General features: G+C 42.8%; 6 protein-coding genes across 8 annotated transcripts; 4 read left to right on the top strand and 2 right to left on the bottom strand.

Annotated features, from left to right (window-relative positions):
- Positions 1-10,180: 10,180 nt before the first annotated feature.
- Positions 10,181-174,381, top strand: RGS12 (regulator of G protein signaling 12). Of its 2 annotated transcripts, XM_063135889.1 has the most exons (17): positions 10,181-12,055; positions 27,195-27,311; positions 44,844-44,865; positions 64,119-64,288; positions 83,693-83,785; positions 85,462-85,605; positions 87,419-87,598; positions 96,811-96,964; positions 99,157-99,233; positions 116,120-116,320; positions 119,358-119,431; positions 123,488-123,614; positions 130,536-130,632; positions 143,060-143,130; positions 143,872-144,025; positions 156,436-157,050; positions 173,781-174,381. In XM_063135889.1, the coding sequence occupies exons 1-17, from the start codon at positions 10,274-10,276 to the stop codon at positions 174,140-174,142; spliced, it is 4,440 nt and encodes a 1,479-aa protein (XP_062991959.1). In that variant the 5' UTR covers positions 10,181-10,273; the 3' UTR covers positions 174,143-174,381. The 2 variants fall into 2 exon arrangements, with proteins under 2 accessions (XP_062991959.1, XP_062991960.1); XM_063135890.1 differs by lacking the exons at positions 143,872-144,025; positions 173,781-174,381 and having other exon boundaries at positions 156,436-156,575.
- Positions 174,382-205,678: 31,297 nt separating this feature from the next.
- HGFAC (HGF activator) lies at positions 205,679-297,015 on the top strand. The gene is made up of 11 exons (XM_063135891.1): positions 205,679-205,845; positions 206,781-206,844; positions 215,343-215,474; positions 218,650-218,760; positions 225,250-225,424; positions 233,097-233,182; positions 244,061-244,316; positions 249,605-249,744; positions 281,180-281,320; positions 291,558-291,706; positions 295,527-297,015. The coding sequence occupies exons 1-11, from the start codon at positions 205,777-205,779 to the stop codon at positions 295,713-295,715; spliced, it is 1,512 nt and encodes a 503-aa protein (XP_062991961.1). The 5' UTR covers positions 205,679-205,776; the 3' UTR covers positions 295,716-297,015.
- Positions 297,016-327,190: 30,175 nt separating this feature from the next.
- Positions 327,191-404,522, bottom strand: MSANTD1 (Myb/SANT DNA binding domain containing 1). Its single transcript, XM_063135678.1, has 3 exons — positions 404,269-404,522; positions 331,512-331,784; positions 327,191-327,431 (listed from the first exon to the last, which is right to left on the bottom strand). Exons 1-3 carry the CDS (start codon positions 404,520-404,522, stop codon positions 327,191-327,193), a joined length of 768 nt encoding a protein of 255 aa, XP_062991748.1.
- A 71,158-nt stretch (positions 404,523-475,680) lies between these two features.
- On the bottom strand, positions 475,681-929,791 carry HTT (huntingtin). Of its 2 annotated transcripts, none has more exons than XM_063135886.1 (67): positions 929,402-929,791; positions 892,272-892,355; positions 889,153-889,273; positions 866,501-866,560; positions 846,667-846,746; positions 845,429-845,567; positions 843,968-844,109; positions 834,915-835,093; positions 832,991-833,195; positions 832,323-832,370; positions 819,028-819,108; positions 815,014-815,363; positions 799,436-799,559; positions 799,084-799,199; positions 782,287-782,398; positions 779,249-779,389; positions 776,818-776,976; positions 776,633-776,730; positions 773,827-773,966; positions 773,618-773,681; positions 766,828-766,928; positions 754,115-754,261; positions 746,390-746,510; positions 746,035-746,111; positions 726,634-726,785; positions 722,467-722,669; positions 721,887-722,013; positions 715,373-715,500; positions 703,446-703,556; positions 701,100-701,177; positions 690,248-690,471; positions 685,940-686,018; positions 684,674-684,835; positions 684,052-684,107; positions 675,077-675,225; positions 668,092-668,228; positions 665,643-665,759; positions 656,123-656,245; positions 655,578-655,816; positions 655,140-655,282; positions 651,564-651,771; positions 649,814-649,955; positions 643,977-644,156; positions 642,932-643,108; positions 640,304-640,380; positions 637,408-637,546; positions 624,705-624,827; positions 610,542-610,752; positions 593,199-593,344; positions 592,551-592,728; positions 591,969-592,061; positions 584,601-584,788; positions 574,473-574,599; positions 563,286-563,386; positions 558,690-558,844; positions 543,230-543,369; positions 541,577-541,659; positions 534,561-534,691; positions 531,038-531,167; positions 519,981-520,136; positions 515,780-515,970; positions 508,673-508,787; positions 505,973-506,186; positions 496,951-497,056; positions 495,244-495,406; positions 487,486-487,646; positions 475,681-477,642 (listed from the first exon to the last, which is right to left on the bottom strand). In XM_063135886.1, the coding sequence occupies exons 1-67, from the start codon at positions 929,551-929,553 to the stop codon at positions 477,429-477,431; spliced, it is 9,318 nt and encodes a 3,105-aa protein (XP_062991956.1). In that variant the 5' UTR covers positions 929,554-929,791; the 3' UTR covers positions 475,681-477,428. The 2 variants fall into 2 exon arrangements, with proteins under 2 accessions (XP_062991956.1, XP_062991957.1); XM_063135887.1 differs by having other exon boundaries at positions 892,272-892,351; positions 929,402-929,430.
- A 904-nt stretch (positions 929,792-930,695) lies between these two features.
- NOP14 (NOP14 nucleolar protein) lies at positions 930,696-1,028,887 on the top strand. Its single transcript, XM_063135864.1, has 18 exons — positions 930,696-930,923; positions 934,725-934,859; positions 940,794-940,935; positions 947,852-947,994; positions 949,849-949,983; positions 952,341-952,463; positions 967,735-967,866; positions 974,135-974,408; positions 990,025-990,155; positions 990,278-990,363; positions 992,560-992,695; positions 1,001,127-1,001,228; positions 1,007,496-1,007,649; positions 1,010,286-1,010,445; positions 1,020,557-1,020,704; positions 1,027,371-1,027,486; positions 1,027,909-1,028,064; positions 1,028,598-1,028,887. Exons 1-18 carry the CDS (start codon positions 930,711-930,713, stop codon positions 1,028,689-1,028,691), a joined length of 2,580 nt encoding a protein of 859 aa, XP_062991934.1. The 5' UTR covers positions 930,696-930,710; the 3' UTR covers positions 1,028,692-1,028,887.
- A 27,159-nt stretch (positions 1,028,888-1,056,046) lies between these two features.
- Positions 1,056,047-1,152,210, top strand: MFSD10 (major facilitator superfamily domain containing 10). Its single transcript, XM_063135892.1, has 12 exons — positions 1,056,047-1,056,306; positions 1,072,442-1,072,538; positions 1,077,032-1,077,135; positions 1,080,815-1,080,973; positions 1,091,805-1,091,993; positions 1,097,381-1,097,489; positions 1,104,707-1,104,809; positions 1,108,236-1,108,344; positions 1,127,118-1,127,208; positions 1,135,197-1,135,244; positions 1,145,780-1,145,869; positions 1,151,721-1,152,210. The coding sequence occupies exons 1-12, from the start codon at positions 1,056,139-1,056,141 to the stop codon at positions 1,151,825-1,151,827; spliced, it is 1,374 nt and encodes a 457-aa protein (XP_062991962.1). The 5' UTR covers positions 1,056,047-1,056,138; the 3' UTR covers positions 1,151,828-1,152,210.
- The last annotated feature ends 313 nt before the right edge of the window (positions 1,152,211-1,152,523 follow it).

Here is a 1,152,523-nt window from a genome sequence, read left to right as displayed (position 1 = left end):
TCTGTACCACCCAACAGCCAAAACTGGGCAGTTCACAAAAAAATTTAAACCACAAAGCACAACCTGAAATATAAAACTTAAACCACGAGGTTGTGGGCGCTCCCACACTAGAGGCATTCAAGAGGCAGCTGGACAACCATCTGTCAGGGATGCTTTAGGGTGGATTCCTGCATTGAGCAGGGGGTTGGATTCAATGGCCTTATAGGTCCCTTCCAACTCTGCTATTCTATGATTCTAATATAAAAGTAAAACCATGCAGCAATGCAGAGATTTAAAATACAAATGTAATATGCAGATTTAAAACAGCAAAGTTAAAAGACTAAGATAACATGTTAAAATACTGAGAAAATAAAAAGGTCTTCACAAGATGTAAAAAAGAGTATAATGTAGGTGCCAGGTGAACCTCTCTAGGGATCTCATTCCACAGCCGGCTACTTTGCCTCACTTCCTTTGGCAGCGGCTCATGGAGAAGGACCCCTGAAGATTATTTTAGGGTCCGGGGAGGTACATATGGGAGGAAGTGTCCCTTCAGGTAATCTGGCCCCAAGCCGTTTAGGGCTTTGAATTGGGCCCGGACCTGGACTGGCAGCCAGTGCAGCTGGAAAAGTACTGCCATAATGTGGTCTCGTTGGCTAGTCCCTGTTAATAATCTTGCTACACTGTTTTGTACCAGCTGAAGTTTCCGGAACACTTTCAAAGGTAGCCCCACATATAATGTGCATTGCTGTAATCCAGGTGAGAGCATGGATAACTGTATTTAAGGCCACAATTGATATATCAGTTTAAGCAGGTACTTCTTGCCGCTGAGTCCACCTGTGCCCCAAGTGACAGTTCTTGATCCAAGAGCACCCCCAAACTACAAACCCAATCACAACAGGTTGAACTTCACCTAGCCTGACAGACAAACCACCTGCTAACAGTACCTCCATCTTGTCTGGATTGAATCTCAGGTAATCCATCCATTACCGTGCCCAGGCACTGATTCAGAACAGCCACTTCCTCACCTGGGTTTAATGAAAAGAAAAGGTAGAGCTGGGTGTCATCTGCATATTGATGCCAAAGCCCACAGCTCTGGATAATGTCTCCTGGAATTCCATGTAGCTGTTGAACAGCATAGGAGATAAAAGAGAGCCCTGTGGAGCCTAAGTGCCATGGCACAGAGCTATAATTCCTCAGCACTGGCTTCTGGAATCAGCCAAGTAGGAGCGGAAATTTAAATATAGCGTAAGTATTGTGTATAATAAGTAGTGTCTAATAACTTTGTTTATTGAGTATGGAATAAAGGAAGTAATTTTTGTAGGTATGTGATAAACAGAAGAGTAATGTTAAGATTGTTAACATTTGTTAAGATTTGTTAACATTCTTACAAAATGTTAAGATTTTGTAAGAAAACAGACAAGTATAGATTTTTTAATAAACATTAAAATTAGTAAAAGATTACGTTTATAATTATTGCATTATTTTTTACACCTACACATAAAAAAGAACCATTTTCAGCAGCGGGAGTGTCCGGGAGTTAGTGTAGGGGGTCGAACTATTATTTTTCAGCACGAGGCTCCTTTTGTCCTCTGTCTCTTCAGGAGAAATGAGCGCAGATCGAGACGTTTTCAAAGCAGGCGGGAAAGACATCGCTGTTGGAGAGCAGGAATTGTGAGGTTTTCTTAGGTCGGCGAAGGATTTTAGAAGGGAAAACGGAGCGACTTTTGCTGAGCTGCAACCTCTGCCCAAGCAGCATATTTGTCGATGGGTTTCTTTGCTTTTTGCTTTTTTTTAATGTGGACTTTCAGGCAAAGCGGCGCTACGTCCCCCTCCAACCTCGCAAAGCAAGGACTTGGTTTCCCAATATGCCTGACACGGGGGTGTCTCCGAATGGCCCTGTGAAATGGCGTGATGGGAGTTGTAGTTTTTCAGAACTCCCCCGTGGCGCGCACAGCGCCAGTTTGTCGTACCAGCCGAGGACAAATGATTGACAGCTCCCTTTGGCCAGTGGCTGAAGAGGCGGGCGGGCGGCCGGGTGGGCGGACAGGCCGGCGGGCGTCTCCTTGGTAACCGTAGCGGGCCCAGAGTGGACTTGTCCCGATCAGGCCTCCCGGCCTCAAGCGAAGAAGGCGGCCGACCGGCGGGCCGAGGAGATAAGAGGGCCGCGCTCGCCCGCCCGCCCGCCCGCCTGCTCGGGGGAAGGGGGGCGTTGGATCCGTGGCTGGCCCAGTCAAGGCGCTAGCCCCTCTGTTTGGGGAGAAGAACGCGATCCCGGGCAGTCCAGTCCCAGAGGCCTTTCGCCCGAGTGCGGCGGCCCCCCTCGCCTTCCGCTCGGCGAGTGAGTGAGTGAGTGAGTACACGTGTTGGCTGGGGAGGAGGGCCGGTCGCAGCGCCGCCCGCGGAGGGAAGCCGCGGGTCCGTGGGTCGGCGAGGGCTCTCTTCGGGGGGGGGGGGGGCTACGAGCCGTCGGGCTCCGGCTGGGTTTGTCCCTCCTGGGCGCAGCGGCCCGCTTCAGCCGCGGGGTCTTTCGCGCTGGGCCCTTACTGGGGCCCCCAGCCAGCAGCAGTCGTGGCCGCGGCCCCTCCTCCCTGCCGCAGCGCCACCCGCTCCCCAGGTGCTTCGGGTGGGGCGGCAGCAGCCGCCGCCGCCGCCGCAGCCGCCCCCCTCCGAATAGCCCCCTACTCCGGGCCGTTTGTAACTGTACTTTGCTTTTTCAAGGCATTTCTGCTATCTTTTTAAATAAGGGGTATAATCTGTGGGTCTGGCTGTTTAAATAAAGATCTTCCTATTTGCACCCATTGCTTTTCTTGTGAGCCATTCATAAAAGATAAGAGGTGTCTAAGTCGATACGCTTCATAATAAAGTTTAAGATTAGGGACTGCCCATCCTCCTTCATCCAATGGCCTGTATCTTAACAGTTTGGGAGAATGAGGCTTCTTTCTTTTAAAAATATTTTTTTCAATTTTGGTTTGCCAGATCTTAAGATGTTGTACTGGGACTTCTATTAGTAGAACATAAAATATATAAGTGAAGTTAGGAACTATCATTTTAACTGCTGATATTCTACTTAATAATGAAAGGTTGTTGTTGTTTTTGTTATTGTTGTTATTTATTTATTGCATTTGTATACTGCCCCATAGCTGAAGCTCTCTGGGCGTTTCACATGAGATAAAAACACTTAAAAACAAAAAACAGATTTAAAAAAACCACAAAAACAAGCAAAATACACATACATTTTTAAAAAATTTGGCCAAAACGGTTTAAACGATTCCATCTTTTTAGGTAAATTTGCACAGACTTCCAAATTTTGCCATAAGTATTACTAAAGGTTTTGTTGATGTTTTGACTCCCAAATATAGAAAAGACGAGTTAACTAGGGGAAAGCCCATTATTTTAGAAGTAGCCAATTGTGTATTGGGGTTGACATTATAACATAATAAATCAGATTTAGAAAAAATTACTTTAAGACCAGATATGTTTTGGAAAGTCTCTAATCCTTTTTTTATGGCTATTGTATCTTCATTAGGGTGTTCTTTTACTAAAATTATATCATCTGAGTTTGAGCATTAATTTGACCATTACTTCTCAATTTGTCTGCCAAAAATTTGATAACTAATGTAAAGAGTAATAGGGAGAGTTGGCACATTTGCTTTGTACCAGCATGTTAAATCTAATTGTGGCTGTGGTTTTTGTGTGTGCATAGATCGAGTTCAGAACATGAAAGAATTTTTGGGCAAATTTAAAAAAAATTGTGGATTCCAAAAGAAAGTCTAAATTTACGCTGTCAAAGGCTTTAATGATGGCTTGAGATTTTTTTAATGTCTTGCAAAATTTGATTATGCTATATATTCTACGGATTGGATCTGCTATGTAACATTTGGGCAAAAAACCAAATTGATCTGGATGAATTACAGATCCTAGCACTGTTTTTAATCTATTAGCCTATATCGAAGCAAATATCTTATAGTCTACATTGAGAAGAGATATATAGGTTTATAGGAGTCAGGATTACTTGGATCCTTGTTTATTACTCCTTTCTAAGCTTGGGCTTAGTTAAAATATGTGGCTGAAGTTCTTTTCAACCACTCAGGAATCTTTCTTAATTCAAAGCTGCAGGTTCCTGTAAGTTTTTGCTGGATTTCAGGAAAACAAAACAAAAATTTTTTTTGGCAAAAAAGTGAAAAATAAACAATATTACTTTTAGTACTCTTTACGGATCTAAAATTACTTTGTTGCTTTAAGACAACCTTCTCCAACCTGGTGCCCTCCTGATATTTTGGACTTCAGCTCCCATCAGCCTCAGGCAGCATTGCCAATGGTCAGAAATGCTGAACGCTGTAGTCCAAAACATCCATAGGGCACCAGTTTGGGGAGGGCTACTTTAGGAACATAAAGCAGCTTTTTTGTTCCCAAAGGTTTTTTTTTTTATGTATATCTTCGTTTGCTCATAAAATTATCATTATATTTTAACACTTTTGAAAGTAAATCCAGTTAATAAATTTATAATTATTGTCTGAATAGATTAGATCTGCATTAAATGACTGCTACAGCATCAAAACACAGGACTCTGTAGGATAAAACCCAAATGGCTCAGAACACAAATTTACTGTCAAAAACACACAATGGTGACTCTACTGATATGTTGGGAAACCGAGCATAAATTATCTATAAAATATACTTTAGATCAACAATTTTAATAAGAAATGAAAGAAATAACTGTGCTTAGAATCTTACAGGGAGGATTTAAAAAACATTTTCCCCATGGCTCATTATTTCCAGAGATTTTACATCTCTTATCTTTCTCTAAAAGTGAGTGATTACACAGATGTAGTGACTACACAGATGACCACTCGAAGAACCACAGTTATAGCAACCTGTTCTTTCCACTCATTTCAGGACTTCCTCTAGGAAGCATTAAATCTCTGTTGAACAAGTGCAACGAATTGGCAGGACTCACTGCCTGAACAACAGAATTGGCAGGGTGAAACAGACGCAGCAGTACTCTAAGCGCCCCATTGGATACTGCCCTGATTAACTGCTGCTGTGTTAGCCAAAGCTTCTTCAGCTTTTCCCATGGATTAGGTCAATAATGGATGGAAATGATTTTGAGTTGGTATTGCATATTCAAAAGAACACTCTTGTAACATAGATTGTTGATTAAATCTACTATGCTTAAAACTGGATATTGAAATCAGGAAAATGTTGTGGCCTGAGAGTGTAGACAAAGTACTTGGAGAACTGTATCTTATAACATGGATCAGGGAGAGATGGATCAGATGGGTCCAAGAGGTAGTGAATACCTCCTTGAAAGCGGAAGCAATCCTGGCTACCTTGATGGAGGCAGGTTGCCTGGTTTTGGCACGGAAACTGCTTTGCTCACCCTGATGCAAGAGGAGGATAGGTGTAGGATAATTGCATTCATTTCCCTAGATATCTCAGTGATTTCTGATACCCTTGACCATGGCATCATCCTCAATAGGCTCCCTGGGTTTATTAGGTATGGGGGGGACTACCACTGGGCCCATGACATGTACAGGCCTACAGACTTGCACCTTGGGCACCATCCTTTTAACATGTACAAGAAGCTGCTGAGTAATGTCATCTGGAGATTTGGAGTGAGGTGGCATTAATATGCTGATGGCGTGGCTCTCTATCCCCTAAATCTGATTTAGGCGAGGCAGCAGATATGCTAAATTGTTTTCTGAGATGAGTCCAATGAACTAAACCTCAATCCAAACAAAATAAAGGATCTGTTGGTTCATTTGCTCAGGAAGGTGGTGATCAACTTGTTGAGGATAGAGTTGCACTCCTCCTAAAGCAGTTGTGTTGAACCCCTTTCAGCCCAAGGGCTGACATCCATTTTGGAGAAGCTCTCAGGACCCACATTGCAGTGGTGGGTGAGGCCAGAGCCGAAGGAGGCGGGGAAAAATACCAAAAACACCAGCATATTTTTGTTTAAAGAGCTTTAGCAACTAAGCTATAGGAGAGACATTTTAACCTTTTAGAATTATGCAAGGTTTTTACTTTCCCTATTGCAAGATTAATTCCATTGTAAATAAGTTGATCTGGACTATCAGTAAATTCTTTGTGGATGCTGCATTTTAGAACATTTGTTGCAACTTACATAGGTGTGATAAGCATTGGGCCAAGACCAGACCAACATGGGAGCTGTCCGGGGTGATGGAAAGGGGTTCACGTTAGCAGACCTGGTTCTGCCACCCACCCCAGGATGATAGGATCCATGTCCTATGTGGCAACCATACTGCTCAACATCTATATGAAGCTGCTGGGTGAGGTCATTAGGGGTTTGGGGGTTGGGTGTCATCAGTATGCTATTATTATTATTATTATTTATTTATATAGCACCATCAATGTACATGGTGCTGTACAGAGTAAAACAGTAAATCGCAAGACCCTGCCGCATAGGCTTACAATCTAATAAAATCATAGTAAAGCAATAAGGAGGGGAAGAGAATGTAAACAGGCACTGGGTAGGGTAAACAGGCACTGGGTAGGGTAAAACTAACAGTGTAAAATCCAAACAACATCAAGTTTTAAAAGCTTTAAGAAAAAGAAAAGTTTTTAGCTGAGCTTTAAAAGCTGCGATTGAACTTGTGGATCTCAGATGTTCTGGAAGAGCGTTCCAGGCATAAGGGGCAGCAGAGGAAAATGGACGAAGCCGAGCAAGGGAAGTAGAGACCCTTGGGCAGACGAGAAACATGGCATCAGAGGAGCGAAGAGGACGAGCGGGGCAATAGTGTGAGATGAGAGAGGAGAGATAGGAAGGAGCTAGACCGTGAAAAGCTTTGAAGGTCGACAGGAGAAGTTTATATTGGATTCTGAAGTGAATTGGAAGCCAGTGAGATTTCAGAAGTGGAGTAACATTGTCAGAGCGGCGAGCCAGGAAGATGATCTTAGCGGCAGAGTGGTGGACAGAAACCAACGGACTGATGTGAGAAGAAGGAAGGCCAGAGAGAAGAAGGTTGCAGTAGTCCAACCGAGAAATAACCAGTGCATGAACAAGCGTCTTGGCGGAAGAGATAGACAGAAATGATCGAATCCTGGCAATATTATACAGGAAAAAACGACAGGATTTAGCTACTGCCTCAATATGAGGAATAAAGGAGAGCGATGAGTCAAATATGAAGCCAAGACTACGAGCTTCCTTGACCGGAGTAAGCGTAACATCGTTGACAGTGAGAGAGAATGAAAGATGAGAAGGTTTAGGCGGAAAAACAAGCAATTCAGTCTTTGCCATGTTAAGTTTCAGACGACGATGAAGCAGCCAGGCTGAGATATCTGAGAGACATGCCGAGATACGATCGTGAACATCAGGAGAAAGTTCTGGAGATGAAAGATATAATTGTGTATCATCGGCATACAGATGATATTGGAGGCCATGAGATTGAATAAGCTTACCCAAGGGCAACATGTATAAAGAAAACAGCAACGGGCCTACTTCTCCTTGTCATCGGGGCAGTGAAGATGCGAGACCAGTGCCTGGATGAGGGCTAATAAACTGAAAGGGCTGGTTGAGGGCTAATAAACTGAAGCTGAATCCTGATAAGATGGAAGCTCTGTGGATTGGTGGTTCCAGAGTTCTGGATGGGGTTGCACTCCCTCTGAAGGAGCAGGTGTGTAGCTTGGGAGTACTTCTATATCCATCCTTGTCACTGGAGGCCCAGGTGGACTCCGTGGCCCAGAGTACTTGGGGCCAGATTCGGCTGATCTGCCGACTACAGCCTTTCCTGGATAGGGATAACCTAGCCACAGTGGTGCATGCACTGGTAACTTCCAGATTAGAGTTTTGCAATGCACTCTATGTGGGGCTGCCCTTGAAGATGACTTGTAAGTTGCAGCTAGTGCAAAATACAGCAGCTAGACTGCTGGCAGGCACATCTTACAGAGACTACATAACACCATAAAGGAATTTCACTGACTGCCTATATGCTTCCGGTCAGAATTCAAGGTTTTGGTAATGACATTTAAAGCCCTAAATGGCTTGGGATCTTGATACTTGAGGGAGCGCCTCTCCTTATATCTCCCTGCCCAAGACTTGAGATCTGTTGGAGGAGCCCTCCTCCATGTCCCACCCACACGAGACATACACTATGGTGGGATATGGGAGAGGGCTTTCTCTGTTGTGGCACTCTGGCTGTGAAATGCCCTCTGCTTGGAGGCTGGACTGGCGCCAACGCTGGCTTCATTTTGGTGCCAAGTTAAGACATGGCTTTTTAATGTCTTAACTTAGTCTTTGATGGCTAAATACTCCAAGCCGGCCCATAATTTTAATTGTTTTAATTGTTTTTTTTTGTTTTACTGTATTTAAATTCTATACTGGTTTTCACTTGATTAGCTGTGTATATTTATTGTTTTATATTGTTTATATGATTTTATCTGTATGCTGCCCTGAGATCCTTGTGATACAGGGCAGGATACAAATGTTTTAAATAAATAAATAAACCAAGCCTATTGAAGTGAGTCAATGAAGTTGTGGCCAATTTATTATCCCAGCTATGCCTGTGTGTTTTGGGTTGGAAATAAACCAAGACATTCCTCCCAAACTCAGGAAATAATTCAGGTGATTTGAAAGTTAATCTGAACCTTCTGTCTCTACCTAGCTCCCCAAATATCTTGCCCTTTAAATATCTGTAAAAGACAAACTTTTGCATTGCCATGTAAAAGGTGTTATTTGCACCCATGAATTGTGCAAACTTCCATGATCGCTGGTGGCAAATGACAGCCTTTGTGACCCAGGAAAGGTCATGGAGGTAGAACTGTTATTTGTAGCCTGTGATCAGTGCTGCTGCTTGATAGCATCCCTGATTTCAGCCTGCAAAGAAGCTTCAGTACCTCAGACAGAGTGAGGCAGACACTTCAGGCAGCAAATGTTGGGTGGCATCAGGAAAGTGTCGGAAGGGAGAGCTGTGGGCCATGTAGCTTGTTTTGCACTGCCTAAGCTAGTCTGATGCCTTCCGATGCAGTGGAGGAAGCTATCTCATTCCCAGTATTAAAGTAAAATTCATCTGTTGGCTTTCGTACATGAAATGGAAGGGGGCACCATCTTCTTCTTTGCCTCAGGCAGCAAAAAGTCTTGGGCTGGCCCTGACCTCAGGGCGCTCTCCAACAATACTGTTTTGAGCTGCAGATTGCTGGGATGCCTTTAGAAGCTTGAGATTGTGGGAGATTTGTTATTGCCAATTATCTCATCATGCAAAGTAGCCCTACACAGCCCAGGAAGATCCTCACGTGAGTAAGCGAGGAGCTCTCTGTAAACCGCCCAGAGAACTTCGGCTATGGGGTGGCATATAAATGTAAAAATAAGTTCTTCTCTAACTTTGATTTTAATCTGGGATAAAGAAGAATTTGGAGGCAAGCATTACAACCTCCCAAAACTCCTATCTGGTCCTAAGTGTGGCTAGTTCCAGCAGCATCTCTATAAGGAAGTCCTTCACACAGGGAGAAGATAAGTACCTTACATAGCTATACTCAGAATCTGCTACAGACTTGCTTGTGCTTAAATGCCACTAAGTCCAATAGGACTTACTTTAGTATGAAAAGCTGAAGTCAACATTGCAAAATAAAGTGGAGGACAAAGGGCTAGAATTTTCCTTGCATTCAAGGATTGGAGGAATGGATAAATAATCATAATAAAGGGGTCAACAAATAGATGAATAAGGAAGCATTGATACAGTGTGAAATTTAAGTCAGCTGTAATTCTGCTCCCTTAAGCAGTGATCTTAAGAAGTAGCACTGTACTCATATATTGACCCGATACGGACATAATGACCATCCATGGATTGTTATTATATTTAATTTTAAAAGATACCTGGAACTGGGTCAGTGTATCTTTTTAAATTAGGACTATCCATAATTTGAAGTAATGCAATGTTTCGGATGGATAATTTCATATTTAACCAGTTTTCTCTATCTTTATAAAAGCACATTTCAAATAGGATCTAGTCTTTTAGATACTTGTTGCAATTACACTGTATGTGGAAGACAATATGGGCTTCCTGATGAAAGTGCACTTGGCAGATGCCAGGTGCTTGGAGAAGTACAACTGTAGAGTTTGCATTGGGTTCTCCTTTGGCTTAAAGGAAGCTTGTACATGGGCCAAAACTTACTATCAGGTATCTGGATATTAAGATCAACAGCAGCAAATGTATTTAAACAGTATGTCGTTTTTTTCTTTAGGGTCTCGCACAGGATAATGAAATGAAAATTCCTTTCTGATATCCCATGAAACATTAACACTGGATTGCATAGACTTTCTGTTCCAGCAAATACCAGCATGTACAGACCAGGAGAGAAAGCGAAACGTCGGACGCATGGTTCCAGCATAAGAAGCGTTGAAGTTGCTAGAGGGAGAGCAGGATATGGCTTTACTCTTTCTGGTCAAGCTCCCTGTGTTCTGAGTTGTGTTTTAAAAGGCAGCCCTGCTGATTTTGTGGGACTTAAAGCAGGAGATAAAATATTTGGAATAAATGAAATTAATGTAAAAAAAGCATCCCATGAAGACGTGGTAAAGTTAATAGGCAAGTGCACTGGAATTTTACACATGATCATTGCTGAAGGGGTTGGCCATGCAGACTCTTGTTCAAGTGATGAAGAAGTTGGGTTTTATGATGGGAAGGGGTGGCTAAAGCCAAAGCCTGACTCAAAAGGATTGGGTATAAACAGAGCTGAGAAAGTTGTTGAGGAAATGCAATCTGGTGGAATTTTCAACATGATCTTTGAAAATTCTAATATTTGTACAAGTAATACACAGACCTCAGTAAGAAAGCAAATGCCGGTTTATGAAACAGCTGCTGTTAAATTAGAAACAGGAACTGAACATGTAAACAATAATATACTCTGTAATGAGGAACTGCCAAAAGCCTTGAATGATGATTCAATTTTTAGAATGGGATTGGAAAACCAGGAATATTTTGGATTTGATGCAAGTATTTTAAATGTAGCTATGGTTGTAGGCTACCTAGGATCAATTGAGCTTCCTTCGTCAAATTCAAATCTGGAATATGACAGTTTACAGGCCATTCGTGGATGCATGCGACGTCTTCGGGCAGAACAAAAAATTCATTCATTGGTGGTGATGAAGATTATGCACGACTCTGTTCAACTCTGCAGTAATAAAACTGGTGTGATTGCAGAGTATCCTGCAGAGAAACTAGCATTTAGTGCTGTATGCCCTGATGACCGAAGATTTTTTGGGCTAGTTACCATGCAGGCCATTGATGATGCAAGTTTAGCTCAGGAAGATGAAACGGTTTTGAGGACATCTTGTCATGTATTTATGGTAGATCCAGAGCTGTTTCATCATAAAATTCACCAAGGCATTGCACGACGTTTTGGATTGGAATGTACAGCAGATCCAGACACTAATGGCTGTCTAGAATTTCCAATGTCATGTCTATCTGTTCTTCAGTTTGTCTCAGTTTTGTACAGGGACATGGGGGAATTCATTGAGGGAGTGCGAGCCAGGGCATTTCTTGATGGAGATGCAGATATTCAACAGAATAACAGTATGAGCAGTAATAGTGATAGTGGTATTGGAAATTTTAACCAAGAAGAGAAAAACAATAGAGTTTTGGTAGTTGATCTAGGAGCTAACTCAAATAAACAAGTTCTTAGTAATATACAGGACAATCCAGTAGATAGAGGACAGGCTCTTTCCCACTGGAATTTTGGTCATGAACAAGAAGTAAGTAAGTTCCTAGCACCTTCAGCTCGCATTGAAGTTCCATTAGTTTCTTCCAAAAGCTCAATTACAACATGCAAGAAAAATTCTATGGACGTTTCCCATCAAAGATGGTTGCCTGTTCATGTGTTAAACGGTTGGCAACATGGAGGTGTAAGTGACCAAGAGTCATATACAGATTCTACAGATGGCTGGTCGAGTGTTAACTGTGGAACTCTTCCTCCTCCAATGAATAAGATTCCTGCTGACAGATACAGAGTTAATGGCAGCTTTGGTCAGCCATCTGAAAAGAATGAATTGCCCAAAAAAGGGTTTCATAAGCAAAACACATTTGACTGTCAACACAGCATCAGAAAGGCCAAAGAAGATAAAAAGGTAAGAATGTTTATATAATATGTTTGTTAGAAGATATTTTGCAGTTGAAGTCATTTCATTCAGTTAATTGAAATACAGTGCTATCAGGGATTGGAGGGGATGTAAGAAAGGGTCTGCTGATTTCTTCTCTCTGACTAATTGTTATTAGTATAATGAAAAAAAATAGTTACAGATAATAGGAATGTTGGCTAATAATATTCTGCTGCATTTTCAAGATGGAGGATTGGAATGTGATGTATGAACAGCACAGAATTCTTAGGAGGAACCTAATGTCACTAAATAAGATGTGTGTGTTGTCCTACTCCCCACAGCTACTTGCTTACCCTGGCTTTAGCAGGAAGCGCTCTGTGAGAATCTGACAGAGTTGGGGAGGGATTTGCAAGTAGGGTCACTTAAATTGAAGGGTCGTCTTGGAGGGTTGAGCAGGGATGCTCTATTTGGACAGGGGCTTTGCTGAAAGGCCCAAAGCCCTTGTCTATCAGGGAATCTAGAGGAGACCTCTTACCATCATGCTTCCCCTTTTAAGCTGATATAAAGGCAAGGAGCCTTTGCTAAGAACATCTCGCCTGCATTGCCCAAAGCCCTCTCTGTTTGGATCCATCATCATCTGCGGCTCTGGAGGCACTCTGTACGTGGACTCTCCTACTTGGAACTTTGAATTGCTAAGGACTTGTTATGAAAAGTACTGTGAGACTTTTCATAGATTTAAACTCTTGTATGTCTTTGTCAGCTCAGTGTACCTGCAGACTGGATTTGATATATGACTTTCAGACTTTCCTCTGCCTGGACTCATGCAGCATGGAGATGCCAGTGCAAAAGCGGTGGCTCTGGACTCCTTGCATCTGTGAATTTACCCCTCCCTTGGACTAGATTGGCCTTGACCATGTAGTTACCAATGAAAGATTCAAAGTTGGACTAACTCTCTATGGATGTGGGTTTGCCCCTTTGATTGCTTGAGTGATCATGCCAGGAAACATCCCCATTCCTTCTCCGGGTTTGGAACCCGCGTATGGCCTTGTATTCGGAACTGTGGAGATGGCAACGGGGAAACCATATTGATGAGGATCTCAGTCACGGCTGTAGTGATTAGGTTTTTATGGTTCTAGAATTTCTTAGAGCCTATTGCTATAATCAGCTATATGATTTCTGAAACATGTAACCATTAAGCTTTTGCTTTGAGATTTCCTGCAATAAAGAAGTCTCGTTGATTTGGGTGTCCCATATCAGTTTGCCAGAATGTGTGCTTGCCTGAGGGACCAGGAAACCTGACAAAATTGCTAATCTACTTCTTAAGAGTGAATATGATCCCATGGCAAAGCATGGCCAAATTCAAGTGGAGGTCCTAGTCGTAGCATGAGGACTGAGTTTTTACTTCATTAGCCCACAAACAATTTAGTCCCTTACCCAAGACTATCTCTCAGCAACTGCTCCCACTACCAGCATCTTGTAGACGTGGGAGATCCAGGACAAATAAAAAGAAGTACTTCCTCACACAGTGCATAGTCAAATTATGGAACTTACTACCACAAGATGTAGTGATGGCCACTAATTTGGATGGCTTTAAAAGGGGGTTGGATAAATTCCTGGAGGCGAAAGCTATCCATGGCTACTAGCCCTGATAGTTGTGTGCTATCTCCAGTATTTGAGACAGTAAGCCTGTGTGCACCAGTTGCTGGGAAAATGGGTGGAAGGGGTCCTTCATTGGTCCGTGGTTGACAGCAGGTTGGCCACTGTGTGAACAGAGTGCTGGAGTAGATGGACCCTTGGTCTGATCCAGCAGGGCACTTCTTATGTTCTTACGTCCTAGACACCCTAAATAAGCACAGCTGTGGAAAATAAGTACTTTAAGGCAGGGCCTGCTCCTGGTTTGGGGGAGTCCTGAGCAAACTGCCCTCCCATCCCTTCACCAGAGCCTACCCCCTGAGGGAGGAAGTGCTGAGTATAGCACTGGCCATGCAAATGTGGAGCTGGGTTAAACAACTCAGGAATTTGTGTGGATGCGTGAGAGAAGAATATTGGTACTTATCATGATATGATCATTTTCTGCAGTGGATCGATGCTATCCACTGCAGGAAATAGGTTGCTCCTGCCACTTGCTCTGATAGGCAAGGACATGCAAATTAACAACTTCAGTCGGAAGATGCCACAGCCTCAAATTTCCAGTAAATTTATTAGTCAAAACATTGAACGGTACCTTAAGAAGAATTACTGACAGATTACTGTCAGGCGGGCAGCATATCCCCCATCCACTGCAGAAAATGAATGTGTCATGGTAAGTACCAAGTTTCATTTTTCCTGAAGTGAAGGAAGATATCTTTATATGGGACATCTAATAGTGGTGCACAAACTGAGAGGGTAAGTCACTGCCAACTCTGATTATTGAACTATAACCGTCTTTTGAAGCACTCTCCTGCTGAAAGATACCTTGGCAAAAGCGAATGTGTTCAACTTGCAATGTCTCACAAAGGAAGACACAGATGTCCATGTGGCAGCCCTGCATATGTCAACGAGGGAGGCATTGATCCTGAAGGCAGCAGAACCAGAAGTGTTATAACAGGTGAAAATGCAGACCAGCATTGACCTTCAGACCTTCTTGCCCATGTCGGAAGGCTGAATGAAATGAAAATAGAATCAAAGACATGAAATTCTTTAGTCCTTTTGAGTCAGATCTTAACTGCACCTTTTACGTCCAATATATGCTATTCTTTCTCTATGATCCCTCTTGGCCTAGGTCAAAAGGACAGCAAAATGGGACAGGTTTATCCCACTCAGGTTTATCCCATTCTGTATTTATAAAAATACTGTGGAAGGGAATAACAGATTAGGATGGAGTGTGGTACAGAAAAACTCCTGTCACCACCTCTGGAACAACAGATTCCTGCTTCTTTTCCTCTACCCTACCCCTCAGAATTCAGGTCCAGGGCCTTAGCATCCTTATTTAATAAGAATGGGAAATCCTCAGTCTGAAAAAGCCTTTCTGAGGCTGGGCTTTGAGTAGGAACTTTCTCTGTTGAAAAGTCTCCCTGTTCTCTCTCAATACGAATGAGAAAATGCTTCTGAATCTGATGCTCTGGGGGCGGGATGGGCCTTTTTTGTTCTCTTTTTGGATAAAGGAGAAAGATCCCCTCGAGTGAGGGATCTGTGTTTGCTGCCCCTTGCAAAATATGTGGAAGGGGGAACAGCTTGTTTGTCCCACGTGGTCTGTCCAAAATTATGGCCGCACTGAAAAAGGTGGAAACAAGTATGGTGGCGGCAATCTGGCAGAGGAACAACCTCAAAGCATGACTGGGGGTGGGGAGAGGGAGGAGAAAATGATAAATCCCTCCCCTGGTCCCTTTTATCTCTCCCAAGTGCTTGCACCTGGTTGAGGGAAGGCCAGAGGACTTTCTTAGATGCTGACTTGCTGCAGGGTGAGTGGCTATCCAGGTGGAATCTCTCCCTAATGACAATGTGCTTGATCCATCAGCATAACTCCAGGTAAAGTACTTGGCCATTGATCAGCAACAGGGGTGATTTGGGGCAGTTGCCTGGGATATGGGCCCCTTAGGACTTACCCCATTTGAGTCTTCCTTGGATTGTTCCCAGTCTCTGGGTCGGGTCAGGATATGACACCGCATCAAGCTCACTTTGCTTGTACTAGGCCGGCCTGCACTAAGGAGGACAGGCTCTACTTTGGCCTATGACTGGATGGGGCCAGAAAGGGTCTTACCTGGGCAGATTGACTGACTTCCGGAGGACCCTGTGGCCCCTTTCGTAGGTTACAGAAAGAAGTCCCCCGACATTCTGGGGGTATCTGAAATCAGGCATTGCAGGTGCAGGCCTGGTCACCACTGCAATTACAAAAGTTTTTTTGGTTTTTTTAAACTAAGGAAGAAAGTAGAGAAGGACAGGGAGGAAGAAAGAATTGAGGCAAATTGTAGCTATCAGGTTGGAATGTTTGAGCAGGAAGTAGCTATGGATGGGTTGAAAATTTGCAGAAGCCTGAGAGCTTGAGGGATGCCCCGCACTCAGCCCTCTCGGACCCTGTGGAAGATGCCCGCTGGATTTTTGTCCCATGGTCCCCCTGCTCTGCTGTCAAGTGCAGGGGGAAATGTGCAATCTCCCAGCCTTGGAAAATTGTGTTAGTCCTCCCCACCGAAGCAGGTCTTAAAGGTTTTCCTGGCGTTAAGAGACCCTTAAAGGCACCAATGGCTGCAGGGAAGAAGAGGATGCCATTGGAGTGGAAGGAAAAAACCTCCTCCCTCCGGCACCCATAGGTGCTTGAAAGAGCCTCTTAACACAAGCCTAAGAGTTCTTAACCTAAAAGAATGAAATTTCTTTCCTAAAAGAGGAATTTTACTAGCTTTTATTCTTTTCCTTCTCATTTCAAATGGGTGGTGGAGAGAAGAATTGTTCCTTCCCAACAATCTTTGGTCTGTTCTTCCTTTTTCTTCTTTGTCTGGATTCAGCTTCAGTTTGTTTTTCCTCATCCAGCCCATTACCGCCTTCAAGCATTCATTCAGAGGAGACACACTATCCTTAGCTGACGCTGTTATTGAATGCATAGAGAAATATATTTGGGTGTCATCAGCATACTGATAGCACCCCGCCTCATGCCTCCGGATGATCTCTCCCAGCAGTTTCATGTAGATGTTAAACAGCATTGGGGATAGGATGGCGCCTTGTGGTACGCCATACAACAGCTCCTTTTTTGAAGAACAACTATCTCCAAGCATCACCATCTGGAATCTACCTGAGAGGTAGGACCGGAACCACTGGAGCACAGTGCACCTAATTCCCAAACCCCTCAGGTGTTCCAGAAGGATACCATGGTCGATGGTATTGAAAGCTGCTGAAAGGTCCAAAAGTACCAGCAGGGACACACTCCCCCTGTCAATACTCATGTGGAGATCATCCACTAAGGTGACCATAGCTGTCTCAACTCCTATCTTGCCCTAAAGCCAGTTTGAAATGGGTCTAGAAAATCTGTATCATCCAAAACTGCTTGGAGTTGGAAGGCAACTGCTCTCTCAATCACCTTGCCCAAAAATGGAAGATTTATTATTAAGGTCCAGGGAGGGCCCCCTGGACCTTTTTAGAAGCAGCTGCACCACTGCTTCTTTTAAACATGGTGGAAAACTCCCCTCCCTGAGAGATGCATTAACAATATGTTGTAGTTGTAGTTTAACTGCATCTCCTTCCTGGGCGACCAGCCAAGAAGGACAGGGATCGAGAGGACAAGTTGTCTTCCTTACTCGTCCAAGAAGCTTGTCCACATCCTCAGTACTCACCAACTGAAACTGATCCAGTGTAATCCTACTCACAGAGTTGCTGGACACTTCATTTTCAGCTTCTGTTATAATGACGACATCTAAATTGGCTCTTATCCTAGAGATTTTATCTGTGAAATTATCGTTAAAAACATCACAGTGAACTACCGAAGGCTCTAAAACTGGGTTCACAGACCCAATGTGTGCAGAGAAGAAAGCTTTCTTCGCTGCACATATTGCCACCCGATAGGAATGAAGATGTTCTCTATGTCGTGTCTTGTTGGATATGAGTCGAGTTTTCCACCATTGGCGCTCCAGTCGTCAACCTTCCAGCTTCAACTCCCTGAGATCTTCTGTGTACCAAGGTGTCCGATTGGAAGCAGGTCAGAGAGGACGTTTGGGGCAATCGTGTTGATAGCTCTAGTTAGGTCTTGATTCCATCTATTGACCAGGGCTTCAACAGGATTGTTGACAATACTAGCCATAGCACCCTCTAAGGAGTGAGGACCGAGGGGACAGGAGCAGGCAGAGGTAACATCGGGGCCTGCTCCTGCTGGACTCTTCCCCCCCCCCCCACAGGGCAAACTGCCATCTTGGCCCTGTGGGGAAGAAGAAAGACCGAGGGGACAGGAGCAGGCAGAAGTAACATCGGGGCCTGGTCCTGCTGGACTCTTCCCCCCCCCCCCCCCACAGGGCAAACTGCCATCTTGGCCCTGTGGGGAAGAAGAAGGACCGAGGGGACAGGAGCAGGCAGAAGTAACATCGGGGCCTGCTCCTGCTGGACTCTTCCCCCCCCCCACAGGGCAAACTGCCATCTTGGCCCTGTGGGGAAGAAGAAGGACCGAGGGGACAGGAGCAGGCAGAAGTAACATCGGGGCCTGCTCCTGCTGGACTCTTCCCCCCCCCCCCCCGGGCAAACTGCCATCTTGGCCCTGTGGGGAAGAAGAAGGACCGAGGGGACAGGAGCAGGCAGAAGTAACATCGGGGCCTGCTCCTGCTGGACTCTTCCCCCCCCCCGGGCAAACTGCCATCTTGGCCCTGTGGGGAAGAAGAAGGACCGAGGGGACAGGAGCAGGCAGAAGTAACATCGGGGCCTGCTCCTGCTGGACTCTTCCCCCCCCCCCCACAGGGCAAACTGCCATCTTGGCCCTGTGGGGAAGAAGAAGGACCGAGGGGACAGGAGCAGGCAGAAGTAACATCGGGGCCTGCTCCTGCTGGACTCTTCCCCCCCCCCCCCACAGGGCAAACTGCCATCTTGGCCCTGTGGGGAAGAAGAAGGACCAAGGGGACAGGAGCAGGGCCTGCTCCTGCTGGACTCACTCTCTCTCTCTCTCTCTCTCTCTTTCTTTCTTTCTTTCTTTCTCTCTCCTCCCTCCCTCCCTCCTTGACTCCTTTTCCTTGTGTGTCATGTCTTTATTAGATTGTAAGCCTGAGGGCAGGGACTGTCTTTTTTGCTAAGTGTAAGCCGCTCCGAGAGCCTTTTTTGGCTGAGGAGCGGGGTATAAGTATGATAAATAAATAAATAAATAAATAAGGCTTTTTGGAATTCAAGAGGATCCATCAGCCTTCGCGGGTGGACCATTTTAATAGGTCCGCTACCCCTGCAGGATCGGATGGTAGCCATGATACTAACCCTGACCAGAAAATGATCTGTCCATGACAACGCAGATTTAGGCAGGTGTAACTGGCCTGACAGAAGTGGACTTCCTGACTCCTCTCCTCCACAGCAATTCTTTTAGACCCTTGAAAATGGGTCTGTGTCAATGGACCCTGCTGAAATGGTAGGTTGTTGTGGGGACTGAGGAGGAAGGCAAGGGATCCCCAGAAATCAGGCGGAGGCAACTTACATAAGTGAAGCTTCACTCATTGAAGGTGCCTCCATCTGAATTTTGGGGATCCCTGCTGCACCACAACCTATCAGGAGGGTCCCCAACCATCTTCGGGGGCTGGAGGAATTGCAATGCGGAGAAGGGGGTGGAGGAGTCTGCTTCTACTAGCCCGGTTACACCTGCCTAAATCTGGATATAATCCGTTATGCAGTCAGGTTTGTGGAGCGGAGGTGGTGAAATAGACAGTATAATTAGTTGGGGCATGGATAAATTGCAGTGCACGTTATGGAGGAGTGAAGGGGAGGAATGAAAATAGGGCTTCTATTTTCAACAGCCACCACATGTTCCCTAGAGATGAATTCAGAGCAACCCAATATTAGAACAGTTATTCCAGATTCTGTCATTTAAAAATAGAACAATATCCTACAATTTTAAAAGGTTACACTAAATTGTATGGCAGTAAACAAAATTCCAGCTGCTACTAATTTTGCTTTATAAAGAGCTTCATTTTTAAAAGGACAATCTCCAAATGGAAGTGAGCAGAGTTTTGGAAGATTGGAGACACTATAATTATATAGAGAACAAATTGTTATAATATTATGTAACTATGCTAACATTACACTTGCATCACAAGTTTCTTTGAGTTATTCCAGCAAAAATGAGTTGTTCATAATCAAAACTGAAATGTATGGATCCGTGTGATAAAATTATTGCAACTATTTTTTGTTTAATTTCATTGGGTGTTTGTACCCCACTTTTCTTTCAAAAAGGATGCCCAAAGTGGCATACCAAAACAAATACAATAACACCAAAAACAAGCCAACCAATAAAAATGTTCTAACATTAAAAATGCTAGAATAAGGAATACAAATTCAATTTCAGTTCAGTATTCAGGGGGGAATTAAAAATTAAATTAATAAACATAATACAAAATTCATCAACATCAATTCTTACAACACAAACATTTCAATAAATAAGTGGCTAAGAATAAATAGACCAAATCATCACAGGGACAGACCCATCAATATGGTAACAACATCAAGAGCCACCAAACCTGCCCCAAATCCCTCATGTCAATCCTGCTTTCTCACCAAAGATTAAAACAGGCAAAAGAAAGGAGGCGACGTTTTCCCTCACGACTTCCCTAAGTGTCTAGCCCCTCATGTAAAGGAGGGAGAAATTGGTAAATAGACTTAATAAATATGCAGTCAGAATCCTGTTTTATTTGAGATATTTTCTGAGTGGGTCTTCTGAAATGAGAATCATAGAATAGCAGAGTTGGAAGGGGCCTACAAGGCTATCAAGTCTAACCCCCTGCTCAATGCAGGAATCCACCCTAAAGCATCCCTGACAGATGGTTGTCCAGCTGCCTCTTGAATGCCTCTAGTGTGGGAGAGACCACAACCTCCCTAGGTAACTGATTCCATTGTCGTACTGCTCTAACAGTCAGGAAGCTTTTCCTGATGTCCAGCTGGGATCTGGCTTCCTTTAACTTGAGCCCGTTATTCCGTGTCCTGCACTCTGGGAGGATCGAGAAGAGATCCTAGCCCTCCTCTGTGTGACAACCTTTTAAGTATTTGAAGAGTGCTATCATGTCTCCCCTCAATCTTCTCTTCTCCAAGCTAAACATGCCCAGTTCTTTCAGTCTCTCTTCATAGAGCTTTGTTTCCAGACCCCTGATCATCCTGGTTGCCCTCCCCTGAACACGCTCCAGCTTGTCTGCGTCCTTCTTGAGTTGTGGAGCCCAGAACTGGATGCAATACTCTAGATGAGGCCTAACCAGGGCCGAATAGAGAGGATCCAGTACCTCACGCAATTTGGAAGCTATACTTCTATTAATGCAGCCCAAAATAGCATTTGCCTTTCTTGCAGCCATATCGCACTGTTGGCTCATATTCAGCTTGTGGTTTAAAACAATTCCAATATCTTTCTCTTTTGTAGTATTGCTGAGCCAAGTATCCCCCATCTTGTAACTGTGCCTTTGGTTTCTATTTCTTAAATGTAGAACTTGGCATTTATCCCTATTAAATTTCATTCTGTTGTTTTCAGCCCAGCACTCCAGCTTATCAAGATCACTTTGAAGTTTGTTTCTGTCTTCCAGGGTATTAGCTATCCCACCCAATTTTGTGTCATCTGCAAATTTGATAAGCGTTCCCTGCACCTCCTCATCCAAATCATTAATAAAAATGTTGAAGAGCACTGGGCCCAGGACTGAGCCCTGCGGCACCCCACTCGTTGCCTCTCCCCAGTTTGAGAAGGTTCCATTGATAAGTACTCTTTGAGTCCGATTCTGTAGCCAGCTGTGGATCCACCTAATAGTTGTTCCATCTAGCTGACTTTTAGCTAGTTTGTTAATCAGAATATCATGGGGTACTTTGTCAAAAGCTTTGCTGAAGTCAAGATATATGACGTCCGCAGCATTCCCACAGTCCACAAGGGAGGTTATCTGATCAAAAAATGAGATCAAATTAGTCTGACATGATTTGTTCCTGACAAAATCCATGTTGGCTTCTAGTAATCACTACATTGATTTCAAGGTGTTTACAGATTGACTTCTTTATAATCTGCTCCAGAATTTTCCCAGGGATGGATGTCAGACTGACTGGTCTGTAGTTCCCAGGTTCCTCCTTTTTGCCCTTTTTGAAGATAGGGACAACGTTAGCCCTCCTCCAGTCGTCCGGCACCTCACCGTCTTCCATGATTTTGCAAAGATAATAGACAAAGGTTCTGAGAGTTCTTCCGGTAGCTCCTTCATTACTCTAGGATGTAGTTCATCGGGCCCTGGAGATTTGAACTCATTCAAGGAAATTAGGTGTTCTTTGACCATTTGTTTATCAATCTCAAACTGCAATCCTGCCCCCCCCCTTCACTTTTTCCAAGGGGGACATAGACCCACTTTTGGGAGAAGACTGAGGCAAAGTAGGAATTGAGCATTTCAGCCTTTTCTTTGTCATCTGTTATCAATTTGCCATCCTCATTAAGCAGTTGAACCACCATTTCTTTCCTCTGTGTTTTACTACTCATGTATCTGAAGAAAGCCTTTTTATTGCTTTTAGCATCCCTCGCTAAAAGTCAAAAGAGAAGTCAAAAGAGAGATTCCTATCAGGTCTCAGTTCAATTATAGGATGTTTTGTGATGTTTCTTCACACGGATCGTTCATAAAAGTGAAGAGGAGCTAGTGGAACTGTGACAATTTATGACAAGAGAGAAAGGGGGCATTGGTTGAAATTTGGCATTTAATTACTACTTCTCCAGCAGAATCAGTACAGTGGTTGTCCTCATTGATTTGACCATTGAGGAAACCCTGTGGTTTGTAGAGGATTCTGAGCTACATTCAAGGATGCATTTTCAGTTTACACAGGACTCCAGCCTTACCAGTTAAGCTTTGTCATTGCCCTGCACAAACTGATACATCCAACACTCTATGACCATATATATATATGGGTAGGCACTTATCAAACTATATTTGAGAGAGAGAGAGGATTTTAGGGATCATAAACTATATTTACTTGTTGTAAACCACCCAAAGAACTTCAGCTATGGGGAGGTATAGAAAATAAATAAATAATCCTGACCTTGAAGCACAGTGCACAACTCAAATCATACTGAGGGATACTTTTACATTTCTGTTAATTCAAGAAGGCCACGTTACTACATTAATTATGGAAAGCTATTCTATGTTAACCCTTCTTATCTCCACCCCATTGTATGCCCTCTTCTTTTTTGCTGAACTACCAAATTTCTGGTAAATCTTTTCTCTTTTTAACTGTCCCTCTTTTTCTCTTTACATGTGACCAACCACTTGCCCTCTCGATCCCTGGGTGGGTCCAGAGGGCGATAATTGCTTCCCTTCAGGAAGGGGTGGTCCCTGTTGTCCTTAAGGAGGCAGTAGTGCGACCACTCATGAAGAAACCCACCCTGGACCCAATGGTACTAGACAACTACCGCTCAGTTGCAAACGCCCCCTTTTTAGGGGAGGTACGTGAGAGGGTTGTAACGGAGCAACTGCAGACACTCTTGAAGAATACTGATTATCTAGACTCATTCCAGTCTGGGTTTCGATCTGGTTATGGGAATGAATTAGCCTTGGTCTTAATGATATAAGGCGGGATACAAATGTTTTAAATAAGTAATAAATATAATAATCACTCCCTGCTCCCAGGACCCCCTGTGCGTCATATGGACGATCCTGGGGCGATCCCCAGGATATCGCCCCGTGTAGACATGCCCCCTGTTTATTCTGCTCAATCTCTCTTTGGCTTTTGATACCATCGACCATGTTATCCTCCTGGATTTACTCCGTGTGATGGGCATTGGAGGCACTGTGCTACAGTGCTTCTGCTCCTACCTACGGGGTTGTTTTCAGAGAGTAACATTGGGTGACCATTCCTCGGCCCCTTGGCAATTGAGCTATGGGGTGCTGCAGGGCACCATCCTGTCCCCAATGTTATTTAACATTTATATGAAACTGCTGGGAGCAGTCATTAGAGGATTTGGAGCTAAATGCCATCAATATGCTGATGATATGTAGCTCTTCCTTCCTGTGACAACTGAATCAGGTGAGCTGTGCAGGTCCTGGACTGGGGCCTAGAGTCAGTAATGGGTTGGATGAGGTAGTCAATAAACTGAAACTAAATCTTGGCAAGACAGAAAAGCCCAGTGGGTGAGTGGTTCCTGAGTCCGGGAGACAGGCTCATTGCCTGTTCTGGATGGGGTTGCACTCCCTCTGAAAGATCAGGTTCGTAGTTTGGGGGTATTCTTAGATCTGTCTCTGTCACTGGAGGCTCAAGTGGCCATGGCGGCTCGGAATGCCTTTTACCAGCTATGGGCTCTCCTGGACAGGCATAGCTTGGCCACGGTGGTACAGGCATTGGTAACTTCAAAATTAGATTACTGCAATGCACTCTATGTGGGGCTGCCCTTAAAGCTGCTCTGGAAACTGGAACTAGTGCAGAATGCTGCAGCTTGGCTGTTGCCTGGAGCTGCCCCTTTCCAGCATGTAACTCCTCTCCTGAGGGAATTGCACTGGCTGCCTATTCACTACCGGGCCAGGTTTAAGGTTCTTGTACTTGTGTACAAAGCCCTAAACAACTTGGGACCAGGATACCTGAGAGAGCGCCTTCTTACCTATCAACCTACCCAGTCACTGAGGTCATCCGAGGGCCTGCTCCTGGTGGTTCCGCATAGACCTATCCACCAATGGGAGTCCAACAGGGGAAGAGCCTTCAGTGTGGTAGCCCCCCTCCTATGGAATTCCATGCCTATGGAGGTCAGGAACGCGCAAAATGTGTATTCCTTTCGGCGCCTCCTTAAAATGTCATTGCTCCAGGAAGCCTTCCCTTGATGACCAGCCACTATGCATTTTGCTTTTTTAAAAATCTGTTTTAGTGTGTTTTTATTCTGTTTTTTTTTATTTTATTTGATCTTGTACGCTGTTCTGACATTTTGACTGGGGAGCGGTATATAAATATTGTAAATAAAGTAAAATAAAATAAATATATAAGAGTCATCCTGGTCTGGGTCAGGCATGACTGCTAATAGCATTGTGTTTATGTAGGTATCAAGGTATTTATGGATGAAAAGGGTTCGGGTTCGGGTTATGAAAAGGAGGACAGGGCTCCTGCATCTTTAACAGTTGTATAGAAAAAGGAATTTCAACAGGTGTCATCTGTACGCATGCAGCACCTGGTGAAATCCCCTCTTCATCACAACAGTTAAAGCTGCAGGAGCCCTGCCCTCTTTATCTGGTCAAGAGGGCAGGGCTCCTGCAGTTTTAACTGTTGTGATGAAGAGGGGATTTCACCAGGTGCTGCATGCATACAAAAGGCACCTGTGGAAATTCCCTTTTCTATACAAATGTTAAAGATACAAGAGCCCTGTCCTCCTATTCATATGGTCACCCTATAAAGGCTCCATGGAAAAAGTGAGTTTTGAGAAGTGGTTTGAAGAAGTAAGGGGAGGTAGTTTCATGGAGAGATTCTGGAAGCAGTTCCAGACATGAACGACAGCACAGGAGAAGCCATCTTTACTACTTGTGCCCCAGACTTTTGAATGCAGTAGAGGTGTGAATGCAGTGCTCCTTTTTGTCTGATATTCTGCTTTAAAATTGGTACCAGTGTTGTGAACTAAATCATCACAATTAGGTATCAGTTAATGTCTGATTAATCGTGGTCCAGTGATTGTTTTAGACATGTGGTTAGATATTGTATATACAATTACTCAAGTATTATTTTGCCTTAGTGGTAGTATTCAAATAATTGCCTTGGCCTAGTCAGAAAAATCCTCCTTTAAAGGTAGTCTTTTAAATCCCCTTCTTTCAAGAAAAGGTGTTATTTATTTGTTTAATGCATTCTTACTTGTCAGTGCAAAGGGGAGTGAGGACATGAAAGATATTTAAGGGGAGTTCAAAGCACAATTGAAGGTTGTGATTGCTGTTCATGCCCTGCCCCTTCTTCTTGAGGAGTTTGCCTACTTCAAAGGGTTTCTATTTCATTATAGCAAATTTGCTCTAGTCCATCAAAGGGTATAAGGATCTGGTCATGGAAAATATTACCTGGGCTGTGATACTTACCACTGAGTGTCATAGTGATTCCTACCTAATACTATACTCTGCATATAACTAAAGACCTATATAAACGGGTTCTGTTATCACACTAGGGTAAGAACTTCTTTGTTTTGTGCACTATTTTATTTGCTAGGGACTATTCATTAGATTCTTTTTTTTATTCTAAAATCCACAGCTGGGTTATTAGGACCAACCCAAATTCCACAGAACTGTGCAGGCTTTCAGGTTCTCCATACTTCTTCATCAGGCTAGATGGTACAAAAAGCAAGAGATGAGGGAAGAAACAGAAAGGCCAGATCCACACCAAGCAGGATATAACACTTTGAAAGCGGTTTGAAAATGGTATATGGAATGTGTCATGAGCCCCAGCTGTTGTCAATACCGCTATAAACCATTATAAAGCAGTAGTATAGATCCTGCCAACATTTTTTTTTTAAAAAAAGGTCAAATGTTGTGGCCATGAGATTTGCAGTTTAATAGATCTGGTCTCAAATTGGAAATATGTATTCTGAATGATTTAGTCAGTGGTAGGTGTTGCAGGTATCAGATTACACCTAGTAAAGAATTTTTGAACCAAGAATGATGACTGATCTTTGTTCCTGAAAACAAAAGCTGACTTTGCCTCTTGACTTGGGTGAAACACAGAGCAGAACTGCAGAGCAACACTTCTCATATTAACAAAGCCAGAGATTAATTTACATGGCATACTAGGTAAAGAAGTCAATTGAAGCCAAATTGTGAGTATTTTCTAATGGTTTAAGGGGGTGGAACTATCAGTGGAAAGTTCCTCTTCAATTGGTAGAAAATCTTCTTCCTCTAGTGATAGTTTCTGGCCTGAATAGTGAAATACAGTATTTCCCAAAGGACATACAAAAAATGGGGGTGAGCCATTCCTTTTCTTTCTCAAAATGCATTCCTAGGTTCACTCTGATACCAGAAACATATACCATTGACTAATTCATTTAAACTACACATCTCCATTTGAGACTGGATCTAAGCTGCAGAAGTCATGGCTGCAAAACTTTCTATTTCTTCCCCCATCTCTTGCATTTTGTACCATCTAACCTGGCTTCTGGAGAACTGAAACACTTGCACAATTTTGTGGAATTTTGTTGGTCCTAATAAAGGTATTGCCCAACTGCGGATTTTAGATTGTTTTCTGATGAACCAGCACAGCTACATTTATTTATTTTTTAAAATTCTGTTTATATTTTGTTGACAGAATAGTAGTTTGTTCAATAACTATTTCTGTTGATTAGAATTTAAAAAGGAAGCACTTTACCATAATTGTGTGACAGAATTGGAGTTCAAAGGCAGTAAAATGACTTGCGCTGGTATTGCTTAGTTGCTGATCTACACATGGTCCCCCAAAAGAGTATCTTGAAATCTTTTTTTAAAAAAACTAATTACTATCTAAAGAGTTAGCAGAGATAAATTAATTTTGATCTATGAAGAATTAACACAAAATACAGTTATATATTTCCTGCTTTATTTAGTGTGCAAAGTTTGAGCCTACTTCTGGATTAGTACAACTTCCTCAGCATTCTTCTGCTCGAAGATCATCTGGACGGTTGAAGAGATTCAGTATTACTCGTTCACTCGATGATCTTGAGGTAATTATATGACACTAGGCTTTCGTGGTTTCCTTTGAACTGGCATTAATAAATGAATTATTTTTATGTGTGATTTGTAGAACCTAGAGGAAGTAGCTACGTTCTCAACTGAAAGCAAATATCCTACCCCTTCAAAAAAAATATTTTAAATTAAAAAAAAAATGCTTGAAAAACAACAGTGTGCCAGGTTTTCTTCCTGTTCTCGAACCTGACACTGATGAGTTAGAAGAGTGGGAAAGAGTTGCTTCCTGGCCCCACCCAATCTTCTTCCATCAGCACAGACCTTTCCCCTGTGTGCACTATCTCCCCCCCCCCCCGACTTCCAGCTGCTAGCCTCCCCCAAATCTTCTTACCTTGCTCTTTCTCTCCCATCTAGCCTTGCTATGTCCCTTCTCCCACCCTCTAGTTCAATATAATATATTCAATGCTGTTTCTGTTACTGAACATGTCTACCACTGGAATTTGTATCATGAAGCCCTTTGGACATTTATAGTACAAGTCACCCATTTGTGAGGCCTAAATCCCTGCCTCATAGCGCTCATATTTGCACCAGTGTATGGGGATCACTAATTAGTCTTGGTCTAAATTTTGGCCAAAACCATGATTTTCAAAGTGCCTGTACCTCCTTTTGGAAGGAGGTACAGGCAGTTTTTATGCATAGTTTGATGAGTACCAGAGGTAGTTATTTAGCTATGCAAAGTGACTTTTTCTGGTGACTTCTGTATGACTAAACAAGTGTCCTCAGCACTTCATAGTCTGGTGAATGAAAATAACTGGGTGTGGTACTGAAATTTATGAGAATCCTGTTCTACCAGGAAAAAGAAACTTGTAAACATGTTCAAAGGAGCAAGGAGCAGACATGTAGGATGGAGCAAATAGCATAAATGGTATGCATGTGATTGTAATCTTGAAGGAACATGCAGCTACATGCAGAGATAGTTCTGTTTGATTTTAGAACTAGTTAAAGTTTCAGAATAAGGACTTTGGAAACCTTTTGATGAACTTGTTATATGCATTTCACATTGAAACTATGATCCATTAACATGCTATTTTTGTAGCTGGTTCATTGTTATGCAAAGCCTGTCACCACAACAATTTAAAGCCTTGAGCACAAGCTGCTTTTTCTTTTTATGGGTTGATACACAAGCCAGTATTTAATGTGGGTGGGTCTTCACTGGAAAGAAAGGGAGAAGGAAGCGCCACCCCAGCTTTGTTTTACTGGATAGGATTGAGTGAGTCCGTGTTTGTCAGGTGCGTGATAGAAACCTTTGCTTAAAATGAGAGAGAAGGTCCCTTAGAGGGATTACATATACATGGATACAACTTGCAACATCACTCATGTAAGTACATTTCAATTTTCTAAACTTGTATGGAAATAAGAGAAATGGTTTAAAGGATAGTCTTCAGTTGTAAGGAGTTTTGTAGCTCCCATAAATTTTGAATTTTTTAGATTATATTTCTTTAATGTGAATTGATAATGTAATATTTTAATTATATTATTTTGTAGTTGTAAGTAAAATAGTTTCCCAGTACAAGCTTATGCTATATTGTGGCCTTTACTCTTTTTTTTAAAGAGTAATTTGATCCATTAAAAGATATTTATAAAAATATGTCTTGATTAATATGTCTTTGTACATGTTTTTATTTGTTTATATTTTTATTTGCTAATGATTCAGCTGCCTGCTGCTTTTATGGCTCAAACAAGATTTAGAACAAGGGAGTATTCTAAAAGATGGGAAAATTAAAACAGGAAGGTAGCTACACGAACTATATTATTGATGATATGCATTCCAGAATTATTAAAAGAAGAAAAAAAAGCTCAATCAAATGGTTGTTAAAATGTTGTGTGGCTATTTCTTATTTTATTCTTGTTGGGGGGGAAATCCAAGAAACAGATTTGTAATCCGCAATGTGTGTGTGTCTGTGGCTGCAATCCTGGAAGTAACAGTTGTTACTGAGGAGTAAGCCTTTGAACTAATGGGTCTTAGTTCTATGTAAACATGCATAGGATTGCACTACACATTTTGTATGCATAAATGCATTTTCAAGAACATGCGGAGAACAGTGCCTCAGTATTGTCAGTTTGAAGTTTTAATATTTAGTGATATACAGTCTTATGTAGCCTTATTGATCTTTAGGAATAAAATTTGCTATATGATCTCATAGCTCTAAAAGGATTATTATTAGGGCAGCAACTTGATTACTGAATTTCTAATCAATTAATCAGCAGATTTTTAGTCAATTATCAGTTAAATTTGCTTATTCATAAAACATTCTTCTATTAAAAAAGTATCCATATACTACTGAGTGAACATACTTGGTATTATATACATATCCACATGTTGTGCTCCATATTTCTATCATCATTTGTTATTTCTTACTTACCACTGGTACTGCTAAGAGGCATATTGCCATTGTACATGGAGGTTTTATTCCCAACTATCATAGAGAAGACTTTCCGTGCTGAAACAGAGCTACAGTAGTAGTATGCTGTTTCTATTTTGGCCAGACATTCATACCTAAGAGCTGCATTGCTGGAACAGAGCAAAGGTATAATAAGTGGTGCAGTTATGTAATTTTAGACCCTGGACATAATAATAATAATAATAATAATAATAACAACAACAACAACAACAACAACTTATTTCTTACCCACCTCTCTCTTTGGATCGAGGCGGGGAACAACATTAGAACAGGAATCAATACATCTTAAAAATTCTTGATTTTACATTGATCTTGATAGGCCTGCCGGAAACACTTAATGGTGTTATGGCCAATTTAGTTGACCATGTCATAGAATCATAGAATTATGGACTTGGAAGTGACCACAGGGATCATCTAGTCCAACCCTCTGCAGTGTGTAAGAAAACCAATTAAACCATCCATGAGAGGTGGCTGTTCAGCCTCTTTTTTAAAAAAAACTCCAGCGATGGAGAACCCACAACCTGTTCCACTGAAAGACTGTTCCACTGTTGTACAGAACTTACCCTCAGCAAGTTTTTCCTTATATTAAATCGAAACCTAGGTAGCTGTAACTTTTATTTTGGCTCCTAGTTTCTGTGGCCATGGAAAATAGTTCTTGGCTGTCTTCCCTGTAGCATCCTTTTATGTATCTGAACACTGCTAACAAGTCTCCTCAGTCTCCTTTTCTCCAGACTGAACATCCCAAGTTCCTTCAGCCTGTCCTCACAGGGTATGTCCCAAAGTCCCTCTATCTTCTTTGTTGTCCTCTTCTGAACCTGTTCTAACCTGTCAATGTCATTTTGGAAATGTGGTGCCCAGAATCGTACACAATACTCCAGGTGTGGTCTCTCTGGTGCTGAGTATGGAGGAGTATGGACTTATTATTTATTTATTTATTTATTTATTACATTTTTATACCGCCCAATAGCCGAAGCTCTCTGGGCGGTTCACAAAAATTAAAACCACAGTAAAACACCCAACAGTTTAAAACACAATTACGAAATACAGTATAAAAAGCGCAACCAGGATAAAACCACACAGCAAAGTTGATATAGGATTAAAATACAGAGTTAAAACAGTAAAATTTAAATTTAAGTTAAAATTAAGTGTTAAAATACTGAGTGAATAAAAAGGTCTTCAGCTGGCGACGAAAGCAGTACAGTGTAGGCGCCAAGCGGACCTCTCTGGGGAGCTCGTTCCACAACCGGGGTGCCACAGCGGAGAAAGCTGTATCTTTGATACAAGTCTTCTTCTAATACAGCCCATGTTCAGCTTGCTGCTGATAACCATGCCCAAATGCTTCTCTGATGCAGTATTTCTAAGCTATGAATCCCCCAGCCTGTACCCTACATTTTTCCTTTCTAAATGTAATACCTTACAATTCTCCCTGTTAAAGGACATCTTGTTCCTCTCAGTCCAATCTTCCAACTTTTCCAAATCAGATTGCAATCTCATTCTGTCATCATGGGTGTTGGCCGGATCTCCCAGTTTTGTGTCATCTGCAAATTTGATAAGAAGCCCACTAATCTCACCATCCAGGTCATTAATAAAAATATTGTATAATACTGGCCCTAAGACCAGACTGTCTTGGGGCCAGTATTTTTGACAAAGCCATGCTGTCTCTTAGCAATCACAGCATTGTCTTCAAGATGCTTACAAATGGCCTGCTTTATTAACTGCCCTAACATCTTTCCAGGGATTGATGTAAGGCTCACTAATCGATAATTACTGGGATCCTCTTTTTTCCTTTCTTGAAGAGGGGGACTACATATGTTTTTCTCCAGTCCTCTGGCACCTCCCCAGTTCTCCAGGACTTCTCAAAGACAGGGTGGATTTGATTTAAATCAATTTGATTTAAATTATGATTTAAACCACAGTTTAAATCACTACTCCGAAAGAGTCAATTTAATCATGTGACTCCCCCCCCCAAAGTGCACTCTTCCTTGCTATATTTTACACAACTCAGAGTTACCAAAGACTCATTCTTGCTGGTACCCTATTTCTTCGATTCTAAGACACACTTTCCCCCCCATCTAAACATCTCTAAAAATGGGGTGCATCTTAGAATCGCGGGTGTGTCTTAGGGTTTTTTTTCTGTTGGTGGTACTGAAATTAGTGTGCGTCTTACAATCGATGGCACCTTACAATCAAAGAAATACGGTATAATCTTAATATTTACAACCAGCTGAAGATTTCATTTTTAGAATAGCAACTTTTCAGATTAGTTTTACAGTTATATCAAGAAAATACTGATTTGGTTATACTATTAGAATCACATCATAGATAATTATGAAATTATTGTGAGGTGAACTATCTCCAGTTTAATAGGTTAATCATTCATATTTGAGCAACTTTTCTGCTGTACTTTATTGGAAGGAGAAAAATAATCTTACACAAACCTCTGGAAGAGCATGACATTGTGAATGGATTAATGGAATTCATTTACCAAAAAATTTAAACAGCCTCATGCTGCATAATTAAAAACTAATCCTTATTTCATGATGAATAACCTTTGGACTATAATGTATCTTAAATAGAACACTATCTTTAGATAGATTTTTCCTCAAAAAGCATTTCATTAAAAAAAATCCGGTTATGCAGTACCATTTCGACCACGGGAATGTGTAGAAGCACAACATAATATCTGTCGTTCCAGGTATTTTTTCATCCTTGATTGGATGGGATTAATTGAACAGAATAAGATTCACTGCTATACAGCACCACAATTAACTGCATATGTAACATCCTTCATATGCTTGGCTAGTGATCTTTAGTTCTGCAGAGTCTTTTTCTACAAAGATGCCTAAATGACCACTACCAGCACCAAGATTTGAGAATACAGCCCCAAGACTGTGTTAATCCTCTGGCTGCCAGGTCTATCATGAATGGTGTTTGTCCTTGTTTCATTTTGCCAGATACAAAGAGATTGATTGCTTTTGAAGTGGTTGACAAGCACTTTGTGGCAACATGGGTGGCCCAAGACATTTTTCTGCTTGAGATGGAGTACCCCACTTCCCAGTCAAGGTGCATGGTACCAAGCCAGTCAAGTTTCAGAAATACATCTCCCCATCCCTGACACGAAAAGTTTCAGAAGTGCTTCTCCCCAGTAAAATATACAACTGTAACAACAGTAGTTGTTGTTATAGCTGCTAAAAATTTGTTGCCCTTTTATGACACTCTAAATCAGTTCCCAAACTAGATGTGACATCAGGCGAACCATAATTGTAACTTATCTCCCTGCCTTCCCCCACCTTTTTTTTTTAAAAAAATGTAGAAAGCGTGATATGGGGAGTCTTATTGGATCAGGAAGGGCTGCAGTGTGAAGGAACTGTTAGTTCAACCTTTTACGCAATGCCATTTTCTCAATTAAAATTGATCAGCTAGTCTTTGGTTGCTGGCCAGAGTTTCTCAGCTTGTTTCCAGTTACTGCTGACCATCCACTTCATTTACTATCAGTTCCTTGAGAAGAAGTCTGGGCATTAGGCCAGAGATTTTTGTTTGGCATCCCATTGTTTCTATTTCCCTTTCTCTCACTCTCTCTTCCTCTCCTCCCCCCCCCCCCCCCCGGCTTACTAACAATTCCTTTTCTCTCTTCCTCATTGTATAAACTGGCATAAAAACTATATCTATAATTAGCTCATATATACAGTATCCACTTCAAATTCATTCATTCATTTTTATTTTCTTTCAAAAACAGTTATTTCTTCTTCTTCTTCTTCTTTTCTATTGCTTGTACTCTTGCTTTGTATTCACATTCTGCATACGGGAGGGGCCTGGTGGAGTATTACGGTTGCACATTGTTCCAAATGGAAGGCAAAAAGTTTTATTTTTATTTTTTGTTTTAGTTAAGTTTTTCTTTGTTTTTGTTTTTGTTTTGCTGGGGGGGGCTGGGGGAACTTTTTGTCACAAATTGGGTTATCTTATTTTTATTCTGAGGGGATTTTTTTTCAAGTATGTATATTTCTGAATATTTTTTTAAGTTTTCTCAGTTTTCATTATTATAAATATTATTATTATTATTATTTATTTATATAGCACCATCGATGTACATGGTGCTGTACAGATAACACAGTAAATAGCAAGACCCTGCCGCATAGGCTTACAATCTAATAATTACTCGAAGGTTGTCAGAAATGGTTAATCTTAAACATAAACCGCCCAGAGAGTTTACATATAAATATAATAAATTATTATTATTATTATTATTAATAAATGTTGGATGCATTTGCTATACAATCCGTGCTATGTAATATTAGTTGTTTTCTACAAATCTGGAAAGTGTTGTCTGTGTGGAGGGGTAAATAATTTGACGGTGTTTTTTCAATGGTTAACATGATTTCATGGAATGTTAAAGGGCTGCAAAATGTATACAAGCAGAAAAGAGTTAAGTTAAAAGAGCTTAATGCTGATACAGCATTTCTGCAAGAAACTCATTTGATGGCTTCTGCTGATCATATGTTGAGAAAGGACTTGGTTGGTGAGGTTTATGTGTCAGATACTTCAACATGGTATAAAGGGGTGGCGATTTTGATCCATAAACGATTTTCCATCGTAATTCAACGTGCAATTTTTGATACTGAGGGGCGCTTTTTGATTTTGTTTGGGAGGTATATGGATAAACGAATTGCTGTGGTTTATGTATGTGGATCCAATACTGATTCCCTGGATAAATTTCATGACTGTTTTAGAAATCTGGTTGATATTGCTTATGATTATTTGATTGTGGGTGGGGACTTTAATGAGGTTTTAGACCCTTTGCTGGATAGGAGTACTCCTCCTAAGACTAAAACAGCTGTGAGATTGGCACTTCAGGCTTACATGATGGAATATGGTTTAATTGATGCTTGGAGAATTTTACATCCTGTTGATAGAGAATGCACATGATCTTTTATTCTTTATTTCAAAACTCCAGTCGTTGATTCCAGCTTTGATGAAACTAATTAATACTTTTGGTGATTTGTATGGCTATTGAATTAATTGGTCAAAGTCAGAAATTATGCTGATTTGAGATAACATATATTCTAGTGTATTAGCCAACTGGCAATTTTGTTGGTGCCCTGATTCCATCACTTATTTGGGAATAATCATTCCCAGAGACATATCTCGAATGATTAAGTTAAATCTAAATAAGTTGATTAATGATATTTCACGAGATATTGACAGATGGGCATCCTTAAAGTTAAGTTAAGTGCCATTACAGGGGAAGGAGAGATAGATATTTAACACCCATCTTTCCTTCCAGTCGCCCTGCCACTCTGGGGAACTTGGAGAACGAACCAAGCCAACCACAGACCCTCTCCTTGCTTCTTTGCAATGCCAGGTCGGTTAAAAACAAGACAAATATAATTTATGATCTCCTCACAGATGAGGAGGCTGACCTGGCATGTTTCACAGAGACCTGGCTGGGAGATGACAGTGGCCCAACGTGTGCCCAGGCCCTCCCAGCTGGATACTGTGTTAACGAGCAGGTGAGGAAAAGTGGGCGGGGGGGGGCGGAGTAGCTGTGGTCTATTAGGATAATCTCAACCTGACCAGACTTCTTGTCCGGGAATTGAATCACATCGAGTGTGTGTACTTGAGTCTAAAGACTGGGGATTCTGTTAGTGTACCGGCCACCCCGCTGCCTATCAGACTCCCTGGCTGAGCTCACGGAACTGGTGTCAGAGTTGGTCTTGGAGTCGCCCAGGCTTTTGGTCCTGGGCGACTTCAACATCCCTTTCGGGAATGGTTTGTCAGGTGCATCTCGGGAGTTGATGGCATCCATGACAACCATGGGCCTATCCCAATTGGTCTCTGGACCCACACATTCAGCAGGTCGCATCCTCGATGCTGTTTTCAGTTCTGAACAAACAGATCTGTGGGCGGAGGTGATAAATACCTCTGCGTTGTCATGGACAGACCATTTTCTGGTCAGGGTTAATATCATGGCTACCATCCGCCCCTGCAGGGGTGGCGGACCTATTAAGATGGTCCGCCCTCGAAGGCTGATGGATCCTCATGGATTCCAGAAAGCCTTAGAGCAGCGGTTCTCAACGTGTGGGTCGGGACCCCTTTGGGGGTCGAATGACCCTTTCACAGGGGTCACCTAAGACCATTGGAAAACACATATTTCCGATGGTCTTAGGAAACTGTATTGACTGAACTATGTCATGTATCATCTTTTGTATTATTAAAGCTATTGTTATGTATTATTTTCATTAGCAAACCATCCCATGACAATGGATCGTGTAGAGAAGAACAAAAATAATTTTATGGTTGGGGGTCACCACAACATGAGGAACTGTATTAAAGGGTCGCGGCATTAGGAAGGTTGAGAACCACTGCCTTAGAGGGTGCTATGGCTGGTATTGTTGACGATCCTGTTGAAGCCCTGGTCAATAGATGGAATCAAGACCTAACTAGGGCTATCGATACAATTGCCCCCAAACGTCCTCTCCGACCTGCTTCCAATCTGGCACCTTGGTACACAGAAGATCTCAGGAAGTTGAAGCGGGAAGGTTGACGACTGGAGCACCGATGGAGGAAAACTCGTCTCATATCCGACAAGGCACGTCATAGAGAACATCTTTGTTCCTATGGGGTGGCAATACGTGCAGCGAAGAAAGCTTTCTTCTCTGACCGCATTGCGCCTGCGAATTCACGTCCAGCAGAACTGTTTAGGGTGGTGAGGGGTCTAACTCAGGCACCTCCTCCCCTGAACCCAGTTTTAGAGCCTTCGGTAGTTCGCTGTGATGCATTTAATGATCGTTTCACAGATAAAATATCTCAGATAAGTGCCAGTTTAGATGCCGTCGTTATAACTGAAGCTGAAGTGTCCAGCAACTCCGTGAGTAGGATTACACTGGATCAGTTTCAGTTGGTGAGTACTGATGATGAGGACAAGCTGCTTGGACGAGTAAGGAAGACAACTTGTCCTCTCGATCCCTGTCCTTCTTGGCTGGTCGCCCAGGGAGGAGATGCAGTTAGACTACAACTACAACATATTGTTAATGCATCTCTCAGGGAGGGGAGTTTTCCACCATGTTTAAAAGAAGAAGTGGTACAGCCGCTTCTAAAAAAGCCCTCCCTGTATCCCCTGGACCTTAATAATTATAGACCAGTATCAAATCTTCCATTTTTGGGCAAGGTGATTGAGAGGGCGGTTGCCTTCCAACTCCAAGCAGTCTTGGATGATACAGATTTTCTAGACCCATTTCAAACTGGCTTTAGGGCAGGATATGGAGTTGAGACAGCTATGGTCACCTTAGTGGATGATCTCCGCATGAGTATTGACAGGGGGAGTGTGTCCCTGCTGGTACTTTTGGACCTTTCAGCGGCTTTCGATACCATCGACCATGGTATCCTTCTGGAACGCCTGAGGGGTTTGGGAATCGGGGACACTGTGCTCCAGTGGTTCCAGTCCTACCTCTCAGGTAGATTCCATATGGTGATGCTTGGGGATAGTTGCTCCTCAAAAAAGGAGCTGTTGTATGGCGTACCACAAGGTGCCATCCAATCCCCAATGCTGTTTAACATCTACATGAAACTGCTGGGAGAGATCATCCGGAGGCATGAGGCGGGGTGCTATCAGTATGCTGATGACACCCAAATATATTTCTCTATGCCTTCGACAACAGTGTCTGCTAAGGATAGTGTGTCTCCTCTGAGTGAATGCTTGAAGGCAGTAATGGGCTGGATGAGGAAAAACAAACTGAAGCTGAATCCAGACAAAACAGAGGTGCTTGCTGACAAGGGCTCTGACCTAGGTTTGGAGGTGTGTCAGCCAGTTCTGGATGGGGCTACACTCCCCCTGAAAGACTGTGTTCGCAGTTTGGGGGTGCTCCTGGATCCATCGCTCCAAATGACAGCCCAGATAGATGCGACAGCCAGGAGCGCCTACTATCAGCTTCGGCTGATAGGCCAGCTGCACCCCTTCTTAGAGTCAGAAGACCTAAAGACAGTAGTGCATGCACTGGTAACCTCAAGGCTTGACTTCTGCAATGCACTCTACATAGGGCTACCATTGTACCTAGTTCGGAAACTTCAACTAGTTCAAAATATGGCAGCCAGGTTGGTCACCAGTACATCTAGGAGTGAGCATATTACCCCAACATTAAAATCACTCCATTGGCTTCCAATTAGTTTCCGGGCAAAGTACAAAGTGTTGGTCATTACTTTTAATGCCCTAAATGGTTTGGGTCCAGGTTACCTGCAGGATCGCCTTCTTCCATATAGTCTGCCCCGCACACTCAGGTCCTCTGGGGAGAACTTACTTCAGTCAGCCAAGACTAGGCTGACATCAGTTTCCCAGAGGACCTTTTCTTCTGTCGCCCCCAGATTGTGGAATGGCCTGCCGGAGGAGATTCGTAAAATTAACTCTCTGTGTAATTTTAAGGCAGCTTTAAAGACTATCCTTTTCTGGCAGGCCTATCCAGATCAATGTTAAATCATGAATTTTTAAGATGTATTGATTCCTGTTCTAATGTTGTTCCCCGCCTCGATCCAAAGGGAGAGGTGGGTAAGAAATAAAAATTATTATTATTATTATTATTATTATTATTATTATTATTATTATTATTATTATTATGTTTATGGGGCAAGATTAATACACGAGATGAATACTATACCTCGAATTGTTTATGTTATACGTGGAATCCTTTTACTTATACCTAGCAAATATTTTCAAAAACTTAATATGTTGTTTTGTAAATTCTTTTTGCATTCCTCTTCACCAAGAACATCCCTGAAATGGATACAACTTTCAATCAAAGATGGTGGATTTGTCTTTCCAGACCTTGCTATATACCATCAGGCTTATTTGCTTACCTGCACCAAATTTTGGTACTTTCCACATAGTTTTGATTTTCCACCTTGGTCAGTTTTGGAATCATCCTGTTTGGAGCCTCTTTGCAAATGGATGGCAGTAGGTTCTCGGTATATTAAAGTGGAAAGGGCTCCTCCCACAATCTTAGCTGTTAGAGATGTGTGGCATATAACATCACGCCAATTACAGTTTGATCCATTTTTTCATGTTTGAATATATGGGGAAATCGAGATTTTAAAATAGGAAAGAAAAAGGTTTTATGGTGGACTTGGACAGACAGAATGGTTTCTATCCTGGATCAATTATTGGATGAAGATGATGAGTTTCTGTTATTTTCAGCTCTACGTGATAAATTTGAAATTACCTGCCACAGCTGAAGGGTAATTTGTCCCTGCAGCTTTCATTGCTTCAGAATCACCTTTGCTATTGGAAGCACTTATTGAGGCTGACTGGGTAAATCGACCCACAATACATGTTTATAAATGCTTATTATCATTGAATAAATATGATACAAGAGAGCTTCAGCAGGAATGGAATAGGGATTTGGAATGTCCTATTTTATCGAATCAATGGACTACTGTTTTGGCAGTGGTATCTGATATGTCAGTGGATCTCCTTTTACTTCTTATCCAGCAAAAAATACTGTTTTGGGTATATTGGACGCCACAACGTCTGTTTAGTAAAGGTTTGTCCAAATCGACTAGTTGTTGGAAGTGTCACACAGCAAATGCTTCTTTTGTTCATATGTTCTGGAAATGTCCAATAGTCGCCACCTTTTGGGAGGAAATTATCAGACACATAAATTTTGTATTTGATTTTGTATTTCTGGATGTACATGTCATCTTAAACTACGTACCGGCTTCTTGGAAAATAACACAAGGTCAACGTAAATGGATTTTTTGCACCCTTTTGACTGCCAAAAGAGTTGTTCTAGTTGAATTAAGGCAGCAACAACAGCTTCCCCATCGGAGGCTACACGGCAGGAGGAGGAGGATGACGACCCCCCCCCCCCGCACTGGAAGCCCAGCCAGCCAATAGGGGTAATAGTTTATCTGAGAAATAAGCAGCACCTGCCTGACTCAGGTGTAGAAGCTTACTCACTGACAATTCCAGCCCAGCAGCAATTTCACACTGTAGCTAACTTTTATGAGTCCAAGCAGAAAGATGCAAACAATGAACCAGTCCTGTACTCCCTCTCCCTGCACTGCCAGAACCAGCACAGCAGCAGCAGTCAGTATTTCCCATGCATCAAGATGGAATGTTATTAATTGTGTACTGCTTGTGTGCACTTTACAACCCTAAAACACACAAACATACAAGTACAAGAAGAAGACACTTTTAACTTTTAAGCCAAGTGCTGCTGGGAAGGCTCAACTTTGAGGAAGGAGAGCTACAGCAGCACGTCAAACCATTTAAGGGGAAATTATTATTATTATTATTATTATTATTAATAATAATAATAATAATAATAATAATAATAATAAAAAATAATAGTGCAACCCAGCTCTGCAAGGCGGGATGGGCAGGCACATTGGAGGAAAAAGCTTTAACAGAAGAGGCAGGCACACGTGCACACACTGGGGGTGGAACAGGTACCTCTCTCCTCTCTTTGCAAAGAAACAGAGTCATCTCGAAATCTTGTAGACCTCTCTCTCTCTCCTCCTCTGAATCTCACTTTGCAAACAAACACCCCCATCTCACTCTGCACTGTGTGTGCAAAGATAAAAGAATCTCTCTAACGAATCTTAGGGAAGAATCTTCCCTAACGAATGCTGCAAGACCAAGAACAGCAATGAGCATGTGGAATCAAGGACCATGAGAAAATTCCCTCCCCCGAACACTGTGATTGGAGAACAGATGGTCATGGACAGCACTGTGGCAATTCCTAATTGGTTAGCCACAGATGTCAATAATATCAATTAGCAAAACTGCCCCACCCCATCACCCCATGTTCCTTATTGGGAAGTTTTCAATTAGGCACACCACACACACATACACACAAAACAGTCAAATAATTATTGAGATGTTAGAAGCACCAATCTCTGCTCTAATATTATTCGATGGGTTTAGAAGCAGCCAGTCTCCGCTCTGGAAGATTGAATGCTCCGCGGATGTCCACTGTTACCAGATAGTTCCATGGCGAAGAGCACACCCCTATTGTATGTGTCTATTTTTTATTATTTTATTTTATTTATTTTATTTTATAATTTTTATTTTGTTTAAAAATCCACACCAAAAAAAAGAAAAAGAAAAGGAAAAAAGGTATGCTTTCAAGTAGATACCTGCATTGAGCAGGGGGTTTGCCTTGATGGCCTTTTAAGACCCCTTCTAATTCTAGTATTCTATGATTCTAGGAACTGAAAAAGTATGTTATGTTATTCATTACGGAGATAAATTTTAAAAACCATAGCCCTATTTCCCAACTAGCCTTTTTATCTGAGATAGATGAAATACTTCCTCTTCTATGATGAACCAGTTTTCTGCAGGGGCTGGTTGCTATTGGTAACACTATTGGTAAAGAGAGGAAATAGAATATCTGAAATGCCTTTAAACTTTATATACATTCTGTACAGTAGTGGATGGGTGTAAATTAGCCCTTAAGAGCTATTGCGTTTAGGAAATGATCCACCATTTAAAGTAAAGATGAATTTGGGAAAGGTACTTTAAGCAAAATTAACTGCTTTTTCATATGATGAACAGGTAAGCATTGTGACCTTTTTTCTTTTGTTTTAAAATCACAACAGATAGTTTTGCATTAGAGATTAAAAACAGATTACAGATTAAAGACTTCCATATTAAGAGTTCCAAAACTTTTAGTTGAAATTTTATTTTTTAAAGCAAAATAATGATTATGTGGCAGGCAGAAATTGTTAGCAGCAATTTTTACAAAATCTCAGCTTTGCTCATCAAATTTTAGTGTAAGTATTAACATCATCACATATTTTTCAAGATAAAATTCTGTTTGATAGTAATATGCAATTGGTGGAGATTCTTTATGTATTGCAGGCCGTTTGTAATAAACTACATGTGCATCTATATTTTGGTGGAACAAGAATAATTTTAATTTTTTTTGAGTTTCTCTTCCTTTTGAAAATAACTGGAAGTGTCCTGGCTATATCTCAGATGTAGAAAAAATAACCCTCACCTTAGTCTTCTTATTTGCTCTGCTGTTGTTTTCATCTTGTTTTCATGCAGGTAAATAAAGTAGAAGTGGAAAGAAAAAAAAATGTATTTCTGTCTAAAGTTTAAAAAAAATCAAATCATGATTGAGCAGCATAATACACACCAGAAAGTATTACTTTTTACTATTACTTTGCTGCTTTTTATTTTAAAAAGGAACCTGTTTTGAACCTGTTTAAGCAAAGAATTTGGGATACTGTATTGCAAGAGCACGTAAGTTCGCTATCTCAATGCAGCTTCTTAAGGGACAAGATCTTTGTACACAGTGCCTATATATTGCTTATATATATTGCCCCATAGCTGAAGCTCTCTGGGCGGTTTACAAAAGTTAAATCAATGCACATTAAAAACAGATATACAAAATTTAAAACCACCAAAAGTATATAAAAACAACAATATCCATTTAAAACAACTATTTTCAGGTCAGTTAAAAACCCAGCATAAGCTGTTAAATGCCTGGGAGAAGAGAAAAGTCTTGACTAGGGCTCATGGGAGTTGACATCCAAAACATCTGAAGAGCACCAGGCTGGGGAAGGCTTTGCCTGCGATAATAGTAATATTTAGTATTTATATAGCATATTCCAGTAATTAAGTTGTTTCATGCATGTTACCTTATTATAGTGTTTTACAAAAACAGGTTTGTCAGGCCCCTGCCCCGAGTGCCCTGAGGGGTAAACAGGCAAATAATGTGCAATGGCTTCAAGTACAGGTATTTATGCTTTGTGACAGGAGGGCAGGGCGTAGGCAAAACCACACCTACAGGCACCAGTGTGCCCCCAGGCAGCTTTTGTGGCACCTGGTAAGATGCCCCTGCAGCTCTCATTTTTAAAGAACGAATTAACACATTTTGCTGTAAATAGGTTTCTGCTGGTGCTGAAAACTGCAGGTTCAAAGAATTTTTTTTAGTGTAATGGGGCTTAGACCGCTCTTCTGCCTTGTACATAGCTTTTTTGGCAAGTTACTTGTCTCTTGCCACTCCTATCATGGCAGCTATTTTGTGGTGGTGTCAGAACAGTTTTTTTAACTGCCAAATGTGCTCACAGCTCAAAATGTTTCCTTGCTCTGTAGTAGGGGTATTAGTTACAGTAATATCTGGGAATTGTTCTAAAGCACAACCTGATGCTCTTCAGATGATATAGACTTCAACTCTCATGAGCCCGAACCCGCATGTCCAATGCTCAGGAATACTGAGCATTATAATCTCAAAAATCTGGAAGGCACTGGGTTAGAGAAAGTTGTTCGAAAGGCTTCATGGAAAATGTGAATTTTGAGGAGGAATTTGAAGCAAATAATCCCAGGTGTTCCTTGGTTCCAAGGAAGCAGTTCCTTGATAGCAAGGGAGAAACTTTACTTCTTGAACATTATCCTTAGATGTTTGGCTATCCAGATGAAGTGAATGCAGCTATCACAGCATTTCATAATTTTCTCCATGGGTTATTATGTTCTTTAGACCAACAAGGAACAGTTTGTTTTCTGTTCAAATTTGCTGTTGAAAAGGCTTTCGGTTTCTGGAAAACAGTTCGAGGCATAAGGGGCAGCAATGGAGAAAGGGCAGAGTCATTTTAGGGAGCAGGTATAGGGACTGGGCCCAGCACCTCTGCAGATATGGGAAAGGATACTGAGGGGCTGTCTGTACGTGGGGAAAGCCCCGGGGTACTTCTGAAGTGGTAGTAATGAACTTAATTAAAACAATTGTGTGGGAGTTGTCTGGAAACTGTTCGTCTAGACAGATGCTTTTGTTTGAACCTGGTGAGCTCTCTGCAAGAGATTGGGTTTTAACTGTTCCTCTCTCAGGATTCTGATTATTCTACCCTTGCTACAATAAGATAGACAAATATTTAGATCAGAAATGAATTCTAAACATTGAACAAATTAACTATTAATTAACATTATACGATCATGTTTTATAAGCCATTTAATAATATATTAGCTCCTGTTCTCTTTAAATTGTTTAATGAATTTTGATGCTTAATGGGAAGCAGCTATGATAGTAAATGCCAAGCAAGGAAAAGACCTCAGAGCCCTCTTTCTAGCCAACACCCTACTTAGAAGAGCCAAAGAGGGGTTTGCTGGTGGATTTGGTGCTTCCTGGCTAGGAGAGGCTTTGTGTGGAGTTTGGTCATGATCCTGGTGATCACCACATGACACAATAACCCATGATGGGTTAAATAACTCACTTTGCAGACCATGGACTGAGTGGGTTATTTTGGCCAAATAAGCCAACATGGGTTAAAAACCTACAGTCAGATGACATGATAACCCATGATGGGTTAATTAAGCAGTCTTGGCTTAATTAACCCATCATGGTTATCAAGTCATCTGAACTATATTGGCCTTAAACAATACTTTGATAAACCCCTTTTAAAATCAAAACTCCAGCTTTTCAAGCATTTCTCATTCTTCTTAATTTGTATAAATGTTGAGAGCCACTTTGAGCTTAGGAGAGGCAGAATAGGGCTGTACTGAATAGCTAAATGTATTAAGTTCTTCAGCTTGTAGAATGCATGAGTGTCTGTGGTAAAATGAAAACAGGAACAAAAGGAACCTTTGGATTGACTCGTGCAGCCCTCCAGATGTTGATGGACTGAAACTCCTATCAGCCCCAGCCAGCATGGCCAGTGGTGAGAGATGGGAGTCACAGTCAAAAAACATCTGGAGGGCTGCATGGTCCCCATTTCTGTAGTGTAGATAAACCAAAAACTAAGGATTGATTATTGATCTTATCATTCAAAACACGTACATACAAGTAATAGTATTAAACTATTAGATTGTAAGCCTGTGGGCAGGGACTGTCAAGAAATACTTTTGTAAGCCGCCATGAGAGCCTTTTTTGGCTGAATGGCGGCATAAAAATCCTTAAATAAATAAATAAATAAATAAACTACAACCTTACTTCCTTTTTAGTCAGTGGGAAGAATTTTGTTTGTATTGCTGGAAAGGATCAAATTTCATTACATGAGTTGCATTGAATAGGCTAAATATTTGGGAGGTTGTAACAATTGGCAGGGGGGAAGAGTCTGGTTCATATATTTTCGAACATTTCAATTTGCATTTATTGCTGATCATCTCTCTTTCTTTCTTTGCAGTCTGCAGCTGTGTCTGACGGAGGTAAGCTAAAGATTTTTTGGAGAGGGCATTTGTTTCTAAAAACAATTTATGTTCCTTAATTAGCTGCTGTTGCATTTTAGTAACATAAAAAGCAATCTATGTTTTTTTGTTGAATGCTATAGACTTATCTTCCTGGCTAACATTTATCAAGCTGACTTTAAGTTCATACAACCGATACTCTAAGAAGACATTGCACTGATCATAGTTGAACCATTGCCATCTGAAGGCAGCTAATACCTGTTAATATCCTGGTCAAAGTAGGATGACCCACCCTTAGTGTAACAAACTCAGAAATTCTTTGAGGCAGCTATACTGATTGACATTTGCTTATCAGTTGTCTGGCTGAACCTTGAAACAGAAAGCTGACCTTGTCCATTGATATTCTTGAGCTCTCCAGTCACCACTCATGTTACTTTATACAAAGTGGGATCTGGAGAAGTATCTCTGTAGATGGCTTAAGTCAGGTGACTCAAACCCTTTTGGATTGTAGAATCTTAGAATTGTGATTCTATCTAGTCCAACCCTTTGCAATGTGCAGGAAAATCAATAAAGCGTGCATGAGAGGCGGCTGTCCAGCCTCTTCTTAAAAACCTTCGGAGATGGAGAACCCACACTTCTTTAGGTACACTGATCCACCATTGTACAGATCTTACCGTCAGGAAGTTTTTCCTCATATTTAATTGAAATCTAGGTAGTTGTAACTTATACCCTTTATTTCAGTCCTAATTTCTGTGGCAGTGGAAAATAATTCTTGACCATCTTCCTTGTCACACCCTTTAAGGAACCTGAACCTTGCTAACATGTCTTCTTTTCTTCAGGCTCAACACCCCCAAGTTCCTTCAACCTATGCTCATAGGGCATGTCCTCAAGTCAAGAACTTTTCTGACATCTTGGGCTTGGCAGAATTAGTTTTCCAACAAATATCTGGGTAGTTGAAATCTCCCATCACAACTCCTTCATGGCTTTTTGAGGCTTCAGTTATCTGCTTTAGTAAATCTTCATTTAGCTTTTCTGATTCGTTTGGTGGTCTGTAGCAGACACCTTTCTGTTTGGTTGACCTTTTATCTTAACCCAGAGGCTTTCAACACTTGTATTACCATCAGTCCAGTGGCCCCTGAACAGGTAAGTTCATTCCTGATATATAGTGCTACACCACCACCTCTCTTGTATTACCTATTTCTCTGAAAATAGCACCATGTACACTGATGGTGCTATATAAATAAATAAATAATAATAATAATAATAATAATACCCATCAAGCCTGTGTCCTACCATGTTTCTGTAATTTCTATTATGTCATACTTGCCTTGGTGGATTATGATGTCCAGCTCATCTTGCTGGTTTCCCATACCTTGTGTATTAGTGTAGAGACATTTAAAATAATAGGCTAGATTCCCTGTGTTCAGTCTTCCTTTCCCTTTATGGCTGTCTTTCCTTTGTTTCTTTGTTAAAGTAGTAATTTCCAGTGCTTTTCACTTTCCTGCTGATTTTAATCCATTACTTACCAATTCATTACTCCGCAAAGGTTTTATAACTCTCACTCTCTTGCATTCTAGTTTAAAGCCCTCCTGTTTAGTTTAAAGCCCTGCTGGGGGCATATTTGGAATTTTGAGAGAATGTCACGGGCATTTTAACAAAATTGCTGCTATAGTGAGAGCATGACCGTTTAGAAAACACCCATTTCCCAGAAAACAAACTTGTAGGACTAAAAGAAAACCAACATGCCCCCCAAAAAACTAAGTACAAGGCAGCTGTTGTGTTAACATCCCAATACATCTTCCTCATCCAGACATCAAGTAAGGCATCAACAGGACCCCCACCCTCCACAACATATCACAGCATCATGAAATCCATCAGTACCAGAGGATCCACGGCTGGGGCAAATCAGAGCAGGTTAGCTCTGCAGCAAAGCTCTCTATTTCCTACAAGTGAGAGAACAGAAGTTTTGCGTGTCCTGGCTCTAAGTGGCAAGGAAGGGGTTGGTTTATTGCTTATTTAAAGGTTTCTTTCTCTCTTCTTGGACATTGTCCTCTCTCTCTCTCTCTCTCTCTCTCTCTCTCTCTCTCTCTCTCTCTGTCTGTCTGCTTAGGCTCCTTAGTCACCTGACTGAATCACTTGACTACTTCTTTTTTTGAAAAAGCTTTTTTCCTGAACTGCTTCACCATCCCCTGCCAAACAGCTTTCTTTCTTTTATAAAGTGCTTTGCCACCCTATCCCCACCCTAAACTGCTTGTTGAGTTTGAGATTTATTTGAAAGTTTATTTTCTCAGTTTGGGGCTTTGTTCTCGTTCTCTCTCTCTCTGTTGAGTGTTAATGTTTTATAATGATTTGTCCACTCCTGGTTGCAAAATGAGCATATCTTGATAGCTTATCCAAAGTCCAAATTTCCTTATCAGTTCCATTATCTTGTAACTTCTGGTCAGTCCATAGAGATTCATTGATAACTGAGCCAGAATAGTTGTTCAGTTCCCAGTGATTAATGAAAACATCAGAGAAACCAATATTATAGTCTATGGATCACAGTAATCTCCAAAGTCCTTAGCAGCAGGATTTCTGAGCTATATGTGTTGGTAAGATCTCATTATGGTCTTTTGAGTCCACTGCATCCTCAGCATCTGGTAGCCAGATGTGCTCTGCTTCATCAGACAGAATGTTATTCAAATGCCCATGTTAACTAGCTGTTTGATGTCCCAAGAGTGAATTGCTGCTTCAACGTAACTTTCATCTACTGATTTGTCTAACGCTAAGATGCTCTTGTGAAAATGGTCAGGAAACTCAAGTATGTTGGGAAATTCCCTCTAAAGCATGGCTGATTTTGCTTCTCAGTATGCATAGCCAAAGTTGGTATGAATGGTAGAGCAGTCCTTAAGGATTAACACCCTGTGATCCTTAATCCAGAGGAAACCAATGTGGCTCCACAAAAAGCTTAGAGATGACCTGAAAACAAAAAGGGATACATATAGGAAGTGGAAGGAAGGCCAGGCTACAAAAGAAGAGTACAGACAAGTGGCGCAGAAGTGCCGAAATGGCGTCAGGAAGGCTAAAGCTGTGAATGAGCTGAGATTAGCGAGGGATGCTAAAAGCAATAAAAAGGCTTTCTTCAGATACGTGAGTAGTAAAAGACAGAGGAAAGAAATGGTGGTTCAACTGCTTAATGAGGATGGCAATTGATAACAGACGACAAAGAAAAGGCTGAAGTGCTCAATTCCTACTTTGCCTCGGTCTTCTCACAAAAGCGGGTCTATGACCCCCCTGGAAAAAGTGAAGCAGAAGTTGAGGGGGCAGGATTGCAGTTTGAGATTGATAAACAAATGGTCAAAGAACACCTAATTTCCTTGAATGAGTTTAAATCTCCAGGGCCCGATGAACTGCATCCTAGAGTAATGAAGGAGCTAGCAGAAGAACTCTCAGAACCTTTGTCTATTATCTTTGCAAAATCATGGAAGACGGTTGAGGTGCCGGACGACTGGAGGAGGGCTAACGTTGTCCCTATCTTCAAAAAGGGCAAAAAGGAGGAACCTGGGAACTACAGACCAGTCAGTCTGACATCCATCCCTGGGAAAATTCTGGAGCAGATTATAAAGAAGTCAATCTGTAAACACCTTGAAATCAATGCAGTGATTACTAGAAGCCAACACGGATTTGTCAGGAACAAATCCTGTCAGACTAATTTGATCTCATTTTTTGATAGGATAACCTCCCTTGTGGACTGTGGGAATGCTGTGGACGTCATATATCTTGACTTCAGCAAAGCTTTTGACAAAGTACCACATGACATTCTGATTAACAAACTAGCTAAAAGTGGGCTAGATGGAACAACTATTAGGTGGATTCACAGTTGGCTACAGAATCGGACTCAAAGAGTACTTATCAATGGAACCGTCTCAAACTGGGGAGAGGCAACGAGTGGGGTGCCGCAGGGCTCAGTCCTGGGCCCAGTGCTCTTCAACATTTTTATTAATGATTTGGAAGAGGAGGTGCAGGGAACGCTGATCAAATTTGCAGATGACACCAAATTGGGTGGGATAGCTAATACCCTGGAAGACAGAAACAAACTTCAAAGTGATCTTGATAGGCTGGAGTGCTGGGCTGAAAACAACAGAATGAAATTGAATAGGGATAAATGCCAAGTTCTACATTTAGGGAATAGAAACCAAATGCACAGTTACAAGATGGGGGATACTTGGCTCAGCAGTACTACAAACGAGAAAGATCTTGGAATTGTTGTAGATCGCAAGCTGAATATGAGCCAACAGTGCAATATGGCTGCAAGAAAGGCAAATTCTATTTTGGGCTGCATTAATAGAAGTATAGCTTCCAAATCACGTGAGGTACTGGTTCCTCTCTATTCGGCCCTGGTTAGGCCTCATCTAGAGTATTGCGTCCAGTTCTGGGTTCCACAATTCAAGAAGGATGCAGACAAGCTGGAGCGTGTTCAGAGGAGGGCAACCAGGATGATCAGAGGTCTAGAAACAAAGCCCTATGAAGAGAGACTGAAAGAACTGGGCGTGTTTAGCCTGGAGAAGAGAAGATTGAGGGGAGACATGATAGCACTCTTCAAATACTTAAAAGGTTGTCACACAGAGGAGGGCCAGGATCTCTTCTCGATCCTCCCAGAGTGCAGGACATGGAATAATGGGCTCAAGTTAAAGGGAGCCAGATTCCAGCTGGACATCAGGAAAAACTTCCTGACTGTTAGAGCAGTACAACAATGGAATCAGTTACCTAGGGAGGTTGTGGGCTCTCCCACACTAGAGGCATTCAAGAGGCAGCTGGACAACCATCTGTCAGGGATGCTTTAGCCCTGCATTGAGCAGGGCTTTGGACTCGATGGCCTTGTAGGCCCCTTCCAGTTCTGATATTCTATGATTCTATGTCCTCAGTTTTTCAGTAAAATAACATAATGGACTTGCTTGAAGAAAATTTGCTGAATGTATGCAGATTGTGTCATCTGGATTCTCCTATCACTTTGACCATGTCAGTTCACTGGTAGAACATATTTCTTCTAATTCCAATGACAATATCAAATCTCTTCACAAAAGGATTGATTCTCAAATTGATGGCTAGGATTCTGTCATGTATTGTAACATGTTTTAGGCATACAGCCTCCAGGATTCATGTGTCTTCTGGTCTCATGCATCATCTACTTTGATTTTATTATTATTATTTTGAAGAATAACATAGCTGCTTCCTAATACTCTAGAATTCAGGTGTGATGGACTGCAGTAATTTTGTTCATTTTGTCATAATCAGGAATAAGTACTAAAATTTCATCTTCAGTTTATTTCTCTTTGATATGTTTAGCTTGCTGCAGCTTCTTTCTAGATTCAAAGGTAGCCATGCAAGTTTTGTAAAACCATACACTTCTCTTAGACTACTATCCTCATCTACATCCTTTTACACAGTTAATAATTATTCAGTTCACTCTACTTCAATGCTTGACTCCTCATTGTATCCTATTTGGGGTAGCCACTTCAATCATCCTCACAGTGTTCAACATAATATAAACAAGCCAGGCACCAATTTCTTTTTCTGACTGATCCTTGAAAAACTGTCTTTGGTTATTTTTTTTGGGGGGGGTTCTGGTTTTTCGATTATGGGGTTCTGCAGGGGTTGGTGTTGTCCCCCATGCTATTTAACATTTACATGAAACCATTGAGTGGGGTCATCAGGAGGTTTGGGATGTGTTCTTATCAGTATACTGATGACACACAGAGGTCGATTTCTCCTTTTTATCTTCATCAGGTGAGGCCGTGGATAGTGCCTGGCTGAGACAATGGACTGGATGGGGGCTAATAAATTGAAGCTCAATTTAAACAATACCAAGACGTTATTAGTCAGTGGTTCTTCTGACTGGATGGAGGGTGTTCAACCTGTCCTGGATGGGGTTACGCTCCCCATGAAGGAGCAAGTTTGTAGCTTGGGGGGTTCTCTTGGATTTGTCATTGTCATTGAGGCTCAGGTGATCTCAGTGGCACAGAGTACCTTCTACCAGCTTTGGCTGGCCCAGCTAAGCCCTTGTCTGGTCAGGGATAACCTAGCTTCAGTCATCTATGCTCTGGTAACCTCTACTTTAGATGACTACAGTGTGCTGCCTATGGGGGAGGGGGCTTTGCAGATAGTTTGGAAACTGTAGCTTGTGCAAAATGCAACAGCTAGATTGATAGTGGGGACCAGAAGGTTTGAATATAGAACATCCAATTCTTGCCTGCTTGCACTGTGGCTACATGTACATTTCTGAGCCCTATTTAAGGTGCTGGTTAGACCCTAGACCCCAATGAGGTTTGAGTTTGAACTTTAAAAATTCCCCCCCAAAACAAGGGATGAACTGATATGCTTCAACCTTGGCATACCTAAAGCCCTATTTAGGAGCTCTCATGGTGCTAAGTTTCTTCTCTTTATCTTTAAAAATGACAGTGCATTCTTAAAAAATTACCGTATTTTCTGGCGTATAAGACGACCCCCAACTTTTCCAGTTAAAATATAGAGTTTTGATATACTTGCCGTATAAGACTACCCCTCTTCCAACGCACACCAAATAAAAATTAAAAAAACATCAGATTTGATTTCAATATGGTAATTTTAATTCAAATGCTTATGACATGCAGGTACTTAGCAGGAAAACTGTCACTTATAAACATAAGGCTGTTTGTCATCAAACATGTAAACATAAAACAGTGCAAGTGGATTAAACTTTTCCTAATTCACTCTAAAGCTGAAAGGAAGGATAAGACAATAAACCCATGGGAGCTGCCATGCTGTTTGTCAACCAAACTGGAACTGATGATGATAGGAGGAAGATAACAAACAATAGAGAGAGAGCAAGTGCCAGGCAAGTCCCTGGCGAGTTAGCAACGTCCATCATAACTGCAAGCTATGGTATTTTTACAGGTTTTGCTGGCGTGACAATTTCCCTTTAAAAGCCTTCAAAATCCTCCTGTTTGTCATCTGATATCATAAGTACATCAATGACATCTTGTGATACATTTGTAAGGCAGTCATCGTATGGATCGAATTCCATATCAGATGGTGTGGTCTCAGCTTCGGCTTCCTCTTCATCTTGCCACAAGTAGTCGTCCTCCATACCATCTAATGAATTTGATATGCCACACTTCTTGAAAGACTTGATTACTGTTTCTGCATCAATATCATTTATGACAAACTTGCACAAAACATCCAACTGTGGAGCACGTATGTTTCCTCCTTTTGTGAATGACTTTTTGCCGCTAACCATCCATTCATTCCACTGTTCTCGAATGCGATCTATAAATGGCTTGTTTAGGCGCACATCCAGTAGCTGTACCAACGATGTCAATCCTGCAGGAATAACTGCCGCATCTGTGTTTAGTCTTGCAAGCCTTTGCTTGGTGCTGGGAGTTAAATGAGCCCTGAACATATCCCACACCAGTAGACTACATTTTTGAATAAGTCCACCTGGTCGCCTGCTCCATACATTATCAAGCCATAGCTTTACCCCTTCTTCATCCATCCAGCCTTTTTCATTCACATGTACAAAACAACCAACAGGGAACTTGAGTTTCGGCATTGTTTTTCTTTTAAAAATAATAATTGGTCTCAGTTTGGCGCCATCAGCTGTGCATCCTAGTACCACTGTAAAACTGGACTTCACATGTCCTGTTGTTTTAATTAAAATTGTTTTTTCACCTTTTTGATGGACAGTTTTATTTCCAACCATATCAAAATTCATTGGAGTTTCATCCATATTTCCAATACTACTTAACGCATAGCCATGTTTAGTGCCCTGTTGTATTACGTATCGATGGAAACTATTTACTTTGCTATCAAGATCTGCAGGTAATTTTTGGGCAATTTTCATCTCTTGCCTCAGTACCATATTATGCCTTCCCATGAATCTAGTACACGAGGATACAGTGGCCTTAAATCTGTTGCTGTGATCTGGGTTAGATTTGGCCCACTGAAGTGCAAACAAATGTATTTTATTTCGTGTCACTACATAACCGTTTTGGCGATGCTCATTCACCATGTCTGCTACATGTTTTTCGAGATCTGGCCAATGTGGGGTGCCTCTTCTTAATGCACACTTACCCCTTGGCATAATCTTTAATGCTTTTTCATTTGCTTTCCAGTCCCGAACCATCTTTTCTGTTACTCCATGTTGTCTTGCAGCAGCGCAGTTATTATGTTCCATGGCAAAGTTTACAACTTTAAGTTTGAAACTGGCTTCATATTTCTTTCTTCTTGCTGGTGGAGCCATGATGGGGTTTTGACTGTTGGACATTTGTATACTGTACTGTATGTACTGGTGCTATACTGTATGAACAGGTACAGATACTGGTGCTGTACTGTATGTGGTACCCAGTATACAACAACCAGCCAATCACGGCAAGCGATGTACCTTACCGGCGATTGGCTGGTTGTTGTATACAAAGCCTGCTTGGATTGGTCAGCTCTCCCTGCCTGCCCAGCCCTCCCTGTCTCCAAGACTATCAGAGTGGTAGCGCAAACACACCTCTTTCACCCGTCTGGCCCGCCCTTGTATCCTATTACCTCCTTCTCTGCCTCTCAGATCTCGCACATGCGTGCCTGCGCCGCTTCACTGCAGTCCTCAGGAGCGAGATCTGAGAGGCAGAGAAGGAGGTACGGTAATAGGATACAAGGGCGGGCCAGATGGGTGAAAGAGGTGTGTTTTTCTGGGCACAGCGCTGCTCTATCTCTTTTTTCCATACCCCGGGCGTCCCGGACGCCTGCAGCTTGCTCCGCCCTTCACTTACACCTTCCCAGTGAGGCGCCCCCTCACCTCGTCATCAGGACCGCGTTAAGTCACTTCTTTCCACGAATCCTGGTGAATGGATTTTCTTCTACCGTACTTGTACAGCGCCGCCCTTGCTGCTTTCATACGGTCGCCGCATACGGCGGGGATGCGGCCGCGGCTGTTTTTGAGCTCCCCCCACCATATGCAGCGACCGCAGATTCTCCAGTCCAGCTCGGAAGGTTCAGCACCCACCCTATAAGACGACACCCGGCATATAAGACGACCCCCGACTTTTGAGAAGATTTTCCTGGGTTAAAAACACCGAAAAATACGGTAATTTTAAAACCTCAAACTTAATTCCTAAAAATCAGAGATGAAGCCCTACTGAATCCTCATCATGGTGCCAATTTTCATGTCTATCTGTGCTTAGGAAAAGGTCTGAATCAATCCAAATCGATTCGGATCATGCTGATTCGCTTCGGACTGATTAAGATCTGTTTTGATTTGCTTCGGATCTGTTTCAAAGCCCTCCGAATCACCCTGATTTGCCTCGGAGTTGGGATTTGGATCCAAAGCAATGCACAGCCCTACTTACAAAGCCTTATATGGCTCAGGACAACAATACCTGATGGAACACCTCTCCTGGTTTGAACCCCTCCTCCAAGTGCCTCCTCTGAGGGTGGTTCGGAGGATCACAACAATGGAGAGGCCCTTCTCAGTGGATTCCCATCAGCCCGATTATGAAATGCTCTCCCCAGTAAGGTCTGTTTGGTACCAAAATTGTCATCTTTACAGCACCAGACTAAGACCTTCCCTTACTCCATAGCATTTGACAGCATATGCTAAGTGTTTTTAATGGTTCCTGGGTTTTTTATTATTGATTGTGCAAAATTGTTTTATATTTCTGTATGCAAATAGTTTTATTTTATGTTATTATATTTTTAGGTATTAATCTTTGTGATCCACTCAGAGGGCTTTGGTTATTGAGTGGTATAGAAATGTAATGAATGAATTTTAAGTAAGAATATTAATTTGTTACAAGTACCACTGTGAGTAACACAGATATGAAATTCCAAACACATAAATGAAAATATATGCACAAAAGCATATAACAGTCTAAAATGTGCAATTTTAGAGCCTTCAGAAGCATCAGACAATGTTTTTCAATTAAAAAAATGAATTTCTTGACTCCAAATAGACCAATTTAGACAGCAAAGACACATTCCTGCAAGGGAAACTACTACCCTAAATGCCCTCTCCTCCTCACTGATAGAGCCAGAGCAGCTCCTTAGTTTTCTATAGAGAAATGAGTGGGACAAATACAGCAGTGTAGTTTTATTCCTTGCGTTGATTCACAGGAAAGGTATTTTGAACAGCACTAATCTAGAAGTTGTCTTTCATTTCTTTGCTTCCTGAGTGCAGTTGCTGTACGTGCATTCTAGTATAATGTGAATAATTCATGTTCCTTCAGCAACAGCGGTTAAAGGTCCTTTCCTTAAATTATTTATGTAGTATTTTATAATGCTTTGTGTTAAGTATATTCAGGGTTATCTGTTGTGGCTATGAGGAGAAATAAGCATTCAGTGCAAAAATGCATATTTTTTTGAAGAGCTATTTTAAGAAAATGAACTAATTTAGTGAGAAGCGTTACGGAAGAACGATGTTCCACTCTGCTCAAAGAACATCTACCAAGCATATTCTAGGAGGTTGCAGCTGCGTTAGGTATGGATACAGAAGGATGGTTTTCAGTGAATGGTTTGAAGTATTTGGTTAAATGGCACCACAGTGGCTCTTACCAGCTCTATCCAGGTAATATCTTTAGTGATGATGATGATCTTTTCGAAATACAGGCATTCATAGTAGGATTGTGCTGACTTCTTCAGTGTAAACAAAGATTATATAGGATATATTTGTTTTGAAAAGGCAGTTATAACAACTCTTTGCTTAAATATTTTCAACATGCTCCTTTAAGCTAGAACTTTCAAAAACAAGTCTTAGAATTAAAAACATTGCTAACTTTTTATAAAACAGGTCAGTTTTCTATAGTATTTTTATGTAAGCCCAAAATGCAAATAGGAAATACAATTAGATTTGATTTTCCATGCAGTTACAAATTCCCCACTCTTCATTTCTATTTTGAACAATTATGAATGAATAACTTTCTTCCTGTTACAGGACGGAGAGGATTTGTGCCTTCATGGTTATAAAATTGATTACAATTTCTCAGATATACTTTTATTAGCTTTTGCTAGAGTGCAAATACAGTGTAAATGTATAGAATGTATTTAGCAGATTGCTGGTTTTATTCTTAAAATAAGTAATATGTGACATGAACTACTTGTACTATATGCGCATAGCCCATGTAGGGTTCCAATTGAGATAAATTCAGTCTGGTTTTCTTCTTCCACGTCTATATGCAAGTATATTATTATTATTATTTATAGCATTTTTATACCACCCAACAGCCGAAGCTCTCTAAGCAAGTCACAAAAACTTAAACCATTCAAAGTATAAAACAAACAGTAAAAAAAAAATGATATAAAATACACATTAAAAACTGATTAAAAACATACCATACATGATTAAAACATCTTTAAAACATTCTAAAATTTCACTGAATAGGCCTGCCGGAATAGATCAGTCTTTATTGCTTTTTTAAATTCTAAAAGACCATCAAGTTGACGAATTTCCTCCAGCAGGCCATTCCACAGTCTGGAAGCAGCAGAAGAGAAGGTCCTCTGGGTAACAGTTGTTAATCTAGTTTGAACTAGCTGAAGCAGATTTTTCCAGAGGACCTGAGTGTGTGGTGCGGATTGTACAGGAGAAAGCGATCCCGCAGGTAGCCTGGACCCAAACCATGTAGGGCTTTAAAGGTAATAACCAACACTTCGTACTTCGCCCGGAAACTAATTGGCAGCCAGTGAAGAGATTTAAAAACTGGTGTAGGCGTGCATTACAGGTAGTGCAATTTTATTTATTTATTTATTATTAAAAGTATTTATGGATTGCTTTTCCTCATAACAAGGTGGTTTACAAAATAAGACCAGTGCAATAAAACATTCAGCAGATTTCCAACAGTCAATAATTCAATAGGCCAGTATTAAAAATCAGTGTCTGAGAATGTCTGCATGAATCAATACGATTTTATTAACTGGCAGAATATCTGCATGATCGATTCATATCGGATCTCATAAAGGAGGACATCCAACCATATGGGACTACCACAGAGAAGGCCTCCTGTGTAGCCATAAAATGTACCTCCAGTAAATGTGGCACAATTAGGAGGGCCTCTGACGACCACATCAATGATCAGTCTGGTCTATATTTATTTATTTATTTATTACATTTTTATACCGCCCACTAGCTGAAGCTCTCTGGGAGGTTCACAAAAATTAAAACCATAATAAAACAACCAACAGGTTAAAAGCACAAATACAAAATACAGTATAAAAAGCACAACCAGGATAAAACCACGCAGCAAAATTGATATAAGATTAAAATACAGAGTTAGAACAGTAAAATTTAAATTTAAGTTAAAATTAAGTGTTAAAAAACAGAGAATAAAAAGGTCTTCAGTTGGCAACGAAAAGAGTACAGTGTAGGCACCAGGCGGACCTCTCTGGGGAGCTCATTCCACAACCGGGGTGCCACAGCGGAGAAACTATATGGAAATAAGTGCTCTCTCAGGCCTGGCCCTGAGCTGTTCAGGGCATAAACTAGCAACAGAACCTTAAACTCTGCTTGGTAGCAAATAGGCAGCCAGTCAAATGCTTTCAGCATTGCTGTAATATGCGCACCATAGGATGTTCCACCAAGCACCTTGGATACTTCATTTTGCATTAACTGCAGCTTTTGAACTGAACAAGGGCATGTTTCATTGGGCATGTTTAGCCCGGAGAAGAGAAGATTGAGAGGAGACATGATAGCACTCTTCAAATACTTAAAAATGTGTCACACAAAGGAGGGCCAAGATCTCTTCTCGGTCATCCCACAGTGCAGGACATGGAATAACAGGCTCAAGTTCCAGGAAGTCAGATTCCAGCTGGACATCAGGAAAAACTTCCTGACTGTTAGAGCAGTATGACAATGGAACCAGTTACTTAGGAAGGTTGTGGGCTCTCCCACACTAGAGGCCTTCAAGAGGCAGCTGGACAACCATCTGTTAGGTATGCTTTTAGGTATGGATTCCTGCGTTGAGCAGGGTGTTGGACTCGATGGCCTTTTAGGCCCCTTCCAACTCTATGATTCTATGAGTCCCACTTAGAGCACATTGCAATTTATCCAGTCTAGAGGTTACTATTGTATGAGTCACCATGGCCAAGCTTCTTGGCCAAGGAATGGCTGTAGCTGGTGCACCTGCTGAAGCTGGTAAAAAGTGCTCTTAGCCACCAAGGCTACTTGAGCCTCCAGGGACAAAGATGAATCAAGGAACACCCAAAGCTACAAACATGCTCCTTTAAGGGAAATACAGACCCATCAAAAATGGGTAAGCAACCCAGCTATGGTGTTGATTTGTCTTTGCCTCCTATATCTCCATCCAAGCCTCCCTCTCTGTGACTTGCAAATTACTCATATTCCAAGGATGGAGAAGGGCGGGCTGAATGGAAGTGTGGAAGAACAGAACTCCCATTTCTTTAATCTCCTATCACAGTGGTTCCCAATTAGCTAAGTACTGCAGTCCCCTTGTTTTTGAAATGCCAAGCCATGGACCCCCTACTTTTGAAAATTTTGTTATCTCTATGGTAGTTACCTGTGCGAAGCAATTTTTGGAAAAAATAAGGGGTAGCCCCTAATAAGCAAAGAATTTTAGGTATACTAAAAAACAGACCAGTCTAGCAGCTACTAAACCTAAATCTGATGGGAGAAATCATGCCTCTTTTTGTCCCGAACAATCCCTTCCACATCCGGTTCAATATTTCCTACTTTTAATCTCAAATCTGGATCAACATTGAGCCGAATTCTATGCTTGTTCTTCATGTAACAAAATGTCGAAAATGTTTGTTCACAAAGATATGTGGAACAAAAGGGAACTAGATATTTCTACTCTGTGCGCTCAGAGTAAACCAGCCTGGTCTCACCAGTCACCAGGCTAAGGTGGTGCTCAGACGTGATCTTGCATCTTTACCTAAAGTTGTGTCTTAAGTTTCATCTAAATCAGAACATTGTTTTGCCTGCTTTCTTCTCATTTCCAGCTACACCTCTGGAGTCGACCCTGCATACGCTCGATGTTTGTTGCGCGCCGCCCCAGCCTTTTAGAAGTCAAAGACTAAACAGCTTTGACTGTCTCCCCACCTCTTTGTCTGCTACGGTGGCAAGCGCAAAGGCCAGCCTCTCTTGACATGGTGCTTCTTGGGTTGCTAAGACTGTCAAGCTTTCTGTCCCACTCTGAGCTCACTCTACTCATGCGGTAGTGACATCGGCCACCTTCAAAGTGGTGTGTGTGTGTGTGTGTGCCATCCCTGTCATGCCCCCACTGGAGAAGTCCTTCTCAGAGGAAGAGCTAAAGGCCCTAGAAACCCAGTGCACCCCCAACCAGGGTCAGCCACCAGACCCACAAGAGCCTGACCCCTTGGGGGAGATGCATGACCATTGTTGTCAGGTGAAAGGGATTCTGCCTCTGATGCAGAGGATGAGTAACTCCCTGACCCCCAGGAACATCATCACCTCAAGAGACAGGCTAGTAGGGCTCTATGCAAAGGAGTGCTTGCCTCAGGAGAAAGTGACTCCTCAGGATTAAGGCTTTGGACAGGGAGGTGTGATTGCTGCAGCTGAGATCTGGGTAGGGTCCAGCAGGCTTTGGGCTTAAAAGCCTTCACAGACAATCCAGCCAGCATTGGAACAACTTGGTCCATCCTGCCTTTGCCTTGTATTCTGTCTTCTGAATCATGGCTGTGATTGATGCTCTGTTTCCTGACTTTTTAGACTGTGTAATGACCCTGCTTCTGGACTGTAACGTACCTGACTGATTTACTGTGTTTGACCTCTTACCTGTTGTTGTGACTATTCCTTTTGTTGCCTGATCCTCTTGCCTGACTGTGCTCTGACTTCTGCCTTGACTTAAACCACCTCTGTTGTTGCCTGAACCCCATCAGCTAACCATCTGTAGGCTTGACTGTTTGCTGACTCCACTGCATAGAGAACTTGCTACCTGGTCAACACTATCTACCGTTATTATACATTACAAACTGGATGTTAGGGCTCAAGCTGACTGTACCTTTTGGTCGTGATGTTCTCTCATCTGTATTATGGTAGGACACCGACCCACCTCCATTACCAGACAGCTTGCTACTCTCTCGTATGTGTGATGCATAGAGACCATGAAGAAGAAATATAGGTTTCATCTGTAGCTTTAATTCTTCAAGTGATAATCTATGCATTCATGCAACTTACCCACCATCCCTCTTTGGTGTCATACTTGAGTTTGATGTTGTGTACCGAAGGTGTTCTTCCTAATTTCTCTCGGTTACAAGGCTGCAATATTGGTCTCCATGAGCTGAGAGAATAAGCGGGAACCTGCTAGGGACATGCACCCTGGGAAGGTGGGGGAAGGGTTCCCACCCGAACACCTCAGCTATAGCTAATTTAACCAATAACTTGACAAATATTTACATTTAATGGATAATAGGCAGCTGAACATCACATAAACATGCCCAGTACTTTCAGTCTATCCTCAAAGGGCTTTTTTCCAGATCCCTGATCATCTGCATTGCCCTCCTCTGAACACGCTCCAGCTTGTCTGCATCCTTATAGAATCATAGAATAGCAGAGTTGGAAGGGGCCTACAAGGCCATTGAGTCCAACCCCCTGCTCAATGCAAGAATCCACCCTAAAGCATCCCTGACAGATGGTAGTCCATCTGTCACCTTCTTGAAGTGTGGAGCCCAGAACTGGACACAATACTCAAGATGAGGCCTAATCAGTGCCAAATAGAGGGGAAGCTATACTATTAATGCAGCCCAAAATAACATTTGCTTTTTTTCTAGCCACATCACACTGTTGGCTCATATTCAGCTTGAGGTCTACAACAATTCCAAGATCCTTCCTTCCACTTCTTGTATGTGTTCTCCTTTTGTTTTCAGGTCATCTCTAAGCTTTTTGTGGAGCCATATTGGTTTCTTCTGAAACCAATATTTGTCTTTGCCTCCTATAGGAGGTCTTCTACCTTTTCTCCTTGTTGGAATTGTTAGTAACTGTGCCTTTAAAATTTCCTTCTTTAAAAACTCCCACCCATCTTGTACTCCTTTTCTCATTAGGGCCCCTTACCATGGTACCTTACTTATCATAGTTCAGATTTTATTAAAATCGGCTTTCCTAAAATCCAGAGTACATGTATGGCTACACTCAGCTTTTGTATAATGCAAAGGCTTGTAGAACAAATAACAGAACATTAGTAAGTTATTGATGATGATGATGATGTTTATATTCATCATTTTTTCCTCCCAAGTGTCAGACCTGGCTCCCTTGCAACATCAGCAACTAAATACGTGTTAAAGGAACAGTGAACTCCTTTATTAGAGTAGGGCACAAATGCAAGCACTTCATCAGAGTCTACAGATCCTTTGTGAGCCCAAGTTCCAATAAATTCAGATAATCCAAACAAGATACCAAAACAGGGCCTTAAAGTCCAGTGGTATAATCCAAAGCGGCTCCCAAGGCACAGGATTTAAGGCATGCTGTGTTTCAAGGTTTAAGAGTGTTCCAGCAAAGGAACATCTCGGATTAGCAACTTTATGCCCACAAATGTCTTTTGTCTCTGTGTGCCAGCTTTTATGTGAGAGTAAGGCAACTAGAGTTCTTTACTTGTCAATCCAGCCCTATGGGAAAAAGCCTGGTGCTGAGAACTCCTCCTGACTTGTTCCTTCCAGCTGCTAGCGTTATCTGGGAGACAGCCTTGGGCATGCCTCTTCCTCAGCCAAATCTGCCACCTGGGCTCTGATCAAAGACTGTCCCTTAGGCTGGGGAGATTTGGCAGCTTTTCCTTACCTCACCTCCCCCTCCTCCACCATCCCTTCCTCCTCTACCTCTGCATGGGGAAATTCAGCAATGGTCGCCCAGGCCAGCAAAGCAGGTGGCTTTTTTTCTCTTGAATTGAAGTGGCTGCCATAAGTAGAGGGATTGTGTTCACTTCTCTGCTTCCCCCCAATCCACCTGCTGAGGTTTGGGCCTCAGTTTGCCTTGTGGTAGGTTGCAAGCACAAAAGAAAGGAAGAAAATGGCATCACACTGAGGCAAGCAGAAATGGTGAGGGAAGGAAGGCAGGGAGCTGGTCACAGTTACCCACCCTTCTGTGAGTTGAGTTTGCCTCAGTTTGCTTAATGATAAAGATAGCCCTGCTCGAGAGTAATTTGCATGTATTGAAAATTTGATCGAGAGTAAGTGAAATATCTATTCTGAAGCAAGCACTGGCAACTCTGTTCGTCTGTGGAGAGGCTTTGATTCCTACATGACCTGGGTTCTTTCCCAGAACTTTGCTAACAAAAACAAACAAACACCATGTTTGTGTAATAATACTTACTGAATGTCATGCACAGGGCCACCATCAGGCTTGGCATCACCAGGTATTTGCCAAGTCCCATGTTCCACTAGGAGGCCCACTGGCGCCTCCTGCTCCTCCGCTTTGCTCTTCATGTCAGTTTATCTGCCCCCTCCAAGTGTTGAAGTGAAAAGGAGCATTAGCCTGCACACCGTGCCCTCTCGCTCTAGAAGTTGGTACAGATTAGATATAGACTGAGATGCAAGGGAATGGACTGTGGCAAATAAGAGGAGATGGGTACAATTAGGGAGAAAAAGCCCTCTTAAGAGTATGTTGCTCAACACACACACACACACCGCGAAACAATGTTGGAAGCAGCACTGGCTACGCTCCAAGGGTGGCATATTTTAGGGATGGAATATTTCAAAAGTTATGAAATTATGCATCATACTGAATTGTAAAGAGTGTTGGTGAATGCAATTCATACTTCTTTTTTGGCATGGATAAAACTGAAAATAATTTGTTGAATAAATGTAAAGGAATGTTCATGTTTCCCTCACAGAGGCAAGGCAACACGAGTATAGTGAGTCTAAATGAGACTCCTGTTTTACAATCAAAAATACTTGTAAATTCATAGTTTCCCAATGGGATGTCTACAGTAAATGACAAGTATTGTCTTCCTTGTTTCTCAGGGAAAGATGGAGTAAGTCTGCATTATTTAATGGGGTGGGGGTGTCCTTAAAGCTGCAGGTATCAGAAGAGTTTGTAGACCCCAGTTCGGATTTGCAAGATTCTTCTCTGCATTCTCTAGTTCAGCTGTTGCTAATTGCTAATAATTTTTAATATAGAAATTATAGTTTCTATCCTATGATGTCAATGGTCAAATACTGAATGGAGAAGAAATTGGTATCGAAGCAGGGGATGGAATTCTACCCCCACCCCATTTCAATATTTACAAACAAAGCAGCTCCTGCATGATAAATTGAGACCCTTTTAATTATTAAGAAATAATTAAACCTGCGTGGGAAATCTAAAAGACTGATAGCAAAGAATTTATCTTAAATTTTTTAATAAAGGCAAAGGATACGTGGGCCACAGCTAGACCTAAGGTTTATCCTGGGATCATCCAGGGTTCGCCCCTGCCTGAGCACTGGATCCCCTGTGTGTCACCTAGATGAACAGGTTTGACCCCTGGACGATCCAGGGATAAACCTTAGGTCTAGCTATGGCCTGAGAAAAGAACTAACAGGCTGGGAAGTGCCTGGAGTTTTAGGACTTATTTATTTATTTATTTATTTAATTACATTTATATACCGCCCCACAGCCGAAGCTCTCTGGGCGGTTTACAACTCTCTGGGCGGTTTATAGGATGATATAATATCAAAACAAAATTAGTCTAAATTATATGCTACTAATAGTCAGTCCTGTTAAGTCTTTTGATCCAGAAAATACAATATAAATTGCTATTCTGATTGTATTTAACTCCTGCATTACTTCATCGGATGTTTTTGGTCACACAGTTTAAATGTTAGAAATGTAAAGCTGGAAGGGCCAACTTGTAACATATGGTGAGAATGTCAATCTGCTCAGACTCTTTGGACACAAATAGTAGACATAATTTAACAAATGTTAGGACGTAAGTCGTGCCTAGACCCATTATAAGTACTATTTAATACAATCCAGGTTAATATCTATATTGATTATTAATCGATTGGTATCTGCTAAAATTGTATAAACCTGACACTAAAAGCATTGTCAGATTCCATTGACTCAAGAATGGTTTTTGAAATGTTTAGATACTGTTGAAATGGATAAATTCACAGTTGCTGTTCAAAGAAAAGAAGGTATACAACCAGCAATGTTCCAAATCAATGGGCAAATTTTATTGTGTATTGAAATTCACATTATAATCGCATACAGTTTGATAAGCAGCATTTTTTTCTGCATCGTTTTTCTGTAAAAAAAATTAAGAAGTAATTAAACACTTCAAAAACGTTTATTTTTCTGCAATTCTATAGCTGAATTAATTGGTTTTCTTCCATAACAGAGCTAAATCACACTGATTTGAAAGATTGTGTCAGTGATAATAGCCTCAGCAGCAATGCCAGTCTACCAAGTGTCCAAAGCTGCCGACGACATCGAGAAAGAAGAGTTGCAAGTTGGGCTGTTGCATTTGAAAGGCTTCTTCAGGATCCACTTGGTGTTAGATATTTCTCTGTAAGTAACTGAGAAACCACATATATGGTATTTATATTAACCAAAACAAAATGTACTGACTGCCATCCAGCTAAAATGGATCACCAAGATTTTAATGGGATAGATCAGACTATTTCCAAATCTCCATTGAAATCAGAACCATAGATATGGAGTGGGCATTCTCGGCCATCTGATGCAACACTCTGCTCAAAGCATGAAATCTAGAGCTAGAACAAACCCAACAGATGACTGTCCAGTTTTTGCTTGAAGATCTCTAGTAAGGGAGATGTCACCACCCCTCTAACAAGTTGATTCCAATGTTGAACGGCTGGGACTCACTTGCAAAGCATTTTTGAGATAAAATCACACAGATCTGCTTGGACTTAGACTTCACTTTATCAATTGCAGTTGTGAAAGAGTCTTGGAATTCTGCTTGTTCATTTTATTGGGTACTTTTAAACCTTTTTGGCCCTGTGAACTTCCTTACAGGACTGCAACTAATCATCTTTGTTCATCTTGGCTTGTGAAATCAGTACAGCCAGGCTTGCACACTTGAGTAATGAAGTAATGAATGCTTCCTTTATGGAAGGGCATGTACCTAGGTATTGAAAGAGGCAGTGGTATGAACTTTGTTGTGTGTGGGGGTGGGGGGGACATCTTTGCATTTTTTAGACCTGAATAATTATCACTGAGTTTCAAATATCCCTTTTCTGGATGAAATGTGGCAGCATCATAGCTCCAGGGATCTCTGGATTAAACTGATTTATGTAGATCCTTTCCAAAGTGTTTTTTGACCTGGTTTTGAACTGGAAACTGGTTTCAGTTGTCCTAGTTGATAAATTGCACCAGGAGATAGGGTGAGTGTAGCCTTGTTGATTCTCCTGTAGCTCTCAGGGGCATTCACTTCCATTGACCATGATATCTTTCTGGGGCATCGCAAGAAGTTGAGGATTGGTGGTACTGTACTGAACTGGTTCTGTTTGCTCCTGACAGATAGGCCACAGAAAGTGGGGTTAGGGGACCACTGCTCCTCCTCTTGACCAATGGCCTATGGGGTTGCACAGGTTTCCATCTTGTCCTCCATGCTGTTCTATATAAAACTGCTTAGTTTTATATCCTTGGGGATTTGGGCTATGGAGTCATCAATGATAATGAGCTCTGACTCTCATTTTCATCACATCCTAGGGAGACAGTAAAAGTATTGAACAGCTGTGAGGGAGAGGATGAGGCAAAACAAGGTGAAACTTAATCCTGACAAGACAAAAGTACTATTGATAGGTGGTTTACCCGACTCAGGATTAGCTGTGCAACCTGTCTTCAGTGGGGTTGGCTCAATGGAGTTGCACTCCCTCCAAAAGATCAGATTCGTAGCTTGAGGTGCTCCTTGATTTGTTATGCTTGTTAGGCATGCAAAGTGGTTGCTAACTGGTGTTGGCTGAAAAGAATATCTTTTTCTGGCCGGCTTACTAGCTACAGCCATTTCTGACAAATGACAACCTTGCCAGTCATTCATGATCACATTACCACCAGATTAGACTACTGTAACGTGGGGCTGCCTTTGAAGAGCATTGTCAAGTGTAGGTACAAGGCCGGCCTTGTACCCAGTGGTTAGATTTATGTCGGATTATGTCAGATGTTCTTTGCAAGCTTATCTCTGTAAGAAGTTCCCATGGGAGTAGCTGGTTCACTCCTTCGTCTCGGCCTTGAAGCGGCTGGTTCTCTGGGAACTTCAGAGTGTTTTGGAAAAGGCGGGGGCGCTCTTTGAAGTGGGTTGTAACATCCCGCCCTCTTGGCACGTGGGCATGATTTACAGGTCAGAGGATCTGTCTGTCAAGTGGCTTTGAAGAGGCCTTAAAGGCTGGTGCAAAGCTGAAAAAGCTTTGCTAGGTTTCATCTCTCGACGCAATGCCTGACCTCCCTCCTGCTTTAGATTCCATCTCCACTTGGGACTTTGAAAGCACTCTGCACTATTTGGACTTCGGATTTCTAAGAACTGTGCCGTAAAAAGTAGCGAGGCTTTTCATAGACTTGGACTTGCATATGCTGTGGATTCTGTGTTTGTGCCCAGACTCAGTTGGCAGGGAGTTCCCAGTCCTTAGCATGGGACTCCTGGGCCTGAGGTTTAACCTTTCCTGAAGTCATGGTAGCGGGTTCAGCTCAGTAGTGGTAGGCTGAGACTGACAAGTGCGTGACGGATCTCTCTGCCTGGCTCTGGTGGCTCAGAGCAACCTTTCCTGGGACTTTTGTTTTAGGAGATTGGCCATGTTCCTTTGAGGTGCCAGTGTATGCGGCATCTGGAGAAGCTCAAAGCTGAAATTGGCGTACCCTATTCACACACACACCCTCTCCAAGTGTTTGCCTTAAGGATTGTTTCAGAAAAAGAGCCTAAAGCTTTCTAACCATCATTCAGCTTTAAGTGTGTTTTGGAGACTCTGTAACCATTACACTTGTCTACCATGTGATTTCCTCAGTAAAAGAAGTCTCACTGATGTGAGTGTCTCGTGTCAGCTTTCCAGCACGTTTGAATGCCAGAGGGAAGAGGCATGAATACGACAAGCATCTAGAAAGTGCAGTATTTTGTTTGCTGGTGGAGCTAACTGCGTTGACCATGTTACACCTGGCTTCAAGATTGTTTCCAGGTTCAATTCAAGATAATGGTGTTAACCTTTAAAGCTTTAAATGGCTTGGGACCTGGGTACCTAAAGGACTATCTTCTTTCATATGTTTCTCCCCACATGCTCCAGACACTGGTTCTGGTCTTCTGACCTCATGAAGCTAGGCAGGCAGTTTCAAAGTCTAGAGCCTTCTCTGTGGTTGCACCCACCATGTGGAATGCTCATTTGTCTGCTTGCCGCCTTGAGTTCACTCTCTGGGCATAGGCAGGATATAAGCTGTAAAAATAAAACAAAATAACATAAAGATGTCAAGATGTTCCTCTTAACGTGCAACCAAAAACATCTTTCCTGTAAATTACACACATTAGATCAACCCAGTTGTGGGTTACTTGGGCAGCTCTTCCTTTGTGCTCTATGGGCACTTAGAGTTTTATTCAAAAAGTGCTCTCGTTGCGGGAGCAAACTCCCTTTGACCAACAGTCATTCACTTTGAGAGAGTCTCACATTGTAAAGTCTTTGATGGAGAGGGTCTGTTCAGTTCTGCCATAGATGATGCCATGGACACCATCCAAAAGGTGTGTTTGACAGCCAAGAAAATGGGTATCCTTCTTTGTGGTCTCTGTGTGTCATACATATTGGCCTTGAGCCTGCTTTGGGAAACTTCCACAGCTGAGAAGCACTTTTGGCAGGAACCCTTCCCCAACGTCTCACTGAGCATGCCCAGCACATTCTCTCCCATTTCCTCAGTTCTCCTTCAACTGCCTTGCGAGTCACCTCACAACTTCCTCTTTGTTTTTGTCGTTAAAAGACTGGAATTGGCTATCTTGTTTCTTCTTATTGTTCTTATTCACTTAAAAAGAGAGAGAGAATTCTTTTGCCGCACCACCACCCTTGTTGGATTCCCCAATTCAGGGGAGAGCAGCTAAATGTTCAAGTAATTGAACAAATTTCTACTACAACTGAGGGTGAGATATGTGACCTCTCTCTCCCACTAGCAGTTTCTCGTGATTGAGAACCGCTTTCTATACTGCCTCACGAACAGTCGATAGCAACAGATAGGCTTCAACACCGTAGCCGTTCTCCAAACTCTGTTGTTTTGGTGCCTTGGGATCAACGGACCTGCTCCCCAAGGCATGTGACATCCCCTATATCATCAGAAAGACATCAATGCCAAGATCGATCACCAGACTTGGTCATCTCTGTCAACAGAGAAGATGTCTCTATAGCAGAGAGAGATCTTGATCTCCTCTCAAGGACAGGGATAGGACTGGTACCCTCACTCCTTGCACTCATATGGTTTCTATGATTGGTGTTACTGTAGAGACCAAGGATTCTATTATGATTGCAACCATTACTTTGAGGCTATGTCACCGTGATATAGACCTTGTCCATCAGTTGCGGCTTCTAGAACTCCATCTGATGATTTCTTAGTGCCTCCACCTCCAGTGCTGAGATGGTCTGGCTCTCTCCAGAGAGCCAAAGACCCACAACTTCAAAACCACCGGCTCCATTACCTGCGACTCCAGCAGAGAGACCCTTGCTTCCACCTCCATCTCTTTCAGATCATGTGGGGTATCACCTGTGCAAAGTCCTGATACTTCACATTCTGCAGATGACTTCCAATCAGATTCTTCATCTTACTCCTTGGTATAGCCCTCAATTTCTTCCCCAGATGACATCATGGGATCAAAGGAGAGAGCTTCGTCCTCTAAAGATATGGGCAGTTTTGCGGATCGTATAACAGGATGGCCCAATCCTTGGGCATTGAGCAGTTCACATCCTGGATCCAGTATTTCAGCAGTCTATGTGGAAGTTGCTACACCAGTAGCTATTTCATTCCTTCCAACTTTGCTACAGACAGTTCAGCAGTCCTGGAGGGCCCCGTCGTTCATGGCTCCTACTTCTAAATGAGTGGAATCTATGGGTACAGGAGAAGGATGCAGCCTTCCTGTTTTCACACCCAAAACCTAATTCTATCATCGTAGAATTGTCCCAGGGTCGTTCTCAAAAGGTGCATGCCTCTCCAGTCGACAAAGAAGGACGTAGACTTGACTTACTGGGTAGGAGATTGTATTCATCAGCAGCATTGGGGTTGAAAGTAGCAAACTATCAGGCCACTATATCCTGTTACCAGTTCTTCCTCTGGGAGAAGATGGGCTCTCTGTGTGACTATCGCCCAAAGGATCAAAGATAGCTGGCAAGGATGTTCCAGGATGAGACTGTAAAACTTTCACGTCAGCAAATTAACATAACTCATCATAAAACTGATTGTGATGCGAAATCCATAGTGGGAGCGATAGCCCTGAGACAACATGTCTGGTTCGGATCGACAGGTTTGACTCCAGAGGCACATTCAAAAATTGAGGATCTGCCATTTGACAGTGAGGGTTTGTTCCTACATTCCTATGATGGCCAGTATGAATGCTCATCATGTTTGCCTGTTGATACCAACCAATGTGCTTGATACTCCTCAAGGGGATGCCATTTCTTCAACAAATCCTCTCAAAGATATTTCTTTATTAATATTTATTATTTATTTAGAATATTTATATGCCGCTCCCCATTGAAAAATTTCGGAGCGGTATACAAGGTAAAATGAAAATAAAAACTGAATAAAAACAGTTAAAACAAAATTTAAAGAAGCAATAACAGTAATCCAAGGCTGCATGTTAGAGAAAGGCTTCTTGGAATAAAGATGTTTTCAGGAGGCGCCGAAAGGAGTACAAGGTTGGCGCCTGCCTGACCTCCAGAGGCAGGGAGTTCCACAGGAGGGGCGCCACCACGCTGAAGGCTCTTCCCCTGTTGGACTCCCATTGGAGGATGGATCTATGTGGAACCACCAGGAACAGGCCCTCGGATGATCTCAGTGACCGGGCAGGTTGGTAAGGGAGAAGGCGCTCTCTCAGGTATCCTGGTCCCAAGTTGTTTAGGGCTTTGTACACAAGTACAAGAACCTTAAACCTGGCTCGGTAGCAAATAGGCAGCCAGTGCAGTTCCCTCAGCAGAGGAGTTACATGCTGGAAAGGGGCAGCTCCAGACAACAGCCGAGCTGCAGCATTCTGCACTAGCTCCAGCTTCCGGAGCAGCTTCAAGGGCAGCCCCACATAGAGCGCATTGCAGTAATCCAATCTTGAGGTTACCAATGCCTGTACCACCGTGGTCAAGCTATCCCAATGCTTCAACAATAGGATGGGGGTACACTGTGGACACTTAAGGGTTCAGAGTTTCTGCTCAAGGAGGAAAAGTCATTTTCATATCAACATTCTTGAACTTCTCATAGTAAAGAAAGCTCTTCTTGCTTTCAAGACAAACCTTTGCCAGCATTATGTTCAGGTACTAGCAGAAAACACCAGAGTTGTTTGGCGCTTGAAAAAAACAAGACGGGACGTATTCATCATGCTTCATCAGTCTTACACTGGAGATTTTCAATTGGGTGATACCAATGACATTGCTATGCATTACAGGGAAAGAAAACCTTCTGGCAGACATTCTCAGTCATGCTTATCTGATATCCCATGAGTGGGAGATGTCTCCAAGAGTACTTCATCTCTTCAGCCAGTGGGGCAAGCCAACAATAGATCTGTTCACTTCTCCCATCAACACTTTTTGCCCGAAGTTTTGCTCATGAGCAGGACACAGCAGATCATCCCTCAGGGATGTTTTCCTTCTACCATGGACAGGAGAATTGTGCTATCTGTTTTCTCCTTTTCCAGTACTGGCTCAAGTGATTGCCAAGCTCAGGTCCAACCGTTCAAATACCATCCTCAGAACACCGTGGTGGATGAGGCAGGCCTTATTCACCCTCTTCACAATCTGATGAAAGGGGAAATCATTCACCTCCCCTCGATACCGGACAAGATTTCCAGAGACTGGGGTTGAATCCAGCACCTGGAGCTGCACACCCTCAAATTGACGGCATGGAGGATATGGGGTTGGAGATGGAGCAGAGCAACCAGACGGGATCTTGCAGGTGCTACAAACTGCCAGGGAACTGTCTACTAAAAAATTGTATCAAAGCAAAAGCTTTACCATTTTTGCACACTTGACTTGACCCCGTCCATGGTTCAATTAAGAGAGTTCTTCTTTTTCTGGTTCTTAGTTTAATTCCAGCCTTCAGTATTCTTCCCTTTGAGTTTACTTGGCAGCCACCTCAGTTACACAGTCTAGTTCAAGATTATTCTGTAGTCACCCATCCTCTGGTCAAAGTTTCTGAGAGGGGTGAAGAACTTGGTGCCTCCATTCTATTTTGTTGTCTCTCAATGGAGCCTGTCTGTTGTTCTCAAGGCTCTAACAACTAAACCCTCTGAACCGCTTGCATCTGTCGACCTTGTTACATTTAGAGTTGCCTTTTTGGTTGCAATCACCACAGTTCGACATTCTTCAGAATGGTGTGCATTAAGAATAGATCCTCCATACCTTGCTTTCCACAAGGATAAAGTTGTTTTGCATCCTAATACCGCTTTCCTCCCAACACTGCACTTGATGGGCATTAGAAGAGCTTTAGCTTTTTGTAAGTCTGGGTCTGAAACTATCAGGAAATCCCCATGTCTTTTTGTCTGCCATGGAGGTCCAAATAAAGGTCTCGTGGTTTCGCCTCAGAGGCTTTTGTCATGGATGGTTGAAACCATTATGTTGGCATCTGAGCTTGCTGGACTGCAGCCGTTGGGACCCACCTGAGGGATGGCAACATCAACCACATTCGTCAACGGTATCTCCATCCCAGACCTCTGCAAGGCTGCTACGTGGTTGAAACCATCCACATTCATCAACCACTATCGGTTAGATGTCAGAGCCAGGAACGATTGTGCCTTCGGTCAGGCTGTGCTGTCATCACTAATTCAATAGGACATGTGTTTGGCAAACCTTCCCCCCTTTGGTAAGTCAGCTTGTTTACTCGCCCATGTGTGATGCGATGCACACAGACCATGAAGAAGAAATGCAGGTTGTTTACCTGTAACTGTAGTTCTTCAAGTGGTCATCTGTGCATTCACACAATCCACCCACCTCTTCTGTGTATTCACTAGGGGTGTGCACGGACCCCCCGCTCCGCTTCACTTGCAGATCCACGATTTTCGGAACGGGCCACTTTGCCCCGCCCCCGCTCCGCCCACTTCCGCTCCGCTCAGAGCTCCGGATCTGGATCGGAGCTCTGTTTTTTCTCCCCATAGGGTTGCATTGAAAGCTAAAAAATTATACAACTTTTTTTCTGTTCAAGTTAGAAACCTCACGTTTGGCACCATGACACCTAATGGGGGTATACACACGCACGCCAAGTTTCAAGGCAATCCCATCTTCCCCTGATTTTTGGGGAATTTATGAAAATTGGGCACCCCATTCACACCCCTTTCCATAGCTCCGTCAATTTGCACGTTAGAAACCTCAAACTTGGCACCATGATAGCTTATCCACGTGTCCACACGGACGCCAAGTTTCAAGGCAATCCCATCATCCCGATTTTGGGGAATTTTTGAAAATCGGGCACCCCATTCACACCCCTTTCCATAGCTCCGTCAATTTGCACGTTAGAAACCTCAAACTCGCCACCATGAAAGCTTATCCAGGTATACATACGCACGCCGAGACTCAAGGCAGTCCCATCATCCCCTGTTTTTTGGCAGGGCTTAAACCTGCAGACCTCTCAATGGGGCCATTTCAAAGGAAATCCCAACATGCCATGAATTGGGGAGTAGAGATCAACCTATATGAATCTTCTTCCACACTTGAAAAATGGATTTGGAACTTGAGCACAGGAAGGACTTCTCCCCTGAGTCAAAGCCAGACACACACAACATCCCTGCAAGGCGGGCAGGGGAGGAGAGAGGGAAGGCAGGCAGGCAGGCAGCAGACATTTCTGGGGGCATAAGGAAGTGAGCCAAGGATAAGCCAGTAATGCATATAAAATGGAATAAATAAATAAATAAATAAACGAAGGAGGGGTGGAATTAAAAGCAGCAGTGTTGCTGAATAAACAACAAGAAGAACTTTAAAAAAAAGGCTATATCTGTCTTTTACCAGTAATAGGGGGACGTGCCCGGGGGAGAGGGAAGCAGCTGCCAGTTCAGCTCAAGAAAGCCATTGCTTCACCAAGAGCTCTGAGAAGTAAACGCTCACTTCAACTCATAATAGGCATCGCTCCACCACTAAGAGAGAAGTAGAACGCTCACTTTGACTCATGATAGGCATTGCTCCACCGGGTTACTCTCTTTGGAAGGCTCTGATGGCCTTCCAGTACAGGAGAGAGTGGGGGCACGTCCACAATAAGATGCCCTAGGGGAGCTCATCCCCTTGCACCACATCTTTTCAGTTGTTCCCCAAAGTTAGGGTGGGTAGCAGTGCTGTGTTTCTATCTCTTATTCTTGGCTTAGTATATGATTTCAGGTTGTGTTTGTGCATTTGGTGGGGCTACTGTGTTAAAAAACACTGGGAAAAGTCCGTTCAGATTAAGAAAGAGAAGTTTCCCAGAATCCCAAGTTACCCGTTTTGCCTATGCCCTCCTCTAACTTTGGGATCATGTGATCATGACCGTGAGCTGACTCTGCCCCTCAGCCCTTTGAAAAAGGTATTTTTCCCGCTGATTTTTTAAAAAATTCTAGCGCGCGACCCGCACCACGCAGAGAGGTGAGAGTAGTCTCAAAATGACCCCCATCCACGACTCTCTGTGCACAAGAATTTTCAGAACGATAGCTTAAAAATCAACCCAGTTATCCCCAATTCTTTTCCTCAATGCAATCCTATGGGCGAAAACCGCCGTTTGACCCGCACTGTCCGTTTGTTTACCCGATTTTTAAAAAATTCTAGCACGCGACCCACACAACGCAGAGAGGTGAGAGTAGTCTCAAAATGACCCCCATCCACGACTTTCTGAGCACAAGAATTTTCAGAACGATAGCTTCAAAAACAACCCAGTTATCCGCGATTATTTCCCGCAATGCAATCCTATGGGCGAAATGTTTTCAAGATGGCGACCGGAGCGGTCCGCCTGAAAGAGGAGCTCTGAAAAATAGCCGCTTCTCTTCGCCTTGCTTCTAGGGGTCCGCGGTCCGCTTCTACTCCGCCTCTGGGTAAGGCGGAGCAGGCCAATTCGCTACTGCTTCTCCACTCCTAATCGGAGCGGAGCACATGCCTAGTATTCACACAATCCACCCACCTCTTCGGTGTCACCACAGTATGTGGTCAGTACTGAGGGAGGTGTCTGTATAATTTTTTGGTCCTGAAGCCAAATTGTGGTCTGAAGGAACTGAGGACAGGGTCGGGAACCCACGGAGCATGCACAGTAGGACGGTAGGGGAGGCCTCCCGCAAAAAGATAGTCAGCCATGGAAGTTTCCCGAAGCAAGGCTCCACACAGGCACAGAACCCGTAATGTGGGAATGCTCAGATGACCACACGAAGAACTATGGTTACAGCTAAACAACCTTCTCAGTCTTCTCCCAACTAAACAGATCTAGTCCCTTCACCCTTTCCTCACAGCACTTGTTTTCCATATTGCTGACCTTCTTTCTGTAAATTATAGTGCCAGATTTAAAAAAAAAAGCCAGTTTCAGCTTTTAAGAAAGAAAGGGAACATTGCTCATCGAGCCTGAGTATTTTGAGCAGTGAACATTTTTATTATGAGGCTGTGTTTTGCAAACTTTTTCAGAAACATTAATTAAAAATGTCTTTGGGCAAATGTTGGATTAAGACATTTTTCTGAAATTCTCTTCACGTGCGTCCACAGACAGAGCAAGGAGAAATGCCAGGCTACTGGCTTCGCCCCTGACATAATACAACCAGGCTAGCCGCATCCTCTAATGTTGAACATGGATGTCTGAAGGCAAATCTAGGGGCTCTTCTTCTTCTTCTTCTTCTTCTTCTTCTTCTGATGTCCATGTTCAATGCATAGAAGTCAGGGGCAGGACTAGCTCAGCCGGGTGATGTTGGGAGAGAAGGGGCTCTAGGTCAGTGGGAATAGGAAGCTTTATTTATTCATTCATTAAATTTATGCAACACTTCCCACTACAAAAAGCAGTCTTGAAACAACTGACGCAAATATAGAAATCTGTAATTAATGTAACAGAAAAAAACAAAATTGGTATAAACCATAATCAGCACAATCTATATAAATAAAAATGTTCGTTTGTTCCTAATCTAAAATCTCCGAAAGTTCTTCACCGATTGCTTTGAAATTTTGACACAATGTTGCATTTGAATACGCGCGTGTTTTTATGTAACCATATTATAGATGGGGACAAAAGTGTGACTTAGAATCGAAGAAATGGGGTATATAAAAGCCCAGAGACCTCCTCCAAGCCACTTATGCAAATAGGAGAGAAGTCATTGTTTCATCACCAACCAGTAGGCCAATCCACTGCCTCTGCCTTCTCTCCTGTTTCCATGTTCTCTCCTATTTGGCGCAATCTAGCGATGTTTCTCGGAACTGCGGCCTTCTATGGAAGTTCCAAGTTCTGAAGAAAGGTAACTGCCAGGAGATTCCGGCCTAGCAGAGGGGCCAAAACCCACTAACCTCCTCACCACACCTGTGACAGGTAAAAACATTCTTTTTTTGAAAAACAGCACCATCTGTTGGACGTAAAAGCAACACATGCTGGTAAGGCTGGAAGATACATAAGCAGCAATGAAGCTGTATGGCGAATTCTTTCATTCTTCGTGATCTCTGTGCGTCACACATATGGGCTCTGCGCCTGCGCAGGGCCAGCTTCGGAAACTTCTATAGCTGAAAATCTTTTAGGCGGGAACCCCTCCCCCACCATCCACTGAGCATGCTCAGGGCTTCCCGCCTAATCCCCTCAGTTCTCTTCAACCGCCTGTAGGGTCAACAGCATTTTTGGAGACTTCTCTGTTTGGTATCGTTTACCTCAGCTGAAAATATTCTATTTTTCATCCTTTTCTTGATTCTTCAGGTTTTCTATCCCTTACTTGTTGTTCGTTACCTTAGTCTTGGTGCCTATGGCACAGCAAGGCCTATTCAAAAAGTGCTCCACCTGCGGGCAGAAGATTTCTCAAACGGACGGACATTCCTGGTGTTTGCTGTGTTTAGGGGAGACGCATGTCATCGAATCCTGCTGTTTTTGCCTGAAATTCTCAACGCAAACCAGGAAAAACCGATCAGATCGCCTTCGGGCGTTACTTTGGGAAAAGGCGTTGGAGGCAGTGGAGAATCCGAGTACGTCTCGACGCTCCAAATCTCCCAATACTATGGAGTCGATGCCCCAACCTCCTCCTTCGCGGAGTGATGCCTTATCGGTTCCCCCCTCTTCCTCCTCTCTCTCCGCTTCATCAAAAGCGGCCAGAAAGATCTCTAAGAGAGCGAGAGAGCATGTTGGGTCCGAAGAACCCCAAAGGAAGAAAAGCAAACTTAAATCGAAGGAGAAAAAGAAAAAATCGGCTAAGTTAAACCCTCCGGTACCGACGACTTCGATACCGAAGCGTCCTACGGCACCGAGGAGCCCGATACCGAGGCTGTCCTTGCAAAAAACGCCTCCAATATCGACAAGTCCGATACCGACACTTTCGGTACCAAGAGCCTTCTCGATACCGAGACGGGCAACTCCGTCTTCACCACCGGCCTTGACATCACCACGAACGGAACAAATACTGGCTTCTCCAGTTCCTCCTCCGTTCAATATCATTACAATACCGACTGAGGAGACAAGTGTAAGGGCATCAATCTCAGAAGGAGAGATTAGAGGCTCCTCGCAAGATCCGACACTGGCAGAAGAGGGTCCTACCTCCCCTCGATACTGCCAAACCCAGCAATTGTCTCGAGATACCGATGGACATCGGTACCGACAAAGACATGAATCACAACTGATGATCGATGCCGATACACATCGGTACCGAGATTTTGATACCGACATGCATCGGTACCGAGATATGCCTCCTCCTGATACCGAAGGCCGTCGGTACCGTCCCGTTTCACCCTATGGATACAGCCGGGATCGTTCACCAGCTACAGCTCATTCAAGCCAATACTACGACTACGGGGGCCACCCCCGCACACCAAACAGAAGGCAGGATTGGCAACCCCCACATTATCCTCCGTACTATTACGAGGATTGGAGGCATAGGCAAGAGCAAGACTTTTATTACTACCAGGAGCACTATGCTCCTTATCCGCGCTTTCGCCAGCCCCCATCAGAGACAATTTCCCGCCCTCCACCCACGGAAGATACTGCCGCTATGCCACCACCGCCACAACCCTCGGTACCGAAACCTCCACCTCAACCGGTGCAGACTATGGCACCGACTATGTCGGTACCGTCGCAGGCTCTGCAATCTTTGCCCGCGGCTAGGGTAAGGGGAAGTGCATTGGATGAGCCGTCTGATGAAGATTATCAATCAGACTCCTCTCAAGAACCATCGCCGGCACCATCGATCCCTTCACCAGATGATTTAATTGTAGCGACAGATGTAATCTCCCCCTCTGAAGACTTGGCACATTTCACAGACCAAGTGCAAAGGATGGCGAGATCCCTGGGGATCGAAATGTCCCAGCCAATAGAAAAATTAAACGACCCGGTGTACGACGATCTATACTGCAAGTCATCTACCCCAGCGGCAATTCCATACCTACCTGTGCTATTACGCACAGCACAACAGTCATGGAAAATGTCCTCCTCTATGCCACCAACGTCAAGGAGGCTGGACAACATTTACAAAATCCAAGAAAAGACAGCCCCTTTCCTCTTCACCCATCCCAAACCCAATTCAGTTATCGTGGAGGCGTCCCAAGGGCGCACTCAAAGAAAGCATAATGACAAGGAGGGTCGTAGGCTGGACGGCCTGGGAAGGAGAATTTATTCTTCTTCGTCTTTGTCACTCCGCGTACACAATTACCAAGCCACCATGGCTAAATATCAGTCTTTTTTGTGGGAAAAGATGGCAACCCTTTCTGGATATCTGCCAGACGATCAGAGAGAGCTGGCAAATGTCTTTTACACGGAGGCCATGAGGCTGTCACGCCAACAACTTAATACAGCACGACACGCCACTGACTGTGCTTCAAAAGCAATGGTGGCCTCCATTGCATTAAGACGTCATGCGTGGCTTAGGTCTGCAGGACTATCACAAGAAGCACGCACCCGCATTGAGGACCTCCCCTTTGATGGGGAAGGACTCTTCCACTCTTCCACGGATGAGTCCATGGAGAGCATCCAGAAAGCCAAAAACACGGCTAAGAAAATGGGGATTGGTCAGCAACAACAACTTCAGAGACCATTCCGCCAGACGCGCTGGCCGAGAACGCAACAGCAGTTCCAACCAAGGCAACAGCAATTCCAATTACAAGACCGTCCCACTACGTACCAACCTCAAGGTCAGTTCAGGAGACAGCAATATCCAGGACGTTTCAAGCAAAACAAGAGCAAGCCTGATCTGAATCAAAGACGGCGTCTTTGACTGTCATTTACCAAACAGCTTAACACCTAAGTTTGGTGACATCCTCGCCCCTTTTTTTTGCAATTGGACCACTATTACAACTGATACATGGGTCCTTAACATCATCTCTCGGGGCTACAAAATAGAGTTCTCCACCTCCCCTCCCCTCGGAACCGCAAGGTTCTCACCACCTACAGAAGCTCTATTGCAAGATACTACTACTCTTTTAGAAAAGGGCGCCATAGAGCGATTACCAACTTGCGCACTAGGAGGCGGGTTCTATTCCCGCTACTTTACGGTTCCGAAACGGGATGGGGGGCTGAGACCTATTTTGGACCTCAGAGAGCTAAACAAGTTCATCACCCCTAAAAAATTCCGGATGAACTCTTCAGCAAGCATCTTACCTTTCCTCTCCCAAGGGGATTGGTTTACTTCCATAGACCTTAAAGATGCTTATTTCCACATCTCTATTTATCCTGACCATCACCAATTCCTCAGGTTCATAGTGGGGGAAGACATTTTCCAATTCAAAGTGCTTCCTTTTGGTCTTTCTACTGCTCCTCTAGTCTTCACAAAGTGTATGGCACCAGTTTGCGCCTTTCTGAGGACTCGGGTAGAAATTTACCCCTACTTGGACGATTGGCTGATAGTGGCTAATATGGAGCAAGAAGCCGCCCGTAGTACCCACCTCACCATCAACCTCCTCAACAAATTAGGCCTTTGCATCAACAAGGAGAAATCAAATTTTCAACCAACCCAAAAAATTAAATTCCTTGGAGCAATTTTGGACTCAACCCGCTCTAGGGCTTTCCTTCCGGAGGACAGAGCCAATACGCTAATTAAGCTTGCGCTTAAGCTCTTCCGCTCTAAATTCACCTCTGCCTTCCAGGTACAAAGGTTATTGGGGTTTATGGCAGTGACTGTCAACGTCGTCCCTTGGGCGCGTCTGCACATGAGACCTCTACAGTTGTGGCTTCTGCGGGAGTACGACAATACATTGGATGCTCATTGAGTGAAATTGTCGCTCCCTACCAAGATAAAGAACACACTCCTTTGGTGGACGAATCTGCCCAATATCACACAGGGCCTAGATTTCAAACCCCCACTGCCAACACAGCATCTTATGACAGACGCGTCCTTATTGGGCTGGGGAGCCCACTGCGGGGATCTAACAATACAAGAGCGTTGGAGTTCCCTCGACAAGACAAGACACATCAACATTTTGGAGTTGATGGCTATCCAAAAAGCACTATATGCCTTTCAGCAGACCTTGTCAGGTCATGTAATCCAGATCCATACGGACAATATGGCTGCTGTCTGGCATATAAACAAGCAAGGTGGAACGAGGTCTATGGACCTGATCTCCCTCACTCTGGACATTTGGCATAGGGCAATTGCCCACGACATGACTTTGTCTGCCATTCATATCGCAGGCCAGGACAATATTCTGGCAGACGACCTCAGCCGCACCTTTGTGGATACACACGAGTGGCGGATGAAAGACTTTGTGCTAGACATGATCTTTCAGGCATGGGGACAGCCTGTAATAGATTTATTCGTGTCACCAGAGAACACCATCTGCAACCAATACTGCACGTGGGCGGGCCACGGGGCAGCATCTCTAGGAGATGCTTTCGAGAGGACATGGACAGGTCAGCTTCTGTACCTGTTCCCCACCATACCTCTTCTCTCAAGAGTCATTGTAAAGCTGCGCAGCGACAACGCCAACGCCATCTTAGTAGCGCCTTGGTGGCCAAGGCAGCCGTGGTTCACTCCGCTACTCAAACTATACTCAGCGGAGTTTATCAGACTGCCTCAATGCCACAACCTCATATCCAAGGAGAAAGGACTCATCGTCCATCCGGATGTCCAGTCCCTAAACCTAACGGCATGGAGGATAAGGCAACGCTAGACAACCAACCGCTGCCTACTGACGTATGGAACATTATTCTAGCAGCTAGGAAATCAGCTACTAGAAGGTCATATGCAAAAAAATAGACAGCATTTTCTGCTTTTGCACTCAGTAGGAACGAGAACCCGTTTTCAACACCAATAGCAACAGTGCTTTCCTTTCTTTTTTCTTTATTTAAAAAGGACTTAAGTTCTCATCACTTAGAGTTCATTTAGCAGCTATCTCTGCCTCACACCATTGGATTCAGGGCTGTTCATGAAGGGCATGAAGAACACCATTCCACCAGTTCACTCCTTTGTCCCCCAATGGAGCCTTTCCGTGGTGCTCAAGGCACTATCTGCCAAGCCTTTTGAGCCTCTAGCAAGGACTGACTTGCGGCTATTAACTTTCAAGGTGGCATTCCTTGTTGCAGTCACATCTGCTAGGTGTGCATCCGAACTAGCAGCACTCCGCATAGACTCACCATACACGGTGTTTCATGCTGACAAGGTAGTCCTTAGACCGGACCCAGCTTTTCTCCCAAAGGTCATTTCTTCTTTCCACCTTGGGCAGGACATCACGCTCCCAAGTTTTTTTCCTTCGCCGACATCTATTGAGTCTGCTCTACATACCCTGGACGTAAGGGGGCCCTCGCCTTCTACCAGTCCAGAACTACTACCTTCCTGAGATCCCAAAGACTTTTTGTTTGTTATGAGGGCAAGCAAAAGGGACTTCAGGCATCCCCGCAGAGAATATCTGCTTGGGTAGTGCAGACTATTAAGCTAGCCTATGAACTCGCTGGCCTCCCGTTGGAGGGCAAGGTGCGTTCCCACTCCACGAGAGGAGTGGCCACCTCTACAGCCTTTGAAAAGGGGATCGCTCTACCAGACCTCTGCAAAGTGGCTACCTGGTCGACTCCACTGACTTTTGCCAGCCACTACCGTCTGGATGTCAGATCGTGTAGACACTGCGCTTTGGGGCGTGCCGTCTTATTGGCAATTCTGTGAAACTCATCCATCATCTGACACCACCCACCTCCGGTAAGTCAGCTTGTTAATCGCCCATATGTGTGATGCACAGAGACCACGAAGAAGAAAGACAGGTTGCTTACCTGTAACTGTAGTTCTTCGAGTGGTCATCTGTGCAGTCACACAACCCTCCCACTGTCCCCACTATGGTGTCATTACATTTTTGATTACCTGGTGGTTCACCTCAGTGAGACTGTTTAGGCGGTTTCAGGAACTGAGGGATTAGGCGGGAACCCCTGAGCATGCTCAGTGGATGGTGGGGGAGGGGTTCCCGCCTAAAAGATTTTCAGCTATAGAAGTTTCCGAAGCTGGCCCTGCGCAGGCGCAGAGCCCATATGTGTGACTGCACAGATGACCACTCGAAGAACTACAGTTACAGGTAAGCAACCTGTCTTTTCCCATACATGAACGAAGTCCAGCTGCTGTTCACTTAGCAGTACATCTAGAAAATGGACAATGCGTTTATTTCACAGCTGCAAATGTGCAACAAATAGCCCTGAATCCACTGGCTACAGCATTAACTGCTTTCTTCACCTTATGTCAAAATGACGCATTTGCAAAAACACTGCTGTATTTGGAAGTGCCTACATATTACACATGGAATGTGAATACAAAATCATTTGAACGACGCAAACGAGGAGAGCGAGTCGACGGACAACCTGGCATATTCAAAGAAACTACGATAGGCAGACTGTACACCATGCATCCCAATCAAGATGAATGCTTCTTTCTTCGCATGCTGTTGGTAAATGTGCCCGGTCCAACGTCTTTCAAGCAATTGAGAATTGTCAACGGCGTTACACATGCCACTTTCCGCAGTGCATGTCAAGCTCTGAATTTATTGGAGAACGACCGACACTGGGATGTATGCATTAATGACGCGTGCAACACGTCACATCCAAATCAAATTCGTGCATTGTTTGCAATCATATTGACCGCCTGCTCTCCTTCATCTCCAACACAGTTATGGGAGAAATATAAATCGCACATGGCTGAAGATATTTTCCGTCGAATATGCAAAGAAAATTCAAATATGAACATGGATTCCACAGCAGAAATCTACAATGAAGCGTTGATAACGATTGAAGATTTGTGCTTAGAAATTGCTAACAAAGTTCTCAATCAATTGGGAATGCCATCACCGAATCGATCTACTCCTGCTTCGTTCGATGTAGAATTGCGTCGTGAACAAAATTACAACACGGGTGATCTTTTGTCGTATGTACAATCAAATATTCCTAAGCTAACGCTTGAGCAAAATGGCATTTACGATCAAATAATGCAAACTGTCAATAACGGGGTTGGAGAAATCTTCTTCTTAGATGCGCCAGGAGGAACTGGTAAAACGTTCCTAATTACATTGATTCTGGCAGCAATTCGATCCCAAAATGACATAGCCTTAGCTCTTGCGTCGTCCGGAATAGCTGTGACATTGCTACCAGGTGGAAGAACTGCTCATTCTGCTTTGAAATTTCCATTGAACATGCAATTCATTGAAACTCCCACGTGCAACATTTCCAAAGCATCCGGCATGGGAAAAGTATTGCAGAAATGCAAACTTATTGTTTGGGATGAATGCACAATGGCGCGCAAAAAAATCACTCGAGGCTCTTGATCGATCATTACAAGATTTGCGTGGAAACATCAGACCATTTGGGAACGCATTAATATTGCTTGCAGGAGATTTCAGGCAAACATTACCTTTAAATTCCTAGATCAACACCAGCGGACGAAATAAATGCTTGCCTGAAATACTCTACTTTGTGGCAACACGTAAAGACGTTAAAATTAACTACAAATATGCATGTCCAGCTGCAAAGAGATTAAGAGATTGCAATTCCCAATTCGATTGGCGTTTGCAATCAACATCAACGAAGCTCAGGGCCAATCTTTAGAATTGTGTGGTTTAGATCTAGACACGGATTGGTTCTCACATGGACAATTATATGTTGTGTGTTCTAGAGTCGGCAAACCAGACAATCTCTATATCTGCACAGACAATGGAACAACAAAAAATATTGTATACCCACAACCATTGTGAAATTAAACATATTAGAAACGTGCGCTTTCTCTTTTCTTTCTTTTCCATTTCACCAGACTGAGCCACAGCAACGCGTGGCCGGGTACAACTAGTAATACAAATAAAAATAAACACCATTAAAACAAAATCTAAAAACAATTTAACAGCTGGAAATTAGAGATTCTTAAAGATAATTACTATTCGAAACCAAAAGGCAAGTTCCTGTCCTGGGAGCCTCACCATTTAAATTTTGACAGTGAGAGAGAAAATAGAGGGAGCACAATGGAAAAGGAGAGAGACCACAGTGACCAGGAATGAACACGAGTGGCTCTTAGGGATGTGCAAATTTAGCAAAACTCGACCTCACCAATGTTCTTAAAATTCCAACTTGAAGCTCATTCTGATTCAAGTTCATTTCAGAGGACGAGGTTTGGTTTTTCATCTTGGATGACAGCTCACAACTTTTAAAATAATTTTTGGTTTCTTTTCCACATAGGAGTTTTTACGAAAGGAATTTAGTGAAGAAAATATTTTATTTTGGCAGGCCTGTGAATGTTTTAACCATATATCTGCTCATGACAAAAAAGAGGTAAGACCAATATCATCATGTGCAGTTTATGTTTATAATTTTATTTATTTATTACATTTCTGTGCCAGCTATCAGCTGAAGCTCTGATGTTTAATGCTCTCTAATCTTTTTTTTTCCTTGCTGGGGGCCTCAGGGTTCTATCTAGATTTTATTATTATTTATTATTGCGTTTATATCCCGCCATTTTTCCTCTTAAGGGAACCCAAGGTGGTGTACGTAATCCTCCTCTCCACTTTATCCTCACAACCACAACCCTGTGAGGTAGGTTGGGCTGAGAGTTTGTGACTGGCCCAAAGTCACGCAGTGGGTTTTCAAGGCCGAGTGGGAACTAGAACCCGGATCTCCCGACTCCCAGTCTAACACTTTAGCCACTGCACCACACTTGCTCTCTAGATTGGGTTAGGCCCCAAACCTTTTCACTTCAAGGTTCCTTTTCTTGACCCTGGAGAGCCGCCGCTGCTGCCAGTCATTGTCGACAATGCTGGGCTAGTTGGACCCATGATCTGACTCCGTATAAGGCAGCTTCCTATGTGCTTTATGTTGACTGAGGTGCATGGAATATCCGGCAGAACACAATTGTAACTCAGCTTAGAGTGAGATTTATATGTGCTTGAAGCTGCCCTTTCCCTTCTCCCACGCTTGTAAAAGTCTGCTCTGGGGCTCTTCCTCAGCCTCTTTTTCTGGTCCAGGTAAATTCTCTTCATTTAAGGAAAGTTTTAGGGAGAATAATCTAAGAAGCTGCTGTTTCAAATCTGTGACTGCAGCCTAAGTATAGTATAAATATATACGTTTAATTGAACAATTAGAATTTGATTTTATCTTTACTTAAGTCGTAGTAGATTTTAGCATGTTAGAAATTTTTATTTTAGAAGATAATTTCTTCTTGACAAAAACTTGTAAAGGAAGGAGATGATATAAGAGAAGGTGAAGCCACATAACAGAAGCAAGAGTACTTATGCTGATTTTATATGATTATTATTTTTTGTCGGAGGTTTTTATCTATTTTGTATCTGGAATTTTATCTTATAAGTTAAGTCAAGTTGAGTTATGCAATTAATAAATAATACCAGTAAAATACATGCTAGTGGCTTTAACCCAGACCCCATCTGTGCAAGGTGCTCTCATTGCCAGCCACTGAGATGGACTTCCGCAACGGCATGAAACTTTCATAACCTCATGGTCACACCACTCTTCTACAGGACCCACTGGAGTATCCCTGCCTGTTTGCGGCCCGTTTCTGATGAGACAGGTTCATGGGCCAAAAAAAGTGTGAAGGCGTTTAGTGTGTTGTTGTTGTTGTTTTTCTTTTACTAACAGGATTGGTACCCTGGCATGTGGGTTTTAAAAATTCTCCCCCCCCCACCCCCCAGTGGTATCAGTGAAAATAGCCTTCCCATCCCCTCAGCTGCTATTTCCTCCAGGAAATGGCAGCTTCCTCCCAAGGCAAATAGAAGATCCAGGAGGCATTTTCTGCTGGGACCATGGCATGGAGGGCTAAGAATCTTCTTCCTGTATGCTACAGTCCTGATTTTGATGCTTTCCTACACCTGTTATTTAAAAATCAGAAAAAAACTAGATTTGTTAAATTCACACTTCTAGTACCATGCCTAGTTTTACCTTGCGTCCTCAATACTTTATTTTATTTCCAGGAGAATAACAGAATTTGTGCTTTGTAGCTTTCTTTCAGAGCTCGGGAGATCTTTAATAAATTTTTATGTAGCAAAGCTACAACCCCAGTTAATATTGATAGTCAGGCACAGCTGGCAGATGACGTTCTTAATGCACCGCACCCAAATATGTTCAAAGATCAACAGCTCCAGGTAATTTTTGGAAGTTATTACTGAATGTGAACAGAGTTTTTGGAGAGCTTATTAGGAACACGTTTGCCTTTTAGTCAGACTAATTCATAAAATGAGATTCAGTACAGAAAATGCTGGGCATAATTGTGGGCATGTACAAATATGTGTACAAACAGGTGAGTGCATTTTGTTCTGCTGCTGAGTAAGCACAGTTCCCCACTGCTTTTACTCTTCGAAGTATCCACATATTTGCCTCTGCAGCCAGTGCTTATTACTTCTTTGCTCCCCCTTGCTTCTAGCATATTGTCCAATGTGATCCAAATTGTATAAACCTTAATTAATTGATTTATTTAAAGCATTTTATGCGACTATTCATCATATCAGATTTCAGAGCAGTGTGCAGCATAAAACAAATACACACAAAAAAGCAGCAGGTAAAACTTTAAAACGGACTCAAACTTTCTTGATTAAATCTATAAAATTTGTGGACTCGCTAGAGATAGTAGAGAGGCAAAGTGATTGCCCGTTTGTTTTGTTTTTTGCATCCATCTGACTGTCTTAGTTTTATTAGCTGTAGAGATACATTTCAAAAAGTAGCAGGGGGGTGGAGGGAACCAGGAAGCAATGATTGTAACAGTAATGGGCAGAGTGAGACATGGTGGAGGGAGGCAGTTTTGTCATCATGGGGGACGGAAGCACAGAAAAACTCAGTTGCCTTCATGAAAGCTCCCCTGGGTCAAAGGTATTGATGCTGAATGCCAAGATGGTGAATGGCAAAGCAACAGCCATCCAGGACTTGACCCTGGATGAGCAGGCCAACCTGGCTTGTATCATGGAGATCTGATTGGACAAGATGGGGTGGGGGAAATTCCCAGCTTTGCCCACCTGGGCAAAGATCTGGGGTGTGGTAAGGAGGAGATGCAATGGTCTGTCATGGTTCTATCCCACTTAACCAGGTGCCCTGTCTTGCAGTCTTCTAGTTTTGAATGTGTGTATCTCAGGGGTCCAATCTTTTTGTGCATGTGGGCGCATTTGATACTTTGAAAAGTACCCTGGGTACCACCACCACCAATTGGCTGATGTAGGCAGGTGGGGGCCAGTCACAAAAACGTTGGGAGGTCTCCTCTTATTTGTGTTTGCATGTACCGGCTACAAGGTGGGAAGGGAGGGGATGTTTTTAGGAAGTTTTAATAAGGTATACTATGATTTTAATTCAGTTTTATGTATTTTATACTTATTGTTGATCCCCACCTCAATCCAAACGGAGAGGCAGCTAAGAAATAAAATTATCATCATCATCATCATCATCATCGATTCCTGTCTCCGAGGTCAGAACCCTGGCTTTGACCTGGGAGCCAGGAAATTAAACTATCAGATGACCCCTAAGTTACTTTCCTGCAGGTGCTGTGTCTTTTCCCCCATATTATTGTAAGAATAATCAAGTTTTAAAAACAGTGAAAAGGAATCTAATTTAATTTACCCTAGGTTAAAAATATTGAGTTAGACTGGTGGAATAGATTCCTCCTCTACAGCCCCCCCCCACCTCAAATATTCTTCAGAGGGTTGGGGGACCCTCTGGAGCTGATTTGGGGGTGGGGTTACATGCAGAGAGAGGAGAGGAAGGGGAAGGGCCACTGTTGTTTAATTTCCAGTTGTCTAGGTACTTTTATTTATAACATTTCTCTTCAAATTTATGCAATTACTATTTTCTTTTAAACTGAAAACACTGTTAAGACAAATAACCATCGATGCTAATACTCAGCATTTTGCGAAATTGATGCTTGTAAAGGTTTTGTTCATCCCTATATAAGATATTAATGTGTTTGCCTCTCAGATTTTCAACTTGATGAAGTTTGACAGCTATACACGTTTTTTGAAATCTCCACTTTACCAAGAATGTATTTTGGCAGAAGTCGAAGGCCGTCCTGTCCCTGATCCACAATATATTCCTAGTAGCCCCACTTCTAAGCACAGTTTTGGTTCTGAATGGTCCAGTATTTCAACATCAAAAAAGGTCTTTCTTTGTTATATGATAAATCATTTACAATCTAAATAACTAATTGTAGCTAAACATCATTTTGTTGGTTGATCGCTTGACTATATAGAAAAATATAATCATAGTTGTTTATATTGTCTAATGCATGAGTAGGCAGGCGCCAAGCTTGTGGGTGGGGTGTTGTTGGGGTTTTACTATATCCCTGACATCCAACAACTAGAGCCAAGTGTTTTGATAGTGAAGCACACATTTGATAGCACGCATTCCCAGATTCCCAGGGATAAGCCAGATTCCCAGGGAGCGAGCGAACAGGGAGCGAGCGAACAGGAAGAGCAAACAGGAGTTTGACAGGGGGAGTGTAGGGGAAGAGGAGACCAAGGAAAGGGGAAGAAGAGAAGCCTCAAGGAAACCCAGGAGGCTGCCAATTCAAAGAGGCCGTGTGCTTGCCTTGTGCTCCTGAGTGCTGAGTGAGAGGGTCGGTGTTTATAGTTGCTGCAGGAGCTGAAGGGGGAGTGGCCTGATTGTCAGTTGGACTCAGCAATCAGTGCCTAATTGCTGTTGATTGTTGTTGGCATTTCAGTGACCTCATTCTGGTTCCTGACTTGGAGCTAAGCAGAAGCAGGGAAGAGCAGCTGGCCCAGCTCAAGTAGGAGCTATAAAAGTAAGCCAGATTCCCAGGGAGCGAGCGAACAGGAAGAGCAAACAGGAGTTTGACAGGGGGAGTTCGGCAGGGGAGGCCAAAGGGGAGGCCTCTTTAAAAAATAAAAATAAAAAAAATTAAAAAAATTAAAAAAATGAGGTGGGGAAAAACAAAGAAAAGCATAAAGAGAAAAAAACCCCACAAAACCACCACAAAAAAAAAAAAATCCAACCAAAAGATTACTTTCCCTTAAGACATCCTCATATAGTTGTGTACCTTCAGAGAGGACACAACAAAGCAAAGGCAATTCTACTATAATCAAAAAGGAAAAAAACCAAAGCAGAAATCGACAATATGGATGGAAAGGAGTCCCTAGAGGTGGTGACCTGCAAAGGGTGTGCAATGTTCGTGTTTCTGCCTGAGCTCAACATGGCGTATACCTGCAACAAGTGCAAGCTGGTGGCACTTTTGGAAGAAAAAGTGAGAGGACTTGAGCGGCGAGTGTCCACCCTCCAAGGAATAAGAGAAGTTGAGGAGTTCTTAGACCGAACAGTGGAACTGCAACAGCAACAAGAAGCACATGAGATTGAAGAACAACAGCCAGCTGAAGCAGAAGTGGAGTATGCTGAGGGGAGGAAAGCCAATGAAGAGGAAACTCCCTGGAAAAGAGTGACAGTTAGGAGCAGAAGAACTAGAAGGCATTCTGCACCGGTGGAGCCATTGGAGTTAAGCAACTGCTTTCAGCTTCTGGAGAATGAGACTGAAGGACAGTTTGCAGAGGAAGAAGTACAGGAGACACCATGCAACAGTGACCAAGAGACAGAAGGTAGGTCAACCAAGAAGAAGAGAAGAGTAGTCGTTGTGGGAGACTCCCTGCTGCGTGGGATTGAAACCCAAGTATGTCATGAAGACCCATGGACTCGCCAGGTGTGCTGTCTCCCTGGAGCACAGATTAGAGATGTGACTGAAGGGTTACCGAAGCTCATAAAGCCCACGGACACATACCCCTTTTTTCTCATCCATGTGGGAACAAATGATGTCGCCAAGCAGAGCTACGAAGAAATCATTTCAGACTTTGAAGTTCTGGAAAGGAAACTGAAGAACTTTGGGGCCCAGGTAGTTTTCTCATCCATCCTCCCGGTTCTTGGAAGAGGATTAGAAAGGGAAAGACAAATACTCCGGATGAACGACTGGCTTCGAAGGTGGTGCCGTCGTGAGAGTTTTGGATTCTGGGACCACGGGCTACGCTACTTTGAACATGGACTGCTGGCAAGGGATGGGTTGCACCTCACAAGGGCTGGAAAGAATGAGTTTGGCCACAGCATGAAGAACTTGATCAGGAGGGCTTTAAATTGAATCTTACGGGGGTGGGAGACGTAAATTTTGAGGCAACAATGGATGAAGGCCAATGCACCACAGTACAGAGAACAGCTCCAACAGTGTCCCAAAATAGTGTCTGCAACAAGGTAGGAACAAAGCCAGACAATAAAACACATGGTCTTCGATGTCTATATACTAATGCCCAGAGCATGGGAAACAAACAGAATGAACTTGAACTCTTATTACATGAAGGCAAATACAACTTGATAGGTATAACTGAAACTTGGTGGGATGACTCCCATGACTAGAATATAGCAATTGAAGGATATAACTTGTTCAAAAAGAACAGAAGAAATAGAAAGGGAGGTGGAGTTGCAGTATATGTTAAAAATACCTATCCCTGCACAGAAATACAGGCGGATGAGATTGGGAGCCCCGTCAAGAGTGTCTGGATTAAAATAAATGGGGCTAGGAATAAAAAGAACATGATAATCGGAGTCTACTACCAACCACCCAATCAAGAAGAAGACGAGGATGAAACTTTTGAGAAACAAAGTGCCAGTGTTTCAAGGAAGTGTGATGTAGTAGTGATGGGGGACTTCAATTACCCTGATATCTGTTGGGAGACCATTACTGCCAAAAGCAGCCCTTCCAAGAAATTCCTGACATGTATAGGTGATAACTTTCTCCTACAGAAAGTGGTGGAAGGAACTAGAGGATCGGCAATCCTTGACTTGTTATTGACCAATAGGGATGACTTAGTGGATAAAGTGGCAGTTACAGGAACTCTGGGGGAAAGTGACCACATCATACTTGAATTCTTGATTATGAAGGAGACAAAAGTCGAGCATAGCCATACACGTACTCTGGATTTTAGGAAAGCTGATTTTAATAAACTCAGAACTATGATAAATAAGGTCCCGTGGCAAGGGAGCCTAAAGAGAAAAGGAGTGCAGGATGGGTGGGAGTATCTAAAAAATGAAATTTTAAAGGCACAGTTACAAACAATTCCAACCAGGAGAAAAGATAGAAGACAACAGAGGAAACCAATGTGGCTCCACAAAAAGCTTATTGATGAACTGAACACCAAAAGGGATACATATAGGAAGTGGAAGGAAGGCCAGGCTACAAAAGAAGAGTACAGACAAGTGGCGCAGAAGTGCCGAAATGGCGTCAGGAAGGCTAAAGCTGTGAATGAGCTGAGATTAGCGAGGGATGCTAAAAGCAATAAAAAGGCTTTCTTCAGATACGTTAGTAAAAGACAGAGGAAAGAAATGGTGGTTCAACTGCTTAATGAGGATGGCAAATTGATAACAGATGACAAAGAAAAGGCTGAAATGCTCAATTCCTACTTTGCCTCAGTCTTCTCCCAAAAGCGGGTCTATGACCCCCTGGAAAAGGTGAAGCAGAAGTTGAGGGGGCAGGATTACAGTTTGAGATTGATAAACAAATGGTCAAAGAACACCTAATTTCCTTGAATGAGTTCAAATCTCCAGGGCCCGATGAACTGCATCCAAGAGTAATGAAGGAGCTAGCGGAAGAACTCTCAGAACCTTTGTCTATTATCTTTGCAAAATCATGGAAGACGGGTGAGGTGCCGGACGACTGGAGGAGAGCTAACGTTGTCCCTATCTTCAAAAAGGGCAAAAAGGAGGAACCTGGGAACTACAGACCAGTCAGTCTGACATCCATCCCTGGGAAAATTCTGGAGCAGATTATAAAGAAGTCAGTCTGTAAACACCTTGAAATCAATGCAGTGATTACTAGAAGCCAACATGGATTTGTCAGGAACAAATCCTGTCAGACTAATTTGATCTCATTTTTTGATAGGATAACCTCCCTTGTGGACTGTGGGAACGCTGTGGACGTCATATATCTTGACTTCAGCAAAGCTTTTGACAAAGTACCACATGACATTCTGATTAACAAACAAGCTAAAAGTGGGCTAGATGGAACAACTATTAGGTGGATCCACAGTTGGCTACGGAATCAGCCTCAAAGAGTACTTATCAATGGAACCTTCTCAAACTGGGGAGAGGCAACGAGTGGGGTGCCGCAGGGCTCAGTCCTGGGCCAAGTGCTCTTCAACATTTTTATTAATGATTTGGACGAGGAGGTGCAGGGAACGCTGATCAAATCTGCAGATGACACAAAATTAGGTGGGATAGCTAATACCCTGGAAGACAGAAACAAACTTCAAAGTGATCTTGATAGGCTGGAGTGCTGGGCTGAAAACAACAGGATGAAATTTAATAGGGATAAATGCCAAGTTCTACATTAAGGGAATAGAAACCAAATGCACAGTTACAAGATGGGGGACACTTGGCTCAGCAATACTACAAACGAGAAAGATCTTGGAATTGTTGTAGATCACAAGCTGAATATGAGCCAACAGTGCGATATGGCTGCAAGAAAGGCCAATGCTATTTTGGGCTGCATTAATAGAAGTATAGCTTCCAAATCACGTGAGGTACTGGTTCCTCTCTATTCGGCCCTGGTTAGGCCTCATCTAGAGTATTCCACAATTCAAGAAGGACGCAGACAAGCTGGAGCGTGTTCAGAAGAGGGCAACCAGGATGATCAGAGGTCTAGAAACAAAGCCCTATGAAGAGAGACTGAAAGAACTGGGCATGTTTAGCCTGGAGAAGAGAAGATTGAGGGGAGACATGATAGCAGTCTTCAAATACTTAAAAGGTTGTCACACAGAGGAGGGCCAGGATCTCTTCTCGATCCTCCCAGAGTGCAGGACACGGAATAACGGGCTCAAGGTAAAGGAAGCCAGATTCCGGCTGGACATCAGGAAAAACTTCCTGACTGTTAGAGCAGTGCGACGGTGAAATCAGCTACCTAGGGAGGTTGTGGGCTCTCCCACACTAGAGGCCTTCAAGAGGCAGCTGGACAACCATCTGTCAGGGATGCTTTAGGGTGGATTCCTGCATTGAGCAGGGGGTTGGACTCGATGGCCTTGTAGGCCCTTTCCAACTCTGCTATTCTATGATTCTATGATTCTATGATTAATCATGACAGGAAAAGAAGCCATCATGGCTTCTTCCCCACCCAAACATGTTGTACACACCTACCATTTGCATAATCTCTGCAATGCAATATGGGCTGGTGTGTCTTTCAAATGCAGTGCATGGTACAGTGGAATGGCTTCATATCCACCCTAAAACCTATGACGTGCAGTAGCGGTTGTAGGGTGGAGACAAAGCCCAGAGAGCTCCGGCTATTGGGTGGTATAGAAATGTAATTAATAAATAAATAAATAAATAAATAAATAAATAACTACCGTAGGCCGGGTTTGAACACCCCGTGCTGCATTGTGGGTAATTATGCAAATGGTGGGGGCAGAAGGGGAATTCACAGTGGCTTCTTTTCTCATTGCGATCATCCAAATAGGCTCTGAGAATTAAAGAAGGGTACCTCTGAGCACATTCTTAGCTCAGAAATCTCTTTCAGTAACAGAACTGAGCTCTCAGCCTCAGCGTTTTCACATACAAATGCATTTCTCCCCCCTGCCCAACTTTTCTTCATTTCAGCAGGAGATCAAAAGCATCCTCTTCCACTTTAAAGAAAGAAACAAAATCACCACAGTTCCCTGCGATGTCCAGACTCAAAGACTGGGTTTGTTTAAACTATGGCTCTCCTTTGTGGTCTCTATGCATCTCACCATACGGGCTGTATGCCTGCACAGACCCTCGATTCAGGAATCTTCTATAGCTGAAGATGTTTTGGTGGGAACCCTTTCCCCCACTGTCCCGGTGTGCCTATTCCTACTGGGTTCCCCCTTATTCCCTCAGTCCTCTTTCACCCACCATTGTGGGTGAAAGAGAACCACCATTGTGTGCGCTTCAGAGGGAGTTTCTGCCATCGTTCATTCTGAACTAAGCACCTCTTAGTTGAAAAAGCTGAGGTTTTATTCTTTTTTCACTCTTCTATCTCCATTTTTTCTGTCTTTCTGATTATTTCTTTTTATTCTGGCTTATTTTTCAAGACTTTTGCGACCGCTGTTACGGGACCTTTTTGTAAGTACACCCATTGTGGAGCAAAACTCACCCTCAGACGGGCACTCTCTCTCTGCTTGTTCTGCCTGAGAGAGGAGCACATTGTTGAGGCTTGTCTGTATTGTTGAGGTTTTGCGAAACGAAGAAGAAAAATTGGTCCGATGGGTTGAAAGCCACAGTTTGGAAATGGGCAGTGGAATCTGTTGAAGGGCCTAAAACCATAGCAGACTTGCCAATTTCACCCTCACGCAGCCCGCTTGCCACGCAAGAGCCTGCCCAGTATTGGGGTCTCTATTCCCCTCAGGGTCATACTCCGCTGACTGCACAAGATCTCCCCACTTTGGGTTGATCTTTGGCGCTTGCACTGGTGAAAGACTGACAAAAAAAGGCAAACGTCTCTAAGCAAGCCAGTCTTTCTTCCTCAGATCCAACAATGAAGAGGAATTTTTTTCCGAAAAAGTCACATGATTTGGCTCAGGATTGATTTTCAGGCTCTTCTGCCACTTTTGATTCCGCATGAGCACCTCAAGAGTGTCATGTCTAACCCTACTGCCCCTGTTTCGGGAGAAGGTGTTTCAGGTAATTAATCATATTCAGAACTAGAAGACGCAGCACCAGACACCAGCCAGCCTGTACCAGTGCGGGAGGAAGCCTCTTCTTAAAAACCTCCAGAGATAGAAAACCCAGGGGAATATGCCATTCATGTACTCCTTACAGAACAAGACTTTCCTGGTGACTCTCCAATGGCTGTTACTGAAGGTTAACCAGTGGACACCATGTCTGTTCCGCTCTCCATTTCATTGCCTGATGCACTAGTCGGTTCCAATGAGGCCTTTGGAGGATTCAGGCCAATTCGCATGCCAAGTCCTTAAAATGGTACAGGCTTTGGACCTTGAGATCCAGCAGGTGCCTTCCTCTGTCCAAGATCCTGTGTTTTCAGACCCTTGTCCATTCCTCTGCTTCCTGCATTAGAGGAAGCCATCAAGCAATCGTGGAAAGCTCCAGCAGTGCCACCAATGTCTAAAAGTTTAGCGGGCATGTATTGTTTACAAGAAGCAAATGCTGAATACTTGTTTAAGTATCCAGCCCCAAATTCTACAGTTGTTGAAACTGCATAGGGCAAGGTTCGAAAAGCTCACTCCTCTCCACCTGACAAGGAGGGCAGATGCCTTGATTTACTTGGGAAGAAACTATAGTCTTCCACAGTGATGGGCCTAAAGACATCGAATTATCAAGCTATGATGTGAGGGTACAGTTGCTCCTGTGGGATGAAGTGGGCTGCCTCCTTGAGATTCTTCCAGATGATAAAAAGAGTTGCCCAAGGCGCTAAAGCTGTCTCAAAGACAGATAAATACATAGCATCACCAAGTTGAAGGTCTTGTTTGGTTGTCATTCCTTGGTCTTTCATATGTCGAGGACTGTCTCCCTGCCTCTTTGCTTGCTATGGTGGCAAGCACAAAGACCAGCGTTTCTCGACTCAGCGCTTCACATTTTGGGTTAAGACTATCAAGTTATCGTATGAGTTGGCTAGGCTTGAATTTCCTGCCCTAATCTGTGCTCATTCTACTTGTGTGGTAGTGACATCGGTTGCCTTTGACACTAAGTGTGTGTGTGGTGCCATCTGCTTGACACCATCTACGTTTATTAGACATTACAGACTGGGTGTTTGGGCTAGAGCTGACAATTCTTCTGGTCATGCTGTCCTCTCATCTGTATTGTAGGAGGACAATCCGTTATCAGTTAGCTTGCTATTTGCCCATACGTGTGATGCATAGAGACCACAAGAAGAATACCTGTCTCTGTAGTTCTTTGAGTAGACATCTATGCATTCATACAATCCACCTGCCCTTTCCTGTTTGGTGTCATACCAGAGTTGGATGTTGGATACCAAAGATGTTCTTTATCATTTCTCTTGGTTACGAGGCTGCAGTCTCAGTCTCTAGGAACTGAGGGAATAAGGAGGAATCCACTAGGGACATGCACATTGGGGGACAATGGAGGTAGGGTTCCCATCAACAATTTCTCAGCTATAGAATCTTCCCAAATTGAGGCTACTCCCAGGCGCAGAGTCCATATGTGTAAATGCATAGATGACCACTCAAAGAATTACAGTTTCAAGTATCAACCTGTCTTTATTGATAACAACCCAGTTCCCTGAGTTCAGACATCACAGAGAACTGTAGTTCATTCATGGAAGTTTCTGCTCTATCTTCTTGTATGTGACAAAGGAGAGGGCCTGAGCTTGCCTCAAAAGAGAGAGGGGGAACAGATGAGGCTGAAGTTCGCCATAGCTAGAATAATAGAATAGTAGAGTTGCTCAGTGCAGGAATCCACCCTAAAGCATACCTGACAGATGGTTGTCCAGCTGCCTCTTGAATGCCTCTAGTGTGGGAAAACCCACAACCTCCTTAGGTAACTGGTTCCGTTGTCATACTGCTCTAACAGGATGTTTTTCCTGATGTCCAGCCGGAATCTGGCTTCCTGTAACTTGAGCCTGTTATTCCATGTCCTGCACTCTGGAATGATCAAGAAGAGATCCTGGCCCTACTCTGTGTGACAACCTTTCAAGTATTTGAAGAGTGCTATCATGTCTCCCCTCAGTTTTCTCTTCTCCAGGCTAAACATGCCCAGTTCTTTCAGTCTCTCCTCATAGGGCTTTATTTCCAGACCCCTGATCATCCTGGTTGCCCTCCTCCGAATGCGCTCCAGCTTGTCTGCATCCTTCTTGAAGTGTGGTGCCCAGAGCTGGACACAATACTCAAGATGAGGCCCAACCTGTGCTGAATAGTTTGGAACCAGTAACTCGTGCGATTTTGAAGCTATGCTCATATTAATGCATCCCAAAATAGCACTTGCTTTTTTGCAGCCACATCACACTGTTGGCTCATATTCCGCTTGTTCACATCTGAATCACATTTTATTAATTGCACAGACTTACTTACAATACAAGTAAGTAGTTTGTTAGCAATGAAATCTATCACTTAGAAGTGTATTCACTAAAAAACTTTCTTTTTGCTGGCAGTCAGTGGGGTCACTGCTTGTTTATGGAGACATTATTAGACTGACTCATGCTTTTTCTTCTTTTCAATCTGCACTACTTTTCTAAAATAAATATCATAGAAGTGACTTCTCACAATGAAAATGTGTTGTAAATAGGATTATAAGGAATAATAAATGCCAAAAAGTTTAAATGCTGCTCTGGATACATTAACATGAGATTTCCAGCTAATTTAAAGATGTATATCTATATATATTTTTGATGGTAGTTGAGTGGAAAATCCAAGTCTGGGCGATCCTTAAATGAAGAATCTGGGGATGAAGGCTCTGAGAAAAAGAAAAAAGGGATCTTTTTTTCCTGGTCTAGAAGCAAGAGTTTGGGGAGGTCACAGAAAAAAAAGGAGAATGGTGATTGCCCCAAAGGTGAGTTTTAAAATATAAACACTGAAATATATGATCATATATCATCCATTGTAATGGCATGGGGGTAGGTGGAGAGAGAGAATTTGAATCTCAAAAACATAGTCATGTTTGAAGCTTCTTGTTCATACGCTTGTGTTATTGAGAGTCACAACAACCAATTTTCCAACATAAAATTCAAAACTCTTTATACAAGCTGAAACATATTTAGTGGATTGCAATGGAGAGAGTGTTATGTTTTGCAGATCTTAAAGCATGATTAGATACCCATTTTAACAAACTCTAATTGTCAAGGATCCGCGGGGGCTGACACTCTACGGACCCTATTTATTACATTTTTATACCGCCCAATAGCCGAAGCTCTCTGGGCGGTTCACAAAAATTAAAACCATGATAAAACAACCAACAGGTTAAAAGCACAAATACAAAATACAGTATAAAAAGCACAACCAGGATAAAACCACACAGCAAAATTGATATAAGATTAAAATACAGAGTTAAAACAGTAAAATTTAAATTTAAGTTAAAATTAAGTGTTAAAATACTGAGTGAATAAAAAGGTCTTCAGCTGGCGATGAAAGGAGTACAGTGTAGGCGCCAGGCGGACCTCTCTGGGGAGCTCATTCCACAACCGGGGTGCCACAGCGGAGAAAGCCCTCCTCCTAGTAGCCACCTGCCTCACTTCCTTTGGCAGGGGCTCACGGAGAAGGGCCCCTGTAGATGATCTTAAGGTCCGGGTAGGTACATATGGGAGGAGGCGTTCCTTCAAATAACCTGGCCCCAAACCGTTTAGGGCTTTAAATGTCAATACCAGCACTTTGAATCGGGCCCGGACCTGGACTGGCAGCCAATGAAGTTGTAAAAGGACTGGCGTAATGTGATCTCGCCAGCCAGTCCCTGTTAGTAAACGGGCTGCCCTATTTTGTACCAGCTGAAGCTTCCGGACCGTTTTCAAAGGCAGCCCCACGTATAACGCATTGCAGTAATCCAAACTAGAGGTTATCAGGGCATGGATAACTGTAGCTAGGCTATCTCTGTCCAGATAAGGGCGCAGTTGGTATATCAGCCTAAGTAGGGGCAGTAGGGTTACCCTATTATCTGCAGGGGGCGGGAATGCTTGAAAATGTTGCATTATTTGCCCATTATGTAATGACCTATCAAAGACCGGGAGCTACGCCCAGAGGCATGGTGGAATAGTCAGCAGGGAGATTAGTACTGTCTAATATACTAGCAGGCTGAATTGCACAATGTAAGAGTACTAGTTTGTCTGGAGGATGTCATGATGTTTTTGTATGGTTTGTGGTTGTTTCACGCCAGTAAAGGCAACAAAACTTTAGAAATAGTATGTGTAACAATTTTGGGAGCCTGGTTCTGTCAGTTCCCAGCCAAACCAGATTCAAGCATTGCCAAAGTGAAATAAGACATAATGAATCAGTTTTACACTTTATTGATTACACAAAGATGATAAATGGATGCAAAAAGAATAATAAAAGAAACCTCACATGTCCCTTTGGATGGTTGAAGCTGACACCTTCACCACAGCTGAGTTTATATCTGGGTCCCCAAGATATATGAGATGTCACCCCAGGACCAGTAATCAATTCTTCAGGCTGATATACGTGTGCATTCTCCTATAGAGTGAGATCACATTGGTAGGGCCTTAGCCCAACTTTTATACCCTTCTCTGATATTGTACTCAAAGCATCACAGGCAGAGAAGTGAATTACTTTCTTTATGGGTGGGGGGAGATACCCTTTTCATATCCTCCATGAGATAAACATCATGGCCTTAACTGCTTTGAAGGTGAAACAAACAGAAGGAAATTAGGCAGGTGCATAACTGTTGACATGAGGATTACACCCTCATCAGCGCCAGACTGCTAGCAATTGTTAACATGTGGATTGGTGCCTGTTTGATACCGATATCCCTGTGTAAAGGACCTACAGGAAATGTTCAGCATATGTGGGGCCTATTCTAAGAAACAAAGAACTGCCCTTTATTCTATACTAAATGGGCCTTTATACATTTAATGAACAGCATCTTGGACACAGTGTCAGTTCAACTCCTGACTCCTTGCCAGATTTTCCAGTGTCAACTACAACATGCATTGAGCATCTATGTGAAAATTCTGGTACTTAAAATTTTCTAGTAATATCATGTTACTATATTTTTAATGACTTAAGATTTCCCCACAGATTCTACTCATACCAATGGGTTGTCCATCAGACATGAATCTCAAGACTCATTGTCATCAGCTGCAAGTCTTGAAATGGTAAGGCTTTCATTTTTGGACCAAAAAGAGTGTGTGCAGGTAAATGCAGTATATCTGAATAATATCAACCATATGCTTCATAAGCTGCGTATACGTTTGCTTGAAGGCTTTGGTGTATCAAACTAAGGAGTATTCCAAAGATGAGTGAGAAAAATACATCTTGGTAGGCCCAAGTCCAACAAAGGATAGGTGGTGGTGGTTGTTGTTGTTGTTGTTATTATTATTATTATTATTATTATTATTATTCTTTTATTTATTTATTTATTTGTATCCCGCCTTTTGCCCAATGCTGGGCCTCAAGGCGGCCTTACAAAGTTTAAAATATACATGGGGTGGGGAGGGAAACAAAACCATAAACAATTAAAAATACACAACAAAATGATAAGACATTAACATAGATGGAGGGCTGGATTATTCTTCAAAGGCCTGCTTGAACAAAAAAGTTTTAGCCTGCTTCCGAAAGCCCATCAAGGAGGGAGCCAGCCTAGCTTCCCCGGGAAGAGAGTTCCAGAGCACTGGAGCAGCCACCGAGAAGGCCCTCTCCCATGTTCCCACCAAGCGTGCCTGTGAAGAAGGTGGGACTGAAAGAAGGGCTTCTCCAGAAGATTTCAAAGCACGGGCAGGCTCATAAGGGAGAATACGGTCTTTCAAATAACCTGGACCTGAACCATATAGAGCTTTATAGGTCATAACCAGCACTTTGAATTGTGCCCGGAAACAGACTGGAAGCCAGTGGAGCTGTTTTAACAGGGGAGTTGTATGCTCCCTGTAACCAGCCCCGGTCAACAATCTGGCTGCAGCTCTTTGAACCAGCTGGAGTTTCCGAACACTCTTGAAAGGCAGCCCCACGTAGAGCGCGTTACAGTAATCCAATCGGAATGTATCTAAGGCATGTCACCGAGGCCAGGTGTCCGGGAAAGCCGCCAAATGGCTTGACAAAGACAAATGAGCACAGCTGGTATCTTAGCAACAGTGAGTTTATTGCAGTTACAGACTTGGGAAGCAAGTAAAGGGAAAAACAGGTTTGGGAAGTAAAAGCCAAAAGAAAGACGTAGCAGGGCAAGGTGCAGGCTTACAGAGAGGTCAGTGTCCGGTCCGAGGTCCAAGGGGCATGGCAAAGCGGAGGCACGGTGATTCAGTCCAAGGTCAAGCACAGCTGACGGTCAGCAAGGTCCAAAGATACAGTCCAGGAGTCACGGGAGCAGGCACGGGCAAAACGTAGTCAAAAGGCAGTCCAAGGTCGCAATAGGATTCCAGAAGTCGTCAGGCGTGGTCACGGGGTCCGGGAGTCAAGGCTGGGTTCAGGAACTCGGTCTCTGGAGCAAGGTGCGTGGTCAAGAGATCTCAGAGCCAAAGCTTCCGCCGAAGAACTCAGATAACCTCTGACAATTTGGCAGGGCTCCCGGCTGCTCTTTTATCCTCAGTCAGAGTGCTGAGTCAGAGTTTCGCAGCTGATCTCTGATTGCCTGGCGTTTCTGTTGGAGACGGCTAGACCGGCATCTGGTGGCCTTCTCCACCCGTAACTGGCTGAAACCGGGCTTGTCCGTCTCCTCCTCAGATCCCTGCGGCTCCTCCAGAGTCTTTGCCGGCATCAGGCCCTCAGAGCTGGCAGAGGTTCCTGCTGGCCTTGGCTCTTCTCCCTGAGGCTCTGCCACAGCCTCTGCCAGTCTACTCTCACCACCTGAGCCAGGCCCCTCTGCACTGGGTCCAGCCTCCGCCAGCTCCCCCTCATCTCCCGACTCCATCTCCATGCAGGGCATGACACCAGGTCTGACATCTCTAGGAACGGGCGCAGCTGGCGCACTAGCTTTAACTGTGCAAATGAACTCCTGGCCACCGCCGAAACCTGGGCATCCAGGCTCAGGGCTGAATCCAGAAGTACACCCAAGCTGCGGACCTGCATCTTCAGATGGAGTGTAACCCCATCCAACACAAGCTGAATCCCTATTGCCTAGGTTGTCTTCATTATTTGCTGTGTATTACGACAATGTAAAATAATCCATCAATAAAAGGAATCTACAATAACTATTGACCATGGGGACTAATAGTACTGCTACTTTCCTGCTTTTTTGCCCCTCAGTCCCCTCACCACAGAGGGGCTCATGAATAATACAAATGTGGCTCATGTATAGTGAATCCCCCATTTGAAATTTGCATGTGGCGTAGCTCCTCCCGTCCCTTTCATGCCCCTATTGGCTGCCTCCGTCCCCTTTCCCCACCCCGCTGGTGGCAACAGCCTATCCATGCAGCTGTGGCTGTGGCTGAGGCCCGCCTTCACAAAGCCCTATGAGGAGAGACTGAAACAACTGGGCATGTTTAGCCTGGAGAAGAGAAGATTGAGGGGAGATATGATAGCAAACCTCAAATACTTGAAAGATTGTCCCACAGAGGAGGGCCAGGATCTCTTCTTGAACATCCAGAGTGCAGGACATGGAATAATGGGCTCAAGTTACAGGAAGCCAGATTCCAGCTGGGCATCAAGAAAAACTTCCTGCCTGTTAGAGCAGTACGACAATGGAATCAGTTGCCTAGGGAGGTTGTGGACTCTCCCACACTGGAGGCCTTCAAGAGGCAGCTGGACAACCATCTGTCAGGGATGCTTTAGGGTGGATTCCTGCATTGAGCAGGGGGTTGGACTCGATGGCCTTTTAGGCCCCTTCCAACTCTACCAAGCTATGATTCTATGAAGCTGTTTCAGTGCTAAACCGGTGTCTGTTGGCAGTAATGGACTGGATGAGGGCAAACAAATTGAAGCTTAATCCAGACAAGTCAGAAGTGTGCATGGTCAGTCAAAAGGCAGATCAGGGAATAGGGATTCAGCTTTTGCTGGATGGGGTTACACTCCCCCAGAAGACGCAGTTTCGCAGCTTGGGTGTACTCCTGGATTCAGCCCTGAGCCTGGATGCCCAGGTTCCAGCGGTGGCCAGGAGTGCTTTTGCATACTGTATTTCTTTGATTCTAAGACACACTTTTCCCCCTAAATAAACAGGTCTAAAAATGGGGTGCGCCTTAGAATCGATGGTGTCTTAGAATCGAAGAAATACGGTATCTACCCCTTCTTCCCACCCCTTCGGCGCCAACCAGCTTCCACTACCAACAGAAAACCCCAGTTCAAAGTCCATATAATCCCCCTAAGAAAGGCTCTCTCAAAAGCCTCACCAAAAAACAGCCAAGCGTTTTGTGGCACCGTAAAGACTAAACACCGTAAACACATACATTCGGGCACACAGTCCACTTGCGCATGATGATATGGGCACAGCATCCACGAAGGCTTGCGCCCGAATAAATGGGTCAGTCTTTAAGGGGCCACGAGACTCTCCGCTGTTTTTAGTGCCACACCGCCTTACGCGCCTACGGCAACACCTCACAAAGCGACTTTCCCTCAATCCCGTTCAGCTCCGTTACCAGGGTGATGCTTAGTGTGCGCCTTAGAATCGATGGCGTCTTACAATCGAAGAAATACGGTAGTTAAAACTAGTGTGCCAGCTGCGTCCGTTCCTAGAGATGTCGGACCTAGCCACAGTGACACATGCCTTAGTTACATCCCGATTGGATTACTGTAACACGCTCTACGTGTTCGGAAACTTCAGCTGGTTCAAAGAGCTGCAGCCAGATTATTGACCAGAGCTGGCTACAGGGAGCATACAACTCCCCTTTTGAAACAGTTTCTGTGCTTCCAGTCTGTTCCTGAGCATATTTTACAGTGCTGGTTATGACCTATAAAGCCCTATATGGCTCAGCTCCAGGTTATCTGAAAGACTGGATTCTCCCTTACGAGCCTGCCCGTGCTCTGAGATCATAGAATCATAGAATAGTAGAGTTGGAAGGGGCCTATAAGGCAATCTAGTCCAACCCCCTGCTCAATGCAGGAATCCACCATCTTCAGGAGAGGCCCTTCTCTTGGTCCCACCATCATCACAGGCACAGCTGGTGGGAACATGGGACAGGGCTGTCTCAGAACTCCTTTCCCAGGGAAGCTAGATACCGAGATGGGCGACACCATCCGCACCACCGGTATCGAAGTCTCCGCCCCAAGCAGGGCACGGTATCGGCTCACCGATACTTTCTCCGCTGCAGATCATCGATTTCGGAAGGCGAAATTAGAGGTTCCTCCCTGGATAATACCGTACCTGATCGGGGTCCCAGTTCCCCTCGGTACCGAGAGGAACCACAGCCCATTGATACCGACGGACGTCAGTACCGACAAGTGCCCCAGCAAACGCCGGTCGATACCGAAGGCTATCGATACTGACAAACGCCTCCTTACAGATGCGACCGGGGTCGTTCACCGGCTTTAGTTCATTCAGGTCCTCAATATATGACCTATGACGAGCGACATCTGTCCCCTCCAAGAATGTGGGACTATTACGCTGATTGGCAACCTCCCTAGTATCCTCCGTATTATTACGAGGATTGGAGACACAGAAGGCACCAAGATTACTATTATCAGTATCCGTAGGAACGGCAACACGAGCCGTACCCGCGTTTCCGCCAACCACCCTCCAAAGCAATCTTCCCTCCACCCCTCACAGAGGATGTCTTGGCCATGCCACCGCCGCCTCTACCATCAGTACCGAGGCGCGCTCCGCAACCATCGCAAACCGCAGTACCAACCGCTTCGGTACCGTCGGAAGCATTGCAAACGTTGCCTACATCAGACATGGGACTGGATGTTCCATCGAAGGAGGATTACCAATCGGACTCCTCACAAGATACATCACCACCAGATGACCTCGTGGTCACTGTAGACGTGGTGTCCCCTTCAGAGGACTTAGCACACTTTACTGATCAGGTAAAAAGAATGGCAAGGTCCCTAGGGGCTCAAATATCCCAACCTATAGAGAAATTTAATGACCCAGTTTACGATGCCGTATACTGTGGGTCATCAACCCCAGTGGCTGTTCCATATTTGCCTGTGCTGCTGCGCACAGCACAACAATCATGGAAGCTGCCCTCCTCTATGCCACAACGTCGAGGAGGCTAGACAACATATATTTATAAGAAGCAGGATTAAATTGTCCCGTTCCTATTTACATACAAATAATGCACCAGTGGACAAAGAAGGCCGTAGGTTGCACTGCCTGGGGAGAAGAGTATACTCTTCTACAGCTTTATCCCTTCGTGTGCACAATTACCAAGCCACAATGGCAAAACGTAAGCTCTTTTTATGGGGGAAGATTACATCTCTCCAGATTCTTGCCAGATGACCAAACGGAACTGGCAGATGTTTTTGTGTTGAGGCTATGAGACTTTCTCGACAATAGCTTAATACAGCACGCCACGCTACGGACTGCGCCTCAAAGCCATGGTAGTTTCCATTGCGCTACGAAGGCATGTGTAGCTGAGGTCCGCCCCAGCAGGCACGCACCCGCATAGAGGATCTGCCGTTCGATGGAAGCCAGATCTAACCACTACTGTTAGAGTCCCCATGGCTGGCCTCCTCGGTAGCAATAATAACTAGGTTCTTCAGTACACTGAAGCCTCTCGATACCGAGACTTGCAACAATATAACTAGCTTCTTCAGTGCCTAGCCTGTGACCTCTCAGTACCTAGATTGAAGCTTCTCGGTACCGTGACTTGCAACAATATAACTAGCTTCGTCAGTGCCTAGCCTGTGACCTCTCGGTACCTAGACTGCTCTCAGTACCGAGATACAATATAACTAGCTTCTTCGGTACCAAGAATGAATCCCTCGATGCCGAGACTGGCAACAATGTAGCTTCTTCGGTACAGCCTGGAGCCCTCGATACCAACAGTGGCAATTGGAGTTCTCTATGCTGACACTGGCAATGAACATAACTGACTTTTTTGGTACCAAGGTGAAATTTTTGGTCCTGAAAATGACAATAACATAACTGGTTTCTTCGGTACCAAGGCTGGAACCCTTGATACCGAGATTGGCAATAACGTTAATAGCTCTTTGGTACAAACGCTGACACTCTTGATACCAAGAGGGCATCTCGCATGCAGCTTCAATGTTAGAGGGTGAGATGTAATATCTCTCCCCTCCAAAGCCAATGGACATCTGTCCACCACATCAGGCAGTGTATACCTTGCAAGCTAACCACCTATTTCAAGGTCCCCATTCCAGAGTCTCTACGCTCTGAGTGCTTTGCTTTCAATGGAGAGCGTTTTATTACCATGATGTCTGATGTCATCATTCTTGGGGTTCTCCCACTCCTTGGAAGAGGAGAGCATACAGTGCTAAACGGGCCACGTCTCCTGAGAATACCATACAAGCATGGGTACTGGCTTTAGTATCGTGATGGGGATACGTACAACTGTGATCACTGTCATTGCGAGCGATACACAGGGCTCAGCTGTTACAGCCACAATGCGTCAGCACAATTACTTAGCTCTTCCCCATTCCACCCCCATTCCATGGGACATCAGGAGATCAACTTGGGGAAGATGAGTTAGAGCATAAGAATAGACCTGATTCCCTTCAATCCTTTGAGGACTATCAGTCGGTCTCAACATTGCTCTCTTCTGCATCACCTACACAGGGCAGAACCTCCTTTGGAGGACTTATACCACTTCCCGGTCATTGAGGATGACCAGGCTTGGTATTGAGACACATAACTGGGAAAATAAAGTGCAGGTTTTTGTATCTCATGCTGTGTGTACTGAGAAGCCAACTCCAGTGTCGATATTTTTCCTCCCAGCACTGCTTCTGACAGTTAAAAATTCCTGGAAGGGCCCTTCTTTGATGGCTCTGACATTGGAAAGTGCAGAATCTTTACATAAGGTCCAGTAATGGACATGGGGTTTTTTCTTTATGCACCCATGTTCCAATTCTATATTAGTTCTGTTAGCCCCAAGGGGAGTTTTCAGAACATATTCATCTGCTTTGGGCCCCAGAGTCATACACTATCTAGTTATGATGTCCAGATACAACTTTTCCTCTTGTCAGCAACTTAACATGACCCGTCACTTCACTGTGAGTTGAGAGCGATGGTGCGCGCTCTGGCGCTTCGCATGCATACCTATGATTAGCAGGTCTCACTCTGTGAACTAGATGGATGATTTACCATTCAAGGGTGAAGGATTGTTCAATCTCATTGCTCATCTCGTTTACTGCATCAGAACCAGCAAATTATGGATGACACACTGTCTTTCTTAATGCTGCTTCTCAACAAGGGAGTAGGTTTTGTCCCATACACATAAGTATGCATACTTCCATATAGCCATTCAGAACACTCGCCAGAGGTACCTTGGGGTTATCATAGGTACCGATATGTCCCAGTTTGGGTGCATCTATTGGATCTAAGCACAGCCCACCGAATGTTTGCAAAATATATGGCAGTTCATTTGCCTACACAGGGTGAAAGTCTACCTATATTTAGACAACTGGCTTCTTAGAAGAGGATGCTATCGAAGGCAGTGGGACTAATCCTCAATTTATTGAGCTCTCTGGACCTCATAGTAGAAACCACAATATTAGACTGTCAATCCTTACCCCCTTATATGTGGGACATAATTCTAGCAGCTAAGAAACTAGCGACTAGAAAATCATATGCTACCAAATGGGAAGCTCACTCCTCCTTTGCACTAAGCAGGAATGAGAAACCCCTTTCAGAGCCTATTTCCACCATCCTCACTTTCCCTTTTTCCTTGTTAAAGGAGGCCTTAAGTTTCCTCACTTAGAGTTTATCTGGCAGCGATTCTGCCTCACATTTATGGATTCAGGGTTGTCCGGTCTTCACTCATCCACTGGTTAAGCGCTTTATGAAAGGGATGAAAGATACAGTTCCACCCCTTCATTCCTTTGTTCCGCAATAGAGTCTTTCCGTGGTGCTCAAAGCACTGTCGGCCAAGCCTTTCGAACCGTTGGCAAAGACAAATTTGTGTTTACCGACTTTTAAGGTGGCATTCCTTGTTGCCATAACGTCTGCTAGATGTGCGTCAGAGTTAGCGGCACTCCGTATGGACTCACCTTATACGGGTTTTCATGCCGACAAAGTGGTCCTTAAACCGGACCCAGCTTTTTTCCAAAGGTTGTTTCTCCTTTCACCTTGGGCAGGATTTTACTCTGCCAAGCTTTTTCCTTGCGCCGTCAACTCTTCTTGAGTCGACACTACATACGCTGGACAGAACAGTGACTCTCTGGAGATCCCTAAGATTTTTTGTTTGTTATGGGTCAAACAAAAGGGACTCCAAGCATCTCTGTAGAGAATATCTGCTGGGTTTTTTTCAGTCTATCAAATTAGCCTATGAACTTGCTGGCCCCCCGCTGAAGGGGAAAGTGCGCTCTCACTCCACCAGAGGAGGGGCCGCTGCTTCAGCTTTTGAAAGAGGTATTGCCATACCTCTACAAAGCGGATATCTGGTCGACACCTCTGACTTTTGCCAGTCACTACCATCTGGACATCAGAGTGCGTAGAGACTGTGCCTTTGGACGTGCCGTCTTATCGGCAATCCGTTGAATTTTTCATCCATCACCTGACACCACCCACCTCTGGGTAGTCAGCTTGTTATTCGCCCATATGTGTGATGCACAGAGACCACGAAGAACTTCTGGGAACTTCTCTTTCTTAGTCTGAACGGACTTTTCCCAGTGTTTCTTAAAACAGTAGCCCCACCAAATGCACAAACACAACCTGAAATCATATACTAAACCAATAATAAGAGATAGAAACACAGCACTGCTACCCACCCTAACTTTGGGGAACAACTGAAAAGATGTGGTGCAAGGGGATGAGCTCCCCTAGGGCATCCCATGTGGACGTGCCCTCACTCTCTCCTGTACTTGGAGGGCCATCAGAGCCCTCCAAAGAGAGTAAAGACAGGTTGCTTACCTGTAACTGTAGTTCTTCGAGTGGTCATCTGTGCCACAACCCTCCCACCGTCCCCACTATGGTGTCATTATTTTTTGATCACCTGGTGGCTCTCCTCAGTGAGACTGTTTAGGCGGGAACCCCTGAGCATGCTCAGTGGACGGTGGGGGAGGGGTTCCCACCTAAAATGTTTTCAGCTATAGAAGTTTCCGAAGCTGGCCCTGCGCAGGCGCAAAGCCCATATGTGTGAATGCACAGATGACCACTCGAAGAACTACAGTTACAGGTAAGCAACCTGTCTTTACTCTCTTTGGAGGGCTCTGATGGCCCTCCAAGTACAGGAGAGAGTGAGGGCACGTCCACATGGGATGCCCTAGGGGAGCTCATCCCCTTGCACCACATCTTTTCAGTTGTTCCCCAAAGTTAGGGTGGGTAGCAGTGCTGTGTTTCTATCTCTTATTATTGGTTTAGTATATGATTTCAGGTTGTGTTTGTGCATTTGGTGGGGCTACTGTTTTAAAAAACACTGGGAAAAGTCCGTTCAGACTAAGAAAGAGAAGTTCCCAGAATCCCAAGTTACCCATTTTGCCTATCCCCTCCTCCAACTTTGGGATCATGTGATCATGACCGGGAGTTGACTCTGCCCCTCAGCCCTTGGAAAAGGTAATCTTTTTCCCGTTTTTACCCTACTTTTTAAAAAATTCTAGCAAGCGAACCACACCACGCAGAGAGCTGAGAGTAGGCTCAAAATGACCCCCAGCCATGACTCTCTAAGCACTAGAAGTTTCAGAAAGATAGCTTCAAAAACAACAGTTATCCCCTTTTCTTTTCCGCAATGCAATCCTATGGGCGAAATGTTTCAAAATGGCAATCGGATCGGTCCGCGGAAAGAGAAGCGCTCCGAAAATGGGCGCGTTTCTTCGCCTTGCTTCTAGGGGTCCCTGGTCCGCTTCTACTCCGCCTCTGGGCAAGGCGGAGCAGTCCAATTCGCTTCTGCTTCTACGCTTCTAATCGGAGCGGAGCACATCCCTACTGGCTAGGAACAATCCTGTCATCAGCATGGCTACTGGATAGACATAAGAAAATGCTTGAGAGGACATTGGTCATCCCCCAGGTTCAATGTCCACAGAATCATCCGTATACATCAGAGAGGCTGTAGGTTAAGCAGTAGCCCTGTAGAACATCACCACTTTAGTGCTCATGAGGTCCCAGATGCAAACCGTAGAAGCAATAGCATAGCTAGGTTCTTTTTTCTTTTCTTTTTAATTTTATCATTTTTATTTTTCCAACAACTTCTAAATGAACATCACACATAATACATACACACACATAATGCATACATATAGCAACTACAATTACACTAAAAAAACATTTAGGGATGAGGTTAGGATACATTTTTCTTTTGCCCTCTTCATGCCAGAAATACCCTTTAATTTCTTAATTACCCTTCCACCTAATTTATATACATTCGATTCACAGAATTATGCTTCTTTTCCCTTTCCCCCTCTTAATCTAAAATCAACAAACAAATACATCATTTTTCTCTGTCTCTTTCAAATATTCTATCAGAGGTTTCCATTCCAACATAAACATAATTGTTGACCTTTCTTTCATTATCGCTGTAAGTTTTGCCATCTCTGCAAGTTCCATCATCTTCAACATCCATTCCTCCATTGTCGGTATTGCTGGATCTTTCCAATTCTGTGCGAATAGTAATCTTGCTGCCGTCACCATATACAAAAGCAGGGTTCCCCCCTTCTCTTTTGTTTGTTTGTCCATTAGTCCAAGTAAGAAAGCTTCCGGTTTCATTTCTATGTTTGTCTTTAATATTTTTTGAATTAAAGAGTGTATCTGAGTCCAAAATGTCTTAACTTTTTTTACAAGTCCACCAAAGATGGACTTAAAAAATCTGGGGCACAAGCCCATAACACAAATTTGCATGTAATTATTTCTCAGTTGAAGTGGGGGTCAGTGCACACCTCTACTATGTGTGTGTGTACATACACTAGAGCATTCACTGAACCCCACCACCCACCTTCAACTTGGACCCTGATTCCAAGGTTTGGAAAACATCATACTTCCCTTTGGGCCAATTTGGAGTTGGTCCACTTCAGTTCAGTACCAAACTGATTCAAGGTTCAGAAAACGCTGTAACTTTTTTATCTTGGTCAGACTTGGGTGATGATTGCAGGCATAGGACCTCCTCAGGGAAAGGATTACACCTGCCCAATGTCAGAAAAATAAGTAAGTGGGGGTGGGGTGGGGTGGGGTGTGTGTCCTTACATTTTGATATTCTTTTCAAGGGAAATGCCAACAACTTGTTTATTCCTTGGAAGAATTGGATGAAAAATTCACAAACTGCCCCATCAGAGGGGATCATGACTTGCAGAAGGACAGCCACTGCAGTTTTTATGCAAGGGTATCCTTGACATTTTGTTGGTCTGCAAAAGATGACATACTGATCTCTCTTATGTTTCATGTGGACCATAAAACTTGCAGACACACTAGAGGTGTCCCTAAGTAAGAAACCAGTTTAAGGCCTTTTCATAATGCAGTGTGCTGACACTGGAAGAATGGTCATCTCATGGTCCCATCCTTGCCCTACCCCAAAGCACAGTGGTGGGAACCCAAGGTAAAGCTCTGCCCTCGGATTGGAAAGTGGATCTGTAAGTTACTGAGCCACAGTCCCTCCCTCCTCTTGCAGCATTTAGTGAAAGTAAACCGAAATGTTATTTGGAGACCTAAAGATGGCCCGATTCTGCTTGGCCTTCAAACTTGGACCAAATTCAATGCAATTGCATGCAAATTTACAATTACTGGAATTTATTTATATTGTACCAATGTTAGCAGCAGGGTGACATGGGTGCAAGGTGCAGTTGCTCTCATGCCCTGCTTGTGTGTTTCCATGGGCAGCTGGTTGGCCACTGTGTGAACAGAATGCTGGCCTAGATGGACCTTGGTCTGATGCAGCATGGCTCTTCTTACGTTCTTAAATATAGAGTGCCTCTGAGCATATGCAGAATACTTTTCTTTTACCATTGAGCACTTACATTCTCCCCTACCAATTATGTTCCCTCCATACAACAGTCCCACCTCATACTCAAGCAACTCTTCATAAAAAATAATATTTTGTTTTGTACAACTCTCGGCTACCTCCTTGTTATGCACAAGCTCTCATTTGTGTTATTTCCATAACTTTGTTTGTGCCCATACTGCACAGGGATTTAACCAGTAAACCTGTTTTCAAAACTAGGGCTAAGTTATGGAGAAGCTCTAGAGCATGCACTAACTGTCTTTCCCTTGTCACTGAAGCTAGAGTTCATGCAGAATGACAAAGGACAAAGCATGCATAAGACTTAACTGAAATAGTAAGTCAGTTCATTGGATTAAATCAGGTAGACAACTCAGAACTTTCTTCTGAGTAAACATGCAAAAGTTCAGACTGCAAACCTCCCTGCAAAAGTTACTTGCGCTGGGGTCCTACTCCCACTTACCTGGGAGTAACCCCATTAAACATATGTCTGAGTAAGCATACAAATGTTTGTATAAGTGAGCTGTATCTATCTCCCCTCCACCTAAATAATAACAACAACAACCATCTATATTTATTCAAGCTTTCTGTTGATAGGATCATAAGAAACTGTCTTATACCGAGTCCATCTACTCGTGTCAACACTGACTGACATTGGCTTCCAGGGTTGGAAGCAGGATTCTCCCCTACCTCTACCTGGAGATACTGGGGATTGAACCGGGGACCTTCTGCATGCTGAGCATGTGTTCAGTCACTGAGCTGTAACCCTTCCTCTTGCTGGAGAATTGCCAACAGACAGAACAGCCCCAGAATCATTCTTCTGCAACCATGTTGAACCCACTTTTCTCGAAGACCTGGGTGAGGAGGAGAACAAGAAAAACAAATCCTCTTGTCTGTTTGTATAAAGTCAAACACAGTTCAGAATTCATAGCATCATAGAATAGTAGAGTCGGAAGAGGCCTACAAGGCCATCGAGTCCAACCCCCTGCTTAATGCCATGCAGGTAAATAGCAGGTAAATTTCTCTTGCCCACCAAAGAGAATTCTCTTGAAAAAAATTCCCAAGATAGGCTCTGGCTGGAATAAAGAAGAGAAAAAAAGACAATGACAGGGAAGGGAAGAGAAAACGAAGAGAGGAAAAATGACAATTGGAAATGGAGCGGGGGCGGGGGAGAATTCCTCAGGCCGGGAGGGAGCACTTCAAAGGAATTTAGGAGGCTGTGGACGGTTTGTAAGAATTGCACATACTTAAATTAACTTTATGAGGTGAAGTGGCTGAGGGCTTTTTCTTGCTTTGTTTAAAACTGTAAAACCTCTTTAAAATCCCAACAGGTTTTGGATCATGATGTCACATAGTATCATGATGTCATCATGATACCCTCCTTTTGGTATAATCTGGGGCCTGCATTACATATATAAAATTATTGTCATTTTCCATCATGTGTACCATTTATTAAAAAAGGGGCTGGGGTTATACAAAGGTTTCAAGAAAAGCAGACCAGGTATCCATGTATTTATCCACTGGCAAGTGGCATCTATATAACACCCGTCCAAAACTTGATAATGTTATTAGGTCCTCGATCCATTGCATTATAGGAGGTGTGAATTTGTCCTTCCAATGCAATAGTATAAGTCTTTTAACTCATAAGGGCTCTGAAGATCCATCTGCGCTGACCATGTGTTAACTTCCAAGAAGCTGGTAGGTAGTTTAGGAGGACATGGACATTGTTTCATATTATAGATTGTTTAAGAACAAAGTTTATCCTTATTATAAACTCCTCCTAAAATGAGGTGACTACTGGGCATTGCCAAAATAAGAATAAGGGAAGCATTAGGTGCATTACATCTCCAACAATTGTGCAAGTGAGACAAACCCTTATTAAAAAGGCAATGTGGAGTTCAATAAACCCAACGGTTCATTTTTGTGAACCGCCCAGAGAGCTTCGGCTATTGGGCAGTATAAAAATGTAATAAATAAATAAACCCAAAACATTTTATTTATTTTTTTGCACAAGGTGCTTGGACAGGTTCGTGCAACCACCTCCATATTGGATCCTTGCCCCTCTTGGCTAATAAAAGCTAGCAGAGATGGAACAGCTGGCTGTGCCAAGGAAGTGATTAATGCCTCTCTGCGAGAGGAAGTGGTCCCAGACTGTCTGAAAGAGACGGTAGTGAGAACACTCCTGAAGAAATCTTCCTTGGACCTGGAAAACCTTAGAAACTACAGGCCAGTGGCAAATGTTCCATTCCTGGGCAAGGTCCTTGAGCGGGTGGTTGCGGGCCAGCTCCAGACACTCTTGGATGAGACTGATTATGTGGATCCATTTCAGTCGGGTTTCAGGCCTGGTTTTGGCATGGAAACAGCCTTGGTCACCCTATATGATGACCTATGTTGGGAGAAAGACAGAGGGAGTGTGACTGTTGATTCTCCTTGATCTCTCAGCGGCTTTCGATACCATCAAGCAGTTCTGGGACAACTGTCCAAGTTGGGAGTGGGAGGTACTGCATTGCAGTGGTTCCACTCCTTCTTGACTGGTCGGCTCCAGAAGGTGGTGCTTGGGGAACATTGCTTGGCCCCATGGATTCTCCAGTATGGGATTCCACAGGGGTCAGTCTTGTCCCCCATGCTGTTTAACATGTACATGAAACCATTAGGTGCGGTCATCCCGAGTTTTGGAGTGTGTTGTCATCAGCATGTTGATGACATGCAGCTCTGTTTCTCCTTTTCATCTTCATCAGGTGAGGCTGTGGATGTGCTGAACCAGTGCCTGGCTGCAACAATGGACTGGATGAGGGCTAATAAACTGAAACTCAATCCAGACAAGACTGAGATGCTGCTAGTGGGTGGTTCTTCTGACCGGATGGTGGGTGTTCAACCTGTTTTGGATGGGGTTGCACTCCCCTTGAAGGAGCAGGTTCGTAACTTGGGGGTTCTCCTAGAACCTTCTGTCACTTGTGGCCCAGGTGGCCTCGGTGTCACGGAGTGCCTTCTACCAACTTTGGTTGGTGGCCCAACTATGCTCCTATCTGGACAGGGATAACCTAGCTTCAGTTGTCCATGCTCTGGTAACCTCCAAATTAGATTACTGCAATGCCCTCTATGTGGGGCAGCCTTTGAAGATGGTTCAGAAGCTGCAGCTTGTGCAAAATGCAGCGGCCAGATTGATAACTGGAACCAGAAGGTTCGAACATATAAGAGCGATTCTGGCTATTTGCATTGGCTGCCTATACATTTCCACAATACCTGATGGAACGCCTCTCTTGACATGAACTTACCCGTATACTACACTCAACGTCTAAGGTCTTCCTCTGAGTGCCTACTCTGAGGGAAGCTCAGAGGATGGCAACAAGGGAGAAGGCCTTTTCAGTGGTGGCCTCCCAATTTTGGAATGATCTCCCCGACGAGGGTCGCCTGGCGCCAACATTGTTATCTTTTCGGTGCCAGGTTAAGACTTTTGTCTTCTCCCAGGCAGTTAATAACATATGCTGAGTTTTTTTAACTGCCCCCAGAATTTCTGTTTTAAACGATACTGTTGTTTTTATGCTTTTAAATTTTTGTATATTTGTTTTTAACATTCACTGTTTTTAACTTTTGTAAACTGCCCAGAGAGCTTTAGCTTGGGGTGGTATATAAATGTAATAAATAAATAAATAAATAAAATCATCCGTTGGTTAGGCAAAATAGGACACTCCAATTCTCTATTCCAGTCTAGTCTTAAACTATGGGTATCATATTTACTTACTGCTATTAAATACTTATATATATATATATGGGTCATGGATCGACGTGCCAGTTCAGCTGTTGAAAGGGTTTCTAACAGTGCTGGAGGCTCCGGACCTGTAAAAGAGCCAGTGTGCTGTAGTGGCTAAGGTGTTGGACTGGGAGTTGGGAGATCCTGCCTGGTTCTAGTCCCCACTTGGCCATGAAAACCCACTGGGTGACTTTGGGCCAGTCACATACTCTCAGCCCAACCTACCTCACAGGGTTGTTGTTGTGAGGATAACATGGAGAGGAGGATTATATACGCCGCCTTGGGTTCCTTGTTGGAAAAAGGCGGGATATAACTAATAAATAAAAATAAAATAAAAATAAATAAAAGCAGCTGGACTAAACCTAGATTCTAGCATGTGTTGCAATTGCAAGTATTGCCATTGAGCCATAGCAGGTAAATTATATTTAACACACAAGTCTGAAAAGGACAAAACTCATCGTCTGAGCCTATTAATTGATCCAAAGTAAAAACCATCTTCTCCGTCCATGTCCTCCACAGAAATGCTTTCCTTCCAATTCTTAAATCTGGGTTTCTCCATATAGTCAATTTTTTATGAGAGAATGGATCAAACTGTAATTGATGTGATGTTATACACCATGTTTCTCTAGCAGCTAAAATTGTAAAGGGTGTGTGTGTTACTTATTCTGATATGATAAGAACTGAGTGCTATCCATTTGGGAAGAGCTTCTAAGAACTGACCTTGGCTTCCAGAACTGACCATGGTGGCAGTTCTGAGGGAGCAGAAGAAGACCAAAACTTCGCGCAAGGCAATAGGTAAGCCCGATGGTACAAAGTAGACGGGGAGGAAGAAGTTTGTGGAGGCTGACGGAATCCTTTGTTATACTTAAGCTACTGAACTTATGCAGAAGCGAAGGTTCCAGTTTGAGCAGTATTATGAGATGGTACATGAAATATCACCGTTTCACGTGGAGTTCGCCCTGCCTTTCCTTCTCCCTCTTCAAAATTTCATTGCAAGTAAGTTCCCATCAGCTGACATGTAAGAACAGAAAAGTAGGGGGAGAAAGTTTTAAAGGCTGGTGCATTCATCCTGTGCACTCTGGTGGTCTGCTAAGAGAGCAAGTCCTAAGATCACCTACTTACAAGTGTTTATAGCAAGGTTACTGAGCTCAAAGGTAAAAAGCAGGCTTGCGTTACGGCAGATGATGGCAATTGGGGCAGCTCTAAAGGTTCGGGGCTCATTCAGGCTTGTATTGATACTTGATTTATACATCTTCCACTTTGCTGTGTTTGTTTTTTGTTTTTATTTCCACATCAAACCTTAATCTTCTCTCTTGTCTCTTGAAAGTTTGACTCCTACAAGGCATCTGGACGTGTAGTTGAGAAAGAGGAGTCAACTCAGTGCTGCCATATAAACCTTCCAGATGGCTCATCCTATATGATGACCGTTAGAGCTGGATTTTCAATCAAGGAGGTGTTATCTGTGTTCTGTGAGAACCATGGTATTAACATAGCTGCAGTAGATCTGTTTTTAATTGGTGGAGATAAGGTATATCTTTATTACTTAATTTTTTTAAAAAAAATAATAATAATTAAGATTTAGAAAGTGTCTAACATTTTCTAAGTACTGTACAGATAGTAAAAGAACGAAGCAATCCCTGTCCTCAGGCTCACAATCTAATAGACACAATGGCTCAGTTTGCATGATCAGCAGGGGAAACTATGCAGTATATAGGTAGTTTGCCCTGAGTGTGCCCATCAATTGTTTAATTACCTGCACCACATCTTGGATTGCTGTGTTGTCTGAGCCCTGTGTGCAATACAACAGGAGTGGCTTCTAATATACCCCACAATTCATGGGTTGTGGGGTGTATTAAAAGCCACCCCCACCAAACCACAGGCTGGGTTCAGAGGGCATGGCAACCTGTTTCCTTTAATAAATTTCCTTTATTTGTAATTAAGGAAATGCCAGGCATGCGAGTGGCACATGTGGGGGTCAGTGAACCAAGCCAAACTGTGTAGTTTTGCCCGTTGAGCATAGAATAGTAGAGTTGGAAGGGGCCTATAAGGCCATTGAGTCTAACCTCCTGCTTAATGCAGGAATAATTGTGCAAGCCCGGCCAATATAGAAGGAATGAGATGGTAGAGGAAAGTGGTTCTTCCTTCATTGGCCCCAGTGGAAGGGGACAGGTGGATCTCCCCTTTGACGTAATGTCTTCCTTGGAGGCAGGGGGTGCACCTCCCACTGGGCCTGAGATTCCTCACTGGTGGCAGAAGCCAGAGGGCGGCCTCCCATCAGTTCTAATGGTAGATGGACCAGAATGATAAATTCCCAAACTACTTCATTGCTTTCTTGATGTGTTTTTCACCCTACATTAGTATCTGTAGTATTACTGTTCATAATTAGTTTTATGAATTCACACAAAATGAGAATGTAATCTTAAAATATGCCCCACACAAACACGCAACTTTTTCCATTTTGAATCTGCTCATTTATTTGTTTGCTGTCCAGAACCGAACCTCTCTGAGTTTGAATCCTGTATACAGGTTTCAGCTCAGCATCTTATAAAAATGGCTCCCTATGATGTCTTTGCAAATTAGCAATAAATTAATGTGTCCCTAAGTATAAATTAAAGTACTCAACATGTAAAAAAAAATAGGACTGCAACTTTAATCAGTTAATCAAAATGATTAATCACTTAACCTTCTGTAGCTCAATTAAAACTAGTGCCCAAATTAATCAGGCAGGACTTACCCTTCCCATCGTCACAACCAACTGTATCCTCTGGTGCATTTTTGCATTTAGCCCAAATAGAGGAGGTGTGACTAAGGCCCTTTCTACACCGAAGGATTATCCCAGGAAAATGGAGGGATCATCCCTGCCTGCTCCCAGGATCCCCTGTGTATCATTTGGATGCACAGGGATGATCCCAGGAAAAAAGGCAGGTGTAGAAACGGCCTAAGATACTGAGCTGTGGCATACTGAGAGCCCGTGTGGCATAGTGGCTAAAGTGTCGGACTGGGAGTCAGGAGAACCGGGGTCCAGTCCCCACTTGGCCACGAAAGCTCACTGGGTGACTTTGGGCCAGTCACAGACTCTCAGTCCAACCCACCTCACAGGGTGGTGGTTGTGAGGATAAAATGGAGAGGAGGAGGAGGATTGTGTACGTTGCCTTGGGTTCCTTGGAGGAAAAAAGGCAGGATATAAATGCAATAATAAATAAATAAATTATTCCCAGCACCTGTCAATGATCAGTGTGCAAACCCTTTGATGATCTCCTCCATTTCCAGCAGAGCCAGTTCTTAAAATAAGAGTCACAGTTGTCTGTGGCATGTGGCAAGCATGCCTCTACCCCTTTCTGCCTTGAGCCTCCTGGCTGTGCTGGGATAGGAGGACGTAGCAGCAGTGGGTCTCTTAACTGGAGGACTAGCGACTGGTAGGAAGGCCAGGGAGGTGGAAGCAGATGTGGTCCTTTTGCTCAGTACTTGCCAGTGTTAGGAAAACGCTCAGCGTGTGCAAGGCCCCCTTATCTCTTCCCAACATAGCTGGGAAGGTATGAGGAATGGTACTGGGAAGGGGTGAGGTGGAAACAACTTGAAATTTACAGCACTCAGATACCTGGTTCACATATAACACTAACCCATAGTTTATTGACTTCTGAGTTGCTGTGATATTAACCCAGCTGTGCTAACCAACTATGGTTTATTAACTATGGACAACCCAGAAAAGGAACCCATGATTTGTTGTGAACTCTGAGTTGTTTAAATCATGGGTTGTGATCACATATGAACATAAAACCATTCATGGGTTGTTTTGCCAGATCACAGAAACAGTGGGTAGGAGTGCTACCACTCTTGCCCATTGCCTCTGTGTTCTGGCAAAGCAACTCATGAGTGGCTCTGAGTATGCCAGTACTATAGTGACACGTGGCATTTGGGATACAGGGAGGGAACAGATGAAGGAGGAGGGGGAAAACAACCTAGGTATTGATAAAACAAACCACGGTTTGATTATTTGCCAGATAAATCCTTGCTAGGGCAACAAACCATGAGCTAACCTAACCATAGGTTAGCATTAGGTGTGAACCAGGTCAAAATCTAAGGATAAAAAGTATCAAGGAATACTTTGCATGTAAACACTGTACTGAAAGTGGGCAAAGAGTCATCGACAAAAGCAAGCTAGAAAAAGTTTAAGAAGATAATATGTTTTAATTTCAAAGAATTTATCTGAAGAATATATCTGAGGATTGATGATTTGGAAACAAATATTTGAATAATTGAAGTAGAATTTATAGATTCAAACGGAACTTGTATCTACAATGGTAGTATACCCCTAAATAACAGGTAGTTCAGAGATTGTTTTATTGTTCAGTCATAACATTATGTTATGCATACTGAACATTATATTGTTCGGTATGCATAACATTAAGGAAAATATTGTATTTATCTTGTCAAGTAAAAGACTACATGCTTCATGTGTAATATTAAAAGTTCATTACTTACGCATAGCTCTGCTATTTGTTTTAGAAATATTATTAAAGAAAGTTCCACAGTAACGTATCATTTTGTCCCTTCCATGTTTATAGCCACTTGTATTGCATCAGGACAGCAGCATTTTAGATTCTCGAGCTCTTCGTTTGGAGAAGAGAACTTTATTTCGGTAAGTAAATAGTTCTTACCTTTGTGCTTTTTAAAAGCTGTCAATGCATGTTAAAAAAATGGTCCCACTCTGAAATAAAACAGATGGCATTCACCCAAGGGCAACATTTCCTTAAGGATACAGGTGTTCTGACGCATGAACAGGGTTCTACAAGGAAGTCCCATTCACTTCAGTGGAGAGGGCAACAGGTATAGAGCTGCAGCTTTCATTAAAGTGAATGGGGTTCCTGCTTTGGAGTACCTGTTGAGTAAGCACCTTGGAGCTGTGGATCAGGGGCATGATGTATAGCCACAACTTGGACTGAAATGTAGTTAACAATCCTTACACTTTTCCATAGAAATTTAAGGTTTGCCTTTGCTTTTCAACACCAAACCAGTTCCTTCAACACTACGTTTGTACGTTCAGGTGTAAGACCAGCCCATGTCTTAGCGCTATTATTATTATTATTATTATTATTATTATTATTATTATTGCACCATCAATGTGCATGGTGCTGTACTTAGTAAATCCTAAGGTCACATCCTCCCTTTCCCCTAGTTTACTCATATTTTCCTTCAAAAGTATGGTATGCCACAAAGTCCCTGGCATAGTTTTCTGGAAATCAGCACAAGGGAGGGGAGCAGGAAGAAATATATAAACGCATAGAGCTCCATCATACCTGCATGTTTGCCCTGGTTTACCCTCGAATTATCCGCCCTCATTTCCATAGCGTGGGAAAGCCTGATCAACTTACACCTTTGCACTTTTACATTTCATTCATCTTTATACCTCTCCTCTCCTGCATACCAGCCGTTGAGATATTTATTTATTAAATTTATATACCACCCCATAGCCGAAGCTCTCTGAGCGGTTTACAAAAGTTAAAAACAGTGGACATTAAAAAAAGTATACAAAATATAAAAACAACAATATAAAATCGTATCCATTTTAAACAACACATGCATATTCCCACCCCCCCAGATCACCACTGTACCTACAGTGCATTGGTTGGTGGTAGTTGGACACCACGCCCTACCTACCTATGTGGTTATTCCCTGTTGCCTAGGCTACACCCATTCCCCTCACCCTGCCTGGAGGCTTTGGAGCGTGCACATGCTAAAGTCAGATGCAGGCTTCCCTTTGAGTAAACCCCATTGAACAGAGAGAGACTTACCTCTGAGTAAACAGAAGTAAGCATGGGGTTGCAGAGCACTTCTTTCCAGTTTGCTGTTTAAAGACTTAAAAAAGAAAGATTTTGAGTGACCACACTATTAAAAATCAGTTCTGTATGTGTTTACTCAGAAGTAAGTCTCTCTCTGGCCTTAGCTAGACCTGACGGCGGAGGGAAGATCTCGCATTGTGATTAGCGCAAGATCCCTCCTCCATTTACATGTAAGGCGTAACAACCTCAGGAGGAGAGGCGTCACGCCCACCATTTTTTAAAAAGAAGATGGAGCGCATGAACGGTTGTGCTCAAAGGTAAGTTTTTTTAAAAAAAAATAACTTAATTTCCCCACTCCCTCGCCCTACCCCGATGGGCGCAGTGCGGCTCCCGGCTGGGTCAAGCCACAGCAACGGGCCACACGTTCTGTGGTCTCAGGCTCAGCCCAGGACCGTGGAAAAAGCAGGCCCAAAGTTGAGGGTGAGATCCCGGGGCAAGGGAGTGATCATCCCTCTCTAATCCTGGGATCCCGTGTGCGTCATGTGGATGCACAGGGACAAACCAGGGGTTCGCCCCAGGATTTCGCCCAGTCTAGCTAAGGCCACTATTCAATGGGGTTTACTCAAAGTACGACTGGGATGTAAATGCAGTTGAAATCCGTGGGATTTACTTTTGAGTAAGGGAATCTGCGGATCTGTAGTTTATGAACTTGAAGATGCACAGCTTCACATAATCAAAGCCATAGAGGATTGATCCTTCGAACTTATACACTACCAGTAAAGGGGTTTAAGGAGGGGATTTAAAAAAACATTTAAAAAATCAAGAGATGACCCAATTTGATTCAAACTTGGCATGCTGAAAGCCCTCCATAAGACCTATCACTGTGTCAATTTTGATCTCTTTATCTTTAAAAATGAGGGCGCTGCTGGCAGGAGGGTGCATTTTCCACATTTAAGGTGAAAACACCAACTCAGGAGTAAGAACATAGAGTTCAATGGGACCTCTTCTTGCTCCAGAGGGACTGCTTATAACCCACATGCAAATTTAATCCATAGATTAATTGATTAATCAATTAAAGTTCCTATCAGCTGCCACTGGAGGTTGCATAGTGTTGTGTGAGAGATGCAGCCAGCCCAGTCCAGCTTAACACCTTGTTGGGGAAACCAGCCCAGAGAGCCTGCCAGGTAGCCTCTCCCAATCTCCAAGGAAATGAACGTGAGGAACACGCCCCCACACCCAGCTTCTGCAATGTCACCAATGCATCCCCCTCTTGCTTCCCTGCCTTCCCAAAGCACGTCATGAAGCAAAGGTGGACAAACAAAAGTACAGTGGACTGTTCTTTCATTCAACCCAGCAGCCAGGAAGCAGGAGGAGGAAAGGATTTGAATTTGAATTTAAAAACACCCGCTGGAGAAAAGGCATGCCCCTCTCTTTTGTCATCAATACCGCCCCTTGAAAACATGCCCACAGAACATTGGATTGAAAACGATGGATGAAAATACACGTTGAGGGTAGTGCATTGTCCTTTCAATTTACCGGAAGAACCAGACTTCCCCTGTGCCAAAAAAACAGCACTAAGAGGGGGTGGGAAGCGAGGTCAGGGCGGGACACGGGCGACGTCATCTGAGTCCTTTGCACACAACCCACATCGACAGTGGGCTAAAATGCTGGTGTGATGGAGCCCATAGTTTATTCAAATAACAAAAATCTTATGTTCTGTAGCTAGATCAGAAATGAGGGGAAATCAGAGGACACAAAGAAAATGTGTGAACTTATAGTGACAAACCAATATTTGGTGCTATGTCTGAACCAACCCTTTCTCTCATAACTGCCCACTCTTCCTGGGAGTTTCCCATCCATTTCTGTTCTTTACCTTTGTCTTTTCTTGAAATACAGCCTTGGCCTTTACTTTCTATCTTTCCATGTAGAATAATTCAATGTTATTTAAGCTTTGGTTTTTAAAAGTTTAAATTATCACTTTTTATGTTAATTTCAACATACATTTTTTGTGAGATACTCTTCCTTTTTTTACTTGATTCCTATATAGCTGCCCATTATCCACAAAGTCTAGTGACTGTGTTTGTGGGGCTGTGCTCCTACCTGTTGAAAGTCACAATGGATACTGTTCATGGCATACCTACAGCAAGATTGTTAAGCCCATCTTCAACATACACTGAGCACACTCTGGTCCTGGTTCTGACCTGGATTTAGGGATATGTTTGGAAGGGTGTTTGTTTGTTTGTTTGAAGCTCAAACTGGCCCAGTCTCTTCATTTCTAGAAGATTTCTTCTTGTATGTTGAACAACTGTACACAGGTAGATTACCAAGGGTAGATGAGGAGGCATTTTCTATGGTATCTTCCAGATTACAGAGGTTTCATCACCTTGGAAACCTGTTTGAACCCATTCTGTTTATATTCTGGTGGTAATTCAAGCCTTTGTTCACTTGAGACAGCCATTATAATCGTAACTGAAATTCCTGTCTTTGAAGTAGTTGCTCTGCTTTTTGATAATAAAGGCTAGAACTATGTAAACCATCTAGAGGTAAATAAGGAAATACTTATTTGCAGAGGAGGCATCAAGGAGAAGCTACATTCATTTGTTGACTTGGAGATTTCTTGGGCAGCTAGATGAGTTCTCCTGGTTTTCCACAATTTCCACAGTCTGGACATTGTAGTTGAACGATAGAGCAACCATACCATTTTTATGGAAACAATAATGACTGTATTCCCCCAGAACATGTATAGTGTAGTGGATTTTTGAAAGTTATGTGCCGATTAGTGGAGATACATAGGATTAAATAAACTGTTCACAGCTTCTCATGTACTTAAATCCCCAAATATGTTTGCAAGCCTCTTGTATATTTTGAGTTGTTTTTATTAGCAAAAACTTATTGAAATTCTTCATTTATTTTAGGCTGGATCTCATTCCTATCAATAGATCTGTTGGCTTAAAGGCTAAACCTACCAAACCAGTAACAGAAGTCCTACGGCCAGTGGCTGCAAAATATGGTTTAAATCTTAATAATCTTGTGGCAAGGCTAGTAAGTAACTCACTCCAAAAAGTTTAAAATGTTAGCTTTGCTTATCTGCAGAATATTGGAATACTTGGAATACTTGTAATCTCTTTGCAAATGAAGCACCATAGATTGAGGTACAATTAATGATACCTCAATATATGGTGCTTCTTTTACAGAGACTACAACTTTATCTTGGGCTCCTTAACCCTTTTCTTCCAAGGTGTCTTTCCATTGTTGCTGTTTCTTTCAGTATTCTAGATCAGGGCTGGGCAATTCCTTCGGTAGTGCCCACTGGTGGGTTTGGAACCCCATGGGCACACAAGCATGGGCACACAAACCAAGACGGGGCCTTAAATCGAGCTGCTATTAGCGCCAGGAAGACAGTAATCCTGCCTGCACCAGGACTGTTAGGGACAGGGAGAGGCATAAGCCTCCTCTGTACTCCCAGCGATCCCAGCTGCATCGCAGCCTATGGTGCTGGGGAAGTGGTTGCCTGGGGATTTCGCTGCAGTGCCCCTTTTCCAGCTCAGTCGGTCTCCTGACAGTGCATCAAACAGCTCCATGTGTCCTTTTCCCCAGCCCCTCTTCCCTATGGGTTGACTACCTCTGCTGTACATGTGTTTACTTATATGTGTAATCATCCCGACTACAGGCTAAGGTAATGGCAGTAATTCAAAGCAAATTGAAAGTATACATCCTACTCCAGCCAGCTTTGCTATGGTGAACTTAAAGCATGACCAAATGAAAAAATCTTACAGTGCTTTTGAAAGATGCTGAAGCTTGGGCTTTGTCACGTTCTCATAGAACAGAATTCAGCAACATTGGACAGCTGCTGAGAAAGTATCTGCCATGCCTTTGCTCTCCGCCCATAGCTTTGCTTTGTTAAGAATTACTTCCATTGGGTTAATTGGTCGCTTAGGTCTGCTGGTCCTTCCCAAGCAGTCCAAGTTGTTTAAATCTCATTTAAGGACGGAACAAGAAATTGAGAGGCACATGAGGTTGAAGCTTCATTTGATAATCTCTGTGGAGCAGCTCCCACTTTGAAAACTCTAGCTGGTGAGCAATGTAAAAAGTAGCTTTGCCACTTCAGGAGCTGTAGTTGCTGCAGAGAAAACAACAAAGAAAAAGTCCCAAAACCTCAAAGTCACCTCCAATGCCATGCTTGGTGCCATTACACATACATCATGTGGAGCCAGAGATTGCAGAACCTACAATTAAAAAGAAATGTCAGAATCGTCAGCATAGCGAGGACCTGTACTCACCATGTTCTAACCCAGACAGTGGTCTTGGTAGGTCAGGGTTCTAATCTGAGCACAGAGTCTAGGCATGGGTTTGGTTTACAGCAAGAGTAAGCCAGGCTCAGGTTCTAAATAAGGCAAATTCAAGCAAAGGATAGGTTACAATAAGGTAAATCAGGCAAAATAGAGGCCTGATTCCAATAAAATGAGTCAGGCAAAGCAGATAGTACATTAGATAGCGCTCTGTGAAACTCAAAAGAAAGAATCACAGGAGTAGGCTCAAATATTGCTACAACTGCAAACCCAAATTGAGCATTAAATATTGCTGCAGCTCAAACTTAGTTGTTAGCCCCAGCCCTGATGATCAAAGCCTCTTCAATTTAAACAGGCCTAACCTGTTTTAACAGTTGTTGACTCCATGATAGGGGGAACATGATTCCATTAGAACTTCTGATCTGGAGTCAGAGGATGGCAATATGATCTCCTTAGTCTGGAGAGAGAGAGATACCAAATGGACTCCTCTTGTGTGAAAGCTTCAAGGACAGGGTCCTTCTGTCGGGTCCTTCTGAAGGCAATTCCATTCTGCCCCCTGATGCTCCTTCTGAATTCTTGGTCTTGTTCCCTGAAGATGGGGAGTTATAACTAGTGTCATGACAACTTCGTACAAACTTACCCAGAAGTTTAATATTCACCTCTTGTGCCACAAATTGCATGTGGTCCTCAACCTAATTGTGAACAATTGAGCTTTTGTGAATTTTCTCTCTCTCCTTGGCTAAAACTATGCATTTTTTGTGAACTGATATCCATTCTTCAGACATTAAGGACACAAGACCCATGATAGACCAAAACAAATATCCATCTAGTCCAACATTCTGTTCATACAATGGCCAAACAACTGTCCATGGGAAACCCACTCATGTGCAACAGCACCCTCCCACCCATGGTCCCCAGCAACTGGGGTTCATAGGCATACTGCCTCTGATACTGGAGGTAGCATATGGCTTACGGTGACCATAAAAGGACACCCAACATGGCCAGCCCCCAAAGGCCCACCCCAACATGGCCTTCATCACATGTCTGATTCTACAGCTTACAATTAAGACAAATCTGTTCTATGTAATATCTTAATGTTAAAATCACTGAAATAAAGAACAAGTGAGACATTCAATGTATCTGAAATTAACTTCACCCGCTCCTACTTTTGTAGCTTTTGCTGTACTTTGTAGCTTTTGCTATACTGTGTGTGGTACAGTCTCCCCTTCCTTCAAATATCTTTTCTTATTGCATATCCTTTACTGGATGACCATAGTCTCACCTTTCCTAATATTTAACACTCTTTCCCCATCACCTTTCTCATAGCCATTTTAAGTCAGGCTCCAGATTCAGCATACTGCTACCACTGAATAAATGAAGCAGTTGACAAGCGCAGAAAAATCTAGTACAACAAACTAGCATTCGGAAAGAGTATAAAATACTATTACCCTGCAAAAATTAGTCATGCAACAAAATGGACTAAAGGCTTGTTGCAGTCACTTCTTACTCCCACCTCTTAGGTTGTTTCACCTTCTGGTTTATCTATGAGAAACTATCACAATGCTAAACAAGGATCCTCCCCTCCTTTTATCCAAATATCTCCTGAATTTACACTGCCTCAGTGTGTGGAGAACAGAAATCCCAATCAGGGAATGCAGCGCTCAGCCCAAAGAAATAGGTCCCACTGATTTCAATAAAGCTTCCTCCCGGTTCAGTGAATATAGGATTGCAGCCTTAAATGAAGGTGCTTACAAGGCTCTTCGTATTTTATTGCTGTTCATGATAAATCTTCACAAAATCTTCTTTTATTTAAGCAAAAGTTTGAACAGTGCAACATTATACATGTCTACTCAGAAGTTTCATTGACTGCAATAGGGACCTGCAATCCTAAAGTGTTAACATAAACATAATTACAAACACAAAACAGGATCATTGACAGAGAAGGGGGGAGTTGTTAGGAGGGTGAGGTTTCTGCAGTTGTGGAGCAAGATGAACACAGTTTGCATAATTTCTGAGTCTTGAAGGTGCCACAAGACACTTTGTGGCTTTTGAACACAAAAGAAACGAGGTGCTTCTGCTTCTTCACATCTGTTCACCTTTCTGGAGCAAGTGCAAGCCCCTTCTGTCAAGGAGGACTATGCATCCACCAGAGCCTGGCCTTGTGGAACATGCAACCAGCAGGAGCACTCTAGAAAGTGGCAGACAAGGGGAGCAGGCATCAACAAGAGTGGCCACAAAGAACAGGCAAGAGGTCAAAACACAGGTAAACCGTCAGTACGTTACATAGTCGAAGAGCAGAGTCCTTTACGTCCAGCATCCAAAATTGCTTAACAATACCATTGTAAGCTGGTGCCTGACTGTGCAGAGAGAGGTGACCAGCAGCCTAACACTGCATTTTGCCATTGTAGACAGTGAGCAGGTATACTGGCTGCTGACATGTTCATAGGAGTACCAGAAGCCTTCCTCATCTGTTGCTTCTTCCAACCTGGCCCAGGTCCTTTATCTGGGATAGTGCCATGCCCCTACTTGAGGAGTCCTCTTCAGAGGAGGAGCTAGAGGACCTAGAAGGCCATGATGCCCCAGAAGTCAAATCCCCAGACCAGGGACTGCCATTAGTTTCTCAGAAGCCCGAGCCCTCCAGGGAGGTGGCTGCAGGGCCATCCCCACCAAGAGAAAGAGACTCTGCCTCTGAGGAGCAGCCCCGACCCCAGGGACTGTCATCACCTCAAGCGACTAAGTCATCACTGGCTCTTGTGCGACTAAGTGCTCATCTGGAGAGAAGGACTCCTCAGGAGAAAGTTACTCCTCAGGAGTAAGGCTCTGCAGAAGGAGGCTTGATCACACCAGCTGAGCTCTGGGTGGGATCCAGCAGGCTGTGGGCTTAAAAGCCTGCAATAGGCTTGGAACAACTTTGGTCCACCTGCCTTGTGTTTCCTGATACCCTGTTTCTTGACCTTTGGACTGCCTAAAATTGATGGCCATCGCTACATCTTGTGGTAGTGAATTCCATTGTTTAACTATGCACTGTGTGAAGAAATACTTCCTTTTGTCTGTCCTGAATCTCCCACCGATCTGCTTCATGGGATAACCCTGGAGTCTAGTATTATGAGACAGAGAGAGAAAGAGAGAGAGAGGGAGAGAGAGATGTCTCCCCCCTTTAAAAGAAAGAACGTTGTACTTAATGGAATATTGATATTTCTACACATGCAATTTTCTGTTCCTTCTTTTATTTTTATTTTTTTACAGTTTGTTTTCTGTTTTGTTTTGTTAAATTCACATTAAAAGGAAAAAAGATTAATAAAATTGTCCCCTTAACCACTTTCCCCACACTATGTATAATTTTGTATACCTTTATCATTTCCTCCTTTACTCGCCTTTCCCCTAAACAACATAGTTTTATCTATTTTATTTATTTATTTATTAAATTTATATACCGCTCTATAGCCAAAGCTCTCTGGGCGGTTTACAAAAGTTATAATCTAGTTCCAGATATTATAACTTTTCCTCATAGGGGAGTTGCTCCACTTCCTTGATCACTCAGTTTCCCTTTTCTGTACTTTTCCCCACTCTACAATATTCATGTTTAGGTGTGATGACCAGAACTGTACAGAGTATTCTATAGAAGGATTATGATATTGGCAGTTTTATTTTCAAATCCTTTCCTAATTATGCCCAACGTGGAATTTGGCTTTTTCACAGCCACCACACACTGGATTGACATTTTTCATCGAGTTTTTCCACCACAACATCTCTTTCTTGCTCAATTGCCACTAGCTCAGATACCATCAGCTTATACTTCAAGTTGGGATTTTTTTGCCACATCATGAATCACTTTACACTTGATTACACTGAACTGCATTTGCCATTTGGATGCCCATTCTCCCAATTTTGAGAGATCCTTTTGAAGCTCCTTGCAATCCCATTTTGGTTTAACCACCTTAAATAATTTGGCATAAGCAAACTTGGCCAGTTCACTGCTTGCTACTGATTCCAGATCATTTATAGATAAGTTAAGAAGAATTGGTCCCAATACAGATCCCTGTGGGACCCCACTGTTTACATCCCTCCATTGGAAGAATTTATCATTTATTCTGACTCTCTGCTTTCTGTTCTTTAACCAGTTACTGATCATAAGAGGACCTCTCCTCTTATTCCATGACTGCTAAGTTTGCTCAGGAGTGTTTGGTGAGGGACTTTGTCAAAAGCCTTTTGGAAGTCCAAGTAAACAATGTCCACCAGATCACCCCTGTCCACATGTTTATTGTCACTCTCAATCAACTCTAAACGGTTAGTGAGACAGAAGCCATGTTGATTCTTGTTCAGCAGGGCTTGTTTGCAATCTAGGGCTCTTCTAAACTAGGAATTTATTGCATGCACTTGTGATTGGCCACTCATGGAAGTTTGCAGGTTCATTACATGACGTCATCAACAACTAGGCTGTCTCCTGAGCTATGCCGTGGAAATCCCGCTTTTAAAAGAAACACAGATAATGTGGTAATATCCAGAAAAAGTTGGATCTCCCATGTGTAAACTTAGTATTGCACAATAATTCCACCACTAGATTGTGCTGTCCAGGGTGGACAGCAGACCCACATTTGGATGGAAGAAGACATCGCCCAAAAGTCAGCAGATGGCTCTGAGTAATCCCCCTCCCCCTTGAAATGATATCTTGAAATCTATCCTTCCCTTCACACACAAAAGAAAAATATGCATGATTTGGGAAGTAAATGGAGTTGGAGGAACCAGCATGCTTGCCTCAAGGTGAGTACAGCAGGAAAAAGCTCAACACAAGCCCCACCCAATCAAACGGGTCATTCAAGTAAATGTTCAGAACCCACAAAATTCTCATACATCCCTAGGCACAGAGAGAAAGAGAGATGTCATTCTGCAATACTGTAAACTCCACCCATTTTTAGCGCTGGCTCCACCCACCATCAGATCTGGCTTCACTCACCCTGGTTCAGTTTCGCACCGGTCAATGGCCCTTCATAAGAAAAAAGGCCTTTTATACACATTCAATAGGAGGGCAGTAAAGGATGGATCTGGGCAAGATCTGAGTTAGTCAATATCTGCATAAGCTGTATTAGTTCTTATAGATACCAGTCTATAGCACTGCCCCAGCTGACTGAACCTGATGTGCCACCTTTGTAATGTTCAAATCAATTTAATAATCATTGCAGGTTGCTTTTCCACCATTCTGAAAACTGGTGTATTTGCTACTGAACTGAACGTTTTTCCAAGTCAGAATCATCTTGATTACAGTTTGGTTAAATTTTATTACTGCTTGATTAAATTTTAATCCATACGTTTTCCAGAGTAAAAAGCATACTCTTTCTGAGCTAGATTTCCCCCTATCAAATTTAACATTAGGGGCATGATCCTATACAAGTTTAGACAGAAAAAAAGGTCCTATCATTCCCAGTATGCTCCAGCCATCCTAAAAGGAATAAGCTTTCATGTCTATATATTTTTTGAAAACGTAATGTTTAAACACAAGTAGTTCAGTTTTTAGATTTCTTATGGCAACATCAAAAATCCTAAATTTTATTCCTGTCTTTCCAGATAATGGATTCAAAGTAATTCTTTTTCACATAATATATTTTAAATGCAAATCCATAATTCAAGTTGTTCTGAAAATATATATTTTTCCTATTGTATCAAAATTTGATGACAGAATGGTGAGCAAGAACCAATGGATCTTGGAGTTCCTATCTCTAATCTGGATGGTCAGCGGGTTATTCTAGATGAAAGGCTACCAAAAAAGGGGAAAGGTAAGCAGTGTTGACAGTATGTCATTTTTTATTAGACTTTAGTCATCTTTTCTTCACATTCCTAGAGGTAAAGTTATTGGAAGTAAAGTAATTTGGAGTTCAATCATGGCTTTTGCATGTAATCTGGTACCTGTTATTTATTTATTTATTTATTTATTTATTTTATTACATTTATATACCGCCCCACAGCCGAAGCTCTCTGGGTGGTTGTGGGATTTGGCAATCAATCCAGAATTCTGATAAACTTTAATTTTAAACAAAAGAGAGAGAGGGACAGAGGAACCAGTGTGTGTGTGTGAGAGAGAGAGAGAGAGAGGGAGAGAGAGAGAGAGAGAAGCCAGAATGGAAGCACACACACACACACACACACACACAGAGAAAGAGGCACTCCTAACATTTTTATGATTGCCCCCTCCCCACACACACTCTTACAGCAATCAATTTGTGGTGGTGCCCAGGACACTTTTTCAAAATGCTAAATATGTTCATGGATCCAAAAAAGTTGGAGACCCCCAACATAAACTATTTATTTGTAAATAAAACACAGTGGAGGCCTAGAGCCTTTTAATTACAGTCAGCCATCTTAACAGTAACAGTCAAAAAATTCCCACACTTCCTCTGGGAGGTAAGGGTTGCCCCCCTACATATATTAACTTTTCATTTATCAGAAACTGTTTCATGAACATAATCATGGATCCATACAAGTATTAGCACAGGAACAGTACTGATACAACAAGCCCTGCAGAATTTTCAGCTTATGGAATTATTCTGAAACACACAATTGCTGGGTGCATCACATATGTGGGTTCTGCGCCTGCGCAGAGCTTGACTTGGGAAATTTCCATAGCTGAGGCAGTTTGGCAAGAACACCTCCCCACGCAGTACTGCACATGACCAAAGGGGTTCCTGTCCAATCTCCTAAATTCTCTTTCAACTGCCATTGTGGCAACCTTGTCTGGAAAATTCTCTGTGAAAAATTTGTCTGGAGGCATTTTTATTTTACCCGTCTTTACTCTTTTTCTCTTGTTACCTTCTTTGTGTCTTTTTTTTTTCGTGATCTCCAATCGCCCGAAAGGGCACATGGCCCTCAGGGCTCCTTTTAGAAAATGCACGAGGGGCAGCAGTATGCTCCCACCCTCGGAAAGGCATTCACTCTGCCTACTTTGTTTAGGCGAAAGCCACATTGTGGAAGCTTGTAGTTTCTGCCAGGCCTTTTCAAAAGTAAACAAAGAGGCGTAGATCAGACAGACTCATAGCTCTCCTCTGGAGCAAGGTCTTACAGGTGGTTTGTTTGTTTGTTTATTTATTTATTTAATTTATATACCGGCCCATAGCCAAAGCTCTCTGGGTGGTTTACAGAAGTTAAAAACAGTGAACATTAAAAAGTATACAAAATTTAAAACCATCAAAAATATAAAAACAGTATAAAACAACAGTATCCATATCAACAGTTGATATGCCCAGTTCGCAGAAATCCACCTTGGACTTGGCCGCAGCAGAGCCCTAAGTCCCTGTTATTGGACGCAATGGCTCGCCTGAATTGCCTGCAACTCCAGGCAAGGCTATTACTTTTTCTTTAGCCAGCTAAGATGGTAAAATACACCGCACCAGTTTCAGAGGAGCAAAGGAAAAAGAAGAGAAAGAAATCTTTTAGAAAGACTATACCTTCTCCTCCGAGGCCAACTCCTCCACCGGATCCAACCACTTTGGTACCAGCAGAGGTTCCTCCACTCCAAATATTAATGGATGCACCTCCACTATCGATACCAATACAGACTCCACCACCACCACCGATGCTCCATTCCCCCATTCCGACAATCCGTTCAACCACAATTCCGGAACAGAGGCAAATGTCAATGTCGGAGGGTGAGATTAGGGATGTCTTGCCAGTCCCTATACGTTTGAGAGAGCCTCAACCTTGACCTCCTAGGAGAGATTGTAGCATGACACTCCAGATTCAATGTTTTCCGCACCTTCTGAAAGAGATTGTTATTATTATTGTGATCGGTATGCAAGATCGAGGGATAGATCTCGCTCCCTGCTTAACTTGGACAGATGGCCCCCAATGGACCCGTCTTTCTCCGGACCATAATACTGGGAACATGATCTCTGTGATCGAGGCTGTTACAAAGGATGTTGGCATGAGGTTCCTTGGGACTGTTACTATTCTGAAACACGTTACCATGAACCTCTGTGTATGCAATGGACATCGATGCCTTCTGCGACAGTGTCTAATCTGCCATTACAAGTACCGAGTAACACTCGACAGCAGGGCGAGCTACGAGCACAGCCTGTCATTAGGGATCCTCCATTACCACATGGGACAATGGTGTGCGCACAGGGACATTCTCAGTCAACACAACTGGGACCACTCCCAAGATTGGGAGACCCATGGACTCACCAGGTGTGCTGTCTCCCTGGAGCACAGATTAGAGATGTGACTGAAGGGTTACCGAAACTCATAAAGTCCACGGACACATACCCCTTTCTTCTCATCCATGTGGGACCCTAAGGTCATCCTCGGGGTCCTTCTCTGCGAGCCCCTGCCAAAGGAATTGAAGCAGGTGGCTACCAGGAGGAGGGCCTTCTCTGCTGTGGCACCTCGGCTGTGGAATGAGCTCCCTAAGGAGGTTCGCTTGGCACCTACATTACACGCTTTTAGACGCCAGGTGAAGACCTTTTTATTCTCCCAGCATTTTAACAGTCTATAAATAAATTTTTACTTGGTGTTTTAAATTTATAATTTTGTATTGCTGCTGTTTTTATCTGGTTGAGCTTTTATATTGTATTTTATATTATGGTTTTATACTGTTTTATACTTTGAATGGTTTTAATTTTTGTGAACCGCCCAGAGAGCTCCGGCTATTGGGTGGTATAGAAATGTAATAAATAAATAAATAAACAAACAAATAAAGGCAGGCTAGGTGCCTGAAGAAAAGATTTTATTAGATTGTAAGCCTATGCGGCAGGGTCTTGCTATTTACTGTTTTACTCTGTACAGCACCATGTACATTGATGGTGCTATATAAATAAATAAATAATAATAATAATAATAATAATAATAATAATAATAATAACAACAAATGATGTCGCCAAGCAGAGCTACGAAGAAATCATTTCAGACTGTGAAGCTCTGGGAAGGAAACTGAAGAACTTTGGGGCCCAGGTAGTTTTCTCATCCATCCTCCTGGTTATTGGAAGAGGATTAGAAAGGGAAAGAAAAATACTCCGGATGAACGACTGGCTACAAAGGTGGTGCCGACGTGAGAACTTTGGATTCTGGGACCACGGGCTACGCTACTTGGAACATGGACTGCTGGCATGGGATGGGTTGCACCTCACAACTGCTGGAAAGAATGTGTTCGGCCACAGCATGAAGAACTTGATCAGGAGGGCTTTAAACTGAATCTTACGGGAGCGGGAGATGTAAACCTCGAGGCAACAATGGATGAAGGCCAAGGCACCACAGTACAGAGAACAGCTCCAATAGTGCCCCAAAATAGTGTCTGCAACAAGGTAGGAACAAAGCCAGACTATAAAACACATGGTCTTCGATGTCTATATACTAATGCCCAGAGCATGGGAAACAAACAGAACGAACTTGAACTCTTATTACATGAAGGCAAATACGACTTGATAGGTATAACTGAAACTTGATGGGATGACTCCCATGACTGGAATATAGCAATTGAAGGATATAACTTGTTCAAAAAGAACAGAAGAAATAGAAAGGGAGGTGGAGTTGCAGTATATGTTAAAAATACCTATCCCTGCACAGAAATACAAGCGGATCAGACTGAGAGCCCCATCGAGAGCATCTGGATTAAAATAAATGGGGCAAGGAATAAAAAGAACATGATAATCGGAGTCTACTACCGATCACCCAATCAAGGAAAAGATGAGGATGAAACTTTTGAGAAACAAATTGCCAGTGTTTCAAGGAAGTGTGATGTAGTAGTGATGGGGGACTTCAATTACCCTGATATCTGTTGGGAGACCAATACTGCCAAAAGTAGCCCTTCCAAGAAATTCCTGACATGTGTGAGTGATAACTTTCTCCTACAGAAAGTGGAGGAAGGAACTAGAGGATCAGCAGTCCTTGACTTGATATTGACCAATAGGGATGACTTAGTGGATAAAGTGGCAGTTACGGGAACTCTGGGGGAAAGTGACCACATCATACTTGAATTCTTGATTATGAAGGAGACAAAAGTTGAGTGTAGCCATACACGTACTCTGGATTTTAGGAAAGCTGATTTTAATAAACTAAGAACTATGATAAGTAAGGTCCCATGGCAAATAAGCCTAATGAGAAAAGGAGTGCAGGATGGGTGGGAGTATTTAAAAAAGGAAATTTTAAAGGCACAGTTACAAACAATTCCAACAAGGAGAAAAGGTAGAAGACAACAGAGGAAACCAGTGTGGCTCCACAAAAAGCTTAGAGATGACCTGAAAACAAAAAGGGATACATATAGGAAGTGGAAGGAAGGCCAGGCTACAAAAGAAGAGTACAGACAAGTGGCGCAGAAGTGCCGAAATGGCGTCAGGAAGGCTAAAGCTCAGAATGAGCTTAGATTAGCGAGGGATGCTAAAAGCAATAAAAAGGCTTTCTTCAGATACGTGAGTAGTAAAAGACAGAGGAAAGAAATTGTGGTTCAACTGCTTGATGAGGATGGCAAATTGATAACAGATGACAAAGAAAAGGCTGAAGTGCTCAATTCCTACTTTGCCTCAGTCTTCTCCCAAAAGCGGGTCTATGACCCCCCTGGAAAAAGTGAAGCAGAAGTTGAGGGGGCAGGATTACAGTTTGAGATTGATAAACAAATGGTCAAAGAACACCTAATTTCCTTGAATGAGTTCAAATCTCCAGGGCCCGATGAACTGCATCCTAGAGTAATGAAGGAGCTAGCGGAAGAACTCTCAGAACCTTTGTCTATTCTCTTTGCAAAATCATGGAAGACGGGTGAGGTGCCGGACGACTGGAGGAGGGCTAACATTGTCCCTATCTTCAAAAAGGGCAAAATGGTAGAACCTGGGAACTACAGACCAGTCAGTCTGACATCCATCCCTGGGAAAATTCTGGAGCAGATTATAAAGAAGTCAATCTGTAAACACCTTGAAATCAATGCGGTGATCACTAGAAGCCAACATGGATTTGTCAAGAACAAGTCCTGTCAGACAAATTTGATCTCATTTTTTGATAAGGTAACCTCCCTTGTGGACCGTGGGACTTCAGCAAAGCTTTTGACAAAGTACCACATGACATTCTGATTAACAAACTAGCTAAAAGTGGGCTAGATGGAACAACAATTAGGTGGATTCACAGTTGGCTACAGAATCGGACTCAAAGAGTACTTTTCACACTGGGGAGAGGCAACGAGTGGGGTACCGCAGGGCTCAGTCCTGGGCCCAGTGCTCTTCAACATTTTTATTAATGATTTGGACGAGGAGGTGCGGGGAACGCTGATCAAATTTGCAGATGACACAAAATTGGGTGAGATAGCTAATACCCTGGAAGACAGAAACAAACTTCAAAGTGATCTTGATAGGCTGGAGTGCTGGGCTGAAAACAACAGAATGAAATTGAATAGGGATAAATGCCAAGTTCTCCGTCTGCCCTGTGACTGGATTCTATTAGGAAATAGAAACCAAAGGCACAGTTACAAGATGGGGGATACTTGGCTCAGCAATACTACAAACAAGAAGGATCTTGGAATTGTTGTAGATCACAAGCTGAATGTGAGCCAACAGTGCAATATGGCTGCAAGAAAGGCAAATGCTATTTTGGGCTGCATTAATAGAAGTATAGCTTCCAAATCACGTGAGGTACTGGTTCCTCTCTATTCGGCCCTGGTTAGGCCTCATCTAGAGTATTGTGTCCAGTTCTGGGCTCCACAATTCAAGAAGGACGCAGACAAGCTGGAGCGTGTTCAGAGGAGGGCAACCAGGATGATCAGGGGTCTGGAAACAAAGCCCCATGAAGAGAGACTGAAAGAACTGGGCATGTTTAGCCTGGAGAAGAGAAGATTGAGGGGAGACGTGATAGCACTCTTCAAATACTTAAAAGGTTGTCACTCAAAGGAGGGCCAGGATCTCTTCTCGATCCTCCCAGAGTGCAGGACACGGAATAACGGGCTCAAGTTAAAGGAAGCCAGATTCCAGCTGGACATCAGGAAAAACTTCCTGACTGTTAGAGCAGTGTGACAATGGAATCAGTTACCTAGGGAGGTTGTGGTCTCTCCCACACTAGAGGCCTTCAAGAGGCAGCTGGACAAGCATCTGTCAGGGATGCTTTAGGGTGGATTCCTGCATTGAGCAGGGGTTGGACTCGATGGCCTTGTAGGCCCCTTCCAACTCTGCTATTCTATGATTCTATGATTGATTTCTGAGTTGTTAGGTCTACCATTACAATCCCGGTCATTTCCCTGGCCCAACAAAAGGCTTTGTCCCAGACAATCTTACGTGACTTGCCACTCTCAGGTTAGGATGAATGCTGCTCTGACTCTACTTCGTCCTCTTTGGCACTGCCTTCAATAGCCTCTCCAGATGCTGAAGTCGCATCTCAAGGTGGAATCTCTCCTTCGGAGGATCTCAGCCATTTTCCCGATAAAATTGGTCGAATGGCGCAGGCTTACAGATAGAGCAGTTGACACCGACAGTGCAAGATCCTGTATTCGATTCTATCTGATACAGCAAAACCAATGTCAATACTGATAAATGGGTCCTCTCAATAATTCAAAGACGATACAGGATAGAATTTGAAGCCCTTCCTCCTCTCGGTACCATGAAGGTGTCACTACCGACATTTCCTTTACTACAGGAGGTCAATATGTTATTAGAAAAAGGGGCTATCAAAGGTGTCCCTTGGAGTTATCACCTCAGTGGTTTTTATTCATGGTACTTCACGATACCAAAAAAGGATAGAGGGCTTCAACCTATCCTGGACTTGCGCCTTCTCAACACTTACCTGAAACCCCAAAAATTCAGGATGTTTTTTGTTAGCTTCAATTATTCCACTCCTGTCAGTAGGAGAATGGTTTGCATCCATCCATCTCCATGATGCCTACTTTCCTATTGCAGTGGAAGGCTCGAACCGCAAGTACCTATGCTTCATAATTGGGCATCATATCTACCAATATAAGACTCTCCCTTTCAGCCTTTCTACGGCCCCGAGAGTTTTCTCGAAGTGTATGTCTGTAGTATGTGCTTTCCTCCAACTCAAGGGTGTTGAGATATATCCTTACCTGGATGATTGGCTCTTGGTGGCATCGACAAGGCAAAGGCTGCAGGAATTGATGGATGCCACCTGTTCTCTTCTGCAGGACCTGGATCTTTATATTAATTATGAGAAGTCACAATTACAACCTTTGCAGGTGATCCAATTTATCAGAGGTGTACTAGATTCAATATCCGCTCAAGCATTCCTACCGGCCAATCGTTCTCAATGTATAATACATCAGGCAATGGAACTTTGGCATCAACCACTTACGTCAGCCTTCAAAATACAACATCTCCTAGATCTTATGGCATCCACTACGGCTGTGGTGGAACACGCACATCTCAGAATGAGACTGCTGCATGGCATTTCAACGTGAAAACAAATTCAAGAAAGACTTGCCTCCCCCTACCTCCTGACGTGGTCCATTCTCTTCCTTGGTGGACCGTAATAGACAATTTGACAGGAGTACCATTCCGTCAGTGACAACCTTGACAACGGATGCCTCCAGGACATTGAGGGTTCATGGTCTGTGGTCCAACCTAGAGGCCAAGGACCATATAAATATTCTAGAGCATTGAGCGGTCCAAAGAGCGCTCAGGGCATTTGAGACAGTCCTATTGGGGCACTTCATCCAAGTAGCCTCAGACACCACAACAGTTACAGCCTACCTAAACAAGGAAGGACGGACCAGGTCAAGGAAACTATTGACACTCACAATGGATATTCTGAATTGGTGTATACCAAGAGGAATAAGGATTACCATGGTCCACATTGCAAGAGTCGACAATATATTAGCGGGTTGGCTCAGTCAGACTCAACACCTTTCGCAAGAGTGGCAGATAGACAAAACAGTTCTACTAGAACTTTTCGACATCTGCAAAAAAACCAACAGACTTATTTGCAGCAGAAGTCAACAGAGTGGTTCTGTTTTTCTGCAGTCATGTGGGGTTAGGGAAGGACTCGCAGGGGGATGCCTCCTCTTTTTGGTGGACAAGTGTCCTGTTTTATGCTCCCCTCCCCTTTTCCATGATAACCAGGGTGTTGGCCAAGATCATGGATGACAGGACCAGTTGCATCCTGATCATCCCCTGGTGGCCGAGACAGACATGGTTTGCCCCACTTCTACGGTTATTGAAGGCTTGGTACCGATGGCTCCCATTTTCCCTGCGTTACTCACACAACAATAGGGCAGAATCAGACATCCCGACCTGTCGACGTTATGACTAACGGCTTGGAGAAAATAGCTGGTCATTCAGTACCAATCTCCCATAGTCTACAGATCGCCTTGGATGCTTCTAGGAAGCCAGCAACAAGAAAATCATATGCTCTTAAATGGCAAGCAGGAAACCAGCTAGGGAAGCAGTTGGACAATGGAGTTAAGGGAGTACTAAAGGAGGACAGGGAAATTGCAGAGAAACTGAATGAATTGCTCACTGCAGAGGATACAGGACAGATGCCTGTGCCTCAACTGATGTTTTCAGGAAGGGAGTCTGAGGAACTGTGGTAAATAATGGTGACAAAAGATGAAGTTCTCAACCTTATTGACAAATTGAAAGCTAATAAATCACCAGGCCCAGATCGTATCCATCCTAGAGTTCTCAGGGAACTCAAATATGAAATTGCGGACCTCCTCACAAAAATATGGAACATGTCCCTAAGCTCAGACTCTGTACCAGAGGACTGGAAGATGGCCAATGTAACACCAATTTTCAAAAGGGATCCAGGAAATTACAGGCCGGGTAGCTTGACGTCTGTTCCAGGTAAATTGGTTGAAAGACAAAATTAGTAAGCATATAGAAGGGCAGGTCCTGCTGAAGCAGAATCAACATGGCTTCTGCAAAGGCAAGTCCTGTCTCACTAATCTACTAGAATTCTTTGAGAGTGTCAACAAACATGTAGACAGGGGTGATCCAGTGGACATTGTTTACTTGGACTTCCAAAAGGCTTTTGATAAAGTCCCCCACCAAAGACTCCTGAATAAACTTAGTAGTCATGGAATAAGAGGAGAGGTCCTCGTATGGATCAGTAACTGGTTAAAGAACTGAAAGCAGAGAGTAGGACTAAATGGTCAATTCTCCCAATGGAAGGAAGTAAATAGTGGGGATCATTTGGCAGAGCAGCTTTGTCTTCAATACTGACATAGAACACCGACCCTCCTCTTGTAAGTCAGCTCACTAATCGCCCATATGTGTGATGCACAGAGACCATGAAGAAGAAAGACAGGTTGCTAACCTGTAACTGGAGTTCTTTGAGTGGTCATTTGTGCATTCACACAACCCACCCACCATACCTACTCGGGGTCGATGTGTCAGTCGATGCCAAGAGATAACTTCTCGGTTCTGAGGCCACTAAGGAGATGGGGGTGGGAGCCCCTTTGGTCGTGCGCAGCACTGCATGGGGAGGGGTTCCTGCCCCAAACGCCTCAGCTGTAGAAGTTTCCCAAATGAGGCGTACCAATTCCACATTTGTGAATGCTCAGGTGACCACTTGAAGAGCTACAGTTACACGTAAGCAACTTGTCTTTCGTTTATTTTGTTACATTTCTATATTGCCCAATAGTCAAAGCTCTCTGAGCAGTTTATACAGATTAAAAACCTTTAAAATACCATATTGCAGATAACACACACACTTATATAAACAAATTTAAAAAACAACTGCAAGAAATCCCAGGACCCAATTAAAAACCTTGTCAAATACTTCCAAAAGCCTGAGAATAGAGGAACTTGGTGCTGAAAAGATAACAATATTGGTGCCAGGCAGGCCTTGCTGGGAAGCTCATTCTATAATTGGGGGCCACCATTAAGAAGGCCCTTTCTCTTATTGCCCACCTCCAAGCCTCCCTTGGAGGAGGCACCTGGAGAGGGCCTTAGAGGATGAGCATAGTAAACAGGTAGGTTTATGCTCTCTCAGGTATTGCAGTACTGAGCCATGTAAGGCATTATAGATCAAAACCAGAACTCTCAATCAAGCTCGGAAATGTATAGGCAGCCTGTGCAAGGGGGGCAGGATTGGTGTTATATCTCCAGATCTCCTGGTTCCCATTATCAATCTGGCTCCCACATTTTGCACTAACTGTAGCTTCTGAACTGTCTTCAAAGGTACAGCATATTGCAATAATCTAAGTTGGAACTTATCAGTGCATAGACAACTGAAGTGAGGTTATACCTCTCCAGATAGGAGCATAGCTGGGCCAGTGGGCCAGCAAATTAGTGGAAGACCCTCCATGCCACCTGAGCCTCAAGTGATACAAATATTTCCAAGAGAACTCTGAAACTATGAACCTGCTCCTTCATGGGGAGGGCAGCCCCATCTAGAACAGGCTGAGCACCCTCCATCCATGCAGAAGAACCACCTACTAACAGTAGCTCAATCTTGTCTGGATTGAACTGCAGTTTATTAGCCCTCCATTCAGTCCATTGTTGCAGTGAGACACTGATCTAGTACTAGGGATGTCCAAGAGGTGAATCTGTCCAGGGCGAGAAGTTCCTCGAGGTTTAGTCAACTTCCCCCCCCCTCCACACACACACACACACTGTTTGGCTCGCTTTCCCAGGAGCTGGCTCAACTCAATCTGCATCAAGTCAGGCCAGCTTGTGGATTTCTGTTTTTTGTGTTTTTTAATTATTATTTGTGTAAAGTTGTAACCTGTGAAAATTAGGGATATTGCAAGCAGCCAGTTGGGTCTGCAAGGGCAGCAGATCCCCCTGTGTCCAGCCCCATGGACTCAACCGGACACGCCCAGCATGATGGTGGACCCGCGCCCGAGCACTCGAGAGCCCCTGCCTTGCGTGGGCTCGCAAGGCCTGGTTTGTGGGGGCAGGCTGAAGCGGCAGCAGGGCAAGTGCTCCCCGATTTTGGCTGTCCCTAGTACAAATTGCAGGTTTAATTTGTGTAAATGGTTTTTTATGGAGGAAAAATTGCTGAAAAAGTTCCTGGATTTCAAGAATAAACCCCTGGTTGGCTCACAGATGCAACCCAAGTTAGGAGCATGGCGGGAATCCATCGTGTCCAAACAGGGCCAGATCTCCCTGCAACAGACATCCTTATCTAGTACACCTGATGAAAATGAAGAGAAATAGAGCTGCATGTCTTCCGAACCCACAGGTCTAAGCAATATCTCCCCAAGTACCACCTTCTGAAACTAACCATTCAGGTAGGAGCGGAATCAGACCATAATCCCAGAAAGATACCATGGTTGATGGTATCAAAAGCCGCCAAGAGATGAAGGAGAATGAACAAGGCCACTCTCTTAAGATAGGTCATCATACAGGGTGACAAAATCTGTTTCTCTGACGAAACCTAGCCTGATCCCCAATTGAAATGGATCCAGATAATCTAGCTCATCAAAAAGTGTCTGCACATGTGTGGCAACCAGCCACTCAAGTATATGTCCCTCAATGCACAGGATTCCACCATATATTTTTCGCTTCCCTCTCTCTCTCTTCATCAGTGATAGAGTGGTGGTCTCTACCTTCATCAGGATGAGTGATGTTCTCAGCCCTCAAAATTGCTTTATACGATCTCAGTTGACAGTTTCTGTTCCCCTCCCTCACTGACTGGCAAACTGACTGCACTAGTATGTTTGACATATGTGATAAAAAGATTCCATTGACTTGAATGGTCTTAATTTAAAAACAACAGCAAGAACACCCATCTAATCTTAATGAAAATTAGCCTGTTTAATTTATTTAACCATTCTCAGCTATTTGTATTAAGTAGGATTTTAGTACCTGTGTACAATCAGATATGGCTCTGTTCACTACAAACCCCTCAAACTAGTACCTCCTCCAAACATGCCAAAGTTTTTTGCCAGTTTTGTGCCACCACCCACAAGTGAGCGCAACAAATTCAGGTTTGTACTTAGCAACACAAAAATCCAACACCATCTTATCACCTCCAAAACTGGGCCAGAGTTTTGTACTCCTTTTCTACTGTTTTATGCTACAAATCCTGAGTTTTATGCTCCCACCAAACCCATGAAAATAGCATGTCCTTAAGTGAGGCCTGACAAATACGTAGAAGTACAACGAAGAGGAAAAAGATTTCGAAAAAGTCACACGACTTGGCTCAGGGTTGATTTTCGGGCTCTTCTGCCACCTCTGATTCTGCACGAGCACCTCAAGAGTGAGAGCGGCCCCATTCATGATCATTCAACCAATATGACTTAAACAAGCAGGTTTTGTGATTTTTTTAAATTATCATTCACAGATCAAGGAAAGTGTGCATCATTAAAACAAGGTGCAGCTATAACTTCCTATGCAGGAAATCAAGCCCTTACAGTAAGTTTCCTGGTACTATTTTTCATTTTAATTATTTTCCAGTTTTGATATTGCTTCCCAAACTGGAAATTGTGGATGAAAAGAATACCCCAGATGTTTAGCTTAGTATTTATTTCAGTTAATATCTGGTGTCTTTTCTTTACACCCTTTGCTCTGTTGCCTCCACCAATACATCCCCATGTGTCTTGTTCTTTGTTTCTAATATGCATTGAGTGGTATGCCCAACTCAAAGGACCAAGCTGTGTATTACACATACTCACATGCAACATCACCCAATTTTTCCCATTAAAAGCAGCAACAGGAAGCTACAATTTTGAGTGGAGCATCAAGGGGAGAAGGTGCCTTTCTGGCTGCTTTTTCCTCTCCAGGGCTGGAAAATGCTTAGAAAGGAAAGGGTAGAATAGGGTTCATCCCACCTCCACCAGTGCTGTGTTCAAAGTGACAGCCTCCCATGGTTGTTTTTCATGAGGGACAATTACTGGGGAAAAGTTACATGCAACTACAGTAATGTGTATATAATTTGACCTAAAGGTATGGGCATAATCTTGCAATTCAAATGAACGTGCTGTGTTTGTTTTGGGATTTGCAGATATAATTCTTTATTTGTTCATGATTCACTGAAAATGCATGTTTAATCACAGCTCTGTTCATGAAATTAATGTTATTCATCAATAACGTATTACATACACTTTGCAGCATTATGGAAATGTAAGTAGCCCTTTAACTTTCCTTTTAATACAGGGAGAGGAAAGAAATCTAGGAAAGTCTAATTCTATTAAAATAAAAGGAGAAAGTGGAAAAAACTCTAGGGATGTCCATCTAGCAAAAAGAGAAGAATATATTGCACAGACTGGGGAAAAAATGTATCAGAAAATTAATTTGGATGAAGCAGAGGGTATGTCATTTTTTTTAGTATATGTAATAGTGTTAGTTTTCAAGCTGAACTTAACAGTTTTGTAAACGGTGATATCGGTTCATTTTATCACTGCAGAAAATAGGGCTGTATTTCAGCCATATGTTGAAGTACTATTAAATAAGTATAATCAACACTGGAATTACATGTATTTGTGGGTGAACGTGTTTGGAATTTAGGTGAAGAAGATCAAAATCATAATACTACCTAATTTTGTTGGTTCTGAACTACCTACTTTCATGTCTGCAGTGGCTATTAACTTGCTAACGCTGTATCAGTGAGGACAGAAGGATTTTCTGCTGATACTTCTTAAATTGGCAACATAACTATTTGTGTAAACTCCAGGGCTATGTAAACAAACCACATCCAGAAATCCAAAAAGATACTGTGTGTTCCATGGCAACATTTTTGCACTTCATAATTGTTTCCGAAATGTAGCCATAGACCTGTTCCTAGTTCAATAGCTAATCCTATGACTGTGTGGGGCCCTTCACAAGGTCCCACCACCCCCACCCCACCCGCCCCCGAGCATTCTCTTATGGCAGAGGAGAGAACCATTCCAGCGTGTCTGTTCTTGGACCAGGGTGATCCAGCTCATCATAGGGGGAGGGGGAAGGTTGACGGCTGCCGGTCCTTCCCTCCTCCAAACCAATGAACCTTTCCCAAGGCTGTGAGTGCGATGTCTCCTCCCTCACAGTCTTTCTCCATCTTGTAAGTCCTCCTCTATCTCTCTTCCTTCCTCAGTGTTCTTCATTGCTTACAAAGCTGACCCTGCCCTTCCTGCTTGTCACACGTTTCTGCTTTCCCAGGCTGCCCTCACCCAGTTCATCGGAGCTTAATTCCAACAATCTGCGGTGAGTGCGGAGACAAAATGTATCATCTCTCTTGGACTCACCACAGAATGACTTGCATAATTTATCTTCAAATTCGTCTTCACACTTAAACGTAGGTGCCAGTAGCTACTCGTCTAGGATGAGAGCCGGTTACTTAAAATAACTCAATAGACTTTTTAAGCAGCTGTGTGATGCATGTGCAGTGTCAGGGAGCCTCTTGCCCCGTGCCTCTTTGATGCCCCCCTCCGTCCATAAGCTTACCAGGCAGCAGCAATGACCAATACCATTATTTTTATTGTTTTTAAAAATTCTCTTTTTAAACTTTCTTTTTGAAAAGTTGGTGTTCTGGGAAAATGAATATAATGGGTGGCTTCAGCCATGCTTCATGCTTCATCTCTATGTTCTCCATCGCTTGTGTGCACTGGTATTTGCCCCTATCATGATGAGGCCTGGTGTCATGGATGGCTATTTATAGGAGTTGTGATTCTGATCTCCATGTTGAGGTAATAGATAAAAAAGGGAGATTCTGCCACAGACAACAGGGAGATATTTTAAAGAATGCTAAGAAAAATGTAATACTTGGGGGGGGGGGGGAGATGGATGGTCACACTATCCATAGATCTCACTTCTATGCCCTCATGCAGGCTCTCTTATTCTACAGTCTTGTGTAATATGCTCAAGGGAGTTGCATGATTTTCATGTTTTGTGCAGTATGCCACATAGATCCTCTTGATTGCGTGAAGAATTCCCAGGCTCATACTGCATATTCCTGAAGTGTCCATTGTTGGCATGAAAAGTCTTTATGCAGTCAGACGGCTTTAAGTGGGCTGGCCATACCATTAGCCAGGGTGAAGTGGCAACCTCTGATGGTAGATGCTGGTGATTGGAAGGTGTAGGAGTGGCAGCATTCCCAGCATGGCCAGGCATTCCCTCAAAACCTTTGGCATTTCCCATATTCCTGAGCCAAAAAACCTGTGGCAGTCCTTGCTTTTTGCTAGGCTCAGCTGGCTGGCAGTCTAACCTAGGTAGAGTCACTGGGAAAATCCCCTAAGTAAAGAGAGTAAACAGAGAGGGCAAATACGGGCCAGGTACTCCAGCAGAATTTTCTGCTCATATGACAGAAAACACCTTAAACCATGGCAAAAAGCTTTATTCACCATTGTTAAAGCTGTGGTTTAAGGTGTCTTCTGAACAGGGCCACTGGCTGAACCACTGCCACACTATAACATCTGTTTCAGCGAGCAGATTCCAGGCAGAGCAACAGTGGCAAGGCATTGGAGGGCAGAGCCATGTAACCTATTCCGTGCTGCCTAAGCAAGCCTGCTGCCCTCAGGTACAGTGGATGGTGTTGCCCTGTCACTACCATTGAAGTAAGATTCAACTGCCAATCCAGTTAGCTTTTGTACATGTAATGGTGGTGCCATCTTAACCTTTGAGGATTTCTACATGAGGCTTTTCTTCCTGGAACTATTTCTGCTCCAGCTTCAGTCACTGGCCTTTTACATTGGCTGGCTTTAACCCAGAACTTTCCTTTCCCCCCCTTCTTTACATAGAGAGGCAGCAACTGTCCTGAGTTGTGGCATTGTTGTGAATCATGCTTTTCATCTTCCTGTGATTCACGCCCATTTCCCTCCCTGTAGCCAGCCATTGGTTACCCTCTCCTGATTTTGTCATGCCCTCATACACACACACACCCACACCCTAATTTGATGAGTTGGTGAGTGACAGTTCCAAGACTATAGCTACCTGATGCAATTTGTCAAGGTGCCCATCCTAAAGCACTTACTCATGAGTAACCCCCTGGAACGAAGAGGGTCTGACTCCTTACTTAACAGGATTGGGCTACAAAAGAGAAAATTACCACTCGTGGATTATTAGTGTGTTTGTTCCTTTGTTTCTTATAGTGCAACCCTATGGGTGTTCTAGTCAGAAGTGAATCGTATTGAGTTCAGTGGGGCTGACTCCCTGGGTTGCAGCGTTGAAGGCTGCGCTGCCCAATGCAATAGGGTCCTGAATGCCTGTTTACTCGAGAGCAAGTGCCTGCTGCATCAGAAGAGCTCCATTTAAATCCAGGGCTAATGCTTCCAAGCAAACAGGTTGGGGGTGTTTTTCCACCTCCCTGCACGAATTAAGGGAGGAGCATTCTGGGAAGGAGAAGATGTTAATCAAGATGTTGATCAGATGCAAAAAAAGAGGAAAAAATGGGCAGATTGGGAACTGCATAACCAGATGCTGGGAGGGGGGGTGTCATTCACTCCCCCTCCCCAACCCCCCCAAAAACCCACAGACGTAACTCCCATGGCAAGAAGAAGCAAAAGTTGCACGTCCTGTAGTGTAGGCTGGTGGGGGGTGAATCAGCCGCACTCGGGAGCTGCAATCACTCGTGCTTCCACCCTCCTCATGAGAAGAATGGTTCTTTTTGTTCTTTTTTTTTTATTTATTTATTTACTACATAAAATACAAACCAACATAACAATTAACATACCAATACCTAACAAATTACTTGAATATATAATTATTAACATATAATGCTTAATCATAACATAGAGAAGAATGGTTCTCTTTCACTGTCCCTGGCTTGCTCTATGCAGCTTCTCCAGGGGATCAAGGGCTTCTTGGTGCCTCCAATAAACCCCACGACCCTGTTAGGCAGACGGAGCAAGGGGAGCGGGAGAGGTTGCAGGCTCCACATCAGCTGTGCCTACTTCTCTCTTTGTGCAGGAATGGCCGTCTTGCTGTCCCGCTGACTTAACTGCAAATGGCAGTGGGAGAGGGAGTGCCGAGAAGGTGGGGGCAACAGACTGCCCCGTTCTTCTCACAGGCTGGAAGCCACACCCCTCAGTTCCGCCCACATAAAGCCATAAGAAAAGAATACACAGGCAGGCAATGGCAGTCTGATAGCGTGAGTAGGAAAAGTACTGCATTTTTTCTGGATTAAAATACAATGCGTTAGGGGAGAGGAAACCTCAGGATTAAGGAAATAGGAGAATGAAAGTGTTGTTTAAAGCTCCCCTTCCTTGAATGAGAAATGTCGATCACACTGAAAGTGATCATGTAGAGAAACTCTTTTTCTCAGGCACCAAAACATTCTGGGCCAAACTTGAACCCCAACTGATCTTAGAGTTACCCGTTGGGAGCAGCTGCCTCACGGGGATCAGGCATGCATAAATAACTACAGGATTGGACTATAAAAACAATACAGCTGAAAATATTGGTGTGAATAGCTGTTTGCAGAACAAATTTCCATTTTGTTATAGTGCTTTATTCTGTGTGCATGTCTTTTGAGTATTTCATAGAATTTATTTTTTAATATTTATATAGTACCTTATTTGCTAAAAAAAAAAAAATCAAGACAGTGCACAGCAATCATAAATAAGAACATTAAAAACAATCAAACATTCACTGTTTTTAACTTTTGTAAACTGCCCAGAGAGCTTCGGCTATGGGGCAGTATATAATAGTTGGTCGTGGAACCTACCAGAGGGGAGACAACCCTGGACTTAATCCTAAGTGGTGTTGCCCAGGACCGAATACAAGATGTAAATATTGTTGAACCAAACAGTAACGGTGACCATCGTGTTATTAGGTTCAATATATATTTAAATGGAAAACTGTCCAGGAAGTCCAACACAGTCACATTTGATTTCAAAAGAGGAAACTTCTCTAAAATGAGGGAACTGGTGGAAAGAGAGTTGAAAGGGGGAATCCTTGCAAAATGCATGGAGCTTATTCAAAAGTGCAATAATAGAAGCTCAACTAACATGTATTCCACAGCTTAGGAAAGGTAGCACCAAGTCCAAGAGGTCACCAGCATGGTTAACAAGCAGTGTCAAGGAAGTTATTGTAGAAACGAGGGCTTCATTCAGAAAATGGAAGTCTTGCCCAAGTGAGGAAAAAACAGGGAGCACAAGCTGGCACAAAGGCAATGCAAGCAGACAATAAGAGATGCAAAAAAGCATTTTGAAGAGCACATCGCTAATAATATCAAGGCCAACAATAAAGAATTCTTTAAATATATCAGAAGCAGGAAACCAGCTAAGGTAGCAGTTGGACAGTTGGATGACAATGGAGTTAAGGGAGTTCTAAAGGAGGACAAGGAGATTGCAGAGAAACTGAATGAATGCTTTGCATCGTTGTTCACTGCAGAGGATAGAGGATAGATGCCTGTGCTTGAACTGATGTTTTCAGGAAGGGAGTCTGAAGAACTGAGGCAAATAGTGGTGGCAAAAGATGAAGTTCTTCTCTGTACATTACACACATGGGCTCTATGCCTGTGCAGAGCATCGTTCGGGAAGCTTCTATAGCTGAGATGTTTTGGGTGGGACCCCTCCCCCACTATCTACTGCACATGCTTCTGGGGGTTCCTGCCTAATCCCCTCAGTTCTCTTTTGTCCACCATTGTAGCAGCATCATTTTCGGACTTCTCCTAGCATGAACTCATGCAGAAGTGTTCTTTCTGTCTTTCTATGTTTCTTCTTGGTCTTTCTCGTTACATTTTGTTTTCGTTTTGTTTTATTGCAATCGTACGATTGCCTGAAGGGGTGTATGGCCCTCAGGGACCCTTTCAGTAAATACATTACGTGCAGCCGCAAGCACCCTCCCTCAGGTGGACATTCTTTATGCCTCCTTTGAGGCATAAAGAATGAGGGGCATGTTGTGGAATCGTGGCATTTTTTTAGGCCTTTTCCAAATAAGCAAGATGCCACAGGTTGGACGGGCTTAAGGCTGTTCTGTGGAGCAAGGCACTCCAGGCTGTAGATCCACCGATGTGATGTTTGAGTCCCAGGGGAGTTGGAATGGCTGCCAGTTCTTTTCCAACTCCTTCCTTGGCTCCATTACAGGATGCGCTTTCTCTGGATCGACCCCCTACTTCAGATCGATCAGGGACTTTGGCAAAAAAGTTGACAAAGAGGCTTAAGGTCTCTAAAACAGCTGACCCTTCAGCTACTGGGGAGCAAAGGAGGTGGAAAAAGAAGTCTCAATAGAGACCAGATCCTCCACAACCAAGTCCTCTGCTGCCGACCTCTTGTCCTCAATCCCCTTTGGGGCCAGTTGATGTCGAACGCTTTTCATCACCTTCGACATCGAGAGTGGTGGCTTCAGTACCAATACTGCCACCTCCTCCCCCACCAATGCTTCAATCCCAACAATATGGTCCATGGCCAGGGGTGAACAGAGACATCAGTCTTCCACTTAGGAAGGGGAGATCAGAGATACTTCCCCTATCCCACCAAGACAGCCTGATCAGTGGGCTAGGACCCAAAGGGAGTTTTGACACGGTTCTCCTGGTTGTTTTCCGGCTCTTCTGAAAGAAGTTTCTACCAGACAGGTTGGAGTTCCAAACATAGATACAGATCTCCTCTTGATTGGGAATGGCACCCTGGATGGGATCGCCCTTATTATAGACCCAGATACTGTGAGTGAGATTATTATTATGACTATGGGGACAGGTGGTATGTCCCACCGCCCCCACAGAGATTTAAGTGCCTATCGGCTACATATTCCAGGCCTCCTCCATCGCCCCTGGCCCAGAGGACTTCTCGCCATCGACAGTTCAGGCTCCCATCTCTTCACCTGATGCCAAAATAACATCTCAAGAGGTTGTTTCACCATCTGAGGATCTCAGGCATTTTTTGGATCAGATCTTGAGGATGGCTCAGGCTTAGGGCATTATGGTACAGCAGACAACACCATCAGCACATCTTGACCAGTTGCTATTCGAACGTGCCTGTCTTTCTTGCCACCATAAAGGAATCATGGAAGATGCCATCCTCAGTGCCACCCACCTCTGAGTGCTTAGAAGCTTTGTATCAGATTCAGCAGGATGATACAGATTTCTTGTTTCAGTACCCTCTTCCAAACTCGGTGGTTGTAGAAGAAAAACAAGACATCAACACTCCTCTTCAGTTGATAGGGAGAGCTGCCATTTGGGCTTACTTGGGCTTACTTGTGTCTTAAGGTCTCCAACTAGCAGTCTGCTATGTCAGGTTATCAATTACTTCTCTGGGAGAAGATGAGTAAGTTAATTGAACACCTTCTGTGACAAGAGAAATCTTGCTCACAGTGAAGCTGTCAAACTTTTGAGACAACAGATCCATACATTGAGACTGTAACTCAAAGGCATTGATTGGAGCAATTGCATAGTTTGATACCCTACCTCCCATTGGTACCATGAAGTCCATGACAACTACAACTGTATTGCAACACAAGGTTGACATGCTGATCAACAAGGGTGCTGTAGAACCTGTACTGTGGAGTCACCATAATGTCGGCTTTTACTCACGGTACTTCATGGTAAGACTTCTGAGTAGCTACCTGACCCCCAAGAAGTTCCATATGATTTTCATTGGCTTCCATTTTGCCCCTACTACACCAAGGAGATTGGTTTGCATCGCTCAATCTTCACAATGCCTACTTCCATATCGTGAGCTTCCATATTCACTTCACAGATACCTTATTTTTGTGATAGGTGAGAATATCTATCAGTACAGAACTCTTCCCTTCAGCCTTGTGACCACTCCTCAGTTTTTTTCAAAGTGCATGGCTGTGGGGTGTGTGAGCCTTTGGCTGCACGGTGTTGAGGTATACCCATACCTCTATGACTGGCTGTTAGTGGCGTCAACAAACCAATAGTTATGAGATTCTTCTCATCGATCTCGGCCTATGAAAAATACCAGTTGTCTCCTCAGCAGAGAATTCAGTTTATAGGAGGTGCCCTGGATTCTACTGTAGGTCGAGCTTTTCTCCCTACCGACAGATAGTACAAGCTCTAGCCACCAATCTCCATTCCCAACCTCTAAATATGGCATTCAAGTTGCAGCATATGCTAGGACTTAATGGCGTTGACAGTGGCTGTGGACGAATACGTCAGATTAAGGATATGACCACTAAAATCGTGGTTCCTCTGCAACTTTGATATCAACAAGAATGCTCAATGCACATGTCTACATCTTCCACTAAAGATACAAGATTCCCTGAGATGGTGGATGTCTGTGGAGAATTTGACAGCTGGTATCCAATTTCTCCAGCCATTACCAACTCAGCTACTTACCATGGACTCTTTCCTACTAGGGAGCACATTACTCAGACTTGACAATACACAGCCATTGGTCAACTGTGGAGGTATCGGACGACATCAACATGTTGGAGCTTCGGGCAGTATAAAAGGCCCTCAAGGCTTTCGAACCCAAGCTCAGAGGGAAGTTTGTACAGATAGCATTAGACAATATTACTGTGACTGCGTCAGCTTATTTGTGACAGAGGAAAATGCAATCCTGCCACTTTTTTGCAGCCAAGCAGGGCACAGAAAAGGGTCAAGGGGTGACACTTTCCTCCATTCCCTCTCATGACATGGGTCCTGTCAAAGATCGCCTGCGACAAGACAGAGTGTATCTTGATCACACAGTGGTGGCTGAGGCAAGTGTGGTTTGCTCCTCTTCTCCGAATAGCTAAGGGGCGGTAATCTAAGACTGCCCCTCACTCCATCACTTCTGATGCAGCAGCACGGTCGAGTCATGCATCCAGACCTACAGACATTATGAATGATGGCATGGAGGATCTAACTTCTCTTCCCACACCGATTCCTTTCTCAGCGCAAAGATATTAGATGCATCTAGGAAACCTGCTAGCCAGAGATCATATGATCGTAAGTGGACAATTTTTTCTAAGTTTGCTGATGATAACGCCTTCTCTCCTAAACAAGCTTCCTTGCAGCAGATTTTGTTATTCTTGCTGAGTCTGTTTGAAAAAGGTTTCCATTTGAGTTCAATTAGAGTATACCTTTCTGCTATTTCATCTGTTCTTCCTCCTGTTGAGGGCTGCACAGTTTTTTCCTCATCCAGTGCTTAAAATATTCCTTAAGGGGGTTCAGAACTTGGTGCCACCCATTTGCTCCACTGTGCCCACATGGAGTCGGCCAGTAGCGCTAAAAGCACTGACAACGAAGCCTTCTGAGCCTTTCATTATGGCAGATCTGTGGTTGCTCTCATGAAAGAGAGCCTTTTTGATGGATTGACGTATTAAATTTATATACCGCCCCATAGCCGAAGCTCTCTGGGTGGTTGACGTGATAGCAGCCACGTCAGCACATAGAGCAAGTGAACCAACCGACTGCCCTTTACATAGATGTTCCTTTCATGAGGAGAGAGTGGTTCTACACCCAGACATTAGTTTTCTCCCTAAGGTGGCTTCTGATTTCCATCTGAATCAGGACATTATTCTGCTCATTTTTTCCTTCTCTCACATTGGATTTTGAGAATACTCTGCACACTTTAGATGTCTGCAGAGCTTTGGGTTTTTATAAGGACAGAACTAATTCATTTCGGAAATAATCTTTATTCGGAAATTAACTAATTCATTTCAGAAATCATGTTTTATTATGGTTTTAATTTTTGCGAACCGCCCAGAGAGCTTCAGCTATTGGGCGGTACAAAAATGTAATAAATAAATAAACAAATAAACCTTGTTTATTTTTGTGTTATTCTGGGCAAAAGAAGGTCCTACCGGTATCCTCCCAGTGGTTAGCGGCTTGGATTGTTAGCACCATCACTCTGGCATATGAACTCTTAACTACCACAGTACACGCACATTCAACGCGAGCTCTAGCTACATCTGTGGTCTTCGAGAGAGGTGTTCAGATCCCGGACCTGTGTTGAGCTACGATGTGGTCTAGACCATCGGCATTTGTGAAGCATTATCGCCTGGATGTCAGGGCATGAGCAGACTACTCCTTTAGCAGGCAGTCTTAACTTCGATATTGGCATAGTCACTTCCCTCCTCTGGTAAGTAACTTCGTTATTCGCCCATGTGTGTGTTGCACAGAGACCATGAAGAAGAAAGACAGGTTGTAGTTCTTCAAGTGGTCATCTGTGCACTCACACAATCCACCCATCATCCCCCTCCATTGTCAATGTCATTACTGGCATTGATACTGAGGAGTGACTCCTCAGTTCTGAGGCCACAACGGAACTGAGATTAGGCAGGAACCCTCGGAAGCATGCGCAGTAGACGGTGGGGGAGGGTTCCCACCAAAACCAGCTCAGTTATAGAAGGTTCCCAAACGATGCAACCTGTCTTTCTCAATCTTATTGACAAATTGAAAGCAAATAAATCACCAGGCCTGGATGGTATCCATCCTAGGATTCTCAAAGAACTCAAATATGAAATTGCTGGCCTCCTTACAAAAATATGCAACTTGTCTGTACCAGAGGATTGGAAGATGGCCAATGTAACGCCAATTTTTAAAAAGGGATCCAGGGGCAATCCAGGAAATTATTGGCACGGTTAGCTTGACATCTGTTCCAGGTAAATTGGTTGAAACCATTATTAAACACAAAATTGGAAAGCATATAGAAAGGCATGTCCTGCTGAAGAAGAATCAACATGGCTTCTGCAAAGTCAAGTCCTGTCTCACTAATCTTCTAGAATTCTTTGAGAGTGTCAATAAACATGTGGACAGGGTTGATCCGGTGGACATTGTTTACTTCGACTTCCAAAAGGCTTTTGATAAAGTCCATCACCAAAGACTCCTGAACAAATTTAGCAGTCATAAGAGGAGAGGCCCACTTATGGATCAGTAATTGGTTAAAGAAGAGGAAGCAGAGATTAAGAATAAATGGTCAATTCTCCCGATGGAGGGAAGTAAATAGTGTGGTTTCACATGGTTCTTTATTGCAACTAATTCTTTTTAACTTGTTCATAAATGATCTGGAATTAGGATTGAGCAGTGAAGTGACCATTTTGCCAATGACACCAAATTATTCAAGGTTGTTAAAACACAAAGGGATTGTGAAGAGCTCCAAAGGGAACTCTCCAAGCTGGGAGAGTGGGCATCCAAATGGCAGATGCGGTTCAATGTAAGCAAGTCTAAGGTGGGTTGGGGCAAAAAACCCAACAACTTCAAGTATAACCTAATGAGATCTGAGCTGGTGGTGACTGAACAAGAAAGAAATCTCGGGGTTGTGGTGGACAGCTCGATGAAAATGTCCATCCAGTGTGTGGCTGCTGTAAAGAAGGCAAACTCCGTGTTAGGCATTATAAGAAAAGGAGTTGAGAATAAAACTCCCAGTATCATATTTCCTTTATACAAATCTAAATAAATAGTTGTTTTAAATGGATATTGTTGTTTTTATGGTTTTGATGGTTTTAAATTTTTATATATTTATTTTCAGTGTTCACTATTTTTAACTTCAGCTATGCGGCGGTATATAAATGTAATAAATAAATAAATAAATAAATCTATGGTGTATCCTCACTTAGAATACTGTGTAGAGTTCTGGTCACCACACCTTAAAAAAAAGATATTGTAGAGCTGGAAAAAGCGCAGAAAAGGGCAACTAAAATGATAAAGGGGCTGGAGCATCTCCCCTATGAGGGAAGGTTACAACAGCTGGGATAGCTTATCTTGGAAAAAAGAAGGCTAAGGGGAGACATGATAGAGGTGTACAAAATTATGCATGGTATGGAGAATGTGGACAGGGAGACATTTTTCTCCCTCTCTCATCATACTAGAATCTGGGGTCATCCCATGAAGCTGACTGGTGGGAGATCCAGAGCAAATAAAAGGAAGTACTTCTTCACACAGCTCATAGTTAAACTATGGAATTCACTACCACAAGATGTAGTGATGGCCACCAATTTGAATGGCTTTAAAAGGGGGTTGGATAAATTCATGGAGGAGAAGGCTATCCATGACTACTAGCTCTGATAGTTATGTGCTACCACCAGTATCTGAGGCACTAAGCCTATGTGCACTAGTTGCTGGGACACATGGGTAGGAGGCTGATGTTGCACTTTGTCTTGTTTTGATGGTCCCTGGTCAACAGCTGGTTGGCCACTGTGTGAACAGAGTGCTGGACTAGATGGGGCCATGGCCTGATCCAGCACGACACTTTTTATGTTCTTATGCAGCCACCTCCCCTTCCCCTTCCCTAGATAACTTTCAGAGCAGGGGAAGGGGAAGGGGAAGGAAGTGGTGGTGAAGGTGACAATAGAGTTTTGTGAGAGTTTTGTGCATGTGAGCTTGGAGCACACACATAATACCAAAGTCTCTTTTGTAATGACTAAAGGGATGCTCATGCATCCCTACCTACAAAATACCATAAAGTAGTTCAAAGTCATGGTTAAAAGAACCTTACTCAATTTATTTAGTGGATCAGCCCGCATGGAGTAGGGGAGGGGATGCTATGTACACCTGGAACCACAAGTCTACATGCAAATCTGTATGGGGCATAAACAACAGATTTGCAGGAACCATGAAAAACTAGAACAAGAAAAATATACTGCTTGTAGCTATTACAATCATTGGGGTTTTAGGATTTGTATTACCTTTTAAAGTTACTTGTAGAATTTAATTATATAATTTCTAATTTGGCATGGAGGGGTTTCAGATCAGAACACTGACAAATCTTTGGAATCTTGTTCTTTGTTTCAGTGTTGTTGGTAAGCCCTGGAGGAGGGGACGTAAAATTATGTTCAGTTAGAAAAGAATTCAGTAAATGTGATGTCATGGAATTTTGCAATGTTGACTAAATCCGGTCTATTCTGGGTTTCTTGCAATAGAATTTTTTGAACTCATATCCAAAGTACAAAGTCACAGAGCAGAGGACCAGCGAGGGCTGCTGAAGAAGGAAGACCTGGTTTTACCTGACTTTCTCCATTTACCTCCCTGTGGGTCAGAACCTTCTTCTTCATCTACACCTGAAGGGTCTTCAGGCTGCAACAAGAGAGTTGCGCATCCTGATGTCAACGACAAATGCACACAGTTAAGTGGCAAAGTGGGATTCATGAAAAACAGAAAAGGCTCAGCTGTGAAAATTAATCTTTCAGGAAGTAAACAGAAACCAGCTGCACTGGCAACTTCCATCAACCAGAAGACTTGCAGTGTTCCTTTTAGTGCACCAATGTCTCCAACTTTGCTTTTTCAGGATGCTACGATATGGAAAATGCAATCAAAAGAAATGCTGATTGAAAGTATACAAACAGTTGAGGATGAGAATGTAGCCGACTTGACTCTGGTGGCTGAGGGAGACATTAGCAGCCCTAACAGTACGTTGTTGCCACCGACGCCACCCTCTTCGTCAGGCAAAAGCAGCACTCTTGCAGAAGCCAAGTACCCACCTCCAGTTTTACTAACAGGTAATCAGGAAAAGCCTTCCTATGAGAAGTTCAAATCAGGTATTTTCAGATTTTAATTTTCTTTGATCACAAATGATTTCCCCATTGTATTTGTTCCAGTACTTATTGCATCTATTGTCAATATGCAGAAAAGGGTAACTGAAATCTGTTTTACAAGCAGGTCCAGACCCAAGGTGTTGAAGGGGACAGCACACATTCTTGCCCCTGTAGCCCTTGCCTGCACCACCCTCTAGCTCCTACTTGTCCAACCTGCAGACAGCAGTAAATACAGAACCAGCCACCCTGAGCCATGGCCTATATAGCTGCATTTCCTGAGTCCTGGTTTAATGAACAAAAATTAAACTGAGAACATGAGATGTTGCTTGTCTGGCAGTGCTGTAAAAGCATTGTATAAGCAGAAGTCTTATTGCTCTTTTTATGTAATGAAAATATAGTTTTGTTTGAAAGACCACAGAGAGTAGTTTCCCCAAATAAACCTCCAAGCACATGTGCCCATAATTTGCTGTTATTTCTTCATTGTGTACCATAACAAAGTCTGGAAAGGAAAATCTGGTTCTCCTATTACTAGTGAAAAACAATGGTATACTCTCACAAAACAGGTACTGACCATTATGTATGGTCAACCACCCAAATACATGCAAATGCCACATAAGGATTACATGATAACATCTACCATCAGACAATACTTTTATGAGGACTAATCAAATTTGCACAAAATTGTGGGGAAGCTTTTGAGATCTCCAGGTCTCTTCATCAGGCAAAATGTTTCAAAAAGCAGGGGGTAAGGGGTGGAGGGGGGGAAAGGCAGAGTTGATGTTGAATTCATGAAGTTTGCGTGGTCAGAGTCTTGAGACACAATGAAGGAGGAGTTGAACACTTAAAAGGATTAGGCTCTACAGTTCTAGCAGTCGTGGGTGTGACCTGAAAGCTGCATGACACCTACAGCCTAATCTACTTACGTCTTTGCCCCTCTTCCTCTCCATCTTAGGGCTCTTACTAGGCAGACTTCATGACTTCTACATCAAATCAGCCCCACCCCCTATAGCTTTTGTAACATCTTATGGCCCCCCATGAAGGAGTGTTTCTTGTGTACTCTGAGCAGTATACAAAGATCAGCTTAGACAGCTCTGCTAGAAGGCACATATGGCTGGCAACACCATCGTCAGGGGTCAAAGAAGTCTGCATTCACTGGTTTCCTAGGATCCAGTAGGCACATCGGGAGGCTTCCGCCCTGTCTCCTCTGCACTTGCGCCCCAGGAGTTTGAATATCTTTCATTATTCCAAAAGCAAGTTGTGTCATAACTTGTATGATGCAAGTACACGAAATTTTCTGGTTTGTAATTTGTACTTATTTCATAATTTGCACATGCCTAATTGTGACATGCTGACAAATGATAGCCAAACATGTCTGTCCTTCTAACTCTGAAACATTGGAGGTGTCTTTTAAAATATTCTGTAGATGCTACCTTTAAAATGATTGAAATTAAACTTTAAACGACCTTGTAACTGACCATGTCCAAATGTGAAGTACATTTTGTATGTTTGTATATATCTATAGTGTGTGTGTGTGTGTGTGTGTGTTTAATGTGACTTCACAAGTTAGACAGTCTTATTTTAAATTAGAATTCATCTGTGAAGATTTGCACTTACATCTTTGAACTGGCCTGTATTTAATGCATGCCATACCTTCCTGTATAACATCTGAATTGTATCTTTTGCTACTTCTGTCTTCTCCTTTTATCCTGTAGCTATCTCAATGTATTTTCTGCATCTATTTTGTATTTGTAGAGTTTTCAAAGAATAATAAACTCTGTTCTTAGTTATTCAGGTTTTTATTTTTTACTTGATAGTATTTTATGTGCACAAAATGATCTAATCCTTTGGTTCTGTAATTCTAAACGCATTTGGGACAGTAAATAAGATGGAGCTCCCTTGCCTAAAATAGCTTCCCCATTCATTTTGATGGAGGCAACTTTCTGTGCAAGCAACTAAGTGCTCATCATGGATCAGGGACACTTGTTGTATATTATGTCTAATGCAAATAATGCTAATTTCATTATCCATTAAAATCCCTTTCGTTTTAAAAGCCCATTTCCCAGCTATTTTCTTCCCCCTTTTTATCTATGATGAAAGCTTTCTTTAAAGAAGCTCCTTGTTCTCGTTTATTCATGGATTTACATTAATTTCTTTTGTTATTTCATTTTTTCTATAAAATTATATGTTCCTTGTTTTAGAGGTTCACAGGTGGCTAATAAGCATCCGTTGTTGCTTAGCAATGGTCATTTTCTTGAGGAGATTTCTACTGATTGAACTTCCACACCATTGCTTTTCACTTATCTCTCAGTTCCAGCTCATATGAATAGCCTTTGCTCTTTGTGCCAGTAGTTTCCAGCTGTGGACTATAGTGATAATATTGCTTCATTATTACTTAGGATTGCCCTTAAATGTCTTAGTGCTGGACATCTCAAGATTTTTTTTCCCTTTTGCCAAGACTCCATAAAAGATTATCTTGAGGAGACAGTCATGAAACATTTCAGCAGCATAGTTTGACTAGCGGCAGAGCCTTCATAACCATAACCTCTACATCTGGCTGTTCAATTTGTGATTTCCATTTTGATTCACAAGATAAGTACTATTTATCCACCATCTGGTAGAAGTAGATTCCTATAATTTCTGGCAGAACATAAATCTAATTGGAAAGCACTTGAGGGCCATCCAGCACCTGCAGGTAGGACCGGAACCACTGGAACACAATGCCTCTAATGCCCATCCCATGGAGTTGATTGAGGAGGATACCATGGTCGATGGTATCAAAAGCTAATGAGAGATCAAACAGAATTAACAGGGTTGCACTCCCCCTGCCTCTTTCTCGATAAGGGTCATGCATCAGGGCAACCAAGGCTGATTCAGTCCAGTAACCAGGTTGAAACCCAGATTGAAATGGGTCTAGTGCCCTCCAAGAGTGCCTGCAGTTGTTCCGCCTCAACCCTCTCCAATGCCTTCCCTAAGAAAGGGGTATTTGCAGCTGGGCAATAGTTGTCTAATAGTTCTGTGTTTTAGAATTTTAAATTTTGTATACTTGTTTTTACCTTAATTTTAGAATTTCTGTAACACACACAGACCCAGAGAGCCCTGGCTATGGGGGCAGTATATAAGTGTAATAAATAAATACATAAATAAATTCAAGGGTTAAATTCTCCATGGTTACACATAGTTTTAATTTATTTTAATTGTTTTATTGCTTTTTTAAAAATTCTACTGTTTTTAATTTATTAACGATTTGATACATTTTTAGCTATGTAAATGATTTATGTTTATATTGTTCTGATTTTATCTGTACGCCATCCTGAGATCCCAGTTATAATAGGGTGGGATAGAAATGCTTTAATTAATAAATAAATAAATATTCTGCACAACAGGCCTTGGGGAATGAGCATATCATATCTGCTTTTTGCACATTCTCTGGCTATTGTGCATAATCGCCCACAGGCCTTGGGGAATGGGCATATTCCAACAGGTTTTTGTACATATTTTGGGCAATATGCACACTCTCATAGTATCCATGAAACTCATTTCATGCCTATCTCTAGTTCAGCGATGGGCGACCGCACTGTATAATGTTATGCAACCTCCCACAAATCAGTTAAAACACTGCCCATGCTCTTCCCAGACGTGTCAGTGTCTCCTTCGCACATGGACCAGGCACATGGAGCACTGGCAGCAAAACCACAAAATGGAGACAGGTCTAGGGACATCTTAACCCACTTTGCCCCACAGCTTCCTGAAATATCATTTTTTTCAGGGAGATGTGTGCAGCCTGACAACTTAAAGTCATAGAATTTGAGGCCGATATTCTCTTGTTTTACCAGGATTTATATGAAAAACATTACAAAGAACAAAAGTATTTCACTCTTTTATGGGGTGGCTACGAGGAGTTGGAATTTCCTGCTGATGGCACTTGCCATTGATATAGGGTGACCCGATGGGAAGGAGGACCGGGCTCCTTTCTCTTGAACAGTTGTGTAGAAAAGGAAATTTCATCAGGTGTCATTTGAACCAGATACAAACGAGGGCAGGGCTCCTGCAGCTTTAGCTGTTGTGATGAAGAGGGAATTTCACCAGGAGCTGCATGCATACAAATAACACCTGCTGAAATTCCCCTTTCTATACAACTGTTAAAGATACAGGAGCCCTGTCCTCCTTTCCACTAATTTATAATAATGCAGGATGATGTAACACACACTGCCAGTACTGATCAGGAAGTGAAAAAGCTACTAACCCTCTTCAACCTTAACCTAGGAGAACGAGGGTCCAATAAAGATGCAGAGATTGGACCTAGATCTGGAAATAAATGGACTTGAAATCAAAGAAAACAGAAAAGATTTCTAACAACAATCTGAAAGCAGAGGATCACTCCAATGCAAGTGACATCAATTTTACAACCTGAATGAAAGAAGGACAAGCATCTTAACAAAACCCACTACACAGTAAAATGAGGGAAAGTACATGTTAAAGCAAATTAGAAATATAATAATACACCAAAATAATTATCTATAAGGACATCATACATAAAGGCTGTTGGGGACAGGAGGAAGGAAAACTGGGCATGTCTTTACTACCAACAGTTCCATCAATGTAGTCCTGACTGAGCAGAGATACCACCAGCAGGTCCCCCATCCAGTAGAATCATTTTAGAATTAGGGTGGTTTAAGGACACAATCCTAGTGGGATTCCCGTCAGCCTCTGAACTCGGAAGCTGAAGGGAATCCACACGTCTCCCACTCTGCAATTTAGCTAGGTGGGCTTTTTCACCTGCCTACCCAAGGCATCAGGTAGGGGGAAGGAAGGAAGGGAGCTGGGAAGGCCTCTGGGTACAGGGCCATCCGGCCTCCCCGCCCATGGCAGCCTCCTTCCCCTCCTCTCCAAGCTCATGTTTACGAGCTTGGGGAGGCCGCTGGCATGATTCTTCCCACACCACCTGTGAGTGGAGACCTCGGATTCCTGGGACCCGGGTCAGAGCGCTGTTTCTGATGCCAGATCAAGGCATCCTAAATATCCCATGGCTCCCCAGACCCTCTGTACATTTGTGATACGGTGGGGGAAATAAAAATGGCAGTGGGAATGGAGGCAACACCTTATGACAATGGCTGGCATAAAGGTATGTTCCTTTAATCTATTGGGCTTAGGCATTCCAATCAAATGAAGGGCGTATCATTACAACAAAAAAGGCAGAGGTGATCCAGTTGCAGGAAAACCATAATAGAAAGCAACAAGGTAAACAACTAACTTTTTTTTTAATGGCTAGTGCCAGGAAGCACAAGATCCTGGTGAAAGACAATCCTTCTGGCTAAAAGATGGACATGGTAGTCAACTAAATACTAAGAGATCTGATGGGGGGAAATTGAATCCTTATTAGGGACAAGTTCCAACAGGTTTTTGTACATATTTTGGGCAATATGCACACTCTCATAGTATCCATGAAACTCATTTTATGCCTATCTCTAGTTCAGCGATGGGCGACCGCACTGTATAATGTTATGCAACCTCCCACAAATCAGTTACATAGCAGGGCAAAGCCTGTTTTCTTCTGCTGCTCAGCTGTTTCCTGCCAATTGACTGACCCATTTGGGTGTGGGGTTGGGGTGAGGGCGGGATTACAGAGTAAAGAGATTTAACCCACCTGTCAGGGATGCTTTAAGGTGGATTCCTGCACTGAGCAGGGCGTTGGACTCGATGGCCTTAGAGGCCCCTTCCAGCTCTACTATTCTATGATTCCACCAGCAATCCTGATGAAAATCACCCCTGTGCACTGCTATAAAGTTTAGGAAAAGGCATAATAGCAACATGGGAGAGCAATCTTCATTGGAATTGCAGGGGAGGAAAAGGTGAAACCCCACCCTGCTCAGTCAATTCAGCAAGGAACAGCTGGGAACTGGGCTTCAGGTAAAATTCCTCTGCTGCCCCAATCCCTCTGCCCCACTGCTCAGCTTTGTGAATGGGTGTGTGTGGGAAACAGCGAGGAAAAGGGGGTGAAGCTTCAAATAAAGATTAATTTTGCCTGTAACACAGCTGCCTTTGCCCAACTGAAGCTGAGTTGGGGCGGAGTGGGCAGGAAAATTTCCCTACGCTTTATAGCAGTGTGTGTGTAGGAATTGTCTTCAGTATTATGGGGAAGGGAAAGGTTAAACTTCCTTTCCTCCATTCTACTCTGCTGATCCACAAGGAACAGCTGAACAATTCTGTTTTGGGATGGAATCGGCCTTGGTCCCCCTGATGGATGACCTTCTTCGGGAGAGGGACAGGGGGAGTGCTGCAACCCTGCTACTACTCCTGGATCTCTCAGCGGCTTTTGATACCATTGACCATGGTCTTCTCCTGGAATGCCTCCATGAGTTGGGAGTTGGTGGCACTGTTTCGCAGTGGTTCAGCTCATGCTTGCAGGGTCAGCTCCGGAAAATAGCATTGGGAGAATGTACTTCTGCCCCATGGCAATTGAACTGTGGGGTGCCACAGGGCACCATCCTTTCCCCAATATTATTTAATATCTATATGAAGCCATTGGGAGCGGTCATCGGGAGATTTGGGGCAAGGTGTCCCCAGTATGCTGATGACACCCAGCTCTATTTCTCTGTAACATCTGAATCGGGAGAGGCTGTGCATGTTCTGAACCGGTGCCTGGATACAGTTTTGGCTTGGATGAGGGCCAATAATAGAGGCCTTGTGGGTTAGTGGTTCTCAGGTCTGGGAATTGGGGTGTTCGCCTGTTTTGGATGGGGTTGCACTCTCTTTGAAGGAGCAGGTCCGTAGTTTGGGGGTGTTCCTGGATCCATCTCTATCACTGGAGGGCCAGGTGACCTCGATGGCCTGGAGCGCCCATTATCAACTTTGGTTGGTATGCCAACTACACCTGTTCCTGGTTCAGGATAGCCTTGCCATGGTAACCTCACAACAAGTGGGGTACCGCATGGCTCAGTCCTGAGCCCAGTACTCTTCAACATTTTTATTAATGATTTGGATGAGGAGGTGCAGGGAATGCTTACCAAATTTGCAGATGACACAAAATTGGGTGGGATAGCTAATAGGCTGGAAGACAGAAACAAACTTCAAAGTGATCTTGATAGGCTGGAGTGCTGGGCTGAAAAAAAACAATGAAATTTCATAGGGATAAATGCCAAGTTCTACATTTAGGAAATAGAAACCAAATGCACAGTTATATGATGGGGGATACTTGGTTCAGCAATGCTACAAACAAGAAGGATATTGAAGTTGTTGTAGATAACAAGCTGAATATGAGCCAACAGTGTGATATGGCTGCAAGAAAGGCAAATGCTATTTTGGGCTGCATTAATAGAAGTATAACTTCCAAATTGTGTGAGGTACTGGTTCCTCTCTATTCAGCCCTGGTTAGGCCTCATCTAGAGTATTGTGTCCAGTTCTGGGCACCACACATCAAGAAGGACGCAGACAAGCTGGAGCGTGTTCAGAGGAGGGCTGGAAACAAAGCCCTATGAAAAGAGACTGAAAGAACTGGGCATGTTTAGCCTAGAGAAGAGAAGATTGAGGGGAGACATGATAGCACTCTTCAAATACTTAAAAGGTTGTCACAGAGAGGAAGGCCAGGATCTCTTCTCGATCATCCCAGAGTGCAAGACATGGAATAACAGACTCAAGTTGCAGGAAGCCAGATTCTGGCTGGGCATAAGGAAAACTTCCTGACTGTTAGAGCAGTACGAGAATGGAACCAGTTACCTAGGGAGGTTGTGGTCTCTCCCACACTAGAGGCCTTCAAGAGGCAGCTGGACAACCATCTGTCAGGTATGCTTTAGGATGGATTGCTGCATTGAGTAGGGGGTTGGACTTGATGGCCTTTTAGGCCCCTTCCAACTCTACTATTCTATGACTCTATGAGACCATATGGAACTTCTTTGGTGTGATGAAAACTTTGAGAAGCCATAAACTCTACTATTCTATGATTCTAATTGTGAGAGTTGGTGGAATTCACATGCAATCTTCTTCAAACTCTGGGACTTTTTATCAATCATGAAAAATCTTTTCTTTTACCACAGAAAAAGATTTAGTTTATTGGGGCAGTACTGCATTCCCCAGAAGGTCAAGCCTTCCTTCTCAGTGATTGATGTTGAGTGATAATACATCTTCTGACAGTACTTCAGCACTGAGAGTTCACCACCGCATTCCATGTTCAGTGGCTATTGGGTCCGATGGCTTCAATGACCACAGTAGTGGAGTTTGCACGCTTGAGGATGAGAACACATCAATCTTGGTGGGGGGTTTTGTTTGTTGTTTTTTGCAATTTCAACAGCATCAAGACTGCCCATCGTATCTGTCTTCGTCTGCCATTGTCTGTGAAAGAGTCCCTGCGATGGTGGTGCATTCCAGGGAATCTTATGGAAGGCATTCCTTTTTGGCAACCATCACCAACAAGAACCATTACTGTCGATGCCTCCAAACAAGGATGGGGGTGCTCCCTGTATGAATCTAACCCTACACGGGTAATGGACTCCTGGGAGTCAATTGGACACATCAACATTCCCGAGCTTCATGCAGTACAGAAGGCAACTCATAGCCTTCGAAGGTGAACTGACCGGCAGATGTGTCCAAGTAACATCAGACAACACAACTGTAACTGTGTATCTTAACAAGGTGGGATATGATCAGAAAGCTTACTTACCATCACCCTTCAGATCCTGTTCTGGTGTCTGAAATGTCAGCTGCGCATCATAGCAGTACTTGTTGCTGGGGTTGACAATATACCAGCAGATCAGATCAGCCAAATAACACATACAGTTGTGTGAAAAAGAAAGTACACCCTCTTGGAATTTTATGATTTTACATATCAGGACATAATAACAATCATCTGTTCCTTAGCAGGTCTAAAAATTAGGTAAATACAACCTCAGATGAACAACAACACATGACATATTACACCATGTCATGATTTATTTAACAGAAATAAAGCCAAAATGGAGAAGCCATGTGTGAAAAAGTAAGTACACCCTTACTGCTTCCATAGGAATTAAGATGCTAAGTAGCAGACAGGTGCTGCTAATCAAATGCCCGTGATTAATTGATCATCAGCAAGTATGACCACCTCTATAAAAGCCAAAGTTTTTTTCAGTTTGCTGGTCTGGAGCATTCAGGTGTGTGTTAACACAATGCCAAGGAGGAAAGACATCAGCAATGATCTTAGAGAAGCAATTGCTGCTGCCCATCAATCTGGGAAGGGTTATAAGGCCATTTCCAAACAATTTAAAGTGCATCATTCTACAGTGAGAAAGATGATTCAAAAGTGGAAAACATTCAAGACTGTTGCCAATCTTCCCAGGAGAGGACGTCCCAGCAAAATCACCCCAAGGTCAGACCGTGCAATGCTCAGAGAAATTGCAAAAATCCCAAGAGTGACATCTCAGACTCTACAGGCCTCAGTGAGCATGTTAAATGTTAAAGTTCATGACAGTACAATTGGAAAAAGACTGAACAAGTATGGTTTGTTTGGAAGGGTTGCCAGGAGAAAGCAACCTAAAAAGAACGTGGCAGCACGGCTTAGGTTTGCAAAGTTGCATCTGAACAAAGCACAAGACTTCTGGAACAATGTCCTTTGGACAGACGAGACCAAAGTGGAGATGTTTGGCCATAATGCACAGCTCCACGTTTGGCAAAAAACAAACAGCATATCAGCACAAACACCCCATACCAACTGTCAAGCACGGTGGTGGAGGGATGATGATTTGGGCTTGTTTTGCAGCCACAGGACCTGGGAACCTTGCAGTCATTGAGTCGACCATGAACTCCTCTGTATACCAAAGTATTCTAGAGTCAAATGTGAGGCCATCTGTCCAACAGCTAAAGCTTGGCCGAAATTGGGTCATGCAACAGGACAATGATCCCAAGCACACCAGCAAATCTACATCAGAATGGCTGAAAAAGAAAGAATCAAGGTGTTGCAATGGCCCAGTCAAAGTCCAGACCTCAACCCGATTGAAATGCTGTGGCGGGACCTTAAGAGAGCTGTGCATAAACAAATGCCCTCAAACCTCAATGAACTGAAGAAGAGTGGGCCAAAATTCCTCCACAACGATGTGAGAGATTGATAAAGTCATACAGAAAACGATTACTTCAAGTTATTGCTGCTAAAGGTGGTTCTACAAGCTATTGAATCATAAGGTGTACTTACTTTTTCACACATGACTTCTCCATTTTGGCTTTATTTCTGTTAAATAAATCATGGCACGGTGTAATATGGCATGTGTTGTTGTTCATCTGAGGTTGTATTTACCTAATTTTTAGACCTGCTAAGGAACAGATGATTGTTATTATGTCCTGATATGTAAAATCATACAATTCCAAGAGGGTGTACTTTCTTTTTCACACAACTGTACATCACACAAATGAGAGGGTTTTGTCCACACTCTTCTGACAGTTATTGGGGGACACCAGATGTGGATCTTTTTACAACAACCCAGAATGCAGTAGTGCAAAGTTATTGCAATCGAGCAGGACAGGGGCTGCACTCAATGGGGGATGCCTTTATCCGGCCATGGAAGAGGGGTCTGTATTATGTGGTCCTTCCATTCTCACTCATTATGCATACTAATCACCCCTTGGTGGCCCAGACAGCCATGGCCCATTTGCCCCTCTTCTACGAATGGCAAGAGGTCAGTACCAACCAGCTACCGCCGGTCCCAATGTTAACACAGTAAGATGGTCAAGTAAGACACCCCAACATCGAGACATTATGGATGATGGCACGAAAGATTTAACTAATGAATTGATACAGCCTCATCCTTCCATACAACAAATACTGGATGCTTCTAAAAACCATCTATGCGGCAAGCCTATGCATGTAAATGGAGACTTTTTCTAGACTTTGCTACTCTGCATAATTTTCAAGCTACAGCATCAATTTACCAGGTTCTAAAGCTTCTGTAGGACCTCTTTGAAAAAGGTCTGAAGTTGTCTTCACTTTCAAATTTATCTTTCTGCAATTTATCTTGCTTGCCTCCTATTGAAGGGTTCACCATTTTTTCACAACCCAGAGCAAAAAAGTTTATTAAAGGGATTCAGAATTTGGCACCTCCACTTCATTTCACAGTCCCAGCATGGAGCATTTCCATAGTTTTGAATGTGCTTACTTCAAAGCCCTTTGAACCCTTAGCCAGAGTTGATCTACAACTTCTTTCTTTCAAAGCGGCCTTTTTGGTGGCTGCCAATTCAGCACGTCGAGCAAGTGAACTTCGATCCTCCATAGCTTACTTTTCATAGAGACAAAGTGATCAGATATTGCCTTTCTACCTAAGGTAGTGTCAAAATTTCATTTAAACCAGGGTATCATCCTACCTGCATTCTTCCCTTTGCCTACGACAGATCTGGAGTCTAAGTTACATTCTGTAGATGTCAGGAGAGCCATTGTATTCCGTAAGGAGAGGACACAGTTTTTTTGTAGATGGCATCCTTTTGTTATATGTTAGGGCAGAAAAAAGGACAACCTGTATCATTGCAACATTTTGCTTTGTGGGACTAGTTCCCTGGTTTATAAAGTGTTGGGACTAGCACTACCTTCAGTTGCTTTTGAAAAAGGTGTTACTATTCCTGATCTTTGCAGAGCAGCGACCTGGTCTTAAGCCCTCTATGTTTATCAAGCATTACCGTATGGACATTTGGACATGAGCGGATTGCTCTTTTGGATGGGCAGTTTTGTCATTGGTTTTGTCCTATGCCCTAACCCACCACCGATTATGAACAGTGACTACAGAGCAGAAAGACAGGTTGCTTACCTGTAAATGTAGTTCTTTGAGTGGTCAGCTGTGCACTCACACAACCTGCCCTTCATCCCCATTTCAGTGTCGACTTCAATATCAGTGTCGACTTCTGCGGCCACAATGTTGGTTTCCAGAAAACTAAGGGATTAGGCAGGAGCCCATTAGGACATGTGCCGTGTGTTTATGCCTAAAATGCCTCACCTATAGAAGTTTCCAAGATGAGGCTCTGTGCAGGTGCAGAACCCACATGTGTGAATGCACAGATGATCACCCAAAGGACTACAGTTACAAGTAAGCAACCTATCTTTTTGGAAACAATTTTATCAGAACTATTGATCAAATATACAGTAATAAGCAAGCCATTTGAATTCAAAATAGATTGATCATAATAGAGGCAATAATAATAATATCCCCATTATTTGTTGCATCCTCAATTGAATCCTTAGCCATCTCTAAATGTGAAAATAAGAAAACTAAATGAAACCATGCAGCTGGACAAGCATCTCTCGGGGATGCTTTAGGGTGGATTCCTGCATTGAGCAGGGGGTTGGACTCAATGGGCTTGTAGGCCCCTTCCAACTCTGCTATTCTATGATTCTATAACATTAATGCATTCTCAGATGATTTAGCTTTCCTGCTAATGAACCCCAACAATCCATATTAAAAGTTATGGATATTAAAATGGCATTAAGAACTACAGGGAGGAAGCAGGTCTTCAAGTTAAATTTAAAAATCAAACTAGGAGAGGCTGTGTGTGGAGTTTGGTTTTGATCCTGCCCACCCCCAAGGTTTTCCAGGCCTCTCCCCCTTGAGGTTTTTGCTCCTGTGGAGTGAATGCACAGGGATTTGACTGTGCATCGGAAACCCCCCAAGGTTTTCTAGCCACTTCCCCCTTTTGGGGGGGGCACTCAGGATTTGTCCTCCTTGGTGAGTTACCATGCTGGGGGTTGATGATGGATCGAGGACCTCCTGACTGGAAGAGGCTGACATTTTGGCCTGATCCTGCAAACTTGTAGCACTTCAGAAGTGAAACAGCGCCACTGCTCGGGAGGGAGGACTGCAGCAGAACAGGGGTGGGTGGGGATGAGAGTCAAATTACATACAGTAGCTTAATGAGCTACTTACAGTAGCTTATTAACCCATCCTTGTAGTGGGGGAACATGGGGATTGGGAGGGAGGAGGAGGAGGGGGAAAAGGAAAGCAAATTCAGGCACAACAATCTTAGTTGGAAAGTTCAGCAGTTACAGGAGACAGCAGGAGGGAGGGGGCTCTCAGCTGGAGCTGGACCCAGGCACGGTGGAGAGATGCCTGGCTGCTGCTTCCTCCCTCACTGGTGGCCTCTGCAGAGACAGTTGGTAGCAGGAGGGAGGGGGCTCTCAGCTGGAGCTGGACCCAGGCCCGGTGGAGAGGTGCCTGGCTGCTGCTTCCTCCCTCACTGGTGTCATGTCTTTTAGATTGTAAGCCTGTGGGCAGGGACTGTCAAGAAATACTTTTGTAAGCTGCCATGAGAGCCTTTTTTGGCTGAATGGCGGCATAAAAATACTTAAATAAATAAATAAAAAAAAATAAAAAAAATACACTACTGTGAGTAGCTTATTAGTCTGTCGTGGGCTATCGTGACGTCAGCCGCAGCCTCAAGTATGAACAAAGATGCACAAAACAGGTTTTTTAAAAATAAATAAATCATGTAACCCTATGTACGAAAACAATATTTAAGGATATACACCATACAATTTCTAAACAAACTACTAAAACTAAACTGTAATCCAATGCTAAAACAAAACAAACTTTATGGGGAAATTTAATTTTTTGTAGTTAGGATAGCCTCCATCAAGAAGACTGTTCCCCCTAAATTTATTATTTTATTTCAAGCTTTCATTATTTGAATTCCAGAAAGCAAATGTTAATTGGAAATATATAGGAAATATATATAAAAATAATGGTGTACATTCTGTACAAAAGCACAAAGCAAGAAGGGCTGGGAGCCTCCAATTCGCAATGTAGATCATATCAACTGAAAAAATGATATTGATAGTGATTTACAGTGACAAATAGAAAGCATGGCTAAAAACCAAGTGCACAACTTACACATATTACTTTTTATTATACATAAAACTAAAACAATGGACCAAATCACAAATTGTTTTTTAGATGAAACTTTTTCAATTTGGAAAAAAAATGGCATAAACATTCAGCTCCCCATTACCCCAGTTATCATTCTTTTTTATCCCATATGCTATTTTATGACCTAGACAAAAACTCACAATATAAACATTGGAAAATCGCAAGATTTACATCAAGGAGTACATCACAAATCAGGTACTCAAATAAAGAAACAACTAGGAAGACCAACCCAAACAACGTTTTGGTGCAATATTTTCAAGGAATGTGGTGAAATAATAAAACAGGTCCATTTTGATGGATATAATGAAAAATTGCCACGTAGAGAACTTTATTATTTATATCATTTATTTTATCTTGTACACCGCTCCGAAGTTTTCAATGGGGAGTGGTATATAAATATTGTAAATAAAAAAAAATAAAAAAAATATTTGGGGCTGCTAGTCAGTCTGTAACCAAAACTTGGAAAACAAATACAGACCATTGAACGGAACATTGCATTAGCAGAGAAGTTGGCAAAACATCTGAACGTTTTAAGTTTGAAAGAAGAAACAAGACATTTTTTTTTAAAACATGGTACTTCATAAATCACACAGAAGAAAACAGGAAACCACTGGCTACCACACGACATTATGGAAAGATATGTTTAGATGACAATACTAATCCTTTGGTCCTTCATGAATCCATAAACAACTCTTATATCTGAACTGAAGTACTACATATCCTCCATTGTTAATGTTTGTAGTTTTGATGTGTGTTTGTTTTAAAAGTGTGTGTCGGGGAGGGGGCAAAGTATCCCCATAAGGACTTAATGGCACAGAATGTTCATTGACTGAGAGGGGGGAAACTGACAAGCGGATGGGACGGGGAGTGGGATGGAGTGGTGGGACAGGAGGAGGGAGGAAGAGATGCATAGATATCAGAGAAAGACATCTTATGGACCGGGTTCGGATGACACAATAATAACCAACAGTGGATTAAATAGTCAACAGTGGGTTAAATAGTCAATGGTTGGTTATTGTGTCATCTGTCAGGACTTTTTCATGCCACGGTTGGTTATTCAGCCAAAATAGTCAATGCAAATAACCAGCACTGTGCAGAGTTGATTATCTGAACAACCGTTGGTTATCATGTCATGAGTCGGACACCATTGACTATTTCGTCGCACACTGTTGGTTGTTTCTGGCGATGACAGAGTCCCCTGGCAAGAGCAACCAAAGTGGTGGCTCCCACTCTAGTCCATACCATACTTCTTTATTGCGATCCATAGATCCATGAAAAAACAAGAATCAAACATGAAACATCATACATTATCAACTTTTGTCTAACACACAGAGAGCTCTAATCCTGGCTGCCACTGTAAGAAATTTAGCAACAGCCAAAGTTACTTTTGAGGACTTATCTTCCAACAGAAACTTAACATAAAATTTGTCTGAACTTCTGGACAGCTTACTCAACAATGGGGTGATCATAAGATGGTGGGCCTGATTATAAAAGCTACGCTCCATCGTCTCCACTTCCATATTCCTACAGGGGCACCGTCGTTCCTGATAAGGGACACCAGCATATCTGCCCCGAAGTAATTCAATAGAATAAACATTGCATCTGGCCTTGGAGAAAGCAATACGATATTTAGCCACCGACAGGTTCTTTAGATAGTCAGCCAGCTGAAGAGGCCCAGCATAATGAACGTGCAATGCACTGGGAGAGCAAGAGACATGAGAGCGAGCGCGCAAGTCGCAGAAGGCTATATCCCACAGTCTTTGTTTAACAGATTTAAAAGCAAAATTCAAGCCCAGATTAAGGAGGAGGGAAGAGGAGAGACCAATTGAAGCTGCCTTCCTGGCAAGAAGCTTGGACCAGCTGTTCACGTAGTTGTCCTGAGCCAGACAGGGAAGCAGACCTCAGCCCCTCCCAAAAAGACTAACTTCCATCCAAAATTTTAAGGCAGACCACCAAGCCCTAAGCGAAAGAGAGCTTTCCCCGGTTTCCAACAAAAGTACAGAGTTAGGGACACACTTTGGGAGTTGAAGAAGGGTCCTCAAAAACCTTGTCTGCAGCCTATGCCGCTCTAGTCCAGCTGGCAGGACTTGCAGTGATTGATGGGATATCAGCAGGAGGACTGAGGGGCAGCAAGAAGGCAGAGGGGATGTGTGAATCAAACACATTGTTGACTAATAGTCAACTCGACACTGGTCTTAATTCACACCACAGTTGATTTTAAAATGACAATTGAGATTTAGAGAAAAAAATTGAGAGGAATGTAATGGGGTATATGGAACACTTAACAGAAAAAATACACACTAACGTTTTGTTTCAGGGTCTACTTGTTACATCAGTGATTGCTTTTGTGAACTGGTCACTTTTTGTCTTGTATACTTTTGAGCTTTGCATAAAAATGTCAAAGTCCTAGTGAATCTTTTACATTTAAAGGCCTATTGGATCACCTAATTCATACAATTAATTTTGTCTGTGCCCACATGTGTGTGCTTCTGTCTCTGTGGCAGAAGAGGGGTATGTTGATCTTGGGGTGTGTGTGCTAAAGTCTGTTTGATTGTGCTAATTACATATTCTTTAATGAGAATGCTGTACCATTGTTTGAAAGTCTGTAAATAGTTTGTAAGTCTGTAAATCATTTTAATAAGTATCCATTACCTTTTTTCTTCCAAGACACTGTATAGAAATGCAATTAAAACTGAAACAATATTCTAAATATCTTTAGAAAAGTTCTAAAAAATCAGTTTTAATGTATTAAACTTTTTTGTCCCACAAAGTGGAACAGCAAAATGTTCAAGCTAGTTAAACCTGATTGTAGAACAAAATCAAGACATAATAAATATTATTCTCCCTCCTTTTCCTTGTTTGTTCTAGGTGGAATCCACAAACAGAAAACAGATGTGCAAATAAGTGGAGGAAACTTTTATGGACAAAGCTCCAAAAAAACGAATAGCGACTTTAACTCAGGTAGAGTTAGGAAGAAAATGTTCAGAAATGAACTCCCTATAAATTGCATCATAGATGTAGATGGAGTTAAAACAGAAGACAGCATTGAATGGTCTTATAATGAAACAGATGAAAATCTCAGTTTTGAAGGCTATATCTCAGAACTGAAATCTTGCGAGGGGAGGATGCGAACAGGAGTTTACAGGACATCAGATCTTCCATCTCTCATTGCTGTTAAGAGTGAGAAAAATAAGCATAATGAGAACCAATGCAAAACAACTTTTGTTTGAAGTTGTTATATGCATGGTTCTTGTAGTTTTTTCCTCTGAGATCATTGCAAGGTTTGATGCACACGGCAGAACCATTCCATCAGGGTGCTGAGAGATTTCAGTTTTTGCTGCTTATTGCCTGTTAGTAATAACACACAATTCACTTTTATTGGGAGAGAGTGGAAGCTGCTGACAACATTTGAGAAAATCCAAGAGAAAAGTCAACTGTGTTACAAAATGTACCTGAATTTATTTCTCAACGTCACTTTTGTAAGCTAGTGATATAGGTATGAATATACTATATAAAGCCTTTCCAGGCACAGGAGTAGAACATTTTCACTTGTCCCCTACTTGTATAACCATTAAACAGGCAGGGCCCAGTGCAAACGTGTAACACAGGCATCCTCACATACCTCAATCCCATCCCATACATACAATCTCATGAATCCTGAATGAAAAGTTTTAACTCCGAAATTTCATTTTCTACATTCCCTAAATTGTACCATGGCCCACCCTGAGGCTTCCCTGCCAGGCTCTTTCTTCGTTATTTTTCTTTGACATAACTTCCAGCCTGACTATTTTGTAACATTTTGTTGGGTCTCAATAAAGATACTATCTCTTGATGTTTTGCTCTCTCTCTCTATTTTTTTTAATGAACCAATGCAGCTACAAACATTTTACTTAAAGCATTTTTTTCTGGCCTTTTTAACTGCAAAATGTTGAATTATCTGTTATGTTTTTAGACTACAAGCCTTTGAAAAAACATTTATTTATTATTACATTTATATCTCACCTTTTTCCCACTTGCAAGGGACATGAATCAGAGAGTATACCCTGATTCATGTTTTTTCTGCACCATCTTCTGAATATAGTGCTGCTAATAGTGATATTATTTCACTACCTTCTGAAAGCATTTGAATCCTGCTGTTTGAGACAGAAGGATGCCGTACCACTGCTCCCCGCCATTGCTGCCACTCCCACTCATGCCCCCACCCTTGCTGCTATCATGGCCTCCACTCCCTGATCTCTCTCTCTCTCTCTCTTTCTGGGCATGGCTAGATGACTGTCCATCCCGGGATCATCTCTGTGTGTCCACATGACACACAGGGGATCCCGGGGGCAGGGAGGGATCTGCCCTCCCTTGCCCTGGGATAATGGGCACCGTTTTTGTCCCGTTTTTTGCTGCGGTCTTGGGATGATCCCGAGACCATGGGACATGTGAGTACCCATCCTAGTTTTGTCCCGGCTCCTCGCAAGTAACCGCAAGGAGACAGGAGCTGGGCATGGGGCACAGAGCTCCTCAGGAGCTCCATGCCCATCTGGGGTGGGAAGGGAGTGGGAGGTTCTTCATCGTGGTCTCTATGCATCACACATATGGGCTTTGCGCCTGCGCAGAGACCAGACCGGAATCTCCAACAGCTTAGGGAAATGTTTTTTGGGCGGGAACCCCTCCCCCACACTACCGCGCATGTCCACGGGGTTCCCGCCCTTCCCTCAGTTCTTCGTCATCCACCATTGTGCACAGACGTAGAAACCGTGTTCTCTCCAGCTTTACTGGTTGCAATACCTTTTTGCTCTCTCGTAGCCTTTCTTCTCCTCATCTTTTTCTTCTCTTTTTTACCTTAAAAAAAAATTGTTATTCTTCTGCCTTTCTCTCTTTTCCAGCGATCGCTGATCGCGTTGGCGCCTGAGGCGCATGGCCGTAAGGGCCCCTTTTAGAAAGTGCATCAAATGTGGCGCTAAACTGCCACCTAAGGATGGTCACTCGCTCTGTGTACTGTGTTTGGGCGAGGGACATAAAGTTCAACAGTGCCACCATTGTATGGCGTTCACCAAACAGACGCGAAAGAACAGAGCAGATAGACTGCGGTCTATACTCTGGGAAAAAGCTCTGCGAGCGACTGAACCTACGCCTCAAAAGCGTAAGGAACAATCCTCCTCAAGGGCAATGGAGAAAACTCATAGCCCTGAAATTCAATCGATTATTATCGATGAGGAGTTGATGGCGGATAACAGGGCCATACCCCTGACGCCAGGCCGATCTCTAGCGGTTTCTGCGGCCAAGAGAATCTCAAAAAAGGCCCGGACCCCTAAATCGGCGGAACAATTAAAGAAAAAGAAGAAAAAGAGGAAGGACGCTGAGAAACGCTCCACCTCGAGGGTCGATACCGTATCCACGGTACCCGCCGAGCCTACCAGGCCGGCGTCGACCTCGATACCGACACAACGGTCATTACCAGCCCCCTTACCGACAGCGAGGAGTTCGATGTCGGAGAGTGAGATTCGGGACTCCGCATCAGCCGCCTCCATACCTTGTGCACTGTGCTCCATACCTTGTGCACTGTGGCTCCACAGGAGCCGGCTGGACTTGTACCTCAAACATCGCACTGACAACGTCAGTCTCCTGGACCAGACTTTGATCGAGTCTCTCAATACTCTGAATATCAACGGGATTACCCTCATGATTGGGAATATTACCATCCCCAAGAGTATTATCCAACTGAACGCAGACGTTATGATCATTATGCGCAGCCTCCTCCACATGCAAGAGTTTTACAAGTTCCTCCAGCTCTTCAATCCTATACACCTCGTAGTAGGAATGATTGTATAGAACATCGTTCGATACCGACTGCAACTGTCGTCGCTCCATCACCTCACCAAGAGCAGGCTCTGCAGCCAGTGCATCAGACGGTGCTGGCGGGTCAAGACTCTCCTGATGAGGACTACAGGTCTGACTCAGACTCTATAGTATCTGTAGCCCCATCGATGCCTTCACCTGACGATATTGTAAATACCCAGGAACCTGTGTCCGCTTCAGAAGATGTGGGAAAATTCTCCGACCAGGTACTTCGAATGGCCAAGTCTCTAGGTCTCGACATCGATCAACCAACAGAAATCGATGATGACCCAATCTACGATGTAACACGAACGGAATCTAGCTCGACCATCGCTATTCCCTTCCCTCCTACTCTGCGGAGAACAGCACAAACCTCCTGGAAAAATCCTTGTGCAGCTCAGTCGACATCTAAGAGATTGGAGTCAATGTATAAGGTCAAAGAAACCAATGCGGAGTTTCTTTTCCAACACCCGAAACCTAATTCTATAGTCGTGGAATCTGCCCAGGGAAGATCCCAGAAAGTGCATTCAGCCCCTACCGACAGAGAAGGTAGGAAATTGGACTACCTCGGCAGAAAGGTGTATGCTTCATCTTCTCTAGGAATACGAACCTCTGCGTACGAGGCAACCATGGCTAGATATCAAATATTTATACTAGAGAAAATAAACTCCCTCTCTGACCATTTGCCTGAAGATAAAAGGGAGTTGGCGAGGATTTTCCATACTGAGGCAACTGCAATAGCTCATCTGCAGTTAAATTCGGCGAAACATCAAACAGACTCCCACTCTAAATCAATGATGGGGTCTATAGCCCTTCGGCGTCACGCTTGGTTGAGATCAGCCAACTTGACAAACGAAACAAAAACTAGAATAGAAAGTCTACCCTTTGATGGAGAGGGTCTATTCAACAATAAGACCGACGAGTCCTTAGATTCGATATATAAAGCTCGCACGACCGCCAAAAAAATGGGTTTCTCACAACCCCAACCACAATTTAAACAAAGGCGCTGGACCAGGCAACCGTACCAACAGATGCAACAGCGCCCTCAATATGACAAACAACCTGCAAAACAACAACAACAACTACAAAGAAAGAGGCCTTATCAGGCCCGATACCAGCAAAGCAGACATCAGCCTGACTTCTCTAAAAGACAGCGTCTTTGACTTTTCTGCCCCAGGCCTACTACCGTTTACCGACCGTCTAGCACCCAAGTACCATCAATGGGAGTCCATAACATCCGACTCCTGGGTGCTCACTATCATCAAGACGGGATACGCCATCGAATTCGATGCCCTTCCTCCTTCTTCGGGAGTGAAAGTAACAGCGCCATCCCCTCCTCTGCTGCTCGAGGTACAGACCCTGCTAGCGAAGGGAGCCATCTCGCCTGTACCCGCAGAAGAGATCAACCAAGGGTTCTTTTCGCGTTACTTCACGGTCCCGAGGAAGGATGGAGGGCTTCGACCGATCATGGACTTAAGACATCCCAACAAGTACATCACCCCAAGGAAGTTTCGTATGACAACAGTCACTTCTATCCTTCAACTGTTGAATACAGGGGTTTGGTTCGCGGTAGTAGACCTGAAGGATGCGTACTTCCATATTTCTATCAGGAAGTCGCATCGAGCTTACCTACGCTTCTCCATCGGCGTCAAGCAGTTCCAGTTCACCGTGCTCCCCTTCGGTCTCGCGACGGCACCGAGGGTCTTCACGAAAGTGATGGCTGTTGTATGCGCCCATCTACGAAAGAAGGAAATCCACGTTTATCCATACATAGACGACTGGCTCCTGGTGGCGGAGGACAGTTACACGCTCCAGGAGAATATAGTCACGACTCTCGAACTCTTAGACTCCCTAGGCCTGTGGGTCAACCAGGAAAAATCCATACTGACTCCTCAGAGAACGATAGACTTCATAGGAGTGACTCTGTCGTCTTGGGATGGAAGAGCTTACCTCCCGATAGCAAGGGCAAAGACACTTCGAGACTTGATTCTCGACATCGAAACCCAAGCAAGACCCTCGGCATGGACAATCCAAAGGTTGCTGGGTTTGATGGCGGCGACTACCGCTGTCATCAGATTCACCAGATTGCGAATGAAGATCCTTCAAGGGTGGTTTTTAAAGACCTTCGACCTTCGACGCAATGCTCGCAAGACCTACCTTTCGATACCGAGACAAGTTCGAGCGTCGCTGAAATGGTGGCTCTCGATGGGAAACCTCTTGGAGGGAATTCCGTTTCAGCAAAGAGCACCATCGGTTACCATCACAACAGATGCTTCTCTCAGTGGATGGGGAGCTCACTGCAACTCGTTCACCGCCCAGGGTCGATGGCCTCCTCGACAGAAAGAGGAACATATCAATCATCTAGAACTCCTGGCGGCGGAAAATGCCTTAAAAGCTTTTGCTCAGATCATCGAGGGCAAAGATGTTCTGATTGCAACAGACAACACCACCGTTGTCTGTTACATAAACAGGCAAGGGGGAACGAGGTCATACCCCTTAACCCGCTCTGCACTCAGGATTTGGAACTGGTGCATAAAGAGACAGACTTACCTGACTGCGATCCATGTAGTGGGGAAGGAGAACATCGTAGCGGACTCCCTAAGCAGGTCCTTCCATGTCGACCATGAATGGGAGCTCAATACCGAAGTAAGAAACGACCTCTTTCGGTATTGGGGCCATCCTGCTGTCGATGTCTTTGCCACTGCAGAAAATGCAGTCTGTACCAACTTCTGCAGCAGAGCAGGAGGTGGAAGGAACTCGCTAGGAGACGCCTTCACAAGAACATGGACGGGGGATTACTCTACATCTTTCCTCCGTTCCCACTCCTGACAAAAGTCGTGGCCAAGATAAGGACAGACAGCACGAACTGTATTCTAATCGCGCCATGGTGGCCTCGGCAGCCGTGGTTTCCTCATGTTCTTCGACTATCGAGAGGAGATTACATCAAACTACCATTGATACCGAACCTTCTGTCTCGACACCAAGGCAGGGTTCGACACCCAGACCTCTCGACACTCAAGATGACAGCATGGAGGATGATGCCACAACCTCCGGTATCGTACAATTGATGGTACAGAGCATTATAACTGCATCACGAAAACCTTCGACAAGGAAGTCGTATGCGGCTAAGTGGCAGAGTTTTTCTAGATTTGCACTACAAATGGATCACACGGCTAAGACTTGCCCCATCTCAGTGATTCTAGAATACCTGCTCTCACTGTACCGAGGAGGATTAGGACTTTCGTCGATCAAAGTCCATTTGGCTGCCATCACTGCTTTTCATGAAGGTGTGGAAGGGTTCTCTCCTTTCACCCATCCTACATCTAAGGAATTTTTAAAGGGTCTAAGAAACATTTTACCAACAACTAGAAATATCTGTTGGAGTCCTGAATTAGGACTGGTTTTTGTGATTTCCATATTTTCGTACAAGCCTGTAAAACCTGGAAGAAACTGAAGACTCAGCATCAGTCAATCAGCTTAAAGGTCAAGTTTGCAGGTGGACTTTATTGAATTATTGGGATGATGCAAAAGTCTAATTGTCTTGCCATTGCCAATTAGTGGTTTCATCATTTGTTCAGGGAAGTGTATATAAAGAGAGTTTTGGAGCTTTGTAACCAGATTAAAATATTCCCTCTCTACTGCTGTGAGCCCTGCTGTAATGTGTATGACCAAGTGTGTGAGTATGTTGGTGTAAATTTGTATTGCCATAAACTGTGTTATTTTCTATCAGTAAAATACTTTATTTTTGTACCAAACAAAATAGACTCTGTCTTGAAGTTAATTTGGTCTTTGCTGACTTTCATAGTTAAGAACCGCTGCTATTCTGCTAGTTCACTGGTATAGTGAACAAAAAGGGTTTATAAATAATATATAACCCTCAAGAGGTTATGGCCCAGTAACAGTCTGGACATAATTCTAGTTCTTAACAGAGAAACAGTAGGACCTGATAAGACAGAGAAGCCGTGCGTTGACTAATTGCCCTGGAGCGTTGCTTTTTCTAAAGACCGTTGGGATTTAGACAAAGGAAGAGGCTTTTTTTGTAAAGCTTTTGTCTTGCAAAGTCACACGGGTGTCTGATAGAAGGCTATTTTTGAATTTGAAAAGGGATTCTGAGGTTGTTAAGCCGGTCAGTTCCCAAAAAGGAAATTCAAATAACAAAAGGGTTGAAAAAACAACCAATTAGCAGTTATGGCACTTCAAATAGGAATGAATACACAAATGGAACAACTCACAGACACAAATTATATTACTTGGTCATTTAAGATTGAAATGAGTTTAAGAAACCAAGGGCTGTGGGAAGTGGTTACAGACCCACCCGGTGAAGATTTAAGTGCAGCTGATTTGAGAGAGTGGAATCGTAATGCAGAGAAAGCTAAAACCCACATAATCCTCTGTATGAGGAATGATCAGCTATTCTATGTTAATAGAGAGGATGCTGTTCATGTGATCTGGACAAAATTGCGTGAAGTATATGTAAGAGATACAGCAGGTTCTCGAATAAATTTAACACGCAGAATGTATAGGACGATGCTAAAAGAATCTGGAGATATTGGCAAACATTTGCAGGAGCTAAGAGAAATATTCCAAAGTTTAGCATCGGCTGGCTTGACTCTTTCAGAGGAAATGAAGTCTTATATTATTTTGTCTAGCTTACCAACGTCTTGGGACGTGTTGGTGACTACCCTAGAGGGAGTGACCGTCCGTGATTTAACCCTGAATTATGTGTGCGGAAAATTATTAGAAGAACAACAGAAAAGACATTCCAAGAGAGAAGCCGTGAGCTCAAACGGCAAGGCAGACTCATTTCAACAATGGTCTGGTTCTGAAGGGGTTAAGACCGGGACTGTGAAAAAGGAGGAGACTGAATTTGCTTATTCAGTTTCTAAAAAGCACAAGCCACAAAAAACAATTGTTTGCTGGAAATGTGGCAAAATTGGACATAAGAAAATTGACTGTAGAGTGAGATTACAACCTGAGAAAGTTTCTGAGCATCGCTGGAAAAATGCTTCTTGTTCAAAGAAGTCAGCACAGCTCGTTACAGCCGGAGTGAGCAAGATGTCGAAGGAGGAAGGAAACGGAAGCTCAGCTATCTGGCTGATAGATTCAGCTTGTAATTCTGTTATTTCTACTAGAAAGGAAAGCTTCCTGGACTTCAGAGTCACGTCTAACAGATTTATTTTCCTTGCTGACGGCTCAAAGCAGGAAGTGAAGGGAGAAGGAATTTGCCATATTCCTGTCCTTAACGAAAGCTTTGCTAATGCTATTTTTGTTCCCAACTTAAGTCATTCTCTTTTAGGTGTGTCAAACCTAATGGAGAAAAAGTTCTCTGTCTCCTTTGAGGAGGGGAAATGTTTTATTTCCAGGCATGGAGAACTGAAGGGGACTGCCAGTTTAAAAAACGGTTTGTTTTTCCTGGACAGGAGCCAAGGTGGAGAGGAAGATATTTCTTCAAGAGACAATCCAGTAGTTTTACTAGATTTAGATTCTTCTAGCAGGCAAACGCCTGTAGCAACTCAGACCGAGCCAGAAGACAGAGAGCAAGAGGAGGAGGAGGAGGAGGTGCAGATCCCCCGCAGGTCTCAAAGACAAAACAAAGGCGTGCCTCCCCATAGGCTTGGAATACATGCTTGTAACGTGAGCTGTGAACCTAATTCTTATGCGGAAGTAAAGCAATTAAGTTCTTTTGAACGAAAACAATGGGAGTGTGCCATGGAAAGCGAATTACAGAGTCTTCAAGAGAACAAGGTTTTTGAAGAAGTTGTTTTGCCTCCGGGACAGAAATCTTTAACTTGCCACTGAGGAGAAGTTTTTAACAGCAAGCCGCTTGTAAACAGAGTTTCTTAGAAACTAGTCGCCAAGGAATTTAGTCAGGATAGGGAGGGACTTTAACGTCATTTTCTCTACTGTGAAATCATATGCTTTACTCTTTGTGCTTATTCTATGTAGTAAAACAAATTCAGCCTGGAGTGTCTAAGGGAATCTTAAGGTATCTCGAACCTTGGAGCACTGGAGAAATTTTTCTGCAGAGGTCAGATGAGAATTTTTGTGCTATTATGATTCAAATTGGCATTGGCTGTGCAAATGATAGAAAAGCAACGTTGGAATGTTGATATTTGGAAGTAAGCCAAAATCATGGAAGTTCCAAGAAGCAAGAGTTGTGTGGCGATTTACAAAAAGGCTAAGTATGGTGCTGGTGAGTGGTAAAGTTACTTGACTGATCCAGCAATAAAGGACTTTAAGGTCCCAGTGGTGAAGCCAGTGACTGTTAAAGTTTAAAACACATAGTCTACTGTGAGTCCCAGAATAATTTGGCAGACGTCTTTACAAAACCGTTAGGAGCCATCAAACATTGGGAGATTTGTGAAACGTTAGGTTTCAGGCAGGGCTAAAAATGTGATTAACTGTACAAATGTTGTAACGTGGTGAAATAGTGGAAAACCCAAAAAGAAGGGGTGTTGGAGTCCTGAATTAGGACTGGTTTTTGTGATTTCCATATTTTCGTACAAGCCTGTAAAACCTGGAAGAAACTGAAGACTCAGCATCAGTCAATCAGCTTAAAGGTCAAGTTTGCAGGTGGACTTTATTGAATTATTGGGATGATGCAAAAGTCTAATTGTCTTGCCATTGCCAATTAGTGGTTTCATCATTTGTTCAGGGAAGTGTATATAAAGAGAGTTTTGGAGCTTTGTAACCAGATTAAAATATTCCCTCTCTACTGCTGTGAGCCCTGCTGTAATGTGTATGACCAAGTGTGTGAGTATGTTGGTGTAAATTTGTATTGCCATAAACTGTGTTATTTTCTATCAGTAAAATACTTTATTTTTGTACCAAACAAAATAGACTCTGTCTTGAAGTTAATTTGGTCTTTGCTGACTTTCATAGTTAAGAACCGCTGCTATTCTGCTAGTTCACTGGTATAGTGAACAAAAAGGGTTTATAAATAATATATAACCCTCAAGAATATCGTACCGTCTTGGAGCTTGTCAGTCGTACTCCATGCTCTAATAAAGAAACCCTTTGAGCCTATGGCTACAACGGATTTAAGACTCTTGACCTTTAAGACAGTGTTCTTGGTTGCTATAACCTCAGCAAGGCGCGCAAGTGAGCTTAGAGCTCTAAGGGTAGATGCGCCCTATACAATTTTTCATAATGACAGGGTCGTGTTGCGAACAGACCCATCTTTTTTGCCCAAGGTGGTGACACCTTTTCACTTGGCGCAGGATATTACCTTGCCAGCTTTCTTTCCTAACCCTACAACGCCTGCAGACACTGCTCTTCACATGCTGGACGTTAGAAGGGCCCTCTCTTTCTAGAGAGCTAGAACTGAGGGATTTAGGAAATCCAAACAACTATTTGTATGTTATGGTGAGCCTTATAAAGGACTTCCAGTGTCATGCCAGCGATTGTCACGCTGGATAGTAGAGACAATTGAACTTGCCTACTCTATCTCTAAACTAGAGATACAGCGACCTGTGACAGCTCATTCAACCAGAGCGATGTCAACGTCGGTGGCTTTCAACAGGGGTGTCCCACTTCAGGACGTTTGCAAGGCTGCGACTTGGTCCACCCCTTCCACATTTGTCAAGCATTATAGCTTAGACACTCGATCCAGACATGACTGTTCATTTGGAAGAGCGGTGCTCTCGGAAGTGTTGAAATAATACACCAACCCACTTCCAAGGTATGTGAGCTTGCTACTCGCCCATATGTGTGATGCATAGAGACCACGATGAAGAAATGCAGGTTGCTTACCTGTAACTGTAGTTCTTCGAGTGGTCATCTATGCATTCACACAACCCACCCACCGTCCCCTCTTGGTGGTGTGATATTTATTAATTACATAATTGACTATAAATTTATTTGACTTCTTTATTGAATACACTCATGTTTATAGGGGCACAATGTCGGACTCCTGTAAACTGAGGGAAGGGCGGGAACCCCGTGGACATGCGCGGTAGCGTGGGGGAGGGGTTCCCACCCAAAAACCGTTTCCCTAAGCTGTTGGAGATTCCGGTCTGGTCTCTGCGCAGGCGCAAAGCCCATATGTGTGAATGCATAGATGGCCACTCGAAGAACTACAGTTACAGGTAAGCAACCTGCATTTTTTAAAACAAACAAACAAACACACACCTCCTTGTTTGCGCTGAAGCGCTCATCTTGAATAAAATGAAAACGAAAAAATCATATATTGATTAATATAGATTTTTTTAATATAGCATGTATTAGCCAAATTCAAATTACCATAAGGAAAAAGGCTTTCAAACAAGGTAGAGTCACTACACAAGCATTTCCTTGACATACAGATTAGACAGGCAGAACACTTCCTTTAGAAAATAGTTACTTCTGAACCAGTGCAGGCAGAAGCACGAAGATCAACTCTTAGTGTAAGGAAAGTAAGCACAAACTGAGACACCTGGGTCCCGGACACCTAGGAAACCCAAAGCAGTAGTCTAAAGACCCAAAAGATGAAATTTTTGAAGCTGAAGCTCCTGATGAAGCTGGGTGGTTTTTTTAGGGGGGGTGCACGGACCCCCCGATCCGCTTCTCTTCCAGATCTGCAATTCCAGATCTGCCGCTTCGCTCCGCCCCACTCCACCTATAGTCCACTCCGCTCCACTGCAGAGCTCCAGATCCGGATCGGAGCTCCGCTTCCCCCCCCCATAGGCTTGCATTGAAATCCAAAAAAGTATACAACGTTTTTTCTGTTAAAGTTAGAAACCTCAAGTTCGGCACCATGACACCTCATGGATGTATACACACGCATGCCAAGACTCAAGCCAATCCCATCATCCCCTGATTTTTGGGGAATTAATGAAAATCAGACACCCCATTTTCAGACATGGACTGTTCTCTGTCATTTTGACAGATAAAAAAAAATTGAAGTGGGCACCCTCACAGATGCCATCTAGATCCGCATTCATGCCAAGTTTCAAGCAAATCCCACCATCCCCTGATTTTTGGCGGGGCTTAAACCTTTTAATTCACCCCAAATCAAGTTCCATGCTAGAACTACGTCAATTTTCATGTTAGAAACCTCAAACTTGGCACCATGATAGATTATCCATGGATACACATGCATGCCAAGACTCAAGCCAATCCCATCATCCCCTGATTTTTGGGGAATTTATGAAAATTGGACACCCCATTTTCAGACATGGACTGTTCCCCGACATTTTGACAGATAAAAAAAATGGAAGTGGGCACTCTCACAGATGCCATCTAGATCCACATTCATGCCAAGTTTCAAGCAAATCCCATCATCCCCTGACTTTTGGAGGGGCTTTAACTTTCTAACTCACCCCAAATCAAGTCCCATGCTAGAACTACGTCGATTTTCACCTTAGAAACCTCAAGTTCGGCACCATGACACCTCATGGATGTATACACATGCATGCCAAGACTCAAGCCAATCCAAGCCTCCCCTGATTTTTGGGGAATTTTTGAAAATCGGACACCCCAGTATCTCAGGGATTTAAAGCTGCAGACAGGGGCCATTTCAAAGAAAATCCCAACATGCCATGAATTGGGGAGTAGATAAACTTCCACACTTGAAAAATTGATTTGGAACTTCCAGAAGTCTAAGTGAGCGCAGGAAGGACTTATCTCCTGAGTCAAAGCAAGACACACAAAAACCATCCCTGCGAGGTGGGCTGGGGAGGAGGGAGGGAAGGCAGGCAGGCAGCAGACATTTTCTGGGGGCACAAGGAAGTGAGCAAAGGATAGTTTCAAAGCCAGTAATGCAAACCATCCCTGTGAGGTGGGAGCAGCACAGAGAGATGCCTTTTCTTTTGCATCCCATAACTACTAGGAGGCTAGGAGGATAAGAGTAAAGCTTTGTGATCCTTGCTTCAGAGTTGATTGACTGCACTGTGATCACAGCCGTTATTAAACAACAACAACAATAATAGTAATGGGACGGACGTGTTCTGCTCCAGCTCCAGTAAAAGCAAAGCAAAGCAAAGATAAGTAAAGCAAAGCAAAGGAAAGGAAACAAAGAAAACTTGAGATAAAGTAGTGAGAGAAACAGTGCGGAGAAGAAAACAGCATAAACAACAAAGAATAAAGCACAAATACAGACGGATAAGAGCCGTGAAGAGGACAGGAGTGGAAGAGCTAACGTAAACGTAACCCAACGAGAACTTGATAAGTATTGCAAGATGTGATAAGTAATTAATACAAATTTTTTAAATACAATTTTAACTTCAATTCATAACTAAGCGTGCGGTTTGGAATTTTAAGAGTTTTAAGAGTTAAGTGCAGCAGCATTAACAGCTCAGAAGCAATAGAGATAAGCCAAATTTGAAGATATCAACCAGCTGCTGGTGGTGTAATTGATGCTGCTTTGAGAAGGGTTTTAATTACTAATTACTAAAGTTACTACAGTTGTAGAAAGTGCAACCAAAGGGGAATTTCTCAACGGAGTAAGGGAAACCAAGCATTTAAAGGACCTGAAGTAACTGCTGGAGACTATCTGCAAGTCTTTATCCCATATATCTATAGTACTATCAAATCTTGTTGCTTTAACTCAGGGGCTGACAGTATCTACACAGCCTCAGAGATCTTTGGCAGACTTTTTACAGAATTAACTCTCACAGTGGATAACATGGTTCTTACCAGAGGTGGTTATAAACTACAGGGGATTGTCCCAGTGACCGATGATGTGGAAATCCACATCAAGGCTGCAAAACAAAAACAACTAAAAATCACAGACTTCCTTTGCCCCAATTTAGAGATACACTCAAGCCCGAAACAGGAACTTATGCAGCACAATGAGAGTATACTGGATTGGTCACTTGGCCCCCAGTGTATAATGAGGACCTTGGAGAGGAATGAGCAAGATGACTTAGCCTCTGAGCTAGCACTGATTGAAGAAGAACCATCGAGCATCATGCATATTCTACGCTCGCCTGACTGTCCTATGAATAATAGTGAACAACAGTCCAATACACAGTGCAAAGAAAGCGACCCCTTGATACCCAGTTTCTCCCTCTACCTAAACCCCCATGGAACAAAGAGTAATAACCAAATAGACTTAATAAACTTACTCAATAATCATCACGAAAGAACCATAAGCCTATTGCTAGATCAGGCTGGAAATATATCTGCTATTAAGAAATTCCTTGCGGAATGCAAAGATCTCTTAACAACTCTAACCAGCTTTGCCATTGTCAAACTTACCGGTGAGGAACAGCTTAAATCCATAGACCCTAATTGTGGGATTTCTCAATACCACTCTAACTCTGATGTTAATGATGTAAACGTCAGTGGGTCCCCCGTAACAGCTAATAATAAAGACACTAATAAGAACAAAGGTGAATATAAAGGCAAGGATAAAGGGAAAGGGAAAGCTAGAAATTATTCCAACTCCAAATACATAGATAATTCTGTAAAATATAAACAGAATCTTAAAGGTAAAATTGCCAAAGCTAAACCTCAAGTAGCAAAAAAACCAAAAAAACAAAAAAACATATGCAGGTAAGAGGAGGGCAGCATCTAAACTAAACTTTGCCAGACTGTTTAAGATACTGGAAACAATGGATAATGACAAGAAGCTGAAAGAAACAACGATGAGAGCTGAAGTAGAGATTAACAGAGCCCCTATTAATGGATCTCAGTTGCCACAGAACCCCGGTCTCCAAGGGCAGGCTACACGTGATATAACTGAAGATGCCCCTCTAGATCCATGGTCACCACAGAACCTACCAAGTAAGCCTCTTTCTTCAATCTTGGCAGTTCCGAACTCTGTCCAAATGCCAACGCTTTGTACACCAAACAGCTGGCAGCTCCAATTACAAAGTCAAAGTATAGTCATTTCAAACTATCCAAAGATAAGAGGAATCTTGACATCATCGGAGCAGAAAGAACACGCTATTCAAGTCTTGTCCCCTATCACCAACCTGCAATTGCATGATGTTTCTATTCAAAAAGTAGAATATGTTTTCTACAATTATAACAACGCTCGTGCTATTGTTACATTTGCCTCCTCCGATATAGCTTCCAAAATCTTTCAAGCTAAGGAGGCATTTAACAGATATGGCATGCAGATACATAGATACTTTAAGAACATGTCTCCAGCATACCCTATAGGACCATCATCTTCAAACAGACCTCTTAGCAAGGAGCCCGCAGTAATGGATTTGATTGATTTGACATCAACTGAGGATCAAGGCATAAGCAACCGATCACCATTTAAACATAGTAATAACAAAGAAACCTCTAAAATATCTGAGTATAATGTGAACAATAAATATGGTAGTGCCCCTAATTTTTATGAGGACTTATCGATAGATGAAATCAATCTAATTAACAGTTACGACGCTATGCCAACCCAGGAACAACTTAAAATTTTATTAAGACTTTCTTCATTGAAAGAACTACTCCTGCTTAAATTACAATTGAACAATAAAATCCCAGCGTTAACCCCCCAACGCTCTTTGAACCCCTTTATCATGTAATCACAGACCCAAAGGAGGTTATTGAATTACAGCTGACAGAGCAGCCTCTAGATGGAGAATGGCACCACCAACCAGTAAAAAGAGGTCCAGTATTGAGTCCTAAAATTCTGGTTTCAAAATCTGGCCAACCATCTACAAAAGATCTGCTAACTAGTTCGACCAAAATGGACCAAATGGTAGATTCTAACAAAGGCGCTGACACTGTACATAGAGGCAAACTTCAAGCATCCGTTAAATCTAATCGACTTTATACACAACATCCAGAGTCATTGATAAGCGTAACCCCAAAGTCTAACAACGATCAGCGCCCATGTAGGGCCCTAACGAGCCTACAGCCTAAATCTTCTAACGGTTGTATCCAGGAAAATATGAAAGATCACTTGGATATAATAACTGAACTCAATTGACTCAAGAAAAAGGAAGCCATGACCCCCCTAAAAATCATCTCTTGGAACATTGCCGGATGGAGTGCTAAATGCAGGAAAGAGGATTTCCTTGACTATCTAGCTGATACCGATATTATTCTGCTCCAGGAAACTTGGTGCCGAGATGACATTTATTTAAATGGATATACTTCCATCTGCCTCCCTGCATACCCCTCTAGCACAAAAGGCAGAGCCAGCCAGGGACTTTGCGTATTAATTTCTACTGCTCTTGATTTTAAGATCACTAATCTCCCTTGCAGAGATTCATTTATACAGGCCCTGATCCTGGAACTAAAGGTTTGTAGGATATCTATATTATTGATAAACATTTATATTATCCCACTAGCGCGCAAAGAAGAAATTCTGGCAACATGGCTTAAATTTGATTGTCTCTATTCCAGATGGACAACAAAATATCCGAATGCATATCCAATTATTGCAGGTGACTTAAATGCTAGGACAGGCAGCTACCTGGTAGATCCAGCTACCTGCGGTAACAGTTTGATTGCGCTCAAAACAAACCTAAGAGTTAACTCTCGGATTTCAAAGGACTCCTATATTAACACTGCTGGACTATGCTTACTACAATTTGCTGCAAGGAATGACCTATTAATTTTGAATGGCCATGGTATTGATGATGAACAAGGAGAGTTTACCTACGTTTCCTCCAAAGGATCCAGTGTAATTGACTATTTTTTAATCCATAAGGAACTGGAATTATTGGGCTGTAATCTTAAAATTGCTGAGCGGCTCGACAGCGATCACTTGCCTTTGGAGCTCTATCTTACTTTGCCAGGGAATATAAAGACAACAGTGCAATATCCCTTCCTTTCTAATATGAACTCTGTGCCAACTATTAAAAGAATAAGATGGTCAAAAGACTCTGAATACCAGTTTAAGACCATTACTTCTGCTCCATCTACTCTAAACATCTTTAATCGTATTATTGAAGCTACGTCCCCTGAAAGTGGTATGCTTGCTTATGAGGAGCTGTCTCAAACACTGTACCCTATACTTTATAGAAATGCCACCAATCTAAATGGTACAAGACACCAGTCTAAAAAGTGGTTCGACAGAGAATGTGCCCAACTAAGAAGAGAAATCCAGGGGGTTTACCGTTCATATCGAGAGAACAACGATCCCCGATTACCTAGATTATATTATGAACTAAAAAAGGATTATAAAAAACTTCTTCAACAGAAGAAAAATGAGGCAGATAAAGAAATCTGGGAAATGCTGATAGCGGCCTCTGTTTCCAATAACATGAACTCTTTTTGGCAAATAGTGTCAGGCGCCCTGGGTAACTGTAATGGAAGTAGCGACTGTCATGTTCCCCCTGAGATCTGGGAGCCCCACTTCCGAGCGGTCTGTGGGAACTGTGATACGCTAAACCTGCGCCCACTCTGCCTCCAGACACTCCTGAATGGCCAAACGTGGACTATACCACGGTAGAGGATCTAATTTTACGGCTAAAGCCAGGCAAGGCACCAGGACCTGACGGCATCCCCCCTGAAATGCTGAAATGTAACATTGGATGGTGGTCAGCTCTTTTATCATCTCTCTTCTCCCTAATAAACAAAACCGGAGTAGTTCCAGTGACCTGGCTGAAAGCATTTGTTGTCCCAATACACAAAAAGGGCCCTAAAGATGACCCACATAACTATCGTCCCATCAGCCTACTATCCATTGTGGGGAAAATTTATGCAAGTTTCCTAAATGATAAGTTAAAAGCTTGGATCAGTGAAAAGAATATCTTGGGAAGAGAACAGATTGGGTTTAAATCTGGATGCTCATCTCTTGACCACTGTCAAGTTCTGGTCCACATGGCATATAAATATACTGCCCCAAAGGGCGGCAAACTTTTTGCTGCCTTCATGGACTTAAAATCTGCATTCGATTCAATCTCTCGGCCCCACCTCTGGAGGAAACTAAAACATCTCTCTATTGAAAGTAGACTTTTATGCTTGATCCAATCATTATACCATAATAATTTAATCCAAGTGCGATACAGCAAGTATGGTCATCTTACGAATGAGATTGCTGCCAAACAAGGCGTCAGACAAGGTTGCATCCTGGCACCTACTTTATTTAATCTGTATTTAGTTGATCTTCCCAACTCGCTAGCGAAAATCCAATCTCATCCGCCTAAAATCGGCTCAACCCCAGTCTCACTCCTCCTATATGCTGATGATGCCGTCCTGATATCACAAACACGTTTGGGTCTTAAACGCCTAATGAACGGCTTTGTCGACTTTTGTGAGAAGAACTCTTTAACAATCAATAACTTTAAATCCAAAGTGATGGTCTTCAGTAAGAGGAAGATTAAATTGACCTGGACTATAGGGGGGAAGAGAATCTCCCAGGTTGATTCCTATAAATACCTGGGGATTTGGTTTCGGGAAACCCTAAACTGGGGCACCCATGTTAAGCATGTAAAGACCAAGGCCGAGCAGGCAGCTGGTGCGCTTGCTCGGTTTCACTACACAAAGGGTGGGAAATTTCTACCAGCAACCATTCGGGTTTTTCGGGCCAAAATGGTGTCCCAGACTCTGTTTGGGTCACCAATCTGGCTACCTTATTACAAAGGATCTTTTGAAAGTATCCAACACCTCTTTCTAAGGTTAATATTTGGGGCACCAAAATGTGTTTCTGGTGCGGTTTTAAATTTGGAAGCAGGACTTAATTCGCTTAATTGTCTAGCGTGGACCTACACTATATACTTTTGGCTTCGTTGCCACTTAGCCACTACTTCCAATTCTCTACTCTCACTGATTCCGCTGGACACTGGTAAATCCCGCTGGGCAAAAATGATTGAAGAAAAAATCTGCACTAGCGGGCTCTCGCCTCCTCATCTTGTAGTAATGGACCTAGCAAAGGCTAAATCGATTGTTAAACAGCGATTAGTGGATATTGACCGGCAGGAACTACAGGGAGCTGCCTGTGGCCCATGCTCCCCATACTCATTAGGCCTAACTAGATACACTAATAAAGATGGTCCTCCATATTTATGCTGGTTGACTATTCCCAAGTATAGGAGGGCTTTTACCTTGGCGAGATTTAATGCCCTTCCTTCCAGGTTGATGGAAGGTAGATTTAAAAAAATTCCTTTATGCAAAAGATGCTGCCCTTGTAACGAAACTGAAGTAGAAACCATTACCCATGTCCTGTTTTTTTGTAGCTTCTATGACGATATCAGAAAAGAGCTTATACATCCTATTATACAGGCTTTGCCTGGCTGCTCCCCAGAGACCCTGATGGTTAGCCTCCTCCAGGGCCAAAATAAATCAATTACTATACAGGTTGCCAAGTTTCTGAATCTGGCCATTCTCCTCAGACCACATATGATTGCTTGAATTTTCCTCCTATGTTCTGTTCAAGATCTAATGTTAATACATGTCCCATCCTTGCTCTGATCTTACTCCATTTTACCCTTGATTTTTATGTATTAAAATGTATTACTAATGATATGTTTTATTTTTAGGTTATCTTATTGACCTTTTGCTTGAAATAACTGTACATTTCTTTTTCTGGTCTATTGACTGTAAATAAAGGATTGATTGATTGATTGAATAATAGTAATGTTAATAATAGCAGTACTAATTAGTATTAATAGCAATAATAATAACAACAACAACAGCAATAAGGAGTTGAACCACAATGAAAGCCTGCCTGACTTCACTGAAGAGGAAAAGCCAGAAGAGCTTGGGCTATGGGGTGTAAATATAAAATGGAATAAATAAGCAAACGAGGGGTGGAATTAAAAGCAGCAGTGTTGCTGAATAAACAACAAGAAGAATTTTTTTAAAAAGGCTATATCTGTCTTTTACCAGTAAGAGGGAAGTGGACGTGCCCAGGGGGAGGGGGAACTGTGCCAATTGTTGACTGGCCCTCACTTCAACTCATGACAGACATTAGCTTCAGTCTCTCTCCACTGGGTTACACTTTGGAGGGCTCTGATGACCCTCCAAGGACAGGAGTGTGTGCACTGAGCACGTCCACATGCCCTAGGGGACCTCATCCCCTTGCACCACATCTATTCAGTTGTTCACCAAGGTTAGGGTGGGTAGCAGTGCTGTGTTTCCTATCTGTTATTTATTTGCTTAGTATATGATTTCAGGTTGTGTTTGTGCATTTGGTGGGGCTACTGTTTTAAAAAACACTGGGAAAAGTCCGTTCACAGATTAAGAAAGAGAAGTTTCCCAGTATCCCAAGTCCCGTTTTGCCTATCTCCTCCTCCAACTTTGGGATCATGTGATCATGAATCTGCCTCTCAGCACTTCAAAAAGGTACCTCTCCCGCTTTTTTTTACCCGCTTTTTCCAAAAATTATAGCAAGCGAACCGCACCATGCAGAGAGCGGTTCAGAGAGCGGTTTTGAGAGTAGGCTCAAAATGACCCCCAGCCACGACTCTCTAAGCACAAGAAGTTTCAGAAAGATAGCTTAAAAAACAACACAGTTATCCCCTATTCTTTTCCGCAATGCAATCCTATGGGCGAAATTTTTCAAAATGGCAATTGGAGCGCTCCGCAAAAATAGAAGCACTTCTCCTATGAGCGCTTCTCTTCACCTTGCTTCTAAGGGTCCACGGTCCGCTTCTACTCCACCTCTGGGCAAGGCAGAGCAGGCCAATTCACTTCTGATTCTCCAATTCTAATCGGAGCGGAGCACATCCCTAGTTTTTTTTATTGCAATTCATCACCTTTGTAATATGGAATAAAAGAAATAACAGGCATTGAATACGGTGGGATTAATTGATAAGTAAACATTCATAGGCTTGCACTGTGAGTAAATTCTCCCCACCCCACATTCCTGTCCTAATTCTCTGAGGAGACAAAAGGAATACTTGGAGAAGGTAGAGATTCTTCCTTCCTCCCCCTCTCATTTTTCCTGGCCTACTGTCCTGAGGGGGGAAAAGGAAGACATCCATGAATAAACAGATTAATTCTTCTGATGGTGCTCTGGCTGCTGGTGCCAGAGTATAGTTTGGAGAACTGTCAAGAATAAGTTTAGGCATCAGGGGTTTTACGTATGATGCAGTTATGAGTGCCCCCACCCCAAACCTCAGTTACCTAACCCTAATTGGTAAGGTGGAAGGTGGTTTCACTTGAGGCAGAGCCAAGGGGATTATTCCCCCCCCCGCCCAGAAACCTCTCCAGAACAACACAAAGACGTTTGTAGCAGAGCCTACTTATTGATCCAAAAGGAGGTGGAAAAGGAAGAAGCCCATTTCACACACAGGCAAACTGAGGTAGCAGGCAAATCAGAGTCAATGACTGCAAATTACATAATTATACTTTGAGTTACATAATTGCAGTACACTAACTTCCCAGAGCCGACAGAGAGCAGGCTTCTTCTTTTTTAAGTGTCTTTAAAAAAACACCACCTAATTTATCCGAGGTATGTCACAACACAGAGAAAGGCATTTATAGCCAAGTCCACTTCTCCAAGATTTAAATTAAAGGGAGATGGGAGACCAGGGAACCCATTTCACACATAGGCAAATTGAGGCATAAGGAAAACAAGAGTTGATAGCTGTAAGTGAGTGAATTTGGGCTACATAATCACAGGTTTAAGAAAAAAAAGTGCCACATATGTGAAATGTCTTTTCACTTGTTCACTCTCCCGCTATTGTGCCCTTCTCCTTCCCCCTGCAGTTCATTGTGGTTGTGAGGGACATTGTGATGGACATGGGGGGGGGGGTGTCTAGCATTTTCGTAATTTAGGGTTTTATTGGCTGGGTGCCATGTTCACCTACCCACCCGCTCTCCCTCCCCCTTCCTGGTTGAGCGGTTCAATGGACTTCAAAGGGCACGTTGGAGGAGAACCACCCCCACCCTCCTCTTTTGTCAGCAGGACTGCCCTTCAACGAACACCCACACACCCACACAAGCAGGATGCTCCAACATACCACAAGTATGGCAATACATAGAATCATAGACTAGCAGACCTGGAAGGGGCCTACAAGGCCATCGAGTCCAACCCCCTGCTCAATGCAGGAATCTACCCTAAGGCATACTTGACAGATGGTTGTCCAGCTGCCTCTTGAATGCCTCTAGTGTGGGAGAGCCCACAACCTCCCTAGGTAACTGATTCCATTGTCTTACTGCTCTAACAGTCAGGAAGTTTTTCCTGATGTCCAGCTGGAATCTGGCTTCCTTTAACTTGGGGACAGAGGAGTGGTTTTATCCTGCATAGATGAAAAAATACAGCACTTTCCCCACCCTAGAAAAACACAGAAAATGGAAGGGAAGAGGCAGGATGACTGCAAGACAGGGACGACGTCTTGTGAGGGGTCATGGGGCAAAATGGTAAACTAGGCAGGACAAAAGTACGATAAAATGCTGGTGTGATGGAGCTCATAAAGGGCACTGTAAGACCATTACATCCAGCATCCAAAATTGCTTAACAATATCATTTGTATTGGTGCCTAACTGTGCAGAGAGAGGTGACCAGCAGCTAAACCCTGCATTTTGCCATTGAAGACAGTGAGGCTGCTTGCAAGGGGTGTGCAGGTACTCTGGCTGCTAACATGTTCAATGGAGTGCCAGAGGCCTTCCTCACCTGTTGCTTCTTCCAATCTGGCCCAGGTCCTTTATCTAGGGCCCTTTCTAGAGGGGGGAGGGAGGGGGGAGGATCTCGCAATATCATGATTGCAAGATCCTCCCCTTAGTCCACATGCAAGCGTGACATCCTGGGAGGAAGGAGGGTGTTGCACCCGTCAGGTTTTTTTAAAGGAGATGAGCGCACCTGTGCTCGAACTAAATGTAAGTTTAAAAAAAGCCCCAACCCTGCTCCCCACCAACCCAATTCCTCCCAGGCCGGTTCCTTTCTTTTGTGTTCAAAAACCACAAAGTGTGTTGTGGCACCTTCAAGACTTGCAGACTATGCTCATCTTGTGTGTGACTGACAACTTGCTCCACAATTGCAGAAACCTCCCCCTCCTAACATCTTCTCCCTTCCTCTGTCAAGGAAACTGTTTTGCGTTTGTAATTATACAAACTCTTTTTATTCACTCAGTATTTTAACACTTAATTTTAACTTAAATTTAAATTTTACTGTTTTAACTCTGTATTTTAATCTTATATCAACTTTGCTGTGTGGTTTTATCCTGGTTGCGCTTTTTATACTGTATTTCGTAATTGTGTTTTAAACTGTTGGGTGTTTTACTGTGGTTTTAATTTTTGTGAACCGCCCAGAGAGCTTCGGCTATTGGGCGGTATAAAAATGTAATAAATAAATAAATAAATAAATTATGTTTATGTTAACACTTTAGGATTGCAGGCCCCTATTGCAGTCAGTGAAACTTCTGAGTAGACATGTACAATGTTGCACTATTCAAACTTGCTTAAACTCTATCACAGTGAAGAATTATCATGAACAGCAATAAAATATTAATGGCCCTGTAAGCACCTTTTTATGTTTTTATTTATTAAATTCCCCATAGCCAAAGCTCTCTGGGTGGTTTACAAAAGTTAAAAACAGTGAACATTAAAAAGTATACAAAATTTAAAACCATCAAAAATATAAAAAATAACAGTATGAAACAACAGTATCCATTTAAAACAACAACAGTTCTGGGGTCTATTAAAAAAAAAACTTAGCATATGTTGTTAAAAGCACCGCGTTCTGGAGCCAGCCCGCCAAGTAGAAGCGGAACCACTATGATGCCGTGCCTCCCACTCCCAACTCAGCCAGATGTTCCAGAAGGATACCATCGTTGATGGTATCGAAAGCCACTGAGAGATCAAGGAGAATCAACAGAGTCACACTCCCTGTGTCTTTCTCCTGACATAGGTCATCATACAGGGCGACCAAGGCTGTTTCTGTGCCAAAAACAGGCCTGAAACCCGACTGAAATGGAGCCAGATAATCAGTCTCATCCAAGAGTGTCTGGACCTTGCCCAGGAATGGAACATTTGCCACCAGCCTATTGTTGCTAAGATTTTCTGTGTCCAAGGAAGGTTTCTTCAGGAGTGGTCTCACTGCTGCCTCTTTCAGACGGCCTGGGACCACTCCTTCTCTCGGGGAGGCATTAATCACTTCCTTGGCTCAGACGGCTGTTCCATCCCTGCTAGCTTTTATTAGCGAAGAGGGGCAAGGATCCAATATGGAAGTGGTTGCATGAACCTGTCCAAGCACCTTGGGTGGATCTACACCAGTCTTATAATGTTGCCAGTGTCCGTTTCTAACATTGTTATCTGTATCGGTTTTTAACATCATGGGGCACACTATTGGAATGTAGTATTACTTACGTTTAGCTGTAACGTTATTGCAGGGCACACTGTTTTCAATCGTTTTAGTTCTTCCTCTTCTCTGAGAGTAGCAGAGCTGCTCAGTTTGCTCCACCCAGTTCCTGCCTCGTTCCTAGCCAGCAGTGCAGGGCAATATTCATAAGCACACACAAATCCCCTCCCAAAACATCTTAACACAGGTCCCAGGGAATAGCCTGAATGCATAGGAGCCAGCTGCTTTGCTAAAGCTAAGTAGGTCTGACTCTGGTCAGGGTTGGATGGGTGACCAAATTGAAAACTTTAAGGGGTTAGCAGAATTGGCTGTTGCTCCTTTAACAATAGTGGTTAGAGTTTTGGACTGGGAGCAGAGACCCGTGTAAATTTTCCTGCACAGAGCTACAGCGATCCTTTGCTTACCAGGAAGTGAGTTTAGATCCTTTGCAAAGGGTTTGAAGGTAGGAAATGTAAAAAAAAAAAAAAAAAAAACCATAAAAAAGATGACCCAATTCAATTTAAATTTGGTATGCTTAAAGCTCTCCCTAATATCTATTACTGTGCCGATTTTGGTGTCTTTATCTTTAAAGCTTACGCAGATGTAAGCATTTGTTTAAAATCCTGCTCTTGCACCCGCAGCGGCAGCTCAGAATTAGGGTGAACCTTTTGCAAATGAAGCACAATTAAAGCAGGATGCATGGGAGTACTTCACAATAAAAGCAGATTTTAAGGTGGAAAACTTCTGAGTCCTTTGCATGCAATTCGCAGTGATTGCACAGTTTAGTGCTGGTGTGATAAAGCTCCAACTGCTGTAGCTGATAAGATAGCAAACGCGGCAAAGCAAAGGAAGGAGAACAGGAAGTGGGCGGAGGAAACCCAGCAGCTCTGCAGAGAAGAGGAAGAGGAAAATTACCAGGGAAGAGCTAATCTCGATAGAACGGGGCACATGCAATCAGTTTCAGCGCTACAACTAAGCAACAATGAAAGGGGACAATGAAATAGAACCAGTAAGTACAACTCATTTGCAATATTAGAGACACAGGGTCACGTGACGCTGTGCATCACAGTAACCCATTCATAACATTAGAATAACATCAGTGTAGATTCCCACCCTGTCAACATCCTCGAGCTGTACCAACTGAAACTCATCCAAAGAAACTGGACAAGGCTGCGCTCTGGATACCTCACTAGATTCACCTGCTATAACACTGGAGTCTAAGTCCTGGCAGATGCAAAAGATTTTATTCTGGAAGTGCCTAGCAAATTCATTACAGAGTGCCTCAGATGGCTCTACCATGTTCTTGGGCCCAGCATGTAATAGCCCCTGGACAACTCGGAAAAGCTCTGCTGGATGGCAGATTGATGATTTGATAGTGGCAGCAAAGTATTGTTTCTTTGCCACCCTCACTGCCCCTGAATATGCCTTACTATAGGCACTTAGCAGTGTTTAGTTGCATCCACCAGGAGTTCGTCTCCATCTGCCCTCAAGCTGTCTCCTATTTTGTTTCATTGCTCTCAGCTCTGGGGTATACCACAGAGCCATATGAGCTCTACTCAGGAGAGGGCGCTCAGGAGCAATTGTGTCAACTGCCCGGGTCATTTCTGCATTCCACAGATCAACCAGGGTTTTGACAAGAGAGCCAGCCCTATCAGCCAGAAAACTCCCCAGAGCCCTTTGGAAACCGTCCGGGTCCATTAGCCTCCAGGGGCAGACCATTTAAATAGGTCTCCCACCCTTGCAGAGGGGAAATGCTGCTGTAAGTCTCAATGCCTCAGCAGGCAATGATCTGACCATGACAAAGGGACTGATGTGAGGTCATCCACTTTCAGATCACCATCTCCATGTCCAGTTGTGAAAATCAGGTGAAGAGTATGCCCTGTTACATGCATTGAGCCAATGGCACATTGGGACAGTCCCATGGTTGTCATGGAGACCATGAAATCCTGAGCTGCTCCAGATAAGGTGCCCTCGGCATGAATGTTGACATCCCCCAGAACCAACAGTCTGGGGGATCTCAGCAGTGCAGCTGAGACCACCTCTGTTAGCTCAGCTAGGGAGTCTGTTGAGCAGCAGGGTGGGCAGTACACCAACAGAATCCCTAATCTGTCCCGCTGACCCAATACAAGGTGCAAACAATCCAGACCAGTAGTCACATGGACAGGGAGCCTGCAGAGGGAGATAGAATTCCTATAGACCATAGCAACCCCCCTCCCCAGCCCTCAGGTCTACCCTGATGCTGAACCAAGTACCCTGATGGGAAAAGCTGGGAGAGACTGACTTAACCCAGGTCTCAGTTATACATGCCAGATTGGCTGCCTCATCCACAATTAAAACATGGGTGAGGAAGGTCTTATTATGCACCAATCTGGCATTTAAAAGCAGCATCTGGAGGCCCGAGGGCTGGCTGATAGAGCAACCAACAAACCTGTGGATGTGAGGAGGACCGGAACACGGCACAGCCATTAACTGTCCGGGCCACATTCCCCTTACCTGGCAAGTCCTCCTCACAACACCATACCTCCCCCTACCTGTCACTACACTAATTGGGCCCCCCTCAGATCCCCCTCTACCGGCTCTGTATCCTCCCTCCCAGGCACATAGTTTCAGAACTCCAGAAAAAAAGGAAAGAACGCAGAGATAGGTAGGTGCTCACAGGGTGCAGCAGGTGTTGAGCAGAGTCCCTTCTGATGTTGAAACAAGCTAAGGGGTGGTAGTGAGATGTGACTGCAACAGGCCTTTAATCCATTTTGTTCCCTGACTAATTTTTGCAAGGTAATAGTATTTTATGCTCTTTCTGAATATTAGTTTGCTAGTTTGTTATACTAGATTTTTCTGCACTTGTCAACTGCTTCATTTGTTCAGTGGTAGCAGTGTGCTGAATCTGTGGTATGGATCCTGACTTAAAATGGCTATGAGAAAGGTGATGGGGAAAGAGTGTTAAATATTAGGAAATGTCATCCAGTGAAGGATTTGCAGTAAGAAAAAAAATATTTGAAGGAAGGCGAAACTGTACCACACACGGTATAGCAAAAGTTTCAAAGTACAGCAAAAGCTGCAAAAGTAGGAGTGAGTGAAATTAATTTCAGATACATTGAATGTCTCACTTGTTCTTTATTTCAGTGATTTCAACATTAAGATATTACATAGAACAGATTTGTCTTAATTGTGAGCTGTAGAATCAGACATATAACCAAGGCCATGTTGGGGTGAGCATGCCTCTTTGGGGGCTGACCGTGTTGGAGTGGGTATGCCCCCTTGGGGGCATGTTGAGGTGGGCATGGCCCTTTGGGGGCAGGCCATGCTGGGATGTCCTCCTTTCTGGTTTCCAAAATATGGGCACCCTAAGATACAGAAAATACAGCACAGCATGTTCAAGATACAGAGGCTGGTAGTGAAAGAGGCAGGAAAAATACAAAGCAATAATACCAATCCTGAAGTACTGATAGTAACATTGTCCCTATCTTCAAAAAGGGCAAAAAGGAGGAACCTGGGAACTACAGACCAGTCAGTCTGACATCCATCCCTGGGAAAATTCTGGAGCTGATTATAAAGAAGTCAATCTGTAAACACCTTGAAATCAATGTGGTGATCACTAGAAGCCAACATGGATTTGTCAAGAACAAGTCCTGTCAGACTAATTTGATCTCATTTTTTGATAAGGTAACCTCCCTTGTGGACCGTGGGAATGCTGTGGACGTCATATATCTTGACTTCAGCAAAGCTTTTGACAAAGTACCACATTACATTCTGATTAATAAACTAGCTAAAAGTGGGCTATATGGAACAACTATTAGGTGGATTCACAGTTGGCTACAGAATCGGACTCAAAGAGTACTTATCAATGGAATCTTCTCAAACTGGGGAGAGGCAACAAGTGGGGTACCACAGGGCTCAGTTCTGGGCCCAGTGCTCTTCAACATTTTTATTAATGATTTGGACAAGGAGGTGCAGGGAACGCTGATCAAATTTGCAGATGACACAAAAATGGGTGGGATAGCTAATACCCTGGAAGACAGAAACAAACTTCAAAGTGATCTTGATAGGCTGGAGTGCTGGGCTGAAAACAACAGGATGAAATTGAATAGGGATAAATGCCAAGTTCTACATTTAGGAAATAGAAACCAAATGCACAGTTACAAGATGGGGGATACTTGGCTCAGCAATACTACAAACGAGAAAGATCTTGGAATTGTTGTAGATCACAAGCTGAATATGAGCCAACAGTGTGATATGGCTGCAAGAAAGGCAAATGTTATTTTGGGCTGCATTAATAGAAGTATAGCTTCCAAATCACGTGAGGTACTGGTTCCTCTCTTTTCGGCCCTGGTTAGTCCTCATCTAGAGTATTGCGTCCAGTTCTGGGCTCCACAATTCAAGAAGGACGCAGACAAGCTGGAGCGTGTTCAGAGGAGGGCAACCAGGATGATCAGGGGTCTAGAAACAAAGCTCTATGGAGAGAGACTGAAAGAACTGGGCATGTTTAGCCTGGAGAAGAGAAGATTGAGGGGAGACATGATAGCACTCTTCAAATACTTAAAAGGTTGTCACACAGAGGAGGGCCAGGATCTCTTCTCGATCCTCCCAGAGTGCAGGACATGGAATAATGGGCTCAAGTTAAAGGAAGCCAGATTCCAGCTGGACATCAGGAAAAACTTCCTGACTGTTAGAGCAGTACGACAATGGAATCAGTTACCTAGGGAGGTTGTGGGCTCTCCCACACTAGAGGCCTTCAAGAGGCAGCTGGACAAGCATCTGTCAGGGATGCTTTAGGGTGGATTCATGCATTGAGCAGGGGGTTGGACTCGATGGCCTTGTAGGCCCCTTCCAACTCTGCTATTCTATGATTCTATGATTCTACTGGAGTGCTCCTTTGAATAGTCAGTTGACAGTTTCACTGGCAAGTATTGCATTTTAAAAAGAACATTTGCATGACATACTGGCTTGGAAAGCCACTGTTCTTTGACAGCATATAACAGCAGCTTTCGATACCATTAACCATGGTATCCTTCTGGAATGTCTGGCTGATTTGGGAGTGGGAGGTACTGCATTGCACTGGTTCTGCTCCTACTTGGTGGGCCAGCTCCAGAAGGTGGTGCTTGGGGATCATTGCTTGGCCCCGTGGATTCTCCAGTATGGGGTTCCGCAGGGGTCAGTCCTGTCCCCCATGCTGTTTAACATGTACATGAAACCGTTGGGTGTGGTCATCCGGAGTTTTGGAGTGTGTTGTCATCAGTACACTGATGACACTCAGCTCTACTTCTCCTTTTCATCTTCATCAGGTGAGGCTGTGGATGTGCTGAACCAGTGCCTGGCTGCAACAATGGACTGGATGAGGGCTAATAAACTGAAACTCAATCCAAACAAGACTGAGACGCTGCTAGTGGGTGGTTCTTCTGCCCAGATGGTGGGTGATCAACCTGTTCTGGATGGGGTTGCACTCCCCCTGAAGGAGCAGGTTCGTAGCTTGGGGGTTCTCCTAGAACCTTCTGTCACTTGAGGCCCAGGTGGCCTCGGTGGCCTGGAATACCTTCTACCAACTCTGTTTGGTGGCCCAGCTACATCCCTATCTGGACAGGGATAACCTAGCTTCAGTCATCCATGCTCTGGTAACCTCCAAATTAGATTACTGCAATGCCCTCTATGCCTTTGAAGATAGTTCAGAAGCTCAGCTTGTGCAAAATGCAGTGGCCAGATTGATAACTGGAACCAGAAGGTTCAAACATATAACACCGATTCTGGCCCGCTTGCATTTACGTTTCCGAGCCCAATTCAAGGTGCTGGCTTTAACCTATAAAGCCTTACACAGCTTGGGACCACAATACCTGATGGAATGCCTCTCCCGACACTGTGCTCAACATCTAAGGTCCTCCTCTGAGTGCCTACTCCGAGGGAAGCTCAGAGGATGGGAACAAGAGAGAGGGTCTTTTCAGTGGTGGCCCCCCAATTATGGAATGATCTCCTCGATGAGGCTTGCCTGGTGCCAACATTGTTATCTTTTCAGCGCCAGGTCAAGACTTTTCTCTATATATTTAACAACATATGCTAAGTTTGTTTGTTTTTTAATGGACCCCAGAACTGTTGTTGTTTAAATGGATACTGTTGTTTTATACGTTGTTTTTATATTTTGATGCTTTTAAATTTTGTATACTTTTTTAATGTTCACTATTTTAAACTTTTGTAAACTGCCCAGAGAGCTTCGGCTATGGGGCGGTATATAAATTTAATAAATAAATAAATAAACATCCAGTTTATTTTCTCAAATGATTATGAGTGGGTGTTCCTACTTGACTGTATATCTTCCTATGGTGATTTGCTATTTGCTATGATCATCTCTCTCTCTCTCTCTCTCTCTCTCTCTCTCTCTCTCTCTCTCTCTCTCTCTCTCTCTCTTTGCTATCACCTTCTATTAGAGATTTTGCAAATTTGCTGAATCTTCTCTACTACCATGCATTGTAGTAGACATGCATTGTAGAGGGTAGTTGTTGTTGTTGTTTATTCATTCAGTCGCTTCCGACTCTTCGTGACTTCATGGACCAGCCCACGCCAGAGCTTTCTGTCCGCCGTTGCCACCCCTAGCTCCCCCAAGGTCAAGTCTGTCGCCTCCAGAATATCATCCATCCATCTTGCCCTTGGTCGGCCCCTCTTCCTTTTGCCTTCCACTTTCCCTAGCATCAGCCTCTTCTCCAGGGTATCCTGCCTTCTCATTATGTGGCCAAAGTACTTCAGTTTTGCCTTTAATACCATTCCCTCAAGTGAGCAGTCTGGCTTTATTTCCTGGAGTATGGACTGGTTTGATCTTCTTGCAGTTCAAGGCACTCTCAGAATTTTCCTCCAACACCACAGTTCAAAAGCATCTATCTTCCTTCACTCAGCTTTCCTTATGATCCAGCTCTCGCAGGACCATAAGGGTAGTTAGATATGGCTTAACCTATATATTTTCTTACCAGGAAAAATCCATTAACAAAGACAAAATAGAATAGCTGCAAAATGCCTTTTCTGCCCCTCTGTCTGGGATCTCTATTGTTAAGTGACTGCAAAAATAAAATAAAAATCACCTCCCGGTAGAAAAGGCAGATGTATGACCCTATCCTAAATCATTGGTCTGTTTTTGCATTTTGAAAATACATTTGGGGAGTTATAAAAAGGAATACTAAGCAATACATAAATTACCTGTTGTAAAATATAACCATCTTAAGTATATTAATCTTACCCCAAGTACTTAAATTAAGTGATGCCTATTTTTCTAAATCAAGAAATGTTTTCCACCAGTAACATTTTCTGACAATATCATTGTTAACAACAAAAGCCAGACTCTTCTCAAATTCAGCACAAACCCATTCAACAATCTAGGGATCTAAAACAACAACAACAACAACAACAACAACAACAACAACGGATTCCTCAGAAGGCATTCTTGTCTAACTGTAACATGCCAGAGCCTGAGTGGTTATTTATTTTGGAGTCAAACAAAGGAGGAAGGGGAATGGAAACATTGAGCAAATATTGATTCAACTCAAACTGGAATTAACCCAAATTCTTCGTGGTTCAATTCCCTGATTAGATATCCTTAGGTTTACTGTTTGCAACTATCAATGCAATCCTATATATGTATATTCAGAAGTAAGTTCCATTGTTTTCAATTAAGCTTACTCCAAGTTAAGTGTATATAGGATTGCAGCCTAAGTGACTTTGTTGTTTAAAAAAACCCACACACGCTAAAACCAGTATTTACTACAGCCTGTGAACATGTTAATTATTAACTTTGGTTGAAGTAGTGATTACTTTAAAAGTTAAACTTACTCTAAAATCAGCTGAGTTGCCACAACCCCCAATGTTAATTTGAATTCCCACTTCAGCTTTCAAACACCCACCTGCTTCTATAAAATTACAGGGTTAGTGGGTGGGGGGTGGCTACAGAAAAAGGGGAGTCAGATGGATATCTACATTTGTTCCACGATGGTTGCTTTGTTTTCTGCTTTAAGCAGTGCTACGAATGGGGTGGTAAGTATGGATTTTTGTTTGCTTCTAACAAAATTACCCTAAATATGCTTGTCCAGAAGTATGTTCCATTGCGTTCTACAGGATATTCTATTAGTAAATGTACATAGCATTGAAGCTTAAATATGTCTTGGAGGTATCAGGTGGTGACCCTCCCCACAAAAAAGGTGCCAAGGAACATTAAGCACGGCTGCACTTGAAGCTAAAGACCAAATGGTAGACTCAAGGATGACTTCCTATTCAAAAGGATCAGGGATTTTTCTACCACACTAATAATGTAATGCTATAATTGGGAGAAAGGCATTTGTAAAATCAAATGTTGAAATATTATTACAGTGGCACGTTCCAAAGAACTGGATGGTAAAGGTAGCTTTTGGAAGTCTTTACACTCTGAAGAGAGGTATAGGACAACAAGCATGAGAGGGGAAGTGGAAATCTCTCTATTCTTGTGAGCAGAGATGGGTACAAAAGATTTCCACATCTCTGATGAAAGTAGTTCCTGGGCAGTTCTGACTATATTTACTGGCGAGTGCGAGACCCCTGTGAGAACCTTATTGGGCTGAACTTTCCTGATAGACTGTAGAGTCTTCTTCATATCTGTAACTTCCCAAAACAAATATCATTTAAAAGAATTAGCCCATACAAGCAGATAGTCTACTCTTGGCTTGAACTTTTCTGTCTATTTGAAGAGGAGCATTCTTATATTTTGATATCCACCAAATACTCCTGATATATTCAATGTTTAGATACTGCGATCTATTGCAGTTATCCAAGTAGCCAGTGTGGTGTAGTGGCTAGAGTGTTGAACTGAAAGGGCTGCCATCGGCAGCAGCATGGGATTTGTCTAGTAAAAAGGCCTGGTCTTCTTTAAATATTAATTTTCTCTTAAAAAAATGCTCCATAAAAGTTAATTTACTCCTTATTGACTTTATTTGTAGGAGAGAAGGAAAAGTTTGGGTCATGAGTCAGGAGAAGCTGAGCATGACATTTATCAACCCAGAGGTACCAAGAATATATATATATAGCCTTCCTTTCTTGCTAGCTTGCTTTTATGGCGTGTAAAAGAACTTTCCAGATGGCTTCCAAAATGTGAGCTTCATTTCCATGATGCAACAAATTATCTGTGGAATTTTTAAAAATTAGTTGCAGCTGAGGCAGTTTGCCAGAATGTGGTTATTATAAGCTAATTACTTATCAGTATGATTGGCTGGGGTGGGAAGTGCAGCAAGAGAGGAGAGGCACCCTGCGCTGTTTTCACAGCATAATAGGGCTGCAGACCACCTTGGGCCAACGCCCCAAATCCAAGTTGAGGAGAGCCGATTTGGCTTGCTTTGGCCCAAATTCAAAGCAGTATTGGGTTGAACCAAGGTGAAGCAGATCAGTACTGAAAGCCTTGGGCCAATTCAGGGTGGTGGTGGGTCACTCCACCTGCTGGCCTGCCTGGAAAAGCCGGCACAAAGCTGACTGTGAGTCCGATGGACTCACTGGACACCTCCCTCCCTCTGTCCCCTCCCCTTCTTCCCTCCCCACCACCAGGGGCGGATCTGCACGTCGGCCCCAGAGCGCATTTATGTGACTCTAGGGCACCCCAGAAACGATAGTCTGTACTTGCCTGTAAAAAGAAACTAGGAAGAGACGGAGATGCCGACGCCGCCCAGCTCTCCCCGGCTGGCTCCTCGACCGGGACGGAGAGCTCGGCGGAAGAAGGTTGGGTGGACAGCGGAAGAAGCTCTCTACTCCCGCCTTCTTCAAAAAGAGCTCTCCGAGCCGGCCGGGGAGAGCTGGGTGGCGTTGGCGTTGGCGGCGTCTCTGTCTCTTCCTAGTTTCTTTTTCCAGGCAAGTACAGACTATCATTTCTGGGGTGCCCTAGAGTCGCATAAATGCGCTCTGGGGCCGACGTGCGGATCCGCTTACTTTTGCCATGCACCCTCCTCCCTTAGAGCTGTGATTTAAAGGTAAGCTGGAGGCTCTCTCTTTTTCAAAAATCTATGATTGCAAACTAGGGAAATGGCCCTTTACGGCCACTGTAGTTTGTAGCCATCAATCTATGCAAAAAAGAGCAGCTGCATGGGAGGAGGACGCACAGCAAAGGTAAGTCCTGCTGGTGGCAGCAGCTTTAGGAACACGTTGAAGGGAGGGACAGAGGTGAGCAGGGAGTCCAGGAACTCACAAAGGCTGACCCGCTTTGGGAGGTGCAAACCTTGCTTCAGCTTCAGTACTGACACAAGGTGGTCAAACTCCAAAGCACCCTGAATCAAATCTGGGCCATTTCGGACCCTCCAAAATGGCCTGTGAGGTGAATCGGGGTGTGTGTGCGTGTGCGTGCGTGCGCACAACCCTACAATAGAGCTCCCCCTCCTCACCACAACGTGGCACCAAAAATGTTGGTGAAAACTACTGATGTATCTTATTCAGCTAGTGTCATCTAATTCCCTTCCAAAATCTCCTTCCCATGCTTTCTTCAAGTCCACCATTCAACCCATCTGGGTGTCTATTATTCCTTTAATTGTAGAATGTGACCTTTCAGAGAATGAGGGGGATGGAATGCATAGGTGGGAGAAGCAGAGGAATCAGGGCTTCCCACTGTCTTTCAGAAGGAAAGACCCAATCCTTGCTTTTCCTTTACGTGTGATGGGAGGGAACATGGGGATTGGGCCCCTACCTGAAGGCAGATAAGTTGTTCCTTTCCGTCTGGTGGACATATTCTGCCTTCAGAAAGAGGACATGGGAGGGCCACAGGGCAGGCACCCAAGGTGTGCACCTGTTGATTCTCTTGGACCTCTCAGCGGCTTTCGATACCATCGACCATGGTATCCTTCTGGATAGGTTGTTTGGGCTGGGAGTTGGAGGCACTGTGTTGCACTGGTTCCACTCCTACTTGGATGGCTGATTCCAGAAGGTGGTGCTGGGGAATTATTGCTCTGTGCCATGACATTTAGGCCATGGGGTTCCACAGGGCTCTATTTTATCCCCTATGCTGTTTAACATTTACATGAAACCGCTGGGAGAGGTTATCTGGAGATGTGGGTTGACATGTCATCAATATGCGGATTACACCCAGCTCTACTTCTCCTTTTCATCAAACCCAGGTAAGGCAGTGGCTGTTCTGAATCAGTGCCTGGGCACAGTAATGGGCTGGATGAGGGCCAATAAACTAAGACTCAATCCAGACAAGATGGAGGTACTGTTAGTGGGTGGTTCACCTGTCTGGCTAGGTGAAGTTCACCCTGTTCTGGACGGGGTTGCACTCCCCTTAAGGATTGGGTTCGTCATTTGGGGGGTGCTCTTGGATCCAGAACTGTCACTTGAGGCACAAGTGAACTCAGTGGCAAGGAGCACCTTTTATCAGCTTAGGGTGATATACCAACTGTGCCCTTATCTGGACAGAGATAGCCTAGATACAGTTATCCATGCTCTGATAACCTCTCGTTTCGATTACTGCAACACGTTATACGTGGGGCTGCCTTTGAAAACGGTCTGAAAACTTCAACTGGTACAAAACAGGGCAGCACAGTTACTAACAGTGACTGGCCAACGAGACCACATCACTCCAGTCCTTTTCCAGCTTCATTGGCTGCCAGTCCAGGTCCGGGCCCAATTTAAAGTGCTGGTATTCACATTTAAAGCCTTAAACGGCTTGGGGCCAGGTGATCTGGCCCCTCCGGTATGTACCTAAGGTCATCCTCAGGGATCCTTCTCCGTGAGCCCCTGCCAAAGTAAGTAAGGCCTTCTCTGCTGTGGCACCCCAGCTCTGGAATGAGCTCCCTAAGGAGGTTCGCCTGGCATCTACACTATATTCCTTCAGACGCCAGGTGAAGACCTTTTTATTCTCTCAGCATTTTAAGTCTATACATTTAATTTTAATTTTGCTGTTTTAAATTTGTATTTTAAGCTTGTATTTCTGCACTGCTGATGATTTTATCCTGGTTGTGCTTTTATATTGTATTTTATACCATGTTTTTATACTGTTTGTTTTATACTTTGAATGATTTTAATTTTTGTGAACCGCACAGGGAGCTTCAACTATTGGGCTGTATAGAAATGCAATAAATAAATAAACAAAGAGAATCATAGAATCATAGAATAGTAGAGTTGGAAGGGGCCTACAAAGCCATCGAGTCCATTCCCCTGCTCAATGCAGGTCACAGCAGGTCAATTGTCACTTCCTCCAGTTTGCCTCTAAGCATGTGCCTAGCATGCTATAATTTAAAATCTGCCCTTGGGGAGAATGATTAAAGAGGGAGAAAAGGAAAGGATGCACTAAAGTAAGCAGAAAGAGAACAACAGAAAGATTGGAGAGAACTTATTTACAGATTTTTTTGAATGTTAGAATGACCCCCCCCCCCCCCCCACACACACACCATTAATCATGGTAGAATGCTTGCTTCTTCTTTTTTTACTGTCGGACCTTAACTAAAGAGGCACTGCCATGTGAACCGCCCAGAGAGCTTCGGCTATTGGGCAGTATAGAAATGAAATGAAATAAAATAAATAAATAAATAAATAAATGCCTCTTTAATAAGTCCTGCTATATCTTTGTTTAAACTTAATACAGTGCCCCTTTCACAAATAAACTATTCAGACATTATGCTTGAATATGTAGACTAACATGAATGAAGCCATGCATACTGTCCCTGTCCTTTCATTTCCTGACTTTTCAATGTTGAAAAGGGAGGGCTGCAGTGGGTTTTTACTCATATTTGCAGTGGGGTTTTACTCATGCATGGAGGTTTCTACTCACATTCAAGTGAATGTGTGTAGAAGCCTGCAGCAGACTTCCACATTCACCATGGGGAGTTTGAGGACCGAGGGAGCAGAGCTGGCATATGCAGCTCTGTTCCTCATATTGCTGTTAGCCTACTTGATTCAGGCATAAAGCCTGATTAGGGTTTGACATGAGGGGGCTGTCTTCATGGCACTGCCTCCTTTCTCAACCCTGCACTTCCCTTTTCCCAAAGTGACATCAGGTAATCCCAAAGCCAAGAAGGGAGTGTGGAGTTTCTGGGTGGCCATCCAGGTCCTGGAGCTGCCCCCGCCCTCTTCCTGGTTGAAAGTGGCCATTCGTTGGTTGCCTTCCACCAGGTTCCACCCCTGGGTTGGCCCCAGATTGGCTGCAGAGCAACATTGCATGGTGGGAGTGCTGTGTTGATGTCGCTTCCTTTGAAAAAGTCAGGGTAAATCTCCAACTTTTTCATATTGCAGCATTGGTGGGGAAGCCCTGCAGTGGCTGTAAGTCTGTGCCTGTGTCATCTAACTGATGGAGCGCAGATCCACAGCCACCAAGGGGTTTTCTCCACGTGTAGACAGCCCCTATGTTTGAAGCTGGACTTAAACAAGCATTGTCTCACTATGTCTATTGGGCACCAATATGGCAGAATAGTTCTAGCTAGCAGACAGTCCCTGCCTGATCCTTCTCTCTGCTAACCTTCAAGCATGTCTTTGTTTAGACCATCATCACTTCTACTTCCTGTCTTCTTCCCACAATCCCCCCTCTCTCAACAAATCATAGAATCATAGAATAGTAGAGTTGGAAGGGACCTACAAGGCCATTGAGTCCAACCCCCTGCTCAATGCAGGAATCCACCCTAAAGCATCCCTGACAGATGGCTGTCCAGCTGCCTCTTGGATGCCTCTAGTGTGGGAGAACCCACAACCTCCCTAGGTAACTGGTTCCATTGTCGTACTGCTCCAACAGTCAGGAAGTTTTTCCTGATGTCCAGCTGGCTGCCATGAAGCTGCTCTCTTTCTCTCCTCCAATTTCATTAGACAGAAGTAGACTTTCCTATCCCGTGTATTTTCCCAATAAAAATGTTTGTCTTTTAAGATAAACACCAACCTCCCTTTCTGTATTCTTTATATCTCCAAGCCCACATACTCTACTGCATAAAGCTAACCCAACACATTATGCAGTCAAACTAACTCTTCAGCAGCCTACAATTGAGTTATTACATTACACAGTAAGCTGAGATGCAATCTTATGTGTAAAAAGTTACAACAGTTCCTAATTAACTGGGACTCAACATTCATGCCTTGCTCTGTATGAATGGTGCAGAGATTAAGGCTGCTGCTAGACGAGGAGTTAGCCCGGTGTGAGGCCTGGTCTCCCTCCTGTGCATCCAGATGATGCACAGGGGATCCCGGAGTCAGGCCAGGCTAAGTCCTCACTTGAACCGGGATAAGCGGATCCGCTTATGGCCCGGCTTTTCCGCAGCCCCGGCCTGAGGCCGGGGCTGTGGAAGATCTGGCAGGGTCCGTGGCTTTTCCCGGCTGCTCGCTTACTCATGAGTAACCGGGAGAAGCCACGGACTGGGCACAGCATTCCATAGGAGTGCTGTGCCCATCGGGCCGGGGGGGGAATCACGGGGGGGAGATGGGGGCCGGGGGAAAGAACGGACCCGGCAGGAGAGATGGGGGGGAGAAGAACGGGGACAGGCATGGCGGATGGGGACAGGGGAAGAAGAACGGGGATGGGGGACAGCCATGGCGGACAGGGATGGGGGAAGAAGAACGGGGACGGGGGACAGCCATGGCGGACGGGGGGAGAAGAACAGGGACGGGGGACAGCCATGGCGGATGGGGACAGGGCCTGGCGGACAGGGGAAGAAGGACGGGGGACAGCCATGGCAGACGGTGACAGCGCCTGGTGGACGGGGGGGAAGAAGGACGGGGACAGGCATGGCGGACCGGGGGGAAGAAGGACGGGGACAGGCATGGCGGACGGGGACAGGGGAAGAACGGGGGGAGGATGGGCGAGCGAGCGGCCGGGGGGGGCATCAGACATTGTGTGTGTGGGGAAATCAGGGGCAGGGGGAGCGGGGAACCCTTTATTTTTTTAAAAAAATCACTTACCTTCTCCGTTGGTGCGCTCCTGCACACATGGCCCTTTAGCCGGAAACAAACTGGTGCACGCGATGGGGCTTTCCCTTGCCCCGTCACATGTTTAAGTCTAGAAAAGGGCGAAGGCGTGCGCTAGTTGCAGCACGCCGTCGCTCCTACTCCCCACCGGATTATCTGGTAGGTCTAGCAAGGCCCTAATTTTCCACCGATGCCCTAGCCACTGTGATGGCTTCCTAACCAGGTAAAGCCTAATCAGGCCTCTGCCTATTTGGGGTGGGGTGGGGGAATCTATAACCACCAAAATGAAATATTGATCCCAATCATTAACAGGCAAAGGAGCTAGAATGTCCAATGCCACTTAGTCTAACTTGGCTGTCAGGACATCACAGGAGCTTTAGGATTAAGCCCCCACTACTTTCCTAGAATTGCACACAAGGTGTCTCTGGAACCAATCTTCGGCATTCCTTCACCAGCTGCTTGCAGCCGCCTTCTCAATCACCTTTTCGATTCTCAGATGACTACCTGTGGGACTGTTATGTAAGCAGTCCTGATTTTGACCACAAACAGGCTGTTTCCTCAATTGTGATCTCTCTGTTTTTATTAATATCTCCCCACCACCACCACTACTTATGACAGTGAATCCTTAAGTAAATCTGAGTGCAAATATGCCACAATTCAAACAACATTTAGCAGTTATTTTGTTTTTACAAAATATTCCTTTGGGGGCATAAATTTACATTGAGAATTGATTGTAGTTATCTGCATTGGCTGCACAGTTTTCATGAGTTGGAGGGCAGCTATCAGCTGGAATAACATGCTACTGGTAATTACGACGTCTTCCCAAAACCACCTCTAAGGTGAGGCCCAATGAAATTTCAAACCTCTACCACCAATTTTAGAACAGGTCAGGCCTATATTGTTTTCAGTCAAATTTATTTCCCATGAAAAGGAGTATCACCTCCAAATCATCCCCTCGACTCACATACAGAAAACCACAGCACCTCCCCCACATTGCCAACACACACATACACACACATCAATTCATAGTCAAACAACCATGCAGCCCATTCAGATATTATCACATCAATACATTCACACACTGCCAGCACACACACACACACACACACACAAACACACTCACTCTTAGGATCACCCACCCCAAAACACACACACACGTCCATTCACTCAAACACCCCATGCACCCATACACTCTCAAACACAAACACACACACACACACACACACCCTTCAGTCTTACCACCACCACCTCCTCCTCCTGCTTGCTCCTTCTTGCTACTTGTTTCTTCTTTCTTCTTCTTCTTCTTAATAATAATAATAATATATTTATTTGTTACCCGCCTCTCCCTCCGGATTGAGCTGGGGTACAACATAAATGCAAATGCCATAAAATACATATAATTAAAACATTTAAAACTAATGCATTATTAAAAGCAGCACATTATTAAAAGGCATCTTAAAATCTTCTTCTTCCTTCTTCTTCCTTCTCCTCCTCCTCCAGGGGTGGCGATTGCACCAGTGCAAGACACGGCTAGATCGGCCGGGGGTGGGGGCTGGAAGTCCCGGAAGACATGTTCCCCCCCAGGGCCAATTTCGGCCTTCTCTTGCCAGTGTAGGAGAAGGCTACAGTGGCCCTGGGGGGTGGGGGTGGGGGTAGGGGTGGGGGTGGAAGACACGTTCTCAGAAATCCAGACCTTTTTCCTGGTAAATTGGGGGCCAGTCCCTGTTGCCCTGGAGATCTCATTTTCTCCGGAGGTCTCCTGGGTTTTCCAGGTCATCTGATCACCCTATACCCTCCAAACACATCTTATTATGAAGTTTGTGGCCATGCAGGGAAGCAAGGAGGGGTTTGTCTCAGGTTGTGTTACTACTTCTATACTCTCAGCAGCAGCAGCAGCAGCAGCAGCAGCAGCAGATCTTAGAGGAAAAGAGAGGCAACCTTACAACAGAGGAACAGAAAGAATAAGGGCTTTGCCCAGTTTTACAGCACAGGGAAAGACTAAGGCCAGGATAGGCAACATGGTGCCCCCAAGATGTTTTATTTATTTATTTATTTATTGAATTTATATACCGCCCCATAGACAAAGCTCTCTGGGTGGTTTACAATTTTTGGAATACAACTCCCCAAAGCCCGAGCCAGTGTGGCCAAGGGTTATGGGTATCTGGAGGGTACCAGGGTGCCTTTCCTTGGACTAAACCATGAGGACTGGACCTCTTTACCAAGCATGGCCTGCATTCCAACACTATAACCTTCAACCATGGAATCTAAGGGAGTCTCTGCTGAGACGGGTCCCGTAGCAGAAGGGAATATATGTGTGATACAGTGCAGCTACTCAATATTCTTGACCACCTCCTATAAGAATGATAGCTATTCACCCATTATGATATACTGTATACTAGGGCCAGCTATTCATGTCTAGCAACATGTGTCCTTTATAACAGCAAGGGGCGGGGAGGAACAAGAATAATTTCACAATAAAGAATAATGTGCTCTTATGCCTTTTTTAAATGGCAAATTCTATCTGTATAATTTTCTACTGTTCTAAATATTTATATTACTGTATAAATATGTATAAATATTTTCTTTTGACGTATTTGACATGGCCTTTGGCTAGTACAATAAACTTTGAACTGAACTAATTACAGAAAAATGTTTTGATGTGACCCTCTATGAATATTTTGAGAGTGGAGAAAGCTGGTCAAGGCTCTATCTAGGAACAGTGCAACAGTGCACTTGTGTTAACAGCCTCCTTGAATGCCAACATCAACAGAACACAGGTATTGCTATAATAAAGTCTATATTTCATTTTTATTTTAATAGGTGTATTTACCTGTTTGTATGCATTGCAGTAAAATAATAAAACACAAGTAAGACTTTTAATAGCATAATGGCACAAGGATTGAACTACATAAAAACAATGCACATAATATTATAGACATCATATTCTACCTTAAGCCAATGATCTAAGCCTGAAATCACTGCCGAAACCCAAAATGTATACACTTAAAAATCTAAGGTGTGAAATGGCTGTATGATAGTGATTTAAGATATCCTGCAAGCTTCTTGAAAGGAATTGGCCCCTTTTAACTTCCTTTTCAGCATTCAGATACCCTCATATATATATTTATAATTTTTTTTAGTTTTTTTAGTTTTTTTACTTTTTCAGAGGCACAGGGCTGGAAAATTCGCACTTGCCTTCCTTCCCGTGCAGATGTTGGGAAGGAAAGCAAGTGCGGGCGCAAGGCGGCTCACGACACCAAAGCAGTTCTATAAAGATGGGGGTCAGGATGTCTGTGAGCTGAGAGGCAGAGGTGCTTTATATCCTTGCCAAAGGGAGGGACTGGACAGGTAAAAAGGGACCTTTTGGTGATCTCAAGGTGTCTCACAGCCACCTGCAAACAAAGGCTCTGGGTGGCTCCTCCCCCTCCATGCATGCCAATCTGGGCAGGTGGACAACACCAAGAAAGGAGAGAAGATGCAGTGGGGCTCTACCCTTACCTCTGTTCCTGTGGGAGCTTAATTGTAATTAGGCATGAAACAGAAAACAAAGCAATTACAATAAAATGCAGCAAACAACAGCTGTTGTCATCACCCCTGGAAGTGGCTGCAAAAGTAGAGCCAGAAACTTGTTCTGTACTTTTGCAACAGTTAAAGCTGCAGGAACCCTGCCCTCTTTTTCAAGAGGGCAGGGCTCCTGCACACTTAATTTAGATGTCATACAGAAAATACTCCTTCTTTTAGAATAGTCACAAATGAAATCAGCCTGTTCTTAATATAACCATTCCCTTGTTGTTGAAGATAATGTGTTATTCCGTCCTTCTCATTATTATTGTTATTATTGCTTTTCTGGCAGTTTAGCTGAGCTCTACATATTATATGCCAAATTCTATCTGTGTACTATTACTTCCCAAATATCCTGATATAAAGTTTTTATTTGAGTGCTGGAGAAATTTGAGGCAGCAGTGGAGGCTCTGCCTTGATGGAAGCCATACAGACAGTGTGCATCCAATGAGGAACAAACATGCATTTGTGGCACAGCTGTACTAATGGTGTGGAAAGACCCTGACCCTTTTGAGAAATGGTTTGATGAAACAATAACATTATGCCACATGATAGGCTCTCTGCTGCTAACATGGAATTGGCAATTGGGAGAGCATAGTGGCAAAGGTGATGATTGTTGAAAAGTGTGCTTGGCAGAATCTACACTACTGCTTTAAAAAGCTTTATAACAGTAATGACAACTGTTGGGGCCCAGGACACAGAGCTCCATAGACAGTTTTCAAACCTTTTTCAAAGTGTTTTATTCTGCTTGGTGTAGATCTGGCCAGTGTCTCCTTGCAGTCTCTTTTGTGCTATTGTATCCTGTACTCATGATGGTATTACGATTTAAGTTACTTTAAGCAGCTATAAAGCATAAAATGGCACACATTATTGCATATTGAAAGATCTAGAGCATTAATTCATATCCCTCTCATAAAATGACAGGGATAGTTCAGCACACTGAAGCAATGATCCAAATCACAGAACTGCTGTGAATTTTCCTAAGGTTTTCCAATAAATTCACTGGGTTTTTTTGGATTAACTATTAGATAGGCATGGTGGGGGGTGGGGTTTTTCCATTTCTCCTGTAATTGTTAGTTTTTTCATATCATCCACCTGCAGTTTCTGAATACTGAAAGCTCAAAGTAAAATTGTTAAAAGTCATAAAGACATTTCCATTAAGGTATTTCCATTGAAGTTCTACTGATGAAAATTCTGGCCAGCAACATTCTACAGCAATTTTAATCTCTTCAATCATATCCCCAGATTTTATAGCACATAACAAAACGGTTCTACGCAGATCAAATATCAATTTTCCGCAAACATCCACTTCAGCAATCTATGTTTGCAAACTTCACTTCCAAGCCCCACACTTGTTGGGTGCATATTTTTATAACCTCTACTTGTGTGGGTCCTATGGGGAAGAAGCTTGTAGTTTCCGTCCACCCCCCACCACGATTCCTCACTTTCCTTTACTCTTCGTATCGAGGCAGTAGCTAAGTCCTGTTGTCTTTTCTTATATAATATCACCAGGATCTGATCATTTTTATCTGTATCTTCTGCCAAGACGTTCACACTTTGGTCATTTCTCATCTTGACTATTGCAATCTTCTCCTGACTGGCCTTCCTTCTTCTCACGTTAGTTCATTGGCTTCTATTCATCATTCTGTTGCTATGATCATTTTCTTGGCTCATTGCTTTGATCATGTTACTCAATTCTTGAAATCCCTTCATTGGCTTCCAATTCACTTCAGAATCCAGTATAAGCTTCTCCTGTTGACTTTCAAAGTTTGTCACAGTCTAGCTCCTCCCTATCTTTCTTCTCTTATCACACATTATTGCCCTGCTCATGCTCTTCACTAGTCAAATGCCATGTCTCTTACCCACCCAAGGGTCTCCACTTCCCTTGCTTGGCTTATGCCTAGAATTCTCTGTGGACCTTGAGTTCAATTATGGTCTTTAAAGCTCAGCTGAAAACTTTTCTTTTCTCCAAAACTTTTAGAACTTTAGTTTGATCTTACTGTTCTTATAATGTTGTTATAAAACATTATTATCCCCTGTGCCTGTTTGGCTCATTCCTTTCCCCCTTTTTTTTTGTTTTCCTATGATTTTATCAGAATGTAAGCCTATGTGGCAGGGAGTTGCTGTTTTATTCTTTTACTATGTACAGCACCATGTGCATTGATGGTGCTATATTAACAACAACAACAACAACAACAATAATATAAAGCAAATACATTAAAACACAATTATGATAGAGAACACTCTAAGGATTATAAATCTGAAAGCAGCAATGTCATGGTTGTAGAGTTAGCTTCTCATGAAACAGACATGAATTACAATTATATCTGTAATGCCTAATAATAATCATAGCTGTGCATTGCACTTCTGTGTTTTCATTTGACCATATAGATTGCACTATCAATCCATGCCTCCATGGCAGTTCCTGCAGGAAGATTATCTTCTCTAACGTAACAGTCTGTGGGTGCATAAAACCTTTTGCAGGGAAATATTGCAATATTGGTGAGTACACACAGTTCTTTGCATACAGCTTAAAGAAACAAATCAAGTTAAACAAATTTCCATTCACTCAATTTGGCCTTCATTTGTCTTTCTCTAAAGCCACAGTTATGTCCACATCCCTTGTGAGTATTTGTGGATGGTAAGGAACATTTGTTTTGGAATTTGATAAACAGCTCCTTAGTTTTTCAGAGTTTAATTCCCACATGTGAATAGACTGACTTCCAGATTTGTTGTTAAACTGGGTTCTTATTGCGCATTTCCTGTGGGACAACTCGTTTGACAATCTGGACATCACAGGTGAATCCTGAAACTTTGTTTTCCCCTTAATCTGATGGACAAAATTCCGATAGAATAACTAAGGCCTTGGTTAGGAATCTGAGATCCTGCTGCACATGCTGGCACCCCTGTGGGGTACAGTAAAGCAGAGAACCCCCAACCCGCCCAACCCCCCCCCCCAAAGCTGGCCCTAAGTTCTCAAAATTTTGTACATTGAGGTAAGTCTATGCAAATAAGGCAAATTGGAACTGCACTTCTTATTACTTGCCACCAGGAGGCAAAATCAGCAGAAATACCACCCAGTTATATGTTTTATTCAATTAACAAAAATCCTACAGTTTACACAACAATGTTAAAGGCTCTACAGTTTTCAACCAAACTCCAAAAAGCAGGGAAATTGGGAGTTAAGGCTCACAAGCCTTTAACACCACATCCTCCCTAAGGAGGCAGAAAGTGCCAGTGAAATTCTCATTCTCCCAAAGCAGATATAAACCATGTAGACAGGATGGAGAATAGGATACGCAGAGGTGACTGTGAGGTTGTGGAAAACTGATGACAAACAACTTAGGGCCACCTACTTCTCTTTTTTTGTTTAGAGCAGCCCTTCCCCAGCCTGGTACCCTCCAAAGGTGTTGGACTACAACTCCCATCATTGCAAGTCAGTATGTCCCATGGACAGGAATGCTGTGACTTGTAATCTCAAACATGTGGAGTGCAGCAGGCTATCATATGCAGAGGTGACTGTGGGGTTCTGGAAAACTTATCAGGGAATGCTGTTCTAGAGCAAGGGCAGGCAAAATGTAGATCTCTAGATGTTTTGGCATTCAACTCATAAAAGTGCCTGTCAGCATGGACAGTGATCAGGAATGCTGCGAATGCTGTGACCACAGAGGATTTTTCTTATGTGTTCAGCAGTGTGAGATCAAAGGCAGATCTACCACCTAATAGATTCATGCATAAGGAAGGATTATTTTAAAAACTATTGATGAAAATGATTTTTGTCCTCACCATAACATGGGAGTTGCAGCGCAGCACATCTGGAGAGCACCAGGCTGGAGAAGGACGGTTTATACTTGGATCCTATATATGTCTTCTCAGAAGCCAGTGCCACTGAGTTTATGAGGGCTTCCCCCCAAGTGGTATAGGATTGCAAACTAATCTCATCTGAAAGGAGTTCAAGACACCCAAACTAATCCTTTTCTGTTCCTCTGTCACTCTGATGAGATGATGTATTGTGGAGGGATTGTGGGGAGTGAACAGTATATTTTGTATAAACACATTTTAAGAAAAAACATTGGTTCTTTGAAGGGTAGGGTATTTACCAAAAGCTGAAAGTGCCAGCCCTTGCTCTGGTTCTACATCTCCAACAAATAGTGCCCCTTCTGTTATCAATCATGCTGCTCTATGTGAGATGTGTGTTAGGAAAAAAAATATTGCGCAGCCCCTGTATTTGGCTTACCAAATACAGGGGCTGCGCAATATTTTTTTTCCTAACACACAACTCGCATAGAGCAGCACGATATAGAACAGCGTTCCCTATCCTGCTGTCCCAGCTTTCCTGACCATGGGACATACTGACTTGCAATGATGGGAGTTGTAGTCCAACACCTTTGGAGGGCACCAGGTTGGGGAAGGGCTGCTCTAAACAAAAAAAGAGAAGTAGGTGGCCCTAAGTTGTTCGTCATCAGTTTTCCACAACCCCACAGTCACCTCTGCATATCCTATTCTCCATCCTGTCTTCATAGTTTATACCTGCTTTGGGAGAATGAGAATTTCACTTTCTGCCTCCTTAGGGAGGATGTGAGTTAAAGGCTTGTGAGCCTTAACTCCCAATTTCCCTGCTTTTTGGAGTTTGGTTGAAAACTGTACAGCCTTTAACATTGTTTTGTAAACCGTAGGTTTTTTTTTAATTGAATTTCATGGCTTTGTGTAATGGATGACCACACAGGAAAGAAGCCATATAAATGTATGGGATGTGGGGAAAGCTTCAGCTGTAGTGGGACCTTGAGTAGACATCAAAGAACCCACACAGGGGAGAAACTATACAAATGTGTGGAGTGTGGAAAAGCTTCAGTCATACGTTCACCCTTAGTTTACATCAAAGAATTCACAGAGGTGAAAAACCATTTCTGTGTACGGAGTGTGGAAAAAGCTACAATCCCCTACACACTTACCAGGGAGTAAGACCATTACATTCAATGGAATGTACTTCTGAGAAAACACTGACAGTAAGTATTTGGTAGAGGAGGCAGCCATTATCTCTCAATGTTCCAATACAGCTGAGGCAGGAGGGAGAGTGAGGAGGCACTACAGAGCATGCTAACAAATCAAGATGGCCACCCTATATATTATATTCAATAAACAAAAAACCTACATTTTACATAACAACATTGAGGCTCTAGGGGAAAAAATATATATTAAAAAATCAACCAAGGGGATTTTTTTAAAAAAAAAGTCATTCCACCAACTACAGTGAAGGAGGAAGAAGACACCATCACTGGAGTAATGAGTAAGGGGCTCATTCCGTCAATTTTCATGGTTCACATGACACATAACTTCCAGATCTGTACTTGGTTTGTGGATTCTTTAATGTCAATATAGTAAAAAATATAAATTTTAGTGTAATTTTTTAAATAATTACACTATAGTGTAATAATTAATTTTTTTTAAATAGTGTAAATTGGGAAATTATTTAAAAATAATTATCTAGCATTTTTCATACAATTTATTATAATTTTCATAAAAATTATAATAAATTTTTCATATAAGTAGCTAGCATTATCACATAACTTCCAGATGAAAGGCATCACCAAATGTTGCTTCCTTGCTTGTATTTTCTTGCTAAGTCAATAACTGGAGATCATTGTTAACAACACATTTAGGTATTTATTGCAGAGCTTTGGCTATGGGGGATATATCAATGTAATAAATAAATACACCCAGGCTATGGGGCGGTAGATCAATGTAATTACCCAACCCAGGCAAATTCCTTCCCTCACCGGCCCTCACAACCCTACCCTTGTATCCTGCCCCCTCTCTTTTCCTTACGCCCCCTTCCCCACTTTCCCTCAGCTTACACTACCTCACAGGGTTGTTGTGAGGATAAAATGAAAAGGAGGATGAAGCGGATCATGTCAGCCACCATAACATAACATTTTAACATAAGAAATGTAGGAGCAGTTGAAAACATTCTCTCTCTCTCACACACACACACACACACACACACTCAGGATCACTCCATCTACCCATTCTCTCTCTCTCTCTCTCTCTCACACACACACACACACTCAGGATCACTCCATCTACCCATTCATTCTCTCTCTCTCTCTCTCTCTCTCTCTCTCTCTCTCTCTCTCTCTCTCTCTCTCTCTCTCTCTCACACACACACACACACACACACACACGATCACTCCATCCACCCTCTCTCTCCCTCTCTCTCATTTTATTCTTTATTTTATCCTCACAACAACCCTGTGAGGTAGTGTAGGCTGAGGGAAAGCCGGGAAGGGGGGGGTGTAAGGAAAGAGTGGGGGCTAAGGGTGGGGCCATAAAATGAAGAGGAACATGTCAGCCTTTAGCCCCCACTATTTCCTTATACCCCCCCTTCCCGGCTTTCCCTCAGCCTACACTACCTCACAGGGTCATTGTGAGGATAAAATGAAGAGGAGGATGAAGAGAACTACATGCCCTGGACTACTGCAACTACTGAGGGGCATTGAATTCTATGATTCTGTGAATCTAAGTCTACAGCAACTGGAGGGTGCCAGGTTGTAGCAAAAACTAAGTCCTTTAACCATTTCTCTGGTGTGAAGTAATGCTTTGGGTATAAGATTCATGGATGTACATTTTAGAAAATGTTTTCCTTTCATACAAACATAAAGCAGCAAATTTAGCTTATAAGAAGCAGGTACACAGAGAAAGGAAAATATTTTCTATGTACAACCAAAACCATTCACCTTCCTTCACACCGGAGATTTTTTTAAAGAGACCTATATCTGTCTTCAAATTCAAAATACACACGCACACACAAATGTATAAAAGAAAGCTTAAAATGTAGTTCAGCACCTTTTAAAGAAACACACACTACCTGAAGAAGTTTAAACTCATGGCAGATAGGCCAGGGTTAACCTCCTCTCATTCCTAGTCTGAATATTTATTTCCATAAAGTTAAAACTTTAAGAAGCTTGGGTGAGGAACTGCCACTCCAAAGGAAAGTTTGCCATATATTCTTTACTTTGAATTAAGAAGGATGCACCAGCACTTCAAACACACACACACACAAACACACACACACACACACACACACATACACACCTCCCTCGACACAATCACAGACACAAAACAAAGTCAATCCCTCTATCAAACCCCTACCTGAGCCAGCCAAGTTTTCTTTTTCCTTGAAGGCCAGGGAAGGGCCTCCCTCCAAGCAAGGCAGATAGTTTCTCTCTCCCTCCCTGGCCTCCACAGCACTGTGGGTAGGGAGAGGGACCAGACAGGGCCTTGGCTTATCTGCAGAAGGAAATGGCTCCTAAATGAGGTCTCCTAAGTTATTCCAGCCAGGCAGGCATGCAGACATGTATTTCCAACATTCCAATCTATCTGAGACAGGAGGGAGGGGGGAGAGCGACGCTACTGAGCATGCTCCATTTAGGAGTTATGAGTCTGTATTCACTTTAATGGGGCAAAGAAATATTCATTAAAAATCAATGGAAGCAAATTTTGAAAAAAGAAAAGCTATTCCACCAACTAGAAGGACAGGGGGACAAGATTCCACCACTGGTTTGAAGGGTAAGGGTCCCAATTCAGAGCTTTTAGTGCGCAAAAAAATCATTGCCACCCGGAAGTAAAAAAAGAGCCATTTCCCCACTTTGGTACTTTGAACTGCCATCCTGCCCTCAATATTTCACAAATCTTCTTGAAATGTGCAGGGTATGTAAAACCAGCATTTCTTTCTGGCAGGTCTCCGTTTCAGAAAGATTGGTGAAACATTTTCCATTTTATGAACGTCAGAATGACCCACCCCCAATTAGAGCCTTAACATGGTGGAATGCTCTTTTTACTGATCGCCAATTAACCCAAGGAAACAGTCCCGTGTTTCCCTGTAATACTATAGGGAGAAAAGTAATAACATTAACAACATGTGCAAGAACAATGGGAAATGTTTAGACCAAAACAGAGAGATAAACATGTTTAAGTCTTAGGTTATGCTAAATGTTCAGCAAAGTGATAGAACTGTATCATACCTGCTTTTGATAGCTCTCCTAGAGATGTCTTTAGAAAATATAGTGGATCATAGTTTTTGCCTAATGACACATTTTGGCCTTTGAGCCAATCTATCTTACTTGTACATTATATTTACTCTAGTGATGTCACCAAGCTCATACTTCTTATAATTAATAGTTACATTTATATACTGCCCCATACCCGAAGCTCTCTGGGCAGTTTACAACGATCTAGGCTCAGAAGTATACATTTAACGGGTCTCATAATACTCGCCTCAATTATGAGGCAAGTATTATTAACCCCAACTTCTTCTCCAGCTTAGATTTTAATTCTCCTCTACCCAGCCATCCCTCAAATCTCCTTTCTTTCACCCACCCACACTCCCCTCTTTAAAAAAAACCCACACCACTTACTGGGCTAATGCAATTGATGCCAGTGCATTAGCAGAAGGTTGGAGTCTGAGGGAAAGGAAGATGGTGTCTTCCTTCTCTGGAATCTGGCACATTGTGTAGCAGTACAACCAGGCCACAAATAACCTCTGGGAAATGTAGTTATTCCAAGGGCTACTCCCTTTGGTCTACTGCCACTGCCACCACCAGCTGTGCCAGTCCACTAAATGGAATTGAAGGGAAGGAAGAAAATAGTTGGGGGGATTAGTATGTGTATAGAGGGCAGAGGAGGTAGGAAGGAGCTGGGTAGGTGGGGGAGGGGAGTTGGATGTGTTGGGTAGACAAAATTTGGATTGTTTCAGAATTAAGCTATTTCCTCGTTTTTTAGGAAGTAGCTCAGCTTATTACTTAGGTCCTCCAACACAACCAGAGAGTGGATGGGCTCTCCATCCCTAATGTACACTTAGGTCTTAAGCATAAATAATAACATGATGTCTTATATATGGACCAACTTTGTGGAGCCATCATTTGGGAAGCAGATAATGAAATTCTATCAGATCTTACCTTGGCATTTACTTAACTCTTCTATTTTTATATCCAGTTCCTAGCCAATTGTGTTATTCTGGCAATGGAACAAATTACAGGGGCATTGTAAAGACAACCATTTCTGGAAATAATTGTCTGCCATGGAATTCAGATTTGCTTTACCAAGAGCTTCATACTAACATTGCTCTAAGTCCTGTTCAACTGGGATTGGGACCACATCCATACTGCCGGTAAGACAATGCTCAGAAGATTAGCTGACAGTTAGTAAATGTGTATGACTATGTTTGTACAGCAGGCTGAAGATAAACTTTACTTCAGCAATATGTGAGAAGTGTGTGCTCAGGCAGTGACTGATGTGAAAATTTGGGTGTTAAACATACACATGAATGTCCCCATCATCTGTGAAATGCTGGAAATTATGAATCATTAGTTTTCAGAGTCAATTGCAAGTCATTTAGGACATGTTGGAAGGGTGCTTCTAATGGAATTCATTCTAACTGGATTCTCAGGCTTTAAAAACAGCAATTACTTCTCAATGAAATACAGATGCAGCGCGTCATCAGATGAGCATTTTATCGCATGCTCGTTACTGGCCACTCACTTTTTTTTGCAGGTCCTTTGGACGACAATGCCATCCGTCTCCTGTGGTCTCCTGCTCCTTCTGGTCTTTTTTCCATAAAAAAATAAGACCATTTAAATCCATTTTTTTAAAAAAATGAAACTGCTTTTCCTGCTGTGTGCAGGAAAAGCAGCATGATAAAACACCCACTGAATGAGGTCACGTCGTCATTGCTGCTTCCTCTTTCTTCCCCTTGTGAAGGAAGATGAAGCTGCTTGTCCTATTGTGGGACAGCAGCAGGAGACTTTCCCTCCATCTGATGGTGCTCCTACACCTTGTGTTAAATCATTAGGATCCCCTCATGGTAATGCTTTATCCCTCTTGCACAACTATACCTCATAGGACACACAACATTTGTTGCAGTATTTTGGATAATGTGGAATAAAAAACAGGAAATAACAGTATGAAATGTGGAATGTACCACAACAGTTATCAATACACTTCAATACTGCTATCAAGAAATAGTGTAGGTCTATTCCTGGTATTTCGTGAACCACCCAGAGAGCTTCGGCTATTAGGCGGAACAAAAATGTAATAAATAAATAAATAAATAAATAAATGGTTTCCCCCAGTATTCGTATATTGCTCTTCAATCATATTTAAAGGGTAGTTTATAAGAAATAATAAACTAATTAGAATAAGAATACAAACAAATAATCGCATGAGTCCACACAATCATAAAAGCAGTATTAAAGAAATCAGCAAGATTAAGATTGTATCTAAAAATACTGGGGAAACAAAAGTTATATACAGTGAGCACCTGAGTCCTTTACAGACTAGATTCTCAGCAGAAGCAATAAAAAGGGGCCAGGGAGAAAAGAGAGAGATGTTTCTGATGGGAAAAGCTCAACAGCTGGCATTGGGAAGGGAACTGCAGGAGGCGACCTGCAAATAATTAGGCTGGACCATGCTGGATACAGAAGGGATCTCCATCTGCACCAAGGGTTACTACTGGCCCAGAAAAGGGATAACTATACTCCCTCTGAAAATATAAACGCTAGCAGTAATGAAATGTATGCTAGAGGCAGGTTCAAATTACTACTGTCTTTTATATTTTCAATAGAATAGTATGGCTATTCCTTTTCTGTGCCGGTATTTATTTATTTGTGCCCTGCCTTTCTACCAACAATGACACTCAGGGTGACTAGTCTTTGGTACAGCCCAAGTCTGTTTTGTACCTGGTCTGTTCTCCATAACACCTCCTGTACTCCTTTGTAACATTGTTACAAATTGCATACTTTGGGGCTTTTCCAGCATATCCTGACACATTTTCTCTCCCCTCCCCCACAACTGTTTTATCATTTTTACTGTATATCTAGCCTAAAAAAGAATTCTGGGAGACTTGGAAGATCACTTAGTGCTTTGTGACAGCTTAGTTTGCCCTAATAAAGAAGTATTGTATTCATATTGGGCCAGGAGAGGGTTGGGTTTGCATTAGAGGAGTCCTGTGTGTGTGTTTGCTGTTGCCCTCCCTCCCCAGCAGCTGCAAGCAACCTGTTCTCTTTCCCCAGGTGTTAAAGCCTTCAACATCCTGTAGGCTCGCGGCGTGAGCTGAAGGGCAAGAGCAAAAGAAGCCACTGGAGGGGATCTGCCACCCTGCTTGAAGAACAGAGGCTGAGGAGAGCTTCACCTGACAAAAACTGGCCCTCACTGAGCTACTCTCCTCTCCTCTGCTGGCAACTTTCCCAGATTAAAAATCGGAAGCTAGGAATTATAACTTTGGGAAGTACAGTACTTCACTGTTTTAATCTGCTCTTTCTTTTACTTTGTGATAACCGGTGGCAACCTTTAAATGGGAAACAAAAAACGTGCGAGAACAAGCCCAGGGACAGCTAAACACAACAAAGCACCTAAACAACTTAAAATTGACGAATTGTTTGCCTTTGAGGAAACCGTGAGTATCCCAGACTCAAATATAGTGTTTTCAATTCCTACTGCTAATAGTTTTTCAGCTTTGGATATAGAAAATGAGCTTTCACTTGAGTCCGCGGAAAACTCTGGCAGTAATTCCTTTGTGTATCAGGAAGGAGTGTCCTTGGAGTCAAATGGGATAGATAAGCCTGCTTCCGAGAATTTGCTCATTACAGAGAAAATACAACATACTGAACAGCAATTATACCCCTCAGACTTTGTGACAAAACAGTGCCTTTTAACAGCTAACACTGTTATTTCAATATATGAACGGCTAGAAAAAATTGCCAGACAACTTGAGGTTCTTAAACTCTCCTTTGATACTTTTACACAAAAGCATACAGTTCAACTTAACAGTACAGGATCTAGAAAGGAGGAAAAACCGGGAAGCAAAAAGACCACCTCAAATGATTCTAGTGCCAGTTTACTAGTAAGTTCAAAGGAGCTAGAAAAAGGAAATTGCAACAGGATTTTACAAGCAAATCAAGTTATGCTGCAAATTGCCAACAATAGAATAAACAATGGTAGATGGAGGTCGCATGGAACTATCAGGTTTTCTTTGAGCCAACTTCTACATATACATGCACATAGTATTGATATGACGGCTGTAGAATGGCTTCCTAGTGTACCAGCATACAAGAGAGTTATGGTAACATCCGAAAAGTCTACAATTCCTCTCATGCTGATGAAAATGAAGCATTTTTTGTCCAATTTCCAAATAACATCAAAGAGAATTTTTCTAAATCTAGTTATCGCTCCCTTAATTGCCCCTAAGTATAGCAGTGGGATGATTTCAGAGGAAAGGAATACCTGCTCATCAATCTCAAAAGAAACTCCTAGCAAGACTATACTGCATCCTAACCCAGCCAAAACTTCAAGCACCGCAAGAGAGAAGCAGTCTTCGAGCCTGAGCGAACAAATTATTAATGAAGGAAAAAAAGACATTGCCACTAGACTGGAAGATGTAAAGAACATAATGCTAGCTTTTAATGACTTGGCTGAACCACTGGTGAATCTAGAATCTATGGGGGATGTTCCTCATGCCGAGAGGAATATGGATGGGGGCTCTATAGATGCCCTATTAACAACGAATGAGAATGGTTGTGAAACTACAATTCTAGTACAACCCTTGGAGCCAAATAATATACCCTCTCCGCATGAGTTGACTCCCAAACAAAAAACCACTGCTCAGACAGAATCGTTGGAGATGTGCGACATTACAGACTTGACTACGCCAGTTTGACAACTAAACTTAATATCTTGGAACATTATGGGGTGGACAAATAAGTTTCATGATGCAAATTTTGCAGAGTACTTACAAAAATTTAAAATTCTTTGTCTACAAGAGACATAGGCCCCTGAAACTAATTTACCATCTCTCCATGGATTTCAATCTTTTTCTCTCCCAGCTATCAAGACACGTCTTAGAGGTCGTGGTAGCGGAGGCCTTACTATATTTATCTCAGTTGATTTGCATGTAGATATACAAATATTGACTACTTGTTGTCCACAATATATACAGGCCCTACTTATTAAGAGTAAACATTTTGGCTCTCTTATTTGTATAAATGTTTATTTCCCACTTAGCTTGTCAAAAAATGTAGGCTCTAATAGTATTTGGAATAGTCTATCTGAATTTGTTCTTGCCTCATTATTTGTTCTTCTGTTCTTTATACTCCGAACCAAGAACCAAATTTTTGGAATCTATTCTATATCAACTACACTTCAATACCACTTCAGAAAAGATTTTCTATCTCCTGTCTGACACTGACTCTAGGGTAACGCACAAAGTAGCTCTTTTTGCCCTGGCAGCAATGAAAATTCAGGCAAGATTTATTACTGAGATTGTAGTTGACTGTGCTGGAGATGCTCTTATTTAACTACAAATTTTATATCCAAATTATGCTTTTAATTGTACTGAATTTTATCCTTTTATTATGTATGATCTGTTTGTGATTATATGTAGTATTTTTATATTGTTGATTCTACATAGTGTATTTATTCTGTATGCGAATGGCCTATGGCCTAAGCATTAATAAACTACTATATTCATATTGCCTTTTCCTTTTCCCCCCTGATGTATGATAAAACAGTTGTGGGGGAGAGGAGAGAAAATGTGTCAGGATATGCTGGAAAAGCCCCAAAGTATGCAATTTGTAACAATGTTACAAAGGAGTACAGGAGGTGTTATGGAGAACAGACCAGGTACAAAACAGACTTGGGCTGTACCAAAGACTAGTCACCCTGAGTGTATGGCTACCTGTGATCTTATGTACGTACATGCAAACTGAAAAGGAATAAGAGCTCCATCACACCTACTTTTTTTACCCAGTTCCCATCCGCTGTTTCCCCCTCTGTTTCCTTAGCGAGCTGAGCGCTGGGCACTTTCACGTCTGTGCGTTGTTGCGCTCTTTCAGCTCATGTATCTTTTCACCTGGAAGCGCTACGAGGCTGGCACAATCTCCCACCCAGCCCTCTACTTTCTCCTTTCCCCTGCAGTTAATTTTTTTAAAAAATTGTTTTTATTTCTGCGCAAATACAATTAATACAGCAGCCTGAAACTGTGCATTAAAACAACACACTACACTTTCCCCTAAGATCACATTAAACAAACTCCAAGGAAGGGAGGCTGTTTGTAGGAAGCAGGTGGGAAGCATGGGCTGAGACTGTTGCTGCCCCTTGGCTTGGGGAAGGTTTACAGGAGTGAAGGTTTGTTTTGCTCCTTTCAAAGGGTGGGCAAAGGAACAATAATTTTAACTAATTTCTTTTGTAAAAGTGGTCAGGTCCCCTCCTTTGCTCTAAGGTAATCAAAATGCTTACATCCGCATAATTTTAATTGTAAGCAATTAAAAATGCTTACATCTGCATAAGTTTTAAAGATAAAGGGATCACACTTGGCACAGTGATAGCTCTTAAGATGGGCTTTAGCCATGCCAAGTTTGAATCAGATTGGTTCATCCCTTAATGTTTAAATTCCCCCCTTACACTCTTTTCCTGATAGTTCACCAGTGCAAAAGTTCACCTGTTTGCAATTGTGAAGGATCTATTTTAAAGCTGTGCATCTCCAGTTCATAAAATAGAGATCTGTTGTTCCCTTATTCAAGAGTAAATCCCATTAATTTCAACTGCACTTACATACAAGTCATACTAAAATCCCATGCATGCTTACCTTTGAGTAAACCCCATTAAACCCCATTCTGGCAAATGCAATTGAATGTAACTCTGGTAGACTAAAATGGTGTAATGATGCAATGGTGTATTTAAGGGATTACAGAATTAGGGAATGTCAACCCTTTGCATGTCCATGGACTGGTCAACCTATCCTTGTTTCAACAAAGTATTGTTGCACTGTAAAACTTAGGAGGAAGGGGGAGAGAAAAAGAATACCCAATGCTTTCCCTAGGATCCTTATAAGCCAAATTGGAGGACCGAAAGTATGATGGACTGACTCAGTGAACTACAGGGGAGGAGGAGCGAATGTGCACTACAGCTCAGTACTGGGCACACTGGTGCCTTGCTCCATTTCTAAAAAAAACCCAAGTCTTTAACTGTGAAGCTTCGCAGTTCTTTGGAGGGGTGAGGGTGAACCACCACCACCACCACCACCACCACTCCTGTTCCAGTGCATTTTCCATATTTCTTTTAAGGTGAAAATGTACCCCTGGCCATGCCTACTCAGGAGTAAGAATAAAGAGTTAAATGGGACCTCTCTCCCTCCCCCTTCACGGTTCAGTGGAGAACTGCTGCACCCTCCTCTTTTGTTAGCGAGACCGCCCTTAGACACACACATGCCCCCCCCCCCCAACAAAGAATGGGATGGTCAGATAGAATGCAACAAGAGCAATATGTGGGAAGGAGGAGCGCTTTTATTTCACAGGGAGGGAAAATAATACAGACTTTCCTGCTCCAAAAAAAAAAGAGTCATGGAAGGGAAGAGGCTAAATGAGTGTAGGACATGGACGACATCATGTGAGTCATGTGAGTTGCAAAATTGCATACCAGGCATGGTGAGTGGCTAAAAATCGCTGGTGTGATGGAGCTCTGAAAACTCTAAATACTTTTTGTTCCCATCCTGTAGACAGTTATAGAAGTCTCAGTGATTCTCTGGATGTGTTCGGATGACACAATAGTCAACTGTGTGTTAATAGTCAACTCCACGGTTGACTATTTATGGGGCACTGCTCACACGATATGATCAACTGTGAGTTGACTATTAACTAACTGTGCCTTGACTGGCTCATCACCCTCCCACCCCAACCCCCTCTCTGTCTTCCCACCAAATAGCAGTGCTTTGCAATGTCTGCGCACTGACAGCTCTCGAAAGCAAGGCAGAGAGAGAGAGAGAGATCCCTACAGGGAGCTGGGTGAAGAAGGGCCCTGTTTCTTCTGTGGTGCCAGGCATCGGCAAGGGTGGGAGGGGGCTGGGGTGCCCGAACCCACTTCCAACCTCCCCCCATGCCTCACACCCCTGCTGACTCAGAAGAAATGGGGCACAGCTGAGAAGAAATTGGGTGGGGGAGGGGTGGTAAAGACCCAATTCCCTACATAACCCCCCCTACGTGCCAGGGTGTGGGGACACCCACAAGGGTCCCCCCACTGGGGCACCCCTTATCTCCCCCACCCCACCCTTCCCTACCTCCAAGTAAGCCATTTCCCACAGAAGGGGGGGAGGATTTCTCCCGCAGCTTGACTTTCAAGCGACCCTGGATGGGGCACTGTGATCCGTGGCTGTCCTTGCCACACAGCCCTCCCTTCTTCTCCCTCCCTGGCCATGAGGAACTCAGCTGCAAAGGCTTTCTCCTACAGCTTGATGTTTAAAAGTCGAGCCACTGGAAAAATCCTTCCCCTCCTGCCACGCCCACCCCAATCTGTGACAAAAGGCTTGCTTGGAGGTAGGGAGTTATGGAAGTGACCAGATTTCCTCCACAGGGCACCCCTTTCCCCCATCCCTCCAAGTAAGCCTTTATTATATTTCTGAATGATGTTAACTACCATAAGTACCTTTTATACCATAACTACCATAAGTACCTTTTATAGTGGAAAGGTGATAAGGTCTAGAAAAGAAGCTGGTATGTTGGGTGGGGAACTTCCTCAGGCTAGAGGTACCCTATGCCTAGTTTAAGGTAAAAATGAAGAGGACGGTGCCAGGACAGTCCGTTGGGGTTTAGAACTGCAGACATATGAAGAAAAACAAAATAGCACAGAAGAAGAAGAAGAAGAAGAAGAAGAAGAAGAAGAAGAAGAAGAAGAAGAAGAAGAAGAAGAAGAAGAAGAAGAAGAAGAAGAAGAAGAAGAAATCCAGGCTTAGTAACAAAAGTCATTGATTGTCTAACATTAAGGAGCAATTCTTTCCCCCATTTTCAACACTGTAGAAATCCAGATGAAGATGAGAAGCCATGGTGCTATTTTGTCAGAGACAACTTAGTGTCTTGGGAATACTGCAACATTACATCATGTGGTAAGTAATGTTTTATTCATGGGATTCAATTTGAATTACACTGTTGAAGTTAATGAGTAAATGAAGAAGGGGAAGCAAAGACTAATTTTTAAGTTGTTAAGTATGAAGTCAGAGTATTCCAGAGCAATAAGTGTTGGTACAGTAGGTTTCTGGACCCAGCTCCTACCCAAGTTTTCCTCCAGAGGAAAATACTGAGAAATTGGGGTTTTATGAGGTTGGGGGTATTGTAGCTCTGGCTTATAGGGAGTATGCATTCTGATACAAATACTTGAGCTTGGGACACCATTCACTTGTATTTGCAATATGGCTCCATCTGACATAGAATGTAACAGAACGTAGAAACCACATGAGACAGGTGGGCTCATAAGGGAAGAACATGTTGGATAATGATGGAATGGGACAGCACCAAATAAAAGTACAAGATAAGGGCTAACTTGTTCTTTGAGCTCTCAAAGCAGTTAGTAGGAGCAATCGCAAGGGCCACTCTGGGCACAGAGCTAATGAACAGCTCTGGATGGCTGAGGGAGCTTTGGTGCAAACTAGGAATATGCACCAACCACAAGATTTGGTTCAGACTTCAATTTGGTAATTTAGAAAACATCCCAAATCAGCATGGAGTAATTTGGGGACTGTTCACTTTGTCTCCATCCAAATCCTAATCTCAAAATCCAAATCTTCATGTTTCCCATCGACTGTCATTGGAAATTAATAAACAGACAGGCATTTTCTTATTTTTGTCAGAATTCGATGGGATTTGCAGTCATGGCATCTCTTTATGGGGGATTATGCCTGCTAAATCACATGCATATCACACCTGCATGTTTGCCCTGTTTTACCCTCAAATGATCCGCCCTCGTTTCCATAGCATGGGAAAGCCTGATCAACTTACATCTTTGCGCTCTTATGTTTCATTCATCAATAATAATAATAATAATAATAATAATTTATTTCTTACCCGCCTCTCTGATTGGACACCTTGCCTCTCCTGCGCATCAGCCTATTACTGTTCTTCCATTGAGATGCACCCCCCCCAGATCGCCTCTGTACCTCCCCCTACAGTTCATTGGTTGGTGGTAGTTGGACACCATGCCCTACCTACCTATGTGGTTATTCCCTGTTGCCTGGGCTACATCCGTTCCCTATACCCTGCCTGGAGGCTTATTTATTTATTTATTTATTTATTACATTTTTATACCGCCCAATAACCGAAGCTCTCTGGGCGGTTCACAAAAATTAAAACCACAAAAAACATCCAACAGGTTAAAAACACAATTACGAAATACAGTATAAAAAGCGCAACCAGGATAAAACCACACAGCAAAGTTGATTATAAGATTAAAATACAGAGTTAAAACAGTAAAATTTAAATTTAAGTTAAAATTAAGTGTTAAAATACTGAGTGAATAAAAAGGTCTTCAGCTGGCGACGAAAGCAGTACAGTATAGGCACCAGGCGGACCTCTCTGGGGAGCTCGTTCCACAACCGGGGTGCCACAGTGGAGAAAGCCCTCCTCCTAGTAGCCACCTGCCTCACTTCCTTTGGCTTTGGTGCATGAACATATTAAAGTCAGACGCAGCCTTTCCTTTGAGTAAAAACCATTGAACAGAGAGAGACTTACTTCTGAGTAAACAGAAGTAAGACCTCAGAAATAAGCATGTGGTTGCAGAGCACTTATTTCCAGTTTGCTGTTTTTAAGACTTTAAAAAGAAAGCTTCTGAGTGACCACACTATTAAAAGTCAGTTCTGTTAGATCAATGTTCTTCACCCAGGAACGAGATCCAATCAGCCCCTAAGCACGACTCCACACTTCCAGCGACAGAGGGTTCAAAAGCGCTTTATTGATTAGTAATCAAGGTCTGGTCTCTTGAAGGCGAGCAGTCAGACAGAGAAATTAGGAATTCAGTACAGCATTTGAAGCCTGCAAGGGGCAGTTCCCAATAGCAGTATGAGCCAATCAGAACGTAACACTGGAGCATAGCTAATTTCTGTTAAACAATCCCCTTTGCTCTACTCTAAGCAAAGTTACTGTAAGCTAACTTTTGCACTGAAGCCGAGGCTATGTTTTCATTAGATAAGACAGACACAAGGAGACATCCAAGGAGACACTCTCGCATACGTAACATTTCGCCTGCTGTATAATGGCTACTTCATAGCTTCCTTTAGAAAATGGAATGAATGAATACCTTTATTGAATAAGTCTTCTGACCATTTCAAAAAATCACATATCATTAAAAACAAACAGACATTACTTAAAATTTATGATTTAAAATTTTAAAACAATATACAGTTCGTAATTAATACATTATATATGACTAACAGTTAATAAGACCCCGCATATATTACAACGTTTGATAAAAACTTATTAATTAATCCATTTTTTCTAATTCTTTTTTCCTTATACTGGCTGCTTTAAGAGCGAAGAGAGCAACCCTCTGGGTCACAAAATAGTTAGAACCACGTAGGAGAAAGGACAATTTATCCTTGGCTGACCAGTCTCTCATGCGTATTAAAAACATAGATAGATAATGTTCTCTACATTTTGAATATAAACAACATTCAAGTAAATAGTGGGCTAAATCTTCTATTTCAGGGTTGCCACATATGCATAGTCTATCTTTCAATGGAATACCTTGGAATCTACCCTGTAACATCATTGTGTCCATCAGCTCGAATCGAAGCCGGGTAAAGGCTACTCGATGGACCCGTTTCATATCAAAGAACAAATATTTTTCTTCTTTAAAGTGGAATTTTGTTCTGGCTAGCCATTTCATGGCCCTTGATTTTGACACTGCAGCTATATCAGTCTGACTTCTAATGTCTGAGATCCTAAGTTTAACGGCATTTCTTATGTTGGTATTCGAAATGCTAATTGCCTGCAAACTGAAGCCATAACTTGGTAACATCTTTGTAAATTTATAAAGCCAGGAAGTTTTTAAAGGTTTGGCCATCTGCTCGAGAAGACACATCTTTGGAAGCCTGGCCTCATTCATTGAAACTAGCTTAAACCAATAATTAAATAGCCTGCAATGTATTTGGTCTAAAACAGCCAAGATACCAAATTCCGATCTAAGCACATATACTGGGCAGGCAAATGCAACCCCTAAAATCATACAAAAGAAACGGTTTTGGACCCTTTCTATTTCCCTACTTTTAGAAAAGCCCCAGATTTCAGCCCCATAAATTTGTATCGACAACACTTTAGCCTTGTACACATTAATAACTGGCAAAAGAGAACCAGGATGTCTATAATTCAAGAGCTTGTTCAAGGATTTTGCACACACCGTTGCCTTTAGTTCATTTCTTTTTAACTGCGGTGCCCAAGAACCTGTGGAAGTAAAATCTAAGCCAAGATAGATAAATGAATCCACCTGGTCAATTTCATTTGAATCCAAAACCCACTTATATCACTTCTTTTTCTTTCCAAAGACTAGCACTTTTGATTTCTTACTATTAATCGTTAAATCATTTCCCCTGCAATATGAACTAAATTTTCTCAGAAGCCTCCGCAAACCAACCTGTGTGGTAGAAAACAAAATCATGTCATCCGCATAAAGGAGGATATTCAACGATTTATCCAGTATCCTTGGCATATGAAGCTCTTGGCTGTGTAGTGTGGAAACTACATCGTTAACATAGAAATTAAAGAGGAATGGCGCAAGAATACAACCCTGACGAACTCCTTTACTTGTGGGAATGTCGTTTGTTAAAGCTTGGTTTACCCCGGTTCTAACCTTTAAACGGGTATCTGTATAAAGGATCTTTATAAGAAAAAGGAGTCTCTGATCAATGTTTGTTTTAGCCAACTTATCCAGAGAAGACTTCTATTAATTGAATCAAAGGCAGCAGTTAAATCGATGAATGCTGTGAAGAGCTGTCCACCCTTTGAGGTATATTTAGATATCAAATGAGATAATGTGAAACAATTATCAATAACAGACCTTCCCTGCCTAAAACCTGCCTGCTCTTCTACCAAAATGGCATTTTGTTCCGCCCACTCCTCTAATTTTTGGTATAAGAATCTAGCATAGATTTTTGCAGGGATATCTATTAAACTGATAGGTCTATAGTTGCTGGGGTCTCTGCGATCACCTTTTTTAAATAAGGGAATTATTATGCTATGTTTCCATCCATTAGGTATATGACCAGTATTACTTATATGAGTGTAGAGGCCTGCAAGAACAGAAGCCCACCAGTCAACATTGTCTTTGAAAAGTTCTGGCGGCAAAAAACTTCTCCAGGGGCCTTATTATTCTTTAACATGAGAATGAGAGGCTTTATTTCTTGTTTTAAAATTGGAGGACATTTGGGAAGGGCATCAATATCTTCTGCAACATTTATTCCTTCCCCGTTTGCCTTATCCCTAAATAATTCGAAATAAAAGTCTTCCCATACTTTAGCAGATACAGGAATCTCTACACTATAATTGTCTTTTCCAAATCTGGCAGATACCATACGCCAAAAACTTGCTGAATTTTTGTTTCTGGCCGCCTGTTCCAACTCTGACCAACTTTTTGCATAATAATTAATTATCTTATCTATGAGTAATTTCTTATAATTTCGCCTAAGCTTAAGCATAAGCACATGTGCTTCATTGTCCAAGGAATCATGAGCAATCCTCATTTGTTTTCTCACTCTATTCCTTGAATCTTTACAATCTGCATCAAACCAAGTACTTTTTATATTCCTCAGACCGTTTCTACTGACCCTTTTTAATAACCAGGGTTTAATTTGTGAACAAATTATTTGGTATGCAGACAGCACAGACGCAGTGTTTGTGTCCAAAATGTTTTGCTTAGCCTAAATGTTTGCTAGAACTGTGATTTTAGAAACTGCTTTTTAGAACTGCAAAAATTAGAATTGCTAGAATTGTTTTGCAAGGCCTTGGTGTCTTGGTGTCTTGAAGGGGCTCTCCTTGTGCCTTACAAGGGACTACCCAATGCGTGTAATTTTTGTCTACTCTCTGGTGGCTGCACTTTGAGACTATTTAGAATCATAGAATAGCAGAGTTGGAAGGTGCCTACAAGGCCATCTAGTCCAACCCCCTGCTCAATGCAGGAATCCACCCTAAAGCATCCCTGACAGATGGTTGTCCAGCTGCCTCTTGAATGCCTCTCTTAACAGATTGGAGAGAAAACTAGGTTAATTTTTGAATTTGGTTCGGGTTTGAGGTGGACTCTTCTTGCCATTGGAGGCTCTATTTTTGAGGTTTTTCTGGTGTGAACGGGTTGCTTGTCGGGGGGCGGCAGCTGGTTTGCAAACACAGTGTTTTCTTTGTTGGACTTTGCTGCTAGTTCAGAGGACGGGGCAGGTTTTGCTTCGCGCTCTTGAGAGCTTTCTTGTTGTTTTGTGCAGCATTCTTTAACAGGCTTTATATTTTTGGTTTCTATTTCTGAGCATGCCATAGGAGTTTCTTTACAACTTGGCATGGCAGAAACATTCAATTGGGTTTTCTCTTGAACTTGAGATTGAATTGGGGGAGCTTTTAAAACTGGTTGTTCTATGGGCTTACTTGGCTCTATAAGTGAAGCTTCAGTTTCTCTAGCGGTGCACTAGACACAGCAAGAGATTGCTTAGGAGAGTTTGGGGGGGCAGCTACAGTATTGCTTCTCTCTGTAGCTAAGGTTTTAGGGAGAGTCTGCATTTCTGTTTGCTTTTTTGGGGAGTCCAGAGACTCCTATGGCATGCTCAGAAATAGAAATTGGGGATATGGAACTTGTTGGAGAGTGCTGCGTGGAACGGCAGGAGAGTTCTCGGGAGTGTGGGGCAGGGCTTGCTTTGTCTTCTGAACTGGTGGCAGGGTCTAGTGAGGAGGGCATTGTGTTTGCGGGCCAGCTGTTGCTTCCTGGTGGGCGGCCTGTTCGTGCCAGAAGGGCTTCGAGGGTGGAGCCTCCAGCGGCAAGAAGAGTCTGCCTCGGGCCTGAGTTAAGTTTGGAAATTGGCCTGGTTTTCTCTCTAATCTATTAAATGGTCTCAAAGTGCAGCCACCAGAGAGTGGACAGGGGTTGTGCGCATTGGGTGGGCCCTTGTGGGGCACGGGGAGAGCCCCTTCAAGACACCAAGACAGAGCATAGCATTTGCCTAACTAAAGCTGAGAGTGTCCTTAGCTTGCAGTCCAAAGAATGGAAAGTAAAGCCCCCTGACTATAAGCCTTTTTCAATTGCAATTACTCAGTCAAGCTTTGCACAAAGAGCACCAGTAACTTTCAGAGTAATTGCTTTAGTTTTCTTTATTCTAGGCAGCCATGCAAGTATGTTTAAAGAACTGGTTATTCTTTAACCATGCATTGGTTATTTCTCGGCAAATAACCATGCATTGGTTATTTCTCGGTTGGACTACTGCAACCTTCTTCTCACTGGCCTTCCTTCTTCTCACATCAGTCCATTGGTTTCTGTTCACCACTCTGCTGCTAAGATCATCTTCTTGGCTCACCACTCTGACCATGTTACTCCACTTCTGAAATCTCTTCATTGGCTTCCAATTCACTTCAGAATCCAATATAAACTTCTCCTGTTGACCTACAAAGCTTTTCACTGTCTAGCTCCTACCTATCTTTCCTCTCTCATCTCACACTATTGCCCCGCTCGTCCTCTTCGCTCCTCTGATGCCATGTTTCTCGCCTGCCCAAGGGTCTCTCCTTCCCTTGCTCGGCTTCGTCCATTTTCTTCGGCTGCCCCTTACGCCTGGAACGCTCTTCCAGAACATTTGAGAACTACAAGTTCAATTGCAGCTTTTAAAGCTCACCTAAAAACTTTTCTTTTTCCTAAAGCTTTTAAAACTTGATTTTGTTCTGACTTTTATACTGCCTGTTTGGTGCATTCTCTTCCCCTCCTTATTGTTTTATTATGACTTTATTAGAATGTAAGCCTATGCGGCAGGGTCCTGCTATTTATTGTTTTACTCTGTACAGCACCATGTACATTGATGGTGCTATATAAATAAATAAATAATAATAATAATAATAATAATAATAATAATAAAACGTACACTTTCAAAACCTTTTCCAGGTGGGGCCTCACCCCCCTTTTCCACTCTTCTGGTCAAAAACCATGCCAATGAACTTCTTCTCTCTTCACCTCTTACACTTTAAACACTTTCCTGTTTCTTTCAAACACCACGTTTTCTCAAACCAACTATTCTTAAAACAACCTTTTCTCATCTGATTCTATTTCTCATTTTTGCTCTGCTTTTTTTTCACATTCCTCTGCCTATCTGCAACTTTCTCTCTCCTCATCTTGCATGTGATTCCAAGCATATGATTCCAGTTGGCAAAACATCTGCGCTATTTGTGCTATTTGTAATTCTGTTTTAAATCTGAGGTTGTGAAAGCACATACACAAAGTCTTCAAAATCCTTGGACTACTTCACTTAAAGGCATCTGAAAACCAAACATTCTTTCTCTTTAGATGAAAGGGTTACTCCCTTATCTCTAGCCGCGGCGCACATTAAAACAGGAGAAGCAGCAAACAACAGGAAGGAGGAGGCGAAGGGGGATGTAACACTAGCCGTAGGAGGGGAAACAAAAGCTTTCAATTTCTTCACTTGGGCCAGGTGGAAACACAAACTGAAAATTCTTTTTCTTTCACTTTTAACACAAACATCAACCTTTTTCTGTATTTTTCATTTCAACACTCAAAGAGCCGGTGATCCTTTGAGAGGTACATTACTTAACTACATTTCTGCGTTTGCAAATTGATTGTAACTACAGCGTGCACAGCTGAAATGAACTTTGGATCAAACGATCCACCAGGGGGCAATCCAACACAAAAAGACGTCCATTAATACTCACAAAACTCTTTTTAACTCAGTTTCAAATCTCAATTTCAATAAAAGCTTTCCCAATTCAAAGACAACAACTCAATGGGCTCGGGGACTCTTTTCCAATACGGACTGTGAACAATAGAGTTACCATCCACTCCCTCATTTTCCTGTCACTTGGGGTCCCTGGGGTAGGGTTTTTTAACTCACCAAATAGCCGTCTCCCGTCTCCGCCCTTTCTGTCACGTCTGACTGCAATTTGTTGCTGCCTGGTTCCCTTCCATCTGTCGGGTGGAGTCGATTTTCTAACCTTGGCTTGAATGGTCCTGTCAATTCAGTCTCCATGGTCTGCACAGTGCACGATCGAACCATGCTAGAGGCAGGAGAAATCTCCTGGCGATCGCTTCCTCAATCAAGGCTCCCCGTTTCACTGGCAGGCACAGGATCCCAACGCTGGGTTATAATCCAGGTCAAAGCACCAATTGTTAGATCAATGTTCTTCACCCAGGGACGAGATCCAATCAGCCCCTAAGCACAACTCCACACTTCCAGCGACAGAGGGTTCAAAAGCGCTTTATTGATTAGTAATCAAGGTCTGGTCTCTTGAAGATGAGCAGTCAGACAGAGAAATTAGGAATTCAGTACAGCATTTGAAGCTTGCAAGGGGCAGTTCCCAATAACAGCATGAGCCAATCAGAACGTAACACTGGAGCATAGCTAATTTCTGTTAAACAATCCCCTTTGCTCTACTCTAAGCAAAGTTACTGTAAGCTAACTTTTGCACTGGAGCCGAGGCTATGTTTTCATTAGATAAGACAGACACAAGGAGACATCCAAGGAGACACTCTCACATATGTGACATTTCGCCTGATGTATAATGGCTTCTTCATAGCTTCCTTTAGAAAATGGAGGCACCTATGCTAACAGTTCTATATGTGTTTTCTCAGAAGTCTATCTTTGTTCAATTGGGTTTACTCAAAGGAAAGCCAGCATGTGATTTTAGCAGTTGAAATCAATGGGATTTACTTTTGAGTAAGGGAACCAGCAGATCCGTAGTTTATGTACTTGAAGGTGCACAGCTTTGCATGATCAAAGCAATGGAATCCTTCACATTAGTGAACTACCAGGAAAAGGGTTTAAGGATGGGGGATTTAAAAATCATAAAAAATCAAGAGATGAACCAATCTGATTCAAGCGAGGTCAGGACATGGACGACGTCATCTGAGTCCTTTGCACACAAACCCACGTTGACAGTGGGCTATAATGCTGGTGTGATGGAGCTCATATAAATTGTTTTGTGTGATTCACCTTTAAATTATGGTTGTTGTTGTTGTTGTTGTTGTTGTTGTTGTTTTAAACTGCCAATTGGCACCAAAGTCACAGAAAGTACAATAGGTCAAGGGTGGGTGAGGGGCATGAAGACATCCAGCATTTTCCAAGCAAACTCTCAGGCCCTTGCTAGATGACAGGGTAGCCCGGTGCGAGCCCCGGGCCAGCCCCTGCGCATCCAGATGACACACAGGGTATCCCAGGCTCAGGGAGGGGTAACCCTCCCTTGGCCCAGGATAACCGGCACCGAGACCACGGGCATGTAGGCCATTCCACCACTTTTCCCGGCTACCGCATTTATTCACAAGTAGCCAGGAAAAGCAGCATGCAGTGCTCCATAGCAGCACTGCGGCCATCAGGGCAGGGTGGAGAGTTGGGGGGGGGGGGAAACAGAGCCAGGGGGGATGGGGGATTGGAGATCACGGGCGGGTGGGCAGGGGGATCGGAGATCGTGGGCAGGTGGGGGGGATCGTGGCCAGAGGGGAAAGCAGGGGCAGTGGGGGAGCGGGGAACACTTTCTTTTAAAAAAACTACCTTTATCGTTGGTGCGCTCCTGCGCACATGGCCCCTTTAAGATATAAAACAAAATGGCTGATGCAACGGGGCTTTCTTTTACCCCATTGCATTGACATGTGGATAGGAGTGACAGCCCGCACTACTTCTAGCACGGGCCCTCCACACGCCTGGATTTTAAGGTAGGTCTAGCAAGGCCCTCAGTGATAAACTTTCCCAGGTCCCACAGACTCCACCAAACCTCTTTTAACATCCCTGCTTCTGGAAGATAGATCTAGCAAAGTGCTTTGGACACTGGATAAATCCTGCAATGCATTATTCCAATACCTTACTCCCAAAACACTGGGATTGGAGAGCCCTTGTAAAACCATTCAATGTATTATTATTATTTATTATTTATTATTATTTTTATTTATTACATTTCTATACCGCCCAATAGCCAGAGCTCTCTGGGCGGTTCACAAAAATGTAACTAAAAGCTAGAGTTGCCAGTCACAAAACTACATCTTTTTGCCTCTCCTCATCCTGGTGTTTTCCTTATATGGAGAACTTGGAGAGAAATATGCCAATTTATAGCAATACACTGCCTGTATCTCTGTTCCTCTGCATCCCAAATTTTCAGGAGTGTTCCGATTCAAAGTCAGTCTACTTTGGAGGAGTCCCTTTTTGATTTGGACATCTCCTGAATCAGTCTGGATCAGCCCAATTTTGTTCAGGATTCAGGTGAATCTGAAGCACATCCCTAGTGCAGACAATGGTCAGGGAGGGCCTAGCAGCCAGGTGAAGCCAAAGAAGTTTCCTTTTTGCATGGGTTTCTTGTGTATAAAAATACTAGCAACTAGCATATACAGTATGTTCTCTAGAAGTAGTGGTTTCATTCTGTTAGATGCCTGGCCTGGTTATCTGTTTATTCCTTGGTAAAGTTTATCAAGCCCTTCACTTTCTGGACCCAGTCTGCCTTATTCTGCCACTTCTGTTAACAGAACGATGCTTGCTGCCAAGGTTGGATTGGGCATGATTCATTCTACCCATGTAGTTTTGCATTTTGATGTTACTGGAGTGTGTCAGATGGAGCATAAAATGAGCATCAAACTAGGCGATGTTACTTCTGCTTGGTGCAATATGGGTCTATCCTCTGCCACACTGAAGATGCTGCAATCAGAACAGGGCTCTTTGCCCTTCAATAACATTTTGTGCAATTCAAAGCAAACTGACTAAAGGTTCAGTGGGATGGGCAGTAGGAATAAGGTTAGATATTAAATATATCTGTTCTTCACTCAGAGAGGAGGGGAAGGATGCTGCCGCTGCCACCACCAAACCCAGAAATCTTTGATGAGACTGCTGTTGTTGTGAGGAGTTCATGTGGGAGAAGACATAGGAAGCGAAATTTCTTAAGACCTAGGATTGTAGGGGGATCTTCTGCCTTGCCAGGATCGCATCCCTGGTTGGTCTCCATATATATTGGAAATAATTTCTGTGCTGGAAGCCTTATCCGTTCTTGTTGGGTGGTGACATCTGCACATTGTTTCACTAACAGGTAAAGCCTTTACTTCGAAATGGCATGGAATTTACTAGATGTGCTTCAAATTGTGCTTTTCCATCAAGCAAATGTTTTATATATGACTCATAAGGGAAGATGGAGCTATGTTTGAGCCAGGGATCCCAAATTTTCTAAATATCTACGCCAGGGGTTGGGAAACGTTTTTCTTATGGAGGACAGTTGATCTATGGGAAGAGCAAATCCAATGATGGCTGAGCAAGATGCAAAAGTGGGCAGAGCTAACTCCTCTCTCGTTCTCTGCCGCTCCCTTTTTTATGCCTCTCTTTACATCTGCATCTACTGAATTGTAGGGGCTCCAACTATCCTGCAGGCACATAGACAAGCCTCTGCACCTCCACCATTCTCCTCCACTTTACTGAAAACACAGGTGAAGAGAAGTGTCTAATTCCCCTTTCCAAAGTGGTGTAGTGGAAAATTTTGAAGTGCCGGCATCCCCCACCACCCACTCCACAAAGAGCAGCAATACATAGCATAATACTTAACTTATAAGGATCAGCTGGAAGTCATAGAATAGTGAGGGGGCAAAGAGCAGTGTAGAGGTTAGCATGTGGGACTTGAGGTGGAAAGGCCTGAGATTGTGCGAGAAAGGGAAAGAGAGGCATATTATTATTATTATTATTTATTTATATAGCACCATCAATGTACATGGTGCTGTACAGAGTAAAACAGTAAATAGGCATACAACAGTAAATAGTAAATAGGCATACAGTAAATAGGCATACAACATGTCCCTCAAGAGCATAAGACTGCCAGCTCAAAAATCCCTCAGCACCAAGGAGAACAATTTTATCTCAAAGTCAACAAATCAGTTCTACTGGTTTTCATCTCCACCAGGAGCCGGTCTTTTTAAAAACTAATGGGTCTTCGTTCCCCATTCAAGAGCCACCTCAGAGCACTTGCATTACAACAGGGATGACTCATGACAATATATTGTTGCTGGAGAATCCATTCTGCCCCCACCCCCCAGCTATTGTGAGGATTGCAGCTAAACCCAGAGGGAACAGGGAAGTCTGGGTGTGGGTGGAAGACAGAGATGATGTCCTCATCCCAGCTAATGAGAGAATCCCAGTGCTTTGATCTTGTGAGCCCTGCTCCATTGCACCATTAAATGCATGTTGCTGGAGCTAGGGTCTGGGCTCTTGGGGATCCTAGCATAGGAAGGTAGAAAGACTTTAATCCTCTCCCAGTCTCTGCTGTGATCCCAATGTGGATCAGCCTCCTCCCCCCGCCACATGCCTTCAATTTACATTGCCAAAATGGCATCCAGATGTAATGTAATTTGCACACATAGGGCAAAGGGTTTAGGCTCACTACCTGCAACTCTACAGTCCTGATCCATATCTGGTCCAAGCAGTATATTCTTGAGTAAAAAACAGCAAAACAAAACCTAGCTACATCTATAAAGTAACATGTGGTTTGACCCTCAGAGAAAGACCAAGGAAAACTGTGGGTGCATGAAGGGTAGGTTGTAAGCAAGAACAATTTATGCATTGCACAACATTGTCACTGATCACAGGGCACATCTGTTAAGGATCTTGGAATTGTTGTAGATCACAAGCTGAATATGAGCCAACAGTGTGATGTGGCTGCAAGAAAGGCAAATGCTATTTTGGGCTGCATTAATAGAAGTATAGCTTCCAAATCGTGTGTTTCCCTCTATTCAGCACTGGTTAGGCCTCATCTTGAGCATTGTGTCCAGTTCTGGGCACCACACTTCAAGAAGGACACAGACAAGCTGGAGCGGGTTCAGAGGAAGGCAATGAGGATGATCATGTGTCTGGAAACAAAGTCCATATGAGGAGAAACTGAAAGTACTGGGCATGTTTATCCTTGAGAAGAGAAGATTGAGGAGAGACATGATAGCACTCTTCAAATACCTAAAAGGTTGTCACACAGAGGAGGGCCAGGATCTCTTCTTGATCCTCCCAGAGTGCAGGACACGGAATAATGGGCTCAAGTTACAGGAAGCTGGACATCAAGAAAAACTTCCTGACAGTACGACAATGGAACCAGTTACCTAGGGAGGTGGTGGGCTCTCCCACACTAGAGGCATTCAAGAGGTAGCTGGACAGCCATCTGTCAGGTATACTTTAAGACGGATTCCTGCATTGAGCAGGGGGTTGGATTAAATGGGCTAATAGGCCCCTTCCAACTCTACTATTCTATAAATCTATGAATGCAGGAGAAAGCACTTTCATGTATACCTGAAAAACTGGCCTCTGCAGGAAATGGCCTGTCTGCTACAGATCTTAAGACTCAGGCAGGTTCTTATTGAGACAGGCAGTCCCTTAGATCATCAGGTCCTAAATCATTTGGGCCTCTCAAAGTTAAGGCCAACACTTTGAATTGAACCTGGAAAGCCATTGGCAACCAGTGGAGATCTTTCAAGACAGATGTATTATGCGTCAGATACCACACACCACATAACTGGCTAGCTGCCACATTTTGCATCTATTGAAGCTTCTGGACACTTTTCGGGAATAATAATAATAATAATAATAATAATAATAATAATAATAATAATAATAATTTTATTTGTTACCCGCCTCTTCCTCTGGATTGAGGCAGGGTACAACACAAATGCAAACATCTTATAACTAATTAAAACATTTAAAACTAATACATTATTAAAAGCAGCACATTATTAAAAGGCAAATTTAAAATTCAACTTGGTAGGCCTGCCGGAAGAGGCCAGTCTTTGGCCAGGGGTCAAACCTGTTCATCTAGGTGACACACAGGGTGACACACAGTGCTCAGGCAGGGGCGAACCCTGGATGATCCCAGGATAAACCTTAGGTCTAGCTATGGCCTTTGTGGTTTTCTTAAATTCCGGAAGACTGTTAAGTTGACTAATCTCTCCTGGCAAGCCATTCCACAAACTGGGAGTGGCAGAAGAAAAGGTGCTCTGGGTAATAGTTGTCAGCCATGTTTTTGTTGGCTGGAGTAAATTATTCCCAGAGGACCTGAGTGTGCAGGGCGGATTGTACAGGAGAAGGCAGGTAGCCTAGACCCAAACCATGTAGAGCTTTAAAGGTGATAACCAACACTTTATACTTTGCCTGGAAACTAATTGGCAGCCAGTGAAGAGATTTTAAAACTGGTGTAATGTGGTCACCCCTAGGTGTACTGGTGACCAACCTGGCTGCCATATTTTGAACTAGTTGAAGTTTCCAGACTAGGCACAAAGGTAGCCCTTTGTAGAGCGCATTGCAGAAGTCGAGCCTCGAAGTTACCAGCACATGCACTACTGTCTTTAGGTCTTCCGGCTCTAGGAAAGGGTGCAGCTGGCGTATCAGCTGAAGCTGATAGTAGGCGCTCCTGGCCATCACATCTGTCTGGACTGTCACATCTATCTGGGCTGGTCCAAAAGCACCAGCAGGGACACACTCCCCCTGTCAATACTCAGGCCCCACTTAGAGTAGCCCCACTTAGAGCACAATGTAATAATCTAAATAATTATCGAAGGCATGAATAATTATTGCCAAGTCAGACCATCACAACTGATGCACAAACATGTTTTTGCAAGCACACTTCTTGCCACTGCTGCCGCCTGACAGGTATTTTCTGGGGTGGGGGGGACTTACATGGGATTTACTCTGTAGTAAAATTTCTCAATTTGTATAGCATCTTTTGGAAAAGAGTTTGTCATCTTAGGTAAGGGAGAAGGTATGGTAAGTATTAGGTTGTGTGTGTGTTGTGGGGGAGAAATCATGATTTTCATAAGCTCAAATTCACAGGATGGGAGGAGATGAAGAATGGAATTTGGTTACCAGGAAGATAGCAGTGATTTGTTTCATCTGAGAGTGTCCTCCTTCGTTTTGCTTCATTTTAGCCTCAGAACTGCTAGGCCTCCGTGATGTTGTTTGGATACCTTCTATCTCATATGGGAAGGAACAGAGGGACTAGTTACAGAGTTGGTTCAAACTGACAAATGCCAATTCTCTTTTGTTGTCAAAACAGACCATTTGATTCTACTGTGTTTCTGTAAGGCAAAATTCTTTTCATTTAGGTCTCCTCAAGACTTTGTTAGGCCTTCTGGGTATTTCAGTTTGTAGCTTGTCAGTTTGCAGTTTCTTCAGAAGTCAGTGAACTATATTAACACTTTCTGAAATGGTTTAACAATTGTTTTCCAGTGTGCCCAGTTAATAACTTTCCTATTTATTTTTAATGGTAGATTCCTTAGGGCTGATGTTTTAGAGTCACTTTGTTGCCCTGACAAAGAATAGTGGAGGGCAGGAGAGCATTGTCTGAGTCAATTAACATAACATAAGAAAAATCATGCTGGATTAGACCAAGAATCCAACTAGTCCAGCATTCTGTTTACAAAATGGCTGTCCAGCTGTCCACAGGAAACCCACAAACTGGACATGTATGCAACAGCGCCCTCCCAACCACGTTCTCCAGCAATTGGTGCATGTCGGCACACTGCTTCTGATAGCACGTAGCCATAGATAGCCTTATCCTCCATGAATTTGTCTGATCTTGTAGAGGTGAATTCCATTGTTTACTGTGTGCAGTAGAACTTCCTTTTATCTGTGCTAATTCTTCCCCCAGTCAGCTTCATGGGATGATCCACTGTTCTAGTATTATGAGAGAGGGAGAAAGTGTCTCCTCTCCACATCCTCTAAGCCATGCCTAGTTTGGGAATGTATGTCCCAATTGGAGCTCTTTTAGTTTAACCTCAGCAGGCTATTCCATGGCGATCCTAACATAGTTTATTACAGCCTTGTAATTACGCCCACAAAAGTTACTGGCTTAAAAATACTCCCTGTTAAAAGCAGGCTAGTAGCTTAGCAAGCTAATGATGGAGAAACAGAGGGCCGTGTCTCTCTTTTGCCATTCTACTGTGTTTCCACGCTGGCTGCAGAGGACAGAAACTGAGCAGGCTGGTGAAGGAGCAATGTAGCACTCTGTTTCTCCTTCACCAATCAACTCAGTTTCTGTGCTGTCAGTGGTGAATGGAGATTCATTTGTTCCATGGCCAGCATGGAAGTTAACAGGGTTGGTGAAGGAGGGAAAGAGCAAGCTGTCCCTCTGGCAGCAGCTTGCTCAGCTTCCATACTGATCCCAGAAGAAGTGAAGCCCTTCACAGGCACTATGGAAGTCAAGTTGGTTGATGAAGGAGGGAGGTCCTACTCCATCCTTCCTTCGCTAGCTTGCTAATTTTCCTGGAGGGAATGACACTACATGGAATTTCTGCTTGCCAATGGTGACTAGGTGAATGGCTTAATATAATATCATCGTATTTCCCCCTTTTTTTCCAGCCCACTGAAGTCAACTATTCGAGTTGTTTTGGGACAACATTCATTTAATACAACAACAGATGTTACTCAAGAATTTGATGTAGAGAAGTACATTATGTTTCCTGACTACACAGTATACAATCCAACTGAAAATGATATTGGTGAGCACTTCTCTTCTCACAATTATATTTCAAGTATGCAAAATAACCTGGCCCCAAGCCGTTTAGGGCTTTAAATGTGAATACCAGCACTTTGAATCGGGCCTGGACCTGGACTGGCAGCCAATGAAGCTGGAAAAGGACTGGCGTAATGTGGTCTCATCGGCCAGTCCCTGTTAGTAAACGTGCTGCCCTGTTTTGTACCAGCTGAAGCTTCCGGACCGTTTTCAAAGGCAGCCCCACGTATAACGCATTGCAGTAATCCAAACGAGAGGTTATCAGAGCATGGATAACTGTAGCTAGGCTATCTCTGTCCAGATAAGGGCGCAGCTGGTATATCAGCCTAAGCTGATAAAAGGTGCTCTTTGCCACTGAGTTCACCTGTGCCTCAAGTGACAGTTCTGGTTATTTTAAATTGAAAGTACTTATTCTTGCAATTTAAAATAAATTGACCAGTTTCAAGTTTTGTGCTTTTTATTTTTTCTACAAAACATCTGTTCTTAAAAATTGAAGTTGGCAATTTGGGGGTGGGTGGGGTGCAAGTAGCTTGCCTTGCCTAGGGCGCAAAATAGTCTGGCACCAGCCCTGGAGATAGTTGACACCTTTGAAAGTATCCCTTTAAGTGGGAAAGTACAGACAAAAATAACACAATTCTTTACAGTCAGAGAGAGAGTCTGGCAAAGAGGAGGTGGTGGTTGAACATGAATCTCTAGATACGTCAAGTCCTATTTTAGATTGGTCTGTTGACCTTAGAAGTGCCACTCAGGGTGTTACGGAGGATCTAGGCCCTCGCAATCTTGCTTTAGAGCTGGCTCATACTGAAACCAGGATGATAAAGGAGCAAACACAGGCAACTGAAAAGGCCAAACAGCTAAATGAACAGTTAAATGACCTGATGCCTAGACAAGTTTCAGAGCTGTCTCTCATAGTTGCAGAAGAGCAAATAAAGAAAGGGGATCAGAGCCAGAATGAGTAGGTTGGCGGGGACAGTTTACCAACTGAGGGATGGTTCTTTATGATAATGTAGGATATAGAACACATCAAATCCTACCTGTCCCAATGTAATGAACTCCTAATAATACTGTTGGAAGTGCAAAAAAAGGCTGGGCCAGAATATAGAGAGGAAAGTCTAGGAAAGAAGCCCAGTAAATATAGGCCACAAACGAAAACTCTCACTACATCAAATGAAAAGGAGGTGACCAGGAAGAAAGGTGGAAACAAAACAAAGAAGAGTAAAACATCAAAAACACACAGGATATTTCCTGTAAGAAAATGAACTTTAATAATCTTTCTAAACTTTTGGACAGAGATACTGTGCAGAAAACTGAATTCTAAAAAGAAATCTAAGAACAAGGTAAAGAAAAATGACAGTGTCAAATGCTTCTCAGAAAATAAAGTCGGCCTTGTTGCACAGACCCCACATAACATCTCAGTCCAACACCAGGAAAAGGAAATGCCAGATTTATGTGCACCAGCACCACAGGAAACAAAATTGTGCCTGAAGAATCAAGGAAACATTGTGAGCTGGAACTTAGTATTGACTCACCAAAAGTTGGTCCTATCCAATTGTCCTAAACCCAAAGGACTCTTATCTCAATTGGAGAGCAAAGTACACCTTCTCCAAATTCTGGTTACCCCAGGTCTTTTCTCTCTAGTAGATATTACCTATGTGGGATATTTATATGACAACCATAGCTGTGCACAAGCTGTAGTCACATTCAGTGACCAGGATTTAGCAAGACTATTATTAAACAAGAGGGAAGAATTTGGCAGATATGGCATTCCAGTCTCAAGATTCTACGAGAACCGGGCGCCTCCTCACATAATAGGGAAATAACATAGGCCAATAAAGATGCTCAGCTGGGGAGGCCAGTTGCTCTAAAAATCTTATCTATTTAGACTCCATCCAAGAAAACATCTCCATTGACAAAAACCCAGACATACATGGGCAGAAGAGGACAGACCCTACTAGGGCTGATGGAAAATGGCAAATACCTGCAAAGGGAAACAAATTTTAAAATAAAGCAGAGAAAATGCTACTGGACTCCTTCTGTGCTTTGCCACAAGTTGTACAAAATGAAATTGTGATGAGACTTGACACCTTAAGAGAACATCTGAACAACATGCAAATAGAGAGAGGCAGAACTAGATAAGGAAGGTACTCAATGGGATGGGGAGGAATATGATGCTCCACATCAAGAAAACAGCATGAAGGGAAGTTTGGGTGATGCACAGGAGCCATTCAGCATAAAAAGGGGTTCTATGGGCTGCTTGACGACTGCAGAGATAAACCCGTTAGCACATAAACTTGAGCTGAGTTGCTCGGGGACTGCCCCTCCTGTCTCTATTATGAATCCCATGATTCCTCAGCCTCTGGTGTCCTCAAACCAGGTCACCTGGTGTCATGAGATTCCTGGAAGACATGGAACTAGGATTCATGGAGATTCCAGCTGAGGCCCATGATTACCCAGAAAATACTATGTGCCTGGTGATCTCAAATGTCAGCAGAATAGACCCCGCCAATGGACGAAATTGAATATTGGGAAGAGAAGCCGAAGGCAGTGGGAACAGGGTGGGCCATCCAGGATTATTCAAATTGACAACACAAACAGAAAAACTCCAATCTGTCCAGCACACAAATAGATGTACCTGATGCAGGAAATCTAATGAGGTCTCAAAAAGAATTTTCTAAGCATGTTAATAAGTTCATTGACATAATGTCATGGAACATAGCAGGTTGCAAGGCTAGCAGCCTGGACAATGATCTTATTAAATATCTATCTAATTATGCAGTGATTATTAAATAACTGCAAGAAACATGGCTTATGGCAAAAGATGGTTTTAACTGGTTTTAAAACATGGGTCAAAGCAGCATACAGAATAAATGAAAGCGGTAGAGCTATTGGAGGTTGTTTAGCCATTCTGGCTAAGGAAGACCTAAGATGGGGGGAGAAGTGGTGAAGACCACAAACAAGACTTGTAATCTCTTGGTGGTAAAATTTACAGCCTATGACATGGTGCTAATTCTTGTAAATGCTTATATTCCCCAACATCCTCACAATACTATTGTATGGTTGCATCTGGAACAACAAATGGAAGGTTCATTTGTTCCCAAATGCCCTGATTTGGTTCCCAAATGCCCTGGTTCCCAAATGCCCTGATTTGGGGGATTTCAACGCCAGAGCGGGCCCATCTCTGACAAAAATGCTGCACAGTGGAATTCTGAAAGAGGATTCCCTTGATCTGAAGTAATAGAAATCTAGAGATAAGAAGTCAAATAATGCTGGCATAAACTTATTTAGGCTAATATACATGTTTCATTTACACATAGTAGGTAATAATGACCCTAACATTGCATATCATTTTACTTATTTCTCTCCAAATGCGGGTAAGTGTTCTTGATTACATCTGTGTCTCTAGAGAAAAAGTCAATCTATTCTCTGGTATAACTGTCTCATCTAGGAGCGGATCTACACAGATATATGAAACGTCATTTTTGAGTCATTAAATGTATTATTTTATTACGATTTTATACATCCCCGGACACATGTATTTATTAATACATTTCTTACCGTTGTGTTGTCTGTAAATATCTGCTGATCGGGGTCACACAATGTATTTTTTATCATTGTTTTCTCAAGTCCCCGTCTGCTTATTCTTCCTCCCACTTCCTCTTTTCTTCCACTGTCCCTCCTCCGGATTTCCCCTCTTTCCACACCTGGGAGCTTTTCCTAAGCTGGAGCCAGGGAGGGAGGGAGCCTCCAGGCAGGGTTAGGAGATTTACTTTACTCAAAAGTAAATTCCATTGATTTCAACTGCTAACATGACCTGCTGCCCCTTGGTCTATGCTCGGAGGGGAGAGAAATGGAGAGAAGGGGGATTGGAAAGATTTCCCCTCTTTCTGCACCCTTTTCCTAAGCACTGACCAAGGGGTAGCATGTCACATTAGCAGTTGAAATCAATGGGATTTATTTTTGAGTAAAGTAAATCCAGTAACCCTGCCTGGAGGCTCCCTCCCTGCTTGCTTGCATCTTGAAGTTCATGAACTACAGGTGTGCTGGTTCCCTTACTCAAAAGTAAATCCCATTGATTTCAACTGCTAACATCACATGCTGGCTTACCTTTGAGGAAAGCCCATTGAAAAGAGAGAGTATTACTTCTGAGTAAACACATATAGAACAATGCCCATACATATGCAGATCATGGAAGGGGGGAGGGAGGTTGTGGCTGCAAAGAGGAACATGAGGCAAGAAAGAGGAAAAATGGCTGCTACTTTGGGCTTGGAAACACAAGAAATACGCCCCGAGGAAGATGATTGGCTAAGGAAAAGCATATGAAAAAAGGAAGGTTTCTTACGATGCAATTGACCACATAAGAGAAAATACAACGACTTATACGGATAAGATCAGAAAATGGAACGACAGAAAGGGTAAGCGATACAACGTTACAAGGCAAGCATCATGTGGCGACATAAGACTCAATACACAATAAAAACATTTATAAGCGGTATATCCAGCTTAGTGTAGATCTCCCCTAGGTAAGATAGTGATCACCAACCCATAACAGTAAAGTTCTGTTTCCTGACTTGGAGCTGAGCAGAAGCAGGGAAGAGCAGCTGGCCCAGCTCAAGTAGAAGCTACAAAAGTAAGCCAGTTCCCAGAGAGCGAGCGAACAGGAGTTTGACAGGGGGAGTTTGACAGGGGACGCCAAGGGGGAGGCCTCTAAGAAAAAAAAAGAGGGGGGAAACAAAGAAAAACATAAAGAGAAACCCACCCACCCACAAAACCAAAAAAAAAAAAAAAAACCCCAACCAAAAAATCTTATTTTCCCTTAAGACATACTCATATAGTTGTGTACCCTCAGAGAGGACAGGCCAAAGTAAAGGCAATTCCACTATAATCAGAAAGGAAAAAACAAAGCAGAAATCGACAATATGGATGGAAAGGAGTCCCTAGAGGTGGTGACCTGCAAAGGGTGTGCAATGTTTTTGTTTTTGCCTGAGCTCAACATGGCGTATACCTGCAACAAGTGCAAACTGGTGGCACTTTTGGAAGAAAAAGTGAGAGGACTTGAGTGGCGAGTGTCCACCCTCCAAAGAATAAGAGAAGACAAGGAGTTCTTAGACCGAATGGTGGAACTGCAACAGCAACAAGAAGCACATGAGATTGAAGAGCAACAGCCAGCTGAAGCAGAAGTGGAGTATGCTGAGTGGAGGAAAGCCAATGAAGAGGAAACTCCCTGGAAAAGAGTGACAGTTATGAGCAGAAGAACTAGAAGGCATTCTGCACCGGTGGAGCCATTGGAGTTAAGCAACTGCTTTCAGCTTCTGGAGAATGAGACTGAAGGACAGTTTGCAGAGGAAGAAGTACAGGAGACACCGTGCAACAGTGACCAAGAGACAGAAGGTAGGTCAACCAAGAAGAAGAGAAGAGTAGTCGTTGTGGGAGACTCCCTGCTGCGTGGGATTGAAACCCAAGTATGTCGTGAAGACCCATGGACTCGCCAGGTGTGCTGTCTCCCTGGAGCACAGATTAGAGATGTGACTGAAGGGTTACCGAAACTCATAAAGTCCACGGACACATACCCCTTTCTTCTCATCCATGTGGGAACAAATGATGTCGCCAAGCAGAGCTACGAAGAAATCATTTCAGACTTTGAAGTTCTGGGAAGGAAACTGAAGAACTTTGGGGCCCAGGTAGTTTTCTCATCCATCCTCCCGGTTCTTGGAAGAGGATTAGAAAGGGAAAGAAAAATACTCCGGATGAACGACTGGCTACGAAGGTGGTGCCGACGTGAGAATTTTGGATTCTGGGATCACGGGCTATGCTACTTGGAACATGGACTGCTGGCAAGGGTTGGGTTGCACCTCACAAGGGCTGGAAAGAATGTGTTCGGCCACAGCATGAAGAACTTGATCAGGAGGGCTTTAAACTGAATCTTACGGGGGTGGGAGACGTAAACCTCGAGGCAACAATGGATGAAGGCCAATGCACCACAGTACAGAGAACAGCTCCAATAGTGCCCCCAAATAGTGTCTGCAACAATGTAGGAACAAAGCCAGACTATAAAACACATGGTCTTTGATGTCTATATACTAATGCCCAGAGCATGGGAAACAAACAGAATGAACTTGAACTCTTATTACATGAAGGCAAATACGACTTGATAGGTATAACTGAAACTTGGTGGGATGACTCCCATGACTGGAATATAGCAATTGAAGGATATAACTTGTTCAAAAAGAACAGAAGAAATAGAAAGGGAGGTGGAGTTGCACTATATGTTAAAAATACCTATCCCTGCACAGAAATACAGGTGGATCAGACTGGGAGCCCCATCGAGAGCGTCTAGATTAAAATAAATGGGGCAAGGAATAAAAAGAACATGATAATCGGAGTCTACTACCAACCACCCAATCAAGGAAAAGACGAGGATGAAACTTTTTAGAAATTGCCAGTGTTTCTTTTTTTTATTAATTTTTTGTATTTATTTTCTACAATATTTAAACATACACCATTACAATTAAAGAAAACAACATACTACATAAATGTTGAATAACATTAATATCGTATCTATATAACATAATCAAACTTAACATATAAGTGCACGCCCCACCTCGGGATCTCATTCCTGATTCCAAAATCTCATACTTTCTTCTGCTGGTGGTTTCTACCATTCTTCAATACAATAATCTCCTTGAATCTTCCAGTTCCTAGCTACAATCAATCTTGCTGCAGTCAGCAAATTCGTTATTAATTCCTTAATTTCTTTTTTACATTTTAAATCTTCAAATAGTGACAGTAATGCAACTTTTGGTGTTCGTTCTATCTTCATTCCCACAATTTCTTCAATCTCCAAAAACACCATCTTCCAAAATTTTTGTACATATTTGCATTCTCACCACATATGTAAATACGTTCCTTTTCCCCCACATCCTCTCCAACAATTTGCTGAATGCTGATTATTTATCTTATTTAATCTAACCGGGGTTAGGTACCACCTCCATATAATTTTAAAGTAATTCTCTTTTATTCTCACTGACATATTTCTCAATGCTCTTTGTTTCCATAGTCCCTCCCAGCTCTGTTGTAATATTTGTACATTCAAATCTGTCTCCCAAACCATTTTTCCTGAACTATCTATCGACCCTTTCTCCAACAATATTCTATATATTTCACTCATTAACCCTTTTGACACTGTTCTTTTTCCTTTATCATTTTCTTTTTAAACTATTAATTCCTCAAACTTCATCAACTCTCTACAATCTCCATTTTCTCTTACCCACTTTTTGGTCCACTGTTCTAATTGCCAATAATTTAACCAAGTTAATTTTTTATCTTTTAAAACCTCTTCCAAATCCTCACTTGTATTCATTTCTCTTAACCATTCCTTTAATTTCATTTTATTTTTTTCTATTAAAACTTTACTTAATCTACTCTTTAATTCCTCTGGGAAATTCTTTAACATTATTACTGGTGATAAAGGGGAGCTGCTCAAGAGCAGCTCCCCTTTATATTTACTCCAAATTTCCCAGTGAAACCTCAAGAGCGGATAACCTATACTTTCAGCCCATTTTTTTCCTCCTTCCCTAAAGAATACATTTTCCAACCTCATCTCAATATTACTTGTGGTTTTATCCTCCATCCAATCTAAATCTCCTACTCCTATAATTGCTTCCACAATATGTCTTAACCTATTAGCTACATAATATAGGTTAATATTTGGGAGACCCAATCCTCCCTTTTTTTTGACTTAAATACCATTTATTCTTATTTACCCTCGCTTTCTTGTCCCCATTACAATAATTGTTTATGATATTTTGCCAACTTTTTATCTCTAATTCTGAAATTTTTATTGGTAACATCCTGAGCACAAAGTTAATCTTTGCTAAAATCTTCATTTTTATTAATGCTATTCTTCCAAACCAGGATAAATTTAATCTTCTATATTTTTCCAGTTTTACTAAAATCTCTCTTTTTAAGCTATTTAAATTCTCCTTCTCTAAACTCACTAAATTTTTTTGTAATTTTAATTCCCAAATATCTAATCTGTTCTTTGATTCTCATTTCTATTCCCTTTCCTTCCCACTCCTTCTCTTCCTTTTTAGTATAATTAAATAACATCATCTCTGATTTGGACCAATTTATTGCCATTTGCCAGTGTTTCAAGGAAGTGTGATGTAGTAGTGATGGGGGACTTCAATTACCCTGATATCCGTTGGGAGACCAATACTGCCAAAAGCGGCCCTTCCAAGAAATTCCTGACATGTGTGGGTGATAACTTTCTCCTACAGAAAGTGGAGGAAGAAACTAGAGGATCGGCAATCCTTGACTTGATATTGACCAATAGGGATGAATTAGTGGGTAAATTGGCAGTTACGGGAACTCTGGGGGAAAGTGACCACATCATACTTGAATTCTTGATTATGAAGGAGACAAAAGTTGAGTGTAGCCATACACGTACTCTGGATTTTAGGAAAGCTGATTTTAATAAACTCAGAACTATGATAAGTAAGGTCCCGTGGCAAATGAGCCTAATGAGAAAAGGAGTGCAGGATGGGTGGGAGTATTTTAAAAAGTAAATTTTAAAGGCACAGTTACAAACAATTCCAACAAGGAGAAAAGATAGAAGACAACAGAGGAAACCAATGTGGCTCCACAAAAAGCATAGAGATGACCTGAAAACAAAAAGGGATACATATAGGAAGTGGAAGGAAGGCCAGGCTACAAAAGAAGAGTACAGACAAGTGGCGTAGAAGTGCCGAAATGTCATCACGAAGGCTAAAGCTCAGAATGAGCTTAGATTAGCGAGGGATGCTAAAAGCAATAAAAAGGCTTTCTTCAGATATGTGAGTAGTAAAAGACAGAGGAAAGAAATGGTGATTCAACTGCTTAATGAGGATGGCAAATTGATAACAGATGACAAAGAAAAGGCTGAAGTGCTCAATTCCTACTTTGCCTCAGTCTTCTCCCAAAAGCGGGTCTATGACCCCCCTGGAAAAAGTGAAGCAGAAGTTGAGGGGGCAGGATTACAGTTTGAGATTGATAAACAAATGGTCAAAGAACACCTAATTTCCTTGAATGAGTTCGAATCTCCAGGGCCCGATGAACTGCATCCTAGAGTAATGAAGGAGCCAGCGGAAGAACTCTCAGAACCTTTGTCTATTATCTTTGCAAAATCATGGAAGACGGGTGAGGTGCCGGACAACTGGAGGAGGGCTAATGTTGTCCATATCTTCAAAAAGGGCAAAAAGGAGGAACCTGGGAACTAGGGATATGCCCCACTCCAATTAGAAGCAGAGAATCAGAAGCGAATTGGCCGGCTCCACCTTGCCCAGAGGCAGAGTAGAAGCGGACCGGGGACCCGTAGAAGCATGGCGAAGAGAAGCGGCCATACGCGGAGCGCTTCTCTTTTCGCGGACCAATCCGATTGCCGTTTTGAAAAATGTCGCCCATAGGATTGCATTGCAGAAAAGAATAGGGGATAACTGTGTTGTTTTTTAAGCTATATTTCTGAAACTTCTTGTGCTTAGAGAGTCATGGCTGGGGGTCATTTTGAGCCTACTCTCAGCTCTCTGCGTGCTGCGGTTCGCTTGCTAGAATTTTTGGAAAAATCGGGTAAAACAGTGGGAAAATGTACCTTTTTCAAAGGGCTGAGGGGCAGAGTCAACTCCCGGTCATGATCACATGATCCCAAAGTTGGAGGAGGGGATAGGCAAAATGGGTAACTTGGGATTCTGGAACTTCTCTTTCTTAGTCTGAACGGACTTTTCCCAGTATTTTTTAAAACAGTAGCCCCACCAAATGCTCAAACACAACCTGAAATCATATACTAAGCCAATAATAAGAGATAGAAAAAGCACAGCACTGCTACCCACCCTAACTTTGGGGAACAACTGAATAGATGTGGTGCAAGGGGATGAGCTCCCCTAGGGCAAGGACGTGCCCTGTGCACTCTCCTTTCCTTGGAGGGCCATCAGAGCCCTCCAAAGGTAAATCACTGGAGTGAATGCCTATCATGAGTTGAAGTGATCGTTTGCTTCTTAAAGACAGGAACCTAGACAGGACCAGTCAAATTGGCAGATGATTCCCCCTCCTCTTGGGCACATCCACTCCCCTCTTACTGGTAAAAGACAGATATAGCCTTTTTTTAAAAAATCTTCTTGTTGTTTATTCAGCAACACTGCTGCTTTTAATTCCAACCCTCCTTTGTTTATTTATTTATTCATTTATTTATTCCATTTTATATGCATTACTGGCTTTGAAACTATCCTTGGCTCACTTCCTTGTGCCCCCATAAATGTCTGCTGCCTGCCTGCCTTCCCTCCCTCCTCCCCTGCCCACCTCGCAGGGATGGTTTGGTTTTTGTGTGTCTTGCTTTGACTCAGGGGAGAAGTCCTTCCTGTGCTCAAGTTCCAAATCAATTTTTCAAGTGTGGAAGAAGATTCATATTTAGGTTTATCTCTACTCCCTAATTCATGGCATGTTGGGATTTCCTTTGAAATGGGTCCTTTGAGCTGTCTGCAGATACTGGGGTGTCCGACTTCCATAAATTCCCCAAAAATCCAGGGACGATGGGGATTGGCTTGAAACTTGGCATCCATGTGGACACGTGGGTAAGCTGTCATGGGACCGAAGGTGAGGTTTCTGACATGCAAATTGACATAGTTGTAAAATGGGACTTGATTTGGGGTGAGTTAAAAGGTTAGAGCCCCGCCAAAAATCAGGGGATGATGGGATTGCCTTGAGTCTTGGTGTGCATATGTATCCCTGGATAAGCTATCATGGTGCCAAGTTTGAGGTTTCTAACATGCAAATTGACGGAGCTATCAAAAGGGGTGTGAATGGGGCGCCCAATTTTCAAAAATTCCCCAAAAATCAGGGGATGATGGAATTGGCTTGAAATTTGGCGTCCATGTGGACACATGGATTAGCTCTCATGGTACTGAAGGTGAGGTTTCTGCCGTGCAAATTGATGTAGTTGTAAAATTGGACTTGATTTGGGATGAGTTGAAAGGTTTAAGCCCTGCCAAAAATTAGGGGATAGTGGGATTGCCTTGAGTCTTGGCATGCATGTGTATCCCTGGATAAGCTATCATGGTGCCAAGTTTGAGGTTTCTAATGTGCAAATTGACGGAGCTATCGAAAGGGGTGTGAATGGGGTGCCTGGTTTTCAAAAATTCCCCAAAAATCAGGGGATTATGGGATTGGCTTGAAACTTGGCATCCATGTGGACACATGGATAAGCTGTCATGGTAGCAATTTTGAGGTTTCTAACATGCAACTTGATGGAGCTATTGAAAGGGGTGTGAATTAGGGTTATGGGTGGTGTGTTAGAGGTTAGAGCCCCACCAAAAATCAGGGGATGATGGGATTGCCTTGAGTCTTGGAATGCATGTGTATCTCTGGATAAGCTAGCATGGTTCCGAGTTTGAGGTTTCTAACGTGCAAATTGACGGAGCTATCAAAAGGGGTGTGAATGTGGTGCCCAATTTTCAAAAATTCCCCCAAAATCAGGGGATAATGGGATTGGCTTGAAACTTGGCATGTGTGTGTATACGTCCATGAGGTGTCATGATGCCAAACTTGAGGTTTCTAACTTTAACAGAAATAAAGTTGTATACTTTTTTAGCTTTCAATGCAAGCCTATGGGGGGGGAAATGGAGCTCCGATCTGGATCCAGAGCTCCGCAGTGGAGTGGAGCAGACATAGGCGGAGTGGGGGCGGAGCAGAGCAGCCTGATCTGCAAATTGTGGATCTGGAAGAGAAGCAGAGTCGGGGGTCCGTGCACACCCCTACTGGGAACTATAGACCAGTCAGTCTGACATACATCCCTGGGAAAATTCTGGAGGTTATTAGGGAAACAGATCCAGAATAACTCCAAGAGATATATTGGTCAAATTTGGCAGTTATTACAAGAAAGAGTATGAAGAAATTAAGACCAATCACCACGTTGAAGTTTCAAGAATCAACAGTACAAATCTACAATGATCTCTGTCAACAAACCATCTAATGGAGGAGCAGTGTCAAGCCAATTTTAGCTATCCTCAAGCAGAAGGGCATTGCCTACTCATGGGGTTACCCGGTGTTTTTGAGATTTATGCATGATGGAAAGCAGCAGAGAGTAACCTCATCGGAGCAAGGGATGGAATTGCTGAGAAGTCTGGGGATGGATGAGGATCTGACATCCCAGCAAGAAGAAGGAGGAGAAGGAAGAGCTGGTCCAAGCAGAAAATAACTTTCATCACCAGTGAGATAATAATTATAAAGCAAATGAATACTTAAAAGTAGAAGGCTTGCTGTAAGGGGACTGTGGGCTTCATCTCCCCCCCTTAAGGTTAATAACCTTAATCTGACCTTAATCTGTTTCCCTACGGAGAAATAGATGGGGGAAAAGAAATAGGGGGGATAGGGGGGAAGGGGGTGGGACAGAGGGGGGAAGGTGAAGGGTAGATAAAAATAAAAAAGTAGTATTATGTTGTTATGTGTTAAAATTTTTGTGTTTGTGGTTATTACGGGTGTGTACAAGGGATCTAGAAGAAAATGAACAAAAGGAATATGGATAAGAAAATAAGGGTATCAACACTCAATGTCAAAGGTTTGGGGGCAGTAGTAAAAAGGAAAAGGATTGAACAACTGTTAAATAAAGAAGGATCTGACTATCTTTTTGCAGGAAACACATCAAGTTAAGGACGGTATGAATGAAATACGTTTGAAATGGTCAGTGTATTATGAAAAGTCTTTGGGGACTTCAAAAAAATGGGGTAGCTATAATAATATCAAAGAGAAGTGGTTTTAATATGGAAAAAATAAAAAAGGATGAGGTAGGTAGATATATTATGATAAAAGGACAAGTGGAAGGTAAATTTTATACCTTTATTAATGTGTATGCCCCAGATGAGAGACAAAAAGAATTTTATAAAAAATTATTTAAGGAAATAGAGGAATTTAAAAAAGGGTATGTTATTTTAGCTGGAGATTTTAATACGGTTATGGACAATAGAGTAGACAGGTCTAACCCCACTGGATTTGAAAAGCGAAACAATATTACAATTTTAAATAAAATGATAAAAGAAAATGATTATATGGATGGATGGCGTTTAGTTAAAGGTGGGGAACCTGGGTTTACGTATTATTCTCCAGTTCACAAAACTTACTCTAGAATAGATTATATCTTTGTCTCAAGGGATTTTGCAACTAAGGTTTGTAATATGCATTTAGGGGTGATCAAAGTAACAGACCATGCGGTGGTAAGTTTAGATTTTACAGTTAAAAGAGACTATAGAGAAGCATTTAGATGGAAATTGAATACCAGGATTTTGAAATATGATAAGGTTGTGGAAAAAATGCAAAAAGAACTGTCAGAAATATGGGAAATTAAAGAAAAGGGGGGAACTTCAACATCAATGGTTTGGGACACAATGAAAGCTGTGACTAGAGGGATATGTATCAGAGAAATGTGTAATTTAAAAAGGCAACAGGATATAATACAGAAAAAGTTGGAGGAAGAAATAAAGAAGTTGGAGAAAGAGTACTTACAAAGCAGAAATAAACAAAAATTAATAGAATTACAAGGAAAGAAAAAAGTTAAATAAGAATTTAGAGGAAGTACAGAAGAATTTAATTTACATGAAAAGAGAGTTTTTAAAAAATAGTAATAAAAACTCTAAGGTGCTTGCAAGGCTCACACAAAAGGAAAAGGCCAAGAATTCGATAGGGATAGTAAAAGATAAATCAGGAAATACATGTAGCACAATGAAAGGGAAGATAAAGGTTTTTCAGGAATTTTATCAAGAGCTATATAAAGAAAAAGATATGTTGAAGAGGAAGATGGAAAGTTATATTGATAGGTATATAAAGAAGGGATTGGTAAGGGAAGATAAGGCGTTAATGGAAAGAAGTATATCGCAAAGGGAAATTGAGGAAGCTATTGAGAAATTGAAAGGGGGTAAATCTCCCAGGATAGATGGGTTGGGATCGGGGTATTATAAAAAATTTAAAAGAATTTTAGTACCAAAATTATTAAAATTATATAATGGAATAATAGAAGGAGAGAAGATACCACCATCGTGGGAACAATCAATAATTATATTAATTCCAAAACCAGATAAGGATTTAACAATCCCTGACTCTTATAGACCTATCTCATTAATAAATCAGGATGCAAAAAAAAATTCAGCTATTTTAGCAAGACGAATGAATACGTTTATAGCTAAATATATTGGAGAAGATCAATGTGGTTTTATAGCAGGGAAGCAGATGCACAACTTAATTGGAAGAACTATAAATATAATGCACGAGGTAAAAAAGTCAAAGATAAAAGCGGGGTTAATAGCTCTCGATATATTTAAGGCGTTTGATTGTGTGGGCTGGCAAGCACTAAAGAGGATAATTAATATAATGGGTTTTGGAGATAAATTTAGAGGTATAATAGAACAATTATACTCTCGGAACACCGCTTCAGTTGTGATAAATGATGGATTTACAGATAAGGTACAACTGGCCAGAGGAACTAGGCAAGGTTGTCCACTCTCACTGGTCCTATTTGTACTGGTAATGGAATTATTGGCAAATGTAATAAGGGATGATGGGGAATTAGAGGGAGTAGAAGGTAAAAATAGAATAATAAAGTTAAATATGTTTGCAGATGATACGTTGTTAACTGTTAAGGACCCACTTCAGAAAATGGGAAGAATTAAGCAACATCTGAAAGATTTTGAAGAAGTGACGGGGTTAAGTATAAATTGGTTGAAATCAGAGTTAATGATATTTAACTATACTAAGAAGGAAAAGAAGGATTGGGAAAGTGAGGAGAAGGAAATGAGAGTTAAAGATCAGATTAAATATTTGGGAATTAAAATTACTAAAAATTTAGAGAATTTGGAAAAGGAAAATTTAAATAAGCTGAAAAAGAAAGTTATAGATAAATTAGAAAAATATAAAAGGTTGAATTTATCATGGTTTGGAAGAATAGCATTAGTAAAAATGAAAATATTACCAAAGGTCAATTTTATTTTCAGGATGTTACCAATAAGTATATCAGAAATAGAGATAAAAAGTTGGCAAAATATTATAAATAATTATAGTAATGGAGATAGGAAAGCGAGAATAAATTAAAATAGGTGGTACTTAGCACACAAAAAAAGGAAGATTGGGGCTCCCAAATGTAAAATTGTATTATGTGGCCAATAGGTTAAGACACATAGCAGAAGGTATGATAGGAGTAGGAGATTTGAGTTGGATGGAGGATAAAACAAGAATGGAAAGAGATTGGGATTTGGAAAATATATTTTTTAAGGAAGGTAATAAAAAATGGGGTGAAGGAATAGGAAATCCTCTTTTAAAGTTTCATTGGGAAATATGGAGGATGTATAAAAAGGAGCTACTTTCGAGTATATCTCTACTACTACTTTCTTTATTGCGATCTATAGATCCATAAAAAGAAAACAAACAACAAACAACCAAACACAAGAATCAGACATGAAATCATACAATTAGAGCTATTATCAACTTTAGTCTAATACACAAAGAGCTCTAATCTTGGCCGCCACTGTAAGAAATTTAGCAACAGCCAAATTTACACTTGAAGACTTATCTTCCAACAGAAACTTAACATAAAATTTGCCTGAAGTTCTGGGCAGTTTGCTCAACAATGGGGTAATCATAAGATGGCGGGCCTGATTATAAAAGCTACAGGACAGAAGGATATGCTCCATCGTCTCCACTTCCGTATTCCTACAGGGGCACCGTCGTTCCTGATAAGGGATACCAGCATATCTGCCCTGAAGTAATTCAATAGAGTAAACATTGCATCTGGCCTTGGAGAAGGCAATACGATATTTAGCGACCGACAAGTTCTTTAGATAGTCAGCCAGCTGAAGAGGCCCAGCGTAATGAACGTGCAATGCACTGGGAGAGCAAGAGACGTGAGAGCGAGTACGTAAGTCGCAGAAGGCTATATCCCACAGTCTTTGTTTGATAGCTTTAAAAGCAAAATTCAAGCCCAGATTAAGGAGGAGGGAAGAGGAGAGACCTATTGAAGCTGCCTTCCTGGCAAGAAGCTTGGACCAGCTGTTCACGTAGTTGTCCTGAGCCAGACAGGGAAGCAGACCTGAGCCCCTCCCCAAAAGACTAACTTCCATCCAAAATTTTAAGGCAGACCACCAAGCCCTAAGCGAAAGAGAGCTTTCCCCGGTTTCCAACAAAAGTACCGAATTAGGGACACACTTTGGGAGTTGAAGAAGGGTCCACAAAAACCTTGTCTGCAGCCTATCTATCTCAGATGTTAATCCCCCTATCCAGATATTGGAGGCATATAAAAGCTGGGCTGCAGACTTGGCATTAAACACTTTGATGGCAGACGGTATAAACATTCCCCCTTTAGTAAAGAAAAAGCGTGTTATTACAGCTGAACTGACTGAAGCTTTATTAAGGGTAGCCGATCTATGGGCACTCCAGGACAGGGTATGATGGAATAGCAGCCCCAGGTAAGAGAAAATTTTCACCTGTTCCAGGATATGCCCATCAAGGGACCACCGACGTTGAGAAAATCTATTTTCAAAGACCATGACTTTAGATTTCTCAAAATTAATTTTCAGATCGTTGGTGAAACAAAAGTTGGAGAATTTCATTAAAAGATGTTTCAAACCAGGTCTAGAGCGGGAGAGAATAACAGCATCGTCTGCGTAAAGTAAAATAGGAATTTTCCTTGCGCCGAGTTTGGGCAAGTGTCCTTCATGGTCAGACAGGGCCTCCTCAATATCATTTATGTATAGGTTAAATAGTGTAGGTGCGAGGATACAGCCCTGTCTTACTCCTCTAGACATAGGAATTTCATTTGAAAGCTGTCCCTGTGTGCCACATCTAACTTGCATCCTGCTGTCGCTGTATAGAACCATTATAAGATTAAGAAGTCTTTTGTCCACCAGGATTTTATCTAATTTCTCCCATAGTTTAGTTCTAGGGATGGAGTCGAAAGCGGACTTCAGATCCATGAAGGCAACAAACAGTTTGCTACGTAGAAACTTAAGATGTTTTTCGGCTAAGTGAAAAAGAATCAGACCATGATCAGAAGTGGAATGATTCTTTCTAAAGGCAGCTTGGGCCTCCGTGACAACATTATTGGCCTCGAGGATGTCAGTTAGTCTATTAGATAGAAATCGCGCATAGAGCTTGCCTATTATTGAGAGGAGGCTGATAGGTCTAAAATTCCCAGGATCCTTTGGATGTCCCTTTTTGTATATCGGAACCACAATTGCGTGTCTCCAACTGTCAGGGATTTTGCCAGATTGATTTATAACGGTGAAAAGAGCAGCTAACAAAGGGGCCCACCAATCCTGATTGATTTTAATAAATTCAGCAGGGATAAAATCTATGCCGGGTGCCTTACCCCCTTTAAGTTGTTGGATTAATTCAATCACTTCCTCCTTAGAGACTGAATTCCAGGGGGGGAGGGAAGAGAAAGTGACATCCTGCATATCAACCTGAGCTGATTGTATAGTGTCTGGGTCGGTGAAAATGGCTCTGAAATGATCCTCCCAGACCTGAGCTGGAATTGTACAACTGGGTGCTTGGCAGTTGGATCGTAAGGCGCCCGACACAATCTGCCAAAACATTTTTGAATCATTATTCAAGGAGGCATTTAACAGCAGGGACCAGGAGTTTCGTTCAGCTTGGCGTCTTTTTTGGGCTATGAGGGACTTATATTGCTTTTTTAGCTGAAAATAGGTCGAAGGGAGATAATTGTAGCCCGATTTTCTGTAGGTTATATAAGACTCCCTTAACTCATTTTTCTTCAGGTAACATTCTCTATCAAACCAAGTAGGGCCCTTATAGATCGTAGGGGCAGTATTGTCTGGGGCTGACCTGCCTGCATGAGTTAAAGCATCTTGGAAGGAGTCGATTAAATCATCATATGCTTTTATAGAGGATGCAGCCGATTCCTTGCACAAAATTGCTGATCTTAATCGAATTATTGAATCGAAGTTTAATCTTTCCTCTAGAAGACTGCTTAATTTATCAGACCATTTTACCCTTATTCTGTGTGGGCACTCAAACAGGATATCAGTTAAATGGGTATGGGGTGGTCTTAAATTAGGAGTTGGGACACATAAAGTAAGGGTTAAAGGCTGGTGATCGCTACAGGTTCTGGTACCTATATAAAAATGATAAACTAACTGGAAGGCATTTCTAGACGCCAGCCCATAATCTATTGTGCTTGAACCAAATAAATTTGAGAAGGTAAAATCACCTGAGCCTTCCCAAAGGTCCACCCCATTTAAAATAATTAAATCTAGACTGAGCTGAAGTTGAGCCAGGCAAAAGCCAGCATAATTCAGAAACTGATCTTTTGAGTTTCTGTGTGGAAAATTTCGATTTTCCCTAAGTTCGCTCAAGATAGGGTATCTTGCTTCTAGATCGTTGTTATTGGAGCCAATCCTGGCATTAAAGTCACCCAGAATATATAAATATGCATCAGGGAACCTAATAATTTGAGTGGATAAATAGCTCTCTACTTTATGCCAGAGTTTCTTGATCTGCTCATTGGATTTAGCAGGAGGGATATAAACATTCACAAAAATAAAGTGACTAGCATTAATTTCCAAGCAAATTCCAAACACCAGTTGTTCACAGTTTTCTAATTCAGTAACCTTAGCTATCAGTGAAGAGGACACCAGAATGGCAAGGCCACCCCTTGGACGGCCGTTCTTATTTACCCGGTGAGCATTCAAAGAGTAGGAGGAAAATCCATTAACAACAACAGTGTCCATGGCCCAGGTTTCCTGAAGCAAGATTACATCAAAGCAAGAGATATATTGACAAAAGCAGCTATCCCAACGTTTGTTTGCCCAGCCTGCAATATTCCAGGATATGATCCTGAGGTAGGAATCACCCTGGGGCCACTGGCATCAATCCAGTGGGGTAATCCCGATCAGTGATCCATCCATGTCCCTCTGAATGCAGCCGTTCCTTTTTGCTGTCATGTGGTTCGATGGAAGCTGTGGGTCGGAATCGATGATACTGGGCAATATTAACTCTGTTGTCGGCCCTACTTGATTAGCATTAGGCAGCCCTCCAGACAGCTGTGGCAGTTGGCAGGATGGGATGGATGACGTCTTGCTCCCCACCGATGTATGCAGCACTCCTGGATAGAGGCACGACGTCGGACGAACATTGTCAACTTTCACAGGAGTGTCTTGGCCAAAAGTTATCAGATCTTGCAAGGTAGAGATGGTATGTTGCCCTTCGACCAAGGGCTGAGCACAAAAGAAATCGACCTCCACCCCCGAATGAAGTGAATCAGAAGACAGTTCCTGTTCCAAGATGAGGGAGTCGGAGGGCCTGCTCGGAGATTGCTGAATGCTTTGAGGCTGGTCTTCACACAGTAGGCAGGAGGATGGTATAAAGCTTTTGTTTGGTAAATCTACTTCTTCAGTCACCGCAGTTGAAAAAGCCATGGATTTGCTGCTACTTAGTTTGGGGGCATTACACTGCAGCTGGAGGATAGAATTAGAGCGGCTTTTGATGGATACTAATGGTTTAACCTGGAGATCTTTAAAAAGCCGTGATGGGTAGATCCCCACAGTGTGCAGAAAAAGTTTTTCCTTCATTAGTAAATTTGGGGTGGTAGGTTTAGTAAACTTCAATAGGTACTTCTTATAAACAGGTGAAGAGAAAAGTAGTTCCACAGCCAACAAATATGATGGCTGTATATTTAGCAGCCATTTGAGGTTTAAGTTAGCACTTTGAACCGATGCCCAGAATGGGTGTTGTCCTCCATGGGGATGTACATCTATAACCATCGAGCAGGGCTGAAGAACTAGGCCACCATTTTTTCGCTCTATTATTCCAATATCTGGTCCACTATTGGGGGTTGTAGATAAACAGCCTCCATTATTGGAGTGAGGTTTGAAGACCAGATCTAAGCGGGGAGGGCGTGGTGGAGGTTGAGCCTGGATGCCTTGGCAGAGAAGCTTTTCTGGGAGCCACGTCAACAGTTTATTTAAAGAGCTAAGCACAGTTTCTAAGTTAGAGCTAATCGATTGGAGTGTCCTCACTGTTAGAAAACATTGCTCAGCCAGTAATTCAAAGGAAGAAGCTTCACTTTGGAAGTTTTCCGTGGATTTGCCAGTTGGCTGGTTTGTTTGAGAAACGCCAGCGTCCCCTAAGATAGACTCACCAGTAACTTCGCCTCCCTTGGCCAGAGGAGCATATCTGTTAGACAACGTGATTTCATCTCTCGGAGAAGCAGCAGAGACGGCATGAGGAGGCTGCCGAGCAATAAAACTGTCGAGCCTGCACTGTTTGGCGCGAGGCACATTACTTGCATTTTGTGGAGGTGATAAAACTCGTTTCCTTCTCATGGTCAGTCAAATGACCAAGAGGTAAGCAAGCTAAAAAAGTCCACCCTACTAAAAAGTTTAAAACCCCTTTCAGGGAGTGGCAACTAAAACTCGAAAGCTGCCAAGTGTTAATTAAATTCTTGGTAAAAAGCAGTTTGCAGTTCAAGGAAGGAGGCAGCACATCAAGAGCTGCAAAACTGCAAGCTGGAAATGCAGAGGCAGTAAGAGCAATTAAAAACAAGTGAAAGAGTAAAACAATAAAACAATAAAACTGCTTAAAATAGGTCAATAAAACAGTAAAACTTCTAAACTAAATTCTATTGAGTCGCGGAGACTCACACAGCACTGCAGCCTCCAACCAAGTATATCTCCATTAACACCAGTGATAATGTTAAGGAATTTCCCAGGAAATTTAAAGGATAGTTTGAGTAAAATTTTAATAGAGGAAAAAAGAATGAGATTAAAAAATTGGTTAAGCGAGATGAACACTCGTGAAAAATTAGAGGAGCTGTTAAAGGGGAAGAATTTAACCTGGTTAAATTATTGGCAATTGGAACAATGGATGAAGAAATGGTTAAGAGATAATGGTGAATGTAGAGAATTGACAAAATTTGAGGAGCTGATTGTTAAAAAAGAAAAGGAAAAGGAAGAGAATAAAGGGATAAAAGGGTTAACGAGTGGAATATATAGAATACTGGTTGGGAAAGGGGAGATAGAGAATATGGGAAAGATGGTGTGGGAAACAGATTTGATGGTACAGATAGGGCAACAGAATATGGAGACAAAGAGTGTTGAGAAACATGTCGGTGAGAATTAAAGAAAATTATTATAAAATTATATGGAGGTAGTATCTAACCCCAGTGAGATTAAATAAAATAAATAAGCTGTATTCAGCAAATTGTTGGAGAGGCTGTGGGGAAAAAGGAACGTATTTACATATGTGGTGGGAATGCGAATATGTACAAAAATTGTGGAAAATGGTGTTTAATGAGATAAAAGAAATTGTTGGAATGAAGATTGATGAGACACCCAGTGTGGCATTACTATCACTATATGGAGATTTAAAGTGTAACAAAGAAACTAAAAAATTGATAACAAACCTGCTGACAGCAGCGAGATTAATTATATCTAGGAACTGGAAGGTTCAGGGAGATTATTGTATTGAAGAATGGTATAAGGAAATTTGGGATATTGCCATTAATGATAAATTGACATGTAATATTAAAGTAAGAAGAGGCATAACAAATACGAATGAATTTGAGGGAATTTGGGAACAGTTCCTGGTATATGTGTTCTCTAAGGGAAGTGGAAAACCACCACCAGAAGAAGTAATGAGATTTTGGAAGCAGGAATAGATCCCAAAGGGTGAAGGGGAGCAACTGTATTGTATTGTATTGTTTGATTATGAATATTGATAAATTACAAATGTTAATAGTTGAGCTTTGGTTTTTTTTGTGTATTCAATTTTTTTGATTGATTGTTATGTTGATGTATTTTAATTTGTGTTAATAAAAATTTAAAAGAAGGAGGAAATAAAAACCAAAGGCACAGTTACAAGATGGGGGATACTTGGCTCAGCAATACTACAAATGAGAAGGATCTTGGAATTGTTGTAGATTGCAAGCTGAATATGAGCCAACAGTGTGATATGGCTGCAAGAAAGGCAAATGCTATTTTGGGCTGCATTAATAGAAGTATAGCTTCCAAATCACGTGAGGAACTGGTTTGGCCTCATCTAGAGTATTGCGTCCAGTTCTGGGCTCCACAATTCAAGAAGGACGCAGACAAGCTGGAGCGTGTTCAGAGGAGGGCAACCAGGATCTGGAAAAAAAGGGGTCTGGAAACAAAGCCCTGTGAAGAGAGACTGAAAGAACTGGGCATGTTTAGCTTGGAGAAGAGAAGATTGAGGGGAGACATGAGAGCACTCTTCAAATACTTAAAAGGTTGTCACACAGAGGAGGGCCAGGATCTCTTCTCGATCCTCCCAGAGTGCAGGACACGGAATAATGGACTCAAGTTAAAGGAAGCCAAATTCCAGCTGGACATCAGGAAAAACTTCCTGACTGTTAGAGCAGTGCGACAATGGAATCAGTTACCTAGGGAGGTTGTGGGCTCTCCCACACTAGAGGCCTTCAAGAGGCAGCTGGACAAGCATCTGTCAGGGATGCTTTAGGGTGGATTCCAGCATTGAGCAGGGGGTTGGACTCGATGGCCTTGTAGGCCAACTCTGCTATTCTATGATTCCATGATTCTATAAGTTAGCAGTGGAATCTGATCTGAGGCCAGTGACTTTATCAGATCAATGGCTATCTCAAAATTTAGAACTTCACCAAGATAGGAGATTAAAATGGCAAAAAATAAATATGACCAAATATGACCATGATTTCCAGAACTCATCTTTAGGAAGATTGTTACGTGATATAATTATAACCCCTCACTCCAGTACAAATTCCATACTGAATGCTTATCAGGACATTCACGATAATCTGAGACCCTTTTTAACGACCACCATATGCCTAAATGATTCAAAACCCATGAAAAACTTATGGTTTGCTAAAGAATGTCAAGAAATGAAAATAAAATTGAGAAGATATCTATGAAGAGGCCATGTCTCACTTGAGCCTAAAGAACAGAACATCATGCTAAACCTCAGGCGAGATTATAAAAAAATAATTTCATCTAGTAAACTTCTTTTCTAGGCAAAATTCTTTGCTGACCTTGAAGTGGCAGCCACGCATACTTCTGGCACTTAGTTTCTGGGAGACTCAGAGAGGTAAAACTCTCTTTCGATTTACCTATTCCAGTATCACTATGGGAAAACTGCTACTTCAATTTATTCAGAGAAGATGCAGCTGAAAGGTAGGCAGCTCCTTGAGGTGGACATCGGTTTATTCCCCTTTTGGCCTCTGGTAACCTCTCTGGAAATTAAATTGCTTAACCAGACTCTGAAGAATAATCCAGGTGAGGATTTTTTTTTTTACCACCTGAACTGTTCAAAAGTGATATAGATTGGTGGGGCCCCATACTGGCAGGGCTATTTACTCATATAAACTACACAGGTTTCATCCTAAATGGTTGGAATCTGGGTATAATTATGCCAATATATAAGAAAGGAAATAGACAGGATCCAAATAACTACAGACCTATAAGTCTGATTGATATCCCTACGAAAATTTATGCCAAGTATCTCTTTCACAAACTTGAGGACTGGGCAGAAGAACAGGCTGGCTTCAGGAAAGAATGATCTACTATAAAAAATTGTTACATTCTGCATCATCTGATAACTAAGTACTCTGCAACAAGGGGTGGGGGTGTCAGCTTATTATCGCTTTCATTGACTTAAGTGCAGCTTTTGACTCCATAAATAGGGGAAATTTATTTGGGGAAAGCTGTCACAAACAAATATTGATCTTAGACTCCTATTTCTAATAAAAGTACTTTATTCAGATACATATCTGATAGTCCATACAGACTTGCCCTTACAGACCAGACTCTAACACAAAAAGGTGTACTTCAAGGCTGCATTTTAGCTCCTTTTCTTTTTAATTTTTACATTAATGATATTGCAGCAGACCTCCCTAAGCAGAAGTATCATATGCCCAAAATCTCAAATAGAGCCCTGAATATTCTTCTGTACACAGATGATATGATTGTAAAGGAAGAGCGCCCAGCACCCAGCTGGCTTCTTGACTGGATTTAGCACGGATCCCCAGGCACAGACACTCTCAGCTCACAATGTGAGGTTTAAGACCTTTTTATTAGGAAAAGGGTAGGAATACATGGGATTAGCAGAATAAAAGAACCATAAAAGCATGCATATATATGAACCCAGTGCAGGCAAGCTAAAACTAAAACTAACAGTTCTTACGTCACCCTAGACACATCTCAGCTGACAACAACCCTTTATACAATTCTTTATACAAAGAAGGACTTTATACAATTCTTTTCCCTCCTTTTCCCCCTCCCTCCAACTTTGATGCGTGGCGTGTCTTCACACCTCTCGCTCGGGTTGCTTAATCACTCAAGGACAAGACAGTTATGGCAGTGCTGGCTCCAGTCTTCTCCCCCATACAGTTGGCCTGGCATCCTTATCTCTCTTCCTACGGAACCATAAAATACAGTCCCAAGTTCCAATTAACCCTTGCCTTTCCCTTACAATGATATTGTTCTCAACATCACAACTCAGTCTAAGAAGACTTCTAAAACAGTTCAGCACCTACAGTGCAGAAAATGACATGAACTCTAAATACGCCTTGAGCCGACCATGTTATTGGTACCACTTGGGGGGATGGGTTTGAATATGACTTTTTGGCAAGATATGGATGCCTAGAGATGGAAAATATGTGATAGCAAGTCATAACTCTTTGCCTTTTGTGTGTTACCCAAGATACCTTGATGTAAATGGATTTTTTTTATAATGTTTAATATTGTGAGTTTTATTATTAAACATAACAATTACAGTAATTTTGATTATATAAGTTAATAATTATTATAATAATTATGATTATAATAATTACACCAATTAAAATATATAAATATTTTAAGTATTGGGGGTTTTTTTGTTCAGAGCTGGTGGTGAATGACCGTGCAGCATGAAGAAGACTGAAACAAGCACATCCTGTCCCTCTGATCCCCAGTGTATGATTCATTTATGGTCAAATGTCCAACCTGGAGATACGCTGACAAGCCCACAGGACTACTCATCATGGAAAACTCTGTTAGGGGCAGCTCAAGTAAGGAATCACATCCCACTGTTAGACATTGTGAGAAATGTGGAAAGCAACATGGTTCCCAAAGTATTTTACCACAGGAAGTGCAGGAGCCTGTTTACTATGAAGAGAGATGTACAGAGTATTAAACAAAAAGCTGAAGCAAGTGTCAGTGATGATGCTGGAACTAGTGAGTGCACGAGTAAACGCTTAAACAGAAGAACATCATTAAAGTCAAACGTGTATGCTGAAGAATGTATGTTTTGTGGAAAGATAAAATGCTACAAGGGAATATCAACGCATGAGAAATTAATCAAGGCCACGGAGCTTAGAGCTGACAAAAGGCTTTGAGAGTGCGCAACCATTAATTGTGATTCAAAGATCTTAGCAGTTTGTAGTAGGGACATAGTGGCTGCAGAAGCCCATTATCATGCATCTTGTTATAAGAACTATACAAGGGTTAAAGCAAAGGAGGAATATCATGCATCTAGCATTCAAACCGATGATCACTACAAAAATATGAGAGATGAAGCATACGATGAACTATTTCAATACATTAGAACTGTGATTATTCCAAAAAAAGAGGTAATACGTGTGACGACTCTCACTGAAAGGCTTGAAACCCTCATAACACGCAGAAGAATACAGGGAATAGACAAATCAACCAAGAAGCATATTAGAAGAAAATTGGAATCCAAGTTCAGTGACAGCCTCCATATATTCCCAGATAACCATGGAAAATTATTGGCCCAACCTGATAGTGTCATGCTACAGGACGTTGTAAGAGAAAACCAGAATTTGAAAAGAGAATTATCAGTTTTAAAGGTTAAGGCAACTGACATGAACAAGATCGTTGATAAAACATCAATGCACATAAGAACAATAATTAAAACAAACTTGACATCAACACCATGGCCATATCATCCTTCAGACGTTGATAAAGATTAATTTACAGTGCCTGATTATCTTAAACGGTTCCTATTAGGACTTCTGACTGGAGAGCCAGAAAACACAAAGCCATCCAAAAGGATTGCTTTACTTATACAATCATTCAGTTAGGACATTATATATGCAGTGACAAATGGCCAGCAGAAACCCCCAAAGCAATTGTTGCTACCATATGCTGTAAAAACGTTGACAGGCAATGTTGAAATAATTCGCACTCTAAACAGACTTGGTCATGGGATTTCATACTCACAACTGGAAGAAAATGATGCCACCTTATGTCTTCAGAAACTTGCTGCTACCTTAAATGAGCAAATTGTTCTACCAGCCGCCATTCAGCCGCATGTATTCACTAACTTAGCATGGGATAACATTGATAGGCTGGAAGAGACTCTTAGCAGTAAGGGGACAACTCATCGAGTCAACGGTATAGCTGTGCAGCCCAAGTTGTTTGGACCACAACCTTTTAAAGCTCCTCTCCCAAGCATTGAGAAACAAAAGCAAAGGACATTGACAACCACAAATACTGAAGAATTGTTCATGTGTGTTTCTGGTGAACGAGTTGGGCCTCAGCCATTGATGACAAGTACCGAAGTCATGCCGGAATGTGTTGCCCAATTGAAGCTTGCACAAAATAAAAACATAATCTGGGTTGTTACAAGACAAGAAGGGAGTCTTGCACAGATAATACCAAATTGGACAGGATTTAACATCAGTACTAGAGACTTAGTTAGTGTATCACAGGATTCCATTGGCTACTTGCCCACCATTAATGCCCCTGCAACTGAGTTGACAACTGTTTCTGAAATTATGAAACAGTCAGAGCTGATAAGGGAATCACTGCATTTGGCAAAAATTGTAGTGGTCATGGATCAAGCTCTCTATGCAAAAGCAACTGAGATCGTGTGGAAGCATAAAGCAACGTACGACAGAATCATTCTTCGAATGGGCACCTTTCACACCATTTGCAATGTCATGTCCATTCTTGGGCCAGATCCACACACAGGCTTCGGGACGCCCTGAAGGCACTTTAGGGTGCCCCGAAATCGATGATGTAGACCCTACCTTAACCGTTCCAAGAAGAGGCGGAGGAGGAGGAGGCGGCCCCGCATCGCCCCTTGCGGGGACGGGATGAAGAGTTGCCGCGCCCGGCGGCTTTGCTGGGGAATCAGCTGCCGCCCACCTACCGGCCGGCCTCCTTTTGCCAGCGAAAGAGCCACCCGGGCCCACCCGGGTCGGAGAGCTCGGCGGAAGAAGCCGCCGCCGGCTTCCGCCGAGCTCTATGACCCGGGCGGAAGCTGGCGGCGGCTTCTTCTGCCGAGCTCTCCGACCCGGGTGGGCCCGGGTGGCTCTTTCGCCAGCAAAAGGAGGCCGGCGGGTAGGTGGGCGGCAGCTGATTCCCCAGCAAAGCCGCCGGGCGCGGCAACTCTTCATCCCATCCCTGCAAGGGGCGATGCGGGGCCTCCTCCTCCTCCTCCTCCGCCTCTTCTTGGAACGGTTAAGGTAGGGTGTACATCATCGATTTCGGGGTGCCCTAAAGCGCCTTCAGGGCGTCCCGAAGCCTGTGTGTGGATCTGCCCTTGGAAAACGCTTTCAAGATGCTGGCCTTCGTGACCTTTGCATTGAAGCAGACATGATAGCAGAAGGATCAATATCATCAATACTAGAAGGTTGTATGTAAAATAGTGCAGTTCGAGTACACAAGTGCGTGTATGAAGCTATGTTGAGACTGGCTTGGTTGGAATTTATCCCCTGGGTGGAGAAGAATTACAAAGAGAACATTCAGGTAGTCTACTCCTTCATTGAGGATGTTAATGATATAGGGAGCTTTGGCTATTGGGCGGTATAAAAATGCAATAAATAATCATAATCATAATCATAATAATAATAATGATTTTGCAAAAGACCTATGACAACAGAGATTAAATGACCTCTTGCAGAATGCTGCCTTTGCAGAAGTAAAACAGCTTTGGGATGTATTCTTGGAACATTTTCATCATGACAATGGAGATCTCTCTGCATTTTGGATGTCGTATATGGATATCGTTGAAAATGTTGGCTCTGCTGCGTGCTGCTCGAGAAGGAAATTGGCATTTACATCTTACTGCCATACACTCTATGATCCCATGGTGTTTTGCGTATGACAGGATGAACTGTGCTGTATCTTCCTGTATACTATGCCAAAATGACATTACTTGCAGCGAAACATCCAGAGATACACCACAACTTCATCAACGGATGCTTTTCAGTTTAACTGTCAGATGTTAATCTATTTGGACGAATTCTGGTTGATCAAGCGATAGAGGTAACAGTCAACAAAGACACACAGACTCCGGGTGGTACAACAAGATTCAACCTCAAGCTGGGTGCTGTGAAAAGATATTACATGGCTGAACATAGAAGCGCCTTTTTGGGTCAGATAAGGGAAATGGTTTGTAACAACAGATCAGATCTCACTCACGCAGACCTACATCAGTCATGAATTGAAAAATATGAAGATACTGTTACGAGAGCTGTTAGTCTTGTTCAAAGCTAGATAAACCCATTTGTTGGGCCACATGATCTCATTAGTCTCTCCACAGCAAAAAAGGCATCTCAAGACATATCCAACATTATCCAACATAATGGCGCATGACGTAGGTGAACAGTGCTATACAGCCTTCAAAATTGAGAGACTTGAGAGTAATCCACCTATTAAGAAGTTTCATGACCCGATGAAAATGAACAAACTAAAAACCTTCACTAATATGTCCAAGTAGAAGGCAGTGAAGAGCAATGGCAGGACAATCATCAAGAAAGCAGACAAAGCACTATTTGGTCGAATCATTCGGACAGCACAGAATCGGAACCTTCAAATGGCAGATGTACTCTCTCATCCCTTAGGACCTTTACCATGGGCTTTAGCAACTCCAGAAGGTTAGTTACGAAAGACAAACAAAGCTGCTTTAGCAACATACTTGCAGAAAAATGTTACCCCAGCCATGGTGATTGATGGTATGGTTCTTGTTCATGAGTAAAAGGAGAGGAGTCAAACTTTGGTGAGGTGGCTATGACTGTCTTGTCCATGGCTTTGCAGGAAAGAAATAGGAGTCAAAGAATCAATGTTGTGTTTGATACGTACAATGAGATGTCTATAAAGAACAGCGAAAGGACAATCAGAGGGGAAGAACTCGGGCACCAGTTACAGAGCATCTCATCTTCCCAGATTGTCAGACTGCGGAGGAAATTCCTAATCCACGTAAGGAATAAAACAAATCTCATCGCATTTCTTGTTAACGAATGGAGGAAACCAGAGTATTTTGTAATACTTGAGAATAAAATACTGTTTGTGAACTGTGAAGTTAAATGCTACAAAATCACATCTGAAGGGAGCTACGAAGTGCCCGATCTCAACAGTACACATGAAGAAGCAGATGGTTGTTTGTTGCTGCATGCTGCACACGCTGCTAATGAGGGTTGTGAGGCAGTAATGATAAGCTCAGATGACACTGATGTGTTTATGATGTGTTTGGGATTCCATGACAGAATCATGGCTAATTTTTTCTGAAATGTGGTACTAAAATATGTATGTAAGTCCTTGACATTGAGAAAATAGCTTCAACTCACACTTCACACCCTCTGAAGTAAGACTTAACTCAGGAACAAGGCAGGGATGCCCTCTATCACCACTTTTATTTGCAATGGTAATTGAGTTTCTTGCTGACAGAGTCAGGGCAAATATGATATTAAAGGGATACATATGGGTAGAAGAGAATTTAAATTAAACTTATATGCAGATGATATTTTATTTACTCTAGGGAATTTAAAAAAGGGAATAAAAGGATTGATAAGAGAACTAGCGGAATTCTGATTTGATGTGTTTGAACATAGGACCTCAAGGACAAAAAGAACTAAAGAATGATATAGCCAGATGGGAAACGATACAGCTATCACTCTCAGACTGGATTATGACTATAAAAATGATGATGTTACTAAAATTTACTTATCTATTTAATTTACTACCACAGGAATTTCCAATCAAAAGGTTTAAAACAAGGAAAAACAGGATAGAAAAAATATTTTTAAGAGCAAAAGATCATGAACAGAAAAAGCTTTTAGATATGTATGTTAAAGAAAATAGAAAGATAAAAGAAAAAGCATTAATTGGATTTTTGTTGAGCACAGCAAGGCAAATAATAGCAAATAATTGGAAGTCAGCTCAGATGTTGACAGTATCTATATGGAAAAAGAAAATTTGGGTTATAGCATTAACAGTACACAGAGGAAATTTTCAAATTTTCCAAAACCAAGAGGTTTGCTCACTCAGATTCAGTGTAACATACATTTTATGCAATTAGCAGAAGAAATAATGCCATCATCTCTTAGTATAGAGGATATATCAAATATATTTATTTATTTATTTAATTAATTACATTTATATACCGCCCCACAGCCGAAGCTCTCTGGGCGGTTTACAACATTTAAAAATAGTAAACATTAAAAGTATACAATTTAAAAACACACACACACACACACACATAAAACAGTATAAAAACAACAGTATCCATTTAAAAACAACAATTGTGGGGTTATCTTTTAATCTAATCTAATATAGATTATCTTTTCTATGATTACTACTATGCCAGTACAGTGGTGACCTTTAGGAATTGGCATATTACTAATGGAGTATAAGGTAAAAAAAAAACCCAAAGTTTTGGAAGCTGGCCTAGAGGTATCCAGATATTTTCAAAACAAAACTCTTACATCCCTAGCCAGTAGGGATTTGAAATACCAGCAAGAAGATAGTAGAGATGGCAAACTGATTAACCTGGAAAATTTACATACTCATGTCCAGTGCAACAGAGTAAAATAGTCCAGTCCAAAGCAAGAAACACACTACTCAATAAATGAGTTTGATGATTCCCTGGCCTCAGATGAAAAGAGACTTCTAAATTCTTTTTTCATCCTCCCTTATCAGTGACAAAATTAAATTATCAGCAGAATGACTTCTTTGCAAGACACTCTTATTCATCTTTGGACCCCAGAGAAAGCTAACACAATCTTGGATGGAACTAAGGAAATAATGCCTAACCAATGCACAGCTGAACATAAAGAACACATGGAGAAAATTTTCCCCATAAATAAAGATAAGCAAATTGGTGGGGGATACTCTCCTACTAGAGAGGATAATTGCACTGTGCCTTCACAGTGCAGGAACTATATTAGAGTGACCAGATTTAAAAGAGGCCAGGGCACCTGCAGCTTTAACAGTTGTGATGAAGAGGAAATTTCACCAGGTTCTCCATATATACAAAATGACACCTGCTGAAATTATCTTTTCAATACAACTGTTAAAGATACAGGAGCCCTAGTTCTCCTTTTCATATGGTCACCCTAATTAACATTGTATCTCCCACCTCTTATTGAGTGTTTATAACCACTTAATTTTTTTTTTCTCTTGCAGTTTTAGTTAAGCTGAAGAAAGCCAAACAGCGTTGCGCAGTGAAGTCCCAATTTGTTCGACCAATCTGCTTACCAGGAAATGGAATGTCCTTTCCAGATAATTACAAATGCCAAATTGCAGGATGGGGATATTTGCATGAAAGTAAGTTAGATGATTGTTTTATGTGTGCAAGTGAAACTGATTAAAGGACGTTAGAGTGATAATAATCAGCTGTATATATCACATGGTCTTTTTATACAACTAATTTGTCTGTAGAGTAATTTCCATGCCCAGTTGCATTTCTGTTGTAGGGAGCGGGGAGGCACACCATCACCCTTAATTATCTAAGGGCACAATCCTATTTATTCCACCTTCGATAACTGGAAGCCTCCAAACTTGGAGGCTTCCAATCATCCAATGCAGAGAAGGAGGAGCAGTGGGAGCAATATTTAAGCTCCATCACACCTTGGAAGAAGCGCTGGCTACCATCACTTCTCCATGAACACTCAGTTACTTCCTGTTTTCAAACAGGAAGTAAACAAGGTGCACAAGGGCCGTTCAATCCCTCGTTGTCAACATGCTGCTTCTCTCACATACAGCAGGAGAGAGTAGCAACTTCAGTTTAAAAAATATTTCACAGATTTTCTGTTTTTTCTTGTTGTGCAAGGAAGACCAGAAGGGGCAGAAGGCACATGGGAGGCAGACGACGTCTTGAGAGGGACATCCGAGGAATCCGTGTGTGCCCTGTCACGAGCGTGCAATAAAATGCTCATCGGATGGAGCTTTTTGTCTCCCTGTCCTTCTGACCTGCAGATTTTGCTAGACAGGCTACTTAGGCCATTTAGCAAGGGTGCTTCAGGGAGGGAGGGAGGCTGGAAAAGCCTCAGGATAAGTCAAATCTGTTGGGTTAGCTTTATGCAGCAGAGTATGTGGGCTTGGAGATATAAAGAATACATGAAGTGAGACTGATGTTTATCTTCAGAGACAAACATATTTATTGGGAGAATACATAAGATAGGAAAGCCTACTGTCTAACTAGAATGGCCTTCGTTGAGAGAGAGGATTGTGGGAAGAAAACAGGAAGTAGAAGTGATGATGGTCTAAACAAAGCGATGTTTAAAGGATAGCAGAGAGAAGGATCAGACAGGGACTCTCTGATAGCTATAACTATTCCGCCCTATTGGTGGCCAATAGACACAGCGAGACAATGTGTGCTGAAGCCCAACTTCTAACAGTAACCTGGCATTGTTGGTATCCGCCCCTCCCTGCCCACTGGAACAACCCCTTTCCTCCTCCTCCTCCATGGTCACTTTTTCTGCCCTCAGACAACAGCCAGCATGGTTCTTTCCGTGCCAGCTGTGCAGGGGTGTGGGAAGAGGGTTGATTCTCCAGCTCCCCCTTCTGAGATCAGAGCATTGCCTCCGACCTTGAAATGGGGACTTCGAACAATCCTATGGTCCCTGAGACACTCAACCAGGGACCATAGGATTGCTCTCTTAGTAACTGTCTGATTTGAATGTATTTGGCTGAAGTGCCCTCTGGCTTTTGCCAAAGGCAATTCTAGAATTGTGCGCTATAAATTTTGCTGCCAGTCTTCTAAGCAGACCTGGTTGGCCTAATGAACTTCATTTTAAAATGCAACGTGTCTTTCCCAAAATAAGGGTAGGGGATAAATTCATTTTGTTCACATTTTAATGTGAATTGTCCTAATTTGCATTTCTGAAACTAATAAAAGAAATGGGCCACAATTAGCCTTTGATGTTTGCATTTATCAATATTGCAGTTCAGTTTTCTGATTAAAAAAATATTAAGAAAAATTGTGTACAAATTAGGGGAAATTGTATACAATATTGTATACGATTTTTGTGAACCGCCCAGAGAGCTCCAGCTATTGGGCGGTATAGAAATGCAATAAATAAATAAATAAATATTAGGAAAAAATGACTGGAACAATTGATTGGTAAAAATGTTATATTATGGGAAATTGTATGCAAAACTACGTATGCATTTTCATATGCAAGAAAATGCATATTAATTTTCATGCTGAGCTTTTAAAAAACATTACAAACAGAATGGAATTAAATTGTGCATGAAAAATGTGAATGTTATAGAAAGCAAAACAGCAATTCCTCCATCACATTCACAGTAGCCAATAATTATTCACAGGCTGTAACAACAGTGAAATTTTTCTTTCCTACTTCTGAATTCCACACTGGTCCTTCTCTTTTCTGCTGCATGATGTCACAGTTTTAGAAAGAACTGGAAATTAGAGCCCTTAAAATAACAAGCTGAAACAAATACTTACTGAAGGATGATTGAGGGCTTGGAAAAATGGTTGTGTGATTTAAAAAGTGACTGAATTTTACAAAAGTGGCAGAAATTTAAAATGATTACACAGGGGAATTTTTAGTTAACTGCTCCACTCAGTGCCACTTCTGGAGCACTACTTTTCAAAAAGGACATTGTGACAATATCACAATGCTTGTCATGTTGTACCTGTATTAATGTTTATATGTATTTGCTTTATGTATGTGTTAAATAGAGCCCAAGTAAGTTACGGTTAATTGTATGATAAAGTGTGAGTGAAAGGTGGGAGGTGTGTGTGTTCCCTTTCCTTCACTTCTATTGAGACAGCACCATCTAGTGGTAGAAGTTCCCACTTTTTCCCAGCTATTACCACATTTTGGAAAGCAAAAAGAAGGACGACATGGCGCCCCCCCAAGGAGGCATGCACACCAACATGGGTGGCCACCAGAGGGATGTGTCCAGCCCCAAGGGGACATGCCCACCCAAACATAGACTTGGCCATATGTCTGATTTTACAGCACACAATTTAGACAAGCCTGTTCTACATAACATCTTAATGTTAAAATCACTGAAATAAAGAACAAGTGAAATATTCAATGTATCTGAAATTAATTCACTCACTCCTACTTTTGCAGCTTTTGCTGTACTTTGAAGCTTTTGCTATACTCTGTGTGATACAGTTTCCCCTTCCCTCAAATATCTTTTCTGACTGCAAATCCTTCCCTAGATGACCATAGTCTCACCTGGCCTAACATTTAACACTCTTTCCCCATCACCTTTCTCATATCCATACTCACTGCTTCCACTGAACAAATGAGGCAGTTGACAAGTGCAGAAAAATCTAGTACAACAAACTAGCAAACTATTATTTATTTATATACCGCCCCATAGCTGAAGCTCTCTGGGTGGTTTACAAAGATTAAACTAGCAAACTAGCATTCAAAAAAGTATAAAATACTGTTACCCTACAAATATTTGCCATACAAAGAAAGGTCATAATGGATGCCCATTGTCACAATGCTGGACAAGGATCTTTCCTTCCTTTTATCCAAATATTTACACAGCCTCAGTATGCAGAGAACAGAAATCCCAATCAGGGACCCAGAGAAAACTGCTCAAAGAAACCTCAGAAATAAGCCCCATTGATTTCAATACAGCTTACTCCCAGATCAATGAATATAGGACTGCAGCCTTAAATGAAGGTGCTTACAGGGCCATTAGTATTTTATTGCTGTTCATGATAAATGTTCACTGTGATAGAATTTAAGCAAGTTGAACATTGCAACATTATACATGTCTATTCAGAAGTCCCATTGACTGCAATAGGCCTGCAGTCTTAAAGTGTTAACATAAACATAATTACAAACACAAAACAGGATCATTGACAGAGGAGGGGGGAGTTGTTAGGAGGGTGAGGTTTCTGCAGTTGTGGAGTGAGTTGTCACACACAAGATGTGAGTTTTCAAGGTGCCGCAAGACACTTTGTGGTTTTTGAACACAAAAGAACAAGAGGTGCCTCTGGTTCTTCACATCTGTTCACCTTTCTCAAGCAAGTGCAAACCCCTTCTGTCAAGGAGAACTATGCAGGTGCTCTACAGAAAGATGCTTTCAGAGCCCAGGAGATCCAGAAATACTCAAACAAGCCATAGTATGCACTCACATATTACCTTGCCCCCTAGTTCAGACATTGCTTTTCACATCTCTTTTAGGTAGCAAAACCACTTCTATCCCCCTATCCTAGATAAGGGACCTGGGCCAGGTTGGAAGAAGCAACAGGTGAGGTGAGGAAGGCCTCTGGCACTCCATTGAATATGTCAGCAGCCAGTGTACCTGCACACCACTTGCAAGCAGCCTCACTATCTACAATGGCAAAATGCAGGGTTTGGCTGCTGGTTACCTTTCTCTCCACAGTCAGGCACCAATACAAATGGTATTGTTAAGCAATTTTGGATGCTGGGTGTAATGGTCTTACAGACCACTTTATATCTTAAAATGCATCACTTCACTTCCACATTGCACAGCTGCTACATTTCTGATGCAATAATAATAATAATAATAATAATAATAATAATAATAATAATAATGGCAATCCTGTTGATCTTCTCGATCCTCCCAGAGTGCAGGACACGGAATAACGGGTTCAAGTTAAAGGAAGCCAGATTCCAGCTGGACATCAGAAAAAACTTCCTGACTGTTAGAGCAGTCCGACAATGGAATCAGTTGCCTGGTGAGGTTGTAGCCTCTCCCACACTAGAGGCCTTCAAGAGGCAGCTAGACAACCATCTGTCAGGGATGATTTAGGGTGGAATCCTGCATTGAGCAGGGGGTTGGACTCGATGGCCATGTAGGCCCCTTCCAACTCTGCTATTCTATGATTCTATGATATTTTTTATGTTTCCACACATGTGGGGAGTTTCGCATTTTAAACTCAACTTAAGAGGCCAGCAAGCGGGTGGCATTTGGCCTGGCCCAGCCCAACCCTGGAGCCCAGCCTTATTATCTTCATTGCGAACAGGTAAAGTCCTTGCTTTTCAGTGGGAAATCTGAATTTTGGCTAGAATCTTTTCTTTTGTTTTGGACGTTCTATCAAACATCTGGATTCTTAGCCCCTTAGCAATGCAGTTCAGGGGGTGGTGCTTTTCTTTTTCCCTTCTGAATTTTTTAAAATCACTTTAGTAGGCTTGTATCAACAGATTTCTAGATAAGGCTAGTCTTTCTGCTTGTGCAGCCCCTTTTTAAAAGTACCTGCCCCCCAAATAATGGGGGGGGGGAAGAATTACCCACAGAAACAAAAACAGTGAATGGGCTTTTGTTTACAGATTATTGAAACCCCCAAATAGCTAGAGATGAAGGAAGCAGGGTGGGAACATGGAAACAGCAGCGTTTTAAAATCCTGCTGATGAACAGTTTTTAAAAATGGAGAGCATATATTAATGACAAATCTGGTAAGGAAAAGGAAGTAAGTGGTGGGATGGTGGGGAGAATCACATTTTAAGAAAAATCCCAGGTGGCGATGAGGGGTGGTGGACATTATTTCTTGCTGTGACCAGATTATCCTTTTATTCCCTAATTAATGGATTTGACTGGCTTCTGTTGAAAGAGCTCTTATTTTACTGACTTGAGGGAGACTCAGGGCCTTGCTAGACCTAAGTGAGAATCTGGGGGAGAGGAGGGGAGACCTCACGTTATGAATAACGCGAGATCTCACCCTTATTCAGACGCGAGCAGCGATGAGCTCTAGAGGAGAGCTGTTGCGGCCGCCATTTATTTTACTTTTAAAGCAGCGGCAGCAGCACAGGAGCCAGGAAAGGTAAGTAGGTTTGTTTGTTTGTTTGTAATTCTCCTTCCCCCCCATCCGCGATCTCCCCCCCGGCCCCGTTCTCCTTCCCCCGCCTGCCCCCCTGCCCACGATGTCCGATCCCCTGCCCAGCCCCCCCAGCCCCGTTCTCCTTCCCCCGTATACCCACCCCCGCCTGCAATGTCCGATCCCCTGCCCAATATCCCCCGTCCCTGTTCTCCTTTCCCCGCCCAACCCCGCCCGCGATGTCCGATCCCCCGCCCGATGTCCCCCCCCGTCCACAATTCTCCCTGATGTTCCCTGGGCCATGATTCCCCCCAATGTCCCCGGCCTCCATTTTCTGCCCCCCATGTCCCCACCGTAGCCCTGATGACCGCAGCGCTCCTGTGGAGGGCTGTGGCCCGTCCACCGCTTTTCCTGGCTACTCGGGAATAAATCCAGTAGCCAGGAAAAGTAGCGAACCTGGCTACACGCCCGCGGTCCCAGCCTCAGCCCAACCTGAGGCCGGGACCGCGGGAAGAACCACGCTAGAAGTGGCTCCTGTTAGCGCGGTGCCAGGGTGGCTCGAGGCCTGGCTGAGGCCAGGATCCCCTGTGCGTCATCTGGATGCACAGGGACGAGCACGGGACGAGCACCAAGTTAACTCCTGGTCTAGCAAGGCCCTCAGACTGGTTACTCTGGGTCTGCTGCTTTGAATAAGTTTGATTTGTATCTCTGCAGGGAGGTGAAGCCTGAAATAAAATGGGGGTGTCAACAAATGTGTTTTATCTGGCAAGGTGGGAAACGGGCTAGATCCTACTGAACATTTGGTCACCCCCAATTACAGCTTTTTGGATGGGGAAATGTGCAGTCCTGGCAGCTAGAATGGGAAGAGGAACTGCACATGAGGCAACTAATTGCACACGGTTCCTTAGCCAAGTAGAAATATTTTATTTGTTTTAGTTATTGCATTTATATTCCGCCTTTTTTCTTTTAAGGAACCAAAGGCTGCATACATAATAATCCTCCTCTCTGTTTTATCCTCACATCAACAACCCTGTGAGGTGGGCTGGGCTGAGAGTCTGTGATTAGCCCAAAGTCACCCAGGGGGTTTCCATGGCCGAGTGGGGACTAGAACCCGCACCTCCCAACTCTCAGTCCAACACTCTAACCACTACACCACACTGGCTCTTGAAATACACATACAGATATCTGTTTCTTCATATGTATTGTCCCTAGCTGGATGTGGGAATCTGCTTGCAATGTATTTTCTTCTTCTATTTATAGGGAGAACTTCCCACATGGAATATTTCATTAGGGAGGCATCATAGTTCAGTGGTAGTGTATGTGCTTATTGCATGCCCAATATCCCAGTTTCTCTCCTTGGGATTTCCAGTTTAAAAACAACCCAATGTAGCAGGTGATGGGAAAAACCGCTGCTTCAGACTCTATTTTGGCATTTTATTTTCTCAGTACAGACCAATAAATGTTTCTATTCACATGTTCCATATATTTTATAGGGCACACTGTTTTTCTAATATATCCATTATTTACATTAGGAAAAATTCAAAAGGAAAAAAAAAGAATGAAGGTAAATCTTCTCTTAGATTCCCTTCATGACCTTGGATTTTGTGGCTCTGTCTATAACTGGTTTGCCTCCTATCTAGCAGGTCGCTCTTTCAGTGTGTTGGCTAATGGCAGCTCGTCTTCTTCTTTTCCCCTTTCAGTAGGGGTTCCGCAAGGCTCGGTGCTTTGTTTTCTTGTTGTTTTCTTTATACATGTCGCCCTTGGGTAATCTTATTCAATCTCATGGCCTCCAATATCATCTGTATGCCGATGATACACAATTATATCTTTCATCTCCGGATCTTTCTCCTGATGTTCACGATCGTATCTCGGCATGTCTTTCAGATATCTCAGCTTGGTTGCTTCATCGTCGTTTGAAACTTAATATGGCAAAGACTGAATTGCTTGTTTTTCCTCCTAAACCTTCTCCTCATCTCTCATTCTCTCTTACTGTCAATGATGTTACACTTACTCCAGTCAAGGAAGCTCGTAGTCTTGGCTTTATATTTGATTCCTCGCTCTCCTTTATTCCTCATATTGAGGCAGTAGCTAAATCCTGTCGTTTTTTCCTGTATAATATTGCCAGGATTCAATCATTTTTGTCTGTCTCTTGTGCCAAGACTCTTGTTCATGCATTGGTTATTTCTCGGTTGGACTACTGCAACCTTCTTCTCACTGGCCTTCCTTCTTCTCACATCAGTCCGTTGGTTTCTGTTCACCACTCTGCTGCTAAGATCATCTTCTTGGCTCGCTGCTCTGACCATGTAACTCCACTTCTGAAATCTCTTCATTGGCTTCCAATTCACTACAGAATCCAATATAAACTTCTCCTGTTGACCTACAAAGCTTTTCACTGTCTAGCTCCTTCCTATCTCTCCTCTCTCATCTCACACTATTGCCCCGCTCGTGCTCTTTGCTCCTCTGATGCCATGTTTCTCGCCTGCCCAAGGGTCTCTCCTTCCCTTGCTCGGCTTCGTCCATTTTCTTCTGCTGCCCCTTATGCCTGGAACGCTCTTCCAGAACATTTGAGAACTACAAGTTCAACCACAGCTTTTAAAGCTCAACTAAAAACTTTTCTTTTTCCTAAAGCTTTTAAAACTTGATTTTGTTCTAACTTTATACTGTTAGTTTTACCCTACCCAGTGCCTGTTTACCCTACCCTGTGCCTGTTTGCATTCTCTTCCCCTCCTTATTGTTTTATTATGATTTTATTAGAATGTAAGCCTATGCGGCAGGGTCTTGCTATTTACTGTTTTACTCTGTACAGCACCATGTACATTGATGGTGCTATATAGATAAATTATAATAATAAATAATAATAATAATAATAATAATAATAATAATAATAATAATAATAACAACAATAATAAAAACCCGTTACGAAGGCAGAAAGCCAGCAGGGGAGGGGAGGGGGGCTTCCCAGAGTACTGCACTGAGGGCCACATGTAACACTATCAGCCTGCTGAGCAGAAGTCATGGTGTGCACTTGGTGTAATGAACTCCTGGTTCTAGGGTACATGTTTGCTGCCTGGAGGCCAAGGTTGCTGACCTGGAGAAGGACGGGCTGCACTTAAACCAAAATGGAACCAGACTGCTGGCACTAAACATACAAAAAGTGGCAGAGCAGCTTTTAAACTAAACCCTGGGGGGAAGCTGACAGGAGCTGGGAAGTATCCGGTTTGGGTTAAATCATCCAAAGCAGATGAAAATGAAAATGTTTTTGATTTGTATCTGGTCACTCTAGTATAGCTAGTACAGGTTTAACTGTTGTGATGAAGAGGGAATTTTACCAGGTGCTGCATGCATACAAATGACACCTGCTGAAATTCCCTTTTCTACACAACTGTTAAGGATACAAGAGCCTTGTCCTCCTTTTCATCTGTTCACCCTAACAAAAGTGCTGTGGGTAACAATACTGGGTCTCAAAACTAATTTAGTGGTAGGAATGTACTATTGTCTCCCAGATCAAAATGCTCAGGATGACCTTGAGATGGAAAATGAAATGAGGGAGCCCTCCAAAAGAGCAAGTGTTGTAATTCAATTACCCCCACATTGACTGTACTACGTATATTCCAGTCATGACAAAGATATTAAATTTCTTGATGCTCTCAACAACTGTGCCCTAGAACAGTTGGTCATGGAATCCACCAGAAGGGAGGTGACCCTAGATTTAATCCTAAGTGGCGTCACCCAGGACGCCACCCAGTTGGTACAAGATTTAAACGTTGTTGAACCAGTTGGTAACAGTGATCATAGTGCTGTCGAATTCAATATATATATTTAAGTGGGAAACTGCCCAGCAAGTCCAACATAGTCACAGTTGACTTCTTTGAATAGTAGAGTTGGAAGGGGCCTATAAGGCCATCGAGTCCAACCCCCTGCTCAATGCAGGAATCCGCCCTAAAGCATACCTGACAGATGGTTGTCCAGCTGCCTCTTGAATGCCTATCGTGTGGCATTCAATGCCCACCACCTCCCTAGGTAAGAGGAAACTTCTCTAAAATGAGGGAACTGGTGAAAAAGATGAAAAGGGAAGTCAAGAGGGCAAAATGCATGGAGGTTACGCAAAACCACAATAACAGAAGTTCAGTAAAAAGTATACCACAGGTTAGGAAAGGTAGCACCAAGTCCAAGAGATCACCAACATGTTTAACAAGTAGTATCAAGGAATCTATTATTGATAAGAGGGCTTCCTTCAGAAAATGGAAGTTTTGCTCAAGTGAGGAAATGCAAGCAGACAATAAGAGATGAAAAAAACCCACCCCGACCCATTTTGAAGAGCATATCGCTAAAAATATCAAGGCCAACCATAAAGAATTCTTTAAATATATCAGGAAACCAGCTATGGAAGTAGTTGGACTGGTGGATGACATTGGAGTTAAGGAGGACAGAGAGATTGCAGAGAAGCTGAATGAATTCTTCACATTGGTGGCCATAGCTAGACCTAAGGTTTATCCCTGGATCGTCCAGGGGTCAAACTTGTTCATCTAGGTGACACACAGGGGATCCAGTGCTCAGGCAGGGGCGAACTCTGGATGATCCCAGGATAAACCTTAGGTCTAGCTGTGGCCGGTGTTTACTGCCGAAGATACAGGACAGATACCTGTGCCTGAAATGTTAATAACTCAACGTATGTCATTTTTATAAGGACCTTTTATACCTTTGAGACATATAATGGCAGACATTTTTTGCTAGTCATCTTAACGATAATATTGAATTAATTATTTTCTATATGATTCATTTCAACAGATTCCTCCAGCTACTCTAGTGTACTGCAAGAAGTAATAATACCAATCATCCCTGATTACAAGTGTCAGAACTCTGATATTTATGGAGCAGAAATTAGTGAAAATATGTTCTGTGCTGGTTACCTTGATAGCAAATCAGATGCCTGCCAGGTAATAGTATTGAGTTCTTGCCTAAACTGGATTTATATGAGAGTGAGTGAATTATTGTGTTTATTAAGAAATCATATTGTAATAATGAAATGTTTTGGCGTTAATTGGGAGGTGTGCTCAAAAAGCAGGAGATTATGAAGTTCAGAGGAAGAGAGACAGAAAAATTGCAACTGAGGAAATAGAAATTTAGTTTGCAGAAATTAACAATAAAAAAATCCTCATTGGTTGGAGTTGGGGAGAAAGAAAGAATTTTACAAGCTAGGTGCATAAGGCAGGAAGCAGACATATTGAGAGAAGAAGGTCTCATCTTCACGGGAATGGGAAGAACTCACATTGCTGTTATTCTCCGCAGTATGCTAAAAATGGCTCAGCACCATCATTGTTACCCAGCAGAGCCATCCAGCCATCCCTAAAACCTAGCCTTGCAGTACCAGAAGAAACATACTTCCGGGGGTGGGGGCAGAGAGGAATAGAATCAATAGCATCCGGAAAGAGGCTTGTTACCCACCTCTCTCTAGGTTCCACCTGCTACTACAGTTTAATGAATGGGAATGAGTAGTACTGGCTCCCCATGAGAGCAAATAAACACCACTCTAAAAAGTATTGCACCAGCCCTAACACTACATCAGAAAACCCAATTAATACAGCTCCGGAGATGAAGTTCTTGATTTAATTAATGCAGAAGCACATAGTTATTTATTTATTTATTACATTTCTATACCGTTCAATAGCCGGAGCTCTCTGGGCAGTTCACAAAAATTTCTCAATGGGAATGCTAAAGGACTGAAGGGGAGAAAGGCCAGCCCATGTCACAGCCAGGTGACACACACACACAGGATTTAATGCAGAGCCATGGGGGCACATTGCAGACCAAGTGCCTGGGAGCCACTTTAACTAAAAAGAATGGAGTAAAAGGACACTCCAGCCATAGCTAGATAGGGCGAAATCCCGGGGTAATCCCCGGGATCATCCCTGTGCGTTCACATAATGCACAGGGGATCCCAGGAGCAGGGAGAGATGATCCCTCCCTTGCCCTGGGATCTCGCTCTCCCCTTTGAGCCTGCTTTTTCCATGGTCTCAGGCTGATCCCGAGACCGCGAAACGTGTGTGTGGGTGTCATGGTTTGTCCCAGTTCCTCGCGAGGAGCCGGGACCTGCACATGGGGCATAGAGCTCCTCAGGAGCAATGTGCCCATCGGGGGTGGGGTGGGAGGAGCAGGGAAATTAATTTTTTTAAAAAAACCTACCTTTTGTGCACGACCGCTCTTCTTCTTTAACAACAACAAAAAGTGGTGGTCATGATGCCCTCTCCCTCTGAGGTCATCACGGGCTGCATGATCTGTTGGGTACTGAAACAGAGATTCCAGCAACAGAAGTCCAGCTCACAACCTCCCGCTCTGCACAGAGAGCCTTCCAGGAAAGAAAATACTCACTGATACAAGATTTCTTCAGCAAAGAGTTTTACTGAGGTTTTCAGCATAAATTTCACACATTCCAATACAAGAATCTTCCAGCAATAAATAGTAACGACAACCACATCCATCACCTCATCAAACATCTAATACAATTGTACAGCTTTATATACATTTTACACAGAGTATGATGACACAGTTCCATTACTCAATTATTCAATTAACCTTGGCATTTACAGTCCAGCACTGATATGTAGCACCTGTGTGTAACTCTGTGCCAAAGTCCAGTTTTTCTTTCTTCCAGAGCTTAACCCTCTGTGGGTAAATTTTCCATCCCTGACAAGATCTCACAATAAAAATATCACGAGATCCTCACCCCTCCATCACACTAGACCAGTAGGTCTAGCTGAGGTCTCCGATACTGCGGCTTTTCCAGGCAGAAGCAGCTGGTTGGAAGTGTGCTGGCCACGATGTCATGTGCCATAAAGGACCTCACAGTGTAACCAAGCCACAGGAAAAACTCATGAAGACAGCCCCAGAGAGAAGGAGAAGGAAGGAAAGAAGGGCATAGTCTTAGAGGAAAATCTCAGAGATGCTGGAATGAGAAAACTGATTGAGAGAGTTAGCAGTAAGATAATGCTTGGATACAGATAAAATGGGAATACTGTGTAATTAGGTCAGCTAGATATGTTTTTATTTGGTTTTATTTCCATACTGCTGTGTGTGTTTTATCCATTTCTATCTATTTCTATGTTTATCCTTTCAGATTTTATAACCTTTTCCTATTATCCAATTTTTCCAATAAAATATACACTATTAGACTGGAAACTTTTTGCTCTCTTTTTGCTCTCTTTATCACTGGGAAAACCCGTTTTCATCCCTCTTTCCTCCCGGGAGTCCCTGTGCATCATTTGGATGCACAGGGACTTGACCGTGACCAGCCTGGGTTTTTGGGCTGGTGTAGACACGGCCCTTGTGGCAGCTGAAAAAGAAACAGCGATAAGATACCTCAGTACCAATTTAATGTTTTTAAAGTCTGTGATAGCTCCAAGCCATTATCTTGGTTTAGAAATTACTAACTTATCACAGAGGTCAATACCCCCTCTCCAGCTCAATAAATCTACCTTCTGCTTCCATAACCTCTTCCAGTCTCTAGGACTCAAACCTTGCCTTGGTCCTCAGCACTCCTCACAACATAGACTTCCAACTGAATATGAGCCAACATTAACTTCACAAGATGAATATGAGCCAACAGTGTGATATGGCTGCAAGAAAGGCAAATGCTATTTTGGGCTGCATTAATAGAAGTATAGCTTCCAAGTCACGTGAGGTACTGGTTCCTCTCTATTCGGCCCTGGTTAGGCCTCACCTAGAGTATTGTGTCCAGTTCTGGTCTCCACAATTCAAGAAGGACACAGACAAGCTGGAGCGTGTTCAAAGGAAGGCAACCAGGATGATCAGGGGTCTGGAAACAAAGCCCTATGAAGAGAGACTGAAAGAACTGGGCACATTTAGCCTGGAGAAGAGAAGATTGAGGGGAGACATGATAGCACTCTTCAAATACTTTACAGTGGAAGTGGGAAAAGGAGGACAGGGCTCCTGTATCTTTAACAGTTGCATTGAAAAGGGAATTTCAGCAGGTGTCATTTGTATATATGGAGAACCTGGTGTAAGTTCCTCTTCATCACAACAGTAAAAGCTGCAGGTGCCCTGCCCTCTTAAATCTGGTCACTCTAGTATAGCTCCTGCAGATTTAACTGTTGTGATGAGGAGGAAATTTCACCAGGTTCTGAAACAACTGGGTATGTTTAGCCTGGAGAAGAGAAGATTGAGGGGAGACATGATAGCACTCTTCAAATACTTAAAAGGTTGTCACACAGAGGAGGGCCAGGATCTCTTCACAATCATCCCAGAGTGCAGGACACGGAATAATGGGCTCAAGTTACAGGAAGACAGATTCCGGCTGGACATCAGGAAAAACTTCCTGACTGTTAGAGCAGTACGACAATGGAACCAGTTACCTAGGGAGGTGGTGGTCTCTCCCACACTAGAGGCCTTCAAGAGGCAGCTGGACAACCATCTGTCAGGGATGCTTTAGGGTGGATTTGTAGGTCCCTTCCAACTCTGTTATCCTATGATTCTAGCTCTTCACTGCCTCCTTCCTGCCTATCTCCTCCCTGCCAATTATATGGCATCTGCTATATACCTAATGTCCCACTTCCATCCATTTGATAATACTGATTATCTTCAGGTAGACCAACTTTCGGAGCAAGCCTGGCAGTCTCCAGCCCTGCACAAACCCTCACACCTATGATAAAAGTATATGACAATATTTCAAAAGTTGATTGAAAATGGTAGTGAAACACTTTTGCTATGAAACTTAACATTATGTCTTTATCTTTGAAACAGGGAGATTCTGGAGGATCACTGGCCTGTGAGAAAGATGGAATATCTTACTTGTATGGCATTATCAGTTGGGGTGATGGTTGCAGCAAGGCTGGAAAGCCTGGCGTTTATACAAAAGTGACAAAATATGTGGACTGGATGAATAAGAAAATAAATCCAAATCCACAGCCTTACAGTGATAATATATTTTAAATTTTGCTAACATTATGGAGTGTCATAATCATTGTTTATATGCTAAATGTTGTCATAAAAAGGCCCTCTGTTATGTTTCTGCTGTGTCTTTCTATTCTGTTTATTTCACAATAATATACCTCATAATAATGTAAGTTATATTGATGCTGCAAAAAAGAATTGTTTATACTAATGCTGCATGCAGGAGCACATTTTGCTTTTCTGAAAATTCTCCCCTCAAACCAAGACATTTCATCTCATATGTTCACCCTGGTGGGATCTACACTAATGGTTTAAAATGTTAAGGAAGGGTTGTGATCACCTATCGGGTCACACGACGCTGTGGTTGTAACGTTTTATCATCGATGTATTTACCTTCCTTCTTTCGTTGTATTTTTCCGTTGTTGTGTTTAAATACTGTTGCAAGTCATCTTATGTGTCCCCTTCCCTCGTTATTGTTTTGTCTCACTGAATTTTCAAGCCTCGATGGTCAGCCAATCACTTTCCTGGGGGCATGGATACTTCCTTTCTGCGCCTAAAACTAGTGCACTATAAGCTCCAAAGGGCTTTGAGGGAGGACATTTAAAAAAATCATAACAAATAAATGGATGACCCAATCTGATTAAAATTTGTTATGCTGAAAGCCCTCATTAAGGGCCAATTTTGAACTCTTTATCGTTAAAACTCATGCAGATGTAAGCATTTGTTTAATTTCCATTTAAAAAATCATAAAAAATCAATGGGGGTGGAAAGCAAAGCTAGGAGATCAGGAAGTGGGCAGAGCAAAGAGGCCAGCAATGAAGAGGAAAAATAAAACTAACAGTGTGGCCTGCTCTAATCAAAAGGTTAGTAACTCAACATTACTGAAAAGTGCCTCGTGATGTTTAAAAATGACCCAAATTAAAACATTTCCAGTAGTAGGAAAAAACGTAAAGCACTAGTGTAGATCCGCCCCCCTGTGGTCCCTAAGGGGACAATGGGGATAATTCCCCAGTCGAGCAGGGGGGAAATAGTGCTAGTCTCCCCTGCCCCTCTGATGGCCTCCCTGCCCTGCCAATTGGATTTTTTAGGCCCTAGTGTGCTTCCCATCCCTGCATTCATCGGGGCCTGAAAGAGCAAAGGAAGGGGGAGGTATGGGGAAATGCACTTTCCGGGCCTCTCCCCACTCCCTCGCCCATTAGGCCCCAAAAGGCCTCTTCCTGCTTTCCATTCAGAGGTCCTTTCAGGCTCAGAAGGGCATGGGGGAAGGGAGTGAAAGCGCACATCCAAGGCCTCCGGAAATGGCGCAGCATGCTAATGGCATGCCATGGGAATTGCGCACTTTCCAGAAGCCCTGGATGTGCACAATGCCAAGCACTTGCCAGGCCAGCTCAGCTGAAAGAGGGCTGAGCGGGCAGAGCTCAGGAAGTGTGTGACTCAAGTTCCTGGGGAGCTCACCATTCTCGAGCAGGGAGGGAACAGCCAGCTGGGCCAGGGATGTGATTACTGCCTCTTTGCAAAAGGGAATGGTCTCAGGCTGCCTGAAAGAGGTGGTGGTGGGACAACTCCTGAAGAAATCATAGAATCATAGAATCATAGAATCATAGAATAGCAGAGTTGGAAGGGGCCTACAAGGCCATCTAGTCCAACCCCCTGCTCAATGCAGGAATCCACCCTAAAGCATCCCTGACAGATGCTTGTCCAGCTGCCTCTTGAATGCCTCTAGTGTGGGAGAGCCCACAACCTCCCTAGGTAACTGATTGCACCGTCGCACTGCAAATTTGATCAGCGTTCCCTGCACCTCCTCGTCCAAATCATTAATAAAAATGTTGAAGAGCAATGGGCCCAGGACTGAGCCCTGCGGCACCCCACTCGTTGCCTCTCCCCAGTTTGAGAAGGTTCCATTGATAAATACTCTTTGAGTCCGATTCTGTAGCCAGCTGTGGATCCACCTAATAGTTGTTCCATCTAGCCCACTTTTAGCTAGTTTGTTAATCAGAATGTCATGTGGTACTTTGTCAAAAGCTTTGCTGAAGTCAAGATATATGACGTCCACAGCATTCCCACAGTCCACAAGGGAGGTTATCCTATCAAAAAATGAGATCAAATTAGTCTGACAGGATTTGTTCCTGACAAATCCATGTTGGCTTCTAGTAATCACTGCATTGATTTCAAGGTGTTTACAGATTGACTTCTTTATAATCTGCTCCAGAATTTTCCCAGGGATGGATGTCAGACTGACTGGTCTGTAGTTCCCAGGTTCCTCCTTTTTGCCCTTTTTGAAGATCCTCTGTGCACCCAGAAGGTCTAGATAACTTTAGGCCAGTGGCAAATGTTCCTTCCCTGGGCAAGGTCCTTGAGTGCATGGTTGCCAACCTGTTCTTAAATAAAACTGAGGCCGTTGCTAGATGAGGGTTTAGCCCGGGCTGATACCCGGGCTCACCCCTGTGCATCCAGATGATGCACAGGGGATCGCGGGGTCAGCCTGGGCTAAAACCTCCCTTGACCCAGGATAACCGGATCCATTTGTGGCCTGGTATTTCTGCAGCCCCGGGCGAGTAGCCGGGAGAAGCTGTGCCCATCGGGGGGGGGGGGAAGAGCGGACCTAGCAGAAGAGATGGGGGAAGAGCGGAGCCAGGGTGTGGAGATCGTGGCCAGGGGGGATTGGAGATCGCGGCTGGGGGCATTGGACATGGCGAGCGGGGGGGCAGAGGGGCAAGCGAGCGGGGGGTGGGGGTGAGCGAGCGAGCGGGGGGAGTGGACATGGCGAGCTAGCGAGTGGGTGGGGGCATTGTGGGGGGAATCGGGGGAGGGGGGAGCGGGGAACCCTTTTTTTAAAAAAAGAAGGACTTACCTTATCGTTGTTGCGCTCCTGCGCACATGGTTAGTAACCTTTAAGTTTTTTTTAAAATGGCCGACGCGACAGGGCTTTCACTTACCCCGTTGCATGTCACGTGTAGACTGGGGCAACAGGCCACGCTAGCTGCAGCGCGGCCTCACCCCTACTCCCCACCAGATTAACAGGTAGGTCTAGCAAGGCCCTTATTATCTGGATCCATTTCGGTCAGGATTCAGGCTGGGGTTTGGCATAGAAACAGTCTTGATTGCCCTGTATGATGACTTATATCAGGAAAGGGGCAAGGGGAGTGTGACCCTGTTGATTCTCCTAGATCTCTTGCCATCCTTGGTACTATCACCAATGGTGTCCTTCTGGAGTGATTGTCTGAGTTGAAAATGGGAGGTACTGCATTGCAGTGGTTTTACTCCTTAGATTGTTGTGCTTGGAGGATATTGCTTGGCCCCATGAATTCTCCAATATTTGGTTCCTCAGGCCTCAGTTTTGTCCCCTCCCCTCAATGTTATTTTACATCTACATGAAACTGTTAAGCAGGGTTATCAGATATTTTGGAGTGTGCTGTCATTACTATGCTGATGACACACAGGTCTATTTCTCTTTTTCATCCTCATCAGGTGAGGTTGTGGACATGCTAGAACAGAGCCTGTGTCATGCCCTGCATGGAGATGGAGTCGGGAGATGAGGGGGAGCTGGCGGAGGCTGGACCCAGTGCAGAGGGGCCTGGCTCAGGTGATGAGAATAGACTGGCAGAGGCTGTGGCAGAGCCTCAGGGAAAGGAGCCAAGGCCAGCAGGAACCTCTGCCAGCTCTGAGGGCCTGATGCTGGCAAAGACTCTGGAGGAGCCGCAGGAATCTGAGGAGGAGACGGAAAAGCCCGGTTTCAGCCAGTTACGGGCGGAGAAGGCCACCAGACGCTGGTCTAGCCGTCTCCAACAGAAACGCCAGGCAATCAGAGATCAGCTGCGAAACTCTGACTCAGCACTCTGACTGAGGATAAAAGAGCAGCCGGGAGCCCTGCCAAATTGTCAGAGATTATCTGAGTTCTTTGGCGGAAGCTTTGGCTCTCAGACCTCTTGACCACGCACCTTGCTCCAGAGACCAAGTTCCTGAACCCAGCCTTGACTCCCAGACCTCGTGACCACGTCTGACTACTTCTGGACTCCTGTTGCGACCTTGGACTGCTTTTGACTACGTTTTGCCCGTGCCTGCTCCCGTGACTCCTGGACTGTATCTTTGGACCTTGCTGACCGTCGGCTGTGCTTGACCTTGGACTGAACTACTGTGCCTCCGCTTTGCCACGCTCCCTGGACCCCGGACTGGACATTGACCTCTCTGTAAGCCTGAATCTTGCTCCACTCCGTCTCTCTTTTGCCTTGACTTTTCAAGTTTGTAACTGCAATAAACTCACTGTTGCTAAGATACCAGCTGTGCTCATTTGTCTTTGTCAAGCCATTTGGCGGCTTTCCCGGACAACCTGGCTGTGACAATAGATTTGGTGAGACCTAATAATTCAGACAAGGCCGACATGTGATTAGTAGGTGGTTCTTCTGACTGGTTGGAGGGTGCGCATTCTGATCTGCATGGGGTTGCACTCACCCTGAAGGAGCAGGGTTGTAACTTGGAGGCTCTTCTGGAGCCATCATTGTCACTTGAGGCTGAGGTGGCCTCAGTGGCACAGAGTGCCTTCTGCCAGCATTGATTGGTGGCCCAGCCCTATCCCTATCTGAAAAGGGATTGGCATGTGGGGCCCCACATTGTGTGTGGAGACAGCATAAACGGAACAAGAAAATGTTTTGCTAATGGTTTTAGTTGGCTAATTTTAGGATTTTCCCTCTATCTCTCTTTTTAGTGGATCTTCCAGCACTTAACTTGCTATGTGCCCCCTCCTATCCATAAAGATTGCTTTCTCTTCTTTTTCTTCAGCTTGCAATTCCTCTTTTCTCCTCCCCCTTTCTATCAATAAAGGTTGCCTACTTTATGGCCTTGCAAGGGAATCTGCTACCCACGCTTTCCCCTTCAGATGTAGACATAAGAGTCACAGTGAACTTTACCTCTATTTGAAATATAACCAATGTGATGTGAAACAAAGAGAAATGTATGTAAACATGACCCTGAATGTAACATGAATTGTAAATATCCTGAATGTACCTCTGTTTTCAAAAAATAAAAGTGTCAATGGGTAAAATCAACAGAGGGAAAGAAGCAAAGACAGCAACCTCATGTGAAATGCCCTGGCTCTGGTGAGAGAGAGAGAGAGGTGTGAAGGAATGTGAATAGCTCTAGGATTCTAGGAAGGTCAGATGGAGGGAGGGTATTAAGGTATTTGCCAGGAACACCTAGATCTCTGAAGCAGCAAGGAGGAGATGGGCCTGGTAAGAGCACCAGATGTTTTAATAACAAAGAACAAGTACTTTATGACCACAGATACACCTTTGAGGAGTACTGCGGAGTCAGGAGATTCTCTCAATCTTTCGATAAACAAGCAATTTATGCTAGAACTGGACATGATGTATTATCAACAAAGAGCACCTCAAACACCCCTTTGAAGCCATAGGCCCCAATAAGGCAAAAGAGTATAAAAACCCTTGGATTGCCAGCAGTCAGTAAGGTTGTGGTTTTCAGACAAGTACCCTCCATCATCATACACATTTACTGATTTCCTGGCCAGATTTCAGTTACATGGATGTGAGTATGTTTGGGGTGGCTGGCCAAGAAAAGGCCAGGATCACTGAGCAGGATTGTCCCAGCATGTTCCTGGCACAGTGGGTGGGCTGGGGCACATGGCTTGCTTCAGTTCTACCATCAAATATTTGATCGTATTGAAGACAGCAGTGAATCATCTCCTGTAAGTGCTGCATTTCAGCCTAATAAGCTGTTTCCCCCCCAGCCATTTCAAAGCCACTGTGCCTTGCTTCAAGTCTCTTCTCAAAGTCACCTTTTCTGTGTATGCTCCTCTAGTCCCCAATCTGTTGTGTAACTATGCCTAAGGAAGTGTAATTAATTTTTTCCTCTGTTTATCCCTGCCTACGTGTCTCCCTCCCCCTGTGTGTGTGTGTCTTTTTTTTACATTGCAAGCCCCTTAGAGTAGGGAAAGTGCCATATATGACAGCGACAACAATAACGACAACAAGTTGTATCTAAAGGTGGTTTTGTGTTAGCAGAAGGAACTTCCTTTCATGTAAAGTGGGGCACCTAATTTTTTGCCAATTCCTCCTAATCCTGTAGCTACTTGCAACTTGCCAAAAGCCACTTCTTAGATTAGAAGAGTCTCTGGAATACTATAGAATATGTGTGGAGGATGGCAATAAGTAGGAGGGATAAGCTCAAATCAGACACCCCACGTTGCACAAGAGAAGCACTTTCTGTTAATGTGAAGTTAACATCGGATACAACATAATAATGATAATGAATAATAATAACAAATTAAAAGTGCAGAATTTAATTGTTCTGTTTTTAGGTGCCCAATTTCAGGCATGATAAAATGTACATATTTGTCTGCATATAAATTCCCCATTTGTAATATGTTTGGTTTTGAATATATACATTTGCAAGTTTATGAAATTCATTAAATATCAGAATAGATATCAGAATAAATATCAGAATAGATATCAGAATAAATATCAGAATAGATATTTACTTCAGTTATTTGTGCCTACTTGCTTCGAAGTGCAAAGGTCTCTTCTAGCTGGTGCTAGAAGATACTAATTCATTTTTTTTAACAATGCATTTTGACCCATAGACCTTCCTCTCCAATTTGCTTTGATATAATTGGCATGACATATATTTTGTAATAATTGCTGATAATTGTTTGTCCTTCTTTAAAAAAAATTAACAGTGTTGCTGCTGCTGCTGTTATCATCTCTTTTCTTGCTCATGGTGTTTTTTCTAGATCAACATGATGGGCTTTGCCAAGTAATGCTGTGTTTTACTGATTTAGAAATTTCCTTACTATTGAACATGTTTTAAGTATGACTGCTTTCTGGATGTGTGGATGTACTTTGGTAGGCTTAGTTTCAGAAGGTTTTCTGTAAAAAATATATATCTTTTTTTTAATGTGATGCTGGTGACTGATGTGACTAATGGAGTAATTGTGACTTTTTCCTGTTGCCAGGAATATACACCACTTCCATAGCAAGTGGGTGTATATTTTTCTCTCTTTTTCTCTTCCTTTTCTGCAACATTTTTGTCATTAGGAATTGGGTTGTTCTTTTTCTGTTTATGACTGTATTGTCTGGTCGATTGCAAAGTATTTTCTTGTCCCAGAATTGTTCTGTCCCAGCAAGATACTATATGAGTGCGTAGTGTGGCTTGGCCTGACTTGTTTGAGTGTGTCTGGATCTCCTAGCTCTGAAAGCATCTTTCCGGAGAGCACCTGCTGGTTGCATGATGCACGAGGCCAGGTTCTGGTGAGTGCATAGTTGTCCTTGACAGGAGGGGCTTGCGCTTGGTAGAGTAAGGTGAACAGATGTGAAGAGGCTGCAATCCTATATTCATTTACCTGGGAGTAAGCTTTATTGGAATCAAGACTTATTTCTGAAGTTTCTTTGGGCAGTTTTCTTTGGGTCCCTGAGTTGGATTTTTGTTCACTGCAGACCAAGGTCATGTTCAGGTGGTCATGCCCCTTGGGCGCTGGACATGTTGGTGGGCATACCCCCTTTGGGGTGGCCATGTTGTCCTCCTTTTTGATTTCCAAAATGTGGTCACCCTAGATCCACCATACAGGGCATTTATAGGGAGCATCTTCTTTGCCTTGTCATACTTTACATATTGGTTTTCGGGTTATACAACAAACTGAGGGGCACGGAAACATGTCTCGTTGGTGTACCTTGTGCTTTGCCACTCGGCAAGTGCAATCCAAAGAGCTCCATAATCCCAAGACTTGGTTGGCAGGAATTGTATAATCTAAACAGAGGCTAACTTTATATTTAGTCAAATGAAACACCATAGATGGATAACTAAACTTGGGACTTGCAGGTGTGCAACCTCCTAAGAGAAGTAAGTATTATTGTTTTCAGAGTGTATGTGGGTCTCTGAGAATATATGCTCAGGGAGTGTGTGCAACTCTCTGAGAGTATTTGTAAATGTTTTCTCTATTTTATTTTTATTCGTTGATACTTCTATTAATGCAGCCCAAAATAGCATTTGCCTTTCTTGCAGCCGTATCGCACTGTTGGCTAATATTCAACTTGTGATCTACAACAATTCCAAGATCCTTCTCATTTGTAGTATTGCTGAGCCAAGTATCATAGAATCATAGAATCATAGAATAGCAGAGTTGGAAGGGGCCTACAAGGCCATCGAGTCCAACCCCCTGCTCAATGCAGGAATCCACCCTAAAGCATCCCTGACAGATGGTTGTCCAGCTGCCTCTTGAATGCCTCTAGTGTGGGAGAGCCCACAACCTCCCTAGGTAGCTGATTCCATTGTCGCACTGCTCTAACAGTCAGGACGTTTTTCCTGATGTCCAGCCGGAATCTGGCTTCCTTTAACTTGAGCCCGTTATTCCGTGTCCTGCACTCTGGGAGGATCAAGAAGAGATCCTGGCCCTCCTCTGTGTGACAACCTTTTAAGTATTTGAAGAGTGCTATCATGTCTCCCCTCAATCTTCTCTTCTCCAGGCTAAACATGCCCAGTTCTTTCAGTCTCTCTTCATAGGGCTTTGTTTCTAGACCTCTGATCATCCTGGTTGCCCTCTTCTGAACACGCTCCAGCTTGTCTGCATCCTTCTTGAATTGTGGAGCCCAGAACTGGACGCAATACTCTAGATGAGGCCTAACCAGGGCCGAATAGAGAGGAACCAGTACCTCACGTGATTTGGAAGCTATACTTCTATTAATGCAGCCCAAAATAGCATTTGCCTTTCTTGCAGCCATATCGCACTGTTGGCTCATATTCAGCTTGTGATCTACAACAATTCCAAGATTTTTCTCGTTTGTAGTATTGCTGAGCCAAGTGTCCCCCATATTGTAACTGTGCAATTGGTTTCTATTCCCTAAATGTAGAACTTGGCATTTATCCCTATTAAATTTCATTCTGTTGTTTTCAGCCCAGCACTCCAGCCTATCAAGATCACTTTGAAGTTTGTTTCTGTCTTCCAGGGTATTAGCTATCCCACCCAATTTGGTGTCATCTGCAAATTTGATCAGCGTTCCCTGCACCTCCTCGTCCAAATCATTAATAAAAATGTTGAAGAGCACAGGGCCCAGGACTGAGCCCTGCGGCACCCCACTCGTTGCCTCTCCCCAGTTTGAGAAGGTTCCATTGATAAGTACTCTTTGAGTCCGATTCTGTAGCCAACTGTGGATCCACCTAATAGTTGTTCCATCTAGCCCACTTTTAGCTAGTTTGTTAATCAGAATGTCATGTGGTACTTTGTCAAAAGCTTTGCTGAAGTCAAGATATATGACGTCCACAGCATTCCCACAGTCCACAAGGGAGGTTATCCTATCAAAAAATGAGATCAAATTAGTCTGACAGGATTTGTTCCTGACAAATCCATGTTGGCTTCTAGTAATCACTGCATTGGTTTCAAGGTGTTTACAGATTGACTTCTTTATAATCTGCTCCAGAATTTTCCCAGGGATGGATGTCAGACTGACTGGTCTGTAGTTCCCAGGTTCCTCCTTTTTGCCCTTTTTGAAGATAGGGACAACGTTAGCCCTCCTCCAGTCCTCCGGCACCTCACCCGTCTTCCATGATTTTGCAAAGATAATAGACAAAGGTTCTGAGAGTTCTTCCGCTAGCTCCTTCATTACTCTTGGATGCAGTTCATCGGGCCCTGGAGATTTGAACTCATTCAAGGAAATTAGGTGTTCTTTGACCATTTGTTTATCAATCTCAAACTGCAATCCTGCCCCCTCAACTTCTGCTTCACTTTTTCCAGGGGGGTCATAGACCCGCTTTTGGGAGAAGACCGAGGCAAAGTAGGAATTGAGCACTTCAGCCTTTTCTTTGTCATCTGTTATCAATTTGCCATCGTCATTAAGCAGCTGAACCACCATTTCTTTCCTCTGTCTTTTACTACTCACGTATCTGAAGAAAGCCTTTTTATTGCTTTTAGCATCCCTCGCTAATCTCAGCTCATTCACAGCTTTAGCCTTCCTGACGCCATTTCGGCACTTCTGCGCCACTTGTCTGTACTCTTGTTTTGTAGCCTGGCCTTCCTTCCACTTCCTATATGTATCCCTTTTTGTTTTCAGTTCATCAATAAGCTTTTTGTGGAGCCACATTGGTTTCCTCTGTTGTCTTCTATCTTTTCTCCTTGTTGGAATTGTTTGTAACTGTGCCTTTAAAATTTCATTTTTTAGATACTCCCACCCATCCTGCACTCCTTTTCTCTTTAGGCTCCCTTGCCACAGGACCTTACTTATTATAGTTCTGAGTTTATTAAAATCAGCTTTCCTAAAATCCAGAGTACGTGTATGGCTACGCTCGACTTTTGTCTCCTTCATAATCAAGAATTCAAGTATGACGTGGTCATTTTCCCCCAGAGTTCCCGTAACTGCCACTTTATCCACTAAGTCATCCCTATTGGTCAATAACAAGTCAAGGATTGCCGATCCTCTAGTTCCTTCCACCACTTTCTGTAGGAGAAAGTTATCACCCATATATGTCAGGAATTTCTTGGAAGGGCCGCTTTTGGCAGTAATGGTCTCCCAACAGATATCAGGGTAATTGAAGTCCCCCATCACTACTACATCACACTTCCTTGAAACACTGGTAATTTGTTTCTCAAAAGTTTCGTCCTCGTCTTCTCCTTGATTGGGTGGTTGGTAGTAGACTCCGATTATCATATTCTTTTTATTCCTAGCCCCATTTATTTTAATCCAGACGCTCTCGATGGGGCTCCCAATCTCATCCGCCTGTATTTCTGTGCAGGGATAGGTATTTTTAACATATACTGCAACTCCACCTCCCTTTCTATTTCTTCTGTTCTTTTTGAACAAGTTATATCCTTCAATTGCTATATTCCAGTCATGGGAGTCATCCCACCAAGTTTCAGTTATACCTATCAAGTCGTATTTGCCTTCATGTAATAAGAGTTCAAGTTCATTCTGTTTGTTTCCCATGCTCTGGGCATTAGTATATAGACATCGAAGACCATGTGTTTTATAGTCTGGCTTTGTTCCTACCTTGTTGCAGACACTATTTTGGGACACTGTTGGAGCTGTTCTCTGTACTGTGGTGCATTGGCCTTCATCCATTGTTGCCTCAAAATTTATGTCTCCCACCCCGTAAGATTCAGTTTAAAGCCCTCCTGATGAAGTTCTTCATGCTGTGGCCGAACTCATTCTTTCCAGCCCTTGTGAGGTGCAACCCATCCCTTGCCAGCAGTCCATGTTCCAAGTAGCGTAGCCCATGGTCCCAGAATCCAAAGCTCTCACGACGGCACCACCTTTGTAGCCAGTCGTTCATCCGGAGTATTTTTCTTTCCCTTTCTAATCCTCTTCCAAGAACCGGGAGGATGGATGAGAAAACTACCTGGGCCCCAAAGTTCTTCAGTTTCCTTCCCAGAACTTCAAAGTATGAAATGATTTCTTCATAGCTCTGCTTGGCGACATCATTTGTTCCAACATGGATGAGAAGAAAGGGGTATGTGTCCGTTGTCATTATGAGCTTCGGTAACCTTTCAGTCACATCTCTAATCTGTGCTCCAGGGAGACAGCACACCTGGCGAGTCCATGGGTCTTCACGACATACTTGGGTTTCAATCCCACGCAGCAGGGAGTCTCCCACAACGACTACTCTTCTCTTCTTCTTGGTTGACCTACCTTCTGTCTCTTGGTCACTGTTGCATGGTGTCTCCTGTACTTCCTCCTCTGCAAACTGTCCTTTAGTCTCATTCTCCAGAAGCTGAAAGCGGTTGCTTAACTCCAATGGCCCCACCGGTGCAGAACGCCCTCTAATTCCTCCTCTCCTAACTGTCACTCTTTTCCAAGGAGTTTCCTCTTCATTGGCTTTCCTCCATCCGCCATCTTGTAACTGTGCCTTTGGTTTCTATTTCCTAAATGTAGAACTTGGCATTTATCCTTATTAAATTTCATCCTGTTGTTTTCAGCCCAGCACTCCAGCCTATCAAGATCACTTTGAAGTTTGTTTCTGTCTTCCAGGGTATTAGCTATCCCACCCAATTTTGTGTTGTCTGCAAATTTGATAAGCGTTCCCTGCAACTCCTCGTCCAAATCATTAATAAAAATGTTGAAGAGCACTGGGCCCAGGGCTGAGCTCTGCGGTACCCCACTCGTTGCCTCTCCCCAGTTTGAGAAGATTCCATTGATAAGTACTCTTTGAGTCAGATTCTGTAGCCAACTGTGAATCCACTGAATAGTTGTTCCATCTAGCCCACTTTTAGCTAGTTTGTTAATCAGAATGTCATGTGGTACTTTGTCAAAAGCTTTGCTGAAGTCAAGATATATGACATCCACAGCATTCCCACGGTCCACAAGGGAGGTTACCCAATCAAAAAATGAGATCAAATTGGTCTGACAGGATTTGTTCCTGACAAATTCATGTTGGCTTCTAGTAATCACTGCATTGATTGCAAAGTGTTTACAGATTGACTTCTTTATAATCTGCTCTAAAATTTTCCCAGGGATGGATGTCAGACTGACTGGTCTGTAGTTCCCAGGTTCCTCCTTTTTGCCCTCTTTGAAGATAGGGACAACGTTAGCCCTCCTCCAGTTGTCCGGCACCTCACCCGTTTCCATGATTTTGCAAAGATAATAGACAAAGTTTCTGAGAGTTCTTCTGCTAGCTCCTTCATTACTCTAGGATGCAGTTCATCGGGCCCTGGAGATTTAAACTCATTCAAGGAAATTAGGTGTTCTTTGACCATTTGTTTATCAATCCCAAACTGCAATCCTGCCCTCTCAACTTCTGCTTCACTTTTTCCAGGGGGGTCATAGACCCGCTTTTGGGAGAAGACTGAGGCAAAGTAGGAATTGAGCACTTCAACCTTTTCTTTATCATCTGTTATCAATTTGCCATCCTCATTAAGCAGTTGAACCACCAAATTGGGTGGGATAGCTAATACCCTAGAAGACAAAAACAAACTTCAAAGTGATCTTGATAGGCTGGAGTGCTGGGCTGAAAACAACAGAATGAAATTTAATAGGGATAAATGCCAACTTCCACATTTAGGAAATAGAAACCAAATTCACAGTTACAAGATGGGGGATACTTGGCTCAGCAATACTACAAACGAGAAGGATCTTGGAATTGTTGTAGATCGCAAGCTGAATCTACAACAACAGTGCGATATGGCTGCAAAAAAGGCCAATGCTATTTTGGGCTGCATTAATAGAAGTATAGCTTCCAAATCATGTGAGGTACTGGTTCCTCTCTATTCGGCCCTGGTTAGGCCTCATCTAGAGTATTGCGTCCAGTTCTGGGCTCCACAATTCAAGAAGGATGCAGACAAGCTGGAGCGTCTTCAGAGGAGGGCAACCAGGATGATCTGGAAACAAAGCCCTATGAAGCCCTATGAAGAGAGACTGGGCATGTTTATCCTGGAGAAGAGAAGATTGAAGGGACACATGATAGCACTCTTCAAATACTTAAAAGGTTGTCACGCGGAGGAGAGCCAGGATCTCTTCTCGATCCTCCCAGAGTGCAGGACACGGAATAATGGGCTCAAGTTAAATGAAGCCAGATTCCAGGTGGACATCAGGAAAAACTTCCTGACTGTTAGAGCAGTATGACAATGGAATCAGTTGCCTGGTGAGGTTGTGGCTTCTCCCACACTAGAGGCCTTCAAGAGGCAGCTGGACAAGCATCTGTCAGGGATGATTTAGGGTGGAATCCTGCATTGAGCAGGGGGTTGGACTCAATGGCCTTGTAGGCCCCTTCTAACTCTGCTATTCTATGATTCTATGATTCTATGATTTCTTTCCTCTGTCTTTTACTACTCACGTATCTGAAGAAAGCCTTTTTATTGCTTTTAGCATCCCTCACTAATCTCAGCTCATTCTGAGCTTTAGCCTTCCTGACGCCATTTCGGCACTTCTGTGCCACCTGTCTGTACTCTTCTTTTGTAGCCTGGCCTTCCTTTTACTTCCTATATGTATCCTTTTTTATTTCAGGTCGTCTCTAAGCTTTTTGTGGAGCCACATTGGTTTCCTCTGTTGTCTTCTATCTTTTCTCTTTGTTGGAATTGTTTGTAATTGTGCCTTTAAAATTTCCTTTTTTAAGTACTCCCACCCATCCTGCACTCCTTTTCTCATTAGGCTCACTTGCCATGGGATTTTACTTATCATAGTTCTGAGTTTGTTAAAATCAGCTTTCCTAAAATCCAGAGTACGTGTATGGCTACACTCAGCTTTTGTCTCCTTTATAATCAAGAATTCAAATATGACGTAGTCACTTTCCCCCAGAGTTCCTGTAACTGCCACTTTATCCACTAAGTCATCCCTATTGGTCAATATCAAGTCAAGGATTGCCAATCCTCTAGTTTGTTCCTCCACTTTCTGTAGGAGAAAGTTATCACCCACACATGTCAGGAATTTCTTGGAAGGGCCGCTTTTGGCAGTATATCAGGGTATATCAACAGATATCAGGGTAATTGAAGTCCCCCATCACTACTACATCACACTTCCTTGAAACACTGGCAATTTGTTTCTCAAAAGTTTTGTCCTCGTTTTCTCCTTGATTGGGTGGTCGGTAGTAGACTCTGATTATCATGTTCTTTTTATTCCTTGTCCCATTTATTTTAATCCAGATGTTCTCGATGGGGCTCCCAGTCTGATCCTTTGCTTGCTTTACAAACTGGTCGCATTTCCTGACTTCTTGTCACAAGGCCCAAGTCAACCTGCTTTAGTAGTGTATGCTCTGGTAATGTCCATGTTAGATTCATACTGTGATTTGCTCTCTATAGAGCTATTGAAGATGGTTTGAAAGCTGCCGTTGGGCAAAATATGGCAGCCAGATTGATAGCAAGGACCAAAAAATCTTAACATATAAAACCTATTCACGTCCATTTGCACTGGCTCTATGTTTCTGCACACAATTAAAGGTGCTGCTTATGACCCATAAAGCCTTACACAGCCCAGGACCACAATATGCCTCTCCCATTATGAATCTACCCATCATGATCTGAGGTCCAATCTCCAAGGGAGATTTGGAGGATGGAAACAAAGGAGAGGGGTCCCCATCCCAATTATGAAACTCTCCCCAGTGAGAACCCCACAGCTTAATAGCCATGGGGTAGATCAGGAATCCCCCAATACCACTCTCTGAAATTGGCCCTGCAAGTAGGAGTGGAACCACTGTAACACAGTGCCCCCTACTCCTATCTTGCAGAGCCGATCCAGTAAGATACCATGATCAATGGTATCAAAAGCCGCTGAGAGATCCAGGAAGATCAACAGGGTAGCCCTCCCCCTGTCTTTCACCCCAGAGTAGGTCGTCGGTCAGAGCAACCAAGGCAGTTTCAGTGCTGTGCCCTGACCTGAAACCAGACTGAAATGGGTACAGATAATCAATTTCTTCCAAGGATGTCTGAAGCTTCCCAGCCACCACATGCTCAAGCACCCTGCCCCCAAAAGGAATATTAGCGATGGGGTGGTAGTTCTCACATAGCTCTGGGTCCAGGGAAGGTTTCTTCAGGACAGGGTGCACTACAGCCTCTTTCAAGGCAGCAGGCACCACTCCCTGACAGAGGGAGGCATTTACCACCCCCTGGACCCACCCAATCAATCCACCTCTGCTAGATTGAATTAGCCAAGGTGGGCAAGGGTTAAGGGTGGTGGGACGGAGTGATTCAAGTGTCTTGTCCATATCATCAGTCTGCAACAACTGGAACAGTTCCCAGGAAACATGACCAGACCAGTCATGCCTACTCTGGAGTAAAAATATAGAGTTAAATGGGACCTCTTTCCCTCTCCCTTCATGGTTGAGTGGAGAATTGCATCACCCTCCTCTTTTGTCAGCATGACCACCCTTAGACACACACACCCCCAACAAAGAACGCAATGGCCGATAGAACGCAATGACAGACATACATGGGAGGGAGGAGAGCATTTATTTAACAGGGAGAGAAAGTAATCCAGACTTTCTGCGCTCCAAAAAGAAATGAAACATGGAGGATAAGAGCCAAAATGAGTGCAGGATGTGGATGACGTCATGTGGTTACCGGGCTGCAAAACTGCACGAGGAGTGTGCGATAAATTGCTGGTGTGATGGAGCCCAAGGTCTATGAAATGGTTAGTGAAGGCTAAAACCCAATTTCAGGAAGAAAAATATCTCTTCTTTCCAATGAAAAGGGGTCAACACATGGCCTTTACCCATCTTCGATTCGAGACAATGGACTCAATGATGCAACAAGGAAGATTTTGGGGCATTCCAGTAGAACATAGGCCACAGCTAGACCTAAGGTTTATCCTGGGATCATCCAGGGTTCGCCCCTGTCTGAGCACTGGATGTCCTGTGTGGCACTTAGATGAACAGGTTTGACCCCAGGACAATCCTGGGATAAACCTTAGGTCTAGCTACGGCCACAAACTTTGTATATGTGGTGCATCTGAAGTGGAAGATCTGGTCCATTATTTACTGGAATGTGGTTATATTCCAGTTGTAGGGAACACTATTTGTCTCCATTACTTGGGTGTATGAAAAACTGGGTGGTTGAGGACAAGCTGAATTTCCTCTTATGAGGAGCTAACCAGTTTGTGACCCAGAGGGTTGCGCTTTTTACAGTTAAGGTGGCCAGTTTAAGGAAAATGGAAAAGGAAAAACATATATTAAATGAGCCATGTAACACCAGCTTTTAAATCTTGGGGATGGGGGAAGGCTCAAACTCTCATTTTATCAAAAGCTATACATACTTTTATCTTTTTAAATATTTCATTACCTCAATTTTAGACTTTTGAAAAGTAATGTTTTAAGATTCATGTATTTACTGTTTGTTTTTAACACGTGTGAAATGGTCTTAAGACTTATTCAATTTATTTATTTATTTATTTATTTATCATACTTATACCCCGCTCCTCAGCCCAAAAAGGCTCTCGGAGCGGCTTACACTTAGCAAAAAAGACAGTCCCTGCCCTCAGGCTTACAATCTAATAAAGACATGACACACAAGGAAAAGGAGTCAAGGAGGGAGGGAGGGAGGGAGGAAAAAAATAAATTTGATTGATTGACAACATATGATAAAGTATTTAATAGGTCCTCAGATTTTTGTTGTGGTGGAAAATAGTTTTATACTTTTGTATATAAATCTTATTATATTGTATTTTGAGAACTATAATTTTTGTAAACCACCCAGAGAGCTTTCACTATTGAGCAGTATAGAAATGTAATAAATTAATAAATGATAACAATCACTCCTCCCTCTTCAATTTAAGTGAAAGTATCTATGTCTTTGGCTTGCAGCCTAGTAGATAGGTCAACTTAATTATTTATGACAATAGACACTCTTATTTGTAGAATGAATGAGTTAACTAAAAATACAAATGTTCCTCAGGAGACAACACCCTATTTGCAAAGATGCTCCTGGCACCATCTTTGGGGTCCCTGCACCTCACTCAGTAAAAATACGAAATATACTTTCTACTAAAGGAATTGTTTGGTTTATTTATGAAGGACAGGTTGCTTACCTGTAACTGTGGTTCTTCGAGTGGTCATCTGTGCAGTCACACATATGGGCTCTGCGCCTGCGCGAAGCCCCGCTTCAGGAATCTTCTATAGCTAAGAGGCATTTGGGGCGGGAACCCCTCCCCCTCTACTGCGCATATGCAGAGGGGTTCCCGCCCAGATTCCCTCAGTTCTTCTGAGACCAGTAGGCCTCGTCTGAGGAATTTTGACACCTTCAGGTGTATATGAAAAAACTACTTTATAAACATTAGTAATACTTGATGGACACCAAGAGGGGAATATGGTGGGTGGGTTGTGTGACTGCACAGATGACCACTCGAAGAACCACAGTTACAGGTAAGCAACCTGTCCTTCATCTTCGTGGTCTCTGTGCATCACACATATGGGCGATTAGCAAGCTTTTACTCACCGGAGGAGGGTTGGTGTCCTTAGGTAAATACAGATGACAACACTGCTCTGCCAAAGGAGCAGTCAGCTCTCGACCTGACATCCACTTTATAATGTGACACAAACGTCATTGGTCGGGCCAATGTTGCTGCCTTACATATCTCCGGGATGGTGATGCCACGGTGGAAGGCAGATGATGTAGAGACAGCTCTGGTGGAATGCCCCTTGATCGATCTTGGGGGTTCCAATTTCTGCAGCTGATAGGCTAGAGTAATACATTGGACCAGCCAAGAGGAGAGTCTCTGAGATGATACAGGTTGGCCTTTTTTGCTCTCTACATGACAAACGAATAAACGTTGTGACTTTCGAAAGGGAGCAGTACGATCTTTGTAAAAGGCTAAAGCTCTCCTCACATCTAGTGAGTGAAGAGTTCTCTCCAGTGCAGTGGAAGGAGATGGAAAGAATGCTGGTAGGACAATGTCCTGGTTGACATGGAAGGATGACACGACCTTAGGTAGGAATTGGATGTCTGGACAGAGCACCACCTTGTCGTAGTGAAAAACAAGGTATGGTTCGTCTATTCTCAAGGCACATAGTTCGCTTGCTCGCCTTGCAGACGTTATTGCTACTAAAAATACAACTTTCAATGTAAGAAGGCGTAAATCAGTGGTCGCTAACGGCTCAAAAGGTGCCCTTGACAACGCATGGAGTACCACTGAAAGGCTCCAGGAAGGAGAAAAGGTTCTTACTGGTGGGTTTAAGTTAGATAGGCCCCCTTAAAAACCGTTTAACCATTAGGTGTGAAAATACTTTAAAACCATCAATGCAATCATGAAAAAAGGAGATTGCTGCTAAGTATACCTTTAACGAAGAAACTTTCAGACCCTTGTCAACTAAAACCAATAAAAATGACAAGATCTGTTTAACTAAGCAAGTTTTTGGAAGAAAACTATTTTCCCTAGCGAATGAATTGAATGCAGCCCACTTCCTGTTATAGTTCAGTCTTGTCGAAGGTTTTAGTGCTGCATCCAAGACCGTTTGGATCCTGGCTGTCAAGTTGACGCTCGATATTGAGGAAGTAGCCTCCATGCTGTCATGTGGAGCGTATGTAAGTCCGGGTGATGTATCTGACCTCGGTGCTGGGAGAGAAGATCCTTCGTCATTGGCAGTTCCCAGAACCTGCCCTGCGATCTGTTCAGGAGAGTGGCGAACCAATTCTGCCTCGGCCACCAGGGTGTCAGAATTATACAATTCGCATTGTCTTGGACAACCTTGGCTAATATCCTCGTTATGAGAGGGAACGGCGGGAATATGTACAGGAAGGATTGGTTCCATTTGTAAAGGAACGCATCTCCTAGTGATCGTCTTCCTATTCCTGCTCTGCTGCAGAAGAGGTCGCAGACTGCATTGTGTTCCGTTGCGAACAGGTCTATTTGTGGTTTTCCCCAGGTTCGAAAAATCTGGTCGATGATCGTGGGATGAATACTCCATTCGTGTACAAGTGATACATGTCTGCTGAGGTTGTCCGCTAACTGGTTGTCCACCCCTGCTATGTGGACCGCTGTCAGAAATATACGACGCCGAATACACCACTCCCATATGTGTATGGTACGTTTTATTAGTGGTGGGGATTTGGTTCCTCCCTGTTTGTTGAGGTAGAACACAACCGTTGTGTTGTCTGAGGTTATTTGAATATGCTGGTTGAGTATTTTTGTCTCGAATGCCTTGAGGGCTTTTTGGACAGCCAATAATTCGAGATAATTTATGTGTCTTTTCTTTTCCTTCGACGTCCAAGCACCCTGCACCTTTAAGGAATTTAGATGGGGCCCCCCAACCGTCGAGTGAGGCATCCGTCGTGACTGCCGTGGTTGGAGTGGGGGGTTGGAATGGTACTCCCCTTGATAGGTTGTAATGGTTCTCCCACCATTTCAACGATTTGATCACATTTGGTGGTAAGGTCAAGATGGTCTTTCTGGCGTTTTGTAGTGGACTGAATTGTCTGTTGAACCACATTTGCAGGATTCTCATTTTGAGTCTTGCGAAAGGCACTACCATGGTGGTTGACGCCATTAGTCCTAACAGTCTTTGTACTGTGTGAGTGGTTACAGTTCGCTGTCTTCTTAACTGAACCGTGAGGGTTCTTATGGTAGTTGCTCTGTCTACGGGTAGGTATGCTTTCGAGGCGTTTGAGTTTAAGATTGCTCCTATATATTTTATAGTTCTGGTTGGAGTGAGAACGGATTTCTCTACATTTATTAAGAGACCTAATTGATTCAGGAGCTGTCGAACGTAGAGAATGTGTTGTTGAAGGATTTGTTTCGATTCCGCTACCACCAGCCAGTCGTCTATATAAGGATGAATTTGCACACCTTGTTTTCTAAGATGGGAACAGATTACTGCAACACATTTTGTGAATACCCTCGGAGCTGTTGAAAGGCCGAAGGGCAACACTCGATATTGGAAGGCTCGATCGCCGATGATGAAACACAGGAATCTTTGGCTGTCGGGATGGATGGCTATATGGAAATAAGCATCCCTTAGATCAATGGAGGCGAACCAAGAGTGCTCTGTGAGAAGTGGTAGTATATTGGGAAGGGAGACCATTCGAAATTTCTTTGGTGTGATGTAGTAATTTACGTCCCTTAGATCTAAAATGGGACGAATTCCTCCGTTGCTCTTTGGGACAGTGAAATATCGAGAGTAAAACCCTCGGTATAGTTGTTCTTTCGGCACTGGCCGTATTGCTCCCTTCCTTAGTAGCGAGTAAACTTCCTCTTGTAGAGGTGGTGATGGTGATGTTCGCTTTAGACGTCCTGTCAGTGGTAGAGAGTCGAATTCTATTTTGTATCCCCCTTCGACTATCGAGAGAACCCATTTGTCTGTTGTTATTTTGGTCCATGTTTCGATCGATGTTGATAAACGATTGCCGAAGGGGGGAGTAGCGTCGGTGGTGGTTACCAAGTCAAAGACGCCGATTCTGTTAATAATCTTGCCTTCGACGTTGAAATTTAGGCTTTGATGCAGGGAATTGTCTTCTTCCCTGCTGAATTGCTGGTAACTGCCTTTGCTGTTGTTTATCTGGTTGATATCGAGGAGCACTATTTCCAGGTCTATACCATTTTCTTGGTTTGTAATATTGACTCTGATGCATAGCTCCAATCCCCATTTTCCTGGCAGTTGTCCTTGCCTTCTGCACTGTATCCATTGCCTCGTCGGTGGTGGAATTGAAGAGGCCAGATCCATCGAAGGGGAGGCTTTCTATGCGTGTCCTAGCTTCCTGCGAGAGGCCTGCAGATCTTAACCACGCATGCCTACACAGTGCCACCGCTCCCACCATGGTCTTAGCTCCGCAATCCGATTGATGTTTTGGGGTCGCGATTTGTTGGCATGCCATGCGCGTGGCTTCAGCGTGAAAAATTCTCACCAGGTCCCTTTGATCATCTCCTAGATGTTCACAGAGGGACATCATTTTTTCCCAGAGGAAAAGCTGGTACCTCGACATTGTAGCCTGGTAGTTGGCTATTTTCAGTCCTAGAGAAGCCGTGGAATAAAACCTTCGTCCCATGAGGTCTAAGCGTCTACCTTCTCTGTCGACCGGTGCTGTATGCACTCTTTGTGAACGTCCCTGGGCAGACTCAACAATTATCGAGTTGGGTTGGGGATGTGTAAATAAAAATTCCGTGTCCTTCTCAAACACTCTGTACATATTATCAAGCCTCTTTGATGAGGGCTGAAGAGTTGCTGGGTCCTTCCAGTGCTCCTTCACTGATTTCGCCAGTGTTGGCAGAAAAGGGATGGCTACCGGTGTTGTCGCCTCTGTGTAAATGGCTTCAAACACTGGGTCTGTTAGTTTCTCCAGTTCTTGTCTTGTTTCGATCCCAAGGGATTGTGCCATTCTTTGCACGATATCGGCAAAGTGTCCCAAACCTTCCGATGGTGATACGGCTCCTTGTGCTTCGACTATTGAATCAGGCGATGGCAAAGATGGAGCTACAGAGGTTATTGAGATTGAATCGGAGCAGTAATCCTCCACCAATTGTGGAGAGGAGGGGATTTGTATTGTCTGAATCTCCATTTGTCGATCTTGATGGATCGTTATGTCCGTAGGGCGTACTGGTAGTCCTGTGTTGTCTTGTTGCACAGTTACTTGGCTTTGAGAAGCATGTTGTATCGGTTCAGGTGCTGACACCGTTGCTGATGGTCGATGTCGAGTTGGTGACCGTCGATATCGATCTTCTAAGTGACGCCAGTCTGCACAATGGTATGTGTGTCTAGGCGGTAATGACCATTGGGACTCTCTTTCCCAATCTCTCAGACGGGATCTAGAGCGATGCCGTCTTTGGTAATAGTAGTCTGATTCACAATATCAGGAGTCACTGGAACGGACTGACTCCGGTGATCGATGGCGGCTTGATGTACGATCTCGGTGATTAGTTCTACGGTGGTCCGAGGTAGGCAGGTTGATCGATGGTAGGGCCACGGTCTGGGACGTCGATAATGGAAGCAGGTCCCTGCTTCGGGCCGAAGATGTATCTCTGATCTCTCCCTCAGATAACGAAGTTGTCGTTATGGGGGCGATTGTCGATGCCGATTGGGTAACTTCCCGTTGGGTTGTGGATGGCGGTGCCAACGAGAGTGTCTCTCTCGTCGTCGACGGCCTTCCCTCGATATCGTGCCTGTGAGGCACTTTGGATTTCTTCTTTTTCTTTTGCTTTTCTGAGGACTTAGGTGTTCTCGCCTTTTTGGATAGCTTCTTGGCTGTGGAGGTGGCAAAGGAACGCCCTGGTGTAGCAGGGGTATCCTGCCGGGGCCGGTCTGCTCGACTTGTTGTTGGCAGGATGGGAGCTGGAGGCACGAATGACTCTTCTTGTGCCATGGCAGGTTTGTCTAGAATCATAGAATAGAATAGCAGAGTTGGAAGGGGCCTACAAGGCCATCGAGTCCAACCCCCTGCTCAATGCAGGAATCCACCCTAAAGCATCCCTGACAGATGGTTGTCGAGCTGCCTCTTGAACGCCTCTAGTGTGGGAGAGCCCACAACCTCCCTAGGTAGCTGATTCCACTGTCGCACTGCTCTAACAGTCAGGAAGTTTTTCCTGATGTCCAGCCGGAATCTGGCTTCCTTTAACTTGAGCCCGTTATTCCGTGTCCTGCACTCTGGGAGGATCGAGAAGAGATCCTGGCCCTCCTCTGTGTGACAACCTTTTAAGTATTTGAAGAGTGCTATCATGTCTCCCCTCAATCTTCTCTTCTCCAGGCTAAACATGCCCAGTTCTTTCAGTCTCTCTTCATAGGGCTTTGTTTCTAGACCTCTGATCATCCTCGTTGCCCTCTTCTGAACACGCTCCAGCTTGTCTGCGTCCTTCTTGAATTGTGGAGCCCAGAACTGGACGCAATACTCTAGATGAGGCCTAACCAGGGCCGAATAGAGAGGAACCAGTACCTCACGTGATTTGGAAGCTATACTTCTATTAATGCAGCCCAAAATAGCATTTGCCTTTCTTGCAGCCATATCGCACTGTTGGCTCATATTCAGCTTGTGATCTACAACAATTCCAAGATCTTTCTCATTTGTAGTATTGCTGAGCCAAGTGTCCCCCATCTTGTAACTGTGCATTTGGTTTCTATTCCCTAAATGTAGAACTTGGCATTTATCCCTATTAAATTTCATTCTGTTGTTTTCAGCCCAGCACTCCAGCCTATCAAGATCACTTTGAAGTTTGTTTCTGTCTTCCAGGGTATTAGCTATCCCACCCAATTTGGTGTCATCTGCAAATTTGATCAGCGTTCCCTGCACCTCCTCGTCCAAATCATTAATAAAAATGTTGAAGAGCACTGGGCCCAGGACTGAGCCCTGCGGCACCCCACTCGTTGCCTCTCCCCAGTTTGAGAAGGTTCCATTGATAAGTACTCTTTGAGTCCGATTCTGTAGCCAACTGTGGATCCACCTAATAGTTGTTCCATCTAGCCCACTTTTAGCTAGTTTGTTAATCAGAATGTCATGTGGTACTTTGTCAAAAGCTTTGCTGAAGTCAAGATATATGACATCCACAGCATTCCCACAGTCCACAAGGGAGGTTATCCTATCAAAAAATGAGATCAAATTAGTCTGACAGGATTTGTTCCTGACAAATCCATGTTGGCTTCTAGTAATCACTGCATTGATTTCAAGGTGTTTACAGATTGACTTCTTTATAATCTGCTCCAGAATTTTCCCAGGGATGGATGTCAGGCTGACTGGTCTGTAGTTCCCAGGTTCCTCCTTTTTGCCCTTTTTGAAGATAGGGACAACGTTAGCCCTCCTCCAGTCGTCCGGCACCTCACCCGTCTTCCATGATTTTGCAAAGATAATAGACAAAGGTTCTGAGAGTTCTTCCGCTAGCTCCTTCATTACTCTTGGATGCAGTTCATCGGGCCCTGGGGATTTGAACTCATTCAAGGAAATTAGGTGTTCTTTGACCATTTGTTTATCAATCTCAAACTGCAATCCTGCCCCCTCAACTTCTGCTTCACTTTTTCCAGGGGGGTCATAGATCCGCTTTTGGGAGAAGACCGAGGCAAAGTAGGAATTGAGCACTTCAGCCTTTTGTTTGTCGTCTGTTATCAATTTGCCATCCTCATTAAGCAGTTGAACCACCATTTCTTTCCTCTGTCTTTTACTACTCACGTATCTGAAGAAAGCCTTTTTATTGCTTTTAGCATCCCTCGCTAATCTCAGCTCATTCACAGCTTTAGCCTTCCTGACGCCATTTCGGCACTTCTGCGCCACTTGTCTGTACTCTTGTTTTGTAGCCTGGCCTTCCTTCCACTTCCTATATGTATCCCTTTTTGTTTTCAGTTCATCAATAAGCTTTTTGTGGAGCCACATTGGTTTCCTCTGTTGTCTTCTATCTTTTCTCCTTGTTGGAATTGTTTGTAACTGTGCCTTTAAAATTTCATTTTTTAGATACTCCCACCCATCCTGCACTCCTTTTCTTTTTAGGCTCCCTTGCCACGGGACCTTACTTATTATAGTTCTGAGTTTATTAAAATCAGCTTTCCTAAAATCCAGAGTACGTGTATGGCTACGCTCGACTTTTGTCTCCTTCATAATCAAGAATTCAAGTATGAAGTGGTCACTTTCCCCCAGAGTTCCTGTAACTGCCACTTTATCCACTAAGTCATCCCTGTTGGTCAATAACAAGTCAAGGATTGCTGACCCTCTAGTTACTTCCACCACTTTCTGTAGGAGAAAGTTATCACCCATACATGTCAGGAATTTCTTGGAAGGGCCGCTTTTGGCAGTAATGGTCTCCCAACAGATATCAGGGTAATTGAAGTCCCCCATCACTACTACATCACACTTCCTTGAAACACTGGCAATTTGTTTCTCAAAAGTTTCGTCCTCGTCTTCTCCTTGATTGGGTGGTCGGTAGTAGACTCCGATTATCATATTCTTTTTATTCCTAGCCCCATTTATTTTAATCCAGACGCTCTCGACGGGGCTCCCAATCTCATCCGCCTGTATTTCTGTGCAGGGATAGGTATTTTTAACATATAGTGCAACTCCACCTCCCTTTCTATTTCTTCTGTTCTTTTTGAACAAGTTATATCCTTCAATTGCTATATTCCAGTCCAGTCTACTGCTCTGAGTGCCCTTTCCCACAGCTCAGCCCTTAGTTTATCCGCTCTGTGGCGTCTGGTCAGCTTGGAGAAAGCCTGGCAATGAGAACAACTGTCCAATTTGTGCCCCTCTCCTAAACAAATTACACAAAAATTGTGTCCATCGGACGGAGGTAGCTTTGTGCCGCAACGGCCACACTTTTTAAACGGGGCCTTGGGGCCCATGTGGGTGGATAGGAAAGGAAGAGATTTGAGGTAAAGAGGGATAGTAACATTTTTTTTTCTATAGGAAGAATAAAAGAAGGAGAAACGGTGAAGAATAAGAAGAATAAGAAGAAACAAGGTAGGTCTTGGCTATATTTCATTTTTGTTTAAGAAAGTGTTCCCGACGAGGCTGTCGTTAAGACGGTCGAAGAAGAACTGAGGGAATCTGGGCGGGAACCCCTCTGCATATGCGCAGTAGAGGGGGAGGGGTTCCCGCCCAAAATGCCTCTTAGCTATAGAAGATTCCCGAAGTGGGGCTTCGCACAGGCGCAGAGCCCATATGTGTGATGCACAGAGACCATGAAGAAGAACATCTATTTCCACATTTACTCTGTATGCAGCCAAGGCTTTAAGTTTTCCCCATATTGCCGCTGTTCAGACATAACTTGGTGAAGGGTGGTTAGGCTAAACATGGTGCATGGTGGTTACCACTAACCATGCCAAGTAGGGGTGCAGGAACAGCTGCTCTTCTACAACTGCATGGGAAGAGGTACGTCACTCTTCAGTGAGACATCATTTTGCATAGAAGTGGCAGCTTGTTGTTTTCCATAAGAGATGCCTTATGCATATGGCAGCCATAAAGCAGCCACAGTCACAAGATTCCAAGCGTGAATGGCTGAGCAGCTTGTAGTACAGGGGTGGGTAAGTGGTGGCAGTTTGGCAAGCTGTGTATGGGGTGGGCCTGGGTTTTCTGTGCACTTCTCCCTGGAGATTTCGCATGCTGGCTGGAGCGGCACCAGCCTTTTTGGCCACTCTTGCCACAGAGCATTGGCGTGCAGACAGGGGGTTCAGGGGGTTCAGCTGAACCCCCTAATATGCTGCCGCCGCCGCCATGTTTGCCCCGTCCCTGCCGTGCACGCGCGCACACACACACACACACACACACACAGCTCTCTCGCTTGCTTGCTCTCTCGCTCGCTCTTTCACTCAGGGAGGGGGCCGCATCCTGCAGCGGTCACGAGCCCTTCCGTTGCTGCTCTGGCTGAGGAAGGGGAGGGGGAGACTCAAGGGCTGATGTGAGGGGGGGCAGGCTAGGTGCTCCCCCTGAGTCAGTCCCAGCACCAAAGAGGATGAAGCCCAATCCCACCCCCCGGGAGCATCCCCCTGCTGCTCTTACCCCCCCACCTCCCCTGCCCAGAACTGCTTCTCACCTGCTTCACCCCCCTTGACCCCCCAGGCCCCTCCCCTGATGGCTTCACCCTTTCCAGCCCTGCCCTCCTCCTGCACCCAGGATCCTGGCGCCCGGCCCGGCCCTGCAGAGGGATGGAGCCAAGCCCCAGCGGGGGCACCTGCCTGCCCGATCCCTTTAGGGGGATATATGGGGGGGGCTACCTCGGGCTCTCCCCCTCCCCGCCGGCTCCTTCGTGGGCGGTGAGCAGGGAGAGGAGGTGGCGTCGGCGTCGGCGTGGGAACATCCCGGGCTCTTTTCCCAGGGAGGAGGCAGGGAGGGAAAGCGGGGTGTGTGTGCAGGAAACAAGGAGGATCCTCCCGCCCTACTCCCAGGAAACGGCGTTCTGCGGCTCTACCCATCGCCTGCCTTGCCAGAGAGGGTGGGGCGGGCGGAAGGAAAGCCATTATCTCCCTCCCCACCCCACTCCAGACCCCACTTAATTGGGCGGATGGATTGGGATCCTTCCTTGACAACGGAGTTTCTCTCTCTCCCCCCACCACCCCGAACACACACACATCTTCTCCAATTAATATTACCTGGCAACTGGTTTACAGGGAGACACTCACTGCCTCTGATGCGGGATTATAAAATAGAAGAGTTGTAAGGAGCCTTTGAGGCCATAGAGTCCAACCCCACCCCACCCCGCTCAATGCAGGAATCCACCCTAAAGCATCCCCGACAGATGGTTGTCCAGCTGCCTCTTGAAGGCCTCTAGTGTGGGAGAGCCCACAACCTCCCTAGGTAACTGATTCCATTGTTGTACTGCTCTAACAGTCAGGAGGTTTTTCCTGATGTCCACCTGGAATCTGGCTTCCTTTAACTTGAGCCCGTTGTTCCGTGTCCTGCACTCTGGGAGGATCGAGAAGAGATCCTGGCCCTCCTCTGTGTGACAACCTTTTAAGTATTTGAAGAGTGCTATCATGTCTCCCCTCAATCTTCTCTTCTCCAGGCTAAACATGCCCAGTTCTTTCAGTCTCTCTCCATAGGGCTTTGTTTCCAGACCCCTGATCATCCTGGTTGCCCTCCTCTGAACACGCTCCAGCTTGTCTGCGTCCTTGAATTGTGGAGCCCAGAACTGGATGCAATACTCTAGATGAGGCCTAACCAGGGCCGAATAGAGAGGAACCAGGACCTCACGTGATTTGGAAGCTATACTTCTATTAATGCAGCCCAAAATAGCATTTGCCTTTCTTGCAGCCATATCACACTGTTGGCTCCTATTCAGCTTGTGATCTACAACAATTCCAAGATCCTTCTCACGTGTTCTTGTTGTTTGCCAAAAAAGGAAGTATTTTTTTATTTAAAATAAAGTTCTATGATTTTTTAAAAACTTTTTATTGATTTATTCTATAATGCAACAAACCACAGCCATACTTATTCTATAACACGCAAGGTTCTGCTTGCAGGCAAGGATGAGCAACTTTGTCCCTCCACTCCAATTTTAAGCAGGACGGGAGGCATTTTAATCACCCCTCCACCCCCATTTTTTGGGGGGGTGGAACCTTCTACAACCCCTGGAGCTCCGTGGTGCCTGCTGAGGCCTCCCTCTCGCGCAGGGCTGCTGTCGTTTTAGCCACGCAAAAAGTGCAGGTTGGGAAAGGAGTCCTGGATTCCCATTGGGGGGGGGAACCTCTCACAGGCAGAGGGCCAATTCCATTTTGGATGAGCTCTGGGGGGGGGGGGTTGCATTTGAGGGCAGGATTTGGCCCCTGGCCCTGAGCTCCTGCACCACTGATAGATGGCGTGTTTACCTGCAAGAGCAAATGGAAGGGAAGCGCTTTGTGCCATCATCATTTCTCCTGGCCCCTGTGTTCTCTAGGAAGTGTTCCTGTCAGGGCTCTGTTGTGAACACAACGCAGTGGGTGGGCAGCCCCCCCCCCCCCACGGCACCCTCCCCCCCAGCACCCTTCCCCTCCTTTCTCTTCTGAGCTCAGACCTCACAAGATGGAGCCTCTGTGTAGCTTTCTCCAGCAGCTGGCAGGTGTTACTTCTTGTTGCTTCTTCCAAGCTGCCCAGGCCCCTTATCTGGGTCAAGGGGGCAGAAGTGGCACTGCAGCAAAAAGGGATATGAACACCAATGTTTGGACTGTGGCAAAATAATACAGTATGTGGGTATGTGGTATGGTTTGGCTTGAATTGCTTGTGTCTGGATTTCCTTTCTGGACTGTACTTGCTGGTTACATGACCCACAAGGCCAGGTTGTGGTATAGTCCTCTTCTTCTTTTGTGTTCAAAAGCCGTAAAGTATCCTGTGAGATCTGGAAGACTCACAACTTTATTATGGCATAATAAGCTGTTGTCCACTGGCCTCAAGTGCCAAAATGACTTTACTGGCTTTGCACTGTGAGTTTGGGGGTGGGGTGGGGGGTCATGTCATTTGCTATTCCACTTTGGGCAGCAAAATGTCTTGGGCTAGCCCTGGCAAGAGCTGGCTATAATTTAGATACTGAACAACATGCATTGGGTTTCCTAGGTGTACAGGGCGCAGGTGTCTCAAGCAGGATCTACACTACTGTTTTAGAATCATAGAATAATAGAGTTGGAAGAGGTCTATAAGGCCATCAAGTCCAACCCCCCGCTCAATGCAGGAATCCAGCTTAAAGCATCTCTGACAGGTGGTTGTCTAGCTGCTTCTTGAATGCCTCTAGTGTGGGAGAGCCCACTACCTTCCTAGGTAACTGGTTCTATTGTCATACTCTAACAGTCAGGAAGTTTTTCCTGATGTCCAGCCGGAATCTGACTTCCTGTAACTTGAGCCCATTATTCCGTGTCCTGCACTCTGGGATGATCGAGAAGAGATCCTGGCCCTCCTGTGTGTGTCAATCTTTCAAGTATTTGAGGAATGTTATCATGTCTCCCCTCAGGCTTCTCCTCAAGGCTAAACATTACCTCTGTTTCCTCTCCCCTCCGGGACACTCATACCTCTCCTGTCTGCGCCCTCTCTCCCTCTTCTACCCCCACACATAGGGGCATTTCTCTCTCTTCTTTCCCCAGGGCTCCCCCTACGCCAATCCTCTTCTTCTGCCCTTATTTTATTTAGAGTATTTTTATTTAGAGTATTTTTATCCCGCACCTCAGCCTAAAAGGCTCCCGGAGCGGCTTACAATTGATCAGTAAAGAAGACTGATGTGCCCTTGTGACGGTTTCCCATCCTCTCTTTTCTCCTTCATCTCCTGTCTTCTGCCAATAGCCCCTTCGTGGCCTTCTAGAGATGTCCCTACTTCCAGATCTCCTACACTCCCCCAAGTTCTCCAAATCTTTCTAGCCAGCCCTCTCTTATGCTAGGCTCGCAGCCACCCCTCGTCCTCACTATATTCACCCCAGAAGTCTCTCTCCTGGACCTCATTCCAAATTCTTTGCTCAGCAGCACACAGGGCAATCTTTTAAAATCATTATTAGGGCATTTTATGTATGGTGTATTCTATGTATGGTGCTGGAACTTAAGATGACACTCATTGTTGTTAATGTGATAGAATCTGTTTTAAATGTGAATCTGTTTTAGTAAGTTTGGATTAGGTCATTATCTGATTAAATTTAAAGATGGTGAAAATTGACTGTATCTTTATATATGCCTGGTTATCACTACAGCAAAAAAATAGTATTCAGAGTCTCCATTTTAAAATGTGTATTTTTAAAGTACAGATTATTTGTTAATTAAAAAAATACAGTTTACTTCAGTTTTCATTTATTTTGTTTGTTTGATGAATGAAAAAAAGTCCTTTATTACTGTATATTTAATCAATGTTTACCTTAAAAAAAATCCCTGGCTGAACCCCCTAATGAAATGTGCTGCGCACGCCTATGCCACAGAGCTCTATGGCAGTGCTTCTTTCACCACAGGGGACTTTTCAGACAACATGCTGAAAAGCACCCAATTGCATTAAGTGATTAGTGAGCATGGTTAAAAAGTGGTTATATAGCCACTATGGTTAGGGAAAATACCATTCACACAACACGCTAAGCCATCATGGTTAGCTCAAAACACTTAACCTTCATTAGTGTGTTGTCTGAACAGGGCCATTATGTTTGATTGCTTTTCCGCCTTTTCTTACATCCAATGTAACCTCAACATCTCAAGTAATTACATGTATCTGTTAGTTTGTTCAAAGTTTCAAACCTCTTTGTAATACACTAATGTAGTACACAAAATGATGTATACTACCCACCTGCTACTATTTTGAGATGATACTAAATCTATTTTGGGGCCATATGTTCACTCAAAACCATTCTGTTTCATTTCCACATTAATCTGTTATATTTTTAAATCTGCAGGAAAATCCACATATGCATTTTCTCTCTTTAATACACATTTTTAAACTACATATCCTTGGTTTGGGCCAAAGAAATCTTTCTTCTTAGGTTAAAGCCCAAAATAATAATTTGCTTCCCCTTACCTTAAACACTGCAACACAATGGATTTGTCTATCATTTAGAAAATAAATTCACAAAGCAAGCTCCAATTTTATTTCATCAGGATATACCTAGATGACTAATTAGTTCCCATTCTACATTGATTACACTCCTCATTTAGGTATATTTACATTACAGTTTTAATGCTCCTGGAAGGAAGAGGTAACCATAGATTATGCAATGTGCTGTTTCTGTAAAATAGATAAATTACTGTATTTACAGTAGAACTGCAAAAGAAATTAAACATTGGTTTTGGAGATCATTTTTTCCAATAGATTCATCATTCTTTCTTGCAGTTGCAGACTTTGAACTTGGATGATGTTCTGCTGGTCCAGAATCCTTCGCACTTCTCTACAGGTTTCTTCCATAGCCCTACTCAGCTTCTTCTGTTCTTCCAGCATTGCTTCCATTAACTTCAGTTTCTTCTTTTGAAAGTTACAGTTTTGCATTTTTCTTTTCTTTACAGGTCTCTCTTCAGTTCTGAAATGCAAATGTTTTGGCGTTAAATTTGCTATTGTCAGGCACCTAATGTCATACATTTTCTCTTAGAAAGTTGGTTGTGTAATGTCTACTGTTCACCTGAACTGGACAAAAGCAATGCAATCAGCATAAAAACTGGATCGTATTTCAAAAGCTGGATCTAAAAACATGTCCTTTCCTACAGAAAGGTTTACTGTACACAACAATATTCCTCTGATTTAATTCACAAGCTATTGCATTTTCCATGTTTCCCTTCCACATACAAACATTCTTTGGTACACCCACTCAGCTCTCTTATCCTCTACACTGCTTTCCCATTGCCCCCCCCTTCACACACATGCATGCACACACATACAAATAACACAAAAGAGTTATTTTTTTTCTCTTTTTAATTTTTTTAGCATTCTACAGAACAGAATGCAGCAAGGCATTATATCCTTGGCTAAACAGATAGTATGCTCCCCACTAAAAATTATCTACATTACCTTGTAGTCGCACTTTGTTGTTTTTATACATACACAAATACTCGTTCTTTTTGTACTCGTGGTATACCTACCTACCTAGGTACACATTTCACATGTCTGGCCCATGCCATTATAGTCTTTCTTAGTATCTGAGGTGCTATGTCTCATATGGAAAATTGTCCACTCCCCTGCCACTCAAGGTTCCAAGTCTCATTGCCCTATTTGAAAGCAATGCTGTATATAATTTCCAGAAGCATAGTCATGTTAATTTGTTGCAACAAAAATAATAGTCCCTTATGGCACCATAGGGCAAAACCCTTTTTTAAAAAATCCTTCTATAACTGGACTGCATTAACAGAAGTATAGCTTCCAATTCACGTAAGGTACTGGTTCCTCTCTGTTCAGCCCTGATTAGGCCTCATCTATTGCATCCAGTTCTGGGCACCACAGTTCAAGAAGGATGCAGAGAAGCTGAGGAGGGCAACCAGGATGATCAGGGGTCTGGAAACAAAACACTATGAAGAGAGACTGAAAGAACTGGGCATGTTTAGCCTGGAGAAGAGAAGGTTGAGGGGAGACATGATAGCACTCTTCAAATACTTAAAAGGTTGTCACACAGAGGAGGGCCAGGATCTCTTCTCCATCCTCCTAGAGTGCAGGACACAGAATAACGGGCTCAAGTTACAGGAAGTCAGATTCCAGCTGGACATCAGGAAAAACTTCCTGACTGTTAGAGCAGTACGACAATGGAACCAGTTACTTAGAGGCCTTCAAGAGGCAGCTGGACAACCATCTGTCAGGGAGGCTTTAGGGTGGATTCCTGCATTGAGCAGGGGGCTGGACTCGATGGCCTTATAGGCCCCTTCCAACTGTACTATTCTATATTTCTACCAGAATTCCCTAGCCAGCATGGCTGAAGAATGATGGGAGCTGTAAGATTTTTTCTGTCTAAACATGCATAGGATAAAGACTTATCATGACACAAGCCCTCGTGGACTTGAGGCTACCTCAGATCTCATATCCTCAACTGCCTGGAGTGATATATATATATATATATATATATATATATATATATATATATATATATATATTTGGGGGGAGAGGGTGGGGGGGAGGTTGGCGTGAAAATGGAAAATTGTGTTAATAAGTACTGTATTTTAAATTAGAGCTTCATGATAAACCAAATGAAATCCCGGGAGGCCTTGAAGCACGCATTTTGGAAATGCAGAAACACACGCTTTTAGGCCCTCCCAGGCTTTCGACCAGGCCGTGGCCTACTTCTGGGCTTCAGCGTCATTAGAGCTGCACCCTCCTTCCCTTCCGCTCCTGATGTGTGCCTAGCAACCAAGGCAGCTGTCCCCAGGTGCCTCTCCCTTCATGCCCAGGATGGCGAGCCACTTCCAGATAATGGCTGCCAAAGCCTGATAAATCTTCCCTTCCACCCAAGGCATGTTGGGAGTTGTAGGTCCCTGAATAATGTGTTAATCTTTGAATACTGTCTGAGGTGTGGTAGAAGACAACTGGAGAGCAGGCCATCTTAGTAGTGGCACCCTGCTTAGGGATTTCTTTTTCCCAGGCAGGCTTGCCTGGTGACTGCATTAATGGCTTTTAAGTGCCAAACGATTTAAAAAAAATTATTTTCCAAGGCTGCATTGTTTTTTCTGTTATAATTAAACCACAACATTCCAAGACAGATACAAGAATTACTGAATAAAGTTTATGATTTTTATGTAAAATACTGACTTTACTATTGAAACAGAAGAGTGAATAGAGAAAAGACTGATAGCTGAGGCCAGAACAGAATGGTGGGCAGGGTTAGTGCGAGCCAGTCCACACTGCACTGCGCAATCAGTGCCCGTGGGTAGGCCATGACAGAGCCAGCTGGCTGACTGACTGGAAGTTAGCTCAGTTATTGCTGTCAGCGATGGGGCCGGAGTTGCATCCTCCCGCTCTCGATGGTGCCTAGCAACCGAGTCAGCCAGCCCTAGGAACTCTCCCTTCAGGCCCAGAATGGCAAGCCATTTCCAGATGATGACCGACCAAATACCGATAAATTATTATTTATTGCATTTGTATACCGCCCCACAGCCGACGCTCTCTTGGTGGTTCACATAAGATAAAAACACTTAAAAACAATATACAAAAACAAGCAAAAAACCACATCCATTCAAAACCAGTATAACAACTTTAAAAGCGATGAGCCAAAAAACAGACCCAGTGTTCCAGGGTCATTACATATTGCTAAATGCCTGGGAGAAGAGAAAAGTCTTGAACTGGTGCAGAAAAGATGACAATCTTCCCTCCCATGCTGGGAGTTTGAGCCTATCTCCCTGAATAATATGCTAATCTTTGAACACCATCTGAGGTGTGGTGGGAGACAACTGGAGAGCGGGCCTTCTTAGTTGTGGCACCCTGCTTAGGGATTTCTTTTTCCCAGGCAGGCTTGCTTAGTGACTGCATTAATGGGTTTCCAGTGCCAAGTGAATTTTATTTTTCAAGGCCTTTTAACTTGATGAGACTTTTTATGCTGTGCTTTTTTATTAAAACTAAACCACAACGTTCCAAGACAGATGCAGGAATACTGAATAAAGTTTATGATTGATAGCTGAGAGTAGAATGGGATGGTGGGTGGGTTTAATGGCAGTTGGAGAAAGTCAGTTAGAAGGAGAACAAAGATATTTATTGAGAGGCCAGGAAAGTTTATGATTTTTATGTAAAATACTGATTTTACTATACTAACGTGGTTTGCTAACCCATACTTTATTTAAACTCAGCCACTCTACATGCCAGAACTACACCTCCCAGCATGCCCACGTCCTCTGAGACATACTCTTGCTGCTAATGCTGCTCCTCGATAGAGCATCAAGCAGTAACATCGTCAAGGGGGGAGGTAAGCGGCTGTCAAAGGATGCGCCCAGCTCTGGCCAATACTGCCTGGACCATGAGCCTGGACTGAAGGGGCTGGGCTGGGCTGGGCATGTCCCCTTGCCCCTTTGTCTGGTCTGTTTCTGGGCATGCGCAGTGTGCCTCCCCTTCCTCCTCCCTCTTAAGGGCAAAGGCTGTGCACTTGCTTCCCCCAAATCCTGAGAAAACAGCGATATCAGGACGGAGTGCCTTTGAGCATGTTTGGTCCCTCAAAGTCACTCTGTTGTATCTAATGATTTTAAAACCACAAAGAAGATGGGCGGAAGCACCACAAATGGACACAGCCCATTTATGTGGATTGTTTCCTTTTATGTGGAATAGGGTTGACTTCTTGAGACCAACCTTAGGAGTCGGAGTTGTGAAAGACACGCAGTGGCAACCCACCCATGCACTCACAAATGGCCGCCAAAGGCCAGTAAGTCTGGCCTCCCGCCCAAGGCTTGCTGGGAGTTGTAGGTGTAAGCCTTGGTTTTTATTAAATTCTTTAAAAATGCTTAACACCCAAAATTCTGTGTTTTTAGATTTTTCTGGTACATTGTACATCCAGACCTATCAGCATGCCAAATTTCAAGTTTCTAACTCATCTGGAAGTTGTAAACATTTCCGAACATACATCGCACACACACTTTCCACTTTATAGGTAGAGACAGGGGCCAGCATATAAAATATCAAACTGCAATATAACAGTTACCTTAACTTATACGAAAGTAAGCTGGAGGAACTCTCAGAATGCTCATCTTCAAAAAATTCTTCTCTCCCTTCATATGTGAACTGATTATATGGCAAATAGAGAGGTGTAGACTTGGCAGATGGTGACTGCGAGGCCTCAGTCTGTGATGTTGAAGGGCCTGGCTGCATTTTCACATCATTGTGCTCTGACACTTTAGAGAGTATTCTATCAATGGTTTTAAAATAAGGCCAATCAGGTGCAAGGGTTTCACCATCGGTCATGCATTTTAATTTCCTGCAATGAAAGAAACACAATCATGTACAAAAACTCAGATATTCAATAATTTCATGGAGATTTAAAAAATTCTACTATAAACAATAAGTTAGTGTGTTAAATTGTGTGTGTGTGTTTAAAGAAAATCACCTTTAAGCAACTAAAGGGAGAAGAAAAATGAACAGGATTTTGCAGTTCATTATCTCATTAGTTAACTTTTATTATTTTGATTTGGACCAAAATAATAAAATAATATATTAATCCAAAACTACTGTACTAGGGGGGTAATCTTGATAATAAATCTTCTGTACATTTATAGCGGATCTGCCAAACCATACCTAGTGTATGCTGCATGTTAACAAATATACTTTTAATACTTTTTTCAGCTAAGAAATACCTGAGAGCCTTTAATAGGTACACCAAGAGCAGCTTCTCAGCATCCATTTCAACAGAGGCATTTTTGGCTGGGACAGCTTCCTCTTATTAGGCCTCTGGAATGGGACACATAATTTCTAAGCCTTTATATGTATCCAGTTTGTTAGAGATGGTCAACACCATTTATTTCTAAATGACATCTTTCTGGATTTATTCTAAAAGGTGGCAATTTGTGCACATTATTTTGCTTATGTGCTTCACACCTGATTGAATAAGTAACTGCCCCAGCTTCCCTGCTCCTCCCTCAACCAAGGTCTCATCTACACCAAGCAGCTATTCCACTATGAAAGCGGTATATAAAACGCAGGAGCCATTGAAGTGTACTGACAACTGTTGGGGCCCATTGACACATACCATAGACTGCTTTCATACCACTTTCATAGTGGAATATCCTGCTTGGTGTAGATGAGCCCCAAGTTGAATAAATGTGGAATCAGGGTATCAATTGCACAGGCACCTGGAACCTTTGCTTAGGGTGACCATATTTGGGAAACCAAAAAAGAGGACACCTAGTGTGTGTGTGGGGAAGCAGCTTTCTGAGTCCTGCAGAAAGTACGTTATTCCCCCGCCACCTTAAAGAACCCGATTGGAGTGGAGGAGGGGAAAGGATTTCATTCTGCACCACCACCATCCACGCCAATTGGGGCCTTTTCTATAATGTCCACGAATGACCCACTTTCCCCTTTAAGACCTCAATTGGAGCTCGGGGTGGGGGAATGATGTGCCTCAAGAAAGCATGTCATTCCCTCCTGCCATGCTAATGGCAGCCTTAAAGGGGAAGGTGTGTCATTCCAGGACATTATTGAAAATTATAGAAAATCCCCCCTGACACCATGGAAAGAACAAAAACCAGGACAAATCCGGGGAAATCCTGACAGTTGGTCACCCTACCTTTGCTGCCTCTCCTGATTAACTCCTGATGCTGTGTATGTCTCCTGTGCATGGTAATTTATTATAAAGGGTTTATCACAGGTTAGTAAGAATTCTATCTTCTAGCTTGTTTTCTTTAGTGCCTTCTAGACATATGTCTTGTCTTTGACTCCTGTAATAAACTTTGTACTTAAATTGGAAAGTGGTGGTTCATTTCTGACCGGATTCAGGAGAGATCTGGTTCTTTTCTCTCCCCATGCAGCCTAGACTGTTTGGTTACATGCTAATGAGTCAGACAAGGAGAAAATGAGGTTAGGAGAGGCCCAATGGCTGGTCAGTGGAAACTGGGGGCTTGGGTGGTTATCTAATTACTGTTTAGTGCACTTGATAGCTAGAGGAAAACCTACTCATCCAAGCTAAGTAGGGACTGGCCGGGCCGGGCAAAGCTGGTTATAGGCCTGGGCCACATGGGAAATGTAGGCCCCATTTCAAACTGCTCATTAAGTATTTTTTAATCAGTTCTAAATACATATGAACTAGAACAATTTATTAAAAAAAGGTAATGGCAAGCACTTTTATTCAAGATGTATATAAGACATCACTTCTTCACATTCAGAAATGCTTTACGTGCTTTTCTTTGGGCAAATTCATCAACAGCAACAGAAAAATCAAGCAACTTTGCCTTGTCAATGTTAATGTTCAGAACTGCTAATCCATTCTTGCACCATTGCAGATTGAAAGTAAGACTTGATTCTTTTTAGGACACTGAAGCTCCTCTCATTAGAGGCCACTGTTGCTGGCAATGACAGAAAAATGTGCAACGTGATGAGGACATTTGGGGAAATATTGCCCAATCTCAAGTTCAACATTTGACCATAAATTCCTTTGGTGAAACTGCATCAAGTTTGAAATTCACATCATTTTTTTTTTTTAAGAAGAAGCACTTCACTCTGAATGTCAGTTGAAATATGACGTGGGTATCACAGCTGAAACTGATTAGCTTTTTGTGACAACTCATTCTCATCTAATTGCTTAAAGTGCTACAAAAAAACAAAAAGTCCACAAATGTAACAAATTTATAATAAATCTTTACCAAAGTGTCCCCCTTTGCCACTACCAGGGGGACTCAGAATAGGCCCCCTCAAAATCATAGGGCCATGCCAACTGGCCCCACTGCTGCCCCCCTCTGCCCAGCCCTGTGGATTGGGTGGTGGCAATTTCTACCAATGGGCTAATAAAACAAACCCAGAACTGTAACAAGGGCTTTGGAGCCACTGTTTGTGGTAGTAAAAGGTTCTGGAAGCAGGGACCAGTTCGAGACCGCTAGGGTCATCCAAATATCATTTCACTGCTTGCTTCATGCCTGATTTGTATTTGAGATCACTGATCATTCTGAGCAAATGGAAAAATTTGTGCAAATTGAGCAGCCATTAAATGGGAGAGTTTTTCAAATCTCTCTAAATTGGTGCAAACTTCCTCCATAGACTAAACTGGTGGCTGATTCCTCTACTGAGGAAATTTGCTCCAATTGAACTGTGAATTGGGAATGAGACAAACGTGAGCATGTGTTCAACAACTGGTGAATATTTTTGGTGGACAGATGCTCGGGCTCATGCTCAGAGCTTCGAACAAGGGCACGCCCACATGTTTTCTGAGCAAAAAACATTCTCATACATCCCTATCTGGAAGGCTATACTTTTGTCAGGTTGCATGGAATGTCCACCTGCAAACATTGTGTGGGGGACGGGGGACGGGGGGGGGACATTTTACTTCCAAGGGTACTGAAATGGTCCTCCTGAACCCTTGTGGTTTTTTGAAGGTCTTTTCCCCCCACTACGGTTCGCAAACATTGTTTCTTCCATTTTTGTCCAAGAAGGCTGTCTAAAAGAAGGCTTAAATACAACAATGTATTTGTGAACCGCCCAGAGAGCTCCGGCTATTGGGCTGTATAGAAATGTAATAAATAAATAAATAAATAAACAAACAATGGCAAAAAGCTACAGCTCACAGTCACTAACTTAATTAAAACACTTAGGAGCAGGATTCACTGGTATGGAAAATGCAGGTTGCTTACCTGTAACTGTAGTTCTTGGAGTGGTCATCTGTGCATTCACACATATGGGCTCTGCGCCTGCATGGAGCTCGTTTTGGAAACTTCTATAGCTGAGGCAAACGGTTTTGGCGGGAGCCCCTTCCCCACCATCAACTGACTCTGGGTCCCCGCCCTTCTCCTCAGTTCCTTGAGACCAAATTGCTGGGCTCTTAACCAGGAGAGAAACCACTTGGTATCAATGACACATTGATATCAACACCAAAGTGGGGATGGTGGGTGGGTTGTGTGAATGCACAGATGACCACTCGAAGAACTACAGTTACAGGTAAGCAACCTGCATTTCTTCTTCGTGGTCTCTGTGCATCACAGGTATGGGCGATTAACAAGCTTAATCCTTGGTGGAGGGTAGGTGCAGATCAATGTGCCATATCAAGATGGAAGACAGAACTGCTTGTCTGAAATTGCAGATTGTCATGGTACAAACATCAAGACAGTAGTGTGTAATGAAGGTAGAGGGCTTATACCAAGTAGCCACTCTGCATAAGTCCAGGATCGACAGTCACTTGCCTCAGGCTGTCAACGTTGAGGTAGTGAGTACCGAATGGGGTGTTACAAGGCAATTGAGTTGTAAGCCCTCCAACTCATAGGGCAGTTTAATAGCATTCACAATCAACACCACAAATGTTTGTGACAATAGTGATTGCCCTCATTTAAGGACAATGTAACAGGCAAATGATATTTTAGTCTTACAAAATTGGCCCAATGCAGCCTTGCAAAAACAAGAGCTTGCCTTACATCAGGTGGCTGTAATGCGACTTCCACTGGAGTAGAAGGAAACTGGCAGAAGGTAGTAATTGAAAAAGAACCTTCCAAAAATGTAACCTGAAATCCAAGGTTGCCATTGGCTCAGATGGATTTGCTGTCCAGAGAGTGTAGCAAGACATAAACTGCATGCCAGAATGAAACTCAGGCTCTATCTAGTATCTTGTACAGACATATTGACAACTGTTTCAGCCCTAGCATATAAGGAGTGTAAAGGTAAGTACACCTTTCAAGGAGGCTGAATGAGGATGGAAGTCCTGAAGATCCGCGTATTTAGAAAAAAACATTCCATTTCATGGTAGATGATTTTTCTGTTGCCAGCTTACAGGCTGGGTGTAATATGGAATCGACCTCATGTCAAAATTAGTCATGGTATCAAGATTCTTCATGTGATGAGTCTGAGCGTTTGTTGATCAGGATGTAAGGAAAAGAGGCTCAGTACTGATGGGAGTCGGAGGACCCTACTCTGTGATATCTTCAGAAGCAGAGTGAACCATGCTTGTCTCAGTCACCGAGGGATAACTATGATGTAGTCTGTGTGGATCAGATGATTTTTATTTTAATTTTATTTTTATTTTAAAAATATATATCATGTTTTTATTTATAGCTTTACTCATGAAATGAGAGGGAAAACGAGAGGAACAGGTAATAGAGTTCTAGTCCATTCAATCTGGAATGCATCTCCTAGGGATGATATTATTATTATTATTATTATTATTATTATTATTATTATTATTATTATTATTGTCCTCTCTGCTTTCGAACCAAACAGGTATTGTGAGGTGTCACCAGAAGTCTATCTCTGGAGTCCCATATTCCTGAGAAAACCTGAGATAGAACCAACAGATTTGACTGCCACCTGTGTGGGTCCTTCTGAAGTCTGTTGAATGATTTCACTTGCCTTGTTTGGCCAAGTGTAGGACTGAAGTGAGATTCCCCTGCTGATGGTCCCATCGGAATCTTCATTGTCATTAGGGTAGATCCAGAAGAGTGGGTTATTCCTTCCTTGTTTATATACGACAACACACTGTGTTGTCTCTAAAAACTCACACTCTGTGGTTCATCAGGTAGGTCTTAAAAGACTGGAGTGCCTTTTTTACCGTGCAATATGGAATTGTTATAGTCGGAGTGAGTCTGGATTGCCCTGTGGTTACTATGAGGTCCAGAGAGCTTAATAAATTGAGGATTAGTCCCACTGCCTTCAATAGCATCCTCTTCTAAGATTATTATTTATTATTATTTTATTTATTTAGAATATTTATATAGCGCTCCTCATTGAAAAAATTTCGGAGCGGTGTACAAGGTAAAATGAAAATAAAAACAGAATAAAACAGTTAAAAATATATTTAAAAAGAAGCAAAACAACAACACAGAAATCCAAGGCTGCATGTTAAAGAAAGGCTTCTTGGAATAAAGATGTTTTCAGGAGGCGCCGAAAGGAGTACAAGGTTGGAGCCTGTCTGACCTCCAGAGGCAGGGAATTCCACAGGAGGGGCGCCACCACGCTAAAGGCTCTTCCCCTGGTGGATTCCAATCGTAGGATGGATCTAGGTGGAACCACCAGGAGCAGGCCCTCGGATGACCTCAGTGACCGGGCAGGTTGGTAAGGGAGAAGACGCTCTCTCAGGTATCCTGGTCCCAAGTTGTTTAGGGCTTTGTACACAAGTACAAGAACCTTAAACCTGGCCCGGTAGCGAATAGGCAGCCAGTGCAGTTCCCTCAGCAGAGGAGTTACATACTGGAAAGGGGCAGCTCCAGACAACAGCCGAGCTGCAGCATTCTGCACTAGCTCCAGCTTCCGGAGCAGCTTCAAGGGCAGCCCCACATAGAGCGCATTGCAGTAATCCAATCTTGAGGTTACCAATGCCTGTACCACCGTGGTCAAGCTATCCCTGTCCAGGAGAGGCCGTAGTTGGCGAACCAACCGAAGATGGTAAAAGGCACTCCGAGCTGTGGTGGCTACTTGAGCCTCCAACGACAGAAATGGGTCTAAGAGTACCCCCAAACTACGAACCTGTTCTTTCAGAGGCAGAGCAACCCCATCCAGAACAGGCAATGAGCCTGTCTCCCAGACTCGGGAACCATTCACCCACAGGGCTTCCGTCTTGCCAGGATTTAGTCTCAGTTTATTGGCCCTCATCCAGCCCATTACTGAGTCTAGGCACTGGTCCAGGACTTGCACAGCCTCACCTGATTCAGTTGTTACAGGGAGATAGAGCTGCGTGTCATCAGCATATTAATGGCATTTAGCTCCAAATCCCCTAATGACTGCTCCCAACGGCTTCATATAGATGTTAAATAACATTGGGGACAAGATGGTGCCTTGCGGCACTCCATAGCTCAATTGCCAGGAGGCAGAGGACTGGTCACCCAATGCTACTCTCTGAAAACGACCCCGTAGGTAGGACCGGAACCACTGTAAAACAGTGCCTCCGATGCCCATCCCACAGAGTCGATCCAGGAGGATACCATGGTCAATGGTATCAAAAGCTGCCGAGAGATCGAGCAGGATTAACAGGGTTGCATTCCCCCTGTCCCTCTCTCGATAAAGGTCATCCATCAGGGTGACCAAGGCTGATTCAGTCCCGTAACCAGATCGGAACCCAGACTGGAATGAATCTAGATAATCAGTATCCTCCAAGAGTGCCTGCAGTTGCTCCGCCACAACCCTCTCAAGTACCTTCCCTAAAAAAGATGCTACTAGAAGCCAGTTATCTAAATACGGGTAGACTTTCACCCTGTGTAGGCAAATGAACTGCCATATATTTTGCAAATATTCAGTGGGCTGTGCTTAGGTCCAATGGAAGTACCCAAATTGGAACATATTGGTACCTATGATAAACCCAAGGTGAGGTTTATCTGGTGAGTGTTCTGAATGGCTATAGAAGTATGCATACTTTTAAGTGTGTGGGGGCAAAGCATACTCCCTTCTGAGGAGCAGCATTAAGAAGGACAGTGTGTCATCTGTAATTTGCTGGTTCTGACGCAGGAAACTAGATGAGCGATGGGATTGAACAACCCTTCGCCGTCGAATGGCAGGTCCTCAATCTAGTTTACAGAGTGAGACCTGCTAATCATAGATATGCATGTGAAGCACCAGAGCGTGCACCATTGCTCTCAACTCACAGTGGGTGAGGCGACGGGTCATGTTAAGTTGCTGATGAGAGGGAAAGTTGTTATCTGGACATCATAACTAGATAGTGTATAACTCTGGGGCCCAAAGCAGATGAATATGTTCGGTGGCCTGGTAGGCCCAACATATATGTTCTGAAAACTCCCCTTGGGAATAGCTGAACTAATATAAAATTGGAACATGGGTGCATAAAGAAAACCCCAGTGTCCATTACTTGACTTTATGTAAAGATTCTGCCCTTTCCAATGTCAGAGCCATCAAAGAAGGGGCCTTCCAGGAATTTTTAACTGTCAGAAGCAGTGTTGGAAGGAAAAATAACAACATTGGAGTTGGCTTCTCAGTACATACAGCATGAGATACAAAATCCTGCACTTTATTTACAGGGTAATGTGTCTCGATACTGAGCCTGGTCATCCCCAATGATCGGGAAGTGGTATAAGTCCTCCGAAGGAAGTTCTGCCCTGTGTAGGCACTACATCATGAGGTGATGCAGAGAGCAATGTTGAGACCGACTGACAATCCTCAAAGGATTGAGGGGAATCAGGTCTATTCTTATGCTCCAACTCATCTTCCCCAAGTTGATCTCCTGATGCCCCATGGAATGGGGGTGGAATGGGGAAGAGCTAAGTAATTGTACTGATGCATTGTGGCTGTAACAGCTGAGCCCTGTGTATAGGTCACAATGACAGTGATCTTGGTTGTACGTGTCCCCATCACAGTACTAATGCCAGTATCCATGCTTGTATGGTATTCTCAGAAGACGTGGCCCATTTGACATTGTGTCCCCTCCTCTCACAAGTGGGGGAGACAAAAATGATGACATCAGACATCATGGTACTAAAACTCTCTCCATTGAAAGCAAAGCACTCAGAGTGTAGAGACTCTGGAGGGAGAGCCTGAAATTGGTGGTTAGCCTGCAAGGGATATACTGACTGATGTGGTGGACAGATGTCCATTGGCTTTGGAGGGGAGAGATATCACATCTCACCTTCTGACATTGAAGCTGCATGTGAGATGCCAGTCTTGGTATCAAGAGTCCAAGCCTTTGTACCAAAGAAGCTATTAATGTTATTGCCAATCTCGGTATCAAGGGTTCAGCCTTGGTACCGAAGAAACCAATTATTGCCACTCTTGGTATCAAGAATTCTGGCCTCGGTACCAAAGAAGCCAGTTATGTTATTGTCAGTCTCAGTACCAAAAGTTCCAGCCTTGGTACCGAAGAAGCCAGTTATATTATTGCCACTCTTGGTACCAAGAGCTCCAGCCTCGGTACCGAAGAAGCCAGTTATGCTATTGCCAGCCTTGGTACCCAAGAAGTCAGTTATGTTATTGCCACTCTTGATATCAAGAGTTCCAGCCTTGGTACCAAAGCAGCTAGTTAAGTTATTGCCACTCTTGGTATCAGGGGTTCCAGCCTTGGTACCAAAGAAGCTAGTTATGTTATTGCCAGTCTTGGTATCGAGAGTTCCAGCCTTGGTACCGAAGAAACCAGTTATGTTATTGCCACTCTTGGTATCAGGGGTTCCAGCCTTGGTACCAAAGAAGCTAGTTATATTGTTGCCAGTCTCAGTATCGAGAGTTCCAGCCTTTGTACTGAAGAAGCTAGTTATGTTATTGCCAGTCTTGGTATCGAGAGTTCCAGCCTTGGTACCGAAGAAACCAGTTATGTTATTGCCACTCTTGGTATCAGGGGTTCCAGCCTTGGTACCAAAGAAGCTAGTTATATTGTTGCCAGTCTCAGTATCGAGAGTTCCAGCCTTTGTACTGAAGAAGCTAGTTATGTTATTGCCACTCTTGGTATCGAGGGTTACAGCCTCTGTACCGAAGAAGCTAGTTATATTGTTGCCAGTCTCGGTATTGAGAGTTCCAGTCTCTGTACCAAAGAAGCTAGTTATGTTGTTGCCACTCTTGGTATCAAGGGTTCCAGCCTCTGTACCGAAGAAGCTAGTTATATTGTTGCCAGTCTCGGTATCAAGGGTTCCAGTCTCTGTACCGAAGAAGCTAGTTATGTTGTTGCCACTCTTGGTATCGAGGGTTCCAGCCTCTGTACCGAAGAAGCTAGTTATATTATTGCTACCGAGGAGGCCACCCATGGGGACTCTAACAGTAGTGGTTAGATCTGGCTTCCATACAGTAGCCTTGGCATGAGGCTTTTGTTGTTGTATGTTCCAAAGGCTTAAGTTTATTATTATTATTTATTTATATAGCACCATCAATGTACATGGCCTTCCTAGATATCTCTTTTGCTGCAGAAGCAGCTAGAGCGCATCCAGATTTCTGGAAGATCGGAATGATACACGGATAGAGTCGGGGTCCTAGGACACTGAGGGGACATAAGGGGCCTCTGCCACTTCGGAGAATCCATGGCTTCTAGAGCTTTACTCCGCAGAAACGCCCCAAGCAATCAGTCCCAGAAGGCTTAAGTGATCCGGACTTCTTAGATATCTCTTTTGCTGCAGATACAGCTAGAGAGCGTCCAGTATTTGAAGATCGGAATGACCCATGGTTAGAGTCAGGGTCCGAGGATGCTGAGGGGACATAGGCTGTGGAGCCTCCGCCATGAGTGGCTGCATCGATTGCTTTGAAGAATCCGTGGCTTCCAGAACATTTCTCCTCAGAATCGCCCCAAGCGATCAGTCCCAGAAGGCTTAAGTGATCTGGCCTTCTTAGATATCTCTTTTGCTGCAGATACAGCTAGAGAGCGTCCAGTATTTGAAGATCGGAATGACCCATGGTTAGAGTCAGGGTCCAAGGACGCTGAGGGGACATAGGTTGAGGAGTCTCCACCATGAGTGGCTGTATTGATTGCTTTGGAGAATCCGTGGCTTCTAGAGCATTTTTCCTCAGAATCGCCATTACATGTTTAGCCCTCAGAAGGCTTAAGTGACAAGTCTTAATGATGCGAGCCTCTCCCAAACAAATCGAGAGAATATCTGTCTGTTGGGGAAGCTTGCTGACACATCTTCAGAAAAAAGGCCTTAACAGCCATGTAAGCCCTCCCTGATGCGATCCCAGATCGCTGGAGGGTAAAATAGCAAAAAATACTAACAATAAATTAAGACTTAACAAAAATGGAAAACAAACTAAAACGAACTAAAAACCTCAGCACTCTAAAGCTTTCTCCTCACGAGAAAGACAGAAGTTCCCAACGAGACATCCTTTCAGCAAGGCGGTCGAAAGAGAACTGAGGAGAAGGGTGGGGACCCAGAGTCAGTTGATGGTGAGGGAGGGGTTCCCGCCAAAACCGTTTGCCTCAGCTATAGAAGTTTCCGAAACGAGCTCCACACAGGAGCAGAGCCCATATGTGTGATGCACAGAGATCACGAAGAAGAAGCATGGCAATGGCAGACATAGAAACGACCCTCTGATTGTAAAGTCACTACTCTCCCTAAACTATCCAAGGTAAATCATGAAATGCAGGTTGCTTACCTGTAACTGTAGTTCTTCGAGTGGTCATCTATGCATTCACACATATGGGCTCTGCGCCTGCGCTGAGACCTAGATCGGAACCTCCAACAGCTAAGCGACACACTTTTGGGCGGGAACCCCTCCCCCACGCCACTGCGCATGTACCGTGGGTTCCCGCCCTTACCTCAGTTCATAGGAGTCTGACATCGTGCTCCCATAAACTCGAATGTAAATAATCAGTCTTAAATATATATGATAACACATATACACAATGCTCTAATAAAGAATAACATATGTCACCAAGTGGGGTTGGTGGGTGGGTTGTGTGAATGCATAGATGACCACTCGAAGAACTACAGTTACAGGTAAGCAACCTGCATTTCTTCATCGTGGTCTCTATGCATCACACATATGGGCGAGTAGCAAGCTGACATACCTTTGGAGGTGGGTTGGTGCATCATGTCCCAGCCTCAGAGCTCTTTAAGTTAGCTGTCATCTCAGGACTTCCGAGAGCACAGCTCTCCCAAAGGTGCAGTCCTGACGGGCTCGAGTGTCCACGTTGTAGTGCCTGACAAACGTGGATGGAGTAGACCACGTTGCAGCCTTGCAGACATCTGTCAGGGAGACTCCCCTGCTGAATGCAACAGATGTTGCTACAGCTCTAGTGGAATGAGCCTTAACTGACTGTTGCAATTCCAATTTTGACAGAGAGTAGGCAAGATTAATTGTCTCTACAATCCACTTTGATAGTCTCTGGCAAGAAACAGCTAAGCCCTTAGATGGCTCTCCATAACAAACAAATAACTGTTTAGTTTTTCTAAAACTTTCAGTCCTAGCTTTGTAGAAGGCTAGGGCTCTCCTTGCATCGAGCGTATGGAGAGAAGTCTCGATTGCCGTCGTTGGGTTCGGGAAGAACGCTGGGAGAATAATGTCCTGGGAGACATGAAAGTTCGACACCACCTTAGGTAGAAATGAAGGGTCAGTGCGTAAAACGACTTTGTCCCTATGAAACACTGTAAACGGTGGGTCAATTCTAAGAGCTCAAAGCTCGCTTGCACGTCTCGCAGAAGTAATGGCTATTAGGAAGGATATCCTGTCTTGAAGGATAAAAGTCTTAGATCCGCTGTAGCCATAGGCTCGAAGGGTTTAGCAGTCAGTGACTGTAAGACCACAGATAAGCTCCATGCCGGCACGACGTTCTTGATGGTCGGTATCGTGTTCCTCAACCCCTTTAAGAATGTTTTCGAGAGGGGGTGTGAGAAAGGCGAGTATCCTTCGACACCGTCATGGAACGCCGCTATCGAAGCTAGGTGAACCCTGATCGAGGACAGTCTTAGGCCTTGTCGGTAAAGTGACAGTAAATATTCTATTATTGTAGAAATAGGGCATGAGTTTGCTGTCTGATTGTTCTGTGAAGCAAAAGTTAGGAATCTTTGCCACTTCTTGGCATAAGATTTCATCATTGATGGCTTCCTCGATGCCATCAGTATTTGATCAACTGTTATATTTACGGTACCGAGGGAGGCGTTGGAATTATCCTCCACGCCGTCATCTTCAGTGTGGATAAGTCTGGATGCTGAACCTTGCCCTGGTGTCGAGACAAGAGCTTCGGTATCGACGGGAGCCTGATGTAATTTTGTCTCGATAGTCGAAGAGCATGTGGAAACCAGGCCTGTCTTGGCCACCACGGTGTTACTAGGATGCAGTCCGAATTGTCCATCCTGATCTTTGCTAGGACTCTTGTTAGGAGAGGGAACGGAGGAAAGATGTATAGCAGATTTCCTTTCCACGTTCTTGTGAACGCGTCTCCTAGTGAATTTTCTCCTTTTCCAGCTCTGCTGCAGAACCTGGAGCAGACTGCGTTTCCCTCGGTGGCGAAGACATCGACGGCCGGAAACCCCCAACATCGAAAGAGGTGCTCCCTGGTATCGACATCGAGCTCCCACTCGTGGTCGGTGTGGAAGGACCTGCTGAGTGAGTCTGCGATGACATTGTCCTTCCCTGCGACGTGGACCGCCACCAGGTAAGTATCCCTCCTTATACACCAATTCCATATTCTGGTTGCAGATCGAGTCAGCGGGTACGACCTGGTTCCACCCTGCTTGTTGATATAACAGACTACCGTGGTGTTGTCGGTGGCAAGTAAGACATTTCGGCCCTCAATGATCTGGGCAAAAGTCTTTAACGCATACTCCACTGCCAAGAGCTCTAGGTGGTTGATATGCTCTTCCTTCAACGAAGGGGGCCATCGCCCTTGTGCAGTAAGGTTGTTGCAATGAGCTCCCCAGCCTTCCATGGAGGCATCGGTAGTGATCGTTACCGAAGGTGACGGTCGTTGAAACGGGACGCCTTCTAACAAATTTCTCATCGAGCGCCACCATTTCAGCGATGCTCGTACTTGTCTCGGGATGGAGAGAAAGGTTCTGTGAGCGTTGCGGCGAAGGTCGAACATTCTCAGGAACCATCCTTGTAAAACTCTCATGCGAAGCCTCGCAAATGTGATGACAGCCGTAGTGGCTGTCATCAAGCCAAGTAGCCTTTGAATTGTCCAGGCTGAGTGTCTTACTCGCTTCTCGATATCGACGATGGAGTCGTGAAGCGTCTTTGCTCTGGCCACGGGAAGGAAAGCTTTGCCATCCAGGGATGATAAGGTCACCCCTATAAAGTCTATCTTTCTTCGAGGAGTTAGGATGGACTTCTCTTCATTGACCCAGAGGCCTAACGAATTCAATAAATTGAGGGTCGTAGATATATTGCTTCGTAGCGCGGATTTGTTCTCCGCTACCAGCAGCCAATCGTCCAGATATGGATAGATGAAGATTTGTTTTTGTCTTAGGTGGGCACAGGCGACTGCCATCGTCTTCGTGAAGACCCTGGGCGCCGTCGAGAGTCCGAAAGGGAGTACGGTGAATTGGAATTGTTGAGTTCCAATAGCGAATCGCAGGTAAGCTTGATGTGATTTCCTGATCACTATATGGAAGTAAGCATCCCTCAAATCTACCACCGCAAACCAAAGGCCTGCGTGAAGGAGTTTGAGTACCGAAGAAACCATTGTCATTCGGAATTTCTTGGGGCTGATATAGTTGTTTAGATTTCTTAGGTCCATGATAGGTCGAAGACCGCCATCCTTCTTCGGGACCGTGAAGTAGCGGGAGAAGAATCCCTGGTTGATTTGATGTGGTGGCACCGGAGAGATAGCTCCCTTTGATAGGAGGGTCTGAACTTCGAGAAGAAGAGGTGCGAACGGTGCTGTTACTTTCGGTCCCGAAGGAGGAGGAAGGACATCGAATTCGATGGCGTAGCCCTGCTTGATGATAGTGAGCACCCAGGAGTTGGTTGTTATTAACTCCCATTGATGGAAATGGGGTGCTAAGCGGTTCAAGAATGGTGGTAGATTTGGGGTACAGGAGTCAAACCCGCTGTTTTTTACTAAAGTCAGGTTGACGTTTGTCCCCCTGGAATCGACTCTGGAAAGATCTCTTCTTCTGCAACTGCTGTTGTTGTTGCCTAGGTTGAGGTTGGTAATGTGGTCTGTGCTGGTATTGTTGGGCAGGTGGTTTTGTCCAACGACGCGGTTTGTACTGTTGGGACGGTGCATTGAAACCCATCCTTTTGGCTGTTGTACGGGCCTTATAGATGGTATCTAATGCCTCGTCCGTCTTGGAATTGAAGAGACCTTCCCCGTCAAAGGGTAGGCTTTCAATTCTGGTTTTGGTCTCAGTTGTCAAATTAGCAGACCTGAGCCAAGCGTGCCTTCTTAAGGCTACGGCGCCCATCATAGCCTTGGAATGGCAATCTGTCTGGTGCCTCGCTGTGGAAAGTTGTTGCCTGGCTATGGCAGATGCTTCCAACTGAAAAACCCTGGCTAACTCCCTCTTGTCTTCCGGAAGGTGATCGCACAATGACCCTATTTTTTGCCAAAGAAATAATTGGTATCGGGCCATCGTTGCCTCATAAGTGGCTGCCCTGATGCCAAGTGATGAGGAAGAATAAATTTTTCTCCCTGTTACATCGAGCTTCCTACCCTCTTTGTCAGTAGGTGCCGAGTGGGTTCTTTGTGATCGTCCTTGTGCGGATTCCACAACTATGGAGTTGGGTTTTGGATGTTGTAATAGAAAACCCGCGTCCTTGTCTTGAATTCTATACATAGACTCTAATTTTCTAGAATTAGGCTGATTCGATGTCGGGGTTTTCCATGCTAACTGGGCAGTTTGTATTAATGTTTGAGGCAATGGAATGGCTATCGGTGTATTATCGTCAGTATGGAAGACATCATAGATTTTGTCTTGTACTTGTTCATCCGGTTTTTGAATATCCAATCCTAAGGAGTGAGCCATTCTTAAAACGTGCTCGGCAAATCTCCCCGAGTCATCCGACGGCGAGGCTGGGTCAGTTGTGTAGACCGCGTCTTCTGGTGATGGAATTGACGGAACGATAGAGAGTGCAGATTCTGAATCCGAAGGATAGTCATTGTCTGGTGAAGAGGGCGCCTCGATTTGCTGCTGAATAGGCTGCAACGCTTGTTCCTGATGTGGTGTGGCGATGAATGGTGAGACAACGGTGGAGCCACTGGCATTCGACAGACCCTTGTTGGAGGCGGCGGATAAGCAAAATATGCCTCCGGAGGATATTGGAGCCTCCTTCCATCGGGAAGGTAGTCATGTGGCCGATAGCCTTCCCAGTCATAGTACCTGTTTTCGGGTCTATAGTAGGCAACCTGGGAAGATCGATCCCAATCTGGCCTAGGAGACTGCTGCACTTCAATTGGAGCAGGTCTAGGAGTTCCAGGTCTAGGCACTTCGGCCGCCTCATCTGTTGTTGTGAGGCGTGCCGGGTCTCGTGTTGAGGCCGCTGAGGCCGAATCTCTGATTTCCCCCTCCGAGAGGCTCGGGGGCTCATGCTGTCTTCGTATAGTGGGTGTCGGTACCAGAGACGGTACCGACGGCTGGTTCGGTACCGAAGAAGTTGCCGTCGCTGTCGGTAGCGAGGTTGGCACGGTACCGCTGGATTTGGATTTTCCAGAATGCCTCGGTGAGGACTTGTCCAGCCTTTTCTTCTTTTTCTTCTTCTTCTCCATTTCGGAGGATCTAGGAGTCCGGGCTTTTATTGAAAGTTTTTTAGCCGCGGAACTCGCTAGCGACCGTCCTGGCGTGAGGGGTATCTCAGCCCTATAGTGCGCCACGGTCTCATCTCCCACGACGAACGAGGATATTTCAAGTTCGGTATCGGAGGTTTTTGTGGGTGGTTTGTCCATTTTGGCCTTCTTTGGCTAGGTAGCTCGAAGTGCCTTCTCCCACAGGATAGAGCGAAGTCTGTCTGCTCTATTTTTGCGCGTCTGCTTTGTGAACGCCATACAATGGTGGCACGACTGAACTTTGTGGCTCTCTCCTAAGCAGAGTACACACAATGAATGCCCGTCTGTCGGCGGGAGTTTAGCCCCACAGGACACGCATTTACGAAATGGGGCCTTCACTGCCATTCACCTCAGCTGAAGCGCGGATTGAAAAATTGTACTATATCTACTAATTTTTTATTTTTTTTATAGGAGAAAAAAGGTGAATAGTTGGAAGAGAGATAGAAGAAAAGGTAAGTATACTAAATTTTAAGTAGAAGAAGTTGAGAGTAGTTTTTTTTTCTGGAGGTATAGAAACTAGCGTCTAGCACGATGGCGGACGGAAAAAAACTGAGGTAAGGGCGGGAACCCACGGTACATGCGCAGTGGCGTGGGGGAGGGGTTCCCGCCCAAAAGCGTGTCGCTTAGCTATTGGAGGTTCCGATCTAGGTCTCAGCGCAGGCGCAGAGCCCATATGTGTGATGCATAGAGACCACGATGAAGAACAGGCCATTGTAGAGCTCTTGCAGGAAAAGTGCTTCATTCATGAAGTGCACATTAATAAACACATTAGTGGTTAACAGCCATTAAGGTTAAGCTTCACCCACTGTACCAGCCTTCCCCAACCAGAAGCTCTGCAGATGTTTTGCACTCCAACTCCCATCAGCTCAGCCAGCTTGGGAAAGGCTGCCCTATACACAGAACCCATAGTTAAGTTCAACCTTAAATTTGGATCCCCTTAGATTCCCCTTTGTAAAACTCTTCCCCAACAGTCCAAGGTTTTACAAATAGCTCCCTGTCAAGATGAATGAAATCATCCTTCACTAGAGTTTATCCTGAGCCTGTCTTGAGCCATTATCTCTCTTCACTGATTAGGGAGGAGCCCAGAGCCAAATCTACATGACTGATTTGGTGCAGAGTGAAATGATGCTATCGCCAATCCGCAGCAACCCTGTCCTCTGGAAAAGGCGCATTTTTGGAAAGTCCTTTTACTGTTCCTTTTGCCATTAAACCCAGTTCCTGTGCAATTCCTACCCACCCCCACATTAAATCCTGGGTGTGACCTGGTCAAGGGGTGGGGCTGCCCTTCTCCCCCTTTTCCCTCTTTTTATCTATTTGCAGAAGGGCTGCTTTTCCATTCACAATCTCTAGTTTCTTTTTTTCAATGAATAAAATAGCAATAGCACTATTTCAAGATTCACAGTATCTCAGTAGCTGCTTTCCCCATTCACAACATGTAGCCTGTTTTTCCCATTCAGAAAATCGCAGTAGTATTATTTCAAAGCATTCACAGTAACACAGAAGTTGCCGTCCGCATTCTCAGTATGTTGCCTCTTCTTTGCCCATTCAGAAATTGGAATTAATTATTATTATTATTATTATTATTATTATTATTATTATTATTATTATTATTTTAGCGGGTCATTTGCTCATGACGGACAGTTCACTCCAGGACACACATTCTTTCTTTTAAATACCAGGTAATACCTGGGGAAATCTAGAGAAAGGGATGGAGTCAACAACACCCCTCTCCTTTCTTTGCCATGCCATGCCCCTACTTCAACCCATTCACCATTTCACAGTGGGAAGAGGCAGCGCAGTGGGCAGGGGGGAGTCTCTCTCTTTCTCTGTGGGAGTGAAGGCAACATGCTCTTAGCTGTACCAGAGCAGGATTTCATCCCTCGCCTTCCTCAGGGAGGGAGCAATGGGTGGTTGCAAGGGAGGGAAAGGGCAGAGGGTCTTCAGAAAGCCTGTGGGAGAGAGGGTGGGGCAGCCGAGAGAGGAGGCAGAGGGAGCAGCCATGGCAGTGGCTCTAGACCCTCATCTGAGAGGTGTGGGAGCTGGGTGTTGCTCCTCAATAGTGAGGGAATGTACTCTGCACATGTGCAAATGAACTGTCTTAATTACTTTAGAACTACCTGGCTGGATCAGCTCAAGTTTCATCTATTCCATCATTCTCTTTGCAACAAAGAAGAGCAATCAGATGACTCTGAAGCAAGGCATCAATTATCATCTCCCAGTATCTATTACTCTCTCATCTACTCCACCCACCCAACCCCCAACATATGGGGCTTTCAAGTGTTGTGTGACCCATGAAAGTGGGTTTTTAGCTACTGTATACTCCACTTTTCTTGTTTTGTGTGCTCTTGATGGAATAAAATGCTTTCATGAAATTCCGGACATAACCAGGAAAGCGCTTCTCATTCCATTTCCATGTAGACTGGGATAAGTTTGCTTAGTCTGAGTGTCACACCATCTACGGCTCAAGGGGTCCTAACAAGGCTTGCTTGTGTTCAATCTCCCATCATAGCCTTTTTCTGCCTGGGTACAAAAAACACCCGCAGATTGTTTTCATAGAAACAGAAGAAAAACCATTTACTGTCCATGATGAAAGAACCCTGTACCCAATCTACCCCACTGAATTCCCAAGGCCTTATGAAAGGAATCACTTTGTGTCTCTTCTCTACTCCTTTGGAATAGGTAATACCTGTGCTTTAATCTCTGTCTCTCATTTTATCTATCGTCTCTCCACTATGCTCAATAATAATAATAATAATAATAATAATGATGATGATGATGATGATATGGCGCTTTCTAACAAAGTGCTGTACATGAGAGAACATAGGTCAGCAGTTTACAAAAATGCAATAAATACAATAATTCTAATAAAAGACTGGATTTAAAAGAATATAACAATGATACCTTTTTTAAAACCATATAAAATGTGTTGTGGCCACCACAAGGACCATCTGCATGCTCTATCTCAGGAACAACCAGCCAACCCCCTGTATTCAAAAAGAAAGGTTTTCAAACCTTTCTTGAACACCTCTAAACTCTTGGTTAACCACAGTGGCAGGAGGCATGAATGCCACAGCTGTGAGACAAGGTCCTGGAGTGCACAATACTGGGACACCATGATCCGTGAGGTAGAACGGGTCAGGAGGGCCTGACCCTTGGATCTGGCAAACTCCATGTTAGGTGTTATAAGAAAAGGAATTGAGAATAAAACTGTCAGTATCATACTGGCTTTAGACAAATCTATGGTGTGACCACACTTAAAATACTGTGCACAGTTCAGGTCACCACCATATTCTGGAAACCAAAAAGGAGGACAATATGGCCGCCCTCAAGGAGGCGTGCCACCTCAACATGCCCAGCCCCCAAGGTGTGCCCATCCTGACATGACTTGCCCCCAAGGGGCATGGCCTTGGTCACATGTCAGATTCTATACCTCACAAGTAAGACAAACCTGTTCTACATAATATGTTAATGTTAAAATTAACATTAAAAAGAACAAGTGAGACATTCAATGTATCTGAAATTAACATGTATTTTAGCTGCTGTACAAATTTCTTTGTTGTAGTTCTTTTTGCTGTCCTCATACAAGATCAATAGAAAAGAAAATCTATTATTTTATATTTTTCTAAAAAAGGGGAGGGGGAGATCCTGGATTAGAAAGGGAAAAAATAGCTAAAGAACACTGTGTTTAAGAGATGCCAGACTAAACAGACAATGGCAAATCTGAGGTAACAAAAGATTAGATAGTGAGGTGAAAGGTGCAATCCTCAAGCCAGAAAGAAAGTCCTACAACTCCCAGCATTCCACAGCCAGCATGCACAGGATTCTGCCCTAACCAGAAGCAAGAAGCCTCACTGAGTTTAACAGGACTTATTCCCAGGTAAGGGTGGGGGGAGAAAGAAGAGAGAAAGAATGATTGGGTCACTGTAGCAATCTTTTCTCAGGCCTATTCAGTCTACTCTCTCCCACTGTGGATGTTGGGCCCACAGAACAGAGAAGGCACCTGTTCCTCACGGTTCTTGGGAAAGAACTGATATGTCCCAATGTTCAGCAAAGACTGCAAGACCTGCCCAATCTTAGTGCAAGCATCAGGTCTAATGCACATGCTCTGGGTTGTATACACCAATCTTTGCCTCCACCTATGCCTCCCTGCTTGTAGGAAACTGCCTTTCTGAGCAGGGAAGAAGGAGTTTCTCTTTTAAAAAGTTTTCACTTTTGTAAAAACTACAGATGGTACCAGCACCTCTCTGTTACTTCCTACAAAATTCCAGTGGAAAAAAGAGCAGGCATTATTTTGTTCCTCATTGAAAGCGGTAACTTGTCTTGCAAAATTTCCAACTCATGGAGCAAAAAATCACCACTACTCAGCAGTTCAGTGACAGGAAGCAGCAGCGCTCATCTAAATGGAAACAATCTGTGAAGGAATTTGGGCAAAATCCACATTTTCACAAACCGACTAAACTCCTTCCACACCACATGCAACCCAGTAAATGTTATATTCCTCTACTTCTGTAGGGCAAACAAGAACTGAAGCCACATTAGTCCAGTGAGCAGAAATGAATGCTAGCGATTGCGTAGGTGCGGGGCAGCCAATGAGCACAGGCTTGCTCCCCCTCCCCTCCTCCCTCATGTTTTCAAGGAAGTGCAATGGAGGACTTGCTTACCAGTAGACTTTCATGACAAACCCCACACGCCTGGCAGTGAATGTCTGAGGGCAGCAGCAGCAGCCAAATGATAACAATAGGAGAAGCCACCACTGCTTTTGCATCTCCTTTCCTCTCCTTGCCCCCTTGTAGATGTGGTGGTCCAAGGGAACGGGGGGGGGGGGGCTGGGAAGGAAGAGAGAAAGGAGAGAGGTTTACAAAGCACATTGGGAGGCTTAGTTTTCCCATTCCTACTTCTGAGTAAGCATGTTTACTCAGCACAACGGAGCAGTTTCAAGGCAACAGGGTTGCCTGCCTGCCCCCTCGTCAGTCCTGCCTTCAATAAATATTTCAAACAAGAGGAAGCAATTGAGCCCGTGGTCACAACAGCACTGTTTCAAAGCATCAGGGCTGGCTCCCCTCCATTCTCCTGATCCCTATGGTCCATAATTGTTCAGTTTCAAAGCATCAGGGCTGGCTCCCCTCCATTCTCCTGATCCCTATGGTCCATAATTGTTCAGTTTCAAAGCATCAGGGCTGGCTCCCCTCCATTTGCCAATCCCTCTGGCCCACGACTGCACAGTTTCTAAGCATCAGAGCTATCTCCCCTCCATTTTCCTGATCCCTCTGGTCCACAACTGTGCAGTTTTAAAGCATCACAGCTGGCTCCTTTCCCCACTCCAGTGGGCAAACAACAGGAAAAGGAATTCTCCCGACCCTTTGTTTTTGTACTCGGGAAAGTGCAATTGTGCAATTGAAGGCATGTAGACATGTTATCTGCTCTTCCCTTTTGCCAATCTTTCTCTTTTGCCAATCAGTGCTACTCCCACCAGCCAAAGCCAGCTGAAGTCACATGGGACTCCCAAACTGCACTGAAGCTGCTGTGACCAGAAATCCGTCACAAAATGAGTGTGAAAAAAACCCCTTGGATTTAGGGGTAGAAACACCATGCTAACTACAGGGAGGGGCGTGTGTCATCTGACACTATCATCTTGGAGATGGAGTAGAACTGAAGTAAAAGCCCCATGGACATTCCTCCAAGGAGACAGATTTGATGCGTTAAAACAAAGAGAGAAAGACAAAAATGCAGTGAGAAATTGAAAGGGCAGCTGCAACCCTTAGCAGGAGTGGGGCTGATTTGAAAGGAGCACTGAAGTAGGAAGGAGCTATGTTATCTCCTTTCAGCTTCTTTCTTTTTTTTCTTTTTTCTTTTGGTAAACAAAAGGTGCTTCTGGTGGCTGATATGGCCTCTCACTAAAACCGAGGCTTAGCGGCTGAAGTACATGAAAACCCAAATGGAACAGCTCCTAGCAGCAGTTTTAGTGAGAGACCAGGTCAGCTGGTGGGGGTGGGGGTACAGACAATCAGAGACTTGGCCAGGGGATTTGGGGACCCTCCTGCTCCCTGGGGACTGAGACCTCCCAGAAATGAGAATATATTATTTCACTGCGATCTTCTCATGATTTGAGTACTGTTGTTGCTGCTATTGTCATTGTTGTTGTGATTTTGATAGCTTTTATTATTTTTAATTGCTATTTTATTGTGTTTATGCAGGACAGAGTAAAAGACAGAACAAAATGGGACAGAACGACCCCTTTATATATATATATTTTAAAATGGCAAAAATAGTGCCATGTGTTAGAAACACTTGAGAACAATATAGGACTAGAATACCCTTGAAATATTATATTACTATTAACCACATAACTCCCAGAACACATCCTGAACAGAACAGAATGGCCCAGAACTAGAGCGACTAACTGCCCAATATTGCCTGGATTTATGGGTTTTCGTTACCTCCTGGGAGTCTGGGAGGATTTTTAATAAAAATGAATAAAATGTCACACCCCGCGAACGGAAGGGCTTGGCTGGGGGAATATCTGCCCATGCCCATTGAGGCCTGAAAGGGCCTCTTAATGCTTGTGTGCTGTTCCAACTTTTACACCATCCCTGTTTTTGCTTTTAAGAACTGTGCCACTGCCCATAGGAGGAAAATGATCCCCACTCCAGAAATACATTTATTAAAAAAAAACAGCTGCAAAGAGGAAAATGATCCCCACCCCTACCTCCAAAAATCAAGACACTCATCCAAGGCACATCATATGATCATAATAACTGCAACCATTTAGAGGCATGGATTTGAGCTTCTAAACAAAGCTTGGAAATGTGTAAACCTGAATGGACCATCTTCCAAAATGTTATGTCATCCTTTTGCATCACCGCCAAATCTAAATTCACCCACCTTTGTCTAATAAATGCATTCTTCTTTCTTTTCAACAAGGCCTTATATAATATAAGAATAATAATTCTTGATCAGGAGCTTAATTAGATCCTCTGCTCTAGTCTTTCTAGCACTATGAATGAGCTTAGATTATTCTTTTTTCATAGTCCTACATTCTCCATCGTACCAGCTTCCATTATGCATCCTTGGGGTCTTTGGATGGCCTGAGTGCCCTTAAGAGGGATTCAATTGGTCTAGAATTTTTTAGTAACCATCCATTATCTCCAGAATACCTGCCAATATTCTATTTCTTAGATCTTGCAAGACAAGGTCATGTAGCAAATCTGTCACTTCTGCGCTCAGAGTCTCAGCAATACTACAAACGAGAAGGATCTTGGAATTGTTGTAGATTGCAAGCTAAATATGAGCCAACAGTACGATTTGGCTGCAAGAAAGGCAAATGCTATTTTGGGCTGCATTAATAGAAGTATAGCTTCCAAATCGCGTGAGGTACTAGTTCCTCTCTATTCGGCCCTGGTTAGGCCTCATCTAGAGTATTGTGTCCAGTTCTGGGCTCTACAATTCAAGAAGGACGCAGACAAGCTGGAGCGTGTTCAGAGGAGGGCAACCAGGATGATCAGGGGTCTGGAAACAAAGCCCTATGAAGAGAGACTGAAAGAACTGGGCATGTTTAGCCTGGAGAAGAGAAGATTGAGGGGAGACATGATAGCACTCTTCAAATACTTAAAAGGTTGTCACACAGAGGAGGGCCAGGATCTCTTCTCGATCCTCCCAGAGTGCAGGACACGGAATAACGGGCTCAAGTTAAAGGAAGCCAAATTCCAGCTGGACATCAGGAAAAACTGCCTGACTGTTAGAGCAGTACGACAATGGAATCAGTTACCTATTTTATTTATTTATTTATTTATTTATTTATTTATTTATTTCATTTTTATACCACCCAATAACCGAAGCCATAATAAAACAACCAACAGGTTAAAAGCACAAATACAAAATACAGTATAAAAAGCACAACCAGGATAAAAACCACGCACCAAACTTGATATAAAATTAAAATACAGAGTTAAAACAGTAAAATTTAAATTTATGTTAAAATTAAGTGTTAAAATACTGAGAGAATAAAAAGATCTTCAGCTGGTGATGAAAGGAGTACAGTGTAGGCGCCAGGCGGACCTCTCTGGGCAGCTCATTCCACAACCAGGGTGCCACAGCGGAGAAAGCCCTCCTCCTAGTAGCCACCTGCCTAACTTCCTTTGGCAGGGGCTCACGGGGAAGGGCCCCTGTAGATGACCTTAAGGTCCGAGCAGATACATATGGGAGGAGGCGTTCCTTTAAATAACCTGGACCCAAACGTTTAGGGCTTTAAATGTCAATACCAGCACTTTGAATCGGGCCCAGACCTGGACTGGCAGCCAATGAAGTTGTAAAAGGATTGGCGTAATGTGATCTCACCAGCCAGTCCCTGTTAGTAAATGGGCTGCCCTGTTTTGAACCAGCTGAAGCTTCTGGACCGTTTTCAAAGGCAGCCCCACGTATAATGCATTGCAGTAATCCAAACGAGAGGTTATCAGAGCATGGATAACTGTAGCTAGGCTATATCAACCTAAGCTGATAATAGGTGCTCTTTGCCACTGAGTTCACCTGTGCCTCAAGTGACAGTTCTGGATCCAAGAGCACCCCCAAACTACAGACCCGATCCTTTAGGATAAATAAATAAATAAATAAATAAATAAATAAATTAGGGAGAGTGCAACCCTGTCCAGTGCAACTCCCCATCTAGGGAGGTTGTGGGCTCTCCCACACTAGAGGCATTCAAGAGGCAGCTGGACAACCATCTGTCAGGGATGCTTTAGAGTGGATTCCTGCATTGAGCAGGGGGTTGGACTCGATGGCCTTGTAGGCCCCTTCCAACTCTGCTATTCTATGATTCTATGATTCAAGTAACCATCTCAAAAGGATATATGCTTTAATCTGATTTGAGTTAGTTGCCAGCTAGATAATTAGTTTAATAGGATAATGATCACTCTCTGGTCGACCTTCTACTGAAATCTTTTTTACAGATGAGAATAAGATCAGAGAAATTAAAAAATAATCCCCTATGCTGCCGCCCTTGATGAAAGAAAAGTATAGTAACCCTCAAATATGTCTATACAACTGCCATTCAAAATTAACAAAAAAATACTTATAAACTAACATAATAAGACTACGACCATTCTTATTAGATTTCTTATCCTGAGAGTACCTATCGAACAAGTGGAAGAATTTTATCACACCAGGGTTATACTGTGCAATCACTGCGAATTGTGTGCAAAGGACTCCGAAGTGTTCCAGCTTATAATCTGTTTTGACTGTGAAGTGCTCCCATGCATCCTGCTTTAATTCTGCTTTAAAAGACCCAACCTATTTTGCTACTAGTTTTCAAGTGAATCATTTGTTGTTTTCTGAGGGCCACTGGGGCGCAGGAGCAGGATTTGATATGTTTAAAGAAAAATTAAACAAATGCTTACATCTGCATAAGTTTTAAAGATAAAGACATCAAAATTGGCACAGTAATAGTGATTAAGGAGAGCTTTAAGCATACCATACCATACCATACCATACCATACCATACCATACTTCTTTATTGCGATCCATAGATCCATGCAAAAACAAGAATCAAACATGAAATCATACAGTTAGAGCTATTATCAACTTTAGTCTAATACACAGAGAGCTCTAATCCTGGCCGCCACTGTAAGAAATTTAGCAACAGCCAAAGTTACTCTTGAGGACTTATCTTCCAACAGAAACTTAACATAAAATTTGTCTGAACTTCTGGACAGTTTGCTCAACAATGGGGTGATCATAAGATGGCGGGCCTGATTATAAAAGCTACAGGACAGAAGGATATGCTCCATCGTCTCCACTTCCATATTCCTACAGGGGCACCATCGCAATACGATATTTAGCGACCGACAGGTTCTTTAGATAGTCAGCCAGATGAAGAGGCCCAACATAATGAACGTGCAATGCACTGGGAGAGCAAGAAACATGAGAGCAAGTGCATAAGTCGCAGAAGGCTATATCCCAGAGTCTTTGTTTAACAGATTTAAAAGCAAAATTCAAGCCCAGATTAAGGAGGAGGGAAGAGGAGAGACCAATTGAAGCTGCCTTCCTGGCTTGGACCAGCTGTTCACATAGTTGTCCTGAGCCAGACATGGAAGCAGACCTGAGCCCCTCCCAAAAAGACTAACTTCCATCCAAAATTTTAAGGCAGACCACCAAGCCCTAAGCGAAAGAGAGCTTTCCCCGGTTTCCAACAAAAGTACAGAATTAGGGACACACTTTGGGAGTTGAAGAAGGGTCCTCAAAAACCTTGTCTGTAGCCTATCTATCTCAGATGTTAATTCCCCCTATCCAGATATTGGAGGCATATAAAAGCAGGGCTGCAGACTTGGCATTAAACACTTTGATGGCAGATGGTATAAACATTCCCCCTTTAGTAAAGAAAAAGCGTGTTATTGCGGCTGAACTGACTGAAGCTTTATTAAGGGTGGCTGATCTATGGGCACTCCAGGACAGGGTATGATGGAATAACAGCCCCAGGTAAGAGCAGGGGGTTGGACTCGAGCAGGGGGTTGGACTCGATGGCCTTGTAGGCCCCTTCCAACTCTGCTATTCTATGATTCTATGATTTTAAGAGAAATTTTTCACCTGTTCCAGGATATGCCCATCAAGGGACCACCGACATTGAGAAAATCTATTTTCAAAGACCATGACTTTAGATTTCTCAAAATTAATTTTCAGATCGTTGGTCAAACAAAAGTTGGAGAATTTCATTAAAAGATGTTTCAAACCAGGTCTAGAGCGGGAGAGAATAACAGCATCGTCTGCGTAAAGTAAAATAGGAATTTTCCTTGCGCCAAGTTTGGGCAAGTGTCCTTCGTGGTCAGACAGGGCCTCCTCAATATCATTTATGTATAAGTTAAATAGCGTAGGTGCGAGGATACAGCCCTGTCTTACTCCTCTAGACATAAGAATTTCATCTGAAAGCTGTCCCTGTGTGCCACATCTAACTCGCATCCTGCTGTCGCTGTACAGAACCATTATAAGATTAAGAAGTCTTTTGTCCACCAGGATCTTATCTAATTTCTCCCATAGTTTAGTTCTAGGGATGGAATCGAAAGCGAACTTCAGATCCATGAAGGCGACAAACAGTTTGCTACGTAGAAATTTAAGATGTTCCTCCGCTAAGTGAGAAAGAATCAGACCATGATCAGAGGTGAAGTGATTCTTTCTAAAGGCAGCTTGGGCCTCCGTGACAACATTATTGGCCTCGAGGATGTCAGTTAGTCTATTAGATAGAAATCGAGCATAGAGCTTGCCTATTATTGAGAGCAGGCTAATAGGTCTAAAATTCCCAGGGTCCTTTGGATGTCCCTTTTTGTATATCGGAACCACAATTGCGTGTCTCCAACTGTCAGGGATTTTGCCAGATTGATTTATAACGGTAAAAAGGGCGGCTAGCAAAGGGGCCCACCAATCCTGATTGATTTTAATAAATTCAGCAGGGATAAAATCTATGCCGGGTGCCTTACCCCCTTTAAGTTGTTGGATTAATTCGATCACTTCCTCCTTAGAGACTGAATTCCAGTGGGGGAGGGAGGAGAAAGTGACATCCTGCATATCAGTCTGAGCTGATTGTATAGTGTCTGGGTCGGTAAAAATGGATCTGAAATGATCCTCCCAGACCTGAGCTGGAATTGTGCAACTAGGTGCTTGGCAGTTGGATCGTAAGGCGCCCGACACAGTCTGCCAAAACATTTTTGAATCATTATTCAAGGAGGCATTTAACAGCAGGGACCAGGAGTTTCGTTCAGCTTGGCATCTTTTTTGGGCTATGAGGGACTTATATTGCTTTTTTAGCTGAAAATAGGTCGAAGGGAGATAATTGTGCCTGATTTTCTATAGGTTATATAAGACTCCCTTATCTCATTTTTCTTCAGGTAACATTCTCTGTCAAACCAGTTAGGGCCCTTATAGATCGTAGGGGCAGTATTATCTGGCCCTGACCTGCCTGCATGAGTTAAAGCATCTTGGAAAGAGTCGATTAGATCATCATACGCTTTTATAGAGGATGCAGCCGATTCCTTCCACAAAATTGCTGATCTTAATCGAATTATCGAATCGGAGTTTAATCTTTCCTCTAGAAGACTGCTTAATTTATCAGACCATTTTACCCTTATTCTGTGTGGGCACTCGAATAGGACATCAGTTAAGTGGGTATGGGGTAGTCGTAAATTAGGAGTTGGGGCACATAAAGTAAGGGTTAGAGGCTGGTGATCGCTACAGGTTCTTGTACCTATATAAAAATGATAAACTAACTGGAAGGCATTTCTAGATGCCAGCCCATAGTCTATTGTGCTTGAACCAAATAAATTTGAGAAGGTAAATTCACCTGAGCCTTCCCAAAGGTCCACCCCATTTAAAATAATTAAATCCAGACTGAGCTGAAGTTGAGCCAGGCAAAAACCGGCATAATTCAGAAATTGATCTTTTGAGTTTCTGTGTGGAAAATTTCGATTTTCCGTAAGTTCACTCAAGATAGGGCATCTTGCTTCTAGATCGTTGTTATTGGAGCCAATCCTGGCATTAAAGTCACCCAGAATATATAAATATGCATCAGGGAACCTAATAATTTGAGTGGAGCTCTCTACTTTATGCCAGAGTTTCTTAATCTGCTCATTGGATTTAGCAGGAGGGATATAAACAGTCACAAAAATAAAATGACTAGCATTAATTTCCAAACAAATTCCAAACACCAGTTGTTCACAATTTTCTAATTCAGTTACCTTAGCTATCAGTGAAGAGGACTCCAAGATGGCAAGGCCACCCCTTGGACAACCTTTCTTATTTACCCAGTGAGCATTCAAAGAGTAGGAGGCAAATCCGTTAAAAACAACAGTGTCCATGGCCCAAGTTTCCTGAAGCAGGATCACATCAAAGGAAGAGATATATTGACAAAAGCAGCTATCCCAACGTTTGTTCGCCCAGCCCGCAATATAGTGATCCATCCATGTCCCTCTGAATGAAGCCATTCCCCTTTGCTGTCATGTGGTTCGATGGAAGCTGTGGGTTGGAATCGATGATACTGGGCGATATTAACTCTGATGTCGGACCTACTTGATTAGCATTAGGCAGCCCTCCAGACGGCTGTGGCAGTTGGCAGGATGGGATGGACAATGTCTTACTCCCCACCGATGTATGCAACACTCCTGGATAGAGGCACAACGTTGGACGAGCGTTGTCAACTTTCACAGGAGTGCCTTGACCAAAAGTTATCAGATCTTGCAAGGTAGTGATGATATGTTGCCCTTCGACCAAGGGCTGAGCGAAAAAGAAATTGACCTCCACCCCTGAATGAAGTGAATCGGGAGACAATACCTGTTCCAACATGAAGGAGTCGGAGGGCCTGCTCGGAGATTGCTGGATGCTTTGAGGCTGGTCTTCACACAGTGAGCAGGAAGAAGGTATAAAGCTCTTGTGTGGTAGATCTGCTTCTTCAGTCGCCACAGTTGAAAAAGCCATGGATTTGCTGCTACTCAGTTTAGGGGCATTAAACTGTGGCTGGAGGATAGAATTAGAATGGCTTTTGATGGATATTAATGGTTTAAACTGGAGATCTTTAAAAAGCCGTGATGGGTAGATCCCCACAGTATGCAGGAAAAGTTTTTCCTTCATTAGTAAATTTGGGATGGTAGGTTTAGTAAACTTCAGTAGGTACCTCTTGTAAACAGGGGAAGAGAAAAGTAGTTCCACAGCCAACAAATATGATGGCTGAATATTTAGCAGCCGTTTGAGGTTTAAGTTAGCACTTTGAACCGATCCCCAGAATGGGTGTTGGCCTCCATGGGGATGTATATCAATAACCATCGAGCAAAGCTGAAGAACCAGACCACCATTATTTCGCTCTATTATTCCAATATCTGGACCACTATTGGGGGCTGTAGATAAACGGCCTCCATTATTGCAGTGAGGTTCAATTACCGGGTCTAAATGGGGAGGGCGTGGTGGAGGTTGAGCCTGGATGCCTTGGCTGAGAAGCTTTTCTGGGAGCCATGTCAACAGTTTATTTAAAGAGCTAAGCACAATTTCTAAGTTAGAACTAATCAATTGGAGTGTCCTCGCTGTTAGGAAACATTGCTCAGCCAGTAATTCAAGGGAAAAAGCTTCACTTTGGGAGTTTTCCATGGATTTGCCAGTTGGACGGTTTGTTTGAGAAACGCCAGCGTCTCCTAAGATAGACTCACCAGTAACTTCGCCTCCCTTGGCCAGAGGAGCATATCTGTTAGACAAAGTGATTTCATCTGTCGGAAAAGCAGCAGAGACGGCATGAGGAGGCTGCCGAGCAATAAAACTGTCGAGCCTGCACTGTTTGGCGCGGGGTGCATCACTCGCATTTTGTGGAGGCGATAAAACTCTTTTCCTTCTCATAGTCAACCAAATGACCTAGAGGTAAGCAAACTAAAAAGTTTAAAACCCCTTTCAGGGAGTGGCAACTAATACTCGAGAGCTGCCGGGTGTTAATTAAATTCTTGATAGAAAGCACACTGCAGTTTGCAGTTCAAAGAAGGAGGCAGCACATCGAAGAGCTACAAAACTGCAAGCTGGAAATGCAGAGGGCAGTAAGAGCAATAAAAACAAGTGAAAGAGTAAAACAATAAAACAATAAAACTGCTTAAAATAGGTCAATAAAACAGTAAAACTTCTAAAATAAATTATATGAGTCACGGAGACTCACACAGCACTGCAGCCTCCAACGCCATTTCCCCCCAAAAGTCTTTAAGCATACCAAATTTGAATCGGATTGGGTCATCTGTTGATTTTTTATGATTTTTTACATTTCCCCCCTTAAACCCATTTCCTGGTATGCAAAGGATCTTAGGAGCGCTGCTGCCCAGAGTGTGATTTAGCTAGCAACAACAACAACAACAATGCTGACAGCTTAGCACTGTAGGCGATAATTCGAGGGAAGCAGGTACATGGGATGAAGCTAGAAGTCCTCCATGCATTTAAATCTCCTCCCATAATAATAATATATGGGTTTTCTGACTGAGTGTCAATGGCCCCCAAGATAGTCTCCAGGTGCATACACACACACCTGGTTTGCGTCCGCTTTTTTCACCTCTGTTTCATAAGTGCGGCAAGCATTCTTCCCTTTCATGATCATTGCTATACTATCAACTCAGTTTTCTCTTTCCCAGGCTAAACATGCCCAGTTGTTTCAGTCTCTCCTCAAAGGGCTTTGTTTTCAGACCCCTGATCATCCTGGTTGCCCTCCTCTGAACACGCTCCAGCTTGTCTGCATACTTCCTGAAAAGAGGTGCCTAGAACTGTATGCAGTATTCAAGATGAGGCCTAACCAGGGCCGAATAGAGAGGAACCAGTACCTCACACGATTTGGAAGCTATACTTCTATTAATCCAGCCCAAAGTAGCATTTGCTTTTTTTGCAGCCACATCATACTGTTGGCTCATATTCAGCTTGTGATCTACAACAATTTCAAGATCCTTCTCGTTTGTAGTGTTGCTGAGCCAAGTATCCCCCATCTTGTAACTATGTATTTGGTTTCTTTTTCCTAGATGTAGAACTTGGTATTTATCCCTCTTAAATTTCATTCTGTTGTTTTCAGCCCAGCACTCCAGCCTGTCAAGATCACTTTGAAGTGAAGTTCTTTTTGTGTCAGTAGATTGGCACAAGGAATAGCCTTTCACAGGAGACAGTTTTCTGTATGGGGTAGACCACCAAAGTGTTCAAAAATTATATGTGTATTTGTTCCCATTTTGTGCTGGTTTGTTTTGGTTTTCTGCCATCTTTGGTTCAAAAACATTGTTTTTACTGTTTCTAACTGAAAATAATATATTTTTTTGAAGATTCAGTAATGTTGTTGGTTATGCTATATGCAAAAACGGGGTTAATGTATATTCAAAAAAACATTCCACCTGATATAATTGGGTTTTTTTCTGGATCTGGGTGTTTCGGTAGAGTTAAACACACTTCATTATGATGAATAACAAAGAAGTGGTATCATGAGACTTTTTACACCCCCAAATGTATTGGAATTCAGGTTGGGGTCCAACCCTGCCTCCAAAATGACATTTGTTAGGTTCTTCTAGAGACCAGATGAAAGTTAAGGGCTTCCCATGTTCACAGAATGAAATTAGATCATTTTGCAAATAGTTAATATTGAATTTGTTACATAAATGAAGAAGGGCAAGACCTGGATCAAAACTAATTCATTGATTAGTAATTTTGTTAATTTCCTTACCCATCTCAACCCAAAAGAGTTGAGCAAATGGGCAAGTCCACCATTGATGGAGGACAATGGCTCCACACACTCTCCAGCACAATGGAGATTTATTTTTACTTATTTTTCCAAGCTTCACTGGAGCAAAGTGCCATCTCTAAATCACCGTGACTGAATTACTTTTGTCAGAGGATGTTGCTCTTTACTAGTTCCTGGTTCACCCCAGGAACCCTTTTAGACTGTACCTAGTGGCTCTTTCATATTGTTACATCCTTCATCTTTTGAAAAATAGTAATGGACAAGCCAGAACTCTACACATAGTCTTTCAGGTGTGCAAGTGCAGAACTTTCCCACTTCAAGTGTATCTAGGTATTGGGCAAAAGGTCGGGATGCAAATAAATATAATAAATAAATAATAATAAATAGGTCCAGTGATGACATCCTTCTCCTGCCATATTTTATTCTGCTCCACTCAAGCTTAAGGGTATGTTGCTGTAATCTCCACTTCTGCATTCTTCTCCTCTGGACTATTGTCTCATGTGTCTCTGTCCTGGTCAGCACATGGATGTCATGATTCCCCTGGGGGATTCCTAATCAGAGAAACAGCTTGAACCTTCAGAGCAGATGTCTCCAGGGAAAGCCCGATCTGAAGCATCAGGGGTGATACTTCAGATTGGCCTTGTGAAGTAGAAAGCTCAGCTGCTGCAGTAGAGCCTCCGAGAATGCCGGCACCTTGAATAGTATCCAGGTGAAGGAGTGCCAGCTTGCTGAAAAGTGCTTCTCATGAGTAAAGGAGTCCTCGTGTAGGGCCCTCCTAATTAGAAAGACTTCTTACAGAAGCTTCTGATGTAGTAGAGCTGAATCCAGGGGTAGGGTTCTGGAAGCTTCAGCAAATATGCTTTCAGAGCAGACTTGCTAGTTGCTAGAATAACACCTGATCTTAGCTCCTAATACATCTCTAAATACCTTGCTCTGTTTGACCTTGCTGTATCTTGGATTGAAATCTCATGTGGCTGACGCTTGGACCCCACTAGGTAACTTTAGACTGCCTTTGACCACTCTTATTGCTAAATCCTTGTCTGACACTGTCCTTTGTAAACTTGCTGGCTTTGACATTGGACTGATTTCACTTTTCTAAATGGACTTAGTGCACTTTGGGGTTTTCAACTTTGTACTCAAACTCAAGCCACTGTAAACAGGGCAATGGCAGCGATTCCCTGCTGATCACCCAAAGCTTCTGTTGTTTTCCTTAGATGTCTCCTGCCACATCCCAGTACTCACCCACTGTCTAGCTGTACCTTATAAGATTGTGAGTGATCTTTTATTACTGTTTACCTTGTCCTAATTTGTTAAAGGTTGGAGCATCTCTGCCTGGTTGGTTATAATACAGGGCTTAACTTTCTTGCTGCAGTCGCCACAATTCACCAAGGCTTTTGCTTCTGTAACTGCTTTCTCTCACGGCCTTCTTCTTTTTGGTAAAACTGTCTTTGTTTTTCAGCTCATTAACCTTTGTGCTGGACTTGAGTTTAGGCCTTGGGATGGAATATTGTGATCTAATAAAGCTAGATATGGATCTATCCCTGTCACTTTTGATTTTCTCAAGAGTTTCTTAGCTGTTTTTACTGAAGATTCTATGTTGCCATTGCTTTGCCAATACCCTGGTGATGATGTGGAATGTTTAAAATCTAGGGGCTAGTGAATGTGGGGAGCACTCAACCTGCCGTTGTCTGCCACCCACCCCTGCAAGCCAGGCCTCACGAGCCTCTGCTGAGTGCTCAGTGCCCTTTGTCCCCACCCACCCCTCTGGAAGCCATTAATACAGCAGAGGGAAATGTGCACTTCTTTCCCATCCACCCCATTGCTCCAATTAGGGCCTTAACGGCCCTCTTAACGCAAGGTAACCTTGCATTAAGACCTTTAAGGCCCCGATTGGAGCAGTTGGGGGCAAAGTGAGGAGGGGAACGCACACTGTCTGGAGCCTCAGAAAGTGAGCTTTCCCAGGGCACCCCACATCCAAGCACTTGGGAGCTCATGAGCACTTGGGCACAGGTCTGCGATGGCACTGGGTGCGTCTGGTTGGGCTGGACACAAGGGGGTCCGCTGTCCTCACAAATCCAACTGGACGCTGGTGGCAGCCCTATTAAAATCGGAGTTCCTGGAATTTCTGAAATTCTGCTACAACAAACTGCAGCCACAGTGTCTGGTATCCCATATCATGGAAAAGTCAGATTTTTATCTCTGTTCTTGCAGAGATATTTAAAAGTAATCCCTCTTCCAAAAATTTGAAAAGTAATCTGCTACTCCTTGTCTGCCCAACTGAACGTAGCTACACCTACTTTAGTCCAAGGTCTGTCTGGAATGTCATGCTATAATGGTGTTCCTTTGGACTGGCAGTTTTCCCAGGATCTGTGCACTTCATGAATGTCTTCAGTTGCGCATTCATTCCTGGATAGTAGAAAGCCTCCCTGGCCCATCACAGACATCCTTCAATTCTCAGATGTGATGAATGCACTTTGTCCATGATTTCTGCCTGAAGGGCTTCTGGTATAACTTGTTTTCTCCCTGGAACACACAATTTATCTCATATATGGAAGAATGATGTTATCTCTCATAGTAAATGGACTTTTGTTTCTGGACAACCTTGTGATCCCATGAGTTTTAGTCTCTGGAGTATGTTCCCTTCCTATTTGTAGCTAAATCTCTTTCTGTCTTTCCTCAGATATGGATAAGTACTATACCATATTGAATCTTTGTATCTCATCTTCTACTGATCCCACCATGACAACTTCTGGTATATGGGCCCAGCTCAGAGTGTTTGCTATTCCTAGGTCTCTTGACAGGACAGTAATTGATTAATATATCATTCAATCATAAAAAAAACCCTTGCATTTAAAACACCAGGCTTTCTCAACTTGGTCCAAACTCTGCAATGACATGAAATTGGAAGCCTTATCTGACATATCCCACGATCATTCATGAGGTTGTACAATATCACAAATTGTGCTTGCTTACAACTTACCCTCCATGCAGCCACACTTTTCTTGAGCCTTTCAGTCCCAAATTGAGAGAATGGTGTACCCGGGAGCAGTGTCACCACACGGTAAGACTGAATTATGTTGGAAGTCAAGTTTTTTATTCTGGATTTTGAATAATAGTAATAATAATAATTCTCATCATGAATGAGACAAAAAATATTTAACACCAACACTCATATTGCAGGAACAACCCATGGTCGCTTTGGATCTTGAAATGCTTGGTGGAGATAAACCACTTTTGGTGATACGGTATTATACTTTTTTAAAAAAAACTGGCAAGTGGAAGGCTTAAAACCCTCTTCAACCTCACTACTTGTCTGTTTCAAATAGCATCTTCCCAACATCACTTCACTCCAGAAAAATGTGTGAGTTCAGGTTTATGAGCTCAATTGTCTAACTTCATATTATATGTAAGTCTCTTTAAGCACATTTTAGAAAGAAGAAGATGCTGTTTACAAAAAAAAATACTTCTATTTAATAAATTTAGCAACCAATTTCTGTTCAAAACCATTATGTTCCCCACCCCACACTACTAAGTTGCACTTTTTCTTGGTGCCTCTTAATAATCTTTGAAGCAGTTCCCCTCCTCCCCAAACCTGCTTTCACATTTCTCACCATTACTGGCAGCAGTAGCAGCAGACATAATGATGCTAGGAAATAGTTATATTATCCATTATCCCTTTTCCACTCCATCCTTGGGACTGAAAGACTCAGGAAAAGTGTGGGGGGATGGAGGGTAAGTTGTAAGCAAGCACCATTTGTGGCATTGCACAACATCAAAACTGATCATGGGGCACGTGAGATCAGGCATTGACCTTAGGTTTCAGTTTCCCAGTATTGTGGAGTTTGGACCAAGGTGAGTTAGAAGTTCATCCCACGTACACTTTTGTTCTGGTTTACCCTCAAATTACCCCATTTCGGTTATATAGTGCTTATATAGCATATGAAAACTTGTGAACTTACACCTCTGCTGTAGCGCTTTGTAGTGAACCCCCCAGATCTTCTTTGCACCTCCTCCTATCGTTTATTGGTTGTTTGAAGTGGGGACAACTCCCCCTCTAACAACAGGGATTGGGATTTGCTTCTTGTTACTGAACACCAAAGTAGAACGTTACGTAAGACTGCAGTCAACTAAATCCCATTGAGTTCAACGGAATGCATTTCCAAATTAGAGCCCCTTGGATTGCAGTCATAATTTTTACAACTTTAAAAAGGAAAAAAAAACACCAGGGGATGGGTTGGCTGGGGTGGGGGAGTGAAGCGCAGTAGGAAGGGCCATCTCAACTCCCAGTGTACAGAGGATGAGACTTCAAATGCAGCACCAGGACCTCCAATGACAGAGAAATTGAGAGGGAAATCACAGTTAGTGAGAGGATTAAGCCATGCTTTCCCATGTGGGAGCTCCCAATAAAATCTGGACCCCCCATTGTTAAAAAAAAAGAGAGAAGAAAAAAGTGGGGAGATTCAGGATCCCCCCCTCATGGAGAATGTTTCCATCTCTGCTTCCCCGTTTGTGTCTCCTGCCATCCCCCACTCAGCTTCACATGATCAAAGGAATGGAAGTACGATCTGTGTCCTTCCTCCACCAACTCCCCTTCAAATAAGAAAAAAAGCAACTCATGTTTTTAGGGAGACAATCAATAAGGGAAGATCCCCACCCCCATGGAGAGCAAGGAGGGGGTAGAGGAATGGGGCAGAGTAGGATGGAAAAGGACACACAGACACATACATATGGATTCAGAAGCAGCCAAAATACTTTGCTTGAAACTGACAAGACATTTGGGTGAAACTGACCAGCCTTTTATTGCTTTGAATAGCACTCTTACTGACCTATGGACCAGTGGAAAACTATAAACTGTAAGGGTTTAAGGGAGGAAATTTTTTAAAAAAAACCATAATCAATGGCTGAAACAATCTGATTAAAATTTGGAATACTGAAAGCACTCCTTAAGACCTTCCACTGTGCCAATTTGGATCTCTTTGTCTTTAAAAATGAGGGTGCTGCTGGCAAGGAGGGTGCATTTTCCACATGCTTTGTTAAAAGGCTCTGTTAAAAACACACACACAGATCCCCACCACCACCTTTCTTGCCTCCCTCACAGTCCTGTACAGATGTGAGTGAGAGTTGCTGCTGCTGCTTTTTGCTTGTTAAAGCCGGTCCTGTTTCCCCTGCAAGAAGAGAATGGGGGATTTCAGAAGCAGGAGAAAGAAAGGTTTTCAACTGGCACACCCCTCTCTTTTGTCAGCAATACCCCCCCCCTTTGAAACCACATCCACAAAACCGCGCAATTACACTGATTACTGTGTAATCTGTTCAGCACCATGTACATTGATGGTGCTATATAAATAAATAATAATAATGATGTTTGAAAACACATGTTAAAGTTTGAGCGATGTGCTTTCGCATGACCGGAAGAACCAGACTTTCTGCACACCAAAATATTTTGCTATGAGGGGCAGAAGAACCAATCACAGCAGGACATAGTCAATGTCATCAGAGTCCTTCACAGGGAAAGCAGACTATAACGTCTGCGTCATTTGAGTCCATTTCATAGAATTCACTGCAGCAGCACAATATAAGGCTTGTGGGATGCAGCTAATAGCCTTATCTTCTGCTTTTTAAAAAAGGCAGGGTTTTTTATGATTGAATAGTCAATTTGGCACTTTCTAAGTCCATAGATAACAAATAGGGTGAAGAAAGGACTTTTTGCACCCCAGCTTTTATCCAAGGAGATTCAAAAGAATCTTAACAATACCTTGGAAGCCAAAGAGTTGGGAGTAAGCACAATGCAGCAACGGAGCCAAAAGTGTACAGAATATATCCGTGCCAAGCATTTTAATGAGTTCAGCCTAGCCTCCAGATTAAGGACAAGTCCAGAAACACACCTGGGAAACCAGATTGCAGCCTCAAACAGGACCTGAGATACAATTTTGACTTTTAAAACCCTGGTGGCTGCTAGTAAAAATTTCTCACCCTTCATGAAGAAGAACCTGGTTAGCGCACTCATATTTTGTTCAGCTTTGGCCTTGGCATATTTTGGAACCATATGCTCAGGTATTTATATAAATCAACTTGCTCAATTCTATTATTCCCCATAGACCAAGGAAATCTTACCTTAATCCTAGAAAAGACCAATACTTTGGTTCTTGAGTGATTAATTGTTAAAATATTATTTTTACACATTCAGCAAAGCCGCTTAGTAATATTGAGTCCCAAACAAGTCTAATCAGAATGGCATCATCAGCGTAGAGGAGAATAGAGATTTTTGTTAGACCATTCTTAGGTGGGTGAGATGGTAGAGATGCCAGCATAGAGGGGAGGTCTGCCAGGTATAGATTAAATAAACTGGGGGCAAGAACAGATCCTTGCTTAACACCTCGTGAGGAGACAATCTTGTTAATAAAATGTCCTTGCTTACTGCAACGAACCTGTGCAGATGTGTGTTGATACAGGGATTGAAGCAAAACCACAAGTCATCTTCCAATAGAATACTGTTCTAATTTATTCCAGAAACAATCACGAGATTTTATATGCAGATTTTAAATTGATAAAGGCTGTGAAGGGTTTGCCTCTATTTGGTGTAGAGTACTTGGGTGCCAAATGGGACAGTACTAGACTGTAGAATGGCCAGCTGATCTGCTGTTCTCCCAAAATGTAATTAAAACTAATCCATGCTTTTATTTTGAGGCTTAGAAAACTAGCATAAACCTTCCCGACTATAGATAATGGCCTAATAGGCTGGTAATTGCATGGATTTTCTTTGGGTCTTGTGTGTGTTTGTGTGTGAATTGGAATGATAAAGACCTGTGGGAATTAAACCAGATTTGTTTATTAGGGAAAAAAGAGAAGCCAAAAATGAAGTCCACTAGCTGATATTATATTTCAGCAACTCTGAAGGAATACCATCTGGTTCAAGAACCTTGCCCAACTTTAGCTGGAGTAATAAGTCCTCAACCAGTGTTGGCATCAACATTGGGCCATTTGGGAGTATCCGGAGGCAGATGGGGAGAAATGTGATGTGTAGCAGTCATTAAAGACAGCACAAAAATGTTCCTCCCAGATATTAGCTAGGATATGACATTCCAGACTTTTGTTGCTATTGCTTGAAGCTGCTGACACTATGTGCCAGAAAGTTTTGCAATTACTAGTGACACCACTATGAGTGAGGTAGCTGCCACTAATTGGTCTCTCAATAAGAGCAATATACAGACTGAATTCTGAAACCCTAAGATTAGCACACTCCCAATCAAACCATTTATTTTGTGGTGCTGACATTATTTCGGAGGGAGGAATACAGGTCCTGAATCACCTCCTCATAAGCTGATATACCCTTCTCAGAAGAAGTTTTTGCAGTAATCTGGTTAATGGTTTTATTAGACCATTTGATATATTTGGAACTTGCAGTAATAGTTAGACTGGAAGATGGATTATGTTGCAATTCTTAAAGGCCCTGGGATAGCAAGGAAAAGCTCCAGAGGCAAATGATCATTATCAAAATGCTCTGCGACTCTAAAATCACACCCAAAGTTTTCAAGTGCTTATGGACTAGGATATAATCAACCACACTCAACCTTCTAGATGAGACAAATGTGAACTCACCCCAATCATCACTGACATTACAACACGGGGCATGGCCAGGATGGCTGAAGGAAGCCTGCATTGAATCACAGCTCCAACTGGGGATGCTGAAATAAACCTTTATAAACTTCTGCAAGCAAATTTTAATTTTTTTACCAATGCTAAAAGTAAACGACACTGACGAGTGCCCTGGGAGATTCCTGATAACACTGCTAAGGGTAATAAATCATTCTGAACTTTGCAGGGGAAGGCACAGGAATCCTGTTAAGAAGGAAACCAGAAGAAGTACTGAATTTTTTAAACCAATAAAAAGTTATAACGGAGGAGTTCTAAAAATAGCTACGGAGAAGGGAATGAGTGAAGCAAATGAAACAAACATGACCACTGCTGCTGCTTCCGATACTCACACAGAGCCTGCCATGCAGGGGGGCTGGAACTTAAAGGCAGAATTTGAGAAACAGCTGGCATCAATCACAGCTGTGTTGCAGAGTACTATTAAGGGTTAGGGTTAGGGTTAGGGAAGGGAAGATATTCATTTCTGGTGGGAAAGCTTGATGGGCAACTTATCACATTAGCCTCAATATATGCACCTAACAACATACATCAATATACTTTTTGGGGTAAAGTGTTTAAAAAGCTCTCTCAATTTGCAATCGGGGAGCTAGTGGTAACAGGAGATTTGAATGCACTGTGCACTCTAGACCTGGATAGGAAACCTGGTTCTCAATCAGATAAATTTAGAGGGGGGAAGACTCTGACTCCTCTGTTGAAATGCTTTCATTTGATTGATTCTTGGAGACACTTAAACCCAGGGCTGAGAGACTTCTCATATTTTTCTCCCAAGTTTCGTTCATTTTCCAGACTAGATTATATTTTGGTTTCCCCGTTGTGGATCTCCAATTTCATTTCATCGAATATTCTTCCCAGAGTAGTCTCTGATCATGCTGCAATTGAAACAGGCCTATCATTAAACTCTCAAAGCCCACATCACCCAATATTGCATTAAAGATAGTAACCTCTTAACCAGACAATTTTCCACTTTAACTATTAAGAAAGACATTGAAGAATATTTTAAGTTAAATGACTTGCTGGATATGGTACTGAAGATAATTTGGGACTCCATGAAGGCTACAATTTGCAGGATCTGTATTGCTGAAAGTGTAAAAATAAAGAAACGTACAGACCCAATTAAGCGAGATTTATTAAAAGATACAACAGCTTTGGAATGTAAACATAAACAAACTGTATCTACAAAAGTACTTAGAGATTTAGAAGCAAAAAGAAAAGAATTGGAAAGTGCCACAGGCATTGCTAAATCCCTTTTATGTTTAAAACAAAAATATTACTCCTCTGGCAATAAAAATTCTAGAATGTTGGCTAATGCACTTAAAAAGAGACAAATAAAATCTAAAATTCACTCTATAAGTAGGAATGATGGTACCCTGTCATTTGACCAACTAGAAATGAATTCTGTATATGCAGATTTTTATGCACAGGTTTATCACACAATTTCTCCAGGGGTAGAATTTACCGTATTTCTTCGATTGTAAGATGCCATCGATTCTAAGGCACACACTAATTTCAGTGCCACTAACAGGGAAAAAAAGCTTTGATTCGAAGAAAAAATAATTTTCTTTGAACATCTTTTATTTATTTATTTATTTATTTAATTACATTTATATACCGCCCCACAGCCGAAGCTCTCTGGGCGGTTTACAACATTTAAAAATGTTAAAATGTTATGAGAAGAATTTCTTAGAAAGAGCTGGGTTTGGGGGCCACTGGGCTGGGAGAGGCTTAGGGGTAAGCAAAAAACAGGCGCTTACCCTCCCAGCTCCTTGTCCCGGCTCGCGGCTGCTGCAGGAACTTCCTCTTTTGGCTGCCTGCCTGCACGTGGAGGAGAGAGACGACTGGAGCTGCCGCGTGAGAGCAGCTTCGGTGAAGCAGCACTTCTTTAGCCTCTGGGCACAGGTTTTTCCGTGGGCATGAGGGGTTCCAGGTGGGACAAGAGCTTCCCAGCGTGGTGGCTGGGGGGGACGAACCTCCTGACTCTTGGAGCCGCGTGTCTTCCTGGCGCGGCTGACGAGGGCCGGAGCTGCACGGGGGGCGCTGTAGGCTCCAATCAGTCAGCAAAGCAATCTTAGAAAGCCTTGCTTGCTCAACTTTCTAAAAGCAATAAAGCTAAGGAGACTGGATGTTTCAGACCGTTTTTAATGGAATGGAGTCTTTTTGCATCTACCATATTGCTTCGATTCTAAGACGCCATTGATTCTAAGGCGCACCCCATTTTTAGAGCTTTTTATTTAGGGAAAAAAGTGTGTCTTAGAATCGAAGAAATACGGTATAGAAAAATATTTGAGAATTACCCCAGAATTCAACAAAAAACGCTGAATTGAGACATACTGTTGTAGGAGGTTGAGCAAGCCATTAAACATTTGAAACATAATAAAGCCCCTGGTCCAGTTGGATTTGGAAGCTCTTTTTACAAAAAAATTAAAGAAATATTGACTCCTAAACTTGGGGCACGACCAGCCCTATATCCCGGGATCAACCCAGGATCGTTCCTGTACATCCAAATGCCACACAGGGGGTCCTGGGAGCAGGCAGGAATTATCCCTCCATTTTCCTGGGATAACCTTTAGGTGTAGAAAGGGCCTTACTCAGCTTTTCTCAAAAATTTGGCACGGTGAGGACACCCACCCACCCCAGATACTTGGAAAACATCCAGGATAATAGTAATACCAAAACTGGAAAAGACAATACAAAGTAGGGTCCTACCGACCAATTACATTACTCAATCAGGATCATTGGCGTGCAGACAGGGGGTTCAGGGGGTTCAGCTGAACCCCCTAATACGCTGCCGCCGCCGCCATGTTTGCCCCGTCCCTGCCGAGCAACTTGAAGGTGGGCGTGATTTCGCGCCAAAACCAGTCCAGCCCGGTGTTCAGAGGCAGCAGCGTGAGCATACATTGGTGGCGGCATCACAACAAGGCCAGCAGCAGCAACAAGAACGACTGGCATTGTTGTGAAGGTACGCAGCCCCCTTGCATCAGCTTTGCCTTGGCCCAGCTTACTCCCTCCCTCCTTCCCCCCCTGCTCCCTCCCTCCTGGGCGTATAGTTATGGCAGCAGCAGCGGCGGCTTTGCCTTGCCCCACTCGCTCCTTCCCTCCCAAGCTTCGCCTTGCACGGGCTTGCTTGCTTGCTTGCTCGCTTGCTTCTTCCTAGCTGGGCCTACAACTTTGCCTTGCCTCAGCTTGCTCCCTCCCTCCTTCCCTTCCTCCCGGGCCTACAATTGTGGAGGCAGCAGCGGCGGCTCTGCCTCCTTCTCTCCCGGGCTTACAGTTGCAGCAGCGGCAGCAGCTTGGCCTTGCCCAGGTTGCTTGCTCGCTCACTCCTTCCTGGCTGGGCCTACATCTTTGCTCCTTCCCGGCTGGACCTACCATACAGCCCAACGTGCCTGGGCTTGTTTGTTCCCTCCCGCCCTGGCTGTTGGGAAGTCAAGGACATGCTGATGAGAATGAGATCCTGTGTCTTCCAGGTAGCAGGTGAGTGTATGTGTTTTGAGGTAGAGTTTGTAAGCTGAAGTCTTTCCTTTTCACCCCGTACAGTGTTCTTTAGTGGAGGGAAACAAGGATAGAAGAGGGGTGATATAGAATTTCTTGTTCCCCTCTTTTTATAAATTGGAGTGGGAAAATCCACGTAGCCTAGGCTTTACTTCCTGTACTTTTTATTTATCCAATGCCTGAAGGAAAGTTATTTCTTCTGTCACAGTGTGTCTTGCTTCCCCTTCCTCTCTCACTCACTGCCTGGCTGGTTGCTGTGCCTTTGCATTCTAGTAGTTGAAAATAGGTTCTTTCCTCTATGCTGCAACTAGTCACAAAAAGCTCAAGGAACAAGCAGTATGCAAAGAACTAGTCATTTGAATCCAGAGGAGCTTTAAATGTCCCATGGTTCATGGCAAATTGTTATGAAACCAACAAGGTTTATTATGGGCAAATTAAATGAACTCCAGGCCCATGCCAAAGCGCTGGCCCCTGATCGTGAGACTGTTGGAAGGCCAAAATATTTTATGGCTAATTTAATAGGATTTTACTTTGAATATTTGGTCTTTTAGTATTATGGTGGTATATGGAGAAGAATTATTGAGAGACTGCCCCTTTCTGCTTACAGGAAGATAGCAGTTAAATTGATTCTTCTGTCTGATTTTCTTTTTGCTCTAATAGTGATAAAGTATTAACAATGATGCCTATAATAGGAAAGATTTGAAAAGTTTTAACATCAGTTTGGCACATGGATGAAATATTTTAAAGGAGAAGCATCGAACAAGTGGTGCAATAGTTCTGTATGTATGTTGGAGGTTGTGTGGGATTTTAGATTAGTTATGGTGTGACTAGTGTTAATGTGAGATGAATGGAGAATTTGTAGGAAATACTGGGCACTGGACATGGAGAAAGTTCACAAATGAACATGATTAGGGTGACCATATGAAAAGGAGGACAGGGCTCCTGTATTTTTAACAGTTGTATTGAAAAAGGAATTTCAGCAGGTGTCATTTGTATATATGGAGAACCTGCTGAAATTTCCTCTTCATTACAACATTTAAAGCTGCAGGTGCCCTGCCCTCTTTTAAAACTGGTCACTCTAGTATAGCTCCTGCACCTTTAACTGTTGTGATGAAGAGGAATTTTCACCAGGTTCTCCATATATACAAATGACACCTGCTGAAATTTCCTTGTCTATACAACTGTTAAAGATACAGGAGCCCTGTCCTCCTTTTCATATGGTCACCCTAAACATGATAAACCGCAAAGCATGATAAAGTAGGGTGACCATATGAGAAGGAGGACAGGGCTCCTGTATCTTTAACAGTTGCATAGAAAAGGGAATTTCAGCAGGTGTCATTTGTATATATGGAGAACCTGGTGAAATTCTTTTTTCATCACCACAGTTAAAGCTGCAGGAGCTATGCTAGAGTGACCAGATTTAAAAGAGGGCAGGGCACCTGCAGCTTTAAGCATTGTGATGAAGAGGAAATTTCCCCAGGTTCTCCATATATACAGATGACAACTGCTGAAATTCCCTTTTCAATACAACTGTTAAAGGTACAGGAGCCCTGTCCTCCTTTTCATATGGTCACCCTAGATAAATAGTGGACAGTGTGTTTATTACCCAGTCACTATGCATAGGATATGTTCTTATAGTGGCAATCCAAAGGTGTACTGTTTGTGTCTTCCAGTCTTCTGCAGCCTGGTGACCTCCATATATGTTGGATTTCAACTCCCAGCATTCTTCACCATTGGAGCTGATAGGAGTTGAAGTTCAAAACATCCAGAGAGCACCAGGTTGGGGACAGCTGTTGTTGGCACCTGCTCAAAAATACTCTGGCCTTAGATCCATTTTTACAAATAAAAGTTTATTCCCATCAATGACCTTAATCCCACTTAAAAACAAAACAAAAACCCAGCAACAACTTGATCCCCTTCCTAAAGATGGGCTCCTGCACCTGTACTCAACCTGAGGTGCAAAATGTTTTGAAAACTAAAGTTGGCAGCCTGGGTGATGGAGCTCAAAGTAAGCCCAATCCAGGGGCAGCGCCCAGTGTTGCTGGGGGGGGGGGTTGGGGGGAGATCTTGGGCCCAAATAAAATGGCTTTGGGGTGATTTGGGCAGTGGACTTCACCACCAAAAATGTGTCCATTTAATGTATACAGTTAAACAAAAGCTGGCAGGGAGAAACCACACTAGCCTTCTGACAACTGGCCCAAGGAATAAAACAAAACAATAATAAAAGCCACTGGCCAGGCCTAGTGGTTAGCATAACATCTGCTCAGGCTAAAGAAATTAAAGATTCAATCCTATATTTAGTGTAAACCAATATTTTGTCATTTTTAATTTCTGATACATTGAATGTCTCACTTGTTCTTTATTTCAGTGATTTTAATATTAACATATTACGTAGAACAGGTTTACCTTAATTGTCCCGTGTAGAATTAGACATGTGACCAAGGTCGCACCCCCTTAGAGACCAGACATGTCAAGATGGACCTGCCTTGGGGGCTGGGCATGTTGGGGTGGGCACACCTCCTTGAGGGCAGCCATATTGTCCTCCTTTTTGGTTTCCAAAATATGGTCAACTTGAGGGAGAGAGGACAAGCGAGGCTCCGCCACTCTGGTCCGAGCTCCTCTATGGCCGGCACACTCTGAGTCCCCCCCCCCCCATGTATTGTCTGCTGCCGGTTGCTGCTCCCATCCCATAGACTTACGGGTTCCTTCCTGCCCGGCGAGATTTGCAGACGCCGGCTTCCTCCTGTGTGCAGGAACTTCCTGGGGCGCTGACTCAGGGACAGGCACTCCAATGAGAAAATGTTGGCTTTTCAGTTTAACCCTTAAAGGAGATGAACTGCATAGTGAAAGAGCTAAGGAAGGCTCTCACTGTTTGGCCATTTAAGGGTTAAAGTAGGCTGACCATATGAAAAGGAGGACAGGGCTTCTGTATCTTTAACAGTTCTATTGAAAAGGGAATTTCTGCAGGTGCCATTTGTATATATGGAGAACCTGGTGAAATTCCCTCTTCATCACAACAGTTAAAGCTGCAGGGGCCCTGCCCTCTTTTAAATCTGGTCACTCTGGTATAGCTCCTGCACCTTTAACTGTTGTGATGAAGAGGGACTTTCACCAGGTTCTCCATATATACAAAGGACCCCTGCGGAAATTCCTTTTTCAATGCAACTGTTAAAGATACAGGAGCCCTGTCCTCCTTTTCGTATGGTCACCCTAGTTAAAGTTTAACTCTTAAATGGCCAAACAGTGCTTTCTCAGCTCTTGTGAGTTTTGTTCCAGGTTGTAAAATGCTGTTCTGTGTTTAGAGGCTATTCTTGCCAGGGGATTCAAAGGGACCCAGGAGATTCAGCCCAGGAAACTGGAATTTTGGACAGGCATGGAGAAAGCAAACTAATCTACCGTGCCGTCCTATGCAGGTCTACTCAAAAGGCGAGACCTATTGACAGTAAATAGCAGCCTCCTCTGATTAAATTTAAAGATGATGAAAATTGACTGTATCTTTATATATGCCTGGTTATCACTACAGCAAAAAAATAGTATTCAGAGTCTCCATTTTAAAATGTATTTTTAAAGTACAGATTACTTGTTAATTAAAAAAATACAGTTTACTTCAGTTTACGTTTATTTCGTTTCTTTGATGAATGAAAAAAAGTCCTTTATTACTGTATATTCAATCAATGTTTACCTTAAAAAAAATATCCCTGGCCGAACCCCCTAATGAAACGTACTGTGCACGCCTATGATCAGGATTAAAAACTTTCCCCATCTATTCTAGTCCAATGATTGAATAAGGTGGTGGGTAATCTCATTCATACTGATCAGACTGGATTTATTCCTCAAAAACATATATCCGACCCAATACAGTGGGCTTTAAATATTATTTATGATGCAAATAAAACAGGTCATTCAACTTCCTGACTGTTACAGCAGTACGACAATGGAACCAGTTACCTAGGGAGGTTGTGGGCTCTCCCACACTAGAGGCATTCAAGAGGCAGCTGGACAGCCATCTGTCAGGGATGCTTTAGGGTGGATTCCTGCACTGAGCAGGGGGTTGGACTCGATGGCCTTTAAGGCCCCTTCCAACTCTATGATTCTATGATTGTCATTAATATCACTTGATATATTCAGGGCCTTTGATTGCCTGGAATGGCAATATTTATTAAGAGTCCTAAACTACTATCAACTGGGAACTAAATTTGTATTTGCAATTTCTAAACTATATGATGCTAATGCTGCAGTGGTATGAACCAATAATGTAGATTCTCCACCTATTGGTTTAGAATGGGGAATAAAACAAGGTTACCCCTTGTCACCTTTGCTTTTTGCTCTTTGTTTGGATCCGCTGGCTAATATAATACATCAACACCCAGGTATTGAGAAGATGGGGGGGGGAGCACGTGTTGTGATAAATATGTATGCGGAAGGTGTGATAATTTTGCTGGGAGACCCACAACAGTCAGTTTCTAATTTAAAGAAAGAGCTCGAAGAATTTAGACAGGTGGCAGGTTTAAAAGTTAACTATGAAAAATCTACTATCATGTCATATAATGTTCTCCCTAACTATCAGTATCATATTAGCCACATTTTCGGTTCACCAATTTGTAGCACCAATTTTTAGATATCTGGGAATATATATTCCTAGAAAAATTAACAAACTATTTAAAATAAACTATGGCCCCCTTATTAAAAATATGATCATTGAGTTGAAGACATGGAATAAATTGAATTTGTCAATGCAATGCAATTTGAGAATTGCAGCTATACATATGTCTTTAATTCCAAGGTTTTTATTCTTATTTCAGGTTCTTCCTATTCTCCTTCAGTCAAAAATATTGAAGTCTTGGCAAAATCAAATTAATACATTCATTTTTCAAGCAAAAGTGCCCCACCTGGCTTTAAAATTATATTTTAAAAAATTAGGCAACGGAGGCTGAGGACTTCCAAATCTTGCATTATATTATGAAGCCTTCCAGTTACGACAGCTTCATTTTATTATTATGAAGGTAGGGTGACCATATGCCCGGATTTGTCCAGGTTTTTGATGACAAATCCGGGAGGGGGGGGGAATCCAGATTTTTCCAAAGAGCAGCTCTAATGGGAATTAACAAAAATGCTAATAACTCTGTCATTTTTAAGCTAAAGACATGAAACTTGGCACAATGGTAGCTCTTAGGAAGGGCTTTAGTCATACCAAATTTGAAACTGATCCGTTCATCCATTGATTTTCTAGGAATTTTTTTTAAAATTAAGGTTTTAAAATTATTTTTAAACCATCATTTTTAAAGATAAAGAGAAGAAACTTTGCACCATGATAGCTTTTAGGTAGAGCTTTAGCCATACCAAATTTGAAACAGATCTGTTCATCCATTGATTTTTATGAATTTTTTTAAAATTTGAGGATTTAATTTTTTAAAAAATGTTATTTTTAAAGATAAAGAGATGAAACTTGGCACCTTGATTGCTCTTAACAAGGACTTTAGCTATGCCAAGTTTGAAACAGATCTGTCCATCCACTGAGTTTTAGGATTTTTTAAAAAAGTTTGAGGTTTTAAAAATATTGTGTTTTAAAACTACTGGAGCCATATCCTTCAAACTCAGGTTGTCAAACCTCCTCTTTGGGGTGTTGCATATTGAGCAGTTTCAGCCCTTGGCATTAAGGGGATCTCCAGTCTAAGTAAGAAGTCCTGGGCAATCAGGGCACCTTTCCTGTTGCAGATTTGGTGTGCAGACGGGTACCTGGAGCTCAGCAGAGGCAAGGCATCCACAAATCAAAATGTGGGAAAGGAGAGGTCAGTCAAAGCCACCCACAGGGCAAAACAGAATGGGCCAGGGGCCTTTTTCTCAAATTTCCACACCATGGGCGATGAAGGGTCATCTTTAGAGAAAAACTCTCACGACCAACAGTAGGGTGCCAGTAGAGAGAGAGGCTCTCTTCTTTGTGGATGCCCTGTTGCTGCAAATGTTGGAACCTGGCATATCATTGCTTTGCTTCGCTACCACTTTCCTTCCACTTCACTTTGTACACTTGTGAGCTAGGCTCTGACTGCACTGCTGGGATGCAATGCAGAACATTTGAAATGCATACCAGAGAAAAATAGATAGATTTGTGGCTTTGGCTGGCTGGCATATCTCTTAGAGACAGAGTTAGACAGAAGTCACAACTCAGAGATGGCTGTAGCTGAGCCCTGAGAGGCTGCTGTACCACACAGAGCCTTTTTAAGAGTGTCTCAGAGTCTAGTTTTTGTGCAGGCAGAGGCAGCTGGTGGTGGAGTTTTTTTAAAAAAACAAGAGTCACCGGATGCAACCAAGCTATAAGCTGTTGCCCTACCCCCCAGCCACAAAGCCTGGCTGGACTGTTGGGAGACTTTGGCAGAGAAAGACAGGGGTGGGGGATTATTTGAGGCTGGAAATGTTGGCAGGCTGGCATAAGGCAGAGAGAGGCTGAAGGCAACCCAGATGCACCTGTAGTTTGGCCCTGAGGCTGGCTTGCCACGCAGAGTGTTTTAAGAGTGCATCAAAGTTGTGCAAGAGGAGAGGAGGTGGAGGCAGCTGGTGGCAGAGGTTTTTAAGGTATTGGGCAAAAGGCGGGATATAATAATAATAATAATAATAATAATAATAATAATAATAATAATGTAAGAGTCACCAGACATGACCAAGCAATAACCAATAGAGAGGGAGAGAGAGAGAGATTGTTTGAGGCTGGAGGCTTTGGTTTGTCTGCAATGACTTAGAGTGAGACAACAGAGGCTACACAGACAACTCAGAGACATCTATTGTAACTTAGCCCCATGGTGCTGGCATGAAACGCAGGGCATTAGGAAGAGGGTCTCAGAGTCACATGTTTGTGCAGGAAGTAGACAGGAGTTCAAAGTCTGGATGTGCGAAGTTGTGCCAACACACAAGCCTTGAGAAGCTAATGTATATAAATGAGAAGTGTGAATGGGCAAAGTAGTGTTCACTGCCACAACACCCACTGTTAGAGTAGAGAAACTTGTGACAATTATACACAAGCTTTTTTAAAAAATTGAAATTAAAAAAAGCCAGCCATCCGGCCGGCCAGTAGCAAACCCTGTTAACAACAACAGCAGCTTGCAATGAGTGAAGATACAGTCAGAAAAGATATTTGAGGGAAGGGGAGAATGTAACACACAGAGTATAGCAAAAGCTTCAAAGTACAGCAAAACCTACAAAAGTAGGAGTGAGTGAAGTTAATTTCAGATACATTGAAGTGTTGGGAAGGACGACGACTAGAGCGCCGATGGAGGAAAACTCGACTTATATCCGACAAGACACGACATAGAGAACATCTTCATTCCTATGGGGTGGCAATACGTGCAGCAAAGAAAGCTTTCTTCTCTGCCCGCATTGTGTCTGCGAATTCGTGTCCAGCTGAACTGTTCAGAGTGGTGAGGGGTCTAATGCAGAGACCTTCACCCCTGAACCCGACTTTAGAGCCTTCGGTAGTTTGCTGTGATGCCTTTAATGATCATTTCACAGATAAAATCTCTCAGATAAGAGCCGATTTAGACACACGCATTATAGCAGAAGCTGACAATGGAGTGTCCAGCAACTCCGTGAGCAGGATTACACTTGATCAGTTTCAGTTGGTGAGTACTGAGGACGTGGACAAACTGCTTGGAAGAGTGAAGAAGATGACTTGCCCTCTCGATCCCTGTCCTTCTTGGTTGGTCGCACAGGGAGGAGATGCAGTTAGATTACAACTGTTTGTTGTTGTTTATTCGTTCAGTCGTTTCCGACTCTTCGTGACTTCATGGACCAGCCCACGCCAGAGCTTTCTGTCGGCCGTTGCCACCCCTAGCTCCCCCAAGGTCAAGTCTGTCACCTCCAGAATATCACCCATCCATCTTGCCCTTGTTCTCTTCCTTTTGCCTTCCACTTTCCCTAGCATCAGCCTCTTCTCCAGGGTATCCTGTCTTCTCATTATATGGCCAAAGTACTTCAGTTTTGCCTTTAATACCATTCCCTCAAGTGAGCAGTCTGGCTTTATTTCCTGGAGTATGGACTGGTTTGATCTTCTTGCAGTCCAAGGCACTCTCAGAATTTTCCTCCAACACCACAGTTCAAAAGCATGTATCTTCCTTCGCTCAGCCTTCCTTATGGTCCAGCTCTCGCAGCCATAGGTTACTACGGGGAATACCATTGCTTTAACTATGCGGACCTTTGTTGTCAGTGTGGTGTCTCTGCTCTTAACTATTTTATCGAGATTTGTCATTGCTCTTCTCCCAAGAAGTAAACGTCTTCTGATTTCCTCTCTGCAGTCAGCATCCGCAGTAATCTTTGCACCCAGAAATACAAAGTCTGTCACTGCCTCCACGTTTTCTCCCTCTATTTGCCAGTTATCAATCAAGCTGGTTGCCATAATGTTTCCATCGTGTTTAAAAGAAGAAGTGGTACGGCCACTTCTAAAAAAGCCCTCCCTGGACCCTCTGCATCTTAACAACTATCGACCAGTATCAAATCTTCCATTTCTGGGCAAGGTGATCGAGAGGGCGGTTGCTCACCAACTCCAAGCAGTTTTGGATGACACAGATTTTCTTGACCCATTTCAAACTGGCTTTAGAGCAGGATACGAAGTTGAGACCGCCATGGTCACCTTAGCGGATGATCTACGCCCGAGTATTGACAGGGGGAGTGTGTCCCTGCAGATACTCTTGGACCTCTCAGCGGCTTTCGATACCATTGACCATGGCATCCTTCTGGATCGCCTGAGGAGATTCGGAATCGGGGGCACTGTCCTTTGGTGGTTCCGGTCCTACTTCTCGGGCAGGTTCCAGATGGTGATGCTTGGGGATAGCTGCTCCTCAAAAAAGGAGTTGCTGTGTGGTGTACCACAAGGTGCCATCCTTTCCCCAATGCTATTTAATATTTACATGAAACCGCTGGGAGAGATCATCTGGAGGCATAGGGCAGGGTGCTATCAGTATGCTGATGATACCCAAATATATTTCTCTATGCCTTTGACAACAGCGTCAGCTAAGGATAGTGTGTCTCCTCTGAATGAATGCTTGGAGGCGGTAACGGTCTGGATGAGGAAAAACAAACTGAAGCTGAGACAAACTGAAACAAGACAGAGGTGCTCGCTGTCAAAGGCCACAACCTGGGTTTGGAGGTGTGTCAACCAGTTCTGGATGGGGTTACACTCCCCCTGAAAGACTGTGTTCGCAGATTGGGGGTGCTTCTGGATCCGTCGCTCCAAATTACAGCCCAAATAGATGTGACTGCCAGGAGTGCCTACTATCAGCTTCAGCTGATACGCCAGCTGCGCCCCTTCCTAGAGTTGGAAGACCTAAAGACGGTAGTGCATGCACTGGTGACTTAGAGGCTCGACTTCTGTAATGTGCTCTACATGGGGCTAACTCTGTGCTTAGTCTGGAAACTTCAATTAGTCCAAAATATCACAGCCAGGCTGGTCACTGGTACACCTAGGGGTGACCACATTACACCAGTTTTAAAATCTCTTCACTGGCTGCCGATTAGTTCCCGGGCAAAGTACAAAGTGTTGTTTATTACCTTTAAAGCCCTACATGGTTTGGGTCCAGGCTACCTGCAGGATCGCCTTCACCCATACAATCCACCCCGCACACTCAGGTCCTCTGGGAAGAATCCACTTCAGCTAGCAAAAACTAGATTAACAACTGTTACCCAGAGGACCTTTTCTTCCGCTGCTCCCAGACTGTGGAATGGCCTGCCGGAGGAGATTCGTCAACTTGACAGTATTTTAGAATTTAAAAAGGGGGCGGAGCTGGACGCCATGAGAGGTAAGACTTCTCTTTGAGAGACTCCCGGACGGGGTGATCTGAGAACTTAATTATCTCATTTAAAAAGGCATGGGTCTCTAATGAAAATTAATGGAAATGACTATGACTTTTAAGGGAGGGTGAAAATGTTATTCTTGGAAGCATAATCAGCATAAGGACTGAGGAAATTAGCCCGGTGTTCGGGCTTGTAAATCAGTCAGGCGGAACGGAGAGGACAGCGGTGAAAATGAAAGTGGAGTTGTTATCGCTGGAGCTCTTTCATCTCCTAGTCTGATAAATTACTGTGAACTATACTCCTTATCTGGAAAGAATGACTAATTGGCAATAAATTCACCCTTTAAAAAGCATCGAAGGAGGAAAGTGATTTATATGCGTGGAAAGAGAGACGGTGTTGATTGTTATTCGGGACATTAAGCAATAGTCATAAATAGATCTATGCCGAACGCTAGAAAATCAAAAAAACCTCCTGGAAAAGCTACTTGGCAGTGAATACGCCCCTCTAATCATAATCTTGCCCGTCTTGAAAAGGTGCCCACAGAAGAAGTTATACAAAGTAGCGAAAGTGGGAGTGGAAGCGAGAGCAAAAACGGGTCTGACAAGATGGCGAAGAAAGCTGGCATTGTGCCAACTTCTATGGAGGAACTTAAGAGTTTGATATTGGATAGCAATGCAACTCTGATTAAAAAGATGGATGAACATTCCAAGAAGGCAGATAAGCGGATGGGGGTGCTGGCTGACAAGATTGCCCAGAATGACAGAGCTATAAAGATGCTAGATGTTGAAGTAAAATCATTGGAGAAAAGGCAGGATGTCTGAAAAAACCTGTGATGTGAAGTTCCACGATCAAGAATTAAAGCTGATCCAGTTGCAGGATCAAGATCGAAGATCTAACGTACGAATTAAAAACTTTATTGAAGAACCAGGAGAGGATTTGAGAAAAATAATTTTGAAGTGGTTTAAAGATATGATGCCTGATCTGGAATTAAAAGACTGTGAGCTGGCAAGGATTCATAGAGTGGGAGGAGCAAACTACAGAGGAGCAATCAAAGACATCCTTGTGAAATTTGGCAGTTACTACAAAAAAGAGCAACTTATGAAGAAATTGAGGTCTATGGCTATGATAAAATACAAAGGCAAAGCAGTGCAAATCTTCAACGATCTTTGTCAGCAAACACTCCAATGGAGACGCAGCGTCAAGCAAATAACTGAAACGTTAACAAGGAGCGCAATAAAGTATGCTTGGGGTTACCCTGTTTTTCTAAGGTTTTCACATGGTGGGAGGCAATACAGAGTAACCTCTTTGGATCAGGGCAAGGAGTTGCTGAAGAGTTTGGGTTTATCTAAGGATGCAAGTCTGGAAGCTGAAGTTGGGAATGGAGCTGAAGCTGGGGCATCTGGGATGTAATAAATTGATAAATGGTTTATGAGATAATAATACATAAAAGTTGTTAAATATAGAGATCTTGCCGCTCAGGCAGAGCTCCGCCTCCCCCCTCCCTTAAAGTTAGATAATGGCCGGAGTGGTAGACTTACGGGGATCTGGGGGGGGGAAGAGGTGGGGGGATGGGGGGGTTCAATAGGGTGGGAGGCAGGGATTTGAAGGGTGGTTTAGGGTTTTTGTGTTTTGTTGTATGTGTTTATGAGTTGCAGAGCACACGGGATCGGAAGGAGTATCAAAAGATTAAATATGGATAAAAAAATTAAAGTATCAACGCTCAATGTCAAAGGTCTGGGGCAGTTGTGAAAAGGAGGAGAATTGAACAAATGTTAAATAGAGAAAGATCTGATATTATTATGTTGCAAGAAACGCACCAAAGGTTCGATGGCGTAAACGAAATACACACAAAATGGTCAGTTTATTATGAAAAGTCACTGGGGACAACAACAAAAAATGGAGTGGCTATTTTGATTTCAAAAAAAAGTGGATTTACGTTAAAAACTATAAAAAAGGATGATAATGGTAGATATCTTATGATAAAGGGACAAATTGAAAGTGAAGCATATACAGGTCACGATCTTCTCATTGTCTCCTCTCAGTTCTTTTCTCCTCATATCTGTTCCTTATGGCTCGTTCCAATCTCGTCTCTCCTAACTTAGTTCCTATTCGGTGTCTCCCCTCTTCTCAGCTGCCTTTTTCGTGTTCCTTATGGAACTGTCGCTCTGTTGCTTCTAAGGCCCCTGTCATCCAGGACTTGTTTTTCTCTAGATCTCTTCACCTCCTTGCTCTTACTGAGACCTGGCTTCCTGCCCATGATACTGCCATCTCTGCTGCCCTCTCTCTTGGAGGACTCTCTTTCTCTCACACTAGTCGCCCAGAGGGTCGGGGTGGTGGTGTGGGTCTTTTATTATCTAGTTTGTGCCAGTTCCAGCCTCTTTCCATTCCACCTTCGCATTGCTTCTCCTCCTTTGAGGTACATGTGGTGAGGCTCTTCGCTCCACTGCGACTGCGAATTGCAGTTCTGTACCGCCCCCCAGGCTCGTCCTCAAAATTTATCTCTGATTTTGATTCGTGGCTGTCCTTTTTCCTCTCTGATAACTGTCCTACTCTTATCTTGGGTGATTTCAATATTCATGTGGATGACCCTCAAGATGCTGCAGCTCTACGATTTCGCTCATTATCTTCCTCTTATGATCTTAAGCTTTGGTCTGATGCACCCACACATTCCCTTGGACACTGTCTGGATCTTGTTCTCACTCGGAATTGCTCTGTGTTGGACTTTTCTACTGCTCACTTTCAGTTGTCAGATCATCACCTAGTTTCTTTCAATATTACTCATAATCCTCCTCCTTCACGTCCCGCTTCTCGCTCTTGTCGTGACTTGCAATCTATCAATTATGAGGCTTTTTCCCAGTCTCTAGCCTCCTCCCTTCCTTCTGTCTGTTCGGCTGTCTCCTTGGACTCAGCTGTCTCCTTCTTTAATTCCTCCTTATCTTCAACTCTTGATAATCTTGCTCCATCTACAACTCGGATAGTTCGCCCTTCTCAACCCCAACCGTGGCTCACCTCTTCCCTCCGCTACCTTCGCTCTTGTTCCCGGGCAGCTGAACACCTTTGGCGTAAGACCAGGGACCAGGCAGACTTTGTCCATTACAAATTTGTACTTTCCTCTTTCTCTTCTGCCATCTCACTGGCCAAACAGCAGTACTACTCAACGCTGATCCAGTCAAATGCTAGGCATCCTCAGCGGCTCTTTGCGTCCTTCAATTCTCTTCTGAAGCCTAATCCGCCATCTCTCCCCGCCTCTCTGTCTGCTAATAACTTTGCCTCTTTTTTCAATGCTAAAATCCAAACTATCCGCTCTGATCTGGCCAGCTCTGCTCCTCTTCCAGTTCCTGTTCCTCATCTGTCAGCTCCTCCTGCAAATTTCTCTGCGTTTCCTTCGGTCTCTGCGGATGAACTGTCTACAATACTGCGCTCTTTGAAGCCTTCCACTTGTTCTCGTGATCCGATTCCTTCTCGCGTCTTTATTAATCTTATTCCTGCCATCCTCCCTTCCTTGCTACATATTATTAATCTTTCTCTGTCCTCTGGTTCATTTCCTTCTGCTTTTAAACATGCTACAGTCTCTCCCATTCTCAAGAAACCTACTCTTGATAGGCTATCTCTGTCTAACTACCGACCTGTCTCTTTGTTGCCGTTTGTTTCAAAGATCCTGGAGCGGGCGGTCTACTCTCGCTGTCTTGACTTTCTTTCTAGTAACTCTGCTTTGGATCCATTTCAATCTGGATTCCGTCCTCTGCATTCCACCGAAACAGCCCTTACTAAGATCACCAATGATCTCCTTACTGCAAAGTCTAAAGGCCATTATTCCATTCTTATTCTCCTGGATCTAACTGCAGCCTTTGACACGGTTGATCATGATCTTCTCTTAGATTCCCTTCATGACCTTGGATTTTGTGGCTCTGTCTATAACTGGTTTGCCTCCTATCTAGCGGGTCGCTCTTTCAGCGTGTTGACTAATGGCAGCTCGTCTTCCTCCTTTCCCCTTTCAGTAGGGGTTCTGCAAGGCTCGGTGCTTGGCCCCTTGTTGTTTTCCTTATACATGTTGCCCTTGGGCAAGCTTATTCAATCTCATGGCCTCCAATATCATCTGTACGCCGATGATACACAACTATATCTGTCATCTCCGGAACTTTCTCCTGATGTTCACGATCGTATCTCGGCATGTCTTTCAGATATCTCAGCTTGGCTGCTTCATCGTCGTTTGAAACTTAACATGGCAAAGACTGAATTGCTTGTTTTTCCTCCTAAACCTTCTCCTCATCTCTCATTCTCTCTTACTGTCAATGATGTTACGCTTACTCCGGTCAAGGAAGCTCGTAGCCTTGGCTTTATATTCGACTCCTCGCTCTCCTTTATTCCTCATATTGAGGCAGTAGCTAAATCTTGTCGATTTTTCCTGTATAATATTGCCAGGATTCAATCATTTTTGTCTGTCTCTTGTGCCAAGACGCTTGTTCATGCACTGGTTATTTCACGGTTGGACTACTGCAACCTTCTTCTCTCTGGCCTTCCTTCTTCTCACATCAGTCCGTTGGTTTCTGTTCACCACTCTGCCGCAAAGATCATCTTCTTGGCTCGCCGCTCTGACCATGTTACTCCGCTCCTGAAATCTCTTCATTGGCTTCCAATTCACTTCAGAATCCAATATAAACTTCTCCTGTTGACCTTCAAAGCTTTTCACGGTCTAGCTCCTTCCTATCTCTCCTCTCTCATCTCACACTATTGCCCCGCTCGTGCTCTTCGCTCCTCTGATGCCATGTTTCTCGCCTGCCCAAGGGCCTCTACTTCCCTTGCTCGGCTTCGTCCATTTTCATCTGCTGCCCCTTACGCCTGGAATGCTCTTCCAGAACATTTGAGAACTACAAGTTCAACCGCAGCTTTTAAAGCTCAACTAAAAACTTTTCTTTTTCCTAAAGCTTTTAAAACTTGATGTTGTGCAGACTTCTACTGTTACTTTCTACTGTTAGTTTTACCCTACCCTGTGCCTGCTTACCCTACCCTGTACCTGTTGGCATTCTCTTCCCCTCCTTATTGTTTTACTATGATTTTATTAGATTGTAAGCCTTTGCAGCAGGGTCTTGCTATTTACTGTTTTACTCTGTACAGCACCATGTACATTGATGGTGCTATATAAATAAATAAATAAATAATAATAATAATAATAATAATAATACATTAGTTAATGTCTATGCCCCCAATGAGAGACATAGAGAGTTTTATATGGAATTATTTAAAGAAATAGAGGAGTTTAGGGAGGGGTATCTTATTTTAGCTGGGGATTTTAATATGGTAATGGATAATAGAGTGGATAGGTCAAACCCCACTAATGCGGAAAAGAGAAATAATATTACTATATTGAATAAATTAGTAAAAGAAAAAGATTATGTGGATTGTTGGCGTTTACTGAGTGGGGCAAACCCTGGCTTTTCTTATTACTCGTCAGTTCATCATACATACTCTAGGATAGATTATATATTTGTTTCAAAAGAGTTTGCAAATAAGGTATGTAAAATGGAAACGGGGGTAATAAAGGTAACAGATCACACATTGCTAAGTTTAGAGTTCACAGTTAGAAAGAATTATAAATAAGCATTTAGGTGGAAATTAAATACAAAACTTTTGAAGTATAATAAAGTGGTAGAAAAAATGCAAAGGGAACTGTCAGAGACTTGGGAAATTAATGAGAAGGGAGGAATGACAAGGGCAGTAGTTTGGGATACCATGAAGGCAGTAGCAAGAGGGATATGTATTAGAGAAATGTGTAATTTAAGGAGGCAACAATTAGCAGAGCAGGAAAAGTTGGAGGAAGAGATTAAGAAATTGGAGAAAGATTATTGGCAATTTAAAAATAAATATAAATTAATAGAAATACAAGCAAAGAAAAAGCAATTAGAAAATTTACATTTAGAGGAAGTTCAGAAAAATTTAATATATATGAAAAGGGAGTATTTTGAAAATAGCAATAGAAATTCTAGATTGCTTGCCAGACTCACACAAAAGAAAAAGCCAGGAACGGGATAGGAATATTGAAAGATAAACAAGGGAATTATTGTCATATAATGAAGGGTAAAATAAAAAAAATTCAAGAATTTTATCAAGAATTGTATAAGGGAAAGGATACTCAAAAAAAGAAGTTGGAAGCTTATATAGAAAAGTATATAAAGAAGGGAATAAAAATAGAACATAAAGAGTTAATGGAGAAGGTAATAACTCAAAGAGAAATAGAAGAAGTAATTGAGAATTTGAAAGTGGATAAATCACCTGAGGTAGATGGTTTAGGATCAGAATATTATAAGGTTTTTAAAACTTTTTTAGTACCGAAATTATTGAAGCTGTACAACTCCATATTGGAAGGAGAAAGGACACCAGAATCATGGGAAAATTCATTAATAATTTTAATACCAAAACCAGATAACTGTCCCTGATTCATATAGACCTATTTCATTAATAAATCAAGATGCTAAAAAAATTTCAACTATTTTAGCAAGGCGGTTGAATAAATTTATAGGTGAATATATAGGGGAAGATCAATGTGGATTTGTAGCAGGTAGACAAATGCACAATTTAGTGGGAAGAGTTTTAAATGCAATACAGGTGATAAAGTCTAAGATTAAAGCGGGAATTTTGGCATTGGATATCTTCAAGGCTTTTGATTGTGTGAGCTGGCAAGCTCTAAAGATGGTTTTAAATAAAATGGGATTTGCAAATAAATTTAAAGCTATAATAGAACAGTTGTATTCTCAAAATACAGCCGTAGTGGTAGTGAATGATGGAGTTACGGATAAGATACGACTAGCCAGAGGGACAAGGCAAGGATGTCCACTCTCGCCGGTCCTGTTTGTAATGGTAATGGAATTATTGGTGAATGAAATAAGAGATGATGAGGAGATAGATGGAATAGGTAGTATGAAAAAAATAAAACTGAATATGTTTGCAGATGATACCTTGCTAACCATTAAAAATCCAATAGGAAAGATGGGAAAAATTAAACAGCAATTGAGAGAATTTGAGGATATTACTGGGTTAAGAATAAATTGGTCCAAATCAGAGATGATGTTATTTAATTATACTAAAAAGGAAGAGAAGGATTGGGAAGAAAAGGGAAGAGAAATGAGAGTTAAGGAACAGATTAGATATTTGGGAATTAAAATTACAAAGACTTTAGAGAGTTTAGAGAAAGAGAATTTAAATACTTTAAAAAAAGAGATTTTAGTAAAATTAGAAAAATATAAAAGATTAAATTTATCCTGGTTTGGAAGAATAGCATTAATAAAAATGAAGATTTTAGCAAAGATCAATTTTGTGTTTAGGATGCTACCAATAAAGATTTCAGAATTAGAGATAAAAAGTTGGCAAAATATTATAAATAATTATTGTAATGGAGATAAGAAAGCGAGGGTAAATAAGAGTAAATGGTATTTAAGTCAAAAAAAGGGAGGATTGGGTCTCCCAAATATTAAACTATATTATGTAGCTAATAGGCTAAGACATATTGTGGAGGCAATTATAGGAATAGGAGAATTAGATTGGATGGAGGATAAAACTACAAGTAATATAGAGATCAATCTGGAAAATGTATTTTTCAGGGAAGGGAAAAAAAATGGGTAGAAAGTATAGGTAACCCGCTCTTAAGGTTTCACTGGGAAATTTGGAGCAAATATAAAGGGAAGCTGCTTCCGAGCAGCTCCCCTTTGTCACCGGTAATAATGTTAAAAAATTTCCCGGAGGAATTAAAGAGTAGATTAAGTAAAGTTTTAATAGAAAAACATAAAATGGAATTAAGGGAATGGTTAAGAGAAATCAATACAAGGGAGGATATGGAAGAGGTTCTAAAAGATAAAAAATTAACTTGTTTAAATTATTGGCAATTAGAACAGTGGACTAAAAAGTGGGTAAGAGAAAATGGAGATTGTAGAGAACTGACGAAGTTTGAGGAATTAATAGTTAAGAAAGAAAATGATAGGGGGAAAGAATAGCGTCAAAAGGGTTAATGAGTGAAATATATAGAATATTGGTGGAGAAAGGGTTGATGGATATTTCAGGTAAAATGGTTTGGGAGACAGATTTGAAAGTACAAATAGGACAACAGAGCTGGGAGGGATTATGGAAACAAAGAGCATTGAGAAATATGTCAGTAAGAATAAAAGAGAATTATTTTAAAATTATATGGAGATGGTACCTAACCCCGGTTAGATTAAACAAGATAAATAATCAGCAATCAGCAAATTGTTGGAGAGGATGTGGGGGAAAAGGAACGTATTTACATATGTGGTGGGAATGCAACTATGTACAAAAATTTTGGAAGATGGTGTTTTTGGAGATTGAAGAAATTGTGGGAATGAAGATAGAACGAACACCAAAAGTTGCATTACTGTCACTATTTGAAGATTTAAAATGTAAAAAAGAAATTAAGGAATTGATAATGAATTTGCTGACTGCAGCAAGATTGTAGCTAGGAACTGGAAGATTCAAGGGGAATATTCTATTGAAGAATGGTATAAAGAAGTATGGGATATAGCTATTAATGATAAATTGACTTGTAATATTAAATGGAGAAGAGGTATAGCTAAAACAAATGATTTTGAAGGAATTTGGAAACAGTTCCTAATATTTGTGTTTTCTAAGGGAAGTGGGAAACCGCCAGCAGAAGAAAGTATGAAATTTTGGAATCAGGAATGAGATCCCGAGGTGGGGGGTGCACTTATATGTTAAGTTTGATTATGTTATTTAGATATATTATGTATTCAACATTTATTCAACATTTATGTAGTATGTTGTTTTCTTTAATTGTAATGATGTATGTTCAAGTATTGTAGAAAATAAATAAATAATAAAAAAAAAGAATTTAAAAAAGCAATAAAGGCTGATCTATATCCAGTGGAATTTTAGAATGTTTTCAGGATGTTTTAATCATGTATGGTATGTTTTAATTTGTGTTAATGTGTATTTTATATCATCTTTTTATACTGTTTGTTTTACATTTTGAATTGTTTTAGTTTTTGTGAACCACCCAGAGAGCTTTGGCTATTGAGCGGTATAAAAATGCAATTAATAATAATAATAATAATAATAATAATAATAATAATAATAATCTCTCACTTGTTCTTTATTTCAGTGATTTTATCATTAAGATGTTATGTAGAACAGATTTGTCTTAAATGTTTGCTGTAAAATCAGACATGTGACCAAGGCTATGTTCGGGTGGGCACGCCCTCTTGGTGCTGGACACCCCCCCTTGGGGGGCGACCATGTTGTCCTCCTTTTTGGTTTCCAGAATATGGTCACCCTAATGAAGGCCAAAAAAAATTGGATACGCTTGGAAGAAGAAATGTTGAATAAAGGCCCCTTATGGGCATTACCTTTTCAATCTATAAAAACAAAGGAATTAGACAATATCCAAAACCCAAATACACCAAGACTATCTTTACAGTTTGGAAAAAGTGGCAGGCTAAGCCGTCCGCAGTGTGGTCTCCCCTCACCCCGTTACAATCATATCTGGGTAAGTTAAATGCAACGATTGTTACTCAAGTTTCTGAATGGGAAGAAGAGATATTTTCGACTGAAAGATTTCTATGCCCAGGATAAACCCAAAACAACAGAACAACTTAGAGTTGATATAGGAGATTTAGGCCTGGGATTCTACAAGAACCTCAATTATCCCATCTCCTTAGGGACTCTAACACAAAGATACACGCACTCAGAACTTCAACAGCATTTGAACGAGCATCATTAATGTTAGGGGAAGGAGGGAAGGGAATAGTATCTTCAGTGTATGCTATATTAATAGATGCCCAGATGGGCACAATGGTGAGCTTGAGGAAAGTGTGGGAAGGAGATTTTGAAAGAGAAATAGAAGAAGCTAGATGGAACAAATTATGGAACAGCAGACCATTTAGATCAATATCAGCTTCTATTCAAGAAACTTCTTTGAAAATACTGCATAGATGGTATTGAACACCAGTACAACTAGCGCACATCACTAAAACTTGTAGTCCTTTCTGTTGGAGAGGCTGCAAGATAAAAAGCACATACTTTTATTTATGGTGGTCTTGCTCATATATACAGGGATTCTGGGGATTAGTACATAGATAATTAATGGTGATTACTAGAGAAAGAATTGTATATGATCCAGAATTATTTTTATTATCAATATATAAAGGACTTAATACTGGACTGAAATGTAAAGATTTAATGATATTCCTGTTGACGGCTGCTCGTCAAACAATCACGCAGCAGTGGAAAAAATTGGACAATTTGAATTTATCTGCATGGTATGGAAATATATGGTCTGTGGCAATATCAGAAAAAATAACTTAAGACTTGCTTCAAATTCAAGGGAAATCAGAATCAACATCATTCGATGTCATATGGGGGAGATTTGTTCAATATGCATCACATCCGAATGTACAGCAATGCCTGTCTGCTTCAGCTCTGAATATATGGACATTGTGACAACAAATGAAGGAATTCAGCACATTTATGATTTGGAGTTTTCTTTGTTTGTTTGTTTTCTCTTTTTCTTTTTTCTGTCTCCTTTCTTCCTTTATATTTTTTTCTCTCTCTCTACTTGATTAAGCTTCTTTCCGCTAGAAGTTGTATCAATCAACTTTTATTTCCCCCCCTTTTTGTATATTATACATAATCACATAACTGTTGGTTTGATATTAATTCTTAGGGGATTGTTTGTATTCATTCCTTATTTATGTATCACTTTAAAAAAAATAAAGTAATAAAAAAATCATTGACATTGCAACCATTCAAAAGAAGTAAATCTTTTTTTAAAGCAAATTGAAGAAACACATCCCCGCAGGATTAGCAAAATATCTTTAGAGTGACATAAACTGGCTTTAGGTTGTTCCTTGCCCACTGCCAGACTGTCACAATGAGTGGAAGGGCCCACCAGATAAGTTCTTATCCTTGCATTTAAGTCACCTACAAAGATGAGGTAGGCATGAGGATACTTGGCTATCAGTTCCAAATAGAAACATTCAGCTTTGAGCCAGGTAGACATTGCATCCTCCCTGCAGGCTGATAGAGCAAGATAAACATTAAACAGAAGTAGATTCGGATTAAGGTCCCTCAGCTCCAGGGCCAAGGCCAACACAAAGAAATAACAGTTAGGCAGCTCAGTTATCTTGGCACCAAGACAGGAAGAAACCAAAAAACTCAACCCCTGACCGGCTTACCCCTTGCCTCTATCGGGAAGTGCAGGAAGACAGATCTATGCAAACCCATTTACATAAATGTGGTCACAACACCAGGTCTCTTGAAACAAGACAATATCAACCCCTGTCAAGTAATCAAGAGTATCTTGATTCTTGTATCTGGAGCTCCAGCCCACAATATTCTAAGACGGAAGTTTTAGGGCAGCATTACCTCCCCCTCTTCTTGGTCAATCTAGCTCTATAATTACGTCTAAGCCTCCTGGAGTCATTCTGGGCTGGGTAGTCCTGGGCTGGCCTATGTGAACGGTTAAGATTTTGGAGATCCAAACTCATGAGATTCCAGCTGTTGCAAAGCAATTCAGTCAGTGCTTCCAAGACTTAAGAGTTTTATAGTTTGCAGAAGGAAATAAGGCTAATTCAGAATCATATTTAATGGGGCCAGTTGGATCAGATGTATGCCCCTAGTTACCAGGACTGGAAGATACAGTATTTTGAAGTAATTTAGGCAGTTGTATTACCACGATCTTGGGAATCATAGAATAGAAGAGTTGGAAGGGGCTGACAGATGCTTGTCCAGCTGCCTCTTGAATGCCTCTAGTGTGGGAGAGACCACAACCTCCCTAGGTAACTGATTCCATTGTTGTACTGCTCTAGCAGTCAGGAAGTTTTTCCTAATGTCCAGCCGGAATCTGGCTTCCTGTAACGTGAGCCTGTTATTCCGTGTCCTGCACTCTGGGAGGATCGAGAAGAGATCCTGGCCCTCCTCTGTGTGACAACCTTTTAAGTATTTGAAGAGTGCTATCATGTCTCCCCTCAACCTTCTCTTCACCAGGCTAACAGACCCAGTTCTTTCAGTCTCTCTTCATAGGGCTTTGTTTCCAGACCCCTGATCATCCTGGTTGCCCTCCTCTGAACACGCTCCAGCTTGTCTGCATCCTTCTTGAAGTGTGGTGCCCAGAACTCAAGATGAGGCCTAACCAGGGCTGAATAGAGCGGAACCAGTACCTCACGCGATTTGGAAGCTATACTTCTATTAATGCCGCCCAAAGTAGCGGTTTCCTATTTCCTAGATGTAGAACTTGGCATTAATCCCTATTAACTTTCATTCTATTGTTTTCAGCCCAGCACTCCAGCCTATCAAGATCATTTTGAAGTTTGTTTCTGTCTTCCAGGGTATTAGCTATCCCACCCAATTTTGTGTCATCTGCAGATTTGATAAATGTTCCCTGCACCTCCTCGTCCAAATCATTAATAAAAATGTTGAAGAGCACTGGGCCCAGGACTGAGCCCCGCGGTACCCCACTCGTTACCTCCCCCCATTTTGAGAAGGTACCGTTGATAAGTACTCTTTGAGTCCGATTCTGTAGCCAACTGTGGATCCACCTAATAGTTGTTCCATCTATTTATTTATTTTATTTTATTTAATTACATTTATATACCGCCCCACAGCCGAAGCTCTCTGGGCGGTTTACAACATTTAAAAATAGTAAACATTAAAAGTATACAATTTAAAACCACACACACACACACACACACACACACACACAAAAACAGTATAAAAACAACAGTATCCATTTAAAAACAATTGTGGGGTCCATTAAAAACAAACTTAACGTTGTTAAATGCTGTTAAAATGCTGTTAAAAATGCCTGGGAGAAGAGAAAAGTCTTGACCTGGCTCCGAAAAGATAACAATGTTGGCGCCAGGCGAGCCTCATCGGGGAGATCATTCCACAGTCGGGGGGCCACCACATCTAGCCCACTTTTAGCTAGTCTGCTGATTAGAATGTAATGGGTTACTTTCCTAAAAGCTTTGCTGAAGTCAAGATATATTATGTCAACTGTATTTCCACTGTCTACAAGGGAGGTTACCTGATCAAAGAATGAAATGAGATTAGTCTGGCAGGATTGTTCTTCATACATCCATGCTTGCTTCTAGTAATCACTGCATTGCTTACAGATTTACTTCTTTGTAATCTGCTCCAAAATTTTCCCAGGGATGGATGTCAGACTCACTGGTCTGTTGTTCCCAGGTTCCTTCTTTTTGCCCTTTTTGAAGATAGGGACAATGTTAGCCCTCCTCACCTGTCTTCCATGATTTTGCAAAGATAATAGATAGTGGCTCTGAGAGTTCCTCTGCTAGCTCCTTCATTATTCTGGGATGCAGTTATTCTGCAGTTATTCTGGGATGCAGTCTGCTCTGGAGATTTGAACTCATTCAAAGAAATTAGGTGTTCCTTGACCATTTGTTTCCTTGACCATTTGTTTATCAATCTCAAACTGCAATCCTGCCCCCTCAACTTGTTCTTCACTTTTTCCAGGGGGTCATAGACCCACTTTTGGAAAAAGACTGAGCTAAAGTAGAAATTGAGCACTTCAGCCTTTTCTTTGTCATCTGTTATCAATTTGCCATCCTCATTAAGCAGTTGAACCACCATTTCTTTCCTCTGTTTTTTACTATTCACATGTCTGAAGAAAGCCTTTTATTGCTTTTAGCATCCCCCACTAGTCTCAGATTATTCTCAGCTTTAGCCTTCCTCACTCCATTTCGGAACTTCTGTGCTACCTGTCTGTACTCTTCTTTTGTAGCCCGACCTTCCTTCTACTTCCTATATGTATCCTTTTTTGTTTTCGAGTTATCTAGAGATAAGAGGTGCCCTGCCCTCTTTTAAATCTGGTCATTCTAGGATAGCTTCTGCAGCTTTAACTGTGGTGATGACAAGGGAATTTCACCAGGTTCACCATATATACAAATGACACCTGCTGAAATTCCCTTTTCTATGCAGCTTTTAAAGATACAGGAGCCCTGTCCTCCTTTTCATAGGGTCACCCTAAATGAACACCAAAGACAAGAACATTTGTCTTTCCTGTTATCAGATTTCTCCATTGATTTTAATGGGCAGCTCTCGTTTTTTCTCTGAGGGGGTGGGGAGAACTGTCTAAAAGAACTAGAAATTGGGCAGATTGTGTGAGTCTATGGTTGAGGGTAGCTGAATCATGGAACCTTGGAGGTGTCAGTTGAGGTGAGGAGGAGCAGGAGGAGAAAAACTGAGGCTATTTGAGTCCCTAATAATGTATAGTAGGGTGACCATATGAAAAGGAGGACAGGGCTCCTGTATCTTTAACAGTTGCACAGAAAAGGGAATTTCAGCAGGTGTCACTTGTATATATGGAGAACCTGGTGAAATTTCCTCTTCATCACAATGGTTAAAGCTGCAGGACCTATACTAGAGTGACCATATTAAAAGAGGGCAGGGCACCTGCAGCTTTAACTGCTGTGATGAAGAGGGAATTTCGCAAGATTTTCCATATATGCAAATGACACCTGCTGAAATTCCCTTCTCTATGCAACTGTTAAAGATACAGGAGCCCTGTCCTCCTTTTTATATGGTCACCCTAATGTATAGCATCTTAGAAGTGTCAATTAGGATTGCTAGGATGGGGTGGTCAGCGTGGGGATGCATGCCCAGAGTTCAAAACATTCTTCTCCTTGCACTATCCCCTGTGTGGACACTATAGCTGCCTTCCCCAACCAGGTGCCCTCGAGATGTTTTTGACTTCAGCTCTCATCAGCCTCAGCAAGCATGGCCAATGCTGGTAGTTGTAGTCCAAAACATCTGGAAAGCACCAGGTAGGAGAAGACTCCTATACAGAAATACAGCATTAGGTTTAGGACTGATAGCAAGCCCTGACGCTGAGCCTCTTAGCACTAAATAGCAGTAAAGGTAAAAGGTAAATTTTGCCTGCTCAAACAACATTAAAGGTCTCCTGGAGCACTGGATAGGAGCAGTCCTTTCAGGTCTGGGATACACTGCAATATTTTGTTGCTTGTCTCCAACTGTCATTGAACTAACAAGATTCAGGATACAGTGGTTGTATTCGAAGAACATGTATGGTAGATTGTATAAACAAGTCACAGAAATATAATACTTTGAAATGTTGCAACTACATATTATTTACTTATTACATTTATATACCACCCCATAGCCAAAGCTCTCTGGGCTGTTTACAAAATTTTCTATTCTAGCCTGTCCTGTCCCTAGGACAAAAAACAATAAGAAGAAAATAATTTATTTGTTGCACTTATAACCCAAATCTACCTCCAAGTTGCTCAGAGCAGTTAAATCTAGTTCCTGGGTACTGTCCCATCCAGACATATTACAGGGCCAGCTTCTGTAGTAAACATGCATCATGTTTTCTTCAAACTATGTTTTCAGCCGAAATAAACACAATAAATGTTAAGTTAATTAACCAATTTCATTGAAGGCTTTACCCTAGAAACCAAAAAGCAGGCACAAATAGTAAACTTCTATGTATTGTAGTGAGCTCCTGGTGGGAAGGAGTTAAATATGACATTGCTATCAAAAGTGCCATCCTACCCACACCACAGTCCTGACCAAAAAAAAAAAAAAAAACCCCATCTCCCTGAAGTTGCTGTTTGAGTTGGGAAGGAAGTTTCCTTGGCACCAATAGCAGTTTCTTTTCAAACTCAAATAGCAGCTTCAGTTGGGTGATTCTTGTCAGGATCATAACACAGGTGTAAAGGTTTGTAAAATGTTTTCCTCTTGCCATGGTCTTAATCCTGATCAACCTCCCTCAGCCAAGGTCCTGAGCAACCTCCCTAAACCAGGAAAATTAAACATGCAAGGCCAAACTATGTGTATAATGTAATGTGTTGCTTGGCACTCATTTCAATAGTATAAATCCAACAGTTACATTGTTCAGTTACTCAGATGTGCAACTATAACACTATGGCACAAAATACGCTTTATCTTAGGGTGACCATATGAAAAGGTCAGGGCTCCTGTATCTTTAACAGTTGCATAGAGAAGGGAATTTAAGCAGGTGTCATTTTTATATAGAATCATAGAATAGCAGAGTTGGAAGGGGTCTACAAGGCCATCGAGTCCAACCGCCTGCTCAATACAGGAATCCACCCTAAAACATGCCTGACAGATGGTTGTCCAGCTGCCTCTTGAAGGCCTCTAGTGTGGGAGAGCCCACCACCTCTCTAGTTAACTGGTTCCATTGTCATACTGCTCTAACAGTCAGGAAGTTTTTCCTGATGTCCAGCTGGAACCTGTCTTCCTGTAACTTGAGCCCGTTATTCCGTGTCCTGCACTCTGGGATGATTGAAAAGAGATCCTGACCCTCCTCTGTGTGACAACCTTTTAAGTATTTGAAGAGTGCTATCATGTCTCCCCTCAATCTTCTCTTCTCCAGGTTAAACATACCCAGTTGTTTCAGAACCTGGTGAAATTTCCTCCTCATCACAACAGTTAAATCTGCAGGAGCTATACTAGAGTGACCAGATTTAAAAGAGGGCAGGGCACCTGCAGCTTTTACTGTTGTGATGAAGAGGAATTTACACCAGGTTCTCCATATATACAAATGACACCTGCTGAAATTCCTTTTTCAATACAACTGTTAAAGATACAGGAGCCCTGTCCTCCTTTTCATATGGTCACCCTACTTTATCTTCCATCACTGTAACAAGTAATACTATGATGGCCGACACATCAAATTTTAGATTCATTCCCACTTCCACTGTAAATTCTAATATCCTAGTTTTACTGTGTGTACTTAACAAGTTTATTTTCAGAAAAAAAATCATAACATTATTGGCAAATAATACTTGATCTAAGCACATTACATTAAAGCAGAACAGTTTACTACATAGCTCAGGTGTTAAAAAAAAAGTTAATTAGCAATTCAGTCAATACTTTACTAATTGGGTTGGAATGGACTTGACTTGTATTGCAGTGCACCTTACAATCAGGGAGTTAAACAGATCCTGAACTGAAAACCAGACATAGTCCTTAGTTTTTCTGAAATGGAACACAACCAATACTTTAACTGGACTCTGATTCCCAATCACTTTCAAACATCAGGAAGAGAGCTTCAGATATGGGCCAGAATGGAAATAATAGCAACAACAATAACAACAACATAATAGAACCCTAATCAGAATGAACTGCAACAACAAAAAACCTTTGTCATGAAGAATTTGTATACACATTGTATGTAGGCCTAGTGTAAGATCTGCATCATGTCATAAATCCTAGTAAATCTTAGGGAGGTTTTTTTTTTAGTATCCAGTAACAATTGCCTGATAATTCCACTTACTAAGCACCTTACTTCTTTTGCACCATTGCTTGTTTCTTCAATTATTTACATGCCCCGATTGCAAGGTTAGACAGTAGAAATTCTAAGAAACATTACAAAATGGCCTTTTTATACATTTTTTAAAAAAATCACACATGCTTAATACTGCTTATAGCTGACATTTATGCATGAAAAAGAAAAAGAGGAAGCACCAAAAGAGAAAAGAAAAGATAGGCAATCACTCAGCTGGTATTATTTGCCATCAGTGTCTCTATATTGACTTGACATATAATAACCTCAGCTGTAGCTGAACCCAAAGTTAAGGAGCTATTGCAGTCCCTCTAGAAATCTTGTCTTTCAGACCTTTGCATGCTTTGCAGAACCTTAGCTGCTAGATCAAAGCAGAACTCTTCACAATATCTCAGCATCTTTACAAGTGAATTAAGGTCTTTCAAACAGAATTTGCTGAACAAGTCCAGACAAATAAATATATTATTATTGGCCTACCCAGTTCAATTTTGAGATGCCTTTTAGTAATGTGCTGCTTTTAATAATGTATTAGTTTAAAATGTTTTAATCAATTATATGTATTTTATGGTGTTTGCATTTGTGTTGCACCCTGCCTCGATCCAGAGGGAGAGGTGGGTAACTTATTATTATTATTATTATTATTATTATTATTATTATTATTATTATTATTATTAAACATCTGCAAAGAGAGCAGAATATTTAAACCTAAAATTTCAGCCTGAAAATATGTTAATGTTTTTGGTTTAGGGTTACAAGCAGGATAAATGGAACAGTTTACATACATATACACACCATGCCATTCTCAGCTACAGTTTCATCTTGAATCCAGTAGTGGAGTTGAAATTAGTATGTCAAGGTCAGACAATGGTCTTAAGTCTCCCATGATTTTATTTTAAAGATATAATTTTCTATATTTCTTTTAGTGTGTGTGTGTGTGTGTGTGTGAATGTAAATATATTTGAGAATGAAATAGAGCATGTTCAACTTCTCTTCCTTTATGTTTTTGAACTACACAATTTAGAACGGAAGGTAAGGCCTTCAGACTACTAACTTTCTTGTTGTCAGACTTTAAGCACATAATAATATCTGTGTTCCAGTGTGACCTTATGTGCACACAGATACTCTTGCCTTCCAACCAAAGTGACAGGTAAGTGCATTTTGAGAGTATTCACTGTTACATGCAAAATACCAATCCTAACTTAAGAGGACACAATGATCAAGCCAAAAAAGAAAATGAAGATTTTGAAATGCTTTTAATAAACAGCATCTCATTTCAATACAGATATAATACTTTAACAAAAAAAATAAGCAGACATGGATGCCTTTTATAAGTAACTTTTGGATGATGATGATGATGATGATGATGATGATAAGAACGTAACGTATAATGATGATGATTACTAATTTGAGCATTGAATAGAGACTAAATAAAGGAATCACATGTTTGAGAGTCCAACAACTCTATATTAGATATTACATGCTGTCTCAAAACAGCACATAGCTAAAAGCAACTGTTAGTTCTTGTCTCAAAGAGATAAGAAATTGCTTTTCAACAACGTCATATTTCTTTTTCTCAAATCTACGAGCATTTCATTCTCCAAAGCCAACTTTCCCTTCTGATGCATACTAACACTTCTCTACAAATTTCAGATAGTTTTTACCTCCCCCAGTTGAAACACTGTTTACAGAGTGCACTGATTTCTTTCTGCAAATGTAACTGTTCATTTACTAATGCCGGTTACAGTTACAGGAAAGTGTGTCACTCAGTGATGAGGCATGCAGTTATTTTAGTCTTTTGAAGTGTAACACCCTCAATCTGCTATTGCAAGATTTAGATATTTCATTTAAAATCATTTTATTTTAACTTATTTAGTTTTCACATCCAGGAGAATTAGTTGGAAATTAATCTGTGCTGCAACGAGTTTAATTCAAAGTGGAAGTTAATACAAGAACATAAACAATAATAAAAATATACCATCTTTGCACCTCCTTCTTTAATAAAAAGAGTAAGTAACAACCACCAAAGTAATGCTAGCATTTGAAAAGAGAAAAATAAAGAATGAAAACATGGTGTTGCTGAGAGTGATTTTTAAGAGCCCTATGAAAAACCTTTCATCTTTCATCCAGGGATTCTCCATATAAAATCTTTTCAAAAAGACAAGAATCTAATTAGTTTCTATAAATTTCTCTTAGAATAAAAGGAATTAATTGAAGCTTACCTGTATTGGAATGTCATGTTTGTAATTTTTATCTTTATTTCTTCTCCATGGCGAATTTCTCCAGTCATTTCAAATAGTTTGTTTGCCATTTTCTCATAAACTTTTGCATTCCTTTTAGTTTGTTTCAGTTCATCAAAAAATTCTTCCCAAACCAGCATTAAGCCTCTCATTTCTGCATCAGTCCAGTTCCTGGCCCTCCTGTGCTTTTCAGCTTGAGAAGAAACAATATAACTGGGGATTTCTGCTGCAGCCATTGCTGATTGACCTAAAAGGGTTTTTAAAAGAGAACACTTAATATAGATTTTAGTTTTTACTTTAGAATTTTGCAGTACCAGGCATGCATATGAAGCTACAAGATTTGAATGACAACAGAACACATGAAACCTCTTTGCAACAGCTTGAAGCTTGAGTGCACAAAATGGGGCCTACATCTGACAGGCAGGAATTTAGTTAAAAGCTTTTAAACAGAGAAACGTCATTTTGATGTCACGTTTCCATAGCAACAGAGCAACTGCATAAGCTACAACAACAAAAACCTTTTAACTGAAAGCCAAAGAATCAGGACAAAGTTGACAGGCCATCAATATTAAAGCTTTTAAACACTTTAGGTCTAACAAAAACAACAACAAATCTATGCAGCCTTTGAGAAGGCACTTTTAAGTTTTTACTTGTTTTTATATTTTTCTTACCTTTGCGGCTATCTGCTGCAGGCAGGGAGTCATGGCTGCCTTAATGAGCTTTTAAGTTGTGCCTTGACAGACTCAATAGGAGGTGGCAAAAGGTTGGGGCCATGTACGCAAAGGCAGGCTCCCTAACAACAATTGTCTTTAAAACGTTTCCTACACCTTTGTAGACGATGGTTAACATCTGAAGTATTCCAGCAGTATAGGAACCAGTTAAGCCACTACAAATGGTTTCAGATTCATATTTCAGGAACACAAACACACGTTTAGGTATACATGTGCATGTGTGAGAGAAAGCCAGAGGCCAATTTGAGTTCCAAGATGCTTGTCTACTGCTAAGCAAGCTCATCCAGCAGTCCTGTCAGCATGAATTTGCCTTTTATAGGTTCATTTTACCACATATGTATTTGTACTCTGAGCAATTTGAATGCTGCTTGGAGTCTTTTATTCAGCCATGTGCTGCTGTGCCTCAGTATTGCAGCTAAGGCATTTTAAAACTGTCTTATGGTGAACCCATAAAGGTTATTTATTGTGTAAAGGGGGAGGGGAATGGCATGAGGATTAAAACTTGTAAATAAATTGCTTTATTTCTATGGCAGTTTTCTTCATAATTCTGTTCCCTATATAGTGGGCATTACACCATTTAATTTCCCTGAAGCACCATTTCATAGTGATCTGCTCAATTCTGTCTTTTTAAGATTCATGCAAATTGTCGTTTGAAGCAATGCTGATGGCTAATGGATAAAAACATTAATTCTATGTTTAAAAATGAAATTACTGCTTACAATTTAAAATAAATCTCAGACAGAAAGAGAAGGGGATGTACACTTTTGTATATTTTCATTTTTAATATAATAGCAATCTTTCCTGGAGAATGATAGTGAGCAGGTGTTAATGTACTCAGGAGGTTTTTAATCCCCAGGAAATGTTCTCATGTGGTACAGTCCATACTTAAGTATTTTATGAATTAATTACATTTTCAGTCTGAAGAAGTGTTAAAAGAACAAGATCCTGAATGAAGGGGAGATCACAAAATGCTTCTTTCAACTGAACACAGACATTCTCTCCTAGCTGTTATCCATTCATTTTAATTACTTTTCTTCATTGCAGCATTTTAATGGGGAAAGTCAGGATTAAATTCCCTAAATAAAGAGATTAAGTGCCATTCAGATAAAAATACACAAAACTATCTTCTGAGTCACAGGTTCCTATAGACAAATCTGGCAGCCCCAAAAAAGTGCCCTTTGAGCAGCACTACGTAGAATAACCATTTTAAGACGGGCAGGAGACATCTCGTAGAGACTCAGTTGGGAGGCATCATGTGACCGGGAGACAGATGGCAGCCAGGAGGAGGATTAACTGGCAGCAGGTTCTTCTTTTCAGTGTGTGTGTGTGTATGTGTGTGTTTCAGACTATCACGGCCTCAGGCTGCATCAATACTAAAATTCAAATTCATTTCCTTTCACATTGCAATTTTTCTTGTGGAAATTACTTACAAAAGAACAACTATGAGTAAATGTAACACTATGTGCTTTCCCCCTTCCCCAAACAGCGAGTTCCAGGACAGTATTGAATGTTCAGAGCAAGGAATATATTGATCACATGTTTCAGGTGGCTGAAATTGTTCCTAGACCAGAAACCAGTGATGTATCCCCAAAGTCATGGATAAATCAAACTTGTAAAAAATTAAAACACTTGGAATAAAGATCTAGATAGACTGCATTTATGTGCAGCATTTATTCCAATAACTGAAGCTAATTTACCATTAAAATTATGAGTTACAATCTAATGGGCAGGATAGGGAAAGGGAAAACAGGCAAATCCAAGAATGAGTTCTTAATAAACGTTACATAATTATCAAGTGGGACGGCCCAATGCAAAGAGATGTTCTGGGAGGGGAGCAGCCCACTGACGCCTGGTCCCAATTCTGCTAATAGAGCAGCAGCTCACTGCTGCACCTCTCCCTGGGATGCACCCAGGTGAAATGGACACTAGGAAAGTCATTTCTAGTATAGAGGGCTGAGGGAAAATGTCACTGAGGTGAGCAAATTTTCCATACAGTAGGTAGAATTCAAAGCCATAAGTGGCTTTTCCAGGCCCCTTTCCATCCTCCAGCTTCTTGTACCCTCCCAAAGCTGCTTGGAGGGTTGGTGCAGTGCTGCAGTTAGGTAACTTTAGACTCTGAACACACACTGTCTTATGATGGGGAGGGGGGATGATGATGATGATGATGATGATGATGATGATGATGATGATGATGATGATGATGATAATAATAATATAATTTCTTACCCACCTCTCCATTCGGATCGAGGCGGGAAACAACAGTAAGTATAAAATACGTAAATACTGATTAAAAACATAGTATACATTGTTAAAACATCCTAAAAGCATTCTAAAAGCATCCTAAAATTCCACTGGATAGGCCTGCCGTAAGAGATCAGTCTTTATAGCTTTCTTAAATGATAAAAGACTGTTAAGTTGATGAATCTCCTCCAGCAGGCCATTCTACAGTCTGGGAGCAGCAGAAGAGAAAGTCCTCTGGGTAATGGTTGTCAGCCTAGTTTTTGCTGGCTGAAGGAGATTCCGAGTGTGTGGAGTGGATTGTATGGGAGAAGGCGATCCCGCAGGTAGCCTGGACCCAAACTATGTAGAGCTTTAAAGGTAATAACCTTTATACTTTGCCCGGAAACTAATTGGCAGCCAGTGAAGAGATTTTAAGACTGGTGTAATGTGGTCACCCCTAGGTGTACTGGTTACCAACCTGGCTGTTATATTTTGAACTAATTGAAGTTTCTGGACTAGGCACAAAGGTATCCCTATGTAGAGCACATAGCAGAAGTCAAGCCTCAAAATTACTAATGCGAAGTTACCAGATGACTACATGTATCATTTGAGTTGTAAAGCACATAACTAACATTTCTGTTCTCCACACACGGCTACAACCACAAATCCAAGCTTTGAACTACTTCGATATTCCTAATATACTGAACCAAAAAAACCCCAAAAGCAATAACCAACAAACACACACATACATACTAGGGCTGTGCAGGGACACCCCCCCCCCCGATTTGCCTTAGAGGCTGGTTCAGAGCCCACAAAGCAGCCCCAATTCTCCTCGGGGGTGCTTCGCCTTGCTGTGGTGCCGAAGCCGAGGTGAGATTCAGACCCTCCAAGGCGACTCAGACTTTTATAGGTGCTGGCTGCGCAGCCGGTACCCAGAAAAGCCTCCCTTTCCCTGCTCTCCCCACTTGCCACTGCCATTGCCGCCTCCTCCTCCTTGCTCCTGCCAGTTTCTGCTGCCATAGAGGTATTAAACTATGGCGGCCATAGAGCCCCCCCCACTCAGAGCCTCCCTCGGCCAGAGCTGCTCCCTCCTACAAGCTGCCCCGGCAGACCTCTCGCAATAGTTGCTGCACAAGGCAGGAGCAGCAGCCATGTGGCGGAGAGGAAGGAGCATGTGGAGGACGGCAGGCGGCAGAGCAGCTGCCAAGAACAGCAGTCAGCCAGCAGGCTGGGTGGGGAGCTGGACTGCTTGTGCTGCTGCAAGTTATCACCAGGCTCCCTTCCCCTGTCAGGAGTTGCAGATTGGGGCCATCTCCCCTCTGAGCTGCTGCCCTCCTGTCCTAATCAGCCCGGCAGCTATTGTGAGGCTTGGGGGGAGAGGGGGTTGGAGAGAGAGGGGGGCTTGGAGAGAGAGGGGGAGCTTGGAGGGAGGGGGTTGGGGAGAGAGAGAGAGAGAGAGAGAGAGAGAGAGAGAGAGAGAGAGAGAGAGAGAGAGAGAGAGAGAGATGCTGTGTGTCTGTGTGTGTGCTCCCACTCCCCAAAAAATCTGGACTACAACAGGATTGGGAGAGAAAAGGGGGCGGGGGAGAGAATTGCAATTCCCCAGGTCCTTCCTGGCTAAAGAAGATTCAGCAGCACCTTTTTCCAGAATGCTTGCTGAAACCATTCCTATCTGCCCTTGCTTATTTCAGGGTGTCCAACCCCCTTTTTTCAAGCGTTCTTTTGGTAAACATGGTATGTGTGTATCTTGTGTCACCATAAAAACAGAGCTGCAACACAATCCTAAGTATGTCTACTCAGAAGTAAGCCCCACTGAGATCAATAGAACTTACTCTGAGGTAAATGTGCATGGGATTCAGCCTGAAAACGAAGAGAGGGTGAAGAAAAGACAGGAGAAAATGAATTGTAGAAATAGAATAGCAAGGTAACTGTGGGATATTTAACCATATTTAAAGACAATAAGTACAGTAAAATTAATGCCCCTCTACTTCAGTCCCAGCCAGATTTTCCATAGGAAAACTCTGTACCAGGTGGCAGATAATTATTTTAAAATTTTAATTAAAATACTTTATCCTTTCCTATAACAAAATGGTGCTTACTCCTAAGGTTTTTGTTTGTTTGTTTTTGTTTTTTTACATTTCTATACCGCCCAATAGCCAGAGCTCTCTGGGCAGTTCACAAAAAGTAAGTGTGTTCCACTGAAGAAGGAAATCCTATTTGATTCCTGTATTCATGCTAGTGTGACATAAGTTAAAGGCACAATTTTATGCATGTTTAGACAGAAAAAAGTCCTTCAACTCCTAGAATCCCCTCTAAATGGGAAGCACCCGCCCCAGGCTTGCCGAGGGAGGGAGGGAAAAGAGAGCAAACGCCTCTGTTTGCAGCCAGCGTGGCAGGGCACACCAATTGGATTTTGAATAAAGTATTCAATTAATTGTTACTGTTTTGAATTTTATTGTTATTATCTTCCTTGGTGGGTCATTGAAAACCACTATTCTAAATAATTATTTTTATAGTGTAGGGTAGGGGGCCGCTGGGCATGAGTTTGTGGAACCATGGGGGCGGTGACCTAAAAAAGTTTGGGAACCACTGCTCTATAGGGTTGGTGTAACTTACTTCATGACCTATACTTGCCCAGAATATAACAGGAAGGGGAAAAACACATCACTTTGAAAATGACAGAATGGAGCAACAGTAATACTACAAATCCAGTATCCGCTCCACCAATATCCCAGCACACTCCAGTGAGTGAGTTAATGTGGCATAGACCCTGACCCAGGCACAGGAATCCCAGGTTTTCTCTGCACACAGGTTTGAATCCATTTATTTATATCAATTTAGCAGTTTCCCAGAAATAATACTTCTCATTAGTGACATGCAAAATTTAAAAATAAATTTTAAAAACGCAGTTGCAACAAAACTTAAAAAGCAGCAAACAAGACAACCATAAAATCAGAACAAATATGATTAATAGATCAACCCCCTGTAGCTCACTGCATAAGACACAATGTCGGGAAACAGGAGATATGAGTGTGAGGAAACCACAGTATTTGTACACCAAATTCACTTGTGTACCAAAAATCGAGGAAATTGAAAATTAAGGCACCTAGAATTTGGTCTCAGAATGTGATCTAAGTTCCTATATGATGTGGAATCCCTTCTATTTTTTGCTCTTAGAATCTTTGTGGCATCCAATAAACACAAAGTAAAGGTTTTTGCTTTTTCAGCCTTGCTTTAAGATCTAGCTGGGATCATTCTGTCTGTGTATGTGTGTGTCTGTACCATACACATATTGATAGTGGTAGGACATTGTTGCTTTTCTCTCTCAAATGAACACCATGGCACATCACATTGGCTCTGGAAAGTACCCCAACCCAGTGGTGCAGTTAGGGCTGGCAGACCTTGTGGGGGTAGGTCCAGGCCCCCGCAGGTCTAGGCCCCCTGAAATGACTAGCCAGAGATCAACGGCCTCATTGCATAGACCAACATTGTCCTACTGGAGCCCACCAGTGCTAACATTAGTCACCACAAGATCCTTTTTTTTGAAAGAGGGCCACACAATGCTTCCAGGCAGACCTAGCTGCAACGGGCTTCCCTTTATTTATTCACTTAATATTGCCACCACTCACTCAACTCACCCTAAATCTGGGGTGATTGGGAAACCATACACCTGCTGGTTATAGTTTCTTGGGAGGAAGAGATTTAGCGAAATCTACCAGTCACTGCTGGTCAAAATTCAACCTTTCGTCCCTTTACCTCCCCTTTTAACCATATAGCGGGATGAATGGTCCAGCACTGGGCAGGGGAACAGTTCTTTGGGATTTCAAAGCACACAATCAACCCCAAGTTCCAATTTGAAAAGTTTTATTGATAAAGAGAAAAGGGAGAAAACCAGAAGGATGTTTTGTTCTCTAAATAACATTCCAAACTTACTTTCAAACTTATTGATCATCCACGTTTAAGGGTTCTACACTTAAATAAGCCCTAAATAAAACTTTAAATAAATTTAAATTAATCCATAGATCATTTGAGGAAGAGCGGATGACAAAAACGTAGGCAGATGGGGCTCCATTTTATCCTTCGGACTGGAGCGTGGGTTGGGGAAAGAAAAGATTCTTCATCCTCATTAAGCAGTTAAACCACTATTTCTTTCCTCTGTCTTTTACTATTCATATATCTATTCATATATCTGAAGGAAGCCTTTTTATTGCTTTTAGCATCCCTCGCTAGTCTCAGCTCATTTTCAGCTGTAGCCTTCCTGATGCCATTTTGGCACTTTTGTGCTACCTGTCTGTATGCCACTTCCTATATGTATCCTTTTTTGTTTTCAGGTCGTCTCTAAGCTTTTTGTGGAGCAACATTAGTTTCTTCTGTTGTCTTCTATTTTTTTCCTTGTTGGAATTGTTTGTTATTGTGTCTTTAAAATTTACTTTGTTAAAAACTCCCATCCATCTTGGACACCTTTACTCATTAGGGCAACTTGCCATGGGACCTTACTTATCATAGTTCTGAGTTTATTAAAATCAGCTTTCCTAAAATCCAGAGAACATGTATGGCTACACTCAGCTTTTGCTTCCTTTAAAATCAAGAATTCAAGTATGACATGGTCACTTTCCCCTAGAGTTCCCGTAACTGCCACTTTTTCCACTAAGTCAGTGGTTCCCAAACTTTTTCAGGTCACCGCCCCCTTGGTTCCACAAACTCATGCCCAGTGCCCCCCTACCCTACCCTATAAAAATCATTATTCAGAATAGCGGTTTTCGTCGACCCACTAAGGAAGATAATAACAATAAAATTCAAAACAGTAACAATTAATTGAATATTTATTCAAAATCTAATTACATTTTTTAGTTTATTTATTCAATTGAACATAATTGATGAACTTTATCCAGTGATATCATCTTTTCAAAGTCTGATAGTCATTTAGCAAGGATATTAGATACCACATTTAGTAACTAGGGTAGAATACCTCACTATTCTGTAAATTCTTAATGTGATGGATGGGCTTGATGAAGTGATACTAGTTTCCCAATGTCTGGTTTGAAGTCACTTCATGAGTCTTAAATCACCACATTTAGTAATCTGGAGTCGATTTCTTTGCTTGGAAAGAAGTAGGCAGACCACACTAAAACCACGTTCCACCAAATATGATGTTGGAAATGCAACCAGGAGCTTTTGAACCACTCTCCATAGTGCAGGATAGCGATCAGAAATGTCCTTCTGTAACCAAAACTCCTGGTACGATTTCTTAAACTTTGGCTTCAGCTCAATGTCATTTTGGGGACAGGAGCAGGCCAAGGAAACATTGGGGCCTGCTCCTGTTGGACTCTTCCCCCACCCCCACAGGGCAAACTGCCATCTTGGTCCTGTGGGGAAGAAGAAGGACCGAGGGGACAGGAGCAGGCCAAGGAAACATCGGGGCCTGCTCCTGTTGGACTCTTCCCCCACCCCCACAGGGCAAACTGCCATCTTGGCCCTGTGGGAAAGAAGAAAGACCGAGGGGACAGGAGCAGGCCGAGGAAACATCGGGGCCTGCTCCTCTTGGACTCTTCCCCCACCCCCACAGGGTAAACTGCCATCTTGGCCCTGTGGGGAAGAAGAAAGACCGAGGGGACAGGAGCAGGCCGAGGAAACATCGGGGCTGCTCCTGTTGGACTCTTCCCCCACCCCCAAAGGGCAAACTGCCATCTTGGCACTGTGGGGAAGAAGAAGGACCGAGGGGACAGCAGCAGGCCGAGGAAACATCGGGGCCTGCTCCTGTTGGACTCTTCCCCCACCCCCACAGGGCAAACTGCCATCTTGGCCCTGTGGGGAAGAAGAAGGACCAAGGGGACAGGAGCAGGCCGAGGAAACATCGGGGCCTGCTCCAGCTGGACTCCCCTCCTTCAGGAGCAGGACAATCCCATCAGCCCTTTTCCCAGTCCACTTAATTTCTCTCTCTCTTTACCTCTTCCCTCCTGAACTCCTTTTCCTTGTGTGTCATGTCTTTATTAGACTGTAAGCCTGAGGGCAGGGACTGTCTTTTTTGCTAAGTGTAAGCCGCTCCAAGAGCCTTTTTTGGCTGAGGAGCGGGGATATAAATATGATAAATAAATAAATAAATAAATACTCCAACTTCCTCAATATCTGAAAATGGATTTATCACCCAGTCTGGAATTTCCATCATAAGAAGATCCTTGAATCGCTCAGACATATCTTCATGCAGCATATTTAAATGGTCACAATAAGCTTGCAGATCGTCATCTTGTATCCCGCCTTTCTGTTCTAGCTCAGACAAGCTTGGAAATTGGTATAGCTCACGACGGCCTATATTGCGCTTGAATAGAGTTTACTTTGCAATAAACGTAGATACGACGCATTTGGCCTTAATAAGATTGGTGTCATTTTCTTGCAACTGCAAATTCATTGCATTGAACTTTGCAAATAGTTCAGACAAATAAGCAATGTCATGCCTGATTTCTTTGAGGTCATTACTGAGCAAAGCATTCGTGCCTTCAAAAAACTCCACAACAGTGTCAAAAAGGTTGTAAAAGCGTTTCAAACAGTTTCCTTTTGATAGCCAACGAACTTCAGTATGAAGCACCAAACGTTCAAAGTCTTCATCATTCTCAGCACAGAGCACCCGGAATAGTCGATCATTGAGAGCATGGGCTTTAATTTTAGTCACTGCAGTAATGACAGTGTGTAATGAATTGTGTAGGCGACCACTGAGGTTTTTTGCAACCAGATGTTGGCGATGAATGACACAGTGAATAGTAAAGATATTTGGCACTGATTTTTTCAAGTAAGCAACACACCCACGGTAGCGACCAGTCATTGATGGCGCTCCATCAGTTGCACAAGCAAGTATGTTATTAAGTGGAATTTCCTTTTCATTGAAGAACTCCTCAACCACACGAAATATTGACTCCCCTTTAGTATCGGTTTTTAGTTGCCTTGCAAATAACAACTCTTGAGCCAAACTCCCTTCTTTTATAAAATGCACATAAGCGAGAAGCAAAGATTCATTGCCTGGTAAAGTTGAATCATCCAGCTGTAATGCAAATTCTGTTGTCCTTAGTGTGTTGCACAGTGTATCTTCCACATTCTCAGCCATTTCATCGATGTGTCTTTGCACTGAATTGTTGCTGAGAGGAATCGTTTTAATTATATCATGTGGTGACTTATGCAAAACAGTACTCAGAACCTCACTAACTGCTGGTAGGATGAGTTCTTCACCAATTGTATGTGGCTTTCCTGACTTAGCAATCAACAATGAGATGTTGTATGATGCACGCAAACCATCAGTTTGTTGTTGTGAAGCATTGTGAATCATGTTTAACAGTGTTGGCCGCTTTTGAAATTTGTCACGAAGTGATTGAAAAAAAGTTAAGTTCTTATCTGCCTTGTCAGGATGCGCCTCCTTTAAATGTTCTTGCAGTCTGGAAGGCTTCATTGCCTCATTAGAAAATACCTTTTCACATAATAGGTACGTTGGCAGCTGCTGGCTTGTTGGTGCTGGTATAAATCCATACTTAAGATATCCCAAGCTATATTTTCTACATTTCTTTTTTGATTTTCCTGCTTCTGTCATTTTTATTCTAATCTAAAACAAAGAATTTAATCATTAAATATTATTGGAATAATGTCTAAATAAGTGCATATGCTTAATTAAAATCACCAAAGTGTAAATAAAATGGGCAGAGCAGCTGAATTTCCTGCTCTTTCCTGCTCAGTCCCTGGGTTTTAGGTAGGGTGACCATATTTTGGAAACCAAAAAGGAGGACAACATAGCCGCCCCCAAGGAGGCACCCCCACCAACATGTCCAGCCCCCAAAGCTCACCAACGTGCCCACACAAACATAGCCTTGGTCACATGTCTGATTTCATAGCACACAATTAAGACAAACCTGTTCTACATAACATCTTAATGCCCATACTGTATTATCCATACAAATCCAATATACTCCAGAAAGCTTGGGCCAGCTTAATTGTTTGAGAGGTGGCATCCCAAAAATGGAACACCTACTATAAAAGTACTACAGCTCCCAGGGGGATTAGAATACAGAATGCTGCAGACCTATCTATAATGTCATCAGGCAGCATTTGAATTCACTTTCAAGATCAGCTTTGCAGCCTTAAGAGCTATATTTATTTTATTTATAGTTTGTTTGTTTATTGTACTGATGCCCCATCTTTATCCCAGGGAGCTCAAGACAACAGCTTTGAGGTTAACTGAAATGGGACGGAGGAGAACCACAACAACCCTGTGATAGGATGACCATATTTTGGAAACCAAAAAGGAGGACAACATGGCCGCCCCATGGGGGTGTGCCCACCAACATGTCCAGCCCCCAAGGGGGCGTGCCCACCAACATGTCCAGCCCCCAAAGGGGCGTGCCCACCCAAACATGGCCTTGGTCACAGGTCTGATTTCACAGCACACAATTAAGACAGATCTGTTCTACATTACATCTTAATGTTAAAATCATAGAATCATAGAATAGCAGAGTTGGAAGGGGCCTACAAGGCCATCGAATCCAACCCCCTGCTCAATGCAGGAATCCACCCTAAAGCATCCCTGACAGATGGTTGTCCAGCTGCCTCTTGAAGGCCTCTAGTGTGAGAGAGCCCACAACCTCACCAGGCAACTGATTCCATTGTCGTACTGCTCTAACAGTCAGGAAGTTTTTCCTGATGTCCAGCTGGAATCTGGCTTCCTTTAACTTGAGCCCGTTATTCCGTGTCCTGCACTCTGGGAGGATCGAGAAGAGATCCTGGCCCTCCTCTGTGTGACAACCTTTTAAGTATTTGAAGAGTGCTATCATGTCTCCCCTCAATCTTCTCTTCTCCAGGCTAAGTATGCCCAGTTCTTTCAGTCTCTCTTCATAGGGCTTTGTTTCCAGACCCCTGATCATCCTAGTTGCCCTCCTCTGAACACGCTCCAGCTTGTCTGCATCCTTCTTGAATTGTGGAGCCCAGAACTGGACACAATACTCTAGATGAGGCCTAACCAGGGCTGAATGGAGAGGAACCAGTACCTCACGTGATTTGGAAGCTATACTTCTATTAATGCAGCCCAAAATAGTATTTGCCTTTCCTGCAGCCATATCGCACTGTTGGCTCATATTCAGCTTGCAATCTACAACAATTCCAAGATCCTTCTCGTTTGTAGTATTACTGAGCCAAGTATCCCCCATTTTGTAACTGTGCCTGGAATAAATCACTGGAATAAAGTATAAGTGAGACATTCAATGTATCTGAAATTAAGTTCACTCATTCCTACTTCTGTAGCTTTTGCTGTATGTTGAAGCTTTTGCTATACTGTGTGCTCAGCTACACCAAGAAGCGTATTCCACTATGAAAGCGGTATATAAAAGTCAGGAGCCACACTATTACTTTATAGAGGTATTCAACTGCACTGCAGGAGCTACACTACTGCTTTATAGTGGTACTGAAGAGCACTGACAACTGTTGGGGCCCATGACACATCTACACCAAGCAGGATATAACACTATGAAAGTGTTATGAAAATGGTATATGGTATGTGTCATGGGCCCCAACAGTTGTCAGTACACTTCAATACTGCTATAAAGCAGTAGTGTGGCGCCTGGATTTTCTATACCGCTTTCAGAGTGGAATATCCTGCTTGGTGTAGATGAGCCCTGTGTGTGATACAGTCTTTCCATCCCTCAAATATCTTTTCTGACTGCAAATCCTTCACTGGATGACCATAGTCTAACCTTTCCTAACATTTAACACTGTTTCCCCATCACCTTACTGCATACTGCTACCACTGAACAAATGAAGCAGTTGACAAGTATACAACAACCAAACATTCAGAAAGAGCATAAACTACTATTAGCCTTGTTACAAGGTAGCTTCTGTGAGCAGTACTGACTCCATTTTGAAGTGACCCAAAACCCCACCTATAGACTGGGAGCATTCACAGAAGGCCTAGGTCGAGTAACCATTTCCTGATAGACGTCTTCAAATGCCTTCCCCAGAGACAAAGGTGGGGGTAAAACTAAGCAGAATATGAATGCTGGATGGCAAGAGTTTTACCTGGTCATACACATGCTAATGTAGCCCTGTTGCTGAACTCCAAGCTGCATAAAGTACAGCCATCATCCCCAAATCACCCTCTTTTGTTCCCATATCAAGTAGACCTTTAAACAAGATCATACCAAGACCCCCTAAAGGGGGAGGGGAAAGAGAGGCTAGCTTCTTCTTTTTGAGCTTACTACAGCTGCCATGCTTTGCCTCACTGCTTTCCTTTTCTCGTCACCTAAGACCAAGAGTTGCAATGCTCCACAGTTCTGCTCTACAAGAAAGGGCTGCAGCCCAAGGAGAGGTATATTGCCTTTAAAGATTCCCTCTACTCTTTCCCCTGCTGTATCTGTGTGTATGCTCTTAAGTCTCAAAAGGTCTATTTTTCAATCTTGAAACTGCTTCTAAGCCTTTACTTGCTCAGCTAATTTCCCCAAAACTAGCTTGTGCCTTTGTATTTGTTTCAACCTCAATAAATGTGCCATTGTGGTGTTATCCCCTTCAGTGCTGTAAGTTTCTTGAGTTAGAATCACCTTACTTCGCCACAGACACTCTATTGCCAATGTCTAGGCATTAGGCATGTGCTCCGCTCCGATTCGGAGTGGAGAAGCAGTAGCGGATTGGCCTGCTCTGCCTTACCCAGAGGCGGAGTAGAAGCGGACCGCGGACCCCTAGAAGCAAGGCGAAGAGAAGCGGCCATTTTTCGGAGCTCCTAGTTCAGGCGGAGCGCTCCGATCGCCACCTTGAAAACATTTTGCCATAGGATTGCATTGCGGGAAATAATCGCAGATAACTAGGTTGTTTTTGAAGCTATCGTTCTGGAAATTCTTGTGCACAGAGAGTCGTGGATGGGGATCATTTTGAGACTGCTCTCACCTCTCTGCGTCGTGCGGGTCGCGTGCTAGAATTTTTTAAAAATCGGGTCAACAAACAGGGACAGCGCGGCTCAAACGGCGGTTTTCAGCTTTTCGCCCATAGGATTGCATTGCGGGAAAGAATCGGGGATAACTGGGTTGTTTTTTAAGCTATCATTCTGAAAATTCTTGTGCTTAGACAGTCGTGGATGGGGGTCATTTTGAGACTACTCTCAACTTTCTGCATCCTGTGGTTCACGTGCTAGAATTTTTTAAAAATCGGGTCAACAAACGGTTTGGGGTTTGTTTGTTTTTTTGAAGCGATGACAGGCACATTCAACTCCCAATCCTGATGAGAATTGATCACCTCATGAAGCATCATCCTCCAATCCCAGCGTTTGAGGCGGGACTAAGCCAGAGTCACCCTGAGAGCTTTCTGCTTTGTGTGTCTTTGTGGGTTGGCGTTCGTGGAGAGAGGACTTAGTTAGTTAGTGCTGCTGCTGTGTTTGGACTTTGGAGATAGATTAGGATAGATTTAGCTTGGCGTGTGTGTGTTTGTTTGCTTCTTTCTGACTTTTAGCTTAGTTTGCCCTGTGTTTTTCCCTTACTTTGATTTAATATAAACTTTACTTTTAAATTTTGGAGTGTGTGTTTGTTTGGTTGGTTGGTTGTCCCCCCCCTTCCCTTTCTTAAAGCCTGACTGTGTTCCTTCTGCTTTTGTGAAAGCTTTCTTTTGAAAGCATACACACACTTCTTGTCCCATTTCCCTACATTTATTAGTAATATTCTTAAACATATTATTATATTCTTTTACATATTCTTAGTAGTATATTAGTATATTCTCATACATATTATTAGTAGTATTAATATTTTATTCTTCTTATACATATTAGTAGTAGTGTTTGGTTGGTTCTTTTCCCCCCTCCCCTCTCTTAAATCCTGATTGTATTTCCTTCTATCTATATACAAAAAAATACCAAAAAAAAATATTCTCTTTTTCTTCTCTGTGTAACTTGGACTGTGAGTGTGCTGTGTGTGCACTGCTTTTGTGAAGTGCAACAGGCAGCCACAGATTGAGCATTTTTGGGAAAGCATACACACACTTCTTGTCCCATTTCCCTACATTTAAACATATTATTATATTCTTATACATATTCTTAGTAGTATATAGTATATTCTTATACATATTATTAGTAGTATTAATATTTTATTCTTCTTATACATAGTAGTAGTAGTATTAATATTTTATTAGTCATCATGAGGAGAGGCATGTTGGGATTTCCTTTGAACTGGCCCCATTGAGCTGTCTGCATTGCAACTTTAAATCCCTGACATACTGGAGTGCCCGATTTTCAAAACTTCCCCTAACATCAGGGGATGATGGGATTGCCTTGAAACTTGGTGTCCATGGGGACACATGGGTAAGCTGTCATGGGACCAAAGGATAGGTTTCTAATGTGCAAATTGACGTAGTTGTAGAATGTGACTTGATTTGGGGTGAGTTAAAAAGTTTAAGCTGCGCCAAAAATCAGGGGATGATGGGATTGCCTTGAGTGTGGGCGTCCATGCGGACACATGGATAAGCTGTCCTGGTGCCGAGTTTGAGGTTTCTAACATGCAAATTGACTGAGCTATCAAAAGGGGTGTGAATTAGGGTTATGGGTGGTGCGTTAGAGGTTAGAGCTGCGCCAAAAATCAGGGGATGATGGGATTTGCTTGAAACTTGGCATCCATGTGGACACATGGATAAGCTATCATGGTGCCAAGTTTGAGGTTTCTAACATGCAAATTGACTGAGCTATCAAAAGGGGTGTGAATTAGGGTTATGGGTGGTGCGTTAGAGGTTAGAGCTGCGCCAAAAATCAGGGGATGATGGGATTTGCTTGAAACTTGGCATGTGTGTGGACACATGGATAAGCTGTCGTGGTGCCGAGTTTGAGGTTTCTAACGTGCAAATTGACTGAGCTATCCCAAGGGGTCTGAATGGGGTGCCCGATTTTCAAAAATTCCCCAAAAATCAGGGGATGGTGGGATTGCCTTGAAACTTGGCGTCCATGTGGACACATGGATAAGTTATCATGGTGCTGAGTTTGAGGTTTCTAACATGCAAATTGATGGAGCTATCGAAAGGGGTGTGATGGGTGGTGCGTTAGAGGTTAGAGCCGTGCCAAAAATCAGGGGATGATGGGATTGCCTTGAGTCTGGGCGTCCATGTGGACACATGGATAAGCTGTCCTGGTGCTGAGTTTGAGGTTTCTAACATGCAAATTGACGGAGCTATCCCAAGGGGTATGAATGGGGTGCCCGATATTCAAAAATTCGCCAAAAATCAGGGGATGGTGGGATTGCCTTGAAACTTGGTGTGCGTGTGTATACATCCATGAAGTGTCATGGTGCCAAACATGAGGTTTCTAACTTGAACAGAAAAAAAGTTGTATACTTTTTTAGCTTTCAATGCAACCCTATGGGGGGGAAACGGAGCTCCGATCCGGATCCGGAGCTCCGAGTGGAGCGGAGCGGAAGTGGGCGGAGCGGGGGTGGGGCGAAGTGGGCCGCTCCAAAAATGGCAGATCTGGAAATGAAGCGGAGCGGGGGGTCCGTGCACACCCCTACTAGGCATGTCTTTCAGATATCTCAGCTTGGTTGCTTCATCGTCGTTTGAAACTTAATATGGCAAAGACTGAATTGCTTGTTTTTCCTCCTAAACCTTCTCCTCATCTCTCTTTCTCTCTTACTGTCAATAATGTTACACTTACTCCAGTCAAGGAAGCTCGTAGTCTTGGCTTTATATTTGATTCCTCGCTCTCCTTTATTCCTCATATTGAGACAGTAGCTAAATCCTGTTGTTTTTTCCTGTATAATATTGCCAGGATTCGATCATTTTTGTCTGTCTCTTGTGCCAAGACTCTTGTTCATGCATTGGTTATTTCTCGGTTGGACTACTGCAACCTTCTTCTCACTGGCCTTCCTTCTTCTCACATCAGTCCGTTGGTTTCTGTTCACCATACTGCTGCTAAGATCATCTTCTTGGCTCGCCGCTCTGACCATGTTACTCCACTTCTGAAATCTCTTCATTGGCTTCCAATTCACTTCAGAATCCAATATAAACTTCTCCTGTTGACCTACAAAGCTTTTCACTGTCTAGCTCCTTCCTATCTCTCCTCTCTCATCCCACACTATTGCCCCGCTCGTGCTCTTCGCTCCTCTGATGCCATGTTTCTCACCTGTCCAAGGGTCTCTCCTTCCCTTGCTCGGCTTCGTCCATTTTCTTCTGCTGCCCCTTATGCCTGGAATGCTCTTCCAGAACATTTGAGAACTACAAGTTCAATCGCAGCTTTTAAAGCTCAGCTAAAAACTTTTCTTTTTCCTAAAGCTTTTAAAACTTGATTTTGGGGGGACAGAGCTTGGCAGCCATGGAGTCGGCGAGTTTCTTCTGATGCTCTAACCGGCTTAGCCGGGAAAAACAATTATCTCCTTTTTAATGGGCATAAATCTTTAATCAAATGATGGAAAAGGACTATGAATACTAACTGTCTACTTGCCGGTGTTGGAAAAGCTGGAAGAGATAAGGTGAGAGCTTACGGAATGTTTCTATAAGCATCTGTGGAAAAGCGAAACTAAAGCTGCCTGCTGCTGTGACGCAGTTGGAGCAGAGAGAGTTTGTTTTTGTTAGATGCTGACTTGATTTATAGCGAATCTCACCTCTTATCTTCTATTTCAAAGTGGAAAAGATTGAAATACTGGCTTTATAAAGAGGAAAGCAGTTTGTTGTAGTTATCGTCGGCTGGCGAGAAGGGGGGTGAGCGGTGGTGGAGAAATAGCAGCATTCGGTGAGGGGGCAAAGTGTGGCATTGATAGACTGTGTATGGCTAGTTTTGGTCCCCTCTAGTGAATGCTGTTGTGAATCGGATGTATTCCCCCCCTGAGAAGAAGGAAGAGTGTTTAACACAGAGAAGATAAGCTAATAAATAAACTGCCAAGAAAGGGAGCTGGACTTAAAGATTTATGCCCTGTCCAGAAGTGTCCTATGTCTAACATTAAAAGGAGAATTAGGAAGGAGTGGAAAAGGTTAAATACACAAAAAAAGAAACCAAGTAACCATAACCTCTCCAACCTGGAAAATCCAGTCCCTGAAGGAGAACAGGAGGACGAAGATACAGGCCCAGTTTTCTTAGATACAGTGCCAAAAAAAGAAAAAAACATGGCTGAAGGGGGAAAAGCAATTGGCAGTCAGCCACCCTCTTTAGAGGAAATTAAAGCGGCAATTGCAGAGAACAATACTGTTATTTTTAAAAAAATGGATCAGCAAATGGATATTTTTAGACAACAAATGCGTGTCCTGGCTGATAAGACAACTGAGAACTCAAAAAATATCAAAGATTTGGAGACAAAAGCTGATTTGAACCAGAAGAAGCAAGAGGCTTTTGAAAAATCAACAAATATTCAATTTAAAGATTATGAATTAAGACTGATAGCCTTGGAGGATCAATCTCGTCGATCATCGATTCGAATAAAACAGCTAAAGCAAACACAAGGAGAAGATCTAAGAGAAATCATCCTGAATTGGTTCAAAGAGCTGATGCCTGACCTACCAATAGATGGATCGGATTTAGATCAAGTTCACCGTGTGGGGGGGCAAAACTACAAAGGGACTAGAGACATTTTGGTGAAATTTGGTAATTATTATAAAAAAGAGCAAGTTATGAAAGAATTGAGATCTATGGTCCAATTGCAGTATAAAGGCAAAGCAGTGCAAATTTACAATGATCTTTCTCAGCATACATTAAACTGGAGACGCAGTATTAAACCAATAACTGAAACACTAGTGAAGAACAAAATCCTGTATTCGTGGGGTTATCCTGTTTTTTTAAGATTTACACATGGAAGGGGGGAACACAGAGTAACCTCACTGGATCAAGGTAAAGAGTTGCTGAAGAGGCTAGGTCTGTATGGGGAAGTAAGTGGGACTGGAACGGGTGGGGGGGAATGAGGCTGGGACATCTGGGGTGTAATAGAATTGTTAATCATATTATGAGATAATTGTAGACAGAAATATTAAACATAGAAACCTTGCCGGCCAGGCGCAGCACTGCCTCCCCCCTCCCTTTAAAGTTAATGGCTGGAGTATTAGACTCACGGGGATGTGGGGGGATCAGAGTGGGGGGGTGGGGAGGGGGGAAGGTAGGAGGGAAGGGGATGGGGTAAGGGGGTGGGGGTAGTTGTATGGAGTTTGTGTTTTTATGTATGTAAATTTGAGTTGCAGAGCACAAGGGATCGGAAGAGACTTCAAAAGGGTGAATATGGATAAAAAGATAAAAGTATCAACACTCAATGTTAAAGGTTTGGGGGCAGTCGTGAAAAGGAGGAGAATAGAACAAATGTTTAATAAAGAAGGATCGGATATTATAATGGTGCAAGAAACACACCAAGGCTCCGAGAATTTGAATATGATAAAATTAAAGTGGTTAGCTTATTATGAAAAGTCATTAGGGATGTCAAAAAAAAATGGAGTGGCCACTTTGATCTCAAAAAAAAGTGGGTTTATATTAGAAGAAACAAAAAAGGACGATAGTGGCAGATATCTTATGTTAAAAGGTAAAATTGAAGGAAAGGTATATACGCTAATTAATGTGTATGCCCCAAATGAGAGACATAGAGAGTTTTTTATAAAGTTATTTAAAGAAATAGAAGAATTCAAGGAGGGGTATGTCATATTAGCTGGGGACTTTAATATGGTTATGGAGAATAGATGGGACAGGTCGAATCCCACTAATGTTGAAAAGAGGAATAATATAACTATATTGAATAAATTAGTAAAAGAAAATGATTATTCAGATTCTTGGCATTTACTCAATGGGATTAAGCCTGGGTTCTCATATTTTTCCCCAGTTCATCATACATACTCCAGGATAGATTATATATTTGTCTCAAAAGATTTTGCAACGAAGATTTGTAAAATGGAAATGGAGGTAATAAAAGTAACTGATCATGCCTTGTTAAGTTTAGAATTTGCAGTCAAGAAGAACTATAAAGAGGCATATAGATGAAAGCTGAATACAAAAATACTGAAATATAATAAAGTGGTAGAGAAAATTCAGAAGGAATTGTCGGAGTCATGGGAAATTAATGAAAAGGAAGGAACAGCGGGGTCAGTCGTTTGGGACACCATGAAGGCTGTAGTAAGAGGAATTTGTATTAGAGAGACGTGTAGCTTAAAAAGACAACAACGTGCAGAGCAGGAAAAGTTAGAGATAGAAATTAGAAATTTGGAGGAAGAATATTGGCGAGGTAAAAATAAATATAAATTAGTAGAAATACAAGCTAAGAAGAAACAATTAGAAAATTTAAATTTAGAGGAGGTTCAAAAGAATTTAATATATATGAAAAGGGAATATTTTGAAAACAGTAATAAGAATTCTAGGTTGCTTGCCAGGCTCACACAAAAAGAAAAAGGGAGGAATGAGATAGAAGTATTGAAGGATAATCGAGGGAATTATTGTCATATAATGAAAGATAAAATAAAAATTTTCCAGGAATTTTATCAGGAACTATATAAGGGTAAAGAAATACAACAAGAAAGGGTGGAGGAATATATTGGAAGGTTTATAAAGAATGGAATAAAACCAGAATATAAAGAGTTAATGGAGAATGTAATAACTCAAAGAGAAGTTGAAGATGTCATTGATAATTTGAAAGTTGGTAAATCACCAGGAGCAGATGGTTTAGGACCAGAATATTATAAAGTTTTCAAAGAATTTTTAGTTCCAAAGTTATTGAAACTTTATAATATGATATTATTAGGAGAGAAGATACCTGAAACATGGGAACACTCATTGATAATTCTAATTCCAAAACCAGATAAAGACCTGACTAGTCCTGATTCTTATAGACCTATCTCGTTAATAAATCAGGATGCCAAAATTTTCTCATCTATTATGGCTAAACGGTTAAATAAATTTATATCAGAATATATAGGAGAAGATCAATATGGATTTGTGGCAGGAAGGCAGATGCATAGTTTAGTGGGAAGAGTTTTAAACGTAATAAATGTAATAAAAAAATCAAATATCAAGGCAGGAATTATGGCATTGGATATTTTTAAGGCCTTTGATTGTGTGAGCTGGCAGGCATTAAAGATTATTGTAGATAAATTGGGATTTGGAAATAAATTTAAAAACATAATAGAACAGTTATATTCCCAAAATACAGCTGTAGTGGTGGTAAACGATGGACTCACTGAAAAGATACGACTAGCCAGAGGTACAAGACAAGGATGTCCGCTCTCGCCGGTCCTGTTTGTAATGGTTATGGAAGTATTGGCGAAAGCACTAAGGGAGGATGAAGAGTTAGAAGGAATTGGAGAGGTAAGGGAAATAAAGTTAAACATGTTTGCGGATGATACTTTATTGACCATTAAGAACACAATAAGAAAAATAGAAAGAATTAAATATCAGTTGAGGGAATTTGAAGAAATTACAGGGTTAAGAATAAATTGGTTTAAATCAGAGATGATGTTGTTTAATTATACTAAGAAGGAAGAAAAGGATTGGGAACATAAGGGAATAGAAATGAGAGTTAAGGAGGAGATTAAATATTTGGGAATTAAAATTACAAAAAAATTAGAGAATCTTGAAAAGGAGAATTTAACGAGGTTAAAGAAAGAGGTATTAGAGAAATTGGAGAAATATAAAAGATTAAATTTATCTTGGTTTGGAAGAATAGCCTTAATAAAAATGAAGATTTTAGCTAAAATTAATTTTGTGTTTAGGATGTTACCAATAAAAATATCAGAAACTGAGATAAAAAGTTGGCAAAATATTATTAATAAATATTGTAACGGAGAAAAGAGAGCAAGAGTGAATAAAAATAATTGGTACCTAAGCCAAAAAAAGGGTGGATTGGGTCTCCCAAATATAAAATTATACTACGCAGCAAATAGATTAAGACATATTGTAGAAGCAATTATAGGAGTAGGAGATTTATATTGGATGGAAGAAAAAACTATAAGTAACGTAGAGATGAGTTTGGACAATGTCTTTTTTAAAGATGGAGGGAGAAAGTGGATTGGAAGTATAGATAATCCACTCCTGAGGACTCAATGGGAAATTTGGAGTAAATTTAAAGGGAAGCTGCTTCCGAGCAACTCTCCCTTAGCACCGATAATAATGTTAAAGAATTTCCCAGAGGATCTGAAGGGTAGATTATGTAAAATATTAAAAGAGAAAAGCAAAATGAAACTAAAGGATTGGTTAAGAGATATAAAAACAAGAGAGGATATGGAAAAATTGTTAAAGGAGAAAAAATTATCTTGGTTAGAATATGGGCAATTAGAACAATGGAATAAAAAGTGGATTAAAGATAATAGAGTTTGTAGAAAGATGACGAAGTTTGAAGAGTTAATAGTAAATAAGGAAAAAGGTAAAGGAGGTAGTATAGTTTTAAAAGGGTTAATGAGTGAAATATATAAAATATTGTTAGAAAAGGAGTTTAGAGAGAACTCAGAGAAAATGGTATGGGAGTCAGATTTGAAGGTACAAATAGGGCGACAGAGATGGGAGGGACTATGGAAACAAAGAGTGTTGAGAAGTTTATCAGTGAGAATAAAGGAGAACTATTTTAAAATTTTGTGGAGGTGGTACCTAACCCCGATTAGATTGAATAAGATAAATGATCAGCATTCAGCAAATTGTTGGAGAGGTTGTGGGGAAAAAGGAACGTATTTACATATGTGGTGGGAATGCAAATATGTACAAAGATTATGGAAGATGGTGTTTTCAGAAATTGAAGAAATAGTGGGAATGAAAATAGAACAAACACCAAAGATTGCATTGCTGTCACTATTTGAAGATATAAAGTGTGGAAAAGAAACTATAGAGCTGATATCGAGTTTGCTGGTTGCAGCACGATTGATGGTAGCTAGGAACTGGAAGATTCAAGGGGAATATTCTATTGAAGAATGGTACAAAGAAGTATGGGATATAGCCATTAATGATAAACTGACATGTAATATTAAGTGGAGAAAAGGCGTAACTAAAATAAATGAGTTTGAAGGAATCTGGAAACAGTTCCTAATATTTGTGTTTACTAAGGGAAGTGGGAAACCGCCAGCAGAAGAAACGATCAGATTTTGGACTCAGGAATAGATCCCGAGGTGGGGGGTGCACTTTTATGTATAAAATAATAATAATAAAAAATTAAAACTTGATTTTGTTCTGACTTTTATACTGCCTGTTTGGTGCATTCTCTTCCCCTCCTTATTGTTTTATTATGATTTTATTAGAATGTAAGCCTATGCGGCAGGGTCTTGCTGTTTATTGTTTTACTCTGTACAGCACCATGTACATTGATGGTGCTATATAAATAAATAATAATAATAATAATAATAATAATAATAATAATAATGTCAAAAGATTCCTTAGAAGTGGGTGTAAGTCTCATTAAAACGTGTGCAAGTTTGTACACGGGTCTAATGAGAGCACATCACGTAACAGATCTGGTGGAGAATGTGGGCAGACATGTGTCTGTTCATACACACATTATTATTATTATTATTATTATTATTATTTATTTATTTATTTATTTATATAGCACCATCAATGTACAGCATAGAGGTTCACTGTATGAATGCTTTCTTGTTTTCTGTTTCCAGTGCTGGGTAACACCAATGTGTTTGAAGTAATATTGCATGCAAAATGTTTTGCTTAGCCTAAATGTTTGCTAGAACTGTGATTTTAGAAACTGCTTTTTAGAACTGCAAAAATTAGAATTGCTAGAATTGTTTTGCAAGGCCTTGGTGTCTTGGTGTCTTGAAGGGGCTCTCCTTGTGCCTTACAAGGGACTACCCAATGCGTGTAATTTTTGTCTACTCTCTGGTGGCTGCACTTTGAGACTATTTAGAATCATAGAATAGCAGAGTTGGAAGGTGCCTACAAGGCCATCTAGTCCAACCCCCTGCTCAATGCAGGAATCCACCCTAAAGCATCCCTGACAGATGGTTGTCCAGCTGCCTCTTGAATGCCTCTCTTAATAGATTGGAGAGAAAACTAGGTTAATTTTTAAATTTAATTCAGGTTTGTGGTAGACTCTTCTTGCCGTTGGAGGCTCTATTTTTGAAGTTTTTCTGTAACGAACAGGTTGCTTATCAGGAAGCAACAGCTGGTTTGCAAACACAATGTTTTCTTTACTAGACTTTGCTACTAGTTCAGAAGACAGCAAGTTTTGCTTCACGCTCTTGAGAACTTTCTTGTTGTTTTATGCAGCATTCTTTAACAAGCTTTATATTTTTAATTTCTATTTCTGAGCATGTCATAGGAGTTTCTTTACAACTTGGCATGGCAGAAACATTCAATTAGGTTTTCTCTTGAACTTGAGATTGAATTGGGAGAGCTTTTAAAACTGGTTGTTCTATGGGCCTACTTGGCTCTATAAGTGAAGCTTCAGTTTCTCTATCGCAGCTTTTAAAGCTCAGCTAAAAACTTTTCTTTTTCCTAAAGCTTTTAAAACTTGATTTTGTTCTGACTTTTATACTGCCTGTTTGGTGCATTCTCTTCCCCTCCTTATTGTTTTATTATGACTTTATTAGAATGTAAGCCTATGCGGCAGGGTCCTGCTATTTATTGTTTTACTCTGTACAGCACCATGTACATTGACGGTGCTATATAAATAAATAAATAAATAATAATAATAATAATAATAACAAGAAATGCTGCCACTCCCAAAGCTCCCTGATTGAAAGTTTCACTCAGCTTTAACTAGCCCTTGGCAGCCTAGCCAAGAGCATGTGCAGAGTAAAAACTTAGCCTCTAAATCTTAAGGAGAAAAAAAAAAGATGCACAGATTCATGTACATAGTTATTGTTTTGTTATTGCTCTTCATCCAGCAATGAAGAAAGTCCACACCTCTTTGTAGTTAATTTCCTATGCAGGTTTTTGCCAACACCATCATAACCCTAAAGATATGCAAGAAGTCTTCTCAGAAAAGTAATAATGAAAGATGGAACCCAGATGAACTGCAGTACAGAAGACCAGAGTCCAGATGACACCAGTTGCAGTAGTCTTCCAGCATCCAAAGACTACAAGAGCCCAAAAACAAGCAGCTACTCAATAATTCCATATAGACTATTTGCTCATCAGTGAGAAGACCCACAATAGACTGTATGCAGCGTTCCAGATAACTTAGGCCATTGCTAGATGAAGCCTTAGCATGCTGCGAGGCCCGGTTTCCCTGCTGTGCGTGCAGATGACGCACAGGGGAATCCGGGCCCAGGCCGCGCCAAGACCTGGTTAAAGGCAGCATAAGCAAAGTTGCTTATGGTGCGCCCTTTCTGCAGTCCCGGCCTGAGGCTGAGACTGCGGAAGGTCTAGCAGCATCCATGGCTTTTTGCGGCTACTCGCTTGCTCGCGAGTAGCCAGGAAAAGCCACAGAGGGAACAGCATGCCAGGAGGGGATCGGGGGGGAGGCCAGACCGGCAGGAGAGGGGGACAGGGAGGGCGGCAGAGACAGACAGGCGGCACAAACACACACACGGGAGGATGACTGGGAGGGCGGCGCGGACATCGGGGCTGGGGAGGGAGGGTGGGGAAAGAGTGGGCAGGGGGGCTGGGGGGAATCAGGAGCGGGACGGGGGTTTAATTTTAAAAAAAACCCTTACCTGCTGTGGAGTCTTCGGGGCGCACGTGGCCCCTTTAAAACAAAACAAAAAATGGCAGACGCTGCAGGGATAGCGTCTTCCCTGCGGCTTCCGCGTCTGGAGCTGGGGCAACGCACGTTGCAAGAAAACTTGCTTTTGAAGAAGCTCTAGAAATTTCAGTCCCATCAAGAACTGATATCTCAGCTGAATAAAAATAGAATTTTGAGTGAAATTGTTTTACTCCTGTATAAAGAAAGATGTGCTCTCTTCCAATTGTTGTTTTCCCAAAACATTTATAGTGTTAATATTGTGAAGTTTACCCCATGCTTCCCTCCTTAATAGCAAGTTTCTTTGTCTATCCTAGTACATTTAACTCTTCTTCCATTCCCTCCACCAGCTAATCACCATACATAGGCAGTCACACATAAGCAATAAGCAAGAATGAAAGAATCATATAAAATGTGTTCCCCCACCTCAGAATATGTTTAAGTGCCACAGTTTTTATACTGTCAGTAGTATTGTGTATTGCCAGATTATCACTTTTGTGTTTTCAGCATGAACATGTTTTTGCAATACTGTATCCTGTTTTAAGGATAAATTCTAATTGGCTATAAAGTCTAATTAGAAAGAGTAGTTACTATGATTCTAGACCAGTGAAATAAGTCTCCAGTTCCAACCTGTATAATTGTTGTTGTTGTTATTATTATTATTATTATTATTATTATTATTATTATTATTATTTATTTATATAGCACCATCAATGCACATGGTGTACATTGTGATGATGCCACCAATAAGATTGGTTTGTCATCAATGGGGGGAGTTGTTACAAGGTAGCTTCTGTGAGCAGTACTGACTTTTTTGTACACGGGTCTAATGAGAACGCATCACATAACAGCCTACAAATGTTAGCCATGGAACAAAATGGATTAAAGCTTGTCTTAGCTTGTTTCAACTTCAACCAGACATAACAGTCAAAAACAAACAAGAAAAACACACCTACATTGCAATTGCAATACCTAATGACAAAAATGTTGCAGAAAAGAAAAATATACATCACTGGATATGGAAGTTAAAGAACTATGGCACCAGGAAAAACTTACAATTATTTGTTAGTCACATCAGTCACCAGCATGACATTGTGGTTGTTTTTACAGAAAACCTTCAGAAATTAGGTCTACCGAAATACATGCATGCCAACATCCAGAAAGTAGTTATACTTAAAATATGTTCAATAGTCAGGACATTTCTGAATCAGTAAAAGACAACATGACTTGGCAAAGCCCATCATGTTCATCTAGAAAAACCACAAGCAAGAAAAGAGAGAGATGATGATGATGATAATGATGATAATAGCAACCCTGTTAATTTTTTTAGAAGTTTCTTTAAGAAGGATGAACAATTGTCAGCCACTGTTACAAAACATACGTCATGCCAATTATAATAAACAAATTGGAAAGGAAAGTCTATGGGTCTAAAATGCATTATTTAATAGGAACTTCACCTCCAAATCATCCCCCCAACTCACAGAAAACTACAGCCACCCCCACTGCAAACATGCACATGCATTCATTCAGTCAAACAAACAACCAGGCATCCCATTCAGACATCAATACACTCACACTGCCAGCACACGTGTGCATGCACACACACGCTCAGCATCACTCACTCAAAAAACATGCATGCACACATGCATTCACTCAAAGACCCCATGCACCCACACATTCTCACACACAAACACACACAAACTTCAGTCTTACCTCCTCCTGTTCTTGCTGCTCCTGCTACTGCTGCTTCTGCACTGGGGGGGCTGGAGGTTGCGTTGCTGGAAGTTCCTGCACGCAGCCCCCAACCACTCACCCCACTCTCACTACCCACCTCTTGCAGTGTCCATCTTGAATCTCGCCCAAACTCACGCGAGATCTCGGCTGTTGGCTGGGTCTCACCCAGCCAGCTGCCAAGATCTCGCGTGATTTCGGGCGAGATTCAAGATGGCCGCCACCACTCACTAGGGAAATTTAGGCCTGGTAAGTTGGGGTTTATTAAGGCTCTCCCGGCTTCCATTGGGGCCGGACAAAAGGGGGGGGAGGTATTTCCGGCTGGACGCAGATCCCCCCCATTTTCCAGGCGTGTCTGGGCCAATCTGGACATTTGGTCACCCTGCCCTGTGATGTAGGTTAGGCTGAGACATAGTCACTGCCCCAATGAGCTTTATGGCTGAGATGGAGGTTTGAACCTGGGTTCCTCCAGTCCTAGTTTGATACTCTAACCTAGACTCCACACTGTTTCTGTCTTTTGAGATGCTGCAAGCTAATTTCTGTGCTTGTGTGATGCAGTCACCAAATACACTTGACCCTTTTATTAAGAGCCATTTCCCCTGTTTTAAGTCTGTTATAGTAGGACATCTGCTGTATCTGGTATTTACACCTCAAACTGCTCCTAGAAAAGTTGTAGTGTGAGATATGCTCTCATAACAGCAAATAGGTGGTTTAGAACAGAGAGTACAAAATTAAAGAAGGCAGTAGTTGATAAGTTAATGACAACCAATGAGTGCTGAGGGGACACAACTACAATGAGGTGCAATATACTGAATAATATTAACAACTGGGGTGGTAGTAATCTCAATAAATGGGGTTTTTTGTTTGTTTTTAATTTGTCATAAAATTCTTTCTACAGAATAACAAAATGTCACAATGTTTTTTGAACTAACATAAATTTCTTTCAATAGGCTTTTTTAACATAAAGAAGCCTATTGAAAAATGCCTATGCCTATTGAAAGTATGTTAGTGTATTGAAAGAAAATTATGTACAGAGTGAGTACAGAAAACATTCTCACTGACTACATTGAAAGTGTGGAAAACAAGGATAGAAATATTAACCCAAGGGCTCTCATTGTTAATTCTGACTAATGATTAATATTAAAACCAGGCAGAAATTGGAATTGGAATTGAATGTTATGATATCATTGACTTATGTAACCAGAACTAATGAGAAATAAAATGATTTTCAATTAAAAAAAAGATTTGTTAATAAATTATTCTAAGACCAAGATTATTATTTTGGCATAGTCCTAGACATAGATGGACTTTGGACCACAAACTCATTCATTTAGATATTTTGGTGTTATTTTCAGTGAGCCTCTCTCATGGAAAGGGCTTATGAGTCAGTGAAACTGAAGGCACATAAAACTACAGGGGAATTAATGAAGTTTTACTATAAGTGGAGATGGGTTATTATTTATTTATTTATTTATTTATTTATTTATTTATTTATTTATTTATTTATTGCATTTCTATACCACCCAATAGCTGAAGCTCTCTGGGGAGTTCACAAAAATTAAAACCATCAAATACAATCCACAGTATAAAACAAGCCATAATATAAAAACACAACCAGGATAAAACCAAGCAGCAATGCAAAGATTTATACAGATTTAAAACAGCAAAGTTAAAAGACTAAGATGATAAACTGTTAAAATACTGGGAAATTAAAAAAGGTCTTCACCTGGCATTAAAAAGACTGTAACATAGGTGCCAGGCAAACCTCTCTAGGGAGCTAATTCCACAATGGGGTGTCATAGCAGAGAAGGCCCTCCTCCTGGCAGGGACTCATGGAGAAGGCCCCCTGAAGATGATCTTAGGGTCCAGACAGGTACATATCGGAGGAAGTGTCCCTTCTGATAACCTGGCCCTAAGCCATTAAAGGATGTGGACAAGGTGCTTGGCCAAGTCCGGTCGACCACCTGTGTGCTTGACCCTTGACCCTCGTGGATCATTACATCAAATAAGGAGGGAATCGCCGGCTGGGTCCAGGAGGTTGTAAATGCCTCCTTGAGAGAGGGAGTGGTGCCGGCCTCTTTAAAAGAGGCGGTAATTAGACCACTCCTGAAGAAGCCTAATCTGGACCCGGAAGATGTTAACAACTACAGGCCGGTGGCTAATATCCCTTTCCTGGGCAAGGTGCTTGAGCGGGTGGTTGCAGGACAACTCCAGGCACTCTTGAATGAAACGGATTATCTAGATCCATTTCAATCGGGTTTCAGGCCTGGTTTTGGAACGGAAACTGCCTTGGTCGCCCTGTGGGATGACCTCTGTCGGGAGAGAGACAGGGGGAGTGCGACCCTGTTGGTTCTCCTGGACCTCTCAGCGGCCTTCGATACCATCGACCATGGTATCCTTCTGGATAGGTTGTCTGAGCTGGGAGTTGGAGGTACTGCGTTGCAGTGGTTCCGCTCCTACTTGGATGGCCGATTCCAGAAGGTGGTGCTGGGGGATTATTGCTCTGTGCCGTGGCTCCTAAGCCATGGGGTTCCACAGGGCTCTATCTTATCCCCTATGCTGTTTAACATATACATGAAGCCGCTGGGGGAGGTTATCCGGAGATGTGGACTGAGGTGTCATCAATATGCGGATGATACCCAGCTCTACCTTTCCTTTTCATCAAACCCAGGTAAGGCAGTGACTGTTCTGAACCAGTGCCTGGGCACGGTAATGGACTGGATGAGGGCTAACAAACTGAGACTCAATCCAGACAAGACGGAGGTACTGTTAGCGGGTGGTTCATCTGTCCGGCGAGGTGATGTTTGCCCTGTCCTGGACAGGGTTGCACTCCCCCTAAAGGATCGGGTCCGTAGTTTGGGGGTGCTCTTGGATCCAGAACTGTCACTTGAGGCACAGGTGAACTCAGTGGCAAAGAGCACCTTTTATAGCTCAGGCTGATATACCAACTGCGCCCTTATCTGGACAGAGATAGCCTAGCTACAGTTATGCATGCTCTGATAACCTCTCGTTTGGATTACTGCAATGCGTTATACGTGGGGCTGCCTTTGAAAACGGTCCGGAAGCTTCAGCTGGTACAAAACAGGGCAGCCCGTTTACTAACAGGGATTGGCTGGCGAGATCACATTACGCCAGTCCTTTTACAACTTCATTGGCTGCCAGTCCAGGTCCGGGCCCGATTCAAAGTGCTGGTATTGACATTTAAAGCCCTAAACAGTTTGGGGCCAGGTTATTTGAAGGAACGTCTCCTCCCATATGTACCTACCTGGACCTTGAGATCATCTACAGGGGCCCTTCTCCGTGAGCCCCTGCCAAAGGAAGTGAGGCAGGTGGCTACTAGGAGGAGGGCTTTCTCCGCTGTGGCACCCTGGTTGTGGAATGAGCTCCCCAGAGAGATCCACCTGGCGCCTACACTGTACTGCTTTCGTCGCCAGCTGAAGACCTTTTTATTCACTCAGTATTTTAATTTTAACTTAATTTTAACTTAAATTTAAATTTTACTGTTTTAACTCTGTATTTTAATCTTATATCAACTTTGCTGTGTGGTTTTATCCTGGTTGCGCTTTTTATACTGTATTTCGTAATTGTGTTTTTAACCTGTTGGGTGTTTTATTGTGGTTTTAATTTTTGTGAACCGCCCAGAGAGCTTCGGCTATTGGGCAGTATAAAAATGTAATAAATAAATAAATAAATAAAGCTTTGAATGTTAGTACCAGCACTTTGAATTGGGCCCAGACCTGGGCTGGCAGCCAGTGAAGTTGGAAAAGGACTGGCGTGATGTGGTCTTGTTGGCCAGTCTGTTAACAATCTTGTTGCCTTGTTTTGTATCAGCTGAAATTTCTGGACCATTTTCAAAGGCAGCCTCACACATAACACATTGCAGTCCAGACAACAGGTAATCAGAGCATGGATAACTGAAGCTAGGCTATCTCTGTCCAGATAAGTGCACAGCTACCAGCCTAACCTGATAAAAGGTGCTCCTTGCCACTGATTCTGTTTCCTGACATGGAGCTGAGCAGAAGCAGGGAAGAGCAGCTGGCCCAGCTCAAGTAGAAGCTAGAAAAGTAAGCCAGTTCCCAGAGAGCGAGCGAACAGAGAGCGAGCGAACAGGAAGAGCAAACAGGAGTTTGACAGGGGGAGTGTAGGGGAAGAGGAGAAGCCTCAAGGAAATCCAGGAGTTTGACAGGGGGAGTTCGGCAGGGGAGGTCAAGGGGGAAGCCTCTAAGGAAAAAAGGGGGGGCGGGAAACAAAGAAAAACATAAAGAGAAACACACACACCCCACAAAACCACAAAAAAAACCAAAAAAAATATCTTATTTTCCTTTAAGACATACTCATAAAGTTGTGTACCTTCAGAGAGGACAGGACAAAGCAAAGGTAATTCCACTATAATCAGAAAGGAAAAAACAAAGCAGAAATAGACAATATGGATGGAAAGGAGTCCCTAGAGGTGGTGACCTGCAAAGGGTGTGCAATGTTTGTGTTTCTGCCTGAGCTCAACATGGCGTATACCTGCAACAAGTGCAAGCTGGTGGCACTTTTGGAAGAAAAAGTGAGAGGACTTGAGTGGTGAGTGTTCACCCTCCAAAGAATAAGAGAAGACGAGGAGTTCTTAGACCGAACGGTGGAACAGCAACAAGAAGCACACGAGATTGAAGAGCAACAGCCAGCTGAAGCAGAAGTGGAGTATGCTGAGGGGAGGAAAGCCAATGAAGAGGAAACTCTCTGGAAAAGAGTGACAGTTAGGAGCAGAAGAACTAGAAGGCATTCTGCACCAGTGGAACCATTAGAGTTAAGCAACCGCTTTCAGCTTCTGGAGGATGAGACTGAAGGACAGTTTGCAGGGGAAGAAGTACAGGAGACACTGTGCAACAGTGAACAAGAGGCAGAAGGTAGGTCAACCAAGAAGAAGAGAAGAGTAGTCGTTGTGGGAGACTCCCTGCTGCATGGGATTGAAACCCAAGTATGTTGTAAAGACCCATGGACTCGCCAGGTGTGCTGTCTCCCTGGAGCACAGATTAGAGATGTGACTGAAGGGTTACCGAAGCTCATAAAGCCCACGGACACATACCCCTTTCTTCTCATCCATGTTGGAACAAATGATGTTGCCAAGCAGAGCTACAAAGAAATCATTTCAGACTTTGAAGCTCTGGGAAGGAAACTGAAGAACTTTGGGGCCCAGATAGTTTTCTCATCCATCCTCCTGGTTCTTGGAAGAGGATTAGAAAGGGAAAGAAAAATACTACGGATGTATGACTGGCTACGAAGGTGGTGCCGACGTGAGAGTTTTGGATTTTGGGACCACAGGCTACGCTACTTGGAACATGGACTGCTGGCAAGGGATGGGTTGCACCTCACAAGGGCTGGAAAGAATGTGTTCGGCCACAGCGTAAAGAACTTGATCAGGAGGGTTTTAAACTGAATCTTACAGGGGTGGGAGACGTAAACTTCGAGGCAACAATGGATAAAGGCCAATGCACCACAGTACAGAGAACAGCTCCAATAGTGCCCCAAAATATGTCCGCAACAATGTAGGAACAAAGCCAGACTATAAAACACATGGTCTTTGATGTCTTTATACTAATGCCCAGAGCATGGGAAACAAACAGAATGAACTTGAACTCTTATTACATGAAGGCAAATACGACTTGATAGGTATAACTGAAACTTGGTGGGATGACTCCCATGACTGGAATATAGCAATTGAAGGATATAACTTGTTCAAAAAGAACAGAAGAAATAGAAAGGGAGGTGGAGTTGCACTATATGTTAAAAATACCTATCCTTGCACAGAAATACAGGCGGATCAGACTGGGAGTGTAGTAAACTCACACAGCCGATGGGTGATGATGGAATATCACGTTTATTAAGAACATACCAAGAGTTTATATACCATTCTGTACTCTTTCAATTTCCCCCTCCTCCTTGGGTGAGTCATCATTAATTGTCACTGTTTGAGTAAGGTAATTAACTTTTCTCATTACTGGTGTTTGCTAACTAGCTCTCTTACCATGTTTGTTCCCCGGATTAAGCTGGAAGTCAAAACATGACGCACTGCTCTTAGACAATAGCCAATTAGGGAGATAAAGGGGTTTTGTCATTTCGACCTTTTATCTCCAGACAGTTTGCTGTCTGCAAAGACTCCAGGCGTTGTGACATCCCTACATGGGAGCCCCGTCGAGAGCGTCTGGATTAAAATAAATGGGGCAAGGAATAAAAAGAACATGATAATCGGAGTCTACTACCGACCACCCAATCAAGGAGAAGATGAGGATGAAACTTTTGAGAAACAAATTGCCAGTGTTTCAAGGAAGTGTGATGTAGTAGTGATGGGGGACTTCAATTACCCTGATATCTGTTGGGAGACCATTACTGCTAAAAGCGGCCCTTCCAAGAAATTCCTGACATGTGTGGGTGATAATTTTCTCCTACAGAAAGTGGAGGAAGGAACTAGAGGATCGGCAATCCTTGACTTGATATTGACCAATAGGGATGACTTAGTGGATAAAGTGGCAGTTACGGGAACTCTGGGGGAAAGTGACCACATCATACTTGAATTATTGATTATGAAGGAGACAAAAGTTGAGTGTAGCCATACACGTACTCTGGATTTTAGGAAAGCTGATTTTAATAAACTCAGAACTATGATAAGTAAGGTCCCGTGGCAAGTGAGACTAATGAGAAAAGGAGTGCAGGATGGGTGGGAGTATTTTAAAAAGGAAATTTTAAAGGCACAGTTACAAACAATTCCAACAAGGAGAAAGGATAGAAGACAACAGAGGAAACCAATGTGGCTCCACAAAAAGCTTATTGATGAACTGAAAACTAAAAGGGATACATATAGGAAGTGGAAGGAAGGCCAGGCTACAAAAGAAGAGTACAGACAAGTGGCGCAGAAGTGCCGAAATGGCGTCAGGAAGGCTAAAGCTCAGAATGAGCTGAGTTTAGCGAGGGATGCTAAAAGCAATAAAAAGGCTTTCTTCAGATACGTGAGTAGTAAAAGACAAAGGAAAGAAATGGTGGTTCAACTGCTTAATGAGGATGGCAAATTGATAACAGATGACAAAAAAAGGCAGAAGTGCTCAATTCCTACTTTGCCTCAGTCTTCTCCCAAAAGCGGGTCTATGACCCCTCTGGAGAAAGTGAAGCAGAAGTTGAGGGGGCAGGATTGCAGTTTGAGATTGATAAACAAATGGTCAAAGAACACCTAATTTCCTTGAATGAGTTCAAATCTCCAGGGCCCGATGAACTGCATCGTAGAGTAATGAAGGAGCTAGCGGAAGAACTCTCAGAACCTTTGTCTATTATCTTTACAAAATCATGGAAGACGGGTGAGGTGCCGGACGACTGGAGGAGGGCTAACGTTGTCCCTATCTTCAAAAAGGGCAAAAAGGAGGAACCTGGGAACTACAGACCAGTCAGCCTGACATCCATCCCTGGGAAAATTCTGGAGCAGATTATAAAGAAGTCAATCTGTAAACACCTTGAAATCATAGAAACCAAATGCACAGTTACAAGATGGGGGGCACTTGGCTCAGCAATACTACAAACGAGAAAGATCTTGGAATTGTTGTAGATCGCAAGCTGAATATGAGCCAACAGTGCGATATGGCTGCAAGAAAGGCAAATGCTATTTTGGGCTGCATTAATAGAAGTATAGCTTCCAAATCACGTGAGGTACTGGTTCCTCTCTATTCGGCCCTGGTTAGGCCTCATCTAGGGTATTGCGTCCAGTTCTGGGCTCCACAATTCAAGAAGGATGCAGACAAGCTGGAGCGTGTTCAGAAGAGGGCAACCAGGACACGGAATAACAGGCTCAAGTTAAAGGAAGCCAGATTCCAGCTGGACATCAGGAAAAACTTCCTGACTGTTAGAGCAGTACGACAATGGAATCAGTTGCCTGGTGAGGTTGTGGGCTCTCCCACACTCGAGGCCTTCAAGAGGCAGCTGAACAACCATCTGTCAGGGATGCTTTAGCGTGGATTCCTGCATTGAGCAGGGGGTTGGACTCGATGGCCTTGCAGGCCCCTTCCAACTCTGCTATTCTATGATTCTATGAGTCCACCTGCACCTCAAGTGACAGTTCTGGATCCAACCTGATTCTTTAGGGGGAGTGCAACCCCCTCCAGAACAGGTTGAACATCACTTAGCCAGACAGACAAAGCACCCACTAGCAGTACCTCCATCTTGACTGAGGCTAGATCTAGACCAAGCAGGATATGTCACTTTGAAAACAGTTTAAAACTGTACATGGAGTGTGCCTTGGGCCCAACAGTTCTAACTATTTTTATAAACCATTTTAAAGAGTAGTGTAGATCCTGCCTCAGTTGAGTTTCAGTTTTTTGGCCATAATTCAGTGCCTGTGCCCAGGCACTGATTCAGAACAGCCACTGCCTTACCTGGGTTTGATGAAAGGATTGCTAGAGCTGAGTGTCATCCGCATATTGATGACCATCAATCCACATCTACAGATAACCTCTTCCAGCGGTTTCATGTAAATGTTGACCAGCGTGGGAAATAAAATAGAGCCCTGTGGAACGCCATGGCCTATATGCCATGGCACCGAGCACCACCTTTTGGAATTGGCCATCCAAGTAGGAGTGAAAGTACTGCAACACAGTGCCTCCAACTCCCAATCCAGATAACCTATCCAGAAGGATACCATGGTAGCATCTCAAAAGCTGCTGTCCCTCTCCCAGCAAAAGTCATCCAAAGGACAACGAAGGCTGTTTCCGTTTCAAAACCAGGCCTGAAGCCCAATTGAAATGGATTATCTAGATCCATTTCAATTGGGTTTCAGGCCTGGTTTTATCTAGATCCATTTCATTCAAGAGTGCCTGGAGTTGTCTTGCAACCACCCGCTCAAGCACCTTGCCCAGGAAGGGGATATTAGCCACCTGCTTGTAATTGTTAACATCCTCTTGGTCCAGGTTAGGCTTCTTCAGGAGTGGTCTGATTACCGCCTCTTTTAAAGAGGCCGGCACCACTCCCTCTCTCAGGGAGGCATTCATAGCCTCCTGGACCAAGCCGGCAATCCCCTCCTTCTTTGATGTAATGAGCCATGAAGGGCAAGGGTCAAGCACGCAGGTAGTCGACTGGACTTGGCCAAGCACCTTGTCCGCATCCTCGGGCCTCAATAACTGAAATAATTGAACCTGCCTTAAAAATATTTAACAGCAAATGCTTTATGGGACTGAAAGCTTGGGGTTTAATAGCACCACCGTTAATGTCCTGGAAATTGTGCAGAACAATTTCCACCCCTGAAAGTTTTTTTTCTCTCCCTTCCTTCCAGAACTTCTGCAGCCTCTTTGTGTACAGAATCTGCATGCTCTCAATTAGGACAAGAATAGATTGTCATCTTAAATGAATTGCTACTCTGCCAAATGAATGCTTTCCAGGTTTGTGTTATCTGGAAATGAATAAAAAAAACATTATTTTTCATTTTTCTTTTCATGATTTGTTTCTTGTTTCATTTTGTTAAATTAACAACAAATGGGGGGGGGGATTAGTTTTAAAAAAACCTTGGAAGTTAAAGCTCCGAAAGCTCCGATGTAGCTATTACTTTCCTGAGCTGAACTCCACCTTTAATATGGATAAAAAGGCAACTAAGGGACTGGATATTTTGAATAGATGCTAGGAGGGAACTAATTATGAACTCTACATTTCCTGTTGTTTCCTTTTTTGAAAACAGAACATTTTAGAGCCAGCTATTTGTCTAAATTGAGGCCTTTCCCCCTACGAAACTCTTTTATTAAGACGGGATTTCAATTTATAACAAGGTGCCATTTATTATTATTAATTACATTTGTATACCGCCCCATAGCTGAAGCTCTCTGGGCGGTTTACATAGGATACTGTGTAATGTAGATTATGTATCTGCCAAGATCAAGTGGAAGACATTGTTCATTACATGCTTTTGTTGTTTATTCGTTCAGTCGCTTCCGACTCTTCGTGACTTCATGGACCAGCCCACGCCAGAGCTTTCTGTTGGCTGTTGCCACCCCTAGCTCCCCCAAGGTCAAGTCTGTCACCTCCAGAATATCATCCATCCATCTTGCCCTTGGTCGTCCCCTCTTCCTTTTGCCTTCCACTTTCCCTAGCATCAGCCTCTTCTCCAGGGTATCCTGTCTTCTCATTATCTGGCAATTCTCGCTCCATGAATTGCTGGAGTCTACCTTGCAGGATCTTGAGCATTACCTTGCTGGCATGTGAAATAAGTGCCACTGTCCGATAGTTTGAACATTCTTTAGTGTTTCCCTTTTTTGGCATGGGGATATAAGTTGATTTTTTCCAGTCTGATGGCCATTCTTGTGTTTTCCAAATTTGCTGGCATATGGCATGCATCACCTTGACAGCATCATCTTGCAATATTTTAAACAGTTCAGCTGGGATACTGTCGTCTCCTGCTGCCTTGTTATTAGCAATGCTTCTTAAGGCCCATTCAACCTCACTCTTCAGGATGTCTGGCTCTAACTCACTGACCACACCGTCTGAGCTATCCCTGATATTATTATCCTTCCTATACAGATCTTCCGTATATTCTTGCCACCTTTTCTTGATCTCTTCTGTTTCTGTTAGGTCCTTGCCATCTTTGTTTTTGCCTGGAATTTTTGCCTGGAATTTACCTCCGATGTTTCTAATTTTCTGGAAGAGGTCTCTTGTTCTTCCTATTCTATTGTCTTCTTCCACTTCTGTGCATTGCTTGTTTAAAAATAATTCCTTATCTCTTCTGGCTAACCTCTGGAATTTTGCATTTAATTGGGCATATCTCTCCCTATCACTGTTGCCTTTTGCTTTCCTTCTTTCTCGGGCTACTTCCAGTGTCTCAGCAGATAGCCATCTTGCCTTCTTGGTTTACTTTTTTTGGGGACATTTTTTGTTGCCACCTCTTGGACAATGTTGCGAACTTCTGTCCATAGTTCTTCCGGGACCCTATCTACTAAATCTAGTCCCTTAAATCTATTCTTCACTTCCACTGCATATTCATTAGGAATATTAGTGAGCTCATATCTAACTGATCTGTGGGTCTTCCCTATTCTCTTTAGTTTGATTCTAAATTGTGCAATAAGAAGTTCGTGATCTGAACTACAGTCAGCTCCAGGTCTTGTTTTTACCATCTGTATAGATGTCCGCCACCTTTGGCTGCAAAGTATGTAGTCAATCTGATTTCGGTGCCGGCCATCTGGTGAAGTCCATGTGTAAAGCCGTCTTTTAGGTTGTTGGAAGAGAGTGTTTGTTATGCACAGTGAGTTGTCCTGGCAAAATTCTATCAGCCTATGTCCCACTTCATTTTGTTCTCCTAACCATGCTTACCTGTAATTCCAGATGTCATTTGACTACCCACCTTAGCGTTCCAGTCTCCTGTAACGAAAATAACATCTCTTTTTGGTGTATTATCCAGTAGGTGCTGCAGATGCTCATAGAACTGATCTACTTCTGCTTCTTCAGCATCTGTGGTTGGGGCATATATTTGGATCACTGTGATGTTAAATGGCTTACCCTGAATTCGAATTGAGATCATTCTATCATTTTTTGGATTGTATCCAAACACTGCTTTAGCCACTTTATTATTAATTATGAAGGCTACTCCATAATCTACCCTTTGTATAGGAACCTAAGAGATTCTTGAAACCCTTGCTAATTTATGGATGTAGGAATGCCCTTGCAGAAACAGTTCATCCCCCCCACCCCGAGACGTCAATTTATGTGACACATAAAGTGGCCCTCTTTGCTTTGGCAGCAAAAAAGATTAGGAAGAGAGAATTAGACAAAATTGCCATAAACTGCCCTGGAGATTCAGTGTGTTAAGTTGAAGCATGTCCTTCAGAGTGTTGTTTCCTATGGTAATCTATAATTCATCTGTATTATTTAAAATGTTTGCGATCTTTGTACTTTTATATTCTTTTGATGAATTTTCCATGGTATTTGGAGAGCACAACAAATGTTGAATGTACATACTGAAATTATCTTCACTGAATGCCATTTGTGCATGCCTTAGTACACGAGGATGATCAGTGGTCTGGAAACAAAGTCCTATGAGGAGAGACTGAAAGAGCGGGTCATGTTTTAGCCTGGAGAAGAGAAGGCTGAGTGGAGACATGATAACTAGAGGTGTGCTCCGCTCCGATTAGAATCGGAGAATCAGAAGTGAATTGGCCTGCTCCGCCTTGCCCAGAGGCAGAGTAGAAGCAGACCGCGGACCCTTAGAAGCACAGCGAAGAGAAGCAGCCATAGGCAGAGCGCTTCTCTTTTTGCGGAGTGCTCCGAACGCCATTTTGGAAAATTTCGCCCATAGGATTGCATTGCGGAAAAGAATAGGGGATAACTGTGTTGTTTTTTAAGCTATCTTTCTGAAACTTCTTGTGCTTAGAGAGTCATGGCTGGGGGTCATTTTGAGCCTACTCTTAGCTCTCTGCGTGCTGTGGTTCACTTGCTATATATTTTTTTAAAAAAATGTAAAAAAAACGGGAAAGGGTAAATCGGCGGTTTTTTTGGGTTTTTTTTTTTGTAGCGATGACAGGCACATTCAACTCCCAATCCTGATGAGAATTGATCACCTCATGAAGCATCCTCCAATTCCAGCATTGGAGGGGGGACTAAGGCAGAGCCACCCTGAGACATTTCTGCTTTCAGTGTCTTTGTGGGTTTGGCGTTCGTGGAGAGATTCCTAGGGTTCGCAAATTTTTATCGGCAGTTCATTCCCGATTTCACAACCCTCACGGAGCCTATTACGCAGTTGCTCCGAGGAAAGGCCCCGTTCCAGGGGAGTGCTATCACCCATCAGGCCTTTGAGGAGTTGAAAGCTAAGTTTACCTCCTCCCCGATCCTACAGCATCCCGACCCGTGGACACCCTTCATAGTCGAGACAGACGCCTCTGACGTCGCTATCGGCGCGGTGCTGCTCCAGCCAACCAAAGAGGCCTCCCGGTTGTCGCCATGTGCCTTCTACTCCAGACAGCTCATGCCCCCAGAACGCAATTACACCATCTGGGAGAAAGAGCTGCTGGCCATTAAGGCGGCATTTGAGGTTTGGCGGCATCTGTTGGAGGGAGCGGCGCACCCGGTGGAGGTACGAACGGACCACCGTAATCTGGAATACTTGCAGACTGCTCAAAAACTAACGCAGTGCCAGAAGCGATGGTCCCTGTTCTTCGTCCGGTTCAATTTCAAAGTAAAATACATCCCACGTTCCCAGAACCGACAGGCGGACGCGTTATCTTGGAAGCCCGAGTATGCAACGGAGCTGGGGGAGGAGCAGCATTCAACGATCCTGCGTCCAGAGCATTTTGCGGCTGCGCCGGTGGCTTCCACGTTCTTCAGCCAGATTCGGGACTTTCAGGGTTAGGACTCTTTGGTGGCAGCACATGCCAGGGACGATCCTCCGTTCTCCATGCGTGATGGCCTCCTGTATCATCGTGGCCGTCTCTACATACCGGGAGGGCCTTGTCGGGACACTGTGCTCCGTCTGTGTCATGATTCAAAGCCTGCCGGGCACTTTGGTTTCTGCAAGACTTTGCATCTCCTGACTCGGGAGTTTTGGTGGCCTCGGGTCCGTACGGATGTTGCCCACTATGTTCAAAGCTGCCCAGTGTGTCATCAAGCAAAGGATCTTCGGGGGCGGCCAGCAGGGCTGCTGCACCCCTTAGCGACCCCTTCAGGGCCCTGGTGGGTGATTTCTATGGACTTTATTACCGACCTCCCTCTTTATGCAGGCCATACCACCATCTTCGTGGTGGTCGATCTATTTTCAAAAATGGCCCATTTTGTGCCATGTGTAGGGATGCCCACCGCGAAAGAAACAGCCAGGCTTTTTGTGAACCAGGTTTTCCGGTACCATGGCCTCCCAGAGGGAATTGTCTCCGACCGTGGAGTACAGTTCATGGCACGATTCTGGAAGAGTCTCCTCCAGCTTCTAGACATCACCGCCCACATGTCGTCAGCGTATCATCCCCAGATGGACAGTCAGACTGAGCGAACCAACGGCACGTTGGAACAGTACCTACACTGTTATACCAACTACCAGCAGGATGACTGGGCAGAGCTGCTCCCATTGGCGGAGTTTGCCTACAACAATTCTGTCCATGCCTCGACCCAGCAGACCCCTTTTTTCACAACAGGGGGGTTTCATCCTCGGTGGTTGCAGCGGTCATTCCCTCCTCTGCCGCAGGTCCCTGCAGCGGACCAGTGGCTGTGGGAATTGCAGGCCGCTCGCTCGCTGCTTCAGGAACAGTTGGAGGTGGCTAAGGAAGCGTACAAGGCTGGGGCAGATTGGAAGCGGCAGGAAGGGCCTCCCTTAAAGGTCGGGGACCGGGTCTGGCTGTCTACCCGGCATCTGCCTCTCCGACGCCCATGTCAGAAGCTGGACGCCCGCTTTATGGGACCATATCTGATCACTGCGGAGGACAATCCAGTGGCGTTCCGGATACAGCTTCCTCGGACTCTGCGCATACACCCGGTCTTCCATCGGTCCTTGCTAGTCCCAGCTACCGGGGTGTGGCCGGACTCGGGGGCAGGGCCCCCTCCTGCTCCAGTGCTCGTGGATGGGAAAGAGGATCATAGAATCATAGAATCATAGAATAGCAGAGTTGGAAGGGGCCTACAAGGCCATCGAGTCCAACCCCCTGCTCAATGCAGGAATCCACCCTAAAGCATCCCTGACAGATGCTTGTCCAGCTGCCTCTTGAATGCCTCTAGTGTGGGAGAGCCCACAACCTCCCTAGGTAGCTGATTCCACTGTCGCACTGCTCTAACAGTCAGGAAGTTTTTCCTGATGTCCAGCCGGAATCTGGCTTCCTTTAACTTGAGCCCGTTATTCCGTGTCCTGCACTCTGGGAGAATCGAGAAGAGATCCTGGCCCTCCTCTGTGTGACAACCTTTTAAGTATTTGAAGAGTGCTATCATGTCTCCCCTCAATCTTCTCTTCTCCAGGCTAAACATGCCCAGTTCTTTCAGTCTCTCTTCATAGGGCTTTGTTTCTAGACCTCTGATCATCCTCGTTGCCCTCTTCTGAACACGCTCCAGCTTGTCTGCGTCCTTCTTGAATTGTGGAGCCCAGAACTGGACGCAATACTCTAGATGAGGCCTAACCAGGGCCGAATAGAGAGGAACCAGTACCTCACGTGATTTGGAAGCTATACTTCTATTAATGCAGCCCAAAATAGCATTTGCCTTTCTTGCAGCCATATCGCACTGTTGGCTCATATTCAGCTTGCGATCTACAACAATTCCAAGATCTTTCTCATTTGTAGTATTGCTGAGCCAAGTGCCCCCCATCTTGTAACTGTGCATTTGGTTTCTATTCCCTAAATGTAGAACTTGGCATTTATCCCTATTAAATTTCATTCTGTTGTTTTCAGCCCAGCACTCCAGCCTATCAAGATCACTTTGAAGTTTGTTTCTGTCTTCCAGGGTATTCGCTATCCCACCCAATTTTGTGTCATCTGCAAATTTGATCAGCGTTCCCTGCACCTCCTCGTCCAAATCATTAATAAAAATGTTGAAGAGCACTGGGCCCAGGACTGAGCCCTGCGGCACCCCACTCGTTGCCTCTCCCCAGTTTGAGAAGGTTCCATTGATAAGTACTCTTTGAGTCCGATTCTGTAGCCAACTGTGGATCCACCTAATAGTTGTTCCATCTAGCCCACTTTTAGCTAGTTTGTTAATCAGAATGTCATGTGGTACTTTGTCAAAAGCTTTGCTGAAGTCAAGATATATGACATCCACAGCATTCCCACAGTCCACAAGGGAGGTTATCCTATCAAAAAATGAGATCAAATTAGTCTGACAGGATTTGTTCCTGACAAATCCATGTTGGCTTCTAATAATCACTGCATTGATTTCAAGGTGTTTACAGATTGACTTCTTTATAATCTGCTCCAGAATTTTCCCAGGGATGGATGTCAGGCTGACTGGTCTGTAGTTCCCAGGTTCCTCCTTTTTGCCCTTTTTGAAGATAGGGACAACGTTAGCCTTCCTCCAGTCGTCCGGCACCTCACCCGTCTTCCATGATTTTGCAAAGATAATAGACAAAGGTTCTGAGAGTTCTTCCGCTAGCTCCTTCATTACTCTTGGATGCAGTTCATCGGGCCCTGGGGATTTGAACTCATTCAAGGAAATTAGGTGTTCTTTGACCATTTGTTTATCAATCTCAAACTGCAATCCTGCCCCCTCAACTTCTGCTTCACTTTTTCCAGGGGGGTCATAGATCCGCTTTTGGGAGAAGACCGAGGCAAAGTAGGAATTGAGCACTTCAGCCTTTTGTTTGTCGTCTGTTATCAATTTGCCATCCTCATTAAGCAGTTGAACCACCATTTCTTTCCTCTGTCTTTTACTACTCACGTATCTGAAGAAAGCCTTTTTATTGCTTTTAGCATCCCTCGCTAACCTCAGCTCATTCACAGCTTTAGCCTTCCTGACGCCATTTCGGCACTTCTGCGCCACTTGTCTGTACTCTTCTTTTGTAGCCTGGCCTTCCTTCCACTTCCTATATGTATCCCTTTTTGTTTTCAGTTCATCAATAAGCTTTTTGTGGAGCCACATTGGTTTCCTCTGTTGTCTTCTATCTTTTCTCCTTGTTGGAATTGTTTGTAACTGTGCCTTTAAAATTTCATTTTTTAGATACTCCCACCCATCCTGCACTCCTTTTCTCTTTAGGCTCCCTTGCCACGGGACCTTACTTATTATAGTTCTGAGTTTATTAAAATCAGCTTTCCTAAAATCCAGAGTACGTGTATGGCTACGCTCGACTTTTGTCTCCTTCATAATCAAGAATTCAAGTATGACGTGGTCACTTTCCCCCAGAGTTCCCGTAACTGCCACTTTATCCACTAAGTCATCCCTATTGGTCAATAACAAGTCAAGGATTGCCGATCCTCTAGTTCCTTCCACCACTTTCTGTAGGAGAAAGTTATCACCCATACATGTCAGGAATTTCTTGGAAGGGCCGCTTTTGGCAGTAATGGTCTCCCAACAGATATCAGGGTAATTGAAGTCCCCCATCACTACTACATCACACTTCCTTGAAACACTGGCAATTTGTTTCTCAAAAGTTTCGTCCTCGTCTTCTCCTTGATTGGGTGGTCGGTAGTAGACTCCGATTATCATATTCTTTTTATTCCTAGCCCCATTTATTTTAATCCAGACGCTCTCGACGGGGCTCCCAATCTCATCTGCCTGCATTTCTGTGCAGGGATAGGTATTTTTAACATATAGTGCAACTCCACCTCCCTTTCTATTTCTTCTGTTCTTTTTGAACAAGTTATATCCTTCAATTGCTATATTCCAGTCATGGGAGTCATCCCACCAAGTTTCAGTTATACCTATCAAGTCGTATTTGCCTTCATGTAATGAAGGAGTTCGAGGTGGCTCAGGTTTTGGACTCTCGGAAGCATCATGGCCGACTCCAGTATCTCATTGACTGGGTGGGCTATGGCCCTGAGGAGCGATCATGGGAACCCGCCTCAGATGTCCATGCCCCGCTCTTGGTTCGCGATTTCCACCACCGTTATCCCAGGAAGCCGGGCCCTCCGGGTTCGGGGGAAGGGGATAATGGAGGGGGGAGTAGTGTCATGCCCTGCACAGAGATGGAATCGGGAGATGAGGAGGAGTTGGTGGAGACTGGACTGGCAGAGATTGCTGCGGAGCCCCAAAGGGAAGAGCCGATGCCAGCTGGGACCTCTGCCAGCTCAGGGGGCTCAGTGCCAGCGGAGACCACGGATGAGTTGCAGGGTGCGGAGGAGGAGGCAGACAAACCTGGCTTCAGCCAGCTGCGGGCTGAAAAGGAAACAAGGAGGCGGTCACGCCGCCTTTACCAAAAACGCCAGGCAATTGGGGAACAGCTGAGAGACCATGACTCAGCACTCTGACTCAGGATAAATACGCAGCTGTGAGCCAAGACGGATTTGTCAGAGATTATCTGAGCTTCCTGGCGAAAGCCTCGGTTCCTGCATCTCGTGACCTCGTGCCTTGCTCCCTGACTCTTGGTTCCTGATTCTGGCATTGACTCCTGGACCCCGTGACCACGCCTTGCTTCTCTGGACTCCTGTTTGACCGCGGACTGGTTTGTGACTACGCTTGCCTGTTATTGCCCCTGACTTTTGGACTGTTGTTTGGACTTTGCTGAATGCTGGCTGCGCTGACTCTGGACTGGACTCTCGACTACCTGCTTTGCCAACTCCCTAGACTTCGGACCAGACATTGACTACTCTGCCTTACTTTCTATGAGTGAAACTCAAGCCTCTGACTTTCCCTTCCCCAGTTGCTTGTGTTTTATAAATAAAACCGAACTGCTGTTTAGCTTCCAGCGTGTTGGTCGTTTATCTTTGTCAGCCTTTGGCGGCTTTCCCGGACACACTCTGTGTGTGTGGGTGTGCGTGTGGGTGTGGGTGTGGGTGTGGGTGTGTTACTTGGACTGTGTGTGTGACTGTGTTATTGTGTGAGTGTGCTGTGTGCACTGCTTGTGAAGTGCAAAACAGCCAGTTTGAGCATTTCACATACACACTTGTCCCATTTCCCTAAATTCATATTAGTATTAGCATTAGTATTATATTATGATACATATTATTAGTAGTATTAGTATTATATTATTATACATATTAGTATTAGTATTATATTATAAAATATAATTATATTATATTATCTTTTAGATTGTAAGCCTGTGGGCAGGGACTGTCAAGAAATACTTTTGTAAGCTGCCGTGAGAGCCTTTTTTGGCTGAATGGCGGCAAAAATATCCTTAAATAAATAAAATAAATAAATAAATTATTATACATATTAGTATTAGTATTACTAGTATTATATTATTATCATAATGAGAAGAGGGAGCAGGTGCATGTCTGTGGCTGGGCGTGCTGAAAGCAGTGGTGGTCAAGGGAAGCCTCAGGCTGGCACCCGTAAGCAGGCTGCCTCTCCTGCTGTGAAAATCAAACGGGCAACTCCTTGGCTGGCTGCTCCTCAACAGAAGCAGGACAACCAGCAGGCAGAGGCACTCTCTTCTCCAACTTGTGCCCGGCGTTCTCTTTTTGAGGGTGGGAATGGGAAAAGTGCCCCTTTGCAAGAGGCACGCAGCAGCAGTGCCATTAGAGGAGGAGGAGGAGTATTCCCAACTCCTTCATTATTGTTTGAGGCCACGAGCCCACTGATGGACCTGTCTCCAGACTTCATAGACGAGGTCCTCAGCACAGTGGAGGGGCAGGAGAAGGAGGAGGCGGTCCTCCAGGATGTGGGTGCTGAGGAGGAGCAGCAGCAGGCCGAGGCTCTCTCCCCAGTCTCATCCCACACCTCTTTCGCTGTAAACCATTTCTGTGGCGACACCAGAGAGCTCAGGCGGGCAATTGGTGTCACCACGGAAGCGAAAGACCAGCATAGTGTGGGACCACTATGAGGTGGGAGTGGATCCCCGCTTTGCTGTCTGTCGCCACTGCAGACTCACCCTAAGCAGGGGTTCAGCTACAGGGCATTATGGAACCAGCAGCCTGAAGATGCATCTTCAGAGGCAGCACCAGTCGATCTTGCTGGGGAAAGAGGCGGGCTGCTGCTGCTGCTGGCACTGCCACTCTAAGCTCTCCATCTCCCATCCCCACGAGGGTTAGGCAGGCAACCCTGGAGGACATGGGGTGGGGAAAGTATGGATCCACAAGATGGCGTTTTCCAACGCCCACCCAGATCACCACCTGCATCGGTGAGATGGTGGCGTTAGATGACCAGCCATTCAGCCTTGTCGACAACGCAGGCTTCAAGAGGCTGATGGCGCTTGTGGTTCCATACTATAAGCTGCCATGTCGCACCACCCTTAGCAAGCGGGTGGTGCCTTCCCTGTACCGTTCCTGCAGGGAGTTAGTGCTGGGTCGTCTGTGCCAGGCAGAGGCACGGATGGTGCACTTCACCTCCAACATTTGGTCCAGCGAGGGCGGAGTGCATGCTTACCTGTCCCTGACGGCTCACTGGTGGGCAGCCGTGGGGCAGGAAGCATCCAGCACTAGAGGGACTGGCAAGGAGGGCTACTGCAGGGCCCTCCTCCATATGCAAGTGATGGACCAGTCCCACACGGCAGGGGAGATTAGGGAGGCTATGAACCGCATGGTGGATGGGTGGCTAGCTGGGCACAAGCTCACCCGCGGTTACATGGTCACGGACGGGGGAGCCAACATGGTGAAGGTGGTGCGCAACGGCGGATTTGAGGGGGTCCGCTGCATCGCGTACGTCTTGAACCTGGTGGTGAGGGATGGCCTTGGGATGGGCAGCAAGGCCAACCTCGGTCCCCTGGCTGGTATCCGTAACCTCCTGGAGAGCTGCAGAAAGGTGGCAGGGCATTTCCACACAGCGTCAAGGGCAGTTGATTGCTGCGGGAGAAGCAGGAGGAGTTGAATCTCCCACAGCACAGGCTAGTGCAAGATGTGGTGACACGCTGGAACTCCACCTACCTCATGCTGGAGCGTATGGTGGAGCAACAGCGTGCCATCCACTACTTGTTCAGGGTCAGGGACATGGGCGTCCACCCAGCCCTGGGCAAGCAGCAGTGGGACGCCATGTCCCAGCTGGTGGTGGTCCTCAAACCATTCCTTGAGGCCACTGAGACCCTGAGCACTAGCTCTGCCCTCCTCAGCCAGGTGATCCCTGTATGCAGGCATCTCCAGAAACAGATGGGCAAGTTTCTGGAGTACAAGGATCCCGTCACCGGCAGGTGCTTCGAGCTCAAGGTACGCGAAGCGGTGACTAGGCTGAGGGATGGCCTGACGCGGAGGCTGGAGCCCATCCAAACAGAGGGGGTCTACATATTGGCAGCCATGTGTGACCCTCATGTGAAGGATGGGCTTTGTGGGCCAAATACCAGGCAGCACTGGGTGGAAATGCTGGTGGGTGAAGTACGGGCGGCACGGGCCAAGAGGGTGGGGCAGAGTGAGGCAGAGGAGCAGGCCACCCCTCCCCGCAGCATCAGCACCAGCAGCACCAGCAGCAGCCTCACCTGCATCCCTCCCAGCAGGAGCACAGGCCAGGGGTTTTGGGCACAGGCTCTGCACGCCGTGGTTGAGCAGAGACCCTCCCCAGCCACCGGCCAGGATGACGCTGCAACCGCCTTGCAGCGTTACCTGGCAGATCCCATGGAGGACTGCTCCATGGACCCCCTGGCCTACTGGTCATCCCACTGCCAGATTTGGCCGGACCTGGCGCGGGTGGCCAGCGATCGACTGAGCTGCCCACCCACCAGTGTTCCAAGCGAGAGGGTGTTCTCTATGGCGGGCGACATAGTGACCCCTCACCGCTCTCGCTTGGAGCCGGACTTGGTGGAGCAGCTGGTCTTTCTGAAGGGCAATCTGCCCCTGCTGGGATACCCCACCCTCAAGCCCTCGTGGGAGTGACAGGCAGGCTCCCCTCCCTTTGATTCCACCCCTCCTTCGGTTGGCAGGCACACTACAGTTCAGGCAGGCTGGTTTTTTCTTTTTAAAAGTTGTTGTTGTTCTTTTTATTATTATTATTATTAGGGGTGTGCACGGACCCCCCGCTCCACTTCACTTCCAGATCCGCGATTTGCAGATCGGGCCGCTCCGCCCCGCCCCCACTCAGCCTATGTCCACTCCGCTCCACTCAGAGCTCTGGATCCGGATCGGAGCTCCGTTTTCCCCCCATAGGCTTGCATTAAGCTAAAAAAGTATACAACTTTTTTTCTGTTAAAGTTAGAAACCTCAAGTTTGGCACCATGACACCTCATGGAGGTATACACACGCATGCCAAGACTCAAGGCAATCCCATCATCCCCTGATTTTTGGGGAATTTATGAAAACTGGGCACCCCATTCACACCCCTTTCCATAGCTCCGTCAATTTGCACTTTAGAAACCTCAAACTCGCCACCATGATAGCTTGTCCAGGGATACATACGCACGCCAAGACTCAAGGCAGTCCCAGCGGCAGAGCCCGGTAAGGGACCAAGGGAGAGGGGGGCCTTACCTGCCTCTGTCCGTGGTCCATCGCCATCTTCACTTGAGCCCGCGATTCCACCAGGAAGTCTGGGCCGCAAGCAGCCCAGGCTTCCTGGTGGAACCGCGGGCTCAATTGAAGACACCGACGGACCGCGGACGGAGGCAGGTAAGGGAGAGGAGGGCGGGGAGGGGGGTTACCGGGCCCTGCCGCTGTCGCCGCATGGACGACAGCGACAGTGGCAGGGCCCGGTAAACCCCACTTACCTTTCCGGCGGAGCTCCAGATCGAGGAGAAGGATCCGCCTTCACCTCGATCCTCTTCGCCACGCTCTGCCGGCACCCCAATCCTCTTCACCTCCGCCTTAAGGGCAGGAGAAGCCCCCCGCTCCGCTCCTGCTTCTCCGGTCCGATTAGAAGCGGAGCACATCCCTAATTATTATCCTTCACATTTCATTGTTTAGTGGCTACGTTTCAGTTCACAAAATCAACTCTGAATCATTCGATTAGTCTCTCAGTAAAGTCATGCCTTCTTCGTCTTACGTACAGGCAGGCAAGCTTTTTCTTTTAAAAAATTATTATTATTATTATTATTATTATTATTATTATTATTATTATTATTATCCTTAACATTTCATTATTTAGTGGCTGTGTTTCAGTTCACAAAATCAACTCTGAATCATTCGATTCGTCTCTCTCAGTAAGGTCATGCCTTCTTCGTCTTACATACAGGCAGGCAGGCTGTAGTACTTATACAATTCAGTTCACTAAGTCAAATTCAGGCTATCTCTTCCTTACTACCACAGTAGACGTAGCAGGCACTGCCAGGCTGAATCTTCCCCTAAAGGAGAATACTTCATGCCTGGTGGGCATCGTGAACCTCTGCAAAAGCTGTAGGCAGAGTTCGTCACTGTGTGTGGGTGTGGGTGTGACTGTGGCTGCCTCTCTCGCTGTGAAAATGAAACGGGCTAGTCCTCGCCTCACTCACCACAATGAGTTAGTGTTGGCTTTGAGAAGCGACCTCACACTGCAACTCATGGAAGTCATTGACTTCAGCACAGCCACTACTTTGGAGGCGGTGGTCCTCCAGGATGTGGGCAATGATTAGGGGTGTGCACGGACCCCCCAATCCGCTTCTCTTCCAGATCCGCAATTTGTGGATCGGGCCGCTTCGCTCCACCCCGCTCCGCCTATAATCCGCTCCGCTCTCCTGTGGAGCTCCGGATCCAGATTGGAGCTCCGCTTTCCCCCCCCATAGGCCTGCATTGAAATCCAAAAAAGTATACAACTTTTTTTCTGTTAACGTTAGAAACCTCAAGTTTGGCACCATGACACCTCATGCACGTATACACACGCATGCCAAGACTCAAGGCAATCCAAGCGTCCCCTGATTTTTGGGGAATTTTTGAAAATCGGACACCCCATTTTCAGACATGGACTGTTCGACATTTTGACAGATAAAAAAATTTGAAGTGGGCACCCTCACAGATGCCATCTAGATCCACAATCATGCCAAGTTTCAAGCAAATCCCATCATCCCCTGATTTTTGGCAGGGCTTTAACCTCTAACGCACCACCCATAACCCCAATTCACACCCCTTTCGATATCTCAGTCAATTTTCAAGTTAGAAACCTCAAACTCAGCACCATGATAGATTATCTATGGATACACATGCATGCCAAGACTCAAGCCAATCCTATCATCCCCTGAATTTTGGGGAATTTATGAAAATCGGACACCCCATTTTCAGACATGGACTGTTCTCTGACATTTTGACAGATAAAATTTTTTGAAGTGGGCACCCTCACAGATGCCATCTAGATCCACAATCATGCCAAGTTTCAAGCAAATCCCACCATCCCCTGATTTTTGGCGGGGCTTAAACCTTTTAACTCACCCCAAATCAAGTCCCATGCTAGAACTACGTCAATTTTCATGTTAGAAACCTCAAACTCAGCACCATGATAGATTATCCATGGATGCACATGCATGCCAAGACTCAAGCCAATCCCATCATCCCCTGATTTTTGGGGAATTTATGAAAATCGGACACCCCATTTTCAGACATGGACTGTTCTCTGACATTTTGACAGATAAATTTTTTTGAAGTGGGCACCCTCACAGATGCCATCTAGATCTGCATTCATGCCAAGTTTCAAGCAAATCCCACCATCCCCTGATTTTTGGCGGGGCTTAAACCTTTTAACTCACCCCAAATCAAGTCCCATGCTAGAACTATGTCAATTTTCACGTTAGAAACCTCAAACTCGGCACCATGATAGATTATCCATGGATACACATGCATGCCAAGGCTCAAGCCAATCCCATCATCCCCTGATTTTTGGGGAATTTATGAAAATCGGACACCCCAGTATCTCAGGGATTTAAAGCTGCAGACAGGGGCCATTTCAAAGGAAATCCCAACATGCCATGAATTGGGGAGTAGATAAACCTATATAAATCTTCTTCCACACTTGAAAAATTGATTTGGAATTTCAAAAAGTCTAAGAGAGCGCAGGAAGGACTTATCCCGAGTCAAAGCAAGACACACAAAAACCATCCCTGCGAGGTGGGCTGGGGAGGAGGGAGGGAAGGCAGGCAGGCAGCAGACATTTCTGGGGGCACAAGGAAGTGAGCAAAGGATAGTTTCAAAGCCAGTAATGCAAACCATCCCTGTGAGGCGGGAGCAGCACAGAGAGATGTCTTTTCTTTTGCATCCCATAACTAGGAGGCTAGGAGGATAAGAGTAAAGCTTTGTGATCCTTGCTTCAGAGTTGATTGACTGCACTGTGATCACAGCCATTATTAAACAACAACAACAACAATAGTAATGTTAATAATAGCAGTACTAATTAATATTAATAGCAATAACAACAACAACAACAACAACAACAACAACAACAATAAGGAGTTGAACCACAATGAAAGCCTGCCTGACTTCACTGAAGAGGAAAAGCCAGGAGAGCTTGGGCTATGGGGTGTAAATATAAAATGGAATAAATAAATAAATAAATAAATAAATAAATAAATAAATAAATAAACAAAGGAGGGGTGGAATTAAAAGCAGCAGTGTTGCTGAATAAACAACAAGAAGAATTTTTTTAAAAAGTCTATGTCTGTCTTTTACCAGTAAGAGGAAAGTGGATGTGCCCGGGGGAGGGGGAACTGTGCCAATTGTTGACTGGCCCTAAGTGTTAAGTGTTAAGAAGCGACCTGCCACTTCAACTCATGACAGACATTAGCTTCAGTCTGTCCACTGGTTAACCTTTGGAGGGCTCTGATGACCCTCCAGGGTAGGACACAGTGTCTGTGCACTAGGCATGTCCACATGCCCTAGGGGACCTCATCCCCTTGCACCACATCTATTCAGTTGTTCACCAAGGTTAGGGTGGGTAGCAGTGCTGTGTTTCCTATCTGTTATTTATTTGCTTAGTATATGATTTCAGGTTGTGTTTGTGCATTTGGTGGGGCTACTGTTTTAAAAAACACTGGGAAAAGTCCGTTCACAGATTAAGAAAGAGATGTTTCCCAGTATCCCAAGTCCCATTTTGCCTATCTCCTCCTCCAACTTTGGGATCATGTGATCATGAATCTGCCTCTCAGCACTTCAAAAAGGTACCTCTCCCACTTTTTTTTACCCGATTTTTCCAAAAATTATAGCAAGCGAACCGCACCACGCAGAGAGCTGACAGTAGGCTCAAAATGACCCCCAGCCACGACTCTCTTAGCACAAGAAGTTTCAGAAAGATAGCTTCAAAAACAACACAGTTATCCCCTTTTCTTTTCCGCAATGCAATCCTATGGGTGAAATTTTTCAAAATGGCGATCGGAGCTCTCCACGAAAATAAAAGCGCTTCTCCTATGGGCGCTTCTCTTCGCCTTGCTTCTAAGGGTCTGCGGTCCGCTTCTACTCCGCCTCTGGGCAAGGCGGAGCAGGCCAATTCGCTTCTGATTCTCCGATTGTAATTGGAGCAGAGCACACCTCTAGTGATGAGGAGCAGCAGCTGGCCAAGGCTCTCTCTGCAGTCTCATCCAACCCCTCTTCCTCGGTAACCTTCATGGCTTTGAGAAGCAACCTGACACTTTAATTCATTCACTTCGCCTATGTGCGGGAGGTAAACTCCAGCAGTGCACCGGTCACCCTTTGGAACACTCTCTTTAGAGTAGATGAAGTGCATATGAACCAGTGCCATGGGTTTGAGAAGCAACCTGTCACTTCAACTCATTGACTTTCCCTGTGAGAAGAAGCTAAGCTCCAGCAGTGCACCGGTCACCCTTTGGAACACTCTCTTGTGAGCAGATAAAGTGCATGCGAACCAGTTTCATGGGTTTGAGAAGCAGCCTGACACTTCAACTCATTGACTTCCCCTGTGAGAAGACGCTAAACTCCAGCAGTGCACCGGTCGCCCTATGGAACACTCTCTTGTGAGCAGATGAATTGCATGCAAACCAGTTTCATGGGTTTGAGAAGCAACCTGACACTTCAACTCATTGACTTCCCCTGTGAGAAGAAGCTAAACTCCAGCAGTGCACCGGTCGCCCTATGGAACACTCTCTTGTGAGCAGATGAAGTGCATGCGAACCAGTTTCATGGGTTTGAGAAGCAACCTGACACTTCAACTCATTGACTTCCCCTGTGAGAAGAAGCTAAACTCCAGCAGTGCACCGGTCGCCCTTTGGAACACTCTCTTGTGAGCAGATGAAGTGCATGCGAACCAGTTTCATGGGTTTGAGAAGCAACCTGACACTTCAATTCATGCAACCCATTGCCTTCACCTGTGCTTTGGCAGTGGGCTGCATCACCCAGGAGCACAGGCCAGGGGTATTTTGGGCACAGGCTCTGTCTGTCTGGACGCAATGGTTGGGCAGAGACCCGTTCCAGCCACCGGGAACAGGAAGAAAACTCCAGCAGTCCACTGGTTCCCCTTTGGAAGGTTCTGGCTGAGGATTGGTTTTTCCATGTCATCCGACACTTCCACTTTGCATCCAGCAGCAACGTTAATGCTCCAAGTCTGCATCATCTTCCACACTCAAAGTAACTGCTTCAATAAGTACTAGCTCCTTTGTGCCCACTGGCCCATGCCTGCCTGCCTGCCTGCCCGCCCGCCTGCCTGCCCATGCCCACCTGCCTGGGAGCCGTCCTTGTGAGGTAGCTGGATCTGCTGGGACTGACTCCCCCAGAGATCTATGGCTTACTTGTGCAAGGTACTAGCTCCTTTGTGCCCACCGGCCCATGCCTGCCCGCCTGCCTGCCTGCCTGCCCACCCGCATGCCTACCTGGGAACCGTCCATGTAGGCGGCCCATGCCTGCCCACCCATGCCCGCCTGCCTAGGAGCCGTCCATGTGAGGTAGCTGGATCTGCTGGGATTGACTCCCCCAGAGATCTATGGCATACTTGTGCAAGGTACTAGCTCCTTTGTGCTCACCGGCCCATGCCTGCCGGCCTGCCTGCCCATGCCCTCCTGGCTGGGAGCCATCCTTGTGAGGTAGCTGGATCTGCTGGGACTGACTCCCCCAGAGATCTATGGCTTACTTGTGCAAGGTACTAGCTCCTTTGTGCTCACCGGCCCATGCCTGCCCGCCTGCCTGCCCGCCTGCCTGCCCATGCCCGCCTGTCTGGGAGCCATCCTTGTGAGGTAGCTGGATCTGCTGGGATTGACTCCCCCAGAGATCTATGGCATACTGAATGAATGAATGAATGAATGAATAAGTTTATTACGGTATGACAACCAGCACTCCAATCAAACACCATACAATTTAACACATTTAACACATTACATTATATTACAGATGTGGTACGTGAATATTATTATTGTCTCGCCACCTTACGGCATGAGATGGCTGCAGCACAAAATCTTGCCACTTTTACAGTAACTTGAGTGTTCATACCTGAGAAAAGATAATCTAAACACACTTTGTCTGTTCTACCTGGGAATTTTTTTATAAGTGGAGTTATTAAGGAGACTCTGAGGTCTTTATACAGGTGGCAGTAAAGTAAAACATGGGCTATTGTCTCAACATCCCCCGACCCACATGGACATTGCCGTTCACTGTAAGGGGTTTTTTTAAATCTACCCTCCAGCAATGCTGAAGGTAGAACATTAAATCTGGCTAACGTAAAAGCTCTTCTGAGCCTCGGAACGGTCAAGTTTATCAGGTACATGGCAATTGTTGGAGAACTACTATTTTCCCTGAATCCCGGGTTCAGGCTAGCTCGACTCAATTGGTCTTGAAAGTCTATATCTTGAATTCTTTGGGCAATATCCATTTTCGCTTTCTCATATCCTAGGTTCAGGACTGCATCCATGGAGTAGCCCAGGGATTGCAACTTCCTATTCAAAGTATCCTTCCACCTTGAATTGAAAGTATCTGTTAGAGTAAGCGGAGCTAAACCCACAGGGACAAACAGTAATTTTAACCAGAGATGGAACTTACGTATCCATATACGAGCCTCTAATGAGATCTGGCCTGCCTCCAGCCTTACAATTGCATTTTGAAGGCAGGACGGGACTGCAAGTATTGCCCTCAGAAACTTAGTTTGTACAGCCTCCAGAGGGGCCAGGTTTTCATAGACACAAATCTCTGAACCATACAGCATTTGAGCTAAAACCTTAGCAACAAAAACTTGGAGAACAGAGGGAATATGCTGCCCACCTTTGTTGTAGAAAAAGGAGAGGAGTGCCTTAATGCTCCTCTGCACATTAGTGATTGCATTTTTAGATTGAACCCTCCACGTTCCTGATGAATGAAATATTATTCCCAGATATTTGTACGAAGCCACCTGTTCGATTTGGTGTTCATTTGGTTGCCATTTATATTTTAATCTCCTTCTGGAAAAAACTACAACCTTTGTTTTGTCATAATTAATCTGCAGTAGTTCACTTTCACAGTAACCCTTCAAGGCCCTCAGCAATCTCCTCAAACCTGACTTGGTCAATGACAACAGCACCGCATCGTCCGCATAGAGCAAAATCGATAAGGGTCTATTTGATATACTAGGTGGTTGTGCTCTTTGGTCCGCTAGACATTCTACCAGGGAATTAATGTAAAAATTAAACAGAGTGGGAGCTAATACACAGCCCTGTTTCACACCCATCGTGGTAGTGATAGACCGGGACATAAGACCAGCACTGTTACATCTCACCTGGAGCCTAGTGTTTTCATATAGACTGCGAATAAGAATCAGCAGTCGACGGTCAATGTTAGTACCCTCTAACTTTTCCCATAGTCTGTCCCTAGATATCAGATCGAATGCAGATCTAAAATCAATAAAGGCAGTATAAAGTGCACCCCCCCGGGGGAGTTGAGTATTTGCCTACTAAATGCTGAAGAATAAGTCCCTGATCTGCCGTGGAGCGCCCACCCCTAAACCCAGCCTGTTCACTCTTTATTATATTTTCCTGTTCCAGCCAATCACTCAACTTTTCCAGTAAATGGCTAGCATACAACTTGCTTATAACACTTAGGAGGCTAATGGGTCTGTAATTCCCAGGGTCTTCTCTTCTCCCTTTTTTGTAAATTGGGATAATGGTAGCCAAGCCCCAGTCATCTGGAATTCGTGCTGATTGGTCAATATTTGTAAAAAGGGCTGCCAGCGCAGGTGCCCACCAGTTTATGTTAGATTTAAATATTTCCGGTGGGAGGTTATCACTGCCCGGGGCTTTACCCACTTTGAGTCTGTTTATAAGGCACTTTATTTCCAGGACAGATACGGGTGGCCATTCTGGGAAATTATTAATATGTATCTGCTTAATCTGACAGCAGGACTGGCGAGCTCCCACTAGATTGTAAAAGTGGCGCTCCCAGATGTCGGGGGGGGGATATGGGACTCGATGTTTATAGGAGCATTTGGATATCCCCTTGCAACCAGCCTCCAGAAAGTGGTTGTATCCTTTTCCCTGGATGCTGTTATTAAGTCACTCCATGCCTCCCTTTGTGCTTTGGCCTTTTTTGCCTTTATTAGTTTTTTATAGCCCCTTTTTAGCTCAAACCATTCATGGGGAATTGCTGTCAAATGCATTTCCCTATATTCTTTGTACTTTTTGACCAAGGATTTTTTCATAATTACACAATCCTTATCAAACCAACGCTTAGAAGTACACTGGGAGAAAGATGGTTTTGGTGGGGGCTTTTGCGTTAAAAGGTTTTGAAGGGTCAAGATCAAACCCTTATAGGCTTCATGCATGGAGTCCACAGAGTTTGCTGTTAACAGTGTGTTACGATCATTTAGAGAGATTTCAGAGTATAGTAATTCCTTCATCTCTTTCTCAAGCCTAGATGTCCATCTAACACAGGAAGCTCTTATTTCAAAGTCCCCGATTTGCATGAGGTTTTGTTCTGCATGGATTCTTTGGTTGCCATAGTTTAAAAATAGGACCAGGGGTAGGTGATCACTTTCTATGCATCTTTCCACTACACACTTGGTCACTGCCCGAAATAGATCAGAGGAAACAATGAAATAGTCAATTGTAGAAGCTCCTAAGCCTGATAGAAACGTAAATTCTCCATTTTTGTCACCATGCGCCCTCCCATTAACAATATACAAATCTAGCCTATTTAGCATTTGCATGAGGCATAACCCCGCGAAGTTGCATCCCTTGTCTTTGGAATGTCTAACTGGGAATTTTAAAATCTCTTCGCTTATAGGCGGGGGTATATGAAAATACGAGTATATAGCCTCCTCACTTTGTCCCGTTCTAGCATTTAAATCGCCTGCCATTAAAATGGAGGCTTCAGGATACAGAGCAATATTAGTTGACATATATTCTTCTAATCTGCACCAGATTTCCTTTACCAATTTCTTTTGACGCTGAGGGGGAAGATACACATTTATAATAAATAAACTTGCCCACTTAGCTTTTACAATCAGGGCGTTTGCAAGCCCAGGGAGAGGATCAAGAGTGATGAACTTAGCTTCAATACTTAAATTTACCAAAAGTAAGAGACCCCCTTTAGGCCGACCCCCTTTTTTGCTTAGTTCTGCATCTAGCAGATATGCTGCAAAGCCGTCCAACGCAATAACATCCGTGGCCCATGTCTCTTGCAGCAAAATTATATCATGCTTTTTTATAAATTTTAAGAAGGAAGGATCTGCCACTTTTCCCTTCCATCCAGAGATGTTCCATGAAAGTATCTTCAAGTGAGCTCTAGCGAGGTCTGCTCTCTGTCAATCTCTACTTGATGAATGTTCAGTACCTGGTTGCTTTTGGCAGAGCTCTCCGTTGTTCACAGCGTTTGAAAGTCTCTGCCAGGTATCCTTTGGATGTTGATGTTCTATAACATCCAAAGGTGCTTTCAGAGTGCTCACATTTGAGATCACTGGGCAAAGTGTGCCAGATTTCTTGCTTGGTGGATTGATTTCTTTAGATTCCTTCTCTGGTGATCCGTTTTCTTCCTTATCTAGACATCTCATGTCTAACCAGGTCAGATGCTTTGATGTCCCAGGTGCTACAGCAGCTTGGACTGGGCGTACATTCTTCTCATTTTTGCTTGACCCTGTGTTTTTGGGAGGTTGGTGTATTTCTGCGCATAACTGGAACTTGGGGGTCCTTTTCTTTGATTGACATGAATCCTCCTTTATTATTCGACATGCCTTCGCAGTATCCAAATCAGTCAAACTTGCAGAACTAAGCAAATGAACTGTGTCAAGTTCATTTTCCATGTGGTCTCCCCGTTTGGTGTGGTTACAGCCTTTTGCCTTCGCTTGTAAAGTTGTTAAATGCCCTTTAAGGCCTTCCAGCCTTAGTATAATTTCATTTTGTTCTACTAGTGGGAGTGCAGAGAAAGAGTCCAATAACATTTTCTCTTCTTCGATTAGAACAGTCTTATCCCCTGGGGTTAACGTTTGTGCTTTAGGTTCGGTTTGTTTCTCCTTTTTGTATTCAGGCAACACACTGCTTTTATGCCTTAGAGTGGGCACTTCCCCGGAGTTAAGATCAATTAGATTCCCCACAGGGATCTCTATTCTGATTGAGTTATTTTTTGGATATAAGTATGAACCCAATGTTAAATCCTGCGGTGGAGCTTGGTTCTCAAAGAATCTTGACATTAAAATCTCTGTAGATTTAAGTGCATTTTTACATTTGAGAACTAATTTAACACTGTTCCAATCTCTAAAAGTGATAACAGCACGTGCAGAAATATAGTTGTAGAATAAATATTCCACCTGAACTATTTTGTCTATAGTAAGTAAGTCTGGAGAAGTCACATTCAAAATTTCTAGAAGATGTAGTTTGCGTTCAGTTTGTGTAAGTATCATAGAATCATAGAATCATAGAATAGCAGAGTTGGAAGGGGCCTACAAGGCCATCGAGTCCAACCCCCTGCTCAATACAGGAATCCACCCTAAAGCATCCCTGACAGATGGTTGTCCAGCTGCCTCTTGAATGCCTCTAGTGTGGGAGAGCCCACAACCTCCCTAGGTAGCTGATTCCATTGTCGCACTGCTCTAACAGTCAGGAAGTTTTTCCTGATGTCCAGCCGGAATCTGGCTTCCTTTAACTTGAGCCCGTTATTCCGTGTCCTGCACTCTGGGAGGATCAAGAAGAGATCCTGGCCCTCCTCTGTGTGACAACCTTTTAAGTATTTGAAGAGTGCTATCATGTCTCCCCTCAATCTTCTCTTCTCCAGGCTAAACATGCCCAGTTCTTTCAGTCTCTCTTCATAGGGCTTTGTTTCTAGACCTCTGATCATCCTGGTTGCCCTCTTCTGAACACGCTGCAGCTTGTCTGCATCCTTCTTGAATTGTGGAGCCCAGAACTGGACGCAATACTCTAGATGAGGCCTAACCAGGGCCGAATAGAGAGGAACCAGTACCTCACGTGATTTGGAAGCTATACTTCTATTAATGCAGCCCAAAATAGCATTGGCCTTTCTTGCAGCCATATCGCACTGTTGGCTCATATTCAGCTTGTGATCTACAACAATTCCAAGATCTTTCTCGTTTGTAGTATTGCTGAGCCAAGTGTCCCCCATCTTGTAACTGTGCAATTGGTTTCTATTCCCTAAATGTAGAACTTGGCATTTATCCCTATTAAATTTCATTCTGTTGTTTTCAGCCCAGCACTCCAGCCTATCAAGATCACTTTGAAGTTTGTTTCTGTCTTCCAGGGTATTAGCTATCCCACCCAATTTGGTGTCATCTGCAAATTTGATCAGCGTTCCCTGCACCTCCTCGTCCAAATCATTAATAAAAATGTTGAAGAGCACTGGGCCCAGGACTGAGCCCTGCGGCACCCCACTCGTTGCCTCTCCCCAGTTTGAGAAGGTTCAATTGATAAGTACTCTTTGAGTCCGATTCTGTAGCCAACTGTGGATCCACCTAATAGTTGTTCCATCTAGCCCACTTTTAGCTAGTTTGTTAATCAGAATGTCATGTGGTACTTTGTCAAAAGCTTTGCTGAAGTCAAGATATATGACGTCCACAGCATTCCCACAGTCCACAAGGGAGGTTATCCTATCAAAAAATGAGATCAAATTAGTCAGACAGGATTTGTTCCTGACAAATCCATGTTGGCTTCTAGTAATCACTGCATTGGTTTCAAGGTGTTTACAGATTGACTTCTTTATAATCTGCTCCAGAATTTTCCCAGGGATGGATGTCAGACTGACTGGTCTGTAGTTCCCAGGTTCCTCCTTTTTGCCCTTTTTGAAGATAGGGACAACGTTAGCCCTCCTCCAGTCATCCGGCACCTCACCCGTCTTCCATGATTTTGCAAAGATAATAGACAAAGGTTCTGAGAGTTCTTCCGCTAGCTCCTTCATTACTCTTGGATGCAGTTCATCGGGCCCTGGAGATTTGAACTCATTCAAGGAAATTAGGTGTTCTTTGACCATTTGTTTATCAATCTCAAACTGTAATCCTGCCCCCTCAACTTCTGCTTCACTTTTTCCAGGGGGGTCATAGACCCGCTTTTGGGAGAAGACCGAGGCAAAGTAGGAATTGAGCACTTCAGCCTTTTCTTTGTCATCTGTTATCAATTTGCCATCCTCATTAAGCAGCTGAACCACCATTTCTTTCCTCTGTCTTTTACTACTCACGTATCTGAAGAAAGCCTTTTTATTGCTTTTAGCATCCCTCGCTAATCTCAGCTCATTCACAGCTTTAGCCTTCCTGACGCCATTTCGGCACTTCTGCGCTACTTGTCTGTACTCTTCTTTTGTAGCCTGGCCTTCCTTCCACTTCCTATATGTATCCCTTTTTGTTTTCAGTTCATCAATAAGCTTTTTGTGGAGCCACATTGGTTTCCTCTGTTGTCTTCTATCTTTTCTCCTTGTTGGAATTGTTTGTAACTGTGCCTTTAAAATTTCATTTTTTAGATACTCCCACCCATCCTGCACTCCTTTTCTCTTTAGGCTCCCTTGCCACGGGACCTTACTTATTATAGTTCTGAGTTTATTAAAATCAGCTTTCCTAAAATCCAGAGTACGTGTATGGCTACGCTCGACTTTTGTCTCCTTCATAATCAAGAATTCAAGTATGACGTGGTCACTTTCCCCCAGAGTTCCCGTAACTGCCACTTTATCCACTAAGTCATCCCTATTGGTCAATAACAAGTCAAGGATTGCCGATCCTCTAGTTCCTTCCACCACTTTCTGTAGGAGAGAGTTATCACCCATACATGTCAGGAATTTCTTGGAAGGGCCGCTTTTGGCAGTAATGGTCTCCCAACAGATATCAGGGTAATTGAAGTCCCCCATCACTACTACATCACACTTCCTTGAAACACTGGTAATTTGTTTCTCAAAAGTTTCGTCCTCGTCTTCTCCTTGATTGGGTGGTCGGTAGTAGACTCCGATTATCATATTCTTTTTATTCCTAGCCCCATTTATTTTAATCCAGACGCTCTCGACAGGGCTCCCAATCTCGTCCGCCTGTATTTCTGTGCAGGGATAGGTATTTTTAACATATAGTGCAACTCCACCTCCCTTTCTATTTCTTCTGTTCTTTTTGAACAAGTTATATCCTTCAATTGCTATATTCCAGTCATGGGAGTCATCCCACCAAGTTTCAGTTATACCTATCAAGTCGTATTTGCCTTCATGTAATAAGAGTTCAAGTTCATTCTGTTTGTTTCCCATGCTCTGGGCATTAGTATATAGACATCGAAGACCATGTGTTTTATAGTCTGGCTTTGTTCCTACCTTGTTGCAGACACTATTTTGGGACACTGTTGGAGCTGTTCTCTGTACTGTGGTGCATTGGCCTTCATCCATTGTTGCCTCAAAAGTAGACCAGTAGGTTTAGGATAATTTAACATCACCAATTTTTGGCGGTTTAATACTAATGACCACTTTTTATTATTTGGGGAGTTCTTTGATTTTTGTTTAGATTGCATACATACGCTGTCCCAAGGGTCCAATTGTTCTGATGCCTCGACTTGTGTTTGGACAGTAACTAGAGGCGAAACAGCTGCCTCTTTCAAGAGAGATTCGTCCTTAGTATTGTTTGATTCCTTTGATGATGATCCCTGTTTAGTTTGATTCTTGGTCCTTATTTTCATTTTTTTACTTGGTGGAGAGTCCAGTAGTTTGCATAACCTTTCAAGATCCTTTTTATTATAACGTTGTATCTTTGGGGTCTTTTTATTTTTACTTTTCTTTGCTTGAACTACATTTTTCTCCTTTTCTACTTTCTTCTGTTTCTCACCCTTCTTCAATGTGAAATTACTTTTCGGTGCTAGGTTTTTATTACAGGCTTTCCTAAACCCACATCTTCTAGTTTAGGGTCTGTTTTTATGAACGTTTCCACAATGGTGGTTAGAAGATTGTTGCATTCAGATTTGAAATTTTTAATTAATTCTATCTCTCTCATTATTATATAAAGCCCACCTTCTATTGTTAGGCTTTCTTTTCTTATCTGTTCTTGTGCAGCAAACAACTTATTTATTTCCCCCTCTAAAGTCATTGATTTCATTTCAATTTTTAACTTCTCCATTTGATCTTTCATCGCCTCATTTATTTCCTTTAACTCTGGGTCTTCTAACTCACCGATCTCAGGGGAATATATTGGATTTTGCAGGGTCAAATTTTCGAACCTTAAGTGCCCTTGTGCAAGGCCTTTAGGCAGCGGCTCCATAATGAGTGTTTCCCGTTCTCCCTCTAATCCTTTTATTTCTGCTGTACAATCGGGTAAAGAGTTCAAGGACTCGGTCATTTCTTCTCTTGTCTCCTTATATTTTTTCTTCGTCCCACTAGGGATACAAAACTGTGTGATTTGCATTTGTTTGGTACGTTTACATACCCTTTGGACAAGGGGAGAGACTGGCACCATCCCCTGGCTTCTATAGATACTTCTTGTAGAAACCATTTTAATAAAAAGGAAATACCCAGCACACAGTTCCTCATGTAATACTAAAAGCAGGGGGGCTCACTTCTTTTGCTCCCAAAGATTGATATTTTCTACATTAGTCCCACAAATATTCTGAACAGGAGACTTATTGTAATGCTGGTGGATAATTTCAACCTCCTTTATAACAATCAAGAGGAGGGAATAGAAGGGAATAGGTCAAAGCACAAGAGGTAGCCAATTCAATATCCTTTGGAATGCGAAGTCAACCACAGGCTTTGTCAGAACAGCCGTAATTGTTCAGTGCTTGATTAGTAGAGGAGATCAAAAACAACTGCGAGATATTTAGGCTCAAAGTGAAGCAATTAAGCAATTAAACAGTTAAGTGCAACGCATTAAATATATAGCCAACTTGCTGGTTAAAATCGAAGGTTAAAAATTCGAGTTAAAAAATAAAAATTTAAAAAGTTAAAAAGTTAAAAAGTTTTTTTAAAAAAAATAGAGAACCAAGAATTAAAAGGCAAAGTATTAAAAGCAAAAGGCAAAAACTTCCAGGATCAGCAGCAGCTAGCCCTTCAAATTCCTTTCAACCAGAGGCACCAAGATAAAAATTATTTATACACGTTAAAAACAACAACGGTTTATCTCAGTTTTCAGTGGGAGTTGCTCAGGGTAACAAGTCCCTGAGATAAAGTAGTTGAGAGTACATAAGGTGGGAAGAAAAAGAAAATACGTGCACAAAAATAATTTTAGTAGGCAAAATCACGGAGCTCACTCAAACCCAACCGGCTCCGGTACGATGTGGACAATCCTCCCTCAGCTGTTCCCCGTGGGTAGCAGGTGGTGAAAGCACCGTCGAATAAGCCTGTTGATCTTAAGAGTCACACCCTAACTCAATGCAACTTTCACTTCCAGGCCTTCTCTGCTGAGTTTAACTCTACTCTCCACCTTTCGTAGCTCTATGGCATACTTGTGCAAGGTACTAGCTCTTTGTACCCACCGGCCCATGCCTGCCTGCCCGCCCGCCTGGAAGCCGTCCTTGTGAGGTAGCTGGATCTGCTGAGATTGACTCCCCCAGAGATCTATGGCATACTTGTGCAAGGTACGAGCTCCTTTGTGCCCACCGACCCATGCCTGCCCACCTGCCTGCTTGCCTGCCTGCCCATACCCACATGCCTGGAAGCCGTCCTTGTGAGGTAGCTGGATCTGCTGGGATTGACTCCCCCAGAGATCTATGGCATACTTGTGCAAGGTACTAGCTCCTTTGTGCTCACCGGCCCATGCCTGCCGGCCTGCCTGCCCATGCCCTCCTGGCTGGGAGCCATCCTTGTGAGGTAGCTGGATCTGCTGGGACTGACTCCCCCAGAGATCTATGGCTTACTTGTGCAAGGTACTAGCTCCTTTGTGCTCACCGGCCCATGCCTGCCCGCCTGCCTGCCCACCCACCCGCCTGCCTGCCCATGCCCACCTGCCTGGGAGCCGTCCTTGTGAGGTAGCTGGATCTGCTGGGATTGACTCCCCCAGAGATCTATGGCATACTTGTGCAAGGTACTAGCTCCTTTGTACCCACCGGCCCATGCCTGCCTGTCCGCCCGCCTGGAAGCCGTCCTTGTGAGGTAGCTGGATCTGCTGGGATTGACTCCCCCAGAGATCTATGGCATACTTGTGCAAGGTACTAGCTCCTTTGTGCCCACCGGCCCATGCCTGCCCGCCTGCCTGCCTGCCTTCCCTCCCTTCTCCCCTGCCCGCCTCGCAGGGATGGTTTGTGTGTGTCTTGCTTTGACTCAGGGGATAAGTCCTTCCTGCACTCACTTAGACTTTTTGAAGTTCCAAATCAATTTTTCAAATGTGGAAGAAGATTCATATAGGTTTATCTACTCCCCAATTCATGGCATGTTGGGATTTCCTTTGAAATGGCCCCATTGAGCTGTCTGCAGCTTTAAATCCCTGAGATACTGGGGTATCCCATTTTCAAAAATTCCACAAAAATCAGGGGTGGCTTGGATTGGCAAGCAGGCAGCCTCTCCTGCTGTGAAAATCAAACGGGCTAGTCCTCGGTTCACTCACTCATCACAAGTGTTATCTTTGAGACTCTACCTCACACTGCAACTCATGGCAGTCGTTGACTTCACCACAGCCACTACTTAGGCTTTGCCCAGTGGTTCTGCAGCAACCAAGCAGTCCTGTTTGCTCTTTCATTGTTCTTCCAAAAGAAGGTGAAGTGCATATGAACAGTTTAAGTTTTCTGGGAAGTGAGCTCTCACTTCAACTCATGTCACTCATTGACTTTAGCACAGCCACTACGGTGGATGCTCTGGTCCTCCAGGAAGTGGGTGAGGATTAGCAGCAGCTGGCCGAGGCTCTCTCCTCAGTCTCATCCCACCCCTCTTCCACTGTAACCATAGAATCATAGAATAGCAGAGTTGGAAGGGGCCTGCAAGGCCATCTAGTCCAACCCCCTGCTCAATGCAGGAATCCACCCTAAAGCATCCCCCTTTTTTTTTCTACAATACTTAAACATACACATTTACATTTTCACATAAAAACAACAACAACAACATACTACATAATGTTGAAATGTTGAATACATAGTATCTTATCTTAATAACATAATCAAATTAACATACAAGTGCACCCCCCACCTCGGGATCTTATTCCTGATTCCAAAATCTCATACTTTCTTCTGCTGGTGGTTTCCCACTTCCCTTAGAAAACACAAATATTAGGAACTGTTTCCAAATTCCTTCAAAATCATTTGATTTAGCTATACCTCTTCTCCATTTAATATTACAAGTCAATTTATCATTAATAGCTATATCCCATACTTCTTTATACCATTCTTCAATAGAATATTCCCCTTGAATCTTCCAGTTCCTAGCTACAATCAATCTTGCTGCGGTCAGCAAATTCATTGTCAATTCCTTAATTTCTTTTTTACATTTTAAATCTTCAAATAGTGACAGTAATGCAACTTTTGGTGTTCGTTCTATCTTCATTCCCACAATTTCTTCAATCTCCAAAAACACCATCTTCCAAAATTTTTGTACATTGTAGATCATAGAATCATAGAATAGTAGAGTTGGAAGGGGTCTACAAGGCCATCAAGTCCAACCCCCTGCTCAATACAGGAATCCACCCTAAAGCATCCCTGACAGATGCTTGTCCAGCTGCCTCTTAAATGCCTCTAGTGTGGGAGAGCCCACAACCTCCCTAGGTAACTGATTGCACCGTCGCACTGCTCTAACAGTTAGGAAGTTTTTCCTGATGTCCAGCCGGAATCTAGCTTCCTTTAACTTGAGCCCGTTATTCCGTGTCCTGCACTCTGGGAGGATCGAGAAGAGATCCTGGCCCTCCTCTGTGTGACAACCTTTTAAGTATTTGAGAGTGCTATCACGTCTCCCCTCAATCTTCTCTTCTCCAGGCTAAACATGCCCAGTTCTTTCAGTCTCTCTTCATAGGGCTTTGTTTCTAGACCCCTGATCATCCTGGTTGCCCTCTTCTGAACACGCTCCAGCTTGTCTGCATCCTTTTTGAATTGTGGAGCCCAGAACTGGACACAATACCCTAGATGAGGCCTAACCAGGGCCGAATAGAGAGGAACCAGTACCTCACGTGATTTGGAAGCTATACTTCTATTAATGCAGCCCAAAATAGCATTTGCCTTTCTTGCAGCCATATTGCACTGTTGGCTCATATTCAGCTTGCGATCTACAACAATTCCAAGATCTTTCTCGTTTGTAGTATTGCTGAGCCAAATGCCCCCCATCTTGTAACTGTGCATTTGGTTTTTATTCCCTAAATGTAGAACTTGGCATTTATCCCTATTAAATTTCATTCTGTTGTTTTCAGCCCAGCACTCCAGCCTATCAAGATCACTTTGAAGTTTGTTTCTGTCTTCCAGGGTATTAGCTATCCCACCCAATTTGGTGTCATCTGCAAATTTGATCAGCGTTCCCTGCACCTCCTCGTCCAAATCATTAATAAAAATGTTGAAGAGCACTGGGCCCAGGACTGAGCCCTGCGGTACCCCATTCGTTGCCTCTCCCCAGTTTGAGAAGGTTTCATTGATAAGTTCTCTTTGAGTCCGATTCTGTAGCCAGCTGTGAATCCATCTAATGGTTGTTCCATCTAGCCCACTTTTAGCTAGTTTATTAATCAGAATGTCATGTGGTACTTTGTCAAAAGCTTTGCTGAAGTCAAGATATATGACGTCCACAGCATTCCCACAGTCCACAAGGGAGGTTACCCTATCAAAAAATGAGATCAAATTAGTCTGACAGGATATGTTCCTGACAAATCCATGTTGGCTTCTAGTAATCACTGCATTGATTTCAAGGTGTTTACAGATTGACTTCTTTATAATCTGCTCCAGAATTTTCCCAGGGATGGATGTCAGACTGACTGGTCTGTAGTTCCCAGGTTCCTCCTTTTTGCCCTTTTTGAAGATAGGGACAACGTTAGCCCTCCTCCAGTCATCTGGCACCTCACCCGTCTTCCATGATTTTGCAAAGATAATAGACAAAGGTTCTGAGAGTTCTTCTGCTAGCTCCTTCATTACTCTAGGATGCAGTTCATCGGGCCCTGGAGATTTAAACTCATTCAAGGAAATTAGGTGTTCTTTGACCATTTGTTTATCAATCTCAAACTGCAATCCTGCCCCCTCAACTTCTGCTTCTCTTTTTCCCGGGGGGTCATAGACCCGCTTTTGGGAGAAGACCGAGGCAAAGTAGGAATTGAGCACTTCAACCTTTTCTTTGTCGTCTGTTATCAATTTGCCATCCTCATTAAGCAGTTGAACCACCATTTATTTCCTCTGTCTTTTACTACTCACGTATCTGAAGAAAGCCTTTTTATTGCTTTTAGCATCCCTCGCTAATCTCAGCTCATTCACAGCTTTACCCCTCTTTGAGAAGCAACCTGTCACTTAAACTCATTGACTTCCCCTGTTTGAAGGAGCTAAGCTCCAGCAGTCGACCGATCTCCTGTTGTTACACTCTCTTAAAAGAAGGTGAAATGCATATGAACAGTTTAAGTTTTCTGAGAAGTGAGCTCCCTCCCAGGAGGAGCATAGTCCAGGGGTATTGGGCACAGGCTCTGTCTGTCTGCACGCCATGGTTGGGCAGAGAACCGCCACAGCCACCGAGAACAGGCGGAAAACTCCAGCAGTCCACTGGTTGCCCTTTGGAGGGTGCTGGCTGAGGATTGATTTCTCCAGGTCATCCAACACCTATACATACACTTAAAGGTGGATCATCCAGGAACGTTAATGCTCCAAGCCAAAGTGTGGTTGATTGCCTGCATCATCTGCCACACTCAAAGTAACTGCTTCAATAAGCTACCAATAACCTGCCTGCCCATGCCCGCCTGCCTGGGAGCCGTCCTTGTGAGCTAGCTGGATCTGCTGGGACTGACTCCCCTGGAGATCTATGGCTTACTTGTGCAAGGTACCAGCTCCTCTGGGCCCGCAAACCCATGCCTGCCTGCCTGCCTGCCCGCCCGCCTTCCCCCACCCAGGGTGCTACTGTGGTGGGGCATCTGCCGGGACTGACTCCTCCCCAATAGTAGATCCATGACATGTCTCTGCCTGCCTCTCTGCTAGCCTGTCCTCCTCCTCGGTGACCGACTCGCTGGGATGGTTTGCATTTGCAATGCGTGACTAACTGCTGGCTTAGAAACCAGCCATCCTTGCCTCACTTCCTTGTGCCCCCAGAAATGCCTGCTGCCTGCCTGCCTTCCCTCCCTCCTCCCCCTGGGAGCTGTACTAAATGATGGGCTTTGTGGTTCATGCCCAGCAGCCTCCGGCATGCTTGCTGCCAGTCGTCCTCCTCTGTGCCCACCTGGCCCGCCTGCTGCCTTAGAAAGAAACAAGCCATCCGTTGCTCACTCCTTGCGCCCGGCTCACAATGCGTTACTGCTGGATTAGAAAGAAACAACCAGCCATCCTTGCCGCACTTCCCTGTGCCCCCAGAAATGTCTGCTGCCTGCCTGCCTTCCGTCCCTCCTCCCCTGCCCGCCTCGCAGGGATGGTTTGTGTGTGTCTTGCTTTGACTCAGGGGATAAGTCCTTCCTGCGCTCTCTTAGACTTTTTGAAATTCCAAATCAATTTTTCAAGTGTGGAAGAAGATTTATATAGGTTTATCTACTCCCCAATTCATGGCATGTTGGGATTTCCTTTGAAATGGCCCCTGTCTGCAGCTTTAAATCCCTGAGATACTGGGGTGTCCGATTTTCATAAATTCCCCAAAAATCAGGGGATGATGGGATTGGCTTGAGCCTTGGCATACATGTGTATACATACATGAGGTGTCATGGTGCCTAATTTGAGGTTTCTAACATGAAAATTGACGTAGTTTTAGCATGGGACTTGATTTGGAGTGAGTTAAAAGGTTAAAGCCCCGCCAAAAATCAGGGCATGATGGGATTTGCTTGAAACTTGGCATGAATGTGGATCTAGATGGCATCTGTGAGGGTGCCCACTTCAAAAAATTTTATCTGTCAAAATGTCAGAGCAATTCCCATGTTTGAAAATGGGGTGTCCGATTTTCAAAATTTCCCCAAAAATCAGGGGATGATGAGATTTGCTTGAGTCTTGGCATGCATGTGTATCCATGGATAAGCTAGCATGGTGCTGACTTTGAGGTTTCTAGTGTGAAAATTGACAGAGATATCAAAAGGGGTGTGAATTGGGGTTATGGGTGGTGCGTTAGAGGTTAAAGCCCCGCCAAAAATCAGGGGATGATGGGATTTGCTTGAAACTTGGCATGATTGTGGATCTAGATGGCATCTGTGAGGGTGCCCACTTCAAAAAAAATTATCTGTCAAAATGTCGGAGAACAGTCCATGTCTGAAAATGGGGTGTCTGATATTCAAAAATTCCCCAAAAATCAGGGGGCACTTGGATTGGCTTGAGGCTTGGCATGCGTGTGTATATGTCCATGAGGTGTCATGGTGCCAAACTTGAGGTTCTAACTTTAACAGAAAAAAAGTTGTAGACTTTTTTGGATTCAATGCAAGCCTATGGGGAAGGGGAAGCGGAGCTCTGATCCGGATCTGGAGCTTCGCAGCGAAGCGGAGCAGACCATAGGCGGGGCGGACCCGATCCGCAATTTACGGATCTGGAAGAGAAGCGGATCGGTGGGTCCGTGCACACCCCTAATGATAGCACTCTTCAAATACTTAAAGGTTGTCACAGAGAGGAAGGCCAAGATCTCTTCTCGATCATCCCAGAGTGCAGGACACAGAATAATGGGCTCAAGTTACAGGAAGCCAGATTCCAGCTGGACATCAGGAAAAACTTCCTGTTAGAGCAGTATGACAATGGAACCAGTTACCTAGGGAGGTTGTGGGCTCCCCCACACTAGAGACCTTCAAGAGGCAGCTGGACAACCACCTCTCAGGATTCCTGCACTGAGCATGGGGTTGAACTCGATGGTCTTATAGGCCCCTTCCAACTCTACTATTCTATGATTCTATGATGTAGTTGGTCTGCATAGTACCACAGAGCCCTTTGCTTTTGCTGGGTCTCTGGTTAGAAGTCCTGGAAGATCTAAATTGGGGTTTCTTCATATTCCAATCTCCTTTGGACCCTGGCTGACTCTAAAATTGTAATTTTTAGTGAGACTTTACCCAAGCATACTTTATGTCCCACAACCTTGCTTCTGGTGGGGGCTTAGCATATAGGGCTCTTTGTGTCCTGTTAATTTTGATATGGACCGTCTCATAAGCAGGGCAGGAATGCAACAGCACCCTCCTACCCATGTTCCTCAGCAACTGGTGTACATAGGCTTCACTACCTCTGCTGCTGGAGGTAGCACATAATTATCAGGACTAGTAGCACTTTTAATTGCCTGTTAGTTTTGCGCTACCATATAGAGGATTTTTTTAAAAAAATATCAATTATGCTCTTATGCAATAATGGCTGTTCTAAGTATAGGAAAGTTTAAATCTATCAGTTTAATAAATACAATATAGACATATGTATACATTAAATGCAGTCACATGTATAATTTTACATAGATTATATACACAAGTCCACATTCCTTCTGATAAAACAATAGTTTTCTTGGCAAGAAATGTTAAGAAATGAAGGAGATAGTAACATTAATGAAACCTAACATGTTGAATTTCCTCCACCCTATATTTCCATATGTGAAGACAATGGCCTCTCCCAACAATATAGTATTCATCTGGAATTTTAACATGTACTAATATTTGTGGTGAGCATGTGCACAGGTGGAATGTTGGAACACAGAGGAGAGGGCAGAGCCCAGTGCTGCCCGTCTGCTATTGTCGCTGGTCGCTGATTCCGGCCCACGTGCAGGCAGCCTGGCCACTTCCAGCCCACAAGCTGCCCCTATGACTTGCAGAATGACCATTTAATGTTTCCATAGAGAAGCCACAAGACAAGTGAGAACCCTCATTTCTGGAAAAGGGAAGTTGGCGCAGCCCCCTTATGCATTTCCATTCATTTCGGCTTGCCTCTCAATCGCTACTCCAGAAGCCGCAGAGGGGCCACTTGCAGACCCGAAGTGGCCAGGCTGGCTGCTTATGCAAGGGCACCATTGGCTTCTCCCCAATGCCTGCCTGTTTATACAATGCTTCAGTTCACTCCATAGTAATCATAATCAGATCTGATTCTTAATCTACAGTGGTTTTTCCAGACAGATTAACTGTATGGTTTTAATTAGAAGACATAGACAGAAAAAGTTCAATGAATCACTGTCCAGAAGAAAACCTTTGGCTTTCCTAAAAACATTGTGCACTTAAGAAAGCTTATTGAAGTGGCTAGTCCCTTCCCTCATTCACTTATCCAAAGTAAATTCAAAACATCCCCCCCCCAATTAATTCTCTCTTATACCCCAATTTAAACTAATCATTATATTCAAGTTTCTCAAATAGTAACATACAAAAGATGAAATATAGGGCTTAAAATGTAGCTTGTGTATCAAAGTGATTTCAAAAATATACATGAGAAAGAACATACAATAGGAAACTGAAAAGTAGTACTACTGGTGTCAAGATATGGCCATTGTTGATTTCAAACTGCAAACACAATTCCTGTGCCATACCATTCTACATCTTTACATATTATACATGATATAGAAATATTTATAGAAGTTAATATTTTTACCAATATATGGTTTCGAATGTTAAATGTTGAGATGAAAAGTTTTATTCCCCCACCCCCAAACACAATTTAGAGAGCAGCCAGAGACAGAAATATTACATGTCTTTAAAGTGTTTCTTGCTTACAAGAGACTGTAGAAAAGAAGCCTTTAATCAGTATTATGCCACAACTGAATACATACAAGTACATGAAACTAAAGCATTTTGGTTTGCCAGGTTCAATAGTAGCAACAGCAAAGTGACTGAAGTTTATATGAGCAATTTGTTTTGCATTGAGTACTTCGCCATATCCTACATAGTAATCAATGCTCAAGCCCAAACTTTATAGCAAACATAACCAGACATTCTTTTTGCATGCCCCGTTAACAGCCATGTTCCAATTACATGTTTAGTGTACTTTGTGATGGCTAGTTCAGCTTTATGCAAAGGAAGATGGAAAAATAGAAACTTATAACCCTGAAAATAGGATGGGACTTGAACATTTGCAAACTTCCTAGTGTTCTTATATGCCAGATTCAATCAATTCATCAAGTTCCAATAGTTCATTTCTTCATATGATCACTTTGCCATTTCTTTAGCATGCTGTGATCTTGTGAATGTTTTGCAAGCAAGTTAGCAGGTGATGATATGGATTCCCTGGTGATGCTACCACTTCAAAGACAGACTGAAAAGCTCTGCGATCTAGTTCTTCATCTATCTGATGTCTGTAAAAGTCTGTAGCCACCAAGCAGAAGAGGTTAATGTCTACTTGTTCCGATTTTCCCATTCTGCTGATAATATGTGGAAGACTTCCAAAAAGGTTAAGGATATAACAAAATACATCATATAACATATTATGGGCTTTAATTGTACCACTCCCTAGTGGGACTATGGTTTAAAAATTAAGTTTTATTCTACATCTAAGCATGAATAAATCTAACATAGTGACTTTCAGAAACTCTACAATTGTATTTCTGAACTGCTTCGGAAAACATTTTCCTTATAAAAAACTATATTGCAATTGAACATTTTGCTAGGATCAATTCTAAAGATACTAAATACCTCATCAGTATTTTACATTAAAATTCAAAACGGATGAAACAGTTGGTACAAGTTTGTGTAATCATTGTTCAGCATGTTGATAAAACATATCCATTGGCTACCAACAAGTGTGGTGAAATATTCTGGGATTTCTTGTACTGAGAATATTAAAATACCACCCTTCTATTAATGAATGTTATCCTGGAGATATGGTTAAAAATATACTGAATTGTTAATATCTCCTTATCTCAACACAATGGCTGCCTTCAGATGTCACGGTAAGCCAAAATTGTTTTGAATGCTGACTTATCATGAATAACAATAAATGACCAGCAATTGCATACCCAGTTTATAAATTTTAAATAAACAAACAGATTTTAAAATGTGAAATGTTTTGTTTTGGCATAAATGCCAATCACTTCAAACTCTCTCTCTCTCTCTCTCTCTCACACACACACACACACACACACACACACACCACTTTTAATGGGAGCTGTGGCTTAGCACATACTTTGCATAAAGAAGGTCTCGGGTTCAATCCCTGGAATCTCCAGGTGGGGCTGGTATCTGAAAGAGCTGCTGCCAGTCAGTGTCTACAGTACTGGGCTAGAAGGACCAATTCTGTATAAGGCAGCTTCCTATGTTCTGAGCCTTCACCCCATTCACACACCAACACACACATTTTCTCCCCAGCACCATTCTTACCAATCAAAAATTGACTTTTCCCCAGGCTGCCAAACCCAGAGGGGAGTGATTTCTATGGAAAGAATAGCATACCATGATTTCATGGAGAGAATGGATCGCAGGGATAATCCTCCTAACTATTAAAATGGCTTCTTGGAACCCAGGTGGGCCAAACTGAAGGCCTCCAAGGACCACAGGTTGCCTACAAATCACAGAATGCCCACATGTGTAGGGGCTGGGAGGGAAATGTACATTTTAATATCCTCTGAGGCCAGTTATGGCCAAAATAACAGTGTAGGAGGACTAAACCTTAACACCACAAATTTAAACAAATTTAAACTTAAATTTAAACTTTCTTAGAGGAATATCCCACTGATTTCAATGGGTTGTATCTAATGATGCGCTTCTGTTAATGAAAAAGTCTTTTCGTGAAGAGCTCCACTAATGGAAGAAGAGGGGAGGATTTTTTTTGCTAATTACTCCTCCCTGCCTGCCACCTTTGCCACTAGTCTGAAAAGTCTCACTAGTTCAGATTTGGGGTGTGTGTTGTGTGTGTGTGCGCACGCAGGGGAAAGGGGAATGTAGGAAAAAACAAAGGCCTCTGAGGAGTCAAAAACCTGATGTGAATGGTAGAGCACAATTGGATTCAACCCAATAGTTCCAAGTACAGCACAGTAAAACTCTGTACTAATACTACAAGCTAAAAGATCAAACAAGAGATATATTGATGAATAGGTTTCCAGTAATCTTGGGGGGTGTCATCTCTAGAGTTAGGCAGAGTGACGCAGCATCTCCGGCAGCAAATGCTATGCAGGCAAAACTGCGTGCGTCACACAGCCTCAGCCCTGCGTACCTCAGTTCACCTGTTTCACTTGGGTGCCATGAATGTTTCTATCTAACTGCCAATCTCGTTGGCTTCTGTGCAATGAGGGGGGGCACCCCCTCCTTCACTACAGGGGGCGCAGAAGGTGAGTGGGCTTCATGCCTACCCAATAACTACTTAGATATTAAGTTATGTTAATCATGATTGACAGAGTCTCGTTGGCACAATATCTCAGCAGATTATGAAGCTGTGAATTAAGAGAAACTTTCACTAGAGTGGAACTGATAATAACAATATCTGTAAAAATTTCTAGAATATGCATACAGTTTATTTCTTTTATATAAAAAAGAAAATTTTATGGGTGAAGTGGGATGTTTGTTTTAATTTCTTATTGCATGGGAGCGCAGCTGATTTCCTGTAAAGATAGGGTGGGGGAACAGAGGGGAATTTTTGTTTTAAAAAGCAATGTTTCATTAAAATTATTTTGGATTTTTAATTTTTAAAATGACATTTTCTGAATTGCAGTGCAACTGTGCTCTTGGAGATACAAATAATGATTCTTCAAAAGGGGACTTTTGATCATATGATGAGTGCATAGGGTCACTGTTAATGTGAAATGGTAAGTAGGTCTCCAGTGGCCTTGTTGCCCTTTTTCTGTGCTTTTGTTTAAATTAGGGGTCTGGATCTTTTGTAGGTGTGGGTGACATTTTATGCTTTGGTTCCTAGGCTGGTCAGGTAGTATCAACTTGCTATACATCTGCCTTTTGCATTTCTGTGTCCAGCTGTATTTGTTTGTTTTGCAAAAGTGGCATATAAATTAAAAATTACCCTTATCTAAATTAATGTTAAAAGAAATAAATGAGAACATTGGACACTTACAATGGTTTAGTGTGATGAAGCCATTCAATAGTGAAGGGATGGGCAGAAAGTAGCATGTCATATAATTTTGAACTTCAACTCCCAGCATTCCTTACCATTGGCCATGCTGGCAAGGTCTTCTGGAAGTTGAAGTCCAAAAGTTCTAGAGATTTGCCTTCTGCCCACCTCCGCAATACATAAATAGGGAACCATCAGCCCCCAAACAGGCCTTCTCACCCCATCAGAAAAGGGACAGCTCAAGAATTGGGAAAGGCAAGGCAGGAGTGAAGCTTGCTCCCATCTAAGCTATTGACTTGAGGACCACTCTGCAACTCAAGAGCTGAGTGGGGAGCCAGTTTGGGCCCTTTCCACTTCTCAGCAGATTGGCACAGATCCGCTAAAGGAACAGCGTGTCCGGGATTGGATTTTTACTGTCCACAGTTTTAAGTTCACCTTCCTGTTTCATCAGCCACTTTAAGTGTCAGAGGTTAAGCTGACGGGTGTGGTGTGATTGACAATGCAATGTGTTAATTGATAGACGGAGATAATGTTTTGTATACAAGTCTTCTGTGTCAAACATATATTCTCTCTCCTGTGTGATTCAGAAGTACGTTCGTGTGAGTATGAAATATTATGCTGTACATATCTGATCTTCTATGCCTTTTACCACAGTAAACTGTTGCTGAAGAAATTACTGTCCGCTGTGTGTTATCTCTGTGGCTTATTTTGCTTTCTCTGAACCTGCCTCGCCGCTGTGCTCTCTGCATTCATAGAATCATAGAATAGCAGAGTTGGAAGGGGCCTACAAGGCCATCTAGTCCAACCCCCTGCTCAATGCAGGAATCCACCCTAAAGCATCCCTGACAGATGCTTGTCCAGCTGCCTCTTGAATGCCTCTAGTGTGGAAGAGCCCACAACCTCCCTAGGTAACTGATTGCACCGTCGCACTGCTCTAACAGTTAGGAAGTTTTTCCTGATGTCCAGCCGGAATCTGGCTTCCTTTAACTTGAGCCCGTTATTCCATGTCCTGCACTCTGGGAGGATCGAGAAGAGATCCTGGCCCTCCTCTGTGTGACAACCTTTTAAGTATTTGAAGAGTGCTATCATGTCTCCCCTCAATCTTCTCTTCTCCAGGCTAAACACGCCCAGTTCTTTCAGTCTCTTTTCATAGGGCTTTGTTTCCAGACCCCTGATCATCCTGGTTGCCCTCTTCTGAACACACTCCAGCTTGTCTGCATCCTTCTTGAATTGTGGAGCCCAGAACTGGACACAATACTCTAGATGAGGCCTAACCAGGGCCGAATAGAGAGGAACCAGTACCTCACGTGATTTGGAAGCTATACTTCTATTAATGCAGCCCAAAATAGCATTTGCCTTTCTTGCAGCCATATCACACTGTTGGCTCCTATTCAGCTTGTGATCTACAACAATTCCAAGATCTTTCTCGTTTGCAGTATTGCTGAGCCAAGTGTCCCCCATCTTGTAACTGTGCATTTGGTTTCTATTCCCTAAATGTAGAACTTGGCATTTATCCCTATTAAATTTCATTCTGTTGTTTTCAGCCCAGCACTCCAGCCTATCAAGATCACTTTGAAGTTTGTTTCTGTCTTCCAGGGTATTAGCTATCCCACCCAATTTGGTGTCATCTGCAAATTTGATCAGCGTTCCCTGCACCTCCTCGTCCAAATCATTAATAAAAATGTTGAAGAGCACTGGGCCCAGGACTGAGCCCTGCGGCACCCCACTCGTTGCCTCTCCCCAGTTTGAGAAGGTTCCATTGATAAGTACTCTTTGAGTCCGATTCTGTAGCCAACTGTGAATCCACCTAATAGTTGTTCCATCTAGCCCACTTTTAGCTAGTTTGTTAATCAGAATGTCATGTGGTACTTTGTCAAAAGCTTTGCTGAAGTCAAGATATATGACGTCCACAACATTCCCACAGTCCACAAGGGAGGTTATCCTATCAAAAAATGAGATCAAATTAGTCTGACAGGATTTGTTCCTGACAAATCCATGTTGGCTTCTAGAAATCACTGCATTGATTTCAAGGTGTTTACAGATTGACTTCTTTATAATCTGCTCCAGAATTTTCCCAGGCATGGATGTCAGACTGACTGGTCTGTAGTTCCCAGGTTCCTCCTTTTTGCCCTTTTTGAAGATAGGGACAACGTTAGCCTTCCTCCAGTTATCCGGCACCTCACCCGTCTTCCATGATTTTGCAAAGATAATAGACAAAGGTTCTGAGAGTTCTTCTGCTAGCTCCTTCATTACTCTAGGATGCAGTTCATCGGGTCCTGGAGATTTAAACTCATTCAAGGAAATTAGATGTTCTTTGACCATTTGTTTATCAATCTCAAACTGCAATCCTGCCCCCTCAACTTCTGCTTCACTTTTTCCAGGGGGGTCATAGACCCGCTTTTGGGAGAAGACCGAGGCAAAGTAGGAATTGTGCACTTCAGCCTTTTCTTTGTCGTCTGTTATCAATTTGCCATCCTCATTAAGCAGTTGAACCACCATTTCTTTCCTCTGTCTTTTACTACTCACGTATCTGAAGAAAGCCTTTTTATTGCTTTTAGCATCCCTCGCTAATCTCAGCTCATTCACAGCTTTAGCCTTCCTGACGCCATTTCGGCACTTCTGCGCCACTTGTCTGTACTCTTCTTTTGTAGCCTGGCCTTCCTTCCACTTCCTATATGTATCTCTTTTTGTTTTCAGGTCATCTAAGCTTTTTGTGGAGCCACATTGGTTTCCTCTGTTGTCTTCTATCTTTTCTCCTTGTTGGAATTGTTTGTAACTGTGCCTTTAAAATTTCATTTTTTAAATACTCCCACCCATCCTGCACTCCTTTTCTCATTAGGCTCCCTTGCCACAGGACCTTACTTATTATAGTTCTGAGTTTATTAAAATCAGCTTTCCTAAAATCCAGAGTACATGTATGGCTACGCTCGACTTTTGTCTCCTTCATAATCAAGAATTCAAGTATGACATGGTCACCTCCCCCAGAGTTCCCGTAACTGCCACTTTATCCACTAAGTCATCCCTATTGGTCAATAACAAGTCAAGGATTGCCGATCCTCTAGTTCCTTCCACCACTTTCTGTAGGAGAAAGTTATCACCCATACATGTCAGGAATTTCTTGGAAGGGCCGCTTTTGGCAGTAATGGTCTCCCAACAGATATCACGGTAATTGAAGTCCCCCATAACTATTACATCACACTTCCTTGAAGCACTGGCAATTTGTTTCTCAAAAGTTTTGTCCTCGTCTTCTCCTTGATTATCATATTCTTTTTATTCCTAGCCCCATTTATTTTAATCCAGACGTCTCGACAGGGCTCCCAGTCTCATCCACCTGTATTTCTGTGCAGGGATAGGTATTTTTAACATATAGTGCAACTCCACCTCCCTTTCTATTTCTTCTGTTCTTTTTGAACAAGTTATATCCTTCAATTGCTATATTCCAGTCATGGGAGTCATCCCACCAAGTTTCAGTTATACCTATCAAGTCGTATTTGCCTTCATGTAATAAGAGTTCAAGTTCATTCTGTTTGTTTCCCATGCTCTGGGCATTAGTATATAGACATCGAAGACCATGTGTTTTATAGTCTGGCTTTGTTCCTACCTTGTTGCAGACACTATTTTGGGACACTGTTGGAGCTGTTCTCTGTACTGTGGTGCATTGGCCTTCATCCATTGTTGCCTCGAAATTTACGTCTCCCACCCCCGTAAGATTCAGTTTAAAGCCCTCCTGATCAAGTTCTTTACGCTGTGGCCGAACTCATTCTTTCCAGCCCTTGTGAGGTGTAACCCATCCCTTGCCAGCAGTCCATGTTCCAAGTAGTGTAGCCCGTGGTCCCAGAATCCAAAACTCTCACGACGGCACCACCTTCATAGCCAGTCGTTCATCCGGAGTATTTCCCCCCCCCTTTCTAATCCTCTTCCAAGAACCGGGAGGATGTATGAGAAAACTACCTGGGCCCCAAAGTTCTTCAGTTTCCTTCCCAGAACTTCAAAGTCTGAAATTATTTCTTCGTAGCTCTGCTTGGCGACATCATTTGTTCCCACATGGATGAGAAGAAAGGGGTATGTGTCCGTGGACTTTATGAGCTTCGGTAACCCTTCAGTCACATCTCTAATCTGTGCTCCAGGGAGACAGCACACCATGGGTCTTCACGACATACTTGGGTTTCAATCCCATGCAGCGGGGAGTCTCCCACAATGACTACTCTTCTCTTCTTTTTGGTTGACCTACCTTCTGCCTCTTGGTCACTGTTGCATGGTGTCTCCTGTACTTCCTTCTCTGCAAACTGTCCTTCAGTCTCATTCTCCAGAAGCTGAAAGTAGTTGCTTAACTCTAATGGTTCCACCGGTGCAGAATGCCTTCTAATTCTTCTGTTCGTAACTGTCACTCTTTTCCAGGGAGTTTCCTCTTCATTGGCTTTCCTCCCCTCAGCATACTCCACTTCTGCTTCAGCTGGCTGTTGCTCTTCAATCTCATGTGCTTATTGTTGCTGTTGCGGTTCCACCATTCAGTCTAAGAACTCCTCGACTTCTCTTATTCCTTGGAGGGTGGACACTCGCTGCTCAAGTCCTCTCACTTTTTCTTCCAAAAGTGCCACCAGCTTGCACTTGTTGCAGCTATACGCCATGTTGAGCTCAGGCAGAAACACGAACATTGCACACCCTTTGCAGGTCACCAACTCTAGGGACTCCTTTCCATCCATATTGTCGATTTCTGCTTTGGTTTTTTTCCTTTTTGATTATAGTAGAATTGCCTTTGCTTTGTTGTGTCCTCTCTGAAGGTACACAACTATATGAGCATGTCTTAAGGGAAAGTAAGATCTTTTGGGTTTTTGTTTTTTTTTGATGGTGGTTTTGTTGGTTTTTTTTCTCTTTATGCTTTTCTTTGTTTTTCCCACCTCTTTTTTTTTTTTAAGAGGCCTCCCCTTTGGCCTCCCCTGCCGAACTCCCCCTGTCAAACTCCTGTTTGCTCTTCCTGTTCGCTCGCTCCCTGGGAATCTGGCTTACTTTTATAGCTCCTACTTGAGCTAGGCCAGCTGCTCTTCCCTGCTTCTGCTCAGCTCCAAGTCAGGAACCAGAATGAGGTCACTGAAAGGCCAACAACAATCAACAGCAATTAGGCACTGATTGCTGAGTCCAACTGACAATCAGGCCACTCCCCCTTCAGCTCCTGCAGAAACTATCCACACCGACCCTCTTCACTCAGCACTCAGGAGCTCATGGCAAGCACACGGCCTCTTTGAATTGGCCGCCTCCTGGGTTTCCTTGAGGCTTCTCTTCTTCCCCTTTCCTTGGTCTCCTCTTCCCCTACACTCCCCCGTCAAACTCCTATTTGCTCTTCCTGTTCGCTCGCTCCCTGGGAATCTGGCTTACTTTTATAGCTCCTACTTGAACTGGGCCAGCTGCTTTTCCCTGCTTCTGCTCAGCTCTAAGTCAGGAACCAGAATTCTCTCCACCTGGAGAGGAAATTCTTTTACCATATCCGACACAGCGTGAGTGGTCTTTATCCCCATCATGGGTGCTAGGCGGGGAGGTTCAGAGCTCCATGGTGGGAAGGATGATACAAACCTTTCTGGTTCTCAATTGATAAGTGTGGGTCAGTTTAGGAGGGGGTGGGTGGATGGGTGGGAAGAGTATTTGTAACTTGGATGAGTGTATAAGAATTGGGGGGGGGGAGAGAATGTCTGCAAAAATGGCAAAAATATGCAAAAGTCAACTCAATCAGGAGGAAGGGAGAAAAGTGTCTGGATCTATAAGGGAGGAAGGACATGCTTTAGCATTCTTCTCCCAAAGACAGCCTCCAGAGAGGAAAGAGAATTCTGGGTGTGTGTAAGAAAACAATTTTTGGAGATTAGTCCATGCTCTTTTGCTTTAACATGCCTTTCAAGTGGCTACTGGATTTATCTTTGCTTTTGTGCTTCTTTTTATGATCTTTCTTTGTGAAGTGAGGGAATCCATAGGCATCTCATCTCCCACCCTACCTGATGCTGAGGAAACAGAATCCATGAACTTCTTTCTCAATTAATTGCCAGATAGATGGTAAAAGCACTGCCTCAGCATGTTCTCTTGACATTTCTGGATCTGAAAGGAAGTTTTGGTTGGGGTAGAGGCAACTCACTGGCTCAGTTGTAAATGCAAGTTAGTCAAAGCAGTGTGAAAACTCCACTCAACAGTTGAGTTTTTAGGAGGCACTCCCCACACATGTTCTAACTCCACTATTGTGTGACTGTGGGCTACTGTGCAGTTGAGTAAATTCCATCGTGATGTTTGATTGACAATTCCTCTACCCTCTCTCCTCCACCAGTCCTCCCAATGGTATCCCATCAGCCATTGCTGTAAAAAAAAATATCCCAGAGACTCTCCTAGAACAACACTTGCTCCTTTTGCTGCTCTTGCCAGGGAACTCTGTAGCCAGTGGGAAAAGTCAACTCAATGCAATGGAAAACTCCATGGACCTCGCCACACAACATGCAACATGGTTGTGAAGGAACTCTCCTCTGCACAGCATGGATATTCTGTGTGGAGTGTTTTCCAAAATAACTCCACCGTTGTGTGGAGTTTTCCCACCAGACAACATATTTCTCAACGGTGGTGTAAAAATTCCACCATGGAGTTCTAAAACCACCGTTAAGAAATATGTTGTCTGAACTGAGCCACTGTGAACGTTGGATCATCTGAACATCTCAACTTTGCTGATTGGATTCCATTAGCAGGTGCTCAGACATGCTCACAATAGCAGCCTGAGGCAATTTTGTACTACTGGACTCTATCATCCAAGCAACGTGGAGGTTTGTCACTATGGCTGAGTGGATCTTACTTTCTTTCCTGGCCATGAGAAGTGGTGAGGAACAGTGCTACAAAGTAATCTAGGGTGCCAGAGTCTTGTAGGCTGTGGAAATACACACACACACATTTGGGGAAGAAGGCAAAGAGAACAGCTCAACCACCCAACCCAGTCCCTAATTAAGATGAGACCTACAGAGGGTACAGAGAAATTCAAAATGAAATATAAATCACTGAGCTAGAGATGGGTTCTGTAGAGAACCTCTTAACCAGGAACTCTTTTCTGGAAACTTGGGGAAATGCACTGCCCTTTTTTGCCAGTTGCCCACCCTGCTGCCAAGAGGAAGCATTTTGCCCAAAGTGAGGACTGCCCCAACCCAGCACCACCAGAAAAGAGAAGGGTTACTGTAGACTTTAACCTGAGAATCTTTACTGCATAGGATACATTGCTGAAATCCACTGGCTGGTGGACGCACTGACAAAGAAACAAGACAGACTCCACATTGCCATGGCGACAGGTGTTCTTTGTGTGAAGTTGGACAATGACAGCATCACCCAATCACGGACCATGGATGATTGGCCAGTGGTATGCAATGTTTGAAATACCTGCAAAAGTTAAAACAGATGTAGTTAAAACAGATATTTCACACACTATAGAAAATTCATTGAATCCTTTCCTCCACGATGAACTCAACAAATATACAATATACCCAGGTTATATATAAATGGGGTCACTGCTTCTGTGTTTATGTTCTGTTTTTATTTTAATCATTGAATTAAGTATTTTATGTTCATGCTCTTCAATTCAACAAGGACTCTCAGAGCAGCTTCACTAAGATTAAAACCCATAAATAACAAAATCACCAACATAAAAAACAACAACCATACTAACTAGAGGCACAGAGGAGCGATACAAGCATAAAACAGACCTAAAATAAACAACCTAAAAGGCTTGTGAATACAAAGAGGCTTTACTGGTGCCAAAAAAGGTGAGACTCCCTAACTGGGAGACAGTAGGTGAAAAGGCACCTATTTCCAGCCATCTATTTCCTCACCTCCAATAGGAGACCCAACAGGCTCAGGGGGTGACACAGGCAGGTCCATGCATTGCAAGGTGATCCTGCAGAGCGCCTTGCCTAGAGCTGGCATTAAATAAATATGAAATAGTAGAACTAAGTCCACACTCTATCTATTCATCTATCTATTATAGGAGATTTCCCAGTCACACTAATGCAGCTTTCCCAAAGCCGGTGCTACAACTACAACATGGGAGTTGTAATCCAACACATCCAGAGGGTGCCAGGTCATGGAAGGCTACACTAATAGGAGAATATGCACATGACTCAATACAGGCAAGGTTGGTTGACGGAGGAGAGATCCTGCTTGTTTCCGGTATTTGTTTTTATTCCCCTCAGATGAAAAAGGGAAGGCATAGCTACTCCAGGGAAAAAAACACTTTCCAGTAAGAACACTGCAAGAGGCATTGTTCTTATTTATGACAGACAAGCAAATAGACTAAAAGGCAGCTTTAGTCCTTTGGGCCTCCAATGACAATGATATATCCATCAGCACCCCCAGACTACATACATGTTCCTTTGCAGGGGGTGCAACCTCATCCAGAACATGTAAACTTCCTAATTTCCAGACCCAGGAACCACTCACGCACTCTGCCTCCATCACCATTAGCTTAATATTCCTCACTCAGCTCACCATCTCGAGCACAGTGCCCAAAAAGGGGGGATTAGTGAAAGGGCAGTAGTTGTTATAAATCTCTGGGTGCATGGAGGGCTTTTTTTTTTTTTTCAGGATTTGCACCACCATCTGTTTAAGGGCAGTATGCATCACTCTCTCACACAATGATGCATTTACCACTTCCCAGGACCCATCCATGCAACCTCCTTCAGCTAGCCTAAATCCATTGTGATGGACAAGTGTTGAGTCAGCATGTAGTTGGTCAAATTGCTGCAAGTGTCCTGTTCACATTCTCAGGCCACAACAGCTGGAACTGATCCAAAAAAGCTGGACAAAACTGTGCATTGGACACTTCATCAGGTCCTATTATAAAAGCAGCTATAAGATCATTATGAGGACAGTGATTTTATCTTTGAAGTGCCTTGCAAAATTGTCACAGCTGACTCCCAAGGGTTCCAACATACCATTCACTGAATCAGATGTTAATAACCCTTAGAACCACCTGGAATAGTTCTAATGGATGGCTACTCAAGGACACAATGGAGGCAACAAAGTAATAGCAAACTGTCTGCTGCCCTCACTAACACAATATAGGTGCAATTATGCACTTTTATGCTTGTTTGTATGGTCTCAAAGTGAGTCTTGCACAAATTGTGTCCTAGCTGTTATCCAGCCTGTATTATTGCTCAAAGGTCTCCTGTGTTCCGCAGTGTCAGAGAGGGTCCTCAGTGGCAGCCATGTTGATGGCTTTTCCACATCTCATCATTCCACAGTGAGACCAAGGATCCATAGCAAGACAACACCAAATAGAGAATATGTCCTGTCCAATGTGTCTGGTTGATGACCAATTCCATGAAGTTCCAAGCTCGCCCTGTCAGAGTAGCATTGACGTGGATATTGAAGATACTCAGAACAATAGCCTGTGGGTTCTCTAACACCATGTCCAAAACCAACTCAGCCAGTTTGGTTAAAGATGTCATTTGGAAGCAGTACAGGTGGTTCACCAACAGCAGCCCAATCTGTCTCTTTAGCCCAACATAAGGGACAAGTCCTTAATAGCCCACCCTAAGGGAGAAAACTTTCCTGGTGGAAATGTAATGGTAAGGAAATGTAAAAAGTTTATTTCTTTATTTATTACATTTCCATATTGCCTCATAGCCAAAGCTCTCTAGGCAGTTCAAAAAAATTAAACCTTCAAGGTACAGCATAAAACAATATAAGATATATAAGCTTAAAACTACAATATAAAAATTCAACCATAATAAAACCTAACAGCAATGCAGAGATTGAAAATAAATATTTAAAACAGCACAGCTAAAATGCTAGAACACTAAAATGCTCTTCACCTGGTGCCAAAAGGAGCACAGCGTAGGCCCCAGGCGAAGCTTTCCAGGGAGCTCATGCCACAGCTGGGCGCCATAGCAGAAAAGGGCTTCTATTCCTGGTGGCCACCCGCCTCACTTCCTTTGGTAGGGACTCTGGGAGAAGGACCCCTGAAGATGATCTTAGGGTCTGGGTTGTTACATATGGGAGGAGATGATCTTTAAATAACCTGGTGCCAGGTTAAATAGAGCCTTTATGGACGCCATTTACACAATGTGTGAAATACTGTTCTGCGCAATGGAGGCTCTGGAAATTGTGCATTTCCTTGTTCACAAACATTGCTGTGATATTGTTTGCAATCAAGTGGCCATGCTCTGAGGATCACAGCAATAGTGGATTGACAGGGAGCCACAAACACCACTCTTCCCCTGGTGATAAGGGAGTAAAAATGCACTCTGCTACCTGCAAGCAATCAGAGGACTAGATCTCGGAACCTGTCTACAGAAGTGGTCCAAAGTAACCTCTTATGGTATAATCTTTAGTGCACTGGTGTTGTTACAGCTGGTCTGTATTTGAAATCAGTGCTGAACTGGAATGGGTACATTAGGAAGTGGATGAGCAGCTCAACTGCTATGGCCAAGTAGCTGAACGGTGTGGCTGCAGTTGACCTTGTAAGAACTTTCTGAGATGTCTACAGGGTAAAAGGGTTCAAGACCTTGTAAAAGAAATGAAGTTTCCTGGATGTTAATCTGTTTCAATTGTTCCTGCAGACACTGCTGTGGAGGAAGTCCAGTGAGGACATCGTAGCAAGACTGAAGGCTCTATAAAATGCCAGGTGCTGCCCAGGCTGGGAACTTCTGTGGTCACAACACTCTGCCGGTGGAGCTGATTCAAGCTATGAATGGACTAAGTAAGCTAGATGTGTCCACCCATGACTGATGCAGACCAAGGTTAAAGGGTCAGGAATGGGCCATGGGGGCTACATGCTTCATCACACACACCCCATCCGCCTTCCCAATGGATCTACATTCTGTTTGTATTCATGTTAACCACTGGTTCCAAATGCTGGGTTAGGACCACACCAGGGCTAGGATTATGTCATTGATTAGAAGACAACACTAATCAATGATTAAGGGCGGTTGGGATAAACTCAGTTATGGGTATGGAGACACTGAAAGAAGGAAACATATAATCCTGTTAGCTATCCAATTGGTTAACCCTACTACTTACTTATTAAAAATAATATAACTTTCCCCCTTAATCATTGTCACCATATTCTATGCATTCTCTTCAAATCAAGGCCATTTTTGTTTATTTCAACCCCCTCCCCACACTTAATCGGGGTCTAACTGAGAGGGCAAAACCTCAATTAAAATAAAAATGAAGAGGGGAGGAGGGAATAAAAGACTGCAGGCTCAATATTTTTGAATTCATACCTCCAAACAGTTTTGAGTTGTAGGGAAGATGCATTACAGGCTGGAGACCCCACGAAAATTAACGCTGGAAATCACTAAAAGCCCTGGATACCATATTCTTCTGTAGTGGCAGCATTACACTGTAAACAACTACCCTTAAAACTTGTGGTGGGACCGCTCCACTTAGCTCAGCTATTCCCCGGCCGGAGAAGGGGGGTCTGACTCAGCCAACCCAGACACACGCCCCTTCACTGCCGCTTTTTAACCCATTAGAGTCTAGGTTCTCAAGGAAACGACACCACACTCAGGAGATAGGGACCAAACACTTTTATTCTTCACACTACACACTTCAGTAAGGGTCCAAACATTAAGGTAAACACATAAGAGGTTTGGGGGGAAAACATAAAGGAGTAACACACTCAGGACAGCAGGGACTAATACCTCCCCCTTTACATGCTCAAGCCAACTGAATCCACACTCACTCCCCACTTAACCACCCACCAGCCGTAACTCCAGCAAGGTCCCTTGCCCACTTGTACCCAAACCTAATCTAAAACATAACAAACATTTAACACTGCAACTCAACCTCTTTGTTGCTCACACCGACTTGGCTTTATGCCACTCGAACTAAGACTCTTTCCCTCAGTGGCCGCGTGGAGCTTCCGCCATCCAGCCGGCCCAGTCTGGATGTTCTGGCTCACCATGCACATGCTGGACTCCTGACACCCACAAGAAAGAGACTGGACCCTTGGGTGCCCAAGCTTTTTATCCCTTTCTGGGACCCCCTTGTCACCAGACCCACCCTGACCAATAGAAACCCCATAGCAACCCACATCTCTCCCAAAGGGAGGGGGGAATGCTCCCAGACATTGCACAACTGCAACCTGTTACATCCCCTGGTACCAGGCCAGGGAGGCGTTATCAGATGCCAGGCGCTTCTTGCCCAGCACGGCCTTGGCATTTCACTTGCTATTCCCTTTTAAGGCACAAAGAAATCCCTCTCCCTAGGATGAAGCAAAAAATGTTCTCTTAAAGGAACCATGGGCTCAGCCCATGACAAAACTCAATTTAATATTCTTTTCCTATTAAATTGGAATCAGTGTCAAATACATGTATAAACTATGACATAATTAGGGACTGTTTATCCTAATATCAGATTATCAAGTTTTTTTTGCAAGCATAAGAAAATTAGGGATGGCTGAGTATGGATGATGTGTGGATGATAACTTTGAGGATGATGACAACATGTATGGGTGATAACTTTGTCCTATAGAAAGTGGTGGAAGGAACTAGAGGATCGGCAATCCTTGACTTGTTATTGACCAATAGGGATGACTTAGTGGATAAAGTGGCAGTTACGGGAACTCTGGGGGAAAGTGACCACGTCATACTTGAATTCTTGATTATGAAGGAGACAAAAGTTGAGCATAACCATACACGTACTCTGGATTTTAGGAAAGCTGATTTTAATAAACTCAGAACTATAATAAGTAAGGTCCCGTGGCAAGGGAGCCTAAAGAGAAAAGGAGTGCAGGATGGGTGGGAGTATCTAAAAAATGAAATTTTAAAGGCACAGTTACAAACAATTCCAACAAGGAGAAAAGATAGAAGACAACAGAGGAAACCAATGTGGCTCCACAAAAAGCTTATTGATGAACTGAAAACAAAAAGGGATACATATAGGAAGTGGAAGGAAGGCCAGGCTACAAAAGAAGAGTACAGACAAGTGGCGCAGAAGTGCCGAAATGGCGTCAGGAAGGCTAAAGCTCAGAATGAGCTGAGATTAGCGAGGGATGCTAAAAGCAATAAAAAGGCTTTCTTCAGATACGTGAGTAGTAAAAGACAGAGGAAAGAAATGGTGGTTCAACTGCTTAATGAGGATGGCAAATTGATAACAGACGACAAAGAAAAGGCTGAAGTGCTCAATTCCGACTTTGCCTCGGTCTTCTCCCAAAAGCGGGTCTATGACCCCACTGGAGAAAGTGAAGCAGAAGTTGAGGGGGCAGGATTGCAGTTTGAGATTGATAAACAAATGGTCAAAGAACACCTAATTTCCTTGAATGAGTTCAAATCTCCAGGGCCCGATGAACTGCATCCAAGAGTAATGAAGGAGCTAGCGGAAGAACTCTCAGAACCTTTGTCTATTATCTTTGCAAAATCATGGAAGACAGGTGAGGTGCCGGAGGACTGGAGGAGGGCTAACGTTGTCCCTATCTTCAAAAAGGGCAAAAAGGAGGAACCTGGGAACTACAGACCAGTCAGTCTGACATCCATGCCTGGGAAAATTCTGGAGCAGATTATAAAGAAGTCAATCTGTAAACACCTTGAAATCAATGCAGTGATTACTAGAAGCCAACATGGATTTGTCATGAACAAATCCTGTCAGACTAATTTGATCTCATTTTTTGATAGGATAACCTCCCTTGTGGACTGTGGGAATGCTGTGGATGTCATATATCTTGACTTCAGCAAAGCTTTTGACAAAGTACCACATGACATTCTGATTAACAAACTAGCTAAAAGTGGGCTAGATGGAACAACTATTAGGTGGATCCACAGTTGGCTACAGAATCGGACTCAAAGAGTACTTATCAATGGAACCTTCTCAAACTGGGGAGAGGCAACGAGTGGGGTGCCGCAGGGCTCAGTCCTGGGCCCAGTGCTCTTCAACATTTTTATTAATGATTTGGACGAGGAGGTGCAGGGAACGCTGATCAAATTTTCAGATGACACAAAATTGGGTGGGATAGCGAATACCCTGGAAGACAGAAACAAACTTCAAAGTGATCTTGATAGGCTGGAGTGCTGGGCTGAAAACAACAGAATGAAATTTAATAGGGATAAATGCCAAGTTCTACATTTAGGGAATAGAAACCAAATGCACAGTTACAAGATGGGGGGCACTTGGCTCAGCAATACTACAAACGAGAAAGATCTTGGAATTGTTGTAGATCACAAGCTGAATATGAGCCAACAGTGTGATATGGCTGCAAGAAAGGCAAATGCTATTTTGGGCTGCATTAATAGAAGTATAGCTTCCAAATCACGTGAGGTACTGGTTCCTCTCTATTCGGCCCTGGTTAGGCCTCATCTAGAGTATTGCGTCCAGTTCTGGGCTCCACAATTCAAGAAGGATGCAGACAAGCTGGAGCGTGTTCAGAAGAAGTCTAGAAACAAAGCCCTATGGAGAGAGACTGAAAGAACTGGGCATGTTTAGCCTGGAGAAGAGAAGATTGAGGGGAGACATGATAGCACTCTTCAAATACTTAAAAGGTTGTCACACAGAGGAGGGCCAGGATCTCTTCTCGATCCTCCGAAAGTGCAGGACACGGAATAACGGGCTCAAGTTAAAGGAAGCCAGATTCCGGCTGGACATCAGGAAAAACTTCCTGACTGTTAGAGCAGTATGACAATGGAACCAGTTAACTAGAGAGGTTGTGGGCTCTCCCACACTAGAGGCATTCAAGAGGCAGCTGGACAAGCATCTGTCAGGGATGCTTTAGGGTGGATTCCTGCATTGAGCAGGGGGTTGGACTCGATTGCCTTGTAGGCCCCTTCCAACTCTGCTATTCTATGATTCTATGATTCTATGCTGTGATGAATTTGCCACCTACCTTGCAGCCCCCCGCTCCCCCCAAAAAGATTGTATTTGTTTCAGCCTGGTAGCCCCAACTGGCTAACGTGCAAGCAAAGTTGTAAAAAGAGAAGCATTACAAGTAAGCACACTAAACAAACAAACAAAAAAAGGAAATGTGGAATATAAATGTATGTACCTTATATACTACAGTTGCCATAAATTGTGGATATGGTTGCTGGTTAGATAAAAATTCTCCAATGACTTTATTCATTATATCTTGTGGTGGAAAAAAGTCATCAAGAAACTGAGGGAGGATCTGAGTTACTACCCTAGCTTCAAATGGAAATCCTTTTCTGACCCTAAAAGAAAAATGATATAATAAACAGAATCTCATTTCTCAATATTTAGGTTAACCTAGTCAAAACAGATAATATTCATCCCAGTCAGTATTTAGAAGAATTGAGAAAGGGTTCTCCTCCCTCTATCCAATGTTGAGAACCTCTTCAGCTGAAGGGCACCTTTTGGCCCAGAATCACAGTTAATCCTTAAGAACTCTCATGTTGTTAATTTGGAATAACTGAATTTCCCAGTCAATACTTCCAGCAACTGTGTCTGCTTTTTTAGAATTATTCTTAGAAAAAAGTAGAATTTCTCAAGGTAATACAAAAAGTAGAACATATAGAACAGCCAAGTTCTGGCAAGATGTTGATCATTCCTACGCAAACTCCCTGGTCTGGTCTTCTCTCAGGTATTCAGCTCTAAATGGCCAGTTGCCCATGTGGCTTCATGCACATCACATTATTACCACTCAATAAACCATTGTCTGTTGTCACCCACTGGGAGGTTTGTTTTTTCAACCTCACTAGTGGCTTAGCCTGACTGGTTTGGTACGGTCCCAAGTGCAGATTCCTGGGTATTGAAACTGGCCCCTGATCAGGTATCCTTCTTCTTTAGGGTCTTGACTCCATGAGAGAAACTGTGGTTCTTGGGTAAGTTTTGGCAAGAAGCTGTTTCGTGTCGACTCCTCCTCCCAGTTGGCCTCTAATGCTCTTGCCAGTGACTCCCTTCTGCCCTCGCTCTCTCTCTCCTTGCCAACTTTTCTCCTCTTCAACCTCTTTGACTTTATTTCCTATCCAGATGCTGGCCGATGTCATGATTGGTCACCCGCTTTCTTTGAAATAAATCAGACTTCTCTTTTCCCAGCTAAGCTTGGCATTGCCTTGTCTCAAGACTACCTCCCCTTGTCCTTATCCATTCCACTTATTCCCGCTGTACCTTCATACAGTTCTCTCTTGTCATTTTTCTCTCTCTCTTCTTACTTGGATGTTCTGCTCCTTCTCCTCCATCCCATTTCTCTTTTAGCCAGCTATTTAAATGGCCCTGCACTGCCTCTGTATTCTCTTTCCTCTCCTCATTCCAACTTGTAGCTTGGCCAGTGGGGCTCCACAGCGTACTGTAAATGAGGCAATCAGCTGCTGGAGCTTGCCACCTGTCCATGAGTGACTTCATCTGGCTAATGCTGTTTAATTCTGCTCTTGCCATTACCGCTGATGTCAGACACAGAAAGTTGTCTGAAACATCTCATGTTTTGTAGTTAGTTCTTCAGTTTATAGGATCATAAACTACATATATGATCCTTTCTAGTCCACAGATATATGGTTGGTTCCTCTATTGACAGATAGAACTAATTGCTAAAAAATATTTCAAACCTGGGAGGATCATCTTTAGGTAGCAGATATATTATTTATATCAAGAAATTTCCTGAACCTCTGCACTGGATTTAGATTACATTCAAATTACTAGAAAACAATTGGGAAATAGCATTTAAATTGTATCCTGACTAATATCACCTGTGAATGGAAACAATACTAATTACATTTGCTTTGTGATTATCATTTCCTACCTGTCAAAAAGAACAGAAACTCGCTCCATAGCCACAATTACAGACTCATTGTCTGGGGCTGCTTGAATATGATCCATGGCTCTTCCTGGACTGATTTTCTCTTTTCCTAAAGGCAAAGTACCACAAAAACAGTTTTAAAATAAAAGGGAAACCTCTACTTTATCAATCCAGCTCATTTAAACTAATACAGTCCTGGATAATTCACCAATGCACTACAAATGGAGATAATAATAGCATATATTGACAAGGGATCATAGAATCATAGAATAGTAGAGTTGGAAGGGGCCTATAAGGCCATTGAGTCCAACCCCCTGCTCAATACAGGAATCTACCCTAAAGCATCCCTGACAGTTTCAATAACTGAAACTCATCCAATAAAACTTAACCACTCAGTGCTCTGGACATCTCTACTGATAGAACTACATTAACTGTATCACATGGGTCTTTAGATTTACCCTCAGTCTGCCAGGGTAACTGCTGTTCAGACAAGAGCAACTGCATCTACCACTGGGACTTTGATACTCCCTGATCAGGTTCAGACAACACAAGAACCCATGATGGGTTAAATAACCCACAATGGGTTATTGTATTGTCTGTTGGGAATTTGATGGGTTATTTGCCCCAAAATAACCCACTCTGAAAACTTAGTCTGCAGTAGGGGTTATTTAACCCACTATGGGTTATTGTGTTGTTTGTCAGAAACCATGGGCTAATTTCCCACACAGCTTACAGTGCACAATTGTGCAGGTGTGAATTTGCAAAATGTGGATTTGCAGAAATTTTCAATCACAGAAATTAGCATTTCCCGAATCTGCATTTGCGCAAATTCATACCTGCGCAATTGTACACGTTAGGCTATGGGGGAAATGCACATTTTTGGCAACTTTATTTTTTGCAAGGTTTATTTGTTCCACTCTCTTTTCGATGTACCCCATTCCACCCCCCACCCTCCCCATGTAATTGCACAGGGTTTGGAAGGTGGATCTGGTGCCTCCCTGCTAGGAGAGGCTGCATATTTATTTATTTATTTATTTATTTAATTACATTTATATACCGCCCCACAGCCGAAGCTCTCTGGGCGGTTTACAACATATGACGTTTTCCCTGATCCTGCAAAGCCCCAAGGTTTTATAGCCATCAACCCCTTATTTGGTGTGCTCAGGATTTTTGTTCCATGGTGAGTAGTTGCATGGGTTTTTGTTGTGGGATCACGTGCCTCCCAATTAGGAGAGGCTTTGCGTGAAGTTTTGTCTCAATCATGCAAAGCCCCAAGGTTTTATAGCCATCTGTGGTGTTCTACTGCATAAGGCTATGTGGTTAAGTGTAGTATAAAAGTTTATTAATTGATAATAAGGTTTGAGAAGTTTAAAGAAGGTACTCAATGTGTTTTTGTAGCAGAATGGTAAGTATAAAGCTATAGAGAGGGGAGTGAATGCTGGATGCTGATTGGATGTTTGTGTGGACTGTCGGGATTGGCTGTGAGAAAAGGGGAAGAGTCGGAGGAATGTGTGATATATATGCTGCTGCTGACAGGTATGTGAAAAGAGAAGGAATGAGAGAGGAGATTTGGATTATAGATAGGAAGGGTCTGCGTGCTTTGTTGTTTTGGTGGATTAGTGTGTGGGAAGGAGAATAGTGTAGCCTAGAAGGGGTAGAGTAGGCAGGAGAACGTATAAAGTTACATTTGAAATGTTTAAGTGAAATTACTGTCTGAAACCATTATGCATCGTGCTTTGAAACCATTACGCTTGTGAACTTCTATTAATGTCTTGTTAATAAATTACATTCAAGTACATCTGGTCATTGGAGTACCTGGGAAGGGTACAGGTCTATCTATGGTGGCAACGGAAGGGAGAAATTGGGTCAAGGGTGTGGATCTGTATAGCTGTGGGGCCTAAGTAGAGGAAGGTGCACCACAGGGACAGCTTCAGCATCCCAAACCCTGGATGAGGGCACCTGAACTGGGTACTTTGGTTCAAGAAAGAATAAAGGAGCAGTATAAGGTGGGGGTTGTCACATGTGGTGGCAGCGGGCGTGATCCAAAGTAAATCCAGTGCAGTGTCACGTTGTCACACCATCACCCCCTTTTTAGTGCACTTTGGGATTTTCGCTCCTTGGTGAGTAGTGATTTAGGATTGGGTGCCCCCCAAACTGGAAACGTCCAGAGCTTTAGAGGTGAAACAATATCACTGCTCAAGTGGGAGGGGTGCAGCAGGACAGGGTGCAGGGTGTGTGAGTCAAGTTACACTGTGAGTAGCTTATTAGCCTGTTCGTGATGTGGGGGATCGTGGACTATTTAAAAAATAAGCTACTATGAGTAGCTTATTAACCCATCATGGGCTGTTGTGATGTCTGAACACGGCCCATGACTTGACTTGAGAAAGCTATCCTATGGATTGGTTTACAGTTTAAAGGGTTAACACATTTGGTCCTCCATATCTTATCAAAGGAGTCTGGGAAGAGCACTGTCCTGGGCTTAGGAGGTCTAACTGGAAAGAAAGCTTTAGTCCCTTTGTGGGAAGAGCGCGAACTGTTGGCTCCTCTAGTTTACCCTTCTCTTCTACACATTGGAGTGTACGGCATGCTTTTGTTAGTAAGAACAGAAAAAACATATAGCGGAAAAAAGACAACCCTGACTGGGGGTTTTTTCTAGATCAGGTGTGGGGACCCTTCTTTGGCCGAAGGGCTGAATTCATTCTGGGCAAACAGATCAGGACCCACATGCCAGCAGAATGCTTTCCACGAGCCTCTGGAGAAAGAAGTATCTAACCATACCACATCCATAAGTCAAAACATCTTCTAGACTTGCACAAAGTCCTGGTACTAAAACCTTATGACTAAGGATGGTAGTGGAGATACTTAAGAACTGAATTAAGACTGGTCTGGTCTGGTTGTAGCTTCTTAGTATCAGAACATGAGAGCCTATCACATGGCATTATGCATTTTGTTGATAAATTTCATATGAGAGGGGACATTAGGAAGTTCACTTGAATGGGAAAGGCATCTAAAGGACACTTGGAAACCATACTCTCATGTCCTATGGTCTTTGATGACAGAGAGCAGGTTGAGGCTTTCTTTTGTATGATCCTTTTGGGAGATAACTGCTGCAACTGGTTTCTGGATTTCAGTGTGGAAATGTAGAAACCCAGAAACCATATATTTGCAGATACTTGTTCATTGGCCTCAATAGCCCCCAGTTTTGACACCATAAAAAGAATGAAATTGGCATATAACCTCCTTTGTGAAGCAAGAATAGATCTATTGCTATGATGTGCACCAGGTTTTGGATAGTCTTCAGAAGCCTCTGATGCATCTCTGGGTTCCTTTATCTTGAGGATGTTATGAATCTGTCCCTGAACATACCCCTGAGAAATAGTATCCAGGTATCTGCAGTAGAATGCCAGATGTGCAAATAGTACTGAAGACATCCCAATTTGCAAAGGGTGTGGGACTGGACAAACGTCAGGCCATTGGGTTCTTTCCTCTTTTTTAGGAAGATGACTGACTAAAGCCTATGGAGAATATAGACGTCTTTGCTGTATTCTTGAACTGGATCCAATGATTTCTGAGGCCCTTCTGACCAACAGTGATGACTCTGTGGTTAAAGTGGCAGTTCTGGGAACTCTGGCAGAAAGTGACCACATCATACTTGAGTTCTTGATTTTAAAGGAAGCAAAAGCTGAGTGTAGCCACACGCATACTCTGGATTTTACAAAAGTCGATTTTAATGAGCTCAGAGCAATGATAAGTTAGGTCCCCTGGCAGGTGACCCTAATGAGAAAAGGAGTCCAAGATGGGTGGGAGTTTCTAAAACAGTAAATTTTAAAGGCCTAATTACAAACAATTCAACAAAGAAAAAAGATAGAAGGCAACAGAAGAAACCAATGTGGCTCCACAAAAAGCTTAGAGATGACCCCAAAACAAAAAAGGACACATATAGGAAGTGGAAGGAAGGCCAGGCTACAAAAAGAAGAGTACAGACAGGTAGCACAGAAGAGCTGAAACGGCATCAGGAAGGCTAAAGCTGAGAATGAGCTGAGATTAGTAAGGGGTGCTAAAAGCAACAATAAAGCTTTCTTCAGGTATGTGCACAGTAAAAGACAGAGAAAAGAAATGGTGGTTCAACTACTCAATGAGGATGACAAATTGATAATAGATGACAAAGAAAAGGCAGAAGTGCTCAAATCCTACTTTGGTCTAGTCTTCTCCCAAAAGCGGGTTTATGACCCCCTGGAAAAAGTGAAGTACAAGCCGAACAGGCAGGATTGCAGTTTGAGATTGATAAACAAATAGTCCAGGAACACTTAATTTCTTTGAGTGTGTTCAAATCTCCAGGGCATGGTGAGCTGCATCCTAAAGTAATAAAGGAGTTGGCAGAAGAACTCTCAGAACCTCTATCTACTATCTTTGCAAAAACATGGAAGATGGGTGAAGTGCTGGACGACTAGAGGAGGGCTAACGTTGTCCCTATCTTCAAAAAGTGCAAACAAAGGAACCCGGGAACTACAGACCAGTTCGTCTGACATCAACCCCTGGGAAATTTTTGAAGCAGTTTATAAAGAAGTCAATCTTTATAAGCAGCTTGGAAATGAAGTGATTAATAGAAGCCAACATGGATTTGTCGAAAACAAATCCTGTCAGACTACTGTGGTCGCAGTTTTTGATTGGGTAACCTCCCTTGTGGACCGTAGGAATGCTTGACTTCGGCAAAACTTTTGACAAAGTTCCCCATGTCATTCTGATTAGCAAACTAGCTAAACGTGGGCTAGATGGAACAACTATTAGGTGGATCCACAGTTGGCTACAGAGTCGGACTTAAAGAGTGCTTATCAATGGGGGGAGGTAACGAGTGGGGTACTGCAGGGCTCAGTCCTGGGCCCAGTGCTCTGCAATATTTTTATTAATGATTTGGATAAGGACGTGCAGGGAATGCATATCAAATTTGTAGATGACACAAAATTGGGCGGAATAGCTAATCTTATGGATAATAATAATAATAATAATAATAATAATAATAATAATAATAATAATAATAATCTGTTACCCGCCTCTCCCTCTAGATTGACGATGGATACAACACAAATGCAAACACCGTAAAATACATACAACTGATTAAAACATTTAAAACTAATACATTATTAAAAGCAGCACAGTATTAAAAAGGCATCTTAAAATTCAACTGGGTAGGCCTGCTGGAACAGATCAGTCTTTATGGCTTTCTTAAATTCCAGAAGACTGTTAAGTTGACAAATCTCTCCTGGAAATCCATTCCACAAACTGGGAGCGGCAGAAGAAAAGGTCCTTTGAAACAAAGTTCAAAGTGATCTCTATAGGCTGGAGTGCTGGGCTGAAAACAATAGGATGAAATTTAATAGGGATAAGTGCCAAGTTCTACACCTAGGGAAAAGAAACTAAATGCACAGTTACAAGATGGGGGATACTTGGCTCAGCAATACTACAAACGAGAAGGATCTTGGAATTATTGTAGATCACAAGCTGAATATGAGCCAACAGTGTGATGTGGTGGCAAAAAAAGCAAATGTTATTTTGGGCTGCATTAATAAAAGTATAGCTTCCAAATAATGTGAGGTGCTTAGGCCTAATATTGAGTACTGCAGTTCTGCGCACCACACTTCAAGAAGGATGCAGACAAGCTGGGGGGGGGGGGGTTCAGAGGAGGGCAACGAGGTTGATCAGGGGTTTGGAAACAAAGCCCTGTGAGGAGACGTAAAGAACTAGGTAGGTTTAACCTTAAGAAGAGAAGACTGAAGGAAGACATGATAGCACTCTTCAAGTAGTTGAAATTTTGTTACACAGAGGAGGGCCAGGATCTCTTCTCGATCATCCTAGAGTGCAAGACATGAAATAATGGGCTCAGGTTGCAGGTAGCCAGATTCCAGCTGGAGATCAGGAATAACTTCCTGAATGTTAGATGGAACCAATTACCTAGGGAAGTTGTGGGCTCTCCCACACTAGAGGCATTCATCTGTCAGGAATGCTTTAAGGTGGATTCCTGCATTGAGCAGCAGGTAGGACTTGGCCTTGTAGGCTGCTTCCAACTCTACTATTCTATGATGTTATAATTCTATGAATGATTTTAACTTGGACATCAGTATGGAGGTGCAAAAGGACTGGAATTGCTTGACCTTTTGCTCATCCTTCTTTGGGGAGAGTAAAACTCTCTTTGTATCTTCTGTTTATATTCACATAGCATCCATGGATGTCTCCAGTATTTTAGAACAAGAAAAGGGTGAATTCACCACCTGGCACTGGGAGCTTGGTTCCACATCACAGTTGCAAAGTCAAAGGTTCCTACATGCAGGTAAAGTCCCTAACCCCAAGAGGACTGTGCCTAATGAAGAGCCTTAACAAGAGCTGCAGGTAGAGAAATCTTATCTTAGGCCATCCTTGACTGAGAGATATTAAAATCAGGCAATTCTAGATCCTCTGCAGAGATAACCATCACTAGCAAACAGAACTGGTGATACAGACAACAGATGAGGCCTCAAAACTACTCCATCAAAACTACTCCATTAAGCATTCTTGGCAGGCATCTTTTAAGAAACCTAAACTCTCAACTTGAATGACCACTGATAGGGCCACTGAAAGGGTGGCTAAGAAATCATCCAACTGTGTGACCTTGAAACATTCCATAACATTGTCTGAGAAATGGTTAGGAGCCAGCTGCTCATAACAATTTTGCATCTAGAAGGATTAGGCCATTCTGCTTGCACCATCCATTCAAAAAGCTCTGATTTTCTTGCACTGTTTGCAGCACTGTTTGCAGTTGAGGTCAGGGCTGCAGAACCTCTTTCAGCCCAAGGGCTGAATTCCAATGTGGAGAAGCTCTCAGGGGGGTGGGGCGCAATCCAGTGGGAGAAAGGGATATGCAAATCACCTAAACTCCAACTTGCCAAAGTTCTCCAAGTTACATCTCAAAGTTCATTCGACTCTAGTCAGTATCACAGGGATTCCAAAGCCTTTTAGACCCATGGGCACATTTGGGAACTTGAGAAAGTGCTGTGGGCACCAACACAAAATGCCTAATCAGAGGATTTCTGCCTTGGCACCTACCTGTCACCCCTATGGCTGTGTCTTATTCAGAAAAAAACTTATGTTCTATGTCTATTGGACCCACCATGTCTCTTTAATAAGGGATTGTCTAATTCAGCTAATTGCTGATGGTGCAAAACAGCTAATGCTTCTTTTAAACATATGTTTTGATAATGTCCTGTAGTTGTTTATTTTTGTGGGGAGGTTATTACACAGATAAATTTTGTACTGAAACCATCTTTAATATTCATTGATGTACACACTCTTTTAAATTATTTACCTGCTTCGTGGAAATTAACACATGGAGAGCATAAATAGATTTTCTGCATCTCTTTGACAACTAAGAGACTGATATTACAACACTGGAAGGATAAACACTCACCTCCTATAATGCAATGGATTGAGGACATTTCAATATTTGAACTAGTGGCTTACAGATGCCACTTTCAAATAGATACTTATTTGGATATTTGTTGTAGCCTCTGTATAATTGCTAGAAAGTTGTATGCATTTCATACGAATTCATGTACATATATTAAAAGGGGGTGAATGGGTTCCTTTGGGCACCATGTTGGGGGGCATTTTGCAGGAGCCACATAATGGGCCTCTGCCAGATCAGATTTTAAGCTTCATTTTTTTGCATGAAAATCCATGTGTACTTCCATGTATATTTTTCCAAGGTATGTATCAATTGTATGCATCTCTGAAATGTATGTATACTTCTCTAATTGACTGAAGCATATCCAAGCACATTTTTCAATGTATGCATGTTTGTCGAATGCAATTTGTTTGGGTCCGCAAATCACATTGCAACTTCAGAATTGCGTGGATGTTGGAGCTACTCATGAAAGCCTGGCAAACCCCCTGGTTGGACTATGTCTGTTCCTGTGTAGCACCATCTGGCAGAGAAGAAGGGCTGGACGTAACCAAAATGCCAGTAGATTATCCTACCCTTTGCTATTCCAACTTTGGCAAAGTCTTCCTTTGTGTTGGAAGAAAAAATGCTGGGCAGTTGTTAGCACTCGGTCTCCAGCTCTAACAGGAGGAGTGGAGGGTTTAGGATGAGAGAGGGTTCAGCCTCCAATGAGTTTCTGTCTCTCAGCACAAAATATGTGAAATGGGACAGCTCTAAGCTGCGTGGACCACAGCTCGTAGCACAGGGATAAATGAGAACCCTTCTCCTCTTCCCACCCCGCCCATCAGGGCCTGAAAGGGCCTCTTAATGCTTGTGTTAAAAGGCCCCTTCAGCACCCAGTGGGAGCAAGGGGGACGGATGGAGAGAAAGCACACGTCTGGGGCTTCCGGAAAGTGCCCAATTTCCCCAGCACGCTGATGGCATGCTGGAGGATTTGCGCCCTTTCCAGAGGTCCTGGACATGCCCAACACTGAGCGCTTGGCCGGGCTGGCTCGACTACAACAGGGCAGCACTCGGCAAGCTCGCAGGGTGGGCCCTCTGAGAGCTCACCATTCCCTATGAGTGGAGCATTACTTGATCATCTCTGTTCCAAGGATTACAAACCAGTGAGATGAGCATAGGGGTGGAATCAAACGTATGAAGCATTAAAATGCTGGGAGAGCCAGCGTGGCATAGTAACTAGAGTGTTGGACTGGGAGTCGAAAGAGTGTCGGGCTGGGAGTCCCCACTTGGCTATGGAAGCCCACTGGGTGACTTTGGGCCAGTCACAGACTCTGAGCCCAACCTACCTCACGGGGTTGTTTTTGTGAGGATAAAATGGAGAGAAAGAGGATTACGTACGCCACCTTGGAGCCCTTGGAGGGAAAAAGACAGGATATAAATGTAATAAATAAATAAATTAGGCCGCCTTGAGGCCCAGCATTGGGCAAAAGGCGGAATACAATTATTATTATTATTATTATTATTATTATTATTATTATTATTATTATTATTATTTCTGGGAAGTGTTCTTTCATAAAATGTGCAGTTTCAGTGCTAAAAATGAATGCATACCTGTATACATGCAAGTCAGCATTAACCCAAGTGCTGCCATGGCTCGGTGAGGGCTGGGTACGTTCACTCTATCTACACTCAGTTTAACTAATGATTCACAATCCAGCCTAGAGAGTTGCTCTGAAAGGAGGAGTCGTTCCAAACCTCTAAGAACACAGTGATAAATAATGGATGGTGTTGATTCTTCACTTCCAGACAACATCACTACACACATCTGAAACCAAAAAGAAAGGAATGTTTAAAATACATAGATATGTAAACTTACTACAATAAGGCCAATATGGAAAACTCAGTAACATAAAAATCATTATGCTAGGCAAATACAGCAACTTCATTAGGTTATATTACCACATTCCCAGCCTGAAGCATGACGAAGTCTAGGACTAACAAGATCTACTGCTTTGTCAGGTTCTCATGAGCATTTTGAGCTTTGTGTCAGAAGGAGTTGGCAGGGTAGAGTCTTACTTGATCAACCTTTTCCACTTCTCCCTACAAATAGCTTATTCATAGAATGCTGGAGAAGCTGCATGCTCCTATTATACTTTGCTATCCAACAGTACAATAAATGTGCAATCAAAAGCATTATAAAACCTTCAGTAAAGGTGTAAAGTAGGATCAATGAAGTCCCCTATCACCTTTTGAAGCAAAGTAGTATGGGAACAGGAGTCCACAAAGTCTGCTTCCATGCAGCTCTGAAACTCAGCTTCTACCAATTAAAAATGCTTTAGTATAGTATTTGACATTACACTCTGACTTCCATCTATGTGGTATGAGAACGTTTTAAATTTGCACAAATGTATTAATTCATAATAAATTAAATGGTACTGTTATAGGTTAGAGACCATTTCCTTTGGTTTATATTCTGCCAGTATCAATTTTGTTAATTCATTAAGTGTATTTTACTTTTTAAGGTAAAACAAATGGAAAGCACATTAAGGTGGATTCCTGCATTGAGTTGGACTCGATGGCCTTTCCAACTCTACTATTCTATGATTCTATGACACATACATCAGCATAAACTAGCAGGGAGGCAACAGCTGGCTGGGCCAGGGAAGTGGTTAATGCCTCTCTGCGAGAGGGAGTGGTCCCAGACTGTCTGAAAGAGGCGGTAGTGAGACCACTCCTGAAGAAATCTTCCTTGGACCTGAAAAATCTTAGTAACTACAGGCCCATGGCAAATATTCCATTCCTGGGCAAGGTCCTTGAGTGGGTGGTTACAGGCCAGCTCCAAACACTCTTGGATGAGACTGATTATCTGGATCCATTTCAGTCAGGTTTCAGGCCTGGTTTTGGCATGGAAACAGCCTTGGTCGCCCTTGTATGATGACCTATGTCAGGAGAAAGACAGGGGGATTGTGACTCTGTTGATTCTCCTTGATCTCTCAGCGGCTTTCAATACCATCAACCATGGTATCCTTTTGGAATGACTGTCTAAGTTGGGAGTGGGAGGCTCCGCACTGCAGTGGTTTCACTGTACTTGTCGGATCAGATCCAGAAGGTGGTGCTTGGGGAACATTGCTCGGCCTCGTGGATTCTCCAGGATGAGGTTCCACAGGGGTCAGTTTTGTCCCACCCTGCTGTTCAACATCTAAATGAAACTGTTGAGCGCGGTCATCCAGAGTTTGGGAGTGCATTGTCATACACTGATGACACGCAGCCCTACTTCTCCTTTACATCTTCATCAGGTGAGGCTGTGGATGTGCTGAACAGGTGCTTGGCTGTGACAATGGACTGGATGAGGGCTAATAAACCGAAACTCAATCCAGACAAGACTGAGATGCTGTTAGTGGGTGGATTTTCTGACCGCACGGAGGGCATTCAACCTGTTCTGGATGAGGTTACACTCCCCTCAAGGAGCAAGTTCATGGGTTGTGGGTTCTCCTAGAATCATCTTTGTCAGTTGAGGCTCAGGTGGCCTCGTGGCACAGAGTGCCTTCTACCAATTTCAGGTGGTGCCTAGCTATGTCCCTATCTGGACAGGCATAACTTGGTTTCAGTTGTCTGAGCTCTGGTAACCTCCAAGTTAGATTACTGCAATGCACTCTACGTGGGGCTGCTTTTAAAAACAATCCAGAAGCTGCAGCTTGTGCAAAATGCGGCGGCCAGATTGATAATGGGGACCAGGAGGGTCAAACATATAAGACCAATTCTGGCCTGATTGCATTGGCTACCTGTATGTTTCTGAGTCCGATTCAAGGAGTTGGTTCTAACCTATAAAGCCTTACATGGTAAGGGATCACAATACCTGATGGAATGCCTCTCCTGACATGAACCTACCCGTACACTACATGCAACATCTAAAGTTCCTACTCTGAGGGAGGCTCGGAAGACAGCAGCAAGGGAAAGGGCCTTCTCTGTAGTGACCCCTCAATTATGGAATGATATTCCCGACAAGGCCAACATTGCTATCTTTTCAGTGCCAGGTCAAGACTTTTCTCTTTGCCCAGGCATTTAGCAGCATGTGACAAGTTTTACTTGATCCTGGATCTGTTTTTAGTTTTGGTTGACAGCCCAAGTTGTTTTTAGAGATATGTTGTCTTTGTATATACTGTATGTTTTTTATGGTTTAAATTTTTTATATCGTTTTTAATGTTTTAATCTTTTGTAAACTGCCCAGAGAGTTTCGGCTATGGGGTGGTATAGAAATGTTAATAATAATAATAATAATAATAATAATAATAATAATAATAATAATCATACCTGTATAATACTGGAAGAGAATTCAGGCCCTATATCAAGTGGATAATTTTCTATTAAATAGAAAGCCACTGCACACATTACTAGGACATGTTGCTGGTTGTGAACATTCACACAGCTATTAAGAAAAGCAAAATTAAAAATCAGACAATTATAAAGTCCTTCCATAATATGTCAAAAGCAAGCATTCCAAAATCTTCACAAAGATGGAATTCTCAAGTAGGACTAAAGAAGATTTTGTCAACACTTAGAAGTAGTGACTGGGAAAAATGCAGGTTGCTTAACTGTAACTGTAGTTCTATGCATTCACACATTATGGTCTCTGCACCTGTGCTGAGTCCGGTTTTGGGAGACATCTAATAGCTGAGGATCGTTTGTGTGGGAGCTCCACCCCCACCATCGCACTGAGTGTGCTTCCAGGGCTCACGCCTTGTCTTCAGTTCCTTGAGACTGCAGCTGACCTCAAAACCGAGGAGGAGAATAGGCAGATACCCTGGTCGGTGCCAGTCCATCAGACGTAGCGATACCGAAGAGGGGATGGTAGGTGGGTTGTGTGAATGCACAGGTGACAACTCAAAGAACTACAGTTACAGGTAAGCAACCTGCATTTCTTCATCGTGGTCTCTGCATCACACATTATGGGCGAGTAGCAAGGTCACTTACCAGGGGACGGTAGGTTCACTTTGGAGACCTACTGCAGGAGTGAAGAAAGGACAGCTCTGCCGAAGCTGGAGTCTGCTCTGGCTCTGACATCTAACTGGACGTGGTTGATGAAAGTAGAAGGTCTGGACCAGGTTGCCACCTTGCAAATGTCCAGAATTATGACACCTTTAGCAAAGGCGATAGATGTTGCCATTCCCTGAGTAGACTGTGCCTGAACAGGACCTGAGAGGTGAAGCCCTTGAAAGGCAAGTTTGCAAGTTTGATGGCTTGGACTATCCAGGTGGCAAAGTGCTGTGATGATCCTGGGAATCCTTCGCATCTACCTCCATAACAGAGGAAGAGACGAGAAGACTGACTGAATGTGTCGGTCTGCAATTTACAGAAGGTGAGGGCTCGGCAGACATCCAATTAACAGAGGATCGATTCCAGAGGGGAAGGAGACTTGAAAAACGTCAGCAGTACGATATCCTGATTGACATGAAGACGATCTTCGGGAGGAAGGACGGGTCTGGTTGGAGGATCACCTTGTCCACATAAAAACCAAGTATGTAGGATCTCTTCTGAGAGCACAGAGCTCAGAAGAGTGGTGAATAGTGGTGATTGCTACTAAGAAGACCACCTTGAAAGTGAGTAGATGAAGGTCAGTCGATGCTAGTCGATGCTAGTCAGTCGAAAGGCTTGTCTGTAGTGCTTTCAGGACCACAGATAGACTCTATTGAGGAACTATTGGCTGGAGTGGTGGATTGAGGTTTTTGCACCCTTGAGAAACTGTTTAGTCACAGGGTGGATGAAGACAAAATGACCTTGTATCAGTGGATGCATCACTGAGATTGCAGCCAGGTGGACCTGGATGGAGGTGTATCAAAGGCTGGTGTGGAGAAGGGACTTGAGAAAAAGAAGAATGTCCTTGAGGGATGCGGTGGATGGTGTAAACCCATTGGCCCGAGCAAAGGAGGTGAATCAGGACCATTTGCTATTAAAGTATTTGTAGGTGGAAGTTTTGCAGGCTGCCTGAATGACTTGGACAATGCTGTCTGGAAGGTCTAATGGTAGGCTCTGTTACCTACCCTCCACGCCATTAGCTTCAGTATGGCGGATCTGGCCATGGTTCATTGAGATGAGTTTCGGTAGCAGCAGTAGTCGGGGGGAAAATCCCCTGCGATAGCATATGAAGGGGAGTGAACCAAGGTTGCCTGAGCCACCATGGGGCTATGAGGATAGGATTCGAAGAGTCTGACCTGAGCTTGATGAGGACCCTGATCAGCATCAGGAATGGAGGAAAGAGGTAACAAAGGCTATTTGTCCAAGGGAGGAGAAAGGCATCCCCAAGAGACGAGTTGCTGTGGCCTGCTCTTGAGCAGAACCTCTGCCATACAACATTGGCCAGTAACGTGAAGAGATCTATGGACGCCCCAGCGTGTCTCCTATGAGAGTTCCCACTTGTGTGTTGAGAGGTGGGTCTGACTGAGAGTGTCTGCAAGTTGGTTGTCTTTCCCTGCAATATGTATGGCAGTTAGAGACATGCTTCATGGAATTGCCCAGTTGTATATGTCCATGGTCAGCGCTAGTAAATGCCTCGAACACATGCCGCCCTGTTGGTTGAGATACCATACCACCACAGTGTTGTTGGAGAGGACTTGAATGTGATGGAGTATAAGATCAGTTTCGAAGGAAAAGAGTATCTTCTTCACTGCTAGGAGCTTGAGGGCATTGATATGGAGGTGACATTCCAGGGAGGACCATTGTCCTTGGATGTATAGCTGACTGGAGTGGGGGCCCCAGCCTACTGGCGAGACATCGGTTGTGATGGTCCTGGATGGTCTCAATTGGGTGAAAGGTATTCCATCGAGGAGACTGGACGAGTTCATCCACTAGGTCAGGGAGTTTACAGGCGCATGCAGTGTGGGTCCATTGAGTGGTTGTATGAACAGAGGAGCAGAGATTGAAGGGGTTGCATGCAGAGTCGAGCCCATCGAACAACGTAGACAGTGGTGGCCATGTGACCAAGGAGTCTCTGAATTGTCCAGGCTGTGGCGGAGCATTGCTGGAATACAGATCGGGTAAGGTTTGTCAGCGTATCCACCCTCTTCCTTGGGAAGTATGCTCATGCCGCTTGGGTGTCTATCTCCAGCCCAAAGAACGTGATTTTCTGAACAAGGGTGAGTGTGGAATTGTCCTCATTGATTTGTCCAAGGGATGTGAGCAGGTTCAGGGCTGTGATTACATGTAGGATAGCTAACTGCTTTGATGGTGACACTATGAGCCAGTCATCCAGGGACGAATACAGTTCAATGTTGTGTGTCCGGAGGTGTGCACAGACTGCAGCCTTGCATTTAAAACCAGCCTTGGTTTTAATTTTTGTGAACTGCCCAGAGAGCTTAGGCTATTGAGCGGTATAGAAATGAAATAAATAAATAAATTTCGTAAACACCCTCAGAGCAGAGGCAAGGCCAAAGGAAGTACCTGAAACTGGAACACATCGGGTCCAATAGCAAACCAGAAGTATTTCTGATGCAAAGGGTGGATGGCTATGTGGAAATAGGCGTCCTTTACATCATCCTGAACTTTCTTGTTAAGAAAGTAGCTGCGCACATCTCGGTAGCTGCGTGCTCAGTCATGGCTGATGTAAGATCGGAGCAATCGGAGTATTGGTCTCAATCCTGAAGCGGAGAGTGGGAACAATCTTGAGTATAGCTATGGTCATAAGAGCCATGAGAGATGTGGCGTGAGAATTGTTGGTCACCTCTCGATGGTCTAGAAGAGCGTGGAGGAAAGTCTGGAGATAGGGGAGGGGAGGATTCCCTCGATGGCACAACCTGCTGGGCTGCTGGGACTTGAGTCTCATATTTCTCCCTCAGATATCGATGCTGAAAGAGGTGGTATCAAGGGCCCTGGGCCCAGCAAAAGTATCGAAGGAGGGTGTCATCACAGGGCTAGGAAGTTGAATTGGCAGTGGAGTCGGAGGATGTGTGTGCCCTGAACTTGCTGATTTTTTTTTAAGAGATTTTGGATTTCTTCTTTTTATGGCCCTCTAGGGTTGTCTTATGCTCCCTCACTTTTTTATAGAGACCTTTTTTTGCTGTAGAAACAGTGAGGGACATTCCTGAAGACGATGGGTCCATTTGGCCCATGGTTAGAGCTGCTGGATGAGGCGATGGGGAAGCAGTTGTCCCCAATTGCAATGGTCGGTGAGCACTAGGCACAATGGCGCATCCTCTTCTAAAGCTCTCCCCCAAAGGGTCACCTTAAGACAGTCTGATCGGTTCCGATGGGCCTGTTTAGAGAGCTTCATGCAGTGTACACAAGACTCGATGGCACGAGACCTCGCACAAACAGAGGAGGCAAAGAGAACGGCTGTTGGGCAAAGGCAGCGAGAGCACTTTTTGAAGAGGACTCTCTGTGCCATGGAGTCGTGTAGAGAAAACGGAGGAGAAGATTGAGGAGAAGTAGAGAGGAAAAGAATGCATTTTTTTTCTAAGAGCAAAGAAGGCCAGCAGAAAAAGAGGGAAGTAAATGAAGACAAACTTGATCAGGAGGGCTTTAAACTGAATCCTACGGGGGCGGGAGACGTAAACTTTGAGGCAACAATGGATGAAGGCCAATGCACCACAGTACAGAGAACAGTTCCAATAGTGCCCCAAAATAGTGTCCGCAACAATGTAGGAACAAAGCCAGACTATAAAACACATGGTCTTCCATGTCTATATACTAATGCCCAGAGCATGGGAAACAAACAGAATGAACTTGAACTCTTATTACATGAAGGAAAATACGACTTGATAGGTATAACTGAAACTTGGTAGGATGACTCCCATGACTGGAATATAGCAATTGAAGGATATAACTTGTTCAAAAAGAACAGAAGAAACAGAAAGGGGGGTGGAGTTGCACTATATGTTAAAAATACCTATCCCTGCACAGAAATACAGGCGGATGAGATTGGGAGCCCCGTCGAGAGCATCTGGATTAAAATAAATGGGGCTAGGAATAAAAAGAATATGATAATCGGAGTCTACTACCGACCACCCAATCAAGGAGAAGATGAGGACGAAACTTTTGAGAAACAAATTGCCAGTGTTTCAAGGAAGTGTGATGTAGTAGTAATGGGGGACTTCAATTATCCTGATATCTGTTGGGAGACAAATACTGCCAAAAGCGGCCTTCCAAGAAATTCCTGACATGTGTGAGTGATAACTTTCTCCTACAGAAAGTGGTGGAAGGAACTAGAGGATCGGCAATCCTTGACTTGTTATTGACCAATAGGGATGACTTAGTGGATAAAGTGGCAGTTACGGGAACTCTGGGGGAAAGTGACCACGTCATACTTGAATTCTTGATTATGAAGGAGACAAAAGTCGAGCGTAGCCATACACGTACTCTGGATTTTAGGAAAGCTGATTTTAATAAACTCAGAACTATAATAAGTAAGGTCCCATGGCAAGGGAGCCTAATGAGAAAAGAAGTGCAGGATGGGTGGGAGTATTTAAAAAAGGAAATTTTAAAGGCACATACAAACAATTCCAACAAGGAGAAAAGATAGAAGACAACAGAGGAAACCAATGTGGCTCCACAAAAAGCATAGAGATGACCTGAAAACAAAAAAGGATACATATAGGAAGTGGAAGGAAGGCTAGGCTACAAAAGAAGAGTACAGACAAGTGGCACAGAAGTGCCGAAATGGCGTCAGGAAGGCTAAAGCTGAGAATGAGCTGAGGTTAGCGAGGGATGCTAAAAGCAATAAAAAGGCTTTCTTCAGATACGTGAGTAGTAAAAGACAGAGGAAAGAAATGGTGGTTCAACTGCTTAATGAGGATGGCAAATTGATAACAGATGACAAAGAAAAGGCTGAAGTGCTCAATTCCTACTTTGCCTCAGTCTTCTCCCAAAAGCAGGTCTATGACCCCCCTGGAGAAAGTGAAGCAGAAGTTGAGGGGGCAGGATTGCAATTTGAGATTGATAAAGAAATGGTCAAAGAACACCTAATTTCCTTGAATGAGTTCAAATCTCCAGGGCCTGATGAACTGCATCCTAGAGTAATGAAGGAGCTAGCAGAAGAACTCTCAGAACCTTTGTCTATTATCTTTGCAAAATTATGGAAGACGGGTGAGGTGCCGGATGACTGGAGGAGGGCTAACGTTGTCCCTATCTTCAAAAAGGGCAAAAAGGAGGAACCTGGGAACTACAGACTGACATCCATCCCTGGGAAAATTCTGGAGCAGATTATAAAGAAGTCAATCTGTAAACACCTTGAAATCAATGCGGTGATCACTAGAAGCCAACATGGATTTGTCAGGAACAAGTCCTGTCAGACTAATTTGATCTCATTTTTTGATAGGATAACCTCCCTTGTGGACTGTGGGAATGCTGTGGATGTCATATATCTTGACTTCAGCAAAGCTTTTGACAAAGTGCCCCATGATATTCTGATATTCAGACGAGGAGGTGCAGGAAACGCTGATCAAATTTGCAGATGACACCAAATTGGGTGGGATAGCTAATACCCCGGAAGACAGAAACCAACTTCAAAGTGATCTTGATAGGCTGGAGCACTGGGCTGAAAACAACAGAATGAAATTTAATAGGGATAAATGCCAAGTTCTACATTTAGGAAATAGAAACCAAAGGCACAGTTACAAGATGGCGGATACTTGGTTCAGCAATACTACAAACGAGAAGGATCTTGGAATTGTTGTAGATCGCAAGCTGAATATGAGCCAACAGTGCGATATGGCTGCAAGAAAGGCAAATGCTATTTTGGGCTGCATTAATAGAAGTATAGCTTCCAAATCACGTGAGGTACTGGTTCCTCTCTATTCGGCCCTGGTTAGGCCTCATCTGGCGTATTGCGTCCGGTTCTGGGCTCCACAATTCAAGAAGGGTGCAGACAAGCTGGAGCGTGTTCAAAGGAGGACAACCAGGATGATCAGGGGTTTGGAAACAAGGCCCTATGAAGAGAGACTGAAAGAACTGGGCATGTTTAGCCTGGAGAAGAGAAGATTGAGTGGAGACATGATAGCACTCTTCAAATACTTAAAAGGTTGTCACTCAGAGGAGGGCCAAGATGTTTTCTCGATCCTCCCAGAGTGCAGGACACGGAATAACGGGCTCAAGTTAAAGGAAGCCAGATTCCGGCTGGACATCAGGAAAAACTTCCTGACTGTTAGAGCCGTCCGAGAGCATGTGCAGTGCAACGGTGGGGGTGGGGTTCCCGCCAAAACGACCCCCAGCTATTAGAAATCTCCTGAAACCGGACTCGGTGCAGGCGTAAAGCTCATAATGTGTGATACAGAGACCACGATGAAGAAATAACTATTTTGAAAGTCTCACCACTGTTTCAAGGTGGCTAAAAGTTTTCAGTTTAACCAATTGCGGCATGCTGCATTTTCAATTTTACAACTAAGAAATTCTGTTAAACAAAAGCAGAGAGTTCATCAAATTAACACCTACTGTGCTATTCCTCTCAGATTGGAAAGCAGGTATTCAGTAATTGTTGGAATGAGCTGCTTTGCTGTTTCATCTAGAAGGTCGCACTCAAGGACGTAAAGGATCCCGTGCAGAGCTCCTATCCGGCTGGGCATGTGAGCGCTGCGCAGAGTGGCTTCCAGCAGGCGACTCACCGGCTCCGCTACAGTTTTATCCTAGTAGACATGAAACAGCGCACGGAGAATTAGGTTGAGCTAGTTCACAAATTCGTAGCTGTACTTGGTATACAAATAATAAAGGTTTATAAAATATGAGGTATCCCAAACTATTATTAAACGTGTCCAGTTAAAAACATATACCTTTACTTTTCAAGGTTATTAATATTCAAGATACGCTACCTTTCCTTAAAGGGATGATTCCAGCAATGCTTGATGAGTCATTTGGTGAGCTAATATCACAGCCCCCTTGTAAATGTAGCTTGCACGTCTTACATTTTGTGTAAAAATCAAGATAAAGATTGAAGAGAAAGGCAAGAACCTGGAAACAAAGTTGCAAACTTGCAAAGTATGTCTCCACATTGGCTTCCCAACACAGACCTTGATGATCTCATGAAGCAAAGAAGTGCAATGAGGGAAGGGCTCTAGATCAGGGATCGGGAACTAGTCCACGAGGCTTATCAATCTGGCCTGGTGGTCCCGTCTCTTTTCCATGGCCCCACACTGTGATCCTCCTCCTCCTCCATCTTCCACCCCCACCCCCACCCCACTTAGCCATTGGACTCCACTCTTTTGTATGTAGCTTAGTGATCGTACAATGCTTCCTACTGGCTTCTCCTCCTGTGTAGAGGAGGTGAATGGTGGGAGGGAGGCACAGAAGGGTGCAGTTTAGCAGGTTTTTGTTGAATATGCATAGAAACTGTCCTGTAAAGGTCCCAACAGAAATTAAGCCCCAACATCAAAAGCCTGCTAAACAGCACCCTGCCCCCACACCCACTGCAAGTAAAGATCCCCACATGAGATGCCAGCAGGTAGCACCGTTCTATCATCTGGATTTTCCTCTCCTCATCTGCAGAACTAAAAAAACGACAAGGCAGACGCTCTTCATGAGCAGCCGGGCAAACAAGGCAATGCTTTTTCATTTGGCTGCTCTTTTCTAAAGAACAGGTTTCAAGGACTTCCAAAGGTTTCCTGTAGTGGAAAAAGAAGTAACAGAATGTTTTCTGTGACTTTTAAAAGAAGGGGGGATTATAGCAACTTCAAGAAAAGAAAATAAGAACATAAAATTGAAATTAAGCTACTAACAAGCCAAGGTTAGATTTGCTAGACTAATTTTGAGATTTCAAAATTAAGCAAATGCTATGAGAACAAAAGGATATATAGATACAATTTTCTCTCTTATTACATAAGAAAATAAAGGAAATTCTTACCATATATTTCTGTTCTTGACACTCTTGGAGAGCATTACTTAAATTGGAGGTAGTAACTCCCCCTGGATATTAGCCAGGGTTAAGAACACAAGAAGAGCCCTGAGGCTGGATCAGACCAAGGGTGCAGCTAGTCCAGCACACTGTTCACACCGTGGCCCACCAGCTGTCACAGGAAAACCCACAAGCAGGACACGAGGACCACAGCACCCTTCCGCCCATTCCCCAGCCACTGGTGTACATAGGCATGCTGCCTCGAGGTAGCATAGAGCCATCAGGGCTAGTGGCCATTGAAAGCCTTCTCCTCCAGGGATTGGTCCAACCCCCTTTTAAATTGGCCATCACTACACCTTGTGGTAGCGAATTCCATAGTTTAAAAATGTGCTGTGTGAAGAAGCACTTCCTTTTATCTGTCCTGAATCTCGCACCAATCAGCTTCATGGGATGACCCGGATTCTAGTATTTTGAGAGAAGGAGAAAAATGTCTCCCTATCCACATTCTCCACACCAGGCATAATTTTGTACACAACTATCAGGTCTCCTCTTAGCTTCCTTTTTTCCAAGCTAAACAGTCCCAGCTGTTGTAACCTTCCCTCATAGTTGCCACTTTCTGCACTTTTTCAAAGCTCTACGATGTCTTTTTTTAGGTGTGGTGACCTGAACTGTACATGGCATTCTAAATTCAGTTGCACCATAGATTTGTATAAGGACAGTATGGTACTAGCATTTATTCTCAATTCCTTTCCTAATTATGTCTAACATGGAGTTTGCCTTTTTTACAGCAGCTGCATTGGGTTGACATTTTCATAGAGTTGACCCCAAGGTCTCTTTCTTGGTGGGACACCGCTAGCTCGGATCCCATCAGGTTATACTTGAAATTGGGATTTTTTTGCCCTAAGGTGCATCACTTTACACTTGCTTACATTGAACCACATTTGCCATTTAGATGTCCATTCTCCCAGTTTGGACAGCTCAGTTTAGAACTCACAATGGCCCTGTTCAGACAACATGCTAAACCATGACAGTCAAGCATTTTGAGCTAAACATTATGGCTTTGTGTATCATGCAAACCATGACTTAGTGTGCCATGTGAACCATTCCTAATCATGGTAGCTACATAACCAAGGTTTAAACATGCTCACTAACCATTTGTTGCAAAAGGGTTAGTGGCCTAACCATGGCTTAGCATGTTTGAACAAGCCCAATCCTTTTTTTTTTTTTTTTTGCTTTAACCAATCTAAACAATTTTGTTTCATCAGCAAGCCTGGCCACTTTACTGCTCACTTGTATTCCACATCATTTATGAACAAGTTGAAAAGCATCGGTTCCAACAGAGATCCCCGTGGAATCCCACTATTTATATCCCTCTATTGGGAGAATGTACTGTTTATTCCTACTCTTTGCTTTCTGTTCTTTAATCAGTTACTGATCCATAAGAGGACCTCTTCTTTTATTCCATGACTCCTAAGTTTGCTCAGGAGTCTTTTGTGAGGGATTTTGTCAAAAGCCTTTTGGAAGTCTAAGTAAAGAATGTCTACCAGATCACCAGTCTACATGTTTATTAAAGAACTTAAAGAACTCTAAAAAGAACTCTAAAGAACTTAAAGAACTCTAAAAAATTAGTGAGACAGGACTTAGCTTTGTGGAAGCCATGTTGATTCTTTTCCAGCAGGGCTTGTCCTTCTATATGTTTACTAATTTTACCTTTAATAATGTTTTCAACCAACTTACTCAGGACAGACATTAAGCTAACCAGCCTGTAATTCCCCCGATTTCCCCCCCCCCGGATCCCTTTTTAAAAACTGCCATTATATTGGTCAGCTTCCAGTCTTCTGGTAAAGAGGCTGATCTTAAGGACACATTGCATATTTTGGCTAGAAGATCAGTAAGTATATATTAGAGTTCTTTAAGAACTCTAGGATGGATACCATCTGGGCCTGGTGATTTATTAACTTTCAATTTGTCAATAAGGTTGAGAATTTTATCTTCTGTCACCACTATTTTCCTCAGTTCTTCTGGCTTCCTTCCTGAAAACATCAGTTCACGCAATAGGTGTCCTATATCTTCTACCGTGAAGACAGATGAGAAAAAAACCATTCAGCTTCTCTGTATCTGTAATCTCCTTCTCCTCCTTTACTACTCCTTTAACACCATTGTCATCCAGTTAGCAGCTGTAGTGAAGCTCAATGGTTAGCTCAAAGATGTTTGTGAGAGTTTTTGGCTTCAGCTCCACCCACCACTCACTAACTTCAGTCCCTATTATTTCAATGGGACTACTCTAAGTTGGACTAACACTGGATACAATCAATTGTATATGAAATTATGTCATTGTTAGGGAGTGGTAACTCATTGTTATCTGAATACTGATTGTACTCAATTCCAGATGACTTCTCTGAGTGATTTCATTTAAATGCTAAACTGCATGATGGATAAAACAGAACCTTGAGGGACACCAACAAACCAGTGCTGAGCTATATTTCCCCAGAACCACATTCTGGAATTGGCCATGCAGGTAGCAGTGGAACCCTGGAGCAGTGTGTCCCTGATCTCCATCCTGGGTACAGTCCAGAAGGATACCATGGTCAATGTTACTGAAACTGCTGAGAACTACAGTATAATAGTATAAATAGTATAAGGTATACTAGAACATAATAAACAGGAACAAAATCCTTATATCACTCTCTTGTACAGGTAATCCACACCAGTTGACCGAAAGCTGATTCACCCCCAAAACCAGGCCAGAAATGGCCCTAGAAAACCACTACCATCCAGAAATGCCTTATAAATAAAAACAGTTCCTACCATTCTAAGAACAGCAGCTGCCTTACATGTAGCTGGTACCAAATATTGAATAAGGATTTCATCTTCTGATGGGTGTACCTTCCGTAGTTCTGTTAATGTTGTGTACATCATTTCAAACTGATTCCTTTCTGTAAATAAGTCTGATACCGCTAAAAGCTGCAAGTACAAAAGCACAATAGAACACTTGTCTTTTGAAAGCTGTTTATGATAAAATACTTATTTTAATGTAGTACATGTAATATACTTGAATACAGAATTACTAAAAAGAAGCTTGAAAAGAAAAATGTTGAAATAATTAATTTTGTTTTAAAAATGGATATATGTATTAAAATAAATCACAAACAGAACATTGGGCTTATTGCAAGTTTTCTTTCTCTTCTGAGGTAAATAGAACATTCTGACTAGGGTAACACACCTACCCCGCCATACTCTAGGAAAAATGGTCTCTACTGACCTAGGGATCCCCTCCCAGTTCAAGACATGCTGTATCATGAAAACCCATTCAAATGAAAATGCAGTATGGAACAGTGAGCTGACAAGATAAACACTGACAATAAATTATACGCACAGAAACAACACTGCAGCCAGGAAAAAACAAGATAGTAACAAAGATGGAAGAAGCTTCAATTAACTCAGTACACCAGAAAAAAAGTCCAGAAGGAGGCCTGCTCTCATCTCCCTTGCAGGAATCAGCAGAGCAGATAGGACAGAAGAAGTCCTCTTTATTTCCAACGAGAAGGAACACTCAATAAATCTGCTGTTCTGCTCTCCTTTGGAAGAGAACATCTTGAATAAGGATGTGAAAAAGCAGTATCTTCTGTTCCAAGAGGGCTATTCTGCTGTTAAATCATAGAATCAGAGAATTGGAAGGGGCCATTCAGGCCACTGAGTCCCACCCCCTTGCTTAGTGCAAGAAGCCTGTTTAAAACATCCCTGACAAATGACTGTTCAGACTTTGCTTGAATACCTCCAGCAATGGAGAGCCCACTTCTAGGCACTTGGTTCCACTGCTGACTGCTTTGACCATTAGAAAGTTTTTCTTGATGTTCAACCAAAACCTGCCTTTCTGTAATATGCCTGTAAACTCACATCCTATGGTCTTTGATGACAGAAAGCAGGTTGAGGCTTTCTTTTGTATAATCCCTTTGGGAGATAGCTGCTGCAACTGGTTTCTGGGTTTCGATGTGAAAATGTAGAAACCCAGAAACCATATATTTGCAGATACTTGTTCAATGGCCTCAATAGCCCCCAGTTTTGATACCATAAAAAGAATGAAATTGGCATATAACCTCCTTTGTGAAGCAAGAATAGATCTATTGCTATGATGTGCACCAGGTTTTGGATAGTCTTCAGAAGCCTCTGATGCATCTCTGGGTTCCTTTATCTTGAAGTTTGAATCTGTCCCTGAACACACCCCTGAGAAATAGTATCCAGGTATATGCAGTAGAATGCCAGATGTGCAAACAGTATTGAAGACATCCCAATTTGCAAAGGGTGTGCGACTGGACAAACGTCAGGCCATTGGGTTCTTTCCTCTTTTTTAGGAAGATGACTGACTAAAGCCTATGGAGAATATAGACGTCTTTGCTGTATTCTTGAACTGGATCCAATGATTTCTGAGGCCTTTCTCACCAACAGTGATGACTGTGGCTAAAGTGGCAGTTCTGGGAACTCTGGCAGAAAGTGACCACATCATACTTGAGTTCTTGATTTTAAAGGAAGCAAAAGCTGTGTGTAGCCACACGCATACTCTGGATTTTATGAAAGTTGATTTTAATGAGCTCAGAGCAATGATAAGTTAGGTCCCCTGGCAGGTGACCCTAATGAGAAAAGGAGTCCAAGATGGGTGGGAGTTTCTAAAAAAGTAAATTTTAAAGGCCTGATGAGCTGCATCCTGAATCTTCGCTGGATTCAGCTGTTTCTCTTTTTAACTCTTCTTTATCCTCGACTTTTGTTATCTTTGCCTCTTCTTCAACACGGCTGGTCTGTCCTTCCCATCCCCAACCCTGGCTCTCTAATTACCTTCGCTATCTTCGTTCCTGCTCTCAGGCGGCTGAGCGGCTGTGGCGGAGGTTCAGGGACTGGGCAGATTTTGTCCACTATGAATTTATTCTTTCTTCTTTCTCTTCTGCTATTTCCTTGGCCAAACAGGAGCATTACTCTCGGCTTATTCAGTTGAATGCCAAGCACCCTCAGTGGCTCTTTGCTTCCTTTAATTCACTTTTGAAGCACTGCTCTCCATCCTTACCTCCTTCTCTGTCTGCCACTGACTTCGCTCTCTTCTTCAACTCTAAAAGTCAAACACTTCATGCGGATCTTTCTAATTCTGCCCCCTCTTCTATCTTGGCCACCCTTTTGTTAATTCCTTCTGTTACCTTTTCTGAGTTCTCTCCGAATTTGGCGGATGAACTTTCAAGAATATTGTCTTCTTCTAATCCTTCTACCTGCTCTCTTGACCCCATCCCTTCCCGTGTTTTTATTAATTTTACTCCTGTTATTCTTCCTTCTCTGCTCCACATTATCAACACTTCTTTGTCTTTTGGTTAATTTCCTTCTGTTTAACAAAGATGCCAGTTTCTCCTATTCTTAAAAAACATCTCGACATGCTTTCACTTTCTAACTACCGCCCTGTCTCTTTGTTGCCTTTTGTCTCAAAGGTTTTGGAACAGGTGGTCTACTCCCGTTGCCTTGACTTTCTCTCTACTACCTCTGCTTTGGATCCTTTTCAGTCTGGTTTTTGTAGTCTTCATTCCACTGAGACCGACCTTACTAAGATTATTAACGATCTCCTTCTTGCCAAGTCAAAAGGCCTCTACTCTGTCCTTATTCTTCTGAACCTTACCATGGCCTTTGATACGGTTGATCACGATCTTCTATTCTACTCCCTTCGCGACCTTGGTTTTCGAGATTCAGTCTATGACTGTTTCGCCTCTTATTTATCAGGCCAGTCATTTAACGTGTTGGCTAATGGCCTCTCATCTCCTTCCTTTCCCCTTTCAGTAGGGGTTCCATAGGGCTCTGTGCTTGGCCCGTTGTTGTTTTCTCTTTATACATTATCTTTGGGTAATCTTATTCATTCTCATGGTCTTCAATACCATCTGTATGCCGATGATACCCAACTATACCTTTCATCTCCTGATTTGTCTTCCAATGTTCAGGATCGTATCTCGGCCTGTCTCACCAATGCCTCAGCCTGGATGCTTTGGCATCGCCTGAAACTAAACATGGCAAAAACGGAACTGATAGTTTTTCCTCCTAAATCCTCTCCTCTTCTCTCGTTTTCTATCACTGTTAATAATGTTATACTCTATCCTGTTGAGGAAGCTCATAGTCTTGGTTTTATTTTTAACTCTTCACTTTCTTTTCCCTCCCATATTGAGGCTGTAGCTAAGTCCTGTCGTTTCTTCTTGTATAACTTCTCTAGAATTTGCCTGTTCTTCTGCCAAGACTCTTCTGCCAAGACTCTCATTCATGCCTTGGTTATTTCCCGCTTGGACTATTGTAATCTCCTGTTGACTGGTCTTCCTTCTTCTCATCCTTCCCCATTGGTTTCCATTCATCATTCTGCGGCTAACATTATTTTTCTGGCTCATTGTTTTGATCACGTCACCCCACTTCTAAAATCTCTTCACTGGCTCCCTGTCTCCTACAGAATTCAATACAAGCTTCTCCTTTTGACTTGTAAAGCTTGTCATGGTCTGGCTCCTCCCTATCTCTCATCTCTTATTTCACCTTACTGTCCTGCTCACACCCTTCGCTCTCATAACACTATGTCTCTAACTCGCCCAAGAGTTTCTACTTCTCTCACTCGTTTTCGCTCGCTGCCCCCTATGCCTGGAATTCTCTTCCAGCGCACCTGCAAACTGCAACGTCGATTTCAGTTTTTAAATCTTACTTGAAAACATTTCTTTTCTCAAATGTTTATAATCCGTAGTGTGATGATACTAGTTTTTATTATTTGTTTTATTGTCCCCCATGCTGGTTGGCGTTCCCCCTCCCTGTTTGTTTGTTATTGTGTTTTTAGAATGTAAGCCATATGGCAGGGTGTTTTGTATTCTGTTTTATTTTGTTCTGTACAGCACCATGAAAATTGATGGTGCTATATAAATAAATATTAATAATAATAATAAATTAATAAGGGAGTTGGCTGAAGAACTCTCAGAACCTCTATTGTCTTTGCAAAAATATGGAAGACGGGTGAAGTGCTGGATGACTAGAGGAGGGCTAACGTTGTCCCTATCTTCAAAAAGTGCAAAAAGAGGAACCCGGGAACTACAGACCAGTTCATCTGACATCAACCCCTGGGAAATTTTTGAAGCAGTTTTTAAAGTAGTCAATCGGTAAGCAGCTTGGAAATGAAGTGATTAATAGAAGCCAACATGGATTTGTCGAGAACAAATCCTGTCAGACTACTGCGATCGCAGTTTTTGATCGGGTAACCTCCCTTGTGGACCGTAGGAATGCTTGACTTCGGCAAAACTTTTGACAAAGTTCCCCATGTCATTCTGATTAGCAAACTAGCTAAACATGGGCTAGATGGAACAACTATTAGGTGGATCCACAGTTGGCTACAGAGTCGGACTTAAAGAGTGCTTATCAACGGTACCTTCTCAAACTGGAGTGCGGGGAGGTAATGAGTGGGGTACCTCAGGGCTCAGTCCTGGGCCCAGTGCTCTTCAACATTTTTATTAATGATTTGGATGAGGAGGTACAGGGAATGCTGATCAAATTTGCAGATGACACCAAATTGGGTGGGATAGCTAATACCCTGGAAGACAGAAACAAACTTCAAAGAGATCGTGATAGGCTGGAGTGCTGGGCTGAAAACAACAGAATGAAATTTAGTAAGGATAAATGCCAAGTTCTACATCTAGGAAATAGAAACCAAATGCACAGTTACAAGATGGGGGATACTTGGCTCAGCAACACTACAAACGAGAAGGATCTTGGAATTATTGTAGATCACAAGCTGAATATGAGCCAACATTGTGATGCAACTGCAAAAAAGCAAATGCTATTTTGGGCTGCATTAATAGAAATACAGCTTCCAACTCGCACGAGGTACTGGTTCCCCTCTATTCGGCCCTGCTTAGACCTCATTTTGAGTACTGCATCCAGTCCTGGGTACCACGCTTCAAGAAGGATGCAGACAAGCTGGAGCGTGTTCAGAGGAGGGCAACGAGGATGATCAACAGCCTGGAAACAAAGCCCTATGAGGAAATACTGAAAAACTGGGCATGTTTAGCCTTGAGAAGAGAAGACTGAGGGGAGACATGATAGAACTCTTCAAATTGTTGAAAGGTTGTAACACAAGATTTCTTCTTGATCATCCCAGGGTGCAGGACACAGACTAATGGGCTCAACTTAACAAGATGCCAGATTCTGGCTAGATATCGGGGAAAACTTCCTTACTGTAAGAGCAGTACGACAATGGAACCAATGACCTAGGGAGGTTGTGGGCTCTCCCATACTAGAGGCATTCAAGAGGCAGCTGGACAACCATCTGTCGGGGATGCTTTAGGGTGGATTCCGGCATTGAGCTGGAAAAGTGCTATAATGTTTCCCCTCAATCTCCTCTTCTCCAAGCTAAACATGCCCAGTTGTTTCAGTCTCTCTTCATGGGGCTTTAAGCAGGGAGTTGGACTCGAAGGTCTTATAAGCCCCTTCCAATGCTATTTTATGATTTGATGATTTCTCTTTCCTAAATGAAGAACTTTGCACTTTTCTATGTAAGGTCATTTTGAATGTTGTTTCTGTCTTCTAAGGCAGTAGTCTTCAACTGGTGGGTCGCAACCCAAAAGTAGCTCACGAGAGCAGTCCAGATGGATCATGGCAAAGCTGTTACCCCAATGTTGGGCATGAAAAAAAAGTGAAAGTGGGTCCAATGTTTCAGGTTGAGTGTTCAAGGTGGGTTCAATTGAAGACCACAGTTCTAAGGTATTAGCTATCCTACACAATTTTGTGTCATCTGCAAATTTGATAAGCATTCCCTCTACCACTTTCATCATGTCATTAATACAAATAATGAAGAGTACAGGGCCCAGGACCAAGCTTTGCCCCACTCCCTTGATATCTCTCTCCAGTTTGGTGAGGAACCATTGACAAGCACTTTTGGAGTATGGTTCTCTAACCAACTGTGGATTCACCTAGTAGTAATACCACCACTTAACTAGCTTGTTAAACCAGCCCACACTTAACTAGCTTGTTAATCAGAATATCACGGGGCACTTAGTCAAAGATATATTATCATGATATATTAGTTCCACAATATTTCCATGATCTATTAAGGAAGTTACCCAATCAAGAAAATGAAATAAGATTAATCTGGCAGGAATTATTCTTGACAAATCCATGCTGGCCTTCAGAGATCACTGCATCAGCCTGTTTGTCACATACAATATGCCAGATGGGACACAGATCCTCATTTGAGAGAAGACAGAGTCAAATTGGGAACTGAACATTTTGACGTTTCCCGTGTTCCCTGCCAGCTTTTTGCCATCGTTGTTGAGCAGGTGATCTACTACTACTTTTGTCCTCCCCTTTAACTTTGAGCATATCTGAAGAAGCCCTCCTCCTTCTCCTTCTTGAGCCTCCTTTGGCCACCTCAGCTCATTCTGACTTTGCTCTGCGTTGGGGGCAGCGCCATTGGCTTCTTATATCAGCTTCCCCTTCTGCTTTCCAATCACTTGGGACTTCAGCATCTCCTTTTTAAGGAATTTCCACCCCTCTTGAAGTTCTCTTCTTGTTAAGCCATGGGGCCCTACTTATCATTGCTCTGAATCAGATTTCCTGAAGGCCAAGGTACACATTTTATTATATTTAGCTTTAATTTTCCCATAAAATCAAGGTTGAACGGGATTAGAACACTATAGCCCAAAGGCTACCATTGTAGATCATAGAATCATAGAATAGTAGAGTTGGAAGGGGCCTACAAGGCCATCAAGTCCAACCCCCTGCTCAATACAGGAATCCACCCTAAAGCATCCCTGACAGATGGCTGTCCAGCTGCCTCTTGAATGCCTCTAGTGTGGGAGAGCCCACAACCTCCCTACGTAACTGATTCCATTGTCGTACTGCTCTAACAGTCAGGACGTTTTTCATTATGTACAGCTGGAATCTGGCTTCCTTTAACTTGAGCCCGTTATTCCGTGTCCTGCACTCTGGAAGGATGGAGAAGAGATCCTGACCCTCCTCTGTGTGACAACCGTTTAAGTATTTGAAGAGTGCTATCATCCTGGTCATCCTGGTTGCCCTCCTCTGAACATGCTCCAGCTTGTCTGCGTCCTTCTTGAATTGTGGAACCCAGAACTGGACACAATACTCTAGATGAGGCCTAACCAGGGCCGAATAGAGAGGAACCAGTACCTCACACGATTTGGAAGCTATACTTCTTATTAATGCAGCCTAAAATAGCATTGGCCTTTCTTGCAGCCATATCGCACTGTTGGCTCATATTCAGCTCATATTCAGGATCTACAACAATTCCAAGATCCTTCTCGTTTGTAGTATTGCTGAGCCAAGTATCCACCATCTTGTAACAGTGCATTTGGTTTCTATTCCCTAAATGTAGAACTTGGCATTTATCCCTATTAAATTTCATTCTGTTGTTTTCAGCCCAGCACTCCAGCCTATCAAGATCACTTTGAAGTTTGTTTCTGTCTTCCAGGGTATTAGCTATCCCACCCAATTTGGTGTCATCTGCAAATTTGATAAGCGTTCCCTGCACCTCCTCATCCAAATCATTAATAAAAATGTTGAAGAGCACTGGGCCCAGGACCGAGCCCTGTGGTACCCCACTCGTTGCCTCTCCCCAGTTTGAGAAGGTTCCGTTGATAAGTAGTCTTTGAGTCCGATTCTGTAGCCAACTGTGAATCCACCTAATAGTTGTTCCATCTAGCCCACTTTTAGCTAGTTTCTTAATCAGAATATCATGGGGCACTTTGTCAAAAGCTTTGCTGAAGTCAAGATATATGACATCCACAGCATTCCCACAGTCCACAAGGGTGGTTATCCTATCAAAAATGAGATCAAATTAGTCTGACAGGATTTGTTCTTGACAAATCCATGTTGGCTTCTAGTAATCACTGCATTGATTTCAAGGTGTTTACATATTGGCTTCTTTATAATCTGCTCCAGAATTTTCCCAGGGATGGATGTCAGACTGACTGGTCTGTAGTTCCCAGGTTCCTCCTTTTTGCCCTCTTTGAAGATAGGGACAACATTAGCCCTCCTCCAGTCGTCCAGCACCTCACCCGTCTTTGGAGCTGAGCAGAAGCTCAGGGTTGAGGCAGTAGCTAAATCTTGTCGATTTTTCCTGTATAATATTGCCAGGATTCAATCATTTTTGTCTGTCTCTTCTGCCAAGACGCTTGTTCATGCACTGGTTATTTCACGGTTGGACTACTGCAACCTTCTTCTCTCTGGCCTTCCTTCTTCTCACATCAGTCCGTTGGTTTCTGTTCACCACTCTGCCGCAAAGATCATCTTCTTGGCTCACCGCTCCGACCATGTTACTCCGCTTCTGAAATCTCTTCATTGGCTTCCAATTCACTTCAGAATCCAATATAAACTTCTCCTGTTAACCTTCAAAGCTTTTCACGGTCTAGCTCCTTCCTATCTCTCCTCTCTCATCTCACACTATTGCCCCACTCGTGCTCTTCGTTCCTCTGATGCCATGTTTCTCGCCTGCCCAAGGGTCTCTACTTCCCTTGCTCGGCTTCGTCCATTTTCGTCTGCTGCCCCTTACGCCTGGAATGCTCTTCCAGAACATTTGAGAACTACAAGTTCAACCGCAGCTTTTAAAGCTCAACTAAAAACTTTTCTTTTTCCTAAAGCTTTTAACACTTGATGTTGTGCAGACTTCTACTGTTACTTTCTACTGTTAGTTTTACCCTACCCTGTGCCTCCTTACCCTACCCTGTACCTGTTTGCATTCTCTTCCCCTCCTTATTGTTTTACTATGATTTTATTAGATTGTAAGCCTAGGCGGCAGGGTCTTGCTATTTACTGTTTTACTCTGTACAGCACCATGTACATTGATGGTGCTATATAAATAAATAAATAAATAATAATAATAATAATAATAATAATAATAATGGAAGAGCAGCTGGCCCAGCTGAAGTAGAAGCTAGAAAAGTAAGCCTTTAATATTTAATAACATAGTTTAATAACATAGTTATTTAATAACATAGTTATTAAATAACATGGCTTGGGCAGTATTATTATTAACAACTTTAAAGCATTTTATTTACTTGCTTATTTTTACAGTTTCTATGCATTGAACAGCGATTACAAAGGCATACGACCTAATCCAGGAGTTTCCAACATGGCTCCCACAGGTGCCAGTGCACCTGCAAGACCAGGCTGAAGTGCCTACCAAGGTATTCCCCCCTCTGCAAGTGAACAGAATGATTTGCCCATGCACTTGTATAACGGGGGGATTTCCTCCTAGCCAAAAAATGGCTGGGTTGGGGCAGATTTGCCTGCCCTCCAACCAATGTTCAGCAAGAGGGCTTTCCTCGTCTCTATACAAGTCAGTGGAGTGGTTCTCCATTATTTTTAAATGGGGAGGAAACCCCCACTTCCAAGCAACAACAGTAGCACTCCCCAGAAAGGACCCTAGATGCAACTGGATCCTTAGAGGAGGTGGACTTCACCCACCCTCCCACCAATTTTGAGCAGGGAGCTTTTTCTCAGATTATGCAAGTGAAAGAAGAAATTGCTCTATTCACCTGCATGGGCATTGGAAAACAGTGAGACAGACACAGACACACAGAGAGAGAGAGAGGAGAAAAAGAGGCGGGGGAGAGCGTGTCCAGGCTATGTGTGAGGCCCAAGGTCAGCAGTCTGCACACAGTGTTCATCGTCTATTCTGGGTCACACTAAGCAAGGCAAGATTCAGGTGAGACAAGGCTAGACTTTGAAAGAGTGCTCTGCATAAAGTGCTCCCTGGAAATTCTCCCTTAAAGAACTGTTGTTCCAGCAAAGTACTGAAGTTGACTGAGACCTTAGGAGGGCTGGCAGAGCCTGGGCTTTGGTTTCCTCCACCCCTGCTGGACGCTGAGTACACTTCTTAAAGGGCCAGTGTCAGTTACTGTAGTGCCATGCTCCTGTGTGGCTGAGGAACAGGAAAAGCTGCACGGGTGTCATCCTCAGAGGATGGGGGAGGGGCATTCTCTGGCCAAGCATTATAGAAGATATGCTGGGGGATCCCCCTGACCTGTGACTTGGTTGAATCCAAGTCTTAGAACCAGGGAACATGACAGAGAGAGGGGGGGGGAGAAGCCAGAGTGAGTAGCACAGACACAAGATACACAATCATACTTGCACACACTAACAGAGATAAGGGGGCACTCCCAACGTTTTTGTGATTGGTCCCAAACATACCTACTGCAGCCAATTTGTGGTAATACCAAGGCACTTTTTCAAAATGTCGATTAAGCCTCATGGCTCCAAAAAGTTTGAAGACCTTTGTTCTAATTCATGGTGAAAATTACACTAGGTCTTTCCCTGAATGGAAGAGCAGTTACTCCAATATGGCAGATACTGGGGTCATATTGTTCCTGCAATCTGAAGGAACATTCTCTCCAACTCCAGAAATACTACTTTGTGTCAGCTCAAGGTCACTTAGCAAACTTCACCTTGATGGTGATATTCTTTCTGCGCTGGGAGAGGAGGAGGGGGGTGGGCTTGGATGCAGATCCCTGGATCCAAAGTGGAAGCGCTGCCTCCGACTTTGGATCCACAAATCCAAAGTATCCTAGGGGCCCCCAGAATGCAGTATGCATTCCCTTAACCATTTTGTGGTTAAGCAGCATGGTTTAGCGTGTTGTCTGAACCAGGCTGCTGTCTAGAGCCCATAAGTTTGCTTCCTTAATTATTCAATGAGTGTTCTGATTAGACAAAATTTATTACAGTGTTTTTTATTAAAATGTTGCTATTTTATCCACCAGAATAGTTTAAAAAAAACACTTCTGAATGTAAGCAGTTTTCCTTATTCCCAAACATTTTGAAACAACATATCTATGATTTATGAGATTGAAAACATTAACACCTACAGATCGGACAACTTCGCTGATTAAAATAACTGGTGTCCTCTTGATTGGGTTTGATGGCAGAATCCATTGACTGTACAACTCCAGCAAGAACTGAGAACATGAATGTATATCTACACCAGCACGGTGTTTTCTATAACCAAACACAAGCAAAGTTAGTATTACACTAGATTGCCAATTTTTAAAAAATAATTTAAATTAGTCCCCTGGGGAGAAGCATAGTAGATCTTAGGTGGGAGCAATGACTCTGTCAATTAACTAAGTCCTAATTCATTTTTACCTGACCATTGGATTTGGAGCACCAATCAACTATTGCAGCCCAAGGGTAGAGACTAGGGATGTGAAGGGGTGTGTGTGTGTGTGTGTGTGTGTGTGTGTGTGTGTGTGTGTGTAAGTGTTGAAATTGCTGCTAGTGAATGCCAGGTCGCTGAATGGGAAAACAACAGCTATCCAGGACTTGATCCTGGATGAGCATGCCAACCTGGCCTGTATCACAGAGACCTGGTTGGATGAAGCTGGGGGAGTTAAACTCTCTCAGCTTTGCCCACCAGGGTTCTCTGTCCAGCACCAGACAAGGCCTGGGGGGCGCGGGGAGGTGGAGTGGCAGTGGTCTATCAGGATTCCATTCCCCTGACCAGGTGCCCTGTCCCAGTCTGCAGGGTTCAAATGTGTGTATCTGAAGGTAGGTGCCCGGGACAGAATAATGATTTTTTTTGGTGTACTGTCCACCCCACTGTTCAACAGTCTCCCTTCCTGAGCTAGCTGGGGTAGTCTCAGGGTTGGTGTTGGAGTCCACCCAGCTTGTTGTTCTGGGGAATTTCAATATCCATGCTGAGGCTGTCCTGTCGGGAGCAGCTCAGGACTTCATGTCCACCATGACTATTCCAAATAGTATCTGGCCCCACCCATGCTGTTGGGCACACTTTGGGCCTTGTTTTCTTTGTTGGGTGGGGTGACAGGGATCTGGAGGTGACAGGGATCTGAGAGTGGAGGAACTCTCTATAGTTCCGTTGTCATGGACAGATCACTACCTGGTGGGGTTTAGACTTGCTGGCACTCAGAACCTGTAGGGGTGGAGGACCAATTAAGATGGTCCACCCCAGGAGGCTGATGGATCCGAATGGTTTCCTGATGGCTCTTGGGGATTTTCCTGTTGCTTCAGCAGGCGATTCTGTCGGAGCCCTGGTCAATCTCTGGAATGGAGAAATGGCCAGGGCGGTGGACACAATTGCTCCTGAGTGTCCTCTCTCACAAAGTGGAGCTGCACTACCGGGTAACTTTATAAAATGGCAACATGGGGTTGAAAAATCTGTTGATTGGACTGATGGTGATCACATTAAACCTTTTGACCAATTGGAGGGGGAAATGCTTAATACAAGAACAGGATTGTTTGAATACTTTCAAATTAAACGTGATTAAATAGCTGGTTAAGAAATCAGGAGGGAGGATTAAGAATTTGAGAATATAATGTGGAACAAACCAAAAGGACGCTAACCGAAATCTACAAAATTATAATGCACATTGAAGAAAATAAAAGACTCTTAAATTCAAAGTTAAGAGAAAAAAATTGGGAGAAAGAACATCAGATATTTGGAATAACTTAAATAGATATACAGCCTCAATGTCTTTAATAGAAAATCAAATTAAGCTTCTGAGTCAGTGGTATGTGACTCCTTTACAGTTATCTAAGATCTATGAAAATTTTAAGAATATTTGTTGGAAGTGTGGAAAAGGAAGAACAGACTTTATGAATTGTTCATGGAATTGCTCTGAGGAAAGGAGATTCTGGAAATAAATTATTTGTAATATTAGTAATATTCTGAAATATACTGTACTGTTTGATCCTAGAATTTGCTCATTAACTTATCTGAAAGGTGCGGTATCAAACAACAAAGAAAAAAATATTATTTTGTATTATATTAGCAGCATGTCTTCTTTATGACAAGTATTGGACAAGAAAGGAAATGCCTAAACTAAAAGAGTGTTATTTTAAAAATGCGGGGTTTGGCAATCCTAAGCAAAATTACAAGGGTTCTTTGGATTAAGCAAAGAAGATACAGAATAAATAAATCTGAACAGGATTAGGAGCCATTTAGGATGGTTTGGAATGATAGGCAAGGTGTGATATATGGTAATCCATCTCCTTTACTGTAATGTCTCACTGTTCAAAGGTTATTTAATCTAGAAGTTTTAATCTTATAAGGTATTTGATGAGTCTCGCTGCTTTTTAAGGTTTCTAATAGTGTGTTATATGTCTATGGAATAGACCAGTGCCTGGAGGCTGTAATGGGCTGTATGAGGGCCAATAAACTGAAGCTGAATCCTGATAAGATGGAAGCTCTGTGGACTGGTGGTTCCCGAGTCTGGGAATTGGGTAAGCAACTTGTTCTGGATGATGTGACACTCCCTCTGAAGGAGAAGGTACGTAGCTTGGGAGTACTTGACATCCATCAATGTCACTGGAGGCCCAGGTGGACTCCGTGGCATGGAGTACTTGGGGGCAGCTTCAGCTGTCCTTTCCTGGACAGGGGCAATCTAGCCACAGTGGTGCATGCACTGGTAACTCCCCAATTAGACTACTGCAATGCACTCTACGTGGAGCTCCCTTGAAGACGACTCGGAAGTTGCAGCTAGTGCAAAATGCAGGAGCTAGACTGCTGGTGGGTACATCTTACAGAGACCACATAACACCAGTCTTAAAGGAATTGCACTGGCTGCCTATACGCTTTCGGTCAGAATTCAAGGTGCTGGTAATGACGTTTAAAGCCCTAAATGGCTTGGGACCGCGATACTTGCCTGAGACTTGAGATCTGTTGAAGGAGCCCTTCTCTGCATCCCACCAACGCAACATATACGCTATGATGGGACAAGGGAGAGGGCTTTGTCTGTTGTGGCACCCAGACTGTGAAATGCCCTCCCCTTAAAGGCCCGACTGGCATCAACACTGATTTCATTTCGACGCCAAGTAAAAACATGTTTTTTTAACAAAGCCTTTGATGGTTAAATTCACTAAGATGGCACATTGTTTTAACTGCTTTTAAATTATATATTGTTTTAACTTGGTTAATAGTCAACTCCACGATTGATTATCAAGGGGGTACTCCCCACACAACATGATTAAAATCAACTGTGGTGTAGATTAAGGCCAGCGTCCCCCCTGCCCTCTCTCCCCTTTTCAGTCCTCCCGCTGATATCTCATTGGCCATTGCGAGTTCTGCCGGGTGGGCTAGAGCAGCAGCCACCACTTTGGTTGTTCTTGCCAGGGAACTCTGTAGTCACTGAAAATAACCAACTGTGTGTAATGAAATAATCAACAGTGCCCAACACACGACACTATTAACGAATAATCAACTCTGCACAGTGTTGGTTATTTGTGTTGGTTATTTCGCCCGAATAACCAGCCGTGTGTGAAAAAGTCCCGACAGACAACACAATAAACAACCATTGACTATTTAACCCACTGTTGAATATTTAACCCACTGTTGGTTATCATGTCATCCAAACCCAGTCAAAAACTATTAAAAACCTGGAATTGATTGGAGAAGATGGCACCGAGGAAGTTGCAGGGATATCACTCTCATCATCTTCATCTTCATCCCACTCTTCTTCCCGCAATGGAGTGATGTTATTTCCTAGCCACACAGAGTGGATAGAGACCTTAAACAACAGAAAAAAGGAATGAAAGAAGTAGTCAATATTTTTATTTCATAAATGCTAATACAGTTTAACACAGTACACTGTCTGTATAGTTGTATCACTGTCATTATTTTTTAATTTTTGTTTTCCTGTGCATCACTTGCCAGTCAGTATGTGATATTCTCTTAGAGTAGTTATGCGTTTCTCATGATAACTGGACTGTTGTTCATGTTCAGGAGAAGGGCTAAGCTTGGTTCGCACATAACCCTAAGCCAACCTGGAGCATAAGCCACTGAGGGTTGTTTGTTTGTTTGCTCACCAACCCATGTTACTCCTGACATATGATCAGGCAATTAATTGGTGACTCGGCATGGCTTGTTTCCTCCTCGAGCCCCGTCATTCCTCCAGTCTGCTTCCTGCATGTATTCCAGTGTATTTTGCCTCCACCCTGCTCCAATCGCTACCCTTTTTTTGAGCACTTTGTTTGCCAATTCTTTTAACAAAAAAAATTGGTGCCTCAGAATTGTGCAAATCAGGTCATAATTTTTTGTGGGAGGAAGGTGGCTCTGTGACAGCGCAAAATAGCCCTTTGTAAAGCAAAAAATAAAATAAAATTGTGTATACTGTCTTTCTGTCATAACTGGCATTCCTGGTGACTTAATAAAACTGCAAAAAAGAGGAGTTAAAAATTAGAATGCCCCACTGTTCAAGGCAGTGATTGAGATTTCCCAAGTTCAAGGAAGTGAGAACACTTGGACTTGGATACACCCGACACTTGTGGCTTGTAAGTTTTCTTGGGGGAAACAGAAGAAGTGTTTGGCTTTAACTTTGAGTTCCTCTCAATTACTAGGAGGTTAACACCTTTTCATCCCTGGTCTCAACAAGGGCTCTTTTGATAGTTCTCCAAGAGCATGACTCCAGAAAAAAATGCACCTTGTAGGCAAGTCTAGCAATCTCGATCCACATACAAGTTCTACAGCAAACACATTCTGCAGAGGCCACCAGTGAGGGAGGAAGCAGCAGCCAGACACCTCTCCATCGTGCCTGGGTCCAGCTCCAGCTGAGAGCCCCCTCCCTCCTCCTACCAACTGTCAACTTTAACTGCTGAACTTTGCAACTAAGATTGTAGTGCCTGAATTTGCTTTCCTTTCCCCCCCTCCTCCTCCCTCCCAATCCCCTTTCCTTTTGTGTCTTGTCTTTTAGACTGTAAGCCTGTGGGCAGGGACTGTGAATAAATCCTTTTGTAAGCTGCCGTGAGAGCCTGTTTTGGCTGAATGGCGGCATAAAAATGCTTAAATAAATAAATAAATAAATTCCTTCTGACACTGCCATGGCTCTGGATTTAAATTGCACTGTGTGTAGTAAAGAATCTTCCACAAAGACAGCTAATAGCGGAAATAGACTGTCCTTTCCTCTTGCACAATGTCTCTTGGTTCATGAACTAGGGTCTTGCGCATGGGTGCTTTTACCTGTGTCAGAGTTGAGGCATAGATTTTGATGTCATCCATGTACAGGAGGTGACTGCTTGTTTTTGGTGTTTTATGTCGATGCAGTATGTGTTGTTGATAAGGGTGTTGGATAGTGGATTGAGAAGCAGGCCAAAGAGCACTGAATATGTCACCTTGGAGTACCCAGAAGGGTTGGAATAAGAGAAGGGCAGGCCTTATACTAGATAAGGCTTTCAGAGGAATGATTGCTGTAGTGGGATCTATCCCACCTTTTATGTTTGCACTTGGACCTATCTTGGCTGTAGTGCGTGCACTCATTTCTCCCCCTTATGCTGGTTCTATATCCTGTTTGCAGGTGGTGCTTAAACCACAGCTTCCGGATCAGGCATCAGGAGAAACTGTGGTTTAATAAACCACATTTTTCTTGAAGCCAAATGTGCAAGAGGAAGAGGGACGAGGAAGAGGGAAGAGGGAGTGTTCATGCAGAGCGTTCATTCACAGTCAAATAAGTCATGATTTTTCCAACTGAGATTACATGTAAACCAAGTCATGCTTCTACAACATGACTGAGCTGTCACCACGATGTACTGAAGGAAAAGCAGGCATGAGCAGCTACATTGCTAGCAACAATAATTGAGTTTATCTCTCTAGATGGAGGCGACAGTGAGAAGTACCTGTTATCAGATTTGGCTGATGGCCCAGCTACACCCATTCCTCTAATATGGTGGTGCATGTGCTGGTCACCTCTAGGCTTGAATTCTGTAATGTGCTATATTTGGGGTTGCCTGCATACTTAGTTTGGAAACTTCAACTGGTACAAAACATGGCAGCCAGGTTGGTCTCTGGGACATCTCATGGATACCATTATATGACACCAATTTTAAAATCTATACACTGGCTGCCAATTTGTTTCCAGGCAAAATATAAAGTGCTAGTTCTTAACTTTAAAGCCCTACATGGTCTAGGTACAAGGTACCTTCTCCTCTATGTTCCAGCCCACCACTTAAGGTCTTCTGAGGGTCATCTCTTGTGGCAGCCTAATGTGAGATTGGCCGCCAATCACCAGAGGACCTTTTCCTTTGCCACCCATCATCTGTAGAATGACCTGCCAATTGAAATGCACCTGCTGACTTCTTTGAATGTCTTTAAGAAGGCATGAAAGACTCAGGCCTTCCCTTTTTGGAATGTTATTCCTGACATATATATATATATATATATATATATATTTATATTGTTTTGTGTCTTAATTTATTGATTGCTTTATCTTTTTAAAATTGTTTTTAACTTTGTATGCCGCCTAGAGTATTTTGTATATAAGTGGGATATAAATTGAAATAATAATAATAATAATAATAATAATAATAATGCTACATAGACTATAAAAAGACTTTTGACTCCGTCCCACACAGTTGGCTGAAAAAAGTATTTGAAATACACAAAATACATCCCTCGATCTAAAACTTTCTGACAAGAATCATGGAGACATGGAGAATGACAATACACCTAGCAACAGACAAGGATCATACACAGACAGAAAAAATAAATATCAAATTCAGCATATTCCAAGGTGACATATTCAGTGCTCTATGGCCTGCGTCTCAATCCACTATCCAACACCCTTATCAACAACACATACGGCATCGACATAAAACACCAAAAACAAGCAGTCACCTCCTGTACATGGATGACATCAAAATCTATGCCTCAACTCTGACACAGGTAAAAGGCCTCTTGCGAATCACGGAAGAACTGATGACAGACATGAAAATGGAATTTGAGATAGGAAAATGCAAGGTGCTACACATAGAAAGAGGAAAATGGAAAGAAGAGGAAACAGCAGAAACATTAAATAACGAAATACTAGATAGCATGGAAGAAAATGAAACATACAAATACTTAGGATTCCAACAAAACACAAAAATCAATCACTCTACAGTAAAAACTCAACTAAGATTACAATACAAAACTCGCCTATCGCAAATCCTAAAATCCAAACTCAACTCTAAAAACATTTTCAAAGCCATCAACTCCTACTCAATATCCATCCTCACATACTCATTCGGAATCGTACACTGGTCACACACTGAACTCAAAGAAATAAACAGAGACAATCGCACCGAACTCACAAAACACCGCATGTTTTCCATCCTATCTCATGCATTGAAAGAATAACAACCAGCAGGAAAGAAGGAGGAAGAGGTCTGCTGAACATTGGCACAATCCATGCTAAAAAGATAAAATCACTCAGAGAATTCTTCCACACTAAAAACACCCCCATCCATGGAGCCATAGTAAAAGCAGATAAAAACTACACCCCACTCAAACTAGCACTATATAACAAAGAACAAACACAACCACTCTAACTCACAGAGAAAAAAAGAAAAATGGGCACAAAAAGCGCTCCATGGGGAGCACTACAACAGAACTCACAAAGATCAATCATATGAATGGCTCAGGAAGGGTGAGCTATTTCCAGAAACAGAAGGATTCCTAATAGCTATACAGGATCAAGTTATAGCAACCAAGAACTACCAAAAATACATCATAAAAGACAACAATGTAACAACAGACCTATGCCATCAATTCCAAGAAACAGGAGGATGTAAAATTCTGGCAGAAATGGACTATACGGACAGACACAATACAGCTGCAAAAATAATTCACCAACAACTGGCCATCAAATTCAACCTTATCAAACAACCTACACCAATACATACTCACCCGAAACAATCTTGGAAAATGCAGATCATAAAATATACTGGGACAGAACAATTCATACTGACAAAACAATACCTTGCAACCGACCAGACATAACAGTCATAGACAAAAAAGAAAAACACACATACCTCCTCAACATAGCAATACCGAATGATAAAAATGTTGTTGAAAAGTAAGAGGAAAAGAAAGAAAAATATACTCCACTGCCGTGGAAGTCAAAGAACTATGGCAACAAGAAACAGTCACAATTATTCCGTTAGTCACATCAGTCACTGGCATCACATCAAAAAACTATACAGAAAACCTTCAGAAACTGGGCTTACCAAAATACATCCATACCAACATGCAGAAAGCAGTCATACTTAAAACATGCTCAATTGTCAGGAAATTTCTGAATCTGTAAAAGACAGCATGACTTGGCAATGCCCATCATGTCCATCTAGAAAAACCACCATGAGCGAGAAAGAATAATAATAACAACAACAACAACAACAACAATAATATTTGCAGCAGTGAAATAATAAAAAAGGTGAGAAAGAGGCCACCCTTTTTGGGAATTACTAATATCTCCACAGCTTTCTAGATCTTGGCAATCAACAAGGCTTTATCAATCGCCTTGCTTCTCAGCCTGCTCATTTCCTGACCAGGACAGGGGAGGTAAAGGAAGCTTGTCATGCCATTTCAAACCCAGGCCATCTTGTTCCCTGACATGGTAGGGGAAGGGGGTGGGGAGAAGAGGAAACGCACGCCTTGGCACTTAGTTTGTGCTGCTTCAGCTCTTCACCTGCCCCAGCTGCAAGGTAAGTTTGTGTGTGTGTGTATGTGGATGGAGGGAGCGTTAGTACCATGCAGGCGGCTTTGCCTCTTCTTTTCCACTTCATGCCCCTTGGAACTGAGAACGGTAATGAAAATCATTTGTTTCTGTTTTGTTCAATTCAACTATAATTTCCAAAAGCTTGACTCTGCCTTCAAGTAGTGGTAATATTATATTCTGTATATTTTGCAGCCACTGACAAAGATAATAATAAGGGTATCTGGTGTATCTCCCCTTTTATCTTATTTATTTTATTTTCAGTACTTATAAACCACTCCCAGAGGTGAACAATACACCGAGGAAGGGTGTATGTGGAATGAAAGAAAAAATAATAAAAATACAATAGAATAATAAAAAAAACTTAAAATCCATTTGAATAAACATGTCTTGTGCAGAGACCAAAAGCAAAGCAAAGTTGGCACCTGCCTGACATCAAGCAGCAAGGAATTGGGAACACAACAGGGAACTGCCTTATTCTGAATCAGACAGTTGGTCCATCTAGCTCAGTTCTGCCAAACCTGACTGGCAATAGTTCCCCAGGATTTTAGGCAGCTCTTCTAGCCTTTGTCTGGAGACACCAGGATTGAATGTGGAACCTTCAGCTTGCAAAGCATGTGTTCTACCACTGAGCTATGTCCCCTAGAGAGAGGACCCCTTAGGGACATAGGAAGCTGCTGAAGCAGTCCACTGGCACATATGGTCAGCACTAACTGGCAATAAAATTCCAGGTTTCCAGGCGGGATTCTTTCCTAGCCCAAGCAGGAGATGCCAGGGCCATTCTACATACAAAGTAGAAGAATACAGTCATGTTCAGTACAATTTGAAAACAGGATTTATTTTTAAGTTCTGTACTCAGATATACTTTGGAATATCCCCTCTCCATATTGAACCAGGAGGCAGGGGCATCTACAGTTGACTCCTCTCTAGGAAGGATTCCCCATTAACCTTAACATACTACAGAAAACAGGAAAAACACGTAAATGTGGCAAAAGTAAGACTGTAAGTCACCCCAAGAACTGGTCTCTCCTTCATGTGCCTGTTGTTCAAAGGAATAAGCTGGTCCTACATGGAAGATGGGAAAATGCCCTCCTGCCTTCTTCAAGAAAATGGAACCTACTGGAAGTAAAACATCCCCCTTTTTCTAAGGCAAGCAGGAGGGCATTTAACTATCCATCAGGATTACATAATGTAATTATTACATAATAATTACAATTACATAATTGCTGTAATGTGTATTACAGCAATACACATACTGGGCGGGCAATTATTGTCCTTACTGAGAAGAACCTATAAGAGAACACCCATACTTGAAAATAGTAGCAGCCTCAGACAGTCTGGAAACTGGAGGTTTGTGTTTAAGGGCAGAATGGAGAGGCATTTGGTATTATAATAATAATAATAATAATAATAATAATAATAATAATAATAAAATATTTATTTCTTACCCGCCTCTCCCTTTGAACAACATTAGTACAGAATCAATACATCTTAAAAATTCTTGATTTTATATTGATCTGGATAGGCCTGCCGGAAAAGGCTAGTCTTTAAAGCTGCCTTAAAATCACAGAGAGTTAATTTTACGAATCTCCTCCGGCAGGCCATTCCACAATCTGGGGGCTACAGAAGAAAAGGTCCTCTGCGAAACTGATGTCAGCCTAGTTTTAGCTGACTGAAGTAAGTTCACCCCAGAGGTATGAAGTTTTTCACTTTACAGAAGGCCTAAATAATAGTGTTAGAGTATGTGGCCACAGCCTTCTCTTCAAAGTTACTGAAATTACAAATTTGTAGCACTACTACTTCATCCTGTTTGCAATATGATTTGTCTTCCTTTAAATAATAATCTAACTAATTAAAAATCCCAAGATTGCTATTCAGCAATGCTCATTAGTTAGAAGTAAAGAATACAGACAAGGCATTTGAACAAACCTGTCCTAATTTATATCCCATATTTCCCATTTCACGCTCTGTATTGATCTGCAGTAAAAGGTTTTCATGGCTGATAACAGCACCTGAAATAAAAAGACAAAATAAAGTTGTTTTAGACAATATCCAAAATAAAATGTTTCTTTAAAAAAAAGCTTTATTAAACTTCAGAAACAACATCACAAAAAACAAGTGCTCAATATGTTGTCCATTACAAGACCATGATCAACGGCCATCATCTTTACTACAATGTCATTCCTCCCAATTCAATTCCTCCCACCATTTCAAGCTCAAGAGTCCAACCATAATCTGGTGGTTGTTTTCAGTTATTGTTTTCACTTGTACGGGAAATAAAAGCTTGACAAATAGAGAAGGAATCTGGCTTAATCTGCTCTTTGATCATCCTATTCTGGTAGGTTAGCTTTTCAGCTACTGCCAAATGCTATACCTTATGGTACCCAAATCTCTAAGAGTGTAACAATACTGTCCTTCCACTGTTTAGGAAAAAACAAACGTGCTGCTGCAACTAGAAAAATAACCAAGTCCTTTTGTAATAGAGCAGCATTTAGCCCCTCAAAGATACCCAGGAGTGCTCTTAGGATCAAGATCTACCTGTTGCCACATGATCAATGGAAGAGACATTGACAGCATGCAGGAGAAAGAAGAGGGAGGAAATGCTGAAGGAGGACGAAGGGAGAAAAATCAGCAGCAGCTGACCATGATGAGTGGACAGCATGGAAGGTAGGAGAGAGGTGCTGGCTGCAGAAGACAGCAAAAGGTCATGAGCAGTGTGGGAAGGAGAGAGAACAGGCTCAAGCCGAAGAAGAAGAAGAAGAAGCCGAGGCCGCCACAAATCTGGGGCAGAAAGAAAAGGCTCCTAAGGCCTGGAGAAGGGCAGGAGGCCAGTCAGTATAGCCTCCTTACAAGGAGTTAAGCAGAAGGTACTGGGCCTCTCCCCTTCCCCCACCCCATTCTCTTCCATCTATGTTCTGCAGGGCTTACTAAGGGGTGGGGAATTAATCTGTCTCTGTCAAGGCTTTTTTTCTCTTCTTACATGACAGTATACCAGAAGGGGATCTTAATTTTCCCTTTCCCCACGCCTTTGCCCTCATAGGTGACGCCTGCAGGCTTTACCTAAGAAGGGGAGAAAGTGAATGCCTGTGTTAAGATTATGCACATCTTGTGGCTCTTGAGCATTTCAAGTTGTGGTCTGTGGCATGAAGGATCTTAAATTAAGGCACCCATAGAAGACAGGATACCCTGGAGAAGAGGCTGATGCTAGGGAAAGTGGAAGGCAAAAGGAAGAGGGGCCGACCAAGGGCAAGATGGATGGATGATATTCTGGAGGTGACAGACTTGACCTTGGGGGAGCTAGGGGTGGCAACGGCCGACAGAAAGCTCTGGCGTGGGCTGGTCCATGAAGTCACGAAGAGTCGGAAACGACTGAATGAATAAACAACAATCCTATGTATCTATAATTAAAGGAGAAATATTGTGTGTGTTCAAGCAGAAGCAAGACCCATTTCAAATTAAACAGCAAAGCACAAAAGCAAAGTACAAATGTGCATGGGTTATGGGGATAGCAAAGGCTTCTTCCAAATCTATTAACATTTCAGAAATTGCAGGGCTAAAAGCCTTCTGCCATTCAACACATACCTGTAGCAGAAGGGGACAGAGATGGAACAGGATCCCAAGCTTGGTATAAGTGGTGGGTGGCAATGTTATCTCTCTTGGATGCCATTTCTTGGATTTCTTTTTCTACAATTCCTCTAATGGCATTTAATTTTCTCCCAAACCTGAAGTTCAGCAGAAAGAATAAATGGATAAAGCACTTTCTATAATAAGATAAATCTTGACAATAAATTATCTGTTAAAGGTTTTAGAACAAGTTCTATTTCTTCAGAAAATATATGAAATACTCATTCAAAATTGTAATTAAGCTAGGGTGACCATACGTCCAATTCGGGTCTGGGGGGAAATCCCCATTTCCTCTGTTTGGTCCAGGAAAATCACGGTTTAACTAAGGCCCTCCAGGCTTCCATCCAGGCCTTTCCTTGGTCAACGTCACAGCATGGAAGCCAGGAGACCCTTAAAAGGCGCATTTCCGCGTTCCGTGATGTTCACCAAGGAGAGTCCTGGATGGAAGCATGGGCAGGCCTTAAACCGCAGGTCTCAGAAACGCACGATTTATGGGGGGCCCACGCTTCCATCCGGGGCTCTCCTTGTTCGCTGTAGTGACATCACTGCAGCGACCAAGGAGAGCCCCAGATGGAAGCGTGGGCAGGCCTTAAACTACACATCTCAGAAATTTGCGGTTTAAGGCCCGTCCACGCTTCCATCCGGGATTCTCCTTGGTCGCTGCAGTGATGTCACAGCAGCGACCAAGGAGAGCTCGGGATTGACGCGAGGCGATGGGCTGAGGGCCGCACTCCTGTACTTCGGGGAACGTGTCCTCCAGCACCCCCAGCGCTGAGTAAGAAGAAGAGGAAGAAGAAGCAAGTAGAAGGGTGTGTGTGTGAGAGAGAGACAGAGAGAGAGAGAAAGTGTATGGGTGAATAGGGTGCCTGGTTGTTTGAGTGAATGGATTTGCGTGTGTGTGTGTTGGCAGTGTGTGTATTGATGTGATGATGCCTGAATGGGATGCCTGGTTGTTTGACTATGCATGTGCATGTTTGCAGTGTGTGTGTGGTGGGGGAGGGCTGTAGTTTTCTGCATGTTTGGGGGATAATTTGGAGGTGATATTCTTATTAAATAATGCATTTTGACCCATAGTCCTTCCTATCTAATTTGTTTGATATAATTGGCATGATGTATATCTTGTAAAAATTGCTGATAATTTCTTAAATATCTTTTAAAAAATTTAACAGGATTGCCATCATCATCTCTCTTTTCTTGCTCGTGGTGGATTTTTTAGATTAACATGATGGGCTTTGCCAAGTCATGGTGTCTTTTACTGATTCAGAAATTCCCTGACTATTTAACATGTTTTAAATATGACTGCTTTCTGGATGTTGGGATGCATGTATTTTGGTAGGCCTAATTTCTGAAGGTTTTCTTTAAAAAATAAAATGATGTTATGCTAGTGACTGATGTGACTAATGGAATAATGGTAACTTTTTCCTGTTGCCATAGTTCTTTAACTTCCATAGCCAGTGGTGTATATTTTTCTCTCTTTTCCTCTTCCTTTTTTGCAACATTTTTGTCATGAGGTATTGCTATGTCAATGAGGTAGGTGTGTTTTTCTTGGTTGTTTTTTTACTGTTATGTCTGGTTGAAGTTGAAACAAATTAAGAGGTGCTAGCCTTTAGTCCATTTTATTCCATGGCTCATGTTTGCAGGCTAATAGTAGTTTATACTCTTTCTGAATGCTTGTTCGTTTCTTGTACTAATTTTTTCTGTACTTGCCAACTGCTTCATTTGTTCAGTGGTAGCAGTATGCTGAATCTGTGAGTATGGATATGAGAAAGGTGATGGGGAAAGAGTGTTAAATGTTAGGAAAGGTGAGACTATGATCATCCAGTGAAGGATTTGCAGTCAGAAAATATATTTGAGGGAAGGGGATACTGTATCACACAGAATATAGCGAAAGCTTCGAAGTACAGCAAAAGCTACAGAAGTAGGAATGAGTGAAGTTAATTTCAGATACATTGAATGTCTCACTTGTTCTTTATTCCAGTGATTTTAACTTTAAGATATTACGTAGAACAGGTTTGTTTTAATTGTGTGCTGTGAAATCAGACCTGTGACCAAGGCCATGTTTGGGTGGGCACACCCCTTTGGGGGCTGGGCATGTTGGTGAGCCCACCCCTAGGGGCGGCAATGTTGTCCTCCTTTTTGGTTTCCAAAATATGGTCACCCTAATTAAGCTACTAACAAGCACAGGTTAGATTTGCTTAGATAGACTAATTTTGACATTTCAAAATTAAGCAAAAGCTTTGAGAACAAAATGATGCATAGATGCAACTTCCTTTTTACTACATAAGGCTATAAAGGAAATTCTTATCATGAATTTCTGTTCTTGAGACACTTGGAGGGCATGACTTAGCTTGGGGATAGCAACTTCCCCTGGATCGGGTTAAGAGCACAAGAACAGCTACGCTGGGTCAGATGAGACACAGTAGGCAACCCACAGAAAACAAGCAAGCAGGACATAAGTGCGACAGCACCCTCCTGACCATGTTCCCCAGGAACTGGGGTACATGCACATACTGTCTGATATTGGAAGTGCCATGGGCCAGACCAAAAATTGTTGTCAAGTAAGGGGGAAAAACTCCATAATGTTTTTTTTGGAAGGTGTATGTCTCTGGATTTTATTTTTATGTGATAGCCCATTCTGACTGGTGCTTAAGCTTTTTATGAAGTCATCAAGATGGCTATAGTCATCTTTTTCTAGCTTTTCTAATTTAAGCTGAAATGTGTCAACCATGTGTTCGATTTAAAATTTTAAAACTGTATTGGAAAGCTAATGAATTCTCTTACAAATAGCTAATTCTAACAATGCCTTTATCTGTTACCATCTTTGTGGTACAAGCCAGATATCAAGAAAAAAGTTAAATTTCCCCTCATTTTTATACAGTTTATTGCAAATGACACTTTACCCAAACTAGATATGCACCTAAAGGGTATTAGATAATTGTAGGATATTCTATTATCATTCTAACAAGCCATAGCTTTAGTGCATTAATTTTGATATCTCATAGTTACACATATGAGCATATCCACGTTTCATGTAATTTTAAGCAATGTATAGATAACAGGTAAAGTCAGGTTGCTTACCTGTAACTGAAGTTCTTCGAGTGGTCATCTAAGCATTCATACCTATGGGCTCTGCGCCTGCGCAGGGCTCGTATCGGATACTTCTAAAGCTAAAGGAAATGTTTTTGGGCGGGAGTCTAGTCCCCTCCTACTGCGCAAGCGCTAGCCATTCCCGCCCAAGGTGGGTACCTCAGTTAAATTATAAAACCGGAGACCGACATGTGGCCTCCATAAATGAATTTTTTTAATTATTTTTTTAGGTACCCACACAGACACTGTAGCGGGGATAGGAGGGTGGGTTGTGTGAATGCATAGATGACCACTCGAAGAACTTCAGTTACAGGTAAGCAACCTGACTTTCTTCTTCGTGGTCTCTATGCATCACACCTATGGGCGAATAACAAGCTCACATACCTGGAGGAGGAGAAGTGTCTCTTTATCCTAGCACTTCTGAGAGGACTGTCCTTCCAAAAGAGCAGTCGGTCCTTGCTCGAGCATCGAGTCTGTAATGCCGGACAAACATGGAGGGGGTAGCCCAAGTCGCTGCCCTGCAAATGTCCTGCATGGCGACCCCTCTGCTAAAAGCTACCGACGTAGCCGTTGCTCTTGTAGAGTGGGCTTTGACAGGTTTTGCAAGCGGCAGTCCTGCTATGGAATACGCTAGCTCCACTGTTTGTGCAATCCAACGAGACAACCTCTGTGTTGAGACTGCTTTGCCCTTGTTGGGTTTTCCATAGCAAACAAATAAAGTTTGAGTCTTTCTAAAATGTTGTGTCCTGTCTTTGTAAAAGGAGAGGGCTCTCCTAACATCCAAGGTGTGTAAGGTTGACTCGAGTGCCGTACTCGGTACTGAAAAGAAGGCTAGAAGAACTATTTCCTGCGTTACGTGGAAGTCTGAGAGAACCTTAGGTCGGAAGGTTATGTCCGGGCGCAAGACCACCTTGTCTTTGTGGAATATAGTGTAAGGTGAGTCCACTCGTAAAGCCTGTATCTTGCTGGATCTCCTCGCCGAAGTTATCGCTGCCAGGAAGGCTACTTTTAAGGACAGAAACATCAGCTGCACTGTGGCCAGCGGTTCAAACGGCTTTTTTGTTAATGCATGGAGAACTACTGAAAGGCTCCAGGGAGGGACCAGTGGACATATTGCTGGTGATATGTTCCTGAGGCCCTTCAGAAACTTTTGTATCAAGGGATGGGAAAAAATGGGTCTCCCGTTCTCATGGTGTAGGTGAGCCGATATCGCAGCAAGGTGAACTTTAATAGATGAGTGACCTAAACCCTGCTGGTGTAAGCTGAGGAGGTAGTCTAGTATCATCCCAAGTTTTGCCTCACTTGGTTGAAATTTACGCAATTTGGCGTAATTCATGAGTTTATTCCACTTATACCTGTATGTCTGTCTTGTGGACTGTCTCCTTGCTTCTAGAATAATGTTTTTTACTCCCGTGCTTAGATCGTCCTGCTGTGATGTCGACGCTACTGTACTACCCTCCATGCTGTGAGGTGTAGCCTGTTGACATCGGGGTGGTTCATTTTGCCATTCTGCCTGGACAGAAGCGTCGGTACGGAGCGGAGACGTTTGTATTGCCTTCTTGACAACCGAAGTTGGTGAGCAAACCACGGCTGCCGTGGCCACCACGGGGCAATGATAATGTAGTTGGTTCTGTCTATTTTCGCCTTCGACACCACCTTGGTTAGAAGTGGAATTGGTGGGAAAATGTAATGTAGTTCCCCGTTCCAAGTTCTCGCGAAGGCATCTCCTAAGGGTGTCCCTGCCCTGCTGCAAAACCTCTTGCATGCGGTATTGTGTTCCGTCGCGAACAGGTCAATAGATGGGTGTCCCCACTGGCAAAAGATGGTTTTCCTCACTCCGGGGTTCAGCTGCCACTCGTGGGAAGTTCTGGAAGATCTGCTTAAGGCATCTGCAAGCGTGTTCAGATTGCCTGCGACGTGGATCGCTGTTAACCATACTCAGTGGTGAACGCACCAATACCATATTTGCATTGCTAGCCGAAGTAACGGTCCGGACCTCGTCCCTCCTTGCTTGTTTATATAATATACAGCAGTGGCGTTGTCCGTGGCTAGCTGGACATGGTGTCCCTGAATCGTTGGGGCAAAGGCTTTCAAAGCCTTATGGGCTGCTGTTAGTTCCAGCACGTTGATGTGCTGAACTGATTGCTGTCTTGTCCATGTGCCCTGCACAGTAAGTTGGCCACAGTGTGCCCCCCAGCCTGTTAGAGATGCATCTGTCGTCACTAACTTTGATGGCGTGGGGTGAACGAAAGGAACACCGGTCTCGAGATTTTTTATATTGAACCACCATTTTAGAGAGAGAGTTACCCAGCATGGTAGTCTTAGAAATGTCCTTTTGGCGTCTTTCCTGAGATCGAAGGACCTCAGGAACCAACTTTGTAAAACTTTCATGTGCAGACGGGCAAGCTGGATCACTGCCGTGGTAGCCACCATAAGGCCGAGGAGCTTTTGGATGGAGTGCGCCCGTACGGTACCGAGAGTGCTGATTCGCTTTGCTAGGTCGGCAAGCGTCTGCGCTCTGTTTGCGGGGAGAAAGGCTCTTGCTTGCCTGGAGTATAGGGTTACCCCTATGAATTCCATTCTCTGGCTTGGTTGAAGCTTGGATTTCTGTAGGTTTACGCACAGGCCTAAGTCTTGTAACAGTTGCAGGGTGATCACGACGACTTCTTGAAGGTTGGTGTACGAGTGGGATACCAAGAGCCAGTCGTCTATGTAAGGAAAAATGCGAACGCCTTGTTTCCTTAGGTGGGCACACACTACTGACATGCATTTAGTGAATACCCCCGGGGTTGTAGTAAGACCAAATGGGAGGACTGTAAATTGGAATGGTCGGTCCCCGATCATGAATCTTAGAAATTTTTGGCTGGATTGGGCTATTGACACGTGGAAATAAGCGTCCTTTAGGTCGATTACGACGAACCAGTCGTTTCAGTCTAGTAGTTGAAGGATGGACGCTATGGTGGTCATCCTGAACCGTGGTGATGATGTACCGGTTGAGCCCCCTCAAGTCCAAAATGGGTCGAATCCCCCCATCCTTTTTGGGGACGGCAAAGTATCGGGAGTAGAATCCCTTGTTTAGGTTCGAGGGTGAAACCTTCTGAATGGCTCCTTTGAGCAGAAGGGATTCTACTTCTTCCAGAAGTGGTTTCGATGGGGCCGTTACTTTGATTCCCGAAAAAGGAGGGAGGGTTTTGAATTCTATTCTGTACCCATATCGTACTATATTGAGGACCCATGCGTCTGTGGTTATCTTTTCCCACTTGTGAAGAAAGGGCTGTAGTCTGTTGTTGAAGAGTGGGGTGTGTGCGTATGAGTTGGCTGGGTAGTCAAAGGCGCTGCTTTTTTCCGTATTCCGCCTGTCGGCGTGTCTGTTGATATCTCGGTGGAAAGGGATATTGCCGCTTCCTCTGCATCTGTTGTTGCTGTCTAGGCTGGCGATCAGTCTGGAACCTTGTTTGTTGCGGGTAATAACTTCTATTCCATCGTCTCGGCCTGTAGGGTTGAATCTGTTGCTGTTGTTGAGTGGCGAAACCCATCTTCTTTGCTGTGGTTCTAGCCTTATGTATGGTGTCCATAGCTTCGTCTGTTTTGGAGTTAAACAAACCTTCCCCATCGAAGGGGAGGTCCTGTATTCTTGTTCTTGTTTTTTGGCTAAGGCCTGCAGATCGCAGCCAAAAGTGTCTTCTTATGGCTATTGCACCCATCATTGCCTTAGAATGGCAATCAGCCTGGTGTCTTGCTGAGGTAAGTTCTTGCCTTGCAATTGCAGTCGCCTCTGCCTGAAAAACCCTCGCTAACTCTCTTTTGTCTTCAGGGAGGTAGTCACACAGGGAGCCTATTTTCTCCCACAAAAACAGTTGATACCGCGCCATCGTCGCTTGGTAGTTTGTCACTCTCAGGCCCAAAGATGTCGAGGAATATACCCTTCTAGCAAGGAGGTCTAGCCTTCTCCCCTCTTTGTCCACTGGTGCTGAGTGGATTCTTTGAGATTTTCCCTGTGCCGATTCTACTATAATCGAATTCGGTTTGGGGTGCTGCAATAGGAATTGCGCATCTTTCTCTTGGATTCTATACATCGATTCCAGTCGTTTAGATGACGGTGCTGTTGATGATGGTGTTTTCCACGATTGCTGTGCGGTCTCTAAGATCATGGGGAGGAAGGGAATTGCCACTGGTGCGTTAGCGTCTGAGGTGAATACATCATAGACCAGGTCTTTTGCTTTTTCCACAGGTTGTTGGGTCTCAAGTCCTAGGGATTGTGCCATTCGCAGCATATGTTCAGAAAATCTTCCCATATGGTCCGACGGAGGCGGTGGTTCTTGGCTCCCTACCGCTGCATCTGGGGATGGAGTTGACGGTGCTACGGACGATACCGAAGGTGAGTCAGATTGGTAATCTTCATCTGGTGATGGTGATCGAGACGCACGGTTAAGCTGCGTTTGCGTCAGTTCTCTCTGCATAGAGAGGTCACCCTGTACCGAGAGTTGTTGATCATTGACGTTCGATCTTTTTGGTGACGGTGGTGTGGATAGTGCACTCGGTCCCGAGGCTGCAAAAACTCTCGTTGCCGGTGGAGGAAGACTTCTCGACACCGGTGGGGGAGGTGGTGGGCGAAAATAGTCTGGTGGTGGAGGATATCGATATGGATATTCTCTTTGGTAATCATAATGAGCAGCATAATCCCAATCGCCCCATCCATAGTGATGTCGTGGGGGGTTGTTCCAGCTATGTGCTCTGTCCCACTCTGTATGAGGAGAGTGGAAATAGGCGTTAGGATCCATTTGTTCTGCACTTCCATCCACGGCATGGTGCTCCCTCGGTCCCGAGGCTCTGGATGGATTTGGGGATGTTTCCTCTTGCTCAGGTCTCTGAGAATGATGTGAGCGCGGTCTCGTAAAGTGCTGCAGTGCTACTTGTTGTGATCCCGCTCTAGATGGGGTAGAATCTCTTATTTCCCCCTCGGATATCGACTCAAGGAGTCTTGAGGGTGCCCTCAGTACCGATGGGGATTTTCTCGGTACCGGGGACTTCGGCGGCAAAACTGCCATTGCGGTTGCCTGTATAACAGACGTTGGTGTTTTTTTCTTCTTTTTCTTTCTTTTCTCATCCTCCTTACTTGTCCTGGCCTTTTTTGAGATTGTTTTGGCTGTGTAACCGGGCCCGTCATGGGCTCAAGCTCCCCTGTTTCCTTAGGGGGCGAGTCTCCAATGCAGACTTCTTGAATGGGAAAAAGGGCTTCATCTTGGCTGGAAGTGCTTGCATGGGTAATAGTTTTCCCCTTTGCCGCATGCGTTGCCATTGTAGCAGTAGGCGAGGCCGATGATTTGGGCGCGTCAGCCGCTTGGAGAGCCTTTTCCCAGAGGGCCGATCTAAGGCGATCCGCCCTATGTCTGTGCATCTGTTTGGTGAATGCCATACAATGATGGCAAGACTCCGTTTTATGTCCTTCACCGAGGCAGATTAGACATAGGGAATGCCCATCGGTTGGTGGAAGTTTTGCTCTGCACTTCACACACTTTCTAAATGGGGCCTTGAGGGCCATGCGCGTCTTTGGTAAGACGCTATCCTACCTCTTCTTTTCTCTCTTATTTTAACGAAGGAACAAAACAAACTAACACAAGAAAATAAAATAACAACTTTCCAATTTTCCGAGGACTATTTCGCTAGAGAAGTTCCTAAGTACGAGTTGCCACATCGGCGGTCGAAGAAAAACTGAGGTTTGGGCGGGAATGGCTAGCGCTTGCGCAGTAGGAGGGGACTAGATTCCCGCCCAAAAACTTTTCCTTTAGCTTTAGAAGTATCCGATACGAGCCCTGCGCAGGCGCAGAACCCATAGGTATGATGCATAGAGACCACGAAAAAGAACTTCGTATTATTGCAAGGAAACATCTAGTAGTTTTCTGAGTTCAGCAATGGTTCAATATGCATGTTTTTATTTACAAATGTCACAATATTATTGTTTCACAACTGCTAACATTTAATCTTCTATGTAATGTAATTTTAACGTTCATCACCAGTGCTATCACCTTCTGAGTCCTCAAGTTCTCAGGTTCAACTGCAAAGTCTACATCTATTTTTTTCTGGTTGCTACTTGTCTGTAGTTTGTACACAGAAGTGCCAGCAAGTCCACTGGATAGGCATGAGGAGTTTGGTAGTTGACAGGAATGCACACACCTGCATGACATCATCTCCAAAACAGCAATTGGTGCATCCAGTCAGTGACAAAATTGCCATCTTTATCTGTTGTCCATCCATAATCCTTTGGGCTAGGTACATGTGGCTGGTTTTTTAAACTGCATCTCCAAATTAATGAATCGGCAGTCATTGCATGGTGGAAGATGACTGGATTCCACTTCTCTTTGCTTGGCACAAAAATGTCATAGCGTGTTCTAACATAGTTAGAACATACATTTGACAGGTGAATTATTGTAAGGGTTCAAACATCTCTGTAGAGATGTCCCATGGTTAGGCCACTAATCCTTTTGCAGCAAATTATTAGTGAGTGTGTTTAAACCATGGTTATGTTCACATGGCATGCTAAGCCATAAAGTTTAGCTCAAAATATTTAACCACCATGGCTCAGCATGTTGGCTGAGCAGGGTCACAGCCAGTGAAAGCATATAGTCCAATTAGAGCATCAGACACATCTTGTCCAATTGAACATCTGAGTTTGCTTATATCAATCAATCAATCAATCAATCAATCAATCGATGAATGTACCTTTATTGGCATAAAACAACCACAAACCATACAAGAACATCATGACATCCTCCAGACAAACTAGTACTACATTGTGCAATTCAGCCTGCTTATATCAATAAATCTTGTACAACTTTTCATCCCACATTTCACAAACATTAGGCATGGTATTTTGCAAAGCCAATGCATAGTATCTTCTGAAATGACAATAGATTCTGTCCCTGCTTTTGCTGCATGAGAGCCATCCAGCAGCGTTCTAGTGTCAGTTTCTTCTTGTGTAGACCTCAACTCACGGGCCTCTTCCCAACAGTTTTTGGTAATTTTTGAAACAGGCTTCCTCACTTGTTACATGAAGTGTTTGCCTTCTAACCTCTTCATATACTTAGGCACTAAGTACAAGTTGCACTAAGAACTTGACGGGCTCAGACTTGTTAGATAATCTACACAGATATCGTCTTAACTGCTGAATTTTGCGAGCAGGTACAATATTCTTCAACTGCAAATTAGCATTTGTGGTTCATTTGAATCTTTTGGTATCTTTGATAGAATTTTCCAGGTAAACATCAAAGACAACATCAAGCTTTTCACTTTGCATACAGTCATGAGGAACAACATAGAATACAGATTCTTAGAATCATACAATCATAGCAGAATAGCAGAGTTGGAAGGGGCCTTCAAGGCCATCGAGTCCAACCCCTGCTCAATGCAGGAATTCACCCTAAAGCATCCCTGACAGATGCTTGTCCAAATGCCTCTTGAAGGCCTCTAGTGTGGGAGAGCCCACAACCTCCCTAGGTAACTGATTCCATTGTCGTACTGCTCTAACAGTCAGGAAGTTTTTCCTGATGTCCAGCTGGAATCTGGCTTCCTGTAACTTGAGCCCGTTATTCCGTGTCCTGCACTCTGGGAGGATCGAGAAGAGATCCTGGCCCTCCTCTGTGTAACGACCTTTTAAGTATTTGAAGAGTGCTATCATGTCTCCCCTCAATCTTCTCTTCTCCAGGCTAAACATGCCAAGTTCTTTCAGTCTCTCTTTATAGGGCTTTGTTTCCAGACTCCTGATCATCCTGGTTGCCCTCCTCTGAACACGCTCCAGCTTGTGTGCGTCCTTCTTGAATTGTGGAACCCAGAACTGGACGCAATACTCTAGATGAGGCCTAACCAGGGCCGAATAGAGAGGAACCAGTACCTCATGTGATTTGGAAGCTATACTTCTATTAATGCAGCCTAAAATAGCATTTGCCTTTCTTGCAGCCATATCGCACTGTTGGCTCATATTCAGCTTGCAATCTACAACAATTCCAAGATCTTTCTCATTTGTAGTATTGCTGAGCCAAGTATCCCCCATCTTGTAACTGTGCCTTTGGTTTCTATTTCTTAAATGTAGAACTTGGCATTTATCCCTATTAAATTTCATCCTGTTGTTTTCAGCCCAGCACTCCAGCCTATCAAGATCACTTTGAAGTTTGTTTCTGTCTTCCAGGGTATTAGCTATCCCACCCAATTTTGTGTCATCTGCAAATTTGATCAGCGTTTCCTGCACCTCCTCGTCCAAATCATTAATAAAAATGTTGAAGAGCACTGGGCCCAGGACTGAGCCCTGCGGCACCCCACTCGTTGCCTCTCCCCAGTTTGAGAAGGTTCCATTGATAAGTACTCTTTGAGTCCGATTCTGTAGCCAACTGTGGATCCACCTAATAGTTGTTCCATCTAGCCCACTTTTAGCTAGTTTATTAATCAGAATGTCATGTGGTACTTTGTCAAAAGCTTTGCTGAAGTCAAGATATATGACGTCCACAGCATTCCCACAGTCCACAAGGGAGGTTATCCTATCAAAAAATGAGATCAAATTAGTCTGACAGGATTTGTTCCTGACAAATCCATGTTGGCTTCTAGTAATCACTGCATTGATTTCAAGGTGTTTACAGATTGACTTCTTTATAATCAGCTCCAGAATTTTCCCAGGGATGGATGTCAGACTGACTGGTCTGTAGTTCCCAGGTTCCTCCTTTTTGCCCTTTTTGAAGATAGGGACGTTAGCCCTCCTCCAGTCGTCCGGCACCTCACCCGTCTTCCATGATTTTGCAAAGATAATAGACAAAGGTTCTGAGAGTTCTTCTGCTAGCTCCTTCATTACTCTAGGATGCAGTTCATCGGGCCCTGGAGATTTGAACTCATTCAAGGAAATTAGGTGTTCTTTGACCATTTCTTTATCAATCTCAAACTGCAATCCTACCCCCTCAACTTCTGCTTCACTTTTTCCAGGGGGGTCATAGACCCGCTTTTGGGAGAAGACTGAGGCAAAGTAGGAATTGAGCACTTCAGCCTTTTCTTTGTCGTCTGTTATCAATTTGCCATCCTCATTAAGCAGTTGAACCACTATTTCTTTCCTCTGTCTTTTACTACTCACATATCTGAAGAAAGCCTTTTTATTGCTTTTAGCATCCCTCGCTAATCTCAGCTCATTCTGAGCTTTAGCCTTCCTGACGCCATTTCGGCATTTCTGCGCCACTTGTCTGTACTCTTCTTTTGTAGTCTGGCCTTCCTTCCACTTCCTATATGTATCCCTTTTTGTTTTCAGGTCATCTCTAAGCTTTTTGTGGAGCCACATTGGTTTCCTCTGTTGTCTTCTATCTTTTCTCCTTGTTGGAATTGTTTGTAACTGTGCCTTTAAAATTTCATTTTTTAAATACTCCCACCCATCCTGCACTCCTTTTCTCATTAGGCTCCCTTGCCACGGGACCTTACTTATTATAGTTCTGAGTTTATTAAAATCAGCTTTCCTAAAATCCAGAGTACGTGTATGCCTACACTCAAGAATTCAAGAATGATGTGGTCACTCTCCCCCAGAGTTCAAGTAACTGCCACTTTATCCACTAAGTCATCCCTATTGGTCAATAACAAGTCAAGGATTGCCGATCCTCTAGTTCCTTCCACCACTTTCTGTAGGAGAAAGTTATCACCCATACATGTCAGGAATTTCTTGGAAGGGCCGCTTTTGGCAGTAATGGTCTCCCAACAGATATCAGGGTAATTGAAGTCCCCCATCACTACTACATCACCCTTCCTTGAAAGTCTGGCAATTTGTTTCTCAAAAGTTTCGTCCTCGTCTTCTCCTTGATTGGGTGGTCGGTAGTAAACTCCGATTATCATATTCTTTTTATTCCTAGCCCCATTTATTTTAATCCAGACGCTCTCGACGGGACTCCCAGTCTCCTCTGCCTGTATTTCTGTGCAGGGATAGGTATTTTTAACATATAGTGCAACTCCACCTCCCTTTCTATTTCTTCTGTTCTTTTTGAACAAGTTCATCCATTGTTGCCTCGAAATTTACATCTCCCGCCCCCGTAAGATTCAGTTTAAAACCCTCCTGGTCAAGTTCTTCATGCTGTGGCCGAACTCATTCTTTCCAGCCCTTGTGAGGTGCAACTCATCCCTTGCCACCAGTCCATGTTCCAAGTAGCGTAGCCCGTGGTCCCAGAATCCAAAACTCTCATGACGGCACCACCTTCGAAGCCAGTCGTTCATCCGGAGTATTTTTCTTTTCCTTTCTAATCCTCTTCCAAGAACCGGGAGGATGGATGAGAAAACTACCTGGGCCCCAAAGTTATTCAGTTTCCTTCCCAGAGCTTCAAAGTCTGAAATGATTTCTTCGTAGCTCTGCTGATCAAGCTCTTCACGCTGTTGCTGAACACATTCTTTCCAGCCCTTGTGAGGTGCAACCCATCCCTTGCCAGCAGTCCATGTTCCAAGTAGCGTAGCCCGTGGTCCCAGAATCCAGAACTCTCACATCGGCACCACCTTCGTAGCCAGTCGTTCATCCAGAGTATTTTTCTTTCCCTTTCTAATCCTCTTCCAAGAACCGGGAGGATGGATGAGAAAACTACCTGAGCCCCAAAGTTCTTCAGTTTCCTTCCCAGAGCTTCAAAGTCTGAAATTATTTCTTCATAGCTCTGCTTGGCGACATCATTTGTTCCCACATGGATGAGAAGAAAGGGGTATGTGTCCGTGGACTTTATGAGCTTCGGTAACCCTTCAGTCACATCTCTAATCTGTGCTCCAGGGAGACAGCGAACCTGGTGAGTCCATGGGTCTTCAAGGCATACTTGGGTTTCAATCCCACGCAGCAGGGAGTTTCCCACAACGACTACTCTTCTCTTCTTCTTGGTTGACCTACCTTCTGCCTCTTGTTCATTGTTGCATGGTGTCTCCTGTACTTCTTCCTCTACAAACTGTCCTTCAGTCTCATCCTCCAGAAGCTGAAAGCGGTTGCTTAACTCTAATGGTTCCACCGGTGCAGAATGCCTTCTAGTTCTTCTGCTCCTAACTGTCACTCTTTCCCAGAGAGTTTCCTCTTCATTGGCTTTCCTAGCAGTTCAAAAGTCTTCTTTTTTGCCATTTATCTTCTGCACCAAATTCATTACATCAATAATGCAGGTAGACAGGCCTGGTATATTTTCTGCTGGAGATACATTTTTTCCAATACTCTTGTAAGCCCAGCTTTGTTAGTCTTCCAGAGTGATCCATCTCCATTTGCAAATGCCCAATACACATGTCCGACAGGATGAGGTAAGACATCTCTCATATGAAGGTTGATGGTTGGGACCAGGTTGCTGCTCTACGTAGTTCAGGCAACGGGATTCTTCTTTTGAATGCGACCAATATCACCATTCCTTGGGTTGAGCGTGATTTGTAGCCGTGAGATAGAGTATGCCAGTTGAATTGTATTCATAACCCAGCATGCAAAGTGCTGAGAGGACACTGGCTCTCCCTGCTTGACCCCACCATAGCATATGAGCCCTCTCTGCAACTTCTAAAATGATTCTGTTTGCGATCTATAAAAGGCCAAAGACATCCAGGATATGCACAGCCGCTTCCAAAGGCGAGGATGGGGAAGAAAAAATGTAGGTAAGATTTTATCTTGGTTAACATGAAAGGAAGAAATGACTTTAGCGGAAAAAATTCTATCGCTGCTCAGAACTACCTTGTCCTTATGAAAAATAGTACAAAGGGGGTGACCCTTAATGCACAGAGCTCACTTCACCTGCGTGCTGAGGCGATAGCCACCAGGAATGCTACCATCCAAGATAAAAGTCAAAGGTTTATTAAAGCCATTGGTTCAAAGGGTTTGGCTGTCAGTACACCGAGCACTACGGACAAGCTCCAACTGGGAACTGGGAGCATACTGGAGGAGCTAAATTCTTGACCATTCTCAAAAATCTTCTTGTCAAATGGTGAGAAAAAACAGAGAACCTTTGGCAAAAATCCAAACAACAAGGTAATAGTGTCCTAGGAAGGATTTCCTCCTTATTTCTTTACAAATTCTGGGGGAAAAAACCACCCATTTTCTGGCATAAGATAGCCTCATGACTGGTTTTCTTGTTGCCTCCATAATTTAGTTTACCTGAAAAGTAAGCAGTGCTTTATATATTGCTTTATGGAAAGCAATATATAAATAACAACAACAACAATAATTAAAAAAACAGAACTTTGTGTTCTTTGTTGCATTGCTCTATTTTCTTTTGTACTTTGCTATCAAAACCTAATTTTAGAAGTATTCAGAAAGAGATTCAGTTATGTCAAAATTCAAGTATTACGAAAGACAAGCAGGAAGAGCAAACATGTGAAATACCTTGTATCTAGAGCTTTTAAAGCTTTGTTTCGAGGTTGCTGTTCCAAGCAGCTAACAGCTGGATTGCCTGCATGTGGTATCGTCATTGCACTCAGTACCAACAGCGTAATGGCTTGAACTGCTAAAACATTTATTTGGGTCCTTTCTGTGTCTTCCTGAAAAAACAAACAAACCATAAAATCCAAAGTTGTGGGTGTCATTCTACAATAAGAAAAGCAAAAGTCACAAAGAACCACAGTTTCATGCCTAATTAAACAGAGTTACATAGCTCTAATTTCTAGCTAAAGATCAGAGAAGTGTAAAACCCTGACTTCATAAAATAATTACCATATCCAAGTTCTGCTCCTCCTTAACACTGTTCTTTCTGTATTAATTTTAGTGACCTACCCAGAGAGCTTTTGCTATCAGGTGATACAGAAACAAACAACCCTTAAATTCTGTTAAAAATGTATTTATTCTATTAATTTGAAGTATTTTTATGTTGCTCCTCAGCCAAAAAAAGGCTCCTTTAGTGACTTACATATAATCAGTTAAATGAGACATCCCTTGCCTGTAGGCTTAAAATCTAAAAAGACAAGATACACAATGGAAAAGGAATGGGGAAGGAGGAGGGGGAAAATAATTCTTTAACAGGGCAGGTGAAATGGCCCTGCTCTTCCTCAGCTCGGCTTACTCGAATGCTGGCAGTGGTGAGAGCCAGAGGAGGAGGAGGAGACTTCAAATGTGAGGTCTTCAGCAGGGCTGGAATGCTCCCTGCTCTCCTGCAACTCAGTCTGCTAGAATATAGGATGCAAGTAGAAACTCATGAAAAAAATGTGTGAGTTATATGGCGCAAGTTGTGTGTTGGTGAGGAATTTCAGCCTAATTTCCTAGCCCTAGTGGGCTGAGGTCTTATGCCTATATGCTGCTATTAGCTATCATAATTCCATGAAGGCAGTGTGCATGTGCAGGCATTGGGAAGCTCCATTTTAGCAAAGGTAGAGAGTCTCTGCATTCAAGAGAGAGCCTTACTCCTCCATGTTCAACCCTATTTGACTAATGCTGAATGAATAATTAAAAAAAGGAATCTGAAATGATAAATTAATTTATTATTATTATTATTATTTATTTATTTATATAGCACCATCAATGTACATGGTGCTGTACAGATTACACAGTAAATAGCAAGACCCTGCCGCATAGGCTTACAATCTAATAAAGTTGTAGGCCCCTGTCATCCAGGACTTGTTTTTCTCTAGACCCCTTCACCTCCTTGCTCTAACTGAAACCTGGCTTCCTGCCCATGATACCGCCACCTCAGCTGCCCTCTCTCATGGAGGACTCTCTTTCTCTCACTCGAGTCGCCCAGAGGGTCGAGGTGGTGGTGTGGGTCTTTTATTATCGAGTTTGTGCCAGTTCCAGCCTCTTCCCATTCCACCTTCACACTGTTTCTCCTCCTTTGAGGCACATGTGGTGAGACTCTTCGCTCCGCTGCGACTGCGGGTTGCAGTTCTATACCACCCCCCTGGCTCATCCTCTAAATTTCTCTCTGATCTGGACTCATGGCTGTCCTTTCTTCTCTCTGACAACTCTCCTACTCTGATCTTGGGTGACTTCAATATCCATGTGGATGACCCTCACGATGCTGCAGCTCTACGATTTCGCTCCTTATCTTCCTCTTACGATCTCAAGCTCTGCTCTGAAGCACCCACACATTCCCTTGGACACTGTCTGGATCTTGTCCTCACTCGGAACTGCTCTGTCCTGGACTTTTCTATTGTTGACTTTCCTCTGTCAGATCATCATCTAGTCTCTTTCAATATTACTCACAATCCCCCTCCTTCACGTCCTGCTTCATGCCCTTGTCGTGACCTGCATTCTATCAACTATGAGGCTTTCTCTCAGTCTCTAGCCTCCTCTCTTCCTTCTGTCTTCACAGCCGTCTCCTTGGACTCAGCCGTCTCCTCCTTTAACTCCACATTGTCTTCAACTCTTGATAATCTTGCTCCATCTACAACTCGGATAGTTCGCCCCTCTCAACCCCAACCGTGGCTCACCTCTTTCCTCCGCTACCTTCGCTCTTGCTCCCGGGCAGCCGAACGCCTGTGGCGTAAGACCAGGGACTGGGCGGACTTTGTCCATTACAAATTTGTTCTCTCCTCTTTCTCTTCTGCCATTTCACTGGCCAAACAGCAGCACTACTCAACGCTGATCCAGTCAAATGCTAGACACCCTCAGCGGCTCTTCAAGTCCTTCAATTCTCTCCTGAAACCTAATCCACCATCTCTCCCCGCCTCTCTGTCTGCCAATGACTTTGCCTCTTTCTTCAATGCTAAAATCCAAACTATTCGCTCCGATCTGGCCAGCTCTGCTCCGCTCCCAGCTCCTGTGCCTCACCTGTCAGTTCCTCCTGCAACTCTCTCCGCGTTCCCCTCAGTCTCAGCTGATGAACTGTCTAAAATACTGCGCTCGTCGAAGCCTTCCACTTGTTCCCGTGATCCAATTCCCTCTCGCGTCTTTATTAATCTTATCCCCGCTATCCTCCCGTCCTTGCTTCACATCATTAATTCTTCTCTGTCCTCTGGCTCATTTCCCTCTGCTTTTAAACATGCTACCGTCTCTCCCATTCTCAAAAAACCCACTCTTGATCGACTTTCTCTGTCTAACTACCGACCTGTCTCTCTGTTGCCCCTTGTCTCAAAGATTCTGGAACGTGTGGTCTACTCTCGCTGTCTTGACTTTCTCTCTAGTAACTCTGCTCTGGATCCCTTTCAATCTGGATTCCGTCCTTTGCATTCCACTGAAACAGCCCTTACCAAGATCACCAATGATCTTCTCACTGCCAAGTCTAAGGGCCATTATTCCGTCCTTATTCTCCTTGATCTAACTGCAGCCTTTGACACGGTTGATCACGATCTTCTCTTAGATTCCCTCCATGACCTTGGGCTCTGTGGCTCTGTCTATAACTGGTTCGCCTCCTATCTAGAGGGTCGCTCTTTCAGCGTGTCGGCTAACGGCAGCTCGTCCTCCTCCTTTCCCCTTTCAGTAGGGGTTCCGCAAGGCTCGGTGCTTGGCCCGCTGCTGTTTTCTCTATACATGCTGCCCTTGGGTAAACTTATTCAATCTCATGGCCTCCAATATCACCTGTATGCCGATGACACACAACTATACCTCTCATCTCCGGAACTTTCTCCTGATGTCCACGATCGTATCTCAGCATGTCTTTCAGATATCTCAGCCTGGCTGCTTCATCGCCGTTTGAAACTCAATATGGCAAAAACTGAACTGCTTGTTTTTCCTCCTAAACCTTCTCCTCATCTCTCATTCTCTCTTACTGTCAACGATGTCACGCTTACTCCGGTCAAGGAAACTCGTAGCCTTGGCTTTATATTTGATTCCTCGCTCTCCTTTATTCCTCATATCGAGGCAGTAGCTAAATCTTGTCGTTTCTTCCTGTATAATATTGCCAGGATTCGACCATTTTTGTCTGTCTCTTCTGCCAAGACTCTCGTTCACGCACTGGTTATCTCTCGGTTGGACTACTGCAACCTCCTCCTCTCTGGCCTCCCCTCATCTCACATCAGTCCGCTGGTTTCTGTCCACCACTCTGCCGCTAAGATCATCTTCCTGGCCCGCCGCTCTGACCATGTCACTCCGCTTCTGAAATCTCTTCATTGGCTCCCAATTCACTCCAGAATCCAATATAAACTTCTCCTGTTGACCTTCAAAGCTTTTCACGGTCTAGCTCCTGCCTATCTCTCCTCTCTCATCTCACACTATTGCCCCGCTCGTGCTCTTCGCTCCTCTGATGCCATGCTTCTTGCCTGCCCAAGGGTCTCTACTTCCCTTGCTCGGCTTCGTCCATTTTCCTCTGCTGCCCCTCATGCCTGGAATGCTCTTCCAGAACACCTGAGAACTACCAACTCAATCACAGCTTTTAAAACACAGCTAAAAACTTTTCTCTTCCCTATAGCTTTTAAACTTTGAGTTTGTTCTGACTCTATACTGTTAGCTTCACCCTTCCCGGTGCCTGTTTACACTTCCCTGTGCCTGTTTGCATTCTCTTTCCCTCCTTATTGTTTACTACAACTTTATTAGATTGTAAGCCTATGCGGCAGGGACTTGCTATTTACTGTGTTATCTGTACAGCACCATGTACATCGATGGTGCTATATAAATAAATAATAATAATAATAATAATAAAGAGAATGCAGACAGGCACAGGGAAGTGTAAACAGGCACCGGGTGGGGTGAAGCTAACAGTATAGAGTCAGAACAAACTCAATATTTAAAAGCTATAGGGAAAAGAAAAGTTTTTAGCTGAGTTTTAAAAGCTGTGATTGAGTTAGTAGTTCTCAAGTGTTCTGGAAGAGCGTTCCAGGCGTAAGGGGCAGCAGAAGAAAAAGGACGAAGCCGAGTAAGGGAAGTGGAGATCCTTGGGCAGGCGAGAAGCATGGCATCAGAGGAGCGGAGAGCACGAGCGGGGCAATAGTGTGAGATGAGAGAGGAGAGATAAAGCTATGTAGTGGGAACTATATTCATAGTACAAACTGAAGTTAACATATCAGGTAATTAAGAGACAATTTATAAATACTTGTAAAGAAATAAATGCCTTACCTCTTGCTGATTCTCCTCTTGTTCCATTACAATTGGCTGTGTAACAAGGACCCCAAGCAGAGTAGCCCAAGTCTCTTCAAACTGCATGCGGCTTGTCCACCCTAAGGGAAAAATCATACCATTGACTTTTAAATCAGAGAAAAGTAGTGACACATTTTGATTTCAACACATGTATTTATAGAATACTTTTTAGAAATCCCTGCAAGCTAAATATGGCTATCTGCAAGGGGTGGGGGAAATGGGAGGGCTGCAATTTATCTGTAAAGCCCCTTTGTATATATAATTTAGTTACAAAACTTGCATTCTACAAATATACAGTCATGTGAAAAAGAAAGTACACCCTCTTGGAACTGTATGATTTTACATATCAGGACATAATAACAATCATCTGTTCCTAAGCAGGTCTAAAAATTAGGTAAATACAACCTCAGATGAACAACACATGACATATTACACCGTGTCATGATTTATTTAACAGAAGTAAAGCAAAAATGGAGAAGCCATGTGTGAAAAAGTAAGTACACCTTTACTGCTTCCATAGGAATTAAGATGCTAAGTAGCAGACAGGTGCTGCTAATCAAATGTCCGTGGGATGACCTCTGTCAGGAGAGAGACAGGGGGTGTGCGACCCTGTTGGTTCTCCTAGACCTCTCAGCGGCCTTCGATACCATCGACCATGGTATCCTTCTGGATAGGTTGTCTGAGCTGGGAGTTGGAGGTACTGCGTTGCAGTGGTTCCGCTCCTACTTGAATGGCCGATTCCAGAAGGTGGTGCTGGGGGATTATTGCTCTGTGCCATGGCACCTAAGCCATGAGGTTCCACAGGGCTCTATCTTATCCCCTATGCTGTTTAACATATACATGAAGCCGCTGGGGGAGGTTATCCGGAGATGTGGACTGAGGTGTCATCAATATGCAGATGATACCCAGCTCTACCTTTCCTTTTCATCAAACCCAGGTGAGGCAGTGGCTGTTCTGGGCACAGTAATGGATTGGATGAGGGCTAATAAACTGAAACTCAATCCAGACAAGACGGAGGTACTGTTAGCGGGTGGTTCTTCTGTCCGGCGAGGTGATGTTTGCCCTGTCCTGGACGGGGGTGCACTCCCCCTAAAGGATCGGGTCCGTAGTTTGGGGGTGCTCTTGGATCCAGAACTGTCACTTGAGGCACAGGTGAACTCAGCGGCAAAGAGCACCTTTTATCAGCTCAGGCTGATATACCAGCTGCGCCCTTATCTGGACAGAGATAGCTTAGCTACAGTTATCCATGCTCTGATAACCTCTCGTTTGGATTACTGCAATGCATTATACGTGGGGCTGCCTTTGAAAACGGTCCGGAAACTTCAACTGGTGCAAAACAGGGCAGCACGCTTACTAACAGGGACTGGCCGACGAGACCACATTACGCCAGTCCTTTTCCAGCTTCATTGGCTGCCAGTCCAGGTCCGGGCCCGATTCAAAGTGCTGGTATTAACATTTAAAGCCCTAAACGGCTTGGGGCCAGGTTATCTGAAGGAACGCCTCCTCCCATATGTACCTGCCTGGACCCTAAGGTCATCCTCAGGGGTCCTTCTCCGTGAGCCCCTGCCAAAGGAAGTGAGGCAGGTGGCTACCAGGAGGCTACCAGTGCTCTTCAACATTTTTATTAATGATTTGGACGAGGAGGTACAGGGAACGCTGATCAAATTTGCAGATGACACAAAATTGGGTGGGATAGCTAATACCCTGGAAGACAGAAACAAACTTCAAAGTGATCTTGATAGGCTGGAGTGCTGGGCTGAAAACAACAGAATGAAATTTAATAGGGATAAATGCCAAGTTCTACATTTAGGGAATAGAAACCAAATGCACAGTTACAAGATGGGGGATACTTGGCTCAGCAATACTACAAACGAGAAAGATCTTGGAATTGTTGTAGATCACAAGCTGAATATGAACCAACAGTGCGATATGGCTGCAAGAAAGGCAAATGCTATTTTGGGCTGCATTAATAGAAGTATAGCTTCCAAATCACGTGAGGTACTGGTTCCTCTCTATTCAGCCCTGGTTAGGCCTCATCTAGAGTATTGCGTCCAGTTCTGGGTTCCACAATTCAAGAAGGACGCAGACAAGCTGGAGCGTCTTCAGAAGAGGGCAACCAGGATGATCAGAGGTCTAGAAACAAAGCCCTATGAAGAGAGACTGAAAGAACTGGGCATGTTTAGCCTGGAGAAGAGAAGATTGAGGGGAGACATGATAGCACTCTTCAAATACTTAAAAGGTTGTCACACAGAGGAGGGCCAGGATCTCTTCTCGATCCTCCCAGAGTGCAGGACACGGAATAACGGGCTCAAGTTAAAGGAAGCCAGATTCCGGCTGGACATCAGGAAAAACTTCCTGACTGTTAGAGCAGTGCGACAATGGAATCAGCTACCTATCATAGAATCATAGAATCATAGAATAGCAGAGTTGGAAGGGGCCTACAAGGCCATCGAGTCCAACCCCCTGCTCAATGCAGGAATCCACCCTAAAGCATCCCTGACAGATGGTTGTCCAGCTGCCTCTTGAATGCCTCTAGTGTGGGAGAGCCCACAACCTCCCTAGGTAGCTGATTCCATTGTCGCACTGCTCTAACAGTCAGGAAGTTTTTCCTGATGTCCAGTCGGAATCTGGCTTCCTTTAACTTGAGCCCGTTATTCCGTGTCCTGCACTCTGGGAGGATCAAGAAGAGATCCTGGCCCTCCTAGGTCCTGGCCCAAGAATAAGACCTTTTTATTCTCCCAACAATTTAACAATCTATAAATTTTAAATAACATGGTTTTAAATTTGTAATTTTGCATTGCTGCTGTTTTTATCTGGTTGAATTATATTGTATTTTATATTATGGTTTTATACTGTTGTTTTATACTTTGAATGTTTTTAATTTTTGTGAACCGCCCAGAGAGCTCCGGCTATTGGGCAGTATAGAAATGTAATAAATAAATAATAAATATATAAATAATTGATCATCAGCAAGTATGACCACCTCTATAAAAGCCAAAGTTTTTTTCAGTTTGCTGGCCTGGAGCATTCAGGTGTGTGTTAACACAATGCTAAGGAGGAAAGACATCAGCAATGATCTTAGAGAAGCAATTGCTGCTGCCCATCAATCTGGGAAGGGTTATAAGGCCATTTCCAAACAATTTAAAGTCCATCATTCTACAGTGAGAAAGATGATTCAAAAGTGGAAAACATTCAAGACCGTTGCCAATCTTCCCAGGAGAGGACGTCCCAGCAAAATCACCCCAAGGTCAGACCGTGCAACGCTCAGAGAAATTGCAAAAACCCCAAGAGTTACATCTCAGACTCTATAGGCGTCAGTGAGCATGTTAAATGTTAAAGTTCATGACAGTACAATTAGAAAAAGACTGAACAAGTATGGTTTGTTTGGAAGGGTTGCCAGGAGAAAGCAACCTAAAAAGAACATGGCAGCATGGCTTAGGTTTGCAAAGTTGCATCTGAACAAACCACAAGACTTCTGGAACAATGTCCTTTGGACAGACGAGACCAAAGTGGAGATGTTTGGCCATAATGCTCAGCACCACGTTTGGCGAAAACCAAACACAGCATATCAGCAAAAACACCCCATACCAACTGTCAAGCACTGTGGTGGAGGGGTGATGATTTGGGCTTGTTTTGCAGCCACAGGACCTGGGAACCTTGCAGTCATTGAGTCGACCATGAACTCCTCTGTATACCAAAGTATTCTAGAGTCAAATGTGAGGCCATCTGTCCGACAGCTACAGCTTGGCTGAAATTGGGTCATGCAACAGGACAATGATCCCAAGCACACCAGCAAATCTACATCAGAATGGCTGAAAAAGAAAAGAATCAAGGTGTTGCAATGGCCCAGTCAAAGTCCAGACCTCAACCTGATTGAAATGCTGTGGCGGGACCTTAAGAGAGCTGTGCATAAACAAATGCCCTCAAACCTCAATGAACTGAAGCAATGTTGTAAAGAAGAGTGGGCCAAAATTCCTCCACAATGATGTGAGAGACTGATAAAGTCATACAGAAAATGATTACTTCAAGTTATTGCTGCTAAAGGTGGTTCTACAAGCTATTGAATCATAAGGTGTACTTACTTTTTCACACATGGCTTCTCCATTTTGGCTTTATTTCTGTTAAATAAATCATGACACGGTGTAATATGTCATGTGTTGTTGTTCATCTGAGGTTGTGTTTACCTAATTTTTAGACCTGCTAAGGAACAGATGATTGTTATTATGTCCTGATATGTAAAATCATACAATTCCAAGAGGGTGTACTTTCTTTTCCACACGACTGTAAATGCATGTTCTAGCTTTTACTAGGAGTATCCCTTCTTTCAAACCCTAATCTGATTCAAGCATGTGAAGAGCCAGCCAAAGTCCCATGCCTCAAACTCTTCATCCTGCATGTAGCTTTGTGTTGGAATGCTGGCTGTACCAAAGGGTACAAGATCTGTAGTAAATTTTAGTTTCCTATTAAGGGTGGTAATAACTTGACCAATTTAGGGGTCTACCTTTCAATCCCTTGTTTTGAGCAAGAAATGTACAGAAGTGCGCATTTTTTATTTATGTGCATACCAAATTCCAGGGCTCTACCCCATTAGTGATTCTGTCAAGCTGGAGAGTCTTGTATATATAACACCCTGCCCTGCTCCAAGAGTAGTTTACTCAGGTATTTACAGTTTTACATACTGAAGCAAGAACAAAAAGAGATGTTTCCATAGGTTCCATAACTTGAAAATGATAATTTATCTAGACTGAAGGGACAGCAAAGTTTTTACAACTAATTTATATGGAAAAATAAGGCCCCTAAAATAGCACTGACAAAATAAAGCTATCCTTAGAGGGGGAAAACTGAGCCTCGTGTGGCGCAGAGCGGTAAAGCAGCAGTTTCTGCAGCTGAAACTCCCCCCACGGCTTGAGTTCGATCCCAGCGGAAGCTGGTTTCAGGCAGCCAGCTCGGGTCGACTCAGCCTTCCATCCTCCCGAGGTCGGTAAAATGAGTACCCAGTGAGCTGGGGGAAAGGGAATAACGGCTGGGGAAGGCAACGGCAAACCACCCCGCTATAAGGCCTGTCAAGAAAACGTCCGCGAAAGCTGGTGTCCCTCCAAGAGTCAGTAATGACTCAGTGCTTGCATGAGAGATTCCTTTCCTTTTCCTAGAGGGGGAAAAGGAAGGAAAAAAACATTTTTTCTGTTCTCTGAAAGCCACGGTTGACGTTCTACACCTAGGGCTAGTGCCTTGCATGTGTTGGTAGCATGCCAGAGGGATTAGCATAATTACCCTCGTCAGCTTGACTTGTCTTGTTGTGCAAACCCAGCAACAGTGGTTTGTTGCTATGGGTATCAATCTACCCAGAACCCTACAACAGCCCTTGGGGGTGAGCTTGTTATTCATGGCAACAAGTGATTCTGGTTGGGTTTGCACAACACAATAAGCTGCACTGATGAGGGTAATTATGCTAATTCCCCAGGCATGGTGATTAACAAGCCACCGTGGCATATTAACCACCCTGTGATCATGAAAACTGGGCTACTACCTTTCAAGTGGGAGAACCCATGCTAGTTCCTAGACCAGCTGGGAAAACAAGTCTGCTTCTCAACCCTTCCTGAAGGGAAAAAACCAACAAACACACCCGCCATCCTCTTCATATGCCTTTAAACAATGGATATAACTTTCCAATGAAACAAAAAACAACTGACTTCGTGAACATGAAAAGGAGAAGAAAAATCAGCCTGCAGTAATCAACCACAAACAGGTACATTCATATGAATGGGAACTATCCTCAGGAGTTCCTATTTATCACCCCCACATATGCGATGGAGGCAAAAGCCCTAAACATCTCAGCTGATTCAAGATGGAAGAGGTGCTCTCCATGGTGTTGATTAGAGCTGTGCGCTCTGCTCAGCAAATTCGAAGCTTCGATGGAGCTCTGTTGAAGCTTCGAATTTGCCGAGTGGAGCAGGAATGGTTTAAAAAGTGTCAAACACCTTCAAAACGTAGCGCTTCAAACTGCTTCAAAGGTATTTGACTTTTTTTAAGGCTTTCTGTGGTTTGTTTTGACTTTAAACGGTGTTGCTGCACTTAGCTGAAGTCTTCTCCATATAAGGAAGATGCTGAGGGGGTGAGGAGTAGCTTTGAGATTGACATCTGCAGCTAACCAATTAGCCACAGTGGCCTCCCTGATGGCTCTGGTGCCACCCCCCAATACAAAGTCCCCTCATGCACCACCTTCCATCCCTGTATTGGGGCTGCAGGGAGCATATGGCGAAACTGCTGGAGGGTGCTTGGGGCGCATCCATCCACTTCACCACAGACATCTGGTCCAGCTGTGGTGGAGGACATGCATACCTCTCCCTCACCAGCCATTGGTGGGAGAGGAAGGGGACCATGGAGACAGGGCAGCGACACACGTCGCTGGAGGTTCAGTGGGCCATACACAGCATGGTGTCTGGCAGGGAGCAGCTCATCCATGGTAACTGACAGGGGAACCTGTCCAGCGGCATTCGTTCTATCGGCCACCTGATAGAGCCATGCAGGGTATTTCCACCGCAGTGTCAGCTGCTTAGGGAGGAGCAGGTGGAGCTCAGCCTCCCACAGCACAGGCTGCTGCAGGATATCCCCACATGGTGGAATTCGACGTACCTGATGCTCAGACGGCTGGCTGAGCAACAGGATGCGATTCACCATGTGTCCAAGGCGGTGGAAGCACCAACTTCACCAGATGTGACTGGGAGCACATTTCCCAGCTGGTCTCTATGCTTGAACCAGTCCTCTGCACCAGAGATCATGAGCTCTTCGACTACCCTCCTCAGCCAGGCGCACCCCCTCATGCGGACCCTCAAATCAAAACTTGATGGGATGGTGGTAGGGTCCACATTGGCAGGTGCCTGCTTGCCTGGGTGGGAGTTCTGTTCTCGCCCACTGGAAGGAGGAGTTGGTGGGGAAAGTGAGGGAGGCCCAAAACTCAGGCTGGGGGTGCAGCTGGAAGGTGCTGGAGCGGGCGGCCAGAGCTTCGACTCTCCCCTTCTCCTCCACACAGAGGACACCCAGCAGCACTGCCAGTGGGACAGTGGCCGCTGGCAACTGGGCAGGTAGGGGAAGACAGAGATGATGTGGCTGGAATCTTTGCCAACTCTCCCAGGGGAGGAGGCTAGACTGCACAGTATGGATTTGGCGGAGGCCTCGGTGAGCTCCTACCTCCTAGAGCCCCAGGAGGATCCACCCTGCAACCCCCTGGCATACTTGGCAGCCCACAGCCAGATGTGGGGGGATCTGGCGACAGTTGCTCGGGAATACCTGTCGTGCCATCCATCCAGTGTTCCCAGTGAGTGTGTGTTCAGCATGCTTGGCGATGTTGTCACACCTCACCACACTGCAACCTGTGCTGGTGGAGCAGCTGGTGTTTCTGAAAGTAAACCTCCCTCTCTTGGGTTTCCCAAGGCTGGACCCACAGATGGAGTGAGGGCCCAGCATCCTTTCTCTGCTGCAAGCGGCTGCTGCTGCTGTTAATAGGGCAGGCTGCCAACTGGCTTTTTTATTTTTACATTTCTTTACTTTTTTTAAAGTTGTGTATGTTTGTCAGAAGTTTTTTTACTCTAACATTAGGGTGGGTGTTGTGGACGGCAGACACTACTTTTTGCCCATTCACACATCTCACTTGCATACATTAGCTTCTCAAGGCTTGTGTGTTGGCACTACTTCGCACATCCTGACTTTGAATTGTCTACTTCCTGCGACTCTGAGACTCTCTTTCTAATGCCCTGCGTTGCATGCCAGCACCATGGGGCTAAGTTACAACAGGTGTCTCTGGGTTTTCTGCGCAGCCTCTGATGTGTGTGTGTGTGTCTCTCTCTCTAAGTCATTGCAGCCAAACCAAAGCCTCCAGCCTCAATCAATCTCTCTGTCTCTCTCTGCCAAAGTCTCCTGACAGTCCAGCCAGGCTGAGCATGTGTACCCTGAGGTCGGGGGTAGGGTGCCAACTTATAGCTTCGCCAGCCTCTCAGGGCTAAGCTACAGCTCTTTCTGAGTTGTGACTCTGACTGAAGCTGATGCCAGCCAAAGCTTCCAGCCAGCCAACACTGGCACCAACACTTTGCTCTGAGATGCTCTTGAAAGGCTCTGTGTGGCATGCCAGCCTCTCAGGGCTCAGTTACAGCCATCTCTGAATTGTGTCTTCAGTCTAACTCCTTCCCTAAGAGATATGCCAGCCAGACAAAGCTGCAAATCTATCTATTTTTCTCTGACACGCACTTCAAACGTTCTGCATTGCATGCCAGCAGTACAGAGAGAGCCTAGCTCACAACTAAACAAAGGGAAGTGGAAGGGAAGGGGTAGCAAAGCAACGGCATGCCAGGTTCCAACATCTGCAGCAACAGGGCATCCGCAAAGAAGAGAGCCTCTCTCTCGACTGGCACCTCACTGTTGGTCATGAGAGTTTTTCTCTAAGGATGACCATCACCCATGAAAAAGCTTCTGTTATGTTCTGTTTTGCCCTGTGGGCTGCTTTGACTGACCCCTCCTTTCCCACATTTTGATCTGTGGATGCCTCACCTCTGCTGAGCTCCGGGTGCCCGACTGCCCACCAAATCTGCAACAGTAAAGGTGCCCTCAACGGTCTCAACCTGGGCCTGCCTCACTGGGTAATAACATGAATAGTTTCATGTTATTATCTAAGGTGTAATTCTTATAAGCAATGGAAGTTTGAAGGTCAGGTAGAACCCTTTTTTGCAACTCGACTCTTGTGCCTTTTTAAGTAATAAAATATGGTGGAAATAAGACAAAAAATGTCTTGAAGTCTGCTCCTCTGTCCAAACTGACATAGGATACTTTTATCCACAAATATTATGCAAAGTCAAGTAAAGATATACTTGACTCCTTTCTTCAACCGTTCTGACCAACTTTGTACTATGAAAATAATCAGTACCCTGACCCAGCTGCTACAATTACAGAAATAGTAGCTTTGCTTGCTAGGCAAAACGTTGAACTCCCTGTAAGTGGAGGACTGAATGGAATGAATGTATCCCAATATTATGGGTGAATTTAATTATTAGAAGCTCAGAGCAGTTAACATTTCATTTTCATTTTGTCTTTCTATTGTCTTGCTGTACTCAAGGCCACAGAAATGACAACATAATATACAACAAAAATCACATCCTATTAAAATTAAATACACTGAAAGTAAGTCATGATGGAAGTTTAAATAAATAAATAAACAAACATGAGATAATTTCAACTAAAAATAATAAATAACTAATCAAAACACTCTCAACAAGTACAATAAATGAATGACAACAAGGATACAATGTATGAAACACCACAGACCCCACAGCTAGTTCCCAAGCAGTCTCCTACCCAGGCAGCTTACAGAGCTGCATTAGAGCTACATCACGCCCCTTCAGACCTGATTTTGGATCTATGTAGGTGTCTGTGCTGCCTGTGCTGTGTGCCCGTATAGATGCAGAGAAATGAAACCCTTGAGAGACAGAGAGCACAGAAAAGTGCATGAGCAAAGGGAAGTCCTCCCTTCTGCTGTAATTGTTTGTAGGCCCCCTGAACAACCGTTGCCACCTTTAAAAACTTACCTTGAAATTCCAGTGATTAAAAAAATCACACCACTTAATTACCTAGAATTTCAAGGTAAATTTTTGAAATCTTTACACTGGAGGAAGAAAACACAATAACACCTGAGGCCCCTGCTTCAACTTCATTCAACTGAAGAACATTAGGAATGTCTCATCCAATCTTATGCAGTCTTGTTTCAGGTTTTACATGAGGTGGGACAAAAAAGAGACTACTTACAAATGGGACTACCTGAAATGTACAAATTATACCTTCATTCACATTCCAACTTGTTCATTCACATTAGGGTTAATGAAAAGGTCCCCTGCCCTCTGTTCGGGATTGGATTTCCATTGTCCACAGTTTTAGACTCACCCTCCTGATATAAGGTTTACAGGACGTTTCATCAGCCAACTTGAAATGTCAAGGTTAACAATCAGAGTCTTGGCAGGAGTGGCTTGATTGCCAATTAGGGCTAAATTGTCTGTATAGATAATATGTTGTATATAAGTCTTGTACAGAAATCTCTCTCATCTTCCTTCTATCCTGTATCCGTGATGTTGTGAGTATGTAATGGATTGCTGTGCTGTATATATATCTTTGAGTAACTAAGCTTTATGCCTCAATAAATCGTTATTGAAGAAACTGCTGTCTGCTGTGATTTGTCTAAAGCCTATCTGTGGTTTCCACTGTGCACGATAAAACTTCCAGCTGTGTTCTCTCTCGCCAGGGAGAAATTTTGCTACCGACACCCTCACCTTTTTGTAAGCATTCCGAAATGAACCTTTCTTTTAAAGTAGCCTGTTCGTTTAAATTACAAATAAAATTTCTTGCAGTTTTATAAAATAACAACATGATCATTCAGTTTTGATTTCAAAATTACTTTAGACTCTATAAAATGGAGTTAGAGAGCAATCCTATGCCTCCCAGCATCTGGGGGACATAGAATTTTTCGGTTTCTTGGCTATGATGTCGGACAACAGGGCTCTGATCTTGGAGCCAGGAAACTACACGTCCAGCCCCCTTCCTCTCCACCTCATAGCCAGCACAGAGAGAATTGCACCGGTTACCTCTCCACACTTGGAAAATGGAGATGGGGAAAAAGTGTGTTCCCAGGGTTGAGGAGGGGTCAGGGGGGTATAGGCATATGGCAAATTCTGTGGCCGTCCCATCCTCCTTCCCTCCCTCCCCTGAAGCCTTAGCTAGACATGTGAAAATGCCCCATGATGCTGAGATGTGTTGTGCCTCCTGCTCTTTAGTACCCAGAGTGGATCACACAGGGACGCGCCTTTAAAGGTTTCTTTTGGATATGCAGGGAAGACCTATGATAAACCTTCTCAGTGTTGAAAAATGATAAACATAGCACTATAAAGGTTATGTACTGTATTCAGAATCTGACCCAATAAGATACCCCAAATGCTGTTTTTTACAGTGTAGCAGATCAGCAAACGTAATTCAGTGTCAGGCCTCTGACTCCAGAATATTTGCATAACTCAAGGTTAGCAGCTCACAGCTATGGCTTTCTAAGACAATTTAAAATAACTTTAGCCTATCAAAAACAGTTTTAAAAAGTAATTAATAGAAAGCTGTCAATTCAACTCAATTTTATCAACCTACCCAATGTGTTAATTCGATAGATAAACTCCTTGAATACTTCTCTCTCTTGAAGAAAGTCTACAGGTATTTCTGGGAAAGTTGTGCCAAAATCTCCTGTAGGCTTTGGAGACCAACCCAGTTTCCAGACCTGTTACAGCACACACAAAGAAAAATATAAATATCTTGTATATGAGAGGCAGTGTTTTGCTTGATATTCCAACTTTTTGCTTGACACAAGAGATCAGAACATCGGTCACTTACCATAAAGGTTCTTTCTGGTTTGGTGTGATGGAGGCATTGAACAATTGGTTAACTTCCCCTATCGCCCAAGAAAGGCAGGAATCACTCATTGAAAGAACTTTACATTATGTTCAGTACTCTCTGACTCTTCCCCCGGTTCCATTGTATGGCTAAACTTGAGACAGAAAGTGATCTGAGGAGCTCACAAGGTATACAGAGGCCACCAGTGAGGGAGGAAGCAGCAGCCAGGCACCTCTCCACCGTGCCTGGGTCCAGCTCCAGCTGAGAGCCCCCTCCCTCCTGCTGTCAACTGTAACTGCTGAACTTTCCAACTAAGATTGTAGTGCCTGAATTTGCTTTCCTTTCCCCCCTCCTCCTCCTCCCTCCCAATCCCCTTTCCTTTTGTGTCATGTCTTTTAGATTGTAAGCCTGTGGGCAGGGACTGTCAAGAAATACTTTTGTAAGCCGCCATGAGAGCCTTTTTTGGCTGAATGGCGGCATAAAAATCCTTAAATAAATAAATATAAAAATATACAGGGGAAAAGTTGGAATGTGACTCAGCTACCTGCAATAGTGTGCGTTTTGGATGCTTCTATCACATCAAACCAGAAAGAACTTTCATGATAACTGGCTAATGTTCAGTTCTCAGTTTGGGGTGAAGAGGCATCCAATAATGGGACAGGCACAAGGTAATCTAATTACTATGATGGGATGATGGCTGAGTTTAAGAGGGAGGAAGTGTGTACTGAAGCACTTGTCTCCAAAAACAGCTTCTGCAGAGTATGACAGTGGTCTTCAACTGGTCCAGACCCAAGACCCACCTCAGACTCCCAACCTGCAACATGGGACCCACTTTCACAATTTTTTTCATGCCCAAGACGGTGGCAACAGCTTTGCCGCAACCCATCTGAACCGAGCTCATGACCCACCAGTTGAAGACCAATGCAGTACAATATTAAGTAGAAGAGTGTGTGTGTATGTTGTAGGAAGCATTTTGTAGAAAGGCCAATCCTGAAAGCTGGAGAAACTACAGAAGCCAACTTACCGCAAGCTACTGTGAGTGGAACTATACTTATTAACTAGACACACCTAAAATTACCCTCAATTTATATCAGCTGCAATGTCCTTTAAGACGAGGGTATTTTTAAAGAAACACTTGTGACTTCCATATAATTACTTCAAATGGAAATGGATGTTATCTATTTACTCATTACAAATTGCTGACAATTTTCACTGAAAAGAAACAATTCACTAATCCTAAAGGCAGTGAAATCTCTCAAAACAGTAAAATTACTAAGTGTTAGTCAAAAAATGTAATCTATGTATTTATATGCTGACAAATCTAACTTCTCATGCAAACCTCTGGAGTAACTGTCTGCAATGTCAAATCCTGAAGGTTTCCTTGTGAGAAAGTTAAACACGGTTTTAAATCATTTTTATTGTGAAATGTCAACCACAACTACAAAATTATTAAAAAAGAAGAGAGAAAATAAATACCAACAGATTTGTATATAATTTTTTCTTTGAGAAACTTAAATGTGGATCTCAACCCTTTTGGGTTTACATGGACTTGAGTTCAGATGCCACAATAGTCAATGGTGGGTAAATAGTCAAGTCACAGTTGATTATTTTGTGCGTACTACCCACACGATTAGATAAATACCCAACCGTGAGTGAATTATTAGTCAATGGTGAGTTGACTAACTCTTACCCTCCCCCTCTCAATCCTCCCACTTGTATCCCATCAGGCCTTGCTGCCCAAAATCTGTCCCACCAGCAGCCCCATGTGCCACAATGTCACCAACCTTCTCCCATTGGTCTGTTTTCATTTTCATTATCTGTCTGGTTTTCAATATGAACTTTGGGGGCGTTCATGATCTTCCTGTCCCCACCTGTAAGGGTGAGGGCTTTCATGACGCCATTTACTTCCCACCCAGGCAGCCTGCCTGGGAAGTTTGGGCACAATCCCACAACTCCTCACCAAGTCGCAAGTAGCTTCTCAGGGCAGCCACCTCATTCCCCAGCTGCCGAGTCCATTGCTATGGTGCTCACAGTGCCTGCCCCCTCCTCACTCCCCCATGCACTTCTGCTCAACCGTGCCTGCTCCTCCTGCCACCCCCTTCCCCAGCCCAACCTTCAAATTTATCACTATGGTGCCTGCAGCTCATGTCCAAGGCCCCCGCATGGTTGAGCCATCTCTCCCCCTGATGTTCTTTGTGAGTGATAGCACCTGTGTCTTCTTCAGCACCTGCCTGCCCCCAATGTACTCCTCTGCTCAGCTCACTGACACCTGCCTATTGCATGCCCACCACCCCGATGCCTCATGTTCCAATCCTCCCCCACCCTGCTGTGACGTTACGCCCCACAAGTCAGTTCCCTAATATATGTCTAGGGATTTGTAAGTCTATTGTGTTTAGAAAGTTGACCTGAGTGGGTGGAGATTGAATATCTTAGGAGGGGGCAGGAGGATATATAAGGGAATGACTGAGGGGATTTGGGGGTGTTTTTAAAGTATTTTGGTTAGAGGGAGAATTAGAGGATCAGGGTAAAGAGGGTTGTCTTTTGAGTGTAGTGTGCAAATAGTCAGTTGGTGTGTATTAACCAATCCTGATAATAAAGAAAGTTCAAGAGTGAAGGTGTGAAAGAAAGGAAAGTGTGTATGAGAAGAGAGAAAGGATTGGATGAGAGATTTTAACAAGGGTCTGAAAAGTTTAATTATGAAACAAGTTTGTGAACATTGAAATAAATTTTTATTCAGTTTATTTTACTACCACAAAAAATCCCACATGTCTCCTTGGCATTTATCATCTGCAGTTATATACATATAACACCCATTTTGACATTAATTCACCATCAGTACATATAATTCACAGTGCTTTATTTTATTTTGTGAACCGCCCAGAGAGCTTCGGCTATTGGGCGGTATAAAAATGTAATAAATAAATAAATAAATAAATAAATCCTGAAATTATTCTTGTTTAACCCCTTTCTCCACATAGTTTGTAGAAAGGTGGTATTTGCCCTCACCTCAGGCTCATAAAGTGGTGGCGCTTAGCTTGAGCAGGAAGTTTCCGCGGACAGGCCTGTTCTGCTTCCTAACTTGTAGCTGAGCAGAAGCAGGGAAGAGCAGCTGGCCCAGCTCAAGTAGAAGCTAGAAAAGTAAGCCACTTCCCAGAGAGTGAGCGAACAGAGAGAGAGCGAATAGGAAGAGCAAACAGGAGTTTGACAGGGGGAGTGTAGGGGAAGAGGAGAAGCCTCAAGGAAATCCAGGAGGTTGCCAATTCAAAGAGGCCGTGTGCTTGCCATGTGCTCCTGAGTGCTGAGTTAAGCAGGGAAGGGGTGGGTGTGGAGAGTTGCTGCAGTACCTGAAGGGGGTATGGCCTGATTGCTGAATGTACTCTGTACTCAGCAATCAGTGGCTTGATTGGTGTTGGCCTCCCAGTGACCTCATTCTGTTTCCTGACTTCGAGCTGAGCAGAAGCAGGGAAGAGCAGCTGGCCCAGCTCAAGTAGAAGCTAGAAAAGTAAGCCAGTTCCCAGAGAGAGAGTGAACACAGAGAGAGCTAACAGGAAGAGCAAACAGGAGTTTGACAGAGGGAGTTCGGCAGGGGAGGTCAAGGGGAAGGCCTCTAAGGAAAAAGAAAAAAAAGAGGGGGGGAAACAAAGAAAAATATAAAGAGAACCCCCTCCCCACAAAACCACAAAAAAAAAAAAAAAAACACCCAACCAAAAAAATCTATTTTCCCTTAAGACATAGTCATATAGTTGCGTACCTTCAGAGAGGACAGGACAAAGCAAAGGCAATTCCACTATAATCAAAAAGGGAAAAAACCAAAGCAGAAATCGACAATATGGATGGAAAGGAGTCCCTAGAGGTGGTGCCCTGCAAAGGGTGTGCAATGTTCGTGTTTCTGCCTGAGCTCAACATGGCGTATACCTGCAACAAGTGCAAACTGGTGGCACTTTTGGAAGAAAAAGTGAGAGGACTTGAGTGGCGAGTGTCCACCCCCCAAAGAATAAGAGAAGACGAGGAGTTCTTAGACCGAACGGTGGAACAGCAACAAGAAACACATGAGATTGAAGAGCAACAGCCAGCTGAAGCAGAAGTGGAGTATGCTGAGGGGAGGAAAGCCAATGAAGAGGAAACTCTCTGGAAAAGAGTGACAGTTAGGAGCAGAAGAACTAGAAGGCATTCTGCACCAGTGGAACCATTAGAGTTAAGCAACCGCTTTCAGCTTCTGGAGGATGAGACTGAAGGACAGTTTGCAGAGGAAGAAGTACAGGAGACACCGTGCAACAATGAACAAGAGGCAGAAGGTAGGTCAACCAAGAAGAAGAGAAGAGTAGTCATTGTGGGAGACTCCCTGCTGCGTGGGATTGAAACCCAAGTATGTTGTGAAGACCCATGGACTCGCCAGGTGTGCTGTCTCCCTGGAGCACAGATTAGAGATGTGACTGAAGGGTTACCGAAACTCATAAAGCCCACGGACACATACCCCTTTCTTCTCATCCATGTGGGAACAAATGATGTCGCCAAGCAGAGCTACGAAGAAATCATTTCAGACTTTGAAGCTCTGGGAAGGAAACTAACTTTGGGTCCCAGGTAGTTTTTCCATCCATCCTCCTGGTTCTTGGAAGAGGATTAGAAAGGGAAAGAAAAATACTCCGGATGAACGACTGGCTACGAAGGTGGTGCCGACGTGAGAGTTTTGGATTCTGGGACCACGGGCTACGCTACTTAGAACATGGACTGCTGGCAAGGGATGGGTTGCACCTCACAAGGGCTGGAAAGAATGTGTTCGGCCACAGCGTGAAGAACTTGATCAGGAGGGCTTTAAACTGAATCTTGTGGGAGAAGTAATCTTCGAGGCAACAATGGATGAAGGCCAATGCACCACAGTACAGAGAACAGCTCCAATAGTGCCCCAAAATAGTGTCCGCAACAATGTAGGAACAAAGCCAGACTATAAAACACATAGTCTTCGATGTCGATATACTAATGCCCAGAGCATAGGAAACAAACAGAATGAACTTGAACTCTTATTACATGAAGGCAAATACAACTTGATAGGTATAACTGAAACTTGGTGGGATGACTCCCATGACTGGAATATAGCAACTGAAGGATATAACTTGTTTCAAAAGAACAGAAGAAATAGAAAGGGAGGTGGAGTTGCACTATATGTTAAAAATACCTATCCCTGCACAGAAATACAGGCGGATCAGACTGGGAGCCCCGTCGAGAGCATCTGGATTAAAATAAATGGGGCAAGGAATAAAAAGAACATGATAATCGGAGTCTACTACCGACCACCCAATCAAGGAGAAGACGAGGACGAAACTTTTGAGAAACAAATTGCCAGTGTTTCAAGGAAGTGTGATGTAGTAGTGATGGGGGACTTCAATTACCCTGATATCTGTTGGGAGACCAATACTGCCAAAAGCATCCCTTCCAAGAAATTCCTGACATGTGTGGGTGATAACTTTCTCCTACAGAAAGTGGAGGAAGGAACTAGAGGATCGGCAATACTTGACTTGATATTGACCAATAGGGATGACTTAGTGGATAAAGTGGCAGTTACGGGAACTCTGGGGGAAAGTGACCACATCATACTTGAATTCTTGATTATGAAGGAGACAAAAGTTGAGTGTAGCCATACACGTACTCTGGATTTTAGGAAAGCTGATTTTAATAAACTCAGAACTATGATAAGTAAGGTCCCGTGGCAAGTGAGCCTAATGAGAAAAGGAGTGCAGGATGGGTGGGAGTATTTAAAAAAGGAAATTTTAAAGGCACAGTTACAAACAATTCCAACAAGGAGAAAAGTTAGAAGACAACAGAGGAAACCAATGTGGCTCCACAAAAAGCTTAGAGATGACCTGAAAACAAAAAGGGATACATATAGGAAGTGGAAGGAAGGCCAGGCTACAAAAGAAGACTACAGACAGGTGGCGCAGAAGTGCTGAAATGGCGTCAGGAAGGCTAAAGCTCAGAATGAGATGAGATGAGCGAGGGATGCTAAAAGCAATAAAAAGGCTTTCTTCAGATACGTGAGTAGTAAAAGACAGAGGAAAGAAATGGTGGTTCAACTGCTTAATGAGGATGGCAAATTGATAACAGATGACAAAGAAAAGGCTGAGGTGCTCAATTCCTACTTTGCCTCAGTCTTCTCCCAAAAGCGGGTCTATGATCCCCCTGGAGAAAGTGAAGCAGAAGTTGAGGGGGCAGGATTGCAATTTGAGATTGATAAACAAATGGTCAAAGAACACCTAATTTCCTTGAATGAGTTCAAATCTCCAGGGCCCGATGAACTGCATGCTAGAATGAAGGAGCTAGCGGAAGAACTCTAAGAACCTTTGTCTATTATCTTTGCAAAATCATGGAAGACGGGTGAGGTGCCGGACTACTGGAGGAGGGCTAACGTTGTCCCTATCTTCAAAAAGGGCAAAAAGGAGGAACCTGGGAACTACAGACCAGTCAGTCTGACATCCATCCCTGGGAAATTTCTGGAGCAGATTATAAAGAAGTCAATCTGTAAACACCTTGAAATCAATGCGGTGATTACTAGAAGCAAACATGGATTTGTCAGGAACAAATCCTGTCAGACTAATTTGATCTCATTTTTTGATAGGATAACCTCCCCTGTGGACTGTGGGAATGCTGTGGACGTCATATATCTTGACTTCAGCAAAGCTTTTGACAAAGTACCACATGACATTCTGATTAATAAACTAGCTAAAAGTGGGCTAGATGGAACAACTATTAGGTGGATTCACAGTTGGCTACAGAATCGGACTCAAAGAGTACTTATCAATGGAACCTTCTCAAACTGGGGAGAGGCAACGAGTGGGGTGCCGCAGGGCTCAGTCCTGGGCCCAGTGCTCTTCAACATTTTTATTAATGATTTGGACGAGGAGGTGCAGGGAACGCTGATCAAATTTGCAGATGACACAAAATTGGGTGGGATAGCTAATACCCTGGAAGACAGACAAACTTCAAAGTGATCTTGATAGGCTGGAGTGCTGGGCTGAACACAACAGAATGAAATTTAATAGGGATAAATGCCAAGTTCTACATCTAGGAAAAAGAAACCAAATGCACAGTTACAAGATGGGGGACGCTTGGCTCAGCAATACTACAAACGAGAAGGAAGCCAGATTCAGGCTGGACATCAGGAAAAACTTCCTGACTGTTAGAGCAGTACGACAATGGAATCAGTTACCTAGGGAGGTTGTGGGCTCTCCCACACTAGAGGCATTCAAGAGGCAGCTGGACAACCATCTGTCAGGGATGCTTTAGGGTGGATTCCTGCGTTGAGCAGGGGGTGGACTCGATGGCCTTGTAGGCCCCTTCCAGCTCTGCTATTCTATGATTCTATGAATATGAGCCAACAATGTGATGTGGCTGCAAAAAAAGCAAACACTATTTTGGGCTACACTAATAGAAGTATAGCTTCCAAATTGCGCGAGGTACTGGTTCCCGTCTATTCGGCCCTGGTTAGGCCTCATCTAGAGTATTGCGTCCAGTTCTGCGCACCACACTTCAAGAAGGATGCAGACAAGCTGGAGCGTGTTCAGAGGAGGGCAAAGAGGATGATCAGGGGTCTGGAAACAAAGTCCTATGAGGAGAGACTGAAAGAACTGGGCATGTTTAGCCTGGAGAAGAGAAGATTGAGGGGAGACATGATAGCACTCTTCAAGTACATGAAAAGTTGTCACAAAGAGAAGGGCCAGGATCTCTTCTTGATCCTTCCAGAGTGCAGGGCACAGAATAACGGGCTGAAGTTACAAGAATCCGGATTCCAGCTGGACATCAGAAAAAAGTTCCTGACTGTTAGAGCAGTATGACAATGGAACCAATTACCTAGGGAGGTTGTGGGCTCTCCCACAGTAGAGGCTTTCAAGAGGCAGCTGGACAATCATCTGTCAGGGATGCTTTAAGGTAGATTCCTGCACTGAGCAGGGGGTTGGACTCGATGGCCTTATAGGCCCCTTCCAATTCTAATGTTCTATGATTCTAGATTAATGTCTATTTACATTTTATTTCCGTGAACTATGTCTTGAGGAATAAGAATGGAGATGAGTTTGGAAATGGAAAAAAAAGGCAGGCAACCATTTCAGTTCTTAAATACATTACAGTATGCTAACTAAACAAACAGGCCTGAGATGAAAATTACCTCAGAGCAAGAACATCTTGATGCCTCTCATGGCAGTTAGGAAAGAACTAAGTGTGGAGGTATTTGCTTTGCCATAAAGAATGTACAGTAAGTGCAAGCCACCTCGTTTCTGTCCAAGTGTCCGGGAAAGCAGCCAAAGGCTGACAATGGTAAACGCTGAAAACTGAAAGGAACGCAACAGTTTGTTTTATTCAAGAACACAGGCAGGTGAGGAGGGGAAAACGGAAGAGGCTTGGATGCCGCTGGAAGGAAAACAAGGCAGCAGGCCAGGCTCACGGCAGAGAGAGTAGTTAGCGTCCAGTCCGAGGTCCAGGGCTTTGGCAAGAGACGTAGTCGAGAGTTCAGTCCAGGGTCAGCACAACTGGCAATAAGCGAAGTCCAAGTAACAGTCCGAAAGTCCACAGGGCAAGAACCGGCAAGCGAAGTCACAATCCAGTCCTAGGTCAAACAGGAGTTCAGAGCAGAGAGACGTAGTCGCGAGGTCCAGGAGTCAAGACAGGAATCAGGAACAAGGATCCAAGAAGCAAGGCACGGGGTCCAGAGATTCAGGAACAGAGGCTTTCGCCAGGAAGCTCAGTTAATCTCTGACAAAGCTACCTCGGCTGGCTGCTGCGTATTTATGCTGAGTCAGAGTGCTGAGTCATGGCCCCTCAGCTGTTCCTTGACTGCTTGGCGTTTTAGATAAAGGCGGCGCGAGCGCCGCCTGGTTTCTTTCTCGGCACACCGCTGACTCAACGCATATATGTTTGTTTCTTCTCCTGAATCCTCCCGACTGGCAGAGGTCTCCGCTGGCACATCTGTGCATGGCCCTCCTCCCTCTGGCTCCACAGGAGACTCTGCCAATCCCGACTCCACACCTCCTGAGCTGGTGCTGGGCTCTACCACTTCCAGTTCCTCTTCCCCTGACTCAATGTCCACGCAGGGCATGACACCAAACTTTTGTATCTTCCCACATTCAGCCAAGCACATCCTCAAATGTGACCCTTCATGAGGACACAAAGGATAATAGGGGGCATAGCCTGATGGTCTTCCAGTCAAAGACCCATTTTATGGTCCCAAAGAAATAAATAATACTCAGCAGCCCACAATGTATTGGGGAGAAAGAGAATTTTTTTTAGCAACATGCACGTTCAACTGTAAGTTCTGTGCTTGTAGCAAGCACCAGTCATCTACCATGGAAGATTGCTTTTACTGCTGGCTTTTGTGTGCCTTTCTCCCCCACCCCCCAGTATTAGTGCACCTTATCTCACAGCAAGAGTCCTGATATAGGATGAAATTTTTGAATGGAAAAAGGAGCTAGCCTTGAAGATTATAAACACAATTTGTTTTTAGCAACTGGCTGTCAATATACATTTATGTCACTCATTTGGAGCTTAAAAGAAAATAGCACTGAGTTGTGTAAAGCTTTTCTTCCTTCTTGTCTTTAAATTAGCATCCTCAGACTTGTCATAAGACCATAAAGACATATTGACTTCTTCACAAGCTAAGAACACATATGGCAAAAACAAAGAAGCACACTCCTGTTCTCTGATATATTAGAAGAGATTCTCTTATGACGATTACTATATTTTAAAGAGAGGTCTTTAGGCATGCAAATCTGCAACGATGTAGAAGTTAATATTTTATTTTAATAAAAAAGATACCAAGTCTAATAGCAAAAGCTAAAGATTAAACAAGCCACAGTAACGATCAGCAATAACTGTCAAAATAAACTTTAGCAATTAAATACATACCAAGGAGGGCACTCTTGCATAGCTGTTGACTAAAGGCAGCCTGGCCAAGCTGATTATGATGTTCTTCAGAATAGGGGTGAGGAATGCAGGGATTTGGCTGTTCTTCTTGTGCCCCAAAGCCAAGGTAGACTGTACACATTCCACCAGCTCTGCTGCTGTTTCACAAGTTGCTGTTATATACTCAAATTCTTAAATTGGGAGATAAAACAAAATTATCTTACAGAACATTCCAAGAAATATGAACATATTAAATCTAAATACCTCCAAAACCATGCCTGGATTTGGTATCAAAAATATCATTATAAGACATATTAATAGGTTTCATTTTATAAGACATAAAGAACGAAAACATAATATAAAAGATATCAAAATTATTTAAGTAACATTGTTACTTGGGCTTCCAAAAGGCATTTGACAAAGCCCCCCACCAACGACTCCTGAGCAAACTTAGCAGTTGTGGAATTAAAGGAGAAGGTCCTTTTATGGATCAGTAACTGGTTAGAGAATAGGAATAAATGGTAAATTCTCCCAATGGAAGGAAGTAAATAGTGGGGTCCCACAGGGATCAGTATTGGGACCAATATTTTTCAACCTGTTTATAAATGATCTGGAATTAGTAGTGAGCAGTGAAGTGGCCAAGTTTGCCAATGTCACTAAATTATTTAAGGTTTTTAAAACAAAAATGGATTGTGAGGAGCTCTAAAAGGATCTCTCCAAATTGGAAGAGTGGGCATCAATGGCAGATGCATCAATGTAAGCAAGTGCAAAGAAATGCACACAGTACCATCAACAGGATGGGTAAAGGATTAGCGTTCAATGCACAAGTACCCTTTGCAACACTTTACACCTAAAAGCAGTGTCTGCTGAAGAATCAGTGTCAATCTTGTAATGCTAACTGATGCCCACTTGGCTGCCTTATATATGTCAGGGACAGGAAAATCTCCTTTAAAAGCTGCAGATGTTGATGTCCCTCCAGGAAATGAGCAGTGATCCCCCCAGGTGAGTCCTTCCCAAAAGTTTGATAGGCCAGCACAATGCATTCTTTCAACCATCTAGAAATGGAAGACTTCAACACTTTAGCTCCCAACATCTTGGAGTCAAAAGAAACAAACAGTGGGGTGGAAACCCTGTGGGCAGCAGGCCTATTTAAATAGAAGCTGAATGCCCTTCTCACATCTAATTTATGCCAACTCTGTTCCTTTGTATGTACCACCTTAGGACAGAATGACGAAAGAGCAATTTCATGGGATCCATTGAAAGTGGAATTAACTTAGGGATGAAGGAAGGCTTGGTATGAAGTACCACCTTATTATCATGAAAAATACGCAACTGTGGATCAGCCGAAAGGGCTCCTATCTGTGAAACTCTCCTTGCTGAAGTTAAAGCCACCAAAAAGACTGTTTTAAGAGTGAGCAACTTAAAAGGGCACATGGCCATGGGGTCAAATGGCGTACTCATCAATGCCGTAAGAACCCAGTTCGGTTCCAGGTAGGAAAGACATGTACAACTAGAGGATTAAGAAGAGCCACTCTATTTAAGAACCTTTTGAGATGCAGATGAAATGAAATGGGAGCACTCCCTTTGCATCACAGCACATTGCTAAGTGCAGCTGCTTGCCTCTTAATTGTACTTGTAATCAGACTCTTATCCAGCTCCACCTGGAGAAAACCCAACACCTCTTGCATACCTCCAGGGACTGGAGTTCTGTCCTTTTTCTGACACCAAACCAAAAAAGCCTTCTAAGTGGTACTATAGAACATCTTAGTGGAACTTTGTCTGGAAGACAGAAGGGTCTTAAGAACAGACTCTTGATACCCCAGGTTTAACAACCACTACCTTTCAACCAAAAGGCTATTAGTTGGAAGAGACCTGTATGCAACTGCAGCACAGGACACTGAAGAAGCAGGTTCTTCCAGCTGGCCACAGATTCTGGATCAACATGTTTATCAGTTCAAGAAACCATGGATACCTGGGCCAATATGGAGCCACCAGGATGACTTCTACTGAATTTTGCATATCAACCTGGGAAGAAGTGTTTTTGGAGGAAAGGTGCACAGTAACCCTTCTCACCACGGTTTCACGAGAGCTTCTGTGCCTGCTGCTGCATGACTAGCTCAAAGTCACTCAGTGAGCTTCCATGGCTGATTGGGGACTAGAACTCAGATCTCCCAACTCCCAGTCCAACACTCTACCACTACACCACACTGCCTCTGTGTCACCTCAGGCATATGAGTCAGGGAAACAATAGCTCAGGGCTGTGCCCTGGAATTCTGTCCTCGGTCCAGGGACAAATTCATTTTTTCTTGAAAGGCAAAGGACCCAATAGAGCACAAGAAATTCTTGAGATCCACAGAACATCTAGCCATCAAAGCAATAGAGCCAGTTCCTCAGACCGACATCCACTTCAGGGTCTACTTCATTTTTTCCCCACAGTTCCCAAGAAAAATGGGGACATAACAGCGATACTGGATCGAAGATGGCTCAATAAGCATATCCCCAAGAAACACTTCAAAATAGAGACACTCTGATCAATTGCGAAGCATTTGAACAAGCAGAGTTCCTCACTGATAGACCCGTATCAGCATATTCTGATAAGGGACTCCCATTGTCAATTCTTGAGGTTTTATAAGGACAATCACCATTTCCAGTATCATGCACTGCCCTTCAGCCTGACCCCTGCACCAAGGTGTTGATAGCTCTCATGGCTCACCTCAGAACTCTTATGAGGACAGCATCTTGATCCAGTCTCCTTTGAGAAACAAATGCCCAATGGACATACACACCATGGTGTCATGCCTACATCAACACAGCTTTGTGGTCAATATGGAGAAAAGTCATCTGATTCCCACCCTGCAGCTGACTTATGTAGGGATCCTTGCTGACACAAGGAAGTTCAAGATATTCTTATCACAGGAGAGACATGTCAAGATCCAGAACTGATTGTCAACCGTGATGGCAGCAAAGTGGACAGACCTCAAGCTCCTGGGCCTGCTGGCTCCTGGGCCTGCAGTTCTCCTGCCGGGAACTGATGTCCTGACCAAGTTTATATACACGACTGTTTCAATGTCATCTTCTCCCATTCTGGGACTAGGGAGGTTGTGGGCTCTCCCACACTAGAGGCATTCAAGAGGCAGCTGGACAACCATCTGTCAGGGATGCTTTAGGGTGGATTCCTGCATTGAGCAGGGGGTTGGACTCGATGGCCTTGTAGGCCCCTTCCAACTCTGCTATTCTATGATTCTATGATTCTATGATAATACAGTCATCTCAAAGATGGGTCTGGGTATGTTCACATTTCGAGATAGATCTGAAGTGGTGGATGAAGCTACTAAGTTGTCTCCCTGAAGGTTCCAGTTTGGAAACTACTCACAACAGATGCCAGCCTAGTTGGATGGGGCGCTCATTTGGGGAATGAAGTCACGCAAGGGATCTGGTCCAACAAAGAGAAGCATCACAGCATCAGCTGGCTGAAACTTTGGGCTATTTTCTTAGGACGTCTGCCATTCTAGTCATCACTATTGGGCAGCCATGTCCTGGTCAGGATAGACAACACCACAGCAAAAGCCCATGTCAACAAACAGGGAGGGATGAAGTCCATATGCTTGAGCAGGTTGGCCCAGAAGCTCCTAACGTGAGGAGAGGCCTCCCTCAAGTCCATCTCAACAGAACATCTAGCAGGAGTGTCCAATCTTACAGCAGATTGGTTGAGTCCGAATGGGCTCTCAACCCTCAAATCTTTCAGATCCTGACCAAAAGGCTCAGAAAACTATCGATGGATCTGTTTGCCAACCACACAGTGCACAGTGCACCTTCTTCTCAACCTACCTCACAGGGTTGTTGTTGTTGTGAGGATAAAGTGGAGAGGAGGAGGATTAGGTATGATGATCGATATGTATAAGCATTACAGTGTTATTGCAAGAGCCCTGCACTCTTTAACTAAAGTGACCCATTTACAAAAGAGGGCAGGGCTCCTGCAGCTTTACGTGTTATGAAAAGGGAATTTTTCCAGGTGCTCTATGCATATGACTGCCACCTGCTGAAATTCCCGTTTCTACACAACTGTTGTGTAGAATACAGGAGCCCTGTCCTCCCTGAATAAATATGCATAGGTTTGTGCTGCTTTTATCAAAGCTTCTTCCTCTTGTTTTCAAAGTAGAGGCAATGAGGGAAAAAATGCAATTGTTTTTATTAAAGGTAAATTAATTTCATGAGAAGGAGTACAGGAGGCCTGAGACTTAAGCTTGCTTATGGATCCAAGTGCTCCAAATGTTGCTTATGGATCCAAATGTTCCTCCCTACAAGAACATACTGATTCATTTCAAAGAAGGGACTAGATCCACACACACACTTGTTTGAACACCCCAGTTAGATCCCTTCATTGAAATGAAAAGTGACCCCACGTGCAAAGTTGCTTCATGTAAGCATCTGAGCATTCACCAAGTTCTGGACTATGGGTGTATTTTTATATGTTTACCAAGAATTTAAATCAACCTTCTACTTGTCATTGTCATGAAATCTATAAAGAAATATAGGTTGATTTTTAATGAGGTTTTTTTTTGCTATGTTTAGTTGTTTAATAGATCTAAAAGTTTTTCAATCTATCTAAAACTTAAGCCAAGGTTTTGTAAATATCAGTAATGTTTTTTTAAGAAAAGTTCACAGCTGGTGCAATGTAATGTCTGTGAAATTGAGCAACTTAAGCAGGCAGCTGATTTTTTAAATAAAAACTTAGCATTTAGACAGGACTTCAGAATGTTCATAGCACATCATATGCATGACATTATTAGAATATAATCCTTACAACAACCCTGTATTGCAGGCCAGTATTGCAGGATGGAGGCTGAAAGAATAGTGGTTTGCCTAAGGCCACCCAATAAGTTCATAGAATTTGTGAGAACTAAGCTGGGGGCTTTCTGGTTTGCTGCTCAGTTTCACAGGCATTACACTGCACCCAGCTGTTAACTTTTTTAAAAATAATAATACAAATAACAATACTGATACTTACACCACCTATGGGTGGCAGAAAACATCTTCATGGAATACTTTTCCACCTTCCTCATGGTAGAGGGAATGCATCTTTTAAGAAGGCACACTATTGCAACAACCGTGTGCACTACCTAAAATCAAAGAAAGAATATTCTTCTTCAGAACAATTGTTTTCTCTAGGCATTGGAGCATTTCCTCATGCATCAGATCTTTTGTGGGGAGCTCCTTTGTCTGGCTGAGCAATTCTGGAAGTTGTATGAATTTTTCTGTCTGCATAGGATTGTGTCCTAAGTTGGCTAGCCAATTGAAGTATGCCCAACTGAGCTCAATGCAGTTGCTTCCGAGTAGTTTGTTTGATATAATTGGCCTGACATATATTTTGTAATAATTGCTGTTAATTGTTCATCCTTAAAAAAACCTTTTTTAAAAATTAACAGGCTTCTTGTTGTTATTATCTCTCTTTTCTTGCTCGTGGTGGTTTTTCTAGATGAACATGACGGACTTTGTCAAGTCATGGTGTCTTTTACTGATTCAGAAATTTCCTGACTATTGAACGTTTTAAGTATGACTGCTTTCTGGATGTTGGTGTGCATGTATTTGTAGGCCTAATTTCTGAAGATTTTCTTTAAAAAAATAAAATGATGTGATGCTGGTGACTGATGTGACTAATGGAATAATTGTAACTTTTTCCTGTTGCCATTGTTCTTTAACTTCCATAGCTAGTGGTGTATATTTTCCTCTCTTTTCCTCTTCCTTTTCTGCGACATTTTTGTCAGTAGGTATTGCTATGTCAATGAGGTAGGTGCGTTTGTTTCTTTTTTTGTTTATGACTGTTATGTCTGGTTGATTGCAAAGTATTCTCTTGTCTCAAAATTGTTCTCATAGAATAGTGGAGCTGGAAGAGGCTTTTAGGGCCATTGAGTCCAACCTCCAAATCAATGCAGGAATCCATCTTAAAGCATACCTGACAGATGGTTGTCCAGCTGCCTCTTGAATGCCTCTAGTGTGGGAGAGCCCACCACTTCCCAGGGTAATTGGTTCCATTGTCATACTGCTCTAACATTCAGGAAGTTTTTCCTGATGTCCAGCCAGATTCTGGCTTCCTGTAACTTGAGCCCATTATTCCGTGTCCTGCACTCTGGGAGGATCGAGAAGAGATCCTGGCCTTCCTCTGTGTGACAACCTTTCAAGTATTTGAAGAGTGCTAACATGTTTCCTCTCAATTTTCTCTTCTCCATGCTTTGACAATCCTTATCTAGCGTTATGATAATGGGCATCATCCATTCTGGCCTTTCTTTGACCATGGACTTGTTTACATGGCTAATGAACCAATGATAATTTTTTTAGATTAGTTTCTCATTGATAAACCAGAAGTTGAAACAACCAGAAGTTGAAACAAGCTAAGAGGTGCTAGTGAGAAGTGACTGCAACAAGCCTTTCGTCCATATTGTTCCATGGCTCATGTTTGCAGATAATAGTATTTCATACTCTTATGCTAGCATACTCTTATGCTAGTTTGTTGTACTAGATTTTCCTGCACCTGTCAACTGCTTCATTTGTTCAATGGTAGCAGTGTGCTGAATCTGTGAGTATGAATATGAGAAAGGTAATCCGGGAAAGAGTGTTAAATGTTAGGAAAGGTGAGACAATGGTCATCCAGTGCAGAATTTGCAGGTAGAAAAGATATTTGAGGGAAGGGGAGACTGTATCACACATAGTATAGAAAAAGCTTCAAAGTACAGCAAAAGCTACAAGAGTAGGAATGAGTGAAGTTAATTTCAGATACATTGAATGTCTCACTCGCTCTTTATTTCAGTACTTTTCATATTAAGATGTTGTGTAGAACAGGTTTGTCTTAACTGTGTGCTGTAAAATCATACATGTGACCAAGGCGATGTTCGGGTGGGCACGCCCCCTTGGGGGCTGGACATGCCCCCCTGGGGTGCAGACATGTTGGTGGGCACGCCGCCTTGGGTTGTGGCCATGTTGTCCTCCTTTTTGGTTTCCAAAATATGGTCACCCTAAAAAAGCTGGGCACGAGGTCAACTTGACTGCATGACTCATTAGACAGAGCTGGTCTGGGAGAGCAGGGTGGCTCCACCCTCTGAAGAAGTGACAGATCGACTCTGTCTACATGGTCCAGAGGAAGATGCCATCCCAAAGTGAAGGAATGCCCTCCGTGGAGCTCTGAAGAACAAAATAATAATGAAATGAAACATATTCTCCAGGCAACAACAGCAAGGCAACATAGCAAATGTAGAATTTTATAGGAAGTTGGAAGTATAAAATATACTACAGATTAAAAGCAGGAGTTGGCAACATTTCCCATTACTTAACTAAAGGCACAATTGCATGCATGTTTGGAGCTTGTTCTATCCTTACTTGGAGCTTGCGAATCCACTTCATCCTCACTGGCTTTTGTAAGATTCTTCTTCCTTTCTGGACCAAGAAGCCAATTTCCAGGCTCAACTGCCACTAAATGAGATATTAGCATCAAGAAAGGATTTATGATTATCTTTTAGCTTTCCTGAATTATTATCAGACAATGATTTCAATTTGCAAACTTAAATTTAAACAAAATGTTATAGATTCATAAGACTGAGTTGCACAGACTAAGAACCTTTTGGTACAGGGGTAGTATAAATAAATAAATAAATAATAGTAGGAGCTGGGGAAGCTGTTTGATCTCTTGGATTTCTGTATGCTAATATTGGTACAGCCCACTTATTAACCAGTCTGATGATGGTTATGCCATGAAACAAAGATCTGAAGGTGCCATCTTGGACATGCTGCATTGCTCAGGCAAATAAAAGTCTGAGCTGATACATCCACTGGAAACAAAACAAATATAATAAATGAAACAGTCTCTAGATGAACCTTGTAAAATTGTAAAGATACATGGTTTTGGGATGGGCCAGTTTACACAAAAGAGTTTCTCATACTACTTTCATCAGGTCAACTCACCTGCTTCTATAATGAATTGGATGCAGTTGATAAGAGAGCAGGCATGTGTCATATATGCTGCTGAAGCCAGCAAGTTCCATAAATTGGATTGCTGTAATGTCAAACAGCAGCAATCCAACACAGCTTGGAGATCTACACTTAGTGGAATATGTTTATGTATTAAATGCCATGAAAGCATCTGAGAAGAAAAATACAACATGAGATTATTTAGAGCCATAGCTCAGTGAAAGAGCACATGCTTTGCATACAGAAGGTGCCAGGTCCAGGTAGAGCTAGACAAACTCCAGCTTGAAACTCTGGAAAGCTACTGCTAGCCGCTGCTGACAATATTGGGCTAGACAGATCAATGGTCTATCTCAATATAAGGCAGCTTTGCTATATTCCAATATTTGATCCTGGCAGTTATCAGTATACTCTTTGTCACCAAATTAGGAAAACCAGAGGCACAATTCACTGTAAGCAGCAAGGCCAATCCCGTTCTATGCACACTCGTTTTCCACTGCCATCACACTACTACCATCACAGTGGAAGTATTGCAGATAAACTAAAAAGTCACTAGGACTGAATTTTTTCTTTCTTTCTTGTTAAGGGTGTCATGGCAGAATACCCTTCTTGCATGTGTCCTGTTTGGTTTATTTGTCGTCTTACCTCTAGTAACATTACGACGAACTTCAGAATGTCACTCTCTTTGTCAGGTGGAATGTGAAGGGAGGCTGGCAGCTTAGAAAGTGACACAAAATACTGACTTAAAGCACGAGACAAGACCATTGCAGACTGATACACCGCAGTGTCTCCTATAAAATAAGCGCATGGTTATGAATATGAATGTTATCTGCAGACATCAGATTTTGTAACTGAACTAATATTCACACATTTTAAATATCCCAAATGTCATTATTTCTAAAAGAGACAAGACATTATTTTCACAAAGAATTAAAAACGTAATGATGAACATTCCTGCCTTATTCTTTTTTCTAACCAAAAGCATTTATTATAGGATATCCTCTAAAGAAATGTTTGCTGATAGGATTAGTTTGACCCATAAGAATCAAAATTATGGAACTCATTTAAAATCCAAAGCTGTTCATAATTTTCTGTCTAAGTGGCTATTCAACCTTACCAATACTTTTCATTGCATTCATTAACATCACTATTTAAATTTTACAAATTTTGAGATTCACATTTGTTGAATGTAAACTCAGATTTTTCATTGTATATTTCTATTTCCATGTGTTTTGTTTTATTTTTTTCTGTTAATGCTGAGGTAAATAACTAAAAGCTAAAATTCAGTAAGAAAATAGGACATTACTTATTTATTTACCCGCCATATTTACATGGTCACTCATCAACTTGACAGATTATACAACTGAGAATATAAAACAGTAAAATTCAGCCTAAAAACATTTAGCAGCAGTAAAACTAGCAGCTCGGGCCTTAAACACTTTTTTTAAAAAAACGCCACAGGATTGTTTAAAAGGCCTGGGTGAATATCACCAACAAGATGATAAAAAAGGTGTCAGGCAAGCCTCTCTGGAGTTGCCATTAATTATTATTATTATTATTTATTTATATAGCACCATCAATGTACATGGTGCTGTACAGAGTAAAACAGTAAATAGCAAGACCCTGCCGCATAGGCTTACAATCTAATAAAATCATAGTAAAACAATAAGGAGGGGAAGAGAATGCAAACAGGTACAGGGTAGGGTAAGCAGGCACAGGGTAGGGAAAAACTAACATTAAATAGTAGGGGTGCCAACACCAAAAGGGACCTCTCGCTAGTAGTCAGCCACCCTACTATACTTGGTGGGGGCACAACAGAGCAACGTGTGAGAAATTGATAGAGAAAGGGTGGGGTTTGCAGAAGGGTTGTCCAAATTGAAGTGTAAACTTGGTGGGCTGAGTTTGGACAGGGACACTGCTGAAAGGCCAAATCCCCTGTCTGTCAAGTGGTCTGGAAGAGGCCTACACCTCCCTTTTTAAGCTGGTGCTACTAATGCTACTGAAGTAACTGTGGAGTCCAAGCCAAGATGAATTTGAGCAACTTTATCCTCAGTGTCTTGTAAATGCATGCTACCACAGTTTCTAATAAATCTATCTCTGGCTCAGATTGCAAAAGGTCCCACACTCTTAGTGTGGGACCTTTTGCAGTCTTCAAATACTTAAAAGGTTGTCGCACAGAGGAGGGCCAGGATCTCTTCTCCATCATCCCAGACTGCAGGACACAGAATAATGGGCTCAAGTTACAAGAAGCCAGATTCCGGCATCAGGAAAAACTTCCTGTTAGAGCAGTACAACAATGGAACCAGTTACCTAGGAAGGTTGTGGGCTCTCCCACACTAGAGGCATTCAAGAGGTAGCTGGACAACCATCTGTCGCGTATGCTTTGAGGTGGATTCCTGCATTGAGCAGGGGGTTGGACCTGATGGCCTTACAGGCTCCTTCCAACTCTACTATTCTAGGATTCTACTCAGAAAAGCTCCACCGGGTGACACCGAGAGGATGAAATGGTGGAAAAGAACGGAAGGTACAAACTCTGTGTTGGTGCCTATCCAGACAGGAGGCCTGGAGAGAAAGACTAACTTTTATAAACCACCACTACCCCCTCTCCTCAAATTTTCAGTGTATGCTGATGCTGCACTAAATACCACAAGGCATAGCTGGAAGAAACTATATCCTCACAAGCTCCCCAACTCATTAACAGCCCCCTCATCCACAATTAAATTAGGAATGCCTTTTTTTACATAGTTTTGACAGCCCTGGCATTGAGTAGCAGCACCAGCAGGCCAGACGAGGCTGATAAGACTATCAGAAACCTTCCAACTGGGGAAGGAGGAACAGAAGTATATCAGCAAAGAAAGGGATCCTCCCAGGAGCTTATTGGCAAGCTGTCATGAGATGCAAAACAATAAAGAGGTCTGCTGTGTAATCAACAAATAAACATGTCTTCACACCTGATGGGAGTGTGAATGCTAGGAGCTATCCTCTAAGATTCATTAGCCTAACAAAACTAGGCATTTGCCTTTCATCTAAAACTGGACAATTTCCCCACAGGGAAATTTACATCTGGGAGAGTCTTTTTGGAGAGGCTTCTGGCACCTCCCAGCTCCCTCACTTCTGCTCGCTTGACCCTGTGGTGGATTCTGGGATCTGTCAACTGCAATGTCCACTCCCCCTCCAACAGAGGCTGGGGTCCCAGGAGTGGGGGGGGGGAAATGATCTCTGAGACTTCAATATCCTGTCCAATAAGCTTCTGGGAAGATTCATCCTTGACTCCTGAAGAGTTTTGGAGAAACTCCTATTTTGGCTGATATACTTCTGATCTTTTTTCTTCAGATCCTGAGCATGATTCAGCTCCCAAAATACCTTTCCATACAATAGGGAGAATGGGCCTGATCCTGACAATGTCAATTCTCAGCAATCCCAAGATAAAGAAAAATATTTTATTAATGGAAGTAAAAGTAAAAACCATACTTTTAAATGTAGCTTTTAATTTATGTGGAGAGGTCTTAAAGTTATCCAAAGTGGAGCTTGAATAGATTTTACAGCTCCTTTTATCCTCTTAGTATGTTGCATTGAAATTGGAACATCCTCACATTTTTAAAAAATCATTTTGATTATTCACCGATGCAATTTCTAGTGGTTCCATTGTGCCCACATTGGTAAGGGATAGGATTTCCACTGCGCAGAAGACTTGGAATGCACGTTGGAGGCCATTATTTAAATGCCTTTACCGAATGAATGCAAACCCATCACCTCTCAAGGTAATATGTTCTATAGATGAACAGTCTTTAGGAAGCTTCTCCTAACATTAGCTGAAATCTGCTTTCCAAAAAACTATCACCCATTATTTCTTTTCCTGCCCTATGGGGCAACAAGGGAACAACTCTCCTTCATTTTCTGCATGACAGCCCTTTGAATATTGGAAAAACATTGCCTCCCCTTAAGCTTCCCTTTCTCAGCTGTTTCAACCATTCCTCACAATATTTGGTTTTCAGACCTCTCACAATCTGTCAACATTTTCTGGACAAAATTCAGTTTGGCAATGTCTTTCTTAAAATGCAGTGCTCAGAACTGGATACAGTACTCCAGATTTGGTCTGATTAACAGAACAATTACTTCCCATGATCTGGACACAATGCTTCTGCTAGTGAGCAAATAACTGTACAAGCTGTTTAGCAGGCATGTTGCACTGCTGACTCATGGTTTATTTGTGAACCACAAAGAAACCTAGATATTTTTAAAATTACTGCTGCTAAGCCAGGATTTCCACTGCACAGGAGAATGACAGTGGTGTTCATTTTCTGGTACCTAAATGTAAGACTTTACATTCAACTTTGTTGAATGTCATCTTACTAGTTTTGGCCCAGGGTTCCAACTTGACAAGATCCTTTTAAATCTTGATTTTGTTTCGTTGTGTTGGCAATCCCTCCTACCTTTGTGTTATTTGAAAAGCATTCTCTCCACCACTTGCTGAAGGTGAAAGAAAGTTGTTAATATCAAAGATGAACTGCATCCAAGAGTAATGAAGGAGCTAGCAGAAGAACTCTCAGAACCTTTGTCTATTATCTTTGCAAAATCATGGAAAACGGGTGAGGTGCCGGACGACTGGAGGAGGGCTAACGTTGTCCCTATCTTCAAAAAGGGCAAAAAGTAGGAACCTGGGAACTACAGACCAGTCAGTCTGACATCCATCCCTGGGAAAATTCTGGAGCAGATTATAAAGAAGTCAATCTGTAAACACCTTGAAATCAATGCAGTGATTACTAGAAGCCAACATGGATTTGTCAGGAACAAATCCTGTCAGACTAATTTGATCTCATTTTTTAATAGGATAACCTCCCTTGTGGACTGTGGGAATGCTGTAGACGTCATATATCTTGACTTCAGCAAAGCTTTTGACAAAGTACCACATGACATTCTGATTAACAAACTAGCTAAAAGAGGGCTAGATGGAACAACTATTAGGTGGATCCACAGTTGGCTACAGAATCGGACTCAGAGTACTTATCAATGGAACCTTCTCAAACTGGGGAGAGGCAACGAGTGGGGTGCCGCAGGGCTCAGTCCTGGGCCCAGTGCTCTTCAACATTTTTATTAATGATTTGGACGAGGAGGTGCAGGGAACGCTGATCAAATTTGCAGATGACACCAAATTGGGTGGGATAGCTAATACCCTGGAAGACAGAAACAAACTTCAAAGTGATCTTGATAGGCTGGAGTGCTGGGCTGAAAACAACAGAATGAAATTTAATAGGGATAAATGCCAAGTTCTACATTTAGGGAATAGAAACCAAATGCACAGTTACAAGATGGGGGGCACTTAGCAATACTACAAAAGAGAAAGATCTTGGAATTGTTGTAGATCACAAGCTGAATATGAGCCAACAGTGTGATATGGCTGCAAGAAAGGCAAATGCTATTTTGGGCTGCATTAATAGAAGTATAGCTTCCAAATCACGTGAGGTACTGGTTCCTCTCTATTTGGCCCTGATTAGGCCTCATCTAGAGTATTGTGCCCAGTTTTGGGCTCCACAATTCAAGAAGGACGCAGACAAGCTGGAGCATGTGCAGAGGAGGGCAACGAGGATGATCAGGGTCTGGAACAAAGCCCTATGAAGAGAGACTGAAAGAACTGGGCATGTTTAGCCTGGAGAAGAGAAGATTGAGGGGAGACATGATAGCACTCTTCAAATACTTAAAAAAGGTTGTCACACAGAGGAGGGCCAGGATCTCTTCTCGATCCTCCCAGAGTGCAGGACACGGAATAACGGGCTCAAGTTAAAGGAAGCCAGATTCCGGCTGGATGTCAGGAAAAACTTCCTAACTGTTAGAGCAGTGCGACAGTGGAATCAGTTACCTAGGGAGGTTGTGGGCTCTCCCACACTAGAGGCATTCAAGAGGCAGCTGGACAACCATCTGTCAGGGATGCTTTAGGGTGGATTCCTGCATTGAACAGGGGGTTGGACTCGATGGCCTTGTAGGCCCCTTCCAACTCTGCTATTCTATGATTCTATGAGCTCTTCCATTTGCTCTGTCCTACTCCCCTGCCTAGAAGCACAGGAAGGGCTATTCCAGCTCTCTTTTGGCATATTGTGTTTTTTTGTTTTTGCTTTTAGGCATGAGGAAATACGTGCTTCTGTTTTAGGTTTTCAGATTTAAATATGTTATTGAGATACTGATGCTTTAAATTTAGAAGTTGTATCTTTATTGTATTGTTTGAATTTTGTATTTGTATTAATCTCTGTCAGTCACACAAAATGAATAAAGAGTCTTGTGGCACCTTAAAGACCAACCAATGTATTCACGTAAGCTAATGCCAGAATAAATTTGCTGGTCTTTTAGGTGCCCCAAGACTCTGTTGATTTTACCCTCATCCATGTCATTTATAAAAATGTAGAACAGCACAGGGATTAGGACAAAGCCTGGCAGCACTCCGCCCACACCCTCCCTCCCTCCAGGTTTCTGCAAAGACACAAAGAAGTGCTGGTTGGGGGGGGGGGGTACAGCTGCTCAGTCAGCTGTTGCTCCACCCAACAGTAATATTGTCCAGTCAACATTTTTCCATCTCCTCAACAGTAGTATTATGGGAAACCTTGTGGAATGCTTTGCTGAAATCAATATTACAGAATATCCACTGTATTCCTGTGAACTACCAGATGAGTAACTACTAAAAAAAAAGGGGGGGGGGAGAGACAGAATCTGGTATCACTTTTTTTTATATAAACTATGCTGGATCCTAGTAATCTATGCATTCTTCTCTAGATAATCATAGACTGACAGTTGAATGATCTGTTCTAGAACATTGCCAATAACAATGTCAAGGTAACTTGTTTGCAGGTTACCTTATCTGCAGTTCTCTTTTTGAAAAACTGGGATAACATTTGCCCATATGACAATTCACTCAGACTCTTTTACAGTCAGTGGCTCTGAAATAAGCTCCTTCAGCAGCCTTGGTGTAATTGTTCTGGCCGAGGAAACTTAAATTCATTTAAAGTAGTGGAGTGTTCTCTAAGCATCTCTTTACTTATGCTGTGCACCAAGTCCCTCCTTATATCATTTGTTCTATTTCTTCCAGGTAGAACACAATTCTCCTTGCAAAAGGCTCAGGCAAAATAGGAGTTGACTAATTCTGCCTTCTTACCATCACCTGTTATCACTACACTATTGTCCCCAAGCAGAGGACCTATCTCTTCCTTCTTCTAACTCCAAAATTGGCAAAGAGGCATTTTTTGTTGTTTTGAGATTCCTGCAGAAGCTCATGTGGCTGAGGATGTGTCAGAGGACCCTGTGTCAACAAGTATGACTGGCTGGAAAGTCTCCAGCAATCCTGGGTGGAGAGGTTGACTAGATCCAGAAACCATGGTCTGTGTGGCCAAAAGGGCGCCACCAAAATTACCTCTGCTCTCAGTTCCCTCATATGTCAAAGTACCTGCAGAAGCAACGGCAGGGGTAGAAAAGCAGAGAGGAACCCTGGAGACGACAAGAACATTTCTTCCTAATGTCTCTTGTCATATAGATGGGGGAGGTTTGGCATTTGGTGGTGTGGCAAAGAAATCTATGTCTGGCAACCTGAATCTTTGGATAATCTGATAATTTAATTAATTAATTAATTAATTACACTTATATACCGCCCCCATAGCCAGAGCTCTCTGGGTGGTTTACAGAAATTCTAAAATTGAGATAAAAACAAGTATACAAAATTTAAAATTCTAAAATGCAGAACATAAAAGACCACTGATCGAAGTGTCCATTCTGCTTTCTGCACTACCCTGCAACTTAACCAATTGGCCAGTCTTAAAGGAACTGCACTGGCTGCCTATACGCTTCCGGTTGGAACTCAAGGTGTTGGTAATGACGTTTAAAGCCCTAAATGGCTTGGGACCTCGATACTTGAGAGCGCGCCTCTCCTTATATATGCCTGCCCGAGACCTTAGATCTGTTGGAGGAGCCCTTCTCCACATCCCACCAATGCAACATATATGCTATGATGGGACAAAGGAGAGGGCTTTCTCTGCTGTGGCACCCCGACTGTGGAATGCCCTCCTCTTGGATGCCGGATTGGCGCCAACACTGATTTCATTTCGACACCAAGTAAAAACATGCTTTTTAACAAAGCCTTTGATGGTTAAACTCACTGGCATATTGTTTTAACTGCTTTTACTGCTTTTAAATTATATATTGTTTTAACTTGGTTCATGGTTTAATTTGTTTTTAACTTTGCATATTTATTGTTTTTTACTGTATGCTTTTAACTGTATGCCACTCTGAGATCTTAATGATATAGGGCAGGATATAAATGTTTTAAATAAATAAATAATAATAAATAGGTTGTATTTCCCTGCCAAATGCTCAGCCTTGATTGATGCCAGATTGTGTTCTGCCAATGTTAGAATCGCAAATGCCTCTAAGTGTAAAGGGTCTGATTTCAATCCTCCTTGCTTGCTCAAGACGCCTGGGCTCCCACATTGCCTGTCTAAATCAGAACATGGTGATTCTATATTTTGAATGGAAACTTCACATAACCAACTTGACAGCTCATAGATGCAGCAGGTTTATGCTCTTCATTGTCTCTGTTGCTGACCATGTCCCTGAGCCACTTGTCTCTCTGTGTGAGCTCCCCAACCAAAGAGGCTGGCAACTGTGATGACAACTTTGTTGTGGTTTGCCAGTGACATTCCATGCATCAGCTGGAAGGGCTCCAGCCATCAACTTAATACAGACTGGAGTTCCATGGGAATTCTCACTTTGACATGTTTCTTGCATGCTGTGTGACTCTGGAAGGGGTGAAGTAAGGGCTACAGAGGTTGAATGAGAATGCATGACCAACTCACTATGTCCTCACAGGGCACCATCAGGCCTAGAAGCTGTTCCAATGACATCAAGTCCATATGCTTTGTTTGTGCTGCTTCCTCCACATCAGGAGAATTTTGCTTTTTCTGTCCTCTGTGAGGAACATCCTAGAATCTGGGTGGGTGGGGGCGGAAACCCGCAAAGTGTTCCAAGCGCTGTGTTGGTACTAATGAGCTCTTCTGTATCTTCACCATGAAGTCATGTGCTTGGAAACAGGCCAGAGTAGCCTGGACATCCTGAAATGCATGGCAACCCTTTTCTCTGGTTGAAGAGCAGATCAGTATGCTGTCTAGGTATGGATTCAGGTGAACCAATAATGGTGCTAGGATTTTTATGAACACCCAAGGAGCAGTTGTTGTTTTGATGGTAAACAAAACACAGGGACTTCTGGCAAGTATAGTTAGGCCTTCAACAGCTCTACTGAAGCAAAAAAAAAAAAAAAAAGTTTTCCGTCAGGGCGACTATTATCAACTTCAATGTCTCAATTTTGAAGTGTCATTTTTCAAATGAATTTGTTGAGCAATCTTAAATTCAATATGGTTCTGGTATCAACATTTCTCTCGCAAAATCATGGAAATATTTGAGTAGACTCCCAATCTTCCCTGTCCCAGTGGGACTGGTTTGACTGCCTGAATGTCCAGCAGATGTTGAATGGCCAGTTTGAAAACTTGATGTTTCTTTGGTTTCCTGGACTTAGGAGTGTTCTTTCAAAGGCAAGCAAATTCCATGGCATACTCCTGTGAAACTGACACCAATGTCCAAATGTCTGTCATTGCTGATGACCATTGATGAGCAAACTGGAGAAGTCTACCTCCGATAGGATCTCTGGCATCAGGAGGTATGTAGCTTCTTTGCCTCTTTGCCAGGGAGCCCAGGCCCATGTCCAAGCTGCACAGCCATGAGTTTCTGTGAGCTACCACATTAGCTACTGTAGCACTAGATTGAGCTTGAACTGCATTCATGGATGAATCTGCCAAGAGTCCTGCTGTGTAATCCGTCCTTCACAGGTTTGGGAATGGAGCAAACTCTTCCAGATCTTGTGCCCATATATAAACTCCCTTAGCAAATATAGCATTTGTTGCTGTTGCTCTAAAACCCAATGCAGAGGCTTCAAATTCCTTGTGGAGCACAGCCTCTATGCCATTATCACATGGATCCCATGGCTCACCTTCTCCATATGCTGCTACAGGTGTGTCCACCAGAGGCAACTTGAGCTGTTCCATACCTTCCTGGGGGAGTGTGTACAGTTAGTTAATTGGTTGGAAGGCTTACTTTTGGCAGATGTGTCCCACCCTGCCTTACATATCTTCCTAAAGAAGGAGGGAAAAGGGACTGTACTGGGCTTTTCATCTTTCTGGGGAAACACTGCCCTAGATCCCAATTGAGATGGGGTATTCCCTCCTTCTGTCACTATTTTCTTATCCCCAGTGAGCTGTATTGGCTATTTGAGTGGCTATGTCTGTGTCTTTTCTTGCCCTTATGGGGCTTTTTGAGGGCTAGGAGACTTGCAGGAGGAATCCCTACTTGCACCTTGCCCAGGTGTCATAGCCCCTGCACTTCTTTCAAGACTTAGCTGCTGCTTGTTGAGGCTGCCAAGTCAAGCACACTGTGGAACGGCCCACTCTTCATCTCCTTCCCGCTGTGTGGAGAAGGAAGGAGATGCTGAGTCCAGCACCAGTCCAGCTGCAAAAGATCGTGGCAGTGCCCAGCCTTCTAAAGGGCAGGAAAACGTGCCCTATTGTAGCCTCACAGGCCAAATAGTGGGGAACTTGTGCATGCTGAGCTCCCCTGAGGCCCTGATCTAATGCCAGTTGGCAGGGCCAGTCTGGGAGAACAGATATACTACTCCCTCTGGAGGAGATAGGCAAGATGTTGGCATTGCTTACAGAAGGAAAAGGACAGTTTAATCCCGAAGGATAAAATATTGGAATGCCCTCTGTGAGTCCTGGGAAGTAATTGTATACAGATGGCTTTCAACCATAAGGCCTTCTTGAGTAAAGACAGGTTGCTTACCTGTAACTGTAGTTCTTTGAGTGGTCATCTGTGCAGCCACTCATATGGGCTCCGCGCCTGCGCAAGGCCAGCTTCGGAAACTTCTCTAGCTGAAAGTCTTTTAGGCGGGAACCCCTTCCCCACCATCCACTGAGCATGCTCAGGGGTTCCCGCCTAATCCCCTCAGTTCCTGAAACTGCCTAAACAGTCTCACTGAGGTGAACCACCAGGTAATCAAAAAATGACACCATAGTGGGGACGGTGGGAGGGTTGTGTGACTGCACAGATGACCACTCGAAGAACTACAGTTACAAGTAAGCAACCTGTCTTTCTTCTTCGTGGTCTCTGTGCATCACACATATGGGTGAATAACAAGCTGACTACCCGGAGGTGGGTAGTGTCAGGTGATGGATGAAAATTCAACGGATTGCCGATAAGACAGCACGCCCAAAGGCACAGTCTCTACGCGCTCTGATGTCCAGACGGTAGTGACTGGCAAAAGTCAGAGGTGTCGACCAGGTATCCGCTTTGCAGAGGTCCGGTATGGCAATACCTCTTTCAAAAGCTGTAGCAGTGGCCCCTCCTCTGGTGGAGTGAGAGCGCACTTTCCCCTTCAGCGGGGGGCCAGCAAGTTCATAGGCTAATTTAATAGTCTGAAAAACCCAGCAGATATTCTCTGCAGAGATACTTGGAGTCCCTTTTGTTTGACCCATAACAAACAAAAAATCTTAGGGATCTCCAGAGAGTCACAGTTCTGTTCAGCGTATGTAGTGTCGACTCAAGAAGAGTTGTCGGCTCAAGGAAAAAGCTTGGCAGAGTAAAATCCTGCCCAAGGTGAAAGGAGAAACAACCTTTGGAAGAAGCTGGGTCCGGTCTAAGGACCACTTTGTCAGCATGAAAAACCGTATAAGGTGAGTCCATACGGAGTGCCGCTAACTCTGATGCACGTCTAGCAGACGTTATGGCAACAAGGAATACCACCTTAAAGTCGGTAAACACAAATCTGTCTTTGCCAACGGTTCGAAAGGCTTGGCAGACAGTGCTTTGAGCACCACGGAAAGGATCCATTGCGAAACAAAGGAACGAAGGGTGGAACTCTTATCTTTCATCCCTTTCATAAAGCGCTTAACCAGTGGATGAGTGAAGACCGAACAGCCCTGAATCCATAAATGTGACGCAGAAATCGCTGCCAGATAAACTCTAAGTGAGGAAACTTAAGGCCTCTTTTAACAAGGAAAAAGGAAAGTGAGGATGGTGGAAATAGGCTCTGAAAGGGGTTTCTCATTCCTGCTTAGTGCAAAGGAGGAATGAGCTTCCCATTTGGTAGCATATGACTTGTTTCTTAGCCGCTAGAATTATGTCCCATATATCAGGGGGTAAGGATTGACAGTCTAACATTGTGGTTTCTACTATGAGGTCCAGAGAGCTCAATAAATTGAGGATTACTCCCACTGCCTTCGATAGCATCCTCTTCTAAGATGCTACTAGAAGCCAGTTGTCTAAATATAGGTAGACTTTCACCCTGTGTAGGCAATGAACTGCCATATATTTTGCAAACATTCGGTGGGCTGTGCTTAGGTCCAATAGACGCACCCAAACTGGGACATATCGGTACCTATGATAAACCCAAGGTACCTGTGGCGAGTGTTCTGAATGGCTATATGGAAGTATGCATACTTTATGTGTATGGGGCAAAACATACTCCCTTCTGAGAAGCAGCATTAAGAAGGACAGTGTGTCATCTGTAATTTGCTGGTTCTGATGCAGGAAACGAGATGAGCAATGAGATTGAACAATCCTTCACCCTCGAATGGTAAATCATCAATCTAGTTCACAGAGTGAGACCTGCTAATCATAGGTATGCATGCGAAGCGCCAGAGCGCACACCATCGCTCTCAACTCACAGTGAAGTGACGGGTCATGTTAAGTTGCTGACAAGAGGAAAAGTTGTATCTGGACATCATAACTAGATAGTGTATGACTCTGGGGCCCAAAGCAGATGAATATGTTCTGAAAACTCCCCTTGGGGCTAACAGAACTAATATAGAATTGGAACATGGGTGCATAAAGAAAAGGAAAAAAAAACATGTCCATTACTGGACCTTTTGTAAAGATTCTGCACTTTCCAATGTCAGGGCCATCAAGAAGGGCCCTTCCAGGAATTTTTAACTGTCAGAAGCAGTGTTGGGAGGAAAAATATCGACACTAGAGTTGGCTTCTGAGTACATACAGCATGAGATACAAAATCCTGCAATTTATTTACCTAGTTATGTGTCTCAATACCAAGCCTGGTCATCCTCAATGACCGGGAAGTGGTATAAGTCCTCCAAAGGAGGTTCTGCCCTGTGTAGGTGATGCAGAAGAGAGCAATGTTGAGACCGACTGATAGTCCTCAAAGGACTGAAGGGAATCAGGTCTATTCTTATGCTCTAACTCATCTTCCCCAAGTTGATCTCCTGATGTCCCATGGAATGGGGGTGGAATGGGGAAGAGCTAAGTAATTGTACTGATGCATTGTGGCTGTAACAGCTGAGCCCTGTTTATCGGTTGCAATGACAGTGATCTCGGTTGTACGTATCCCCATCACGGTACTGAAGCCAGTATCCATGCTTGTATGGTATTCTCAGGAGACGTGGCCCATTTAACATTGTGTCCCCTCCTCTTCCAAGGGAGGGCCCCCCCCAAAAAATGATGACATCAGACATCATGGTAATAAAACACTCTCCATTGAAAGCAAAGCACTCAGAGCGTAGAGACTCTGGAATGGGGACCTTGCAATTGGTGGTTAGCCTGCAAGGTATACACTGCCTGATGTGGTGGACCGATGTCCATTGGCTTTGGAGGGGAGAGATATTACATCTCACCCTCTGACATTGAAGCTACATGCGAAATGCCTTCTTGGTATCAAGAGTCTCAGCGTTTGTACCAAAGAAGCTATTAATGTTATTGCCAATCTCGGTATCAAGGGTTCCAGCCTTGGTACCGAAAAAACCAGTTATGTTATTATCATTTTCAGTACCAAAAATTCCAACCTTGGTATCAAAAAAGCCAGTAATGTTATTGCCAGTCTCAGCATTAAGAATTCCAGCGTCTGTATTGAAGATGCTAGTTATGTAATTGCCACTCTTGGTATCGAGGGCTCCAGTCTGTACCGAAGAAGCTATATTGTTGCCAGTCTCATTCTCGGTACCGAAGAAGCTAGTTATATTGTTGCCAGTCTCGGTACCGAGAGGTTTCAGGCTAGGCACTGAAGAAGCTAGTTATATTGTTGCAAGTCTCGGTACCGAGAGATTTCAGGCTAGACACTGAAAAAGCTAGTTATATTGTTGCTAGTCTCGGTACCGAGAGGTTTCAGGCTAGGCACTGAAAAAGCTAGTTATATTGTTGCAAGACTCGGTATTGAGAGGTTCAGTGTACTGAAGAAGCTACTTATTATTGCTACCGAGGAGGCCAGCCATGGGGACTCTAACAGTAGTGGTTAGATCTGGCTTCCATCGAACGGCAGGTCCTCTATGCGGGTGCGTGCCTGTTGGGACAGCCCTGCGGACCTTAGCTACGCATGCCTTCGTAGTGCAATGGAAACTACCATGGCTTTGAGGCGCAGTCCGTAGCATGGCGTGCTGTATTAACCTATTGTCGAGAAAGTCTCATAGCCTCAGTACAAAAACATCTGCCAGTTCCCTTTGGTCATCTGGCAAGAATCCGGAGAGAGATGTAATCTCCTCCCATAAAGAGAGCTTATGTTTTGCCATTGTGGCTTGGTAATTATGCACATGAAGGGATAAAGCTGTAGAAAAGTATACTCTTCTCCTCAGGCCGTGCAACCTATGGCCTTCTTTGTCCACTGGTGCATTATTTGAGTATTATTGAGTTAGGTTTTGGGTGTGTAAATAGGAAAGGGACAATTTAATTCTGCATCTTATAAATATATGTTGTCTAGCCTCAACGTTGTGGCATAGAGGAGGGCAGCTTCCATGATTGTTGCGCTGTGTGCAGCAGCACAGGCAAATATAGAATAGCCACTGGCGTTGGTGACCCACAGTATACATCATCGTAAACTGGGTCATTAAATTTCTCTATAGCTTGGGATATTTGAGTCCGTAGGGACGTTGCCATTCTTTGTACCTGATCAGTAAAGTTTGCTAAGTCATCTGAAGGGGACACCACGTCTGCAGTGACCACGAGGTCATCTGGTGGTGATGTATCTTGTGGAGTCCGATTGGTAATCCTCCTCCGATGGAACATCCAGTCCCATGTCTGATGTAGGCAATGTCTGCAATGTTTGTGATGGTACCGAGTGGTTGGTACTGCGGTTTGCGTTGGTTGCGGAGCGCGCCTCGGTACCGATGGTAGAGGCGGCAGTGGCATGGCCATGACATCCTCTGGGAGAGGTGGATGGGAGATCGTCGGAGGGTGGTTGTGGGTACTGATAATAGTAATCTAGGTGCCTTCTGTGTCTCCAATCCTCGTAATAATACAGAGGATACTGGGGAGGTTGCCAATCAGCGTAATAATCCCGCATTCTTGGAGGGGACATAGGTCGTTCGCCATGGGTGGCATACTGGCGACCTGAATGAGTTAAAACTGGTGAATGGTCCCGGGCTTAACCATAAGGCGACGCGTGTCGGTATCGACTGACGGTTGCTGTGGCATTTATCAGTACCGACATCTGTTGGTATCGATGGGTTGTGGCTCTTCTCGGTATCGAGGGGAAAAAGGGCCCCGATCAGCCGAGGTATTATCCATGGACGAACCTCTAATTTTGCCTTCCGAGACCGATGCCCTTATGGTAGGGTCATCAGCCAGTACCGTGATGATCCGTAATGGAGACGGTGCCGGCGAGTCAGCAATATATTCTGTTTGCTGCAGAGAGTTCGGTACCGGTGGCGAGGATGGAGTCGCCCGTCTCGGTATCGAGTATGGTCTCGGAAGCAATAGCCTCGGTACCAGGCTTATAGGTAGGGAAAGTGATAGCCTCGGTATCGGCTTATAGGTGGCGAAATAGCCTCGGTATCGGGCTTATCGGTAGCGGCGGAGACCTTTGCAGTGAAAGGCTCGACATAGGGCTCCTATGCCCTGCCGCATGCCTCGGTACCAATGTGTTCGGTAGAGGGCTCCTCGGTATCGACGAATCAGTATCGACAACTTTTTCCTCGCATTTATATTCTTGAGTTTTGCTCGTATTCCTCTGAGGGTCGTGTGCCTCAGAACACTCTCTCGCTCTCTTAGAAAATCTTTTGCCGCTCTTGCGGATGCGGACTGAGAGGAGGAGGAGGGGGGAACCAGTAAGGCTCACTCCGTGCTGGAGGAAGTTGGGGCATAGACTTCATTACGATAGGAGATTTGGAGCGTCGAGATGGTCTCGGTTTCTCCACTGCCTCCAACGCCTTATCCCAGAGTATCGCCCGAAGGCGGTCTGAGCAGTTCTTTCTCGTTTGCCTCGAGAACTTAAACAAACACACAAGATTCCACAATGTGTTTTTCCCCCAAGCAGACCAAACAAAGTGAGTGTCCATCGGTTTGCGTGATCTTCAGCCCACAAACGGGGCACTTATTGAAGAGGCCTTGATGTGCCATAAGCCACAAGGCTAAGTAACAACAAACAAATCCTTTTTTTTTTAATAACTAAATAGAAAAGGTTAGAAAAACTGGAGAGAAAAGACAAGAAGGAAAATAGAATATTTTCAGCTGAGGTAAAGTATACCACACACGAGAAGTCTCCAAACGCTGTTGACCCTACAGGCGGTTGAAGAGAACTGAGGGGATTAGGCGGGAACCCCTGAGCATGCTCAGTGGACGGTGGGGGAGGGGTTCCCGCCTAAAAGACTTTCAGCTAGAGAAGTTTCCGAAGCTGGCCCTGCGCAGGCGCAGAGCCCATATGTGTGATGCACAGAGACCACGAAGAAGAATCAAATATTTCCCGATTATTTCTCATAAAAGTATTAGAAAACATATTTACAACAAAGCCACTCAGATCCATCTGCTAAAAATAACATTATCAGTATGAATTAAGACTCATTCTCATACCCACAAGCCAAGGGTGGGCAGCTTGTGGACTTCTGGATATTTTGATCTACAATTCCCTTAAGCTAATTCCTTACCCCTGCCATAACCAGAACAAAACCAACATGGACAAGTCATGTTTATATCCACCTTTTTCAAAATGAAGCTCTCCCTGATGTTCTACTGTTGCCTGAAACTACCATTGTTGTTTGTACACATTTTTTAAAGCTTGAGCCTGGAGAGGTGTTTTGTTGTTGATTTGGGGTTCTAAAGCTAACATCAATGTGCTTGCCCACGGGCCATGGAATATTCAATGCTAGGGTCTCATTCGTATGCACGTAGTCATCCTTGAGGTGCTCTTGTACTCGCAATGCTCTTGAACTTGCATCATGAACCAACATGGAGTTTCTCTCTCCTTTTTTACAGGCAAAGAAGATGAACCAGCCCTCCTGTTTCAGCCTCTCCCTTGCTAGATTGACACAAAAGGTCTCAGCATCACTGCAGCAGTTTGATGGCAACTAAGACTCACATATAGACTATGGTGGACTGCTTAGGGGAACACTATGTGGACACCTGCTATCTGAAAAAGATATCCCATTACTCCTGACTGAGAGAGCTACCAGAATCAGGCCAATGTCTGAAGCAGCAGGATAACTTCCATCTGTCTTTGAAGAAAATATGAAAGGAAGGCAGCAGCAACAACAACAACAACAACAACAACAACAACAACAGTCCTCCTCAAGAATACCTAAGAACTACAGTCACTCTGTCAAGTAAATTCCAGGCAGAAAGGGTGTGAACTACATTTTCTGAAACACTGGCTCTGGTAAACTACCCTTCAACGAATGATTTGGCCTCTCTACTAGAGACCTAAAACAACTGCTGGTGCTCAGGCTGAAAGGGAAAAAGTGGCTTTACTTCAGCAAACACATAGCTGGCATGGTTTTTCTCTCCATGCATCCTGATAGGAAAACAGTCCACAGCTTTCTGCAGGATAAGTGTACATTTGCTCATTAGCCTAACTGGCTAGGAACACTCAGATAACAGTGTATTGGTTCTACTTATTATTGTACAGATTTAACTTGGTTAACATTGCTACGTGGCAAAGTGCTTTATAAAAGTAAATAGTTTTACTAATATTACCAATGATATCGCTTAGCTTGTTCCAATATGCTGATGTTTCAATTGGTTGTAACGGCTGAAAAATGTGATGATTGGTGGGAAGTTCTTTTATAACAGCAGTCACATGACTGAGAGTTACCCTACAGGCAGTTCCAAAAAGTCTCTTCTGGTTTTTGCAGATATCATTCATGCCAAGGCTTAAGCAAGGAGCTAGAAGGCTTATGTTGAAGTCCTGGAATAACAAATGGTAGAAGAAAGGTTGTCAAAAAGATATTTTCCCACAGAAAGGGAAAATTGAAAATTCTGAATAAAACTATATTTAAAATTATTTACTCAATTTATATCCCACCTTTCCACCAAAAATGGCACTCAAGGTGGCTAACAATAATAATAAAACAGAAATTAAAACAAAAACTTAATTAAACATATGACTTAAAGCATTATCTTACACAATGTGCTGCATAACCACTCTCAATCGGGTAGCTATTTTAATCCATAAATTCCTTTCAAGCTCAAATACATTAGACACAGGACCAATGTACATCCACAACATTCAAAAAGTTGAAATTTGGAGGACACCTATTGCAAGATACCATGAATACTAAAACATTTTGAAAATATTTGTCTATTTATTTATGTACAAAAACCTCACAAAATAAAGGATATTTAGTTTGGATTCATGCAGACTTAAGCTTAATGCATAGTAAATATTCAATGATAAAAAAACTGCCAGTTTAAGTCCAGAGGTAAGGTTATCTGATGTGGGTTCAAGTTCCACAAAGCAACAGAAATCAGGATCCAGAGGTGAATTGGGGCTGATGCCTTAACTGACATGCCCCATGATTAGTGATGACATTGTGCAATGTTACAAATTGTACTTGCTTACAATTTACCCTAAATAAATACAGATTTTTCCTGGGTCTTTCATCCTGGGGGGATGGAGTACCATGGATCAGCAAAGGTGCCCTACATTGTCCTGGTTCTTTATTGGGTGGGTCCAGGATCTCTTCTTGGTCCTCCCAGAGTGCAGGACACGGAATAACGGGCTCAAGTTAAAAGAAGCCAGATTCTGGCTGGACATCAGGAAAAACTTCCTGACTGTTAGAGCAGTACGACAATGGAACCAGTTACCTAGGGAGGTTGTGGGCTCTCCCACACTAGAGGCAGCTGGGGGTTGGACTTGTAGGCCCCTTCCAACTCTGCTATTCTATGATTCTATGGTAAATGCCTCCCTCTGTCAGGGAGCGGTTTCTGCTGCCCTCTCCTGAAGAAGCCCTCCCTGGACCCAGAGGTATGTGAGAACTACCACCCCATTACTAATATCCCCTTTTTGGGCAAGGTGCTTGAGCGTGTGGTGGCTGGGCAGCTTCAGATGTTCTTGGAGAAAACTGATTATCTAGATCCATTTCAGTCTGGTTTCAGGCCAGATCATGGCACTGAAACATGGCTCTGACCCACAACCTACTCTGGGTGAAAGAAAGGAGGAGTGCTACCATCTCTCAGTGGCTTTTGATACTATTGATCATGGTATCTTACTGGATCGATTCTGCGAGAAGGGAGTAGGACGCACAGTGTTTCAGTGTTTCTGCTCCTACTTGCAGGGCCAATTCCAGAGTGGTATTGGGGGATCGCTGTTCCACCCCATTGCTGCGGGGTGCCACAGGGTTCTATTCTATTCCCCATGCTGTTCAACATCTATATGAAGCCACTGGGTGAGGTCATTAGGGGTTTTGGGGTTGGGTGTAATCTGTATGCTGATGATACTCTGCTCTACTTCTCCTTGTCGTCAGAGTCAGCTGGGGCTGTGAAAGTGTTGGACCAGTGCCTGGAGGCTGTGATGAGCTGGATGAAGGCTAAGGACAGGTTGCTTACCTGTAACTGTGGTTCTTCGAGTGGTCATCTGTGCAGTCACACATATGGGCTCTGCGCCTGCGCGAAGCCCCGCTTCAGGAATCTTCTATAGCTAAGAGGCATTTGGGGCGGGAACCCCTCCCCCTCTACTGCGCATATGCAGAGGGGTTCCCGCCCAGATTCCCTCAGTTCTTCTGAGACCAGTAGGCCTCGTCTGAGGAATTAGGGTACCTTTAGGTGTATCTGAAAAAACTAGTTGAAAGCATTAGTAATACTTGATGGACACCAAGAGGGGAATATAGTGGGTAGGTTGTGTGACTGCACAGATGACCACTCGAAGAACAACAGTTACAGGTAAGCAACCTGTCCTTCTTCTTCGTGGTCTCTGTGCATCACACATATGGACGATTAGCAAGCTTTTACTCACCGGAGGAGGGTTGGTGTCCTTAGGTGAATACAGATGACAATACTGCCCTGCCAAAGGAGCAGTCAGCTCTCGACCGGACATCAAGTTTATAATGTGACACGAATGTCATTGGTCGGGCCCATGTCGCTGCCTTGCATATTTCTGGGATGGTGATGCCACGATGGAAGGCAGATGATGTAGAGACAGCTCTGGTGGAATGCCCCTTGATCGATCTTGGGGGTTCCAATTTTTGCAGCTGATAGGCTAGAGTAATGCCCTGGACCAGCCAGGAGGAGAGTCTCTGAGATGATACAGGTTGGCCTTTTTTGCTCTCTCCATGACAAACGAATAAACGTTGTGACTTCCAAAAAGGAGCAGTACGATCCTTGTAAAACGCTAAGGCTCTCCTCACATCTAATGAGTGAAGAGTTCTCTCCAGTGCAGTGGAAGGAGATGGAAAGAATGCTGGTAGGACAATGTCTTGATTGACATGGAACGCAGACACCACCTTAGGTAGGAATTGGATATCTGGACGGAGCACCACCTTGTCGTAGTGAAAAACAAGGTATGGTTCGTCTATTCTCAAGGCACATAGTTCGCTTGCTCGCCTTGCAGACGTTATTGCTACTAAAAATACAACTTTAAATGTAAGAAGGCTTAAATCAGTGGTCGCTAATGGCTCAAAAGGTGTCTTTGACAATGCATGGAGTACCACTGAAAGGCTCCAGGAAGGGGAGAAAGTTCTTACTGGTGGGTTTAGGTTAGATAGGCCCTTTAAGAATCGTTTAACTGTTGGGTGTGAAAACACCTTAAAACCATCAATGCAATCATGAAAGAAGGAGATTGCTGCTAAGTATACTTTTAACGAAGAAACTTTCAGACCCTTGTCAACTAAAAACAATAAAAATGACAAGATCTGATTAACTAAACAAGTTTTAGGAAGAAAACCGTTTTCCATAGCAAATGAATTGAATGCAGCCCACTTCTTGTTATAATTCAGTCTTGTGGAAGGTTTTAGTGCTACATCCAAGACCGTTTGGATCTTGGCTGTCAAGTTGATGCTCGGTATCGAGGAGTTAGCCTCCATGCTGTCATGTGGAGCGTGTGTAGGTCCGGGTGATGTATCTGACCTCGGTGCTGGGAGAGAAGATCCTTTCTCGTGGGCAGTTCCCAGAACAAGCCCCGCGACCTGTTCAGGAGAGTGGCGAACCAATTCTGCCTCAGCCACCAGGGTGTCAGAATTATACAATTCGCATCGTCTTGGACAATCTTGGCTAATATCCTCGTTATGAGAGGAAATGGCGGGAATATATACAGGAAGGAGTGGTCCCATTTGTAAAGGAACGCATCTCCTAGTGATCGTCTTCCTATTCCTGCTCTGCTGCAGAAGAAGTCGCAGACTGCATTGCGTTCCGTTGCGAATAAATCTATTTGTGGTTTCCCCCAGATTCGAAAAATCTGATCGATGACCATGGGATGAATACTCCATTCGTGCACAACTGACGCATGTCTGCTGAGAGTGTCTGCTAGCTGGTTGTCCAGTCCTGCTATATGGACCGCTGTCAGGGATATACAACGACGAACGCACCACTCCCATATGTGTATGGTAAGTTTTATTAGTGGTGGGGATTTGGTTCCTCCCTGTTTGTTGAGATAGAACACAACCATTGTGTTGTCTGAGGTTATTTGAATATGCTGGTTGAGTATTCTTGTCTCGAATGCCTTGAGGGCTTTTTGGACAGCCAATAATTCGAGATAATTTATGTGTCTTTTCTTTTCCTTCGACGTCCAAGCACCCTGCACCTTTAAGGAATTTAGATGGGGCCCCCCAACCGTCGAGTGAAGCATCCGTTGTGATTGCCGTGGTTGGAGTGGGGGGTTGGAATGGTACTCCCCTTGCGAGGTTGTGATGGTTTTCCCACTATTTCAACGATTTGATCACATTTGGTGGTAAGGTTAAAATGGTTTTCTTTGCGTTTTGCAACGGGCTGAATTGTCTGTTGAACCACATTTGTAGGATTCTCATTTTGAGTCTTGCGAAAGGCACTACCATAGTGGTTGATGCCATTAGTTCTAACAGTCTTTGTACTGTGTGAGCGGTCACAGTTCGTTGTCTTCTCACTTGAACTGTAAGGGTTCTTATGGTAGTTGCTCTGTCTACAGGTAAGTATGCTTTTGAGGTGTTTGAGTTTAAGATTGCTCCTATGTATTTTATCGTTCTGGTTGGAGTGAGGACAGACTTCTCTACATTTATTAAGAGACTTAATTGGTTCAGGAGCTCTCGTAGAGAATATGTTGTTGAAGGGTTTGTTTCGATTCTGCTACCACCAGCCAGTCGTCTATATAAGGGTGAATTTGTACATCCTGCTTTCTGAGATGGGAGCAGACTGCTGCAATACACTTTGTGAATACCCTCAGAGCTGTTGAAAGGCCGAAGGACAACACTTGATATTGGAAAGCTTGATCGCCGATGATGGAACGAAGGAACCGTTGGCTGTTGGGATGGATGGCTATATGGAAATAAGCATCCCTTAGATCGATGGAGGCGAACCAAGAATGCTCTGTGAGAAGTGGTAGTATATTGGGAAGGGAGACCATTCGAAATTTTTTTGGTGTGATGTAGTAATTTACGTCCCTTAGATCTAAAATGGGACGAATTCCTCCGTCGCTCTTTGGGACAGTGAAATACCGAGAGTAAAACCCTCGGTGTAGTTGTTTCTTCGGCACTGGCCGTATTGCTCCCAAAACTTCCTCTTGTAGAGGTGGTGATGGTGATGTTCGCTTTAAACGTCCCGTCGGTGGTAGGGAGTCGAATTCTATTTTGTATCCCCCTTCGACTATCGAGAGAACTCATTTGTCTGTTGTTATTTGGGTCCATGTCTTGATTGATGTTGATAAACGATTGCCGAAGGGGGAAGTCGTATCAGTGGTGGCTGCCAAGTCAAAGACGCCGATTCTGTTGATAATCTTGCCTTCGACGTTGGAATTTAGGCTTTGATGCAGGGAATTGTCTCCTTCCCTGCTGCAGTATTGACTCTGCTGCATAGCTCCAATCCCCATTTTCCTGGCAGTTGTTCTCGCTTTCTGCACCATATCCATTGCCTCGTCAGTGGTGGAATTGAAGAGGCCAGAACCGTCGAAGGACAGCTTTCTATGTATGTCCTCGCTTCCTGCGAAAGGCCTGCAGATCTTAACCATGCATGCCTACGCAATGCCACCGCTCCCACCATGGTCTTAGCTCCGCAATCCGATTGATGTTTTGTGGTCGCGATTTGTTGGCGTGCCATGCACGTGGCTTCAGCGTGAAAAATTCTCGCCAGGTCCCTTTGATCATCTCCTAGATGTTCACAGAGGGACATCATCTTTTCCCAGAGGAAAAGCTGGTACCTCGACATTGTAGCCTGGTAGTTGGCTATTTTCAGTCCTAGAGAAGCCGTGGAATAAAATCTTCCTCCCATGAGGGGTCTAAGCGTCTACCTTCTCTGTCGACCGGTGCTGTGTGCACTCTTTGTGAACGTCCCTGGGCAGACTCGACAATTATCAAGTTGGGTTGGGGATGTGTAAATAAAAATTCCGCGTCCTTCTCAAATACTCTGTACATGTTATCCAGCCTCTTTGATGAGGGTTGAAGAGTCGCTGGGTCCTTCCAGTGCTCCTTCACTGATTTTGCTAGTGTTGGGAGAAAAGGGATGGCTACCGGTGTTGTCGCCTCTGTGTAAATGGCTTCAAACACTGGGTCTGTTAGTTTCTCCAGTTCCTGTCTAAGTCTTAGCTATATTCGTTTTGTTTTAAGAAAGCGTTCCCAACGAGGCTGTTGTTGAGACAGTCGAAGAAGAACTGAGGGAATCTGGGCGGGAACCCCTCTGCATATGCGCAGTAGAGGGGGAGGGGTTCCCGCCCAAAATGCCTCTTAGCTATAGAAGATTCCCGAAGCGGGGCTTCGCGCAGGCGCAGAGCCCATATGTGTGATGCACAGAGACCACGAAGAAGAATAAACTGAAACTGAATCCTGATAAGATGGAAGCTCTGTGAATTGGTGGTTCCTGAGTCTGGGAATTGGGAAGCAACCTGTTCTGGATGCTGAAGGAGCAGGTGGGTAGCTTGGGAGTACTCCTAGATCCATCCTTGGTACTGGAGGCCCAGCCCATTTTGCCTTCATCTCCACCACCACTGGAACGCAGCACCAAGAGATTCTCTGAAATGAAATTTAGCCCTCAGGCTGACCCCACACCCAAAGGGAGTAAATAAATATATTCACGCGTATACACAAAAGGAACTCTTTTTAAGAATCGAAACCCAAATGTTTAGTTTAGTTTAGTATAGGACTAGAACAACTTTTTTTCATTTCCTAATACTAAGAAAAAGGATAGCAATTTTTATAAGACCCTCAGTGCAGTTTAATTTAGAGGAACAGGTAAAGGATGGCAATGGTTGTTTTCTGATCCTTAAGGGGCAGATAGGAAGTTGGAAGTTAATATTAAAAAATATCTACACACCAAAGCAAGCCCAAGTTCCTTTTATGTAAAATTATTTAAGAAACTGTAGCAATATCCCAACTGTTAGATATATTAATAGTTGGGTTGGTTCGTGTAAGTATCTGGCAGTTTGTGGTAAGAAGATGCTACTTTGCTCATGTTTACTTTAGGCCTATATAAATCATTTAAGATTGGGACCCCCCAAAAAAATCAATTAGAAGTCAAAATGGCGAACTCTATCTTAAAAATGGGATAGATAAGCAGTTAAGGCATCTTTTATAATGTTTTTTGGTCAAAAATTTCAATGGTACTATTTTAAAGTAAGTATTTTAATAAATTTGCTTTAAAAATGAGAAAAATGAAAAAAAATATACTTTTTTTGGTAAAATTTCTTCACTAATGAAACATTTAACACCCCATCCAATGTTGAAAATATATCAATTTTTTTATTTATATAGGGAAAAAACAGCCAAAAATATGAACTATTAACTGTTATTACAGTATTCCTCATTTCTAAATTTAATGTGTAACATTGGCATATATTGAAGTATAGGTAAATTAAACTACACTTAAGAAATAATTACATGAAATCATTGTCTTTGATGTTTAGGCACTTAAATATTACAATACAACATCTGTGTCCTCAAATGGTTCTTCTTCTACTATTGGGTCAGTAGACTTTGCCCTACAGTTCTTACACAGTAGTGTACATGGAACGCCAGCATTTTTGCAACTGCAGCATGATTGGCATCCTGATTTACAGTTGCAGCGGACCAACTCTCTGCAACTCTCCCATATTGCTGGAAGAGATATCCATAATGGTGCCCATATGCCATCAGTTTTTATCCAACCCCATTCTGAAGGTGGAGGTAAGACCGGATTTGCAATATGAGACTGCCCCCACATATGTCCACCCTGATAAGCAGCCCTTAGAATGTGCTTTTGCAAGGCAGCTGCAGGAGGCGGCACATTTTCTAGCAGTCTACCTTTTGATGTAAACAGTATTTTCCTGACTTCACTGATGGACATGCCAGCACATTCTGTACTGTAAAGCAGAACGACATAAGTTTGAAGTTTCTGCTGACGTTCTGGGCTTAGATATGGCATAAGGGTTGAAAGTACAAGAAATGAGCTTGCAGCATCTTCAAATTTTATCCAGCAACTCCAAGCACTTCGTTTTCCATTAGCAGAAAATGACAATGTAGTGTCACATCTGGTGAAAGTGTGGAAGCCTCTTAGGGCAATAGCCTTTGATTCCCCTAGAACCTCTGAGATGTTGTGCACAGATATATGGTGCTTCCGGTTGCCAACACCAAGCAAAATCCACAGACTCTGAAGGCCAAGGCTTTTTAGGAAGTGATAGTAAGATATAGAGAGGACAAGCACATCCATATCTACAGTTCTGATCATAACATCGACTGCGCCATGAGAAACAATATCCGCAGTGTAAAGTATTATGTGACCATCAGCTTCTAGTATTGAAAATATCCCTTGGAGAGAAGTGTTTGAGCATGATGAGAAAAATGTTCCGACATCATTCATTACAATCTTAAAACTCATCTTTCCCCTTACTATTACTCAAGCTAACAAACCAAAAAGTTCTTCTTTGTTTTTATCATTTCTAAGGATGCTAGCCCAGTTTTTTGGAACAAGGCTTCCTTCAGTCACATGTCAGCGAACTCCAAGTCCTCTTTTCTGCTGTGTAGGCTTCTTGATACTATCTCCAGAGTAAGTGTCCCAGACGAAATCAGCCCTTTTTACAACTCAGTTGTCAATTTCTTTTGCAGTGTACTGCTGAAACTCATGTGTGCAGTATTCTCCAAATGTTTTTGATGTCCCTGGACAGAGCATATTGATAAGAGTTGCACCATCAAACACAATAGCATCACATTGACCTGTGAAATCATCATATGCTACATTTTCAAGAATGGAAGCTAGGTCTGATTTTACACATGACCGAATTCCTCCATCCAAAGAAAGAGAAGGGGGAAACAGCTGATTCTCATGTTGGAAAAATGTGTCTAGATGCAACTCACGGTATTAGGCAGCAATGAAAAGCTTTGAAAATAGTTGGATGTCGTTTTTCAGAGCTTTTACGACTTTAACATCTTTAGGGATCAGTCTTGCCTCTAGATCTGCTAATAACTTCCTGCTGTTCATCTTAAGAGGGCTAAAAACACTTACACTTGGGTTCTTTGAAAGTCGTTGCTTGATGAATGTAGGATAGAGGTTTCTTCCACCTTCTTCAAGGTTTTGAAGAGCCTCCACTCTATCAGAGCTTGCGACAAGACGTGTATGAAGATAAAAAAAGATCACTGCTTGGTTCTTCAAAGGGATTACACACATCTAAGAAAAAATCTGTCAACAGTTTTGTCTTATTGAGAAATTTCTTTTGGTATGATTCGAATTGTTCATGGTGGAGAGATGGATGGATTTTAGCACCCACAATACAGAATTCATCAACTAACCTGGTTATCTCTGGACCAGTCAAAGCCCACTGCATGAGTGCTTTTGCGTCTTGAAACAGACCAATAGCTCCTCCTTCGCCTTTAATACAAGCATTTTGTTGCTCAAGTGCTTGATCCACTGCAATAGCTTACAAAAGGCCTTTTTGTCGTTCGGATTACAAAGTTCCCTTTTGAAAATTCTTCATGCACTGTCCCTGCTCTTTCAGGAAGTTTTTCTAAATCTTTAATATGAATACTCAACCAGTGTGCATAGTTGAAATGATCAAAAACAAAGAACCATGGTATCATTTTCTTCAGTTTCTTTGAAGCAACTGTAATCCCCCATGCGGATTGAATACACGAATGTCAACAAAAGAATCACTAGGTTCAATACTGTCACCCAGTAAAGAAAAGTTAGTGATTCATTGGATCTTTTCTCAACCCACTGTTGGAAGGTTGAGGCCTTTGTCACTACTGTCATAGGTCAGAATAAGAAGCTTATAGAGACTGCAGGCAGTTAGCTGGTGAACTGTTCTAGCCTTTTTTATGTGTGTTACTTTCATACATGCAAGTGCAGATGTTTCAGACATAAAAATGTTATTTTTAATTAGTGCAATCAAAAATAGTTTTTTAAAGGAAATTTATTAAAATACCTACTTTAAGATAGTACCATTGAATTTTTTGACCAAAAAAACATTAAAAAAGAAACCTCAACTGCTTATCTATACCATTTTTAAGATAGAGTCTGCCATTTTGAAAGATGGTCACCATATTGATTTCTAATTTTTTTTTGTGGGGGGGTCTCTATCTTAAATGACATATATAAGCTAAAGTAAACGTGAGCAAAGTAGCACTTTCTTACCACAAATTGCCATATCTTAATGGTTTTTTATGCAAGCAGCCCCCACTATAAGAGGTGGTTTCAATGGCATTTCAATCCCTGCCTTGGACAGATGGCAGGGGACAATGCTAAGTCAAAATGTATTACCAGTTGCTTTCTTTAAAGGATGTGAAACCTTAAATTAACTGACACCCATTTCTTCAAGAATAAACTTTTTTTTATCTCTCCTCATAGAAACAGGAATAGATCAGAGAACATCATCTAAGCACGCTTCAGTTTCTATCATATCAATTATCTTATGGAAGGCCTAAAAGGGAAACTGGATGCTTAATATTTTTCTGCTGATGAATGTACACTATTGTATATAGGACCAATTAAAGCACTTCTTTGAAACTAACTCTGTATAGGACACAAATTGAGCCTGGGATACCGCAGAAGTCTATATTCAGGGTTGTTGTTCGAGAATTCTCTTTGCTTAGCGAAAGCAGAGAAAAAGTATAGGAAAGATATGTTTATGAGTATAGGAAAGATCTTTTTGTGAGTTAGAAGATAAACTCAAAGAAAGCCTAGGTGCAAATATGTTGGAGGGTATTAATTATCAAGGAAGATTGCTAGAAATGAAAGATATTTTTGATGCTGAGAGGTCTTTGAGATTTACAAAACAAAAATATGTTGAAAAGAGTAATAGGACATATAAGCTTTTAAGGTAAAATAGGAACAATCTGAAAGAAATACGTTCAATATATTTGCAAGTATTCCAGAATATGCACAAAATAATTAAGTGATTAAAATCTTTCTTTCTTTTTATAAAGAATTATATAACACTGAAAAAGTTACGATCCCATTTAAACCAGCTCAATCTCCCAAAATTGTGGATTAGCATGTTGTCTGAACCAAGACGGGTTTTATCAGGATGGTTTGTTATAGAGGGTGTTTTACCCACAATGGGTTGACTTGTAATCCATACATAAATTTGCCAATCCAATAGTGAGCTGCTTGGCCAAATCATCAGCACTTTCCCCACTTATCAAGATCTCCCAGTTAGCCAAGGACCCAGGGATTGATGGTATAAATAAATAATAATAATAATAATAATTAAACTGACACAGAGATGTTTGGGGATCCCATCCTTCTAGTACACCCCTCCTCGAGGCCCAAACACCCTATTTTCATATAAAAGTGTATGCCACCCCATTTTTCTACACAAAAGTAACAGCTGTCAAAATAGAAGCAGTTAAAGTGATCTTAAGAGGAAAAAATGGGGTGATGTCCCTTAAAAATAGGTGCAGTGGACTCACCAGCAACTGGTGAGGCCTAGTAGTGAACCCCAAGGTTCAGCACAGTGCATTGAATCCTGTGACACCCTTTCTAGAGGGGAGATTTACACCCCATCTTCCCACCTGTGCACAGCTGTCAAAGCAGCCTTGCTACAGTGTAGCCTTGAGAGTACCTGTGATGAAATGGTACTTTATTTTGTTGTTTCAGTATATATTTGAGTATTTGGTTGCGGGCTTGATTTGCTTTTAACAAATCCTTTCTTTTACAGGCAATGACAAGTTGGTGGGAGGAGGGAGTTAGAATGTTGAGCTGTTTGAGAGTGAGAGGGGCTCACTGGGTTTTCTTTGTGAGGGAGAGAAGACAAAAGTTGAGTGTAGGCAAACACGTACTCTGGATTTTAGGAAAGCTGATTTAATAAACTCAGAACTATGATAAGTAAGGTCCCATGGCAAATGAGCCTAATGAGAAAAGGAGTGCAGGATGGGTGGGAATATTTAAAAAAGTAAATTTTAAAGGCACAGTTACAAACAATTCCAACAAGGAGAAAAGATAGAAGACAACAGAGGAAACCAATGTGGCTCCACAAAAAGCTTAGAGATGACCTGAAAACAAAAAGGGATACATATAGGAAGTGGAAGGAAGGCCAGACTACAAAAGAAGAGTACAGACAAGTGGCGCAGAAGTGCCGAAATGGCATCAGGAAGGCCAAAGCTGTGAATGAGCTGAGATTAGCAAGGGATGCTAAAAGCAATAAAAAGGCTTTCTTCAGATATGTGAGTAGTAAAAGACAGAGGAAAGAAATGGTGGTTCAACTGCTTAATGAGGATGGCAAATTGATAACAGATGACAAAGAAAAGGCAGAGGTGCTCAATTCCTACTTTGCCTCAGTCTTCTCCCAAAAGCGGGTCTATGACAGGCTCAAGTTACAGGAAGCCAGATTCCAGCTGGACATCAGGAAAAACTTCCTGACTGTTAGAGCAGTACGACAATGGAATCAGTTACCTAGGGAGGTTGTGGCCTCTCCCACACTAGAGGCCTTCAAGAGGCAGCTGGACAAGCATCTGTCAGGGATGTTTTAGGGTGGATTCCTGCATTCAGCAGGGGGTTGGACTCGATGGCCTTGTAGGCCCCTTCCAACTCTGCTATTCTATGATTCTATGAAGGACTGGCTTTCAGCGGGGTAGGATTAGGGAACCTGGGCTATAGTTTTGGGGGAGAGTAGTTTTCCCTGGGATCTGGAGGGAGGTATATTTAATTTAATACCATGAAACTTAAGATGTAGTAAACTATCCTTATTCTTGTAAATGACATTTTCAATATTGTTTTGTTAATTAAAACCCCACCTTGCTTGGTCTTATTTGTTACCAAAGGTTTGTGATATACGCACATGCACACTTTCACACACAAAGGTTTAAAGTTTGCTCTTAAAAGGAAGAGCGTGGTAGCAGAAAAACAGAGGTTGTTGACAAGAGTCACAGAGGGTAGAACAGAACCTTTGTAGATTTGACATATTAAGGAGCAGCAAAGGCAAGCCCTATATTAAAATAATTTAAAAAAAGTTAAAGGACTGTTTGCACAATTAAAACAGGGCTGGGGAAATGTGAAACAAATTCCCAGCCCAGGTTTTTAGCAAAAAATAAAAGTAATTAAAAACGAGGGCTTCGACTGCAACCGAGATCGTGGCTGGAGCGGGGACAGGGGGCTTGGCGGGAGCCAGGCAGGGCAGTGGCAGCCCGTCCAAAGTGCCATTTGGGCAATTCGGACAGGCTGTCGTTGACACGAGAAAACAGGGGCAAAAAGGGGGGGCTCAAAACATGATCTAGATCGTGATCAGAACGGGCACGGGGTATTGGCAGCTGACAAGTCCCCTGAGATGCCAGGTGGAGCCAGCTGGAAGACTTGTGAAGGGAGGGGCTAAACAACCCACGCCCTGGGGGTGATGCATCCAATCGCCTGGCAGGTGCACCAAACACACACTGTGGGTTGTTCACAAAACAACCCGCAGTGCATGACTATTCACCCATAATGGATTGGCATGCCATGCAAATGCACCCACTATACGTCAAATCTAAAAATCTAAAATCAAAGTTGTAACTCACTTTTTGAAAGTACTAGCTAATAGTTTTCTGTGACATCTCTCCCCCACTCCCTCACCTTACATTTTATTTAATTTATCTGATGGATTTTTGAAATTGTCTTTCAGGATAAATTAGAAAACTAATGTGAGGAAAATGTACTATTAAGTTGTTATGATAAAATAAAGATTTACAAGTATTCCAATAAAATTAGTTTCCAAGTAAAGCTCTGAATTGGCTTGAATATGATATTTAAACCGCACTGTGCACTTTATTAATTTCTCCCAACCCAATCAAATATTTCAGTTCAGCTACTATTGGCCATTGGAAAGATGTATCAGAAATATAAAACAAGTAAAATTAACATGACATTTATCTTCTAATCAAAAGTAAAAGGTTAAACATGTTAAATCTCAGATCTCCATTGATTTAATTCAGATAACCCTACCCTGCCCCAAATGTTTCAGTTGTTTTCCAGAACATCCACATTACTGATGGGCTTTTTCATTTAAATTCATTTCCAGATACAAATAAGTGTGTGTGTGTGTGTGTTTATGTGTAATGCCAGATTTTAATAGATTTACGGCACAATCCTGTGCATGACTACTTGGAAATAAATCCCATTGCATCTCAAATAAGAATACAAGATTACAGGCACAGAATGTTTTATAAGTTTAAAGTGTGGCATGTTTACTTATATTTTTAATTGTGTTTTTTAATACTTGCTACTGTCTTCTCATTATTTAGAAAGGATAGTTAATTCATAGAAGTATACATTAAAACAAGCCCTCTTCTTTTGTATGCTAATTACCTTATGTATCATAAAAGAACTCAGTTCATGCTGAGGAAGCTGATTCACCAATTCTGCACCTTCTGGCAGAGCCGACACCGACTTCATGTAGCACTGTGAGCTCACGAGCGAAATATACCAGTCCTTTCAAGAAAATGATTGAAATTAACTACATATACTTACAACAAAATAGTGAGAAATACATGAGGTGTCTTGCTTCATATCAAGCATCTAAGATTTCTTTGTATTCTCCTGGTATCAGGCAACAGTTTCAGCACTGCAGTGGGCCTTGTAGTTTGTAGCTAAGATTTAATTAGAAGTAGCCTGAAAGTGTTTGGTTCTATTCAGCTTGTAGAATGTCAAAATCTGTGTGAGCTTATCTCTGTCAGTGTTATCAGAGCACAGTGGGGGGTTGCTCTATTGCCCCCCCGCCCATCTACAAAGTTGACCTTGACAAGCAGAGAGACCTGTAGCTCTCTGTGAGAACCTGACAGAGGAGGGTGGGTGTTTGCAGGAATGTCGTACAGATGGAAGCATTGTCCTGTCGAGTCGAGAGACCTCCCCTTTTAAGGAACCTTTGCCAGGAACATCTTGTCTGCATTGCTGTTTGGATCCATCATTGTCGGGGGCCCTGGAGGCGCTCTGCACATGGACTTTCCTAACTGGAACTTTAGATTGCTAAGGGCTTGCCATGAAAAATACTGTGAGGCTTTTCATAGACTTGAACTGTGGATTTTATGTCTTCATTTGTCGTCAGACTGGGTTTGTTCTGCCTGGACTCACGTGGCGTGGAGATACCAATGCAAAAGCCGTGGCTCTGGACTCTTGGTGTCTGTGAGTTTACTCCTTCCTTGGACTTGATAGGCCTTGACCATGTAGCCTGGAGTTACCAACCAAAGATTCAAAGTTGGACTAACTCTATGAGTGTGGACTTGTTTAGGCCTTTCAATAATTTGCCCCTTTGCCTGAGGGATTATGTCACGAATTATCCCCATTCCTTGTCCGGGTTTGGAATCTGTGTATTGATTAACTCTTCCCTTATACTTGGAACTGTGGAGATGGTGACTGGGAAGCCATGTTGATGAGGATCTCAGTCACGGTTGTAGTGATTAGCTTTTGACTGTTCTGGAATTTCTTAGAGCCCATAGGTACTGACCATCAGCTATATGATTTCTGAAGTGTGCAACTGTTAAGCTTTTGTTGTTTGATTTCCTGCAATAAAGAAGTCTCACTGAGTGTCATGCCCTGCGTGGACATAGAGTCAGAAGATGAGGAGCTGGAGGAATCAAGACCAAGCACCAGCCCAGGAGGTGTGGAGTCAGGACTGGCAGAGACTCCTATGGAGCCACAGAGGGAAAAGCCGTGCTCAGGTGTGCCAGCTGGGACCTCAGAGGGCTCAGTGCCAGCAGAGACCTCTGCTAATCTGGATGGGTCAGGGGAAGAAACGGACATACCTGTCTTTAGTCAGCTGCGGGCGGAAAAGGAGACTAGGCGGCGGTCACGCCGCCTTTATCTAAAACACCAAGCAATTAAGGAACAACTGAAGAATCGTGACTCAGCACCCTGACTCAGCATAAATACGCAGGAGTGGCAATTTTGATTTTTTTAAAAAGTGGATTTATATTAAAAACTATAAAAAAGGATGATAATGGTAGATATCTTATGATAAAGGAACAAATTGAAAGTGAACAATATACATTAGTTAATGTTTATGCCCCCAATGAGAGACACAGAGAGTTTTATATGGAATTATTTAAAGAAATAGAGGAGTTTAGGGAGGGGTATCTTATTTTAGCTGGGGACTTTAATATGGTAATGGATAATAGAGTGGATAGGTCAAACCCCACTAAGGCGGAAAAGAGATATAATATTACTATATTAAATAAATTAGTAAAAGAAAAAGATTATGTAGATTGCTGGCGTTTGCTGAATGGGGCGAACCCTGGCTTCTCTTACTACTCCTCAGTTCATCATACATACTCTAGAATAGATTATATATTTGTTTCAAAAGAGTTTGCAAGTAAGGTATGTAAAATGGAAACGGGGGTAATAAAGGTAACAGACCATGCATTGCTAAGTTTAGAGTTCACAGTTAGAAAGAATTATAAAGAAGCGTTTAGGTGGAAATTAAATACAAAACTTTTGAAGTATAATAAAGTGGTAGAAAAAATGCAAAGAGAACTGTCAGAGACTTGGGAAATTAATGAGAAGGGAGGAACGACAAGGGCAGTAGTTTGGGATACCATGAAGGCAGTAACAAGAAGGATATGTATTAGAGAATTGTGCAATTTAAGGAGGCAACAAATAGCAGAGCAGGAAAAATTGGAGGAAGAGATTAAGAAATTGGAGAAAGATTATTGGCAATTTAAAAATAAACATAAATTAATAGAAATACAAGCAAAGAAAAAGCAATTAGAAAATTTAAATTTAGAGGAAGTTCAGAAAAATTTAATATATATGAAAAGGGAGTATTTTGAAAACAGCGATAGAAATTCTAGATTGCTTGCCAGACTCACACAAAAGGAAAAAGCCAGGAATGGGATAGGAATATTGAAGGATAAACAAGGGAATTATTGTCATATAATGAAGGGTAAAATAAAAAATTTTCAAGAATTTTATCAAGAATTGTATAAGGGAAAGGATACTCAAAAACAGAAGTTGGAAGCTTATATAGAAAAGTATATAAAGAAGGGAATAAAAATAGAACATAAAGAGTTAATGGAAAAGGTAATAACTCAATGAGAAGTAGAAGAAGTAATTGAGAATTTGAAAGTGGGTAAATCACCGGGGGTAGATGGTTTAGGCTCAGAATTTTATAAGGTTTTTAAAACTTTTTTAGTACCGAAATTATTGAAGCTGTACAACTCAATATTGGAAGGAGAAAGAACACCAGAATCATGGGAACATTCATTAATAATTTTAATACCAAAACCAGACAAAGATTTGACTGTCGCTGATTCATATAGACCTATTTCATTAATAAACCAAGATGCTAAAAAAATTTCAACTATTTTAGCAAGGCGGTTGAACAAATTTATAGAGGAATACATAGGGGAGGATCAATGTGGATTTGTAGCAGGTAGACAGATGCATAATTTAGTGGGAAGAGTTTTAAATGTAATACAGGTGATAAATAAGGTTATTTAAAGGTTAAAGGTTAAAGCGGGAATTCTGGCATTGGATATTTTCAAGGCTTTTGACTGTTTGAGCTGGCAAGCTTTAAAGATGGTTTTAAATAAAATGGGATTCGGAAATAAATTTAAAGCTATAATAGAACAGTTGTACTCTCAAAATACAGCTGCAGTGGTAGTGAATGATGGTGTGACGGATAAGATACGACTAGCCAGAGGGACAAGGCAAGGATGTCCACTCTCGCCGGTCCTATTTGTAATGGTAATGGAATTATTGGCGAATGCAATACGAGAAGATGAGGAGATTGAAGGAATAGGTAGTATGAAAAAAATTAAATTGAATATGTTTGCAGATGACACATTGCTGACCATTAAAAATCCAATAGAAAAGATGGGGAGAATTAAACAGCAATTGAGAGAATTTGAGGATATTACTGGGTTAAGAATAAACTGGTCCAACTCAGAAATGATGTTGTTTAATTATACTAAAAAGGAAGAGAAGGATTGGGAAGAAAAGGGAAGAGAAATGAGAGTTAAGAATCAGATTAGATATTTGGGAATAAAAATTACGCAGAAGTTAGAGAGTTTAGAGAAAGAGAATTTAAATGTGTTAAAAAAAGAGATTTTAGCAAAAGTGGAGAAATATAAAAGATTAAATTTATCCTGGTTTGGAAGAATAGCATTAATAAAAATGAAGATTTTAGCAAAGATTAATTTTGTGTTTAGGATGCTACCAATAACATTTCAGAATTAGAGATAAAAAGTTGGCAAAGTATCATAAATAATTATTGTAATGGTGATAAAAAAGCGAGGGTAAATAAAAGTAAATGGTATTTAAGTCAAAAAAAGGGAGGATTGGGTCTCCCAAATATTAAACTATATTATGTAGCTAACAGATTAAGACATATTGTGGAGGCAATTATAGGAATAGGAGAATTAGATTGGATGGAGGATAAAACTACAAGTAATATAGAGATTAATTTGGAAAATGTATTTTTCAGGGAAGGGGAAAAAAATGGGTAGAAAGTATAGATAAACCGTTTTTGAGGTCTCACTGGGAAATTTGGAGTAAATATAAAGGGGAGCTGCTTCCGAGCAGCTCCCCTTTGTCACCGGTAATAATGTTAAAGAATTTCCCAGAGGAATTAAAGAGTAGATTAAGTAAAGTTTTAATAGAAAAAAATAAAATGAAATTAAGGGAATGGTTAAGAGGAATGAATACAAGAGAGGATATGGAAGAGGTCCTTAAAGATAAAAAATTAACTTGGTTAAATTATTGGCAATTAGAACAGTGGACTAAAAAATGGGTAAGAGATAATGGAGATTGTACAGAATTGACGAAGTTTGAGGAATTAATAGTTAAGAAAGAAAATGATAGGGAGAAAAGAACAGTGTTAAAGGGGTTGATGAGTGAAATATATAGAATACTGGTGGAGAAAGGGTTGATGGATAATTCAGGTAAAATGGTTTGGGAGACAGATTTGAATGTACAAATAGGACAACAGGGCTGGGAGGGACTATGGAAACAAAGGGCGTTGAGAAATATGTCAGTAAGAATAAAAGAGAATTATTTTAAAATTATATGGAGGTGGTACCTAACTCCGGTTAGATTGAACAAGATAAATAATCAGCAATCAGCAAACTGTTGGAGAGGATGTGGGGGTAAAGGAACGTATTTACATATGTGGTGGGAATGCAACTATGTTCAAAAATTTTGGAAGATGGTGTTTTTGGAGATTGAAGAAATTGTGGAAATGAAGATAGAACGAACACCAAAAGTTGCATTACTGTCACTATTTGAAGATTTAAAATGTAAAAAGTAAATCAAGGAATTGATAACGAATTTGCTGACTGCAGCAAGATTGATTGTAGCTAGGAACTGGAAGATTCAAGGGGAATACTCTATTGAAGAATGGTATAAAGAAGTATGGGATATAGCTATTAATGATAAATTGACAAGTAATATTAAATTGAGAAGAGGTATAGCTAAATCAAATGATTTTGAAGGAATTTGGAAACAGTTCCTAATATTTGTGTTTTCTAAGGGAAGTGGGAAACCACCAGCAGAAGAAAGTATGAGATTTTGGAATCAGGAATGAGATCCCGAGGTGGGGGGTGCACTTGTATGTTAATCTTGATTATGTTATTTAGATAAGATATTATGTATTCAACATTTCAACATTATGTAGTATGTTGTTGTTTTTTGTGTGAGAATGCAAATGTGTATGTTTAAGTATTGTAGAAAAATAAAAATTTATAAAAAAAAAAGAAAGAAAAAATGCAGAAAGAAATGTCGGAAATATGGGAAATTAACAAAAAGGGGGGAAGTTCACCATCAGTTGTGTGGGATACAATGAAGGCTGTGACCAGAGGGATCTGTATTAGAGAAAGGTGTAATTTAAAGAGGCAACAAGAGGGAATACAGAAAAATTTAGAAGAAGGGATTAAGAAGTTGGAAAAAAGAGTATTTGCAAAGCAGAAATAAACAAATACTGTTAGAATTACAAGCAAAAAAGAAAGAATTAGAAAATAAGAATTTAGAAGAAGTACAGAAGAATTTGATTTATATGAAAAGAGAGTATTTTGAGAATAGTAATAAAAATTCAAAGGTGCTAGCAAGACTCACACAAAAGGAAAAGTTAAAGAATTCGATAGGGATAGTGAAGGACAAATTAGGGAAACCATGTAGTATGATGACAGAGAAAATAAAGATATTTCAGGAATTTTACCAAGAATTATATAAAGAGAAAGATTCATTAAAGTTGAAAATGGAGATATATATATAGATAATATATAAAGAAGGGTCTAATAGAGGATGATAAAGATTTAATGGAAAAGGATATATCTCAAAAGGAAATAGAGGAAGCTATTGAGAAATTCAGAGGGGGTAAATCCCCCGGGTTAGATGGGTTGGGATCTGAATATTATAAAACATTTTAAAAAAATGTTGGTACCAAAATTAATGAAATTATATAATGGAATTATAAAAGGAGAGAAGATACCACCATCGTGGGAACAATCATTAATTATTTTAATTCCAAAGCCGGATAAGGACTTAACAGTCCCAGATTCTTATAGACCAATTTCATTAATAAATCAGGATGCAAAAATCTTTTCAGCTATATTGGCAAGGAGAATGAGTACTTTTATAGGTAAATATATTGGGGAAGATCAGTGTGGCTTTGTGGGGGGTAGACAAATGCCTAATTTGGTTGGAAGAGTTTTAAATATGGTACAAGAAGTAAAAAAAAATGGGAATAAAAGCAGGGATAATAGCGCTGGATATATTTAAGGCGTTTGATTGTGTGAGCTGGCAAGCACTAAAAAGAATAATAAGAAAAATGGGGTTTGGAAATAGATTCAAAGGGATAATTGCGCAATTATATTCACAAAACACAGCTTCAGTGGTGATAAACGACGGAGTTACAGAAATGATACAATTGGCCCAAGAGACCAGACAAGGATGCCCACTCTCACCGGTCCTATTTGTATTGGTTATAGAACTATTGGCAAATGTGATAAGAGAAGACGAAATGATAGAGGGAATAGGTTGTGATAATAATAAATTAATAAAAATAAATATGTTTGAAGATGAAACTTTATTGACAATTAAGAATCCATTAGAAAAAATGGAAAGAATTAAGTATAATCTGAAAGATTTTGAAGAAGACACGGGATTGAGAATAAATTGGACAAAATCAGAGATGATGTTATTTAATTATACTAAAAAGGAAAGAAAGGATTGGGAAAGTAAGGAGAAGAATATGAAAATTAAAGAGATTATTAAATATTTAGGAATTAAAATTACAAAAGATTTAGAGGATTTAGAAAAGGAGAATTTAAATAATTTTAAAAAAGAAGTTATAGATAAATTAGAAAAAAAAAGAGGATTAAATTTATCATGGATTGGAAGAATAGCTTTAGTAAAAATGAAGATATTACCAAAGGTAAATTTTGTGTTTAGAATGTTACCAATAAGAATATCTGAAAAAGAGATAAAAAGTTGGCAAAATATTTTAAATAATTATTGCAATGGGAATAAGAAAGTGAGAATAAATTTAAAAAGGTGGTATTTAACACAAAAAGGAGGAGGATTAGGACTCCCAAATATAAAGTTATATTATATAGCCAATAGATTAAGACATATAGTAGAAAGCATGTTAGGAGTGTGAGATTTAAGCTGGTTAGAGGATAGAAAAGGAATGGACAAAGAGTGGAAATTGGAAAACATATTTTTTAGAGAATATAATAAAAAATGGGGGGAAGAAATAGAGAACCCCCTCCTAAAAAATCACTGGGAAATATGGTGTGTATATAAAAAGGAGTTACTTCTGAGTATCTCTCCAATAGATTTCCAGGGAATTTAAATTTCCAGGGAATTTCCAGGGAATTTAAAAGATAAATTAGGGAAAATACTAATAGAGAAGGATATAATGAAACTAAAAAATTGGTTAAGGAGGATGAACACTCGAGAGGAAATAGAAGAGGAGTTAAAGGAGAGGAATCTAACATGGTTAAATTATTTTCAATTAGAGCAATGGACGAAGAAATGGTTAAAGGATAATGGAGAGTGTAGAGAATTAACGAAATTTGAGGAGATGATTTTAAAAAGAAAAACTGAGAAAGGAGAAAATAAAATGATAAAAGGTTTAACGAGTGAAATATATAGAATATTGATTGGGAAGGGGGAGTCAGAAAATATGGGTAAGATGGTGTGGGAAACGGATTTGAAGATACAAATAGGGCAACAGAGTTGGGAGGGAATATGGAGACAAAGAGTGTTGAGAAGTATGTCAGTGAGGATAAAAGAGAACTATTACAAGATTTTATGGAGGTGGTATCTAACCCCGGTGAGATTAAATAAAATAAACCAGCTGCATTCAGCAAATTGTTGGAGAGGATGCAAAGAAAAAGGAACGTATTTACATATGTGATGGGAGTGTGTATTTGTTCAAAAAATGTGGAAAATGGTGTTTAAAGTGATAAATGATATTGTGGGAATGGAGATTGAAGAGACACCCACAGTAGCATTACTATCATTATATGGAGATTTAAAATGCAATAAAGAAACAAAAGAATTGATAACGAATTTGCTGACAGCAGCAAGGTTGATCATATCTAGGAACTGGAAGGTGCAAGGAGATTATCATTTTGAGGATTGGTATAAAGAGATTTGGGATATTGCTATAAATGATAAATTGACATGTAATATAAAAATAAGAAAAGGGATAACAAGAACAAATGATTTTGAGGGAATTTGGAATCAGTTTCTAGAATATGTATTAGCTAGACCACCTCCAGAAGAATCAATGAGATTTTGGAAACAGGAATAGATCCCGGGGTGGGGTGTGTGCACTTTATTGTTATGTAATGATGTAAAAATATCAATTAGAAATGTTATAAGGATAATCAAGTTATGTATTATGTTTGTTGTTGTTGTTGTTGTTGTTGTCTTGTGTTGTGAATATTGTAGTATTGTATTAGTGTATTGTTAATCAAAAAAAAAAAAAAAAAAAAGAGAAGAGAGGTCGATTCTTTGGCATAGGCCAGGTGCACAATGGTAAGTATTCAGGAGTCCATGGCAATGTTTTCCCAAGTGTGGAGGGACAAAACTTGTCACTGAAAGGTGGGTTATCACAAATAGGCAGGCAGGCGTGAGCCAAAGGCTCTGCTTAAATAGTTCAGTCCTTGAAATGTTTGAGAGACTTGAAATCCAGGATGGCCCTCCATCCTCCATTCTTCTTGGACACAGTGAAGAATATTGAGAAAATGTTGCAATTACCTGTCTTGCAATTGCTCATTACCATCATTTTCACCTCCACTGATGCTTCTCTCCTAAGGTTAGTATCCAACAGGGGTCTTACACTGGTGCCCAAGGCCAACTGGCTGCAGTGTATGCTTGGCAGGTATAATAATGCAATCACCAAAACGAGTGGAAATATTTGTTTTCTGGAAAGGGCAGATTATGCTCCTTTCAGAACTTAGCATTTCTGCTCATTCAGCAATTGCTTCAAGAAGCATAATATAACCTCTAGATTTTGTCCTAATTTAGAACAGTGTGTTCAGCTTTGAGTACCACATTTGATTATACATTTGCCAATGAAGACAAATTGGAAATGAATGATACCTCTAGGGTTACTAAGTCCAATATCTATTATTATTATTATTATTTATTTATATAGCACCATCGATGTACATGGTGCTGTACAGATAACACAGTAAATAGCAAGACCCTGCCGCATAGGCTTACAATCTAATAAAGTTGTAGTAAACAATAAGGAGGGAAAGAGAATGCAAACAGGCACAGGGAAGTGTAAACAGGCACCGGGAAGGGTGAAGCTAACAGTATAGAGTCAGAACAAACTCAAAGTTTAAAAGCTATAGGGAAAAGAAAAGTTTTTAGCTGTGTTTTAAAAGCTGTGATTGAGTTGGTAGTTCTCAGGTGTTCTGGAAGAGCATTCCAGGCATGAGGGGCAGCAGAGGAAAATGGGCGAAGCCGAGCAAGGGAAGTAGAGACCCTTGGGCAGGCAAGAAGCATGGCATCAGAGGAGCGAAGAGCACGAGCGGGGCAATAGTGTGAGATGAGAGAGGAGAGATAGGCAGGAGCTAGACCGTGAAAAGCTTTGAAGGTCAACAGGAGAAGTTTATATTGGATTCTGGAATGAATTGGGAGCCAATGAAGAGATTTCAGAAGCGGAGTGACATGGTCAGAGCGGCGGGCCAGGAAGATGATCTTAGCGGCAGAGTGGTGGACAGAGACCAGCGGACTGATGTGAGATGAGGGGAGGCCAGAGAGGAGGAGGTTGCAGTAGTCCAACCGAGAGATAACCAGTGCGTGAACGAGAGTCTTGGCAGAAGAGACAGACAAAAATGGTCGAATCCTGGCAATATTATACAGGAAGAAACGACAAGATTTAGCTACTGCCTCGATATGAGGAATAAAGGAGAGCGAGGAATCAAATATAAAGCCAAGGCTACGAGTTTCCTTGACCAGAGTAAGCGTGACATCGTTGACAGTAAGAGAGAATGAGAGATGAGGAGAAGGTTTAGGAGGAAAAACAAGCAGTTCAGTTTTTGCCATATTGAGTTTCAAACGGCGATGAAGCAGCCAGGCTGAGATATCTGAAAGACATGCTGAGATACGATCGTGGACATCAGGAGAAAGTTCCGGAGATGAGAGGTATAGTTGTGTGTCATCGGCATACAGGTGATATTGGAGGCCATGAGATTGAATAAGCTTGCCCAAGGGCAGCATGTATAGAGAAAACAGCAGCGGGCCAAGCACCGAGCCTTGCGGAACCCCTACTGAAAGGGGAAAGGAGGAGGACGAGCTGCCGTTAGCCGACACGCTGAAAGAGCGACCCTCTAGATAGGAGGCGAACCAGTTATAGACAGAGCCACAGAGCCCAAGGTCATGGAGGGAATCTAAGAGAAGATCGTGATCAACCGTGTCAAAGGCTGCAGTTAGATCAAGGAGAATAAGGACGGAATAATGGCCCTTAGACTTGGCAGTGAGAAGATCATTGGTGATCTTGGTAAGGGCTGTTTCAGTGGAATGCACAGGACGGAATCCAGATTGAAAGGGATCCAGAGCAGAGTTACTAGAGAGAAAGTCAAGACAGCGAGAGTAGACCACACGTTCCAGAATCTTTGAGACAAGGGGCAACAGAGAGACAGGTCGGTAGTTAGACAGAGAAAGTCGATCAAGAGTGGGTTTTTTGAGAATGGGAGAGACGGTAGCATGTTTAAAAGCAGAGGGAAATGAGCCAGAGGACAGAGAAGAATTAATGATGTGAAGCAAGGACGGGAGGATAGCGGGGATAAGATTAATAAAGACGCGAGAGGGAACTGGATCACGGGAACAAGTGGAAGGCTTCGACGAGCGCAGTATTTTAGACAGTTCATCAGCTGAGACTGAGGGGAACGCCGAGAGAGTTGCAGGAGGAACTGACAGGTGAGGCACAGGAGCTGGGAGCGGAGCAGAGCTGGCCAGATCGGAGCGAATAGTTTGGATTTTAGCATTGAAGAAAGAGGCAAAGTCATTGGCAGACAGAGAGGCGGGGAGAGATGGTGGATTAGGTTTCAGGAGAGAATTGAAGGACTTGAAGAGCCGCTGAGGGTGTCTAGCATTTGACTGGATCAGCGTTGAGTAGTGCTGCTGTTTGGCCAGTGAAATGGCAGAAGAGAAAGAGGAGAGAATAAATTTGTAGTGGACAAAGTCCGCCCAGTCCCTGGTCTTACGCCACAGGCGTTCGGCTGCCCTGGAGCAAGAGCGAAGGTAGCGGAGGAAAGAGGTGAGCCACGGTTGGGGTTGAGAGGGGCGAACTATCCGAGTTGTAGATGGAGCAAGATTATCAAGAGTTGAAGACAATGTGGAGTTAAAGGAGGAGACGGCTGAGTCCAAGGAGACGGCTGTGAAGACAGAAGGAAGAGAGGAGGCTAGAGACTGAGAGAAAGCCTCATAGTTGATAGAATGCAGGTCACGACAAGGGCATGAAGCAGGACGTGAAGGAGGGGGATTGTGAGTAATATTGAAAGAGACTAGATGATGATCTGACAGAGGAAAGTCAACAATAGAAAAGTCCAGGACAGAGCAGTTCCGAGTGAGGACAAGATCCAGACAGTGTCCAAGGGAATGTGTGGGTGCTTTAGAGCAGAGCTTGAGATCGTAAGAGGAAGATAAGGAGCGAAATCGTAGAGCTGCAGCATCGTGAGGGTCATCCACATGGATATTGAAGTCACCCAAGATCAGAGTAAGAGAGTTGTCAGAGAGGAGAAAGGACAGCCATGAGTCCAGATCAGAGAGAAATTTAGAGGATGAGCCAGGGGGGCGGTATAGAACTGCAATCCGCAGTCGCAGCGGAGCAAAGAGTCTCACCACATGTGCCTCAAAGGAGGAGAAACAGTGTGAAGGTGGAATTGGAAGAGGCTGGAACTGGCACAAACTCGATAATAAAAGACCCACACCACCACCTCGACCCTCTGGGCGACTCGAGTGAGAGAAAGAGAGTCCTCCATGAGAGAGGGCAGCTGAGGTGGCGGTATCATGGGCAGGAAGCCAGGTTTCAGTTAGAGCAAGGAGGTGAAGGGGTCTAGAGAAAAACAAGTCCTGGATGACAGGGGCCTTGGAAGCAATAGAGCAACAGTTCCATAATGAACACGAGAAAGGCAGCTGGGAAGGGGGGAGACACCGAATAGGAACTAAGTTGGGAGAGATGAAATTGGAGCGAGCCATAGGGAACAGGTATGGGGAGAAAGGAATTAAAGGAAGAAATGAGGAGAGAGAAAGCAGGTAGGCAGGGAAGTAAGATAGGCGTGGGACGGGATTAACCAGAGCTGGTCTATAGTTTCCCAAGTACTCCTGAATACTCTTAATCCATAGTATGGGAGCAAAAATTATGACACTGCTATGCAAAACCATACATTTTAATATCATAGCCACAAGTGTATGATTTTGCCCAAAGAACAGGAAATACATTTCTGTTTAATAAGTTTATCAGACTAAAGAGAGCTATTTGTACATTTTAAAACTTATATAACATAAAAACTTGTTGTGTACACAACAACAAAATGGAGTTTTAACACATCCTTACTTTATCTGGAATTACAGTTTCTACTGCAGGCTGATTCTCCCCATCCAGTGGGTGTGCAGTAATCAAAGATGATGTGCTCATTGTTTCTGGGGCCACAGTAAAACGAAACCTATCCAACAGTGAGTAAAGTCTTTGGTGTCTGAAAATAATAAAACAGATACACAGTTAGATCATATAGTCTAGGAAAGATTTAAAACGTTGTAGCATTTTCAGTGGATAAAAGTGAACAATTTCAACACTACAAGACGTAAAATGCACTTGATAAATGAAGTCCAACATTTTCATGTATGATTTTTCAAGAACATTGTTTTTTATTTTTATTGTGCATTAAATCATAACTATATGATTTTGTATTTTATTTTGTTCTGTACAGCACCATGAAAATTGATGGTGCTATAAATTATTATTATTATTAATAATAATAATAACACATCCAACAAAATACATCAATATAACAGAAAATATAACTAAAGGAAAAGAGAAATAACTACAGGAGTAATTCTCTTCATTTATAAAGAAAAAGAGAAAAACAATATGAAAGGTATGAATTATGTCCACGGGCTGACTAGCTTCACAGAATAAGCCACAGGGTGACAGTTTAATCCTATAATTCTCCAAATAAATTCATACTTGGAAGATATTTGCCATCCATGTGACTGTCGAGTCAGATATGTGATAAAGTGCCACCAGGTTGCTGTAAAATCTGATAGATCAACCTTACTCCAGGAAGCACATATTGGATGAGTCAATTTCTCAGAGATGGCAAAATACATAACTTTCTTAAACCATAAATCTGTGGAGTAGCGGGACACACTTTTCCAACCTTGAGCAATGAGTTGAGTGGCAATTAAGAGGTAGGTCACTAGGGATTTACAGAAAAGATTTGAATTAGGCCCCTCAAAGAATGATAATAAACACAATTGGGGAGGATAATTCTATACTAATCCCATCAAGATTTCCCCCCCAAATTTCCTGACTGTTAGGGCAGTACGACAATGGAATCAGTTACCTAGGGAGGTTGTGGGCTCTCCCACACTAGAGGCCTTCAAGAGGCAGTTGGACAACCATCTGTCAGGGATGCTTTAGGGTGGATTCCTGCATTGAGCAGGGGGTTGGACTCGATGGCCTTGTAGGCCCCTTCCAACTCTGCTATTCTATGATTCTATGAAATCTTTGGGCATGGGTGCAACTCCACCACATGCACCATTACGTCCCCCTTGCCTGGCAGCCTCGGCAACAGGCATTGTTGCCCAATCTAGTAATATAAGCCATGCCAACTGGAGTTAAGTACCACCTCTAAATTACTTTTAAAGATTTCTCACAGATATATGCTGATACTGAATGAAACAGGCGGGAAGACCAGAGATTGGACCATTTGACAGGGTCAATCTCTGTGCCCAAGTCGGGTTCCCAAACATAACCAAATAAATGTTAGATACTACGCCCTTAGAAGTGGTTGGGGTATGTTGAAAGTAAAAGTTCAAAGGGTCTCAAGTTTCTGCTACCTCTTTGCCTAAGTTCAGGGACTTTCAAAATTCTGTTTAATTGTTGCTTATGTAGCCAAGTGAGCCCTGAGTCTGGCAGTTTTTCATTTATTTGTTGTTCAGTTAATAATTTGCCCAGTGGGTAAAAATTCCGTAAGCACTGTTATCCTGCCATAGTCAAAATACTAACCATGGCAGTTTTGTCTAAGTTATAGAGTCATCGAATCATAGAATAGTAGAGTTGGAAGGGGCCTATAAGGTCATCAAGTCCAACCCCTTGCTCCATGCAGGAATTCACCTTAGAGCATCCCTGACACATGGCTGTCCAGCTGCCTCTTGAAGGCCTATTGTGGGAGAGGCCACTAGCTCCCTAGGCAATTGGTTCGTCGTACTGCTCTAACAGTCAGGACGTTTTTCCTCATGTCCACCTGGAATCTGGCTTCCTATAATTTGAGCCCATTAGCCCGTGTCTTGCACTCTGGGATGATCAAGAGGAGTTCCTGGCCCTCCTCTGTGTGACAAGTATTTGAAGGGTGCTATCATGTCTCCACTGAATCTCCAGACTAAACATGCCCAGGTCTTTCAGTCTCTCTTCACAGGGCTTTGTTTCCAGACCCCTGATCATCCTCGTTGCCCTCCTCTGAACACGCTCCAGCTTGTCTGCATCCTTCCTGAAGTGTGGTGCCCAGAACTGGACACAATTCTCAAGATGAGGCCTAATCATTGCTGAATAGAGGGGAACCAGTACCTCACGCAATTTGGAAGCTATACTTCTATTACCATAGTGTAGCCCAAAATAGTGTTTGCTTTTTTTGCAGCCACATCACATTGTTGGCTCATATCAGCTTGTTGCCTACAACAATTCCAAGGTCCTTCTCGTTTGTAGTACTGCAGAGCCAAGTATCCCCCATCTTGTAACTGTACATTTGGTTTCTTTTTCCTAGGTGTAGAACTTGGCATTTATTCCTATTCAATTTCATTCTGTTGTTTTCAGCCCAGCACTCCAGCCTATCAAGACCACTTTGAAGTTTGTTTCTGTCTTCCAGGGTATTAGCTATCCCACCCAATTTAGTGTCATCTGCAAATTTGATAATATGGTATCTCAAAATTATAAGGAAAAATGGAGTAATCATGGTAGAACATGGAAATAAGTTTTATTAACTGACTTCACAGTAGGTATACACAGGATTTCCATATTCAAGTCCAATACCTGGCACAATTCAATAATGCTAGGAGCAAGGAACCATATCTTTTAGTTGGTCCTTGAAAGCAAAATATTTGTTTAAGCAGATCTCTTCTCAGAGGAAGCAGTTTTGTGTAATTCATTCATTTTGGGGGAAAGAGCTTAAACAAATTCACACATTTTGAACAACTTTCACTTTATACATTACAAGAGTAAAGCATCACATTACCTGTGTGCTAATCTAGTGTTCTGAAGATATTCCTGAATTCTATCCAGTTCTTCAATTGGTAACTGAGCAGTACTGATCTATTAAAATAATAATAAGAGAGGCCATATGTTTACAAATAGTCACGAATACAAAAATAAATAAATAAATATTATGCTATAAGGGTAAGGCCAAATAAGGTCTTAATACTTAATTATAGTAAGCCATTGTTTGTCACCTTAACCTTGGTTAAGGTATCAAAATGTACAGTGAAACTGTGGATTATAGCTCAACAAGCTAAAACCTGCAGAGGAAGAGGATTTGGGGCTGAAATACAAAGGGACTGTGTAGGCACAGAGTCTAAATAGTAAGTGAACACAGCGTGAGACAGTAGGCCGTGACTACGTACATGGAATATAAGTTAAGGTGAGTGCTTTAACTTACACATTCACTCATGCCTCAAAATACATAGAAATATCAATATAATTAACTATTCTCTTAAATTAAACATGTTATTTAAAACCACCACCACCACCCTTTACATCCTGTGCTATAAGTTCCCTTCACCCCATCAAGGAACTCAGGTAGTTGAAAGATGGAGGTAAGAGAAGTTATTCACCCTCACTTTGTTCTGAGGCCCCTCTGGAGTTAGTGCAAAAACTACACTAGGCCCGTGCTTGAGTGAAAGTTCTCCATGACCATGGTTCCGATGTTCCGCACCCACAACATAACCTCTCCCTGCATTATGGAAGGGGAGGGAGTTGGGATGGCCAGTTGGTGGTGGCTCCAACGGCCCAGAGGAAGCAAGGCTGTGGAAAGCAGCTTTGCAAAACCCAATGTGACCCGGCCAGCATTCCCAAAGTTGGAAAGGCAATCATTTTGCCTACCTGTATCCCAGCGATAGCATGCTCTGCTCTGCTCTCCTCCCTGCAAATCCCTAAAAGGAGGGGGGCAGATGCAAGTATCCTCTTTCCTTCAGACTCTTTGTGAAGCACCACCCTAGCTGTCTGCCAATGGAGGGGGAGAGAGAGCTACAGGTGGGGAGGGGAAAAGGAGAAAAGGACTGCTCTAACAGTCAGGAAGTTTTTCCTGATGTCCAGCTGGAATCTGGCTTCCTTTAACTTGAGCCCGTTATTCCATGTCCTGCACTCTGGGAGGATCGAGAAGAGATCCTGGCCCTTCACTGCTGCGCACACTAGGCAGGGCTGTTCTTGGAACAGGATGGGTCCACCCTGCTGGAGAGGCAAGAATAAGAAGTGGACCCTGCCTAGATACTCCAGTAGGAGGCATCATCCTGAGATGTGGAAAGCCTTCCATGAAGGTCAGGCAAAGGAGAGTTTTTAGTAGGGATTTAAAGGAAGAAAGAGAGGTGGAGGCATCTGACCGTTATTCAGGTTCCAAACAAGGCAGAAGAGAACAAGTTAGGAGTCATTTAAGAGAACAAGTAATTAAAACAATAATTTGAATTAAACCTCCTTTCCACTGAGGGATAATAAAAGACAATGTTGACTCAGTGCAATTTGAAATGGGAAAGGGGGAAAGGAGATGTTAAAATGTGTGCCTTCAAGGTAGAGGGCAGCAAATTATTTCTGATTTCTGAGGTAGTAAAATATGGTGCTATTTTCCTGGTAAATATTTCATCAGTGGTAATTTTTACTGCCTTTTATAACTAAAGGCTACTTCCCCTTGCAATTCCAGCAATGTCACAGTAGAAGCATAGGAATATAACAATTAATGTGTGAAATCACCCTAAAGTTTTTTGACAAATGGTGAACAAAAAAAGTTAGACTGTCATAAATAGGAAGTAAACTAACTACACATATTATCACTTACCATAGTGATTTAAATAGCTGAAATTCTATAAAACACTGCCTGCAACTGTTCTGCTCAGGCTGTGTTAGGCTCAGCCATGGGGCAAACTAGGGGCAAATCCATTCAGCAAAGTCAATAACCAAGCAAAAGGTCAATGCACAGTATTACCATTCAATGTAAAAAGATAGGCAGTCCAAAACCCAGCTCATATCAGGAGTTATCAGTACAAGAGATCAAATAGCATAAACAAGCTTTCAGCCTACTAAGAGCTGGAAAAATGTGCTGTTCAGCAACAGCAGGGTTGAACAGACAGCTTATAAACTGAAGCTTCCAGAGCCCCACCCAGGACCCAGCTGCAGCATATCAGAGGTTTCTGGAAGAAGTCCTCCTTATGAGGAGGTTTTTCTCACAAGGAATCCTTTACTCTTGAGGAGCCCTCCTTTGTGATGGGCATTCCTTCTCACAGGGTTATTCTGGCCTGCCTCTTGAGACAGGCCATGGCTCTGAGGCTACGGGTGCTCTCAACCTCTGTTTCAGAAACGGAGTTCCTTCTTCTTACAGGAATGGACCTGCAGCCATCTCCCCCAAGGGTCCAGGCTGATCCTGTTCTTCCGACACTGGCTGCTCCTTTCCCTTGAAGAGGATACCTCCAGTGACATCACCACAGAATAAACTCTTCCAATAAGATGAGACAGGGTGAATAGTTTTGTTCCCATAATTCACATAACTCACTGACTGATATTTAATTTACATTCAGTTATTATAACTAACTACTGCACTGTATCAGAACACTGACAAATGAACATATAAATGAACATGATATAAATGAGCATTTCATACCTGCACAGTTGCAGCTAAAAGCATTTCTACTCGACAGCAAGCTAGGGTGTCAATCATGCGAGCCAGCACACGGAACGGAGTGCATAAAAGCTTGTCCACATACAATATTAACACAGCACCAGACTGACTCAGGTGAATCCCCTCTAGGCATTGTAATGTTTTCTTTACTGCAGTTGGCTAAAAGGAGAAAAAACAAACTTTTTTTTCATACTAAACTACCAAAAAGCAGATAATATATGAAGGTTTTTGACTATGCTGAACAAAACAATTCACTCCTTAATGACTGCACAAGCTGAAGGCCATATCTGATAAGCATGAACACAAAGACTGTGCACACATTAGCATTTTTCTGTGAGTTTCTCTTTATGCCATTCCCCTTTCTCCTAAATGTTGATGACATCCAACTCTACCTGTCCTTTTTATCTATTTCACGGTGAGGTGGTGGAACTCAACCAATGTCTGGAGACAGTAATAGTATAGATGGATGCTAATAAACAGGCTGAATCCAACTAAGACAGAAATATTATTGACAGGTGACCTGTCTCACCAGGGACATGGTATTCTACTGGTTCTGGAAGTGGGTGCACTCTCTCTTAGGGACCAGGTTGACAGCTTGGGATCCAGAATTGGTTGTGAATGCTCAAATGGTGTTCACACTTGACAATGGTAAAACATTGTATTCAGGTTGGTCTTTGAAAAGTCCTCTGGATGTTGAGAACAGCACCTAAAGTTTCCTTCTTTTCCCCTAATGGCTTAGTTTTGGGGATATTCCAGATGTAAAGACTAACACCCTCAGTGTTGGGCTCCCATGGTATATGGTCACTTCTCAAGAAGGTAACATCTTCTGAAAAACCCAACCATCTCCTTAAAAAGCTGCATCAACTGGGTAAGAGATTTAGCCATAGTGCTTAAAGATGCTTAGATACTAAGGCTGGCATCCTCTGCTCACAGTGAGTCCTACTGAACTCAATGGGGCTTACTTCTGAGTAGACATGTGTAGGATTGTACAGGAAAAGGCTAATGGTGACAACTCAAAATAACTTACAGCTGCAAAGTTCTCACATCGTGACTGAATAGCCTGGATGAAAAGTCCACTTGCTGCTGGATTCCTGTGAATGGCACTAATGAAGTCTTGCACTGGAGGCTCATGGGACAGATTGATAAGATCTTGAATATGATTAACTGTCAGCCAAGTTAAGTGTTCTGAATCATGGAGGTTTTGGCACTATAGAAGAAAAATAAATAGGTTATGTTTTCACATGGATCACTACAAATCATAAATATGGCATGGAAGTTGTCTCCTTAAACAGAACAGGAAATTTCTCCCAACTACCTGGGAGTACAGCAATAAAGCAGAGCAACTGGGCTTGGTGCACAGGTGACAATATATACTGTAGTATTAATGATAGTAATAACAATAGTAATGATAAAAAAATTAATAGTCTAATTAAAACAATGTGAATTTTTCTATTGATACCCTAACTGAACATCTCTAGGGAATATGAGAGAGAGGAGGAAATTCTCATTGTATTAGAGACCGCAATGCCTAAATGACAATCGGGGAGACTATGCTGTGAAAAGACAGGTTGCTCACCTTTAACTGCAGTTCTTTGAGTGGTCATCTGTGCGTGGAGCCTCACTTCAGAAAACCTCTATAGCTGAGGAACACTTTTTGGTTGGAACCCCACCCCCACTGTCATATTGCTCATGTCCAGCAGGCTCCCGCCCATCTCCTCGGTTCCTTGAGACTGCCCAGTATGATCTCGAAACCATGGATACCCACACTGTCAGTATCTACATACTTCACATTGACACCAAATTGGGGAGGTGGGAGGGTGACCACTTCAAGAACTAGTTACAGGTAAGCAACCTGTCCTTCTTCTTTGTGGTCTCCGTGCATCACACATATGGGTGATTAACAAGCTCATTTACTAGAGGTGGAAAATGGAGTCTCATTTAGAGCAGATTATAAAGAAGACAATCTGAAAGCACCTTGAAAACAATGCAGTGATTACTGGAAGACAACATGGATTTGTCAGGAACAAATCCTGTCAGACTAATCTGATCTCATTTTTGATCAGGAAACCTCCCTTGTGGCCTGGGGGAATGCTGTGGACGTAATATATCTTGACTTCAGCAAAGCTTTTGACAAAGTGCCCCATGATATTCTGATTTACAAACTAAATAAAAGAGGGCTAGATGGAACAACTATTAGGTGGATTCACAGTTGGCTACAGAATCATACTCAAAGAGTGCTTGTTGACGGAACCTTCTCAAACTGGGGAGAGGCAACGAGTGGGGTACCGCAGGGCTCAGTCCTGGGCCCAGTGCTCTTCAACATTTTTATTAATGATTTGGACTAGGAGGTGCAGGGAACGTTGATCAAATTTGCAGATGACACTAAATTGGGTGGGATAGCTAACATCCTGGAAGACAGAAACAAACTTCAAAGAGATCTTGATAGGTTGGAGTGCTGGGCTGAAAACAACAGAATGAAATTGAATAGGGATAAATGCCAAGTTCTACACCTAGGAAAAAGAAACCAAAAGCACAGTAACAAGATGGGGAATACTTGGCTCTGCAATACTACAAATGAGAAGGACCTTGGAATTGTTGTAGATCGCAAGCTGAATATGAGCCAACAGTGTGATATGGCTGCAAGAAAGGCAAATACTATTTTGGGCTGCATTAATAGAAGTAGGCTATCTTGATAGGCTATCTCTGTCTAACTACCGACCTGTCTCTTTGTTGCCGTTTGTTTCAAAGATCCTGGAGCATGCGGTCTACTCTCGCTGTCTTGACTTTCTTTCTAGAAACTCTGCTTTGGATCCTTTTCAATCTGGATTCCGTCCTCTGCATTCCACCGAAACAGCCCTTACTAAGATCACCAATGATCTCCTTACTGCCAAGTCTAAAGGCCATTATTCTGTTCTTATTCTCCTTGGTCTAACTGCAGCCTTTGACACGGTTGATCATGATCTTCTCTTAGATTCCCTTCATGACCTTGGATTGTGTGGCTCTGTCTATAACTGGTTTGCCTCCTATCTAGCGGGTCGCTCTTTCAGCGTGTTGGCTAATGGCAGCTCGTCTTCCTCCTTTCCCCTTTCAGTAGGGGTTCCGCAAGGCTCGGTGCTTGGCCCGTTGTTGTTTTCCTTATACATGTTGCCCTTGGGCAAGCTTATTCAATCTCATGGCCTCCAATATCATCTGTACGCCGATGATACACAACTATATCTGTCATCTCCGGAACTTTCTCCTGATGTTCACGATCGTATCTCGGCATGTCTTTCAGATATCTCAGCTTGGCTGCTTCATCGTCGTTTGAAACTTAATATGGCAAAGACTGAATTGCTTGTTTTTCCTCCTAAACCTTCTCCTCATCTCTCATTCTCTCTTACTGTCAATGATGTTACGCTTACTCCGGTCAAGGAAGCTCGTAGCCTTGGCTTTATATTTGACTCCTCGCTCTCCTTTATTCCTCATATTGAGGCAGTAGCTAAATCTTGTCATTTTTTCCTGTATAATATTGCCAGGATTCGATCATTTTTGTCTGTCTCTCCTGCCAAGACGCTTGTTCATGCACTGGTTATTTCACGGTTGGACTACTGCAACCTTCTTCTCTCTGGCCTTCCTTCTTCTCACATCAGTCCGTTGGTTTCTGTTCACCACTCTGCCGCAAAGATCATCTTCTTGGCTCGCCGCTCTGACCATGTTACTCCGCTTCTGAAATCTCTTCATTGGCTTCCAATTCACTTCAGAATCCAATATAAACTTCTCCTGTTGACCTTCAAAGCTTTTCACGGTCTAGCTCCTTCCTATCTCTCCTCTCTCATCTCACACTATTGCCCCGATCGTGCGCTTCGCTCCTCTGATGCCATGTTTCTCACCTGCCCAAGGGCCTCTACTTCCCTTGCTTGGCTTCGTCCATTTTCTTCTGCTGCCCCTTACGACTGGAACGCTCTTCTAGAACATTTGAGAACTACAAGTTCAATCGCAGCTTTTAAAGCTCAACTAAAAACTTTTCTTTTTCCTAAAGCTTTTAAAACTTGATGTTGTGCGGACTTTATACTGTTAGTTTTACCCTACCCTGTGCCTGCTTACCCTACCCTGTGCCTGTTGGCATTCTCTTCCCCTCCTTATTGTTTTACTATGATTTTATTAGATTGTAAGCCTATGCGGCAGGGTCTTGCTATTTACTGTTTTACTCTGTACAGCACCATGTACATTGATGGTGCTACATAAATAAATAAATAAATAAATAATTATAATAATAATAAGTACAGGTTCCAAATCGCGTAAGGTAGTGGTTCCCCTCTATTCAGCACTGGTTTGGCCTCATCTTGGATATTGCGTCCAGTTCTGGGCTCCACACTTCAAGAAGAATGCAGACAAGCTGGAGCATATTCAGAGGAGGGCAACCAAGATTATCAGAGGTCTGGAAACAAAGCCCCATGAGGAGAGACTGAAAGAACTGGGCATGTTTAGCCTGGAGAAGAGAAGGCTGAGGGGAGACATGATAGCACTCTTCAAATACTTGAAAGGTTGTCACACAAAGGAGGGCCAGGATCTCTTGATCATCCCAGAGTGCAGGAGACGGAATAATGGGCTCAAGTTACAGGAAGCCAGATTCCAGCTGGACCTGAGGAAAAACGTCCTGACTGTTAGAGCAGTACAACAATGGAGCCAGTTACCTAGGGAGGTTGTGGGCTCTCCCACACTGGAGGCCTTCAAGAGGCAGCTGGACAACCATCTGTCAGGTATGCTTTAAGGTAGATTCCTGCAATGAGTAGAGGGTTGGACTCGATGGCCTTGTAGGCCCCTTCCAACTCTACTATTCTATGATTCTAAGGAGATTTAAAAAGCAAATTAAAATTGTTCAATTTAAAACAAAGGACTAATAAAGTCCTTAAGTCTGTCGGCTCTGTTCCTCTGAGGTTGTTCAGAAAACGTTGTTCAATGTAGACAGGTTTCAACTCCATGGCCTGTCTGAGACACAATAGGCATAAGGTGTGACCATAAGAAGGGGGCAATTTACTGCCACGTTTGTAAATGGGGCCTTCAAGGCCATGCACTTTAGGGAGGTGCTTCCCTCCACTGCTGGATGAATTGGGCAAGGGGACGGATGGACAATAAACTGACTAATTTTTCTGGTTCTTTTAGAACATGAACAACAAAAGAAAGGAAGAGAAAATGCCAAAAGACTATGAAAAAAGTATATCTCAGCACTATTCATGCAACAAAAACACTGAAGAAGTTCCCAGTGAGGCAACCATATCGGCAGTCAGAAGAACTGTTCTATACTGTTGTTTTTTACTTTGAATGGTTTTAATTTTTGTGAACCACCCAGAGAGCTCCGGCTATTGGGCGGTATAGAAATGTAATAAATAAAGTAATAAATAAACTGTGGGAAGCCGCTGGACATGTGCAGCAAGACAGTGGGGGAGAGTTCCAGCCAAAAACCGTTCCTCAGCTGTAGAAGTTCCCCGAAGTGGGGCTCCTGTCAGGTACTGGCTTTGCTGATTGTAGGTTGATTTATTAGAAATAGTTTTGGACTGTCTGTGCAAGTGTTCTCATGGGAGCAGCTCACTCACCTTGGGGCTGTAAGACCTTTGTGGGAAACTGATAGTATTTACAAAAGTGGGGGCCCACTTGTTGATGGAGTCACTCAGTTTGTAGCATTATCTTGGTGGGCCGAGCAGTGCCACCCTGTTTGGAGACGGTCATGATTAACGGGCCAGAGCCCCTGTCTGTCAAGTGGTTTTGAAGAGGCCTATGCCTCCCTTTATAAACTGGAAGCAAAGGTGAAGAGCTTTGCTAGGATCATCTTTCGACGCAAAGCCTGAAATCCCTCCCTGTTTGGATCCATCATAGTTTGGGACTTTGAAAGCTCTCTGCACATGGACTCTCTTCTATTTGGACTTTGGATTTCGAAGGACTGTGCCATGACAAGTACTGTGACGCTTTTTATAGACTTGAACTTGCATTTGCTGTGGATTGTTTGTTTGTGGCCAGCTCAGCGTTCGGCTAGCTGGGATGATTGTTTGGACATTTCCTCTTCCAGGCTCAGGTAGCATGGAGTTGCCAGTGCTAAAGCAGAAGCATGGGACTCCTGGTGCCTATGATTTTACCTTCCCTGCGATTGTGTGTCCTGGTCAACTCAGTGTTCGGCAGGCTGGGTTTGACTGTATGTTATCTTTCCCTGCCAGGACTCAGGTGGCAGGGAGTGCAGGGAGTGCCCAGTGCTAAGTACATGCATGGGACTCCTGGTGCCTGGGATTTTTACCCACCCTGTGATCTTGTTTAGGCTGTGGCCATGTTCCCTCCGGGTGACCAATGTATGCGGCATTTGGACAAGCTCCCTTGGATTGTGTGTTAAGCCTTTCAAGAATTCCTCTGTGTGATTGCCTGAAGCATGGAGCCTAAAGTGTTCTGACCATCAATCTGCTTTAACTGTTTTTGGCAGTCTGTAATCATTAAGCTTTTCACCATGAGATTTCCCTGAATAAAAGAAGTCTCACTGATGTGAGTGTCTCGTGTCAGTTTGCCAACACGTGTGAATGCTGGAGGGAACGGACATGCACATGACAGCTACATGCAGGTACAGAGTCCATATGTGTGATGCACAGAGATGAAGAACTACCTTTCAGCCTTTAAATATGGAGCAGACGCTCCACCTCCTGGCCACAATACTCAGAATATAAATTCGGGAATTTCCAGCGATATCTAGGAATATGTTCTGTTTATATGCAAGGTTGTATACCATAATTACTAACAGTGTTTTCCTGAAGCTATTATTTATCTGGCACCAACACAGTGTACAGCGACCCACCATCAGAGAAAGCTGAGAAAAAAACTCATTATTTGGAAGAATTCAGAACTTACCACATAGTCACAAAAAAGGATGAGAGCCCCTCTTCGGACTATCTCTTGATTACACATACCAAGCTTGGTTTCAGCATCTGCTTCACTGTGACCTCCACATATCTGAGGGCTAAGCAGTTTGGTAGTGGAAAGACTGTGCCTTCTGGAAGAGAGAGAATGGTAAAACATATCTGCTCAGTAGAGACCTGGATTTCTGGAAGAGGAAAATTTGAACTTGCTGTAAAATTACATTTTCATGAGTTCCAGGATAGGGCAGTCTATCCTTTTGGGAACCTCCTCCTCCTGGTTGGTAGAAAACACTTCCAGCAAGAATGTCACCAAGGGGGGAAGGCTTCCCTTGACCTCTTAGCTCCCAGCCCAAACCTAGACCCTGGAAGAATATATGGCTGTGCCACCCTGCAAATCCTGAGTGGACTGGGGTGTTGTTAGCTCTGGGGAAGGACTTAAACAACCATCCTATTCCCATACACTTGCTCTGCCTCTCTGAGGCACAGAGGGGAAAAGAGCAAAGCCATCACACTATTGTTGTAATATTCCAGAAAAAAGGGGATGGAAAAACAGGAGAAGCCCAAGGGAACCCATTTGGGATGTCACTTATAGTAACTCCACCAGAACTGCAACTTTGAGCATCTTCCTGGGCAGTGTAAGTATTCTAAGGGCATGTCTACGCCTATGAGTGTAGCGGGAGGGAGGTGGGGGGATCTCACCATATGCTGCTCATGAGAGATCCTCCCCCTGGATTCACACTTGGAATGCGACACGTCCGGGGAGGAAGCAGACGTCGCGGCTGCCATTTTGGGGGGTGAGGCGGGGGAAACGGCAGGGCTGGTCAAGCAAGAGCAGGCCTCGCTCCAACAAAAAAGTAGGTGAAATCAGCCCCCCCCACCTCCTCCCTGCAATCCTAGGGGTGATGAAATTGCTGCCCTTGATGGGCATGGAGCCTCACGATGCTGCTCCATACCCATTTCCAGTGCTGCGCTTATTCACGGTTAAGCAGGCACCAGGCAGGACAGGTGCCCACACCTCCATCCCACCTGGTGCCTGCAAAAATGCAGGGGTCATCCCTGGTTGCCCTTGCGATCCCCTGTGTGTCATGTGGACTTACAGGGACGATCCAGGGATGACCCCTAGTAAAAAGGCATGGTGTAGACATGCCGATAAACACTGGTCTGGCCCTGTCTATACAAGGCTGGGCCTCCTACACTAGAAAATACTGGGACATGTCCTAGGGTGCATACTAGCCAAGCCTCTTGAGCACAGTTGCTCATTATGAATTCAGAAGGCAACCTGGAATGTACCTAACACTTTCATGCAGCTACACATTGCAGTAGAAAGTAGGCAAGCTGTATCTTAGGAAATCATGCTTTCCCTTTCGTAATCTTTGAAGAACTCATCATACTCTTCTAAGGAACTCCACGTTTCCTCAAAATGCAAACTAAAAACCACTCAGCTAAAGAATAAGCTTGGGGGATATACTAAGCCGGTTACTGGGAGAGAAGACTTAATTTCGATTTGAAATGGATGACAGTAAAGAAACAAACTGTGCACATATGTTAGAAAGAAAAAGGTGACAAAGGATAAGTTGACAGCTGAAACACAAACTAAAATAATGTTTTAGTTATCCAATGGCTATTTGGCTTTTTAAAGGCTAAATTTGGGAAGCCATAAGAACAGTATATTATAACAAGCTTTGAATGAGCTATCATATTGCATTATGGAAAAAATATATCACTGTAAAAAGCAGCCTTACTTTGGAGTCTGTTGCACCTCTGACCACCAGCTGCACTTAGTATAATTAATAAGTAGTAAGATTTGACACCACAGGAGTACTAAAGAAGGATGTGTGGGTATCATGGACTGAACAAGGTCATTTAAGTTTTCAAGAGTATAAAAATGATTATCAGAACCATCTCTTGTAAAAAGCTTGGTAGCTGCAGCTGTGATTCTTCTGAACGTTCCTAAAATAAAAATAAAAATTAAAACATAGAAATAAAACATAAATAACACCAACATATTATATTTCTGAGTTTTAAATGTTTTTTTTTTTTTACTTTCAGTGAATGCAATTTTCACTGAAATTTAATCCTACTTTGCACCATGTCCTAGGTAAACGTAAGGGTCTCTAAATGTCATGAGTATTTACCTCAAAAAGTTAATGCATGTAACCTGGCCCTACCATGAGCCACAGGGAGACCTTTGTGAACCACCCAGAGAGCTCCGGCTATTGGGCGGTATAGAAATGTAATAAATTAATAAATAATAAATAAATAAAAGGATCAAGGCCCCCTGGATGGCCCTCAAGAACCCTTTAGATTGCTACTGCTGGTTGGCTGCCATCCACTCCTCCCTCCCTCTGACCCCATTGGCAGTCCCTGACCTGCCTGAGAAAGATAGGCAGCAGCTTCTCCCTCCTTTTGTCACCACTGTTTCCCCCACCCATGTAGTGTTCTAACAAGAGGAGAGAGCTGAGCCAATTGCTTCTGGGTGACTGCACTTGTGCTCTGGCCAGTATAGGCAGGGAGGCTACTTTAAAGGGAAGGGGAGATGCAGAATGCTTGTGATAACAAATATTTGCCCTAGAAGACCTTGCTGTGTAGTCTTAAGTTTCTGGCAACCCCCCTTTTTTATTTCTCGTAAAGAGTTTTAGGTCTTCTACACGTCTTTCATAAGTTACAGCTTTCATAAATAAGCAAATTAAATATTGTTATATTCCCTTATTAAGGCCGAGTCAGTTTGGTTCTAGCAAGGCATTCTAGCAAAAACATTCTAGCAAAAGCATTCATGCTGACATTCACTGAACCTTTCACTAACCTCTGAGCCTGTTATTATGAAAGTTACAGGAGAAATAAGGATAGTATTGTTCGTATGTTCCACTTATGATGTAAATAAGTGGAATATTATGGAAATAAGAACAACTGAGAAACAGTTCAAATTTCAGATAGCAGGACAATAGACCTACAGAAAATAATGCATGTGGTATTCTTTTTGAGAACTTAAGGAAATGTGGCTAGGTTATGAAGTAAATAGATTATTTCCATATCAGGACTGGGAATTTTTTGGGGGGAGGGGGGAACTAATAAGTCATTGTTAAATTGCTTAGCTTAAATTCCATTTTTTGTAAAGTATCATGTAAGCAGTTCATAAGAAATAATGTAAATAAGAGCGCGAGAACACAGGAATTTAAAAACAAATCACCTATTCTCATCTTGATGCTCTAGCCCTTTTAAAACAACTCAAAAATAGTATTTCGGTAAGTTACTTTTCTCAAGGAAGACATGCTTCTAAAATTAAATTTAAAAGCTTTTTGAAAAGTGTTTTGTTTGCAGCCACTTTGCATTTTTAATATTTGTTCTAATATTAATGTTCTTATATCATAATTTAATGTAAAGATTGCTTATGATTTTGAGATAAAAGTTAAAATGACAGTACTAAACTAAGAATCGTATCTAAAAATTCCCTGGGTTAATAGAATCATAGAATCATAGAATAGCAGAGTTGGAAGGGGCCTACAAGGCCATCGAGTCCAACCCCCTGCTCAATGCAGGAATCCACCCTAAAGCATCCCTGACAGATGGTTGTCCAGCTGCCTCTTGAATGCCTCTAGTGTGGGAGAGCCCACAACCTCCCTAGGTAGCTGATTCCATTGTCGCACTGCTCTAACAGTCAGGAAGTTTTTCCTGATGTCCAGCCGGAATCTGGCTTCCTGTAACTTGAGCCCGTTATTCCGTGTCCTGCACTCTGGGAGGATCGAGAAGAGATCCTGGCCCTCCTCTGTGTGACAACCTTTTAAGTATTTGAAGAGTGCCAGAAGTCAGTACAAAAATTACAAAATCCAATCACATGAAATCCCTAAACAAGGATAAATTGGTCACAATGGTGTAGATATCAGTGGTGTAGTGGTCAATTTTGAAGTGCAGGAACTTTATCATGACTGTTCCCATAATCATACTCTGAAGAAGAGTCCAAAAATTCAGGCAGCTGTGATGATCCATATCTATATACATGTGAATATGTATATGGGCAATTGCCTGCTCATGATTTTCCAGGAGTTTCTTTTCCCAGCACCAAGGAGAAAAACTTTATTTCAAAGTCAGCAAACTGGGTTTAGTATTTTTAGCACCACCATTAATTGCCCATTTGAGACCAAATCACCTCCTAAAATTCTTTGGATCCCAACATTGGCCCCATTTAGCTAAACTTGCTTAACCACAAAATGGTTAAGATAATGCATTAAGGTTAATGCATTCCGTTAACCATTTTGTGGTTAAGCAGCATGGTTTAGCGTGTTGTCTGAACAGGGCCTTAGTGAGAAAAATCACAGCAATACATCCTTTCTGGGAAAATTCTACCTCTACAACTGTAAGGATTGCAGCTAAGCACAGAGGGAGCAGGGTAGTATGAGGGAGGTGGCAGATTATGTATTTATTTATTTGTGGCATTTGTATACAGCTGAATATAATAAAATCTCTCAGAGCTTCACAATATTAAAAATGTCATTGGAACTGGGTGATTCTTTATTTCACAGCTTACTTCTTTTAGCAACCCACAATTAAAATAAAAATGACTAATGCACTACTACTGGTTATGGTTAAGTCTTATGGTTTGTGATTGTTCGACAAAAAGTCCTACTCACCCCAACCACCATTTTCCTTAAACATTTCAGCTAGACTAATTTAAATAGACCTAGACCTTTTCCTTGTTAACTGTCAAGATTTTAAAATATATAGACAGAAGGATTTTGTAGCAGACGGAGCATGTAGTAGTATAAAAGTGTGTGTGTGTGTGTGTGTGTGTGTGTGTGTGTTCCACAGAAACACTTTCCTGTGTAACTGCAGACATGCAGGACTAACTCAAGGCATTTGGGGGACTGAAGCTTGGATTCTATGCACCATCGCTTGGTGTGGTACCATATGCTGCTTCACTTCAGGCGTCAAAATGTCTTGGGCTGTCCTTTATGCACAAACACACACTTAAATTGTGTTCTGGTATGTAAAACACTGAGGTGTAGCACAGATGTAACACTGGGAATTAAGGAACAGAGCTGCAGGGTAGCATTGTGCTCTCTTCCCTGTCCTTCTATAAATTCCCCAACCCGTCTCTAACATGAACTCAGAGAAGGTTCCCAAGTCCATTTCAGATGGTCGATTAAAATAGGGTTCTGAAACAAAGTTTAGAAGCACTCTCATTTGAGAAGATTTGGGCTGTAATTTCCTTGGGGGAAACAGTTTAATCAAATAGAACTTCCCACAAATAAGATTTATATTCAAATAAAACAAACAAAATTAAAAGCTGTACTTCATTGGCTGGCATAACGACACAAAAGTACCTGATTTGAAGGTATGAATTAAGCACATAAGCAATGTGCCTAACTCTTGGCAGTAGAACGTGTGCTGCAGTTCATTCATATCTACATTCAAACGTTTGGTAGTAATATCTTCCAGCAGGATTCCCACTAACTGTAACAAGAACCTAGAGAGAATTGGGGGTGGGGGGAGAAAGCGTTTTACAGAGCAATGAACAAAGAATAGACTAGGCTTAACATTTAGCTATCAACATTGCCTTGGAGAAAAAACACAAGCCCATGAAGGTATACACAAATAAATTCTACCTGTCTCATGCAAGATTTAACTACACACAGTTGTCCAGACTTTTAACTAACCTCAATTGCCTAATCTCACAGTCACCCACTTCACGTCATTAAAATAAACACCCACCCACTCTCACACCCTGAGAAACTCATATGCAATAAGAAGACAGAACAAACCTGGAAAATGTCTCTTCAGGCAGATATTTATCTTGCTCTTCCTCAGTTTGTTCCTGAATTGAGGTAACTACGTTTTCACCATGCCGTAGTCTGTTAATAGTTTGCGATGAGATTAAATATGGTGAGAAGGAGAGCTCTTGAATACGAGAAAGAACTATGTCTTCTGTTGATTGAGAAATCAAAACCCGGAGAATAGCAAGAATGCCAGATATCCATAGCTGGACAGTGCTCACTGATGCCTATTGAACCGGGGGGGGGGGGAGGGGGGGGAATGGAGAAACACCAAAATGCAGCATATTTAAATAATGCACATCTGTACACACACATACACAGAGCTGCTTCTATAGTCAGAAAATATGTTTCCTGTTCAATTGTAAGCTCCACCTTTGGGGAAAAGGAATATACAATGCATGGGAAAGTAAAAGGGAGGGGATGAGGGGTTCTCTGTCAATTGGGGTGGAGGGTGGGTGTTTTCCCACAAAATGTTTTTTACAAGATTGCTTGATTGACATTTAGATTTTACCAAATAGAAACATTATGCTTACCATTGTACTGGGAGTCACAAACATGCTCCTTAAAAGCATGTCTACTGGACGGAGGGCTGAGGGTGCCAATATTTCAAATAAAGTGTTCAGTACTCCCAGAGCTTCATGGGAATCTATATGAATCTATTTAAAAAAAAAAACACAAAGATCGTCTTAATTTTAAACAAATAAAAACACACCCAATCATCGCCATTATCACCACAATAAGATAACCTGCAGGTTCACTTAAATAACTAAGATATTTTATTTTTAAAAAAATGAAATTATTAATTTCTTAAAAAATGAAATTATTCATTTCTTAGAGCAGCCAGAATTATGTTTATCCTGTTTCTATCACAATCTCAGCATGACATTAAAGCACACCACAAGTTCATAGAAATTCCCCCACTAAAAAAACTAAAAGTTGGGGAATCATTGAGGTCCTTTTCTACGCATCCAATAATTGCTTGAAATTTTGATTATTTCCTTCAACTTTATCTAATATTAAGAAAGAGGTTTAAATATTTATTTGCCACATTCTAAACCACTTAAGATTTTCAGGCCTTCTATATACCGTATTTCTTCGATTCTAAGACACACTTTCCCCCCCATATAAACATTTCTAAAAACGGGGTGCGTCTTAGAATTGCGGGTGCATTTATTATTTCTTAGAATCAAAGCTTTTTTTCTGTTGGTGGTACTGAAATTAGTGTGTGTGTTACAATTGATGGCATCTTAGAATTGAAGAAATACGGTATATTAAAGGCCCACAGCTACATAGAAAGTTCAAGCACTGGTCGTATTTAAATAAATGATTGTAGACACTATGATAGCTTCCTCAAAGATATGAAATAATCTTTCTGTTGTCACATTTTGGGACTCACACTGTAGTACAGCAAGAAAAGCTGAGGAACTATGTGTGGGGGGTGTATAAAATAATGCAAAGGCAGTTCTTGCTAGAAAAAAAGTAGCTGACAAGACTTCTTAGAGCACAAACAGACATATGTAAAAATAGGAATTGCTGTACTCTGGAAGAGCACCCAAAATATTGTTAGATGTACCTATTCCTTTTGAAGGTTGAGCGCAGGGGAAATCTGTCTTGCGGGTTAGAAGTAAAATCTGTGCACACTGTTGATTATTTTGTAGTTTTGTCATCATGAACCTACCTCCCTGAAGAAGTTTTGCAACTTGAAAAAACTGATTGAGGATTATTTTTATTTTTTTAAAGGAGCAGTAGTCACAAAAGCGTACAAGTGGTGCTTTAAACAAATGAAACAGGAAAAGGTACACATCCCACCCTAAGCATGGGTGAAGATTTCAGCTCTGACTCTCTCTGTTCTAAGGGGACACACGTCTATCTACTGATTGTAGCACAAAATGAAGGGAAATGGACACTGGCGCTTACTATGAAGCTTCCTTCCAGCTTAGCGAGTGGTGGTGGTACCCAAAGCAGGTTTGGGCCACAGTAAAGCATACTTGGGCCACAGCTAGACCTAAGGTTTATCCTGGGATCATCCAGGGTTCGCCCCTGCCTGAGCACTGGATCCCCTGTGTGTCACCTAGATGAACAGGTTTGACCCCTGGACGATCCAGGGATAAACCTTAAGTCTAGCTATGGCCTAAGTCAAAAGACAGTGAATCACTATGCTATTATGTCACTGAACACCTTCCCTCCCCCCCACCCTGACGCTGGAGTTGGGCTAAAGGGAACCAAAGAGATAATCTGATTGTCTGAATGAGGGCATGCACTGAATGAAATTTCAATTGCTCTGCGTATGTCTAACTGCACCAGATATGCTCAATACAGTGAGAAGCTTGAAGACAGGTGATGGTACAATAAGCTGCTGTGAGCTGTGAACACAGGAAGACAGCCCCTGTAATGAACTTAATGGTCCTTGATTTTTAAAGTGTTGATCTCCAACACTGGCCTAGCTAAGGTTATGGCTATAAGGAAAGCTGCCTTAAACACAAGAGTCTCAGATGCCGTTTTAACAGTTCAAGAGAGAGGCACTGGTAACGCTTATGGGATGGTGTGAAACTTTCAGAAGAGGAATCTGTGTACTACTGATGGACTATGTATTGATACTCAATGGAAGAATCTCTTAAGAAGTGCTGAAAGCCAAGTGGAGAGAATCCCAGTTGGAGAACACTGAGAAAATGGTAGTTATATTTATGGACATATCAATACCTCAATGTACTGAAAACCCACAGACCATTATACATACCTACACACCTCCAGCTACCACGCTGAACATACCACATGATCCATCATCCTTAGCTAAACCCTGTGATACAACCATATTTGCTCCTGTTCCCCTGATACAAATTCACACCTACAGGATCTACAGCAGCAATTTTTTAAATTATAGTACCTACCTGATGTGGTAAACAAACAGATTAACAGGGTGAAACGACTACCCAGAAGCCACATACTACAGGACGGGCCCAAGAGAGAAAACTCCCCATGTTGTCACTTACAGCTCTCAGCTTAAACCACTACAACACATTATCAGGAATTTACAACCCATTTTGGAAAATGATCCTCACCTCTCTCAGGCAGTGGGTAGGAGGGCCTTTACAACCTGCCAATCTCAAACAGCTACTCACATACAAAAAATGGATCACCCCAAATGGACAACATAGGAACCCAGCCTTGCAACAAATACCACTACCAACTCTGCCTCCACATCTACCCAGACAATACTGTTACTGGACCAAATGGCTGCAAATACATCATCAGAGGATCAAACAACTGCACATCCTCAAACATGGTATATGCTATCATGTGTCAGAAATGCCATTTTGCCATGTACATTTCCTCTTTGCCTAGGCATATGGCCGCACATCTTAATCACCCACATGTTTAGGGTGTTTTTAACCGTTTTTAATGCTTTATGTGTGTATGTTCTGTGTTTGAATTTTGTATACTCGTTTTTATCTTAATTTTAGAATTTCTGTAAACTGCCCAGAAAGCCCTGGCCATGGGAGCGGTATATAAGTGCAATAAATAAATACATAGGTCAAACTAAATAGTCCTTATGCAGATTAAATGGGCACATATTTGACATTTAAAAAGGTAGCATCGACAAACCTGCTGGGGAGCATTTCAATCTTCCAGATCATTCGGTAACTACAAGATGGGTCTTGCAACAGAAAAAGTTCAGACACAGAATTCAATGCGAGACCTCAGAGATGACATTCATTGTTAAATTCAACACCTTAGAACTTGGCTTGAACCGATCAATGGGATGGTTTAGTTGTTACAGTCTGTAGAGTCCAAAACTCATCTTGTAGTTTACTGTAATACTGTAGATGTCTATTTAAATTGAAATGTAATGTTTGCTTTCTATCTGCCTGCAACTGACTTTTCCATCTTGTTTTTATCCATTCCTGCATCTGACAAAATGGGTTTAGCCCATGAAAGCTCATGCGTTAATAATAAAACACTGTGGCCCTGCTCAGATGACACAATAAGCCACAGTAGTTAAGCATCTTGAGCTAAATATTATGGCTTAGCATGCTGTGTGAACCATGACTTAGCGTCTCATGTGAATACATAACCATGGTTTAAATCACGGTTTACTGCAAAGGAGTTAGCAACCTAACCATGGCTTAGCAGGTCCAGTTAATTTTTCAGATGCCACAGACTTTTTGTTTCCACACTATTGTCAAACATGGCTGCCCCATCTGAATATGTCCTTTTTAGGGTATTTGGCTAATGACGTAGGTACAGGCCTGATACCAAGAAGGCTGGAAGCTCTTGAGTTCTTCCTTCTTGTGATTAAAGTTTTTTCCCATGTGCATCATCTGTTGAAGGCCTTTCCAGAAGCTTCATAAATGTGAACTGCATCCTCAGTACCTCTGGCGCTGAGTCTTAAGAAGGCTCATGTGACTCAGTGTAGCCTTGCAGGATCCAGGTGAAAATAAGAGGAACCATGGTTTGGTCATAGCCAGGCGGACTATTTATGAGAATCAGGCTCTTCTTGGCCAATAGAGCATTACTAAGATGTTTACAAAATCCCCTTGCCAAATGTGGGGGTCAGAGAGAAATTAGTACAACAGCTAGGCTGATGTGAGCATATCTCAGTCTTCTGCACCCTCTGCCTGGAACCTGTAAAAGTATCTTGTAGTCTTGAGTTTTATGGGGGAGATGAAAAAGTCTATGATCCGGGGAGTGGGGGAGGCGCAAAACCGTATCTGAACTATTGTGCGAAATGGATTGTTAGAGACTCAATTCATTTCCCTGGATTGAAGACTTGGCTTAACTAGTCTGTGGTTGTATGAAAAAATGCCCTTGAGATAATGTTGTGATGAGTAAAAAGGTTTGACTCTGCCCATCTTAAGAGAGACTCTGCTTCCCAGTGAAGGGAGCAGGATCTGGTCCCTTCTTGGCTGTTTATGCTGTTTAGCATTGCCTGTCCTGATGAAGACATGAGACTGCTGAAAGAGGTGTGAGGAGGAAAGCAAAGCCAGCTTGATGGTGGGCTCCAGCCAGTTCATACTGTCTGTTCCTTGAACTACTTGGCCCTGATAATGGGCTTCCCAACCTGAGAGGCTGGCATCTCTTATTATTAGGGTGCTGAGATAATCCTTGAAGGGAACTCCGTTAATAAGGTTGGCAGGGTTGGATTGCCATTTGAGTAACTGCTTCACCTCAGACTTTTGGGGGCCTTGCAATGATGTGTGTTGACTGTGTCATCCCTGAATGGCAACAAGAATAATTGCAAAGGCCAGCGGAGGAAAACTGGTAGACTGATGATAAAGTGGAGGTAACACTGGTACAAATCTTCTATGACAATGTGAAAATAAGCGTCTTTGAGGTTGATACTCTCTCTTCTCTCCTTTGGAGAGAAGAGGGAGTATCAACGCTAGGGAAATCATATGCAACTTCCCGGGAGAGATGTAGAGAGTTCCAGAATCGCCCAAACTTCTCCATTCTTCTTCAATACCATGAAGTGCCTCAAGCAAAAACCATCCCAACGTTGGGTGTGTGGGAAGATAGAATTGCTCCCTACTTCCAAGACTATTTGAATTTTGAGGATGGTGACTTGCAGAGGACCAAGTGGCTGGAGAGCATTGAACTTGATCCTGTAGCTCCATGGACTATGGATAGGACCCAGGAACCCGATGTAACGTTCCAAAGATGTGAAGGCAAGCAGAGGCATGAAAAATATGGATGTCTGAGTCAAAGACATTGCAAAAGAGTGGATGGAGAAAATACGCAATTCCCCAGCCATTAACGCAGCAGAGGAAAAGGCAAAGGGTACAGGTCAGGGCGGAATCGCACCCAACTGCTCTCAAAGACTCAAGAGCAATCAGGCACAGCTCTGTCCCTGTGGCACTGGGTGTGCCTGCTTGGGCTCGTGAAGGCCGGATCATGGGGTGTCTGCTGCCCTCATGGGCTCAGGCATATTTTTGCCTGACCAGTAAAAAATAGAGGGGAACCAGCACCTCACTCAATGTAGATGCTATACTTCTATTAATGCAGCCAAAATAACATTTGCCCTTCTTGCAGTCACATCACACTGTTGGCTCATATTCAGCTTGTGATCTACAACAATTTTCTATTTCAGTCTACTCTCAGAGTCAAGGCCGGCCCCAAACATTCTGCTGCCTGAGGCAGAACAGCAAATGATGCCTCCCAGCACCTCTCTCTGCCCTCTGCTCAAGTCACAGTGGATACGCCAGTCAAATTATTTTTGCACTTGAGGCCAACTGGCATTATGCTATAATAAATTTGTGAGGTTTCAAGATGCCACAAAACACTTTGTGGCTTTTGAACACAAAGGAAGAAGACCTCCCTATGCTTCTTCACTTCTGAACACCTTTCTCTAGCAAGTGCAAATCCCTCCTGTCAAGGAGGACTCTGCACCCACCAGAGCCTGACCTCATGGGTCATGCAACCAGCAGGTGCAGTCCAGAAAGATGATCTCAGAGCCAAGGAGATCCAGACACACTCTAGCAATCAAAGCCACACGACATACCCACATATTACCTTGCCCCTAGTCCAAACATTGCTGCTCAAATCCCTTTTTGCTGCAGTAGCACTTCTTTCACCCCTTCTGGTGCCCTGATGGGGAACACACTTACAAGCACCATTTTGTTATTAAAAAATATGTATCTGTCATCATGTACAGAGTTTTCCCATGGAAAATCTGGCTGGTTTACTGTTATGATTATTTGATTGGGACTGAAATGCAGTTCTGCATGACAGAAGGCAAGACATTCCATATATGTTTAGGGGCACTAATTATTATTATTATAGTCTTAAAATATGGTTAAATAGCCCAGAGTTATCTAGTTATTCTATTTCAGCAATGCCTTCATCTGTATCCACTTCTTCTGCTTTTTTTCCACCATCCCTTCTTTTTCAGGCACATTTACCTCAAAGTCCTATTGATCTCAGTGGGGCTTACTTCTGAGTAGACATACTTAGGATTGTGTTGCAACTATTTTTTTAAGGTGACACAAGATACACACACACACACACACACACACACACACACACGTTTACCAAATGATCAGCTTGCTGGTTACTGCATTATTTTTGCTTTGAAAAAAGAGGGGCTGGACACCCTAAAATAAGCAGGGGTAGATAGGAATTGTTTTAGCAAATGCTCCTGAAGCTGGATGCAGAAAGGTGTGGCTGAATTCACGTTAGCCAGGCAGAAGCTCAGGCCAATGCGATTCTTTTTATCACCTTTTTCCCCCCTCTTCTGATCCTGCTGGAGTCCAGATTTGTGTGGTGTGTGTGTGTGCTAAGGAGAGACGACACACACAGAGCGCATCTATCCCTCCCCCACAAACCTCACAGTAGCCACAGGGCTAATTAGGACAGGAGGGCAGCAGCTCAGTAGGGCAAAAGGCCCTAATCTGCAGCTCCTGAGGATCCTACATATCACCAGGGAGGAAACCAGGTGATAAGTGCTGGCAGGAAAATTCCACACCCAGCTGGTCAGCCTACCACTGTTCTTGGCAGCTGCTCTGCACCTCGTTCCTCCAGGTGTCCCTTCCTGCAGGGTGGCCACTCCCTCCTTGTGTACTGTCAGGATCTGTCCTGCAGCACCATCTGGTGGCAGCTTGCCATATAACCAGCGAGTTCTGGCTGGTAAAGCCCTGTAGGGTTCAGGCCCAGAACAGCAGCCACTCCCAGGTGGGCTCATACAGAATAGCTGGGAACTGCCAGGAAAGGCATATAGAATCATAGAATCATAGAATAGCAGAGTTGGAAGGGGCCTACAAGGCCATCGAGTCCAACCCCCTGCTCAATGCAGGAATCCACCCTAAAGCATCCCTGACAGATGCTTGTCCAGCTGCCTCTTGAATGCCTCTAATGTGGGAGAGCTCACAACCTCCCTAGGTAACTGATTCCATTGTCGCACTGCTTTAACAGTCAGGACGTTTTTCCTGATGTCCAGCTGGAATCTGGCTTCCTTTAACTTGAGCCCGTTATTCCGTGTCCTGCACTCTGGGAGGATCGAGAAGAGATCCTGGCCCTCCTCTGTGAGACAACCTTTTAAGTATTTGAAGAGTGCTATCATGTCTCCCCTCAATCTTCTCTTCTCCAGGCTAAACATGCCCAGTTCTTTCAGTCTCTCTTCATAGGGCTTTGTTTCCAGACCCCTGATCATCCTGGTTGCCCTCTTCTGAACACGCTCCAGCTTGTCTGCGTCCTTCTTGTATTGTGGTGCCCAGAACTGGACACAATACTCTAGATGAGGCTTAACCAGGGCCGAATAGAGAGGAACCAGTACCTCATGTGATTTGGAAGCTATACTTCTATTAATGCAGCCCAAAATAGCATTTGCCTTTCTTGCAGCCATATCGCACTGTTGGCTCATATTCAGCTTGCGGTCTACAACAATTCCAAGATCCTTCTCGTTTGTAGTATTGCTGAGCCAAGTATCCCCCATCTTGTAACTGTGCCTTTGGTTTCTATTTCCTAAATGTAGAACTTGGCATTTATCCCTATTAAATTTCATCCTGTTGTTTTCAGCCCAGCACTCCTGCCTATCAAGATCACTTTGAAGTTTGTTTGTTTTCCAGGGTATTAGCTATCCCACCCATTTTTTTGTCATCTGCAAATTTGATAAGCGTTCCCTGCACCTCCTCGTCCAAATTATTAATAAAAATATAAGAGCTGCATTTCACCTTCAGCCTTTGCCACAGCAACTCTTGTGCTAGCTGTGACCGGTTCCTGACCATTTGCTACCACAGATCTCGCCTCACTGAACTTCTTGCTCATCTCAACCATGCCTCTGCCTCTATCCCCTTTGCTACCTGGTACGTGCCTGAACCTTGCTTTGCCTTCGACCATCGACTTTTGCCTCTGGCCCTTGTTTGGACTCTGTTCCTCCTGGATTCTGCGTCTTGCCTTGATCCCTGCCCAGACCTTGCCTGCTTGTTGACTGGACTTCTCTTCTGCCTCTGGCCCGCTTGGATTCTGAACCTGTGTCTGACCTTGTGCCTGTTTCCTGGATCTGCCTCCTGCCCTCTGTTAGACTCTGCCACTCTGTGCCTCACTCCCAGCTTGCTCCACCAGTATTCCAACCACCCAAGCTGGTTCCGTCTCCGTCCATCCTGGCCCCAGTGTTCCTGCCTAAGGACCCTGCTGCCCGCGCCCCGGATCATGACATGCACCAACTATTGCGAGACATCGCCCAGGGTGGCTTGCAGGAGTGAGCGGCTGGCCAAGTGAGTAAGCAGGCAGGTGGCTCCAGCTGCAGAAAGAAGCCACAGGTCCTCCTGGGCAGGGGTGGGTGATGACTGCAGCACAATTTGCTGCTCTTTCCTGCTCTGCCGCCTCAGGCGAGCACTTCCCCAGCTTCATGGTGAGCTGGCCATGCTCAGAGTCTTCTGGTGGTTATTTTTTTCTGTTTCATTCCTGCGTCTGCCTTTTCCTAAACAAACCGCCCTCAGTTTGGGCCTATAAAAATTGAGTAAGCTCTGCCGTTATAAAAAGGAACTTAACATTAAAGAGTCCATAAGTAACTCCTCTACAAAGCAAAAGCAGTACTCACACATCCCTCACATAAGGCTGACACATTACTCACACATCCCGCACAGTCATCCTGCAATGCTCAGGAGCACTCCAGGCTGAGCATCTGCCTCAAAGGTAGGGACCACCCATCATCCTTCCTTTTCCGTGAGCCCTTTTAGTTCTGAAAAGGCATGGCTACAGGAACCAAAATGGGCCGCAAGATCAACCCTGAGATGGCTCTGGATGCCTTAAGGCATCTTTCTTGTTTAGGGCTCCGTTTTCTTCTCTTCTTACATTCAGGCCTGCTTTAAGGAGGAGAGTCTGCAACCAACTTGCTTCCAAACATTGTGTGACTGGAGAAAATTGATCTTGGAGAGCAAGTGGGGTTGCCTCCTAGCCTAGCCAACTCCTCACCTAACCTCCTTCAATTAAAAACTTAAAAAGGTATTTGGATCATTGGATGGCACCAAATAGAGAGAACATATTACATAAACACACCCATTGTACACAAAATGTAAAATAAGATATATATTAGTTGATAAACATAAATATGAATTTAACCTGCTGTTTTGCCAACATTGGGAGAATTATGTCTGCTATCTGTCGTGATAATCTTTTCCACTTGTCTTCATTCTCTCTGTGACACTGTTGCAATACTAGGATAAACATTTCCAGCACCTGAAGATAAACAAAAATATCAGAACACACAACATTCAGTTGTAACAATTGAAAAAAGTAGTTCTTCTAACGCTCATCTCCTGTTAGTTTTGTAGCTGATGTTTCTGAGTTCCCTCTTCCCTTTCCTCCAAAATATGCAATATAACTTCCTTGGCGCCACTATGCTGAGCACTTCCCTGCCAACTGTAACCAATTATGAGTATCAGGAGTGGGTAAACACAAAGAAGAATGGGAGGACACACGTTATGAAACAGAAAAGGAGAATTCAATACAGGGCTACCTTTTTGGTAGTAGCCCCGTTTGTTTTTTATATGTGTGGTTCCTAAAGGTGAACAGATATATTTAGAAGATTAGGAATGAAAAACTGTATTAGAAACCAAAACCCATAACAAATGACTCCTTGATGGGGGTATTTCACGGTGCTTGCTATAGGAAGTAGATTACCAGCAAAGGGAGTCATTATTTTGAAAAACAGAAAGAGTTAGGTCAAACCTCTTTGTGAAGTTTTGTTCCCCTACCTAATCCATGTCACAATTCTGTAGTTTAGGTGCCAGGTTAACATTCAGTTGTTGTTTTTTGTTTAGTGACATGTGATGAATTAATTTTACTGTACTGAATATATGGGAAGCATATGCTAATTGCACAATTTTGTGATGTTCTATTACATTTTTTTAATGTTTAATTTCTTATGTCACCTTAGAAACGTTATTGGAGGAACGCAGAATAAACAATATTTAAAATAAAAACATGTTAGAAATATACTAGGCACTGTCACAGAGTGTTAGGGATGTAAGACGCTACATTATAGAAATTGAGTATTATAACATCAGCATCTGTGTGGTCCAGCCTGGATTTATTTCTTAGGTTGCTACCACTTATTTTATTTATTTATTTATGGCATTTCTATACAGCCCAATAGCCGAAGCTCTCTGGGCGGTTTACAAAATTACCGCTGGTTGATCTTTCATTTCAGACACTGAATGTGCAATAGATAGGAAAAATTATATTTGCCCTGTCCTATATCTTAAAACAGAAAGTTAATCCTAAAACAAGTGATGAATTTCACAATTAAGTTTTCATAAATACACCATTTAGAAACAATTTAGAAATATACGAACAAGTATTTTATCAAGCATCCAGTCTGAGATTAGCAAAAATTACGCTCTGAATTCCACGCTGCCTTTTCTAACAGAAGGGTAAAGAATTTCTGATTCAAAATACGGTATTTTGTTATGGATCCTCTTTTAATCTACCTGCCTACTATGGCAGCAAGTATTAGAAACTAAAACCATGTTTATTTTGTTGACTACAACTTTATGCGTTGTATTTGTCATAAGCCTAACGTTTTGATTAAGTAAACTGAAGTGTCTCTGATTAGGGTGTGGGTGTGTCCATTTTATGGTATTTGAACTCATGTTGGCCCTTTCAAATTATGTAGAAGGTGTATCCTAGCAGATGGGCATTTTGGAGACTGGAACCTGTAAGAACTGTAACTCATCACCTCAGCAATTTCTCTCCCCTGCCCCACTCAGTAGGTGGTGGCAGCTATTAATTCACTGGGATATTTTAGGGTGAATCTCAGTGGTACATCTGAAACAAGTAGACACACCTCACTTAGATTATCTGAAGCTCCCTGGTGTATCAGATTAAGGAAACCACGAGGAAGTAGGGCTCTTCCAGGGATATCACAAAGACAATGCAGAATTATTTCAAATAATGTATATAGAAGCTGATCATCAGGGCACCTCTGAAGGGCTAAAAAAACCAACCCTCAACATCCACACAAGGCTTGGATAACCATCTCCAGTCAATTAGTCTTTGTTAACTGCCTAGAGAGCTTTGGCTAATGGGCAGTGAAGAAATATAATACATGAAAGAGCCAGTGTGGTGTAGTGGCTAAAGTATTGAACTGGGAGTCGGGAGATCCAGATTCTAGTCCCCACTCGGCCATGGAAACCCACTGGGTGACTTTGGGCCAGTTACAGACTCACAGCCCAACCAACCTCACAGGGTTGTTGTTGTTGTGAGGATAAAATGGAGAGGAGGATTATGTACGCTGCCGTAGGTTCCTTGGAGGAAAAAAGGCGGGATATAAATGCAATAATAAGGAAATAAAATTAAAATTAAATAAATCACAGCAAGAAGGTATGCAATCTTTAAAATTGTACAAGTCTTTACACTGGGTTTCTTGTAAGCCAACTCAAACTTTTAGAGACAGAATAAAAATGTTTTGAATAAAAAACTGTTGAATTCAAGCTCTTAAAGCTAAGCTAAGCTAAATAATAATAATGGACATATTAGGCCACCTACAAATAATTCCTACACAACTTACCTGATGGTACTGGATAAGCCTCAATAACATTGAGATGACCACTTCCTTCTGTGTTTCCAGTTCTTTACCAGCATCAGCTTTGTTTGCTCCTCTTAATATAAAGAGATCATGAACGATGGGTTGCAGAGCTGGTATTGCTAGAGAAAACAATGTTCTATTTTAAATTAAGATTCATTTTGTAGCTGCATAGTTATCCCCTCATCTACAGATGCTCTGTTGCCCAAATATCTTTATTTATGCAATACCTATCTTTTACACAAATGTACACCCACAAACACGATAAATTGTCATTAACTAAAAATGATAATCACAAAGATTCCAGGAGGACATTCCATAACCTTTAGCATAGCACTACCTCTTGGACAAGAAGCCAGGATCAGCCATCATACAATACCTCCTCCAAGGGGAGAGGGATCCTTGTCCCCCCAGACCAGAAGAGCAGAAGAAACCCTCATTCCATAACTGTAATAAATAATCCTAACTGAATTAGAATAGCGAAGCAAACATGCTAAGCAAAACATGAGAGAAAAAAAGAGGAAGTAGAAAGGACACAACAGGAAGAACCTCCCAGAAGTTTGTACCTATTGCCTCTACACAGTGCAACAGAGACTTCATTAGAATATGGTCATAAGAACATAAGAAGTGCCATGCTGGATCAGACTGAGGGTCCATCTAGTCCAGCACTCTGTTCATACAATGGCCAACCAGCTTTCGACTGGGGACCAACAAAGCAGGTTGTGGTGTAACAGCACCCTCCCACCCATGTTCCCCAGCAACTGGTGCACACAGGCTTACTGCCTCAGATACTGGAGGCACCACATAACCATCAGGGCTAGTAGCCAATGATAGCCTTTGCCTCCAGGAATTTATCCAACTGCCTTTTAAAGCCATCCAAATTGGTGGCCATCACTACATCTTGTGGTAGTGAATTCTATAATTTAATTATGCGCTTTGTGAACAAGTGCTTCCTTTTGTCCTAAATCTCCCACCAATCAGCTTCATGGGATAACCCCAGATTCTAGTATTTTGAGAGAGGGAGAAAAATGTCTCCCTATCTACATTCTCCATACCATGCATAATTTTGCACATTTCTATCATGTCTCCCCCTTAGCCTCTTTTTTTTCAAGCTAAACAATCCCAGTTGATGTAACCTTCCCTCATAGGGGAGATGCTCCAGCCCCTTAATCATTTTAGTTGCCCTTTTCTGAACTTTTTCCAGCTCTATAATATCCTTTTTTAAGTGTGGTGACCAGAACTGTTCACAGCATTCTAAGTGTGGACGCCACATCGATTTGTATAAAGGCAGTATGATACTGGCCATTTTATTCTCAATTCCATTTTTTATAATGCCTAACATGGAGTTTGCCTTCTTTACAGTGGCTGCACACTGGATTGACATTTTCATTGAGCTGTCCACCAGCCCCAACATGCATCACCTTACATTTGCTTACGTTGAACCGCATCTGCCATTTGGATGCCCACTCTCCCATCTTGGAGAGAACCCTTTGGAGCTCTTCATAATCCCTTTGTGTCTGAACAACCTTAAATAATTTGGTGTCATTGGCAAAATGGCCACTTCACTACTCACTCCTAATTCCAGATCATTTATAAACAAGTCGAAAAGAATTGGTCCCAATACCCATCCCTGTGGGACCCCACGATTTACTTCCCTCCATTGGGAGAATTTACCATTTTTTCCTATTCTCTGCTTTCTGTTCTTTAAACAGTTACTGATCCATAAGAAGACCTCTCCTCTGCTAAGTTTGTTTAGGAGTCTTTGATGAGCCTTTTGGAAATCCAAGTAAACAATGCCCACTGGATCACATCTGCCTACATGTCTGTTGACACTCTCAAACAATTCTAGAAGATTAGTGAGACAGGACTTGCCTTTGTGGAAGCTGTGTTGCTTGAATAGTACCAGGAATCTGTTTCCAATTTTCTTTGTATGCTCAAACAAGGACAGATGGATTTATGTATCATTCTGATTTATTAATCACTATGCTTCTGGAGAAATATGTAGGACAGGTTTTAACAGATCCAGTTTAGATCTGAGATTCTCTCCCCCAAAGAAGCATGATTGATACATGCACAGCATTCCGATATGCAAACAGGAAGTGTGCAAGTTTAATGGATAAAACATCTGGCTGCTCTTCTGCAGCTTATAAACCACCACGTTTTAAAGTAACATGCGAAACTGGCCATTGTGTACTTAATGCCAATTTTGTTTATAATTTTTTTTTTTTTTTTTTTTTTGGTGGGGAACCAAGGAAAAAACCCAACAACTTCAGAGTGCCCCTGGTCTTGTGAGATGGGCGTTGTCAAATGTTTTTCAAATATTTGATTCCCCAACAACTCACATGTTTAAGAGGGCATCTTGATCATGATGAAGCAACATACATGTACCAAAGATGCCTATCAAACCCTAGAACAACATCACCCAAACTGGCGCCCTGGAGATGTATTGGATTATGGACTACAATCCCATCAGCCCCAGTCATCACAGCCAATGGTCAGGGATGATGGGAATTATAGATCAAAACGTCTGGAGGGAATCAGGTGGAGAAGACTATTCTGGAGCATACATGAACAGACCATTTGTTGAACTACAGGAAATTTGAGGTTGCCGTAATTAGATGGATGAAAAGAGTAAGCAGCAGCCTGAGAGGAGTCAAGGGGGTAGGCTGTCCAGCAATTAGATGGAGTTCTATTTTTTCTTGGAGAAGGAAGAGGAGGAAACGGAGGTAGATTTATTTATTTATTTATTACATTTATATACTGCCCCATAGACGAAGCTCTCTGGGCAGTTTACAATCTCAGGAACAATTCTAAGCCTAGTGTGGCTGGTTAGGGCATGTGGCTCTGGGTGGGGGTTAGTCATAGTGTATGTAGCCACTGTTGCCTTGTTCTTTATAGAAGAGGACAAGCTGTCAGAGGAAGAGATGAGCCAAGCAGTTACCAACTTGGACTGTTAAGTTCAATTTTTGCTAGTTGAAGCCTGTCTTACTTTACAGCTTACTGAATGCAAACAAGAGGGTGAAATATCAACTAAGACTGCATAAGCCTTTAGTGGTGCCATTTCCTGAGGGTTCCTTTAATTGAAGAACTGAGTGAGCCCAAGTGACCACCATCTCCTCATAGGGAGTGATTCTTTCTGGCAACAACACTGGCTGTTATAGCTCTGGACTGTACAGCATCCAGTCTAATAGGAGGGTTCTTATCCCAGCTTTGTCTCATCTTTGATTTTTCTTTTTAGTCTATCACACAAGGCTTTGTTTTGTTTTTTCATTCAGAGGTAGACTGCCCTCAGGAAGACCAAATGAGTAACAAAAGTTTTGAAAGCTTCTGCTGGAATTTTTCAAAAGGCAGTTTCCATCCTTTTCTTGTAGGGATGATGGCTGTTGAAATTGAGGCAACTCGTAGAGCATCAATCATGGGAAGCTTGAATCACTCCCTATGAGGAGATGGTGATCACTTTGGCTCACTCAGTTCTTCAATTAAAGAAACCCTCCTCTGTCAGCAGTGGTGTGCAGGTGAATGGGGGAGGCAGCCTCAGTTGCCCCAATCTTTGTAAAACCAGGTCCAAATCCCAAATTGGATGACCAAATTATATTTTGAATCTTTCACTAACTGGAGGAATTTCAGCTGTTCCCACTATGCTCTGTGCTTTAATCCCACTAAAGTCCAGGAATGATGGGATCATAGCCATGTGTAGGTTATTCACACACACCTGTGATGAAAGCATAATGCATTTTGGTCCTTGCTGGTTATCTTGTTGGGTCAGCTGGCCAGAATTTTCCCTGCAAATAGCTGAAGACACTTTAGCTAATGTCTAGCTCAAGTTGTGATGGCATACTGCCACCAATTCTACCTGACCATGTACCTAGGACTTGTCCAGGAAAGTGAAGACAAACCTTACAAGAAGCTGCAGAAGGCAAGCTCTGTCAGGGTTCACTGAAGACCCTGCTTCACTACACAAGGAAGGGCTGATATAGCAGGGCAGGTATACTTTCCCCTTGAGGAGCTCTTGAAAGAAGTCCAACCTACCTTGTAGTCCAAGAATCCAAAATCCAAAAAAATCCAAAAAAGGATTTGGAATGTCTTCTGTGAGTCAAAGGAATATCATGCAACCTTCAAGAAATCTATAAAATACTAGCTAGTTTCTAAGATACAGTAGAAGCAGTAAACATAGCATGCACACCTATATGTGATGGAAGCCATCTAGAGAGAGAGATTAACTTGGCCAGCTATAGCAAACATTGTGATAAACCGCTAAAACCTGCAGAGGAAGAGGATTCGGGGCTGAAATACAAAGGGACTGTGTAGGCACAGAGAGTCTAAATAGTAAGTGAACACAGCGTGAGACAGTAGGCCGTGACTACGTACATGGAATATAAGTTAAGGTGAGTTCTTTAACTTACACATTCACTCATGCCTCAAAATACATAGAAATATCAATATAATTAACTATTCTCTTAAATTAAACATGTTATTTAAAACCACCACCACCACCACCACCCTTTACATCCTGTGCTATAAGTTCCCTTCACCCCATCAAGGAACTCAGGTAGTTGAAAGATGGAGGTAAGAGAAGTTATTCACCCTCACTTTGTTCTGAGGCCCCTCTGGAGTTAGTGCAAAAACTACACTAGGCCCGTGCTTGAGTGAAAGTTCTCCATGACCATGGCTCCGATGTTCCGCACCCACAACATAACCTCTCCCTGCATTATGGAAGGGGAGGGAGTTGGGATGGCCAGTTGGTGGTGGCTCCAACGGCCCAGAGGAAGCAAGGCTGTGGAAAGCAGCTTTGCAAAACTGCACTGAACCCAATGTGACCCGGCCAGCATTCCCAAAGTTGGAAAGGCAATCATTTTGCCTACCTGTATCCCAGCGATAGCATGCTCTGCTCTGCTCTCCTCCCTGCAAATCCCTAAAAGGAGGGGGGCAGATGCAAGTATCCTCTTTCCTTCAGACTCTTTGTGAAGCACCACCCTAGCTGTCTGCCAATGGAGGGGGGGGGAGAGCTACAGGTGGGGAGGGGAAAAGGAGAAAAAGAACATATATCTATATCTAACGTTGGGCTTTTTGGAACTCCCACCTAACTTCATAGAATCATAGAATAGCAGAGTTGGAAGGGGCCTACAAGGCCATCGAGTCCAACCCCCTGCTCAATGCAGGAATCCACCCTAAAGCATCCCTGACAGATGGTTGTCCAGATGCCTCTTGAAGGCCTCTAGTGTGGGAGAGACCACAACCTCCCTAGGTAACTGATTCCATTGTCGTACTGCTCTAATAGTCAGGAAGTTTTTCCTGATGTTCAGCTGGAATCGGGCTTCCTGTAACGTGAGCCTGTTATTCCGTGTCCTGCACTCTGGGAGGATCGAGAAGAGATCCTGGCCCTCCTCTGTGTGACTTTTTAAGTATTTGAAGAGTGCTATCATGTCTCACTTCAATCTTCTCTTCTCCAGGCTAAACATGCCCAGTTCTTTCAGTCTCTCTCCATAGGGCTTTGTTTCCAGACCCCTGATCATCCTGGTTGCCCTCCTCTGAACACGCTCCAGCTTGTCTGCGTCCTTCTTGAATTGTGGAGCCCAGAACTGGACGCAATATTCTAGATGAGGCCTAACCAGGGCCGAATAGAGAGGAACCAGTACCTCACGTGATTTGGAAGCTATACTCCTACTAATGCAGCCCGAAATAGCATTTGCCTTTCTTGCAGCCCTATCGTACTGTTGGCTCATATTCAGCTTGTGATCTACAATTCCAAGATCCTTCTTGTTTGTAGTATTGCTGAGCCAAGTATCCCCCATCTTGTAACTGTGCCTTTGGTTTCTATTTCCTAAATATAGAACTTGGCATTTATCCCTATTAAGTTTCATCCTGTTGTTTTCAGCCCAGCACTCCAGCCTATCAAGATCACTTTGAAGTTTGTTTCTGTCTTCCAGGGTATTAGCTATCCCACCTAATTTGTGTCATCTGCAAATTTGATAAGCGTTCCCTGCACCTCCTCATCCAAATAATTTCTACTGGGACTAACGGACAACCAACTCAAAGAGAAGGGGGGAACTCTGTTTTTATACATAACAGTGGCAGCAAGACTACTATACGCACAGAAGTGGAAAAATGAAGCAATGCCAACAATGGAAGAATGCTTACTGAAGATATTGGAGTTGGCAGAGATAGCAAAACGTACAACGATAATGAGAGATAAATCAACAGCCACATTCATATCTGAATGGAAACCTCTAATAGAATTTTTGCAAGAAACAGAAAAATTATGTATTCGTATGTGGATTCAGTGTATGAGATATAGGTAACTTAGAAGAAGCTACCATCAAAGGGGATAACAGTTTGTTAGTGATGAGGAAACGTATTCACTACAAAACCAGGTGAATCTAAGACAGACTTCCCCAATGTGGTGCCCTCCGGATGTTTTGGACCAGTTCAACAAGCATGGCCAATAGTTAGGAAAGCTGGGATTTGTAGTTCACCGCATCTAGAGAAGGTTGATCTAAGCTTTCACTAATAAAGAATGCCCAAACACCTAGAAGATGAACATCTGTATGGCCAAAAAAAAAAAAAAAACCTAGCTCACAGAGTTTCTGTAAATATTTTTCCCTCCTTAATGTAATACAATTCCCTAAATAACTAAAAGTGGAATAGCAATGCTCTCTGGGCGGTTTTGTGAACCGCCCAAAGAGCTTCGACTATTGGGCGGTATAAAAATGTAATAAATAAATAAATAATTGTGAGGCTTCTTTGCAGGTCTCCACAACTCTTGCTATCAGACTGATTCTCTTAGGAAAATGGATCAGATTTTGACAGAAAATATCAAATGTAATGAAAATATTTTACATATGTAAATACTTTAAAGAAAATGCATCAACTACTTAAAACAGTTTTTAGGTCTGATAAAGTTTCAAAGCCCCTGCAGGGTCTTTTGTTTGTTTAGCATTTGGCAGTTTTACTGCTTTTACTTTTTAGTTACCATGTGTAACAGCTTTCCTTCCACTTGCCATTATTCCATCACAGAGTTGAATAATTTTAGGAATTCCAATTATCTGTTTGGAGTGGTAACGCTCATAAGACAATAATACCAGGAAGAAAAATATACTAGGAATAATTGCTTCTGATTCCCTGGGAGGAAAAAACAAAGAGAAACATAGGACTTACTGAGACAGTCATCACAGTGTTTTTTCTGGTAATGGAGCATAATAATCTCATATAAACTTGAAAGAGAATGGACTTCCAAGGGCTTCTGGAAATTCCCTTGAGGGAAGAGGCACCCTCTCAATTTGGGAGACTCCAGTAGTGGAGAACTCAGTTCAAGTGATCTATGCTCTAAAAAGTGGCCTGTATATGCATGCCTAAGCTATATCTATATAATCTTAAACTCCAATAACTCTAACTTAAAAACTTAAATAACCCCAAATGAAGGACAAAGCAGAGGATCACCCCCGGGTTTTGATTATTTTAACTACAAAGAATCTCTCTAGTGCTTTTTATAATTACTTTTGTCAACCTCCAATCTAGTTTTTCCTACTAAATTTGCAAATGAGATTATTATTTACTAGTATTATGCCTAATTTTTTTTTGTAATAAAAGAATTTACAGATCAAATTAATAAGTAAACATGAACTAACTAGTATCAAATAAACTACATTTCTCTATATATTAAAATCCAATAATTAAGTTTAATTCTGCCATGCATCTCTGTGAGTTTTAGAACCAGAAAAATAATACAACCACACTCATTGAACTTTGGTTTCCACAGGCAGTAAAAATACATCCAAGAGAATTAAATGCTGGGAGAGAATTAAATTTTAATTTTTGTGAACCGCCCAGAGAGCTTCGGCTATTGGGCGGTATAAAAATGTAATAAATAAAATAAAATAAATAAACTCTACTTGCTTATAAAATAATAACAAAAGAGCATTGAATCTGCAGGTTCAAGATACTCAAATAACACAATAGTAAAATATAGCATTTTATAGCAAGTAAATCATCAATATTACGAATTATTATCCATATCTTTGTGCTGTGATCAAAAAGTTACCAGACAAAAACTACTTATTTTCTTTTGTACTACTGTTTTGCTTAAAGAACACCAAAACTCCCTCGTCTTCCCCCTCAATCTTAGTTCACTGGACATACATGGCAGTAATTCATATGGATATACATACATATGTACACATAAGGGGTTATACACCTAATGTTAATCTTACTTAAGAGCATATCCACTGAAATGAATGGGACTTAAGTTAGACTAACATTGGATACAATTCAAGATACTAATACAATTCAAGTTTCCAGAAGCAAGAATACACATCACAACACAAAGGTAATTATATCACAAATACTCTCTAGGGTATTCTATGTCTCACTGGCTTTATTTAAAAACAAACAAGGGAAAAGATTCCAGGGATTTAAATGGCTTTTCACACACACTAACTTTGCTAATCCATTGTTGCAATATTCTTCTCCTTCATTGGTTGATCTCAACCCAGCATGGATCACATTGGCCTGGTTCAGACGACACTTTGGGCTTTGTGGTTACCTTAAGCATGTTCAGCTCTGGTTAATGCTAACCACATGCGGAATGCTTGGAGACAACACTTTTAACCACTTTGTGGTTAGTGGAGCACCTGATTCCTCCAACTGATCCACCCTGTATCCCAGCAGCCCTAGTGCTAGGAGCCCTGGCAGCTACGGCCATCATTTTAGTGCAGCCACCAATGAAATCAGCAATTACATACACACATTGCCACATTTAGTGAGTGTTTCCTTTGCTTTCTGCATCGCCATGTCTGATATACCTCTACAGTCATCACACGGGAGGCGGAAGCTTTTTGGGACGGCTGTGCTAGCTGCGTCATCAGGCAGCGCCGCCACAGTAATCAGAACCTGAGGGGTGTAATGGTGCTTCAACGAGGTAGGAGAAACGGATGTTTCGTATGGGGAAATTGCAAGCGGGGTTTTAAGAAGCTCTATTACCGTATTTCTTCTATTGTAAGACACCATCGATTTTAAGACGCACACTAATTTCAGTACCACCAACAAAAAAAAAAGCTTTGATTCTTTTTTTTTTAATAAATTTTTTATTTTCTACAATACTTAAACATACACATTACATCCACATAAAAACAACAACAACAACAACATACTACATAATATTCAATTTGAATACAAAATATCTTATCTTAATAACATAATCAAAATAACCTACAAGTGCACCCCCCACCTCGGGATCTCATTCCTGATTCCAGAATCTCATACTTTCTTCTGCTGGTGGTTTCCCACTTCCTTTTGAAAACACAAATATTAGGAACTGTTTCCAAATTCCTTCAAAATCATTTGATTTAGCTATACCTCTTCTCCATTTAATATTACTTGTTAATTTATCATTAATAGCTATATCCCATACTTCTTTATACCATTCTTCAATAGAATATTCCCCTTGAATCTTCCAGTTCCTAGCTACCATTAATCTTGCTGCAATCAACAGGTTCGTTATCAGTTCCTTAATTTCCTTTTTACATTTAAAATCTTCTTCAAATAGTGATAGCAATGCAACTTTTGGTGTTCTTCTTATCTTCATTTCCACAATTTCTTCAATCTCCAAAAACACCATCTTCCACAATTTCTGAACATAGTTACATTCCCACCACATATGCAAATACGTTCCTTTAACCCCACAACCTCTCCAACAATTTTCTGATTGCTGATTATTTATCTTATTCAATCTAACCGGAGTTAGGTACCACCTCCATACAATTTTATAATAATTCTCTTTTATCCTTACTGACATATTTCTCAACGCTCTTTGTTTCCATATTCCCTCCCAACCCTGTTGTCCTATTTGTACCTTGAAATCTGTCTCCCAAACCATTTTACCCGAATTATCCACTGTCCCTTTCTCCACCAATATTCTATATATTTCACTCATCAACCCTTTTAACACTGTTCTTTTCCCCCTTTCCTTATCTTTCTTATCTATTAATTCTTCAAACTTTGTTAATTCTCTACACTCTCCATTATCTCTTACCCACTTTTTAGTCCATTGTTCTAATTGCCTATAATTTAACCAAGATAACTTTTTATCCTTCAAAACCTCCTCCATATCCTCTCTTGTACTCATTCCTCTTAACCAATCTCTTAATTTCATTTTATTTTTTTCTATTAAAGCTTTACTTAATCTACTCTTTAATTCCTCCGGGAAATTCTTCAACAATATTACTGGTGACAAGGGAGAGCTGCTCGGAAGCAGCGCCCCTTTATATTTACTCCAAATTTCCCAGTGAAGCCTCAAAAGCGGGTTATTTATACTTTCCACCCATTTTTTTTCCTTCCATAAAAAAAACATTTTCTAATTTAGTCTCTAAGTTACTCATAGTTTTTTCTTTCATCCAATCTAATTCCCCTAAACCTAAAATTGCCTCCACTATATATCTTAATCTATTAGCTACATAATATAATTTAATATTCGGGAGACCCAATCCTCCCTTTTTTTGACTCAAATACCATTTACTTTTATTTACCCTCGCTTTCTTATCTCCATTACAATAATTATTTATAATCCTTTGCCAACTTTTTAACTCTAATTCTGAAATTTTTATTGGTAGCATCCTAAACACAAAATTTATCTTTGCTAAAATCTTCATTTTTATTAATGCTATTCTTCCAAACCAGGATAAATTTAACCTTTTATATTTTTCCAATTTTGCTAAAATCTCTTTTTTTAACACATTTAAATTTTCTTTCTCTAAACTCTCTAACTTCTGCGTAATTTTTATTCCCAAGTATCTAATCTGATTCTTAACTCTCATTTCTCTTCCCCTTTCTTCCCAATCCTTCTCTTCCTTTATAGTATAATTAAACAGCATCAATTCTGATTTAGACCAATTTATTTTTAACCCCGTAACATCCTCAAATTCTCTCAAATGTTGTTTAATTCTCCCTATCTTCTCTATTGGGTTCTTTATCGTCAACAACGTATCATCTGCAAACATATTCAATTTAAGTTCTTTCATACTACCTATTCCTTCAATCTCCTCATCTTCTCGTATTGCATTCGCCAATAATTCCATTACCATTACAAATAGGACTGGTGAGAGCGGACAACCTTGTCTTGTCCCTCTGGCTAGTCGTTTCTTATCTGTCACACCATCATTCACCACCACTACGGCTGTATTTTGAGAGTATAACTGTTCTATTATCGCTTTAAATTTATTTCCAAATCCCATTTTATTTAGAACCGTCTTTAAAGCTTGCCAGCTCACACAATCAAAAGCCTTAAAAATATCCAATGCCAGAATTCCCGCTTTAACCCAAGACTTATTTATCACCTGAATTGCATTTAATACTCTTCCCACTAAATTAGGCATCTGTCTACCTACCACAAATCCACATTGGTCCTCCCCTATATATTCCTCTATAAATTTATTCAACCGCCTTGCCAAGATAGTTGAAAAAAGCTTAGCATCCTGGTTTATTAATGAAATAGGTCTATATGAATCAGGGACAGTCAAATCTTTGTCTGATTTTGGTATTAAAATTATTAATGAGTGTTCCCATGATTCTGGTGTTCTATCCCCTTCCAATATGGAATTATACAAATTTATTAATTTTGGTATTAAAATTCCTTTAAAAACCTTATAATATTCTGGCCCTAACCCATCTACCCCCGGTGATTTACCCGGCTTCAGATTCTCAATTGCTTCTTCTACTTCTCCTTGAGTTATTACCTTCTCCATTAACTCTTCATGCTCTATTTTTATTCTCTTCTTTATATATTTTTCTATATAAGCTTCTAACTTTTGTTTTTGAGTATCCTTTCCCTTATACAAATCCTGATAAAACTCTTGAAAAATCTTTACTTTATCTTTCATTGTATGACAATACTTTCCTTGTTTATCCTTCAAAATCCCTATCCCATTCCTGGCTTTTTCCTTTTGTGTGAGTCTGGCAAGCAGCTTAGAATTCCTGTTACTGTTTTCAAAATACTCCCTTTTCATATATATTAAATTCTTTTGAACCTCCTCTAAATTTAAATTTTCTAATTGTTTTTTCTTTGCCTGTATTTCTATTAATTTATATTTATTTTTATGTTGCCAATAATCTATCTCCATTTTTTTTGATCTCTTCCTCCAATTGTTCTTGCTCTGCTGCTTGTTGTTTTCTTAATTTACACATTTCTCTAATACAAATCCCTCTCGATACTGCCTTCATGGTATCCCAAACTACTGCCCTTGACGTTCCTCCTTTCTCATTGATTTCCCAAGCCTCCGTCAATTCACTTTTTATTTTTTCTACCACCTTATTATACTTTAGAAGTTTTGTGTTTAATTTCCACCTAAACGCTTCCTTATAATTCTTTTTAACTGTGAATTCTAGACTTAACAGTGCATGGTCCGTAACCTTTATTACTCCCATTTCCATTCTACATATCTTACTTGCAAACTCTTTTGAAACCATTATATAATCTATTCTAGAATATGTCTGATGAACTGGGGAGTAATAAGAGAATCCCGGGTTCACGCCATTCAGTAAACGCCAACAATCCACATAGTCTTTTTCCTTTACTAATTTATTCAATACAGTAATATTATTTCTTTTTTCCACATTTGTGGGGTTTGATCTATCCACTCTATTATCCATTACCATATTAAAATCCCCAGCCAAAATTAAATATCCTTCCCTAAACTCCTCTATTTCACTGAATAAATTCATAAAAAACTCTCTGTGTCTCTCATTAGGAGCATAAACATTTACTAATGTATATTGTTCACTTTCTATTTGCCCTTTTATCATAAGATATCTGCCATTATCGTCCTTTTTTACAGTTTTCAATATGAATCCACTTTTTTTTGAAATCAAAATTGCTACTCCATTTTTTTTTGACGTCCCTAATGACTTTTCATAATAAACAGACCACCTTGTCCGGATTTCATTTACGCCATCAAATTTTTGGTGTGTTTCTTGCAACATAATAATATCTGATCTTTCTTTATTTAACATTTGTTCTATTCTCCTCCTTTTCACGACTGCCCCCAGACCTTTAACATTGAGCGTTGATACTTTAATATTCTTATTCATACTCTCCCTTTTGGTTTTCCTTCCAATCCCGTGTGCTCTGTAACTCATAAACATATACAACACCAAATATAAAAATAAACCCTAAACCCCCCTTCTTCCCCCTCCCACCCCCCCTAATAATGCCCCCCACCCCTCTCCCCCCCCACTACTTTCCCCCTCCCCATATCCCCGTGAGTCTATTACTCCGGCCCTCTAACTTAGGGGAGAGGGGGGAGGCGGTGCCCCGCCATGACGGCACAATCCCTGTATTTAATTACTTAACATATTAATTATCTCAAACAACATTCCCCATTTACCCCGTCCCAGACGCCCCGGCTACGGCTCCATTCTCATCTCCAGCTCCAACACTTTCATCCTTCATTAACCCCAATCTCTTCAGCAGCTCTTTGCCTTGCTCCAGAGAGGTTACTCTGTAATCAGCCCCAGCAAAAGAAAACTTTAAGAAAACCGGGTAACCCCAAGCATATCTCACTGCATTTTTTGTTAATGCTTCAGTTATTTGCTTAATGCTGCGCCTCCATTGGAGTGTTTGCTCACAAAGATCGTTGAAAACTTGCACTGTTTTGCCTTTATATTTAATCATGACCATAGCCCTCAATTTCTTCATTACTTGCTCCTTCTTGTAATAACTGCCAAATTTCACAAGAATGTCTCTGGAAGATCCTTTGTACCTTGCTCCTCCCACTCTATGAATCCTCTCAATATCGCTGTCTTTTATATCCACATCTGGCATCATATCATTGAACCACTTCAAAGCTATTTTTCTCAAATCTTCTCCTGATTCTTCAGCAAATTGTTTGATGCGTATGTTGCAACGCCTCACCTCGTCTTGAAGCCGAATCAGCTGCAAATCTTGACTTTGTGATTTTGTCTCAGAACTTTTTTCAAAAACATCCTGTTTCTTTGCAAGTGCTTTGACTTCCAAATCCAACTCCTTTATCTCTCGCTCATTCTGCGCTAACCTGTCTGCTAGCGCCCCCATACGTGCAACCGCATTCTTTTCATTAACATCCATTTTCTTGCTGAGGATGGTTTTGGTTTCTAAAATCAGCTTCTTCAGTTCATCCATTGTAACAGAAGTTGGCTCCTTGCCAGAACCTTCAGCCATTTTTGCCGATCGGTCTGAATCACTTCCAGAAGATTGTAAATCTTTTTCAACAGGCACTTTCTCAAGACGGGCCAAATTATGGTTGGAAGGATGTGTTCTTTGCCAAGCAGCCTTCCCCGGGGCTTTTTCCCCTTTTTTTCTAATATACGGCATGGATCTCAGTCAGTGTCCCGTTTACAATCCACCGCGTCTCCCTCTTCTTAACCAATAAAGCCTTATTCTTCGTTGTTATTTTTTTCTTTAAGAGGGGTGAATTTACTGCCAAGACCCTTCTCTCAGATTAGGAGAATATAAATCATCCCTTTATCAGACTAGAAGACAGGAGAGCTCTAACATTCCAAACATTCCAAAGTTCGTCAGTTCTTGCTCCCCCCTCCTTCCGTCTGTTTACGGCCAGAGAACGGGCTGTTTTTCTCCCCTTAATCTGAGACTGCTTCCAAAAAAACAGGATTTTCACCTTCTTTTAACAATCATAAACCATCTTCCTTCACTCTCATTTACGACCCATGCCTCTTAAATGAGATAATTAGCTTTCCAGATCCCCCCCTCTCGGGAGCTCTCAAGCAGAGATCTTACCCGTCATGATGTCCGGCTCCGCCCCCCCCCAAAAAAGCTTTGATTCTAAGAAATAACACACCCGCGATTCTAGGACGCACCCTGTTTTTTAGAGATGTTTATATGGGGGGGGAAGTGCGTCTTAGAATTGAAGAAATACAGTATAAGCACACTCTGCTAAGAAGAGCAAAAATCACTCCCAAAAACTAATGCGAAACACAAAATGGCAGCCACAGCGAGCGTATAATTCGGCAGTCCAGAGCAGCCATAGAGCTCACTGGTTAGAGCAGCCCCACCTAGTTAGTCCACTCTGTAATGGAAGTTCTATGCCTTAACCCCTTAACCATGGCCCCTTAACCACAGACATGTGTCAGGCGACACTTTTAGCCACAGTTAGTGCCGCTAACCATGTTGCAAGGAGGTTCGCTTGGCACCTACATTATATGCTTTTAGACGCCAAGTGAAGACCTTTTTATTCTCCCAACATTTTAACAATCTATAAATATATTTTAACATGGTGTTTTAAATTTGTAATTTTGCATTGCTGCTGTTTTTATCTGGTTGAGCTTTTATATTGTATTTTATATTATAGTTTTATACTGTTGTTTTATACTTTGAATGTTTTTAATTTTTGTGAACCGCCCAGAGAGCTCCGGCTATTGGGCGGTATAGAAATGTAATAAATAAATAAATAAATAGAACCACAATGTGGTTAATGGGGTAGATGGTTAGGGAAAACATGTGTCAGGTGACACCGTTAACCCCAGTTAAGCATTTCGTTAACTATTTAGTGGTTAGTGGTTAAGCAGCATGGTTTAGCGTGTCGTCTGAACGGGGCCACTGTGAGTGTAATGGCAAACAATCCTATTTAAACAAACTGACTATATGGCAACATCAACAGTAGCAAATTAAGCTATATCGCCTTCATTTGGATGGGGAGAAACTCCTTGTGTAGCCAGTAGCCATGATGCAACTGATGGAGTGTAGCAAGACAAGGAGAGTGGATACCTAGTTGTCTTGGCAATGCGGATGCATTTCTCCCTCTGCAGCAAACACCCCTGTCCTTCTCAAGCTTCCCCTGCTTATTGCTGAAGTGGGGGTGGGGAGAACCATTTTGAGTGACATTAAATTATTCAGAAAATTGGCCCAAGTTTTTAATATACATTTATACAATTCAAGGAGGCTGTAAAACACTGGATTTGTACCTGAACTGTCCCACTTCAATGTATTCAAACTGTTTTAGAACAAATCCAATGAACACCTATAAGCAAAATAAATATCCACATTTAATTATGCAAAGAAATCTTGAATGGTTAGAATACTTAATGCACATTATAATAAAACATAACAAAATAAAATGCGATGAGGCAATTAAATGTTGTTTACTATACATATCTAGCTAGTATCATTTCAACAAACAACAACACACACCCTATTTTTACAAGAAAATGAGCAATGCTTGCAGTAAGCAGGGTTACATTTGCAAAGTGTCTTTCAAACTTACCATGGATGTCCTTTTTTGTACAAATACAAAGGTCAATCTTTGGGTTAGCACATCCTGCTAGCAGTAAGACAGGACCTTTCTCTGGCTTCGCTGGGGCTTGGGTGGCGTGGGAGGAAGCTCCCTGCTTTCCCAATCCGGAATTGGCAGAGCAGCAGTTAAATCATTTTATTTTTTCCTCAGTATTTCTCACAAATAAATTACATGTTTTATCCAGTGAAATAATGTCACTTTTACTGTCCCTAATCATACTTCATGTCATTTAAATAGAAAGACACAACGTACTTTTGTAATCAACACCATATTAGGAAAACTGAAGGACTCACCTGATCAGAGTCTAGGAGGCAGTAGTTAACCCGCAGCTGAACCAGTTGTGCAAGGAGGTCCAAAACTTGCCTCTGCAGCTGTACGGATGTTGTTGTCGTATACTGCTTTAATGCTTTGATGACAAGGGGCTCAAACAAGCGAATGTGATTATGAATAATATTCTAAGAAAAAGGGGAAATGCAGCAACTATATAGGATTCCAGTTTGAAAACAAGATATTTAAATGCCTAAGTAGCATAACTGTCCCCTGCACCTCACCCAGTCATTACCATGGACCTAGTTTTTCATCATTCTGAACCTTTAAACCAACAACTGGTCTGTGCATTTAGAGTATGAGATTGAATGCTGTGCAGCGGCCTAATCCCTTTTGTAACAATGCCATATTAAGTTATTTGGGTAGACTGAAAATGCTGGGTATATTAAATGTGGTGGGTGTGGCAAAATAGATGATTCATTAACAGAAAAGGCAAAATGTTACCTGTAGTCCTTTGTAGAAATGAAATAGCACACATTGGTAAAATAGGTTAATCCTGGAATGAAGGGAACTTTCTTGGGTATAGATGAGGGAAACCTCAGCTGTGATACGTGGATTGTGCCATGGCAAGGCAGTTGTGAATTTGATAGAAGAGTGTGAGTCATCGGAAGGGTATGGGCTTGTGATGGAATTTTGGGCTGCTAATGGGAGTTTGTTATAGCTATGATGATTTAGATATACTTTTCAGACACTGGATTCAAAGTTTTAATATGGTTGTATGCCAAACTAGCGGCAAACCCATTTCTTTACATGTAGGCCTGTCCCAATCTCATATAATACAGGGAACAGAGTGGGCCGCAGGCAAGGAATGCAAAACTCTCCCAAGACCCGCTTTTCAATCAATTGAGTTCTAATAATGGAAGTGAGCCCAGCTGGGAGAAATGCATTCAGAGGCTGAGGGGACACAAACTACAAGAAGCAGAAGGTTTATCAAGCATCGTTCCCTATGTTTATGACTGGTTTAAAGAGATGGTTCACATCTAGTCCAGCCTTTACAACTGCCTTTCAAGGTACAGTAGATTATTTTGCCCACAACATATCCTGTTGTCTTTAGGGTGAAGCTGGATAAAAATCCAGAGCAAAATTTCAAAAAGGTTTGTTTTTCTTTCTTTCTTTCTTTATTACATTTTTATACTGCCCAATAGCCGAAGCTCTCTGGGCAGTTCACAAAATGACCCTATTTAAATAAAATATAGCAAGCAACAATTTAAGAACTGTATTTTTCCTTGTACCTTGTCAGCACGATGTTTCACTGCAGTTGCCATGCCAGCTTTCAGTTGTGTGGAAACCTTTTGCAATATATCAAACCAGCTATAAAACAAATACAAACACTTGTTATTATTTATTTTACATTATCTATACTGCAGAGTAGTGGAAACTCATAAGTCGAACTTCAAGAAGACCTGAGATGAGAGTAAAGTGGCTTTTATTACAGCCCAGGAGGAGGGCTGGAAGTGTATTAAGCATAAATAGAAAATGAAATAAATAGTGGAAGACAGCTTAGATTGGGTGATGACCCAATAATGAATTCTATCCAAACTTTCCAAACAAGTTGGATAACATTTGTCAATCACTGGAATAGGTTCTGTCCAGGCAATCTAGCAACTATATGACCTAGTTCACTGGCCACAAATAGGAGGAGGCAAATGCGCTGCCTCCAGTGTGCTCCTCACTTCTGCTTTCATTTTACAACTTCTGACAGCCTCGATCATATGATGCCCTTGTGATGTCCAAACCCAGGCACTGTTGTTAAAGGGAGAGTTAATCTAAGTTTTGCTCTGTCTTGAATTATTGTATCGGTAACAATTTCTTTAAAACAAACAAACAAACACCCCAAGTATTTAAGGTAGGGCTGACAGGAGCTGTGGGGGAAGGTGCCTGGAAGCGCTACCAGGGAAGGAGCTGCCTGTCCAGCTGCACCAGTGGACTCTGCGCCTGAGCCTGAACTGTTCCTGTCCCCGCCCACCAGCAACACCAAGTACTTAAGGCGGGGCTGCCAGGAACTGTGGGGGAAGGTGCCTGGAAGAAGGACGACAGCAGCTTGCCCAGAGTGCCACCTCCACCTTGCCTCTCTGAGAGGTCTAACGGTGGCTGGGAGCCCAATTCAGCATAATGTGCATGGGAAAGGGAGTGGCAATATGTGTTGTGCAGGGCAGAGGGAGATATCGCGATAGCAGGGAGACATGCCATTATAAGGGAAGGAGAGATAGATATTTAACACCCACCTTACCTTCCGGTTGCCCTGCCACCCCAGGGAACTTGGAGAACGAATCAGGCCATCCAGAGAACCTCTCCTTGCTCCTATACAATGCCAGGTCAGTTAAAAACAAAACAAATACCATCCATGACCTCCTTATAGATGAGGAGGCTGACCTGGCATGCTTCACAGAGACCTGGCTGGGAGATGACAGTGGCCCAACATGGGCCCAGGCCCTCCCAGCTGGGTACTGTGTTAGTGAGCAGGTGAGGGGAAGTGGGCGGGGGGCGGAGTAGCTGTGGTCTACAAAAACAATCTCAACCTGACCAGAATTCCTGTCCGGGAATTGAATCACATCAAGTGTGTGTACCTGAGTCTAAAGACCAGGGATAGACTGGGGATTCTGTTAGTGCATCGGCCATCCTGCTGCCTATCAGACTCCCTGGCTGAGCTCATGGAACTGGTCTCGGAGTTGGTGTTGGAGTTGCCCAGGCTTTTGGTGACTTCAAAATCACATTTGAGACCAGTTTGTCAGGTGCCGCTCGGGAGTTCATTGCATCCATGACAAACATTTATTTATTTATTTATTACATTTTTATACTGCCCAATAGCTGAAGCTCTCTGGGTGGTTCACAAAAATTTAAACCGTAATAAAACAACCAACATGTTAAAAGCACAAATACAAAATACAGTATAAAAAGCACAACCAGGATAAAACCACGCAGCAAAATTGGTATAAGATTAAAATACAGAGTTAGAACGGTAAAATTTAAATTTAAGTTAAAATTAAGTGTTAAAATACTGAGAGAATAAAAAGGTCTTCAGCTGGTGACGAAAGGAGTACAGTGTAGGCGCCAGGCAGACCTCTCATGGGCCTATCCCAACAGGTCTCTGGACCCACACATTCTGCAGGTCACACCCTCGATGCTGTTTTCAGCTCTGAACAGATGGATCTGTGGGCGGAAGTGATGAATACCTCTGTGTTGTCATGGACAGATCATTTTCTGGTCAGGGTTAGTATCATGGCTACTATCCGCCCCTGCAGGGGTGGCGGACCTATTAAGATGGTCTGCCCTCGAAGGCTGATGGATCCTCTTGGATTCCAGATAGCCATAGAGGGTTCTATGGCTGGTATCGTCAACGATCCTGTTGAAGCCCTGGTCAATAGATGGAATCAAGACCTAACTAGAGCTATCAACATGATTGCTCTCAAACGTCCTCTCCGACCCGCTTCTAACCTTGGTATACAGAAGATCTCAGGGAGTTTAAGTGGGAAGGATGATGACTAGAGTGCCGATGGCGGAAAACTTGACTCCTATCTGACAAGACACAATATAAAAAACATCTTCATTCCTATGGGGTGGCAATACGTGCAGCGAAGAAAGCTTTCTTCTCTGCACGCATTGTGTCTGCGAATTCGCGTCCAGCAAAACTGTTCAGGGTGGTGAAAGGTCTAAGTCAGACACCTTCCCCCCTGAACTTGATTTTAGAGCCTTCAGTAGTTCGCTGTGATGCCTTTAACGATCATTTCGCAGATAAAATCTCTCGGATAAGAGCCAACTTAGATGCCGTCATTATAGCAGAAGCTGACAATGAAGTGTCCAGCAACTCTGCAAGTAGGATTACACTAGATCGGCTTCAGTTGGTGAGTACCGAGGACATGGACAAGGTGCTTGGATGAGTAAGGAAGACAACTTGCCCTCTCAATCCCTGTCCCTCAAGGCTGGTCGTCCAGGAAGGAGATGTAGTTAGACAACAATTACAGCGTATTATTAATGCATCTCTCAGAGAGGGGAGTAGGTAATACTACCACCTAAAAGTGGCGGTAGTACGGGCACTTTTAAAAAAGCCCTCTCTGGACCCCCCAGACCTTAATAATTACAGACCAGCATCAAATCTTCCATTTTTGGAGAAAGTGATTGAGAGGGCAGTTGCCTTCCAACTCCAAACAGATTTTCTAGATCCATTTCGAACTGGTTCCAGAGCAGGATTCGGAGTTGAGACCAGTATGGTCTCCTTAGCAGATGATCTACACCTGAGTATTGACAGGGGGAGTGTGTCCCTGCTGGTACTTTTGGACCTCTCAGCAGCTTTCAATACCGCTCACTCAGGTACTCTGGGAAGAATTTACTCTTGTCAACAAAAACAAGGCTGACAACTATTACCCAGAGGACCTTTTCCTCTGCTGCTCTCAGATTATGGAATGACCTGCCAGGAGAGATTTGTCAATTTAACAGTCTTCCAGATTTTAAGAAAGCAGGCCTACCCAGTTGCATTTTAAGATGCCTTTTAATAATGTGCTGCTTTTAATAACGTATTAGTTTTAAATGTTTTAATTATATGTATTTTATGGAATTTGCATTGTATCCCGCCTCGATCTGCAGGGAGAGGCGGGTAAAAAATAAATAAATATATTATTATTATTACAATTTGAATCTTAAATACAATGCTAAGAACTTTTCTTTCAATGTCAATTTCTTTCAATGTCAACTTGTATGCAAACTTCATTGTGGAGTTTAAACATAAACAATGGATGGGGGAACCTCCTTCCAAACATGATCTAAGAGATAAAAGCCTCAATGTAATCCAGTCCTCTGGAAGCTCAATAGGAATGGAAAGTATGTCGTCCAACAAACGATAATCATAACAATTATTTTTCTGTCTTGGCTCCCAGAGAGCATGCTAGATCCCACAAGATGTGCAAGAACAGTTCTATACTGATGGATCAGAATCTTACAGTGAAAATAATTTCAGCAGTATGCATCATTCCTTTCAAAAGTGAACCTATGTGGTCAAATTCTTGTAATTTTAAAGAGGAAATGAGGACACCCAACAAGTGATTAGTGATTTTTTTCATACTTAGGGGACTCCCTAACTATGCAAAAGTATGTAAGGTTGTTTCTGTTGTTGTTTTTAAACCCCAAAGGACACGTAAACTTTCAGGACTCAGAGAACAATTGATGGCAATTAAGCCTACAGGCATAATTAGTATTTTTAAATTGTATTTATCGTATTTCTATACTGATTTCTGAGATCCACCAAGGCAGTTTACAAGAAGTTCAAAACATAACAACCATAATCCAATAAAAACTAGTAAAACATTGAAAATCATAAAAAGCCAAACTACTACCTAATTATGACGTATTTAGACATATTATGACACTTATATTTACAGTGCCTTGCATAACTATTCACCCCCACCATTTGAAATTTCCACATTTCATTGTATTATAACCAGGAATTAAAATGGAGTTAATTAGGATTTCTTCTCAATGGTTTACACAAAATAGGTTTTTTTTTCATACTTGGGTAACTGAAACAAAGGGATAAAACTTATTCTTACCCAGAAGTATCATGTTCCAGGTCAGCCTGAATCGTATTCCTTAAACTGGCATCAGCAAGTGCCTGAGTAAAATGTGTGTAAGGAGCCATGAAGCAATAATGATAGAGGCCAGGCCTCAAATTTGAAGAGCCTAAGCGCTGAGCTTTTCCTTGAGATCTGCTAGTATTTGAAGACAAGCCATCATATTGTGAAGCCAAGTTTGTGCCAAACAATGTCTTCAGTAACTAGGGGAAGATAGAAAAGCAATTCAGAAATCAGGCACAATTCACCATCCAGACATCAAGACTCTGTGACTCCTCAATGGTCCATATTCCCTGTGTCCTCAGGTGGTTGCAGTGGACATCCCATATGAATTGGGAGGCTTCTGTTGTTAAGATGATAAGTGCCAGACGACTGGAGGAGGGCTAACGTTGTCCCTATCTTCAAAAAGGGCAAAAAGGAGGAACCTGGGAACTACAGACCAGTCAGTCTGACATCCATCCCTGGGAAAATTCTGGAGCAGATTATAAAGAACTAAATCTGTAAGCACCTTGAAAACAATACAGTGATTACTAGAAGCCAACATAGATTTGTCAGGAACAAATCCTATCAGACTAATCTGATCTCATTTTTTGATCAGGTAACCTCCCATGTGAACTGTGGGAATGCTGTGGACGTCATATATCTTGACTTCAGCAAAGCTTTTGACAAAGTGCCCCATGATATTCTGATTAACAAACTAGCTAAAAGTGGGCTAGATGGAACAATTATTAGGTGGATTCACAGTTGGCTACAGAATTGTACTCAAAGAGTGCTTATCAATAGTACCTTCTCAAACTGGGGAGAGGCAATGAGTGGGGTACCGCAGGGCTCAGTCCTGGGCCCAGTGCTCTTCAACATTTTTATTAATGATTTGGATGAGCGGGTGCAGGGAACGCTTATCAAATTTGCAGATGACACAAAATTGGGTGGGACAGCTAATATTAGGGCTGTGCTCCACTCCGATTTGGATCACGAATTCGGAGTGGAGCGACCCGATCCACCTCCGCCAAAGGTGGATCCAAATTGAGTCGGGGAGCTGCGGATCGAGGCGAAGCTGTTCGCTTCCATCTGGAGCTCCAAATGTAGGTAAGGGGGGAGGGGGGCTCACCTGGCAGCAGTGCAGTCCATATGGCGACGGCGGCAGAACCAGGTAAGGGGGGACAAGGGGGAGGGGGCCTTACCTGTGTCCATTGTGGTCTGGTGCTCGCTTCAACTGAGGCCCAGGCTGGACCGCGATGAAGGCAGGTAAGTGGGGGGGGGGCTTACCTGGCTCTGCTATTGCAGTCCGTGCGGCGACGGCGGTGGAGCCAGATAAGGGGGCAGGGGGGAGGGGGGCTTACCTGTGTCCGTCACGGTCCATCGCTGGCTTCAACTGAGGCCTGAGCCTCAGTTGAAGCCGGCGCTGGACTGCGATGGGGGCAGGTAAGTGGGGGGAGGGGTGCTTATTTGGCCCCCATTTTGTCCCCCCTTCCCCACTTACCTGCCTCCACCGTACGCTGCGGAGGCAAGTAAGTAGGGAAGAGGGGGCAAAATCTCGATCTGCCTCCCCAGTTCTCGCTCCGCGGAGCGGGGGAGGGTTGGATCAACCCAAAGTGGTTTGGGCCCGATCCAAAAGTTCCAAATCGGGCCACAAAGAGGTTCAGGGGGTCCGTGCACAACCCTAGCTAATACCCTGGAAGACAGAAACAAACTTCAAAGTGATCTTGATAGGCTGGAGTGCTGGGCTGAAAACAGCAGAATGAAATTTAATAGGGATAATTGCCAAGTTCTACATCTAGGAAAAAGAAACCAAATGCACAGTTACAAGATGGGGGATACTTGGCTCAGCAATACTACAAACGAGAAGGATCTTGGAATTGTAGTAGATCACAAGCTGAATATGAGCCAACAGTGCGACATGGCTGCAAAAAAGGCAAATGCTATTTTGGGCTGCATTAATAGAAGTATAGCTTCCAAATCGCGTGAAGTACTGGATCCTCTCTATTCGGCCCTGGTTAGGCCTCATCTAGAGTATTGCATCCAGTTCTGGGCACCGCAATTCAAGAAGGACTCAGACAAGCTGGAGCGAGTTCAGAGGAGGGCAACCAGGATGATCAGGGGTCTGGAAACAAAGCCCTATGAAGACAGACTGAAAGCCTGGAGAAGAGAAGATTGAGGGGAGACATGATAGCATTCTTCAAATACTTAAAAGGTTGTCACACAGAGGAGGGCCAGGATCTCTTCTCGATCATCCCAGAGTGCAGGACACGGAATAACGGGCTCAAGTTACAGGAAGCCAGATTCCGTCTGGACATCAGGAAAAACTTCCTGACTGTTAGAGCAATACGACAATGGAACCAGTTATCTAGGGAGGTTGTGGGCTCTCCCACACTACAGGCATTCAAGAGGCAGCTGGACAACCATCTGTCAGGGATGCTTTAGGGTGGATTCCTGCACAGAGCAGGAGGTTGGACTCAATGGCCTTATAGCCCCCTTCCAACTCTATTATTCTATGATTCTAGGAAGTGGCTGGATGAATGGCATGCCTTGGGGAAGGTTTCATATATTCATCCACCTTTGAAGGGAGACTGCGATGTCTAAAGGGATCTTGAAGCATCACTTTCTTGTGTTGGATAAACCAATTTTGTAGTGGTCTCATATGGAGTCTCACCCATGTGACTACTTAAACTGTAGCTGCCAAACGACCCAGTAAGTGTTGCATATGGAATGCAGTTTTCATTTGAGATTTGATGAGATGACTGGCTAGGTTCACCAGTTTTATGGTTTGATCCTGAGGCAGGTATTCCTTTGCTGTTTTGGCATTGAGAACTGTGCTAATGAATGGAATGATCTGAGTTGGTTCCAATTTGGACTTTTCTGCGTTTACGTAGAACCCCAGCGTGTGAAGGATGTCCTTTACTGTTGAGACGGAATGGATTAGACTGTGCTGAGTGGAGGTCACTATTAGCCAGTCATGCAGATAAGGACAGACTTCAACTCCCTGCTGCCTGAGGTGGGCACACACCACTGCTACTCACTTCGTAAATACCCTTGGTGCCGTTGCAAGGCTGAATGGTAGAACCTGGAATGGAACATTTTGGTACCAATGATGAACTTCAGGAACCGGTGATGGGATGGTTCTATGCTGATGTGAAAGTATGCATCTTTGAAGCCTATTGTTCCAAACCAGACACCTTCATGAAAAAGTGGCATAATGGTGGCTATTGTGGTCATCCTGAACTTCTGTACTCTGATGAATGTTTTGTTGTCTCAGATCTAGAATTGGGCAGTCTCCCATCTCGTTTCAGAACTGTGAAATATCTTGAAAAAAAAATCTGTTCATCATCTGGGGCAGTTGTTCCCCTTTGGATTGCACCCTTTGCTAACAGCTTTGTTTCTTGTTTCAAGATATTATTATTATTATTATTATTATTATTATTATTATTATTATTATTATTATTATTATGGTGTTTGTGTTTTTATGTATGTGAATTTGAGTTACAGAGCACAAGGGATCAGAAGAGGCATCAAAAGGGCGATTATGGATAAAAAAATAAAAGTATCAACACTCAATGTTAAAGGTTTGGGGGCAGTCGTGAAAAGGAGGAGAATAGAACAAATGTTAAATAAAGAAGGATCTGACATAATTATGTTGCAAGAAACACATCAGGGCTTCGATAATGTAAATCAGATAAAAACAATAACAGATAAAAAGTGGTCAGTTTATTATGAAAAGTCATTGGGGACTTAAAAAAAATGGTGTGGCTACTTTGATCTCAAAAAAAAGTGGATTTACATTAGAAACTATAAAAAAGGATGACAATGGTAGATTCCTTATGATAAAAGGTCAAATGGAAGGTAAAGTATATACACTAGTTAATGTTTACGCCCCAAATGAGAGACACAGAGAGTTTTTAATAAAATTATTTAAAGAAATAGAAGAATTCAAGGACGGGTATGTTATCTTAGCTGGGGATTTTAATATGGTTATGGACAATAGATGGGACAGGTCAAAACCCACTAATGTTGAAAAGAGAAATAATCTCACTATACTGAATAAATTAGTAAAAGAAAATGACTATGTGGATTGTTGGCGTTTACTTAATGGGGCTAAGCCTGGGTTCTCATATTACTCCCCAGTTCATCATACATACTCCAGGATAGATCATATATTTGTCTCAAAAGACTTTACAACTAAGATTTGTAAAATGGAAATGGGGGTAATAAAGGTCACAGATCACGCATTGTTAAGTTTAGAATTTACAGTTAAGAAGAATTACGAAGAAGCGTATAGGTGGAAAATGAACACAAAAATATTGAAATATAATAAAGTGGTAGAAAGAATTCAGAGGGAATTGTCAGAGTCCTGGGAAATTAATGAAAAGGGAGGAACAGCAGGGTCAGTGGTTTGGGACACCATGAAGGCTGTAGCAAGAGGAATTTGTATTAGAGAAATGTGTAACTTAAGAAGACAACAGTATGCAGAGTAGAAGTTAGAGATAGAGATTAGGAGTTTGGAGGAAGAATATTGGCAGGGTAAAAACAAATACAAATTAATAGAAATACAAGCTAAGAAAAAACAATTAGAAAATTTAAATTTAGAGGAAGTTCAGAAAAATTTAATATATATGAAAAGGGAGTATTTTGAAAATAGCAATAGAAATTCTAGATTGCTTGCCAGACTCACACAAAAGGAAAAAGCGAGAAATGGGATAGGAGCATTGAAGGATAATCAAGGGAATTATTGTCATTCAATGAAGGATAAAATAAAAAAAAATCATTTTTTTTTTCAGGAATTATATAAGGGTAAAGATATTCAAAAAAAGAAGGTGGAGGATTATATAGGAAGGTATATAAAGAAGGGAATAAAAATAGAGCATAAAGAGCAAATGGAGAAGGTAATAACTCAAAGAGAAGTTGAAGATGTAATCGATAATCTGAAAGTGGGTAAATCACCAGGAGCAGATGGCTTAGGATCAGAATATTATAAGGTCTTCTAAAGGGTTTTTAGTTCCGAAATTACTGAAACTTTATAACGCTATATCACAAGGAGAGAAGATACCAGAATCATGGGAACATTCATTGATAATATTAATTCCAAAACCAGATAAAGACTTGACTATCCCTGAGTCATATAGACCCATCTCATTAATAAATCAAGATGCTAAAAAATTTTCATCTATTTTGGCGAAACGGTTAAATAAATTTATATCTGAATATATAGGAGAAGACCAATGTGGATTTGTGGCGGGGAGACAGATGTATAGTTTAGTGGGAAGAGTTTTAAATGCAATACATGTGATAAAAAAATCTAAGATCAAGGCAGGAATTTTGCCATTGGATATTTTCAAGGCTTTTGATTGTGTGAGCTGGCAGGCATTAAAGATTATTCTAGATAAAATGGGATTTGGAAATAAATTTAAAACCATAATAGAACAGTTATATTCCCAAAATACAGCTGTAGTGGTGGTAAACGACAGACTCACCGATAAGATACGACTAGCCAGAGGTACAAGACAAGGATGTCCGCTCTCGCTGGTCCTGTTTGTAATGGTTATGGAAGTATTGGCGAACGCAATAAGAGATGACGGAGAGATAGAAGGAATTGGTGATGTAAGAAAAATAAAAGTGAATATGTTTGCAGATGATACCCTATTGACTATTAAGAATCCAATAAGAAAAATAGATAGAATTAAATAACAATTGAGAGAATTTGAAGAGGCTACTGGATTAAGAATAAATTGGTCCAAATCAGAGATGATTTTGTTTAATTATACTAAGAAGGAAGAAAAGGAATGGGAACGGAAGGGAATAGAAATGAGAGTTAAGGAACAGATTAGATATTTGGGAATTAAAATTACAAAAAATCTAGAGAATCTTGAAGGGGAAAATTTAACGAGGTTAAAAAAAGAGGTTTTAGCAAAATTGGAAAAATATAAAAGATTAAATTTATCCTGGTTTGGAAGGATAGCATTAATAAAAATGAAGATTTTAGCCAAGATTAATTTTGTGTTTAGGATGTTACCAATAAAAATTTCAGAATCAGAGATAAAAAGTTGGCAAAATATTATAAACAAATATTGTAACGGAGATAAGAAAGCGAGGGTAAATAAGAGTAAATGGTATTTAAGCCAATAAAAGGGAGGAATGGGTCTCCCAAATATAAAATTATATTATGTAGCAAATAGGTTAAGACACATCGTAGAAGCAATTATAGGAATAGGAGATTTAGATTGGATGGAGGATAAAACTACAAGAAATGTAGAGATGAGATTGGAAAATGTTTTTTTTAAGGAAGGAGGGAGAAAATGGGTGGAAAGTATAGATAATCCACTCCTGAGGTCTCAATGGGAAATTTGGAGTAAATGTAAAGGGGAGCTGCTTCCGAGCAACTCTCCTTTGTCACCGGTAATAATGTTGAAGAATTTCCCGGAGGAACTGAAGGGTAGATTAAGTAAAATATTAAAAGAGAAAAATAAAATGAAATTAAAGGATTGGTTAAGAGAAATAAATACAAGAGAAGATATGGAAGAGCTTTTAAAGAAGAAAAAATTAACTTGGTTAGAGTATAGGCAATTAGAACAGTGGAATAAAAAGTGGATTAGAGAAAATAGAGTTTGTAGAGAAATGACGAAGTTTGAGGAATTAATAGTTAAAAGGGAAAAATGTAAGGGAGGAAGTTTAGCATTAAAAGGTTTAATGAGTGAAATATATAAAATATTGCTAGAGGAAGGGCTAATGGATAGTGCAGGAAAATTGGTATGGGAGACAGATTTGAAGGTACAAATAGGACGACAGACCTGGGAGGGACTTTCGAAACAAAGAGTGTTGAGAAGTATGTCAGTGAGAATAAAAGAGAATTATTTTAAAATTTTGTGGAGGTGGTACCTAACCCCGATTAGATTGAATAAGATAAATAATCAGCATTCAGCAAACTGTTGGAGAGGATGTGGGGAAAAAGGAATGTATTTACATATGTGGTGGGAATGCAAATATGTACAAAGATTATGGAAGATGGTGTTTTTGGAAATTGAAGAAATAGTGGGAATGAAAATAGAACAAACACCAAAATTGCATTACTGTCACTATATGAAGATTTAAAATGTGGAAAAGAAATTAAAGAATTAATATCAAGTTTGCTGACTGCAGCACGATTGATGGTAGCTAGGAACTGGAAGATTCAAGGGGAATATTCTATTGAAGAATGGTACAAAGAAGTATGGAATATAGCTATTAATGATAAATTGACTTGTAATATTAAGTGGAGGAAAGGTATAACTAAAATAAACGAGTTTTAAGGAATTTGGAAACAGTTCCTAATATTTGTGTTTTCTAAGGGAAGTGGGAAACCACCAGGAGAAGACAGTATGAGATTTTGGAAGCAGGAATAGATCCTGGGGTGGTGGGTGCACTTATATGTTAAGAATGATTATGATTATGTTATGATATGTTATGTTATAGTTAATATCTAATCAATATATATCTATTCAACATTTACTCAACATGTATGTAGTATGTTGTTGTTGTTGTTTCTTTATTGTAATGGTGTATGTTTAATTATGTGGAAAAGCAATAAAAAAATTATATATATATATAAAAAAAGATTGGGGATAGTTGTGTCACTTGCATGGTGCCCAAGGGAGGAAGGACTTTGAATTCTATGCTGTAGCTGAATTGGATAATACAAAGAACCAAAGTGTCCAATGTTAGTTCTTTCCAATTTTCTAAATACCTGCTAGAATCCCTCCAAAAGCAGGAGACAAAGGGGGAGTTAGGCATGGCCAGTCAAAGCCTCCACTTAAAGGCATTGTCTGACTTTCCCTAGGACTGTCTCGAGCTGATGGGTGGTGCTTTTGTTGGTGTTGTAGTTGAGGCTGTGAATAATAGGTTTGGTCATGGTACTGATGACTTTGATAAAAGGGTTGTTGATGCATCCAACATCTGTTCTGATAAGGCAGAGGTTGTTGCTCCTGTTGTGACAATTCCATTTTCTTTGCTGTTGTCTTAGCCTTTTATATAGAATCCATCATGTCATCAGTATTGATGTTGAAAAAGCCTTTGCCATCAAAACGTAGGCTCTCAATACGAGACTTTGCCTCTGGTGTATGTCCCATGGAGCATAGCCAGGCATGTCTATGAAGCACCATCGCCTTCACCATTGCTTTTGCTTTGCAATCAACAATGACACGTTATTGGTTTGTTGTCGAGATAAGATTGTAAGCCTATGCGGCAGGGTCTTGCTATTTACTGTTTTACTCTGTACAGCACCATGTACATTGATGGTGCTATATAAATAAATAAATAAATAAATAATAATAATAATAATAATAATAATAATAATAATAATAATAATAATAATTGAAAGACCCTGGCTAGTTCCCTTTTTCCTCTGGGAGGTAAGCACATACAGATCCTATTTTCTCCCAGAGGAAGAGGTGAGAGCAGGACATTGGAGCTTGATAATTGGCTACCCAGAGCCCCAAAGCTGCCAATGAGAAGATTCTTCTTCCTAAGAGGTCCAGTCAACCACCTTCCATGTCAGCTGGTGAAGCGTGGAATCGCTTGGATTTGCCCTATGACGACTCCCACATCCCACAACTAAACCCACATGTTTAGTTTTTCAACGGTTTTTAATGCTTTATGTGTGTATGTTCTGTGTTTTAGCATTTTAAATTTTGTATACTCATTTTAATCTTAATTTTAGAATTTCTGTAAACCGCCCAAAGAGCCCTAGCTATGGGAGCAGTATATAAGCGCAATAAATAAATAAATATAATACAGTTGTGCTTAGGATGGGTAAAGAGGAAGCCTGCATCCTTCTCCTGAACTTTATATACAAGTTTCCATTTGTTTGGATGTGGGGGCCATTGAAGATGGGGCCTTCCAAGACTCTTTTATGGTATGGAGTAAGGTAGGTAGGAATGGGATTGACACCAGGGTTATTGCCTTGGTGTAAATGATGTTGAACACTGGATCCAGTATCATTTCCATGAGTTGTTTTGTCTCTATTCCTAGTGATTGAGCCATGTGCAGGATTTGGTCCGTAAAATGGAACATGTCCTGAGATGGAGAGGCGCCCTTGTGCATATCCACAGCATCCTCAGGAGAAGAAGCAGAAGGTGAGACAGAAGATTATCAGAGCTGTGTCTGATATATATATTTTTCCACTGAGTGAGATGAAAGAGAGAGATGGTCATCGTCTTTATCTGCCCCTTCATTCAGAGGCGGTGGCAGAGGATGGTCAGCAGGGAAAGGGCTTGGTGGGTAAGCTGGAGGCATGATGCCAATCTGGATACTGATACGATAATCGAGGAGGCAGAGACCAATTTGAATATGCATCCCAGTCCCTGTCCTGGAAACTGGGGTATGGAGTGCCTGGACTGGCATAGTACTCTCAATCTTGATGATCACTATACTGGCATACGAGTGACCATGGGGAGTGATCTCTCCTTCTGTCTCGAGGGTCATAGCTTTGAGCCTATTGTACTTCTTGCATTGCTCCCGTTTTTGATGGGGATGTGTCCCTTATTTCTCCTTCCGATATCGATGCCATAGGCACTCTCTCCATCCTTGGTATTGATGGAGCATGTTGTGCTGTCGGTACCGAAGGGAGCAATTGCGCAATTGGAGATCCCAATAATGGAGGAGTTGGAATTCGTAACAGTGCGGGTTTTGAAGAAAAGGTCTTAGTAGTCTTGTCTGTCTTTTTCTTTTTATGTCCTTCATCGGATGGTTTCGCTGTTCTGGCCTTTTTTTGCTATCTTTTCCGCCGTGGCAAGAGCTAGCAATCGGGCTGATGCTGGAGATTCGGGGTGATTCATGGCTAGGATCTACACCCGAGAGTCTGGAGGAGGTACTCGATGGACAGAATCAGTCTTAGCTGCTTTTGCGGGTTTTTTAGCCTGATCCACTGCTTCCAATGCCTTTTGCCAAAGAAGCACCCTTAAACAATCAGCTCTGTGGCGTTTTGTCTGTCTTGTAAAGACCATACAAAAATGACAAGTTTCAACAATATGTACCTCCCCTAGGCACAGTAAACTCCATTGGTTGGGGGGAGTTTACTGCCACATTCCACTCATTTGTGGAATGGTGTTTTAATGGCCCCGGTGATGCGAATCATATATAATAATAAAAATTGTTAATTTAATTTTTAAAATTTTTAAAATTTCATTTAACTATTTACAGGAAAAACAAGAAAACACACATGGCCTTCGCTTTCTAAAGAGAAAACGCAGAAGCTCCTGACAAGATGTCCTAATAGCAAGGCGGTTGAAAGAGAACTGAGGGGAGCGGCAGGAACCCATGGACATGAGAAGTGGATGGTGGGGGAGGGGTTCCCGCCAAAACATTTGCCTTGGCTTTAGAAGTTTCCCGAAATGAGCTCCGCACAGGCGCAGAGCCCATATGTGTGATGCACAGAGACCACGACAAAGAAGGGTATTTTTCAGTACTTTACATATTTTAGCATTTCACAAATATTTTTTTTTAAAAAAACAGTTGCTATTTATATGCCTTCACAACTCCCATTCTTAAATATGGAGGTCACAATTGATGTAAGTCCTGCCTGGGATTTAATTCAGCAAACCCCAGGAGGGTTTTGTTGGGGTTCAGTAAATCTCAATTATTTCTTAGTCACTTGGATAAAGCAAGCTAGTAAGCCAAGGGCTTCTGGGAGAAGTGGTGCCAATTGTATGGGGAAGAACCATATGATTGCCCACACCCACATAATTACAGGTTAAACCTAACATGAGTGCCACAGAAATATTCCTATAATGTTTAGAGAATTGTATTTATTCATTTTACTGGAACAAAAAGGGAGATACAGTATGAAAAAACACACATTCCTAGTTACCTGCTGTACACATACAGTTGCTGTCATTGGTTCTCTGTTGAAACAGGATTTCAGAAAACCCAAAATTTCTTCAACATACTGAAAAATAGAGAAACAAATGGCCATTTAACCCAACTTTATTTATAAAGGTATTATTATATAAATCCACAACAATGGATTTTAATTTTAAAATAAATTAAATTTTATTTACTTTAACAATTCACCTAGTTCTAAGGAATGAGACTATAAGGGAACAGGAAACCAAGAAGAGTTTTTATTTTAATGACAATATAGACATAGTTCCAAACTATTTCTTAATATGAGCATTTCTAAAGTAATTATAATTCTGTAAGTTTTCCCAATCAAGCAGATCACTGAAAACACATGTAAACATTCCTTTTTAAAGTTCCATTGTGATAACACAGCCTGAGTATAACTCATCTAAAATCAAAAGCCATAATTCTGAACACAATTGGGTACCTACAGAGAAGATTCCTTCCAGCCTGGTGTAAAAAAGGCATCCAAAACAGTTGTGGTTCTTGACATCACACATGTGGGTGATTGACCAGCTAACTTACAAATGGAGGCGGGACAGGTAATTAAGCCAGCAAAGTGGACAGTATTGCCAGACCAAAAGAGGCATCCTTCCTTGCACAAACATTCAGGCAATAGTGTTTAACAAACATTGGGGGTTATTACCAGATAGCAGGCCTTGCATAATCCTTGACGGGGAACACCTCTAGAAAAAGCAACTGAAGAGGCAACAGACGGAGTAGAGCAAGCCTGTAATGCTTGGAACCAAGCAGACAGACCCAACAACCCTTTCTGCTGCCTCCATGACAGAAAAAGAGTCTAAGATACTTGCAGAAGGAAGTTGTTCTGTTAAGGCAGAAAGCCACAGCTCTGCAAATATCCAAAGAATTAAGAAACAATTCTAAAGGCGTGGTCAGATTTGGATAAGACACAACTTTGGGCAAAAAAGTAGGGTTCATTGTCCATATGAAGGACCATAAATGGTGGATCAGAACAAAGTGCTGGTAGCTCACAAGCTCAGTGAAGCTATGATTCTATGAGAGATAGCTCTGTACTAAGTGAAGGGAGGTATGAACTAGAAGAGGAGCTAAGGAATACCAGTACTAGACCAAGAAAGATGGCCATGTGATCCCTGCCATCTTGGGATAAGATTTAGCCCAAAATGCTGAATGCCTTCTCCATACAAGACATGGGAAGGGTAGAATCATAGAATAGCAGAGTTGGAAGGGGCCTACAAGGCCATCGAGTCCAACCCCCTGCTCAATGCAGGAATCCACCCTAAAGCATCCCTGACAGATGGTTGTCCAGTAAGTAAGCAATGCTTTCTTTCACTTACAATATTCCTCCAACAGCAGTTCCTAATACTTCTCTTGAGACTGCTTGGAAACTTCCCTAGGTTTCAAGGATGTCATGCAGCAGAGACTACTTCTAGAAAGGGGGCAGGGGGCAAAGAGTCGTAAGTGTAAGCTCACCACACAGCTCTTTGAACAGCAGCCAGGAACATGAAACCATAGCAGTTTACATCAAGAATGGGGAACATCTGTCCCTCCAGATATGGTTGGAGTACAACTCTCATCATCCTTGACCATTGCTAGTTGGTGCTGATGGGAATTAGAGTCCAAGAACATCTGGAGCACCACAGATTCCTCACCTCTGGATTATTTATACTGAAGGCCAACTGAAATTAATGTGGTGTGTAAGTGCACACACACACAACTGGATTTTAGCCCAATTTGGGGGCTCAGTGGGCTGTATGATAAACTTGTGCATGCATTGTTGCATTGTGCATGCATAGACTTCTGTCAAATTTCACTCACAACGGCCTACTATACTGTCTAATAAACGAGTTTTAGAGATTTGAAAGTAGGAAGTTGCTGTTAGAAAGTAACATCAGAAGACTTGCTCGGAGTGCATTGTTGAAGGGGTTTATTTATTTATTACATTTCTATACCACCCAATAGCCGGAGTTCTCTGGGCGGTTCACAAAAATTAAAAACATTCAAAGTATAAAACAACAGTATAAAACCATTATTATTTATTAATTACATTTCTATAATGTAGAAATATAATGTACATATATTCTATAATGTACATTTCTATAATGTACATTTCTATAATTAATTACATTTCTATAATTTCTCAATCCAGGACTCCATATCTTTAAAGCTAACTTCTGATCCTAAAAACAGTGCCAGGAATGATTTAGCACAACTATATCAACAAAGCCAGTAAAACTAACAACTCTGAGCATGATCAGTATTATGTTAATAACTGTTTCTCTAGGTGATGTAGAATAAAGGTATTTAAAAGTATTATAAGTAATTATGAACCCACTTTTCCAATGTCTTGAAGAGTTGCAAGCTCTAAAATTTGAGAGAGGACATCCAAAGCAGATCGCAGGAATCCACCAAACTTTTCATTGCTGTTCTGAAGATCCAGTGTAACCTTATCCACATACAAATATATATATATATATATTTACATATATTTAAAAATTGAGAGCATAATAAATTTAGCAAGCTTTGAAACTGCAATCCTATACCCAGCTACCTGAGAATGATCCCCATTAAACTACTTCTGAGTAGATATGTATAGAATTGCTATCAAGAAACAACCTGCCACAAAGATATTAAGCAGCTGAAGATGACAAGGCAATAAGAAAACGTTACTTGCTTGAATTCTTCACATTAGCAGTTCTTATATTTATTCAATAATAATAATAATAACAATAATAAATTTATTTCTTACCCACCTCTCCCTTTGGATCGGAATATTACGTTGCCCCTTTATTGGGGCAACTCGATTGCAAAAAAATGTGCTAGCTTTCAAAAATTCTTCATCAAGCAAAAACTTACAAAAAGCAATTAAGGGGAATGGGGAGGGGTGAATGGATATTGTAGTGTAAAGACAGGTTGCAAAGAACTGTAGTTCTTTGAGTGGTCATCTGTGCATCACATGTATGGGCTTTGAGCCTGCGTAGAGCCTTGGCTTGGGAAACTTCTAGAGCGGAGGAAAGTTTTTGGAGGGAACCTTTCTATGGGGGGGTCCCTGCCTTTCCCTCAGTACTTTGAGACCGCCAAGCAAATTGGTCTCGTACCCAAAGGAAAAAGGTACCTAGTTGGCATCAAGAACTTACATTGACACCAATGTGGGGAAGGTGGGAGGGTCGTGTAAAAGCACAGATGACCACTTGAAGAACTATGGTTACAGGCAAGCAACCTTTTTTCTTCATGGTCTCTGTGCATCACACATATGGGTGATTGACAAGCTGACTTATCAGAGAACGGACAGTGCTGAAGCAATAATTTTGTCATTGTAGTAATGCAGATAACATTGTTCCCCTGGAGTGAGAGTCCAGACGTGATCGAATGTCCAATTGATAGTGGGAGACAGTGGAAGAGCTAGCCCAAATAGCAGCATAGCTCTGGTATCGAAAGCAGTGGAAACAGCTGAAAGCAATGGAAACAGCCATTCCTCTAGTAGAGTGAGCTCTCACTGGATCCGGGAGCTCCAACTGAGCAATCTCATAAGACAGTTAATGGCATCTATGATCCATGATGAAAACCGTTGGGATGAGACTGGGAGGCCCTTCTTCTTCCCACTATAACCTAGGAAGAGGTGCTGAGATCGGCAGAAAGCCTCTGTTCTTTGCTTGTAAAATGCCAATGCTTTCCGAACATTGAGGGCATGCACCGTAGTCTCTAGCAGAGAAGAAGGACTTTGGGAAAAAGTCAGTAGGACAATGTCCTGGTTTAAGTGAAATTCAGGAATTACGTTCAGTAAGAATGCAAGGTCTGGCCTAAGCACCACTTTACCCTTGTGGAAATGGAGGGTCCATTCACATAACTCTAACGCTCGTCTCACCGAAGTGATTGCAACCAAAAAGGCCACCTTCAGGGACAGCAACATAATGTCAATAGTGGCTAAGAGTTCAAAGGGTTTTGAAGTCAGGGCTTTTTTAATACTACAGATAGGCTCCAAGACGGTATAGGTAACTTAGATGGAGGCGTCAAATTCCATAAGCCCCTGAGGAATTGATGCACTAAAGGGTGTGTGAAGAGTGAGCAGCCTCAAATAGGGGCATGATAGCCAGATATTGCTGACAGATAGACAATAATCGAAGAGTATTTCAAGCCCTTCTTAAACTGAGAATGGAGAAATAGTAGGACCTGTTGAACAGAGCAAGAGAGTAGATCGAATTCAGATGTCCTTGCAAATGCAATAAAGGACTTCATTTTCCTATCATACGACTTTCTTGTTGATGGTTATCATGTTGCCCCTATAACTTGTTGTATGTTAGGTGGATTGAAGGTAGTTGTCGCTTCTCATTATTCTCCATGCCATTAAGTTCAGCTTTGCGATATCAGGGTGGTGGACTCAACCACTGTCCATCGATACCAGGTCCAGTGTCAATGGGAGGCTAACCTGTGTAGCTCAGCTGCCTTGGCCACTGTTCTGCTATGTAGAACAGTTCCTCTGTCCAGTCATGAAGAAAGGTATTTCCTAGGGAATTTTTGCCTAATTCCACCCTCACGCAAATCCATGGGCACACTGCGTTGCATGGAGAAGCAAACAGGTCGATCGACAGAAGGCCCCACTTGCAAAAAAGATTGATCCAATAGTTGCCATTTGTGGTTCAACAGGTAAGTTCTGCTCAACGTATCTGCCAAAATTTTCTCTGCCCCAGCAATGTGGTGGGTGGAAAGAGTTATTTCCCACTAGAAAATGTCTAGAGTCAACTGAATTAGATATGTGGAGTGGGTACCACTCTGTTTGCTGAGGTACCATACGACAATAATGTTGTCAGAGAGGACCTGCACTCGTCAGTTCCGAAGATCGACACAAAGACCACAAATGCTTTTCTTACTGCCAGCAGTTCCAGGAAATTTATATGCTGTTTTTTCTCCTTCCTTGGATCTTTAACTGGCCACAGTGCACTCCCCAACCTCAGAGGGGATGCATCAGTCACTAGTTGTCTGAAAGGGGATTCCTGCGTGATTGGCACACCTTGAACCAGATTGTGCTTTATTGTCCACAATCAATGGAGGGATGTGAAGTCAAGTGAGAAATTCCAGATGAACCAATTTTGTAGAGGCCTCATCCATAACCTCGCCCAGGGGACAACAAAGATTCCATCAGACCTAGCAATCTCTGGATTTTAAAAGCTGGGTTTGCTTGCTGTTTCTGAACATGTGCTGGTGTGGTGAACTGCCCCAATAAACAGTATTGTCTGAGTTGGTCGAAGCCTGGATTTTTAAATATTTATTAGCAGACCAAGGGCGGTCAGTAGGTCTCAAATTGTCCATGTATCCCATATGCTGTCCAGGGGTGATGAGGCTACTATAAGCCAGTAATCGAGATAGGGGTAGCCCTCTATCCTGATTGTCCTGAGGTGTCCACAAACTGCCCCCATACACTTTGTGAACACCTGAGGTGCTGTGGTCAAACCGAAGGGGAGGAGGCAATATTCAAACATATATGTCCTCATGGCGAAATGTTAAGTACTTCCAATGAGAGGGATATATAGTTATGTGAAAACCCTTTAGGTCTACTGCTGTAAACCATAACCCCTTCCTCAGTAGTGGCAGGATCACCACTAAAGTCACCATCCTGAATTTTCTTGCAATGATATAAGCACTGAGACCCCATAGATCCAAGATAGGTTGAAGTCCCCCATCCTTCCTCAGCATCATGAAATATTGGGAGTAGAAGCCAAGGGATGTACAGCGCAGATCGCTGCTTTGCTCAGCAGCTCCTGTACCTCGGTCCTCAACACCTCAGAAGGGGGTGTTACTCTCACGGTACTGAGAAAATGGGGGACATCAAACTATCTTGTATCCATTTTTTATGATATCTAGAACCCAGCAGTCCAATGTTATCTCCGATCATGCTGCAAGAAAGGGTAGGAGTGTATTTCCAAAACATTGGTTGGCTAGTTGAAAAGGAAGAATTATCCTCTTGAGGTCAAAGACTGTGTTTCTGCCTGGCATTGGATGTGGGACGGGAGTGACAAAATTGTCCCTAAGATGGCTTTCTGCTTTTTTGTTGGTGCTGTGATCCAAAGCATTTGAAGTGATGATCCTGTCTTTGACGTGGTGTATACTGTAAGATTGGATGGTACCATCAATGGAATTTTGAGGAAGGCGGATGCTGTTGAGGGAAGTTAATATCAATCGTTTCAGTGGTGGTCTTCGCTTTTTGGACGGTATCCATCACCTCATCAGTTTCTGCGTTGAATAATCCCTCACCATTGAATGGCAAGTTCTCTATTCTAGAGCACGTTTTGGGAGTTAAGCAGTGGACTGGAGCTGAGCATGTCGGTGCAAGGCCACTGCACCAACCATAGCCTTAGACGTGCAACCAGTCTGATGGCATGGCCATACTAGCTGCCTTGGTGCTTTCACTGCTTCTAACACTTTCCTCCAAAGGATCGCCTTTAGGTGGTCAGAGTGGTGGCAGCATATTTACTTAGAGAAGCCCTGGCAATGGTGACAAGATTAAACTTTATGGGCTTTCCCTAAACAAACATAAAGAGTGTCCATCAGACGGTGGAAGCTTATTTCCACACTTCACACTCTTCCTAAATGGCATCTTGAGTGCCATAAGCAACTGCTTCTTATCCGCAAAAAGACAAAGTAGAGAGGGAAAGGTACAATTAAAACAATGAAAAAGTCCAAATCCTCAGCAAATAGGTGAAAAAAACAAATGCTCAAAGGAGCAGAAGTTCCCCACATTGCATCTGCTATGGAGGTCGAAAGAGAACTGAGGGAAAGGCGGGGACTCCTATAAACTTGCACAGTAAGACAGTGGGGGAGGGTTCCTGCCAAAAATGTTCCACAGCTCTAGAAGCTTCCAGAACCGAGGCTCCATGCAGGCATGGAGTCCATACATGTGGTTCACAGAGACCACGAAGAAGATTAAAGATATTACATTATATGCATTTTGGAATTATTCATATAGCCAACACAGATGCCTTTGTTTTTTATTCATAAACTGTCTTTTATAGAAATCCCATCCCAACAGGAACAGAAGCAAAGTTAGTAAAAGAAAGATAAAAGGTGGATGTAAAGGAGCCAGGAGTAGCATCTACTATCACTGTAACATTTCGACAAAAGCCATACAGAGTGAAAGTTACACTACTACACAGGGATTCTCTCTCGTAGTCTAAATGTAGAAGCTCAAAGACGTTATGCCTAACCTGGACCAGGCCAAGGTAACATTTTGAATGAAATTCCTGACACTGCAGAGTCTGAAGAACCCTGTGGGACACCCTCATTCTAGTGATACTCCAGGCACCATCACCAACTGAGGAGACGTTACATCTGGCCCTTCAAGCACTTGTGGGCCCTGAGGAACCCCCAGACAGGGCCTCGGAGGATTGTACCTTGCCTGTGGAATCAGAGGCGGCGGCTGAGCGTCCACCCAGGCCTAGAGCATCCCAGTGCTTGAGGTGGAGGCATAGGCCACCACCCGGAGGTTCATCACATACCTCAAGACCTGCAGGAATCAGGCTGCAAGGGGGGTAAAAGTATACTTAAGAGCAAGGGTCTCCTCTGAACTAGGAAGACTCGAAAGCCAGAACTAATGGCTTGCAAATGTACCTGGGTGTTGGCTAGGAAGCTTGACTATATAGTATATAAGCTCGCAGATGAGACCTGCTGGTAGCTGGAACAACACCTTCCAGCACCTTGAAACTTAATTTTCTTGACACTGGTTCTTCTTTGAACTGATCTCTCGTGCTGCTGACCCATTGGTTCCTGATAAACCCCTGCTCCTTGGATTGTGCTTGAATGGAGCTGCTTGCCTGTGCTTGACTTTGGCTCTGTCTCTGACCCTGCTTTCAGACTAGACTCCTCTTCTTCTTAGCTAGTAATGTTTGTCTTCTGACTTTGCTGAGCAAATAACCTCTATTGCTCAAAAGAATTTTGTCAACAGTATTATCCTTCCATCTATCATCTATGCCAGGTGCTCATAGTTCTCCAGTACGTTAATCTGAAATTACAGATCTTATTTTGCAATTACTTTCTGGAAAGGCATCAGGCCCAGATAGAATTCCAGCAGAAGTACTTAAGGCAATTACATCCTGGTGGGCTCCCTTATTGGCCCATCTTTTTTCATGGATCAATAACTCTGAGGAATTTCCTGCTGTTTGCAGTAAGGCTATCAACCTCCCAATATACAAAAAAGGAGACAGCACTGATCCTGACAATTATTGGCCCATCAGTTTGTTATCCATTATATGGAAATTGTATGCCAATTACATCTGTAAGAAACGGATTGGATGGTCCAATTTATTGGGGAAGAACGGATTGACTTTAAAACAAGCACCTTCACCTTGGGCCACTGATGGACTCTAGCCAATTTAGCATAGAAATATTCCTTTCAAATGGGGGTTAGTTTATTTGTGACATTTGTTGATCTGAAGTCTGCATTTTCCCATTAGAAATGCAGGTTGCTTACCTGTAACTGTAGTTCTTCGAGTGGTCATCTATGCATTCACACATATGGGCTTTGCGCCTGCGCAGAGACCAGACCAGAACCTTCTATAGCTGAGTGGAACGTTTTTGGCGGGAACCCCTCCCCCCACGCTACCGCGCATGTCCATGGGGTTCCCGCCCTTACCTCAGTTTACAGGAGTCCGACATTGTGCCCCCCATAAACATGAGTGTAAAATAAAATAAATACATTCCACATAAAAACTGTGTCATATGTAAGATTCACAAAGTACATTCCACATAAAACTGTGTCAAGATTCACACCACCAAGTGGGGATGGTGGGTGGGTTGTGTGAATGCATAGATGACCACTCGAAGAACTACAGTTACAGGTAAGCAACCTGCATTTCTTCTTCGTGGTCTCTATGCATCACACATATGGGCGAGTAGCAAGCTGACATACCTTTGGAGGTGGGTTGGTGCATCATCTGAAGATCTCCGAGAGCACTGTCCTTCCAAACGAGCAGTCCTGCCTCGCACGGGTGTCCAAACTGTAGTGCTTGACAAACGTGGACGGAGTGGACCACGTTGCGGCTCTACAGACTTCTGTCAGTGGAACACCTCTGGTGAAGGCCACCGATGTTGAGACGGCTCTGGTAGAATGAGCTGTCACAGGTTTTACTAGCTCTAATTTAGAAACAGAATAGGCCAATTCAATTGTCTCCACTATCCAGCGTGACAGTCGCTGAGAAGAGACAGGGAGTCCCTTAGAAGGCTTACCATAACAAATGAATAGTTGTTTCGCTTTCCTAAAATTCTCTGTCCTGGCTTTGTAAAAAGCAAGAGCTCTTCTTACATCGAGAGTATGCAAAGAAGACTCAAGAGGTGTAGTTGGATTAGGAAAGAAAGCAGGAAGAGTAATATGCTGGGAGAGATGAAAAGATCACACTACCTTAGGCAAGAAGGCCGGGTCTGTGAGTAGCACAACCTTATCCTTATGGAAGATAGTGTATGGGACATCTATCCTTAGAGCTTTGAGCTCACTTGCACGTCTTGCCGATGTAATGGCTACTAAAAAGACAGTCTTGAATGTTAGAAGCCTAAGGTCTGTTGAAGCCATGGGCTCAAAGGGTTTACGTGTCAGTGCTTGTAGCACAACTGACAGGCTCCATGGTGGCACAATACACTTCACAGTTGGTATCGTATTCTTAAGACCCTTTAAGAATTTTTTGGTTGTTGGATGAGTAAAAGGTGTAAAACCATCTATGCCTCGATGAAATGATGTAATAGCAGCTAGGTGAACTCTGATGGACGTGAGTTTGAGTCCCTGCTGGAAAAGTGTCAATAAATAATTGCAATGGGCTCCCCATCCCTCTAGGGATGCATCCGTTGTGATCGTTACCGAGGGCGCTTCTTGTTGAAATGGAACGCCTTCAAGGAGTGTCGACATCAAGAACCACCATTTCAGGGATGCCCTCACTTGCTTCGGTATCGAAAGGTAAGTTCGTCGAGCATCGTGCCGAAGATTGAAAGTTCTCAAAAACCAGGCCTGCAATATCCTCATTCTGAGCCTCGCAAATCTGATGACTGCAGTTGTACCTGCCATTAATCCTAATAGTCTTTGGATAATATTGTCCATGCCGAGACCTTTCGGCAGCTCTCGGTATCGATGGCTAACTGCTGAAGGATGTTCGCCCTGGCCGAGGGTAAGTATGCTCTTCCGTCTCAAGACGACAGAGTTACCCCTATGAAGTCTAAACTCTGCTGTGGGGTCAAGATAGATTTTTCTTTGTTGACCCACAGTCCCAACGAGTCCAACAGGCTGAGGGTGGTTAGAATATCTGCCTGGAGCGTCTCGCTGTTGTCCGCTACCAGAAGCCAGTCGTCCAGGTATGGATAAATGTAAATTCCTTTCTGTCTTAGGTGGGCGCACACCACCGCCATGACCTTCGTGAAAACTCTCGGTGCCATGGCCAACCCAAACGGAAGAACGGTGAATTGGTACTGGGATGCACCGATCGAAAACCGAAGGTAAGCTTGATGCGACTTCCTGATGGAGATATGGAAGTACGCATCCTTCAGATCCACCACTGCGAACCAAACCCCCTTGTGTAGGAGCTGCAGAATCGAAGTAACAGTTGTCATACGGAACTTCCTCGGGGTGATGAATTTGTTCAATTGCCTTAAGTCCATGATTGGTCGAAGACCTCCATCCTTTTTCGGGACCGTGAAGTATCGGGAGAAAAATCCCCGGTTGAGTTCCTCTGTGGGTACGGGAGAGATAGCTCCCTTTGACAGCAAGGTCTGTACCTCGAGCAGCAGGAGGGGATGGTGCCGTTACTTTCACACCCGAAAAAGGAGGAAGGACATCGAGCTCGATGGCATATCCCGAGTTGATGATAGTGAGCACCCAGGAGTCTGTTGTTATTGACTCCCATTGATGGTAATGGGGTGCTAGGCGGTTTGCAAAGGGAGGTGGATCTGGGACCGAAGAATCAAACCCGCTGCTTCTTGCTGAAGTCGGGCTGCCGTTTATCTTGTTGGTATCTGCCTTGGTAAGGCCTCTTCCTCTGAAGCTGATGTTGCTGCTGTCGAGGTTGGGGCTGGTACTGAGGCTGGAGCTGTTGTTGCATCAGCGGTCTTGTCCATCTTTTTGGTTTATACTGCGTTTGAGGAGCAGTGAACCCCATCTTTTTGGCTGTTGTTCTTGCCTTATAGATGGAATCTAGTGTCTCATCGGTTTTAGAATTAAATAGACCTTCGCCATCGAATGGCATATTTTCCATTCTGGATTTAGTTTCATAGGTCAAATTTGCAGATCTGAGCCAAGCATGCCTCCTCAAAGATATGGCCCCCATCATGGACTTTGAGTGGCAGTCTACCTGGTGTCGAGCGGTGGACAATTGCTGCCTTGCTATGGCTGTTGCTTCATTTTGAAATACTCTTGCCAGCTCCTTTTTGTCCTCTGGGAGATGTTCACATAATGAACCCATCTTCTCCCAGAGGAAGAGCTGGTAACGAGCCATAGTAGCTTCATAAGCTGATGCTCTGATGCCTAAGGAGGATGAAGAGTAGATCCTCCTACCAGCGTGGTCTAATTTCCTGCCCTCCCTGTCCACAGGCGCAGAATGAACCTTTTGGGACTGACCTTGTGCCGACTCCACTACTATCGAATTTGGTTTAGGATGCTGAACCAAAAACTGCACATCTTCTTCCTGGATCCAATAAAGGGTTTCTAGCCTTTTAGATGTTACCTGAGTCGCAGTCGGTGCCTTCCATGACAGCTGTGCTGTTTGCTTTAAAGCATGCGGAAGAGGAATGGCTAACCGCTGGTTGGTCGTGGTTTGAAACACATCATAAATTGGATCAACTACGGACTCATCAGTTTGTTGAATATCCAATCCCAATGCTTGGGCCATCCGTAACATATGGTCTGCAAATCTGACCATATCATCAGAAGGGGAAGAAGGGTCCCTATCATGGACCTCATCTTCCGGTGAAGGCATTGATGGAGTAGCCGACACCCCCGACTCTGAATCTGAAGGATAATTTTCCTCAGGTGAAGATACTGTAACCACTTGTAGTTGCAGTTGTTCAGTCGGTACCGTGGGAACTGCCACGGCCGACGCCGATGGTTGCTGAAGCCGCTGAGGGGTCGACACCGTAGACCTTTGATGAGCTGGTGAAGGCGGTAGTGGTAAGCGGCACACCCTTGTTGTAGGCGGAGGGAGAGCATAATAGTCTTCCTGTGGATACTGATGTTCCTGAAAGTATCGTTGAGGGCGATATCTGTCCCATTCGTACTCATCGTACCTAGTGTGGGAATCAGAATATCGGGAAGCTCCTTCCCAATCACGGCGTGGTGCTAGCCTTGGCGACGGTTGTAATTGAAGTTGTTGAGGCTGAGAGGGCTGCTGAAAAGACGCCGCTGAAGCCGAATCCCTCAGTTCGCCCTCCGATAAACTGGGAGGGCGTGTCGGTACCGTAGCCATCGGTACCGACTGAGATCTCGATACCGAGGGAGGTCTCGGTATCGAAACGGTCGGTGTGGCGGGAGGAGTGGATTGGCTCCTGACCGACTCTAACACACGAGGTGACGCTAAGGAGGTTTTCTCCGCGTCCCTCTTCTTCTTCTTCTTCTTCTTCTTTTTCTCAATTTCGGAAGAAGGTTTGGGAGTTCTGGCTTTTCTTGAGATCTTCTTTGCCATAGAACTCGTCAAAGACCGACCAGGCGTGAGGGGTATCTGAGCCCTATGTGCTCTGGCTTGCACTTCAGTGCTGCGATCTGCTGGTTTGTCATTAACGGACTTACGGGCTGCCGTTTTGTCGGTAACGGACTTACCAACTGCCGTTTTTTCCATAGTAGGAGCCTCCGTGGCCCTGAGAGCTTTTTCCCACAACACAGAACAAAGTCGGTCCGCTCTGTTCTTTCTAGTCTGTTTTGTGAACGACATACAGTGGTGGCAGGCCTCAGCCCCACACTTGACACACTTTCTAAACGGGGCTTTAACTGCCATACAGGCCTCAGGCGACCGAAGTCGCTGAGGAGAACTATCTACAATAAAATGTTTTGTTTTTTTTAATAGATATAAGAAAGAGTAAGAAGAATCTTAGAAAAAGATCGAAGAATGAAAAAAATTGTAAAAGAGAAAAGTAGGTTAACAAGAAAAACGCTAGAGGTTCGGTTAAACAGGTCTGTGCACAATGGCGGACGACGAAGAACTGAGGTAAGGGCGGGAACCCCATAGACATGCGCGGTAGCGTGGGGGGAGGGGTTCCCGCCAAAAACGTTCCACTCAGCTATAGAAGGTTCCGGTCTGGTCTCTGCGCAGGCGCAGAGCCCATATGTGTGATGCATAGAGACCACGAAGAACAACCTTACGAGTAAATTCGAATGTGAACCTTGGTACTGTTCTGTGCTGCAGTAAGGGAAAGCATCTTTCAAATGTTATTTCTACAAGAGGACTTAGACAAGGTTGTATCCTTGCTCTAACATTATTTAATCTTTATCTTACCAACTTCCCAGAGGCTCTCTCATCCTGCAAAATTATCTATACACAAAATTTATACCCTTCTCTATGCAGACTAAACAGTGCTACTATCCCAAACTTGTCTAAGGATGAAACAAGCACTAGATGGCTTTGCTGATTATTTTGAGGAAAATCAGTTAACTATTAATTATGACAAATCAAAAGTAATGGTTTTCTTCAGAAACCAGGTAAAATATAGTTGGCAATTGGGCAGTCATCCTATTGAACAAGTGTATATATATACAAATGTTCAGACATCCATTTCCATTAATCAGTCCAATGGTGGCTCATAGGAAAAGGGCTTTGGAAAGAATTGAATACAGCTATAAAGTAATTTTTCATTATTTTTTTTGTCAAGAGGCAACAAATTTGTCCCTAAGTGTAACAAGGTTAACGTAATATCCCAACCCTTATGAGGAGTTTCAGTGTGGATTACAGACCTTTATTCATCCATAGAAAGATTTCAGTAATCTTTTTGGAGAGTAGTTTTAGGCATCCCAAGCTGTGTTGCATGGGAGGTCTTGAACCAGGGTGAAGGACTGGGCTCCTTGGAGAGTCTGGCTTGCCAGTACACTTTACACTTCTGGATCAGATTATGCTCTGGCAATTCCTCTAACTTTTTTTTGTGTTATACAAGTATATAAAGTAAGCTCAAGATATGGAGCATAACAATATGCTCCTCTACTGACTGCTCTTAAACTTAACTTATAAAGCAAAGAAATGTAATTTACAGTATAGATCAACTAAAGATGAACACATACAAAAAGTTTTGATTTAAGTGCAGGACAGATAGTACCTTATAATTGGCATGGGTAGCTTTCAAAACATCATACAGCTTGAGATATGAAGGGAGGTGATAGAAGTTCCCAAGTGATGATGATCTGCTTGCTGGAGCAGGACCTGAAGTATCCGTTTGCCTAGGAACTTATTAATGAAAAAGAAATAAATTATTATTTATTTATTTAAAACATTTGTATCCCGCCCAATATCATTAAGATCTCAGGGCAGCGTTAATAATTTACATACAGAGATAACAGAACTTTACATACAGTTCTGTAATGGTTCTGTGCATTGACTATTGAAGGGGCACAGGAGGGGCCCTTTCATTAAAGGCAGCCTCCCCCCACCTGGTGCGCTCCTGACGTTACCACTACCAAAATAGCTAAACATGGGTCACGCTGGCTGGAGCTGATGGGAGTTCAAGCCCAAAACATCTGGCGGAGAGAAGGTCGGCAAAGGCGGAGTTAAAACTAACTGCAAAATAAAAATAAATAAATAAAAAAATCCACCCTTATAAGTTTAAAAGTTCTAGTGTTTATACAAACAACAATAACTTGAATCTTGGCATCCATGTTTTACCTGATGAGGTGTACAATTATGTGAAACTTCAAACCAGCAAGTTAAAAAAGTTGAAAATTGACACGTTTGTACTTTTAGCTCCACCCTGTGGCTTGGCATATCATATATTTCTTTCATGTTTTCCTGAAAATTACTGATGTATGTTATTCAGCCTTGTTGAGGAGATGCCATTTCATTGGTTTGGTGAAGTTCTGAGCAGCAGTTCAAAAGTTACTATGGCCATGGCTAGACCAGGCCTATATCCTGGGATTGTCCCGGGGTCATCCCTGTTCATGTAAATGACACACAGGGGATCCAGGGATCAGCCAGGGACAACCCTGGGATGATCCCAGGATATAGGCCTGGTCTAGCCATGGCCTAAGGTTTTTCTGCCCACGCAAGCCTATGGCAGCAACTGCTGGCAAAGTTATGTTGGGCATGCTCTGAAGCTAGAATGCTGCCAGTACTCCAAGGTTTTCAGAGGAAGGGTGCTTCTATGTGCCACACCTATTCCTTTAGTTATAGAAAATGACCTCACAAGGTGACACTACATCTTACTATACAGATTGGGACCCTACCATTTAATCCTTTGGACTTTCGTTCTTTGCCCACCTACCCCCAATTTGGATCAGCCACTCCCTATATTTCCAATATACATTGCCAAAAATTAAACTAGTTGTAATGTAAATTAAAGCCAGCTACCCACTTCTCTAGGGTCCTGATCAATATGAGTTCTCATGAGCTTACTTTTTAGTAAAACAAAACTAGGTACATGTTTATAGTAACATGCCATTTGACTTTCAGAGAATTTGGTAGGGTTGGGGATGGAATGCACAACTGGGGGGAACAGACTGATCAGGGGCTCACACCTCCTTTCTGAAAGCAAAAATGGAGCACAAAGACAAGCAAGGATCATGTCTCACATTAGGGGTACATTCACACATTACACTAAACATGCATTCATAGTCTATGTAGGCTCACTGTTGTCAGAATCTAGCCCTATTCAGTCATGTTCATCATGGGTAAGCTCTACACATGAGGACAGGAAGAGGAAATGAACTTGCTAGCTCAACCCCCTCCCTCGGCATTTTCATTGATGACTACTGTGGAGGGCGACTGTCGGCAGAAACGAGCCTCCTCTATTCATGGAAGTTCTCCCCGAGATTGATTCTTGAAATGAAATTATGATTACTATTAGTTAAGTATTTACAATCCCCTTTGTCATATAGGAGTTACAACTTGCAAAAAAGCAGATTCAAATACATTAGAGAAAATATAGGATTGCCAACACTATAATTATAAATTTCCTTTTCATAAAACAGGGAAATTCAACTGCTGGCTTAATATGAAAACTTTTCCTTCATTAGTTTTTCTTTGGTCAACAAAGATGCCCCAGGTTGTCCTGGTCCTATATTGCCTTATGAAGCATCTAGCCTTTCTAATAGAAGAGGGTTTCCTGGCACTGTTAAAATCATTATCAGGCTCACATCTTTTCTGAGTGGAAACCGTTATGAACATATTGCATATTGGATGGAGGGGGAGGAGTTCCCACTGAAGATTTTTCCTCAGCTATAGAATGTTCCCAGTTGAGGATTTGTGCAGGCAGAGAGCTCGTATGTGTGATGCACAGAGACCATGAAGAAGAACCAGGAACCAGAAGGTCAGGGAAAGGGGCATCAATCACAGGCGCGGTTCAGAGGCAAGTTGTTCCAACGCTAGCTGGATTTTCTGTGATGGATTTAAGCCCAGAGCCAGCTTGACCTCACCCAGAGCTCAGCTGCCATAATCAAGCCTCAATTTGCAGAGCTTTACTCCTGAGGAGTAAAGCTCTGCAAATCCATCCTCCCAGTTCTTAAAAGAGGATTAAAAAGGGAAACAAAAATACTCTGGGTGAAAAACTGGCTACGAAGGTGGTGCCGACGCGAGAGTTTTGGATTCTGGGACCACGGGCTACGCTACTTGGAACATGGACTGCTGGCAAGGGATGGGTTGCACCTCACAAGGGCTGGAAAGAATGTGTTCGGCCACAGCGTGAAGAACTTGATCAGGAGGGCTTTAAACTGAATCTTATGGGGCGGGAGATGTAAACTTTGAGGCAACAATGGAAGAAGGCCCATGTACAGAGAACAGCTCAAATAGTGCCCCCAAATAGTGTCCACAACAATGTCGGAACAAAGCCAGACTATAAAACGCATGGTCTTTGATGTCTATATACTAATGCCCAGAGTATAGGAAACAAACAGAATGAACTTGAACTATTAATACATAAAGGCAAATACGACTTGATAGGTATAACTGAAACTTGGTGGGATGACTCCCATGAATGGACTACAGCAATTGAAGGATGTAACTTGTTCAAAAAGAACAGAAGAAATAGAAAGGGAGGTGGAGTTGCACTATAAGTTAAAAATACCTATCCCTGCACAGAAATACTGGAGGATGAGACTGGGAGCCCCATTGAGAGTATCTGGATTAAAATAAATGGGGCATAATCGGAGTCTTCTACTGACCACCCAATCAAGGAGAAGACGAGGATGAAACTTTTGAGAAACAAATTGCCAGTGCTTCAAGGAAGTCTGATGTAGTAGCGCTGGGGTACTTCAATTACCCTGATATCTGTTGGGAGACCATTACTGCCAAAAGCGGCCCTTCCAAGAAATTCCTGACATGTGTGGGTGATAACTTTCTCCTACAGAAAGTGGAGGAAGGAACTAGAGGATCGGCAATCCTTGACTTGATATTGACCAACAGGGATGACTTAGTGGATAAAGTGGCAGTTACAGGAACTCTGGGGGAAAGTGACCACGTCATACTTGAATTCTTGATCATAAAGGAGGCAAAAGCTGAGTGTAACTATACACGTAACTCTGGATTTTAGGAAAGCTGGTTTTAATAAACTCAGAACCATGATAAGTAAGGTCCAATGGCAAGTGAGCCTAATGAGAAAAGGAGTGCAGGATGAGTGGGAGTATTTAAAAAAGGAAATTTTAAAGGCACCATCACAAACAATTCCAACAAGGAAAAAAGGTAGAAGACAACAGAGGAAACCAACGTGGCTCCACAAAAACCTTAGAGTTTACCTGGTTGTGGGGGGGGGGGGGGGAAGCACACATATTTATTTATTTACAATATATATCCTGCCCTATATCACTAAGATCTCAGGGCTGCGTACAGATAAAAACATACAGTATAAAACAATAAATATACACAGTTAAAAACAAATTAAACCATAATCCAAGTTAAAACAATGTATAATTTAAAAGCAATTGATACAGTTAAAACAGTTAAAACAATGTGCCAGTGAAATGACAAGTAGCACAGAAGTGCAGGAATGGCATCAGGAAGGCTAAAGCTGAGAATGAGCTGAGGCTAGTGAGGGATGCTAAAAGCAACAAAAAAACTTTCTTCAGGTACATGCATTGTAAAATAAATGATGGTTCAACTGCTTAATGAGGATGGCAAATTGATAAACTGATAAGAAAAGGCCGAAATGTTCAATTCCTACTTTGGCTCTATCTTGTCCCAAAAACAGTTCTATGATAACACCCCCTGGAAAAAGTGAAGTACAAGCTGAAGGGGCAGGATTGCAGTTTGAGAGTGCAGGACACGGACTAGCGAGCTCAAGTTATAGGATTCCATCTGGACATCAGGAAAAACTTCCTGACTGTTAGAGCAGTATGACAATGGAACCAATTACCTAGGGAGGTCATGGGCTCTCCGACACTACAGGCCTTCAAGAGGCAGCTGGACAGCCATGTGTCAGGGATGCTTTTAAGGTAGATTTCTGAATTGAGCAGGGGGTTGGACTCGATGGTATTAAAGGCTTGATCAGAAACAATTCCAATGATAGTGCACTATCTTTTTCTTGTTTTTCGAAGGAGTGGCTGTTAAGGACAATTCCTTCCCCATCAGAGCTATCATGGCAGATGGCATGCCCCCTGCGGATGACTTTTCCACATCTGATGAAAGACTAGAAACTAGAGGGAAAGGTCCAGGGAATACCATGCCAGCCTGCTAATGAACAATTAGGTTCTTCCCATGTGTCACTGGAGAATTCAAACTCTGAACAGGAGCTGGCGCCTTTCATAACCGCTCAGGTTTGAAAAGACATACAAAGCTGGCTCCACTAGGACACAACATTAGGCTGCAAGCTAGGGCTTCTCAGGAGGAGGGCATCTGAAGGGCCTTGATGTAGTTGCAGTCAGGAGCTGGGTGAAACCAGCTTGAAAAGCCTTGCAAGAACCTGGCTTCTTTGCTGGAAACAAACCTTGCTTCTGGCTCATGCTCCTGAGTTTGGTTTTCTCTGTGCTTTGTATGGATTCCTTGATTTGCTTTCTTTGCTCTGTGATTTGTTCAGCTGTCATCACATTCCTGCTTATCGGCTTTTCTGATTTCGGAACATTACTGTGGCAACTCTTCTGCAAACATCCCAGAGTTGACATACAACCTCTCTGGTTATGAACGCAATTCCTTCTCTGCCTAGTCGTCTGTCTGCAACCTGTTTCCCGCTGGTTGGAAGCCTGCACTAATCAGCTGCAAGTCCAAAGACAGTTGCAGAACAGGACAGGAGAGGACAGGGAAAGGAAAGAAGGGAGATTATTTTTGATAAAACAATGAAGCAAGAAGTTGTGACTAACAGAAAAGACAAACCGTGAAGGGAAAGGGAATAAAAACCTTAGTATACTGTAGTCTAATGGCTTAGAAGGGAGGAGCTCTGAGAACAAGGACTGTCCTGGGCAAAGACAAGGAAAGAAAGCAGAGGCAAAACTACAAGATATGATCTTCCTTCAAAGATCACTGATCATATGACCCCTGCCTTCTTGGGCTGTGAGACGAGATAATCCATTGCTTGGGTGCCTCCTCACACTAATCATAGATGACAGTATATATGATACAGTCAGTTATATACATACAGAATATTTAATAATACCTACATTTACAAAAAAATATGACTATGTAATATAAACAATTGGAACATAGGAACAGAACTAAATGAAAAGTCTCAAAAAACTATATATATATATATATATATATATATATATATAGTTATAGTTATATATATAGTTATATATCTATCTATCTATATATATAGGCTTTGTACACTAGTACCAAAGCCTTAAACCTTGCCTAGTAACCAATAGGTAGCCAGTGCAATTCCCTCAGCAAAGGAGTTAAATGCTGAAAAGAGGCAGCTCCTGATAACAGCCAAGCTGCTGCTTTCTGCACTAGCTTCTGCTTCTGGAGAGCAGTCTTAAGGGCAGTCCAACATAGAGCACATTGCAGTAATCCAGTCTTGAGGTTACTAAAGCCCATACCATAAGCTCCTAAAATACAAAGAGGGAATATTTTACTTAAGATATCTTAATATTTTACTTAAGATATCCCTTACCATTCTACCTGATCACTGAGGTCGTCAGAGGGCACGCTCCTGGTCCACATGGACCTATGGCCTGATTGGAATCCACCAGGAGAAGAGCCTTTAGTGTGGTGGCCCCTTCTCTGTGGAACTCTTTGCCCCTGGAGGTCAGGCAGGCACCAAGAATAGGCTGCTTTGAAAAGCCTTCCTCAACTGACTAGCCACTGTTTTTCTGGTTCCTTTGTTTTTAAATTGAACAATTTTAATTTGCTTTTTTAACCTTCTTTCTTTTACTATTTATACCTATGTTCACCACTCTGGAATCTGTGTGAGAGAATTGAGTGGTATATAAATATTGTAAATAATAATAATAATAAACAAACCAGTTTAATAAACAAACCAGTTAGCTCTGTTGTGTGTAGTGATTACTTTAATTGATTAAAAAATAATTACGGGATTTAAAAGAAAAGGGTTTTTGTCAGAAATCTCATAAGTAAAAAACGGAGTAGAGCTACCAAACATGGTTCGGACAACACTAGAAAGAAATAATTGGATTAATTTAATACTAAAACATAGATTGCCTCCTATCCATTCCAAAAGGATTTGTTCTTCCTACCTGGGCTGTTGTCACTTGTCTTTTTAGGGCTCATTGGTACAGATGCATGTTCAGTAACTTCTTTTTCTTTTCCTTTGCGCCGAATTGGACTCAAAGAAGGTGGGTTTGTTAGAGATGGTAATGTTGCCTTAAAAAAAGGATCTGTCATCAGTAAAAAAATCAACTCTGCTCCTAAAGCAATAAACCTAAAGCACATTAACATAATACAGCAGGAAAACAAAGACTGGAAACTAGAACTGCCAGCATTACAGCCATGGTATAACTGAACCAGGAATAGCTTTAAATGTTAGCATAGAAACTGCAAGAAAATATAACATTTTGCATTTTAGGGAAGTATTTAAAAACATTAAAAGTCTAAGTCTTTAAATCCTTCTCTAAATAGAAATCTAGCAAAGCAAGCTTATAAAAACTGATGAAGTATGCCTTCTGCATCTAGCTAAACATTATTTTTCATTAGTAAGCAATGGGAGTGTACTAGCTTTTGTTAGCTCCAACTGAAACATCATTGATGTTTCAAAGTTATCATGCTGTTTAGTGTTTAGGAATATGTTAGCAATGTTATAAAAAGACAATGGCATACCTTTATTGTAGGGCCAGGAACAATATCATCCAGTACATGAGCACAAATATTAACGACCTTCAGCAAATGGGAAAAAAATTGCTCTACCAGAGCCACAAGGGTTCTGTCTGCTAGAGCTGGCCAAGGCTCCTCCTGCTTAGCAGCACCAACATTAGCATCGTCCTCATTAGTCCAGGGGTTTTTCAAAGATTTTGAAGCACTGGCTGAAATCACAACAAACGTACTTTTAAGAATAGTTTACATTCAACAGAATAATGACAATATTAAATATAAACACAATTACAAAGCAAGTAAAATCTGTGCAAGCACATAGACACTTTAAAGCAGGCCTTCTCTCTGAAACTGCAATGATATACAGAAATGTAATACTTTCTGAAAACTAGGATAAAACCCTGCTGGCAGAGAAAGGCTAATGAACACATACAACTGAAAATACAAAGTTCAGCACTAACATCATTTCAATGGGCTGCTCCTAATATTCACTATGCCAATAAATAAGAGTTTACAAATTACAGTGCTGTCATTAGTATGCCACAAAGCTCATGTGGCAATGACCACAAATCTACTGTCAGATTTTAACAATGAGGTTACTAGTACATAACAGATTTAGCAACAAATAAGGCCAAACTATTTCATTTCCAGTTGTATGTGTATGATGTTTTACAAATCACTCTCTCACACAGACCAAAAAGAGCATGAGAAACATTTGGAAAATGGCCCTAAAACACAAGTGGAGAAGTCCACCAGGAGCTCACAGATCCTAAATGTTGCTCTACATGACAAATTCAGTCTCTATTCAACTCCTTTAAGTGCCCCACAATGATTTTCCCCCACGTTTAGCTTAGAGCATAGGATTCTCAATACAATTTGTATGCCCAAAATATCATAGAATCATAGAATAGCAGAGTTGGAAGGGGCCTACAAGGCCATCGAGTCCAACCCCCTGCTCAATGCAGGAATCCACCCTAAAGCATCCTACCTAAATGATGCCCCACTCCCCCAACTTCATGGCTCTCTTGTTTTGTTTGTTCGTTCGGCAGATGACAAAAATATAATAATTAACAGCATTAAAAAGCCTGGGAGCATCTCCCTGATGCTAAAAGTATAGTATTGGGGGTGCCCTTTGGAGGGAATCCCAGAAACTTAATTTAAAACCACTATGAATTATCCTAAATATCATAATCCTACATAAAAGAAGGAATATAGGATTAAACTAGGAGTCCATCTAGTAAAAATAATAATAGCTCAAGCAGTGGTCAAAAAGAGGGAGAGACTAGCTCTGGTGCTGGTGAGAAGATCTTTTTTTTTCCTTGTTAAAAAAGTTTTTTAAAAAAATCATGGATAGCCCAACGTTTCGGATGGTGACAATCCTTCTTCAGGGACTGTTTAGAAAGGCTGGCTGATAAGTGTCCACAGTGAAGTATTCTTCCACAAAACTGTGCTGGCAGTTTCTTTCAAGGGAGTTGCCTCTCCAAGCTGCATTCTCATAGCACTGCACAAAGTCAGAAATATCAATTCCTTCATGCTTGTTTGGTAAATGCTTGTGCGCAGGATTCTATTACAAGCCCTTCACCAAAGCCGAAGAGCAGAGGTAGTGACCATCTTTTGGAGGTAGTTTTCTGCCATAGTCCACACACTTACGGAATGGGATCCTAAGTGCCACAGGCTGCTGAGAGGGGCTGCAAAGGAAGCAGTATGCTCTGGAAAAGGTAAACTGAAAGCATAAAAAGAACAAAAGGAAAGATAGGAAGAAAAGGCTGAGACAGAAAACAAACTCAGCTCATTTGCTAGTCAGACAAAAGCTTTCAATGATGTTGCTAGTAGTCCAAGAGGAACTGAGGGGAAAGACAGGAGCACAGGAGGGAGGGAGGGCAGGCTTCTTGCCTAAAATCAAAGCTCTAGAAGGTTCTGACAAAGACTCTGCGCATGTTCGGAACTCATATGTGTGATACACAGAGAGCACAAAGAAGAATGAAAGAATTTTGAGACTAAAAACCTGTTTTGAGTACTAGAACTAAATGGCCATTCCACACAAAAATTCACTCATGGGTACCCCAAGCTCTCTTCATTTCAGTAGTATAATTTAAGTGGGGGGAGAGGAATTTTCTTGCTGATGATGTTTAAAAATTGGGAGTCAGAAAACACCAAGTGAGCATTTCTGGGAAGGAAGCTCTCAAGGCGGCGTGCCACAACTGAAAAGGCCCTTTCTCTGGTTACCACACACTGTGCTTCAAATGGGCTCCACAATTCAAGAAGGATGCAGTCAAGCTGGAGCGTGTTCAGAGGAGGGCAACCAAGATGATCAGGGGTCTGGAAACAAAGCCCTATGAAGAGAGACTGAAAGAACTGGGCATGTTTAGCCTGGAGAAGGGAAGATTGAGGGGAGACATGAGAGCACTCTTCAAATACTTAAAAGGTTGTCACACAGAGGAGGGCCAGGATCTCTTCTGGATCCTCCCAGAGTGCAGGACACGGAATAACGGGCTCAAGTTACAGGAAGCCAGATTCCGGCAGGAGATGAGGAAAAACTTTCTGACTGTTAGAGGAGTATGACAATGGAACCAGTTACCTAGGGAGGTTGTGGGCTCTCCCACTCTAGAGGCATTCAAGAGGTATGCTTTAGGGTGGATTTCTGCATTGAGCAGGGGGTTGGACTCGATGGTCTTATAGGTCCCTTCCAACTCTACTGTTCTATGATTCTATGGTGGGAGAAAAGGCAGGGTTTCCAAGGCTGATCTCAATAACTGAGCAACTTCATATAAGAGCAGGCAAATGTTTAGGTATCTTGCTCCAAAGCCATTTATAATTTTATAGTTTAAAAACAACACTCAATTGTGCTTGAAAATGGACAGGTAGCCAGGATAACTGTTGTATAATTGGCATGATACAATCCATACATCAGGTCCTAGTTAATAACCATGTTGATATATTTTATTTATTTATTAAATTTATATACCGCCCTATAGCCAAAGTATAAAACAACAGTATCCATTTAAACAACAACAGTTCTGGGGTCCATTAAAAAAAAACCTTAGCATATGTTGTTAAACGCCTAGGAGAAAAGGAAGTCTTTACCTGGTCCCAGGCGAGCCTCATCAGGGAGATCATACCATAATTGGGGGGCCACCACTGAAAAGGCTGCCATCCTTTGAGCTTACCTCGGAGTAGGCACTCAGAGGAGGACCTTAGATGTTGAGTGCAGTGTACTGGTAGGTTCATGTCGGGAGAGGCGTTCCATCAGGTATTGTGGTCCCAAACCATGTAAGGCTTTATAGGTCAAAACCAGCACCTTGAATTGGGCTCGGAAACGTATAGGCACCCAATGAAAGAGGGCCAGAATCGGTGTTATATGTTCAAACCTTCTGGTTCGTTATCAATCTGGCGGCTGCATTTTGCACAAACTGCAGCTTCCGAAACACCTTCAAAGGCTGCTCCATGTAGAGGCCATTGCAGTAACCTAATTTTGAGGTTACCAGAGCATGAATGACTGAAGCTAGGTTATCCCTGTCCAGATAGGGCCATAGTCCCCTTCCCACCCACTGGCTTATCTCCTTTCCCCCTCTCTCTGAGGTCGCTTTTGCAGGGGGTGCAGATCCCTGGATCCATAGTCAGAGCGCCGTCTTTGATCTCAGATCCAGGAATCGGAATTATCTTAAGGCTCCCCAGACTCTATCTAGGGCCCATAGGATTGCTCCATAGAACATACACACGAACATACAATTTAAAATAATTATTACAGAATAGTGTAGAATATTCATGGAGAGGGGCCACAGCAAGTGCTTTGCATGCAGAAGGTCCCAGGTTCAATCCCAGGTGGCTTCTCCAAATAGGGCAAGGAAAGAATCCTGCCTGAAACCCTGGAGAGCCACTGCTGCCAGTCAGTGTCAACAATATTGGGCTAGATGGACCAATGGACTGACTTAGTAGAAGGCAGCTTCCTATGTTTCCAAATTGTCTTCAAGGAAACAATTTAAATGAGACCTCACCAGTGCACAGAAAAAAGGAGGGCATGAGTTAAGATAGAGATAGATATAAACTTGTAGTGGTGGCAGTAACTTTTGTAAACCGCCCAGAGAGCTTCGGCTATGGGGCGGTATATAAATTTATTAATAAATAAATAAAACTGCTGTTTAACATTAAATAATGAGTGTTGAACTTTTCTCTTACCTGCAAGCAAGTTTCCAGCCAGTATCAAAACATCTTGATGGGCTGACAGATCTAGTGGGAACCAAGCTGATGAAAGAAGGGACAGAACCAAACCAGCCATTCCAATAGTGCTACTCTTTTGAGAGTCTTCTGTAGAACCCAGTAGGGAAACACTGGAAGTTGAATTATAAAGTCAATTTCCACAAGAGGAGATGCAAATGGTAATGCACAACACATACAACACAGCATATAGTTCATACTAAATTCGGAAGTGAAACATCCAGCACTCTTAACACTCACTCGGGGTAAAATAACAATTACTTCAAAATGAACTCCCTTTTGTCATTATAATTGTGCTCAACAAGCAATGCGTATTGAGGCACCCTTACCACCTACCTCACTGTGTGTGTTTTATACTGACAATACAGTGTTCAGCTTCCATGAAGCTGCATTGCATCTGCACAGAGACGAACATGTGAACTAGCTTTACAGCAGAAGAACCCTTCAGCCTGAGCATAGTCTGCTGAAAGCCATTACAGAATTCTGTCACATGCTCAGTTCTGATGGATGGAGGTTCATCAAGCACCATTCAATTAATCCTGATTAAAAAAAGATGATCTGGTCCCTTCCTATGAACATAATGTATGTCTTGGTGTTGCTCTCTGAATGCTAAACATGGTCCTAACTCTAAAGATGATCCTTGTGGCATTTGGAAATTTGATCTTCTTTAGCATTAATCATCTTTAGCATTAATCTGTTGTCCAGTGATAGACAAAGGAAATTTTCTTACCAGAAATTCATGTCCTTGAAGGAAACAGGAGGGCATTCTATATCCCCTCCCATATAGACAGGCGGCAGGGTCAGCTGATGATTAACTCCTTCATGGGGAGGGCTCTCAATCACCCACAATTGACTGGCAAAAGGAGTAATGCTAAATTCCAAACAGGAGGTAAAGCAAAAAGCAACTAATACAGCAATGTGGCAGAAAACAGAGTGAAAAGACACAAGAAGCAGCAGAAATAGCAATTAACCAGAGCTTAATTAGTAAAATTAACCTTCTCCAAGCTGGTGTCCTCCAGATGTTTTGGATTTCAACTCTCATCAGCCACAGCCAGCATGGCCAATGATCAGGAACGCTGCAAGTTGTAGTTCAAAATATCTGAAGGGCACCAGGCTGGGAGAGGCTGAACTACAGAAAAATTCTGGAAGTCCTACTTCCCCATGTGTCTATCATAGATAAGGACAATTCAATCCCATCCTGATCAGAAGGGAGTGGGTAGTATGCCCACCTCCTTCCCTCAAAAACAGGAATTTAATGGTTTACAAATTCCCTTTCCCCTATGGAGACAGGAAGGTATTCTTTAGGATATAGAATACCATTATCTATCTGCATTCTGGACCAGGAGTCCTTACTAGAGAAGAACCCCCTTATTCCAAATGGAACAAGTGCAGATGCCAACATTTCTACCTTCCAATGTCTCTTAAATGTACATACCCATCAGGGTGCCCTGCAAAACTCATCCAAAGGGCAATTACTCCAGAACACAACAGAAACAGTAGCACCCCATAATTATTGTTCCATGATCCCGTGCAGTTGAGTCTTATTCAGTGCTCCATATACCAAAAGACTATAGGCCCTAAACCATCTTAAAAGAATAACCTTGGACACCTTTTTTGACAATCAAATTTTCTCATGAAAAGACACAAATAGTGCTTCAGATGGCCTAGATCTTGCCATTCTGAGAACTCTTCTCATACCAGTCTATGCTGGCTCTTCTCTGCGTGTAAGCATAAAACAAAAGGAAAGAAGATTCAGGTCCAAGAACTACCTGGTCCTTATAAAATCGATTTACCACAAGAAATCAGTCACCCTCATGCTTCTAGTGAAGGTTTGGGGCCTCAGTGTGTCAACATTCCAGGTAACTCCCTGGACAAGACTTCATTCTCATCCCTTGCAATGGGCTCTTCTTCCTTTCTAAAGTGGCATAGCATCGAGACATCACTTGCACATTCATCTGTCCAAGAGGGTTTGATCTTCTTTCCACTGGTGGCTCCTCTGCCTCGTTTTACAGAGAGGGGTCCCCCTCCAGGAACCCCCCAAAACAGTGATTACATCAGACACCAGTCTGTCTGGATGGGGAGCTCTGAGCAAGGGGAGGATGATTCTATCAACCTACTGGAACTCTGGGCAGCCAGGCTGGTGGTACAACACTTTGCACAAGTACTTCCCCTCCGGTCAGTTCTCCTCTGGACAGACATCACAGCAAAAGCACACATCAACCATCAGGGAGGAACCAAGTCTCAGGACCTCCAAGCAGAAGTGGACTCTCTTCTTCTCTGAGCAGAACATCATCTAGATTCCATATATGCAGAATACCTAAGTGGGGGAGAGAATACCCAGGCTGACTGGTTAAGCAGAAAGGAGCTAAAACAAGGAGAATGGATGCTTCATCCAGAAGTCTACGAGGATGTAGTCTCCCATTTCGGGATGGTTCAGGTGGACCTGTTTGCGTCAGAAACAAATCACCAGGTCAGCAGGTTCTTCTCTTGTTACACATCTCTAGCAATAGAGATGACAGATGCCCTGTCTTCTCCATGGCCCACTGGACTTCTCTATGCTTTTCCACCGCTCCCTCTTCTCTCCAGGGTTCTGTGGAAGGTGAAGGAGGAAAAAGCAAGGATAATTCGAGTGGCTCCATTTTGGCTGTGGAGACCCTGGTTTCCTGATCAATTTGCCAGCTCCTCCTCCTTGGCCTCTCCCTCTGTGGGACGATTTTTTTTTTTTTTGTCTCAGGGACATCTTCACCCAGATCCTGCATGGCTTCAGTTACATGTTTGGAAATTGAACAGAAACGTTTTGCCAAGGCAGGCCTCTCCCCTGGCTTCATGGAGACCATCCACCCGTAGAATGTACCAGAGTACGTAGAAGATGTTTTTTCCAGCTGGTGTGCTAAGAAAAGGTTTTCAGCTCAGAAAGCCAGCATCTCTGACGTTTTAGCAGTTCTGCAAGATGGTTTGGCTATGGGACTCAAGCCTAATACGCTCAAGCACCAGGTTTCCACACTATCTACTCTTCTGTCAAAATACCAAGAGAAGTCCATGGGCTCTCATCCTTTTCTGAAACAGTTCCTGCGCAGAGCTTTTTTAAAGTCACCTCCAGTCCACCACCTTTTGTCCTTCCCCTGTGCACACCTTAGAGAAGGCATGGCATTCCCTTGAGGTCAATAGAGCCTTGAAGGTTTATATAAGCAGAACTAAACCTTTTCGTCAGTCAGATTCCCTGTTTTGTGTTATTTCATCCTGCCTCCTTGGTACAGAAGGTTTCTAATGCCACTATGAGTAGATGGCTAAAGGCATGTATTTCTGCAGCCTATTCCTGCTTTAGTTGTCTCCACCTACCAAGATTTTTGCCCATTCTACGAGAGCAGCTGTGACCTCAGCAGCATTTTCCTTTAATGCTCCACTGCATGAGATTTGTAGGGCAGCTACCTGGGTGAATCCTAACACCTTTGTTAAACATTAATCTATATGCCTCTGTGGAGGCAGCTTTTGGAAGGCATGTCCTACAGCACATCCTTCCCAGACAATAATCAGCTGCTACTTTTTTGAATCCCACCCTGCAAGGGTCAAGCTTTTGCATGTCCTACCTGGTGTACTGTTTACATGCACAAGAGAAAAGACCGTTGGTCACTTACCCGTAAAAGGGATTTCTTTATGCATGTAAAACAGTACATCAGGGTCATACCCAAGACTCAGATTCCTGTTAAGCCGCTTTATGATGATGGAGTAAATTTTCCTAATTTTGTTACGCTTTTTTTCTTTCCAAGCCTTTTTTGCAGAGGGTGTGAGGTGTCCTGTTTTTCTAATTTGTATTTTCACTGTTCTCACTGATTCTAGTCCTTTCTATGCTTGTCATCGGAAACTGAGTGATAAAGGAGGGAAGGAAGGTTAAAAGCTTTAATTGGAGCAGTGATTTTGTCTCGACCACTAGGTGGCGCCTAAGACACCACCTGATGTACTGTTTACAAAGAAATCCGTTTTATGGGTAAATGACCAACGGTCTTGTTTAGACTAAACAGAAATAACAATCATTTCCCAGTCTTCCAAGATAGCTTCCACTGCTATTATAGCTGAATGAATGACTTAAGCCACTTTCTGTTTCAACAATTTCTGTTCTCCGAGTCTCTATCTAGTCCCTTGTTATAAAAAAGCACTGAATGCTGATAACAATACATTAACATAGTAATCGCTCAGTTCTTGAAGAGTAGAATGAATTAATCTCCTTCACTTATTTTTTCTTTTTTATTATCTTCCTTTTTTTCTTAGTAAATTAAAAAAATATATAAAACAAATATAAGTAATGTGAATATGAATACAAGAAATTATAAAAAACAAAAACAACACCTTGAGGCAGACAGCATAGTAATGGAAGTACTTAAACAAATACTGGAAGCTCAGTTCACCAAATTTGAAGAGAAATTAATAGCTAAGATAGATGAAACCAAAAGAAAGAAATAGAAGTTAAAAAAATAAAAAAGTATCATAGGCCTTGAAGAGACTAAAGAAACAATCAAACAGCAATCTGCTAAGCTAGAAAGTATACAGATTAATCAGAAAGACGTTTTAGAAAGTCAGGTTGCTTACCTGTAACTGTAGTTCTTCGAGTGGTCATCTGTGCATTCACACTGATGGGCTCTGCGCCTGCGCGGAGACCAGCTGGGAAACTTCCATAGCCTAGAGTTTTGGCGGGAACCCCTCCCCCTCCCTTATATATACCAGGAGTTCCCGCCCTAATCTCTCAGTTTCTAGGAGACCAACATTGTGGCCTACTTAACCGAGAGATGCATGGTGTTGACAGGATAGTGTAAGTCAACGAGCTATCACAGTACCGGTGTACCTGGGAGTGACCTGGCCTTGACAGAATGCGATATTGAGCAAGGAGTATATAGAAAGAACGTCGGTATCGACAGTATAATAATTATCCCTAAAGTATAGAGGAAAGTACATACGTATATAAACGACCCGAGAGGGGTTGGAGGGTGGGTTGTGTGAATGCACAGATGACCACTCGAAGAACTACAGTTACAGGTAAGCAACCTGACTTTCTTCTTCGTGGTCTCTGTGCATCACACTGATGGGCGATTAGCAAGCTGACCTACCTTGGAGGAGAGTCGGTGTCGTTAGTGAAGGATCTCAGACAGGACGACTCGGCCGAAGGTGCAGTCCTCTCTGGCACGAACATCGAGACGATAATGTCTTATGAACGTGGATGGCTTGGCCCAGGTGGCTGCTTTACAGAGAGAGGGTAATGAAACCCCTTTCCCGAAGGCGACCGAGGTTGCGACTGCTCTCGTCGAATGGGCTTTAACTTGTACAGGTACAGGTAGATGAGCAATCTCATAAGCCAGCTTAATCGTTTGGACAACCCAAGCAGCAATTCTTTGAGATGAGATGGGTAATCCTTTAGACTTTCCAGCGTAGGAAATGAATAGTCTGGGTGACTTTTGGAATGGTTTCGTTCTGGCTTTGTAGAAAGCTAAAGCTCGACACACGTCTAGGGTGTGCATGGTACACTCTAGTGGTGATGTCGGTGATTGGAAAAAGGAGGGTAAAATGATATCTTGTCCCAAATGAAAATCCGACACCACTTTTGGTAGGAAAGTCACATCTGGGCGTAGAGTTGCTTTGTCTTTGTGAAAAGCTAAATAAGGTGGGTCTATTCTTAAAGCAGCTAATTCTCCTGCTCTCCGTGCCAATGTTATTGCGATTAAAGATGCCACCTTAAAGGAGAGGAGTCTTAGATTAGCTGTTGCTAGAGGTTCGAACAGAGGTTTTGTAAGGGAATGAAGAACCACTGAGAGACTCCATGTTGGAACTATTGATTGCGATGTGCCCATCGTGTTTTTTAATCCTTTCAGAAAACCTTTAACTAGTGGATGTGTAGTTAGAGGTGGGTTATTGTGACGGTTGGTGTGAGCTGCGATTGCTGCTAAATACACCCTTAGGGAGTTTGGTTTAAGGCTGTCCTGGTGTAAGGTGAATAGAAATTGTAGGATGTCTGTGACCGAGGGGCGTAACGAGTCGAAGTTAGATTCGCAGGCAAATTTGGAGAAACGTTTCCACTTTGCCAGGTACGACCTTCTAGTATTGGGTTTTCTAGACTGTAATATAATGTTTTGAATGGGAGCGGGAAGAGTGTCTGAGGTTACCGCTTGATCCTCCATGCTGTGAGTCCCAGGGTGTTCAAGTTGGGATGCCTGACTCTGCCCTGTTGGATTGTTAGTAAGTCTGGTCATTGGGGAAGTCGGTGATATTCGTTCCTTGAGAGGAGAAGTAGTCTGGTGAACCAAGGTTGGCGTGGCCACCAGGGCGTGATGAGGATGCAGTTCATGTTGTCATGTTCTATCTTCGCTAAGACTCTGACGATAAGGGGAAACGGTGGGAAAAGGTAGAATAATGTTCCTTCCCACTTCATGTCGAAAGCATCTCCGAGGGATCCTGGGCTGGTCCCTGGTCAGCTGCAAAAGTTTTGACAAGCAGTGTTGTGGTGTGTAGCAAACAGGTCTATTATTGGTGTTCCCCATTTTGTGAATATGTCTGATAAAACGTTGGGGTGAAGTGTCCATTCGTGCGTCGTGGATGAGGAGCGGGTCAACTGATCTGCTAGGATATTGTCTCGACCCGCTATATATACCGATGTGAGGTATATGCGGTTGCTGATGCACCATTGCCAGATATTCATTGTGAGGTGTAGAAGGCGGGATGAGCGTGTTCCTCCCTGTTTGTTTAGGTAAAACACCACTGTTGTGTTGTCTGATGCAACCGTGATGTATTGGTTTCGGAGTATGGTAACAAAGGCTTTTAGTGCTTTCTGTACCGCCAGTAGTTCCAAGTAGTTGATATGGTTGAGTGCTTCAGCTCTTGACCAGCATGCTTGGATGTTTAGGGGGCTGCAATGCGCTCCCCAGCCTGATAGGGAGGCATCTGTTACCACAGTTTTGGTAGGTGCTGGTACTTGGAAGGGGAGCCCTTGGGTGAGGTTGTTTAGGTTCTCCCACCAGTTGTTAGGCCCTCTGAAGAGTTGCTGGGGATGGACTCTCTCTACCTCTTGTAAGCCCTTGACTTTTGGAACTGAACTGGACTTTGCTTATGTTTAAAACGTCTTATACTCTGACATTAAAGAGTTAACTGTGTTATTTCATAGCACAGATAAAGACAAATTCCATCGTGTGTTGCTGAGTTTGTGGCTGAATTCTTGGAGTTTGTCTGGGCACGCTGCCCACGTCTGTATCTCCATTCAATTAGCTGGTCTATTGACAGCTTTCCCGGACAGATTAATCCTTGGCCAAACGGACCGGCAGTTGGACATGGAGGGTTTCTTAGAACAACAAAAACAGTTAGCAGAGCAGGTGGCACACCTGACGCAATTAGTTACAACGCTCCACGCCCAAGTTGCTCAAACAGCCAGCAGGCCTCCTCGTCCTCGTCCTCCACGAAAGAGTAAATGTTTTGCTGCATTACCAGAGAAATTTGCTGGTGACAGGGGCATGCTGGACAGTTTCATTGCCAATTGCAAACTGCATTTTAAGATCAGGCCGGAGGATTTTGTGAATGATTCCCTAAAGGTAGCTTTTATGGTTTCCTTATTGTCTGGGTCTGCTAGCAAATGGGTGACACCGTATTTGAATCAGGATAGCCCCCTGCTGGACAATTTGGACATTTTCATAAAAGAGATGACAGCTACCTGGGGAGATCCCGTCAAGGCTGAGACAGCGGAGCAGCGCATTCGAGACCTGCGTCAGGGGAAGGGATCTGTGGCAGAGTACGCCACTAATTTTCGGCTCATAGCTCAAGACTTGCAGTGGAATGACAGTGCGCTCCAGTCACAATTCCGCTATGGGTTGTCAGATGGGGTGTTGGATGAGTTGGCCCGATCAGCACCTCCGGAATCGCTTGCCCTACTCATCGAACAGGCGACCAGGATGGACGCTTGGCTGACGGCACATCGTCAGGCCCGGAGAGGAGTGTCTCTGGGGAGTGGGGAACCGGTTCCAGTAGCAACATCAACATCTTTGGCAGGTTTTTCTCCTGGCACGGGGGAGGAGCCCATGCAGCTTGGAGGCGCCCGGGCCCGCTTGTCAATGATGGAGAAGCAACGCAGGAGAGCGGAGGGTTTATGTTTGTACTGTGGACTTGGGGGGCATTTTGCTCGTTCTTGCCCGGCCAAGGGACGAAAGGCTTCCCCGTCGGAAAACGGGTCATCCCAGGCATAGAAGGGTTCGCTAGTCTGGGAGAAGGCGGGGCAGGTGCTTCCTTGTCTCCATCGGAACCCCGTAAGGACCCGTTGCTGGTGCCTGCCACACTTGGGGTGGATCATGCCCAGGTGTTTTTCGTGGGAGCCATGATTGATTCTGGTGCATCTAGCAACTTTATGGACTCAGATTTTGCTCGCCAGCAGCAGATTTTGTTACAACCATTGGCGGAGCCAAGGTCGGTGGAAACTATTGATGGGCGGCTTTTGAAGTCCGGTCCAGTGACGCACCAGACAGTTTTACTTATGCTGGAAATCCAAGGGCATGTGGAACGGTTGCGGTTCTATGTGACGGCAGTTCCGCACTTTCCAGTAGTTTTGGGAATGCCGTGGTTGACCCAGCATGATCCGCATATTTCTTGGGGGAGGCGGGAAGTGCTTTTTGCTTCCCCATATTGCCAAGATCACTGCTGGCTGGAGCGGGTGCCGGCTGCCGTGGTCAAAGACTCCGCCACAGATTATGTAACCCTCCCGGCGAAATACAGTGAGTTTGCAGACATGTTTGATGAGAAGGAAGCCGATAGACTCCCACCACATAGGGTATATGACTGCGCTATTGATTTAGTACCTGGGGCCTCTATACCAGCGGGGCATCTCTATTCTCTCTCTGAGCCGGAATTGGCAGTACTGCGGGACTTTTTAGAGAAGAATCTACGGAAAGGCTTTATTCGACCTTCCAAGTCGCCGGCGGGCGCCCCCGTGTTCTTTATCCGTAAGAAGTCGGGGGAGCTGCGTTTATGCAATGACTATAGGGGGCTAAATCGCATCACAGTGCGTAACCGGTATCCCTTACCGCTGATCCCAGAACTGTTAGAGCGCTTGCAGCGGGCCAAGTGTTTCACCAAATTGGATCTCAGGGGGGCGTACAATTTGGTGCGGGTAAGGGAGGGGGACGAATGGAAGACGGCCTTTCTGACCAGATATGGTCATTACGAGTATACCGTCATGTCCTTCGGGCTTTGTGATGCTCCCGCTATTTTTCAGCATTTTGTTAATGACGTTTTCAGAGATTATTTGGACAGATTTGTTATTATTTATTTGGACGATTTTCTTATTTATTCCCCAAATCAGACAGCACATGACGCTCATGTCCGGGCGGTCCTGCAGAGGCTACGAGAGCATAGGCTGTATGCCAAGTTGGACAAGTGTGCCTTTGACTTGCAGGAGGTGGACTTTTTGGGGTATCGTATTTCTGCCAAGGGGGTAGAGATGGATCGGTCCAAGGTAGAGGCGGTTCTTTCTTGGCAACCGCCTCGGAACCGGAAGGAGGTGCAGCGGTTTTGGGGATTTGCTAATTTTTACAGGCGCTTCATTCCGGAGTTTGCGGCCCTGGTGACACCCATCACGCAGCTATTGAGGGGCAAGGTCCCATTCCGTTGGACTTCCATGGCACAGCAGGCATTTGTGCGGTTGCAGGAGTGGTTTACAGCTGCCCCAATCCTGCAGCATCCAGATCTTCGCACGCCATTTGTGGTGGAGACGGACGCCTCGGACGTCGCGGTCGGGGCCGTGTTACTGCAGGTGGGCAACATGGACTCAGCATTATTGCCATGTGCTTTTTTCTCCAGACAGCTTACAGCTCCAGAGCGAAATTACATGATTTGGGAGAAGGAGCTTTTGGCTGTGAAGGCCGCTTTCGAGGTTTGGCGGCATTTGTTGGGGGGAGCAGCACATCCGGTGGAGGTACGCACCGACCACCATAATCTGGAGTACCTGCAGACGGCATTTTATTTATTTATTTATTTATTTATTTATTACATTTTTATACCGCCCAATAGCCGAAGCTCTTGGAAGTTGACTCAACGGCAGAAGCGGTGGTCGTTGTTTTTCAGTCGGTTCAATTTTAAGTTGAAATATATACCCCGCGCCCAGAACCGGCAGGCGGATGCTCTCTCTCGTAAGCCGGAATACGCCGCAGAGCCAGAGGGGGAGAGGCGATCCACGATCCTCCGCCCAGAACATTTTGCAGCTGCCTCGTTGCCCCCGACTTTATTGGATCAGATTCGTGTGCTGCAGGGGCGGGACGCTTTTGTAGTTGACCACGCAAAGGAGGGGGCTCCAACACCATTCACCATGCGTGAGGGGCTCTTATATCATCGAAGGTGGCTGTACATGCCAGCTGGTTCCTGTCGGGACACGGTGCTACGGTTGTGCCATGATAGTCGGCCGGCAGGACATTTCGGTGTATACAAGACTCTGCATTTGCTCACCAGGGAGTTCTGGTGGCCCAGGGTTCATGCTGATGTTGCACACTATGTGCAGACTTGTCCAGTGTGCCGGCGGGCGAAGGTTGCAAGGGGAAAGCCGGTGGGTTTATTGCATCCCTTAGCCACTCCTGCGGGGCCCTGGCGTGTGATATCCATGGATTTCATTACGGATCTGCCACTATCTGCGGGGCATAGGTCCATTCTTTTGGTGGTTGATCTTTTTTCAAAGATGGCCCATTTTGTTCCATGTGCAGGCTTGCCTACGGCAAAGGAGACGGTTCACTTATTTGTCCATCAGGTCTTCCGGTTGCATGGGCTGCCAGAGGGGATTGTTTCAGATCGTGGTGCGCAGTTTACGGCCCGTTTTTGGAAGTCGTTGTTGCAAGTTTTGGACATTACAGCACACATGTCATCGGCGTACCATCTGCAGACGGATGGTCAGACAGAACGCACCAATGCTACCCTGGAGCAATACCTACGGTGTTATACTAATTATCAACAAGATGATTGGGCCGAGTTGCTCCCTTTGGCACAGTTTGTGTATAACAACTCAGTGCACACCTCAACACAACAGACTCCATTTTTTGCAACAGGGGGATTTTATCCACGGTGGTTTCCAGCGGTTCTGCCCTCTACGGCAGTCCCCACAGTGGATCAGTGGTTGCGGGAGTTGCAGGCCGCGCAGTCTCTGTTGCAGGAGCAATTGCAGGTGGCCAAGGAAGCTTACAAATTGGGGGCGGATCGAAAGAGACAAGAGGGGCCGGCCCTAAAGGTCGGGGATCAGGTGTGGCTGTCCACCCGGCATCTTCCTCTTCAACGACCATGTCGAAAATTGGACCCCCGTTTTATTGGTCCATACCCAGTCACGGCACAGGTCAATCCTGTGGCGTTTAGGTTGCAGCTGCCTCGAACATTAAGGATCCATCCTGTATTTCATCGCTCGTTGTTGGTGCCAGCTACAGGGGTCCGACCCGACGCTAGTGCTACTGCTCCTCCTGGTCCGGTCATGGTGGATGGTGAAGAGGAGTTTGAGGTAGCGCAGGTGTTGGATTCCCGTCAACATCGGGGTCGACTCCAGTATTTAATTGACTGGCTGGGGTAGGAGCGCTCCTGGGAGAATGCGGGGGACGTGCATGCTCCCATCCTCGTCCAGGCCTTTCACAAGCAGTACCCTGCAAAACCGGGTCCTCCTGGTGTGGCGGGAGGAGACTCTGGGGGGGGTGTAGTGTTAGGCCCTCTGAGGAGTTGCTGGGGATGGACTCAGAGGAGGAGGAAACAGAACCTTTACAGGCAGAGGCTAGTGTCACGGCTGCTGAACTGGTGCCAGCTGGGAGTGGGGCCAACTCAGAGAATGAAGGGGAAGCAGAGCCAAGTACCAGCGTGCCGGTGATTAAACCAGCAGGGAGCTTGGCCAATTCAGAAGACACAGAGGGAGAAACAACAAACTTACCTGCACAGTTGTTTAGACATCATAGGGCGGAAAAGGAGGCCCGGCGCAGATCTCTGCATATTTATACTAGACGCCAACTCAATAGGGAACACCTGTAGCTGCCAGGGAGGGGTATTTAGAGAGCTGGGAAGCAACAGGATCTTGCCAGAGATTAACTGAGCATCCTGGCGAAAGCTCTTGATTCCTGTTTCGGCTTGTGTTGACCTTGTATCCTGATTGAACTTTGGACCGGCTTGGAATTTGTGACCTGCTCCTATCCCTGGACCTCTGGATTGCTTTTTGGACTCTCTCTACCTCTCGTAAGCCCTTGACTTTTGGAACTGAACTGGACTTTGCTTATGTTTAAAACGTCTTATACTCTGACATTAAAGAGTTAACTGTGTTATTTCATAGCACAGATAAAGACAAATTCCATCGTGTGTTGCTGAGTTTGTGGCTGAATTCTTGGAGTTTGTCTGGGCACGGTGCCCACGTCTGTATCTCCGTTCAATTAGCTGGTCTATTGGCAGCTTTCCCGGACACCAGTTTAGGGATCGTTTTACTTTTGTAGGTATCCGAAGGATGAGGTGTTGGTCGTCTCGTTGGTTGTCGTATGCCCTTAGGAACCAGTTTTGTAATTTTCTCATGTGGAGTCTCGCAAATTGCACCACAGCGGTTGTTGCTGACATATATCCTAGTAGTTTTTGAACCGTATGAGCAGTAGTTGATTGTCGACATCGGAGTTTCTTTGCTAGAGCTGCGAGGCTTCGAGCCCTCTGTTCCGGGAGGTATGCCTGGCCAGTGATGGTGTCGATGTCTATACCGATAAAGCGAATGGTGTGAGTGGGCTGAAGGATGGACTTTTCTGTATTTACGCATAGTCCAAGATTCTCCAGGAGTTGTAGGGTGATATTGAGATGTTGTTGGAGTTGGTGGTACGTCTTTGCTACCAAGAGCCAATCGTCTATATATGGGTAGACTTGTATTCCTTGTACTCTTAAGTGTGCGCATACCACGGTCATGCATTTGGTAGAGACGCGTGGTGCCGTTGCCAATCTGAAAGGGAGCACTAGGAACTGAAATAATTGGTTTCCTATGGCAAAACATAGGTATTGTTGGCTGTCCTGTCTTACAGAGATATGGAAATATGCGTCTCTGAGGTCTATGGTGACGAACCAGTCTCCTTTGGCTAGTAATGGGGTTATTTGTGCCAGGGGTGACCATCCTGAACTTCTGAGTCATGATGAATTTGTTGACGTTTCTGAGGTCTAAGATCGGTCTGAGACCCCCATCCTTTTTCGGGACAGTGAAATATTTTGAATAGAACCCTGTGTCTATTTCGTGATGGTGAAGGGGGCGAATGGCGCCCTTTTCTAGTAGGGTTTGTACTTCTTGCGTGAGTGTTGGTGATGGTTTGGTCACCTTTATTCCCGAAAAAGGAGGGGGATTGTAGAATTCGATCATGTAGCCTGACTCTACGATGGTGAAAACCCACCTGTCGGTGGTGATGGCTTCCCACGTGTGCAGATAGTTTGAGAGATGGCCATTGAAGGAAAAGGAGTGTTTGGTTCGGACCTCGAGGTGAGAGTCAAAGTCGCTGTTTCTTAAGAGGTTCCTGACGTTTGCGGTAGGACTGGTATTTTCCTGTATTGTATTGTCTTTTTCCCTGTTGTGGTTGTTGTTGCTGACGAAAGGTGCGGACAGGACGAAATCGTGTAGTCGGTTGATACTGCTGTCGGTACCAGGGGCGTTGCTTGAATGGTTGTGGTGCCTGTGTTAGACCCATTTTTCTAGCGGTAGTGCGTGCCTTTTGCACGGAATCCATGGTATCGTCTGTGGTAGCATGGAATAGTCCTAGGCCATCGAACGGAAGGTCTTCTATTCTCGTTCATGCCTCCTGTGTTAAAGAAGTGGATCGCAGCCAAGCGTCCACGGTTCGGAGGGCCTTATCCCAAAGGAGTGAACGTAGATGATCTGCGCAATGTTTTCTAGTTTGTCTGGTGAAGGCCATACAATGGTGGTACATATCTACGATATGGCCTTCACCAAGACATAAAACACAGAGAGAGTGTCCGTCGGAGGGGGGGGAGTTTGCTCCCACAATGGACACACTTACGGAAAGGTGCCTTGACGGCCATGCGCCAAGGCCACGCGATCAGAGATCGCAAAATAAATGTCCAGGGAATAAAGAAAAAATGCAAATTGAAAGAGAGAAGTATGAGAAAATAGAAAAGGCAGAATAGAATAGAATGTTATTTTAAACTCTAAGCGCTGCTGAAGCAGAGAAGTCCTAAGTTGGTCTACCACAATGGCGGTCAACAAAGAACTGAGGGATTAGGGCGGAAACCCCTGGTATATATAAGGGAGGGGGAGGGGTTCCCGCCAAAACTCTAGGCTATGGAAGTTTCCCGGCTGGTCTCCGCGCAGGCGCAGAGCCCATCAGTGTGATGCACAGAGACCACAAAGAAGAAAGATTAGAAAAGAATGAATTAGACATTAGACTCATGCACACAATAAGTGTTTGATATGTGCACAATTAATAGAAGAGAGATTAGAAGAAATGGATAACAGGAGTAGAAGATGTAATATCAAGATAAGAGGACTTAAAGAACAAGAAGGAGAAAATTTATTGACATACTTGGAGGAACTCTATAACTATTTTAGGATCCAGAGAAGCCGACTCCCGCTGCTGGCCATTGGGGATTGACAGGGTTTTGGCAGAAAACCACAGTGGGCCTAGAGGATGATGCCCCAGTTCCTACTGAGTGGTTTGTGAACCCCTGGAACTCCCGAGGGGAAGACCATGCTGAAAACAAATACCCCAATTTCTCAGCCATGTCTGCTTCTTCCTCATCAGATAATTCTTCATCTGCCATCAGGTTCCTTCTGGCTAACTGCCTGGGAGAAGATGTAGCAAAAACTGGGCTCCTATTTAAGCCCAGACTCAGACTCCCCCCACCCCCACTTCTCCCCTTCCTCCTCCCAAACTCCCTTCATCCAGGCCAGCTAGGGCTGTGTCACTGCCAGCACCAAAGCATCTTACTCTGAGCCCTGCTGAGGAAAATTATCCCAAGGATGGAGAAAAGGGAGCTCTGGATGCCATGTAAAGGTCTGTATTTTCGTCGGTTGTAGACAGACGAGCCACTTCAGTGCCATTGGGAGGAGGGGCAGTAATGGACACCACTATCGCCTTTTCTTTAGAATCATAGAATAGTAGAGTTGGAAGGGGCCCATAAGGCCATCGAGTCCAACTCCCTGCACATTGCAGAAATCTACCTTAAAGCATACCTGACAGATGGCTGTCCAGCTGCCTCTTGAATGCCTCTAGTGTGGGAGAGCCCACACCCTCTCTAGGTCACTGGTTCCATTATCATACTGCTCTAACAGTCAGGATTTTTTTCCTGATGTCCAGCTGGAATCAGGCTTCCTGTAACTTGAGCCCGTTATTCCGTGTCCTGTGCTCTGGGAAGATCGAGAAGAGATCCCGGCCCTCCTCTGTGTGACAACCTTTCAAGTATTTGAAGAGTGCTATCATGTCTCCCCTCAGTCTTCTCTTCTCCAGGCTAAATATGCCCATTTCTTTCAGTCTCTCTTCATAGAGTTTGTTTCCAGACCCCTGATCATCCTGGTTGCCCTCCTCTGAATATGCTTGTATGCATCCTTCTTGAAGTGTGGTGCCCAGACACAATACTCAAGATGAGGCCTAACCAGGGCTGAATAGAGGGGAACCAGTACTTCATGTGATTTGGAAGCAATACTTCTATTAATGCAGCCCAAAACAGCATTTGCTTTTTTTCAGCCACATCACACTGTTGGCTCATATTCAGCTTGTGATCTACAACAATTCCAAGATCCTTCTCATTTGTAGTATTGCTGAGCCAAGTATCCCCATTTTGTAACTGTGCATTTGGTTTCTTTTTCTTAGGTGTAGAACTTGGCATTTATCCCTATTCAATTTCATTCTGTTGTTTTCAGCCCAGCACTCCAGCCTATCAAGATCACTTTGAAGTTTGTTTCTGTCTTCCAGGGTATTAGCTATCCCACCCAATTTGGTGTCATCTGTAAATTTGTTCAGAGTTCCCGGTACCTCCTCGTCCAAATCATTAATAAAAATGATGAAGAGCACTGGACCCAGGACTGAGCCCTGTGGTACACCACTCATTAACTCCCCCTAATTTGAGAATGTACAGTTGATAAGCACTCTTTGAGTGCGATTCTGTAGCCAACTGTGAATCCACCTAATAATTGTTCCATCTAGCCCACTTTTAGCTAGTTTGTTAATCAGAATATCATGGGGCACTTTGTCAAAAGCTTTGCTGAAGTCGATATATGACATCCACAACATTCCCACAGTCCACAAGGGAGGTTACCCAATCAAAAAATGAGATCAGATTAGTCTGACAGGATTTGTTCTTGACAAATCCATGTTGGATTCTAGTAATCACTGCATTGTTTTCAAGGTGCTTACAGATTGACTTCTTTATAATCTGCTCCAAAAATTTCCCAAGGATGGATGTCAGACTGTAGTTCCCAGGTTCAGCCCTCCTCCAGTTGTCCGGCACCTCACCCGTTTTCCATGATTTTGCGAAGATAATAGACAGTGATTCTGAGAGTTCTTCTGCTAGCTCCTTCATTACTCTAGGATGCAGTTCATCAGGCCCTGGAGATTTGAACTCGTTCAGAGAAATTAGGTGTTCCCTGACCATTTGTTTTTCAATCTCAAACTGCAATCCTGCTCCCTCAACTTGTGTTTCACTTTTTCCAGTGGGGTCATAGACCTGCTTTTGGAAGTCTATGACCTACTTTTTGAGCCAAAGTAGGAATTGAGCACTTCAGCCTTTTCTTTGACATCTGTTACCAATTTGCCATCCTCATTAAGTAGTTGAACCACCATTTCTTTCCTCTGTCTTTTACTATTCACATATATGAAGAAAGCCTTTTTGTTTCTTTTAGCATCCCTCGCTAATCTCTGCTCATTCTCAGCTTTAGCTTTCCTGATGTCATTTCGGCACTTCTGTGCTACCTGTCTATACTCTTCTTTTGTAGCCTGACCTTCCTTCTACTTCCTATATGTATCCTTTTTTTTGTTTTCAGGTCATCTCTAAGCCACACTGGTGTCTTCTGTTGTCTTCTATCTTTTTTCCTTGTTAGAATTGTTTGTAACTATGCCTTTAAGATTTCCTTTTTTAAATACTCCCAGCCATCTTGCACCCCTTTTCTCATTAGGGTCACCTGCAATGGGACGTTACTTATCATAGTTCTGCGTTTATTAAAATCAGCTTTCCTAAAATCCAGAGTACATGTATGGCTACACTCAGCTTGGATGTTCTTCCTCTGGCAGCAGGACGGCTTCAGCCCTTTGCATCCTTCCAGAGGGGTGGGGCTACTTCAAAGGCTGCAGCTGGGGTGGCTTCATGGAGTTCAAGGCTTGCTTCCTCACCTTGACTCCTGGGTTATTCCAGCTCACCCACTTCCTAAGAGAAATTCTCTGATATCACAGAGCAATTTAAGGGACGTTTTTTCTGCCTACATTTAATCTTGCATGGTAGTTTTGTGGAGATGTGGGATCCTGCCTTTTCTATAGTTGTTAGGAGGAGAGAAGAGTGGCAATCTAAAGGGCTTTCTTCCTAAAGGATCTGGACCTGTGCCTGCAAGGAGTGGCATGGCAGAAGGAAATCTGAACAATCTGAACTTCACTGTATCAGGACTTGTATGACTTAGATTCACTAGATCTAAAACTGGTTGATCTTCAGGATTTGGAATGAGAGCATGGGTCAGCAACCCTTGTGGGGTGAGTGGTACCTGGCTTACATTGCAGAGACCAGGGTCTGCCAGTGTCACTTTGGGAATGGCTGGAATAGTTCAATGTATACTGGGGGCCTTTGACAGAAAAAGGAACTGTGTGATGCATGTTGTTTAATTTCTCCAGTACTTCAGAGCTGAGTTCCTGTGGGAAGAGAGGGAGAGGGATCGTACTCTCAGGCCCCACTACAAATGAGATTAGTGGTGCCTGAGCTGTGCCTAGAAAAACTCACAAGAAGTGTGGAGACTCCATCTCTCTTACTTCACTGCTCCAGCCTAGTGTGGAGAAAGGAACGCAGGAATGAGGACAGAGGACAAAGAGAGGGGTCAAGTAAGGATGTGGAAGCGCATCTTCTGCCCCTAGAAATAAAGACTCTCTAGATAGTATACCCATAGTGCAATCCCCTCCCCTCCACGCTCCCCCACCCCATTACCAGTGTTGTGAAGGGGAAAGGATCAAGAGAAAAAAATTTAAAAGGAAAAATATATAGAGGAAACACAAACAGAATCAGCAAGTCCTAAGAAGCTAAGCTGATACCTCGTTTCCCAGCTCCCAGCAAGGGAGACTGGGATATCTCACATTGAGTCAATCTTCAGCTGTCACCGCCTGCAGACCAGATGGGAGAGGATATCCTGAAGGATGAAAAAATTCCCTTCTGTCTCCACTAACAGGGACAATGAGCAAGGAGTTAAATAGTGTCTTCCTTGTATCAATATTATCGCAACGCCCATTATCTAAACAGCCAGCCAGCTTTGTGGTGAAGATAGGCCCACACTCCTTTCAGTTCATCAGCAAAGTATTGTTTCTATACCTTGATAAGGCTTTCCATCTGTATAAATACCTAACTGAAATAGAACAAGAAATATAATCTCTGCATTTACTTTGATTTACATGCTCATCGTATCTAAAGGGATTATCGCAAATAATGGCACTTATATCAGGTAAAGTACCTCTTTTAAATTTTGGGAGATATTTTTAATAGCAGAGGCAAGTTTCTTAATAGCCTAAAAAGCTAGTGGGGTGTTGTCATTCTTTTCCTCTCAGAGAAAAAGTAAAACATTTCTATGAAAAGAAAATTACTCCACCTAATAATCTGAAGCTATGGCTTCACTTTTAAATTTCTAAGTTTTCAAACCTGTATTATGACATTATGAAACTAGTCTTAAACTTGCCACAGAAATTTAAGATGATCCACTCGAATAATGCTTTACTTCTCACAGTAGAGAAAGGAAGCAGTATCAGTAGGTACAGTTCCTACGAGGTAAACAGCTAAGGAAAGGTATAGAATTTAGTTGTTCAAAAATGTCTTAAAGAATCAAGTGTGTGATTGACTAAACTATTACACACACACCCCAAAAAATGCAGCTATAGAAAATGTCACTCAACAAAAAGAAAATTATCACACCCAATTCCCAAATATCTCACACTCATCTTCACTGGGAAAGGTGCTTGCTCCTCACACTTTTAAACATAAATGAATTAAACCATATTTTTAAATTAACAAAAGTTCCAGACCTTAATAATGCAGCCTATCACACTAACTTTGATTTTCTCTTCTCAATAAGGTTCAATGGCAAGTAAGCTAGAGCAGAACTTTTGATACCTGAATCAGTGTCCCCTGTTTTTGTAAACATGTGCTCTAGAAGCTTGTATACTGGAGAAAGAAACATACCTGCAGTGCCATCCTACATTCCAGGTGCAAACTGGGAATGATGTGGACAAAAGGCACAAAGCTTCGCAGCAACCAAACTGGAAACGCAAACAGAAAATACATTGCTATCAGTAACATGGGAAATATGGAACAGGACACAGCACACTAGCATTCTTTACATACTTGAGATAGAAATTGTATGTTCATAGCAAGGGTAAAAAATACCATAGTACAATCCTATGCATTACTCAAAAGTAATTCCCACTGAGTTCAATGGTACTTACTGCCAAGTAAGTATGTATAGGATTGCAGTCTTAATGTATTAAAAAAAACAATTGGCAACTACTTAAGTCATGGACACATTTGAAAAACGTACGGTTAGAGATCTTGTTGATGATGTTGTCAGGGCATGGGAAACTGCTGCAATAACCCTAGAAAGGTTATTTTCTATTGTGACATCTGTTGAAGTTTGCAGAATGTTATATCCTCTGTATGTTCTGGAACAAAATTGATATATCTAGTGATACATTATGTTTATCTACAAAAGTTGAACAGTACCTTTTTATTTATTTATTTATTACATTTTTATACCGCCCAATAGCCGAAGCTCTCTGGGCGGTTCACAAAAATTAAAACCATCATAAAACAACCAACAGGTTAAAACACAAATACAAAATTTTTAAATTAATAAAACTCAAATATAGTTTGTGAAGCATCATCTACATTATCTTTACACCCCACATTATCTCTAAGATGCAATTTCCTGGTTTATGCTTTGCCTATGTTCAAAAGCTATTTAAAGTGTCACACTAGAGTAGGGGTGGGGAACCACTAGGCCCATGAGTGTGAGATCACTCTGTCCCTGCTCCGGCAAGCTCATTACTTTCCTGTGCTGGGCGAGGAGTAAGAGAAGTCGCTTTCCCCCCACCCAGCACTAAAGCCAAGTGAGCTGCTAATAGAGGGACAGATTGCTCTGCTCCTCCCTTAACAGCTTGCTGCATTTCTTTGCCCAACCAAGTAGAAATGCAGGTTGCTTACCTATAACTGTAGTTCTTCAAGTGGTCATCTATGCATTCACACATATGGGCTCTGCGCCTGCGCGGAGACCTGAACCAGAACCTTCCATAGCTTAGGGAAACGTTTTTGGCGGGAACCCCTCCCCCATGCTACTGCGCATGTCCCTGGGGTTCCCGCCCTTACCTCAGTTTACAGGAGTCCAACATTGTGCCCCCATAAACATGAGTGTATACTAAATAAAGTCAATTTGTACATTTAACTGTGTCATTTGTAAGTTTCACACCACCAAGTGGGGACGGTGGGAAGGTTGTGTGAATGCATAGATGACCACTCGAAGAACTACAGTTACAGGTAAGCAACCTGCATTTCTTCATCGTGGTCTCTATGCATCACACATATGGGCGAGTAGCAAGCTGACATACCTTGGAGGTAGGCTGGTTTATTATTTCAAAACTTCTGAAAGCACCATCCTTCCAAATGAACAGTCCTGTCTGGAACGAGTGTCTAAGCTGTAATGCTTTACAAATGTGGACGGGGTGGACCAGGTTGCGGCCCTGCAAACGTCCCGAAGTGGAACACCCCTGTTGAAAGCCACAGATGTTGCCATCGTCCTGGCAGAATGAGCTGTCACAGGAAGTTGTAGCTCTAGCTTGGATATAGAGTAGGCAAGTTCAATTGTCTCTACAATCCAGCGTGACAACCGCTGACACGACACTGGGAGTCCCTTATAAGGCTCTCCATAACATACGAAAAATTGTTTGGTTTTCCTGAAATTATCAGTCCTCGCTTTATAAAAAGCGAGAGCCCTCCTAACGTTCAACATGTGCAGCGATGCGTCTGCAGGTGTTGTAGGATTTGGGAAAAAGGCTGGTAACACTATGTCTTGAGACAGATGAAACGGTGTTACCACCTTAGGTAAGAAAGCTGGGTCTGTACGCAGAATGACCTTGTCATTATGGAAAACTGTGTAAGGAGCATCAATCCTTAGAGCTCTGAGCTCACTTGCGCGCCTTGCCGAAGTTATGGCAACTAAGAAGGCGGTCTTGAAGGTCAAAAGTCTCAAGCCTGTTGTGGCCATGGGCTCAAACGGTTTTCTTATCAGCGCATGCAAAACAACTGATAAACTCCACGAGGGAACAATGTTCCTAGTTGTAGGTATAGTATTTTTAAGTCCTTTTAAAAATGCCTTAGAAGTAGAATGGGTAAAGGGTGAAAACCTGTCCACACCCTTGTGATAGGCTGCAATAGTGGCTAAATGCACTCTAATTGAAGAGAGTTTTAGTCCAGCTCAGTACAGTGAGAGTAGGTATTCAAGGATTGTTGAAACAGGTCAAGTCTCTGCTGATTGATTACTTTCTGAAACAAATTTAAGGAATCTTTGCCATTTAGCCGTGTAGGATTTCCTTGTTGAAGGCTTTCGCGATGCTATCAAGATATTCTGTACAGTCAATTGTACGGTACGGGAGGGTGTGGTGTTATCCTCCACGCTGTCATCTTGAGCGTCGACAGGTCCGTGTGTCGAACCTTGCCCTGGTGTCGAGACAACAGTTTCGGTACTGAAGGTAGTTTGATGTAGTCCCCCCTCGACAGTCGAAGGGCGTGAGGGAACCAAGGCTGGCGAGGCCACCAAGGAGCGATTAAAATGCAATCCGCTCTGTCTGCTTGTATCTTGGCTATGACCTTCGTCAGGAGTGGGAAAGGGGGGAAGATGTAGAGCAAGTCCCCTGTCCACGTTCTTGTGAAAGCGTCTCCTAGCGAGTTCTTTCCTCTTCCTGCTCTGCTGCAGAATCTGGTACAGATTGCATTTTCTTCGGTGGCAAAGACATCAACAGCAGGGCACCCCCAGTACCGAAAGAGGTCTTCTCTTACTTCGGTATTGAGCTCCCATTCGTGGTCGACGTGGAAGGACCTGCTGAGGGAGTCCGCGACGATGTTCTCTTTGCCCGCTACGTGGATCGCAGTCAGGTAAGTCTTTCTTCTTATGCACCAGTTCCAGATTCTGAGTGCGGATCGGGTCAAGGGATGTGATCTCGTTCCACCTTGTCTGTTTATATAGCAGACTACGATGGTATTGTCCGTCGGGATCAGGACGTTTTTGCCCTCGATGATCTGAGCAAACGTCTTTAGTGCATTTTCCACTGCTAGGAGCTCCAGATGATTGATATGCTCCTCTTTCTGTCGAGGAGGCCATTGGCCCTGGGCAGTGAGGGAGTTGCAGTGAGCTCCCCATCTGATCAGAGAGGCATCGGTCGTGATAGTCACCGAGGGCGCCTCTTGTTGAAAAGGAGCTCCCTCTAAGAGGTTTTCCATCGAGAGCCACTACTTCAAGGATGCTTGCACCTGCCTCGGTATCAAAAGGTAAGTCTTGTGGGCGTTGCGTCTGAGGTCGAATGTCCTCAAAAACCAATTCTGTAACACCCTCATTCGCAGCCTTGTGAATCTGATTACAGCGGTGGTCGCTGCCATTAGACCTAGCAGTCTTTGGACTGTCCATGCAGAAGGTCTTGCTTGGCTTTTGATGTCGAGAATCAGGTCTCGAAGGGTTCTTGCTCTCGGTAAAGGGAGGTATGCTCTTCCGTTCAGGGATGATAGTCACCCCTATAAAGTCTATTGTTCTCTGAGGAGTCAACGTCGATTTCTCCTTGTTGACCCAAAGTCCCAGAGAGTCCAGTAGTGTGAGAGTCGTGACTATGTTGTCCTGCAACCATAAGCCAGTCGTCTATATATGGATAAATGTGCACCTCTTTTTGTCTTAGGTGTGCACACACTACAGCCATCACCTTCGTGAAGACCCTCGGCGCGGTCGCGAGGCCGAAGGGAAGAACGGTGAATTGAAACTGTCGAGTGTCGATGGCGAAGCGCAGGTAAGTTTGATGCGACTTCCTGATGGAAATATGGAAGTACGCATCCTTCAGGTCTACTACTGCAAACCAAACCCTCATATACAACAGCTGGAGAATAGACGTAATTGTTGTCATACGGAATTTTTTGGGAGTGATGTACTTGTTTAATTGTCTTAAGTCCATAATCGGTCGAAGACCCCCATCTTTCTTTGGGACCGTGAAGTAGCGCGAAAAGAACCCTTGGTTGATCTCCTCTGCGGGTACAGGCGAGATGGCTCCCTTTGCTAGTAGGGTTTGTACCTCGAGCAGCAGAGAAGGGGACGGCGCTGTTACTTTCACTCCCGAAGAAGGAGGGAGGGTATCGAACTCGATGGCATACCCTGTCTTGATGATGGTGAGCACCCAGGAGTCGGATGTTATGGACTCCCATTGATGGTACATGGGTGCTAGATGGTTGGTGAACGGTAGTAAACCTGGGGCAGGGAAGTCAAAGACGCTGCCTCTTGGTAAAATCCGGCTGACGTCTATTTTGCTGGTAACGGCCTTGGTAAGGCCTCTTTCTTTGTAGCTGCTGTTGCTTGGCAGGCTGCTTGTCATATTGGAGTCGCTGCTGCAACTGTGGGTAAGGCTGTCTTGTCCAGCGCCTTTGCTTGTATTGAGGCATCGGTTGTGAAAACCCCATTTTCCTAGCCGTAGTGCGGGCTTTGTATATTGAGTCTAAAGACTCATCAGTCTTGGTATTAAATAGCCCCTCACCATCGAAGGGCAAGTTTTATATTCTTGTTTTAGTTTCGTTAGTAAGGTTAGCAGACCTCAGCCAGGCATGGCGTCGAAGTCCTATTGAACTCATCATAGATTTTGAATGTGAGTCTGTCTGATGTCTTGCAGAATTCAGTTGTAGCCTCGCTATGGCCATGGCTTCGGATTGAAAGATCCTCGCCAGTTCGCGTTTGTCGTCGGGAAGATGGTCACAAAGGGTGCCTATTTTTTCCCATAGGAAAATTTGATATCGCGCCATGGTAGCTTCATAAGCCGAGGTGTGTATTCCTAGTGAGGAGGAGGCGTAGACTCTTCTGCCAAGGTAGTCTAGCTTCCTACCTTCCCTGTCAATAGGGGCTGAGTGTATCTTTTGAGACTTGCCCTGCGCTGATTCAACAATTATTGAATTTGGCTTTGGGTGTTGGAATAGGAATTCCACGTTAGCCTCCTGTATTTTATACATCGCTTCCAGTCTTTTGGAAGTTGGTTGAGCAGCGCACGGTGTTTTCCAAGAGATTTGCGCTGTGCGTTTCAAGGTAGGAGGAAAAGGAATTACGATGGTAGAGCTCGCCTCCGTCTTTAACACATTGTAAATAGGGTCATCTTCTACTTGTGCACGTTGTTCGATGTCCAGACATAACGACTGCGCCATTCTGAGGACGTGATCTGAAAAGCTACCCATGTCCTCCGAAGGGGAAGCAGGATCATGGGTGTTTACTATATCATCTGGTGACGGCATCAAAGCTGCGACGGACATCAGCGAATCTGAGTCGGATCTGTACTCATCGTCAGGCGTGTTCGATGCAGTGGGTTGTATTGCCGCTCGAATTGGTTCCAACGCTTGTTCATGGTGCGGTGCCGAGGATGATGCAGTAACCCTCGGTATCGAAGTCTCCATTCTGCTACGGTGCCCTGATGTTGTCGGAGCCCGAGGTGAAGAAACTTGGACGATCCTGGTAGGGTTAGGAGGGTGTGCGTAGTACTCCTCCTGTCTACATCCCTCTGGATAGTATTCCTGGGGTCGGTAATACTCCCAGTCATACAAGTCCTGTCTATGATATCCCGAGTATTGGGAAATTCGATCATAGTCTGGTCGAGAGGGTGCAGGCCTCTCCTGATGAACAGGCGACACCGGTACCGTAGGCTGAAGTCCTTGCTCTTGTGCGACAACACATGGTACAGAGATGGCTGATATCGAGTCACGGATCTCTCCCTCCGACATTGAGCTTCTGGCCGTCGGTATGGGAATCGGTACCGATAAGTTTTCTGGTACCGAGGTTTGTGTCGGTACCGTAATCGGTCTCGATATGGTAACGGGCCTAGGCGATGCCGTTGTTACGGTCGCAGCCCTAGAGGAGGAGTGTTTGTCGACCTCCTTCCTCTTCTTCTTCTTTTTGGCTTGTTCTGCCGATTTTGGGGTCCGCGCCTTTTTGGCAATCTTTTTGGCTGCGGATACCGCAAGGGATTGGCCTGGCATCAGGGGTATGGCCCTGTTTTCCGCCATCATCTCCTCAGTAATCACGAAGGACTGAATTTCAGGGCTGCGGTCCCTGCTCATTGTCCTTGAGGATTTTTCCACGTGCTTTTGAGGCGTGGGTTTGGTAGCCTTCAGGGCTTTTTCCCAAAGCACGGAGCGAAGTCTGTCCGCCCTATTTTTGCGGGTTTGCTTGGTAAATGCCATACAGTGATGGCACTGCTGAACTTTGTGTCCTTCTCCTAGACAAACTACACAAAGCGAATGTCCGTCTTTCGGCAGTAGTTTAGTGCCACATTTGACGCATTTTCTGAAAGGGGCCTTCACGGCCATGCGCCCGCAGCGCCTGCAATCTGAGGATCGCTCAGAGGGAAAGGAGAAGAGAATATATACAAAGAAAGATTTAGAAAAGTAGAGAGAGAAGAAAGATTATCTACAACAGTTTGAGCCGTTTGAAAAAGATAAAGAGATTTTCAGAGAAAAACGCTAGAGGAACGGTTTCAAGGTCTGTGCACAATGGCAGACGACGAAGAACTGAGGTAAGGGCGGGAACCCCAGGGACATGCACAGTAGCGTGGGGGAGGGGTTCCCGCCAAAAACGTTTCCCTAAGCTATGGAAGGTTCCGGTTCAGGTCTCCGTGCAGGCGCAGAGCCCATATGTGTGATGCATAGAGTAAATGATGAAGAACAAGAAAGGGAGGAGAGGGAGAGAGAGAGAGAGAATATGAACAAATGAATGAATATGGGGTGGTAGTGAAGAGTGAGTGAAAGAGTGAGTGGTGGTAATGATCTGAAGTTAAGATGACCTGACCCACCCCCACCCCTCAAGAATCTAGAGAGAGTGAGTGAGTAGTGGTGACGGTGACCTGCCCACTCACCACTATCATGCAGTTCTGAAGCATTACACCCAAGGGAATGTTGGAAGGAAGGTCCCTTACCCCTGCTTTAAAAACTGGACCTAAGGAGGAGTCAGAACTCCGGTTTTAGACTCACCACAATACCCACTACATAGTAGGCAAAAAAAAAAAAAAAGGATAGAAGGAGCACTTATTACATACTTTTATTTCTTCCTTTGCTCAGACGCTGCCTATGCTCTTTTTTCATGCAATAACTTACAAAAATAAGCCCCACCACCACCATCAGAAGACAAGTTACCTATTTTGCAGTTGTTACCCCCTTATGTGCCATGCTAACCAATGTCTGTGATAGCATTTGGAGAATGTTGGAGAAGAATTCACCTTTGAATGTATTTTTTGACCCAACCTTACTCAACTCCCAGAAATCAAATCTTTAGCCTGGATAAATAGAGGTAAAGACTTGAAGAAAGAATGAGCTTCCAGAGAGCTTAATCTGAAATTTGTTATCAACCATGTTTATACAGTAGTGTGAAAAAAAAGTGAAAGAAAGTACATGAAAAAGCTTTCCTCAATCAATGACTTCATCGCTTCTGCACTCCTCTCTGGCTGTCCGTCCTCCTCAGGTGTGACACCTCTGAAGCTTGGCAAAGCCAAGAGAATAGCACTGATAAAAAATACTCTTCCACACCACTAACTGGGAGGCAGAGAAGGAAGGGAGAAAGGCCAAAGTCATCCAAAACCTCACTGCCAAGTAGGACAAACAGCTTCTGCTCCTACTGTTCCTGCAGAGGCTCTCTCCTTTTCTTTCTTTCTTTCTTTCTTTGGTTGGCTCTTGCCTCTTGCCATGAGGCAGGAACTGGACTTATAGGAGGATGCCTTGGCTCCTCTGGAAGACGGCCTCCCAGTCTTGAAGTTCAGGGCCTTTCCCAAGCTAGCTTGTCTCCTGCACTCAAGGGCAGAAATCCTTGCAACTACAAGAAAGCAAATGCAATCTATAGCACAGACATATCCTTCATCAAAAGAGAAGCTGCCTTCAGCGGGCAAAACGAAGTATGTATTCAATACCTTAAAAATGGAGTCCAATAGTTATTTAGGAATTTGACTCACATGGTTTTCCTGCAAAACAAAGAGATAACAAAGCATAGCTCTACCTGGTGATTGTGCTTACTGCAAACTGAGAAGCAGGTTGAGTTTCATGCATTAGCAATTTTAGATAGACACTACTTTGGTCCCTTGCCATTGCTACTACCGGATCAGCTTGTCCCTGGTCACAATTATAGAACAGCTTTGGAACCAGCCTGAAATAAAGAGAAAGGTAGGCTTTTATGAGAAACATGAAATGAAAAGGGGAAAAATGTAATAGTCTTCAAGATCAAAAGATGTCATCATTTAAAGTAACAGGCAACCTTAATAACCTTAATAGGCCTGCAGTCAAACAAAAACTGGATACGTCTGGAAGAAGAAATGCTGAGCAAGGGCCCTTCATGGGCCTAGCCTTTTCAAACTATAAAAATAAAGGAGCTAAATAATATCAAAAACCCATATACCAAAACTATTTTCACAATTTGGAAAAAGTGGCAAGCCAGGCTGTCCCCCGTGTGGTTTCCTGTCACCCCATTTCAAATATATCTGGGTAATTTAGACACAACTGGCATCACTAGGATTTCTGAATGGGAAAAGAAGGGATATTTTCGACTGAGAGATTTTTATGCCCAGGATAAACCAAAAACAACAGAACTCAAAACTGACCTAGGATGGCTACAAGAATTACAATTATCCCCACCTCCTCAGAGATCCCAACATAAAGAGATATGCACTCAGAACTCTAACAGGATTAGAACCAGTAATGTTAACGGGAGGGAAGGGAGTTATGCTATCCTAATAGAGATGGGTCCGATGGTGGGTTTGAAGAAAGTATGGGAAGGAGATTTCGGAAGGGAATTAGAAGATGCTAGTTGTAACAAATTATGGGACAATAGACTACTCAGATCAATATCAGCCTCTATCCTAGAAATCTCTTTGAAAGTACTGCACAGGTGGTATCACACACCAATACAGCTGGCGCATATTACTTCAACATGCAGCCCCCTTTGTTGGAGAGGCTGCAGGGAAAAGGCATGCATTTTCATTTATATCCCACATATACGTATATCCCCCATATGTAATAAATAAAATAAAATGTAATTAATGTAATTAATAAATATACAGGGATTCTGGATATTAGTACAAAGAGAAATAATGGTTAATGGTTGTAGATCTTGAGTTCTCTAATAAAGCAGAGCAAGTGGGTTGGGTGCACTGGTGACAATATATAACAACAACAACATATTTAAAAATATTTAATTTTTCAGTCTAGTTAAAAACAATGGAAACAAATATACAATATTCATAGCGGACCATTTTTTTTTTACCTAAAGCGCTTTTACTAATACCAAATGCATTTCGACCTGTGGTCTTCTTTAATGGCAAAATGAACATTCACAACTATACAAACATATGTCAACAATACATAAAACATAAATAACCATAGGTACCACTGCAGTGCTAAAACTTATAAATACAAAGACAATGATATATTTAAAAATATTATTAAAAATTAAAAACACACTAATTTAAGACACTTGCCAACCCTTCCTCTAATATATGTAGCCATAGAGAACTATACATTTTATAAAAACAGGTAACTGTATGGGGGCCAAGGGCTCCACCAAGAAGGATATTTTTTTTTGGATTGGCAAGAGACTAAATGTGAATGTTTAAAAGTATATAAAACAATCTTAGGAGATGACCTATAGAAGTTCAAATGGACTTTAAGACTGTAAGTGTGTAAGGAGAACCTGCCACCCCTCTGACTGATCATACGGGGGGGGGGGGGAGACTGACATAAACTAATGGGGTACTGAACATAAACTAATTCAACCAAAATATAATTCAGTATTCTGAATTCAGCTAAATTTAAACTCTGACCTTTCAATAAAAAGAGCTGCTCTGTACTTGTGTGGTTCTCCAGGTTACAGGAACAAAAGGAGTCACGTTCCTTCCAACTCCAAAACCCTTCTGTCCTAACCCTTTAAACAACCAAGGCAGTCAGCTCCAATAAGCTGTACAGTGTTTCAAAGCTGTTTTGCTGCAAAATTGGATTTACTGCTTTATAAACAAACTTTTACATTTTATTTAACAAGAGGCTTCCCCACAGAGCTCTCTCAGGCTGTGGCCTTTCTTTTCCCAGGCCAAAAGCAGTGGGTGTTGCCTTTAACTACTTCCTGATCCTTCCCAGGAAGGACAACCCATTCACGCTGAACCCAATATTTCCTTCATATGGTTACATCCCTTCTTTTTTGATAAAGACAAAATAAAATAAAAAATAAATTGAAACTTTACACATAGGTGTTCAGGATTCTTAATAACGCCTACTTCTCAGTGTGTGTGGGTTCAGTGATTACATCCTTCAGCTGCCATCCTTTATTCTGTTTCTCTGTAGACTCAGTCTCTTCTGCATTCATCTCCCCTGGTCAGCACAGGACAAGGCTTCCCTGTCTCTTATCCCCCAGGAACCTCTGTTGGTTACCTGCTTGTCCCTCATTCAAATTCATGGCATCACCTGATTCTTGTTTTCCTTAGATGTCTTCTGTTATTTTTCAGTATTCATCTGTTGTCCATCTGTACCTTGTAGGATCATAGTTTATCAATGCTGACTGCAAACATATATTCCACCTGTGTACCTAGAATTGCAGTTACAGCAGTCTCAAAGTTTTCTTCTAACATACTTACAATCTTTACTTTCAAAGATTGGTGATTTCTCTCAGTTCTCTCCTCAACACTACAGTTCTTCAGTAAAGTTATGAAGGGGGTTGAGGCCAAAATGTAATCAACAACACTTCCCATTTTAATGGAGATGGCAGTGTGTAGGCCCTTTACATCCTCAGGGCTATTTCTATTGTAGATTCTGCTGAAATTTATAAATCAACTTAAATAAAAAAAGGAAATTCTGACCATGAATTCCTGTTTCCAAGTTTCTTGAAGGACTTTAATAATTCTATATCCTTTAAGATAGCCTTTTCTCTTCCGTCAATAGGCAGGGCCAACATCTCACTGGTTCCTCTGGGGGAAGGATATCCCTGTTCCCCAGAATTGTGATAGAAATGCAAACAACAAAACTAACCCCCAAAAGAAGGAATTATAGAATATGTGTTTATAGTATAGCTTATGACAACATGCCAGTTAAAAGTAATGCATTCAAACAGATTAACTTGATAAACCAAAAATTATCAACAGTGATAGGAATTAATCCTAGGAAAAGTTACCTTCTACCCCACATGTATAGCAGAAGCAGAAGCCCTAAAAAAACCCACTCCACAAGTACTGGACCAAAGAAGTTGGCGAACACCCTCTGGGAGTCCTGTAAACAGGAATTCTCAGTAAGAATCTCCTTTTTCCCCAGGACTTGCAGAAGGCATTCATAGTTCGTTATCCTTCAGGAAGCACAATAGCAGCGCCATCCCAGGCTGGGAGTCCAGTTAAAGATCTTAGACCAAAAGCTGCATCAGCAAAAGAGTATTCATCAAACGTACAGAGCAGTGGTTCTTAACCTTTTTTGAGTCACGGACCCCTTTGAAAATCTGGTGAAAGCTATGGACCCCCTCCCTAGAAAAATGCACATAAGCACATAAACACAACTTTGCATTCAATGAATATGTTTTATTTTATTGAAAATTGATTGCCTCATACAGTGTATGACATACACAAAGTATGAATAAAGTGAACAAGCTTAACAAAAAATATGTTTCTCACTCTTTTTCATGCAAAAATTAATGGCCACTCCATACAAAAATGAAATGCAATCATCATGTGCAAATTAAACAAAACAAAACTTTAATTCTGCTCAAATGTTCATTTCTCATATGAATCCCTCTCCCAGCGCAGGGTCCTTAAACAGGAATCTTCTACACCATCTCCTCTGTCTGTCTGTTCCTCCCTCCCTTGCTGCCGCCCCTCAATCCATGCAGATGGGGGATAGGAAATCCTCCCAGGGGACCCCTCAATGGAGTAAGACATTGAGACATTGCCCTCAATGGTAGTTACTTCTGAGTAGACACACAGAGAGAGCCAGCCAACAGACAGAGAAGGAATTCGCGCTCTCTCTCCCCACTCCAAGGCTCCAGGCATGCTGGGCAGGAGGGAACACGGAAAGCACAAGAGAGCACATGGAGGGGAGCTAAGTTCAAAATGGCCGCTGAGCTTTTAAAGATACAGCGTTTTAAATTTTAAAAATCAACTCCAGTGATTCCCTTAATATAGTGAATATACATTTTTATTTGACTTTCACGGACCCCCTGAAGCCAAGGGGTCCATGGTCCCCAGGTTCAGAACCCCTGGTACAGAGGCTCAAGTGGCAGCCCTACAAATCTCTTCTATGGAGAACCTACCCCATGGCACAACCGATGTATCTGAAACTATGTATCTGCCACCCCCCACAGACACAATGAACAGTCACCCCTTGAGGAGGTGGTTTCCCTAGACTGATATATGTCACATGAATGCGTTGCCTAAGCTATTTGGAAATATTTGTCCCTGACACTTCTTTGCCAAAGGCTTGGCAGAAGAAAGGACACAAACCATGATTCAGACTTATGTGCAGCTGTCCTGTCCAAATGCATATGGAGAGATCTTCAAACATTGAGCATATGCAAATTCTTTTCTTGCTGATGCTTTGGCTTATGAAGAAAGCATAGTAGGACCAACTCCTGGGACCTATGGAAAACTGGATTCACCTTGTGAATAAATTATGGACCTTGTCATTCTAGAAAACACATACCTAGGGATTAGAGGGCAGTGCCCCCAACTCTGATAATCTGCATACAGAAGTCATGGCCACTAGAAAATCTGTTTTCAAGGTAAGAACTCTAAGAGGGATTTTACCCATAGACTCAAGGAGTCCTCCCATAAGTGCTGTAAGAACCCAAATTAAGTTTCATGAAGAAATCCTAAGGATGGTCAGAAGGTTCAACAATGCTGCCCCTTTTAGGAATTGGTGGACATGAGGATGGAAAGCCCCCAACTCCAGCTATAGAAAAGTGCTATTTAGGGCTGCTACCTTTTGTTTTGGGGTGTTCATGCTCAGCCCTTTTGATAGACTTACATGTAGGAAATCCAGGATATTACTCTTGTTCAGGAATTCTTCCCTCATGCTTACACCAAAACCAGAATGCCATCAAAATTTTGGCGTATACCTGATTAGAATCATAGAATCACAGAATCATAGAATAGCAGAGTTGGAAGGGGCCTACAAGGCCATCGAGTCCAACCCCCTGCTCAATGCAGGAATCCACCCTAAAGCATCCCTGACAGATGCTTGTCCAGCTGCCTCTTGAATGCCTCTAGTGTGGGAGAGCCCACAACCTCCCTAGGTAACTGATTCCATTGTCGCACTGCTCTAACAGTCAGGAAGTTTTTCCTGATGTCCAGCTGGAATCTGGCTTCCTTTAACTTGAGCCCGTTATTCCGTGTCCTGCACTCTGGGAGGATCGAGAAGAGATCCTGGCCCTCCTCTGTGTGACAACCTTTTAAGTATTTGAAGACTGCTATCATGTCTCCCCTCAATCTTCTCTTCTCCAGGCTAAACATGCCCAGTTCTATCAGTCTCTCTTCATAGGGCTTTGTTTCTAGACCTCTGATCATCCTGGTTGCCCTCTTCTGAACACGCTCCAGCTTGTCTGCGTCCTTCTTGAATTGTGGAGCCCAGAACTGGACGCAATACTCTAGATGAGGCCTAACCAGGGCCGAATAGAGAGGAACCAGTACCTCACGTGATTTGGAAGCTATACTTCTATTAATGCAGCCCAAAATAGCATTTGCCTTTCTTGCAGCCATATCGCACTGTTGGCTCATATTCAGCTTGCAATCTACAACAATTCCAAGATCTTTCTCGTTTGTAGTATTGCTGAGCCAAGTGTCCCCCATCTTGTAACTGTGCATTTGGTTTCTATTCCCTAAATGTAGAACTTGGCATTTATCCCTATTAAATTTCATTCTGTTGTTTTCAGCCCAGCACTCCAGCCTATCAAGATCACTTTGAAGTTTGTTTCTGTCTTCCAGGGTATTAGCTATCCCACCCAATTTTGTGTCATCTGCAAATTTGATCAGCGTTCCCTGCACCTCCTCGTCCAAATCATTAATAAAAATGTTGAAGAGCACTGGGCCCAGGACTGAGCCCTGCGGCACCCCACTCGTTGCCTCTCCCCAGTTTGAGAAGGTTCCATTGATAAGTACTCTTTGAGTCCGATTCTGTAGCCAACTGTGGATCTACCTAATAGTTGTTCCATCTAGCCCACTTTTAGCTAGTTTGTTAATCAGAATGTCATGTGGTACTTTGTCAAAAGCTTTGCTGAAGTCAAGATATATGACGTCCACAGCATTCCCACAGTCCACAAGGGAGGTTATCCTATCAAAAAATGAGATCAAATTAGTCTGACAGGATTTGTTCCTGACAAATCCATGTTGGCTTCTAGTAATCACTGCATTGATTTCAAGGTGTTTACAGATTGACTTCTTTATAATCTGCTCCAGAATTTTCCCAGGGATGGATGTCAGACTGACTGGTCTGTAGTTCCCAGGTTCCTCCTTTTTGCAGATAGGGACAACGTTAGCCCTCCTCCAGTCGTCCGGCACCTCACCCGTCTTCCATGATTTTGCAAAGATAATAGACAAAGGTTCTGAGAGTTCTTCCGCTAGCTCCTTCATTACTCTTGGATGCAGTTCATCGGGCCCTGGAGATTTGAACTCATTCAAGGAAATTAGGTGTTCTTTGACCATCAATCTCAAACTGCAATCCTGCCCCCTCAACTTCTGCTTCACTTTTTCCAGGGGGGTCATAGACCCGCTTTTGGGAGAAGACTGAGGCAAAGTAGGAATTGAGCACTTCAGCCTTTTCTTTGTCATCTGTTATCAATTTGCCATCCTCATTAAGCAGTTGAACCACCATTTCTTTCCTCTGTCTTTTACTACTCACGTATCTGAAGAAAGCCTTTTTATTGCTTTTAGCATCCCTCGCTAATCTCAGCTCATTCACAGCTTTAGCCTTCCTGACGCCATTTCGGCACTTCTGCGCCACTTGTCTGTACTCTTCTTTTGTAGCCTGGCCTTCCTTCCACTTCCTATATGTATCCCTTTTTGTTTTCAGTTCATCAATAAGCTTTTTGTGGAGCCACATTGGTTTCCTCTGTTGTCTTCTATCTTTTCTCCTTGTTGGAATTGTTTGTAACTGTGCCTTTAAAATTTCATTTTTTAGATACTCCCACCCATCCTGCACTCCTTTTCTCTTTAGGCTCCCTTGCCACGGGACCTTACTTATTATAGTTCTGAGTTTATTAAAATCAGCTTTCCTAAAATCCAGAGTACGTGTATGGCTACGCTCGACTTTTGTCTCCTTCATAATCAAGAATTCAAGTATGACGTGGTCACTTTCCCCCAGAGTTCCCGTAACTGCCACTTTATCCACTAAGTCATCCCTATTGGTCAATAACAAGTCAAGGATTGCCGATCCTCTAGTTCCTTCCACCACTTTCTGTAGGAGAAAGTTATCACCCATACATGTCAGGAATTTCTTGGAAGGGCCGCTTTTGGCAGTAATGGTCTCCCAACAGATATCAGGGTAATTGAAGTCCCCCATCACTACTACATCACACTTCCTTGAAACACTGGTAATTTGTTTCTCAAAAGTTTCGTCCTCGTCTTCTCCTTGATTGGGTGGTCGGTAGTAGACTCCGATTATCATATTCTTTTTATTCCTAGCCCCATTTATTTTAATCCAGACGCTCTCGACGGGGCTCCCAATCTCATCCGCCTGTATTTCTGTGCAGGGATAGGTATTTTTAACATATAGTGCAACTCCACCTCCCTTTCTATTTCTTCTGTTCTTTTTGAACAAGTTATATCCTTCAATTGCTATATTCCAGTCATGGGAGTCATCCCACAAAGTTTCAGTTATACCTATCAAGCCGTATTTGCCTTCATGTAATAAGAGTTCAAGTTCATTCTGTTTGTTTCCCATGCTCTGGGCATTAGTATATAGACATCGAAGACCATGTGTTTTATAGTCTGGCTTTGTTCCTACCTTGTTGCAGACACTATTTTGGGACACTGTTGGAGCTGTTCTCTGTACTGTGGTGCATTGGCCTTCATCCATTGTTGCCTCAAAATTTACGTCTCCCACCCCCGTAAGATTCAGTTTAAAGCCCTCCTGATGAAGTTCTTCATGCTGTGGCCGAACTCATTCTTTCCAGCCCTTGTGAGGTGCAACCCATCTCTTGCCAGCAGTCCATGTTCCAAGTAGCGTAGCCCGTGGTCCCAGATTAGCAGAAGGTTTACATGAGGCCAGAAGAGTAGCACTGGCCCATGGGAATAACCTGGTTCCCTTTGCTCTCATAACAGATAGGATGAGTATGCCATCTAAATATGGATGCAAGTAAATTTCCATCTGTGTAAAGTGAGACACTAATGATGTCAGAATCTATTCTCAGAGAAGAGCAAATGGGAGTAGCTTCAAACCACTACTCCCCTTAAGCCTTGAGAGGCTGGGAGTTCTCCGTGAGAACCTAGCAGAGGAAGAGGTGGGGGTTGCAGAAAGATCACCCAGACTGAAGCATCATTCTGATGGGCTGAGCAGTGCCACCCTGTTTGGACAGGGGTACTGCTGAAAGTGACTTTGTGTGACTTTGTTTCTTGTCAGCTCAGTGTACTGGCAGACTGATTTACTTGATTATGTTGCCTGGAGTTACCAATGAATGATTCAAAGTTGGACCAGCTTTGTTTGCGTGGTTTGTTAGACCTTTCAAGAATTTGTCACCTTGATTGCCTGGGGGATCATGCCAGGAATTATCCTCAACCACTCTCACTTTTTCTTCCAATAGTGCAGCCAGTTTGCACCATGTTGATCTCAGGCAGGAAAACAAACGTTGCACACACTTTGCAGGTCACCACCACTGGATAATCCTTTCTGTCCATAGTCTCTATTCCCTTTTTGTTTCTGCCTATCTAATTGTATTGGAATAGCCTGTGCTTTATCCTGTCATCCCTGAAGATTAACAACATTGTCCTCTAGTATATGAGTGTGTTAAAGGAAAACATTTTTTGTTAGGGACCTCCCCTGCCAGACTCCTGTTTGCTCTCCCTATTCACTCGATCTGCTCAGCTAGGAGTCAGGAGACAGAATGAAACTCTCCGCCCACTCAGCTGCTGAGAGCGATCAGGCCACGCCTCTTCAGTCCCAGCACCAGCTCTCAGGACACTCCCTTTCAATCACAGCTCTAAGGAGAACATGGTGAGCGCACGGTGACTTTGAACAGGCAGTCTCCTGGATTTACTCGAGACCTCTCTCCTCTTGCCTTGGTCTCATCTTCCACTACAACAACATCTACTGGAAAGGATGCATTGGAGGTGAGTGCTGTCACTGGGACAGCAACCAGTTACACCTTAAGCTGATCCAAAATCTCCTGAGGAAGCATGTAAAGGTTGTTAGCTAAATGGCTGGATGGTCTGCTTTTGGTTGTACTGTCCCACTCTGCCTTACAAAGGTTCCTGAAGAAGGAAGTTTCCTTAACACTCTGAATTTCACTTTCTTTAAAAAAGGCTCCAAATAACTTTTTCTTATATCTGTATATAAGGGACAGACAAATACGTAATATGCTATGTCCTCTAGAACTGGCTCTTCACAAACACACGATCTGTCTTCTACTGGTATGCTGTGGGATCTCTCCCATTTCATCACAGTATTCATTTGTTCAAACCTTAAACATATAAGGGCTTTCCAGTGTTCCATTTTCATGGGTACTGATAGGTATTTCTCAAATTGGTGCAGATAACCCCATTTGTCATAAAGTGCTATATCTGAAGCTCCAAGTTAAATATTAAAGTCCCCCATCAATCATATTTTAGGATCTGGTTGTAGACAGTGAACTTCTTCTAATATGTCTTCCAGGTCCTCCCAAATTTTAATTTTAGCATATAAATGTTGACGTAAAACACCAAATATCTGTAATGTTTCCAGCAAACTGAGAAATGCTAGGGCAGGGTAGAAATCTAGCGTACACCAGATATTTAGTACTACAATCCCCATAACTCCTGGCCATTGATCATGTTGCCCAGATCTGATGGGAATTGTAGTCCAAATTTTTAGAAGGCACCAGGTTACCTACCCCATGTTAACACTTTGATCTCTAGCAGATACTGCCATTTGTTGGTCACAAGGAATAATGCATCAGGTATCCCTGTTCCAACATAAAGCTTCATTTTTGCAGAGAAGATGGGGATCAAAGCACCAGCCTAGGCATAGTTCTTAAACAGGCACACAGCAGAAGTCCCCTTAGTGGCTGAAGCAGTTTGCCTTATGTTTCTCAAAACATGGACCTTTGGTAGCTGGTCTGCCATTTCTTTGTTTGGAAACAGTTCAGTTTTCTATCACAGTCATGAGCAGAGGAAGAGAAGAGAGAGAACAGTAGAGAAATGGAGGCCTTTTTGAAAAAAACAAAGACCACAGAGAATGTTTTTTAAAAAAATGAGAGGTGGTGTTGATCAGGAGAAAGTAAATGAATAAAAGCAGCTAAGCGGTAGAGTAAAATCCAACAAGCGTGGAGCTGAATAGCAGAGCATTATTCTGGGTAAAGCAGGGGAAAGAATTGTGGAGGAGTACAGCAGTGCCAAGCCGAGATAGACACAAAAAAACTAGAGCACATGATTGCTGTTCTTCTGGCCAATAGGAGTTAACCCATTGTTGGATAGCTCCTACAGCCAACTGTGAGGTAAGAGGATGACCCTATCTACATTTGACTCTGCTCCTGCCCTCCACTGGGTTCAGCTCCACCCCCTGATGACCTGTGCCTCCTGACAGATTACCCCAAAGGGGATGCAGCCCTCAACGGAAAAAAAATCGCCTGCACTGGTCTTATTTGAAAGACATCAGTATAGTCAATGGAACATCTTTACATTACATTTAAAATTGTCACAGCTTTCCATATGGTCCCGTTGACAATGAGGTTGTGTGAAATTACTAAGAGTTCTCAATTACAGATCTCTAATCTCTTCACTAACAAAAATTCTTAAAGGTCCTTGAGAAATTTCAACACTATTTACATCCTGGTCCTCAGAAGAGCCCTGTTTCCATGAGAAGCACTGCAAATACGTTACCTGCAGCCTGAAAATCTTGCAGACTGCCCAGCTTTGGCTGTGTCTGTTAAATAGCAGTTACAAAAAGAAGGCTTACACTCCTCACAATTCACTTGAGATCTGATCTCTCACCTGGGGGGTTGATTTTTTCTCTTCCTACAAGTTAAGGTCTAAGATGTATATCAAAACCCTGGTCCCACTCTCCACCAAAAGAGGATGGCGAGAATGAGTGAATTCCTTAAAACTACTGAAGCTGTTCCTTACTGAATCACCTTTGAGAACAGAGGGCAAGCCAAGTTAATTTCCAGCAATAACCTCCCTGAGGAGGAATCCTTTTCCTATTTAACTACCACAGATTCCCAAGCAGTTGACTTCAAAGAACCTCCAGTCTGGAATGTGGAAACAATCAACCACAAGATTCATTTGGCAAGGAGTCCAAATATCTTCCATCTTCACAGGTTACTCAGTCCCTTCAGAATGAAAAGTGATATGCTATTCTGAAAAAATAGTCCTCAATCTCTGCACTCTGATATGACAGTTTACAATCCTCCTGCCCCCACACCATACGTACTGAATACACCTGTAAAAGTCAATAACATTTCTTGCATCTTATGAACTGGGCTACATTCCCACTGAAATAAAGCACGCACCAACTCTGTTACATATCAGGTATATGTTGAAGACCTTTTCATTCACCTCAGTATTTGATGAGTTTTGATGGCTCTCACTTCAATTTTTGTGGGTTTTTTGTTTTGTTTGCTTTCTGACGGCCATCGGTTATGTTTAATAAACTTTAATTATATTGTATATTTATGTTTGTACATTTATATTAAGCTTTTATTGCTGTACTTTGGATATGTTTTACATAAGAGGTAACATAGAACTATTTTAAAATAGTCCAAGAATTCTCATACCAGAATAAATTTGTTAGTCATTAAGGTGTTAGACAACCTTTTGTAGTTTCAAATTTAATAGACTAACATGGCTACCCCTCTGGAAATTTAGATTCCAGAATCTTACCACTTCCACTCATGGCATTCTAAATAGACTTCTGCCACAGAAACACAGTATGTTCCAATACTTAAATGCCCATATTTGGATCCCTCCATGTACTACAATATACATTTTATTGAATGTCACTGCTCCTCATATCAAAGTCTCAGGGTGGACAGCAGCATCCCAGAGTGCAGGACATGGAATAATGGGCTCAAGTTACAGGAAGCCAGATTCTGGCTGGACATCAGGAAAAACTTCCTGACTGTTAGAGCAATATGACAATGGAACCAGTTACCTGGGGAAGTTGTGGGCTCTCCCACACTAGAGGCCTTCAAGAGGCAGCTGGAAAACCATCTGTCAGGTATGCTTTAGGGTGGATTCCTGCATTGAGCAGGGGGTTGGACTCGATGGCCTTAGAGGCCCCTTCCAACTCTACTGTTCTTTGATTCTAAGAAGGTGTGTGCCTGTTTGTTTGTCTCACTCTATTATACGTGCCATATATTGACACCCTCTATTCTAGAGATGAGTAGGCCCGAAAAATAGAGCTTAAAAATACCTTTCCCCGGGGCTATTTTTGTACAGGGAGGGAAATGGTGTTGCCCCTGTTCCAAAAAAAAAATGTTCATTCCCTCACCCCATTATTTTCAGGCCTTCACATCTCTATTGGATGTTTTATAAGTAATAATATTAGCATTTTTCACATTATTACCTTATTAAAGAAGCAGCAGCAATGTGCCTCACTCTGGGGTCTTCATCTCCAAGCAGAGAAATTACTACATGGTTGAGCACCCGATCCTGAAGTTTTAATAGCTACGGGAATAGGATAATACAAAGACTGATCAGTGAAAAACAGTGTTTGTGTTGAATGGAGAGTTAAGACTTTTAAAACAAAAGACATTTGAAAATCTGATAAAATGAATAGATGGTTAACAAATAGGTTGAAAAAAGAAGAGAAAAGCCGTTTGGTGCAGCCAATAAAGAATTCAGCAGGTTATGCATAAAGAATAAAGTGGGTGAGTTTTATTCCCAACATGATCTAGCAGTAATTCAAAAATCATGATTTCCCCCACGTCTGTATTTTTTAAAATTAACTAATGGATATGAGAGTTATCTACATGAGTTATCAATAGCGTCATTTAGAAAGGCATTTCTGGCATTGTGTTTTCAAACTATGTCTTTGCAATATTTAGATGGCCTGTAGAATACCTGTACAATACGTGTAGAACAGAGGTTCTGTATATGTGGTGTTCAAATAGTACAGGACCTCTACCACTATTTACTATATTGTTCTCTGTATTCTGAACCTAGGACAAAGTTTATTTTGAATCTGTTACGGGATATATCTGACAGCGATGATTAAGCTAAAGTTATATATTTGCTCTCTGATGCTGACAAATTTGTGACAGACAAGAGTTGCGAGATTTGCAGTAGCTGCCCAAAAGTTTAGAAGAAGGTTCATAGAGGTCAAAATGGTGAACTGTAATGATGAAATTTAACATGAAGTTTTAACGTATCAGTAGTATTAACCTCTTTACATTTACAGACTTTTAAAAATATAAATACTTGTTAGTGTCTCTTATTATTTTAATCATTTGTATTAAAACTAACTTTTACATATTCATGGGCACCTTCTAATGAAAACCTTGGCTAGTATCCTTTTGTATTCCAATCCTTTGTATTACAGAGTTTTTGTATGCTTATCTGTATTGTTGGTGTATGCATTTGTAAAGTTAATATGACCATGATGGTTGAAACAACAAATAAACAACACTGCATATCATCCAAAATAAATAGTGCAGGAATTTTAAAAAATACTATGAAATCTTGTATAAATGAGAGAAACCATCTCCTGAGAAGATTACTGATTTTCTAATATCTTTATCTACTCATATATTCTCAAGAAAACACTTAAAGTCTTGAATCAGAACTGTCATTAGAGGAAGCAAGAGTAATAATTAAGTAACTAAAAAATAATAAAGCCCCAGGGGTTGATGAATCCAGTATTCTATAAAATGTTTACTTCAGAAATATCTGGATCTTTGGCTTAAATTATGAAATCCGTAATGGAATGTTTGATTAATTTATTCCAGTTATGGAGATATGCCAAATTTATGGACTCAAGCCAAAATTATTGTGCTTCTCAAATTGGATAAGGATCCTTCATTTCTGACATCTTATTGGCCAATTTCTTTATTGAACCACGATTTTAAGGTTTGGAAATGGGTTTGGCTAATCAATTAAGAGCACAATCCTATTAGATCTGTCCTGTGTACTTGAAAGCCTCAAAACTCTGAGCCTTACAAGTATCCAGTGCAGACTTAGAGGTGTGCTGTGCCTCTCACTCTGCATTTTAGGTAGATGGGTGTTTTTGCCTGTCTAGCTGAGGCGTGGGAGAGTGGGAGTGAGTGAGAGTGGGAGTGAGTGAGAGTAGAGGCTGGGAAAGGCTGGGGATCACTCATATCCCCATTCCCCTCCCCTGCTGGCTTGCCTTTCCCTTTTCTCCAAGCCCGCGTCCGAGGGCTCGTAGAGGCAGCTGGCACAGTTCTTTCCACCCGCTGCAAGGTGGTGGAGGAGGGTGCAGGGAGCTTGGACTCCTGGGTCTGAGGTCAGAGCACTAGTTTCGGTTCCAGGAATCCAAAAAATCCTATGCCCCTCCACCCAGAAACTGTCTAGGGGCTATGGCAGGCTCTCTAGGCAGGCCATTAGATAAATATATAGATAAGGCTCAATTAGAGTTTAGAAAAGAATGGCAGTTGGCACATAGTATAACGAAAGCGATTAACAAAATTCATCAAATAAAATGAGGTAAGAACCCAGGAGCATTACTATTTATATCTCTATGTCTCTATCTCCTGAAAAGGCATTTTATAGAGTTGAATGGCAATATTTATTTGCTGCTTTAGATAATGGGTTAAGACTGTGCATAATAATCCAACTGCAATATTAGCAGTTAATTTTGACTAAGTAGAGTCACAAGATGGTGTTGTCTGTTGTCTCCAGCTTTGTTGTGTGTAAAGGAACCTATAAGAGAGCAAGGCTGTATTCAAAGAGTGTATTTTCAAAAGAAAACATCTACGCTTTAGCTATATGCAGATGACATGGTAATTTCTTGTTTAAATCTGGGAGGGGGCTTGCCTCATTTAATTCATCTTATAAGTGGTTTTTTCAGAGATTTCAAGTTATACTGCTACTTTTTCTAAATCAGTTTGGATGGGTTTCAATTTATCAGAACAAACTAAGATCAATCTAAACAATTTAATATACAACATAAATCTATAAGAATTAAAATACTCGATATCTGGGTAGCAGAAGATATAGAAGAAATATCTGAACTGAACCATAAGCCAATCGAAGGAAGAATGGCCAGGACCAAGTCAGGAGTAAATAAGGACGGGTCTTAAAACAGATGGAGAGGAGATGATAATATAAGCACAAACCGAGAGAGGAAGGGGGCACTGCATTGGGACTGTGGGATCCATCCGCCCCCCCTTACGGTTGGGATAAACCATGGCTGGGGTGAATGCGCCCTGGGGGAAGAAAGGGGGGAGATGAAGAGGGAGACAGGAGGGAGGGGAAGGGAGGAGGGTGAGGGGAGGATTACGGATGGGGGAGTTTTTGTTATATTAAGTTTAAGTAATGTGTTTATGTGGGTGGACACAAAAGGGATCAACAAAGAAAAAACAGAATATGGATAAGAAGATTAAGATCAACATTGAATGTTAAAGGATTGGGGTCAGTAGTGAAAAGGAAGAGGATAGAAATAATGCTAAATAAGGATAAAGCGGACATTATTTTCTTATAGGAAACACATCAAATAAAAGATGGGAAGAATGAACTTAAGTTAAGATGGGCAGTGACATATGAGAAAGCTTTTGGTACTTAAAAAAAACAGGGAGTTGCTATTTTAATATCAAATAAATGTGGATTTAATGTATTAGAGATTAAAAGGGATGTAAAAGGTAGATTCAGGGGCAAATGGCGGGGTAATATTATACACTGGTCAATATTTACGCCCCAAATGAGAAACAAATGAAGTTCTATAAAGAAGTGTTTAGAGAGATGAAGGACATACACAGAGGGCATCTAATAATAGCTGGAGATTTTAATATGGTTTTGGATAAAAGGCAAGATAAATCAAATCCTACTATTGGGGAGAGAAGGAATAACATTACAGCTTTAAAAAAATGGATGGATGAATCTGTCAGGTATGCTTTAGGGTGGATTCCTGCACTAATGGGGGGATTGGACTCGATGGCCTTATAGGCCCCTTCCAACTCTACTATTCTATGATTCTAAGTGCGAGTAGACTCCCAATCTGTATTCGCCTTGACGCACTGGTTCTACTGCTGAAATCTTGAGAAGATGCTATATGTCCCGTTCCATTCGCAGCTGCTTAATAGGGTTGTATGGCATGGGAGAAGGAAATAACTTATTTGGAGGTTGGGAGACCAGCTCCAAGTGAAGTCCGTGACAGATGGTCTCCAAGATCCAGCAATGCGTGGTGATGGTCTGCCATGTGTTTGAATAGTCTGAAAGATGACCACCCACCAGTCATCTCGATACGGTTGTTGTCCCCTAGATCCACCTTGACGACAGTTCCAGGTAGAACGGAAGGACCAAAAATCTCTTCCTCTAGAGGAATTTCTTGAAGAACAAAAGGACTGGTTGGGCTGGTAAGGATTAAGGGATCATTGATAGGAATGCCTGTCTTCCTTCCTCTTGGAAGAGGGCATAGCCTTTTTCTTATCCTTGGATTCCACCAGGACATCATGAAGAGCATAATCTCTAAAAAGCTTTCCCCCACAAAAGGTTCCATAGTTAAGTTGGAACGTGATGTGGGGGACAGAGTCTCAGTGGAACAGCCATGTCATCCGTCTGGCAAAGACAGAGGTTGCTAGTACATGAGAAGAAAACTGTGCTGAGTCCAATGAGGCATCTGCAATACAGGCAATGGCCCTGGAAATTTTCAAAAGGGTTTTCCTCAGACTAGCTGGATCATCTGGAGAATTGTCAAGCAGGTCTTCAGCCACAAGAGTGAAGCCTCACAAAGACAGAGGCTGAGGCCTGAATGAAAAGACCAGCAGCCTCATGAGCCCTGCACAGACCAGACTCCAATTTCCTTTCAAATATGTCCTTGAACTGTACTTTTGGATGCCGAGCCTGATGCACAAGAGCAGCCACAGGCGCATCAATTACAGGATCGGCTATCCTTGACTTGATACTCATCAATAGCGATGACTTCGTGGATAAAGTGGCAATTACGGGAACTCTGGGGAAAAGTGACCACATCATTCTTGAATTCTTGATTTTAAAGGAAGCAAAAGCGGAGTGTAGCCATACACGTACTCTGGATTTTAGGAAAGCCGATTTTAATAAAATCAGAACAGGCCTGAGTGAAAGGGGAACACAGAGAGAAAAAGGTAAGACCACTTTGGTGTGAGGCAAATCAAAAACTGGGCTTCCAGGATTAACTAGGCCTCTCAAAGGTTCTGTTGCAGTGATTTGTCTTAGACCTCAAGGTGGCACTCAGCTCCCACCCTGGCAGAATCCCCGAGCACAGAGAAAGTATGACACCCCCGGATAGCATCTGGAATATCACCTTGCACATCTTTGGTGTATAATGTAGAAATTTAATGAAGGGAATCTTTTAGGTAATGTGTCCAAATGGGAGAAAAGGGATTTGATAAGGACTTGATAAGAGAAAAGGACTTTCTGGAAGATGATATGGTTCATACAGTTCAATATACTAAAGAAAAGTTTGATCTGCATGATATGAAGTGGTACCTATTCTTTCCAGTTCATTATGCTCTGGTGAGGAAATATGGGTCTTTTAGGGACTGAACACCCATTGAGAATTTTTATCTTTGTCCCACTAGGAAAGGATAGGAAAAATATACTTGATTGTAAAGGGGTTGCAGGAGGAACAGTCATGGAGGGAGCAATCCTATTCCTGGATCCGAAGTCAGAGACAGCAGTCTGACCTTGGATCCAGAAATCAGAACTCAACCTCCCCTCCTCCTCCTCCTCGCAGCTGGCATGGAAAGAACTGCACTGTTTGGCCCTCTGACATCAGGAACTCAACATCAGAGAGGGGGTAAACGAGGTATTCCAGTAGGTGGGAAGGGAACCCGAGAGGCTGGGATATGAGCTGTCCTGAAGCCTCTCCAGTCTCCTTCCCTCCCCCTCTGAAATACCCCAGATATATGGGCAAAAAAGCCTGTCTAATAAAAATGTAGAGTGGGAGGTGCAACTGAGGCAGTTTGCCCCTGTCACTCCTCCGCTCTGCACTGGATGCTCGATAAATCTCTGGGTATTAAAACATTACCTCAATTATATTTAATACTTTTTGTGAACCGCCCAGAGGGCGCCGGCTATTGGGCGGTATAGAAATGTAATAAATAAATAAATAAATAATACATTGCAAAATTAAGAAGATGGCTTAGAACATGATAGATGCTGGAGATATAGTTCTTGCAGAGCAGATTATATGCACTTTTTGGGTATTGTGTTAAAATAAAAACTTATTGGAATCTAGTTTTTATTTCCATCGAGCAGATATCAGGTCTTAAGCTTCCAATGGATCCTCCTAGGACACTCAACTATTTAAAAGTTTGTGTGAAAAAGGTGGATGTGGAATTAGTTATTCACCATTTGACAGCGGCAAAAATTACAATAGCTTCATTTGAAAAAAGGTACTGCCCCTCCTCTATCTGATTGGGGTTTTAGGATAAAGGCCACAGAATGGCTAGAAACAAATGCTTGAAAATAAGTTTATTGAAAGATGAAGTGCCGTTTTTAGGTTTTGGAACAATAAATTTAGAGATAGTGTTCACCTGTATTCCTTGTTTTTCCTGATCTGATTTTGTTGTTGAAAGATATATTAAGAAGTACAAATTTTTGTGTTAATTTTTAAATTTTTATTTTATATGTTTAAGTAAGATTAAAAACCATTTATTATTGTCCATAATACAACTATTAAGAACATTATAATACAACTTCCACAAAATGTAGTTATGGCCACCAATTCGGATAGCTTTAAAAGTGGGTTAGATAAATTCATGGAAGGAGAAGGCTATCAACAGCTACTAGCCCTGACAGTTATGTGCTACCTCCAGTAGCAGAGACAATAAACCTATGTACGCAAATTGCTAGGGAACATGGATGGGAGGGTGCTGTTACTCTTGTATTCTGCGTGTGGGTGCTTGTCAACAGCTGTGCTTGTCAACAGCTGTGCTTGTCAACAGCTGTTTGGCAACTGTGTGAAAAGAATGCTGAATTAGATGGACTCTTGGAATAATCCAGCATAGCTCTTCTTATGTTCTTATACTGACTAAGAAAATTGATAGTATGTTAAACTGAAGAGAATAATGCATAAAATAAATCAACAAAACCAACATTCTAATTCCATGTTCAAAAGTTTTTATTCACAAATACCTACTTCCTGTGAACTGAATCCTTAATTCCCAGCAAGCAAAGAGTGGAATAGAATAAATACTCACTCCAGTATAATGATGAGCACCTCTGTGCAAGTTGTTGGCCCTTCCTTCCAAAAAATGGATTAGCCTTAAGAAAAAGAAGGATAAAAGCTGTATTACAAGCCCTTGATTACAGTTAAGAAAAGAGTAACAATAGTAGTGCCAACTATAACTTAAGTTTTTATAAGAAAAAAAGTTTAAAAGTGTAAATAAAATTTTGAAATAACACTTACCGAAAATCTATCTCAGCAAGAGTTTCCAGCAGTTCAGTCCTAACTAGCCAATAGGAACTATTCCTCAGTGTAAGGAGGTCAACCATTAACTTTAAACCTAAGGCACTATAACTGCTACTGCACAAACTCATGATGCAATGCTAAAGAGAGAAGAGAGACTTTTAATAATTTTAAAAAATAATAATTTAGTACTCAATAATAGACAGAATTTATACATTACCAAAGCCTATTTACTTATTGTTTGAAGATTATACTTGATCTGTAGAATTTGCCTATTACAATAAGTGAATTAATAAAGTAAAATATAAAACAAAGCCAAGCTATTTATACAATAGACTGCATTAAAAGAACCCTTACCCCAAACACCAATGCATTGAAACAAATCAAGCTGAAGTGTCACTGGGCCTGTTCAGACGACATGTTAAGCCATGGTTAGGCCGCTAATCCTTTTGCAGCAAATAGTGAGCATGTTAGAACTGTGGTTATATAGCCACCATGGTTAGGAACATTTAGCTCAAAATGCTTATCCACCATGGTTTAGCGTGTCATCTGAACAGTGCCACAGAGGACATGACTAGATCTAATGGGCTTAAGGTGCAGGAGTGTGGATTTCAGCTGAATATTAGGAGAAATGTTTAAATGGCAATAGCAATTTGACAATAGAATCAATTACCTAGGGAAGTAGTGGGAAAGCCAACTGTTGGGAATGTTCTAGCTCTGCATTTCCTGCATCAAGCCTACTTCAAGGTAAGCTCGGAGGGTGGCAACAAGGGAGAGGGCCTTTTCAGTGGTGGCCTCCCAACTCTGGAATGATATCCCCGACGAGGCTCACCTGGCGCCAACATTGTTATCTTTTTGGCGCCAGGTCAAGGCCTTCCTCTTCTCCCAGGCATTTAGCAGCATTTAACTACATATGCTAAGTTAGTTTGTTTTTAATGGCCCCCAGAACTGTTTTTAAATGGATATTGTTGTTTTTATGTTTTTGATGGTTTTAAATTTTGTATACTTTTTAATGTTCACTGTTTTTAACTTTTGTAAACCGCCCAGAGAGCTTCGGCTATGGGGCGGTATATAAATGTAATAAACAAATAGATATAAAATAGATATAAATAAATATTTGGGGGCTACCACAGAAAAGGCCCTCTCGCTTGTTGCCGTCCTCCCAGCTTCCCTTGGTGTAGGCACCTCAACATCCTTAGATGTTGAGCATAGGAGTGGGAAGAGGCGTTACGTCAGGTATTGTGGTCCCAAGCTCTGTAAGGCTTTATAGGTTAAAACCAGCACCTTGAATTGGGCTCAGAAATGTACAGGCAGCCAATGCAAGTAGGCCAGAGTGGGTCTTATATGTTTGAACCTTCTGGTCCCTGTTACCAATCTGCCTGCTGCATTTTGCACAGCTGCAGCTTCTTGTCTAGTCTGACTGGCAACTGGCTCATCAGGCTTCCAGGCAGAGATCTTTCACGTCATTCACTAAATTTTATCACAATAGGGGGGAAGGAGGCAGAAGAAAAAGGTAAAAAAAAATCTTTTAAACATCTGAAGCACACATGCTCCTGTTTTAGATTAGCTGAAGCCCTGAACATGAGCACTCTCTCTTTATGCCTTGGACATACCGTAACATTTCAGTTACCTCCCCTAGGATCTCCTCAAGCCCAAGTCGCCAGTCAACTTTAGCTACCATTTTCATGTAGATGTTGTAAAGCATGGGGAAAAGATGGAATCCTGCAGCACTCCTTAATTTGAGCAGTAGCCCTCCAGTATCACCTTCTGAGTCCTATCCCACTCCCCCACCAATGACCAGAGCCATTACAATAAAGTGTCCCTTTAGCTAGGGTGACCATATGAAAAGGAGGACAGGGCTCCTGTATCGTTAACAGTTGCATAGAAAAGGAAATTTCAGCAGATGTCATTTGTATATATGGAGAACCTGGTGAAATTCCCTCTTCATCACAACAGTTAAAGCTGCAGGAGCTATACTAGAGTGACCAGATACAAAAGAGGGCAGGGCTCCTGCAGCTTTAACCATTGTGATGAAGAGGGAATTTCACCAGGTTCCCCATATATACAAATGACACCTGCTGAAATTTCCTTTTTTCAATACAACTGTTAAAGATACAGGAGCCCTGTCCTCCTTTTCATATGGTCACTCTACTTTAGCCCCATCCTTGGAAGGTGGTTGAGAAAAACACCATGGTCAATACCAAACATCACTGAGATTTGCACAAAAATCAACAGAATTCTGGAATATATATCTGATACACGTGTGTTCCATAAACAATAATTTCCTTTGATTTAAACTATCAATCATGCACATTCCAAGCCCATGCTTTTAGACTGTGTGGCTCTAAGACATATTGATCTATCACATCACAACTCATTACTTGAAGATATGTGCCTTTCCTTTCCCAAAAGTATTTTTGGAGCGAACACTGTATCTTCCAAATGCCATAAAATTCCCCAATAAATGATAATGCCAATCCTGCTGTAATCCACCCCACATTCACCCGCATATATATGTTACACGTCAGATGTAAGGATGGAAACAATTTTACACTTGTGGTTGGGGGGATTTCCATAGCCTTTTAACATCTCTCTTATAAGTTCTCTTCAAAGCACAGAGGACTCAGGGAGGGAAAAGGATCTATCAGTTTGAACTGTTCAACCAGAGGCAGGTGGATCCCAAAAAAACCTGTGGTCATCACTGGCTACCTGGTAACTATGCTTATGGACTCCTGCCTGTTAATAAAGTCATAAAGATAAGAGCTCCACTTTTCAAATTGCTATGTTCAGAGAAGTTTCTGCTTACCCGTACAGCAGTACAAGCCAGCTTGCATGTAACTGAAGACTTGTCTTTCAAAGTTCTTTGTAACAAAGGTATACAGTCTATCAGTGAAAATCTGTTTCCTGGGAATAAGGAAAGCCAACGCAGTGAAACAACTGAAAATATTATAGCACAAAACTTAGATTCACACAAATTTCCCCCATTGTTACCTGTTGAAGCTCTTATGCACGCTAGCCAATTTTCCACGTCGAAGCGAGATTTACTGAGAATGGAATAAACTATTGTTCCACATAAAATGGAAGTTGCTCCTCTAATCTGGGGATCTCCGTGATCAATATAATTCAAAATATCCTTTACATACTGTTCTTCTAGAAAAATAAATTAACAACATATAATAAAGAACTGAATCTTTATTATAAGCATTCTACTTCTTGTCATTTTCCACAGGGACACTGAAAATAAGATGCAAATCTTTTTTTAAAGGGAAGTTGAAATCACATATCTAACATCAAATATCCTAATAACCACCTATGAAAACTGTAAATCAGAGAAGTAACTACAAGGTAAAAATTTCAAACATATGTTATAATAAGTTATTAGTGTAAAAGAAAACCTTACTAAAGTTTAAACACTTGGTTATACTTCGAGTAGACCCATTGAAATCAATGAGATTTAAGTTAGTCATGGCCAACCTAAGTCCTACTAAAATCAATGAGTCTACTCTAAATAACACGAAGACTGGATTCACAGGATATGTTAAGCCACAGTAGTTTACTTTTCTGAATTAACCACAGTGGTTTATCGTGTCATCTGCATTCAGTTTTCCCCAACCACGGTGGTTTATTTAGCCAAAATAAGCTACCCTGATAAACCACAGTCTGCAGTGAGGTTTATTTTAGCCACTATGGATTATGGCATCTGGTGCTCCAGTGTGGGTAAAGGGCATTGGGGAACTAGCTGCTTCACAACAGCGGCAGAAATCCCTGCTGTTCTTGCCCAGGGAGGCCGCGATCACCATATGCCATCGTGCACAAGCCATTGTCCAGAGCTGCTTTTGCACAAAAATGTGACCCTTTGTTTAGGAGAGGAACAGAAGGCAAGCGCCCCGCTTCTAAAAACCCACTTCCCAGCACAGTGTGATCTGTGATCCTTTGGGGGCAACCCCTTGCTACATACCTCCCTCTGATTTTTTTTTTATTTTTTAAATGTTCGCAGCTCTTTTTTGTGCAAAAGGCAGAGTGCAGATTTTTGTAAAAAGCTGAAAATTGGAAGGGAGAGCAATCCAAGCCCATCCCAAGGACAGTTGGAGCATCACAGTTCTTGGGGGGAGCTTGAATTTTGGGGGGGCCACCCCTGACTTTCAAGAAGAGCACTTTGAAAATGTAATGGAAGTCTATTAGCAACAAGCTCCATTGACTTCCATTCAATTTTCAAAGTGCTCCTTGCAAAAATCAGGGGTGGGGAATCTACCCCTTCCCGACATGGGGCCTTGTATTTGGATTGACAGGACCCATGAATTACATCCCTTCAAGTACTTTGTAGCCCCCACAGTTCTTGGGGGGGGGCTTGGATTTTGCTCCCCCACCACTGATTTTTGGATTTCTAAAAACTATCCCCCAGCCCCTTTCTGCGCATGACGGGACTGGGGATATTCAAAAACAACAATGAACGTTGGCTGGGGGGGGGGGGGATTCAACAGCAAAGGACTGTACTGACCCACAGTACTTGGGGGGTTGCATCCCCCCCCCCACTACCAATTTTCAGATTTTTAAAAATTTCTCCAGGCTTGTGCATGAAAAGGGCTTTGGGGGAATTAAAAAAAGGAGGGGGGAACCTGACCCCAATTGCCCTTGCAATCGGAGCTGGGAAGGAGGGCTCGGTAACGGACAAAATGAGTCTGCCACCAGGTCCCCTGGGCTGCAGGCTAGAAACTGAGGGGGAGGGAGGGGGAAAATAAGTTATACAGAGTAGCTTATTTGTTCAAGCATGTGTTCAGGGCTATTTTTAAAATAAGCTACTGTGTGTAGTTTATAAGCCTCTATTGCTTAAAGTGACACGTGAATCTGCCCTAAATCTGGAGCCAATTCAAAGGTCTCTAGTTTTGAAATTTGACTGAATTTAGCACAAGGCTAAGCACTAATGGTAGCTCCAAACTATATAATTGGGACTGAGCATGTTATAACAATTCTCTTACACTATTTAGGAATGGCTGCACTGCTCAGATACTTGGAGATGAGAAGGTAATCTGTTGGCACTGCAAGAAACTTACAAAAACACCATATTCTTCACTGGATGTAGCAGGAAAGGAAAAGAGGCTGTAAAGATATTCATTCTGAGTCACAGCCAGACACGAATCACAGTCATATATCAAGGTATGATGTATGATGAAGAGGTGAGTCTTAGTTTTCATATGGTAAGGAAAGAATCCTTTCCAGATCTCCTTCTTGGTAATGGAGCAGAACATGTAACTTCTGAGCTGCCAAGGTGATGGCAATGGACAAACACTGAAAGCTCCACTCTAACAATGAACCAGTTGTTGCTTCATTGTAGATAAGTATCCACTGATTTTTGAAGCAGTCAGAAATAAAAACCAGATTTTTCACACACAAAAGTAAAAAAGCAATATAAAGCTCAACATACCACACTCTTCTTTGGTGGCCTCCAAAGGCATTTTATACAGCTTGCTGAAGAAAGCTTCAGGATGGAGAGCAACAGCTGCTCCTACACAGCTTACTGCTAAAGCTTTTACGCTGACTCTTACATCTTTATCAGGCACCAGTGCTAAGCAGAAGAAGGTGAATATAAATAAAATAAAATAAAATTCCTTTCATTATATAATGTAAACATGCGCATGCTTTTAGCCTATAATATCTTTGTCTGGAGAATCAATAGCGCATTAGCGAAATCTCAGTACTGTGACAGCTGCTATAACAAAGTATCAGAAATAATATTTTAAAATATGCTTTTTATTAAGTAGTTAAACCGGGCAACATATCTAAAAAAATTACCCATATCAGAACTAAAGTTGGTTAATATCAGGAATTCTACTCCAGAAAGTGCTCCATTAAAATGGAAACCATTTTAGACCATTCCAGTGGAATTCCAAGCACCTTGGAGGCATACATTCTGCTCCATGACCACCTGGTGAAGAGCTAAAGCCCTCAATAGGCCTTTCATAAGACCTCTATGTCTCATCAAACAATGATTGGCCTTGGTAAAGGAAGGAGCCAGAAAACTACAAACTAGAGCTTCTCCAACGTTATGTGGAATGTCCAATTCTTTCTGTACAGGCTCCAGTGTTTGGCTGTAGTCTTCACCACACACCAGTGATATTATCAGCATGTACAATGACTTTAAAACAGACCCTTAGACCGAATCCAATCCATGAAGGTTCCCCACCCAACTCACAGAGGCTTGAGCTCCCTCTACAGGACCCGCCACCTGGCTTAGACACTACCGGGAACTTGGAGAGGAGGAAGGGAGAAGAACCCCATGATTATCTCTGATCAGAGAGTGGACATAAAAAAAGGATTTCCCCGGGTATCAGTGCACTAAGTGCTGTGCTTTCAGCCAATATTTGCAGAAACTCTAACAAGCTCCAGATGTGTGCGCCTTGCTCCTGTGTGGAACAAGAACTGAGAGTCAGGCGCATGAGTCACCCAATTGGCTTAGCTTTACCTGCCCTGCGGCTTCACCCAATGGGAAATGGCATGGAGCAGGCGAGGCCAGGCCAGCCAATATGTTGGGTAGATCATGGGTGAAGCATACACCCTGTGAAGCCAGATCACCACCTGAAGCACTGAGTGGGTGATCCACCTGGTTTGACTGCATAATAAAAAAATGACGTCAAGGAACATGGCCCCACCTCTTGATGACATTTGGGCCATGAAGGACTGGATGGAGCTGTCATCTATCCTCTGACCCAAAACCAGTTCCCCATCACTGTTTTAAAACCTCAGCAAAGTCCCAGTGTAGTAAGGTGTGACCAGCTGAACCTAATATAGATTCTAGTATGTTCTTCACACACCAATTCACTAAATGTTCCTCCCAGCTGTAACAATAAAATCTAGGCCATATTCTAGCTGTAGCAGAATTTAGTGTCAATCCTAGCTGAAACATTATTTAACAATGCAATACTATTTATTTTAATCAGTGATAAGTCCCAATAAGTCCCAAGGCCTATTCCCAAATAATTAGGTACAGAATTGCAATCTGAAATATGTTCTCAAACACATTGCTCGCTTATGGCCTTTGCAAGTGAGCGTTTAACCACATCACACTAATGTTAACCACATCAGACTAAATTATCTAAATTAAATGGAACCCAGTATAATTTTTTTTTTACTTTGCGTTAAATCCAACTTCACACTAGCAGAAATCTGTTAGCTCAATGAGACTCTCTCTCCTCCCCCATGAGGCCCTCCACAGCACCCCAAACATCTACTCTGGAATTTTTCCCAGGTCTTTGGAGCAGATTTTGAGGGAGTGGGCTGGCTGCTTCTATCAGAGGAATGACATCATTGGAGTCAACCCACTACGGGTGCATTCATACAACACTTTAGTCAACGGAGTGTGAATAGTCCACTCCATGGATTACTATTTGTGTGCCGCACTTGGATGACACGGAAGTAGTCATGATTGGAGTAGAGTATTCACACTCTGTTGAGTATTCAGCTCTCCCACCCCTCTGCGCCCTTCTCCATCGAATGTTTCCCGCTTACCGCAGTAATGTGTATGCTGTTGCTGCTGGCGGAAACTGCAGAGGGAAAGGAGACACGGGCGCCAACACATCCTTCACCGGTGGATGGATCTTGTCTCCTGACACACCAGGAGACTGTTCTGCAGCTTGTTGGTTCTGCAACAGGCGCAGTTCATGTTCCTCTGCACACACAATGCAGAAGCAACAAGCTGTGGAACGGTCTCCTTGCGTGTCAGGGAATGAGATCCATCCGTCTGCAAAGGACATGTCAGCATCTGCATCCCCTGACAGGGCATGATGTTACTCAGCACTGACACGTCCTTTCCTGTCAACGCCATAGCAGCAGGGAAGAGGGCAGCTAGAGCAATGCTGCCCCCTTCCCTGTTGCGATGGCCCAAACAGGGAACGAAGGGTGCTGTGCCAGCGCAAGGATCTGACCTGCAGCTGTGATGAGCAGAAAGGATGCTTGCACATCCCGTGCCCTTCTCGTGTGGTGAACGGGGATGGGATGCTCAAGCATCTCTCCTGCTCGTTACATCTGCAAGACAGGTTCTTGCTTCCCTCCCCCACCCCCGATATCGGTGGATGGATTTCTCCTGTGGTTTGTCGTTGCATAGTTTGACATTGATCTCCAGACGGATTACAGGGTGGGGGGGAAGGGGCATGTGGGGCCCCGCGATTGGCAACACCCCGTGCAGGGGTGGCATGGACCTGTTCCAGGAATCATGTGGGGAGCCCTCACAACTCTAAGCATGAGGAATAATCCACAGAGCCTGCAACACAACACAATAATCAACGGTTGTGCAGATAATCAACTCTGCAAACCGTTGGTTATTACCATTGGTTATTCTAGAAAATAACCAACTGTGGCATGTTTTTCTTCCTAACAAACGACACGTTAGCCAATGGTGGGCTATTTTAGCAACGGTTGCTTAAACAACCGTGTTGTCCGAACTGAGTCTATATCTAATTTTCTTACCTCCTTTCTCCCCCGTGAGCAGAAAAGAGGCTGAGAGGAGACGAACACAATGAACTAGTGGAGCAGCATTTCCATCATAGTAATACCCTATATCTCCTTTAATTCTGGAGAGCTGTTTAAAAAGACATCAAATTATATTCTTGCAATGAAATCATTGTAACAAAGATTAAAACAAACATATAATTTAAAAAGTTTTCACCAAAAAAACAACTGACTGCTTTAAAACTAGCTTGGGTTAAAGAAAATCAACTACAGCATCTTTTCATTTCAAGAATATATTTCTGGTGCATGTACTGACTGGTATAGAAAGCTTAGAAACCTATTTGTGAAAAAATAATTGCCAACTGCCACAGTGGAGATTATGCCTTCAAATAACAAATATTACTATAAGCAATACATAATTCATAAGAAAAATGGAAGTAGAAGGAGATTCATCAGTGAAAAAGTACAGATTTGCAATAGTTTTTTCTAGAACTATTTTTATCAAAGAATGTGCATAGCTGGAGCACAATAATGGCAAATATAATAACCTCAGACCAAATCCACATGATGGAGAAAAGCTAGGCTTCACAGTATACCAATAAAAGATACCCAAACTGGATTCTAGTACATTTGTCACATAATGTATTTCTTCGATTCTAAGACGCACTTTTTTCCCCATATAAACATCTCTAAAAACGGGGTGCGTCTTAGAATCGCAGGTCATTTATTATTTCTTAGAATCAAAGCTTTTTTTATGTTGGTGGTACTGAAATTAGTGTGCGTCTTACAATCGATGGCATCTTAGAATCGAAGAAATACGGTATTTGAGACGATCAATTAGAATTATTTTTCTCCAGAAACCACCCATCAACTCCACACATTGACATCATACTAGAATTCCCTCCCCTAGGAGATTACATGGCTCCCCATTTTATTGATATTTAAAGGACCAGTTTAGGCTGCACTATTTCATCATCCCTTCAGCTCAAAATAGATGTATTTTCCCACCTGGTATGCAGCTTCAGTGTTGGTTATTTCATGTTGCTAAGTTTTTTGGGGCTCAGATTTTTATATCTTGTTAATTATGCCTGTACATTTTATTCTTTTCATTTTTGGATTGTTTTATTTTTGTTTTATCTTATTGTGTATTGATCTCGAAGCTCTATTAAGCAGGAATAGCTTATAAAACACAAAGCTCCTAGTTCAGAGACCCTTCTGGGGGGAAGTGATGGCCAGGAGGAAAATAGTATTGAGGATTAATACCTTAAAGGTGGCTGCCCCCAGAGGTTCAAATGGAGCCATGGTTAATGCTTTGAGGACTACGTTGAGGGTCCTCATGGGAAACCTTGTGACTGGGGGAGGATTGATCAGGGAAGCTGCCCTGAAAAATCTCCTGACATGTGGGTGGGACCCTATGAAACCTGTTCAAGTCCCTGAGAATGGGCCCCAAGGCAGAAACCGGTTTTCTCAAGGTATAGTCCTGAGGCCTGCAGACAGGCCGTCCTAGAGGAACGCCAAGATATACCCTATGTTGGTGGACAACAGGTCTCTACCTGATGACTGAGCCCATCAGAGGAAGACCTTCCAGGTACACTTGTATGTCTTCTTAGTAGATGCCCTCCTGGAGGCGAGAAGAGCGGAGACCACACTAGTCAAGTAGCCTCGGCTACCTAGAAGTTCCTGCTCAAACTCTTGGTGGTCAATTTCAGGAAGCCTGAATCATAGTGTATGATTGGTCCCTGTGTCAGCAGGACATGCCAGAATGGGAGGACTACCGGGTTGGCCATTGATAAGTTTACTGGCGTACCATGTTTTCTTGCCAGCTGGGCACTATTATGATTAGTTCAGAGCACTTTCAGGATGAGAGACAAGGGGGGAAGACATATAGAACCCCACAGGGTCACCTGCTGGTCAAGGCATCCATGAGCTCAGCATCATAGAGGGTGGCAGACCTGGGAGCTTGATGTTTTGCTGAGAAGCGAAAAGTTCAAAGCAGGGCAGGTCTAGCCAGTTCATCCCCCACCTGAAGGAGTCGGGAGGGGGCGCATTCCCATTGACCCAGGGAGATGATCCAGCCAGCCTGGATATTTAGCACACCTTTCAGATGTTCCACCTTGATGTTCATGTAGGCTTTGGCTATGACACTGTCCATTCTGAGCAGGATATCCTGCATCTCCAGCTGTAAGCCAGAGGAGGGCCAGGATCTCTTCTCGATCCTCCCAGAGTGCAGGACACGGAATAACGGGCTCAAGTTAAAGGAAGCCAGATTCCAGCTGGACATCAGGAAAAACTTCCTGACTGTTAGAGCAGTGCAACAATGCAATCAGTTACCTAGGGAGGTTGTGGGCTCTCCCACACTAGAGGCCTTCAAGAGGCAGCTGGACAAGCATCTGTCAGGGATGCTTTAGAGTGGATTCCTGCATTGAGCAGGGGTTGGACTTGATGGCCTTGTAGGCCCCTTCCAACTCTGCTATTCTATGATTCTATGATTTCAGTGCCAGGCAGATGGTCTTCAGTTCCAGCAGACTGATGCTGAGCTGAAATTCCTCCTTGGTCTACAGGCACTAGGTGTATTGATCTCCACAGACAGCAGTCCATCCTGTCATTCAAGCATCTGTGGACAGCATGATGAATTTCAATATCTTGACGGGGATGCCTCCTGTGAGGTTGGCCAAGTGGGGCCACCATGACAAACAACAAATGGCCTCTGTTGGGAGCATCACTGAAAAATCGTGGTTGTACACTATTGTCGTACTGCTCTAACAGTCATGAAGTTTTTCCTGATGCCCAGCTGGAATCTGGCTTCCTATAACTTGAGCTCATTCTTCCATGTCATGTATTCTGGGAGGATCGAGAAGAGATCCTGGCCCTCCTCTGTGTGACAACCTTTTAAATATTTGAAGAGTGCTATCCACCCTAAATCATCCCTGACAGATAGTTGTCCAGCTGCCTCTTGAAGGCCTCTAGTGTGGGAGAGCCCACAACCTCCCTAGGTAACTGATTCCATTGTAGTACTGCTCAAATAGTCAGGAAGTTTTTCCTGATGTCCAGCTGGAATCTGGCTTCCTTTAACTTGAGCCCATTATTCCGTGTCCTGCACTCTGGGAGGATCAAGAAGAGATCCTGGCCCTCCTCTGTGTGACAACCTTTTAAATATTTGAAGAGTGCTATGATGTCTCCCCTCAATCTTCTCTTCTCCAGGCTAAACATGCCCCGTTCTTTCAGTCTCTCTTCATAGGGCTTTGTTTCCAGACCCCTGATCATCTTGGTTGCCCTCCTCTGAACACGCTCCAGCTTGTCTGCATCCTTCTTGAATTGTGGTGCCCAGAACTGGACACAATACTCAAGTTGAGGCCTAATCAGTGCCCAATAAAGGGGAACCAGTACCTCACATGATTTGAAAGCTATACTTCTATTAATGCATCCCAAAATAACATTTGCTTTTTTTGTAGCCACATCACACTGTTGGCCCATCTTGGAACTGTGCATTTGGTTTCTTTTTCCTAGGTGTAGAACTTGGCATTTATCCCTATTAAATTTCATTCTGTTGTTTTCAGCCCAGTGCTCCAGCCTATCAAGATCACTTTGAAGTTTGTTTCTGTCTTCCAGGGTATTAGCTATCCCACCCAATTTTGTGTCGTCTGCAAATTTGATCAGCATTCCCTGCACCTCCTCATCCAAATCATTAATAAAAATGATGAAGAGCACTGGGCCCAGGACTGAGCCCTGCGGCACCCCACGTTACCTCCCCACATTGATAAGCACTCTTTGAGTTCAATTCTGTAGCCAACTGTGGATCCACCTTATAGTTGTTCCATCTAGCCCACTTTTAGCAAGTTTGTTAATCAGAATATCATGGGACACTTTGTCAAAAGCTTTGCTGAAGTCAAGATATATTATGTCCACAGAATTCGCGCAGTCCACAAGGGAGGTTATCCAATCAAAATATGAGATCAGATTAGTCTGAAAGGATTTGTTTTGACAAATCTTTGCTGGCTTCTAGCAATCACTGCATTGTTTTCAGGGCGCTCCAAGAATTTCCCAGGGATGGATGTCAGACTGACTGGTCTATAGTTCCCAGGTTCCTCCTTTTTGCCCTGGAGATGAAAATTCCTTCGGAGGAAAAATGGAGGTATGACTGATATAATTCTTATGAATTGTCCTCCAGATTAAGGCCATTTGGACTAACAGTTCTGTAGATCCAAAAGTTTCCCCTTTTGTCAAGGATGTTAGTGTCTTTTGTTTTTTCTACTAGAAGTGATTGTAAATCAGAGATTATGTGAATGTGCATTGAAATGTCTTGCAACAGGTTGCTCCAGTTTTCTGGTAAGAATCGCAGATTTGTGGTTATGAAATCTTGTTCTTAGGTCCATTGTAGTTTTCCCTCCATATTGCATACATCCATTTTTTAAACATTCAGTTAAATAAACCACATTAATAGAGGTGCATAATACTGATTGTCTAATGCAATATATGTGGGTTGTTTTAGTAACTCTGCTCCTGAAAGAAGTGGCTTCTTGGTGGTAACTGCAGGTAATGCAATGTACTGAATAAAATTGGTGTGATCCTGGGTTACAAATATCTTGTTTAAGTGCAGCTTTAACTAATGTCGTCATCATAATAATTATTATTACATTTATATCCTGTCTTTTTTCCTCCAAGGAACCCAAGGGGGCGTACATAATCCTCTTCTCCTCTCCATTTTATCCTCACAACCACCACCCTGCGAGTTAGATTGGGTTGAGAGTCTGTGACATGCCCAAAGTCACCCAGTGGGTTTCCATAGCCAAGTGGGGACTAGAACCCAGATCTCCCGACTCTCAGTCCAATACTTTAACTAGCATCTCTTTCACTTGAGGCTCAGGTGGCCTTGGAGTGCCTTCTACTAGTTTCGACTGGTGGCCCAGCTATTCCCCTATCTGGACAGGGATAACCTGGTTTCAGTCATCTATGCTCTGGTAATCTCCAAGTTAGATTAATGCAATGTCCTTGAAAATTGTTCAGAAGCTGCAGCTTGTGCAAAATGTGGCAGCCAGATTAATAGCTGGGACCAGAAGTTATGAGCAAATAAGACTAATTCTTGCATTGATTGCCTGTATGCTTCCAAGCCCAATTCAAGGTGCTGGTTTAACCTATAAAGCCTTAGGCAGCTAGGGACAACAATACCCAACGGAATAACTCTCCCTATCTGAATATACGATCAACGTCTGGGGCCCCCAACCAAGTGTATCCTCAGAGAGAGGCTTGGAGGGGGTTGACAAGAGAGAGGGCCTTCTCAATGGAAGACCCCACTATGGAATGAGCTCCCAATTCAGGCCTGCCTGACTCCAACACTGTCATTTTTTCGGCATGAGGTTAAGACTGCCCTCTACTTCCAGGGCTTTCATGGCATTTAGTGGCATAGGATGAGGTATTTATGCCAGTGATCTAAACAGGTCTAGTATTTTATAGCGTCTAAATAGTTTTAAATTTAGCGTCTAAATAGTTTTTAAATTTTATATATATAAAATTTCATGCTGTTCTGTATGCTGTATTTTTATGTTGTGTTTTATTATTTTATGAATAGCTGTAAACTGTCCAGACAGCTTCAGCTATTGGGCAGTATAGAAATGAAATAAAATAAATAAAAACAACAACAAAATATGCAGATTGGGTTGTCTTCAGAATGCGATGCATGGTGGAGAATTAATGGCTTCTGCTAAACGGGCACAATAGGATATTTATTTATTTATTACATTTCTATACCGCCCAATAGCCAGAGCTCTCTGGGCGGTTCACAAAAATTAAAACCATATATAGTAGGATATAGTAGGATAACTATCTTTCATTACTTTGTGCTAATTAGAGACAGCAGAATGGTAGTTCACAACAAATGGAATGTGGTTTTCTTTCAAAGCGTTAGCCTTTGCTTCCTAAAGGAGAGTATGCCTGGATATTACTAATGGCTCTATTGATATTTTAATCAATAATTTGACTAAGGTATCCACATTATTGGAGATGTTCTTTAAGTTCATTACATCTTCTTGAGAAGCTCTCTTCATTATTGCAAATACATTTTATTCTAAGAGCCAAGCCATATATAATGTTCTTCTTTAGATGCTTTGGATTACATGACATGAAGTTTAGGTACAAATGGGAATTGGTTGGTTTACAACGTAAGTTTGTGAAAATTTGATAGTTTTCAATGGTTAAGAGGACATCCAGGAAAGGTAATTTGAGGTTTTCAATTGTGCAGTTGAACTTTATTATTGGGTGGATAGTGTTGATAAATCTCCAAGCTATCCATTCTGTAGACCCAGAGGACAAAAGTGATGGTGTGAGCCGAAGGGCGAGAGCACAAAGGTTCTCAGCCTGAGGCAGAAAGCTGTACAAGAGGAAGCTGCTGCCTGGAGAAGAACTAAAGTGAAGAACAGCTGAACTAACAAGCATCTATTACCTGCCTTACTCCCTTCTTAGGCACTGTATGTGTGTGTGTGAGCGAGCTGTCCTACAGTGAGAGAGCAGGACAGCTGGTGTGGCTGACATCCAACCACCCCTTAAGTGAGAGTTGAGGGGTGGGGACAATTGGCCAGAGTGAGAGACTGGCCATAGCCTGGATGGCAGCTTGTATAATTGCAGAATACCGCTTGAGGAGGGAGGTATATTAGGCTTCCTCTAAATTTAATTGGTGCTTCACTCCCCCAATGGCCTGGTATACCTGTTGTATTATACCAGCTTTTGTTCTTCTTTTATTGTTGTCTATGTGCCAAGGTGAATCCCAGGGGAGGGGGGAGGAACAGGGTGCCCTTTTGGTGTAATCTCGGGCAGAGGGAGATATGCCGTTGGGGGTTGGACATGCCAGGTAAGGGAAAGGAGGGACAGATGGTTGAAATCAGTCCCAACTTTCGGTCCTTCCCTCATATCTCAAGACCTAGGTTGCCCTATCAGCCTGACCTATGATCTGCTGGTGCTGGTCTTGAATGCCAGGTCAGTCCACAATAAAACAGTGACCATCCATGATTTGATTGTGGATGAACGGCCTGACCTGGTGTGTATCACTGACACCTGGGTGGATGAGCTGGGCGGAGTAGATCTGTCTCAGCTCTGTCCACCTGGGTACTTGGTGCAGCACCAGCCCAGACTGGAGGGCCGGGGGCAAGGAGTTGCTGTCATCCATAAGGATTCCATCTTCCTCACAAGGGAGCCCATCCATCCTAGTGCTAGTTTTGAGGGTTTGTACCTTGTGCTGGGCCAAAGAGACAGAACAGGTATGCTGCTGGGCCAAAGAGACAGAACAGGTATGCTGCTGGGCCAAAGAGACAGAACAGGTATGCTGCCCACCCCGCTGCTCAGCAGTCTCCCTGCCCGAGCTGACTGGGGTGGTCTCGGAGGTGGTGTTGGAGAACCCTAGGACTGTAGTTTTGGGGACTTCAATATCCATGCTGAGGCTGTCTGACAGGGCCCGCTCGGGACTTCATGGCTACCATGACAACCATGGGGCTGTCTCAGTATATCATTGGCCCAACACATGTGGCAGGACATACCCTTGATCTGGTTTTTACTGTTGGTCGGTTGGGGGATGATCTGGTTTGGGGGTGGGGGTGTTCAACAATCCCGTTGTCATGAACAGATCATTTCCTTGTGAAATTTTGTTTGCCGGTAGCAGATCCTCCCTGCAGGGGTGGAGGACCCATTAAGATGGTCCGCCCCCGGAGACTTATGAAATCTGAAGGATTCCTGAATGCTCTGGGGGGATTTTCCAGCTGATAGGGCTGGCTATTCAGTCGAGGCCTTGGTCTCACTATGGAATGGTGAAATGGGAAAGGCCATCGATACAATAGCTCCTGAGCACCCACTCTGGTACTGTGGAGCCCGTAATTCACCTTGGTTTACAGAAGATCTACAAGCAATGAAACAGGCTGGATGACAGCTAGAGTGCAGGTGACGTAGGTCTCAGAGTGAGTACAATCAAAGACCAGCAAAGACTCTTTGTTGTGAGGATGGCAAAAAAAATATTATGCCTCCTCAATTTTATCTTCAAAATGCCGCCCAGCAGAATTATTCCGAGTGGTGAAGAGCCTGTTGGGAGGAAGCTCGGGCTCTGGGAAACCAGAATTGGAACCCTCAGTAACCTGCTGTAATAAATTTGCTAGGCACTTCAAGGAGAAAGTTGCTCGTACTCGCTCAGAACTCAATGCCACAGTTTCCAGTTGTTGCAGCCTGATGATGTGGACAAGACGCTTGAATCAGTCCGTCCCACTACATGTAAGCTTGACCCTTGCCCATCCTGGCTAATTTGATCTAGCAGAGGTGGATTGGTTGGGTGGGTCCAGGGCGTGGCAAATGCCTCCCTCTGTCAGGGAGTGGTGACTGCTGCCTTGAAAGAGGCTGTAGTGCGCCCTCTCCTGAAGAGGCCCTCCCTGGACCCAGAGGTATGTGAGAACTACCGCCCCATTGCTAATATCCCCTTTTGGGGCAAGGTGCTTGAGCGTGTGGTGGCCGGGCAACTTCAGACGTTCTTGGAAGAAACGGATTATCTGGACCCATTTCAGTCTGGTTTCAGGCCAGGGCACAGCACTGAAACAGCCTTGGTGGCTCTGATTGACGACCTACTCCAGGTGAAAGACAGGGGGAGTGCTACCCTGTTGATCTTCCTGGATCTCTCAGTGGCTTTTGATACCATTGATCATGGTATATTACTGGACCAGCTCTGCGAGATAGGAGTAGGAGGCACTGTGTTACAGTGGTTCCACTCCTACTTGCGAGAATGACTCCAGAGAGTGGTATTGGGGGATTCCTGTTCCACCCCATGGCAATTAAGCTTTGGGGTGCCACAGGGTTCTATTCTAGCCCCCATGCTGTTCAACATCTATATGAAACCATTGGGTGAGGTCATTAGGGTTTTGGGGTTGGGTGTCATCAGTATACTGATGATCCTTAGCTCTACTTCTCCTTGTCATCAGAGTCAGCTGGGGCTGTGAATGGGCTTGACCAGTGCCTGGAGGCTGTAATGGGCTGGATGAGGGCCAATAAACTGAAGCTGAATCCTGATAAGATGGAAGCTCTGTGGATTGGTGGTTCTTGAGTCTGGGAATTGGGTAAGCGACCTGTTCTGGATGAGGTGGCACTTCCTCTGAAGGAGCAGGTGCGTAGCTTGGGAGTACTCCTAGATCCATCTTTGTCACTGGAGGCCCAGGTGGACTCTGTGGCACGGAGTACTTGGGGTCATCTTCGGCTGATCCACCAGCTACGGCCTTTCCTGGACAGGGACAACCTAGCCACAGTAGTGCATGCACTGGTAACTTCCCGATTAGACTACTGCAATGCACTCTACGTGGGGCTGCCCTTGTAGATGACACGGAAGTTGCAGCTAGTGCAAAATGCAGCAGCTAGACTGCTGGCAGGTATATCTTACAGAGACCACATAACACCAATCTTAAAGGAATTGCACTGGCTGCCTTTATGCTTCCGGTCAGAATTCAAGGTGTTGGTAATGACGTTTAAAGCCCTAAATGGCTTGGGACCTCGATACCTGAGTGAGCGCTTCTCCTTATATGTGCCTGCCCGAGACTTGAGATCTGTTGGAGGAGCCCTTCTCCACATCCCACCAGCACAACACATTTGCTATGATGGGACAAGGGGCACCTGTTGTGGCACCCCGACTGTGGAATGCCCTCCCCTTGGAGGCCCGACTGGCGCCAATGCTGATTTTATTCCAGCGCCAAGTGAAAACATGGCTTTTTAACAAAGCTTTAAATGGTTGAATTCACTAGGCACATTGTTTTAACTGTTTTAACAGTTTTACTGCTTTTAAATTATATATTGCTTTAACTTGGTTTATGGTTTAATTTGTTTTTAGCTGTGTATATTTAACTGTATGCTTTTATCTGTACGCCACCCTGAGATCTTACTTGATATAGGGCGGGATATAAATGTTTTAAATAAATAAATAATATGGTGATTAGGAGCATTCCTGATGAGGGTGGTGGATGGGGATGGGGCAGGTCGTATGCAGCAAACTATTAACTTTAAAGAAAATGTTCCTGTTCGTTTCCCACTGCATGACAAGAGAAAAGTCGCTGCCTCAGGAAGCCCAGAGTGCCTTGAGCCAGTGGTTTCAAAAGTCGTCCTCCTCCTCCTCCTCCTCCTCCTTCTTCCCCCCTCTCCCACACTAGAGGCATTCAAGAGGCAGCTGGACAAATGCAGGTTGCTTACCTGTAACTGTAGTTCTTCGAGTGGTCATCTATGCATTCACATATATGGGCTTTGCGCCTGCGCAGAGACCGAACCGGAACCTACTATAGCTGAGTGGAACGTTTTTTGGCGGGAACCCCTCCCTCACGCTACCGCGCATGTCCACGGGGTTCCCGCCCTTACCTCAGTTTACAGGAGTCCGACATTGTGCCCCCCATAAACATGAGTGTAAAATAAAATAAATACATTCCACATAAAAACTGTGTCATATGTAAGATTCACAAAGTACATTCCACATAAAACTGTGTCATACGTAAGATTCACACCACCAAGTGGGGATGGTGGGTGGGTTGTGTGAATGCATAGATGACCACTCGAAGAACTACAGTTACAGGTAAGCAACCTGCATTTCTTCTTCGTGGTCTCTATGCATCACACATATGGGTGAGTAGCAAGCTGACATACCTTTGGAGGTGGGTTGGTGCATCATCTGAGGATCTCCGAAAGCACTGTCCTCCCAAATGAGCAGTCCTGCCTCGCATTGGTGTCCAAACTGTAGTGTTTAACGAATGTGGACAGAGTGGACCACGTTGCAGCTCTACAGACTTCTGCCAAGGGAACACTTCTGCTGAAGGCAACAGATGTTGCGACGGCTCTAGTGGAATGAGCTGTCACAGGTTTTAAAAGGTCTAACTTGGAGATAGAGTAGGCAAGTTCAATTGTCTCTACAATCCAGCGTGACAGTCGCTGGCAAGACACAGGGAGTCCCTTAGAAGGCGCTCCATAACAAATAAACAATTGCTTTGTTTTTCTAAAGTTCTCTGTTCTAGCCTTGTAAAAGGCAAGAGCTCTCCTTACATCGAGTGTATGTAAAGAAGACTCAACAGGTGTTGTAGGATTCGGAAAGAAAGCTGGTAGAGTGATATATTGGGACAGATGAAAGGTTGACACTATCTTAGGCAAGAAGGCAGGGTCTGTGCGTAACACAACCTTATCTTTGTGAAAGATAGTGTAAGGAGCATCTATCCTGAGAGCTCTAAGCTCACTTGCACGTCTAGCAGAAGTGATGGCTACTAAAAAGACAGTCTTGAATGTTAGAAGCCTAAGGTCAGATAAGGCCATGGGCTCGAAGGGCTTCTTTGTCAATGCCTGTAACACCACTGATAGGCTCCATGGTGGAACGATACACTTTACTGTTGGTATCGTATTTTTAAGTCCTTTTAGAAATTTCCTGGTTGTTGGATGTGTGAATGGTGAAAAACCATCCATGCCACGATGATAAGCAGTAATAGCAGCTAAGTGAACTCTAATTGAAGTGAGTTTGAGACCTTGCTGATAAAGAGTCAATAAGTATTGAAGAATCAAAGATATAGGGCAAGACTCCGATGGTTGATTATTCTCTGAGGCAAACTTCTGGAATCTTTGCCACTTCATCTTGTAAGACTTCCTTGTAGAAGGTTTTAGTGAGGCCAACAACATATGGTCTACAGTCAAATAGTTAATTTGAGAGGTAGAATGGTCGTTATCCTCCACGCTGTCATCTTGAGGGTCAACAGATCTGCGTGTCGAACCTTGCCCTGGTGTCAACACAACAGCGTCGGTATCGACGGGAGCCTGATGTAATCGCCTTTCGACAGTCGAAGGGCATGGGAGAACCACGTCTGTCGGGGCCACCACGGTGTGATGAGGATGCAATCCGACCTGTCCGTCTGGATCTTGGCCAGTACCTTGGTTAACAGTGGAAAAGGTGGGAAGATGTACAGAAGATTTCCTTTCCAAGTCCTGGTGAAAGTGTCTCCTAGAGAGTGCTTTCCTCTTCCTGCTCTGCTGCAGAACCTGGAACAAGCTACGTTTTCTTCGGTAGTGAAGACATCGACAGCAGGGTGGCCCCAGTACCGAAAGAAATCGTTCCTGACTTCGGCATCGAGCTCTCATTCATGGTCGACGTGGAAAGACCTGCTGAGGGCGTCCGCGATGATGTTCTCCTTGCCCGCTACATGGATCGCCGTCAGGTAAGTATTTCTCTTTATGCACCAGTTCCAGATTCTGAGTGCCGATCGGTTCAGAGGGTGTGACCTCGTTCCACCCTGTCTGTTGATGTATGCCACTACGGTGGTATTGTCCGTCGCGATCAGGATGTTTCGGCCTTCGATGATCTGTCCAAAGGTCTTTATCGCATTCTCCACTGCTAAAAGTTCTAAGTGGTTGATGTGATATTCCCCTTGAGAAGAAAGCCAGCGGCCTTGAGCAGTGAGAGAGTCGCAGTGTGCTCCCCATCCGATCAACGATGCATCCGTCGTGATCGTTACCGAAGGAGTTTCTGGCTGAAAGGGAACTCCTTGTAGGAGCGTCGCCATCGAAAACCACCATTTCAGGGATGCTCTTACTTGCTTCGGGATTGACAGGTAAGTTCGTCGGGCGTCAGGCCTAAGGTCAAATGTTCTTAGAAACCAGGCTTGCAAGATCCTCATTCTGAGTCTTGCGAACCTGATGACTGCCGTAGTTGCTGCCATCAAACCTAATAGCCTTTGAATCGTCCATGCCGAGACCTTCCGACGGCTTTCGGTAGCGATGGCTAAATCCTGAAGAATGCTCGCTCTGGTCAAAGGCAGGTACGCTCTCCCGTCTCGAGACGATAGGGTCACCCCTATAAAGTCCAGTCTCTGCTGTGGGGTCAAGATGGATTTCTCCTCGTTGACCCACAGACCCAACGAGTCCAACAGGTTGAGGGTGGTTGAAATGTCTCTCTGGAGCGTGTCACTGTTGTCCGCTACCAGAAGCCAATTGTCCAGGTACGGATATATGTAAATCCCTTTCTGTCTTAGGTGGGCGCACACCACCGCCATCACCTTCGTGAAGACCCTCGGTGCCGTGGCCAAGCCGAAAGGAAGAACGGTGAATTGGAATTGGGACGCACCGATTGAAAATCGTAGGTAAGCTTGATGCGACTTCCTGATGGAGATATGGAAGTACGCATCCTTCAGATCCACCACAGCGAACCAGACTTCTCTGTGTAGGAGCTGCAGAATAGAAGTAACCGTTGTCATACAGAACTTCCTCGGGGTGATGAGTTTGTTTAATTGCCTTAAATCCATGATCGGTCGAAGACCTCCATCTTTTTTCGGGACCGTGAAGTAGCGCGAGAAAACCCCCTGGTTGAGTTCCTCTGCGGGTACGGGAGAGATGGCTCCCTTCGATAGCAGGGTCTGTACCTCGAGAAGCAGAGGAGGGGATGGCGTCGTTACTTTCACCCCCGAAGAAGGAGGAAGGACATCGAGCTCGATGGCATACCGAGTTGATGATAGTGAGCACCCAGGAGTCCGATGTTATTGACTCCCATTGATGGTAATATGGTGCTAGGCGGTTCGCAAAGGGAGGTGGATCTGGGGCCGAGGAGTCAAACCCGCTGCTTTTTAGTGAAGTCGGGCTGACATTTGTCTTGTTGGAATCTGGACTGATAAGGCCGTTTCCTCTGGAGCTGTTGCTGCTGCTGTCTTTGTTGGCCTTGATAATAAGGTCGCTGCTGCTGTTGTTGAGCAGGCGGTCTTGTCCACCATCTTGGCTTGTACTGGGCAGGCGGAGCAGAGAAACCCATCTTTTTGGCTGTTGTACGAGCCTTGTATATAGAGTCCAAGGTCTCGTCCGTCTTGCTATTAAACAAGCCCTCGCCATCGAAAGGCATGTTCTCAATTCTGGCTTTGGTGTCATGAGCAAGATTGGCCAATCTTAGCCAGGCATGTCTCCTCAAGGATACGGCTCCCATCATCGACTTTGAGTGGCAGTCTACTTGGTGTCGCGCTGTCGACAATTGCTGCCTGGCTATGGCTGAGGCTTCATTTTGAAAGACCTGAGCCAGCTCCTTCTTGTCCTCTGGGAGATGTTCACACAGTGATCCTATTTTCTCCCAGAGGAAGAGCTGGTAATGGGCCATAGTAGCCTCATAAGCTGATGCCCTGATACCTAAGGAGGATGAAGAGTAGATCCTCCGACCCGTGTGGTCTAACTTCCTGCCCTCTCTGTCCACAGGCGCAGAATGAGCCTTCTGGGACTGACCTTGCGCCGACTCCACCACTATTGAATTTGGCTTAGGATGTTGGACCAAAAACTTTACATCCTCTTCTTGGACCCGATAAAGGGTCTCTAGCCTTTTAGATGTTGCTTGAGTCGCCTTCCATGACAGCTGAGCTGTTTGTCTTAAAGCATGAGGAAGAGGAATGGCTAGTCGCTGGATTGGAAGACATCATAAATCGGATCAACTACCGATTCATCAGTCTGTTGGATGTCCAATCCCAATGCTTGGGCCATTCTGAGCATACGGTCAGAAAATCTGACCATATCGTCAGAAGGCAAAGAAGGGTCTTTGTCATGGACCGCATCTTCTGGCGACGGTATCGATGGCGTAGCTGACACTGCCGAGTCAGAGTCGGAAGGATAATTATCCTCAGGTGAGGATAAGGTAACTACCTGCAAGTCGTGTTCTTCCTGCGTCGGCACCGTTGTAGCCGCAGCGGCTGGTACTGCAGACTGTGTACGGTGTCGAGGGGTCGACACCGTAGACATTTAGTGGACGGAAGGCGGAGGCAACGGTAAACGGCATACCCTCGATGTCGGTGGAGGGTGCGCATAGTATTCCTCGTGCTGGTAACGACCTTGGTCTTCCTGGAGATATTGTTTTGGTCGGTAGCGATCCCACTCGTAATATACATATCTTGATTGGAGATCAGAGTATTGAGATACTCCGTCCCATTCACGCCTTGGTGTGCGCCTTGGTGAGGGTGGTAAAGGGATTAATCCCTGGAGCTCTTGAGGCCTGGCTGGCTCTCGAAAAGAGGCTGCTGAAGCCGAATCACGCAGCTCGCCCTCCGATAGGCTTGGAGGGTGCGTCGGTAGCGTAGCCGTCGGTAGCGACTGGGATCTCGATACCGAGGGAGGCCTCGGCATCGAAGCGATCGGTACCGTGGGAGGAGTAGACTGACTCCTAGGCGGCTCAGACATTTCGGAATGCCCTAAAGAGGGCTTCTCCGTGTCTCTCTTCTTCTTTTTCTTCTCTATTTCTGAAGAAGATTTAGGAGTCCGGGCCTTTTTAGAGATCTTCTTTGCCACGGAACTCGCCAGTGACCGTCCAGGCGTTAGGGGTATCTGAGCCCTATTAGCCGCTCTGGATTGCTCGCGCACCTCAGTGCAACGGTCATCAACGGACTTATTGGTTGCCGTTTTGTCCATCCTTGTGGTGTTGGAGGCCTTGTCCCTGGCCCTGAGGGCTTTTTCCCAGAGTATAGAGCGAAGACGGTTGGCTCTATTTTTTTCTAGTTTGTTTGGTGAAGGCCATGCAATGATGGCAAGCCTCTACTTTATGGCCTTCACCTAGGCACAGAACGCACAGAGAATGCCTGTCAGTTGGAGGGAGCTTAGCTCTACATTTCACACATTTGCAAAATGGGGCCTTTACTGCCATGCGCTTAGGCACCGCGACCGAAGTCGCTGAGGAGAATCTAACTAACAATAATTTTTTTTTTTTTTTTAGGCAGAATAGATGGAAAAAGAGTGAAGAATGAGGAAAAAGACGAAGATTTGAAGATTGAAATAAGCAAAGAAAGATTTCTAGAGAAAAAATGCTAAGAGGTTTTGGTTCTATGTCTAAGCACAATGGCGGACGACAAAGAACTGAGGTAAGGGCGGGAACCCCGTGGACATGCGCAGTAGCGTGGGGGAGGGGTTCCCGCCAAAAACGTTCCACTCAGCTATAGTAGGTTCCAGTTCGGTCTCTGCGCAGGCGCAAAGCCCATATGTGTGATGCATAGAGACCACGAAGAAGAACTTTAGGGTGGATTCCTGCATTGAGCAGGGGGTTGGACTCGATGGCCTTATAGGACCCTTCCAACCCTGCTATTCTATGACTCTATGACACTACGGAAAGGTGAGGGACAAGGGAAGACAACTCTGGGGTGCACCAAGGTCAGAGAAGCCTCAAGCCAGTTCAGGTAGGGCTGTGTGCACTTGTTGCCTTCCATAGGCAATATGGAGTATTGTGATAAGCTCCCTCCCCCAAGGCCTGCTCCTGATCTCACCATGGAAGGAATCTTAATGGTAAGTACCATCTGAAAGGGTACAGATGAAAAAGGACCCCTCAAACACACACAGCAAAAATAATCTTCAAAGTAGGACATCTGTCAGGGAATAGTTTCAGCACTGCAGTGGGCCTTGTAATTTGTAGCTAAGATTTAATTGGAAATAGTCTGGAAGGGTTTGCCAGAATGTGTGCTTATCTTTCATTCATTTGTACATAGGTTTGTACTAGCTCCATATCACAGACCAGGTAGATCAAGTAACAGTGAAATTTCTCCATTCATGCTTTATACTCTACATGATGCATGAGGGATAGTGATGAATTACACAAGCCCAAAGTCACTTCAGATTCCATCCACGTAGAAAACACAAGAGCTTTGTTGGATCAGATGAAAGAACTATTTAGTCCACCATGCTATTTCCCACAGTGGGCAACCAGAGAAGAGAGAGAGTATAATTTGAACATGCTCAAAGAATGATAGCCTCCTTTCTCTCACCTTTGCGCCTTTCTTTTACCTTTCCACTGCAGACAGTTTTCAGTTAAGCACAACCCTCGAGTGGGAGCAACCATCTTACCTTATTTTCATGATCAGCAGGCTCAATTTCTTCTTTTGACATAAATGTATCCATGCTACTGTTGGAAGGCTGTCTGTTATGACCCATGCTGTTTAATAAATGGGACTGCTGAAAGGCTTCAGAAAGAAAGAAAAATTATAAAGCAATATACAGCTGTTGACATAATTTTATTTATTTATTTATTACATTTCTATACCGCCCAATAGCCGGAGCTCTCTGGGCGGTTCACAAAAATTTTCACTTTAAACAATAAATATTAGGTTATTCTTTTAATTTAGAAAGTCCTATCCAGAGAGAGCTTTGTCCTAAGTAAGAGACAGTTCAATAAATTGCATTTTCTCATTCTACATACCAAGGAAAGAATGTCTGAAAGTATCAATGCTCTCATCCTGGGGGATATTTGCAGTCTCATCTTCCTCATCTTGCAGCTGTCCAATCTGCATTCCAGAATATTGGTTTTCAGCACCTTCTAAAATCTAACGTGTACAAGGAGTAAACTTTAAAAACATTTAAGTTTAATAGTACAAGCCAGTCACAACATAAAGGCTATGTGTTACACACCACACATTGTAGATTCTTAACACCTCACAAAAACCTCAGATTAATAATCCCTGAGAAACTGCTCTTTTCTAGACACAGATTATCAACCAAAGCTACAATGGCAGTTTAGTCCCAAAACCTGATCAGTTATCACCTTTAAAGCCCTACATGGTTTGGGTCTAGGCTACCTGCGGGATCGCCTTCTCCCGTACAATCCGCCTCACACACTCAGGTCCTCTGGGAAGAATCTACTTCAGTCAGTGAGATTTAGGCTGTTACCCAGAGGACCTTCTCTTCTGCTGCTCCCAGACTGTGGAATAGCCTGCCAGAGAAGACTCATCAGCTTGACAATCTTTTAGCATTCAAGACAGCTATCAAGACTAATCTCTTCCGGCAGGCCTGTCCAGTGGAATTTTAGGATACTTTTAGGATGCTTTTAGGATGTTTTTGGGTCATAAAAACATATCTCTTTGTTAAACCAAGATGCAAAAATACTGACAGCAATAATGGCAAAAAGGATGAATAAATTTATATTTAGATATATTAAAAGTGATCAGTGTGGTTTTATAGCAGGGAGACAGATGTCAAACCTAATTGGAAGGGTGTTAAATATAATAGAATAAGGAAGAATAATTTAAAAGTGGGGCTGATGGCCCTAGACATTTTCAAAGAGTTTGTTTGCATGGAATGGCCAGCATTAAAAATGATAATAGAAAGATTGGAGTTTGGGGAAAGATTTAAAGGTCTGATAAATAAATTATACCAAAAAAATAGTGCATGGGTAGTGGTTAATGATGGATTGACAGAACGGATTTCACTAGCTCGAGGTACAAGGCAAGGATGTCCCCTTTCCCGATTTTATTTGCGTTAGTAATAGAAACTCTAGCAAATGTGATCAGAAAGGATGAAAATGTTAAAGGGTTTGGTCATAGAGGAAAGACTAAAATAAGTCTGTTTGCGGACAATACTTTATTTTCAATAGAGGAACCTTTAGAGAAAATGGATGGAATAAAACAACATTTGAAGGAGTTCAGGGGAATGACAGGGTTGCAGATTAACTGGCCTATAACAAGGAGCAGGTACAGGGTGGGATAAGCAGGAATGTAAACATTAAAGTGAGAGAATCAATAAAATATTTAGGGATATATATAACAAAAAATAAATAAAAGGTTTGGAGGAGAAGAACTTTGATAAGTTGAAGCAAGAGATTAAGAAAAAGTTAAAAGAATTTAGGAAGATAAGATTATCATGGTTTGGTAGAATAGCGATTATTAAAATGAAAATTATACCAAAGATTATTTTTTTATTTAGGATGTTACCAATTAAAGTGTTGGAAGTAGAATTGAAGTACTGGCTAACTATAATTAATAATTATTGTAATGGGGATAAGAAAGCAAGGATTAATAAGAAGATATGGTATGAATCTCAAAAATAGGAGGATTGGGACTTCCTAACATAAAGTGGTACTACTTGGCTAACCAATTAAGATATATAATAGAGGGGATATTAGGATCAGAAGAGCTGGACTGGTTAAAGTGGGAAACACAAGAATTGAAGTTTAAAGAAAAAGTTTAAGAAAAAAGATCTGGGGAAAATTGAGAACCCCCTGATGAAGAATATCTTGGAGATTTGGGCAAAATATAATGAAAAACTGATGCCGATAACATCCCCCTTAACTCCAGTGGCAATGATGGGAAATTTCCCAGCGAACTTAAAGAAGGATTTAGAGAAGGAATTAAGGGAAAGGGAAATAATTAAATTAACAGACTGGATGACGAAGATGGATAGTAAAGAAAGAATAAAGGAGATATTAGGAGGGAGGAAAACTTCCTGGATTGAGGTGATACAACTAGAACAATGGACAAGGAAATGGATAAATGAGAATAAAGAGTGTAGAGAATATACAGAGTTTGAAAAGATGATTATACTAAGAGAAGATAAGGGTGGAAAGATAGTTAGTAACGGTATAATGAGTGGAATGTATAAAATATTGCTGGAAATTGGAGAACAACGAGAGCATTTTAAAATGATATGGGATCAGGATATAACAAGACAGATAAGTAAGCAGAATTGGGAGAAGATATGGAATCAGTGTATTTTGAAGACTATGTCGGTAAGAATAAAAGAAAATTCAATGAACAAAAAACCTATGGTTTATAAAACAACGTTAAGGCCGTACACTTTTCCACCAAGCACCAAAAAGCGGGGAAATTGGGAGTTAAGGCTCGCCAGCCTTAACACCACATCCTCCCTAAGGAGGCAGAAAGTACCAGTGAAATTCTCATTCTGCCAAAGCAGATAAACCATGAGGACAGGATGGAGAATAGGATATGCAGAGGTGACTGTGGGGTTGTGGAAAACTGATGACGAACAACTTAGAGCCACCTACTTCTTTTTTTGTTTAGAGCAGCCCTTCCCCAACCTGGTGCCCTCCAAAGGTGTTGGACTGCGACGATCGATCATTGCAAGTCAGTATGTCCCATGGTCAGGAATGCTGGGACAGCAGGATGGGGAACGTAGGGCAGCGCCTCCAGGCAAGCCCACCCCCACCCCACCCCGCTTACCTGCTCTGTCGGCGTTGGGCCCGGGCTTGAACTGAGTGCCCTGGTGCACTTGGAAGCAAGGCCACACTGAGCACCCTGGTCCATCCGGAAGCTCAATTCAAGCCTGGGCCTGGGGACGACGGAGCAGGTAAGCAACCCCCTCCTGCCTGGGCCCTTACCTAGACCCACTGCCACTGCTGTGCAAACTGCAGCAACGGCTCCAGGCAAGCCCCCACCCCAGCCCACCCCACTTACCTGCTCCTTTGTCGCTGGGCCCCGGCTTGAATCGAGGGCCCTGGTCCACCCGGAAGCAAGTCCGCACCTGCAGCCTTGCTTCTGGGTGGACTCGGGGGCTCGATTCAAGCACGGGTCAGGCCATGACGGAGAAGGTAAGTGGGGTGGGGTGGGGTGGGGGCTTGCCTGGAACGGCCACCGCAACAGTTTGTGCAGTGGCAGCAGGTCCAGGTAAGGGGCCAGGTGGGGGGGTGTTCTTACCTGCTCTGTCATCGCCTGGCCCTGACTTGAATTGAGCTTCCGGATGGACCAGGGTGCTCAGTTCAAGCCCGGGCCCAGTGACGATGGAACACGTAAGTGGGTTGGGGCTTACCTGGCAGCAGGGCCAGGCAGGAGGGGGTGAGTTTCTTACCTGCTCCGTCGTCGCAGTCCAACACCTTTGGAGGGCACCAGGTTGGGGAAGGGCTGCTCTAAACAAAAAAAGAAGTAGGTGGCTCTAAGTTGTTCGTCATCAGTTTTCCACAACCCCACAGTCACCTCTGCATATCCTATTCTCCATCCTGTCCTCATGGTTTATCTGCTTTGGCAGAATGAGAATTTCACTGGTACTTTCTGCCTCCTTAGGGAGGATGTGGCGTTAAGGCTGGCGAGCCTTAACTCCCAATGTCCCCGCTTTTTGGTGCTTGGTGGAAAAGTGTACGGCCTTAACATTGTTTTATAAACCGTAGGTTTTTTGTTCATTGAATTTCATGGCTTTTTGTCAAGGATAACGAGAGCCCTTCCCTCTTTTAAATGCGGTCACTTTAGTATAGCTCCTGCAGCTTTAACTGTGGTGATGAAGAGGGAATTTCACCAGGTTCCCCATATATACAAATGACACCTGCTGAAATTCCCTTTTCTATGCAACTGTTAAAGATACAGGAGCCCTGTGCTCCTTTTCATATGGTCACAGGGGCAGGTGGCTGGTGACTCCGATGTCAGTGGGGCTATGAATCCATGGGTACATAAATCCTACAATCCTATGCAAGGTTAGACATAAAATCCTACAATTCTATGCATATACCCACGGATTCATAGACCCACTGACATCGGAGTCACCAGCCCCCTGCCCCTGTGACCATTTGAAAAGGAGCACAGGGCTCCTGCCTCTTTTACAGTTGCATAGAAAAGGGAATTTCAGCAGGTGTCACTTGTATGTATGCAGCACCTGGTGAAATTCCCTCTTCATCACAGCAGTGAAAGCTGCAGGTGCTATACTAGAGTGACTCCATTTAAAAGAGGGCAGGGCTCCTGCAGCTTTCACTGTTGTGATGAAGAGGAAATTTCACCAGGTTCTCCATATATACAAATGACACCTGCTGAAATTTATATTTATAAATATAACTGTAAAAAAATTATATTTTTTACTTAATTAACATTAAATGTTAATTAAGTAAAAAATATATTTTTCTCCTGCAGCTTTAACTGTGGTGATGAAAAGGGAATTTCACCAGGTCCTCCATATATACAAATGACACCTGCTGAAATTCCCTTTTCTATGCAACTGTTAAAGATACTGTAAAAAAATTATATTTTTTACTTAATTAACATTAAAGATTGTGCATTCTTTAATGTTAATTAAGTAAAAAATATATTTTTCTCCTGCAGCTTTAACTGTTGTGACAAAGAGGGAATATCACCAGGTTCTCCATATATACAAATGACACCTGCTGAAAATCCCTTTTCAATGCAACTGTTAAACAAGCAACGATATCTGGAGGCTGGACGTTTTGCCAACCCTACCAGCTGAATTCCTGCATTAAGAAGGGGATTGGATTCTTGAATGTTTATAAATTATAAATTATAAATTTTAGTGATAGATTCATGAGTGTATTAGTGGTAAGTTAGATAGAATACTAATGTATTCGTTAGTGTAAAAGCTGAGTTTGTTGCAATTTTTGTCACGGACTTTTGCGTTCGGGTGTACTTACTGTATGCAGAAAGTGTTTTAAATAAACAACACCTCCTCCAAAAAATCTCAACTTGCTTTTTCACAAAACACAGATGTGACTTTATATACCCATCTATTTTATGGTCACATGAATTTTATATTTATATTTTATATTTGCCTTGGAGAGCTCCTTTGTAGTTCTGACTGGCTATAACTGAAACCTAGAGCGGATTCACCACCCCACTGGCATCAGAGTCACAAGCCACTGCTGGATTTAGCATGTCTCGCTCCTGTAGAATGACCATATTCAAAGGAGTACAGGACTCTTGTATCTTTAACAGTTGCATAGAAAAGGGGTTGGACTGGATGGCCTTGTAGACCCTTTCCAACTCTGCTATTCTATGATTGGGGTAGTTTATGCTCTCTCTCTCTCTCTCTCTCTCTCTCTCTCTCTCTCTCTCTCACACACACACACACACACACACACACACACACACTCAAGCCCAAATATGTGCCAGTGTAGTGCCAGGTAGAGTGTCAGGCAGGTTCTAGTCCCCACTTGATCATGAAGCTCACTGGCTAACTTTGGACCAATCACTGACTCTCAGCCTCACCTACCTCACAGGGTTGTTGTGGCTATTAAATGGACAAGAGGAGAACTATGTAAGCCACCTATGTAAACCACGTACCACCCTCTGATACAAAAGTCCTTTGGGTGGGGGTGGGGGAATTTCACTAGGTGCTGTGTGCATACCTATGACACCTGCTGAAATTCCCCTTTCTATGCAACTGTTAAAGATACAGGAGCCCTGTCTTCCTTTCCATGTGGCTAGGGAGACCATATGCAATAGAGTACAGGGCTCCAGTTGCATAGAAAAGGGAATTTCAGCAGGTGTCACTTGTATGTATGCAGCACCTGATGAAATTCTCTCTTCATCACAACAATTAAAGTCACAGGAGCCTTCCCTCTTTTGTATCTGGTCAAGAGGGCACGGTTCCTGCAGCTTTAACTGTGGTGATGAGGGAATTTCACCAGGTGCTGCATGCATACAAATGACACCTGCTGAAATGTCCTTTTCAATACAACTGTAAAAGATACAGGAGCCCTATCCTCCTTTGTGTATGGTCACCCTTATTGAGGCCCACAGTAGGTCAGGGGATGCGTGCGATGGCTGGGTGTAAGCTTGGGGAGCTGAATAGCTGCTGGTGCTGCCCAGAACTCCTGTGCTGCCGCCTGCCATGGGGATTTGTTGCTTCCACCCTATAGCTGTGATGCTTCATGGCTTCGAAGGAACAAATGCCAAAGTGACACCATCAAGACACCTCTCTTATAGCACAAGGATGATCAGGGGTCTGGAAACAACACCCTATGAGGAGAGACTAAAAGAAAGGGGCTTGTTTATTCTGGAGAAAAGTAGATTGAGGGGAGACATGATAGCACTCTTCAAATACTTGAATGGTTTTCTCACAGAGGAGGGCCAGGATCTCTTCTTGATCCTCCCAGAGTGCAGGACATGGAATAATGGGCTCAAGTTAAAGGAAGCCAGATTCCGGCTAGACATCAGGAAAAACTTTCTGACTGTTAGGTGATCATGAAGCTCAGTGAGTAATTTTGGGCCAATCACTGACTCTTAGCCTCACCTACCTCACAGGACAAGAGGAGAACTATGCAATCCATCTATGTAAACCATGTACCAGCCTCTGATATGCAAGTCCTGTGGGGTGGGGGAATTTCACCAGGTGCTACATGTATACAAATGAAACCTACTGAAATTCCCTTTTCTATAAAACTGTTAAAGATACAGGAGCCCTGTCCTCCTTTCCATACGGTCACCCTACAGGAGCAAGACATGCTACATCCAGCAGTGGCTTGTGACTCCGATGTCAGTGGGGTGGTGAATCCACTCTGGGTTTCAGCCAGAACTCTAAAGGAGCTTTTCAAAGTGCTGCACCTATTTTGGGGGTGGGATTCCACACCTTGGATAGCTACTTTAGATTTCTGCTTGGCTATAACTGAAATTTGACACGGATTCATAGCCCCACTGATATCAGAGTCACCAGCCCCCGTTCCCCCCCCCCCTTCTCCAGTGACCATATGAAAAGGAGTACAGGGCTCCTGTATCTTTAACAGTTGTAAATCATTTTGAGAGTTTAATCAGCTCTCAAAATGGATGATGAAGAAAAGCCACAAAACAAAATGTTTAACTATAGGTTTTATGGAGATTTTCCTCTGGAAATCGATGTAGATATTTTACATGATCCTACAAAAATTCATGCTAGCTTCCCCAAACTTCTGAGTGAGCGTAGCGAGAAGGCTGTACCCATAACTGTCCGCCTGTACCCACTAAAGAAATTAAGGCTCCAAACCCCTCCAATGCCGTATGCAAGCTCTTTCCATGAGATAAGTGATGTCCTAAATTATGGCATCAGAGATGAGATAGAGGGCCTCTTCGAAATAGATGCATAGTGCAATGATCTCCTGAATAGTCCCGCAGCCAAAACCTTCCCTGAAACCAAGAAGAAAATCCAACACTTCAAAGATCAATGCGAGCAACACAAACAGGCTTTTCTGAAACACCTAGCAGAAATTGTACCCTGCATCCGTGAAGGAAAGAAAGAGGAAAAGGAGCTGGAGGAGGTATTAGAATGGAAAAAGCAACCCCTCTTCAACACTCAAAGAAACTAACATCTCAAACAGAAGTGAATTGTTGTAGGTAGCAATACCACGTCCATTTAGTACTGAGGCTATATTATTTCCTGCTCAGTCATTAAGGCAGATGTGAATTGGATATTTTGTTAAAATGAACGGAGGTGTCACTGTATGAAGAAAGGATCATTTACAACAGGCAATGACAAAACATCGAAAAGTGAAGTCTTCACAAAGGGAGGGAGGGAGATCTATGCTAACTAAATTATTATTATTATTATTATTTATTTATATAGCACCATCAATGTACATGGTGCTGTACAGAGTAAAACAGTAAATAGCAAGACCCTGCCGCATAGGCTGGCTCTAGCCAGTGTCTATTGCGTCTAATACTAAATGCTGCGTTGCCGCACTTTCTTTATGTAAAGCAACTCTGCTGTCACTCACACCAGACTTTCCAACAAATTCAACCTTTTAGAATGGGGAAAAATCACACAAAAGCCTGGAAACAGCCAAACAGATAGTTGGGGAAAAGGGAATGGAGCCAGGAGAAGGGGGTCAGGCCTTCTGGGGAATACTGGAGGGCAGTCTTTTGACTTCCAGATTTGAACTTCTTTTATTATTATTATTATTTATTTATTTATTTATATAGCGCCATCAATGTACATGGTGCTGTATAGAGTAAAACAGTAAATAGCAAGACCCTGCCGCATAGGCTGGCTCTAGCCAGTGTCTATTGCGTCTAATACTATTATTATTATTATTATTATTATTATTATTATTATTATTTATATAGCACCATCAATGTACATGGTTTTGTACAGAGTAAAACAGTAAATAGCAAGACCCTGCCGCATAGGCTTACATTCTAATAAAATCATAATAAAACAATAAGGAGGGGAAGAGAATGCACCAAACAGGCACAGGGTAGGGTAAACAGTTTTTAAATGGGTGCTGTTGTTTTTTTTCTGTTTTTGTTTTTGTTTTTGATGGTTTTTAAATTTTGTATACTTTTAATGTTTACTATTAAAATTAGTAAATTTTAGTAATTAGTAAAATTAGCTGGACAACCATCTGTCAGGGATGCTTTAGGGTGGATTCCTGCATTGAGCAGGGGGTTGGACTAGATGGCCTTGTAGGCCCCTTCCAACTCTGCTATTCTATGATTCTATGATTTTAAATTGTTGTAAACAGCCCAGAGAGCTTCGGCTGTGGGGCGGTATAGAAATGTAATAAAATAAATAAATAAATAAATAAATCTAAGATTTTTATTTAATTTCTTATTTATTTTATTTCTTATTGCATTTATATCCCCCCTTTCCCCCACCCTCTAAGGAACCCAAGGCGGTGTACATAATCCACCTCTCCATTTTATCCTCACAACCACAGCCCTGTGAGGTAGGGCGACCATATGAAAAGCAGAACAGGGCTCCTGTATCTTTCATAGCTGTATAGAAAAGGGGATTTCACCAGGTGTCATTGTTATGTGTGCAGCACCTGATGACATTCCCTCCTCATCCCAACAGTCAAACAGTCAAAGCTGCAGGAGCCCTGCCCTCTTTTGTATCTGGTCAAGAGGGCAGGGCTCCTGCAGCTCCAACTGTCATGGAGGGCGACCATATGAAAAGGAGGACAGGGCTCCTGTATCTTTCATAGCTGTATAGAAAAGGGGATTTCAGCAGGTGTCATTGTTATGCATGCAGCACCTGGTGACATTCCCTCTTCATCCCAACAGTCAAAGCTGCAGGAGCCCTGCCCCCTTTTGTATCTGGTCAAGAGGGCAGGGCTCCTGCAGCTCCAACTGTCATGGAGGGTGACCATATGAAAAGCAGGACAGGGCTCCTGTATCTTTCATAGCTGTATAGAAAAGGAGATTTCAGCAGGTGTCATTTGTATATATGGAGAACCTGGTGAAATTCCCTCTTCATCCCAACAGTTAAACAGTTGCCGCACTTTCTTTATGTAAAGCAACTCTGCTGTCACTCACACCAGACTTTCCAACAAATTCAATTATTCATTAATAATAATAATACATGCTTACACTGTTAGGTCTGTGCCACTAATTGTGAGCTGACCTTCCTTCCCCCCCTTAAATTTCTGTGCCATTTGTAGTCAGCACCTGAGATATGGACCCCCCCTCACCAGACTGGGTTTCATTACCCTGTGCTTATTTGCATTCTCTTCCCCTCCTTATTGTTTTACTTTGATTTTATTAGAATGTAAGCCTATGCGGCAGGGTCTTGCTATTTACTGTTTTACACTGTACAGCACCATGTACATTGATGGTGCTATATAAATAAATACATAAATAAATAAATAAATAAATAAATAATAATAATAATCTCTCTCTCACACACACGCACATGGAAGCTGTATGGCAGAGTAAAATCTGCCTGCCTGCCTGCCTCCTCTCTCTCTCTCTCTCTCTCTCTTTCACACACACGCACACACACACACACACACAGATGCCTCCATCACTCTCTTTGTCTCTCTTTGTCTCTCTGACACCCATTCTCTCTAGCTCTCTTTGGTATCTCTGTATTGTGCTCTCTCTCTCTCTCTCTCTCTCTCTCTCTCTCTCTCTCTCTCTCTCACACACACACACACACACACACACACACAAACACAGACAGATGCCCCCATCACTCTCTTTGTCTCTCTTTGTCTCTCTGACACCCATTCTCTCTTGCTCTCTTTCGTATCTCTGTATTGTGCTCTCTCTCTCTCTCTCTCTCTCTCACACACACACACACACACACACACAGACAGATGCCCCCATCACTCTCTTTGTCTCTCTCTCTCTCTCACACACACACACACACACACACACGTGGCCGGCGCTTCCCTGGCCTCGCAGCAGCACGCACTCGCGAGGAGAGGGGGTGCTTACCTCCTTCCTCATTGCAGGCCTGATGGGAAATGCAGTTTTAAGCGTAAGAGGAAGTGACACGCGTCACTTCCTCTTACGCTTAAAACTGCATTTCCCATCAGGCCTGCAATGAGGAAGGAGGTAAGCACCCCTTCTCCTTCCCCCCCCTCCTCCCAAGTCGGCTGCAGGCCCAGGTTTGAATTGAGCGCCCGGCTTGCTTTCGGGTGGAGCCGGCCGCTCAATTGGAACCTGGGCCTGCAGCCGAGAGACAAGGTAAAACCGGGGGGGGGGGGGCGGGGGGAGCTTCCGTAGCACTTCGAGCGGCGGCGAGGGCCCCTCTCCTCTCCTTCTGCCCCCTCCGCCCAAGTCGGCTGCAGGCCCGGGTTTCAACTGAGCGCACGGGCGCTCAATCGAAACCCGGGCCTGCAGCCTACGGAGAAAGTGAAACCGGGGGGGTGGGGGGCGACTTCCCCCCCCCGATTTCCCCCCCCAGCTACACCTGGGCCCGCTGCTGCACGAATGCAGCAGCGGCTCCAGGCAAGCTCCCTCACCCCACTTACCTGGCCCGTCGGGGGATGAGCGCCGGCTGCGCTCTCCCTGCTTCTCCGTTTCCCTCTGGGGATTCTGAAGCTCACGCACATGCGTGAGCTTATCAGATTCCCCATAGAGAAACATGGGGATTTTAAAAAATTAATTAAAAATTGATGGAATGGTCTTTCGAAAAAAGAAAGGCCATTCCATCAATCGGATGGATAGGGGAATGCAATCCTGATTATGGATTGCTCCGGGAGGCTTCCCCTTTTGCGCTGCAAGTGCGCAAAAAAAAAGTCGCCACCCCTGGAATAAAACAAAGCAGATTGTGACAGACAGACTTTCTCTCCCTTTTTCTCCTTTAAACTCCCACCCAGACCTCAATATTTCAGGAATCTCCCTGAAACGCGCAGGGAATGTAAAGCCAGCATTTCTTTCTGGCAGTACCCGCGTTTCAGAAAGATTCCTGAAATATTTTTTATTTTAGAGTGCTAGGTTTACCATCCCCCTACCAATAGCAAATAACATGGTGGAATGCTCAGATTACTGACGGGCCTTAACACAGCAGACACTACAGTGTCTGCTGTAATAATTATAATTTGGTATGGAGGTGGTACTTAACATCAGCAAGGTTAAATCAGATTGATTAAGAAATATCCTGCAATATGCTAGAGAGGATGCCAGGAAACTGGCACTTATTTTCATATGTGGTGGAATTGTGAATGCATACAGAAGTTTTGGCAAATGGTGTTTAAAGAGATAAATGAAATAACTGGATGGAATCTAGAGATATATCCAAGCATAGCATTGTTGTCAATATATGAGAAGGTTAAATGTACGCAAACTAGCAACGAATTAATAACTAACTTATTGACAGCAGCTAGATTGATGATAGCCAGGAAATGGAAGGAACAAGGGGAATACCAAATAGAAGAATGGTACAAGGAGGTCTGGGATATTGCTATTAATGACAGGCTCACATGTAGTATTAAAGTTAAGAAAGGAGTATTGAAGCGAAATGATTTTGAAGAGATATGGAGATCATTTGTGGAGTTTGTGTTAAAAAAAGGGGAAAGGGTGTAAACCTTCGCAAGAATCGTTACAATTTTGAAAAGGAGAAGAAAGGTCCCGGGGGTGAGGTGCACTTATTATTATTATGTTATAATTATGTAGTATTTTAACTTGATGTATTGTTGTTATTGTATTGCGTTTATGTGATAGTTAAATAAAATAATAATAATAATAATAATAATTAAAAAATATGATGTTTTTTAACAGTGTATACTATGTTTTTAATTAGTATTTTATGTATTTTATGCTTGCTGTTGTTCCCTGCCTCGATCCAATCAGACAGGCGGATAAGAAGATTATTATTATTATTATTATTATTATTATTATTATTATTATTAATGAGTTGCCATTTGGGTCCATTCAAATTAATTTGAGCTTCTGACTTTTCTTCTTTCCTTTCCAGTTTTGGAGCTTTCCTTGTTTGTTGTTGGCAAAAGAAATAGCCCACAGAAGGAGAAAGAAACAACAGCGCTCTTGTGCTTGCTCTCTTTTTGGTTGGTTGGTTTCTTTAAGCAGAGAATAAAAAAACTGGAAAAGAAAAGAATGTAAACTCCAAAGTATATAGAGATAAAGAACAGGGAAGGGTGGGGGGGGCGGATGGTAAGAGTTGTTTGGAAGAGAAACCAGAATAAGAAATGAATTGGCTGAGAGGAGCCACATAGACCAGCATCAAGACAAAAAGCCTGGTCCCATGTTCCTTGCCTGTCCTGGGCAGTGGGAGGAGTTAACCCATGACTGATGTCTCCTCGCACTGCAAGGGAATAGTTCTGCGCTTGCACAGACCAACCTTCAACACCTTGTAGAGTAAGTAACACAACATTATGTCGGGAGGCCAACCCCCAGCCCTCAGGATGCCATGCTCCAAGGAGTGTGCAAGCTTGAAAGTAGCTGCGCATAGTTCAGGAATTTAGACTCCTTTCACAAATGCTATGGAGGACACAATGGCTCTACCAGACCAAACATTACATTTTGTTGGGTTCAGCAAGGATAACAGTTCATAGCAGAGTTTGATGTGAATGACAACCACTGAGAGAACATCTGAATTAAGACAAGTTGGCCCTTCTGAAGAGCATTGTAACCAATAGAAATGAGGTTCTAGCCAGACCCTAGCTGGACTACCAAATAAAAGACCAGTGCCATACACACAATCCAGCGCATGCAAGGCATGTTTCAAACCCGATTAGAGAGGCATGTAGAGCACATGAAGGACAAATTCCTTATTGAGACTAAATTTGGGAAAAGAAGACAGTCAAGCCTTATCTCTGAAGGGTTAAGAATGATTGAAGAATGCAGAGTTCACTGGAAAGATGTTAGAGCAGGTAATAAAGCGGGCCATTTGTAAACATCTTGAAGACAATGCTGTGATTGCTAAGAGTCAGCATGCTTTGCCAAAAATAGGTCATGTGAGACAAAGCTCGATTTCAGCAAAGCATTTAAAAAGGTTTCACATTATATTCTCACTGACAAACTGCTCAAGTTTGGCTTGGATGGCACTACAGTAAGGTGGCTTCAAAACTGGCTGGCTAACCACACTCAGAGAGTCAGTATTAATGGCTCCTCATCAAGCTGGAGAGCAGTTACCAGTGGGGTACCACAGGATCCTTATTCATCTCTAATCGGCACTAGTGAGACCATAGCTGGGGTACTGTGTACAGTTCTGGGCACCACATTTCCAGGGCACTGACGGGTTAGAGCAGGTTCAGAGGAGGGCAATAAAGAAGATACAGGGCCTTTGGGATTTGCCCTATGAGGACAGGCTAAAGGAACTTGGGATGTTCAGTCTGGAGGAAAGAAGACTGAGGGGGGACATATTAGCAGTGTTCAGGTACATAAAAGGGTACCACAGGGAATACAGTAAAGAACTATTTTCCATGGTAACAGAAATTAGGACCGAAAATAATGCATATAAGTTACAGCTACCTAAATTTTGATTAAATATAAGAAAAAACTTCCTGACGGTAAGATCTGTACAACAGTGGAACAGTCTATCTACAAAGGTTGTGGGTTCTCCATCTCTGGAGGTTTTTAAGAAGAGGCTGAACAGCCACCTCTCATGGATGGTTTAATTGGTTTCCTTGCACACTGCAGAGGGCTGGACTAGATGATCCTTGTGGTCTCTTCTAACTCCACAATTCTATGATTCTATGTATTTGCTACAAGCAAAGCAATCTTGATTGTTAAGAGGGAACAGCTATTGGCTTGAAGGGCTCAGACATGAGCTGTGCCACTGAGAGACTCCACAAAGGCTGGGGTATCCACACTGGTGGGTAAAGATTTAGCAGTCAATTTACAAAATCCAAACTAATTAATGATTAAAAAAACTTGGATTATTTTCAGCAGAATAGCAAAATTTCAAGCCCACACAAATAAATATTGGCATACTATTAAGATTTATGCCTATAGAAATTGTCAATGAAATGCTCCCTCAATATCCAGCAATTAACACTAAACTCAAAGTAATATCATTCCAAATCAAACACTAACTTATTGGATATACAAGAGAGTAAATAATAAATAATTAAAATAATTATTATTTATTATTTTATACTTTATATTTTAATATTCTATATTATTTTAATTATTATTATTAAAATAATAAAATAATAATTTATATGCTTCAAAAAAGTCTTAAGAGCATGTCCCGAGTTCTAAATAGCCTCTAGCCTCTCTGTGAATGCTGGTTTAATGCTCGCTATCTCCTGATATTTACAGATCTAACTAAAAGCAATAGCAAACTACACACACAATTCTGCCCATTTCCCTTTGTCTAAAATAAATCATTTTTGTGCCCAGCTAGAATGATGCTGGTTGGAAAGTTATATTGCTGTTGCTACCATAGGGCAATTATTAGGATAAACTAAAATGTCAAAAAATAATGATCAAGATTTTGAGCTCTCCAGAGTTCTTCAAGATAGATGTTAAGCACCAGTGCGGGAGGGGTGTGTGTGAAAAAAAAGTGTCTGAAGCCCCAAGTTTGCAGATGAACTTCACAGAATCATAGAGGAGTTGGAAGGGGCCCATGAGGCCATCGAGTCCAACCCCCTGCTCAATGCAGGAATGCTTCTGAAGGTGGCAGGCAGTCTTAATTAAAGGAGATCTCACTGGGTACAAAACAGATGCAACAGTGCACTTAGGGCTATTGCATGATTTAAGGGGTATCAGCAGCAGGAAACAGAAGCAGATTCTCTTTCTGCCCGCCCCCCCCCCCCCCAGTGCTCTGTTCTTGGGGTGATATTCTTAGCACTGCAAGGAAGGAGTGGGAGTACGAGGCAAGGGCCCTCTACTCTGTGCGTACAAAATAGACTGATTCACTACCCAATCTAGTTGCCTAGCAGGATTGTAGTTAAGTTATTGATGTCATGTAAAAGTAAGGCTATAATAGAAGTGGGAAAATGGCATCAAACTATCTAAAGAAGGAGCTAACTTTTACAGTGCTGCTGAGGATAAAAAGCACATTATATCTAAATCTGAACTCTTCCTTGAAAAAAAAAAGATACAATGAAACAGATTCCTCAGTAGCCACTTGGATCGCCGCCACCCCACCCCCCACCTTTTGAGTACATACCATTTCAGAACAGTCCGAAGGGGTGACAGCTGAATCTGGGCCTTCTGTCGTCGTCTGAGAGCTTTCACTAATTGGAGAAGATGCCAGGGTGCCATTGTTCAAGTCTACTGTAGGGTCTGAGTGGGCAGCACTGATCTGACTGGGGCTAAGAATGTCATCATCAGCATCTCCTTTGTTAGTCGAACTTGTCAAATCACAACTTGTCAGGTCTGACTCTGATTGTAACATATGCTGAGATCGTGGTTGTTCAGTTATAATGTCACACCCTGAGGAATCAGCTGCTGAACTTACAGCTTTTGACAGGCTTGATGAAGAAGCTAATTCACTGGTCAACTCAGTCTTCATAGAGGCTAAAATAAAAATGCAAGACAAGTCTGTAAAAATGCAGGAACACAGTTAAATTCTCTTTCCCTACCCGATGAAATGATGGTAAGTTAAGTGTCTTAGGGCCTGTTCAGACGGCAGAATTAGCCATGGTTTGGCTGCTAACACTTTTGCAGCAAATGGTTAATGAGTGTGTTTAAGCTGTGGTTATGTAGCTAGAATGGTTAGGAATAGTTTACATGACATGCTAAACCATAATCTTTAGCGCAAAATGCTTAACCACCATGGTTTAGCGTGTTGTCTGAACATGGCCATAGTGTCACTTATGGACAGGAGCGTATCCCCACCTATTTTTTCAAAGCCTCATCTAAAAAGCCTTTGACCACCATTTCATCCCTAATTATTATCTCCCTACAGATTAACAGATTACAGTTGTGTGCTCAGAGCTTTTGATACAAAAGCTTCTTTCCATTATTATTATTATTATTATTATTATTATTATTATTATTATTATTTATATAGCACCATTTCAATATATTCACATGTATGTTTTAAAAACACCATGAATAGAAGCTAAAATGAAAAACTTCCAGGGGACACCCCACCCCATCCAGCCTGTAATATTCTTCTGTTGTTATCTCCAATCAGTAAGTGCAGATGAGGCAATGGAACTTTAAATGTCATGCATATAATTGAACTGTGCTTTTTGTTATTTATTTAGAATATCTCAGGATCACCCCTCCACTCAATGAGTGCTTGAGGTGATGTACAATCAAAATACCAAAACAAAAACAAAAATACAAAATACAAAAGCTCACAAATGGGGATTAATAATAAAACACTAAGGAAGAGACAAGCCTGAAGGAAAGCTATTGACCTGGTTTGCACATCACTCTAATTTATAGTGAGTTGCTATCATGAGTGGTTGCAGGGTGGCTTAGCGTGACTTCAGAACCTTGTTTTTCACAGACAAGCAAACCCCGAGGACCCTTGGCTTGTAGAAGAGTTGTTTAGGGTTACTTGTTGTGACACTCAACCCAGCAGGGCAAATTTACCACGGTTTGTCAGGAACAGTAAGAGAGCTGTTTGACAAGAGCGTTGAAATCCTGTCGCTCTCCATAGTCTTGCCAGTGCCATTACCCATCTCCCTCATCCCTTCTCAACACTCTCTACACCTCAGGATGGATTTTTAATCCCCCACCCTAGAAATGTTGAAGAAAGGACACAAGAGAGTGTCCGAAATGCATTGGCATTCCCCCCACCCCAAGTCCTTAGATGTCTATTAGTAAAAAACACTGTAGATCACTAGTCTTTCTAAGGAATGGAAGCAATAACTATGCTGGGAATCTTAGGAGAGATGATTAAGGAATTTTTTTTTTAACTTTACAGAGTAAAAATTTCAAGAAATATTACACCTCTAGACTTCTTATAAAGGCCTTCCTATTATGTAGGTTTTTAGAAATCATTTGGAGAGAGTAAAGGCTGGATAGCATAACATCTTATAAATAATTCTAAAACAATTTTCATAATCCAAAAATGTTTATTTCTTCAAGAAAAACACAACAAAAGAGGTCCTTGGGGGGGAGAAAAACAGTTTCTGAATGTCTCATTTCTCAAATAAGAGTGGAACTTCGCATTGGGTACCAAGTTGATAGAGCCCTGCAAATGAAGCAGACCCTTACAGAGGCGTTTTTTTCTTGGACAGGATCTTTCATATCAAGAATTCTGTGTGTCCTTCTTTTGAGGGGTATGTCAACCCACAAGTGCTTCCTGTTTCACAAAGTGCTTGAAATTCAATCTCCAATTCTCCTTTTTTTGGGCACTGAAGACAATGGAGAAAACACCAGAGCAATTTCCTGGCAATGGGACCGGTTATATAGCCCCAATCTCAGTCAGGTAGCTGATGGCCTCCAACATTGCTTGAGTTCTGGTAGAACAGCAAGTCCCACTTGGTTAGTGACTGAAGTAAATAGTAAATAGTCTCAAGCATCCACGTATTTGTGATTAAGAGTATTTTTGTGCCGGAAAATCCCGTGAGGGGGAGAGGGTGGCTTGGGACATGTAGAGATGGATTTCCACCTCACACTGCTCTAGAGAATGAGGATTTGGCAGGAAAGTGGACAGTAGGCCAACTGGGTCTGCTTCAGCAGTTGGTATGGAAGGCTTGAGTGTGCCTGGTGTAGGAATGGGGAGCATGTGGCCTGTCAGATGTTGTTGAAGTGCAACTCATATCATCCTTCACTACTGGCTATGCTGGCCAAGGGTTGATGGAAGTGATGAAAGGTATTAGTGACTTTTCCTTGGCTGAGACCTCTCTTTTAGGCATTCTAGGACATGAGCCACAGGTTTCTGCATACCACAAACTCAAGACTATGGCAGACAATCCCATGAATTCTGCAGCACTCAGGAGCCTGTTTAGCCCTTTCGTGTGGAGTCTGTAGCCTGGGGGAACCTCCAAGAGAAACACAAAGCAGGGAAGCTTCCCACATGATAGAATTGGTGGTGGCTGCTCCAACAGTTAACACTCTGTCTCTAATATTTATCTGGGGTTCACCAACCTTCTTGGGAACCACAGATTCAGAGGTAAGCAGCACAACTGGTTCATCAATTATGGCTTCCCCTTGACAGCAGGGTTCTTCAGTTTTGTGAACCGCCCAGAGAGCTTTGGCTATTGGGTGGTATAAAAATATAATATAATAAAATAAAATAAATAAATAATAAATAAATAAATAAAAAGTTTGAGGAACTGGTAAAAGCTCAAGTTCAAGGTCCTTTGCCATGCTAATAAAGAAGTAATCAGACTTGAAGAGTGTATGCTGAGGGATAGGAGAGCTCCAATCTCTCCTTTTCTGGTTCTAAAACTGTCTGATCAACTTGAGAGAGTGCCCTGGATCTCCTACTCATATATGCATGTCCTTCTGTCCCAACAGGGTTATAGGGATTGGACATCGGAATTAGGGGGTGATGTTCTGCCACCGAGTTGATTTGGGTTGAACTCCCACCAAACTGGAGTCAAAGACTCCACAGACTGAACCTGCCAGTACCTGACTGGTATAAAAGCAGGTCTTTGGCCGTATGGGACTATGTAGGTTTCTTAAGAGGGGGAGAAATGTGGTGATTGTAAAGACATTGTACCTTTAAGAGAGCTGGGATTATATCCAGCTGGAGGGAGGCAGCCTATAAAAGGAAATTTGGAATAATAATGGGTAGGCTGTTAGATATAATGCTAGTGCTGCTATTTTTGTTATAGATACTCTTAAATAAAGGATTTGTATTTTACCCTGCCTTGGATAAAACACCTCCCCACTGCAGCACCCCCACCCCCGGAAATCTGCTTCAGAGGGTATTTCAACCCTCCACAGCAGATTTTGAGGGCATGCACAGGACTGCAATGGAGAAGAGTAATTGTACTCCCTCCCAGTTCTGCTGATGGAAGCACGTCTATCAGCTGAAGAACTACACTGGATTTCACCCAGGGACATACATTCACCAAAGAAATACAGAAGTATTTTTCTACCTAATTCTCAAGGGTGGAATTTCTACATGGTTTTTATATCATTAATTTCAAGGTTTTTTATTATTATGTACAACTTTTCTAGAAGAAAATGTTTTTATGACTGATTAAAACCAATAATGGAGTGAACAGATTTGTGATACCAAAACAAACAAAATAGTAATAAGAAAATCTACCTGCAAAAGCTGTGTTGCTGACTTCAGTTCTTGTTTCAGAGTCATCTTCTAAACTTTCTTCTTCTCCAAGAAGTACTTTAGCTGATAATCAATGCAATTTTTTTTAGCTTTTCAACTAATAGTATACCACTACATACAAAAATTCAGTATCTCCATGTAAAGTACTTATTGTAATTATACTGTTCAGATGAGATACATGGGTGAAAAAACATTAAAAGAAAAGAAATACAACAGTCACGATATCAAAGGAAACTTAGATGATACCAAATTATTTAAGGTTGTTAAAACACAAAGGGATTGCGAAGAGCTCCAAAGGGATCTCTCCAAGCTGGGAGAGTGGGCGTCCAAATGGCAGATGCGGTTCAATGTAAGCAAGAGTAAGGTGATGCACGTTGGGGCAAAAAAAACCAACTTCAAGTATAAGCTAATGGGATCTGAGCTGGCAGTGACTGAACAAGAAAGAAATCTCGGGGTTGTGGTGGACAGCTTGATGAAAATGTCAACCCAGTGTGCGGCCGCTGTAAAGAAGGCAAACTCCATGTTAGGCATTATAAGAAAAGAAATTGAGAATAAAACTGCTAGTATCTTACTGCCTTTATACAAAGCTATGGTGCGACCCCACTTAGAATACTGTCTACAGTTCTGGTCACCACAACTAAAAAAGGATATTATAGAGCTGGGGGGAAATGCAGAAAAGGGCAACTAAAATGATTAAGGGGCTGGAGCCTATGAAGGAAGGTTACAACAACTGGGATTGTTTAACTTGGAAAAAAGGAGGCTAAGGGGAGACATGATAAAGGTATACAAAATAATGCACTGTATAGAGAACGAGGATAGTGAGACATTTTTCTCCCTCTCTCAAAATACTAAAACCCAGGGTCATCCCATGAAGCTGATTGGTGGGAGATTCAGGACAAATTAAAGGAAGTACTTCTTCCACACAGCACATAGTTAAATTATGGAACTCACTACAACAAGATGTAGTGATGGCCACCAATTTGGATGGCTTTAAAAGGGGGTTGGATAAATTCCTGGAGAAGGCTATCAATGGCTACTAGCCCTGAAGGTTGTGTGCTATCTCTAGTATTCAAGGCAGTGTGTGCACCAGTTGCTGGGGAATATGGGTGGGAGGGTGCTGTTGCACCCATGTACTGCTTTATTGATCCCCGGTTGACAGCTGGTTGGACGCTGTGTGAACAGAGTCCTAGACTAGATGGACCCTTGGTCTGATCCAGCATGGCACTTTTTATGTTCTTAAGTGGACTAACAAGTCATTAATTTTAGCAACGATTTATGGTTTGGTACAATCAGGAGTTTAAAAGAAAGACAGGTTGCTTACCTGTAACTGTAGTTGTTCGAGTGGTCATCTGTGCAGTCACACATATGGGCTCTGCGCTTGCGCAGGGCCAGCTTCAGAAACTTCTCTAGCTTAAAGTCTTTTAGGCGGGAACCCCTCCCCCACCGTCGACGGAGCATGCTCAGGGGTTCTCGCCTAATCCCCTCAGTTCTTGAAACCGCCTAAACAGTCTCACTGAGGTGAACCACCAGGTAATCAAAAAATGACACCATAGTGGGGAGGGTTGTGTGACTGCACAGATGACCACTCGAACAACTACAGTTACAGGTAAACAACCTGTCTTTCTTCTTCGTGGTCTCTGTGCATCACACATATGGGCGAATAACAGGCTGACTACCCGGAGGTGGGTGGTGTCAGGTGATGGATGAAAATTCAATGGATTGCCGATAAAACGGCATGCCCAAAGGCACAGTCTCTACATGCTCTGATGTCCAGACGGTAGTGACTGGCAAAAAGTCAGAGGTGTCGACCAGGTATCCGCTTTGCAGAGGTCCGGTATGGCAATACCTCTTTCAAAAGCTGTAGCAGTGGCCCCTCCTCTGGTGGAGTGAGAGCGCACTTTCCCCTTCAGCGGGGGGCCAGCAAGTTCATAGGCTAATTTAATAGTCTGAAAAACCCAAGCAGATATTCTCTGCAGAGATACTTGGAGTCCCTTTTGTTTGACCCATAACATACAAAAAATCTTAGGGATCTCCGGAGAGTCACTGTTCTGTCCAGCGTATGTAGTGTCGACTCAAGAAGAGTTGTTGGCTCAAGGAAAAAGCTTGGCAGAGTAAAATCCTGCCCAAGGTGAAAGGAGAAACAACCTTTGGAAGAAAGCTGGGTCCGGTCTAAGGACCACTTTGTCAGCATGAAAAACCGTATAAGGTGAGTCCATACGGAGTGCCACTAACTCTGATGCACGTCTAGCAGACGTTATGGCAACAAGGAATACCACCTTAAAGTCGGTAAATGCAAATCTGTCTTTGCCAACGGTTCGAAAGGCTTGGCAGACAGTGCTTTGAGCACCACGGAAAGGATCCATTGCGGAACGAAGGGGTGGAACTGTATCTTTCATCCCTTTCATAAAGCGCTTAACCACTGGATAAGTGAAGACCGAACAGCCCTGAATCCATAAATGTGAGGCAGAAATAACTGCCAGATAAACTCTAAGTGAGGAAACTTAAGGCCTCTTTTAACAAGGAAAAAGGAAAGTGAGGATGGTGGAAATAGGCTCTGAAAGGGGTTTCTCATTCCTGCTTAGTGCAAAGGAGGAATGAGCTTCCCATTTGGTAGCATATGACTTGTTTCTTAGCCGCTAGAATTATGTCCCATTTATCAGGGGGTAAGGATTGACAGTCTAACATTGTGGTTTCTACTATGCGGTCCAGAGAGCTCAATAAATTGAGGATTACTCCCACTGCCTTCGATAGCATCCTCTTCTAAGATGCTACTAGAAGCCAGTTGTCTAAATATAGGTAGACTTTCACCCTGTGTAGGCAATGAACTGCCATAGATTTTGCAAACATTCGGTGGGCTGTGCTTAGGTCCATAGACGCACCCGAACTGGGACATATCGGTACCTATAATAAACCCAAGGTACCTGTGGCGAGTGTTCTGAATGGCTATATGGAAGTATGCATACTTTATGTGTATGGGGCAAAACATACTCCCTTCTGAGAAGCAGCATTAAGAAGGACAGTGTGTCATCTGTAATTTGCTGGTTCTGATGCAGGAAACGAGATGAGCAATGAGATTGAACAATCCTTCACCCTCGAATGGTAAATCATCAATCTAGTTCAGAGTGAGACCTGCTAATCATAGGTATGCATGCGAAGCGCCAGAGCGCGCACCATCGCTCTCAACTCACAGTGAAGTGACGGGTCATGTAAAGTTGCTGACAAGAGGAAAAGTTGGATCTAGACATCATAACTAGATAGTGTATGACTCTGGGGCCCAAAGCAGATGAGTATGTTCTGAAAACTTCCCTTGGGGCTAACAGAACTAATATAGAATTGGAACATGGGTGCATAAAGAAAAGGAAAAAAAACATGTCCATTACTGGACCTTTTGTAAAGATTCTGCACTTTCCAATGTCAGGGCCATCAAGAAGGGCCCTTCCAGGAATTTTTAACTGTCAGAAGCAGTGTTGGGAGGAAAAATATCGACACTAGAGTTGGCTTCTGAGTACATACAGCATGAGATACAAAATCCTGCAATTTATTTACCTAGTTATGTGTCTCAATACCAAGCCTGGTCATCCTCAATGACCGGGAAGTGGTATAAGTCCTCCAAAGGAGGTTCTGCCCTGTGTAGGTGATGCAGAAAAGAGCAATGTTGAGACCGACTGATAGTCCTCAAAGGATTGAAGGGAATCAGGTCTATTCTTATGCTCTAACTCATCTTCCCCAAGTTGATCTCCTGATGTCCCATGGAATGGGGGTGGAATGGGGAAGAGCTAAGTAATTGTGCTGACGCATTGTGGCTGTAACAGCTGAGCCCTGTTTATCGGTTGCAATGACAGTGATCTCGGTTGTACGTATCCCCATCACGGTACTGAAGCCAGTATCCATGCTTGTATGGTATTCTCAGGAGACGTGGCCCATTTAACATTGTCCCCTCCTCTTCCAAGGGAGGGCCCCCCCCAAATGATGACATCAGACATCATGGTAATAAAACGCTCTCCATTGAAAGCAAAGCACTCAGAGTGTAGAGACTCTGGAATGGGGACCTTGCAATTGGTGGTTAGCCTGCAAGATATACACTGCCTGGTGGTGGACAGATGTCCATTGGCTTTGGAGGGGAGAGATATTACATCTCACCCTCTGACATTGAAGCTGCATGCGAGATGCCCTCTTGGTATCAAGAGTCTCAGCGTTTGCACCAAAGAAGCTATTAATGTTATTGCCAATCTCGGTATCAAGGATTCCAGCCTTGGTACTGAAGAAACCAGTTATGTTATTGTCATTTTCAGTACCAAAAATTCCAGTCTTGGTACCGAAGAAGCCAGTTGTTATTGTCAGTCTCAGTACCAAAAGTTCCAACCTTAGTACCAAAAAAGCCAGTTATGTTATTGCCAGTCTCAGCATTAAGAATTCCAGCGTCTGTATTGAAGATGCTAGTTATGTAATTGCCACTCTTGGTATTGAGGGTTCCAGTCTGTACCAAAGAAGCTATATTGTTGCCAGTCTTGGCATTGAGAGATTCATTCTCAGTACCGAAGAAGCTAGTTATATTGTTGCCAGTCTCGGTATTGAGAGCAGTCTCGGTACCAAGAGGTTTCAGGCTCGGCACTGAAGAAGCTAGTTATGTTGTTGCAAGTCTCGGTATCGAGAGTTTCAGTGTACTGAAGAAGCTACTTATTATTGCTACCGAGGAGGCCAGCCATGGTGACTCTAACAGTAGTGGTTAGATCTGGCTTCCATCGAACGGCAGGTCCTCTATGCGGGTGCGTGCCTGCTGGGACAGCCCTGCGGACCTTAGCTATGCATGCCTTCGTAGAGCAATGGAAACTACCATGGCTTTGAGGCACAGTCTGTAGCGTGGCGTGCTGTATTAAGCTATTGTCGAGAAAGTCTCATAGCCTCAGTACAAAAACATCTGCCAGTTCCCTTTGGTCATCTGGCAAGAATCCAGAGAGAGATGTAATCTCCTCCCATAAAGAGAGCTTATGTTTTGCCATTGTGGCTTGGTAATTATGCACACGGAGGGATAAAGCTGTAGAAGAGTATACTCTTCTCCCCAGGCCGTGCAACCTACGGCCTTCTTTGTCCACTGGTGCATTATCTGAGTATTATTGAGTTAGGTTTTGTAAATAGGAACGGGACAATTTAGTCCTGTATCTTATAAATATATGTTGTCTAGCCTCCTTGACATTGTGGCATAGAGGAGGGCAGCTTCCATGATTGTTGAGCTGTGCGCAGCAGCACAGGCAAATATGGAATAGCCACTGGGGTTGATGACCCACAGTATACATCATCGTAAACTGGGTCATTAAATTTCTCTATAGGTTGGGATATTTGAGTCCCTAGGGACGTTGCCGTTCTTTGTACCTGATCAGTAAAGTTTACTAAGTCCTCTGAAGGCGACACCACGTCTGCAGTGACCACGAGGTCATCTGGTGGTGATGTATCTTGTGAGGAGTCCGATTGGTAATCCTCCTCCGATGGAACATCCAGTCCCATGTCTGATGTAGGCAACGTCTGCAATGCTTGCGACGGTACCGAGCGGTTGGTACTGCAGTTTGCATCGGTTGCGGAGCACGCCTCGGTACCAATGGTAGAGGCGGCGGTGGCATGGCCATGACATCCTCTGGGAGAGGTGGACGGGACATTGTCGGAGGGTGGTTGTGGGTACTGATAATAGTAATCTAGGTGCCTTCTGTGTCTCCAATCCTCATAATAATACAGAGGATACTGGGGAGGTTGCCAATCAGCATAATAGTCCCGCATTCTTGGAGGGGACATAGGTCGTTCGCCATGGGTGGCATACTGGCGACCTGAATGAGTTAAAGCTGGTGAATGGTCCCGGGCTTAACCATAAGGCGATGCGTGTCAGAACCGATAACCTTCGGTATCGACTGACGGTTGCTTTGGCATTTATCGGTACCGACATCTGTCGGTATCGATGGGTTGTGGCTCTTCTCGGTATCAAGGGGGAAAAGGCCCCGATCAGCCGAGGTATTATCCATGGACGAACCTCTAATTTTGCCTTCCGAGACCGATGCCCTTATGGTAAGGTCGTCAGCCGGTACCGTGATGATCCGTAATGGAGACGGTGCCGGCGAGTCAGCAATACGCTCTGTTTGCTGCAGAGGGTTCAGTACCGGTGGCGAGGATAGAGTCGCCCGTCTCGGTATTGAGTATGGTCTCGGAAACAATAGCCTCGGTACCAGGCTTATAGGTAGGGAAAGCGATAGCCTCGGTATCGGGCGGAGACCTTTGCAGTGAAAGGCTCGACATAGGGCTCCTATGCCCTGCCGCATGCCTCGGTACAGATGTGTTTGATACCGGGCTCCTCGGTATTGACCAATCAGTATCGACGACTTTTTCCTCGCATTTATATTCTTGAGTTTTGCTCTTATTCCTCTGACGGTCGTGTGCCTCAGAACACCCTCTCGCTCTCTTAGAAATCTTTTGCCGCCCTTGCGGATGCGGACTGAGAGGAGGAGGAGGGGGGAACCGGTAAGGCTCACTCCGTGCTGGAGGAAGTTGGGGCATAGACTCCATTACGATAGGAGATTTGGAGCGTTGAGATAGTCTCGGTTTCTCCACTGCCTCCAACGCCTTATCCCAGAGTATCACCCGAAGGCAGTCTGAGCGGTTCTTTCTCGTTTGCCTCGAGAACTTAAACAAACACACAAGATTCCACAATGTGTGGAATCCCAAGCAGAGCAAACAAAGTGAGTGTCCATCAGTTTGCATGATCTTTAGCCCGCAAACGGGGTACTTCTTGAAGAGGCCTTGATGTGCCATAAGCCACAAGGCTAAGTAACAACAAACAAATCCTTTTTTTTTAATAACTAAATAGAAAAGGTTAGAAAACTGGAGAGAAAAGACAAGAAGGAAAATAGAATATTTTCAGCTGAGGTAAAGTATACCACACATGAGAAGTCTCCACAAGCTGTTGACCCACAGGCGGTTGAAGAGAACTGAGGGGATTAGGCGGGAACCCCTGAGCATGCTCAGTGGACAGTGGGGGAGGGGTTCCCGCCTAAAAGACTTTCAGCTAGAGAAGTTTCCGAAGCTGGCCCTGCGCAGGCACAGAGCCCATATGTGTGATGCACAGAGACCACAAAGAAGAACCATAAAAATATTTGAGAAATACTAATTCATTTATTTAAAAGATGACTCATTAGCATTTGCCTAGCTGTAGTTTAAATTTCTTAATATAAAAATCTAGATCAGATCCCCAATCCACAAAACTACAAACATTCCATTTTGCCATGCCAAACAGATGCCCGGAGATGCTTGGACTGGAGGGAGTAGTAGAAGAAACTGCAATCCCTGTTGCTATAAATGCGGTTTTGTGAATTTGGTCAAACCTCATCACTACCTTCAACAATACACTGTTGTAAGCCAATTTGATAGTATTTACAATCCAGACTGCAAGTCTTTGTGACAATACTGGCTGTCCTTGCTTACAACTACCCTAACAGACAAATTACTCCTGAGTCTTATGAAAATTGTCTGTTCTAGCCCTCCTTACATTGAGCGAATGTAACACCAATTTTACTAGAGTAGAAGGGGATGGGGAAAAAGGTTCGTAAAACTAACTCAACTGACGTGAAAGTCTGACATGACCTTCGGCAAAAAAGGTCACATCCAGTCTAAGAACAACTTTTTCTTTGTGGAAAATCAGGAGCCAACTCACTCAATCTGCACGCTATTGTGAAAGCAATAAAAAATGCAATATTCCAAGAATGTAGTATGATGTTCAAGGCTGCCATTGGTTTAAAAACACTGGATTAGGGGAGCAAGATTCTTAATGCCCTTTAGGAACCATTGGACAATAGGAGGATGGGTAAATAGTGAAAAACCTGGATAGAACCATGAAAAGCAGATAAAGCAACCAAACATACACGTATTGATAATTTCAGCCCTTTAGCATATAGCGAGTGCAGAAAAGTAAGTATGTCCTTTAAAAAGACTGAACAAGGCTGGAACTCTTGAATATCTGCATATTTAGGCAGGAAATCCATTTCACCGTCTACAATTTCCTCATTGCTGGCTTTCAGGCTGCTGTAAAACGCAGTTGACCTCTGTACTGAATTCAGTCACAGTATCGAGATTCTCCATGCTCTGAGTCTGAGTGTCTATAAATCAAGGTGATGGATCCTGGCTTGATACCTCGTTTGTAGCAAGTTTGTCTTGGCCACCAAGGAGTGACTATGATGCAGTCTGTGTGGTCCACACACTTTTTGCAATACCCTCAGAATGAGTAGGAATGGGAGAAATAGATAAAACCAAGTCCCATTCCACACGATCTGGAACATATGCTCTAGGGATCTCTTCCCAATTCCTGCTCTCAAGCAAATTAGGCGACAAACCATATTTTGAGGTTTTGCAAACAAGTCTACCTCAGGAATTCTCCATTTCTGAAAAATCTGAGACAGAATTACAGGTTTAGCTGCCATTCATGTGAGTTCTCCTAAACTCTGCTGAGCAAGTCCGCTAGGCAATTATCTCATCTGGCAATATGTAGAACCGAAAGTGAGATTCCCCTGCAGATTACCAAGTCAAAAATCATTAATGTCATCCGTGCCACCTAAGAGTGGGTTCCTCTTTCTTTGTTTATATACCACAACACAGTCATGTGGTCTGTAAGAACTCACACTATGTGGCCAGTCAGAAGACTAAAGAACTTTCTTTTGATGTGAAACAGTCTGTCTCTCCCATGCTACATTCACTGGGATCAAAGAGGAACACAATGAGCTCCCCAAATGAGCAGAGAAGCATCAGTTATGAGTACGTGAACTGCCCAGAGAGCTTCGGCTATTGGGCGGTATAGATACGAAATAAATAAATAATAAAATATGTGAGATGGAGAAGGTGGTGTAACGGGTATGTACAGTAGCAAATAGTCCATGCAAGTCCACCAATGTAAAGTCCCTTGCACATAGCTCAGTATCAACACCTTGATCCTTCGAGCATTGTCATTGTTCTAGAAAACTGTTAGGAACCATCCATGCAAGTCCCACATTCGAAGCCTTGCCCATCAGACAACTGTAACGGTGGATGCCATAAGCGCCAAAAGTCTCTGTACTTCAAACGCAGTTGTATCGCCATTGCTCATAATTTCACCCATGAGAGTAGAGAGGGCAATAGCTCTGTCCTGAGGAAGGCAGGGTCTCTCCGTATCAGCATTGAGAACGGCTTTAAATAAAAGGAATAGTTGAGATGGAATGAGCCCGGATTTCTCTGTATTTACCATGAGATGCAGGGAGCTCAGCAAATCGAAGACTAGCCACATTGCTTTTGATAGCTTTTCCTTCGAAGATGCCACCAGGAGCCATTGTCTATTATGGGCAGATTTCCACCCCCTGTAGACAAATGAATGCACAAACCACTGCCATACATTTTGTAAAAAAATCTGGGGGCTGTGGTTAGCCCGAGCAGGAGCACTCTGAATTGAAACATGTTGGTACCTATGATGAACCTCAGGTACTTCTGATGAATGTCCTGTATCGCTATAGGAAAGTACGCATCTAAGTCTATGGAAGCAAACAATACGCCCTTCCAAAGGAGAGGCATTATTGAAAAGAGTGTAGTCATCCAGAAATTTTTGTTTCTGATGTAAGCATTGAGTCGTCTCAAGTCCAGAATAGGCTGAAGTCCTCTGTCCTTCTTCAGCACCGTGAAGTAACGGGAGAAAAACCTGTCAGTAGTACTGTAAGGAATGACTCGTTGGATAGCAACCTTTTTGTGAATCTCATATAGTCGCGACAGGTAGCAATGATGTTGGCCTCTCCCAAACAAATCAAACAAAGGGATTGTCCATCTGTTGGGGAAAGTTTGCTGCCACATTCAACACATTTTTTTAAGTGGGCCTCTCAACACAATTGAAGATCGCTGAAGGAAAAGTAACAAACGAGTAACAATGTTTTTTTTCTGGGAAGAACAAAACGACAAAGGCAGCAGCGACACAAAAAAACTAAACCTCAGCACTCCCAAACGTTTTCTCAAGAGAAAGACAGAAGCTCCTAATGAGACGTCCTTTCAGCAAGGCAGCTGAAAGAGAACTGTGGAGAAGGGTAGAAGCTGTGAGACATGTGCAGTGGATGGTGGTGGGTGGGTTCCTCACAAAAACGTTTGTCTCAGCTATGGAAATTTCCTGAAACAAGCTCCATGCAGCTGTAGAGCCCATATGTGTGATCCACAGAGACCACAAAGAAGAAATAATGGTGACAAGAGATGAAGTTTCTGATCTAGGAAAATTGCAAGCTAATAAATTGCTACACCCAGATGGTATCTATCCTAGAATTCTTAAAGGGCTCAAATGAGAAACTGCTGATTTTCTAACAAAAATATGTAACATGTCCCTAAGTTTGGCCTCTGTACTAGAGGACTGGAAAATGGCCACTGCAATGCTAATTTTTAAAATGGGATCCAGGGGAGATCCAGGCAATTACAGACCAGTTAATTTAATGTTTGTTCTGGGTAAATTGGCTGAAATTAGTAAGCATACAGAAGGATAAGCCCTGCTGAAAAAGAATCAACATGGCTTCCAACCATGCACTACTATTATACAAATCTGTTGTGAAATCACATTTAGAATGCTGTGTACAGCAGGAATCTACAACCTTTTTGAAAACAAGGTTGGGAATTTGGGCATCTGGGAATTTGAGATAATGCCTGACCTCCAGGGGCAGGGAATTCCAAAGAAAAGGGGCCACCATAGTAAAGGCTCTTTTCCTGGTGGACTCCAGTCCACGTGGAATCACCAAGCGCATGCCCTCTAACAACCTCAGTGACTGGGCAGGTTGGTAAGGGAGAAGGTGCTCTCTTAGGTATCCTGGTTTCAAGTTGTTTAGGCTTTGTACACTAGTACCAAAACCTTAAACCTGGCCTAGTAGCGAATAGGCACCCAGTGCAGTTCATTCAGCAAAGGTGTTACATGCTGAAAAGGAGCAGCTCCTGACAACAACCGAACTGCTGCGTTCTGCACTAGCTCCAGCTTCCGGAGCAGGTTTAAGGGCAGCCCCATATAAAGCATGTTGCAGTAATACAGTCTTGAGGTTACTAACGCCTGTATAATTGTGGCCAAGTTATCCCTATCCAGAAGAGGCCATAGTTGGCGAATCAGCTGAAGCTGTTAAAAGGTACTCCGAGCCACCATGGCCACTTGGGCAACCAGCAGCAATGATGGGTTTAAGAGTAATCCCATACTACGAACCTAATTTTTCAGATGGAGTGCAAGCCCATCCAGAACAGACAATGAGCCTATCTCCTGGAATCGAATACCACTCAATCACAGGGCTTCCATCTTGCTAGGATTCAGCTTCAGTTTATTGGCCCTCATCCAGCCCATTACTGAGTTCAGGCACTGATCCAGGACACACAGTCTCACCTGATTCAGATGTCACAGGGAAATAGAGCTGTGTGTCATCAGTGTATTGATGACACCTGGCTCCAAATCCTCTAATGACCGCCCCCAATGGCTTCATGTAGGTTAAGCAAAATTGGATACAAGTTCTCATGAAGCTGATTGGTGGAAGAACCAGGACAGATAAAAGTAAGTACTTCTTTACACCACACATAGTTAAACTATGGAAGATACAGTGATGGCCACCAATTTTGATGGCTTTAAAAGGGGATTAGACAAACCCATGCAAGGTAAGTCTATTAACACCTGCTAGTCATACCAGTTGTATGCTACCTCCAAACTCCCCTCCCCATGATCTGAGGAAGGCGTCTCCTAGCAAGCCGAGGCTTCTTCCCAACCTGGAGCAATATCTGGGAAATATTGCATTCTCTGTAGAAGCGAAGAGATCGATGGTCAGTTGTCCCCAAAGATCAAAGAGATGGTATAGGACTTCGTGAGACAGCCGCCATTCGTGAGCATCATAAAAATTCAGACTCAATGTATAGGCCAGGTGATTCTCTTTGCCAGCGATATGGGCTGCCGAAAGTGTAATGCTATTCATGATTGCCCAGTTGAAAATGTCTATTGTTAGAGAAATAAGGTCCACGGAGTGAGTTCTGCCTTGTTTGTTTACGTGCCAGAGCGCCAATGTGTTGTCAGTGAGAATTTTGACACTGTGCCCTCAGAATTCTGACTCAAACTATTGTAGGGCTTGCTTTTTTTTTTTAACTGCAAGGAGCTCCAAGTAATTGATGTGTCAGGAGGAGTCGATGGCTGACCCAATGGCCTTGTACTGTTAAGGTCCCAGAATAAGTGCCCTATCCCCAAAAGGAATTATGTCAGGGAAGGCTCTGGACGAAGAAATGGGAGGCCTTGTACAAGGTTGTTCTTGTCTGTCCACCAGACCAGGGGGTTGGCTACTGAGGTGGAAATGGGAGAAAATGCCCCTCTTGACATCGTTTGGAGGCACTCTCTGTATAGCGCCTTCCATGATGAGAGATGCCATCTGCGTTCTGAGAATATCTGATGGAGGAGTGATGTTCATGGTGTCGAGGGGAGGGAGGGCGTCAAATTCTATCAAGTACCCTGAGCAAATGATCCGACAAACTCAATTGTCTGTCGTGATGTGCGTCCAAGTTAAATACTATGGCCTCAGAATACTCCTGAATGATGGCTGAGTCAGGTGGAAGTCAGGCAGCGTTTCGAAGAGTTCCTGCCAGTGGGAGGCTGAGTTTGCCGGGTAAATAAATAAATAAATAAATATATTTTTCCCCTATGGTATTGGGGTGGTTGGTATTGAAAGGCATGACCCGGTCGTTGGCGGGATTGGTATGAGAAAGCTTGTCAGTACCCTTGACATGGCTTATGATGTTGTCGGAGATGCTGTGGGCCCTGTCCAATTCCCACTTTCTTGGCAGTGGCCTTAGCTTTTTGGATGAGATCCATGGCTTCATTAGTCTTTGAATTGAAAGACTAATGAAATAATAAGAGCCAAATAAGAGCTGAGGAGATGAGAACAGTTTAAGTTCAACATTCTAGTTTAATAAATCATATTATCAGCTATGTTAGTAAGAGAACATTATATACACAGAGTAGTTGAAAATATCCAGTAGATACGCATGCATTAAACAAAGGTCACAAATGTTGAAATAAAAATGAACAAATCAAATGTGATGTGTAAAAAAAGTGCATTTTGTTCAAAGCATGTTATATTTAAAAGGAACATTCATATTAAACGTGGCCAATTTTGAAAACAGCAAAACCCAAGGAAAAAAGAAAATGGTTGAAAGCTGCTATTATTTAATTATCAAAAGCTACATATGAAAACAGGAAGGAAAACATAGAAACTGTGATATCAGACACACACAATAATCACCTTTTTGTTTTCGGGGAAAAACAGGACTGCATGAAGACTCCCCTCCAGCTGTAGATTACAGAAAGTAACAAATCAAGACATAAATCAGAGTGAATGTCAAGAAGGAATTATAGAACCCTCTGAAAATATGTTGCCTAATTTATAAAATTTTATTTTCTGCCAACAGTCAGCAGCAAACCTAACTACTGAAAATTGGTTGTGTCTAACAAACATGAACAAACTAATCCAGTACCATATTTGAATAATCCAATCATAAACGAAAAAAATATGTTTGAAAATATTAGTAATTCGAGCTATAAAGGCAATCTTCCAAGTGAATTGAACTTGCTATTTTTTCTAATCTGACTTAGTTCCAGTACAAAGACTGGTAAGGATACCAACACTTAAAAAGACAACACGACAATATATTTCTGAGGCACCTTGAACATCAAGCAGTTTATTATGACATAATTTATTGTAGTTTTTAAGGTGCCACAGGAGTCTTTTCAATGTAGCTAGCATGGCTACCCCTATGGGACTTAATACTTAAAAGCATATAGGATGCTAATTTAGATCTTGTGGTTAAATATGCTTTGAAAGTTCAACTCTTGCTTTCTGTAAAAACAGAATTTTTAATTCAAGTTTAACACAAACTTCCATTTTTTTAAAAGTAAAAAGACATAGCTTACCTATAAGTTCTACTATGCTGTCACTGCGGTTTCTGTTGGTAGACTCATCTTTGGATACATTGACTTGTGTAATTCCACCAACAGTAGTCAGTGCAAGGAGGAGATTAGGAGGTGGTGTTCTTAGAAGCTGTTGTAATAGTTCCAAAGAGCCAGTCACAACATTGTGGTCCTGGTGCTGCATGTAATGTAGACTTAATTCGTAAACCTAGAATTCAGAAGGTCAGCAGGATTAAAAAAAAAACTGTGAATGTGTCAGAATTCTACCTACACGAAATGCAGTTTCTAAGATTTCCTTTTCCAACTGCAATCCCTGTGCTGCACCCATTGCTTTACAGGGCAACCTTAACATTCAACAGCAGGTTTTGGGACAATGTAGGGTACTGAAAGAGGAAAGGTAAAGTCCCAAAAGCCCAGATGAAGGCATGAGAAGTTGAGCATACTGTGAAATTATATTCTGGGATATGAGAGCAAACAGAAGACAGTTAACACATCTTCCAGCTGAAGAGAGGGCCAGCAAGTTTGATGTCCATTCTGAGCAATGATATAGGGCAGGATATTTTCCTAAGTGGAACATTTTCCAGCACTCCAGGGTTCCACCGGAAATTTTTCCATTTCATAAGTTAATAAAAATGAATGAGTGCCAATTGCAAATATAGCATTATGCAAGTTTGGAAGTTTCAAAGTTAAAAATGAGTGGCCTTCAACATATTACGTCCAGATCCTGGGACTGCTAAAATTAAATACCGTGTCAATAGATTATTATTATTAGCAGTAGTAGTAGTAGTTGTTGTTCTATCCGGCCTATGTACAAAATACCTAGGGAGCAAATACCCTAATTTTCAGTATCTTTGAATTTTCTTAAATTTAAACAATGAATATTTAAACAACAAATGAACATGGAGTACTTTTTGTTTTAGCTTCATCTGCTAAATTCAAGTAGCATAAATGCATATGTTAGGCTTACAGGTCCCATCTGCTCTAGCCAGTGTAGCCAAAGTTGAAGAACGGTGGGAGCTGTACTCCAAAACATCTGGAAGGCCACAAAGTGTCCAACTCTTGCTCTAGGGCATCAGAACACTTTCCAATGTGTCCTGAAAATTCTCTCATTCAAATTACCCTAATTTCCGCTGAACTCCCCCCCCCCCAATACAAACAGAAAATTCTCCTATCCAAATGACCCTGTGCAAATTAACCCAATTTATATATTTTTAAAAATCCGTTTCATAATTTTCTGGAAAACCCTTGTTCCTAGAAGTGGGCATCACTTCTTTTTCTCTTAGGAAGTAACCAAGACCCTTGAGGTCAGGGTAGCTGCTTCATGGGTCATTTTAAGTGTAGTGTAGGAAGAGCTAACAGGAGCTTAATTTGGCAGAGGAGGTCAAGGAGGAGAAATATATAGAAAACAAACCAAAGTACTTAAATTAAGAATAGATAAACTTAAAACAAAAGAAAATAAAGTATTGATTAAAATGCCGATTAACAATTACAACTGTAAGAGAAACTTCCCTCATGAGGCTGCCACTATCGGGTGGGAAAGGTGGGGAAAGGTTCCTGCCCCAAAACGCCGTTAGCTGTGGAAGTTTCCTGAGGGGAGGCTCCGCGCAGGCTCAGAGCCCATTTATGTGATGCACAAAGACCACGAAGAAGAACATGTGGAAATGCTCATTTCTAGAAGGAGGCTGGTCGGCAAAGCTCTCTTATGTGAGGCCTGCTGACCTGCTTCAGCCTAGAAATTAGCATTTCTACTCATTTCATGTTGCCCCTGGATGTGTTAAGTCTCCCTTGCATAAGCAGTAGCTGCTGCTTGTAGAAGAGACTCTACAGTGCTCAGGACAATCAGCAAGAACAGAAGTTGGATACTGCCCAATAAGACCAAGACTGTTTATCAATTTAGAACATTAAAATACATGTCATTTAGTCCTACCTGAATAAGTTGATCCAAGGAAGGAGAAATCTCTGTTTCTTTCCTTATCACACCAAAACTACCTTTGAGACTTGTATCTTTCACCTGCTGCTGCAGGAAAGGTATCAGATACCTTAAGGTGAGCAATACACCAAGAATTAAGACACTGGGATATTCATCTTCCTTGGGAAATAATAAACCTGCAAAGAACATCACCATGGTATAAATGAAACAACACTGGTAAATTATTATGAAGATCCTATATATTTGTAGAATATTTTTTATTCACTCTGGATGTTTCCATAGACATTAGGATATTAAACTTCTCCTACACTGGTAGGATATTTTAATTCAGACAAATAAATTTCCATCATTCATTGGGTATGCAGTGGATAACAATCCAAGAGCTGTGTCAAAATATTTACGTCATAAGGTAGAAAAGGTAAGATTATTTTGACAGGTTGCAAAAATTGTGACGTCTCCAAACTGCCAGTTTTATGTTGGGCATTTAGGGCATGGCAGCTCCCCACCAGTAAGACAGGTTGCTTACCTGTAACTGTAGTTCAAGTGGTCATCTGTGCATTCACATATATGGGCTCTGTGCCTGTGCGGAGCCTCGTTTTGGGAAGATTCCATAGCTGAGGCTAGTTTGAGCAGGAACCCACCCCCACTGCTTCACTATGCATGTCCTACCAGGTTCCCTCCCTCCCTCAGTTCCTTGAGATCGCCAATTACGGCCTCAACACTGAGTGAATAACAACACCTCAGTATCCATATCTGTATCGATGTGGACACCAAAGCGGGGACAATGGGTGGGTTGTGTGAATGCACAATGACCACTCGAAGAACTATAGTTACAGGTAAGCAACCTGTCTTTCTTCTTCATGGTTTTTGTGCATCACACATATGGGCACACACAAGCTTAACACTTACTGGAAGAGGGTAGGTGTCCCATTGCAGAATCGATGACAGCATGGCTTGACCAAATGAGTAATCAGCTCTTGCTTGAACATCGAGCTTGTAGTGCTTGATGAAAGTAAGTGATTTGGACCATGTATCAGCCTTGCATACATCCACCAATGAAACTCTCTTCACGAATGCCATAGTAGTCAAAATTCCATGAGTTGAGTGTGCTCACTTCTGCGCAGGGAGTTCCAAATTTGACAGCTGGTAAGACAGCCAGATAGTCTGTCCAACTTGCTAATCATTGATGAAATAGGTAGGCCCTTATTGCGACCTCCATAGCAGATAAAGAGGCACTGAGTAGACCTGAAGGATTGAGTTCTATCTTTATAGAATGCCAGTGCTTGTTGAACACTGAGTGTATGCAACCTTCATTCTAAGTCAGTGGAGGGGGACAGAAAGAAGGTTGGTAGCATAATCGGTTGGTTCACATGAAAATCTGACACCACCTTAGGCATGAAGGATAAATCCAGCCACAATACTGTTTTGTGCTTGTGAAAGACTAAATAAGGTAGGTCAATGCGGAGTGCACAGAGTTCTCATGCTCTCCGCGTCAAGGTCACAGCAACGAGATGCCACTTTCCAGATATGTAGGCAAAGATCACAAATAGCCATCGGCTCAAAGGGTTTGGGTGTCAATGCTTGGAGTACTACTGATAAACTCCATTGTGGAGTCACTGGTCTTACCATGGGTTAACAGGTTTCTTAGTCCCAGGAAAAAATAGAAAACCGGTGTGTGTGTAAACAAAGTGTAACCCTGTAATAGACCTCGATAAAGTGCTGCAGTATAGACTCAAATAGACCTCTATTGAAGAGATGGCCCAAGAAGGCAAGGACGTGAAACCCTGGCTCATAGCAAAGGCTGTAAAAGATGCCCACTTGGCCGTATAAGAGCGGGTTGTAGTTGGTTTTCAGGCTGCATCCAAAGCCTTTTGGACATTAGCTGGTATAGCAGCTGTTAATTATGGTGTTTGATCCTTCACACCATAAGTTTCAAGGTGGACAGGTCAAGGTGTTGTATTCATCGTGATCCTGAGAGATAAGGTGCAGAACTGGTGGAAGGCGGTGGACATTCCCTTTGAGCAGTCACAGGAGGGTCAGAAACCAAACCTGCCTGGGCCACCACGGTGAAATCGGGACGGTCTGTCTTGTCCTCTCTTATTTTCACAACCACCTTGGATAGAAACAGGAATGGTGGAAACAGGTAAAAGAAGTTCCCAGTCCACTGTAGGAGGAACAGTGATGAGTGCCCCAGACTTGCTCTCGAGCAAAAGGCTTTGCACACCGCATTCTGTAAGGTTACAAATAGATCTATTGAGGGTCGTCCCCAAGTTCTGAACAATCATCCTAGAACTTGTGGAGCTAGTTCCCATTTGTGGGACAGGCAAAAGCTCCAGCTGAGGGTGTCCGCTATCATACTGTCTTCTCCTGCAATGTGTAATGCTATTAGTTTTATGCCCCTCGGTATCAACCAGTAAAACAAATTTCAAGGATCAGAGCTATTAGCTTCGAAGAATATGTCCCCCCTGTTTATGTGCCACAACACAGCAGTGTTGTCCATCAGAATTTTGACATGTCAGTTCTGACAATAAATTTCAAATGATGATAGCACCTTCCTCACAGCCAGAAGTTCCAAAAAATATTATGTGGGAAATGTCTTCTGACTGTTGTCCATCGACCTTGAATACAAAGAGGACTGCAATGAGCCCCCAGCCCTCGAAGAAAGTATCTGTTGTGAGCATACCCCTTGAAGGATATGCCCTCTTGCAAGTTAGATAGATCCATCCACCACAGAAATGACTGGGCCACACCGCTCGGGTGTCATGTACTGTAGCTGCTCTAGCTTCTTCTGGGGGACAAATGAGACAAAGTGCTAGGCAATTTATAAAGCTTTATTACAAGCAATAAATACTTCTGTAACATAAACTAGGCACCTTCTGTGAAACTCCCCCTTAGGCAAAAACTATGCAAACTAAGCAAGACAATTGTCTGTTCAAAGAAAAGGCTTTTCAAAAGTTCATAACTTCAAGGTGGTTGATGCATGGATGATTTCTCATGGAATCTGTCCGCCTGTCTCTTTGCTGCTAACCTCGCTGAACGTTTTAGTTTCCGGCAATTCCTAGCATCAAGTAAGGTCTTTGAATACTCACCCCCAGAAATTGACTCTCTCCTGAAAGCATAGAATTTGGCCTTGAAGAGATAGACTCTAGAGGGGGCAGATTGTCAGCTGGAGTCTCTCCTGTGTGAACCTCCTCCTCCATTGGCTCTAACTGCCTGGTGTCTGGCTCAACGTCTTCTGAGTCTGAATCTGTTTCTGATTGATTACCTGCCTCACCTACTCTCAATACAGGAGCAGTAGGGCTATACATGACATCAGGATTGTAACATGTTATCGGCAAGCTTCCACTGTCCCATCGTATATCTTCAGGAGCCAGTATTGCAGTGGTCTCATTCTTAATTGGGCCCATTCCACAATGGTTACAGAGGAAGCCATTATCCTAGTAGGGTCTGAATAACATGAGCAGTAGCACATTGTGATACAAAGATTCTGCCATGGATGTCAACTTTCGAGCTTGGTCTCAAAGTACGTAAGCCCTCCCTTCTCTGGCGCCAAAGACTGCTCTGATAAAGGTTATAGACTGTGCTGGATGTAAAACTGACTTTTCTGAGTTCATGCAAAGTCCCAGATTCTCTAGGAGATTCAGAACAACTATGATGGAGCAATTCAGACCATCCTTGGGAGTCTGCAACCAGGATCCAATCATATAGATAAGGGTATATCTTGACGTTCTTGGTGCGGAGGTAGGCACAGACAACCACCACACATTTCATGAACACCCTCAGGGCTGTGGCAAAGCCAAATAGAAGTACTTGGAACTGGAACATATTGGTCCCGATTGCGAAACAAAGAAACTTCTGATGGGATGGTTTTATGGCGAACCAGATGCTTTTCATGAGGAGTGGAAGAATCACTCTTAGCATTGTCATTCTGAATTTCTTGGGTGTGAGAAAATTGTTCAAGTCTCAAGCTTCGACTATTGGGCAGTATAAAAATGCAATAAATAAATAATAAATATCCAAAAATAGGGCCAAGTCCTCTATCCCATTTGGGAACTGTGAAATATTGGGGGGGGATCCATTCATCACCATAGATGATGGAATTTTCTTGATCGCACCCTTCTCGAGACGTCTCGGTGAAGAGGACATCTGATGGCGTTGTCGCTTGTACAGTGCCTACAGGAGGGAGGACATCCAATTCTATTTTGTATCCACTGTGAATAATCTTCAACACCTAGTAATCCAAAGTTATGCATGTACATGCTGTCGAAAATTGGTGGAGCTGCTTGCCGAAGGTCGTAAGGGTCCTTGGTAAACAGGCCAGAGGAAGCATGGAGTCAAAGCAGCCACTTTGACTGCCCGTCCAATTTCCCTCAAGCCTGTTGAAATCGCTGAGTCGAGGATTGCTTGCATAGTTGCTGCTGACATGTCTGGTCCTGGGAAGCCCAGTCATAAGTTTGTTTAAGAAAGTATGACTGCTGCTGTCAGTACCAGCATCAGGCCCTATAAGGTTGCTGAGATTGCAACTGTTGGTCCAGACCCATCTTCTTGGCAATTGTCTTTGCCTTTTTCACAATGTCCATCTGTTCATCCAAGGCCTTTTCTAAAAAGTAGGTCCTCTATCCTGGAATGCACCTCTGTACTGAGACCTGCCAACCGCAGCCAAACATGCCTTCTTAATGCTATGGTGCCCACCATGGATTTTGCATCACAGTGGGTCTGATATCTAGTAGCATTGATCTGCAGCTTAGACAAATTAATCACCTCTGACTGAAAAACCCTAGCTAATTCCCATTGTTCATCTGGTAAATGGTCACACAACAAGCCCATTTTCTCCCACAGGAAGAGCTGGTAGTGAGACATCATTGTGGCACAGATCATAATCTCTCCTGTGCCCCCATTCCGCAGGATAATATCTCAAAGGGGTCACAGACCATTCAGAGCACTCATCCCAGTCCCGCCCAGGTAGCGCTGGTTGCGTTGATGTTCCACCACTTGGTATATTGATCAAACAGACCATGGAGATCAATATCGAGATAGCAAACAGTATCGTGGAGGCTGTTCCCTTGGTACTGACAACCTTGGAAACCGAGACTGTTGGTGTTGAGGATCTTGATGAGTGGACGGTGCCGATTGCAGCGTCTGAAACCAGGAACCCACCTCGGTGTCGGGTCAATGTCAAGGCTACGGAGACCAAGACCTTTGATGTCAAGGGGATGTAGAATCCCTTATTGTCTCCCTCTGATGTCGTTGAGAGTAGTTCAATGGCTGGTGTCTCAATAAATATAGGATCATTCAGCAAAGGCAGGGGTTGTGACGGACTCAACACTGGAGCTCATAATGAGCCCGGAGGAAAGGGAACAGGTTGCGGCTTATTTTTCTTAAGTGGCATCTCTACCAGCATCCTCATCTCCCCGCACCCACCCCGCATTTTAAAATCTTTTTTGCAAGCGAAATAGAAAGAGAGCAACCAGGTGTAGAGGGCTCAGCTCTATCATGAGTAGAAGGTGCAGGAGATGAAAGCATAACTGAAGCCATTGTGACTGTAGCCATTGGAGCTTTACAGTGATTAGGTTTCTGTCTATCAACAGCCTCCAAAGCTCTTTTCCATAAAACCACCTTCAGTCTGTCTGAGCTGTTTCTCCTGGTTTGCTTGGAGAAGGATTAGCAATAGGGACAAGTTTCCACTACATGGGATTCCCCCAAACAAAAAAGACAATGTTAGTGGCTGTCTGACAGGGGTAGTTTGCTGTCACAATGGACACACTTTCAGAGCAAGGCCTTTAAGGCCCATACACTTTCTCAGCCGCAAATGTGACAACGTGCACCTCAGATTTTGTTGTTTTTTTTAAAACAGAAAAGGCTAACTATATAAGGGGGGGGAGAAAAAAGGAGTAAACTTCAGTAGAAATCCAGAAACTTTGCAATAAACGCAAGAGCAACTTCCGTACGAAGCACCTTGATAGGCGGTCGAAAGAGAACTGAGGAAGAGAACCCAGTAGGACACGCACAGTACAACGGTGGGGGAGGGTTCCTGCCAAAACTAGCCTCAGCTTTGGAATCTTCCAGAAATGAGGCTCTGCACAGGCGCAGAACCCATATGTGTGATACAACAGAGACCATGAAGAAACACCACTTTTAATGGCCAATAATTACATCCTAAGGTACATGGATGAAACAAGCAGCATCTATTAGGGAATAACGCATAGAATTCCAGACTGTCCAATCTGATTTTGTTGGGGTGTACCACCTTTCTGACCACTCCCAAAAAAGGTAAGGTGTTTATTATATGATACATAGCCGATAAAGGTACCATTTCGTAGAAATCACCTTCCTGTATCTTAAAATATCCAATCTGGCTACTTTAAATTAGGCCAGCCCCAAATCAGACCACTTAATATAAGTAGGCTGTGGAACTCCCTGTTGAGGGAAGCTAAGTTCGCTCCCTCTCTACTGTCCTTCTGTTGGGAGGCAATGACCTTTATATTCAGGCCTTTGTTATGTAAGCAGATCTGTTGGGTTGTGTGCTGTTTAAATTCTATTATTTTTGTGTTTTTAATTGTTTTAGTTTATTTGTTTCATTATTGTTTTAATCCAGTTACATGTATGTTTTTAAACTAGTTCAAGCACCATTTTGCTTAGTAAAAGGGCAGGTACAAATCAAATCAATAAATAAAATGTACATCAGTTCTGAAATTATGAACTATTTCAGCAATAAAGTCAAAGTATTATCTTTGGTACAAGAGTATTTTTGTATTATTTATTTTAGTTATGAAAATACTTAAATTATTCACATGCAACCCCCTGAAAAGCTGAACATAAACTCCACATTACCTCCTTGTACTCCATCTCCCCAAAGCATTAACAAAAAAGATGGTATGTGCTTTATCATTTCTTTCCAGAATCTTCCCCATTCTTGAAAAGGCTACTATGCAGTCACATCCAGGAAAGCAATGATATCCAGATAGAGATTTGCACACTGATGATCCCTATAAGTCTGTTACCTTTCTCATACCAGTGTACCTCAAAAAGTTTTTTGATGGAATGCCTATTTCCATCCCAACATTTACTTCATCATTTAAGTGTGAAATGATTCTCAAAAGAATGATCAATCCACCAGTGCCATTATGGTGTATGACAATGTTACTTGGTGAAGTACATCGCATTGCAAGGTAGTACATTAGGTGGGAAACTGCTTCTTCATGGGTACATTCAAAAGAACTCTCTTCATTGCTTCGCATACCACAATACACAGTATGATAAACATATTTTCAGGGTTCCATGAAATACCTTGATCATGCATTATATAATCATCAAGCTTCCATGCTTTCACGAACAGCACACAAGCTTCTTTAAAGTTATAATTCCTTAGTGCTCCAAATTAAATCAGAAGGTTGTCTAGTTTCTAGCCCCAAATTGCACACTGCTGGTCATGACAAAAAATGTTGGCTCTTCTGTCTCATTCAGGGACTATTATTAGTGGATTAACTGTGCTGTCCAATTTTTATATGTGCCAGGCACATATGAAATGTACTGAGCATTAGAAACAACTTGTCAAACTTAGGACAAAAATGTTGTAGTCCCATGGAGTTTCTCTTTCTCATCTTATCTATTCTATAAATTAAGCTTCTAATGTCATGTGAACTCTGCTTACTTACCTTCAAGGTGATATTTCTCACACTGGCCCACAGGGCAAGTGAACTGGAAGCACCCTTTCCTGGTCTTACAAAGTGATAAAACTATGCTCAGGCCAGACATAATCCTTTTGCCTAAGTTAGTGTGTGCTTTTCATATGAATAAGCAGTTTACTTTGCCAGTCTTCTTTCCGAATCCCTCCACACTTCCTGAATTCTCATTCCATGTGCTGGATGTTTGGAAGGCCCTCATCTTTTATCTGGACCAGCCCACTTCCTTTCAGGAGATTACCCAGCTATTTGAGGTAGAAACTGTAAAGCTGTGCTGAACTTCACAGCACATTTAACCAGGACCAGGACTTCTTCTGCGGCATTTGCTAGAGGGGTGCTGCTCCATGAATTTTGCAGGACTGCCACGAGTCGTAACCATCAACCTTCATTAGGCACTACTACTTAAACGCTAAAGTGAGGGAGGATGCTGCTTTCAAATGTCCAGCGTTGAAGTCCCTACTGTCCTACCTCCTTTGGGTACAACTTGTTAAGTCACTCATGTGTGTGATGCGCAGAGACCAAGAAGGACAGATAGTTTTATTATGTTTTATAATACATTTATAATACATTTATTATGTTTTATTATGGTTTTAATTTTTGTGAACCGCCCAGAGAGCTTCGGCTATTGGGCCGTATAAAAATGTAATAAATAAATAAAAATAAATAAATAGTTCAAGTGGTCATCTATGCAGTCACACAACCCATCCACTAGTGGTGTTCATTCAACCTAGTCTCTTTAGTTTGCATTGCTGCAATGACCTCAGTAAACTAAGGAGAGAGTCAGGAACCATGCCCAGTGGCCATGCCAGGAAGTGACAGGGCGGGTTTCCTGCTCAAAAGGTTCAGAAGGTTTCCTGATAGAGGTCTGTGCAGATATCTAATCCATACATCCTGCATGGAAGCCAGGATAAACAGCACCTGTTGGAACAACACTCCCTCAGCTGTAACATTAAGTATTGGGCTATATAATGACTAGTGCACATGTTTTACCCACCACTCTTTCTTTACAAGGAACAGTATCTTTCATAAGAGAGTCATAAGCAGGCCATGGTCTGGCACTCTGCTTGAACCAACGCATGCCAAATATAATGTGGCTGAATTCACAGAATCATAGAATAGCGGAGTTGGAAGGGGCCTACAAGGCCATCGAGTCCAACCCCCTGCTCAATGCAGGAATCCACCCTAAAGCATCCCTGACAGATGCTTGTCCAGCTGCCTCTTGAATGCCTCTAGTGGGGGAGAGCCCACAACCTCACTAGGTAACTGATTCCATTGTCGTACTGCTCTAACAGTACTGCTCTAACAATTACAAATCAACAATTTCCCCAGTTTCTACTAAAGCCTGAAGCAGTATTTTTGCCATCTTACCTAGCAATACATGCAGTAGCCAAGTATAAAAATATTGTGTTCTTCGTGAATGCTGACAGATGCTCACGGCTGATGCAGCTGCAGTTCGACGGATAGTAGGAGAACTCGACTTAAAGTTAGCTATGAAAGCCTTCAATAAAACCTAAAGTGAAAGAAGATTTTATTAATTGTTAAAGGTCTTAGCTTAATTGGGGGGTAAACAACATCGTGTAAAATGTACGAAATTAAAAACTTTCAGTAAAACAAAACTATACACTTGAAACAGAAATCAGAGCAGTTAAAGAACCGCTACGGACCTCCACCAGAGTTTCCTCTGGCTTCGCCCTGCTCAGGCATAGTTCACCATCTTTTGGGCCCTAGCACGCGCGCTCACGCTCCACCTCCCCGACGGGGCGGGCGAAACAAGCCGGTGGTGCGCCCTCTGCTAGCCGGCCTCGGGATCCCGCCTCGGCTGGCGCGTGCCGGCCCTCACCTTCATTGCGCCAGGGGGCTTTCGGGTCGAGCCTCTGACTCGCGCGCGTGTTAGACTCCTTGGTCCGTGTTTCAAGACGGGTCGGGTGGGTGGTCGACATCACTGCGGACCCCGGGCACCCGTCGTGGCGCGATGCAGTCAGGGCGCACTGAGGACAGTCCGCCCCGGTGGACAGTCGCGCCGGGAGTGGGGGGGCCTGGCCCCTGTGTCGCCTGCCCCTGCGAGGGGGAGGGACGGGGAGCCAGTGGGGGGGCGTGGTGGCGGTCGTCTCCCTCGACCCCGGGATGCGGTGAGAGCTGCTGCCCGGGGGCTGTAACACCCGCCGCCCCCCTCGTGAGGGGCGGCGGGCCACCTGCCTGGCCGAGGCCTACCCAGCTGACCCGGAGCCAGTCGCGGCGCACCACCTCGGTGGAAATGTGCCCGACGGGGGCCTGGGCTTCGCAGTTAAAGAACAGCTTTTCCTCCTTAGCACTCCATGTCCTATCTATTAATCAATGCATCTGTAGCAGCACATAGTATTTCACAACTTCTACCCACAGTGGTGAAAAAGAATCCTGCAATACAGTGATCTGCCAAAAGGTACTAATATGCACCTATTCCTCATGGTCCAGCATTTGCGAATTGAATCTGCTGCTATCAAATGCCTCCAACAAGTTACTGCTGCAATTTCTTCTTGAAAATGCACCAGTATGTAGTTAAAGAACCCATTGCTTTAACTGTACATATTTCCATTTGTAAAGCCACCTTAAGAAATCCTGCAGCTTAAGATGTATTTCAAGCATGGCTCTTGATGTTTCCATAGCATACACATATTTCAGGACAGGAATTGCAGCACCTGTGCCACTCTCCATTCAGAATTACAAAACTGCTATAAGTTTTCTACAACCTTGCAATTTTGCATATTTCAAAATGATGTATTTCCTGCTGGTAAATTTTGTTATATTTACAACAAATTATTGGGTGTAATATAACATTTTAGATAAGTATACCTTAATTTCATTGTCATTTGCAAAATTTCCAAAAGCCGCCAGAATTTTTGGCATTGCTGCAGCCAGTGTCTCTTGTACTGATTCTTCAGACCGCTTGCTTACTCGTGTTAGGCAGGGCAAAAGATTTACCAAGTATGGTCTGCAACCAAAAAACAGGACAAAAATAATATTCAGTGGCTTTGAATAGAATACTCAATGGACTAGATACAGACTTGCCCCTCTTTGAATGGAAGAGCGCCTTCCATTCACACAGGGATTTGGGCTCTAGGGGATGAGATGATGCTGGTGGCTACAGGGGGAAGGAGAAATTGGGGGAGGGGTTACTGCCCCACCATTGGAATTCTGCTGAGCACTAAATCTGGATCCAAGTCTGAGTCTGAATAGTTGGAAAGATTAGCTTGGTGCTTTAACAATCAAGAATCAGCTATTTTCGTACTTAAACAGCTGAAAAACAAATAATTTATCACACATGTTTCTTCTCTTTAGAGATAAGGAGAACATCTTTACTAAGGTTACAGAGTGCTAACCAGATCAAAACCCAAAGCCCAACCAAATGCTCCCCACAGCAGCACTGCAACCACTAATAAACAGGTTAACACAGAAAACTGATGGGCTTGCCCAGCCTCAAAGAATACCAAAGTAGAGCTACAGAATGGAACATTGAACATTTAATACTTCTTCCAGTTGGGTGTGATGGAGATAAAACACATTCTTCCCCACTCCTTCATGGATGTTGGCCATTTCAATCCTGGTTAGCTTTAGCACATCCCACTCTTGAATGCCTCCTTCAACATAGAACACTTGGCTCTTATTGTGAAGGTTTCTTCCCATTTGATGTGACAGATGTATCCAACCCACATCCTTGCTATTAAATGGCTATTCACCTCATAGACAAACATGCCGGTAGCTTCATACCTCTTCCAGTTTGTGCTAGGCTCAACCAAAGAATTATTTCCCCCTTCCTACTGTTCTCTTATTACTTACAGCACACTCCTCAACACATTCTCCGCTTGACTACAGGAAGGAATTGGAGAGGAATCTCAAGACGGTGGACATAGTATTGAAATCACAGTCACATAATTTTTGACTTTCCTGAGTGGTAGACATAACCTATTCTTGGAAGCCTCCTTCATACCAAACGGAAGAGACCACACTAATCTTCATTGCACACAACACATAGTTAAATTATGGAATTCACTACCACAACATGTAGTGTTGGTCACAACAGTCAATCTCACCTGCACTTCTGGGGTCGAACAAAATGTGCAAGCTCAGCAAACCTCCAAAGAGCAGCACGTAGACTTCGAGAAGCACCATTCTGGTCAGATATAATAGAGAATACAAACCAGTCATATAGGTTTCAGAAAGTGGATTTGATTTACAAAAAAAAAAACCAAAAAAATGAAGAAGAACAAATCTAGAGCAATAAAACTTCTTAAAAATACACATATTAATTCTAACTAGAGGGTTAATGTTTTATGCATTTTGAAAAGTATTGCCAGTGGAAAATCAATGTGAACTATTATTTATAGAACACAGAAGATTCACTTGAAAATATGGAGTGATGTTATAAAAATCCCTCAGCAGCCTCCCAAACTAGGGACCTTAATAATACTTTATAAGCTTATGTCTAAGGACCTAACAGCGTGTTACTTCCTTTCACGTGCAAAAATTATGGGGGTGAGGGCACCAGACAACAGACTTTTAAAATGGAATTAAAGCATACAAAATCCTATTTTCATGAAGTCACTTTGCTAGGCATAAAGATCACAGAGCAGGCACTTAACTATATAACTAAAACTTGGTGCTTATTAAAGACGAACAGGTTGCTTACCTGTAACTGTGGTTCTTCGAGTGGTCACCTGTGCATTCACATATATGGGCTCTGCTCCTGCGCTGAGTCCATTCCGGAACTTCTAAAGTCAAGTAGTTTTGGTGGGAACCCCTCCCTCACCGTCCAGTGCGCATACTCCTGGGTTCCCGCCTATCCCCTCAGTTCTCTGAGACCCACTATAGGTCCCGATTAAAGGAGATATCCACTTTATACCGACATCAATTGACATGACAGAAAGTGGGGATGGTGGGAGGGCTGTGTGAATGCACAGATGACCACTCAAAGAACCAGTTACAGGTAAGCAACCTGTTCTTCTTCATCGTGGTCTCTGTGCATCACACATATGGGCGATTAATAAGCTCACTTACTGGAGGTGGGTAAAGGAAGAAGTCTCAGCCCAGAATAGATGACAACACAGCTCGTCCATAGTTGCAGTCAGCCAATTCATAAGAAAGTTTGATTGCACTTACAATCCATCTAGCTAAATGTTGAGATGACAGAGTTTGTCCTTACGAGGGTCCTCCATAACATTCAAAAAGTCTGTTTGTTTTACGGAATCCCTCAGTCCTTGATTTATAGGATGCAATCGCTCTTCGGACATCTAGAGAGTGAAGTTTGGTCTCTAACGACATCGAAGGCGAAGGAAAAAAGGTTGGAAGGACAATGTCCTGATTTAGATGGAATGCAGATACAACCTTAAGTAAAAAAATTTAAGTCTGGCTGAAGTATGAGCTTATCTTTGTGGAAAATTAGATATGGGGTATCTACTCTCAGAGCCGCTAATTCTCCCGCTCCACGAGCGGTAGTAATTGCCATTAAAAATGCTACTTTCCATGACAACAAACATAGATCAGTAGTTGCCATTGGCTCAAAGGGTTTTGACGTTAAAAACTGTAGTACCACAGATAATCTCTATGTAGGCGTAACAGAGCGTACTGAAGGTGCCAATTTTTTTAGTCCTCTAAGAATTTGACGAACAGGGTGTGTAAATACTGAGAAGCCTTGGATTGAAGCATGAGAAGCTGATATCACTGCCAGATAAACACGGATTGAGGATAACTTGAGCTCTCTGTCATACAGGGCATGCAAGAATGCTTCAAAGAAGCAGTCAGTGGCTGAAACCCCCATTCTTTGGCAAAGTTCGAGAAAACCTTCCACTTGGCATTATATGCCTTACGTGTTGCGGGTTTTCATGCTGCAATCAAGATGGAATTGACATTGTCTCCATAGTCTACAGTCAGGTGAGTATTCTCCATGCTGTTAGGTTGAGAGTCTTTGGTTCGAGACACTTCGTTCTGCCCTGATCCTTGGTCAGGAGTGTCAAAGTGATTGGAAGGCGAAAGAAGCAATTGTGAGCCAGTTGTTTCAGGAGAGAAAACCAATGTTGGCGTGGCCACCATGGGGTTACTAATATGCAATCTGTCCGGTCCCGAAGTATTTTCTGAAGTGAGCGCCCGATCAGGAGGAATGGTGGGAAGAGGTAGAAGAGGGATCTGTTCCAAGGAATTTGAAACGCATCCCCGAGTGAGCCCTCTCCCGTTCCTGCCGTCGAGCAGTACAGTGTGCAAATCCTGTTGTGGATTGTGGCAAAAAGGTCGACCTGTGGTTCACCCCAGGTTTGGAAAATGTGGCGAAGTATAGCTGACTGAGTTCCCATTCGTGAGATGTTATCTGAGTCCTGCTCAATGTGTCTGCCAATTGTCTTCTCCCGCAATATGAATTGCAGACAGTAGGATTTTCCTCTGGATTGCCCATTTGAAGATTTTCAGAGTTAAATGAGCGAGGCTTGGGGACTGAGTCCCTCCTTTGTTTTTATACCACAGGACTGTGTGAACTCTTACATGGTGACTCATCAAGTAAGCTTTGAAAGAACGTAGGGCTATATACACTGCCATAAGTTCCAATAATTGCCATAAGTTCCAACAAAAACTCTGGGCGGTTTTGTGAACCGCCCAGAGAGCTTCGGCTATTGGGCGGTATAAAAATGGAGGGCCTTGTCGGAGCTGCTTCATAACCCCTGGGTGCGAAGTGGTCCACAATGAGTTCCCCAACCCAATAGTGATGCATCTGTCACAAGAGTTTGGGATGGTTGTGCCGGTGTAAAAGGCATCCCTTGAAGCAGGTTTTCCTTATTCATCCACCATCTGGGGTCGATTTGAATTTCTCTGGGAATTGTGAGTCGAAATCTGCGTGTGTTGTGTTTCCCGTGGTTTCAAGAACCAATGTTGGAGGGTTCTCATATGAAGTCTGGCCCACCTGATTACTATGACAGTGGATGCCATGAGACCTAGCAATCTCTGGATAACTAAAGCTGTGGTTTGCCCATGCAGGTACAGTCTGGTAGTACCTGTGCCCTTAAAATAGGAAGATAAACTTTTTCTGATTTGGCATCGATGGTTGTCCCAATGAAAAGTATAGTCTGAGATGGGTTCAGATTAGATTTTTTGATATTAACTTTGAGCCCTAAAGAGTTCAAAGTTTTCAGAACGAATGCTATATCGTTGAGGAGTTGTTCCCTGGAAACCCCTACCAGGAGCCAATTGTCCAGGTAGGGGTAAACTTCCACGTCCTGTAGTCTGAGGAAGGCACACACCGTCACCATGCACTTGGTGAACACTCTGAGTTCTGTGGCGAGGCCAAATGGTAGGACCTTGAATTCGAACATTTCCGTGCCTACTACAAAACGGAGGAATCTGTGATGGATGTTCCTGATTACTATATGGAAGTATGCATCTTGGAGGTCTACAGACGCCAGCCAGATTCCTGGCCGAAAGAGGGGCATCACCGATATCAGTGTGGTCATCCCAAACTTCCTTGTTTTTTTATTATTATTATTATTATTATTATTATTATTATTATTATTATTATTATTATTTGTATCCCGCCTTTTGCCCAATGCTGGGCCTCAAGGCAGCCTTACTAAGTTTAAACATACATGGGCGGGGACGACGACAAAACAGTTAAAATACATATAAACATTTAAAATACACAACAAAGTTATAAGACATTAACATAGATGGAGGGCCAGATTATTCTCCAAAGGCCTGCTGGAACAAAAAAGTTTTAACCTGCTTCCGAAATGTATTAATGTATTGATTCAGGCCTCTCAGATCTAATACTGGGCAAAGGCCCCCATCTGGCTTTGTGTTAGGCCCTCTGAAGAGTTGTTGGGGATGGACTCAGAGGAGGAGGAAGCAGAACCTTTACAGGCAGAGGCTAGTGTCACGGCTGCTGAACTGGTGCCAGCTGGGAGTGGGGCCAACTCAGAGAATGAAGTGGAAGCAGAGCCAAGTACCAGCGTGCCGGTGATTAAACCAGCAGGGAGCTTGGCCAATTCAGAAGACACAGAGGGAGAAGCAACAAACTTACCTGCACAGTTGTTTAGACAGCATAGGGCGGAAAAGGAAGCCCGGCGCAGGTCTCTGCGTATTTATACTAAACGCCAACTCAATAGGGAACACCTGTAGCTGCCAGGGAGGGGTATTTAGAGAGCTGGGAAGCAACAGGAACTTTGCCAGAGATTAACTGAGCATCCTGGCGAAAGCTCTTGATTCCTGCTTCGGATCGTGGTGACCTTGTATCCTGGTTGAACTTTGGACTGGCTTGGAATTCGTGACCTGCTCCTATCCCTGGACTTCTGGACTGTTTCTTGGACTCTCTCTACCTCTCGTAAGCCCTTGATTTTTGGAACGGAACTGGACTCTGCCTTATGTTTAAAACGTCTTATACTCTGACATTAAAGAGTTAACTGTGTTATTTCATAGCACAGATAAAGACAAATTCCACCGTTTGTTTGCTGAGTTTGTGGCCGAATTCTTGGGGTTTGTCTGGGCACGCTGCCCACATCTGTATCTCCGTCTAATTAGCTGGTCTACTGGCAGCTTTCCCGGACACTTTGGGACCATAACATATCGGGGGGGGGGGGGAATCCGTCTGCTGTAGAATATGGGATAACTCTCCGAACGGCTCCTTTCCCCAGTAGAGAAGATATTTCCAAGATTAACGCCATCAAAGGAGTGGATATTTTTACGGTAACAAATGGAGGTGGGGGCTTCAAACTCTATTAGGTAGCCAAAACGGACAATGTCCAGAACCCAATTGTCTGTTGTAATTATTTGCCAATTGTTGAAAAAAAATTCCAGGAGAGTGCTGAATGTAATATTGTTTGCCAGGGTAACTAGAGAGGTGTTGCCGAAGTCAAAGACGCCTCTTAAATTGCTGGGCTGGTTTCTGGTGATACGAGCGGAGCCTTCCTGCTGACTGTTGTCTCCTAAACTATTGTTGTTGGTGCTGCTGAGGATATTTTGGGAGATGGTCCATGCATGGTTTGTTTTGGTAAAACCCTGTGGGTCTAGACCATTTCCTTTGCTTATAAGATGACTGTTGAATTTGGGGAGAAAGACCCATTTTCCTTGCAGTAGTTTTTGCTTTTTGAACTGCTTCCATTGCATCGTCTGTGCTTGCATTAAAAAGACCCTCACTGTCAAAGGTTAGATCTTCTATCCGGGCCCTAGCCTCAGGTGTGAGACCTGCAGATCTGAGCCAAGCGTGTCTCCTTAATGACATGGCAAGGGGGGCGGAGCCGGACGTCATGACGGGTAAGGTCTCTTCTTGAGAGCTCCCAAAGGGGGGGATCTGAAAAGCTAATTATCTCATCTAAAAAGGCATGGGTCGTTAATGAAAGTGAAGGAGGATGATTATGATTGTTAAGAGAGGGTGAAAATCCTGTTTTTTTGGAAGCAGACTCAGAATAAGGAGGAGAAAAACAGCCCGTTCTCTGGCTGCAAGCAGACGGAAGGAGGGGGGAGCAGAAAGCGAAACTAACTTTGGAATGTTAAAGCTCTCCTGTCTTCTAGTCTGATAAAGTGATGATTTATATACTCCTAATCTGAGAGAAAGGTTTAATTGGCAGTAAATTCACCCCTCTAAAAAAAAAAAAAGAGCATCGAAGAATAAAGTGTTTATCTGTGTAAGAAGAGAGAGACGCGGTGGATTGTAATCGGGACAGTGACTGAGAGTTAAAAATAGATCCATGCCGTATATCAGAAAAAAAGGGGGAAAAACCCCGGGGAAGGCTACTTGGCAAAGAATTCATCCTTCTAACCATAATTTGGCCCGTCTTGAGAAAGTGTCTGTAGAAAAAGACTTACAAAGTTCTGGAAGTGATTCAGACGGATCTATCAAAATGGCTGAGGGTTCTGGCACAGAGCCAATTTCAGCTGCACTGGAAGAATTGAAGAAACTGATTCTAGATAGCACTGCTACTTTGAGCAAGAAGATGGATATTAATGAAAAAAATGCAGCTTCACGAATGGGGGTGCTAGCAGATAAGATCGCGGCTAATGATAGAGAGATAAAGAAGCTAGATGTGGAAGTTAAAGCACTTGTGAAAAAACAGGATGTCTTTGAAAAAAGTTGTGAGCTAAAATTTCAAAGTCAAGATCTACAGCTGATCCGACTTCAAGATCAGGAGCGGCGTTGCAATGTACGCATTAAACAATTTGTTGAAGAACCAGGAGAGGATTTGAGAAAAATAGTTTTGAAGTAGTTCAACGATATGATGCCAGATGTGGATATAAAAGACTGTGATATTGAAAGGATCCATAGAGTGGGAGGAGCAAAGTATAGAGGATCAACCAGAGACATTCTTGTGAGATTTGGCAGTTACTACAAAAAAGAGCAAGTGATGAAGAAATTGAGGGCTATGGTTATGATTAAATATAAAGGCAAAACAGTGCAAGTATTCAACGATCTTTGTCAGCAAACACTCCAATGGAGGCGCAGCGTTAAGCAAATAACTGAAACGTTAACAAAAAATACAGTGAGATATGCTTGGGGTTACCCAGTTTTTTTAAAGTTTTCCTATGCTGGGGGTGAACATAGAGTAACCTCTCTGGAGCAAGGCAAGGAGCTGCTGAAGAGATTGGGGTTATGTAATGATGCAAGTTTTGGAGCTGGAGATGAGAATGGAGCCGTAGCCGGGGCGTCTGGGACGGGGTAAATGTGGAATGTTGTTATGAGATAATTAATATGATAAGTAGTTAAATACAGGGATCGTGCCGTTATGGCGGGGCGCCGCCTCCCCCCTCTCCCCTAAGTTAGATGGCCGGAGTAATAGACTCACGGGGATATGGGGAGGGGGAAAGTAGTGGGGGGGAAGAGGGGTTGGGGGGGATCATTAGGGTGGGAGGGAGGGGGATGAAGGGGGGTTTAGGGTTTATTTTTATATCTGGTGTTGTATATGTTTATGAGTTGCAGAGTACACGGGATCGGAAGGAAAATCAAAAGGGTGATTATGAATAAGAATATTAAAGTATCAACGCTCAATGTTAAAGGTCTGGGGGCGGTCGTGAAAAGGAGAATAGAACAAATGTTAAATAAAGAAAGATCGGATATTATTATGTTGCAAGAAACACACCAAAAATTTGATGGCGTAAATGAAATCCGGACAAGGTGGTCTGTTTATTATGAGAAGTCATTAGGGACGTCAAAGAAAAATGGAGTAGCAATTTTGATTTAAAAAAAAAGTGGATTCATATTGGAAACTGTAAGAAAGGATGATAATGGTAGATATCTTATGATAAAGGGGAAAATAGAAAGTGAACAATATACATTAGTAAATGTTTATGCCCCTAATGAGAAACATAGAGAGTTTTTTATGAATTTATTTAATGAAATAGAGGAGTTTAGGGAAGGATATCTAATTTTAGCTGGGGATTTTAATATGGTAATGAATAATAGAGTGGATAGATCAAACCCCACAAATGTGGAAAAAAGAAATAATATTACTATATTGAATAAACTAGTAAAAGAAAAAGATTATGTAGATTGTTGGCGTTTACTGAATGGCTTGAATCCGGGATTTTCTTATTACTCCTCAGTTCATCAGACATACTCTAGAATAGATTATATAATGGTTTCAAAAGAGTTTGTAAGTAAGGTATGTAAAATGGAAATGGGGGTAATAAAGGTAACGGACCATGCATTGTTAAGTTTAGAATTTACAGTTAAAAAGAATTATAAGGAAGCGTTTAGGTGGAAACTAAATACAAAACTTTTGAAGTATAATAAGGTGGTAGAAAAAATGCAAAGAGAAATGATAGAGGCTTGGGAAATTAATGAGAAGGGAGGAACGTCAAGGGCAGTAGTTTGGGATACCATGAAGGCAGTATCAAGAGGGATATGTATTAGAGAAATGTGTAATTTAAGAAGGCAACAAGTAGCAGAGCAGGAACAATTGGAAGAGGAGATTAAGAAAATGGAGAAAGATTATTGGCAACATAAAAATAAATATAAATTAATAGAAATACAGGCAAAGAAAAAACAATTAGAAAATTTAAATTTAGAGGAGGTTCAAAAGAATTTAATATATATGAAAAGGGAGTATTTTGAAAACAGTAACAGGAATTCTAAAGTGCTTGCCAGGCTCACACAAAAAGAAAAAGCCAGGAACGGGATAGGGATTTTGAAGGATAAACAAGGGAAGTATTGTCATACAATGAAGGATAAAGTAAAGATTTTTCAGGAGTTTTATCAGGAATTGTATAAGGGAAAGGATACTCAAAAACAAAAGTTGGAAGCTTATATAGAAAAATATATAAAGAAGAAAATAAAAATAGAGCATAAAGAGTTAATGGAGAAGGTAATAACGCAAGGAGAAGTAGAAGAAGTAATTGAGAACCTGAAGCCGGGTAAATCACCGGGGGTACACGGTTTAGGACCAGAATATTATAAGGTCTTTAAAGGAATTTTAATACCAAAATTAATAAATTTGTTTAATTCCATATTGGAAGGGGATAGAACGCCAGAATCATGGGAACACTCATTAATAATTTTAATACCAAAACCAGATAAAGATTTGACTGTCCCTGATTCATATAGACCTATTTCATTAATAAACCAGGATGCTAAGCTTTTTTAAACTATCTTAGCAAGGCGGTTGAATAAATTTATAGAGGAATATATAGGGGAGGATCAATGTGGATTTGTGGCAGGTAGACAGATGCCTAATTTAGTGGGAAGAGTATTAAATGCAATACAGGTGATAAATAAGTCTAGGGTTAAAGCGGGAATTCTGGCATTGGATATTTTTAAGGCTTTTGATTGTGTGAGCTGGCAAGCTTTAAAGATGGTTATAAATAAAATGGGGTTTGGAAATAAATTTAAAGCGATAATAGAACAGTTATACTCTCAAAATACAGCCGTAGTGGTAGTGAATGATGGTGTGACAGATAAGATACGACTAGCCAGAGGGACAAGGCAAGGTTGTCCGCTCTCACCAGTCCTATTTGTAATGGTAATGGAATTATTGGCGAATGCAATACGAGAAGATGAGGAGATTGAAGGAATAGGTAGTATGAAGGAAATTAAATTGAATATGTTTGCAGACGACACGTTGTTGACGATAAAGAATCCAATAGAGAAGATGGGGAGAATTAAACAACAATTGAGAGAATTTGAGGATATTACGGGGTTAAAAATAAATTGGTCTAAATCAGAATTGATGTTGTTTAATTATACTAAAAAGGAAGAGAAGGATTGGGAAGAAAAGAGAAATGAGAGTTAAGAATCAGATTAGATATTTGGGAATAAAAATTACGCAGAAATTAGAGAGTTTAGAGAAAGAGAATTTAAATGTGTTAAAAAAAGAGATTTTAGCAAAATTGGAAAAATATAAAAGGTTAAATTTATCTTGGTTTGGAAGAATAGCATTAATAAAAATGAAGATTTTAGCAAAGATTAATTTTGTGTTCAGGATGCTACCAATAAAAATTTCAGAATTAGAGCTAAAAAGTTGGCAAAGGATTATAAATAATTATTGTAATGGTGATAAGAAAGCGAGGGTAAATAAAAGTAAATGGTATTTGAGCCAAAAAAAGGGAGGATTGGGTTTCCCGAATATTAAACTATATTATGTAGCTAACAGATTAAGATATATAGTGGAGGCAATTACAGGATTAGGGGAATTAGATTGGATGGAAGAAAAAATTACGAGTAATATAGAGACTAAATTGGAAAATGTATTTTTTATGGAAGGGAAAAAAAATGGGTGGAAAGTATAAATAACCCGCTCTTGAGGTTTCACTGGGAAATTTGGAGTAAATATAAAGGGGAGCTGCTTCCAAGCGGCTCTCCTTTGTCACCGGTAATAATGTTGAAGAATTTCCCGGAGGAATTAAAGAGTAGATTAAGTAAAGTTTTAATAGAAAAAAATAAAATGAAATTAAAGGATTGGTTAAGAGGAATGAGTACAAGAGAGGATATGGAAGAGGTTTTGAAGGATAAAAAATTAACTTGGTTAAATTACAGGCAATTAGAACAGTGGACTAAAAAGTGGGTAAGAGATAATGGAGAGTGTAGAGAATTAACAAAGTTCGAGGAACTAATAGTTAAGAAAGATAATGAAAGGGAGAAAAGAACAGTGTTAAAAGGGTTGATGAGTGAATTATATAGAATATTGGTAGAGAAAGGGACGGTGGATAATTCGGGTAAAATGGTTTGGGAGACAGATTTGAAGGTACAAATAGGACAACAGGGTTGGGAGGGATTATGGAAACAAAGAGCGTTGAGAAATATGTCAGTAAGAATAAAAGAGAATTATTATAAAATTGTATGGAGGTGGTACCTAACTCCGGTTAGATTGAATAAGATAAACAATCAGCAATCAGAAAATTGTTGGAGAGGTTGTGGGGTTAAAGGAACGTATTTGCATATGTGGTGGGAATGTAACTATGTTCAGAAATTGTGGAAGATGGTGTTTTTGGAGATTGAAGAAATTGTGAAATGAAGATAGAACGAACACCAAAAGTTGCATTGCTGTCACTATTTGAAGAAGATTTTAAATGTAAAAAGGAAACTAAGGAACTGATAACGAATTTGTTGATTGCAGCAAGATTGATTGTAGCTAGGAACTGGAAGATTCAAGGGGAATATTCTATTGAAGAATGGTATAAAGAAGTATGGGATATAGCTATTAATGATAAATTAACAAGTAATATTAAATGGAGAAGAGGTATAGCTAAATCAAATGATTTTGAAGGAATTTGGAAACAGTTCCTAATATTTGTGTTTTCAAAAGGAAGTGGGAAACCACCAGCAGAAGAAAGTATGAGATTCTGGAATCAGGAATGAGATCCCGAGGTGGGGGGTGCACTTGTAGGTTATTTTGATTATGTTATTAAGATAAGATTTTGTATTCAAATTGAACATTATGTAGTATGTTGTTGTTGTTGTTTTTATGTGAATGTAAATGTGTATGGTTAAGTATTGTAGAAAATAAAAAAAATATATATAAAAAAAAATGACATGGCAATTATCATTGCCTTGGCATCACAGTCTGTCAGGTGCCTTGAGGTGTTAAGTTGCAGCTTTGAGAGACTAAGAGCTTCATTTTGGAATCATGGAATCATAGAATAGCAGAGTTGGAAGGGGCCTACAAGGCCATCGAGTCCAACCCCCTGCTCAATACAGGAATCCACCCTAAAGCATCCCTGACAGATAGTTGTCCAGCTGCCTCTTGAAGGCCTCTAGTGTGGGAGAGCCGACAACCACCCTAGGTAACTGATTCCATTGTAGTACTGCTCAAATAGTCAGGAAGTTTTTCCTAATGTCCAGCTGGAATCTGGCTTCCTTTAACTTGAGCCCATTATTCCGTGTCCTGCACTCTGGGAGGATTGAGAAGAGATCCTGGCCCTCCTCTGTGTGACAACCTTTTAAATATTTGAAGAGTGCTATCATGACTCCTCTCAATCTTCTCTTCTCCAGGCTAAACATGCCCATTTCTTTCAGTCTCTCTTCATAGGGCTTTGTTTCCAGACCCCTGATCATCCTGGTTGCCCTCCTCTGAACACGCTCCAGCTTATCTGCGTCCTTCTTGAATTGTGGAGCCCAGAACTGGATGCAATATTCTAGATGAGGCCTAACCAGGGCTGAATAGAGAGGAGCCAGTACCTCATGCGATTTGGAAGCTATACTTCTATTAATGCAGCCCAAAATAGCATTTGCCTTTCTTGCAGCCATATCGCACTGTTAGCTCATTTTCAGCTTGCAATCTACAACAATTCCAAGATCCTTCTTGTTTGTAGTATTGCTGAGCCAAGTATCCCCCATCTTGTAACTGTGCATTTGGTTTCTTTTTCCTAGATGGAGAACTTGGCATTTATCCCTATTAAATTTCATCTTGCTGTTTTCAGCCCAGCACTCCAGCCTATCAAGATCACTTTGAAGTTTGTTTCTGTCTTCCAGGGTATTAGCTATCCCACCCAATTTGGTGTCATCTGCAAATCTGAAAAGCATTCCCTGCACCTCCTCATCCAAATCATTAATAAAAATTTTGAAGAGCATTGGGCCCAGGACTGAGCCCTGCGGTACCTCACTCGTTGCCTCTCCCCAGTTTAAGAAGGTTCCATTGATAAGTACTCTTTGAGTCCGATTCTGCAGCCCACTGTGAATCCACTGAATAGTTGTTCCATCTAGCCCACTTTTAGCTAGTTTGTTAATCAGAATGTCATGTGGTACTTTGTCAAAAGCTTTGCTGAAGTCAAGATATATGACGTCCACAGCATTCCCGCAGTCCACAAGGGAGGTTACACTATCAAAAAATGAGATCAAATTAGTCTGACAGGATTTGTTCCTGATAAATCCATGTTGGCTTCTAGTAATCACTGCATTGATTTCAAGGAACACTCTGGATAACTCTCGCTGCTCATCAGGGAGGTGCTTATAGAGTGCTTCCATTGTTTCTCACAAGAAGAGCTGGTAGCTGGACATCATAGCCATATAATCAGCTACCCTCAAGCTGAGAGCTGTGGACGAGTAGATGCGACAACCTAGTAAATCCAGTCATCTGCCCTCCTTATCAGCTGGAGATGCATGTATTTTCTGCGATTTACCTTGCAAGGATTCTACTATTATAGAATCAGGGCGAGGATGAGTGAAAAGAAAGGGAGAATCCTTTTCCTGCACTTTATATAATGACTCGAGTCTTGAGGTTGGAGCCATGGTAGATGGAGTCTTCCATGATTGTTTCACAGTATGGAGCAAGGTCAATAAATATGGAAACTATACTGATGCAGCTGACTCTGTATAAATTGCATCATATACTGGGTCAGAATTTTTTCCCGTTGGTTGTTGGGTTTCAATCCCCAGTGCTTGAGCCATTCTTAAAATCAAAAACATGAAAGAAACTCGGCTTACGCTATCTCACAGAGACGCAGAGAAGTCCTCGAACATCCTTGCAGCAAGTGCAGTCGAAGAGAACTGAGGGGATAGGCAGGAACCCAGGAGTATGCGCACTGGATGGTGGGGGAGGGGTTCCCGCCAAAACTACTTGGCTTTAGAAGTTCCGGAATGGACTCAGTGCAGGCACAAAGCCCATATGTGTGATGCACAGAGACCACGATGAAGAACTATAGGTATCTGAACAACCTGGAGCTTAATCACTATAAGATTAGCAGTCTTCAACACTCAGTTTTACTGAGACAATGCTAAAACCAAAAAACAACCACTTCAATTTACTCTCTGTATTCCTTAAGAGGTATATTTGACTATAGTCACAAATATTTGAAGAGGATTTGCTATTCTTTTGTATATTCTATAAAGAAGAAATGAACAATTTAGATTTTAAATCAGGGAAAGGATTACTAAAGCTACCCCTAAATACTGCAAAAACAAAGCAAACCCCCTCCACAAACACACATAATAAAAAGGGCTGAGGGGTTCCCCAGATATCCCCACCCCTTCCTCAAACACCAACCACTTGGTGGTTTCCTGGATTTTTTGCAGTCCCCCCCCCCACTCTAGACTGTTAAAATGCCTCTCCATAAGGCAAAGTTACCAGCAGCAGTAAGAGTTTTAAGCTACAATATGCTAGCATTGCTTGTATGTTCGCAAACATACTCCTTTGCCTTTGGCTTCATCCCCTTTGTCCTTCACCCTGCCCACCATGGGTATGCAGCCCTGGAAAGCTTCTCCAAAACTAAATTCAACCTTGAGGATGAAACTGGTTCCCCATCCCTGTACTAGACAATGGAAGAAGGGAGAGTAGAGCATCTCCAAAAGACAATAGAAAGCAGAGGGTGCAAGGAGAACCTAAATTGCAACAAGGATATGAACCATATGATTCAGTATACAATTATATTTCTAGGCATATAATTTTAACATTGGACACCATGCAAAGTATTTCCCAATTGGCTAAAATCCCATTTATAACTGAACAGCAACTGCAAGCCATGACCTGCATTCTGAATGAAAGAGACACCACAGAGAACTGCATGAAAGAGACACCACTGGCTTTGCAGAGCTTGAACCAAGGTGAGGTAGCAGCCTTAACTCTGGTCTTAAACTGGCAGGATTTTTGATAATTGAATATTTATTAAGAGTAAGTGGATTCTAGAAAAAAATATTTTGGAGGCACAACAAAAAGCAAAAATATTGGATTACGTTTAAATAAAATAATTGTTAATATTTTTGTTTATCCTTTTTCCTTTTTTTTTTTTTACTGTTGTATATTTGTAATCTTATCCTGATTTCAAAATGGAGAAAATTAAAGATAATCTCATAAAAAGTCAAAGGATGACATTATCACATGCAACAATGAAAGGACACCAACTCAAGTTTTCCACAACCTACTGACCTCCAGATGTTTTGGACTACAACCCTAATGATCCTTGGCCTATAGTCATACTGGCTAGGGCTAATAAAAGTTGTAGTCCAAAATATCTGGAGGGTACCAGGCTGGGGAAATCTGTTCTAAGTTCTTGAATAAAGAAAATAAATATTATATTTTTCTTCAGCAAACCATATAAGATAATGGGTGAGAAATATCTAGATCAGGGGTGGGAGTCAGAAAATATAATGAAATGAGGGGGGAACAGTTTTGAATTATTGATAAGCACTAACAGTACAAAAGGCTAAACTATCCAGTTATATAACCCATTTGGACTAATAATGGATGACAGTTAAGTAGGTTAAGAACCTCAATACCACAAACTTCTAAAATAGTATTATTGTGCTACCTTGAAGTCTAATACTACAGACCTTCATGCTCATAGTACCCAAAATGTGTATAGGAGCAAATGGGAAGAAAGCCGCTGCTCCACAGATATTTGAATGGTCTGGCAGAACATGGAAGAATGCAACTCTACTGAAATTAAATTATAAAAAAATAAAATAATGGATGAGGGCAAATTGTAACCATGCGGCACATCAATTAAGGCGTCACCCTTAGCTTCCAATTTCCTAGCTTTGTGGAGCTTGAGTTAACATGTGATAGCCTTAACTCTGGTCTTAATCTGGCACATTTTTTATAATTGAATTTCCCTGACTTTGAAAAGAACATTATATAATTACTGTATATTTATTCACGTATATTACATTTCTATACTGCCCAATAGCCAAAACTCTCTTGGGAGTTCATAACAATTGAAAACACAATGTATAATGTAAAATAATATATTACAGCATAAAAGTACAACCCAAAATAAAACCTAGAATACAATAAAAGATTTAGGGCAACTGTTGAAGCAAACCTTAATAAGGCTTGAACTCTGGTTCAGACAAAGTACATGACAAAAGAAAGGGGAGGGGTTATTATTATTTTATTATTATTTATTTATATAGCACCATCAATGTACATGGTGCTATATACATGGGTTGGAAAACATTCCAAGAAATGTCATCTGCCACTAGCAATATTAGAAACCACAATATTGCTAGGTAAACTGTGTCCTAGCTGATAACTACATGAGGTATAGACATGCTTGCTGTCCTTTCCTGATTTTCTCTTATCAGGAAACTGCAGATGTTTGTATTCTTCCACTTGGCTGACTAAACAGGAAATAGCTAACTGTATGTAACCAAAGCTACTATAAATATAGACTGAATTCTGCCTACAAGCAGGGACCTCATGGCTGTGAGAAGCTCTGTCAGTGTGCACTCTCTCCCTGCACTTACTTGTATGCACCTTCGCCATTTGGGGCTAGGGAGAGGGAGGAGAAAGATGCTGACAGTGTCCTCTGTGCACTGCATCTCACCTTCCCTCCGCACTCCCCATGGAATGGTGGTGCTGGTTCCTGCTTTCCATACTGGGACGCCATGGAGAAAGACCCAGGGGATCAGCCTGCCCCTTTAGCACAAGGAATGTTCTTTGTGCTAAAGGGGTGGCTGGCTCTCCTGTGTCTTTCTCTGCGGCATCCTGATATGGGAAGCGGGAAACAGCACCGCCATTTGGTGGGGAGGGCGGAGGGGAGGCAAGAGCAACAGTCAACCCTGTGTTAATAGTCTACTCAATGGATGGCTATTAGCATGTCGCGCTGGGGGTACTAATAGTCATCCATGGAGTGGACTATTAACACAGGGTTGACTACTGTGTCATCCAAACATGGCCAATTTCTCTCTAACTCAAAAAAGTAATGTAATTAAAATTACATCTCAACAAAACCATACTAGCCCTACACTTACATACCTACCAAACAAGAGCATTAATTTCAGTTTTTCATCTCATGAAACTGGCCTAATTAACAGCTCTTGCTTCTTCAAAATTCTGGGCTTTAAGTATCTCTTACTAAAGGCACTGGTAACATGGGATTGTTGTTCTATGCTTATGGGGAAGTGAAGTCGAGCCAAGACAATATACCACGGTGGATAAAAATTGATGCTGAAAATAAATAAAAAAGATTTTAAAAATTAAATTGGGTTTTTCTCAGCACAGTAACTATCAAACCTTATTTTGACGTATCTGTCAGGTGCATATTATTTGTTTGCTACTTTGTTTCTTGTGAGAACAAGGGGGGACCAGAACAGAGTAGAGCAAAACAGAGCAACACTGGAAAGAAAGTGGGAACATATTTCTGAGGAGACATGCATAGGATTGTGCTGCTAACTTCAAACTGCCATGGGTGCTGGTCATAAGAAAGACCCTATATGGGGGTACTTTAAAGACATTCCCTCTATAGGTAAAAGAAAAAAGAAAAAGGAGCACATGCAAAATCTATGAAATGAGACAAAGGGATGCAAGGTTTGCTTGTAAAAATTAAACAGTGTAAATAATACTCAATTTAATTGTAAGTCAACATGGTTTAGTGTTCAAATCTGCACTGTTGGTTCAGGAAATATATGAAACTTGATTTAAATGAACCTTTTTATCTTTCAGTTTTAAACCTTGATTAAAAATGAACCCACCCAAGCCTAGTCTCTAAGCAAACGAAGGAGGGCAGTTCGGAGGTAAGACCTGGGCTGCCACAGTGGAAGGAAATCTACTGGCCTCATCTACTGTGGGCTGTAGGGTCATGAGGTGCTAGCGGATGCTCAAGCTAAGGTTGCGGCTGTGACCTCGGCAGGTGTCGGCAGGGCACATCCATATATGGATTCTGCAACTCCCCACTAATGGGAAAGTGTATGGGGCTGAAGGGTAGGCTGGCCTGCTGATTGAGCAAGCATGTTCTATCCTTTGTCTCCAGTGTGGACTTCACAGCAGTCTTCTGTGGGCCTTAGCCAAAAAGCCAAAATAAAAAGATGTGTCTTCCGAAATGCAAGGAAGACCATTTGTCACTGGTGCCTCTTGCTCCTGCTCTGCAGGTGGAGGATGTCTCGGGTTGTCTCTCCTTTGTGTTCACTATCCCTGGGCTCTTCCTGCAGTCCTTCAACTATGGAGGCAAAATGTTTTAACACACAATATGCTTTTTGAATGCAGAGGAGTTCATCTTTTGTCATTCTAAAGTTTTGCATGTTAAAGTTTAATAATGTGCTGTTTTTAATAATGTATTAGTTTTAAATGTTTTTATTATATGTATTTTATGGCGTTTGCATTTGTGTTGTATCCCGCCTCGATCCAGAGGGAGAGGCGGGTAACAAATAAAATTATTATTATTATTATTAAGTAGAGGACTCCATTTTAAAGTATCAGTTATTTTAAAAAGATTTTTAAAGGGAAAGGTTTCAAGCTCCATTAAGCTCCAGTCTTTTACATGTTTTTAACATGATTGTCCCCCACAAAAAACAAAAAACCGAAGCTTTCTCCATACCATGTTGTTTAGAATTTACTGAGCTTCATTCATCTGCCGCTTAAATTCTATGCAATAATAATGGTCTTAAACATTGCACCCATCCTCAGTCCATTTTAAACATTCATCCCAGTTTTTTAGGTCATATCTACATATTCCCCCCACCTTTTTGTTAAGATCATATAAATGGAAAAATTAAACTTACTTTGAGAATAAGAGGACTGTTTTCCATCATCTTCTGGAATGCCACATATGAACCCGTAGAAAGTAGATCTGGTACAATTCATCAAGATACCCTGCCATCCCCATATAAATGACAGGGCACCACTATTCAGATGCACTTGCATCACTTCTCAAGAGCAATGGGTCAACAGATACTTCATTTTGTAGGGGCTCACAGCTTACATTATTTGCCTGAGGTTTGCATTCAAATCCAGTCCGATGTTCTACAATAATTCCTATTCCTCCTCTTTTTTTTACCCGCTCCAGAAATGAAGCTTCTGGCAATAGAGGAACACTTACTACACTGACCAGGTTTGGAATCATTGCCTCAACTAGCCAATGTTCTCTAGATAATACTGGGGAACCCCCACTCATGATCAGTTGCTCTTCACCAAGCTGTCCCTCTCCTCCTGGAGACATGCCCTCTTTAAATCGCTCTTTCATGCCTCTGAGCAGTTTGTACAGGTGCATGACAGGGGCTCTTATGGAGTGGTGGGATCCCCAGCCGACCCCTGGACTGGGAGTTGGTTTCTCCTATGCTAGATGGGGAACTTCAATTGCTGTCTGCCTACCTAGCAGCTCAGATAAGGTTATTCAGATCTTGAAACACATTCACTGGCATCAGTTAGCCTTGGTACTAATAAAAAATCCCACCTCTTTGTCAGTTCATTATTATTATTATTATTATTATTATTATTATTATTATTATTTACATTTGTGTACCACCCCATAGCCAAAACTCTCTGGGCAGTTTACATAGTATAAAAACACTTAAAAACAATATACAAAAAATTAAAATCACAAAAACATACAATTTTAAACCACAAATACAAAAATAAACCCAGGCTAATTACATATTGCTAAATGCCTGGGAGAAGAGAAAAGTACTTGGCCCACAACCTCTAGGACTTCATCTGCTGACTATCCTGGGATGCAGACTCCTTGGAAGCAGATGTAAGGGAGTCCTATGGCCTTTCATCATCCACACATGAGTCTTGAAGAAGAGTATTACCCCTTAAAATGGCTATGGTGCCTTTAATAAATAAACTTCCCAACTGACTACTTCAGCTTCCACAAAGTTTCCATTGAGCAGGGGGCTGCACTAGAAAAACTCTAAAATCCCTTCCAACTTTATGATTCTGTGAAATAGTATATTCATTTTAATGGTTGTTAACTTCTCTAAGTTCAAAATGTGAATTGTGGAGTCATAAACTGTCAGCAAAATTCAACTATTTTGCCTAGCTAAGTAACGATCAAAATCTAACTGGTACACACAAATGCATGTAATCATCCCAGCAGCCCACTTCTTCCAGCCACAAAGCAACATGGGGGAGAGGGGAAACTGAAATGAAAGCCACGGGTGGGGGTGGGGGTGGTAATAGTTCATTTAACCCTTCTTCTGCTTACCCCTTTTTCACATAAATTACGTTCTACAAATATTTGAGTGAAATATTTAGTTAGATCCACAGGTAGCATTGAATTTACTTAGTTCTTTACAGTCTTCTGTTAGATACTGAATAATGATTACTCCATGGGAAATACTATCCAATACTTACTGCAGCTGAAAAACAATCTTCAGATGTTAAATGCTGATGATTAATTTCAGCCCTAATCGTTGGATTCCTAAAGTCAGCATTTTAACTGTTGTCCATACAAACAGTAGTTATACTATTTTTTCTTACTTTTTTGTACTCACATATTTTCATAATTTCACCCATATATTAATTCCTGGCAAATATTGCCTATTTTCCCCTCCATGCTTAACTTCACAATAAGATTTCCACCCCACCCCCCAACCATTTCAGTGTTTATTAGAATTTCAAACAATGTAATTCAGGACAATGAATAACTTTTAAGGTTTAAAGTTTAAATTGTCACTATCGGTAATAGTGTTATATTATTGTTTATTATATAATTCATCTCAAGTTCTTATGAAAAGGTGGCCTATAAACCAACCAACCCCACAAAAAACACCAACCATTTTTCAAAACCATTTTTGGGAGGAAAGTGGCTCACCTTTTTAATCTCTTTGTAGAGTTCTAACTGTATCCTAGGAAGACTAGAATCCATCAAAGCCTAGAATGAAAGCAAATAGTAAACGTCAAATATCAGCAAAATATGCATTGCTCCAATATGTATTTTGTACTGAACAGCTTTGCACGTTTACTTAATATACTGTTATTTAGCTGTTGAACTATAAAAAACAGCAATTTGCTAAATCAGGGGTAGGCAATCTAATGCAGGCCAGATGTCTTGGATTGCAACTCCCATAAGCCACAGCATTCCCACAATCCACAAGGGAGGTTACCTGATCAAAAAATGAGATCAAATTAGTCTGGCAGGATTTGTTCTTGACAAATCCATGCTGGATTCTAGTAATTACTGCATTGTTTTCAAGGTGCTTACAGATTGACTTCTTTGTAATCTGCTCCAAAAATTTCCCAGCAATTGATGTCAGACTAACTGGTCTGTAGTTCCCAGGTTGCTCCTTTTTGAAGATAGGGACAACATTAGCACCCCTCCTGTCGTCCAGCATTTCACCCATCTTCCATGATTTTGCAAAGATAATAGACAGAGGTTCTGAAAGTTCTTCTGCTGGCTCATTTATTACTCTAGAATGCAGCTCATCAGGCCCTGAATGGTTGTTTTTATGCTCTTCATGGTTTAACTTTTTGTGAACCGCTCAGAGAGCTTCAGCTATTGGGCGGTATAAAAATGTAATAAAGAAAGAAAGAAAGAAATTAGGTGTTCCTTGACTATTTGTTTATCGATCTCAAGCTACAATTTTGCTCCTTCAGCTTGCACTTCACTTTTTATAAGATGGGTCACAGGCCTGTTTTTTGGAGAAGACTGAGCCAAAGTAGGAATTGATCACTTCGGCCTTTTCTTTGTCATCTGTTATCAATTTACCATCCTTATTAAGCAGTTGAACCACCATTTCTTTCCTCTATCTTTTACTATGGAAATAGCTTTTTTGTTGCTTTTAGTATACCTTATTCTCAGCTTTAGACTTCCTGATGCCATTCCTGCACTTCTGTGCTTCCTGTCTGTACTCTTCTTTTGTAGCCTGGCCTTCCTTCTACTTCCTATATGTATCCTTTTTTGTTTTCAGGTCGTCTCTAAGCTTTTTGTGGAGCCACATTGGTTTCCTCTGTTGTCTTCTATCTTTTTTCCTTGTTGGAATTGATTGTAATTTTGCCTTTAAAAATTCCTTTTTTAAAAAACTCTCACCCTTCTTGGACTCCTTTTTTCATTAGGGTCACTTGCCATGGGACCTTGCTTATCATAATTCTGAGTTTATTAAAATCAGCTTTCCTAAAACCCAGAGTACGTGTATGGCTATACTCAGCTTTTGCTTCCTTCATAATCAAGAATTCAAGTATGACATGGTCACTTTCCCCCAGAGTTCCGGTAACTGCCACTTCATCCACTAAGTCATCCCTATTGGTCAATATCAAGTCAAGGACTGACCACACATGTCAGGAATTTCTTGGAAGGGAAGGGCCGCTTTTGGCAGTATTTGTCTCCCAACAATATTGGGGTAATTGATGTCCCCCATCACTACTACATCAGACTTCCTTGAAACACTGGTGATTTGTTTCTCAAAAGTTTCATCTTCATTTTCATCCACAGTAAGCATATGGGTACACTCAGCTTTTGCTATATGTCATGGCCGCTTTCCCCCAGTGTTCCCATAACTACTACTTTATCCACTAAGTCATCCCTATTACTCAGTATCAAGTCAAGGATAGACGATCCTCTAGCAACTTCCTCCACTTTCTCTAGGAGAAAGTTATCACATGTCAGGAATTTCTTGCATTTTTGGCAGATTTTGTCTCCCAACAGATACTGGGGTAATTGAAGTCCCTCATTACTACATCACCCTTAAAATACTGGCAATTTGCTTATCAAAAGTTACATCCTCATCTTCTGCTTGATTGGGTGGTCGGTAGTGGCCTCCGACTCTCATTTTCCTTTTATTCCTTGCCCCATGTATTTTAATCCAGATGCTCTCGACGGGGCTCCCAGGCTCATCCACCTGTATTTCTGTGCAGGGATAGGTATTTTTAACATATAGTGCAACTCCGCCTGCCTTTCTATTTCTTCTGTTCTTTTTACCGAGAGCTAAATTCAAAATATTAAAGTATTGTGAAGAGAAACCATAATAATGAATTTGAGAAGTTAATCTATGGAACCAGGATACTGTACTTGATGAATTAGTTCTCATTTGCTCTAAAAGACACAGTTTAGATACTCTGTTTAAAGTAGGGGGGATGTTGAGCCAATAATTAAAGGCCATGATGATAACGATACATTTCACTGCCATTATACAAGTTTCCAAACATAAAAATGAAGCAGGAGTGCTCCTTTCTTTGTCCTTCACAAACTATTTTGAAACATTTCCATATCATGCTAGATTTTCAGACCCCATAACTCTCTTCCATATGCAAACTGAGGCTAAAGTTTTTATTTCAGCAAGGTTAGCATTGGGTGGATTTGGTAACCTCCTCTTGTGTGCCAGAACTTCAATAATGCATTTAATTGCTTGTTTGTCTTTAGTTGCAAAGACTTAAAATGGGCGCCCCAGCCTCCAGAACTTGAAAAAAAGAATACCAAAATAGCGATATGAAGATACTTGGTTGATAGGGTGGGTATTTATTCTCCACTTGTGAAATACAGATCTGTGCCCAAAGACCATAACTTTGATTTTCCTGTAATTAATAGATAGTAGATTTTTCTGAGAATGTTCAGGCAATGCTGATAGTAATCTACGCAAACCAATCAGGGTATGCGAGATGGTAATCAAATCGTCAACATAGAGGGGGAACGACAGTTTTTCTAATTTTACCAGGGGGGAAAAGTCACCACTCAAATCAAGCGCTATGTGCTTTACAAATAGATGAAATAGAAGAGGAGCCACCTCAAGGTGCTGTGATGCAATCCGGCACGTGTGCAGCAGTGGAAAATCTCACCTGGACAGTCAAATTTTCATGTAACAATTGTAATAGAATCAAGATACATTGACCCATGATTAACTCTGCCAGTTTTCCCCGTAACCTGTTCCTATTAAATGAATCAAAGACTCCTTGAAATTCAACAAATGCCACTTTTCTTGAGTTGCATATTAACCAAATGGTCTAGTAAGAACATAAGAAGAGCCATGCTGGATCAGACCAAGGGTCCAGCTAGTACAACACTCTGTTCAAACAGTTGCAAAGCAGCTGTCAACTGGGGACCCACAAACAGAGTGCTTGAGCAGCCTCCCATCCATGTTTCCCAGCAACTGGTGTAAATAGGTTTACTGCCTCTGATACTGGTGGTAGCACATAGCCATCAGGAGTAGAAGACATTGATAGCCTTCTTCTCCAGGAATTTATCCAACCTCCTTTTAAAGCCATTTAAATTGGTTGCCATCACTACATCTTTTGGTAATGAATTCTCTAGTTTAACTATGCACTGTGTGAAGAAGAAAGACAGGTTGCTTACCTGTAACTGCAGTTCTTTGAGTGGTCATCTGTGCAGTCACACATATGGGGCTCTGCGCCTGCGCAGGGCCAGGTTCGGAAACTTCTATAGCTGAAAATCTTTCAGGCGGGAACCCCTCCCTCACCGTCCACTCAGGGGTTCCCGCCTAACTCCCCAGTTCCTGAAACCGCCTAGACAGTCTCACTGAGAACCACCAGGTGATCAAAAATTAATGACACCATAGTGGGGACGGTGGGAAGGTTGTGTGACTGCACAGATGACCACTCGAAGAACTACAGTTACAGGTAAGCAACCTGTCTTTCTTCTTCGTGGTCTCTGTGCATCACACATATGGGCGAATAACAAGCTGACTTACTGGAGGTGGGTGGCGTCAGGTCATAGATGAATCTCACAGAATTGCCGATAGGACGGCACGCCCAAAAGCGCAGTCTCTACACGATCTGACATCCAGACGGTAGTGGCTGGCAAAAGTCAGTGGAGTTGACCAGGTAGCCGCTTTACAGAGGTCTTGTAAAGCGATTCCCTTTTCAAAAGCTGTAGAGGTGGCCACTCCTCTCGTGGAGTGGGAACGCACCTTACCCTCCAACGGGAGGCCAGCAAGTTCATAGGCTAGCTTAATAGTCTGAACCACCCAAGCAGATATTATCTGCGGGGATGCCTGAAGTCCCTTTTGCTTGCCCCCATAACATGTTGGGTTATTGTGCCAGAACTTTTCTCTCTCTGGAACTCTGTTTGTGCTCAGAAACAAACACACATCACGCAGGTCTTACACAGCAGAGCTGGTTTATTTCCTTCAGGCTTCTGTGCAGTCCAATTCAGATCAGTTCAGATCAGCACACTGAGGCATACACAGAGAGCAGTGATCATAGAGCAGTGATCAGTAAGCAGTGATCAGTTCCATTTTACACAAGTGAGAAACTATATACAGATCTACACAATTCTTATCTACATTACATACAGCTGTGATGAGGCTAACTTAGAATCTTGGCAAGGTTCCCAGAACAGCCTCTATCTCAAGGTAATTGCTCACAGATACTTTCTCTGTTTAACCCTGAGATAGCCATACACACACAATTTTAATGACTAAGCAAGTATTTCTTTTCGTATACTTAACAGTCCTCCTCTTGCGCATGTTGTTTAAATTGTGTTACAATCTGAGACCTAGCTTTAAAGCATCTCTTTGTGTTTTACCATTGAACCTTCCACCTGTCCTTTCTCATTTTGTTTTACTTTTAATACCCATTTACTGTTAATGGCTTTACGACCTTCAGGTAAAGGTACTAGCTCCCACGTTTCATTTTTTTCCATTGCTCTGATTTCCTCTGACATTGCTTCATGCCAGCCCTGAGCTTCTGTAGGTTCCATCTCCTGAATTTCCTCAAATGAAGTAGGTTCATAGGCTATTAGTAAAGCTCTATGAGAAACCTGTTTGCTTTGATATTCATCTGAATAACGAATTGGAGCTTTGCGTTCCCTTTCTGATCGTCTTGGCATAGTTACAGGCATAGTTTCCTCCTCTACAGTTTCTTCCCCATCCCTCTCTTGCTGAGATTGTTCAGGAATTTCTTCTGTTTCTACAGCTTTCTGTTCTACAGGCAAACTTACATACTGTTTTGTTTCCTGCATTTGTTCATGAAAAACTACATCTCTGCTCACAATTACACTTTTGTGATATGGAGACCACAAACGATAGCCTTTTGTTTGTGTATCATATCCCAACAGTTTACATTCCAAACCTCTTTGAGCTAGCTTTCCTGGTCTGTTTTCTTTCTGAATATGAGCAAAACATTTACTCCCAAAAACCCTTATATGTGACACTCTAGGTTTTCTTTTGTAAAACATTTCATATGGAGTTTTTTCATGTACAGAGTGGTAAAGCCTGTTTAACAAATAATTTGAGGTGGACAAAGCTTCTGCCCAGAACAGGTTAGACAATCCTGACTCTTTCAATAGAGCTCTTAACATGTTCTGCAAGGTTCTGTTTTTTCTTTCTGCAACTCCATTTTGAAATGGTGAATATGGAGCAGTAAGGTCATGTTGTATACCCTCATCACTGAGGAATTTTTTAAATTGGTTGCTGAGAAATTCACCTCCCCGGTCCGTTCTTAGATTAGCTATAGGTTCTTTAAATCTATTTTTACTCCACTTAACAAAGGCTTTAAACTTTCCAAAAGTTTCACTCTTCTGTTTTAACACATACACAAATCCAAATCTACTGTAATCATCAACAATAGACAAGAAAAATCTGTTTCCTCCTTGACTTGTCTCAAAAGGACCTGCAAGATCTGCATGAATTAATTCAAAAATTCTTTTTGTTGTTCTCTCACTATGTTTTGGAATGTTTGACTTATGACACTTGGTTTCACTGCATACATTACATTCTACATAGTTAGAACATGGTTTGATTTTCACCCCTTCACACAATTCTGGAATCTTAGAAATTGTTTTATAGTTAGCATGACCAAACCTTTTATGAGTTAAATGGATACACTCTTGGTGTGGTTTGCAATTGGCTATTGTTTTTGTTGTGACTTTGCTGGCTACAACTTCATGTTCTGTACAAGTATTAATCACATACAAAGATTCTTTCATTATTCCTTGCACACACACCTTGTTTCCCTGTTTTATAGTACAATTTTCTTCAGTAAAACAAACCTCATACCCCATTTCTGTTAACTGAAACACACTTAGAAGGTTTGTTTCTAATTCTGGTACATATAAAACACTTTGTAGTTCAACTCCCAGACAATCAAAATATACATTACCCACACCACAAATCTGGATTTTTGTTCCATTTGCAAGGGTAACACACTTTTGCTCTGAAGTAGAAGTTTCCAAGGTTACAAATGAAAGTTTGTCTTTTGCCATACTTATTGAAGCCCCAGAGTCCAAAAACCAAGGATTCATTGTCTCTTTGACTCTTGCTAGAAGACACTTCTTTGTTGATTCAGCTTCATTCATGTTGTTCTCTTCTCTCCACTTTGCTGTTGACTGCTTTTTCTTCTTGTTGTTGTTGCAATCCCGCCTTAAGTGTCCTGTGGAACCACAGTTAAAGCATTTCCTTGCCTTTAATGCAGCCACCACGTCAGAAGATTTATGGCTTTGTTGAAATTCAGCCACAGGAAGTTTAAGGCTCTGTTGTTTTGAAGCTTGTCTTCTTTCATAGGTTTCCAGTAGTTTTCCAGCTACATACTTGAGGGTTAAATTTTTCTCCTCTTGACTTTCCATCATGGTGACAACCGCGTCGTACGATGAATCAAGACTTGACAAAATCACATAGACTTGGTGTATAGTTGTAAACTCCATCCCTCGTGCCCTGAGTTGATTGAAGATTTCTCTCATGCTTTTCAAATGGTTTGACATAGACTCCCCTGGTTTCAGCTTCATTCCATACAGTTTCCGGGTTAGAATTACTTTACTGCCCGCTGTTTCTCTTTGATATACAGCTTGTAGCGCATTCCAGCACTCTTTTGATGTATTCAAAAACTGAATGAAGGAAATTTGAGAGTCTTCCACAGCTAATGCAATAACTGCCATTGCTTTTGCATCGTCCTTAAACCATTTAGCATTCTGTGGATCTGCTCTATCTGGTGGATCCTCTGTGACTACATACCACAGTTCAGCCTGAATCAGATACATTTGCATTTTGTAAGACCATAATGCATAGTTAGAGTCATTCAGCTTTTCTAACAATTGATGCAAACCAGACATATTAGCTCCTGCCATTTCCTCTGCTTTAGGAATTGGTATCTCACCGTCCTCCTGCTCAGAGTCCTCCTCAGAGTCAGCCGACTGAGATTTTTCCTCACTTTGCAGCACTGGCTTTAGCTTGATGTCTTCCTTCATCAACAGTTTTCTGTTTTAGCAGACTCCTGGTTCTGATACTGCACCGTTCCCATCAAGTTCTGGTTCTTCTGCCTGGATTAGGCTGGCGTAGGCTTCCTGGACTGGACTGGGCCCATAACCTTTATTGGGTTATTGTGCCAGAACTTTTCTCTCTCTGGAACTCTGTTTGTGCTCAGAAACAAACACACATCACGCAGGTCTTACACAGCAGAGCTGGTTTATTTCCTTCAGGCTTCTGTGCAGTCCAATTCAGATCAGTTCAGATCAGCACACTGAGGCATACACAGAGAGCAGTGATCATAGAGCAGTGATCAGTAAGCAGTGATCAGTTCCATTTTACACAAGTGAGAAACTATATACAGATCTACACAATTCTTATCTACATTACATACAGCTGTGATGAGGCTAACTTAGAATCTTGGCAAGGTTCCCAGAACAGCCTCTATCTCAAGGTAATTGCTCACAGATACTTTCTCTGTTTAACCCTGAGATAGCCATACACACACAATTTTAATGACTAAGCAAGTATTTCTTTTCGTATACTTAACATAACAAACAAAGAGTCTTTGGGATCTCCGGAGGGTGGCAGTTCTGGACTGGTAAAAGGCAAGGGCCCGTCTTATATCCAGGGTATGTATAGCAGACTCAATAGGGGATGTCGGCGAAGAAAAGAAGCTTGGGAGTGTAATGTCCTGCCCAAGATGAAAGGAAGACACAACCTTCGGCAGAAAAGCTGGGTCCGGTCTAAGGACCACCTTGTCAGCGTGAAACACCGTGTATGGTGACTCTATGCAGAGTGCTGCTAGTTCGGATGCACGCCTAGCAGATGTTACTGCAACAAGGAACGCCACCTTGAAAGTTAGCAACCGCAAGTCAGTCCTTGCTAAAGGCTCAAAGGGCTTGGCAGATAGTGCCTTGAGCACCACGGAGAGGCTCCATTGAGGAACAAAAGAACGAACTGGTGGGATTGTGTTCTTCATGCCCTTCATGAACCGTTTTGTCAAAGGGTGCATGAAGACCGAACAGCCCTGAATCCAATGGTGTGAGGCAGAGATAGCTGCTAAATAAACTCTAAGTGACGAGAACTTAAGTCCTTTTTTAAATAAAGAAAAAAGAAAGGAGAGCACTGTTGCTATTGGTGCTGAAAACGGGTTCTCGTTTCTACTGAGGGCAAAGGCAGAGAATGCTGTCCATTTTTTTGCGTATGACCTTCTAGTAGCTGGTTTCCTAGCTGCTAGGATAACGTTCCATATGTCAGTAGGCAGCGGTTGGTTGTCTAACGTTGCCTTATCCTCCAAGCTGTTAGGTTTAGGGACTGGACATCCAGATGGAAGATGAGTCCCTTCTCCTTCAATATGAGGTTGTGGCATTGGGGGAGTCTGATAAACTCTGCTGAGGACAGTTTGAGTAGCGGAGTGAACCACGGCTGCCTTGGCCACCAAGGCGCTACTAAGATGGCGTTGTCGTTGTCGCTGCACAGCTTTATAATAACTCTTGAGAGGAGTGGTATGGGGGGAAACAGGTACAGAAGCCGTCCTGTCCACGTCCTCTCGAAAGCGTCTCCTAGAGATGCTGCCCCGTGGCCTGCCCACGTGCAGTATTGGTTGCAGATGGCGGTCTCTGGTGACAATACATTGTCGCGAATAAGTCTATTACAGGCTGTCCCCATGCCTGAAAGATCATGTCCAGAACAGTGTCTTTCATCCGCCACTCGTGCGTATCCACAAAGGTGCGGCTGAGGTCGTCTGCCAGAATATTGTCCTGGCCTGCGATATGAATGGCAGACAAAGTCATGTCGTGGGCAATTGCCCAATGCCAAATGTCCAGAGTGAGGGAGATCAGGTCCATAGACCTCGTTCCACCTTGCTTGTTTATATGCCAGACAGCAGCCATATTGTCTGTATGGATCTGGATTACATGACCCAATAAGTTCTGCTGAAAGGCATACAGAGCTTTTTGGATAGCCATCAACTCCAAGATGTTGATGTGTCTTTTCCTGTCGAGGGAGCTCCAGCGCTCTTGGATGGTTAGATCCCCGCAGTGGGCTCCCCAGCCCAATAGGGATGCGTCTGTCATTAGATGTTGCGATGGTTGTGGGGGTTTGAAGTCCAAGCCCTGTGTGATATTGGACAAATCCTTCCACCAAAGGAGTGTGTCCTTTATTTTGGCAGGGAGCGACAATTTCACTCAATGAGCGTCCAATGTATTGTCGTACTCCCGCAGAAGCCACAACTGTAGGGGTTTCATGTGCAGACGCGCCCAAGGGACGACATTGACAGTCGCTGCCATGAAACCCAATAACCTTTGCACCTGGAAGGCAGAGGTGAATTTAGAGCGGAAGAGCTTAATTGCATGTTTAATTAACGTATTAGCTCTATCCTCTGGAAGGAAAGCCGTGGAGCGGGTTGAGTCCAGAATTGCTCCAAAGAATTTTATTTTTTGAGTTGGTTGAAAATTTGATTTTTCTTTGTTGATGCAAAGGCCTAATTCATTGAGGAGGTTGATGGTGAGGTGGGTATTACGGGCGGCTTCCTGCTCCGTATTAGCCACTATCAGCCAATCGTCCAAGTAGGGGCAGATCTCTACCCCTCGAGTCCTCAGAAAGGCGCAAACTGGTGCCATACACTTTGTGAAGACTCGGGGGGCAGTAGAGAGCCCAAAAGGAAGCACTTTGAATTGGAAAACGTCTTCCCCCACTATGAACCTGAGGTATTGGCGATGATTGGGATGGATTGATACATGAAAATATGCGTCCTTAAGGTCGAAAGACGTGAACCAATCCCCTAGGGAGAGGAAAGGTAGGATGCTTGCTAAAGAGTTCATCAGGAATTTTTTAGGGTTGATGAACTTGTTTAGCTCTCTAAGGTCCAAAATAGGTCTCAGCCCCCCATCCCGTTTCGGAAAGGCAGGTTGCTTACCTGTAACTGGAGTTCTTCGAGTGGTCATATGTGCATTCACACCCACCCATGGGCTCTGCGCCTGCGCGAGCTCGGCTTCGGGAACTTTCAAAACTTATGATAATTTTAGGCGGGAACCATCCCCCGCGCTGTACTGCGCATGTCCGTTAGGTTCCCGCCTACTCTTTCAGTTTAAAACCTTGCTTGACCACATTGTGGCCTAATAAGTAATTACTATGTAAAAATAGAACACTGAGTGGGGAAGGAGGGTGGGTTGTGTGAATGCACAGATGACCACTCGAAGAACTCCAGTTACAGGTAAGCAACCTGCCTTTCTTCTTCGTGGTCTCTGTGCATCACACCCATGGGCGAATAACAAGCTTACTCACCAGGTGGAGGGTCGGTGTTCTATTGAAGGACTTCAGAGAAGATGAGGCGGCCGAAGGTGCAATCCCGTCTGGCTGTGACATCCAGTCTGTAATGACGGATGAAGGTCGATGGTGTCGACCAAGTCGCTGCTTTGCAGAGATCAGGAAGAGATGCCCCTTTGGAAAAAGCAACTGATGTGGCTACTGCTCTAGTTGAGTGGGCCATTATCCTTCCTGGTGGGTTTACATGAGATGATTCATATGCCAGTTGAATGGTTTCGACCACCCAGGATGCTAGTCTCTGCGATGATACAGGCCGACCTCTGTTGGGGCCTCCGTAGCAAATGAAAAGGCGCTCAGTTTGCCTGAGGGATTCTGTCCTGGCCTTATAAAAGGCCAATGCCCTACGGACATCCAGTGAATGGAGAGATCTTTCGATCGGAGAGGTGGGTGCTGGAAAGAAGGCTGGAAGTATGATAGGCTGATTAACGTGGAAATCCGAAATCACATTTGGAAGGAAGGCAGGGTCAGTGTGTAGGACGACTTTATCCCTGTGGAATGTAAGATATGGGTGATCCACTCGGAGGGCACAAAGTTCACCTCCTCTGCGAGCGGAAGTAATTGCAATGAGGAACACAACTTTGAACGTGAGGAGCCTTAGATCAACTGTGGCTAAGGGCTCAAACGGTGCCTTCGTTAATGCTTGAAGTACGAGAGACAAACTCCACTGGGGTAACAAGTTGCGAACAGGAGGCGCAATATTTTTTAGCCCCTTGAAAAAACTTTTAACTAGGATATGAGAAAAAAAGGAACTGGTATTAGTCTCCAGGTATGCATTGTCTTTAGCAATTGTTGCTGAAATAGCAGCCAGATAAATTCTTATTGATGCAGGCTTAAGACCCTTGAGATGTAGTGATAGGAGGAATTCGAGAATTTGCGGTATCGACGGCTTCTGTGGGTCAAATTGCTTTTCGTATGCAAAGGATTGGAACCGCTTCCATTTAGCCGCATAGGATTTTAGAGTGGCTGGCTTACGAGACGCTTCGATTATTGCTCTAACTGGCGACGATACCGAGAGCTGCCTGCCCCAGTTAGCTTCCACGCGGTCAGTCTCAGTGTGTGCAGGTCCGGGTGGTGGATTGTTCCGTGTTCTTGTGTCAATAGGTCTGGTGTCAGAGGGAGGTGGTGGTATTCCCCTTGCGCTAGACGGTGAAGAGTGGTAAACCATAGTTGCCTCGGCCACCAGGGGGTTATGATGATCCCGTAAGCTCTGTCCGTCATTAGTTTCGCCACGACTTTCGTTAGCAGGGGAAACGGGGGAAGAGGTAAAGCATCGGTTCTGTCCACGTGAATAGGAATGCATCGCTGAGAGACCTGGTTCCTTTCCCTGCTCGACTGCAAAATTGCTGGCATTTCGTATTGGTTTGTGTGGCAAACACATCTATCTCTGGGGTTCCCCACGACTGGAACAGGTACCGAGTCCTTCATTTCCCAGTCGTGGGAGGGGGAATATGAGCGACTGAGATCGTCGGCTAAAATGTTGTCCGTGCCTGCGATATGTATCGCCACGATGTCGATGTTTCTGGAGGTGCACCAGTCGATAGTCTTGATGGTGAGATTGAGGAGTTTGAGGGATCATGTCCCTCCCTGTTTGTTTAGATAGTATATTGTGGTCATGTTGTCAGATAATATCTGGACGCATTGGTTCACTATGATTGTCTCGAAGGATGAAAGCGCCTTGGCCACCGCCAAGAGCTCGAGAAAATTGATGTGGAGTTGACGTTGTTGGGTTGTTCATAGGCCTTGTGTTACCAAAGTCTTGTGGTGGGGACGTTGGCAGTGGGCTCCCCAGCCCTTCAAGGACGCGTCCGTGGTGAGTGTTAACGAAGGGTTGGGGGGTCTGAATGGCATCCCCTTCGATAGGTTGTTGTCGTACTTCCACCAAAGGAGTGATCTGATTATCTGTGGAGGAAGGTGTAGCCAAGTATGTTTGGAGTCTGCCTCGAGGTCGAAGTGGCGGATAAACCAGTTCTGCAATGGTCTCATTTTGAGGCGGGCCAGTTTGACCACTGCCGTGGTGGATGCCATCAAACCGAGGAGCCTCTGGATGGTTAGGGCTTGTACTTTGGGGTGTGATGCGACCTGAGTTACAAGTGCCGTGATTATTTTGATTCGGTTTAATGGCAAGAAAGCTTTGGCTGTGGTAGAGTCTAGTTTTGCGCCTATGAATTGAATTGTCCTGGTAGGGTATAGAATTGATTTCTCGGTGTTCACACAGAGTCCCAATTGTTGTAAAAGGTGGAGGGTTAGTGAAATGTCCGAGCAGAGTTGTTGTTTGGAGTTGGCTACCAATAGCCAATCGTCTAGATAAGGGTGTACTTGGATTCTCTGGAGCCGCAGGTTGGCACAGACGACTGCCATTACTTTTGTGAACACCCTCGGGGCTGATGCCAACCTGAAGGGGAGAACGCAGAACTCGAAACATTGGCTTCCGATCGCGAAGCGAAGGAACTTTTGGCTTGAAGGATGAATCGCGATGTGAAAATAGGCATCGCGGAGATCTATTGCTGCAAACCAGTTTCCTTGTTGCATTAAAGGTAGGATTGCTGCTAGTGTTGTCATTCTGAATTTTCGTGGTGCTACATAAAGGTTTACACCCCTTAGGTCCAGTATAGGTCGAAGACCTCCATCTTTTTTCGGGACTGTGAAATATCTTGAGTAGAAACCCGTGTGGGTTTGCAGGGAGGTGATGGGATGAATAGCGCCCTTTTGGAGCAGTGTTCTTACTTCCTCGCACAGTGTTGGTGATGGAGATGTGTTTTTTAGTCCCGAGAAAGGGGGGAGGTCTTCGAATTCGATACGGTACCCCTGTCGGACAATGGAAAGAACCCAATTGTCAGTAGTGATAGATTCCCAAGCCTGGTAGTATGGGGATAGGAGGGGGCATGGGCTTTGTTCCCCAATGTCTAAGGTGAGGGGGACCAAATGAGAGTCAAAGACGCTGTTTTTTGTTGGAGTCCCCTCTTTTCCTTGGGGTTTGGTACCTAGGGAAGGTCTGAGTAGAGCGACGTTGTTGCCAGTTGGGTTGCTGCCTATCGGCGCATTCTGTGGGGCGGCGAAATTGTTGAGAAGGGGGGCTTCTGTACCACTTGCGTTGCCTGAAGTTGGTTTGTGGTTGTGTTATCCCCATTTTGCGTGCCATGTTCTTTGCCTTTTGTATGGCATCCATGGTGTCGTTTGTTTTACTGTTAAACAGCCCTTCGCTGTCAAACGGCAAGCCTTCAATCCTTTTACGGGCTTCCTGCGTCAGTCCGGCAGAGCGTAGCCAGGCGTGGCGATGCAAGGCAATCACACCCACCATTGCCTTAGAATTGCAGTCTGTTTGGTGGCGGGCAGTATTTATTTGTTGTCGAGCCATTTTTTGTGCTTCAGCCTGAAATACTTGGGCAAGTTCTCTTTGTTCCTCTGGGAGGTGGTCGGATAAGGACCCCATCTTTTCCCACAGGAACAGCTGATATCTTGCCATAACAGCTTGATAATTTGCGACTCTAAGTCCTAGGGCAGTAGAGGAATATAAACGTCTGCCAAGTAAATCCAATCTGCGTCCCTCTTTATCCACAGGGGAAGAGTGGACTCTTTGCGATCTCCCTTGTGAGGCTTCAACGATCACCGAGTTAGGTGGGGGATGAGAGAAGAGGAACTCTGCGCCTGGTTCCTGAACTTTGTACATATTTTCTAATCTTCTAGCTGTTGGTGGCATAGAAGATGGGTTTTTCCATGAGAGCTTGGCTGTTTGAAGGAGTGTGGGTAAGAATGGCATAGCCACGGAAGAAGGCATCTCTGCGTGAACTGCATCGAAGACTGGGTCTTTAACATGCTCTATAGTCTGGTGAGTCTCTAAGCCTAGGGATTGAGCCATCCGTTGGACATTCTCAGTGAAGTGACCCTTGTCCTCCGGCGGGGATGTGGATTCTCCCAAAGCAACTGCTCCCTCTGGGGATGGTGTGGAAGGGGTTACCGATGAGACGGAGGCTGTGTCAGATTGGTAATCCTCATCTGGTGAGCAGGAGGATTCTCGGTCAGCTGCCTCCAGTGCTTGAATAGGGGGAAGCTGTAAATGTGGTGTAAGGCGTTCTGCGGCTGGAGTTGCGCTAGTTACTGCGGCTGTTTGAGAAGTAGATATGGTCAGATTTGGTAGTGACCGAGAGACTGGTGGTGGCGGAATGAAACAATCCTCGTGACGGTATCGAGGACTTGATGGAATAAAGTGTTCCTCTTGTTGGTACCGCGAGGGGATAACCATGGTAGTCGTAGTAATGGTAGTAGTCCGGTGGTCTAAAATAATTCCAGTCGTCCCAGCCATAATAAGGTCTGGGGGGGGCTGACCAGTTAGACTCCCTGTCTGAGCCTGAGCGGCACGATCGAGGGGAGCGTGATCTGTCCCTTTGGTACTGGTGCCCATGAGACCGAGTATGTCTCGGAGATAGGGTCTGCAGACGAGATCGAGGGGATCTATGGTCTGTGCCCTCAAGGGTGGGGGATGCCCCGATTCCAGGCGTGCTGGTGGGGTTGGATCCCGTATTTCACCCTCCGACATCGATAACGCGTGTCTCGATGTCGATAGCGGTACTGAGGCTTCACTTGGTGGTGGTTGCTCGGTACGCGATGGGGCTGGTGATGCCGGTATCGATGGTGGTGGGGGCGGCGGCATAGCACTCATTCTCAAAGATTCGGATGGAAGTGGCTCTTGTGTAGAGCGTCTCTTTTTCTTTTTATGAGATTCTTTATGCTTTGGTGTGAGCGCCTGCTTCGATATCTTCTTTGCTGTTGTTACGGATAGAGAAGGGCTTGGTGTGGTGGCATCAGAGCATTCTGTGGGGCCCTGTCTCTGCTGGGTTGGGGCGCGGCTTGGCGCGGTCTGCATGGCCTGCATGGCTGGAGAGGAGGAAGGTTCGTCCACTGCAAGCAAAGTTTTTTTCCAAAGAACTGCACGAAGACGATCGGCGCGATGCTTTCGAGTTTGCCTAGTAAAGGCCATGCAGTGGTGGCAGGATTCTGGAATGTGTTGTTCTCCCAGGCAAATTAAACAAAGGGAGTGACCATCGGTGGGGGGGAGCTTGGCTCCGCATCTAACACATTTTCTAAACGGGGCCTTAAGGGCCATACGCGTCGGAGACAGCGCGGGAATCGCGCAGTTTTGCGCTATCTAACTATATACAGTAAGATATTTACAAGAAAAAACAAACAAACGCTACTAAATCTAACTATATATTATTATTATTATTATTATTATTATTATTATTTTAGGAAGAACAAACACTTCTTTTGACGAGAGTCCTGAAGAACAAGCAGCCACAATGGCGGTCAAAAAGAAACTGAAAGAGTAGGTGGGAACCTAACGGACCTGCGCAGTACAGCGCGGGGGATGGTTCCCGCCTAAAATTATCATAAGCTTTGAAAGTTCCCGAAGCCGAGCTCGCGCAGGCGCAGAGCCCATGGGTGGGTGTGATGCACAGAGACCACGAAGAAGAACCGTAAAGTAACGGGAGTAAAAACCGCCTCCCAGTGCGCAAGTTGGTAATCGCTCTATGGCGCCCTTCTCTAAAAGAGACGTAGTCTCTTGCAACAGAGCGTCTGTAGGTGGTGAGAACCTTGCGGTTCCGAGGGGAGGGGGGATGGAGAACTCTATTTTGTAGCCCCGAGATATGATGTTAAGGACCCATGTGTCAGTTGTAATAGTGGTCCAATTGCAGAAAAAAGGGGCAAGGATGTCACCAAACTTAGGTGTTAGGCTGTTTGGTGTGTGGCAGTCAAAGACACCGCCTTTGATTCGGGTCAGGCTTGCTCTTGTTTTGCTTAAACTGTCCTGGGTACTGTTGCCTCCTATACTGACCCTGAGGCTGGTATGTAGTGGGGCGGTCTTGCAGTTGGAATTGCTGTTGCCTTGGTGGGAACTGCTGCTGTGTTCTTGGCCAGCGTCTCTGGCGGAATGGTCTCTGAAGCTGTTGTTGCTGCTGACCAATCCCCATTTTCTTAGCCGTATTTTTGGCTTTTTGAATGCTCTCCATGGACTTGTCCGTGGACAAGTGGAAGAGTCCTTCCCGGTCAAGGGGAAGGTCCTCTATCCGGGTGCGCGCTTCTTGAGAAAGTCCTGCGGACCTAAGCCACGCATGTCGTCTTAATGCGATAGAGGCCACCATTGCTTTTGAAGCACAGTCAGTGGCATGCCTCGCTGTGTTGAGTTGCTGGCGTGACAGCCTCATGGCTTCTGTGTAAAACACATTTGACAGCTCTCTTTGATCGTCTGGCAGATATCCAGAAAGAGATGCCATTTTTTCCCATAGAAAGGATTGATATTTAGCCATGGGGGCAGGGTAATTGTGCACTCTTAGTGAGAAAGATGCAGAAGAATATATTCTTCTTCCCAGGCCGTCCAGTCTACGACCTTCTTTGTCAACCGGAGCGTTGTGTTTCCTCTGAGTGTTCCATCTTCCTTGGGATGCCTCAACTATGATTGAATTAGGCTTGGGGTGGGTGAAAAGGAACGGCACTGTCTTTTCTTGGATTTTGTAGATGTTATCTAACTTCCTCAATGTTGGTGGCATAGAGGAGGGCATTTTCCACGACAGTTGGGCTGTGCGTAATAGCACGGGTAAGTATGGAATTGCCGCTGGGGTAGATGACTCGCAATATAAATCGTCATAAACGGGGTCATTTAACTTCTCTATTGGTTGAGAAGTATCGATCCCCAGGGACCTCGCCATTCTTTGCACTTGATCAGTGAAATGGGTCAAGTCCTCAGAGGGAGAGATTACATCTGTCGCTACCACTAAATCATCTGGTGAAGGGATTGATGGTGGGGGCGATGGTTCCTGAGAGGAGTCTGATTGATATTCATCATCAGAGGGCTCATCCAATGCACTTCTCCTCATTCTAGCCGTGGGCAAGGATTGCAGAGCCTGTGACTGTACCGATGTTGTCGGTGCCGTAGTTTGCACCCGTTGAGGTGGAGGCCTCGGTACCGAGGGCTGCGGTGGCATAGCGGCAGCATCTTCCGCAGGTGGAGGGCGGGAAACTGTCTCCGATGGAGGTTGCCGAAAGCGTGGGTACCGATGGTTGGTTGTTGGCTTTGGCGGTATCGAGAGGAGGGAGGACCCTCTTCCGCCATTGTCGGATCTTGTGAGGAGCCTCTAATCTCTCCTTCCGAGATTGATGCCCTTAAACTTGTCTCCTCGGTCGGTACCGTAATGATATTGAGAGACGGTACCGGGGAAGCCATTATTTGCTCCGTTCGTGGCGGCGTCAAGGCCGGCGGTGACAACGGAGTTGCCCGTCTCGGTATCGAGAAGGTTCTCGGTACCGAAAGTATTGGTATCGGACTTGCCGATATTGGAGGCGTTTTTTGCAGGGAAAGCCTCGATATTGGGCTCCTCGGTGCCGTAGGACGGTTCGTTATCGAAATCGTCGGTACCGTCGACGGGTCTGACTTTGCCGATTTTTTCTTTCCCTCCTTTGATTTTAGTTTACTTTTCTTCCGTTGGGGTTCTTCGGACCCAACATGCTCTCTTGCTCTCTTAGAAATTTTCCTGGCTGCTTTTGATGAGGCGGAACGAGAGGAGGAGGAGGGGGGAACCGATAAGGCATCACTCCATGATGGAGGAGGTTGGGGCACAGACTCCATTGTACTGGGAGATTTGGAGCGTCGAGACGTACTCGGTTTCTCCACTGCCTCCAATGCCTTTTCCCAAAGTAATGCCCGAAGGCGATCAGATCGGTTCTTCCTGGTTTGCCTCAAGAATTTCAGGCAAAAACAACAGGACTCGACGACATGCGTCTCCCCCAAGCACAGTAAACACCGGGAATGTCCGTCGGTTTGGGATATTTTCTGCCCACAACCGGAGCACTTTTTGAAGAGGCCTTGTAGTGCCATAGGCACCAAGGCTGAGGTAACGAACAACAAGAATAATCTTTTTTTTTTTTAACTAGATAGAAAAACGTTAGAAAACTGTAGAAGAAAAAAGGATGAAAATAGTATAATTCAGCTAGGTATAAAACGATACCAAACAGAAGTCTCCAAACGCTGTTGACCCTACAGGCGGTTGAAGAGAACTGGGGAGTTAGACGGGAACCTCTGAGCATGCTCAGTGGACGGTGGGGGAGGAGTTCCCGCCTAAAAGATTTTCAGCTTTAGAAGTTTCCGAAGCTGGCCCTGCGCAGGCGCAGAGCCCATATGTGTGATGCACAGAGACCACGAAAAAGAACTTACTTTTATCTGTCCTGAATTGCCCACCAATCAGCTTCATGGGATGACCTTGAGTTCTCCCTATCCACATTCTCCACACCATGCAGAATTTTGTACACCTCTGTCATGTTCCTCTTACCCCCCTTTTTCCAACCTAAATAAACCCAACTCTTGTAACCTTCCCTCAGGGGAGGTGCTTCAGTCCCTTGATCATTTTAGCTACACATTTTCTACACTTTTAATACAAAACAATGGCCCATTGTTCAGTAACCAGCTGGAAATCAGCTTGTACTTCCATAACCACAAACAACCCAGAAAGAGAACCCATGTCTTGTTGTTGTTGTTTTAACCATGGCTGGTTGTTTTAACCATGGCTGGTTGTTATATGTGAACCTAGAACCTTGGTTTGTTCATGGGTTGTTTCGCCAGGCTACATAGGCATAAGAGCATGCAACTGAGATCTTATTTAGCCTTTTCCAAAACTAGTAGTAATGGCAAAGTATTCCCTACTTGCTAGACAGTGTTAATGTGTTGATATTGGAAACTCATGCAGAGGGCCTCAAAAGATCATTATAGAATGAAGAGAATTCCTAAGGAACATGGGGTCTTGAAAGATCTTTTGGAAACATTGCTAGATGAGGGTCTGTTTGATTTTAAAAATGGTTTGCCATTATCAAAAGGTGTTTAATGGCTCTCATGAATTTACTTATAGAAACCATACAGACTGAAATCAAATCAGCTAACTACAGGAGCATAACCTATGAAAGGACAACATGCTGTGCCAGGACTACCTACCATAGTTCAGTGCTCCTTACAGATAAGAGTTCAGGAGTACAGGTGTGAAAGGCCTGGGGAAAAATGGGGAAAATTCGGGGGGGAAACAGTTTTTTTATGGATTTTTCCCAAAGTCTTCCCCCCCCCCCCTCAAATGGAAAAATTGAAAGAAATGAGGAAAAATGGATTATGGAATGTTTTATTTTAGCATGATGAATAAAATGTTTAAGAGAAGGTGTTCAGATATTTACTTCTCCAGATGATTTCTAAAACGATGTACAGTATCAAATTATTACAATTTCTGTACACTAAGGACAAGCAAGTCCTAGGTTGCAAACTGAGACTACAGCTCTCAAATGCAAGAACAAGATGCATTTCTGCCACTAGGGGCACTGCCATTGAAGCAGTGACTGAAACTGATAGTGACAGCTATAGCTCAAAAAATGAGTGATTAAATTTCATGCATATTCATTGAATCTTGGTCCCTTTTTCTTGGTTCTTTTTATGGAAATGGGTGATTTATGTCTGCTTGACACTGTGGAGGACTAGCGGAGACATAAATAATTTCTTTTTACTAATGTTGATGGTTTCTTTTGTTTGTTTTTAAATTGTTTTTGCCTGCTCCTCAGAAACTGGCAAAACCAAAGAGGTTCCTTACAGTTCAGGAGCTTGTAGCTCCCTTTGCTACCAAAAAAAGTAAAAATTGAAAAGGAAATTCAATTTGTAATAATTGCTTGAATACATTGTACTTTTAATATACCAAATGTGATCATTTTATCCCAAATCAACTTGTACATAATTACATTTTATGTCCCTAAAGTAACAAAGTGATTTTAATCTGTAAAAAGTGATAATATTGCATTTGGGGGCAATTTTCCCAGAAATTCCCGTTTTTTCCCAGGATTTCTTTTTCATGGCTTCAAAATTCCCCAAAATTTTACATCTCTATTCAGGAGACTGAAGACAAAGTTCAACAACCCAGTCAAAACAAACTGTTTAACAGAGCCAACCTGGCATATGCTTTTCTCACACTAACAACTCCTAAGGCCTTCTTCAAATACGTGAGTAGTAAAAGACAGAAGAAAGAAATGGTGGTTCAACTGCTTAATGAAGATAGCAAATTGATAACATTTGACAAAGAAAAGGCTGAAGTGCTCAATTCCTACTTTGGCTCAGTTTTCTCCCAAAAGCAGGTTTATGACCTCCCTGGAAAAAGTGAAGCACAAGTTGAGGGGTCAGGATTGCAGTTTGAGATTGATAAACAAATGGTCAAAGAGCACCTACTTTCTTTGAATGAGTTCAAATCTCCAGGGCCCAATGAACTGCATCCTAGAGTAATGAAGGAGCTAGTAGAAAAACTCTCAGAACCGCTGTCAATTATCTTTGCGAAATCATGGAAGACTGGAGGGCTAACATTGTCCCTATCTTCAAAAACGGCAAAAAGGAGGAACCAGGGAACTACAGCCAGTCAGTCTGACATCCATCCCTGGGAAATTTTTTGGAGCAAATTATAAAGAAGTCAATCTGTAAACACCTTGAAATCAATGCAGTGATTACTAGAAGCCAGCATGGATTTGTCAGGAACAAATCCTGTCAGACTAATTTGATCTCATTTTTTGATCAGGTAACCTCCCTTGTGGACTGTGGGAATGCTGTGGACGTAATATGTCTTGTCTTGAGCAAAGCTTTTGACAAAGTGCCCCATGATATTCTGATTTAAAAACTAGCTAAAAGGGGGCTGGATGGAACAACTATGTGGTGGATTAATAGTTGGCTACAGAATCGGACTCAAAGAGTGCTTATCAATGGTACCTTCTTAAACTGGGGGGAGGTAACGAGTGGGGTACAGCAGGGCTCAGTCCTGGGCCCAGTGCTCTTCAACATTTTTATTAATGATTTGGACGAGGAGATGCAGGGAATGCTTATTAAATTTGCAGATGACACCAAATTGGGTGGGATAGCTAATACCCTGGGAGACAGAAATAAACTTCAAAGTGATCTTGATAGGCTGGAGTGCTGGGCTGAAAACAACAGAATGAAATTTAATAGGGATAAATGCCAAGTTCTCCATCTAGGAAATAGAAACCAAATGCACAGTTATAAGATGGGGGATACTTGGCTCAGCAATACTACAAATGAGAAGGATCTTGGAATTGTTGTAGATCACAAGCTGAATATGAGCCAACAGTGCGATATGGCTGCAAGAAAGGCAAATGCTATTTTGGGCTGCATTAATAGAAGTATAGCTTCCAAATCGCGTGAGGTACTGGTTCCTCTCTATTTGGCCCTGGTTAGGCCTCATCTAGAGTATTGTGTCCAGTTCTGGGCACCAAACTTCAAGAAAGACGCAGACAAGCTGGAGCATGTTCAGAGGAGGGCAAAGAGGATGATCAGGGGTCTGGAAACAAAGCCCTATGAAGAGAGACTGAAACAACTGGGCATGTTTAGCCTAGAGAAGAGAAGATTGAGGGGAGACATGATAGCACTCTTCATATACTTAAAAGGTTGTCACACAGAGGAGGGCCAGGATCTCTTCTCGATCCTCCCAGAGTGCACAACACGGAATAATGGGCTCAAGTTACAAGAAGTCAGATTCCAGCTGGACATCAGGAAAAACTTCCTGACTGTTAGAGCAGTATGACAATGGAACCAATGACCTAGGGAGGTTGTGGGCTCTCCCACACTAGAAGCCTTCAAGAGGGAGCTGGACAACCATCTGTCAGGGATGCTTTAGGGTGGATTCCTGCATTGAGCAGGGGATTGGACTCGATGGCTTTGTAGACCCCTTCCAACTCTACTATTCTATGATTCTATTCTTATACATCTGAATATCATGCATAATAGTCAGCACACTTTTAGTCCCCACTGTTACTTCTGTTTGCACTGGCATTCAACTTGCAATTTTTATATAAATTAAAACATGCACTTAAATGGACATTTTAATAAGGTCTTCTGTTTTTCTACTTCCTTAGACTATTACATCACATAGCAACATTTTGCTGCATTCAATAATTTTAGCAGCAATTCTAGGACAAAAAACTAAATACAACTTACTTTTATAACTTTATTGAGGCATTCATCAGCAACCATCCTTACATCTGAATCCACATCATCACTACAGAGAAGGAAAAGTTCCATAGCAATCCCCAGCAATTTCTGAAATTCTGAAGAATTTCTTAAATGAAAAAGAACAGTTAAAATAGGTTTAACTTCAGGAAGTTTTGGTGTTTTATTTTCCAAATTTTTCCCCCCAAATATTCTGAAATAAGTCATCAGTGCAGAAGGGCAAAACATATTGAGAAAAATGATTGAAGTTAAACAAGAGAACTTTAAACATAGTATGAAGCCAGCCATTTGAACATGGAATTTACTATTCTGAAGGCTGAAAATTTTGTGACGATGGCTTTAGTTTACAGTTTATATAATAAGCTATATAACAGCAAATGAGAAAAGTTGCACAAAAGGACATAGATAACATTATCTCATTCCTTTCTAATCGCCAAGCCAAAATGTCTGATCATCAGGACCTTATCCTTCCCCCTTCAGTGCAATCTCATGCATGTCTACTCAGAAGTGAAGTCTTACTGTGTTCAATAGTACTTACTCCCAATTAAGCACTACTGAATATTTACTTCCATGGAATAACACAATACAACTTATTTCTGAATAGACATGTATAAGCGTTGCTGTTTCTCCTTGACTTTGCCTTTCATTTCTGCACAAACTCAGGGGCAATCCCTTGCTCCAAGTGTGGACCTCAAGCAGAGTGTGCAGAATCACTCCACTTGTGGAGGGCATTGGAGACTTCAAAAGACCAACTTGACTTTAGGAATTCTGCCCCCACCCCCATTTTCAGCTCTATGATCAGAGTTATGGCAGGAGAGGACAAGCAGCCAACTATCAGATGTACAAATAGAACACTGCTGCCGTCTACTACCAAGGTCCAGCCGAGGCTCAGATTTGGCAAGGGTACACCTCAGAGTACCACTACAGTCCATTTACCATCTGCAAAACCAAAGGCTTGTGGCTTGTGGCAGCAGCCTACCTTGGAGCACTCCTGTTGCGCACTGCCCACCTTCAGTAAAGGCAGCAGAGGTGCACCTCGGGGCGCTACCACTGCCTAGTTGCAATTTTTCTTTTGAAGCTAAAAGGAAATACTGGGTCTCATTTTTGCACTGGGCAGTGGCGACTTCTCAGAACACCTCTCTCATTCACCTTGCAACCAACTCCAGCAACCTGTGCAAATAAATTTCTCATAGTTGCAATAGAGTTCAGAAGTCCCCAAAGCTGAACACAAGTGAGGAGAACGTGTCTGCCCATTCTCCAACATTAGGCAGGAAAGGAAGGCAGGGGTCTGCTTGTCACCTATGCCAGAGAACAATGGATCATTCGCCATAATGGGAGTGGGGAGTAGAATTGATGAAAGCTGTTCAGATGACCATCTAAACCAGTGGTAGACAATAAATGGGGTTACATCCAGCCACTCCATCCTTCTTTGTGGGTTCTGCCGCCCTGCAAAAGGCCAGCCCAAGAAAAAGACTGCACTTCCACTCTTTTCCTTCCATGCATGTCGAAGTTATGGAGAGGTGATCCCTTACTCATTCCTAATAACCTAAATCTATTTACAATGTTTTTACCCCATTCTTCAGCCAAAAATGCATCACAAAGATTAATAAGCGGACAGTCCCTGCCCTCATGTTTACAGTCTAAAACAAGGGTGCAGAATCTCCAGCCCATGAGGAACCCAATCCAGCCCACACAGCCTCTTGGGGTTCATCTGGGGCGAGGCTTAACCTTCAAACTTGCCCCCCCTGGGAGAATTCCCTCAGATTGTATCCCATGCTGCTATCACAGATGAAAGATCAGAGACAACAGTAGGGATACCCCTGCTGGCAAGTGCCAGCAGCAGACCCCACACTGTTATCTCCAATCTCAGATCAGGGAGAGCAGCAGAGCTCAGGGGTGGACTCGCCAGTGCTGGGGAAAGTAGTCACTCTCCCTGTAGGCTGGGTTAGGGCTCCTTCTGCTTAGCTTGCCCCACCTCCTTCCTGTAACAGGGGAAGGCGGTGGAATAGGTGAAGTGGCTGACTCAGACTCGCTGCTTCTCCTTTGTGTGCCCTGGCTCCTTCCCCCACTGGAGGAAGGAGGTGGAGCAGGCGAATATGAGGCAGAACCGACCTAGTCTCTGTTACTCCTCTGTCAAAGGAGCGATGGAGACTAGGGTGATTTGGATTTGCTGCGTGCAGAGCTTCCCTAACTGGAAAAGCTGATGTGCAGTGCAACCTGGTTCCTGGCCCAAGAGTGGGATAGAAGATCCACCTGCCACTTGGGCCAGGGAAGTAAATGATGCTATGTGGCCATGGACATACCCACTTTGCATCATACAGCCCACGGCGGGCTAGATGGGGGCTCACTGGGTTCCCTCACCTAAAACTAGTTCAGCATGCCTGATTTAAAATATACAACACAAAAGAGAATTGATAGAGAGGTGGAAATAAAGCATGATTCAGGCACTAGTTATTAGTTTTAATGTTCTTATAGAAGAACATTATAGAACATTCTTCTTATAGAAGAAACACCCAGGTGGGTGTTTTATTGTGGTTTTAATTTTTGTGAACCGCCCAGAGAGCTTCGGCTATTGGGCGGTATAAAAATGTGATAAATAAATAAATAAATAAAAATAAATAAATAAATAAATTATAGGTGCTCTTTCTGGAAGGAAAGGTGAAACAAGCTCCTGCAGCTGATGTATGCGACTAGCCTGGTCTTTTTCTTGCTATAATGTTCCTCCTGGGAGGCAGAAGGTGCAGCCTCCCAGTGGACCTTGGTTTTCTGGCCAATGGATGAGCCCAGAGCCTGCAGTTCCAGGGAACACAAGTTTTGATGGTCATCTGAACTGAGGTAGAGACTCTAAGGCCCTCCTCTCTACTTCTTCCTCACCCTGCCTTGATCAACAGCAACTTAGCCTTCACAAAGAGGAGTGAAATTTTAGAGTTTATATCAATCTTTGCAGCCTTCATCCAGCATTTAAATGTGAGACTAAGTGCAACCCACTTCTCCTGCATATATTATAAAACATGCTGAACCCTTAAAAACAAGAAAAATATTTTCATTAGTCTTCCAAAAAAACCCCAAGTATTTGCAATAACAGAGTTCAGAAAATGCTTGTTTACCTTAAAGATTGAGCGACTATATTTTCACATATTATTAGGCAATGATTTACTCGGTCCTTCTTGGCAGTGGAAAGTTCTCTCTTTCTAAAATAAAAGATAGCATTTTACAGACTTCAACACTCAATCTCAACAGTTCAAAAGTTTTTTTCAAAAACAGTCACGTCAGTTTTAGATAATTTTGCTCTTAAGTAAATTGCCACCATATTCTAGTATCAAAGATTCTGCATTCTTTCCAATTCTTTCTTAGGCCCAGTTCTTACATATGATAATATCCATGGGTATATTATTCATGGGAACTGGATTCCACACAGAGGGAGCTAGATGCCACCTCCATGATTGTAGCTGACACAAAAAAGTTCCTCTACATTTATAGGAATGGTTGCCAGCTACCCTTTGTGTACAGCAAGCCTAACCATTTTCAGTCAGTGGGCATAATGGAACGTTGAGACATGAAGCCCGAAGAAAAAAATGGAAAAAATTGGAAACAAAACATTTTATAAACTATTTATTTTCCCCTGAAATTTGAACCGCTTTGGATTATGAAATAATGTTGGTGGTCCAATTAGGCCACACGTAATTATAGTTGGGAACACCTTTTTGTATGTATTTCCATAGGGGCAAAAAATCAATTTGGGGGACATAGCTAAGCCCTTAATTGCACGATCTGCCCCAAATTTTGCACATAGATAGCTATGCAGTTCTCCAGTGGATTAGCTAGGTTTAGTGCATAACAAAGCTTATTATGTGATGTTATTGGGAAAAGGATTCACCCCCCACATAGGGCCACATGGGCAGAAGTTAGTTTCCAAGCTGCCATTGCAGCTGAGCTCCTGCACCTCTCTCTGCCAGGGATCAGCAGAGGAAGGTGCAGTTGCTCAGCTGCAGCAGTGACCCTTTGTAGCCTCCTTCTTTGCAAGGAGAGTGTGACGGTTGACAGGCAGACAGGACAGGCTTGCAGGAAGATGGGGAGCCACAAGCTCTTGTCAGGTCCCCGCAGACCGTCCAGCAGCTTGCCCTGCACACCAAAGAGGGTTGGGCATCCAGCAGGAGTCCGACGAGCAGTGCAGGCATGTGCGAGTTCACCCATCCCTCTCCCCCACCAACATTTGCTTTCTGTGTTGGAGAAGCCAGTTCTGCTAGAAATTGCCTTATTTGTGCTGTTACTCTAGATAAATTTGCAGGAGCGGGGAAGATTGGTGGGTTGAACTGTTTGTAAATTTGGGATTTGAAACCATTTTGTCTTGCTATTTATTTATTTATTTATTTATGCCGCCATTCAGCCAAAGGCTCTCACGGCGGCTTACAAAAGTATTTCTTGACAGTCCCTGCCCACAGGCTTACAATCTAAAAGACATGACACAAAAGGAAAGGGGATTGGGAGGGAGGAGGAGGAGGGGGAAAAGGAAAGCAAATTCAGGCACTACAATCTAAGTTGTAAAGTTCAGCAGTTACAGTTGGTAGCAGGAGGGAGGGGGCTCTCAGCTGGAGCTGGACCCAGGCACGGTGAAGAGGTGCCTGGCTGCTGCTTCCTCCCTCACTGGTGGCCTCTGCAGAGACAGTTGGTAGCAGGAGGAAGGGGGGCTCTCAGCTGGAGCTGGACCCAGGCACGGTGGAGAGGTGCCTGGCTGCTGCTTCCTCCCTCATTGGTGGCCTCTGCAGAGACAGTTGGTAGCAGGAGGGAGGGGGCTCTCAGCTGGAGCTGGACCCAGGCATGGTGGAGAGGTGCCTGGCTGCTGCTTCCTCCCTCACTGGTGGCCTCTGCAGTCATATAATGCATATAATGCATGTGGTTTTAAAATCCTTTCTTTCCTGGCTAAATTGCTCCTGTTTAATGTTTGCTAGGCCAAACTTTCTTTTTTAAAAAAAAAAAAAAAAAAAAGCACAACCTTAGGATTATATAACTTTCTCACTTAGTTATTGATTCTTAATTATCTGCTACCTCAAGTTTCTTCTCCCCTTGCCCCGTTGCTTTCACTAAGTGGGCTCTGCCACAAACTACTTTCTCTGAGCTATTATTCTGGAAAAATGTCTGGGAGGTGGGGTGGGTTAACTGTGTAGCAAAAGGATTGTATTTAGCAAAATAGGCGCCCTTGGATCCACCTCCAGCGACCCCCTTTGGTCCACCTTTCAATCCAACCACTTAGATTGGCCATGAGCAAATACTGCAGAGACATAAACAGGAACATCTGAAACTCCCCACCCACCCCAGTCTGGAAACCCAAACCAAGTTCTCTCTAGACCCCTCCATCCCGGCATGAGCCACCCCAAGTTGTCCCTCCACCAGGTGCTCTCAATTGAGTTCCCCCCTATACATCACACACACCTCATCACCAGCACAAGCCAGCACCCCGACAGTCACCCCCAGCCTGAGCCCATACACCCAGCCCTAGCACAAGCCCCCACTCAGCAGTCCCAGACATGACCTTCTCCCCAAATCAGTGCCCCCAGCCTAGAGCCCACATCTCTAGGCCTTCACTCCAGGCACCAACCCCCAGCATAAACTATGCTTTGGAGGGGGAATCTATCACAATAATGGTATTCTTCCAAGCTAACCTATTATATGGGGTGAGTGGGCTGGTGTATCCCAATGTTCTAAATGTGGGGAAATCTTCTGCTACAACTCCAGGGTTGATGAACACCAGAGTGTCCACAACCATCCTAACAAAACTTGTGATATCAGTGTCAAAACCTACAGTAATTGGTGACTTATAGTTGAACTGAACACACAAAAGCTAGGAGACCATTTTTCAATCATTTTTTAAAAAAATTTATTGTGAATATCAATGAACCAAACAAAAATACATAGTGAAAAACGGGGAATAAAAAAGACAGGTTGCCTACCAGTAACCGTAGTTCTCTGAGTGGTCATCTGTGCATTCACTCATATATGGGCTCTGCGCCTGCGTGGAGCCAACCGTCGGAACTTCTAAAGCTGAGAACGTTAATTTAGGCGGGAACCCCTCCCCCACCATCGAGTGCGCATGCCTACCTCAACAGTTTCCGAGACTGACTTGCTGGTCCCAGATTCTAGGAGATAGTATCTCTATCGATGCCGAAGATTGTCGACACCGAAGAGGGGATGGTGGTGGGGGGGGTTTGTGTGAATGCACAGATGACCACTTAGAGAACTACGGTTACAGGTAGGCAACCTGTCTTTCTCTTTCGTGGTCTCTGTGCATCACACATATATGGGAGATTAGCAAGCTGACTTACCGGAGGTGGGTCGGTGTCGGCTGTCATTACTGAAGAATCGTGGATAGAACGGCTCTGCCGAAGTTAGAGTCGCTCCTGGCTCTGGTATCCAGCCTGTAGTGTGTTACGAATGTGGCTGGTTTTGACCATGTCGCTGCTCTGCAGATCTCCAGAATAGAGACTCCTCTCGTAAAGGCTGTCGATGTTGACATTCCCCCAGTCGAGTGGGTCCTAACCAGTTGCGACAGCTGGAGGTGTTGGGATTCGTATGCTAATTTTATAGCTTGAACGACCCAGGAGGCAAATCTCTGAATGGATACTGGTAGTCCCTTCTTGGGACCTCCGTAGCAGACAAAAAGCTGTTTAGTTTTTCGATATGGAGCTGTTCTTTCTTTATAGAACGCTAAAGCTCGTTGAACGTCGAGGGTGTGCAGTGTCCTCTTTAAGGATGAAGTAGGCGATAGAAAGAAAGTTGGTAAAACTATGTCCTGATTGATGTGGAATTGAGAGATTACTTTAGGACGAAAGGATGGGTCTGTGCGGAGGATCACCTTATCGTTGTGGAATATGAGGAAGGGCGGGTCGATGCAGAGGGCTGTAAGTTCACTGGCCCTTCATGCGGTTTTGATTGTGACTAGGAAGGCTACTTTCAAAGTGAGGAGCCTTAAGTCTACGGTCGCTAATGGTTCAAATGGGGCGTCGAGAAGGGCTTTCAAGACTAGTGTGGGGTGAAGTCCTTTAGTGGTGGGGCTAGATTGTTGACTCCCCTCAGGAACTGTCGCACATATGGGTGTGAAAAGACTGAGTATCCATCAATTGTAGACCGGTTAGCAGAAATTGCGGCTAGATAGACCTTTAATGATGTTAGTCGAAGACCTTTTCGGAAAAGCATATCCAAGAAGGTGAGGATTCCATGAATAGAGTTCTCATAAGGGTCTATGTGATCATCGGCAGTAAATCAAAGGAAGCTGTTCCATTTGGCTGCATAAGCCTTTCAAGTGGATGGTTTTCTGGCTGCTTCGAGAATCGAAGTTATTTCCTGTGGTAGTTGTTGATCTCTCATTGGATGTTCCATGCCGTTAGTCTTAGAGACTGGAGGTCTAGGTGTCGTATTGTCCCTTGGTGTCGAGTTAGGAGTGGCATTGATACCAGTAGGTGGAAGAATCGGTTGTTCGATAAGTTGAGGAGGGGGGCAAACCAGGCTTGCCTGGGCCACCACGGTGTTATCAGTATTCCCTTGGCCCTTTCTACTGTTATTTTGTGTAGAGTGCGAGTTATCAAGGGAATTGGGGGGAAATGCGTAGAAGGGGAGTTTGCTCCACTTGATTTGGAATGCATCTCCCGTTGAATTTTTCCCCACGTCTCCTCTGGAGCAGTAGTCTCTTAGGACTGCGTTGTGTTGGGTAGCAAATAGATCTATCTCTGGTTGTCCCCATGTTCGAAAAAGTTGGTTGAGGATGGATTGGTCCATCTCCCATTCGTAGGACGTAGTTATTTTTCTGCTCAGTGCATCGGCGAGAATGTTTTCTTGTCCTGGTATATGTATTGCTGTTATTGAGATTTGGCGTGGGATACACCATTTGAGAATCTGCAGAGTTTTGTGGATTAGGGATGAAGAGTGCGTTCCCCCTTCTTTGTTCAGATGCCAGAGGACTGACATGTTGTCTGTAAGAAGCTTATGTGGTGACCTGTTAAAAGGTCCTGAAATGTGAGGAGGACCTTTTGAACTGCAATCATTTCTAGCAGGTTTATATGCATCTTGCGTTCTGCGAGGGTCCACTTCCCCTGCGTTTGGAGATGCGCACAGTGAGCACCCCACCCCAGCGTCAACGCGTCGGTTGTCAGAGTGTAGGTCGGTGGGGTCTGTGCAAAGGGCATTCCTTGATTGAGATTGTCCCTGTTCTGCCACCACAAAAGGGATGTTCTTATCTTTAGTGGGATGTTGACGTGGAGGTTTCTGATGTCTATAACATTTGGGAAAGACTTAATGAACCAGTGCTGCAAGGTTCTCATATGCAGTCTTGCCCATCGAACCACTGACACAGTTGCGGCCATATGTCCTAAGAGGCGCTGGATATGGAAGACTGTTGTCAGGTTGAGTTTGGATAGTCGTTGTGCTAGGGCTATTATCTTGTCTACTCTGTCGGTGGGCAGGTACACTCTGGCAGTTTTGGAGTCAATGACTGCGCCAATGAATTGTATTTTCTGTGTTGGGGTGAGTTGTGATTTTTCGAGGTTGATGTAAAAACCGAATGTTGTCACGGTTTGGATTACCTCCCTCAGTGCGTCTTAGAGTACTGAGTGGGTATGGGCTGCTATTAGCCAATCGTCTAACTACGGGTAGATCTCTATACCCTTCTTCCTTAGAAAAGCGCAGACGACGGCGACACATTTTGTAAAAACTCTCGGAGCCGTTGCCAAACCAAATGGGAGAACTTGGAATTGGAACATTTTCGTTCCGACTAGGAATCTTAGGAAGTGCCGATGTGTTGGATGGATTGTTATATGAAAATCTGCATCCTTTAAGTCTATTGACGTGAACCACATGTACTGTTGTAGGAGTGGAAGGATAGTAGTAAGGGTGGTCATACGGAATTTCCTGATCTTGATAGAGCGGTTGAGATTTCTTAGATCTAGAATGGGACGGAGGCCTCCGTCTGCCTTCGGTACCGTGACGCATCTAGAAAGGAAGCTGTTCTTTATGTCCGGGTAGACCTCTGTGATTGCGCTCTTTTGTAGGAGAGCGGCAATTTCCTTTGCAAGCGGTTGACATGGTCTTGTTGTTCTTATGGTACCGACAGGGGGGAGTGTCCCGAATTCTATTTTGTACCCTTCCCGGATGATTTTTAGGACCCAGGCGTCTGATGTTATATTTTCCCATTCGGTGGCAAAGGGTTGGAGTCAATGGTTGAAATCGTATGAGGAGTTGGTTAGAGTGGTGGGAGATTCTGAGTCAAAGCCTCCGCTTTGAGGCAGTGTCTGGTTTTCCGCGGGATTGCTTGAAACGGGGATATTGTTTTCTTTGGCGATGCTGTTGAGTCGTGCGGTGAAAACGATCAGAGTATTGCTTATTTTGTGGGAAGGATCTGTTCCAATATTTTGTTCAGAAAGTTTGGGGCTGATATTGCGACATGCCCATTTTCTTTGCAGTTTGTTTGGCCTTTTGTATGGAGTCCATTGTCTCGTTTGTGTTGAACAGTCCTTCCCTGTCAAACGGCAGGTCCTCGATGCGAGATCTAGCTTCAGGTGTTATTGAAGCTGGATGCAACCAAGCGTGTCGGCGTAAGGCGATTGCTGCGACCATGGCTTTTGCGTTGCAGTCGACCTGGTGTCTGGTGGTGCTTATCTGTAACTTCGATAAGCGAATGGCTTCATCTTGGAAAACATGGGCTAATTCTCTTTTTTCCTCTGGGAGGTAGTCGCATAGGGAAGCGATCTTCTCCCAAAGGAAGAGCTGATAGCAGGCCATGGTGGCCTGGTAGTTGGCAACCTTGAATCCCAGCGCTGTTGAGGAGTAAATCCTTCGGCCCATTAAGTCCAGGCGCCTACCTTCTTTATCTGAGGGGGAGGCATGTGCCCTCTGGGACTTTCTCTGTGATGATTCCACAATAATGGAGTTGGGTTTAGGATGATTAAAGAGGAAACTTACATCCTTGTCTTGTACTCGGTAAAGGGATTCTAGTTTTTTCGATGTGGGGGCCATTGTAGCTGGGGATTTCCACGATAGTTTGGCCATCTGGAGTAGTGTGGGCAAGAAAGGAATTGATACCGGAGCTGCTGCCTCGGTGTAGATCGTGTCAAAAACTGGATCTTCAATTCTCTCTACAGGTTGATGAGTCTGGATCCCTAAGGATTGTGCCATTCTTAGGATCTGGTCATTGAAGTGGAAGGTGTCTTGCTATGGGGAAGAACCCTCTGGTGCTTCGACTGCTTCACTAGGCGACGGGATCGATGACCGTGGTGATGACATCGACGTGGCATCTGAAAGGTAATCGTCGTCTGACCCTGAGTCTGAGTGATTATTGTTTGGGTGAGATGTTGGCGGCAGTGGTAGTGGACGGTCATTGAATGACAGTGCCACTGATGCAATGGCTGTTGGCCTGGTTGTAAGCGAGACACCACGAGGTGGAACTGGTGGTGGTTGATCTTGCGGTTTCGAGATGGTGGCTGTGGTGTGTCGATGTGGGGTTGAAAAACCCGATCGACCTGCTCTCAATACATGTAAGTCATGGTCTAAATCACAGAGGCATTGTTGGTTTGAAGGTATAGACCATGCCGAGGAGCAGATCCAACTCCTATCTCTTACAGGGGATCTGTGCTCCGAATCATAAGAACTATGTCGAGGTGTATTGGATGCAATCGACAGGTTAGAGCCATAGGCCAGTTGTCTGGGCGATGACTGCTGTGGTAAATCTATGACAATGATTGGACCAGGAGGCGATGAATCTTGAATCTCGCCTTCAGAGAGTGATGCAGTGTTCTGTCGACTCCCTCTCGATGTATGAGGCTGGTCGGCATGGTTAGATTAGTGACGGCTATAGGCCGGAGTTGGCTCTCTTTGATACCGAGGGATAGTTCCCTCTCGAATTGCTTGTGCTTCTCCATGATCAGCCCCGGACATCGAGCATGTCGGTGTCAAAGGGGATGGACGTGGGCGCGATGGCGAGGCAAAAGGCGTTGGGGATGTGTGAGCGACCCCCGATCTTTTCGCCTTTTTTACTTCATGTTTTGAAGTATCTGATTTCTTCTTTTTTGCCTTCGCTTTATCAAGAGGTTGTTGCTTAGTCTTCGGCTTCTTGGGCAGCTTTTCTGTGCCCGTTGGCTGAGGAGCCAGCGTTTCTTGTCCCCGTGAGGGCGTGCCCGTTGAGCGTTCTGTCGACATAGCTCTTGGTTGGTCGACTGCAAGTAACGCGTTTTTCCAAAGTACGGCCTTAAGGCGGTCGGACCGATTTTTTCAAGTTTGTTTAGAGAAACTCATGCAATGAGCGCAGGAATCAACTATGTGTGCCTCGCCCAGGCATAGAAGGCAGAGTGAATGGCCGTCTGCCGATGGAAGTTTGCTGCGGCACTTTACGCACTTTTTTTTTTTTTTGGTTAATAATTTTATTTTCTACGTTAATTAAACATACAGCATTACAGTACTAAAAGAAAAGAAACATCAAACAACTGCTACATACACATTGAATAAACGTTGAGTACATATATGTTGAATAGATATTACCTATAAATTATCATACTACAACATAATCGTTCTTAACATAAAAGTGCACCCCCCCACCTCAGGATCTATTCCTGATTCCAAAATCTTATCGTTTCTTCTGCTGGCGGTTTCCCACTTCCCTTAGTAAACACAAATATTAGGAACTGTTTCCAGATTCCTTCAAACTCATTTATTTTAGTTACGCCTTTTCTCCACTTAATATTACAAGTCAGTTTATCATTAATAGCTATACCCCATACTTCTTTATACTATTCTTCAATAAAGTATTCCCCTTGAATCTTCCAGTTCCTAGCTACCATCAATCGTGCTGCAGTCAACAAACTCGATATCAGCTCTTTAGTTTCTTTTCCACATTTTAAATCTTCAAATAGTGATAGTAATGCAATCTTTGGTGTTTGTTCTATTTTCATTCCCACTATTTCTTCGATTTCTAAAAACACCATCTTCCAAAGTCTTTGTACATATTTGCATTCCCACCACATATGTAAATACGTTCCTTTTTCCCCACATCCTCTCCAACAATTTGCTGAATGCCGATCATTTATCTTATTCAATCTTATCGGGGTTAGGTACCACCTCCACAAAATTTTAAAATAATTCTCCTTTATTCTCACTGACATACTTCTCAACACTCTTTGTTTCCATAGTCCCTCCCATCTCTGTCGCCCTATTTGCACCTTCAAATCTGTCTCCCATACCATTTTCCCTGAGCTTTCCCTTAACTCCTTTTCTAACAATATTTTATATATTTCGCTCATTAACCCTTTTAAAACTATACTACCTCCTTTACCTTTTTCCTTATTTACTATTAACTCTTCAAACTTCTTCATCTTTCTGCAATCTCTGTTGTCTTTAATCCACTTTTTATTCCATTGTTCTAATTGCCCATACTCTAACCAAGATAATTTTTTCTCCTTTAACAAATTTTCCAGATCTTCTCTTGTTTTTATATCTCTTAACCAATCTTTTAATGTCATTTTATTTTTCTCTTTTAATATTTTAGACAATCTACCCTTCAGATCCTCTGGGAAATTCTTTAACATAGTTACCGGTGATAAGGGAGAGTTGCTCGGAAGCAACCTCCCTTTAAATTTACTCCAAATTTCCCATTGAGTCCTCAGGAGTGGATTATCTATACTTCCAACCCACTTTCTCCCTCCTTCCTTAAAAAAGACATTATCCAAACTCATCTCTATATTACTTGTAGTTTTTTCCTTCATCCAATGTAAATCTCCTACTCCTATAATTGCTTCTACAATGTGCCTTAATCTATTTGCTACATAGTATAATTTTATATTTGGGAGACCCAATCCACCCTTTTTTTGGCTTAGATACCAATTATTTTTATTTACCCTCGCTTTCTTTTCTCCATTACAATATTTATTAATAATATTTTGCCAACTTTTTATCTCAGTTTCTGAAATTTTTATTGGTAACATCCTAAACACAAAATTAATTTTAGCTAAAATCTTCATTTTTATTAAAGCTATTCTATCAAACCAAGATAAATTTAGTCTTTTATATTTCTCCAGTTTTTCAAATACCTCTTTCTTTAACCTCGTTAAATTCTCCTTTTCTAGGTTCTCCAAATTTTTTGTAAGTTTAATTCCCAAATATTTAATCTCCTCCTTAATTCTCATTTCTATTCCCTTATATTCCCATTCCTTTTCTTCCTTCTTAGTATAATTAAACAACATCATCTCTGATTTAGACCAATTTATTCTTAATCCTGTAACTTCTTCAAATTCCCTCAGTTGATATTTAATTCTATCTATTATTCTTATTGGGTTCTTAATAGTCAATAAGGTATCATCCGCAAACATATTCAATTTTATTTCCCTTATCTCTTCATCATCCCTTAATGCGTTCGCCAATACTTCCATAACCATTACAAACAGGACCGGCGAGAGCGGACAACCTTGTCTTGTACCTCTGGCTAGTCGTATCTTTTCGGTGAGTCCGTCGTTTACCACCACTACAGCTGTATTTTGGGAATATAGCTGTTCTATTATATTTTTAAATTTATTTCCAAATCCCATTTTGTCTACAATAATCTTTAATGCCTGCCAACTCACACAATCAAAAGCCTTAAAAATACAGCACCATGTACATTGATGGTGCTATATAAATAAATAATAATAATAATAATATCCAGTGCCAAAATTCCTGCCTTAATATTTGACTTTTTTATTACATTTATTGCATTTAAAACTCTTCCCACTAAACTATGCATCTGCCTTCCTACCACAAATCCGCATTGATCTTCTCCTATATATTCTGATATAAATTTATTTAACCGTTTAGCCATAATAGATGAAAATTTTTTGGCATCCTGATTTATTAATGAGATAGGTCTATAAGAATCAGGACTAGTCAGATCTTTATCTGGTTTTGGAATTAATATTATCAATGAATGTTCCCATGATTCAGGTATCTTCTCTCCTAATAATATAGCATTATAAAGTTTCACTCATTTCAGAATTAAAAATTCTTTAAAAACTTTATAATATTCTGATCCCAAACCATCTGCTCCTGGTGATTTACCAACTTTCAAATTATCAATTACATCTTCAACTTCTCTTTGAGTTATTACCTTCTCCATTTGCTCTTTATGTTCTATTTTTATTCCCTTCTTTATAAACCTTCCAATATATTCCCCCACCTTTTCTTGTTGAATTTCTTTACCCTTATATAATTCCTGATAAAATTTCTGAAATTTTTTTATTTTATCTTTCATTGTTTGGTAATAATTCCCTTGATTGTCCTTCAATACTTCTAACCCATTTCTCCCTTTTTCTTTTTGTGTGAGTCTGGCAAGCAACCTAGAATTCCTATTGTTATTTTCAAAATATTCCCTTTTCATATATATAAAATTTTTTTGAACCTCCTCTAAATTTAAATTTTCTAATTGTTTCTTCTTAGCTTGTATTTCTACTAATTTATATTTATTTTTACCTTGCCAATATTCTTCCTCCAATCTTCTAATTTCTGTCTCTAGCTTCTCCTGCTCTGCATGTTGTTGTCTTTTTAAGCTGCACATTTCTCTAATGAAAATTCCTCTTGCTACAGCCTTCATGGTGTCCCAAACGACCGATCCAGCTGTTCCTCCCTTTTCATTAAGTTCCCATGACTCTGACATTTCCTTCTGAATTTTTTCTACCACTTTATTATATTTCAATATTTTTGTATTCAATTTCCATCTGTACGCCTCTTTATAATTCTTCTTAACTGCAAATTCTAAACTTAACAATGCGTGGTCAGTTACCTTTATTACCCCCATTTCCATTTTACAAATCTTAGTTGCAAAATCTTTTGAAACAAAGATATAATCTATCCTGGAATATGTATGATGAACTGGGGAAAAGTACGAAAACCCAGGCTTAGCCCCGTTAAGTAAACGCCAAGAATCTAAATAATCATTTTCTTTTACAAATTTGTTCAAAATAGTTATATTGTTCCTCTTTTCAACATTAGTGGGGTTCGACCTGTCCCATCTATTATCCATAACTATATTAAAGTCCCCAGCTAAAATAACATACCCTTCCTTGAATTCTTCTATTTCTTCAAATAATTTTATAAAAAACTCTCTATGTCTCTCATTTGGGGCATACATATTAATTAACGTATATACCTTTCCTTCAATTTTACCTTTTATCATAAGATATCTACCACTATCATCCTTTTTTATATCTTCTAGTATGAATCCACTTTTTTTTGAGATCAGAGTGGCCACTCCATTTTTTTTGAAGTCCCTAACGACTTTTCATAATAAGCTAGCCACTTTGATTTTATCATATTCACATTTTTAATAATAATAATAATAATAATAATAAATGTATTTCTTACCCGCCTCTCCTTTTAGATCGAGGCGGGGAACAACATTAGAACAGGAATCAATACATCTTAAAAATTCATGATTTAACATTGATCTGGATAGGCTTGCCGGAAAAGGCTAGTCTTTAAAGCTGCCTTAAAATCACACATAGAGTTAATTTTACGAATCTCCTCCGGCAGGCCATTCCACAATCTGGGGGCGACAGAAGAAAAGGTCCTCTGGGAAACTGATGTCAGCCTAGTTTTAGCTGACTGAAGTAAGTTCACCCCAGAGGACCTGAGTGTGCGGGGCGGACTATATGGGAGAAGGCGATCCCGCAAGTAACCTGGACCCAAACCATTTAGGGCTTTAAAGGTAATGACCAACACTTTGTACTTTGCCCGGAAACTAATTGGCAGCCAGTGGAGTGATTTTAATGTTGGTGTAATGTGGTCATCCCTAGGTGTACCGGTGACCAACCTGGCTGCCATATTTTGAACTAGTTGAAGTTTCCGAACTAGGTACAATGGTAGCCCTATGTAGAGCGCATTGCAGAAGTCAAGCCTTGAGGTTACCAGCGCGTGCACTACTGTCTTTAGGTCTTCTGACTCTAAGAAGGGGCGCAGCTGGCGTATCAGCCGAAGCTGATAGTAGGCACTCCTGGCCGTCGCATCTATCTGGGCTGTCATTTGGAGTGACGGATCCAGGAGCACCCCCAAACTGCGAACACAGTCTTTCAGGGGGAGTGTAGCCCCATCCAGAACTGGCTGACACACCTCCAAACCTAGGTCAGAGCCCTTGACAGCAAGCACCTCTGTTTTGTCTGGATTCAGCTTCAGTTTGTTTTTCCTCATCCAGCCCATTACTGCCTCCAAACATTCATTCAGAGGAGACACACTATCCTTAGCTGATGCTGTTACTGAAGGCATAGAGAAATATATTTGGGTGTCATCAGCATACTGATAGCACCCCGCCCCATGCCTCCGGATGATCTCTCCCAGCGGTTTCATGTAGATGTTAAACAGCATTGGGGATAGGATGGCACCTTGTGGTACGCCATACAACAGCTCCTTTTTTGAGGAGCGACTATCCCCAAGCATCACCATCTGGAATCTACCTGAGAGGTAGGACCGGAACCACTGGAGCACAGTGCCCCCGATTCCCAAAGCCCTCAGGCGTTCCAGAAGGATACCATGGTCGATGGTATCGAAAGCTGCTGAAAGGTCCAAAAGTACCAGCAGGGACACACTTCCCCTGTCAATACTCATGCGGAGATCATCCACTAAGGCGACCATAGCTGTCTCAACTCCGTATCCTGCCCTAAAGCCAGTTTGAAATGGGTCTAGAAAATCTGTATCATCCAAGACTGCTTGGAGTTGGAAGGCAACTGCCCTCTCAATCACCTTGCCCAAAAATGGAAGATTTGATACTGGTCTATAATTATTAAGGTCCAGGGGATCCAGGGAGGGCTTTTTGAGAAGTGGCCGTACCACTGCTTCTTTTAAACATGGTGGAAAACTCCCCTCCCTGAGAGATGCATTAATAATATGTTGTAGTTGTAGTCTAACTGCATCTCCTCCCTGGGTGACCAGCCAAGAAGGACAGGGATCGAGAGGACAAGTTGTCCTCCTTACTCGTCCAAGCAGCTTGTCCACATCATCAGTACTCACCAACTGAAACTGATCCAGTGTAATCCTACTCACAAAGTTGCTGGACACTTCAGCTTCAGCTTCTGTTGTAACGACGGCATCTAAATTGGCTCTTATCCGAGAGATTTTATCTGTGAAATGATCATTAAATGCATCACAGCGAACTACCGAAGGCTCTAAAACTGGGTTCAGGGGAGGAGGTGCCCGAGTTAGACCCCTCACCACCCTAAACAGTTCTGCTGGACGTGAATTCGCAGACGCAATGCGGACAGAGAAGAAAGCTTTCTTCGCTGCACGTATTGCCACCCCATAGGAACGAAGATGTTCTCTATGACGTGCCTTGTCGGATATGAGACGAGTTTTCCTCCATCGGCGCTCCAGTCGTCGACCTTCCCGCTTCAACTTCCTGAGATCTTCTGTGTACCAAGGTGCCCGATTGGAAGCAGGTCGGAGAGGACGTTTGGGGGCAATCGTGTCGATAGCCCTAGTTAGGTCTTGATTCCATCTATTGACCAGGGCTTCAACAGGATCGTCGACAATACCAGCCATAGTACCCTCTAAGGCTTTCTGGAATCCAAGAGGATCCATCAGCCTTCGAGGGCGGACCATCTTAATAGGTCCGCCACCCCTGCAGGGGAGGATGGTAGCCATGATATTAACCCTGACCAGAAAATGGTCTGTCCATGACAACGCAGAGGTATTTATCACCTCCGCCCACAGATCTATCTGTTCGGAACTGAAAACAGCATCGAGGGTGTGACCTGCTAAATGTGTGGGTCCAGAGACCAATTGGGATAGGCCCATGTTTGTCATGGATGCCATGAACTCCCGAGCTGCACCTGATAAACCACTCCCGAAAGGGATGTTGAAGTCGCCCAGGACCAAAAGCCTAGGCGACTCCAGCACCAACTCCGACACTAGTTCCGTAAGCTCGGCCAGGGAGTCTGATAGGCAGCGGGGTGGCCGGTACACTAACAGAATCCCCAGTCTATCCCTGGTCTTTAGACTCAGGTACACACACTCTATGTGATTCAATTCCCGGACAGGAAGTCTGGTCAAGTTGAGATTATCCTTATAGACCACAGCTACTCCGCCCCCCCGTCCACTTTTCCTCACCTGCTCGATAACACAGTACCCAGCTGGGAGGGCCTGGGCCCATGTTGGGCCACTGTCATCTCCCAGCCAGGTCTCTGTGAAACATGCCAGGTCGGCCTCCTCATCTGTGAGGAGATCATAAATTATATTTGTTTTGTTTTTAACCGACCTGGCATTGCAAAGGAGCAAGGAGAGGGTCCGTGGTTGGCTTGGTTCATTCTCCAAGTTCCCCAGGGTGGCAGGGCGACCGGAAGGAAAGATGGGTGTTAAATATCTATCTCTCCTTCCCCTGTAATGGCACTTCACCCTGCCATCACCATATCTCCCTCTGCCCTGCACAACTTGAATTGTCGCCTCCTTTCCATTATACATTATACATCTACAATAACTTCACAATAGCAAATTAACAACAATACACAATTAATAGGGGAAATTAACAGATTATTTAGCTCAATTTGACCGGGGGGTGGGGGGAATTGAATGGCTGCTGCCAGGTGACCGTTGCTGGAAGGGAGCAGGAGGGATGGCTGAGCAGGTGTCTTCTCAGCAGAGCTCCCCTTCTCTGTCTCCTGCAGCCTGGTAGAATGGCTGCTGCCAGGTGACAGTTGCTGGAAGGGAGCAGGAGAGATGGCTGAGCAGGTGTCTTCTCAGCAGAGCTCCCCTTCTCTGTCTCCTGCAGCCTGGTGGAATGGCTGCTGCCAGATGACAGTTGCTGGAAGGGAGCAGGAGGGATGGCTGAGCAGGTGTCTTCTCAGCAGAGCTCCCCTTCTCTGTCTCCTGCAGCCTGGTGGAATGGCTGCTGCCAGATGACAGTTGCTGGAAGGGAGCAGGAGGGATGGCTGTGCAGGTGTCTTCTCAGCAGAGCTCCCCTTCTCTGTCTCCTGCAGCCTGGTGGAATGGCTGCTGCCAGATGACAGTTGCTGGAAGGGAGCAGGAGAGATGGCTGAGCAGGTGTCTTCTCAGCAGAGCTCCCCTTCTCTGTCTCCTGCAGCCTGGTGGAATGGCTGCTGCCAGATGACAGTTGCTGGAAGGGAGCAGGAGGGATGGCTGTGCAGGTGTCTTCTCAGCAGAGCTCCCCTTCTCTGTCTCCTGCAGCCTGGTGGAATGGCTGCTGCCAGGTGACAGTTGCTGGAAGGGAGCAGGAGAGATGGCTGAGCAGGTGTCTTCTCAGCAGAGCTCCCCTTCTCTGTCTCCTGCAGCCTTGAAGTGTTTCTTGCACCATTATAATATCAGATCCTTCTTTATTAAACATTTGTTCTATTCTCCTCCTTTTCACGACTGCCCCCAAACCTTTAACATTGAGTGTTGATACTTTTATCTTTTTATCCATATTCACCCTTTTGGAGTCTCTTCCAATCCCTTGTGCTCTGAAACTTAAATTTACAAACATAAACACACAAACTCCTTACTACCACCCCCAATCCCCTTACCCCAACCCCTTCCCTCCTCCCTTCCCCCCTCCCCTCCCCCCAACTCTTTCCCCCCCCCACATCCCCGTGAGTCTAATACTCCAGCCATCTACTTTAAGAGGAGGGGGGGAGGCAGTGCTATGCCTGGCCGGCAAGGTTTCTATGCTTAACATTTCTGACTACAATTATCTCACAATACAGTTAGCAATTCTATTACACCCCAGATGTCCCAGCCTCATCCCCCCCACCTGTTCCAGTCACAGTTGCTTCCCCAAACAGACCCAAGCTCTTCAACAACTCTTTACCCTGATCCAGTGAGGTTACTCTATATTCCCCCCCTCCATATGCAAATCTTAGAAAAACAGGATAACCCCACGAATATGTGATTTTTTTCTTCACTAATATTTCAGTTATTGGCTTGATACTGCGTCTCCAATTCAATGTATGCAGAGAGAGATCATTATAAATTTGCACTGATTTGCCTTTATACAGCAGCTGGGCCATAGATCTCAATTCCTTCATAACTTGCTCTTTTTTGTAATTGCCAAATTTCACCAAAATGTCTCTAGTCCCTTTGTAGTTTTGCCCCCCCACTCTATGAACTCGATCTATATCAGATTCTTCAATTTGCAGGTCAGGCATCAACTCTTTGAACCAATTCAAGATGATTTCTCTCAACTCCTCTCCTTGTGTCTGCTTTAAATGTTTTATTCGAAGTGATGAGCGACGAGATTGGTCCTCCATAGCTATCAGCCTTAATTCATAGTCTTTAAACTGAATATTTGTTGATTTTTCAAAAGCCTCTTGCTTCTTCTGGTTCAAATCCATTTTTGCCTCAAGATCAACAATGGTCTTTGAGTTCTGCGCAGTCTTATCTGCGATGACACGCATCTGCTGTTTAAAAAACTCCATCTGCTGATCCATTTTTTAAAAAATGATTGTATTATTTTCTGCAATAGCAGCTCTAATTTCCTTTATAGAGGGTGGCTGACTGCCAGTAGCTTTCCCCCCTTCCGCCATCTTTTCTCCTCTGTCTAAAAGAGCTGGGTCTGACTCTTCCTGTTCTCCTTCTGAAACTGAACCTTCCAGGTGGGCTAGGTTATGGTTGCTTGGGCGTTTTTTCTGTACACTTAACTTTTTCCACTCTTTTTTAATTCTCCTTTTGATGTTAGACATAAGGCATAAATCTTTAGCTTCGGCCCCCTTTCTTATCAGTTTATATTTATTAGCTTGTCTTCTGTATGTTAATCACTTTTTCTTCTCAGGGGGGGAAATTACATCAGATATCCAAACAGCATTCACTAGAGGGGATCACAACAAGTCATACAATCCACTTCACCTCCTCACCGAACGCTGCGTTCACTCCATTACTGATTACCCCCCCCTTCGCTCACAGCCAACAATAACTGCTTTAAACTGCTCCAAAATGCTTTCCTCCTTATGGGGCCAGTTTTTCAATCCTTCAACTTTGTAATAGAAGATAAGAGGCGAGATTCGCTATAAATCAAGTCCGCGTCTCACAAAAGCAAACCCTTCACTGCTTTAATTATCACCAACAACAACAACCGGATGCTGCAGTCAGTTTCACTTTCACAGACGCGTATAAACAATCCAATATATCTCACCTCATCTCTTTCCAGCTTATTCCGACATCAGCAAGTTGAACAGTTAACATTCATAGTCCTTTTCCTTCATGTTGTTTAGAGATTTATGCCCTTTAATTAGGAGATAATTGGTTTTCCCGGAGTGGCCGGTTAGAGAATCATAAAAATCTCACCGACTCCATGGAAGACAAGCTCCGCCCCCCTTTACGCACTTTCTAAAGGGAGCTCTTAGTGCCATGCTCTATGACAGAAAGTACAGGGAAGGTATCTAAGAGAGAGAGATTTTTTTTTTTTTTTAGGAAAGAAGAAGTAGAAGGAACTTGGAAAGGAAGAAGAAAAGAGTATAACGAACGTTCTCGAAGAGGATTGAATAGGAGTGAAGTCCCGAACATGTTGCCAGCAAGGCGGTCGAAGAAAAACTGAGGAGGTAGGCGGGAACCCGTGGTGCATGCGCACTCGATGGTGGGGGAGGGGTTCTCGCCTAAATTAACGTTCTCAGCTTTAGAAGTTCCGACGGTTGGCTCAGCACAGGCACAGAGCCCATATATGTGTGATGCACAGAGACCACGAAAGAGAACCCCATAGATTTTATTTATTTATATTTATTTTATTTATTACATTTTTATACTGCCCAATAGTTGAAGCTCTCTAGATTGTATATATAGTAATCATCAAAAAAGGGTTATACAAAGGTTTCAAGAAAAGCAGACCAAATATCCGTATATTTATTCTCTTGCAAATTGAGTCTATATAACACTCATTCAAAAGTTGATAATGTCATTAGGTTCTCGATCCATTGCATTATAGGAGCTGTAAATTTGTCCTTCCAATGTGATAATAGAAGTCTTTTGACTGTCATAAGGGCTCTGAAGATCCATCTGCGCTGACCATGCGTTAACTTTCAGGAAACCGGTAGATAATTTAGAAGGACATGCATGTTCTTCCATATTATAGATTGTTTCAGTACAAAATTCATCCTTGTTATAACCTCCTCCCAAAAGGGGGCAACTACTGGGAATTGCCAAAGCATATGACTTAAAGAAGCATTAGATGTATTGCATCTCCAGCATTTTTTATCCTGGTTGTGCTTTTTATACTGTATTTTGTATTTGTGCTTTTAACCTGTTGGTTGTTTTATTATGGTTTTAGTTTTTGTGAACCACCCAGAGAGCTTCGGCTATTGGGCGGTATAAAAATGTAATAAATAAATAAATAATGCAAGTTAGACAAACCCTTATTGAAAAGACATTGTGGAGTCCAATAAACCCAAAACAAAACTTTTTGCTGATTAAGACGTAGCCTAAGATCCATAGAAGCTTCAGAAACAGATGCTAAAGCAACTGTCCATTGGTTAGGTAAAGTAGGACACTCCAATTCCATATTCCAATCTAGTCTTAAACTGTGAGTATCATATTTAGTTGCTGCTATATATTATATATATATTACATTTATATACCACCCAATAGCCGGAGCTCTCTGGGCGGTTCACAAATATACATATTTGTATATGTGAGTTGTGGAACTATATATCAATTCAGCTCCTGAAAGTGTTTCTGGAGGTCTGAAGCTGTAAAAGCAGCTGGGCCAAACCTAGATTCCAGCAAATGCTGCAATTGCAAGTATTGCCATTGAGCCGTAGCAGACAGATAGTATTTAACACACAAATCTGAAAAGGACAAAAACTCATCATCTGGGTCTATTAATTGATCCAAAGTAAAAATCATCTTATCTGTCCATGTCCTCCATAGAAATTTTTTCTTTACAATTTTTAAATCTGGGTTTCCCCTTATAGTCAATTTAGCATGAGAGAATGGATCAAACTGTAATTGACGTGATATTATATACCATGTCTCACTTAATCTAATATAGCGAGAACCAAGTGCTGTCCATTTGGAAAGAGGTTCCAACCATAAGGCTTCCAGAACTGACCATGGTGGTATTTCTGGGGGAACAGAAGATAACCAGAACTTAGTACAAGACACTAAGTAGGCCCGATGGTACAAAGCTAGATCTGGAAAACCAAACCCACCTTCTTTAACTGGAAGCTGAATCCATTTCAGAGATATACAAGGTGGAGACAAAACCCACCCACCCCAAAATTTACAAAACAAAGCATTACGTTTTTCAATCATAACACCACCACGCTTTCAAAACACAACGCGCTTTGGGCAAAGGGACCAGCATATGTGTGGCAGGAGCCCATTGGTACGCACACATGACTGCTGAACCACAAGGCTCTGGGACCTGTCAGTCAACAGCCTGAGTGCTTGGACCTGTGAGAGACTATGCATGCCAAGTCAGAGTTGCCCCCTCATGCCTGAGTGAAAACAGATGAGGGAAAGCCAACAGTACAGGGGTTAACCATCTGGCACCCATAGTCTCCACCTCATAGGCTACAAGAAGGATGCAGACAAGCTGGAGCGTGTTCAGAGGAGGGCAACCAGGATGATCAGGGGTCTGGAAACAAAGCCCTATTATTATTATTATTATTATTATTATTATTATTATTATTATTATTATTATTATTTATATAGCACCATCAATGTACATGGTGCTGTACAGAGTAAAACAGTAAATAGCAAGGCCCTGCCGCATAGGCTTACAATCTAATATGAAGAGAGACTGAAAGAACTGGGCATGTTTAGCCTGGAGAAGAGAAAATTGAGGGGAGACATGATAGCACTCTTCAAATACTTAAAAGGTTGTCACACAGAGGAGGGCCAGGATCTCTTCTCCATCCTCCCAGAGTGCAGGACACGGAATAACGGGCTCAAGTTAAAGGAAACCAGATGCCAGCTGGACATCAGGAAAAACTTCCTGACTGTTAGAGCAGTACAATGGAATCAGTTACCTAGGGAGGTTGTGGGCTCTCCCACACTAGAGGCCTTCAAGAGGCAGCTGGACAAGCATCTGTCAGGGATGCTTTAGGGTGGATTCCTGCATTGAGCAGGGGGTTGGACTTGATGGCCTTGTAGGCCCCTTCCAACTCTGCTATTCTATGATTCCCATTTGTTCCACCACCTGCTACCCTGTGCCACTGTCAGCAGTGAAGGAGATAACAGCTTGAGTGCTGTTTGGCAAAGAGAAAGTTGTGGTGTAATACTGGATAGAGAGAGAAAAGTTGGCACACACTACAACAAAAAGTTAACCGTTTGCCCCACCCCGGGTTGAACCATCATGGCAAAGACAAACAGCTACAAATGGTACCAGGTCATTGTTGTTGTTAATAGGCTATCAGGGCTGAGAATACATTTGTAATGGCTTGCAATTAGTTGGTGATGCATTTTACCAACCAATTGTTGAAGCCTGTACTGTGATTGGCAGGATCAGGCCCTGTCTCCCTGGTGTGTATTCTGAATCAGACTTGGGGGATGAAGACCAAGGCAGGAAGCAAAAGAAGAAATTCTCGAAGACTCTCCAGGAGTCAAAAAGGAATCTTCCCAGGAGCTGATCAGACAGGAGGTCCAGGCTCAGAGATCCTCCTCCCCACCTGTGGGAACTCAGACTTTGTTGGAAGGAGAAGAAACATCAGAACTGACAGATCCCAGAGTCTGTCTTAGGGTCAAGTGGGCAGAGTTGAGGAGTGGTGGAAGGCAGTCCACTAGGTTAGCCACTCCCCAGAGATTACAACCTGAAGACCTGCACTGAGGGAGAGGTTTGGTTAAAGCCTGAATGGCACTGTGGGAAACTGTCCATTTAGCTGATAGACAACTGCCTTGCTTTGTTAGGCTAATTAAACTTACAGGATAGCTCCTAGCATTAACACTTCTTTCAGATGTGAAGAGATGCTTATTTACCGAATAAAGCTTTGTGGATTCCACAGCAGACCTCTTTACTGTCTCACTTCCTAGCAGGAGGGCTTGCAATCTTGCTAACAACTTTTGGTGATGACACAAGATTGGGAAGAGAGGGACAAGAGGTATAGGCTATAGGGGTTGTAAACTCATACAAAGGTGGTGCAGCCCAATGGGAGCCAAAATATTACCCGCTGTACTGGTGATCACTGGCTTTCTTTTTTATTGTTTTTAACACATCCAAACAATACAACACAATATAAAACAATACTACATAATACACAATATAAAATAAACAGTTTGATAAACAAATGTTCTAACTTAATTCTCTTCAACATAATCATAATTAACATAAAAATGCTCCCTCCAACCACGGGATCTTTTTCATATTTCCAAAATCTCATTCTGGAGGTTTTGGAAATATTATACCTATCTTCTATATGATAATCCCCTTGAACCTTCCAGTTCCTAGATATCATTAATCTTGCTGCTAACAAATTTATTATCAATTCTTTTGTCTCTTGATTACAATTCAATTCTCCATACACTGATAACAATGCCACTATAGGTGTCTCTTCAATCTCCATTCCTAAAATTCCTTTTATCTTTTTAAACACCATTTTCCATAATTTTTGTACATTCACATTCCCACCACATATGTAAATATGTACCTTTCTCTTGACAACCTCTCCAACATGTTGCAGAATTCGTCTTATTTATTTTATTTAGTTTTACAGGGGTTAGGTAACACCTCCAGACAATCTTGTAATAGTTTTCTTTTATCCTCACAGACATATTTCTCAACACTCGTTTCCATATCCCTTTCCAACTCTGTTGCCCTATTTGTTCCTTCAAGTCAGTTTCCCATACCGTCTTGCCTACACTTTCCATCTCTCCCTTTTCCACTAATATTCCATATATTTCACTCATTGGACCTTTTATTAATTTGTTTTCTCTTTTCTCATTTTCTTTCTTTAAAATCAGCTCCTCAAACTTCGTGATTCCTCTACACTCTCCATTGTCCTTTAACCATTTCTTCGTCCACTGTTCTAATTGGATATAATTTAACCACGTTATATTTCCCTCTTTTAATCTCTCCTTTATTTCTTCCCTAGTTCTCATCCTTTCTAGCCAATCTTTTAACTTCACTACCTTTCTTTCTTTTAAGCTTTTTCCCCAACTCATTTTTTAAATTTCCGGGAAAGTTTCTCATCATTATCACTGGTGATATTGGGGAAATACTCAGAAGTAAGTCCTTTTTATATAATTGCCATATTTCCCAGTGATTTTTAAAAGAGGGTTCTCTATTTCTTCCCCCCATTTCTTTGCATAATCTCTGAAAAATATATTTTCTAATTTCCATTCTACCTCCTCTCCCTTTCTATCCTCCAACCAACTTAAATCTCCTAATCCTATCATACTTTCTACTACATGTCTCAGTCTATTAGCTACGTGATATAACGTTGTTTGGAAGCCCTAGCCCTCCTTTTTTTTTGAGTTACATTCTATCACCATTGCAAAAGTTATTTACTATACTTTGCCAACTTTTTAATTCTTTTTCTGATATTCTTATTGGCATCATTCTAAATAAAAAGATTACGTTTAGTAAAACCTTCATTTTTATAAGGGCTATTCTTCCAAACCATGATAAGTTTATCCTTTTATATTTTTCTAATTTGCTCATAACTTCTTTTTTCAAACTATTTAGGTTTTCCTTTTCTAGATCTTCTAAATTCCTAGTAAGCTTAATTCCTAAATACCTTATTATTTCTTTAACTTTCATATTCTTCTCTTTACTCTCCCATTCTCTCTCCTCTTTTTTACTATAATTAAACAACATCATCTCTGACTTTGTCCAATTTATTTTTAATCCCGTCACTTCCTCAAACTCCCTTAGATGATGTTTTATTCTATCCATTTTCTTTAATGGATTCTTAATTGCTAATACCGTATCATCTGCAAACATATTTATTTTTATTTCCTCTTTCCATCCTACTCCCTCAATAACATCATCCTCTCTTATCACGTTCGCCAATAGTTCTATAACCAATACAAATAAAACTGGTGAAAGTGGGCAACCTTGTCTTGTTCCTCGGGCCAGTTGTATTTTTTCTGTGACTCCATCATTTAAAACTACTGAAGCTAAATTTCGCGAATACAATTGTTCCATTAGACCTTTAAATCTTTCCCCAAATCCCATCTTTTCTATTATCATCTTTAATGCTGGCCAACTCACACAATCAAAAGCTTTGAATCTATCTAAAGCTATTATTCCTGCTCTCAGCTTTCTCTTTATCTCCTGTATTTATTTATTTATTTATTACATTTCTATACCGCCCAATAGCTGTATTATATTTAGAACTCTTCCCACCAAATTATCCTGCTACAAAGCCACACTGATCCTTCCCAATGTAATTACCTATAAATGTATTCATTCGCTTTGCCATTATAGCTGATAAAAATTTTGCATCTTGATTTATTAATGAAATAGGTCTGTATGAATCTGGGACTGTTAAGTCCTTATCCGGCTTTGGAATTAATATAATTATTGACTGTTCCCACGATGGTGGTATCTCCTTCTATTATTCCATTATACAGTTTCATTAATTTCAACACTAATATTTTTAAAAATGTTTTATAATACACCGATCCCAATCCATCTGTACCGGGGGATTTCCCCCCTTTTAATTTATCTTTAGCTTCTTCTATTTCTCTTTGAGTAATATATCCTTCCATTAAATCTTTATCCTCTCTCTTCAGACCTGTCTTTATATGTTTTTCTATATAGCTTCCCATTCTTGTCTTCAGTGTGACTCTTTCCTTATATAATTCCTAATAAAATTCTTGGAAAATCTTTATTTTTCCTTTCATCATATTACATGGCTTCCCCATTTTATCTTTAACTATCCCTATTGATTTCTTTGTCTTTTTCATTTGTGTGGCTCTAGCCAACACCTTAGAATTCCTATTACTGTTCTCAAAATACTCTCTTTTTAAATAAACCAAATTCTTCTGTACTACTTCTAAATTTCTATTTTCTAATTCCTTCTTTTTTGCTTGTAATTTCGTTAACATTTGTTTATTTCTACTTTGCAAATACTTTCTTTCTAGCTTTTTAACTTCATCCTCCAATTTTTTCTGTATCTCCTCTTGTTGTCTCCTTAATTTACAGGTTTCTCTAATACAAATCCCCCTAGCTACCACCTTCATTGTATCCCACAATACTGATGGGGGACATTCCCCATTATCATTAATTTCCCATATCTCTTGTAGCTCTTCCTCCATCTTCTCCACTACCTTTTCATATTTTAATATTCTAGTATTTAACTTCCATTTAGCTTCCCAGTAGTCACTCTTCACTTTAAAATCCATGTTTACCAATGCGTGGTCAGTTACTTTAATTACCCCTAGTTACAGGTAAGTAATAGTAATAATTTATTATTATTATTTTTATTATTATTATTACATTTTTATACCGCCCAATAGCCGAAGCTCTCTGGGCGGTTCACAAAAATTAAAACCATCATAAAACAACCAACAAGTTAAAAATACAAATACAAAATACAATATAAAAAGCACAACCAGGATAAAACCACGCAGCAAAGTTGATATAAGGTTAAAATACAGAGTTAAAACAGTATAATTTAAATTTAAGTTAAAATTAAATGTTAAAATACTGAGTGAATAAAAAGGTCTTCAGCTGGCGACGAAAGGAGTACAGTGTAGGCGCCAGGCAGACCTCTCTGGGGAGCTCATTCCACAACCGGGGTGCCACAGTGGAGAAAGCCCTCCTCCTAGTAGCCACCTGCCTCACTTCCTTTGACAGGGGCTCACGGAGAAGGGCCCCTGTAGATGATCTTAAGGTCCGGGTAGGTACATATGGAAGGAGGCGTTCCTTCAAATAACCTGGCCCCAAACCGTTTAGGGCTTTAAATGTCAATACCAGCACTTTGAATCGGGCCCGGACCTGGACTGGCAGCCAATGAAGTTGTAAAAGGACTGGCGTAATGTGATCTCGCCAGCCAGTCCCTGTTAGTAAACGGGCTGCCCTGTTTTGTACCAGTTGAAGCTTCCGGACCGTTTTCAAAGGCAGCCCCACGTATAACGCATTGCAGTAATCCAAACGAGAGGTTATCAGAGCATGGATAACTGTAGCTAGGCTATCACTGTCCAGATAAGGGTGCATTAATATGGCCTATTAATACTTAGGCCATAGACCATTCGCATACAGAATATATACATTATGGAGAAACAATATAAAAATACTACATATAATCACAAACAGATCATACATAATAAGAAAATAAAATTCAGTACAATTAAAAACATAATTTGGATATAAAATTTGTAGTTAAATAAGAGCATCTCCAGCACAGTCAACTACAATCTCAGTAATAAATCTTGCCTGAATTTTCATTGCTGCCAGGGCAAAAAGAGATACTTTGTGCGTTACCCTAGAGTCAGTGTCAGACAAGAGATAGAAAATCTTTTCTGAAGTGGTATTGAAGTGTAGATGATATAGGATAGATTCCAAAAATTTGGTTCTTGGTTCAGAGTATAAAGAACAGAAAAGCAAATAATGAGGCAGATCCTCAATTTCTGGGGCCCCAGAAATACACAGACGGAGGGCCAAAGGGGTGCGCTGATATCTGCCATCCGTCACAGCTGTGGGCATAGTTTGAAAACGGAGGGCTGTAAATGCTTGCCTAAGCTTTGGGGATGTAAGCTTTACCAGGTAAACATCCCTTTGATGGTCAAATTCATAAAGCCTATACCATTTTGAAAATTTGGAATAGTTAATAGCTTGTCTGTCCAGCTGAACACCATAGTTAAAAATATATTCCCAAAGTTTCTCCCTTGAGTTCAAGACAGAAAAGTTGTCAAGAAGAGCAGGATACAATTCAAGCAACTTAGATTCATAGAATAGATTCATAGAATAGCAGAGTTGGAAGGGGCCTACAAGGCCATCGAGTCCAACCCCCTGCTCAATGCAGAATCCACCCTAAAGCATCCCTGACAGATGCTTGTCCAGCTGCCTCTTGAATGCCTCTAGTGTGGGAGAGCCCACAACCTCCCTAGGTAACTGATTCCACCGTCGCACTGCTCTAACAGTCAGGAAGTTTTTCCTGATGTCCAGCTGGAATCTGGCTTCCTTTAACTTGAGCCCGTTATTCCGTGTCCTGCACTCTGGGAGGATCGAGAAGAGATCCTGGCCCTCCTCTGTGTGACAACCTTTTAAGTATTTGAAGAGTGCTATCATGTCTCCCCTCAATCTTCTCTTCTCCAGGCTAAACATGCCCAGTTCTTTCAGTCTCTCTTCATAGGGCTTTGTTTCTAGACCCCTGATCATCCTGGTTGCCCTCTTCTGAACACGCTCCAGCTTGTCTGCATCCTTCTTGAATTGTGGAGCCCAGAACTGGACACAATACTCTAGATGAGGCCTAACCAGGGCCGAATAGAGAGGAGCCAGTACCTCACGTGATTTGGAAGCTATACTTCTATTAATGCAGCACAAAATAGAATTTGCCTTTCTTGCAGCCATATCGCACTGTTGGTTCATATTCAGCTTGCGATCTACAACAATTCCAAGATCTTTCTCGTTTGTAGTATTGCTGAGCCAAGTGTCCCCCATCTTGTAACTGTGCATTTGGTTTCTATTTCCTAAATGTAGAACTTGGCATTTATCCCTATTAAATTTCATTCTGTTGTTTTCAGCCCAGCACTCTAGCCTATCAAGATCACTTTGAAGTTTGTTTCTGTCTTCCAGGGTATTAGCTATCCCACCCAATTTGGTGTCATCTGCAAATTTGATCAGCGTTCCCTGCACCTCCTCTTCCAAATCATTAATAAAAATGTTGAAGAGCACTGGGCCCAGGACTGAGCCCTGCAGCACCCCACTCGTTGTCTCTCCCCAGTTTGAGAAGGTTCCATTGATAAGTACTCTTTGAGTCCGATTCTGTAGCCAACTGTGAATCCACCTAATAGTTGTTCCATCTAGCCCACTTTTAGCTAGTTTGTTAATCAGAATGTCATGTGGTACTTTGTCAAAAGCTTTGCTGAAGTCAAGATATATGACGTCCACAACATTCCCACAGTCCACAAGGGAGGTTATCCTATCAAAAAATGAGATTAAATTAGTCTGACAGGACTTGTTCCTGACAAATCCATGTTAGCTTCTAGTAATCACCGCATTGATTTCAAGGTGTTTACAGATTGACTTCTTTATAATCTGCTCCAGAATTTTCCCAGGGATGGATGTCAGACTGACTGGTCTGTAGTTCCCAGGTTCCTCCTTTTTGCCCTTTTTGAAGATAGGGACAACGTTAGCCCTCCTCCAGTCGTCCGGCACCTCACCCTTCTTCCATGATTTTGCAAAGATAATAGACAAAGGTTCTGAGAGTTCTTCTGCTAGCTCCTTCATTAATCTAGGATGCAGTTCATCGGGTCCTGGAGATTTAAACTCATTCAAGGAAATTAGGTGTTCTTTGACCATTTGTTTATCAATCTCAAACTGCAATCCTGCCCCCTCAACTTCTGCTTCACTTTTTCCAGGGGGTTCATAGACCCGCTTTTGGGAGAAGACCGAGGCAAAGTAGGAATTGAGCACCTCAGCCTTTTCTTTGTCGTCTGTTATCAATTTGGCATCCTCATTAAGCAGTTGGACCACCATTTCTTTCCTCTGTCTTTTACTACTCACGTATCTGAAGAAAGCCTTTTTATTGCTTTTAGCAACCCTCGCTAATCTCAGCTCATTCACAGCTTTAGCATTCCTGACGCCATTTCGGCACTTCTGTGCCACTTGTCTGTACTCTTCTTTTGTAGCCTGGCCTTCCTTCCACTTCCTATATGTATCCCTTTTTGTTTTCAGGTCATCTCTAAGCTTTTTGTGGAGCCACATTGGTTTCCTCTGTTGTCTTCTATCTTTTCTCCTGGTTGGAATTGTTTGTAACTGTGCCTTTAAATTTCCTTTTTTAAATACTCCCACCCATCCTGCACTCCTTTTCTCATTAGACTCCCTTGCCACGGGACCTTACTTATTATAGTTCTGATTTTATTAAAATCAGCTTTCCTAAAATCCAGAGTACGTGTATGCCTACGCTCGACTTTTGTCTCCTTCATAATCAAGAATTCAAGTATGACGTGGTCACTTTCCCCCAGAGTTCCCGTAACTGCCACTTTATCCACTAAGTCATCCCTATTGGTCAATAACAAGTCAAGGATTGCCGATCCTCTAGTTCCTTCCTCCACTTTCTGTAGGAGAAAGTTATCACCCATACATGTCAGGAATTTCTTGGAAGGGCCGCTTTTGGCAGTAATGGTCTCCCAACAGATATCAGGGTAATTGAAGTCCCCCATCACTACTACATCACACTTCCTTGAAACACTGGCAATTTGTTTCTCAAAAGTTTCGTCCTCGTCTTCTCCTTGATTGGGTGGTCGGTAGTAGACTCCGATTATCATATTCTTTTTATTCCTTGCCCCATTTATTTTAATCCAGACGCTCTTGACTGGGCTCCAGTCTCATCCGCCTGTATCCGCTTGTAATATCTTGAACTCCAGCTTTTGCAGTTTAATAGCTGTTCAAAACATAGCTTGGGGAAAATCCTAACAGAGGAATCCTGTACAATTCTCCAATAGTTAAACAAAATAAAATGAATGCGAGATCTAATAGAGGGAGATCTACTTCTGTCCGGACCAATGCTGCAGGAGTGCCTGGAGGAAGTCTTAACAGTTTTTTAAGAAATGTGTTCTGAAGTGCCTCCAGTTTATCCATTTGAGAGTCATCCCAGCCCCAGACAGCAGCAACATACAGGATCTGGGCAATGACTTTACTTTGAAATATTTTCAGAGCTGGAACAACCAAGTGTCCTCCTGTAGTGTAATAAAATCTAAGGATTGCTCCAATAGATCTCAAAGCCACTGCTCTAATAGCTTTTATATGTGGCTTCCAGGAGACGTTCTCTGCAAAGTGAATGCCAAGGCACTTAAATTCCCGGCATTGTTCAATCTGATGACCATTGATAGACCATTGGAAATGAGAATGTCTTTTCCCAAACACCATCACCTTTGTCTTAGTATAATTAATGCTCAGTTTTTCTTTAGTACAAAATACACTGAGCTTAGAGAGCAGCCTTTTCAAACCTATACGGGTAAGTGAAATTAGAACCATATCATCAGCATATAAAATGATAGAAATCTTCTTTGACCCAACTGAAGGGCTAGACAATGCTGGAATTATGTCATTCAAATATAAATTAAAGAGTAATGGTGCCAGTAGACATCCTTGTTTTACTCCTTTGTTTGGGGAGATAGAATCAGTTAATGAGCCAGAAATACCAACTCTAATTCTAGCAAATTACCCCTAGTTGTGTGTTACAAACCCTTATTGCTAACTCTTTTGAAACAAAAATATAGTCTATCCTTGAAAACGTTCTGTAAACTGGTGAATAAAAAGTGTACCAAATCCCCCCCGCTTGTCATTCGCCAAACATCTGTAAAATCCTTTTCCTTTATCATTTTATTTAAACTTGTAATATTATTCCTTCTTTCTCGGGTGGTGGGGTTTGACTTATCTAAAATATTATCCATCACCATATTAAAATCTCTAGCCAATATTACATGCCCTTTTTTTATTTCCTCCATTTCTCTGAATACTTCCCTATAGAAATCTCTTTGCCTCTCATTAGGGGCATAAATATTAACTAAAGTGTAGTACTCCCCTGCCATTTGCCCCATATCATCCTTTCTCATCCCTTTTACTCTTTAGTACACTAAATCCACATTTCTTTGAGATTATAGCTACTCCATTTTTTTTGAATATGATATGGTTGTGGAGAAAATGCAGAAAGAATTGTCAGAAATGTGGGAAATTAATGAAAAGGGAGGAACTTCAATGTCAATTGTGTGGGATACAATGAAAGCTGTGACCAGAGGGATTTGTATTAGAGAAATGTGCAACAAGATGTAATACAGGAAAAGTTAGAGGAGGAAATTAACAAGTTGGAGAAAGAATTTTTACAAAGTAGGAATAAACAAATATTAATACAAGTGCAAGCAAAGAAAAAGGAACTAGAAAATATTAATTTAGAAGATGTACAGAAAAATCTAATTTATTTGAAAAGAGAGTTTTTTGAGAATAGTAATAAAAACTCTAAAGTGCTGGCGAGGCTCACACAAAAAGAAAAATCAAAGAATTCAATTGGAATAGTAAAAGATAAGTTGTGGAAATGATGTTGTACTATGAAAGGGAAAATAAAAGTATATCCCTTTTACTCTTTAGTACACTAAATCCACATTTCTTCGAGATAATTATAGCTACTCCATTTTTTTTAAGTCCCCAGTGACTTCTCATACAACACTGACCACTTTAACCGTAACTCATTTAATCCTTATTTAGCCTGATGAGTTTCTTGTAGCAAGATAAAATCGGCCCCATCTTTATTTAACAACTGCTCTATTCTCTTCCTCTTTACAACTGCCCCGAGCCCTTTCACATTGAGTGTTGAGATACGTACTTTCTTATCCATAATATATTTGTTTTGCTTTTTGTAGATCCCTTGTGCACACCCACATTAACAACACTACTAACTTAAACCAACTAACAATCAAAATTTTTATTCCCTCCCCTCCCCTTCCCTTCTCCCCCTATCCCCATCCCCTCCCCCCTCTTCTACTTCCCCCTTTGCTTCTCCGTAGGTGAACCACCCCGGTCATGGCTATTCAACCTTCGGGGGGGGGGGGGGAGAGAGATAGAACCCACAGTCCCGATGCAGTAAGCCCTCCTGCTCAGTATCCATTCTTCTTATCTCCTTCCCTTTCCCTCCCTCCAATTTTTATTAAATCTTTTTACTCCCTACTTGGACCAGGACGTTCTTCCTGTTCTCCTTCCGGCTGGGTTGGTGTCTTATCTTCTATCCCTAATTCTCTCAGTTTGATCATTCCCTGTTCCAGCGATGTTATTCTATGTTGTCTTCCTTCGCGCATAAATCTCAGGAACACCGGATATCCCCATGAATAAGCAATCCCCTCCCTCTTAAGCTTTGCTATTATTGGTCTGACACTTCTCCTCCATTCGATGGTTTGTGGGCACAGATCATTGTAGATTTGAACTGGTGTTTCTTGATACTTCAGTGTTGTTATTTGCCTGATTTTCTTCATAAGCTGCTCCTTTTTATAGTAGTTGGCAAATCTAACCAGGATATCTCGAAGCATCACACTAGCTCTTCCTCCAGCTACCCGATGTATTCTCTCAACATCTTGCAGTGCCAGATCCAAATCTGCAGCCAGCTCCTTAAACCATCCCAAAATGCTGGTTCTCAAATTCTCACCCTGTATTTCAGGGAAATTTCTTAAACGCAGATTTGGGTGTCTGGATTGGCCTTCCAAGCAAATCAGTCTCAATTCATGTTGATCAAAACTTATACTGAGTTGGTTCAACTGTTGTTGATTCGTATCCACCTGCTTCGTTAATTGTTGAACTTCTGACTTTGTTTGTTCCAGATCCTTCTTAAACTCTAACATTGATTTATTAACTCCTTCCAGCACAGTTTTGATGACCTTATCCTTGTTTTCCTCCATTTTCCAGAGTAGAACCTTATTATTAGTTTCTATCATATCTGCCAGCTTAGTCAGCATATCATCTTGCGCTGTTTTTGGCCCTGTGCCTTTCAGCTTGCCTGAACGATTACTTCCGGACTTCTCCGCCATTTTCCCTTCTTCGTTTTCCTGTAACTTTGTTACCAGATCGTCCTGTGTAGTTCCTTCTTCTTTAACTAATCTGACTGCTGATTTATCAGAGGGGTGTGCTTTGGTTCTGGTCCAAAGTGGTTTTCCCTTGTTTTTATTATTTTTTTGGCATTTAGGATTCAATGCTTCAGTTTAATCGCTTGCACCTCCTCCTCCTATGACTCCAATAATTTATTTCCAGAGCGAGTTAATTAGTATCCTCTCTGTGCTTCGCTTTCAGATAAGGATATAGTTCTCTTTCACTTAAACTGCCTGCGTCTCATCAAAGTTATTTTTAGTGCCTTCCGTGCGCTTTTCCCTTCCCTTCTCCGGCAAAACTGAAAGTAAGCTGCAGGCTTTCTCCCGGCAGCTCTAAGAGGTATTTTTTACATTTTTCAGCTTTACGGAGGATTCATAATGCTATTAATGAAGTTTACTCACTTTATTGTGCCAATCATATGGAGATAAATGCTTTTCTAGGCTTCAGGCAAGGAAGAACTTTACTGCATCATTTGACTGCTAGGCTCTGCCCCCGATCACTGGCTTTCTCACTATATCCCAACCTCCTCTCTGCTAGCCAGCACTCAGGCTGATGACCCTTTCCACTGCTACAGGACTATAAGCAGCTTGATCTTCAGTTGCAGAGAAGGCTACAGAAGCTGTCACTCAGAGATACTTAATCAAAATGAAATGAGGGAGTAACTCTAACATGGCATGTATAATATCTCACAGGTCAGGCTGTTGACTGATATGTCTCAGAGCCCTGTGGTTCAAGCACCCTTTTTCACTTGCCACACATACACTGGTCTCTTAGCCCAAGGCGTGTTGTGGTTTGAAGGACGGCTGGTGTTATAGTTGGAAAGTATTTTCCCAGCATTTGTGTGTTCAATTCAACCATAACTCACAAATCTCAGAACATTTTGCCACTTAGAATTTAAGACAATGTATACATTGTTGTCCAGCCTTCATCCCAGACCCACAAAATGATTTCTAAAACCTATGTAATAAGAACACTTTTAAAGAAAGACATGTCTGGAAATAATGAAGCCATGGGGGGTGGGGAGATTTTTTAATCCTCTCTGTAAGATTCCCAGCAAAGTTTTTTTTCTTTCATTCCTTATTAAAATTATTGATCTAAAGTGTATTTTACTGACAGATTTATGCTCAATTTTCCGACATGAGAGACGAGTCACAATTGTGCATTCTTGACTATAAATGTTTTTTTTATTTTATTACTCTGATTTACAGTATATATTATGCTTTTAATTTACCTGTACACCGCTCAGAAAGCTATGGCTATTTGGCAGTGTTAAAAGAAATAGAAATAAAACAATTTTACTTCAAGAAATATGCCATACTGTAGAGACAAGGGAGATAGACAGAAAGAGCTAAAAACACGTAACAAGCCACATCCCTTGTCACCTCTGATGAGTAAGTATCAGTTCAAGGCAGCTAGAATTAGAAGCTTTAGAAGCTTAGTATAGATGCTGTTCTTCCCCCTCTAATACTCACATACAAACATAGTTATGCATGTAAACAATAGGTGAGTAAAATTATCTGCAAAGCTACTAAAATTTGCACACTTATTCTGCACTGTTACTTTAAGATAAGGACTAGGATTTTGAAGCTAGTCTTATTACAGCACATAGGAGCAACACGTAGGTAGAGATGTAAAATTTCCGGAAATTTTGAAGCCATGGGGGAAAAAATCATTTTTTTCGGGGGGGAGGGTTTCGGGGGGAAATGGAAATTTTCGGTAAAATTGAAATAATGGAATATTAGCACTTTTTACAGTTTGAAAGTCAATTTGTTACTTTAGGAACATAAAATTTAATTATGTCCAAGTTGGTTTGGCATAAAATTATAACATTTGGTATATTAAAAGTAGTGTATTCAAACAATTATTACAAATTTAATTTACTTTTTTTACCTTTTTTTTGGTAACAAATGGAGCTACATGCTCCTGAACTGTTAGGAACACCTGAACCTCTTTGGTACTGCCAGCTTATGAGCAGGCAAAAAACAATTTTAAAAAACAACTGAAGAAACCACCAACATTAATAACAAAGAAAAATATTTATCTCTCCGCTAGTCCTCCAGTGTGAAGACATAAAGACCCCATTCCCATAAAAAGAACTGAGAAAAATGGTGGGGGGGACACCAAGATTCAATGAATATGCATGAAATTTAATCAGACTCATTTTCTGACCTATGGCTATCACTATTAGTTTCAGTCTCTGCTTCCATGGAAGCGCTGCCCCCTAGAAGTAGAAATTATTATTATTATTATTTATTTATATAGCACCATCAACGTACATGGTGCTGTACAGATAACACAGTAAATAGCAAGACCCTGATCTTCCTCTTGCATTTGAGAGTTGTAGTCTCAGTTTACAACCTAGGACTTGTTTGTTTTTGGTGCACAGACATTGTAATAATCTGATACTGTAGAGTTTTTAGAAATCATTTGAAGAAATATCTTAACACCTTGTCTTAAACATTTTATTCAACATAAAACATCCCGTAATCCGTTTTTTCTTCATTTTTTTGGGAAAAAACCCAAAAAAGGCTTCTGAATTTGGGGGGGGGGGACGGTTTTTTTCTGAATTTTTCCGGTGTTTTTCCAGGCCTTCGCATCTCTACACATAGGCCCTGAGGAGATTCCATGGGCATGTGGTGGCCCTCCAACTTTTCCTGCCACCATCAGCTGGGAGGAAGGCAACAGACAGCTGTTTCCCAGCTGCTAGAACTCATCTATATAGAGAAGTGTAGCAATTTAAGCTGTTCCAGCAATCCCCGTACAGATAGTAATCTATGTCAGGATCACTAGGAGAGGGCAAGATTAAAGCCTCTCCCTCCTCCCAATGATATAGCTGTTTCCTTGTGCTAGTAGCAGGGAAACAGCCATCTGCTTTGGTGAGGTGACTGTTATCTCACCCTGTTTCTGCAATCACTGCTTACTCGCTGCTGTTAGCAACCTCACCTCCCTGACGACTGAGACTGGAGGATGGGAAGCTACTAGGAGTGAAGAAATGGGCAACCCCCAACCCTGATGGGGTGGGAGAAGTGGAACAATGTGAGAGGTGGGGAGAAACTCCTTGCAATATTCCCTACATTTCTCTTCAAATCTCATTCTGACTTCCCAAGAATCAAGCATTTTCATTTAGGGATTTGAATTGTGTCTTCCCTCTTGAACGCCGGAAATCTTCTATTTTTGAAATATCCATATTCTTCTCTCCCTATCATCCCATCCCACACAGTTATGTTGCTATTTCTGAATTGCATTCACTTGTTTCCTTGGTGGAACTCTGCTTAAATTCTTTATAAATTGTGACACATGTTGGCACTCCATTTCTGGATTTGGGAGAAACTGCACCATTGGAAAGAAGCATATTTTTTTTGCTACTGTTTTACAGTGAAATTCTATGCATGCCCACTTAAAAATCCTACTGTATTTAAAGGTGCTTATTCCTAGGAATATTGCACAGGAGTGACTTTTCCCATCCCTGTTCCATCCCATTAGAGAAAAACACAAGTTCTTAAAAAGTTGTGGATCCATCCATCCCTTTGCTTTCCTTCAATCTAATTTCCAACTTTGGTGGCTGAGGGTTCAATGCCTGTGTGCTAATGTTTCTTGCTACCAACTTTCCAAAGTAGAATGAAAACTGCACCATGTGCAGCCTTCATACTCGACCAGATATGGAGTTGTGAGGGGAAACTAGAAGTCTTGTTTAAAAATTCATTCACCCCTGTGTACATCAGGGTCCCCCACACATTTACAAAAAGAACAGACTGATCCTCCAGCCCTATTTTAGTGGCTATGAGCTACCATCACAACATCCCCCAATATTTTGAGATTCTTCATGCCATTTTGTTATAGCACCCACCACTTTCCCAAAATTCCAAATGGGCCAAAAGGCCCCAAAAGGCTGAGAATATCTGACATAAATCCCCTTGGTTCCTCATCTCCTTTTTTGGCGAGTATGCCTGCTTCTCTCCCACAGGCCCACCACAAAGATCCCACTCCCTGCTACTAATAGCTTCCTGAAAAAACCAAACTGAACAAGACAATCCACTCCTCCTTTACTCAACAGACAACCTGGGGAAGACAAACAGAATATGGAAGAGGAATGGCCCTTTTATTACAAATGAGGGAGGAATACAATTATGTGTTATTTAAAGATAAGTGTTTGTACACAATACATAGTTTCCCTCGGACAACACTAGGATTTAGGACAGCATATACACATAGGATTCCAGCCTCAAAGATAAGGGGCGCAATCATATGTATAATCGGACGGGGGAAGGGGAGGCTACCTGGGGAAAGCCTGGAGTTGCAGGGTTTTGTTTTGTTTTTGCCCGAACATGTATCCAACTGCACTTTTAATGTCTTTATTTTAAATGGGGGAGGGGTTCCATGATATATTTAACTGGTGGATTTTTACAGGCCTATCGTGTGAAGTCAGCACAGAATCGTTTTCTTTTTTGAAAGGTCAACCCCCAGGGGAAAAAAAGCACCGCCCTCCACGGAACAGGTAGCGCACCTCACCATCACGGATGGGACTGGGAGGTGTCGCTCCGCCCCATCCCCGGTTCGCCGCCCCCCCCCCGCCCCGCCGCCACTCACGGTTTGGGAAGCGACTCCTCAGGGGGGGCGGCGCCCGTGGAGGAAGCGGCTGCCGCTGCTGCGGGACTCTGCTGTTGCGCCTGCTGCTGCTGCTGCTGCTGGAAAGAACGGAGGGATTCGAAGGCCTTCATCAGCTTCTCCATGGTGGTCATGTCCACATTCACGCACCTTCTGCAGCTGGTGGCGGTGACGCCGGCCCTCTCGCCGAGGCCGCCACCAAGCGCCGTGCGAGCACTGCCAGTCAACTGCCTGCCGGGGAAAAGGAAAGCGACGGGGCTTAAGAGCAGGCGGAGGCGCCGCGTTCCAGCCGCCACCGACACGTGAGCGCCATCTTGGAAACCTCCCGTCGACCCCAGCGGCGGCGCCACCACCTGCGGGATCTCTGCGCGACGGCGCCTTTGCGCCGCCAATCTGGCGAGCGGCTTCAGCGGCCTCCCTGCGCGCGCAGCCGCCGCCGCCGCCCCCCCCCCCCGTCAAGGCGCCGCCGTAGCTATGAAGGGCGGAGGCAGGAACAGCGGCTATAAACGCTTTTTCTACGTCAGGGGCCTCGAAGGAAGCGAGGTCGGAAGCCGGAGCAAACGCCGCCGCCCTGAGCCCCGGGGGCATGACGAGAAGCGGCCTTGCCCCGCTGTTTGCTTTCGAGTGACCTTGGAAAGCCCCTTTGTGCTCCTTCGTAGAAAAAGAAATTCAGGCACGTTCTAAGTCAAGTTTTATTTCGCGTTAAAAAACACTTTCCCTGTTGTTCTCTATAGGCAGCTCTGAAGCTTCTGCCCCCGGGAAACCAACAACTGAAAATTTTAAATCTATGTGTATTCCGGGAATCAGGAAGCCATGGTCCGAGCGTTGTTGTTGTTTACACGATAATTCGATTCTCCATTTCAGATCGTGACGGTGGAACCTCAAAGAGGAATTACGTGTAAAAAACAACCCCCTCCGTCGCGCTGAGAGGTTTCTTTGGTGGCGATGCGTGGAAACGCCGACCTCTCGCCCCGCCGGACCCCGAGCGAAAGCGAAGGCCTGCACGTGGGGACGCGCGGAGCGGAGCGCGCATGTCGTCGCCTGCTGCCTTCCCGCTTCCGATCTCGCGAGATCTCCGGGCAAGGGGGCCGTAGTCCGCCGCAGTCAGTGGGAGGCACTTCCGCGGCGGAAGGGGCGGGACTGTAGACTTCCGGGCTGCCTGGAGGCCGGCGCCGAGGGCCTGGAAGCGTGCGCGGCTTGCGCAGCCACTGTTTCCCCTTCTTCCCGGCGGAGGCTCGGGGCCTGCTGCGTTGGGCAGGCCGTGGTCCGTGGGGCGGCCTGGTCGACGGCAATGGCCAAGGCCACCATGCCGCTGAAGCGCCGCTCCGCTGCCAGGACCAGCAGGGCGCAGGAGGCGGCCGCCGCCTCCTCCGCCGCCGCCGCCTCGGTGCGGAGCAACCCTTTCGAAGTGAAGGTCAACAAGCAGAAGTTCCGCATCTTGGGCAGGAAGACGAGGCACGATGTGGGGCTGCCGGGGGCCACGCGCGCCAAGGCCCAGAAGAAGGTATGCGAGAGGGGAGGGGAGCAGAGGGGCGGCGCCGAGGGGGGGGGGGTCCCATGGCTGGCTGGCGTCGAGCAAGCCCTCGGCCCGAGCCGTCGCCACCCACCCAGCCACCGCGTGCTGGCGCGGCTTCCTTCCGAAGGCGAAGCGTTTCCCCCTTGGTGGCAAAGTATCCGAGTGCCTCTTCGAATTGTCTCTCTATGATGAATCCGCCATGGGCGAGGGGTGGCTGTCACAATCGGGAGTGGCGTGACCCTGATAAGGTTAATTGTAAGCTAGAGGTGTAGACGTCTGCCAATCTAGAGAGAAAGGAGTCTGCCTCGGTAGTCCGTCTAAACAGCTGGTCTGGGCTTGCTGCGAGCGGTAGGCAGGGCTGCTGGGCGGTATAAAAATGAAATAAACAAAAATAGAGTGAAAATACATAATAAGGGGTCGTGACTACAAGTCTGACCCCATCTGCTCAACTTGAATCCAATAGGGCTCAAATAGACTGGAGAAATAGTCGCACGATATTGAAATAATTTTGGGAACTGCACTGAAAAGGTGCAGAACACACTGCAAAATCAGTACAGGAAGCAGAGTAAAACCTTATTTTTAGATTTCAGTTAAGGATGAAACTGTTCATGGAGGCTGAGGTGTGGTCTGTCGTCTGCTAGTCCTCCACAGAAGTCATGCTGACATAAAACACCCATTCCCATAAAAAGAACTGAGAAAGAAATTCAGTGAATATACATAGAATTTAATCAGACTCATTTCCGGAGCTGCAGCCACCACTATCAGTTTCAGTCTCTGCTTCAGTGGCAGTGCTGCCCCCTAGAGGCAGAAATGCATTCTGCTCTTGCATTTGAGAGTTGTAGTCTCAGTTTGCAACCTAGGACTTGCTTGTCCTTGGTGCACAGAAATTGTAATAATCTGATACTGTACATAGTTTTTGGAAATCATTTGGAGAAGTAAATATAAGAGCATCTTTCTTAAACATTTTATTCATCATGCTAAAATAAAACATTCCATAATACATTTTCTTCATTTTTTCCCCAATTTCCCCTTTTTTCAGAAAAACAAAAAAGGCTTTGGAAAAAAATGGAGAAAAAACATCCCCCCCCCCTGGAATTTTTCCAGTTTTTTTCCTGGCCTTCGTGTTCCTACCCAGTATTTTTAATTGTACATGTTATCTTGTAAACCACCTTGAGTCGCAGTTTTGGGAAAAAGGCAGGATATAAATGAATATAATAATAATGAGCCCTACGATACGCCACTAGTTACCGCCCCCCAGTTTGAGAAGGTACCATTGATAAGCACTCTTTGAGTCTGATTCTGTAGCCAGCTGTGGATCCACCATTTTGTTGCTTTTAGCATCCCTCGCTAGTCTCAGTTCATTCAACATTTGAGAACTACAAGTTCAATTGCAGCTTTTAAAGCTCAGCTAAAAACTTTTCTTTTTCCTAAAGCTTTTAAAACTTGATTTTGTTCTGACTTTTATACTGTTAGTTTTACTCTACCCTGTGCCTGTTTGGTGCATTCTCTTCCCCTTCTTATTGTTTTATTATGATTTTATTAGAATGTAAGCCAATGCGGCAGGGTCTTGCTATTTTATTGTTTTACTCTGTACAGCACCATGTACATTGATGGCGCTATATAAATAAATAATAATAATAATAATAATAATAATTCCCTTCCTGTCACCATTTCAGCACTTCTGTACTACCTGTCTGTACTCTTCTTTTGTAGCCTGGCCTTCCTTCCACTTCATATATGTATCCTTTTTGTTTTCAGGTCATCTCTAAGCTTTTTGTGGAGTCACATTTGTTTGTTCTGTTGTCTTCTATCTTTTTTCCTTGTTGGAATAAGTCACACTCAAATGCTTAGGAGCAAGTAAGGACATGAGTTTCATATAAAATATATAGTTAATTGCAGAGGAATTATGTATTCATACATCTGATTGTTTAATATGTTAATTTGTTTGTCTTAGCAGTAGTTCCACAGACACTGCACCACTTTCAATGTTGCCTGCAATTAGATTGCTGCCTGTCACTTGATGGAAGGGAAAAAGGCTTGGGTTCTACTCCGTTTTATCAAGGTGGTTACTAAACATGCTGCATTCTTGCTAAATGCACCCTGGAAAACGTTACCATGCACTTCCATGATCCGTCTTCAGCAGGGATAGGCAACCTTTTTAGGGTGTAGGCACATTTGGCACTGCAGAGTTGCTGCCATGGGAGGCATGGTAAAGAACAAGTAATCTGCCCAAAAGACAGAAGTACAAAGCAGAGGTAGGCTCTGAGTCCCAACATAATCATTTAAACCTACAGATTTCAGCATCAACAGGAACCTATTTTATAGCAATCTCAGGTGTTGATAAGAACATTGTCAATTAAAAATAAGTTGCAATGGCTGGGCATCTTGGCAGTCACCAAGAAAGTTTTTTGGGGGTGGCGCATTGGTGCCCACAAGTTGCTTACCCTATTCTCGAGGGTGTGTCTTAAAACAAAAATAGCTCAACTGTAATACTTCTATGTCTAATCCTGGTAACTGGCCAAGAGGATGCTACTCTAAAGACTGCTAAAATTCTTGTTGGCCCTACTCTTGTGCATTAAAAGAGAGAGAGAGAGAGATTGGCCAAGAGGATGCTACTCTAAAGACTGCTAAAATTCTTGTTGGCCCTACTCTTGTGCATTAAAAGAGAGAGAGAGAGAGATTGGGAAAGGAGAAAACGTAAACCTAGGAAAGACAAACATTTAGAAAACATAAAATCCCAGTTCATGAAAGGAAATAACATTCATGATATATGGCTTTTAGCATATGCAACTGTTGCAGGTACTGGTAGCGGGTGGTTCATCTGTCTAGCGAGGTGATGTTTGCCCTGTCCTGGACAGGGTTGCACTCTCCCTAAAGAATCGGGTCTGTAGTTTGGGGGTGCTCTTGGATCCAGAACTGTCACTTGAGGCACAGGTGAACTCAGTGGCAAAGAGCCCTTTTTATCAGCTTAGGTTGATATACCAATTACGCCCTTATCTGAACAGAGATAGCCTAGCTACAGTTATCCATGCTCTGATAACCTCTCGTTTAGATTACTGCAATGCGTTATACGTGGGGCTGCCTTTGAAAACGGTCCAGAAGCTTCAGCTGGTACAAAACAGAGCAGCCCGTTTACTAACAGGGACTGGCTGGCGAGATCACATTACGCCAGTCCTTTTACAACTTCATTGGCTGCCAGTCCAGGTTCGGGCCCAATTCAAAGTGCTGGTATTGACATTTAAAGCCCTCAACGGTTTGGGGCCAGGTTATTTGAAGGAACGCCTCCTCCCATATGTACCTGCCCGGACCTTAAGATCATCTACAGGGGCCCTTCTCTGTGAGCCCCTGCCAAAGGAAGTGAGGCAGGTGACTACTAGGAGGAGGGCTTTCTCCGCTGTGGCACCCCGGTTGTGGAATGAGCTCCCCAGAGAGGTCTGCCTGGCGCCTACACTGTACTCCTTTCATTGCCAGCTGAAGACCTTTTTATTCTCTCAGTATTTTAACACTTAATTTTAACTTAAATTTTAATCTTACTATTCTAACTCTATTTTAAACTTATATCAATTTTGCTGCATGGTTTTATCCTGGTTGCGCTTTTTATACTGCATTTTCTATTTGTGTTTTTAAACTGTTGGTTGTTTTATTATGGTTTTAATTTTTGTGAACCGCCCAGAGAGCTTCGGCTATTGGGCGGTATAAAAATGTAATAAATAAATAAATTGTTGGTACCCTGTTCAAGTAAGATTTTGCTTTACCTTAAATCGTTTTTTGTGACATTCTATTTTTCAGCGCACTCACACTTTGCTGAAAGAATATAAAGAAAAAGAAAAATCCAATGTGTTTAAAGATAAACGTTTTGGTGAATATGATACCAAAATAAGTCCAGAAGAAAAAATGATGAAAAGGTTTGCTTTGGAACAACAGGTAATATATGATAGTACTTTAGTTTAAAAAAGGAAAGTAAGTCATGGACTCAGGGAGCTGATTTATGGTCTTATGAAAGGGTCAAAAATTGGTATTTAATTAGGATGCAATACTATGGACTACCCATATTGTTTGGAAGCCCCTGAACTAGGTGCTTATTCCTGAAACCAGCAGGGTGGGAGGTGTGACAGAAGTGACCTTTCCCTCCCCCTCCCCCCAGTCTACAATCCCCTTATTCTCGCTAGACAGGCTTTTGAGCCCATGCTTTGGAGCGGGAGGGAAGGAGGCTGGAGAAGTCTCAGGATAGATCCTGTCCTTTCCAGTCTTCAATCCTTCCCGCCCAGCAGAGAACCCTGTTTTCCTCTTCTCTGATGTTGGTTTTCTGTTCTTGGAGAGGCAGCCAGTATGCTTCTCCCTGCCTGGGCCTAGGGGCAGATCTCCAACTTTCCCTTCTAAGGTCGAAGCACTGTCTATCGCCTCAGAATGGGTTTTCTGACCCAACCTACGGTCCTGGGATGCTTGCCTAGGGACTATAGGATTACTGTCATCAACCTTTACTGTGTGTAAACACTCTACCAGGATGGGGAAGAGTGTTTAGAATTTTCTGCCTCAGGTGCTAAAATTACTTGGCTGGCTTTATGTGCTATGTACTTTGACTGCTCTGCCTCAGGCAGCAAAATGTCTTAGGCTAGCCCTAAGACATTTTCACAGATAAAATCTCTGAAGTTATTTTTAAAAATTAATCAAGTCTAATAGGTTTTTTTTACACAATATCGAAGATGGGTTCTGTCTGGATTCCAGTTATTACTTATATCTATTTTCTCTACTGACACTTAGAGCTTGTAGTCTCGTTTTCCTTGGTAATTTGGCTCTTAAGTAATTTTAGTTCCCACTTTTCTCTGAGAAGTAGAACACACAGTGAAGAGTTAATTGATTCTTTCCCCCCCAGAAGGCAGTGTCATTGACAGAATTTTCTTTCCAGGTTTCTTTCCCCTTCGTCCTGGCTCTGACTTCTGAGAAAGAGCAGGATTAGCTTGTCCCTTCACATTTTACATGGCAATATTTAACGACCACAATCTATTTTTATTTTCTCACAGTCTCTGACAGCTTTTAAGAAAGGGAAAGGGACAGGATATATTCATTTTCTTTGCACTTTTTTATGGTAGTGGGAGTTGGCTCCTCACCTCCTGTTGTCACTTTTCATTCCTCTAACGGGGTAGTGGAATGTTTTCCAGCCCTCTGTTATTGGACTCTCCCATTTAACCTACTCCTGCTACCTCAGGGTAGCAGGAGTAGGCTTCAAGTCCCATGCTGACCACACCACACACACCCCACTTCCAAAATGCAAGGGTGCCTCGAACTTAGTGGCCTTGCTGTCAGAGGTGGTGAGTGGTAAAAGTTCTAGTAATTGCCTTGCCCTGGGAAGAGGGGGATGCCTCATTCCAGCAGCAACTACTCAAATGGAGCAACCAGGCAATCATGAAAGAGATCACATCTTAGCTTGCTTGGAGGCTGGGCAGACATTCACAGATGGAAAAATTCTTTGTCTTCCAGCAGTTCCTCTTCTAGCTAGCTCTTTCGGATGCCAGCAACATAACAAAAGCATAATCACCACCATTCTTCTCTGCTTCCATTTAACAAGCACAAGAGTAGGAGCCCTTCACAACTGAACTGCTGATGGGAATGTCTGGTGGCTAGCTTGATGGATGAGAGTAGGCAGGGTATTCCTTTCATGTGCGTAGTGATAAGTACCAGGAGACCTCTGAGTGGCGCACTGACAGAATCTACCCTCCATCTCTAAAATGGGTTCAGGGGCAGATTCTAGTGGAGAAGAGTAGGAGTTCTGAAGGAGTGATCCCTTTTGTTAACCATAGGGCTAAATTGTTTAACACAGACACCTACCTAGTCATTCTGCAATGGCTGGTAAAGATCCTGCATTTAGACCACCCCACATGGACTATGTAGGACATATCTGTCTCAACTGATAAGACCAGGGGCTCCATAGAGGTCTTCATGCATAGTTTCTTCAATCCATTTTTAATGAATTCTTTACCTCAAGAGTAGAGGGAACATACCAGGCAAAGAGCTGCTCATAATCATTCCAAAAGGTGTTATATCTTCTATGCAGAGGTGCTAGAATTTTTAAAGGTGCTCTCAATGGTCGCCTTTGTGGCTACCCTAATCTCAAAGTCTGTAGTGCACAGGATGAGGGGGCAGTCTTTTTCAAATCAGGGAGACGGCAAGAATTATGCAGCTCTCCACAAAGCCACAGCTTTGGCTATCTTCTGCTTTGACCAATTATCTTATTGCTCAGGCTTTGGTGCTATGGGCATGATCCATCTTTCCTGAGGTATTCTTGGGCTTGAAGCATCTGGCACAAGGGTCTCAATAAGCTGGCTAGGGCAGCTGAATTCATGGCTGATCCCTCTATGGAAGTCTTCTCCAACCTGGTCCCCACTAGATGTTTTGGACTTCGATACCATCAGCCCTGGGCAGGAATGCTGGGAGTTATAGTCCAAAATACCTAGAGGGCTCCCAGGGACAGTTTCCTGATCTCCTCAATTCCAAAAGAATTGTGGCCCTTCAGATGTTTTGATCTACAGCTCCCATCAGCCCTAGCCAACATAAATCGAGGTGAGAGGAGTTCTACGCCAAAACATCTGGAAGGTCACATGTTTTCCACACTTTGATAGACATTGGGAGCCATAGAGACAGTCCCTCCCCACAAAAAAGTACCCAAAAGTCTAAGTATTTTTTGTAATACCCAAAAAGAAGGGAATTGAAGGACTATTCTGGATTTATTGTTTATATCAATCCTTGAAGTAAAGATAATAATAATAATAATAATAATAATAATAATAATAATAATAATTATTTCATTTCTTTATCGCCTGATAGCTCTTTGGGGGATTTACAACAATTCATAAAAATACAAAATACAACATAATAAAAATTTTAACGTAGAAAATTTAAAACAATGTAAACAGTTAAAACAATTTAAACTATGCTTCTCATTTTAGCATTCTAGTCGTTTAGCTCTGTTGTTTTAAATTCGTTATTGTATTTTAAATCTCTGCATTGCTGCTAGGGGGTATTCTGTTATACTGTAGTTTTTTATACTTTATATTGCGTTTATGCTGTACTTTTGGTTTTAATTTTTGTAAACCGCCCAGAGAGCTTTGGCTATGGGGCGGTATATAAATGTAACAAATAAATAATAAATAAATATAAATAAATAATAGGCTACATTTGGACATCATGATAGTCAACGGTGGGGTAATAATCAACTTGACAGTTGTTTATCTAGAGCAGTGGTTCCCAAACTTTTCAGGTAACCGCCCCCTTGGTTCCACAAACTCATGCCCAGTGCACCCTACCCTACACTATAAAAATCATTATTCAGAATAGTGGTTTTCAACGACTTACTAAGGAAAATAATAACAATAAAATTCAAAACAGTAACAATTAATTGAATATTTTTCAAAACCCATTACATTTTTTTAGTTTATTCAATTAAACATAATTGATGAATTTGATTATTATTATTATTATTATTATTTATTTATTTATTTATTTATTTATTTATATAGCACCATCAATGTACATGGTGCTGTACAGAGTAAAACAGTAAATAGCAAGACTCTGCCGCATAGGCTTACAATCTAATAAAATCATAGTAAAACAATAAGGAGGGGAAGAGAATGCAAACAGGCACAGGGTAGGGTAAGCAGGCACAGTCTGATAGTCATTTAGCAAGAATATTAGATATCACATTTAGTAACTAGGGTAGAGTACCTCACTATTCTGTAAATTCTTAATGTGATGGATGGGCTTGATGAACTGATACCAGTTTCCCAATGTCTGGTTTAAAGTCACTTAACATGAGTCTTAAATCACCATGTTTAGTAATCTGGAGTCGATTTCTTTGCTTGGAGAGAAGTAGGCAGACCACACTAAAACCACATTCCACCAAATATGATGTTGGAAATGCAACCAGGGGCTTTTGAACCACTCTCCATAGTGCAGGATAACGATCAGAAATTTCCTTCTGTAACCAAAACTCCTGGTACGATTTCTTAAACTTTGCCTCTTTAAATGGGAAGCATCCGCTGCAGGCTTGCCAAGGGAGGGAGGGAAAAGAGAGTGAATGCCTGTTTTGCAGCCGGTGTGATGGGGCACACCAAGCAGGGTATGTCTCTTCATTAGTGTTTTGGTGCTTTTGAAATATTTCAATTCACCATTAAAAAGATGCTTCTTAAACGGTATTAATACATGTGTGGATTCTTCTCCTATATGGCTTGGGACCAAACTACCTTCTCCCATAAAAATGTCTCTTGGTTTTAAGACCTTCTGGAGAGGCGCTTCTCAGAAGAGACCACCTTGAACACACCCCTGCCGCCCCTTTGCCTCTTAGCGCCCCCCTGCTGCCCCCTTGCCTCTTAACGCCCCCCTGTGCAGTCCCACCGCCCCCTTTGGGAACCACTGATCTAGGGGGTACTCACCACACAACGTGATAATAATCAACTGTGGTGTGGATTAGGATAAGTGTTGATTATTAGTCCACACTGAGTTGACTCACTCATCCCCCTCCCTCTCTATCCACCTTAGTCCTCCTGCTAGTATCCCATCAGCCATTGCTGCCAAAAATCTATCCTGCTGGTTGAACTAAAGTGGCAACCACCACTTTAACCACTCTTGCCTTGTGACCCTGTGACTGATGAAATAACCAAAAGTGGCTGAGGAAATAACCAACAGTGCCCTCTACACAATACGATAACCAACAAATAGCCAACTCTGCACAGCATTGGTTATTTGTGTTGGCTATTCAGACAAAAAGCAACTATTGGTTAAAAAACTTCTTCCACATAACACAATAACCTACGGTGGGTTAAATAACCAACCATTGACTATTTAAGCCACCGTTGATTATCGTATTATCTGAACCCAGTCATAGAAATGTAATAAATAAATAAGTGATAAGCTCAGGCAGCTTTTCAACAGTGGTTCAAGCATAAGAATATTCCCTTATTCATAGCCACAGTACTATGAACAGCCTTGATTTCTACAGGTTGAACTGGATCAAAGGCTGCTTCCCAGCACTCATAAAAATTATGTGGTAGCTACTGGAAGCATTTTAAGGGATTCTTACAGACTGATGTGGTTCACTTGTCATGAAAAATCCTGTGTTATTTAATCCAGGAATCTTTGGTACCATGCGACAGTGAGCACACTACCTCCTGCACACATGTTGCTTCTCCTTATTGCACAGTGACACACACTTCTCTTCCTCCGCCACCATTATTCACAGGTTCCCTATGTGAGACTAACCCTAGTCCTGAGGGTCTTCATAAATGCACTTTTCCTCTCAAGGAAAGTCAAACAACCCCAGCTGCTGAGGTTTGTACAACATGGCAAACTGGGCTCCCACAGGTGCCATGCAAAAAATGGCACCCATGAGTACCTAGCACAGTGTGACAGCCCATGTGTGTAAATAACCTATGGTGGGCTGTCACATTGTGCGAACCAGGTCTAAGTCTTACATTTTGTTGAAAAAATCATAAGGAAAGCAGAAGTCACAAACTTGAAAATAATGCTTCTTTGTCTAAGAGCCGTGATGAAAAATGCATTTGACTGCATATTTTTAGACTTAAGTTTGAGCTTTATGTGGTTTCAGCCTGGATAAATGTCCCACATTTATACAGCTATAAATCATATACTTTATCCAACTTTTTCTGATACCACAAAACAAAACCCCTTAATGTTTTCCTGCCCCTCTTCAAATCTCACCACCATCATCCCAAATAAACTAGTGTACAATGGGGTAGTTTTAAGGTTTTGTATATAATAAAAGTAGGTGGCTTGTCTCACAAGCTCTGTAAATAGTAACTATTAAACATAAACAAGATCATATAAGATTTTCTTTCTTTCTTACAGAAACTTTATGAAAAGAAAAATATATATAATCTCAATGAAGAGGAAGACTTAACCCACTATGGTCATTCTCTAGCAGACATCGAGAAATTTAATGATATTATTGATAGTGACAGTGACACTGAAGAAAAAGGAATACTGTCAGGTAAGAAGAGTAAAACAGGCATAGTGGTACATTTGCAATGATGCAGCATGAAATATTTTCCAAAATGAAAAAAAAACTCAGGAAATTTCCATTTTATAAGCTCAGTAGTATTGAATAGATGCCAATTGCAAATACAATATTAGTCAAGCTTGGCAGTTTCAAAATAATAATGTTTTTCAGATAATTATTGCCAGCAAGTATGTGAAGTACATTATGCCATTGAAATACATATATGTCTCATGTGAAATGGTACCAATAAGTAGTGACTGCAAAACTGAAGGTGCCGCAGCGATTGTAGTGGAAGGAAGTTGAACTGTTGATAGTTGTCAACATATCATTTGGGTTGCTAAAATTATTAGTGTGCCAACAGTTTCTAGTACTTTCAAAAATTTAAAGAATGTAAGGGGGTAGTACATGCTACTGTCTTTAAATTTTTACAAGTATTCCGATAAATTCTTTTTTTTTTAATAATTTTTATTTGTTTTCTACACTATATAAACATACATACAACATTACAATAATAATAACAGTAAAAAAAAAGAAACATCAAACAACTGCTACATACATATTGAATAAATTTTGAGTACATATATGTTGAAGAAATATTACCTATACATTATCATACTACAACATAATCATTCTTAACATAAAAGTGCACCCCCCACCTCGGGATCTATTCCTGAGTCCAAAATCTGATCGTTTCTTCTGCTGGCGGTTTCCCACTTCCCTTAGTAAACACAAATATTAGGAACTGTTTCCAGATTCCTTCAAACTCATTTATTTTAGTTACGCCTTTTCTCCACTTAATATTACATGTCAGTTTATCATTAATGGCTATATCCCATACTTCTTTGTACTATTCTTCAATAGAATATTCCCCTTGAATCTTCCAGTTCCTAGCTACCATCAATCGTGCTGCAACCAGCAAACTCGATATCAGCTCTATAGTTTCTTTTCCACACTTTATATCTTCAAATAGTGACAGCAATGCAATCTTTGGTGTTTGTTCTATTTTCATTCCCACTATTTCTTCAATTTCTGAAAACACCATCTTCCATAATCTTTGTACATATTTGCATTGCCACCACATATGTAAATACGTTCCTTTTTCCCCACAACCTCTCCAACAATTTGCTGAATGCTGATCATTTATCTTATTCAATCTAATCGGGGTTAGGTACCACCTCCATAAAATTTTAAAATAGTTCTTTATTCTCACTGATAAACTTCTCAACACTCTTTGTTTCCATAGTCCCTCCCATCTCTGTCGCCCTATTTGTACCTTCAAATCTGACTCCCATACCATTTTCTCTGGGTTCTCTCTAAACTCCTTTTCTAACAATAATTTATATATTTCACTCATTAACCCTTTTAACACTATACTACCTCCTTTCCCTTTTTCCTTATTTACTATTAACTCTTCAAACTTCGTCATCTTTCTACAAACTCTATTATCTTTAATCCACTTTTTATTCCATTGTTCTAATTGCCCATATTCTAACCAAGATAATTTTTTCTCCTTTAACAATTTTTCCATATCCTCTCTTGTTTTTATATCTCTTAACCAATCCTTTAGTTTCATTTTGCTTTTCTCTTTTAATATTTTATATAATCTACCCTTCAGATCCTCTGGGAAATTCTTTAACATTATTATCGGTGCTGAGAGTTGCTCGGAAGCAGCTTCCCTTTAAATTTACTCCAAATTTCCCATTGAGTCCTCAGGAGTGGATTATCTATACTTCCAACCCACTTTCTCCCTCCATCTTTAAAAAAAACATTGTCCAAGTTCATCTCTAAGTTACTTATAATTTTTTCTTCCATCCAAAATAAATCTCCTACTCCTATAATTGCTTCTACAATATGTCTTAATCTATTTGCTGCGTAGTATAATTTTATATTTGGGAGACCCAACCCACCCTTTTTTTGGCTTAGGTACCAATTATTTTTATTCACTCTTGCTCTCTTTTCTCCGTTACAATATTTATTAATAATATTTTGCCAACTTTTTATCTCAGTTTCTGATATTTTTATTGGTAACATCCTAAACACAAAATTAATTTTAGCTAATATCTTCATTTTTATTAAAGCTATTCTTCCAAACCAAGATAAATTTAATCTTTTATATTACTCCAATTTCTCTAATACCTCTTTCTTTAACCTCGTTAAATTTTCCTTTTCAAGATTCTCTAAATTTTTTGTAATTTTAATTCCCAAATATTTAATCTCCTCCTTAACTTTCATTTCTATTCCCTTATGTTCCCAATCCTTTTCTTCCTTCTTAGTATAGTTAAACAACATCATCTCTGATTTAGACCAATTTATTCTTAACCCTGTAATTTCTTCAAATTCCCTCAACTGATGTTTAATTCTTTCTAATTTTCTTATTGGGTTCTTAACGGTCAATAAAGTATCATCCGCAAACATGTTTAACTTTATTTCCCTTACCTCTCCAATTCCTTCTAACTCTTCATCCTCCCTTAGTGCCTTCGCCAATACTTCCATAACCATTACAAACAGGACCGGCGAGAGCGGACATCCTTGTCTTGTTCCTCTGGCTAGTCGTATCTTTTCAGTGAGTCCATCATTTACCACCACTACAGCTGTATTTTGGGAATATAACTGTTCTATTATGTTTTTAAATTTATTTCCAAATCCCAATTTATCTACAATAATCTTTAATGCCTGCCAGCTCACACAATCAAAGGCCTTAAAAATATCCAATGCCATAATTCCTGCCTTGATATTTGATTTTTTTATTACATTTATTACATTTAAAACTCTTCCCACTAGATTATGCATCTGCCTTCCTGCCACAAACCCACATTGATCTTCTCCTATATATTCTGATATAAATTTATTTAACCGTTTAGCCATAATAGATGAGAAAATTTTGGCATCCTGATTTATTAATGAGATAGGTCTGTAAGAATCAGGACTAGTCAAGTCTTTATCTGGTTTTGGGATCAGAATTATCAATGAGTGTTCCCATGATTCAGGTATCTTCTCTCCTAATAATATCCTATTATAAAGTTCCAGTAGCTTTGGAACTAAAAATTCTTTGAAGACCTTATAATATTCTGGTCCTAAACCATCTGCTCCCGGTGATTTACCAACTTTTAAATTATCAATGACATCTTCAACTTCTCTTTGAGTTATTACCTTCTCCATTAACTCTTTATATTCTGGTTTTATTCCATTCTTTATAAACCTTCCAATATACTCCTCCACCTTTTCTTGTTGAGTTTCTTTACCCTTATATAGTTCCTGATAAAATTCCTGGAAAATTTTTATTTTATCTTTCATTATATGACAATAATTCCCTCGATTATCCTTCAATGCTTCTATCCCATTCCTCCCTTTTTCTTTTTGTGTGAGTCTGGCAAGCAACCTAGAATTCTTATTACTTTTTTCGAAATATTCCCTTTTCATGTAAATTAAATTCTTTTGAACCTCCTCTATATTTAAATTTTCTAATTGTTTCTTCTTAGCTTGTATTTCTACTAATTTATATTTATCTTTACCTCGCCAATATTCTTCCTCCAAATTTCTAATTTCTATCTCTAACTTTTCCTGCTCTGCACGTTGTTGTCTTTTTAAGCTACACGTCTCTCTAATACAGATTCCTCTTACTACAGCCTTCATGGTGTCCCAAACGACTGACCCATCTGTTCCTCCCTTTTCATTAATTTCCCATGACTCCGACAGTTCCTTCTGAATTTTCTCTACCACTTTATTATATTTCAATATTTTTGTATTCAACTTCCATTTATATGCCTCTTTATAATTCTTCTTGACTGTAAATTCTAAACTTAACAAGGCATGATCAGTTACTTTTATTACCCCCATTTCCATTTTACAAATCTTCGTTGCAAAATCTTTTGAGACAAATATATAATCTATCCTGGAGTATGTATGATGAACTGGGGAGAAGTATGAGAATCCAGGCTTAATCCCATTGAGTAAACACCACGAATCTGTATAATCATTTTCTTTTACTAGTTTATTCAATATAGTTATATTATTCCTCTTTTCAATATTAGTGGGATTTGACCTGTCCCATTTATTATCCATAACCATATTAAAGTCCCCAGCTAATATGACATACCCCTCCTTGAATTCTTCTATTTCTTTAAATAACTTTATAAAAAACTCTCTATGTCTCTCATTTGGGGCATACACGTTAATTAACTTATATACCTTTCCTTCAATTTTACCTTTTAACATAAGATATCTACCATTATCATCCTTTTTTGTTTCTTCTAATATAAACCCACCTTTTTTTTAGATCAAAGTGGCCACTCCATTTTTTTGTTGTTGTCCCTAGTGACTTTTCATAATAGGCTAACCACTTTAATTTTATCATATTCGAATTCTCGGAGCCTTGGTGTGTTTCTTGGACCATTATAATATCCGATCCTTCTTTATTAAACATTTGTTCTATTCTCCTCCTTTTCACGACTGCCCCCAAACCTTTAACATTGAGTGTTGATACTTTTATCTTTTTATCCATATTCACCCTTTTGAAGTCTCTTCCGATCCCTTGTGCTCTGCAACTCAAATTTACTTACATAAAAACACAAACTCCATACAACAAACCCCCACCCTCTTACCCCAGTCCCTTCCCTCCTACCTTCCCCCCTTCCCCACCCCCCCACTCTGATCCCCCCCCACATCCCCGTGAGTCTAGTACTCCAGCCATCTACTTTAAAGGGAGGGGGGGAGGCAGTGCTGCGCCTGGCCGGCAAGTTTCTATGTTTGGCATTTCTATCTGCAATTATCTCAAAACATAATTAACAGTTCTATTACTCCCCAGATGTCCCAGCCTCATTCCCCCACCCACCCACTCCAGTCCCACTTGCTTCCCCATACAGACCCAGCCTCTTCAGCAACTCTTTACCTTGATCCAGTGAGGTTACTCTGTGTTCCCCCCTCCCATATGTAAATCTTAGAAAAACAGGATAACCCCACGAATAAGTGATTTTGTTCTTCATTAGTGTTTCAGTTATTGGTTTAATACTGCGTCTCCAATTTAGTGTGTGTTGAGAAAGATCATTATAAATTTGCACTGCTTTGCCTTTGTACTGCAACTGGACCATGGATCTCAATTCTTTCATAACTTGCTCTTTTTTGTAGTAGTTACCAAATTTCACCAAAATGTCTCTAGTCCCTTTGTAGTTTTGCCCCCCCACACGGTGAACTCGATCTAAATCTGATCCATCTATTGGTAAGTCAGGCATCAGCTCCTTGAACCAATTCAGAATGATTTCTCTTAGATCTTCTCCTTATATCTGCTTCAGCTGTTTTATTCGAATAGACGATCGACGAGATTGATCCTCCAAGGCTATCAATCTTAATTCATAATCTTTAAATTGAATATTTATTGATTTTTCAAAAGCCTCTTGCTTCTTCTGGTTCAAATCAGCTTTTGCCTCCAAATCTTTGATCTTTTTTGAGTTATCAGCTGTCTTATCAGCCAGGACACGCATTTGTTGTCTAAAAACATCCATTTGCTGGTCCATTATTTTAAAAATAACCGTATTATTCTCTGCTATCGCAGCTTTAATTTCCACTAAAGAGGGTGGCTGACTGCCAATTGCTTCTCCCCCTTCAGCCATGTTTTTTTCTTTTTTTGGTACTGTATCTAAGAAAACTGGGCCTGTATCTTCCTCCTGTTCTGCTTCAGGGACTGGATTTTCCAAGTAGGAGAGGTTATGATTGGATGGTTTCTTTTTTTGTGTATTTAACCTTTTCCACTCCTTCCTAATTCTCCTTTTAATGTTGGACATGGGACACTTCTGGACAGGGCATAAATCTTAGAGTCCAGCTCACTTTCTTGGCAGTTTTTACTAGCTTATCTTCTGTGTGTTAAACACTCTTCCTTCTTCCCAAGGGGGGGGGGAAATATATCAGATTCACAACAGCATTCACTAGAGGGGACCAGAACTAATCATACACAGTCTATCAATGTCTCACTTCGCCCCCTCACCGAACGCTGCTTTTCTTCCACCACCCACACCCCCCCTTCTCGCCAGCCGACGATAACTACAACAAACAACTTCCACTTTATAAAGCCAGTATTTCAGTCTTTTCCACTTTGAAATAGAAGATAAGAGGTGAGAATCGCTATAAATCAGGTCAGCATCTAACAAAAACAAACTCTCTCTGCACAAACTGCGTCACAGCAGCAGGCAGGCCAGCCTGGTTTAGTTTCGTTTTCCCAGCCGATGCTTATAAAAACATTCCGTTCTGTCTCACCTTATCTTTTCAGCTTTTTCCAACACCGGCAGCATTCATAGTCCTTTTCCATCAATTGCTCAAAGATTCATGCCCATTAAAAAGGAGATAATTGCTTTTTCCAGCAGAGCCGATTAGAGCCTCAAAAGAAACCCACCGCCTCCATGGCTGCCAAGCTCCGCCCCCCGTATTCCGATAAATTCTAAAGAAAACATTTAAATCACATTGGGGGAAGGAGTTAATATTTTATTCAAGTATTTTATCCACTGAAATTTTAGATTGTTTTCAGGATGTTTTAAAGATGTTTTAATCACGTATAGTATGTTTTTAATCAGTTTTTAACGTGTATTTTATATCATGATTTTATACTGTTTGTTTTATACTTTGAATGGTTTTAGTTTTTGTGAACCGCCCAGGGAGCTTCAGCTATTGGGCGGTATAAAAATGCAATAAATAATATAATAATAATAATAATAATGATACTTGTAGTCTGGGACAAATTTTCCCTTTAACTGTGGAGGCTGGCTGGGATAAATGTTTGGCACACCATCCCTGGAGATCTCATGTGAAATCCCTCAATTTTAGCAAGGGGACCAAAAAAAACACACAACTTGAGCTTTTAATAAACACAGTGTTATACTGAGTTAGTTGACTTACTTTTTTCATGTCCTTTCATTTCTAGCGGAATTAACAGCTGCTCACTTTGGAGGTGGTGGACTTCTTTGTAAGAAAACCTTCATAGGGCAGCAAGGTGAAGAGGATAAAAAACCCAAGTCACGGAAGGACCTCATTGAAGAACTGATTGCAAAATCTAAACAAGAAAAGGTTAACTTTGCATTTCTTGTACTACAGTTGAAGTCCTTGGAAATAAAAAAATAGACTCTATAAAAAGCATTTTATCATTTTCCATACAAGAGTTCTTAAGGTTTGTGATAATCTGGGCTGGTTCATGTATTTTCATAACTTGATTCAAGCATAAAGCAATGGCTTAGATGGATGATTAGGACATCAGAGTTATAACCCATATTCGCCCACATTCTCAACATGCTGCTTTTCAGTTGAGTCAATATAGACATGTAGTTGCCAGTGAAGTAAAGAGTTCCAATTAAGCTATGTGCATGCATATGTGAACCAAGCTCAGGTTTTTTTCATCTGCAAAATACAGCATTCAGTTTGCATTGTTTACCTGGATTTCCAAAAGAATTGTGACAAAGTCCCTCACCAAAGACTCCTGGGCAAACTTAGCAGTCATGGAATAAGAGGAGAGGTCCTCTTATGGATCATTAACTGATTACAGAACAGAAAGCAGAGAGTAGAAATAAATGATAAATTCTCTCAATAGAAGGATGTGAATAGTGGGGTCCCACAGGGATCGGCATTGGGACCAATACTTTTTGAATTTGTTCATAAATGATCTGGAATTAGGAGTGGGCAGTGCACTGGCCAGGTTTACCAACAACACCAAATTATTTAGGGTGGTTAAAACAAAAAGAGATTGTGAGGAACTCCAAAACAATCTCTCCAAGCTGGAAGAATGGGCATCTAAATGGCAAATGCAGTTCAATGCAAGTGCAAAAGTTTATTATTTACCATAGTTCAACTATTAAGACAGTTATAATATAACTTCCACAAGTTGAAGTGATAGCCACCAATTTGGATGGCTTTAAAAAGTGTTAGACAAATTCCTGGAGGAGAAGGCTATCTATCAATGGCTACTAGTCCTGATCAGAGGCAGCATACCTACAGTATGTACACCAGTTGCTGGGGCACATGGGTAGGATGTGCTGTTGCACTCATGTCCAGCTTGTGGGTTTCTCGATGACAGCTGGTCAGCCACAGTGTGAACAAAATGCTGGACTTGCTCTTGTTATGTTCATGTCTATATTTGGCGTAGGGATGGGGTTGTATGTAATTTCACTTTTTTCACATTCCATCAGGGAGCCATTGACTGGGTTCACACAACACGACAATCCATCGTGTTGTGACAGTGCATGGTTTGTGAACCCAACAGACGATCGAGAGTACCACCCACAATCTGTTGGCTGTTCTCCCTCGGTCCTCCAGCCAGCTTTGGCTGGCATTCCAGGGGACTTGGTGATGGAATCTGACTTGTCTGACACCAAGCCCCAAGCCCTGTTACCCACCCCTTCCCCGCCCCACTCTGAACGCATTCCCAATTGTGGTTGGAGCCTTTTCTTCCCTTTTTTTAATGCAAAAACAGGGCCTGCAAAGAAAATCACATTTTCCCAGTCTCATTTTAGGTATGCAAATGGACCCTTTATTTTTCATTTGGTTATTCTTTGTCAGATGCACTCGTTTCTTCTCTTCATGCCCCTCGTTTCTACTAGCTACGTTGGAAAATGAGCAAAAAAGGGGTGGGATGTACTTTTTTATGAAAATGGAGTCCTGCTGACTTCAATTTGGGGTAGACTAGAAGGGAAAAATCCTGGTGGGCAGTTGGTGATCTTGAGCACTTTCCCCAAGGTCAAAGTGCTCAAGATCACCCAGTTTGTCACCATGACCCTAGGGGATCCCCCCCTAGTGCCCCCCCCGTCCATGTCTACAGCACCAAGTTTCCATATAAAAGTTCACGCAACCGCTAGAAGCAGTTCATTTAGGTGGGTTAGCGTGTTGATCACAGATAATTTGTCACATTTGTGTCCTTTTTTTTTCTTTTAGAGAAAGAGGAAAGTGCAAAGGGAAAATACATTAGAGCTTACAGAAAAACTTAATAATGATTGGAAAGAAATCCAAACCTTTCTGTTTTGCAAGACCTCCAACTCGGATATGCAAGATGAAGTGGAGAAGCTCAAGGTTGGTCTTCCGTTACCCATGTTATGGGTACGTTACCCACTTATTCAAAATAGTAAAATAGAAAAAAGGCATAGGAAAAAGCGAAACCATAAGGGGCTTTTATGATGTGAACTTATCTCTCTTTCCCAACCATTTGTGGTGGTGGTTGTTTTTACTGCTATTTACAACAAATTGCTGTATCTCTGGTGATGGCCTAGATTTTCCTGTGCAACACTCTCCCATTCCTATTTATTTGTAAAATACCTATAATCTAGCAGAAGTTTCTGCTCATAGAATTTACTTACCAGCTTCCACAATATTTCCTGGATACATGAAAATAAAGCTCCTGAGAAATGGAGGGATAACAGGTAGAAACTATAATGGAGCCAGAGAAGGACAGGGCAGTGTGTTGTGGGCCCCCACTTGAACAACAAAGGGAAATGGTCCATGCCCGAAGAAAAAAGTGCAATGTGAAAGCTGGGGAAAACGATATAAAATGCTCGACTTTCTTTGCTGTATAATCAAATAAATATTTGAACAAAAAGACTGAATTGTTTAAAATACAAAAAAACTAACACTGCTTCTTTGAAAAAATGATATCCTTAATTCAAGACAGAATTAAGAGAATGGCAAATATACTCACCGATATGTACTAGAATTATTAGTCATTATTAGTATTGGTGAAGAATAATTCCGGTTCCCAGATATTTCAGTATTTCAGTCGTCTTCAGTAGCTTAAATGTTGCAAATAGTGGATTAGATACTGCAAAGCATGATAGGGCAATTCAGGCTTTCTTTGCAGAAGAGTTGTTTTCATGTGTTTATGTAGATAAACAGACTTTATTATGAAAAATCTCCACTTTCCAGGGTCACTAATTCTGGACAAAAATATTACAATTGCAGTTCTAAAGTTCTTGAAGTTATTCCCCACCCACACCCACCCCAGTAACTTGGTAGACAATTGTCTGTTACCAGGTCTTTAAAATAGAAGGGGTTCTCAGTGGTTTTAGATGTAGGTGTTAATTTTTCTAGATTAAAAAATACTGAATGAGGATGCAAGGCTCTCACGTGCAAGTGAGACCCATTGAACTAAAAGGGATTTACTTCTGCATGGACATGTATAGGATCAGGCTGTAGGAGCTCTTGATAGGATACCCCTTTGTTTCTCACCTGCACAGACAGACCTATCATTCATTCTGTTTCTGCTTTTCTTATCCCTAATTATCCCTTATTGCCAGTGTGGTATAGTGGCTAAAGTGTCGGACTGGAAGTCGGGAGATCCGGGTTCTAGTCCCCACTCGGCCATGGAAGCTCACTGGGTGACTTTGGACCAGTCATAGACACTCAGCCCAACCTACCTCACAGGGTGGTTGTTGTGAGAATAAAATTGAGCAGCGGAGGAAGATTATGTTTGCCGGCTTGGGTTCCTTGGAGGAAAAAAGGCGGGATATAAATGCAATAAATAAATAATAAATAAAATAAAGTAATTATGGGTTGTGAAGTGGTACTAGACTTACCAGGTTTAGGGTGTTATTTGGGGTGTTTGCTTCTCTGGATGATCTATTGGGTATTTGATAAACAAATTTGACTCCGTAATTTGTCTTTGTGTTAAAGTGCATAGTGCTTCCTGGTGTGGGATTTATGGCATAGAAATGAAATTCTTGCATCCTTTCTCCCAAAAAGAACTCCTACAAATAATTTGAAGTAATAAAGCTAATAAAATATTTATTTTAGTTTTAAAACTGTGGACACCTGCAATAACAGGACAGATGGTGCTTTGTCATTCTGGATATGGTCATCTGCCTCTGCAGCTGTTAGATTGATATTACATGATAAATATTTGAAGGTGTTTTAGGCAAAAACATTGGTCATCAAAATGTGTTATAAATATGTTTTGTATTGGTGTAAATTGATACATGTGAATAATTTAAATGTTGACATGTGGATAATGTTAATATTTATTTATTTATTGCATTTTTATACCGCCCAATAACCGAAGCTTTCTGGGCGGTTCACAAAAATTAAAACCATTCAAAGTATAAAACCATAATATAAAATACAGTATAAAAGCACAACCAGGATAAAATCAGCAGCAGTGCAGAAATACAAATTTGAAATACAAATTTAAAACAGCTAAGAAAATTAATTTATAGACAGTTAAAATACTGAGAATATCTTCATTAATGTGTTGAGATGTAGGAGAAGAAGCAGTGGCAACAATCTTTGGTCTCTAGGGGATCTGTCTTGTGTATTTGTCTTTATTTCAATGAGTGAAATGTTAATAGGTATAATCACTGATTTTTCAGTACAATTACTTCACTTGCAAACTTACTGTAGAATATAGCCAAAAAAAGTTAACTTTCTTGTTTTGCTTTCAGCCTAATGAATATGATATACTAGTTAAGCAACTAGGATTTGAGATGAAAGTGCAACCCTCTGTTAGGATGAAAACTAAAGAAGATTTGGCAAAGGAGGAACAAGAGAAACTCGTACAATTAGAGGTACTTGTGTATGGCATCATACCTAAAATTATAATGCTTTCAGTGACTCCATTTAATTACTATTTGTAGCATCTCATTTCTTTTCTGTAATGTGAACATCACTTTGTCAGTATCATAGAGAGCCAATGTGAGATACTGCTGGCTTCCCAAGGGCAGAAAAACACCTGAAGAGAGACATGCCTCTTGGTCAATGCAGCTCTCTGCTTCACTCCCTGTTTGTTTGTTTTGTTTGTTTTTTTGTGGAGTTGATCAAAACCAGCAGCTCCCAAGCCAGGCCACCATGAGCCCTATTTCTGCCTTTCCCCCATTGCTGCTCTAGAACAGCACAACTCAGCTGGAAGGCTGCTCCTCCACTTTGATTGGTCGAAGGCAGAAGATAATGCAGGGCATGATTGACATCCTTGTCCAGTGGGGGGAAATGCATGGAACTTGCTGAGCAGTATGGGAAACAAAGAGGGTGGAAACAATCCTATGGGCTCATTAACTCAGCCTGACCTACCTCACGTGGCCATTATGAGGGTAAAATGGGAGGTGGCCCTGGGCTCCTTGGAAGAAGAGTGGGATAGAAATACAGTAGACAAATAACGTACAGAAATACTATGTTATACTTGATGTGTGTAGATATTTGCTTGTTGGAGCCATAAATTGCAACAATACATATGAATGGCCATGATTTCAGCCTCCATAATCGTCGTTTATTCATCGTCGTTTGAAACTCAATATGGCAAAGACTGAATTGCTAGTTTTTCCTCCTAAACCTTCTCCTCATCTCTCATTCTCTCTTACTGTCAATGATGTTACGCTTACTCCGGTCAAGGAAGCTCGTAGCCTTGGCTTTATATTTGACTCCTCGCTCTCCTTTATTCCTCATATTGAGGCAGTAGCTAAATCTTGTCGATTTTTCCTGTATAATATTGCCAGGATTCGATCATTTTTGTCTGTCTCTTCCGCCAAGACGCTTGTTCATGCACTGGTTATTTCACGGTTGGACTACTGCAACCTTCTTCTCTCTGGCCTTCCTTCTTCTCACATCAGTCCGTTGGTTTCTGTTCACCACTCTGCCGCAAAGATCATCTTCTTGGCTCGCCGCTCTGACCATGTTACTCCGCTTCTGAAATCTCTTCATTGGCTTCCAATTCACTTCAGAATCCAATATAAACTTCTCCTGTTAACCTTCAAAGCTTTTCACGGTCTAGCTCCTTCCTATCTCTCCTCTCTCATCTCACACTATTGCCCCGCTCGTGCTCTTCGCTCCTCTGATGCCATGTTTCTCGCTTGCCCAAGGGCCTCTACTTCCCTTGCTCGGCTCTGTCCATTTTCTTCTGCTGCCCCTTACGCCTGGAACGCTCTTCCAGAACATTTGAGAACTACAACTTCAATCGCAGCTTTTAAAGCTCAACTAAAAACTTTTCTTTTTCCTAAAGCTTTTAAAACTTGATGTTGTGCAGACTTTATACTGTTAGTTTTACCCTACCCTGTGCCTGCTTACCCTACCCTATGCCTGTTTGCATTCTCTTCCCCTCCTTATTGTTTTACTATGATTTTATTAGATTGTAAGCCTATGCGGCAGAGTCTTGCTATTTACTGTTTTACTCTGTACAGCACCATGTACATTGATGGTGCTATATAAATAAATAAATAAATAAATAATAATAATAATAATAATAATAATTCAGAGAGTAGCGCTAATGAGGAAGGGTTTTATTCATAATAGTTGTAATATATGATCAGACTAGCTGTTGTCTTAAATGTATTCCTAATAATAATAATAATAATAATAATAGTAATTCTTACCCGTCTCTCCCTCTGGATCAAGGCGGGGAGCAACATCAAATACTCTAATACTATAAAATACAAAAAAAAGATTAAAAACATATAAAACGAATACATTATTAAAATAACAGCCAGACATCTTAAAATTCAACTGGGTAGGCCTGTCGGAAGAGATCAGTCTTTATGGCTTTCTTAAATTCTGGAAGACTGTTAAGTTGGTGAATCTCTCCTGGTAGGCGATTCCACAGTCTGGGAGCGGCAGAAGAAAAGGTCCTGGGGGTAATAGTTGTCAATCTAGTTTTGGCTGGCTGAAGTAAATTCTTCCCAGAGGACCTGAGTATGCAGGGCGGATTGTATGGAAGAAGGTGATCCCGCAAGTAACTGGGACCCAAACCATGTAGGGCTTTAAAAGTAATAACCAACACTTTAAATATCTTTATTGAGCAGATTTGGTATTTACATTGGTACGAAATCCCCTTACAGGCCAAATGACTCCAGAAGAGACTTACACATGCTGCTTGTTAGGACATTACGGGAGGAAAGAGTGCTGTAGTCCTGGTCACTTTCACTTGGGAGGTGGGGAGCGCAGTGGTCGTCAAGTGGCCAACAAAAGGCAGCTAGAAGCAGCAGCCACCTACATTCCCAGTAAGCTCCTGGCAGTCCTGGGTGCCTGCTGGTTCAACTGCTCAGCCCCAGAAACATTTCTTTTTTTTTTTTTTTTTTTTTTTAATTTTTATTCATTTTCAACACTATATAAACATAGATAAACATTTCCAAAATATAACTGAAACTAACACAATAAGAAAAAAAATACATCAAATATCTGCTGCATACATATTGAATAATTGTTGAGTACAAATATCAAAAACTATTACATATGCCTTATCACTCTACAACATCTTCATTCTTAACATAAATGTGCACCCCCCACCTCGGGATCATTCTTGAGTCCAAAATCTAATCATTTCTTCTGCTGGTGGTTTCCCACTTCCCTTAGTAAACACGAACACTAGGAACTGTTTCCAGATTCCTTCGAACTCATTTATTTTAGTTACGCCTTTTCTCCACTTAATATTACATGTCAGTTTATCATTAATGGCTATGTCCCATACTACTTTATACCATTCCTCAATAGAATATTCCCCTTGGATCTTCCAGTTCCTAGCTATCATCAATCGTGCTGCAACCAACAAACTCGATATCAGCTCTATAGTTCCTTTTCCACACTTTATATCTTCAAATAGTGACAGCAATGCTATTTTTGGTGTTTGTTCTATTTTCATTCCCACTATTTCTTCAATTTCTGAAAACACCATCTTCCATAATCTTTGTACATATTTGCATTGCCACCACATATGTAAATACGTTCCTTTTTCCCCACATCCTCTCCAACAATTTGCTGAATGTTGATCACTTATCTTATTCAATCTAACCGGGGTTAGGTACCACCTCCATAAAATTTTAAAATAATTCTCCTTTATTCTTACTGATAAACTTCTCAACACTCTTTGTTTCCATAGTCCCTCCCAGCTCTGTCGCCCTATTTGTATCTTCAAATCTGATTCCCAAATCATTTTCTCTGTATTCTCTCTAAACTCCTTCTCTAACAATATTTTATATATTTCACTCATTAATCCTTTTGAAACTATACTACTTCCTTTTCCTTTCTCCTTACTTACTACTAATTCTTCAAACCTCGTCATCTTTCTGCACATTCTATTATCTTTAATCCACTTTTTATTCCATTGCTCTAATTGACCATATTCTAGCCAAGATAGCTTCTTCTCCTTTAACAAATTTTTCCATATCTTCTCTTGTTTTAATATCTCTTACCCAATCCTTTAATTTTATTTTATTTTTCTCTTTTAATATTTTACATAATCTACCCTTTAGATCCTCTGGGAAATTCTTTAACATTATTATCGGTGCTAAGGGAGAGTTGCTCGGAAGCAGCTTCCCTTTAAATTTACTCCAAATTTCCCATTGAGTCCTCAGGAGTGGATTATCTATACTTCCAACCCACTTTCTTCCTCCATCTTTAAAAAAAACATTCTCCAGATTCATCTCTACCTTACTTATAATTTTTTCTTCCATCCAATATAAATCTCCTACTCCCATAATTGCTTCTACAACATGTCTTAATCTATTTGCTACGTAGTATAATTTTATGTTTGGGAGACCCATTCCCCCCTTTTTTTGGCTTAGGTACCAATTATTTTTATTCACTCTTGCTCTCTTTTCTCCATTACAATATTTATTAATAATATTTTGCCAACTTTTTATCTCGGTTTCTGATATTTTTATAGGTAACATCCTAAATACAAAATTAATTTTAGCTAATATCTTCATTTTTATCAAAGCTATTCTCCCAAACCAAGATAAATTTAATCTTTTATATTTTTCCAATTTCTCTAGTACCTCCTTCTTTAACCTCGTTAAATTTTCCCTTTCTAAATTCTCTAGATTTTTTGTAATTTTAATTCCCAAATATTTAATCTCGTTCTTAACTTTCAATTCCATTCCCTTAACTTCCCAATCCTTTTCTTCCCTCTTAGTATAGTTAAACAACATCATCTCTGATTTAGACCAATTTATTTTTAACCCTGTAATTTCCTCAAATTCCCTCAACTGATATTTAATTCTTTCTAATTTTCTTAATGGATTCTTAATGGTCAATAAAGTATCATCCGCAAACATGTTTAGCTTTATTTCCCTTACCTCTCCAATTCCTTCTAATTCTTTATCCTCCCTTAGTGCCTTCGCCAAAACTTCCATAACCATTACAAAAAGGACCGGCGAGAGCGGACATCCTTGTCTTGTTCCTCTGGCTAGTCGTATCTTTTCAGTAAGTCCGTCATTTACCACCACTACCGCCGTATTTTGGGAATATAGCTGTTCTATTACATTTTTAAATTTATTTCCAAATCCCAATTTATCTATAATACTCTTTAGTGCCTGCCAGCTCACACAATCAAAAGCTTTAAAAATATCTAATGCCATAATACCTGCCTTAATATTTGCTTTTTTTATTACATTTATTACATTTAAAACTCTACCCACTAAATTATGCATATGTCTTCCTACCACAAACCCACATTGATCTGCTCCTATATATTCTGCCAAGAATTTATTTAATCGTTTGGCCATAATAGATGTAAAAATTTTAGCATCCTGATTTATTAAAGAAATAGGTCTATAAGAATCGGGATTAGTCAAATCTTTATCTGGTTTTGGGATCAGAATTATCACTGAATGTTCCCATGATTCAGGTATCTTCTCTCCTGATAATATCCTATTATAAAGTTCCATTAATTTTGGAACTAGACAATCTTTGAAGACCTTATAATATTCTGGACCCAAACCATCTGCTCCTGGTGATTTACCCACTTTTAACTTATCAATAACCTCTTCAACTTCTCTTTGAGTTATTACTGACTCCATTAACTCCTTATATTCTGATTTTATTTCCTTCTTTATAAACCTTCCAATATACTCCTCCACCTTTTCTTGTTGAATTTCTTTACCCTTGTACAATTCCTGATAAAATTCCTGAAAATTTTTTATTTTAGCTTTCATTGCATGACAATAATTCCCTCGGCTATCTTTCAACGTTTCTATCCCATTCCTCCCTTTTTCTTTTTGTGTGAGCTTGGCAAGCAACCTCGAGTTCTTATCACTATTTTCAAAATATTCCCTTTTCATATACATTAAATTCTTTTGAATCTCTTCTATATTTAAATTTTCTAATTGTTTCTTCTTAGCTTGTATTTCCACTAATTTATATTTATCTTTACTTCGCCAATATCTTTCCTCCAAGTTTTTAATTTCTATCTCTAACTTTTCCTGTTCTGCACGTTGTTGTCTTTTTAAACTACATGTTTCTCTAATACAGATTCCTCTTGCTACAGCCTTCATGGTGTCCCAAATGACTGACCCAGCTGTTCCTCCTTTTTCATTAATTTCCCATGACTCCGACAGTTCCTTCCGAATTTTATCTACTATTTTATTGTATTTCAATATCTTTGTGTTCAACTTCCATCTATATGCCTCTTTATAATCTTTCTTAACTGTAAATTCTAAACTTAACAAGGCATGATCAGTTACTTTTATTACCCCCATTTCCATTTTACAAATCCTCGTTGCAAAGTCTTTTGAAACAAATATATGATCTATCCTGGAGTATGTATGATGAACTGGGGAAAAATATGAGAATCCAGGCCTATTCCCATTAAGTAAGCGCCACGAATCTAAATAATCATTTTCTTTTATTAATTTATTCAATATAGTCATATTGTTTCTCTTTTCAACATTAGTGGGATTTGACCTGTCTCTTTTATTATCCATAACCATATTAAAATCCCCCGCTAATATAACATACCCCTCCTTAAATTCTTCTATTTCTTTAAACAACTTTATAAAAAACTCTCTATGCCTCTCATTTGGGGCATAAACATTAATCAAAGTATAGACCTTTCCCTCAATTTTACCTTTTAACATAAGATATCTACCCTTATCATCCTTTTTTACCTCTTCTAATGTAAACCCACTTTTTTTTGAAATCAAAGTGGCCACTCCATTTTTTTTTGATGTCCCTAATGACTTTTCATAATAGGCTAGCCACTTTAATTTTATCATATTCGAATTCTCGGAGCCTTGGTGTGTCTCTTGGATCATTATAATATCTGATCCCTCTTTATTAAGCATTTGTTCTATTCTCTTCCTTTTCACGACTGCCCCTAAACCTTTAACATTGAGTGTTGATACCTTTATCTTTTTATCCATAATCACCCTTTTGAAATCTCTTCCGATCCCTTGTGCTCAGCAGTTCAAACTTGCTTACATAAAAACACAAACTCCATACATAAAACCCCCACCCTCCTACCCCAATCCCTCCTCCCCTACCTTCCCCCCCTCCCCACCCCCCCACTCTAATCCCCCCCCCATATCCCCGTGAGTCTAGTACTCCAGCCATCTACTTTAAAGGGGGAGGGGGGAGGCAGTGCTGTGCCTGGCCGGCAGGTTTCTATATTAGCATTTTTATTTGCAATTATCTCCAAACATAATTAACAATTCTCTTACTCTCCAGATGTCCCAGCCTCATTCCCTCCCCCACCCACTCCAGCCCCATCTGCTTCCCCATCCAGACCCAGCCTCTTCAGCAAATCTTTACCTTGATCCAATGAGGTTACTCTGTGTTCCCTCCTCCCATATGTAAATCTTAAAAAAAACCGGGTAACCCCATGCATAAGGAATTTCATTCTTCATTAATTTTTCCATTATTAGTTTAAGACTACTTCTCCAATTTAATGTACGTTGAGAAAGATCATTGTAAATTTACACTGGTTTGCCTTTATATTATATCTGATTCTTAAATCTCAATTCTTTCATAATTTGCTCTTTTTTATAATAATTACCAAATTTCACCAAAATGTCTCTTGCCCCTTTGTGGTTTTGCCCCCCCACACGATGGACTCGATCCGGATCCAATCCGTCTATTGATATATCGGCATCAGCTCCTTGAACCAGTTCACGATGATTTCTCTAAGATCTTCTCCCTGCGACTCCTTTAGCTGCTTTATTCAAAAAGTAGATCTACTAGATTAATCTTCCGAGGCAATCGATCACAGTACCCATTCTTTAAATTGTATATTAGTTGATTTCTCAAAAGCCTCTTATTCCTTCTGGTCCAAGTCCGCTTTAGCCTCTATCTTTTTGATCTTATCCGAATTTTCCACCTTTTTTATCCGCTAAATACACAATTAATGTCTAAATTCACTCATATGCTGATCCATTTTTTTAAAATATAACAATGTTATTTTCAGCTATAATGGGCCTGATCTCCATCAACGAGGGAGGGTTACTACCACTTTCTCCTCCTTCAGTCATATTTTTTCTTTATTTGGTATTGTATCCAAAGGGACTGGGTCTTTATCTTCCTCCTCTTGCTCAACTCCAGGGGCTGTCCTTTCCAGGAGGGAGAGGCATGCCAAATTATGATTTGAAAGTTCCTTTTTTTTTTATAATTTGAAGGTTTCTTATTTTTTTTTTCTTATTTTTTTCTTTTTTCTTTTTTTTTTTCTTTTTCTTTTTTTGTATATTAAGCTTTGCCCAACTTTTGATCTTTCTTTTAATGTTAGGCATGGGACTCTTCTGGGTAGGGCATAAATCTTAGAGTGTAACTCGCTTCCTTAGCAACTTATGCTGGCTTCTCTGTTATATATCAAACACTTCTTCTTTCTTCATGAGGGGGGGGAATATCCAGTTCACAACAGCATTCACTAGAGGGGATCAGTTTAATCATTCGCAGCCTCTCAGCTTCCCACATCTCCCTCACCGAATGCCGAATGCAGCTTCTTCCACCTTCTCTCCCCCCCTTCTCACCACGCCAATAAATCCAATCAACAACTTCCACCTTACAAAGCCAGCATTTCAATCTTTCTCATGTGAGATAAGAATGAAAGGTTATAACACAAATCAATGTCCAGCAAGCATAAATTCCTTCTTTTTAAACTGCGTCAGTGTTACTTTCGGTTTCGATAGTGTTGCCGTTTATACAGACATTGTATTAAATATCAATCATCTCACCTCCCTTCTTCAAATCTCTCAGCTTTTCCAGCTCCTGTGACTTTTATAATCATTTTCTGTCGTTTGCTCAAAGATTTATGCCCATTAGAAGAGAGATAATTGCTTTTTCCGGCAAACGCCGCTTAGAGCCTCAGAAGAAACCCGCCATTGCTCAGGCGGCCAGCTCCGCCCCCCAGCCCCAGAAACATTTCTCCAGAGCCTGCTTGCCTGCTTTCTACTCTCACTTTCCCTAAAGGATGCTTCACACCCAGAACGGTTTCCCATAATGGCCTCACTTGCATGACTGCCACACGTGACAAGGACACGTGTATGTTTTGGTGTTGATTTTGCTGGTCTGTGACCGTAGGGTAAAACTAACAGTATAAAGTCTGCAAAACTTGATGTTGTGCAGACTTTATACTGTTAGTTTTACCCTACCCTGTGCCTGCTTACCCTACCCTGTGTCTGTTTGCATTCTCTTCCCCTCCTTATTGTTTTACTATGATTTTATTAGATTGTAAGCCTATGCGGCAGAGTCTTGCTATTTACTGTTTTACTCTGTACAGCACCATGTACATTGATGGTGCTATATAAATAAATAATAACAATAATAATAGTAATAAATAACAATGTATGTACCAACACTTTATACTTCACCTGGAAACTAATTGGCAGCCAGTGAAGTGATTTAAAAAATTGGTGAAATGTGGTCACCCCTAGGTGTACAGATGACCAACCTGGCTGCCATATGTTGCACTAGTTGAAGTTTACAGACTAGGCACAAAGGTAGCCCTATGTACAGTGCCTTGCAGAAGTTGAGCTGTTCTATACCAGCACGTGCACAACCGACTTTAGGTCTTCCGACTCTAGGAAGGGGCACAGCTGGCGTATCAGCCGAAGCTGATAGTAGGCACTCCTGGCTGTTGCGTCTATCTGGGCTTTTATTTGGAGCAATGGATCCAGGAACACCCTCAGCTGCGAACACAGTCTTTCAGGAGGAGTGTAACCCCATCCAGAATTGGTTGACACACCTCCAAACCCAGGTTAGGGCCTTTGCCAGTAAGCATCTTGTCTGGATTGAGCTTCAGTTTGTTTCTCCTCATCCAGCCCATTATCACCTCTGAGCGTTCATTCAGGTCACACTAAGAACACACTATCCTTAGCTGGCACTGTTGTCGAAGGCATAGAGAAATATATTTGGGTGTCATCAGCACCCCGTCCCATGCCTCTGGATGATCTCTCCCAGCGGTTTCATATATATGTTAAACAGCATTGGGGATAGGATGGTGGTACGCCATACAGCAGCACTTCCTTTGAGGAGCAGCTATCCCCAAGCTTCACCATCTGGAACCTGCCTGAGAGATAGGATTGGAACCACCAAAGCACAGTGCTCCCAAGGATACCATGGTCGATGGTATTGAAAGCCACTGAGAGGTCCAGAAGTACCAGCAGGGACACACTTCCCCTGTCAATACTCAAGCGTAGATCATCCATTAAGGTGATCATAGCTGTCTCAACTCCGTATCCTGCCCTGAAGCCAGTCTGAAAATGGTCTAGAAAATCTGTATCATCCAAAACTGCTTGGAGTTGGAAGGCAACTCCCTTGATCACCTTGTCCCAAAACAGAAGATTTGATACTGGTCTGTAGTTAATAAGGTTCAGGGGGGCTGCTTCTTCATGGTCTCTGTGCATCACACATATGGGCTCTGCGCCTGCGCAGGGCCAGGTTCGGAAACTTCTATAGTTGAAAATCTTTTAGGCGGGAACCCCTCCCCCACCATCCACTGAGCATGCTCAGGGGTTCCCGCCTAACTTCCCAGTTCTCTTCAACCTCCTGTAGTGTCAACAGCGTTTGGAGACTTCTGTTTGGTATCGTTTTATACCTAGCTGAATTCTACTATTTTCATCCTTTTTTCTTACCTCTACAGTTTCCTAACTTTTTTCTATCTAGTTTTTTTAAAAAAAAGATTCTTGTTGTTCGTTACCTCAGCCTTGGTGCCTATGGCACTACAAGGCCTCTTCAAAAAGTGCTCCGGTTGTGGGCAGAAAATATCCCAAACCGACAGACATTCCCGGTGTTTACTGTGCTTGGGGGAGACGCATGTCATCGAGTCCTGTTGTTTTTGCCTGAAATTCTTGAGGCAAACCAGGAAGAACCGATCTGATCGCCTTCGGGCGTTACTTTGGGAAAAGGCGTTGGAGGCAGTGGAGAAACCGAGTACGTCTCGACGCTCCAAATCTCCCAGTACAATGGAGTCTGTGCCCCAACCTCCTCCATCATGGAGTGATGCCTTATCGGTTCCCCCCTCCTCCTCCTCTCTTTCCGCCTCATCAAAAGTGGCCAGGAAAATTTCTAAGAGAGCGAGAGGGCATGTTGGGTCCGAAGAACCCCAACGGAAGAAAAGTAAACTAAAATCAAAGGAGGGAAAGAAAAAATCGGCAAAGTCAGACTCGTCGACGGTACCGACGATTTCGATAATGAACCGTCCTATGGCACCGAGGCTTTCACATATCAAGGCTTTCCCTGCAAAAAACGCCTCCAATATCGGCAAGTCCGATACCAATACTTTTGGTACCGAGAACCTTCTCGATACCGAGACGGGCAACTCCGTTGTCACCGCCGGCCTTGACGCCGCCACAAACGGAGCAAATAATGGCTTCCCCGGTACCGTCTCTCAATATCATTACGGTACCGACCGAGGAGACAAGTTTAAGGGCATCAATCTCGGAAGGAGAGATTAGAGGCTCCTCACAAGATCCGACAATGGCGGAAGAGGGTCCTCCCTCCTCTCGATACCGCCAAAGCCAACAACCAACCATCGGTACCCGCGCTTTCGGCAACCTCCATCGGAGACAGTTTCCCACCGTCCACCTGCGGAAGATGCTGCCGCTATGCCACCGCAGCCCTCGGTACCGAGGCCTCCACCTCAACGGGTGCAAACTACGGCACCGACAACATCGGTACAGTCACAGGCTCTGCAATCCTTGCCCACGGCTAGAATGAGGAGAAGTGCATTGGATGAGCCCTCTGATGATGAATATCAATCAGACTCCTCTCAGGAACCATCGCCCCCACCATCAATCCCTTCACCAGATGATTTAGTGGTAGCGACAGATGTAATCTCTCCCTCTGAGGACTTGACCCATTTCACTGATCAAGTGCAAAGAATGGTGAGGTCCCTGGGGATCGATACTTCTCAACCAATAGAGAAGTTAAATGACCCCGTTTATGACGATTTATATTGCGAGTCATCTACCCCAGCGGCAATTCCATACTTACCCGTGCTATTACGCACAGCCCAACTGTCGTGGAAAATGCCCTCCTCTATGCCACCAACGTTGAGGAAGTTAGATAACATCTACAAAATCCAAGAAAAGACAGTGCCGTTCCTTTTCACCCACCCCAAGCCTAATTCAATCATAGTTGAGGCATCCCAAGGAAGATGGAACACTCAGAGGAAACACAACGCTCCGGTTGACAAAGAAGGTCGTAGACTGGACGGCCTGGGAAGAAGAATATATTCTTCTGCATCTTTCTCACTAAGAGTGCACAATTACCCTGCCCCCATGGCTAAATATCAATCCTTTCTATGGGAAAAAATGGCATCTCTTTCTGGATATCTGCCAGACGATCAAAGAGAGCTGTCAAATGTGTTTTACACAGAAGCCATGAGGCTGTCACGCCAACAACTCAACACAGCGAGGCATGCCACTGACTGTGCTTCAAAAGCAATGGTGGCCTCTATCGCATTAAGACGACATGCGTGGCTTAGGTCCGCAGGACTTTCTCAAGAAGCGCGCACCCGGATAGAGGACCTTCCCCTTGACCGGGAAGGACTCTTCCACTTGTCCACGGACAAGTCCATGGAGAGCGTTCAAAAAGCCAAAAATACGGCTAAGAAAATGGGGATTGGTCAGCAGCAACAACAGCTTCAGAGACCATTCCGCCAGAGACGCTGGCCAAGAACACAGCAGCAGTTCCCACCAAGGCAACAGCAATTCCAACTGCAAGACCGCCCCACTACATACCAGCCTCAGGGTCAGTATAGGAGGCAACAGTACCCAGGACGGTTTAAGCAAAACAAGAGCAAGCCTGACCCGAATCAAAGGCGGTGTCTTTGACTGCCACACACCAAACAGCCTAACACCTAAGTTTGGTGACATCCTTGCCCCTTTTTTCTGCAATTGGACCACTATTACAACTGACACATGGGTCCATAACATCATATCTCGGGGCTACAAAATAGAGTTCTCCATCCCCCCTCCCCTCGGAACCGCAAGGTTCTCACCACCTACAGACGCTCTGTTGCAAGAGACTACGTCTCTTTTAGAGAAGGGCGCCATAGAGCGATTACCAACTTGCGCATTGGGAGGCGGTTTTTACTCCCATTACTTTACGGTTCCGAAACGGGATGGGGGGCTGAGACCTATTTTGGACCTTAGAGAGCTAAACAAGTTCATCAACCCTAAAAAATTCTGGATGAACTCTTTAGCAAGCATCCTACCTTTCCTCTCCCTTGGGGATTGGTTCACGTCTTTTGACCTTAAGGACGCATATTTTCATGTATCATTCTATCCCGATCATCGCCAATACCTCAGGTTCATAGTGGGGGAAGACGTTTTCCAATTCAAAGTGCTTCCTTTTGGGCTTTCTACTGCCCCCCGAGTCTTCACAAAGTGTATGGCACCAGTTTGCGCCTTTCTGAGGACTCGAGGGGTAGAGATCTACCCCTACTTGGACGATTGGCTGATAGTGGCTAATACGGAGCAGGAAGCCACCCGTAATACCCACCTCACCATCAACCTCCTCAACGAATTAGGCCTTTGCATCAACAAAGAAAAATCAAATTTTCAACCAACTCAAAAAATAAAATTCCTTGGAGCAATTCTGGACTCAACCCGCTCCACAGGCCAGGACAATATTCTGGCAGACGACCTCAGCCGCACCTTTGTGGATACGCACGAGTGGCGGATGAAAGACACTGTTCTGGACATGATCTTTCAGGCATGGGGACAGCCTGTAATAGACTTATTCGCGACAATGTATTGTCACCAGAGACCGCCATCTGCAACCAATACTGCACGTGGGCAGGCCACGGGGCAGCATCTCTAGGAGACGCTTTCGAGAGGACGTGGACAGGACGGCTTCTGTACCTGTTTCCCCCCATACCACTCCTCTCAAGAGTTATTATAAAGCTGTGCAGCGACAACGACAACGCCATCTTAGTAGCGCCTTGGTGGCCAAGGCAGCCGTGGTTCACTCCGCTACTCAAACTGTCCTCAGCAGAGTTTATCAGACTCCCCCAATGCCACAACCTCATATTGAAGGAGAAGGGACTCATCTTCCATCTGGATGTCCAGTCCCTAAACCTAACAGCTTGGAGGATAAGGCAACGTTAGACAACCAACCGCTGCCTACTGACATATGGAACGTTATCCTAGCAGCTAGGAAACCAGCTACTAGAAGGTCATACGCAAAAAAATGGACAGCATTCTCTGCCTTTGCCCTCAGTAGAAACGAGAACCCGTTTTCAGCACCAATAGCAACAGTGCTCTCCTTTCTTTTTTCTTTATTTAAAAAAGGACTTAAGTTCTCGTCACTTAGAGTTTATTTAGCAGCTATCTCTGCCTCACACCATTGGATTCAGGGCTGTTCGGTCTTCATGCACCCTTTGACAAAACGGTTCATGAAGGGCATGAAGAACACAATCCCACCAGTTCGTTCTTTTGTTCCTCAATGGAGCCTCTCCGTGGTGCTCAAGGCACTATCTGCCAAGCCCTTTGAGCCTTTAGCAAGGACTGACTTGCGGTTGCTAACTTTCAAGGTGGCGTTCCTTGTTGCAGTAACATCTGCTAGGCGTGCATCCGAACTAGCAGCACTCCGCATAGAGTCACCATACACGGTGTTTCACGCTGACAAGGTGGTCCTTAGACCGGACCCAGCTTTTCTGCCGAAGGTTGTGTCTTCCTTTCATCTTGGGCAGGACATTACACTCCCAAGCTTCTTTCCTTCGCCGACATCCCCTATTGAGTCTGCTATACATACCCTGGATATAAGACGGGCCCTTGCCTTTTACCAGTCCAGAACTACCACCCTCCGGAGATCCCAAAGACTCTTTGTTTGTTATGGGGGCAAGCAAAAGGGACTTCAGGCATCCCCGCAGATAATATCTGCTTGGGTGGTTCAGACTATTAAGCTAGCCTATGAACTTGCTGGCCTCCCGTTGGAGGGTAAGGTGCGTTCCCACTCCACGAGAGGAGTGGCCACCTCTACAGCTTTTGAAAAGGGAATCGCTTTACAAGACCTCTGTAAAGCGGCTACCTGGTCAACTCCACTGACTTTTGCCAGCCACTACCGTCTGGATGTCAGATCGTGTAGAGACTGCGCTTTTGGGCGTGCCGTCCTATCGGCAATTCTGTGAGATTCATCTATGACCTGACGCCACCCACCTCCGGTAAGTCAGCTTGTTATTCGCCCATATGTGTGATGCACAGAGACCACGAAGAAGAAAGACAGGTTGCTTACCTGTAACTGTAGTTCTTCGAGTGGTCATCTGTGCAGTCACACAACCCTCCCATCGTCCCCACTATGGTGTCATTAATTTTTGATCACCTGGTGGTTCTCTTCAGTGAGACTGTCTAGGCGGTTTCAGGAACTGGGGAGTTAGGCGGGAACCCCTGAGCATGCTCAGTGGACGGTGAGGGAGGGGTTCCCGCCTAAAAGATTTTCAGCTAGAGAAGTTTCCGAAGCTGGCCCTGCGCAGGCGCAGAGCCCATATGTGTGACTGCACAGATGACCACTCGAAGAACTGCAGTTACAGGTAAGCAACCTGTCTTTTTTTTAGAACAAATAAAACAAATGACCTCTAGTAGTGCATCCAGTTTATAATTTTTTATGGATATAAAATTTTATACCTTTTACTTTACCTTACAGGCTGACCGTTTATGTCGAATGCGTGGAGAAGATCAGCCCGAGACCAAAAAGAAACTCAAGTACACTTCATCTGATGATTTGGCAGATGGGTTGCTCATCGATAAAGACGACAGGCATTTGCTTTCTTATAACGTACGTTTCCTTTCATGAAACTGTTCTACTGTAGCTGAAACAAAGCTTAAGTTACAATCCAGCCATTAAGTCTCAGGGCAAAATTGCAGAGGCCTCTGTAGATGTACATTACTTTAAGGGTTGAGTACATAGTACTGCTGGCACATGAATTCAGCCTCCTTATTACTGTATTATTAAGCACAGCTGGCCATAGTGGGACATTGAGAGATCCACTGTGTCTCTTAGCAGGGTGTCTTCCATTTCTTAGACTCAGCCCATACAGTAATATTACTCCTACTGGCGATGTATAAAAGACCTGACCAAAGGCTTTCTGCTACTCAGAAGAGGTGGAGTCATGGTTTTGGTGCAGCTTAAGTGAGGATGGGCTACTTTGGGGAGAGTGCATCCAAGGCCTTACCACCTACTGTCAAGTTGCCAAGCCAGATCTAGGAGGCTTTAAGGGAGCAACTGTTAAGTTTTATTTGGTCAGTAGTACAACAGTCAGCTGCATCCTGCAACTGTTTCCCACAGCACCTGGGTGACTCCCCTGCTGACAGATCGTTCAACTCCAGGAAGGGTCCCTGCCATCTGCAGCTAAAGACAGAGCTGGGATTTAATTCTAGCTAAGACTTGGAGAATCTGCCAATTTGACAGAATATTGATTTAGATGGATCAGTGGTCTTGAACATATAATGGTGCTTTAGATATTCATACAATCACATCCAGGTGTTCCCAGACTTGTATGCTTGGATCATGGCATTTGTTTCAATGGAACAGTTTGGGAATTATGTTTTGTGCTGTACTATATTATATGAAGGAAACAGCTCAGCCCTCAGATGTTTGAATCAGCATAGTTTATTCTGAAAGTCAGAAAGTACAACGTAGTAAAGTTTTAGCACTTCCACAATTGGCATGTAGTCTTTTCACAGGCTGCCAAATTATTTTACAGATAAGTAGTACTTTTTGATTTGATTGTAAAACTTAACTATTCACATTCTTCTTCGTGGTCTCTGTGCATCACCACACACATAGGCTCTGCGCCTGCATGAAGCTGAACCAGGAAACTTCTACAGCTGAGGAGATTTGGCAGGAACCCTTCCCCCACCATCCCACTGTGCATGCTCCACTGGGTTCCCACCCAGTCTCTCAGTTCTTCATTGTGTACTTCTGTCCTTAGAGACCATTGCATTGTGTACCATCATGTACTTCTGCCTTTAGAGACAATTGCTGAGTGGATCTCCTTTGTTTTCATTTCTTCTGTTATCATTTCATCAGTGCTGTTTTTCCCTCTTCTTTTTACATTCTATTTCTTTGGTCTCCTGTTCTTCAGGTGATCTCAGTTCGCACTGCATCTCCAGGCACATGGCCATTAAGTCCCCATTTAGAAAATATGTCTGCTGCAAGAGTAAATTTCCTCCCTCAGATGGGCACTCATTGTGTGTTCTGTGCCTCGGTGAGGGCCATGTCATTGAAACGTGTCACCAAATAAACCTGTAAGAACAGAGTAGATAGACTTCGCTCTCTAGTGTGGGAAAAAGTCCTGAAGGCCATAGATGTCCCAAAGAGGACATCTGCTACTCCAATCTCCAGTATGCTGGTTTTCTCCTCTTCTGGTAGAGAGGACTCTGTTGGAGCATGCCAGCCTCAGAGTGATAGCAATGCGATTACCCCTGCCCAGGCCTTATATACAAGCCGGTCTGACCTGCCAACTCCAGGCAGGAGTTTAATGGCTGCCATGGCTAAGAAAGCCTCAAAACAGACCAGAAAGCCTAAGAACCAAGACATCCAAAAGAAAAAGAAGTGGAGGAAGGAATCTGAATGGCTCCCTCCTCTGTTGACGCTGAGGAGAACCCCAACACCTCCTATGCTCAATTCTCCAATTCTGATGTTGACCGAACTCTCAATACCGATCTCAGTACCGTTACTGGCAGCTTTGTCGTCAGAAGGGGAAATCCTTGATTCCCCACCTATGCCAAATCATCCCCCCATTGACGACGCTAGCCGAGTTCAACTATGCACTGCCAGTCACTGTCCAACACCAGTGCCTGCCTCACTACCTCAAGCAGACACCCTCACTCACCAGTCTCCCACTGACCTAGAACAAGGACCACTGCCAGAAAGATGGGCCTCTCTCAACCACAAGCCCTTTAACAGTGACGATGGTGACATCAATCTACTTGGCAGAAATGTGGAGGAAAAGGCACCGTAAACCAATGATGAATGAGGAGGCAAACTCCAGTGTTCAGGACAGAAAGAAAACTTATTAAGCTCTACGCGTTTCGGAGGGAATACCTCCTTCTTCAGGAGCTGTAAAACAAATTAACCGAAAGAGTAGTATCTTGTGGATAACACCTTCATTCTTTTTAACAAAGTTTTAAGGGGCTTTTCAACATAAGAATACTACATTTTCTTAAAACAACTTTAAAAAGATTTTTTTAAATAATCATAAATTCCCACTTTTTCTACACATTGTTGCCATGTTTTTTTTTTACTCATGACAGAAAACAAACCTTTGGTGTGACTTATGTACCATAGATGGTTTTTGACTAGACTACGCCCCATTTGAACTCAGATGCTGATCCTGCTGTTACTTGGCTCCTCAAGATTATAAACTATGGCTACAGAATTGTGTTTGGCAGCCACCCTCCCTCTTTGGGTATCACAACTATGCTGCCTTCAACGATCCTTTGGGTAGAAATTGAGACCTTGCTCTCAAAAGGTGCCGTCCACCCGATTAGGAACCACGAAGAGCACACCAGCTTCTACTCTCGCTAGTTCACCATCCCCAAAAGGGACGGAGGTGTCCATCTAATTCTGATCCTCAGAGGAGTAAATTTCTTCATCACAAGAAAATTCCAGATAATCACTCTCAACTTCATTCTTTCCCTCCAAAATCAGAGCAACTGGTTCACTACCATAGACTTTAAAGACACTTATTTTCATGTGTCTATAGAGTGAGACAGCCAGAAATTCCTTCGTTTTGCAGTCAGAAGCTGTTGTTATCAATTCCAGGTCCTACCTTTCGGGCTTGCCGCAGCCCCCTGCAAATTTACAAAATGCATGGTGGTGGTTTGTGCCCACCAGAGACTTCTTGGAATACAGGTGTACCCTTACATCGATGACAGGCTACTGGTGGTGCATCCAGTAGCCAGCTACATCATTACATCTCTCAGAGACTAAACACTCTGAGAGCCCATGGTCTCTGCATCAACCTAGAAAAGTCAGTTTTAACCCTATTGGGTCATTCAGTTCATTGGCGCATCCTTGGATGTCACTGAAGTCAGAGTCTTCCTCCCAAAACAACAAGCTTGAGAAATGAAATTTAATAGGGATAAATGTCAAGTTCTACATCTAGGAAAAAGAAACCAAATGCACAGTTACAAGATGGGGGATACTTGGCTCAGCAATACTACAAGCGAGAAGGATTTTGGAATTGTTGTAGATCACAAGCTGAATATGAGCCAACAGTGTGGTATGGCTGCAAAAAAAGCAAATGCTTTTTTGGGGCTGCATTAATGGAAGTATAGCTTTCAAATCAGACAAGGTACCGGTTCCTCTCTATTTAGGCCTCATGTTGAGTATTGCGTCCAGTTTTTGGAACCACACTTCAAGAAGGATGCAGACAAGCTGAAGGGGGTTTAGAGGAGGCCAATGAGACATTGTGGAGCAGCTTTATTATTGTATTACTATTTTATTCTTTTTTATATATATATAAAAGATTGTTTTTGTTATAAGTTTATTGTTTCATTATTTCTTTATTTCTTTAACTTTGTAGCCACTCATTGTTTAACTTCTGGTTAAGGTGAGCACCTGTTGTTCATACGTTTCAAGTTACAGGAAGCCAGATTCCGGCTGGACATCAGAAAAAACTTCCTGACTTTTAGAGCGGTAAGACAGTGGAACTTGTTACCTAGGGAGGTCATGGGTTCTCCCACACTAAGAGGCCAAGAAGCCATCTTTCAGGTGTGCTTTAAGGTGGATTCCTGCATTGAGCAGGGGGTTGGACCCGATGGCCTCATAGGAGCCTTTCAACTATACTATTCTATGCTTCCAGCTTTTTTTTGCATCTCCTTCGACATCACTCGTGTCTACGATGCATACTCTGGATGTTCAGTGTGTGTTGGCCTTTTATAAGGCAAGGGCAGAACCTTTTCGTTGTTCCTCCTGCTTGTTCACATGCTATGGGGGCAAGATGGATACTGTCTGTCTCTTCCCAGAGACATGCCACTTCATTGTCAAGACTATCAAACTGGCCTATGATTTTTTGGGCTTGCAACTGCCTGACCAGGTCAAGGCTTACTCCACTAGAGCAGTAGCCACATTGGTGATGTTCGGTAAAGGAGTTTCGCTCCCAGTATTCTACAGAGCAGCAGCATGGGTCACCCCATCCACAATCATGAGGCACTATCGCCTTGATGTTTGGACATGGAGGACTGTTAGAAGTTATTCACTGAGACACCTACTCACCTCCATGATAAGTTAGCTTGTTAACCACCCGTGTGTGTGATGCACAGATACCACAAAGAAGAAAGTCAGGTTGCTTACCTGTAACTAGTTCTTTGAGTGGTCATCTGTGTATTCACACAATCCAACTCACCATTCCCACTCATTGTCAGTCTTCTTTACTGTCAATAACTATTCTCTCAGTACTGGGAGGCCACGGTGGCGGCCTCCTTAAAATTGAGAGACTGGGCAGAAACCCGGTGGAGCATGCACAGTGGGATGGTGCAGGAAGGTTTCCTGCCAAATCTCCTCAGCTATAGAAGTTCCCCAGGTTGAGCTCCACACAGGCACAGAGCCTATGTGCGTGAATGCACAGATGACCATTCGAAGAACTGCAATTACAGGTAAGCAATAGTGTTTACAAGTTATAGTTGGAAGTGGAAGAATCTATTTACGAAACAGCTTTTCAGGCAGTCCTGTTCACTTTTCATAAGTGGGGTCAGAGGAAGGGGCAAAAAGTAGGGCTGTGCTCCGCTCCGTTTCAGATCCCCGAATCCGAGGCGGAGTGGGCCGATCCGCACCTCTGAAGCCCAGCTCCGAACAGATCGGGGGAGGTGTGGAGCGGTTCGGACCGTTCTAAAGCTCCAGATGCAGGTAAGTTGGGAGGGGGGCCTTACCTGGTGGCGGCGCAGTCCATGCGGTGATGGTGGCAGAGTCAGGTAAGAGGGGATGGGGCTTACCTGCGTCCATCACGGTCCAGGCGGCGGTTTCAACTGAGGCCCAGGCCTCAAGGTGGAAGCAGGCCACAGCTGCAGTTGAGCCCTGGGTTGCAGTTGAAGCTGCCGCCCGGACCGCTACGGATGCAGGTAAGTGGGGGGGAGGAGGGCTTACCTGGCTCTGCCCCTCCCCCCACATACCTGGCTCCGCCACCACGGTCTGTGCGGCAGCAGACTGCGAAGCCAGGTAAGGGGGGAGGGGGCATATTTGGCCCCCATTCCCCCCCCCACTTACCTGCCTCTGCCATTCGCCAAATGGGGGCCAAATCTTGATCCGGCCCTCCAGATCTCGCTCTGGTTCCAGAGCAGATCGGGGGAGGGTTAGATTGACCCGAAGAGGTTTGGGGGATGCACAGCCCTAGCAAAATGGCCTCAAAGACCTGTGTAACTATATTACAGAAAACTACAAGGCACTATACGGCCAGGTAGGCAACCTGTGACCCTCCAGATGTATTAACCTGCTACTTACATCATCCCTCATCATTGGCTCTGCTGGCTTGAGCTGACAAAAGTTGTAGTCCATACCATCTGGAGGGCCATAAGGGATTGGTTACCTTGTTGACTAGCAAATCTGCAGACTCTTGCCACACTTCTACAGGACATTATAAAATCAGTACCTTTGCCTTCACTGAAGCCATGTTTCTTCTGAAAGCTGACAATTAGTTTAGATATTCTCTTCCCCATCTGAGGTAGTGGGGCACTGCTTTGCTAAGCACCAATATCTAGGCTGCTAGATGACAACAAGTATAGAGAATAGAAAAGTTGCTTAACTGAATTCTTCCACTGGTTCTGATCCTGTCCTTGCTCTTGACATCATTGTATTGTTCATTGTACATATATTAGGGGGTTCTTTTTAGCTACATGAATAACAAATGGTTGTAGGGAGAAAGTAAGTGGGAGGTTCCTTCTAGTTCAGCCCCTAGCCAGTTTTTTACTGCCTTGTAGTAGCTCAAGTAGAGATCATCCCCAGAGTCTGTACCACTCTCTGGCAAAAAATAATAGATGAAAGCAAATTCTCCATAGTAGGGTTTAAGGATTCTCTGATAAATAATTAATGACCTATTAAATAGGATGGCAAACCGAATTTTGGGGGTGATCAAGATGAGAAGAAAAAAAGCGTAGCGAGAAAAGAAGATGACTGTGAGAAAGACGGAAGTGAAGAAGAATCTGATACTGAAGCTGATGCTATTGATCCTTACTGTGATTGTGAAACTGATGAGGGGAGCATGGAGGAAGCCAGTGCAAATCAAGAACAGAAGAAAAGGGAAATAAATAAATGGCCAACGAATGACCAAGAGGCTGTGAGACAAGCTGCCAGAGTGGAGTTGCCATATTTGTTAGCTGGTAAGGAAAAATCTTTATTCCAGTTGGATTACATGCATTCTGTGGAGAAGCACTGGGGTCATATTTGGTAAAGTATAGTATTATCTGGCTTTTATGAAAGGATGGAATCTAAAGAAGATAAGGTTCAGCTATTACTTCTCATTATTATACTAAAGGGGATGACTCACACAATAACATTTTTTAAAATGGCAAAGTATATATTATTTTACATGGAATTTTAGGTCAAAATGCAAACTTGTTTAAGAAATGAAAGGTCTCGTGTAACTACAAATTATGGCTGGACTTGGTAGCCAAATGTTAGTTTCTACTAGCCCAGCTATACAGTCTAATCCCACCATGATAGGGCACCAATACTACAAGCATCCAGCAACGCATACAAATATATTGTCTAATTAAGTTATGTAACTCAGTTTTTATGAAAGCTAAGTTTTTTATTTGTAATTTGAGTTTCATTTGAAAGCTTTTGACAGGTTTTTTCCCTTTCATATTTTTAAGACTGTATCCAACATACTCAAATATATTGCTATAGATATCTGTTATATAATCTCAAATATTAAACATTTACACTGCTGTTGTCTGGTATATCTACAAAATGTTGGGAAAGAGTGTCATTTGGCTAGCAAAATGCTTTTTTTAATTTTCTAAGGGCACAATCCTATCTATATAGTCACCGGCCTCCAAAATCAGCGGCTGTCAACTATCCTATGCAGGGTGGCTGGCACCTGAGCTCCATTATTTAGGGTCTTTAGAACTGGGTTTTGTTTCCTCTATGACAAATGGATTGGATCCAATCATTGGGCCAGTTCAACACATAATCGTGGGTTAATTAACCATTATCAACTTTGGTTGGTACACCATCTATGCCCATTCCTGGATAGGGATAGCCTTGCCACAGTCATTCATGCACTGGTAACCTCATGATTAGACTACCGTAACACACTCTATGTGGGGCTACCCATGTACGTGGTTCGGAAACTTGGATGAGAACGTGCAGGGAATGCTTATCAGATTTCAAGATAATACAAAATTGGGTGGGACAGCTAATACCTTGGAAGACAGAAACAAACTTTAAAGTGATCTTGATAGACTGGAGTGCTGGGCTGAAAACAACAGAATGAAATTTAATAGGGATAAATGTCAAGGTCATAGAAACATCACCTGGGTCTGAAGGCATTCTCATGCCAGTTTCTACATTTATTTATTTATTTAAGGATTTTTATGCCGCCATTCAGCCAAAAAAGGCTCTCATGGCGGCTTACAAAAGTATTTCTTGACAGTCCCTGCCCACAGGCTTACAATCTAAAAGACATGACACAAAAGGAAAGGGGATTGGGAGGGAGGAGGAGGGGGGGAAGGAAAGGGAGGAGGAGGAGGGGGGAAAGGAAAGGAAATTCAGGCACTACAATCTTAGTTGGAAAGTTCAGCAGTTACACCTGACAGCAAGAGGGAGGGGGCTCTCAGCTGGAGCTGGACCCAGGCACGGTGGAGAGGTGCCTGGCTGCTGCTTCCTCCCTCACTGGCAGCCTCTGCAGTGACAGTTGGTAGCAGGAGGGAGGGGGCTCTCAGCTGGAGCTGGACCCAGGCACGGTGGAGAGGTGCCTGGCTGCTGCTTCTTCCCTCACTGGTGGCCTCTGCAGAGACAGTTGGTAGCAGGAGGGAGGGGGCTCTCAGCTGGAGCTGGACCCAGGCACGGTGGAGAGGTGCCTGGCTGCTGCTTCCTCCCTCACTGGCGGCCTCTCATGTCCTACATTCTAATCGCTTAGAGTTCATCATCGTGGAAGGGAATGCCCACAGACCACTGCTAGGAAGCAAAGCAGTGAAATTTTAAAGTCACAGTTACAAACAATTCCAACAAGGAGAAAAGATAGAAGACAACAGAGGAAACCAATGTGGCTCCACAAAAAGCTTAGAGATGACCTGAAAACAAAAAGGGATACATATAGGAAGTGGAAGGAAGGCCAGGCTACAAAAGAAGAGTACAGACAAGTGGCGCAGAAGTGCCGAAATGGCGTCAGGAAGGCTAAAGCTGTGAATGAGCTGAGATTAGCGAGGGATGCTAAAAGCAATAAAAAGGCTTTCTTCAGATACGAGAGTAGTAAAAGACAGAGGAAAGAAATGGTGGTTCAACTGCTTAATGAGGATGGCAAATTGATAACAGACGACAAAGAAAAGGATGAAATGCTCAATTCCTACTTTGCCTCGGTCTTCTCCCAAAAGCGGGTCTATGACCCCCCTGGAAAAAGTGAAGCAGAAGTTGAGGGGGCAGGATTGCAGTTTGAGATTGATAAACAAATGGTCAAAGAATACCTCATTTCCTTGAATGAGTTTAAATCTCCAGGGCCCGATGAACTGCATCCAAGAGTAATGAAGGAACTAGCAGAAGAACTCTCAGAACCTTTGTTTGTTATCTTTGCAAAATCATGGAAGACGGGTGAGGTGCCGGACGACTGGAGGAGGGCTAACGTTGTCCCTATCTTCAAAAAGGGCAAAAAGGAGGAACCTGGGAACTACAGACCAGTCAGTCTGACATCCATCCCTGGGAAAATTCTGGAGCAGATTATAAAGAAGTCAATCTGTAAACACCTTGAAATCAATGCAGTGATTACTAGAAGCCAACATGGATTTGTCAGGAAGAAGTCCTGTCAGACTAGTTTGATCTCATTTTTTGATAGGATAACCTCCCTTGTAGACTGTGGGAATGCTGTGGATGTCATATATCTTGACTTCAGCAAAGCTTTTGACAAAGTACCACGTGACATTCTGATTAATAAACTAGCTAAAAGAGGGCTAGATGGAACAACTATTAGGTGGATTCACAGCTGGCTACAGAATCGGACTCAAAGAGTACTTATCAATGGAACCTTCTCAAACTGGGGAGAGGCAACGAGTGGGGTGCCGCAGGGCTCAGTCCTGGGCCCAGTGCTCTTCAACATTTTTATTAATGATTTGGACAAGGAGGTGCAGGGAACGCTGATCAAATTTGCAGATGACACCAAATTGGGTGGGATAGCTAATACCCTGGAAGACAGAAACAAACTTCAAAGTGATCTTGATAGGCTGGAGTGCTGGGCTGAAAACAACAGAATGAAATTTAATAGGGATAAATGCCAAGTTCTACATTTAGGGAATAGAAACCAAATGCACAGTTACAAGATGGGGGACACTTGGCTCAGCAATACTACAAATGAGAAAGATCTTGGAATTGTTGTAGATCACAAGTTGAATATGAGCCAACAGTGCGATATGGCTGCAAGAAAGGCAAATGCTATTTTGGGCTGCATTAATAGAAGTATAGCTTCCAAATCACGTGAGGTACTGGTTCCTCTCTATTCGGCCCTGGTTAGGCCTCATCTAGAGTATTGCATCCAGTTCTGGGCTCCACAATTCAAGAAGGATGCAGACAAGCTGGAGCGTGTTCAGAAGAGGGCAACCAGGATGATCAGGGGTCTAGAAACAAAGCCCTATGAAGAGAGACTGAAAGAACTGGGCATGTTTAGCCTGGAGAAGAGAAGATTGAGGGGAGACATGATAGCACTCTCAAATACTTAAAAGGTTTTCACACAGAGGAGGGCCAGGATCTCTTCTCGATCCTCCTGGAGTGCAGGACACGGAATAACGGGCTCAAGTTAAAGGAAGCCAGATTCCGGCTGGACATCAGGAAAAACTTCCTAACTGTTAGAGCAGTGCGACGGTGGAATCAGTTACCTAGGGAGGTTGTGGGCGCTCCCACACTAGAGGCATTCAAGAGGCAGCTGGACAAGCATCTGTCAGGGATGCTTTAGGGTGGATTCCTGCATTGAGCAGGGGGTTGGACTCGATGGCCTTGTAGGCCCCTTCCAACTCTGCTATTCTATGATTCTATGAAGCTATGCAATTGATTCACGTGCAACATAAGAACATCCTGAATGCTGTACAAGCTAGTGAGCAGAACCAGTCCAGGATTTGGACTATGGAGAAAATACTGAAAGATTTTGGGGATGTTTTTGAAAGGGAAGGACATTTGGCAGGGAAATTGAAACTTGAGGTAGATCCTTCAGTAGAACCAGTAAAGATCCCTAAAAGGAGAGTTCCTATGGCACTGGCAGAACCACTGAAGAAGGAACTAGCAAGCCTTCAAAACAAAGGCATAATTGCTCCAGTAGAGACTAGCACAGAATGGATCAGCAGCTTGGTCATTGTACGGAAACCCTCTGGAAAACTCCGTATTTGTATTGACCCTAAACCTTTAAATAAGGCATTAAAACGCAGTCATTATCCCCTGCCAACCATTGACGATGTTCTATGTGACCTATCACGAGCCAAGGTTTTTTCAGTGTTTGATGTGAAAAATGGATTTTGGCACATAGAACTGGATAAGGAATCTAGCTACCTGACCACATTTGCAAACCCTTTTGGCAGATACTGCTGGTTACGAATGCCAATGGGCATCAGCCCTGCCCCAGAAGTGTTTCAACGCAGGTTGAATCAAGAGCTAGAGAACATCCCAGGCCTGAAGATAATCGCAGATGATATCCTAATTGTGGGAGAAGGAGATACGATAATAGAAGCAACAAGGGATCATGACAAAAAGTTGTGCCATTTTCTGGAGAGGTGCAGAGAGAGGAACATCAAATTGAAACATTAATTACATTCTCATGTCCTAGTCAGAACGGACAACACAAGCCCACAGAACGTGTCAAGGAGGTTCCAAATCCTGTTCCTTACAACTGAAGGCCCAGAGCATGCTATTATGGACTGAGCAGAACTTAGCCTTCATATCAGCCCAACACATCTTAGAATTATAGAATAGTAGAGTTGGAAGGGTCCTATAAGGCCATTGAGTCCAACCCCCTGCTCATTGCAGGAATCCACCTTAAAGCATACTTGAGAGATGTCTTTCCAGCTGCCTCTTGAATACCTCTAGTGTAGGAGAGACCACCACTTCCCTAGGTCATTGGTTTCATTGTCGTACTGCTGTACCAGGAAGTTTTTCCAGATGTCCAGCCAGGATCTGGCTTCCTGTAATTTTAGCCCATTATTCCGTGTCCTGCACTCCGGGAGGATCGAGAAGTGATCCTGGCTCTCCTCTGTGTGACAACCTTTCAAGTATTTGAAGAGTGCTATCATGTCTCCCCTTAGCCTTCTCAAGCCCAAACATGCCCAGTTCTTTCAGTCTCTCCTCATAGGGCTATGTTTCCAGACCCCTGATCATCCTGGTTGCCCTCCTCTGAACCCCCTTCAACTTGTCTGCATCCTTCTTGAAGTGTGGTGCCCAGAACTGGATTCAATACTCAAGATGAGACCTAACCGGTGGCGAATAGAGGGGAACCAGTACCTCGTGCGATTTGGAAGCTATACTTCCATTTATGCAGCCCAAAATAGCATTTGCTTTTTTTGCAGTCACATCATACTTTTGGCTCATATCCAGCTTGTGATCGACAACAATTCCAAGATCCTTCTCGCTTGTAATTTTGTTGAGTGAAGTATCCCCCATCTTGTAACTGTGCATTTGGTTTCTTTCTCCTAGGTGTAGAATTTGGCATTTATCTCTATTAAATTTCATTCTGTTGTTTTCAGCCCAGCACTCCATCCTATCAAGATCACTTTGAAGTTTGTTTCTGTCTTTCAGTGTCATTTTTGTGTAATTTGCAAATTTGCTAAGCGTTCCCTGTACCTTCTCGTCCAAATCATTAATAAAAATGTTGAAGAGTACTGGGCCCAGGACTGAACCCTGCGGTACCCCTCTAATTACCTCCCCTTAGTTTGGGAAGGTACCATTGATAAGCACTCTTTGAGACCGATTTTGTAGACAACTGTGGATCCCACTTTTAGCAACTTTAATCCGAATTCAATAGTTTGATGCCTTCAAGAGAATTCTGGATTAAAATGGGGGCTTTTATAGGCCAATGTGACTCAACTTGGCTTCTTGGTTTCATCTCTTATAATTTTGCCATCCTCATTGAGTAGTTGAACACACATTTCTTTCCTCTTGTCTTTTACTATGCACGTACCTGAAGAAAGTTTTTTTGTTGCTTTTAGCATCCCTTGCTAATCTCGGCTCATTCCCAACTTTAGCCTTCCTGATGCCATTCCTGAACTTCTTTCGTAGCTGTTTGTACCCTTCTTTTGTAGCCTGGCCTTCCTACCATTACCTATATGTGTCCTTTTTGTTTTAAGGTCATCTCTAAGCTTTTTGTGGAACCACATTGTTTTTTTCTTTGTCTTCTAACTTTTTCCTTGTTGGAATTGTTTGTAATTGTTTGTAACACCAGCCGACCAGCAACCAACAGCAATTTTTGCAAAAAAAAAATTTAATCAGCTTTTAAATAACTTTTAATATGTGCCTGGGGAGCTCTGGGGGATATGGGGATGCCTGCATAACTGTGGTCACAGGTAGGGGGAGGTATGATGCTGAGGGAGGAACAAGCCAGATGAGGAGAAGAGGGGATAGATTCCTTTCAGCTATCCCCTCTTCTAGTTCTTCCCCCAACCAGATGGTTCCTGGTGGCCTTATCAGTTTGCTCTCGGGTCTGGTGGTGCTGCTGTTGAATGCCAGGTCAGTCCAAAACAAAATCTCCCTCATCCATGATCTGATTGTAGGTGAGGGGGCTGACCTGGTATGTATCACTGGACCTGGGTGGGTGAACTGGGAGGGGTTGCTGTCACCCAGCTCTGCCGTCTTGGGTACTTGGTGCAGCACCAGCACAGACTCGAGGGCCGTGGAGAAGGGTTGCCATGGTCTATAGAAATACAATCTCCCTCTCTAGGCTTCCTGTTCATTCGAGTGCTGATCTTGAGTGTTTGTACTGTGTGTTGGGTACTCGAGACAGATTAGGGATTCTGCTGGTGTACCGTCCACGGGTTAGAGCTCACTATCGAGCCTACTCTGTGGTGGTGAGGGTGGCAAAGAGACAGTTCTTTTCCACCAGCATTGTATCTTCTCAGTGTCGTCCGGCGGAGTGCGGCTTGTTACACTCTGGGCCAGGGCGTGAGATAGTTGAACCCTCGGTAGCACGCTGTGATGAGTTTGCATGGCACTTTGAAGATAAAGTCAGTCAGATTCGCCATGAATTGGACACCACACTTAATGCAGCTCCACTAGTAGAGGCGTTCAGAGTGCCGTCCGGTTCAGTTTTATTGGATGAGTTTCAGTTATTGAGGCCCGAGGATGTGGACAAGGTGCTTCGCCAAGTCCGGTCGACCACCTGTGTGCTTGACCCTTGCCCTTCGTGGCTCATTACATCAAATGAGGGGATCGCTGGCTGGGTCCAGGAGGTTGTGAATGCCTCCTTGAGAGAGGGAGTGGTGCCGGCCTCTTTAAAAGAGGCGGCAATTAGACAACTCCTGAAGAAGCCTAATCTGGACCCGGAGGATGTTAACAACTACAGGCCGGTGGCTAATATCTCTTTCCTGGGCAAGGTGCTTGAGCGGGTGGTTGCAGGACAACTCCAGGCACTCTTGAATGCAACGGATTATCTAGATCCATTTCAATCGGGTTTCAGGCCTGGTTTTGGAACGGAAACTGCCTTGGTCGCCCTGTGGGATGACCTCTGTCGGGAGATAGATAGGGGGAGTGCGACCCTGTTGGTTCTCCTGGACCTCTCAGCGGCCTTTGATACCATCTACCATGGTATCCTTCTGGATAGGTTGTCTGAGTTGGGAGTGGGAGGTACTGCATTGCAGTGGTTCCGCTCTACTTGGATAGCCGATTCTAGAAGGTGGTGCTGGGGGATTATTGCTCTGTGCCGTGGCTCCTAAGCTATGGGGTTCCACAGGGCTCTATCTTATCCCCTATGCTGTTTAACATATACATGAAGCCGCTGGGGGAGGTTATCTGGTGATGTGGATTGAGGTGTCACCAATATGCAGATGATACCCAGCTCTACCTTTCCTTTTCATCAAACCCAGGTGAGGCAGTGACTGTTTTGAACCAGTGCCTGGGCACGGTAATGGACTGGATGAGGGCTAACAAACTGAGACTCAATCCAGACAAGACGGAGGTAGTGTTAGCGGGTGGTTCATCTGTCCGGCGAGGTGATGTTTGCCCTGTCCTGGACGGGGTTGCACTCTCCCTAAAGGAACGGGTCTGTAGTTTGGGGGTGCTCTTGGATCCAGAACTGTCACTTGAGGCACAGGTACCTCCCATATGTACTTGCCCAGACCTTAAGCTCATCTACAGGAGCCCTTCTCCGTGAGCCCCTGCCAAAGGAAGTGAGGCAGTTGGCTACTAGAAGGAGGGCTTTCTCCGCTGTGGCACCCCGGTTGTGGAATGAGCTCCCAAGAGAGGTCCGCCTGGCGCCTACACTGTTCTGCTTTCGTTGCCAGCTGAAGACCTTTTTATTCTCTCAGTATTTTAACACTTAATTTTAACTTAAATTTAAATTTTACTGTTCTAACTCTGTATTTTACTCTTATATCAACTTTGCTGCGTGGTTTTATCCTGGTTGTGCTTTTTATACTGGATTTTGTAATTGTGCTTTTAACCTGTTGGTTGTTTTATTGTGGTTTTAATTTTTGTGAACCGCCCAGAGAGCTTCGGCTATTGGACAGTATAAAAATGTAATAAATAAAAATAAATGTGCCTTTAAAAATTCCCTTTTTAGAAACTCCCACCCATCTTGGACTCCTTTTCTGATTAGGGTCACTTGATCAAGAACCCAAATATAAGATGGTCACTTTCCCCCAGAGTTCACTTTATCCACTAAGTCATCCTTATTGGTCAGAATCAAGTCAAGGATAGCTAGCCCTCTAGTTCCTTTCTCCACTTTCTGTAGGAGAAAATTTTCACCCACACGTGTTAGGAATTTCTTGAAGGGCCACTTTTGGCAGAATTTGTTTTCCAACAGATTTCGGGGTAATTGAAGTCCCCCATTACTACTACATCACATTTCCTTGAAACATTGGCAATTTGCTTATCAAAAGTTACATCCTCATCTTCTCCTTGATTGGGTGGTTGGTAGTAGACTCCGACTATCATGTTCCTTTTATTCCTTGCTGGATTTATTTTATTTCAGATGTTCTCGATGGGGCTACCAGGCTCATTCTCCTGTTTTTCTGTGGAGGGATAAATATTTTTAACATATAGTGCAACTCCGCCTCCCTTTGTATTTTTTTTCTGTTCTTTTTGAATAAGTTATACCCTTCAATTGCTATATCCAACCAAGTTTCAGTTATACCTACAAGTCATACTTGCCTTCATGTATTGAGAGTTCAAGTTCATACGATTTGTTTCCCATACTCTGGGCATCAAAGACCATGTGCTTTATAGTCTGGTTTCCTTCCTACATTATTGTGAAGAGTATTATTGGGCACGATTAGAGCTGTTCTCTCTGTTATAGTGCATAAGCTTTCATACTTCGTTGCCTTCAAGTTTACGCCTTCAGTTTAAAGTCCTCCTGATGAAGTTCTTCATACTGTCACGAAACGCATTCTTCCCAGGCCTTATGAAGTGCAACCCATCACTTGCCAGCAGTCCATCTTCTAAGAAGTGCAGCCCGTGGTCCCAAAATCTGAATCTCTCACATCAGCACCACCTTTGTAGTATTTTTCTTTCCCTTTCTATTCCTCTTCCAAGAACTGAAAGGATGGATGCAAAAACCATCTGGGCCCCAAAGTTCTTGAATTTCCTTCACAAAGCTTCCAAGTCTGACATGATTTCTTCATGGCTCTGTTTGGGAGTATCATTTGTTCTCACATGCATGAGAAGATAGGATTATGTGTCATTGGGCGTTATGAGCTTTGGCAACTCTTCGTCTCTAATCTGTCCTCCAGGGAGACAACATACCTGTTGAGTCCATGGGTTTTCATGACATACTTGGGTTTCAATCCCACACAGCAGGGAGTCTCCCACAATGACTTCTGTTCTTGTTGTAGGCGTTGGTATTGTTGCCTGACCTTGCCTTGACTGACCTGCCTCTTGTTCACTGTTGTGCGAGGTCTTAATTCTTCCTCTGCCAGCTGTCCTCCAGTCTCATCCTCCGGTACCATGGCTCTAGTGGTTCCACTGGTGCAGAGTGTCTTCTAGTTCTACTGCTCCTAACAGTCACCCTTGTCCAGAGAGTTTCCTCTTCTTTGGGTGTTCTCACCTCAGAATTCCCCATCCACTTAAGCTTCAACTTGCTGTTGCTCTTCCACCTCCTGTGCTTTGTTGTTGCAGTTAAAAACATAAGAAATGCCATGATGGATCAGACAGTGGGTCCATCTAGTCCAGCACTCTGTTCACACAGTGACCAATCACTAGCTCTCAGCCAGGGCCCAACAAAGCAGGACACAATGCAACAGCACCCTCCCACCCATGTTCCCCAACAACTGGTGCATATACGCTTACTCCCTCTAGAGGTAACACACAGCCATCAGGACTAGTAGCCATTGATAGCCTTCACCTCCAGGAATTTATCCAACCTCCTTTTAAAGCCGTCCAAATCGGTGGCCATCATTACATGTTGGGTAGCGAATTCCATAGTTTAACTATGTGTTGTGTGACGAAGTACTTCTTTTTATCTGTCCTAAAACTCCCACGTCAGTTTCAAAGGATGACCCTGGGTTCTAGTTTTATGGGAGAAGGATAAAAATGTCTCCCTGTCCACATTCTCCAAACCATGCATAATTTTGTACACCTCTATCATATCTCCCCTTAGCCTCCTTTTTTTCATGCTAAAGAATCCCAGCTGTTGTAACCTTCCCTCATAGCGAAGATGCTCTAGCCTCTTGATCATTTTAGTTGCCCTTTTCTGCACTTTTTCAGCAGTACAATATCCTTTTTTAGGTGTGGTGACCAGAATTGTACACAGTATTCCAAGTGTGGCCGCACCATAGATTTGAATAAAGACAATATGATATTCCTAATGAATATGCAGTGGAAGTGAAGAATAGATTTAAGGGACTAGAGTTAGTAGATAGGGTCCCGGAAGAACTATGGACAGAAGTTTGCAACATTGTCCAAGAGGTGGCAACAAAAAATGTCCCAAAGAAAAAGAAAACCAAGAAGGCAAGATGGCTGTCTGCTGAGACACTGGAAGTAGCCCAAGAAAGAAGGAAAGCAAAAGGCAACAGTGATAGGGGGAGATATGCCCAATTAAATGCAAAATTCCAGAGGTTATCCAGAAGAGATAAGGAATTATTTTTAAACAAGCAATGTGTGGAAGTGGAAGAAGACAATAGAAAAGGAAGGACAAGAGACCTCTTCCAGAAAATTAGAAACATCGGAGGTAAATTCCAGGCAAAAATGGGTATGATCAAAAACAAAGATGGGAAGGACCTAACAGAAACAGAAGAGATCAAGAAAAGGTGGCAAGAATATACGGAAGATCTGTATAGGAAGGATAATAATATCGGGGATAGCTCAGACGGTGTGGTCAGTGAGTTAGAGCCAGACATCCTGAAGAGTGAGGTTGAATGGGCCTTAAGAAGCATTGCTAATAACAAGGCAGCAGGAGACGACGGTATCCCAGCTGAACTGTTTAAAATATTGCAAGATGATGCTGTCAAGGTGATGCATGCCATATGCCAGCAAATTTGGAAAACACAAGAATGGCCATCAGACTGGAAAAAATCAATTTATATCCCCATACCAAAAAAGGGAAACACTAAAGAATGTTCAAACTATCGGACAGTGGCACTTATTTCACATGCCAGCAAGGTAATGCTCAAGATCCTGCAAGGTAGACTCCAGCAATTCATGGAGCGAGAATTGCTAGATGTACGAGCTGGGTTTAGAAAAGGCAGAGGAACCAGAGACCAAATTGCCAATATCCACTGGATAATGGAGAAAGCCAGGGAGTTCCAGAAAAACATCTATTTCTGTTTTATTGATTATTCTAAAGCCTTTGACTGTGTGGATCATAACAAACTGGCAAGTTCTTGGTGGTATGGGGATACCAAGTCATCTTGTCTGCCTCCTGAGGAATCTGTATAATGAACAAGTAGCAACGGTAAGAACAGACCACGGAACAACGGACTGGTTTAAGATTGGGAAAGGAGTACGGCAGGGTTGTATACTCTCACCTTACCTATTCAACTTGTACGCAGAACACATCATGCGACGTGCTGGGCTTGACGAATCCAAGGCTGGAGTTAAAATCGCAGGAAGAAACATTAACCATCTCAGATATGCAGATGACACCACTTTGATGGCTGAAAGCAAGGAAGAGCTGAGGAGCCTTATGACAAAGGTGAAAGAAGAAAGTGCAAAAGCTGGGTTGCAGTTAAACCTCCAAAAAACCAAGATTATGGCAACCAGCTTGATTGATAACTGGCAAATAGAGGGAGAAAACGTGGAGGCAGTGACAGACTTGTATTTCTGGGCGCAAAGATTACTGCAGACGCTGACTGCAGCCAGGAAATCAGAAAACGTTTACTTCTTGGGAGGAGAGCAATGACAAATCTTGATAAAATAGTTAAGAGCAGAGACACCACACTGACAACAAAGGTCTGCATAGTTAAAGCAATGGTATTCCCCGTAGTAACCTATGGCTGCGAGAGCTGGACCATAAGGAAAACTGAGCGAAGGAAGATAGATGCTTTTGAACTGTGGTGTTGGAGGAAAATTCTGAGAGTGCCTTGGACTGCAAGAAGATCAAACCAGTCCATACTCCAGGAAATAAAGCCAGACTGCTCACTTGAGGGAATGGTATTAAACGCAAAACTGAAGTACTTTGGCCTCATAATGAGAAGACAGGATACCCTGGAGAAGAGGCTAATGCTAGGGAAAGTGGAAGGCAAAAGGAAGAGGAGCCGACCAAGGGCAAGATGGATGGATGATATTCTGGAGGTGACGGACTTGACCTTGGGGGAGCTAGGGGTGGCGACGGCCGACAGAAAGCTCTGGCGTGGGCTGGTCCATGAAGTCACGAAGAGTCGGAAGCGACTGAACGAATAAACAACAAAATTTTATTCTCAATTCCTTTCCTAACAATGCCTAACATGGAGTTTGCCTTCTTTACAGCAGCCGCACACACTGAGTTGTCATTTTAATCAAGCTTTTCCACCGCAACCATAAGATCTCTTCCTTGTTTGGTCTCCTCCAACTCAGATCCCATCAGATTGTACTTGAAGTTGGGTCTTTTTGCCCCAACGTGCATCACATAACACTTGCTTACATTGAACCGCATCTGCCCTTTGGAGGCCCACTCTCCCAGCTCGGAGAGATCCCTTTGGGCTCCTCACAATCCCTTTTCATTTTAACAACAGGTTCACCCTTCTGTCTAAGAACTCTTTGCTTTCTTTTATTCCTTGGAGGGTGGACACTTGCCACTGAAGTACTCTCACTTTTTCTTCCAATAGTGCAACCAGCTTGCAATTGTTGCAGGTGTATGCCATGTTGATCTCAGGCAGGAACTCAAATATTGCACACACTTTTCAGGTTACTACTACTGGAGAATCCTTTCCATCCATAGTTTCTATTCCCTTTTTGTTTCGGCCTTCGTGATTGTATTGGAATAACCTGTGCTTTGTCCTGTTCTCCCTAAAGGTTAGCAGCAGAGTGCCCTACTATATGAGTATGTTACAGGAAAACAATTTTTTTTGTTAGGGACCTCCCCTGCTGCACTCCTCTGCCAAACTTCTGTTCGCTCTCTCTGGGAGCTTGCTTCCTTGTACCTTCTAGACCAGCTGGGGCAGCTTCCTCTGCTCTGCTCAGCTGTGAGTCAGGAAACAGAATGAAACTCCCCACCCACTCAGCTGGTGAGAGCAATCAGACCACACCCAGCTCTCAGGAGCACATGGCGAGCACACTCCGACTTTGAATAGGCAGTCTCCTGGATTTACTAGAGGCCTCTCTCCTCTTTGTCTTGGTCCCCTCTTCTACTACACTTTCCCTGCTAAACTGCTGTTTGCTCTTCCTATTTGCTCGTTCCTTTATGTAACGGTAGTAAAATTGCTGTTGCGCATGGGAATGGCAGGGTAGTTATTCTCACTGCCTTACCCATTCATAACTGCATGATAGTGATTTTACTCCCCTTTGAAATTGCACACTTACTGCCTTAGAAAGAGAGAGTAGCTAGCCTTGCTTTTATGAATGGGAAAGGCAGGCTAATTACTGTCCTGATTCTAAACCCTTCCGCCAAGATAAAAAGGTCTGTGGAATCTGTAGTGGTTTGCTCTGTTTGGCTTAGCAATTCCCCGGCCGGAGAAGGGGGGTCTGACTCAGTCAGCCCAGACACACGCCCCTTCACTGCCTCTTGTTAACCCTTTACAGTCTAGGTCTCAAGGAAACCACGCCACACTCCAGAAGTAGGGACCAAATGCTTTTATTCTTGACACTACACACTTTCACAAGGGTCTACACATTAAGGTTAACATTTAAGAGGTTTGGGGGAAGAACACGGACAAAGGAATGACACACATAGGACAGCAGGGACTAATACCTCACCTTTCCCTTTCACACACTCAAGCCTAATAGAATTCACACTCACTCCCCATTTAACCACCCCCACCTGCCGTAACTCCGGCAAGGTCCCTTGCCCAAAATTGTACCCAAACCTATTCTAAAACAAAACAAACACTTAACTCTGCGACTCAACCTCTTGTTGTTCACCCCGACTTGGCTTTACGCCACTTGAGCTAAACTCCTTCCCTCAGTGGCCGTGTGGAGCCTCCGCCATCCAGCCGGTCCAGCCTAACACCCACAGGAAAGAGACCGGACCCTTAGGTGCCTAAGCCTTTTATCTCTTTCTGGGACCCCCTTGTCACCAGACCCAACCTGACCAATAGAAACCCCATAACAACCCACACCTCTCCTAAAGGGAGGGGGGAATGCTCCCAGACATTGCACAGCTGCAACTTGTTACTCTTCCTGGTACCAGCCCGGGGAGGCGTTATCAGCCTTGGCATTTTGCTTGCTACTCCCTTTTCAGACACAAAGAAACCCCTCTCCTTGGGATGAAGCAAAAGATGTTCTCTTAAAGGAACCATGGGCTCAGCCCATGACACAATCTACCAAGCTCTATTCAGTAAATAGATATCTCTTCACACTTGAAGGGAGTGTGAATGCTAGGAGCTATCTTCTAAGCTTAATTAGACCAACAAAGCAAGGCAATTGCTTATCAACTAAATGAACAGTTTCCCACAGTGCTTGACAGGCTTTTACCAAAGCCCTCCTTCAGGGAGTATCTTCAGGTTGTAACCTTTGGTGAGTGGCTAATGCAGCAGACCTCTCTACTCTGCTTGCTTGACTGTGCAGCAGATTCTGGGATCTGTCAATTCCGATGTTCCTTCTCAGGGGCAGGGAGGATGATCCCTGAGTTTGGGCCTCCTGTCCAGTAAGCTCCTGGGAAAATTTCTCCTTGACTCTTGGGAGAATTTCCTCCCCCACTTTCTGTCTTGGCTCGTCTACTTCTTTACGCTCTGAGTCTTATTCAGGGTACACAACTTGACCCTGTTTGAGTTTACTTTGAAGTAAGTCCCACTGCATTCAAATATTTCTAAGTGAGGTAAGTTAGGCTGGGAGATTATGATTCATCTTAAGTATACAATGACTCACCCAAAGTGTAAATCCTATCTACTGCCCCACCCCAATTTGCTTTGCTACTTGTAACCTGTTAGTAAAACACAGGTTTTATTCTTTATCTTAGAATTGTTAATCCTTTTTCTTGAGCATATTATATGTAAGGCTTCTGTGTGTTTTGCATGTTTACAACAGCTCCAGAATCTTATGATCAACTTAAAGCTTTATTGTTGGAAAGAACAATAGAAGAGCAGCTGCTTGTGATAGAGAGGATTCGGAAATCAAATCATCCAAGCCTTGCAGTGGGGAACAAAGCGAAGTTAGAAGTATGTTTTTGAAATCATATATATTATTCAAAGGGCTGTTTGGGGGTGGACTTGACTGCAGGGAACTAAGTAATTTGCATTTAAGAGTTAATTTGCTATTTATCTTAAATTGTATTCCATAGAAACTGTTTGAATTACTTCTGGACTATGTTGGGGAGCTGGCACGTAAGGACCCACCAGAAATAAAAACAATTGACAAGTTGGTCCTGTGAGTATAGTAACATAATATCAACTTGAACAAATATAAAAAGAGATTAGACAAATCCATAGAAGATAAGGCTATCAATGGCTACTTATTGTGACGACTATGTATTATCTCGAGTTGGAGATTCCCTCAGAGGAGGGCAACGAGGATGATCAGGGGTCTGGAAACAAAGCCCTATGAAGAGAGACTTAAAGAACTGGGCATGTTTAGCCTGGAGAAGAAAAGATTGAGGGGAGACATGATAGCACTCTTCAAATACTTAAAAGGTTGTCACACAGAGGAGGGCCAGGATCTCTTCTCCATCCTCCCAGAGTGCAGGATACGGAATAAGAAGTTACAGGAAGCCAGATTCCAGCTGGACACAGGAAAACCTCCTGACTGTTAGAGCAGTACAACAATAGAAACAATTACCTAGGGAGGTTGTGGTCTCCCCCACACTAGAGGCATTCAAGAGGCAGCTGGACAACCATCTGTCAGGTATGCCTTAAGGTGGAGTCCTGCATTGAGCAGAGGGTTGGACTCGATGGCCTTAGAAGCCCCTTCCAACTCTACTATTCTATGATTCATTTGCAATAGGCATCTCGTTTGGCCACTGGAACCAGAATGCTTGGCTTCCTTTGGTCTGATCCTGCATGGCTCTTTGTGTGATGAGGTCTCTAAGGACATCATAGTGGCATTCCATTGTCCAGAGTGGCAGTTCCTCTACTGTGATGGAAAATGAGTTCTTATGGAAGGAGAATGTCGCTCTGGGGAAAAGGGCAGTAAGGGCCCCTTTCCTTCATTGAAGAACCAAGGATATGTCTTGGTGAGAGCCCCACACACTCTTTTGGGGTATGAGTCTCGTAGTAGTGGGCTGTTCTATCAGTAGAAATGCAGAGATGGGTTTGGGACAGGTATATAAACTGCATGGTGGCTTTGCTTGCCTGGTGTGACAGTTGCAATGTAACACTTGCTCTAGAAAGGCATTTCAATAATGCTGGAGAGAAATAAGCAATCATTCTGCTTGTCAATACCATGCTGAAATTCTGCCCCTCACACACACATGACGTGGTGGGGGAGCGGTAAAAAAGAATAAAAGATAAATCATTTAACACTTCCTCCCCCAGTACCTTTGTCATGCCCACTAGTGTAGACAGAAAATAGCTGGATGAATATGCAGAAAAGTGTAACATCCCCATAGTGAGGGAAATCAACTGCCATTCAACCTGTAGCTTACATTTGGAAGAGCAAGCGATTGGGAGCCACCTTTCTGGAATCATGTGCCAGCAGGGCCCTGATCCCCCTAAAGTTTTGATTTCTCTATAGTAAGCCTGCCTCACTATATTAGTCTTGCCCTTCTACAGGGCAAAGCAGAGTGTTATGTTCTGCCGACTGTCCCTCCTGCTGTGACGTGCATGCTCTTGCTTTGAACTACAGCAAGTGGTAGCAGAAAGAATCAGAAGGATATCAGCCTATAGAGAGCAAAGCTAAGAATAAAATAGGATCCAGCACAGACAAATGCAACATATGTGAAAAGCTACATGCAGCAAAGAAATCAAATGCACAAGTTTAAAAGTAAAGGAGTGCTTGGCAAGGTAGTACTGTCAAAGGAGATTTATGGGACTTCAGATGGAGGCCCATGAAAATCTAGAGAGAAGATTTCTTTTTACTCCCCCCTCAATATTTTTGCATATTTTTAGACAGAGCAATCAGCTTACTCACAAATGCATAACCTGTCTGCTCCCGCTTGTGTGTTTAGCGTGGGCAACTGGTTGACCACTGTGAATGCTGGACTAAAGGACTAATCCAGCATGGCTCCTCTAATGTTGTTATAAACAAGTTGTGCTGCAAAGGTCCCTGGGATAGGTCTTGGGAATGGGCAGGAAAATGAAGGGGGAGATAAACCATGGCAAGTCGGCAAATGCCTGATTGTCTTTAGGCAGCAGTGTGGCTTAGTGGCCCACTGTGGCCTGTTTTTCAGCATGGCTTATTGTGACATGCGAACAGGCCAGTGTGTGCAGACTGAGCAATAGTGATTTTTCAGAGTCTTCCAGTGAGAAATATTTGAGATGGGCTTGTAAACCTTGGCTTATAAAGGCCCAGATTTCATGGATGTCTTGACGAACTAGTTCCAGTGCTTAGAGTTGATCTTAAAAAATAAAAATACGATTTTTAATTTTGAGGTAAAATTTGACACTGACTTGATCTTCTTGTTAACAGGACCTTGTATGAACTTTGCCAGATGTTCCCTAAGACTGCGAGCAATCATATTAAAGTTGTTCTTCAAGATGCTACTCATGACATGGAAGAGATTCTAGAAGTGAAAGGTCATGCAGCATTTCCAGGATTAGACATGGTATATTTTAGTTTAGTTATTTGTTACATTTCAACTTGTGCCTTTCTGTCGGTGAACTCAAAGCAGGTTATAATTTCTAAAATTAAGGTATCATTTCCTCTAATAGAGAAGGTGGGTGGTTGAGTGGAAGAAAAGCTAACTTTTAAAAAACCAAACAAACTGCCTGAGAAGAACCTCTGAGTGTACAAAAGGCTGATGGCAGCTGTTTCCATAGATGGGGGGTGGGGGATGTAAAAAAAAAAGCCCAAAGGTGAGTCTGCCACAAGTCTCTTGAAAAGCATTTCATGAATGAACATTTGTATCTCATTTGAAAACAAGACCAGGAAGTAGGGGGAGGGGTGGACAGAGTAAGAGAAGGGAGTGACCTGTCTCCAAAACTGAATGCCTTCCCACACCCTACCATCTATATATATCAAAGCCCAGGCTGCTCATCCAAGCCAGTTATAGTTTTTGCCCTCTGGCGCCATCTAGTGACGCTTCTCGGAACTGTGGCCTTCTATGGAAGTTCCAAGTTCTGAGAAAGATAGCTGCCAGGAGCTTCCGGCCTAGCACAGGGGCCAAAACCCACGAACCTCCTCACCAGACTGCGCCTCTACACCTGTCGTATGATGGGCTTTTTTGCTAGTATAGCAATAAAATGCTCTGATTTCAGGCTGATAGCCCCATCACTATACAACACAGCAGAGGAAGTCAAGCAGGGGAATATACATGTCCTTTATCCTTTTCCCCAGCGCCTGATTGCTGAGTTAGTGAGTGAACAAGCAGCCCATGGTAACTTATTCTCAGGGTGGCTTAGCATGACGTGCAAACCCGCCCTCAAGTGGAAGTCTGGCAGGGGACAATAAGCATCCTTTATCCCTTCCCCCAGTCCTGATACTCTACCCTTTGAGGCCTGAACAGCTCTGTGACAGATTCTGTACCAAACCTTCTTACCAGGAGGGGATATGCTGAAACATTGTGTTGCAGGCCACACTTGTGCAATCATAGAATCATAGAATCATAGAATAGCAGAGTTGGAAGGGGCCTACAAGGCCATCGAGTCCAACCCCCTGCTCAATGCAGGAATCTACCCTAAAGCATCCCTGACAGATGGTTGTCCAGCTGCCTCTTGAATGCCTCTAGTGTGGGAGAGCCCACAACCTCCCTAGGTAACTGATTCCACCATCGCACTGCTCTAACAGTTTTTCCTGATGTCCAGCCGGAATCTGGCTTCCTTTAACTTGAGCCCGTTATTCCGTGTCCTGCACTCTGGGATGACAGAGAAGAGACCCTGGCCCTCCTCTGTGTGACAACCCTTCAAGTATTTGAAGAGTGCTATCATGTCTCCCCTCAATCGTCTCTTCTCCAGGCTAAACATGCCCAGTTCTTTCAGTCTCTCTTCATAGGGCTTTGTTTCTAGACCTCTGATCATCCTGGTTGCCCTCTTCTGAACACGCTCCAGCTTGTCTGCGTCCTTCTTGAATTGTGGAGCCCAGAACTGGACGCAATACTCTAGATGAGGCCTAACCAGGGCCGAATAGAGAGGAACCAGTACCTCACGTGATTTGGAAGCTATACTTCTATTAATGCAGCCCAAAATAGCATTTGCCTTTCTTGCAGCCATATCGCACTGTTGGCTCCTATTCAGCTTGTGATCTACAACAATTCCAAGATCTTTCTCGTTTGTAGTATTGCTGAGCCAAGTGTCCCCCATCTTGTAACTGTGCATTTGGTTTTTATTCCCTAAATGTAGAACTTGGCATTTATCCCTATTAAATTTCATTCTGTTGTTTTCAGCCCAGCACTCCAGCCTATCAAGATCACTTTGAAGTTTGTTTCTGTCTTCCAGGGTATTAGCTATCCCACCTAATTTGGTGTCATCTGTGAATCCACCTAATAGTTGTTCCATCTAGCTCACTTTTAACTAGTTTGTTAATCAGAATATCATGGGGCACTTTGTCAGAAGCTTTGCTGAAGTCAAGATATATGACATCCACAGCATTCCCACAGTCCACAAGGGAGGTTACCCAATCAAAAAATGAGATCAAATTAGTCTGACAGGACTTGTTCCTGACAAATCCATGTTGGCTTCTAGTGATCACCACATTGATTTCAAGGTGTTTACACATTGACTTCTTTATAATCTGCTCCAGAATTTTCCCAAGGATGGATGTCAGACTGACTGGTTTGTAGTTTCCAGGTTCCTCCTTTTTGCCCTTTTTGAAGATAGGGACAACATTACCCCTCCTCCAGTCATCCGGCACCCCACCCGTCTTCCATGATTTTGCAAAGATAATAGACAAAGGTTCTGAGAGTTCTTCTGCTAGCTCCTTCATTACTCTAGGATGCAGTTCATCGGGCCCTGGAGATTTGAACTCATTCAAGGAAATTAGGTGTTCTTTGACCATTTGTTTATCAATCTCAAATTGCAATCCTGCCCCCTCAACTTCTGCTTTACTTTCTCCAGTTGGGTCATAGACCCGCTTTTGGGAGAAGACTGAGGCAAAGTAGGAATTTGTCATCTTTTCTTTATCATCTGTTATCAATTTGCCATCCTCATTAAGCAGTTGAACCACCATTTCCTTCCTCTGTCTTTTACTACTCACGTATCTGAAGAAAGCCTTTTTGTTGCTTTTAGCATCCCTCGCTAACCTCAGCTCATTCTCATCCCGACTCCATTTTGGCACTTCTGTGCCACCTGTCTGTACTCTTCTTTTGTAGCCTGGCCTTCCTTCCACTTCCTATATGTATCCTTTTTTGTTTTCAGGTCATCTCTATGCTTTTTGTGGAGCCACATTGGTTTCCTCTGTTGTCTTCTATCTTCTCCTTGTTGAAATTGTTTGTAACTGTGCCTTTAAAATTTCCTTTTTTAAATACTCCCACCCATCCTGCACTCCTTTTCTCATTAGGCTCCCTTGCCATGTGACCTTACTTATCATAGTTCTGAGTTTATTAAAACCAGCTTTCCTAAAATCCAGAGTACGTGTATGCCTACACTCAACTTTTGTCTCCATCATAATCAAGAATTCAAGTATGACGTGGTCACTTTCCCCCAGAGTTCCTGTAACTGCCACTTTATCCACTAAGTCATCCCTGTAGGTCAATATCAAGTCAAGGATTGCCGATCCTCTAGTTCCTTCCTCCACTTTCTGTAGGAGAAAGTTATCACCCACACATGTCAGGAATTTCTTGGAAGGGCCGCTTTTGGCAGTATTGGTCTCCCAACAGATATCAGGGTAATTGAAGTCCCTCATCACTACTACATCACACTTCCTTGAAACACTGGCAATTTGTTTCTCAAATGTTTCGTCCTCGTCTTCTCATTGATTGGGTGGTCGGTAGTAGACTCCGATTATCATGTTCTTTTTATTCCTTGCTCCATTTAATTTAATCCAGATGCTCTTGATGGGGCTCCCAGTCTGATCCGCCTGTATTTCTGTGCAGCGATAGGTATTTTTAACATATAGTGCAACTCCACCTCCCTTTCTATTTCTTCTGTTCTTTTTGAACAAGTTATATCCTTCAATTGCTATATTCCAGTCATAGGAGTCATCCAACCAAGTTACAGTTATACCTATCAAGTCGTATTTGCCCTCATGTAATAAGAGTTCAAGTTCATTCTGTTTGTTTCCCATGCTCTGTGCATTAGTATATAGACATCGAAGACCAAATGTGTTACTCACACAGAAAATTGAAGCACAATTAACCCAACACAATACACTTACAGAAGAACAAAAGGGATGTAAAAGGAACAGCAGAGGATGCAAAGAACAGTTAATAATATACAATATCATCATGAAGCAAACAGAAAAACAGCAAAGAAACCTTTTGACTCCTTCCCATACAATTGGCTGAAAAAGGTACTCGAAATATACAAAATATATCCCTTCATCCAAAACTTCCTGATGGCAATAATGGAGACATGGAGAACAACAATGCACCTAACAACAAACAAGGATCATATACAAACAGAAAAAATAAATCTCAAACGTCGAATCTTCCAAGGTGATGCATTCAGTGCTGTATGGTTTTGTCTGTGATTCAGTTCACTATACACAACCCTTAACAACACTAACTACGGTGTCGACATAGAACACCAAAAAGTAATAAGGCACAAAATGAATCACCTCCTATACAGCAGGAGGAAGAGGCCTGTTGGACATTGACACAACTCATGCTAAACAGATAAAATCACTCAGAGAATTCTTCCACACTAAAAACACCCCCATTCATAAAGCCATAGTAAAAGCAGATAAAAATTACACTCCACTCAACCTAACACTACAAAACGAAAGACCAAACACAGCCACTCACACTTGAAGATAAAAAGAAAATGGGCACAAAAAGCACTCCATGGGAAGCACTACAACATAATACAGAACCCACAAATAAACAAAGAACAGTTGTACAAATGGCTTAGGAAGGGTGAGCTATTTCCTGAAACAGAAAGATACCTAATAGCCATACAGGATCAAGTCATAGCAACCAAAAATACATCATAAAAGATAACAGTGTAGAGACAGATTCATGTAAGAAATATCAGTTCCAAGGAACAATAGACCATGTAACAGGAGAATGTAAAATTCTGGCAGGAACCCTTCTCAAACTGGGGAGAGGCAACGAGAGGGGTACCGCAGGGCTCAGTCCTGGGCCCAGTGCTCTTCAACATTTTTATTAATGATTTGGACGGGGAGGTGCAGGGAACTTGGCTCAGCAATACTACAAACGAGAAGGATCTTGGAATTGTTGTAGATCACAAGCTGAATATGAGCCAACAGTGCGATATGGCTGCAAGAAAGGCAAATGCTATTTTGGGCTGCATTAATAGAAGTATAGCTTCCAAATCATGTGAGGTATTGGTTCCTCTCTATTCAGCCCTGGTTAGACCTCATCTAGAGTATTACTTCCAGTTCTGGGCTCCACAGTTCAAGAAGGACGCAGACAAGTTGGAGCTTGTTCAGAGGAGGGCAACCACTGTTAAGGATGCTTTAGGGTGGATTCCTGCATTGAGCAGGGGATTGGACTTGATGGCCTTGTAGGCCCCTTCCAACTCTGCTATTCTATGATTCTATATGGGCAGACACAATACAGCTGCAATAAAAAAAGTAACTGGCTATCATTCAATCTCATCAAACAACATACGCCATACTAAACATACCCAAAACAATCTTGAAAAAGGCAGATCGTAAAATATTCTGGGACAGCACAATTCATACAGACAGAACAATACCCTGCAACTGACCAGACGTGACAGTTATAGACAAAAAAAAACCATACACTTACCTCATAGACATAGCAATACATAATGACAAAAATGTTGTAGAAGAGGAAAAGGGAGAAAAATATACATCACTGGCTATGGAAGTTGGCAACAGAAAAAGGTCACAATTATTCTGTTAGTCACATCAATTACCAGCATCACATCAAAAATCTAAACAGAAAACCTTCAGAAACTGGGCCTACCAAAATACATCTACACTAACATCCAGAAAGCTGTCATACTTGAAATATGCTCAAAAGTCAGGAAATTCCTGACTCGGTAAAAGACAGCATGATTTGCCAAATCCTGTCATGTTCATCTAGAAAAAATGAGCGTGAAAAGAGATTAATAATAATACAAGGATGGTCAGGGGTCTGGAAACAAAGCCCTATGAGGAGAGACTGAAAGAACTGGTAATGTTAAGCCAAGAGAAGAGAAGAGAAGGCTGAGGAGATACATGATAGTACTCTTCAAGAACTTGAAAGGTTGTCACACAGAGGAAGGCCAGGATCTGTTCTCGATCATCCCAGACTGCAGGACATGGAATAATGGGCTCAAGTAACAGGAAGCCAGATTCCAGCTGGTCATCAGGAAAAACTTCCTGACTGTTAGAGCAGTATGACACTGGAACCAATTAGCTAGGGAAGTGGTGGGCTCTCCCACACTAGAGGCATTCAAGATGCACCTGGACAAACATCTGTCAGGGATGCTTTAAGGTAGATTCCTACATTGAGCAGGGGGTTGGACTCAATGGCCTTGTTAGTCCCCTTCCAACTCTTCTATTCTATGATAACTCAAGGAGAAAAAAGGTCCAAAGAGGACTGAGGATGCTCACTAGCTCAGGAATGTTGTGTTTCATTTGGAAAAAGAAAATCACGTGGAGGATCAAATGCCTGCTTGGGAACGGTTTTGCACTTCCTGCAAAGCCACCCTGAGAATAAGTCACCATGGGCTAGTTGTTCACTTGCTAACACAACTGAGATCAGGTGCTCTGTGGCTTACCATGGCTTTTTTCCTCTTTCAGTCCTTGCACCGGCATGTATCCCAGGCACCTTTTCAGCAGAACCCCTTGTTTACTTGGTCCCTGTGTCAGCACCCTTTCTGCAGTTTGTCTGCTGGTGTTGCAAGCCTTTGAGGGACAATCTGTCACACACAAATCACATAAGATCACCAAATGGAATTAATTTTCTGAGCCCTTATGGACATGGTAACATGTTAATGATTTATTTGACAAGAGTGCAAGACCACCTGTCTGCTGTTTAGCCAAGCATACTGATACACTCCTCTTATCAATGACTTTCTCTTATCATCCTCCCCTTCAGCCCTTGCTAGCAAAGAAGTAAGAACAACTGCCCCGAAAGCTCCTCCTCTCCCCTTCATGCTTGTCACTTCCCTCCACTGGTCTCCATTCCTAGCTGTTACGGTTACAGATCGGTGAGCTGGATCGTTACACATAAGCAAACGGCATGGGAAAGCAGTGAAAGACGGGGAATTGCGCTAATCTCATGGCAGAGCAGTAAGACTACAGGGGAAACTCTACACATTTTAAGGCAGAAAAAAATGACACAAATTTCTTAGCAGTGGACATACAGTCCTGGACCCTTGCGCAGGATTAGAGGGGGAAAATTGCAACCACATTCGGAACAATTCCTGGTGTCCTTTCTTCTCAATTTTTAGAAGCAATGGTTGGAGGGCACAGAGAAGGCATGAGGGATGAAGGCAGGGGGGCACTAGTGAAATTGTGCTGAGAACTCTTGCTGTGCAGTTCTCTAGCTATTTCTGCCAACCCATGATGAAGTCTCCCTACCAGGTTCAGACATCGCAAAATGCCACCATGGGTATGAACAATCCTTACACGGCTTGGGACTACAATACCTGGCAGAACGCCTCTTCCGGCATGAACTTACACAACATCTAAGGTCCTCCTCTGAGTGCCTAGTCTGAGGGAAGCTCGGAGGTCAGCAACAAGGGAGAGGGCCTTTTCTGTGATGGCCCCCGAATTATGAAACGATCTCCCCGATGAGGCTCAGTTGGTGCCAACATTGTTAACTTTTCAGCGCCAGGTTAAGACTTTCCTTTTCTCCCAGGCATTCAATAGCATATGTTGAGTTTTAACTGACTCCAAAACTAGCTTTGGCCTGGCTGAGTGTTGTTGTTGTTTTTAAAAAAAATATTAAATGTTAGCTGTTTTTATATTTTTAAATCATGTATGTTGATTTTTAATGTTTAGTTTTTTTAATCTTTTTAATTCTTGTAAACCACCCAGAGAGCTTCAGCTATGGGGTGGTATATAAATGTAATAAATAAACAACAAACCATAGGTTCTCAAGGTCGCTTGTTTGTGGAAAATAAGCCATCCTGCAAAACAGTGCCATGGCTGATCAGCTGTGGTTGGTTGCTGTGTTGTGCAAACCAGTTCTGAATCTCTGATAGCTTATTGTATCCTGAAGAACAGGTCATGGTTGCCTGGATGCAACTCAGAACAGGAGCACTCCTGTTAGGAGGTGAGGAGGGTACACTGCAACACTTTGCTGCATGTCCCAATTGTATTTGTTATAAATTAGTGGAATTAGACGATGTTGTTTTGGGTGGGAAGGAGCTAAATTGCAGTTGGTCCCAACCAGAGAGATTCAAAATATTGCTGGAAACAAGAATACGTTTTGAGCCCAAGTTAGATGTAAAGAGGTGGAAGGCCATATTCATTTTTAGATGAAAATCTACTTATATTAAATTTTCTGCATTGGTTCTATTTTCCACAAGGCAGGATAAAATCAATTTGCTGGGCTTTAAAATCTGTTGAAGATGCCTCTCCCTTTATGGTGCTCTCTTTTAGTTTCCTGTTGATATCCATTTCTACCTCTTTGAATAAAAGATCTTATTTATACATGCAAAGAAATTGATGTTTGCTAGGCTAATTAGCGAATAACAAGTTTGCCTTGTATATGGATGTCCAATTACCTTGAGTGGTTTAGCCTTAATAGAGCATGATACTTGTCACATAACAACTGGTTCTGCGTGAATGGGTCCAATGCTATTCTGATAACGTATGAAATCAGGAATAGACATGGGATAACAGTTATATCTGTGTATGTATTCTGTTCCACATGGTTACCTGCTTACTCAGATGTTATCAAAGCAGCTAGTAATATACTTATTGCTTCTGTTATTGACAGTGAATCTTTGTCCTTTCAGCTCATATATTTGAAAATTATTGCAGTAATTTTTCCAACCTCTGATTTCTGGCACCCAGTAGTAACACCATCATTGCTGTATATGAGCCAGCTACTTACAAAGGTAAGGTAGAATGTCACACTTTACTGCAATAAATATTTAAAATGAGTTGATCTTCATTGATATTGTAGTTAGGAATATTTGGAAGTAGATAAATCCACTTGCCTATATTGTCTGTATACCAAAGTGAGGGCATGACTTTTTATAGAATGCCTTCCTCTTGTAGTAGGCAATGTCTGAGCTTTAACATCTCCCCGAGCATTGTAAAACCTTTCTGCTTGGCCAGTGTTTAATGGCCATAGTGGAAGAAGTTTGCAGGAATGGTATGGGGATTGTAATTTTGTGCAGTTCTGGTGTGGCAACCCACTTTGAGAACCTGCAGTTAAGTAACTTTATCTCCATTGGACTTCAATATGCATATGGAAGACAATTATTAGATGTTTATAACTATAGAGAGCAATGTATGGAGCCTTGGAAGGATGGGGCAGCACTGTCTGGCAAGAGCCCTGAACAGTGAGATACAGTCATGTGAAAAAGAAAGTACACCCTCTTGGAATTGTATGATTTTATCAGGACAATTATTTATTTATTATTATTTATTTATAACATTTTTATACCGCCCAATAGCCGAAGCTCTCTGGGCGGTTCACAAAAATTAAAACCACAATAAAACAACCAACAGGTTAAAATCACAATTACAAAATACAGTATAAAAAGCACAACCAGGATAAAACCACGCAGCAAAGTTGATATAAGATTAAAATACAGAGTTAGAACAGTAAAATTTAAATTTAAGTTAAAATTAAGTGTTAAAATACTGAGAGAATAAAAAGGTCTTCAGCTGGCGACGAAAGGAGTACAGAGTAGGCGCCAGGAGGACCTCTCTGGGGAGCTCATTCCACAACCGGGGTGCCACAGCGGAGAAAGCCCTCCTTCTAGTAGCTACCTGCCTCACTTCCTTTGGCAGGGGCTCACGGAGAAGGGCTCCTGTAGATGATCTTAAGGTCCGGCCAGGTACATATGGGAGGAGGCGTTCCTTCAAATAACCTGGCCCCAAACCGTTGAGGGCTTTAAATGTCAATACCAGCACTTTGAATTGGGCCTGGACCTGGACTGGCAGCCAATGAAGCTGGAAAAGGACTGGCGTAATGTGATCTGGCCGGCCAGTCCCTGTTAGTAAACGGGCTGCCCTATTTTGTACCAGCTGAAGCTTCCGGATGGTTTTCAAAGGCAGCCCCACGTATAACGCATTGCAGTAATCCAAGCGAGAGGTTATCAGAGCATGGATAACTGTAGCTAAGCTATCTCTGTCCAGATAAGGGCGTAGTTGGTATATCAACCTAAGCTGATAAAAGGTGCTCTTTGCCACTGAGTTCACCTGTGCCTCAAGTGACAGTTCTAGATCCAAGAGCACCCCCAAACTACGGACCCGATCCTTTAGGGAGAGTGCACCCCCGTCCAGGACAGGGCAAACATCACCTTGCTGGACAGATGGACCACCCGCTAACACTACCTCTGTCTTGTCTGGATTGAGTCTCAGTTTGTTAGCCCTCATCCAGTCCATTACCGTGCCCAGGCACTGGTTCAAAACAGTCACTGCCTCACCTGGGTTTGATGAAAAGGAAAGGTAGAGCTGGGTATCATCCACATATTGATGACACCTCAGTCCACATCTCCGGATAACCTCCCCCAGCGGCTTCATGTATATGTTAAACAGCATAGGGGATAAGATAGAGCCCTGTGGAACCCCATAGCTTAGGAGCCACGGCACAGAGCAATAATCCCCCAGCACCACCTTCTGGAATCGGCCATCCAAGTAGGAGCGGAACCACTGCAACGCAGTACCTCCCACTCCCAGCTCAGACAACCTATCCAGAAGGATACCATGGTCGATGGTATTGAAGGCCTCTGAAAGGTCCAGGAGAACCAACAGGGTCGCACTCCCCCTGTCTCTCTCCCGGCAGAGGTCATCCCACAGGGCGACCAAGGCAGTTTCCGTTCCAAAACCAGGCCTGAAACCCGATCAAAATGGATCTAGATAATCCGTTTCATTCAAGAGTGCCTGGAGTTGTCCTGCGACCACCTGCTCAAGCACCTTGCCCAGGAAAGGGATATTAGCCACCGGCCTGGAGTTGTTAACATCCTCCGGGTCCAGATTAGGCTTCTTCAGGAGTAGTCTAATTACCGCCTCTTTTAAAGAGGCCGGCACCACTCCCTCTCTCAAGGAGGCATTTACAACCTCCTGGACCCAGCTGGCGATCCCCTCCTTATTTGATGTAATGAGCCATGAGGGTCAAGGGTCAAGCACACAGGTGGTCGACTGGACTTGGCGAAGCACCTTGTCCACATCCTCGGGCCTCAATAACTGAAACTCATCCAATAAAACTGAACCGGACGGCGCTCTGAATGCCTCTACTAGTGGAGCTGCATTAAGTGTGGTGTCCAATTCATGATGAATCTGAGCGACTTTATCTTCAAAGTGCCGTGCAAACTCGTCACAGCGTGCTACCGAGGGTTCAACTATCTCACGCCCTGGCCCAGAGTGTAACAGGCCGCAAACCACCTGGAAAAGCTCAGCCGGACGGCACTGAGAAGATGCAATGCTGGTGGAAAAGAACTGTCTCTTTGCCACCTTCACCGCCACAGAGTAGGCTCGATAGTGAGCTCTAACCCGTGTTCGATCAGACCCAGCACGGGTTCCTCCACCTGCGTTCTAGCCGTCTCCCCTCTTTCTTCATCGCCCTCAGCTCAGGTGTATACCAAGGAGCTGACCGGGCTCTGCTCAGAGGGAGAGGACGCTTGGGTGCGATCGTGTCAACCGCCCGAGTCATCTCTGCATTCCACAGAGCGACCTGGGCTTCGACAGGAGCACCAGCCATATCAGCAGGAAAATCCCCCAGAGCCCTCTGGAATCCATCGGAGTCCATTAGCCTCCGGGGGCGGGCCATTTTAATAGGCCCCCCACCCTTGCAGAGGGGAAAGGCCACCGAGAGTCTAAACCTCAGTAGGAAGTGATCTTACCATGACAAGGGGGTAGATGTTAGTTCCCCCACTTCCAGATCACCATCCTCCTGTCCAGTCGAGAAAACCAAGTCGTGTGTGTGTCCCTTTGCATGTGTTGGGCCAATGACATGTTGAGACAGCCCCATGGTTGTCATGGCAGCCATGAAGTCCTGAGCCGCTCCGGATACAGCAGCCTCGGCATGGAAGTTGAGATCCCCCAGAACCACCATCCCGGGGGTCCTCAACACCAGGTCCGAGACAACCTCCGTCAACTCAGGCAGGGAGACTGTTGGGCAGCGGGGTGGACGGTACACCAGCAGAATCCCTAATCTGTCTCGAGTACCCAACACACAGTACAAACACTCAAGATCAGCAATCGAATGAACAGGAAGCCTAGAGAGGGAGATTGTATTCCTATAGACCACGGCAACCCCCCCTCCCCGGCCCTCGAGTCTGTGCTGGTGCTGCACTGAGTACCCAGGAGGGCAGAGCTGGGTGATAGTAAACCCTCCCAGTTCACCCACCCAGGTCTCAGTGATACATACCAGGTCAGCCCCCTCATCCACAATCAGATCATGGATGAGAGAGATTTTGTTTTGGACTGACCTGGCATTCAGCAGCAGCACCACCAGACCCGAGAGCGAGCTGATAAGGCCACCAGGAACCATCTGGTTGGGGGAAGGACTAGAAGAAGGGATAGCTGTAAAGAATCTATCCCCTCTTCTCCTCATCTGGCCTGTTCCTCCCCCAGCACCATACCTCCCCCTACCCGTGAACACAGTTATGCAGGCATCCCCATATCCCCCAGAGCTCCCCAGGCACATATTAAAAGTTACTTAAAAGTTGATTAAAAGTTTTTTTAAAAATTGCTGTTGTCTGCTGGTCGGCTGGTGTTCTCCAAACAGGGTGGCTCCTCCGAGGTGCTGCCTCTGGCCGGCTGGAGCTTTACCTGCAAGCAAGGCGGGGCACTGGTCAGCAGATGTTCCACAGGTGGGGGAAAGAGACTGCAGAGCCCAGGCTCCTGCAGCCCCAGGTCTCCTCTCCCCACAGCAAGCAGCAAGCACATAATAACAATCATCTGTTCCTTAGCAGGTCTAAAAATTAGGTAAATACAACCTCAGATGAACAACAACACATGACATATTACACTGTGTCATGATTTATTTAACAGAAATAAAGCCATAATGGGGAAGCCATGTGTGAAAAAGTAAGTACACCCTTACTGCTTCCATAGGAATTAAGATGCTAAGTAGCAGACAGGTGCTGCTAATCAAATGCCCGTGATTAATTGATCATCAGCAAGTATGACCATCTCTATAAAAGCCAAAGTTTTTTTCAGTTTGCTGGTCTGGAGCATTCAGGTGTGTGTTAACACAGTGCCAAGGAGGAAAGACATCAGCAATGATCTTAGAGAAGCAATTGCTGCTGCCCATCAATCTGGGAAGGGTTATAAGGCCATTTCCAAACAATTTAAAGTCCATCATTCTACAGTGAGAAAGATGATTCAAAAGTGGAAAACATTCAAGACCGTTGCCAATCTTCCCAGGAGAGGACGTCCCAGCAAAATCACCCCAAGGTCAGACCGTGCAATGCTCAGAGAAATTGCAAAAATCCCAAGAGTTACATCTCAGACTCTACAGGCCTCAGTGAACATGTTAAATGTTAAAGTTCATGACAGTACAGTTAGACAAAGACTGAACAAGTATGGTTTGTTTGGAAGGGTTGCCAGGAGAAAGCAACCTAAAAAGAACGTGGCAGCACGGCTTAGGTTTGCAAAGTTGCATCTGAACAAAGCACAAGACTTCTGGAACAATGTCCTTTGGACAGACGAGACCAAAGTGGAAATGTTTGGCCATAATGCTCAGCACCACGTTTGGCGAAAACCAAACACAGCATATCAGCACAAACACCTCATACCAACTGTCAAGCACGATGGTGGAGAGATGATGATTTGGGCTTGTTTTGCAGCCACAGGACCTGGGAACCTTGCAGTCATTGAGTCGACCATGAACTCCTCTGTATACCAACATATTCTAGAGTCAAATGTGAGGCCAGCTGTCCGACAGCTGAAACTTGGACGAAATTGGGTCATGCAACAGGACAATGATCCCAAGCACACCAGCAAATCTACAACAGAATGGCTGAAAAAGAAAAGAATCAAGGTGTTGCAATGGCCCAGTCAAAGTCCAGACCTCAACCCGATTGAAATGCTGTGGCGGGACCTTAAGAGAGCTGTGCATAAACAAATGCCCTCAAACCTCAATGAACTGAAGCAACGTTGTAAAGAAAAGTGGGGCAAAATTCCTCCACGACGATGTGAGAGACTGATAGTCATACAGAAAACGATTACTTCAAGTTATTGCTGCTAAAGGTGGTTCTACAAGCTATTGAGTCATAAGGTGTACTTACTTTTTCACACATGGCTTCTCCATTTTGGCTTTATTTCTGTTAAATAAATCATGACACGGTGTGATATGTCATGTGTTGTTGTTCATCTGAGGTTGTATTTACCTAATTTTTAGACCTGCTAAGGAACAGATGATTGTTATTATGTACTGATATGTAAAATCATACAATTCCAAGAGGGTGTACTTTCTTTTTCACACAACTGTATGTGTTTGTCTAAAGATCTTGAGGCTGAGTTGCAGACCAGTCTACTTGTTTTGTAAAGGGGTACAAGAATGACAAGTCCAGACAGTATAAGGTGCTTTAACTACCCATTAAGTGTTGGCCTAATCTTACACTGTTTTTCTCTTCCTTCCCCCGTTGCACACATGCTGTCATGTCATTTTTACTTGAGGGTTTAACTCTGTGTAGAGTTTGATGTGATAAGCGCGTGTAAAGCAGTGGTGTAGTGCTTCACATGTGCTAAGGCTGTAAAATTGTTTTTGATCTCTCACTTGCACATGTTCAAGAATCGATACACACTGGGTTTTTGTAGGGAGTTATTCTTCATCTGTGATTTTCAGGTTATGTGTGAGAGCAACTTTCACTTCTAGCAGATGTTGGACTTTTCCTTTAAGGATTTATGCCATTGTAAAAGTGGGTATTAAGATGTTACAGCAAGAGCTGTGAGAAATCGTAATTTAAGATTTCATGTCTGTCAATGGTTTGCATGTTTTAACACATAATATTAAATTCCAAAATATCTTAAGTGCTGCTTATTCTTTAGGAAAGCAAGGACAGACATATGCAGAGAAAAGTGTTTTGTTTTGTTTTTAAATCAAGTATCTTTCTATACAGGTGCTCAAAACCCAGCAATTATTGAGACATGCTGATTGTAAAGTTCGTTTTCTATGGTTAGTAATTATGTGGTGTTTTTTTCAGTGCCGAGTAACAACAATACAAGATGTTGTTAAAGGGTTGTTTGTTTGCTGTATTTTCCTGGAATATGTATCCCTGTCTCAAAGATTCATCCCAGAACTTGTTAATTTTCTCCTGGGAATTCTTCACATGGCTATTCCCAAGGAAGGAGTCCAAGGTAGGAGTACTGGGGATAATATATTTAAAGATTTCATACACACTTTTTCTCCACCTTCTCCTATGACTTTTATTTGAAGCTGCAAAATCAATTTTGTGTGATACTCTTCTGATGTGTAAGTTTCTAGTGCGCGCTATAGCCTATGATATGCATAATAGCTTATTATTGAAATAGTCTATGATCCCCTGCCACACGATTGGGCAAATAAGCTACTGTGCGTAGCTTATTTCCCACCCCTCCCTCCCCCTTAGTCTTCCAGCCCATATTCCAGGGGGCCTGGCAGCAGACCCAACTTTTATCTCCTTTACGTCTCCCTTCCCAGCCCTGGTCGCAATCTTGATTGGGGTCAGGTCCCATTTGCGCAAAATGGGAGTTGGATAAATAAATAAAAATCTGGAAATTGGAGGTGGGGGTGAAATCCAAGCCCCCCATAGGATGGGGGGGGCAACACAGTTATTGATGAGGGGGTTGGATTTCATCCCCCACCCTGGATTTTCACAAGGAACACATTTAAAACTAATGAAAACAAATGGAGCTCATTAGTCCATTCACTTGCATGAGGGCTTTTTCCCCCTTGAGTTTCCCAAAGCTTCACTGTAGCACTGCATGTCTCCTCACTTCAACAGGAAGGGGGAAACTGCTGGGAAGGGGGTTGTTTCTGTGTGGGGTGTAAGAAAAGCAGAGGCGCTCTAATAATAATAATCTCCCTGCTCTGAAACACACACATTCTTCCCAGCTGAATCCCCCTTTATGCTGGGGTGGGGGAACACCCTAGGGGGGCTGCCCCAATTGGGGATCCACTCACCCCCTGGCCTTATACCTCCCTACTTCCAAGGAAGCCCTTTCCCACAAGTTGGGGAAATGGATTTTTCCCATGGCTTGATTTTTAAATGGTAAGCCACCAGGAAATCTTTCCCCCTGAGCTACAAGACAAGGCTTTCTTGGAGGTATGAAGGTGGGGGTGGAAAAGCAGTACCCATCCATCCTGGCATAATTGGTCATTCCACTGCAAAGTGGCTCTTTAAGATCCTTTGTTCCCAAAGGGTTGGAGGAAGGGTCTTAAAAACCCACTTCCCAACAGAGTCCCCATGCATGCTGTGGGCGGGGGGGCAAAACAAACCCACAGTCCTTGGTGAAGGGTTCGTTTTCTCTTTGCCAACCACCAATTTTCCTCACAGGGCACCTTAACTTGCATTGGGGATTTAAAGGTGCCTCATGAGGAATATCGCAAAGGACTGCCGGGGCAACCTAGTCCTTAGCGAGGTGTTGGGTTTCACCCCTACCCCAGATTTTCTGTTTTAATTGCTTTTGGAACCCGTTTTGTGTAAAAGGGATTCCAAGAACACAAAATAAGGCAGGATCTCCCTTTGTGCCCTCTGCAGGTCACCCCACCAGGGCACCCCTTTCCTCCCCCGCCCCACACCTCCCTACCTCCGAGGAAGCCTTTTCCCATAGGTCGAGGAAAAAGATTTCTCCCACAGCTTGACTTTTAAAACCCTTTGGTTCACCCCCCACCAGCCTTTTAAAACTGTTTTTGAAACCCCTTTTGCACATAAGGGGTTCCAAAAACCATTTTAAAAAGCGGAAAATCAGGGAAAGGGAGGCAGGAAAGTGCAAACAAGGTTCCCAGTCCTGTTTTTAGCAAAACCAGGACCAGGAATATTAAAAAAGGGGGGGACCCAGGAAAGGAAGTTATGGGCAGCATCATGGGTGCACTCATAAATGCAATCATTCCCTGTGGGACAAGACTGGCAGGGGTTTCTGCCACTCTGGCCACACAGCTCTGTATCCAGCCACCCACAGTGACTACCAGACAACACAATAACACACAATGGTTTAAATAACCCACTCTACAGACCATGGGTTATCAAAGTGGGTTATTGTGGCCAAATAAGGCATTTAAAAACCCGTCAGATGACGCGATAACCCACGATAGGTTAAATAAGCCACTTATTTAACCCATCGTGGGTTATAGTGATGTCTGAATCCAGTCTATGGCTCAAAAGCAAGCGCAATCTGCATAGGATGCTTTCTGCCTCTACTGTTTCCTTGCTTGAACAAGGAGCAACTTTTTCTTTGACACATCTATAAACTTATCATAAACTCCAGTTAACCCAAAGAATTATAGATTTGCAGTTCTTTTGATGTTCTAAAATTGATAAGTTTTCAGTGCCTTCATTTTTCCCCCTTAAAATTTGAACAAGGAAGCATATGCTATTAAGTTAGGTTTTATGTGATGTGATGCAATATACCATATTGAGTTATGTTTTAAAAATATGTAAAAGTTAACCATAAGTATAATTTCCATGTAAATGCTTGAATATAACATTTAAAATAGCTTGTTCGTGCTTTATCGAATCTTTTTCTAATCAAATATTTCATTTCAAATACTTTTGGCTATTGGGATTTTTTTTAGAAAGATATAGTTTCCAAAATTAATATTGAGGTTTGTTTTTAGTTTTGTGTACTAAACATAAATCAAATGAACCTGCTAAATCAGAACTCAATTAAAAACCATGAACGTATTTTTTCCTCCAGAATTAATTTGACTCTGACTATTTCAAATCTATAAATCTTTATCCCATAGCTTGGAATGTTGATGGAATAGTTAAAACTAATGTTGCCTTCTCTTCCAGGCTATACTTTGGTGCATCCTTTCGGGTCATTAGGAAAACATTCAGACTTGTTCATGATCTGTGAAAAAACAAGCACAGAGACCTGGCAAAAGCAAAATTTTCCACTTCGTATTATAACTAGATCAAAAGAAGATAACAGAACCGAAGTTAATCATCTTGGGTATGCCTGGGAAGTAAATTTATATAAGAAACCAATTTCAATTATTGTGTTCTAAGCCACTTGGTTATGTGCTTTGGACGTGTTAGAAAATATTTCCATTTTATGATAAATAGTTCATGCTTTATACCTTATCTTCACATGATTTCTGTGGAAGTACTATAGTTTCCATAGGCTTCTTAGGCAATTGAACAGTTCCTGCAGAAAGTACATGGGTCCAAGCATTTACAAGGTATAAATACCAGAGAATCAAAGACTTGTGGAAGGGACCACAAGGACCATCTAGTCCAGTGGTCTTTAGCTGGTGGGTCATGACCCAAAAGTGGGTCGCAAGATCAATCCAGATGGGTCACAGAAAAGCTGTTGTTGCCATGTTGGGCAGTTTTGAAATTATGAAAGTGGGTACCTTGTTGCAGGTTGGGAGTTTGAGGTGGGTCAGACAAAACATTTCCAGCCAATAATTCAATAATTGTCCAGCTGAGACCTTGACATTCAGAGAATACATTTTCTGCTGACTTCTTCTTTTTCTTCAGGTCTCCAGGCACTTGAAAAACAGTGGTAAAAGTAACACTAGATCCAATCCAGGATCCAACACTCCCCTCAGTCTTCTTTTCTCCGGACTGAACATCCCAAGTTCTTTCAGCCTGTCCTCACAGGGCATGTCCTCATTTCCCTATATCATCTTTATTGCCCTCCTCTGAACCTGTGCTGACCTGTCAATGTCTTTCTGGAAACGTGGTGCCCAGAATCTTATGCAATACTCCAGATGTGGTCTCTTTTATATATATATATATATATATTTAATACAATAATAACAGTAACGAACAAAGAAAAAAATCTACTTAATACAATAATCTAATAATGATAATAATAACAGTAACAATAACAACAACAATAATACTATAATAATAACCATAATAAAAATGATAATAATAAAAGGTGCAACCCACCCCCTGGGACGATTATTCTCCACTCCAAAATTGTAACACATCTTGTAATGGTTTACACCCTTTCCCTTTTCCTAATACAAATTTGACAAAGGGTTTCCAAACCTCAAAATCGTTCCGCTTTAATATTCCTTTCTTAACTTTCATATACCCCGTTAGCCTATCATTAATAGCAATATCCCAGACTTCTTTATACCATTCTTCTATTTTATATTATCTTTGTTCTTTCCAATTCCTAGCAATTATCAGCCTAGCTGCTGTTAGTAAATTAGTTATTAATTCTTTACTATTTTGCATACATTGGACCCCTTCATATATTGATAACAATGCTATCTTTGGGCCTATTTCTACCTTTCATCCCATTCTTTCATTTATTTCTTTAAATACCATTTCCCAAAACTTCTGAATATTTTTACAATCCCACCACATATGAAAATACGTACCTATTTCCTGACACCCTCTACAACAATTTACTGAATATTTCTTATCTATCTGGTGTAATCTTACTGGTGTTAAATACCACCTCCATACTAATTTGTAGTAATTTTCTTTTATTCTTGTCGACATACTCTTTAATATACATTGATTCCTTATCTTCCCCCACTCTTGACCACTTAACTGTCCTACCATATCTTGGTCCCATATAATTTTAATATGTTCTTGTTGTTTTTCCATGCTCATTAGTATCTTATACACCGCACTCATTAAACCCCTACCAACTAACTTTCCATTTTTGTTTTCTCTTTGTAAAATCATAGAATCATAGAATAGCAGAGTTGGAAGGGGCCTACAAGGCCATCGAGTCCAACCCCCTGCTCAATGCAGGAATCCACCCTAATGCATCCCTGACAGATGCTTGTCCAGCTGCCTCTTGAAGGCCTCTAGTGTGGGAGAGCCCACAACCTCCCTAGGTAACTGATTCCATTGTCGTACTGCTCTAACAGTCAAGAAGTTTTCCCTGACGTTCAGCCGGAATCCGACTACCTTTAACTTGAGCCCGTTATTCCGCATTTATCCCTATTAAATTTCATCTTGTTGTTTTCAGCCCAGCACTCCAGCCTATCAAGATCACTTTGAAGTTTGTTTCTGTCTACCAGGGTATTAGCTATCCCACCCAATTTGGTGTCATCTGCAAATTTGATCAGCGTTCCCTGCACCTCCTCGTCCAAATCATTAACAAAAATGTTGAAGAACACTGGGCCCAGGACTGAGCCCTGCGGTACCCCACTCGTTGCCTCTCCCCAGTTTGAGAAGGTTCCATTGATAAGTACTCTTTGAGTCAGATTCTGTAGCCAACTGTGAATCCACCTAATAGTTGTTCCATCTAGCCCACTTTTAGCTAGTTTGTTAATCAGAATGTCATGTGGTACATCGGCAACTTCAACACTTAATATTCATAGTCCTTTTCCATCGTGTTGCTTTGAGATTTATACCCTTTTAAAAAGAGATAATTGATTTTCCCGGCACGGCCGGTTAGAGAATTACAAAAACCTTACCAGCACCATGGCCGCCAAGCTCCGCCCCCCAGGTATACGCCATGTTGAGCTCAGGCAGAAACACGAACATTGCACACCCTTTGCAGGTCACCACCTCTAGGGGCTCCTTTCCATCCATACTGTCTATTTCTGCTTTGTTTTTTTCCTTTCTGATTATAGTGGAATTGCCCTTGCTTTGTCCTGTCCTCTCTGAAGGTACACAACTATATGAGTATGTCTTAAGGGAAAATAAGATTTTTTGGTTGGGTTTGTTTTATTTTATTTTTTTTGGTGGTTTTGTGGGGGGGTGTTTCTCTTTACGTTTTTCTTTGTTTTTTCCTCCCTCTTTGTTTTGGTTTTTTTTTTTTTTTTTTTCTTAGAGGCCTCCCCCTTGACCTCCCCTGCCGAACTCCCCCTGTCAGACTCCTGTTTGCTCTTCCTGTTAGCTCTCTCTCTGTTCGCTGTCTCTCTGGGAACTGGCTTACTTTTATAGCTTCTACTTGAGCTGGGCCAGCTGCTCTTCCCTGCTTCTGCTCAGCTCCAAGTCAGGAAACAGAATCAACCTTTCCATTTCTGTACACTCTCTACACTCTATATTTTCCTCTTTTCACTTTTTTGTCCATTGTTCTAGTTGTGGTGCCTCCAGCCAAGCATTTCGCCTCTCTCTTACTAACTCTTTTTTTTTGTCTTGATCCATTTCCTTCATCCAATCTTTTAATTTATTTATTCCCTTTTCCCTTAAATCTTTCTCCAATTCTTTCTTCAAATTCTCTGGGAAATTCCCCATCATCACCACTGGCGTTAGGGGTGATGTCTTTGGCATTAATTTTTCTTTATATTTGGCCCAAATCTCTATTATATTTTTCATCAGGGGGTTCTCTATTCCCCCCCATTTCTTTTTTTTTTTAATTATAAAAAAAATGTTCTCCAACCTATACTTCTTCTCTTGCATCTCCCATTCTAACCATTCTAAATCTTTATTTCCTATCATCCCGTCTATCACATACCTTAATTGATTTGCAATATAATACCACTTTATATTAGAGAGACCCAATCCTTCCACTTTTGGAGATTCATACCATATCTTCTTATTGATCCTTGCTTTCTTAACCCCATTACCATAATTATTAACTACTGTTTGCCAATATTTCACTTCTGCCTCTGACGCTTTAATTGGTAACATTCTAAACAAAAAATTAATCTTTGGTATGATCTTCATTTTTATAATTGCTATTCTTCCAAACCATGATAATCTTATTTTCCTAAGTTCCTCCATCTTTTTCTTGATCTCCTGTTTCAGCCCTTCAAAAATTTTCTCTCCCAAATCCTTTAAATCCTCAGTTATATATACTCCCAGATACTTAATAGACCTCCTCACTTTAATTTTTACATTTCTACTTACCCCTCCTGAATCTGTTCCTTATTATAGTTAAATAACATCATATCTGATTTAGGCCAATTAATCTGTAGCTCTGTCATTCCACCAAACTCCTTCAGATGTTGTTTAACCCTTTCCACTCTCTCCAAAGGCTCCTCTATAGTTAATAAAGTATCATCCGCAAACAAACTTATTTTGGTTTTCTCTACTTCCTATCCCCTTGATATTTTCATCTTTTCTAATTATTATTGCCAATGTTTCTATTACTAATGCAAGTAAAATCAGGGAAAGGGGACATCCTTGCCGTGTACCTCGGGTTAGGAAAATTCGTTCTGTCAACCCATCATTTACCTGTATCCATGCACTATTTTTTGATATAACTTGTTTATCATACCTTTAAATCTCTCACCAAATCCTAATCTTTCTATTACCATTTTTAGCGCTGGCCATTCCACGCAATCAAAGGCTTTAAAAATATCTAAGGCTATCAACCCCTCTTTAAATTTATTTCTCCCAATTATATCTATTGTAATTAAATTCAATTTAATTAAATTAATTTAATTAATTTAATTCTTCCAATTAAATTAGACATCTGTCTTCCTGCTACAAACCTGCACTGGTCCCTTTCGATATAATTATCTATAAACTTATTCATCCTTTTAGCCATAATTGCTGTCAATATTTTTGCGTCTTGATTCAATAACGAGATGGGCCTATACGACCCAGGTTCTGTCGGGTCTTTCTATGGTTTTGGTATTAACACTATCAATGATTGTTCCCACTATGGTGGGATCGCTTCCCTTTCTTGTACCCTATTATATAACACTACTAACTTAGGTATCAACATTCTTTTAAATATTTTATAATATTCTGGTCCCAATCCATCTAATCCTGGTGACTTCCCCCCTTTTAGCCCATCAATAAACTCCTCTATTTCCTTGTCCGTCACTATTCGATCCATCTCCTTTCTATCTTCATCCTGTAGCTTTATTTTCCAGTGTTCCTTTATATATGCCTCAATTTTTTCCCCTGATTTACTCTCTGAGGTATACAATTCCTGATAAAAATTTCAAAAAATTTCTAACTTTTCTTTCATCAAATTACAATTCTTCCCCGCTTTATCCTTAATTACTCCAATTAAATTCTTACTCTTCTTTGCATGGATCTCGCCAGCCATTTAGAACTCTTATTACTATGTTCAAAAATTGTCTTTTTAAATATAGCAAGTTCTTTTGTATTTCCTCAGTGTTCATTTCCTCCCATTCCTTCCTCTGCCTGCAGTTGCACATATAAATGCTTATCTCTATTTTTAATATATTCCCCCTCCAATTTTTTAATCTCCTTCTCTAATTCCTTTGCTTTCTCTTCTTGTTGTCTCCTCATCCTACACGTCTCCCTAATACAAATCCCTCTAGCAATCGCTTTCATCGAATCCCATAATATTGCTTGGGTACATTGTCCTGTGTCATTGATTGCCCAAATATCCTCCATTTCTTTCTTAATTTTCTTCACAATTTCCCCCTATTAAGTAATCTATTTTCTAATCCCCATCTTCTAGCATCCCTGTAATCCTTCTGTATTTCGATATCTACATTAACTAAAGCATGATCCGTAACTTTGATTATCCCTATTTCTGTATTTATTAATTTCGACACATTTTTGATACAAAAATGTAATTAATTCTATAATAATTATTGTGAGCTGAGGAAAAGTATGTGTACTTTGATTCTTGCCCTTTAATCCACCTCCACACGTCTTGCATCTCATTTCTTTCCATAATTTTATATAACCCTGTAATATTTTTACATTTTTCTTGTGCTGTAGGCTTCAACTTATCTTTCTTTTTATTTAAAACCATATTGAAATCTCCAGCCATTATTGTTGATCCATTTTGCAGACCCCCCCATTTCTCTAAACACTTGTTAGTAAAACTGCACCTGATTCTCATTCAGGGTGTATATATTCACCAATGTGTATTTTTCTCATCCCACTTCTCCTTGAATTATTATAAATCTCCCCCTTGTATCCTTCTTTACTTGTAACACATTAAAACCACATTTCTTCGAGATTATCACCGCTACACCCCTAGACTTTGACAATTCATATGCTTTTTCATACGTGGTTGCCCACCTCAATTTAAGTTCATTAACTCCTTCTTTAACTTGATGCGTTTCTTGTAAAAATATAATATCCGCTTTATCTCTGTTCAGTAAAGCTTCTATTCTCCATCTTTTTAACACTGTTCCTAACCCTTTGCCGTTTAATGTAGTAATTCTCATTCGATTCTCCATGTAATTATTGTCTTTTCTTTCAAATGGTTCTCTAGTGAAAAAACAACAACATACATATACATACATTCCCCCCTCTTCCCCCACCCACCCCACCCCCACCCATCCCCACATTTAAGCCCTTCCCCACCTTTCTTCTCTGGAGGTGTCCAACCTCCCGCATGGCAATTCTACCCTTGAGGAGGGGGGATGACAACTCCCGGTATCCAGCAACCTCCAGTCCCCACTCCCGGTCAGTCTTCTTCTCTCTTCTCACTTCCCTGCATTCCCTACAGCGACACCTCCAACTGCTCCTTCTTCTGTTTCAGATTCCACCTCCGTGTTTTCCATCTCTTTGTCACCTTGGATCAGCCCCAACTCCCGCAACAATGCTTGTCCAGCTGCCTCTTGAATGCCTCTAGTGTGGGAGAGCCCACAATCTCCCTAGGTAACTGGTTCCATTGTCATACTGATCTAACAGTCAGGAAGTTTTTCCTAATGTCCAGCTGGAATCCGGCTTCCTGTAACTTGAGCCCATTATTCCGTGTCTTGCACTCTGGGAGGATCGAGAAGAGATCCTGGCCCTCCTCTGTGTGACAACCTTTTAAGTATTTGAAGAATGCTATCATGTCTCCCCTCAATCTTCTCTTCTCCAGGCTAAACATGCCCGGTTGTTTCAGTCTCTCTTCATAGGGCTTTGTTTTCAGACCCCTGATCATCCTGGTTGCCCTCCTCTGAACCTCACGTGATTTGGAAGCTATACTTCTATTAATGCAGCCCAAAATAGCATTTGCCTTTCTTGCAGCCATATTGCACTGTTGGCTCATATTCAGCTTGCAATCTACAACAATTCCAAGATCCTTCTCGTTTGTGGTATTGCTGAGCCAAGTATCCCCATCTTGTAACTGTGCCTTTGGTTTCTATTTCCTAAATGTAGAACTTGGCATTTATCCCTATTAAATTTCATCCTGTTGTTTTCAGCCCAGCACTCCAGCCTATCAAGATCACTTTGAAGTTTGTTTCTGTCTTCCAGGGTATTAGCTATCCCACCCAATTTGGTGTCATCTGCAAATTTGATCAGCGTTCCCTGCACCTCCTCATCCAAATCATTAATAAAAATGTTGAAGAACACTGGGCCCAGGACTGAGCCCTGCGGCACCCCACTCGTTGCCTCTCCCCAGTTTGAGAAGTTTCCATTGATAAGTACTCTTTGAGTCCGATTCTGTAGCCAACTGTGAATCCACCTAATAGTTGTTCCATCTAGCCCACTTTTAGCTAGTTTGTTAATCAGAATGTCATGTGGTACTTTGTCAAAAGCTTTGCTGAAGTCAAGATATATGACGTCCACAGCGTTCCCACGGTCCACAAGGGAGGTTACCTTATCAAAAAATGAGATCAAATTTGTCTGACAGGACTTGTTCTTGACAAATCCATGTTGGCTTCTAGTGATCACCGCATTGATTTCAAGGTGTTTATAGATTGACTTCTTTATAATCTGCTCCAGAATTTTCCCAGGGATGGATGTCAGACTGACTGGTCTGTAGTTCCCAGGTTCTTCCTTTTTGCCCTTTTTGAAGATAGGGACAACGTTAGTCCTCCTCCAGTCGTCCGGCACCTCACCCGTCTTCCATGATTTTGCAAAGAGAATAGACAAAGGTTCTGAGAGTTCTTCCGCTAGCTCCTTCATTACTCTAGGATGCAGTTCATTGGGCCCTGGAGATTTGAACTCATTCAAGGAAATTAGGTGTTCTTTGACCATTTGTTTATCAATCTCAAACTGTAATCCTGCACAATCAACTTCTGCTTCACTTTTTCCTGGGGGTTATAGACCCACTTTTGGGAGAAGACTGAGGCAAAGTAGGAATTGAGCACTTCAGCCTTTTCTTTGTCATCTGTTATCAATTTGCCATCCTCATTAAGCAGTTGAACCACCATTTCTTTCCTCTGTCTTTTACTACTCACATATCTGAAGAAAGCCTTTTTATTGCTTTTAGCATCCCTCGCTAATCTCAGCTCATTCACAGCTTTAGCCTTCCTGACGCCATTTCGGCACTTCTGCGCCACTTATTTTAATCCAGATGTTCTCGATGGAGCTTACCAGGCTCATCCTCCTGTATTTCTCATCCTCCAGTACCTGTAAGTGGTTACATAGCTCTAGTGTTTCCACTGGTGCAGAGTGTTTCCTAGTTTTTCTGCTCCTAACTGTCACCCTTTTCCAGGGAGTTTCCTCTTCATTGGCTTTCCTCATCTCAGCATTCCCCACTTGCCATTGCTCTTCCATCTCCTGTGCTTCTCGTTGCTGTTGCAGTTTCACCGTTCTGTCAAGAACGCTATGTCTTCTCTTATTCCTTGGAGGGTGGATACTTGCCGCTCAAGTGCTCTCACTTTTTCTTCCAATAGTATAACCAGCTTGCAGGTGTACACCATCTTGATCTCAGGCAGGAAAACAAACATTGCACACACGTTGCAGGTCACCACTGCTGGATAATCCTTTCCATCCATAGTGTCTATTCCTTTTTTGTTTCTGCCGGTGCTTTGTCCTGCCCTCCCTGAATGTTAACTATGTACCATTTTGGTTATGCTCTTCTCCCTGTACCATTGTTGAAAAACCCAAACCTCTGCTGCTTGCACCAGTGCTGCAGCCAGGACTTCACTTGAAAATATTCTGAAGAATTGGAACCTTATAAACTATCTTTTATAGAAATGAACTGCCTCTTGTGGCTCCTTGGTACCAGGCACAGAATCATACTGTGGGGAACTTATCCTACCTTACCTTTTTGGAAATAGGTTTGAACTATTGAGCGTTAGATATATGATGCCCCATATCAACCAAGTCTGCAGACCAATCTTATCCATTCATGCTCTGCAGTGAGAGTTGGTTGGACGCATTCTCCAGTGCAGTCTTCTAATGTAGCAGTTGGTGACTAAAAACTGCCTGTGGATGAGTTCTGCTGCTGCAGGGATAGACACCATAACACTATCCTGGGGTGGGCGGGGGGGGAAACTTAGCCACAGTATTGTGGGGTAGGAAATTTCATAGAGTCGTCCGTTTTCTTGGGGAATAGAAAGTGAATACCTAAAAACATGGGCTACAAGGGATGGGGGGTGGGCAGCCTGTAGTCTTCCGGATATTTTGACCTACAATTTCCATGATCCCCCACCATTTGCTATGCTGCCTAGGGCTGATGGGAGTTGTAGGTCAAAGCATCTGGAGGGACACAAGTGGCCTATCCCTAAGTCAGAAGAATTTTGTTCTCATCGTTTGGTGTTCTTGGGTGTGATAAGAAATTACCTCAGCACACGCGCTCTCTCGCTCTCTCTCGCTCTCTCTCGCTCTCTCTCTCTCTCTCAGCAGTCCCTATTGACTGCTTTGCTCTTGCAGTGGATGGTCCCCAAAGCCCAGGGTGGTGAAGTGAAATATAACACGAAGAGAGCAAGCAAACCTAATGCTATCATGCAGTTTGTATGTCAGATTTTTAAGTGGCTCATTGGCATGAACTCGGACACTGGCCCACTACTTTTCAGCCTAATCAAACTGACAGGATTGTTGTGAGGATAAAAAGAAGCACTATTGGGCATTCGGTATATGATGCCCAGGTATCCTTGGAGAAAGAGCAGGATTTTAAAAATGTAGTAAGTATGGGAGGGTAATGCAGAGAAGGAATATACACATGTGCCCCAGAGCTAGCACTAACGATGTTGCACTAGCAAAAAAACAGTACTTACAAAGCATAACTAGTGCTGCACCATGGTTGAATACTAACCAGAAATGTGCAGTTTTCCCCTCTACCTATCAACTCAGAGCATTTCAAGGTGCCCAATGGGTTGGGAAAGCCCTCTTCCCTTGTCAAGATGCTGTCAGAAGAATAGGGGTCCCAACACTATGCATTAGAAGATATTTTTTCACTTTGGGACATTTCTCCTTGCAATTTTACTACGGCTGCAGCTAAATGCTGCAGCTAAATTTTGCATTAAAAATGCAGTGTGAGTTCACCATAATATTTTTGTGCTTATGATTTTGACCTGGTTATGACTATTATTTTACAGGTTATCATGCCTAGGACTAGGCCTGGATCTTGTTAAGAGATGTGCAGTTCTGTATGGATCACTTCCATCCTTCCAAGAAATAGTGCAACCCATCCATAAGCTCCTCAGTACACACTTCCCATTGATCAAGTATCCTACAAAACTGCAGGTAACAACTTGCTGCCTTCTCATTGAGATGAAGTCTGTGAAAACATTCTGTGAAGCTACCTCCCCACATAAACCTTTTTGGTAGCTTCCCATATGGTACACTTATGTCCTTTCATTTGCTAGTCATCAAAAAAATCATCAGGATGAGAAGGCACATTGGCAGAATTCTTAAGCGCAATTTACCAAACTAATCTGACTATGGCCTTTAATGTTATCCAAGCTTGGGTACTCAGACCAAAGGTCAGTCTAGTCCTGTTTCCTACAGTGGCCAACCAAATGTTTCCCTGAAGCCCAGCACCTGAGTGTAAAAGCAACACTCCACCACTCCAGAAACTGGTGTTCAGTGGCATACTGCTTCTGAACCTAGAGATACTATTTAGCTATACTCGCTGCTGATAGACATACCTCCATGAATTTGTCTAATCTGCTTTAAAGCCAATAAGCTAGTGGCCATCATGACATTATATGATGACATAATGTGACAGTGACTTCTATAAGTCTCATGTGTTGTGGGAAGAACCTTTCGTGGTGATCTGAATTCTGTTAGTCAATTTTGTTGACTGCAAGTTCTAGTATTATATAAGAAGACATACATATTTTTCCACTTCATGCATGATTTTTATAAACCTCTACCATGACCGCTTAGTTGTCTTCCCTCCTACAAACTAAAAAGCCTTTGAACATTTTAGCCAGTCCTCTGAGGGGAAGGTAGGGTATTCTCTTGACCATACTGCCCTACTCTACATATGTTATACTCTTTTGAGGTGGAATGACCAAATGCACTGCACCGTAGATTCATACAAAAGCAGTATGGCAGTGGCTGTTCTCCAGGTTATTGGTCCAGTTCAGACAACACAAACCATGATGGTGAAGCATTTTGAGCTAAACATTATGGCTTAGCATGTTGTGTGAACCATGACTTAGTGTGTCGTGTGAACCATTCCTAGCCATGGTGGTTACATAACCACAGTTTAAACGTGGTCACTAACCATTTGCTGCAAAAGGATTAGTGGCCTAACCATGGTTGTCTGAACAGGCCCAGTGTGAGGAAGGCATCCTACAATGGGTTAGCATCCCCTATCGCCCAGGAAAACCAGGGACTCACATGACTGAGTTTTAAGCCCTCTGTTGGTCTGAAGTTCCTCCTAGCCCGTTCAGCCCTGCTTTTTGCTCAGGACAGATCTATTTCTCATCTCCTCCTATCTCAAGCTTCAGTTTATTTCTATATGTAAGATTTCTCAATCTCCTTACCTCTTTCACCCTTTTTCTCATATCCAGACTTTGTTTTTTTCACATTCTCTTACACCCCCCCAAAAAAAGTTTCTCTTCTGCTTCTTTTTCTCTGCCACTTGTCTATCATTCTCCATTACCACCCACCCACCCACCTGAAAAGAAAACCATTTCAAAGCCTGAAAAGAAAAAGAAAACAATAACTCTTGTGAGAGATGTTAAGAAGCCATGGCAGACAAAAGGATGATCCACAGGAAGGTAAAGGGAGATAACTACCAGTGCCCTCTGAGCCTTCCAGCCACAGAGGATCAAGGAGATCACCAGCCTAGAGGCTACGGCCCCTTGCTGAGTCCTTTAGACACCAGGAATGGTGTGATTCTGGTCTCAAAAGAAGCATCCCAGGCTGAGGGGGTTGGGGCCCAGCACACCACTAGCCCTCTCCACTCAGAACAGGAAGAGGAAGCAATGGAGCAGCTAGATGCTCTAACAACATCGAGATCAAATCCATGGCCATTTTAATTTGCAGTTTTGATTCCACCTATCTGAAGCATGGCTCAAACAGATAAATCGGTCTTAGCACAGATTGCTAAGGCAGTACTGGACAATCTGACTGATGATTTATTATATAAACAAGCCATGAGATCAAGCCATTCTGCAAAACGCACCAGAAGCTTGCATACTTCTGAGTCTTCCTCCTCCCCACCTAGAAAACAAAAACAAAAGTAAATTAAAAAATAAGGCTTCAAAATCAAAACAGCCCAATCCTTCCCATAGTCTGCACACATCAGTGGGCTCTGGGGATGACTCTCCAGACCCACGCTTCACAGCCACAGGTCCTGCTAATAAACTCAAGACCACCTTGTCTGAGCCCCATCCTGACAGTGATTTCTCCATAATTTCACTTCAGGTGTCCTTTTCAGAAGGGGATAGGGTGGATGGTCAGACATCGAAATTGCAGACCATTCCTCATCCGATCGATTCTTTAACAAAGAGGAATTATAACCTTTATTTTCCAAAGCAATTGTCTCCCTAGCTAGTGAGCCAGTACAACATAAGAAACAACAATCATTATCTTGCACTTCATAACTTCACCAAGATCATGGTGTCACTAATAAGTCTGTTTCCAGTCAGAAAGCCTCACAGGTTCTTCAGACAACTATTGAATGCTTAGAAATACACGTTTTTATCACAAACAGAAAAAAGAGCGAGATTAGTCAAGCTTCAGGACCATTCAAGGTCAATTCTTCATCAAAGAATAACCAACTTAATGGATGCTGCACATCTTCTGGATTTGATGATCTCATGTCTTGGCTTTCTCCCATGGGCCAGACTGCACTCTCATGCCTTTCAGTGGTACCTATTACCTTTCTAAGCTCAAATAGCAAAGAAGGATCACCTCCCTCAGCATGTCAGAGATTCCCTCAGGTGGTGGCAAGACCTCCAAAATCTACAGGTGAGCAGTCCCTTCCAGGAGCCAGAGAGGATCACAGTGACAAAAGATGCCATCCTCGAAGGGTGGGGAGCCCACTGCAACTCACTCCTGGCCCAAGGAAAATGGAATGTAGAAGAAAAACACCACAGCAACAACCGGCTGGAGCTCAGGGCAGTCCACCTGGATCTGAAAGCATTCTCATGCCCTAATCAGAACGGACAACACAAGCCCACACAATGTGTCAAGGGGGTTCCAAATCCTGTTCCCTACACCTGAAGGCCCAGAGCATGCTATTATGGGCTGAGCAGAATTTAGCCTTCACATCAGCCCAACACATCATAGAATCATAGAATAGTAGAGTTGGAAGGGGCCTATAAGGCCATCGAGTCCAACCCCCCCTGCTCAATGCAGGAATCTACCTTAAAGCATACAAGACAGATGGCTGTCCAGCTGCCTCTTGAATGCCTCTAGTGTGAGAGAGAACTATACATCAGCTTGCTGAAAGAGGCTCTACGCGTTCCCTCCAATCCCCCTCTTCGCCAGAGTTCTGCAGAAAATCAGAAAGGAACAAGTGATTGTAGTCCTAGAAGCCCCCTTCTGACCACGACACCACTGGTTCTCCGAGATCCTAGCTCTAGCAGTGCAAGGTCCATGGTTCCTGCCCCAGATCTCATGTCCCAATACTCCACCCAGGCCCAAATTGGCTCAAACTAGCTGCCTGGCTGTTGAAAGGTTCATCTACTTATCTCTGGGTTATTCTGAGGATGTTATATATGCACCCTACTGGCATGCTGCAAGGATTCTACCACCAGAAATTACAAAACAACTTGGAAGGCCTTCTGCAGATGGAGTGAAAGAGAGTGAAAGAGAGAAACTTAATCCACAAGTGTCAGGAACTCCTAGCCTTTCTTAAAGAAGACCTCCGGATGGGTTTGATACTGGGTCCCCTGCACAAACGTCAGCCCTGTCATTAGTCCTTTCCAAGCCCAGTAGGCAGCCACTAAGTTCATACCCTCACATCAAAATATTTCTCCACGGAGCAGCACTCAAAAGAGTTCTCCCATAATCCAAAGGTTTCCTTTCTGGAGCCTACAAATTGTACTTTCTGCATTGACTAAACCTCCCTTTGAACCAATTACATCTATCCTGCTATGAATTCTGTTACAAAATTTATTTTCTTTGTGGCCATTGTGTCTGCTTGCAGAATCTCAGAATTATCTGCCATCTCAATCAGAAAAGGCCTCATCACCTTCCATAAGGATTCCGTTGTCCTTCGAACAGATTTGACTTTTCTCCCCAACGTGAACATGCTATTCCGTAGGTCATAAGGTCGTAATGCTTCTCATCCACAGGAGATGGCCTGGTGCAAACTGGATGTCCTCAGAGCCATTGAAGTTTACCTAAAAAGGGCAGAGTCTTTTTGAACATCTGACTTACTGTTTGTTTCCTTTTACCCTATTAGTATGGGCAAGAAGATTCTATCCTAGCATGTATTTTTTTATCCTATGAGGCTTCACACTTCCCCAAACCATTAGGAGTCACAGGTCACTCCACTAGAGCCACAGCCACATCAGCCGCCTTAAGTACTAAAGCTCCTCTGGCAGAAATCTGCAAGGCGGCCATCTGGAGAAGTCCTAATTCCTTCATAAGACATTACAAAATAGACACATATGCCTCAGCGGATGCCTCCTTTGGCAAGAGAGTCCTCCAGCAAGTAGTAACAATATAATAGACTCAGTCTCAGTTTTTTCCCACCCAAATAAGGGTTTTTAGCTTTAGCATGTCCCTTTGTGGGATGCCTCCCTTACACCAACCTGGAGAATGGAACATTGGTACTTACTGAGAAGGTTCCTTCCGGGTTGGTGTGCGGAAGGCATGCCAACCACACCCTGCAACACCACCGACTCTGTATAGGTAATCAGGCCACTTGTCTCTGCATTTGGATGGCCAGACCTTCTCCTCAGAAGCCTCAAAGTTTGTAAATTTCTAAGTAGTTATTAAAAAATTATCTGTTCCTCTGTGGTTCTTCCTTACCTATGATACAACTAGACGTTTTCTTCCTCCATTTCTGACATTTAGCCACAGACAGAACTGGCTAGGAGGAGCTTCAGACCGATAGAGGGCTTAAAACTCAGTCACATGAGTCTTTTCTGGGCAATAGGAGATGTTAACCCATTGTAGGATGCCTTCCACACACACACCCAGAAGGAACATTGGTAAGTACCAATGTTCCATTCTATTTTCAATCTTTCTCTAATAATTCCTTGCATGAAACTTGTCTTTTCATCAACACTGCATTCTTAGTTGACATCTTTATTGAGCTTTCTGTCACAATCTCAAGTTCTTTTCCTAATAAAATTCAGTGCTTCTCCCAAAGATCTTAAGACCAGGCCAGGGTCATATGAGAGAAAGCAGTTTTTCAGGTAGCCTGGTCCCAAGCAGTATAGGACTTCATAGGTCATAACCAGCACTTCAAATTGTGCCTGAAAGCAGACTGGTAGCCAATGAAACTGTTGTAACAAGGGAGTCAGTTTCCCCTATAACCAGCCACAGTCAACAGTGTAGTTGCAGGATCCTGGACCATCTGAAGTTTCTTAACAGTTTTCAAAGGCAGTCCCATGTGTAGCTTGTTAAAGAAGTCCAGACGAGATGTATGACTGTGTCCAGATAAGACATTTCTAGGAATTGATGCAGTTGGTGCACTGGCCTCAGCTATGCAAATGCATCCAGGTTCAAGGCAGAGTCCTGGAGTACACTCAGACTGTGAGCCTGAATGTTCAGGGGGAGTGTAACCCCATCCAGCTCATGTTCAATCCCTATTCCCTGATCTGCCTTTCAATTAATCAGGAACAGCTTCAATTTCTTTAGCACACACCAATTTAGAACTAGAAGAACTTTTTTAGATTTAGATGGAAAGGTGAAATAGAGATAAGTACCAAACCCCAAAATTCTGGACATACCCTTTAACATTAAATAGCATGGACGATAAGATGGAACCCCGAGTTGCACTACAGGCAAACAGAAATCCCCCAGCACAACCTTTGAGATTGCCCCTCCAAGAAGGACCAGAGCCACCATATAGTAGTGCTTTCCAGCCCTATTTCAGGCAAATGCCCCAATAGGATGCCACGCGGTTAATGGTATTGAGAGCTGCCGAGAGGTCCAGCAGAACCAACAGGGAGACACTCCCCCTGTTCAGTTCCTAGCGTAGATCATCCACCAAGGTAGCCAAAAATAGTCTCTGTCCCATAACCAGGCCTGAAGCCAGATTGAAAAGGCTCTAGATAATTCACATCATCCAGAAATCCCTCGAGCTCACAAGCCACCACACTCTCTCAGCACTTTGCCCAAGAATGGAATACTAGGGACCAATTGGAAATTATCTAATAGAGGGGAGGGTTCAGGGAGGTTTTCTTTAAACAAAGTTTTTTTTAGGCAAGATGGAACAAAGGTCTTACCACCACCTTTTTTAGGCAATTTAGCCTGTTTACCCAGCTCATATTACTTTAGACATACTTACATTGAGCCTTACTTACATTTGCCATTTTGTTGCCCATTCATACAGTTTGCAGAAATCTTTTTGGGCTGTTTGCAGTCTGCTTAGATTTATTGTCTTGCATAATGGTTTGTTATTCCCAAACTTGGGCTATCTCACTGCTCTCCTGACTTTGGAATGTTTATGTATAATAAATAGCACTGGTCTCAATACAGATCTCCACTGCTTGCTTGTTTCCATTTGCTTTCTGTACTTCAACTAGTTATTGATCCCTAAAGGTCTCTTATCCCATGATTGCGAAGTTCACTTAAAGGCCTTTGTTGAAAGACTTTATCTAAAGAAAGTATATAATGCCTGTCATATCTCCCCATTCACATGCTTGGTGACACTTAAGAACACCAAAAGATTAGTTAGAAAGATGTTCCTTTTGCAGAAGCTAGGCTGATTCTTTCTTAACAAGACTTGTTCTGCTGTATGCTTAATAAAGTGGAATCTCTTGGCCTTTTTAGGAATTTCATGACAGTGTTCTGAAACAGCTGGAAGTCCAAGAACAACATTATCCATTGGTCTGTGAAAAGAAAAAACCAGTGCCATTGAGGCTATACACACCCAAAATAATGAAAGTGTGAGTATCTCTAATTCTGGTAGACATAAAGATAAAAATTATGCATAAACTGCATGTATATATAGTAGGAGTATGAACTGATGTATCACTTTGACTCGGAACCCGATTTGGCAATTTGGAAAATGGCCTGCTTCTGTTCAAACCAATTTGGAGTCAATCCACTTCGACTCAACATTGAACTCAAGCTAAGGTTTGGAAATCCAAGGATTCATGCTTCTGAAAAGCAGCTGTAGCTTTCTTTTCTCTTGGTCAGAATTGGATACTTGCAGCCATAGCAGCCCTTTAGAAGGGACTAGTTGATATACCCAGCATTGCTTGGGCCCTTACAATATATGTCTGTGAGGTAATCATCTTAAAGTAGTAGGCCAGTGCTAGGCCTGTGAGTTAACTTTTAAACAAATTATGGGATTATGTAATTTCAGACTGGAATTTGGAAGAAAACAAGAAAGCAGTAAGAGAGAGCAAGAAAGAAAACATCTAATTCATAAGCACAAACGTGAACTTAAAGGAGCTGTTCGTGAGATCCGCAAAGATAACCAGTTCCTTGCTAGAATGCATCTTGCAGAAATCATGGAAAGGTAATACATAATTCATTTACATTCCAAATACATTGAATATTTCTTGTCCTTGAAAAGGTGATAACTTCTACACAACCGTTTTTGTGTAGAAATTTCCAGATTTCACATAAAATCAAACTTTTCATAAGGCAGAATGTATATTTATACTGTGCAGTATTGGCTACAGATACAAATCTTGTCAGTTCAGAAAATGATCTATTTACGAGAGTACTGCTTCTTAGGACACTTCAGTGACACACTGGGAACATTTGAGAAATGAAGCTTCTTTGGCAGGAACCATAGAGCCCATTCCTAGAGTGTTTGGTTTTTCCCCTTTTTTCGATGGTAATGAATATTGAGGGTCTTGGGTGCTGCCTGCAGCCCACCGATTTTGTACCCATCTCATAGAATCGTAAAGCTGCAAGGGATGGGTGAGGATTTCTTAGATCTTTCAGTTCAACTTTAACTTAACCAAAGATTGAATATAAGATATATGTAATGTTTTACTGAGCATGTAGCTCAAAATATATTTATAATTTTATTTTAATTTTCAGGGATTCTGAAAGAAAAATAAAAGTGAAACGACTCTTCAGGAACCTTGCTCAGCAGGAAGGTGATTGGAAAGCAATGAAGAGAAAGAAGTTTTAAGAATTTGCTCATATACTGTACAAAGGAAAACCAAGGATATTTCTATTTTTAATGTAGCTTGGAAAGTTTCAATAATTTTGCATGGATCTTATATGTGTGTGTAGTGATTCTGGGAAAACAAACACAAACTGGACAAATGGGTACTTCCTTATCACAAAATAATCCCATTCTAAATAAAATGGAAGATTATATTTGGTATACTTTTTCAAAACAATTTTTGGCTGAGTACATTAGACTTAGCAGCATTGATACTAAACTTATTTTTTCCATAAAGTTTGAAACATTACTTTTGAACAAAGACTGGCCCTATTCAACCCTTCCATTGCCCCTACGAAGTGCCATCTTGCAAACAACTAGCACGGTACCCTCAAACAGATCTTTAACCAAATATCCCAGGCATATGTCCATTATGATATTTGCTTCTCTTGTCCCTCCCTACAATGAAGTGGATCCATTGTGGAAGACGTCATGTCCGTTATCCAATGCGCATGGCCAGTTTGGATGTAATGAATTTTATCTTATAAACTCTGTTTTTTAAGCTGGGAACAAACAGCACGCCCATTCATTCCTCACCTGCCCCTTCCTCATCTCTTCATATATCCGCTTTAATGCTTCTTTCCTGGTCAATTTAAACTAGTTTTCTGTAGAATTGGGGCAAAAATTTGCCAGGGCCCGGGAGGGCAGCAGATGCCCCATGTCCGGCCCTCATTGGCCCAGGCAGACATATCTGGCGGATTTTCACCCCAGTGCTAGCAAATCTTCCATTTGTCCCTTTCCCCCACTGCATTAAAGATGGCGAAGGATGGGGAAAACCCTATTTCCTCTCTCCAGTGGTGGTGGGGGGGGATTGCGCACTTTCCAAAGGACCCGGAAAGCATGCTTTGCCTCTCCCTCTCCCCCCCGGCCACTGATCGGGGCCTTAAAGGCCCTCAATCCAAGGTTTTAAGAGGGGCTTTAAGGCCAGGATTGGCGCAGTGGGGAGGCAAAATGTACCTTCTGGAGCCTCCAGAAAGTGTGCAATTCTCCTGGCCTGGAACAGCACTGAGCAGCACCCTGTAAATTCTCTAATCCGCAGTTTTCTGTTCCATCCAAACCAGGAAAGTGTGCCGTAATCTCTATTTATTTATTTATTTTATTTATTTAGAATATTTATATACTAAATAATATTTATTTATAAATATTTATATTTGTTTACCAGCCATGATATGAAAACTGGATCTGCCATGGAGACCTTATGCCTATTCTCTGTTTCCAGTGCTCAAGTAAACATAAAATCAGCTCCCTATGCAATGCATCCTTTAACTTTAGTTCAGATAAATAAGGAAGTACAACCCAGATCCTGACCTACAATAATTACGTTATCAAACCTAAACTGGACAGCTACATTGGAAGCTATAGCTAAAGCTACCCATATACTCCAAATTATGAGCCTGAGAAAACAATTCTATAATGAGAAACTAAATTACTTAAAGGAAGCTGTCTTGAAGGAACTCAGGGAACCGCATGCAATTTATTATGAGGCAAAGAGCACAGTTTTTCAAGAGCTCTACCCTGAAGGCAGTCATTGAAGAAACACACATCCAAGTTACAAGACGTCAAAATCGAATGCAGATGCAGCTTTCCATTCTCCCTAATAGTACAGGAGAATCCCTGACTGCCGCATCACACAAGAAAACAAGACACATGGCGCATCTGAACCTAATTGTGGATGATAACCCCAATGATAGAGAGCATGACAGAGCTGAGGATCCAGCTTGGAGTCAGGCAGAGGAGTGGAGTTTAACCATCAGCCCAATGCATGAAAAAGACAGTTGCCTTGGGAAGAGCAGCATCTCTGATCCACCTAACAGCTTCACAGCAGTAGCTACACCACAGCTACCTTCACGAAACAACTACTTTAGCCCAACACTTAGTTACATAGATGATGTGAAACTCAAATCACACTCTACCTGTATAATTTTATGATCAATATACTACCATTATGCCCCTGTAACTTCAGAATGCATCACAAATGGTGGGAGGTGAGTGGATTAGGACTGGTTGTTTACTGCTACATCCCTTTAGTTAAGTCATCTAATACCCTAATTGTTGCTGGGGATTCCGATCAGGAAGGACTCCAAGAGAGTGGAATGTTTTCGCCTCCGTAGTAAATGTTAATGAGTCTGGTCCTAGCCCAGGGAACTTGTTAGAAAGTGAAGCAATTAAGGTAAAGATGCTGAGCTTCACATGCTAACTGCAGAGCATCTAACTTCTTGAGGGTGACATCAAAGGCATATATGCTGAATGTAAATGGGCTAGGCAATCCACACCATCAAAAAAGTCAAACCTGAGATTGTTTTCCTACAAGACATTCAACATGAGGCAGGAAGATGGTTTGCTTAAAAACTCATGGCTTTTTTTAGGGCTGCAGAATCGAAAGGTAGAGGCATTAGCAACCTCTTTGGATTTCAAAAAGCAGGAAAGCTACAGAAATGCCAATGAAAGGTTTATTTTTTTCAAGAGAACACTGAACTGGGAATCTGTAACACTAGTATCAATATATGGTCCTAACTCATGATACCTACAACTTCTAAGGAAAAGGTTAACTACACAATCTATTTAAAACTGGTAAAATATTGTTAGGTGGAGGCTTATACATGGTAGGCAACAAAAATGTAAATAAGACTTAGCTCAAAGGCACAAGATAATAGATTATCATCCCTTCAGGATCTCTTTAGATTCCTGGAGGCAAGTTAGCCCAGGAAAGAAAGATTTCACCTACTATTTACCTAGCTGCATGTTGATTATATTTCAATAACAGAGTGATGGGCACCTGCTAAATTGAGAGCAGACATAGGTATGTTAGAGGACTCAGACCATGCATCAGTGCTAACTTGTTTACAAACCTCAAATAATCAGTGCTGCACTTATAGAGACTAAAGCCCATGGCCATGGTTCCTCGCCAGGGAGCCATGCCTCCTCAACCCTAGGATCTTCCACGGCCATAGTAACTCTAGGGGAGGCCATGCCTCCTTAACCCTAACCCAAAAATGAACTTTATCCCTCACCCTAATATACCACTTAGACATAACTGCAGCCTGTAAAGTCATTCTACAAGGTGACCTGGTGGCCCACTCTGTCCGGCCCTTCTAGGCCCTTCCACAGCCGTAGTAACTCTACGGGACGCAATGCCTCCTAAACCCTAACCCAAAAATGAATGTTATCCCTTACCACTTAGACATAACATCATATTGCAAGGTGTCCTGGTGGCCCAGTCAGTCTGTCCAGCCCTGCAAGGCTCTTCCACAGCAATAATAACTGTTCAGGAGTACATGCCTCCTCAACCCTAACTGTAACCCTAACTCAAAAATGACGTTTATCACTCACCCTGATGTACCACTGTGAAATGACTCCAGGCAAAAAAAGTAACTCTGCAAGTTGTCCTGGTGGCCTACTCAATGTGTCTGGCCCTGCTAGTCTCATTCACGGCCATGGTTCCTTGCAAGGGACCCATGCATTCTTAACTCGAACCCTAACATCAGTTTTATCCCTAACCCTAATGTACCACTGAGACATGACTCCAGCCACCAAAGTCGTTCTGCAAGGTGTCCTGGTGGCCCACTCAGTCTGTCCGGCCTGCTAGGCTGCTCCATGGCTATGGTTCCTCACCAGGGAGTCATGCCTCCTTAACCCTAACTCTAAATCCCTAACTCATATCCCTAACCCATATGTACCACTGTGAAATTACTCCAGGCAAAAAAAGCCAGTCTGCAAGGTGTCCTGGTTTCCATTTTGCTATGTCTAGCCCTGCTAGGCTCTTCCACGGCCATGGTTCCTCACAAGGGAGCCATGCCTCCTCAACCCTAACCCTAAAATGAGTTTTATCTCTAACCCTAATGGTTCACTGAGGCATGACTCCTGCCTCTAAAGTCATTCTGCAAGGTGTCCTGGTGGCCCATTTGGTCTGTCTGGTCCTGCTAGGCTCTTCGACAGCCATGGTTCTTCTCTGGGGAACCATGCTTCCTCAACCCTAACCCTAAAATGAGTTTTATCTTCACCATAATGTACCACTATGAAATTACTCTAGGCAAAAAAAACTCAGTCTGCAAGGTGTCCTGGTGGCCTACTCTGTCTGGTCCTGCTAGGCTCTTCGACAGCCATAGTAGCTGTACAGGAGGCCTCCTAAACCCACTGCACAGATGTGTGTGAAATTTGGTACACATGAGCATCTCCCAGGCTTCTAGAAGGTTGCCAACTTTAATGTTTCTATGTTGAAAAATAAAAGAGTTATAGGCGTTTATTTTTTCCAATGCAAGTCTATGGGAATGATTCCGACATCTTAATCTTGAATGTCCGATCCGAATCAGGATCCGAAGCAAATCAGGGGGGTGCTGTGCGCAGCCCTACAATAAAACCTTAAAATAAACCCATATGAAGTGTGTGGTGGCCACCACAAAGACCATCAGCATGTTCTACCTCAGGAACAATCAGCCAACCCCCTCTATTCTCAAAGAGGAAGGTTTTTCAAACCTTTATTGAACACCTCCAAACTCGTTAACTGCAGTGTCAGGGGAAGTGAATTCCACAACTGAGGGACAAGGTCCTGGAATGCATGATACTGGGACACCACGATCTGTGAGGTAGAATGGGTCAGGAGGGCCTGACGCATGGATCTGTTGGCTCAGCCTGGAACATACCAGGACAAAAGGGAGGAAAGGTAAACTGGGTGGAGCTGTAGAGCCTTAAAGGCCAGGAGCAAGATCTTAAATTGAGCCCTGGCCTTCAATGGAAGCTAATGCTGGGCCCTATGATGGAAGGAGGTACAGGGAAATCAGGAGAGGTCCAAAGCAATCGTAACAGCACTGTTCTGGATCAGGATCAAAGGGTGGAAAGAGGAAAGAGGAAGACCCGCTAGGAAACTTACAGTAATCCAGGCGTGAGACAACCAAGGCACGGACCAAGAGATCCACAGTCACCTCAAACAGGAACCTAATAATAATAATAATGTATTTCTTACCCGCCTCTCCACTTGGATTGAGGTGGGGAACACATAAAAACTGATTTACATCATAGTATACATGATTAAAACATCCTAAAACCATTCTAAAATTCCACTTGAATAGGCCTGCCAGAATAGATCAGTTTTTATTGCTTTTTTAAATGCTAAAAGACTGTTAAGTTCATGAGTCTACTCAGGCAGACCATTCCACAGTCTGGGAGGAGCAGAAGAGAAGGTCCTCTGGGTAACAGTTGTCAATCTGGTTTTGGCTGACTGAAGTAGATTCTTCCCAGAGGACCTCAGTATGCGGGGCAGATTGTACGGGAGAAGGCGATCCCACAGGTAACCTGGACCCAAACCACGTAGAGCTTTAAAGGTAATAATCAACACTTTATACTTCACCCGGAAACCAATTGGCAGCCAGTGAAGAGATTTTAAAATTGCTGTAATGTGGTCCCCCCTAGGTGTATCGGTGAATCCAGTGGATGTTGCCGGCCCTCGCTGTGCTCTCAGTAAAGGAACACAGCATGAGATGGTCATCCACAAATCAGGAGTGAGGATTGCTAGTTGCACCAATACTTATAAACAAAATTAAGACGTCAAACACCAGTTGCATATATTTGTAGCAATGAAATGCTAAATTGAAACTGGAAAACAGTGAGGTAAAGTGTTACAGGAATCCAGATTTACTTCTGTTTTGCTGAAGCTTTTTCAGAAACTTGCTCTTATTATGAGTACGGTTTCACTCAGATCCTGGGCAGGTTTTTTGAACAGCTCCAGTGGTAGTGAGTTTTTCAGTGAAACCGTACTCATCATAATACGAGCTTTCCAGTTACTCTGTACAATAGTGTGCTTTTCAGCATCTGATTCAGTTGGTTGCAACTCCTGCCTCTACTTGTGTTTTCATGACAAATCGGTCTAAGAAGATTTTTAAAACAGTTCAGCACCTACTGTGCAGAAAAAAATGACCTAGACATGAACTATGACAAATCAAAAGTTGTAGTTTTTGGTAAAAAGAAAAAAACATAAATGGTGCATGAACTGTAAACAGGTTAAATGTTATTGCTACCTTGGTACAATTTCTTCAACCTCAGGATATTGGGCTTTACAAAAAGGAAAAATGAAGTAAAATCAATTGTCTGCTTATAATCTTTGAATAGACTATTCAGTTATAGATACCCTGGCTCACCACATCCAATCACAAATATTTTTAAAGCAAAGGTAATATTTATGTATTACATTTATATACCGCCCCATAGCCGAAGCTCTCTGGGCTTCAGTCGGTCCTCACTTCCTACCGGGTGATGTTAATTTATGGTGCAGAAATTTGGGGTGTTACAGATCTTTCAAAAATTGAAAACATTCAAAGCCACTTTATGCATATGATTTTAAGGGTCTCAAAATCTTCCCCAGCTCATTTAGTTAGAGCTGAGCTGGCCATGCAAAAGATATCTGGACTAATTTATACCAGAATAGTCAATTTATGGTGTAGAATTAACAACCAATCTGAAGAGAGGCTCCCTAAAATCTGTATGGAGGAACAGGGGTCACCTGATTTAGGAAACTCCTTGTGGTCAAAATTTCTCCTAAATTTTGGGTTTTCTTTTCAAGCACTAAGTCCAAGAGTAAATGCCAGCAGAAATATCTTCAAACAAAGAGTTTTTGATGTTGGTGCACAAACTGATTTAGCTGCCCTCACAGCCTCAGCCACTACAAAATGGCTATCCAGGACAAAATGACAGCACCAATATGAAAAATACCTATAATTCCCCATGAATATAGAGTATCAAGATAGCTTTTACTTGATTACATTTTGTACAAGTGGATACAATAATGAAATGAGGGAGATATTATGGTATCCCAGCACAGAAGAGATTGTGTATTTGAGGAGACCCAATTTTGAAGGATTTGGCCCATTACATGCTTGAATATAGGTTATACTCCGACGTTAGAGAAAATTATCTAGATTCTTTGCTAAAGAAAACAAAATATTGGCGTATATCACATAAATTAGATTTTCTTTTACAATCGGAAAATCAATTTGTTGTTCAAAAGGGTTGCATTTGCAACCAAAGCCTCAAGGTGCAGGGAAAACTTCCTCTATTCACCTGATTATCTTTCTGTAAAGGGCCATAATAATTAGGAGACCTGAACATATAAAATTGCACCTTGATAAGATTTTAACTCCTACTTTTAGTCTTTTAATCATAATGCTCTATCTAGTTGTTTAAGCAAAATTTTAATTTAATGTTTTATGTGCTGATTTTAAATTGTACTGTTTTAAATTATTGGAATTCAGATTTTGTCTTGCGATGGTCCATGGACCCAAGCAATAAAATGTGTGTAGATATATAATTTGCCTCTAACCCGTGGCTGTCCATCTTCGATGCCAGACTGCAATGAAAGCGTGGGCTGCCCCAGCTCTCTCTTGGCTTGGGGAAAGGGGGTCCCTTGGTATTGTCAATACCAAGTATTCGTCCTGCGTAGATTGTAAAGAGCTTCATCGCTGGGCGTCGGGCAGCGGAGGCAGTGTGTCTCGGTACTGTTTTATGGCTTACATGGTCAAGGGAGGCGGAGGGGTCGTTCCTGGGAGGGCTGCTGCAATCAGCCAGAATTTCATTGCACATCAGAATAGGGAAACTCGCTGTTCCTTTCTTTTGCCTTAAAATCGAGCGGAAGCCGCACGTGTCGTTGTAGTTGCTTAACAACTGCCAGTCGGGGGCTGCGTCTGCCGCTGTGGGATGCTCAGTGGGCGGTCACCCAACTGCGGGTGTGGCAAGGTCTGGCTCGGCCTTGAAGAGCAGCCGGGAGCGCTCCCCGCCCGGAAGAGGAAGGCGCCGTCACCGTAGCCGGGGAGCGAGGGCGGCCGTCTGCCCGGAGACACGCAACTTGGAGAGGGCGCTGCCTCGCCCTGCGCTCGAGCCAGCACGGGCCCGCTCGCACCAGCAGGTGGGTCGGGCGAAGGGCTCGGCGGGGGCGGGCGGGGGCACGCGCAGCAGCTGCGCGGTTGGCAACCCCCTTTCACTGGGCTCGCCCCCTCCCCCCCGCTTCCTTTTTCTGCGCGGCGCTTCCCTCTGGGTTTTCCTCCTTCTCCTCCCATCGAGAGAATTTGGGAGGCCGGGCTTTCGGGGACTGCTGTGAATAAGCGGGATTCGGAGTTGTCCTCCTCGCCGGGTGGAGGGAGTGAGGATCGCCCGCGTCCTCGGCGCTGCCGGACTAGACGGAGAAGGGCAACGCTCCTGCTTGATTCAGAGTAGCAGCCCTGGGCGAGAGGAAGAGCGCAACAGAAGGTGCCTGCCTGAAAGGCCCATGGAAGGCGGGCGCGGTGTGGGTGGAAAGTTGCCTTGCAGAGGCGCTGGGACGGGACGTGGGTGAAACTTTCTGTTTAAATCTCTCCAAAGGTTGCCCACAATGTTGTGCGTGTTTGCTTGGTCATTGCCTGACAATAAAGGCATTGCCTGACAGTGGCTTTTGAAATTTTCTCAGGGACTAGCGTGGCTTTCTTTGTTTTATCTATGTATATTGCGCCAGTAGCTGATCTTCATTTAGAGATCAGTAGGGACAGTGCTGTATTTGCAGATAAGTTCTTAACAAATTCTATCATTGCATCTTAATATTTTCAGTATTGTTTGAACTGGCTTTAATTCTACTGCATATGCGTTTTTATTACATTGACATTTTAAACTATATTTGAACCATTGTTTGATTTTTATTCATATTTTTGTAAGCTTCCCTGAGAATAATTGCACATGATGTCAGGATATCAATCTTCTAATAAAGGAAGCAATTCCAAAAATTTCATGAAGAGGTCCTGGACAACGTCAGTGTCTCAATTGCTTTTTTAAAGGGAGATTATCATTCTATTGCATACAAAATAGCCCAGGGAGATGTTTTCTAGAGAACATTAAGAGATTCTTCCAATCCTTATTTCTCAGAGTTGCTTCACATCCATCAGATGTCAAATTCCCTTTGGGTAACAATTAAAGTAATGTCTTAATTGTGCTGGAAGCAGTCTAGTGTTGTACATTCTAAAATGTGTCCTTGGAGTACCAAATGTGTGATCAAATCACCTCCTCTGCAATCCAAAGGGTAAAGATTGAAGTAATACTTTTACACTTAGTTACAATCTGAAAATGATGAATTGCTGCAAAATAGGCCTCATGATTTCCATCTATGGCAGTTTCCCTTGTTGTATTTATTTATTTATTTATTAAACTTATATACCGCTCCCATAGCCAGGGCTCTCTGGGCGGTTTACAGAAATTCTAAAATTGAGGTAAAAACAAGTATACAAAATTTAAAACTCTAAAACACAGAACATACACACATAAAGCATTAAAAACCAATTAAAAACTAAACATGTGGGTAATTAGGATGTGCCACCATATGCCTGGGCAAAGACGAAAGTCTTAACCTGGCGCCGAAAGGATAGCAGCGTTGGCGCCAGGCGAGCCTCATCACGGAGATCATTCCACAGTCTGGGGGCCACCACCGAAAAGGCCCTATCCTTTGTTGCCACACTCCGAGCCTCTCTCGGAGTAGGTACCCGGAGGAGGACCTTAGATGTTGAACGTAGTGACCAGGTATATTCACGTCGGGAGAGGCGTTCCGTCAGGTATTGTGGTCCCAAGCCGTGTAAGGCTTTATAGGTCAAAACCAGCACCTTGAATTGGACTTGGAATCATACAGGCAGCGGACCGGAGCAGGTGTTATATGGTCAAACCTTCTGGTTCCTGAAATCAATCTGGCCGCTGCATTTTGCATGAGCTGCAGCTTCCGAACCGTCTTCAAAGGCAGCCCTACGTAGAGCGCATTGCAGTAATCTAACTTGGAGTTTTTAAACTTGGCTTTTTAAAATATATATACATCTGTTTATGGAACATGTCATAGCAGAGCACCTACTAAGTTTAACATGAAACTCAGAAGTGTTCAGGAAGTACAGTATATCTTTTAAACAAGACAGCTGATGTAAACAATGTCTCCTTTGGATATTCATTTTTCATTTACCAGCTTCCTCATTCAGTGTGCTGCAATTTGAAGAATAATGTGAGCCACTAATGTCTCCACACTCAAATCAGATCTGTATTTATTTATTTATTGCACTTATATACCGCTCCCATAGCCAGGGCTCTCTGGGCGGTTTACAGAAATATTCTGTATATACTGTGGCTTTAAAAGGGAAAATATGAATTTACCAGAGATAGTGTGAACTGAATGATTTCGTGTATAACAGGCTAACTGTGGTGTGGTGTATGGTTGGGTGCTGCATCCTCTGGGTAAAGGAGAAGGTTATCTTTTCAGAAATGTTGGGTCTCCAAAATAGATTTTGGAAAATCAGTGAATTCTAGATATAAAAATCCAACCCTTCTGGGGTTTTGGTGCCTACTGAAAACATAACTTTTCCAAAAAGTGATCTTGTACTTTGTATGAAGTCTTTTGTACATCACCTAGAAATTTCTTTAAGTAATTTCAATAAATAAATAGTTCTTGCAGAAACTGTATCCCTTGTGTTTACTCAGATTTAGAATACTCACTGGGTTTCAGATCTAGCATGTAGCGATCACATCTTTAGTTGTATGTGGAATAGCATGGACATTATAATGAGTTCAGGCTTATATATGTATGCCATATTACTGCAATCCTCCTACCACCAACATGGCTGAAATAACGTCGTATATTTGCTCACATCACAATTTATGATGTTTTGCAGTACACACATGTATTTTCAGATTCAACATTGTGTGAACCAGCCTGTGGCAAATAGCCCCTTCTTGAGAAAGGTGTTCAAGTGTGCATTAGCTGAACAAGTCCAGGTTCTTCTTCGTGGTCTCTGTGCATCAAACTATGGGCTGTGCGCCGAGCCTTTGCCTCGGAAAGGTTGTGTAGCTGAGAAAAACATTATTTAGGCGGGAACCCCTCCCCCACCATCCATTGCACATGTACAGGCGCGTTCCCGCCTTCCCCTCAGTTCCTTTGCGAATGCCTTACCTAGCACCTTGTTGAAAGGTTCCTCCTCGCTCTTAGCAGCCGTAGCTGAGTTTTTTCTTCTTCCTCTATCTTCGTTGTTTCTCTTCTCTATTTCTCCTTCTATCTAAAAAAATAAAATAAAAATCCTCTTGTTTTTCTATTTCTCTTACTTTGTATGGCCTTAAGGCCCCTTTTCGCAAATGTGTCCGCTGTAGCAGTAAGCTACCAGTGACGGATGGCCACTCCCTCTGTCTCCTCTGTCTTGGGGAGGCCCACGTAGTTGAAACCTGCCACCACTGCCAGGTCTTCTCCAAGCAAACCAGATGCCATAGATCCGACCGCCTCAGAGCCGAACTTTGGAAACAAACTCTCCAGTCTGTAGACAAGCCTATTGATAAACCTACCATGGCTTCTCCTACGATCTCGATACCGACGGCCTCGACGTCGACAGCGCCCTCGATGCCGACCTCACTTCCACCTCCGGCATTGACCTCTTGTTCACTTACGATGTCGACAGCAAAAAAGCTATCTAAGAAAGCGAAAAAGGCTAAGTCTCCTCCTGAGTCACAACCTAAAAAGAAAAGGAAGTCATCAGAGGCATGAAGAGTGTTGGCTGTGCCACACCTACTGACCGTAGCAAAGAGTTCAAACCTGGCCAAACGCCCGACCATTGAACTTCTCTCTACTACATCAGAAGGCAAGATCAGGGATCCCCCACCATCTCCCGCCCTTCAACAAGGCATTCATACTGAAACGTTGCCTTATATATCTCCTGTTGAGCATAGCCACCCTCAACACTCACCGCCCCAGCATCCGCCTAACAGGGAACTACCAAGGTCCGATGAACTAGGACCTCTGCAGCGGGAGCACGACCCCTATTACCGCGATCGATACTCCCCGAGATCGGCATCGTGTCAACGTTCTCCACCGCGATATAGAGAACATTATAGCCGTCATTACCACACATCACATTGTAGCCACTCAAGATCTCCTCACGATTGGGATTGATACTCTGACTATTATTACCCACCTTCTTACCGTGACTATATGAGGGACAGATATCCGGATCCTTACGCCGACACACATCACCATACACACTATATCCAAGTCCCTGTACAACAGGATAAACAACTCCCTCCTGTCCCACCCGCTCGACGTCGTTACTGACATCCTCCCAACTGCAAAACGAAGCCCTGATGCCTGCAGCACCTAGACTTCCATCCCATACCTCAGTAGATGATTATGATTCTGACTCCTCTTCAGTGTCGACATTACCTCCATCTATGCCCTCCCCAGATGAAGCTGTTGGCACAAAGGATCAACCGTCCCCGTCTGAAGAGATGGGATCCTTTGCTGAACAAATACTCCACATGGCTACCACCCTAGGAGTCGATGCCCAACAACAGCAAGAGCAAATTCAGGACCCTTTCTTTGACGCTGTCTTCTCGGAGTCGTCGGCCCCTGTCGAAATCCCTTTCTCACCCATCTTGCTCCAAGCAATAAAACAGACTTGGACTTCTCCTTCTTTGATGGCCCCAACTTCACATAAATTGGAGTCCATGTATAAAGTTAAAGCTAAAGATGTTGAATTCTTGTTTTCTCACCCAAAACCCAATTCAATTATAGTGGAGTCCTCCCACTCCAGATCTCAAAAGACTCACGCTGTCCCAGTAGATAAGGAGGGCCGGCGATTGGACTTTATGGGCTGCCGCTCCTACTCAGCCGTTGCTCTGGGTCTCAGAGTTACCAATTATCAGGCGCTCATGTCTCATTACCAACTCTTCCTGTGGGACAAAATGGGGTTGCTATGTGACTACTTACCCGATGACCAACGAGAGCTTGCACGCGCATTCCAAGTCCAAGCCTCTCGACTCTCAAAACTCCAGATCAACTCCACCTGCCATCAGACAGACTGCTATTCAAAGTTGATGACTGGTGCCATCGCCCTAAGGCGCCACGCTTGGCTCCGCTCCACTACTCTCACGCCAGAGACATGTTCTCGCATTGAAGAACTTCCCTTCGATGGTGAGGGACTCTTCAATTCTAAGACGGATGAACAACTTGACACCATCCAAAAGGCACGCAACACAGCAAAGAAGATGGGCTTAGCCCCCCCAACAACAACAACACCAAACTCAAAGACCTTGTCACTGGTTTTGCCCACAACAACAGTACTCCTTTGATAGACTCCCAAACCAATCCAACACCCAAATTCCGCCCACAAAGGAAAGTGGACACCTTCTCCAAGTCCTGTCTTTGACGCCGTACCCCCTCAATGTCACATATTTCAAGACCGTCTTGCTCCCTTTTACCACGCATGGGTACTGTGCCATGACACAGGCTCTGAACAACAGACCCGGCCGTGGCTGCTCCCTTCTCAAGCCAACCCGGATAAAAACCACCTTCCTCCAAACTATGTGGAGAAAGGGGTTTAAATGGAGGATTTCTATATATAAAATAAAACACTGTGAGTTATATGTGCTGAGGTGAATGATTGTCAGAGTGGGTGTTAAATAAGTAAACTTTAGATGATAAATGCCAAACAGACACATGGGATTTTTGTGGTAGTTTAAAAACAAAACAATCAAAATTTGTTTTCAAAAGTACACAAGCTTTGTTTCAAATAAACCATTTAAAAACCTTTTTGAAACCTTTCATACAATCCTTTCACTCATTCACATATGCGCTTTCCTTTTTCTCACACAATAACTCTTGAACTTTCTTTATTATCAGTATTGATTAATATACATCAACTCTGTGCACACCACACTCCAAAGACACCACTCTCTACACTGACCCTCAATTTCCCAGAACTTAAGCACTCTGAACACAGAGCACTAAAGACTCTAAGAGTACCTAAAAAGTCCCTCACAATCCCCTCAGTCATTCCCTTATATATCACTCCTCCCCCCTCCCAAGACATTCTAACTCCACCCACTCAGGCCAACATTCTAAGCACCACAGACTTACAAACTGCAGACATACATTTGGGAACTGACTTGTGGGGTGTAACGCAACATGGAACACATCACTTTGGACTCCTGGGTCTTGAACATCATCCTAACAGGATACCGGATCGAATTCGAGACACTCCCTCCCCTAGGTACCGTAAAACATACTGCCCCATCAGAGGCATTGCTCCAAGAAACCCTCACCCTCCTACACAAGGGCGTGATCGAAGAAGTCCCCATCACTCACTGCAACCAGGGTTTCTTCTCTCGGTACTTCTCTGTACCAAAGCGGGATGGGGGTCTCGGACCCATTCTGGACCTAAGAGGCGTCAACCAATTTATCCAACCCAGTAAGTTCAAAATGACCACACTATAGTCAATCCTTCAGCTATTAAGAAAGGATGCGTAGTTTGCTGTAATAGACCTCAAAGACGCCTATTTCCACATCTCCATCAATGAGACTTACCGCCATTTCCTCCACTTCGCCATCGGAGACAATACCTATCAATTCCGAGTCCTCCCTTTCAGCCTCTCCACAGCCCCAAGGGTCTTTACCAAATGTATGGCCGTCGTGTGTGCACATCTCTGCCTACAAGGCATCGAGATATACCCTTATCTGGACAACTGGTTGCTCGTAGCGGATTCCAAGATCGACCTCCACAACAATGTCTTGCTAACCCTTGACCTGCTCAACAGACTCGGTCTTTGCATCAACCAAGAAAAATCTGTCCTACAACCAACCCAAGCTATTCAATTCATAGGAGCCCACTTCGATTCATTGACAGCAAGAGCATATCTCCCGCGCGATCGGGCGCTCCTTCTAACATGCAAAGCGCACCACCTAATGTTGACCCTTCGCCCCTCTGCTCACAGCATACAATGACTGTTAGGGTACATGGCCTCCACAGTTGCTGTTGTCGAGTGGGCCAGGTTCCACATGAGACCACTGCAGCTGTGGTTCCTACAACACTTCGACAGAGACTGCGACACCAAGCACCACTTTCTAACTCTCCCTCACAACATTGCTCCCTCCCTTCGATGGTGGACAACACTAAGACACCTCTTACATGGAGTACCGTTCCAACAAATACCACCATCTCGAGTCCTCACGACAGATGCTTCCACAGAGGGTTGGGGAGCTCGCTGCAGCTCCCTCCAAATCCAGGGCTGCTGGTCACCTCGAGAGTCAAAACACCATATCAACTTCCTCGAATTACAAGCTGTTAGGAAAGCCCTACTTGCTTTCGAAACCGACCTATCACATTGTCATGTACAGATCCTTACGGACAACACTACCGTGCTCTGGCACATCAACAAGCAGGGTGGCGCCCATTCCCCCAAGCTTGTCAACCTCACCCTTCAGCTACTACAATGGACCATTCCACGAGGCATTCACCTCACTGCCCTCCATATCGCAGGAGCCGACAACAATTTAGCGGATTCTTTAAGCCGGCAGTTCCATCTCCACCACGAGTGGAAACTCTCCGAATCTGTACTGACCATTCTCTTCCACATCTGGGGCCAACCCTCCATCGATCTCTTCGCCTCCAAAGAGAACAAAGCTTGTACGACCTACTGCTCCAGGGCACGCATAGGCGTCGCTTCTATGGGAGATGCGTTCCTCCACACCTGGCAAGGTGCGCTCTTTTACATCTTCCCCCATTTCCACTACTTCACAAAGTAGTCTCAAAAATAATTTGGGACAACACGGACTGTATTCTAATTGCCCCCTGATGGCCCAGACAGACCTGGTATTCATCTCTCCTCCGAGCTGCGAAGGAAAACTCGTACTCCCTACCAGCAATCCCATCCCTGCTGTCCTGCAATCACGGACTCATCCATCACCCCGATATCCACACCCTCAATCTCACAGCATGGAGAATTTGCCCATAGCTAGCCTATCGACTTCAGCACACCTCCCTCCAGAAATAAGAAACGTCCTCTCCGCATCGATAAAACCATCAACCAGACAGTCATACAACAGAAAATGGGCGTCATTCTCCCAATTTGCAAGAACCAATTCCTTCCGACCTGACTCTTGCTCAGTTGATCATATCCTGGCCTTTCTACACCACCTCTACAATAAAGGACTTAAATATTCCTCTATCAGAGTGTACCTTGCAGCCCTTTCTACATACTGGGGAGAAATTAGTAACAGGACACTCTTCTCAACCCCCATCGTAAAGAGGTTTATGCAGGGATTAAAGAATCTAGTCCCACCCATCAAACCTATCTCCCCAAGCTGGAGTTTATCTGTAGTTCTCAACATACTTACCACAAAACTCTTCGAACCTCTCGCCACAGCTTCTCTCCATCTCCTGACATGGAAGGTAGCTTTTCTGACAGCTATAGCATCAGGACGTCGAGCAAGTGAGCAATGCCTTATGCATTGACTCCCCCTTTACGGTTTTCCATAAAGACAAGGTCGTCCTCCAACCGGACCGAACCTTCCTTCCCAAAATCATTTCTGATTTCCACATCAACCAACCTATTGTCCTATCCACCTTCTTCCCATCCCCATCAACAGACTTGGAAAAGAGGCTTCACTGCCTAGACATTTGGCCCGCTCTAGCCTTTTACAAAGACAGGACACAACAAAATCTCAAAGACTCGGGGAAGGAGCCTGACAGTTCAATGGAGTGGTAGGCTTTTTCGCAGCTCCGGAAAAGAAAGCCTAGAAGCGCAATTATCTCCACTAATTGGCAAGATATGTGAGTTCTGTTTATAATAATAATGAATGGTGAAATATCTCTGCAAGCGGAAAAGTTTGAAATGTCTCACAGAGAGCTGTAAAAGTGTTAAAGCCTTTTTACTTTCGGTTTTGGGAAGCTACGCAGCTCCAAGGGAGGCTTTCATGCTGTAAATCACAGCGTTATCGGAATGCAGAGATAGTAACTAATCATTACTTAGAAGAATTAACTGATGCAAAGGAAGGATCAAAAGTTGTGATTTATTGATGTGATCGACTTCCGCCCAGTAATTAGAAGCGTCGGAAGATTAAATGTCAAAAAGGAAAAATAAAGCTAAAAATCCCACCTGGGTGAGAGAAAAATCACATCCCTCAGACGACTCGGCAGCAAGATTGATTAAAATTGACACCCCTGGTGATAGCAACGGGGAAGAAAACGGTCTGGAAAATAAACAAAACAGTGAACAGCAACAAAGCGAAAAGATGGCGGCAGAAGCTGGCATTGGGCCAAAATCAGCACTCGACGAATTGCAGACCAATTTGATGGAGTTCATTAAAAGTAACAGCGAAGCAATGCTTCAAGATGCTTCAAGTGAGGCCCGAGGATGTGGACAAGGTGCTTGGCCAAGTCCGGTCAACCACCTGTGTGCTTGCCCCTTGCCCCTCGTGGCTCATTACATCAAATAAGGAGGGGATCGCCGGCTGGGTCCAGGAGGTTGTAAATGCCTCCTTGAGAGAGGGAGTGGTGCCGGCCTCTTTAAAAGAGGCGATAATTAGACCACTCCTGAAGAAGCCTAACCTGGACCCGGAGGATGTTAACAACTACAGGCCGGTGGCTAATATCCCCTTCCTGGGCAAGGTGCTTGAGCAGGTGGTTGCAGGACAACTCCAGGCACTCTTGAATGAAACGGATTATCTAGATCCATTTCAATCGGGTTTCAGGCCTGGTTTTGGAACGGAAACTGTCTTGGTCACCCTGTGGGATGACCTCTGCCGGGAGAGAGACAGGGGGAGTGTGACCCTGTTGGTTCTCCTGGACATCTCAGCAGCCTTAGATACCATCGACCATGGTATCCTTCTGGATAGGTTGTCTGAGCTGGAAGTTGGAGGTACTGCGTTGCAGTGGTTCCGCTCCTACTTGGATGGCCGATTCCAGAAGGTGGTGCTGGGGGATTATTGCTCTGTGCCGTCGCTCCTAAGCTATGGGGTTCCACAGGGCTCTATCTTATCCCCTATGCTGTTTAACATATACATGAAGCCGCTGGGGGAGGTTATCCAGAGATGTGGACTGAGGTGTCATCAATATGCAGATGATACCCAGCTCTACATTTCCTTTTCATCAAACCCAGGTGAGGCAGTGGCTGTTCTGAACCAGTGCCTGGGCACGGTAATGGACTGGATGAGGGCTAATAAACTGAAACTCAATCCAGACAAGACGGAGGTACTGTTAGCGGGTGGTTCATCTGTCCGGCGAGGTGATGTTTGCCCTGTCCTGGACGGGGTTGCACTCCCCCTAAAGGATCGGGTCCGTAGTTTGGGGGTGCTCTTGGATCCAGAACTGTCACTTGAGGCACAGGTGAACTCAGTGGCAAAGAGCACCTTTTACCAGCTTAGGTCCTTCTCCATGAGCCCCTGCCAAAGGAAGTGAGGCAGGTGGCTACCAGGAGGAGGGCCTTCTCTGCTGTGGCACCCCGGCTGTGGAATGAGCTCCCTAAGGAGGTTCGCTTGGCACCTACATTATATGCTTTTAGACACCAGGTGAAGACCTTTTTATTCTCCCAACATTTTAACAATCTATAAATACATTTTAACATGTTGTTTTAAATTTGTAGTTTTGCATTGCTGCTGTTTTTATCTGGTTGAGCTTTTATATTGTATTTTATATTATGGTTTTATACTGTTGTTTTATACTTTGAATGTTTTTAATTTTTGTGAACCGCCCAGAGAGCTCCGGCTATTGGGTGGTATAGAAATGTAATAAATAAATAAATAAATAAATAAAAGAAATGAAACTGATCAAGGAAGAAGTTTTCAAAAAAATGGAAAATTTACATACTTCAGTTGTAAAAGTTGAGAAAGATGTAAAAGAGATTAAAACAGAAGTTAATCAAATATCAAAACAAGTGGATTTGAATGAACAACAGTTAATTCAGCATAACATTAAATTTGATCTGCATGAGAAGAGGCTGATTCAATTGGAAGAACAAGGAAGATGGGGGAATCTTCGAATAAAAAATCTCCCTGAAATACAAGATGAAAATTTGAGAATGAATATTTTAGGATGGTTCAAAGAACTGGTTCCCGACATCGATATAACGCAGCAGGACATCAACAGAATCCACAGAGTAGCTGGAAATAGATCAAGAGCTATGCCAAGAGACATTTTGGTTAAATTTGGCAATTATTATAAGAAGGAGCAATTTATGAAAAAATTGAGATCAATAGCAATGTTGAAGTTTCAAGAAACGCCAGTCCAAATCTACAATGATCTCTGTCAGCAAACCATTGTCTGGAGAAGAAGTGTAAAACCGATTTTGGCAAAGCTTAAGCGAGTGGGCATTGCTTACTCATGGGGTTACCCGGTGTTCCTGAGATTTACGCGCAACGGAAAACAGCATAGAGTAATATCGCTGGAGCAGGGAATGGAGCTGCTGAGAAGTCTGGGGATGGATAGTGATTTGTCATCTCAGCAAGAAGAAGGAGGGGAAGAAGGTCCAGGCCCAAGTGGGAAATAAAGCTTTGATATAAGGGAGATAATAATAATAAAAAAAATGAGTGGGAGGCTTGCCATCTCAGAACTGTGGGCTTCATCTCCCTCCCCTTAAGGTTGTTGGCCATGACCGGGGTGTTCCACCTACGGAGTAGTAGAGGGGGGGAGAGGGGAGGGGAGGGAGGGGGTTTGAGGGAGGAGGGGGAGTTAAAAAGTGTTTATATGTTGTTATATGTTAAAAATTTATGTTTTTGTTAATAATGCGGAGGTGCACAAGGGATCTAAAAGAAATTAAACAAAAAGATTATGGATTAGAAAATACGAATTTCAACACTCAATGTCAAAGGTTTGGGGGCAGTTGTTAAAAGGAAGAGAATTGAGCAATTGTTAAATAAAGAGGGGGCTGACTTTATGTTTCTGCAGGAAACACAACAAGTTAAGGAAGGTATGAATGAAATACGTTTAAAATGGTCAGGCATAATAGCGTTGGATATATTTAAGGCGTTTGATTGTGTGAGCTGGCAAGCACTAAAGAGAATAATAGAAAAAATGGGGTTTGGAAATAGATTCAAAAGTTTAATTGAACAATTATACTCACAAAATACAGCTTCAGTGGTGATAAATGATGGAATTACAGAAAAGATACAACTGGCCCGAGGAACTAGACAAGGATGCCCACTCTCACCGGTCCTATTTGTATTGGTTATAGAACTATTGGCAAATGTGATAAGAGAAGATGATAATATAGAGGGAGTAGGATATAATAAATAAATAAAAATAAACATGTTTGCAGATGATACGTTGTTGACAATTAAGAACCCACCAGAGAAAATGGAAAGAATTAAGCAACATCTGAGGGATTTTGAAGAAGTTACGGGATTGAGAATAAACTGGACAAAATCAGAGATGATGTTACTTAATTATACCAAAAAGGAAGGGAAAGATTGGGAAAGTAAAGAGAAAAATATGAAAATTAAAGAAATGATTAAATATTTGGGAATTAAAATTACAAAAAATTTAGAGGATTTAGAAAAGGAGAACTTAAACAACTTGAAAAAAAGTTATAGATAAATTAGAAAAATATAAAGGATTAAATTTATCGTAGTTTGGAAGAATAGCTTTAGTAAAAATGAAGATATTACCACAGGTAAATTTTGTATTTAGAATGTTACCAATAAGAATATCTGAAAAAGAGATAAAAAGGCAAAATATTTTAAATAATTTTTATAATGGGGATAGGAAAGTGAGATTAAATAAAAAAGGTGGTATTTAACACAAAAAAAGGAGGATTAGGATTCCCAAATATAAAATTATATTACGTAGCTAATAGACTAAGACATATAGTGAAAAGTATGTTAGGAGTAGGAGACTTAAGTTGGTTGGAGGATAGAAAAGGAATGGACAAAGGTTGGAAATTGGAAAATACATTTTTTAGAGAATATAATAAAAAATGGGGGGAAGAAATAGAGAACCTTCTTCTAAAAAATCACTGGGAAATATGGCGTGTATATAAAAAGGATTTACTTCCAAGTATTTCCCCAATAACACCAGTGATAATGTTAGGAAACTTTCCAGGGAACCTAAAAGATAAATTGGGGAAAATTTTAATAGAGAGGGATATAATGAAGCTAAAAAATTGGTTAAGGAGGATGAACACTCGAGAAGAATTAGAAGAGGCACTAAAGGAGAAGAATTTATCGTGGTTAAATTATTATCAATTAGAAGAACAGTGGACGAAGAAATGGTTAAAGGACAACGGAGAGTGTAGAGAAATGTCAAAATTTGAGGAATTGATTTTAAGGAGAGACGTTGAGAAGGGAGAAAATAAAATGATAAAAGGTTTAACGAGTGAAATATATAGAATATTGGTTGGGAAGGGGGAGTCAGAAAATATGGGCAAGATGGTGTGGGAAAATGATCTGAAGGTACAAATAGGGCAACAGAGTTGGGAGGGAATATGGAGACAAAGAGTGTTGAGAAACATGTCAGTGAGAATAAAAGAGAATTACTATAAGATTATATGGAGGTGGTATCTAACCCCGGTGAGATTAAATAAAATGAACAAGCTGAACTCAGCAAATTGCTGGAGAGGATGTCAAAAAAAGGAATGTGAATTTGTTCAAAAATTGTGGAAAATGGTGTTTAAAGAGATAAAAGACATTGTTGGAATGGAGATTGAAGAGACACCTATGGTGGCATTGCTATCATTATATGGAGAATTAAAGTGTAATAAAGAAACAAAAGAACTGATAATGAATTTGCTGACAGCAGCAAGGTTGATCATATCTAGGAACTGGAAGGTACAAGGAGATTATCATGTCGAAGATTGGTATAAAGAGATTTGGGATATTGCTATAAATGATAAATTGACATGTAATATAAAAGTAAGAAGAGGGATAACAAAAATGAATGATTTTGAGGGAATTTGAAATCAGTTCCTAGAATATGCATTATCCAAGGGGAGTGGAAAACCACCTCCAGAAGAAACAATGAGATTTTGGAAACAGGAATAGATCCTGTGTGTGTGTGTGTGCACTTTATGTTATGGGATGATGTCAAAATATTAAATTAGAAATGTTATAAGGTTATTCAATTCGATGTATTATGATTTTAATTTGTAAAAAAATTTTTTTTGTTATGTTACTGTATTGATGTATGTTTAAGTTTAATAAAAAAATATTAAAAAAAAATATCTCAAAGACTCTTTATTTGTTATGGAGGACGACAAAAAGGACAAACTGTATCTTCTCAACGCTTCTCAGGATGGATAACACATACCATCAAGCTTGCATACCAGCTCTCTAAGCTCAGCCTCCCACATGAAGTCAGAGCGCACTCCACAAGAAGCTTAGCCACGTCCACAGCGTTCGCCAAGGGAATCTCACTAGTCGACATCTGCAAAGCAGCCACATGGTCTAGGCCACTGACATTCGTCAAGCACTACAACGTCGATGTCAGGTCTCGCAGTGATTCTTTCTTCGGCAGAGCTGTCCTCTCAGCAGTCTTACAGTGACACCGACCCACCACCGGTAAGTGGATAGCTTGGTAGTCGCCCATAGTGTGATGCACAGAGACCACAAAGAAGAAGAACAGGTTGCTTACCTGTAACTATGGTTCTTCGAGTGGTCATCTGTGCAGTCACACAACCCCCCCCCCTCCGGTCCCCTCTTCAGTGTCTCTTGATACAGAAGAGTTCTACTTTTCCTCTCAGTTCACAGTCGACTTCGGTTGCTAAGGAACTGAGGGGAAGGCGGGAACGCACCTGTACATGCGCAATGGATGGTGGGGGAGGGGTTCCCGCCTAAATAACGTTTTTCTCAGCTACAAAACCTTTCTGAGGCAAAGGCTCAGCACACGCGCACAGCCCATAGTGTGACTGCACAGATGTCCACTCGAAGAACCATAGTTACAGGTAAGCAACCTGTTCTTCTCTTGGGTAAGACTGATTTTCTGAGTCTATTTCAGGCCTCGTAATGGCACAGAAACATCCTTGATCTCCCTGTGGAATGACTTCTGTTGGGGGAGGGACAGGAGGAATGTAACTGTGTTCATTCTTCTGGGCCTCTGAATGGCTTGATACCATTGACCCTGGTATCCGTTCTGGAGCATTTTTCAGAGTTAGACGTGAACAGAATAGCTTCGTGGTGGCTCCACAATTACTTGGACAGATGTTTTCAGAAATTGATGTTGAGGGATTTTGGCTTGACTCCATGGCATCTTTCTTTCGGGGTCCCACAAGAGTTAATCTTGTTCTCCATGCTGTTTAATGTATACATGGAATGGCTGAGTGAGGTCATTTGGGGGTTTGGAGTGCATTGTCATCAGCATGCAGATGACACACCACTCTATTTCTCTTTTGGAACAAGGTGAGGCTGTGGAGATGCCTGGCTGTGGTAATCAACAGGATGAGGGCTAACAAAATGTTCACTCTAAAAAGCACGGCTATTGGGTAGCTCATCAGATAGGATGAGAGGGATTCAACCTGTTCCACAGTGGGTTTCACTTCCCCTGAAAGGTCAGGTACATAGCTTGCATATGCTCCTAGATCCATCACTGCCATTAGAGGAGGCTCAAGTGGCCTCTGTGGCTCAGAGCGTCTTTAACCATGTTGGTATGACATCCCAGCTACAACTCTATCTGGATCCAGGAAATTACAGGCCAGTTAGCATAACATCTGTTCCAGTAAATTGGTTGAAAGCATTATTAAAGGTAAAATTAGTAAGCATTTAGAAGGACAAGCCCTGCTAAAAGAGAATCAAATGGTTTCCGCAAAGGTAAGATCAGCAATTTCCTATTTGAGTTCTTTAAGAACTCTACAATGGATTCCATCTGTGTCTGGTGAAGGTTTGATCATTTCCTGGCAAACTAGAACAATTTATTTTCATCAAGTGAAAGTGAAATGTCTGTGTTTGCTAGGTAGAGTGCAAATATTCATATTCAAATATTCAAAAGATAATGTATAATCTTTTTTCTGAATTTTTAAAAAAAAACCTCATTGATTTTTCTGCATTGTGCTATGTTGTTTTTCTGCCTTTTCCCCAAACAACCCATGTTGATAACACATGGTCTGCTGTAAGGGTTGTTTTACACAATATGGGTTGGCATATTATCTGAACCTAGACATACCAGTGTCTCTTTCCCCTTGCCAGTGGCAGCCTCTCCAAAGTCCCCAAACAGCACTTTGGAGGGGCTGCCTCTGCCCCCCACCCTGCTCCCTCCAAACCCCCAGCCCCACTCTGACTAAGAACCTGATTGCAGTTAGAGTCCTCTTTTAAAATTCCTTTTTTAATTTTTGTGCAAAAATGGGGCTAGAATTTTTTTTGCATTTTCCCAGTGCAGTTTTATGTGCACAAATGGCCCCTTTAGTTATTTTTTAAATTTTGGCTATTTGCAGTTGTGCACTTCCGCAATCCAAAAATATAGGGTCTTGCCTTGACTGCTCAAGGCTTACACTGTAGCAAGGCTGTTTTGACAGTCTTGCACATCTAAGAGGGAATAATCATGGTATCCCCATGATTCAATGCCTTGACCTGAACTTTGGGAGTCCCCTGATAGGAACCCCCATTTTCCCAAGTGTAGTATCCCTCAGGCATAGGGACCATACGGGTGAGCTTACCTGCTCAGCCTGCCACTTGCCTTTAGACTACCAGGCAATAACATCAGAGTCTTTTCATTGCTGGATTCTTTTATTACTAAAACTTCTTAGAACAGTGACACCAAACTCCCTCAGCAAGGCCCACAACACCAACTGACAGAAACAGAGGCTCCGCCCAGGCCTTCGATGAGGACCTGGAGACTAGCAGCTACAGGCCTCTTAAAGGTATATACATCCACATATCACATCCCCCCTTCTCCATAAAAACAATAACTTTTGTTCAATTAAATCTTAACTTGTCAATCTCAGCTCTTCACCACTATCCCATAACATAGTCCTTAAACTTTGCTGGTAGTCTCACTTCTCGCCCACTCTCCATGTTTTATTCCAATATGGCGGCGGGCACTAAAACCCCTCTTCAAGTGGATTTCTGAAGGGGAGATCCCACTTCTGACACCATGTAGTATCCCTCAGGCATAGGGACCATACGGGTGAGCTTACCTGCTCAGCCTGCCACTTGCCTTTAGACTACCAGGCAATAACATCAGAGTCTTTTCATTGCTAGATTCTTTTATTACTAAAACTTCTTAGAACAGTGACACCAAACTCCCTCAGCAAGGCCCACAACACCAACTGACAGAAACAGAGGCTCCGCCCAGGCCTTCGATGAGGACCTGGAGACTAGCAGCTACAGGCCTCTTAAAGGTATATACATCCACATATCACACCAAGGCACCACCCTGTTTTCCTGTTCAGATCATGGTAATTGGTTCCATTATGGTGGCTGTCAAAAATAAAAGCAGTTACTCTCTTTAGGGTAGAGAAATTGGGTGGCATGCTGGGAACTAGAAGGAGGGGATTACCAAGGGTCGGGGTGGCACTTTAAGTCCCTGGAGTTCTTGGCTAACTTTGAGAGGCGGGGAAAGTGCACAAGATCACCGCTTTAGCCAAATACCCCCCCCACACACACACAATTTGAAGTCTTGCCCAGACCATTCGGGTGTTCCCTTCTAGTCTATATTACCTTGAGTAAGCAGGAACCCATTTTCATGGAAATTTTAATCCCAACCCCTTTTCACTTGTGTTCTATTAGCCCTGCGGGATTTTTAAAACTGTCAAAGGAGCTGTCAAAACTCTGTTGCAACTAGTAGAAATGGGTGGAGGGGGAGAGGGGAAATGAGTGAACCTGCTTGGAAAAAACTCTATGATAAAGAATAACCGATTTAAAAAAAAAGGAAAAGGGGTGATTTCTGTATATCAAATGATGCTGGGAAAATGCAATCTCCCTCCACCCTGCCCTGTTTTTGCATCAAAAAAAGAAAGAAAGGGAATGCTCCAACCATGATTAGTTGTCAAAGGAGCTGTCAGACTCCAACTCAGCTAGTGGAAAGTGGGGGGGGAGGGGAAAACTAGTGGATCTAGTTTAAAAAGACTATTTGTCATAGAAGTGTGCAACTGTGAATAAACAAACTAAAATATTTTTAAAAAAATAACTGAAAGGGCCATTTGCACACATAAAACAGGGCTGGAAAAATACAAAAATAATTTCTTAGCCCTGTTTTGGTGCAAAAAGTTAAAAATAATAATAAAAAAGAGGGCTCCAACTGCTATTGGGGCCATGGTTGGAGTGGGGCTGTAGGGGCTGTGGGGGGGCAATGACAGCCAACATGTGGACTTGTTGGAGGGGCTGCTACTGGCAAGGGGCACTGGGGAAAAAGGGCTCTGACCATGACTGAGATCACAATCAGAGTGGAGGGCTTTGGCGGCAGACAAGATGGATTCTGCTGTCATGTCCCCTAGAATGCTGGGCAGAGCCTGCTGGAGGACCGAGAGAGAAGTGGGGCGGGGACACAAGCTATGCACTGTCCGTGGTGCGCCTCATTGTCTGTTGTGCGCACCCACCACACACTGTGGGTTGTTTGCAAAACAACCGACAGCATGTAGCTGTTCACTCATCATGGTTTAGTGTGTCGTAAGTACATGCCCAGCGTGACAAAGTCATAAAGAGACTAAGCATAGATTTAGTGTATTTATAATGAGATGTAATTGTAACTACATTTAAAAATCCAATCTATTTTTTTTAAAAAAAATCCACTCTCCCCTTCAAATCATTCTCCCTGTTTTTCTCCCCCTTGTCCCCCACTGCTCAGCTCTTTCCTGCTAAGCAGCATTAGGGCAGGGGCCTTGTCGTAGGCTCAGGAGGTTTAAACCTTCTCTAACCCCAGAGAGCTTCTGCTATTGGGCGGTATAAAAATGTAATAAATAAATAAATAAAATAAATAAATAGTCAGGGGTTAGGGTAAATTGGTTTTGGCTCCATTCCAGGCATTATCACTTTTTTTATGTGTCCCTTGACCACTTTCCCCAGTGTGAATGCTGCCCCTGTGAGGATTCTTCCCCCCAACTTCTGCCCCTGTGAGGATTCTTCCCCCCAACTTCTGCCCCTGTGAGGATTCTTCCCCCCAACTTCTGCCCCTGTGAGGATTCTTCCCCCCAACTTCTGCCCTTGTGAGGATTCTTCCCCCCAACTTCTGCCTTGATTTTTTTTACCTCTATTAAAATATAGAATTCTTTGATATTCTTTCTGCTGTAAGCAAAGGTGCCTGTCTGCAAATCTAACCTTGTTTTTGGTTGACTGCTGAAGTGGAGACTATGATAAAAATGTCTGTTTAAGCTATTTTCATTGAAGATGACCTGATTGATTCAACAATTGATCATCATGCTTGCTCTTAACTAAATAGTTTATGGCTCCAGCCCATTAACCGCACAAATGAGAGATGGAGTAGTAAGAAAGTTTGCAGTTTAATCAGTTTTTATATTCTTTTATTGAATGTGTCATTAATTTTTAATGTTCATGTTTTTATATTTTGTGTGTTTATTGGAGCCATTTTGATACTGTTTTAATTAAAATGCAGGATAAAAAATGAAACTAAATTAAATAAAAAGACTTCATTAATTGCAGTAAGATTTGATCTGGAGGAGATGAGTAAGAATTAGTTGCTTCAGTTCTTCTTTTATTTCTCTCCCTCTTTAGAACAATTTGCAATCAGTGAAAAGATGTCATTGGAAGAAAGCAGGAGGCCTTTCAGGGGGTCACTGGGAACTGAAGAGGGCTCCACTCGTGTGATCACTATTGTCTTTATCGCACTCCTGATAGATCTCTTGGGTTTCACCCTCATCCTGCCGCTCCTTCCTTCAATACTGGATTATTACAGCAAGAATGATGTAAGTTAGAACCAAGCCATACTTATTGAAAATACTCTCATTCGTAAGGTGTGAGCTTGACCAATAATATACAATTGTAAAGCGCTGTGGTTTTTTTTTATATGAGATACTGGGGAAGGGAGCTCCCATTTGTGCACTATGGCCAGCGGCTCTGTGCACTGGAATTCCTTGCACCCCTCCCTACTTGGATAATTTGTAAAGGAGAGCATCAGCAAAATTTATTCCCTTGTATACAGATTTATATACAGAGATGTGGGCAGGTTTTGGGAGATGGCTCTCATTTCTCGAGCCCTGTGATTTGGAAGGAAGTGCACATAATTTTCCTTCAAATGGAGGCTATCTGGTATCATAGAATCATAGAATAGCAGAGTTGGAAGGGGCCTACAAGGCCATCGAGTCCAACCCCCTGCTCAATGCAGGAATCCACCCTAAAGCATCCCTGACAGATGGTTGTCCAGCTGCCTCTTGAATGCCTCTAGTGTGGGAGAGTCCACAACCTCCCTAGGTAGCTGATTCCATTGTCGCACTGCTCTAACAGTCAGGAAGTTTTTCCTGATGTCCAGCCGGAATCTGGCTTCCTTTAACTTGAGCCCGTTATTCCGTGTCCTGCACTCTGGGAGGATCGAGAAGAGATCCTGGCCCTCCTCTGTGTGACAACCTTTTAAGTATTTGAAGAGTGCTATCATGTCTCCCCTCAATCTTCTCTTCTCTAGGCTAAACATGCCCAGTTCTTTCAGTCTCTCTTCATAGGGCTTTGTTTCTAGACCTCTGATCATCCTGGTTGCCCTCTTCTGAACACGCTCCAGCTTGTCTGCGTCCTTCTTGAATTGTGGAGCCCAGAACTGGACGCAATACTCTAGATGAGGCCTAACCAGGGCCGAATAGAGAGGAACCAGTACCTCACGTGATTTGGAAGCTATACTTCTATTAATGCAGCCCAAAATAGCATTTGCCTTTCTTGCAGCCATATCGCACTGTTGGCTCATATTCAACTTGTGATCTACAACAATTCCAAGATCTTTCTCGTTTGTAGTATTGCTGAGCCAAGTGTCCCCCATCTTGTAACTGTGCCTTTGGTTTCTATTCCCTAAATGTAGAACTTGGCATTTATCCCTATTAAATTTCATCCTGTTGTTTTCAGCCCAGCACTCCAGCCTATCAAGATCGCTTTGAAGGTTGTTTCTGTCTTCCAGGGTATTAGCTATCCCACCCAATTTTGTGTCATCTGCAAATTTGATCAGCGTTCCCTGCACCTCCTCGTCCAAATCATTAATAAAAATGTTGAAGAGCACTGGGCCCAGGACTGAGCCCTGCGGCACCCCACTCGTTGCCTCTCCCCAGTTTGAGAAGGTTCCATTGATAAGTACTCTTTGAGTCCGATTCTGTAGCCAACTGTGGATCCACCTAATAGTTGTTCCATCTAGCCCACTTTTAGCTAGTTTGTTAATCAGAATGTCATGTGGTACTTTGTCAAAAGCTTTGCTGAAGTCAAGATATATGATGTCCACAGCATTCCCACAGTCCACAAGGGAGGTTATCCAATCAAAAAATGAGATCAAATTAGTCTGACAGGATTTGTTCCTGACAAATCCATGTTGGCTTCTAGTAATCACTGCATTGATTTCAAGGTGTTTACAGATTGACTTCTTTATAATCTGCTCCAGAATTTTCCCAGGGATGGATGTCAGACTGACTGGTCTGTAGTTCCCAGGTTCCTCCTTTTTGCCCTTTTTGAAGATAGGGACAACGTTAGCCCTTCTCCAGTCATCCGGCACCTCACCCGTCTTCCATGATTTTGCAAAGATAATAGACAAAGGTTCTGAGAGTTCTTCCGCTAGCTCCTTCATTACTCTTGGATGCAGTTCATCGGGCCCTGGAGATTTGAACTCATTCAAGGAAATTAGGTGTTCTTTGACCATTTGTTTATCAATCCCAAACTGCAATCCTGCCCCCTCAACTTCTGCTTCACTTTTTCCAGGGGGGTCATAGACCCGCTTTTGGGAGAAGACCGAGGCAAAGTAGGAATTGAGCACTTCAGCCTTTTCTTTGTCATCTGTTATCAATTTGCCATCCTCATTAAGCAGTTGAACCACCATTTCTTTCCTCTGTCTTTTACTACTCACGTATCTGAAGAAAGCCTTTTTATTGCTTTTAGCATCCCTCGCTAATCTCAGCTCATTCACAGCTTTAGCCTTCCTGACGCCATTTCGGCACTTCTGCGCTACTTGTCTGTACTCTTCTTTTGTAGCCTGGCCTTCCTTCCACTTCCTATATGTATCCCTTTTTGTTTTCAGTTCATCAATAAGCTTTTTGTGGAGCCACATTGGTTTCCTCTGTTGTCTTCTATCTTTTCTCCTTGTTGGAATTGTTTGTAACTGTGCCTTTAAAATTTCATTTTTTAGATACTCCCACCCATCCTGCACTCCTTTTCTCTTTAGGCTCCCTTGCCACGGGACCTTACTTATTATAGTTCTGAGTTTATTAAAATCAGCTTTCCTAAAATCCAGAGTACGTGTATGGCTACGCTCGACTTTTGTCTCCTTCATAATCAAGAATTCAAGTATGACGTGGTCACTTTCCCCCAGAGTTCCCGTAACTGCCACTTTATCCACTAAGTCATCCCTATTGGTCAATAACAAGTCAAGGATTGCCGATCCTCTAGTTCCTTCCACCACTTTCTGTAGGAGAAAGTTATCACCCATACATGTCAGGAATTTCTTGGAAGGGCCGCTTTTGGCAGTAATGGTCTCCCAACAGATATCAGGGTAATTGAAGTCCCCCATCACTACTACATCACACTTCCTTGAAACACTGGTAATTTGTTTCTCAAAAGTTTCGTCCTTGTCTTCTCCTTGATTGGGTGGTCGGTAGTAGACTCCGATTATCATATTCTTTTTATTCCTAGCCCCATTTATTTTAATCCAGACGCTCTCGACGGGGCTCCCAATCTCATCCGCCTGTATTTCTGTGCAGGGATAGGTATTTTTAACATATAGTGCAACTCCACCTCTCTTTCTATTTCTTCTGTTCTTTTTGAACAAGTTATATCCTTCAATTGCTATATTCCAGTCATGGGAGTCATCCCACCAAGTTTCAGTTATACCTATCAAGTCGTATTTGCCTTCATGTAATAAGAGTTCAAGTTCATTCTGTTTGTTTCCCATGCTCTGGGCATTAGTATATAGACATCGAAGACCATGTGTTTTATAGTCTGGCTTTGTTCCTACCTTGTTGCAGACACTATTTTGGGACACTGTTGGAGCTGTTCTCTGTACTGTGGTGCCTTGGCCTTCATCCATTGTTGCCTCAAAATTTACGTCTCCCACCCCGTAAGATTCAGTTTAAAGCCCTCCTGATGAAGTTCTTCATGCTGTGGCCGAACTCATTCTTTCCAGCCCTTGTGAGGTGCAACCCATCTCTTGCCAGCAGTCCATGTTCCAAGTAGCATAGCCCGTGGTCCCAGAATCCAAAACTCTCACGACGGCACCACCTTCGAAGCCAGTCGTTCATCCGGAGTATTTTTCTTTCCCTTTCTAATCCTCTTCCAAGAACCGGGAGGATGGATGAGAAAACTACCTGGGCCCCAAAGTTCTTCAGTTTCCTTCCCAGAGCTTCAAAGTCTGAAATGATTTCTTCATAGCTCTGCTTGGCGACATCATTTGTTCCCACATGGATGAGAAGAAAGGGGTATGTGTCCGTGGACTTTATGAGCTTCGGTAACCCTTCAGTCACATCTCTAATCTGTGCTCCAGGGAGACAGCACACCTGGCGAGTCCATGGGTCTTCACGACATACTTGGGTTTCAATCCCACGCAGCAGGGAGTCTCCCACAACGACTACTCTTCTCTTCTTCTTGGTTGACCTACCTTCTGTCCCTTGGTCACTGTTGCATGGTGTCTCCTGTACTTCCTCCTCTGCAAACTGTCCTTCAGTCTCATTCTCCAGAAGCTGAAAGCGGTTGCTTAACTCCAATGGCCCCACCGGTGCAGAACGCCCTCTAATTCCTCCTCTCCTAACTGTCACTCTTTTCCAAGGAGTTTCCTCTTCATTGGCTTTCCTCCCCTCAGCATACTCCACTTCGGCTTCAGCTGGCTGTTGTTCTTCAATCTCATGTGCTTCTTGTTGCTGTTGCAGTTCCACCGTTCGGTCTAAGAACTCCTCGACTTCTCTTATTCCTTGGAGGGTGGACACTCGCTGATCAAGTCCTCTCACTTTTTCTTCCAAAAGTGCCACCAGCTTGCACTTGTTGCAGGTATACGCCATGTTGAGCTCAGGCAGAAACACGAACATTGCACACCCTTTGCAGGTCACCACCTCTAGGGACTCCTTTCCATCCATATTGTCGATTTCTGCTTTGGTTTTTTTCCTTTTTGATTATAGTAGAATTGCCTTTGCTTTGTTGTGTCCTCTCTGAAGGTACACAACTATATGAGGATGTCTTAAGGGAAAGTAATCTTTTGGGGTTTTTTTCTCTTTATGTTTTTCTTTCTTTTTTTCCCCCACCTCTTTTTTATTTTTATTTTTTATTATTTTATTTATTTTTTAAGAGGCCTCCCCCTTGACCTCCCCTGCCGAACTCCCCCTGTCAAACTCCTGTTTGTTCTTCCTGTTAGCTCGCTCCCTGTTCGCTCGCTCCCTGGGAATCTGGCTTACTTTTATAGCTCCTACTTGAGCTGGGCCAGCTGCTCTTCCCTGCTTCTGCTTAGCTCCAAGTCAGGAACCAGAATGAGGTCACTGAAATGCCAACAACAATCAACAACAATCAACAGCAATTAGGCACTGATTGCTGAGTCCAACTGACAATCAGGCCACTCCCCCTTCAGCTCCTGCAGCAACTATTCACACTGACCTCTCACTCAGCACTCAGGAGCACATGGCAAGCACACGGCCTCTTTGAATTGGCAGCCTCCTGGGTTTCCTTGAGGCTTCTCTTCTTCCCCTGTCCTTGGTCTCCTCTTCCCCTACACTCCCCCTGTCAAACTCCTGTTTGCTCTTCCTGTTAGCTCGCTCCCTGTTCGCTCGCTCCCTGGGAATCTGGCTTACTTTTATAGCTCCTACTTGAGCTGGGCCAGCTGCTCTTCCCTGCTTCTGCTTAGCTCCAAGTCAGGAACCAGAATGAGGTCTTCCCCTTTCTCCCTCATTTCTTTTGATGTGAAATTAGGAAATATTGGGAGCAGAGGGGAACATTGCTCTTCCTTGATCTCTTATAGATCTCTTCTCTCTGATTCCCTCATTTTATTGCTAACCCTGTATAATGTGTCCCCAGTCCGATTTCCCCATTTTGAAATTATAGAAGGAGACACGTTTCATCTACCTGTTTGCAAGAACCCCTGAGTTCTGGGCACGACTAGGTACCAGTTTAGCATTTGCTAGTTTTGCAATGAGGCTGAACTTGAATGTACTTTTCTGAAGTTTCGATTTGCTCTATTCTCAACTTCTGTTATTTAAATTGTTTTATATTTGTTGGCACACTGCCTTGAGAACTTTATGGCCTAAAAGAAGCTTATACATATGTTAATTAATAAATTAATTTATTCATTTTATTGTAAGTATTTTTACTTCATTCCCTGTAACACTGCAGTGAGTTTTTTGGATGAGTACCTATTTAGCTGCTATTGTTACCTTAAGAGTACAACAATTTAAACTTATAATTGTGATTTTATTTTGTTTTCCTCTTTTTGTTAGACACCACCATGGGTGTTGGTGACAGTAGGAAGGCATTATAGAAAATGCCTACAAGTGTTTGTATTGTTCTCTTTAGTGAATGTGAGGTATAGGATTAGTAAAAGAAGAATGTGAGGAGTTCCTTCTATCATGACATAGTTTGAATTACTAAGTGAGGGGGGTGAGGCAGGGTGGGGTTAAGCTGTTCTCTTAGCTCAGTGGTTCCCAAAGTGGGTGGTACCGCCCCCTTGGGGGCAGTGGGATTGCATAGGGGGGCGTTAAGAGGCAAGGTGGTGGCAGGGGGGCGCTAAGAGGCAAAGGGGCGGCAGGGGGGCGCTTGAGGTGGTCTTTTTCGAGAAGCACCTCTCCATAGCCGAAGCTCTCTGAGCGGTTTACAAAAGTTAAAAACAGTGAACATTAAAATGTATACAAAATTTAAAACCATCAAAAACATAAAAACAACAGTATAAAAACAATGTTATCCATTTAAAAACAACAGTTCTGGGGTCTGTTAAAAACAAACAAACTTAGCGTTGTTAAATGCTGTTAAATGCCTGGAAGAACAGAAAAGTCTTGACCTGGCGCCAAAAAGATAACAATGTTGGTGCCAGGCGAGCCTCATTGAGGAGATCATTCCATAATTGGGGGGCCACCACTGAAAAGGCCCTCTCCCTTGTTGCCATCTTCCGAGCTTCCCTCGGAGTAGGCACTCAGAGGAGGACCTTAGATGTTGAGTGCAGTGTACTGGTAGGTTCATGTCGGGAGAGGTGTTCCATCAGGTATTGTGGTCCCAAGCCGTGTAGGGCTCTATAGGTCAAAACCAGCACCTTGAATTGGGCTCAGAAACGTATAGGCAGCCAATGCAAGCAGGCCAGAATCGGTGTTATATGTTCAAACCTCCTTGTTCCAGTTATCAATCTGGCCACTGCTTTTTGCACAAGCTGCAGCTTCCGAACCGTCTTCAAAGGCTGCCCCACGTAGAGGGCATTGCAGTAATCTAATTTTGAGGTTACCAGAGTATGGACGATTGAAGCTAGGTTATCCCTGTCCAGATAGGGATGTAGCTGGGCCACCAACCGGCGTTGGTAGAAAGCACTCGAGGCCACCTGAGCCTCAAGTGACAGAGATGGTTCTAGGAGAACCCCCAAGCTACGAACCTGCTCCTTCAGGGGGAGTGCAACCCCATCCAGAACAGGTTGAACACTCACCATCTGGGCAGAAGAACCACCCACCAGCAGCATCTCAGTTTTGTCTGGATTGAGTTTCAGTTTATTAGCCCTCATCCAGTCCATTGTCGCAGCCAGGCACCGGTTCAGCACATCCACAGCCTCACCTGATGAAGATGAAAAGGAGAAGTAGAGCTCTGTGTCATCAGCGTACTGATGATAACACACTCCAGAACTCCGGATGACAGCACCCAATGGTTTCATGTACATGTTAAACAGCATGGGGGACAAGACTGACCCCTGCAGAATCCCATACTGGAGAGTCCACGGGGCCAAGCAATGTTCCCCAAGCACTACCTTCTGGAGCCGACCAGTCAAGTAGGAGTGGAACCACTGCAGTGCAGAGCCTCCCACTCCAAACTCAGTCAGACGTTCCAGAAGGATACCATGGTCAATGGTATCGAAAGCCGCTGAGAGATCAAGGAGAATCAACAGAGTCACACTCCCCCTGTCTTTCTCCCGACATAGGTCATCATACAGGGCAACCAAGGCTGTTTCCATGCCAAAACCAGGCCTGAAACCTGACTGAAATGGATACAGATAACCAGTCTCATCCAAGAGTGTCTGGAGCTGGCCCGCCACCACCCACTCAAGGACCTTGCCCAGGAACGGAACATTTGCCACTGGCCTGTAGTTACTAAGATTTTCCGGGTCCAAGGAAGTTTTTTTCAGGAGTGGTCTCACTACAGCTTCTTTCTGACAGCCTGGGACCACTCCCTCCCACAAAGAGGCATTAATCACTTCCTTGGCCCAGCTGGCTGTTCCATCTCTGCTAGCTTTTATTAGCCAAGAGGGGCAAGGATCCAGTACAGAGGTGGTTGCGTGGACCTGTCCAAACACCTTGTCAACATCCTTGAGCTGTACCAACTGAAACTCATCCAAGAAAACTGGACAAGGCTATATTCTTGATACTTCACTAGATTCACCTGCTACAACACTGGAGTCTAAGTCCTGGCGGATGCCAAAGATTTTAATCTGGAAGTGCCTAGCAAATTCATTACAGCAGGCCTCAGATGGTTCTACCATGTCCTTGGGACAACTCTGAAAAGCCCCGCTGGGCGGCAGATTGAAGAATTAATAGTGGCAGCAAAGTATTTTGGTTTTTTTTGCTGCCTTCAGTGCCCCTGAATATGCCTTACTATAGGCACTTACCAGTATTTGATTGCATCCACTAGGAGTTCGTCTCCATCTGCCCTCAAGCCGTCTCCTATTTTGTTTCATTGCTCTCAGCTCTGGGGTATACCACAGAGCTGTACGAGCTCTACTCAGGAGAGGGCACTCAGGAGCAATCATGTCAACCGCCTGGGTGATTTATGCATTCCACAGATCAACCAGGGTTTCGACAGGAGAGCCAGCCCTATCAGCCAGAAAATGCCCCAGAGGCATTTGGAAACCATCCGGATCCATTAGCCTCTGGGGGTGGACCATCTTAATAAGTCCCCCACCCTTGCAGAGCGGAAAATCTGCTGTAAGTCTAAACCTCAGCAAGCAGTGATCTGACCATGACAAAGGGATTGATGTGAGGTCCCCCACTTCCAGATCACCATCTCCATGTCCAGTTGTGAAAACCAGATCTAGAGTATGCCCTGCTACATGAGTTGGGCCGACGACATGTTGGGACAGTCCCATGGTTGTCATAGAGACCATGAAATCTTGAGCCGCCCAGGTTAAGGTGCCCTCGGCATGAATGTTGATATCCCCCAGAACCAACAGTTTGGGGGATCTCAGCAGTGTAGCCGAGACCACCTCCGTTAGCTCAGCTAGGGAGTCTGTTGAGCAGCAGGGTACACCAACAGAATCCCTAATCTGTCCCACTGACCCAACACAAGGTGCAAACACTCCAGACCAGTAGTCACATGGACAGGGAGCCTGCACAGGGAGATGGAATTCCACAGCAACCCCCCTCCCACAGCAACCCCCCTCCCCTGCCCTCAGTTCTACCCTGATGCTGAACTGAGTACCCCGGTGGGCATAGCTGGGAGAGACTGACCCACCCAGGTCTTGGTTATACACACCAAATCGGCTGCCTCATCCACAATTAAGTCATGGGGGGGGGGGAGGTCTTATTATGCACCGATCTGGCATTTAAAAGCAGCATCGGTGATGGAAAGGGATCCAAATTATTAGCAAATAGAGTCAAGAAAAGAAGGGACGAAAGAAGAATAGCTTTAAAAACAGGGAAGGGAGAAATGACCCATGACTTAAAGGAAATGGGTGACATCTTTGCTAATTATTTTGAAGAACTGTATAAAAATAAAAATACAGATGGCACACTAATAGAGAAGTATCAGAGAGAAGCTAAAATCCCGGCCATTTCAGTTGATCAAAAAGATCAATTAGAGCAACCAATCACTGAAGAAGAAATCAAAGAAGTAATCAAAAATCTTAAATCCCATAAAGCTCCTGGGCCTGATGGATATACAGGAGAATACTACAAAATTTATAAGGACTTATTGATTCCATATTTTAAAATATTATTTAATACTATTCTTAATGGAGCCTCCCTACCCAATACTTGGTCACAATCTAGAATAGTACTAATTATTATTATTATTTATTTATTTATTTATATAGCACCATCAATGTACATGGTGCTGTACAGAGTAAAACAGTAAATAGCAAGACCCTGCCGCATAGGCTTACATTCTAATAAAATCATAATAAAACAATAAGGAGGGGAAGAGAATGCAAACAGGCACAGGGTAGGGTAAACAGGAACTGGGTAGGGTAAAACTAACAGTATAAAGTCAGAATAAAATCAAGTTTTAAAAGCTTTAGGAAAAAGAAAAGGATCCAACTAATCCTGACTCCTATAGGCCTATATCTCTTCTCAATGTAGACTACAAGATATTTGCTTTGATATTGGCTAATAGATTAAAAACAGTACTGGGATCTGTAATTCATCCAGATCAATTTGGGTTTTTGCCCATAGCAGATGCACACCGTAGAATATATAGTATAATTAAATTTTGCAAGACATTTAAAAAAATCTCTAGCCATCATGACAATAGACCTATTTAAAGCCTTTGACAGTGTAAATCTAAACTTTCTTTTGAAATCCAAAAACATATTTAAATTTGGCCAAAAATTCTTTCATGCTCTGAACTCAATCTACACAAAAACCACAGCCACAATTAGATTTAACAATTGGTAAGCTCATAAAATCGATATCCATGCTGGTACAAAACAAGGTTGTCCACTCTCCCCATTACTCTTTACATTATCGAATTTTTGGCAGACAAATTGAGATGTAATGCCCAAATTAAAGGAGTGAAAGTTAATGCTCAAACTCATTTAATCAGTCTATATGCAGATGATATAATGTTAGCAACAGAACACCCTAAAGAAGATGCAATAGCCATAAAAAAGAATTCGAGACTTTCCAAAACGTATCTGGTCTTAAAGTAAATTTTCTAAATCTGATTTATTATGTTATAATGTCAACGCCAATACACAATTGGCTACTTCTAAAATAATGGGCATTCCCCTAGTTAACTCATCTTTTCAATATCTGGGAGTCCAAATTAGTAAAAACATCAACAAAACCTTTAGTAATAATTATGGTAAAATTTGGAAGTCTGTGCAAGTTGACCTAAAAAGTAGAATATCAACAGTTAAAATGATGGTAGTTCCTAAATGTACTTATATATTTTATGTTCTACCAATAGAAGTCCCAATACAACATCTTAAGTTCTGGCAAACCAAAATTGAAAAAAAATTTTTTTAAGTAAGAAGCCTCATTCTCCCAAACTGTTAAGATACAGGCCATTGGATGAAGGAGGATGGGGAGTCCCTAATCTTAAACTTTATTATGAAGCGTATCGACTTAGACACCTCTTATCTTTTATGAATGGCTCACAAGAAAAGCAATGGGTACAAATAGGAAGATCTTTATTTAAAAAGCCAGACCCACAGATTATACCCTTTATTAAAAAGGATATCAGAAACGCCTTGAAAAACCAAAATACACTTCTTAAAGCACCATTGAAGATATGGAAGTACAGGAAGGAGGGCCTTATGCCTGGAATTTCACCAATGATACCTCTTCATGGCCATCCCCAACTTCAAAGGATAGACAGACCCATAAATAAAAAAACATTAAAGAGACAAAATTATTTAGATTAGGGAATTATTACAAAAACGCACAACCTCCTCCACGAGATTTATGGAGAGACAAACTAAGGAATACAGACATAAACTGGCTTCTCTGGTATCAGATTAGCACATTTATAAGGAAACCAATAATGTTACAACAGGGAACCAGAAATCTAACAGAGTTTGAAACAATATTGATAAACATGGATGAAAAAGAAAAGGGACTGATATTGGAACTATATTCACTACTAATGTCAAAAAATATGGGGTCACACCAAAATCTACATAAGATTTGGGAAACAGACTGGAATTTACAAATAGAAGAAGCACAGTTGTCTGCTATGTGGGGTAAATTCCCATATAAGGCCTCCTCAGCACGCTGTAAAGAATTATCCATAAAGTTAATACAAAAATGGTATCTAACTCCAGCACGGCTAGCCCACATGGATAAGAGCTCATCACCACTCTGTTGGTGAAAGTATGGATTGGCTGGTTCATTTCAACACATGTAGTGGGAATGTGCAGGAGTTGCTAACTTCTGGAAACAAGTCTTTCATGAAATTTCTACTATAGTTGGAACAGAAGTTAATGCAACCCCGGAATTAGCCGTTTTGCACATATTCAAAGATACCAATGAACTTTTATTAAAGAAGACTTTAATAGGATTCTTGCTGATAGCAGCCAAATTATTAATAGTCATATGCTGGAAAAATGCAATAGGATTGACGATACAAAAATGGTACAATATAGTATGGGAACTTGCATTATCAGAAAAATTAACACAAAAAATAAGTGTCGAAGGGGACAGAAAAAAGGGGAAACTTTCACTGCTGATTGGTGGGACTTCATTACATACACAACTCAAGATGATGCGACAGTACAAGTCCCAGCTGCCTTTCAAAATGTGTGGTTTCAATAAAAAAAGAAAAGAAAAGTATATTGATAGCAAATTGAACTTACCTGTATGAGCTCAAAATTATTAATATTTTGTATATTTCTGTATATTTCTTGCTGAAGTTAAAGAACATCATAACAAAATGTCATGTACAGTTTGGTATATTTACCCATGAAGCTGTATTAAAATTGTTTGTAAAAGATTTTTAATATTGAAAATCAATAAAAAAAGTTTGTTTTAAAAAAAGCACCATCAGGAGGCTCGAGGGCTGGCTGATAGGGCAACCAACATACCTGTGATGTGAGGAGGACCGGAACAGGACACAGCCATTAACTGTCTGGGCCGCGTTCCCCTTCCCTGGCAAGTCCTCCTCACAACACCATATCTCCCTCTACCCGTCACTACACTAATTGGGGGGGGCTCCGATCCCCCCTCCTGGCTCTGTATTCCCCCTCCCAGGCACATAGTTGAGACCCTCAGAAAAAGAAAGAAAAAGAAAAAAAAGAGCAGCAACAGGCCCACGGCGCAGCAACCTAGGTGGCTCTCCCCCTGCCCTGGGTGATGGCAAAAGTTCCCCTTCCCCTGCAGGCACTGGCTCTCCCAGAACACCTCAGCCAGCCAGCTCCCCTCCAGGGAGGGGACAGATGGAGAATGTTAGCAGCAGCTGGCTGAGTACCCGGGGGCCTGGTCCTGCAGGGCACAGCAGCAGCAGGAGTCCAACCCCTGCTCAATGCTGAAATCCACCTCAAAGCATACCTGACAGATGGCTGTCCAGGAAGCCAGATTCCAGCTGGACATCAGGAAAAATTTCCTGACTGTTAGAGCACTATGACAATGTAACCAGTTACCTAGAGAGGTTGTGGGCTCTCCCACGCTAGAGGCATTCAAGATGCAGCTGGACAACCATCTGTCAGGTATGCGTTAGGGTGGATTCCTGCATTGAGTGGGGGGTTGGACTTGATGGCCTTATAGGCCCCTTCCAACTCTACTATTCTATGATTCTATGAATGCTTCTAGTGTGGGAGAGCCCACAACTTCCCTAGGTCATTGGTTCCATTGTTATAGTGCTCTAACAGTCAGGAAGTTTTTCCTGATGTCCAGCCAGAATCTGGCTTCCTGTAACTTATTATTATTATTATTATTATTATTATTTATTTATTTATTTATTTATTTATTTATATAGCACCATCAGTGTACATGGTGCTGTACAGAGTAAAACAGTAAATAGCAAGACCCTGCCGCAACCCATTATTCCGTGTCCTGCACTCTGGGATGATTGAGAAGAGACTATGGCCCTTACTCTGTGTGACAACCTTTCAAGTATTTGAAGAGTGCTATCATGTCTCCCCTCAGTCTTCTTTTCTGGCCCAGTTCTTTCAGTCTCTCCTTATAGGGCTTTGTTTCCAGACCCCTGATCATCAGTTTGTATTGCTTTTGCAGACACTGTGGGAAATGTTTTGTGACCTTTCTGGTCACAAGGAACCTTAGGGTTAAATTACACACTCCATTAAATATGTATTGTGCAACTGTTAATCACCTGTTTTTAACGTCAGGTTTAAACCTTCCCACCCACCTGCATGTGACTTATTTAACATAGTGGCCGTGTTCAGGTGACATGCTATACCCTGATGGTTAAGCCTTCTGAACTAACCATGATGGCTTAGTGTGTCATCTGAATGGTGTTTTCCCTCACCATGGTGGCTACAGTTTAACAACTCTCACTAACCATGTTCTGCAAAGGGGTTAGGAGCCCTAAACACTATTATAGAGCTCCTTGGCAAGAGCATCCGAAAACGGTCCTGCTGGATTTCTCTGGCTGAAATGCGCAATGTGACACTTGTCCATTAGCTATGCCATCCCTGTCAATGGAATTGGATTGTCCTAATTCAGGATAAACCAGCAAAAAAAAAAAAGTCCAGCAATGCCGTTTTTGGTTGTTGTTGTGTTTAATTTTTTGCAGTTTTCCTGAAGGTCAAAAGGTTAAAGAACTGCTGCTGCAGTGCTGGCCCTGTAATGACTGCCCATGGCTGTAAGCAGCACTGGCCTGTAATGGCTGTTGTTCGCAGTTTGGGCTGTTGAGGATGCTGGGATGTGTGAGGACTGCAGGATTCTGCCTGATGGTAGATGATGAGGGTGGTTAAGTGGTCATCTGGCAGTGGCACATGTAGTGGTTAGGGTTAACCACCATGCAGTGTGGTTAGCCTAGCCACACTTCCCAAAGTGTTGTCTGAACAGGGCTAGCATGTTGCTTAGTCCTTAGCTGTGGGGCAGTTGTAAGCTGGTTCCAGTACAGTGTAGTGCTGTAGTGGTTGGCCTGGTTTCAGATCCTTCCATAGCCACTTATTCTTGGATAGGAAAGAGAGGCTAATACCTTAATAAGCTCGTTGGTCTTGAAAATGTTATTACACATTATATTCTTTTTATTGTAAAAGGTTAACACAGGTACTCTTTAGGAATCTTGTTCTGAGGAATACCAATATTATGAATGTGAAGAACAGTCAAAATGGCTGTGGTCTTGTTCAGCTAAGTCTTGTCCGGTTAATTGTGTTTAACTGTTTAACTTGGCCCAGGCCTCTGGGCCAGAGGGAGGGAGTTTCAGAGAACATTCCCCAAGGTCTATCTCATGGATGGGTAATTGGCTGTGCCCAGCACTCCCTGTCTTCTACCACAGCACCTGTAGATTTATCAGCCTAGCCAAGGTCGGGCTAATTGGGGTGTTGATTTGTTTCAGCTGTGAGAAGGAACAGCCTGGTGGAGGGAGCCTCGCTCGCAAGGGAGGGACGTAGGATTGGTGGAGGCAGGTCATGGGACCTGTTGACCCGCAGAGGGATAAAGAAGCAAGTAGCCAGGGACTTTCCATCTTCCTGGAGGCTACACATGTGTAAAGTGGAAGATCAGTTTTGAGCTGAGCAGAAACTTGGGTTTAGTTAGGTTTTTTATGTTTAAAGTGTCTGGATACTTTAGGGGAGACTGGCTGCTGCTGTGGCAGGTTTTAGAATGGGATTAATGGTTTTATGGTGTGATTGCTTGCTGCTAACCTTTCCTCAATACTCTATTATTATTATTATTATTTATTTATATAGCACCATCAATGTACATGGTGCTGTACAGATTACACAGTAAATAGCAAGACCCTGCCACATAGGCTTACAATCTAATAAAGTTGTAGTAAACAATAAGGAGGGAAAGAGAATGCAAACAGGCACAGGGAAGTGTAAACAGGCACCGGGTAGGGTGAAGCTAACAGTATAGAGTCAGAACAAACTCAATATTTAAAAGCTATAGGGAAAAGAAAAGTTTTTAGCTGAGTTTTAAAAGCTGTGATTGAGTTTGTAGTTCTCAAGTGTTCTGGAAGAGCGTTCCAGGCGTAAGGGGCAGCAGAAGAAAATGGACGAAGCCGAGTAAGGGAAGTGGAGGTCCTTGGGCAGGCGAGAAGCATGGCATCAGAGGAACGGAGAGCACGAGCGGGGCAATAGTGTGAGATGAGAGAGGAGAGATAGGCAGGAGCTAGACCGTGAAAAGCTTTGAAGGTCAACAGGAGAAGTTTATATTGGATTCTGGAGTGAATTGGAAGCCAATGAAGAGATTTCAGAAGTGGAGTGACATGGTCAGAGCGGCGGGCCAATAAGATGATCTTAGCGGCAGAGCCACCTCATCCCCCCTTTCGTCCTTCCCCCTTTTTTCCTTTTCCTTCAGTTTTTGCTGCCTGACCAGAGCCTTACGAGTTAGATTTTAGTTTGTGTAAATAAAACTGCTTTGGTCCTTAAAGTGTGTGTATAGTTTTATTCCTCAGAGGGCTGGCTCTTCCTGGCTAAGGTCATGGCTAGGGAGGAGGTTACCTGGGAATCCAGATGTTTGGTCCAGGGTCCTACCTTGCAGGGATGCTGGGTGGACCCCAGCCTTCCTTCACAATGAATAGTTAAAACCTAGCTTTTGAAAATAAGTCTCATGTAAACCCAATTTGAGAGTCCATTGAGGTTTACTATTCCTAGTTGCAATTTTGAGTGTGGAAGTGGGAGAAACTTCAATGTGCTGATGTGATTCAAAGGCCTGCTTTTGAAACTATTCAGGATTAAACTGCAAAAGTACTTGTAAAATATTTGTTATGGTTTTGTTTTACATTTCACAATAACCAGAGGTAGTATATGTACCTGCCAAATAACTCCATGTGGCTGGGGCAGGGAAACGATTGCCACTCTCAGGCCTGCCCTGAATTAATTCTTCCTACTGTATGCACATTGCTTTTCTTCTACAGGATGGTTTCTACATGACATTGCAGAATGGGGTGGACTGGTTCACTGAAGTGGTGGGTGTGCCTGTTGAAAGGAAGTACAACAGCGTCTTATTTGGAGGTATGGAAAAAGTTTCAAGATGGGACTGTTTTAAGGGCAGTAGCTAGGCTTGCTCACAATTTGTGAGGAACATGGAACCTTATACGTCTGGTACTCAAATGCATTTCAGCCGTCTATGAGAATCTGCTGGTTTGCTGCATTGGCATCTCCTTTCCCTCTTGCAGAGGAGGGTAGAGGAAGCGGACTGGTTGGAGAGGGAGGCACCTACTAGTGATGTTGGATGCATGATGTTGTCAGCTCAACCACCAGGGCAGGTCTACATTTACTTTGATGTGGCTGCAAATTCACATGATGCAGCTGCCAATTAACTACACCTTTTCATGGTGCTGTTGTACTATGCATTTTAACTTTGCTCTGCCATGGTTCTCTGTGTGTGTCATTAGTGGGGTGAATGCATCTTAGGATGGTGGGCATATTTTGGGAGCAGATCCCACCTCCATCACTGCTATGGGACTTCCCATTTTTCTTTCCTCTGGTCTTTGTTATCATGCAGGTAACCTAAGGTGATAATAGATTGCCAAAGCATGTCTACATGGAAGTAAGTCATTCCTTGCAATGCACTTTACCGAGTACAAGTGGAGGGGTCAGGAGAGGACTGTGGGATTGTTTGTTTTGCAATGTACACGTAACTGTAGTGAGTTTAAAGAGTGTTCGCCCCCAAAGGAGCCTTCTTCCTGTCTAGAAACAGTGGGCAGATGGATGTTGGCTTAACATATTTGGAAGTATCTCATTATGCCCTATTGTACTCGATTTAGCATGCAAGCAGGGCAGTGAGGGGCAAGCTGGTTGTTCTGAAACCTTAACTTTTTCATAAGAGCGAAGGTACGAATTTATTTATTTATTTATTTATTACATTTATATACCGCCCCACAGCCGAAGCTCTCTGGGCGGTTTACAATAATTAAAAATAGTAAACATTAAAAGTATACAAAAATTAAAAAAACATAAAAACAGTATAAAAACAACAGTATCCATTTAAAAACAACAATTCTGGGGTCCATTATTATTATTATTATTATTATTATTATTATTATTATTATTATTATTTATTTATATAGCACCATCAATGTACATTGATTAAATTGACTAAAAACAATCTTAACGTTGTTAAATGCTGTTAAAATGCCTGGGAGAAGAGAAAAGTCTTGACCTGGCGCCGAAAAGATAACAAAGTTGGCGCCAGGCGAGCCTCGTCGGGAAGATCATTCCACAGTCGGGGGGCATCCACTGAGAAGGCCCTCTCCCTTGTTGCCATCCTCCGAGCTTCCCTCGGAGTAGGCACTCGGAGGAGGACCTTAGACGTTGAGCGCAGTGTATGGGTAGGTTCATGTCGGGAGAGGCGTTCCATCAGGTATTGCGGTCCCAAGCCATGTAGGGCTTTATAGGTTAACACCAGCACCTTGAATTGGGCTCGGAAACATATAGGCAGCCAATGCAAGCGGGCCAGAATCGGTGTTATATGCTCAAACCTCCCTGTTCCAGCTATCAATCTGGCCGCCGCATTTTGCACAAGCTGCAGCTTCCGGACCGTCTTCAAAGGCTGCCCCATGTAGAGGGCATTGCAATAATCTAATTTGGAAGTTACCAGAGTATGGACAACTGAAGCTAGGTTATCCCTGTCCAGATAGGGGCATAGCTGGGCCATCAGCCAGAGTTGGTAGAAAGCACTCCGTGCCACCGAGGCCACCTGAGCCTCAAGTGACAAAGATGGTTCTAGGAGAACCCCCAAGCTACGAACCTGCTCCTTCAGGGGGAGTGCAACCCCATCCAGAACCGGTTGAACGCCCCCCATCTGATCAGAGGAACCACCCACCAGCAGCATCTCAGCCTTGTCTGGATTGAGTTTCAGTTTATTAGCCCTCATCCAGTCCATTGTCGCAGCCAAGCACCGGTTCAACACATCCACAGCCAAACCTGATGAAGATGAAAAGGAGAAGTAGAGCTCCGTGTCATCAGCGTACTGATGACAGCGCACTCCAAAACGCCGGATGACCGCACCCAACAGTTTCATGTACATGTTAAACAGCATGGGGGACAAGACCAACCCCTGCGGAACCCCATACTGGAGAGTCCACAGGGCCGAGCAATGTCCCCCAAGCACCACCTTCTGGAGCCGTCCTGCTAAGTAGGAGCGGAACCACTGCAATGCAGTGCCCCCCACTCCCAACTCAGCCAGAGGTTCCAGAAGGATACCATGGTCGATGGTATCGAAAGCCGCTGAGAGGTCGAGGAGAATCAACAGAGTCACACTCCCCCTGTCTTTCTCCCGACATAGGTCATCATACAGGGTGAACAAGGCTGTTTCCATGCCAAAACCAGTCCTGAAACCCGACTGAAATGGATCCAGATAATCAGTCTCATCCAAGAGTGTCTGGAGCTGGCCTGCCACCACCCGCTCAAGGACCTTGCCCAGGAATGGAACTGTAGTTACTAAGATTTTCCGGGTCCAAGGAAGTTTTCTTCAGGAGTGGTCTCACTACCGCCTCTTTCAGACGGTCTGGGACCACTCCCTCTCGTAGAGAGGCATTAATCACCTCCTTGGCCCAGCCGACTGTTCCATCCCTACTAGCTTTTATTAGCCAAGAGGGGCAAGGATCCAGTACGGAGGTGGTTGCACGGACCTGTCCAAGCACCTTGTCAACATCCTCGAGCTGTACCAACTGAAACTCATCCAAGATTACAGGACAAGACTGTACTCTGGACACCTCACTAGATTCACCTGCTATAACACTGGAGTCTAAGTCCTGGCGGATGCAAAAGATTTTGTTCTGGAAGTGCCTAGCTAATTCATTACAGCGGGCCTCAGGTGATTCTACCATGTCCTTGGGGCCAGCATGTAATAGCCTCTGGACAACTCTAAAAAGCTCTGCTGGGCGGCAAATTGAAGATTTAATAGTGGCAGCAAAGTGTTGTTTTTTTGCTGCCCTCAGTGCCCCTGAATATACCTTACTATAGGCACTTACCAATATTTGATTGCATCCACTTGGAGTTCGTCTCCACCTGCCCTCAAGCTGTCTCCTATTTTGTTTCATTGCTCTCAGCTCTGGGGTATACCACGGAGCTGTACGAGCTCTACTCAGGAGAGGGCGCTCAGGAGCAATCCTGTCAACTGCCCGGGTCATTTCTGCATTCCACAGATCAACCAGGGTTTCGACAGGAGAGCCAGCCCTATCAGCCGGAAAACTCCCCAGAGCCCTTTGGAAACCATCCGGATCCATTAGTCTCCGGGGGCGGACCATCTTAATAGGTCCCCCACCCTTGCAGAGGGGAAAAGCTCACCCACCCAAGTCTCGGTTATACATGCCAGATCGGCTGCCTCATCCACAATTAAGTCGTGGATGAGGGAGATCTTATTATGCACCGATCTGGCATTTAAGAGCAGCATTAGGAGGCCCGAGGGCTGGCTGATAGAGCAACCAACAAACCTGCGGGTGCAAGGAGCCATTAATTGTCTGGGCCGCATTCCCCTTACCTGGCACATCCTCTTCACAACACCATATCTCCCTCTACCTGTCACTACACTAATTGGGGCCCCCTCAGTTCCCCCCTCCCGGCTCTGTATCCTCCCTCCCAGGCACATATTTTCAGAAACCCCAGAAAAGAGCAACAACAACAGACAGACAGGCAGGAAGGCAGCTCTCCTCTCCCAGGAAGGTGCAGATGTTCCTTTCTTCACATTGTGCCCAGCTGGGCTGCAGGCTGCCTTGGGTCTTTCAGTGTTCCGCACTTGAGGAGGTTGCAGAGTGCACTGCTGGGGGAAGGGTTACGGTGGGGTTGGACTGTGAGGACAATCAGTTGCTAGGCAGATTATGAAAACTGATCTGTCGTCTGGGGGAGAGTGTCAGCAGCAATTTTGACCAAGTGGCTCTGTAGGCAACTAAAATATCCCACTTTGAGCACCACACAAGACTGTAGGTTATCAGAGTGGGTTATTTTGGCCAAATAAGTCATCAATATGCGGTTGACACTCAACACTATCTCACATTTCCATGTACCCATCTCAGGGAGACTGTGGTACTCCTGAGGCAGTGTCTGTAGACAGTTTTTGAATGGATGAGGGCAAACAAGCTGGAATTTAATCCAGATAAGATGGAAGTACTATAGGTAGAGAAACCAACTATTCTTGTCCCCCAACATGCTGCTGGGGTCATGGGGACAATCTGTCCCCCACATCAGATTTTGCTTCCCATTCCTTCACTAGAGCATGAATAACTGAAAGGAGGTCCACATTCTCCAGTTGGTAAAGACAATGAAAGCATTTAGTGAGCATCCCTGTAATATTACATACATTGATGGATTCATACATGACATTTTTAGGAGTAATACTTACACATTTTAAGCATACACCTAAAAATATAATATGTGATGCATGTATAATATGTGATGCATATTAAAAATATAATATGTGATGCATAGGCATGTATTGCCTAGAGTAGAAGATTGACCTTGATGATGGCAGATCCTCATTGTGTTTAATTATCCATCTTTTCCAGGTCTGATTGGCTCCATATTTTGCTTCCTTCAGTTTCTTGCCTCTCCACTAACTGGTGCTGCATCTGATTACTTTGGAAGAAGACCAGTCATGTTGTTGACTGTGGTATGTCTATTGATCGGAATAGAAAATGTATGGTGGTTATTTTTCTGTTGCAGCCTTAAGAGTAAAAAGGGGGAAGGGCAGGGGGAGAATAACAGAAAAACAACAAATATCCATTCACGCCATTAATAAAAACGGGTTCATCACTTCTATTTCAATACATGCATTAATATAAGTAGTTAATATATATATAAACATCAAAATGAGATTGATGACTTTAGGATATATGTTCAAGTGAAGACAGAGCAGTATGATTCTCATGCAATTGAATGATAGGTGGTGGTGGTGGTCTTTCCAGGCTTGAAGTATGAGCTCTTCGCAAAAGCAATGGTTGTACTACATCACCAGCATCTAGTGGAGGCAGCCAGCTTCTTCTTAACAAGCTTATGTGATGTCCAATATACACAAAACATCATTTTTTGTGGAGTAAACCTTAATTTTAAATCTACAGAAATTATACTTTCTATTTATTAGACTGTATGGAACATTCTATTTCCCTATTCCATTCATCCAAATAAGTTGACTCCAGAATAACCCATAGAGAGGTATTAGTGGGGAAAAATATTTTCCAGTTTGTGAAAAGCTATGACTTTGGGAAATTAAATCTTCTTTCCCTGATTACGAACATCATGCTCTTAAGAAATAAGCAGATAGGAAAACCCCACCCTCCAAAGAAATTTTCAAAATACTACATAAAGCTTTTGAAAATACACTATAATAAAGGAATATTACAAAATATATAAATTACCCATAGCAAGACATACATCTTAAGCATCTTAACCTTACCCCAAGTATTTAACTTCAGAGATGCCCATATCTCCAAATCAGCAGATATTTCTGCCAGCAATATACTTAAAATCAAGTTGATCATTTGAGAAATATCTCTAGGCACTAATATATCAAAGATATGTTATATCCGAGATATGCTTCAGGATAGCGACGGAATTGACATTTAGAAATATACTAAATGGCTTGATATCACCTACAGGCTTTAATTCAGATTTTTACAATTGATAGTGTAGCTGAAAGTATAGCCAAAGGCAACTATTACATTAATCTTGTTAATTGTAGTAGAGATATTCTAACCTACTGATAAAAAAAAACAAATCATCTGCATATAAGTTTATTTTATATTCAACATACTCATACACAAATATGTAATTTTTTCAACTTTGCCTAATTGCTTACACCAAATTGCTTACACCATAACTTGATTCCATATGTTTTAAGTATGATGGAAGCTTAAATTTTAAATAAAACAAAACGCATCCAATCCCTTGCTCATTCACATACCACACATTTGCATGCAGTGGTGTAGTGAAGCCATTGAAGTGCTGGTCCTTTTTAATTTAGCAGGGATGCCCCCCTTCAGGCTTCTCTGTTCCCTCTCAGTTTAGCTGCAATCCTCACAACAGAATGGATTTCCCCAGCAACAATACATTGGCTGGGTTTGCATGTCACTTTGAACCATGGTGGTTTATAATCTACCCACAATAGTTACTACTATGTCCTCCATACAATTGGGCAAATACACTGTGCGTCCTTTTCTCCTTCTCCCTCAACAGTCCTCCTGCTTAGCAGGTGGTGACATTAAACCATTGGAAGCTGGAAAGATAAGGACAAAACTTGATACGCAGCTTCACCTATGGGGGAGGCACCTGATGACCCATCAAAAACCTGTGTGATTACACACAGAGGAGCAAAACCCCCAGGTATGCCAAAGAGGGAGAGGTGCAAATAAACCTTTGGAGGTTTGCAGGATTGGGACAAAACTTTATACACAGCTACCCCTAAGTGGGAGGCACTCAATGACATGTCAAAACCCTGTTAATTTTCAGTAGTGCAGTAGCGCTAAATTGCAATAGTGCACATTGGACAATTGGCACTTTCTGCTGCTGTTTATATAGGGCAGTAATAAAGTAGCAATGCATCGCATTTGTACACTTTGGGCGATTGGTGCTCTCTGCTGATCTTTATTTTTGTTTCCCACTATAGTGCAGTAACAAAGTAGTGGTAAATATAAATGCACGCTTCGGGCTTTGAGGGATTGGCGCTCACTAGTGATCTTTATTTTTGCTTTCCATCATAGCACAGTAGCGCTGTTTCACTGCTTTGCTGCGTCACAGTGCTGCACTGTAGATATTGAGCAATTGGCGAAATATAGAGCTGCTCTTATTATTTTTGCTTTGCACTACTTTAGTATTTCATGGGGAGTTTAGAGCTTTCTTCATTGGCTGTCTGTAAGTGCTGGAGCAGGATGGTGATTTTGACTGCTGTTGCCAAGGGACTTTCAGCCACTGTGGAGCACCGGGCAACACAATAAACCACCATGGTCTAAATAAACTTTGCTGCAGACCATGGCTTATCAGGGTAGCTTATTTTGCTTTAACAGGCCACCCTGGTTGGGGAAAAGTGCTCCCAGATGATACACAAACTAGGTTTGGATGTCACAAGAGCCATGATGTCTTATTTAACCTTTCATGGGTTACCGTGTCATCTGTTGGTTTTTTTTTAAAAAACCCACAATGGCTTATTTGGCCAAAATAACCCACTCTGATAACCTACAGTCTTGTGTGGTGCTCAAAGTGGGATATTTTAGTTGCCTACAGAGCCACTTGGTCAAAATTGCTGCTGACACTCTCCCCCAGACGACAGATCAGTTTTCATAATCTGCCTAGCAACTGATTGTCCTCACAGTCCAACCCCACCGTAACCCTTCCCCCAGCAGTGCACTCTGCAACCTCCTCAAGTGCCGAACACCATCTCGGTTGGGTGGCTGCAGCTGAATAGGCTTGTCACTTTGCCTTGTGTGCATCCTTACCAGGGGGTGCTGCGCATGAAGTTTCGTCCTGCTCCTGCCAACTTCCATGGTGTTATAGCCACTACCTTTTTGGAGAAAAGCTGCTTTTGCTCGTGTGGCTTTGTCAGATGTTCTGGTTTTACAATGGGCCTCATGTGCATCCCTGCTAGGGCAGGCTGTGCATGACATTTGCTCCTAATCCTGCAAACCTGGGGTTTCTGCTCCTTTGTGTGTAATCGCGCAGAGTTGTGATCATATATCGGGGGCCTCCTGACTAGGGTAGGATGTGTATGAAGTTTGGCCCCAATCCAGCATACTTCCAGCGCTTCAGAGCCACCTTGTTAGCATGATGCTGGAAATGCTGAGCTTCTCCCTTCTCATTAAGATATTGTGGAAAGTTAAAACAGACTGCTGTGATGTTGTCAATGGGCGAAAAAGCACCACTCCTGGGGCGGGAGGGCTGCAGCAGGACCAAGGCTTGGGAGGGTGGCTCAGATTAGGCACAGATCAAGCTCATTTGTCTGACCGTGGGTGGGTGGAGTGACAGTAGCTCATTTTCAAAATGTGTTACTGTGAGTAGCTTAAGAACCCATTGCTGAAAGTGATGCCCGAATGCCCCGTGGTAGCTTATAAACCATCATGGCTTATCATGACATGCGAACCCAGTCATGGTTCTGAGCTATCCCATGCCTATATACATAACACACACGCACACATTTTCAATTCAGATTTGGTTCAACTCACTGTGTGTAATACATACTCCTTAAAAGGAGTGAAACAAGGTTTTCTGTGCTTTCTAAGTATCTTCTTACTCAGAATTTTTTTATATAGTGAAGCTGATTAAGTTACCTTGTGTAATAAAAAATCCTCTTCTGTCTGCAGGTTGGTCTGATAGCATCATATTCCTTGTGGGCCGTTTCCAGGAGCTTTCAGCTATTTATTTTCTCTAGAGTCATTGGTGGAATAAGCAAAGGTAATGTCAGCCTTTCCACTGCCATAATTGCTGACTTGCCGTGTCCAAAAGTTCGAAGCAGAGGCATGGTGAGTTAACAGAATAAGTTTGTGCCTTTTATGAGTTAAAAGCTTATGTTTGTGCTATTTAGTCTTTAATCAACCACATTTGCAGGGTTCCTTCCACCCCAAGCAAATAATGCATGTGAATATGTTCCCAATGAAGAGTGCGCAGCAGCTTTTGATTGCACATTTGCACAATATAAGCAAGTATCACCTGGGGGCTGTCTATACATGTTCAAAGCCCCACAGTGGCTGCGAATGAGTGCTGCAACAGTTATATGATACAGCCACAAATGCACAACCACCGCAGGGCTTTTCTGTGAAGATGCATGGTTAAAAAGTTGGGGACTTACCTTGACTTCTTAGTCGGGAGCGAGCGAGGTTATGGCTCTTTCTCTGACCTTGCTCCATGGTTGATCTGGGGGGGCAGTCTAGGCAGATGGGGACTGGCGATTGGTCGCTGGAGGCCAGGAAGAGGGCAGACGGGTGGCACCAGTATCCGGATGACTGCTGGAAACTCCACGCTCCCTCCTTGGCTTGGAAATTACTCAGCACAACCTGCAGGAATAAAACCACAGGTTTTATGGGAACGTGGTGCCAATGTGGTGCCATCAAGGCTTCCCTGGGTCCCACTTTCCCCAGTGGGAAGGAGTTAGCACTCCTCAGTCTGGTCTTAGGTACGAATAGAAGAAATGAGAATGCATTTGAGAGCAACTTCTAATTTATTTATTTCTGCTAATAATTTATTCCAGTGTAAAGTGTACTGCTTGTTATGCCACTATGTGAACATGAATATCCAGCTCACTTGTCTGCAGTTCTCCACTTTTTCAGTTGCTTGTGGTCTAGTGAAATTTATGCAGTGGCTAGTTGTCAAGTTACAAACATCTTTAGATGGGTTAAGTCACGTTTCATGTTTTGCATAACATTTGGCCAGCTTTGTTGGATGATGATGATGATATTAAAATACAATAAAAATAAGATACAGTGGATTAATCAATTGAAAACAATAATATAAAACAACAAAATAAGAGGGATAAGATTAAAAGAGAACTTTCACGAGGTGAAGGATTAACTAGTGTTCTTAACAGCCTCCTATCCCATATATTTAGAGATTGAAAAACCAAACAGAAAAGCGAGATTCTAAAAAAGGTTATCCCATTTAGAGGAATTAAATGATGCTTTCATCATCACTCCATTCCAACTATTTAGAGACTCAGGGCAAACAATCAATCAGTAAAAAGAACTCCTTACAATATAAACAATTTCCTTAATATTATTGGCTAAAATACAACCTAAGTCCAACTTAGGGTAGACCCATTGAAATGAATGGGAATCAGTCCAATTCATTTCAAGTGGGTCTACTCTAAATAGGACTTCGGTTGAATTTTACTCACTGAGAGGTGATCACCACCCCATCTGGAGCCTAACTCCAGAAATTTCACAAGCTGAGAACATTTTAGGTGGGAACCCCTCCCCCACCATCCACTGAGCATGCCCAAGGGTTCCCGCCCTAACTCCTCAGTTCCTTTCAACCGCCTATGGGTTAGCAAATCTTGTGAGACTTTGCTGATTTATTTCTGTACTTACTTTTGCTGAGAATTGTCTTCTACCTTGATCTTTATCTCCAATTATTCTTCCTTACTTCTCTTTTCTGTAAAAAATAAATTTTAAAAATTGTTATTTAAAACAGTTTTTACTTGCGACTCCTCGCAGACCTTTGAAAGTTCCTTCCTTATTTATTTATTTATTACATTTATATACCACCCCACAGCTGAAGCTCTTTCGGCGGTTTACAACAGAGAGCACTTTTTAAGAAGTGTACGAAGTGTGGCCAGAAGATCTCATCCACCAAGGACACTCGCTGTGTCTGTTGTGCTTAGGGGAGGCACATATGATTTAATCGTGCTCCTTTTGTCTAAAATTTTCTGGACGAGCTAGGAAAAATCGCTCAGATCGCCTCAGAGCGATCCTCTGGGAAAGGACACTAGCGACTGTAGACCCTCCGCGGTCAGCTCAACTCCCAACCCCTGCGAGGGAAATGGAGGTAATGCCCCAGTCACCTCTGTTGCGGAGGGATGCCCTGAGCAACTTACTGGCTCGTCCATGATGTTGGCGAAGAAATTATCCAAGAGAGCAAGGGAACACAAGACGGGTGAAGAATCCCGAAAAAAGGAGAAGAAATCAAAGGAAAAACATTGCAAGAAAGGATGAACGCTACCTTCTTCTTCGAAAACACTGGTACCGAAGCCTTCGATATTTTAAAAATTAAAATAAAATCTGAATACATGGCACATTTCGCCAAACAGCTCAGTCCCTCAGTATCAAGATGATGCAACCAATGCAAAAAATTGAATGATCCACTTTTCGATGCTGTGTACTCTGAATCTTCGACGCCTATTGCCATACCATTCCTACCTACTTTACTGCAGACGGCACAACAATCTTGGAAGCTGCCTTCTTATTATTTATTTATTTATTTATTTTATTACATTTATATACCACCCCACAGCCGAAGCTCTCTGGGCGGTTCTTCCATGCCACCAACATCTAAGCGACTACAGTCTCTTTATAAGATTCAAGAGAAGAGCACTTCTTTCTTATTCACTCACCCTAAACCAAATTCAATCATTGTGACAGCATCACAGGGACACTCTCAGAGGAAGCACACTGCACCTGTCGATAAAGAGGGTTGCAAACTTGACAGGCTGGGATGAATCTGTTCTTCCACTGTGCTCTCTCTAAGAGTCGCAAATTATCAAGCTACTATGGTGCTTAATCAATTGTTTTTATGGGAGAAAATGTCCTCCCTCTGTGGATATCTTCCCAATGACCAAAGGGAGTTAGCCACTGTCTTCTATACGGAGGCAATGAGACTGTCATGCCAGGAAATTAATATTGCACGCCATGTTACCGACTGTGCGTCTAAAGCAATGGTCGGATCCATTGCTCTTTGGAGACATGCCTGGCTGCATTCAGCAGGCTTGACTCAAGAAGCATGAGTGAGAATAGAAGATCTCCCTTTCGACGGGGAGGGTTTGTTTAACTGTTCTACCAACGAAGCTATGGATAACATCCAGAAAGCAAAAATACTGCCAAGAAAATGGGAATTGGCCAACCGCATCAACAGACTCCCTACCGTGCTAAGCGCTGGTTCCGTAACCAACCATCTAACTTCCCCAGGCAGCAACAACAGCAGGAGTGGTCCTTTCGGTACCAACCACATCCCCAGTACAAGAAGCAGCAATTTGTTTGTTGCTTCAGGCAACCTAAAAACAAGACAGTTGGCAATGCCAAATGTCGCCTTTGACTTTCCAGACAGTCAGTTAATTCCTCAAAAATTTGGAAACATTTTGACCCCTTTTTCCCCCAAACATGGACTCATATCACAATCGACACATGGGTTTTAGGGATAATTCTACGTGGTTACAGGATAGATTTCGTAAGCCTCCCTCCACTCGGGATCGTGAAGTCCACCCCAGTCTCCCTAATCCTCCGACAGGAGATGGCCACATTATTGCAAAAAGGGGTGATAAGATGGGTTTCTCAACACAACAGTCCTGAAGAATGACAGAGGCCTTCGCCCTATCCTAGACCTCAGAGATCTCAATGAGGGGGATGGACTCGATGGCCCGATAGGCCCCTTTCAACTCTACTATTCTATGATTCTATGATTACATCGAGACCAAAAAATTCCAGATGAATTCTCTGGTGACTACTCTCCCTCTTCTCTTACAGGGGGCTTGGTTTACAGCGGTGGATCTAAGAGACGCTTATTTCCACATCAGCATTCATACGGAGCAGCACCACTTCCTCTGCTTCTTGATTGGAGAAGAGATTTTCCAGTTCCAGGTTCTTCTGTTCAGCTTGGCCACTGCCCCCTGGTTTTTCACCAAGTGTATGCCCCAGTATATGCATACCTCAGAACCTGGGGAGTAGAGATCTATCCGTATCTGGATGACTGGCTCCTTGTGGCCAGGACAAGAGCAGAAGCCATACAAAACACCACGATCATGATCAACCTCCTAGCTTCTCTGGGACTGTGCATCAACGAAAATAAATCTGTTTTCTACCACATGCAGAAGATCAAATTCCTAGGGGCAGTTTTGGATTCAACCCTAACCAGAGGACAGAGCAATCACCTTGTCCACAAATTGTGCCAACGCCAAACTGTGTTTGCATTCAAGGTTCAAAGACTACTCGAGTTCATGCCAGCAACTGTGAATGTTGTATCCTGGGCACATCTTCACATGAGACCCCTCCAGCTCTGGCTCCTACAAAACTATGACAACACTACAGACACTCATCGCATCAGAATAACCATTCCAGCGATAGTAGTGAAGTCACTGTGTTGGTGGAGGAGCAAGGCCAACTTTATGCTTATAAAGAAGTCAGTCTGTAAACACCTTGAAATCAATGCAGTGATTACTAGAAGCCAACATGGATTTGTCAGGAACAAATCCTGTCAGACTAATTTGATCTCATTTTTTGATAGGGTTACCTCCCTTGTGGACTGTGGGAATGCTGTGGATGTCATATAACTTGACCTAAGCAAAGCTTTCGACAAAGTGCCCCATGATATTCTGATTAACAAACTAGCTAAAAGTGGGCTAGATGGAACAACTATTAGGTGGATTCACAGTTGGCTACAGAATCGGACTCAAAGAGTACTTATCAATGGAAGTACTGGGGAGAGGCAATGAGTGGGGTACCACAGGGCTCAGTAATGGGCCCAGTGCTCTTCAACATTTTTATTAATGATTTGGATGAGGAGGTGCAGGGAACGCTTATCAAATTTGCAGATGACACCAAATTGGGTGGGATAGCTAATACCCTGGAAGACAGAAACAAACTTCAAAGTGATCTTGATAGGCTGGAGTGCTGGGCTGAAAACAACAGAATGAAATTTAATAGGGATAAATGCCAAGTTCTACATCTAGGAAATAGAAACCAAATGCACAGTTACAAGATGGGGAATACTTGGCTCAGCAATACTACAAATGAGAAGGATCTTGGAATTGTTGTAGATCACAAGCTGAATATGAGCCAACAGTGTGATATGGCTGCAAGAAAGGCAAATGCTATTTTGGGCTGCATTAATAGAAGTATAGCTTCCAAATCGTATGCGGTACTGGTTCCTCTGTCCTGGTTGAGGTGAAAAGATGAGACGACCTTGGGAAGAAATGAGAGGTCAGGTCGTAAGTCCACCTTATCTGTATGGAATGTGAGATAAGGAGGATCTATACGTAGAGCACATAACTCTGACGCCCGTCTGGCTGTAGTAACGGCAACTAGGAACGCAACTTTAAAAGTTAACAAACGAATGTCAGAAGTAGCCATAGGTTCAAACGGCTTGGCTGACAAAACTTTAAGAACAACAGAGAGGCTCCATTGAGGTACAAAGGAACGCACTGGAGGGATTAAGTTCATAGAATCATAGAATAGCAGAGTTGGAAGGGACCTACAAGGCCATCGAGTCCAACCCCCTGCTCAATGCAAGAATCCACCTTAAAGCATCCCTGACAGATCGTTGTCAAGATCACTGCTCCAGAATTTTCCCAGGGATGGATGTCAAACTGACTGGTCTGTAGTTCCCAGGTTCCTCCTTTTTGAAGATAGGGACAACGTTAGCCCTCCTCCAGTCGTCCGGCACCTCACCCGTCTTCCATGATTTTGCAAAGATAATAGACAAAGGTTCTGAGAGTTCTTCTGCTAGCTCCTTCGTTACTCATCGGGCCCTGGAGATTTGAACTCATTCAAGGAAATTAAGTGTTCTTTGACCATTTGTTTATCAATCCCAAACTGCAATCCTGCCCCCTCAACTTCTGCTTCACTTTCTCCAGGGGCGTCATAGACCCGCTTTTGGGAGAAGACTGAGGCAAAGTAGGAATTGAGCACTTCAGCCTTTTCTTTGTCATCTGTTATCAATTTGCCATCCACATTAAGCAGTTGAACCACCATTTCTTTCCTCTGTCTTTTACTACTCACATATCTGAAGAAAGCCTTTTTATTGCTTTTAGCATCCCTCGCTAATCTCAGCTCATTCTGAGCTTTAGCCTTCCTGACGCCATTTCGGCACTTCTGCGCCACTTGTCTGTACTCTTCTTTTGTAGCTTGGCCTTCCTTCCACTTCCTATATGTATCCTTTTTTGTTTTCAGGTCATCTCTAAGCTTTTTGTGGAGCCACATTGGTTTCCTCTGTTGTCTTCTGTCTTTTCTCCTTGTTGGAATTGTTTGTAACTGTGCCTTTAAAATTTCCTTTTTTAAATACTCCCACCCATCCTGTACTCCTTTTCTCATTAGGCTCACTTGCCACAGGACCTTACTTATCATAGTTCTGAGTTTATTAAAATCAGCTTTTCTAAAATCCAGAGTATGTGTATGGCTACACTCAACTTTTGTCTCCTTCATAATCAAGAATTCAAGTATGATGTGGTCACTTTCTCCCAGAGTTCTACTAAGAACTCTTAGAGTTCTTAGTGGAACTTTATCCACTAAGTGGAACTTTATCCACTTTATCTAGGGTATTAGCTATCCCAGAGTTCCACTTTATCCACTAAGTCATCTCTATTGGTCAATATCAAGTCAAGGATTGCTGATCCTCTAGTTCCTTCTTCCTTACATACATGTAAGGAATAACCATACATGTCAGGAATTTCTTGGAAGGGCCGGTTTTGGCAGTATTTGTCTCCCAATGGATATCAGGGTAATTGAAGTCCCCCATCACTACTACATCACACTTCCTTGAAACACTGGCAATTTGTTTCTCAAAAGTTTTGTCCTCGTCCTCTCCTTGATTGGGTGGTCGGTAGTAGACTCCGATTATCATGTTCTTTTTATTCCTTGCTCCATTTAATTTAATCCAGATGCTCTTGATGGGGCTCCCAGTCTGATCCGCCTGTATTTCTGTGCAGCGATAGGTATTTTTAACATATAGTGCTCCACCTCCCTTTCTATTTCTTCTGTTCTTTTTGAACAAGTTATATCCTTCAATTGCTATATTCCAGTCATGAGAGTCATCCCACCAAGTTTCAGTTATACCTATCAAGTCGTATTTGCCCTCATGTAATAAGAGTTCAAGTTTATTCTGTTTGTTTCCCATACTCTGGGCATTAGTATATAGACATCGAAGACCATGTGTTTTATAGTCTGGCTTTGTTCCTACATTATTGCAGAAACTATTTTGGCGCACTATTGGAGATAGTGGGTTGCCCCCTGTTGGATTTGTGAAAGATAATCAAAAATTGATTATTACTTATTCACAAAAATAAAATGACTAGCATTAATTTCCAAACAAATTCCAAACGCCAGTTGTTCACAGTTTTCCAATTCAGTAACCTTAGCTATCAGTGAGGAGGACACCAGAATGGCAAGGCCACCCCTTGGACGACCTTTCTTATTTGCCCGGTGAGCATTCAAAGAGTAGGAGGAAAATCCATTAACAACAACAGTGTCCATGGCCCAGGTTTCCTGAAGCAAGATTACATCAAAGCAAGAGATATATTGACAAAAGCAGCTATCCCAACGTTTGTTCGCCCAGCCCGCAATATTCCAGGATATGATCCTGAGGTAGGAATCACCCTGGGGCCACTGGCATCAATCCAGAGGGGTAATCCTGACCAGTGATCCATCCATGTCCCTCTGAATGCAGCCAAGGACACTTGCCCAAACTTGGCGCAAGGAAAATTCCTATTTTACTTTACGCAGACGATGCTGTTATTCTCTCCCGCTCTAGACCTGGTTTGAAACATCTTTTAATGAAATTCTCCAACTTTTGTTTCACCAACGATCTGAAAATTAATTTTGAGAAATCTAAAGTCATGGTCTTTGAAAATAGATTTTCTCAACGTCGGTGGTCCCTTGATGGGCATATCCTGGAACAGGTGAAAATTTTCTCTTACCTGGGGCTGCTTTTCCATCATACCCTGTCCTGGAGTGCCCATAGATCGGTCACCCTTAATAAAGCTTCAGTCAGTTCAGCCGCAATAACACGCTTTTTCTTTACTAAAGGGGGAATGTTTATACCATCTGCCATCAAAGTGTTTAATGCCAAGTCTGCAGCCCAGCTTTTATATGCCTCCAATATCTGGATAGGAGGATTAACATCTGAGATAGATAGGCTGCAGACAAGGTTTTTGAGGACCCTTCTTCAACTCCCAAAGTGTGTCCCTAATTCTGTACTTCTGCTGGAAACCGGGCAAAGCTCTCTTTCGCTTAGGGCTTGGTGGTCTGCCTTAAAATTTTGGATGGAAGTTAGTCTTTTTGGGAGGGGCTGAGGTCTGCTTCCCTGTCTGGCTCAGGACAACTATGTGAACAGCTGGTCCAAGCTTCTTGCCAGGAAGGCAGCTTCAATAGGTCTCTCCTCTTCCCTCCTCCTTAATCTGGGCTTGAATTTTGCTTTTAAAGCTATCAAACAAAGACTGTGGGATATAGCCTTCTGCGACTTACGCGCTCACTCTCATGTTTCTTGCTCTCCCAGTGCATTGCACGTTCATTACGTTGGGCCTCTTCAGCTGGCCGACTATCTAAAGAACTTGTCGGTGGCTAAATATCGTATTGCCTTCTCCAAGGCCAGATGCAATGTTTATTCTATTGAATTACTTCAGGGCAGATATGCTGGTGTCCCTTATCAGGAACGACGGTGCCCCTGTAGGAACATGGAAGTGGAGACGATGGAGCATATCCTTCTGTCCTGTAGCTTTTATAATCAGGCCCGCCATCTTATGATTACCCCATTGCTGAGCAAACTGTCCAGAAGTACAGGCAAATTTTATGTTAAGTTTCTGTTGGAAGATAAGTCCTCAAGAGTAACTTTGGCTGTTGCTAAATTTCTTACAGTGACAGCTAAGATTAGAGCTCTTTGTGTATTAGACTAAAGTTGACAATAGCTCTAACTGTATGATTTCATGTCTGATTCTTGTGTTTGTTTGTCTGTTGTTTGTTTCTTTCTTTCTTTTTATGGATCTATGGATCGCAATAAAGAAAGTAGTAGTAGAATTATTACTTATTCTTGCAATTTAAAATAAATTTAGCAGTTTCAAGTTTTTTTCTTTTTCTTTTTTCTACAAAAATCTGTTCTTAAAAATTGAAGTTGGCAATTTTCTTTTTTGGAGGGTGCAAGTAGCTTGCCTTGCCTAGGGTGCAAAATAGTCAGGCACCAGCCCTGCTTGCAACAGACAGACACTTTGGCAGCTTAGTAGTTAAGTATTCCCTAGAGCATATATTTCAACCATTGCTCCCCTCATTGTCCGCAGAGAAACAGAATTTCTTGGCCCAGAGCCAAAGGTCTCTCAAAAGAGTTGCTTGCTATTTTGTAGCTGCAGCTGTTTTCCAAGAAGGAAAGCATTGCAATCAACAGCAGGTGAAAAAGTTCAGCCCTGAATTTCTCCCTGCTTTAATGTAGCTGACAGAGCAGACCAAAGCCTGTAAGCACTCCCATTAAGTTCAATGGAATTTACTTCCCACTGTGTTTGGAATTGCAGTCTAAGCATACTAATTTTCAAGAATGTGGTAGCAGTCAAGCAATAATTGATTAGGTGTTGCATTTATTCTGCAGTGTTCTTACTTTGAAATTGCTGCTTTTAAGTGTGACAAACATGAAATTCTTGCTATCGGGGCTTAGACATATTTATAAGCATAATAAATATGGGATTATTTTTATGATATAACTTTTTTCTTGCCATCACATATTAAAACTTATTGCTAAAATCAAGTTTGTTATGAATGTTCTTAAAAGTCTATATTTGAAAAACAGCCTAATAGCTTCAGATATAATATGCGCCATTCAGTGTTTATTATTATTTAATTCAATTTCTGCCTGCTTCCAAGTGATAACCTCAAGGCAGCTTCTACAAAAAGTTTATATATATAATCGGTACAACATAAAACATTTTAAAATGCATTTCTTTTTTTCAATAAACGTGAATGTGTAATTACAGATATACTTAGGTGACCAACCAATAAAGAGGTCTTGCAGTTATGGTGGACACATCAGTTAAAATTTTAACCCAGTGTGCAGCTGCTGTAAAAAAAAAAGAGGGGGAAGGCAAACACCATGTTAGGCATAATTAGAAAAATAATTAAGAATAAAACTGCCAATATTATACTGCCCTTATACAAATCTATGGTGCAACCAGACATGGAATACTGTGTACAGTTCTGGTCACCATATTTTAAAAAAATTGTAGAGCTGGAAAAGGTACAGAAAAGGACAACTAAAATTATCAAAGACTGAAGCATCTCTCCAACAACTGTGATTATTTGTCTTGGGAAGAAGGAGGTTAAGGGGATACATGATAGAGGTGTACAAAATTATGAATGATGTGGAGAATGTGGATAGGGAGACATTTTTCTCACTCTCTCAAAATACTGGAACCTAAGGTTATCTCGTGAAGCTGATTGGTGGGAGATTCAGGACAAATAAAAGGAAGTATTTCTTTACACAGTGCATGGTTAAACTATGGAATTCACTACCGCAAGATGTAGTGATGGCCACCAATTTGGATGGTTTTAAAAGGGGTTTGGATAAATTCCTGGAGGAGAAGGCTATCAATGGCTCCTAGTCCTGATGGCTGTGTTACCTCCAGTATCAGAGGCAGTAAGTCTTTGTATGCCATTTGCTGGGGAACATGGGTGGGGGGAGGTTGCTATTGCACTTTTGTCCTGCTTGTGAGTTCCTGGTCAACAGCTAAGTTGGCCACTGTGTGACAGAGTGCTGGACTAGATGGACCTTCGGTCTGATCCAGCATGGTTCTTCATATGCCTCAATTTGTACATGTCGGTATGAGCTGCTCTAGAAGCTCTTTTACAGCTTAAGAACCATGTAGAACATTAGTAAATAAATATTAGCTATTTTCCCTAGGCTATGATTGGTGTGGCTTTCTCCTTGGGTTTTACGCTTGGTCCTATGCTTGGAGCATACCTCGCCATGGAGACAGAAAACGGAGAACTCTTCTATGTCAGATCTGCTACATTTGCTGTCATCTTTGCGATTACTGACTTGGCTTTCATCTTCATCTTGTTGCCAGAGACGCTCCCAAAAGAAAAGCGGGTAATATGTTTTGGAAACTGATAGTTGCCATATTCGTCTTACAGAGAATGTTAAAAAGTTTCTGCTCCAAATAAAGAAGCCATTGTCTTGTTTTGCTCCAAGTTTGCGAAACCTTAACGCGCACCCCTATGCACGTTAAGGGTGCAGTCTATTGGGAAGTTCCACATGTATCCCATTAAGGGCCCAGTCCTATGGATTATGTCCTCACGAGATGGAAACCTCTGAACTCGGAGGCTTCCCTGTATCCAGTGCCCTGCCAGGCTGAAGTCAACATGGTGGGAGGAGTGATGGAGGCAATCTTCACTTTCCCAACCTCCCATCACTGGTTTGTTTTGCTAGATGTGCTTTTTTGTCAATCTAGCAATGGAGTCTGTAAGTAAAGGAGGAGGAAAGGAGTCTGGAAGACGCTGAGGATAGCTTGTATATTGGCCTCTCCGTTCTTTCTGCTCTCTCCACCCTCCAGAATGTGCCCATTTTCCCCTTTCCAAGGTCGATCTCCAACTCCCACTCCCAAGCTCAGAGCGCTGTCTCCAACTTCAGAGTGGAGAATCCCTACTATTCTATGGCCCCTCAGGCAATATCTAGGGGCCATAGGATTGTTGTTGTTTATTCGTTCAGTCGCTTCCGACTCTTCGTGACTTCATGGATCAGCCCACGCCAGAGCTTTCTGTCAGCCGTTACCACCCCTACCTCCCCCAAGGTCAAGTCTGTCACCTCCAGAATATCATCCATCCATCTTGCCCTTGGTCGACCCCTCTTCCTTTTGCCTTCCACTTTCCCTAGCATCAGCCTCTTCTCCAGGGTCTCCTGTCTTCTCATTATGTGGCCAAAGTACTTCAGTTTTGCCTTTAATACCATTCCCTCAAGTGAGCAGTCTGGCTTTATTTCCTGGAGTATGGACTGGTTTGATCTTCTTGCAGTCCGAGGCACTCTCAGAATTTTCCTCCAACACCACAATTCAAAAGCATCTATCTTCCTTCACTCAGCCTTCCTTATGGTCCAGCTCTCGCAGCCATAGGTTACTATGGGGAATACCATTGCTTTAACTATGCGGACCTTTGTTGTCAGTGTGGTGTTTCTGCTCTTAACTATTTTATCAAGATTTGTCATTGCTCTCCTCCCAAGAAGTAAACGTCTTCTGATTTCCTGGCTGCAATCAGCACCTGCAGTAATCTTTGTGCCCAGAAATACAAAGTCTGTCACTGCCTCCACGTTTTCTCCCTCTATTTGCCAGTTACCAATCAAGCTGGTTGCCATAATCTTGGTTTTTTTGCAGTTTAACTGCAACCCAGCTTTTGCACTTTCTTCTTTCACCTTTGTCATAAGGCTCCTCAGCTCCTCCTCGCTTTCAGCCATCAAAGTGGTGTCATCTGCATATCTGAGATGGTTAATGTTTCTTCCTGCGATTTTAACTCCAGCCTTGGATTCGTCAAGCCCAGCACGTCGCATGATGTGTTCTGCATACAAGTTGAATAGGTAAGGTGAGAGTATACAACCTTGCCGTACTCCTTTCCCAATCTTAAACCAGTCCGTTGTTCCGTGGTCTGTTCTTACCGTTGCTACTTGTTTGTTATACAGATTCCTCAGGAGGCAGACAAGATGACTTGGTATCCCCATACCACCAAGAACTTGCCACAGTTTGTTATGATCCACACAGTCAAAGGCTTTAGAATAGTCAATAAAACAGAAATAGATGTTTTTCTGGAAGTCCCTGGCTTTCTCCATTATCCAGCGGATATTGGCAATTTGGTCTCTAGTTCCTCTGCCTTTTCTAAACCCAGCTTGTACATCTGGCAATTCTCGCTCCATGAATTGCTGGCGTCTGCCTTGCAGGATCTTGAGCATTACCTTGCTGGCATGTGAAATAAGTGCCACTTTCTTTAGTGTTTCCCTTTTTTGGTATGGGGATATAAGTTGATTTTTTCCAGTCTGATGGCCATTCTTGTGTTTTCCAAATTTGCTGGCATATGGCATGCATCACCTTGACAGCATCATCTTGCAATATTTTAAACAGTTCAGCTGGGATGCCGTCGTCTCCTGCTGCCTTGTTATTAGCAATGCTTCTTAAGATCCATTCAACCTCACTCTTCAGGATGTCTGGCTCTAACTCACTGACCACACCGTCTGACCTATCCCCAATATTATTATCCTTCCTATACAGATCTTCCGTATATTCTTGCCACCTTTTCTTGATCTCTTCTGTTTCTGTTAGGTCCTTCCCATCTTTGTTTTTGATCATACCCATTTTGCCTGGAATTTACCTCCGGTGTTTCTAATTTTTTGGAAGAGATCTCTTGTCCTTCCTATTCTATTGTCTTCTTCCACTTCCGCACATTGCTTGTTTAAAAATAATTCCTTATCTCTTCTGGCTAACCTCTGGAATTTTGTACTTAATTGGGCATATCTCCCCCTATCACTGTTGCCTTTTGCTTTCCTTCTTTCTTGGGCTTTCCTTCTTTCTCAGCAGACAGCCATCTTGCCTTCTTGGTTTTCTTTTTCTTTGGGATGTTTTTTATTGCCACCTCTTGGACAATGTTGCGAGCTTGGGAGTTGGAGATCGACCTTGGAAAGGGGGAAATGGGCACATTCTGGAGGGTGGAGAGAGCAGAGGATAGCTTGTATATTGGCCTCTCAGCTCACCTACCGCTCCTACCGTGAGAACAATGAACGCCAACTACCACGCACATACTATGAGCTAAAGAAAAAATACAAAAAGCTCCTGCAACATAAAAAAAGTGAGGCAGACAGGGAAACCTGGCAACTACTGATAGTGGCTTCCATTTCCAACAACTGTAAAACCTTTTGGCAGATAGTATCAGGTGCCCTAGGTAACAGCAATGGCAGCATGGAATGCCATATACCGGCTGAAATCTGGGAGAATCATCTCCGTATCACCTTTAGTGACAGCCACATATCAAATTCTTATCCAAGACTGCCACCTGACTCCCCTAACTGGCCCAATGTCAATATCAGCACTGTAGAGGACTTAATACTACAGTTAAAGTCAGGTAAGGCCCCTGGACCAGATGGCATCCCCTCTGAGATGCTGAAAATCAACATCAGCTGGTGGACTGCCCTGTTAGCACCTCTTTTCTCCTTAATAAATAAAACTGGGTTAATTCCCGCAACCTGGCTAAAAACCATTGTCATTCCAATATATAAAAAAGGACCCAAAGATGACCCATCCAACTATCGGCCTATTAGCCTCTTATCTGTAGTTGTTAAGGTCTATGCCAGTTTCTTGGCCTTGAAACTAAAAACATGGATCCTTGATAACAATATCTTGGGAGAAGAACAGATTGGCTTTAAAGCAGGCTGCTCTACTCTTGACCATTGCCTGGTACTGGCTCACCTGGTTCATAAATATTCTACACCCAGTGGAGGCAAATTATTCACCGCTTTTATTGATCTCAAATCTGCCTTCGATTCAATATGCCGAGCCCATATTTGGAACAAACTGGAACAGCTTTCTATCGAAAGCAGGCTTCTGTTCCTGATTCAATCTCTGTATCATAAAACATCTGCCCAGGTTCGTTGCAGTAGACTAGGACATCTCACAAATGAGATTGTCACTTCACTTGGTGTCAGACAAGGATGTGTTCTCGCCCCCATTTTGTTCAACCTTTATCTGGCAGACCTCCCTGCCTGTATGGCGTCATTACCATCGCATGCACCCAAGATTGGTTCAACAAAAGTTTTTGTTCTTCTCTATGCTGACGATGCCGTTTTTATCTCCCAGACTCGACTGGGCCTCAAGAGACTACTAAATGGTTTTGCCAAATAGTGTGAGAAAAATTTGCTGACAATTAACTATTCAAAAACCAAAGTGGTAGTCTTTGCCAGGAGGAAGGTAAGATTTCCCTGGTCCATGGGGGGAAAACAGAATCAACCAACTTGACGCATATAAATACCTGGGCATATAGTTTCATGAAGCTCAAAACTGGAGGGCACATGGCAAACACACCAAGAGCAAAGCTGAACAAACTATTGGTGCGTTATCCCGATTCTTCTTTGCGAAAGGTGGGAAATATCTACCAGCAGCCATCCGGGTTTACAAAGCTAAAATAGTGTCTCAGACTCTGTTTGGAGCTCCAATATGGTTTCCACACTTCAAAAGTTCTCTTGAAGGAGTGCAACATCTCTACCTCAGGCTTATATTCGGAGTCCCTAGATGTGTTTCCGGTGCTGCCCTCAACTTGGAGGCTGGACTAAGTACACTAAAATGCCAAGCTTGGATATTCACCATACATTTACTGGCTCCGCTGTCACCTAACGCTCACTTCCAACTCCTTGGTTGCCAAAGTCCTGTTAGAACCCTCCGAATCTCACTGGTCTAGGGCAGTGGTGCAAAAAGTAACCTCAATAGGGCTATCCCCTTTTTTCCTGCTATCTCTGGACTTGGACAGCGCTAAACAGATCACCAAACAGAGACTACTAGATATAGACCACCAAGAGCTCCGGGGAACTGCCTGGGGACCATGTTCCCCCCAATCATTGGGTCTCCCAGTCCCTTCTTGCAAAGACGGAATGCCATACCTGGGTTAGTTAACCATTCCCAAATACAGGAAGGCATTCACCCTAGCAAGATTTAATGTCCTCCCCTCCAAGTTGCTGGAGGGCAGATATAAGAAAATTTCATCCAAAAACAGATACTGCCCATGTAATAACATCGAGGTAGAATCCATTCTGCATGTGCTCTTCCATTGTAATTTTTACCAACAGGCAAGGAAAGACCTATTATGTCCTATTATGCAACGTCTCCCTGGACGCTCCCCTGAGTCACTCCTGATTAGTCTACTTCAGGGCTCCAGTAAATCTACCACTGAGCAGGTGGCCAAATTCCTGAATTTGGCCATCCGCTCCAGATCTCTTATGGATGTCTGATTGCGCTTAAATCCACAGATTAGCAATTTTATTATCTATATATCCCTCCCTTTTTCACTATGCTAGGCCCCAATAACCCAATTCTGTTCCCTTTTCAGAAACCAACAAATAACAATCTAGTATCTTTAGTGGTTTTGTAACACTCCCTCTTTTTTATCCCTACTTTGTACTGTTTTATATAAGGGTGTATCTTCTTATTTTATATTGGTCTGTTGACTGTAAATAAAGAAATACAATCTTATTTAAAGAATACACTTTTTAAAGAAGAAGAAAAGTTTACTTTTTTATAATATTACATACTCAAGGTTAATGTTAGTTTTTCATGAAAGAGATCATGATGAATAACATTTAGATGTGTTTAAAATACACAAGAACCTAAATCTGTAGTGTGTGATGACCTGTAGCTCCAGTAAGTTCTGCTGTTGTGGGGGATTTGAGATTTTCTTTTGTGTAAGTCTGTGTGATCCCTTCAGCCTCAAGACATGTTCCTTATTTTCTCCTAGATGTCCTCTGTGATATGTGGTTTTAAGTCAGCAGGTGGCCTGATCAATCCTTGGGCTTTATTCCAGTTTTCTGCAGTAAGCCAAGGAATGGAAACCCCTTCAAAAGAGAGCAAGTTCTTAAGTTTACTATTATAAATCTTACTTTTTGTTATGAAGTTGTTTGACTATTTGAGAATCTATTTTTATTTCTCTCCTTTTGATTAACCTTAATATTACAAATGTTTGCATTCTCTTTCTCCACAATAAATGGTAGTTCTTTTTTGGTCAAATTTACATATCTGCATTTTTTCTTAGTATTTGGCTGTTGATCAACTCAGCTTAAGTTATACATTTTTATAACTCCTAGACAATTTCAGAGAGATGTTTTGCATATATAATATTTAATTATCTCCGGTATCTGTTGTAAAGGTAGACAGTGCACCATGACTCAGCCAGACACCTTTTCCCTCTGCTTCCTCAGTGTGCCCTTTGCCAGGATTCTTGGAGGAATTCCCCCATGTGTCTCAGTACCCTCAGCCAGTAGCCCTCCAGCTGTAGTGCTGACCCAATGAGGGAAATAGCAGCATAGAAGGTTGAGGTAGAAGTTTATTTACAAGTTAGGGGTAAAGGAATAGGAAGAGCAATAAAAGCAAAATACAAGAAAATATCCAAGAACAAATTCCCTAATACACTAAAAGTAATAAATTCTACTTGCCCTACTTACATCCAAAGTAAAATCCTTTGTCTTGTGCCAGTAACCAAATTCTCCACCTGAACTGGAATTAAAGGACTAAGAGTGGAAATTCCCAACAAACCTTTATACCATTTCCAGCCAGACTCCCAACTCCATCCCCTCTCCCTTCTCCTGGGAAGAATGAGATGGCATTTTTACACCTTTCCAGCTGGGGCTGTTCTCTTGGCAGGCCAAAATGGTTTATGGCCTTGAATTGAGACAAGGGTTGGGGCTGGTGCCACAAGATGATCTGGCCCAGATGGCTGGGCTTCACATCTTCCTTGCTGGACCCTACTCCTTTCTATTATAAAACAATAAAATGCTAGATAAGTGGAACGGCCACTTTTAAAAAAAGGCCTCCCTGGACTTTAATAATTACAGATTTGCCCTCTCAATCCCTGTCCTTCATGGCTGGTCGTCCAGGTTGGAGATGCAGTTAGACAACAACTACAGCATATTATTAATGCATCTCTCAGAGAGGGGAGTTTTCCATCATGCTTAAAAGAGGCGGTAATATGACCACTTTTTAAAAAGCCCTCCCTGGTCCTTAATAATTACAGACCAGTACCAAATTTTCCATTTTGGGGTAAAATGATCAAGATGGTGGTTGCAAACCAACTCCAAGCAGTTTTGGATGACACAGATTTTTTAGACCCATTTCAAATCGGCTTCAGAGCGGGATACCAGTGTGTGCACATCCTTAGCTGACGCTGTTGTTGAAGGCATAGAGAAATATATTTGGGTGTCATCAGCATACTGAAAGCCCCACACCCCATGCCTCCAGATGATCTCTCCCAGTAGTTCCATGTAAATATTAAATAGCATTGGAGAAAAGATGGCAACTTGTGGTACACCACACAACAGGAGCAGCTATCCCCAAGCATCACCATCTGGAACCTGCCCAAGAGGTAGGACCAGAACCACTGAAGCACAGTGCCCCTGATTCCCAATCCCCTCAGGTGATCCAGAAGAATACCATGGTCGATAGTATCAAAAGCCGCTGAGAGGTCCAAAAGCACCAGCACTGTCAATACTCAGCGTAGTTCATTCGCTAAGGCTACCATAGCGGTCTCAACTCCGTATCCCGCTCTGAAGTCGATTTGAAATGGGTCTAGAAAATCTGTGTCATCCAAAACTGTTTGGAGTTGGTTTGCAACCACCCTCTTGATCATTTTGCCCAAAAATGGAAAATTTGGTACTGGTCTGTAATTATTAAGGTCCAGGGAGGGCTTTTTAAAAAGTGGTCATATTACCGCCTCTTTTAAGCATGATGGAAAACTCCCCTCTCTGAGAGATGCATTAATAATACGCTGTAGTTGTTGTCTAACTGCATCTCCAACCTGGACGACCAGCCATGAAGGACAGAGATCGAGAGGGCAAGTCATTCTCCTCACTCGTCCAAGCAGCTTGTTCACATCCTCAGTACTCACCAACTGAAACTGATCCAGTGTAATCTTACTTGCGGAGTTGCTGGACACTCCATTGTCAGCTTCTGCTATAATGACAGCGTCTAAGTTGGCTTTTATCCAAGATATTTTATCTGTGAAATGATCGTTAAAGGCATCACAACAAACTACCGAAGGCTCTAAAATCAGGTTCAGGGGGGAAGGTGTTTGAGTTAGACCTCTCACCACCCTGACCAGTTCTGCTGGATGCGAATTTGCAGACACAATGCATCCAGAGAAGAAAGCTTTCTTTGCTGCACATATTGCCACCCCATAGGAATGAAGATGTTCTCTATGTTGTGTATTGTCTGATATAAGTCCCCCTTCAGCCATGTTTTTTTCTTTTTTTGGCACTGTATCTAAGAAAACTGGGCCTGTATCTTAGTCCTCCTGTTCTGCTTCCGGGACTGTATTTTCCAGGTAGGAGAGGTTATGATTAGATGGTTTCTTTTTTTGTGTATTTAACCTTTTCCACTCCTTCCTAATTCTCCTTTTAATGTTAGACATAGGACACTTCTGGACAGGGCATAAATCTTAGAGACCAGCTCACTTTCTTGGCAGTTTTTATTAGCTTATCTTCTGTGTGTTAAACACTCTTCCTTCTTCCCAAGGGGGGGGAAATATATCAGATTCACAACAGCATTCACTAGAGGGGACCAGAACTAGTCATACACAGTCTATCAATGTCTCACTTCGCCCCCTCACCGAACGCTGCTTTTTCTCCACCACCGCGCACCCCCCTTCTCGCCAGCCGACGATAACTACAACAAACTGCTTCCACTTTATAAAGCCAGTATTTCAGTCTTTTCCACTTTGAGATAGAAGATAAGAGGTGAGAATCGCTATAAATCAGGTCAGCATCTAACAAAAACAAACTCTCTCTGGACAAACTGCGCCACAGCAGCAGGCAGGCCAATTTAGTTTCGTTTTCCAACCGATGCTTATAAAAACATTCCGTTCTGTCTCACCTTATCTCTTCAGCTTTTTCCAACACCAGCACGTTAAACAATCAGCATTCATAGTCCTTTTCCATCATTTGCTCAAAGATTTATGCCCATTAAAAAGGAGATAATTGCTTTTCCCGGCAAAGCCGGTTAGAGCCTCAGAAGAAACTCGCCGCCTCCATGGCTGCCAAGCTCCGCCCCCCTGCCATCGGCATTCTAGTCATCGTCTTTCCTGCTTCAACTCCCTGAGATCTTCTGTATACCAAGGTGTCCAGTTAGAAGTGGGTCGGAGAGGACGTTTGGGAGCGATCATGTCGATAGCCCTAGTTAGGTCTTGATTCCATCTATTGACCAGGGCTTCACAGGATCATCAACGATACCAGCCATAGAACCCTCTAAGGCTATCAGCCTTCGAGGACAGACCATCTTAATAGGTCTGCCATCCTTGCAGGAGTGGATAGTAGCCATGATACTAACCCTGACCAGAAAATAATCTGACCATGACAACACAGAGGTATTCATCACTTCCACCCACAGATCCATCTGTTCAGAGCTGAAAACAGCATCAAGGGTGTGACCTGCAGAATGTGTGGGTCCAGAGACCTGTTGGGATAGGCCCATGTTTGTCATGGATGCCATGAACTCCTGAGCTGCACCTGCCAAACTGGTCTCAAATGTGATTTTGAAGTCACCAAAAGCCTGGGCGACTCCAACACCAGCTCTGAGACCAGTTCCATGAGCTTGGCCAGGGAGTCTAATAGGCAGCGGGGTGGTCAGTACACTAACAGGACTCAGGTAAACACACTTGATGTGATTCAATTCCCGGACAGGAATTCTGGTCAGGTTGAGATTGTCTTTGTAGACCACAGCTACTCCGCCCCCCGCCCACTTCCCCTCACCTGCTCACTAACACAGTATCCAGCTGGGAGGGCCTGGGCCCATGTTGGGCCACTGTCATCTCCCAGCCAGGTCTCTGTGAAGCATGCCAGGTCAGCCTCCTCATCTATAAGGAGGTCATGGATAGTATTTGTTTTGTTTTTAACCGACCTGGCATTGCAAGGAGAGGGTCTGTGGTTGGCTTGGTTCGTTCTCCAAGTTCCCTGGGGTGGCAGGGCGACCGGAAGGTAAGGTGGGTGTTAAATATCTATCTCTCCTTCCCCTATAATGGCACATCGCCCTGCTATCGGCATATCTCCCTCTGCCCTGTACAACACATATTGCCACATATTTCCCATGCACATTATTTATTATTTATTTTATTTTATTTATTACATTTTTATACCGCCCAATAGCCGAAGCTCTCTGGGCGGTTCACAAAAATTAAAACCATCATAAAACAACCAACAAGTTAAAAATACAAATACAAAATACAATATAAAAAGCACAACCAGGATAAAACCACGCAGCAAAATTGATATAAGGTTAAAATACAGAGTTAAGACAGTATAATTTAAATTTAAGTTAAAATTAAGTGTTAAAATACTGAGTGAATAAAAAGGTCTTCAGCTGGCGACGAAAGCAGTACAGTGTAGGCGCCAGGCGGACCTCTCTGGGGAGCTCATTCCACAACCGGGGTGCCACAGCGGAGAAAGCCCTCCTCCTAGTAGCCACCTGCCTCACTTCCTTTGGCAGGGGCTCACAGAGAAGGGCCCCTGTAGATGATCTTAAGGTCCGGGTAGGTACATATGGGAGGAGGCGTTCCTTCAAATAACCTGGCCCCAAACCGTTTAGGGCTTTAAATGTCAATACCAGCACTTTGAATCGGGCCCGGACCTGGACTGGCAGCCAATGAAGTTGTAAAAGGACTGGCGTAATGTGATCTCGCCAGCCAGTCCCTGTTAGTAAACGGGCTGCCCTGTTTTGTACCAGCTGAAGCTTCCGGACCGTTTTCAAAGGCAGCCCCACGTATAACGCATTGCAGTAATCCAAATGAGAGGTTATCAGAGCATGGATAACTGTAGCTAGGCTATCACTGTCCAGATAAGGGCGCAGTTGGTATATCAGCCTAAGCTGATAAAAGGTGCTCTTTGCCACTGAGTTCACCTGTGCCTCAAGTGACAGTTCTGGATCGAAGAGCACCCCCAAACTACGGACCCGATCCTTTAGGGAGAGTGCAACCCCGTCCAGGACAGGGCAAACATCACCTCGCCGGACAAATGAACCACCTGCTAACAGTACCTCCGTCTTGTCTGGATTGAGTCTCAGTTTGTTAGCCCTCATCCAGTCCATTACCGTGCCCAGGCTGAATTGGGCTCCCAGCCACCGTTAGACCTCTCAGAGAGGCAAGGTGGAGGTGGCACTCTGGGCAAGCTGCTGTCATCCTTCTTCCAGGCACCTTCCCTCACAGTTCCTGGCAGCCCCACCTTAAGTACTTGGTGTTGCTGGTGGGCGGGGAAAGGAACAGTTCAGGCTCAGGCACAGAGTCCACTGGTGCAGCTGGACAGGCAGCTCTTCCCTGGTCACGCTTCCAGGCACCTCTTGGCAGCCCTGCCTTAAGTACTTGGTGTTGCTGGTGGGCAGGGACAGGAACAATTCAGGCTCAGGTGCAGAGTCCACTGGTGCAGCTGGACAGGCTGCATAGGGTTTGTTTACTAGGAAAACTAATTTGTGATTAGGAGAAGGTGGGCAGTTTATTTCTAGCTTATTTTATTTACAGTTACTTACTGTAAGTAACGGTAAATAGTTTACAGCCCTGGCTCCCTTGCAAGTGTGCCTGCTTATATGGATGGACCCAACTGCTGCTGCAGTGAATCTGATTGGAGGGCCTTCTTTGAAAAGCAAGGGGAGCTGCATGTGAACTACTGAAAGGGCATTAAGTAAGAGGAATGGAAAAGGCCATTTACTGATACCACTCAAGAAAACACTACTGCTCAGAAGGAACACCAACCTGATTTGACATGACAGTTCTTGTATATTTGTATATCTTATGTGTATTACCAAATAATATGTAAACGTATGCAGTATTTCTCCATACAAAATAGCCTTTTTTTTAAGTGCCAACCTGCTTATTAGGGTTGTGCATGGACCCCTGATTTGCTTCAGATCCCTATTCAGACCCTCTGAATCGAACCTGATTCCCTTCAGATAAATTGGGACCCAGTCCACCTCACCTCAGATCTGAATCCAAATCGAGATTCGGATGTCCAAATTATTGGATTTTTCATTTTCCCATAGACTTGCATTAGAAAAAATAAATGCCTATAACTTTTTTATTTTTCAACATAGAATGTGAAAGTTGGTGACCTTCCAGATGCCTTGGAGGTGCTCATGTGTGCCAAATTTTAGACACATCTATGTAGTGATTTTCCTGTAATCCACTGCGCAAAATGTGATTTTTCAGGCAAACCAGTCAAAGCAAAGTGCTATAACTTTCTCATTTTTCATGAGACAAACATTAAAATTGTTGACCTTACAGATGCCCTGGAGATGCTTATGTGTACCAAATTTCAGACACATCTGTGCAGTGAAATGTCTGTAATTCACTGCTAAAAATGCAATTTTTAAGGAAACAAAGCAGCCACTAAAAGCAAAGAGCAATTTGAGAAGGTGTATAATCAAGTTCACACTACCCCTTCCATAATCTCTCCTACTTGAGTTTTCTTTTGTGTGTTCTGAAGCTAGCACACAAAAGAAAAGGCCCTTCCCATTCAGACAAGAAACAGGGAAAATAGGCTGCCTGCAATACACACATTACCTGGCTGGGAGCATTATGCCTCAGAAATTGAGTCAAACCAGCCCTGCAAGGCTGGACCAGGCAGGTAATATTGGAGAAGTGTGTAGGTGCTCAGGCAGGCAGGCAGCAGGTAGCTATGCAGGCACAAGTAAGTGAGCCAAGGATTGTCTTGATTCAAAGCCAAAAACACAAACTAGCCCTGAAAGGCGGGACCAGGCAGGTAATATTGGAGAAGTGTGGAGGTGCTGATGAAAATGCAAATCTAAACTGTGAAAAGGCAGGAAACAGGAGAGGAGTGTAGATTAGTGGGCCTAGCTCCTGATTTGCAAACCATAATTTCCAAATAGCCAGCATTACTTCTGCAGTGGACTTCTAGCACCTTTTGATGTTAATTGTCCTCCTGATCTTTTATTTCCACAACTGGAGCCAGATCCTGATTTGTGGTTTGCAAACTATAGTGTCGCTTGGTACACACATTCTATTGGCTTGACCTTGCATGCTGACTTTTGTAATTGTTACAAATGGGCCTTGAGCATTTTCTTACTTTAACAGATCTCAAGATCCTAGGCCTGGTGTATTTCCTGTATCTCTTCCTGTTCTCTGGCCTGGAATACACACTGAGTTTTCTTGTTCATCAACACTTCCAGTTCAGCAGGTATAGTATTTATTTTGTGTGCAAAAAGAATGAGCATTAAAAAAAGGCATGAATACAAATACATAGTATAATTGTATTTATTCAACTTGTATTTCTTGTTGTATACAATATTAGATATCCCTTCCCTCCTGGGTAAAATAAACTCTGATTCAGAAAATATATCTAGTATAATTTTTGTTCTCCTAAGTGTAAACTCAGTTGGCAGCCCTCTCTTCTGTGAGTGGGGATCCCTACAGCCATCTTTTTTCCTTGCTATGCTCAAATAATGCCCTTCTGCTGAGGAACTATGTTTGGCAATTTATCCTCATAGAATCATAGAATAGTAGAGTTGGAAGGGGCCTATAAGGCCATCAAGTCCAACCCCCTGCTCAATGCAGGAATCCACCCTAAAGCATCCCTGACAGATGGTTGTCCAGCTGCCTCTTCAAGGCCTCTAGTGTGGGAGAGCCCACAGCCTCCCTAGGTAACTGGTTCCATTGTCTTTCCTGATGTCCAGCTGGAATCTGGCTTCCTGTAACTTGAGCCCATTATTCTGTGTCCTGTACTCTGGGATGATTGAGAAGAGATCCTGGCCCTCCTCTGTGTGACAACCTTTCAAATATTTGAAGAGAGCTATCATGTCTCCCCTCAATCTTCTCTTCTCCAGGCTAGACATGCGCAGTTGTTTCAGTCTCTCTTCATAGGGCTTTGTTTTTGGACCCCTGATCATCCTGGTTGCCCTCCTCTGAACATGCTCCAGCTTGTTTGCATCCTTCTTGAAGTGTGGTGCCCAGGACTGGATGCCCTAGAAACAAACAATGCTGAAAAGAAACACAACTGCATACAAAACAAATTATTTTTATACAACACAAATAAAAGTTCTTTGTAGGACTATTAAGTCACTTAGCTGGTTATATCACAAGTCTAGATTTTACACAATTAAATAGGTGAGTTCTTAATGAAACATGTAAATAAACGTGTTGTTTTTCATAAGAAACAGGCATCCGGTAATAATCCTGTTTCGTCATGCTAGACTTCCTCAGAGAAACAGTTTCATTTTGCCCCTGTTGAAGCAAAAGCCGTGGGAGTAGGGTTTGCAGACTCTAAATAGTAGTCCCACACTGTTTTTAGTTTTTAGTTAAAGTCTTCCAAAAAGAAGGGGGTTCTTAGTCACTGGCAAACAATCTAAATGCTTCAACAGTGGCATTTGAATTGTTTGCTGGTGACTAAGAACTGGTCTGCCCTCCATTTTTTTCCCATAGTCTAGAATGAGCAAGTTGTTCTAGATATTAAGCTGTCTATTGACCTTTCCAAGAGGGCAGGTTCTAGAATTGCATTCAGCCCCTAAATCAAATTGATACATTCTCAAACAAGAACAGGAAAAAAAGAAGACAAGGGATCAAGAACAACTATTAAAACAACAACAACAATCCAACAAGTAGAAAATGGCTGCATTAATCTTTATTCCCAAGGAATTTCAATATATGATCTTTTTCAAGGAGATAGATTCTTTTATTTTTTAAAATAAACCAGGTAAATTACTTGCTCTCTGTTCTGCAGATAATTATAATTATACATTTATTTCTAAAACATGCAGTAGGATCTAACAGGGACCTACTGCTGACAATAAGTGCCACTGGTGCTTCATAAGTGCTTCATAGCTGTTGCTAATTTAAGCAGACTGAGTTAGCTGGATGCATGAAGGATTTTTTAGCAGGTTCTTACCATGTTTGAAGAATAAATTTAAAGAGAGGGCAAACAATTTATTTGTTGCTTTATATAAATCTTTTCTCCTGAAAAGGATTGTATGTTGGAAATAAAGAATAAAAGCTCAAAATAAAAAGTACAATTGTATTTTTAATCTATTTGTTTTTAATGATTGTTTTAACTAAGTTTATTTTAATATTGGTTTTATTATTGTTGACTGACTTGTGTGCCATATTTATGGTGGAAATGCAGGATGTAAATCAAATAAACAAAAACCATACGACTATTTTTCTGCATTGGTCTAGTCTTGCTAATAGAGTCCTGTTTTAATTAGCGCAGTATCCAATAGTGCACCCCCTACCCGAACTGCTTTGGAACCTGATTAATCCAAACCTCCCCCGATCCGCTCTGGAACCTGATCCAGAGTGAAATCCGAAAGTCTGGATCAATATTTGGCCCCCATTTTGCTCCCCTTCCCCACTTACTTGCCTCCGCGGTGGACAGCAGAGACAGGTAAGTGAGGAAGGGGGGGACAAAATGGTGGCCGAATAAGCCCCCTCCCCCTTACCTGGCTCCGCCGTCCACCGCCACACGGACTGCTGCGCCGGCTCCAGGTAAGCCCCCCTCCCCACACACACTTACCCAGCGCTGTCACGGTCTGGGTGGCGGCTTCAACTGTGGCCCAGGCCTCAGGCCAGAAACAGGTCTGTTTCTGGCCTGAAGTCTGGGCCGCAGGTGAAGCCGCCGCCCAGACCACAAAGAAGCCAGGTAAGCCCCCCTCCCCTCTTCCCCCTTACCTGGCTCCACCACTGTCACTGCAAGGACTGTGGCGCCAGGTAAGCCCCTCTCCCTCCCCAATTACCTGGCTCCGTTGCGGTCTGGGTGGCGGTTTCAACTGCAGCCTGGGCCACAGTTGAAGCCACTGCCCGGACCGCAATGGAGCCAGGTAAGCCCCCCTCCCCCCTTCCCCACTTACCTGGCTCTGCCACTGTCGCGGCAGATTCGGACCGTTCTGAAGCTTTGTAGCAAGGTAAGTGGGGAGGGGAGCTTACTTGGCTTCCTCGTCCACCGTGGTCTGTGTGGCGACAGCGGCAGAGCCAGGTAAGTGGGCCGATCCGGACCTCCCCGATCCGCTCCAGAACCGGGCTTTGGAGGTCTGGATTGGCCCGCTCCACTTCGGATCCGGGGATCCGTAATGGAGCAGAGCACACCCTTAGTATCCAATTTGATATTACTACTAGCACAAATTATGTTGCACTAGTGTAAGTGACCACTAGCAGAATGTCAATAGCATTTCCTGGTGTGATGGGTTTTCTGCACAATGAAATTTATGCTAGTGGATCGTTAAATTGGGTACTGCCCTTAGTCTCCAATGGGTAAGACTCTGTGCACTGACTGTTTTAATTCAGGTGCTAGCTCAATTCTTTTTAAGGGTAGGCTGGAGATCATCATGATTTTTTTTTCTTTTCCCAGAAGTTTCAAGGCAGTTTGGCCAGACTCATCATACTATCTTCTTTAGTCAAATGGTTTTTGAATGTTTTTGTATTATTTCAAAAACTTTACCACAGGTGAGCACATGACCAAAAGAGAAGGGGAAAGTATACACACACTAAGGGAGAAATGCATCTTTCAAAACTCTTAAATATTTACCTTCTCCAGCTGAAGTGAACAAGGGATTGACTTTCTGCCTTTTTCCCCTTTTTTCCTTTTGTTTTTTTGGGGGTGCTTATTTTTTCTCAGTATGGAGCAAGGGAAGATGTTTTTCTTCATTGGAATTACAATGGCTGTGATCCAGGGAGGTTACACTCGCCAAATTAAGCCAGGAAATGAACTAAAGATTGTTAAAAGGGTAGGTTTCTTTTTAGCATTTACAAATGTATTATTTCCCCCTTTACATCACAGATACTTTAAGAATTTTCAGAACAAAATACTTTTCCTTCCATTTAACTCTTAATGTATCCTGTTGATTTCTCTACTTCTACTTATGGGGGAATAAAAATTTTGTATTGTGAGATAATACATTTTGACAGGGAAAATGCTCATGTTGGATTAATGTACAATGCACCATGATAGTGAAGCCTTCTTCATTCTATGCAGCTTGGGTGCAGAACTACATTATATGTATGCCTTATAAATAAGATTTGTAAGTTGCCAATAAGAGTGACGATAAAACTGACCAAGACATTGACAGAATGGAGAAAATAGTCAAAACATCACATTTGAATAGAACTCTGTGTGTGTGTGTGTATAGGGGGGAATCGAACAGGAGCACAGTGTCCCTGGCAACTGACAGTTGCTCCATCAGAGTAGTGGTATAGCACCGTGATTATTATTTTTTAAAGTCACATTACCGATTTTGCAAGGGGGATTTAAAGGATGGATCTAACACTGAGCCGGAGGTCTCCTTGTAATCCACATCTCCCTGAGTTGGCATCCCCTCTTTTTTCTAGAAAACTGCTTGCCACTAGAGGTCAGCAAAATCACTTGCGCCCACCTTAGCAGACGCTCACCCATCGCCACCAGCCCACGGCTCACCGGGCCATGTGAGCCTCTTCTGAGGCGCGACTTGGCCCGATGAGTACTCAGCAGCTGCCTATCCTGACTTTTGAAATTGCACACTTCCTCCTCTGTGTTAATGGTGGTGGGGGGAGTGCACATGCAGGGGGGAGTGTGCAATTTTGGCAGCCAGGGCAGGCAGCTGCTGAGTGCTTATGGGGGCCTCGTGAACCTTTGGACGTGGGTCTGTGCTCGCGCCAAATGCACCCAACTGGCTCCTATGATGTGGACGTGGGGGGAGGGTCCTCGGGGCTCTTGGACCCAGTCGGGCTCTTGCAGCAGCCTTACTTACCACTCCCACTTTTCTCTCCCCAAAAGCACTTCTCCCTTTAAATGTATTCAAGCCTTTGGGGCGGGGGGGTCACCAAAACTTCTCTTTACATGGAAACTGATGAGGTTTGTTTGTTGGAGTGATTGACAAGACACCCACAACCTTAAAACAGCCCCCAAGGATTCTGGATGGCTTGTCAATGACCCCGAAAACCACCCTTGCAAGATTCTCATTTATTGGAAAACTGTTGTGGTGGGATTTGAATTGGCAACCTGGTGCCTATGGGTGCTGCAACCACCATGGCTAATGAGCCAAAGTGGGCTGCAGTAATTGTGTGAACAAGGTCCTTATTTGGTTATTTTTTGGGGGGTAGGGGAATAACAATGACTTCCAGCTAAACTCCAGTGAACAAGAAACTACAATGTAGGAAATAGCTCCAAGACTTTAGCAACCTATTCTGTATTTCATCTTTGAGCAGTTCTGAGGACCTGGGTGTGTGGTTGTGGATATGTGTGTGTGTGTGTGTCAATGTTGGTTCATGGAGATGCCTAATGGGGCTGCAAATGGGTCTTAGCATATTCATAGGGCAGGGAAGCAAAAACAGTCTCATAACTGCTGCAATGAATATTCAAGGAGGGGGAATAAAAAAAGCAACAGCAAAAGCCAGTATTATTTATTCATTAATTCAGAATGGCTCTTTTTTCCTCAAGAGAAATTCTTTCAAATGAGCATGGCAAAAAACAAATGTAGTGCTGATTTATTTCTGAAGTAAAAGCAGTAGAAGACTTGTTCAAACGTATTTCAAAAGCAGCAAAAGTGAGGGGGCACGTAAGATGCAATGCCTACTCATGAGAGAAACTCGTGACCTTGAAAAGACTTGCCTCAGTTGATCTTTTTTGCGCAATGGACAGCTGTTCAAACAGGAAATTGTGGTTCCAAATGTGTATTTTTGTGTTGTTGTATCGGTCAGACCACCACTTCCAAACTCCTGCTTTGCACTTATGATCTTGATATTACTTGCCTCTTGAACATCCGAAATCCAGAGTGCAGTGAGCGGGGTGGACCAAACTCTACAGTTAGCTACATCTTTGAGCAGTTCTGAGGACCTGGGTGTGTGGTTGTGGATATGTGTGTGTGTGTGTGTCAATGTTGGTTCATGGAGATGCCTAATGGGGCTGCAAATGGGTCTTAGCATATTCATAGGGCAGGGAAGCCCTATGAATTAGGACCAAAAGATTGTGCAAGCTCTAATTTGCAGGTTTACTATGAAATATAATACTTGTTGCAGATGTAGCCCTTTTGTAGTTCTATCTTGTAACATTTTTTAAAAAATTGTTGACTTGATTTTGGACTAGTGCCTTTATATAAACCCCATAGACTGTATAAATTTGTTTATTCCCAATTGGCGTATCTTTCCAGTTTATCTGATTTGTAAAAGAATGGATGATGTACAAATGGAATTATTGGGGATGGTGCTGGAGCAAGGATTTTACACCATTTCTTCCACGTTTCTAATTCTTAGAGCTTTCCATCTGTAAAACCTAAAAAGTAATCCTCTGATACCTTCTTCTCTTGCTTCAAAATTATTTATTAGTTTTTGTATAGGTTGTTTGAGGTGGTATGTCTGGGATACCAAACACTCCATGTCTACTTTGTTTATATAAAGCATGTTTTGGTAAACATACTTTTTTATTTACATGAATGAAATTGGTCAGATGAGATTGCCAATTATTTAGATATTTTATCAATAGAAAAATAGGTCAAGTTCTAAGCAAATATACGATTTGGAGTAGAATTGTCATTTTTACTGTGGCAATCCTCCCTAGACATGGCAGCTTTCATTTTCCCCATGATTTGAGATGGCTCGCAATACTGTTGGAAATAGCTTTGAAATTGTATTTTATTATTTGTGAAAGAGTTTTCGGTAAACAGATATCCAGGTATTTTATTGTTTTATCATCAGGTGATATTTCAGATATTTTTTTCAATTTCGTTTTTCACTTTTTATAAATTTGATTTCTCCATTTATTTATTTATTTATTTATTACATTTCTATACCGCCCAATAGCCGGAGCTCTCTTGGCGGTTCACTTTTTATTTGTGAGACCTGATTTGTTGCCATAATTTATTATCATATCTAAGATTTTATTTAGATCTTGTATAGGATCTGACAGGGTTAATGCTATGTTATATGAATGTAAATGAGTTACCAATTTTTCTTCTCATATCTCCATTCCTCGTTGCTAAAGGTTCTAGTGATATTACAAAATGGAGGGGAGATAGTGAACCGCCCAGAGAGCTTCAGCTATTGGGCGGTATAAAAATGTAATAAATAAATAAATGAATAAAGGACACCCTGTTTTGTGCCCCTATGGATTAGTATTAGAACAAAATCCATATCATTTGTTCTTATTATAGTGTAGTTGGGCCTATTCAATTTATCTCCTAATCCCATGATCTCACCTAATTCATAAATAAATCTCCATTCTAAATTGTAAAAGGCTTTACTTGATGTTTCTGAAATTTTGGAAGGTTTCTTGCATACCTTTGAAACTGGCTGTTTAATGAATTGGGCACAGACCAAATTTTGTGGTTTGTGCACACTACAACTTTCTGAACTCTAATCACACACTCACAGTGACTTGCTCATGTTTCATGAAGTAAGGAGTACAGCAAGGATGGCCTCTATGCACATCACCAGCAGCCATTTTGAAGATGGCAGTAGAATATTTAGGTTTGTGACACAAGTACAAAGAACATACATGAAAGCTATATGTAAGCAACAAAGAGCATGGGTAAAGCGAGAAGATCTAAAAGATCATGGGGTATTGAAAGCCACTGAGAGGTCCAAGAGAATCAACAGGGTCACACTTCCCTCTTGAGTTAGCACCAATCTTCTTATCTATTGCTGTAAGCAAAATAATTATGAAGCTTTCGCCACTGAGACCAATCAGTTCACCATCGAGGTTGACTCCACCGTCAATACTGATGCCAAATGATCACAATGGATGGGATGCTTTGCCAGATACCTTTTGCTCTTGCCACTCTGTGCTCTTGGGAATGGACTGATATGACCAAGGCATGAGGCCATGTTCACCTGCTCATGACTGGGAGAGGTACACAAACTGGTCTCTTCTACCTGGGCATTCATATCAATATGATGATTGACATTATTCAAGGGATCAAGAGGGCTATTACGATCATACCAGATATCAAATCAAATCTTTATTGTTACGATCAACAGACCATCAGACATATAAACAGGCAGTTTTACAGTAAAACCATAAATATACATTTAATTAAACCATAGAATCATAGAATCATAGAATAGCAGAGTTGGAAGGGGCCTACAAGGCCATCGAGTCCAACCCCCTGCTCAATGCAGGAATCCACCCTAAAGCATCCCTGACAGATGCTTGTCCAGCTGCCTCTTGAAGGCCTCTAGTGTGGGAGAGCCCACAACCTCCCTAGGTAGCTGATTCCATTGTCGCACTGCTCTAACAGTCAGGAAGTTTTTCCTGATGTCCAGCCGGAATCTGGCTTCCTTTAACTTGAGACCATTATTCCGTGTCCTGCACTCTGGGAGGATCGAGAAGAGATCCTGGCCCTCCTCTGTGTGACAACCTTTTAAGTATTTGAAGAGTGCTATCATGTCTCCCCTCAATCTTCTCTTCTCCAGGCTAAACATGCCCAGTTCTTTCAGTCTCTCTTCATAGGGCTTTGTTTCTAGACCTCTGATCATCCTGGTTGCCCTCTTCTGAACACGCTCCAGCTTGTCTGCGTCCTTCTTGAATTGTGGAGCCCAGAACTGGACGCAATACTCTAGATGAGGCCTAACCAGGGCCGAATAGAGAGGAACCAGTACCTCACGTGATTTGGAAGCTATACTTCTATTAATGCAGCCCAAAATAGCATTTGCCTTTCTTGCAGCCATATCGCACTGTTGGCTCATATTCAGCTTGTGATCTACAACAATTCCAAGATCTTTCTCGTTTGTAGTATTGCTGAGCCAAGTGTCCCCCATCTTGTAACTGTGCATTTGGTTTTTATTCCCTAAATGTAGAACTTGGCATTTATCCCTATTAAATTTCATTCTGTTGTTTTCAGCCCAGCACTCCAGCCTATCAAGATCACTTTGAAGTTTGTTTCTGTCTTCCAGGGTATTAGCTATCCCACCCAATTTGGTGTCATCTGCAAATTTGATCAGCGTTCCCTGCACCTCCTTGTCCAAATCATTAATAAAAATGTTGAAGAGCACTGGGCCCAGGACTGAGCCCTGCGGCACCCCACTCGTTGCCTCTCCCCAGTTTGAGAAGGTTCCATTGATAAGTACTCTTTGAGTCCGATTCTGTAGCCAACTGTGGATCCACCTAATAGTTGTTCCATCTAGCCCACTTTTAGCTAGTTTGTTAATCAGAATGTCATGTGGTACTTTGTCAAAAGCTTTGCTGAAGTCAAGATATATGACGTCCACAGCATTCCCACAGTCCACAAGGGAGGTTATCCTATCAAAAAATGAGATCAAATTAGTCTGACAGGATTTGTTCCTGACAAACCCATGTTGGCTTCTAGTAATCACTGCATTGATTTCAAGGTGTTTACAGATTGACTTCTTTATAATCTGCTCCAGAATTTTCCCAGGGATGGATGTCAGACTGACTGGTCTGTAGTTCCCAGGTTCCTCCTTTTTGCCCTTTTTGAAAATAGGGACAACGTTAGCCCTCCTCCAGTCATCCGGCACCTCACCCGTCTTCCATGATTTTGCAAAGATAATAGACAAAGGTTCTGAGAGTTCTTCCGCTAGCTCCTTCATTACTCTTGGATGCAGTTCATCGGGCCCTGGAGTTTTGAACTCATTCAAGGAAATTAGGTGTTCTTTGACCATTTGTTTATCAATCTCAAACTGCATAGAGTTAGGTTAAAAAGAAAAAGGTCTCATTGTTGGTCTGATCTGGATAACCAGATTAAGACATTTCGCCACGTGCTCGGTAATTGTTTTGTTATAGCCTTGAAGCAGGATAGAATTCAGGTCCTTTATAGTACGGCCCAGGTAGCACTGAATAATGGGGAATAAAAGATAATTTCTGGCTTCTTGATTGAATCTGCAATAAAATAATACATGGAGTCTCCACTTCCATATTGTTACAGGGACAACATCTTTTTGTAAGTGGAGTTTTATTAAATCTACCCTCCTTTACCCTAGAAGGAAGGGCATTAACCCTTGCCAGGGTAAAGGCTCTCCTATATTTGGGAATAGTCAGCCAGGACAGGTAGGGTGCCGTCCCACCACTAGGAGGGCCTGGTACTCCCATGGACTTCATACCAGATATCTTAGGGCAACCTCCCCTTACTATCAACTAGCTCCTACTGTGACCATTTCTCATCCTCCAGCAGAGTCAGCATTCTTGCAACCATCACCTGTCCCACGATGTTCCTTCTCAAGGACGACAAGTGTCCCCGGTGATTGTTTCTCTATGTTCTTCCTTGGATCATCTGCTTCCACCTCATGAAGTTCCTAAGACTCACCAAAATGTCACTGGGCATGAGAGGGCAAATTCCCCTCAATCTGTGTGAGACTACCTTTTGGACACTATTTCCATGTCATCTATCCCACCATCTATTTCATCTCCTGAAGCATTTGGCCCAGGAGGGTGCCTCTCAATCTGAAGATTCCTACCAATTTAAAAACCAGGTTTTAAGAATGGCTAGTCACTCGACATCGACACACAACAGCCAACTGAGCTCATTCAAGTCCCAGTGTTTGATGCTAGGTACACTGAGGCTATGGCTCCAAGTAGTGATACCTTTCTTACCAATTTTATTCCAGACTGTCAAGCAGTCATAGAAAGCCCTGGATTCAATGACTCGTACTTCCAAGTGCCTTGAGTTACCTTATAGGGTTCGAGAGAATGAAACCTGATTCCTGTTCACTCATCCATGACCTAACAATATTATCATGGAATCATCACAGGGGAAATCTCAAAAAATACATGCCTCCCCAGCAAACAAGGGATGTTGCCACCTGGATCTTCTGAGCAGAATAATCTATTCCTCAGTGGCTTTAGGGCTGAGAGTGGCAAATTATCAAGCCACCAGTTGTTCCTTTGGGGGTGGAAATTGGCTCCCTCTGTGACCACCTGTCTTCTCATTATGTGGCCAAAGTACTTCAGTTTTGCCTTTAATACCATTCCCTCAAGTGAGCAGTCTGGCTTTATTTCCTGGAGTATGGACTGGTTTGATCTTCTTGCAGTCCAAGGCACTCTCAGGATTTTCCTCCAACAGTTTAAAAGCATCTATCTTCCTTCGCTCAGCTTTCCTTACGGTCCAGCTCTCGCAGCCATATGTTACTACGGGGAATACCATTGCTTTAACTATGCGGACCTTTGTTGTCAGTGTGGTGTCTCTGCTCTTAACTATTTTATCAAGATTTGTCATTGCTCTCCTTCCAAGAAGTAAATGTCTTCTGATTTCCTGGCTGCAGTCAGCGTCTGCAGTAATCTTTGTGCCCAGAAATACAAAGTCTGTCACTGCCTCCACGTTTTCTCCCTCTATTTGCCAGTTATCAATCAAGCTGGTTGCCATAATCTTGGTTTTTTGGAGGTTTAACTGCAACCCAGCTTTTGCACTTTCTTCTTTCACCTTTGTCATAAGGCTCCTCAGCTCCTCCTCACTTTCAGCCATCAATGTGGTGTCATCTGCATATCTGAGATGGTTAATGTTTCTTCCTGCAATTTTAACTCCAGCCTTGGATTCGTCAAGCCCAGCACATCGCATGATGTGTTCTGCATACAAGTTGAATAGGTAAGGTGAGAGTATACAACCTTGCCGTACTCCTTTCCCAATCTTAAACCAGTCCGTTGTTCCGTGGTCTGTTCCTACCGTTGCTACTTGTTCGTTATACAGATTCCTCAGGAGGCAGACAAGATGACTTGGTATCCCCATACCACCAAGAACTTGCCACAGTTTGTTATGATCCACACTCAAAGGCTTTAGAATAGTCAATAAAACAGAAATAGATGTTTTTCTGGAAGTCCCTGGCTTTCTCCATTATCCAGCGGATATTGGCAATTTGGTCTCTAGTTCCTCTGCCTCTTCTAAATCCAGCTTGTACATCTGGCAATTCTAGCTCCATGAATTGCTGGAGTCTACCTTGCAGGATCTTGAGCATTACCTTGCTGGCATGTGAAATAAGTGTCACTGTCCGATAGTTTGAACATTCTTTAATGTTTCCCTTTTTTGGTATGGGGATATAAGTTGATTTTTTCCAGTCTGATGCCCATTCTTGTGTTTTCCAAATTTGCTGGCATATGGCATGCATCACCTTGACAGCATCATCTTGTAATATTTTAAACAGTTCAGCTGGGATACCGTCGTCTCCTGCTGCCTTGTTATTCGCAATGCTTCTTAAGGCCCATTCAACCTCACTCTTCAGGATGTCTGGCTCTAACTCACTGACTGAGTTAGTCTGAGCTATCCCCGATATTATTATCCTTCCTATACAGACCTTCCGTATATTCTTGCCACCTTTTCTTGATCTCTTCTGTTTCTGTTAGGTTCTTGCCATCTTTGTTTTTGATCATACCCATTTTTGCCTGGAATTTACCTCCGATGTTTCTAATTTTCTGGAAGAGGTCTCTTGTCCTTCCTATTCTATTGTCTTCTTCCACTTCCGCACATTGCTTGTTTAAAAATAATTCCTTATCTCTTCTGGCTAACCTCTGGAATTTTGTACTTAATTGGGCATATCTCCCCCTATCACTGTTGCCTTTTGCTTTCCTTCTTTCTTGGGCTACTTCCAGTGTCTCAGCAGACAGCCATCTTGCCTTCTTGGTTTTCTTTTTCTTTGGGATGTTTTTTGTTGCCACCTCTTGGACAATGTTGCAAACTTCTGTCCATAGTTCTTCCGGGACCCTATCTACTAAATCTAGTCCCTTAAATCTATTCTTCACTTCCACTGCATATTCATTAGGAATATTAGTGAGCTCATATCTAACTGATCTGTGGGTCTTCCCTATTCTCTTTAGTTTGATTCTAAATTGTGCAATAAGAAGTTTATGATCTGAACTACAGTCAGCTCCAGGTCTTGTTTTTACTGTCTGTATAGATATCCGCCACCTTTGGCTGCAAAGGATGTAGTCAATCTGATTTCGGTGTTGGCCATCTGGTGAGGTCCATGTATAAAGCTGTCTTTTTGGTTGTTGGAAGAGAGTGTTTGTTATGCACAGTGAGTTGTCCTGGCAGAATTCTATCAGCCTATGTCCCGCTTCATTTTGTTCTCCTAGACCATGCTTACCTGTAATTCCAGATGTCATTTGACTGCCCACCTTAGCGTTCCAGTCTCCTGTAACGAAAATAACATCTCTTTTTGGTGTATTATCCAGTAGGTGCTGCAGATCTTCATAGAACTGATCTACTTCTGCTTCTTCAGCATCTGTGGTTGGGGCATATATTTGGATCACTGTGATGTTAAATGGCTTAACCTGAATTCGAATTGAGATCATTCTATCATTTTTTGGATTGTATCCAAGCACTGCTTTAGCCACTTTATTATTAATTATGAAGGCTACTCCATTTCTTCTGTGATCCTCTTGTCCACAGTAGTAGATCTGGTGGTGATCTGATGTGAAGTGGCCCATTCCAGTCCATTTCAATTCACTGACACCCAATATATCTATATTTAATCTTGACATCTCGCCAATAACCACATCCAATTTGCCCTGGCTGTCCAGTAATCTCAATTGAAGACTGAAGTGGGGGCGAAGCAGAGGCTTTGAGTCCCCTCATTCAATCACTTTTCTTCCCCTCTTTGGTTTGCTGCTATCCCAATTTTTGAGGAATTGGGCTCAGCTTACATGGTTCCACTTATTAATTCATCATAGCTACTCCATTGAGTTCAAAACTCTTCATCCTGTTGGTACCATGAAGATATCTCGACCATCATTTCCTACATGTGGAAATGAAATCATTTCTTCATTGAGTGTGTTTCACATTGAGTGTGAAATCATTCCTTGATTGACTGTGTTTGTCTTTCACAAATGGCCAACGGGTTCTTTTCCCGGTATTTCCTGGTACCAAAGACAGACAGGAGACTTTGACTGACATTGGATCTCAGGGGCCTCAACAAATTCATAAAAACATGCAAGTCTCATATGATCACACTGTCCAACATCTTGCCTCTTCTCCATTGAGGGGTCTGATTTGTGGAAATTAATTTGAAAGATGCCTATTTCCATATCAGCATACATCATTTGTACCACCATTTATTCAGAATCAGAATCAACATGGAGAGCTTGTAGTTCAGAGTTCTTCTGTTTGGATTACCAACAGCGCCAAGAGTATTCACAAAATGTACATTTCAGAGCTCAATTCAAGGTGCCGGATTTAACCTATAATGCCTTACACGGCTTGGGACCACAATACCTGACAGAATGCCTCTCCCAATATGAACCTACCTGTACACTGCGATCAACATCTAAGGTCCTTCTCCAGGTGCCTACTCTGAGGGAAGCTCAGAGGATGGCAATGAGGGAGAGGGCCCTTATAGTGGTGGCCCCCCAATTTTGGAACTATCTCCCCGATAAAGGAATAACATTGTTATCTTTTCGGTGCCAGGTTAAGACTTTTGTCCCAGGCATTTAACAACGTATGCTGAGTATTTGTTTGCTAAAGGACTCAAACTTTCATCACTCTGGGTGTAACTAGCAGAAATTTCTGTACACCATATACCAGTACAGGGCACTTCATTTTTCTCACCCCCTCTTGTCTTTCAGTTTCTGAGAGTGTAAAGAACCTTGCTACTGCATTGAAATCCCTGATCCCACAATGGAATTTATCAGTGGTTTTAAAAGCACTGACTGGGAAGCCATTTGAACCTCTAGCCATGGCTGATTTTTACCTAGTATATTGGAAAGTGGCTTCCTTGGTTGCTATTACTATGGCTTGCAGGGCTAGTGAATTGTGTGCCCTCAGAATTGACCCACCCTATACAATGTTCCATAGGGATGAGGTGTTTTCGCAGCTCAGTGTGGGTTCCTTGCGTAAGGTGGTCTCTTTTTTTATATATACAACAATACAATGTAAAACAATACCACATAATACATAATAATACAAAGTAAACAATTTGTTAAACATATATTCTAACTTAATTCTCTTTAAAATAGAATCATAGAATAGCAGAGTTGGAAGGGGCCTACAAGGCCATCGAGTCCAACCCCCTGCTCAATGCAGGAATCCACCCTAAAGCATCCCTGACAGATGGTTGTCCAGCTGCCTCTTGAATGCCTCTAGTGTTAGAATTAGAAAATAGGAATTTAAAAGAAGTACAGAAGAATTTGATTTACATGAAAAGAGAGTATTTTGAGAATAGTAATAAAAATTCAAAGGTATTAGCGAGGATCACACAAAAGGAAAAGTCAAAGAATTTGATATTAAATATAAATTAGGAAAGCCATGCAATATTATGAAAGGGAAAATAAAGATTTTTCAAGAATTTTACCAAGAACTATATAAAGAAAAGGACACACTGAAGACAAAGATGGAGAGATATATAGATAAACATATAAAGAAGGGTCTGATAGGGGAAGATAAAGATTTAATGGAAAGATATATTTCTCAAAGTGAAATAGAAGAAGCTATAGATAAATTGAAAGGGGGTAAATCCCCCGGTATAGATGGACTGGGATCGGAGTATTACAAAATGTTTAAAAAACTATTAGTACTGAAATTAATGAAACTGTATAATGGGATAATAGAAGGAGATAAGATACCACCATCATGGGAACAATCACTAATCATATTAATTCCAAAGCTGGATAAGGACTTAACAGTCCCAGACTCTTACAGACCTATCTCATTAATAAATCAGGATGCCAAAATTTTATCAGCTATAATGGCAAGGTGGAGGAACACATTTATAGGTAACTATATTGGGGAGGATCAGTGTGGTTTTATAGTGGGAAGACAAATGCACAATTTAGTTGGAAGAGCCTTAAATATAGTACAGGAGATAAAAAAGACAAAGATAAAAGCAGGAATAATAGCTTTGGATATATTTAAAGCGTTTGATTGTGTGAGTTGGCTAGCACTAAAGATGATCATAGAAAAGATGGGATTTGGAGATAGATTCAAAGGCTTAATTGGACAATTATACTCACAAAATTCAGCTTCAGTAGTGATAAATGATGGATTTACAGAAAAGATACAACTGGCCTGAGGAACAAGACAAAGATGCCCACTCTCACCGGTCTTATTTGTATTGGTCATAGAACTATTGGTGAACGTGATAAGAGATGATAACAACATAGAGGGAGTAGGATGCATCAAAAAAATAAAAATGTTTGCAGATGATACTGTATGAACATTTAAGAATCCATTGGAGAAAATGGAAAGAATAAAATATCATCTCAGGGAGTTTGAGGAAGTGGCTGGATTAAGAATAAATTGGACAAAATCAGAGATGATGTTATTTAATTATAATAAAAAAGAAGGGAAAGATCGGGAAAGTAAAAAGAAGAATATGAACATTAAAGAAATAATTAAATATTTGGGAATCAAACTTACAAAAAAAATTAGAGGATTTAGAAAAGGAAAATTTAAATAATTTGAAAAAAGTTATGGGTAAAATAGAAAAATAGAAAAGGCTAAATTTATCTTGGTTTGGAAGAATAGCTTTAGTAAAAATGAGGATTTTACCAAAGGTAATTTTTTTTATTTAGAATGTTACCAATAAGAATATCTGAAAAAGAATTAAAAAGTTGGCAAAATATTTTAAATAATTTTTGCAATGGTGATAGGAAAGCAAGAATAAATTTTAAAAAGTTGATATACAATGCAAAAAAAAGGAGGGTTAGGACTCCCAAATTTAAAACTATATTATGTAGCTAATAGGTTGAGAAATGTAGTAGAAAACATGATAGGATTAGGAGATTTAAGTTGGTTGGAGAATAGAAAGGGAGAAGATAAAGAGTGGAAACTAGAAAATATATTTTTCAGAGAATATACAAAAAATGGGGGGAAGAAATAGAGAACCCCCTTTTAAAAAATCACTGGGAAATATGGCATCTATACAAAAAGGACTTACTTCCAAGTATTTCCCCAATAACACCAGTGATAATGTTGCGGAATTTTCCAGGAAACTTAAAAGATAAGTTGGGAAAAACTTTAATAGAGAGGAATGTAATGAAGCTAAAAGATTGGCTAGGAAAGATGAATACTCGAGAAGAATTAGTGGAGAGACTAAAGGAGAAAAATTTATCATGGTTAAATTATTTTCAATTAGAACAATGGACAAACTTTTATTGCTAACTCCTTTTATTGTTAACTTCCCTCCCCTTCTCCCCCAATTCCCCTCCCTTCCCCCTCCCCCCTCTTCTGCTCCACCCTTTGTTTCTCCGTAGGTGAACCACCCTGGTCATGGCTATTCAACCTTCGGGGGGGGAGATAAAACCCACAGTCCCGATGCAGTAAGCCCTCCAGCTCAGTAACCATTCTTCTTATCTCCTTCCCTTTCCCTCCCTCCAATTTTTATTAACTCTTTTTTACTCCCTACTTGAACCAGGACGTTCTTCCTCTTCTCCTTCTGGCTGGGTTGGCATCTTATCTTCTATGCCTAACTCTCTCAGCTTAACGATTCCCTGTTCCAGCGATGTTATTCTATGTTGTCTTCCTTCACGCATAAATCTCAGGAACACCGGATATCCCCATGAATAAGCAATCCCCTCCCTCTTAAGCTTTGCTATTATTGGTCTGACGCTTCTCCTCCATTCGATGGTTTGTGGACACAAATCATTGTAGATTTGAACTGGTTTTCTTGGTACTTCAGTGTTATTTGCCTGATTCTCTTCATAAGCTGCTCCTTTTTATAATAGTTGGCAAATCTAACCAGGATATCATGAGGCATCACTCTAGCTCTTCCTCCAGCCACCAAATGTATTCTCTCAACATCTTGCAGTGCCAGATATAAGTCTGCAGCCAGCTCCTTAAACCATCCCAAAATGCTCATTCTCAGAAACTCACCCTGCACTTCGGGGAAATTTCTTAAGTGCAGATTTGGCCTTCTGGATTGATCTTCCAGGCGAATCAGTCTCAGTTCATGTTGATCAAAGCTTATATTCAGTTGGTTTAACTGTTGTTGATTCGTATCCACCTGCTTCATTAATTGTTGAACTTCTGACTTTGTTTGTTCCAATTCCTTCTTAAGCTCCAACATTGATTTATTAACTCCCTCCAGCACAGTTTTGACGATCTTATCATTGGCTTTCTGATTATTTTCCTCCATTTTCCGGAGTAGAACCTCATTATTTTTTTCTATCATATCTGCCAGCTTAGTCAGCATATCATCCTGCGCTGCTTTTGGCCCTGTGCCATTCATCTTGCCTGAACGATTGCTTCCAGACTTCTCCGCCATTTTATCACCTTCTCCGTTATCTTGTATCTTTGTTACTGGATCATCCTGTGTGGTTCCTTCATTTACTAATCTGGCCACTGATTTATCAGAGGGGTGTGCTTTGGTTCTGGTCCAAAGTGGTTTTCCCTTTTCTTTTCTTTTTTCTTATTTTTGGCATTTAGGATTCAACACTTCAGTTTAGTCGCTTGCTCTTCCCTTTCGCTGCCCCCTCCTCCTCCTCCTACAACTCCAATTATTTATTTCCAGAGCGAGTTAATTAGTATCCTCTCTGTGTTTCGCTTTCAGATAAGGATATAATGTTCTTTCACTTAAACTGCTTGCGTCTCATCAAAGTTGTTTTTAATGCCTTCTGTGTGTTTTCCCTTCTCCGGCAAAACCGAAAGTAAGCTGCAAGCATCTTCTAGGCTGCTCTGAGAGGTATTTTTTACATGTTTCAACTTCACGGAGGATTCATAATACTGCTAATGAAGTTTACTCACTTTATTGTGCCAATCATGTGGAGATAAATGCGTTTCTAGGCTTCAGACATCCGGGGCTAAGAAGAACTTTACTGCATCATTGAACTGCTAGGTTTCGCCCCCGCCTAAGGTGGTCTCTGACCTCCATCTGAACCAAGACATCTTGCCATCATTCTTCCCAAATCTGTCATCCTTCTTACAATGTCTCTGCACTCATTGCATAGGCATAGAGCACTTTTATAACTCCAGGACTGAACCCTTTTGGAAGGCACAGAGGTTCTTCATTTGTTATGGGGGCTCTAAAAAGAGTGGCACTAATAAACTCTTGGAAGTTTGCAGGATTGGGACCAAATTTCATATGCAGGCTCCCCTAGTGGGAAAGCATCTGATCCACCTTCAAAGCCCTGCACAATTACACCCAGGGAAAATCCTAGGTGCACAAATAAACCTTTGGGAAATAATAATAATAAAATAATAATAATAATAATATATTTCTTACCTGCCTCTCCACTTGGATCAAGGCAGGGAACAACCACAAATATAAAACACATTAAAACTGATTAAAAACAGCATACATGATTAAAACATCCTTAAAATATCCTTTAAAAATTCTAAAATTCCACTGGATAGGCCTGCCGGAATAGATCAGTCTTTATTGCTTTTTTAAATGCTAAAAGACTGTCAAGTTGACGAATCTCCTCCAGCAGGCCATTCTACAGTCTCGGAGCAGCAGAAGAGAAGGTCCTCTGGGCAATAGTTGTCAGCCTAGTTTTTGCTGACTGAAGTAGATTCTTCCCAGAGGACCAGAGTGTGTGGGGCGGATTGTATGGAGAAGGCGATCCCGCAGGTAGCCTGGACCCAAACCATGTAAAGCTTTAAAGGTGATAACCAACACTTTATACTTTGCCCTGAAACTAATTGGCAGCCATTGAAGAGATTTTAAAACTGGTGTAATGTGGTCACCCCTAGGTGTACTGGCTGGCATATTTTGGACTAATTGAAGTTTCCGGACTAGGGACAAAGTTAGCCCTATGTAGAGTACATTGCAGAAGTTGAATGAGCTTGATATTGAATGAACTTATCATGTGCCTGGTCCCATACAAGGGTTTAGAATGGGGCCAGGCATTATTCAGTTTCTATGTGCTTCCACTAAATAATTTCTCCTTTGTATGGCTTGGCAGTAAGAAGAGTTGCAACAGAGGCTTATTAAGGACAAAATAATGGTTTATTCTAAAAATGTGTCAGATCTGAGAAGGCAATTTACCAAGGCAAGAATGTTGGCATGAAACCAGAATTTATAATATTACATATGTATTCCAGCAATCCTCTGTATTAATTATCAAGATCAAATAAAATAATAATAATATCCCTTCTTCAGCTTAATCACTTAATTAAGTGAAATAAATCTAAAACCAAACAGGTCTCTGTCTCTGACGCTGTGACCTGAGAGGTGCATCAGAGAGCATTTTCAGCTAGCCTTCATATGGTTTCTATTGTGCTCTCTCACGATCTGCATGAGGGAGGGTTTTCCAGAGGGTGGGTGCTGCTACAGAGAAGACCCGCCATTGAGGTTCTTCATGATGATATTCTATTTGTGTTGGTGAACATGAATGTCGTCTGGGTAAAGAAAGGCGGTCTGCTAGGTATCCTGGTCCCAAGTTGTTTAGAGCTTTATAGGATAATAGCATAACCTTGTACGTGGCTCAGTAGCTAACAGGCAGCCAGTGCAGTTCTTTTAACACTGGTTTTATGTGGGCAGAGCTAGGAGTCTCAGTGAGCACCCTAGCTGCTGCATTCTGCACAAGCTGCACCTTCCAAACCCCACATAAAGAACATTATAGTCTAATCATGAGGTTACCATTGCATGAATTACTGTGGCTAGGCTATCCCTGTCCAGGAACATCCGTAGCTGGCATCTCAACCGAAGTTGATAATGGGCGCTTTGGGCCACTGATGCCATCTGGTTCTCCAGTGACAAAGATGGGTCCAGGAGGGAGTGGAACTCCATCCAGAAAGCCTGCAAGGATGGTGCATGGCGGACCTTTGATGGAAGTTTGTTCTAGAGGTTTGGGGTCACCGCAGAGAAGGCCTTCTCCTGTGTGGACACCCACCTAATTGCTCTCAGAGGTGGGCAAGTGTAATTTTCATTAAAAGTATAGTTTTTCTTTCAGTCCTTGAGAAGTTGTTTCCTCCTGAATATTTCTCTTTCCTCAGCAGATGCACCACTGCACAAGAAATGCATCTCATTTGTACACCACCACATTGTGAAACTGATTCTGAAGAATCTCCTAGATGTAGTTGCTCACCACATAAATACTCCCATTTCAGCATCAGTATGCAATCTTGCTTTCTTAGTTTTAAAGACCTGAGAGTACTGGGTCTAGCCTGAGATGGTCTGAGATGCCTGTGCCATCACAGGTGTCATTTCGTTACAGTGTCTGTGGGCACCACGGTCACTTTGGAGGGACTTTCCCTGAAACCCAGTAAACCACTGGGGGAAAATACCTTGGGGCATTCTCCACAGAGTAGGCATATGTTGTTTGCACACTCCATAATTGAGGTAGCAGTCAAATGTGTGGTCTACTTGTGCTGGTAGGGATCCAGGAGATAAAATTGAGAATGCACATTTTCTCCACAAAACTTGGACAAAATTGTATGTGTGTGTGTGAGAGAGAGATGTGATGTGATGTGATGTAATTGCAGAATCAAATGGTATCCTGGGCATAAGAGATTATGGCACTGGAGATTATAAATGTTAAATTTAACAGTTGAACAATTGCCTTTAAATATTTCTTTGTTACATTTCTATTCCAAGGAGCCCAAGGTCTTCCTTCCGAGAGGATCTGACCTTCTCTCCATTTTTTTTATCCTTACAACAATCCTGTCAGACATTTTAGGCTGAGAGTCAAGTGAGCTTCATGGCCAAGTGAGGACTGGAACCCAGGTCTACTAAGTCCCAATCCACGTTGGCTTGATTAAGAATTAAATCTTGAAAACTGAGTGTTTGATGCTGTTGCCTCCTGTTGTGTTCAGGGGCTTGAATACACAGGAAAGCAAGTGTAAGAAAAGAGAAGTGGGCATGAAGACAAGACTGTAGCCAGACCAAAGCAGCAAGAGGAAGAACTTTGGGGAACTGCTACCAAGAGCTGCTGGAGAAGCTTCATTTTTCAACCACTCAAGATTCTATAGTCTGGCAACCACCTAAAGTGGCGCAATGGCTAAAATCATGGTTCATCAATTTTGGCAGGATACCACAGCATTGTTTCAGATTCTGGTTTGGTGGCTGATCTGAAGTAATCATTTCTTGGTTTGGACATCATGGTTTGTCATTACAACTGAACCACTCCAGTGTGTCTTTGTCAATCACCACTTTTGAAATTAGATTGAGCAAGTCTTCTACTGCCTTTACTTCAGAGACAGATCAATAGAAGGTTTTTGGCTTTGAATATTAAGGGGATAAGTAGATGAAACTGCTGTATTAAATTGTATGTACAATTTCCTTCAAAAAGAAATTGGGGGTTAATGGATATTCTGTTTCCCTTCACAGCTGTTTTGTTTTATCTTAAGACAAGGGAACTTCTACGTTGCTTAGTGCAAGGAGCTTTTTGGAGTCATCAAAGGAAAAAGGGTGGAGGGGACGAGTCACTGACTATTCCTAATGCCTCATCCAAATATCACCATAAGCCTGTAACCTAGCCAAACTGTATCTTAAAGAGCTTTGCTTACTTTAGCTGTGGCAGTGTAAGCAGATGCTTTTATCTCAGCAGCTGAAGCACAGCAGGGGATGGGAACTTGTGGTGGGGGGGCTTTGAGAACCACCTCTTTAACCAGCTTCTCTCAAAGTAGGACAGGCTTTAGGTTTTCATTAACGTGTCCAGGTGTTTGTCCTACCATGTGATTTCTAACTTTCTCTCCTTTCTCTCCTTTGGTAGGCAATAATGCTGTCAGCACCTGCTTTCCTTTTAATTGGCTGGAGTGGTAATGTGATTGTCCTCAGCACAGGACTCGTGTTGTACTCTTTTGGTAAGCTCCTCCAACACAGCTTTTGCCTCCTTTATAATCAAGAATTCAAGTATGACGTGGTCACTTTCCCCCAGAGTTCCCATAACTGCCACTTTATCCACTAAATCATCCCTATTGGTCAATATCAAGTCAAGGATTGCCGATCCTCTGGTTCCTTCCTTTCTGTAGGAGAAAGTTATCACCCACCCATGTCAAGAATTTCTGGGAAGGGCTGTTTTTGGCAGAATTTGTCTCCCAACAGATATCAGGGTAATGGGCTTCAGCACAGTATGCAAAGACTCTCAGAACTAGAGAATACTTAGTATTCCAGTTGGCTACTGAGAAAGTGAACCAGTTCTTTTTCTTTTGCAACTTAATTCCTTAATTGAGAACATCCTAAATGTATTTCTTTTCCAAAAATAAAAGCTTGAACTTAAGAACTCTCCCTTGTGGAATTTGGGGAAATCCAGTTGTTATACCAATGGTTGAAGCACACCGAATAAAATCTCACTTTAAGTTGTGATGGAGAACATTTTTTAGTCTGAGGGACACATTGCAAACTTAAATTGACTGTGGGCCAAAACAACTTGTATTGTTCTTGCAATTATTTTTCTATCACATATGAAGACATTCACATCATTTCACCCACTCTTCAAGAGGCACCAAGAAAATGGTAGGCAAGATACTGTTTCTTTTCTTCCAAACATACAGTATGAGGAGGGAAGATGGATTTCCTCTTATTATCTGCATACCTTCAGCACCATCAGAGTCCTCCAGGAGCAGATAACTACAATTTTAAGAAAAGCATGTCTTTTCTATGATGGTTGAAGGAGGGTACAATATGCAAACAGTGTAAGAGCCTTCGAACGAGGCTCTTACACTGCTGTGTCTATACAGGAAATATAGACATCACCATATTCAGTTTGTAGCCCTCTTATGTTTTCCCACCACTTCTGTCTTTTTTCTTAACAGAAAAAAAACATTAAAGAAGAAAAGATGGAATAGCTTCACAATGCCTTCTGATTGGAAACAAGCTAGGAGTAAAAATTTAGAAACCATTGTTCTATCATGGACATTGCTAGGCACTTAAAAAATTCAGGGCCCATCTTTTAATTGACATGAATGGAAGGGTTTTTGCTATGTCAATTGCCATGTGGAGGGGTGATTTGGGAGGGGCACAGTGCATAGGGAAGGGATGGTGAATAGGGTGACCATATTTTAGAAACCAAAAAGGTGGACAACATGTCCAGCCCCCCAAAGGGCCATCACCTTTCTCATATCCATATTCACACATTCAGCATACTTCTCGAGCATAGCCATACACGTACTCTGGATTTTAGGAAAGCTGATTTTAATAAACTCAGAACTATAATAAGTAAGGTCCCGTGGCAAGGGAGCCTAATGAGAAAAGGAGTGCAGGATGGGTGGGAGTATTTTAAAAATGAAATTTTAAAGGCACAGTTACAAACAATTCCAACAAGGAGAAAAGATAGAAGACAACAGAGGAAACCAATGTGGCTCCACAAAAAGCTTAGAGATGACCTGAAAACAAAAAGGGATACATATAGGAAGTGGAAGGAAGGCCAGGCTACAAAAGAAGAGTACAGACAAGTGGCGCAGAAGTGCCGAAATGACGTCAGGAAGGCTAAAGCTGTGAATGAGCTGAGATTAGCGAGGGATGCTAAAAGCAATAAAAAGGCTTTCTTCAGATACGTGAGTAGTAAAAGACAGAGGAAAGAAATGGTGGTTCAACTGCTTAATGAGGATGGCAAATTGATAACAGACGACAAAGAAAAGGCTGAAATGCTCAATTCCTACTTTGCCTCGGTCTTCTCCCAAAAGCGGGTCTATGACCCCCTTGGAAAAAGTGAAGCAGAAGTTGAGGGGGCAGGATTGCAGTTTGAGATTGATAAAGAAATGGTCAAAGAACACCTAATTTCCTTGAATGAGTTTAAATCTCCAGGGCCCGATGAACTGCATCCAAGAGTAATGAAGGAGCTAGCAGAAGAACTCTCAGAACCTTTGTCTATTATCTTTGCAAAATCATGGAAGACGGGTGAGGTGCCGGACGACTGGAGGAGGGCTAACGTTGTCCCTATCTTCAAAAAGGGCAAAAAGGAGGAACCTGGGAACTACAGACCAGTCAGTCTGACATCCATCCCTGGGAAAATTCTGGAGCAGATTATAAAGAAGTCAATCTGTAAACACCTTGAAATCAATGCAGTGATTACTAGAAGCCTACATGGATTTGTCAGGACCAAATCCTGTCAGACTAATTTGATCTCATTTTTTGATAGGATAACCTCCCTTGTGGACTGTGGGAATGCTGTGGATGTCATATATCTTGACTTCAGCAAAGCTTTTTATAAAGTACCACATGACATTCTGATTAACAAACTAGCTAAAAGTGGGCTAGATGGAACAACTATTAGGTGGATCCACAGCTGGCTACAGAATCGGACTCAAAGAGTACTTATCAATGGAACCTTCTCAAACTGGGGAGAGGCAACGAGTGGGGTGCCGCAGGGCTTAGTCCTGGGCCCAGTGCTCTTCAACATTTTTATTAATGATTTGGACATGGAGGTGCAGGGAACGCTGATCAAATTTGCAGATGACACCAAATTGGGTGGGATAGCTAATACCCTGGAAGACAGAAACAAACTTCAAAGTGATCTTGATAGGCTGGAGTGCTGGGCTGAAAACAACAGAATGAAATTTAATAGGGATAAATGCCAAGTTCTACATTTAGGGAATAGAAACCAAATGCACAGTTACAAGATGGGGGACACTTGGCTCAGCAATACTACAAATGAGAAAGATCTTGGAATTGTTGTAGATCATAAGCTGAATATGAGCCAACAGTGTGATATGGCTGCAAGAAAGGCAAATGCTATTTTGGGCTGCATTAATAGAAGTATAGCTTCCAAATCACGTGAGGTACTGGTTCCTCTCTATTCGGCCCTGGTTAGACCTCATCTAGAGTATTGTGTCCAGTTCTGGGCTCCACAATTCAAGAAGGACGCAGACAAGCTGGAGCGTGTTCAGAAGAGGGCAACCAGGATGATCAGAGGTCTAGAAACAAAGCCCTATGAAGAGAGACTGAAAGAACTGGGCATGTTTAGCCTGGAGAAGAGAAGATTGAGGGGAGACATGATAGCACTCTTCAAATACTTAAAAGGTTGTCACACAGAGGTGGGCCATGATCTCTTCTCGATCCTCCCAGAGAGCAGGACACGGAATAACGGGCTCAAGTTAAAGGAAGCCAGATTCTGGCTGGACATCAGGAAAAACTTCCTAACTGTTAGAGCAGTGCGACGGTGGAATCAGTTACCTAGGGAGGTTGTGGGCGCTCCTACACTAGAGGCCTTCAAGAGGCAGCTGGACAAGCATCTGTCAGGGATGTTTTAGGGTGGATTCCTGCCTTGAGCAGGGGGTTGGACTCGATGGCCTTGTAGGCCCCTTCCAACTCTGCTATTCTATGATTCTATGATTCTACCACTGAACAAATGAAGCAGTTGACAAGTACAGAAAAATCTAGTACAGCAAACAAGCATTCAGAAAGATTATAAACTACTATTAGCCTGCAAACATTAGCCATGGAACAAAATGGACTAAAAGTTAGCACCTCTTAGCTTGTTTCAACTTCAACCAGACTTAACAGTGAAAAACAACAAAGAAAAACTCACCTACCTCATTGACATAGCAATTCCTAATGACAAAAATGTTGCAGAAAAGGAAAAGAGAGAAAAATATACACCACTGGCTATGGAAGTTAAAGAACTATGGCAACAGGAAAAAGTTACAATTATTCTGTTAGTCACATCAGTCACCAGTATCACATCATTTTATTTTTAAAGAAAACCTTCAGAAATTAGGCCTACCAAAATACATGCACGCCAACATCCAGAAAGCAGTCATACTTAAAACATATTCAATAGTCAGGAAATTTCTGAATCAGTAAAAGACACCATGACTTGGCAAAGTACATCATGTTCATCTAAAAAAACCACCATGAGCAAGAAAACAAAGATAATGATGATGATAATAATAATAATGGCAACCCTGTTGATTTTTTTAAAAAGATTTTTAAGAAGGATGGACAATTATCAGCAATTTTTACAAAATATACATCATGCCAATTATATCAAACAAATTAGATAGGAAGGTCTATGGGTCAAAATGCATTATTTAATAGGAATATCACCTCCAAATCATCCCAATACGCAGAAAACTACAGCCCTCCCTCACACACACACACACACAGAGTGCAAACATGCACATGCATCCATTCATAGTCAAACAACCAGGCATCCCATTCAGACATCATCACATCAATACACACACTGCCAGCACACACACATACTGCCAACACCCACCCACACACCCACCCCATTCACTCAAACAATCAGGCACCCTACTCTCTCACACACACACATACCTTTGTCTTACCTTCTACTTGCTTCTTCTTCCTCCTCCTCTTCTTCTTCCTCCTCTTTTTTCTCTTCTCCTTCTTCCTCAGCACTGGGGGTGGCTGGAGGACGCGTACCCAGAAGTGCAAGAGCGCGGCCCCCAGCCCGTCGCCTCACATCGATCCAGGGCTTTTCTTTGTTGGTGTCATTGTGCCGGCGAAGGAAAGTCCCAGATGTGTGATAAGAGGTGACGGGTGGAGCTGGAGCCTGCATTCCCAGAAGTGCGGGAACGCAGCTTGCAGCCCGTCGCCTCTCGATCTGGGGCTCTCCTTGGTTGCCGCTGTGGCGTCACTGCAGCGACCAAGTACAGCCCTGGATGAAAGTATGGGTGGGCCTTAAATCACATGTTTTCGAGACGCGTGCTTTAAAACCTGCCCACACTTCCATCCAGGACTCTCCCTGGATGGAAGCATGGGCGAGCCTTAAAGTGCACATTTTGGAAACACAGCATAAGTCCCGCCCATACTTCAATCCGGGGCTCTCCTTGGTTGCTGCAGTGATGTCACTGCAGCGACCAAGGAGAGCCCCAGATGAAAGCATGGGCGGGCCTTAAATCGTGCGTTTCCAAGATGCGTGCTTTAAGGCTTGTATCAACAAGACAGGAGTTAAGGAAAATGGTTGTATTTACAAAATACCATCACCAATGCTTAACGGCTATAATGAACATTGATACACATTGAAAGTGCAGAAATAGCACATAAACCAGCAGTGAAGCATAGTCAGCAACAATGATATCGAGCCCCGTGTAATTAGTTTTATGGGAGTGACACTGGCTATTTAACCCTGGGCTTTATAATTGGAGTCAGCCCTTTTTTATACATACACAGGAGCTCTGCTTACTTAGGGGTCACTGAAGAAGACACCTCTGTCAAAACGCGTTTGACCTGTTTTTAACTCTTGTTTTAAACTCTTTTGTGCACACTTGTATACTATACGGCTGTTATTAGTTTTTATGCGCTATTTCTGCACTTTCAATGTGTATCAATGTTCATTATAGCAGTTAAGCATTGGTGATGGTATTTTGTAAATACAACCAATTTCCTAACTCCTGTCTTGTTGATATTAGCCTGTTTTGTTAAGGACCATACCCTTTTTTTTATATTGCATGCTTTAAGGCCTGCCCACACTTCCATCCAGGACTCCCCTTGGATGGAAGCGTGCGCAGGCCTTAAACTATGCGTTTCAGAAACATGCACTTTAAGGCCCACCCACACTTCCATCCGGGGCTCTCCTGCTGTGATGTCACTGCAATGACCAAGGATGGAAGCGAGGCGGGCCTTAAATCATGATTTTCCAGAAATCCCCTTGGATGGAAGTGTGGGCAGGCCTTAAACCGCGTGTTTTGGAAATGCATGGTTTAAGGCCCGCCCATGCTTTCATCCGGGGCTCTCTTTGGTTGATGTCACAACGGCAACCAAGGAGAGTCCCAGATGGAAGTGTGGGTGGGCCTTAAACGGTGTGTTTCCGCATTTTGGAAATGCACCTTTTAAGGCCCTCTTGTCTTCCATCTGGGGCTCTCTTTGGTCACTGCTGTGATGTCTACCAAGGAAAGGCCCGGATGGAAGACTGGAGGGCCTTAGCTAAACTGATTTTTTAAATGCCTTTTTCCCAGACAAAACGGGAAAAACGGGTATTTTCCCCCAGACCGAGATTGGGACCCCCGTTTCTGGACATGTCCAGTCAAAACTGGATGTATGGTCACCCTACCTATTAGAAAAACAACACGAGTAGGCCCAAAACAATGTGAGTAGGCTCAAAACAGTTTAAAAAAATTCTTAGTTCTACTTAAATTTCCAACAGTCCAAACTAGTTAAATGAAGAGTTTGAAGCTTTCAACTTTATAGCAATATGGTCAAACTTTTAGGAAAAAGTAAGGGAGCAGGGATGAAGGTTTTTTTTGTGTTTTTTTTTTTAAAGGAATGTATAGCTACCTATCCCAAGAAGAGATCTGAAGACCAGGCTTTCATGAACCAAGAGAAAGGTTGAAAGAAACCTCTACTAGAATCCAAGTTATAGAACTCAACAAAGTCTAGTTAGGGAAAATTAATCCAGTTAGAGAGTGAACAAAAGCCCAAACTTCACAAGTGAGCAAAATCAAATAGGGAGCAAAAACTACACCAAGCTTCTCAGGAGCCAAGTGCCTGGCTCAAAGAAACTGGCTTGGGAAAAGATAGCCCCAAATAGTCTCATATGTTCAAAAGGAGAAAAGAGGACTCTTTTTCTTCCATAAGGGAGGCAAGAACCAGGTTGAATCTGCTTCTCAGAGTTCAGGCAGCATAACTTTCTGCCTTCAAGGAAAGACAGAGCAAATTTTCTCTCTGGAAAGACCAAATTTTCACTCCTATTCAATGCTGTAGCTTTCTTCAGAGCCCTCTGTTCCCAGCACTTGAGCCCAAAATGTGACCTTAGTGACACAAACGATTAAAGAAGGGGAATGGGTAAGACCAGTAAGCAGAAGTGGTAGGGTTTGGTGAAGCTGAGGAGATTGCTTGTTCACATACACACAGAGGCCCCAGAAATGTGTTGCTGCTGCTTTTATTCCAAATGGGGGTTATCCTCCCCCCACCTTCAACATTCCGAGTGCTGTGTTATGAACTCTCATAGGCTTTCATTAGCAAATAAAAATTATTTAAAAATAAGTGAATTAAATAATTTAAAAAAGAAATTCTATTCCACCAACTACAGTAGAAAGGGAATAAGAAAACATAAATGGTTAAAATATGAGACTGTTGTGGCTTTACAAGAGATGGTCACAAATGGCTGCCAACCTGTTTTCAGAACACGTTTGCATGGCCAAAGTTTTTCTTTATCGTTTCTTGTTAACTGCTCCTTCTTCTTCAATATTTAACCAGTCCTGAAATTTTCAGGTTATGTAAAATAGACATTTCTTTCTGGCTTATGCAATTTTCAGGAAGATTGTTGAAACCCTTTCAATTTTATTAAAGTTATACCAACCCACCCTCCTGATTTGCATTTAACCTTACAGAATCCTTATTTTATTGATCACCTTATCTATTAGACCCACTACACCAATAATTTAGTGGATCACATTTATTTGTGGTCATCCCATACTGAGTGAGCTCCCCATTCACTCAGAACATTGATCATGGATGGTGAAATTTTTCATTTGCAATCTAATGCATGTGGTGGAGGAGGTACAAAATTCATCACAGGGATTGGTACGTTCATGGCATATGATTTCTAGATGTAATTTCAGAGTTAGAAAGAGCCCTGATTCAGCCATTTCGCTATGTGTGTGCATACAGCAGCCAGTGGTATGCACATGCAGGGCTATCTGGCAGGGAAGAGGGGGAACCAAATTTATGCAAAAGAGCTGCCAAATGTGCAGTTGTTCTGTCTATGTGTTTGCAGGAATGACATTCCTAAATCACATGATGAAAAGTTGGTGTAGTGCATCAGGGCTTCATACTGTTTTCCTCTACCCTTGACAATGTATTAAGGTAATGCCCACAATAGCTCACCTGCGTTCTCATTTGTTTAGTGGCATAAAACAATATCATAGGTTTAACTTTCTTCCAGCGGCCGCTGTGGTTGTTCCTTGTTTGTCTGCAGTCGTGTCTGGCTATGGTAAGTGTTTATTTAGTCATGGAAAAGGCACAAGCCCATCTCTATTGAAATGTTTGCTCGCTGTTTCAGAGTTTTCTTGAATCCTTCAACCTAAGCCTTTGCTAGACAAGCAGTTATCCCGGGCTCATACCTGGGATCGTCCCTGTGCATCCAGATGACGCACAGGGGATCCCGGGCTCAGGGAGGCGTCATCCCTCCCTGGCCCCGGGATAATGCCCAACACTTTGGGCCCTCTTTTTCCTGCGGTCTCGGGCTGAGCCCAAGACTGCGAGCATGTGGCCAGTTTCCGTGGCTTTTCCCAGCTCTGCGTGATTACTCGCGAGATGCCAGGAGCCACGCATTGGGTGCAGCACTCCTCAGGATCTTTGTGCCCATTGGGGCTAGGGTGGGGGGAGTGGGGAAAATTGGTAAAATTTTAAAAAAACACTTACCTTTGCGCAGGATCGGTGGACCGCTCCTGCCTCTTTAAAAGTAAAAAAAAAATGGTGGGCATGATGGCTCTCTTGTTGAGGTCGCCTTGCCTGATGTGTGAACAAGGGAGGGATCTCACGTTATTCACAACACGAGATCACCCCTCCTCCATCCTGGAATATGTGGTAGGTCTAGCAAAGGCCCTAGATTTCTGCCAGATTTTTTCCCAACACTTGGAGTTGGCTTAAGACACAAAATCTGAGACTAAAGCGGGAATTTTGGCACTGGATATCTTTAAAGCTTTCAATTGTGTGAGCTGGCAGGTTCTAAAGATAGTTTTAAATAAAATGGGATTTGGAAATAAATTTAAAGCTATAATAGAACAGTTATATTCTAAAAATACAGCTGTAGTGGTAGTGAATGACGGAGTTACGGATAAGATATGACTAGCCAGAGGGACAAGACAAGGATGTCCACTCTCGCCTGTCCTGTTTGTAATAGTTATGGAATTGTTGGCGAATGCAATAAGAGATGATGGGGAGATAGAAGAATAGGTGGTATTAAAAAAATAAAATTAAATATGTTTGTGGACGATACTTTGCTAACTATTAAAAATCCAATAAGAAAGATGGAGAGAATTAAACAGCAATTGAGAGAATTTGAGGAAATTACTGGGTTAAGAATAAATTGGTCCAAATCAGAGATGATGTTATTTAATTATACTAAAAAGGAAGAGAATGAATGGGAAGGAAAGGGAATAGAAATGAGAGTCAACGAACAGATTAGATATTTGGGAATTAAAATTACACAAAATTTAGAGAGTTTAGAGAAGGAGAATTTAAATAGCTTAAAAAAAGAGATTTTAGTAAAATTGGAAAAATATAAAAGATTTTAAATTTATCCTGGTTTGGAAGAATAGCCTTAATAAAAAATGAAGATTTTAGCAAAGATTAACTTTGTGTTTAGGATGTTACCAATAAAAATTTCAGAACTAGAGATAAAAAGTTGGCAAAATATCATAAACAATTATTGTAATGGGGATAAGAAAGCGAGGGTAAATAAGAATAAATGGTATTTAAGTCAAAAAAAGGGAGGATTGGGTCTCACAAATATTAACCTATATTATGTAGCCAATAGGTTAAGACATATTGTGGAAGCAATTATAGGAGTAGGAGATTTAGATTGGATGGAGGATAAAACCACAAGTAATATTGAGATGAGGTTGGAAAATGTATTCTTTAGGGAAGGAGGAAAAAAATGGGCTGAAAGTAAAGGTAATCCACTCTTGAGGTTTCACTGGGAAATTTGGAGTAAATATAAAGGGGAGTTGCTTTTGAGCGGCTCCCCTTTATCACCGGTAATAATGCTAAAGAATTTCCCGGAGGAATTAAAGAGTGGATTAAGTAAAGTTCTAATAGAAAAAAATAAAATGAAATTAAGGGATTGGTTAAGAGAAATGAATACAAGAGAGGATCTGGAAGAGGTTTTAAAAGATAAAAAATTAACTTGGTTAAACTATTGGCAATTAGAACAGTGGACCAAAAAGTGAGTAAGAGAAAATGGAGATTGTAGAGAGTTGACAAAGTTTGAGGAATTAATAGTTAAAAAAGAAAATAAGGGGAAAAGAACAGCGTCAAAAGGGTTAATGAGTGAAATATATAGAATATTGTTGGAGAAAAGGTTGATGGATAGTTCAGGAAAAATGGTTTGGGAGACAGATTTGAATGTACAAATAGGACAACAGAGCTGGGAGGGACTATGGAAACAAAGAGCGTTAAGAAATATGTCAGTGAGAATAAAAGAGAATTACTTTAAAATTATATGGAGGTGGTACCTAACCCCGGTTAGATTAAATAAGATAAATAATCAGCATTCAGCAAATTGTTGGAAAGGATGTGGGGGAAAAGGAACATATTTACATATGTGGTGGGAATGCAAATATGTACAAAAATTGTGGAAGATGGTGTTTTTAGAGACTGAAGAAATTGTGGGAATGAAGATAGAACGAACATCAAAAGTTGCATTACTGTCACTATTTGAAGATTTAAAATGTAAAAAAGAAATTAAGGAATTGATAACGAATTTGCTGACTGCAGCAAGATTGATTGTAGCTAGGAACTGGAAGATTCAAGGAGATTACTGTATTGAAGAATGGTATAAAGAGGTATGGGATATAGCTATTAATGATAAACTGACTTGTAATATTAAATTGAGAAGAGGTATAGCTAAAACAAATGATTTTGAAGGAATCTGGAAACAGTTCCTAATATTTGCGTTTTCTAAGGGAAGTGGGAAACCACCAGCAGAAGAAAGTATGAGATTTTGGAATCAGGAATGAGATCCCGAGGTGGGGGGTGCACTTATATATTAAGTTTGATTATGTTATATAGATATGATACTAATGTTAATCAACATTTATGTAGTATGTTGTTTTCATTTTGTAATGGTGTATGTTTAAGTATTGTAGAAAATAAAATAATAATAATAATAATAAAAAAGACACAAAATCTGAAACCGATTCAACATTTCTTTTGTCCCTGCAACGACCTTGTTCAGAAGAGATGCTAAGCCATGGTGGTTAAGCATTTTGAGCTAAACATTACAGCTTTGTGTGTTGTGTGAACCATTCCTAACCATGGTGGTTACATAATCACGGTTTAGACATATTCAGTAATCATTAGCTGCAAAAGGGTTTGCGGCCTAACCACAGCTTAGCGTGTTATCTGAATAGGCCCTGCAAAGACACTGGGTGTGGTCCAGGCAAATTAAAACATTTTAAGTACTACTAATTTTAACGGATATTGTCTGTTTTTGTTTGTATTTTATGCTTTTTATGGTTTTCAATTTTGTATATTTGTTTTTAATGTTCACTGTTTTTAACTTTTGTAAACCGCCCAGAGAGCTTCAGCTATGGGGGTGGTATATAAATGTAATAAATAAATAATGATAATAATAATAATAATAATAATAATTTTAGTGAAAGAGAGTAAGCTTAACTCTCCTACTAAGATAAACAGTGCTTCAAAACACTTATCTTTGGCTATTACACTGGTAATTGCAAAGAGCCCTATAATTTATCTATATAAATAAAAATGAAAAAGACCGTTCGTTACTGTCGTTATATCTCCGAAAGTTCTTCACCGATTGCTTTGAAATTTTGACACAGCGTTGCGTTCGAATACACGTGCGTTGTTATGTAACTATGTTCTATATGGGGTCAAAGGTTTGTCTTAAAATCGAAGAAATAGGCCTCCTCAAAACCAGTCCTGCTGATCATTGTGACATCACCAACCAGTAGGCCAATCTGCTGCCTCTGCCTCCTCTTCTATTTGCATATACTCTCGCAATTGGCTGAGTCACACCTGTGACAGTTACACGTTCTGAAGAAAGATGTCACACCTGTGACAGTTACACGTTCTGAAGAAAGGTAACTGCCAGGAGTTTCCAGTAACCTCCTCACCGTAAAAACATGCTTTTATATCTCCGAAAGTTCTTCACCGATTGCTTTGAAATTTTGACACAGCATTGCGTTCGAATACGCGAGCGTTGTTATGTAACTATGTTCTCTATGGGGTCAAAAGTTTGTCTTAAAATCGAAGAAATAGGCCTCCTCAAAACCAGTCCTGCTGATCATTGTGATATTGCCAAACAGCAGGCCAATCCACTGCCTCTGCCTCCTCTCCTATTTGCATGTTCTCTCCTATTTGCTCTTATAAGTCATTGTGATATCGCCAACCAGTAGGCCAATCCACTGCCTCTGCCTCCTCTCCTATTTGCATATTCTCTCACATTTGGCTGAGTGAATATAGATGTCACGCCTGTGACAGTTACACATTCTGAAGAAAGGTAACTGCCAGGAGTTTCCACTAACCTCCTCACCGTAAAAACATCCTTTTTAAAAAACCAAACAATCTGCTTTACTTCATCCAAATAATGCCTCGCAGAAGATCACACTTAGGTTGTCATACTTGCAGAGCGAAAGCACTGCGACGAGAAATTGCAAATCAGACTGAGGAAGAACGGGCATCAGCAAACGAGAAAAAAAGAAAAAGAATGCCTCAAATACGTGCCAAGGAACCAGCCAAGCAACGTTCAGCCAGACTTGAGGATGCACGGTTGCGAGCACAGCAATCGCATTCTACAGCTTCAGATCTGCTTTGTTCTCAACAGAATGAACGCGACAGGCTGAGAGGGGCTGAAAGACGTCAACGAGAAACAGCACATCAGCGTCAAACACGACTCCATGGTAAACAATCACACGATTACAATCGCCTTGCATTCCGGTACAACCCAGCTGATGATTATAGTTTGAGGTGGCATGTTCTCATCGGCACTATGACTGAAGTGTGTCCTTATTGCAAGGCTCTTAAATTTAATGGAGAAACAAAAGGAATGTGTTGCGCTGCTGGAAAAATTAAACTGCCTCAACTTGGAGAACCACCAGAGCCATTACAAACTTTGCTTGCCGGATATACCGCAGAATCAAAGCATTTCCTATCTAACATCAGGAAATACAACTCATGCTTCCAAATGACGTCATTCGGCGCAGAAATCATTACACCTCCATTTATGCCAACTTTCAAAGTCAAAGGACAAATTTATCATAAAGCCGGCTCCTTCCTTCCGTTTCAAGATAGTCAGCATAAATTCCTACAAATGTATTTCATTGGTGATGGCAATGATGAATTGAATGCACGCTGCGGAATTTATACCTGCATAAAAAGGTCCATCGTTTCAAAACTGCAAGAGCTTCTTCACGAAAAAAACAATTTAGTACATTTGTTCAAAACAGCAATTGACATGATGCCATCTGATACACACAAGATTGTTATTCATGCTGACAAAATGCCTGCTGGAGAACATGTGGGAAGATTCAATGCTCCAACTATAGACGAAGTGGCAATTGTTATAGTAGGAGATCAATCTTGACAGGACCTTTCAAAGGTGAAGATGTCCTCATTCCTCGCATTCCTATGATTCCAACAGATATGCCGTTTCAATTTAAGAGATTGCAATTCCCAATTCGATTGGCGTTTGCATTCACCATCAACAAAGCTCAGGGCCAATCTTTAGAATTGTGCGGTTTAGATCTAGACACAGATTGCTTCTCACGTGGACAATTATATGTTGCGTGTTCTAGAGTTGGCAAACCAGACAATCTCTATATCTACACAGACAATGGAACAACTAAAAATATTGAATATCCACAAGCATTGTGAAATTAAACATATTAGAAACATCCGCTTTGTCTTTTCTTTCTTTTCAATTTAACCAGACTGAGCCACAGCAACGCGTGGCAGGGTACAGCTAGTCTATAAATAAAATTACAGATTTTGCAAATGGAAACTATTGCCCCATCTTCAAAATCTGTATGTGCATAAGTAAAGTTAAAATAATAATAATAATAATAATAATAATAATAATAATAATAATAATAATATATTTCTTGCACGCCTCTCCATTTGGATTGAGGTGGGGAACAACAGCGAAAGACATTCAGTTCAAACTCATAGTAATACTAACCTGAATCTGAAAAGGGCTCTCTTCCATGAGCTCACTCATTTTTCCTTTGGTGAGCAACTCTATATACAGAGTAGAATCATAGAATAGCAGAGTTGGAAGGGGCCTACAAGGCCATCGAGTCCAACCCCCTGCTCAATGCAGGAATCCACCCTAAAGCATCCCTGACAGATGCTTGTCCAGCTGCCTCTTGAAGGCCTCTAGTGTGGGAGAGCCCACAACCTCCCTAGGTAACTGATTCCACCGTCGCACTGCTCTAACAGTTAGGAAGTTTTTCCTGATGTCCAGCCGGAATCTGGCTTCTTTTAACTTGAGCCCGTTATTCCGTGTCCTGCATTCTGAGAAGAGATCCTGGCCCTCCTCTGTGTGACAACCTTTTAAGTATTTGAAGAGTGCTATCATGTCTCCCCTCAATCTTCTCTTCTCCAGGCTAAACATGCCCAGTTCTTTCAGTCTCTCTTCATAGGGCTTTGTTTCCAGACCCTTGATCATCCTGGTTGCCCTCCTCTGAACACGCTCCAGCTTGTCTGCGTCCTTCTTGAATTGTGGAGCCCAGAACTGGACGCAATACTCTAGATAAGGCCTAACCAGGGCCGAATAGAGAGGAACCAGTACCTCACATGATTTGGAAGCTATACTTCTATTAATGCAGCCCAAAATAGCATTTGCCTTTCTTGCAGCCATATCGCACTGTTGGCTCATATTCAGCTTGCAATCTACAACAATTCCAAGATCCTTCTCGTTTGTAGTATTGCTGAGCCAAGTATCCCCATCTTGTAACTGTGCCTTTGGTTTCTATTCCCTAAATGTAGAACTTGGCATTTATCCCTATTAAATTTCATCCTGTTGTTTTCAGCCCAGCACTCCAGCCTATCAAGATCACTTTGAAGTTTGTTTCTGTCTTCCAGGGTATTAGCTATCCCACCCAATTTGGTGTCATCTGCAAATTTGATCAGTGTTCCCTGAACCTCCTCATCCAAATCATTAATAAAAATGTTGAAGAGCACTGGGCCCAGGACTGAGCCCTGCGGTACCCCACTCGTTGCCTCTCCCCAGTTTGAGAAGGTTCCATTGATAAGTACTCTTTGAGTCCGATTCTGTAGCCAATTGTGAACCCTCCTAATAGTTCCATCTAGCCCACTTTTAGCTAGTTTGTTAATCAGAATGACATGTGGTACTTTGTCAAAAGCTTTGCTGAAGTCAAGATATATGACGTCCACAACGTTCCCACAGTCCACAAGGGAGGTTACCTTATCAAAAAAAGAGATCAAAGTAGTCTGACAGGACTTGTTCTTGACAAATCCATGTTGGCTTCTAGTGATCACCGCATTGATTTCAAGGTGTTTACAGATTGACTTCTTTATAATCTGCTCCAGAATTTTCCCAGGGATGGATGTCAGACTGACTGGTCTGTAGTTCCCAGGTTCTTCCTTTTTGCCCTTTTTGAAGATAGGGACAACGTTAGCCCTCCTCCAGTCATCCGGCACCTCACCCGTCTTCCATGATTTTGCAAAGATAATAGACAAAGGTTCTGAGAGTTCTTCCACTAGCTCCTTCATTACTCTAGGATGCAGTTCATCAGGCCCTGGAGGAAATTAGGTGTTCTTTGGCCATTTGTTTATCAATCTCAAACTGTAATCCTGCCCCCTCAACTTCTGCTTCACTTTTTCCAGGGGGGTCATAGACCCGCTTTTGGGAGAAGACTGAGTAGGTAGGACTATAGTCTTGATTCTGAATTGTAGCAGAGAAAGACAGGCAATTATACATCGCATGCTGGAAGCAAAAACAGAGAGTTGCAAAGTACTTTGATTCAGTCACATTTCTTTTTATGGTGGTGGTGGTTTGTAATAAAGTCAAAGTTTGGAAAAATATCTAATATGGTTAGGCCACTTGTACGTAAAAATGTAAGAGTGAAGGTTGAAGAATGAAATAAGAATAGTTTGGATGCTTGCAGTCATGGGGTCTAAGCTTCCTTAAGCTTCCTAAGAGACACAGATTTAGTGACTTAACTTTATTGGAGCAGATGAGGTGACATAGATCATACGTCAGAGATCATAGCCCTTAACCTTAGGAGTTAACTCGAGAGCTGTTGTTGCTCATGCTTTCAATGGGAGGAGAAATGAGGAAACTTGGTAAGTGATCCACAAAGCTTTATTTCAAGCAACAAACGTCTCTTTAACCTGTATAGAGGCCACCGCTGTGAAACGACCCCCTAGGCAAAACTATGCAAACTAAGGAAGACAATTGTCCGTTCAAAAAGAAAAGAAATAGCATCTCAAATGTCCGTAACTTCAAAACGGCTGGTGCAGTGGTAGTTTCTGGCGTAATCTCTCCAACTCTCACAGCCTCTGTCTGCGCTGAGCATTTTAGCTTCCGGCGGACCCTAGCATCAGTTAGTGCATAGGAATGCTCACCCCCGGAAGCTCCCTCCCTTTCCACTGAGCTTGTAGAATTTGGCCTTGAAGAGATAAGCTCTGGAGGGGGGGGCGACTCCCAGCTGAGGCCTCTCCCGTGAGAGCTTCCTCCCCCACTGGCACTGGCTGGCTGGTGTCTGACACTGTGTCTTCTAGTTCTGAATTTGATTCTGATTGATTACCTGAAACACCTTCTCCCGACACAGGGGCATTAAAGTTAGACATGACAAGAGCTAATGCCCCATGGCTTCATGATACCAGAACAGGTCATTGTTCATAATTCAAGAGGAGCCACGACTAGAACCCCAGGCATTATAGAGACAACTGGCAAGAATGAGTCTTGAGAAGCAGAGAGGTCTCCCCTCAGGGCTTCTATTGAAAATGCCCCCTGGCAGAACATGGTCCAGGAGACAGGCTTAAATTCAGAACAGGTTGAAAATAGATGCACACATGCAGAGATCAGGTTGAAAAACAATTTCTACATTGATAATTTCTACCATACATGTGTCAAGGTGAACAACAGTTTAGGAGTCATGAATAGTTCTGACCAGACTGTATTTTGGCCAATCAAAGATGAAGGTTCATGGCAAACAAGAATCCAGGGTCCATGAAAAAGTTGTTTCCAGCATTATATTCTATGGCAGTTTTAATGATACGAGGTTCAGACAGACAAGGGTCCTGTTTGGATGGAAAGTCCAAATGAGAAAGCATTTCAGCAACTCATTTTGGTTTTCAGGCAGTAAAGATGGAATTGTTCTTTCCTGGCAGGGAAACTTGTTGAGCAACACTTTCCAGTAGAGATTTCATGTTATAAGATTCTCTAGAAACACGAACAGACCAGGTAGAAACTCTTCAACACAGAAAAATCAACTAAGAACATAAGATGTGCCATGCTGGATCAGACCAAAGGTCCATCTAGTCCAGCACTCTGTTCACACAGTGGCCCATCCACCATCGGCCAGGGATGAACAAGCAGGACCTTCCCATCCATATTCCCCAGCAACTGGTGCACACAGGCATACTGCCACTGAAGCAGTCCTTGGTTCAGAGGCTGCAAGGCCAGGGCTGGGTTAAAGGGTACAAACATGGTCTCACTTTTTCAATGCTTGAAGAACTTGGGTTATGCTGGATATGCTGCTGACCAGGGAGCTACATGTTCAGTTGCACTGAATAGCTGCAAAATGGTAGGTCTGATTTGAAACTGATTAGGGTCAGCAAGAGCAGCATGCTTAAGCCACTTCTGTGCCTGCTATCCTTTCCTTCAACCCCTCACCCAGCAGCTTTTTGCCATGACCTAACAAACTAGGCAACGGATAAACAAGCCCCCTCTGCTGCTTCTCCACTATTGATTCTTCCTCCTCACCCCACCACTTTGCAGCAGGGATTGAATTTTCAGATCTGGGTCTGCTGACCAACATATATGTCCAGCCTGGCTTGGGAGGAAGTGGACTCAGGATTTCACCACATGAGGCTAAAATTCTGCATCCTTACCAGAAGCCAGATCCTTACCAGAAGCTGGATTCTTTGTGGGATTAAGATCAGGTTCTTGACATGGGCAGACCCTTGCTTTGAATCAAGGACTTCCTTTCTTGGCAAATGTTTCATTATGCAGCCATTATGCTGCCAATATATCAGATTAATGTTCCTTATTGGATTGTCTCAGATCTTTTAAAAAGCGGAATAAAGGTCAAAAAGTGTGGGAGACACTATGCAGGTTGTCAACATCATGTAAAGGACCTGCAAACTTCCGTAAGTGACCTGACCAATCATGTTCATGCAATAAAAGCCTCTCTTGTCTTCTTCCTAATCTTAGCAGGGCCTCAGTTTAAAGATACACTTCCCCCCCCCCAAAAAAAATCATATCCTATATAATTTAATTTCTCAGTTCTTTTAAATGTATGCCTCCAATTTAGCAGCACTCTGCATTTCTTTTTATTTAAAATGGGGTTTCCTTGATGGTGCTGGACATTCAATTTTCCCTTGCTGTGAAAGCTAAGAAGAAAGGTTAAAAATAACACAATTATTGTTTTCTCGAGTGAGGGTATACTGCTCATTCACCACTCCTCCTTAGTCAAGAGGAAATTTGCTAAAAAGTTAAGTGAAGGCAATTGCTTTGATTAAATATAATGTTAAAAAGAAACACGAAGCATGTGGACAGAAAAGACTGGTGTCCAACTCTTATTTTCACAGGATTAGCAAGCCAAAAAGGAACAGTAATGGGGATCTTAAGAAGTCTGGGGGCCCTTGCAAGAACTGTTGGACCAATCGTGTCAGCAACAGGTAATTGTATGCATGTGTACAGTATGTACATGCTTGTAGTTAATTGAAGGCTGCTGTCCTGGACTAATAATAATAATAATAATAATAATAATAATAATAATAATAATAATAATAGTTTATTTATTTATTTCTTACCCTCCTCTCCCTCTGAATCGAGGCGGGGAACAACATGAAATACAAAAATGTTATAAAATACATTAAATACATAAAACATATAAAACTAATACATTGTTAAAATAACAGCCAGACTTCTTAAAATTTGACTGGGTAGACTTGCTGGAAGAGATAAGTCTTTATAGCTTTTTTATATTCAGAAAGACTGTTGAGTTGGCAAATCTCTCCTGGCAGGCCATTCCACAGTCTGAGAGTGGCAGAAGAAAAGTTCCTCTGGGTAATAGTTGTCAATCTAGTTTTGGCTGGCTGAAGTAAATTCTTCCCAGAGGACCTGAGTGTGCGAGGCAGATTGTACGGAAGAAGGTGATCCTGTAGGTAACCGGGACCCAAACCATGTAGGGCTTTAAAGGTATACTTCACCATGTGAAGTATACTTTATACTTCACATGGAAACTAATTGGCAGCAAGTTAAGTGATTTTAAAGTTGGTGTAATGTGGTCACCCCTAGGTGACCACATTACACCAAATAGTCATTGATGTTTGCCATGACTGACTGAAAAGTATACACACAATGTTAATGGACTGGGCAAACTGACAAAAAGGCAAAAAGTCTGTAATACAATTTGAAAGTTGAAGACTTTGTTCAGGGGCCACATCACAAACAACAGAAAGGATGCCTGGTTTATGTCTTCGTACACAGTCTCCAGATGGTCTGAAGCAGGGGCAGTTCCCTATCTGGTCCACAGAGCCTTCCAGGAGGAATCCCTACTGCATGAATACTGCCTCTATTTATTTTGCTCATTGGTGAAGTTTGGACTTCACAGCACTTTTCATTTTAAAATATATTAGCATGGAAGGGGGGAATGTACAATTTCCAGAAATATTTACATCAATCTTAGCAACCATTTTAATACTTTTGTGACATAATACATAAAGGTTGACCAAGCCAGCAAGGGTAAAGGTTGACAGAAGAGCTGCAGAACTTTTGAACTCTGCATTGTGCAGCTGCTGTTCACTGAATGCAGCCACCATACAGCTTATGTTAGGTGAAGAAAACAAAACTGTTTTTTTTTAAAATGCAACAAACTTCTTGTAGGAGTAAGTCACACTTTAATCACTTTCACATTCTCTCATTGTAGAGTTTTGGGAGCCTAATCTAACATCTGCTATCTTGAATAAACGAAGTATTCTTTTATTGGTACTCCAGCATTCTCTTGATATTGTTGGACAGAAGTAGAGGGTCCCCCGGGGGGTGGGGGAGGCTGGGGGTGGAGCCTCAATGCCGACTGTATGGCAATGTGAGAGAGGAGCTCCCCAGCCAAATTAATAAAACAATCCCAAACTGCAGAAAAAAACTGCTTGAATCAAAGCAAAACTTGGAATGTAAGGGGAATGTTAAGAGACTTGATTAAAAAGCAAAAGAAAGATAGCACTGCTTATTTCAAGCTGAAAGATAACTGCGAGTAACACATGGCAGCTCTACAAACGAAATGGCATCTGGAGTGTCTTAGGCCATGGCTAGACAAGGCCTATATCTCAGAATTATTATTATTATTATTATTATTATTATTATTATTATTATTATTTATATAGCACCCGGGATCATCCCTGTGCATCCAAATGACACACAAGGGATCCTGGGAGCAGGCTGGGATGACCCCTCCATTTGCCTGGGATAATCCTTAGGTCTAGCTAAGGCCTTAATGTTTCAGAGATGAACAAGGGAGGGGTGAGTCCTCAACTCCACCGGAGATTACAAATACAGAAACAAAGGAAGAAATATTGCAATTTTTAAAACAATTTAAACTAGAATTTATGGATACTTGGACACAAATTTTGGGTGCTAAATAGGGGTATTTAAAGCAGAAAGTGGTTAAAGTGGGGTGAGAAACAGCTGTGAGGGCTGTGGGAAAAGGTGCCAGCAAAAGAGGAGAAATACAAAATATTAAAGAAACAAGCCTCTGAAATAAAAATAAAACTGATTGAGCTGGAAAACATAAATCAACTCTGTAACATGCGACTTCATGGAATAGCTGAGGATCTAGAAGAAAACAATGCAAAACCATTTGTGGCAAAATAGCTGATCTTATAACTGTCTGATTTCCCCATTGATCTTGGTGACTAAGAAAGAGCCAATCATGCATTGGGGCCAAAGAAAACAAACACACCACGAGATATAATCGTATGCTTTGGTTGTTATAATAAAAAAGAGGACTTAGCCCGAGAAATACAGCAAATGCACAGAGGACTACGCCCCTTCACCTTACAATGACAAGAAATGGGGATTCCCTATTCATGGGGCCTTTCATTCAAACTAGTGGAGTCACTCATATTGTGACAACAACAAAAACTGTGCCGTTATTTTAAACCCTGCCATACCATCTTCACACATTTAACACAAGAAATTAAACAAAAAAACTCTTTTCTTTTTTCTCCTTTTTATCTCCCTCTTCCTATTTTCTTTACACTTTTTTCTTTGTTATTTTTTTCTTTTATTCTAGTGTAAGAAGTTCATATTGCAGGAAGGTGCTTGTAGCACTCCTGAGGGGCAGCACAGATTTTTTTTCTTTTTGGTGGGTTCATACAGTTGCGTGAAAAACCACTGAGAAGGCCCTCTCCCTTGTTGCCGTCCTCCGAGCTTCCCTCGGAGTAGGCACTCGGAGGAGGACCTTAGATGTTGAGCACAGTGTACGGGTAGGTTCATGTCAGGAGAGGCATTCCATCAGGTATTGTGGTCCCAAGCCATGTAGGGCTTTATAGGTTAAGACCAGCACCTTGAATTGGGCTCGGAAACGTATAGGCAGCCAATGCAAGCGGGCCAGAATCGGTGTAATATGCTCAAACCTTCCTGTTCCAGCTATCAATCTGGCCGCCGCATTTTTCACAAGCTGCAGCTTCCGGAACATCTTCAAAGGCTGCCCCATGTAGAGGGCATTGCAGTAATCTAATTTGGAAGTTACCAAAGTATGGACAACTGAAGCTAGGTTATCCCTGTCCAGATAGGGGCATAGCTGGGCCACCAACCAAAGTTGGTAGAAAGCACTCTGTGCCACCACTTTAATGACTGAGGAACGAACAAAAGCTCATAGTGCAAATAAAATGCGGAAAATACTAAATATTATGAAAATGTATATAAAAACCAATATAGACAGAACATTTATTTTAAAAAGTAACAAGAAAATAAGATTAATGGCTTAACGAGGGAGTAGTTGATATATTTAGAACAGCCTATATCATTAGAAGAAATTAAAAAATGCTATAAAAACCCTGAAGTCTAATAAAGCACCAGGCCCTGATGGCTTTACAGCTGAATTTTATAAAGCATATGCCAAATTATTGATTCCACAACTTTCAGAAGTTTTTAATGCAATATTACAGGGAACACAACTACTGATTATGTGGAAACAATCAAGGGTAACTCTTTTATTAAAGCTGGTAAGGCTCCAGAACTTCTAGATTCATATCGGCCCATTTCATTATTAAATGTGGACTATAATTTTTTTCCTACTATATGGGCAAAATGACTAAAGACAGTGATAGGCAAAATAAACCGTCCAGACCAGTTTGAATTTATTCCAAAAAGATAAATAGCAGAACCTGTTAGAAGACTCACAGTAATCACTCACACACAAAAATCAAAAACACCACTAGCAGTTTTGGCTCTAGATTTATAAGGCCATTAACAGTGTAAATCTAAAATTTCTATTAAATATTATATTCTATTAAATATTTCACAAGTATACAAATTTGGCCCAAAATTCTCACATATCCTACAAACAATTTATGCTCAAACGTCAGTGAGAATTAGATTTAATAATATGGAAACATCTCCCTTTAAAATTCAGTCTGGTACCAAACAGGGATGTCCTCTATCCCCATTATTATTTGATTCCCCATTATTAAGTTTAGCAGACAAACTAAGAAACAATGATAATATCAAGGGAGTGTCAATCAAAAATCAAACCCAATTAATAAATTTGTATGCTCATGACATGATACTTATGCTAGAAAATTTAAAAAAAACAAGCATAAGACACATCAAAGAGGAACTAGAACCTTTCCAGAAAGCATCAGGATTGAAAGTCAATTACACAACATCAGATTTGCTATGTTACAGTATACCTCCTAAAGATAAAATTGACATGTCTAATCAACTAAAAATCCCATTTGTTCACAAGTCATTTCGTTATTTAGGAGTCCAAATTTCAAAAAATATGAACAAATCCTTCCAATTAAATTATGGAAGAATCTGGAAACAAGTAATAGCAGATATTAAAAGATGGAACAAAATGAACTTGTCGCTGTTGAGCAAAATATTGGTTATACATTATGCCAAAATGTACATACTTGTTCTATGTATTACTCACTGATATTGCACACAAAAAAATTAAAATATGGCAATCAACAATTGACATTCATCTTTAAAAGTAAAAAACCTAGGACACCAAAAACATTAAGATACAGTAGGATAGAGGAAGGAAGATGGAAAATAACCCAATTAAAACTATATTATGAAACCTATCAGCTTAGACAGTTAATATTTATAATTAATGATTCACGAGACAAACTTTGGGTTTGTATAGAAAAGTCTTTATTTCAATGTGAGGTACAGATCTCACATTACTATCTTTCATTAAAAATAAATTAAAAAGTGTATACAGCAACACACAAGCATTATTTCCATATTAAAGATCTGGAAATATAGAAAGGAATAATTGATGCCTGGGATATCTCCATTGATACTCAGATTTCCACCTGAAAGAGAGAGAATGATAAATAACTAGGCTTTAAAAGACACATCAACTGGATATACAGACTTATTACCCATATGTAGGACTCTCTGGAGGACATCATTGAGGAATACAAATATTACATGGTTAGCGTGGTATCAACTATCCACATTTATTAGAAAGCAGTACATCATACAGCAAGGCACCAGAAACTTGACAGATTTTGAAAGAATAGTAGTTAACACAGCAGAAAAAGATAAAGGGCAAATAACTATTCTCTATAGATTATTACTTAAATAGAATTTGGGATCACAACAAGGGCTAAATTTTTATATTATATAAAAAGCTGAGTATCTCTAAATAGCAGCACGTATGCTGATAACTAAATGTTGGAAGGAGGCAAAAGATTAAAATATAGTATGGGAAATAGGGCTCTCAGAGAAACTTAGCGTTTGAGAGTATTAAGAGGACAAAAGAAAAAAGAATGGTCACAAACAAAATAACAGCACAAACACAGGTTACAACTGCCTTTAACAGCTTATGGTTACAATAGTTTCTCTGGAGAAAAAATAAAATAAGTAATAATAATTAACCCAGACTTGATTTGGGATCTATCTTCCCATTAATTAATTATCCTTTAGAACTGCCTAATAACCAATGTAAAATAATATGTACTGTGTGTTTATTGTGTTGGACTGTGTAGCATTTTCTTCCTTCTTTAAAAAAAAGCATATGTAATTTATTATTCCTTGCATGTTTGGTTTCTGTACTATATTAATATTTAAGTTTTATATTTGCAAATAAAAAAGAAGTAGAGGGTCCCTTCCTTACTAAAAGACTGAGGTTAAATGTTACCTTTGCTAGAAAGGAAAATCTGGATCTTTTGGAATGACAGAAGTCTTCTTGCTTAGTTTGGCACAAAAACTGTGTTTCACGAAGGCCACTTCAGGGAAGTCCCCACTTTTTCTGATTGATTGTTAAAAATGTTTTTCTTTCTTTCTTTCCAGTATACTGGCTGGCAGGAGCTGAAATTTGTTTCAGTGTTTGTGCCTTTTTGTTCCTGCTCCCCTTCATTCTGCTTCGATACATTCAAGAGCAAATGAAAGAGAAATAAGCAACTGTGACTACTATTTTTCAAGAAACTCCAGAAATAATGCCAAAGTGGATTTCCAAGTCACCATTTTGTCGAACATCATACTGTTTTATAACTTCATATTGGTTTGATATCCTAGAAAGCTAACTAGAGGATCAGTTATAATGTCTTCCACATTGTCCCCATTAGGACTTTGTACTTATGTATGGTTTGGGCACTCAAATAAGCTGTTTGAAAAAAGAAAGATTTTTATTCAATGAAACAAAAGAATGCCCACAAATATGTGAAAATTATAGTGCACAGTGTATGTATGTGTATATAGAGGTGGGGAGAGAGAGAGAGACAGAGAGAGAGAGACCCTGTTCAGGCATTTGGCTTGAACATGTGAGGGCTTAAATTGCCTTAGGGGGATAACATCACACCCTCAGGTGAATAGGACTAGAGAGAAAGAGAAACTACCAAATACGGACTACATTTCCTTAAACCCAGGTATATTTGTATGCACATATGTATATTTTGACCGTTAAATATCTCTTTTATTTATTTATTTATTACATTTATATCCTGCCTTTTTTCCTCCAAGAAACCCAAGGTGGCGTGAATAATCCTCCTCTCCATGTTATCCTCACAACAACAACCCTGTGAGGTGGGTTGGGCTGAGAGTCTGTGACTGGCCCAAAGTCACCCAAAGGTTTTCCATGGCTGAGTGGGGACTAG

Source organism: Elgaria multicarinata, chromosome 10, assembly GCF_023053635.1.
Source record: "Elgaria multicarinata webbii isolate HBS135686 ecotype San Diego chromosome 10, rElgMul1.1.pri, whole genome shotgun sequence".
In the NCBI taxonomy this organism is placed as follows: domain Eukaryota; kingdom Metazoa; phylum Chordata; class Lepidosauria; order Squamata; family Anguidae; genus Elgaria; species Elgaria multicarinata.
This window is presented reverse-complemented; position numbering and strand designations above follow the sequence as displayed.

Bases quoted from the DNA above. Each gene is read 5' to 3' on its own strand.
- RGS12 (XM_063135889.1), top strand. From the start codon at position 10,274: ATGTACAGACCAGGAGAGAAAGCGAAACGTCGGACGCATGGTTCCAGC. The intron at 27,312-44,843 runs GTAATTATATGA...CTTTCTTTGCAG, and splicing joins GTTCACTCGATGATCTTGAG to TCTGCAGCTGTGTCTGACGG. The intron at 119,432-123,487 runs GTAAGTAAATAG...CATTTATTTTAG, and splicing joins GAGAAGAGAACTTTATTTCG to GCTGGATCTCATTCCTATCA.
- MFSD10 (XM_063135892.1), top strand. From the start codon at position 1,056,139: ATGTCATTGGAAGAAAGCAGGAGGCCTTTCAGGGGGTCACTGGGAACT. The intron at 1,056,307-1,072,441 runs GTAAGTTAGAAC...TTTCTTCTACAG, and splicing joins ATTATTACAGCAAGAATGAT to GATGGTTTCTACATGACATT. The intron at 1,108,345-1,127,117 runs GTAGGTTTCTTT...CTCCTTTGGTAG, and splicing joins AACTAAAGATTGTTAAAAGG to GCAATAATGCTGTCAGCACC.
- NOP14 (XM_063135864.1), top strand. From the start codon at position 930,711: ATGGCCAAGGCCACCATGCCGCTGAAGCGCCGCTCCGCTGCCAGGACC. The intron at 990,364-992,559 runs GTGAGTATAGTA...TCTTGTTAACAG, and splicing joins ACAATTGACAAGTTGGTCCT to GACCTTGTATGAACTTTGCC. The intron at 1,027,487-1,027,908 runs GTGAGTATCTCT...ATGTAATTTCAG, and splicing joins ACACCCAAAATAATGAAAGT to ACTGGAATTTGGAAGAAAAC.
- MSANTD1 (XM_063135678.1), bottom strand. From the start codon at position 404,522: ATGGCTGCAGCAGAAATCCCCAGTTATATTGTTTCTTCTCAAGCTGAA. The intron at 331,785-404,268 runs GTAAGCTTCAAT...CTTTCATTGCAG, and splicing joins AACATGACATTCCAATACAG to GAAATTAAAATGCATGACCG. The intron at 327,432-331,511 runs GTAACTGTTATA...TTTGCATTTCAG, and splicing joins TTACTTTCGTATAAGTTAAG to AACTGAAGAGAGACCTGTAA.
- HTT (XM_063135886.1), bottom strand. From the start codon at position 929,553: ATGACCACCATGGAGAAGCTGATGAAGGCCTTCGAATCCCTCCGTTCT. The intron at 726,786-746,034 runs GTATGTTTCTTT...TTCAACTTCCAG, and splicing joins AATGTAGGATGGCACTGCAG to TGTTTCCCTACTGGGTTCTA. The intron at 640,381-642,931 runs GTATGAAATGCT...TTATTTTAATAG, and splicing joins TTTTAGCTGCAACTGTGCAG to ATCAGTACTGCTCAGTTACC.
- HGFAC (XM_063135891.1), top strand. From the start codon at position 205,777: ATGGATATCTACATTTGTTCCACGATGGTTGCTTTGTTTTCTGCTTTA. The intron at 218,761-225,249 runs GTGAGTACACAC...TTTTATATCCAG, and splicing joins AGGGAAATATTGCAATATTG to TTCCTAGCCAATTGTGTTAT. The intron at 249,745-281,179 runs GTGAGCACTTCT...TTTCTCTTGCAG, and splicing joins TCCAACTGAAAATGATATTG to TTTTAGTTAAGCTGAAGAAA.